This window comes from Pteronotus mesoamericanus, unplaced genomic scaffold (genome assembly GCF_021234165.1).
Source record: "Pteronotus mesoamericanus isolate MK-2021 breed Mesoamerican mustached bat unplaced genomic scaffold, CSHL_Meso_final contig_164, whole genome shotgun sequence".
Taxonomy (NCBI): Eukaryota; Metazoa; Chordata; class Mammalia; order Chiroptera; family Mormoopidae; genus Pteronotus; species Pteronotus mesoamericanus.
The window spans coordinates 21,473,843-22,627,275 of NW_026555065.1; the positions used below are offsets into that span (position 1 = coordinate 21,473,843).

The 1,153,433-nt window shown below is 39.6% G+C and overlaps 25 protein-coding genes, 4 non-coding genes and 9 pseudogenes across 59 annotated transcripts; 19 read left to right on the forward strand and 19 right to left on the reverse strand.

The window, feature by feature from the left end:
• Positions 1-4,912: 4,912 nt before the first annotated feature.
• Positions 4,913-73,680, forward strand: TP53BP1 (tumor protein p53 binding protein 1). Of its 4 annotated transcripts, XM_054565507.1 has the most exons (28): positions 4,913-5,037; positions 5,617-5,801; positions 6,013-6,103; positions 6,348-6,432; positions 10,210-10,337; positions 10,923-11,081; positions 11,380-11,509; positions 12,898-13,064; positions 15,287-15,413; positions 16,153-16,247; positions 19,348-19,556; positions 31,444-32,758; positions 43,818-43,937; positions 44,698-44,901; positions 47,788-47,845; positions 50,316-50,408; positions 54,213-54,690; positions 58,109-58,261; positions 60,136-60,407; positions 61,059-61,208; positions 61,504-61,934; positions 65,394-65,585; positions 65,941-66,156; positions 67,755-67,970; positions 71,404-71,498; positions 72,228-72,427; positions 72,949-73,094; positions 73,493-73,680. In XM_054565507.1, the coding sequence occupies exons 1-28, from the start codon at positions 5,031-5,033 to the stop codon at positions 73,678-73,680; spliced, it is 5,910 nt and encodes a 1,969-aa protein (XP_054421482.1). In that variant the 5' UTR covers positions 4,913-5,030. The 4 variants fall into 4 exon arrangements, with proteins under 4 accessions (XP_054421482.1, XP_054421484.1, XP_054421483.1 ...); XM_054565509.1 differs by lacking the exon at positions 61,059-61,208; XM_054565508.1 differs by lacking the exon at positions 50,316-50,408.
• Positions 22,544-141,759, reverse strand: ADAL (adenosine deaminase like). 3 transcript variants are annotated; one of them, XM_054565517.1, is made up of 12 exons: positions 141,139-141,380; positions 136,321-136,551; positions 135,963-136,093; positions 135,398-135,458; positions 132,949-133,036; positions 130,909-130,990; positions 128,800-128,926; positions 127,878-127,958; positions 125,617-125,755; positions 123,765-123,865; positions 122,945-123,165; positions 22,544-22,559 (listed from the first exon to the last, which is right to left on the reverse strand). In XM_054565517.1, the coding sequence occupies exons 2-11, from the start codon at positions 136,381-136,383 to the stop codon at positions 122,971-122,973; spliced, it is 1,068 nt and encodes a 355-aa protein (XP_054421492.1). In that variant the 5' UTR covers positions 136,384-136,551; positions 141,139-141,380; the 3' UTR covers positions 22,544-22,559; positions 122,945-122,970. The 3 variants fall into 3 exon arrangements, with proteins under 3 accessions (XP_054421492.1, XP_054421491.1, XP_054421493.1); XM_054565516.1 differs by lacking the exons at positions 22,544-22,559; positions 141,139-141,380 and adding an exon at positions 141,543-141,758 and having other exon boundaries at positions 122,935-123,165; XM_054565518.1 differs by lacking the exons at positions 22,544-22,559; positions 141,139-141,380 and adding an exon at positions 141,543-141,759 and having other exon boundaries at positions 122,997-123,165; positions 123,760-123,865.
• Positions 73,778-108,813, reverse strand: TUBGCP4 (tubulin gamma complex component 4). 2 transcript variants are annotated; one of them, XM_054565515.1, is made up of 18 exons: positions 108,711-108,813; positions 105,675-105,803; positions 101,297-101,419; positions 100,862-100,915; positions 100,371-100,427; positions 98,791-98,870; positions 95,560-95,761; positions 93,049-93,214; positions 92,471-92,595; positions 85,131-85,181; positions 84,622-84,727; positions 83,038-83,145; positions 82,453-82,591; positions 79,453-79,630; positions 78,571-78,705; positions 76,974-77,090; positions 76,291-76,430; positions 75,492-75,631 (listed from the first exon to the last, which is right to left on the reverse strand). In XM_054565515.1, the coding sequence occupies exons 1-18, from the start codon at positions 108,786-108,788 to the stop codon at positions 75,619-75,621; spliced, it is 2,001 nt and encodes a 666-aa protein (XP_054421490.1). In that variant the 5' UTR covers positions 108,789-108,813; the 3' UTR covers positions 75,492-75,618. The 2 variants fall into 2 exon arrangements, with proteins under 2 accessions (XP_054421489.1, XP_054421490.1); XM_054565514.1 differs by lacking the exon at positions 76,291-76,430 and having other exon boundaries at positions 73,778-75,631.
• Positions 109,056-119,455, forward strand: ZSCAN29 (zinc finger and SCAN domain containing 29). Of its 2 annotated transcripts, none has more exons than XM_054565512.1 (6): positions 109,056-109,596; positions 110,118-110,547; positions 111,026-111,230; positions 113,235-113,933; positions 115,439-115,876; positions 117,733-119,455. In XM_054565512.1, exons 2-6 carry the CDS (start codon positions 110,230-110,232, stop codon positions 118,599-118,601), a joined length of 2,529 nt encoding a protein of 842 aa, XP_054421487.1. In that variant the 5' UTR covers positions 109,056-109,596; positions 110,118-110,229; the 3' UTR covers positions 118,602-119,455. The 2 variants fall into 2 exon arrangements, with proteins under 2 accessions (XP_054421487.1, XP_054421486.1); XM_054565511.1 differs by having other exon boundaries at positions 109,056-109,555.
• On the forward strand, positions 141,545-143,819 carry LCMT2 (leucine carboxyl methyltransferase 2). The gene has a single exon (XM_054565513.1). The coding sequence runs from the start codon at positions 141,581-141,583 to the stop codon at positions 143,636-143,638; it is 2,058 nt and encodes a 685-aa protein (XP_054421488.1). The 5' UTR covers positions 141,545-141,580; the 3' UTR covers positions 143,639-143,819.
• A 6,957-nt stretch (positions 143,820-150,776) lies between these two features.
• LOC129062963 (calmodulin-like) lies at positions 150,777-151,297 on the reverse strand (annotated as a pseudogene).
• A 23,186-nt stretch (positions 151,298-174,483) lies between these two features.
• Positions 174,484-187,480, forward strand: TGM7 (transglutaminase 7). Its single transcript, XM_054565103.1, is given in 12 exon segments — positions 174,484-174,595; positions 175,050-175,295; positions 176,047-176,165; positions 177,944-178,084; positions 178,086-178,338; positions 180,683-180,821; positions 182,516-182,619; positions 183,009-183,251; positions 184,705-185,031; positions 185,462-185,622; positions 186,947-187,080; positions 187,321-187,480. Coding segments are annotated over 12 exon segments (2,139 nt in total).
• On the reverse strand, positions 175,489-175,616 carry LOC129064524 (small nucleolar RNA SNORA25). The gene has a single exon (XR_008528499.1). It is a non-coding gene; the product is annotated as a small nucleolar RNA SNORA25 (small nucleolar RNA).
• A 5,213-nt stretch (positions 187,481-192,693) lies between the features above and the next one.
• TGM5 (transglutaminase 5) lies at positions 192,694-216,583 on the forward strand. Of its 2 annotated transcripts, XM_054565106.1 has the most exons (13): positions 192,694-192,703; positions 197,844-198,023; positions 198,130-198,375; positions 200,060-200,178; positions 201,703-201,831; positions 202,416-202,593; positions 210,180-210,318; positions 210,795-210,898; positions 211,011-211,250; positions 213,752-214,117; positions 214,573-214,733; positions 216,125-216,258; positions 216,430-216,583. In XM_054565106.1, the coding sequence occupies exons 1-13, from the start codon at positions 192,694-192,696 to the stop codon at positions 216,581-216,583; spliced, it is 2,160 nt and encodes a 719-aa protein (XP_054421081.1). The 2 variants fall into 2 exon arrangements, with proteins under 2 accessions (XP_054421081.1, XP_054421082.1); XM_054565107.1 differs by lacking the exon at positions 198,130-198,375.
• Positions 216,584-227,909: 11,326 nt separating this feature from the next.
• On the forward strand, positions 227,910-244,861 carry EPB42 (erythrocyte membrane protein band 4.2). Of its 2 annotated transcripts, XM_054565108.1 has the most exons (14): positions 227,925-228,020; positions 228,217-228,220; positions 229,852-230,037; positions 230,658-230,891; positions 232,574-232,692; positions 233,556-233,660; positions 234,576-234,753; positions 235,315-235,453; positions 235,739-235,842; positions 236,620-236,862; positions 237,902-238,201; positions 241,331-241,491; positions 242,618-242,751; positions 244,539-244,861. In XM_054565108.1, exons 1-14 carry the CDS (start codon positions 227,925-227,927, stop codon positions 244,699-244,701), a joined length of 2,166 nt encoding a protein of 721 aa, XP_054421083.1. In that variant the 3' UTR covers positions 244,702-244,861. The 2 variants fall into 2 exon arrangements, with proteins under 2 accessions (XP_054421084.1, XP_054421083.1); XM_054565109.1 differs by lacking the exon at positions 228,217-228,220 and having other exon boundaries at positions 227,910-227,934.
• Positions 244,862-246,096: 1,235 nt separating this feature from the next.
• CCNDBP1 (cyclin D1 binding protein 1) lies at positions 246,097-257,745 on the reverse strand. The gene is made up of 11 exons (XM_054565519.1): positions 257,559-257,745; positions 257,308-257,367; positions 256,925-257,010; positions 253,860-253,941; positions 253,008-253,104; positions 252,760-252,833; positions 252,128-252,204; positions 251,517-251,782; positions 250,611-250,671; positions 246,954-247,000; positions 246,097-246,708 (listed from the first exon to the last, which is right to left on the reverse strand). The coding sequence occupies exons 1-11, from the start codon at positions 257,659-257,661 to the stop codon at positions 246,594-246,596; spliced, it is 1,068 nt and encodes a 355-aa protein (XP_054421494.1). The 5' UTR covers positions 257,662-257,745; the 3' UTR covers positions 246,097-246,593.
• A 201-nt stretch (positions 257,746-257,946) lies between these two features.
• On the reverse strand, positions 257,947-286,702 carry TMEM62 (transmembrane protein 62). 2 transcript variants are annotated; one of them, XM_054565520.1, is made up of 14 exons: positions 286,360-286,702; positions 285,962-286,073; positions 284,769-284,906; positions 281,025-281,070; positions 277,581-277,722; positions 275,390-275,514; positions 275,121-275,243; positions 272,544-272,699; positions 269,832-269,991; positions 266,994-267,107; positions 265,057-265,141; positions 262,292-262,396; positions 261,126-261,244; positions 257,947-258,789 (listed from the first exon to the last, which is right to left on the reverse strand). In XM_054565520.1, exons 1-14 carry the CDS (start codon positions 286,537-286,539, stop codon positions 258,463-258,465), a joined length of 1,932 nt encoding a protein of 643 aa, XP_054421495.1. In that variant the 5' UTR covers positions 286,540-286,702; the 3' UTR covers positions 257,947-258,462. The 2 variants fall into 2 exon arrangements, with proteins under 2 accessions (XP_054421495.1, XP_054421496.1); XM_054565521.1 differs by lacking the exons at positions 277,581-277,722; positions 285,962-286,073; positions 286,360-286,702 and having other exon boundaries at positions 284,769-284,845.
• Positions 286,703-294,963: 8,261 nt separating this feature from the next.
• LOC129064035 (heterogeneous nuclear ribonucleoprotein A1-like) lies at positions 294,964-295,935 on the forward strand. The gene is given in 2 exon segments (XM_054565111.1): positions 294,964-295,091; positions 295,093-295,935. Coding segments are annotated over 2 exon segments (825 nt in total). The 3' UTR covers positions 295,790-295,935.
• Positions 295,936-303,596: 7,661 nt separating this feature from the next.
• Positions 303,597-424,580, forward strand: UBR1 (ubiquitin protein ligase E3 component n-recognin 1). Its single transcript, XM_054565522.1, has 47 exons — positions 303,597-303,805; positions 319,752-320,008; positions 322,029-322,107; positions 330,822-330,932; positions 334,716-334,846; positions 337,072-337,210; positions 338,178-338,240; positions 338,481-338,604; positions 338,890-338,997; positions 339,643-339,731; positions 341,250-341,348; positions 342,196-342,353; positions 349,257-349,356; positions 349,891-350,019; positions 351,414-351,594; positions 353,809-353,870; positions 354,152-354,262; positions 355,301-355,366; positions 355,620-355,721; positions 362,203-362,266; positions 364,383-364,507; positions 367,232-367,284; positions 369,388-369,490; positions 369,957-370,005; positions 370,392-370,546; positions 371,946-372,045; positions 372,629-372,738; positions 374,988-375,074; positions 376,020-376,204; positions 380,368-380,573; positions 381,934-382,027; positions 382,838-382,987; positions 385,759-385,856; positions 391,527-391,620; positions 392,990-393,138; positions 398,223-398,278; positions 399,511-399,607; positions 404,167-404,234; positions 405,212-405,362; positions 405,791-405,878; positions 407,473-407,606; positions 409,069-409,177; positions 412,085-412,141; positions 414,322-414,399; positions 417,895-418,065; positions 419,524-419,625; positions 422,005-424,580. The coding sequence occupies exons 1-47, from the start codon at positions 303,725-303,727 to the stop codon at positions 422,144-422,146; spliced, it is 5,265 nt and encodes a 1,754-aa protein (XP_054421497.1). The 5' UTR covers positions 303,597-303,724; the 3' UTR covers positions 422,147-424,580.
• LOC129064493 (U5 spliceosomal RNA) lies at positions 314,780-314,892 on the reverse strand. Its single transcript, XR_008528472.1, has one exon. It is a non-coding gene; the product is annotated as a U5 spliceosomal RNA (small nuclear RNA).
• A 10,984-nt stretch (positions 424,581-435,564) lies between the features above and the next one.
• Positions 435,565-438,293, forward strand: LOC129062971 (keratin, type I cytoskeletal 18-like; annotated as a pseudogene).
• Positions 438,294-438,752: 459 nt separating this feature from the next.
• LOC129064042 (ATP synthase subunit g, mitochondrial-like) lies at positions 438,753-439,192 on the forward strand. The gene has a single exon (XM_054565112.1). It carries the CDS (start codon positions 438,775-438,777, stop codon positions 439,084-439,086), a length of 312 nt encoding a protein of 103 aa, XP_054421087.1. The 5' UTR covers positions 438,753-438,774; the 3' UTR covers positions 439,087-439,192.
• Positions 439,193-444,731: 5,539 nt separating this feature from the next.
• Positions 444,732-590,181, forward strand: TTBK2 (tau tubulin kinase 2). 3 transcript variants are annotated; one of them, XM_054565523.1, is made up of 15 exons: positions 444,732-445,099; positions 469,842-469,977; positions 477,918-478,065; positions 510,811-510,884; positions 518,464-518,604; positions 520,214-520,318; positions 537,811-537,876; positions 541,297-541,389; positions 542,053-542,178; positions 555,777-555,934; positions 563,673-563,889; positions 566,831-567,042; positions 569,001-569,589; positions 579,614-580,884; positions 583,173-590,181. In XM_054565523.1, exons 2-15 carry the CDS (start codon positions 469,909-469,911, stop codon positions 583,633-583,635), a joined length of 3,732 nt encoding a protein of 1,243 aa, XP_054421498.1. In that variant the 5' UTR covers positions 444,732-445,099; positions 469,842-469,908; the 3' UTR covers positions 583,636-590,181. The 3 variants fall into 3 exon arrangements, with proteins under 3 accessions (XP_054421498.1, XP_054421499.1, XP_054421500.1); XM_054565524.1 differs by lacking the exons at positions 444,732-445,099; positions 477,918-478,065; XM_054565525.1 differs by lacking the exons at positions 444,732-445,099; positions 469,842-469,977; positions 477,918-478,065 and adding an exon at positions 487,482-487,510.
• A 1,383-nt stretch (positions 590,182-591,564) lies between these two features.
• On the forward strand, positions 591,565-611,855 carry CDAN1 (codanin 1). 2 transcript variants are annotated; one of them, XM_054565526.1, is made up of 28 exons: positions 591,565-591,654; positions 591,839-592,341; positions 592,557-592,763; positions 592,956-593,125; positions 593,262-593,375; positions 593,458-593,536; positions 593,954-594,074; positions 594,259-594,368; positions 594,793-594,882; positions 595,576-595,651; positions 596,206-596,411; positions 604,516-604,636; positions 604,788-604,934; positions 605,049-605,215; positions 605,578-605,665; positions 605,908-605,997; positions 606,179-606,233; positions 606,478-606,611; positions 606,698-606,801; positions 607,078-607,236; positions 607,613-607,676; positions 607,857-607,935; positions 608,126-608,274; positions 609,416-609,523; positions 609,646-609,709; positions 609,870-610,051; positions 610,308-610,415; positions 611,091-611,855. In XM_054565526.1, the coding sequence occupies exons 1-28, from the start codon at positions 591,565-591,567 to the stop codon at positions 611,214-611,216; spliced, it is 3,711 nt and encodes a 1,236-aa protein (XP_054421501.1). In that variant the 3' UTR covers positions 611,217-611,855. The 2 variants fall into 2 exon arrangements, with proteins under 2 accessions (XP_054421501.1, XP_054421502.1); XM_054565527.1 differs by having other exon boundaries at positions 592,560-592,763.
• Positions 603,644-604,058, reverse strand: LOC129064314 (40S ribosomal protein S20-like; annotated as a pseudogene).
• Positions 611,856-614,209: 2,354 nt separating the features above from the next.
• On the reverse strand, positions 614,210-751,795 carry STARD9 (StAR related lipid transfer domain containing 9). The gene is made up of 33 exons (XM_054565528.1): positions 751,660-751,795; positions 746,221-746,290; positions 744,461-744,577; positions 696,411-696,527; positions 695,256-695,288; positions 695,109-695,170; positions 693,417-693,529; positions 680,633-680,702; positions 679,790-679,862; positions 674,080-674,147; positions 673,419-673,516; positions 672,805-673,014; positions 672,558-672,655; positions 671,558-671,635; positions 671,055-671,123; positions 668,588-668,767; positions 665,424-665,475; positions 664,944-665,081; positions 664,140-664,222; positions 663,914-664,017; positions 658,634-658,827; positions 657,719-658,181; positions 646,158-656,207; positions 645,769-645,966; positions 644,173-644,356; positions 643,645-643,782; positions 617,816-617,933; positions 617,544-617,665; positions 617,255-617,319; positions 616,930-617,132; positions 616,617-616,696; positions 616,226-616,384; positions 614,210-615,473 (listed from the first exon to the last, which is right to left on the reverse strand). Exons 1-33 carry the CDS (start codon positions 751,704-751,706, stop codon positions 615,372-615,374), a joined length of 13,956 nt encoding a protein of 4,651 aa, XP_054421503.1. The 5' UTR covers positions 751,707-751,795; the 3' UTR covers positions 614,210-615,371.
• On the reverse strand, positions 662,213-662,735 carry LOC129064318 (cytochrome c oxidase subunit 6A1, mitochondrial-like; annotated as a pseudogene).
• LOC129064423 (importin subunit alpha-1-like) lies at positions 707,580-709,439 on the reverse strand (annotated as a pseudogene).
• Positions 714,754-715,707, forward strand: LOC129064317 (uracil-DNA glycosylase-like; annotated as a pseudogene).
• A 7,225-nt stretch (positions 751,796-759,020) lies between the features above and the next one.
• Positions 759,021-759,981, reverse strand: LOC129062982 (heterogeneous nuclear ribonucleoprotein D-like; annotated as a pseudogene).
• A 17,919-nt stretch (positions 759,982-777,900) lies between these two features.
• HAUS2 (HAUS augmin like complex subunit 2) lies at positions 777,901-790,108 on the reverse strand. Of its 2 annotated transcripts, XM_054565531.1 has the most exons (6): positions 789,972-790,108; positions 786,466-786,558; positions 786,052-786,121; positions 784,825-784,957; positions 779,776-779,884; positions 777,901-778,158 (listed from the first exon to the last, which is right to left on the reverse strand). In XM_054565531.1, exons 1-6 carry the CDS (start codon positions 790,062-790,064, stop codon positions 777,949-777,951), a joined length of 708 nt encoding a protein of 235 aa, XP_054421506.1. In that variant the 5' UTR covers positions 790,065-790,108; the 3' UTR covers positions 777,901-777,948. The 2 variants fall into 2 exon arrangements, with proteins under 2 accessions (XP_054421506.1, XP_054421507.1); XM_054565532.1 differs by lacking the exons at positions 786,052-786,121; positions 789,972-790,108.
• A 69-nt stretch (positions 790,109-790,177) lies between these two features.
• On the forward strand, positions 790,178-797,433 carry LRRC57 (leucine rich repeat containing 57). 3 transcript variants are annotated; one of them, XR_008528436.1, is made up of 7 exons: positions 790,178-790,312; positions 790,492-790,597; positions 790,703-790,841; positions 791,331-791,599; positions 793,759-793,944; positions 794,411-794,540; positions 796,853-797,433. XR_008528436.1 is itself a non-coding variant. In XM_054565529.1 (6 exons), the coding sequence occupies exons 2-6, from the start codon at positions 790,514-790,516 to the stop codon at positions 794,450-794,452; spliced, it is 720 nt and encodes a 239-aa protein (XP_054421504.1). In that variant the 5' UTR covers positions 790,178-790,312; positions 790,492-790,513; the 3' UTR covers positions 794,453-795,960. The 3 variants fall into 3 exon arrangements, 2 of the variants coding, with proteins under 2 accessions (XP_054421504.1, XP_054421505.1); XM_054565529.1 differs by lacking the exon at positions 796,853-797,433 and having other exon boundaries at positions 794,411-795,960; XM_054565530.1 differs by lacking the exons at positions 790,178-790,312; positions 796,853-797,433 and adding an exon at positions 790,372-790,399 and having other exon boundaries at positions 794,411-795,960.
• Positions 797,434-797,564: 131 nt separating this feature from the next.
• On the reverse strand, positions 797,565-832,891 carry SNAP23 (synaptosome associated protein 23). 4 transcript variants are annotated; one of them, XM_054565535.1, is made up of 10 exons: positions 832,800-832,891; positions 822,054-822,110; positions 813,220-813,323; positions 812,167-812,208; positions 811,688-811,736; positions 810,857-810,974; positions 806,712-806,744; positions 801,544-801,702; positions 800,667-800,811; positions 797,565-799,501 (listed from the first exon to the last, which is right to left on the reverse strand). In XM_054565535.1, the coding sequence occupies exons 3-10, from the start codon at positions 813,274-813,276 to the stop codon at positions 799,436-799,438; spliced, it is 669 nt and encodes a 222-aa protein (XP_054421510.1). In that variant the 5' UTR covers positions 813,277-813,323; positions 822,054-822,110; positions 832,800-832,891; the 3' UTR covers positions 797,565-799,435. The 4 variants fall into 4 exon arrangements, with proteins under 4 accessions (XP_054421510.1, XP_054421509.1, XP_054421508.1 ...); XM_054565534.1 differs by lacking the exon at positions 822,054-822,110 and adding an exon at positions 824,758-824,860; XM_054565533.1 differs by lacking the exon at positions 822,054-822,110.
• A 3,274-nt stretch (positions 832,892-836,165) lies between these two features.
• Positions 836,166-896,751, forward strand: ZNF106 (zinc finger protein 106). Of its 2 annotated transcripts, XM_054565537.1 has the most exons (22): positions 836,166-836,309; positions 857,126-857,211; positions 861,205-861,266; positions 867,331-867,531; positions 870,215-872,386; positions 873,334-873,964; positions 875,158-875,227; positions 876,752-876,906; positions 876,991-877,051; positions 877,528-877,863; positions 879,800-880,580; positions 880,948-881,003; positions 881,574-881,719; positions 883,016-883,150; positions 884,460-884,576; positions 886,882-887,073; positions 887,544-887,606; positions 888,642-888,761; positions 889,301-889,372; positions 890,389-890,460; positions 892,265-892,411; positions 892,721-896,751. In XM_054565537.1, exons 2-22 carry the CDS (start codon positions 857,158-857,160, stop codon positions 892,775-892,777), a joined length of 5,700 nt encoding a protein of 1,899 aa, XP_054421512.1. In that variant the 5' UTR covers positions 836,166-836,309; positions 857,126-857,157; the 3' UTR covers positions 892,778-896,751. The 2 variants fall into 2 exon arrangements, with proteins under 2 accessions (XP_054421512.1, XP_054421513.1); XM_054565538.1 differs by lacking the exon at positions 857,126-857,211 and having other exon boundaries at positions 892,721-896,750.
• A 380-nt stretch (positions 896,752-897,131) lies between these two features.
• Positions 897,132-942,644, reverse strand: CAPN3 (calpain 3). Of its 2 annotated transcripts, XM_054565539.1 has the most exons (24): positions 942,046-942,644; positions 919,356-919,425; positions 917,633-917,751; positions 915,968-916,101; positions 915,123-915,291; positions 914,149-914,292; positions 913,188-913,271; positions 912,215-912,300; positions 910,113-910,190; positions 909,152-909,312; positions 907,784-907,953; positions 907,444-907,455; positions 906,574-906,782; positions 905,786-905,822; positions 903,984-904,001; positions 900,967-901,080; positions 899,997-900,074; positions 899,557-899,614; positions 899,395-899,459; positions 898,868-898,936; positions 898,703-898,781; positions 898,393-898,509; positions 898,061-898,119; positions 897,132-897,748 (listed from the first exon to the last, which is right to left on the reverse strand). In XM_054565539.1, exons 1-24 carry the CDS (start codon positions 942,352-942,354, stop codon positions 897,722-897,724), a joined length of 2,466 nt encoding a protein of 821 aa, XP_054421514.1. In that variant the 5' UTR covers positions 942,355-942,644; the 3' UTR covers positions 897,132-897,721. The 2 variants fall into 2 exon arrangements, with proteins under 2 accessions (XP_054421514.1, XP_054421515.1); XM_054565540.1 differs by lacking the exon at positions 903,984-904,001.
• An 8,574-nt stretch (positions 942,645-951,218) lies between these two features.
• Positions 951,219-1,026,768, reverse strand: GANC (glucosidase alpha, neutral C). 4 transcript variants are annotated; one of them, XM_054565544.1, is made up of 25 exons: positions 1,026,620-1,026,768; positions 1,025,803-1,025,885; positions 1,023,191-1,023,253; positions 1,021,657-1,021,765; positions 1,013,652-1,013,779; positions 1,007,174-1,007,356; positions 1,002,227-1,002,269; positions 996,364-996,430; positions 994,899-994,995; positions 993,691-993,871; positions 993,296-993,449; positions 988,983-989,218; positions 984,100-984,226; positions 983,143-983,222; positions 978,908-979,051; positions 977,694-977,790; positions 973,281-973,382; positions 971,094-971,337; positions 969,636-969,700; positions 967,817-967,893; positions 964,453-964,527; positions 962,215-962,328; positions 960,858-960,970; positions 953,443-953,546; positions 951,219-952,850 (listed from the first exon to the last, which is right to left on the reverse strand). In XM_054565544.1, exons 2-25 carry the CDS (start codon positions 1,025,829-1,025,831, stop codon positions 952,741-952,743), a joined length of 2,742 nt encoding a protein of 913 aa, XP_054421519.1. In that variant the 5' UTR covers positions 1,025,832-1,025,885; positions 1,026,620-1,026,768; the 3' UTR covers positions 951,219-952,740. The 4 variants fall into 4 exon arrangements, with proteins under 4 accessions (XP_054421519.1, XP_054421517.1, XP_054421518.1 ...); XM_054565542.1 differs by having other exon boundaries at positions 1,025,803-1,026,004; XM_054565543.1 differs by having other exon boundaries at positions 1,025,803-1,026,027.
• Positions 999,386-999,948, reverse strand: LOC129064330 (40S ribosomal protein S17-like; annotated as a pseudogene).
• Positions 1,016,451-1,021,765, reverse strand: LOC129064328 (myb/SANT-like DNA-binding domain-containing protein 7; annotated as a pseudogene).
• Positions 1,023,528-1,023,688, reverse strand: LOC129064480 (U1 spliceosomal RNA). Its single transcript, XR_008528466.1, has one exon. It is a non-coding gene; the product is annotated as a U1 spliceosomal RNA (small nuclear RNA).
• Positions 1,026,769-1,026,858: 90 nt separating the features above from the next.
• On the forward strand, positions 1,026,859-1,072,419 carry TMEM87A (transmembrane protein 87A). Of its 6 annotated transcripts, none has more exons than XM_054565545.1 (20): positions 1,026,859-1,027,072; positions 1,028,281-1,028,341; positions 1,031,149-1,031,234; positions 1,033,506-1,033,607; positions 1,035,612-1,035,665; positions 1,035,754-1,035,798; positions 1,041,010-1,041,115; positions 1,043,066-1,043,127; positions 1,044,172-1,044,355; positions 1,045,353-1,045,452; positions 1,053,243-1,053,336; positions 1,054,113-1,054,184; positions 1,056,568-1,056,676; positions 1,057,635-1,057,693; positions 1,058,481-1,058,584; positions 1,064,809-1,064,882; positions 1,065,618-1,065,679; positions 1,066,913-1,066,968; positions 1,067,890-1,067,920; positions 1,071,218-1,072,419. In XM_054565545.1, the coding sequence occupies exons 1-20, from the start codon at positions 1,026,917-1,026,919 to the stop codon at positions 1,071,257-1,071,259; spliced, it is 1,659 nt and encodes a 552-aa protein (XP_054421520.1). In that variant the 5' UTR covers positions 1,026,859-1,026,916; the 3' UTR covers positions 1,071,260-1,072,419. The 6 variants fall into 6 exon arrangements, with proteins under 6 accessions (XP_054421520.1, XP_054421522.1, XP_054421521.1 ...); XM_054565547.1 differs by having other exon boundaries at positions 1,066,916-1,066,968; XM_054565546.1 differs by lacking the exon at positions 1,054,113-1,054,184 and adding an exon at positions 1,054,764-1,054,832.
• Positions 1,061,913-1,062,098, forward strand: LOC129064484 (U2 spliceosomal RNA). The gene has a single exon (XR_008528468.1). It is a non-coding gene; the product is annotated as a U2 spliceosomal RNA (small nuclear RNA).
• Positions 1,072,420-1,074,103: 1,684 nt separating the features above from the next.
• Positions 1,074,104-1,114,965, forward strand: VPS39 (VPS39 subunit of HOPS complex). Of its 2 annotated transcripts, XM_054565551.1 has the most exons (26): positions 1,074,104-1,074,292; positions 1,081,626-1,081,691; positions 1,086,464-1,086,496; positions 1,086,993-1,087,057; positions 1,087,367-1,087,409; positions 1,088,822-1,088,916; positions 1,089,869-1,089,967; positions 1,090,654-1,090,746; positions 1,092,770-1,092,953; positions 1,096,618-1,096,738; positions 1,096,847-1,096,967; positions 1,099,875-1,100,004; positions 1,103,495-1,103,637; positions 1,105,945-1,106,088; positions 1,106,566-1,106,707; positions 1,106,808-1,106,894; positions 1,107,209-1,107,282; positions 1,107,568-1,107,666; positions 1,108,267-1,108,384; positions 1,108,919-1,109,047; positions 1,109,688-1,109,790; positions 1,110,012-1,110,057; positions 1,111,184-1,111,333; positions 1,111,488-1,111,622; positions 1,111,825-1,111,916; positions 1,112,904-1,114,965. In XM_054565551.1, the coding sequence occupies exons 1-26, from the start codon at positions 1,074,220-1,074,222 to the stop codon at positions 1,112,977-1,112,979; spliced, it is 2,661 nt and encodes an 886-aa protein (XP_054421526.1). In that variant the 5' UTR covers positions 1,074,104-1,074,219; the 3' UTR covers positions 1,112,980-1,114,965. The 2 variants fall into 2 exon arrangements, with proteins under 2 accessions (XP_054421526.1, XP_054421527.1); XM_054565552.1 differs by lacking the exon at positions 1,086,464-1,086,496.
• Positions 1,114,966-1,116,872: 1,907 nt separating this feature from the next.
• Positions 1,116,873-1,130,614, forward strand: PLA2G4F (phospholipase A2 group IVF). The gene is made up of 20 exons (XM_054565113.1): positions 1,116,873-1,116,983; positions 1,117,928-1,118,000; positions 1,118,613-1,118,749; positions 1,118,847-1,118,975; positions 1,119,402-1,119,442; positions 1,119,685-1,119,727; positions 1,120,197-1,120,263; positions 1,122,130-1,122,299; positions 1,122,427-1,122,540; positions 1,122,737-1,122,774; positions 1,123,017-1,123,152; positions 1,125,271-1,125,407; positions 1,125,680-1,125,902; positions 1,126,818-1,126,932; positions 1,127,154-1,127,291; positions 1,127,391-1,127,498; positions 1,128,461-1,128,655; positions 1,128,932-1,129,098; positions 1,129,890-1,130,076; positions 1,130,394-1,130,614. Exons 1-20 carry the CDS (start codon positions 1,116,873-1,116,875, stop codon positions 1,130,612-1,130,614), a joined length of 2,550 nt encoding a protein of 849 aa, XP_054421088.1.
• The last annotated feature ends 22,819 nt before the right edge of the window (positions 1,130,615-1,153,433 follow it).

A 1,153,433-nucleotide genomic window follows, 5' to 3' on the forward strand; every position in this document is an offset into this window, starting at 1 on the left:
AAAAATAAAGTACCGAGGAATAAACTTAACTAAGGAGGTAAAAGACCTGTATTCAGAAAACTACAGAACACTGAGGAAAGAAATTAAGGAAGATACAAATAAATGGATGCATATACTGTATTCATGGATGGGAAGAATTAATATTATTAAAATATCCATGCTACCCAAAACAATCTATAGATTCAATGCAATACCTATTAAAATACCAATAATATATTTTGGACATTTAGAAATATTTCAAAAATGTATATGGAACAAAAAATGACCCTAGATGGTCCCAGCAATCTTGAGAAAGAAGAGTAAATTAGAAGGGATCACAATACCTGATATCAAACTACAGGGTTCAGTGCAAATAACACCCCTTTTTTATTATAAAACCATAAACATGTAATTCTGTAACATAATAATATCACACTCAAGCACATCATATGACATTTTAGGTGAAATGTTCAAATTGCTATCCATCTCATGTGAGATATTCACATACCCCACCAACCACACTCAAGCAGGGCTTACTTCTGCTGGATCTTGTATATTGCAAGGCCACTGTAACCAAAACTGTCTGGTACTAACATAAGAATATACACATTGATCAGTGGAATAGAATAGAGAGCCCAGAAATAAACCCGTATCTCTATGGTCAATTACTATTTGACAAAGAGGACAGGAGTATAAAATGGAATAAAAATAGGCTCTTGAATAAATGGTGTTGGGAGATCTGGACAGATACATGCAAGAAAAATGAAACTAGACTACCAACTTGCACCATACACCAGGATAAACTCAAGATGGATAAAAGACTTAAATATAATCCATGACACCATAAAAGTCCTAGAGGAAAACGTAGGCAGTCAAATTTCAGATATCCCATATAGCAATATTTTGGCCGACATATCTTCTAGGGCAAGGGAAATAAAGGAAAGAATAAACAACTGGGACTACATCAAATTAAAAAGCTGCTGCATGGCTAAAGAAAACCTCATCAAAATGAAAAGGGAACCAACAGTATGGGAAAACATATTTGCCAACAGAGCTTAATCTCCAAAATATATAAAGAACTCATATGACTCAACACAAGGAAGACAAACAATCCAATTAAAAAAAATGGGCAAAAGACCTGAATAGACACTTCTCCAAGGAGGACATACAGAGGGCCCAGAGATGTATGAAAGGACACGCAACATCAGTAGCCATCAAAGAGATGCCAATTAAAACCACAATGAGATACAACCTCACACCGGTCAGAATGGTCATCATTAACAAATGAACAAACAAGTGCTGGTGAGGATGTGGAGAAAAGGGAAACCTAGTACATTGTTGGTGGGACTGCATACTGGTGCAGCCACTATGGAAAACAGTATGGACATCCCTCAAAAAACTAAAAATGGAACTGTCTTTTGATGCAGCAATTCCACTGCTAGGATTATACCCTAAGAATCCTGAAACACCAATTCAAAAGAACCTACGTACCCCTATGTTCAGAGCAGCGTTGTTTACAATAGCCAAGTGCTGGAAACAGCCTAAAGTGCCCACTAGTAAATAAGTGGATTAAAACTGTGGTACATTTACACAATGGAATACTACACAGCAGAAAGAAAGGAGGAACTCCTACCTTTTGTGACAGCATGGATGGAACTGGAGAATATTATGCAAAGTGAAATAAGCCAGATGGCAAAAGACAAATACTATATGATCTCACTTGTAAGAAGAACCTAATAAACAAAATAAACAAAAGAGCAAAATAGAACCCGAGGCATGGAAACAAGGAACAGACTGACAGTGATCAGAGAGTGGGGGAGGGGGATGAGAGGAGAGAGAAGGGAAAGGGTCTAGTCAAGGAATATGTATAAATGACCCATAGGCATGGACAACAGACTGTGGGAGTGGAGGATGGGCAGGGCAGTGGAGAGCAACGGGAAAAATGGGGACAACTGTAATAGAACAATAAAAAAAATAATACAGAGCACAACACCTATCACCTAACAAAAATTTAATACATGTTATTAATTATATCATTGGTGTATGGCTGGACATGATTGAATAGGTCCAAGTGCAACAGAAGGTCAGAATTAATTGTATGTTAAATGTAAGTCAGTGTGTAATACTTTAATATTGCAGCTTAAAGGTCTATATAGCCATGAGTGGTGTGGCTCAGTGGATTAAACGCCAGCCTATGAATCAAACGTTCACCAGTTTGACTCCCTGCCAGGGCATATGCCTGGGTTGCAGGCCAGGCCCCCCATTGAGGGCACAGGTGAGGCAACCAGTCGATGTATGTCTCACCACACATCGATGTTTCTCTCCGTGTCTTTCTCCCTCCTTTCCCCTTTCTCTAAAAATAAATCAAATCTTAAAAAAATAAAATATTTTTAAAAAGGGTATATAATAACTTATCATTAAATTTAGTGCTTGTGATATCCTCAGTAAAGTTCTCTGCCACTGAGTTCCCAAACTACCGGTTTGAGAGGAAAACTGTGAAGCAAATTTAAATGTTGATGAATAGTTTCTGGGAGGTAGAATTAAACTGTTTGCTTAGAGAGAAGTCTGTGAGGAGACCTCAGAAAAAGACTAAGTATATAGAATTTATGTTTATTGTTTGATTGGTTGAAATATGTTAAGGAATTATTGACCAGATGAGATGATTATAGCCTTATGGAAATTAGAGAAAATGGCTTTAAGCTCTAGAATAAAGGTTTTAAGCTGATTAGAAGAAAAATTTCTGACAGTGAGGTTTTTTTTAAAGCTTTAAAATGAGTTAACACAAGGTCTGATGGAATTTTCTTTTCTGGGGGGACTATAGAGGAAGACCAGATTTCTCTCTGTCTGATGTGTCTTAGGTAAAGATGTTCCTATAGATAGGTAGATGTGGTGATGGTCCTTTGCAGTCTTAAGAGTCAATAGAGGCCTTTAGTTCACCCAATGGCAATCAGTTGCAGCCTCAGTGGGCAACCATCTGCCTGCATTTTCTGATCTACATGGGTAATTTAATGATTAATTAAATTGTCATACTACTTAACTAGCAATTCACAGTTTTTCAAGGCTCTTGTTTTATTCAGTAATGAGAATGGCTCAGGCTCATTTCTTTATTTATCTATTTATTTTTGTTTATTGAGATTTAATTTATCCTTTTTAGTGTATAGTTTATGAGCTTTGACAAACACAGTTGTTTGTCAAATAATCAGGAAGGCCTATTTACTTATGCCTTGTTTGGGGAGGGGAAATACAATAGCAGGGCAGAGGAGAGCAAAAATATAGTGACTTTTTAGGGATTTTTATGGGAATCAAGATCAAGATTTGCCCCAAAACAGGAGCTAGTTGTTTGTGCCCTCTTAAATTGAGCAGATGAATTCACTTTGTCTGCCTAGTGAAGTTAGTTAATAGTAACCTGACCTGGTCCTTTCATGATTAAATTTATTTGGTCACCTGTCTTCTGAAGCATTAGGAATGGAAGGAGAAGTGTCAACTATAAATTATAAACTTCAAGATGAGGAAGTGGCATGAGTCTCTCTGTGTTCCATTCCACTTTTGTTCCACTGATAAAACATTCTGGGGACCCTAATTATATTCTAGCTATTCCAACAATATATTCTAGGTTTTTCAGGAAAGTTTTATTTCAAAGAGCCTGTCTTTTGAAATAAATAGCCATAAGTAACATATTCAGATGACATCCTTTGATTTTTGGTTTGGAAAATATGATTGCAATAATTTATAACAGCAGGGAGAAGATTGGTTAGTAGGAAGCTTCACTTTAGCTTAGCTTATCTCAAATGCTGAATTGGATGCTGAATTTTATAGGATGGGAGAATCATGGTTGGGCTGTGCCTAAGTCATTCTGGGCCTGAGGTGGAGAGAGAAAACTCTCTCTCTATTGAATGCCTACTACGTACATGCTTACATAGGTTTTCTTATTGACAGCTGCTAGGTGCTTCTCTTGTTGACAGCTGCTCTGACTAGAAATGCATCGCAGATCCAACCACGTAAAAATCACAACCCAAAACCAACAATAACAAAAAAAAACCAAACATATTCCTTGTGGGGCCTAGTTCATTAATACAAGTCACAGCTGCCGCACCTTCTGTAAGACCCTGGCACCATAATTAGGATAATAGACTCTCAGGTCTTGGAGGGATCTTTGAGGTCATCTAGTTAAAGAGGCAGCAGCTGTTCTCTTCATCCCAGAGTCTGAGAATCACTATGCTCAATTCTCTCAATGGGAGGTGCAAAATATGACTGGAGCTATAGTCTCCGTAGGCTGCAATCCTATAAAAGATAGGGCAACGGTAAGCAAACGTGAAGCTTGAACTGAGTTCCAGATAAAAAAAGGCAATGGAAAAAAAAAAAAATGGTTTACTGGGGTCCTCAGACAATGTAAAGGGCGGGGGGGGGGGGGGGGACGAAAAACTGGAGGAGATGTAATGTGAGGCTTTTGAAATCAGGTAGAGGCCCACAAAAGTGATCCTGATTGACACAGGTAAACCCCAAAGAGTCCTCTCTCTCCGGTTTCATCAGCTTTAAAGTCCTAGTCTACCTGGATTCTCTTCTTTGCCCTTTTATTAGAAAGCTGGGAAATCCTCTCCCTTTCCACAGAAGGTGAGAGAAGGGGCATTAAGTGCATGAACGATAAAAAAGGTCTTTTTTCTTATCTGAGTAGTGATGCAAGCAATTTTCCTGGAGGCTAGGGAATATATTTCACTCCCTCTCAAGGTCCCTTGGTTCAAGGATACTGTCATTCTAAGGTTCTACAAGGGGGAGGGCCAGCAACGTCCATGCTGTCATGGAAACAAGCCGCCGTGTTCCTTTTTCCTACGTGGGGCGGGGCACTGGGCCTCAGTCACCAATCATCTACAGGACTTTTTGAGTGGCAGGCAGCAGCAGCGAATGGGCGAACCAATACTGCGTGACGCGCGGGAACAGGAGGAGTTCGAGGCCGGTGGCGGCGGTGGCGACAGTGTCCATCTGGGGATAGAGCTGGAGGGACCTGGGGAGCGGGCCGAGATCTCTAACTCGAGCGCGAGGGACCCCCCGCCGGGATGCCTGGTACTATTTGGAGAAAAATGGGGGCGCGGTCAGCTCCGAAGGCTCCGGTTTTGGGTCTGAAGGAATGGCTGACCGGAGGGGGCGGGGTGGCAAGCATGGCGGCGGTAACTGGGAAAGGGTAGGAGGGCCCGGAGGAGGGGGTGGGGAAGCATTAGCTAGGAAGGCTGAGTGGTCGTGGGGAATCGTGAAGGGCTGTGGGGGTTCTGGCGAACAGAGATTGCAGAGCAGCCTTTTGGGGTGGTGGAGTCTCCAGAAGGACGTAGGGAGAGTTGTGGGGGATGGAAAAAGGGGCGGGAAGAGAAGAGGTTGGGAAGGAGGGGAAAGGGTGTCAACGGGAAGGTGATGGAAAAGGAGAGGGAGAGGATAGGCAGGCTGATTGTAAATAATGAGGGATCGGGTCGTGGGAGATATGATAGGAAAGTGCTTTGCAAGATCATAAATATAGTAATGTTCTAATTGAAGGAGCACTAGAGCGGTCCCCATTCCCAGCTCCTGTACTTCCCACACCATTATTTAAGCTCAAACTGCGAGGAAGGCTAGTAGGTTACACAGAACTAATCTTTTGTTGTTCCATTCCAGGGGAGCAGATGGACCCTACTGGAAGTCAGTTGGATTCGGATTTCTCTCAGCAAGACACTCCTTGCCTGATAATTGAAGATTCTCAGCCTGAAAGCCAAGTTCTAGAAGATGATTCTGGTTCTCACTTCAGTATGCTATCTCGACACCTGCCTAATTTACAGACACACAAAGAGAACCCTGTTTTGGTGAGTGCTATCTTGTTTGGAAACGACTGAGCAAATTTTTTGTTTTTGTTTTTCCTAATCTAGACCAACCAGCAAATGTAAGTACTTAGGAGGTCACTGTCTTTTGGTACAATTAGTTGGGATAATGAAATCAGCTATGTTCACAAAGACGTATGTCTCATTCTGAATTAGTTCAGATATAGTGGGGATATTATGTATGCATATTTTCTAGGATGTTGTGTCCAATCCTGAACAACCAGCTGGAGAACAAGGAGACAGTAATGGTGGATTCAATGAACATCAGAAAGAAAACAAAGCTGCAGGTGAGGCGTTCACAGTTATCAAACCCCTTCTGCAAGGGTGCGCTTGTTAGAGTTGGGTGGATTTAAACATGTGGTTGTGAATGTGTGTAAGGAAGTCTAGCACAGTACCCGGTACATAGTAGGCACTGAAAAGGTTGGTTTTCTGTAATATATCTGATTAGGTTTGTATGGCCTGCATTCCTGAATTTGCATTAAAGTTTAGGGGTAAATGCCTTTTGTGCTAATATCCAATTGTGTCTTTCAGACCCTATGGATTCTTCTCATCTGGATACATGTGGTTCCATCAGTCAGGTCATTGAGCAGTTACCTCAGCCAAACAGGACAAGCAGGTAAACTAGTGTTTGAAGGAGTTTATTTACATTTATAAATGGATCAGTTCTTTTGTTCTACCTTTGCCTCATCCCAAGGATAAGGGATTAATCTTATTTTCTGAAACAGCTGGAATATCTTCTGTGCCGGTAATAAAATTTTTTTACACCTACATTATTCAAATTGTGATCTATCTTTGTGCATGTGAAACAAAATAAACATTCCTTATTCTTAGCATAGCTATGACTTATTAGTGGGGAAAAAAAATATCAAACAGTATTATCTATATTGTCAAAACTGTTAGGCATACTTTCCACCCACCAAAGTACTTCACTAGTTTTAGACCCAGAATGTTTAATTCATACCCTAAACAATGTTCAGTTTTTATTTTGTTTTATCATTGTCCATCTATTGAGCTTATCTTCAATGCTAGGCACTAGATTGGATGTTTTTATTGTGTTTTGATAGCTTATTATATATTCTAGATACAAGTCCTTTGTAGGATATGTGGTTTACAAATGTTTTTCTCCCATTTCTGTAGCTTGTCTTTTCATCATCTTCAGAGGCTTTTCCACAGAGCAGGTTTTTAAAAATATATTTGTTTTATTTATTGAGAGAGAGAGAGAGAGAGACATTGACATTGATTTGTTGTTCCACTTATTTATGCATTCATTGGTTCCTTCTTGTATGTGCCCTGACCAGAGATCAAACCTGCAACCTTAGCATATTGGGACGATGCTTTAACCAACTGAGCTACCTGGCCAGCACGCACAGAACAGGTTTTTAATTTTGATGAGATGATATACTCTGGTTTCTCTTCAGATCATATAAATCTTTCACCTTTTAATTTTGATGAGATGTGTTAAACATTTTTAACAGAATAATACAAATACATAGTTTAATTTAAAAAGAGCTCATAATGAATGGCTAAAGAGTCCTCTTCCATCCTTGGTCCCCTTTCACAGAGACAACTCTATTTTAAAGTGTTTGTGACTTTACTTCTTTGGAAGATTATTCTTCTATCTTTTAATACTATTGTAAAACTAAGTAACACTATTTCTGCCATTTCTTGTTTTATCAGATTAAGACAATTGAGTTCCATAATTGAAGATGAGGATTTACTCACAACAGTACTCTCAATTTTTGTGATCATTAATTCTTTTATTGGCTACTTTTGTACCTCATATATTTAAACCTTTGTTTTCTTCCATCAGCTTTAGACAGTGGAGAAAAGTTTGACATGAATACTACTTTTTGTCTATAATTAAGCCTTTTTTGATACTACTTAAATTTGTAATGAGTATTTTATTTTGGAATAATTTTAGGTTTAAAAATTTTTTCAAGATAAAGCCTCTTTTGATTTACCCAATCATTCTACAGTTGTTTATTGAGTATTTCCTATATGTCAAGCACTGTTGACTTTTGGGGATACAAAGTGATCAGAAGAGAGAAAAATCCTAGACCTTAATGTAGCTTACGTTCTTGTTACAGGATATAGCAATACATGATAAATAAGTAAAAGATATAGTCTGTTAGACACTTATAGGACTGAAGAGAAAAATACAACAGAAGAGGATAGGAACCGGCATAGGAGTTGCAAGTTTAGACAGAGTGACTTAGGGAATGCTTTGCTGTTGTGACATTTGATTAAGAATCTTTAGTGATTAAGTGATCTCTGTTGTTATCTGGAGTAAGTGCAATTCATGTATAGAGAACAACAAGTGTAAAAGCCCTGAGGCATGAGCGTGCTTGACATTTTTTTGCCATGGCAGGAGGAGTGGGAGGAGGAGTCAAAAGTAAAGGGGAAACTAGAATATATAAGATCTCATGGGCACTGTGAGGAATTTGGCTGTTACTCTTAGTGAGATAGGAAGGCACATAAGGATTTAGCATGGGATTGACATGATCTGGCTTAAATTTTAACAGAATCACTCTGGCTGTTGAATCAAGAATAGTCCGAAGAGTATACAAATTTTATTTGTTGATTATGCCTCAGTAAAGCTGGGAAAATGAAAATAAATAGAAATAAAAGAAGATATTTAAATAAAATAATAGTAATAAAGAGAATAGACTGAAGGGGGAGCAAAGGCAGAGGCAGGAAGACCGACTAGGAGACTATTGAAATAATTTAGGTAAAATGTGACAGTGGTGAGACCAGAGAGATGGACGGAGAATAATGAGATTCTAGGTTTTTGAAAACAGGATTTAAAGACATTGAATATGAGAATAAAGAAGGAGTAACAATGATTCTATGTTTTTAGTTTGAGAAGTAGGAGAATTGAGTTTTTAATTGAGATGGACTGCAGGAGGAGGAAGTCAGTTTTAAACAAGTTAAAGTTGAGCTGCTCCTTCCTCCCTTCCTCCCTTCCTCCCATCCATCCTCACTTGAGAACTTTTTTTTTTTCCATTGATTTTAGAGAAAGAGGAATGGTGGGGGGGTGGGGAGAGAGAAACATCAATGTAACAGAGAAACATTGATTGGTTGCCTCTCATAGGCTCCCTGACCAGGCATATCCTCTGACTGGGAATTGAACCTTCAGTTTTTCGGCGTACAGGACAACGCTCTAACCTACTGGGCCTCATCGGCCAGGGCAAGGTGCCTTTTCAATTGCCAGTTGGAGGCAGTTGGCAATGTACAAGTCTGGAGCTCAGGGGGAAGGTTTAAGCTGGAGATTTAAATTGCAGAGTCATAAACATATGGATAATATTCACAGCCATGAGTCTGAATAAGATCACTGAGGAGGTGAGTGTAGGAGGAGCAGAGATGTCCAAAGACTCACTGGGTGTTAGCAGCATTTAGAGGTCAGGGATATGAAGAAAAACCACCAAAAGAGACTGGCAAAGATCCAAGATGGGTGATTCGTGCCATCTTTCATTGTTCTACTTTTTGTCATATTTGCTCTTGTACTTTCTTTTCCTGTATTTCCCAAGGTCATGCATGCGTCTGTCCCAGGTATGTAGGTAATGTTCTATACTTGGCTCTTGAACAACATGGGTTTGAAATGTGTATGTATGTCCACTTATGTGCAGAGGGTTTTTTTGGGGTTTTTTTTTTTTTCTTCAGTAAATGTAGTCAGTTTTTCCTATTCTTGGGTTTCGCATGTGCGGATTCAAACAACTGCAGATGGAAAACAGTATTTTTGATCCATGATTGGAGATCCATGGATGTAAAGGGCTAACTATACATTGTTCTGCACCATTTTGTTTGTGTTTTATTAACTTTTAAGATTTAAGATTTATTTAGAGAGAGGGGATGGGAGGGAGAAAGAGAGGGAGAGAAACATCTATGTATGGTTGCCTTTCACGCACCCCAACTAGGGACCTGGCCTGCAACCCAGGCATGTGCCCTGACTGGGAATTGAACTCATGACGCTGTGGTTCTCAGGCTGGTGCTCAATCCATTGAGTCATACCAGCCAGGGCTGATAGATGTATTTTTGAACCCCTTCCCTACACATCTAATGCACATCTTCTCTTGTCACTTGTCAGTAATTCTTTTGAGTGCAAGATTTTTCTATCCCTTCTCAAATCTTTTCAGAGAAAGATAAAATTCAAGTATGTTTATTTTTTTTCTGTTTAATAATTGTATTACTTAATTCTGTACACTGTTTTTCGAGTTAACCTTTTTGGTACTTGTCTGTAGAAAAGCAGCACTATTGAGGTGAGGGTTTTTTACTTTTTCAAATTTGCCTAAAAGGTGGTTGGTACGTGGGGAGTCACAATAAAATTCAAAGAGTGTTTTGAATAAAGTGTCCCAGCCTATCTGGTAATGGATGATTGTGTCTTTCTGCTATGTAGTGTTTTGGGACCATCAGTTGAACCTGCTCCTCCTGAGGGGGAAGAGAATGAAGAGGTAGAAGAGAAGGAGAAAGAAGAAAAGGAAGAAGATACTCCAGATAATGCCACACACTCCCTTGATCCTGAAGGTAGCTATATGCCTTTTTTGGAATAGTAGATTGTTCTAAGTCCTTTTAATGTGAACATACAGACAGTAAAATTCTTCTTTTTATCAGGCTATAGATTTGTCATCATTAAATTAAGCATCGTCATTAAGAAATGTGCTAGTAGCCTTAAGACATTTCACCTAATAGGGTGTTCAGAAATTAGTAGCTCATTGGATAGCCCCCTTTGTGCATATTGACTCTTCCTCCTAATCATTTGTTCATATGCATATTTTCTCTTCCACCTTTTGTAATTAAATATTTTTGGGATATATGCCTTGTGGGGTTGGAAATACATTAAATTGTTGGGCATGTGGGTATGGTTTATGTATATCTTCAGAAAGTAGAGTCTGCCATATTTGGTGCTTGTGATGTTTTATAATGTGCAATTTTTGCTTCATTACACATTTTTATCTTCACTTTTAGTGCTTTTATTCTTAATTTTATTTTAAAAAATTTCAGGGAGCAGGGCTTTGATGTGAAGGACCTAACATGACCTTCTTTTGCTAAGGGACCTCATCTGGCATAGTGCATGATATGATACTTAATTTCTTTGGGTTTTATTCCTAGATCCTGCCTCATCACAGCTGGGCTTTGGGGTTCTGGAACTCTCCCAGAGCCAGGATGTTGAGGAACATACTGTGCCATATGAAGTAGACAAAGAGACTTTACAGTCAGCAACCACCAACCCTGGCTATACTAGGCTATGTGATGTGGATGCTAATATTGGTAGGAACCATGTTTTCTGGCATTTGGAGTTGTTTTCCTTCCATGCTAGAGCTATTCTTTCCTCGATAATATTTTGTAGTTAATAGAGGAAGCTATTCCACAGTTGTCTGGCAAATACTTGTCAGTCAATGGCTTGCAGATTAAGGTTTTTTGTAAGTGGGTTATTGGTTATTTTCCTTTTTTGGAAAATATGTATTTTTTCAAATTGGACTTTTTATTAAAATCTTTACTTTTAGAAAAGCTTCCACTACTTTGAAAAATTAAGTATCTCCTTTCTGTCTTCTTCTAAAACATGAAGCAATTAAGCAGGAACAACAGTCCAGTGAAGATGGCTCCAGGGCAGAACAGCCCAGCGAGGATGCCCCTGTGGTGGCACAGCCCAATAAGGACATACATGTGGTAGAAGAGCAAAGTCCACCAACAGCAAGGTAACCCATCCCATGTTCCTTCTAGAAAGTATTTTTGGCTTTTTGCCATAGGGTTATACGCATTTCACTTGTCCAGGAGGAAACATTTTCAGAAATTGTTTATTTCCAGCCCCGCACTCCCTTGCCCCGTTCCGAATATATTTCTGGTCCAGTAGAAACATTGATTATTCATGTATACTCTTTGTGTCCTCATCCTGTCTTTAGGCACATTACAAAGCCATTTTTTTGCTGCTGTAACTATAAGCATGACTGCTTAATCTTTGGTTGCTGCTAGTCTTCTCTGATCTTTGTCTACAGAGGTACTGTGTGTGCAGTACTCTAGCCTCCCTAACGTTATAAGGAGTCACACAAATATTATTGAAAGTTGACTGTTCTGTACTTGAGGAGCACACAGATTGCTTTGGGTCGTCAGGTGTCCTGCATTTGGTAGTCTATGATGTAAATGCAGGGCCATATTATTTTCTGAAATCCTTTAGGCTCTTAACTTGATAGGAATTGGGCAGTATCTCTCTGTTATTCCTGTTGCAATTGTTGTCTCTAAAACAGCATTGCCTCTGGTCAACAGCTCAAGTTTGAATATGGCAGAGGAAAAGTGAGATGCTTCCAGTTTGCGGTGGGGATGACTAAGCATTCAGTATTATCTGTTACTTCCTTCTATGGAAACAGTGGGGAATGTGGTCCTGGGGTCCTGAATACAGTTGATTATCAAGAGTTGACTTCCTAATGCAAAACATTCAGCCTAACTGGGGCTGACTTTTTAGGCTTTTTGTTTAGGAAGTTGCACTCTCGCTAGTTTTGCTATCCTGTTTACTCCCAGGAGTGGTAGCGTAGGTGAACCTCATAAATCTCTGGAAAGGGGATCAACATTGAGTTTCTTACATGTGTTAATATGTAAGACTCCACAAGACTCCATATGTATGGGAGTGAAGTCTTGGTTTGAGTTTAGACTGAGTACCTCAAATGGAAAAAGGTCAACAAAAGATAACGTGTGTGGTGCTCTTGTAGAGGTTAATTCACAGCCAGGTCCTTGACTTGGAAGATCATTGATAGAACTGGCATTGTTGTGGTCTGGATCAGAATCCTTCATGCATGAACAGATAATAGCATATGTAACAAAAAATCCCTATATCACTTTATCAGTAAGCTTGTGTAGCACAGCAGTGAGCAGGGTTGAAAGAGGTATTGCTGTGTGAGAGACTGAGACAGGTTTTGAAATGGACTAAGAGCTTTGTATCTTTATATAATATCTCACTTCATTTTTAACAAGTAGTTGTGTAGATTAGAGCTACTGAAATTTTTGAAATTATTAAAACAGGAAAAGTTTCTCAGCTCAGAGATTAAAACATTTGAACATAGCAACTTTTCTCCTGGTGATATGACTCTCCTAGGTCAGAGGACATGCCTCCTAGTCCCAAAGTATCCCTATCTGCTGTGGAACCAAAAGAACAAATATCTGGTCGAGAACTTCTGGAAGGTGGACTGCAGATTCAGAAGTCACCAGAGCCTGAGGTTTTGTCAACTCAGGAAGACTTGTTTGACCAGAGCAACAAAACAGGTATAGAGAGTAATTAGTTGTGGCCTTGGACAGGTACTCACTTGGAGTGTTGTGTGGATATGCCAAGGTTTCAGCTTTGATCCCTGGTCAGGGCACATACAAGAATCAACCAATGAATACATAAATTAGTGGAACAACAAATTGATGTTCTTTTCTCTGTCTCTCCCTCCCTTCTTCTCTATCAAATCAATAAATCAATGAAAAAACAAACAAACAAACAAAAAACAGTAATTAGTTGCTATATAGCTCCACTTCTCCAAAGTTACAAACTTCTTATTTCTGTTTTTAGGCTACTGTTAAGTTAGAAGGCACTTAATAAGTATGCAGACTTGGGGCGGGGGTGTGTGTGTCGGGGGGGGGGGTGTGTGTGTGTGTGTTTAATTCTCACCTGAGGATATGTTCACTAATTTAGAGAGAGAGAGAAAAAGAAACATTGATGTGAGAGAAGCATCGATCAGTTGCCTCCTGTATGCACCCCTACAGGGGACTGAACCAGCAGCTTAGGTAATGTGCCCTTACTAGGGATTGAACCTGCAACCTTTTTGTGTATGGGACAATGCTCCAACCAACTGAGCCGTCTGGACTGGGCTGGTATGCAGACTTGTTTGTGATATGGAAGCAAAATATGTTTCTAGCTGATTAATGAGAAGGGCTTTTTGGGAATGATTGCTATTTAACATTTTTTTTTTTTAAATTTTAAATTTATTTATTTTTTCAAATACATTTGTCTCTGCCTACCCCCCACCACTTTCCCTTGCCCCCTCCCTCCTTCCCTCCCTCCCTCAACTCTTCCCCTTTGGTTTTGTCCATGAGTCCTTGCTATATGTTCCTTGACTTTCCCCTTCCCTTCCTTTTCCCCTGCCCCTCCCCCCTTCTTCCCTCTTGTCTCTGTTGGTTTCTTTTCCTTTCAGTGTTGCTGGTCTTATTTTTCTTGCATCTTTGTAGCTATTTAACATTTGAACAATTTTTTTTCTCTTTTGGAAATGTAGGTATTGAGGATTAATAGTTAAAATAGTAAATTTAACAATTATGGAGAGACTAGCTATTTCTGTCATCATAGACCTCCAAATCTTAAAGTTTTTCATATTCACCTGGCCAACCGTGAACTTACTTCCTACTGCAAATAGGAAGTTGTGGTTTAGCAGAAAGAATGTATAACTTAGAAGACTAGAGTGGTATTTTTTTCACATATTGTTAATCCTCACAGTCCTCCGTTCTGTAACCTTACAGAGTCAGGAAGCTTCAATAATAACTAGTGAAATATACATGAAATCCTCAATGTTGTCATAGGTTCTGTGATTTTAAGTGAAACTGTATCATAAAACCAGTTTTACCATAGGCTAATCGATATAAACAAGAATTAAGTTCATAGGATATCTCATCAATATTATAATGAAATAATGAATGAAATGATGTTATTGGAGGACCTGCTGTAATGTGTTGGTTGAAAGGAGAGAGGAAGAGAGGATTCTGTTCCTTTACTAAGCTGTAAATATGTGCAAGGCATTCAGAGGGTCACTAAGGAATCTTTTTTGGTCCTTACTAAAACTAGAAAGTATTTAAAATCCCTTTATATTTGGGATTAATGTAGCTAATCCTCCATCTTTTGCTAAGAAGGGACCAGCAGTAGACTCTTCATAATATAAATCACTACTGGCTGTTCATACATCCTTTTACTAATGTGTTAGCATTTTTTGCCTCCTTTTGAGGAGGCTCAGGTTCTAATCATGAAAATTGCTGCATTCATGTTAATCAGGTGCTATATGCATTATTTTGACTTCCCCCATTTCTATATTATGCCATGAGCTTATTACTTCACCCTAGGTAGACCTTGAAATAAGAATCTTGCTTGCTGTTTTATGATAGAAGCTTCATAAGAAAAAAGAGCAGCCAAGCAGAGGTATCAGGATTCTGGCCTTTTCAAGCTTCAATCATGACAGAAAGGACTAAGGAATTCTTTTTGTCAGTTTGCTATTAACCCATAATTTAGTAAGTACAGGGAGCTTTAATGATCCCTCATGATTTGTGTTAGCATGGCAGTCCATTAATTGTACTACAATTGGAAAACAGTTTCTGCCCTCCTGGAACATGGTTGGAAACATGCCTGTTACTCTTTCTGCAGTACAGAGTGTTTTTTGTTTTTTTGTTTTTTGTCTTTGACAACTCAGTGATGTCAATCTGAGAAGTAAATGCAGCTAGTTTTTTTTTTTCCCCCCTCATAGCTTCTGATGGTTGCTCTACTCCTACAAAGGAAGAAGGTGGGTGTTCTCTGGCTTCCACACCTGCCACCACTCTGCACCTCCTGCACCTCTCTGGTCAGAGGTCCCTTGTTCAGGAGAGCCTTTCTACGTAAGTAGGCCTAAGATAGTTTTGCCAGGGAAACATGTCTGAGGGTCTTAGGCTAGGGTTGAAAGAACTAAAATTGTATACTAGTCCAGCATTCTTTTGAAACCAAGACGTAAACTCTGGGCTTTAGACTTTTGGGGGTAAGAACTTGGTGAATGAAGGTAGGTAGATCTGCTTTCTCATTCTGAAATTTTATAATAGTAGCACAAAAGTTTCACTAGGGAAGAAACTGCCCATTTACTTAGAGATTGTTAGGCATCCAAACAAGCATTCTGCTCTCGTTTGACTAGCAGTTCTTCCCATTAACAGAGGTGAAGGATAGGTTATACTAGAGTGGACAGCAGTTGGATTTCTTTATTTCTGTGGGCAAAGAGGTTTGGTTTTTTAAATAAAAATGTGCATGATCTTTCTAATAGGCAAAAATGGAGTAAATATTTTTTGTTTCAAATCTGCAGATGAGTTATTTTTTAGTCCTTTCTTACCTGCTTTCCAATCATGATGTCCTTGTGTCTGATAATTTACTTTCTCTTATAATCATATGGCCTAATTTTGGATATGTCTGCTGTGAGAAAGAATTATTGCAGTATTATTCATGGCTCTTCCACCAGCCTCAGGTAGTTTTTTAAGAGAAATGCTAAGTATTTGTCTGAATGGCTTAGATATTTTTGCCATTAAAATATAAAAAACAAATGCAAAACTGTGGCTGTGGTAAAATAACCTGTGATTTTCTCTTTATGTAAAGGAATTCCTCAGATCTCGTTGCTCCTTCTCCTGATGCTTTGCGATCTACCCCGTTTATTGTTCCTAGCAGTCCCACAGAGCAAGAAGGAAGAAAAGGTGAGTTTGCTTGATCTGTCCGTTGATCTCAGCTTAGAAGAGGAACAGCACTTCTGCCTTGCATAATAATACTGATTATATGTTATCACACTGTGACCTAAACTGTTCTGTAAGACTCCTGTCTATCTTATCTTTAGGGATGTGGCCTTGTGTAAAGTGCTCTCCTCAGTTCTTAGCTCTTCTAGCACTGATTCTTTTGAGAATTCTATGTTGTTGACTTCTTAAAAAGACTTTTAAGGGAAAATTTTTAGGTATTTAAAGTTAAGCTCAAATGACTTAGTATAGTGAAGAACTGGGTGTATTACTAATGGCCAGTAGTTTCCAGCAACATGTTCACATGTTATTGGTGAGAGAGAACAAAATATTGTTTCTTTCGTTCTTTATAGTTTATTTTTGTCATTATGAAAGGAGTTTTTGTCAAAGAGTGTCTAGGAGCGGGTGGTAGAAATTTTGACTTCATTCACTTCCTCCTCTGAGGACCTAGTTTATTCACAAGAAAGTTTTTCTTTATACTCAATTTATCCCATTATCTCGATCTCTTTTGCTCAGTCCTAGTCTCCTATCCAGTCTTTCAAGATATTTCTAAATTCCTACAAAGCCTTTTCCAGTAAATTCCATGATTTTCTCCCTGTCATACTAATAGTGGTGCAATAGCTTATATTGAATACTTAGTGTATGCCAGGCACTGTTCTTTGTCCTTCTTTTTGATTCTAGGTGCTTCTTTTTGGTTTTTATCATGGAATCTTTACAATAATCTTAAGAAGTAGGGGTTACTTTTATTCCCATTATATAGATGAGGAAATGGTGGCACAGAGAGATCTCTTAACTAATAAGTCATAGAGGCAGGATTTGAACTCAGGCAGTGGCCTCCACAGCTGTTGGGTATATGCCTCCTATGATATTCTACTGTTTTTGCTCTTCAGTGATATAAATATATAAATATATTTAACTGTTTTTCAAGTGTAATTTACCCATGACAAAATTTAATCTTAGACTTTCTTCTGCCACAAAGTTTGTGTCTGGTTGTTTTCTCTTGAAATCAGTTTTAGGTTTCCAAATGGACTGCTTGCTATTCTAAGCGTAACATGATTAGTGATATCTTCAGTAAAAAAATAAAAGTGCATCTCTTCTACAAAAACTCCTGTTAATGTAAGTTACATTTGGTTTATATTCAGAACCATTTCTTCTATCTGTAGTGTGAACATATAAAAATATATTAAAAATGCTTTCTACCTGACTGTAACCGTAATTAATACAGGCACACCTCAGAGATATTGCAGGTTCACTTCCAGACCACTGTAGTAAAGTGAATATTGCAGTAAAGTTTCATAATAAAGCAAGTTGTAGTTTTTTTGCTGGTGGAGGGTTTGCCTTCAATTTGTAAAAATGAAACCCCTGTGAAGCACAATGAAGTGAAGTGCAATAAAATGAAGTATGCCTGTACTTATTGCAGAAAAGTTTGGAAAGCATATAGGAAAGTAATGAGAAGAAAATAAAATTACCTGTGATACCACAATCCAGATATAGCGATAATTAGTATTTGGATATATTTCCTTTCAGAGTATTTTCTGGGTATAAATATAAAGAAGTATCTTTACACATTTGGGATCACGTTATGAATATGATTTGGAGTTCTTTGGTTTTCAAGTAATGTATTATATTTCCCCTTGTCAATTGTATTTTAGATTTAATGTGTTTGTATTTGCTTATTACCCACAACATTTGCTAAATACTTGTACATAACTGTTTGTAGGACTATGCATGCTTTTTGTATTTCTGGTTTTTGCTAAGATTATTAATCTAAAGTCTTTTTATTTGTAGTGCTTAGAACAGCCGATCCTTAATAAATGCTTTGTCATGATGAGAAAGATCAAGGCAGAAATAGTTTGTGAGAGTGGTCTAAAGCAGCGATTTTCAGCCTTTTTCATCTCATCGTGTATATAAACTAATTAGTAAAAATCTGCGAACCACCAAAAAAATATATCTTTTTGCCAATCTGACAAAAAAATAGGTATAATTTTGATTGATTTACTTAAAAGAAAATAGTAATTACTTACCCTTTTTACTCCAAAATGACTTTTTAAAATATCAGGTGCCTCTACTTGTGTATATGGATTTCTCTTTCCAAGAATTAACCAATCAGAAGCAACCTTATTATATGCAGTGTGACCAGTAAGATGCAACTCTGTTATATGACCTCTATATTTACAGTTCAAGACAGGGCATTTGCACGGGATGGCTATTGTTGTGTTGGCTATTGTCATTTTTTTTTTTACTTGACAATCTAAGGAAAAAGAGGTCAGTGCCCCTGACTAAATAGTCCAGTATTGCATGTTTGAAACATTCTTGTGACACACCTGTTGAAAATCACTGGTCTAGAGGAAGCCTGTTCGGCTTACAACTTGACAAGATAGGGGAAAAAGGGTTGATGAATCAAATACCGAGTTAGCTAGGCTGGCTCTGAGGAAGATTCTGGTGGCCTTCAGGTGGGTAATGTACTATGGGAAAACAGGGTTTTGTGCATGTTTCCCTCCTAAGCAATGTCTCAGGATTAGCATCTTGTACTTAATTTTTTGGTAAATTAGTGCTGATTGGCATTGGTAGATGTTTTTTCTTTTTCTTTTCTTTTTTTTTTTTGCCCTGGCACCTTTCTGCACTTTGCCATTGTCAGTGGAAATACAGTGATTTCATAAATATGTAGATATTTATGTAGAGTGGTAAACTGGTCTGTGGCAGAATATATGATGGTTAAATTAGGCACCATTAATCTGGGCTTTCCTATGGCAGAATGTGAAAAACTGAATTGCAATCAGGAAAGAGGATCAGGGGAGCCAAGTGTTTACATTTCTGTGGATGGGTGGTTATCCTCAGATGAACCCCATTTTAATCTGTAACTGACTATTTTGGGAACCTGGGGAAGAAAGTAAGTATTACTAGATTTGTAGGGCCCAGTCTATTAATCTGTCAACTTTTCTGAAAATTAAGTCAGTGTTTTTTAGGCATGGAAATTTCTGTAATGTAATTTTTATTCATGGTATTGGAACATGAGTAGTGTTGATGGGCACTTATTTCTAAATTTGTTTTTCCTGCTTTAAACCAGATGAGCCAGTGGACATGTCAGTGTTATCTGAAGGAGGAAGAGAGTCTTTTCAGAAGAAACTCAAAGGTGATGAATCAGTGGAGATAGAAAACCTCCCTGTGCCCCCTGAGCCCACTATATCACCACAAGCCTCAACACCAGTGTCACAGAGCACACCAGTCTTCACTCCTGGGTCACTTCCTATCCCATCCCAGCCTGAGTTTTCTCATGTGAGTGTTGTAGAAAGATTTTTTCCTCCTAACATTTTTAAAAGAATAACCTTATTGAGGTACAATTTATAAACCATAAAACTTACCCATTTTAAGTGTATAGTGATGTCTTTAGTAAATTTTACAAAGTTGTGTAACTGTCAACACAATCTAGTTTTAGAACATTTCCAGAGTCACCTGACATTTTGGTGTACTTTTAATGTTTAAATTCTGTACTGTGTCTTTAAACTTTTTGAAATGTTACTGCAAAACTAGAAGGAGGCATTCATCATTATTCTACTTTAATACAACTACTTGTCATTTTTGTCTTTCTACATTTTATAAAAATGAAGCTGTTTATAATGAACATATAACTTTCATTTTTTCCAGTTAACATTGTGTCATACTGATTTTTCAGTGTTATATCATTTTCATATTATCCTTTCAAAACTTGCCTAATATTTCTTTGAGTGGATGTACCATAATTTAATTGTTCCTGTGTTGAGGTTATCAGGATGGTTTTTAATTTTCAAATGAGAAGTTAGTTTTCTTCTAAAAGCAAGGAGAAACTAACATCTCAAGTGTATAATTTTATATTTAAATTTTTCTTTACTTTTAAAAAAATTTAATATTTTTTTAGAGAGAGGGGAAAGGAGGGAGAAAGGGAAAGAAACGTCGATGTGTGAGAGACTCATTGATCAGTTGCCTCTCTCATGCCCCCAACTGGAGACCTGGCCCACCATCTAGACATGTGCCCTGATTGGGAATCAAACCAGGCAACCTTTCAGTTCTCGGGATGACACCCAACCCACTGAGCCACACCAGTCATTTGTATAATTTTAAATTTAAATATTTAAAAAGTGAAATTTAAGTTTGATTCATAGTGAATTGAAGGTCTTTAAATCTAGGTGGCCATATAATGTAGGCAGTCTAAATGCCTGTTCTTGTAAGATCTTAAGTGGGGCAATTATTTTAGTGTTATAGGGAGAACTTTCATGCCTTTCAGTTTACAGGTGTTGTAGTGAAAGTTTATATTTAAAAATGAATAACAATTTACCAAAAATGTAGTAAGGAAGAGACAGTAGGAAGAAACAAATTGAATTGCTGTCTGGAGTTTTAAAATTTGTTTGTCTTGCTGAAAACTCCATTTTCTGAAAGTCATTAGAAGTGATTTGGTGGAGTAGTCAATAACAGGACTCTAGAGTCTGAACTTGCTGGACTTACTCCTGGCTCTGCCATTACTATCTTTGTGACCTATTGAAACTGAGCTTGATTTTCCTTATCGAATCAAATGGGGATATTGCACTACTTACTAGTTGTGAAGGTTAAATGACTTGATAAACTATAATGTATAAGCTGTCTAGGATACTGTCTTGCATGTGGTAAACACTCCATAAGGATTAGCCATTGCTGATAGTGAAAGAGTGAAGACAACGTTGCCTTTTTCGATGAAGCAAAAAAAATTTTTTTTTAATGGTCAACCATCATATTGTTTTCTTTAGCTTTTGTTTTTCTATTAACTGTTGTACATGAACATATATAGTTTGAAAGAGTCATTAGAATTTAGGGATGAGCTATAGACAATGATGCATTGCATTGAGAATTTTTCAGAAAAGGTAGCTGATATTAGAGACCAGTTACCAGATGTTTATCAGTAACCAAACAGGCCTTTTAAGGAAATGAAGGTCTTAGCTATGGTATCACTACCTGAGGAAGTGATTTCTGGCCATAAAGGGAAAACTGACTTTTTTGAAGAATAAGGCACTATGGAAGAAATTGCCCCATCGTCAACATTTATCAAAGATCTTCAGAGGCAGATGTAAAACCAGCGATGAAAATTTGAGACAAATGAGTGATGCTAAAACATACTCAAATGTCTCTGGAACCTAAGATGACTATAGTCAAATTTCTTTGGACTCATATTTTAAGATTCCTCTATATGCCTTTTTAAAAAAATCTCTGAACAGTACCTTTACAACATAGTTTTAATGTTTAGAGTTTGATTGTACAGTAAGCATTTGTAAAAGTCAAAAAAGGAGTCAGATAGTTTAAACAAGGTGTCTTCCCATCCCTACATAGAGACAACCACTTTCAGTTATTTAAGCTTTTTCTTGTTATTTACCTATATAAATCTATATTTCATGCTTATATTCCCATACAGTTAAAATTTTTTAAAAACTATTTCTCCATGTTTCCTATGTAATGTTCTAATTTTGTTTAAATCATTATTGAGTTTACATTATTATGAAGTTATTATAAACATTATTCACAGCAAAACCTGTGAAATACTGTGATTATTTTTCCATGTTTGCATAATTTCTTGTTTTCTCTGGAATTGATAATTATCTTTTTTATTTGTTTAAAATTCTATGAACTTCTCGCTAACTCAACTCTAGGCTTTCTACTAATTGTCAAAATCTCCTTTTCAAGATCTTCAGGGGCCTCAAACTTTGTCTTTTTGGAGAAACCTCTTTTGGAGCCTTCTAATTTCTGATCTGTGTTATTGCCCTCTGTGACTGGCGGATAACTGTTGCCTCCCTTCCACTGTTGTCCTCACCTATCTTTGTGTTGGATTCATCTTGGGCTGTATGTCTTCTTGCATGGTTTTTACCTCATTTTGGTGGAGGATATTCTTTAGTAGCATGCTCTCTACTGTCATACATTAGTCATAGTTTGTAGGAGTACAGAATTGTAGGTTGGAAATAATTTTCCTTTAAATTTTTTGAAGGCATTGCTCCACTTTATCAGACTCCCAGTGTTGTTCTTGAGATGTGAGTAGCTAGTCTGATTCTGATCTTTAACATATGAGATTTTTTTTTTTCTTACTGGAATATTGTAGGATTATCTCTTTGTCCTTAGTGTTCTGAAATTTGACTGTTGGCATAGAACTATTTTCATTCATTGTGCTGGGGAAATGGGAAGCCCTGTCAGGGTGGAAACTCAGGTCCTTCAATTCAAGGGCCCAGGGACAAACATTTAATTAGTTAATTTCTTCCCCTTATTTTGTCTTTTTTTTTTTTTTATCTCTGTCTTATTTTGTTCAACTTCCTGGGTGATTTCCTCTACTATCGTTTTTTTTAAAACGACTTTATTAAGATATAATTCATGTACTACATTTTTCACCCCTTTAAAGTGTACAATCCAGTGGCTTTTTAGTATATTCACAAAGTTGTGTAGTTATTCACCACACTTCACTTTGAGAACATTTTTGATCCTCCCTACCCCCTCCCCATGCAAGAGACCGCATGCCCATTGGCAGTCACTCTCATTTCTCCCACCCCTGCTCAACTACTAATCTACTTTGTGTCTCTATAGATTTGCCTATTCTGGACATTTCATATAAGTGGTATTATACAATACATAGTCTTGTGATTCGTATGTTCCATTTAGCATTTCTTCATGGTTCATTCATGTTTGTGGCATTTATTAGAACTTCATTCCTTTTTATTGTGAATTTCTACATTGTATGTATATACCACATCTTATCCATTCATCAGTTGATGGACATTTGGATTGTTTCACCTTTTTGGCTATTGTGAATAATTCTATGCACATTGTGCACAAGTTTTTGTGTGGACATATGTTTTTCTTTTTCTTTTTTTTTAAAGTTTTTCTTGTACCTAGGAGTGTGATCGCTGGGTTCAGCAGTCTCTTAACTTTTCTCTTAGTAATTTTTATTCTCGGGTGTTTAATTTTGAACCCTTTTTTTCTCTGGACTTCCTTTCTCTCTTCTCTTTTCTTTAAAAAGCATTTTATCTAGTTTTATGGGTATATTCATATTCATTTCTCCCTAAGATAGTAATACTACCTTTTGAAAAAACTTTTTGAAAAAATAGTTTTTTCTCTTCCCTGGAATAGTTACTATTTCTTCTAATAGATTTTAGTTAGTTTTGATGTTTGATTTTCACATTAAAGGCTTTCTTCAAGTATCTGCTGATCCTTGATTGTCTCCTTTAAGAGTAAAATACCAGAAGACTGATTAGAAATTCTGACCTGGTAGTTGGTGCTTGTTGTTTCTGGGTTTCACTGTAGTATAATCTGCCAGGCCATTTTTGGGGTCTCCTAATGTCAGTATCTTAATTTGTCTCAACTTGGTCAGGCCCCCCAGAAAAATGTTCAATTTCCTGTCTGTTGGCTGTCATTCTAGAAGTCTGTTGATGGAAGAGGACTGGGGTGTTGAGAGGCAGGTAAAGTGTAAAGTTTCCATTTAGTATATAAATTTTCATTTACTCTCTCTGTTTTCAATGTGGTACTTTCTGATAACTGTGCCTCTTGTCCTCCAGTTCAGGGACTCTTTATTTTACTCTCTCTAGGGCAGGGACAGGTCAGGGAGAGAGGATCAGGGAATTGAACTACTTCTTAAATAAATTTCCAGCCAGTCCTCCTGTTTTTAGCTTCGTCCTTACCACCACTTCCAGAGTTACCTGGCGCTGCTGCCAAGTCCTGAGTCTTTATTTGGGGCATGGTGGTTCTGTCGTGTAATTTGGGTTACTTGTTGGCTTTTTCCACTGCTGGCCGAGGATATTCAGCTCTCACTAGTCTGTTAAATAGATGAATACTCTTCCAAAATTTTGTTGCTGTTGTCTTTTTCTTCTGTTCTCTTTTTCTTGAAAATTCATGCTTTAAAAACACGCCTTCACAATTACTTAGTGGAAATTTGGAAAAGAGTTTAAGTATGTATATTAAATCCACCATTTAAGTTCTATACTTTCTTTCTGTTTCAAACTCCTTACATGTTTTTTTTTTTTCTTTAAGATTTTATTCATTTTTAGAGGGGAAGGAAGGAGAAAGAGAGAGAAACATCAGTGTGTGGTTGCGTCTTGGGCGCCCCCTATTGGGGACCTGGCCCACAACCCAGGCATATACCTTGTCTGGGAATCAAACCAGTGACTCCTTGCTTCACAGGCTGGCAGTTAATCCACTAAGCCACACTAGCCAGAGCTTTCCGTGTTATTTTAATAGCTAACCTTTGAATATCTGTTATTTCTCCTGAACCTTGATTACTGGAGTCCAAATTTACATAATTTTGATGTTGTAAAATTAAATATTTACTTATTTATTTATTAAAGATTTTGTTTGCTTATTTTCAGAGAGAGGGGAAGGGAGGAGAGAGAGGGAGAGAAACTCAATGAGTTGCCCCTTGCAGGCCCCCAACTGGGAACCAGGCTTGCAACCCAGGCATATGCCCTGAGAGGGAATCACTCCATAGATCTTTTGCTTTGCAGGACAACGCCCAACCCACTGAGCCATACCAGTCAGGGCGATAATCATTTTGGAGCGCAGGCCGGTGCTCAGTCCATTGAGCCACACTAGTCAGGGCAGATCTAAGTATTTATAATGAGATAATTACTAATCAAGAGAAAATTGGGATAAAGCTAATCTTTCCTAATATATTTGTTAATTAAAATTAAAATTTTTATTTTTCATGTACCGTTGACAGGTAATATTACATTAGTTTCAGGTGTACAACATAGTGATTAGATATTGACAGAACTTGTGATCACCCCAGTAAGTCCTATATTCATCTGAAATAGTTACTACAATATTGACTAATTCCCTATGCTGTACCTCACATTCCCATGACTATTCTTATAACTGCCAATTTGTACTTCTTGATCTCTTCACCTTTTGACTCATCCTCCTATGCCCCCTCTCATCTGGCGACCATCAGTTTGTTCTCTGTATCTATGAGTTTACTGTCTTGTTTGTCTATTTTGTTCTTTAGATTCCACACATAAATGAAATCATACGGTATTTGTCTTTCTGACTTACTTTACTTAGCATAATACCCTCCAGGGCCATCCATATTGTCACAAATGGCAAAATTTTATTTTTTTATGGCTAATAGGCCATTGTATGTTGGTATGTGTATGTGTGTTGGTATGTGTATGTGTGTATGTATATACACCACATCTTCTTTATCCATTTGTCTATTGATGGACCCTGGTTGCTTCCATATTTTGGCTATTGTAAATAATGTTTCAGTGAACATGAGGGTGCATATATATTTTTGAATTGGTGATTTGGATTTCATTGGATAAATATTGAGAAGTGAATTGCTGGGTCATATGGTAGTTCTTTTTAAAAAATTAAAAAAAATTTTTTTCATTGGTTGGTTTTAGAGAGAGAGAGAGAGAGAGAGAGAGAGAGAGAGAGATGGAGATCGATTTGTTCTTCTGCTTATTTATGCATTCATTAGTTCATTCTTGTATGTGCCCTGACTGGAGATCCAACCCACAAACTTGGCATATGGGGATGATGATAGAACTAACAGCTACTCTGGTCAGGGCCCTTCTAAAATTTTTTTGAGGATGCCCTGAGAAGTGTGGCTCAGTCTTGCAAAGTAGTAGGTCGCCAGTTTGATCCCCGGTTAGAGCACTTGCCTGACTTGTGAGTTTGGTCCCTATGGAGGCACGTATGAATCAATGTTTCTCTCCTTTTTCTCTATCCCTTCTCCTTTCTCTAAAAATGAATTTAAAAAATTTTTCAAAAAAATTTTTTTGAGAAATCTCCGTACTGTTTTCCACAGTAGTTGCACCAATTTACAATCCCACCAACAGTACATGAGGGTTCCTGTTTCTTCACTTCCTCACCAACACTTGTTGTTTGTTGATTTCTTGAAGATAGCCATTCTGACAGGTGTGAGATGATATCTCATTGTGGTTTTAATCTGCATTTCCCTGATAATTAGTGATATTGAGTGTCCTTTCATATATCTATTGGCCATATGTACACATTCCTTTTTGGAGAAATGTGTGTTCAGGTTCTCTGCCCATTTTTTTAATCAGATTGTTGTTTGTGTGTTTCTGTTAAGTTGTATGAGTTTCTTATGTATTTTGAGTATCCATTATCACATATATTGTTGGTAGTTATCTTCTCCCATTTATTAGGTTGTCTTTTTGTTTTGTTGACAGATTCCTTCACTGTGCAAAAGCTTTTTAGTTTGAGGTAGTCCCATTTTATTTTTTCTTTGTTTTTCTTGCCCAAGGAGACATATACAAAAAAAAAAATATTTATAATGTCTTTGCCTGCTTTTGGAATCAGTAATGCTGGCCTCATAAAATAAGCTTGGGAACCTTATTTCCTCTTTCAATTTTTTGGAGTAGTTTGAGAAGAATAGATGGTAATTCTTTGGAAGTTCGGTAAAATTCACCTGTGAAGCCATTCATCCAGGACTTTTGTTGTGAGTTTTTTGGTAACTGATTCAATTTTGTTGGTAGCGATCAGTCTGCTTCAATTTTCTGTTTGTTCTTAATTTAGTCTTAGAAGATTTTATGTGTCTAGGAATTTATCCTTTTCTTCCAAATTGTCCAATTTGATGGCATGTAATTGTTCATAATATTTTCTTGTAATCCTTGTGTTTCTCTGGTGTCAGTAGTCACTTCTCTTATGTTTCTGATTTTATTTAGTTGGGTCCTCTCTCTTTTTTGGTGAGTCTGGTTAAAGGTTTGTCAGTCTTATTTAACTTTACAAAGAACTAGCTCTTGCTTCATTAATCTTTTATATCTTTTTGAACTTTTGTTTTTTCTGCTCTGATCTTTATTATTTCTTTACTCCTACTCACTTTGGTCTTTGTTCTTTTTTCTAACTCCTTAATGTGTAAGGAACTGGATTTTTCTTGTTTCAAGAGGTAGGCCTGTATTGCTCTGAATACACTGCTTTTGCTGTGTTCTATAGATTTTTGGGTCATTGTGTTTTCATTTTTATTTGTCTCAAAGTATCTTTTAATTTCTTCCTTGATCTCATGCTTAACGTAGTCATTGTTTAGTAGCATGTTATTTAATCTCTGTGTTTGTGTATTTTTCAGTTTTCCTCTTGTAATTGAATTCTAGTTTCATACCAGTGTGGTTGGAGATGCTTGATATGATATCAGTCTTATTGAATTTATTGAGATTTGATTTGTGGCCTAACATGTAGTCTATCCTGGAAAATGTTCCATGTGCACTTGAAAAGTATGTGTACTCTGCTGCATTGGTGTGAAATGCTCTGAAAACACCAATTAAATCCGTCTAGTCGAGTGTGTCATTTAAGGATGCTGTTCCCTTGTTGATTTTCTGCCTGGAAGATCTATCCATTGATGTCAATTGGGTGTCAAAGTCCCGTACTATGACTGTATTATGTCGATTTCTCCTTTTATGTCCATCGGTGTTTGCTTTATATATTTAAGTGGTCCTGTGTTGGGTACATTAATGTTTATAAGGGTTATATCCTCTTGTTGGATTTATCCCTTTATCATTATCATGTAATGTCCTTCTTTGTCTCTTATTATAGTCTTTGTTTTAAAGTCTGTTTTGTCTGATTTATTGCTACCCCAGCTTTTTTTTTTCATTTCTATTTGCATGAAATACTTTTTTCCATTCCTTTGCTTTCAGTCTGTGTGTGTCTTTGGATCTGAAATGGGTCTCTTGTGATCAGAATACGTATGGGTCTTGTTTTCTTGTCCATTCTGCCACCCTATGTCTTTTAATTGGCGCACTTAATGCATTTACATTTAAAGTGATTATTGATAGGTAAGTAGTTATTGCTATTTTATTATTCATATTTATATGCTCTTTTTCCTCTCTCCTTGTTAGGGAAATCGCGTTAACATTTCTTGTAATACTGGTTTGTTGGTGGTGAACTTTAGTTTTTTTCTTGTCTCAGAATTTGTCTTTCCTTCAATTCTGAATAGTAGCCTTGCTGGGTAGAATAATCTTGGTTTTAGGTCTTTGCTTTTCATCACTTATTTTGTGCCAGTCTCTTCTTACGTGTAAAGTTTCTGTTTAGAAATCACCTGACAGTCCAATGGGAGTTTTTTTGTATGTAACTAACTGCTTTTCTCTTGCTATTTTTTAAGATTCTCTCTTTGTCATTTTAGTTATGTGTCTTGGTGTGGGCCTCTTTAGGTTCATCTTGTTTGTAACTGCACTTCTTGGACTTGTAAGCCTTTTTTTTTTCTTAAGGTTACGAAAATTTTCAGTCACTATTTCTTCAAATAGGTTTTCAATTCCTTGCTCTTTCGCTTCTCTTTTCCTCCTTCTGGTACCCCCGTGATGCACATGTTGGTGTGCTTGATGGTGTAGGGGCCCCTTATCCTATCCTCTTGTTTTAAAATTCTATTTTTCTTTTTGCTGTTCTGATTGGGTGTTTTCCTCTACCTGATTGGGTGTTTTCTCTACCTTGTTCTCCTGATTGCTGATTCAGCCCTCTGCTTCATGTAATCTGATGTTGATTACTTCTAATATAATCGTCATTTCAGTTATTATATTCTTTGTTTCTAACTGGTTCGTTTTTATGTTTTCCATGTCTTTTTAAGTTCCTCTACTCTTCCCCCATGTTCATTGTTTATAACCAGTGTTTTGAACTCTGGATCTGATAGATTGCTTGTCTTTATTTTGTTTATTTCTTTTTCTGGAGTTTCGTCTTGTTCTTTCCTTTAGGACATGTTTCTTTGAGAACATTTTGGCTGATTGCCTGTGTTTGTTTCTATGTATTAGGTAGATCTGCTATGTCTCCCAGTCTTGGCAGAGTGGACTTAATGTAGTAGGTTATGTGTGGGGCCCAGTGGTGCTGTCTACTTGGCTACTTGAGCTGTGTGCTCTGTGTGTGTCCCTTGTGTGTGTCCCTTGTGTGTGTTGTGTGTTGTAGTTTAGCCTTCACTGTTATTGGCATGTCTGTGGGTGAAGTTCTTTCTCAGGCTAACTGATGTGAGTGGTGGCTGTAACTGCAGTGGATAAGCTGTTTTGTAGGGGATGATCCCTCAGAGCAGGGCTCACGTTAGGGAGCTCTGGTGCCAGCCAACCCTGTCCTTGGGGTGTTTCATCTGTGGAGCTTTTTGGGTGGTGCTGTGGTGTGGTCTGAAGCTGGCCACTTGGTGTGTTGGTCCTGGTGCCCTTGGGAAGGACTCTGGTGCAGGCCAAGGTCAGTGGCCACTTATGCTGGGATTGGGAAGCATGGTAGGAGCTACAGATTGATCTGCCGTTGGTCCCATTTGTGCTGCACTTGGGACCCTTTGGTAGACACCACAATGTGAGCTGATGTCAGCCACCACTTGTGCTGGGTTTGTGGCTGCGTAGTTGCAGCTATGTTCCAAGCCAAGGCTGGCCAGCACTTGTGCCTGGCTTGGGCCACCTGATGCAAGTTACAGGTGACTGTTTGTTCTTTGGAAGGGGAGGGCACTTGGCAAGAGGTACAGGGCATGCCAAAGCTCGCTGTTGCTTGTTTAGTGTTTGTGGACCTTTGAGAGATTTTGGGTAACTCTGTGCACAAGTTGAGGCAAGCTTCTCCTGTGGAGGAGCTGCTGGAAGCTGCTGTGCGTTGTGTGGCTTGGGGTCTCAGGGAGTCTCCATAGGGCAAATAGTGTCACCAGTAAATGGAGAGCTCAGACTTTGTGTCCACCCGCCTCTGCACGGTGGGCAGGAGTTGAGTTTCACAAAGGAACGATGGCACCTGCTGTCACCTCCCTCCCAGGAGAGAGCTGCCCCAGTTGCTACCCCTCCAGCTTTTTCCCTGGTGCTAGTCAATTTAATTTCTCACCGTGTGTCCATGGTGCTTTTGGAGCTGCTGCCCCTGCACTAGGGGTTAGAGTGTGTGAGGTTTGGAGCAAATTCATGCATGAGCCCCTCAAAAGGAGCACCTAGGTCTCCAGCACCCCTCTGACTCATTCGGATGCAGTTCCTGCCAGCTATCACATCAGATGTTATGGAGACTCCTCTTCCCAGCACTGGTGGCCGGGGCTGTGATCCCTTGGTTCTTAAAGGGAGACCTCTGCAGCCAAGAGATCCCTCTCCATTCTTTTTAAATCTTCCTCCTAGGATATGTTTATTGACTTTTATTTGTGTTTGAATTCTTTTAAAAAATTAATTTAAAAAATTAAATTTATTGGGAAAGCATTGGTTTGTAACATCATATAACATTCAGGTGTACAACTTTATAAAATGACTTCTATATACTCTATTTGCTTATTACCACCAGAGGTCTAGTCTAATTCTGTTACTATATCTTTGAATCCCTTGAGTTCTTTAGCTTAGCATATTTTTGAGATTCACAGTCTTGCACGTATTAATGTTTTATTCCTTTTCATTGTTAGCAGTATTTCATAATATGGACATCTATAGTTCATTCACCAGTTGATGGATATTTGGGTCGCTTCCAGTTTTTGTCTATTATGAATAATACTGCTATGAACACTTGTATATATGTCTTTGTGTGGACATACGATTTATTTCTCTTGGGTAAAAGCCCACAAGTAGAATTTCTGGGTCATATAGTAATGTATGTTTAACTTTATAAGATACTGCCATACTGTTTTTAAAAGTGGCTGTACCTTTTGCATTCTTACTGGCAATGTATGAGAGATGCAGTTGTTCCACATCCTTACCAACAGGATGTAGTCTTTTTTAACTTCAGCCATCCTTGTTGGTATGTAGTAGTATGTGTTGACTGATGATATTATAAGTTTTGGATTTTAACATCTATTTTATGAATGGTAGCATATTTTAAAATAGTGGGAAGTAAAATAAGTAATATTTTCCTGCTTTGTGAGTACTGAAGTGGTCTTTGTAGTCATGCGTTTCAAATGATTCCTGTGTAATTGTGGGCGCATTCTATATATGTCATGATTTCAATAGCTTGGCGATATACAGTTAAATTTAAGTGTCATCTTACCCTTAAAAGTGTAAATTAATACTTTTAAGTTTTTATTCTGATTATGCTTATTCTATGTCAACAACTCATAAGAAAAGCATTGGAGTGACTTGTGTTGATGAAAAGACTGGTGATTGTGAGCTTTGTGTTTTTGAGAATATGGCCCTAGAGTTCTTAGTCCTTGAATAATTAATATAGAAATTTTAGGTGAACTCAGGGATTAGATTTAAAAGAAATATGATTAAGAACAAGTGAAGATTTGTCTCTATTTCTTCTTCCTTAGGACATTTTCTTTCCATCTCCAAGTTTGGAAGAACGATCAAATGATGGGAAGAAAGGTGGAGATTTTCATAGTTCATCTTTGATTGTTGAGTGTTCTAAAACTCCAGGGATTGAATCAAAGAATTCCACTGAGGATCTTGGGCTATCTTTGACAGGTGATTCTTGTAAGTTGATGCTTTCTACAAGCGAGTATAGTCAGTCACCAAAGATGGAGAGCTTGAGTTCTCACAGGATTGATGAAGACGGAGAAAACACACAGATTGAGGACACTGAACCTGTGTCATCAGTTCTCAATCCTAAACTTGTTTCTGCTGAAAATGATGGTATCCTGATGAATCCAATACAAGATGGCCAGGTAGAAGTGAATCAGAATGCTGATGAAACAAAGGGGGACGACACAGAAACCAGAGATGATGATAGTGTCTTAGCCACTGGTTGCAAAGGCAGAGAAGAGACTGTAGCAGAAGATGTTTGTATTGACCTCACTTGTGATTCCGGGAGTCAGGCAGTTCCTTCTCCAGCTACTCGATCTGAGGCACTCTCTAGTATGTTGGATCAGGAGGAAGCTATGGAAATTAAAGAACATCATCCAGAGGATGGGTCTTCAGGGTCTGAGGTGGAAGAAATTCCTGAGACTCCTTGTGAAAGTCAAGGTGAAGAGCTGAAAGAAGAAAATATGGAGAACGTCTCATTACACCTTTCTCTGACTGAAACTCAGTCCCAGGGGTTGTGTCTTTCAAAGGAAATCACAAAACAAGAATGTGAGGAAGCTATGGAAGTTGAAACCAGTGTTGATTCCCCCCAAAAGCTTCCAGTACTGGACCAAGAATTAGAAAATAAGGATCAAGAAGCATGGGAAGAAGCTACTTCAGAGGACTCAAGTGTTGTCATTGTAGATGTGAAGGAACCATCTCCCAGAGCTGATGTTTCTTCTGAACCTTTAGAGGAAGTGGAGAAATGCTCGGATTCCCAGTTGTGGGAGGATGATACTCCAGAAATAGAACCATGTGCTGAGAATAGAGCTGATACCCAGGAAGAAAAGAGTGCCGAATATGAAGGAGATCTGAAATCAGTGACTACAGAAAAGGAACCTGTAGAGGCTGACTCTTTACATATTGTGACTTCAGTGAGAGCAGATGATGCTCCAAAACCTGAACAGCACATCCAGCCGACCCAACCTCAAGAGAAAACAGATAACTTATTAACAGAAGACTCAAAAATGGCTAATACAGAGAAGCTGGGCTCAGGTGTAGAAACTCAGCAGCTGAAGAAGACCTCTGCCCACACCTCACAAAGCTTCTGTGAAAGTTCTAGTGGTGAGTGTGACTGTAAATTGTTCTGTGTGTCCAACAAAACTACAATTTGGAACGTACAGTAGGAGAGAACTGCATGCTTATGTCAGGGCTGAAAATTAACTTAGATTTTTGTTTATGAATAGCTAATAATAATTGGAAAATTTAAAAATTTGGGTTGTATTCTTTTGTAGCTGTAATTATTTATGGAATCATATCATTTGATGTCTTTCAGCTTTATAACTTAGGAGTAATTAACATGAATTTTATAAATATGTGGAAATTAATACATCTGGTGTTTCTACTAAGGTCCCAGTCTTGTTCCAAATTTTTCTATTTTGACAGTTGCCTTGAAGACAAGGATCTTACAGTAAAATCATATTCAGAACTCTCTTAATGAATATGCCTGTATTGGTTATTTCCCCTTTATGGGCATGAAGTAACATTTTTAAATTTGGTTCAACAAATATACATCTTAAACCTTAAACTGGAAGAGATAATTAGTATGTGCCCTTTATTTATTTTATGAAGTCCACGATGGGAATATAGATTACTTTCTGAAATATTTGTAGACTATAATATATGAGGTTACCTGAAAAGAATTCAGACTTTCTAAATGCCCCGAGTTAGTATAATTTAAAAACAAAACAAACTTCAAAAAAAAAATTAAAAACCAAACACAAACTTAAGAAAGTAAGCTTCTAGGGTTATGGAAATGAGAAACAATATTTGGACACAGCATAACTATTAGTATGGGTGATTATATCTTCTGCTGTTCCTGGAACAGTCCCAGTTTATACCTCTGTCTAAGTGTGATTATTAGTAATGCTTATTTCTTTATACCCTCAAAATTATTCCTATTCATTAGGTTTTATATTCAGGATGTTTTTTCTCTTCAGAACAAGAAACGTTAGAGCTGAAAAGGAGGTTAGGGGTTATTGGGTTCAGTCTCTTCTTCCTAAAGTCATGTGGCCAATAAATAATTGACGTGGGACAAAACTCTTAAGTCACCTGATTCTCAATGCTATGCTTTTTCTCCTGTGACACTGTATAATTTCACTTCTCTAATTCTGTTGAGTCATGGTAAAGAACTATCTGAATGACTTAATATTTTGAATTATTGAGTATTTTTGTAATTTCATTATATTTAAATACTGTTATTGCCCTACCTGGGCTAAGGAAGTATCAGGACATGTAGATTGTTTCAGTGTGGTTACCTAGGAGTACTGTTTAATTATCTTTGCAATTGTATGCTAAAGAAGCTTCTAAAACATTTGGCTATTAGTTCTATTTCATTAATAGTATTCTTCATGAATTCTGATTGACGTTTCTCTTTTACACTCATGTACACACTTCCTACTTCTCTCTCTCAAAATCAAAAAACATATCCTTGGATAAGGATAGAAAAATTAGATAATTGAAAATACAAGTAAGTTATAATTTGTTCCCTTCAAGAATTAGTTCTTGCAAACAACTAAAATCAGTGAAGATAGTGGACTGTTAGAGGATTAAAATAAGTCATAAGAGTATTGTAGAAGAAAAAATAAGATTTTATACTTAAAATATGGTTGTCTAGTTTTTAAACATCAAGAGAGACTAATTTAAATGAGAGTAACCTAAGAAGCTAATGGTTCTGGAAAGACAGAATTAAAGGTATGAATTGGTTGAGTCCCAGGTTTATTCACTAGATTTCTGTATGTTAAAGTTAGAAGGGTACTGGGTTTTTTTTTGTTGTTAAAAGCTTTACTGATTGGTACATGCTTAATTGTGGAAAATAGTCAGCTAAGAGAGGAAGGAGAGGGGGGTGGTAAGAGGGGGAATGGGAGGCCTGAGGCAGGAGGGGGAGAAAAGGAGAGAATCACTCTAAATGCATTCATTTACAGATAACTTGTCTCTGCTAATAAGTTGGAGACCTCTTCAGACATGTCTCTGAAGACCTCCTGGAATTTGAACAGAGCAAATTTAGGAAGATGATACTTGGAAGCCCGACCTTATTCATTATAGAATGAATTTATGATGGTTTGATGATGTGAAAAATCGTAACAAATTTATTAGTAAGTCTTTAATTAAATCTACAAGTAGTAGTATGGGATAGGTTAATAAAATCAGTGAAGCCAGACAGGTCTTGTGCTCTAGCTCCAACATTTGTTGGAATACTTTATTGAGTATCATCCTAATTGGCCATTAATGTCAGAGACAGACTCTTAGGGTAGACTGTTTATGCATGGCATCGCCCAATATATAAATTCTTTTTTTTTTTTTTTGTATTTTTCTTCATTATAGAAATTCTTACATATTTAAGTAGATGGCTTTAGATTAGTTGTGAAAAGTGACCAGGTCTTCTCTTGAGAACAAAACAAAAGATGAGCTTTATATTGTAACGAAAAGTTAGAAGTAAGAGAGACTTTACTGACATTAAGGGTTTTACATTTTGCTTTGGACTAATGAATCTCTAAAGTCTTTAGTAATAAGTACAAACTCCCCACTTAAATATCTTGACAATTGATATTAAGTTTCCTTTTGTTCATTCATATCTTTCCTAATGGGTTGGTATGCTGGCATACATTAGGATAAACCATGATAATCTGGGAAATCAAGAAGGGATTTAGATAATTTAAATAATGTTGGCATGCTAAATCTTAAAAAAATGAATTGAATATGTTGAAAGTTTCAGTAAATTTAAGAGGATAAGATGTTATTTTGCAGGATTTGGTGCTAATTTGATTAGATTAGTGTTGTCTTTCAGATGAGTGAACAAAAGCAGAGATGTGGGAAAGCACTTGGAGGACATTGAATAGAGGCTTTATAAACATGACTGATTAAAGGTAGACTAGAAATATAGGCTGCTACCAGTTAATTGATTGATGGCTAAAGAGTTAGGAATTTATCTGCTAGTAGAAACAGTACAGTTTTGACCAGGAGCTAATGTATTCAAAGTCAAATGTGCAGAAAGTATTGGGGATTGAGGGAAGGGGAGACCTAAGGCTGAGAAAATAATCAATAGGCTGCTGTAATAATCCGAGAATGAGGCATTGAAGACCAGATTATGGTTGTGTCAGTGCTCCCTGTAAAAGACTCAGTTTTCCATTAGGCTGTAGTAATGCCATTGTATCAGTGGTGTTAAAATAACTTTCATTTTTTTAAATTTATTTTTTTAATTTTTAAATCATGTTTATTCTATTACAGTTGTCTCAGTTTTCTCCCCTTTCCCCCCCTCCACCCATCCCACCCCGCCCCCGCTCCCACAGTCAGTTCCCACTCTGTTGTCCATGTCCATGGGTCATTCATACATGTTCTTTGTCTAGTCCCTTCCCCTTCTTTCCACATTGTCCTCTTTCCCCATTCCCTCTGGTCACTTTCAGTCTGCTCCATGTTTCCATGCCTGTGGTGTATTTTGTTGAATAGAGTCCATATAGGTGAGATCATATGGTATTTGTCTTTCATCAACTGGCTTATTTCACTTAATATTCTCCAGTTCCATCCATGTTGTCGCAAAAGGTAGGTGTTCCATCTTCCTTACCCTTCCCTCCCTTCCTGCTCTTTCTTTCTCTCTTTCTTGCAGATTGATTTTATTTTTTTAATGTCAAAGTTAATTTTAAAATATTAAAAAATTTAAAACCATTATAAAGTCTCAGTGATTAAAACAACATGACTCCAGCACAGAAACAATCAAGTAGATCAATGAAATATAATGAGCATTCTAGAGACAAACGTATATATCTAACAATGTAATATATGATTAAGTTGATATTTCAAATCAATGGATAAAATAAGGCTAATTCAACAAGTAAGGTGCATAGATCACTGTTACTTGAAATAAAACAAATAGTCCTATTTCACACATTATACGAGAAGTATTCAGGTGAGTTAAAAATCAGTATGTAGAATCTAAGGAGTTTTAGGAGAAAATACAAACTAATATTTTTCTTACCCTGAAGTAAAATATTACAACCCAGGAACTATAAAGTAAAATATTGAAAATACGACTACATTAAACATTTAAGACTGTACAGTAATACACATATAGAAAAAGTTAAAGGACAAGTAATAGAATAGGAAAGCATTTGCAACACATCTAAAAAAGGGTTAATGGTTTGTTTTGTTTTTTAGGGAAAAAAATTCTACAAACATTTAATCAAAAAATGGATAAAGAATACCAAACAGTCATTTAAAGCTTTTTAAAAATAATAGAGGTAGGCAAGAAATATACAAAAACAAGTTTAGTTTCAACAGATAAAGGAACAATTAACATAACACATCATTGTCACAATCAGATTAATATGTATTTAAAAATATTGGTAATATCAGGTATTGGCAACTGTGAAAGGAACTGGGTATTCAAAGACTCTTTTTCTTCATCTTAAAGCAGCCCCTTTAACATAGTTTACAGTGCTGGTTTGGTGGCGGTATATACTTTTAGATGTCTTTTGTCTGGGAAACTCCTTATTTTGCCTTCCATTTTAATTGAGAACCTTGCTGGGTAGAGCAGTCTTGGTTGCAGGCCTTTGCTTTTCATGACTTTGGAATATTGCTTGCCACTCCCTTCTGGCTTGCAGTGTTTACGTTGAGAAGTTAGCTGCTAGCTGTATCGGGGCTCTCTGACATGTTACTACCTCTTTCTACCTTGCTTCCTTTAGGATTCTCTGTTTGTCTTTGATATTTGCCATTTTAACAAGGATGTGTCTCGGAGTGGGCCTCATTGGATTCCTCTTGAATGGAACCTTCTGTGCTTCCTGGACTTGTGTGACCTTTTCTCTCCTCAAATGAGGGCAGTTTTCCATTATTACTTTTTCAAACAGGTTCTCTATCCCTTCCTCATCTTCTCCTTCTGGTATCCCTATTATACAGATATTATTATGTTCCAGGTTGTCCTGCATTTCCCTCAACTCCTCTTCCTTCTTTTTTAGTCTTTTTTCATTTTCTTGCTCTTTCTGGAAGTTTTTTTCTACCTTGTCCTCCAGTTCGCTGATTCGGTCCTCAGCTTCATCTAGCCTGCTTTTGATTCCTTCTGTTGTGTTCTTCAATTCAAAAATTGTATTCTTCATTTCCTCTAGCCTCTCATTGATAGTTTCTAGGTCCTTTTTCATGCTGATATAGCTTGCAGTAAGTTCCTCATAGTTTCCCTGTAGTTTTTTGTAATTCTGAGCTCACTGAGCTCATTGAGCTTCCTTAGAACCGTTGTTTGAAACTCAGTATCTGATAGTTTACTTGCCTCTATTTCATTTAGTTCTCTTTGTGGGGATTCCTCCTTTCCCTTCAAGTGGGGGGTATTTCTTTGTCTTCCCATTATTTGTGAGACTCTTCTTTTTTGCTTCTGCTTCTTAAGTTGATCTGTCTTGATTTCCTGACTTTGTGGTGTGAACTTCTGTAGTAGGAGACCACTGTTTTTACTTTCTGGATCTGCCTCTGATGATGTTAGATGTTGCCCTTGTCTGATCTTAGGCAGTCTGTTTGAGACTTCCAGTAATCTACTGTCTGTGGCTGTCTCCTTCAGCTGTTAATCTATTCACTCTGCATTCGGCAGGCTGCCTTAGACAGCTCAGAGTGGGGCGGAGTCCCTCTTGGGGGCAGGGTTACTGCATCCTCTCACGCTGCTCCTGTATCAGGGAGGAGTCCGCACTGGGATCCTGCCAGCTACTTTCTTCATTCTCTCCCCAAAGCCTCCGTCCCCAGTCTCTCCTCAAGTGTCGTCAGACCTCTCTGCATGTTTAGCCAGGGATCTACTGTCTGTGGCTGCCACTCTGCACTCAGCAGGCGGCTTGGACAGCATAGAGTGGGGTGGAATCCCACCTGGGGGCTGGGCTATTGGGTCCTCTGATGCTACTGCTGCTCAGGGGGAGTGGTCTCTGCCTGAGCAAGATGGCTGCTGCCGCATGGAGGATGAGTCAGCACCGAGATCCCGCCGGCTACTTTCTCAGTTCTCTCCCCAAAGCTTCCTTCGCCAGCCTCTCCTCAGGTGTCTCTAGCCCACTCTGCCCCCGCCTTTGCTGGAGACCAGGGTAAGTGATTGCAAATAAAAGTTAATGTGTTGGACCTTTAAATGGTTCTTTGTGTCTCCAGACACCTGTCTCTGTCAAAGAGCAACCCTGCCGCTTTTTACATCTGGTTGTTTTCTGTGTACTTTTTGGGCTCTGGTGCTGTAGGCTGGAGATCTCTGCTTATGGTTTAGACCCCACTCTTCTTAGGGGGATCGAACTGCCCATTTCAATATCCTTCTGGTCCTGCCGCCTGTGGGTGCCCCGCCCACCTTCTCAAGTCTCTACCGCACTCCTTACCAGTTAGATTGTACTAAAGCAGATTCTTCTGTCTCTGAGGTTACAGGGCTCCTCTCTCGCTATTGTTCAGTTGTTTGTTCATGTGATTTCTCCACAATTTAGTTGTAATTCCAGGTTGGTTCTGGGAGGAGGTCAGTGTGACTTCCTCCTTCACCATCTTTTTGCTCCCTCCAATGGTGTTAAAATAATTTTCATACCAGTAAGTTTTTATCTAATACTGTGCAAAAGAAACAGGGAAATAATGTTAAATAACTTTTAATGTGTGCACATTACATTTGCATATTATGGCTTGTTACATAGAAGGATATACTTAAAGATTTCATACAGATTTACAAAAGTGTGTAGTCAATCGTAGTATGAGGGATAGTTCCTGTGAAGAGAGCAGTGCAGTGCAAGTGATTGTTCCAGGAATGAAAAAAAATTTTTTAAAGTATATTTTATGGATTATGCTATAACAGTTGTCCCATTTTTTTCCTTCCCTTTATTCCCTTCCACCCTGCACCACATCTCCCACCAGCATTCCAAATCCCCGCCACCAGTTCATGTCCATAGGTTATACTTATATGTTCTTTTGCTTCTCCTATACTATTCTTAACCTCCCCCTGTCTATTTTGTACCTATCATTTATGCTCCTTATTCCCTATATCTCATTCTTCCTCCACCACCTCTTTGCTGATAATTCTCCATGTGATCTCCATTTCTGTGATACTGTTCCCGTTCTAGTTGTTTGCTTAGTTTGTTTTTGTTCTTATTTTTTTTAGGTTCAGTTGCTGATAGTTGTGAGTTTGTTGTTGTTTTAATGTTCATAGTTTTGATCTTCTTTTTCTTAGATAAGTCCCTTTAACATTTCATATAATAAGGGCTTGGTGATGATGAAGTCCTTTAGCTTGACCTTACCTTGGAAGCACTTTATCTGCCATTTCATTCTAAAAGACAGCTTTGCTGGATAGAGTAATCTTGGATACAGGTCCTTGTTTTTTATGACTTTGAATACTTCTTGCCTGCAGGGTTTCTTTTGAGAAATCAGCTGGTTGTCTTATGGGAACTCCTTTGTAGATAACTGTCTCTTTTTCTCTTGCTGCTTTTAAGATTGTCTCCTTGTCTTTAATCTTGGGTAATGCAATTGTGATATGCCTTGGTTTCTGCTTCCTTGGGTCCAGCTCCTTTGGGACTCTATGAGTGTCCTGGACTTCCTGGAAGTCTGTTTTCTTTTCCAGATTGGGGAATTTCTCCCTCATTATTTTTTCAAGTAAGTTTTCAGTTTCTTGCTCTTCCTTTTCTCCTTCTGGCACCCAGTTGTTTGGATGTTGGAACATTTAAAGTTGTCCTGGAGGTTCCTAAGCTTCTCCTCACTTTTTTGAATTCTTGTTTCTTCATTTTGTCCTGGTTGAATGTTTATTTCTTCCCTCTCCAAATTGTTGATTTGAGTTCTGGTTTCCTTCCTTTCACTGTTGGTTCCCTGTATATTTTTCTTTATTTCACTTTGCATAGCCTTCACTTTTTCCTCTATTTTGTGACCATACTCAACCATTTCTGTGAGCATCCTGATTACCAGTGTTTTGAACTCTGCATCTGATAGGTTGGCTATCTCTTTGTTGCTTAGTTCTTTGTTTGGAGTTTTGACCTGTTCTTTGATTTGGGCCGTATTTCTTTGTCTCAGTGCACCAGTTACGTTGTAAGGGGTGGAGCCTTAGGTATTCTCTACGGTGGGGTAACTCATGTTGCTGTATTGTGGCATTTCTTGGGGGGCAGGGGTCAGAGAGGGAACAATGCTGCTTCCTAGCTTGCTGGCTTTCACCTCACTTTCTGTCACTTGCCCTCGCTTCCCACAAGCAGACTGTGCCCTTTCAGGTGCTGATTCTAGGGGGCGGGCTTGTGTACATTCCAGGACCCTGTGGGTCTCTCCAGCAGTCTCTCTTGTGAGACTGGGAGTTTCTCCCACTGCTGCAACCCCCACAGTTTTTACAGCCAGAAGTTTTGAGGCTTTAGTTACACACCCTGGAACCTTGGGTTGTGCAGTTTGTCTTGCTCCCTAGTTGTTCCTCCTGGTTTATCTACACACAAATGTGGAACTGCCAGTTCAGCCAGCTGCTGCCTTGCTGGGCATCCTTTCTGCCCTGGCTGCCTGTCTTCACCCCTCCTACCAGTCTGGTTGAATGTTTCTTCTTTAACTCCTTGGTTGTTGGACTTCCATGCAGTTTGATTTTTCTGGCATTTCTGGTTGGTTTTTGTTTTGAAATTGGTTGTTATCCTTCTTTTGGTTGTACAAGGAAGTGAAACTTATGTACCTACGCCTCCATCTTGGCTGGAACTCAAGACTTGCTTTTTAAGAAGCTGCGAGAGAATGAACGCTTATCTAGTGACCTGTTTCTCTTTTCTCTATAACTGTGACGGCATTCTTTGCCATTTATATGTGATGTTGAAATTCTCCATTCATACTCTTTACAGTTCCTTTTAGCCGAGAATGTACACTTTTTATCCATTATTTCTAAAGTCCATTTCATTTTCTTTATTCATCCCTCCAGATTAGTAATTGTTTTTCTCTTACATGTAGGTGTAAGAGATGTTTTCTTGTTGTTCTGTGATTTTGAAAGATAAAAACAGTATCAAAGTGCTTTATTAAAGACAATGAAAGATAGGAGTAGAGTGGGAAAAGATGAAAGAAGAGAATGTGGTATATTAAGAGATACATTTGGTCTTAGGATTCCTGCACAGAGCTCCTAAAACCTAAATTCCTGCACAGAACTCCTAAAATTTTTGAAGTGAAAGGAATATTTTTTGTTATTCAGAACAAGCTTTTTTGGTGACATCTGGGTTTGTGCTAATGAGTGATTTAGGATACAACCCTACATAGTCTCAGGATGGGTCTGTTCACTAGAAAGAGCAAGTGATTGTTAAAGGGTTGGCACTTTCAACCTTACCCCTGGGAAGAGAGGGGCTGGAGATGAAAGCTTATAAAAACTCGTGAACAAGATAAGCTTCTTGGTTAGTAAATGATCCTGGATGGTATCTCATTGAAGTTCCAATATCCTGCTATCAGAACCCTCTGGACTGTACTCTGTGTACTGCTTTATCTGGCTGTTAATGTGTGTCTTTCTAATAAACTGGTAAATATAAGTAAATGTCTCTGAGTATCCTGAGTGGCACTTGCAGATTAATTGAACCTGAAGAGGAGGTTATGGGATCTGTAATATATAGCCATTGGTAACAACGCAGAGCACAGGGAACGACTTGGACTTGCAATTGGCACCTGAAGCGGGACAGTCTTGTGGGACCCAGCCTTTAACTTGTGGGATCTGATGCTGTCTCCAGGTAGAATATCAGAATTGAGTTAAGTTTGTAGGACACCCAGTCAATATTTTAAGAATCTATTGGTGGTGTTGGGAAACACAGTAAGCAAACTATTTCCACACGTAGTGACTAGTATGACAGATCATAGTTATTTTGAGCCATCTCAGGATTAAATACAAATTTTCATATGTTAGGTTTAAGAGGAGCAGCCTGGCACAATTCTTTTTTTCTCCCAAATTTAGTCATTTTATTAAATGAGGTAAACAGGAAATGAGAAAATGTGGTTTTGGCAATTAGCTAATTTTGCTTAGCAGAAATTTAGAACTGTGAACTAGTTAAAAAGTAATGTTAAGCAAAAACCTTTGCAGTTGAAAACTTCTGAAGGAAAGAGTTTGTTGAACCATATACTAGCCAGAAAAAGGACCAGGTCCTGGGGCATATGGTCAGGGAAGAAAGATGTAAGTTGTTTTGAAAGAATTGGCTATAGATAAGGACAGGAAAAGGTGAATGGTAGTGGGGGGGTGGGGATAGTTCTAGGATAGAGGCGTAGTCCATAAGGAAGAAATATTTAATGCTTCTGGATTGGTTATGGGCAACATAAACATAAGCAGGATGCTGTGGTGTCTGGTGGTCGAATTTTTTTTAGATAGCTGCCTGAGGGTTGATTCAAAGTTTAACATCTGGAATATGAATAGTCTTTTGTCGGTTTTGGTCTGAGGCTCTGATAACTGGTTAACCTCTTACCTCTTCCTCCCACCCTGCAGTCCGTTGTAGCTTAGTTTAGGACATCTCAACATTTTTCTCTAGTCAAAGTTTTCTTGTATCTTGACAAGTGTTTTATGTTTATGTTAATTTTATAATGACTAAACAAAAATGTGTATACTGGAATGCTCATATATGTGAAGCTTACAGTTGTGCAGAGATTTAGATAGGAATATTACTGCTGCAGTCTAGAGTGAATGCTGATCAGTATATCTGAACCATGAAACTCACAGATTTCTACATTAGAACCAATGAGTATTTTAAAGTACTTTGGCCCATCAGATCCTTTGTCACTTTTTTGAATAGATTGTAAATTACAAGTATTACCGTCAGACTTCAATCAGGAGGATCCTAAAGATGCAGATTGCTAAAATTAATCGAACTCCTTGGATTAACATCTCACAAAAGTAACATGTATAGACTTGAAACTCTCCAAATTTGTATCACCAAGTATTCCCAAAAGTACTCTCTTGGAGCTCAGATGTTTCTAGGTTCATTTTGACCCCATGTTCCACAGGGCCTCCAAACTTTGGGCTTCCTCTGCTTGCCTGCTTTGTACAGTCTTGTTGATGGCTGAAAAGAAAGCAGAGAGGAAAGTAAGAAATTGACTGGGAGGCCTGGTTGAGGGGGCTTTGGAATGAGGCAGAATTTGGGAAAAGAATAATTTAAATATTCCTTGCAGGTCTCTTCACTTTTGCTTTTTTATAGTTCTGTTTTAGTTTCCTTCTTGTTTACCTCTTTTTTTCCCCCTCTAGAAACTCCATTTCATTTCACTTTGCCTAAAGAAGGTGATATTATCCCACCATTGACTGGCGCGACTCCACCTCTTACTGGGCACCTAAAATTGGAGCCCAGGAGACACAGTACTCCTATTGGTGAGTGACTAAAATGTAATGCCATTTAAAGCAGAATTTTTGATATGCTATTTTTTATGCAAGGGATTTCTTTTAGATCTGAGGAGTTGGACCTTCTTCATAAGGTTGATTTTTGTCTTAGGAAGAATAAGCCTGTGATATCTGATTTTGTGAGTTTACTCCAGGAGATATTGAGTGGTGATGAAAGGAAAGAAAAGGTAGACAGAAAGAAAGAAGAATATTTTAAGGATTTTATTCTGTTACTTGCAATACGATAGAATCCGAGTGCTAAGCAATGATACAGAGTTGTCATATAAGGAAGGGACAGCAGGTAGGGTAGAAGTACTGTTAATTCAGTACCCTGGCTGAGAAGTTTATTGTTTGACAGGGCAAGAAAATATAGATCCTCCTTCCCTGAAGCAGCCAGTAGTCTTCTACATTAACCTATTTGTTTTCTCTAGTCAGTGCTGGGAGGTAACAATCATGCCGTCTGGAGTCTCCTGCTACCTATGCCTGATGCTGGCAGATGTGGGTTGGCTGAGGGCTCATGCAGCATCCTTTGTCCAGATGCAGAAGTGGAACTGAATCCTGTTGCTCTTCTTAAGACCAGGTGTTAATACTAGTGTGTAGTTGTTGATACATGTGACAGGATCTATCCTAGGAACCCCCTTCAATCCTGCAGAGCTGTGGAGCCAAACAGGCAAATTGATGACCTTGCATTATTGTTTTGTGTTTGTATTTTAGTATTCTTTCTTTCTTCCTCCTACCTCCCTCCTTCCAGATATTAGCAACTATCCAGAAAGCACCACGGCAAACAGCGATGTCATGTCTGAAAGCATGGTGGAGACCAATGATCCCATAATTGGGAATGAAAAAGGAGATTCTGGGGCTGCCCCAGAAATGGATGAAAAGTTGTGTCTGAGAATGAAACTGGTCAGTCCTGAGACTGAGGCGAGTGAAGAGTCTTTGCAGTTTAGTCTAGAAAGTAAGTTTTATTTTTATGTAATCCTGAGTAATTAATAGCTCCAGATCATCTGAGAAGTAGTGATGATATTTTTTCTAGTTATAGTGACTGATATTTTTATAATTATAAATGTATTTGTAAAGTTTTACTCCCATAGATTTACTTCTTTGCCTTTGGCCGGTCACTGTCGTGTTACTGAAGATGCTTCATTTTATAACCGCTATGGCTCCGGTTGTCTCTCTGTATACCCCTGTGTTGATACTAAGTAATTGGTTTCCATATTCAGAAACAGTTCAGGAGAGGGTAGAAGATTTAAGATTGTGGATTCACATTGTAGGCTTATGTTGTCTATTTCCCACATTAATTGCAAGCTGTTTGATATGGCTAAAATATAGAAAAGATACAAATGAGTGGATGCATAGCAGAGACCAGATTCTGGAACGCCTTTTATGTCCTGCCGAGAAGCTGAAAAATTTTAGGCAAGGGAGTAATGTGATCAGATCTTCTTTTATAACAGGATCAACTTACTGTTTCAAAAGTTGTGATTTTATGCATCATTTCTTGCCATGCCTATTTCTTATTCTTCTGCTTGGCTGCCTCAGTCTTTAACCAGGAAGTGGGGTGGGTATGGAGATGAGGGATGAATCTGAGAGGTTAATAATAGTAGAATAGGGACAACTTGGGGCCAGTTGTGAATATAGAAAAAAGGGGGGAGGAAGAAAAATACACGATGACTCTAAATGTATATTTTCACAATATCACTCCAAAGTAGATGTCCTTATTTCCATTTTATTGATGAAAAAACAAAGAGAGGATTCTAAGTTATATATCTATTGTTACAGTAATTGGTAGGAAGTAGAGCTGGAGTCTGAATCAGATCTGACTCCAAAGCCTATACTCTTTTTTACTAAGTAGTTTGTAAATGCTGTTTAATGGAGTTAGAAGAGGAACGAGTCTTAAAAAAGATTGTAAAAGAACATTCAGAGAAGAGGATTAGAAGAGTATAAAGCCATGCATGAAAGGTTATGGGGTGGAGAGTTACTAGAAGAAAACTATCAGATGCAGAAGTGAGGTCTAATAAGATATTTCTGAAAATATACATTGAATTTGACAATTAGGATCCATTTGGTGACTCTAGCAAGAACTGTTTCAGTATAGTGGTTTGGGTGTGAGCTATACTGAAGGTAATTCAGGAGTAATGGGGAGAAGAGGAAGCAAATGTATTCTATTTTTGAGAAGTTTTTGTTAAAAATATGGCGAGCTAGAGGGAAATGCAGGATTAAAGGAGATTTTTCCTTTTTAGGTTTAGAGAGACCTAAGCAGGTCTATAGACTGAAAAGAAATCTCCAAAAGAGAGATGGATCAAAAATGAGGAAAAATGGGAAATAGTTAATGGGTAAGGACCCTGAGAGAATTGGGAGGAAAAGCTTTCAAAGACCACAAATAGAGTGGGTGGAGTTGAATAAGAGGGACTTCTCATTCTCTGAGAACAAAGAAAAGACAGCTAATATATTTTGAGTTCTTACTATGTGCCAGGCATTTTACATGTTCAGCTCATTAAATGTCATAAAAAATTTTAAAGTTTTATTTTTTTGTGAAGATCCTATTATTATCCTCATTTCACAGATGAGGAAACTGAGGCATACAGCTATTAAATGAAGTAGCCTTAATTCAAAATAGTTTCCGGAACGAGAAGTCCAGTTCCAAATTACGATGCTATTCTGCTCCTCATTGCTTATTGATTTGAATCTTAGAACCTCAGTAGAAATTAAAGTATTACATGTTTCAATCCTTATTATCATCTTTTCTGAAATCAAGTAAGGCTTATGAAGAGAGTAGGTGATAGTCAAATCTTCAGATATGAAATTACAATTGGAAAGATCTTAAAATGGAGCTAAATGTTAAGGTAGTAAATGTTAATACCTTTTCTGATAATAGCATAGAATCAGGGACCATATTCAAAATTTTACTCATTTCACCCTCACAACAAACCTATGCGATTGGTCCTGTTTTATCTTTCTTATAGAAGAGAAAAGAAAACCGAGCCAGGAGGTAAAGGCATTTATTCTCAGGTCGGACTACTAAGTGCAGGAGCCAGAGATGGTGCCAGGTTTCTGTTCCAGAGCCAGGGCTCTAACCACTAAACTTCTGCTGCCTCCATGGTGGACTATTTAGATTATGCTGGGTCATGAACTTTCAGAAATTTTTAAAAATATTGGTTTTTCCTGAGGCTGGAATAAATTCCCCCCCTCTAAAAATAAATAAATAAATAAATAAAATATTAAAAAAAAATAAATTGTTAATGAATAAATTTTAATCCTTGACACAGTGACGTTGCTTTGAAAATATGGGATTCTTTTCAGTATCACCCATCATTTTCTCTTGAAAATATGTTTTGTTTTTCAGTTATCTGTCCCCAGTTAGGAAGTACTTGAGTACTTCTGTGTATGGGTTCTCATAAAACTGTACACTATTTAAAACTTGTGCACCAACTGAAGACATTTTTCTACATAATTTATTGTATTAAAGTTTTTTTGTTTATTTTAAATGTAGGTGATTTTTAACTTTTATAATTTTATTTTTTGTTTTTTTAAAAAATATTTTCTTAATACATATATTTAAAATCCTTGTATGAGAGGACATGAATTGAGATTAAGAAGTTTTAATTTCATTTTTAAATGTTACTACTTCATTATATTTCTGGACAAAACTGATTAGTCTTCTGTAGGAAGGTTGAAAAAGATTGATAGAAGCGAGAGAAACTTGTACCATTATAACAAATCTCTTTATTTTCACTTACCCATTTCTTTTTGTTATTTGTTACAAATACTCTCAGAACAAGTTTTTAGGTGTGATACTAACTGAATTGTATTTCTCTTTCTCTTCCTTGCTTTTGTTTTTATTCAGAGCCTGCAATTGGTGAAAGAAAAAATGGATCTACTGCTGTTGCTGAGGCTGTTGCCAGGTAACCAGAGCTGGTTGCTATTTAGAGGAACTCAATATACAGTGCCACTGTACTGAGGGGAAGATTTATCAAGAGAGGAAAAAAATTAAAATATAACTCTAACGTAAAGGATTTAACAATATGTTCAATCTAATGTAGGCTTTCTTAAGTCTAATAAAAGCTTTTGCTTTACTTTGAACTAAGATATTTAAAGGTGTTTGCCTTTCTCCTTTTCATTCATGTGGGCTTGCCCTTTTTTACCTTTTTCTGTTGATGAGACTGAACTTGTTGCTTTGGTGAGAAGATGGATAGTTTAACAAGAGATAGCCTTAGACCTTGTTTCATAGACCTTGATCCTTTACTCAGCTGCAGCCTTAGGCCATTTTCTCTTCTGCCTGCCAGATTAACTGCTGTGCTGAACTATTATTTTTGCTTTGTCATGAATGCTATAATGCTAGAGGATGAGTATGACTCCATCCAGAAGCTCTGGTGGTAAACTTTGCCATCTGGTGGCTATGCAAGTAGAATTATTTTATTGGTTTCTGGCATGAGTCATCCAGCATGAATATACTAGCAGCACTTAGTGAAATACAGGTGAGAATGTTTAAATGAGGCTAGGCAGGTCCTATAAATAGGTAAAGCAGGCTAAGTGCAAGAGTTTGAAGTGCTGAGGATGATGGCCAAAAGAACAGGGCGCATGGGTAGTCCCTGTTCAACTCCAGCGTATTGTTACTGTTGCAAGAATGCAAACTGGTTGCCAGACCTCTAATTTTTAAAGAGAAATCTGGATTTTAAAAAATAAAACTTCATGCTTTGTTGGTCAAATCAAGGTCTGTTTTTGGGCTAAATTTGACCTTCATTTTTGAGTTTCAGGCCCTAATCCTGTCTAAATCCTTTGATCCGTACTTAGCTACATTTTAGAGAGATTAGTTCTCTGGGCTGTTACATATTTAATCTGAAAAATAAGTACCTTAGGGTCCTTAATCAGTTGAAGACTAATGATGTGTGTAAGTCTTACAAATTGAAGAAAATGGAGATTATACTTGATCTTTTTTGGTTTAATAGAGCTGTATATTAGATATACAACTTGTTATTTGTCTGTACATATGCCCATTAAGAGGGAAGAGAATATGCTGCTGAAGCTTCCCAAGCCCTTTGGATGGAATGTAGGGTTGGAAAAATAAGGGAAATTCTTGAGGCAGAGGGTTGGATTGGTGGATCACAGAATGAGATAAAATTCATTGGTATTGTTGTAAAGCAAATTTTGTATATGAGAATCTAGATTTTAAAAGTCTTTGGCTATTCACTTTTCTATTGGGTTTATGATAAATTATTTAAAGTAAGCGCTGTTAGAATATTTATTTCCTTTATTAATTTAAAAAAATTTTTACCTATTTCATTTTAGAGAGAGGGGAAGTGAGGGAGAAAAAGAGTGAGAGAAACACCAGTGTGTGGTTGCCTCCCATGTGCCCCCTCCCAGCCGGGCACCTGGCCCGCACCCCAGGCACGTGCCCCCACCATGAATCAAACGGCGACCCTTTGGTTCGCATGCCAGCGCTCAGTCCGCTGAGCTGCACCAGCCAGGGCTGTTAGAATATTTTAAATGTTTATTGCTTCCTCTGCATTTCGGTAAAGCCGTACCACTCTGTTCTTAAACAAAGTGTCATCTGTAGCTGGGCTCTGTTCACACTACTTGCTCTCATCTTCTTTCTCTCTCAGACATTTCACTGTTGAAGGTTTCAAGCATATACAGAGGCAGAGAAACAGTATAATAACCCACCATGTATTCATCACCCAGTATAAAAAATGACCAACTCATAGCTAGTCTTAATTTCTTTATAAATACACCCAGTATTCTCCTCCCTGTTGGATTATTTTGAGGCTAATTCCAGCATTATATAATTTTATCTGTAAATATTTCAATGCTATCTCTGAAAGATAAGAATTCCTTTTTGACTTTAATTACAATACTGTTAGGCTTTTAAAGTTGGCAGTGATTCCTAATGTCATGAGATATTCAGTGTTCAGATTTGTCTGATTGCCTTATGTGGGTTTTTTTTTACACAGTTTGTTAGAATCAAGTTCCATACAAGGTCCAAACATTGCATTTGATTGAAATGTCTATTAATTTAAATCTCTTAATCTATGGGGGCCTCCTCCCTCATTTTTCCCGCATTCTAGCAATTTATTTGTTGAAAAAATTGGGTTTTATGTCTTACAGAGTTTTTTTACATTCTGGACTTTGCTGACTGTGTTTTTATGGTATTTAATACAGTCTTCTGTCTACCTTATTAATCCTGTGATTCTTTCTTGAGAGTTTTTAGTAAGCTAATTTGAAAGAAGTACTATAGGAGGAATTTGTATTTTGGTCTAAGGCAGTTTGGAGTTTTGGATGCAGAAAAAGATTTTATTCCCTCTGTGTCTAAAAAGGATCATTTCAGAGATATGTTTTCTTTCAAAACTAACACAGTATATTGCATTGTTATCTTAGTCCCCAGAAGGCCAGGTCTTTGCTTAGCTGCGTCTGTGAAGTCCGGCGAGAGGATGAGGTTAGAAGTCAGGATCCCTGCTCCGCACCCACCAGGCAAGCATTATTTTCAAAGTATTTTGTGGGTTATATCGACTCATAAAATGGTTGGTACCAAAATCTACAATATAGTGCTATTATTTTGGGAACTTGAGCTTACTTTTTTATCTGAGGATGGTGACGTATTCTAGATGGAATTATAAATGAGAGGTCATGAGAAGTTTTATTAAATATTTTATAGATGCAGATTTTTGTCTTTAGCTGCCAGTTTTATCAATTTGAAATGATTGTCTTCATAAATTTATGTAACTGTATCATTCTATATTTCTAAGATTTATTCCCTTTTTCTTAGTTTTAGAAATGTTTATTTTTAACAAGCCTTTTATTTCCCTTTAGTTTCCCTTAGGGCAAAACTGAGATGCTCAACATCCCAAATTTAATTTGTTAGAACTGATGGAATTAAGATTTTTCTCATAATTTTTTTACTCCATAATCTCTTGAACAGCTTTGAAGCAGAAAACATTTTGTTTGAGTTCCAAAGTATTTCTTCTCTATTTAAATATTAAAAAATGTTTGGGATATGTGAATGTTATTTTTAGTATATGGAAAGACGTAATGACAATGGAAATAAGGTTTTATTTTCTTTATGAGATGGCATCTGTCGTCTCTGGAATTTAGTGATTTTGTGATTAGAGAAGGTAATAAAGTTTGTCAGCAGGTATCTAATAGTGTTATTTTACAGCATAATTTCTGTATTCTTTATTGATAGAAATATTTAAAAGGAACATGTTAGTGTTTTATTGGGCATTCTGATGAGTAAAAAGTGAGCTTGTTGGTGTCCCTGGGAATCAGCTAGCCCAGATTATATCCTTTATTGTATCAAGAAACTTGTTGGGTGAAATGCCACTGTGTGTGGTTCCAGAATTGGTAAGGTAAAGGTCCAGTTTACCAGATTTATCAGTGACATTGTATTGATTTCCTATTTTACTAGACTGTCTTAAAATAGAGGGGCCAGGATGTTGGTAATTTTGTTTTAACGTTGGTAGAACAGCCAACATCCGGCTGGATTTGACGTCATTTACTCCATGGACAGATCTACACTGAGAACAGAATGGTTAGAAGTTTGTTAAATATGGAGATTTATTCTTCTCTGTTTCATTTAGCATTAATTTTGTCCAGGCTTTTTATGCTAGAATTTCTTTCTCTGTATCAGTTTCTAAATCTGGCATAGAGTGAGCAGAGGAGAATTTTGTAGCTGGGACTAATGAAGAAAGATGTGGTCCTTCTTACAATGTATTGGATTTCTCTTGTCTTCTAAAGCTCTTTGTTCTGGTGCTAAAATTTTCTTCTTTTTTGTTTCTTGGGACATTGATACTCATATACATCTCTGTGATAGATATTTCTGTTGCTTTATTTATGTCTAAAATTTTATGAACTTGGCAGGATTGAACAACACTTTTTGCAGTATGTGTTGCAATTAGACTTTTGGTTTTTACCTATTGTTCTGTGTTAGCCTTATTCAGCAAATTTTGCCAGCTAAAACTATATATATATATTTTATGGTCCTGGGAACTGATTATGATTTTAACATTTCATTTGACCGATGTTATAACATGAGAATGATAAATACCAAAATTCTGCTATTTGATAGGAATCTGCTAAATATTACCAATGTTGCAATGAGACACCTTTGGTCTTTAGAGAAGAATTGTTCTGATGAACTCTTTTGGGGGAAAAAAGGAATATAATACTTATTGATTAAGAATAAAAAAAGCCCCAAAGAAAACAAAGCTTTGCTTCAGAAGGTAACATCTATTCTGCAGTTCTACCCTAAATAAACAGCTTCTGAAGTAAAATGTGTAGGCTAGTTTAAGCTTGGGGAACAATGGTAATTGAATTCCTGAAATGGTTAATCAAGTCATATCCCTTCCAGTTTTTGACTCACTGCCATGCTGATTAGCTGTGATATGTTAGATGTCTTAAAGATTCAAACATAAATATTCAGTTTATAAAGATGAATTGCATCTTCCTAATTGCTTTGTTTTATGGAGCTGATATTGATTGAGAAACTGCTATGTACCTAGCACTGTGCTAAGAAATTTTTATATAAGATCACTCTTACAAACTTCATCAGAGGTAGGTGTTTCTCATCTGTCTCCTGGTGATCTTATTCTTACCTCTTCCTCATTGGATCATATATTTCATTCAGTTGAGGTTCCTGACACACAGGACATAAGCTATAACAACCAAATGTATACCAGGCTCTTGGCTAGAACTCTATTCTAAATCCCTCTTTGATTTCCTGCTTTTGGTAAACTGAGCTAAACAAGATAGAAATCTCAGAAACTGCTCCATTTTTCTTCTTCAAGATCCACAGCAGAGTAAGCCTTAAGGGTGAGAGCTCCTCCCAAGTTGGAGATAGATTTCTCTGTCTAAATGACCCTATCTTTCTCTGGCCAAATGCTTAGAGCAACATAATGACATGGTTTCTAGACCCTTTGTCATCCTGGATGTTAAATCTGGGGGTATGTCAGTTTATGCCTTGTAAAATATGATATCCCAAACAAACAGATTCCAGATAATGGTCTTACTGTGGTCAGGCTGGAATGAATCCTTTTATCTTTATTCTGGCTATTAATGCACTTAAAGGTAGCCTAAAAATGCATTTGTTTGTTGTTGTTTATAGTATACTGACTCATTTGAACTTAAAATTTACTAGTTAAAAGTTATGTGTTTTTTCTATATTCATTTGCTACTTATACAATTAACTTATTTAATCAGAGAAGATTTTTGGTATTAATTGATTGAAAGAATATGAATTCTTTTGTTTAAAAGTATACTTATTATGCACTTAACTTTATATTAAGCCCTATGGTAGGTTAAATATAAACTTGAATAAGATATCAGTGTTAAATTTTTGTGTAACCTGCTCACTTAGGGTAAGTCTTGGCCTTTTTATTCTGGTGTATCAATAAGAACATTTAAGAAAGCCACTAGGCACTTCAGAGCTTCATGATGATCTGACTTGCAGGAGACAGTCATTAAATGCTTGTGAAATAAATAAGTCACCGGTAGCCAGATGGTAAGACTAATGAAAAGAAGTACTGTAGGCTGTCTCTTGAAAGCTGTCTCTGAGGCACCAAGCCATTCTGAAGTGGTTTGTTGTATACCAGCAAAGCTAGAATCTCACCTGCAACTCTGTCCTTTACAGATCAGGTTTCTTTTGCTGAAATTGTTGTTTAGAATTGGGTGTACCTAAAATGCTAGGTGTTGTTTTTTTAAAAAAAACATTTATTTTAGAGAGCGAAACATCAGTTTGTTGCTCAACTTACTGATGCATTGATTGGTTGTTTCTCGTATATATCCTAACCATGGGATTGAATCCACAGCCTTGGTGTATCGGGACATGCCCTAACCAACCAAGCTACCTTGTCAGGGCTGGATGTCATTTAAGGAATGTTAGAACCATTTATAAAGTCAGGAGTCCTCTTGATCTAACCTTTTTTGAAGCAGATCCCTAAGCTGCCTTCATTGTCTATGACTTCAATAATGGCTTTATATCTTTTTGTTTAACTTATTTTCCTATATCACAGTTCATAGCTAGTGATGGTAAGTTTTATGACTATTTTATCATCATAAAATATGGAGGAATAGTCCTGTGTGCCATTTTTTTATTTCAGGAGTGATATTATGATGAGAAACCTTATAAGATGATATTCTTGTTCACTTTATTTTCTCCCCCACAGTTTTCATATTGTCCAATTATGGTTCCCCCTTTGCCAGTATACACACACATGTGCACCAGCGCGTACGTGCATGTGCACTTACTTGACATGGTTTCTTTATGTGGTTGATTCTCAGGGGGAACTTGCTCCATTTGCCAAGTACTCAAGATGAAGAGAAGGAAGAATTGGAAGGTGACCAAAGGACCAGGCAGCATCAACAAACTATAAAGCCCAGTAGTCCTGTCAGAGACCCTTCTCCTACCTCCCAGCAGATGGCCATGCAGGGGCCATCCAGTCTTCAAGGGGAAGCAATGGAGACAGATGCACTAGAAGGCCAGAAAGAAGGGTGGAATACCAATGAAGAAAAACCTACTAAGGCCTTGGTTGAAAGGCCCACCCAAAATAACGTAGGAATTCAGACCATAGAATGTTCCCTATGGGTCCCAGAAACTGTTTCAGCAGCAACCCAGACTGTAAAGAATGTGTGTGAACAGGGGACCAGTACAGTGGATGAGAACTCTGGAAAACAAGATGCCACAGTTCAGACTGAGAAGGGGACTGGTGAGAAGCCAGTCAGTGCTCCTGGGGATGATACAGAGTCGCTCCATAGCCAGGTGAGAGAACTTACTGGGTACCCAGGGGCCCTGATTACAACTTTCTGGATTCCTGGAGAATTTAAGTTGTGGTACTTTTACCTCATGATAATTATTAATAATTTTGTACAGACCAGTGATTAAAAGACAAAAACAATTCAGGAAGGAGATAGGGTAGTGAAAATTATGGGTAGCTGTATCCAATAAATGGTCTTTTAGGGAAAATGGAATGGTTCTAGAGTTTGTCAAATCTTTACTGGAAAAGAAAGCCAAGAAGATAGTCTGGATCCTATACTCTTTTCTTTCTTTTTCTTTATTTTTTTAAAGATTTTATTTATTTATTTTTAGAGAGAGGGGAAGGGAGGGAGAAAGAGAGGGAGAGAAACACTGATTATTCGCCTCCCACACTTCTCCAGCCGGGCACCTGGCCTGCAACCCAGGCATGTGCCCTAATGGGGAATCAAACAGGCGACCCTTCAGTTAATGGACAACATCCAACCCACCAAACCACACCAGTTAGGGCTGGGTCCTATACCCTTTTAAGTTGTTCAGTCTTTTCCTTTGGCTGTCATCTTTCATCCTCCTTTATAACTATCAGAGCTAATTGCTTTTCCTCCAAGTTTATTTCACCATAGTTCCCTTGGTCCGGGAGGTAGAAAGTAAAAGAGGAAGGAATAGAAAGAATAGAAGAAGCATGAAGGGTAGCATGTCGCAGTATTAGAAACAAAGAATGGTAACAGAAATAGAGAGAGATGGGGAAAAGCCTCCAGGTGACTAGGGACTGCAGAAAGGTTCAGACTAAACTTAACGGGGAAAAAAGGATCGGGGCTGATGAAAGTGAGGCTGGAGGAAGGACAGGTTCTTGGGAATAGAGCAGGGAAATAGTTCCTAGTTATGAACACCTACAGTGTGTCAGCATTGTGCTCAAGACAACCCATGAGGTTGGTGTTGTTATTCCCATTTCACAGGTAAAGAAACCAAGCTGAAGAGAGGTTAAGTAACTTGCCCAAGATTTTGCCATCAGTAGATGGCAGAACTGGAATTTGAACTCAGCATGTCTACTTCAGAATAGGTATTCTTTTCCTTATGTTATGTTACTTTTCTATTTTTAAATCATGGCCGGTGTAGTCTTGCTCTGTTTATCCATGCCTCTCCAAAAATTTATAGTAATACAGCCTCTGAGACATAGGACCTTATCAGTTTGTACAGATTCAATGTAGCAATAGCCTTTTGTATATAGGGGAAATAACATATCAGATCCTTTTATGAGTCTTTTTATTTTCATCCTTAATTTAAAGTGTTTGCATTTTGCTGCATAATTTTGGCTCTTCTGCCTTTATAAAAAGTTAAACTTGATCTTAAGATAGCAGTCATGTGGGAGCCACTATTTTATATTTTCCTTTTCTTCCTTATATTCTCCTTCTGTCTCATCAGTGATAGGAGTGATGATAGGTGCCAGTGAGCCAGTGTGGTTAAGCCCAGGCTTTGGAGTCAGACCACTTCATCTGGATATTGGGAGTTGTGAATGAGATAAGGCAGCGAAGCCCTTAGCACTGGGCCTGGGACATAGTTAACGTTCTATTCATGTTGGCTGCTGCTACCACCTACTGATTATTATTATTTTAAATACTATTATTGCTGCTAGCACTACCACAGCCACAACTGATACTACTAGTAAGTAGTATACTCCTGTGTCATGCAGAGTGACAACACAGTTAAGAGCTAGTTGCTCCTGCTCAGAAAAGAAAGCGGCTAGAAAAAGATAGATGGTGCATGGGCAGAGTTTCAGTTTGGAAAGATGAAAACGTTTTGGAGGTAAATATGGTGATATTTGCACAACAGTGTGAAAATGAGGTTTTCCAAGGGTCAGAGCTTTTTTATCCTCTTGCAGTCTGTCTGGGTAGGACTCAGGCCAGTGCTTGGAGAATAGTACAGGCAGCCTACCTTTGACATTCTTTAAATTTTTCAAGTTGGTTTGGAGCCACGTTTTCTATGAAGGGAAAGTATGGTTTTATTTTCATTTTGTTATCTTCCTTTAATAATGACAAGATTCTCAAGTTATTTTATCTTTACAGAGATCACTGTTCAGAAGACTATTTAAAGAAAGAGTAAGCATAGCTTTCTTTTTATCTGCCCTTTTTCATTCTTTCCTTTCTTATTTTATCAGATATGTTTAAGTGTCTCTCTTGAAATGATCATTTGTCTGGCTGTTGGAATGGGAGAATTACAGGGAGGCTTCTTGGCCACATTTCAGGGACATGTAAAGCACTGAAATATTTTGGACTCCTCCGATTTGGAGCCTCACTGGGCGTGTGCAGGCAAGAGGTCCAGGCTGTCATGGTTCTAATGCAGGGGCACCTTGATGATTGAGGTGTGACAGACCAATGCTCAGACCATTCGTTAACTGGCGTTGTCTATGTAGAAGTATTGGTTGAGTAATGTTCCATGCTTTTCATTTTTATTTATTTACATAATTTACATAGCTCCATTTTAGTACATATTTCACCTCTAAGATGGGGTTGGAGTAGGAATTATTCAGGTAAATTATTGAAAGCTGTGGGTAAATTACAATAGCACTGTCATGAAAAAAATGCAGAACCTCCATTATTGCAGTGGGACATATAATTCTTTGAAAGACTTGGATACGTTGACATGACTACTGAAAGTAAAGTTAGTCTACTACAGGGGAAGTGAAAGGGGAGAAAAAGTGTACATTTCCTCCTCCTCAGAATTACAGAGCCTCTGGGGTAGAAGGGAGGGCGTGAATGTGGATAATGTGATATAGATGTTATGAGAAAACATGTTTGTAACAGTTGTCATAGAAATGTAGGTCCTATTTAAACTATTTAACTGATTATTCTTTATGGTACAACTAGATACAAAGTCCTAATTTGCTAATGTTTTCTGTTTCTAGACACTAGTTCAGCTCTTTAGTTATAATGTATTATTTGGAATATTAAATATTTAATATTTAATCCTAGGAGAAATCAACTTATATTGTTCCAAGAATAAACCAACTATAGTTTTCCCTTACTAATGCAAGTAAAACAGACTGGACTGAGATTAACAGATTTTATATAAAGTTCTAAAGAACGCCTTCCTTTTATCTAAAGAGCTGTTTCAAGTATAAACTTGAAAGATCACAATCTGAAAATAATGTCTTACTTAAATATCATAGATATAAGTACTAGATGGTATGCTTTTTATTTAGACAGAAATAGGTCATTTTCAGTGATACTGATATAAATTCTTCCTAGCCTCTCGTTATACAGCTGGCCCATCCCTGCTTTTATCTGTAGGTGAATACACACCAAAACAGCTGGAAAATTTCATCACACTAGATTCATGGAACCTCTGAACAGTGTTCATCATGAAGTTGATTTGTGATTCTGCCAGTTTGCAGTGAGACCCATGCTTGTGTTCTGTATTTCTGTCTTAGGGAGAGGAAGAGTTTGACATGCCTCAGCCTCCACGTGGCCATGTCTTACATCGACACATGAGAACAATCCATGAGGTTCGCACACTTGTCACTCGTGTCATCACAGATGTATACTATGTGGATGGAACAGAAGTAGAGAGAAAAGTTACTGAGGTAATAGATACTCTGGGTCTGTGTGGCAAATTTCTTTCAGTAGAAAAATTACCCTGGCACTTCACCGCCGCGTCCCCATCTCCCTTTCCCGTGCAGTTAGCTACTAACACTTTGTTTTCCTCCATCTTTTTATTAGAAAGATACAAGAACCAGCTTAGAAACTAAGAGTCTTGAGTCCTGTGTGTTTTCCAACCATGGGTTTGCTATTTGACCTTGGGCCATTTATTTAACCAATCCCATCCTGCTTTCCATTTTTATAAAGAACAGCTTGATAAATCTCTGTCATATACAAGTATAAATATAAAGACTTTATGTATTATTCTTAATCCTTGGAGATTCTAATGAAGTTTAGAATTTCCTGTTAGGCTGCATGTTTTTTCATTATTTTTCATTGCTTTCATGTTTATTCTCATGTGCTTTCTTGGTCTCCATCGTGTGTGGTTATGGACCTGTTGGTAAGCAGTGTGCCTTTGTGTGTCAGTAGGACTCCTTCCCAGTGTCAGCATAATACTGGCATTTATTGACTGTTCAGTTGGACACTGTTATATGCTGACTTTATTTACATCCAGTACTGGATAAGATTAGACAGATTTTCTAGATTGAGGATCTGGCACCTTTCTTGGTACATATTAATATTTGGGAACAATTTTTTTAATTGATAAGAGTCACCACAATTTTTTTCCTTCACTTGGGCACTTCTCTTTAATTCTGCCAGCTAGTCCCTGTAGGAAGCTGTACTCAGGGATGATTAAACTCTGATATACAATTTTATTAAATGGAATATATTATTGCTATTATTTATTAATGGGCCATTGTGGCCCTCATGCCAGAAGGCATTTGACACTGGTTTGAGAAATTACCCTGTGTTCTTTATTTATTACATACCAAATAATAATAATCCCAGAAATATTTCTTGTAAAATGTTGATTCATTTTCAGTTTTAGGTTTGCTTAATTTTTTCAATGTTATTACTATTGTGTAAGATGGATGAATTTAGCAGCTTTGTAGAAAAATAATTTGCTTTCATGAAACCTTTTGTAACTGTTGTAATTTACAATGAACTCTATGCCAGGTGCTGTATCAAGTGTTATACATATTACTTAATTTATTATGTTATATGGTGTTTTCTAAAGTATATTTCTGGAAACAGCAGGCCTGGTTGATACTCTGAGGGGAAGATAAAGTTCCATGGTCATAAATATTTTTTAAAGTAATATTTACTGTAGCCCTCATATACCGCTATGGAATATAGTTTGGGAAACACTGCTATAATTAAATAAAGAATGATAGTGACTGACATTTATTGAGCACTAACTATATGCGAGGCACTATTCTAAGGACTTTAAATAATTTAATTTATTTAAACCTCACAGCTAAGCTTTGATGTAGATACTGTTATTCCCATTTTTGTAGAGGGAGAAACTGAGGCACAGCAAGTTAAAATAACTTGCTTAAGGTTACACAGCTATAAATAGAGGAACTGGAATTCAACCCAGACAGCCTAGTCCTAGAGCCCATATTCCTAACCACTGCACTATACTGCTTTTTGAGAGTGAAAGTAATATGTACCAAAAGGAAGGTGTGTTCAGTAGTTTAGAGGAGGAAGAAACTCATCTGAAGGGAAATTTAGATAAAATCTTTCTGGATGTGGGCCAGAAAGTATTTGTGTTGGACACAGAAGGTTTTAGATACTGCGAGATAAGGGGAAAAGGCATTCCACATAGAAGGCTTGGTGAGTAAAGGCACCAGCATTATTAATAACATTGCATGTTGGGTAGGCAGAGGTTGCCATCTCTAGATTTTTCTAGAATAGTTACATTAGCATTATGTTCTTGTGGTTTCTTTTAGCTTTTGTATCCATTCCTTCCTTGCAGGAGACTGAAGAGCCAGTTGTAGAGTGTCGGGAGTGTGAATCTGAAATTTCCCCTTCAAAGACTGGGGGCTCCTCAGGTGACCTGGGGGACATCAGCTCCTTTTCCTCCAAGGCATCCAGCTTACACCGCACGTCAAGTGGGACGAGTCTCTCAGCCATTCACAGCAGTGGCAGTTCAGGGAGAGGAGCCGGACCACTCAAAGGGAAAACCAGCGGGACAGAACCCGCAGATTTTGCCTTGCCCAGCTCCCGAGGAGGCACAGGAAAACCGAGGTGCAGACAGGGTCTCCAGGGAGAGAGAGCCACAGCAAGGGCAGGGTTGCTGACATTTTAAATATCACAGGAAGAGGGGAGTAATGGGAAAATCCTCCCCATCCTCTGTCTAGGATTAATTAATTCCTTTTCCTCCCCTTTTGTTCCTATCGTGTTTGGATTTGCCTGGGAGGTAGGGTGGAGCCTTTGGGAGTTAGACTTCCTTAGAAAATGTGGAAAAACAGGTGATGGGACTTTGAAGGTGCTGGCACATGCTCCTACCACCCCCTTTTTTTTACAGCCTACACGTGTTTTGGTTGGAAATACAGAAAGTTTGGGGAAGTGACCCCCAACCTGACGCATCCCCTAGTTTTTTTGTTACCCTTTGCAGGTGTCCAGAGCCTGGAGTAGAAGAGAACATGGGCTATTTTTGAGGGCAGCAGTAGGAAGCTTTGTCAGGAGGGAATAGACTTGCATAGAGGAGGATGTCCTTGGTATCCTGCCTTCCCACCCCCCAGCTGATGTTTTGGTGGTGGGTGTGTGGACCAGCTTCCTGCTGCCCTGGAGGCCCAGCACCGATTGGCCTGGCATGTAGCCTAAGGGCCAAGGGAAGACTTTGGGAAAAGGATTCAGTAGCAAGTGCTATCAGACTAACCTGTCTTCATTCTCTAGTCCTAGAAAAGGGGTCAGTCAGACAGGGGCGCCAGTGTGTGAGGAGGATGGTGATGCAGGCCTTGGCATCAGACAGGGAGGGAAGGCTCCAGTCACGCCTCGTGGGCGCGGGCGAAGGGGCCGCCCGCCTTCTCGGACCACTGGAACCAGGTACCCGGGTAGCGTGAGATATACTTAGTCTATGACTTATTTAGGAAAAAAGGGCGTAGAAAGAAGAAAGGGGATTAGAGAGTATGTGGGGTGTTAGGAGGGAGAAGAGGGGCCCACGCTGACTGGGGAGCGGGCAGGGATCCGCGTGAGGCCAATGACACCAGGCTTATGCCTGTGATGGGGGTATCAAAAAATGGGCTGAAGAGACCCATGAACAAAGGAGTGGGAGAGTTGCTAGGTAAGTATTTCTCTCTTTTCATTCTCACTGTTTTCTCCTATCTCTTACTCTCTTTAGAGAAACAACTGTGCCTGGCCCCTTGGGCATAGAGGACATTTCACCCAGCATGTCATCAGATGATAAGTCCTTCACCCGTGTCACGCCGCGAATGCCAGACTCCACCAGACGAGCAGACGTGGGTGCTGGTGCTTTGCATCGAAGCAACTCCCCAGAGATTCCTTTCCAGCCTGCTGCTGGTCCTTCTGACGGCTTAGATGCTTCCTCTCCAGGGAACAGCTTTGTCGGGCTCCGTGTTGTTGCCAAGTGGTCATCCAATGGCTATTTTTACTCTGGGAAAATCACGCAAGATGTTGGAGCGGGGAAGTATAAATTACTCTTTGATGATGGGTACGAGTGTGATGTGTTGGGCAAAGACATTCTGCTGTGTGACCCCATCCCACTGGATACGGAAGTGACAGCTCTCTCGGAGGATGAGTATTTCAGTGCAGGTAATAAAAAAAGTCTGTAGAGAGTCGCTCTGGGGCAGTCCTGTCTGTCAGAAATTCTATTCCTATGACACTGGTTGGTTAGTCCCATCATTGGCTTTTTTGTTGTTGTTTCTTGCTTTTTTTTTTTTTTTTGAATGAAGGTGTTATTTTGGAGTAATTCTATACTTACAGAAAATTTACAAAGTGCAGGGCACTGATAGTATAGAGAGTTTCCATGGATTTCTCACGCAGCTTTCCAGCTTTCTCTATTATTTACTTCTTAACGTTAGCATTTGTCAACGCTAAAACCAACCCTGGTCAGCGTAGCTCAGATAGTTGGAGTGTCGTGTTGTAACCAAGAGGCTGTGGGTTCAATTCCCTGTCAGGGCACATAAATGGGGGGAGGGGTGGAACCCCCCCCCCGCCAAAACTGGTTTCCCCTGCTAGGTGAGTGTTGTAGGAACCCATCTGTATCAGTGTACCAGCTGGTGTTGTGAGAGGCTGCATTCGGTTTGGCTTCAGTGAATGTTTTTGAAGACTCAACACATTTGCCCATTTCATGATGGGTGATTTATGAGCACACCTGCCCACACCATGCTGAGTGTTCAGTTTTTGGTCAAAAACAGCATGACCCCCATGCCTCACCCTCCCTCTTCATCTGTACTCACTCCAAATGACTTCTTTGTTTCCTTTGATGAAAATGTCCTGAAAGGGAAACATTTTTGCCAATGTGAAGTTGTGAAACAAAAAACAGCAGAAGCACTAAGAGACATCAAAATCGATGAGTTCAAAAACTGTTTTGAGCAGTGGAAATTCTCCCTCCCTCCCACCATCTATTCCAGGTGTTTTTGATTCCTCCCTGTATCTAGGTTATGGGTCTGATGCCTGGTCTGGGTGTGTATGATCCCCCATTCGGGCACATATGGGAGGCAACCAGTTGATGGCTTTTCTCTCTCATCGATGTTTCTCTCCCTTCCTCTTTCTCTAAAAGCAGTGGAAAAAAAAAAATATCCTCAGGTGAGGTTTAAAAAAAGACAAAACAAAAAACTAAGAAACCAACCTTGGCTTATTCCTATTAACAAAATCCTGGATTTAGTTGGATTTCACCAGCTTCTCCATGCCCCTTCTCTGGTTGAGTATCCAGCCCAGGATTGCCATTGCATTTAATCCCTAGGTGTTCTTTGATCACTTCTCATTGGTAACGTTTTCTGAATCTTTCTAGTTTCTCATGACCTTGACAGTTTTGGGGAGTACTGTTCAAGTATTTTGGAGAATGTCCTTCAGTTTGGATTTGTTTTATGCTTCCTCCTGAATAGACTGGAATATGGGTTTTTGAAAAGAATGCTGTAGAGGCCCTTCTCATTACGTCATGTGAGGGAGGTGGGCATGTGACACGTACAGGCCTTCACTGGTGATGTTAGCCTTCATTGCTAGGTTAAGGTGGTGTTCGCCAGGTTTCTCCACTGTAAAGTTAGTGTTTTTCCCTTTCCATTCTTTATTCCTTCACCACTGACTTTTAAACTTTCTCCCTACCTTGATGAGAACCTAGTAGGCGAGTGTGGCAGGTATATTGAGATGTTTTTGCTGAGAAAGAAGTTGTTAGTGCTGGTTTGTATGCCTTCACACTCACCATTTACTTTCTGGTTTGAAAAATGGTGTCTTTTTTAAAATTTTTTTCCAAGTGGCCAGTTCCCTGTACTGGTGATGGCAAGGGATTTCTGTTTGTTATGACTGTTTTCATGTGCCAGTTCTTCGAATATATTGCCTCTTTTCTGTGAACTAATTTGGAGATACATATTTGTACTGTCATTTAAAATCATCCTTTCCAGGATTTTTTTTGCACATGAATTGGATATAGTGGCAAAAATGTCTCCCTGTTGAAGTCTCTCTGGACTCTTGTGACTTGGACTCCTGCGTAGTTGATGTTTGCCCCTTTATTTTAGTGTTAAATGGGCCACTTCACCTTCTAGTTCTGGTTAAAACTTAGCTGTGTGTGACATCAGTTAGTAAGACATGGGTTGAGGTCTTTTATGACCTGTGACCTACATAGTTTGTATCAAATGCATTTGTTCTTCTCTCAGGGGTAAAGCTGCCCTTGGAGGTCCACGTTTGGCCCTCTTAAGACAAAAAGACAACTCTGTACCCAGAGTGAGTATGGCATCAAGGGGTGGGGATTCAGTGTTCCATTAATTGAGGCTGTTCACTAATGTCAACACTAGACTGCTTTTAGTTTTTGTAGCTCTTCATTAGTGTGACCTACGTTGTTGGCCTTCGGCTTCTTTTTGCTTTTGAGTTGGATCTTCGTGATTTAGTTTGGTGATAATGAGATTTAAGCCAGGAGATGAATAAGCAGGAGAGACTAAGTGATTCTGTGGCATGTATAAGGAGAGAATCGAGGCCTGCTTTCTCCTCTGCATTTTTTTTTTCCTTGGTAGCTTAGGCTCTGGCTTTCTTTTAGCCCTTCATTCCAGCAGAGACTAATGGAAGAGAACAAATGGACCCTTCTATTTATGGGAATGAAAAAGTGTTTATATTAATGCCCTGGTTTTTATATTATATATGTGTTGTGTTCATGTGTATGTGTATAAATTGTTTATTGCTTGATAGAGGGGAAGGAGTATTATCTTTTTTATAGGATTGGAAACAGGTCTTGCCCAGGATTACACAGCTTGCCAGAGGTAGAATTAGGCCCTAGGCACAGGTCTCCTAATTTCTAGCCCAGCTTCCTTTATATCTCATATCTGTTTTTTCTAACCTAAAAACCTATCTTAAACTCTGAATCAGAGCAAGAGCAGGAAAGTAGATAATAGGAGGGGAGATTAGGCAAGAGAGGTAGGATTTATTTTTTTCCTTTGTTCTATCTCTAGTTTTATTTTGCTACACAGACATAAACGCAGACACATGCACTCTCTCTCAGAATGATGTCATCTTTCACCTACAGCTTAACTCAAGAATTATCACTCAGCTTTCCAAGAAGCCAAGAATTAATAAGTTATAATGGAATCATTAAGCCCTGACCAGGTATCTCAGTTGGTTAGAGCATCATCCTGATGTGCCAGGGTTGCGGGTTTGGTCCCCAGTCAGGGCACATACAAAAAACAACCAAAGAATGAATGCATCAGTAAGTGAAACAACAAATCAGTGTTGCGCACTCTCTCTCTCTCTCAAAGCAATAAATATTTTTTAAAAAATGGAATCATTAAGAAACCACATGCCATTTCGCTTCAAGACCTGTTTTAAACACCTACAACCCATAAAACCTGGCTTTAGGAACCTTTTATAACTAAAGGGTTCCTTCTGGCGAGGAACTTTCTAAGTGGCGGTGGTGCATGGGATTGACAGCTGGGATTTTGCTAAACTCTAACGTCAGCCCATTGTTGGATCAGCTAATGCCTTGCCCTAGCCTGTTCTGCAAAGTCTTTGCGAGTGGTGCTGGGCAGTAAAACAACAGGAAGCTGCTTGCATGTTTTCTCCACCCAGGAGTGGTGAAAGGGCATAGGAAGGAGTCTGGAGAGCTGTACTACAGCATTGAAAAGGAAGGCCAAAGGAAGTGGTATAAACGAATGTCTGTCATCCTGTCCTTGGAGCAAGGAAACAGACTGAGAGAGCAGTATGGCCTCGGCCCGTATGAGGCAGTAACGCCCCTCACGAAAGCAGCAGATATCAGCTTAGGTAAGACCTTTGTTTCCTGAACAACTGCCTCTGGGCCCCTGCCCTCCCTGGGGTGGGAGGGATGCTTCCATAAATCTTAATAGTTCTCTGTGGTTTATGAGATGGTAATGAAGCGTCATTTTCTGGAGCCACTGCCCAGGACCAAATGGTAAGTCCTCAGATTGCTCTGGCCTCCCCAGTTCGATAGGGGAACAAACACAATTCAGAGATTGAAAGAGAAAATGTGGTGGCCTTCAAAGAGGCTTTCTGCCCCTGTGGGGGGATTGATGAAAGGTCAGGAGGCTCTGCCCAGCTTTTTGGAGTTCAGGGCCTTATCTCATAGGAGTTGACCAACCTTCGACTTATCCTATCATAGACAATTTGGTGGAAGGGAAACGGAAACGGCGCAGTAACATCAGCTCCCCGGCCACCCCCACTGCGTCCAGCAGCAGCAGTACAACCCCCACCCGGAAGATTACAGAAAGCCCTCGTGCCTCCACGGGAGTTCTCTCGGGCAAAAGAAAGCTTATTGCTTCTGAAGAAGAACGGTCCCCTGCCAAGAGAGGCCGGAAGTCTGCCACTGTGAAACCTGGTGAGTACTCCCTTTTGCCTCATTCTCTCTCGGACCATGGATGGATGCGAGGTCAGCTGCTAGAGAGATGGAGCCTGATATGAAGCAATGGCTGCTCTGTCCTGGCTACAAAGCTGGAGGCCCTGACAAGCCCACAGGTGGTAGGTACTCAGACAACTTTCTGCATCTTTCTTCACCATTTCCCAGCAGAGTGCAGTGAGGGGAGATAGGCCAGTCTTAATGGGAAATACTCATTGACTTCTCTGTAGGTTCTAGGAGGGAAAGGAGAAGCATTGAATTTTAAGCAGCTTCAAAATGGGTAAAATTTATCTTAGATCTCTTCCTTTGCCTGGCACCACCTACTGCCTCTGGAAGCTCTGCTCCCCTCTGTGCTCAGGGCCTGCAGCTACCCCCTTTCCGGTCCCTCATGCTTCTTATTAACAGAGGCGTTCTGTCCATCTGTTTTATACTGGGTCTCTGCTGTGGCCTAGACCCAGCCTCTGTGGGTTGTGGAGGAGCAGGGTGAAGTCCTCAGTATCTGCCCTGAGGGACCCCTCTTAGTCTAGCAAACTGAGGAAGTTTATTGGTTGTTACATTGTCCTGACACTGGAGCTCCTTTTGTGGTTTCCTGTGTATTTGAGTTGTGTCATCTCCATATCTGTCCAGCACCTCTGCTGTGTTTCAGCATATGCGAGTCATGGAACTCTGTGCTTCATACATATTACCTTATATAATCCCTATGAGGTACAGGTGCTAGAATTCACTTTCCAGTTAAAGAATCTGAGGCACAGAAAAGTTGGCTAAATTTCCCAAGGCAATCCAGAATTCAAACTCAGGCAGTCTGACTTTGAAGTCCAGGCTTATACATACTACATCACACTGTTCTCTTGCGGCTGGTTTTATTTTAGGGAGGCATGACCTGTCTGTCACCTTAGCCTCCTAATGAGCCTACGATTCGGCTTCTCCAAGTCAGGTATTTATTTTCTTTTCAAGGACTTATTGGGTGCACTCCTAACACGGGTGTTCTGGGAGTCATGGACTGGCTGGTTCACTTCCCTATCCCCCCGGTGTTGGGAGCTGGGACAGTTGAAGCAGGCTGTTTTGATGTGGCTCAATAACATGCAAAAATACTTTTACCACCAAGCATTCTGGTGACATCAGTGTTCATCTGTTGGGAACATTTCTTGGTAGTAAAAAGTGTGTGTGTGCGCGCGCGCGTGCGTGCGTGTGTGTGTGTGTGTTTTAAAGCCTGCTTCAAAATAACACATATCCTGGAGGAAAACCAGAGCACTGGGCAGGGAAATGGGCTGAAGACTTCAAAGTATTTTCACAGTTACCTAATCTTTGTATTAGAACTGCCTTTCTTCAGGTGACCTCAGAAGTATTTGGTTTGGCTGTATAAGAGCAATACTAGTTGATTTTCATTTATGAAAACAAGTATACATTGTCCTGACAGTGTAAAATGTAAATATATAAAATTTCTCTGCACTGTAAGTTTTATCCTAGGTGGTTGGCCATAGGAATGATCTTTGGTGGAAAGTTCATCAGGATTTGCCTCCCCATCCTGCTGGCCCGGGCCATGGTCTGCATCCGTCTACTAACTGCCTGTGTCCTTCCAGGTGCGGTGGGGGCAGGAGAGTTCGTGAGCCCCTGTGAGAGTGGAGACAACATGGGTGAACCCTCCACCCTGGATGAGCAGAGAGGGCCTTTGCCTCTCAACAAGACCTTGTTTCTAGGCTATGCCTTTCTCCTTACCATGGCCACAACAAGTGACAAGTTGGCCAGCCGCTCCAAACTGCCAGATGGTCCTTCAGGAAGCAGTGAGGAGGAGGAGGGTAAGGCACTTCCTTCACTTCCAGTCACTTTATGAGCCCAGGGGCCCCTAGCCATCTGTAGAGGAGGCAGGACAGGTGGCAACAGGTGGCAGGACAGGGGTCTCTCTTGGTCAGGGAAAACTACTATTTTCACAAAATTCCTCTTAATAAGTGGTTTCTCAAGACAGTCCTGTTAGGCAGATGAGCGATAGATTTTATCATCTGTTGTATGGATGAGTAAACAAACTTGAAGAGGTTAAATAATTGCTGTTTGTCCACGTAATGGTACAGTTGGGACTAGAACCACAGTGTTGATTTTACCCTACTATAGTCATCCAAGCCAGTGAAGTTTCTGAATTCCCACCTGTGTACGAGGGGCAGCTGCCAGAGAAAACCCACATGGGGGTAAAGTTCATTCTCTTGAGGTCTATGTGTAAGACTGGGAATATGGGGTGCCCCAGGGCCCTGTGTTCTAGGCCTTTTCAACTCTTATACTGCTTTTTAACCTTATACTAAATCTATGTGTTGTATTTCTGTTATTTATTACTGAGGATTTGAGTGAAGGCTGCAGTGGGGAGAGGTAAAATTATTTCAGCTGTCTAAAGAGTGTGTGATCTAGGAGAGAAAATGGACAGATACAAATGTATACACTTAATAGAAGTGATTGACAGCAGTATCCCAAATGTGTCTATAAATGCGAAAGGTCTGAGTGGAATGATGTTTTCTAGAAGTTCAAGTTCTGGCTAATGTTGAGCCTTGCAAGAGGGAATCGAATTAGGGAACATAGTTATCATAAATAGCACCAGTGCAGGTTTGTGATGTTTGGCATTTCAGGTATGTGGTTGACTCTTTCTTAATTAACCCAAAGCATCTCTTAGCAACTACTGCCATGTGGGGATCTGTACAGGGGTATGGGAAGGGTGGTCAGGGAGTGGCCATCAAGGATTATACTCTTGGAAGGTGCTTAAACAGAGTCGTCAGTACAGAGGTTCTGGGATGTGGCATGTGTGAGAGTTTTAAGGTTAACTGTACACCAAGCCTCGTTTGTCAGACAGAATTCAGGTAGCTGCTTTGGGACATAAGGTGCATGAGGAATTTCATAGCCAAGAATGTAGTTTTACTTTGATCATAAGTAACTGGGAGTCCCTTGAGGATTCTAGGAAGAGGTGTGTCATGGCCTCAAAAGTGTTGGCGGTCTTGCTGTATTTTGCTTTCACGTTACTGGACTCTAGTCTTTGTTCTCCAACACATTCCAACCCTTCCCTAGACCAGGACTTCACAAGGCAGCTTTGTAAATGTTTTATTTGTTGGCTGGTATATCACAGTCAAGAAAACCAGCTCTGGTATGAATTGCAGACTGCCCAATTCCTTAAATATCTGTGAGCTTGTGTGAACTCTTAAAAACTTCATTCAAAAATTCCTTCCATTCTCCCTTGCTGATACAGCAAGTGTTTTTAATCTCATCCTATAACCATGAGTAAGGGGAGGTAGGCCTTGTCTAAATGGGAAGGAATTTGGGCAGTTTGCTAGAGGGATCTCCAGGTTTCTTGTGGAAAGTGTGGTTATGGTGAAGATACCTGTTTTATGTTGCTCTTTCATCCTTGAACATTACCCCAACAGCACCGAAATCCTTGATATTTTTGGCATGAGAATGTTTAGAGGTTCCTCAGTCTCAAGAAACCTGAAGATGTTTGTACTAAAATAGTCCTACAGAATTAGTTTTCAAGAAACTGGGTGGGATGTTTTGCAGATAAATGGGAATTCCTTCAATGCCAGGGGATTAGTAAAACATTTGAATTTAACTTGAGACATTTTTATTAATGAGTTAAGAATACTGCACCCAGTCTCATTAGGTGGCACACTGTCAGGGACCTATCAGCCACATAGATAGTGACTCTGGAGTTGGGTTTATTTAGTACCTTTATCCTTGATTTAAATGATGGGATTGAAAACATGCTTCATTTTAGCCTCTGGTTGGGCAGGATCACTTTTAAGTCAAAAGTAATTTAAATTAAATCCAAACTGAGAAAAATTAGAGAAATGGACTGCCTAGACCTAGGTAATATTTGATTACACAAATGCAAGGATCTATAAGTGGCCATTAAAATCTAGGTAGATCAAGACTAGAAACAGTCCTGGATTAAGCAGACATAAAACAGAAGTCGAGAAAAATAAAGGACTTTGGCAGAGACTCTGCAGTGGATTGCAGGCACTGAAAATTGTGACAGGACATATTGAGATGGGTCAAAAGGTTCAGTAACAAAACTGAGAAATAGTCCTATTTTCTGCGTTTCTCAGAATCATTTAGAGTTTCCAGTTTGCTTTCATTTTAAGAAAAAATACGGAGAATGCCAAATCAAGAAGAGAGCAATCGAAGTGAATAGGCGGGCCAGTGAGACCTACCCAGAGGTGTGGAGGCCCAAGCCATCAGCAATGCCTGGGCTGCTCCAGCAGGCAGCGGAGAGGCCACCAAAGGGGGAGCCATCTTGGCAAGGGGTCTGCTCTACCAGGGTTCACTACTGGCTGTGATGGGGAAGCGGAGAGGTCCTGGTATTGAAATTTTATGCATTCTGTTGGGTTTTTTATTTGTGGTAAGTTCATTAGCACTTAATTTCCCAAAACCCCTAATTAACTAAAAATCTAATGTCTTTTTTTCTTTCTTTTTTTAAATGTTACTTATATATGAGAGAAGCAGATTACAAGACAACAAGTTCAAATTAGATATTTGGTTAAAAGAAGCAATTTCTAATTGCCTAGGGTCATTACATCTTCAGCTTCATCTCATAACTTCTACTTCATCCTCAAGACTGTAGAGCAGTCATTGATGTTGTGTCCTGAGGGACTTCAAGATCATCAAAGGTAGTTTTCAATAAAAAGGTTGAAACAGGATTTTCTAGCACATTATCACGTAATCCATTAAATTTGAAAAACCCTACTTTCTTTGAGTGTTTTGTTTTATTAGAGTTTTAGTGTATAGGGGGTAAAAATGTTGATAAAGGAAGAATTTGAAGACTCTATTATAGAAAGTGGTAATAGCTATTTTTCATCTCCACAGAAGGCAGAATTAGAGGAAATGGGCATAGTTTGCAGGAGAGATTTAGTGTGGGCCTGAGGAAGAACTTGATGGTAAGGGTGACTCAAACTGGAATATATCACCAGGGGAAGTGGTTGTGTCCATCCCCTATGAATAGTTTCATGACTCAGTCTTAGTGTAGAAATGTCTGATGTTTTTAGGTCTAGGGCCTACCTCCTTTTCTCACCCTACCCCTCTTGTTGTTGTCCCTTCTTTTGGCAGCACTTTATAGGCCTCAAGACAGATCTCTTTCTGACCCATCGGGAAGCCCTTGAGCTCTCTTTGGGATATTGTGCTCTGGGGGTAGCTGGGGAGTAGAAAGTAGCAGATAATAAAGCAACTGTAGTAATTGTTATCTTGGTTATGTTTTTTTTTTAATAGAATTTTTAGAAATTCCTCCTTTCAACAAGCAGTACACAGAATCCCAGCTTCGAGCAGGAGCTGGCTATATTCTCGAAGACTTCAATGAAGCTCAGGTGAGGAGTTTCTTTGTAGCTTCCCAGAGGGACAGTAATGAAGAGTCCACGAGCTATATTGAGAAGAGGCCTGAGAGGATAGTAGCTAGAGATTTCAGGAAGTGGGAAACTGCCAAAAGGTTGTTGCATGAAAAAGAACTGTTACTATGTACAAGGAAGAGAAGTTAGAACCTTGGGTTAGTTAATGACTTTAGTTCTTTTGCTGGGACAAAGCAGATTAAAACTTGTATTTAATAGAAATCCCTGTTACAGTGTTTCTGATTCTTTGCCTTAAATGCTGGATACATGGAATTTGATCTTCCCTTGAGGTTTTAGGCCCCCAGAAAGCTGCAGGTGAGGCAAGGAGAGATGTAGGGAAGCCATTGGGTCTTTCAGTGAGAAAAGAGACCTTGGTCAGGACAGGCTCAATCACTTTTTCGATAGTACAGTTAACCCTTACACAACATGGGGGTTACAACGGGCTGACCTCTCACACAGTCAAAGCTCCACATATAACCAGTCAGCCCTCCCCATAATGGATTCCCAGCAGTAGAGCTGATCCTTGAAAATGTGTTTGAACTATTGGATCAATTGAAAAAATCCGTAATGTAGACCTGTGCTGTTCAAACCCATGTTGTTCAAGGGTCAGCTGTATTTGGAAGTGTTCAAATCCGTTCTTGATGACTCTGGCTATTCAGGGACTTTCCATAGACATCACCAGACCCATCAGTTCTGCTCCTTTTCTTCCAGTGTAACACAGCTTACCAGTGTCTCCTAATTGCGGATCAGCATTGTCGAACCCGGAAGTACTTCCTGTGCCTTGCCAGTGGGATTCCTTGTGTGTCTCATGTCTGGGTCCATGACAGTTGCCATGCCAACCAGCTCCAGAATTACCGCAATTACCTGCTGCCAGCCGGTTACAGCCTTGAGGAGCAAAGAATTCTGGATTGGTGAGCCTTTAAGAGCCCATCTAGAATGATAGAAGGGAAGACAGCAAGCCTTTGTAGAGGAAGAATCTAGAGAGTAACTATTTCTAGAAACTGGAATGATCACATGATAAATTACAGAATTTGAGTAGGTTTGAGATTAGTAGTAGTTCACCTAGTTTGCTTCACTAGGGTACACTGGTTAGGTGAGTATTTTCATCTATGTTCAATATTCTCAACCTGTAAGGTTAGGGGACTAAGTTTTAAGCAAGGCATTTTAAAAATGTAGCCTCAGGGGCATGATTTGGTTTATTTTCCGCCCCAGGGCAAACAAGGAATTCAGAAGGGGTGGATTAGAAGGCCATGATCCCAGAGAATACATATCATTCTAAGAAAGAGGAAACGGGTGGTGGTGCCCAAATGCAGGGGTTTTTAAAGCATCCATATGTATCTTAGTCCCTTTGTACAAGAGCTACTACTGGATATTGTCTATCATGTTAAGGTCCTTCTAATTCCAAGCTGCTGTGTCTCTGACTCCTTCATAGGCAACCCCGTGAAAACCCTTTCCAGAACCTGAAGGTACTCTTGGTATCAGACCAACAGCAGAACTTCTTGGAGCTCTGGTCTGAGATCCTCATGACTGGAGGGGCAGCCTCTGTGAAGCAGCACCATTCAAGTGCCCATAACAAAGGTACCTCAAGAGTGTTTGTTGTTATTGCTGTAAGGATGTCCTTAGACCCATAGTTGTTAGGCCTTGTGGTTTAAGTCTCAGTCCTGACGATGGGAACACGGATAAGTTTAACCTAGGAGAAGAAAAGTACTACTTCAAGAGGTGAGCCAACATGAGTGAAACACTGGGCTGTTTATGCTTCTCTTGGCATCCAGCAGTGTATTTGCTAAATATTTTATAAGGTCAGCATTTAGCGATGATAACTTTTCACATTTGGTTGTGATCAGTTGCACACTGTGTTTGACATAAAGTGTTTTAGTTTGGGTAGAGCGGGATATACTGGCTAGGCACATCAGGCTTTTTAATGGAAGGCTAAATTGAGTCTCCTTTCCTTGTTCACCTTCCCCTGCTTCCTGCAGATATTGCTTTAGGGATATTTGACGTGGTGGTGACGGACCCCTCATGCCCAGCCTCGGTGCTGAAGTGCGCTGAAGCATTGCAGCTGCCTGTGGTATCACAAGAGTGGGTGATCCAGTGCCTCATTGTTGGGGAGAGAATTGGATTCAAGCAGCATCCAAAATATAAACATGATTATATTTCTCACTAAGGATACTTGGTCTTACCAGTTTTATTCCTTGTTGTTGTGGAGACTGTGTTTTAACAAGGTTTTAACTGTGTCTTGTGTGTAACTGGATTCTTTGCATGGATCTTGTATATAGTTTTATTTGCTGGACTTTTATGATAAAATAAATGTTGAATCTCTTTGGTTGTAGTAACTGGGATTTCTTCATCCACTTCTTTGAGCTTAATCTTAGCACAAGTAGTAAGACAAACAGTACCTTCTCTGTGGTTTTCAATACCCTGGTTCACTGTAGGAGGACAGCTAGTCTAGGAAAATAACAAGGAGTGACTTCTTAAAGTTTTTTGTGGCATCATTGTCAAAAGGTTATTGTGGGCTGTCTAAAATACTTCTAAAACCCTGATTTTACTGTAGGCCCAGATTAATAATTGTGCCAAAAGCTGAGTGAAATTCAGCACAGCTCTGTTTCCTGGCAATTAAAAAATAAATCTCCCTTCATAGGGTTGAGCTCACTAAACTGACCTGTGGGTACTGTGCTCTCAGAGCTAAAAGGCAAATGGACCAATTCTGTGAATGGGTGGTGACTGTAAACTTGAAGGGATGATACTCTCCAAGGATAAACATCAGAAACCCAGTGATAACTTGGAAATGTTAGAAGCTATAGTCACAGGTACAGAATTGTATTTCTAGTGTCACAGATGCTGGTAGTTACTCCTTCCCTTTGCATACCATCATCCCTGTTGCTGTCCTCTCATTTTCTAAAGCAGAGGTCAGAAATTTTTTTCTGTCAAATAGTAAATATTTTAGGCTCTGTGGGCCACTGACTGTGTCACAACTACTCATCTTTACCATGATGGCATGAAAGCAACCACAGACAACAGGTAAATAAATGAACGAGAGTGGCTGTGTTCCAGGAAACCTCTACAAACATGGGGGACAGGTGACGGTTTGCTAACCCCTGCTTCAGGGGCAGCAGTGGAAGGGGTCCTCTTTAGCTGATAATTGCAGGGAATAAGGATATAGAGTACGTGGTGGAAGGTGAATCGATGAGGACCAGACTGAGTGGCTACAAACTGAAGACATAATACTGCATTTTTTTTAGTTTAAAGGAAATTATTCAATGAATATTTATGTTCATTTACACTGATAAGAACATTAGTGATTACCAGCAATGGTTGGGCTAGATTTTAGAGAACCTCAGGTTCTCCTGAAATGGGAAAATTAGACCTGCAGTTTTCAGTATTTGAAATGGAACAATTTGACCTCAATTTTTTTAAGGGAGCTTGCTTCTTTGTTAAAAAAATACTTTAACTACATTGTTGATAGCTAGAATTGCCCTTTTACCGGTCTGAAATAATTGGAAGTTACTGGTAAAATTCTTCATAGTCACAGTTTTGAAGAACCTTAAGGATGGGACATTCTCAATTTCAATTTTCAAAAGGAGGAAAGAGTCTGTGGTATGAGGGGAAGCCTAGCCTAACCTGGTGCGCTTCTTGCTCAGCGGTGACATCCAGCAATTGACCTATTTATAAATATAATTTCTTATTTATACAAACAACAAAATATTTAACTTTCAGCTATATAGCACTTAACTGCTCTATCTCTTGCAGCTTGAACAGTAACTAGGCATGTAGTAGGTGCTCAATACATGAACTTATCTGACAGATGTTCTCAGTGTGATGGATCTTGTGTGGGCAGCACAGGGAGAAGTGATGCTGCGTGTCCTTTGTGGGCAAGTTCCAGTCTCCCCTTAGGTGGGGCAGACTCTTCCATGTGGGAACGAAGGGAAGGATTTGTGCCCATGAATGTTCAGTAATCGCTTCTAGGATGAAAGGTAGAGCCATCTCAGCAGTTTGCAGACATTCGGTGAGTGGCTAGAGAACGAGATGTTGGTTTTCAATCTTCTGTTAAAGGTGAGAAGGTGGTGGGATAGACTTGTTATTTCAGTTTGTGAACCAGAAATTTTCACATCCCAAAACTAGAAAAAAAGGAAAAAAGAGCCTCATCAAACATACTTTCCTAAGGTTTTCTTCATAGAAAATATGAGCGAGGGCAACCTGTGATCTAGATAATGTCACCTTGAAACTCAGTGGTTCTTTGATTCTTTTGCTAAAATTGCTTAGGAAAAATATGCTTGAGGATGTTTCAGAGAAAGGAGAACAATGATGTGCTTTTTAAAATGCGACAGACCTCTGAGAGAAGGCAACTATTGAATCTCAGTATTAGATTTAAAAAGTTTAGAGTTAGAAGGCGCCATCCCCTCCTTTCACAGAAACAGAAGCTGGGGGCCTGCCAGGCAGTGCTGCACTGCTAGTTAATGTCAGAACTGGGAACTGAAGCCACGGAGCCTACCCACACAGCAACACGCAACCGCGGAGAGAACTTAGAAGCCATCTCAGCCTCTGGAGTTCTGTATTTTACTAAGGTGATGAGTTTCACTGGAAAATAACCCATTAAGATTATTAAAGATGATCAGACATAGCCCTTTATCTCTCTGAGCCTTAGTTTCCTTGTTTATAAAATGAGGGAATATGGACTAGATGGTGGCTAAAGCCTGCTTCCAGCTTTGGAATTCTACAGCACGTTTTATAAAAGACACACACACGGTCCACTGAGTTCCCCAAGAGTGTTTCCTACCTGCCCAGAGTTCCACCAGCCTGGGTGTAATATTTGTTATAATCTAGTCGTAACAGTAGCTGAGCCAAATCCGAGTTGATTTGATGATTCCGAACACTGGAGAGAATCTTGAATAGGAGTGAAGACTGGCGGCTGAAGCCCTGCACAGAGAAGGACTCAAGCTGTCATTCCTCTTGACTCACCAACTCTCCATGTGGAAATGGCGGCCGGAGGGGTCGTCCTTGGAAAAGCCTTGCTCAAAATTCTATAGCACCACCTGGTCTTTCCACATTCCCATTTCTACTGGCTCCTGAAATGACATCTTAGTACTGAGTCCATAGGACGCAGGACTTCCTATGAAGTATTCTCTCATTCTTAGTAGGAATTTAGCAGCCAGTTTCAAATTAGTGTATTCTGTCATGTACTGGGTTTGGGGAGAGCCTGTGCATTTTTGTTACAGGAGCTAATTGTAATCTTGGTGAGATAAGAGGTTAGGTTAAGGAAGTAAGGAGGGTGGTGGATATGAGAAAGTGAGAGCAAAGCCAATGCATATTTGGTGGGTTGAATAAACTATTGAGGGCTGAACTATATTTGAAGGCAGAGGTAACAATGATCTGCTTCAAGATTAATTGATAACTAACATTTTAAATTTGTATCTTGTTATTTCTCTGTGTATATACTGGGGGAATGCCAGGCAGACTCACCTTCACCAGGATGCTCAGCTGGGCGGCCCCACGCTCATCCAGTGGGCCCAGGTTCTGACTGACCAACGAGCAAAAGCTATGACAGAGATCCAGGATTTCATTCAGGCAGTGAAACACCTACCCAGGATATAAGAGCTGGCATTAGGAAAAAATACATGAAATTAAAGATTTGGGGAAATAATCTAAGAGCTAACTTATTCTCATGCTCCCACATCTGACCTCAGGAGAGACAATGCTGTGTGCAAGTCTTGCCAATCCCTCCAAATGCAACATGTGTAAAACAAATCCTCCCCTTCCTGGCAAAGATGCTACTGTACTCTTAATCACCCCTGCACAAAATGTCCACTCTAGCCACATTAAACTAATCATCATTTCTTGGACCCACTGTGTGTGCTCCTGCCTTGAGCTTTGCTTTCAGAGTTGTTCCCTGTGTGTGGGATGCTCTTCTCCTAAAACCAGGTCTCCCTCCCTTGGTGGAGCACTCCCTCCCCATGAGTCTTTAGTGACCTAATTCTCTCTCCTCTGTATTACCTGTACTATTCACCTTGCATTTGTTCAGCCCATCTGTGTTGTTACTGATCTGTATATGTGTGTATGTCCTGTTTCTCCAACTAGATTGTGAGCTCCTTAAGGGCAGAGCCATGACTTATACCTCTTTGTATCCCTAGTGCCTTGCATAGTAAGCATTCAATAAATATTCAGTGATGACCACCTGCTCTGAGATTCTGATTTCCCTAAGGATGCACTCATGGCATACAAAGACAGTCTACTGTCACAATGGTTCTTGGTGGCTTTCAATTCACTGAACCCTTTGGAGTGGCATTTATATAACTCACTCTTCCTTAGTGCAGAAAAATAACAGCCCAAATACCAGGACAAAAGAGAAGTCTGTAAGCACTTGTAGTCTGCACAACTGAGGAATGATAATTAGCTCACATCAGAGATAAAGTGTAACTGTGATAGTAGAAACTACAAGGGGTCATTTTAACCTTCTTGTCTTTTTCCTGGAATTGGAATCGGCTTGTGCACTTTAAGGAATGCTGGTACCTGGGTCCCACTCCAGGGACTCTTAATTTAAGTGCTCTGGGTCCTAGATTTTTTAAAGCACCCAGACGATTTTCATGTGGATTCAGAGTTGAATAACTTCCCTGGAGGAGAAATGCATATGTACATATGTGTATGTATCTACACACACATATTAGAGAGGAGAAACTACTCCAGTTGAAAGCTGAAAGACCAACTTTCAAACAACTAATCCTTATCCAAAAGATTGATAGGAAAGTAAATTCCACATGCTTTGCGCTGGTCTATCTATGGTGTCAGAAAGGTTTATAAAATTTCTTGAAATCCTTGTGAGGGTGAAGCACCTAATTCTTTCATCTATAGCTAGCTGCTCACCACTTTCTATGATATATTTCAGAAATTCAAAGACATTTACAACCCCTTTTAACATTCCCTTTTGTTTTACTTTATAAATTATTAAAAATGTTTCAAACAGAGAGTGAACAATTACTCAATGATAGTTCCATATCCTTGCAACTTTAAGGGAACAGCCAGGCTAGAAGCAGTCTTAGGAAACCAACCAGTCCCTACTTACCGGTTTCAACAAGATAAAGGACTGAGCCAGCAAATTGCTCAGGAAGTGGTCGTGAGCCAATCGTATGCTTTCAAAGTCTCGGGTAGAATTGATTTGATGAAGCAGCTGTGAGAACTGAGACTCCAGCACATCTACCTGATAGACAATTACACAAATAATTTTAGCACCTTGCATATTCTGAGCACTCAAGGACACTAAGATGTCTGACAGGATGACATATAGTAGAAATTCTTTGCTTCTTATCTCAGCCACTTTAAGGCTGACCAGAGACACCCTTAAAAGACCTAGCCTTTTAGAAAGTTATTTGCCTAATTCTAAACAGCTTCCAATGTCCTGGCAGATTCCCTACCCCACTGCCTGCCCCAACCCAGGCCCCTCATGCCACGTCCCTTCCACTGACTGACTTGGTTAGGTCCTATAGGATTCCAGAAATTCCAGCAAACTATGAAAATAAGGGTAGAGCCCTAGCTGGTAGCTCAGTTGGTTAGAGCATCATCCTGATAGGCCAAGGTTGCAGGTTTGATTTCTGGTCAGGGCACATACAAGAAACAACAAATGAATATAGAAGTGGGACAACAAAGTGATGTTCCTCCCTCCCTCTCTCTGTCTCTTCCTCTCTCCCTAAAATCAATCAATAAAAAAATTATTAGGAAAAGGGTAAAAAATAATTAAATACTGCCGATGAGGACCCTAACTCCTCATTCTCTTTTATTTTCACTCTCCTCTAAAATGCCCCCAAGAAACATGCCTAGTGATAAAATCATGAATTTTCTCAAACTCCCAGTGTTTGACCAAACGCAGAATTGTGGCCCCTCTTCAATAACTGCTGCCTATGCCCTGGACTTCTCTTCATATCCCTTCTACTCATCTGTCAGCACAGACCTGGAGGTAGTACTGAAGATTATCCACCAAGAATGCCATGTGGTTTCTTAGGCGCCACTTGACTGCGTCTGTCTGGTTGGACTTGAGGTGTTTCCGCTGCATCTGGAGGGCCCAGCAGTGCTGCAGTTCGGCTTGTACCCTGCGCACGCTCAGTAAGTACTTGAAAACAACATTGTACCTGGGACAGAAACATTAGGCCATGCAAGATAAAAATTCACTCCCTTCCCCTATCTGCTTGACAGACCCTAGGACTTTGTGCCTCTAGCCCCTCCCCCAAAAGGCAGGATGTTAATTAGAATGGCTAGAGATGTGGACAAATAAACTGGTTTATTTATATTATGGACTGTTACATAGTCATCAGTTGAACTTCAGCTGTACAACCCAACAAAATGACTCCCAGTAATATTTTGCATAAAAAAGATAAAAGATTACACATAGTCTCATACCTTTCTTATAGTGGTTTAAACTTTTTTTTTTAATGGAAAAAAGTATACTTTGGGGGAATATATACAGAGATGTTATAAAATATATATATATGTATAAAAATATGGAATTTAGGATAGTGGTCTCTCTGGGATGCGGGAGGCAAGGGGGCAGGACTGTATTGGACCACACAGGCAGATGGACATTATTGTCAGTGCTCTAGTTTTTGTGCTGGGAAGTGGTTTTCTGGTGTGTGAGTGTGTGTGTGTGTGTGTGTGTATGTGTATGTCTAGAAGGAAAGAAGGAGAGTCTTGCAAGGACCCATAGGGATAATTATGTTAGGAACCAAAGATTTTTGTTAATCTGATTTTGTGACCCTGAAGCCAAAAGAGAAAATAAAATCGAGGGCTCCCTTCACTGAGATCCCCTCACAGGAAGCTCAGGGGCTAGTTGCCTAATGCTGAGCCCTGAACTGAGAAGACGCATGAGAGGAGCAGGAGATGCCTAGTAGAACAGCGTGGTTTTTAAAAATTGCCTATTTTTAAAAAAATATTTGTAGAAAGAAGGGAGGAGAGGGAGAAAAAGAGGGAGAGAAACATCGATGTGTGAGAGAAACATTAATTGGTTGCCCCTTGCATGCACCCCAACCAGGGACTGGCCTGTCACCCAGGCACACGTGTCCTGTCTGGGAATTGAACTGATGACCTTTTCACTTTGCAGGGCGATGCCCAACCACTGAGCCACACAGGTCAGGGCTAAAAACTATCTATTTCTAATGGAACAACATATTGAAAATAGTACACCTTGTTTGGATTCTGATTTGAATAAACCCAACCATTTTATTTATTTATTTATTTATTTATATAAATACATGTTAATATAAACATTTCTATAATATAAATATGTATTAAATATAAACACATATTAGAGAAAAACTGATTTGTGCTCCACTTACTTATATAAATGTATATATAAAAATACATATAAATATGTATTAAATATATACACTTATTTTAGAAAGAAACAGCAATTTGTTCCTCCACTTATTTATGCATTCATTGGTTGATTCTCATATGTGCCCTGACTGGGTATCAGTTCTGCAACCTTGGCATATTGGGATGACATTCAAACTGAGCTACCCAGCCAGAGGGGGAAAAACAATAGAACTTTTAGATAACTGGGGAAGTTTCAGTATGGACTGGATATGTGATAATAAGGAATTAATAATTTTATTGGGCATGATAATGGCATTGTATTTAGGTTTAAAAAAACGCCTTTTTGAATTGCATAGTGATGGAGTGAAATGACACGTCTGGGATTGCTTTATAGGCTCTAGCAAATAGATTAGATAGATAGATAGATAAAACCAGTACTGTAATATTGATGGTTACTAAAGTGGGATAGTGTATACATGGGAGTTCATTATAGTCCATGCTTTTGTTTATATTTGGAAATGTTCACAATAAAAAGTGGTGGCAGGTAAATGGAGACAAATGTATGTGAAAAATAAAAAAAAGAAATTAATTAAAAATAAAGTTTTCAAAATACATCTGAGTTTGATTTCTTTAAGGGTATTAAGAGCATACTAAGTGAAGAGATGAGTGGACTCTTACGGCTGTGGGCTCTAAACCTGCCAGAGTCTTCCCCCTGAACAAGCCTTATCTTTTCCAGTTTATGCCTAGTCTCTCATACCTTAAGCTTCCCTACCCCCAAAAAGTAAAGGGGGTTGTGAACAAGAAGAGGGAGGATTAAGAGGCCCTTTGGTTCATTTGCTTCCCTCTTCTCCATTCGTCTAGCTTGAGCATGACAGCTTCCATCCTGGAGCAGGCCAGGGGCCAGTGCCAGAACCTGTACTAGGATTTGGGACATCCCTGAAATGGCTTGGGGATGGATTTCAGAGGCTGCCAGCAGCTAAGTATGCTTCTCTTGCTGCCTTTCTCTAGAGCTCTAGTTTCCCTCTGGTTTAGGGCCATTAGGTCCCAATGGAGTTGAGGAACAGCACTTGGCAGGCTCTCAGGGTAAAGACCAAGGCAGCTCCAAGAGTCTTACCACCTTGGTTTAACACTCCTTGACTCCACCCTCCACCCAGCTTGGCTGCCCCCACTGCCTCTCCCTGGGGATAAGGAGGTGATCGCCTCAGTGGCTAAAGTCCACAACAAACACTTGATCTTGGAAAGTCTTCCCATGTATATAAAAAAAATTAGAAAAGTTAGGGAGGAACCTTGTCAATCTGATAAAATTATCAAAGGCCGGGGTCAATAACAGGCAGCCTGTAAACTGCTTGTTATTTTGCCATCAAAAACAAAACAAAAAATACCTCTGGTGGTTTTAAGGGTTTAAACTTCTCATTTACTCCAGTGCCCACCACTCCCTACTGTCTCATGTCGATGGCTTCACTTACTAATGTTTTCTGTCTGGCTCCTGAAGGCATCTGAGTTTGCAACCTCTGATTTACAGACAGCTGAAAAGCTATTCTGGTGGCTGTTGTTCTCCCACCCATTCTATTCCTGCTTTCTTCCCTAGAAAGGGAAGGAAGGTGGGTCATATTTACCTGTGAGAAACTCAAGAAATACTTACTTTTCCAGGACAGCAGGAGTGAAGAGAATGTGCAGTGGCCACTGCACTTTGTAGGAAAGACCTAGGGCTGCCCAGCCCGAAGCAGGGGCTTCCCGAGGAGAGGTTTCCCGAGAAGGACCTTCTCTGGCCTGAGTAGCATCTGTCAAGAAGAAAAGGAAGGGTGTCTAGATTAGACTTTGCTAATCTGGAACCAGAGCTTCAATAGGTGAGTGGCACTCATGAAATGAGCACTCACGCAGGCTTCAGTGTCAGAAGCAGAAAGGGGACAGAAAGGAGATTTAGAGAGGCAAGGAAATGTCTGTGTGAAGTTCTCTTAGGAGGTCTTTAGAGATTGTTCTTTCAGCCTTAAAGTCTGGAGGCTTGATATAAACAGACAATTCTAGTGGCATGACAAAAACAAAAACCACTGTCTGTACACCTCACTCAGCCTCTCTGGACTTCCTTCCCTTTTCTTCCATATAAAATTAGGGCAAGCTGGTTTCTAAGGTCCAAAATGATATGGTTTCTGTGGAGGTGGATGGAAGCAGAGATAAGAGAACAGATGATGACCAGTAGGAGCAGGAAGATGCAAGAAAGAAGGCAAACCTTTATGCTCCTTTCCATGGTACTCAATTGTCAAGTGCAACAGAGGGAGAAGGTTGTCATCATCTAGCAACACCTTGTGTGCTGACTGTTGGAAGGCCACATTCACATCTGTAACAAGGAACACACAGGTTGACAAGAATGCCTGGCCACATAACAAACAGTTTTCCACCTCTCTTGAGCCTGCCTAATACTAGTGGGATGCAGTAGATGTTGGTTGCTTTTGTCTGACTAGCATGCTTTCCTCCTCCTCTTGCTGACATCTTGATTTTCCTTGGAGAATCACCCCTGCCCAGTACAATCCATGTAGTTGACAATACCTGGTCCTACAGGTTGGCAGGTGACTTAGGCATGATCAAATGGAACACAATATTCTATCCTGATACACTGTTTTGTTTAGGGCTATGAACATGACCTAAGTCAGGCCAACTAAAAGGCTCTCTTCAGACTGAAAGTGTATGTGTGAGATAAACAAGAACTCAGCAAATAGCATGTGAGCTTTGTTGGAGGCCATCTTGCCACCATATGAAATAGGCCTGAGAAGAAAGGCAGTGGTAAAGATGGAATGACACCAAGTCCTGAAGGTGTCACATGAGCCACTGGATCAAACTCTGCCTAAAGTTATTATACCTCTGAACTTTTCAGTTCTAAGAATCAATAAATTATTTTTTCCCTTTGTTTAAGTGAGTTTGAATTGGGTTATTTGCAACCAGAAAGTCCTATGTAAGTGGACATCTATTGTTTTATAGAGCTAGAAAAATAGTAATGTTGTCTTCACTCCCTTCCCCCCATTTTCTTTTTTATTTTTTTAATTCTCATCCGCACCCAACTCCATCACATAGTATGAATGGGAATGGTGATCATTCCCATTGGCCAAAGGTAAACATTTTACTGAAGCAGGCACATCTTAATGTCTGACCTCTTTGGTTCAGGGATAGGTATATGATCTAGACGAGGCTAATCAAAACCCCTTCCTTGAAATCTTTTAATTTGCTACCAGTGAGACCAGGTCGGGTTCCTCCAGTAGACAGTGTGAGGCATGTTCCTAGGAACAAGTGGCCATGTTTCCAGATGGGAATGAAAGGCCATCAAAGAGTATACAAGAGGCCCAGAAAAGATATGCTAAGACAGAATCCTAGGAGAATTCAAGCCCTGAGATTCAGATGTTCTGAGGCTCAGCTATTCCCCACCCCATGGAGTAAGAAATATAATAGCAAATATATTCCCTTTTCTACCCAGGTTATTGGTTCAGATGAGGCATCCATCATCACTATCTAAAGAATTTTAATACAGTAAGGGCAACAAGTTCCACTGTGTCCCATAAAGCCTCTATGGCTATAATCTGATGAGATAAAATACCTGGTCTGAAGGCCTGTATCAACTCTTCCAGGAAAGGTCACAGCCAAGAGGCTGCTGCCAGTATCCTCAGCATGAAGCCAACCTGAGAGGCTTTCCATCTTTGGAAACACTGCTCTATAACTCACCAGTCTGCTCTGATGTGGAGCAGGCCTAAATGGTTCAGCAACAGCCAAGAGATACCCTACCCCTTCAGTAAACTGGTAATTCTCAGGCCCACAGGGCAATTACCATGTTCCGTTACTGCAGTGGGTGGTGTTTTTAACATGTGTTGAGCTGTGTCAATGAAGGCCTGAAACAGTTCTCCACGTCCCAGAAGATAAAAGTCTTTAATGATCTGCAGAAAGAATTTCAATTTACAACTTGGTAATCCAGCAGGGCCATGAGCTCCTCACTATCTTACTGGAATTACACATATCATTTCCAGATCTCATCAGTTTGAGCTACCCTACAAAAGGAAATAGGGTTTTGACATTTCCAAGGGGCATACTTAGCAATCGCTCAGGGCAGGATGACTGGTGTGTCTTTGTTATCATTTATTCAGTGAAAACACAGTTATATTACGCTAGAAGAAAGTTAACACCTAAAGTTTTGTACTGTAGTAAATTTGTAGGATTAGGTGGAGTTGGCACATTTGCCTGAGGACATATCAGGATACTCTAGAAATCTGGGTACAGGCAACCTGTTCGCAGGAGAGGCTAGAGAATGAAGGCAATGCCCACCAACATCATTTTGATTACCTTCAGCTGACCCAGCAAGTCTGACTCTTCCACCATCAGCTTCCAGAGATGCTGTGAAAAGAACCAATAAAAGAGAGACAAAATTTCATTACAATGAAAACTTCTGTAAAAAATGGTTTTGTACAAATCCAATAATGTATTGAATAAAAGAATATAAACGATGACCAAGTTGGGTTAAACCCAGGAACAAAAAGGTAATTTAAAGTAAAACAAGATACATGAGATGGAAATGTTCTGAAATTAAATGGTGATGATTATGTAACACTGTGAATACACTAAAAATCACTGAATTCGTATACTACTTTTAAATGGCTCATATGGTGTTATGTTCATTGTATCTCAATAAAAAATTAAAAATTTATATAAGTATTTAATAGATTAAAGATCAAAAAAGAACCACCGTATGATCAATAGATACAGAAAAAGCGTTTCATAAAAGTCAACATCCATTCATGATTTTAGGAAAAAACAAACAAGGAATAGAAGAAACTTATTCTTAGAAAGGGTATATCCCAAAACCCCACTGCAGACACCCCATTTCATGGTGAAACATTATAAGAAATTCTTTTAAAGTCACTCAAAGTTATATAAAGACTTTGCCAATGCAGTAAGAAAAAATATATATTACTGGAAAGGAAGAAATAAAACTGTTATTATTAACAGATGATATCATCTGCGTAGAATAAGAGAACTGTTACAAAGGTTATTAAAACTTTAGTAAGAGAATTCAGCAAGGTTGAGGATTAATATTCAGAAATCAACTACATAACCATTACCAGTATCAGGTAAAATCATGAAAAGGATTTGTTCAGTGAAGTGATCAGCACTGATTCAGGGTGTGCAGAATCTCCACCCTGGGACTGATTCCCTCCTCTCTCTTACTGGAACTAACATAGATTAAGAACTGGTCTGTGACCCTCTCTAATGCACATTAATAGACAAAGTAGCTGACATGCCCCGGGAAACATAAGCACACAGGTCAAAATAACTAGACATGTGAAGAGTAAAAAAAAAAAAACAACACAACAGACTAGACAACACATACCATGTGAAGCAGAAGTTTTACAATAGAGTGGATTCTATAGTATGTCACCCATATCTCCCCTGTCTTCATTACCCCAGCTATTGGGAGTATTGCCTGATGTTGAGCTTCCAGGAATTGACTTTGGCTAAAGGGAGCTTCCTCATTGATGGTTCTTCTCCGTGAGAAGAGTCCACATCCAATTTCTGATGCAGATGTACAAGTGCACAGCCCTCGAACCTCAATTTAGGACACTTCTGAAGGGCTATTATAGCTTCAGAACTCTGTGTAGGATTGGCCAAAGCTTCTGTTGCAACTACACCACAGTTTGCCTTCTCTCTCTGCTCAATTCCATTTCCCTCATTCCTTGCTACCAATTTTAGTCTCAGAACCTGTTTCCTGGGAAATCTGACCTATGAAACACACCAGAAATTTTAAATACTCTTGATAAACATGCTTAAAGAGGTAAGAATAGTAGCAACATAAATACACAAAAGAAATTTTTAAAAAAGTTGCTAGAACAATTGGATATCTACATGCAAAAAATTAAAAGTTGATTGATTCATACCTTGCACTACATAAAAAATTAAACCAAAATGATCACAAACATAATAGTAAAACTGAAAACTATACATTTTTTCAGAGGAAAACAAAGGAGAAAATCTTTGTGATCTTGGGTTAAGCAACGGTTTCTTAGGTACAATGCCAAAAGCAAGAACCATAAAAGAATAAAAATTGATAAATTGGATTTAATAAAAATTAACTTCTGCTCTTTGAAAGACAGTGTTAAGAGAATGAGAAGGCTTCATAGACTGGGAGAAAATATTTGTAAGTCCCATATCAAAGGACTTAAAACTAGAATACAGAATTCTTGAAATCCAACAGTAAGAAAACAAAACAAAACAAAACAAAAACAATAAAAATGGACCAAAGATTTGAACAGACACTTTACCAAAGAAGATATATGCATGCAAATAAACTTACAAAAAAACCACCATCAGTCATTAGGGGAATGCAAATTAAAACTACTATGAGGGAACAATCCAAATATTTTTCAACAGATGAAAGGAAAGCATATTGGTATGAACAATGGGGTATTACTCAGTAATAAAAAGGAATAAATATGGATTGCATGCAACATGGATTAATCTCAATTATGCTAAGTAAAAGAATAAAGTTAACCAAGGAAGTGAAAGACATATACAACAAAAACCACAAGATGTTGTTGAAAGAAATCAAAGATGGCACAAACTGAAGGGCATTCCATATTCATGGATCAGAAAAATCAATAGTTAAAATATCCATATTACCTAAAGTAATATATAGATTCAATGTAATCCCTATCAAAATTCTAAAGGTATTCTTCAGAGAAATAGAAAAAACAATGATATGATTTGTATGGAACCACAGAAGACCCCAAATAGTCAAAGCCATCCTAACAAAGAAGAACATAGTCATAGGTATCATACATTTTAATTTCAAACTATATCACAAAGCTACAGTAATTTAAAAAATATGGTACTGGCATAAACAAAGACAGAAACCAATGGAACAGAACAGAAAGCTCAGAATTAAATACCCCTGCCCTGGCTGGTGTGACTCAGTGGATTGAGTGCTGGCCTGTGAACTGAAAGGTTGCTGGTTCAATACCCAGTCAGGGCACATGCCTATGTTCAGGTCAGATCCCTAGTTGGGGTGTGAGAGGCAACCCACATATTGATGTTTTTCTCCCTCTCTTTCTGCCTCCCTTCCTGTTTCTCTAAAAATAAATAAATGAATAAAATCTTTAAAAAAAAAGATTTAAGTCCCCACATATAACTAGCATACAGATTTTTGAAACCCAACAGTAAGAAAACATAACAAAAACAATAAAAATGGACCAAAGATTTGACAAGGGGACCAAGAACATCCAAAGAGGAAAGGATTGTCTTTTCAATAAATGGTTCTGTGAAAACTGGATAGACACATGCATAAAAATAAAATTGGACTCCCATTTTACACCATACACAATAATTAACTCAAAATGGATCAATGACTTAAACATAAGACCTACTATATAAAGTTCACAGAAGAAAATAGAGGGAAGAAACTCCTTGACATTTGTCTCAGCAATGATTTTTTTAATATGACACCAAAATCACAAACAACAAAGCAAAAAACAAGTGGAACTACAACAAACTGAAAAGCTTCTGCCCAGAAAAAGAAATAATCACCCTGGCTGGGTAGCTCTGGTGGTTAGAGCATCATCCTGAGACACCAAGGTTGCAGGTTCAATCCCTCATCAGGGCACATACAAGAATCAATGAATGAATGCATAAATAAGTGAAACAACAAATCGATGTCTCTCTCTCCCTCTCTCTAAAAATCAGTTAAAAAGAATAATCAACAAAATGAAAAGGCACCTACAGAATGAGAAAAAAATACATGCAAACCATATATCTGATAAGGAGTTAATATTGAAGGTATATTAATAAAACTCATAAACTCAATAACGAAATATCCTCAACCCAATTAACAAATGGGCAGAGGAACTAAATAGACATTTTTCCCAAGAAAATATCCAAATGGCCAACAGGAACTTATAAAGATTATTAATCAGCAGGAAAATGCAAATCAAAACTAGAATGAGATATAACCTCACACCTGTTAAAATGGCCATGATCCCAAACAAGATGAACCCAAAAAGGCCCACACCAAGACACATCACAATTAAAATGCCAAAGGTTAAAGACAAAAGAGAATTTTAAAAGCAGCAAGAAAAATGCAGTTAGTTACCTACAAGGGAGCTCCAATAAGATTCTCAGTTGATTTCTCAATAGAAATTTTGCGCGCCAGAAGCAAGAAATATTCAAAGTGATGAAAAGCAAGGACCTACAACCAAGATTACTCTATCCAGCAAAGCAATTATTTAGAATCAAAGGACAGATAAAGAGCTTCCCAGATAAGAAAAAGCTACAGGAGTTCATCATCACCAATACTATGAAATGTTAAAGGGTCTTCTTGAAGAAGAAGAAAAAAAAATATGAACACTAAAATGGCAACAAATACAATCTATCAATAATTGAATCTAAAAAACAAAATAAATGAACAAGCAGAACAGAAACAGAATCATAGTACAGAGAATGTTTTGATGGTTACCAGATGGGAGGGAGGTAGGGGGGATGGGTAAAAATAGTGAAGAGATTAAGATGTACAAATTGATTTTTACAGAATAGTTTTGGGGATGTAAAATACAGTATAGGGAATAGAGTAGCCAAAGAAATATATATGCATGACCCATGGACATGGACAATGGTGTGGGGATTGCCTGAGGGAGTGGGGGATTCTGGGAGAAGGGGGGCAAAGGGGGAGTTGGGACCGCTGTAATAGCATAAAGAATAAAATTTGAATTAAAAGATCAAAAAATAAAATGGCTATCATCAAGAAGATAAGAAATAATGTGTTGATGAGAATGTGGAGAAAAGAAAATCTTTGTATTCTGTTAGTGGGAATATAAGTTAGTTCAGCCACTATGGATAATAGTATGAAGTACAGGTTCCGCAAAAAATTGAAAAATAGAACTATCATCTGACCCAGCTATTGCACTGCCAGGTATTTACCTGAGGAAATCTGAAACACTAATTCAAAAAGATATATGCACCCTTGTGTTCATTACAGGATTATTTACAATAGCCAAGACAGGGAAGCGACCTAACTGCCCACTGCCAGATGAATGGAATTATTACTCAGCCATAAAAAAGAATGAAGTCCTGCCATTTGTGACAACATGGATGAACATCTCAGAGGGTATTATGCTAAATGAAATAAGCCAGACAGAGGAAGACAAATACAACATGATTTGATTTCACTTAAATGTGGAATCTAAAACACAAAAATGAACAAGTAGTACAGAAACAAACTAATAGATACAGAGGACAAATTGATGGGTGCCAAATGGAAAGGTAGTTGAAAGGATGGGTGAAAAGGGGAAGGGATTAAGATGTACAAATAGGCAATTATAAAAATAGTCATGAGGAAATAAAGTGTACTATAGGGAACATAGTTAATATTGTAATAACTGTGCATGGTGCCAGATGGGCGGTAGATTTGTCAGGGCGATCACTTAGTAAGCTATATAAGTGTCTAATCACTGTTGTATACCTGAAAGTAACATATTGTATGTCAACTGTAATTGAAAAATTTTAGAAAAGAATCTTATGTTTAGGATACTTAATTTTTTTTTTATTTATGGATTTTAGAGAGTGAAGAATGGAGAGAGAGAGAAACACTGATTTGTTTTCCCACATTTATGCATTCAGTGATTGATTATTTCATGTGCCTTGACTGGAGATTGAACTTGCAACCTTGGAGTATGTGGACCAACTGCACTACCAAACCAGGACATGTGTAGAATACCTGGAGAAGAGTGCTATTTCAGTGAATGGATCTGACAGCTCTTCTATAATATAGTTAGAGAAGTGTTTAAAATGACATATTAATGTTTATATGAGTATCCTGTGTAAGCTAAGAAAAAAAGGAATAAACTGTTGATACACACAACATGGATTAATCTCAAAATAATTATGCTGAGTAAAAGAAGCCTGACTCACCTCTCACCAAAAAAGAATACATATTGTTTGATTCTATTCATACAAAACCTAGAAAATGCCCACTAATCTATAGTGACAGGTTATATGACAGATTAGTGGTTGCTTGGGAGAGGCAGGGCAAGAAGGATGGGATTAAAGCACATGGAAAAGTTGAAAATAAAAGAAGGAAGAAGACATATCAGGTAACTGTGACCTGAAAGAAATATGTATAGTGATCTTAATAACTAATAGAATTGAAGTCAAAATATACTATACACATATACAAATGTATGTGATAAAGAGGACATTGTGTATACATAAAAAATAACAATATATGTTCCTAACAAATATGCACATATCTAACATATAACCTGAAAGTGAGGAATTACAACATACATAGAACTCTAGACTCAGAATATACATTCTCTGGGCACATGGCAAGCAATTAGAAAGAAAAAACAGATCTGCTAAGAGTCCATTAAAGAGCCTCAATAAATTCCAAAGGACTAATATACAAGCTATATCCTCCAACTACAGAATAATTAAACTAAAAATTAATAAATTCTTTGGGTTAAAAAGAAAATCATAAAGAAAATTTAAAATTTCTTAGAATGATAATGAAAACACTACCATAGGCCAAAAACTCTTGGGACAAAGTCAAAGCAATAAATACAAGTACCTACTCCCTCCTGGCTTACAGATCAGAAGCTCTGGAGGTAAGGACTTGGTCCAAGTACATTTTAAGATTTCCACAGGTGATTCTATGCACAGCCAGAGTTGAAAACCACTAACATAGTTAACAGCAGAGTTGACTAACTAAAGATCTCATTTCTTGTTACCATATACTTGTGAGCCAAGTTTTATCATACGCCAAGGAACATACACCCATTTGAAAAAATTACTGAGCCCTGGCTGGTGTTGCTCAGTGGATTGAGTGCCGACCTGTGAACCAAAGGGTTGCCGGTTGCTTCCCAGTCAGGGCACATGCCTGGGAGGTGGACCAGGTCCCCAGTGGGGGGCGAATGAGAGGCAACCGCACATTGCTCTCCCTCTCTTTCTCCCTTCCCCTCTCTCTAAAAATAAATAAATAAAATTTAAAAAGAAAAATTACTGATCATTATTCATATAAGAACACTGGACTAGGCAGAAGTCAAAAGAGCTGTTTCTGATCTCATCTTTGTTACTTACTGTGCAATGCCAGACAAGTTAGCTTTTTGAGTTTTTTTTTCCATATATAAGAATGGAAAAATTATACTCGTTCTCCCTTCCTCAGGGGTATCATATCACAAATGACAGAATAAGTAGTAAGGCCATTTTAAAATGTAAATAAGGCACTAAATTTAGTCTATAGGAATAGAAAAATTATATTTGTTCTCCCTTCCCCGGGACTATCATATCCACAAATGACAGAATAAGTAATAAGGCCATTCTATAAGGCACTAACTTGAGTTATTGCCAACCTCTGTATTATCGATGGCGTCAAAATCAAATAAAACCAAGACCTCCCTTTATTCAATTGACTAATTAACTAACAAGCAAACTCCTGTCAGGTGTGAAAAAGCTTAGGCAATTCTGCCTCTATTATTAAGAACAAAGAGAATGCTTTCATTTTCTTTTTGTCCTTCAATTCTCTCAAACATTTCTTTCCAACTAAGTTCTTACCACATTAAGAAGAAACAAAAGTCAAGCATTCAATTTCTGGGGAAATCAGTCCACTTTCTTCCTAAGAAAATATACAATAAAAGACAAACCTCAGCCACAGTGCTGCGAATACGATCCACCACCTGCTCAAAATCCACCAGGCTGAAGAGCGGCTGCTGCTTGAGACGATGCAGCTCTGCAGCAAAAGTGTCCTCCTGGTTTTTCAAAATGGATCCTGCAAAACAGGAAGGTACTGTCACAGGAAACAGAGAACCACCGGGGCAGGCAAGGATTCCCAGCCATGGTGGTGCAGCTCCTTCATCTGCTTCGGGCAAACACATCACGGTTGTGCTGAAATGTCATTACACAAACATGACTAGCCACTCACTCTGACCAGGCATACTTTGGGGCCGAAGATATCAAGAAGGACCTTTAAGGTCTTGACTGGTGTCGCTCAGTGGGTCAGGCATAGTCCCACAAGACAAAAGGTTGCTGGTGCAATTCCTGGTCAGGGCACATTGCCTGGGTTGTGGGCCAGGTCCCTGGGTGGGGGTGTGGGACAGGCAACCAATAAGTGTTTCTTTCCCTCTCTCTTTCTCCTCCCTTCCCCTTTCTCTAAAAAGCAAATAAAATCATTTTAAAAAAAGGGCCTTTAAGAATGGTGTACATTGTGCAAGGAGAGTCCTACCTTTTCTAGTCAGGTTGACATTCTGATTCTCAAACATCTGAACAGATTCCCCAACAAACAGGATTTTTTCAGCAACCCTCACTGGAATGTAGGATGGCAGAATCTCTACTCGCAGGGAGAACTGCTTTAGAGATGGTGCCAGCATGTTCTCTTCCTCTATCAGGCGCTGGTCAAGGAAATAATCCATATCAGAGGTGATGTGTGAAGAAAGGGAAAACAACAAAACATCCTAAACCCAAAATTTATATTTTCTAAAAACAGGAACTTTAAATCTGAAGTGGCATAATTTTTAAGTTACTAGTATTAGAGAGATATACTCCATTTTCAAGCAGCAGGAGAGCATGGTGGGAACTTTTTTTTTTAACATTAGGATTTTTGTCCACACTCTGCCTTTACTACTGTAAAAGCTTGTGCAGTAGATCTGGAACTGTTTCCTAACTTGTATCATGGAATAATTGGTCTGTATTTTTTCCAAGTCTACACATCTATGATTTTATTATCTTGTGTATATTTCTGCTCTGCCCAGCTCTTACACCAGCCCCAAGTCATATAGCTAAGCGATTCTCAGTGTGGCTCCTGAACCAACAAAAGCAGCTTCACTGGGAGCTTGTTAGAAATGCAAATTTTCAAGCCCCTTCCCAGATCTACAGAAAAACTGGGCAATGAGGCCTAGCAATCCATTTTAACAGTGTGATTAAAATGGATTCTGATGAACAGTGAGGTCTCAGAACCACTGATCTAGCCCAAAAAGCCCCAGATGCCCACTACCCGATCACTCAGCACCCTCATTCCCTGACTTGCTTTTGATTTGACCCATATCTAGTTCCAACAGACTCAGTGATCCTGGCTTTGATCTCTGCTGTTTGCCCTCTTTGTTTTGGGCTTCAGAGCTGGTATTTCTCTGGGCACTATTCCAAACCCTGTTCCTTTTGCTCTCCATCCTCTTCAACAACAATCACATCTTTAGTGGCTGACTTTTTCACCATAAGATATTTTGTCTTGTTGCATCACAGGATTCTCCATAATTATAAAAGCTTCCAGATATACATACAAACATACATTTCACAGAACCTCCTGAAGTCCTATGTGGGCCCCAGATTAAATACTTCTAATGCTGATAACTTCTAAATCTTTACCTTTAAGCTAGATTGCTCTCATGAGCTCTAGCCTCAGCCCACTAGACATTTCCTACATGTCACCTTAAGTGCAACATGTCCAAAATTAGACCCATCTTCTTTCTTCCAATACGAGCAATACATAGTTATCATCACTGCTTGCCTAGCTGCTGAACGCAGGCACTTAGGTATCATCCTTGATTTTTCCCCCTGGACCCATATCCAATCAACCACTAAGACCTACTTTCTACTCCCTAAATCTTTCTCAAGACTCTATTTTCTCTATTATTTACTGTTAACACCCTTGATTTAGGCCATTATTATTTTTCACCTAAGTGTCCTCGGCATTCTCCTAACTGACCTACCTACAGTGAATCTTGATTTTTTAAAAAAATAAATGATTCCCCACATATCCAGAGTGATCTATCATAATGTCTGATTGTATTAACCTCTTGCCTAAAATTCTTCACTGGCTCCCAGCTCTTTTCAGAGTTAAGTCCAAACTCCTTCCCATTGTTTATAAGGGCCTTCATGATCTTACCTCTGCTTAACTCAACAGCTTCATTGATTGCCACTTCCCCCACCTCCTCTACTGTCCCTTATATGATACTTCAGTCTTTACTTAACCATTTCAACTGAATTACTAATGGTTCCCCAAATGAGTCATGGCCATCATGGGCTCTGTACTTTACATACATCCTTCCTGAAACATTTACACACATGCCTGGACCATTTCTTGACCTCTCCTCCCAAACTCTGCAATTTGGCCATATATTCCACTGAAAAGCCTTCTCTAGTTACTCTAAGGCCAAGTTCTGAGAACACTTGTACTTATCCTTTCCAGAGCACTTAGTACACTGTGATGTTACTGTTTACTTATATCTTCCACTAAACTATAAGCTCTTTAAGGACAGGGACTACTACATATTATTTGTCTATGTAGGTGTGGCACCTAGAACAGTGCCTGGCACATAACAGGCATTTGATAAAATGTTGTAACAGGATAGATGAATGGATGAATAAGGACAAGAGAAGACTTTGGGAAGTCTAATCAAAACTCCAAACTGCATTTAAATACTACAGGGTAGCTACAAGACTACCATAAGGAACAAGATTTATTATTAACCTCTTAAAAGCATATATTGGGAAAAGGGGAAACAAAAGGAACCTCACAAATGTATTTTGTTTTGTAGTCTCACGTTAAGTTAGGCATTAAGTTTAAGTTTTAAAGTATTAAGCTAACATAAAGACAAGCATTTATATCTAAAGAGTTTACGGAAGGTGCCCTGGCTTTGATGAACTTGGAGCGGAGTGGAAGGATCACCAAAAGAACATTCAGCTGTAGTTTTTTCTGCTTCCTGGCAAGAGTATGCTAGGCTTCTTGCTGTGCTCTCACCAAGTCCTGGAGCTCTTTCAGCTGTTTTCCTGTCAGTCCCCCAATACCCAGATCCTCCTCATCCTCTTCTGGCTGGGCATTGACATTACCAGAAGATGGACCCTGTTTGATAAAGAACTCTTCATGCTGGTCCAAGAGGAGTCCATGTAGCATCCAGGCTGAGAGCTGCTTATACATGACCCCGTGACACACGGCCAGGATTCTGAGTTGGGAGAAAAAGCAAGAGCTTTAGAAGTCCACTTAAAGAACACTAAGCCCCACAATGGCACAGAGGACATACTTTAAACTGTTACAGGATAAACAGACACCTGAGAGGTTGATGAGTCAAGGGAAATGACCAACTAAGATAAAAACAATTGTGGTATTTTAATGTAAATGTTTGTGGCTGGACTAACTGATTAAATTTCCCAACTTGGTGCCTCCATACTGAAGTCTGAAATGTTCAGTGAATGTTCTGATAGTCTTTTAGGAGAAGCACATTTTCTTTCCTCCTTTTGTGTAATATAAGTTTTAACACAGGTACTCCTGTTAAAATTAAGTGGACTTATAGGAATACCTCTTTGGCTAACACAGTATTAAATTTGTTTTATTTTTGTTGGAATCACACAGGAAGAGTAGAGTCGATATGTAACAGGCAGGCATACCTGCCTGTTATTATCCAACAAAATGCAGAAACTAAAACAATGCAGAAAGGTTGTTGGAGAATGGGATATTCACGTGGCCTAAAAGGATCACTCCCAGATAACATATTAAATACAAAGAGGAAAACGTCCCTCAATCAAGTGAGCAAACTTTACAACACCAGTAATGGGACAAACTTACTTTCTGTGCCTTACAAAATGATGCAATAGGAAATAACATGACTCATGTAGCACTATTGCAAAAAATGTTTAACCCAAATATAATCGTGAGGAGATAAGCAGAAAAATCCAGACTGTGGAACACTCTTCAAGACAATTGGTCAGAACTCTTAAAATGTCAGTCATCAAAGATTTTTTAAAAACAAGTCAATGAAGGGGAGTATTCCAAATTAAATGAGACTAAATAGACATGACAACCAAATGCAATGTGTGAACACTGATTGGATCCTGGACTGCAAAAAAAAGAACAGCTATAAAGAACTTTTGGAGGTAAACTGATGAAATTCAGATGTATTTTGCATATCACATTGTTGAGTTAATGTTAACTTTCTTGGGAATAATATGGTGTTGAGGTTATATAAGAGAATGACCTTTTTCTAAAGAGATACAAGCTAACATATTAAGGGGTTAAGTGTTATGGTATCTGTGACCACTTACAAATCATTCACCAAAAAACTGTGGTAAGCATGCGTGTGTGTGTGTTTATACATATATTTACATATATATCTCAGAGTTTACATAGAGGAAGAAAGAAAAAGATAAATCAAAGGTGGCAAAATGTTAACTGGTGAAATTAAAGGCTCTACGGGTGTTTACTGCATAGTTCTTTCAACATTTTTGTAGAATTGAAATTTTTCAAAATAACTTGGGAAGAAAAAGAAACTGAAAGAGATGAAGTTTGCTATTTGTAGAATGCTAATTTAATGGAATTGCTCTTTAAGAAATTAAATAGAAAGGCAGTTAAATTTTGCACATCATAGTATGTGGTCAGTAAAATTTGGTCCCTGCAAATATGTAACAAACATGTATATATCATAGTATTTATATAACATTATATATTCAATATATAAAACTATACAGTATATTTATGTAGAGAGAAACTAGGATATACAGCAGAAGTTGAATTGGGTATCTCAAGAGACTGTGACTACAGGTATTTTTTTATTTCCTCTCTGCATGTCCTCATTTTCTATAATCAAAATTCACTTCTTTTAGGGAAAAAAAGCACAGTAATAGAGAATTAAGTCCTTAAAGAATATTCTGGAAAATTTCCTGCTCTTCTGACTACTTACTTGTGCAGTAATTAAAGTGGAGATTGTTAAGAGTTCTGAGGGGCCTTGGAGATCATTGATTCCAGTTTTGAAATCAATGCCACACCCTGTTTTTTCCTCCACACCCTCTTTTCTTTTAAAGATTTTATTTATTTATTTTTAGAGAGGGGAAGAGAGGGAGAAAGAGAGGGAGAGAAATATCAATGTGTGGTTATATTTCATGCACCCCCTGATGGGGACCTGGCCTGCAACCCAGGCATGTGCCCTAACTGGGAATCGAACCAGTGACCATTTGGTTTGCAGGCCGGTGCTCAATCCACTGAGCCACACCAGCTAGGGTGTCCCACACCCTCTTTTCAAAAAATGAGGAGGAAGAGGAGACTAGGAAGACCAAATAAGGAGTCTTTGCCCTGGCTGGTATGGCGCAGTGGACTGGGAGCTGGCCTGTGAACCAAAGGGTTGCTGGTTCAATTCCCAGTCAGGGTACATCCTGGGTTGTGGGCCAGGTTCCCCAGTAAGGGGCACTTGAGAGGCAACCAGGTGTTGATGTTTCTCTCCCTCTCTTTCTCCCTCCCTTCCCTTCTCTAAAAATAAATAAAATCTTTAAAAAAAAAGAACAATCTTTGATGAAACTCTGTATACATTTAATATAGTTGTTATCAGACATAATTTTGCTTTTTTTCCAATTAGCATTATAAAAAATATTTTTACATGTTGTTATAGCATTTACAGTGTTAATGACATCATAGTCTATCAAGTGACTACATCTTTATTCAGCTTTCTTGTGCTGCTGGTGATTTTCTAATTTCTTGATATACTATACAACATTGCAATGAATAATGTTTGTGCATATGGTTATTTTCTTCTTTTAAAAAATTCTGTTAGGATGGAATTCCTAAGAGTGGCATTATGGGATTATAAAGTATAAACATTTTTAAGGACCTCAATGTGAAAATACCAGCGACTCAAAATATACAAGTTTAGACATAGCTAGGTATTATCTGGCACATGTAATGGAAATTCTCCCAAGATGATGAGATCCAAAAATTTAAAGTATGGCCTCAAGGGCATCTAGGCAACTAGATTCTAGCTTTGACACTCAGTACTTTATAACCTTGGTTTTTGGGTTTTTTTTTTTTTGCAATTTCTGAGCCACCATAAGGATTACATGCACTCCTTGCTCATGGATCTTTTCTATCCTGGTCATACCCTTCCCCAGAGGGAAACCTGAGATGACCTGAAAGTAAAACATGTTCACAGTCAAGTCACTTGACCACCCCTCCCCTGGACCCCTAACCTCTAACTGAATCATGACTTACTTTTCTAGTGCACTTCGAACAGGAGGCAAACCTCCACGGCTGTGTTTATATACAGTTTCCAGGATTTGGCAACCATGAATCTGTGGAAAATACAGCCTTTTCAAATTGTATTCCATTTTAATAGTTCATGTAGCACAAACTCATATTCTGTATTCAATCCAGCAGAGGATCAGGATAAACTTCCTCATAAGATCTAGGTATAGTTCCGATTCTGACTACAATTCCAATGTGTGTGCGGTTTTCCTCATACCACCAAGCAATTCTTGGACACCAGCAGGGGTGTCCTACATTTTGACTTAATTCTGAGTGTACCCTGAGATAGCATCAGATTCCACAGGTTAAAGGCTTAGTCCCACAAGACCATCCTCCATTTCAGATGCCAGTCACAAGCCCAGGTTGTTGCTGTGCTTCTGACTAACTGGCTATACATTAGAGGCTCCCACAATCCATTCCTTGGGTTCAATTAATTTGCTAGAGTGACTCACAGAGCTCAGGAAACACGGTTATCACTTGATCACAGGTGTTTTGTGAACAAGGATATCAAATGGTACAAATCAACCACCAGATGAAAATACATAGAATCATTCTGGTTCACCAGACTGGAAGTTGTCCAAACCCTGCCATTTTGGGGTTTTACAGAAGCTTCATTACATAGACCCAGTAGATTAAATCACTGGGCACTGGTGACAACTCAATTTCCAGCCCTCCCTCACACCCAGAGGTTGGGGGTGAAAGTTCCAACCCTCCAATCACAAGGTTGGTCCCCCTGGCAACAAGTCCCCATCCTTAAGTGCTGTCCAAAAGTCAACCCATTAACAACTGAAGTGTGGTTGACAGGGATTTCTTATGAATATCAAGACAACATTATCACTCTTAACACTTAGGAAATTCCAAGGGTTTTGAGGACTCTGTGCCAGAAACAATATGAAGACCAAAAATATATTCTTATTATAAACCACAATATCACAATAGTTATTCTCAAAGTATGAACTCTACAGCTTCCCCACCCCTCTCCATCCAACCCCACCTCCAGCAGCAGCAGCAGCAGCAGCGCCTAGGAACTTACAAGAAATATAAATTCTTAGGCCCCACTTTTCAATGCATTTGATAAAAATGTGTGATGAAAATTGACATATTTAACTAATAAACATCTGGGTTTTACCCAATGGTCTAATTCTCAGAAAACTGTCAGTACCCTAACATAAAACTATTACTTTCTTTTTTCCTAAGGATTAACTTTTAGCTCTTCCTTAAGATCCATATCCAACAGTTCCAATCCTTAGTGCAAAAAGCTGTCACCTTTTAAATATCCATAGCATTTTTCTGTTACCCAGCAGCTTTCTGGGGTATGGCTATTAAAATGTCCCTCATCTTCTAGACCAAGGGGTGCTAAAGGTAAAGTCATAATTTATTTTTGCATTCCTGACACAGCATAATACCCAAGCAGATATTGTTGAATAAATAAATTAGTAAAAACTACTAGAATCTAGGGTCTTCAAAAAAAAATAATGCAAGGCAAAGTTAATTAAGAGAATTTCCTTGTTGCTTACCAGAGCAAAATGAAAAAGGATAGTTCTCACCTTTTGACTTTTAATTTGTTCTACTACAACCATCACAGAGGGAAAAAGGAGCTGGAACTGCAAAGTAGAGAATAATTAGGAGGGTCTATCAAATACAAGGAAAAAATTACTTTAGGAAATGCTTTTATTTCTAAATAGTCCCACTTAACATAAAGATGGCAATATCATGGACCAGCCAAGATCCACTATCTTAAAGGAATTTGATAGGTGTTGGTGGCAAATAGAAAGAGAATGGCAGATAGAAGCAGTTTCTATTTCTGAGGCTAGCATAATCATCAACACTGAGGTCAATTTAGAGCAGTAAGATCAGACATTAAGTTTTAACTAAATTTGGAACTTTCCAAACAGTTCTGATCTAGGAAAGCATATAAAATATACAATTCTGGGTTCTAAATCCAGAAGGAAAAAAGTTCTCAAAAAATGTCCTAAGTTATATTATTCTACCCCAATATTAACAGATTCCAAGGCATTTTGTCACTTGAGCAGCATACCTGATCTAAGGAATAATTGACATGTGATATGGAGAGATGGGGGTCAGCCAGGAACTGCAACAAAAAACACTGTGATTAGAGGTCCATACAAAATATCTTGAATTTACTTGATCTATGAAAACTAGAAGGAAATCTGAGAATGAGCGTAGTGTTAGTTTTAGGCTATTGAGAATTGATGATTTATAGAAGATTATTAATTCTGATTTTCAGGCGATAAAATCAAAGATAGAGCTCTTATATACTCACTCCTTTTGCCATGATCTGCACACCACTTTGACCATGGCTTGGACAACCACAGAGAATACACTGTACTCCCCAGCCGCACAGAAACTAGCTTACTTCTAATTACCTGACCATATCAAAGGGAATTTCAAATTCAAAAACGTGGCTTACTCTGCTGTCCCAGAGGTGTTGTTCCCATATGTCCCCTCTCACCTCTTGTTCCAAATCAAGCAGTGCTTGTCGATAAGGCTGCAAAATTGAGTCCAGTCCTGTGCAGAAGGCCCTTAGATAGATTCCATGTAACCCGCCTTGGCCCTGCTGAGATGGATGGTGATCCTGAAATCAAACAAAGAAAAATCATCTCTCAGCTCAGACCCTAAAACCTGAGGAAGACGTTACCCTTTATTAGCGGTATTGTTTTTGGCTGAATAATTCCATATCAGAACAGTGCTTCAGTGAGAGGAAAATCCAAATAAAGAGACAGATTTTGAGTTATGACCTTTTAAACTGTAATATATTTGAAATATTTTTACTTATTGATTTTAGAGGAAGTGGGGCAGGTGTCGGGAGAGACAGCGAGACAGAGGGGGAGAAATATAGACTTGTTATTCTACTTATTTCTGCAGTCATTGGTTGCTTCTTGTATGTGCCCTTACCAGGGGTCAAACCCACAACCTTTAGCTACCCTGGCAGGGCTAAAACGAGTATTTTAATTTTTCAAGGGGCCCAGATGTTACAACCAGGTAGTACTCCATATCAGTGGGGATTTTTCTACAACTCAATTTTAATCTTGTAACTTCTAGCTTAAATCCTTTTGGGGGCTTCACACTGCCCCAGGATATCTAAATTCCGCTACCTGGCATTCAATGATTTCTGCATTCTGGCCCTTTCTGCTCTTCAAAATTCTTTTATTGCTTACAACTTCACATCTTCATTCCTAAACTACCCACAGGTTACTAAATTGTGCCTTGGTTCTATTTTTCCGGGCCGTGAATTTGGATGTGTTCTGCTTATAACTACACTCATTTTTGTGACAAATACCTATTCTTCCTATAGGACCCACCTCAAGCATCTCTTCTTTGCAAAGCCCTTCTTCCTAACTCTCCCTAGGGAACTAATAGCTAATAGCTTCTCCCTTTGTTGCTTTCATAGCATCTCAATTTAGTGCTGGAATTGTACTCTTGTCACTATACCAAAAGTTTCATGAAGCAAGGTTCCACATTTTATTTACCTTTGTATTTTAGTTCTTACCATAGTTCTCTGAACAGAGGACAAGTATTTACTGAATAAATAAAATGACTTCAATCCTCATTCTAACATCCCCTCTCCTGCCTGGCATGGCAATTCATCTGAACATGAATCTGACAACGTGGGGAGTTATGAAACTCTCACTAACAGGCTATTTACAAATATGGCTTGCCTTTCAGGCAACCTGCAATTTTTTGTAAGAGCTTCTTCTTGTAGCTCTATATAGGGAATTGTGGTTAACAGTTAAACTAGAGGTCACCATGACTAGCCTCTCTGGCTCTGTACTGATTTGGATGATCAGGCTCTGGTAGTGGTAGATACACTAGCAGAATTCAGCAACAAATGTGGTAGGAAGCTTGGGCTCAGGGTTTATAAGGCACAGTGGAGTCGAAGGATACTGCAAAGGATACTAGTAGTTCCTGGAGATAAATGTACAGCTACAAGGAGGGACCTCAAAAAGCCAGAATTTATTTATAAAAAATTGTGTATTATTCTTACATGTTTAAACTTCAGTCACCTTCAAAGTACTCTCCATTTGGCACAATACACCTATTGAGATGTATTTTCCACTGCTCAAAAGAGTTTTTTAACTCATCGATTTTGATGCCTTTTAGTGCTTCTGCCATTTTTTATTTTACTTCTTCCACATAGGCAAAATGTTTCCCTTTGAGGACTTCTTTTCACCCAGGGAAACAAAAAAAGTCTCTTGAGGTGAGATTGGGTGAATAGGAGCGGTGGGGTACTGGGGTCACACCATTTTTGATCAAAAACTGCTGAACACTCAGCATGGTGTGGGCAGGTGAGCCTGTAAATCACCCATCGTGAATGGGCAAATGCGTTGAAAGAGTGTTCAGAAAAAAAAAAATCACTGAAGTGGAACACAGCCTCACAACAATGCCAGCTGGTACATTGATACAGATGGGTTCCTAGAAAAATCACCTATTTGGGGGAAGCCTGTACTACTAGGAGCCCACCTTCCAGAAGATAATTCTGGGTTGTTTTTTTTTGAGTCCCCTCTCCTATAATAAGAACAGCATGGGCATATGGTGAAATAGACCAGATCAATTTACAGTCATTTCTATTTTGATCTTGTGTCATTGCAGAGATCTAACTATCTTCATTTATGACAAAATAAAAGAGAAAATGAGTATGCTTTTTACTTTTCCAAAAAAAGAGGTACTACAGATATCTTTAAAATTGGGAAAGTAAGAATTCACATATCATATAAGATGAAACCCACAGTCACACAAATGTGAGCAGATTTTTTCTTTTAGGTGTTATATACAAAAAATCAATATTAATATTAATAATATATGTCTATATTAATGATATAGTATGTATACATCATTACATTAATATAGGTGTAAGGTTCATCTATATTAATATAATGTATAGATTTCAACTTTTATAATTGTTTATTGTTGTTCAAGCACAGTTGTCTCCACTCTCCCCTCACCAGCCTCCCCCATCCCACCATACCTCCCACCCTCAATCCTACCCCTTTATAAATATGCTTTCTTAATATGATTTCATAGCAAACTATCATTAATTATATTTTTATTGTTGTTCAGTTACAGTCTTTCCCATTCCCCCCCGCAATTATTCTCTCCTGCCCTACCAACCCCACATTGATTAGATTTTAAGCTCATGTTTAGCTTATATATTTTCTCTGCAATGAAATCAATTTAAGTGAACCAGAATCCCTATCCCAGAGTTGGAAAACATAAGGTGTTATCCTTCAACTCCTTTGCCCCACAGATTACCACCTGTGAACCCTGAGAAAAAAAGGCATCTACTAACAAGAGCTCCCGGTGGCTAACCAGGCTCAAATTTAAAACAAAAACAAAAACAGGGTAGTGGCCATTTCTGCACAGGAGCCTCTCACACAAACTGAACTTCAAAGAAGCCTGAGCTGAACTGCCTTCTGGAACTGTATTTCTGCCATCTAAGCCAGCCTTTGTAAAAGTTTGCTGCAATCCTATTTTAACCAATAGAATTGAGGCTCTATTCTGACTAATCAGGCCAGTGCCTTTTGGGCCAATGAAACTTCAAGGATTCGGACCTCTCATTTGCATGAGAATGGACTCAGGAGGGATGGGGACATGGACTTCCGTCCATCTAAGCCAGTTCCCTTCCAACTTTCCCTTTCCATTGAGGACTGCAGACTGCTTCTCCCTGGCTGAGCTGAAATAGGGAAGACGTCTTGCCAGAGCAGAGTGGAGCAGACCAGTGTAGTGCAAAGCAGATCATCAAGAATCAGAGGAGAGCTGTGTAGCCGGAGAGGGGCCCAGCCTCAGGGCTGCCTGGCCCCAGTTCTGTTATATAGCCGTGCTATTTTCACAGCTGTACTGTATAACAATTGAGCTGTTTCTCACTGAATAAGGTGTTCTCCTTCACTGCACCCCAAATAATGGATTCTTGCTGTCACTGAATTGGCATCAACAGCCATCAGTTGACACACCAAAGGCCTGATAACCAATTTACCCTCTGGGGCCACAGGTATTGATTGCATTGAAGTCCCCACCTTTTCCCTAAATCAGAATCATTCTTTCAACTGGAAAATAGTCATCACTGTATCAGTCATACAATTCAGCAGTCTTTTTACTTACCACTAATAAGAATTACAGATGGCTAAAAATAAAGAAAACTTGAAAATATCTCTTTAAAAAAATCTGAGTCCTTACGATATACCAGGCATTCACATGAATTACCTTGTTTAATCCTCACAACCCTATGACAAATGCACTATCTATTATCCCCATTTTATAGATAAGAGAACTGAACCTTAGTTACTGAGAATTAAGTTACTGCTGAGCAGTCTATGACCAGTAAGTGATGACACAGGACACAAATTCTTGACTTCTACACTGACTTCCAATTAATTCATAATAATGGATAATATTTATTAAGTACTTACTATGTGCCAAGCACCTTCTCTGGTTTAACTCTTTTATTTACAAATTTTAAAAATGAAACCAAAAGATTTTAGTTGCTTGCCTCTATGTGACTAAGATAGAAGCAGAGTGGCAATAGAATTTGAAATAATGCTTTATGTTTTCACTTCTGGAACTGGGACTCTGGTCTAGCTCAAAATAATTTAATTCCGGCCTTTTAAAACTCAGGCAAAACACATTCTCTCACACCAATCTGCCTAAATTAGTCCTTGTGTATATTTTCCCCTTATGTGAGGTATGGACCTCTAGCCTTCACTTGAATAATTCCAGTGATGAGAAATTCATAACTTCTTGTGACTTATTTCACATGAATTACCAGTGGATTCACTAAAAGCTTGATATAGTTCCCTCCCTCTGGAGGTGTATATTCCCTGAAGACAGGAACCTACCTGTTGCTGCACATGGCCTGTGTACTGTTCAATGAACTCGGTGAAGCGAATATAGTCTGTGCCCAGGCGGCAGAGTCGATTCAAGACACTGGTTTCACTGGGATGGAGAAATGGGAAGTCCTGTGACACCTGTAGGAGGGAAGCAGGCTGAAAACACTGATGCCTGTAATTCACTACATGCTGGTCTTTGAGGTCCTTCAAATGTTTTGTATTATTTATCATTTCCCTTTTCAAAATGCCCATTTAAGATTGGTAAGTTCTTGATAACAAAAGAATTTTCAAACCCACTACAAAGGTGCTGTTCCCCACCCTCAACCTAATTAGTTCTTTACTGAAATAAGTGATAACACATAGTAAAACATTCAAACAATACAAAATGTTGTACATTAAAAAATAAGTCAACCTCACCCTGGCCGTGGAGCTAAGTTGGTTATAGCGTTGTCCACATACACCAGGGTTCCAGGTTCCATCCCAGGTCAGGACACATACAAGAATCAACCAATGAACCCTGGCTGTGTAGCTCAGATGGTCAGAGTATTGTCCTGATATGTCAAGGCTGTGGATTCAACCTCTAGCCAGGGACACACAAGAAGCAACCAATGAATGCATAAATAAGTGAAACAACAAATCAATGTTTCTGGCTCCCTCCCCCTCTCCCTCTAATATCAATTCAAAAAAATTTTCTAAAAAATAATCAATCAATAAATGCATCAATGTTTCTCACTTTCCCTCCCCCCTTTCTAAAATCAATAAATAAAAAAATAAAAAAAAAATAAGTCAACCTCCCCTCAGAGGCAGCTACTATACCTGTTTCTTTTTCAAAAAAATACATATTTTTAAAAATTTTATTTACTGATTTGAGAGAGAGATTGATTTGTTGTTCCACTTTTTCATGCATTCATTGTTGATTCTTATATGCACCATGACTGGGGGTTGAACCCTAAACCTTGGCATATTGTGAAAATACTCTAATCAACTGAGTCACCTGGCCAGGGCCTATCTGTTTCTTATGCAACATTTCAGAGACATTCTTTAAAGATATGAGGTTTCTTACCTGGTTGCAACAAAGCTGTCGTTAGCAAAGTCTTTAGCAAATTTCAGGAGTTTCTCAAACATATTCTTAGGATTTATAAATTCTTTATGAAATTTTAAATCTTGTTTTCATTTCAATAAAAATGTAAATAAATGTAGCATACTATAATTTGTAAAAGCACCTTATAACTGTACATATACATTTAGTATCCATATTTTTATTTGTATTTTTAATTTAAATGATAGCCAAATGATAGCTTAGTATGCCATATAAAGGTTACACAGCAGTTCAAGTAGAAAAAAGTAGTGGGAGAATATATCCATTCAACTAACTTTTTCAAAAAAATGGTGGCAAAGTATACATAAAAGTTACCATATTAGCCATTTTTAAGTGTACAATTCTTGGCATTGTGTGTTCACATTGTTGTGCTGCCATCACCACCATCCATCCATCTCCAGATAATTTTCATCTTCCCAAACCGAAACTCTGTATCCATTGTACGAAGATTCCCTATCCCCCCCCCCCCATAGCTCCTGGCAACCACCCTTCTATTTCCTCTTTATGAATTTCACTACTCTAAGTGCTTCAAATAAGTGGAATCACAATATTTGTGCTTTGTGACTGGTTTATTTCACTTAGTAGTATCTCCAAATTTCATCCATATTGTAGCATTTGTCAAAATGTCTTTCCTTTTTAGGATTGAAAACCATTGCTCTGCAGAAAGTATGCAGTATTTTCTGGTTTTGGTGGCCTTTTCGTGCATAAGTATCTGAACACCTACTCTGGCAGAAACTGTGCCAGTTGCTCTGGTACATCTATGAAGACCACTGTGATCTTTGCCCCCATGGTCAATCTGTGAGAGAGAAAGACTAGAAACAGGTAACAACAATAAATATTGTGAATTGTGGTAAATCCTATAAGGGAAATAAGTAAGTTTCTGGGATAGAGGATAATGGCATAAGGGAAGGATACATAAAAGATGGTCAGAAAAAGTTTTCTGAGGAGATGACTTTAAAGCTGAGAACTTAAGGAAGAAAATCTCTGACTGAAACTTTTTTATAAGAAAGATAGGTAGCTCTCTTTCCTGTCTCTTTTTCTTCAGGTCATAAAGCACCCACAAATACTTCTTGGGCCCTTTCCTCCTATATGCCTGGCATTGTGCTAGTTTTATAGGGGAAAATGAGTAAGAGGAATTGCTTTGATTTACAGGTTTTAGAGACTAAAGAATGTTATTTTTCTGCTCTTCCCCAGGCTATGCTGCCAATTCTCATAGGAATAGGCATGGCCTTGTCATCAGACAAAGCTATATGCAAATCTTGCTATTACCAGGACTAGCCACCATAAAATTCTCTGAGCTTCAGTTTGCTCCTTTGTATGTCAACTGGAGCTAACAATATCTAGTTACTAACTTACGGAGAGGATTAGATAACATTACTGGAAGCAGAAATGGAAAAGAGTAATTCAGATTCCTCCTCACACACTCCTGGTTACACGAAGGCCCCCCTTCCAAATTCTCCTAGTGCAGAAATTTCCTGAGAAAGGAGACATGAGAGAAACACACTCTCATTCATTTTTTCATTCAGCAAAATTGGCTGAGCCCTTATTGTATGTTAAACGCTGTGTAGTTGGTCTAGCTTTCGAAACTCAATTTAAAGCAGAGTGCCAGAGTGGAAATAGGAGAAAGTGCCTCCCTCACTTTTACATTCAGTTCCCCAGAAACTCGCTCAAACGCCTCAACTTCAGGCCGGGTCCGGGTCTCCCTCTCCCTCCCTGACGGCGGGGCCATTCTGGGTTTGCCCTGCTTTTCCCAGCCGAAGGCCAACCCTCTCACTGTGGGTTAGTCTCCCTTAGGCCCCTCCAGTCACAAGCCCAGGGACACGCCTCCCGCCCCCAAGGCCCCTGCAAACCCTGCCCCCTAGGTACGTTAGACTCCTCCCCCATGCACCGGCTCAGGTCTACCCACTCTGAGCTCGCCACTTCCCGCGCTCTGAGCTGGACAGTACCTGAAGGCCACTGCGCTTGTTCCAGGTGAAAATGGACCCTGGGTACCCGCTCAGAGCCAAGAGCAGTTCGTGGATCATTACCCCCGCGGACCTCGAGTCCCTATATGCGTCGCTCCTTCCTCCAGAGCCCTTCAAGGCAACCACAGAATCCAACGCTCCCTTCTCAACACGTGCGCAGGCCCTTGGGACCGACGGTTCCTCCTGAAGCTACGCGCCGAAACAATTGCTGCGGGAAGAGTAGACGGGAAGCGGGGAAAGGGTCGACGCGCCGCGCTCCGGAAGTAAGCCGAGCGGACTGGGCCCACCCGCTGGCTGCAGCCCAGGCTTCGCCGGAGAAGTCGCGGTGGCTGACTTTGCGCATGCGCCCTGGCGCCCCAGTCACCCGCTTGGACTTCCGGTTTGGGAGCTGGACAAGGCTAGAGAGCCCGGCTTGGGGCCGACCCCGGGTGCTTGACGCTGGCGGGTGTGAAGAGATACGAGTGGGTTGAGGGACAACCCCAAAGAGAGACATTCCCAGGGGTGGGCTGGAGGGTGCTATCCAGAACCTTAGCCCCATCGGAGGTCTGTGGAGGGCACTGTACCACGGCTCCGAGAGTGACCTGGCCGGAGGAAGCGAAGACAAAGAGGCCGAACCCCGCCACCCGCCGCTTCCTGAGCTGAGCTCCGCGCCCGCCAACTCCGCAGCACTCGGGTCTCCTGGCCAGCAGCCGAGCTCGTCCTCAGGCCACCCATTACTACTGCCCCGTCGGACTCTCTCTCCACCAACTCAGTGCGACTCTCCTCCCAAGCCCGTTTGTTCTCGCTTCAGGAGCCAAAACCAACTTCTCCCAGTCGCGAGGTTTCCCGTCAGTAGTTCCCTAATATTTGTTGAGCGGGTACTTCTGATGTAAGGAAAAGCGAAGACCCAGTTTTCAGTACTTGAGTTTTGTCTGGGGTGGGAATTGGTAGGTGTGGAGTTCGAGGGGGCAGGGCGGACGTAGAGGCCTGGGGAAGGACTGCGGAGGTACTGGGGAAGATCAGCTGCGACCCGCTGGACAGAGGCTTTTTGTTGCCTTGAGCAGGGTGGTGACTTGCCATTAGATCCTGAGCTCCAGGTCTCATGTGGTTCGAACCCACTATGCAACATTGGTCAGAGGAGCTAAATGGGGATCAGATTTGGGGGATGGGGAAGAGGAGCAGATTACTTTTTTTTCTCTCTGCTGTTTCTCCATGACACCCTGGAAAATCGCCCAGAAATGTAGCTTTTGGAAGTTTTCTCTCCATGCTCAGTTTTGGCTTTCTATCCTGAAGTTGGTGCTATCTCAGCTGGCCACATGGAGCATATATATGGGAAGTCAGGCCAGCTATGGCAGGACTTCAGATGTATGAGTATATTCCTTCTGATAGTGCTATCTCTCTCCACTCTAGGAGGAAACTCTTACAGAGAGACTCATCTGCAGGTGATCCAAGTACATGGGAAGATAGGCATGAGCCCTGGAACCCAGACCCTTATGTGGAGGAAAGCTGCTTTCTGCTGTGAATGATGGCCAAACCCACTCTGAGAGGGAATGGTACTAACTCTGAGACCTTCCAACAGCGCTTCAGGAAATTTCATTACCAGGAGGCAGCTGGTCCCCGGGAGGCTTTCAGCCAACTCTGGGAACTTTGCTGTCGGTGGCTGAGGCCGGAGATACACACCAAGGAGCAGATTGTAGAGTTGTTGGTGCTAGAGCAGTTCCTGACCATCTTACCTGGGGAGATCCAGAAGTGGGTACAGAAGCAATGTCCAGAAAGTGGAGAAGAGGCTGTGGCTCTGGTGGAAGACTTAGAAAGACAGCCTGGAAGACCTGGACGTTCGGTGAGAAGGGAGGGGGAATTAAGAAGTATGTGCCTGGGAAGGGGCAAGACTAAGGGGTCAAATGAAGGTACAGACAGATTTAAAGAGGGGTACAATGTCCCTTGGTAATGCTTATGCTGGTCCTGGAACAGGTAACTTTTTCAGGTACAGCTTATCAGGAGATGATAGCTGGGTGTTTCTTTTCCACCCTGTCATCATGAGTAAATAGATTCAGTTTTTTTATTTAATAGAGAAGAAAAGGGATTTATTTTTTAGTCTGTAGTTGGGTTTACTATTTTGATCTTTTCCTTTGGATGTTCCAGCTGCTCTAAACTAACAGTAATGGAATAAGAATGACTCTTGTTGGCTATTAACACCACCACCACTACTAGCCATGTCCCAAAAGGATAGTGGTCTTTTTGGAGGGTATTAAATAATCTCCTCTGGGAATGCCCCTCATTATAACCTTGTAGTGACAATTAATGGGGGTTGTTTCTAGGTCACAGTCTCTGTGAAGGGGCAGGAAGTGCGCTTGGAGAAGATGACACCCATGAAATCAACACAAGAGTTATTAAGTGTTCGGCAGGAGTCAGTGGAACCCCAGTCCAGGGGTGTACCCAAGAAAGAGAGGGCAAGAAGCCCAGACCTGGGACCACAGGAGCAGATGAATCCAAAGGAGAAGCTCAGACCTTTTCAAAGGAGCGGTGAGGAGTAGATTCATATGGGAAGATAGGATGCCATTCTAAGTTGGGAAGTAGTATTTGGGAATAGTGAGTGGAAAAGGGATTTCAGAATGAGTGGCAATTAGAGTATATGGTTGTTGGGGACCTTCTGAAGGCATATAGCTTAGCTCTCTGCTGCAGTGAGAATTCTTATATGTCCTCTTTTGATAAGTCTGCCAGAGGATGGTTCCCTAGTTTTTATCAGAACTGTGAGCCATTTTAGTTCCTCTTTGTAATGATGATACCAAGTATTTTCTAGATAAAAATTATTTTCTGTACTTGAAAGTACATCTTCCTTTTACTCATTTTCCTTCTCTGAAATAAACTGTATTTGTTTCTTTACATTTTTCCCCGGAAGCCCCGTTATTCAGACATACTAAGTTTTTGTTTTTTTAAGATTTTTATTTATTTTTAGAAAGAGAGGAAGAGAGGGAAACATCGATGTGTGAAACGTTGATTGATAGCTTTTCGTGTTGGTTCCCTCTTGCACACCCCCAACTGGGGGGCCTGGCCTGCAACCCAGGCATGTGTCCTGACCTGGAATCAAACCAGGACCTTTAGGTTTCCAGAACAATGCCCAACCCATTGAGCCACACCATCCAGGGCTCAGATGTACTCAGTTCTTGTTACTCTCCCATGGAAACTTTAAGTTCTCCAAATATCAATTATGGAGAATTAAGTTATATATATTATTCCAGTGACAGTCTGATAAGTTGAGGCAGAGTAAGAATTTTACTTCAGAATTTCACATTTTCTTTCAGTATAGCTCAACTAATTATTTGATGACTATTGTTCACTTTGTAATTCCCAGAACTCTCATAGCCTTCCCCATTGTCTTTGTGTGTAGTACTCTTATACGTGATTTTGTAGAGCTTGTTTTTCTACTTTCTACTCTGTTGAATTCCATATTTTATGTTTTTTTCTTCGATTATTTCTTTAACTTGTTGAGGTTGTTCTGAATTCTGATGTTAATGTCAAGATGCTAGCCGTCTCAGCCAGTTTGGGGAATGGTCTATGTTTAGTCATCCAGATACAATTCCTCAACGCCACACACAGGTTTGTAGAATGAATCAGTTTTTGAACACCTGCCATGTGCTCAACATCTTGCAAGGTATTCTGCCATAAGAAAAGATGCCTATTTTAAAGAGCTTATAATATGATTGAGAACATAACAGCAAACAAATATATGCTGAACTGTACTGAAACAATTGCTAAACAATGACTTGTTACTCAACTGTGTGAGTGCATAGAGGGTTTGGCAGAGTGGAAGATGAGGGAGGGCTATAGGGAAGGCTTCATGGGGGGGGCATTGGCAAATACAGCTTGGATTAATGGTTTAAATATGGATAGGAGGGGAAGAGTGGTATGAATGGGCAGTGCATAGTAGGCACTCAGGTTAAGGTCCAGCAGTATAGCATGTGAGCTGAGAAAGCAAGAGCCTGGAGCTAGGTAGCACAGTGACTGCTACAGTTATCTGGGTTGTGAGAAGATGAGCAGTCTAGACTTGGATAGTGGCAGTAGGAATAGGGGACATAATAAGGGAAAAAACCTTTAGAACTTGGTGGCTGTGAAGGAAACAGGAGTTGGAAGATGATTTCCCCTCTCCTCCCCGCCTCCTTGAAATCTGAGTTTAATTTTCTAGCCCCAAGTGGAGAATTCTAAGAGAGAGGAGGCAACTGTTTCCCAGCCCATGACCTGCCTACAAGTGGTCAGTGGGGCTAGGGAGCAATTTGGAACAGAATTATCTGCTCTAAACATACAACAGATCTTTTCCTCTTGTCACCCTGCTCTGGAAAATACAATTATTTCTCATTTTTTGATGTTTCATTTATTTTCCCCATTCAGCACACTGAACTTTCTGAAAATATTAGACACTTTGTTTATAAGCCTCTTGGATAAAAAAGGCAGGTCTGAACTCAGAGATTTTTTTTTTTTTAAATGATCAGTCCAGACTATGATGTCCTTTGTTTGCTTCCCTGCAAGCAGGATTTCTATTTCCTAAATCCAGTGTGGTCTCCAAGTTGGAGCAAGGAGAGCCTTGGATCCCAGATCTGGGCTCCAAGGAAAAGGAGATCCCAAGAGGCAATCTCACAGGAGACAGACAAATGCATGCTGATCTGTTACCATCCAGGAGAGAGAAAAAACGCTGGGTGGAACAGGATCACTGGGGCTTTGAGGATGAGAAGGTGGCAGGTGTGCACTGGGGCTATGAAGAGACAAGAACACTCCTTGCAATTCTTAGTCAGACAGAATTTTATGAGGCTCTCCGAAACTGTCATCGAAACAGCCAAGTATATGGGGCTGTGGCTGAGCGGCTCCGGGAGTATGGCTTCCTCCGGACCCTGGAACAGTGTCGGACCAAGTTCAAAGGCCTTCAGAAGAGCTATAGGAAAGTCAAGAATGGCCACCCACCTGAGACCTGCCCCTTCTTTGAAGAGATGGAAGCCCTGATGAGTGCTCAGGTTATTGCTCTGCCCAGTAACGGCCTGGAAGAGGCGGCCTGTCACTCTGGCTTGGCAAGCAGTGATGCTGAGACGGAGGAACCAGGTCCAGGGAGTTGGCAGCATGAGGAGGAAGCAGAAGAGGCCATGGCTGAAGAGTCTGACAGTGATGAAATGTGCCAGAAAGCCAACCCCCAGGACCCCAACAACTCGACTGCACCTGTCCTTTTCCGAAGCCAAAGTGGTAAGCTTTTCTTCTTGGGCTTTTGGAATTAGGTTTGAGGAGTTATGAGACTGGATATGGAGTCATGAAGCTTAATGTCACCTGCTAGCTTTGTCACTTAGAGAACAAAGAGGCACTTCTCAGTTCCACGTGTATTTCATTCTGTGGGAAAGTCAGTGAGATAATAAAAGTAGGGAATAATTTTAGGTATTTTAAAGAAATACACTCAGCAAATTCAAGAGAGTTCTGAAAAGGAGGATCTGTGCTTCTATTTCTTTATTAAAATGTTTTTTTCCTGATTATAAAATCATTAAAGGCTGAAAAAACTTGGTACTATTTTAAGAACTAATATTTATCAAGCACCTTTTATGAACTGGTGTTTTATCTTTTACTCCCCCAAATCTCAAAGTTAGTTTATTATAGCTTCCTTTTTACTTAGAATAGCATAGTGAAGGATTGCCCAAAGTTGGGAAAACAGTTTCTGAGTCTCTTCAATGAGATTTGCAACACATGCTGGCATTTTAAGAGGAAGAAGTCCTGCAGCAAGAAATCTTGTTTAATACTCTATGTTGAAATACTATTTGCCTGTGGAATAGTTTTGTAAGTATCTTTTATTACTGTTGATGTAATTTCTACAACCATGTTGTTATGGAAAGGGTGCCAAAGGAGCCAGGAGGCTTTGTTTCTAATCCTAACCATTAATCAGCTGAGCACCCTGGGACAGTTATCTGACCATTTCAGAGTTTGTTTTCTGAACTGTAAAATGGGGAATGGCAGAAGGACTCTATCTTTTACAGTTATAGTGAACAGTGGTTTTTTTGCTTCCATTTTTTAATTAAATATTATGTTGTTTTAGTTCTGTTCTTCCTATTGTCTACTTTTTCCTTTTTTTCCTTTTTTATTTTTTGTCCCCAGAATAAATGGAGATAAATCACAAATGTGGTACATGTGCCACCTGCTATAATTTTCACCCTTTTCCACTGCTTTTTGTCTTCCAATTCTCCCCCCTTCTTTACTTACAGTGAGTGGAGGATAATGGAGGCAATGTAATCTCCAGCTGGCTCTCAAGTGGGAGGAAGACTCTTTGAATTTCCTTTCCCTCTTCCTTGGCTACCTTCAGGGAGCAGGGTCTGTAATCGTCTTGATGAAATACTGCCCAAGTGGGACCTGCAGCACTAGCTCGTGTTCAGGCCAGGAGATGCTGTCTGCTCTGCTTCCTTCCTCTTCCTGGCTCCTGCCAGTTCTCTCCTAACGATAAGTTGCATGACTGTGAGGTCCTTTATCTTGTACCCTTTCAGGTCTTTGATGTTATTGGGCTTTTCTTTTTCTTTTTTTCTTTTTTTGAGATTGTGGCAAGTGAAGAAGGGCCATAATAGGGATTAGGCAACAGTGTGATTTTAAAAGAGATTGTTTGTTAGATTTTTGAGTCATTCTTTGGGCAATATGCACCTTTCATGATGCAGTTAATAGGATTAAGGAATTGAGGCCCTAAAGCCCCGGTATTGACATTTCTATTCTGGTGGCAGGTGTACACTGGGGCTATGAAGAGACAAAGACTTATCTTGCAATTCTTAGTGAGACTCAGTTTTACGAAGCCCTCCAGAACTGTCACCGGAACAGCCAGTTGTATGGAGCAGTGGCTCAGCGGTTATGGGAATATGGCTTCCTTAGGACACCAGAGCAATGTCGGACCAAGTTTAAAAGCCTACAAACAAGCTATCGGAAAGTCAAGAATGGCCAAGCACCAGAGACCTGTCCCTTCTTTGAAGAGATGGATGCTTTGGTGAGTGCCCACAATGCTGCCCCACCCAGTGATCTCCAGGAAGAAGACACAGCTTCTTGCCCCATGCAGGATACCAGTGAGGCAGAAGAGGCCACAGAAGATTCTGATGATGAAGAGGATACTGAGCTACCCCCAGGGGCTGTCATGACACGTGCTCCAGTCTTATTCCAGAGCCCTAGTGGTAAGATTATTTTACTTATTAGACCTAAATAGAAAAGGGGAGGCAGTGGGATTTAGGAAAAAAATAATTGGGTTGAAACCTCTACGCCCAGCTGTAATGGATTCTTCTTGTAACCACCTCTCTCTTCCCCATATCCCCTGGCTATTAAAGCATTTCAGTGAGGGGATATAAATTATTCACTTGACTTGCCTCACACAGCATCAATCCAAAGTGGTTTCAGATTTTGTAAATTTGCTATCATCTACAAATGAGCTGCTAAGTGCCTAGGTAGTTTACTACCAGGAAATCTGAAAGCTAACATTTTCTATGTACCCATAATAGGATGAAGTTGATTTTAAGAGTTCATTTTCATTAGTTTGTTCTAGTTTTAGCTTATACACCAGCTGTATATCTGCTTTATACATATATTTGAAAAGGAAGAGTAATTCTGATTTTTGAGTCATACCTGTACAAGGGTGGGCAAAAGTAGGTTAAATTACCAGCCATCATTACCTAACAGATAAATCATAAGTAAAGATATGAAATAAGATGACATATAATAATAATAATACAAGAATAAACTGTGTTTTGGCATAGTCACAACTGTAAACCTACTTTTACCCACCCCTGTATATGTATGTGAATCTAGACTCTGTTGTTTATAAGTTGAGTAACTTAGAGCAAGTTATTTAACCCTGTAAGTTTACTTATCTGTGAAGACCTACTTCAAAAGGCTGATATATGTGAAGTTCCTTAGTGAAGCACCTAGCACAATGCTTGGGCATGTCATAAGTATTCAATAAATGGCAATTTTCTTTTCCAAATGTTCTTTAGATGAATATTCTTCAAGAGTGTTTCATGGAGCATCAGTTCCGTGGGGGTAATAATATATTCCACTAAAAAATGCCTCTGGGTTTAGGAACTGCTAAATATTCCTCATGAAGGATTACAAAACATATTTACATATTTAAGGTTCTGAGATTTCATTTAACCTGATGAACTTCTATTTCACAGGACATCTCTTAAGACTTGGCTTGTAAGTAGAAATATTGCTTTAGAGGGTATATATACAGGCTGACATTCAGCATTCTTTCGTTCAGATTTAGTCTAGGAAATTAGGGATCCAAAGTTTATCTGAAATATCTGAAAATTCTATAAATTCAAACTAAAAATTTGCAAGTATCTGCAAGTTCACATTAGCCTAGGCCTGGGGAGCCTGGCATTTGGTTCTTAGAAGAATATTAAAAGCTTAGCTTGGGCATTAGAATAAGTGCTTTTAGAACATTTAGTGATTATCTTTCCATCGGCAAAGAGAATGTTTCTAATGAGGCACTTCCTAGCAAAGATCTTCTGTCAGAAGGCCTTTTGTTCTTTGAAAGACACCAAGTATTTTTCTACCCTATTTTTTTCTCAACATATATTGGAATTTGAGCAGAAGAGGACTCATATAACTCTTTTTGGATATACAAGTTTTCCAGAGTTTTCCTGGACATTCCCTTCTGATACCTTTAGTTACTGGCACAGAACATAAACTAGAATACCGTAATAGGCCTGATGACACAAAAATACAGCATTAGAAAGTGTCTTTGCTATATAAACATGATAGTTTTAAATTTGGTAGGTTTTTCTTGTTATACTGAGATTTTCTGAAGATCCTAGGTATTCAGAAAGAGAAGAATATACTAATTAGCCCTGTGTAGATGAGAAGCACATGATAGGTTATCAAATGTAAGAGGAAAACACTGGAATTTTAATAGATGGTAATTATTTAGGACCTACAACTAATTTTTATCTTTAATTATCTAATATAATACTTACTTTACCTTGGCACATAATTGAGGAAATGGATAACTTTAAAAATTCTATTCTCACATCAGGTTTTGAGGCCGGATTTAAGAATGAAGAGAATCTAAAACGGGATATTTCTGAGGAAGTGCAACTACATAGGACATTACTTGCAAGGTCTGAAAGGAAAATTGTCCGGCATCTTAATCAGGGCAAAGGCAGTAAGAGTGGATGTAGATCAGGAAGACAGTGGGAAAGGACTCCAGGGGAGAGAAGAGGAAAGCCCACACTCCCAGACAGAAGTTTATGTAAAGTTCTAAGTCATCAGAGACCTTACTTAGGAGAGAGACCCTATAAATATCTTAGATACGGCAAAAGCTTTGGTCCAAACTCCCACCTCATGCATCAGATATCCCATCAAGTGGAAAATCCATATAAATGTGCTGACTGTGGGAAAAGCTTCAGTCGGAGTGCACGCCTCATTAGACACCGGAGAATCCACACTGGAGAGAAACCATATAAATGTCTTGACTGTGGGAAAAGTTTCCGTGACAGTTCAAATTTCATCACCCATAGGAGAATCCACACAGGAGAGAAACCGTATCAATGCAGTGAGTGTGGAAAACGTTTCAATCAGAGCTCAAGCCTTATAATTCACCAGAGAACGCACACAGGAGAAAAGCCCTATCAATGTGAAGAATGTGGAAAAAGTTTCAATAACAGTTCTCATTTTAGTGCACATCGGAGGATACACACAGGAGAGAGACCCCATGTGTGTCCTGATTGTGGAAAGAGTTTTAGTAAGAGTTCTGACTTACGTGCACATCATAGAACCCACACAGGAGAGAAACCCTATGGGTGTCATGATTGTGGCAAGTGCTTCAGTAAAAGCTCTGCTTTGAATAAGCACAGAGAAATCCATACAAGAGAAAAACTTCTGACACAGCCAGTGCCTAAGTAGTAAGCCCCTGAGTATCTATAAGAAAATAAAGAGCCTCAATAAATGTTTGAAATTGTTTGAAAAAGTCTTTCAATAAGTGAGATCCATCTCCTATTCTGTGCCCAACTAGCTTAGGAAATACTCTAGGATTTACCTCACTGTTCCTGTTTCTCTTGGATCAAATTCCCAAGGCAGTCATCTTAAGGATAAAAGGAAGATTTCAGTCCATCTCCATGTCTGCATCTGAACTGACAGGTAACATCTTTTCCTTTCAGTACCTATGTTGTTTCTTAATAGAGAGGTCATAGTAGTAGATCCTATGAGTCTGACATGTACCCCTCTTTACTCATCCTGTTAAGCAGCTGCATTTTGAGTGGAAAAACCCATCACAGCAGCATTTAAGGGACAAGATGTGAGATTTCTCGTTGAGTAGGTCTAGCTCTTTATACAGTAATGGAAGTACAAAAACAAAAGGCTCTTCCTGCTCACTTAAGCCTGTGCCCAGAATGAAATACAGATGGCCCTCAACTTACAGGAGTTTGACTTTGTGATGGAGCGAATGCAACATGCCTTCAGTAGAAACCGTAGGCTAGGCTATGATGTTTGGTAGCTTTAAAGGCATTTTTGACTTACAAAATATTCAATTTATGACAGGCTTATCTGGACATAACCCCATTGTAAGTAGAGGAGCATCTGTATTTGTCATGAACTGTTCATTTACCTTGAAGGAGAGTTTAATGTCCATCTTGGTTCGGACCTATGAATCTTATCAAGAACCTAGGTGTTCTATATGGGGAAACAATGTAACCTTGTATAAATATTTAGGTGTAAACCCTGGGTTTCTTAGTTTCTTCGAAGCCCTAGAAGATCTGGAATAGAAGCATGCTACATTTACAGCTTCTAGTTTGATTTTTTTCTGTTCCATCTCATCTGAATTTCATCTGTCCATTGTGGTCCAGAAGCCCAGAGTGCAAGGCAGCTGGATGTGGTGATTGGGAAAGCAGTTAAAGCTATCAATAAGAAACTGTCTATATTCCACATACTCCAAACACCTAGTATAGTGTTCAATACCCCATGGGTGTTCAATAGTAACCTACAGTGAGCTGAAGCCACTGCCACATTGCCATGGATGGGAAAACAGACCAAGCCAACAACTCTTTACCCTAATGATGAGGACAGATTATCTTTGGTCAGTTCAGTTGCCAATACATGCACATGCATATATTCAACTGTATCCATCTATTTTTAAAAGCAGCTCTTCACACCAAAGTGTAATTTTGATCTTAAATAGTTTTGCATTCATTACCCATATATTCATAATAGTTTGGTGAGCCCTGTACAGCACAAATAGTCCCTGTCCTATACAATCTAAAATGACACTGGCATGGACAAATACTAAGTATACATGTATAGTTGCAAGTTTTAAAGTTAAGTAGTAACACTGCATAAATATCAAAGTCTGTTGCATTAGAGTTCAGAAAAATCTGGGAGGTATTCTTTATTCAGGAACGCTTTGTGAAGCAGGAAGTGTTCAAAGGAGGGAAGTGTATTGGGTAGATTAGGGTGGGATGAACGTTCAAGTGAGTGCTGAGTGGATGAGAAGTGGGAATATTGGGGAGCAAGGTGTTTTGTGCAGATAGAGCAGAGGTCAAAGGAGAAACTAAGGAAGGTTAAACAAAGCTTGGAGCAGCACAAAATCTGAGGGACACTGTGATATGGGCTGTGCCAGAGGCAGAGAATCACCTTAGCTAAAGCATGGAGTGCCAGAGGCAGATGAGGAGGTGATGCTCCCCTCATCTACAGTAATTCAGGTGCTGTGCTGTACTTACTAATAAGTAAATAGCCGGCTGGTACTGGACAAGAAGAAAGAGCAGTTATAGTGGATTAGCCCCTATGGAAGATAAGGGTCAGAAACTGCATTATCTTAAGAAGATACTTTGATTAGCAGGTCAGGAAAGGAGAGCGTGAACAGATGGCCAAGGCCTAGGCTAAGTAGCTGTTCCACATTTACACTTAATCAGAGTCCTGTGGTTAGAATGAGATCTTGGAGATGAGTGGAGAGAGAGAATATTCTGTAATTCATAGTTTACTGTTTTAGATGAGGGATTAACTAGGGTTCTGGTGTTGAGGGGTCCTAGTACAAAGAATCTAACATTTATTAGGAATTAAAGGGAGATTGTATCTCAATTATATTACCTAAACAGACAGGAAGATACAAAAAACAGAAGTCTAAAGCAATGTTTCAGGATCTGAGATGGTTTAGGAAGTGTGCTAGTATGTTTTTTAAAAATGAGAGGATACTGTCTTAGTATATCTGTGTATAGTCTTGTGGGAAAGCAGTGGTTGGGATATCAACAGATAAAGAGTTCTGGTTCCAGATATCTCATGTGTAAGTCAACCTGCCTCCAATTCCCTTTCTGTAGAGCAGAATAATGTTTATACCTTAATCTGCCTCTCAGGGATACCATGTTAATAAAAAGTATATATATAAAGTGCTCAGTGTTTCTTCAGATGTTTTTAAAAACATGTATGTGCAAGTTATGATTAACTTGTTGCTGGTGGAAAAAGATAAATCTCCACCTGCTTATTTTGGCTCCCTGTGCGGGGTTACTAGGAGAATGCTTGTCTGAATCTTTATGTTCTAGACTGAGAAACATTAGAATATGGTGAAAGAACTTAGAATGAAAATCCTTCTGTGGTATCTGTATCCATATCCATTAGGCTCCATCAGAACTGAACATGGAGAGTGAGTCTTATTTTAAAAGACCCAGGACCAGGACTAGGCTTCCAACCTCCAGATGAAGAGAATGTGCAAAAGGAATAGGGCAAAGGCAAACTCTCTTACTGGGAAAAAACCAGTTCACCTCAAACTTGCTAACAAATCATTATCTGCTACCCAATCTACTATTCATAAGGATGGAAGAAATAAGAAATAGTTTTCAAACATTCTAAGAGAAACCAAGCCCACTGTTGGAGGAGCAAGAGAATCTGTATACCCCTATTCTTTTAACACCAAGACTTTTATGGAAACAGACTGGATGGAACTACATGCAAAGGAAATAAGAATGTATTAGCAAGACCTGGGCAGTCATATTTGTTTCCATCAGTCATTTCACTACTGCTGTTGTTTCTTTCCGTTTTTCTCCATGCTATCCTTCTTTTATTGCTTGTACTCTGTGGCCAATGCCATAGAACTTAATAACATATACAGTCTCTGTGTTGCTGCCATTTCTTTTCTACTATAATCTGAGTGTTGTCAGCAACTCTTTAGAGAACTATTTTTATGCTGACCATGTAGGAAAGGGAGGATGATATATGAATATAAAGATGGATCAATTATCTCTCCATTATTCAACTCAAAATCTAAAATGAAAACTTCATTCATATATATTCAAATAGCTATCTAGTGAGATACATGTCTCAAAGTTTTGCTGTATAAAATGTTATTGGGTATTCTCTGACATCATGGTGCATAAAATAACAGATGTCATGGAGATATTTTAGTTAGTTTAAATTCCTCCTACTTCCCTCATGGGCTCTTTCAGAAACAAAACTTTGGAACAACTGGAAGTCAGAATAAAGGCTGGAAATAGGGTATGGGGATTGAGTGAGGTCAGAGGGTGGCGTGACAAAAAATAAAGGCTGGAAATAGAGGACTAAAGTACCCTAGAGCTCAAGAAGCATCTGGCCGGCATAGCTCTATTATGGTCAAAGAGAAGAGAAAAGGTAAGGTAGAAACATTAAAAAAAAACCCAATAGCTTGATTCCAGAGGAATTAATCATAAGAAGGACAAAGCCAGATCTCAGCAGCTAGCCTTATCTTGTCACTAGAGTCACCCAAAGTAGATTAACCCTGACTACTGGATATTCACAGAAGGCCACAGTATGCAGTGTAGCCTTGAGTCAATAATTTTGGGGAATACTTCAGAGAGTGATTACAGTAAGCGTAACAAAATACAGAGCTGTTGTCTGAAGCTAGAAAGCTTAAAGGTCTTGGAGACAATCTGTTTCGCCCTCTCCTTACCTTATTTAGACTAGTAATTCCAAAACTTTTCCTTATGAAAAAATACTTTGAATTTCCTGAAGTTTTATGATCACTAATGCAGAGGGACCATTAAGTAAAAATCAGTGGTGGAATGGGGAATTTAGTTAGCAGCAACATTCATGTCCCTTCTAGTAAGCAGCATTTAGGTAAGCTATGTAAGACCTCAGAGTCTGTTAGTCAATGTAAGGTATATTTACTGAGCACCCACCATGAGTAAGGTACTGGTGATGGAGCCCATACTAGTTGGCTACTGTTCTTCAAAGAGGTGGATGGTTTACTAAGAGGAATATGGCAAGAAGATCTTGGTTGCAACACATACTCAAAAGTAATTCACTTTATTACATTTTAAAAATGTAACACTTTGGGCTTCAGATGATTCCACTTGCTCTTCAGTTCAGACCTGGTGCTCTCAGAAGCAAAGATGTGGTTGATGGATTCATAAGACAGATCCCATACCTGAGACGGGGTCAAATTAAATTTTTCAGCTGCCAGCTGGTACTCTTGGGAAAGGTGTGTTGCAAAAACACCCTTATCATCAGTCTGCCAACATAAGCAAGAAAATTTCAAAATGATTCAGGGAATGATTTAAAAAAAAAACAACTTTTTGATCATAGAGTCTATGTATTTTCCTATTTACCATGCTTCTTTTAAGAGTCTAAACGGGCCTATGAATATATACATGCCTATTTATAACTAAATTGGTTTGTTTACCCTTAAAACACACACACACACACACTCTTTCTCTTTCTCTCTCGCTCGCTCGCTCTCTCTCTCTCTCTCTCTCTCTCGCTCTCTCTGAAGCAGTGCTCTAACCATGACTGCATATTAAAATTACCCAGGGAGCCTTTAAAACATATGTGGACTCTCCCCAGATCATATAAAGCAGAATCTCAGGGGATGGGTACCAGGCATCACTATTTCTTCTTCTTCTTTTTTTTTTTTTTTAAATGTTCCCCTAGGTACTGTCCAAACCAGAGTCACCCTGGCCCTTTGCAGCCTCTTCTACCCCAGTCCCCTCTCACTCTATTTGGCCCTTATTACCCTCAGGCATGCAAGGCAGTAAGCTAGGTATTGAGTGTCTAACCTAATGCAACTCAGGGACTAAAAAGGAGCAAAATACTTCACACAAAACACCTTACACAAATCACCGAAGGATGGGCAATGCTGTACCAGAATCTGAAATGATGCTGGTCATAAGACGGGACTGTCTGACTTTTGATGTTTGAGGTCAAACAGAGTTCTAGATGAAAAAGAGGAAAAAGCCTTTTACAAAAAGCAGGTTAGTAGGCTCATTCATCAAGTAGATACATGTGAAATCTTTCCAAGCTATGCTAATTTTCAGTAGTTCATTATTTTACAAAATTGACCTTTTCTTATGTGTAAAAATTTGTAGTTCAATTAGTGTGGTTATGCAGGGAATATGCCCAACTTATGGTAGCAACTGCACCAGGCAGGGAATTAATATCCCCTTCACAGTCATGTGCTTCCCCCTTTCTTCTACCAAATGGAGGGGGAAAAAAGGAGTGTAAAAGCCAGTCACATGAAGAAGCCAGGGAATTATCTGAAAGTTGCTATACTTCTCCCTGGTCTTGGAGTGGAGGCTAAAATAAAGGTAAAATAATGGCAGCACTGCTTGAGGGTTACAGTATTATAAAAAGCCAACAGCAGATATGTACCTTTTCCATGGCTTCAAAGAAAACCCCTAATCTCCTTTACTCAGATAACCATCAATCACTGCCTGCTGCAAGTCCATCTTAAGAATGACTTCTATTAACAAATTCCTACCTTGAAAAACTGTACCAAGCTCTCTAGGCAGAGTAAAATACTTGACCAACTTGATGGATGGCATTTGCTCCCTTGGGTAAGGCAGCCTCAACACAAGGCCACTCAGTCCAAGGAATGGCAAACCCAACTTGCCCCCTCACCCCACTTACTTGGTGTGATTGGGAGCAGAGCTGAGCCATCACACTAAGTAAGATCTCTTATCACTATGGTTTCTGTTTTCTCTCCTTTTGTTGATGTTTAAAAATTTCCTCAGTGAAAAGAAAAAAAGCCTCACCCATTAGGAATTACTGAAAATTCTATAAATAGTTTAATGGTGATGGAAGGAGACTTGACGCAATGAACACAATACAATATACAGATGATGTATTATAGTATACCTGAAACCTGGATAATTTTAGGAACCAAAGTTAGCCCAATAAATTCAGTAAAGTAAAAAAAAAAAAAAAAAAATTGCATACCCACACAAGTATTCTTGCAAATTGGTAAATTTGTAAATTCAAACAATTTATCATTCAATCAGTTGCTGCTTTCCCTTTTCAGAAAGGCCTCCCTTGACCACCCAACTGAAAGTGGTTATCTCATCACTATATCAGCCTAATTTTCTTCAAAGAACAATGATATTTACTTGTATATTTGTTTACTGTTTCTCTTACCTATGCTAGAATATAAGTTGCTTGAGAAAGAAAGCTTGTCTGTTTTGTTTACTGCTCTATTTCCAGCAATTTGAAAAGTGACTGGAACAGAGTAGGCACTTCATAAATATATGCTGTCAGACAAAAACAGCTCCAGGTATATACATACAGACAAGTATGTAATGGTCAATGGACATATAATTATACTTCGAATTTTTCATAATTCTTAATTTTAAAATGTTACATTTTCATAACACATTAATTTGGTTAAAATCATTTCAAAATACTAGATGCCCCTTATTCTTTCAATATAAGACTAAGTTCCAGGAACTGGGGAATGTAACAGTGAACAAGACAGATAAGGGCCCTGCTTTCATGGAGTGTATATTCTAATGGGAGCTAAAACTTTCGGTTACCTAAAAGGCTCAGAAAGCACATACGCCATGCACCTTTTACTTTCTAAATGATACTTATATATTTAGAACAAAACTTCTCTACACATGGGTTGCAATCTAGGGGCTGGCGGGGGAAGGGACCGAGGGTTATCTGGAGGACCTTATGCCTTAAGCCTTACCCAGCGGTATCTGGTGCTTCCTCACAAAGTCCACCAGATCCAGGGATCCTCCCTCAGAGGAGTTGAGAAATGTCCCATGTCCGATTCTGTCAGGAAGCAGATCCAGGAGTACTTGTGTTTCTTTTTTGGGGTTTGGAATCTCAAAAAAGGGGAGAGAGGGCATCAATAACCTTTTTCAGTGGTTCTTTTTTTTTTTTTAAATAACTTTATTTGTTCATGCAACACCTAGGATATGCTTATTGATTTGGGAGAGGGGAAGGGAAATAGGGAGAGAAACACTGATGTGAGAGAGAAACATTGATTGGTTGCCTCTTATGTGCCCCAACCGGGGACTGAACCCACAACCTAGGTATGTGCCTGATGGGGAATCGAACCCATGACCTTTCAGTTTATAGGACAATTTTCGAACCAACTGAGCGACACTGGCCAGGGCTTTCAGTATTTCTTAAAAGTCCTTTTTTCTATAGCCAGGTACTTTGTCCCTGAGAAGATAGTGCAGACATTCTGGAAAGCTGAACTACTTATACCTTTCCAGCTCTCCTCTTTGCCTTTTATCTTCCCATTCATTTTCCAATACTCTAGATTCATTTCAATGATAATAACTATAATCAATAATAATAAACACTTATTAAGGACTTAACTTTGTTCCTTTTAACATACATTTTCCTTTAAACCTCAAGAATCTTACAAAGTATTAAAATGAAGAAATTACAGCTCAGAAAAACTTTCAAAAACAAAATCCCATCAGTCCATATGTATATATGTTTTCTGTTGTGTATATGTGTTCATATGTATTAGAAAAAGGTCTAGAAAAATACCAACACAAAACTGTTAACAGGATCCACCTGGGAGCATAATTGAAACAAAGAGGGGATCTTTCATTTTTTAATTGTTTTTCCTTCTACATTATAGTTCTCTACACTTGGATTTTCTTCAGATAAATAATTGTTGTAGTTAAAAATATAATGTATCTTAAATAAATGTTGTCCAAGGTCATAGAGCTAGTGAATGATATAGAGAACAGTGAAATTTGGCTCCACCTGACACCAGGGCCCAGACTCCACAGATAGTATGCTCAATGTTTTATTTTGACAAGGCTAGCTACACACATACCACAACCACCATGAAAATGTCTAGCTCAGTTTTTTTTTTTTTAAATCTCCTAATAGCCTAAAAGGCAAATAATAATAACACACTGAAATGAAATGCTTTATATACAATGGATCAAACAAGAAATCAACAGTTACTAATGTAAAGAGCTTTGATGCCATGCATAAGATCAGAGATAGCTGGTTACAGTGGCATGTGCATGCTGGCTGTTTCATTATACTAACCAACTGCTTCAATCAGGAGGTATTAACTTGAGTGAAAGATCTTTTTGACCAGAGTATGAAAACATGGAACCTAGATTTTAAGTTCTGACACTAGATAACCGACCCTTTGCTTGTAGACATGACAACCACCACCAATGACAAGAAGCTCCAATTTTCTCCTTAATCTTTAAACCATGCTATTCAGCCATCATGTATTACCCCACCCCATACTCAGGATAACCCTATGAGGTAAGTAGACTAAGTATTATTTCCTGCATTTAAGAAACAAATCCAAACTCATCTAGTTGTACATATTATGTACAGCTTTTTATATGTCAAAAGAAAAAAATAGGAAGAAAGTAAACCATCTTTAAAATTGGGGAAAGTGCAGTAGAGTCCCTTATTTGCCTCATGGGGATGTGCTTAAGAAAGTGGCTGTTCTCCAGCCATTACCTGTACATTATCTGTCACTTGTTCATGCTCCCAAGGAGCTGGGGGCTGATCAGGTGTCCCTGATTCCCTGCTGAGCCTCCTTATAAAATGATGAGCTACTTCTTTTCTTGCCAGTGCTTGTGACAGATACATTGAGGTCCCTTTCCCCTTGAGAACAAGTGAGATGAACTGGTGCTTCTTTCAATGTCAGCTTGCCAATGACAAGGTTGGTGATGGAAATTCATGCATTTTCTCTAGCAAGATGTCAAGTTGTTTTCAAGACATAGCTGTATCAGAAGTCAACAGCCATCCTCCCAGGAACCACAAAAACAAAACAAGTAACACAAGGGACCAAGGAAAGCCATGCCTTTATCATTATAATTTATGTTGAAAAATATTTCTATTTCCCCCTTCTAAAAATGATTTTCTAAGCCAGGTATATTTTTAGACATTTAAAGATGACTATTATTTTCTATTGTAATCTACCCTCTCCAGCCTGATTTTTACAATATTTACCTCTGAAAGGTGCAATGCCAGCTTTAGACCAGCTTTTTTTGCTTCTAAAAGAGGTTCCAAGAAATCCTTTGCTTGTCCTGCCTTGAAGATAAAAGGTAAAATGAGGATGCATGAGAACCTTGGGAAGACTGAGGAACTGGGTACTCTGTCCCAATAAATAAAATAATGGCAGAAAAAAATGGCACATTAATTCACTTGTACATTTTGTTTATAAAGCACCTAAAATGTGCTAGACACTTGTGGGCAATGCAAAGCTGGCAAAGATACAGTTCACCCTCAAGAATCTTAAGTGATCCTGAGGCCAATTAGCTAAACTAAATATAACAGTCACCAAATTTTATTTCTGAAAGGTTATCTAGCGCTAACAAAGAGAATCTCCCATGCTCCAGGACATCTGGCAATGTTTAGAAACATTTTGGGCTATCAAAACTGGGAGGTCCTATTGACATCTAGTGGATGGAGGCCCGGAATGCTGCTAAACGCCCTACAGTGCACAGGACAGTCCCCATAACAAAGAATTACTTGGCCCAAAATGCCAGTAATGCCATAGGTGAGATACCCTGCTTGAATCTTACATTCAAGAAGCTCTAGGCTAGCCTTTCTCAATTGGGATCTTCTATGAGATAATTAAGCTATAGCTTTAGGCATCCATTCTATATAACAAATTAACTTCTATATAGAATAGAGCTAGCTTGTATACCATCTTTAGAAGAATGGAGAAAATATTGTCATGCAAGTTTTTTCTTTTTTTATGGGGCTTAATTCTTTCACAGAACCCTGGTTGAGAACAGTTGCTGTAGGCATTCTAGTCATCCAAGAGTCTACTGGATCTCTGGTGAATGCAGGATGTTTCAAGTCAATCCTTATCCCACAAACTAACCTGACCTTTTAGAAATAAAATTATTTAGGAAAAATAACTTACTGTAGGGTCTCCACTGAGGTCAAGGCCAAGAACTGTATCTTCAGTAGAAAGGAAGAATTCTTCAGCAAGTTTAACAGTCTCCTTGGCCACTGAAGGGCCTCCTCGTCTGTCGACTGATATCAAATATCTTTAATATAAGAAAAACTCAGTTGAAAATGAATATGATAAAAAAGACAACTGTTGGTTGACTAGAGAGCAATGGCAGCTACATCTTACTATAGGAAATGTATAGCCTAACTGACATGACATCTTACTTTGCTACAGGGAATGAGATATAAATTCCTAAATAGCACCAAATATCTAGTAAATGTTCAAATTTCTAATTGTCTCATGACTTTTTTGTTCGATTATTTAACAGTTTGTTCGACTGTGTTGGTCAACACATTTCAAGCGTCTTTTAATCTATAGCCACTACTTTTACCCACCTCCCCCACCTCTTTTCTTAAATTTATTTGTTGAGGAAACTACGTCATTTGTCCTATAAAGTTTCCCACAGTCTGAGTTTTGCTGAATGAATCCCTGTGTTACCAGCATGTTCTCCCATCTCTTGAATTTCCTATAAACTGGACATTGGATATAATCTAGAGGCTTCATCAGATTGGATTAAATTAAGAGTATTTCATAGGTGGTATTGTGTTCTTTCATCAGGAGGCTTAGATCCATTATTTCATAAAGATTACAAAATCAGTAATATCTAATTCTAACTGGAATTCTACAGGAGTCACATTCAAGGTTCTCTGGATACAAGAAATACTCAGAGAACCCCTGTTAACATTGTGTAATTTTCCTCTAGCACTTATTAGTTTATCTATTTATTCACAAAATAAAGGAATTTCTCCATTTCTTTACAGAATTTGGATCAACTATATATAAATTCTGTGTCTTTTTTTTCACTTAACAATTTCTCCTGCTATTAAATAATATTATAAAACAACATAAATCATAGGAATGTAACAATGTAATTGTGCTCTGATCACTGGACATTTTAGGATGCTCTCTATTTTTTGTTATAAATAACACGCACATAAACCAATCTACTTCCTTAGGATACATTTTTAGAAGATAATTACTGGATCAGAGGGGAAACTTATATTCATAGATCTTAATACATACTGCTCTTTGGAGGGGTTTTATTAATTATATATAATCACCAACAGTGCAAATTCACAAACACTGGTTATTACCATTTTTGGTGGGGGGAGACTGAAATGCCACTGTATTTTCAAAAATTATCTGATTATAATGGCCATTTGTCTTCTTTTCTGAATTCTTGTCTTTTGAGTGTTTTTTAAAATGGGGGTATTAGTCTAGTTACTTAATTCTGAGAGATTTTATAGCCAGAAATGCTACAACTAGCTTTCTTCCTTGGAGGACCTACTGAGCTCTGGTGATGTGCCAGTTCTGTTCTAAGCATCAGGAGTGAACTGGTGAATCAAAAGATAAGGTTTGTGGCCTCCCTGAATACACACCCTAGTGGTGAGCATATATACACAAATAAAACAAGACATTTTCTGATCTGGTTAAAGACTGCCATAAAGGAAATAAATAGTGTGACTAGAGGATCTGGGGAGGACACTTTAGATAAAGTGGTAATGGAAGGCCTCTCTTGAGGAAGTGACAGTTGAATTGAGACCTGAATAATGAGAAGATGCCAGCCATCCAAGGATATGGTGAAAGTGTGTTCTAGGCAAGTTACAGGAAATAAAAAGGTGCTGAGGTGGGATAGTCTTGGACTATATGGGGAACAGAGATGCCAGTGTATAGTAAGTAACAAGTGGTCCAGATGAGGCTGGAGAAGTAAGAGAGGCAGTCAAATCATGTGGGACCTTGGAGGCTGCAGTGAGAAATCTAGATTTTAGCTGAAGAGCAATGGAAAGCCCTACTTTACTACAGCATCCGTACTCAGAATTTAATCGCCACATGAATATTTCAGAACTACATTCTCAACATTAAAGAACATGGTTCTTCACTGATTTTTCTATTATAAGATAAAAATAGGTTATTGGTTAGTTTATAAAATTATCCATTATACCCATAGTCAAAAAGTAGTAAAATTTTCACACATTCTGGATTTTTAAATGATGACCACTAAGGTACAATGTTTCTTACCTAACATCAATGTCTAAGTTTTCTTGTTTAGACTGTTTTATACCCTCAAGTACAGATTCCACATAAGTTTTTTTAGTCATTCCTGGAGAGGACACAAAGAAAACATATGTAAAGAGATCATCAGCTATTTCGTCATTCAACATTAGTAGCATCCCTATGTGAACAATTACGTACTCACTTTATGTTGAGACAAAAGCATGGTTAAAAATGAATTAAAACATGGCCCTTATTGATATAGTTTAGTAAATACTAATTGAACTTTAATAAATTTAGAAAAAAATGAAGTACTACATAAATAAAATTTTAAAAATATATACAAAATACAAGCACATTTAAAAATTATTCTTAGATTAAACAGGCATAAAATTACTCTCACAAATTGTTATGAAAATTTTTAAATGTTCTACAAAACAACAACAAGCACTTTTCTAAAGCCTGCCCTTAAAGAAACAAACAAAAAAAAAAAGTATATTTCTTTACTAGTAAAATGTTTTCCTGCTGGTCCAGAAAAACATCATGAGTTCCTTTCTCCTCAATTCTGCTCAGACTCAGTGTTTCCCATCCAGGGCACTAGAGATGTTCTTAAAGTTTCAGTGCTTAATTTCTCTTCTGGGGAGCTCTGAAATAGTGCTCTCTAGAACAACCTCCTCTAAAATACTCTCATACTCCAATTCTAAAATGCTTATTCTTGGTGGGAGATCTCTAGTAAAGTCCAGGAAACTATGAAGAAGAAAAATAAAAATAACACATAATCCCACCACTCAAAGCTAACCACTGTCTTTGTGTGTGCGCGCCTACAGGTGTATATATACATACCCTATATGTCATCCCATATCATTAAAGTGTCTTTGCAACTATTTTTAATGGTTGCCTAATATTCCATTAGCCTCTGCTTAACAACTGCCCTATTGTTACATACTTAGGTTAACAACTCCCTTTTGAATCTCTGATTAGCTCTAATAATTTGCAGGTTTCTTCTTCCCTTTCACTACCCTCACCATCATAACTTGGAACTGATTCTGCAGTTTAAAAATGTGAGATAAGAATCTTTTGCTTGTCCCAGTTGTCATCACAACAGAACTGCAAAATTTCCAGTATCTTCCATCACCCACCATCATTTCTACATTAAATCCAAATCTGCACATAATATATAGTTGCAAAAATTTTACCTCCTGAATGCTTACCAGACTACACCTGTCAGGGCACAAGATGGCTTGGTAGGATCTCTTCAGGTCACAAAGTGCTAATAGGAACCCAAAGATACTACATAATATCTCTTGATACCACTATTATGGAACAGGGTCCCAGGAAATTTCTCCAGACCACCTCTAGATTTGCTCATCTCCATCCAGAGCAGTTTCACCATATCATACCTTGCTCCTTGCCTGACACTATTTGTTCCTGAGTAGTGACTGAATAACCTCATTTCAGTGACTGTCATAAAACATGACTCTGTGTCTACTCAATGGCATTGTCTCACAAGTGCTCTTTATGTAGGGAGTAAGAATTAGCTTATGTTTTAGACAATGCAACTATAAGCAAATGTAGCAAATGTCCTTTTCTCATAGTGAGAAAAACAAAAAATTTGTGGGCTTTTTTATTTCCCTTAAACAAATAATACCTGACCTAATGTTTTAAAGAGTAACTTACTCATTTTTAAAAAAATACTTTTTAAAGATTTTATTTATTTTTAGAGAGGAGAAAGGAGGGAAATGGAGGGAGAACATCTGTGTGAGAGAGAAACATAATTGGTTGCCTCTTGCACAATCCCCAACTGGGAACTGAACCCGCAACCCACGCAAGTGCCCTGACCACGAGTCAAACCAGCAACCTTTCCCTTTGTGGGACGATGCCAAACTGAGCCACACCAGTCAGGGGAGAATAACTTACTCATTAATAATATACATCATAAGATGTGGAATGTTGATTCTACTTTTACAATAGAGTAAAAGTAAGTGCTTTGTATTCTCAACATGTAAACACATGAATGACAAAGAACACAGAAAAGAATACCTTGGCTGAGAAGAAATTAATTTCTACCTGTAGTATTTTCTATTCTGGGTGTGCTCCTTAGTTCCAGGTACTTGACACCATCATCTGCAAATTCTTTAATGACATCTTTTGTGACCTGACAATAAAAGCAATATACATAATATTGATAATACTGTTGTAAGGGTAACAATGAAAGTGCCAAATGCAACAGCTTTATTTCATTCATTAACTTTGACTTGCAAGTCTTGTAGTTAAGATTACCTGTTTTGTCACACTCCTGGTGGGGATCATGACAGAACTGCAAAATTTCCAGTATCTTTCATCACTCCCCATTATTTCTACATTAAATCTAAATATGCACATCATTAACACTTTTCTTCCTTTTAACAATTTTTCTATTTCGTAGTGTTCATAGCAGCAATTTGATAAAACAGAGAAATAAGTCAAAACTAAAATCAGTTAAAACCATCTATCAGTGTGTAGTGCTAGAAAGGCACATGTGGAAATGAACAGCTAATATTGGGCATGACTGATGTACAATTTAGAGTCATGGCTTAAGGTTCTTATTCAAGTTATTTAGGAATAAGTTGTATTTTTTAACAGATTCTTTAGGCAGGGTTAAATTTTCCTCAGAAGTATTTACGAAAATTCCTCTTAGGCAAAGAAAATAGGTAATAAATATAAGTAAAACTGTACGCAATTTAGCACAAATCTCAACAATCCAAAAATTACTAAATGACCAGAGTAAATGATATATAAGGCCTGAAGGTATGTTTTCCTTCTCTGCCATCAATCCTAAAAAATACCAAATCTAAAAGAAAAAAGACCAGGTTGGAGATACTGTGACAACATGCCCTAGCTGGCCTTATAGTTGGTATCCTAATCCTGCTTTGACTGTGTGCACATGGGCAGGCAAGTGCAGTGTCTGGGCAAAGGAACAAGGCGTTGGCTGGTTGTGCACAAAGTGCCTAATGGGGTGGCACTATCTTAATGGATTCACTCCAATCCAAGGTCTGAACCTCATTTTTTTTTTTTTTTGTTAAATAAAAACCAAAAAGGAATTTACTATGATATAAATATGATTGGTGACCCAGATTCATCAGGAGGTCTAGAGAACTGGCCTCAGAGACTACACACCTTACAACATAACAGCATCCAAAAATCACATGATACTCTTGTAACCAAGAGTGATATCACTGTTTCCTCCACCACCAAGCACGAGCCTGCAGCTTCCACATACTAGAGCCAATGGTAATGCTTCTCTAGGAACTCTAAGCTGCTGCTTTTGCCACCATCAGACTGTGGACCTTGTTTCCACACGTTGAGGAACTTGCATCTTGTCATTGCTCCAGACCCAGAGACCCCAACTCATAGGAGACTAATGTAGCCTATTTGTTAATGCATACACTGACAAGGAGGGTGTAAAGTGGCTGTTCTTCTTAGTGACTTCAGTGATCGTATCTACTATTCTGAGCACCCTTCATTTTGGTGGTGAGATACCTATGAAACCCAATGAGTAACAGAAGGTTGCTGGCAGGTATAGAATGAGAGCAATGGAAGATTTATGTAGGCCACAGTGAGGCCTGTTGAATCATCCCTACCCCGTGTCCAAGAATACTTTCTTGGGGTCCACATCTGTGTCTGTCAAATTCAGCCCTGACTATAAACTCCTCAGGGGCAGGGACCATGTCAATCTATCTTTATATCTCCCAGCCTCTTGCACTGGAACACTATGGGCACTCAGTCTTTTGCTGAACTAAACTTTTAGACTCAACTCTCTTCCAACAGATGATATACTGTTTATCATGAGGATCAATCTCGGCCAAGGAGGAAAATTCTTTCTTGAACAGTCAAAAGTTAGTTCTTCAGAAAAACAAGTTGTACTTCTTACTTTGCATTTTTTTCTACTGATTAAGAGCACTGACAGGATTTTGTTTCTCTTCATTTGCAAAGAAGACATTTTAAAATACCATCCTACTCAGATCAATGATACAGAAGCCACTTTTCCATATCATGGAGACTCTAGTCTCATGAAGCTCTAGATAAGAGAACACAGTGGTGTCCTTTAGTCCTTCATTCCCAGAGAAAGGAACTATTCCCCTAGGGTGTAATAATTCAATTTTTAGGCACTTGTGAACTTCCTTCTCTCTCTATAACATCCACCTAGGCAGTGAAAAATCTTCCAAGCAATAGAAATAAAAACCTTATCAAAGTCATTTCTATCTGTGGTTAACTATTATGGAAAACAGGACCAGATTTTCTCCTCCATGTTGTTCTCCATCTAACAGAAGATATTCATCTAGTTCTATCCTCATATCTTTTACAATGAACACAGTCTTTTGATATTAGCTCTTAGGCAAATCTCTTATATTAGTTTTGGAAAGAGTTACTATAAAAAAAGCAGAAAACATTTTTTCATCAGACTTGATGCAACAAGAGGAAAGCATAAATTACCTAATAATTTTTAAACTTGTCTAAAAATTGTCTCACTTCTTACCATTAAAATATCTTCAGGGCTAGTAGTAAGCTGATGAATAATCTGGAACATCTGGAAACATCTATAACATTAATGGAAAGCTTTAAAAATACTCTAGTCATCAAAAACTCAAGATGAACTTAGCAATCAAATTAATATTTTAGGCTAATAGTAATTATATTTATAAAAAACTACAGAATGGTTTTTTTTTAAACTGCATTGATATGGAAAGATAAATGACTGAAAAATAAAACAGTACTGATATTTTAAATTGGGAAATACTAGTTTCCCTTCACCATGCCAGCCCACCCCCTCCACCTGCTGGTAGGAGCAAAGAGAGGAAAAGTCAATAATCCTATACTTTCAAGTCTAAAGAATATTCCAATATAGTATTACTTTACAAACAACATAAATCATTCAAAATATTGTCAACAGTCTGACAGCTGGAAAAAATGCTATATGCCAAGTTATACTCTCCATACTAGATGGATACCCTACTCCTTTAACTACTAAAATCTGAATTCTTACATACTATTTATAGTGATAGAGAAAAAAAAAAGTGTGTCCACAATCTCCCCAAACTCACTCTTCTAAAGTTCTTTTCTTTCCCTTATCAATCATAGTCATCTGATCATGGATTTTAAGACCTGGTTTTTTAGCTATTAATTTCTTCATGGTATTAGAACTGATGGATCCATTCAAGTGGGCATGAAGTTCCTAAAACAAAAGAATACAATCAGTGAAACATATCAAGTATCTACTAGATTCACAGCATTATACCAGTTTCTTGATGTTTACAGTCCATAGTAGGCTACCACATTTAGCTATGTAACTTTTAAAAAAATTTACAAATTATACCTATAAAATTTACTTTTGTGAAAAGAAACAAAACAGAAGACATTATAATTAGCAACCACTCTAGAATTCTATGGTTGAATTCTTACCACTTTAGGTAATTCTGAATAAAAGGTTCTCTTCCACTGCTGCTGGTCTTCTGCCTCTGTCATGATTTAGCAGAATAAAAAGATCTTTCTCCAAACACTCTTATTATTGGTATGAACCATACAATGTATTTCAGTCAGTAAATTTTTTGGTCTTAAGTTTCCTTCAGATTGCTTTATTTCCGCACATTTTTATAAGATTAGCTGTAAATGTCGCTCTGGGCTCAGCTTCACCTATTCAAACAAATGTGAATATTTTCAGATGTTGACACAAAAGCAATGAAACACGATTTTGCTAATTTATTCCTTAAAAGACAAAAGCTCCTCTAAAGCTAATTTAAATGAGCTAATAATCTGAACTAAAAATAAGAAAATGTAAGAGGTGGATTACAATCCGAAATGTTGTTGGGTGTATTCCTCACCAATTAGCATTTTCTAGAAAACTACTTCTAAAACTAGAAATTTATAATACCTATAACAAAGTTTACATTTTTTAATTGTTTAAAATACATAAAGGAAGAACAGCAGCACTGGTTTCAGTGGACCTAGAGTAGCCCTTTTACTGTTCTGGCAGTTAGTAGCCATGTGGCCTTTGTCACTTAACCTCACAGTTTCAGTTTCCTTATTTGTAAAAAACTGATAAAAATGCAGCATAACAGTGATGATTGATACTGTAATTTAAATTCCCCTCTTGTATACTCCTATATAATCCAGTGACTATCTTTCACTCAATGCTTTATCATATTGTCTCTCAATTACTGATTTACTTGTCTTTCTCCCTCACCAGACTGTGAGCTTCCTAAGGACAAGGACCATGTTTAGTACCTAACACAGCACAGCGCCTAGCATATTACAGGTGATAACTCAGTCCTAATTTTTCCTTTATTTCTGAAGATGGCTTATACATTAACATAAATTTCAAGTGAAATTTAGTGATGTTCAAAGTAGTCATCTTTACTCTCTGGGTTCTCATATATTGATGATGATGATGTTGATAATAATAGCAGTTTCCATTCAGTTCCATCAGCAGTTTCACATATGTGATACGTGACAAACATCTTTAATAATATAATCTTTAATCTAACTGATAACCTTGCAAAATAAGTATTTTTTACCACATTACAAATCAATAGATTGACACTGAGAGGGGTTAAATAAGTTACCAAAATATTAAAATAGGAAATAAAGAAAATAGTTTGTACAGAAGTAGACAGAGCCATAGAAAACCACAGAAAGGCCAACTCGGTATGAGTTAAAAGTAACATTTCAACAGAATACCAGGAAAGTGCTTAGTAAATAGTAATGAATGAAAAATATGGACTGTTTAATTGATATGTTTAATATCTCCACTGAAGTACATAAAAGATGTCATTAAAATGAAAAAAAACATACTTTATCTTACATAGGTAAGTCAGTGTGCCATAAATTGAATTACAAAGTAAATGTTAATCAAAACTCTCAAAATTATTCCTTAGAAACTGATTTTTGAAGTTCATGAAAGACTTAACGTGTAAAATTATCCAGAAAAAATTCTGAATCTCAAAATAATACTTAATACTGGTGAAGATCTGAGTAAAAATTCTAGTGTGAGCAGAACCTGGTATGGTCTTTTTGGAAAGCAATTTGGCTATATTTATCAATACACACAAACCCACATATTTACTGATCCGGTAATTCTGTTAGGAATTTATCGTTTATAGGACATGAACAAGTACATATCTTGTAATATTATTTGTAATAGCAAAACCTGGAAACAACCTAAATGTCCATTAGTGGGGTACTGGCTAAGTTAGTTAATATATCCACCCAAATGACTATGTGGAAAGGTTTCTGGGATATAAATGTTACTTCCAAAAAGTAAGTTCAAAATATATGGTTTAGAAAGATGACATGAATAAAGCATGTATGTATGGCTCCAAACAAATACACAGTCTTATATATTTATATCTTTATTCCTAAACAGATATAAAAGGGCACATAGAAAACTGTTACCACTAGAATGTGGGTTGGAAATGGCAAAGGTTGGAAAGAGAATTTTACTTTATTTATATCATACAGTTTTGTGCAATTTTAAGGTTTTACAACAAGCATGTAATACTTGATTACTTCTGAAATACTTTTAATAAATTTTTAAATAATTAATTTAGATAATTTACTTATTAATAATTTTAATAAATTATTTTTAAATATTTAACAAATTAATCATTTAAAATAATTGTTTCTAAAACAATTAATTTTTTAAAATCTTGTAAAACAGCTTAATTATTATGATTTGCAAGAGAAAAGAACTTTTATAGTTAGACAATAGAAAGATAGCCTTAAAAAGCCACTTACAGCCCTGGTCAGGTAGCTCAGTTGGTTAGAGCATTGCTCCGATATCAATAAGGTTGTGGGTTTTTGATCTCCAGTCAGGACACATACAAGAATCAACCAATGAATGCACAAATAAGTGGAACAACAAATTGATGTTTCTCTCTCCCTCCCCCTTAATTTCTCTCTCAAAAATCAATTTTAAAAAAAGAGAACATTTAAGAGCATATATACCATGCCTATATAGTGGGCTAGTAATATCCTACTCTAGGATCCTGACCCTACCTTGCGCTATATTCAAACTATTCTCAAGCACTGGCTACAATGTTAACTTATGGAAATTTGAAAGCCACAAAAACAAGCACAATTTTTGCAAATCTGAAAAAAGCTGTTGTTTCACTGATCCTTGCCTAAGATACTACTATCAATAATATCACTCCCTGGCAAATTCACCTTTCCTAGGATGGATTTCGCATGGGCTAGAAGCAGCTGTAGTGAGAGTGAGGATCTGATAGACAACACATTGAGATAAGATCTTTTTACATTTGTACTAATAGTTTATCAAGTTAAAGAAGGACCAGAGCCAAGTCTCCTGTCTCAAGAGTACTTTTTCATGACAAAAGAGGGAGGGGATTAAGAATAATAAAAATTTTTGTTACTATTTATTAAACACTTCTATGAACCACGCACTACGCTAAGTGTCTGTCTTAATCTTCACAACAACCCATAAAGTAATATTAACTCCCATTTTACCTAAGAACAGATTTAAAAAATAATTAACAGAAAACAATCGTAAGATAACCAAATCATAAATTTTGCCCTATTCTCTTTCTTCCTGAATCACTTTTATTTCTGCTCTTTACCAGAAAATATTTCTAAAAAATCACATACATTTTACTAACTTATCTTCAAATATAATTTCTATAGTGCTATATATTTTTTTCAAATCCTACAACTCTTTTTGTTCCCTCTTTGGTCCTCAATCAACCTGAGACAACTTACAAAGCACACGTAGTCCTCTCATTTTACAGATGAGGATCCCAGGGCCCAGCATGCTCAGGGGAGAATCCTTCTCCCATTCCCTTCAAAGGCAATTCCAAACTTTTCAAGCATTCCCCTAGACCCAACTGCTTCACACTTAAGTGACAACCCAGACACCAGTTTTATAGAGACAACAGGAGTCATTAGACATGAATTCCCTTTATTTCTTCCCCCCTCCCCCACACCTACACTTACCTTTATCTACACCCCTCCTTCCCTCAGGAGTCAGAGAAAAAAGATTCATTCTCTTGTCTCTCCAACTAATTTGTGCCCAGAATCCAATTCCTCCCCATATATCCTAATTCATTATTTCACTAGTAAATCTCACTCTTCTGTTCCTCCAACCTCTCTCTCCACTAGCTTATTTCACTCAGGGGACTAACATGCAAGCATAGTATTTGCTTCCACCTAAAAAAAAAAAAAAAAAAAACCCCAAACTTTCTTTAACTCCACATTCCTCCTTTAACTATTTGCCCTTTCTCTCCTTTTCTTAAGAGTTAAGGTCCTTGAAAGTGTAATTTAGATCAGCTGCCTCCATTTACTTATCTCCCATTCACTATAATATGGCTTCTGCCCTTATTACTCCATAGAAATTGCTCTCCCTAAGGCTATTAGTAGGTCTTAAACACTAAATCTAAATGAAACTTTTTCAACTAACAAAACTTTATCCTGACTCAAACTTTTGAGTTACAGTATTCAAATTCAAACTGGCTGGACTTAAAACTCATACTTCTAACCATTATGCTATATTGCTTCAAGGTAACCACACCTATAGTTACCCAGATTCCCTTCTCCATCCCAACCCCTAGTCACCAAATCCTAATGAGTGTATTATAAATTTCCTTACTATCTCTGGAAGCAGTTTTCTACTGGTGATGACATCCAAACACCCAATTCAGAAATGTGATGGTTATTTTAAACCCCCAACAAGGCTCCGACCATATCAAGAGGGAAAAATCACCTCTCTTCCGTGATTCCCTCACTACCCTAAAATCACAGAGTTTTGAAAGTGGAGGGGAAATGTCATTTTATAGCAGATGAACTGGGGCTGAGTTGTTTACTTACTGTCAGCCTAGCACAGAGCTGGGAATACAGGGAATAGTACATATCTGTGGGAAAAAACTTATTGGGTGAATCATAACCTCTGCAAAGGTTTGTTCATTTTGCACCTAGCCTCACTGACCCCTTTCCAGACTAAAATGGGATCTCTTTGTAACAACTTCAGGGGTGTCCAACTCGCAGCCCAGGATGTCATATGAATGGGGCCCAACACGAAATTGTAAAGTTACTTAAATCCTCTTTTCTGCTCATCAGTTTTCAATAGTGTTTGTGTATGTAGTATGTGGCCCAAGACAACTCTTTTTCTTCCAGTGTGGCCCAGAGATGCCAGAAAGTTGGACACCTTTGAATTAAAGCATTAAATAAATTAGCACTAGTAGTATCAGAGGAACCACTGTTCTACTTGCTCACCAACGTCAGTGGAATGGATTTTCCCGTCCAAGTTCTGGCTTTTCCCACAGACTCTCTTCATTGAGATTTTTGTCAACAGTTGAGTCAACTATGAGAACTTACATAAAAATTTCCCTTCATATGGAAAAGCTTCTAGAAAAGGGATAACCCGTGCTTCCCTGACACAGTTAACGTGTCCATGATAAGCCGCAACGGTGGTCTTCCCGCAAAAACGCTGTCCCAGAGAACCAAATAGTCAACCACAGTAAAATTTTACCATAAGCTACACCCTCTTCAATTCTGACTAGGAAGGCGCGCTCTTCCCGGAAGTGACGCACACTAGTCCGCGGAAGAGGAGACAAGGCGGAGGGGTGATTTTTCCGTATAGAAGTCTGCGGAGTAACTAGGGCTGAAGAGCAGCTCACCACTGTGACGAACCGCGGCTCTTGGGTATCTTCTGGCCATGGATCCGCGGAGCCGCGAGCGTCGAGCCCTATCAGTGCAGCACACCAACGACAGCAGCGCCCTCAGCAAGAGTTCCCTGGCCGCGCGCGGGTACGTGCACGACGCCTTTGCTGCGTTGCTAATTCCGCGGACCGCGCGCCGCGCGCCGCTCATCCATCGTGGCTACTACGTCCGCGCACGCGCTGTAAGGCACTGCGTGCGCGCCTTCCTGGAGCGGACGCGCGCGTCCTCTGGTGGGCCTCGCGCCCAGATCCTGTCTTTGGGCGCCGGCTCAGACTCTCTTTATTTTCGCCTCAAAACTAAAGGCCTCCTGTCCTGGGCTGCTGTCTGGGAGGTAGATTTTCCCGACGTGGCGCGGCGCAAAGCGGAGAGGATTCGAGACACGCCGGAATTGTGCGCAGTAACCGGGCCGATCCAGAGCGGGGATCCCTCGTCAGAGCTTTTCTTTGAGAGCTTTGACTACCACATCCTGGGCTTGGACCTGAAGGAGGTCGAGCGATTGGACCAGGCCCTGGCCAGCGCGGGCCTTGATGCGGCCGCACCCACTTTGCTCCTGGCTGAGGCCGTGCTGACCTACCTGGAGCCCGATAATGCCGCGGCCCTCATCTCCTGGGCGGCCCAGCTTTTTCCTAATGCCCTTTTCGTGATCTACGAGCAGACGAGGCCTCATGATACCTTTGGCCAATTCATGCAGCAACATTTTCAGCAGCTAAATTCTCCTCTGCATGGCCTGGACCGCTTTCCCGATGTGGAGTCCCAGCAGCACCGCTTCCTTCAGGCTGGCTGGACTGCCTGTAGTGCCATGGACATGAATGAATTCTATCGTTGTTTTGTACCCGCAAAAGAACGCAGGCGCATGGAAAATCTTGAACCCTTTGACGAGTTTGAGGAGTGGCATCTGAAGTGTGCCCACTATTTCATTCTGGCTGCTTCTAAGGGAGACACTCTCTCCCAAACTTTGGTGTGTCTTTCCTCAAAGGTGTTTCCTCGGATAGATCCTGCTTCCCCTTTAGGGACCCTCCCTGCCAATGTAGTCGTTAGTGACAGCCAGGGCCCAGACTTTAAAAGATACGGCCATGCCTCTGTCCTTTTGAGACCAGGTATTATTCTCAGTGCAGGTGGATTTGGAGAGCAGGAGGGGCGGCATTGCCGAATGAGCAAGCTTCACTTGCTCTTAAAATATAGTGATTTTGAATGGAAAGGCAAACAAATAGGCAGTTGGGGGACTGGAACTCAGTGGGATGGGCGCCTTTATCACACCATGGCAAGACTTTCAGATACTCAGGTTCTGGTTCTGGGAGGGAGACTGTCCCCAGTAACTCCAGCCTTGGGAATCCTTCAACTTCATTTTTTTAAAAGTGAGGATAATAGCACTGAGGATCTAAATGTAACAGTAACAAAGGCTGGCCCAGAAGATTCTACTTTGTCATGTTGGCGGCATTCAACAACAGAAGTGTCCTATAAGAATCAGAAATATTTGTTTGTGTATGGGGGTCGAAGTGTGGTGGAACCTGTACTAAATGACTGGCATTTTTTACATGTAGGGACATTGACTTGGGTCAGGATCCCAGTGGAAGGGGAGATTCCTGAAGGTCGGCATTCCCACAGTGCCTGCAGCTGGCAAGGGGGAGCCCTTATTGCTGGAGGTCTAGATGTTTCTGAGGAACCATTGAACTCTGTACTCTTCCTGAAACCAAGCACTTGTGGATTCCTCTGGGAATCTATAGACATCCAACCTCCCATTACCCCAAGGTACTCCCACACAGCTCATGTGCTTAATGGGAATCTTCTACTGGTTGGAGGGGTCTGGATTCATTCCTCCTCAGTTCCCGGGGTGACTATTATCAATTTGACTACAGGATTGAGCTCTGAGTATGAGATTGACACAACACGTGTGCCATGGCCATTAATGTTACATAACCATACCAGCATCCTCCTTCCTGAAGAACAACAGCTCCTGCTCCTTGGAGGTGGTGGGAACTGCTTTTCCTTTGGCACCTACTTCAACCCCCATGCAGTAACATTAGACCTTTCTTCCTTGAGTGCTGGACAATAAGGACTGGACTTTTTTGATATATTCAGGACCCATTAAAGTAGACAATAAAGGTTTCCACAAATAGGATTTGACTTTGGCTGTAGATCTGACCATACCCTCTATGCCCCTCCTTATTTATTGTTTAAAATTAGCACTACTATTCAGGGAAGAAAGTGAAAGATTGTTTAAAAACATACCATGTCCAGAGAGATAATACAAAAATAAAACATAAGTAGGCCTGTCTTAAGGGAGTGGTCATACAGTCCTAGAGTAGGAGTTGGACAACCTTTGGATCCCTGTGTCTTCCATTTTCTAATCTATGTTTGTCCAATTATTGAGTTACAATGACCTTTAACCTAAGTCAAATGAGAAATTTCCCACTCTGAGGCTTCATGATTTGAGATGGTACCTTAGAAAAAGTTTAACAGATTCTTGGTAAGAATCTGAGGTTAAATACAGTTCAAAGGTCATACTATTGGCCTCATTCTTCATGAATGAAACCTAAAATGAACCCAGTTGCAGTTTGATTAAAGCATTGTACCATTTAGTGCATCAGAGAACTCTGGGATAGCTTTAATAATAATAATTGTAGGATTTTATTGGAAAACATGCCTTTGTTCCATTTTTGCCACTGGTTCCATATTTATTTAGATTCATGAATGCTTATAAACCAATTGGTGCTTCAATTCATTGTGTACATGGTATGATCAGATCTCTTCTCCACCCTTTGCTGTGGTCTATGCAGGGGGAATCTGACTCATGGAATACATCAATGAGTTTTTTTTGTCCTCCAGTTTCTGGTGAGTTGAACCAGAGGCACAAGAGGGAGATGTAGGGCAAGAAGAGTGAGTTGGTATTCCCAGTATTTCCTCTACTAGTCTGCAAGTTGGCAGAGTCTGTATTTTTTTTTTTTTTTTGACAAAGGCCATTGTTCCTGTCATGTAATCCTCTTCTGTAAGATACAGCTCTAATTCTGCATCCCTCCAGGTTCCAGTAATTGTTCTTTCTTACCTCTTGAGGCCTAGGAGTTGTCATGACTCTTTGCTAGGCCTGAGCTACACTGTTCAGTATAGTAGCAATCAGCTATGTGGCTATTTAAACTTAAATTAATAGAGATTAGATTAAATAAAATCAAGAATTCAGTGGCCTAGTTGCATTAACCACATTATAGGTGCTCAATAGCCACATGTGGCTAATGGCTATGGTACTGGATAATACAGAATATTTCCCTCACTGCAGAAAGATCTGGACACTACTGAGGTACTTCACCATCTTGACTTGGCTTCCCTAAACCCTGCTTAGCCCATTTTAATTAGTGTCTTGATTAAACTCTCCTCAGTTACCTTTAAATGGACAATCTTTCCTAGGGAGCCTTGTGAGATCAATGAAATATCTTAGGTATGGTATTCATCCTTAAAATTTAAGACTTAATTTCTTATCTAAATTGTGTCTCAAAAGGTAGAGGCTTTGATGGTACTAAATGTACCACTATAATATTTCTTATTAGTCTTTGGTCCTTGAAAACTTAATATTATCTTGAGATTCTGTAAGTGCCTAAGTTCTACAAGAACTATCAATGTTAACATCTTGATGGACTTAGTATGACACAGAATCCTCTTCCCCTAAATATTTTTATGATAACTGTCCATATAAATGAATGTGAAAAGTGATTAATATAGAATCTGGGTAGTAAATACAAACCTAAGTGTATGGAGAGGAAAACGACTCTGTTAGACGAAAGTTTCCAGGAGACAACCGTTGTCTAACTTCAGCTTCACTAAGACTGCAAAAGCCCTTCCAAGAGAAGTTGTTAGTTATGATTGTAAGTCCTAGGAAACAAGGCTTACTACAGCTAGACATCTGGCCAGACTATAGGTGGGTACTAGATAACAGGCAGGAATGTGATCAGAAGGGGGAAAGGCTGCTTTGTATTTCCTGTTTCTAAGTTTACTACAGCCTACCTTCAAGTTTCAGGAGCATATCAAAGCAGAACATTGATGAAATGCGTGTTCTCAGCTCTGCAATAGTACCAGAATCCTAATCTAGAAATGGCTCCAAAACCCAGGGAACACCTTCTATAATGCTACTTTTAGATGGTGCCATCAATCATCGTTATTTAATTACTTTTTGGGGAAAAGGAGGTGGTGTTGGGTGGAGGATGGTGGTGGAATCATAAAGAGAATGTGAATGTGTGCCAGAGCCAAATTAGTGCAATGGTGCGTGTTCTCTTGAGCACTGCCCAGTATGGCACATTATGACTAATCAGACTTGTTTCCAGAGAAATGACTACATTTTCTGTAAGTGATTACCAGGTTAAGCATGCCCTTTACTTCTGACCTTATACATGCATTATAATCAGTTAGGAGTTAGTTATTTCACAATCTCTACTCATTAGAACACTTAGAAGTTTTGCCAGCAATATGTACTCTGCCTTTGGAACAGTGCTCTGTGTGGAATTGTGCTGGACCCCAGTTTCATAACAGTAATCTGCAATAGTTAGAGTTGTGGACCAGATTGAGAACTCAAGTTGGATAATAACTTTTGCTTCTCCATTTCACCTCTGAACATTTCTGTCCTAAAATTCTAGAATGGAGCTCTGGGGTAGTTATAAGAGTTAATGAAAGGGCTTTTCCTCATTTATTAAATGTAGTTCTTTGTAGACCAGAAAAACTAAGGAAAGGAGAGAATTTCTTATGTTGAATCTCTACTGGTAGGTTCTCAAAAACAGTATTATACTAGTGAGGATATGAAAACAGGTTAAGAATAACTCTTCTGGGATATGTTCTTCAAAGGCCAGTGTTGCCATTTCCATGTGTGTTTTTAGGATTTTACCACTGAATGTCCACTTTTCATATTTCTACAAATTTAATCCTCCTAGTGATATTAGAAAGTTGACATGTAACAGATGTGTTCCAGTGCCCAGGCATTGCGTTGGTCTTCTCTTTCAGATCTTGAAAATCCTGGTGTATTCTGCATGCATTTTGTGATTCCAAATTTAACCTCAAACAACACATACCTACTCTGAAACACATCCTATATGACATCTCCTGGAAAATACTCCCATGTGGCAGCCCCAAATATAACCAACCACTCTCCCTGTGGTAGAGAAGCCTGTGTTCTTTGGAGAGTCTGGTCAATAACAGCTGGACTAGTTACTGAGGTGAGTTCTTAAATCACAGGGACCATCCCGTAATGTCCAGTGTCATTTAAACTAATCTGATTGCAGTATACAGTAAATTTAGGCTGGCAAAATAAGTCACGAATCCTGGATTATCACATTTGGACTTGCTGTTTAAAAAGAGAAGGAAAATATGTAGAGCAAAAATTATAAAAATTAGAATCAGCTTTAGAGTAGGTTGAGATTTCCTTGGATATCAATTATGTAAACAAAGAGTTCTGTCATTCCACAGTTTAGTTACGATTGCTCATCTATTTTTCTTGGACAATGACATAAAGCATTTAGTTGAGAAGGGGCAGTTTCTCCACTGAGGGAAAGAATTGTGTTTGTCTAGTTCACTTCTCTATCCCCATCATAGTAGATGCTCAATAAATACTTGGGTGGAGGTCCAATCTGACACTCAAATAAATTATATTTGAATATTACCATTGTGCCTACCATGCACAACAGATATCAACATTTCTTTAATTACTGTGTGTGAGAGATGAGCATTAAAGTTTTAAAGACTCCCTGTTAAAACATTTTTAAAATTCAACTGCCTTAACCTGGGTAAAGGTGGTAAACTACTGACGTTACTCCTAGTGTTACAGACTACACTTGAACCTTTTCCCTGATTGCAGTTTCCAACTGATCCTCATCACGTTTTGCTCAACATTGGACCATAGTTACCCCATATCTTTTGTAAATGAAGTGAGCTAACTTTGCCAAAAGGTTAATCTGAGGGTGTAAGAACATACAATTAGACATGCTCATGAGAATATACATGCGGTATCTTCCTAGGATGTGGTGATGCTTCATTGGGCATGACTTAATGTGTAACTCTCAAAATAAGTTTAATAGAGGGAGAGGAAAGACCGTGCCATAATATTTGCTTGAATGGTCATTTGTCACCTAATTGGTAGACTAAGGCTAGGAAATAAATTGTATTAAGGATGATTTTTATGATATTACACCTCATCTTGCTTTTCTCATTTCCCAGCCTTTGTCCACATTTTAAAACTTCATTAGAGCCTCAACCTCTGATTTACATTTAGACTTATTATTTCAGAAAAAGTTAGCAAAGATAATTTTTCTTACTTATAAATACAGCAACAACATAACCAATACTTATGAGGAAAAAACTTTGTCATCACCACCCCTCCAAAAAACACTCAATTAAAAAATCAGAGTCTACACAGATACAGAAAACAGACTAATAGTTGCCAGAGGGAAGTGTAGTTGGGGGACTGGATGAAAAAGGTGAGGGATTAAGAAGTACAAATTGGTAGTTACAAAATAATAATGAGGATATAAAGTATAGCATAGGGAATACAGTCAATGATATTGCAATAACTATGTATGGTGCCAGGTGGATATTGGAAGTATTGGGGGGGGGCTTTGTAAAGTACGTGATTGTCTAACCACTATTCTGTACACATGAAACTAATACAAAATAATATTGAATTGAAAAATAAAATTTAAAACGTTTTTAATATACACACATGCACACAAAGTAGTCTAGACCTCAATCCACTGAATTTATATTTGGGCAATTGAGTCTGGCCAGCATACTTTTATTTCTAGTGCATGACACATAATAAATGCTCAAAAAATGACACATGAATGGCTATATGTTTGAGCTGGGCTAAAATTAGTAATAGTCGATTGTAATGAGATCAGGGATTACCACTAGAAAATCAAAATACAGCACTGTAATGGCATAGTAATTAAAAGTAGTTTGATATTAATGCCAGAATAAAGGTGATATTTCAAACTAGTAAACTTAATAAAGCAAAATTAAATTCTATGAGCATTAGAAAAAGTATAAAAGAACATGTTATAATCTTACTAGTAAAAAAATGCCCTAAGGAACACATATATACAAACAAAATTTAAAAAAAGTCTGATAACTTTATTTAAAACTTAAGGACAACAAGATTATACATTATAATTTTAAAAAATTAGTCTTTCCTCTACCCAGGGTCAGGCCATAGGGAGACTTTTGTTTTCCTTTTTCATTCAGTCCCTAGAATTAAGATACAAGTAACTGATTCCTTTGTTTCTCAATATTAACTTCTGAGTTTTAAAAAGGGCAATTTGAATAATGTAAAGCAGAGTTTTCAATTGATAATACCCACTTTTCTTTCATTCATTCATTCACTTGACATTTGTTTTAAGCAGGGTATATCAGTGAGCCAAATCATCAATCCCTTGCAGAATTTGCAGCCTGGAAGGAGGAACCAATAATTTAAACTATAAAGATAATAAATACATTATATACTATATTAGAAGTGATAAGGACTGTGGGAAAAAGAAAAAGTAGAATAGGGTAAGGAGGATCTGGAGTGTATGGGGACGGGAGTAGCAGATTACAATATTAAATAAGGTAGATAGGGTCACTGTCACCAAGCAGTGAAATTTTAGCAAAGAGTTGAGGAGGTGACAGAGTTAGCTAACTAAATTATTGGGGTAAGAGTATTTCTAATGGAGGTAATGGCAAGAGCAAAGCTCCAAAACAATTCATTGTAAGAACTTTGGTTTTAGTCTGAGTGAAAAAGGGTTCGGGGTGATATTATCTGACTTACATTTTTAAAGGAATCCTCTGGACATTGTGAGGAGAATGGATTATAGGAGGTCAAGAGTTAAAGCAGGGAGTCTTTTTGGAAGGCTGATGCAGTAATCAAGGTACAAGATGATACAGATGCAGTTGAGATGGTGATAAATGTTTGGATTTTGGGTATATGAGTGTTTTAAAGGAAGAGCTAATAGAATTTCCTAATGGACTGGGTATGGGATATGATAGAAACAGAGGAATGAAGGGTGGACATAGAGACTTTAGGCCTAAGGAACTGGAAAGTAGGAGTTGCTATCCACTGAGTTGAGGAGACTGTGGATAGTACAGATTTGTGAGCACAGTTCATAAGTTTCAGGCTGCATGTGTAGACTTTGGGATGTCTGTTAGACATCCAAATAGAGAATTGCTTAAATATCTATTTTATAACCTCCGTCCTTACCTTCTACATTCACTCACTTTTTCCTTTTCCCTCTTCTGTAAATAACCACACAAAATACAAGAATAGAACTGGCAAATAAAAATGGCTGAACTGGAAACACAAATTGTAGCTTGAAGAATAAGAGGAACAAATCCTCTATAAGATAGCCCAAGCCTGGCTACTCCTGGCTCCCAGAGCCCCTCCCAGAGGTACTTTCATTCATATCCATTGTCTTGTTGGATTTTTTTTCTGATTTTTGTGTCTTCCTGTATTAATATTTATTATACATACGGTGAATGCATGCTTCATTAGCAGCTTTTTCATAATCAGAATGCCTCATCCCCTGCCACACCTGCTCCTCCTACTTGATATTGCAGTTACATGAAACTATACCTAGGTCCCAAAGCACATGATATCATTTCATGCCTCCATGCCTTTACATACAGTGTTCTCCCAGTTGGGACTCTTTTTTTTTAGGGGGAGGGAGGGGGATAAATTTTTTTTTATTGGAAAACAAGTACACAAATCCATTATTGGAATGGATTTGAGGCAAACTGATCAATAAGCAGATTTTCTTAAAGGGGCTATACAAAGTTTAAAAAGCAAGCAAGTAACAAGAAAAGAAAATGTTTCTGGTACAGGGCCAGCAGTGTATGAGTACCTGGATAATATACCCATTTCCCAATAGTGCAACTTTTAAGTACATATTGTTGACTGTCCATAACCCATGCAGCGTTACAACTCCACACTTCAACAACATGCTGACAGTCCCTAAATAGTACTGCTTTAAAAAAGGCATAATTCATATGTTCCCTCGTTTGACCTACTTCATCTAAGTTTAGATATGCAGAAGGGCTTAGATATATCCAGAGTAAGCCACATGCAACATGTTATTTGATTGATTTTCCAAAATAAGATTTCAGGATAGTGACAGTAAGATACAGGAAGAAAACACGGAGCAATGAAGTCCTCATTACTGCACATGCATTTGTTTTGTTTTGTTTTGTTTTTACAGTAGGAGAAACCTCTTGCAGATAAGCCACAAAGAAAAGGCAAATCTAACACATTCTGCACAATATCTTCTCTTTGCTGTCATCATTTATACAAACTCTTCATAGTTTACTTGATCATCATCATCAATATATACTTCCCTGATCATTTCATCAGCCTCTTCATCTGTTAACTTTTCTCTAAAGTTTGTCATCACATGGAGAAGCTCTACTATATTAATATAGTCATTGCCATCCTTATAAAACACGCAGAATGCTTATCTAATTTTTTTCTGCACTGCCTGTGTCTTTCATTTTACTCACCATCATTGTCAGAAATTCTGAGAAGTCAATTATACCTTTTCTATCAGCATCCACTTCATTAATCATGTACTGTAACTCTGCTTCTCTGGGATTCTGCCAAAGAGACCTCATTACAGTTCCCAATTCTTTTGTTGTTATAGTTCCATCACTATCTTGTCAATACTGAAAAAACTTCTTTGAATTCTGCAATCTGCTCTTCAGTCAGTTGGTCAGCCATGCTGCAATCTCCACCAGTCTCCAAGATGTGACCACACAACCACTCATCTGGCTCGCTCCATTTGGACTCCCAGTTGGGACTCTTGACACTGCCCCTCTTATCTTATTCTCATGCCACCTCAACATTTGTGATATAGCTCCTATTTGACTTTCAAAGCTTATCCATAGCCCACCCCCCCATCCACCCCCAGCCCTTTCATGCTTGGATGGGTTGCCCTTCTGTATTGCCATAACATCTTGTACATCCATGTTGCACTAACCATATTGTGTTATAACATTTTTCTAGTCTGTCTTCTCACTCTAGATTGAAGCTTCTTAAGGGCAGGGATAGTATCACGTTCATTGTTGTATTCCCAGCACCTGGCACTCTGTAAACAAACTGAACAAGAATCTCTTACTATGGGTGTTTATCTTCTTGGAGCCAGATCTTTCTCACGCCCCTTCAATATAACAAATACTTTTCCCTTATGCCATTTAGCTTTTAACTTTAGGCCATGATACTGGAGTACTAAATAAGGAGATAAGACATAGGAGAAGAATATAAGAGATGAAAAGGAAGCTGAAAACCATCTGGTCCTGGAAGGGAGAGAAAATAGAGTATAGCAAGACTTGAAGTATGGGTATCTTCTTTTTGTTCCCCTCACTTGAGGATATGTTTATTGATTTGAGAGAGAGACATTGATGTAAGAGAGAAACATTTATTGGTTGTTTCCTGTATGTGCCCCAACCTGGGACTGAACCCTCAACCTAGACATTTGCCCTGACTGGGTCTTGAACTCACAAACTTTTTGGTGTACGGTACAATGCTCTAACCAAGTGAGCCACACCAGCCAGGTCAAGGTATGGGTATCTTCTACTCTCTCACCTCCACCTTTTCAAAACTGATAAGAGGAGAAATAAAGGATGGTAGAAACATTCATATGGATTTGGGCAAATCCCAGGATAGGGCCTTCTTCTCAGTTCTTAGGGAAAAGCCTGGGAAAATCATAAATCCCTCAGGGGAACTCCATGTTCAACTCAGTGCCAGAAAAATATGGGACCACCCCATAAGTAGTTTAGAAGTTGCTAAGGGATATGAGGATCTGAAATAGCACCACAGTTTCCCACAGCCTGTCTGTGGCATTTAATGAAACCATAAGTTCCTTCATATGCAGCACAACACAAAAATACTGAAATAACAGCAGACCAGCAGAGGCCTGGGTTATTAGGTTTAAGGAACTGCAGGGGAGGGTGGGACCATGGACTTCAACAGAGGGAAAGAGGAGCCGAGTAGGAGATTCAGAGAACAAGGTGGGACCATCTGAACGTTGGCAGGACACAGCAGGACCAGACACAGGACATCCAAGGCCAGAGAGGAACCAGAGGTCTGTGCCCCCACACCTGTGAAGATATGTAAGCTCCCTCTGTGAGGATTGACTCAAGGTACACAGTTATCTAAGGTTACACAGTTAGGAAATAGTGGCACACAGAGCTTGTGCCCCCAGTCATCTGGACAGACACTGAGCAGGGTAAATTCTTGAGGGCCTTGGGAACTGCCCAGAAGAGTGTGGATTAGAAGCCATAGGTATTAGGGAGCCATTGTGGATTCTGAGCTGAATCCTGAGTTACATGGTATTTAAGGAAGACCAGCCTGTCAGAACTCTGCAAGACAGAGTAAGTAGAGGGAAATCTGGAAGCAGGATAAAACTAAACATCAGTATCAGTAACCCAGGCCAAAAGTGATAAGACCTTAAAATGGAGCAGTTATAATAAAAATAGAGAGGAAGGAACACATCTTAGACTATTTGTAATAATAAAATTAGCAGAACTGCATCAAGTAAGTACTTACTATGAGCCAGCACATTAACTCCCTGAACTATCACAGTAACTCTATGAAGAATTAACTGTTATTTTTTCATTTTTAAAGATGAAGCAATTAAGGCACAGAGAGGTTAAGTACAGGCCTAATGTTGCACAGCTGTAAGTGGTAAAGCAGGCATCAACCTAGGAGTGTCTTACTATGGAGCTTAAGACCTTAACCAATTTGCTTGACCATGATACAGCAACAGGACCAGGTGACTCCTGAACAGAAGGGAAAGGTGGTCAAAAATCAGAGATCACATCAAGATTTCTGTCAATCATAAAGCCATTGACAGAAATGGGTAGTTGGGAAGAAGAGATAGTTAAGGAGAAAAAATTAATTGAGTTTGGGATATGTTAAGCATGTCAATATGGCAGAGACAGATTAGTTTCACAAGGGCTAGGATTGGATTTAATGGGTCACCATGAGTTTCTTAGGTCCAATCTATAAATCTAAGCTTTTAGTTAATGGGGAAGAGATAAGTGAAGCCAATCTTTGAATTTAAAGACACACATTTGTTCACTTGAATCCTCTCTGTTGCATTTATACATGATAAATAATTTTTTAAAGGCAACATATTGACCCTGAATTGGTAGCTCAGTAGGTTAGAGCATCATCCCAATACAACAAGGCTGCAGATTCAATCTCTGGTCAGGGCACATACAAGAAGCAATCAATGAATGCATAAAAAGTGGAACAACAAACTGATGTTTCTCTCTCTCTCAAATCAATAAATATAAAATATAAAAAGTAACATTTTCTCTCTGTGGCATTGGGGACATTCATTCAGTCAAGTGACAGGTGAATTTAGAAATCTGGAGAAAGTACATTATCATCATTGTTCTGCATTCAGCAGAAAACTTTTGTGGTAACAAGTCCTCTGCAAGACTCAGCAATTTCCAGATGCTAGACCCAGCCCTGTGGTTCTCAACAAACACCTTCACCTGTCCATATTTATTATATCGAATAAAGTGTCAACAACCCATAGTCCTCCCTCCTCCATTACCCAAAATGACCTGAGTCATTTGCTGAGGAAATCACCATAGATAAGCACATTAGGACAGTGGGTGAACTACTCAGAAATTAAATGAGATTACAGGTAATGAAGCTCATTACCAACTAGCCAGTCTCTGTAGTTCTAGCCAAGAGCTCCTTCAGCAAAAAAAAAGGAAGGTCAAGAAAAGAGAAGGGCCTACTTGGGCAGGTATTTACTTTTTTAAATAATCATAATCTTTTCTATTTATTGAGAGCTGACTCTGTGCCCAGAACTGGTCCAGCTGCTTTCAAGCATTATCTCCTTAATCCTTACAACCTGTAGAGGTGTATTATCATTTTGTCCATTTGAAGATGAGGGAACAGGCTTAGAGAAAGGATATAATTTGTTCATGGACACAGGCTAATCATAGAGGCAGGATTCAAACTCAGGTTTGAGAATCCTGTAGTAATCCACTCTCAAGGTGGCTCTGAAGCTTGGACTGAATCCTATAACACTGCACTAAGCTGCCTTGTAAGAACACAATGTGAAATTTTATAGACCCAAACTGGAATAGTCAAACTGGCACTTGAGGGAAGTACTTCGGAGAGTGTGCTGCTGGTCATAATGGCCATACAGGCAGCCATGGACCTGACCCTGAAATGCCAAAACTCCCTTCTCTGTATTATTAGCCCAGCAACCTGAAACTCATTTCTGTTGACTTTGAGACCTAAACTTTGCATAACCCTTCTCTGTCTCTATTCCTTTTACAGGACAATGATTTCATGCCACATTGAAGGCACATTACCAAGGCATTGGGCAGCAGCTGGACACAAGCCATTGAGGAAACTATTGTTCTTTTGTCCAGAACAACCAAACAAGCCTGAAACTATGATGAAAATGTATGGTATTTCCTGGGGATGATATAGTGCATGCAGCTGCCCCAGGTGCTCAGCCCAGGTATCCTAACTTGAAAACTAACTGGGATGACCAAATTTTGGGCTACTGCTGGGAAATGAGTTAACCTGGAAGTCATTCTCTCATCTAGAAATTCTGCAACTTTTATATCAAGTGCTTTAGAAACCAAATTCCTTTTTTAGCTTCTCATTCCATATCTATAACCTCATTTCCATAGGTCAAACGTTAAGAGTGGGCACTAACTTTCAGGTCCTGGAATAAATACCCACATAGAAGAAATAATGTCTGTCCTGATATTAGACCCCTCTGTGGGGCATCTTCTTTACTCCTTCACAAGATCACAGGTAAGTGTCATTTTCAAGGGACTGTGAGTAACTCTCTCCCACAAGTAGACACAGCTGCTGTTTTGAACCTTGGTACTTTGATTAATGGTTACACTCAGAACCTCACCTGCCCCAGCCCTGAGGTGTTGCTGAAGTCATAGGACACCCCAGAACACCTTGTCTAATTCTTAAACACTATCTAGATGCTGCCTTTCAGGGTGCTTTGTTTACAAGGAAATGGGGCTTCCCACTCCCCTCCCTCTGATGAAAATCTTGAGTTGCTGCCTCCACAGGAGCTCTATTTTATTGACTCATTTGTAGATATTTTATGGGGTCATATATAATAGGTTGGGAGAAAGGTGGGGGCTCAAGAGTAGGAGACCAAGCCATCTGTAAAAGTAGTGAAGCTTTTACTTGATCCCAAGCCAACACCTCACAGGAGATGAAGCCATTTCTTAGTCAGTGAGAGTTGAAACAATGGCTTAGCCACGTAGCTGTCCTTAAATTTCGACCTGGCCCCTTGCCTCAGTGCATGGTTTCATCAGCCAAGGTGAGAGAACAGCCACACCTCACCTTAATGATTTTTGCCCAAAGTCCATCTCAACTAACGAGAATCCAAACCAGAATAATCATTAACATCACCACAGACTGACGCAGAATGATCTTAACCTGATTTCCTGTCAGGTTCTAAATAAACCTTCCATCACCTAGCCTAATGGCTCTTCCTCTGGTTAAAAAGTTGTTCAGGGAGTTGCTTGTGTTCATTCCACATGTGAGTTGAACCTTCTCCAAACAACAAGCAGGTAATTGTCAGGGACAGGTGGAGTCCTTGGCCCTGTGACTTGGGTTTAGGAGCCATCAGATGCAAACCAGGGAAGGGTGCTTCTGCTCCATATCTCTTCGTCAGAAGTTCAGAGGGGGCTTCGGACCATGGCTGAAACCTAGTCATAGAAATTTGGTGTGGAATGTACATAGTCAGCTAGAGAATGTCCAACAACCAGAGAAAAGATCAGAGTGCTGTACTCCTTTTACGGGAACAGTACATGCCCTTTTAGTAGAAGTGGAAAAGGCAAGACCCTTCATGGGCAGTAACATGAGGTATAGAAAGGGAACACATTTTAGAACCTGGATTCACTACTGGGTGGCCTGTGGGAAGTCACAGTCTCTCAGGGACACAGTTTTCTCATCTGAGAAATGGGTTTGATAATAGTACCTACCTCACAAGGTATTTATGAGGACCAAAAGGAGCAAGGGTCTTGCATGGTGCATGGCAAGGAGGACACACACAAAACAAATGCTGGTTTCCATCTCTTATTCTGCTTCCAGAAGTTCACATCAATTCCTGGTCATCCCACCACTCTTAGATCTGAGCGAGTGAGGCTCTCCAAGGGCCCTGTAATTTGAAGTGCCGTCCTCAAAGTTTCCTAATCCCCCTCAAGCAGGGGCTGACAGTGCTGTCCAGTCTGGCCCTGGTCCCACATGGGCCCCAATCCATTTTACCTCCTGAGGGACCTCTGACTCTCTATACCCTCTTCCTTCCCCTGGCCTATTTCCCCTCCTCACACATGTGGGTTGACCAGAAAGATGCCCCGAGGAGTTCCAGGACTCACATGTATGTGGTCATCCCTGGGCACTCTGGCCAGGATCAGGTGCAAGAAGGGCAGCCTGATGAGCAGACCACTCCCATTGGCCAATGTGATATTTCTTGGAGGAATCTTGCAAGACTGAGCTGCCAACTGATGTTGACATGCTAACTTTGGGTGACTTACATTTTTATTTAGACAGGGGCCCTGCAAATGCTAAAAGTGGCCGTGCTCTAGGAACCTGGAAATACTTGTCCCTGCAGGTAGTTGGATATATGTGGGATTTATTAGCCTAGTAATTATTAATATACTAGCTGTCAAAATTATCAAATGTTTGGGCTCTAAAAATGGCAACAATTGAAGACTATTTTTAAGTTAAAATATTGGCATCATCCTCATTTCCTTCCCCTCTCCATTGGGTTCCTGTCTCTCTCACGCTGTCACCAAATGCAGTCAGTTCTAATTCTGCATGTTTCTCAAACCTCGCCCTTTCTTTCCATCCCTGCTGCCTTAGTCTAGATCTCCAAGAAGCCCCTTTCTCCCAGGACTATTGCAGTGGCCTCACTACTTCCAGATTCTTTCCCACCAGTCTATCTCCCAGCTAACAGGAAAGGAGGAAAAGCCAATGTAAAAATGTATTATCATTTACAGGAGCACTATTCACAATAGCCGAAGGTAGAAACACCCAAATATTCATCAGCTGATGAATAGATGAACAAAACATGGTATATCCATGCAATGGTATTATTCTGCCATAAAAAGGAATGAGGTACTAATAAGTTTTATTTTACTAAGAAAAACACCCTGAAAACCAAACCAAAAAAAGAAAGGAATGAGGTACTGATATATGCCTCAGCATGGATGAAATCTCAGAAGCATACACTATGTAAAAGAATCCAGCCAGAAAAGGATATATATTGTATGATTTCATTTATATGAAATATCCAGAATGGGCAAATTCATAGAGATTTGTGGTTGCCAGGGGTTAGGTTAGGGAGAAATGAAGAGTGATGGCTACATGGGTATGAGTGTTTTTCCGGGATGGGGGAGGGTGTGATGAAAATGTTCTGCAACTACAGTGGTGATGGTTTCACAACTAAATGTACTGAATTATATACTGTAAAGTTCTTAAAGTGATAAATTTTACTTAAAGTTGTAAAATTGTGTTATGTGTTAACACAATTTTTAAAAAGTATTATAAATCTGGTCACAGTTATGGGCACCTGGGGCTCAGTCCTGCGAGGACCCTGTGGAGAGCCAAGTAGAATGTACCTCAGAATTGTTCACCCTAAAGGAGATGAGAGCATTTATTTACCAGATCCTGGTCCCCAGTGGTCAAGGACTGGCTCCTGGGTATTGACTTTCTCCCTCCTTTTCAGGTTTGTATATGAGTGAGGGCCCAGCAGGCCAGGGAAACACTGGGCCAGAGCATGAGAGATCCTTGATGACGTTGAGACAGTGCTCTCAGGTCACGTCTGTGGGATGGTATATCGTCAGGTCACACCTGGCCGTTGCAGAAATAGCTGGAGTTAAAAGTGGACCAAAAAAAAAAAAAAAAAAAAAAGCGGGCCAAGGGGATGTGAGGCAGGGCATGAGTATGTGTCCAATGCATCCTCACTTTGATATACTACAGATGCAGTCTTATAGAAGTAGAAAGTAGATAAGGGAAAAGAGAAACAGGCAAGAGGTTTGGTGGATTCTTGTCACTCCCTGATCTTTACTTGAATTTCAGGGTGTTATTTTCTCACCTCCTCTCTTTAAATTGATGATTAGCACCTGTCTGTCCACAACCTGACTTTCCTCTCTCCATTATGACCTCCTATTTTTCAAGCTTGCTGGCTCTATTCCTTCCACAGGAGCCCTTTTTCTACTACATCAGGATGTCCGGGCCATTATTATCTCTACTGTCTCTGCACCTGTCAGCTTTCTCCTGCCCTCACTTTTCTCCCAGCCCTAGTTTAGAATTTATCATTTATAATTTTAGTCACTCTCTTAAGACAGTTCTAGATTCTTGCTTCTTAGCACTTTTATACTACTTATCTCATAAAACTCCAACTCAGGTGATATCAACTCTCAGGTTTTGCCACAGCCGTATTCTGAGATGGCCTACTGGAAAGCAAAAACCACATGACAGGGCGGATCACTGTGACAGAGACTACCAACTCCATACTCTAATGCATAATCCTTAATAATAGCACCCTGATGTCTAGTTGGACACATTGCTGCCAGGAATAAAAGATTGCATTTCCCAGCTGCCCTTGTGTGCAGGTGTGGTCACATGACTTAGTTCCAGAAAATGAGGGAGAATGTCTGGTGGTTGGTGTAGGAAAGCTTAAAGAGAGTTGATTCAGCAAAAGAGCCTCCTTTCTTGCCTTCTGGTGCAGCTGCTGTGGCCATCTTACGTCATGAGGTGACCTTGAGGATGGAAGCTGCAAGCCAAGATGCTCAAGTAAAAAGTAGTAGTTTTGGTCCCTAATGGAATCATATATCAGCCCTAGTTTTACCTCCATAATTCCTTTATACAAAAGAGAAGTAAAATTAGATTTTAAGCCACTATTATTATTATTATTAACTGATTAATTGTATTATCATCAACCTCAGAAAGGCCTGAAATACTACCTAACAGTCCTATCGCCATCTTCTAGTTCACTCATTCTGGAATTCTCCTCTGTGGCTATAGCAAACCATCAGCATTCTTTTGCAATATCTAACTTGCCACTTCTGACCTCACAGTAAGTTGCTGACTGGGCCTCTTGCTTCACTGGCAAGATAAAAGTCATCAGCTCAGAAATCCCTTAACTTTCTGCCACGAACTTGCCTGTCTGCTTTTCCTTCTTTACTACCTGTTACCATAGAGACCATACCCCGCCCCCAAGGCAAATCTCTCCACCCTGGGGCCTGGGTCCCACTCCTCACATCTTTTCAGAAACCTTATTTTCTCAATTATTCCAAAAGCCATAAAACAATGTTTGTGGCCCACATATCCTATGTCTGGCCCACATATGGGTTTTTTTCCCTATTATTTTTATTTTACTTAACATAAGGAAAAATGGAAGATAAAATCCATCTTTTTCAGTGTATAATTCCACCAGTTTTGACCAACACATATTTGTGTGTATACTACCATCACAGTCAAGAACAGTTCCACCATCCCTCAGAGCTCCCCCGAGCCTCAGGCCGACGTACAGAAGGAGCCTGTATTCTCCAGTCTCTCACAATTCCTCCCACTCTCTCTGCTCCTCACATGCCACTGCTTCATTCATTGAGGTTACCTACATGGCTCCTTGGACATTTGAGTTTGAGGTGCCTGGATTATCATTCTCTTTCCTGTTTCTTTTTAATCAACCCTGTTCTATTCCTTCTTTCCTCTCAACCTCTAAAGATGCAACCCTTCCCTTACAATCAAATGTCCCGAGTTGTTATTTGGGGATAACCTTTGTCAAATTCTCCATTTTTATCAAATTCTCCTGATATTTACCAGAAAAGTAAGAACTTTTAAAATTTTTTTTAAAAAGTCTTAAAAGATTTCTTAAAATTTTTAGAGAGAAGGGAAGGAAGGTAGAAAACAAGGGAGAGAAATATTAATGTATGAGAGATACATTGATTGGTTGCCTCTCGCACGCCCCAAACTAGGGACCTGGCCCACAGCCCAGGCACGCGTCTTGACTGGTAATTAAACCAGTTACCCTTGGGTTCGCAGGCCAGCACACAGTACACTGAGCCACACCAGCCAGGGCAGTTTTTTTCCCCTCTTTTTGCTGGGAAAAAAATAAACAAACCAAACAGGAGGTAAAATCTTTTGCATCTTTTTCAGACGATAAAGTTCTCGTGTTGCTGTATGTATTATTTTGGAATTTTGGCAAGAAACTTCTGTCCAAATCATGCCAATTTGCTCTTTCATGTCAAAATTATAAATAGTGCAAGACCTTCCCATCGACATGGTCTTAAGTGAGGGAATGAGTTTAGGTCCAATGTTATATCCACAAATAAGTTTAGCCACCATTGTCTCTTTGAAGGAATTACTCAGTATAAGAAACTCTGTGTATCTTTTCTCCCAAAGTGAGAGATCCAGATCTACTTGGACATTTGGAAAAGAAAAAAAAATAAAAAACTGTAATCTCATTCCCAGAGGGTTGAAACAAAGGTGAGGAATATTTAAATATTATTGAATTTTTTTTGAGTAGAAAATAAAGAGAGTGAAAAAATTACCTTCTACTGGACTCTGCCTTCTTGGTATCCTGAAATTCTCCCTACCCCCTGCCTCAATTTCTCCCCTTCACTGATTATTTGTAAAAGAACAAAAATGAAGCCTGACAAAAGGAAAGGAAGTCAGTCCCAACTTTGTCCACATTCAATGTTTCCAATTCCTCCCCTCCCCTGCAACTCTCTCCAATATCGTTTCCTTTCCTACCATCACACCTCCTAAATCTTTCTCACTAAGGTACAATAGACTCCATACCAAAAGCTGATGGACACCTTTCAGACTTTATGTTCCCTGATGGCTTGGCAGCACTCCCTGTTTTCTTGAAACACTCTTTGGCTTCTTGGGACAACCACCTCCTGGTTTTCCTGCTCCCTCTCTGGCCTCTGTTGAGCCTCCATTGTACCGTGTCCTCTATTCAACCTTTAAATTCTGGAATTCCTCAAAGATCTGTCCTAGGGTCTCTTATCACTCTACAACCTTTTTCCACATACACTCATCCAGACCCTTGACTCCCATGACTATCCCTTTTATGTCTCTAACCCAGCCTTTCCTCTATGCTGCAGATTTATCTATCTAACTGCCTAGCCAGAGTCTCTGGTATACACATAATGGGCATTTCAAACTCAAGCACAGATCCTGAACCTGACCTATGTTCTGATCTCCCAAACTTGGTCCTCACTCAGTGTTTTCTGTTTCAAGAACATCATTACCACCCACCCAGAAGCATGAAGCCAGTAACCTTAGGGGTCACTTTACATATTCAATCAATCACCACAGCCAGTCAATTTTACCTTCTCATGCCTCTAGAATACTCCACGGAGAACATCTCCAATGCCACTGCATCTCCATCATTCCTCACCTGTTTTACTACAGGAATTTCCCAGTAGGGCTCTTCCATTTACCTTTGTCCCTCTTCCTCATCCATCTTCCACATTAAAGTTAGAATGATCTTTTTAAACACAAACCTGACATTTTACTACCCTTAATTTTAAAACCTTTAATGGCTTTCCATTTCTTTTAGGAAAATATCCCCAAACAAAAACTCTGGCATGCCTTCGTCTCATACTATGCTCGCCTTTGCTCAAGGCACTTCAGTCACACTGCCCTTCTCTCACAAATGTTAGGGGAATGTCACCTGCTTCTTCCCACCATGGAGTGTTTGTGCAGTTGTTCCTTTTACAAGGAACACTTCTTGCTCTTCAGCATAATGTTCCAATACTTAGAATTTCCAACCACCTTACAAAACAAAGTCAAAGATCATTCCCTAGAGGAGCCTTCCTGCTCTCAGCCCACTACTCTTCCCCAGGCTGTCTAGGACCTCTGGAAATGAGTATGGTTTCAGAACAGTCTGTACCTGCTCAACTGAAGCTAAGTAATTAATTATGAGATGTATGTCTCCTTTGGTAGCATGTAAACTCCATGAGTACAGGAACCATGTCTGTAATTTAGTTTTGCACCATCAGAACCTATCTGAGTGCCATGATATGGTAGCTGTCAAGAAAACTGTTTGTTGAATGATTACATGTAAAATATTTTTGTCTAAACTTGAAGAGGCTCATTATGAAAGGAGTCACTCCAGACAATTCTCTGGAGTTACAGAATTGCCCCTGGGAAATAACTACAGCCTCCAGAGACTCATTGCTTAAGCCTCCAGAGGACCTTGGGTCCAGTCATTCTTCTCTAATAACCGTATGCTCTCTCTGGGGTTCTTAGGAAAATCACCACTGTCACTAAGTAAATAAACTTTGGAATACTTAGTGCTGCCCATCTGAGAAGCAGCTAGGTTCCAAATTAACACTTGCAATTAATATAAAATTGCTGCTTTCTCAGGCCCACCATGTCCTTACAAAATGTGTCCCTTTCAGCCCAGAGCCCTAGAGCTGCTCACTGCACCTCCGCTGCTCTGAAGGACAGTTATCTTTTCCAGGTGCTCTTCAAGTGAATTCCACAAGACAGAAGTCTGGGCATACCACAGAAACCACATTTCCTATTATAACATCCTAAACATATCTTTCTAATTTGAAAAAATCTGTTTAATATATGTGCAGAGCCTAGAACAGTGGCTGGCACATGACAGTCAGTCAATAAATCTTTGTGGGGTGAATGAACAAAGTGTATGCAAACTATGGGAGTATATTTAGCAAGGAAGTTGTCCAGGAGAAAGGGATGTTGATGCTAAAATCCTGAGGAAAGAGGAATAGTTAGCTAGAAAACAGAAGAAGGGAGAACATTCCAGGTAGGTGCATGTTAGAAGGCTTTGGGCAGGGAGAATACAGATGTGCCAATGAGCCAGGAGAATTCAGAAGAAATTCCAAACACCTAACCAAACTGCCCTCCTCTCCCACTCCCTCCCCTGTCATTCCCCCACCAACCTCAGCGTACGTGCACTGGCCACCCTTTCTCTCTAACAGATCTTCTCCCTCCACTCGCTTCCTTTGGGGTCTTTCGACTTGCTGTTTCCTCTTCCTTATCTTCAAATGACTGGGTTTTGTTTCTTGTCACTTAGCCTCAGATCAATATCCCTACCCCAGGGATATCCTTCCTGACCACACAATCTAAAATAGCCTCTTGCCTCCAAGTATTCTCTCCCTTTTAAACCCCTTGTTTGTTTTTTCTTCAGTTATCCTTACCTGAGCATATTTTGTCAATTTATCTATTAATCTGTTCACTGCCCATCTCCCACACTACAACCTAAGTCCCATAAGGCAAGACCTCATCAGTCTTGGCACCACAATTTCTCCAGTGTCTGGCACTTACAGACGCTTAGCAAATGTTTGTCAAATGAATGAATGGCTGTGGCAGAGAGAAAATAAGGAAAAGGAAAGCAGATGTTGGAACATGCAGGGTTTGGGGGACCACATTATCTTTTGGATCTTACTCTAGGGGGAATAAGAAGATATGGAAGAGCTTAAGCAAGAGGTGATCTGATAACTTTTTCCTTTTTAAAAGATCATTCTGGCTGTGTGTGGTATAGAGGCTACATAGGTTCAAAATGTGTCACTGAGAAGGCAGTTAGGAGGTGCAATGGTCCAGGACAGGTGATGGTAGCCTGGCCTGGTGAGGTGTGGGGTGGGAATTGAAAGAAGTCGAGGAAATTAGATTATATGCAGCCTGAAGAAAGAATTTAGTTGTGGTATGATTGATGAGATTAACATATCAAAAAATAATGATAAAAATATTTTTGGCCAGGCAATCTCAAGAGGTTGTTGGTAGTAGAATTCAGCATGGCCTCCAACCCAGGTTTTAGATGTTTAGGCAAAATTCTTCCATAAGAGGATTTTCAAGGGGCAGAGGAAATCCTGGAAAAAAAGGTGTTGGGGGACCCACCAGGACTAGCCCGTCTTGGATGTTTACTTATTAAAACATGTTTGATAGCCTAGACTGGTCCAGATGGAAGTCAGTTAGGCTAGTGAGGGCAAGATAGGTGAAGCTTGCCACCAGGAAGGGGCTGTCTGCCTAAGAACCGAAGACACAGCAGCGGGGGCTCAGGAATTGATCCCAGGAAGGCCCTCGCTCATCACCCTTCGTCTTGTGGAGTTGGTCAAGAACCTCAAGCCTGGTGGAACAAAGCCAATCAACTCATCCTTGAAAGTGCGCAGCTGAGTTCCCAATTTCCAATCACACAGCAGCTTTTGAGAGAGCAGGACCAATTTGTGGACAAAAGTAAGCAACCCTGGGGATTCCCTAGCACTTGTGGGGAGAAGATCCCAGGAATTACTGGACTTCCAGCTAGTTTCATAGGGGAAATATTGATATTATTGTAATTCAGATGACATCAGGCGCTTTCAGGGTGGTATGGATGTAGACGATATTATTGTAATCCAGATTTCATAGAAAATGGGCCTTATTTTGTAGATGGCTCAGCCGGTGCAAGTGGGAAAATACAAGCGATACATAGAAACCCCCACAACAACACCCCCCATCCTTTTTAATCCAATTCTAACCCAGTAAAAGCTCAAAGCCCCCATCCCTCAATGCTGGCATATCTCTTCATACCATGCCCCTCTCCTTTCTTGGAGAGTGAATAAAAACTTTATTCTCTGCACTTTCTTCTCTTTGTGAATTCTTACACAGCCCGCATCACCGGCCACCCTACCAAGTACCGAGGTGTTATTTTTCTGAAACAAGGTACAGTAATTTTGATTAAAAAATAAAGCCCACAGTTGGGCTTTATGCAAACATTTGGTAATGAGAGAGTTTAATGCATCCAACTGAGGACCATTTCCTAAATACACTCAACACATTAAAAAAAGGCGGAAGATGTGACAGAAAGCTTTGGTTACAATGGGTGCAGACGTTTTCTCTATGAATCACACATGGGATTAGGCACCTCTTACATACCTTGGACAATGAACATTAAGTGTGTAAATAGCTTTATGTTGTCTCTGTAGCACTGTTCTTTTACTGATCTAAATTCTTCCTCCAGGAGTGTTGACTGAATACTTTTGCTTCTGTCTTTAAACCGTGACTCTGGTAAAAGACACTTGTTCAGATCTCCAGCCACGGTCCTCCTATCCCTTTTCTCACTTTCACTTAAAAGTATTGTTTTCCTCCCTGATTAAAAACATCTTATTCTCCCAATGTGGATTTTTTTTAACTCAGAAAAGTATAAGTAAGGAAACCACAATCATTTACAATCTCACTGCCCTTAGACAATCACAGTTTATATTTTCTTCCATCTGTTAAAAATGGGTTTATCGATATAAATAACATTTTTTTTATACCACTGAGATAAGCTGCACTGTTTTTGTGTCCAACTCCCCACTCCCACCTCACCAGTTAACATTATATCATGGGCATTTCTCGTCATTGGAAACTTTACCAACTTCATTTGAATCATAGTAATTCACCATTTCAATGTACTTAGTTTTTCTTCAAGATGCAAAGTTTTCCAGGTCCGAATGCGCTGCCCAAAGACATTTTCATGACCATTTGTGATGACCTTTCTGAGGGCAGTTCTGTCCCTTATTCCCACCTCAACACTGTAGAGTGAAGCCTTGACACCAGAATGAATCCAGTTTAGAGAGAATCTGGTCCTAAGCCCTGAAGTGACAGAGGTGCAAAGGAATAGATCCAGACCAAGCTTTGCCTCCCATGTCACGCGAGTCTTCTCAGCTTAAAAAGGAGGCCACAGAAACAAATCCCTCAGCGATTTTTAAAAAGGCTTTAGAAAGAGCTCTTTTCCTTAAGCTGTGATGCGCACGCAACAGTGGGAAAGTTAAGAGCAGGAAGAATGCTAAGGAGGAGGAGGAGGAAATGGCAGCCCCACCCAACTCAGGAGGGAAGAAAGGTTTCCAGTCAGATGACAGTAAATGCCCAGAGAGGCTATAAAGTCTAGAATCTTTATACTGATTAGTTGAAGGGCCCTGGCTGACAGAAGGGGGGAGAAGATGAATCAAGGTGAGTACTGGGAACGTAACTTTTCTGAGGTCCTAAGTCAAGAGAGGAGAGATCCATGGAGAGGGTACAGGGTAAAGAGGAAAGATAGGAGGGCCTAAATTGATGTTGATTGTCCATTGTATAATCTGGCTCCTTTCTCCCATTTCTGTACCTTAATTCAGATGTTGGAGCACAAATCGTACAGTCATTCTTTTTCTTATGAATGGATTCAGTTTATATCTGAAGCAGTGGACAATCTTTTCTTTAACATCTTAGGACTGGAATGACCTTGGAAAGTCTAAGGGGGCTCGCAAGGACTTTGGCTTTTACCTCTTGGTGCCCTTGGCACTTGAGGGGCCATTTCTGTGGCTAACCCTGAAGCTATGGGAGGACCACCTCTCGGATCCTAGGCCTTTCTCCTGGTCCAGTTTCTCCTCTGGCTCTCAGCTCCCCTTAGAGAGATGCTGTCCTGCCTTCTGAGCTCAGGTTCCTTTTTAAGTTCTCTTAGGATCATTGCTGCTTCGCTGCTGGGAGAGAGAAAAACAGGCGAGTCAGCCTGACAGACACGTGGGACCTGCTGGGAGAGGGTACTAAACATGGAATATGGGTTTTTAAAATTTGTGTTGTAAATTAAACATCATAGAGTGGAATCTAAAAAACAAAATGAATGAACAAACAAAACAGGAACAAACTCATAGGTATACAGAACAAACTGATGGGTTGCCAAGTAGGAAGGGGGCTTGGGGGTTTGGATGAAAAAGGTAAAGGGATTTGAAAAAAAAAAAAGATGTACAAACTGGCAGTTACAAAATAGCCACAGGGATGTAAACAACAGCATAAGAAATATAGTCAGTAATATTGTGATAACTATATATATATGTCAGGTGGGTACTAGACTTTTTGGGGGAATTACTTTGTAAATTAGATAAATTTCTAAGCACTATGCTGTACACTTGAAACTAACATAATATTGAATGTCAACTGTAATTGAAAAATAAAAAATATTTTAATAAAAACAAAAATAGGCCCTAGCCAGTGTGGCTCAGTGGACTGAGCACTGCCTGCGAACTGAAGAGTCGCCGGTTCAATTCCCAGTCAAAGCACATGCCTGGGTTGCGGACCAGGTTCCCAGTAAGGGGTGCACAAAAGGCAAGCACTTCCCCTCTCTCTAAAAATAAATAAATAAAGTCTTTTAAAAAATAAATAAGTTATATATCATAGAAATTGTTAGAAACTTGACATGTACATTTAATATAAGCCAGAGTTTAATAGAGGAGGCTCAAGAGGTTTGTTCATATGCTAAGTTGCAGGGTATTTTTGTACTAAATTCTAGGGTATTTTTCCCCTCAGTTATCATGAATTACAGTAAGCCTAAAATGGTATAGTATCTTTTTAAATACTATACTTTAATTAAATAAATAATACACAAAAATAAATACTTGTGATAAAAAGTTAAAAGTTCATATATTATGATTTTAAAAAAAAGTCTCAATCCCCCTTTACATACATATATATTCCCAATCTGACTTTTTCCTCATAGGAAAGAACTGTTAACAATTTAGTTAACTGCTTCTAAATAAAGCTAGATTATATACAATTATTTGTTTTATACAGTGAGATTATATAATACATATTGTCTGACTACTTGCTTGTGAAAAAAACAAAATCATATATCTTGGAAATTTTTTTTAACTGGCAATTTTTTAAAAAGATTTATTTATTTATTTGTTTTTAGAAAGAGGGGAAGAGAGAAAGCGAGGGAGAGAAACATCGATGTGTGAGAGAAACATAAATTGGCTGCCTCTCGCACGACCTCAACCGGGGACCTGGCCTGTAACCCAGGCATGTGCCCTGTGAATCATACCTTACAGTTCCTAGGCCGCCACTCAACCCACTGAGCCACACCAGCCAGGGCTATCTTGGAAATCTTTGCATGCCAGTACAAAGATTTGAAATGAATTACAGTTTTCAATTTTGGGCAAATAAGCACAATGTATTTAATAAATTTATAATTTGTTTAATTCACTTCTAGATAGTCTTTAACATTTTACCCTTATAAGCAATGCTGCAATGAATGTCCCTGTTGATATAACTTTGCACGTGTGCGCAAATGTTTGTTTGAAAGATTTCTAAAAGAACTCTTGGATCAAAAACAATATCCACTTTAAGTTGTGATGGATATTGTAGGGGAGAGAGAACTTAATTTTTTTCCCTGTACTAGTTATGGTCATTGGCTGAAGACCTATAAATTAGACTGACAAGAGACTGACTAACAAGGGAAAAACAAATGAAATTTATTCACATGTGTATTACACATACACATGGGAGCATTCAATGATGAGTAACTCAAAAGCGTGGTTAGAACTTGACCTTATATAGCATCTTAACAAAGGAACAATGAATTTTTAGAGATGTGAAAGACAAAGGGAAAGGACTTTGAGTTTTTAGGGCAACAAATTCTAGGAAGGTAAATAATGGGGAAACTAACAGGAGATAAAGGCTAGTTAGTAGTTTGTTTTGTGGATTCTTCTGGTGCTTCTCTGGGTTGAGGAGGGCTCAGAGCTCTCTCTGGTGATTAACTTCTATTCTTTTTATTAGAAAGGAAAGGGAGGACGCATTTACAAATATATGTCTTGCTTTTAAGCAAATGGGGAAAGGGCAGAGAGACTTTTCTTTTATCTGCTTCTTTTCACTTGCTGTCAGCTCAGAATAATCTTTATGCCAAAGTGGCATATTTCAAGATGACATATTCTGCTACCCTTTGATATCAACCAATTTCTCTAAAAAGTCTGTATGAATTTACACTCCTACCATATGAGATAGTCCATTTCCATATACCCTCACAAAATAGGTTATTGGTACTCTTTTAAATATTTTTTAATGAATCAAAAATGGGATCTCATTATTGTTTTAGTTTTCATTTCTCTGATTATAGCAAGGCTTGATATTTATAGAAACTATAGTATATTATTGATATTAATCCAGTGCTATATTTTCTGCAAAAGACCTAATGATTTAACTTGTGTAGCCAGCTAGGAACACGTTTCTCTTGCCAGCAGCTATTTGCTGAGTACTGAGAGTAAACAGTCAAATAATATAGTTAATTATGTAGCCTCCATTAAATGGAAATAATGTTTCAAAGAAACAACATACCAGTCAGTGATTAGTTAAGAAAAAAGTGGTTTAGAGTCAGAAATTGCAGCGCAGGGGGAGAGACCAGGCAGGTCCTGGAGCTGGTTCAGCCTGGACAGGCTGGCATTTTTGGATGCGGTGGTTGAGATGGGACTGTGGTTTTCATTGTGTTCTTTGGAACCCTAGGGCTCTACAGTGAAGGCAGGGGGACCCCTCCCCAGTTCTTCTTCCAGAGCAGCTCCTCTTAGGCCTGTCTGTTCATTATGTTTTCATTTGAATAAAGTACAATATTCATTTACTTGGAAAGAAAGGGGCGGGGGACCTCAGAGTAGGCACACAGGTAGGAAGTTAAGAGTCAGGTTCTGGAGTCAGATTGTCCAGATAAAAGTGACAATTTTGCCAAATACTAGGTAGGTGACACTGAGAAAGTTAGCCTCATTGATCCTCTGTCTGCTCATCTGTAATATGGAGTTATTACCTTGTTGGTTATTTGTAAGGATAGGAGATAATGCATATAAATCCTGGAGCTTAATAATACTTAATAAATATTAGCTAGATATAAAACTATTGTAACAGGTGCTAAGATACCTCCATGTTCTGAAATGTTTGGGAAGGATTTCATGGAGGAGGTGGATGCTGAGTTTTGCTCCAAGAATGGTTACAATGGGGACATGTAGACATTGGGGGAAGGGCGAGGACCCTTCAGAGGTAGACCTGGGCATGATCTGTTTGGAGGCCACAAGTGAAGGCGAGTTTATTTATGGCTCTTGGAAGAAAAGAAACTGGGATCACACTGTAGTGGGCTTTGAACACTTGCCTAAGGAATTTGGACCTTTAGGTAATTAAACATTCTTACCCTTGGACACTTAAAGAGGCACAGAAACACTGTACTATCTCATCACATAAGAATCTCTCTATGATCTTGCACAGATGGGCCCTTTCACATTTTTTAAAATGGAAGAAATGAAAAAAAGGAAATATTCATCCAAGTCGCAAACTGGTAATAATAATGAGTAGTAGAAAAAGAAAAGACATTGATCAAGAAGCTGGACTAATATAGGGACAAAGGCAGGAGAAGGAAGGAGCTGAGTCCACCTGACCTTTGGCGGCGGGTACCAACTCTCTCCACTGGCTGTGCTGGGTATAACTTCCCCTCCGCCGTCTCCACCTGGAGGTTTCCAGTCCTTCACCAGGAGCCTGATGGCTTGGAACATTATCAGCAGTAGACTCTTTCAACCTGCTCCAGTCTTTTTCCAACTCAGCTGTTTGTTAGCCTGCCACGTGCCCATGGATGCCAGTCCCTGGCGTACCTTTGTTTAAGTCCTCATTAGCCTTTTGCCTGAGATGATTGCAACAGAGTTCTCACTGCCCTTCCCATGCTTGTCTTTTTTTCCCTCCAATCTGCGCTGCATACCACAGCCGGATTAATCCAGAAGCATAGCTTTGATCATGCCACTCCTGTTCAGAAACCTGCCTTTAATCAAAGTAACACTTTCTGCTAAATACAAAAAGAATAAATGTTTAAGCAAAAGCTTGGACAACCCCAAAAAACTCAAAGGAAAGAGAAACTTCCCATAATTTCACCATCTAAAGATTAAAAAAAAATCTGTAACATATGGTTTTTTAGTCTTTTATGTTCCTATTATTATCTCATGAATTATTTCCCCATATTCTTTGTCCTTTTTTTTCAATTACATCAAGATGAGTAGAATAAAGTTTGTGTATGCAACTCTTAATATAAGATTATTTGGGTTGCACCGAACATCCTTATGCTTACATTTTTGTACACAAATTATGATTTTTTTAATCTTCACCTGAGGATATTTTTCTCATTGCTTTTAGAGAGAGGGAAAAAGGGAAACAATGATGTGAGAGAGAAACATTGATAGGTTGCCCTCTAGTATGTGCCCTGATCGTGGATTGAACCCTCGACATTTTGGTCTAAAGAATGACCAACTCAACCACAGTGGCCAGGGCCAAATTTTTTTTTTTTTTTAAAGTTCCTGGAGGAGTAACTTACAACTCAAAGGTATTTGTGTTTTAAGGCTTTTTTTTGATTTTGTAATAAATATCGATATATTGCCCTCAATATAAAAGTATATAACTTTTATTCTCCCATCAGGGAAAGGTATGCACATTACTCCTGAAGACAACAGCAGCTGCTTGGTCCTGCTGCCTTCACAGGCGCTTCTCTTTCTGCCCCGCTGCAGCCTTACTTCTCTTCTGCCAGATCATTCTCCTCCTCCTTCATGCCTATATGCACCTATCCATTCAGAAAACATCTCTAAGCAGCTGCAAGGGGAGGCAGAAGATTGTGAAGGGTTAAGGGACAGGCTCTGGGACCAACCTACCTGAATTTCAATCCCAGCTATGCCCTGTATGTCAGAAACAATATTAACACCTCTACAGAGAGTGGCTGTGAGAATGTAAATGACTTATGTCATGTAAAACACTTCACACAGTGCCTGACATGTAGTAAGACTTAAGTAAGAACATCAGCTATAATTATCAGTAATTAGGAACCATGTGCCATTCTAGCCAGGCATGAGAAGGTGGCCAAGTACTCTGCTTTTGTGGAATTAATTCTAGATATGATTAAGTGTTCTGCAGAAAATAAAGAGGGTGTTGAGATGGTTAAGTAACCATAGGCTGGGAGGTGGATCCTCAAAGGTTAAAGAAAGTCTCTAATCAGTGGTTACCTCTGAGCCAAAACTCAAAGGAAGAGATAGATAAAACCTTCCATAAGAGCGGGGCAGCCTCAGGTTTTGATCTCTCAGAAGGCAAGAGCTTTGCATCTCAGAATTCACTGCAGGCAGAGAGGGCTGTTTGAATGTCTCCTTTTTTCTTTTTCTTTTTTTTAAGGCTGATAATACATGGGGATATATTTTGATCCTTTTTACGTCCTCGTCTTTGTATTAATCAAGCATCAGGAGTCATGTGGCTGGGGCTTACCTCTCCTCTTACTTGTTACTAACTCTGGTGGGCCAGTGGCCAAGTCAAGAAGGCCTTGTGGACAATGACATGCTTTTACTAATTGATTCTGCTTGATTTCCTGCTTTGTTGAACCTCTTCCTGAACTCCTGGCATCATTCCTGCTCCCTGGAAGGCCCTCCCTTTGTTTCTCTGAAGTCATTGTCTCCCTGACACGAAAGGCACTTCAGTGGGCCAAAGGCATTATTATAGTAAATGGAATTAAAAAAGAAAACCTGAGCCTCCAATGGAGAATGAGTTTTCTCTGAACACAACAACTTTGGGCAAGAAGAGGAAGACAGCTTTCTTCCTCCTTCTCCCTTTCTTCCTTAAACCAAGAGTCAGCCTGGGTCAAGGGAAAATGGAGTTTGTTGCCCTTGGGGACTGAGCTTTGAGCTGTGAAGAGCATCCAGGAAAAGGCTGCCCCAATATTGGCCCTTCCTGTGGGAGTGTGTTCTTCACTTCCTGTTCTGGGCATCCGATGGTTCAGGATGGATTGGCCCTTGGGCACTATGTATGGGGTGGAGAGGCTTTCTGGGAAGGCTCAGTAGGTCTTGGTATGAAAATGTGAGGACCCTTGGGAACAAATGATATGCAACCAGTTTCCAACAGGATCTAGGTCAGTTGCTTTCAAATTTTTTGCCTGTGACCCAGTTTACATCATGACTGGAAGCAAAAGCGAGATTTTCCTACAGGATCTTGTTTGGCAGCATCACCAGCCTCTACCCATTAGATGTCAATAGCAGCCTTTTCCCCTAGTTGTGACAACTGAAAATGTCTCCAGGCATTGCCACATATCTTGCAGGGGACAAACTTTCCCCAGTTGAGAACCACTGAAATAAATTAATTGGTGCTATGGGGAAAGACCTAATAGATTTTTGTTGACAGAAATACAATAAAAACCACCAGCAAAAATAACAAAGCAAATGCAGTCTGAGGCTGCATTATTACTAGTACTAAGAGCAACTAATGAAGGCCCTCCCTTTGGTGGAGTGCTCATTGTGCACCTGCTGCTATATTCAGGTCTTTACATGTGAATCCTCAATTAATGCGCATATGAACCCTATGAGGTAAGGTTATCATTGTCTCCATTTTTCAGCTGAGGACTCTGATATCTAGGGACATTAAATGACTCAGTCAAGAGCTCAGAGCTGAGGCAGTGAGAGCTTGCATTCTTGCACATGGTGTTAGGAGAATTTTAAAACTGTAAGCTAGGTGTACCCATACAGTAACGCCCCACGAAGCAGCAGTCAGTGCCTTCGTACACTAGGAATACGGTTGAGAAGCAATAAATCACCTACAAGTAACCCTGAGGCTTCCACCTGCCCTGTATCCAAAAGCAGGAACTTGCCTGTAGCTGAGGTTCCAGCCTCCAGTTAGGTCATTGACTTAATTCATACAAAATTCTAATTTGCTCTTCCTTTTATCAGCAGAATAATAGAGTAACTTATAGAAAGAATATCCACATGAACAGTTAATGGTATGTGGTGGGGTTAAGTTTCAGTTGTCTGGAAATGATTTGCTTCACGAGACCCTAATTCTCAAGCACTGTGGCTCTCGGTCCAGGTACAGAGGTCACTAGGATCCTCGCGCTCCCACTCTCAGGCCGGGGCCTGCTGAATTACCCTCTGAGACCGAGTCCTGGAACCAGGGAGTGGGGTGGCAGAAGGCCTAAGGTCTGGACAGGAATCTTAGCTCAGTCAGAACCAGGCGCCACAGAAAAGATTGAGGAGTCAGGGGACGCCGAGCCCAGGGATCCAGAGCTGGGCAGACCTCTGCCCACCTTTCTCGCAGAGGCAGCCTTAGAGCTCAGGTCTGTCGACCTGCAGAGCCCCAGGAACAACAAGGCTCATCACACGCAAGAGATGGGCCTCAAACGGCTTATCGTGCGCCGGGGCCAGCCCTTCATGCTCCAGCTGCATTTCAACCGACCCTTCCACTGGGGGACCGACCGCATTACCTTCACAGCTGAGACTGGTGAGTTCACCCTCCCCAAGGGAAAGTTCACCTGTAGGGCCCCTACTTCTCCTTTCTGTGCTGCCCTTCCTCTCTTCTCCTTGGATTCTCCAGGGCACTGTTAGCACCCTATTAGTGTTGTTAAGAAAGAACTTGACCAACTCAGAAACCTGAAATTGTGATAATAACGGCCAACCTTTAAATACACTATAGACACTGTTCTAAACTTCAGACACATAAACTTATTTAATTCTTGTGACAAGACTTTCAAGTGGGCACTATTATGATCCCATTTCACAAAGGACTGAAGCCCAGAGATCTTAACTGGTTTGCCCAAGGACACCCAGTGGCAGTAAAAATCTTAAGCCAAGAGGACTAGCAAGTGTTGGGAAAAGGTGAGGGTCTTTCCAGAATGCCTGGAATCATGTCACGCAGAGTTTTGAACCTCAACTTGGAGTCGTTCTTTTCTACACAGGGCCAGCACCCATGGAGCTGTCAGGAACCCGAGCCACCTTCCCACTCACCCAGGCCCAACAAGGGGATGCCTGGAGTGCTTCTGACTTCACCATGGACTCCAACTCACTCTCTGTCTCCCTTTTCACACCATCCAATGCCGTCATTGGACCCTACACTCTGAAGATAGAGATCTCTCAAGGCCAGGGTTACAACGTGACTCACCCCCTGGGGACTTTCATCCTGCTTTTTAACCCTTGGAGCACAGGTACAGCTTGCTCACAGGTGGTAATTCTATCTTGATCCATTGGGATTGTTTTGTAAAATTCTACTTAGTAAGCCCAGAAGAAAAAATGTTGCATATCTATGCAATACATTACCTTGTGCTCACTAAAAACCATCTTTACAGGGAATTTTTAGTAGCATGATGAAAATGTTCAAGGTGTGATTTTCTTTTTTAATTTTCTATCTCCTCAGGAAAATACAGCACTATTGAGTGTCTATTACATTCCATGGAGAACTTCAATCTTAGGTCACAGCATTAAGAGCTCTGCCTTTTGGTCCCATAAACTCTCTTTTGAAATGACTTACATGGTGTGAGAGTAACTGAAATAGATTAGGAGATGTGATATGCAATGTATTACATATATGTGCAGAGAAAGAGAGAGTGGCCAGAATACACCAAAATGTGAGTGTCCCCAAGGAGTGCGAATTACTGATTTTCATTGTCTTCTTTCCATCATTTGTATTTTCCAAATCTCTACAACAAGCTTGATGCTTTTACAATGAGGAAAAGATAATCAATATTTTTTAAAAGTATAGATTTTATCTCTGGCCTCTAGAAAAACATACAGTAGACTTTTAAGGGGTGCACTCTTGATTTCTGTTTTCATCAACCTATTGCTTCTCCTTTTTCCAGCAAGATACTTTCAATACCGTGTTTATTTTTACTACTCTTTTTTTTCTTTTTTTTTTTTTGGTTTGGGGTTTTACCCCCTCCACTCCTCTTAACTGTTCAGAAGATGATGTCTACCTGCCAAGTGAAATACTGCTGCAGGAGTATATCATGATGGACTATGGCTTTGTGTACAAGGGTCAAGAGAGATTCATCACCTCCTGGCCCTGGAACTATGGGCAGGTAACACTATCTGGGAAGGTGGGCTCACAAATGTCCGCTAACAAGTCAGGGTGTGTGGTGCTGGACCACTTTCCCATCCAGTGAGAGGGTCAAGGAAGAAAAGGAAGATGACTTTCCTTTTTAGTTTTTAATATTTTATTATGAATAACTTAAAACATAATCATAGTAGACCAGTTACTACAGTGAGCCTCCATGAACCTGTCTCTCAGCTTCAATAGTGAACAGTTTATGGTGAATCTTGTTTCATCTACTCCAGGGGTTTGCAAACTACAGCCCATGGGCCAAATGTGGGCTCTCTGTTTTCACATGGCCCACAAGCTAAGAACAGCTTTCAAATTTTTAAACTGTTGAAAAAGTTTTAATAATATTTTGTGATGTGTAAATTATATAAAGTTCAAAATTCTGAAGTCATAAATACCATTTTTAAGAATTCCTCACCCGAAGATACATTTTTTTTTGTAGGGGGAAGAAGGGAAGGGGAAAGAGAAAAACATTGATATGAGAGGAATGTAGATCGGTTGCTTCCCATATGTATCCCGGCTGGGGACCAAAACTGCAACCTAAGTATGTCCCCTAGCTAGGAGTCAAACCCTCAACTTTTTGGTTCATGAGACAACACACTAACCAAACAAGCCACCTGGCCAGGGCCATAAATACCATTTTATTGGAACACAGGTACGCTCATTCATTTAGGTATCATCCATGGCTCCTTTTGTGCTATAGTGCGAAGTTGAGCAGTTGAAACCGAGTCCATCTGCCCTGCAAAGCCTAAACTACTTACTATTTGTTACTTTACAAAAAAAAGTTTGCTGACCCCTGGTCTATACTCCTCCAACTCTCCCCACCCCCCACACCTCATCACTGGATTTTTTTTGAAGCAAATTATAGATACTATATCATTTAATTCAGTAATACTTCAGAGTATAGCTCTAAAAGATGACTTTCTCTGAAAAACTGGACCACAATACATTATCAGGACTGAAAACGAGTGAACAGCAACTCTTTAATAACATCAAATATCTAGTCTGTGTACAGCAGGGGGGCAGGGGTTGGGGGAGCTTTTCCACTCTCAGCCACCAACCGTGGTTGGTGTAGCTTCTCTCAGTCCACATACCAAGAGGGAGGAATTGGGGGAAGTAGGGAGCCTTATTAAAGAAGATCAGCTTCCCTGGCCTCCAACTGTGACAACTTGTATAGTTTTTTGAAACTGAGACAAATACCAGTGCATTTGGCAACCCAAAGGGTTGTGACATGTCACAAATATATGTTGCAAACAAATGGCATGAGCCTTCCTGGCTTCTTTGGTGCTGACAGCAGTGCTGAATCCTCCACCTGATCTTAAAGTTCTCCACGCTCCTCTCTCTCTCCTCACATGCCTTGCCCTATATTTCTCTCTCTGAACTTCTCCCACAAGTCCTCCAAAACGAGACTCTCCAAGCCGCCACAGGTACCCACCATGCTCAAAGACCTCACCCTCTTCTCTCCTGTCTACCTCACCTTTCAAAGCCCACCAGCAACAATAGCCTTCTCTGATCTCTTCAGTCAACGAGGATCTTTCATCTCTCTGAATTCTCTTTGCGTTTTCCATCAGAGCCACACAGGTCAGTTTTTCTGAATTCCCATTTTGATTTATAAGCTCTTTGAAGGCAGAACTTTGTCTGATATTTAGCCCCACCCCCACATACACCTTCCCTAAAAGTCTGTGACTTACCTGAAGTTTCAGTATTCCAGACATTTTTACTCTTCTTTCTTTTTTCTCCCTTGCAATCACTTGGAAGTTTGAAGAGGACATCATAGATATCTGCTTTGAGATCCTGAACAAGAGCCTGTATTTCTTAGAGAACCCATCCAAAGACTACTCCCAGAGGAATGACGTGGTGTACATCTGCAGGGTGGTGAGCGCCATGGTAAGGACAGAGGCTTCCACGCCCCTGTCAGAGGGTGGTCTGGGCTTCCCGTAGGCCCTGTGGAAACCCACCCATCTGTCCTTTGCAGATCAACAGCAACGATGACAACGGTGTGCTGCAGGGGAACTGGGGAGAGGACTACTCCTTGGGGGTCAGCCCGCTGGAGTGGAATGGCAGCGTGGCCATCCTGCGGCAGTGGTCAGCCAGGGGCGGGCAGCCTGTGAAATATGGACAGTGCTGGGTCTTTGCGGGTGTTATGTGCACAGGTGAGTGAAGGGAGATAGAAATGCAGAATCACTTATTTACTCTCCATGATAACCCGTTGAGGTTGGACTCTGACGTTTCCATTTTCACATGAGTTAACTGTGGCTTGCCCATAGCTCAGGAGTGGTGGGCACTCAGGTCTGACCAGCATGCTCTGTGTTCTTGAGGAGTCCTGCCCATTCACCCAGGAGGGAGGTTGGCCGGTTATAATCACTCCACAGTTTCCTTAAGGGAGCTTCTTTCTGCCACCTACTCAGGCTTCTCAGTTCAAGGTGAGCCTGGAGTCAGGACAGGTTTGGGAAGCTTGAGGTGCAAGTATATGGTCAGGGAGAGCAGATCTCACCTGTAGGCAAAGCTGGTAGCTCCCAAATACTTTTCAGAAAGATTCTTGAGGAGTTACCATTAGAGATTTGTGGCTTTGCTAACTACCCTTAAGGAGAATTGCTGTTTTATGCATTGTCAGTTATTTATAATTTAGTGCAAAGTCATTGATCAGGTTATCTGTAATGATGAGGGAAGATGGAAACTACTGAGGTGCCTGCCTGTCTCCCCCAGTGCAAGGCAGGAGCGCCTTTCACAGTGCTGCACGTTACGCTGTGAGGCTCCGTAAATGTCGGCTGAACTCACGGGCTGACTCTGGGTTGGAGAATGAGGAAGCACAGAATGGGAAGGACAAAAACAGGAGACGGAGACGAAGTTCTAGATTTTTCTGCAAGGATCAGCATAGCTTGGCCATTATGTATAGGTGCTGCGACAGGAGAGTTTTAAATCTGAGTGTTCAAATCAAGCGACCTCATGTCAATCATCTGTTTTCAGTGGAGAATGCTCAGGACACTGCCAGCATTTAGTAGAGTTGAATTTACCCTTGGGGTGGCTAGGTTGATATTATGGAGGAGGACCTGGGCTGTTAGACCCTGGGACGAGAAGGAAAAGGTCTAGGACTGTGCTCCTGCTCCACCTCTAAGCCGGCCCCCACTCCCAAGCCCTAGAGTTCTGGGACCATTGAGCGAGGGCGGAGCTGCTTCTGTCAAGCTGCGTCTGGCCACTTGTAGCCCTGGTACAGCTTTCAGCCTTGCTAAGGGTTTGTGAAAAGCCCAGGAGCTGTGCTGGGAGTGGACAGCTGATTGCAGACAAGTGGTGCTCCTTGGGGTTCTTGAATGAATAGAAACAAATAAGACTGGTCCATCTCAGTAGTCCTCTTATGTTTCAAAGCACTATAATCCTCCCAGCAGCTGCAGTAGGCACCGCCTGCTCCTCCCAAACAGGAGAGGTGTGGGATGACCTCCCTCTAAACTCCTTGCCTTTGTCACACCTGGCTCTGGGCTTCATTTCATCTGGCCCTGGGCAGGTGTGCGTATGTGTGTGTATTAGTGATGATGGCCATGGTATAACGTCCACTTTGTGTGAGTAGATCTGTGAAATCTTAACTCACCTTTAAAAAGCCTGTGTAGAACTATCTTCACAGCCACAAGAGGATGATGTTGCCTTAACAAAGATGGTTATTGCCTCATTGTACTTGCACATTCCCTTTGTAAGACTATCTCGCTCCTCTATCCATTCTGGGATTTGTTTCTTACCTCCACCAAACCCTTGTCTTTCAATAGAATTACAGATACAGAATTCCAGAACTGAAAGTCATCTGGTCCAGTTCCTCCTTTTGTTACATACAAGGAGACTAAGGGCTAGACAAGTTTTGCCATTTACCTAAGGTCACACAGCTTCTCTTCTGAAACTGGTCACAACATAGACTTCCATTCTTGCATTTTCTTTTGAATTATAAAATGTTTTAGATCCTCTTTTTTTTAAAAGATTTTTTATTTATTTACTTTTAGAGAGGGGGAAGGGGGGAGGGAGAAAGAGAGGGAGAGAAACATCATTGTGTGAAAGATACATTGATTGGTTGCCTTCCATACACCCCCCAACTGGGAGCTGGCCTGCAACCCAGACATGTGCCCTGGCCAGGAATCGAACCAATGACCTTTCAGTCCACAGACTGGCACTCAGTCAACTGAGCCATACCAGCCAGGGCTAAATCCTCTGTTTTTAATTTGGAAACCTGATGAATGGGAAAAACCCTAAATGATAAATGGAGTTATTAAATGTTGTTTTAAGTGACCCTGAAATGATTTTTTTTCCTCCTGGTGGATGGAGACCATCAATAGGGCAGGTAGGCAGCAAAGTTTTGGACCTGGGTGTGGTGTTCTAAGGATGAAGGAGTTACAAGTATGGATCCGCAAGAATGTTGGCCTTCTCTTTCTCCTCCAGCAAGAAAGTTAGAAAGTACCTGGGATACCAGTGATTCATCTTGAAATGAATTCTGATTCTGCATTCTTTTCTTCTCTGTAGTAATGAGATGTTTAGGTGTTCCAACCCGTGTTGTTTCCAATTTCCGTTCTGCACACAACGTGGATGGGAACTTAACTATAGATACCTACTATGACCGAAATGCAGAAATGCTGTCAACTCTGAAACGAGACAAAATATGGTAAGGGGCACTGTCTTGAACAGATACCTGCTATTCCCCAAATAAGGTAGGAAAACTTTGACCTAGATCCCTCTTGCTGTGAGGCAGTTTTGCCCTGTATGTTGTTGCTGATGCTCAGAGAATAAGTTCCCAACCCAGGAGGCTGTTCTGGCTAATTAGATCATCATATCAAACTCATTTCAGAGATAGAAGACTATGGGATAACATTCTGAAGCTGGCAAGCAAATGAATAGACTGTACCTCTGAATACCGACCTCAAAATCTGCATTCATCTTACTCTTCTTATTTTGGGTCTTTCTGCTTACACCATTCTCTGTTTCCCTGTCAGGCCAAAGCCTAGGAGAGCTACCTCTGTATACTTCCTTCAGTCTCTCTTGACTTCTTCTTCTCCCTGCCTCACTCCCACTCTGTGTGTGTGCATGAGTGTGCATGAGTGTGTGTGTATCTCTGTGTGTCCCTTTATTCTTGGATCTCTGGTCTCTTTCCCTGGTTCCTTTCTCCTCTGCTTTACCCCAAATCTGATTTCCTGTTTTTCCTTTTCCATCCTATTTCCAGGTAAGACCCTAGATGCTGTCCTTCTCTGAGTTCCTAGGGCCGGAAGTACTCAGATTCAAGAAGCAGGGGTGGTTCTGATTGGTGTGGCACAGTTGGTTGGACATTGTTTTGCAAAAGCATAGGGTCACCAATTTAATTCCTAGTCAGGGCACATGCCTGGGTTGCAGGTTTGGTCCCCATTTTGGGAGTGTACAAGAGGGAACCAATTGATGTTTCTCCCTTACAACGATGTTTCTCTTTCTTTCCTTCTCTTTCTTCTTTCCTCTCTCTAAAAATAAATAAATATAATCTTTTTAAAAAAAGAAAACAAAATAGGTATCTGAGGAGAACGTATTGCTCATGTAGAATTCTGTGATTGCCTAACCTAAATCTAATCATGAGGAAACACCAGAGAAGCCAAAAATGAGAGTCACTCTAGTAAAACAAACACTTTACTCAAATTTCAATGTAATAAAACGAAGGCTGAGGGACTGTTCCAGAATAAGGAGACAAGGGATACTGGACAACTAAATGCAATGTGTGATTCTGGACTGGATGGAAAGGAATGCTACAAAGCAGGGGTGTGTCTAACCCACGGCCCAAGATGTCTATGATTGCGGCCCAACACAAAATCATACATTTACTTAAAACGTTATGAGATTCTTTTGGTTTCATTTGTGTTTGTGTATTTAATGTGTGGCTCAAGACAACTGTTCTTCTTTCAGTGTGGCCCCGAGATGCCAAAAAATTGGACACCCCTGCAAAGATAACTGTTATTAGGTCAATGGACAAAATTGAAATATAGACAACAAATTAGATTTTTAAAGTATTGTATCAATATTAAACATATGAGGTTGATAAATTATGTAAAGGATGGTCCCTATTCTAAGGAAACATGCATTGAAGTAAAAAAAAAAAAGGTATAATCTCCATATCCATACTGAAAGAAAGCTAACAATAAAGCAAATGGGGCAAAATGTTAACAATCAATGAATTGGGTATGTGGGTGCTCTCTGCGCTATTTTTGTAACTTTACTGTAAGCTTGGAATTACTTCAGAAGAAGAGGAGGAAGAAGAAGAAACAACAACAATGACATCAAGCACTTAGTACAGTGTCTCATACCTAGCAAATCTGCTGAAAATGTGAGTCCTTTCTGTAGGAATTTCCATGTCTGGAATGAATGCTGGATGATCCGGAAAGATCTCCCACCAGGATACAACGGGTGGCAGGTTCTGGATCCCACTCCCCAGGAAACCAGCAGTGGTGAGTGAGGACCACCATGGAAGGGTCTGGGCTCCATGGAAAGACCAAAACCACCTGAGCAAGAGGCCAGAAAGAAGAGGTACTTTTCCCACTTTATCCTCTTCCCAAAGTCAAAGCAGGGACAACTTTGGGTCAGGAGTCTGACTTTGACCTTGACAGACAAGGTGACTTCTCAGTTGCTTCCTCCCTTCAAAGTGGGGAGGATGATGCTAACTGTGGCTCCATGGGATGGCTGCAAGAATCAGTTGAATTAATGGGGATTGCAGAGTGGCATTAATGCCACTGCCTCTTCCTATCCCATCTCCTTACTTCTTACAAACAGGACCAGCTGCCCTGGTCCACGTGTCAGCAGCCATGACAGACGTCCACAACTCCTGTTCCCTGCACAGGGCTGTTCTGCTGTGGTCCTGCCTCTGTGAAGGCCATCAGGGAAGGGGAGGTCCACCTGCCCTATGACACCCCATTTGTGTACGCTGAGGTGAATGCCGATGAAGTCATTTGGCTCTTTGGGGATGGCCAGGCCCAGGAAATCCTGGCCCATAACACCAGTTCCATTGGGAATAACATCAGCACCAAGATGGTAGGATCAGCCCAGAACCAGAACATCACCAGCTTCTACAAGTACCCAGAAGGTACCTGGGGCTTGGGGGATTTGGGGAGGGTGGTGGGTATAACCTCCTTTGTGTTGCCTCCCAGTGGGGATAGGTCCCACATTAAAATCATCACCACATAAAAACTTCCTCATGGCAAACTCCCAGGGCTTTCCTGACCCCTGATCATGTGGCCCCAGGGCAGGATTGCTGGATTTAGCAAATAAAAATACAGGGTGCCCCATTAAATTTGAATTCCAGATCAATTCAGATCAACAAATATTTTATTAGTATAAGTAATGTCCCAAATACTGCATGTGACATTTTTATAATAACAATTATTTGTTTTTTATCTAAATTTCAAATTTAGTTGAATGTCCTTGGTTTTACCTGACAACTCTATCTTGGAGTCACATCACAGATTCCTGTCATGGCAGTCGGGGTGGCAGCAAGGGAGAGGCAGATGCTCAAGGAGGGAAAGGGCTCCCGGGCCTGCGGAAGGGAGTAGACGTCCCCATGGAGAAGGCCAGAGTAGAGTCAGGCTGCCTGAGTACTAATCAAGGGCTTGCTATGTTCTAGCTGTGTAAGCCTGGGCACATTCTTATCATCCCCATGCCTCCACTTTCTCATCTGTAAAATGTTAACCCATTTTACATGGTCTCAAATGGCTGTTGTGAGGGTTTAGTGAATTAATACACAGAAACTACTTGCAACAGGGGCTCTTGTGCTCAGCAAATGTTCTAGAGAGGCCCACAGTTTGGGGTGAGTTGGAGATAAGACAGAATGTCAAGTACCCCTAGGGGTAAGAGATGAAGCTCTATTGAAAAGGCTTGAGCATGTGTGTGTGTGTGTGCGTGTGTGTGTATTCATATACATTTAAATATTTTATTTATTTATTTTCAGAGAGAGGGTAAGGGAGAGAGAAAGAGAAGGAGAGAAACACAGATGATCATGAGAAACATCAGTTGGTTGCCTCTCACAGGCCCGTTACCAGGGACCTGGCCTGCAAGCCAGGCATGTGCCCTGACAAGGAATCGAACCGGTGACCTTTTGGTTCATAGGCTAGTACTCAATCCACTGAGCCACACCAGCCAGGGCCTCAAACATATATTTTAGAAGTGAGGATGCTGGTGGGGTAGAGAAGCCTCTGGAATTGATGATGATGATAGTGACAACAGTGGCAATATTGATCACAAAGAACCACTCATTTAACCCAAATTTTTGTCAACTCTATGAGGCAAGCAGATAGTCCCAGGTTCTGGATGACAACTAAACTCTGAGAGATTAAAAGACTATGACAGATGAAGGATTTAAATCCAGCACCAAGCAATACCAATCCTCATGTTCTCAGCCATGGTGCTGCATTGCCTCCTGATGTAGCTATTCCTGTGGTTAGGGATTCAGGAGGGGAGCTGGGAGTTGTCTGATGGCAAAGAAGGTCATTGGCCCCTCAGCCCCTTCCACTGATGTCTTTCCTGTCTCTCCTTTCTGCCAGGATCCCCTGAGGAGCGGTCTGTGTTCATGAAGGCATCCAGGAAAATGCTGGGCTCAAGAAGGGCCTCTTCACACTTCCTGGATCTGCTGGGGTCCGAGGGCTTTCGGGATCAGCCAGCACAGCTGCAGCTTCACCTGGCCAGGACACCGGAGTGGGGCCAGGACCTGCTGCTAAAGCTGCATGCCAAGAGGGTGCCAAACAGAGCCCATCCCCAGGGTCCCATCAGACTGGAGGTGCGCTTCTGCGCACAGGCCTTGCTACACAAGGGTGGAACACGGAAGCCCTTCTGGAGGCAAATAGTGCACTTGAACCTGGACTTTGGGGAGGGTGAGTATGAGGCAGGCCTGAGAAGTTATCTACAAGGAGGGAGGGAGGGGGACTTTGGGGCCATGAAGAGAGCTGGGCTGGACCAGCGAGATCACACAGAGACCCCCATATCTCCCCAATACACACATACACACACACACTCACTGGGCAGAAGCTGCTGTTGGTAGGAAGTTGAATGCCAAGTGTTGTACTTCTAATAACATCCCACCAGGTGAAACATAGCAGCAACCTCTGTGTGCAACAGGAGCAGGGTAAGCCTGCTGTCTCTCTCCTACATACACACACGAGCACTTCCACACACACATCTAGACTCACACACTTATTCCTCCTCACACCCAAACTAATTTTTCCTCTCACACACATTTCCTCCTACCTGCTCTCTTTCTGAGATCCATCCCCCAGACTCAAGATGTCTTTTGTCTGTGCTTAGAGATACAGTGGCCGCTCTTGCTACCTTACAACAATTACAGAAACAAGCTGACAGATGAAAAGCTGATACGCGTTTCTGGCATCGCTGAGGTGGAGGGGACGGGGAGGTCCATACTGGTCCTAAAAGACATCTCTCTGGAGCCTCCCCACTTATCTATTGAGGTAAGGGGTCTGGATACTGCTGAGGCCCAGGCCAGGGGTCCTCTCACTCATCCAGCCCAGGGTTTGGGAGTACAGAAGCAACAGAGGGAGCCTCGGTCCCGGCACCAAGTGGATGATTAAAGCACAATATGCTGTGGTCTTTTGTGCTCTGTGCAAAGTGCAAGACAGAGCATGAAGGCTGCCCAGAGGAGGCGACATTTTACAGAAGATTCAAATGGGATGTAGGATATAGGAAGACTTCCTATAGATGTATAAGATAGAGATGAAAGCATTTTAAGTAAGGAAGTAGCTTTGCAGAGGCAGAGACAAGAAAGGCCATGACTGGGAGAGGGAGTTGAGGAGAGAGATTTGAGAGAGACCACCAGTCAAACTCACAATGTGAATGCTGATAAGATGGGGGTGACAAGGAAGAGGGAAACAAATGAAAGGTGAGCCTTAGATTTCGAGTTCAGATGCCTGACAGGCTGGCAAGGCCATTGGATGAGGAAGGGAGTACAGGTGAAGGAAGGATAAAGGGAGAAGAGAAGGATGTTCCTCATCTCCTGTTACCAGGGTTTCCTTTCCCTGAAGCCTCCTTCCCCCACCTTCCCTTCCTACTCTAAAAGAGTTTGCCTAAGCCTAGTCACAACCTGGCTTTGCACCCAGTAGCTTCCCCACAGCACACCCCATCCCCACCCAGAATGAGAATTGAGTGACTCCATGTCACAAACCACCGGGTCACCTGCTGGTTTTCACCTGAGCATGCTGCCAGGCCATGTGATCTCAGGCAGCCTTCACACACAGTGGGCAGAATCACAAGCAGTCAACCTGGTACCTGGGTGAGAGCCCTGCCTATTACCTGAAGCCTGGTTCAACAGGATCCGATGCAAACACATCAGATGCCAACTAGGTTATTTATTGGTCCCCATTGGTAAGGGATCGGGATGATTTGTGTGACTATGCTGGATTCCAAGTTATTTTTACCCGTCCTGCTTTGACATCTTCATTAGAGTGAAATGGATGTGTTTCTTTTTAACACACCATTCCGATTAGATTGGAGCTGGCACTTAAATTGAGATCTAATTGCCATTCTGAACTAGATGGTAGAGAGGGAAACAGATTTCAGCTTAGCGCCAATTTCCAACTGATGGTGGTTTCCTTCTAAGATAGGCCAGGGTGTGTGTTAACCTGGAATCTCTCATCTCATATTCTTTTCTCCCAACTGCAGTGTTTTAGCTCTAAATAAGTAGTCGCTGGTGGTCAACAGAGGGATGGGGGAATGAGGTTACTGGGGTGGAGAAATGAGATCAGTTGCCCACAATAGCCCTGTCTTCTCCCCACCCAGGTCTCTGAGAGGGCTGAGGTGGGCAAAGCACTAAGAGTCCACATCACCCTCACCAACACCCGAACAGTGGCTCTGAGTCACTGCACAATGGTGCTAGAGGGAAGTGGCCTCATCCATGGGCAGTTATCAAATGAGTAAGTGCCATTGCTATTCACCTGTCATGCTGATCTCTTACAGGGGGTTCCTTGTGGGGTCATAGGAAAGTCCTCAGTCTCCTGGATGGTGCCTCTGTGTACCCATCTGTCTACCCTTCTCAGGGAAGGTTGGCTCTGGAGTGGGGATGTGGGAAGTGCTTACCAACCAAAGGGGAAACCCAGATGGCCCTTCCCTCCAGTTACTCCTCAAGGCTCTAACGAGCTCCTTTTTACTTTCAGCCTTGGAACTCTGGTGGCTGGATACAGCATCCAAATTCAACTGGACCTCTATCCCTTCAAAGCTGGACCCCGCCAGCTGCAAGTCCTCATCAGCAGCAACGAAGTCAAGGAGATCAAGGGTTACAAGGACATCTTCGTAGCTGCAGCCAGGGCTTCTTGACCACCACCCTCATCTCAGGCCCTCCACCTCCTCTGGCCCAATTTCCTGATGCCCCCTCAGTAACCCCTTCTACCCCTCTGATGCCTTCCCTCATCTCTTGCGGTTGGTCCTTCCTCTGCCCCCATGACCTCCCAGTCCCCTTATTCCCACCTTATTCCTGAAGGTGTAGTTGCTCCTTCTCTCTCCTCTTCCCTGCCTGCCTGGGGGTGAATGTAGCTCCGTTAGAACCACTCTACATCTTGGGAAGAGACAATAAAGATGTCTTTGATCAATCGCTGGTGATCTGTCTTCTGTACTAACAAGATACTTATTGCTACCAGCTTGTCCTCTTGGCTGCCTGCTGTACAGGTGGGCCCTCCCTGTCCTTGTCTTCTCTCTCCTCCTTTAAGGGACCATGCAAAAAAAGCTCAACATGATCCCTCTAATTCAGCCTCTCCGGAATCAAGGATCACAGTGTCCTCACTAAGTTGTTAGCCTGCGGGCAGACGCTAGAAGGAGGCCTGAGGAGGACTGTGACTGCAGTGCTATGGGGCTGGACAGAAGCTGCCCAGTGGGGCTTCTCTGCTGCTGGCCTGAGAACATGGGGACAGCTGGGCACTTGATAACTGGGAAGCACTTGATAGCTAGAGCACAATAAAACAAGTCGTAATCTCTTTGCTGGTAGAGGGACTTGCCTTCAATTTGCAAAGAATGGAACATCTGTGAAGCTCCGTCAAACAAATCACAATAAAATAAAGTGTGTCTGTATGTAGAATCTAAAAAAGCTGAACTCGTAGAAACAGTGTGGGTGGTTACCAGGAGCTGAGGATGGGAGAAATGGGGAGATGTTGGTTAACATATATAAATGTCCAGTTAGACGAATAAGTCCTGGAGATCTAATGTACAGCATTGGTATAATATATGTAGCAGTTAACAATACTGTATTATATATGTACTTCAAAGTTACTAAGATACCAGATCTTAAATGTTCTCTCCACAAAAAAAGAAATAACTATGTGATGTGGTGGGGATGTAACTAATGGTGGTAATCATATTGCTTTGAGTGTATCAGATGAACATGTTGTATACCTAAAATTCACACAATCCTGTGTGTCGATTATAACTCAATAAAAAAAATAAAGTGATCACTACAGATTGACACGTCTCCATCATGGAAAATTGAGGCCACCCAGAAACGCAGAGAAGGAGCACATCCTCCTGTGAATTCTCGGGCATGGCTTCTTCCTCCACTCCTCCCTTGCTCAGCAACTCTGTAGGTTCCCTTGGCTCCTCTCTCCTCCCTCCCTCCCTCCTCCCTTCTGTTTTGGATTTATTTTGTGTTCACAGGCTGCTTCGGGCAGGAAGAGCAGGAGCCTGCACACCCACACTCCACCCTGTGTGCAGCTGCACCTGTCCCCATTAAGTGCCATGGGCATTTCTATGGGTTTCTGTCACAGCTTTGTCACTGCTGCGTTGCAGGTGTCTCCCTGCCCGCCCACAGAAGACCTGGAACTGGGCTGGCTCCTAGAGGAAATCTGAAATCTTGCTCCATCTACAGAGTGGTGGGTCTGCCCCTCCTGCCTGGTGATGCAAAGCTCCTTGGCTGTGTCACTTTTGTCACTGTGGGCAGGCTCTACTGGGCCTCCCAGGGGCATGGGATATTAGCCATCTCTTACTTCCCAGTTGATTTTTCAAATATTTCCTCCCTCCCCAATTAAAAATTGGCTTTAAAAATGTGCTCTTTTATGTTTTTTTCTTTTCTTTTTTTCATGTAGGCAAGCCTGGCTGGCCTCATTTCCCTACCTGGGTTGGAAGAGCTAGACAGTCTCAGCCCTGTTCCAGCTCTGACATCCCAGGGCCTAGGACACCAGGGTTCATGCCCACTGCTACTGAGCACCCTGAGGGTAGGGTCTGAGCCGCTCTGCTTCATTGTCCTCGCCATCCCCCCGCCCCACCACCCTCTCACAACAAACCAGCAGGGCCACCGGGCCAGGCGGTTGTGCCCACAGACAAACTCTGGCAAAAGAAATTTTCAGGCTGTAGAGCAAGGAGGCACAAACCAGGCCAGCACCCTTGTCGAATGAGTGCTGGTCTTTCATCCTCTGTGGCTTTCACAGAGACCTTGTCCTCATATCCTTTTGGCTGGTAGTTTCGGGGTCTCTCTGCTATTCAGTGTCATTGTGTGATTCAAGGCAAAGAGCTCTTGACAGAATTCTGGCTCCCTCACGGTGTGACCATGGCTTCCTCAGTTGTAAAATGATAACAATAATAGCAGTGACAGCCCTCCCCTCCCTCAGAGGGTTGCAGTGAGGACCAAATGAGAAAGTGGGTCCTAAAGAGCTTCGCAAATGGTGATGTGCACTCATGGGCAGAGGTCCTCGGATCGGTTTAATCACCTCTCCTGGGTGACTGCCTCCGCCTCGGGGGCTGGAAAGGGGAAGGAGGCAAAGGAACCCACCTGCACCTTCCAACTCTGGCTTCCCTTTGCAGTTGTCTGTGGGGAACCTCCCCACCCTTTCCTCAGACCTGAGCACCCATGGAGCCAAGAACCCTGCCCGATTCTACAGACGAGGAAGCTGGAACTTGCCTAATGGCACGCCAGCAATTCATGGCAGTACCAGGATTAGGGTCCTCGTCTCTGAGTCTTTTAAGGGTCTGGAGGCTCCCCACCCCCACCTTGCTAGAGCTAGCCTGCCTCAGGGATGACAGGTGCCTCCAAACCTTCCCACTTGAGTGTCCTAGGACCTGCTCTGTGCTCCTTCCTTGTGAATCACAGCCTTGTTTTTGTTCACACAGAAAGCTACTCATCCACTCTCCTCAGCTTCCCTAACTCTCCTCTGCCTCCCTGACTCTGGACCAAGAGACAAGCTGTCTGATCAGAGCTGCCTCTGTCCCCCAGCACACTCCCTCCCACTAATGGTTTGTAAGAATCAAATGACAGGCTGACTCTGTAAGTCAGCTCATTAGCCCCCAGCCCAGCGGTGAAATAAGCACCTCTCCAGACCTGCCCATCTTAACTGCACTCACTTCCGGTTTCCCCCCACAATTAAGCTCACCTGTCCATGTCTCTTTCTCCTTTCCATCTCAGCTAGTGTGACAATGGGTTTGGGCCTTTACCCATTTGTTCACACATGGGTCATCTTTGAATTCATTCTATCCATGAGTCAACAAATAGGAACTGGAAAACCAACCATGCTCCAGGTACTGCATCAAGCACTTACACAGGACTCTGGAGTCTGACTGTCTTTGTCCAAATCTGGCTCCACCAGTTCTTAGTGAGTGTCTTGGGGAAACTAGTTAATGTCTTTAAGTCTTGACTTCCTCATTTGTAATATAAGAGCAATAATAATACCCAACTCATGGGGATGGTATAAAAATTAGGTGGGATAATGCACATAAAGAAGTAAAACTTCTGGAATGTAAAAGCTATTTACTATTTCTACTGTTAGCCACTATCGTTATTAAGCATTGGGGATATATCAGCAAGCCACAGGCCATGGCGTTTAGTAGGGTTGGGGGTAAGATAGGTGAGTGTTTATAATGTGGAGTATCGTTAAGCTGATAGGAAACACAAAAGGGGGCAGCCCTGAAAACCTGGTGTGGAAGAGATAGAGTCAGGAAAAGTTTCCCAGGGGTAATGTTTGAGTCTGGATACAATAAAGTAGACAAGTGTGAGAACATTTCAAAAAGAGAGAGACCAACTCAGGCGAGAATGCAGAGGTGCAGAAGAGCAGGTCTCCATCGCATAACTGAAGGGGTTGGCCTGCCTGGGCTCAGGTGGGGAGGGAAAGATCCTGAATGGCTTTGGGGCTGACGTTGACAAGTCTGTACTTTACCCACCTGTTGGATATTAAGCAACCTGGCCGAATTGACAGTTCAGATAAACCACTTTGGTGACTCATTTGGGAAAAGGATGGGTGGGAGGCTTGTTGGGAACTATTGTCCAGGCAAGGGGAGGCTTCAGTGAAGGAAGGGCCAAGGGCAAGAGAAGAAGGGCCAGTTTTAGGAGAGATTCAGGAGTTGGACTGGACAGGACTCAGTGACTGATGGGCTAAGGGAAGTCAGGAAGATGGAGAAGAATGAGGTGGTAGCCAGTTTTCTCCCAGAGTGACTAGGTCAGCACTATCCTCACTCACTAAGACCAGAGATTCAGGAGGAAGGAGAGAGAGGAATTCCATTCTGGATTGAAGGTGGGTGAGGGTGTGTTAAGCAGTGAATTCTATATGAACATGTATAAACACACTTTAAAATATGATTGGGGACAGAGAGTTAAAAATACAGGAGAGAAGATAGAAGCTGTTGACTGGGGTTTCTGAGAAGAGAGGACAAAGAACCCAGAAAGCAAGGGGACACAGGGAGAAGTGTCCCACAGCAGGGAAATAAAGGGGGGATGAGGTTGCAGGAAGGTTCACAGCGCCCCACCCACTCCCCATTAAGAGCCCCACCCTCCTTTGTCTCTCTTCTCCCATCAGTTCCTTTCTTCCTCACATGCTCACTACAAGGGCTGGTACTTTTCTCACTAGAATCAAGGCCACTCGCCAGCATCCCATTCTCTCATCTATTTCCAAAACTCTTCCACACACCTTCCCAAGTTTTATTCCTCTGTTGCTTTTATTTGTAAGTCACCTGGGACCTGGCAGGTCTCACCCAAGACAATACCTCTGCCAAAAAATAAATACCAAAAAAATCATACCAAAGTGATCCAGAATGGGCTCAGTTGCATTTGATGTCCTGGAAGTGACTCTTTAGGATTAGAGAGAGGGCTCAGGTGCCAAGAAGAGTTCTAGGGTTGGGTTTCAGTTGTGAACTGCAGTCTTGGGGCCCCAATACTCCTTTCTGCAGGGGTGCAGCCTCTCTTCACATCTCCAGAAGCCCTATTAGTTTACCTCTCCCACCTGACTCCCTCACCACAGCACAGCACAGCAGCCACCAGAGAATACCCCATTGCCCAAGAGCTAGCAAAGGCCCACATAGCCTAAGGCCCTGACAGATCCTTGGCCATGACACTTTGTCTTAGCCAAGGAACACTGCCAAGAAAAACTGGAGGGCAAGTGAGAAAACCAGTTGGGATCTGCCCAGTAAGCAAGTCGCTGTGCAGCATTCAGCCCTGCCTTAAGTGTCTCCTAGAGTGTTGGGGATGGAAGGGGAAGCAGACACTCCAGGACCAGTTTCCTGAAGCTCCAGGCCATCCTGCTGTTGTGTGGGGAGCAGTGGGGGCACCGGAGGCAGCCACCATGGCACAAGGTAGGGTAGGTTCAAGGGGCTGCTGGTCAGGGACAAGGAAGATGAGAGGCTTATGAAGTCAAGAGATGGAGCGTTCAGAGGAAGAAAGGAGTGAATGAAGAACAGAGGCAGAAAGAGTAGAAACTCCAGGAACCTCAGAATTCATTGGTAGCCCGAGAACCAGGAGACAGGTAGATGGCAGCAGGTAAACAGCCAAAGAGGTGCACAACAACATCCTTGCTTCCATAGTCTGGTGTGAGGGGTAAGGAACAGGAATTAGGAGGTTGGGGTTTCTGTCTTTTCCCACTAGCTGACCCTTTGACATTGAGTAAGTCACTTCTGTAGTTCCCAGCCTCCATGCCTAAAAAATGAGGGGGGTCGGACTAGACAATCTTGAAGTTGTCTTCTCTCTTCAGAAGTCTCTGAACCTTCATCTTTTCTTTTTCTCCTACTTCAGAAGATCTCTTCCTCATCTTAGCTAATTTTTCCACCATTACTCTTCTATCTGTATCAACTTCCTCTTTCGAGAAGAGCTGTTACAAAGAACAAAAGATTAGTTGAAATCATAAGAATAAGCTAAAAGCTCTACAAATGTACATAACAACATTATTTCATTTATTGTTTTGTGTTAAATTTTTATTTTGTGTTAAGATTTTATAATTTTCAATTACACAAGAAATATATCAATAGATAGTTGAACTAAAATAAAGCAATAATTACAGTTATAGCTATAATTCCCTTATTGACAGCCCACACCCAGCCTGATCTCCAGAGAAACCACTGTTTCCAGTCTTTTGTTTATATATTTATATTCATATATATGCTCAATGTTATACATAGTATTAGCATGTGTGGCTTCTTTTTTTTGTACATCTATGGTGTAATCATATTGTACATATTTTTCTATAACCTGACACTCAAAAGTATGCCCTGGAGTTCTCTCCATGCCACTCAGTACCTATAGATTTTCAATATTTTTTACATTGCATAGTATTTTATATTATGGATATAAGTAATTTATTCATCCAGTCCTCTGTTGATGGGTATTTAAGTTGTTTCCCATTTTTCAGTTTTACAAGCAATGTTAAGTGCATATTCTTTTTTAAAATTTATTTTTTAAAAAGATTTTATTTAGTTTTAGACAGAGGAGAACAGAGGGAGAAAGAGAGGGAGAGAAACATCAACGTGTGGTTGCCTCTCGTGTGACCCTCACCAGGGGCCTAACGTACAAACCAGGCTTGTGCCCTGACTGAGAATCAAACTGGCGACCCTTTAGTTCACTGGCTGGCGCTCAATCCATTGGCCACACCAGCCAGGGCTTAAGTGCATATTCTTATCTGTGCCTCTTTGTGCTTGTGTGAGATTATCTCTCTAGGATGGATATTAAAATCAATTATTTTTAAAATTGAAGTTATTCAATTATTTTTATAATTGAAGTCCTTCCTTTAATTTTCTTTCTATTTTACTGATCACTTCACCCCATTCTTTCTGCATATCAAGAACAAATATGCCCAATGTTAAATGAACCTCCTGTTTGAATATCTGGTGCCTGGGCTGAAGATATTAACTTGACCCAGGACGTATCCAGAAGGATGAGCTTTGGCCCCCTGCTTGCTGTTGGTCTGCTGCTATTGCTCCTGTTGAGTAGTTTGGGTCATGTGCCCAGCCTGAATCAGGGCCAGTTAGCAAGCTCTGTCTAGTCAATTGGTCTCCAAAAGAAATGAGCATCTTTTCCACTACCAGGAAAAAGCCATGTGTTTTCCCAGCTGGCAGTGTGTTGTATGTCCTTTCTGAACATGAAAAGAGGCCAGCAACAGGCGGCAGCTGTTGGGTAATGGAAAGAGTATAGGTCATGGGCCAGTAACCTTAGGTTTAACTTTGGGCAAGACATTTAATTTGCCTAAACCTTGGTTTTCTCATGCCTCTGCTCTGGTGGGGAGGCTTCAATAGGAAAGCTGTCCTAGGGTATCTAGGACAGTGCGTGTCACATAGTACACAGGCCCTTGGTAAGGTATTCATTGAATCTGAAATTTGAAATAAGTACAAGGTGGTTATGCAAAAGATAGAGAACTTTATTCAACCTAGCAAACATTCTTTAATACCTACAATATGCTGACCATTATGTTTATACTTCTTTTATAAGAAACCCATACTTGTTAGCAATAATGCCCCATTTTCCCCTCCTCCCTGCCCCTGCTAAACCCTAATCTACTTTCTGTCTTTATGAATTTGTCTAGTCTGCATATTTCATATAAATTGAATCATATAACATGTGGTATTTGTGTCTGGCTTCTTTCACTCTGCATAATGTTTTTAACTTTTATCCATGTTACAGTACACAATGCATGTCCAGAAAGTATCCATTCATTTATTATGCAAAATATACATTTATTGAAGAAGATCAAGATTCAAGAAACATTGTACATAGGACAATGAAGTCTCAGTCCCCTTCAAAGTAGGTACCTTGGAATCTCACACAGTTTTCCCAGTTCCATCAGCTGCCCCGTCATATTTTCCTGAATCTCATCAATGGTCTGAAATCCCTTCCCTTTCAAAGGTGATTTTAGTTTTGGGAAAAGCCAGAAGTCGCAGGGCACCAAATCTGGGCAGTAGGGGGGCTGAGTCACCTGGGGGATTTGATGTTTCACCAAAAACTCTGCCTGAGACGTGATGCATGAGCAGGTGTGTTGTCGTGATGAAGCTGCCTATCACCAGTTGCCCCTAGTTGTGGCCTTCTGAATCATCCAAATAGTTTCTGCAGAAGAATGCTCAGGCTTAACACAAAATTTTATGCAGATTCATTGCTCTAGTTACTCAGTCATTTTGAATGCGAAGGACACATAGTACACATTCTTACTCAACAGCGTCTACCACCCCCAGTGACTAGTGAAGTTGTCGTTGTTCACACATGTACATTCCAGTCCACTGTCCTTGGCTGCCAGGTTACATCAATATCGCGCAAGCCATTTTCATTATATTAACAATGGCTAGATTTTTCTGGACAGACCTTGTATTCAGCCTTTCTTTTTATGGTTGAATAATATTCCATTGTATGGATATACTATATTTAATTCATTCATTAATCAGTTGATGGACATTTTGGGTTATTCTCAGTTTTTGGCTGTTAAAAATAATGCTGCTATTAACATTTAGGTACAGGTTTTCCATGAAAGTATATTTTCAATATCTTGGATATAAGAGTGGGATCTCTAGGAGTGGAATTGTTGGGTTATATGGTAACTCTATGTTTAACATTCTGAGGCACTGCTGGACTCTTTTCAAAGTGGCTGCACTATTTTACAATCTCACCAGCAACGTATGAGTGTTTCAGTTTCTCTACATCTTCACCAACACGTGTTATCTTCCCTCTTTCTTGTTATAGCCATACTAGTGAGACCTCCAGTATAATGTTGAATAGATGGGGTGAGAGTGGACATCCTTATCTTGTTCTTTATGTTAGGGAGAAAGCATCTAGTCTTTCAGTATTAAGTGTCATGTTAGCTGTGGGTTTTTCATAGATACCCTTTATCAGGTTGAAGAAATTTCTTCTATTCTTAGTTTATTGAGTATTTTTATTATGAAAGAAGGTTAGATTTTTTCAAATGCTTTGGTTCATATTTCTTAAAATTTAAATACAGATGAGACAAAACAGCTAGGTCTCTCTCCTCATAGGTTTAATCTAGTGGTGGAAGACAGACAAAGAAGTAACTACAAAAATATCTGAATATCTCATGGTGAGCCTAAAACCAGTAGGCTCTCAGTAAAAGTTGGTTGATGTAAATGAACAAATGAGCATATTAACTTGTCAATTGAGCAGTTAAGGTTTCCTATGAGTGATGCAGTCATATATTATAGATCAGTTGAAGAAGGGAGGAAGAGTGGGCCAACTGGGACAGGATTCATGAAGAAGCAGGTCTTGAACAGTTGTTAGGGGACAGGTGAAATTTGATTAGATAGTTAAGGGGCATTCTGAGTTGGAGCTTCAGAAGGATCAAAATGCATGGACAGGTAAGGCCTCCATTTGCTTGAAGACAGATTGGATGGAAGACCCATACTGAGAGTGCTGAGAAGTGAGAATGCAAGTCTAAGTTAAGGCCAGGTATGAAGGGTCATGAATGTCAGATTAAGGAATGTGCCTTTTGTATGGTGGGCTGCAGGGTATCTCAGAGCTTTCAAAGCAAAAGAATGGAATGGTCAAATTGTCTTGAGGAAAGTTAATCTGGTGATGTGTTAAGGGGTGGGCGGTGAGGAGAGACAGGAAGCAGGAGACCTGATGGAGGCTGTTACCATCACTAGGAGTGAGGAATTATGTTAATGTGGAAAGGGACAGATGGACACCACAGATATTTTGATTGAAGGACTGAAGGGACTTATGACATATGAGTGGAGATAGACTGAGAAGATGGGTGAGCCAGTTGTGACTTAAAGTTTGTGATCTTAGGTGGCTGGGGACCATGATAGGACCATGATAGAACAAAGAAGTCAGAAACAGATCCCTTCTGAGAGCAGTGCACTGGGAGGACAGTGAGGTCAGTCTGTGTCTCGGCAGGAGCTCCAGGAGGCTGGCAGCAGGCCTTTCTTTGACTGTCCTCAGGATTACGGCTCCCAAAGCATTGGGCACATGGCATTAGTGGTAGTCAGAGAGCCAGCACATTGTTAAAAGCACAGCAGCTAACTGAGGGGTCGTTAACCCTGAAGCAGCTAGCCTGGGGACTTTCTACCAGATCTGGATGCTGGTACAGGGGAAAGTAAAACTCAACTTGTGTTCAAGAAAGTGGATGCTGGCCTGAATATGGGGACATACTGTGCTAAAGGGAACAACCAAACTAGGCCAGTCCTCTAGAAGGAGTTGGACGGAGAGAGAAAACCATGCACCTCCAGGAGGGTATAGGGGTGGAAAGATTAGAGGGTTAGAGAAGTAGGGAAAGAAGGGAGGAAAGAAGTAAAAAAAGAGGCACTTGAATGCACGGAGCCTCATTTAATCCTCATATCAACCCTATAAGGCTGGTTTTATGGATTCTATTTTACTCACTTGGAAACTGAGGCTCAGAGAGGCTAAGCTTCTTTCTCAAGTTTGCACAGCTAGGAAGACAAGATTGGACAAGATTGGACCACAGTCCCAGCCTTGCCCTTTTGTCTGCCCCTGGCTGCCCCATTGCAGGGCTGGAGCTGTCCGTCACAGACTTCCAGAGCACCTGGAACAACATGCGGCACCACACAGAGGAGATCAGCTCTGACCACCTCGTTGTTCGCCGGGGCCAGGCTTTCAACATCATTCTGTACTTCAGGAACCGGGGCTTCCAGCCAGACCTGGACAACATCATCTTCGTGGTAGAAACTGGTGAGCACCCTTGCTGGCATGCAGGGGTGTGTATGTATTGGTGGGGGGATGGTTCCCTGGAGCTGGGAGGTTACCTCAGAGGGCCTCAGCTCTGCTTCCCTCCCAGGACCGCTGCCAGACTTGGACAAGGGGACTCGGGCTGTGTTCAGTCTGTCAGGTCATCGTAGCCCCAGCCCCTGGATGGCCTCCCTGGAGACCAACAAGGCCGTCTCCCTGGAGGTGAGCCTGTATGCTCCTCCCACGGCGGCTGTGGGTCGGTACCTCTTGAAGGTTCACATTGACTCCTTCGAAGGGTCTGTCACGGCCTACCGCCTTGGGGAATTCATTCTACTCTTCAATCCCTGGTGCTCAGGTAAGACAGGGTGGCTGTGTGGGGGTCCCTTGTCTCTGTCCCTTTGTCAATGCCACATAGAGCCAGGAGCAAGGAATTCTGTGCCCCTGCTCCCTGGGAATCCACAGACCTCCTCAATCCCATGCATTCAGCATCCACTCCCAAACACCAAAAAACAGAGCAGGGAGAACTTGCTATTTATTTACTTACTTAGAGTTTTAAAATTATGAACAAAGTCATATTCACTTAAAAAGGAAAACAATTACAATTAAGTTTGGGCACTCGTAAAATTTCATACATTTTTATCATACATTTTTAAGTTAACTTGAGTTTTTCATTGTGAAATGAAGTAAAGGGCAAAACAAAAAAGAAAGTAAAGATGAAAAGTCAAACCTTATTCCTATCTCCAAATCCTCTTAACATTTTCTTGTGTAGCCTTACAAAAATGTTCTCTGCTTAATCAACTATGTATTTATCGCATATATATGCATGTGTGTGGGATTATACAGTACATACATACCATAATTGGGATTATTTAATACTTAGCATGCTCTTTTTTTCCCCACTAAAAATTCAACTTTGGACATATTTTCCTATCAGTACATTCTTCTTAACATCTGTAATTACTCCGCCACTTGGATGCATCAAATATCTTTAACTGGTTCCCTATTTATGAACACTTGGGCTGTTTCTAGTTTTTGTCTTAGACAAGCAAAGCTACAGGGAATATCCTAGCACCACTTGTCCCACAATCCCTGTTCTCTAGATCTACCTGGAGGTAGTTACCTAGACCTACCGCATGTTATGGGCAGAATACAGAACAAGCTAGGAGGGAAGAGAAGGAAGAGGGAAGGAAGAGTTGAGAGTAAAGAATGGGTCTGGTGGGATTTGGGGCAGGACCAAATTCAACAAGTTCTCACTTCTGACTTAAAGGATGGTCCTCTTCCTTCCTCTCTCTCATCCTCCCTTCACCACCAACCTTATCTCAAAGTGGCCTGCTGAGTTGTGCCAGAACCCAGAACCCTGGTTAGTTTCTAATATCTCTAACCACCTCCCACTGCCTTATTATTTTATGGCTGAGAACTCTTACCCATCAGCCAGATGAAGAGGCCCTACCACCCAAACAAACAAACACGCACATACACACACCCCGCCCCCACCTCCTGGCCTCCAAGACTGTGGGTTTCCAGCGTGTACTGAGGACCCCCCGCTGAGATGCAGGGAAGAAAATGACATTGGTGGATTCTTCTCTTTTGAAGCTTGTGCCCTACACAAGGAATGATGATGTCAATGCCAACCCCTAAATTCTGGTTTGTTCTTTTCCAACCAAGATTGAGTAAGGCAGAAAGCATAGAACATGGAGTCACATGGGCTGTATTCAAATTTCACCCTTTACTTATGTGTGATTTTGGCAAGTTATTTATCACTCTGAGCCTATTTCCTCAATCTTAAAATGGGGCTAGGATATAAGTGTGCTTTGCAAACCAAGAAATTCAACCAAAGATAATTTTTTCCTCTTCCGCCTCATATCCACATTGCACCTGTTGCTGGTGTTGAGGAATGGCAGAGAGTAGGTCTTGTTGCCCCTCTTGTGGTCACCCAGTTTCCTCCTCAGAGCTCAGTTTTCCGACCTTCTGGGCATAAGAATAGGGCAGGAGGAGCTAGATAACTTTTCTGCTTTGTGTTCTCCCACTTTGATTCCTAGGGGATGCTGTCTACTTGGAGAGTGAGCCCCAGAGGCAGGAGTATGTCATGAATGATTACGGCTTCATCTACCAAGGGAACAAGAACTGGATCTACCCTTGCCCCTGGAACTATGGACAGGTGAGTCTCAGCCTCACTCATGGCCCATCCAAGGGAAGGGAGAACACAAGGGGCAGGGTGAAAAGGTGCCCCTCATGCAAGGTTCATCCATAACTGCTGACAAATGGGAACTACATGGTACCAGGAAGATGTGAGATACGACCCCAGGGAGATGTGACTCTAGAGGAGCAACCATAGAGAGTTGGAAGGTATTCTTTGCTGATCATGTCTGATTTGGGCAACATGGTTAGAAAGGGAAGGACAGCTAAAGGCACCCACCCAGGAACTCCAGTTCCTTCCAGGAACTTCCAGGAGAAGGCAGGTCAGTTATCATGAAGCATGATATGTAAAGATTGCCAGACATGCACAGGGTGTTCTGAGAGGCTGGAGGAAGAGCACTTGGTTGGGCACGGGGCTGTCGGGAACCTTCCTGGAAGTGGAGATACTTTAACTGAGTTAACCAAGAGAAGGGAGGTAGGGGAAAATATCCCAGACAGAAGGAAGGGTGAGCAAAGACACAAAGGTGAGAAACAGTTTGGCTTGCTACAGGGGTTACAAGGAATCTGGCGTTGCTTGAGGGAGAGGGTATTGAGAAGTAGAAGGCCAGATGGATCAGGGAGGCTCTTACATGTCTTGTAGAGGAGGTTAGAGCTTTGATTCTGTAGGTCACAGGGACTTTTTAGCATTTTAAAGCAGAAAAGTGAACAGATCAAGCTGTCCCCTGGGGACGCTGGATTAGAGAGCCTCCTGAGATTAGAGAGCCTCCTGATCCTGTTTATTGTCCAGTGGTACATGGAAATCAATGCATTTGTTGACTCTCATTCAACAAGAATGCTCAGAGTCCCTACTATGTGTTGAGCACTGTGCCAGATTTGAGGTGTAAATTCCCCGGAAAAAACTGGAGAGAAACAGAGCACACACTTAGCCAGGGAAGACAGACCTTTGCTACACTATTATAACTGAGCTTATTGAGTAGAGATGTAGCTAGGGCTCTGAAGCTAAACTAGGCCTGGGCTACAGAACAAGTAGCATTCATACCAAGCCTGGAGGACAAGGAGTCAGCCTGCCTTGGGTAGTAAATTTCCATAATTCACATGCTATTATTCAGACTACAGCCCCACTGAGTCACAGGCGCTGTGGATTCAGCAGTAACTGCCAATGGTGATCTGGAATCAGGGGGTGGGGGTAGAAGATGAGGCAATGTGGTTTTAGCAAAAACGTGCCATGAGATCCAAGATTGTGGAGATTGAGGAGAGAAGAGAGAGACACAGACTTTTCAGCCAGTCAGACGCATTAGAAAAAACTCCAGGGATTTGACCTGCAGGGCATACAAACTGGGTGAGTTTTGACCCCAGAGCTTTGAGACCCTGCACCTGCCTGGGAGGCAGATCATGGTTGTGCTATGGGACACATTTACCTTCCAAGTGGGTTTGTATTCCACAAACATACTCCACTGGAGAGCTGGGTGGTGTGGCTCATGTATTTCTTTCCATATCTACATGTGCCAAGCATTGGCGCCTTGCCTCTCTGCATCTTTCCTTGCAGTTTGAAGAGAATATCATAGATATCTGCCTGAAGTTGCTAGACAAGAGCCTGAACTTCCAGACTGACCCAGCTACAGACTGTGCCCTTAGGGGAAGTCCCGTCTACATCAGCAGAGTGGTGTGTGCCATGGTGAGGCTGGGTCTGGATTTGCCCACCCAGGGAATGTCTAGAGGGGGAGAAAGCAGTGCCACTCACAGTTGCCCTCATCCCACCCTTGGCAATGGGAGAATGGAGAGTTGAGAGGCACAGGGTCTCTTTCAAAGCCATTTTGAATAAGGCTGATGAAAGACTATGGCTAACAGGTTTTCTCAACTGAACTCTGAAATAGCTGGGTGTGGGCCACCATGTTTATTAATTCCAAATTGCATGCTTTGTGAAAGACTGAGTGTAGCTTTAGTTTATGAAATGGTCTTAATGTTTCTAAATTTCCTTTGCTCTGAAGTATTTTTAAAAACTATCAGAGCCAAGCTCTACCTTTTCAAGGTATGGGGAGAATAGGGGTAAGAGAGTGTGTAGAAATAGAATAATAAACTAATTAACAGCAGAGTGCAAGTCAGAATAGCCAGCTTCACATCTCTACCCCTTCCCCAGCTGGTCTAGAAGTTCCCAGGTAAAGTGAGACTAATGCCTCCTCTGTGTCTCAGGCCCGTGGGCCTTACATCTTGTTGAGGAAAAGGATGTTTCTAACTCTACTATATGTGGCTTCTCTTCAGATCAATAGCAATGATGACAATGGGGTGCTTAATGGGAAGTGGAGTGAGAATTACTTGGACGGCACCAACCCTGCGGAGTGGACTGGCAGCGTGGCCATCCTGAAACAGTGGCACACCACAGGTTGTCAGCCAGTGCGCTACGGGCAGTGCTGGGTCTTTGCAGCCATCATGTGCACAGGTAGGGAGTAGGTGGATCCCCATGAAATTACCAGAACGTGCAATGGCTCATGTATTAGCCCTCCAAATAATTTTTGTCCCCATCTCACACAGTTCGCATCAAGGAAAATTTGGAAGGAAGCCCTTTCCGGCAAAAATGCCTCATTGGTAACCTCAGGCTTCACATATCTGGGCTTATGTCAGAGGATGGTTTTGAGGTAGAAATCACATGCTTCCCAGAACCTGGTGCCCTTCACTTCCTCTGAGAATGGACAATGTAGCAGAATATTCCCAAGAACCTGGCTGGAAATTGTCCACTGCAAGATAGGAATGAGATGAGAGGCCAAGTTATTAGAAAACTTACAAACTGATTAGCACAAGGAAGGGTTGTAATGAAGATGTTCACAGGAGAGGGAGATGTGCATCTCTAAGCAGGCGTATGGGCCGCAGGGCCAGAGCAAGATGGCAGCCAAAGTACAGTGACAGTGAATCTGGAGTTGTCACAAGTTCAGAGGGCCTGGAGGCCTGGCTCAGGGCAGGGAATTAGAGGATGAGGGAAACGGTAGATCAGCTTTTCAGATAGGGAGTAGATGCAATATTAGTAGAAGAAAAGCTAAAAAATAGATACATAGAAAAGAAGGCAAATGGAAGCTAGTTTCATGGGGCAAGAGGAGCAAGCAGAGGAAGTGGGGAGTGAATTTTGGGGGAGTGAGGAAACTGACACCCAGGAAATGAATCACACACTGCAGGTAGCAGGAGGGGCTTCTTCCACCTCACCCAGGGTCAAACCCTTGCTCCCAGCCCTCACCCTCACCCTGCCCTCCATGCCTACACCAGCTCTCATATCCCTGCACCTGACTTGGTGCATATCCCTGTACCTGACTTGGGTCACAAGCAGGAAGTTATTGTTACCTGGGGAAAGATCCCAAGCATAGCTTTTGCTCACAGCAGGTCTCTAGTGCAATCCAGGGAGGCCAGATTGGCCTACAGCTTGGTCTTACTGAGGACTGAGGCCTTTTGTGTAGAAGTTCCCTATAAGATAAAGCCTGGTGCAGTCTGTGTGCATGTGTGGTCCGGGCCCAGTTTCAGGATCTTGGAGGAAGCCTAGAGAGTTCCGGGCTGCCCACAAAAGGCTGAGCCTCTGTCCAGGAGCCCAGGGAAGTTTCTGTCAACACCCACAGAGGGTGACTTCACATGGGCTGGTGAGGAGGAGATCCTGAGCTGTTCCTCCCCCTCATCTACACAGCCCCATATTGAGTTGGGCACTTCGATTGCTCAAAGGATCCCTGAATTTCTTTGTTTGTTTTTAATAGTTCATTTTTATTGTATTTTTTCATTACCATTTATCTCCTTTTACCCTCTTCCACCTCCACCCACCCTCTTCCCCCCAACAATCACCACACTCTTGTCCATGTCCATGAGCTCTTTTTCTTTTTGGTTGGATCCCTGCCCCCCGCCATTCCCTGCCCCGAGCTGTCAGGAACCAGTAATTTGACAGCTTTGATACCCAGAGCCACAGACATTTGGGTAAACTAGAATGTTTGAATCACCCAGGGAGGAGGTGCAAAACTGAGGCAGGGAATGGATCGGTCTTGTCCTCGCACAATAGAGAGGGAGTCTTCCTGTGCATGGGAAAACCCTTGAGTATAATGTGCCAGTGTGTGTGCATGTAAAAGGCAAGGGACAGGGGTTTGGGTGTGGTTGTCTGGAACTGAGTGAAGACAGAGGTGGAGTGAATGGAGATTATGCAACAGAACAGATCAATTAAAATGTTTATGAGAATAATAGTCCTTTAGTGACCTAGGAAGCAAAAGGTTGGGCAAAGTGGGTCAAATGTGGGCTGCAGTGGGTCCAACTACAGTTCAGTCACCACCAGGTTTCCCCAAAAGGGCTACCATGTCATATATTAATAAGTATATCAGTTTTAAAAACTCATTCATTCATCCAATAACACTTATTTATTGAGTCCTTATTTTATGCTAGGCACTTCAAATACTTTTTGATACAAAAACAAGTAAGACCTGGTCTCTGTTTTCCAATAAAAGTCAGGTATATATGATGTTCTTTAACCATATTCAGTTACCAAAGTATTATTATTATTTCACAATCACAATAACTGGTGTTTACTGAAGACTCTTTTGTGCCAGGAACTGTGCTAAAACTTTAACAGCTTAGAGTAATGGTGAAGCATGTGGGCTCCAGAGATAGACTGCTTGCGTTCAAACACCAGCACTAACATTAGTTGGCTGAGTAACCTTGGGCAAGTCACTTAACGTGTGCCTCATGTTTCCTCAGACATATGATGGGGAAAGTAACACCTTTGTCACAGGGTTATTGAAAGCATTGAGTGAGTTCATATATGGAGAATTCTTCGACTGGAGCCTGGCTACAGTGAGTGTTCCATATTAGCTAGGGTAGCTTCATTTGATCCTCCGCATGACCTTATGAAGTGGGTCTTACCAGCAATCTCAGTTTCTCAGAGGAGGAAATTGAGCGGTGGAGCTAATCTCACATCCAGGCTTGGCAGGCTCTAACCACTAAGCCACATTCTGCACAAACATTCCTAGCAGCTGCCATTTATCCAGCATCTCTATGCTTCAGGCACATACTGAGCACTTTCACTCTTTCTAATCCTCACAACCATGTGCAAAGTAGCTGTCACTACCATCAGTTTACAGGTGAGAAACTGAGGCTTAAAAGTGACCAAGTGACTTGTGTCTGACTCAGGAGTACATTCTGCCCCCAGCAGCTCCATCTCCTAGTATTGCCTTTCTACATGTGAACACACTGACTTCAAGTTCCTGAAGAAAAATCACAGAAACAAGACTTTGGATGCCTCAAAGATAAAGTTACGACTTTTGGATGGGTTGTTTCCTTGACATGCGGTTAGCTGTCTGTTGCTCTGAGAAGCTCAGAGAAATCCCTGGCCTACCCTTCCTATGCTCAGGGCCAGCTTCCCCGCAGCTCTCAGTCATTAGGCTTTCCCCGTTCTGGCCGTCCGCTCCCGTGGCAAGGCCAGGCCCCGCGGTCCTCGGCTGAGGTCTGTGGAGCAGCCTGGAAGCCTTGTGTTGTGACAAGGGAACAGAGGGGGAAATGATGTTCTTTTGCCTGAAGATTCTCCCCAAAGCCAGGTGTCCAAAAGCCCCTACTATCTGATTCCATATATGTGAAGTGCCCAGAGGAGGCCAATTTGTAGAGACAGAATGGGTTACTGATCGTCTGGGGCTGGGGGAGGGGAGAATGGAAAGTGACTGCTAGTGGGCATGGAGTTTATTTTTGAGGTGATGAAATGCTCTGGGATTAGATAGTGGGATTTGTTGTATAATCTGTGAGTATACTACCAACCACTGGATTGTACGCTCTAAACAGGTGAATTTTATGGTATGTGAATTATCTCAATAAAGTTTTTTTTAAAGCCAGGCATCCTGGAAATGTACCTGGGCCTGGTAGGCTCCTGCCCACAAGTGCATGGGGTAGGAGTGAGCGCAGAAGTGAGGGGCTGAGGGTTGGAAGACTTGCACATGTGACTGTAAGCAGGTCTATGTGGCATCCTCTGTAAAGTGGGGCCCTGGGCCCTGAACCAAGGTGGGAAATGATGTATAAAGATCAGGAGGCTGAGTGCTTGGTGCTGGACTCTCCTCTCTTCACCCAAAACTAATCTAAGATTTCTTCTCACTATAAACTACCTTATGGTCTTCTTTTCAATACAATAAGTCTTGTCCTCATTGTTTTTACTGAGCACTTTTCTTTCAAAGAGGGAACTCAGCCAAGGCCCTGCTGTGTTATTTTGCTTCAGCCTTTGGTTTCGACACAAATCTACCATTATTCTCCAGGGATTTATGAGGCATCAAGGATTGTATGGAAAGTTCCCTCACAGGGTTGTGGTTAATATATGACGAGCACTTAGAAAAATGCCTAGCACATGTTTAGTTTTACATAATCTTTAGCTATTATAATTAGTCTCATAGTGTTTTAATCTCTGCCTCTTGGGCTCCAAATGTCTGGCTGGCTCTTGTTTAAAAGGTATTTCTAGCCACCCCCCATACTCCAGTTCCCTATATTCTCTACCACTTTTTTAGTTTATTTTCTTCCTTTGTTCCTTGGAGTGTTTAGGATTAAATTAATCATATTCCTCACATCATGGCATTTATCATAATAGGTCTGTTCTGGCCCCTCTTTTTAAAAAATATAATTAATTGATTTCCCTCATCTATCTCATAACCAACTTCCATCACCTCCTCCCATGACAGGGAAACATTTTGATTGTTTAATATGTAGCATTTTATTTGAAGGTATGTTCATAATAAGTATATTATTATCTTTGTGCAATATTTTGTCCAGCATGTTTTTGTTTTCTAGATTGTATTTTTCGCCTTTATTTTTAAAAAGATTTTATTTATTTATCTTTAGAGAGATGGGAAGGGAGAGAAAAGAAAGGGGGAGAATGGTTGCCGCTCCCATGCCACCAACAGGGGACCTGGCCCACAACCTAGGCATGTGCTCTGACTGGGAATCAAACCGTCAAACTTTCGGTTCTCAGGCTGGCAATCAGTCCACTGAGTCACGCCAGCCAGGGTGGATTTTTCACCTTTAAAAGTTTCATTGGGTCTTTTCTTTATCTTCTACTTTTCTTATTATATTCATGTTTTCATTTACTTTCTCTTGAGCATATTTATAGTATTTAAAATAGCCATTCTAAGGTCCTTGTCAGCTAGTTCCATTATCTCTGTCATTTCTGGATCTAGTTCTATTGATTGAAATTTTTCTTGATTATGAAAAATCTTTACATGTCTATAATTTTTTAAACAGGCTTTATTTTTTTAGAGCAGTTTTAGACTTCATTACCATTGCAGACAAGAGAGGATATTTCAAATATGACCTCATGATACCCTATCTGAAAAACCAAGCCATCTTATTATGAGGAACAATTAAAGGCATGACAGGAGGAGCAGGAAGTGGTACTTTTACAGTTTGGAAGCTTAATGCAACCAGGGAGAAATTAAAAGATGTTTAAAATTTATCACATTTAAATGCAATTACTTTTACTTTATTAGCTGGGGCCTTGACTCTGTTTTTCAGTATAAGACAAGGAAGTGTGGTAGCAAAGTTGACCAAATGAATTTCAATAAATAAATAAATTGAACTCTATCTTTCCACTAATTTCTCTTGCAAAAATTGGAGCTACATTTCCTCATGGGGCGGTAGGGGTGGTGATGGAGGGGAAGAACTCATGAGAGGCCTTCAGAGCCAGTCCTGAAACAGACTTCGTGATTTAATGCACCATCCGGACAGTGTCCACCTCCTGGAGAGCAGGAATGTCTGTTATGTTTGTGTACCCTGAAGCTAACTCACTGCCTGGTTCATAGCAAGGGCCTGGCACTTGTCACTGAATAAGTGCTAAATGACTGAGCTACGGGAGATAGTAATTCACGCTGAGAGGGGTGTTGTGTAATATGCCTTGGGAACTCTTTAGTTCTTTTCCAACTCTGTGATCTTGTCCACATTTTTCCAAAAGTATCACAGTGTGAGTGTGTATGCCTCTGGGTGCACACACACAAACACACCTCCTATGGGTTTCTCTTTTACAAGGGGCTCAGCTCCTACAAAATTGTAAGTGAAAGAGTCACGCCGATCTCACGTCAAACGGAATCATCAGGAGCGATAGCCTACAGAAGTTTTGTTCACAGGTTAAAGATGACACACTTCCAACATGACTGAGCAGACACTCTGTGCCCATCCGGCCACAGTGAGCAGGAGTTGACACCAGCACTGACATTTCAAGTGGCTGTTCATGAACTCATCATCAGGGTGAGAATGGATGCTTGCTCCCTGTTCTCCCTACCCGCCCCTCCGTGGCACGTTCTCTTATTACCATAAGTGTTATCCACCAGTCTGACTGTAATCTTAGCATAAATCCTGGCCCATGCAATGCTCTCGAGTCACTTGAGTGCTCTTGCATCACTCCTGTCTCACAATCTTTCAGTGACAGCTCTTTTAACCTTCACCCTCCCTTCTGAGGTGTCCTGTGCCACCTCCACCTACAACTCTCTTGTCAGCTCTACTCACTCCCTGCCCTTGTTCTTTGGCCCTGTGCAGACCTGCCACTCCAAGGAGAACTTCAGGTTCCCCTTCAGGCTCTTCTCCTCCCTGTTCTGGGCTACATGCAGGGGTGTGTCCACACCCTAGCCTGGGAGAGGCTTTGTGCCAAAGTATAAGAAGGAGCCCAAACTAAAATCTATAAGCAATTAAATGTTTAATATGAATAAGTATTTAAACCAAATATTATGAACATTTTAAAAAGTGACAGTAGTATGTGTGAAGAACCCTTAGAAATATCTATTTTTTACTCAGGCATTTCTACCTGCTAGAATTTGTCCCAAGGGAGGAAAAAAAAATATTGCTCTATAAAGATGTTTATCACAGCATTATTTAAAATGGGGAAAAAATGGAAACCAACAAAATATCTAAAAATAACCACCACTAGAAATCTTGCTTTTGGCAAATACTTGATAACACAGGAAAATGTTTGGGATATGTAATGATGTGAAAATACTAGAATGCTGAACTGTGTGCATGATACTGACCCAGAATTGAGTACAAGCTTAGCAGTAAAGCCAGAACTTGAGGTATAGTTTTGCCACTTCCTAGCTGTGTGGCTTTGGTCAGGGTAAGCAAACTTTTCTTAGCCTCTAATTCTTCATCTGTAAAATGGGAATAACAAGAGCAACTTCTGTATAGAGTTGTCCTGAGCATAAAGTATGTAAGAGAACACCATGCCTGCTGGTAGATATTATATTACGATTTTGATTATGCTTGATTTGGGTGGGCTGCCACTGTTACACTTAAGGGGACCAGGATCCCCTGGGCATTTGGTGGTAGGATGGCCTGGGGGACATTGCTGCGCTCGAAAGAGTGCGGAGTGGGAGAAATATGGCAGAGGACAAAGAAAAGAAGTTGCCTGGCAAAGGGAAAGGCTTCTCCTTCAGGAATCAAGACAACATTCTCCTTCTTGCCCAGAATTTCTCCACCAGCAACACACTCCCTTTTCTAGGCTCCTGTCACAGTTTCCTTCCCTTCCAGGCTGGATATGTGGTGCTTTCCTTGAGAAGCTGCCAAGATTATCCAGTCATGGAAAACAGGGAGTCCAAACCACAGGACTCTGCCTAAGAATCTGATGTTCTCAGCCAACAATCCTTAACCACAGGAAGGAAGATGTTCCAGCTATTTGGCTTGGAGAAGGGAATTTATGATCAGGAGAGAAGTGAGACTGAGTCAGACCACTGAGTCTTACCAAAGGAGGTGTGCCTGTCCCGTCCTGCTGGCCCAGGCAAGGGAACTCATGACGCGCTAGACTTTCTGTTGGCCCTGGCAGTGCTTGTCGAGCAATCTGCAGCCTTTGTCCTGAGTGTCTTCTGTGAGTGCCAGGAAGAGGAGCTCAGGAAAGTGGGGGGGAAGGTTGGCAGTGTGTCCAACCCAGTGCCCCAGAGAGCTCCTGCCTAGTCCTGAAGTTGCCTAATGAATGATCTCCCTGGGCCCAGGGCCCCAACTCCAGGAACCCATAGAGCTCCTGAATCCAAAACCTCAAAAGACTTTCTACCTTTTTTCCAGTGATGAGGTGCCTGGGGATCCCCACCCGCGTGATCACCAACTTTGACTCTGGTCACGACACAGACGGAAACCTAATCATAGACGAGTATTACGACAACACAGGCAGGATTTTGGAGAATAAGAAGAAGGACACTGTCTGGTGAGAGACAACTTCTCAGTCTCTTTGTAGGGCAAACCCCACCAGCAGGAGTGTGCGCATGAACCGGATGCCCTCTCACACTCCCAGTCCCCACTTTTACCAGCCCCCAGGGCTTGGTATCTCCTCCCCAAAGACACAAAGACGTAACTGCCTCTGTGAGTCAGTAACACACACAGGAAAGGGCCACAGGGACCTTTCTGAGAGAGAGTGAGGATTTTCAACTTCTGTTGGCTCTGGAAGCCTTCATTCTCTCTTCACAAATAGAGGAAAGCCCCCTCCAGGGCAAACTGAGGCTCACCAGAGGAAGAGCTGTCTCCACTCACCCACAGAGGTTTGGAGGCCTGGGGGTGCTAAGTTTGTCTTTCTATCTGGCAGTCCATCTGCTTATCATCCCCTGTCTTCCTCCAGATGGAACACAAGCCCTACAAACTCTCCCTTAGCTTATTTGACACTGACTCCTCTGGCTTTTCCCTCAGGAACTTCCATGTCTGGAATGAGTGCTGGATGGCCCGAAATGACCTCCCTCCCGGTTACGGAGGCTGGCAGGTGCTGGATGCCACTCCTCAGGAGACGAGCAACGGTGAGGCCCTCCAGAAGAAAGGCAGAACCCACTCCCACAGCAACCGCCCCTGCCCCTGCCAGTCCCTGCAGCAACGGCCCCGGCCCATCGTGGCTCTTCTGTTCTCCTTCAGGCCTGTACTGCTGCGGCCCTGCCTCGGTCAGAGCCATCAAAGAGGGAGATGTGGATCTGAGCTATGACACGGCCTTCGTCTTTTCCATGGTGAATGCCGACTGTGTGTCCTGGCTCATCCATGGAGGGAAGGAGCAGAGACTTCACCGGGACACGAATGCTGTTGGCAATTTTATCAGCACCAAGAGCATCCACAGTGATGAGCGGGATGATGTCACAGAGAACTACAAGTATGAAGAAGGTATGACTAAGCCAGCCTCTCTCAGAGTCTAAATTCTGTGCGCACCTTCCCCTCCCCCAGGGAACCATCCAACCGGCTGGAACAGGCCTCTGGGGAACCAGAGGGCATCTGTGGGGCAGGACCCAGTCCACTGTCTCCTCAGCCCTTCCATTTCAAGTTCCCAGTTGTCCCCACTACCTCACTTCCTCATGCCCTCCACCACCCCACATCCCACAGGCCAGTGAGCATCCTCCATAGATGTTCACCTTGAATATAGGGCCATTGACAGGCATCTCACCAATAGCATAAGAATCCCTCATTCCTGTCTTCCCCAAAACTTGGCCTCCCAATGAAGATGGTGGGGGTGGGGGGTGGTTAGTAAACTTTCTTATTAATTAATTTAATTAATTTTATTTAACTTATTATTTAATTTACTGTGTTCATTGAGTGCTTGGGGAACAGGTCAGACCACCAGTGAGCACTGAGGCTAATATAGGGCTATATGTTCACTCTCACGCCTACTCCCTGCAGAGGATGGTTTGGAGAGATGGGAGACCTGGGAGGCACTCCTTGCCCAAGCCAGAAGGGGCAAAGGGACAGCTTAGTTAGTCAACTCTGTACTAATTTCTGGAAATTGAGGAAGACCAACCACCGGGTTCAATCACTAAGCAGCCAAGCAAAAATATGCAGTCCATGAGGGTCAGAAGCAGGGTGAGGGGCAAGATCGGAGCAGAGGCAAGTCAGGAATGTGTGAGGGTGGGGGAGGCAGGTCGCTGAGCAATTGCTGGGAATGCTGGCAAGTGGGTATCTGTGGTTTGTCTATGGGGGTCGTTAGGGCCAATATAGATAAGCTCCAGAATCCAAGCCCAGGAAGGGGCTACCCAGCAAGAGAAGCACTGAGCAGAGCCCAGTGATGCCGTCCATCCCTCCCTACCCTTATGCACTCTGGGATTACCTTGGTTGGGGTGCCCAGAAACAGATCCTGAGACAAGGATTCAAATTTATCTGTGAGGCAATCCAGGAACTCCTGGAAGGAAGGAGAGTGAGCAAGTGAGACAGGGAAGGGGAGATAGCTATGCAGAGTGCCCAGTCAAGCCCGTTAGCACTCTGGGCCGCTGGAGATCAGTCCTGCTGGGGATTTCTGCCAGTGGGGTGGCCAGGCAAAGTACAGGATGAATAATGCTTTAGTCTAACCATGCTCTCAATTATTTGTTGTGAATCTGAAATTCAAAATGAATAACCTTGTATTTTTATTTGCTAAATCTGGCCACCCTATCAGGGATTCAGTGTAAAGTGTAAAACAACACCCTAGATTTATCCCACCTAAGAGGCAAGGGGCTATTATTTATCTATCAACTCCTGTTGGTTGGGGGTTGAGGGCTGCTCCTGGGGGGTGTAAATTGCCTAGCACTTTTGCCCTGCCCCATACAAGGGCAGGGTCCACTCTGATGGCAGAGAAAGCCTCAGGCAAAGAGTAGTAGCAGATGCTAGAATTTGAAATTAAGGCATGGGGCGCTGAAATGGCAAGTATCAAGGGGAGGTGGGTGGGGCATGGAGAACAATTGCTACAAGGTCTGCAGGGTTCCCCTGTGAACTTGGAGGGTCTGGAGCTATATTTCTGAGTGTGATGCTCAGCCAGGCAGTATTCTGTCTCTTCCCACCCAGCCTTACAATATCTGAGGGAGGAGCAGACCACAAATGAGCTAAATCTGATCCACACCTCCCTGGATTCATGAAGCCAGCGGCTCAAGCTCCTCTTCTGCCTGAAACAGAGCTTAGGACAATCCCCAGAGCAAGGGGACAAAAGTGGCCTCTTCCTGGGGAGTCTGTAGGGATGCACTAGAGCAGTGGAGCGGGGCCCTGGAGACAGTAAGTACTCAGTGAAGGGAGCTGCTGGGGTCATTAACATAGCACGGTCGGTCGGTATTCCTGCAATTCCTGGCCAAAGAGCCTCCCTAGGCCTAAGGTCTGGGTGCTCTAGGACTCAGCTTGATGGAATTTCCTCTTTTCTTTCCCAACTGGCTTCTCAGTCTCTACATTTCCAGGAATTAGTCTACAACTGACCAATAATTTGGTGCTGGAACAGGAAATCACATCATGCTCTGTTGCCTTTAAAAGTCTTATTCTCCACATTTGTGGGCCTTCATCTTTCCCACAAGGAAAAGACAGCCTATGGGTCATGAGCACAGATTTTTTTTTCGAATCAGTCAGATTTGGTTTCCACTTGGACTCTGACCATTGCAAGCTGTGTGACTTGGGCAACTGACATGACCTTTCTGAGCCTCATCTTCCACATCTGTTTATAGAATAATAATAATACATCTTTCTCATGGTTGATGTGATGTGCTTAGCAGAGCCTGACACTTAGGAAGTACCTGATGAATTATAGGGAGTGGTTGATGTTGGAAATGAGGGTTTTAACAACCCTGCAGTGTTGGAGGGACTGTTGGGAAAGATGTTCAGCCATGGCTTAGCCCCTGGGTCAGCCTGGCCCACAGCTGGTGCCATCTCTGCCCTCCCAGGTTCCCCCCAGGAGAGGCAAGTGTTTCTGAAAGCTCTTCAGAAGCTGAAGACTGGAGGGCCCCAAGACCACTACCAAGCAGACTCGCAGCCTTCCAGGCCCATGCCCCTGAGCCAGGACAGTCCTCGGAGTCTGAATACACCTTCCCTTCGGCCCAGCGATGTTATCCAAGTCTCCCTGAAATTCCAGCTGCTTGACCCTCCCAACATGGGCCAGGACATAAGGTTTTTCCTGCTGGCCCTCAACATGTCACTCCAGTTCAAGGACCTCAAGGTGAACCTGAGTGCTCAGTCTCTGCTGCATGATGGGAGTCCTCTGCCCCCATTCTGGCAGGATACAGCCTTCATCCAGCTCTTTCCTGAAGAAGGTATGGGCTCTGTGTACAGGCGTAGGGGACTCTGTGCACACACAGTGGGGTTAAGCCAGCCAACAAGGGTTGTGGGGCAGACCCCTGTGACACCATCTTCCTGGTGTCCCCTCCAGTAGATTCCTCATCTTCCCCTTACTTCCTTCCCTATGTCTCTTCTTCTTCCTCCTACCCTTCTCTCACTACGCAAAGGAAAGTAGCCTGGCTTAATGGGGGAAAACCTGAGTTTTAAAGCCATCCAAACTTTGGTTAAAGGCTCACCTCACCCATTTATCAGCAGAATAACCTTGGGCAAGCCTTTTTACTTCTCAGTCTTTCCACCTGAACACCTGGTACCCACTTCACTGGGGCTCAGTACATGTTGGTTTCCTCCTCTCTATAAAAGGGTCCCGATATCTACCAGGCACAGCTGATTTCTCCAGCAGTCTCACCTCATCCTTGTGTTCTCTCCCTAGAAAAGACCTATCCCTGCCAAATCCCCTATTCCCAGTACAGCCAGTACCTGTCAACAGACAAGCTGATTCGTATCAGTGCCCTGGGAGAAGAGAAGAGCAATCCTGAGAAGATCCTGGTGGACAAGATCATCACATTAGTGTATCCTGCCATCATGATTAATGTAGGCAAGAGCCTTACAGGTGACCTGGGGGCTCCTGGGATCAGCGGCAGGGGCTGGAGCCCTCTGAGAGCCTGCTCAGGAGAGCAGCAGTCCCTCCTTTCCTCTGCCTCTCCTGGTGCTTCCAGGCACCTCCCACCTGCATCAGGAGGCCTATCTGAGATCACTGGGTGATGCTGCCATCCTATTGCACCATTAGATATCTTACGGGTGGACCTTAAGCAGCGGCCATGAAGAGGTCCTTTTCTTGTGCTACCTCCCACTGTTGGCCTTCCCCAGGGTCAACATGAGCTCAAATGGGAGGGATCTGAGAAGAGGAAGAACACTGGCTGACTGTGAATCCTTGGACAAACCCCTGGGCCTCTGCTTCTTGAATTGTCAATTGAGAGGGTTAGACTAGATGGCCTCTAAGGACACCTCCTTCTCTGACGTTCTGTGTCCCTTCCTTCCAGTGCTGCCTCCCCAAGGCCAAGCAACCTCCTGGCACTTGCCACACGAGCCTGTTGTGCCCCCTGGTGGTGTGCATCTGGCAAGCCCAGCCCCGGGAATCTGTTTTGGGGGAGTTTCCAAAAGTGCCTCTAGGTTTGCTGAGGCTGCTTCCTTGTCTCTACAGCCCTGAATAAACTCTTCACATGAAAGAAATGAGCCATATACAATGACAGAGAGAGAGGGGATAGGGTGGAATTGAAATACAAAGAAACAAACAAAAACTGCCAAAGAATATTCGATCTACTCAGATTATGTATGATAATCCTTTGAAAGCTCTTGATTATTTTATACTTGGAGATAATCATTGGAACAGAGGAAACATCACTGGAGACTCCCAATTTATTAGACTTTTCCATATACAGGGTTGATTGATGTAAAATATTTTACAAACATTCATAGATGTATAAATGAAGCAAAAGTATCTACATAACAATATCTTGTGTGACATACACTGATATTTTGTCTATTTCATTTTATTAATATTAATGACAACCCATTAAGTTGTGTTTTTTTTTAATCCTCACCTGAGGATATGCTTATTGACTTTAGAGAGAGGGGAATGGGCTGGGGAGAGAGGGAAAGCAGCATCGATATGAGAGAGATACATCGATCAGTTGCCTCTCTACATGCCTTGGCCGGGGACTGAACCTGAAACCTAGGCATGTGCCTTAACCAGGAATCAAACCCGCAGACTTTGGGTTTAGGGGACAATGCTCCAACCAACTGGGTCACACTAGCCAGGGCCCATTAAGTTGGTTTTAATCCCCAGTTGGAAAAACACAGCTCATGGAAGTCCAGCTCTTCAGGAAACAGATTTAAGGAACAGTGCCCTCCACAAGAGTTTGGTGAATTGAAGAAGAGACTAATTCTCTGCTCCTTCTTCTCCTATGGATTTCTCTGTTTAGGTCCTAGGAGCAGCCATTGTGAACCAGCCACTTGCCATCCAGGTGATATTTTCAAATCCTCTCTCGGAGCAGGTTGCAGACTGTGTGCTGACTGTGGAAGGAAGTGGTTTCTTCAAGAAACAGCAGAGAGTGTTGTGAGTGTTGGGGGTTGTCAGCTGTCTCTTCTGCCTTAGCTGGGGGTCAGCGCTATCCAAGCCAGGCTCTGAGAACACTGGGAAAGGGGAAACCAGCTAACTGAGTGGAAAAGGGCTTTGGGGTGATTACAATGCCTACAGTTTTCTGACATTGCCCTTTCTCTGCTGCAGGATTGGAGTCCTCAAACCACAACAACGGGCCAGCATCACTCTAAAGACTGTTCCCTTCAGGAGTGGCCAAAGGCAGATACAAGCTAATCTGAGAAGCAACAAGTTTAAGGATATCAAAGGTTATAGGAACGTCTATGTTGACTTGACACTATAAATTATAAGACAAGGCGACGAATGCATGGATTTTGAGCTCGAGGAAAGGGAGCAAGTTCGAATGCAAGCTGCATCATTCCCCACCACAACAGAGGCTTCATAGGGCTCTCACATGAGGAGCAGAGGAGATGCCAGCAACGGATAGTCCCCTGGGCCATTTGCACAGCTCCCCAGGATTCTCTTCAGGGCCCAGGGATTCTATGGTGTCCCACCCAGAAGTGTAAGAGGGCACAGAGGGCCAATGACACACTGGTTGGGTTTGGCCATGACTAACTGCCCAGATGTCAAGAAAAAAAGACTGGCTGAGCAGCTCACTGTTTCATTTTGCCATTGCAATGGCCAATTTCCTAGTGTCAATAAATTTCAGTCCTTATTCTCATCTCCTTTGCACCCTACCCTTTCCCTATAGTTGCTGCCACCTATTCCCTGGATGCTGGGAGTATCCCATTGTTTCAATGCCTGAATCCGTTAGTCCAATGCCTGCCCCCATGGAGCTTACATGGGGGGAGGGCACAGGCAATAAACATGTCAACAAATAAGGTACTTAATGTATGGTCTATCAATTATGATCCAATTAGGAAAACAAAAACCTTAGTAGGTGTTTCTACATACTACCTTTCATCTTTGTGTCTTAGAAAAAAGTTGGGGAGATTTCTCATTTGGCTTTCCTGTGAATCCCTTCCCATATCACATCCAAGAGGTCCCTGGGTCCTAACAAGTCTAGCCTCTTAGCTCCAAGTACACCAGTGCATTGCAGTCCTGGATGGCCCTGGGTGGCTGGGGTGCAGGGGATAAAGCCAGCTGAATAATGCAGTAAAGTAGATTTTTCATAGGGGATGAAGTACCCTCAGGCCTTTCTATCAGTTGCAGTTTTACATTCAATGTTCCTACTGCACGCAAAAGAACTCCCATTGTTATCTACTCTTGGATGTACCTGCTTTCTCATGGCACTGTGCAAAGTTCTGCACAGAGAAAGGCATGATGCACCTGCCCTCCAGGCACTGGCTATGTGACTGAGAGAGCTGTTTAGGACAAATATTAAATGGATTACATTAAATGAAAAGTTCAATACTTCTGTTATATATAAATAAAAGGGTAAGTAAATGTAGATAGTCAGAGGGAGAGAAGAGGGTATGGCGGGAATTACATAGTAGGTTGACAGCTCTGTTACAGAGAGGGCTGAGAACAAGGAAAACCCTGGCAGCAGGGAACTGAAAGCAACCTATACAGCCGTGCCCTCTTATCCATGGGGGAATATGTTCCAAGAACTCCAGTGGATGACTGAAATTGCATACAGTACCAAACCTTATGTATACTGTGTTTTTTCCTATGCATGCATACCTATGATAAAATTTCACTTATAAATTAGGAACAGTAAGCAATTAGCAATAATAACTAATAAAAAATATGACAATTACAATATACAGTGATAAAATTTATATGAATGTGGTCTCTCAAAATAGTTTCTGAATTATCTACTTCTGGACTTTTCCATTTAATATTCTTTTCTTTCTTATTTTTTTGGTGAAAAGGAAAGGAACTATTTATTCAAAAGTTATACAAGTTTTTAATAATGGCTAAAAGTCGCTGTTAAAATTTTAAAATCCCTTTAAAACACTCACCAACACACACACACAGTCTTGCCTTCCTCACTTTGCCCACTCAGGCCAGTCAGGGGCACCATCCTTCAGAAGAAAAACAACGGAAGTCTGGGGCTCAGCTAGGCAACCCTCTCATGGTTCCCAGCATCATCAGCTGTGTTGCCGTGATCTCTAGTTCTTAATCCAAAAACCACGTAGCATCTTCTCATGGCCCACTAGCAAGAGTCCTTTCTCCCCTTTCCTTCCCACATGACCTTCACATTGTTCCCCAGAGTCTGTGTCCTATTCTCTCTCTCGCAGGCCCTGTCTCCCCTTCCCAGTTACATCCTGCTTCCTAAGCTGCGTGGTCAAAAAGCCTCTCTCTATTTAATATTTTTAAACTGTGGTTGACTGTGGGTAGCTGAAACTGCAGAAAGCATGGCTGAGGAAAGGGATTGGGGACTATTGTAATTATTTCATTTTGTAGTTTTTGCCTAACAATCAAAAATGGTTTAAAGCAAGCATCTTGGAAAGGAACATATTTCAGAGGCAATAACCTCTGAAGTACTTAGAATATTTCAGCTACCACACCCTTGGACTCTTTCATGAATCCTGATTTTAACTCCACATTCATTATCTCCTTCACTCAGCAAATATTCTCTATGAGGGGCTAGGCCTTCAGCTAGAGACCAAAGACACAAGAAGGACTAGGGCTTCCTCTCAGGGAGCTCAAGTCTAAGCATGTGGAGAATAAAAAATAAACAGGAGGTTATAACACAGAGTGGCAAGAATGACCACTGGGGTGAATGCAGGGTGTTGTGAGGAAGGGCAACTAATGTAGTCTTGGAACTGTTCATCAAAGGAGGCTTCCTGGAGGGAGTGGCATTTAAGCTGAAAGAAAAAGACTGAGAGCCAAATAGACTCAAGGTCAAAGGGACAGAGAGGGCAGAAAGGAGTCAGGAACTGCAAATTATTCGAATGGCTAGAGATCAGAGCAGGAGGGAGTAAGTAGCAGGAAAAAAAAAATGAGGCAAGAGCCAGTGGGTGAAAGGCTTCAGATGGCAGTCAAAGAAGTTTGGACCATGATTATCTTGAGAACCTGTTCGTTTAAATCTTAGATCACAGTCATTGCCTATGTCAGTGCTTAAAGTTGATTCAATTTTGCAGAACTGAGCAAAGTACATGTGACTTGAGAAGCACTAAAAGGACAAATAGTTACCCACTTTGGAAGCCAGCTTTGGGACTGCCCCTTTTTCAGGTGTATAGACAAAAAGAATTTGATTGCAGAGTGCTCCCCATTTGCCTTGGACCCCCTAGATTGGGGCTTGTCTTCAGACTGTTCAAGAAGAGCAAGGAGCGTCTTACCAGGAGGCCAGTCAAGGGCTTGGCATTGCAAGAGTGTTCAGGGAATGTTTGAGCTGGGACAGTGTGTGAATCTGTGGGAATGTGAGAGAAGTCTGTCACTCTTCACCAAGGTAGAGGGAGAAGGATCAAGATTAGAAACAAAGGGAAAATGAAAGACTGATTTTACAAACATGTTGCTTACATTCCATATATTTGGAGATTTTCTAATTATCTTTTTGGTAGTGATTTCTAGCCTCATTACAATGTGGTCTGAGAACTTACTCTATCTAATTTTCATCCTTCGCAATCTATTGAGGCCTGAGCTGTGGCCAGCATGTGGTCTATTTTGATAAATGTTTCATGGGCTTTTGAGTTATGTGTTCTGCATTTTTGTGACACATTGTTTTATCTATGTTGATTATGTCACTTAGGTCAAGTTTATTAATCAGTTGCTCAAATCTATATTCTCAGTAATTTTTCTGTTTGTTCTAGGAATTACCAAGTGACATATGTTAAAATCCCTGATTATGACTGCGAATTTATCTATTTCTCTTTTTAATTCTGTCAATGGGTGGGTATCTTGAGGAGAGGGACTATATACACGGGGGTGAGTAGGTGGTCTAGAACCACAGAAACTGTGGGGCACTTAGATCCCTAAGCCTGAAGAAGTGAGAGGAAGGAAAAGTTGTTGGAAACAGAAGACAGAAAGAGCTATGTGAAGAGGACTGCATGCCAAGAACTAACTTTTGATGATGACACAGGGAGGGAATCAGAATTAATGCCTCAAACTTGCTCTTCTCCCACCCTCGGATTTTCTGTTTGTGTCCCCAATAGGCAAAGAACACAACAGGAGACCAGAGAGCAGGAAGCTTCTGTGTATGACCCACAATGGTCAGCCTCCAGGGCACATGGCAAAGGTGGAAAAGGGTGTAGAGTAGACCTAAAGGGGCAAATGGGAAATATCCACTACGGGAAATAACTAATCCAATATCCTGACTTTAAAGATACTGAGCCCCAAAGAGGAAAGGCCTAACCCAGAAAACTCAGTGGGCCTGATGCAGAGCTGGTCTCATCCTTCAACTGTTTAGCTGAACCCTTTAGGTATTTCATCCTTCATCATTTTTCAAGATACCATTTCATTTGTCTTTTGGTTCCCATTTTTTTCTTTGAGATGCCAACTATTAATTTTACTTTGCTCCTTTAAAAGTAATGTGTTTTTCTCTGATCATTTTTTTTAAATCCTCGCTTAAGGTTATGCATATTGATTTGAAAGAGATAGAGAGAGAAATTGATATTGATGTGAGAGAGAAACATGAATTGGTTGCCTCCCCTATGTGCCCCAACCAGGGATTGAACATTCAACCTAGGTATGTGCCCTGACTGGGGGTGGAACCTGCAACCTTTCAATGTATGGGACGACATTGTAACCAACTAAACCACCCAACCAGGACTCTCTGACCACTTTTAAGATTTAAAAATCCTACTTAGAGTTCTCAGTACTTCTTGAAATGGTGGCTTTAGTTTTTGGAACATGCTTGGGACTCCTTGTTCCTGAGATATCTCTCCCAAATTTTTATCCACCATTGTAGGTGTGGGACCAGCCTATTCCACATCTATGCCCCTCCTACCAGTCTTGATGGATGTGGTTTCTTTAATTCCATAGTTGTCATATTTCCATTCAACTCAATTTCTGATGGTTCTAATTGATGGTTGTTCTATATTTTAGTTGTAACTTTGATGTGGTTGAGCGAGGAGGTGAGCCATGTCTGCCTATGCTGCCATCTTGCCTGGAAGTCTCCCAAACATTTCTTGTGTCCCATTTCTCTCCACCTTCCTCTTCTCCTTCTGGGACTATAATTTCACAGAGAATTTTATTCCTAAAAGTCTTTTATGCTTTAATCTCTATTTTCCATTATTTTTTTCTCTCCATGATTAATTTTATTTCTTCTACTAGTCTGTTTTCCAGTTCACTAATCCTTTCTTCTGTTGGGTTAAATCTGTTATTAAACTCATCTATAGTGTTTTTAATTTAAATTACTGTGTTTTTCGATACTAGAATCTCCTTTTGCTTATTTTCTACATGTTTCAATAGTCAGCTAAAACTCTACGAGTTCTCATCTATTTTTACTGAATGTAATAATCACATATTTTAAAACTCTATGATTAATAACTCCAATGTCTGGATCTCTTGTGGACCTACTTCTATTGCCTATATTTTTCTTTTGGTTCTTAGTCATTTGGTCTTGTTAGCTGCCATGCCCGGCAATTTTTGGTTGAATGTTGCATACTGTGTGTAAAAATCATAGAGATAAAGTCAGTTTCTGGATAATCCTAGTATCCTCCAGAGAATTTTCTTCTGGCAGGCAGTTAGGATAAAGTAGAGCAACATAATCCAGGTTGATTTAAATGAAGTGTCAGCATAGGCAACAAAAGCCAAAGTAGACAAATAAGACTACATCAAACTCCAGAACTTTTGTTCACCAAAGGACACAATCAACAGAGTGTAAAGGCAACCTATGGAATAGGAGAAAATATTTACAAATCATAAATCTAATAAGGGGTTAGTATCCAGAATATATGAAGGACTCCTCTAACGCAACAAGAAAAATGTCAAATAACCCAATTTTAAAATAGGCAAAGCATTTGCATAAACATTTCTCCAATGATATTATACAAATAGTCAACTAGCATATAGAAACATTCTTAACATCACTAATCATAAGAGAAAGGTAAATCAATACTGCACTCAGATATTACCTCCCACCCACTAAGATGGCTAATATATATAAAATAACAAGTATTGGTAGAGATATAGAGAAGTTGGAACTCTTGTGCATTGTTGGTGGATTATGAAATGATGCAATCACTTCAGAAAACAGTATGTCATTTTCTCAAAAAAATTTAAAATAGAACTTCCATATGATCCACTAGTCCTGCTTCTGGGTATATATCCCAAAAACTGAAGGCAGAGTCCTTGAGAGATATTTGCACACCCATGTTTATAGCACTATTCACAATAGCCAAGAGGTGGACACAAAACAAATGTTTATCAATGAATGAATGGATAATCAAAATGTAGTATACAAATACAATGGAATACTATGCAGCCTTAAAAGGGAAGGAAATCTTGTCATATGCTACAACATAGATGAACCTTTAGGATGTTATGCTAAGTAAAATAAGCCTGTCACAAAAGGATAAATACTGTATGATTCCACTTATATGAAGTATCTAAATTATTCAAATTAATATATATAGAAAGAATGTTACTAGATATATAGAATAGTGATTACTAGAGGCTGAGGAGAGAAGGCAAAAGAAAGTTGTATTCAATGAGTATAGAGTTTCAGTTCTGCAAGATGAAAACATCTGGGGATCTCTTTCACAAAAATGTAAATACATTCAACACTACTGAACTGTACACTTAAAAATGGTTAAGATGATAAATTTTGTACCACAATAAAAAGAATTTTTAGAGCCATTGTATGCTGTTCCAACATTGACAACTTTGTTAAATAATAATAATGATGATAACATCCATGACAATGTCAACAGGAATAAAAACCTCCATTGACTGAGTACCTAAAAACAAACAAAACTGTTTCAGTCTTTATAAGTTTTGGTTTATTTCCTAATTATCTTTGCTCTTGGGGTACAGTCGTTTGAGGGTCCCATTGAAGAGCTGTGTTATTTGTGAAGGCCCTTCATCCTTGGTGGCCCTGGGACTCCAATTTTTATCCTCCAGCCTTGTGAGATTGCCAGGTCTGCTCAGATTCTCAGGTTTTCATCTGCCAATTATCAGCAAAGGCCCCAAAGGGAAAAGTGACACTCTGTCAGGCTCTCCTCTCTGAGCTTCTCTTCCCTCCAAGATCTCAGTTCCTCAAATCCTTGCTGCCTTGATGCCTTCAGATAGTTAAAATATTTTATTCACCTTTTCTAACTATTCTAAATAGGGAAGATAGTATCATCCTAATCTGCTATATCTAGAAGCAGAAATCCTTGAGAAATTTGAGAAGACTGAATAGAGACCTTCTCAGTGGCAGTTTAGATTACAGGTCAATGTGAAATCAAATGTATGAGATTTGGGCAGGAAGACCATAGTTTGAATCCAGTCTTTACCATAACCTGTGCAATGATGGGAAAACCTCAAATCCTAGGAAGCTTAGAGATACATTTCTAGCGAATGGACAGCATGTATATAGGTAGGCATGACATAAGTTCTTGGCCTTATCATTGGTCCTGTTTTATCTCCGTTTCTGTTCATCTTTTGTATCATTTTAATATGTTTTATTGAAATATCATGTTTCATTGTTAGTTATCTTAAATTCTTTCTGGCAGTATTTTAATTGATTTATTCATTACTTTTTCATTAAAATAAACCTGTTTACTCCCTGAACCTGTTTTCTCACCAATTAAATTTAAATAATGATCACTTATTTAGTTACAAGATTGAGGTTCAGATCACATGAGATAATGCATATAAAAGTGCTTTAAAGAAGAAATTGACAGTGACTAGAGGGGAGTGGGGAAGGGGATAAATGGGGAAAGAAGGGGAAGGGTCAAGTCAAGGAACACGTATGAAGGACCCACAGATAAAGACAACAGGGCGAGAGGGAAGATTGAATGTGGGAGGTGGGGTGAGTAGGGCAGGGGAGAGTAATGGGGGAAAAATAGGGACAACTGTAACTGAACAACTATATATATATATATATATATATACACACACATACATATATATATAGAATATATATATATAAATTAAAAAAACAAAAGTGCTTTGTAAAGCAATGTACCAGCATGACTAATTTATTTGAACCTGGAAGTCATGTTCAATATCCTTCTTCTTTGTTTTCCATATCCTGTCCATTAACAGGTCTTGCCAATTTAACCTCCTACATTTCTGTCAAATCTGTTCACCTCTATCTTCACCAAAACTCCTCTGATCAGGTCATCCTCATCTCTCACTTGAACCATTATGATAGTCTCTTATTTGTCTTCTCTCACTTTTTTCCCCACTAAATAATTTTCCCTATTTTACTCAGTATGGTATTTCTAAAACGCAAATCTGATTGTGTTACTCTCTTGCTTAAAATATCATTCAATAGCTTCCTAGTGCTCTGAGGGGGAAAAAAAAAAAAAATCTTTAACTTTTTTTTAATTTATCTTTTTATTTTTTTCCTTTCTTTAAATTTATAAATCATGTTTATTATTTTACAATTGTCTTTATTTTTATCCCTTTACCTTCCTCCACCCATCCCACCCCCACCCCCACTCCCACATTCAATTCCCACTCTGTTGTCCATGTCCATGGGTCATTCATACATGTTCTTTGTCTAGTCCCTTCCCCTTCTTTCCACCATTGTCCTCTTTCCCCATCCCCTCTGGTCATTTTCAGTCTGGTCCATGTTTCTGTACCTGTGGTTTATTTTGTTCGTTAGTTTGTTTTGTTGAATAGAGTCCACTTATAGATGAGATCATATGGTATTTGTCTTTCATCAACTGGCCTGTTTCACTTAGCTTAATATTCTCCAGTTCCATCAATGTTGTCACAAAGGTAGGAGTTCCATCTCTCTCTCTCTCGCTTTCTTTCCTTCTTAAATGCAGATTGATTTTATTTATTTTTTAGATGTCAAAGTTAATTATAAAATATTTTAAAAAATTTTTTTTAATTTTATTTTAATTTATTTTTTCAAATACATTTGTCTCTGCCTCCCCCCCACCACTTTCCCTTTAACTTGACTCTGCAAGGTTTAGCCCTTGCCTTGCCTCTCCCCGTCAGTCGGTCCAGTCTGCAGCGCCCTGCCTAAGGACCTTTGAACAAGCTGTTCTCTCTCCTCCCACCCCACCCCACCCTTTGCTCCATTACCTAACTAACTCTTATTTATCCTTCCAGTTTCTCAGCCTTTCCTTTCCTCCACACCTAGGTCCTAATACTTGAAACCTCTCTTTCATAACAAGTAAATAATTAGTGATGTGAATACTTCATTCCGTCTGTTTCCTGTGCTGAAATGTAAGCTCATTGGTGGCAGGGACACATCTATCTAATTTTTCACTGTATTACCAGTGCCTAACACAGTTCCTGATTCACAATAGTGTCATCAATGAATAAATGAATCCTTCTTGGGTACACATCAGTTGACTGTTTTCCAGAGGCTGGGCAGTTAAAAGGTATGGGTGCATTAGGAAGCAGGACAGATATTTTTGATCACTCCTCCCTCTATCCTCCTCACATTATGCACTCACCTTCCCCAGCTCAATCAAAACACAGCAGTATCTGTCTCATCATGGGCTCCCTCAAAAGTGCCCCAAGTGAAATATTGCTAGGTCATGGGGTTTTGTGAAGCTCCATGGGAACTGCGTCAGGAAATAGGAGATTCTCTTTGCTGGTACCAGAAGAACCAACCCCCAAAAGGTGAGCCAGCCCGTGAGCTCCCTATACCCTCCCACAGGGAGCTCACAGTGGAGAAAACAGTTCTTCTGGTCAGCCTTTTCCTTTCTTTCCAGGTTTTTGTTTTTGTTTCAACATATAATATATGCTTATGATATAAAGATACAAAAGGATATACAGAAAAAACAAAAACCTTCCCCCAGGCACTGAATTCCCCTCACCAGAAACAGTAACTTTCCAGAAATATTCTATATAAACACAAGTAAATTCGTATATATTATCCCCCCACCCCCCCGCAACAACACACATGCACTGTATACAAAGGTATCTTACTCTTCACACTGTTTTCAGCTTGCTTATTTCACTTGACAGTATAGCTTGGAGACTGTTCCGTATCAGTTTATATAAGGCTACTTCATTTTTTTTATACTTGTATCTTTTGAAGGCACGTGTAACAATTTATTTTTCCAGTACCATATTTATGGACATTTAGGCAGTTTCCAATATTTTGCTATTGTAACTACCAGTGCAATGGGTATACATGTATGTATTTCATTTTATACATGTTTTTGTTTTTTGCATGATAAAATATCTAGAAGTGATTCAGATGTATAGACATTTAAAGTTTTGCTAGATATTACTTGGGTTTTATTTGCCATAATTAGCACATAGTTAATGAATACATTTGGCCTATGTACTTTTTTCAATTACAGTAATGTCATATTATGTCTTAATATCTAGGAAGCCTGGTCATACTACATTCCTCTTTTAGAAATTTCTTTTTGAACCTTTGAATAAACTTTTCTAGTGTCAGAGAAAAAACTTGTTGGCATTTTTATTGAGAATGTATTAAACTTAAGATCAGCTTACTAGATTATGTTATCCTTTATAATCTTTTTAGCAGATTCATATTTTCCAGGTAAACATCATATCATCATTAAGTAATGAACAATTTACCTCTTAATTTCTCAGGAAGAATCTTTTGTGGGGAGGAAGTGAGAAGGCAGCAGCTTCATTTTTTAATATTATATGATTCTTCAAATAGGTAATGGTTTAAAGTTTTAAAAGTATGAAAGGGCCAACAGCAGAAAAATCGCCTTCTGAGCCCACCCCCCGGCTCTCCTCCCCACTCACAACCAATATTCTTTGTCGCTTCTCTTGGATCCATCTATAGAAACCCCCCATACATGCAGGTCAGTATAGCCACCCTGGGAGTGCTTTTGGTGACAGTCTCAGAAGCCCAATCAAAAGCTGGGCTTTAGAAGGTCAAAGACAGCCAAATAGGAGATCCTCTCCTGTGTCTTATCTCCTTGGTGACTAGACAAGCAGAAATAGAAAAGACGTAGGCTCCGGGTCCCAACATAGTTCCAAACCTCTGATAGAGTGTCCCAGAGCTTGGCAGGCTCTGGCTTCTGTTCTTAGGACATTTATTTTTCACCAACATATTCTACCTCTTTATCTCTTTCACACAGATGAGTCCCAGACATACATGTTCTCTCTCTGTATTCTCAGAACAGCCCGTGAACATCTAGCAACTTGTAGCCCGTGATATGCATAGGGCCTGAGATCTGGGGCTGGATGTGGGCCTCCTGTTTGTGGAGTCATCTCTTCCAGGGTCTTTCAAGTGTCATCCAGATAACATCTCAGAGAGTCTCTTGAGGCCACGGAAGCAACCGGCTTAGAGGTTTTTTTGGGGTTTCTCCAGGTGGCAGATCTTTCCCACTTCACCCCTCAATCCAGCCTGCCAGGCATACCCTTGCCGGGGCCTCCTGGCACAAAAGATAAAATGAAAAATGTCACCTCCCAACAGCCGGTCCAAGAGATAGCAGCAGGGAGGGAGTAGGAGAGAAGCAACTTGTCAGGGAGCTCACAAGAGAAGTGGAAGGAAACTCCACTATTTATAGATTCTTAAGCTAACAAAATTACCTTCATCATTTTCTGTCTGGAAGACAGATTCAGAGAGGGAACCCTGAGCAACAGTTCAAGACAGGCATTTCCTGTGGGCAACTGGATAAGAGCAGCCTGCAGCCATGGGACAGGGTGAGCCAAGCCAGCTCCGCATGGGGCTTGCTGGACTGTCAGCAGCCCTTCCATCATTATGCGTTTTCATGAAAAGAAGTAGGATGGTGGTGGACGTGATGTGACTATGGAAAGGAGTGGTAGTGGGTGCTGGGAGTGGTGGAGGTGATGGCGGTGGGGCCATGGAGTGGTAGCAGGGTAGGTTTGGGTGGCAAGTTAGTGGTCATAGTTGTGAAGATGGTGGTAATATGATGATGGTGATTAACATGGATCTATATTCTTGACCCAGGGTCATCATAAGAGGACTGTTCTCACTGGGTTGTGATACAGGAGATGGCCCTGGAAAAGCATGAGGGTGTCATAGCTTCAAGACTAAATGGAAAAGAAGGGAAAGTAGGGAGTCAGGGAATCTATCTAAAAGGAGCAAAGGCAGACAGAAAGCAAGAAATCATGCAGACCCCAGAGTATGCAGAAACTTCAGGGACCTCTGCAGTTCTGTTAGCACATTAACAAGTCTCATTATAAACGAGAATTGTCTGTTAGCCTGCCTTAATACTCCCAGGCCCACTCCTCGTAGAGTGTTCTAGTGTGTGTGGCACCGTAGATTTAGTGAGCCTTTAGGGGAAACAGCCAAGTATGATCTCACGCTTGCCATTTATAAGACAAGAGAGCTGGATTTAGTGATTTCAGAACCAGCTCTTGAAATTATCTGATTTCGTTCTAAGAAAAAATGAGTAGTGGTGGGCAAGATTCTGGATTTTATTCATTGCTTTTGGTTTGGGACCAGAACAGGAGGTCAACGATGAGGAAAAAGCACTGCTCTTATTATTAACAATAACGGTTTCATGTAATGGGACTTATGGGTCTGACCCTGTGTTAAGTGTATTACAGTAGTCCTCCCTTATCCATATTTTCACTTTTCGTGGTTTCATTACCTGTGATCAACCGTGATCTGAAAATATTAAATAAAACTTTCTAGCAGTAAATAATTCACAAGTTTTAAGTTGCAGGTTCTTCTGAGTAGCATGATGAAATTTTGCCCCATGTGCTTCCTGGGATGCGAACCATCCCTTTGTCCCGTGTATTTGTGATGTGTATGCTACCTGCCCTTTACTCACTTAGTAGTCATCTTGGTTGTTAGGAAGGCTTTTGAGGTATCACAGTGCTTGCATTCAAGTAACCCTTATCTTAATAATGGCCCCCAAACAATTCACATAACTTTTATTATTGTTTATTGTTACAATTGTTCTACTTTATTAATAGTTATTGTTATTAATTTCTAATTGTACCAAATTTATAAATTAAACTTTATCATAAGTACATATAGGAAAACACATAGTATATAGCAGTGATTTTCACCTTTTTTCATCTCATGGCACACTTAAGCTCATAACATAAACTAAAATTCTGCAGCCCATCAAAAATGTTATATTTTTTGTTGATCTGACAAAACAATAGATACGAGTTTTATTCATTCACAGCTATTGTTGTGTTCGTTATTGTCATTTTTTTTATTTGACAGTCTAAGGGAAAAGAGATCAGTGCCCCTGATTCAATAGTCAGCTATTACATGGTTTAAAAATTCTTGTGGCACACTGGTTGAAAATCACTAGCTGGTAGCATAGAGTTTGGTACTATCTCCAGTTCCAGGCATCCACCAGGGTCTTGGCATGTATCCCCCGAGGAGAAGGGGTGAGCAGGGACTACTGCAAATACATTATTTCATTTAATCTCCACAACACTGCAAGGAGGAGTGATCATTCTCAGGAAGACAAAATTGAGGGTCAGGGTAGTTAAGTTACTTGCCTTTGGTGGCACAGCTACTAAGTAAGTTGAGCCAAGGATTTTGAATGCTTGTCTCTCTGACTCCAGGGTCTCTGCTTTTACTTACTTGTCACGTTCACCGCAGTCTCCATGTTTTCTCTCTCTTCCACATAGCCCTAGGAATCAAGAGCTGTGACTTCCAGGCAGCAAGAAACAATGAGGAGCACCATACGAAGGACATCAGCTCCAGGCGCCTTGTTGTGAGGAGAGGACAGCCCTTCACCATCACACTACATTTCCGGGCTCCGGTCCATGCATTCCTGCCTGTCCTGAAGAAGGTGGCCCTCATTGCACAAACTGGTAAGTGGGGCAGGCCCAGAGCTGTTTGGCACCAGGACTGAAGGGTTCTTTCTCATCACCCCCTCAGGGAACTAAGGGGCAAATGGCCTACATGGTACCTGGGCCTCAAGAAGCTTTGCCCACCCAGCATGGCTGTTGTGAGGAGATATTGTGCATAATGAGTATTGTTTATTATGGTTCAGAAGTTGCCCAGCAGCAGTATCTTTAGGCGGTTTCTTTTGGTTGCAAATATTATATCAGTTTTTTAGAAAAGCCCAGATAGGATCTAACCCAGGCTGAATATAATATTTAATTGTTACTATTCATTGCATCTGCCCTCCATGTCAGATATTAGGCCAAGGTCTTTATATACAATATCTCATTAAGACTTCACATTGACCCTACAAAGCAGGTATTGTTACCATGCCCATTTTATAGACTATGGAATGTCTAGATGTAAGTACATTGGCACTGAGAACCTGTGTGCTTGCATCGCCCTCTGTTGACTCCCATTAATGGATGGGCCCCTTATTCTCCTCCAAAACCCATTTTTTACGTACTCCAGTTTTGTGATACTTTATTTTATTACTCAGTTGTGACCAAGAGGTCCAAATGACCAATACATCTGTGTGTGACTGCAGGAGAGCAGCCTTCCAAGGCCAACATGACCCAAGCCACATTCCCCATTTCCAGTCTGGGGGACCGGAAGAGGTGGAGTGCGGAGGTGGAGGACAGAGATGCCCAGTCCTGGACCATCTCTGTGACCACTCCCTCAGACGCCATCATCGGCCACTACTCACTTCTGCTGCAGGTCTTGCACAGGAAGCCACGCCTCCTGGGCCAGTTCACCCTGCTCTTTAACCCCTGGGTTAGAGGTGAGTTGGGACTTGGGTCAGCCTGGGCTGCATAGGATACTCAGGGCCCAGGTTCTGGGTGCAGCCTGGCAGCTTCCTCTAAAGGCAGCACCAGCACTGGTTCTTGTGGTATCTGTTTCCTGAAAGGCCTCTCTGACCCTGGCAGAAACAGCCTGGGGCTTCCCTCCGAGACCAAAGGCTTATCTCACCACCAAACCCTGGGGTTGCTTCAGACTAGCTGGTCACAGGAGATAAGAGTCAGAGATGACCCTGGGAGAGCTACCAGACACTACAAGATCTAGAAAGTACTTCAGGAATAGAGGCGACCTAAAGGATAAGCTTCTTTGTTTCCTCCCTGGACTGCCATAGACTATCACCAGGTGAGCCCAGGTTCTGTGGGGCCTGAGGTTTATATAATTTGGGGAAATCCCCTTAAAGTAAGAGAATACAAAATTTTTAATTGCTAAAACCCCTCCCAAGGTCCAAAAGGGGTCTGATAAGGGGCCCCAAAATATTCAAATTCATCAGCTTCACAGTAAATCTGTCCTTCTCCTCTCCACTTGTTTATTCTGTTCTTACTACTGAAGACTGGAGCCGCAAATTCCACAGCAGGCCTCCTGTAGCTCAGCAGGGAACTTTATAAAACGGGGGCTGCACCCAAGCAGAGAGGAGGAGGATGGAGCCACCTGTGCTCTGCTAATGTACTTCCCAGAGCCCTGCAGCACCTGGGCCAAACACCTCAGCTTGAAGTGACTTCCAGAAGTGATGTCCGCTGACTTCATAGAAAATACCCAGGAGGGAGGGGCAGGAGTTGAGGGCTCCTTGGGCATATGGCTCTGATTTTAGGTCCCAGGTGTTTCAGGGCTTTCTGAGTTCTAATATCCTATCCTCCCATTGCTTTGAGCACCCTCATCCCGGACGGATGCCTGGTGGGATGGTTTGACAATCTTTTTCTCCTTCTAGTCTCCAGAAACCTGTCTAACCATTCCCCACTCTACCCCCAGCACTAGGTACAGAGAGAGACACTTGGCAAATAGGGCTTTGAAGTGTCCATTGCCAGCTTTCTAGAGGTTGGGCTCCTCCCCAGCCCAACCCTTCGATGAGGACAGCAGGACAGGAACCAGCAGGAGATCATGGGAGCCGCACGCGCACTCGGAGGGGCCGAGGGCGCAAAGCCAATGCCTTGGCTTCTGATTTGCCAGCCTCACTGCTCCCTACGACCCTGTCTTGCCAAATGCTGCTCTTCTCTTCCACTCGCCCCTGTCAACCTATGTTGTATTGGTTTATCTGAAACACTATTTTTTTTTAAAAAAACTGAACCTGTGAGAGTCACATAACAGGCCCCCTGAGAAGCTCCCTGGGCTGCTGCCATCTTCTCATGGGCTGTAGCACTCTGGCCACACGTGTCTTTTGGGACCTGGTAGGCTTTTTAAGGTTGGTTGGTTCCTGTCTGCCTGGCTGACCACAAAGGGTACCTTGGCTGATGCAAAAGCTCTGACCCCTTTCCCTGGTCTCCACCAGAGAAAAGGCTGGGTCCCACTGGGGACAGTGAAAAGAGGAATTTCTTCTTCAGTCCTCTTCAGACCCAGAGCTGAAGGGGAGACATGTAGCAGAAACTGACCTGGGCGGGGTGGGCAGAGGCCAGGATGTGAAGAGCAGGCCCAGCACCCGACAGGCCTTCATCCCTGCCTGCCTCTCACCAGAGGATGCTGTGTTTCTGGAAAATGAGGCTCAACGCCGGGAGTACTTGTTGAACCAAAACGGCCTCATCTACCTGGGTACGGCTGACTGCATCCAGGAAGAGCCCTGGGACTTTGGCCAGGTATGGGGGCCTCCAGGGAAGGCGAAGGGACAGTGATTGCCCTATAACCTTTAGTGTTCAGGTCAAAGCTGACAGGTCCAAAAGCCCCTGGTCATGGGGCAATGTGTTTAGAAAATTTCTGCCATGTGGCACCTCTCTTTCCTAGGACCATGTCACATCATCCTCTACAGCTTCCCGAATTATTTCCTTAAAGACCATACAAATTAAACTCCTCTGTTAAATCCCCACTGTCTACAGAATAAAAACCAATGCCCTGGCATGACACACAGGCCCTTTACAGCCAGACCACTGCTTTCCTTTTCCCAAGAGCCACTCAGGCTTCAATTCCCGGCCAGCCCATGGACATGCATGCTGGATGTCCCCTCTACCTGGAATAGCATCCCTTCTTTATTACCCTGGAGCTCCTATCCATCTTTTAAGGCCTTCGGAAAGCCTTCCTCAGTCCCCAAAGGCAAAGTGAATCTCTTTGCTGCACTTTCTGCTCTGGGTTGGCATCTCTCTTACAGCTTTGGCTACGTAGCTGAGATCTGTAGTCTAAGTGGCCACGTGTCCCTCTCCATTCTTAACCGTGGGCTCTTTGAGAGCAGGAGCCAGGTATCCTGCACACGTGGGTCAGTGCTGGCAGGACCAGTAGGAGGGCACTAAATGGATAAAGATAGAAATGAAAGGAAACAACAGAGCCCTGGTCTTCAAGAGTTTATACCTTATTGGGATTGCACTGTCAGGCACGGGGAGCAGGGGACACCTGGAGACAACAAAGCAAGGAAAGAAGGAGGAAAACCCGAGTCTGGGAGAAGGTCAAGGTGATGGGGCTCATCTGAGGGATAGAAACCCTTCATCACGGCTCTGTGTGGTCCTTACAGTTCGAGGGGGATGTCTTGGACCTCAGCCTGGACCTGCTGAGCATGGACAAGCAGGTGGAGAAGTGGGGCAACCCTGTGCATGTGGCCCGCATTTTGGGCGCCTTGGTGAGTGAGAGGAGGAAAGGGGGGGCCCTCTGGCAGAGCCGCCCCCCTCTGTGGCCCTGGATATCTTCAGGGATAGTTCCTGGAGAAGAGCATGAGTGAGGAGGGGAGGACAGCAGCATCCCTGGGGGAGAGAAAAGCAAAGAGAGGTATCATCCTTCAAGACTCAAGCCAGTGAGGACTGAAACTGGCCTGGAATTCCTCAGAGCACTCTGCTGTCACCTGCCTCCTCCCCGCAGCCTAAGCAGGAGGCCTAGGTCCCTGGAAGGGAGGGAGTAGGGTTCATCTTGCTCAGTGTTTGAGGCAAAGGTGGTCAAAGGGACTTGTTTTTATTTCTAAATTATTCCTAAGGATATGCAGACCACGAAGGTAGCTTGGTGCTTTCCCATTGTTCCTAAATGTCCTTCACAATGTGTTCTCCATTTCCTCTTGTGCTGCTGGACTCTCCTGTGAAAGGGTGGGAAGGGACAGGGCCAGCTTGTGAGGAGGAGGTTTAGGATAAGAGGGCCTCCAGACCCCAGGTGCAAACATCCCCGAAGGACTCAGGACCAGGCATCTGAAGGAGCAGGGAACCCAGCCCCCGGTGAGGGGCCACTCTCATGTTCCTTGTGTGGCTTTCTTTGCCAGTGTGGTCCACAAACCCCTGGCTTCTAGAGGACTTGTTAAAAAGGTGGATTCCTCGATTTCCATCCCCCCAGAGATTATAACCCAGGGAGCTAAGGTGGAGCCCTGGGACGTGCAGGTTTAACATGGTCCAGGTAATTCTGATGCAGATGGTCTGTTCACCACACTTGGAGAACTGTGATGAGCCCTCCTCACCCCCCACCCCCACCAACTTCTCACCCCACCTCATGCCCTCGTCCCTGAAAGCTGTCTCATCCTGGGACTCACATAATATCCACATGTTTCCCCAAACAGCTGCATTCTCTCAAGAAGAAGAGTGTCCTGCCCACCCCCCAGACCCAGGCTGCCCAGGAAGAGGCCTTGCTGAACAAGCGCCGGGGCAGCGTGCCCATCCTGCGGCAGTGGCTCACAGGCCAAGGGCGACCTGTGTGTGACGGGCAGGCCTGGGTGTTGGCTGCTGTTGCTTGCACAGGTACAGAGCAGGCTCACCTTGGCTGCTGCACAGTGTCTGCCTCTTGGGTTGCCCTTTGGTCCCCGATGTGGGAGGGACATCTCCAAAAGCAGCTACTGCCTCCACTCTGCAGCATTTCCTCACCATCATTACTCCCGTAACTGGTTCCAATGCACCATCTGGCCAAGAAACCAGCTACTTGTTCAAGGCAGCTCCTCCTGACCAGCTTCTGCTCCTTTTCCCGCTCAGCAATTTTGGGCCTATCTGACGAACTCTGCTCCCATCTCACTTTCACCCCAAAACTTCCCCTGGTCCTCCCCAAGTAGGGCAAGCCCCCAGTGCTCTGCCAGCCTCTCCGTGCCGCATGCTCTGCCTGCTGGGCAACTTGTGTGGACCTCATTCCGTGGCCTTTATAGGTCCTGTGCCTGGTGTCAGTTCTAACTTCCTGGTGCCTATCTCCCTCCTCTTTCCATGGGGTCCCCTGGCATTTAAGACAGTGCCTGACCAGAGAAGACACTGAAGACACTCCCCACACCCCACCCTGGCCTCTCTGGCGCCCTCTGACTCTGCCCCTCATTGCAGTCCTGCGCTGTCTGGGAATCCCTGCCCGCGTCGTTACCACATTCGGCTCAGCCCAGACCACCAGCGGAGGCCTGTTTGTGGATGAGTACTACAATGAGGACGGGCTTCAGAATGGAGAAAGCCAAAGAGGCAAAATCTGGTGAGAAGCCCAAAGGGGATGGAGTCTCAGACTGGAAGGGCTCCAAACCCGGGTGGCATAACCCTGTGGGAACCCACCACCCTCAATGGCCCAGGCACTAAGAGAAGGCCTTCAAGACCCTTGGATGCTAAAGGTCAGCTGTAGCACGCAAGCCGCTTCCTGGGAGCATGGCAACCGCTTTGGCACAGCATCCTCCCATGGCTTCAGCAACAACTGCTATTCCTAGAATCTCTTCAGGACTCTTCCCCTGCCCCCCAACTTGAATTGTTCCTTTGCTACCTTCAGGATCTTCCAGACTTCCACAGAGTGCTGGATGACCCGACCTGCTTTGCCCCAGGGTTATGGTGGATGGCAGATTCTGTACCCAAGTGCTCCTGAGGGAAGTGGAGGTAAAGTCTGTGACTACCATGCTCTGGGCAGAGCTGCGTGGGCTAAAGGAGTCCCTCAGAGAGAAAGGAGCAGCAGCAGGTTGTCCAGAGGGGGTCTGCATCCCCTAAAACAGGAAAAGCGGAAAGAATGACAGTGGTTGGCTGAATGCTGACCCAATGCCAGTGGGCTCCAGGGGACAAAGGTGTTAGCCATCTCAGCCCAGGGCTGTGGGGAGACTAGCCCCATCTCAGAGCAATGGCTGCGATTACTGAGCCTCAGTGAAAGGCAGAAGGTCTTAAAAGAAATGGTAGTTATGTTGGGTCAGGAGCTTGTAATGTGGGACTTCTGAGGTTCTGGTTACAGATGAAGAGGGTATCAAGATAGGTTCCAGCTCAGAGAAGTTATCTTCAGGAGCCATAAAATATGGCTCTTTTCCCCCAGGAACAGATCAGTCCCAAAGCCCGGCATACATAAGATCTCAGTGCAGATGGCATACTCCTATTACATCCACAGCAAAGCTGGCTTAGGAACCCCTATGCACTGTGTTTCTCTGAGGTTCTACCTGCCCAGTTTCTGAAAGGGCTCCTGCCACAGGCCATTACCAAAATTATTGTCACTAAACATTGTGAATTTCACCTCTGAATGCCTTCTTAGAAACTCTGCTTAGTGCCTACCTCGGATCTTGATCCCCAGGGAGGGAAAATAGGGTCTAGGATGGGAACTGAGGTCATGGAGCTCTGACCCAAGCAGAGGTCTGGGCATTGCTCCTCTTGCTCTCTGACCTTTCTCTCCCTCAGTCCTGAAGACCTGTGATCTGGTCCCCGTCAGAGCAGTCAAGGAGGGGACACTGGGGCTGACCCCTGCAGTAGCAGATCTTTTTGCTGCAATAAACGCCTCATGTGTGGTCTGGAAGTGCTGTGAGGATGGGACACTGGAGCTGACCAACTCCAACACTAAGTATGTTGGCAACAACATCAGCACCAAAGGCGTGGGCGGTGACCGCTGTGAGGACATCACTCAGAACTACAAGTACCCTGAAGGTACTAGGCAGGGGAGGACCCCAGGCTTCTCAGCCCCTGAAATAGCAAAACGGGGGAGGGGTGGGCTAGACAGATGCAGGCCACAGGGAGTTGTAGTCCTTTCCGCATCAAATAAAACAGGGTTTCTTAACCTGCTTTGACACTATTGACATTTTGGGCCAGGTGACTCCTTGTTGTGGGGGGTTGTGCATCATAGGGCATTTAGCAGTGTTTCTGGCCTCTGTCCACTAGATGCCAGCTCCTCTCGACCACCATCACCAGTTGTGACAACCAAAAATGTCTCCAGACATTTCCAAATGTCTCCTGAGGGGCACAATTACCCTCAGCTGAGAACTACTGCTTTAAAACAACACACTTAAGCCCAGCTTCCAGACAATGTTCTTGCTCTTACCCAATCCCTCTCTACCTGTTCTTCCCTCCATGCTACTTCATGGCACCAATGTCTACCTATTTGTTCCAAATATGGGTCTTGCACTCTCGTCTCTTCCTCTTTGATCAGTCTACATCGCCTCATCACCTCCTTCCCCATTGCCTGTGGGTAACCCGGGGCTTCATCTTCTCTTGTCCACAGGATTCCAACCGTCTCCTAACTGGACCCTCTGCCTGCTGTCTCTCCATCATTATTCCCATTCCAAACTTTCAGTTTCCAGAATGAGCTTTCTAAGACACAAGTGTAACTATGTTACATCCCTGCTCCAGAATATCCTTGGAATAAGTTCAAACTCTTTTGCTTAGAAAGATTCAAGTTTCTCCCAAACTGTCATCAGAGACGGTGTGACTTGTCCAAAAGTTGGCTTTCCCAACCATTCAAGGGGCAAATTCATAGCACTTGAAAAAGAACTTGGCCCTTGAGTGACTTGGGAGGGACACTCTGTACCTGTAGTGGATGTGCCGAATACAGGCCCTTTTTTTCTCCTCTTTTAAACATAAACATGGCCTTAGAAGTTTGTAAAGTTTTTGTGACTTTGGCATTTGAGCAGCAGTGGGTAAATGAGTCTTATTCATGAATAAGAGGCCTCTTTGTTTATCCCATTCTTAGGATCTCTTCAAGAAAAAGAGGTGCTGGAGAAAGTCCAGAAAGATAAACTGGGACACTGGGAAGGCAATGGCATCTGTCCTCCCAGTCTCGAGACTTCCGATCCTCTGTACTTGTTCTTGGAAGCGCCCCCCTCCCTACCACTGGGAGGGGATGCCCAGCTCTCTGTGACCCTGATTAACCCCAGTGACCAGGAGAAGACTGCGCAGCTGGCAATTGGGGTGCAGGCAGTGCACTACAATGGCACCCTTGCTGATGAGCTCTGGAGGAAGAAGCTGTTTCTCACGCTCAGTGCCAACCTGGGTAACTCTCTACAGCCCTGTCAGATGCCCAAATCCTCAGATCCCACCCAGGGAGGGGGAAATGCAGCCATAAGCCTCCCACCACGGGTCTCAATAGGTGGCTTCTAACCCCTGGTGTGCATGCTCTCTCTCTCTCTCTCTCTCTCTCAATATATGTATATTGTGCTACACACACACACACACACACACACACACACCACAATTCTGATTGCAGCAATATAAGTAAACAGACTATAGCAGCAGTGTAAGAAGTGTCTGATAAGGTAAACAGAACACAATGGCAGGGGGCATTGCATGCCATCTAGAGCAGGCTGCCTCCAAGTAAATCAAACAGCACTAAAGGATGAGTAGGAGAGTGGTGGACAGAAAAGTGCATCATGGGTATTCCACACAAAAGGAAAAATATGTGCACAGGTTCTTCCTCCCAGAGAGTCTTATTTAATTGGTCTGGGATGAGGTCCAGGCATTGCTGTTGTTGGTTTTTTGGGTTTTTTTTTTTTAACTCCCTATGTTATTCTGCGGTTGAAATTTCCTGGACAAGAGCAGTTGTTCTCTAACTTTCCTGTAATCAAAATCACCCAGGAAAATCTGTTGCTCAGCCTGCACCCTAAATCAATTAAATCAGAAATTCCATGGTTGGAACAAGATAAAACCAGTGTGGAATAGAGCTCGTGTATATTATTGCAACAGCCTCCTAGTCACCACTCTTCCCTCAGTCTCTCCATCCTGTTCCCTTTCTAAGGAAGGGGGGAAGTAGGGAGGGGAGCAGTGGGGAGAGTGGTATGAGAGCTGGACGAGGCCAGATCACACAGGAGCTTGTAGGTAACGCTAAGCACCTTGAGTTTTGTTCTCTGGGCAACAGGGAACTGGTGAAAGTTGTTACAGGGAGTCATTATGATCAGAAATTCATTTTTATCATTTTTTTATCCTCACCTGAGGACATGCTTAGTGATTTTAGAGAGAGGGAAAGCAGGGGAGAGAGAGGCATGAATGTGAAAGAGAAAATCGATTGGTTGCCTCTCATACGCACCTGACGGGGGACCAGACCCACAACCTAGGCATGTGCCCTTACTGGGGATCAAACCCGTGACCTTTTTTGGTTTACAGGATGACACTCAAACCAACGGAGCCACACCAGCCAGGGCAGAAATTCATTTTTAAAAAAGGACTTTTGGAAGAATGGAATGGAAGGGGTTACATTAGAATAGTGGTTCTCAGGCTGGGCTGCACATTAGAATCATGGGGAGCTTTAAAGATACTGATACCTGGGCCTCACCATCAAAGTCTGATATAACTGACTTGAGATACGGCCTGGCATTGGGATTGTTTTATAAAGCTCTCCATGTGATTCAAATGTGCAGCCAAGGTTGAAAACCACTGGATTAGAGGTTGAACTGTTTTGTAATAATCAAGAAATGAAGGACAAACTAAACTATCAGCCCTTCTTAATGAAGATACATTAAGAAGGTTCTGGATTGGATTTGTGAATATGTGTATGCGTGTGGGAAGAGAATGCATCCAGTTTGGGCAAGTCTCCAGAACAGGGAAAATGGGGAAGGAAAGGTTTGGAGGAAAAGATGACGAATTCTGTTTGTGGCATGTTGGGTTTGAAAGCCTGTTACATAGGCAGTATGCATCTGGAAACCTAAACCTGGTATTCAGCATTAAGGCCTGGGTTGTAGATGAAAGGGAAGAAACCCAGAAGAAAGGGGCAGCCAAGAATCATGGCATCAGTGAGCTGAAGGGGGCAACAAGGACTGTGAGGAGAAGAAAGAGTGAGGAGGGAACACAGGCAACACCAACATGTAAGGGGCAGTCAAGGAAAGAGCAGAGAGTAAGGGAGATGAAGAAGGCAAAGAGAGGAGGGGGCATCCAGCAAGGGCAACAGAGGCCAAGAGATGTCAAGGCTGAAAAGCATCCATTGACAGAGTGGTCTTACTCAGAAGCGATGGTGAACTCCAGCTTTCTGGGGGTTGAATGGATTGAGAGTTGAGGAGTTGAGACAAGCTGTGCAGTCCTTTCTGGAAGAGTGGATGGATAAAGAAGAGAGGCTAGGTGGCAGTCAGCCAGAGGCTGGGTAGAGGGAAGGTGTTTGTTTTCCATTTAAGATGAGAGAAAGTGAAATCTGCTTACATGCTGGAAAAAAAATAATCATCAGAGAAGAAAAGACTGAAGCCTCAGGAGAAATATGGTTTTTTTCTTTTTTAAAAATTGAATTTTTCTTGGGGAGACATTGGTTGATAAAATTATATAGGTTTCAGGTGTACAGTTCTATAATACATTATCTGTATGTTGTTTTGCATGTCCACCACTCCAAGTCAAGTAAGAAAGATGCATTTTAATTGATAATGCAACCCTTGGGGAAATGAGAATCAACTAGAATAATTATAGGTCACATTTACTGAGCTATACTTAATCTGTGGCAAATGTGGTATTAAATGTTCTATGTGCATTGTCTGATTTATCCTCACAACAACCCTACGAGGCAGGAACCATTATTATCCCCACTTTACAGATGAGGAGACTGAGACACAGTTACGCAGCTAGGCACTAGTAGGGTCAGGACAGAGCATGGATTTAAAAAGCAGAGGACGAGACTCGAGCAGGGGAGACACCTCATCCTCCTGCTGGGGCAGCGACAACCGGGGTAGAGGTCTATGTCTGTAGGTTGGGAATGGAAACATGAACTTGAGAGGACTCCTCGAGGATGAAAGATGGCTTTATTTCCTCTGACAAAGGGAAAGAGAAGAAGCAGAGAATGGGAAAGAACTATGCATATATTCGGCAACAACTGTGTGGCAGGGGCTGAGATAAGCACTTTATTTACAGTATTCATTAACACCAGCCAGGCAGGTGTTATTAGACAAGGAAACTGAGGCCAAGAGAGCTTAACTTGCTCTAGTTCAAAGAAACCGTTCCACAACCCCACTGAGGTGGTCTGCCAAGAGTGTTAGTACAGGTGGGGATGGTTGTGAGGGATGAGTTCTTGAGTTCAAGTTTGATATTGCTGTGCGGAATGAGGCATCTTTCTGGCTTCGGTGAGATCTTGACTGCTTTGCGTTGTGTGTGTACTATTGCTTGTTTCTGGGGCATACACACCAGCACTGACTCCTCCTGTCACATGTCTCAGTTAAGAAAATCACCACCAGCCTGTCCTACTCCTATTTTGAGCGAAGCCCACCTGAGAACAGCTTCCTCAGACTTACCGCTTTGGCAACATACTCAGAGTCCAGCCTCAGCTGCTTTGCTCAGGAAGACATCGCCATCTGTAGACCATGCCTCGCCATTGAGGTAGGCACCAGTCTCCCCAAATGACTCATTCGCTATTACTCAGGTCCCCATTTCAGAAAGAACCAGAGCCTATCACACTCCAGTACAGGGGACTCTGCCGTAGAGTTACTAGAAAATGCTAGGCTGAGAGCTCCTTGTCTTCACAGACATGGTTTATTGCCTATGCTATTCAGGTTTAAATCTTTGGGTAGGTAAAGGTTCCTACAGCTGGGCTCCCCAGTTGCTACCTCCATACTTATTGGGATAATAGCCTATGTTTATTTAGCATATTATACAGAGGCCAATGTATTTTCACCTCCTTTATTTCTTTTAATTCAAAAGCCCTGTGAGGTGAAACTGTTTTCCATTACTCAGGTGAGGAAACTGTCCTAAAGAGCAACATGCACAAGATCATAAAAATGGGACATTTTAGAGATTTATGGCTCTTGGTCTGGTCATCTTTCCACATGTCTACCTTGGCCAAAATAAATGTGTTTTGGTTCATGGCCTCAAAGAAGTTATAGTTGGGTAAGAGAAACACAATGTTTCGTCCTATATGTAAGTGCTTTAATAGAGCTACAAAGTCACTCTGGGATAAATGAAGTAAAGGGGATTAAAGCTCATCTGATAAATTTGAGGATGACTTCGTGGAGGAGGTGGGATTTATACTGGGCCTTGAAAAATGGGTAAGCTTCCAGTGCAGAGGTAGGGGAAGGCCACTGCAAGCAGGAAGGGCCCAAAGAAAGGGAATCTGAGGGGGGTGTGCTGGGGGATGGGAAAGTACCAGATGTAGCCTGGATATAGTTTAGTCAAGGGAAGAATAAATGAGGTTGGAGAGGTGGGTTGGGGTCAGACCATGAAGGATTCTGAGTGTCAACTGCAGCTGTATACCAAACACAGTGGGGAACATTCCAAGGTCTCTAAGTGAAGGAGAGGCACCTTCAGAGACAGTCTATGATGGATCAAAGGTGAGAGTAAATGCAGGAAGGCCAGGTAGAAAGGTAAAGAAGTCAGCTGTGGTACTTGGAAATGGATGGCAGAGATAGGAGCGTAATGAGGAGGGTACAGGGCAGGTGCCCAGGAGGGGAAGGAGCGACTCTGGCTCTGTGTTCTTGACCTCTGCTCCAGGTGTTGTCTCTTCCCACAGATGCCAGAGGTAGCAGAGCAGTATCAACCTCTTAAGGCTTCAGTCAGCATCCAAAACTCTCTAGATGCTCCCATGAAGGACTGCGTGATCTCCATCCTTGGAAGGGGGCTCATTCACAGAGAGAGGAGCTACAAGTAAGAAACCGCAAGTTTCCCAGCCCCTTGACACATCTCAGCTGGTCAGAAAGGGTGGGACCCAAGAGGAGTAACTAACTGTCTTTTTGCTGTGTCTATGGAGACAGTGCAAATATGCCCTGAAGTGAAACTAAAGGACTAGGGCCTGTCTCATCCTGGGGACCATGTGTACAGGGGACAGGAGTGAGGGAGGCTCTGTGCCCCTTAGACACTCGCCTGACCCCTGGTTGCTGCCCTGCAAGAAGAGCCCTGACACAGGTGGTGAATGCAGGTGAGAGGGTCAGGGCCGAGTGCTAGAGATCACAGGGTGGGTAGGCTGCCTCTCAAAAGCTGCATTCTACTAATGCCGCCCACAAGACTGAATTTTGTTTATTTGAATATCCTCTTCTATTCTTATTTCCTACTTCCATTCCCACCACCCTTCATATCCTTTTGTTAGTATGTGTTAAATGTCCACTGTTGCTTCATGAGCCTATATTTTTAACTTATATAACTGATGTTATATCTAATTCTTTTTCTTTTCACTCAGATCTGTCCACATATACCAAGTCCATTGTTTCTGCTGCCTAATACAGAGTGCACATCCCCTGCTTCCTACCACTCCACTTCACAGTGATGGGCACTCAGGGTGCCTCTTTTGGATGCCACAAATACTGCTGCAAAGAACACCCCCAAACATGTCCCCTTATGTGCTTGTTTGAAACTGATTGGGGAGGAAAGAATATATATGCCCAGGAATTGAACTGCTGAGTCCTAGAATGTTTGCAGAGCGGCTATAGGGGCCTTACTCCCTCCAGCAGTCCCTGACATAGTAGGAATAGTATTCCTACTATTCGTCTGCTCTTGGCAATACTCACCTTTCTCTTTTTTCCAGTCTATAAGAAATAAGATAATATCTCTTTATTGTTTTAATTTAACTCTTCATGTGTTTATTAGCCTTTTACTTTTCCTCCTCTATAAAGTTCCTTGTCCACTTTTCTTTTGGTGTTCCTGCTTTTGTGCCTTGTTCATGTGCAGAGTTCCCTGTATAGTCTAGGCATGAGTCCCTTGTTGGTTTTAAATGTTGCAAGTATCTCTTTTCATGACCTCTCCTTTCATTATGTCCACTGCATCCTTCAATGAATATACAGTATCCAGTTTCGAGTTTCTGTTTGTACCGCCCTGCAGGTCCCTGACTGATTTTCTGATATTGAGCCACTGCCTCAGCCTCATGAAACTCAGTGATACATTCTTGCCAATAAGTTGAGAGAAGGGACTGCCAAGGTTCAATCAGATATGTGTAGTCTCCCGGATCAGTTGTGGGACAAAGCTCCTTAAAGGATACCTGCACCATTCATTCCCTCAGTCACCGTAAGAAGGTCCCCAGGCAGGCCAGGAGGCTGCTGATAGGGCTCCAAACACCACCTGTTGCCATACTGACATCTTCTCAATATACCAGCCATACCCACTGCATTTAGCAGTGCAAGTGTTACAAAGCTCAAGCTTTTCCAAACATACCCCAGTGCTGTTACCAAGAGTGGAAACAGACTGAAGTCACAGGTGATAAAAGAAAAAGCAGATGCAGCTTGGAAGCCCTTAGCATAGGATTTCTCTTCTCAGTCATGAAATTGCTTACCATAGAGGGGCTGTCTTCTACCCTCTTAAAATCTCCTGTGTCAACAGCGAGGTACTTAGATGTTTATTTCATCATGATCCACCTCTTCAAGTAGGGAAGGATCAGAATCACTGGGACCAGCGAAGCAATGAAACTGGGACAGAATTAGCACCTACCTTTTCCTTTATTTCAGGTTAGGTCCTGTGCGGCCTGGAAACACCTTGTGCACCCAATTCTTCTTCACGCCGACGAAGGTGGGGCTCCAGCGGCTCACTGTGGAAATGGACTGCAACATGTTCCAGAACCTAACCCACTACAGGAGTGTCACTGTGGTAGCCCCTGAGCAAGCAGCTTAAACTACCAGCTCAAACTACCAGCTCCAGCATCAGTTGCCCCAACCACCCCCTTGTATATATGATCTGAAACCAAACGTGCCTGAAGGGAAACTTTGCTTATCGAACAAATGAAATCTCCATTCAGGCTGAGCAGAAGAGTGACCAAGAACAGAACTAGATTCCCAAAAATCAATAGTAAAGACATTCATCTCTGTCACTCCAGCTTAAGGCAGCTGTGAAGACTAGTTGTCTTACAATAGAAACTACTGAGCTTGAGTGATAAAAGGAAACTTAAAAAGGTACTCAGATAAGCACATTCAGATTTTTCTGGTTCAGAGTTTTCACAACCATTTTAGTGCTAACACATTCACTAACTCATAGGTAAAGAACCTAAAATTTAAATCATTCTTATATTTCTGATGAAATGGGGCACTATAAACTAAAAATTGAATTTTTAGATAATTCTAAGATTACATTGATCAATGCTATCCCTGACCATTACCCTTCAAGTTTCAAAGATAACTGAACAAAGTTATAAAATACAAAACATAGGACCTGAGAGTAGAATGGTCTTCTAAGTTCTGCTATAGACAAGTTTTTATGGGAGTTTCGTATGCATTAAGTATCCTACAATTAAAGTCTGATGTTAATAACATGAATTTGGTTAGTAGAGAAATATGAAAATTATTAAGTATATAGAAAATAGGTCCTGAAAGAAAGAATAAAAGAACTGGACTCCTTTTGTACAAAGTTATGATTTTTTGGGGTTCATATTATTTTGTTGCTTTGGCACTTTCTTAGTTTTCGTTCTTTTTCTTTATGATATTTGTTAAAAATACAGAATGGCACTTTATAAAGGTAAATTAAAACTCTTAAAAATTTCAACCCCAAGTACACACCAGTTGCTCAGAAGAATGGCTGCTGTTGCTATTTATACCTAAAGAGACCATGGAGACACTGGAAGGGCAGACGTGAAGAATTACACATAACTATTCAAGGAAAAGGACTGGCATAAGTCAAGTCACCAGAATCTACATGACTATAAATTTGCCTTGTTTCCAGTATATAATCTTCCAGACTGATGCAAAAATATAGTTAAGTGGTGATGGTTTCATGAAATGATTAAGTGAAGAGACCCTAAAAGTTATATAAACTTGTGTACATTAGAAATTTTTTGATTGATAAAAATTTTGTATTTCTATCTGGGGATACATGTAATATATAACAGAAACAATACAGGTATGTATAAAAAAAACAAATCTGGTTCAGTAAACAAACCTGACAAATGAACTCAATTACAGAAAATAATTTTAGAGTCATGGAGTGACTTGAAATAATATTTGGAAGGATTTAATAAGAATAATGATATTATATAATTTGCTCAAGTACTAAGAGGGGCCTTGGAGTCATCTTCTTTATATTAAAGTCAAGTGTTCTGTCCTAAGCATACCTCTGATCAGAATCAGATCTTCAGGCCTATAAATCCAAATGAAAGCAAGGTTCTAGTCTCAACCTGTATTTCTGGTACAAAGAAACTGGAAGGGTACTCATTTAACCACTGGCAGGTTAGCATTTTATTAAGACTGCCAACATCTTTTACAATGAAACACACTTTATTGCAGATAGGGATTAAGGCAGCTTCCCCAGGAATCTCTGGGGGGCGATTCAGGAACACAAACTCATGCCATTATATTTGTATCTAGCACAGAAAAATATATCATACTCATATGTTTTATAAATAATTGTCATTCTGGCTTAATCAACAATCTTTGGTAATAGTGTCTCTTGATAAGTATAGACAGAAACTCTCTTTCAAACCAGAAAGCATTATAGCTCCATTTTAAAAGCAGACATCAAAGCCTGACTGTGACAGTAAGAAACAGAGAGAGGAGGGGACAAATGAGACTGAAAACTCATAATTCCAGTTCATTCTGAGTCAGCTCCTTGATTCTATTCATGCAATGATCAACAGCATTAATGAGTAAAGGGATCCAACTATCTTCTGGCTGTGGGGTCACATGACTTGATCTGTAAATGGAATGGAAACAGAGAAGTGAGACTGATTACACTGTCAAGGGAAAACCTATCCTCAACAGGAATCACAGAGGAAACTCTATTGAGAAAAGCAAGTTTCTTTGCAGAAACCCATCTGCTCCACAACTGAAGTTGAAAGAAAACTTCACACCCGTTCCTTGAAACGGGGGTTTGAGAGCTGAGAATGGCTGGGCGGGTTTATTCTCATAAAGTATTTGAGGAGAAGTTCTTATACTCACTTTGTAATTTCAAGTGCCTTCTTTACGACGGAAACAAGTTTTGCAGACTAAAAAGGAACAGAAAAGTTTTATTTATTTTTATGGGAAGGGCTCACCTGATTTTGGATTCTTTTCTATTTAGCAAAAATTTTTTTCAGTACATCTTATTGATTTTGCTATTACAGTTGTCCCCATTCTTCTCCCTTTGCCTCCCTCCGCCCAGTATCCCCTTTCCCCCAGCAGTCCCCCGCTCCTTAGTTCATGTCCATGGATTGTGCATGTAAGTTCTTTGGCTTCTCCATTTCCTCTACTATTCTTAACACCCTCCTGTCTCCTTTGTACCTACCAGTTATGCTTCTTAATCCCTGCACCTTTTTCCTCATTCTCCCCTTCTCCGTCCCAGCCGGTAACTCCCAAATGATTTCCATATCTATGATTCTGCTCCTATTCTAGTTGTTTGCTTAGTGTTTTTAGTCAGTTGTGGATGCTTGTGAATTTGTTGCCATTTTAATGTTCATAGTTTTCATCTTCCTTTTTTTAAAAATAAGTCTCTAACATTTCATGTACTAATGGCTTGGTGATGATGAACTCCTTTAGCTTTACCTTGTCTGGGAAGCACTTTATCTGCCCTTCCATTCTAAAAGATAGCTTTGCTAGATGGAATAATCTAGTCTGCAGGTCCCTGCTTTTCATCACTTTGAATACTTCTTGCCAGTCCCATCTTGCCTGCAAGGTTTCTTTTGAGAAATCAGCTGATAGTCTTATGGGAACTCTTTGTAGGTAACTGTCTCATTTTCTCTTGCTGCTTTTAAGATTCTCTCTTTATCTTTAAATTTTGGCATTTTAATTATGATGTGTCTTGATGCGGTCCTCTTTGGGTCCAACTTGTTTGGGACTCTGTGCTTCCTGGACTTGTATATCTATCTCCTTCACCAAATTAAGGAAGTTTGTTTTTATTATTTTTTCAAATAAGTTTTTCATTTCTTGTTCTTTCTCTTCACCTTCTGGCATCCCTATGATTTGGATGTTGGCACATTTGGAGATGTCCCAGAGGCTTCTTATATTATCCTCATTTTATTTTTTAATTCTTGTTTCTTTTTGCTGTTCTGCTTGAACGCTTATTTCTTCCTTATGTTCCAAATCATTGATTTGAATCCCAGCTTCCTCCCCCTCCCCGTCACTGTTGGTTCCCTGTAGATTTCTCTTTGTTTTACTTAGTGTAACCTTCATTTCTTTCCTTATGTTGTTGCCATATTCAGTGAGTTCTTTAAGCATTGCGATCACCAGTGTTTTGAACTCTGCATCTGCTAGGTTAGTTATCTCCCTTTTATTTAGGTATTTTTCTGGGTTTTGTTCTGTTTTCTTTTGGGCCATATTTGTCTCCTCAGTTTGGCAGCCTCCCTGTGTTTGTTTCTGTGTATTAGGTGGAGCTGCTTTGACTCTTAGTAGCATGGTGTGTTGTAGAAAAGGCAACTTTAAATGTGTGGGGTGGAGCCTTAGTTAATTGTCAGGGCAGGGCAACCCACTTTATCACTTGGTGGCTCTGTGTGGGGGGAGGGCTTGAAGAGGGGACAGTGCCACTGACTGCCTTGTGGAGGTATGCCCAGCACTTGCCCTGTTTCCAGTCACTTTATCCACTCCCTGTATGTGACTCTGGCACCCTTCCAGCTGTTGCCCTAGTGCTGAATTCCAGAGTGGGCATATTTGCACAAGTTCTAAGATCGTGCAGGCCCTTTACTTGGAGTCTCCTGAAAATCCAGCAGTTTATTCTGCCACCCAAACCCAGACAGGTTTTTACACTCAGCAGTTATGGGGATTTATTTTTCCAGTGCTGGAACCCTGGGCTGTGTGGTCTCTCCTGGGACTGGGATTGTTCACTTCCAAGGTAACCCTCCCGATTTTTATCTACCACATGGGAATGTGGGATGGCCCATCCACCACCACCTCTCCACACCACACCACATTTTCTCGCCTCTCCACCTGTCTCCATGTCTCTGCCCCTCCTATCCATCTGGATGAATGTGGCTTCTTTAAATCCTTGGTTGTTGGACTTGCATACAATTCAATTTTCTCACAGTTCTGGGTGTTGTTTTAACATTTAGTTGTAATTCTTTCTGTGGTTGTGTGAGAAGGCGAAGCATGCCTACTTATGTCTCCTTCTTGATCAGAAGTCAACCAAAATCTTATTAATATCGATGCTATAATACTTTTCTAAGTTCTTTTTAAATTAAAAATATTTTTAATTTTGAAAAGAAGCAAAAGTAAGAATATAACCTGAATTTGTCCAAACTCTGATAGTTCAGCTGTGTCAGTAGAAACAGCTAATGCTTCCCTTTTAAAAAAAAAAATCTATGTAGCCCTGGCTGGTGTGGCTCAGTGTATTGAATGCCATCTTGAGAAGCAAAGGGTCACCAGTTCAGTTCCTGGTCAGGGTGCATGCCTGGGTTGCGGGCCAGGTCCCCAGTTATGAGCCCATCCCTGGTTGGAGGTATGCAAGAGGCAAGCGATAGATGTCTCTCTCACACATTGATGTTTCTCTCCCTCTTTCTCTATCTCTTCCCCTCTTTCTAAAGATGAATAAAGAAAATCTTTTTAAAAAATCTATGTAGCCCTGACTGGTGTGGCTCAGTTGGCTGAGCATCATTCAACAAAGTAATAGGTTGCTGGTTCAATTCCTGGTCAGAGCACATGCCTGTGTTGCAGGTTTGGTCCCTGGTCAGGGCACATAAGAGAGGCAACTGATCAATGCTTCTCTTTCACATAGATGTTTCTCTTCCTCTTTCTCTCTCTCTTCCCCCTCACTAGAATATGAAAATACACACACACACACACACACACACACACACAAACACACAGAATTTTAAGAACATGAATGACAAGAAAATATGAGGATGTATGTATGCCACCAATGTTTAATACATATTTTAAAATTTCATTTGGGGTCACTGAGAAGGCATATTGCTAAAGATGTTTACTTCTTAGGAAGTCAATTTTTAAAAAGTGAATACAAATTTAAAAAGTTAATGCCCAAAATGATACTATTCTCCTTCAAGTTCTTTGTACATTGTGAAGATACATTTGATGAATCTAATTTCCACTATCTAACTTATTAAATATTATTAGGATTGATACATCTGATCGTAGAATATAAGCCATTTGGCAATTTTACTTTTCTTTCCAATAACATTAGAGATTAGAAGTTGAGTTTATAAAAATAAGATAACAGAACTCTCTCTAGCACAGAAGCCAGGACTTGAAAGAATACAATAAAATCAGATTTTTACAAAGAACTTGAATCCATGGTTAAATCATATAATGTGCTTATATTAGAACAGAGTTTTTTCTGCAATACTTACTTCTGCCTATAGTAGAAATGAGAAACATGTGATTCCAGGTTGAGATCCAAAAGCACTACAGTAGTTAAGACTTTCTTTTCAAAGCAGCATTTTCTAAGGTCTTTGGGTTTGTCTAGATGATTACCCAAGTGGTTATGGAAGAAAGTACTACCAGAGCTCATGGCTATTATAATTCAGCAAATATCAAGCACAAACACATGTAAGAACTATGATATTACTGTTGTACCTACAGACAAGTGTAACATATATTTCCTATTGCTTAAAGGACATACTAGTGATTGGTAAAATTCTATCAATTAGGTCTACCACTATAGGCACTTACATTGATTCTCACAGTCAGGTGGCACATAGGTGGATATATACTCAGAGCCAAATCATCCACACTAAGGGCAGAAAGCAAAAATAACCATTAACACAAAAAGAAACAAAGCACAGTTACGTGGCTTCCAGTACACAACTAAGGATGCAACTGTTAAGAAAATGACTGTCACAGAAATACCTATCAGTTCCTTAAATTGGGTAACTAATACAGAATCAACTCAATGGATATTTACTAAACACATACATATACACCCTGTTCCACTAAAAGAAGACATGATTAATTCAATTAAAAATGTGAAGATCTAGCCCTGAGCAGGTGGCTCAGTTGGTTGGAGCATCTTCCCATACATCAAAAGGTCACATGTTCAATTCCTGGTCAGGGCACATACCTAGGTTGTGGGTTCGATCCCCTGTCAGGGCACATATAGGAAGAAACCAATCAATGTTTCTCTCCCTCCCTTCCCCTCTCTCTAAAAATAAATAAAGTTTTCAAATAAAAAGCTATGAGACATTTTAACTGGAGCCACCAGTTAAATATCTCCAGATAACTGGAGAAATTTGAATATTAGATAATATTAATTTGCTCAATGTTAAATTTCTTGGATATAATAAGATTAAAAAGTATTTAGGGCTGAAATGTCATTGATGTCTGTAACTTACTCTCAAATGGTTCAAGGAGAAAACGGTTCATTTATCTACAGAGAAATAAACCAGTATAGAAAATAATATGAACAATAAGTGAATTTAGATGAAGGATGTGTGAGTGCTTGCTGCAATATTTTTATATGTCTGTAGATTTGAAGATTTTCAAAATAAAAAAAACTGGAGGAAAAAACCTTGGGGTGATAGCACAAGCTGAAATCAGAATGTTGCTGCTCAGATATTTTCAATTGGGATTCACACTTACCTAGGGCTGATCTCATCAGAAATATCTACAATGTCATCCAGTTGGGCCACCTGGTCCTTCTTTCCATTCTCTGCCACTGCGACCCGGATTTTCTTCAGGCAGGCTTTGGATGCTCTCACCAGTGCAAGGCATGGGATTATGAGCTCTTGATCTTCCTCTGACCAATATGAGTCTTGATTGTTTGGACACCCCAAAACATCATCCTGTTCAGAGTTGTCCTCAATGTCATTCGAGAGGCCACAGTAAGGGTCACATTCTTCCACAGCCTAAGACATACCATGATTTATGTGAATGACAAAAAAAAAAGCTTATTGTACTTTCAGCATCATGTCTGAGTTGTCCCCAAACCTCTGCCAGCTACTTTGCAAATGGTGACAAAGTTGGATTACTGACTGCATGAACCCTCTCACTCTCCTACTCCAGCAATGGAACAGAGGGGAGTGGTACTAAATCACACACAAGCAGGGGGTAGAGGTGGGAGATGGAGGACAGGAATGAGGGTGCAGCTTATTTTGCCAATGCTCAGACCATCTCCTCTCCTTATAACAATTTTTCTCATTTACTAGTCAGAATTGCCTTCCAATGACCAGCAAAGACAGAAGTCTTCTCACCCGCTCCATTTCCTCATGCGCATCCTTCACTAAATTCACACTCTTTGTCAGCATTAAAAGGGCTGCAGCTTTGTTGTCTGTAAGTAAAATATCAGAAGCACTAGAATTAGGGAAACCCAACAATCCTCTTAAGTCTGCAAAGGGCAGTCAACAGTGTTCCCATTTGAAGGGAGTGCCAAGGACAGTCAACAAGACCAGTGGTTTACTGTAAAATTCTCATACGTCCTATGGGTACCCAGACAGGGGGCTAAAAAGTTTTCCGTCATTCATAAGAAGTAAAATGGTCACAAGTGTTTTTCTTCGTGATCCTCTTGAAAGACCACAGTTTTTGGCTGAGCTGACTCTACCTTATAACTGCTTCTGTGTGTCCCATAATACTGATCCTGGACCAGGAGAACAAACCACATTTGTTGAACGAACGACAGAGCCACAACAAGAGGGGAGTTTGAATTTATAAGTATGAGAAGTAAAAAGACTGACAGAAAGTATTAATACCTATCTTTTGATGAACTATATATATTCCACTAAAATCTTTATATAAAATACATACATGGTAAAAAACTGGAAGCTGGTATGAGAGGTCTGTATGCTTTGGCCAGCAGAGTCAATGGCCCACTTCCCCTCTTACCCACCTCTTGGTATCTGTGGCACCTGCTGGCACGCAAGCCAGACATTGTTGCAGGAAATAAGGTCATTGTTCTCAGGGCTGAGGAAAGGAATCAATAAGGATATATCAATAAGCTAGTTTCCTGTCTCCTAAAGAGCTCCTTCCTCCAGGTCATTATTCTCCATTATCAGTAACTTTGCTGTTGAAATGAGTTTTTCCCCTCCCTGAAATAAGGAACCCCATTAACCGATAACCCAACTGTGACATCACTACCTCTGGGCCGGAGTGATGGAAAGCACTTCCGCAAGCTGAGCCATGCCATCCACGATGTCCAAAGTGGCACTCCGAACCAGCTTTCTCAGGGTGATTCCTGTAGCCAAACCCAAAGAATAAGCAGCCTGGTCTTCTTTCCAGAAGTCACCATCTGCTTTCCCAAGAGGAAGTACTACAGAAATTAAGGTAATGTGCACCCACATGCTTTAACTGGAGTGCCCACGCAAAACTTTGGTTTGACTTATAGCCCTACGTTGTTTTCTTGCCCTTCCTACCACTCCTGAGTGCTGTTCTCCAAAACAGACCTAGAACAAAATCTTTCCATGACAGTAAGTATTCATTCATTAAGGACAGTGGTCCTTTGATACCTGTGCATAAAACACTTGAATTTAAGCCATCTTTGAGTAACCCTGAAGATCTATGAGACATGTATTCATTTATAATTTTGGCATGATTATAATCAAGGCACAGATCTACAGGCAAGGCTAGAGGCCACTTAATGTAGAAGGGAACTCAGAAACAGGGTGTGATAGAATATGCGTGGAGACTGGGGATGGCCTGGGCCTGGGGATGGGGGTGAGACCTGGTCAGCCTCTGTGGTGGTAGAATGCATTAGAGAGAAAGGAGCCAGTGAGAATTAAACACCTTACAGTCAGGAAGGCAGGGGAGATGGCGACACAGCATCTATATCTAAAGGCTTATATTTAGAGGTTACTTACATTATAAAGTTATCTTTGCATTTTATGAGAGAATACTCAAATTAAGGAAAAGTTAAAGTCTCAGGACATAAGCTGTCATATTAGCAAAGACCTGTTCTCTATTTTGAATGCTCCTGTGTACATAGTAGCTTACCCTGATCCTTGGGAAGCGAATAGTATACTGCAATAATAGCTTTGATGGCAGCATGAACTTGTTCACAGATCCTCTGGGTTTCCTATGAGGAGGGGGACCAATTTCAGAATGATGAAAGGAAATGGATTAGATCAACATAGACAACCTTCTACTGTGGAAAAGAGCAGATATCTGTATAGCAAACACTTTCTGAGGTCCTATTACAAGTTAGACCTTGTGTTAGTCTCACTGCATACCAGAGAGGATTTAGGTGGACACCAGTTACTGACCTGATAATTCAATAAAACATTATGAAACAGCTGGGAAAACTTATTCTTGATTTCTGCTGTGAAACAGTCACCCTATCTTAGACCAGGAGGTGACAAACTATGGCCCGTGGGCCAAATCAGGTGCATTGCCAGTTTTTTAAAATAGTGTTACTGGCACACAGACACCCTCTTTTGTTTACATATCATCTATAGTTGTATTCACACGGTGAGGGCAGGACTGAGTAGCTGGCCTGCAAAGCCTAAATATTTACTATCTGGTCCTTTACAGAAAATGTTTGCCATCCCTCTTAGACCATTAACCAGGTGTCAGTCTCTCTGTTTCTCTAGCAGGATCACAATATACCTAAAGGTAATAGTGGACTCTACAATGCTCAGTGCTGACTATTTCCCTTCTAAGCAGTCATTGGCTTTCTCTTATTTTCCTTATCCTTTGCTGCTAAACTCTAAGCCAGTGCTATGTAAAATGTGCTCTACAGAATGGCACCAGTCCATAAACTGTTTATAGTCTGGGACAGATTAGTATAATGATTGAGAGTGTTCAGAAACTTTTGTGGCAATTCAACATTGCTTCAATATCCAAACACATTTTATAATACCAGTGCATATGGAATTAGAATTAAAAATAAACAAAACCATTATTCAGTCAGGCTAACATGCTGAGAGACTAAGAAATCAATTGTGATTCAAGTAAATATAATTCAAATAAAATCAAATTCTAATTTTCTAGTGGAGTGAAACCACCGACCTGAACATGTACAGAAAATAGTTCTATGCTGCCTCCTCATGGTATTTTACTAGTTGTGAATTTTAGCAGCAAGTCCCAAGTATATTTGAAAAAAAGGAGTTGGGAGATAAGAAAAATAATGTTACTACTCCTTTTGAAATAAAAATTGACTTTCTTCCAAAGCTTTTAAAGTGTTTGCATATAATTAATTTCGTTTCCTTATTACAGATCTCTGAGTTATGTAGGGAGAGCTTATCATTGTAGGTGCAGCAAAAGAATATTTTTCCATTTCAAAACATCTGGATACAAAAATTGAGAAAGAAAATGAAACTATTGACAAAGAAATTCAAATAAGGCAACGAGTATGCCATTTTAAAATAACCTTACCCAAATTAAGTATACCTAGCTCTAGAAAAACTGAGCACAGAGCAAAGCTGGTCACAGTTGACATGTTTATTTTCATTAGTTTTATAATAAAGCGTTATTAAAGATGCATAAATTCTGGCAATTCCACTTCCTGGAATTTTTTTTAACCAGTATACACACATACACCAAGAATGTATTTAGACAATTTACAGCACTGTTTATAACAGTTATGAGTTGGAAACAGCTTAAATGTCCACACAGAGCATTGATTAAATAAATTATGGTTATAAGCACTCTACTGAATACCATGCAGCCATTACAAAGAAGTGCACAACTTTATATGTGCTGCTGAGAATCAATTTGCAAACTATATTGTTAATTAAAAAAAAAAAAAAAAAGAGAGATCCAGAAAAGATTTTATGGCATCCTATCATCTGTGTAAAAAGCAGGCATACAAGGTCTGTCCAGAAAAAGTCCAGCCATTGTTAATCTAGAGAATGGTTTGCACAACATCGATACAACCTGCCAGCCAAGGAGAGTGGACTGGAGTGCACATGGGTGAACAATGATGACTTCATTGTACTAGTCAATAGAGGTATTGTATACTCTATTGGAGTATACTCAAATACTGTATTGGAGCATGTATACACTGTGGGCATCACATTCCAAATGACACAACAAGTAGAACAACAAATCTGCATCAAATTTTGAGTTAAGCTTGAACATTCTTCTGCGGAAACTATTCAGATATTCAGAAGGCTGCAGCTATGGGCAACTGGTGATTGGCAGCTTAACATGACAACATGCCCACTCTTGCATCATGTTTGGTGGTGGGTTTTTCTGGCAAAACATCAAATAACCCAGGTGACTCAGCCCATATTTGGTGCCCTGCAACTTCTGGCTTTTCCCAAAACTAAAATCACCTTTGAAAGGGAAGAGATTTCAGACCTTCAATAAGATTTAGGAAAATATGATGGGGCAGCTGATGGCAATTGGGAAAACTGTGTGAGGTCCCAAAGTGCCTACTTTGAAGGGGACTGAGTCATCATTGTCCTATGTACAATATTTCTTCTATCTTCTTCAATCAGTGTCCCTATTTTTCATATTACATGGCTGGATATCTTCTGGACAGACCTCATATATATAAATGTGCACATGCATAGAATAGGTATGAATAATTCAAAGGAACTGGGGAGGGGAGATGTAAACTTTGTAGTACACTTAACTTTGATATCTTTTGAATTTTATACTGTATACATTATATTACCAATTAAATATAAACATAATTCAATATAAAAAGGATATTACGTAGCATAACAAAAAAGGTGTAGCTGACATTAATTTAAATTCTAATTCCACTGCTTATTTACCTTAACCTGAGCCTCTGAACCTGCTTACTCATCTGTCAGATGGGGTGGTATATACGAAAACAAATAGCACATGCTTTAAAAGAAGTATCCGAAAGGAAATAACCACAATGAGCTTTAAATTGAACCGATGCTATTTAGAAGACCAGCCTATTCCATGCCAGGTACTGCACTTGGCAATGCGGTCTTTCCAATAATTCTGTGACCTGAGAACGGCAGTCTTATTTGACAGATGAGAAGAATACATCTCCTGGCTTGAGTGTAAAATGTGGAAAGAAAATAAGAGGATCCCTAAGGAATAAAGAGACAGCAAAAGGATTCCAGGAAATTAAAGCCCACCTGTGGGGACGGCAGTGGCATTGGAAGTCGAGAGAAGACTTCGGTCAGAGTCGTGGCTTCCCTTGACACTTTCACAGCTGCCTCATCTGGGAGGGGTGACAGGAGGGGAGGAGGCAGGAACCACTGTTAGTGCCAAAAGGATAAGGCTGCAGCTGCTGCACAGACTTGAAAGATAATGCGTTCCCTCTCTTCTCTTACCAACTGAGATGTCTCAAAAACACCTCCAAAAATCAGTATTTTTATTTCAACCTCTCAGGGGCCAAGGGTGGGCGTGGTGAGGCACCCCCACAGAGGATGCGGAGGGAGAAGGTGAGAGGGAAAGGGGTCGGGTCGCTGTCGCTGGAAGAACAGAGGCGGGAGTACCCAGCAGGAGAGGCACTCACTGAGTCTTATCCAAAACGTCTCGGGATTGAACTCCTTAGTGGTCTCCTGGGCTTCACCGACTGGGTGCGTGTGGCGTGTGCGCCGGGCGGTGGCAGAAGGAAAAGCAGAGGTAAGCGCGGCCACCTCCAGCCCTCATCTCCCCTGCCCGGTCCCCGTCCCAGCCCCCCCGTCCCAGCCCCCGCCAGAGCTTGGCCTCCTCCTGACCCGAAGTCCATCCCCGCGGTTGCCCATCCCAACAGCGTCAGCTCACCCCGCACTCCGGGCAGGAGCAACCTCAGCTCCCCTGCTAGGTGCCGCAGCTGCTCCAAAGGCGGAGCCAGCGTGGGGCGTGCGGGTGCTGCTGCACTCGCCATCTCTCAGTCGAGGGTCTGGGGCCTGCAGACAACAGCCGCCACAGCGGCTGCCCGTGCCGCACTGCAGTAGCCACTCTACTTCCGGGTCTCACAGGCCCGGGTTCGTTTCCGGCAACCGCCAGCCCGCCCCGCCCCGCCCCGCCCCGCCCCGCCCCACAGGCCCGGCCACGCCTCCTCTCGTCCGGCCACGCCTCCCCTACTCCCAGACACCCGGCCAAGCCGCTCTTCCCGCAACCCCTTTTCCCAAACTTGAGGCACAGCTGCAAACGTGAGGCCCAGTCGGAGTTATTTCTTATTCATCATTCATTTATTTGATTGGTTTAAAACACGACAGAGGAAGTAGAGCCCCTAACGCTGCAAGAAAAGGGGACTGAGAGGTAAGAGCGCAAGGGTAGCCAGGGTCGGGCCCAAGTGCGCATAGGTTCCCTGCCTCTAAAGTGGCACCCTTTTCTGCTGAGTTCCAGACACTGTGCTAGGTACTTTACATGAGGTAGTCCTAAAAACACACTGGGCATCAGATACGCCCATACACACCCAGCCCCTGTCCTGTGGATCTAGATATAGGGCTTTCTCTTCACAAAAGTAAATCAATCCTTTGCCTTCTTGAGGAAGGAAGGAATCATGGCATTATTGAGAGACTTTTCTGCTGTCCATTCTGCAGGAATCAGTAGTTCGTAATCCCCCCAACTCCTGGACAGCCAAGAAGCAGCAGCTTTTGAAGCTTGCCCACCAGTACTGGCCTTTTACCTGCTGCTGGGACAGAGGCCTGGGCTACAGAGGTGGATGGTTGAGACATGGCCTTCAGGAGCTCAGGTGGCTTTTTAACTGCGCTGTAAAGCTTCCAAGTTCCTTGGAGTTCAGTGTCCACACACGATAAATGAGAATAGGTGTCAGCAGTGTCAACCAGGTCCGCAAAGGGGAGAAAAAAAAAGCTAGAGTGCCATATGTCATATGAAGAAAGTAGCAGGAACAAATTTGCCAGATGTACAGTAGTAACATAAGAACGTGAACAGGTATGATTTTCAAGTATTTTCCTTGATGGAGATGAGACCTGAAGTTGTGACCAAAGCACCGCTGCAGCAAACTCCAACACAGGTAAGCCATCAAGGGGATGTTAAAGAATGCCAGCTGGAAAGAGGAGCAGAACAGAACCATTAGCTTACTAGTAAGCCCTCAGAGGGGTCAGGACCAGGTCTCACTAACACATTAGGTAGCTCCTAAGAATATGTTGCTTTCTCTCTTGGAGGTTAACTCTCTGATTCTTTATGTTTCAGTCACACTTGTTTATAACACAACAGTTGACTTGTAGTTAGTTGTATATTTTGGCCTGTATCCTTTTGTTCATTTTAAAGGCAAGTATCATTTCATTTATGTTGAAGCCCTCAATAATGTTTAAGGTAGAAATGAACTGAATAGGTATGCATCTATACACGCACACACTTTTTTGGATTAGTTGTGGTGGGGGGGACTTGGGTATCAATATTTTTCTTATCTCTGTATTTTTATTTGAAGTAGCATGTGACTACTGGAATACAAATTAGAAGATTTAAGTTATAATCCAAATTTAGTTGCTATATTATTCATTCATTCATTCATTCATCACCCATTATGTGTCAGACACTGCTATGCTCTAGGCTTGGGACACACTGGTGAACAAGTCAGAAAAGATGCATCACAGAGCATGTATTCTAACAGGGAGAAATCAAAAAGAAAGAAAGAAATAAAATTACAGATTTTGAAACATTCAATAAAGGAAATAACTGGGTCATGAGGGTAACTGGCAGATGAACTCTCTGAGGCCTGAAGCACAGGAATGAGTCAGAGGGAGGAAGTACATTCCAGGCAGAAGAATCAAATGAAAAGCCCAGAGGTGGGTGAGATCTTGGCCTATTAAGGCCAATGGCCTAGAACAGGATGAGCCAGGTGGAAATTGGGGCAGTCAGCAGGACCCAGATCATGTCACTGCTCTGCTTAAAAAGGTTTTAAGCTGAGAAGGAGTGGGTTGATGAAGGTTTTAAAAGTACTACAGCGGCTACTCTGGGGCAAACTGACAGTAAAGAGGCACCTGCAGCAGAGGGAAAACCAGTAAGAGGGTGTGTGCAGTAGCCCAGGCAAGAAATAATTCTGACTTAGGCTACGGTGGTGGTAATGAGATGGAGAGAAGTGGTGGATTCAAGATACGTATTGGAGGTAGAGCAAACAAGGTATTACTTGCTGATGAACTAGATAGAGTATGAGGGAAGGGGAAGACTTGAAGATACATCCTAAAGAAACTGGATGAATTGTGGAACCATTTATTAAAATTGAAAAAACTAGAGAGTAACAAGTTTGGGGTTAGAAATTTAAGGTCCTATAAACTGTTGAGATGCTTGGTAGATATCTAAGGAAAGATATGAAATGGCAGTTGGCTATATAGACACTTGAGGTGCAGAGAAGAGGTCGAGATCAGAGATATAGATTTGACAGTCATGAGACTAGATGATAGGTAAGATCCATTATTAGTGTACCATTTATTCAAATATCAATATATACCCACCCTTTGTTAAGGCTCAGGTTTTACTTAATATAAGAGTTCTCCTGAGAGAAAACCTCCATTCACATGATAAAAAATTAACTGGACCCAGACCTACACACATATGAAATACTGCTTTACAGAGAATGTTCTGGCCTATGGTCAGTATTTGCAGAGGTCTTTCCTATTTGTTTATCTCTAACCCTGCTATCACATTTTATTTACCCTGTTGTGAGTCTGTGAACTCATTTTGAACAATGTTTTTGGATCTCTTCTAACACCTCAGGCCACCACCTCCAGATTTTGGTCCATTAGTCCCATTAAGTGAGAAAAATAAATTATTAGGTAATACTTTTCAAACCTATTTATAGAGATTTGCTATGGGTAAGAGTTTTTTGTGTGTGTTTGTTTTAAAGCTATCTCAGTCAAAATGTAAACCAAATGTATCAGAGTTTCCCAAACAAGTATACTACTAATAGAAAGGCCAGGTCTGGTTTTGCCCAGTGCAGCTTCCATTGGATAAATGACCCACTTTTCTTGTGTCTATTTTTCCTTCCCTTCTTCTGAAATACTTTCCTGCTCCATTATCATAATCAATTTTGGTATAGTCAGAAGTCTATCATTTATTCTACCATAAATCCCTTATTTTATTTTATTTTTTTGTCAATGAAAAGCACAGTGAAACAAACAACAAAAACCAAATCCTCTTTTGCCTCTTATAAGCCCTGCCTGCCAAAAAAGGTATTTTAGATGTTTATAAGAGAATGGGGGAATAAAGAGCTTAGGAAGTGCTTAAAAGGCAAGCAAAAGACCAGTTATTAGACTGCCCGCCAGCAAATTAGGAAGCATGATCTATGTTGTTTAACTTGAGATTTTGGATTTAATTCTTAAGTGTTACACAATTAATCCAACAAAACCAAGATGTTCTTAAATTACATTTCTGATTTCTTACCTGGAGAAGTCCAACCATAAAGGTTACACTGCCTTGTAGGAAATGTCCATCAACAAAGATCCCAAAGGAGAAGCAGCAACCCATTTTGCCTTTAGTAATTTCACCAAAGAACCATGGTCCTGAAGAGGCAGTGGAGAGGAAAGGGGATGATTAAGTAACTATGACTCTAATTACATATATCAGGAACCAAATCACTTGCTTTTCCTCCTAGTGTCCTAAACAGCTTCAACCTATCTGCTGACAAGAAAACTGACTTCCAAAGGGGAGCTTTTTATATAGTATGGTAAAGTGTCATTTTTTTTATTTTGATATTTTGTGTTCTCTGGTGGGAGTTAGTAATGAGCAAAGAAAAGTCCAAAGGTGGGGAAAAAGTGTAAAAAATCAAGCAACAATTAGCCTAAGTAACTTTTAATCACTAAGATACATTAGTAAAAAGCTTTAAAAAGAGACCCACAGTGCTTTCTGCTTCTGTAAGTGGCTAAGTGACTTTTTAAGTATTGGGTATAATAGTTAATATAACAGAAGAATTCAGATATGCCTGAACTCACAGCTCATACCAGTTTCTCTCTTTTTTGAGTTGAGTTTTTAGAAGCCACGCATTAATAAATTATTTACTGAACTACATAGTAGGCATCATGCTTAGTGCTGGGCATAGAGGTGAACAAGAGTGACAAGACATCAGTGGATATTCTAATGAGGGGAGAGATGATGAACACAGAAGATAACCGTAAATTCTGATAAAATAATGAAGGAAATGAAAGGCATGATGAAATAGAGGATAAAACTTTAAGGTAATCAAAGAAAGCTTCTCTGAGGAGATAGCAATTAAACTTAACTATCTTCTGCTTGGCTACTCCCGTACACACCCTTACTGGGGATCAAACCTATAACCTAGGATGTGCCCTGACCAGGAATCGAACCTGTAACCTTTTGATGTATGAGATGACACTCTAACCAACTGAGCCACTCTAACCAACTGAGCCACGCAACCAGGGCCTAACTGTCCTTTAAACATGATAAGAAACAACTTTATTTCCCAAGACCATATCCAAGGAAATGACTTATGAAGGAATCATGTACCACATTCATTAGGTTCTCAAAAGCCTAAATGACTCTATTGTCAAAATTCTCAATATATATCTTGGCAGGTTTCTTAATTGACTCACCCAGCACTGTATACAGAGTCAGCAACAACACAGAATAGTAGAAGATGTTTATTTTGCTCAAGACATGAAGGGAAAATGAGGTCAAATTTATAAATCCTGGAGGTCCTAAAGAGAATAAATTTGAAAAATCCAATGAACACATGCAAAATTCAATTTCTTTATAACATTTTTAGAAGATTTCCATGGGCTATCCTACACACCCAGCAAATCTGTTGTTATATAGTAACTATTCAGATAACACCACTTTAAATTCATAAATTGGCAGGAATCCTGATAAGCCAATTAGAACTGCAAAGGGTAGGAAATTCAAAGCAATGGTGTAGTCGAGAGGAATACATGCACTCACATACATGCACACATGTGTGCACTTGCACACAAATACTTTTTTAAATGACTGAAAACGATAGAAAAATACCTGCCAGATGGACCGTACTATTTATCTTTATGTATGTTTGAAATATAATGCTCTACTCAAAGGATGATCAAGTCTTTGTTTTCTAGGGATTTAGTATAAAAATGTACAAACTTCCCAAAGATATATCAAAATATATCAAAGGCCTATCAAAATTTCTCCATTCTAGTCTTAAATATGAGTATCTGTTCAAATATTCCTTTCCCATATGTGGTACAATTCTTAACTCACAGCTTATTTATTCAACTCTTACTTAACTTACTACCATTGAAAGGGATCCAAAAAACTCTCCAAATGAGCATAGCCTAAAATTTAGTGCCAGAAATCCCAAGTACAAGGTTTTTGCACAGAGAAGCTCCATTCTGTGGCCAAAGACCAAGTACTATAGATCCTCAACCCCAGCCAGCCATTTCACTCATGTATGTGGCTGACCATAAATCAGTCAGCAGAAGACTATGACAGGAAGCATAGTGCACACTGAGCAATACTAGAGGTGAAAACTATTTAAAGAACTGGTCCCAATGATAAGATAGCCTCATGTAAGGTAATTAGTATGTCTTTCTTCATGGGCCAGAATATAACATTGCTCAATGTGCTGACAGTTATTTTTCATACGAAGCCTGATAATGCATGACTTTTCCCACTTTGTGTATTTCGTACTTGCTACTCATTCCTCTTTCAGCTTCTTTCTTGTTCTTGTTTGGTACTTGTCAAAATATTAATCTATATATCTGCCTATAACAATTATTATTTACTATAAATAATCCTTTAACCTTAAAGGCAGCTATGCTTTAAACTTTAAGCACCGAATCACTCATTTGGCTGTACATTAGAATAACTTGGCAGAACTTTTAGAAAAAATACTCAGACCCAGGTCTCACCCTCCAGAGATTCTGATTTATTTGGCCTGGGGAGAGGGAGAGTTTAGACAGCAACCCAGGTAATTCTAAGCAGGCTGATTGAGAAATACTGCTTCAGAGCCATGCTTCCCAGCCTTAACTGCACATTGGAACCATCTCGGCCTTAACTGCATGTTGGAACCTACTGATGCTTAGGTCCTATCCCTGTAGAGATTCTGATATAAGTGGTACTGTGTAGACACTGACATTTTAAGTTCCCCATGGGATTCCAAGTTGTAGTTAAAGTTCAGAAGTGTTGTATAAAGAAAAGAATTGACCTAGAGTTGGAAGACTTGGGTTTTGAGTCTCTCCTCTGTCTCTTCCTAGCTAGGAGACTTTGAACAACCTGTATAACCTCCCCCTAGTTCTCTAATGTTTAAAATGGGGACAGTAATGCCTACTTCACAGAGTTGTTATAAGGATTGAGTAGATAATGCAGGTAAAAATACGCTGTAAATTTTAAATAAGCTCGTAACTACACAAAGATATTGGTATCCCCACATAATGAGGCTGTGGCCCTCCCTCAAACATTTATTTATTTACATTATATGCAGGAAAATTATGTGTGCAGTAATGTTTCTTGAACTTTTTCATAAAAGTTTTTAAAGTAAATACATATATATAAATATATATGAATGAATGTGTGTGTGTGTGTGTGTGTGTGTGTGTGTACATGCAGTAAGATATGTACCAAGAAGGGATAAGGAAAATTTAATTCAACAAGTATTTACTGTCTATTACGCACAAACTCACTGCTGAGTGCTGTGGCAAACAAACCGGAAGTAGAAAACAAAAGCTCCTATATTGAAGAACTTATGGTTTGGCCAAGGAGAAAATGTATATACATTTGAAGTGGTTATGTAGAGCCAAGTGATTGGCTAATTATGTATCAATTAATCATCAGGAAGGAAGGACTATAGGGACTCAGAGAAACAAGAGTTAATTATGACCTGGAATGGTTAGAGAAAATGATATGGAAAAAGAGGGTTTGAAGTGGGCCCTAAAGGAGGCTAAGATTTAGACAAGTTTAGAAAAATAATTTAAATTAGAGATGGTAGCCTGGGCAAAAACACAGAAGTGGAAATGAGCATGGTATGAACAATGAAAAACTGCCTAGGCTGAAATACAGGTAACTGGCTGAAAATATGACACGTTAGATAAGGCCAGATTATGGAAGATCTTTAATGTCTGTCCGAGATGTTTGGTCATTTTGAGCTATATTGTGATTTTTTCCCTCCATTTTGGGTGATTCTCATGAAGCAGCAAATGACTGAGAGTTTTGTTCTGTTTTGTTTTTAAGATAGAGTACTGTGGAAAACTTATGAGTTTGAAGTGAACACCTCAGAGAGCTCAGGCAAATATAACATATTCATATTTACCACTTGGTAATAGTGAAGGCACTACGTGATACTTTAAAATAAAGTCTTCTAAGAATAAAAGGAACTATGACTAACCTTTAAACTCTAGATATCCTCGGTGCCTAAAAATAATAAGAATGGAGAGCTGGATCAGCACGATCATCACAAAAAGGATCCGGGCCTGCAGAGAAATAGATGTTAATGTGAACTAGATACATGGATACAGCTTTGGTTAAGGTTTTTAAAATGGCCTCATTAACAAAAATGGAAATGACATCATTATAGAAATTACTATATAAGAAAAATATATGGTCAAAGAAAATCAAACATCTGATCCACCAAAAAAAGAAAACTGTAAGTTGCTTCAGCATTACTCTTTCAGAATTTTGATCCTTAGACCAATGTTGAAACTAAGTAAGTTCATATAGCTATAAAAAATGATCAAATTAAAATAGTCCACTTTTATTGTTTTAGGAGAAGCATAATTTGTTTAGCCTTTAATTTAAAGTTTCAAAAGAGTACAGAAAAACAGTACAAACAGTACACAGTACCCTGCAGCTTAGTGAACAGAGACTGCATTTTCTTTTTGCTTTCTCCATCAAGAAATCATTCACTTAGAGATTAACTCACAATAAAGAGACATGGACTCTAGGTCCTTGTTTCTCAAAGTATGGTCCCCAAATTATCATTGGAATCACCTTGAGCTTGTTGTGAATGCAGACTCTCAGGCCCTATCTCAGCCCTCCTGAATTAGAATATGCCTTTACTAATATTCCCAGGTAATCTATAAGAACATGAAAGTTTCCAAAGCCTGATCTAAGTGGTTATTAAAAATCCCCAAAAGAAAAATAAATGAGACAAAAGATTTGTAAAAATGAGATACAGATACCTATTAGTCATATTTTTAAAAACTCAATCACACAAGTAATAAAAGGCAAATTAAAATAATAATCAATTTGCCCTGGCCGGTGTGGCTCAGTTGGTTGGAGCATTTTCCCATAAACTGAAAGGTCGCGGGTTTGACTCCTGGTCAGGGCACATGCCTATGTTGCAGGTTCGGTCCCTGGTCAGGTACATACAAGAGGCACCTATAGATGTTTTTCTCTCACATCTCCCTCCCCTCCCCTCTCTCTGAAAGCCAGTGGGCATGTCACAATTATGAATTATTATTATTATTAAATTATTAATTAACAGTAGCCAATTAACATTTTAAGTCTGTGAGCATACACACTGAAGTAATCTCAGGTGAAATTAAATGAGGTTTAAATTTTCTTAACATTGTAGTGTATATCTTTTGTATGGTTTATGTATAGAATAATGTGTCTGCTCCTCCCCAAAACTACTATATGCAAAAACTTAGTTACAAGCAGTATTTATATAATAGAGGGAAAAACTGGAAACAACCACTCAACAATAGGGAAGTATTTAAGGTGTATCTATGACAATATAATGCAGTCCATAAACATGTTATTAAATAATATAAATTGATGTAAGACAATAGTCAAAACAAATTCCTCCATGCAAAAAAAAGTCAGAGAGCAAAAGAGAATTAAATGTATATTTACCATTTTATATTAAAATCTAATATACAAATTTATATGAGAGAAAAATAGACTATCATAATGACAAATGCAATGGTTATAATGGGTGGTATGATAAAAGAATAACATGGGAATGGTTTCGCTTTATTCCTAAAATTTCCAGGTTTTCTACATTTAGGATGTATTATTTTAGCAAGAAGAAATATTATTTTTAAAAGATCCATAATCCAACTTAGCACAGTCCCTATAATTCCCTAAGTTATTCTGGTTTTATGGCATTGGTTAGAGCCAGAACCCAAACGAGGTATTATTTGCCCATGCTGTTGTTTCTTTTAATTGCTTTTAATGCTTTTAAAAGCATTTTATTCTTCTAGATGAATAACCAAACTTTTCATTTTATAAGGTTCAGCTTGCTCATCACATGACTGTTTATGACTTTGGACCTACCAAATCCAGTGAAAACACACATAACATTAGGTTGAATTTACTCACCACCATGCAGTGGTCAGTAAGAAGAACAAATGATGCCAGAGGGTTGAATCTGAGCTGATTGTCTTCTTGAAGAGAAAATATGTGGTGAACACTCTTAGTTCTTCCAGCAGAATCCTAGTTAGAAGCAGACCAGAGAAGTAACTCCCATGCTACTTTTTTTCATTTACTTTTGATTCTTTATAAGCACTTTACATAAAACTTCTTTAAAACCTTGTAATTCTAGCTTTAAATTGGAAATATCACCAAGTACTCACAGTGTATTTTCTATGTAAAAAAAAAAAAATCTACATTTCCCTATGTTCACTGAAAAGGCCTAGAAATAACACACCCAATAGCAGTGAGCTAGCTGGACCAGTGTCAATTGTGATCTCAAAATACTGTTTTTCACTACAAGGAGCCAGTGCTCTTTAGAAAAATGGCTGATTACAGTTCTTGAGTAAGAAATGCAAAAGAAGAGCTTGGAATATCTTGTCATACTGCAAAGCAAGAAAACTAACAAAGATTACTAGGATTGTATCCGAGGACTTAGTGGCCAAATTGGAGAGGCTCCCACTAGCCAAAGATGGAATTTAAGCATCAAAAAGAATAAATACAATGTATTGAAACACATATTTTTTTTAAACATTGACTTCATGACACTAAGACTAGAAGACTCATTTAAATGGTTACCTTTGGCAGGTGCTAGAGAAGTGACTCTTTATTCTGAAAATTGGTATAGAAAACGGCGGGTGGAGGAAGAATTAAGCATTTGTCCTGCCTTTCCTATATGAACTCTATATCTGGGTGCCAAATGGTTTCTTTATTTGAAACCATTCTAATAGTCCTATAGTCCTATAATAAGGAGTAGCAATTTGAGTATCATTTTACATTTTTAATGAAATAATGGATCTAGCCAAAGATCATCAATAGCTGCCAGAAATCCTTCATGAAAAGCTGGTGGGGAGCTTCTAACAAATGGAGGGATAAGCCAGCAGTGTGCTGGAGCTGGCTTGACTGGCTCACAATGGCCAATTGTTAAATCTTCAGGAATTCTGCAAGCTTGCAAGCTGGTTGATATTCTGTTGCGAGGTATATTTATTCCACGGAAACTGGTATAAATCAGGGAAACACTACAAAGCAGTCCCCACCCCAAACATCCTCCAAGTTGGTTGTTAAATATTTACCAGCACAGCATTGGATAGGGTTAACAATACCTGAATATATTAATCAATCTTAACATTACTGAAAGAGAGACAACCAGATATTATAGGCTTCTGGTGTCTATACACATATAGACAGAAAACAGATCATTTTTTGCCTGGAAATGAGAGTAGTGAGAAAGTAGTTAAGGGCACAAGAAAACTTTTGAGGATGATACATCATATTGATTGTAGTAGTGGTCTCAAGGATAAATACGTATGTATATCAAAACTCACCAAATTGTATTCTTTAAATACACAGAGTGTTTTATATGTAAATTGTACCTCAATAATATTGCAAGAAATGTTAAACATATAAAAAGTATATGTGATGTCATATTTTTACTACGGATTCAAATAAATAGCCAGAAATGTCTCAAGGAATATAAAGGTTTTTTCCTCATAAAACTGCAGAAACTGAGATTCTGAAGCAGTCCAAGAATGTGGTAGTTCCCCATTCCTAAAGTGAGTGGATCTCCTATGGTTGCTCCTACTTCTAACCCATGACTGCAAATACAGGGAATATTAGGTGCACTTATACCTTCAAGCCTTTTTTAAATGACCAGCTTCTAATATGAAAGACATAAAGAGTTCAGCTCCAGCCATTCCTCCTTCCAGATCCTTCCTGTGTATTTCTTCTTCCTCCTAAGCACAACACTTCAAAGGTGGTGGCATTGCAAAGTGACCTCTCTTGTTTCCTCCTCATCTATGAATTGGGGATAAAGCTATTCCCCATATGGGATTGTTATAGAAGTTAAATAAAATATTTAACTGCCTGGCATCCTGGCATCTCTTTAGGGCGAGCCCAGTGAGCTCAGTAAACTCAGTATACAGCTTCTTCCTCCTCAAAATACTTCTTTGTAACAAAAAAAAAGTGATGAAAATAATTTCATGTGTTTCCTAAAGGATTACTTCATGTTTCAAAATGACTTAATATTAGGTTAAATAGTTCAAAACTGTCATCAAATCAAAAAGTTGTAGAAATTGACAGAATTTTTTTTAGAAACTAATTTCTGAGCACAATCTATCCCTTCAAGAGTTCCATATTGTTGATGAAACTGCTCTATTTTGGTAACAATCATCCTTTCTACTCTCGCAGGTGCTAGTGTATTAAATGCCCCCCAGGTTGAATCAGAATAATGCCAGGCAGACTGTTACTGTAATGCTATGAATGCATACTCCTCAAACAAAAAAACCCTTTGATGCCTAGAAAATTCTTTGTCCTAGAGCTTTCAAAATAGTGACACGATTTTCCTGTACTTGGAGACAGCAATCAAAGGCATGGATACATAAATACATGTTTTCTGACATCCTATTATCTTTTGGTATGTTGGTGAATTTTTTCCCATTTTTAAAAGACACTAGCCAAAACTGAAAAAAAAAGAAAAGAAAAAACACCCAAAAGATTGATTCCCTGAGGTGAGAAATAGGAGGGGTCTGTGGCCAGTAGTTACACATTCTTTTCCTCTAATCAGTTTTTAGTCTAATAGTAGAATTACTCCTGCGTGCCCATTTTCAGAACATACTAAATCCAATGTATCCAATTTTTTTATTACACTTAGTTTCATCTTTACCAGCTGACAAAACAAACATCCAAGTTAGAGTTCAGTGTGGTTATAGCCTAATGATTTATATAGCAAACTGAATATTACTAACTTACCTGGACAATTACTTCTATGTTATGTGTACCATTACTGTAGTTTCTGGGGTTCCACTTCAATGTGAAAATAGGACCAGACAAATGAATAGCTTGCCCTAAATGAACTCCATCAATCTTAACTGTGACAGAAGTAATGGAGGATAACGAAAAGGCCAAAATTCTAAAATGAAAGCATATATAAAATTTGGTTTTAGTATTTGTTATTATTTTTATAAATAAAAATAACCCTATAATTACCTGAAAATGTGTAAGTATAGGCAGAACCATCACACTGTGCAACTATAGGGACCACTATATGTATGATCTAGTCTTTCTGAATGGTGACTTTTGGAGCAAACCTGAACTGGTGAGAAATTAGGAACTATTCTTTTATTTTTTTAGAAAGGAAAGTCAATTTTCTTTTGACAAATCAAGCTGAAATAGATCCAAAGTTCTTTCTGAATAAACTCCAGATGTCCTGGTTTTTTCTCATAGAAGAGAATATAGGTTAGACACCTCAGTTTGCTAATCTATTGTAAAGTCTACCATCCACTCCTTTGGCTCTTCTACCTACCTGGAAGAAGCAATGCCACAAATGAGACTGAGGCTACCAGGCCCCAGAGAATATAACACTTAAATCTGATATCCAGCGCCTATCAAAAAACCCGACTGAGAGATATATGTTTCACTTCACTAGTAATCAAAAAATATATTAAAACAGCTTGATATTGTTTTTCCAGATTAAATAGTAAATCTTTTTAGAAGTACAATATCAAGTAATGATAAGGGTGCAGTGAAATTGGCACTCATATTGCCTGGTGGCCTATAAATTAGTGTCTGTTTTAAAAAGTAATTGGTTGGGTACCTTATACACTAGTGGTGGGAATGTAAAAGGGTAAAGCCACTATGGAAAACAGTACGGTAGTTCCTCAGAAATGTAAATATGTGATTACTACATGATCCAGCAATTGCACTTCTGGATAGATACCCAAAAGAATTAGAGTTTTCAAAATAGGGACACAATTTTGAATGCAGGAATTTAAACAGGTATCTGTACAACCATGTTCCTAGTAGCGCTGTTCACGGTTGCCAAAAGGTGAAAGCACAAGTGACTATGGACAGATGAATGGATAAACAAAATGTGGCACATCCATAAAGTGGAATATTATTCAGGATCTAAAAAGAAGGAAATTCTGACACATGCTACAACATGGGTGAACCTTGAGGACATTATGCTAAGTGAAATAAGCCGGTCACAAAAGGACAAAAAAGTCCACTTACATAAGGTAACTAGAGTAGTCAAATTCATAGAGACAGACAGTAGAATGTTGATTGCTAGGGGCTGGGGGGAGTTAGGAAGAAGAGACTTGTTGCTGAATGGGTGCAGAGTTTCAGTTTTGCAAAATCAAGTTCTGGCGATAGATGATGGTGACAGTTGCACAACGATACATAATACCACTGAACCGTACACCTAAAAATGGTTATTGAAATGGTAAATTTTATGTATGTACATTTTACCATAGTTTTTTAAAAAGGAATAATGATTTTGTTGACAGATACAAAAAAGGTAATGGGCAATCTTTATCAACATTCTTACAGGAATTCAAATTCTGTCACTTAGAATCCCACTTCTAGAATGTTATCTAAAAGAATTACTCAAATGAAGGGAGACTCTATACATATCAATTACTTATCTCCAAGTTAGAAAAAAAAGCTAAAAATTCACAGAAAGATAGGAAGATGGTGAGATAAATTGTACATTTTCTCTGTTGAAAGAAAAAAATGTAGGAATTCAAATAGCCTGTGCCCTGCTTACAACTATGTAAAAATATGCCTAAAAGAGAATGCCTGCTGCCCTGACTGGGTGTGGCTTAGTGGGTGGGGTGTCTTACCACAAAGTGAAAGGTCGCCAGTTCGATTCCAGGTCAGGGCACATGCCTGGGTTGCAGGCCCAATCCCCAGCTGGGGCCATGCGGGAGGCAACTGATCAATGTTTCTCTTGCACATTGATGTTTCTGTACCTCTCTTTCTCCCTCCCTTCCCCTCTCTCTAAAAATAAATAAATAAAATCTTTTAAAAAGAGAGAGAGAAAATGCCTGCTAAGATAAACTCAAAATCATTAATAATAGTTCTATTGGTGGGGGGAGGGATAGACATAATCCCACACCCTATTCTCTAAAAGTGGTGGTTATATTATTTTTCAAAATAAAATTTAAAAGAGTATAAAGTATATACAGGTATATTTAAAAGAGTGCCCTTGTGTTCGAGAAAGGTTATTAATCTCCTTAATTCACATTGTCATATTCACATGGCAACTGAATATTCAATTCCATAAGGTTTATATAGCTTTTACTTTTTTGGAAGGCTATGTGGCCAAATGAAAAAAAATTCTAATGTATAATGTAAATATTTTTAAGTATTATACAAAAGAATATGTACATTATGATTACAGCAATATAACAACATGCAAATAAAAAGGTAGGATAAAATATACAAAAGTAATAATGGTAGGATTATGGGTTTCTGGATGGTTTTTAAACTTTCAGCAGCTTAAAATATATTTTTTAACTGAATTGGAATGAAACAGTAAGCATTTTATCTTTACATAATGTTTAGATTGTTGAGACAACTAAAGTGAATATCTCATAGATATTACATGGGAATGCAGTTACAATGATTTATTCTCCATATCAATATCAAACTAAAAGTGAATTATGAAAAATTTTTACATACCTGATGTGTGTTGAGTGAAGGAGTCTTTCCAATGGTTCATGTTTAGGACAACTATAGAGGAGTGACTTAGGATTGGTGATAAGAACCACAGGCCACTCGCCAAAGATCAAATCTGCAAAGCTAAAGAGGTCATGATCAAAAGCAAAGATGCGGTACCTAGAGACCAGAGAACAGTAAGGCAATTCAGTCACTTCATTCATGAAGATTACATGCAGAACAAAGATAAAAATACAAAAGTACACTTTTTTGAGATCATGAATTTGAATGCCAAGTAAATAATATTGTTTCTCTCTCTTCTTCCCTTGCCCCTATCACTTTATACCTCACATTTGTCACAACCAGGATCTGTCTAAAGCAAGGAATTTAACTGTGCCCTAGAAAAATATCTGGTACATAGCATGCACTCTAATTTTTTAAATAAATGCTTGTTGAGTTAATTCATTTAATTTCTATACTTTTGACTATTTTGAACCTGAGATATCCATCATAAGCCTAATACCTGACATTCTTCATATCATCGTTACATAATATATTAAATACAATTCGAAACCTTTCACTTGTCTTTTAAATCTGTATTTCTACAATTCCAAAGAAATTAACCAAAGATAAGTTGTCTTGATTTTCTAAATGCACAATGAAAGGTATAAATACTCATTAAAGAATAACCAAAGTTTTGTATTTTCTAAATTTTAGAACTGAGAAATGATTAACTATGGCAGAAACAATAGTGCTCACCAAATACTCCACATGCTCCCCTGCATGTCCCAGTCTCCCTGGCATTATGCTGGGACCATAGGACTAGTTCTGGCCAATGGGCTGTGAACAGAAGTGACATGTATCACACTTCTGGTCCCAAGATCTTAAGAGTGTGTGTGAGTTCCCATATTCTCTTCCCTCCCTTGGAAGTGTTGAGATAGTGGCCTTAAAAGATGGAGGAAGTCTTACCCTGTCTCGTGTGGCTCAGTGAATTGAGTGCGAGCCTGCAAACCAAAAGGTTGCCAGTTTGATTCCCAATCAGGGCACATGCCTGGGTTACAGGCCAGGTCCCCAACTGTGAGTGTGTGAGAGGCAACGGAGATATCTCTCACACATCAACGTTTCTCTCCCTCTCTTTCTCCTTCCCTTTCCCTCTCTAAAAATAAATAAATAAAATCTTAAAAGAAAAATAAGATGGAGGAAGTCTCAATCCCTGTCACCCTGTGGAAAAGAGCGTGACTGACGCATAACAGCTTTACATGAATGGAAAAATAGACATCTGTTTTGTTAAGCCACTGATATTTCTAGGTTTATTTGCATCCACAACAAAGCCTAGCCTAGTATTTCTAATATACTGTTATTAAAACCTATTTTACTAATACAACTTAAATGTTTAGTAAGGGCAGGTAAAGGTTAGGTTCTTTTAGTAAACCTCCGGATAAAACCCCAGGCTTGGAACACAGGGGAGCAGGTGGAAAGAGAAAGGCAAAAAATGGTTTCATAATAAATATCACTTAACTTGTAACTGTAGTATTTATAAGAAATAAAGAGGATGATCCAGGATTAGGAAGGCTACCTGGTAAAAGGCAATCTCATCTCAGCCCAGCCCACAGCTTCACAGTCATGAATAGGTAGGTTTTAGTTCAAAGTAATTACAGTAGCCAGCTAATTACAGGCTTCAAGCGTAGCTCTTACATAGATTTTTAAAAAGCCAACTAAAATGAGTAAGTACCACCTATAATGTAAAGCTGCTTTTTAATTAATGGAGGTAGTTAAAACTAGAAACAAAACATATTCAGCTCAGCAAATATTTATTGGGTCCCTAAATATCTTCAGAGCATTGAGTTTTAATAAATTAAACAGCAATTGATAATATTAAACAATGAAATGATATCATCTATACTTAAACTATTTCATTTAAATAGTTCTTTCAAAATATACATGAGATGATGCTCATGTATACTTAAACTATTGCACTTAAATAGTCATTATCAACATTATAATATATTCTCTCTGTATATTTAATTATACTGTATGCTTTTGATAAATAAGTTATATTTCTTCTTAGAAAGATTTTAACCTTAACAAAACCAACTATCATCTATTTGAAGAACTTAAATCACTAACATCTTGTAGCAATAACTAGAAAAGTAGATATAAAATTCAAGGAGAAAAAAATGACATATTTCTAGTCCTAGTGTTTGTCAAAGTGTGGTCAATAGAGTGCCTGGTGTGCTTTTAAAATACAGTTTCTTGGGTCCTAACCCAGACAAACATAATCAAAATCTCTAGAGATAGAGCCTAGAAATTTTTATTTTTAGTAAAATCCTGCATAATTCTTATGCACACTAGAGTTTGAGAACTATTTCCTAATGGTTATGTCTTGAAAATCCAATATAACATAGTGATAGCAAACATAACTGTTGCAACAAGGATTTTGCATAATGACAAAGATTGCCAGGTACATATATTACTTCAAAAACATAGAGATATCACAAGTTTTTCCTTGACTGGGATCACCCATGACGGCAATAAGAAAACTATCATTACTTTAGGGAATGTAACATGTATAAGCTTTACTCTGTGAGGTAGTTCCCTTACCTTCTATTATTCTTCCAGTCTCCCACTTCAAGTTCCAAAGTGCCCTGGAAGTGACGAGTGTGCAGAACAGGCATCAGTCCACCAAGTGTATGGAGGTGCCCACACAAATAAGCTGTAGCTGAACTAAACAATGAAAAATAAATAGAATAATGAACAAAGATAACTGGTGGTGCCAAACTAATAAAAATATCTCTTCAGGAAAGCAGGACAGGTAGAGCAACATAAAATAATTAAAAACAATTAATTTTGATTTTGGAAGCCTGCATCACCTCATCATTGACCGAATTCCTGGTGATGGAGAAAGAATAGTGGATGTTGGATAGTGTCCAAACCAAATACTGTGGTTGCTCCGACTACTTTCCTTTGCCAGTAATGAAAGTTCCTCCATCCGTTTCTGAAATGGGAGAAAAATAGAATATCTTTAATTAGAGCTTAGCCTAAAATCTAATGTCAACAGATTAAACCATTCCCTTTAAGTATCATAAGAATAAGTACATTATGTTTTGGGCTGAAACCCTGCTGATTAATGACCTGTATGGACCTTTGTAAGTTTCAAACTATTTCACATGCAATATAATTCATTTGATCCTAAAAATATCTCTGTGCTTTGTAACATTATCACCATTTGATAGATAAGGAAACAGAAATAATCTTTAACTTATAAATTTTTATTTATAAATTTCTTTATAAAAATAAAGAACCACTAATCTTTTCAGCTCTGTATACCACACTGCAATTAATAGAGGATACTAACACTAAAACGAGATGTAAATATGTCCACAGAAAGCCTTATACCTGAACGTTTCTAACAGTTCTTCTCATAACAGCCAAAAATTAGAAGCCATCAACAAATTGCATATATCCATACAATGGAATACTACTTACCAATAAAAAAGAAAGAACTACTGATATATACAATAATATGGATAAATCTCAGAAACATTATAGTGAGCAAAGGAAGACGGGTACAAGATACATTCTGAATGATCTCATTTTTTATATAAAATTCTAGAAAAAGCAAAACTAATCTATGCTGACAAAAAACCAAGTAGTTGTCCTCTGAGACTGGGGATGGAGACTGACTTCGCTCACAAGAGAACTTTCTGGGGTGATGGGAATGTTCTGCCTTGATTGTAGTGAGAGTTACACCAGTACAGACACTTCTCAAAACCCTCCAAACAGCTGACATGAGTACAATTTTATTGTATGTAAATAATCCCTCAAGAAGTTGATTTCAAAAATAACTTGCATGTATATAATATACATTAATATTATCTGTAAAGTGCTTATAGCAATAAATTCCTGGACCTTACCCTCAAGTTTTCTAATTTGATACATCTCAGGTAAAGCCTGGAAATCTTCATTTTACAAGACTCCAGCTGATTTTTATGCAGATGATCCTTTAATTACACCTTAAAAAACATTATTCTAAGGAGTACATTTTAAAAATAACATTATCAACTTTGCCTAAGGACACTTGGTAGGTAGGAAACAAAATACACCTTCAATAAATAAAATGCCTAATACAACACAATGTATCAGACCAGACAATATTCTGTTCATTTGATTTCAAGCCCCTCTGAACCCTCCTATCACTTTGAATTCTTGTAGCACTTAGCAAATACTGCCTTTTATTATAGTTATCTCTGCACTGGTCTTATACCCAACCACTAGATTAAATATCTTAAGAGGCCAAGGACTTGATCTTATCCCCTTTGTATTGTTATACATGGGCACATACATCTTGCATATGGGTATGTGCTCACTAAGCATTTAATGAGTTGACATTTGTTGTACCAAGGAGCAATGAGAAGTTCTCAGATGGACTTTGCAGGCAGTTTTATCCATTTTGTAATGTAGTTTTCACCTACATTACAAAAAAATACTTTAAAAGAAACTCAAGGGTCAAATCAAGGAACATGTATAAAGGATCCATGGACAAAGCCAAAGTGGGGAAGGATTGAGGGAGGGAGGTAAGGGTGAGTGGGGCAGGGGAAAATGGTGGTGGGAAAATGGAGACAAATGTATTTGAACAATAAAAAATAAAAAGAAAAAAGAAAAGAAACATATATTTCAATGGTTGTCTTTCTCTTAAAAAAATATAGACCTTTAATTAAAAAATGGCAACTGTAGGGTTTTAGCAGTATACCATATAGTATACAAAATGGTATGCCCTGAACCTTGCTAAGTGCATCTTGCACTTAGTACACATTTAATAAATGTTCACTAAATAAACATAAAAAGTGAGGTACTTCTTTCCCAAATTTTGGGACAAGAATAGGGATAGCAATAATAGTGCTGAAGTGGCCAGTAATTTATTTTGGCCATACCTGTAACCACAGTAAAATTTTTTCTCAAGCATTTCTAGAGGAGGACTTGTTTACCTAGGATAATTTTAAGTGAGTTACATGTATCTAAGAAAAATGTTAGCTACAAAAAGAAGTGAGATTTTTACTGTACCTCATCTAAAATTCCAAAGAAATTATAGGGTCTCTTCGGCCCTAGATATAAGGTGGCATCCAAAGAGATAAAAGAATAGTTGCCAAAGGGAGTACTGTAGACATAATGGAAAGGGCCATCCCTGCGTACAGCAGAATATTTCCTAAAAAATACAATACAGAAAACTTTTAGTGCAATCATAATAAGACAGAGTAAGTTTAAATTTCTTCCCTAACATCACATTATATTTTGCCTCCTTTGAAAAGGAAATTTCATGACATGAAGGAGAAACAGGCTGAACTAGATCCACGATGGATAAATTGTAAAAGAAATGTAAAAAATTTTTTCCCATTGTCTCCAAGACAGGAACCAAAACACAAAGTCACCAAGTAAAACAGAGAAGTGCAGGGGCAGGCGTGGGGGTGGGGGTGGAGTTCAAGCAGTCCGCTAAACATTTAAAAAGAGGTCAGAATCCAGTGCAATGGTACTTACCAAACATTAACAATTATATGAGGTCCTACTACGTACCTAGTAGAATTCTTGATGCAGTGAGATATAAACACTTTACATCTTTCAACAGGATTATAGACACTTAACTCACAATAAAACCTTGTAAAGAAGTAATCAAACCTGGAGAAAAATGGTAGTCTAGGTATGGGTCAGTAAATCTTATTCAGTTCCTGAAAATACACTGATAACATATACAGGGTCCACATCCAGTAATGGAAGTGCACACCACCTTAAGTGTCAATGGTGACAGCTGTCCATAATCTGTAAGAGTCGAGAGTAGGGAGGAAGGATGGGTAGCCACCTGTTAAGCATTTGTTGAATAAATGTGAAGGAAATTATAGACTACATTGGTGCATACCTATATTATTCAAATGTCAGAACATAAGAAAATATCTAAGTGTCTTCTATGACTTTTTACCTAAGAGCATATATGAAAACATACAAATAAACTTCTGAAACTTAATGTGCTATCAGGGAGCTATGTTTAAGTCACAACAGCCATCAAATACATCATGAAATAATATATTATCATAGTTATTACAATTAACAGTCAATTCTATTGCCTCTCTTCTTTAATTTCTATTTCAGGATTTTTTCATCATTAAAAATTTTATTTATATTTTCCTGCTTAATTTGTTTTCAGAGTTTTTCTTCAGGATTTTATAATCTCATATGTTTCTATTCCTATATTTTTGACACATTAAAATCCAACTATCTAAAAATATTTTAAAAATATTTAAAGGCAAAGGTTAAAATATGTGATAGTTAATAACATGTTTTTGAATTCTGGATTTTGGCATTGTCTGAGGCATTTTTATGCTCAAGATTTAAGATTTTTTTTCCCCTCAGGTTGATATTTCTATATATCTCTAGCAAAATGCCATTTATTAAACTCAGATAAGGTTAGGCTGTTAGAAACAAAAATATAAAGGTAAGAAACTTTAAAGTGACTACTTTCCCAATAAACAGTCAGATCATAAGTCTTGTTAATTCTTTGAAAATGTTTCTTAACTCCATTTTCATAGTCACAATCAAAGATACAAACTGTTAATAAAAGTGAAAGATTTTCATCTGTGTCCTTTTCTCACATGAACAAAGAAGGACTACCTCCTCTTTTAAGTTATGGTGACTCTAATTATATATTAACCAATTCCTTTTTTTTAACTTTTATCTATTTATTTTTAGACAAAGGAGATGGGAGGGAGAGAGGAAGAGAAACATCAATGTGCAAGAGGTATCAGAGATCCATCAATCGGCTGCCTCTCACATGCCCCCAACTGGGGGCCTGGCCCACAACCCAAGCGTGTGCCCTGACTGGGAATTGGACCAGCAATCCTTTGGTTCCCAGACTGGCACTCAGTCCACAGAGCCACATCAGCCAGGGCTAACCAATCTAACCAATCCTTTTTGACTTATCATCCTCATATTGATATTACCATCCCCCTATCCAGGAACTTTATTCAACTATTCATCTTCTATTCATTTCAGGCCTCTTCCATATTATGACCAGATTACTGCAGGACTCTCCTATTTGGTATCTATACAACTTCATTATCTCCCTCTTTTTTATTTTTTATTCCTATCTTTTGTTGTTGTGCAATTGTTTTTTATAAAATACTAGTGTCCATCTAAGTTTCTATGCTTCTCACTTAAGATGTCCATAAATGGCCCCAAGCTACCAATATCATATAAGTCCTCATTACGAACCTTTATTTTTGTGATAACCAGTTTCCTTACTGCCCTCAAAAGTTCATTTTAGCTTTTAAAACCTAGGGTTTTTGTTTGTTTGTTTTGCCTAAAATATGCTCTTTGAAGTCTTACTCTTCCAAAAGCTACCCATCTTTTAAGACTGGACACAATTTTCATTTCTTTTATGGAATCTTCCCTAACTTGCAACTATTAGATAAGTAAGTTCTAAAAACCTAATGCACAGTATAGTAACTATAGTTAACAATGTTTATTATAACTTCAAAAATGAAAAGAGACTAGATCTTAATTCTTCTCATCACAAAAAAGAAATGATAATTATGTGACATGACAGAGGTTTTAGCTATGGTGGTAATCATATTGCAATATATAAATGTAGCACATGAACATGCTCTACATCTTAAACTTATACAATACTGTATGTCAATTATATCCAATTTATAAATTTTTTAAAAATAAAAAAGTCTTTACTCTGTCCACCCCAAGTAACCTCTGCCTTTTCTGATTTCCCATAGTGATGATCATGTGTAACAAAAAATCTAGCATGTAATCAGCCATTCCTCCTTGTTCTTTTCTAATTTTTATCTCCCTTAGCGAGACAAACTTCCTTGAAGGTAGAGGCTGTATTTTTAATATTAACTTTTGTATCTCTCATACTATCTAAGTAATGATAGACTCTTAATAAATATTCACTACTTCACTGACAATGCAGAAATACCATGAAATTACAACCAAAAGAGGAATCTCAACACATTCAAATTATAGAATTGGTTTTCTAACTCAAAGATCCTTTTACATTTGGTCTTTTTCATATTCATGGCACGTAAAGAAAATTTTAATATTTGTATGACATAATGGAATGTAAGGACAAAGCAGCCAAGGGTGACTGACTGGGCTTTTCACCCACCCCAAAGACAGAAAATCAGTTACCTCAGTATTCCTAAAACCTATAGTACTCTAGTTAACAAGCTCTGGTCTAAATGACTTCTGCTACGCATCAAGGGCAAAAAATGTCTCTGTGTAATATTGAAAGGACCAACGGAAACAAAAACAATTAAAGGAAAGAACAAGCCCCAAAACAAAAACAAAAAACCTGTCACAAACATAAAAAGGAAAAAAATCCTTCTTTTCTAAATTACCAGAGTTTCTATAAATAGAAATTTCATCTGTTATAAAGTGTTTTTACCCATTCATAGACTGTACCCTTCTTATAACACATCATGTTCTGTCTTCTGTTCATTACAGTACCTGTAATAATTCTCGACACTCTCCAGACTTGGAAGATTGAATGTATCTAATAAAAAAGAAAAGAGCAAACATCATCTATATTAAAAAGAAATATGCAAACATGCTGACGATTAAAGAAAAATAATTCTTTCAATAATATTTTAAATGGTAGAATGCCAATGAATTAGATTGATAATTTTTATAATTTGAAAATACAATTCAGATTATCTGGAAACTTACTTAAGGTATCTAGTATACTGGAGAATAAGGAATACTTTGAATTATGTACTATTTAAAATATACATCGAGTGGATCCAAGGTGGCAGAAGAGTGTGTTGAAGCTACACTAACCTCCTCCCAATCTGGAATTACAACCAAATTGTAGAGAATTCATCCTGAACAACCAACTGAACTCTGGCTAGAGAGAAGCCTTATAACCACAGACAGACAGAAGAAATTACTTCACCGCAGTGAGACTGGTAGGGAGTGCAGAGGAGATACAAGAAGGCTAACTGGCCTCCCATAGGCAGCAGCTGATATTTGATGCCTATGGGATACTTCAGCAGTCAGGGGGCTCCCCCCAAGAAGTATAGGGTCTAAACCCTAAGCTGGGCTCCCCAGAATACAGCACCAGAGCCAGAAAGGAACCCAGACAACATCTAGCTTTAAAAATCTGCAGGGTTTCTGTCTGCAGAGAGAGAGCTGGAGACTCAGAGAGCCTTTTAAGGGACCAACACACAAAATTTTATTTGCAGCCACTTACCCTAGACTAGAGCAGAAGGAGGGCAGAGTGAACTAGGGACGATGGAGGAGAGTCTGGGGTTGGTGGCTCTGGGGAGAGAACTGAACGAACAGCCACTAGGATCCCTGTGCTGAGTCATGCCCCATACTGCAGAAACCACCTTTCTCAGGCAGAGCAGTCCTCTCCCAATGGCATCAGTCTGAGGAGAAGCAATAGCCCTGCTCACAGGAATTACTCTACCCCACCCTGTGGAGCTTAAGCCAAACTACTGATTACAGCTTCAGGCTATATCACTGATTATTTTAATAACTAAGGTAGACTTTTGTGAACTCTATGAGACTTCAGCTGACCCTCCCCAGGGCCTGATGCTGATAAAAGCCAGCCTGGGTACACAGCCTAGTTCTTTCTTCACAAAAACAGCCCCAGCAGAGGGATTTACATGCAGTGGGTCACTGATAGCTCCAAACAGGTCAGGTTGACCAGGGCCAGTCACAAGCAGTGTCTGACAGAGGCCTACACCACAGTCTTTGCAGATCAACCTAATACATATAAACAAATACAAAGAAGCAGCCACAATGGGAAGACAAAGAAACAGACCTCAAGTGGAAGAACAGAATTCTCCAGAAGAAGAGCTAGATGAAATGGAGGGAAGCAATTTATCAGATAGAGAGTTTAGAGTAATGATTATAAGGATACTCAACAGCATGAAAAAAGACATAGAAACCATGAAAAAGGACCAGTCAGAAATAAAGAATATAATATCTGAAGCAAATAATACACTGGAATGAATAAAGGGTAGATTAGATGAAGTAGATTAGATTGAATCAGTGATTTGGCACACAAGGTAGAAAAAAAAACACCCAGGCAGAGCAGCAAAAAGAAAAATTTTTTTTAAATAAGGAGAACTTAAGAAACAGTTTTGACAACATGAAATGTAACAACATCTGCATCATGGAAATAACAGAAGGAGAAGAGAGCAAGCAAGGGGTCAAGAACCTATTTGAAGAATTAGTGACTGAAAACTTCTCTAATCTGGTGAACGAAAAAGACACACAAATCCAGGAAGCTCAGAGAGTCCCAAACAAATTGGACCCAAAGAGGCCTACACCGAGACAAAGTGACAATGCTTAAAGACAAGGAAAAAATCCTAAAAGCTGCAAGAGAAAAGCAGGTAGTTACATACAAAGGAGCACTAATTAGACTGTCATCTGATTTCTCAAAAGAAACATTTTGGGCCAGAAGGGAGTGGCATGAAATATTCAAGGTGATGAAAAGTAAGGACCTGCAACCAAGGCTACTTTACCCAGCAAGGGTATCATTTAAAATCGAAGGAGAAATAAGGAGCTTCCCAGACAAGAAAAAGCTAAAGGAGTTTGTTAACACCAAACCAGCACTGCAACATATTTTGAAGGGCTTGCTTTAGAAGAAAAAGAGAAAGGGAAAAAAAAACAGAGAAAAAAATAGTCTAACAATAAAATGGCACTAAATACGTATCTATCAATAATCACCTTAAATGTAAATGGCTTAAATGCCTCAACCAAAAGACAAAGGGTAGCTGAATGGATAAAACCATTCAGCTTCCACAGTCGTGGTAAAAAAAAGCAAGAGCCATATACATGCTGCCTCCAATAAACACATCTCAGATCAAAAGATAAACACAGACTAAAAATAAATGGATGGAAAAAGATATTTCATGCCAATGTAAAGGGGAAAAAAAGCTGGGGTAGCAATACTTACATCCCATAAAACAGACTTAAAAACTAAGGCTATAGTAAGAAACAAAGAAGGACACTACATAATGATAAAGGGAACAATCCAGCAAGAGAATATAACCTTAGTAAACATTTACGCACCCAACATAGGAGCACCTAAATATGTGAAGCAAATCTTGATGGACATAAAGGAAGCGATCAACAGAAAAAATAGTAAGGGATTTTAACACCCTATTGACTTCAATGGATAGATCCTCCAGACAAAAAAAATCAACAAGGAGACAGAGGCCTACAATACACTAGATCAAATGGATTTAATTGATATCTTCAAAGCATTTCACCCCAAAGCAGCAGAATATACAAACTTTACAAGTGTACATAAAACGTTTTCTAGGACACCACGTTAGGACACGAAATTAATGCCAAAAGAAATAATAATGTGTATGTAAGCCTCTTGCTAAGTAAGAGAAAAACTGTTATATATTTTAGTAAAGATTAGTTTCTGCTCCTATCTTAGCACAGCATGAAAGTATATATACATATACCATAAGCATTTATGCCCATGAAAGTCCAATAGATTATAATGAACTCCAAAGGACTATCCAAATTGTTTAAACACAAGTCTGTTTGTTATTTCTTACTTGAAATAAGTCAGCACCCTCACTTGGAAAACTTTTTTAAAAATACACATATTTGTTATTTACTGCAAAAGAATTTGAGTTGTACCACTAATCAGGGAAAAAAAGAGAAATGCAAATATCACAGAGAAAGTTGTAAACTAGATATTCTGTCTTCAATGTATAATTCCTATTGGTTTTGTAGGAGGGCATTTTTTGATCAAACCAACATCTGTGTATTTCACCAGATAGACGTATCTGTTTAAAAAGGTAGGTTTTTAAAATAATATATAATTAGGTACTTACCAGAAATGAATAATCAAGTGAAACAAAGTAACTAACCAATGAGAAAGTCAAACAAACAAACAAACAAATCTATGATAAGGATACTTTTGGAAAAGAGTTCATTTCCTTACTACACAACAATGATAATCTAAAAATTAGGAATTGATTATCCATTTTCTCTCCCCATGTAAGAAGAAAGGACTGTATCAACTTGCCCCTCAAAGGCCAACAGTGATGTCTTAAGATTAAAAATCACGCATTATAGTTGTATTTCAGAGTTGTGACTTTCACTACCTCTAAACCTATACTATAATGTCCATTTTATAACTTTATAATCTAAATTGGAGAATTTAGACTCCTGGAAGAAATAAAAATACAGTCTTAATTACACGTGGGTTTTGACTCTAACCATGATTTCCTTTGATATCAAGCCACTTGGTTTTTTCCATGACCCTTGTCTTCTTCAGAATACCGTGGTAAGTTTGCCATTCTACCTCCTGCTGGCTGGATCCCCACAGGTACTTTGTTTTGGCATCTGTCAGATCACCTGTAAATTTACATAACAACTGAATCACAATGCAAAATAAACCCAATGAAGTTCAATTTATTTTAACACACACTGCAGGAACAGATACTTAAAGCACTCAACTTGTGTAACATAGCCACTTATGAGTCCATATATATCCAAAACAAGCCATCTAAATTTTCTCAGCAAGGGCTTTATTTGTACCTTATAGGTTAGCAAGTGCCTGTTCAACCTCCTATGATTTTAGAAATGGGTTGTGAAAAAATATTTCTTTAAAGAGAGCATAGGACTATAATGAAAACTATAATAAAGTCCAACAGCCTGGGCAGGTGCCTGATATCTATGGCCACCGTTATAATCTGACCAAGTATTATTTTGATAGCAAGAAGCAATCTGGAAATCATAGCTTGGCCAATGAAATCCCAAATTTCTAAAAAACTAGACAGACACTTGAAGTTTTCCACAAAACAAGGACTGCCACTCCATCCTATTAGTAGAGAGGTTTCAGTAAGGTGGGTGGGATGAATCCCCCAGTAGACAAGGTTGATGCTCCTTTAGCTGTTTCTCCAACCGCTCAGGATCAAATGATTAGGGGTTTGAAGACTCTAGAGAACCCAAGTCACAGATGTAACAAAGGATGAGGAAAAGGAGCCATGTGAGCCTCAAACAATTGATAATAATAAGATTAACTAACTATATCAGAACATAGAAAAGATATTTTTTAAATAAAAGGTAACTTGATTTGTGGTTAAACAGCTTTCCCTAATTCTCTCTCAAATTCAGGACTGCAACAACAAAGACACACACAAATACAGTTAGTCATTAAGACCAGAACACCGAGTCGTGCTTCTACTGCTCTAACAAAACCTTGCCAGGACAAACCTCGTAGCCTGGATCTTGACTCAGGTATCCATAGGCAAATGTAATTACGTGTCACTTCCTCTACAAGAGGAAGGACCGGGGGCTGGGGCTATCATGGTCCCAACTTCCCTAAAGGGAAGAGCTGCAGCCCTGGCTGGCATTCTTTGTACCTTCCAGACCACGGAACAACAGGACAGCACAGCAATCCTCCCTACCTGTTGCTAGGACGAGAGCTGGTTGAATGATGTCAACAGTTTCAGAACAAAACTTCTCTAAGTCTACAGCTCTGCCTGGATCGTGAAACCTGCTCAGGTGAATGTCGGATATCTGCCAAAAGCAGGTATTAAACAGAGACGTCTGAGTCAGGAAGAGGCAGCAGGGACAGAGCGACCCAGGGGCTCTCTCGGGGGTTAGGAATAGTCAAAGATACAGTGCATCAAAAAATGCCCCAGGCAAGGACGGAAATCCACCCTCACCCCCACCCCCAACCCCACCCCAGTCCGGAGTTGGGGGCCCTAACAGGCACCGGTCGTGCCCCACGGAAACTGCCCGCGTCTCACCAAGTGGTGCCAGCTCTGCACCCACCCCCCCCCCCAGGCCTCCCCTGCGTCACCTGCAGACCCCAAAACATATTGGCGGCTCCCGGGCCCGGCGCAGGGTGCGGCCTCCGGGGGACGTGGGGCTGGGGCAGCGGCGAGGTCTGGCCCGCCAGGCCGTAGTGCTCCAGGAGTACGGCTGTGAGTGCCGCGACCGCCAGGCCCGCGACCACCCTGAAGGCCAGCACTGCGGCCATACCGCGCCGGGGAGCGGAGCGCGCGTGGCCCGGGAGGGTCCGCGCAGCGCACGCAGGAGCTGCCCCGGCCGCACTTCCGGACTCCCGGTCGCGGAGGCCACTGCGCCGCAGTGCAACGCGGCTGCCGGCAGCGGCGCCTCCCCGGGCACCTGCCCCTCGCGGCCGCCGCCGCTCTGGGACCGGTTTGCTAAAGGAGTGACGGTGAAGAAGAGCAAACCGAGCTCTGCAGCGCCAATCCCGGCTGCCGAGGGAAGGCAGGGAAAGGGCAGGTTCCGGGAGGCGGAGTCTAGGATTCTGACCTTTGTAAGTTGTTTTCCTTGCCAGTAAAACGGCGTTAAGGATGCCTCCCGGGCGTGCTGCCCGGGGTTGTGGTGAGAGTCAAAGAATGTCAGAGGACGCCTTTTAAACTGGAGTCCAAATGTGACCCTTGGCTTTCTTGACCCTCCTCTGGTTATTAACGCGCTTCTATAGGTTTTGGGGCTTGTTTGTTTGTTTGTTTGTAGATGTAATACGAGTGTTTTGTGAAAGTTATTTTTTCCCTAAACCCCATTACACTTGGTTACATAATATTCCAAGGCAGTGTACACTATTCATTTAATACGTCCTAGATACTTCCTATGGGCCAGGGAATTAGATGAATTAGATTCGGGCCGTGGAATAGAGTGAAGAAATAAAACGGAGTCACTCTTGTCAAGCTGATAATTATAAAAAATCAAGTAGACTAAGGCAGAGGAAACAATTCTCTTTTAACTAGCCAGGGCACTAAAACTTTTTAATTTTTCAGTTGTGCAGCAGTGCCCAGAGGTACCAAAATTTTACAGATAAACCCCTGAAGGACTTCAGAATGTTCACGTGCTGGAGATGTAAATATATCTCTTACAGTTAACCCCTTGTCATGCTTAGAAAAGAATGTTTCATCTTCCAGGCCATTGAATATCTGGAAGATTACCATCTTGAAGCAATATATGGACTAAGAATGCAGGACTCGCTTTTTTCAGACTTGTACTTTTTACTGTGAAAACTCTCAATTTTTCTTTCTCCATCGGAACACTCTGTGCATTACCTAGCTGTGTTATGGATTTACAAACTCTAAATCCCTTGAATAAAACTTTGGTCATTTTTAATTTCAGCAAAACCTCCTAATTCATTTAGTCTTGATTGACAGAGCCCTGTCATTAATTTATCTAACCATTCCCTTATTGTTGAACTTTTGGATTGTTTATTATGTTTTAAATGTTCTGAATAAATATTTTTATACAAAGAGCACCCTTTGTAAACCCCTCTTTGAGTTATTTTCTTGGAGTTAAACCAATTTCAATTCATTAAATACTTTTTGAGTACCTTTGGAAGCAAGACATTGATCTAAGCAGAAAACATAAAGAAGCAAATGATAAGTAGCTAAAGAACCATGGTTCATTATCTTAAAAGTTTATTTAGGAGAGGGAAATACACAAGTAAGTTTACTGTAAGATGGAAATGTTATTTGCCACAAGAGACAACCACATATAAAAGACTAGAGGAAGGTTAGAACTGGGAGAGATCACATCTTTGGAGAAAATCAGGAAAAGTTTAATTAAGGTGGTGGCATATAAAGGATGGATAATGTTTTTGAGTGACAGCAGTTAGGGGTTGGGGGGAGAAGCATTTTCCACCCTGACCTGACAACATGAGCTAGAGCATTTAGGTGAGAAGATGCAGGACATGATGAGGAGACAGTAAGTATTTCATTTGGCTGGGCCTGGGCTATGCTTAGAGGAATAGTAATTAGACCAGATATTTAGTTTGAGCCACATTATGGAAAGCCTTTATAAATACCAAGAATGAAAATAGATCTGGCAACAACATAGGAAATCAATTAGATAGAGGAGAGTTGTAACAAAGAATCCTGTTAGAAGGATATTGGAATAATCCAGTGTTCTGGACAGAATGTGTCCCCACAAAATTCATATGCTAAAATCCTAATTCCTAACGCAATGGTATTTAGAGGTAGGGCTTTTGACTCAGCCTTCATGGATGCGATTAGTGCCCTTATAAAAGAGACCTTAGAGAGATCCCTGCCCCTTTCACCTTTTGAGGACACTGACAAGTAAGTAGTTTGGAACCTGGAAGAGGGCTTTGACCATACTGCACCCTAACCTTAGACTTACAGCTTCCAAAACTGTGAGAAATAAGTTTTGTTGTTTACAAGGCATCCAGTCTGTCATACTTTGTTTTAGCAGCCTGAATGGACTAAGCAATCTAGGTAGTGAGAGGAAAGTGGGAGGGAAATGGAGGTAGAAGGAAGATGAGAGAGTGTGACTCTGAGATTAGAAAAGATAAATCAGATGTAAAATTTTAAAGCAAAAACTGGAGAATTTGACACTTGATTGGATAATTGAGGGAAGAAAAATAATTGTTAAGAGTTAGCATCAAAATTCAGACCCCTAGTGATGAAAAAACTAGGAGCTATGTTATATATGTGGAGAACACTGTCCATGTCAATAAAGTTTTTGGTTTTTTCTAACACTGCACCACTATAAAACAGTGATGCAGTGTTAGATGGATGGGTATTTTTAATGAGATTTGGAAGATACAGTTGAGATGATCTGGTTTAAAAAACAGGCAATGTGGTGTATTAAAATGCATTTGGAGAGGACTTGGAGGAACTTCAAAGATAGGAGGAGAATCATATCACAGAAATGGAATGCCCCAAGAAGCTGTGTGATAGGTGATAGGAACAGACACACTGTGAAGACATTCTGGACAGTAAAACATGGTCTAAAGTCACACGGACCCGCTGTCCGAATTGAAGACCTCAATTGTAACCAAGCTGCCTCACCGTGCTCAGAGTGAGTAGAAACAGGAATTTATTTATTTAAGGATGGTTAATGATTCTCAGGAAAATACTTTTGACCAGCTAGTAACTACAAATCCACATAAAAAGTAGCTTTTAGTTCCTAGCAAAGGAGAAAGGTAGATTTCTTGTTATCTCATAAAGAGAGCAAGCAGCAACTCACCATGAAAGCAAAACTTCCTAGAAATAAAGTCAATGGAGTATTTGGACATTTCACAAATAAGTACACTGTCATAAATAGTCACAAATTGAACTATGTTACTCTCATAAACATAAAATGTAGAAATTATCTTCAGATCACTGTTTCTTATGCTAGCCTTATCCTAGTACCTCATATAAGTGTAAACATACAATAGTTGTCCTTTTGTATCTAGCTTACTTCACTTAACATAATGTTTCCCCAAACACTAATTCAAAATAACATAAGCACCCCTATGTTCACTGCAGCATTATTTCCAATTGCCAAGATATGGAAGCAGCCCAAGTGTTTATCAGTAGATGAGTGGATAAAACAACTATGGGACATTTACACAATGGAATACTACTTGGTCATAAATAAAGAAGAAAATTTTACCCTCTGTGACAGCATGGATGGACCTGGAGAACATTATGCTAAGTGAAATAAGCCAGTCAGAGAAAGACAAATACCATATGATTTCATTCACATGTGGAATCTGATGAACAAACTGCACAACAAGCAAAATAGAGACAGATTCATAGATAGATAGAAAGCAGTATGACAGCTATAGGAAGGACGTTAGGGATCAAGCAAAAAGGAAAAAGGACTCATGGACATAGACAACAGTGTGGTAATTGGAGCAGGGTGGAGGGTATAAAGGGGCTAAATGGTAATAGAAAAATACAATAAAAAAGTTTAAAAAACACAATGTTTCCAAGGTTCATCTATGTTGCAACATGTGTCAGAATTTCCTTCCTTTTTAAGGGTGAATTATATTTCATCATACAAATATGCCAGTTTTTTTATTCATTCATCTCTTGATTGACAGGTGGATTACTTCTAAATTTTGGCTATTTGTGAATAATGCTGTTATGGACATCAGTATGTACCAAACATTTTTTAAAATCTTTTAAGGAACACTCTTTTTACTCCTTAGGAAAACAGAAATTTGAGGAGAATTTCATGTAGGGAGTGAAGACTCTGCACTGTGTAGGGCAACTGAAACACCTGCATAAGTAAGAAATCACTGATCAAGGAAATTCTGTCACCTCTAGAGAGGTAGATAAACCTTGAGGAGATTATATCAGTAAAAAAAAGCCAGGCGCAAAAGGACAAAAGTATTTGTCTTCACTTATATTAGGTACTGAGAGTAGTCCAATTCATGGGAACAGAAAAAAGAATGGTGGTTGCCAGGGGCTGGGAGGAGGGCAAAATGAGGATTTAGTATTTAATAGGTACAGATTTTTGCTTTTGCAAGATGAAAAACATCTAAAGATGAACCACCCTCTTAATATCCTGGTTTTGCCCCTATTGACTTGCTTCTTATCTCAATATGGAGCCTCTTTCTTCGATTACAATCTGCCCCCACATGGAGTTGTCATGGTCCACAAGCTCCTTGAGAGAACAAATGACCTCAGCCCCTTTCCTCAGCTAAGAAGCCTGCACTCTTGGAACAGGTCCTTCTGAGTGGCAGGAGTAGAAACTGAGAAGGAATTAGAGTCAGAAGATGAGAACAGTGGTATTAGTCTATATTTTCTTTCTTTCTTGTTTGCTTCTTTAAAATTTGTATTTCCTTTAGCAAGCACAAATCTCAGGTTTATATTGCTTTGTTTTCTAAACTAACCATAAAATTAGGAGTGTCTCTGGATCTGAAGAGTCTGGAATAACTTTTGCACCAAATATCCCAAAACAAACATTCATAGATCAAACCAGTAAGCATTCTTCATACTGTGTATACCTTTCCAAATTTGCAGAGGGGACACAGCACTTTTTTCTGGGTTCCATTTTTACCACTGTTTTCCAACACCGCAGCGTTCAAATTGCTGCCATTTTTTAAAGTCATACACAACAACTTCCCAATAACTCCATATCCAACAGGCCAAAGGTTAAGAGGGAAAAGAGTCCCTAATGTTGAAAAGGGAGGAAATATTTCTTGACAAGGAACGTGCCAGGCCCATTTGAGACAATCCAGGAACTCTGGTCAATAAAGACCAAACAAACAAACAAACAAAAAGCTACAAATCGTTACACATGTAAAATGAAAGAATAGCAGGAAGCTAGATAATTACTACAATTGTAAAAATATATAACAGCTTTTACAAACGGAAACCTTCAGTTCAACCTAGATGTTTAATATATACATACATGTACATATAAGTTTTATATTTATACAAGTTTTGTCTGCACAGTTTTATTTTTCTCAACTTTCTGAAATAATTTTTTAAACACGGAATATATTTTTTTCTCATTATCTAAGACAAATTCGTCTTATTATCCAAGAATTTGGGATCTGGCCATGATTCTCTTTCCGGGACGTCGAAGTCCCGACAATCTACACTACGGAGCCAGGAGATGTCGCTTCTTAAACAGGGGAAAACATCGGGGTCCGGAGAGCCTGCCCTGCCCACGGTGATATCGAGAGTTCGAGCCAGAAGAGGGACATTAACCAGTGTTCAATAACTTGCTCTTGATCCGCCTCCCCGGAAAGCGCCTCGGACCGAAAGCCCCAGAGCTTCGGTGATATTCTGGAAACGGGGCGAAGTGTCTGACAGCGGAACGCCCCCTTCTCAGATGGCCACGCCCCTCTCAAAGCCCCGCCCAGTCGGTGGTGAGAGGCTCGGCCTCCGCACGTCAAAGGCGCTGTTTTCTTTTGTCTCTGTCTTTTCCGTGAGGAGATGGTACCCCTTGAGCACTGATGTCAGATAGTGAGGAGCCGGTGCTGGTGAGCTGCTGCTCGAGCAATGGGGTCCCAAGCTGGTGCCTGGAGTGGAAAGGGTCCTGGGTAGCCCATAAGAGAGACGGAGTTCTGAAATAAATGACCTCAAGCCAAATATTGGTGCCCCAAGGACTGTTGGGATTGAACATTAATGCTTAGCGAAGGAGATGGGAGGTGAGTAGGGCAGACAGGGCAGAGCCAGGACTACAAGGGAAGACCAGGGACCTGGATGCGATTCAGTAGACGCCGAACATCTTTATACTGTCTCTATTCAGGCATGAATCAGGAGCTCTGGATAAATAATAGCCCTACCCCCAACCCCACCCAACCAGCTCTGGAGGTATGTGGAGAGAGACTTGAGCTTTCCTGTCCGGAATACTGTTAACGGGACTAAGGCATCCGATGTGGAGGGACTAGGAGGAAAAATTCCACCTACTCTCTACAGTAAACGGGAAACTATGAATTTAATTGACAAAAGACAGGTTGATAAGGAGAAAAGGAATATAAGTTTATCAATATTTTTTACATGCTCAGGAGTTCACAAAAAAAGAAGTGACTAAAAGAGGCAGTTAAACTGGTGATATTATATATCCTTAACAGTGTTTGGGTTTAAGGGAGGTCAGCTGTGGGTTTGTTTATGCAGGCTCATCTTGGTGCTGGCTCTCTGTCTCCCATGGTAAGGGTTGCTCTCGGCATCCTGGTCCAGAAGAAATAGGAAGGAAATTTATGGCACCTTCAGGAAGAGAAATTTATGCCCTGCTTTAAGGCAGAATTTAAGGCAGAATCTGTTCTTACAGATAATTCATCCTGTATATGTTGATTATTGCCTTCAGCTCGAAATAATCTCTATGCCACAGTGGCACATTTCTGGGGTGGCATAACCTGATCACCTTCATAGCTGTATTTTCTAATAATAACTTTTATTTTACTCAAAATTATATATGCACTCAGTTTAAGGAAGCATTATTTCAACATATTTGTCACTAAAAACGTTTACCACCCAGAAAATGTTGGGTCCCAAGTGCTCCCCATTCAGACCTTTCAGAGGAGCCTTTCAATTCTAGAGCTCATTCCTTTCTTATTAACCTCCATATTTCTCTTGACATGCCAATGGTGATAGTTTGGGTCTTTCAGGATTAAGTGATATCTTATGACTCCCATTAAGGTACTAGCCCTCTTTCACAACAATCACAAGAAATGCCTTCAAAGACTTACCTTCATTCATACTGGGAGAACCTGTCCTCCCACACAACAATTGTATCACAGTGTTGGTTAGGACAATATTCAGAGTTGACCTCAGTGTGACTATGTCATCTATTCAGAGCAGAATTGTATTGTGTTCTAGAATGGAGTAGAAAAACTTTTTCTGTAAAGAGCTAGATAGTATATATTTCAGACTTTGTGGGCCATCTGGTCTCTGCAGCAAGTACTCAATTAAAACCAGCTAGAGACAAGTGGCAGCATTCTCAAAAAATTATTTATGAACACTGAAATTTGAATTTCAAATAACTTTCTCATTTCTTAAAATATTGTTATTTATTTTTATTTTTCCAACTACTTAAAACCATTCTTAGGTGGCACAAAAATAAATGTTGGACCAACCATAGCTTGCTGACTTCTAGTGTAAGCTTTTAGCAAATTATCGCCTCAAATCTCCTTATCTTATCAAATTACTGTGAACTGCTGTGAACAAAAAGTTGTATTTTATTATATTGAGATAATTGATATTCTAAGATAAATTATTTTGAACTTCAAAACTTAAAGCCCATATCTGAAATGCAGTACTTTGGGACCTAATTAGCATTCAAACACTACTAGATCCATTCAGGAAAAAGCTACAGTGAACATAGAAGAAAAATAGTTAGAAGTTTACTCTATTTTTTTTATCCTCACCTGAAAACATTTTGTCATTGCTTTTAGAGAGGAAGGGGCAGAGAGAAACATTGATGTGATGGAAAAACGTCCATTGGTTGACTCCCATACGATCCGGGATGGTGGTTTGTACGCACCTGGGCCAGAGATCAAACCCCCGACCTAGGTATGTGCCCTGACTGGGAATGGAACCCGTAACCTTTTGGTTACGGGACAACGTTCCAACTAATAGAGCCACACCAGCCAGGGCAACAGTTTACTCTTAATAGTTACTGAAAATTTTGGCAGAGGCAACCAATACAAAAACAAACAAACAAAAATACTGCCCCACACAAAACAAGTCTGATTTATGTTAATAAGGTATGGGATAAGACCATTATAATTTAAGACTAATTACCTTTAATTTTAAAGCATTTTGTACCCTCAAAAAAAGATTTACATATTTATTGGTTTCTTAGGAAATTGGATGTCTAGAAAAAGGTTGTATAAGTTAAGTGACAGAGTATAAAATAATTATAATATCCTTGCCTTTGTGATTACTATAGGTTTGGGTGCATAGTAATTCCTGGGATTATTAGACTATGTCACTTAGTTTGTTTTAGTTTTGTTACCTTTTTATTAACGTGACAAAAGTGTGTGTATGGCTTTCTTCCGGTGGACGCCTCTGAGTAAGCATCGGTGAAATCTCCTCTCCTGCGGTCGTCAGAGTCCCCCAAAGAGCCGGAACAGCTATGGAAGCTCTTTATCGGAGGTTTGAGCTTTGAAACAACACATGGCCTGAGGAGCCATTTTGAGCAATGGGGAATGCTCACAGGCTGTGTGGTGATGAGAGATCCAAACACCAAGCACTCCAGAGGCTTTGGGTTTGTCACATATGCCAATGTGAAGGAGGTGGATGCAGCCATGAATGCAAGGCCACACAAGGTGGATGGAAGAGTTGTGGAACCAAAGAGGGCTGTCAAGAGAAGATTCTCAAAGACCGGGTGCCCACTTAACTGTGAAAAAGATTTTTGTTGGTGGAATTAAAGAAGACACTGAAGAACATTACCTAAGAGATTATTTTGAACAGTATGGGAAAATTGAAGTGATTGAAATCATGACTGATCGAGGCAGTGGCAAAAAGAGAGGCTTCGCTTTTATAACCTCTGATGACCATGATTCTGTAGACAAGATTGTCATTCAGAAATACCATACTGTAAATGGCCACAACTGTGAAGTAAGGAAAGCCCTATCTAAGCAAGAGATGGCTAGTGCTTCATCCTGCCAAAGAGGTCAAAGTGGTTCTGGAAACTTCGGAGGTGGTCGTGGAGGTGGTTTTGGTGGAAATGACAACTTTGGTCATGGAGGAAACTTCAGTGGTCGAGGTGGCTTTGGTGGTAACCGTGGTGGTGGTGGTTATGGTGGCAGTGGGGATGGCTATAATGGATTTGGCAATGATGGACGCAATTTCGGAGGTGGCGGAAGCTACAATGCTTTTGGTAATTACAACAATCAATCTTCAACTTTTGGACCCATGAAAGGAAGAAACTTTGGAGGCAGAAGCTCTGGCCCCTATGGTGGTGGAGGCCAATACTTTGCCAAACCACGAAATCAAGGTGGCTATGGCGGTTCCAGCAGCAGCAGTAGCTATGGCAGTGGCAGAAGGTTTTAATTGCTGCCAGGAAACAAAGCTTAGCAGGAGAGGAGAGCCAGAGAAGTGACAGGGAAGCTACAGGTTACAACAGATTTGTGAACTCAGCCAAGCACAGTGGTGGCAGGGCCTAGCTGCTACAAAGAAGACATATTTTAGACAATACTCAGGTGGACAGACAAAAACTTGAGGACTGTATTTGTGACTAATTGTATAACAGGTTATTTTAGTTTCTGTTCTGTGGAAAGTGTAAAGCATTCCAACAAAGGGTTTTTAATGTAGTTTTTCTTTATTCTTTTTTTCTTTTTTTGCACCCATGCTATTGATTGCTAAATGTAATAGTCTGATTATGACGCTGAATAAATGTGTCTTTAAAAAAAAAAGTGTATGTATGTGTGTATTTATAACAGGAACAAGACCTTTGAGTAAATCTTAATTGCATCATACCTTTTTTTTAAGTTTGACAATAAGGAATGTTACATTCCTTTTCTTTCTTTCTTTCTTTCTTTCTTTCTTTCTTTCTTTCTTTCTTTCTTTCTCTCTCTCTCTCTCTCTCTCTCTCTCTCTTTCTTTCTTTCTTTCTTTCTTTCTTTCTTTCTTTCTTTCTTTCTTAAGATTTTATTTATTTCTAGAGAGGAGAAAGGAGGAGGAGTGGGAGAGAAATGTCAATGTGTGGTTGACCCTCAAGCACCCCAGTTGGGGACCTGGCCCACAACACAGGCACGTGCCCTGACTAAGAGTCAAAGCAGCAACCGTTTTGCTTTGCAGTCCTGCGCTCAATCCACTGAGCCACACCAGCCAGGGGGCCCTTTTCCCTTCTTTCTTGCTCATCATGTTAAGAGCTTATCTTCTCAATTTTTACTACTTCTCCTTAATCCTCTTCTTCCCTTCACTCTCACCTGCTCATTTGCCTTTTCCTTACTTTGTCTCTTGACTGGAAGGGCACTAGACTCTTCAATAAACCAACTCCACTTGCCCGTTCCCTGAGGTCACAAATCCTTGTTTTCTTCATGCTTTACCTCCATTTCTTTCACTCAGTTCTTCCTTTATTCTTTGTTCCTCTCCCAAAGTAACTTTTGTGTTTTCATCTTTTTCATTCTTGTAATCTCTTTGACTCACTGTTATCTTACCTCTAAAATGGGGACTAGAAATAGTCTCTGCTTCACAAGATTGTTTCAAGAAGTAAAGGAGATAAATACTTTTGGGTTAATGGATTTTCTCATGGGCTCACTGTCTAAACCCTTTAAATCTACATAAACTCAGGTTTCTCATTCCCTACATCTCTGTCCTCTTCTTCCTAAACTTCCTTCTGTTCCAGGATCACCAGTCCCCCCTGTAGAACTTAGTATAAAAACTTAGAATTATTGATCTCCTTGGAACATGTTAACATAGAATAGTTCATGTATAATTCAAATACATTACAATTCCTGTGGCCCAAGACAGTACTATCAAATCCATGTGCATCTTCAGGGAAGTTTACTACATCCAATATAGTAAAAAGTTTTTATTATAAAGTAAAATAAATGTTATAGAGCAGTCATCTTAGCAGCTTCTTGGATCAATGAAGCACACCCAGCAAGAGCTAAAGAGGAAGCTATACAAAAGAGTTGTAATTTGTGATGCTTTGCACAGAGCAGTCAGAACCAATGTGGAGAATTATATTTCATCTTCCCTTATCATCACTGTGAAACAAGAGAAAAGCCTAGTTTGGGCTCTAGCCAACCAGACAGCAGTTTTACTATTTCCATCACTACTACCTCTGTTACCTGATAGTTTTTGAACAAAGGAATACTAGTTAACTTAATAAATGAAATATAGTAACAGCACCAGATATGTGTATGGCAATTGATAATTGACAAAGAACTTTCCCATGCATTTTCTTGTTTAATTCTTGCAACCACCTACTCAGACAAATTTTTTCATCACAGCTATACATGAGAAAATTAAGGCTCAGAGACTCTGTGTAGATTTGCCTAATACTTTGCAGGTAGGAAGTGGTGAAATCAGGATTCAAATCTCAGGCATATGGGGTTCCACAGTCTTCCCCCTATATCACACAGCCACCAAAGGGTATAGATTAAGGAAAACATAGTTCTGAGTGTGGCTGTCCCAATGGAGTGTGTCATTCCAAGCTGTCAAGAAAGCCAATTAATGTATATTAGCTGTTGATAATACTTTAAATAATAAATCGCACCTGCAAAGTGACCTTGTAGCTTATTTACTCACAAAGGTTACTGTGAACTGATGCTAATTAAAAACAGAAGTATGTCTTGCATAAGAATCAAACAAATTCATAATCATGTTCTAAACTAGGCTTACCTACACCTTGCTCTAAATCAAAAGAGTAATAATTCATAAATTTATATCTATTTTATTTGGTTCATGACCCATAAAATGTCTAATATGAATTTACTAGGATGTTAAATGTATGCCAGGTATGCAAGGAATATTTTTTTTATTTAATAACAAACATTTATACTAAAACATACACAGTGGTAAAAAAAAGACACTTTTTTTTTAATAGTTGGTAGGAGAGTGAAGTGTTTAAAGGCACACACTTGGAAGCCAGATAGACCTAGGTTTTGAATCTAGGTTTTGTCACATAGTAACTGTAGCTCTTTGAACAAGCATCCTCACTTGCTTAAGCTATAATTTCCCTGCCTGTACAATGATGATAATAGGAACTACATCACAGGATTGTTTTAAGAGTTATACTTTAAAATGCATCTAAAGTCCTTAACATAGTTGACATTTCTACATATACATCTTGATTCTTGAAGTCAAGGAACTAACTAAAATAGGCCATGACAAACTGCAATATAACCAGTAGTATGTTATACAAGGTCTGTCTCGAAGGTATCCAGCCATATAATATGAAAAATAGAGACATTTATCGAAGAAGATACAAGATACAAGAAGTTTTGTACATAGAACAATGACACCTCAGTCCCCTTCAAAGTAGGCACCTTGGAACCTCACACACATTTCTCCCAATTGCCATCAGCTGCCTTGTCATATTTTCCTGAATCTCATCGATGTTCCAAAATCTCTTCCTTTCCAAAGGTGATTTTAGTTTTGGGAAACACCAGAAGTCGCAGGGCGCCAAATCTGAGCTGAAGGGAACTGAGTCACCTGGGTGTTTGGTGTTTTGCCAAAAAACTCTGGATAAGACATGGTGCATGAGTGAGCACGTTGTCATGATAAAGCTACCAATTGCCAGTTGCCCATAGCTGAGGCCTTCTAAATCACTCGAATAATTTCGGTTGAGGAATGTTCAAGTTTAATGCAAAATTTGATGCAGATTTGTTGCTCTACTTGCTCAGTCATTTTGAATATGACAGCCACACAGTACACATGCTCACGCAACAGCACCTACCACCCCCACTGACTAGGACATTGAAGTTGTCATTGTTCATGTGTGCACATTCCAGTTCACTCTCATTGGCTGCCAGGTTATATCAATGTTGTGCAAATGATTCTCATATTAACGGTGGTTGGACTTTTTCCGGACAGACCTCGTAAATAATAACAATATTTAATGCATCAACTAGGAATCTTTCAGTTTCAAAAACTAAAAACAGCCTCTAGCTATCTTAAGAAAAAAGGATATCTACTGAAAAGATACCAGGGACTCATAGATTCAACAGGAAGCTGGGGACAGGCTTAGAAATCAAGGCTTAGAAACCCAAGGAACTGCAGATGACCAAGAAGCCAGAGGTGAAATTGTTTTTTAACAAAAAATAAGTTGAATGGACAATGCTGCCAAGCAACATACCAAGACTGCCAAGCAGGAATGAAATCTAACCACATGTTTGGGAGACTGTCTCTGGAAACAAGACTTCCCCAACAGAACGACCTCCTTCCTTTCCCATTTAATTGAGAAACTGCCACCAGATACAGCACAGACAGGAAAAACCAAATCATTCATTCTGAATATTTGCGGGCACTGAACAATGCCAGACATTTAGGGCTCTACGTGATGTCTCGTTAATCTTCACAATCATTCTATGAGGAACATAGCACATCTATATTCTAGATGAGGAAATCAAATCTCAGTGAAGTTGTTCAAATAAGGTCACACAGCCAACAAGTGTAAAAAAGAAAGTCAAATCCAGAAAGTTTGATTCTAGAGGGTATTATACAGCCAACAATTCCTCTAAGATTAGGGAGAGATCACATCACATCTGACTAGATAAGGGAAGGCATTAACAAGAAGGCTTTTTGAGCTGAATAGGTAGGCAGGTATCCATCTATTTACATAGGGGTGGGTGTTTATCTATCTTTAAAAATATGGGTAGATTAAAAAATGTTTTACACAAGACTAAATACTTTACTGTAAAAAAAACCCTAGAAAATACAGACCCTGGCTGTGTAGCTCAGTTGGTTAGCTCATTTGATTAGAGCATCAGCCAGATATACCAAGGTTGTAGGTTTGGTCCCTGGTCAGGTCACATGCACGAAGCAACAAATGAATGCATAAGTAAACGGAACAACAAATTGATGCCTCTCTCTCTCTCTCTCTCAAACAAATAAATAAATAAATAAAATTTTAAACAACTAGAAAATATAGTTAAGTAGAAAGTAGAAAAAAAAATTCCATGATTTAGCAGCCTCAGGGATAAGGAAGAATAATACTTTCATATTTAGTATTCTTGGACTTGTCTTTGGAATTTTTATCCTTTGGTCTATCATGTATGTTGCAGACATTTCTTCTCAGTTTCTGTTTAGTTTTTAACTTTGAGTAATTTATTTCTAAATATCTAGGTGCATTTTTGTCTTACAAAAATAGATGCATACTGTTTTAGTAACTTGCTTTTTCCACCCAACAGTATATAGTGAATACCTTCCCAAGTCAATAAGAACGCCTTTATGACAGTGGCTTTCAAACTGTATGGTCTTAGGATCCTTTTATACTCTTAAAAATTATTGGGGACCTCAAAGATCTTCTGTTCATGTAGGTTATATTCATTGATAGTTACTTTATTAGAAATTAAAACAAAAAATTTAAATCCATCAATTTGTTTATAATAATAATCAACTCAATAGATGTTAATATAACATGTTTAAAAAATAATTATTTTCTAAAACAAAAAATACTGAAAAGTGTGGCAATGTTTTACATTTTTGCAAATCTCTTTAATGTCTGGCTTAGTAGAAGGCAGTTGGGTTCTCATATCTGCTTCTGCATTCAGTCTATTGTATTGTGTTATGTTGTTTCAGTTGAAGCACATACAGAAAATCTGGCCTCACATAGATACATAATTTTCAGCTAATTATGGATATTCTTCTTTGAAACTACACCCAAACTGGGCAAATGGTAAAATCTTATAGATTAAGTCAATATGGAAGCTGAAGTCATACAATGAACTTTTTGTATTCCATAACTCCATAAAATTTTGTACTCCATAAATCCATAAATTCCATTGGCCTATTTAGCACCGTGAATCGGGCTTTTATGCATGCTTGATTTTGTAATATCCTGCGTTTGTCATTTGGAAAATATTGTTTTATTGAGTTATGTAGCTTTTCCAAGCGTCAATACATTTCATTATACCATATCCAAAAAATCACATGTCAATATCACAACCAATTTCATTGGGGCTTTGTTGAATTCACAATGGCAGATATAACTTCTCCACAAAATGTTCACTTGAAAGCTCAAATTCTACCACAGACAAGAAAAACTATAGTTTTTCTTGAAGAGAAAAGCTTACTCTCATATTTAAGAAAATGACTGCCCAACCAGTGTGAATAACTTTTGGGTATCTGTCAGTTGTTCTTTCAAGTAAAAATGGTGTTCCATGAAAAAAATGGCTGGGTCAGCTAGCAACTCAGTCACAAACATGCTTCTCCTCAAGTCAAACATTACACACAGCAGACAAGCTTTATGTGTGTTTCCCATTTCATCATACTGAATATTTAAAAGACTCAAGGTTGAGATTTAATAAAATTAGTAATTGTTACTGCTTCATCAAGGGTAATTTTAAGGGAAACTGGCTACCTCCCCCACCCCATCTCTCTGGCTTTTTAACATCCTGAGCATGGTGGTGAAGAAACTACCACTAGTTTTACTTTGGTGACTAGTTGGGTTGATACCACTGCCTTGATTTTGTGCTAGGAGGCCAGCAGTTTCACCAACGATGACTTCTGCAGGATTAAGGACAAATACCAACATAGTTTGTTTTTTTTTAAGGCACATAACTACTTTGTATTACTATAAAATGTTTTTTTTTTAACCTCACGGACTTCCTGAGTCTTTGGAACTCACAAAGGGTCTGAGAATGACTGTTATACCATATTTTTAATGGCTGCAGAGTGTTACATTGTGAGTGACCATTGTTTATTTGGCCAGAGTCCTTTATTGTTGAGCATTTGAGTTGTTTCTAATTTTTCTCCATTACCAACAATATAGTTTAAACTTCACTTGCATCCTAAACTATTTCTCCAGGATACAATCTTAAGAATGCAATTGGTAGGCCAATGAGTGTGCACTAAAAAAAAAACAAACAAACAACTTCTGAATATTGCCACTTTGCCTTTCCATAGGCTTACCAATTTACACTTGCGTTTTACATAACGAGTATCCCCCCAGTTTACCAATGATGGCTAATATCCTTAAGAAACTCACAAAATTTGCAGGCAATAAATGGTACCCAATTTTTGTTTAATTTACATCTTTGCTCATTAAAAGCTAGTTAAGTTCTTTTTCATGTATTTATAAAAATTGGTGAGTTGCGTATTTATGTATTTTGTCCATTTTTCTTTGGGAATAGTATTCTTTGGGATTTTTATCTTCTACTTTCTCATGCATGTTGCAGCCATTTCTTTCCAATTTTTGTTTAATTTCATCTTCGTGTAGTGTTTGTTTTTAGTTTTAATGAAATATTATCAGTCCTTTAATATTTTCTGCCTTGCCTCCCATACTGTAAAAAGCCTTCTCCATTGTAATATCAAATATTCACTTTAAGTTGTTAACCCTTAAATTCATTAAAATTATTTTTACATATGAAGATCTGACTTAATGTTTTCCCAATTCACTCTTACTATTTCCTAAGTGTTAGGAACTCTTAAAATAATTTTTTTCCTGTCAAAAAATACATTGTAAATGTTTTGTAACAATTTAAAATGATGTTTTGTAACAAATGTTTTGTAACAATACAGATGAAACTACAGTTGCTCCTGGCCACCTTACTCTTCTCCCTGTTCTCGGACCTACAACTTGTTCCCTTCCCTTTTAGACTGTTTCCTTCACATTTAAATGTACGTAAGCCTAAATATATAGTTAGTGGAACCTTGACTGTCCCCCGCCCCAACTCCTCACTTAATTTATTTGTATCTTTCTACATAGATTCTATCTTGCTCTTGTTAAGCGCTGCATGGTGTTCCATAATGCGGATTATCATGTTTACTTTGTCTACCCTCTACGGATGACTAGGTTTCCAATTTTTCGTTATTTCTTCACTATTACCCCCCAAAAAGCCGGGGCCCGAGTTTCACTGTGCGCATGTAAGTGCCCACGGGCTACATTCCTAGCGAGGTGGTAGCTCTGACTACTTTTCCCTCCTGTGGGCTCTGTTGAGTGACAGAACACATCCAGACCAACGACACGCCGGGACGGGTTCTCCATTGGTGCCCCGGCAGTTTTTCTCTTTTCACAAGGGACGCTGAATTTGTTTTTCACTTCACAGATGCAACAGCTCCTAGAGCCGAAACCAGATATACGGCCGTCAGCCACCGAGCACTACTACGAAGACCTTAGGGAAGGAAAACCTTCAAGCCCTACCGGCCATGACGCTAGCTTCCGGGAAGGGAACCGGAAACCGGTGTTCGATTCTGCGTCGAAGGAGACTTCAGGGGCCGTCGTAAAAGTGTCGTCCCTCGTCTCTTGGACTGGCCACAGGTTTCCGCTCGTCTCTGGCCGGGGGTCTCCCACTGCAAGCGTCAGTTTCCCTCAAGATGGCGGACGAGGAGGCCGAGGGAGCGGAGAGGATGGAAGTCAGCCCGGACTTGCTCCAGACCCCGCAGCGACTGGCATCTGTAAGTCCTTGTGGACAGGTTCCTTTCGTACCCTGCAGTCCCTCCCTACCGCGCTCCGGAGGATGTGGGGCCTTTATGGCCGCTCTGGGGAGGGAAAGTCGTATGGATTGGTCTGGAAGGAAGCCACCAAATAAAAAAGTTAGTCATCACCCACATCCTGCTGGTCAAGTCTACAGAATATAATGACTTTGTCATTTATTAGGGGTGATGAGCTCAAGCATGTCTCTATCCTGAAGTAGAAAGGGCTGATGGTGTTGGTAGATGGTCTGATGTGGGGGCTGAGGCGATTTTGGAGGAAAAGCCATTTCCCCATAGAGGCAGCGTCAACCCCTCTTGACAACAGGAATCCAGCGTGCAGCACCTTGTGTTGTATTGTAAAGCTGGCCTGGTGGTGTCTAATAGTGTCAGGGTACGTTGCCTCTGTCAACTCAGGTCAAGATGTGGGGTATAGCTATTGCAGTCCTTCATTCCAATGTCCTGAGAACCCCAGACCTAATTCTCACTGGCGGAAACTGCCTTCTGTCGCTGGTTTTTAAAGGTGAAAAAGAGACTTCCAGACATCTCAGGTCAGAGCAATGCCATTAATTAATATCGGAATCTATATGTTCTGATGTTGAAAGAAGAGGAAGGCAGAGATAGTGAGCAAATTGGAGTCAATAGTCTGGCTACCGAAAGAAAGCTGACTAAGGAGGATAAGAGGTAGGGGGTGACACAAGGCAATGTTCTGGATGTAGGGAGATATATAGGAAATATTCAAATATTGATCACTACCCAGTGTTGAGTTTTATCAGTTTGTCTTGTGGGGTGTTTCTGAAGTTTCTTTGGTTTGTAGTTTTACTGAAAGCATTCTTGAAGTATTTTAACACTGCAGACATTCGAGTGTTGTTTTATGAGAGAACAGAGTGAGCTCCAGAAATAAGATTCCACCCCAGGGACTGCTGAGTCTGGCTGGGAGATAGAAACCAGGTAAGAAGGGAGTTGGAATAAGGCTTTGGCCGCCAGCTATGGCAATGCTTGCAGCTGTCCTCTACCCCAGATAGGAATTAAACCTCACTTCACTGCTGGTATTGAAGTAGGAAACATGTATTTGAGATGAGAAGAAATTAGAAGCTAGGGAAAGTTTAGAAGCAATGGAAACATCTGGATTTAATAGTAGCATGTGCTACCGTTACATCTTAGAAGTACTTAGATACGAGTTATTGGGCATTTATAAAAGCCATTGCTTAAGAATGATTAGGGGAATTGATTCTGTAGGTCTGAAATAGGGTCCAAGAATTTGCATTTTCACAAGCATGCCCTGCTGATTCTGAAGTCCTGGTTTTGTGGACCACACTTTGAGTGAGACTTAGTTAGACATTTGGAAGTAATCACTACAGAGTTGACAGTTGACATCGTATGGATAGATAAGAACTTTGAGGAGGAGAGTGTGTGTCTATATGGGGTATGTCCAGAAAGTCATATAGTAATGAAAATATAAGAAACATTGTACATAATTGTACATAATTGTACAACGATGCCTCTGTCCCCTTCAAAGTAGGCACCTTGGTGTCTCAAACAATTCGCCCAATCACCATCAGCTGCCCTGTTGTACTTTCCTGGTTCTCATCGGCAGTCTGAAATCTCTTCCCTGGATCTTATTGAAAGTCTGATTTTAGTTTTGGGAAAAGCCAGAAGTTGCAGGGCACCAAATCTGGGCTGTAGGGCGGCTGAGTCACCTGGGTGATTTGATGTTCCACCAAAAAACTGCATGAGATGTGATGCATGAGTGGGTGCCTTCTCATAATGAACCTGCCAATCACCAGTTGCCCATAGCTGTGGCCTTCTGAATCATCCAAATAGTTTCTGTGGAGGAATGTTCAAGTTTAGTGCAAAATTTGATGCAGATTCATTGCTCTACTTGCTCAGTCATTTTGAATACGATGGCCACTCAGTACACATGCTTACTCAACGGGCGTCTGCAACCCCCACTGACTAGTACAGTGGAGTTGTCACTGTTTGCACATGTGCATTCTAGTACTGTCGTTGGCTGCCAAGGTTACATCGATGTTGTGCAAACCATTCTCATTATATTAACAATGGTTGGACTTTTGGTTGAACATGGTCGGATAGATCTGGTATATATATGAGAGAGACAGACACACATGGAGTGAGAGAGGGAGAAAAGGAGAGCTAGAGAGAAGGAGGGGGAACAGGAATGATGGAATTTCAGGAGCAAAAGATGGAGGAAAAACCAGGGAAGGACTTAGGAAGAGAGTAGCCAAGCAGGTATGTTTGAGATGAAAGTAGTGTAGCATATAGGGTGTAGTTTCTAGGAAAGGGTGGTTTATTGGATCTAAGAAGATGAGGACCGAGAAAAATTGGGAATTCAGAGAGAGAGGGTGGTCTGACAGAACTTTTGCCGTTTGTTTTGTTTGACTGGATTTTCTTATGTCTGTCTCAGAGGATTTTTCCTGTTATAGTACTAAGCATTTTTTTTTTCCTGTCTGAACTTTCTGCCTATGTGATTTTATTCAGTTCTGTGGCTTTAAATGCTATCTCTATATGTGTTCAGTTCCCAAATTTAGGTCATCTCACTTCTGAGCCCCAGAATAAAAAATCCAACTGCCTACTTGACATACTCACTTGGGTGTCTGTCTGATAAGTGTTTCAAATAGGGGAAGCAATTAGGAAGCTACTACAGTGACTTACCCAAGCCATAGTTGATGGTGGCTGGTACTGGAGAGATCACTGGAACTGAAGAGAAGAGGATGGATTTGAGAGAGATTTTGGAAGTATGGTAGAAACAAAAAGATTTGCTTGTGGATTAGGCATGAGGGAAAAGGAAAGAGCCGATGACATCTGGATTCCCAGTTTTGGGCTTAAGCATTCATGGCTGTGGTTGTGTCATATACTCAGAGGAAGGACCAGGTTTTGGGAGGCAGAAAAATGGAGGCAGATCAAGAGTCTTGTTATTCCTGTCTCAGTGGATGTCACTTCCATAATAGCTCTTGAACACAAACAACTCTCTCCATTCCACCTCTCTAGTCCTAGTCACCATCTGTTGCCTAGGAAACTGCAGTGGTCTCTTAACTGGTCTCTTTGCTTCCATTTTTTCTTCTTCTAGTCCATTCTCCTCATAGCAACCAGAGCAGATCTTTTTAAAAACTAAATCATATAACAATTTTCTGTCTAAATTCTTCAGTGGTTTCTCATTGTACTTGCAATAAAATCTAAACTCTGTACAGGTCATTCAAGATCCCACCTGATCTGGCCTCTACATGTCCCCTAATTTCTTGTTAGTTTCTCCTCATTCAGTTTTAGACATCATGGCCTGTTAGTTTCTAAAACAGGCCCTTGATGTATCTTACTTCAGGGCCTGTGCCTTTGCTTGCTGTTTTTTATTTTATTTTTTTCCTCCCTAGAGTGTTTTTCTTCTGCTTTTTCTTGATACTTATCCTGTCTAAAAGATGGGTTTCTCTTACTCTTTGTCAAAGTACTCTGTTTGTTTCTTTCACTGCATTTATTACACTCTGTAATTACTGTATTATCTTTACTTATTTAAATGTCTGTCTCTCCTCCCTGAAGGCAAGGATCATGTCTGACTTGTTCACTGACATAATCCAGTAAATGCTTGATATAGTAGACATTTACATACTCTTAATGAATAAGTGGGGATCAACATGAGTAATTTATTTTAGCAAGACTATTAGTGATTAGGGGAGGGAGCTTGTGGGTGAAGGGAAGGAGGGAGGGAGGGAGCATGAAGGGAATGAGGGTGCATAGTAGGGTAGTGGGTAGCCTTGGAGTCCAGACTGAACAGGGAACTAAGAAAAGCCAGGGGAATTGGTGGGGTTTAAGGTATTAAAGTTATGATAACATAAGTGGAAGGACTGAACATTATGGTTAGAAAAGAGAATTTTGGAGTTTTAGAACATGGAGGTACATCAGGTGTTTCTGATGGTAGAGCCAGGTTAGATGTGCCTCTGTGTTCTTGTAGCATCTTTTTCAGACAATTGATGAATATAATGTCTCAGGCTATAGTCAGCATTGCCTGTTTACTGTGTATCTTTCCTTCTAGACAGTAAACTCCTTGATAGTATGAACTGTTTCCTGTGCACATCTGTATCTTCACTACCTAGCGAATTGTTTCAAAATTTTTATTGAATGTATGAATGAATGAATGAATGAGGAGACATTAGCCGAGGTGCATGGAGGTAGTGGTAATAGCATTTGAGGAGGTTAAGAGATAATAAAGCTAAAAAGTTTAAAATTGAATAGGGAAAATGTTTTAAAAATTAACATTTTTGAGATATAATTTATGTATAATAAAATCATCCTTTTGAAGCATTTGGTTAGTTTTGAAAGAGTATATACCCCTGTAACTACAACCAAATCAGGATTTAAAAGATTTCATTACTCCCAAAAAGTTATTTAGTACCCAAAATGGGGAATTTTAGCTTTTTTTAAAGTTTAATATTGTTATGTTTGTGCAAAGTTATGAGAATCAAGCAAAACATTAAAATCTCATCTTTAGGGGGTCTTTAAAAGATAACAATCTTTTGATAGTTGACTTTGAATATTGAGATAAAGAGAAAGGAGTGAGAAGTTTCATGTTATTTTCAGTGGAGGTGATTTGCCTTAGAAATTTGACTCTATATAATTTTAGGCCAAGCGCAGCTTTCTAGAGTAAGGACACACTTAGAGTGAGAAAACTAGAATGAAAACTAAGGTCTTATGAGTCTTAACAGAATGCTTTGTCACCACATCATAGCAGGGTCTAGTGCCTGTTTTATTTTCCTTATTATCTCCCAATTTCTCTTGTGAATAGCTAGGGAAAATTCTGTTTTCAGTACACTGTGCTCTGTGAAATGAACAGTTTTCTCTAAGCTTTTATCCCATTGTCTCAGATGGCTTAAGACAAAATATTAAGACCTCTTTAGTCCTAGGTGGTTTACTGTGAACTCTTATGTGTTCTTCTAAGGTATTCCTCATTAACATGCCTCTTATTGAAGAAATAGTAGTTATGAGTTTGGTTTTTTAAAGCATTTGGTACAGCTTTTTAAAAAATGTTATATTTTTAAATGTTAAGTTACACCCCTGTAATAAGCTAAGTGCTCATGGAAATACGCTCTACTAAATAAAAGTTACTGAAAGATTCTAGAAGAGTTCTTATACTTAACAAAGTGCCTATTTGCTCTCTGGGAATAACATAGGCCTCTTCCAGGTGGAGTTTACTTTAATCACAAGGAAGCTTCACTTTATTAGTTTCAATGCAATATCAGCCTACGGAGAATTTTTTTTTTTATCCCTGCCAGCCTTGTATTTGTAAATATGATAAGAAAATTTACTATGTCTTCATGGCATTGATAAAATAGGCTTGGTCAAATACAGAGTCATGTGATAAACAAGGCCCCTCTCTTTCCTGTTAAAATATATAAACATGCTGTCAGTGTTTGGCTTTCAGATCATATTGTCCCTCTTAAACGATTTTCTCCTTTTTCTCCTTTGACCATAGGTTCATGCTTCAATTTTCTAAGCTTTCATTGAAGTCTTTGGATGAATGAAATCTGCTTTCCTAACCTCTAGGGTATATATCTCATATTCTCTTCCTACTGTATTCAGTACACATTTGAAAACCGACTAAAATCCTTTCTTAGATTACAAGGCAGAGTATAGAAACAAATGGATAAATTAATAGGTTTTCCTTCTGTGGCTAACGTTATTTCTAGCTTACCCATGAATACCAAAAGTTCAAAGGCACTTTAAAAGGTAGTCCCTAAAGACACAATAAGTGGTTATGGCCCCACTCTTCCAAACAAGTCAAATAGACTTTGTTCTGAAGAACAGCCTTAAGTAAACTATTATAAGGTGAATTACTTTCAAGTAATTAACAGAAAATTCCATCTTTCATCACAATTATAGGACTAGGTCTCTTATAAGCGATTGATCTAAGGCATTTAGTTGTCTGCAAACTCACTAAGTCATAATGTGATATGGCTGCCAAAAAAAGAACATGATCTTTTAAAGCAGTTTAGTGTTCTAGATAAGGAAGGTAATAAATAGTTCCACTGCTCTGCTTGGAGGCATATTGTGCCTGTTCCATAAAAGAGTAATCAAATGGAGAGTGGTCTGGATACCATGTCATTAGGGATGACCAAATTTCTTTAGTTTCTATGTTCCCAGTTTAGTCCCAGAATGAAGAGACTAATGAGAAACATAACAGATATCTCAATTTATTTGAAAGGCTGTTCGGTGAAATAGCAGAGCAAATTGTATTGGATTATTTTAGGCAGTATAGGCTAAAAGTTACAGGAAGGTAGATTTTGGTTTCATTGGGAGCTGGAAGAATGGAAGTTGGCTGAGAGGAAGTGTTTTGACAGGCTTAAAGAGCTAACTGTCAGATAGGAAAGGGTTTCCCTATGGGATAAGTCGTTGAACTAGGGTTATCATTGTTTCCTTAATTTTTAAACTTTATGAATCTGCCAAATGGTGTTACAAGAAAACTTTGTATAACCAAAAGATTTCTTCGTACCTACAGATGTTCCAATTACTAATCCAGTACTTGCCCCATGACCAATTCTAGAGCCTCCAGATTTTGTTACTGCTTCAAAACAAAACTTAGAAAAAGAATTATACCCTATACTTAAAGTAAGTTTCTTTTTCAGAATGATGTTCTCTAACAGGCATCCAAGTCCCTGGGGATGAGGAAAATGTTTGAAATGTTTGGGAATTTAAATGTTGTGAGAATTTGTTTTCAGCAAACAATTAGGAAAGCCTTTTCTTAACTCCAAATGCTGAAAAAAAAGTATTTTGTTTTTCTAGACATTGAAATTAAAAATTTTTAACTTTTATTCTTGTTTTAAATAGGGAAAATACTAAAAGCAGCCAAACAGAAGAAAAGCAATCCTACTCCGATTACCAATAATTCCTGAACATGTCACCCAGAAAAATACATCCTGAGTGGTCTTTCTTATCTGAAAAAAAAGACATTTTATTTTATTTTATTTTTTTTATATTCAAGATTTTTATTTTCTTTTTTTTTTAATTAATTTATTTACTTTTTAAATACATTTGTCTCTGCCTTCCCCCCACCTCTTTCCCTTGCCCCCTCCCACCTTCCCTCCCTCAGCTCTTCCCCTTTGGTTTTGTCCATGAGTCCTTGCTATATGTTCCTTGACTTTCCCCTTCCCTTCCCTTTCCCTGCCCCCCCCTTCCCTCTTGTCTCTGTTGATTTCTTTTCCTTTCAGTGTTGCTGGTCATATTTGCCTTGCTTCTTTGCATTGTTGGTTAGGTTCCGCTTATAGGTGAGATCATATGGTATTTGTCTTTCGCCCCCTGGCTTATTTCGCTTAGCATGATGCTCTCCAGTTCCATCCATGCTGTCGCAAAGTTTAGTACTTCTTTTTTTCTTTCTGCTGCGTAGTATTCCATTGTGTATATGTACCATAATTTTGAAAAAAAAAGAGACATTTTAATTGAAAACATTTTTTTACTAGGTGTGGCAATCATTCAAGAAAAATCTTAGTGAAAGTATAGTTTTATTTTATCTTTTATAAGAATTCTATAAACAAAGTGTTAGAAAGCCTTAATGTGTTAAACGTTTGCTTTGCTCTCTCTGTCTAGAAGTTTATAACATTCAGCATTGATTGAGAATTTTTGCTATGTACTTGTGATAGGCCTGTGACATACAGGGATTTGGAAGGTGGAGTTCCTACCATCACAGGGCTGAAAATTTTGTTGAAGTGGCTAGATGTACACATTTAGAGGTAACAAATGTTATCTGGCAGAGGTATAGGTACTTAATGAGTGCCTCCCTCAATAAGTGCTATATTGGAATGACAGGGGAGAGAAATTTTCCTAGGCTGATCAGTGAAGTATTCAGGAGATGGGCCTTAAGCTAAATGGACCTTGAGAAATAGCTAAGGTGGGATGGGGATGGAGGGATAGAGTGTCAGTGGTAAGATCAGTGGAGAGGGCAATTCAGGTATCAACACCCAGATGTTCTGTCCAAATCAATCAACAGTATAAAGATAACATTTCAAAATGTTAGTTCTTCACACTAAGACATATAGTGACAAAGATACACATATATTTAGTAGTATCCAGGAGTGTTAGGCAGTTTTTAGCTAAGAGCCTTCATTTGGGGGAAAAATTTAAAAGAAGGCAAAGCTTTGTTTTTTGTTTTGTTTTAGTAGTAAAGTGAAACTGAGCAAATCTTAAGGGTAAATTTAAAAGAAATTTTTATTTCTATTTGGTTAAGGAGAATGAGCATTGAACTCTAGGAGTTAGGATACCTAAGTTCTGTTCCTGAATGATATTAATTGCTTATTTGATCTTGGTCAAGGCAGTTTATTTCTTTCCTGTGACTCGTTTTTCTCGTCTGTACAATGAGGGACTTGAACCAGAAGATCCTGTAGGTTTCTGCCTCTCTTCAGGTTTGACTCTTAAGTTTCTCATGTTCTTGAAAATACTCCTGAAAAACATGAACTAGTTCTACGCCTTCCATAATTACGTGGGGCAGAAGGTTTTTATTTTGCATATAACACTAAATATAAATATTTTTTTTCTACTTAGTACTGTTTGAAGAAAAGAACTAGTTATAGTAATTGCCAGACAAATGGAAAAAACAAGTCGTTTTTCTGTGAGTACCCTAGAGAACTTGGAGTTAGAGTACTAGAAGTTGTGTTTTTTTAAAAAAAAGGTTTTAGTAAAATATTTTAAATTTTATGATAAAAAATTATCCCCTTAATATGAAATCACTATAAGGATATTATTCATATTAGGTGAGCAAACATACAAACTGATTCCATGAAAATATGCTAAAATCTCACTACCCACCACTATTAACATTTTGGTATATATTCCTTTTGTTTTTTTCCCCCATGTAAATATATGTAATAATTAAACAAAATGAGACTTGATACATATTGCTTTGTAACCTACTTACTGAATTGTATTTTATTAATGCCTTTCCATATTAGTAAATAAACATCTGTATCAGTTTCTTTTCTAACTTTTTATTTTGAACTTATTTTAGACTTACAGAAACCTTGAAATAATAGCATAAACAGTTCTTTTATATCTCTCATGCCTGTATCCATTAATATTAGCATCTTATATAACTTTATTGCAATTATTAGGGACAGGAAGTTAATATTGATAAAAACTAAACTATAGACCTTACTTGAATTTTGCCAATTTTCTCACTATGTCCTTTTTCTGTTCCAAGATCTTATTTAGGATCCCACATTGCGTTTAGTTATTTTCCCTTTGTCTCTTCCAGTCTGTAAGTGTCTCAGCTTCTTCATAGTCTCAGTTTGTAACAGTGTCTTGATTTTTCCTTGTTTTTCATGATCTTGACACTCTTGAAGAGTATTGAGCAGTTATTTTGTGCAATGTTCCTTAATTTGAATTTGATGTTTTTTCATGATTGGAATGATGCTATGTATTTTGGGGAAAATACCACAAAAATGGTACTATGTTTTGCTCAGTGTATGATATTAAGGGATTCTTCATATCAACATAGCTTATTATTAGTGATATTTGTCTTAACCAATTGGTTAACTTTGTATTTGCAGGGTCTTTATACTTTATACTTACTCTCATTTCCCTTTCTATTTAGTAATTATAATCAGGGAGATACTTTGCAACTATTTGGCATCATTTGAAATGGACATAGCATATCTTAGCGATTTTAAGAGTTTTTTTTTCTTAATTGCAAAAGTATTGACACTTGTTATATTGTTTAAGTCAAGCAATATAAAATTGTTTAAAATAAAATAGGAAAATTCCTAGACCCTCCTCCAGTTTCTTCTCTCCATGTAACCGCTGTTAATTGTTTGATGTTTTTCCTTCTAGATCTTTATTCTATGTTTAGGAAAGCATATGTATAGATGTACATGTACATATGTTGAAAACTCAAATTTGTAGAAAATTTGAAAGTATATATAATATAGATTTTTTTAACAAAAATGAAATTGTTATGTAAAAATTGCACTTTCCAATCTATAGTATTTTATAGCATTCTGACTGTACAGAATTGTATGGATGTACCTTTATTGATAACCATTTAGGTCGACTTCATTTTTCACTGTTACAAGTGGCATTGCAGTGAACATACTGGAATATATATCTTTGCACAATTGGGCATGTATGATAAATGATAGATTCTATGATTTTTAAAACTATTTCCCTAATGATGGGCATTGCTTTTAGCTTTTTGCTGTTATGAATAATTTTGTGCATGAAATGTGTAGACTGAAAAGCTTTAAAATGATTTTCAATAGATTCCATATCTATTTGTGATACAGATTTTAACATATTTCACATAAAGTCTTACATATATTGGTAGATATAGTAAAAAAGGATATACAGTGAAAAGTAAATCCTTTCCAGGGCCCTCTACATTGTTAACATTTTATTTTTAATCCTTTCAGAGATTTTTCTATTCAAATGTAAGCAAATACAGATATATCTCCTCTCCTCTCCTCCCTCCTCCCTTTATAAATGATAGCATACTATACACACTGTTCTGTACCTTTTCTTTACTATTTAACAATATAGTTTTAAGAAAGTCCCGTATCAGTGCTTGTAGGCCTGTGTCCTCCCCTTTTTATAATGGCTGCATTGAATTTATATACCATGATTTAGTCAACTCTTGTGTAACATTTAGGTTGTTTCCAGTCATTTACTATTATAGATAATGCAGCAAATAAAATACTTGTATATATTTCTTTTTATACATTAATGAATAAATTCTAGAAGTGGGAATTTCTGGGTCAAAGGATATATAAATATAAATTCTTAACAACTATCTCAAAATTGCCCTTCAGAGAAGATGGTCTAATTTAATTACTACAACAATACCTAATTTTAACATAATATTTTACATAAAGTTTTATTAAGATGAACTTATTTATGCAGGTATATTGAGCTTCAAGAGATCAAATTCAGAAAGCTTTATATATAAACAAATATCTGTAACTTTCCTTAGTTATCTGTTATGGAACCTTATGTAAATTCTTTTTTTTTCTCCAGAGTTGCTCCTCTCCGTGGAAATCTTTAGTAAAAGGCAAAAGATTTATACAATCTGAAGAGAAACCAGAGTATCTTATGTAAATTCTTAATTCTAATTATATGTCATCTTATAAAACTCCTTGGACAAATTGTATGAGTTTTTCATAGCTAAATAGAATTCTAATTCCTTTTCTTTGCCCTGAAAATTGTTTTTAGCACTTCAGGGGGCACCTGCTAGTTTTCTCTAAGATACAGTGAACAAGTGTCTGTTTACCTTATTAAAACTCTTTATAATTTTATAAACTTTTTGTAATTTTATAAACATTGCCTAGCCATTGTTTTTACAGAATGAAGAGTTCTAATTTTTCATCCCTAATACTTTCTTGGTAATGTTTTTGCCAAGGCAACACTTTGCAATAGTCTGAACAGTCTAACAGCTTGGGACAAGGGTGTACCTGTGCCAAAAGGGCCAGTGCCTTAGCTACAAGATAGCTTGTGAGTTGGTGCCCAATGTCTTATTGGCAAGTTGGGCTAGTGTATGATTAAGTATACTTCTTAGTTGCCTTGTATTTCTATGTAAATTCTTAGAAAGGTGTGCAGTGAGATAGATTCAAGAAGTAGAGACATGTTCATTTGAAAATATATCTATTCCAAAATTTCATCTTCATTATTTGGTTATGTGAAAAATTTGAAAACTGCATAAGGAGTAGCATGAAGAACATCAGAAGGTTTTAATTCCGATTAAGTTTAATTATCCATTTTTTTTCATCCTTAGTACTTTTTGTGTTCTGTCCACGAAATCTTGGCCTGCTCCAAGGATGTCAAGAGTTTTCTCCTGTGTTTTCTTCAAGAAGTGTCATAGTTTTAGCTTTTATATTTAGGTCTATGACCTATTTCAACTTAAGTTTTGTATATGGTGTAGAGTATGAGTTAAAGTTCATTTTTTTTCCCCTACAAGGGTACCTAATTGCTCCTCCACCATTTTTTGAAAATATTGTCTTTTTGTCTTTGGTTTGTTTTGGCTCCTTTTCAAAAATCAGTTAACTATATATATACAAGGGGGGACCCACCCCAAAAACTGGAATTATCTTCTGGAGGGCAAGCCCTTGTAGTATAGCTGTCCCCACTAGGTGAGTGTTCTAGGAACCCATCTGTATCAGTGTACCATCTGGTGTTGTTATGAGAGGCTGTGTTCAGCTTCAGTGAATTTTTTTCTGAAGACTTTTTCAGCATGTTTGCCCTTTTCATGATGGGCACCTACCCACCCCATGCTGATTGTTCAGCAGTTTTTGACCAAAAATGCCATGATCCCGATGCCCCACACTCCCTATTCACCTGATCTTACCCTGAACCACTTTTTTTTTGTTTGTTTCCCTGGATGAAAAATGTCCTCATACGAAAACATTTTGCCCATGTGGAAGAGGTGAAACAAAAAACGGCAGAAGCACTAAAAGGCATCAAAATCGATGAGTTCAAAAACTGTTTTTGGCCAGTGGAAAAATGTCTGCTAGGTGAATTGTATCAAATGGAGAGTACTTTATAGGCGATTGAAGTTTAAACATGTAAGAATAAATACACAACTTTTTATAAATAAACTCTGGTATTCTTTGGGTTCCCCTTCATATGTGTGGATTAATTTTTGAATTCTTCTGTTCATTGATAAATGTTTATCTTAATGTTAATTAGTATAGCTTTATAGAAAACCCTGAAATCAGGTAGTGTAAGTCTCTTCTAAGTCCTTTACATTTTCATATTCATTTTAGAATCTATTTATCAGTTTCTATAAAAATCTTGTTAGGATTATATGGAATCTGTAGATTACTTTGGGAAGAATAGATATCTTAATATTGAATCTTATCATCAGTGAATATGACATATAGCTCTTCATTTATTTGAATATTTTAGAAATTTTATGTAGTTTTCAGTATAGCAGTCTTATACATCTTTTATTAAATTAATGTCCATATATTTGTTTTTTGATGCAGTTATAAATGCTAATTTTTAAATTTTATTTTCTAATTTTTTTGTTGCTAGTATATAGAAATACAGTTGCTTTTTATATATGGATCCTATATCTAGTGAGCTTGCTCGATTCACTTACAACTTTTTTTTTGAATTTTTAGAGAGAGAGACAGAGACATCAATTTGTTGTTCCACTTATTTATGCATTCATTTATGTGCCCTGACAAGAGGTAGAACCTACAACCTTAGCATATCAGGTTGATATGCTACCTGGCCAGGGCTCACTAACAATTTTTGTGTATTTTTAAAAAAATCAATTCCTTGAGCCCTGGCTGGTTTGGCTCAGTGGATTGAGTGCCGGCCTGCAAGCCAAATGGTCACCAGTTTGATTCCCAGTCAGGGCACATGCCTGGGTTGTGGACTAAGCCCCCAGTGAGGGGTGCTTGAAGGCAACCACACATGGATGTTTCTCTCTTTCTGCCTACCTTTCCCTTTCTGTAAATGTTATATTTTTTAAAATAATTTAAAAAATACTTAAGTTAATTTTTTGAGATTTTTCTATGAAGATAATATCATTTGTCATATCATTTGTGAATAGAGACAGTTTTATGTCTTCCCTTCCAATCATCATGCCTTTTATAATTTTTTTGTCTTATTACACTAGCTAGGCTCTATATTACAATACTGAATAGGAGATGATATATATTCAGACATTATTGCAAATATTTTCTCTCAATCTGTGGCTCTCCTTTTCATATTTTAAACTGTGTCCTTTTTTTTATCTAATTTAAAAATTTACTTAAAGTGATCTGGCCCAGTGGCTCAGTTGGTCGGGGCACATTCCTAGGATGTGGGTTTGATTCCTGGTCAGGTGTGTGTGGGAGGCATTTGATCAATGTTTCTCTCTCACATCAATGTCTCTCTCTCTCTCTCCCTCTTTCTCCTCCTCCCTCCCCCCTTTCTCTCTCTCAAAAATCAATAATTAAAAATATATATCCTTGGTGAGGATTTAAACAATTTGCATAAAGTAAATAACTTTTTATTGTATAGTTCTATGAGTTTTGACAGTTGCCAACAAGTATGTAAACATCATCATAGTACAGATACAGAACAGTTTCATTGCCCTCAAAAATTCCATCACTGTCTTTTTGTAGTCAACATCTGGAAACCACTCTGTTGTCCTCCATCTCTATAGTAAGTTTTGCCTTTTCCAGAATGTCATATAGGTGGAATCATATAATACATAGCCCTTAGAAAAATTTTTTAAAAATTTAGAATATAACTTAAATGTGTAAAAATATAAAATTAGGTATAAATACCTTATAGATTTTATGTAACTGTAAAACAAACAATATACTAATAAAACCAGAAAGCCAACCTGTTTCAAATGAACAATATTAATTTAATTGCAACTCAATTGCCAATGCTGGGTGATAGATAGTTATGCCCTCAATCCTCTTCATTTCCCTGCTTCAGTTCACTTAAGCCTGCTGTGACTGCATGGCTCTAGAAATGCTGGGCTGGTTGGATAGTTTGTGTTAATTAGAACTCACATGTAAGCCCAAATTGCCAGCAAGTAATCCCTGAATGTCTTTTTTAGTGGGGGATTTCTTGATATTTGGAAAGCTGTTTTGTTTGATTGAAGATAAGGGTGTAATGGTGATCTTACTGAAATCTGCAGATGTCAGTTAAACCCACTTATTATGAAATCAGCTGTTTGGCACAGAAGATGGGCTTTGTTAAATTCACATAGATGCTTTTAACATGAATTTTGTCCCAACTGCTAAGAGATAGTACATAATTTTTTGAGTTTGACTACTTTTGATGCATTTTTGATGTTGCAGGTATTGCATGCAATTTGATATTGTATTTATTCCGTTTATTGCTGAGTAGTATTCCTTGGTTTGGATGTATTATAGTTTATAATTCACCATTTCCAGTTTAGTTTTTGGTAGACACCCAGGAATTTGCCTGCTGGGTCATATGGGAAGTGTGTGTTTTAACTTTGTAAGAAACTGCTAAACTGTTTATGAAGTGACTATACCATTTTGAATTCCTACCACACTTTCCTTTTCCAGTTTTCTGCATTCTTGTTGATACTTGGTATTGCTAGTTTTTATTTTATTTTATTTTTTGCCTACATTCTAATAGGTTGTGTAGGGTAATCTTACTGTAATTTTAATTTACATTTTCTTAATGGCTAATAATGTTGAGCATGTTTTCATGTACAAGTAAGTGTGGCACATAAGCCACCTGTATTAGTTTCTTTTGAAGAGAAGGTTTTAATTTTTCTTCTTCTTTTTTTCTTTCATGGTTAGTCCTTTTTGTGTTCTGAAAACTCTTTGGTACTCATTCATTTTGCCCTCTCATTAAATGCATGGCTCCTTAAAACAAACTAAGAGTATGGGAAAGGCTTTGTCTGTATAGCCTCTAACTGGTAATAGAATCACCTTCATACACTAAAAGTTGGCCATTCCAGAAGGGAAGGATAATTCTCACCTACCACAGTTGCTGTTCTTTATTCTAGATACCTATGGTATATGTGGGCAATCACTTATTTCCAACGCTTTTTATTTTTTTGAAGATTTTATTTTTTTATTTTTAGAGAGAAGGGAAGGGTGGGAGAAGGAGGAGAGAAATACCAATGTGTGAGAGACACATTGATTGCTTGCCTCTCACCACCCCCCCTCCCCGCCCCTGCCCAACTAGTCCCTGGCTTGCAACCAAGGCATGTGCCCTGATTGGGAATCTAACCAGTGAGTGACCTTTCAGTTTTGCAGGATGGTGCTCAGTCTGCTGAGCCACACTAGCCAGGGCTCCAAGGCTTTTTTTGTTTTTTAACCACCTACTTTTTTTTTGTATTACAAAGGATAAAATAAGAGTATGTTTTAAATCACTTTCTCTGAAATTACAGAACTGTGCCATTACTGCTGCCCCTGATTTTAAAGAAGGAACTTATAACAAAATCTACTATTTCCTTTTCTTTCAGTGGTGGGATCAGCAGGTTGACTTTGATACTGCTTTCTTGCACCATTTGGCCCAGTTGGTGCCCGATATTTATTTGGCTGAAATGGACCCAGACTTGGAAAAGCAGGAGGAAAGTATACAAACGTCAATACTCACTCCATTGGAATGGTATTTATTTGGAGAAGATCCAGATATTTGTTTAGAGAAATTAAAACATAGTGGAGCATTTCAACTCTGTGGTAAGGTTTTCAAAAGTGGAGAGACAACATATTCTTGTAGGTAAGCATTAGAAATTTACAGGACTAAATTACAGTCTTGGTATTTTGTCTCTGTTTCATGATGTATTACCTTTCTTGGTTTATTACTTGTTTAATCCTACTTAACTGACTTTCTTTTATTATGCACATATAAATCTGTTTTTGCTAGTATAGTTTGTTTCTGAGTATGACATAATTAAACAGTTCTCTCATTTTTTTCTTCATGTTCTACAAAAATGTGTGTAAGTGGTAGATTTTTGCCTTATCATGTAGTCCACATATTCTTCTTTGAAACCCTTGGGGCCAGGTGTATTTCAGAATTCTGAATACTTCTCTAGCAGAGTCAAGACAGGATCTTATAATCAAAAGCAGCATTTCTGTAAGAAATGTATGAATATTCACAGCAAATGGTATAAATAAAGTCTGTAGTCTCGTGTCATTTCAAGTCATTTTTTTGCCACCAAGTGAGATTTGGTGCCAAGAGATTGTGGACCTGTAGGGACAGTTGGAATTTTGTTGGGTAAAGGAAGCCAGTGGTACAGAAACTGGAAGCAGCTTTAGGCTTTTTGCTGTTTGTGAGGGTAGTTGGCTTAAACATGGTGGCACAGAGAACTTTTTTACTCCCTACTTCTGCCTCAGATTTTCAACTTTTAGATCTTAGTAGCACTTTTAGTTTCCCCCCCTTTATTAGAGGTAGTTTAGTTTAGGAATGTGACTTTTTAGACTTTTAAATACAGAGAATTGCTTTTTTCTCCATAATTCCAGATTTGACTGGTTTATGAATAGTTACTAGCTGTTAAGAACATACTATCTTATTATCCAATTCTTTTCTTAGGAAAAAGACAGTTTATGTGTTTTGTGTACTATTTTGCTGTATAGCATGGTAAGGTTCATTTATATTATGTATTTTTAGTTGAAGCCCAATCAGTTTCAACTGAAGCATAGTAGACATTTGTAGACCTCATTTCTCCAAAAGTATCATGGAGACATTTTTAATTGTCACGACTATGGAAATGATACTATTAGGTAGAGGCCAGGGTTGCTGCTTAAACATCCTACAATGCACAGAACAGTCTCCTCTATGCCTAAAAAATAACTGTCTGGTTCAAAATGTCATTACAGCTAAGGTTTAGAAATCTTGCTCTAAATAAATCAGTAGATCATATATGTCGTAGAGGATATTATTAGGCAATCTTTATTTGCTATTAGTCCTTTAAGGTTCATTTTTAAAACTTCCCAATTCCATCTCTTCAACTCTTCTAAATATTTTATTTTTCATATTGCACTAATTTACAGCAGGTCCTCAAATAATGTTTCGTTCAACGTTGTTTGTTATAATGTCGATGAGATGCCATAGGAACTTAACTCTTGTTAATATCAGTTAGCCTACTATAAAATTGGTTTTAAAGTCAAAGAACCTATAGATGACATTAAGCGAAGACTTATTGTATATTGTGCTTAATGTTTCCCTGAAAATGTTAAACAAACTAGTACATTTTAAGTGTTGTTATTAGGGAAGAAATTAAGAGAGATTGAATTTCATTCATTCATTAAGTATTAGTTGAATACCTACTATGTACCAAGCACTGTTCTAGGTGCTTAGGACATTATCAATATATAAAATAAATAGAAATCCCTGCCCTTATGATACTTTCTAATGAATTTTGTCTTTATCCAAGCTTCATTTACAGTGAACAGTCAGTGTTTGTTAAGTATATTTAGAAATAAAATAGAGTAAGATGATTGCAAATAATTTATAAAATTGATCATTTTTCACAAAACTAATTTTGAGAAGCTTAACAGTTTGAAACCACTTGCAAGCTCAAAGTAATGAGGATGATTTAAGAAACAAAACCAAATGTCAAAACTTGGATTAATATGGCTAAAGTGAGGCCAGAATTATTTGGAATTCTGTTTTTGAAGCATTTTCATGTTCAGTTTGTGGACAATATAGAAGACTTATTCACATTACAATGTAGTCATACCTTTAGCATCAGTGGGAGTAATCTAAATTTTGGAATCTGATTTTTAATCTTTTTCAGAGATTGTGCAATTGATCCAACATGTGTGCTCTGTATGGACTGCTTCCAGAATAGTGTTCATAAAAATCATCGTTACAAGGTATGAAAATATAGCCATAAAATATCTAGATTAGCAGGAATCTGTTGGCTATTGAGTTCATATTCCTGACCAATTCTTGAATTCCTGCTATTGTAGTTCTGACATGTGAACCTTTAATTCTCATTAAACATATCATGTGATGGAACATCTGTCTTAAGAGGTAACCCCATACAGTTTTTATCTGAGTATATCAAATTTACAGAAGAGATTGTGTAATGCATATGAAGAGCTTAAAAAGTATAAAGCAATCATCCTTGTAACCACTCCTTAGGTCAAGGAGTAAGACTTGGCCAGCCCTCAGAGGCCTCCCATTTGCATTTCCTAGATCACAGTCTTTCACCCCTTTCAATAATCTCTTCTGTGTTTTGTGATAATGGTTGCCTCAGTTTTCCTTTTAGCTTATCACTCAAATGATATTGTAAACTTTTCTGTCTTTGAACTTCATATAGTTGAAGTGATACTGTATCTTTTTCTTGTTCAGTTACTTCTTTCACTCAGCATTATATATGTAGCTGTAGTTTCACAGTGGTCTTATAATGCTCAGTAATCCATCTTGTCTTTATTTATTGCACTGTATATGAATAATGTAGATTTCTTCCAATTTGGGGCTGCTATGAACAATTCTGCCATGAACATTCTTATTTGTGTGTTTTGGTACACATGCACAGGAGTTTTTCTGGGCTATATATCTGGAATAGAATTGCTGAGTTTTAGAGTATATAAATTTTTAGTCATAGTAGATAATGTCAAACTGTTTTCCAAAGTGGATATACCAATTTATAGGCTCTCCAGCAGTATCTGAGAGTTCCCAGTGCTCCACATTTTTGCAAGATTTGTTGTTTTTTTTTTTCATTTTAGCCAATCTGGTGGTTATATTATAGTATCACATTGTGATCTTAATAATTTTCCTAATTACTAATGAAGTGGAGGGCTTTTTTCTTTCCTGTTACATTTTTAGACAACCTTGCTATTTTGAGCTGAAATGTATTTCTCAAATAATAGTACTGGCTTTGTACTCTGGGTTTAGACAGACATGATAACTGATGTTTCTTTTTGTTTATATAACATATCTAAAGTTTTATGTAAATATAAATACTGTCTTCGAGTTATGTAGACTATGTCTTCTATAGAGTTGAAAGTGTGCTTTATGTTTTATTTTTAAATTGATTTGAGAGAGAGTGAGGTAAGGAGAAAGAGAAACATCTACATGTTGTTCCACTGATATATGCACCCTTTGGTCAATTCTTGTATGTGCCCTGACTGGGAATCAAACTCATAACCTTGGGATATGGGGACAACACTCTAACCAACTGAGCTACCTGGACAGCGCATACTCTTTATGTTTTTAGACTGGCCTTGCCATTATTGCTTTTAGCTCTGGAAGTGATGCGCCATAAATAGAGGTTATAGGTATTATTATTATGCACAAGGAAAAACAGATTGAGAAGCCTATGATACAGTGTGGTTAAAATGTTTTCCCAAGATTACTAAGCTAATCACTGATGGAATTTATATATTTGATCATTGGTTATATTCCTCAATTGTAACAAATGTACCACACTAATGCAAGATTTTTTTTTTAAGATTTTATTTATCTGTTTATTGAGAGAGGGGAAGGGAAGGAGAAAGAGAGGAAAAGAAACATCAATGTGTGGTTGCCTTTCACGCAACCCAGGCATGTGCTCTGACTGGGAGTCAAACCAGTGACACTTTGGTTCGCAGGCCAGCATTCAATTCACTGAGCCACACCAGGCAGGAGAAGATCTTAATAATATGGGAAACACTGTAGGGTCCAGGAAAGAAAGGGTATATATGAACTCCATATTTTCTGCTCAGTTTTTCTTTAAACAAGCTACTCTAAAAAATAAAGTCTATTAATTTTTTAAAATGAACATTTAAAAGTTCTTAGTATACTTTGTCAAATTGTTTTAGGAAAGAATTATACCAAAGGTAGTACAGGCAACAGTGAGGAAACCTGCAGAACTGCAGAACCTTTTTAAAGATTATATTTATTTTTTAGAGAGAAAGGAAGGGAGGAAGAAAATAAGGAAGAGAAACATCAGGGTAAGAGAAACATCGATTGGTTGCCTCTCATATGTCCCCAGCTAGGACCTGGATTGCAACCCAGTCATATGCCCTGACTGGGAGTCGAACCAGCCACCTTTCAGTTTGTGGGACAATGCCCAACCAGTCAGGACATGCAGAAACCTTTTAACAGAAACTCTAACTGAACCCAACTTTTTAAATAATTTTACCATCACTATTAAAATGGATTTTTCAATTGTTCTTAATGTTTCTCTTTTCTTATTTTACAATGGTGAATATGGAATAATGGAATACCCTTGCACTACCACTTAATTTTGCTATCTTCCTGGATAATAGGAGCAAGGTCTTTGGCCATTTATTTTGCAGTAATTCTTGCTGACAGTACAAAGATTTTTTTGGCAGGGGAAGGCTTTATGCCCTGGCTGAGTGGCTCAGCTGTTTGGAGCATTGTCCTGTTCACCCAAAGGTCGCATATTCGATCCTGGGTTGGGGGCATGTATGGGAGGCAATTGATCAATGTTTCTCTCTCACATCTGTGTTTCTCTCTCTCTTCCTCTCTAAAAATCAATGAACATATCCTCTCGTGAGGACTTAAAAAAAGATTTATGCCCAGCTATATAGATCTAATTTATTGATATGAGAGAGAGGTGGGGGGGAGAGAGAGAGAGAGAGAGATTGATTGATTTCTATATGTTGTTCCACACACTGTTGTATTCATTGGTTGCTTCTTGTATGTGCCCTGGCCGGATATTTGAACTAACAGTCTTGGCATATGAAGATGTTGCTCCAACCAACTAAGCCACCCTGCCAGGGCCATGTATATATTTTTTTATTTTAAAATATTTCTTGCATTAAAAAGAAAATTTAGAGAAAAATACCACAAATAACCACCCACTAAAACATCATAAAATATGGTGAGAGCTGGGGACATGCATAGGTCCCTCCCCACAAGCGTCTTCTTCCCACCCCCGGACATTCAGTACCATCTGTCTGCTTCTGAAGGTCCCTTGTCCAGCATGTGCTATAGCTCTGTCATACTTGATGGAATATATTGAAGTACCACTTCCCAGATGCCAGCCGATGTCTGCTGATAGCCCCCAGGGTAGGACAAGTTACTCCTGAGTTGTACTGTCTCCAGGGCCTTCTTGGTCAGTGGCTGGGTGGCCATCCTTCCAGTGCCCATGGTGACTGTGGGATGGGCAGGCTAGGTTGCTGGTTTCTCCCCCCGAAACCAGGTGCCTGAGGGAGGCAGCTGATCAATGTTTCTCTCTCTGTCCCTCTCTTTCAGCCTAGTATGTTTGCCAGGTGGGCAAAAAAGAGGACCAAAGTTTTTGATTTGAATAGTAGATTAAATTCTAAGAAGTCAAGATCAGAATAATACAACTTTGATCAAGTAGAACCAAAATAGTAGCTGAGTTCACCTAACTAGGGTCTTGTATCTTGGAAGCTGATACTGAAAACCAGGCTGGCTTGTAACCTTTTTACTCTTTTTGGAACATGTCATAAAGTCAGAATATCCCTGGAGAAGAAAAAACTCACTAACAATGTTATTTTTCTCTGTTCTATTCCTTTGCCTGTCTCTGTCTTTATTTACTAATTGGCAGTGATATATTTATGTTTGTGGTTTTCATCCCTACCTGACTATAAGCTCTCTCCAGGACAAGTTTCAGGTCTCAATACTTTATACTTCCTATTGTCTGTCATAGTACCTGGGACATAAATGCTTTCAACATTTTTTGAAATAAAGTGATAGGCTCAAAAGTGTTAAATTATAGGCAGAGCTGATATCTAAGATTTAATTATAAAAATATCAATGTCTATATTAACATCAGCCTGTTGTAATCTTACATGATGAGTATTTGTATATGCATATTGTCTTTGGAATATGAAAGCATTAACAAATGTTTATTTGCCCAGGCTGGGTGGCTCAGTTAATTGGAGCATCATCCTGTGCACCAGAATTTTGTGGGTTTGATCCCTTATCAGGGCACATGCCTTGGTTGTTAGTTTGATCCCCAGTTGGGGTGCATATGAGAGGCAAGCAATCAGTGTTTCTCCCTCTTCCACTCTTTAAAATCAATAAACATCTTTGGGCGAGGATTAAAAAAATAAATGTTTATTTACCAGACAATACAATAAAACTTACCTTTTAAAAATTCAAATACATAAAAGCCCTGGCCCATGTGGCTCACTTGGTTGGAGCATCTTCCCATAAACTGAAAGGTTGAGGGTTTGATTGCTGGTCAGGGCACATGCCTGGGTTGCAAGGGTCTCCAGTAGGTGCGTGTACAAGAAGGCACCCAATCACTGTTTCCCTCACATTGATGTTTCTCTCCTCTCTCTCCCCTTCCCTTCCCCCATCTCTGAAATCAATATGCATGTCCTTGAGGCGTGGATAAAAATAATAATAATATAGAAGATTATAAATAATAGTTGCCTTTTGGCTCATTGTACTTTGTTAAACTAAGCACACTTTAACATACATCCTTACAGATCTTTTTTTTATGTATTTACAAATATCCACACAGACATACATATATTTATATATTTAGGAAATCTGTGTGTGTGTGTGTGTGTGTGTATAAATTGGATCCTACTATATACTCCTTTTTTTGCAACTTGTTTTTATCTTAACAGCATATCATGAGGATAATTCTATAAATCTATGTTGATACATATAGTAACTCGCTTGCCTTATTTAATTACTGCATTCCTTTGTGAGACCATATTACCATATATTTAACCTATCCCCTCTTTCTAGACTATTATATTGTTTCCGGCTTTTCACTAATCAACAAATATTGGAATGTACATCTATCTTTGTTTTCATATAATTCAGTTTATATATTCAAGAATACCTAAGGCTAGATCCATAGAGGTAGATTTTCTGGATTGAACAGTATGTGCATTTAAAATTTATATAGATTTTTGCCAAGCGTGGTTCTTGAATTATGCCAACTTATATTCCTATTAAAAGGATATGAGAATGTTCTTTCTCTGTGCCTCACAAACTATTTAATCAGTGTATTTACTTTTTGTCAATCTGTTAGTAAAATAGGTTTTAAATTACTGAAATAATCTCATTATTTTAATTTGCATTTCTGTTGTTACTAGTAATTAACACCTTTTCGTATTCTTGTGTGTATTGCCTTTTTTCTATTTTTTACTTATTTTTCTTGTCTTTTCCTTACTGCTGTTATATACTTTACAGATATTCTCTTACTGTGTTTGTCTTTTAAAACTTTTAATTTTTAAGTAATATTTGTTGAGATATAATTTATACACAATAAAACCTACCCTCAAGATACAAAACATTTATATTATCCCCACAAGTTCTCTAGTTCTCCTTTGCAGTTCTTTTTCCTTCTTACCCCCAGCTTCTGGCAGTCACTGATATATTTTCTATCTATATAGTTTTACATTTTCAAAATGTCATATAAATGAAATCATATAGTATGTAGTAACTGTTTTTTTTTCACTTAGCATAATACCTTTGAGATCCTCTCATGTATCAGCAGTTTGTTCCTTTTTAATCCGTATGCCCTTATATGAATGTGCCACAATTTATTATCTTGTCATCAGCTGATGAATATTTGGGGTGTTTCTAGCTTTTAGATAAAGCTGCTGAAAGAATTCAAATGCAATTCTTTTGTGTGGGCATGTTTCATTTCTCTTGAGTAACCTAGGAGTGGCATAGCTGAACTGTAACTTGTGTATGTTTGGCTTTGCAAGATTTGTTTTCTTTTAAACTTGATTTATACTATCATTTATCTTATTGATGTCCTAAATTTGTATACTGTTAAATTTGCTATTTAAAAAAATGTTTCTGAATTTTGTGCCTTGTTTCTATGACATTCCCATAGATTATGATTATGTTTTACTTTCTTTAGACACAGCTTTATTTTTTGTAACTATGGATGAGTCTAGAATTTTTCAGTTTACTATGTGTATGAAGGAATAAATATTGATTTGTATATGCTAATTTCTTTTGGTACTTTTTTTCTAGAGGTTACCTCTGTATAATAATTTTTGTACTGCCCTTAGTTTCTTTTTATCTCTTTTCTTACTTTTTATTATTTAGTCTGTCAGTTTTAATGGTATCTTTGACTCCCTTCAATTATGTATATGGTAGTTGATGATGTCATGTTACTTTCTCTTTTCCTTCTCTTATTTCTTAGTTGTAGTCTTTCTGTTTGTGAGATCATATGTTTACATGTTTCTGTACATATCTCACCTTTGATTTTTTTCTTAGCCCTACCGTTAAATATATAAAATATTCATCATCTGTCCATTTTCTGAAGTTTCCCTAGTCACCTCATCTGTCCTGTAGGGGTCAATAAACTGCAGTTTGTGGGTCAGGTCTGGTTGACTGCCTATTTTTGTATGGCTTGCATGGATTTTTCATTTTTAGATGGTTGGAATAAAATATAGAAAAATTGTATTTTATGATATGTTAAAATTATATGAAAGTAAAGTTTCAGTGCCCACAAATAAAATTTTATTGGAACTTAGCCATGCTCATTCGTTTATTGTCTACGGCTACTTCTGTACTACAACAGAATTGAGTAATTCAATAGAGACTTATGATGTGTAAAACCTAAAATATTTACTATCTGTTCCTTTATACAGAAAGTGTACTGATCTCTGCTCACCTAGAAACTTCAGGAAGAGCACACGTTACATGTTTTCCCAAAGTTCTGATGTGTTCAGAATTGTATTTTTATAGCTTGGCTAGAGATAATGACTTTGGCTTACATTTTGTGTCTTGGAAAATGCTGCTCTGATGTTGTCTTGTTTTATATGTTGTTACTGAGAAGTCTGATGTCAGTCTAATTTTCTTGCTGTTATGTTATTTCATCTCTTTGCCCAAAGGTCTCTGGGCTTTTATCTTTGAAGTCTAATTGGTTTAGTATATTTTAGAGTTGATCATACTGAGTGAGTTTTTTCTCGGTTCCTCATGGGTTCTTTTAGTGTATATATTTATATCTTTTTTTTTCCAGGAAGCTTTATTAGATTACAATTTCAAATATGTGCTCTTTACATCATTTTGATTTTCTTTTTGGAGACCCTAGTTATACTTACATTGGTTTTCTTAAGCCTGTATCTTATTTCAACCACTTTTTCTCTGACCCTGTATTTCTTTACTTCATCATATTTACATTCTCTTTGTTTTCCTGCTCTGTTTCAATGCTATTTATTAACTTCCATTAAGTCTATTATCTTGGACACCTTGTAATTTAGAATTGATTTCTGATATGATTGTCTAATTTTTTTTTCCTGAGTTCCATAAAGTCTCATTTTATTTAACCTTTTTTCTTTTGGGGTGTATTGCACTCTGTTCTTAGTTTTTGTATTTCAGATAAAAGTTGTTTTAATCTGACTGAGGATTTTTATATCCCCAAATACTTGTGTAAGGCTATGTAATTTAGTTTGGAGAATTATGTTACAGTTTTCTTTAGCTTCGTGATTAGGCTATGGCTCTTATTTGCATTTTTTGCCCTTTTTTTGATTTTACTTCATGGACAGGGTTCACAAATACTCTCTTCTGTCATTTTGCTCTCTTCTGTTAACTTTCTTATACAGATGATGGTGGTAGTAGTGGTGAGGGGAGGAGAGGGTTAGGCATCTGTTGGTTCTCCCACTTCGGTAGGATCGTTAATTTTCCCTTCTTATTTCCTTTTTCATTTACTACCACATCATTAAGGGCTTACCACCTTTTTAAATGTATTTTATTTTCTTCCAAAAGCAGTATTTCTCTGAGGTTGCCACTTCTTGTTCTCCTGCTGACTTTCGTTCTCTTTTTTCTCTGAACCACCAAGTCCCAGCCTGTGTTCAGCAGTTGTTCCTTAGCATTGGGCTTTCTCTTTTTGAGTGTGATTTTGTCTATGCTTTATCTAAGTTATCTGTATTCCTCTGCTGTCTTTAATGGAGTCTCTTGAGCGCCCCTCTCTTGTCTGAATCCACAGGCTTGCAGTGATACGCAATGGGAACTCTGATAGAATGTCATTTGAAAGTTGTGGTATTTTTTTTTTGTTGTTTCCTTGTTTTATTGTTCTCCTTTTTCATTGTATGTTTTGGAGGGGGAAATTCTGGGGAAGATTCAAAATCAGGACATTGTCATCATTCTCTATCTGGCTTAGTATATTTTAGGCAATTTTTTTTTTTACAAGAAACGTTACAGGAAAAATGTAAATAATATTAGTTGCTGTGGGACACCAAATAGATGAAAATACTTTATATATTTCTTAAATACAATATAGGTATCATTATAATGAATTTTAATTGTTTAATTAGAAAATCTCATTACTCAAGCATTCTGGATATTGTATAGATTATTTTTGCACACTTCACAATCTGTTCTCCATTAGTACAAAATTTTAAAAACTATTATTTAGGCACTCTCCCACCTTCCTCCCTTTCTCTCTCTAAAATCTATAAATTTAAAAAATTATTTAAAAATTAGAGTATGTTTCAAAAATTTATCAATTTTGAAGGTCCATTTCAGTTGTGGTTAGTTTTTAGGTTTTTGATATATCTAGTTTCCACTACATTAAATGAAATTAAGGTTAAAGTGTTAGAGAACATTTATTACTTGAGTCATCTGTATCATTCTTCTTTGTTTTGTAATATATTTTGAAATCAAGACAAACTTATTTTTCATTTATTAGATGCATACTTCTACTGGAGGAGGATTTTGTGACTGTGGAGATACAGAGGCCTGGAAAACTGGCCCTTTTTGTGTAAGTCATGAACCTGGGACAGCAGGTACTACCAAAGAGGTAAGAATATTAGTATTTTTTTAAAATGCTAACTACTTTAAGCTTGATGAAATTAGATAGAAGTAAATGTTATATGTATGGATTAAACTGAATTCCATTGATAATCCTGATAGTGAATTCATAATGAAAAGAAAACTCAGAATATTTTTTAAGCTGTCAGTTTGATAAGTAAGAGTAAATAATACATATTTAATCCTAAAAAAGCAAATGGAAGTTATTATTGATAGAAACCAAATGTAATAAATTTGAAAACAGTAGAACTGACACATGAATTTAATCGTTACTTTTCTTTAAAAAAAAGTCAACAGATTGATTATCCACTGTACATGCTAATCAAGGAAAAATAATGAAGCCAGCTCAGATATAGATAATTAGTAAGGAGAATGAGGAAGCAATCATAGAACCACAGAAGTTATTAAAAGGATTATAAAAGACTCTTTATATGAATCTATAAATACATTTGAAAATGGATTTTTCTATTAATATAAAGTGCGATAGTTTATTCAAACACAGAACACTTAAACAATTTATAACAAATTCTGAAGAAATTCAGAAAATTGTCAAAAGACAATACTTTCTAAAAAATGCTATGTTCAAATAGTTTCACAGAGGAATTCTTTTTAAAACTCGAAGAATAAAGAGTTTTCATACTCTTTAAACTATTTATCCTATAGCAGTGAACATCCCTAGAGTTCAAATTTTGATCTATTTAAGTATTGTTCCCCACTAAATAAAATCAGGGATTGCTGTGAAAATACTGGATTCCAGGCCTTGCTCAGGGAATAGGTAAGCTTGTAAGAATGGGTATGTGTCAAAAGAACCTCCCACCCAGCTCGATACATCTCCCATTGACCTGAGTTGGACAGTTGGAGCTTTAAAAAAATAACAACAAATAACCACTATAATTGATTGACTCATACTGAATATATAGAAATCCATGAGTTCCACCTTTGCTAGGTGGCTTGGTTGAAGCATAGTCCTCTACACCAAAAGGTTGAGGGTTTGATCCCCAATCGGGGTGTGTATGGGAGGCAACTGATCGATGTTTCCCTCTCACATCAATGTTTCTCTCTTTCATCCTACCTCTGTCTAAAAATTAATAAATATGTCTTTGGGTAGGATTAAAAAAATCCATGAGTTCCAAATGATACTCATGAGTTCCTAAGGATGTTTATGAAAGCTAAAATAGAAGTTTGTTGCCATGGTAGTGGTTATTATATCAATTCTTTACTCTAAAAATTGGTAGGAATTGTGTGTCTTAGTAAACAAGTATTTCTAGTTAATGAGGTAAAGCTCTTTCTTTCTAGGTTTACACTAGCTAATAAAGAAGGGATAATAGAATAAGAAAAATTAACATTTGGCAAGTCCTAAGGAAATATATGGTAGGTAAGGATAATTAATGGATGCAAAAACCATTAAGACTTGAATTGATGAGGGACAATATTCACATGGTTCTAAATTGTCATCTCATAGTTTACTTGCTAGTCATAAGAGGAAAAAAGTGAAACTTGACAATGGAGGTATCCGGTGATGAATATTAGCATCATTATTAATAGTGGGGTGATGTGACATAATGAGTGTCATCTGACATAAAATCCAGTACATAGTTTAATATCTGAAAATCAGTTAATGTAATAAACCATATAAATAGAATAAAAACCAAACCACACAATCATCACAACAGACACACGAAAATCATTTGACTAAATCCAACACACTTTCATTATAAAAATACTTAATAAACTTAATAGAAAAGAACTTCCTCAACCTCCTCAAGTACATCTGAGAAAAACTCACAGCTGTAATTATACTGCATACTGTCTCCCTAACACCAGGAATAAGACAAAGATTCAGTTCTTGCCACATTTATTATTGTACTGGAGGTTCTAGTGAGGGCAGTTAAGCAAGAAAAAGAAATAAAAGGCATCCGTATTGGAAAAGAAAGACTAAAACTAGCTCTATTGACAGATGACGTGATTTTATATATAGAAAATCCTAAGGAATCCACTAAAAAATTATTAGAACTAATAAATAAGTTCAGCAAGATTATAGGATACAAGATAATTATACAAAAATTACTTGTATTTCTATACATTTTGATGAGTAATTTGAAGATGAAATTAATGAAAAATTCAATTTACTATAGTATCAAAGAAAATAAAATATTTAGGAATCAATTTAAGAAAAGACATAAAATTTATATTTTGGAAACTATTAAACATTGTTGAAAGAAATTTTTAAAAGATCTAAATAAATGGAAAAACACCTCATATTTCTGGATCAGAGGAAGAGTTACTGTTTGTTAATACGGCAGCTCTTTGTGTTTTTTTCCAATACTACCAAGTAATTAACTCAGCTCTTCAACACAGACCAGGTATCTCACAAATTTATACTGAATTTCTGTTGGTTTTTTTTTGTCTTAAGGAGCTACTATATTTTTTCCCTGTTTGTCTTTTGTTTAAATAGCTTATTGTGACATAACTTGCATACCATATAAGAAAATTCACCCATTTAAAGTGCATAGTGTTTTTTCAGTATATTCACAGAGTTGTGTAACTATCATCATGAATTATAGAACATCTTCATCACTTTCAGAGAAACCCTATGTTCATAAACAGTCACTCTTTATTTTTTTCAAACTCCCCAGACTTAGACACCCAATTTGTCTCTATAGATTTGCCTATTCAGGACATTTTATGTAAGTGGGATCACACAATGTATGTTTTTTTGTGATGGGTTTCTTTTACCTAGCATGTTTTCAAGGTTCATTTATGTTGTAGCATGTACTTCATTCCTCTTTATGATCAAGTAATACTCCAGTGTATAGATGTATACTACATTATACTTATCAGTTTATCAGTTGATGGCTTTTTGGGTGTTTCCACTTTCTGGCTATTATCAATAATACCGCTATGAACATTTGCATATAAGTTTTTGTGCAGATATATGCTTTCCTTTTCCTTGGATAGCTGGCTAGGAGTGGAATGGTTGGGTCATGTGTTAACTATGCTTAACATTTTGAGCATCTGTTAGACCATTTTCCAAATTGGCTGCACCATTTCACATCTTTACCAACAGTGTATAAGAGTTCAAATTTTTCTTCATCCTGACCAATACTTGTTATTTTCTGCCTTTTTGATTATAGTCACCCAAACAGGTATGAACGGGTATGTCATTGTGGTTTTGATTTGCATTTCCATAATGGCTTATGATACAGAGCATTTGGATACATTTTTTTAGCTGATTGGTTTGAACAAGACTTTTATTGAGGCGATGTTCTGTAATGAAAAGAACTGTTTTTTATGGCACTCAAAAGACCAAGTTTTAGTCTTCCTTCCACTATTTATAGGCTCTTTGGCTTTGCATGGGTTTCTTATCCTTTAAATGTCATTAATTATCTACCTTTCTTACAGAGTGGCTATGAGGATCAGTTGAAATAAATTATGACAAAGTTTTTTGTAAGCTATAAGGGATAACCAGTAGTTCCCTGATATTATAATAATGAGGCTACTAAGAAAGGCAGAGAACATTCATAAGGGAGAGCCTCACTAAAAGGGGGGCATGGTTCTGCCTCCTGTCCTTTCTGTTATCTGTATCACCAACTTGGCCACATTAAGCTAAACTGATATGAATAGCAACCCTTTTGAGGTCAACATGATTTCATTCCTGGAGGATGGTATATTGAATTCATTAAAATAATTATTATAAATTTATAGCATTATCTTCCTCATCCATTTTTTTGTATACAGTGTTGGTAGTGTGTTTTTCTCTACTTTCTTACAGAACTTACGTTGTCCACTGAATGAAGAGGTAATTGCCCAAGCCAGGAAAGTATTCCCTTCAGTTATAAAATACATTGTAGAAATGACTATATGGGAAGAGGAAAAAGAACTGCCTTCTGAACTCCAGATAAGGTGGGAAGTTTTCAAAAGGTAGAAGTTTTAGCGATGGTGATTTATATTGCAAAATAAGTGTTGGAAAAATGTTTTTGTTATTTACTGCTTAACTTATTATCATTATGAAAATTCTATAAAGAATTATATCTTGGGAATACTTTCAAAATGTCCATTTATATGAGATGCTCTACTAGGCACTAACAAAAATTAAGCCAAAAAGAAGAGCCTAAAGAGGAGCTTCTGATTTTTAAGAAAAAAAATATTTTTGGGGTCTTGTTCTAAATGATTTACAAGTCCCTAGCAGCCACTTATTTCGGTAAACAAGTAGTAAATTGCCTAGTTTTATACTGGCCTGAACCAACCTCCAGGTTTCCCAGAGGGTTGGGAACAAAGGTAGGGACTGTAGCATAGTGTATCTTCCTTTAGTCCAGGCCTTTATGATCGAAAAGTTTGATGACGAGAATGAGAAGATGGCTCTTTGCCGTGTGCTTTGATATCTAGGATTATTTCAGATGTAGATATTTAACATTTTTAAGCTCAAATCCAGCAATTCCTGATAGCCATAAATAAGTCTTTCAGTGACAGTAATATCTGCTTTATTTATTTATTTATTTATTTATTTATTTAGAAACATTGATTTGTTCTGCTTATGCATTCATTAGTTGCTTCTGGTATATACCCTGACTAGAGATCAGAACGATGCCCTAACCAACTGAGTTACCTGGCCAGGGTCAATAATATTTTCTGTTAATAAACACAAAAGGGAATTCCAGACCTGATAGGAAGATTTGGGCCTTGTGAAAATTTTTTTATCTGTTTTATAATTTTTAGCAAGTTCACAAAATTACATCACAAATCTAAATACCATTTCTTCTTTGAGTTTACTGGGTTTTTCGGTTGTTTTATTTTAGGAGAGAAAATTAAGAATTTCAGCTTATAAAGACAGTAAACATATTGTTTTGACTCTTTTTGGTCCATAAACTGCTAGGGGAAATAAAGATCATTAGAGATTGTGTCCACAAAGGTTTTAATTTCAAATATGTGATAACATCAGTTAAACCCTTTAAGAAATTGTGTTGGTCAACATAATACTAGTTAGCGATTTGCCTGCCTAAAAAGGGAGAGTTGCTTGAGTGTGGTATGTATGTAGGCAGCATCAGACTTCAGATTCACAAATTTGAGTTCTAATCCTTCTCACTGCTTATTGGCATTGTGACCACAAAGAAGTCTTTTTGAACTTCTGTATCCTAAGCTGTAAGAGGCCCAGGAAAATCTGCCCCTTAGAGTTACAAGAATCAATAATTGAGTGTATTGTAAAAGCTTATTGTAAACTGCTAACATCTAATTTTATGTAGCCCATAAGAGGTGTTTTCACAAATTTTATAAGATCCTCACACCACTGTTAAATGTAGACATCATACTTTTCTTAGAGATGGGAGAGGCATTGTCATCTCAGCAATATTAAAAAAGTTACACTACCTACGTGTCTATATAAGTCCCTCACTCAGTCAAATGGTAGTGCTAGCATTTAACGTCTATACATTTAAAAAAAACCAAAAAACAAAAAACACTTAAATGTTCCTTGGCCAGGTGGCTCAGTTGATTGGAGTGTCATCCTATACACCTAAAGGTTGTGAGTTCAATCCCTGGTCAGGGGTAAGGGGTTGCATACAGGAGTCAACTGATAACATTTCTCTCTCTCTTCCCTCCTTCCCCCAAATCAATAAACATCCACAAGTATGCAGTAGTAAATAAATAAATAAATGACAAGTGTTATATAAAACCAGAAATGTAAGGTAAAACAAAAATTCAATAAAAACTAAATGTTAATAAAATCTTACTCTTATTTCCTGCTTTAAGGTTCTTAGTCTGAGGTCTGTCTCCCTTTGTCAGGATGGGAAATGAGCAAGAGTTACGAGTGGTATTAAAACCATACTGCCACTAAACTGAGAGTAATAATTTATTGTATATCTGGAAGTGGTAAAAAAAATATTGGGTAAAGAACATGGTAACGGCAATACTTTTATTAAGGTTTTAAAAATTTGATGGTACTGTTCCACTTAAAATAATTTCCTGTATCTGTATTACATAATGGTATTTTCCCATGTAAGAAGTTACACAGTACTTCTGTGTACTTCAGCTGCTTCAGTACAGATGTCATACATTATTTTAGCCTGTTTTTCACATTTTCCTTTATTTATTTGTTGCAGTATCTCAGTGTATCTATCTTTTTTTTAATAAAGGGAGAAAAATGAAAGGTACTATTGTGTCCTTTTTAATGATGAACACCATTCATATGACCATGTCATATATAGTCTACAAAGAGCTCTTGACTGTGAGCTTGCAGAAGCCCAGTTGCACACCACTGCCATAGACAAAGAGGTTTGTGAGCTTCATTTGAATTACTGTGTTGTCCTCCATCAGCTTCCTGGAAGTCAGGTGTTGGCTGAACCCTTGCCAAGTGCCATAGTATTTTAGGTAGAACCATTCTCTTCGCTTGTTTCTTACATCCTACATAAACTGATTAAAACTTGATTCTTCTGTGTGTGTGTAATAGTTGTAGATAAGTATTTATAACTTTCCTCTTTTAGTCTAAATTAGAAAACTGCTGAATGTATTTGGCAAAGAGTAGTTAAGCAAAGAGTCTGTTTCTGTAATTATTTACTGAATGAATGAATGAATGCATGCATGATTTTGAAAAGTTGATCATTTCTGAGGTTTAATATTTTTTAAAATTACCTTTCGAATAATATTGATTATGGCTCAGCTTTAATTTACTCTCTATCCAAAGCAAAATGTATTCCTCAGGTATATAGAATATTTAATATAATTCTGCCCTTGAGAGGTGTGTAATATAGTGGAAGAAGCAGCAAGGCATTAGTTATTAGTAATTAGTGTAGTGATTTTAGGACTTGAGGAAACAATATCCTGGCCACACCTCTAGCTCACTATTGGACCTTCAATATATTTAATGGAACACATGCTGAGGAACTTTAGGTTCACTCATGAGAAGTATTTAAAACATATAGCAGTAGTTTAGCAAACCTAAGTTGTTGTTATCAGATAGAAGTAGAGTACAGTATAAAAAGTAAAGAACTGACGTTCTTGATAAGCAGGAAATCCAAAATCCTAAAGTACAAAAATTCTCTGCTAGTGGTATTAAAAGTTCTGAAGTTACATAAAGGTGTTAAACATTTATGTTTATCTTCCAGGATTTGCCCATCTTTTGACTTTTAGACAGCCAACAAATGATTACTAATTAAACTCTCATTAGGTCTTTGAGCTTAATATTACTTACTGATTGGGACTATCATTCTGTTGCTTAATTCTCATGTTTGTTTATAATTAGGGTCGTCGGGCTGTTAAAGCAGGTACTTTTGCTGCTTGCCAGGAAGCAAAAGAAGATATAAAGGTAATTTTCTGAATTAGGGACAAACAGAATTTAAGAGGAATACACATTATAAGAACCCAAGTAAAAGAATTGTATTTTTCAAGTGGTTTAGCATGCTAAGTAAAGATTGGGACATTTAGACCCAGAGATTTGGAACTGCAAGGGTTATGTAATTTTGCCTTTTAAAGAATAGAGTACTCAGTTAAAAAAAAAATTTAAAACTATGGGTTTCTTTTTGCTTAATATTCCTTTTCTTTGTAGAGTCATTCAGAAAATGTCTCTCAGCATCCACTTCATGTAGAAGTATTACACTCTGAGGTTATGGCTCATCAGAAATTTGCTTTACGTCTTGGCTCCTGGATGAACAAAGTTATGAGCTATTCAAGTAAGCATATAGTCTAATCCTGTTTTTTTTTTAAACAGCTACAAATTTTAAAATATCACTGAGTACAAAATAAAAGTTTCTTTTAAAATACATTTTGATTAATTTTCAGAAATGCATTTCAAGTATTGTAAATAATATTTTATTGGCTCTTGATTCTTTGATGTTGACAGAATTATTCTTTATATCAAGTGTGGAAATATTAATGTTAATTTTTTCACATTATAGGAAACATACTTTTGGGAGAAATAAGAATAAAAATTACGTGACTTCATTTTTTTTTTGTAGGTGATTTTAGACAGATCTTTTGCCAAGCATGCCTTAGAGAAGAACCCGGCTCAGAGAATCCTTGTCTCATAAGCAGGTTAATGCTTTGGGATGCAAAGCTTTATAAAGGTAGGTAAATCTTTGCTTATGCTGCTTGTCATGAGGTAAAGGAAGATTATGGCCTTAAAATGGAGCTATGATCTCTTAAGTTTATTAATATCAGTGATCTTGGTTTATAAGATATTATACATTAACATAAGGTTAACCAATCAATACATATTCTTCTGTGTTAAAACCCAAGGATACTGCCTTTTAATTATAATTCCTTTTCATTTAGTTAGGGCCAGTAAAAGGAGTATAAATATATATTCGTGTAGTAGTGCCATTAATGAGCTGTGCTAATATTTCATTTTTAAAATCTAAACAAAGAACAAAGAAGGTGAGAGAGAAAAGCTAAAGGAGATGGAAAAGGGAAGAATGCGGAACAAGAGTCATCTTGAGTGAAAATAAATGAAAAGGATTGGAGAAAGGTTGGGAGAGGTAGAATGAAGTAAGATAAAGTAGTGAAAAGGGTACAGAAAAAGAGGGAAAAGGTCACATATGTATGTATTTAACTTCTATCTATTAAATATTAATAAAATAAATGCTACTCATAGTTGAGTCCTTGAGGTCTACTAGCATGTGAAATATTTTTATAATCTGCCACTTCTAATAGCTGGAATTTTTTTTTTGCCTTGGTGATGCTCCCCCACTTTCCCTCAAAATGATCTATAGGTGCCCGTAAGATCCTTCACGAATTGATCTTCAGCAGTTTTTTTATGGAGATGGAATACAAAAAATTCTTTGCTATGGAATTTGTAAAGGTAATTGCTCTTTATAAATAGATATCAATAAATAGAAATAGAAAACCATTTTTGTAAACAAAGTAATAGAAGCAAAGGGGATAATTATGAATCAAAAATTTAATTTTATGATTCATGTCTTTGTCAGGCTTTTTTTTATTTTCACATTTCGTAGTATGGAAAGAATAGTCTTGGATAATAGAAAACCGGAAAATGACCTATTTGCCTAAATATAACAATAGGAACACATTCATTCTTCCTTCCTAGTCATTTGCTTGCTAGTAAAATTATAGTAAGAGTAGAAGTGACTAGTTGAAAGGCATAGCAGGAAAAAGGAACATACATGAATGCTAAAGGGAAGCAGAAATTAGATGAGGCAAGAGTTACACTTAACTGAGGCTAAAATATAAAGCTCAAACTTACATCTTTTTAATATTGTCTTATTGATCTATTATATATCCCTTTCATTGTTATATATATTTTTTGTCTATCCCTGAAGTTAGATTGTAAGGTGATATAGTACAGGGACTTCTTCGAATCTTCTACTTTGCCTTATACAAGATATCCAATAAATACTTGTTGGTTTCCTTTGGTTTTGAGTTGCAGGCAGTTCTACAGACAGGACAGAGGTAGGACCCAGGATAGAATTGGAAGCAGAGAGAAATAATGATGGTCAAAGGCAAATGATACTGTAGGGTAAGATCTCTCACTCCCTGAATTTTAGAAGTAGATTGTTAAAAGTAACTAAGACATTTGGTTTCTTGAAAGGTGATGACAACTCAGGTTGTCAACTCTATTTTTCTAAAACTCTTTAGAGAAACAATGTTGGATCATATGTGTGATCTGAAATGAAACTTTTTCTTATACAAAATCTTAGTAAGTTCTCCTTACTAAGATGATATTTTTTTGTATGCAGTGGTTACCAAGAGAGCTTTGTGGGAATTCTAGTGGTTACATAACCACTAGAACCTAACATTGGGCTTGATTTATGATTGAATGTAGTATTATTTTTGTTTTCCCAATATATCCGGGTTTATTTTCAGCTGGTGTGCAACAGTATGGATAAGAAGTTACCTACAGCCAGCCTCCATTCTGTTTAAGGCTGGATTGAGTCTGATTGGTTAATTTTTTGGGTCATATCAGTTTATAAATACTTGGAATGTAGCCCATGCCCTTGGGATAGAATTTGCTAATGATTGCCCCAGATTCTATTTGAAGAAAGGATATATTGCACCATTGCAGTCCTCTGTGATTTATTTTTTAACATGTGTTTGTGTGTGTTGTGCATTATTTTTTTATTATTCTCACTTCCAACTCTGCTAGATTGGGCAGCTGAATTCATGCTTGGTCTTTTGTTTGTTATTCTCTTTTTAATATATTTTTTTTTTACCATATTATCTCCCCGTAAGAAATAGGAATGAAAATAATTGGCATCTTATACATAGAAACAAATTTTCAGGAGCTGTTAAAATTGGGATTTTAGGTTTTCAGTAGGCATGTTTAATTGATTCTCCAGTTATTATTTATTATATCTTTCAGTATTATAAACAGTTGCAGAAAGAATATATCAGTGATGACCATGACAGAAGTATCTCTATAACTGCACTGTCCGTTCAGATGTTTACTGTTCCTACTCTGGTACGTATTAATAATTTGTATGCAATATTTCTAAGTAAAACTTGTTTTTTAAGAATTTTGCATAATGTTAAAACAATATCAGAAGCATTATGTTGGGCTAATTTCATTGGAAAATTGAATAATACATAAGTGGTGTCTATATGTGGATAATACATGAATAAATAATGAAGACTAGGTAACTTGTGGAGTGGGAATGATAGTGCTACCTTTGTCCTAAAGTCCTGATATCTGCAGGTGAAGTCCAGAGCTGTTTCTCAATTTCAGGAGTAACTTAGGGGCAGTGCCTTTTCAATACCAAACAAATTTTTTGTGTGTTTTTGGGGTTGGGGGATAGTGGATAGATTAAGGTAAAGCAAGAGTGGAGTACGACTCCAGCATTGCGTGAGATACAGTTCTGCGTAAACCTTGGAGGAGAGTGGAGGATTCTGCTTCTTTTTTTGTACTACTTCTTTTTCTATTTCTTTTGGACAGTTTGGCTGTTTCTATTTTCCCATTTCAAAATTCAGAGATGGGAAAGAGACATTCGATTGGGAGTTAGGGGGAGTTGCCACAATAAATAATGTGATAGAAGTTATAAAGTATATCTATGATTGTTGTACTTTACTCACTGTGATTACTGATGGTAAACATTATATAGATAACCTGAGTAATGGGCTTGGGATGTCCAGACAGGTGTTTTACAGTTATTGAGGAATAGGGAATTTTTACTTTGAGAAAATAACTTCTCAGAATTGCTGTTCTGTGAGACTAAGGGCTGTGTTTGATGCTTGGTAAATATATTAAAAATTACTTACTGATTGGCCAAGTGAGTTAATACTAAAGACAATATTCTTGAAATATTCTGCAGGCTCGACATCTTATTGAAGAGCAGAATGTTATTTCTGTCATTACTGAAACTCTGCTAGAAGTTTTGCCTGAGTACTTGGATAGGAACAACAAATTCAACTTCCAGGGTTATAGCCAGGACAAACTGGGAAGAGTATATGCTGTAATATGTGATCTAAAGTAAGTTATTTGTCAGAAGGTGAGGCTACTTATTAAACACAGCATGCTTATTTGTTCTGTCTTATAAATAAACCTCCGATACTTTCGGTTATCTAAGATTCATTTTATAAAGATGGGAAGTATAAAGTGCTGTTACTGTCTCATGTCAATAAATGTTTTCAGTACAGGCATCTTACAGAGTTAAAACCAGGTTAATAAAGAAGATACTGAGGAGGGGCCTATCACAGGAACTTAGGGTCACTGAATGAACCTCCATAGCAATTGCCATGCCTTCCACTTCCACTCACGCACTTTGGTTCAGTACATCTTTTAGAGTCTCTTTGGTCATAGTTTCAGATGATGTGGTTGATGTGAATTTCATTTTAACTCCCTTTTTCATACATATAACCAAGCTATTGATACTCATCAGTGGTTTCTTAAGTTTTTCTCCCTGAAGAGAGTGGAGAGTTTCCTTTTAAACTAAAGTTGGGATCACATGATAGATCTTAGGATTGTTGGACTGAAAAGGAAATTTATCTTATAAATAAATTTATAAGGTTTATGATATCAACTATTCAGTAAGTCATAAACTTCAAAATACTCTTTTTGTTTTAGAATATATTAAAACTAAATATATTTCATTTAGTTTGCTATTTAAAATGAAGGACTCCAAGGTATAATTATTTCTAGTCCTTATAGCAGAAAAATCAAATTTTGTTTACTTTTTCTGGTGACCGTGTAGGGTATAGAGAGGTGGAAACCAACAGGCTTCCAAACCAACCTAGAAATGGCTTAATCTATTTAAAAAATACATTTGATAGATTTCTGAAAGCATGCATTGGATCCTTGACATTACTGAGGAAAATGCTTCCAGACCTTTTCGAATTCCTCAACTTCTAAATATGATAATGATGTAGAAATTTTTCTTTAAAGTATAGTAAATTATTATGTTATCACATCTGTAGTACAAGTAGAAATAGTGGAAGAATTCAGTAGTGAATCACCATTTAGCCATGTGATTCACAAATTATGTATAAATTATATATTAAGTAAAACAAACAAAAAATACACAAACACTCTAATGGCAGTGCTCAAAGTTATCAGTGTTAAATCAGTGTATTCATCATTTTTTGGTCTGCTCTACAGGAAAAATCTCTTTACTGTGGCTCTCATGATTGTGAAGTCCTCTCGTAACTGAGTTATTTTTATATCCAGAGAAATGATGCATAATCACATCATTGCTTTATATATTTTATGGTGGATAATTTAGAGTCAGCACATCCCTAGATAATTACCCATATGGTAAAACTAGAGGTGACTGTTTAAGTGTTACTAATCAATAAATGCTTTATTTAAAACAACAAAAAAAAGTTAACCTGTTTGGAGGTTAACTTGAAAGTTTTCCTGCTGTACTGATGCTGACAACCTCTCTCCAACATCCTTACCTAAGTAGAAATATCTCTGATTACAAGAAGAAGGAAAAATGAACATATTTTGAGCATATATTCAACAGATACTCTATGAGGTTTCTCATCTAATTCACGCTCATGAGGATCCTGTGTTATTTTTTTTTTAAAGAACTATTACGTACTAAGAAGCTTAACTTATTTTACCTTATTTTATTCTTGCAACATTTTCATAAGGTAGGTGATTTAATCTTTATTTGTAGATTATAATTATTTTCCTAAAGTCACAAAGCTAGAACTTGGATTTGAGCCTAGTGCTATTTATCTGTAAAACCTGAGTTCTTTACAGGACACTTTATGTAGCCTCACAAAATAAACATCAACAAAACCTTCCCTGAAGCCTAGCCTAAAACACCAATCTGATATACCCATCATTTGACAAATAATTATTGAACCTCATTTTCTCAGTCATTTATGGTAGAAATTTTGCAGTCATATCTTATTCTTATTTTTTCCCCGTATACTTATTTATTCACCACTTCTTCCTGAAACACAGCTTTTAAATCAGTTAGAAATAGCCACAAATACTTAATGTCTTTTAATTGTTTCCAGAATAAAGTCTGACTTCTTCCAGAATTTGTAGCTCTGTATAGTCTCACTTTATGTGCTACTTTCCTAACTGTAACTCAGCATTTAATAAGTTTGTTGGTACAAGAGAAGCTCTGTTCATTTTGCCTCAGGAAATTTTCATTCTCTTAAACCAGTGCATTCCAACCTTTGAGTAGCACTGTCCAACCATTAAAAGTTTATTTTATATTGAACTCTGTCTTTTTGTTGCTTTCATTCTACAGTTCTGTTCCTTTTGTCCCTTCAGAACAACTTCAGTTCTCACTTAAGCTTAAAATAGCAGGCATGTCTGCCAAATTTCCACTCGGTTAAGTTGTATTAGTTTCTTTAACCATACTCATCTCATATTTAAAATTCCTTCTTGATCATGGTAGCTCCCATATAGCAAGGACTCATGGACAAAACCAAAGTGGGGAAGGATTGAGGAAGGGAGGGAGGGGAGGAGGGGGTAGGGAAAAGTGGTGGGGGGAAGGCAGAGACAAATGTATTTGGAAAAATAAATAAATTAATTAAAAATAATAGATAAAGAAAAAATGAAAATAAAATTCCTTCTAAATCATTGTCCTCTACTGAACCTGTTTTAGTTGAAGGTATACCACCTAAGGAAGATGTCAAGAAACGAACACAGTACTCTGAGGTCTGCCTAGTAGAAGGAAGGGATTATTATATCGCAATCATATTTATTTATTTACTTACTTACTTACTTATTTTTGAAGATTTAATTTATTTTTAGACAGAGGGGAAGGGAGGGATAAAGGGGGAGAGAAACTGTGTGGTTGCCTCTCATGCGCCCCCTACTGGGGACCTGGCCCGCAACCCAGACATGGGCCCTGATTGGACATCAACCTGGCAACCGTTGGTTTGCAGGCCAGTGTTCAATCCATTGAGCCACACCAGCCAGGGCTATACCGCAATAATTTTAAATAATAAACCTGTATTAATTTAGTTTCATTCATCACTCTGTGAAAGGTGTCTGTTGGGATACTTTGTTTCTCAGTTGCTAATTCACTGTGGAAATGTAACTTAGAAAAAAGATGCAGTTGAACTTTTGTTCTATAAAGTGAATATTATCCTTTTATTACTCTAACCTGTTCCTACCTATTTCTCAAAAGGATAGCAGACTCTCAAACCAAATTGCCCCCTTCCTCTCCCATCCTGTCCTTAATTTTCATCTTTTCCTCCCACTGCTTCCGCCACCTACTTTTATCTACAGACCCCTTTTTCTTTCCTTCATTATTCTTTTCTAAATTTTTTTTGTTATTGTTTTGCAATTACAGTAGTCCCCATTTTCCCCCCATGATTCTCCCCTGCCCTGCCCAGCCCCCTCCTTTCTAGTCACTATCAGTTTGTTCTTTATTTCCATGTCTCTGGTTCTGTTTTACTCACTTTTTTGTTTTATTGTTTAGATTCCACTTATAGGTGAGATCATCCATTTAACTCCCTTGTACCCTCTTCCCCTCCGCAACCCAGAACCACCACAGTGTTATCCATGTCCATGAGTTCTTTTTCTTTTTTGCTGAATGCCTCTACCGCCATGGCTCCAGCCCTGAGCTGTCATCCTGCTCTCTATCTATGAGTTTGTCTCTATTTTCCCTATTAGTTTCGTCTGTTCATTAGATTCCACTTACGAGTGAAATCATATGGTATTTATCTTTCTCTGAGTGGCTTATTTCACTTAGCATAATGTTCTCCATTTTCATTTATACTGTCGCAAAAAGTAAAATTTTCTTCTTTTTTTATGGCTGAGTAGTATTCTATTGTGCAAATGTCCCATAGTCATTTTGTCCACTCACCTTGTGATGGACACTTGGGCTGCTTCCACATCTTGGCAATTGTAAATAATGCTGCAGTGAACATAGGGATTATGTTCTTTCAAATATTTGTGGCGGGGCGGGGGGGGGGTGGTTCCTTCAGATATATTCCCAGAAGTGGAATCTCTGGGTCAAACGGCAGACACATTTTTAATTTTTGAGGTATCTCCATACTGGTTTCCACAATGGCTGCACCAGTCTGCATTCCCACCAACGGTGCAAAAGGGTTCCTCTTTCTGCACATCCTCACCAGCACTTGTTTGTTGATTTATTGATGGTAGCCATTCTGACCAGTGTGAGGTGATATCTCATTGTGGTTTTAATTTTCATTTCTCCGATGATTAGTGATGTTGAACATCCTTTCATATGTCTATTGGCCATCTGTATGTCCTCTTTGGCAAAGTGTCTATTCAGGTGCTTTGCCCAGTTTTTAATTGGGCTCTTTGTTTTCCTGGTGTTGATTTTTGTAAGTTGTTTTTGTTGTCGTTTAAAGTTGTCCCAGAGGTTCCTAAGCCTTTCCTAATTTTTTAAAATTTTAAAAAATATTTTATTTATTATACTATTACAGTTATCCCATTTTTTCCCCTCCACCCTGCACCACGCCTCCCCCTAGCACTCCCTCTACCTTAGTGCATATCCATGGGACGTACATATAAGTTCTTTGGCTTCTCCATTTCCTACACTATTCTTAACCTCCCCCTCTCTGTTTTGTACCTACCAATTATGCTGCTTATTCCCTGTACCTTTTCCCCCATTCTTCCCTTTCCCCCTCCCCTCTGATCTCCATTTCTATGATTCTCTTCCTGTTCTAGTTGTTTGCTTAGTTTGTGTTCATTTTTGTTTTAGGTTCAGTTGTTGATAGTTGAGTTTGTTGTCATTTTACTCTTTATAGTTTCTGATCTTCTTTTTCTTAGATAAGTCCCTTTAACATTTCACATAATAAGGGCTTGGTGATGATGAACTCATTTAACTTGAACTTATCTGGGAAGCACTTTATCTGCCCTTCCATTCTAAATGATAGCTTGGCTGGATAGAGTAATCTTGGGTGTAGATCCTTGCCTTTCATTACTTTGATTATTTCTTCCCAGCCCCTTCTTGCCTGCAAGGTTTCTTTTGAGAAATCAGCTGGTAGTCTTAGGGGAACTCCTTTGTAGGTAACAGTCTCCTTTTCTCTTGCTGCTTTTAAGATTCTCTCCTTATCTTTAATTTTGGGTACTGTAATTATGATGTGCATCGGTGTGTGCTTCCTTGGGTCTGGCTTCTTTGGGGCTCTATGAACTTTCTGGGTCTCCTGGAAGTCTGTTTCCTTGACCAGATTAGGGAGGTTCTCCATTATTTTTTCAAAGAAGTTTTCAATTTCTTGCTCTTCCTCTTCTCCATCTGGCACCCCTAAGATTCCGATATTGGAATGTTTAAAGTTGTCCCAGAAGTTCCTAAACATTTTCTCATGTTTTTGAATTCTTGTTTCTTCATTCTGTTCTGGTTGGGTGTTTATCTCTTCCTCTGCTCCCAATTGTTGGTTTGAGTCCTAGATTCCTTCCCTTTTCTGTTGCTTCCCTGTATATTTTTCATTTCACTTTGCATAGCCTTCACTTTTTCCTCAATTTTGCGACCATACTCAATCAATTCAGTGAGCATCCAGATTATCAGTGTTTTGAAATGTGCATCTGATAGGTTGGCTATCTGTTCATTGCTTAGTTCTATTTTTGGAGCTTTGATCTGTTCTTTCATTTGGGCCATATTTCTTTGTGTCAGCAGGCCTGTTACGTTGGGAGGGGTAGAGCCTTAGATATTTGCCAGGGCAGGGCTACCCAGGTCACTGCACTGTGATGTTGTGTTGCGGGGGGGGGGGGTCCAAGAGGGAACAGTGCCACTTGCTTGGCTCTTAGCTGGCTTTCAGTCCCTTCCCCCTCTACCCACAAGCAAATTGGGCCCTTCTGTTGCTGATCCCCAGGTGGGTGGGCTTGGGTACATTCTAGGATCCCCTGGGTCTCTCCAGTGGACTCTCCGGTGAGGCTGGGAGTTTCTCCTGCTACCGCAGCCCTCACAGATTTTTACCTCCAGAGGTTTTGAGGTTTTCTTTCCCTCACTGGAACCCTGGATAGCAGTCTGTCTCACTCCTCAGCTGTTCTTCATGGTTTATCCTCACGCAAGTGTGGGACTGCCTGGTCCTCCAGCTGCCACCTTGCCTCACCGCCTCTCCATCTTGGCTGCCCGTCTCCACCCTCCTACCGGTCTGTATGAATGTTTCTTCTTTAGCTCCTTGGTTGTTGGACTTCCATACAGCTTAAATTTCTGGCAGTTATGGTTATTTTTTGTTTTTAAATTTGTCATTGTCCTTTTGGTTGTGTGAGGAGGTAAAGTGTATCTACCTATGCCTCCATCTTGGCTGTAAGTCTGTAAATTCTTTATAAATTTTGGATATTAACCCTTTATCAGATGTATTGGTATATATGTTCTTCAGTTATGTGGGTTGTGTTTTTGTGTTGGTGGTTTCCTTTGCTGTGCAAAAACTTTTTAGTTTGATATAGTCCCATTTGTTTTTTCTGAAGGTGATTTCAACTGGTCTTTTGGGTGAAGGATATGAACAGTCCTAGAAATTCTGTACGGTAGTTATCCAACCGTGATAGGCTAAGTTGCTTCTGGGTTCATTTAATCAGAACTAACTTCTTTATTTTTAAGATTTAATTTTTTAGAGGGGAAGAGAGGGAGAAGGAGAGAGAGAGAGACATCCATCAGCTGTCTCCTCTAACTGGGGACCTGACCTGCAACCCACGCATGTTCCCTGGCTGGGAACCAAACCAGCGACCTTTTGGTTTGCAGGCTGGTGCCCAGTCCACTGGACTACACCAGCCAGGGCAGAACTAATTTCTGAATGGAGAAGTCGGACTTAGCTTTGATGTCTGCCTCTTGTGGAACATTCACATTTTGCTGGTATAATTCTAGCTCTGCCCAGAGCTTCTAATTATAAGAAATTAGAATATATAATTTTGATGCATCAGCATTGTTTATAGCCCTGAGTACCTTAAACTGTCTCAAAATAAGGAAGTCAAATATTTCTTTGTCTCTTAAAATTATAGGTATATCCTGATCAGCAAGCCTACAATATGGACAGAAAAATTAAGAATGCAGTTTCTTAAAGGTTTTCGATCTTTTTTGAAGATTCTTACCTGTATGCAGGTATGGTATAGTTCTATACATCAATAAGATAAATTTATTTTTAAAAAATTTAATTCCAGTCTGTAATTTTTTTAAGCAAATTTTGGGTTTTATTTGAGGAAGAATATATCTAGCAAAGTAGAAATCAAATAAAAACACTGCCTCAATGATCTTGCTTTAATAGCTCTTTCTATATATTTTAGTTAATTACTGATACTGCTATTAATGTTATTGAATGCTTACCATGTGATGAAGTAAAAGTACTTTACATGCATTATCTCTTTTGAGCCTTATAGCAATTTTGTGAGGTTGTTATCTCCTTATTTTTCCCCTTATTTATATAAAAGAGAATTGAAGCTTAGAAATAATTTGATAAGGGTCACACAGTTAGAAAGTAACAGAGCTGGGATTTGAACCCATTTATTCTAACCTAGTATACAGCCTTGTAAAAAAGCTATGCATATATGAAAATGAATCCTGATAATTTTATAGTTTGCCAGTAGAAGAGTGAAAAAGAGGGCCCATATATATGTGTTAGTCATTCTTTCCTTTCAGGGAATGGAAGAAATCAGAAGACAGGTTGGACAACACATAGAAGTGGATCCTGACTGGGAGGCTGCCATTGCTATACAGATGCAATTGAAGAATATTTTACTCATGTTCCAAGAGTGGTGTGCTTGTGATGTAAGTAAAGTTATTAGTAGGGGCAGTGCCTTTTTAAGTGCTCTAGTGGCTATTAATAGTATAGTTTTATGTTGCAACTTCCTTGATGTAACGCTTTATTATTTAAGTAATTTCTTATATACTTGAATTTGTCTGTTTACATTTAGGAGGAAAATTCAGTTTTTCACACTTAATTAAAAAATGTTCTCCATGATAGTTTCATTTTCCTTAGGAATAATGGAGTTTAAAAAATACATCAATACACATTTATTTATTTATGTATTTGTTTATTTCCTTGGACATGACTATAAATAATATAGAAAATGGGACCACATAACATACACTTCTTTTAAGGGTTTAAAAATAATATTTTTTATTTCTTGATTTTATTTATTTATTTTTAGTGAAGTGGTGGGGAGAAAGAGAGAAACATTGATTTGTTGTTCCACTTATTTGTGCATTTATTGGTTGATTCTTGTATGTGCCTGGACTGGGAATCAAACCAGCCACCTTTTGCTTTGCAGGGTGATGCCCAAACAACTGAGCCATGCCAGTGAGGGCATTTTGCTAATTTCTAGGAGGGATAGTCCCAAAATTTATTTTATAATAGTATTTGTTTTTCAAGATAGAATCAGTATGAGAAACGCTCTCTTTAAAAAGTGACCTTTGATTTATCTCTCTCTGCCATACTCACCCAGATGTGAATCTTTCTTATCCTTAATTTATTTTATAATCCTAACTTACTTCTTATGGGTTCTTTTTTTTTGTCCTGACTTCCCCAGCTCTGGTTGAGACCCTTATTACCTTATACTTATACGTTGTAGTAATCTTCCTATTGGTTTCCTTGGTTCCTAACATTACTTTCTCTACTTCGTTGACACATTAATTCTTCTTGAAGAAATGAGTTGACTATATTATTATATTTCAGACACCACCACGGTATTTACATGCCGTTGTCAAGGCATATTTTCAGTTTAATTGCTCATTAATTTTATCCATAAACCCTTTGATTTATCTAGTTTTTATTTCTCTACCGTCCTGTACTTCCCCTTATTTCTCTTTGTTTATTCTGTATCTCTGCTTACAATGCCGTTTCCTCATCCTTTCCCTATATTTAAATTCTGTGGATTCTTTAAACCCCACTCAAAATCTGCTTTCACAGTATGTCTTCCCAATTGTTTTTTATTCTTTTTTTTTCTCTCTCTTAGTGTAATTAGTTTTTATCATTTACATGGTACTCACAAGTTTTTACTTTGATTTTAAGTGTGTGCATGTTTCTGACTTATATTTCCTCCTGGTTTGTGGAGGCAGATGCAGTAACACATAGAACAATTCTGTGCTTGTATTTAGTAAGTGTTTGTTGAATAATGTGGTGAAGTAGATAATTTATCGATTTATTTACATTTCTCTTTTAGGAAGAACTCTTACTAGTGGCATATAAAGAATGTCACAAAGCTGTGATGAGGTGTAGTACAAGTTTTATGTCTAGTAGCAAAATAGTAGTACAATTGTGTGGTCATACTTTGGAAACTAAGTCATACAGAGTATCTGAAGATCTTATCAGCATTCATCTTCCACTCTCTAGGACTCTTGCTGGTGAGTGTTTTTTGTTGTTGTTTTTTGTTTGTTTTTGCATGTTTCTATTAGCTTTATTTCCTAGATATTTAGAGTAGTAGAATCATTTCTATTTTTGTTCTGTGCTCAGTATGTATAGACATACTCAGATCAGATACTGCAGTTAATATTTGTCACTGTCACTGTCTTTAAAAGAGCTGTCACCCAATATCTAAGGATGCCTGTCTTTGTACGCCTTTTGTGATCTTGGTCCTATGGTGTACACTCAAGGACTAACTTGATAACTCTTCTCCTGCCCAAATTTCAATATAGTAAAATCTTGTTGGTTTTTAACCTCTTTTCTGCCTAATTGTTCAAGTGTATTGTTGGTGTCACTGTTTCTTTCACCACTAAAAGGAAAAGATCATAGATTTTCTTTATTCAATCTTTGATTTGCATTTTCATGTAAACTGGCCCTGTCAGGTTTCTTTTTAAATAACTTCATAGAAGTGTTTATATTTTAATTGTGATACAATGTACGTAACATAAAATTTACCATTTTAACTATTTTATGTGTGCAGTTTTGTGGCATTAAGTACATTGTTTTGTGTAGCATCAGCAACATCCATCTCCAGAATTATTTTATCTCCTGAAACTCAAGTTCTGTGCCCATTCAGCATAACCCCTCATTCCCCACTGGCTGCAGTCCCTTGCAAACACCCTTTAACTTTTTGTCTCTATGACATAACTACTCTAGGTACCTCATGTAAGTGAAATCATACAAATATCTTTTTATAACTGACTTATTTCGCTTAGCATAATGTTCTCAAAATTTATCTATGTGGTAGCATGTATCAGAATTTTCTTCCTTTCTAAAACTGAGTATTGTTCTATAATATATGATACACATTTTGTTTATCCATTTATCCATCAATAGATGCTCCTGTTGTTTTCCACCTTTTGGCTATTGTGAATAATGTTGGTATGAACATGAGTGTACAATTATCTGTTTGAGTCCTGTTTTCAATTCTTTGGAGTATATACAGAGTCCAGCAGAAGTAATGCCTGCATGGGTGTGGTTGGTAGGGTACGTGAATGTGTCGCACAAGATGGACAGCAATTTGAACATTTCACTTGAAATGTCATATGGTATACTTGAGTGTGATATTATGATGTTACAGAATTAAATTTTATGATTTTTTTAATAAAAGAATTTGTAATAAAAAAAGGGCATTGTTTGTGCCGGACCCTGTACCTATAAGTGAAATTGCTGATTGTAAGGTAATTCTTCTTTTTAATTTTTTGAGAAACTGCCATACTGTTTTTCATGGCAGCTGCACCATTTTACATTCCAATCAGCAATGTACACAGATTTCTGTTTCTCCTCCTCATCATCAACACTTTCTGTGTTTTCTTTTTTAATAGCCATCCTGATGAGTGTGAAATGATATTTCACTATGGTTTTGACTTTCATTTCTGTAGTAATTTATGATACTGAGCATCTGTTCCTGTGCTCATTGGCTCTGCGTGTATCTTCTTTGGAGAAATGTCTATTCAAGTTCTTGGTCTGTTTTTTAATCAGATTTTTTTGTAGTTATTGGGTTGTTGAAGTTCTTTATATATTCTGGATGTTAACTGCTTATTGGATACATGATGTGCAAATATTTTCTCCCATTCTGTAGGTTGCCTTTTCACTTTGTTGACAGTGTCCTTTGACACACAAAAGGTTTTAATTTTGATAGTCTAATTTATTTTTCCTTGGCTACCTGTGCTTTTGGTGTCCTTTATGGATCCAAGAAATTATTGTCAGATCCAATGTCAAGAAGCCTTTCCCTATGTTTTCTTCTAAGAGTTTTATAATTTTAGCTCCTAAGTTTAGGTCTTTGATTCATTTTTAGTTGATTTTTGTATATTGTATAACTGACAGGTCATTTTATGCCACTACTATTTTTATAAAAAGAAATACATAAGTTTTCATTTCTTTTGATGCTTCATTAAGAGCAAAATAAGCCTGTCTTGAGAGGCAGCATGTTATTTTTATATAATGTATAAGCATACCTTGTACAGTGTAGGATTTTAAATGTATCAACACTGTTTCAAAATTAGAAATCAGAAGTTTACATTCTGAGGTGTCATTTCTAAATTCAGTAAATGTATACATAAATCTTACAAGTTTCTAAACTTGATGAGTTAACTAAGAAACAATTTTAATTGGGTTAATTGCTTTCTTATCTTCCTTCCCTTTTTAACCTTTAGGTCTTCATGTGCGTTTAAGCAGGCTGGGCGCTGTTGCAAGACTGCATGAATTTGTGCCTTTTGTAAGTGACCATATTAAGTGTTGATTTGTTCCTATTTTAAACACCTCGTGGTTAATGAGTGGGAAGAAAAATAATATTTTGAAACCTACTTGAAAAATTTCCACTTAATAATTTTACATCTATTTATAGTGCATTGAAATCTGAAACACGGGGATTTAGAGTCCTCTGGTTCAAGCCCTTCCTTTTTACAGATGAAAATGCTGAGGAATATATACTGCCATCACTTTGAGGCACATCCAAGCCTTCTGAGAAATAATGAACTTGACCTCACTCTGTTTTAGGAGGACTTTCAAGTAGAGGTTCTAGTGGAATATCCTTTGCGTTGTCTGGTATTGGTTGCCCAGGTTGTTGCTGAGATGTGGCGAAGAAATGGGCTCTCTCTCATTAGCCAGGTATGGCAAGGCCAATTATTCACATTTATGAACGCATTCAATTTCTTATATTTTAAAAATACATAATTTTATTTTGTGTCATTGGATTTTGCCAAGTATTTGCTTTCTATTTTCTTTTATAAACTCAGAAGTGAAAGTTCTAGTGACCATGTAAACATTTCTCCTTTTGCCCTGTTGGGTGGATAGATTAGGTGAAAGCCAGTAGTACCATCAGAAGCCTGCCCATTAACACAGGTCTTTTCTGAAGATTACCTTACTCGGGGACCTGTAGTCTTCCTGCCACCTGTCTTAATTGAGGGCAACCTTGTAACTTCTGTTTTAGAGCAAATCAAGAGAAGTGCATTTCCTAAAAGGCGGGAAAGTAGAAACTGAATATACCGCTTGGGAGACAAATGGTTTTATGATTGATTATAGAAATTGGTTTACTTTTATTTAAATGGGTTTAAATGGGTTTACTTTTATTAAAATGTCTATTATTATAGAAATTGGTTTACTTTTATTTAAATGGGTAAATTATTACCCATTTAAAATAAAAGGGGGAGCCCTGGCTGGTGTGGTTCAATGGATTGATTGCTGGTCTGTGAACCAATGGGTCACCCGTTTGATTCCCAGTCAGGACACATGGCTTGGGTTGTGGGCCAGGTCCCCAGTAGGGGGTGCATGACTGCAACCACATGTTGATATTTCTCTCCTCTTTCTACCCCCCTTCCTCTCTGTCTAAAAATCAATAATAACATCTTCCAAAAAAGGGGGGAATAAATATTTTTGCTATTCATGTTGAGAGTAATAAGTAATATAGAGCATTTTTAATTGTGAAATATTTTCATTCCACATTTTCTCATTTTATTCTCATAAATCCCTTAAAAGAATTCATAGATTTATGCCCTACCTTTTTTTTTTTCTTTTTTTTTTTTGTTTTGCCATTAAGGCATTCTTGGAGTTTCCAGTTGAGGGGAAGTTTTAAGAATAGTTTTTGTTGAGAATTCTGTTTGAAATAAAATCATTATTGTAGCTTCTATTTTACCTTTTATTTTATAGGTATTTTATTACCAAGATGTTAAGTGCAGAGAAGAAATGTATGATAAAGATATAATCATGCTTCAGGTACCTTTTTAAATTACTTCTGATATTTATGTCTTAAGCTTTCTTTTTATGTTGCTTACAATAAGAGAAGATACTGTAATTATTTTTAATTTATTTACTTAAATTTTTCTCACTGGTAAAATATGGTTATCATAAAAATGGAAGAGTCTACTACATTATTTTCTGCAGACTTATTTTGTAATTTTTCTGACAGTACTACTGAAGACAAAAGTGTTTCCCATTTAAGAACTGTGATGCTGTATGTCTTTCTCAGATTGGTGCATCTTTAATGGATCCCAACAAGTTCTTATTACTGGTACTTCAGAGGTATGAACTAGCTGATGCCTTTAACAAGACCATATCCACAAAAGACCAGGTAAACAACAGAAACTTAGAAGTGATTTAATTCTAAATAAAGTGTTACTGATAACAATTTTAATCATATTTAAAATTTTTATTCTTTATGTATATATGCAAAAGTCAGACATACATTTAACATGCATATATATCTGTATATTCATACATATACTTTTACATATACATACATATATTCTTTTTACTTTATAAAAATTATAATATATAAAGAAAGGAAGAAAAATCACATGAAAAACTGCCTCCTAGAAATTATCACTTTTAAACTTTCGGTGTCTTGTTTGTTTTTAAAGCAAAAATTGTATCTTTTTTATGTGTCATCCTGTAATCTGCTTTATGTGCTTAGTAAAATATTGTGATAGGGTTTTTTTGTCACTAGATACACAGCTACATCATTTTTTAATCATTTTTAATGACTATATACCACTGTACTTAACGAATGGATTATACTTCAGTCTCTTATTGTTGAAGAGGTTTTTTTGAATTTTTGGTCTTATAAACATCTCTGTACCTCAGGGTTTAAACACTTGCCTAATTATTTTGTTAAGATAAATTCTTTCAAGTGGATTTGTTGGAGGAAACAGTGGGCTCTCTCTTAGGACTCTGAGATTCTTAATACAGGATTCGGCACAAATAGCACCCCTTTTTTGTTACAAACTCTTGTATTACAAAATCATGAGCATGTAATTCTGTAACATAACAATGTCATACTTATGCAGACCATATGACATTTTAGGTGAAATGTTCAAATTTCTACACATCTTCTGCAAGACATTCACATACTCTACAAACCACACTCAAGCAGGCCTTACTTCTGCTGGACCCTGTATATGTTGTCAAATTGTTCTCAGAAAAGTTACTACAATTTAAGCTTTCTCTAGCAGCAGATATATCTATAATTACACTTTTTTTTCTTTCTAGATTGTGTTTATTGAAACATTTATTTATTGATTTACTTTTTTATGTCAATTTATTGGAGTGATATTGGTTAATAAAATTATAGGTTTCAGGTGTACAAATCTATAATACATCATCTGTGTATTTTACTGTGTGTTCACCACTCTGAGTCAGGTCCCTTTCCATCACCATTTATCCTCCTAACCTTCTTGTACATGTCCCCTTTCATCTAGTAATCACTGTTATCTCTGTCTATGAGTGTTTTTGTTTTCCCTTAACCCCTTCACTTTTTTTACTCAATCCCACAATACTCCTCCCTTCTAACAGCTGTCAGCCTGTTCTCTATCTGGGTGTCTATTATAATTTTGTTTTTTAGTTTATTTTGTTTATTAGATTCCACAAATGAGTGAAATCATATAGTCTTTCTCTGACTGGCTTATTTCTTTTAGCATAATATTCTCCAGATCCATCATGCTGTTACAAAGGATAAGATTTCCCCCTTTTTTACAGCTGAGTATTATTCCACTGTGTAAATGTACCATGGGTGGGGGTGGGGGGAGAAAGAGTGAAAGAATTGTTTCATTTACTTGTGTGTTCATTGGTTGCTTCTTATATGTGCTCTGACCAGGGATTGAACCCAAAACCTTGGTATATAGGCATGACACTCTGACCAACTGAGCAACCTGGCCAGGACTTTGCCACACCATTTTTATCTGCTCGTCTACTGATGGATACAGGCTGTTTCCAAACCTTGGCTATTGTAAATAATGCTGCAGTGAACATAGAGCTGCATATATTTTTTATGAATTAGTGTTTAGAGTTTCTTTGGATATATTCCATAAGTGGAATTGCTGGGTCATAAGGCAGTTCCATTTATCATTTTTTTGAGGTAACTGCATACTGCTTTCCTCAGTGGCTGCACCAATCTACATTCAGTGCTTGATGGTTCCCTTTTCTCCACATCCTCGCCAGTACTTACTGTTTGCTAATTTACTGATAAGAGTCATTCTGACAGGTGTGAAGTGATAATCTCATTTTGGTTTTAATTTGCATTCTCTGATGATTACTGATATTGAGCATCTTTATATATGTCTATTGGCCTCTTTTTGGAGAAGTGTCTCTTCAGGTTTTTTGTCCATTTTTTAAATTGAACTTGTTGTTTTGTTTTGTTTGGTGTTGAATTTGATAAACTACTTACAAATTTTTAATATTACCCCCTTATCAGATGGATCATTAGCAAATATGTTCTTCCATTCAGTGGGTGTCTTTTTATTTTGTTGATGGTTTCCTTTGCTGTGCAAAATTTTTTAGTTTGATGTAGTCCCATTTGTTTACTTTTTGTTTACTTTTTCTTTTGTTTCCCTTGCCCAAGATGATATATCAGGAAAAAAATATTGCCATGTCCAAGAGTTTACTGCCTATGTTTTTTTCTAGGATTTTTATGGTTCCGAGCCTAACATTTAAGTTTTTTATCCATTTGAGTTTATTCTTTTGTATGGCATAAGAAAGTAGTAGTCGGGTTTTATTATTTTTTTTGCGTGTTTCTGTCCAATTTTCCCAACACTATGTATTGAGTAGATTATCTTTACTGCATTGTATGTTTTTTGCCCCCTTTGCCAAATATTGACCGTGAAGGTATGGGTTTCCTCATGGGCTCTCTATTCTCTTCCATTGATCCATTGATTCTCTTCCATAAAAACAGACACAATCTGTTTTTATGCCAGTACCATACTGTTTTGATTACTATGGTCTCATAGTATAGCTTGATATCGAGTAGCATGACTCCTCCAACTTTGTCTTTTTTTCTCAAGATTGCCGTGGCTATTCAGGCTGTTTTGCATTTCATTTTTGGAATATTTGTCTTAATTCTGTGAAATACTTCATTGGTATCTTTATAGGAATTGCATTGAATCTATAGGTTGTTTTCAGTAGTATGGACATTTTCATTATGCTAATTATTTCTACTCAAGATTGCGGTATACGCTTTCACTTACTGTATCTTCTTCAGTTTCTTTCTCTAGTGTCTTATAATTTTCTGAGTATAGGTCTTTTACATCCTAGATTAAATTTATTCCTGGGTATTTTTTTTTAAATAATTGTGAATGGGATTGTTTTCTTAATTTCCTGTTCTGATAGTTCACCATTGGTGTATAAAAATGCAACTGATTTCTGAATATCTTGTATTTTGCTACTTTACTGAATTCCCTTATGAGCTGTAGTAGTTTTTGATAGAATCTTTAGGGTTCTCTATAGTATCATACATCATATCACATGCAAATAATGACCATTATTTCTTTCTAGTTGAATGCCTTTCATTTCTTCCTGTATGATTGATGTGACTAGGACTTTTAGTACTATGTTGAATAAGGGTGGTGAAAGCGGACATCTCTGTCTTGTTCCCGATCTTAGGGGAAACTCTTGTAGTTTTCGCCCATTGAGAATGGTGTTGCCAGTGGGTTTGTCATATATGGCTTTTATTACATTGAGGTATGTTCCAGCTCTTCCCACTTTGCTATGAGTTTTTACCATAAATGGATGCTGGATTTTATCAGGTGCTTTTTCTGCATCTATTAATATGATTGTGTGCTTTTTATCCTTCCTTTTGTTTATGTGATGTATCATGTTTATTGATTTGCATATATTGTACCAACCTTGCATCCCTGGAATAAATCCCACTTGATCATGGTATATGATCATTTTAATGTATTTTTGGATCCAGTTCGCTAATATTCTGTTGAGGACTTTAACAAATATGTGTATCAGGGATATTGATCAATAATTTTTTTCTTTGTAGTGTCTTTATCTGGTTTTAGAATTAGGATAACACTGTCCTCATAAAATGAGTTTGGGAGTCTTCCCTCCTCTTGAATTTTTTCTAATAGTTCGAGAAGGATAAATGTTAGTCCTTCTTTGAATGTTTGGTAAAATTAACTGTGAAGCCATCCAGTCCAGGGCTTTGTTTGTTGGGAGTTTTTTGATTACTTCAATTTTACTAGTTGTAATCTGTTTGTCCAGATTCTCTGATTCTTCCTCATTCAATTTTGGAAGATTGTATGTTTCTAGGAATTTATCCATTTTGTCCAGATTGTCCAATTTATTGGCATATAGTTCATAATATTTTCTTTTGTCCTTTTTATTTCTTTGGTGTCGGTTGTTACTTCTCTTTCATTTCTATTTTATTTATTTGGGTCCTCTTTTTTTTTTTTTTTCTTTATGAGTCTAGTTAAAGGTTTGTCAAACTTCCTTGGCCAGTGTGGCTCAGTTGATTGGGTGTTATCCCACAAACTGAAAGGTTGCTGGTTCAATTTCCAGTCAGGTCACATGCCTGGGTTGCCAGTTTGGTCCTAAGTTTTAGGATGCATATGGAAGACAACCGATCAATGTTTCTCTCTCACATCAATATTTCTCTCTGTCTCTTTCTCCCTTCCTTGTCTCTCTCTAAAAAATCAAATTAAAAATAAAATAAACGATCGTCGATCTTGTTTATCTTTTAAAGGAAACAAATCTTGGTTTCCTTGATCTTTTATATTTTTTTGTATTCTATTTCATTTATTTCTTCTCTGATCTTTATTATTTCCTTTTCTTTTACTCTCTTCGGACTTTGTTTTCTGTACTTTTTCTACTTCTTTTAAGAGTAAAATAAACAAATTAGATTATTTGAGATTTTTTTGTTTCTTGAGGTTGTCCTGTAATGCTATGAATTTCCCTCTTAGGACTGCTTTCACTGTGTCCCATAGATTTTGAGTTGTTATGTTCTCATTTTCATTTGTTTCAAAGTATCTTTTGATTTCTTTCTTGATCTCATTGATAACCCATTCATTGTTTAGTAATGTGTTATTTAGCCTCCATGTCTTTGTGTGTTTGTCACTTTTTTCCTTGTGATTGATTTCTAGTTTCATGCCATTGTAGTTAGAGAATCTCCTTGATATGATTTCAGTCTTAAATTTATTGAGATTTGTTTTATGATCTAACTTGTGATCTATGCTAGAAAATGTTTCATGAGCACTTGAACATAAATATTCTTGATTATTTAATATATCAGTTAAATCCATCTGACTTAGAGTATCGTTTAAGGCAGCTGTTTCCTTGTTTATTTTCTGCCTGGAAGATCTATCCATTCATGCCCATAGGGTGTTAAAATTTCCTACTATGACTGTATTATTGTCAGGTTCTCCCTTTATGTGCATCAATATTTGCTTTACATATTAAGGTGCTCCTATGTGGGTGCGTAGCATATATTTAGATGATACAAATTACCTTTTAACACAACACTGCACATAATTTGGCACCCACCAAAAACAAGCTGCCTAACAGCTTAAGAATGCAGGCTTCCTTTGAAAATGAAAAACAGTAACAACAATAAAAAAGAGAAAACCTGTGTGTAGTGAAGAAATGTGAGTTCCAAAAATGATACCACAGAATTGCATGCTTAAATTACATATAAAGTTAGAATTAGTGAAGCAGTAATTGATCCCTTTTTAACAGTAATACCAATTGTCCTTTGTGGGCCAAGCAGCTAAATTGAGTATAATAAATAATAGGTACTTACATTGCATATAGTAAATAAATCTCCACAATTTTTATTAATTAAATTAAAAATATAATAATGATAATAATTGAGTTCAGGTGTTTGTAATTCAAGTCCACTAATGAAAAGAATAAATATTGTTGTTGTAAACATGTTACTTAATGGAGACTCATTACTAGTGTTCCCTGTCATACAACTGGTGGCGTGAGTTTTTCTGTAAAAATCATTCCTAGCTAGTGGGGCCATACAAAACAGGCTTTTGGCTGGATTTTGCCCACTAGTTATAAATTGCAGTTATCTGTGGGGTTGACCATGTTGTCATGACTATTGGCCTTTCTTCCCCTCTTTTGGTAATGAATTATCCGTTTCTGTCCTTTGCCTTTTTCTGTTTTTCTAAATTCTTCTTATTCAGTAAGGGAATTCTTCATTTATTGTATTTGTTACACTGTAAGTTTATAATTTGTCTCATGGAGTTTTGTCACATCGTGTTTTAATATTTGATACCAGCTTACAAAGTAACTCTTGACTACTTTGAATTTATGAATCACATTAATTCTTTCAAATAAGAAGTCACTTGTAAAGGGCCAAAGAATAGGATATAATATACAAAGTTAAATTTTTATTCATGAGTTACACTTAGTGAAAATAACATCTAATATATAGTAGTGCTTAATGAGAGGTGTGTTAGGGAAGGGTACTTTCACCATATATGTTTGGTATCTATTTGAAGTCATTGCCTCACCAACACAGCTAAGAAGGAAGCCAGTAGTAGAGGAAAATTTAAAGATTAGAAGTAGTTTGTTGAGTTAAAGCTATGTGAGGAATAATGAACACAATTAATAGTATTTAACAGTTGTCATTAAGTTCTTTTACATGGCAGGCATACAAGCCTTGTTTTAATTTTGATGTCCAAAGGGAATTACTCACCTCATAATTTTCTGTTGCTGTGTTCTGAAAGAAAATACTGGACTGGAGGGACCATGAGTCTGATCCAGAAATGTATGTTGTGTGGAGGTTTTTGGTTCTTATGCAACTAATTTATTGTTTATCGATTTTATAGGATTTGATTAAACAATATAATACATTAATAGAAGAAATGCTTCAAGTCCTCATCTATATTGTGGGTAAGATTAAAACATGTTTTGAAATAGAACATGGGTTACTTTTTAGAGAGAACATTAATAAAAACTATAATTTATCCTTTTACTCTTCTCTCAAATATAGCATAGAATTTTTATGAATGTGACTAATGTGATAAATATGTTTAGAAACGCATCTTTTAAAAAAAGCACAGCTATTACAACTTTACTTTTCAAAATCTGATTTGTAATTGTTTGGACTTGTTTATAGAAGTCTGGGTTGTAATTATCATAGAAATATAGATGGAAAATACCTGTACATTAAGTGCTAAAACTTTTTTATATATATGAAATTTCAGTGTAACATAGATCTAAATAAAATATATTTTATTGTGTCACTCTATTAAATTATTATTTATCTAAAAAATATTGGCCACACTTTTACTTTTGTATGTCCCATGTTATAGTCTCTGTTGATTTTACCAGCTAAGTAAAAGTCCTTGACTTCTCCTTCTGATTCTTGTTTCTTACTTTATTGCAGCAGATTCTGCTTTGTATTAATAGTTCCTAGTGAGGATTCTAGCCATTAGCTAAATCTGAAAACATGGGCTCATTTCACTTGTTTGTCATAGTTAGTTGCTGGGCTAGCTCCTTATCTCAGCAAGAAGTATGGTAAACCTCATTGCTAAGTGAGATGTAAATCTTCGAGGCACTAACTCTTCCTGTCCAGAATATTCCATAAGGAACTGATGACAAAAATGGACACATTAAAATGTGTAAAATATTTTTGAAAGTTGGTGATATACTTTATGAAATTATAAAAACTTGAAGGGAATTTTTCTATTTGTTTTTGGAATGCTTAATGAAAAATTTTCTAATACTGTACTGTATTTTTGCTGTTTTATATTTTTAGTATTTTATTCTATTATTTTTCTTTTGTTGTGTTTACTCATAATTATTGGAATTTTTTTCTCCTATGTGATTTGAATTTTAGTTAATCCTTGCTATATGCCTAAATTCACTAATATGAGGAGTCAACATTCTTTAAAAAATTAAAAAATAAATGTGTGTGTGTGTGTGATATATAACAATCTTTGATTTATAATGGAGAAAACATTAAAAAGTAGAAAAAGTTTCAGATTAGGAATCAGGAGATCTAGTCTTGACCTTACTATCAACTATCAAGAGCATGCCATTTACATTTTCTAGGTATAAAATTCCTGATTTGTAAAATGTGAAGGTAATCTATGTGATATCTATGATTCCTTCTAACGTTACAGTTCTAAGGGATACTGTTTTGGTAAAAAATAAAATAAGAAGAAGAAAATTACAAAGTACTTTGCAAATATAAAGAGAAATGAATCTGTTGGAAATAAATTCTTTTAACAGAAAGTTATTGTCTGGCTAATATGTAGAATTCATCAAGTCTGTTAGGCAAAGGATTACTGTCTTTGTAATAAACCTCCTGTATATATCATAGAACTTTGTACATATGCTATAGTATTGGAAAGTATAGTGGTATTATAAGGACAGGTATTCTAAGCCTTGAGGCATTGGGAATTAGAGGCTATTAAAATCAATGAAGTTTTCATTAATTTAGCTATTTTCTCTTTCCATTTGGTAGTTTGAGATGGAAAATGGCAATCTGATCATGTGGACATTTTAGCAACACCAGTCATTCCTGATACATGTTACACTTGTCATTTAACTCATAAAGACATTTTTAAGTGTTTTGTTTTTCAGTTTTCACTTTGTTCTTTCTTAAATAACAAGTTAAGACAAAATTGAGGAAGATCTTGAAAGAAAAGCTATTATTCAATGATGGCCACGGCTCATTCAATGCCATCTGCCTTGTTTTCTGGATTAGAAACACATAATAATTTAATTGAGGGGTCTTGTTTATAATGTGTGAGTATGTGTATGTATATGTATGTGTTTGTAAAAGAAAGAGAGGGCCTGGGTTTTTTAGATCTCTTCATTTTTCTTCCTCCTTTCCCTAAGTAGACATTTGCTGTTCAGTTTCAGGAACATGTCCAATAATCTTTAGTCCCTCTCTCATAGGCTAAGTTTAATGCAATGTTCTGTTTATAAGTGCTCCTGGTGGGAGGAGATTTAAATAGAAAGCAAATAATTGTTTTATTTTTTTCATTGTTTGTATTAGGAGAGCGTTATGTACCTGGAGTGGGAAATGTGACCAAAGAAGAGGTCACAATGAGAGAAATTATTCACTTGCTTTGTATTGAACCCATGCCACACAGTGCCATTGCCAAAAATTTACCTGAGAATGTAAGACCAATTTTGTTTTTTACTCCATTCACCTCCTGATGGGATAGTTTTTTTTTTCCTTTTTCTTTAATTGGAAGCTACTTTGAAGTTTTAGGAAAATTTGTTTAGCAAATTATGCAGTAAAACTATCACCATTCATTCTGTAGTGGTATAAACTTTAACTCTGGATTTTTGGGCATTAGGAAACATTTTATAGACATTCTGGCTATTCAGGAGAGAATTTAGAGCAAAAAACTCTAATAAATTTCAGATAGCAGAGGCTATCTGAAATATTGAGACTATTTGGGTCTTCCGAGAAGCAGGTGTCAAGACGAAACATTTAAGATTTTATTAGGAACAGTGCTTAGGAGAGGAAGTGGTGAGGAAGCTGGCAGAGGCCAGGGTGAGGCAGCCATTGGACTGTGATTCGAGTCTGACTCCAGGTAAAGGAAGGAGGTAAGGAAGGTTAGGTAGATGCATCCTAGATTGCTGGGTAGCCTAAACAAGGGTTTTGTTTTGTTTTTTATTATATTTTATTGATTATGCTATTGTGGTTGTCTCCACCCAGCACCCCCCACTCCTATAGGCAATCCTCACACCTTTGTCCATGTCCGTGGGTCATGCATATAAGTTCTTTGGCTACTCCATTTCCTACCCTATGCATCCTCACGGCTATTCTTTAACTGTTTGTGCTTTTTAATCCCCTCACCTCTTCACCCGTTCTCCCACAACCACACTCATCTTTTTGAGCTTCTTTTTTCTTAAGTAAGTCATATAATACTGGTTTGGTGATGATGAACTCTCTTTTTTTTTTCTTGTCTGGGAAGCTCTTTAGATGCCTTCTTACATCTCCCAGAGTGGGCCTGTATTAGAATCTCTATTTCCTCTAATTAGAGATCTGCAGGGTACTTTTTCATGGCTGCCACAGGTGATATTTATGTTTTTGTATATGCTGATATTTAAATAATAGTTCTAAAGCTTATGAGTCTCATATTTTTTCCCTTGAGATTTAATTCTGAATTAGAACAATGATTCTTCAAAGGGAATTAAACTTGTCTATACTATCAGGGCTTTCCAGAGAAGAAGAATAGAGTTAAGTTTGACTATTGGTCATTTTCCCCCAGATTATTTGTATCTTTTTCCAGCTTCATTTAAAAAAATTAATTTATTTTTCAATTGCTGGTGACGTACAATATTATATTAGTTTCAGGTGTACAACATAGTGATTAGACATTTATATACCTTACAAAGCAATCACCTTGATAAGTCTAGTTCATTTCATTGTTAACTAATTCTTAAACTGTAACCATTTGGCATATCACTTGTATAATTATTGTATAACCATTCACCAATTTTATAATTATGAATACATTTTAAAATCAACTTACCATATTTTGCCATGTATAATGCGCACCCATGTGTAATGCACACCCACTGATTTTGGCCCAAACTTTCAGAAAAAATATCTTTCATTTTAATTTTTTAATTCAATTTTTTATTGATTTATATTTAGAAACAAAATTGACTATCATATTCCAGGCTGTTATTTTGCATATAGATATCATTATTGTTTTCTAGATATCATTATCTACAATTAGATACAGAAAAACATTTATATAGATATAGAATGCACATCCTTATTTTTCCCCTCAAAAATTTGAGCAAAAAAGTGCACATTATACTGGGCAAAATGTGGTACTTACATTTTCCTTAGCATCTTTCTAAGCAATAATAACAGTGAAATAGTAGGGTTGATGTTCTGGATTTTTTTCTTTTGAATACATATTAAAATAAGTGAATATTCAAAGTTTTAAAAATATATAACTGTGTGTGCCACCTAAAGTAATTTCACATACTGCTAGTAATATACATACTGTATTTCATAAAATAATAATAACAATAAAGCTTTAAGGTATACCTAACTTTTCACTGCTTAACCAAAGTGTATTTTTTTAAAGTAGTCTTTCCTTTTTTTTTAACCCTCACTTGAGGATATGTTTATTGATTTAAAGAGATAGGAAGTGGGGGAGAGTGGGATGGAGGAAAAGAGAGGGACACATCAATGTGAGATAGAAACATCTATCTCTTGCCTCCCATATGCTACCTGACCAGGGATCACACAAACCTTTTGGTATACAGGACAATGCCACCCAACCAGGGCTAAAAGAGCCTCTTAATTTTTGCAAGACTATAGGAATCTATAATCTTAGTCTAGTCTTGACTAAGTATCCTGATTTTAAATTACTTCATTAAAAAATCCTTGTTCAAAGAAAAGTTCAGTCCAATTAGAAAAATATATATATAATAAAATTGAAGGAGTCAGAATACATTTGGCTATCTATATATGTGTTTTGCTATAGATCCCATTTATTATGTTACCTTGATTTTAGGAATTAGTACATCAAAGACATGTGCTTAAATGGTGTGGGTGATGAACATACTATGTAAAGAAAAGTTCTTATCTTTGAACTATTGATTGTGTGTGTGTGTGTACATGCATATGAAGGCAAACTTAGATAAAATTTCTGTAGCAGTTTATACATAAGTCTTACCTCTGTTAAGAAATTGTTCCCTCCAAACAAAGCTAATTTGGCTAGGACTAATTTTTCATATTAGAAATTGATCTTTCATCTATTGTATATAAAAATACATCAGGAATGTTGTTGAAAATGTATTTTAGTTCACAGTAAGAAAAGAAAAAATCATTACATGAAGATAAACATGACAAAAACATTGTTTCAACAGGAAAATAATGAAACTGGCTTAGAGAATGTCATAAACAAAGTGGCCACATTTAAGTAAGTACTTAACGGTTATACTTACTCTGAGAGTAGAGAACCTTTGTTCTTGTACTTTAGATACTTTGTAGAAGTTCTGAAGTTCTTGTCTGAACTCCCAAGAACAAGAATAGAGTACAGATTAGAAGAGCAAGGCACACACACTAGGCACTTAGTACATGTTTGTTGAAGAAGTGAGGATTTTGTGCAGGTGGATGAGAAATACCTGTATGTGTGGTATTAAGTGAGTTAGTACATAATAAAGAAACCTTTTCCATAGTCTCTCCTATCAACTAAGTGATGGCTTACTTATTCTACAATTTTTTTTCTCTTTTTTAAAATCCTCACTCAAGGAAAAGTTTTTTTATTGATTTTCTTTTTTTTAGAGAGAGAGGAAGGGAGAGATAGAGAGAAACATCGATGCAAGAGAGAAACATCGATCGGTTTGCGTCCTGTATACACCTTGACTGGGGATCAAACCTGCAGTCTAGGTATGTGCCCTGACCAGGATTAGAACCCTCAGCCTTTTGGTGTACAAGACAATGCTCCAACCAACTGAGCCACCCGGCCAGGGCATGACTTATTTATTCTATAAATTTTATTCTACTAAATTTATTTTATAAATTTTCATTTTATGTATTAGACTTTAGTCGGTTTATTTTTTGTTTTGTTTTTTTTTGTTTGTTTGTTTTTAAAAAGAATTGTTAGTGAACCTGGAGCAAATTCGATACATAACCAGTTTTAAATTTGCATATTTTAATTCAATTTGGAAGTGTTTCCTCATACACACACACACGAAAATGGCATGCAGCAGTTGTCCTAAGGCAGCGATTTTCTGCCACAAGAATTTAAAAAAAATATTTATTCATTTAGAGAGTGAGAGGAAGGGAGAGAGAGGAGAAAAAAACATTGATTTGTAGTTTCACTTATTTATGCATTCACTGATTGATTCTTGTATTCTTATATGTGCCCTGATTGAGGATCCAACCCACAACTTTGGCATATAAGGATGATGCTCTAACCAAATGAGCTACCCCCACCAGGGCCATCAAGATTTTTTAAAGCATGCAATACCTGACTATTTAAGGGCACTGACCTCTTTTTGTTTAGATTGTCAAATTAAAAAATGACAACAGCCAACACAGAAATAGCTATCTAGTATGAGTAAGTCAAAATTATACCTATTTTTTGGTCAGATGGGTAAAAAATACATTTTTTTGGTGTGCCGTAGAATTTAAGAATTAGTTTATGTGTGGTATGAAAAATGAAAAAGGTTGAAAATCTCTCTCCTTAAGGTAAAACACAGTCACCTTAAACTGTTGTATTTTCACAAGGTTGAAAAATTGTTTATCTTGAACATGAAAGCCTTTAGTAGGCTTCAAACAGTATTTTACAATCCTTCAATTCTTTGAGATACATAAAATGGAAATAAGATTTTAAGTGGGTAAATTCTTGAAATCTAAAAAAATTGATACTGGTAGGGAATTTCTACTTGTTACAGTATTGTACTTACAGATAAATTACTAGTTTCAAATAACTTTAAAAATAGGGTGTAGCTTTTTTAGTGTGCTAAAAATTTTCATTGAAATATTTTAGTTGAGAATTAGAAACAAAAAGCTGTTTAAATGTGCAAAGGAAATATTGTGTACTCCTTTTGGCCTTTTTTGTAGTGATGTATAGAGGATTCAGCCCTATATTTTTATCTACTATTTGCTGAGGGCACAACGTCTCACTACCATTTTAGATTTGATCTTAAGATAATAAAATGTGCTTTGGTTGAACAGACAACCCTTAGGCTTCAGAGGCTAAAAAAGAAGCCTTAGGGATTTAACAAGGGTGTGGTATAAGTTCATATAGTATAAAATAAACTTCTCAGATTTGTTTGAATTCCATAATTATGAAACACAGCTTAGCTGTTATCAGGACTTTGAGCATACAGTGTAAGTTTTTAGTTTTATTGTTGGAATGAACTTTGTCATTTCAATTTAAGCAAGCCGAGTGAGATATAATTTTGTTTTCTTCCTCTAGATTTTGACTTTTAGATTAATTTTGATGCTCTTATTTTGCCTGTATTTTATTCTTCAAGAACACTGCGCTTCACCTCTGTGTTTTCTATTTATGTAGGAAACCAGGTGTATCAGGCCATGGAGTTTATGAACTGAAAGATGAATCTTTGAAAGACTTCAATATGTACTTTTATCATTACACCAAAACACAGCACAGCAAGGTAAGAAGAGGTGTCTTCTTTAGAAAATAAAATACTTTATGCTCTCTAACTCTTCAGAAAGACTACTGGTTTTTCTGTAGCTTCATACTCGTTCTCATTAATAGTGACCATTATCTCACCCAAGAAATTAAAATGGAATCATTAATATTGAGTACATAGGCAATATTCAAATTTTCATAATTATGCCAAAAATATCCAAAAATAGACTTTAGGTGAATATTGTTGATTGAAACAATGGGCACTAATTCTTGAGGAGGGATATTACCCGTCTATTTTGCAGTGGCCTTCCTCAGGGCAGACATTTTGTTTCTAGAACAAGGTAGCATTTTGAATACACACTTCAGTATATAAAATATTTTGGTAGGTTGATGTATTTTTCCTGCCTGTTTCACAGTAGTCCATTTGTTTCATGCTTGTCAAGCAGCATATTTAAAGATAGACCTTTTTTTATTTTTTAAAAACATAGGCTGAACATATGCAGAAGAAAAAGAGAAAACAAGAAAACAAAGATGAAGGTAAAAAGTGAGATTCTGAATTGACTCATTTTGACTATTTTCTGTGATTTTGTTATCAGCCAAGTGTATAGTGATTTTTTGTTGTTTGTTTAGAGTGGCAACTAATGCAAGTGCAAAAAAACATTTGTTTCTTATTCACATACTAAGATACGGCCTACATCAGTGGTGATAGAATTTTCAATTTTATAGCAAATGGAGTTTATTTTTGGGTGATTGACATAGTGACATATATTATTTTGACATTGATGTTTTCAGTGCTTTAAACAACAAAAATCATGTGTTGTTTTTGCATGTAATATATGATTTTGACATTTGCAATATAGCATGTAGAATAACCCAAATAAAAATTTTTGTCTCTTCTGCCGTCCATCTCCCATCCACTGTAGCATTACCACCACCACCACCACCTGAATTCTGCCCTGCATTCAGCAAAGTGGTTAACCTTCTAAATTGTGATATCATGATGTACATTCTCAGGACCATATTTGAGCGGGCATTAGACACAGATTCTAACTTGTGGACTGAAGGGATGCTCCAGATGGTATGTATATGTGAAATATTTTCTTTACTTCAGATATTTTCACTACTTTTTAGAGTTCATGGTGGTCTGGAGAAGATTCCTGGTCTAACTTTATAATTTGAGTCAGAACCACAACTAGTGCACCTGAAATCAAGACATCATTATAAATAGCTTAGGTGTGGCACAGATTTTCTTAGTGATGCATTCTCCTATTTTTAGAATCTTTATTCTTGGGAACCATTTATATATGTTTTTAAAAGCCTGCTCCTACTAATAATAAAGTGGCATGTTACTATTGTATCTTAAGTTTTTCTCTTTTTTTAATTTCACTTGCATTATGAAGAGGCAGTATAATAAAGATTTGATGACAGACAAGTCTAGGCTTGAATCTTGGGTTATCCCATTGTCCTATTTAAGAGGAATGAATAATTTTCTCATTGGTAAAATATGTATAAGTGTACTTATATCATACAGTTGTGAAAATTAGCGCATTAAATAGAAGCAGGTATTTTTTTCTTCATACTGTTATGGATATATTACTTAATAATGTCACTTTTGGTAGCTATAATTAGATATTTATTTAACACCTCCCTAACTAAATTTATTTTTTTTCCTTGGCTATTGTTGGTCTGGAGGCCCTAAATGCTGTCATACTTTACGTGTATCTTAATTTTTGTAACAATAGTAAATAAATGCAGTAAAAAAATTTTATACAATATGGATATATTTGAAATCAAAAGTTAAAATTTCTTTCCCTGCTTCTCAGTGCTCTGCCTAGGAGATAAGCACTGCTAAAGGTTTGTGACTTCTGGAAATCATTTTACACTAATGTGTGTAGGCCTACCTCAATCTTAATGGCTTCATATTCCATTTTATGGGTATCTATAATGCCTTTAACCAGTCTTGTATTAATAGATATATATGTTCCTTTTAGGTCTTTGTATAACAAAGAACACTAAAATGAGCATCCTTGTGCAAATATCTTCGTATACTTAAGTGAATGTATCTATTATACTCTTTTCTAGTACTGGGTCTGTATCTTTACATTTTTGATAGATATTGTCAAATTGGCCTCCAAAAATGTTACACTTACTTACTTTCCCATCACCAGTGTGGTGAAAAATGCCTGCTTCTTAACACCTTCGCTAGTTTTTATTTCACTAAATGTTATTTTTTTTTTTTTTTGCCACTCTAATAGGTGAAAAATAGGATGATTTTGCTTCAACTCACACTTCATAATTTTAAGTGAAGTGGAACATTTTTCATATTTGTATTTATCATTTCTCTTTCTGTAAACTGCTGGTTTGTAAACTTGGTCAGTTTTTTACCAATCAGATTGCTTATTTTTGTACCTTCATTTAAAATATATTGATTTGAAGAAGTACAGTTTTAAAGATCTTTTCATATATTCCTTCTTTAGGCATTTCATATCCTGGCATTGGGTTTACTAGAAGAAAAACAACAGCTTCAAAATGCTCCTGAAGAAGAAGTGACATTTGATTTTTACCATAAGGCTTCAAGTATGATTTAGTCTGAATGAATGATAATGTGTTCTTTTGCAATGTCTTCAACCTGGAAGAACAGGATAAGTTTAGATTACATTTTTATTAAATGCTACTTGATTAAGACAGTTTTTTCAGAGCACATTCCAGGGATATAGATTATAATACCAAGAGGAGAAAAGCATCTTATTTCTATTTACATATTGTATTTTTTAGATCCTTGAAGACTTCATAAATCTATTGTTTATAGATATAACTGCTCCCACTTTCATGTTTTTGGAGTTTTTGTCATTATTTAAGTACCTTTTACTACACAGCCATGTGGAGGAAAGGCAAGAGACAGATCATTAAGAGTAGCTTTCACTTAGCAGCCCCAGTGAAAAGTGAACTAGAGACCTAAAGTAATTCAGGTTTTCAAGTTGTTTAATTCAGTACTTAATATTTCATGTAATTGCAGATTCTTCCATTAAAAACTTAATATAGTCAATGGATTGATTATAAACTTTGGTTATCAATGTGAATAACATTAACTGTAAATTATAATTTATACATAATTATGAGGATATATATTATGATGTGTAATTTTTATGTTTCAAAAAAGGATTAGGAAGCTCAGCCACGAATGCTCAGAACATACAAATGCTTTTGGAAAAACTCAAAGGAATTCCCCAGTTAGAAGGCCAAAAGGACATGATAACATGGATACTCCAGGTAAACCTGGAAAATAACTGGTTATATCTTGATTAAATTATTTGAATCCTCTGCTTTCCTCCAAAATTAAACCACCATGTTCTTATGAAATCATTTACTACTGGTTTTTTATGATTACTCCTATGTTTTCATGTTAGTAATTCTATTTTTGCTATGTTTCAGTGAAGTTTTTTTAAAAAATAAATTAAAATGTGTCATTCGGTTAACATGTATTGAATCTTACTATGTGCTATGCTCATTTCTAGACACTGAACAAGACAGATAAGGCACTTACTATCATGGAGCATATATACTAATTGAGACAGACAGTGAGCAAGAAAATACCAAGATACTTCAGATGAGTAGGGAGTAACTTTAGATGGGTAATCAGAAAAGGTCTCTGTTAGGTGACATTGAAACTTAATGTCATGAAGCCAGTCTTATAAGAATCTGGAAGAGTATTCTCGAAAGAAGGAACAGTAAAGCAAAAGCTCTGAAGTGGTCAGATAGAAGGTCAGCATGACTGGCATACAGTGGGGAGAGGGAGAGAAAGGTAGACAACGAGGTCAGGGGGCAGCAAGCAGCCAGGTTATATAGAACCTCACAGGTCAGGGTAAAGTGGTGGATTTTATTTTTGAGTACAGTGGGAAACATTGAAGGATTTTAAGTGACAGTATCTGGTCTATATTTTTTACAAGATCACTGTCTGCTATAGGGTAAATGGGTTATAAGGGACAAGAGTAAAATCAGTGAAACCATTAGAAGACTATTGCAGTAATCCTGGTAGAAGCGAGCATGACCTAAACTAGCATGCAAACGGCAAGAAGCTGAACTGATTCAGGTATAATTTGATGGTAGAATCTATAGCACTTGCTAATAGATTTGATGGAAGGGGATGAGGGAAATCAAGGAGTCAGAGATGACTCCTGGGTCTGGAACTTGAACTACTGAGTGGATGGCAGTGCCTTTGGGGAGGAGTGTATAAGGGGTAGGGAGAGAGGCCAGGAATGTTACTTTAATGGAAAACCCTCCACATGGAAACATGACGCCAAGGTTATGGAGTTTCTCCTCACTGTATTTATTAAAATATTCTGATGTTATCAGCTAGATAATTGTTTTGGTAATTCAGATATAGAATGGTTATTTTCCACATTCATATCAATGGAGATCTTTGTACTGATTTATGCTTCAAGAAGTCAACTTTTTTTATTACTTAATCAGAGGCACTCCTTAAGTAAGCTTAATGTAATCGGCTATGTACTGTAAGGTAATGATATTGTTAAGATTTCTCTCGAAATAGATTTCCTGAATATTTAGTATTAAATTTACCAACATAATCATTAAAAATATAAAGTCAAAACAGAAACAAAAGAAGTAGTTGTTAACAATCTCTACCTTTATTAAGAAAGTAAATTGAAGGCCCTGGCCAGGTAGCTAGCTAAATTGGTTAGAGTGTTGTCCTGATACAATACTATGGTTGCAGGTTTGATTCCCGGTCTGAGTAAATACAAGAATCAACTAATGACATAAATAAGTGGAACAATAAGTCAATGGCGTGCTCACATGCATGCTCTCTCTCTCTCTTTTTTTCTCTCTCTCTTTCCCATCCCCACCAATCAATAAAAATTTAAAATAAGTTAAAAAAAGTAAATTGAAACATCATTTAGTTCAACATTTATATTCTACAGACAAGGTGTTATAAGTTAAAGATTTATTCCAAGTATCTGCTCTTGTAAACATTAGTTATTTTATCCAAATGCCTAATATAAAGTTGTGTTGTAAGTTCCTTGTGGGAGAATTTTCCACATGAGAGTGAGGCTCCTTCAAAATATTGGTAAATGTATGAATATGTCATCATAATGCTGAAACCTTGATATTTGGTAAAAAGAATGAGATAGCTGTTGTGGAAACATCTCCAAAGGTAAATGATTAAGTGAAAATGGAAGGTAGGAAACAGCAATACTGTATATAACAGGACTGCTTTTTATGAGAATATATTTAAATATAAGAACTTTTATTTCCCCTTGCAAAAGCAGAGGTATGGTTATACCTGCAGACTGAATCAGTTGATTTTGCAACCTCCTTCTTAGCTGGATTGCTAACAACTAGGGGAGGTGTCTGTCACAGTCAGGAGTCACTTTGTGCACATGGGCACACGTGTGTGTGTAGTTTAAGTCAAAGACGTTGGAGACATGATAATAAAAACAGATTAGTGCATTTTTATGTTCCTGATCAATGTACCAAATCTTCTTTTAACATTTACTTTTCAGATGTTTGACACAGTGAAGCGATTAAGGGAAAAATCTTGCTTAATTGTAGCAAGTACATCAGGATCAGAATCTATAAAGAATGATGAGGTAATAATATAATAATGGTGACATTCATCTTTCTTTGAACTTTGCTGATGTCAGGAAGCTGCTTCTTTTTGTTAGAAGGAACCTGTTTGTTGTAAAGAATGTGGGGTGTCCATCTTCTATTCATTAAATTTCTGTACTACAGGGATTAGTGGTGCTTGACATGTAGTTATCCAGTATAATACATGCGTTTTACAAAGTCAGAGGAAATAGATGTTCAGTGGGGCTCCGTTGAAAATACTTTATTAACTTAATGTTTTAATGTCCAAAAGTGGGATATGCCTTACAGTCCATAGCTCCTTATAATTTAATCAGCAGCACTCTTAGTGGGGTATAAAATAATAATGCAGTTTAGTTTCAATGACATGCAATAATATTTAGGTTATGACTTTCCTTAATATAATAAATCGGGTTTTGATGATTTTAATCTTAAAACTATTAGAATATTATTACTTAAAATTATTAACTATCCTTCATAAAAGGAAGACACTGGGCTTAAGTTAGAATACACAATAAAAAAAGGCCAGTACATCTCAGTAATACTGTTCAAGTTCTCAGTCTTAGCAATGTGTCTAAGAATAACTGTTTGACATCATCAGGTTGGCTTAAATTGATTAAATGTCACTGATTAAATGACAGATGATTTCAAAATTTTGTTTCCTTTAGTATTTTTCTTAATTTACCTGCATTGAGTTAAAAGGCAGTTTATTAATTATTTAAGGTAGTTAGCCTTTATGGTAAATTATTGAAATACCAAAGGAGCAATCAGTTGTATGATGTGATAGAGGCTGTATGCTAATTTTGAGACATAAGATTGAACCTAGGCATAAGGAGTGGAGTAATCAATTTTATCAGACTCTTACTCTGGGAAATTTTGCCTGGCTGAACAGTATATGTAAATTGTAACAATAGCTCTTAAGTAATTTTTCTGATTTTGTCAATACCCAGATTATTCATGATAAAGAAAAAGCAGAACGAAAAAGAAAAGCTGAAGCTGCTAGGCTGCATCGCCAGAAGATTATGGCTCAGATGTCTGCCTTACAGAAAAACTTCATTGAAACTCATAAACTCATGTATGATAACAGTACATCAGAAATGTCTGGGAAAGAAGACTCCATTATGGAGGAAGAGAGGTAAAACAAAGCAAAACTAAAAATTAGCAACTCAGTTTTTTGGAGGAAATAACTGCATATTCACTTTAAATAATGTTTTTCTAAAATTTTATAGTAAGAAATTATACTTTTTTTAAGGTAGAAAAGGGACAGTGAAGGTTTTAAGGTATGTATCAAATATAATTTTGTTTTGAGAAACAGCTTGAGTTCTCAATAAAGTTTGTTGGGAACCTTTGCACAAAAAGATACGAAGATGTGAACAGACGAAATAGAAACTGAACCTGTTATTTTATACACATGTGCTTTTTTAGATACACATTTGCACATCAGTTCATATATTCCACATAATTTGTATGATTTCTAATAAAAATGACTGCAGCTATTACAGGTTGAAAAAAAGTCTTCATTAAAAAGGTGACATGTTTTCTTTTTTTTCTTAAAAAGAAAGAAGACAATGTATATAGTTAATAGTCATGGATAGCCCATTGGAATGGGAATTTGTAAATCTGGTTCTCTGAGTCCTGACTATGGTATGCTCTTGGGAAAATCAATTAGCTTTCTGAGAGCTATGGTTTGCGGACTGTTACAGATACAATGAGCAAAAGGAGGAGGCAGGATAATGGTAGTTTAAGCATTCCCATTTAAAATATTGAAAGTACTTCCTATGCTTATTTTTTTTAGATTTGATTTATTTATTTTTAGATAGAGGGGAAGTGAGAGAGAAAAAGAGGGAAAGAAGCATCAGTGTGCGGTTGCCTCTTGCGTGCCCCCACCTGGGGACCTGACCTGCAACCCAGGCATGTGCCCTGACCAGGAATTGTTCCAGCGACCTTTCTGTTTGCGGGACGACACCCAGCGCACTGAGTCACACCAGTTAGGGCCCTATGCTTAGTTTTTTAAAAACAAGCTTTCATGGCTCTTTACAACAATGTATGTTGTGGATACTTTTAGTAAATTATGGTTTTGCAGTAACAATAGAAACATTACACTCTACACAGTATGTCTGTAATCCTGAAGCTGAGTATGCTAACAAAAATTACAAAGAATGATAACTATATATTTTAAAGATTTTTTAAAAAGATGTGAAGGTAAGCTATCCTTGGCTGACTGTGGTAATAAAACTAGAAATTAATACAAAACTTTAAACAATAAACAGAAACTCTACAGATAACCTCTAATATCAGTAGTATGTATTAACAATGTCCTATTTATGAAGTAATAGAAAAGAGACTATTGTATATTTAGCCATACAAAAATGCATTCATCCCTGGCTGGTGTGGCTCAGAGCCGGCCTGCAAACCAGAGGGTCTCTGGCTCTATCCCAGTCAGGGCACATGCCTGGGTTGTGTACCAGGTCCCCAGTTGGGGGCGTGCGAGAGGCAACCACACACTGATGTTTCTCTTCCTCTTTCTCCGTCCCTTCCCCCTCTCTAAAAATACATAAGTCAAATATTTAAAAGTGAAAGAAAGAAAGAAAGAAATGCAAGCAAAAGTATGCTCGGGGTTAATTAATATCCTTAATGCTTTCATTTATTTTTATTGCCTGATTGATTGCACACATATAATTATAAATGTGTTCTTACTGAAAACAACTCAGATTAATGCAGTAAGTCCCCTTTGACCATCCTCCACATTTCTGATCTTTCTCCACAGATAACCACTGGTATAAATAGCTATTGCTCTAGACCTCTTCCTATGCATTTATAAACAGGTGTACATAAAGAAATAATGAGCCTGTTTTGTGTTTTTTAGTGATTTATTTTTATTTTACCATACCTTTTGTTTTGCAACTTGCTTTTGCACTCAATGTCTTACAAATTTTTTCATGTCAATATATATAGATCTCTAGTGTAGATTCTATATCATTCTTTATGACTGCTGCATAGTTATCCATAGTGTGGATATATATACAATATTTTATTTATTTTGGACATTTTCCCTTACTACAAGGAGGGCATGTGCAGAACATTTTTGTATGTGCCCCCTAATGCAATTGTACAAGTACTTCTCATGGGCAGAATCCAATAAGTGAAAGGGCTAAGTCTTAATTATTTAAAATTTTGATAGATACTGTGACATTACCTAAGTAATGTTACCAGAATCTACTTCTAACAGTGTATAAGTGTCTATTTTCTTCATTCTCACTAATACTTATTATTATCAGTACTTGAAAATATTGGATATAATCAAAATTATAAATTTGTGTCAGTCTGGATTTCCCTGATTACTAGTTAGGACAAGGTTGAACATCTTTTCGTATGATTGTTCACTAGTCTTTTCCATTTTGTCTTCTGAGAACTGTCTGTTATTATCCTTTGTCCATCTCTGTTGGGTGCTTTGCTTTTGTCTGACTGAATTGTAGAAGTCCTTGAAAATTATGTATATTAAACTATGTTGCATGTTTCTCATATCCCTATTTATTTAACATTAATTATGAAGTTTAGCCATAGAGAAATATTTAGTGTTGATAAAGACAGAGATTTATTAGTCTTTTTGAGTTTTAAATTTTGTATTATGTTTCAGAAGGCTTTTCTTACCCAGAGTCACAGATATATTCTTACATTTTCAAAATAAAATTTTAATTCACAGTTATATTAGCTTATTTTTCTTTAAAAAAGTCAAATGTTAGAAAGGTGAGCTAAAATTCTGTTTCAGCACTGACCCAAATCCCAGGCCCTCCTTCTGCCCTGTCTCAGAGATATAAAGTTTATACAGATACTGCCATCCATAAGTCTTACTGTGCTATTACACACAAATATATGTAGCCATAGGAATCATACAGTGTCATTTAGCCTTTTGTTTTATTTGCATAAATGGTATTATGTACATATTCTGCAACTTCACATTTTCACGTAATACTATGTCTTGGAAATCTATGTATGTTCTTACATGTATAAAACGAGCTCAGTGTTTCTTTTTTGGCATTTGAGCAACAATTCTCATGCCCTGTGCATTGCAGGACATTTATCATTTCTGGCCCCTCCTCCACTAAATTCTAGTAGTGTCCTTACTCCTTATGGTAACCAAAAAGGAAACATTACCCATATATTGCTGGATGCCTCCTAGAAGGTGGGATCACACCTAGCTGAGACCCACCTTTTAAAAACTGCATAGTATTCTGTTTTATGTAATCCCATTTACATTGATGATGAACACTTAAGTTATTCCCAGTTTATGAATGATCCGTGACATTTCAGGGCACTTCTTGCATAGAGAGAGAGGCAGTATTGCAGAGTAGTTCAGAGCATGGTCTGGGAAGTCAGACCACCTAGGTTAAATCCTTGCTCTGCTATTTCCTAGTGATAAGTCATTAGGTAAGTCTCTTCCCATCTTAAACCTCAGTTTCTTCATCTGACAAATGGAGGTAACAATAGTTCCTACCTCGTAGGATTGTTGGAAGGATTAAATGGGTTAACATAATGTAAAGAATTTGAAAGAGTGCCTCATGTTACAATTAGTGCTTTATAAATATTTACTGTTATTTATTATATTATTATTATTGCACACATTGACCCTAAGAATTGCTAAATCATTAAACTGTAACTTTTTTTATTTTAATAGCTACTAAAATAGAATAGAAACTTAAATGCCTAATAACAGGGATGGATAAAATTATTATGGCACATAGAAAAAGAGTACTGTGTAGCCATTTAAAAATAATGTTTTTAAATAAATTTTAATGACATGAGAAAACTAAAATACAAGTGACTAAAAGGATGCAAATCTGCATATGTAATATCTTAATTATGTAAAAAATGTGTTTTTTTAAACACAAGTGATTATCTCTACATTGTGAGAATATAATGCTTTATTTTCTTCTTTATACTTTTCTAGATTTTCTAAAATTTCTTAATAAGCATGTGTTACTTTTATAACCAGAAAAAAAAAACAACCCAGATAACCTAGCTTCTTGGTAGAATAAATTCAATATAATCATACATTCTACTTTGTGATCTGATCATTTTTTTTGCACTTAGCCACACAAAATGTCTTTTCTAATAAGCAAATTAAATGATAAAAGCCAGAAAAGTTGGGGGGAAGATTTTAAGCTAATATTGCTAAATATCATTTTTATTTTGCTTTTTATTCTTATGTACCTGCCCTACAGTTACTTAAAATCTACCAAAATATAAAGACAAGTGACCAAAACTTGTGTCCTCATTTCTGGTCATTTCTCTTGGTAGCACCCCAGCAGTCAGTGACTACTCTAGAATTGCTTTGGGTCCTAAACGGGGTCCGTCTGTTACTGAAAAGGAGGTGCTGACATGCATCCTCTGCCAAGAAGAACAAGAGGTGAAAATAGAAAATAATGCCATGGTATTATCGGCCTGTGTCCAGAAATCCACCGCCTTATCCCAGCACAGGGGAAAACCCATAGAATTCTCAGGGGGTATGTATTGTTTAATAAATATCCTTTTGAACATTTCTTTTCATATTTATGTAATTAGAAAGAATACTATTGGAAATAAGTTTGGGAGAGAGATTGTATTTAGCCGTATTTGGTCAAATCACAGTTTACCTATATGTAAAATGGACTCTTGGTTTTTACATGCCATGTTGGCTCCTTTGTTTTATTTTTTTATTTTAATTTTTGTTAGCACTTGGCCACATTGCTTATTCTCTCTCTCTCTTCTCTACACCCTCTCTCCTTTTATCCCTCTCCTTCCCTACTCCCCCATTTCTCATTGCTCACCCATTTGAAAGTACTATGCAGGCATCATAACATTTCATCCCTAAATTTTTCCACATGCATTTTCTAAAACTAAGGACAATCTATTAGTGTATCGATTGTGCCATTATAACATTTAAGAAAGTAACATTTCAGGAATATCACCTAATATATTAATAAAATCTGTATTTGACTTTTCCCAACTACCCTTAGAACGTCTTTTGTTAACTAGAATTTTTTATCATTTAGGATCCAGACATGTTTCATGTGTTGCTTTAGTTGTGTTTCTTTTAGTCTATTATATTTTAATCTAGAATAGTCATTTGCCTTTTTTCTTTCTGTGATAACTTTTTTTAAAGAATGCAAGCCAAGAGTCTTATACAGTGTCTTACAGTATAGATATGTCTGATTGTTTTCTCAAGATTAGGTTCATGGTAAGCATTTTCTTGGCAAAATACTAATTAGCTAATGTATTGTACTTCTTACAGAGCATCAGGAAGTAGCTACTTTTTAAAAAAAATACTCACTTTTACTCACTTAATCCTTATAATAGCCCTATGAATTAGGTATCAATTTTGGCTCCATTTTATAGATGAAGTAACTGAGGCACAAGAGAAGAACTTGCCCAAGGCCATGAGTTTAAGTGATGAAACTATATTTTGAATCATAGTCTGCTTTTGTCCAGTAGATTGTAATGCCCCTAAATATCCCTTAAAATTACCCAGTCAAATTACTTGTAAAATTACAAAAGCAAATTATCTTGAATCATAGAAAATAACTTCAACAACCAAGGTAGTGCAACTTAAACCTGGTGTTCAAAATAATAATGTAAATCAAGAATAGAAATAGCAATTAATCCATACTAATTTTAGAATGATACCTGGAAGTCTAGCTTTATATTTTTCTCTTTTTATTTATTATTAAGAATATGAATCTTGCTATCATATTTTGACACTTCTCTTGGACATGCCTTAGAAAGTTCATGATTAGAATTTCAGACCTGAAAACCTCTTATTTTTTCTTTTTTATGACTCTAGGAGAGATAAATATAATATCTATTATTTTTGTTTTCCTGTACCAGAATCCCTAGACCCACTTTTCATGGATCCAGACTTGGCATATGGAACTTATACAGGAAGCTGTGGTCATGTAATGCATGCAGTGTGCTGGCAGAAGTAAGTTTTCCTTCTGACATGTTCTTGAAAGAAACTAGGAATATTGAAGTTCACTAAAGGCCACAAAAAGGCATGTTTTCCCATGTCTTCTTTCCTTCTTATTTGAATAACTGAAGCAGTTTTAATTACTAATTTTGTTTGCATGATTGGTATATAAAATTATGAACTTAAATTCTCATTTAATTCATCACCCTTAAGAATTGGTATGTAAAGTTATGAACTTAAACTCTCTTGTAATTCATCATTCCTTTTACTTGCTCTTTACAGACTAATTATTTGCTCAGTATTTGTGTAAAAGAAGCAATAATCCTTATAAAAATCTCATTCTCCTCAAAACATAGAATGAAAAATACTTTAGAGATAGAATAGGACAAGTAATACTAGTTCTACCTATAGAAGAGATAACAATTCAAAAATATAATTATTGGGAAATCTTCTGGCGAATTTATAGTATTCACCCTTTTGGCACTGAAATAAAATGCATAATTTTTCTGTAATAGCCAGTGGCTACTTCAGTTGGTCATTGGAAGCCGAAGGAAGTAGTGCCTACAGTTGTATCTCCATGTTGTTGAGGCAGGAGACAAGTTATGATTCAGTAAAATTATTTTTAAAAATTTTTTCTACCATAATAAGTCTTCCAGTTTTACCCTAATAGAATAGCATCCTATTTTTTCTATAATTATAACATGTAGATTTTTGCATGTGTATTTAAAAGACATTTATGGGCAAAATTTTCAGATTTTTCTCACTTAGATTGGAACAAAGATATATGTATAGTTCTGACTGGACCTGTGCCTTGAAATTTTGCAGATATTTTGAAGCTGTACAGCTGAGCTTTCAGCAGCGTATTCATGTTGACCTTTTTGACTTAGAAAGTGGAGAATATCTTTGCCCCCTCTGCAAGTCTCTGTGCAATACTGTGATCCCCATTATTCCTTTGCAGCCTCAAACGATAAACAGGTATATTTTAATTTATATTTTGGTTAATTTTATAAAAACCTGTCTTTAATCCTTTCATTATGCCTATTTCAGTAGATTGCCAGTTTCTTTTTTGTTATTTAAAGTAATACTTTTTTATTTCATAACTTTCTACCTAAAAACATGATTAGAATTAGCTTCCAATCTACAGACTCTAAAAGAACTAGAATAGTCATTTAAACAAATCTGTATGTTTTGTGTAAATCTTTCAACTGCCATTAAAGCAATAGAACTTTAATTTCTATTTTAGCATTCACAGAAAAGATGCAAAGAAGATTTATTATTTTTAGGTCCTTCTTTGCCACCATTAGAATTGCTGTTTGGAGTTTGGTTTCTCTAAATATCTTTGTAGTGTAAATTTTAATTCTATTTCTCTGCAGATCTAAATGCTATGATTTTAGAGACATGGACAAAAAGTTATAAAAGTAAATAAAAACACCTGAGTCATTATATATCTTTGGATACTTTTTGAGCATGTAGACTAAGTTTATATTCTGACCATCTGTAAATGAAGTTTAACAGCAAAATCATTAGTTTTTAATGATAACTCGGACACTCAATAGTGTAGTTTTTTATTTTCACTGTTCTACATGATGCTAACAGTACTATTTATTGTTACTATTTCAATTTGTTTAAAATTCATTGAATATTTAATAATGACCTAAGTTGCACTAAAGAAAATGATTTTGTCAATAAAATGCTTTTAATGTCTTTCCACAACAAAAGAATTCAAAGGTGATAGGTTTGGCAAGTAGCATCAGTAAGTACTTGCTCTTTCTGTATTAGTCTGTGCCATCAGAAAACCCCGTTTGGAAATTGTCTTCTACTCAACATATTGAGACATAGAATGTCATCTTTTTGGAAAAAAGTGACATCAGAAAGGTTGGGGTTTGGGGTGTTTTTTTTTTTTTGAGTAATTAATATGTTCTAGGCACTCTACTAAACATTTGGCTATTTTGTTAAATAATTTAATGAAGTAGGCAATTTAAAGATAAGGTATTGAGAACTATGAGTAATTTTTACTTATTTAAAGAAAGACTCAGGATTGGAACGCAGACCTGACTCCAGGGCCACATCTAACTGTACACACATGATGACAAAGATAAACTAAATCATAATAAAATATACTGACTTTCCAACTTCTTGTTAGCCTGCACAAGCCTTTTTTACAGTGTTTCCCCAAATAAGGATTATTAAGCATTTAAATTATTCTCTAAAGAAATATTCATTACCTATTTTCTTCATGTCTTTAAGAATAAGATGCTTCAGAGCAACCCTTTCTCAAGTGAAATTGATCCTTACAACTGGTTCTCTTTGAATCCTGTGACATTTTTAATCTGTAGTAACTATTTTGTTACTTAGGATCTGAAATACATAATTATACATAACATTTTTATTAGACACTTGAACTTAACTCTGTATTTAATTATATTTGCCACTTTTATTTTTAGAAAATCAACATCAGTATAATCTAAGATATTAAAGCTATAAGCCTATAAAAACTTTATCAAAACTAATAATAAGCTAGTGTTGTTAAAGAAAATTGGTTAAAATCAGTCACACTACACTTTCGTTTCTGATAACTAAAAAATTTCTTTGGTGAAGTTTGTGCACAGATACGTGAATTTAGGTACAGTTAATTATATATTTTAAGTTCACTCAAGACTCTCCTTTAAATAAGCAAATTTCTATTTTAAATTCCTTTTAATAACACCATTTGTGGTCCCCCTTGGTTGTTAATTGTTTAGATCAAGTCCCTGCTCTTGTGGAATTTACATTACAGAGAGGAGAGACCAACAGTAAATATATAAATACAAAGTGTTGAGTGAGAAATACTGTGAAAAAACTAAAGCAGCAGAGTAAAAGGCTAGAGACAGACCAGTGCATGAGACTTCATAGGCAAAGTTATCAGGGAGCTTCTCTCCAAGATGGTAGCATTTCAGTAGAGATGTGAATGAAGTGAAGGACGAGCAATGCTACTCTCTGGGGGAAGAGAACTTCACACACAGGCAATATCAAGAACAAGGGCCCTGAGGTAGGAACACAATCACCATGTTTGAGGCACAGAAGGAAGGCAGCATGATTGGAATGAAGCAAGCAAAGAGCCAGATCATAAAAAGGCTGATGAATAAGCTAAGATTAGAAGTTGTGTTTTGTGTGATGGGAAACCATTGGAATGTTTTGAATAGGGGGGTAATACAATCTGATTTACATTTTTAAAAGATCCCTCTGTTTCTGCTGTAAGATGAGAACACAGATGATAATGAAACGGCATTGTAGAAGCAGGAAGATCAGTTAGTTTATTGAACTAGGCCAGGTCAGAGATGATGTAACTTGGATTATGTTAATAATGGTGGAGGCAGAAAGAGGTGATCAACTTGGTATATGTTTACAAGGTAAAACTTGCCAGGCTAGCTGGTAAATTAGAATGTGAGGTGAGAGGGAATCAGAGAAATCAGTGGCAACACCTAGTTTTTGAGTTGAGAAACAAGAATGGCGATTTCATTTACTGACGTTAATTACTTCTAGGTGTTGGGAATATGGGTGGAATCTTATATCTTGTACTTTCAAAGTTCCCCACCCTCCCCAAATTACTTGTTTAGACACATGTGTTCAATGACCCAGGCAATTAATCTGGAAGAATTTTTCATACAGTCATTTATCCAGGGAGTTTAGGAAAATCTCCACAATTTAAGATTTTCAGTTTGACTTTGTACCAATGGCTTTTACAATTTTTAAATATCATTTTTCAGTGAGAATGCAGAAGCTCTTGCTCAACTTTTGACCCTGGCACGATGGATACCAACTGTTTCGGCCAGGATATCGGGTTATAATACAAAACATGCTAAAGGTTTGCTTAAAATTATTTTATATTTAATGGTGTGTGATTTAAGTGTCAGAATCTTTACCTTTTTTAAAAAAAAATGTACTTATTGCTCTAAAATATGGTTTGGAAATACATATTTGTTAAATATCAGACAATAGAGTTTTCTGAGGCCCTGGCTAATTTTGGTTTTAATCACTTTACTTGATTTAATAAATTTTTTTATACTGGGAAACAGTATAGACAGTGATTAATTTGGAGTCACACTGCTTGGATTTAAATCTTATATCCATCACTTACTGTTTTGTGATCTTGGACAAGTCACTTAACCTCTCTGTGCTTCATTTTTCTTATTTGTGAAGTGGGAATAATAATAGTACCTATCTCATTGATTAAAGGGTTGAGTTATCCAATGTAAAGTAGAACCATGCATGGTACCTAGTAAATACTATATATGTTAGTCATCACTATTACTAATATTGTTAATATGTTGTCATTAATAGTAATAACAAAGACAACATTTTTAAACTGTTACCTCATTTCTATATTCTTTACAACTGATAGATAAGACTACCTAAAGACTGTGAAAAATAAACAATGGCAGGCAGATTAGGAAGGAAAGTCAAAATTTAGAGATTTTCATTCAAGGTGGTGGCATAGGTAAACACAGTTTGCCTCCTCACACAACCACATCAAAAGTACAACTAAACAACAGAACAACCATTATTCAGAACCACCAGAAATAGAACTGAATGGAAGTCCTACACCTATGGAATTAAAGAAAAAAAACACATAAAGACTGTTTGGAGGGGTAGAGATGAGGAACAGGCTGGTCCCACACCCACATGTGGTGGATAAAAATTTGGAGGGATATCTCAGGAGCAAGGGATCCCTACCCTACACCAAGCTCCCCAACCCAGGGTTCCAGTGCTAGGAAGATAAGTTGCCATAACTTCTGCCTGTAAAAACCAACAGTGATTGAGGCTGTGGAATCCCAGGCAGTACCTTTTAAGGTACTAAAGGGCTTGCACACAAACTTACTCGGACTCACTCCTTGAGTACCAATTTTGGTGTGGGCGCCGGGGGTGCAGCAAATAAAGGCACCAGAAACATGGGGTGGAACTGAAGTGTCTACCATCAGGGCGAGAGCTCGGGGGCAGCCTTCTCCCAGACAGAGGTGCAGGCAGAGGCCCCTTTCCTTTTCTCTGCCCTCCCCAGTGGAGCAGACAGGCAGGCACCAAATCTGAGACTCCATCGACCTGGCTCACACTGTTTGCCCCACCCTGGTGATTCTGAGGCTCTGCCTCATCAAAGCTGTTTCCTGTGGCTTTTCCATAGGAATGACTTGCTTTGCCTGATGCTTCAGATTTTCCTAAACTCTCTCAAACAAGCAGCATCTGGCTTCAGCATGCCCCATGCCTAATGCTAAGAGGTCCCAGGTCCCAGCACTGGCAGCAGCCAACCTTGCTTCACAGCTTGGACTCGCTTAGCCACTTCCAAGCCCAGCACAAGTCAGCCAACTGCAGATTGCTTTGTAGCTTCTGCCAGGTGGCCCCAAACAGATCACTGGCAGTGGCTGACCTTGGTCTGCACCTCCTATGAGGCCCCAGGGCCTGACACCCAGTGAACAGCTACAGACCATGTTGGAGCACCACCACCCAACCACCTTCACAAGCGACACATTCAAGGGGCAGATTCAGTAGGCACCAGTGTCTTGCTGAAGTAAATTCTCTGTGGAGTGGGCCTCTGCACAGCTGATGTTCCACAGTGGTCAGAGGTTAGTGGTCAGTGGTCACACCCAGTCCTTGCAGCTGATTAGCCCGGGTAAATCTCTCCCACTGACCTGCCAACAGTAGTCAAGACTTAATTACAAGCATAGGGTATATACAGCAAATATGAGGGGCTCACCTTAAGTACCCAGCTTGGGTGATAGGGGAGGCTGTGCCACTGGATCCTACAAGACCATTACTACATTAAACCACTCTTCCAAGCCAGAGAGTCATAGCAGCTCTAGCCAATACATGGAAACAAACACAGGGTGGCTACCAAAATGAGACAAAGAAACATGGCCCAAATGAAAGAACAGAACCAAACTCCAGAAAAAGAACTAATCAAAACTAAGACAAGCAATCTACTAGATGCAGAGTTCAAAACACTGGTCATAAGGATGCTCTGTGAACTTAGTGAGAACTTCAACAGCATAAAAAAGGGCTTGGAAACTATAAAACTAACCAGTCAGAAATGAAGAATACACTAACTGAAATGAAGAGCAGTTTACAGGGAATCAACAAGAATGGAGGAAGCCAAGAATCAAATCAGCAATTTAGAATATAAGGAAGGAAAAAAAACACCCAAAAAGAACAACAACAACAAAAAAGAATCCAAAAAATGAGAGTAGTGTAAAGAGCTTCTGGGACAACTTAAAGCATATTAACATTCACACGATAGGGGTGCTGACAGGAGGAGAGAGACCAAAAAATTAAAAACCTATTTGAAAAAATAATAACAGAAAACCTCACTAATTTGGTGAAGGAAACGGACATCCAAGTCCAGGAAGTGCAGAGTCCCAAACAAGATGAACCCAAAGTGACCCACACCAAGACACATCATAATTAAAATGCCAAAGGTTAAAGACAAAGAGAGAATCTTAAAAGCAGCAAGAAAAAAGCAATTAGTTACCTACAGAGGAGCTCCCATAAGACTGTCAGCTGATTTCTCAGAAGAAACTTTGCAAGCTAGAAGGGATTGGCAAGATATATTCAAAGTGATGAAAAGCAAGGACCTACAACCATGATTACTCCACCCAGCAAAGCTATCATTTAGAATCAAAGGACAGAAAAAGAGCTTCACAGACAGAAAAACACTAAAAGAGGTTGTCATCACCAAACCAGTATTATATGAAATGTTAAAGGGTCTTCTCTAAGAAGAATAAGATAAAACATATGAACAATAAAATGGGAATAAATACTTATCTATCAATAATTGAATCTAAAAAACAAAACAAGCAGAACAGTAACAGAATATTGGATACAGAGAACATTTTGATGGTAAGGAGCCCAAGGGGATGGATAAAAAAGATGAAGAGATTAAGAAGTATAAGTTGGTTGTTACAGAATAACATGGGGATGTAAAGTACAGCATAGGGAATATAGCAGCCAAAGAATATATTAATATATGCATGACCCACGGACAATGGTATGGGGATGGCCTGAGGAGAAGGGTCTGGTTGGATTGGGCAAAGGGGGAGAAATTGGGACAGCTGCAATAGCATATAACATAAGATAAGTTAAATTAAACAGTAGAAAATAAAGGCTAAAAGAAAAAAATCACAATTTAAAGAGTGATTAATAAAGGTGGCAAGTTTCCTGTTTTTCTCTTTTTTTCCTCCTTTACTTCCCAGCTTTGATCCCAGGGTAGCCTTTAATCACAGAACTGTGTAACAGACAGGAATAGCAGAATCTCCAAAAGATGTGCTCTCTTTCTGGCCAGAGGACCAAGAAAAGGAAAAGAAGCCCCTTAGAGCTGGAGAGTGTAAAGGGAATTTGGGTTGTGGTTTCTCCCCCGCTCTTCTGACCTTCGCCAAAGCTAGCCACAGTCATAGAGCTGCACTGCCATGGTAGCCATGAAGATGTCTAAAATCACAAAAGAAAACTAATCTTTCCAGCAAGAGGAACTTGAAAAGGGATACCTGTATTCCAAAGAAGACAAGATGAAACCTCATTGATTTTTTTTTCTCTTTTCCTCATAATTTCACTCCAGATGATAGCTGACAACAGCACAGGGGACTAAAGCTAAGAGAAACTTGTCATTTTAACCAGAATAACTAGGAGTGAAGGCATTCTTGGAGCTAGAAAGTAACGAGGGAATTACAAAAAGGGAAGAATTCTAGAAGAATAATCTCTTTTTGAGACCAACACAAGTTCAGGCTTCACATTGGGCAGAACAGGTCCCAAGACACATAGCATCAGCTTTGAGAGCAAAGCTACATTAAATCACCTTTCAAGTCCCAGCCTAACACCTGAGTAGGTTGAATCCTGGCAGCCGCTAACCACAAAGGCACTTAAAACTAACATTGGAACCACTCACAGTGGCACAGAACTTGTGCAATCTCACTGGGTTAATTGCCTAACAAAACAAAGCACATTTTTCCAGAGACTTTTAACGGGCATCAGAAGCTCACATATAATAGTCAAAGTATTCAAGATACAATCCAAAATTATTTGGAAAATCTTAAAAGCAGCAAGAAAAGTAATTAGTTACCTACAGGGGATCTCCCATAAGACTGTCAGCAGGAGAGTCTGACCAGCTCACAAGGAAAAACAAATGCCAATCCTGAAATGTTTTAATGTTGAATTTTTCAGGCAAATAGTTTAAACAACTATATAATTATGAGACAATCTAGCCCTAGCCAGGTGGCTCAGTTGCTTGGAGCATCATTCCATATACCATTAAAAGGTTGTGGGTTCAATCCCCAATCAGGGCACATACATGGGGTGCAGGTTCGATCCCTAGTCAGGTATGTACTGGAGGGAACTGATCAATGTTTCTCTCTTACATTATTGTCTCCCTCTCTCTCTCTCTCAAATCAATAAACATATCCTCAGGTGAGGGGTTTTTTTTTTTTTAAGAGTAAGGTAAAGGTGAATACTCTTGAAATGAATGGAAATGTAAGGAGTTCTCAGCAGGAAAAAAATAGAACTATAACAAATTAAATAGAGATAATAGAGTTGAAAAATACTATATGAAATAATAATTAACTAGATGGGCTCAATAGTAAAATGGAGATTGGGAGGCGAGAGTCAGTAAGTTTGAAATTAGATCAGTGGAAATTATCTGTAGAATAGACAAAAAAGGCAATGGAGTAAAAAGAAACAGCTTTAGGAACAGATGGAATCATTTTTTCCTTTAATCCAACATTTGTGTCATGTAATGCAATATTTTCCTTTAATCCAACATTTAAGTGTCATTTGTGTCATTTAATCCAACATTTAAGTGTCAAAAAGAAAAAGAATATAAAGAAAAAAAATTTGAAGAAATAATGGCTGGAAACTTACCAAATTTGGTGAAAGACATTAAATTTACAGACTTAAAAAGTTCAATAAACCTCAGGTAAACTTAAAGATAACCACATGCAAATAGGTTAAATGCAAACTGCTATAAACCAAAGATGAAAACAAAAATCTTGAAGGCAACCAGAAAAAAAAAATTCATATAGGTGAGAAATATTTCTAATTTGATGAGGAAATGGAGCCACAAAGAGTTTTAATATTTACCCATGGTCTTAGTAACAGTTAATGTCAGAGCTAGGATTCAAAGCCAGGCAGTTTGGCTACAAATCCTTTGCTGTTACTCCCTAATGTATACTGCCTTACTAATAGAATACTGTGTGTCCATTAACAATGATAATATAGGTGGAGAGTTAGATGTGGAAAGACATTTCTGATCTATTCATGAAAAAACAAGATACAGAATAGTACTATATATGTCTTTGAAAAAAATCTAATGTGTAAAAACGGTTAAGGGAGAACAGAAGTGTATCACATAATGTTATCGGTATGGAGAAATGTTGAATGATTTTTTATCGCCTATTAGCATTTTCTGTACTTTTGAAAATAATCATATATAATTTTTATAAGCTGCAAAGGTGTGTATCAGACTACACTCTCATGATTTTTCTTTTTCCTTTTAATTTATAAGGAGAAAACCCAGCAATTCCAGTCTTATTTGATCAAGGAATGGGTGATTCCACTTTTGAGTTCCATTCTATTTTGAGTTATGGAGTTGAGTCTTCGTAAGTATTTAAACAATTAAGAGAAGTTTTTAAATGGTTGTGAAAATTACAGTGGAAAACAGTCCTTCCTTGCTTCCATACGCTTCTTTCCTGCTTTATTTGTAAAATTGTTTCTTTATCCCATTTTTATCTTTTTTCTTTTTCCCTGGAGTTCTATTTGTATTAATAAAATTAAGTGGTTTGAGATATTAGAGTAATATATATTAGGGTAGACTATGCCTATAATTAACCATTCTTGAGCAACAAAAATACCATTTCTATTTAGTCCAACCTACAGAAAAGCAGAATTTAAGAGATTTTAGGTAAGGTCACATCTAACTTGCTCTGTGACTCCTAAAAATCCTTAGGTCACCTTTCCCACTCCGCAATTCAGTATTCTTGTTTGTAAAAATGAGACAGTTCAGAGAGGAAAATAAAATAAAATTAAATTGAGGCAGTTCCTTCCTAACTTACTTACCTCATAAGATTATTAGAAAGATATTTATGTGAAGACACTTTGAAAAATATATCTAAATCAGGTGTTATTTAATGAATATTATCTGAAGTAAATTTTTCTAGTGCGATCTTTGTTTACGTTATGTATCCCACTACTACTGAAAATACATGTTACTTGTTGCAAATGGAAGTTCAGGAAACCAAAAATTAATCCCTCCAAAGACATGCTATTACCACCGCCTGCCCCTGCCCCTGCCCTTCCACACATATACCTTATCAACACAAAATGCTTCTGGGTCTCTTTTCTAGACACTAAAATTTGTTAGTCAGATCTGCTTCCTCTGAGTTTCATTCCTTCTCTGTCTAGTCTGTCCCTTTATTTGGGCTGGAACCCTTTTTCTGCTGTCGTCATTTACTGCATCTTTCATAGGAAGTAAAGTTATGTGAGCCATTACCATTTTGTAAGAGAGATTTTTCTACTTATGGGAAACACAGTTATGCTTTTCCCATTTTTTCTTTTCTTTTTTTTTATCCTCACCAAGGACATGCTCATTAATTTTAGAGAGGGGAGAAGGGAGGGAAAGAGAAGGAGAGAAAGATCTCTGTAAAAGAAAGACATCCAGGGGCTGCCTCCCATGTGCATTCTGACTGGGGACTGAAGCTGCAACCCAGGCATGCGCCCTGACTGGGAATCAACTCCGTGACCTTTCGGTTTATGGGATGATGCTCCAGCCAACTAAGCCACACCTGCCAGGCCTCCCATTTTTTCTTTATGAATAAATTTTGTGCAGAGGCCCTTATCTCCACCTTGACAAAGAACAGTTTACTTTGTCAAAAGGAGTTAAATTGTTTGTTGCTTCAATACCTAATTTGACTTCTCAGTAGGTAGTTCCTTTTACTAAATCACTGTATGTTTTTCCTGTTTTGTTTTTAGGATAAAATATTCTAATAGCATCAAGGAAATGGTCATTCTCTTTGCCACAACTGTTTATAGAATTGGACTGAAAGTGCCTCCTGATGAAATGGATCCTCGAATCCCCATGATGACGTGGAGCACATGTGCTTTCACTGTCCAGGCAATTGGTATAGCCTATAAGAGCACTGGTTTGAAGGTTTTATAGAAACAATTAACATTGACTGACTAAAAATTATTCCTTTTTTTCCCTGATGTCATCAAATAGCTATTTGTTTGAATACACTATTAGTATTTCCGTAGATTAGTGTGGCCTGATGCCATTTAGTCTGAAATTTTTGTACTGGTCTCTTTTTAACTACAATAATGGCTATATACAACATAAGCAAAACATATTTGAAATGGATGTCATGAAGCAAGCTAGATTCAAAATAGGGCAGATTTACAATACTAGAAAGTCAAGAAGAAAAGACTTAGAGGAAGAAGAATCATTGCAGAAAGGTTCAGTAATTATTATTTCTTTTACATGTTAAGAGAAAATGAAAGGGATACCAAAGTCACCTAAACATGGAAAGGAAGCCTGACTAAGTGGTCGAGAGGGACAGGTTAGCAGGCAGGTGCTAACCAAGTCTGAAAGGAAACCTACTTTAAAATTACCTGCCATATTAAAAGCTTTCTGTAGAAAAATGTAGCAATCAAAGCAGCATGTCGTACAGCTAAAACTTATATTGGTTTGGCCAAAAAGTCTGTTATACTTTTTCTATACAATGGCTGTAGTAGTGCTTAGTTGTCTTTAACTTCATTCAAAACAATTTTTAGATTGTATTGTGACAGCTGTCATATCAGCATTCATTTTTTAAAAATTTATCAAAATTGGTAAATTTTTGTGCAGCCGTTTTAATACTGAAGGTGAATGAAAACATGCATCATTTTTGTTTGACCCCTTCAAGCATTTTAATATGTCTTTTATATGTACATAGAGAATTTTTTTATAAAGATCACATGCTGATACATAGGGCAACATTTTTTTAACAGATCATTTCATTATGAATGAGAGTCTGTCATAACATTATAAAAGGTACATTTAATACAAAATAAAGTCTTAGAAACTTATTCTTTATATACATAATTTTATGTATTTTTCTTTTAAGTATATTTTATTGACTATGCTAATACAGTTGTCCCAATGTTTTCCCCTTTGCCCCCCTCCACGTGGTACCCCCATTCCCTCTAGCAGTTCCCCCCCTCCGTTCATGTCCATGGGTCATGCATGTAAGTTATTTGGCTATTCTGTTATCTATACTGTTCATAACATCCCCCTGTCTATTTTGTACCTACCAATTTGTGCTTCTTAATCCTCGCACATTTTCCCCCTTCCCCCTCCCAAATGGTAACCCTCCAAATGATCTCCATATCTATGATTCTATTTCACTTGTTTGCTAAGTTTGTTATTTGGATTCCATTATTGATAGTTGTGAATTTATTGCCATTTTAATGTTCATCATTTTGATCTTTTTCTTATATAATTCCCTTTAGCACTTCATATAATAATGGCTTGGTGATGATGAACTCCTATAACTTGACCTTATCTGGGAAGCACTTTATCTGCCCTTCCATTCTAAATGATAGCTTTGCTGGATAGAATAATCTAGGTTGTAGGTCCTTGTTTTTCATCACCTTGAATACTTCTTGCCAGTCCCATCTTGCTGGCACGGTTTCTTTTGAGAAATCAGCTGACAGTCTTATGGGAGCTCTTTGTAGGTAACTCTGCTTTTCTCTTGCTGCTTTTAAGATACTCTCTTTATCTTTAACCTTTGGCTTTTTTTTTTTTTTTTTTTTTTAATGATGTGTCTTTAATGATGATGTGGTCCTCTTTGGGCCATCTTGTTTGGGTCTCTCTGTGCTTCTTGGACTTGGATATCTATTTCCTTCACCAAATTAAGGAAGTTTTCTTTCATTATTATTTTAAATAAGTTTTCAGTTTCTTGCTCTTCTTCTTCCTGGCACCCCTATGATTCAGATGTTCATACATTTTAAAGGTGTCCCAGAGGTTCCTAAGCCTCTCCTCGTTTTTTTGAATTCTTTTTCCTTCCTGCTGTTCTGGGTGAATGCTTTTTCCTTCCTTGTGTTCAGAATTGTTGATTTGATTCTCAGCTTCATTCCCTCCACTGTTGGTCCCTACAGATTTTTCTTTATTTCACTTAAAGCAGCTTTCATTTCTCCCTTGGTCTTCTTTATGCCATTGAAGTACCCAATGAGTTCCTGTAGCATCCTGATAACTAGTGTTTTGAACTGTGCATCTGATAGGTTATGTATTTCCATTTAATTTAGTTCATTTTCTGGAGTTTTGTTCTGTTCTTTCATTTGGGCCATATTTCTTTGTCAGCCTCCCTGTGTTTGTTTCTGTGTATTATGTAGAGCTACTTTGACTCTGTCTTTGTAGTGTGGCGTATTGTAGAAAAACACACCTGTTCAGTTGTATGGAGCAGAACCTTAGGTAATCAGCAGGACAGGGCAATCCCTGTCACCACTCTGTTGCTCTGTGTGGGGGGATGCTCACGGAGGGGACAATACTGCTGCCTGGGCACTGGAATTTTGCCCAGGAGGAAGCTGTCTCCTGGCACTCACACTTCACTTTCTCCCCATATGCCACTGGTGCCCTTCCAGCTGTTGCTCTGGTGCTGAATCCCAGAGAAGATGGGTCTGCATGAATCCTAAGTCCACTGTGGGCCTTTAAGAGGAGTCTCTTGAGAATGCAGAAGTTTCTCCTGCTGCCTCAACCTCCACTGGTTTTCACAGCCAGAAGTTATGGGGACTTAATTTCCTGGTGCTGGAACCCTGGGCTGGGTGCTCTGGACTGTGGCTGGGATCCCTTGCCCCCGAGGTATCCCTCCCATTTTTTACCCACCACACTTGGATGTGGGACTGCCCATTCCCATCTATGTGCCTCTCCACGTCTCCACCCCTCCTACTTGTCTGGATGAATGTAGCTTCTTTAAATCCTTGGCTGTCAGACTTCCATATAGCTCAATTTTCTGACATTTCTGGGTGATTTTTTTTTTGTAGTCTAGTTGTATTTTTTCTATAATTGTGTGCAGAGATGAGGTGTATTTACATATACCTCCATCTTGACCGGAATTCTATAATTTTATATTTTTGTATAAATTAGGTCAGTCAATGTTGTTGTTCCCTGGGCAAAGCAGCTGTTTCTGGTGGTGGCTGGCTGGTCCAAAGATCCACCTAAACATACAACGTTTTTGACATATTATGATTTATTATTTCAAGAAAGGTAAAAAGACAATTGAAACACAAAAAAAGATTTGTGCAGTGTATGGATAAGGTGTTAGACTGATCAAACATGTCAAAAGTGGTTTGCGAAGTTTCTTGATACTATTGACATTTTGGCCAAATAATTCTTTGTCGTGGGGCTGTCTTATGCAGTGGGAGATGTTTACAAGCACCCCTGCCCTCTACCCACTAGAAGCTGATAGCAGTAGATAGCTGACATACTCCTAATACCAAAATCAATAAAGTTGTTGGTGAAAATGAAAAATGTGTCTTCTATTTTATGGAAAAAACTAAATGGACTTTTTGGCCAACCCAGTACAATGTTATGCATCTATTATACCTCAGTAAAGCTGAGGGGAGGGGAAGAAAAGTATAGCAGTGAAGAATGACTTAGATTTTTTAAATTAGCATTTATTGCTCATTACAGTTATAAGATATACAATACCTATATGAAAAAGAATAATAACTGTTATTCTTTCATATCATTTTCATCCAAGCCAGTTTCAGTCTTTATTTCCAATATATATTTTTGGTAGTTGTTTTTAATGGTGTCTACCACATTTTCTTCGTTTAAATATATTTTTGTAACAAGACATTTTCATGATTTGAATTAAGTAGCATGAAATAACTTCAACATCAGTCTCTATGAACAGATTTTAGGAGTTACTTCCAAACCTGGCAAACTTAGATCATGAGCAAAAGATAATAAGCAGGTTTATACTTACAAAGATTAAATAAAATGAGAAATAGTAATGATGGGTTTAAATAAAATAAAATCTGACTTTCTCTTGAAGACTCTCCATGCACAGATATACTCATTAGGAATCAAGAATTTATATTTAGACACTAAACTTATAAAAGCTCACAGTTTTATCATAAAAGAGATGAGAAATTCACTGGAGTATAGGACTAAAACTTCATATGGTTCTGTAGCCTAGTAATTGGACTCTATTTGATTGATATAGTGTTACATTGTTTTCAATATAGTGCTTTTCCATCTAGTGGACATAATGCTTTATTTTCTTCCTAGTGCATAAGCTTCTAACTAACTTACCTCATTCCCTATGAGTACAGAGAGACATATACAAAATTTGTTGTCATAGTTGGGAATATTCAAAGATGGAAAAAAAGGAAATAAGCCTTCCCCACTCAGTGGTGTATCGGATGCTGAGAATCCATGAAAAAATAGAAATAAAGAAAATAAAAAGTAATTTAGAAATAATACACTAGAAAACAAAGCAGAATACAGGGTCTGGCACAAATAATGCCCCTTTTTAATTACAAAATCTCTCCCTACAAAATCATAAGCATGTAATTCTGTAACATAACGATATTGCACTCAAGTACACGATACACATTTTATATGAAATGTTCAAATTAAAACTATAAATTATTACACCCGTATATTATCCTACCAATCACACTAAAGCAGGTGTTACTTCTGCCAGACTCTGTATATTTCTGAATTCATTTTTAGGTATTTTTATTTTCATCTTCTTTCCTATTTATCTTATAATTCTTTTTAATAATACCTATAAGAGCAAAAAAGTTATTTGCATCTACCTTATGCATTATTTTTCAGCGCAATTGATTGTGACTTATATGTCAACTATAATAAAAAAAATACCTTGCGACTCTATATAAAAATGACTTATTTAAAAATTTTTGCATAGAAGAGAGGTTAAAAGGAAAAAAAAGAAACCAGGAAGCTTTGTTTTTCCCCAGGTATTCTTTATAGATTGTTGCAGGGAAATTATTGTATATAGTAATTTGTAAGTGATCTGTCTTTGGCTTTTATTAATATTCTCACTCAAAAATTTAGAAATTTTGGCATAGACTTGAACATGAAACTTGGATGTGGAAAAGTACAAATCATCCGATCAAAAGTGTAATTAGTAAAAGAACATCTGATAGAAGGAAACCAAGTATTAAGGATTTATTATTTTTGTTTTTTGTACCGTTTAAGAAAACCTCTTGGGAGATGAAGGAAAACCTCTGTTTGGAGCACTTCAAAATAGACAGGTATGTGTGTTCTTACAGGGTACATGTAACTCATAGTATGCTTTTTTAGGGAGTCCACAGTTGATTTATCCTTTAAAAAATTCTTTATTCTCTACTTTTTCTGTAGAATTAGCAGAATTCTATGTTTTGTTTTTTATATAGAGCTACTTCAGTCTCAGAGACTGAATGGCCATTGTACACTTTAGAGCTTACTCAATCTTGGTGGTTCAGTGTCATTCAGAGATTTCAGATGATACTGGTTAGTTTTTCTCCCCTTCTCTGTTTATTGCCAAACTAGAAACCTACATTTTTCCTTCTCACTAACTTTGCATCATCATGTAGCATTAATTATTAATGCTGGCTTAGCTCTAGATAAACCATCATACTGAATTCAGGAATAAAACTAAAATTGTGGTTCCTTGATGGGCATATCCTGACACTACAAGAGTATACTCAGGCCTAAGCCTCATAGCATTTGGGCACTGAAGACGGTACTCAAGAAATGTGCTCAGTAGCCCTGTAAACACAGAATGGGTAACTGAGGACTTCCTAGACCACCCCCTTCCTAGCCAGTTACCCTCTTATTTTTCTGACCGCTGTCACAGAGGACTTATAATCCGCAATGGGCTTCCAATCAGTTTTTCTGTTCAGGAAATAGGAGCACTGTTCCCTGAATTCAGTGGTTTTTTACCATAATTTTAGAATTTCTATAAATATATTTATTTCTACAGGCCTCAGTAGAATAAATTAGACCAGGCATTTAAGAAATTGACACTGGGGAAAATGAATATTTAACAAGAATTGAAGTGATTATAGCTTTAGTACCTCTTTGTCATGGAAAATCTGTTAAAAATTTGGCAAGATTATAAAACCTTTTACAAGTATTAAAAATATTGAAATTTGCCCTGGCTGGTGTTGCTCAGTGGACTGAGTGCCAAACTGCAAAACAAAGGGTTGCCAGTTCAATTCCCAGTTGGGGCACATGCCTGGGTTGTGGGCCAGGTCCCCAGTGGGGGGGTGCATGAGAGGCAGTCACACATTGATGTTTCTGTCCCTCTCTTTTTCCCTCCCTTTTCCTCTCTAAAAAAATAAATAAAATATTTTAAAAAATACATTGAAATTTATTTGCAAGAATGTATAGTATATAATAAGTCCGCAACTAATTCTTACAGACTGGGATTTATTTTTACAGTGAATGACTTAGGTCTATTATCTTCCCTTCTCTTTTTATATTCCCCTCTTTCACAATCTAGCATAATGGTCTGAAAGCATTAATGCAGTTTGCCATTGCACAGAGGAGTACCTGTCCTCAGCTCCTGATACAGAAACACCTGATTCGTCTCCTGTCAGGTAGAGCCTTCTCTGAATTATTGTTGTTGTTGTTGTTTTATTACATACATATCTTTTCCATCGCAATTATGGCAGTGTATTTTGTTAGGAAACCACATGCTACACTCATTTTGAACACTCACTGAAACAAAAAATAAAATAAAACATACAGTTGTCCTTGTAATACCTGATATTTCTAAGTATCAGGTATTTTCCGAATGTTTTCAGCGTATGTCCCTTATAACCCACCTATGGATTTTCTTGAACCAGCATCCACAACCACTAACATCCTTCTATCCCAGTCTAGTTAGAAACGGGAGCGATGATATGGAAGATCGTTTTAAAATGTGTTTAATTTTGCTGGTGAATCAAGGTCAAAGTTGTGTAAAATAATAAAAATGCAATCTCTGAGTGCAGGTTTATGCACATGGGCTCTTCACTTTGCGAGACAGGCTATGTAACCATTGATTTTCTTAGGTTCTAACAACTAGAAATTAACTAAGTTCATAGGATGCTCTCAATATAAAAAGAAAAAGAAAAACAAGAATTCGCAATAATACAGGAGTAGAATGGTTTGGCTTTCGTTTTGGTTATCTGCATTTCCATTTGGGCATTTGTATTACAGGAGCTCCTCTGCACCTAAAGAGGTCAAGCTTAAAAATGACTGTTTATAAGTCTGCTTGTTATAAAACTTCAAAATATCACAGGTAGGGTGGTTTCAGCTTGCCCTTTCCAAATGTGTTTTTACAAAAGAAGAGTTACCCAGCTTGTTTACGCTTTAAAGCTGGGCATAGTTTTCTGCAAGCTGATCAAGCAGGCTTTTCTTTTTGCTTTTTTCCCCCAAAATTGACCAACTACTTTCCATTTAAAGCCTGGAGACAGGTCACTTTCCTCCTTGTTAATTAATATCCTACCCTCAAGCTTCTTAAGCAGCAGCTCTTCCTGCTCAGCTTTCTGCTCCCTCCGATAACATGGGGAGTCCATGGCTCCATTCCAAAGCTGCCACCTAAGTTTTGTTAGAATTTCCAATATGCTTAGCTTTTATAGTTTCAAGTTAACTTCCAGCACATCCTAAATTAACCTTACACTAATAAGAATCTAATATTGATGCTGTTCTCCTAGCCACACACTTAAAATTTTTTCTTTTTCTTTTTTTTAATTTATTTTTTTTCTTGTCGGTCAGTTGGATAGGCCCAGAACTTTGCTTATGTTATATGTGCCTACCTCTGCTATGTTGAACAGTTTGTCCTATTTGCAGAGTACTATTTTGGTTTTGTTTTTAATTTTTTTGGTATCTGTTCTCATTTCAGTCATAATTTGGATACCTTGTTTTTACTGGCACTTCTAAATAATCTCTCTGCTTTTGCACTTATCACACATTACAGGATTTATGATCGTTTTAAATACCTCAAAATAGGAGCATACAAGCAGACTAATTTACATCATTATAGATGTCAGGGACTACAATAGTAGTGCCTAATCTCTTATTAGCAGTAACTAACAGAATTGATGTGTTGCTCTATAGTGTAGCTATGTGCCTATACGTATAAGTCATTTGAAAACTTGTTAGCAGCAGCATCTTTATTTGCATGGTGTTAGGGCTATAAACCATAGACAGGTTGAAGCAAAAGTAGGTTTACAGTTTACTTGGGAAATACAATAATAAATAATAAAAGAATAAACTGTGTTTCACGTGCTCACAAATACATGAAACAGGTTATTCTTGCATTATTATTAATTATTGTATTGTATTGTATTGTATTGTAATTATTGTATTTTCCATGCCAATAACTTACTTTTGCTACACCTTGTGTATAGGTGTAAGATATTGGTCCCTGCCATTATAAGGCTTATGATTAAATTAGAGAAGCAGAACCTCTGTGAAAACACATTATAAAGTAGCCAAATACCACATGTATGTTGCAAATATGTGGTTCAAGAATTGAGATCACTCACTATGGGGTTCTGCTGTTCTGTAACGGGGTGGGTTTTGAATTGAGTCTTGCAGGGATGGTTCATAAGGATAAGTTGAGAGGAACAGAGAAAGCAGTCTAAGCACAGGGCACAATGTGAACAGAGATTGAGGAGGTAGAGAAGTATGTAGCGCATTCAAATAAACAGGTTTGATAGGAGTAGTGGTACCAGTAGGTAGAGAAATGTGAAGTTTTGTTTTGATAAAAAATACAGGTCTTAAGTGCCCCAGTAAGTAGTTTGAGCTTAATTCTTGATTTTATTAGGAATTTTTGAAATGTTTTGGGCAATAGTATTCGAAGGTTAATTTGATATAATATATGTTGGATTGGAAAAGGATAAATTAGAGGGATAGAGACAGAGAGAGCTGCATGTATATATGGATGTAGTAGCAGAAATTAGGGAAGGAAATGGAGTGGGATGTGCAGGGGCAAGATTTTTAATTAAAATGAGTAACAGTGGTTGAGACCTTACTGGTGTGGCTTAGTGGGTTGGGTGACATCCCGCAAACTGAAAGGTCACCTGTTTGATTTCTGTCCCTGGTTGGGGTTTGATTCCCAATCAGGGGACAGGCATGGGTTTTAGGCCAGGTCCCCAGTTGGGGGCATGGAAGAGACAACTGATCAATATTTCTCTCCCTCTCTTTCTCCCTCCCTTCCCTTCTCTCTAAAAATAAATTTAAAAAATCTTTTTTTTAATTGTTTAAAAAAAATAAATTTAAAAAATCTTTTTTTAAATTATTTTAAAAAAATAACAATGATTGAGAGATAGGGAAGTCCACAGTAGAGAGCTGTTTTGTGTGAAAGCTAATGGAAATTGTTTTTAGTATGTTGATTCTGCAGTAGCAATAGGACATACAGTGCTCACAGCCAAATATGTACTAGGCACTATACAAGGATCTTTTTATATAATCTCATTTCTTCATCCTTCGAAGAAATCATTATCTCCATTTACAGATGGGAAACTAAGGCCCAGAGAAGTTATATGACTTGATCAAGGTCATAAAACCAGTAAAAGGCAAAACAAATATTTGAACCCAGCCCTTATTATAAAACCCATCCTTTTCCCACAATATCACATAAGCTTTGCTGAGGTGTTTAATTTACCATAAAGGGAGAGTTTTAGTATGGATGAAATGAAAATATACATGCCAAAATTAACTTTTAATTTCAAAGGAATTTAAAAATAATATGTTCAGCAGCCAGGAAAAGAAGTTTCACAACTGCCTGTAAGAAAATTTGATGGCAGCCCTGACCCATGTGGCCTAATTGTTTGGGGGTCCTTCCCTGAGGCGAGGGGTCTCCCGTTTGATTCATGGTCAAGGCACGTTCCTGGGTTGCAGGTTTGGTCAGGAGACAACTGATTGATATTTCTCTCTCACATTGATGTTTCTCTCCCTTTGTCCTTCCCTCTCTCTAAAAATAAATAAATAAAATCTTTGAAAGAACAATTGATGGCAGGCATATAAAGTGGCAGAAAAGGTGATAGAATTCAGGAGGAATCAGGCATTATTAAAATGTCCCAAGAACAAAACAATTTATAGCACAGAAGAAAATAAGATAAGTAGTGTCATAAGCATGTTAACTGATATATCAGAAATATTACTGAAAAATTTTAACATGAGGAAGTGAGAACCGGAAACAAGTGACTTGTCAAGAACAAACAGCTAGTTAATGACAAAGCCCTGTGATCACTTTAGCTTGTTTTATAAAGCCAATATTAGTAACATTTATTGAATGGTTACTATTTGCCAGGCTTGGGATAAGTGCTTTAAACATGTATGTTAGTGAACCTCCTAAAATTTTGTATATACAGTAAGCTTAGAGAAGTTAAGTCACTTGCCTCTGACAAATAATCACAACCAATACTGGAACCCATTTCTGACTCCAACACCTGGCTCTTAACTTGAATGCTTTTTGTTTAGATTCTCAGATCTGGGGTTAAGAAATTGACCTAGTATGGAAAAAGTCTTCTCATCTTCATTTTCAAAAATAATAGCTTTATTGAAATACAATTAATCTCTTCATTTTTATGTACACACAACCCTTACTGTTGTTTTAAATTCTTGATTTTACTTCCTTGTCACTGTTTCCCTCACTTGTGAATTTAGAGACTGACCATATTAGAAAGACAGTATCTGCATTTCCTGCCAATCCTCAATCCGTGTAAACTGTTATTTTGTTCAAGAGGATCTTCTCCATCCTCACTGCTTCCCACCTCAAATTTATTCACATATTTTATCACAGAACATTTAGAAATTTGTAGTTAAGTGAAAAAAAGTAGTAAGGAACATTGTATATAATTAATTCTTCATTCAGCAAATATTTATTGAACAATCTCTATTTGAGTTATCTTTTATTTACCTTTTCCTCCTATATCTTGCTTAATCCTTAAATTGAATCCAAGACCTTTTAGGAACCTTTTCTCAGTTTAGTTTACATTTAATTATGGTTCCTGTATCTTAAAGGTATAATGTACCAGTGTATCAGTTTCTTTATTTTATAACCAACTTATATTTTTGTTTTAGATACTTATATTTTGCTTTATATTTAACTACATTGCTGTTTTAGTGACTGAATTATAATTATTTATTTATTTATTTATTTCAGTTATTCTTCCTAACCTAAAATCAGAAGATACACCTTGCCTTCTATCTATAGATCTATTTCATGTGTTGGTAAGTGTGCAATAAAATTTTATTAGAAGTCACTGAAGTTTATAATTTCAGGTGTTTTCCTCATTCAAATTGATGCTCTTTGTTCAATGTTATAAATTATGGGTGTTCAAACAGTAAAGTTGCCTCTTTTGTCCATTTTGTTTACAAATAAACACAGATTTCACTCTGAGACCGTAAAAATCGCTTTAAAATGAAAGCACATTTACTCTTTGTAACAGGTCCTGCCATGCTTGATTATAATTAGCTGGTGTCTGTACAAGCAAATTTTTTCTAGTCTATAATGCATTCCCTCTCCCCTTTTTTCTTTCTTTATTTATGTTATAAGCAGTGAATTACAGCATTAGCTATCTTAAAACTATTAGTTATTTGGTGATAGGGATCAACCATGTACACAGCTAGGTTTCCCCCAAACACCTATGGATGGGTGGCAACTGTTTTGTGAGTTTCTTGAAGAATGTTTTTATCCCTGTAATGATTTCATTCCTTCAAAACAAGTTCTCTAGGGAGAACAGTGTTGAGATGGGGAGCATGGAGTTTGTGATGGCCAGTGTCTTCATCTCTCATTTTCCAGGCCTCTACCCAGTGATTGAAAAGAATGCTAGTAAACTGGGCCCTAACCGCTGAGAATTTGATTTGATTAGACTGGGGTGAGGCTTCTGTATCAATGTTATTTTAAGAGCTCCCCAAGTGATTGTAATGTTGGATCTTCTGAACCCCACAGGGTTTGAGACCGCTACCTAGAACTATAATAAGTAGACCCAGCAAAGGGATAACTATTTGGTGATGACTTTTGTCCTTTATTTATAGTATAGTATAGTATAAGGTATTCTGTTGAATAATTTGAAAAAATACAATGGTTATTTAAAAAAAAAACATACAAACACAGTGTAGCATCTAGTGCCCTTTACATTTTGTTATGAGATTAATTTGTATTGTTCTGTGTTATTGCCCATGCTGATATCCATTTTCTCTCATAGGTAGGTGCTGTGTTAGCATTCCCATCCTTGTATTGGGATGACACTGTTGATCTGCAGCCTTCATCAATTAGTTCTTCCTATAACCACCTTTATCTCTTCCATTTGATTACCATGGCACACATCCTTCAGATACTTCTTACCATAGACACAGGTAAAGCTTGCACCATTTGTTAACTGTACATAATATTTGCCCGTGATTTATTGCCAAAATTAATTGTGCTTGTGGTTAATCATATATTGCTAAGTTCTGTATTATGTCTGTTGTTGAAGGATCATTCATTTGTTTCTTTATGGATGCTATTTAAATATATACTTATAAATTCTTATATAATAATAAATATTTATTAAATATCCATGTTTAACAAGACTGTGATTTTGCTCTACTTGTTTCTCCAGGTAACATACTGATAAAGTTTACCTAATAGTTTTAATATCAGAATCAACTATTTAGATTGAGAACAAGGGAAAGACCCTCACTTGACTAGACATTATTTATTATCCTAGAACCATGAATTTGAGGTGTAATTTATAAATCCAGTAGCCAGTTTATAGATTTATCTTTCAAAATTTCTTTTTCAGGCCTCCCCCTTGCTCACGTTCAAGAAGACAGTGAAGAGGCTCGTTCTGCATCTTCTTTTTTGGCAGAAGTTTCTCAATGTATAAGTGGGTGAGTAACAGCAATCCATTTGTTTAATCTGCTTCAGTATTGTTTTAATATTTCCACATCTTTGTTTAGTTGTTTGGCAGTATAACTTTTGAACCATTTTAATTCCAGTCTTTAAGAAGGAGTTTAGAGCTTTTGGAATAACAGCTAGCCATTTATTTGTTTCTCAGACAGAAACAAGTTTGGCACATCTTTACTCTCATAAATTATTATGGGGATATAGGCAAAGGATGATAGAATTTTTAACAGATAGCAGCATTTTAAATTTAAATAAATGTAGAAAATAGAATATAGGTTGTCCTTTTAAAGCAATTAGTGTAGTTGATGAACTTAATTAGAGGCCTTTTTTTTAAGGCTGTTATGAATAATATGTGAAATATATTGGTAATGCAGAGGTTAAAACCAAAAGTATAACTTCACCTGCTGTCAAGGTCCCCTCTTTGTTTTCATCTTCCTCGTAAGTCATTTGTTTTTGTTTTTCTTTCTCTGGGTACTGAATGTGTGTGATTTTGTTTGTTTTTATGTTAACAGACCATTTTTTTAGAGCCGTTTTAGGTTTACAGAAAAATTGAACAAAAAGTATAGCATTCCCATTGTTTCTCTCTACCAGTTTCTCCCGTTATTAACATCTTGCTTTAGTATGGTACATTTGATAAAACAATATCAGTACATTGTTATCAACTAAAGTCCGTAGTTTACAGTAGGGTTCACTCATTGTGTCATACAGTTACAATATCACATGTAATAATTTACCGCCCTACAAATCACCAGTTAATTTTAATACAGAAATCAAGAAAGTATTGATTATTTTTAGGTAACTTAGCTACTCTGGTTAGTTACTGGTAAATATATCTGCTCTACATTTCATCATAAGGATTAGGCAAAAGAAGACAGTAGCTTTTTGTCTTAAAAATCTGCCTGGTAAGCTCTGCCAGTGTGGCTCAGTTGTTTGGAGCATCATCCCATAGACTGGAAGATTGTGGGTTCAATTCCTGGTAAGGGCACATAACCCAGGTTGCAGGTTTAATCCTCAGTTGGGGTGTGTATGGGAGCAACCAATCAGTGTTTCTCTCACATTGATGTTTCTCCCTCTCCCTGTCTCTCTCTTACCCCCTTCCTCTCCCTAAAAGCAATGAAAAAATGTCCTCAGGTGAGAAAATAAAAATCTGCATGGTAAAAGATGCAAGATTTTTGGTTTTCTTTAGGGAACTATTAGGAGATTTAAAAACTGAAGTGTTAGCTTGTTAAATATTTTGTTTTAAGTGTTTAAAAATTAAAAGGATAAAAAGTTATTTAAAATTTAGGAGTGTCCAACTTTTTGGTGTCTCTGGGCCACACTGGAAAAAGAGTTGTCTTGGGCCACACATTAAATACATTGTGGCATGTAATCACAAAATAATATCATAGTGTTTTAAGTAAATTTACAATTTTGTGTTGGGCTACATTCATAGCCATCCTGGGCGGCATGCGGCCCATGGGCCACAGGTTGGGCACCCCTGAATTTTAAATACTTAGCTATGTTTGTGAAGGGGTGTTTAAAATCTAGGGTTTTAGTCTCATCAATATTCTCTTCTGTTCTGGAATTATTGCCTCTTAGCTGCATTGGGTGTGATATTCCTGGCTGGTATTTGTGGGTCTCATTGAAGAATGGCATCACCCCTTACCTTCGTTGTGCTGCCTTGTTTTTCCACTATTTACTTGGAGTAACTCCACCTGAAGACCTGCTTACCAGTAAGTAGAAAAATGAGATCAGAGTAGTAAATGAAAGAATTTTTTCCTTACCTTCAGTCACAAGAATATAAGATTAGAGCGCACAATACCAACTCTTCATCCCTTCACTCTCAACATGCATTCCCCTCCCTGGTGTTAGGGTAAAGGTCAGGGCAAAAATCAGGATATAACCTACAGAACTTACTTGTGGCTCCTTCCTATGTATAGTTAATGTGCTTGAATTTATAAAATGCCTGCATGCAGAATATAACTCATAGGGTGAGATATGGAAGAAATTGGAAACATTGGTTGCCTTAGGGAGGAGAACTGTTTGACTAGGTAGAAGGAAAACTTTATTCTATACCCTGTTATTTAAATTTTGAACATATGTCTCTATTACAAAAGAATTAAAATGCTCCTCAGAAAGGACTGCAGTATCAAACCAAGACCACGTATATTTAACAGAGTCCTTTTCTTTCTCCTTTACTTGCCTTAAATCTAGATGAAAGTAGAGAAGGCTTCCTTATGGCTTTCTATGGGTAAAAATTAAAACACTCATATGATTTTGGGAGAGTCACCAAAATTACTCATAGATTCTTCCTTTTATCCTTTGAGTTTAAACTGACTGGGTCAGCCTTTATTTTTTTTATTTTTATTTTTTTTATTCTTGAACTCAATTTAGTAGGGTTTATGGATCTAGATTTATCCTATAAAATAGGATGCTACTTTCCAAGTAGTTATTACAATTACAGATCTGTTTGCAGTTTTTAAAAAATCATATATTAATTTATCTAGTTATCTAGTTGCTGCTGTAATATGTCAGATAAAGTCCTTTCTTTTATTAGGAGGAGACCAACTATAAACAGGCAGATTAATAGCTATGTCAAATGGTGATAAATGGTGATAAATGCTACAAAGAAAAATAAAGCGGGTCATGGACATAGAGAATGCTGGGACCAGAATGGATAATTCTTTTAGACAGATAGTCATGGAAGGGTTTTCTGTGAGGAGACATTGAGCAAGGAGACATTGAAAAAAGAGAACTGGGTTGAACTGGGTAAGTTGACAGAAAAGTATTCCTAAGCAGAAGGAGCAATAAGTGCAAAGGCCTTGCTTTGATAAAAGAATAGTAAAGAGAAGAGTGTGGCTGAAGCGTAATGAACAGAGGGGAGAATGATAGGAAATGAGGTCCAGGAAGCATCCAGGAGCCGGTCATGTAAGGCCTTTATGCCACGGTAAGGATATTGTATTTCATATCATGTGGTGATTTGACCTTGGAGACATCTCATCAGGAGAATGACTCAATTGGATTTATGTTTTAAAAGGATCACTTTAGCTTATTTGCCAGCCACCAATCTAGAAAGTACAAGATATACTCTACAGAAAGAGTATAGCAATGAGTATAAACAGTGAAGAAGCTCTGTTGACAGGCTGACCAGGTGAGAACAATGTGCTTATTAAGTGTATTTTTTTTCTCTTGCAGATTCTGCAGAAGGAGAGTACAGTGCACTCTGTAGCTATCTATCTTTACCTACAAATTTGTTCCTACTTTTCCAGGAATATTGGCTTACTGTAAAGCCCCTCCTCCAGAGGTACTGTGGGGACAAAATATCACTGTTGAGTTATTATGCAGTTTGGAAATTTTAAATTAAAAGTGCTTGCTAGCTTTTAAATTGATTAGCATTGATTGAAGGGGATGGCAAAAATATAGGAGATTCCTAATTCATCCACTAAAAGAACTGGGGATAAGACTAACAGCCATGGGCAGCTGGAATTTCTACTTGTTCCACCACAACTAACATTCATTGAACTTACTTTCCCCATAGCTACTGTCTCATAATCCCAGTTTTAAATTGGTTATGATGGGGTGGGGTGCATTGGTAAAAGTCATGTGGTCAGCAGCACACATCTCAGGAGGGTGACTAAGGAGGGAAAAAGTGTCATTTGTCATTTGGTAGATTAAAGATATATCAGTTAAACTTCCTGGGGAGAAATGTGTCTTTATTTCAGAAAAAAAAATTTTTTCTACACCATTACTTAACTAATTTACCTGGTCAGTCTTCACCCGCCTAATCTCCAGTCTCCTTACCCTAATCTTTGTTCATTTTTATTTTTTTATTTTTTAAGTATATTTTATTGATTATGCTGCTATAGTTGTCCCATTTTTCTACCCTTTATTCACCTCCACCCTGCAACTCCCCTCCCACCAGCGTCCCCTCGCCCCCTCGCTTAATTCATGTCCATGGGGGTCATATATAAAAGTTCTTTGTCTTCTTCATTTCTTGTACTATTCTTAACCTTGCCCTGTCTATTTTGTATCTACCATTTATGCTTCTTATTCCCCCATTTTACCCCCTTCACCTCCCAACTGATAATCCTCCATGTGATCTCCATTTCTTTGATTCTATTCCTATTCTAGTTGTTTGCTTAGTTTGTTTTGTTTTAGGTTCAGTTGTTGATGGTTGTGAGTTTGTTGTCATTTTATGTGCATAGTTTTGATCTCCTTCTCTTTCTTAGATAAGTCCCTTTAACATTTCATAAAATAAGAGCTTCGTGATGGTGAACTCCTTAACTTTACCTTATCTGGGAAGCACTTTATCTGCCCTTCCATTCTAAATGATAGCTTGGCTGGATAGAGTCATCTTGGGTGTACTTCTTTGCCTTTCATTACTTTGAATACTTCTTGCCAGCCCATTGTTGCCTGCAAGGTTTCTTTTGATAAATCAGCCGATAGACTGATGGGAACTCCTTTGTAGGTAACTGTCTCCTTTTCTCTTGCTGCTTTTAAGATTCTCTCATTATCTTTAATCTTGGGTAACCTAATTATAATGTGCCTCAGTGTGTGCTTCCTTGGGTCCAACTTCTGTGGGACTTTCTCAGCTTCCTGGACTTCTTGGAAATCTATTTCATTTGCCAGATTGGGGAATTTTTCTTCATCATTTTTTCAAATAAATTTTCAATTTCTTGCTTTTCTTCTCCTTCTGGCACCCCTATGATTCAGATGTTGGAACATTTAAAGTTGTCCCAGAGGTTCCTAAGCCTCTCCTCATTTTTTTTGAATTCTTGTTTCTTCATCCTGTTCTGGTTGAATGTTTATTTCTTCCTTCTGCTCAAGATTGTTGATTTGAGTCCCAGTTTCCTTCCCTTCACTGTTGGTTCCCTGTATATTTTTCTTTATTTCACTTTGCATAGCCTTCATTTTTTCCTCTCTTCTGCAACCATACTCAACCATTTCTGTGAGGTTCCTGATTACCAGTGTTTTGAACTCTGCATCTGATATGTCAACTATCCCTTCATCTCTTAGTTGTTTTTCTGGAGTTTTGTTCTGTTCGTTCATTTGGGCCATATGTCTTTGTCTTGGCACACCTGTTACATTGTAAGGAGCAGAGCTTTAGGTATTTGCCAGGGAAGGGCAACTCACGTCACTGCGTTGTGGTGCTGTCTATGGGGGAGGGGTCATAAAGGGAACAGTTACTTTCTTGGCTCTTGGCTGGCTTTCTGTCACTTCCCCCACTACCCACAAGCAAATTTGACCTTTCTGGTGCTGATTCCCAGGTGGTTGGGTTTGTGCACATTCTAGGGCCCTGTGGGTCTCTCCAACAAACTCTCCTGTGAGTCTGGGAGTTTCTCCCACCACTACCACCCCCAGAGGTTTTGAAGCTTTATTTCCCCACACTGGAGCCCTGGGTTGCACAGTCTGTCTCGCTCCCCAGTTGTTCCTCCTGGTTTTTCCACATGCAAATGTGTTACCGCCAGCCACCACCTTACTGCCAGTCCTCTCTACCCCAGCTGACCGTCTCCGCTCCTCCTACCAGTCTGAATGAATGTTTCTTCTTTAATTCCTTGGTTATTGGACTTACATACAGTTTAATTTTCTGGCAGTTCTGGGTGTTTCTTTGTTTTAAGTTTGTTATTCTTCTTTTGGTTGTGCGAGAAGCCTAAGTACTTAGACTGCCTCTCTCTGCCTTGTGGGGCATCTCTGTCTGTTCCTGTAGCTCTTCTCTGGCTCTTTTTCCCACCAGACAAGACTGCTGTGGTTCCGGCATCCACTGGTGACCTTAGCCCCTGGCCTGTAGTAATACCATTATTTTCTTTTTTTCTCTCCCGCCTACTAGGGGTGGGAGCCTTGGATTATTGGCTAATTTAGGGGTTGCCTTGACTTTTTGTCTCCTGGTTGGCTTCTCAGCCCTTCTATTACCTTTATTACCCATCCCTGTTATTAAATTCCCTCTTGTTGAAGTACTTAGAATGGTTTTTATTTGTATAGCAGGACCTTGATTGATAAACCTTTTTAAAAAGAAATCAATAAAAAGGGGGAAAATAAATAGGAAGATACAAAAAAAGTAGGGGAGAAAAGAGGAAAGAGGTAAGATAAAAGAAGTCTAGAAGAAGAAACTTGGAAAGAAGGGACAGAAAGATTTCAAGGGAATAGTTCGATGATGAATATTGTACTAAAGTTGTGATGACCCATTTGCTTTTTCTCTTGGCTCCCCATATAGGTGGTGTGCAGATCCTGCCTTACTAGACTGTTTGAAGCAGAAAAGCGCTGTAGTCAGGTTGGTTTACTTTTCAGTTCTTCCCCCCGCCATCAAGAAGTTGTGTTTCCAAAACTGGTTAGCTTATTGAGCATGGTATCTAGTTTGTCTTCTTCATTCTCACTCAGTACATTGTTTCCTACATTTCTGTTAGGTCTTTGCTAGAAATCAGATTCTTTCTACATTTATTTTTTTCTTGGAGTGGCTGTCCATTTCCCAAGTAGTTTTATGCCACCAGCTCTTCTTCCTTAAGCTAGTGCAAGCCTATTAAAAGGCAAAGGAAGAGATGGTATCTTGGAGCTGCTGGTATGTTAAAATTAGAGAGTACTGACATCATTCCTATAAACTACTTTTTTCCTTTGAAGATACAGTAAGATATAAATAGAATTATTTCCTCTCCTCTTCTCTTCTTATATATATGCTTCAAGACCACCCAACAAAACTTTTCTTTAGTCCTCTTATCTCCCTTAATCTATGGTTCAGTCAAAATCCACCTCTTCCTCAAGGATTGCTTTAAATATCACCTCCTCCCTGAAGCCTAACCTAATATATTGTCTTGTGTGTGTTAACATGTGAGCACGTGTATCTTGCCAGCACCCTACATCACTAAGCAGTAAACCCAACAGGGGCCAAAACTGCATGCTTGTCTCTGTGTATCCCTTCCAGAGCCTGGCTTATATTATGTACAGTGTCTAATTATTATTCGTATTGAATTGCATCAATAAACATAGGAGTTGACTATCCCCCACCCCCAGCCTTAAATACTAACACCAGTACCATTCTTCTGTGGCTAAAGCAAACATGTGAGACAGGATACATTTGCCACCTTTTCTTACCTTCTCTCACCCCTTGAACACCTTTACCATCCCTGTAAATGTGCATATGCTATCCCCCCTTTAACCCAGATTTAGTGATTTAGAAATTACAGATCTAGCTCCTGTGTTCAAATGCAGTAGTATTCACATCGCCAAGAAAAGAAAGATCTTGTAGTAGAGAGAAGAGTTTAAAAGACGAGTACATGTTTTAGGACTGTTAATCTCATACCATTTTTCCTTTATTCCATTTCATTGCGTGCCTTTTAGACATCTGCTATTTCCCCAGCATGGTACTTAATACTCTAGGAGAGTTAAAAGAAATAACACATACAACTTTTGGTAATGGGTAGTGTACAAACAAATTATGTCCATAAATTCAAGACTTAAAGTATAATAATACAGAGGTGGGCAAAAGTAGGTTTACACCTGTGAGTATGTGAAACACAATTTATTCTTTTATTTATGTATTAATTCTATTATTTATTTGCATTATTTGTCTTATTGTTATTATTTTGTAGCCTTACTTATGATTTATCTTTTAGGTAAAGATGACTGATCATTTAACCTACTTTTGCGCACCCCTAAACATATGGAATATACTGTTAATGCTATAGAAATTTAAAGAGTAAAAGATTCTTAATGACACAGGTTAGTCTTAGAGGAGATGAATTTACCTGAACATAGAAGGCGTTATAGAATTTAAATTGCTCAAGGTTTGACAAAAGAATTTGGTGTTATTCAGATGACTTTCCCTAAGGCATGCAAGCCAGGCTTTTGTTGTATCTAGTGTGGTAACAATGAATAATAACATTTGCAGATATGCATCAAGTACTGAGTATATTATGTTTCATTTCAGTGTCTTATTGAGCCTTCAACAGCTCCATGAGGTTCCTTGATATTCATATAAAATTTCTAAATCATCATGAGTCTTTTATGCCCCTCCCAAAATGTATTATTAAAGTAATGGTAAGCCTTAAGTTTAAGAAAATATAATATATTCATCCTCAATTTCAGACCAGGAAATACAGGCTTAGGTTCAGTGACTTATCAAGTGTTATAGAATTTAGGATTTGTAACTGAGTCTATCTGATTTCAAAGGTTGTGTTCTTAACCACTACTTTATGTTACCCTCCTAGACAGTATAGAAATCTAGCTGAAACAAGTTAGTCTTAAATAGTGAAAGCTGAGTTGGGAAAGGAAGCTAGCTGATGAAGGGTTTGTAATTCTAGGCTGAGAAATTTGGATTTAATCTAGTCAATAGTGGGAATTACTATGGATTTCAAGTGTTGATCCTTTTGTTATTTTTAAGACATTCTTTTATTGTTCAATTTTTGATCTGGGCTTATTTCCTGATAAATAAAATTGCCTTTTAAATTACATTTTTAGGTACCCTAGAAAAAGAAATAGATTGATAGAGCTTCCTGATGACTATAGCTGCCTTCTAAATCAAGCTTCTCATTTCAGGTAAGAAAAAATACATTATTTTAAATTTTTTGAGCTTGTAGTTGGTATATACCACCTCTAGCAAACTTACTTTATTTTTTCCTTTATTTTTATTGATGATGCTATTACAGATGTCCACATTCCACCAAACCCCCCCCCCCACACCCCCCTCCACCCAAGCTCTGTGCCCCCTTCCCTCTGGCCACCATCACACTGTTGTTTATGTCCATGGATTATGCATATATGTTCTCCTCTGACAGCTGTCAGTGCAAGTGTTGATCTGTACTCCAGAGTTCCAAAATAGTTGCTTCAGACAGCTCTTGCCAGATCAATAGTTCTTTCAGTAGAGGAGCCGATTCCTGGAGTTCCCTACTTCCCTACTCCACCATCTCCTATGACATCCATTCTCAGTTTTTTTAAAGATACAAGAACTTCTTTCTCTCTCTCTCTCTCTCTCTCTCTCTCTCATTCTAAGAATGATTGTTTATTCATATATCTTTAAATACTGTTTTACATTCATTACAGTGTGGTGATCACATTCATTCACTGAAATAACACTGAAGAACCCCTTTTTTCCCCCTCAAACAAAATCTATATAGATCCTGTAATAACAGTAAAATAGATAATAGCATTGTAACTCAGGGTCAAGCCTAGATAATGGAAAGCCGGGGTGTACCTGCTTGGCCTTTTTTGGTACCATGTCCCCTCTGCTTCAGTCAGTTTAAACACTATATAAAGCAGTGTTTCTCAAACTGTCCATTATATTTCTCTTCCTTTTCACTGATCACTTTCAAATAAAAAAAGATACTGGATAATTGGGACAGATGAGAAGAGAAACAAGTTATGTTCTAGTTATTACTAATACCATGTATGAATTACCTCTTAGTTACTTTTGTGAGAGAACAGAATGAGTTTAAACACATGATTCTCTATGATAAAATAATGTTCTGTAAATTTAATGATAATTTTTGTTTTACACTTACCTTACTATAATATAAGTTATTTGAGTAGCATAAATTCATGAGCGGAACACTATTAATGAAATGTCACTGAGTGGAGAAATTATATTCATACCTTGTATCTGCTTTAGCCATTGGTATGTGAATATTTCATATTTAAATCACAATGTATTATGTCTTGAAAATAAAACGTCAAAATTTCTATTGCTGCAATTATGTATCCTTGACACTTAGGTGGCATCACACCACCACCCATAGGAAACCGATTGAAAATGATGGCATGAAACTAGCAGTGACTTATAATTAAAAAGGAAGAATCTTAGCAGCCTGAAAGAGGAAGCCTATTCAACACTTCATTGCTGATGTACTAGTAACAGAGCATCCTTTCCCCAAACTGCAGGAATTCCAAAGTTCAGGAGTTTTGTAATGTTATTAAGCGTTGTCCTGCAATCAAACTTCTTAGTGAACTTAATTTAATTAGAACTACCAGTAAGCACAACTAACTCTTAAATTTTGTTTAAAAGGTACCAATTAGTGTACAAGGGGACAATTAGTAGTCCTTAGTCATAGGTTAAATAACCTGCCTTCATTCAAAAGAACCAAAATAAGGGATTGCATTTTAAGATTACTTTGTGGGCTTGAAGAGGCTTTCTTTGGCCTACTTTGAGAATCACTGCCCTACAGAAATGACTAAGGAGTGCTTTGAGCCATGAAGCCAGGGGGTTTAAATGGCCCAGTCAAGGCTTGAGCAGCTTCTATTCCAGCCTCTGTTACCAGATAGAATTGATCTTGGTATTGGCTCCTTGATGCTTGTCTCATACAGAATTAAGATCAACCAACTAAAGAAGTGGTTGAGTCACTTTATCTCTCAGTCCCCCCAAAATTAGCTGGATTATTTCAAAAATTGCATTTGGCTCTAAGCTCAGTGATTTTCTTAATCTTAGGGCTGCATTGCTGCTACAGAAGCCCAGTGAATAGGTGTTATCTCCCAGGCATTAAAAGGTATCTATCATGCTCTTGGCTCTTAGGAGGACCTGAAAAGAGTGTTAGTCATTGATCACAGTGAAGATACTTCTGGATGATATTACTGCTTACTGGTTTTAAGGAAAAATGAAAATAAATCTTATCATCTCTTCCAGTGTTATTGTCACCACTCGTTTACATTAAGACTGAGCCATCTCTAGTGTAGGGTAGCCACTCAGTTATTATACTTTAGGCATCACCTCCATTTTCTCCTCTGAGATGGCTAATGACTCAGACTTAGCTATCCTCTGCTACAGGTGAAAGAAGATGTTGGCATTATTTAAAAAAAAAAGGGGGGGAAGAAAGAAAAAGGGCTATAATTACATTCAGGAGGAACAGCCTGGAAGTAAAAACAGTCTGCTCACCTGCAGGAGACAGGAATGGAAAGCCTATGCATATAGTCCCTTTGCTTCTATGTAGACAACTGTGGTTTCTTATTTTGCCTAAGAAACTAGGGGTCAGAGAATAAATTGTTAATACTTTGTTGGAGAGCCTGACCTTATTGTGGGTCTTTCTGGATGTCTCCTGTGGTTTCATTTATTTTTTACTGCCCAGATTAAGGAATTCTTAATGTTTCCATTATGTCTAGTATACAGCAGAGATAGAACTATAAGAAACTCCTTTTTATGTTTATTTTCTTTTTAGGATTTTATTATGTATTTTTTTTTAGAGAGAGGGGAATTGGAGAGAGGGGGAGAAAGATGGGGAGAGAAACATCAGTGTGCGAGAGGAAAATCAATCAGATGCCCAACTAGGGACCTGGGCCGCAACCCAGGCATGTGTCCTGACCAGAGATTGGTTTGCGGGATGCCCAACTCACTAAGCCACACCAGTCAGGGCAGGAAGTTAAAAGATAAACATCATCACTTTAATTCAGAGAATGATAGGGCCTTCGGAGCGGCATTAGAACAATGCTGTCCCATGCCACGATGTAAAAATGGTTGGATCTCAAAGTACTACTTGATTCAAGTAAGTCACCTCTGCCACTTTCTCCTTCCTAAGAATTACTGTGTTTCCAGATGGGAGGAGCATCAACTCAAAGACTGCAGTCTTTCAACCCTAAAGGTCTCAGTACCTCAAAGAAATGGAGGAGAAATGTGTTTGAATCCTTACTGCAAATTGTGACTTTAAAAAATTTTGCATCTCCAAGTTTATATTCCTCCAACACAGGATACAAGCTTGACTAAACCAATAAAGAGGAGGCAGTTGACTAAAAATTGGTCATGTCAGATGAAGACTGGATTCTATAAATACATCTCAACCAAGGCATATTTAATTGCCAGATTTTATAAGAATTATCAGGACACTGTACTTAATAATAAATTTCCTTACTGTGGACTAATAAGAATATTTTTTGGTTAAGTCTTCCTAGGGGGAAGCATGAAAGAACAATCATCCATTAAGTGTTTCCTTGTGTTTTAAGAGCTTTCTTTGCTGCAAAGCAGCCAGTGATGAAAATATGTTTCAGTGATAACTGGATATACTGTGCTTTTTTTGTTTCTCCAGTATACTGAATGTTTTCTTCCCTTTTGAGGTGCCCAAGGTCTGCGGATGATGAGAGAAAGAACCCTGTTCTTTGTCTTTTCTGTGGGGCTATACTGTGTTCTCAAAACATTTGCTGCCAAGAAACCGTGAATGGGGAAGAGGTTGGAGCTTGCATTTTTCATGCACTTCACTGTGGAGCTGGAGTCTGCATTTTCCTGAAGTGAGTAGTGTATGATCTGGAAGCTTCATAATAAATTTAGGGAATTTGGATTCAATCTGGAGGCCATTATGACAGGACAGTGTGTTGTTAGGAAATGATACCAGAAGTTAGAGACCAGTTGTTCACATGAGATTTCATTTGAGAAGATATTACAAAATAAGTAGTAAAAAATAAAAAATAAAGTAGTATTCTACTCACATTTTCATTATGTGTGGAAAATCTTAAACAAATATGATAAACTTTATATTGATTACTCTGGTATTGTGTAATACTCAGATATAGTGAAAGAGCTTAGAGTCCTAAAACTTCTATTTTAAAAGTACATGTAAGCCCTGGCTGGTGTGACTCAGTTGGTGGAGCCTTATCTGTAAACTAAAGGGTTACAGGTTCAATCCCTGGTCAGGACACATGCCTAGGTTGCGGTTCAGTTGCCAGTTGGGGCACATCTGGGAGTCAACCAATCGATGTTTCTCTCTCACATCAGTGTTTCTCTCCCTCTCTCTCCCTCCTTTCCCCTTTCGCTAAAATCAATAGGAGTGTCTTTGGGGGAAGATTAAAAATAATAATGAAATGAAAAAATAAAAGTATATGTAAATTGTTACTTTAAGATGTCCTTTGACTATTTTAATTTTCTTCATTTCCTGTATCAACCAACCATTGTTTCCCCCGATCTCTCAGCAAATGACTGAGAGTAGAACAATAGTCACTTATTTTATGAAAGAATACAAGTTGCTCTTGTGAGACAAAATTCAGAAGGATGCTTGTGCTTTTTTTCCCTTCTCCCCATGTAATATACTTTCTGTTTACATAAGCACTGATATCTCACTGCCTATGGCATGTGTAATCATTGTTGGTAGGCGTACGGAATAATAAGGGGAACGACGCATGGAAGCCAAACCCCAACACCTATTTTCTTCTACTAGGGAACCTACAACTAGTACAACTGTTTATTTTATAGTTTCTCTCTATAGTAATTATCACCTGTGTACACAAGCATTTTTTTTAAAAAGATTGTATTTATTTTTAGAGAGAGGGGAAGGGAGGGAGAAAGAGAGGGAGAGAAAATAGATGTGAGAATCATCGATCAGTTGCCTCTCCCATGTGCCCACACTGGGGATCAAACTGGCGATCTTGCACTTGGGAGACGACATTCCACCTACTGAGCCATGCTGATTGGGGCCATAAACATTACTTTTTTTTATGTCTACATTCCTCTGCTGTAAGATCTCAAACACCTTCAAAGTGGCAGTGGTTCTTTATAATCTGCACTATTGGAGGCTGGTTCTAACCAGAAAGGCTTGTCACTTCCCTAGCTGACCTGTCTGACCTGAGGTAATCAGACTGGGAGATGTCCTTTTCTTCTGTTAAGCGCCTTTCTCTAGATTAACTTGGATGCAGTACCTATTAATTGCACACATGCACTTATTAATATTTCCTGCTGGTTGTTTTGTCCTTCAGAATCAGAGAATGCAGAGTGGTCCTAGTTGAAGGTAAAGCCAGAGGCTGTGCCTATCCAGCTCCTTACCTGGATGAATATGGAGAAACAGATCCTGGCCTGAAGTAAGTTTTTGTTTTTTGTTTTTTGTTTATTTTAGTCACATTATTATATGTAGATGGTAATAGTTTCTTAAACACAAAAGCTAATGCTAAATATTGAGAGATTTTTTTATTTAAAAATTAAAATTTTTATTAAAAATTAAAAATATCAAATATGTCATCCTAAATGTAGCACATAATTTTCAACAACTTTATGCTTCTTTAAAATTTTTAAAGATACCAACCATTCTAGTGTTTGCATGCTCTATTAGTTTAATCAACCGTTCTTCAGAATACTTAGGAAATTTGACACTGTTACATAAAAGAAACCTGTAGTGTCCAGTGAGGGATTTCAGTTTAAAATCGTTATCCATTGTTGCCACTGTAGTACTTGAAACTTTTTATGAGCCAGCTATATGAGCCTTTTTAGCTTTAGCAAAGCAAAATACTTACAATCCTATATTTTTTTGTATCCTTCCTGGTATTGGGTGCTGGAGAGACTACTTACTACTTCTGAGAAAGAGGTGATAAGGCACCATAATCCCAAAAGTACATATAGATAAAGATTAGATCTTCCCACCATAAACTGTGTCTTTGTTTAATTGAAATTTTCTTCTTTTGTAATATTACTCGGAATAAATAGGCTTACTTGGTGGGGCTTGAAACCTCTTTGATCATATAGAGATTTTTTTTTATTGTGACAGCATTTGACCTGTAGAAATACTCTCTGGATTTAGGGAGAAATAATCTGAATCATGAAAGTTGTTAATGACTAAGGATAAGAGTTTCAGGTTGTTCCAGAAAGGGACAAAGAAGCAGAATTTTTAATTAATTAGGCAACTAACTGAGACACTCAAGTTCCTTTGGAATGAGAAGCTCACAGTTCTTCACTATTGGCAACAGCCAAGCTTTAGTCATTTTGGATTAGTTGTTATGCAGTGTTATAAACTATGCAGCCATAGAATCGTTGTGGAGTACTTTGATTTAGATATTTGCTAATCGCCACCAAATCTGTTGCGTCATAGTGTTACCAAACAAAAGTGGGGTTCGGCTGCCTGCCACCAAACACAGGCATAAAACAAAGGTTGGTGGGGAAGGAAAAATGTCTTTACTAAGAGTTTCCACAATTTCTGGGACTGGCGGACTCCCTGACTCCAGGCTCCTATTTTCTGCAAAATACAGAAACCCCAACAAGACTGAAACCCAAGACCAAACCCAAAAATCCCACTCCATCTTGATCTGTCCTCTGGACCAGAAGGCTGCTACGCGGACTGCTTTCTGGCTTCAGGCTCCCACCCAGGAGTCTGTGCACGTGTGGCTGGCACCACAAAAGCCATGGTGCAGCTTCCCACTCAAGGGCCCAGGGCTACTGCCAGCTGCTGCAGCCAGACATGCAGGGGCTCCATGTGGGACCTAGCACCTGAGGTTGTCCCAGTCCCCAGGGCCTGCGAACACTTTGGCCTGTGCATCTGGGCGCAGATCTCAGAGGAAGAGAAGGCGAGAGTTTTTGCCCTCCGTCCGTTTAAGTCTCTGAGCCCAGAATTCTGTGTGCTTCAGAAGTGTCCAGCTTCCCCAGCCAATCCTGCAGGTTAGACCAGCAGGTCTGCACATCCTCCTGCTGCCATGTTAATCTTTTGGTACTCATGCCTCTCTGACCTCTAGTTTCCCCATTACTCAGGAATTGGAAGGGTGTAGGAGGGCTAGCCTCTGTCCATCACTCTTGCTAGCTGGGGCAAGGCTTCTTCCTGCTTCCTTCTGCTGAGTCTCAGCTCCGGGGTGGGGACTCTGTCATCTTGCGCCACACTAACTTTGTTGCTGGGCAACACGAGCTGCCACGCTGGCTTGTTTACCCTATACCTGGGGAATATAGCCTGTCACATGCACTACCTCGGGGTTTTCTGTGGCCCCTCCCTCACTCTAGGCACCACACCAGTATTAGTAGGAAAGCTATAACCAGGTATTTCTGAGGAGCAGAATATAATTTGAGGTCTTAGTGTTACCTCTCAGATCTAACCTTTACTATGCAAAAGTCAGAAATCAAAGCTAGGTAAACTATCGATATGTAAACCCAAAAAGTCATTAAGAGCTCCACTCAGACTAACCACCCAGAAAAGAATAGAACTGCTTCAAGTTATAAGCCTTGCTGGCCATTTAAATGAGGTCCCATAATGCTCATGGTATACTTGACCTGTTTTCTGAATAATCAAGGAGTAAATTTCTGCTTCATTAGCTAAATAACTTATCAAGTTCTTAGTGATCGATGGTGAAGGAAAAATATCCCTTTTAAAACCCTTTCCTGATGATTCCTCACAGTTCCAAGAACAAGAGTTCAGGCAAATGTAGACAATAAAGTGTGACAGTTATTTGATCAGACTTAACATGTTGTTGTTGTTTTCCCTGAAGGAGGGGCAACCCCCTTCATTTATCTCGCGAGAGGTATCGGAAGCTCCATTTGGTGTGGCAACAACACTGCATAATAGAAGAGATTGCTAGGAGCCAGGAAACTAATCAGATGTTGTTTGGATTCAACTGGCAGTCCTTATGAGCTCCAACTCTGCCTCGGGACAATCACGAATGAAGACTATATTGAAGACTGATTCAAAATTATGGAGACCTTTCTGAGGGCTGGGGAAGGGTTGGAGGGTCTTTTTCTCCTTGTCCAGTTGTCCAGATTGATATAAATCAATAAAATATTCCTTAATGGAGTATTGCTTTCAATTAGTGAACATATACTTAAAAGGAAAAAAGAACATAGACTAACCTGTTTTATGTTCTAGAACACTAAAGAAATGCTTCTCTACCCTAAGTGTCTGATTCTGCTAATATATGCAGAAAACTCATTTCCCTTCCTAATCTGTCCCATTTCATTTTCTCTCTCTGATCAATGAAGTCACATCAAGCAGTTGTGGACATTTTTATATGTTAGTTGGATCGCTGATAAGAATCTAATAATGTGTGATTTTCTTCCTTGCAGCTAAGAGAAATTGTAGAAACGATGCTGTATACTTTAAGAAAGTTCTGTAACTGAGAACATTTTCAAAAAAAAGTAAATTTTTACTCATTTCTCTTTTAAGGAAATACCCCTAATGTGCCACTCACTATTTCAGTCAGAAATTAAACCAAAGCTCTATATGGACAGAGTTGGCATTTCTAAGGTAAATTTCTGCCAGTTGTAGAAAAGCCTTTTTCCCACTATAGACCCCAGTAAGAGTTAGGATAGTGCATTCATTATTCATTCCTCATGAGACAGAGCCTACCTGTGATCCTCACCTCTGACCTCAAATAGCTTTGCTGAGTTTTGAAGTTATACTTTCCCTTTTCCAAAGGCAAGTTTCTAAAATGAGTTCACTTATCTTTTGATGTGTACCACCCTATTTGACTCTTAGAAACCTGATGCAGTTTTAATGTAAACTATCTACAGAATGAAGAAAATTCCCTCAGTGAATGGAGCATGACTGCTATAAATCAGATTTAAGCCAATTCTGCAACCTCCTGTCTTTGTAAAAGACTAATTCTTCATTTGTTATTTGTGTGCACCTTTTCATAAACTCTGATTTTTATGACTAATACAAACAACCAGAAAAGCCATGTGATCAATAGTCTGTGTCCTGCTATAAAATGCTTGAGCTATTTTATTTATAAATAATCAGGCTCTCCAAAATTTGTGCAATCTTTAACTTTTATCATGAACTTGTGATATAAAACAGCAGACAGAAGATAAACTGAAATCTTACATTTTAGCTTCTGTTGTCTCTGGGGTAATGTTAGGAGTTTGAAAGATGCAAAGACCATCTTATTTTGCCTTTGGTGACTATGTCAAATATGTGAGTAAATGTTTTCCTGCCTTCTTTGTGCTCAGCAAAGGCAAGCAAATAAAAATGTTTGTGAAGTGATTGATGATGCACAATTTGGGGTTAGTGGGGGTTTTTTCCCCCTATTTCCACATAAAGTAAAAAAGAGGTGGATTTTGCAGTGAGGGATTTAATCATAGAATCACAGTCATGATCTTCTACTTGAATAATTGAGAAGGTATCAGGAAATAGATTCAACTGTACTGAACAATTTATAACAATTGATGGGTGAGGATCAGAAAATTCAGTATTCAGTTTGCCAAATTTGCCAGTATGATTAAGTAATTAGAACATTTCCCTTTATTTCTTATATAATTTTGTTGGCTGGATTGGCTGACTAGGAAGCCTGAGCCAGAGTAGGCAACAAAAGACATTGACTTCCGCCCTAATTGATTGTTCCCCTGTTTAGCAAAGGAAAACTGACTTTTTATTTCCAGTCTTTTTCTGTTCACTTCATAAATTCTGGGGTTAAGCTCTCGAACTGCCAGAGGGACTATCCTGCAACGGCCAGTCAGACCTTTTCTGCCAAAGAACCTGTATCATACTGAGTTCCACTTGTTGTGACTGATTCAGATCTCTGCACCGTAGATGACCATAGGTCTCTGTGCTGTCCCCAGCCCAAGGGATTTCTAATTATATTCAAATATCCTAGTGGTTTGCCTGCATCATTGCAAGCAATTTAATTATGCTTATGAAGTTTACTGACAGAATGAGCAAAAAGTCACTTTATTTTCTTTAATGTAGAATGTGGAGGAGCTAGTTCAACAGGATGTCTCCAAAACCGTGGTTTTTTTAATGTTTGGTAAGAGGCTGGCAGGAATTTTTATGCTATGATGAAAATAAACATATATCTGTATAGTTAAATTATTATGTTGGTGTATGGGCTGTGAGTTCACACTTTAGTGGTCATTTGTCATTTCATAACAACTATGCATTTGGTTCACTGTGATGATCTATATTTAGTGACTGCAACATGTTTATACCACTGATTCAAATTCCATCCATGATGAAGTTATACAAATAATGCATATATTGATATCTTTTATTGCAAAATGTAAATTTTAAACTTGTATAATGTTCTTGTGCTTTTTGAAATAAAATATATGTGTATATTTAAAAAGAAAAAAAGGAACTTCTCATGTTTGGGGAGTGGGTTTTAAGTGTTAAAAACCAATACCTAGAAAGAAGCTCTAGTTAAAAGTTATTGTTGTCAGCCCAGACAAATTCTTTAAAAGACATAAGTTTTTAGTGTAATGGTCCTCAAACTTTTCAACCATACATTCCATCAGTAAATAATTTTTAAACATGCATTTTGTATTTCTGTATCATGGAATAGTGTACTAATGCATTAAATACATTGCCCACAAATGGAAAATTTTTTTAAAAAGTTGAAAGATAGAGTATTTCTATTTAAATGTTTTCCAAGTAAGTCTGTGCATCCCTTTGGGATGTGGAGACAACTCTCTAAAGCAGCACTATATGCAGAAGAACTCTGCAGTGATGGAAATATTCTGTATTTGCACTCCAGTGTGGTAGTCACTGTCCCCGTGCACCTGTTGACATTTGAAATGTGGCAGTGCAGTTAAAGGCCTGAGTATTTAATTTACTTAATTGTAATTAATTTAAGTCATGTGTGGCTAGTGGCTTCTATACTGGATAGCATAAGTCTAATGTAATGGTTCTCAAACATCACTGTGCATTAGAATCACCTAAAGAGTGTTAACAAAATACAGATTTCTACTTTCACCCTCCCTCGTAAATGGGAATCACCTGGGATTGAGCATTAAGCTATTCAGTGTGATTTCCTTCTGTTTCTAAACTGTGACTCTTAAAATTTGGCGCTTTCTTTTACCCCAGTGATTGCAGATTGTTTCTATATAAGCTTCCATCTAAGGAAAAGTTACCTGCAGGGTTGTGTTTTTTTTTAAGCCATTGCTTTAAAGCAATGCCTTTGCTTTAAGATTTTAAAATATTCTAGGAGGGTAACACTAAGGACAGTGAAGGAAGGGTTTAGGGGTAAGGAAATGAAAATACAAGGATCATGTAATTGTCAGGGAGATATCACTAGGATCCTTATCCTAGTAAAGAAGTTGGACCCAAGAAAACACACACAGAGGCACATCATAATTACATTACCCAAGATTAAAGATGAGAGAATCTTAAAAGCAGCAAGAGAAAAGGAGACAGTTACCTACAAAGGAGTTCCCCTAAGTCTGTCAGCTGGTTTCTCAAAACAAACCTTGCAGGAAAGAAGGGGCTGGCAAGAAGTATTCAAAGTCATGAAACACAAGGAACTACACCCAAGATCACTCTATCCAGCAAAGCTGTCGCTTAGAATGGAAGGGCATATAAAGTGCTTCCCAGATAAGGTCAAGTTAAAAGGAATTAGTCATCACCAAGCCCTTATTATATGAAATGTTAAAGGGACTTATTTAGGAAAAAGAAGATCAGAAACTATGAACAATAAAATGACAACAAACTTGCAACTATCAACAACTGAACCTAAAAAAAAAAACAACCATGCAAACAGCTAGAGCAGCCACAGAATCATAGAAATGGAGATCAGAGGGGAGGGGGAAGGGGAAAAAAGGGGGGAAAGATACAGGGAATAAGCATCATAAATAGTAGGTACAAAATAGGCAGGGGGAGGTTAAGAATAATACAGGAAATGGAGAAGCCAAAGAACTTTTATGTACAACCCATGGACATGAGCTAAAGGAGGGGAAAGGCTGAGGGGTGGGATGGTGCAGGGTGGAGGGGAATAAAGGGGAGGAAAAAAATGGGACAACTGTAATAGCATAATCAATAAAATATAAAAAATAAATAAAAGTATAAAATAAAAAAATATAAACTTAAGTATGCATTTTGACAGTAGGATAAAATTAGTAGTGAGAAAGAAGGGGCCGAGTAAGAAGCAATTTCACAATTGCTCATATATTAGGAAAGCAATAGATAGTATTTAAAGAGAGTACAAAGGGTATTGCATAAAGATATTAGTACAAAGTTTACAACTAGAACTATTGTACAATACAATACCAAAAAGGAGGAAAGGCAGCAAAGACTACATAATGAAACTATAACAAAATTTAGACCAATCGATCAATTTAAATGGCCTTAACCTATTTAGATAAAACATCAGATGAGCTAATAGATTCAGGTGAAAAATAAAGAGAATCAACCCAATTTTAAAATGGCAAAAGATTTAAATCGATTTTTCTCCAGAAAGGATGTACAAGTTGATAAGTACATTGAAAATGCTCAACATCAATAATCATTGGCAAAACACAAATCAAACCACAATGAGATGCAATTTCACACCTACCAACTAGGATAGCTATTATCAAAAAGACAGACAATAATGTACTGGCAAGAATGCGGAAAATAGAAACCCAACACAGGCAGTCCTTCACTTTGCATAGTAGTGTATTACTGCAAATGAGGCCATGCAAGCTGAAGCTGTGCAAAGCAATCTTAATAATGAATGGGAAACATTACTATTGTTCCATGGCCTTCAAAGTTTAAAATGTATTGTCAGTTACAAATAAACAGGGAAATAAAAATAGTAAAACCAATGTTTATTTAGCACAATGTAATTTATAACATTACAAACACTGAAAATTAAAATGGCTTTTTCTTTAAATTATCAAGAAAAATAGTCCAGAGTGCTTGCCTGTTTCTCTTTGTATAACTTAGGATACAGAATGAGCATCTTTTCTATGCCTTGGCAAATTGTCATACTTCTGAGTTTGGATCAGCTTCCAACATTCTATCCTTTGTGTTTCAATACTCTGAAATTCTTCCAAGAGTTTCTTGACTGTGAAGTTTTTGCCAGTGTAATTTCTTCTGGGACATTCATCATAACGACTTCCTTATTTTGGTAAGTTTGTCTTCACTAAGTTTCTCTGCCTGCATATCTGGAGTCTCTCAGACAGCAGTGGTGTCAACGGTTCCACAGTTAGCTATTTCTTCTGTAACATTTGCAGTTGACCCAAATTTCACTTCCAGCATTATTACTTCAGTTTCTTTGCTGCACTTACATCTTTGTTGGCTAATTCCCTCTATCAGTTATCCTTTTTTGTATAATGTCACATGGGTTTATCGCTGGAATACAGGAGACAATACAATGACACTCTGTCTCTGAACTGAATTAACAATGTGCAATGTCCAATCACCAACAGACTTTGAAAGAAGTGACATAATTGGTCACTGATCCTGACCTGCATCTGTTAGTGATCTGTAGACTGAAGAACTAGCTGCAAAGATCACAATATATGCAATTACTCTCAGTTAAATTACCATTGTAAACAAAATCTCAACTGTGTTGTTGAGGGACTAATGCTACTTGAATTAAAACACACTAGTTGAAAATCTTGCATTCAGGAACTGTGCAAACTGAGGACTTTCATCAGGCAAAACTACAGGATAAAGAAAAACATTAATAAAGGGGACTTTAACAAACATCTCCCAAACCTAGATAGATACTGTGGACAAAAATTAATAAAGATGTAGTAGAGCCAAACAACATGATCAGTGCATTAGTTGGGTCCTATAGTAAACAGGTACTGGGACAGTTTTGGGAGCATGAAAAGCTCAAGTTGCACTAATCCATTCAGTCACAACTGGGCACCAGAGTACTGAAGTATATCATCTAAGCTCCACACACATTCCTCCCTGCTCTTTAACAGCAGCCCTTACCTCCTCCGCTGATCAGTGTAAATTATCTTTGCGGACAAAGTGACTCCTCTTGCTTGCTAGTCACTGGTTACATGCAGTCCAAAAGGCCCTGGTTGCAGCCACAGCTAGTAGTTGTTAGGACTCATGCTCTGTCCCCTGGCAAGAGCGAGCCCCTCAGGGACCATGAATTCTAACCCTTAAAAGTCCAGAGATGCAGAAACGGGAAGTACAGAGTCCTCCAGGGAGTCATTGGGAATGATGTCGAGTAGAGCTACTCCTTGGTTCCTGAACCCCAGGTATTCTCCTACTGGCAACATAGCAGCAAATAAAGTTTTCTAATTCATTTGTATGTATTGGCAAGGATGTGGAAGATAGAAACCCAACACAGGCAGTCCTTCTCTTTGCATAGTAGTGAATTACTGCAAATGTTGTCATGCAATCTGAAACTGTGCAAAGCAATCCTGGAGGATAGGACCCATTCTCACAAAACATTGCCTCTAAGCTGACACTTCAACTGCACCTGCCACAGGCCATTCCAACATTTTATCAGCTCAGCTGCTCTTGAAAAGTGCAGTATATAATACAACCAGTGTATCCCACTCCTGCACCGACCTACCTGGGAAAGTGGATTCCCTGATTGCATGCTCTGTTGTGTGAGATTCCATGCTAGTGAAATAGGTACTCTTTAAACCCCCAGACAGTGGTGCTACCTGAAGTTCTGTGGGAAGAAAAGGCAAACACATACCCTGAATAGATGTCTAATCTTGTGAGAATGAAGCACTGACTGTTTTAGGATAGAAGCATTGTAGTGTGGTCAGCTTGCTACCAACTAGCTTGTTGATCTCCTTGAAGAACAGAGCCCTGTCAATAGAGCGATGGATTCTGTTGCTGACAGGATGGACATTCAAAGGCAACAGTAGCTCTAAGAGTCTTAGTGGAAGTCCATGCTGCTGAGCCCATTATTGACCTCCATCTCGCCATTGGTGTGCCTGTTGTGTCAGTTGCCAAAGGATTCTAAAGTCTGAGTTACTCTGACTACTTGATTGTTTAGTACCTCTTCTGCAATGCATACTTTCTGGTGAGCATTAACACCTACTGCAAAAATGTTCACACTTTGTGCACACACCAGTATGTACATCCATAATACCATACAATATGTACTCTGATTCCAGCTTCTTTTGCCTGTGAGATTCATCCATGTTGTTGTATGAGCCAGAAGTTATTCCCTTTTATTGTTAAGTAGTGTATATGAATACACAAAAGCTTGCCCCTTCCCTTGTTGATAGACATATGGGTTATTTCTAATGTTTGGCTATTTATGAATAAAGAATTTTTGTACAAATATTTTATTGTAGACATGCATTTATTTCTCTTGGAGATGGTGTATGTGTATGTACAGGATGGGGCAAAAGTAGGTTGTGTGGAAAATAATATGATAATTAGTAAATAATAATACAAGAATAAACTCAGTGTTTAGCATACTCACAACTATAAACCTACTTTTGCCACACCCTGTATGTGTATGTGTATCTGTATCTGTATATGTATTTGTGATATATATACTTTGTATATGAAGGGCTGAGTCATGTTGAACTTTTTAAGAAATTGTCAAATGTTTTTCCAAAGTTCTACTTTCTCCGTATTGTTGTCTACACCTGATTTTGTCTTTTTAACTGTAGCCATTCTGTTGTGTGTGTAGTAGTAACTCACTGTCTCATTAATTTTAATACTTTTTCTTTAGATGTTTCTAGAATGTACTGTGTAAATAGATAATACACTTTTTTAAAATCTTCCCTTTCAGTAATTACACCTCATTCTTTTTTTCCTTCTCTTACTGCATGGGCCGGAGTATTAGTGTGTGGCAGTTTAATGGCAAAATGGGAAATGATCATAAAGAGCTTTGTAAGTGACACTAAGAGGGACAGTGAGGAACTTCTTCACAGATGAATAATGTGGTCAAATTTGCATTTAAAAAGAGCTCTCTGGCTACCGTATGGAAAAAATGAAGTCACTGGGAAAGACTGAAAGGAGGACCGTTGGAATTAGAAGGCTCCTGAAATGATGTGGATAAGAAGTGGTGATCTAAGCTAGGAAAGTAGCGATCAGAATTAGAGAACTGATTTTTAAAAGATAAAATACATCTGTCTCCATTTAGCCCACATCAAATATGATTTTAGTAAACCAATTACTGAAGATATGCACATATTTCAAGGCATTTTTAGGATAGATACTTCATTTAGGGAAGCAGGAAACCACTAAAAAATGTTATCAAACTGTTAACAAAAAGGACTTGAAACAAATAAAACAATTGGATTCAATGTAAACTATAAAATGAAAATAAGGAAATTCAGTGAATGCAAAATCAGTTACTAGAACTTATTTTCTTATGAACATGCCCCTGTCAGAGCAGGTAACAAGTTCTTTAGGCCAGCTTCCAGAACTGGTTAACTAAATTGCAGTCGTTGATATGGTCATTGATCAGCAATTTAGGAAAGAAAAAAAAGACATTATAAACAAAAGAAAAGGTGATAAAAGCAGAAAATTTGAATTAAGCAAAAAGACAAAATCAGGTAACTAAGGTATTACATTTACCCAAAGCCTCAATAGCTCTAGAACTGCCACTTTCTACTATTCTTCCTCCTTTGGTCTCAGTCTTCCCTCTTTTTGCCCTGAGCCCTCCCCTTATCCTTAGTAAATGCCCCTCTTAGCATTTCCCAGCTTTGATTCCATCTCTGGTTGAAAAATGTTCAAATCTATGTGTCCAGCCTTGACCTCAGGTCTACATGTCCAACTTTTTACCTGGTAGTGTTCCTGGATCTTCAAACTCACAGACTCTAAAATTGAGCTCATCCTCAGATCCAAGCCAGTTCTTCCTGTCTTCCGTTTCTGTTAAAGTTACCACCATTCTTCAAGTCAGGCAGTTTTGACATCTAAATTATTTTTTACTTTGCCTTCCACAGTAAATCAGCAGCCAAACTTGCCAAGTCTCATCGATTGTTCCTGCAGACTGTACCCTGCCCTGTTACTATCAATGCCCAACCTCAGACCCTTCTTACGCCTTCGCCGGAACAATGCAACAGCCTCCTGGCTGATATTACTGTCTTTAGTTTCTTACTTTTTTGAATTAACTCAGCAGGGCTGTCACAAATTTAATCTCCCTAAAGCACAGATCTGGTAATATCTCTAATTGATACAGTGGCTACTCAGTAGCCATGCTTAATCAAAAACATTGAGTAGTTCGTGAAATTTAAGAGCCTCTAAAACATGGCTCCAAGTTATTTTTCTGGAGTTTTCTTCCCTTCCTTTGCAACCAGCAATACTCTGACTTAGAGCCAATTTTTAAAAATAATTTTAACAAGTACTTAAAATTTCTCACTTTATCTCCACTCCAATATGGACTGTAGACAGTGGCTTCCTTCACAATATGAAAGGGGCAGGGTAGTAACTTTACAGGGAAAAAACTGACAAACCCTAACCTCAGCCAGGTGATTAAGGTCAATGTCATTAGTGATAAATCATGGTGGTAGTATGTATGCTTGATATGGTGTGATGAAAATGGCACTTTATGTGCTTTCCCTCCCCCAAAGCTTTAACTCCAGTCTAATAATAATTAAAAAAAAAAAAAGACAAATTCCACTAGAGGGTCGTCCTACAAAGCACATGACCAGCACTCCTGAAAACTGTCAAAGTCATCAAAAACAAGGTTGTCATAGCCAAGGGAACCCTAAGGAAACATGACATGTAAATGTAATGCAGTATTTTGGATGGTATCTTAGAATAGAAAAAGATACCAGGCAAAAACTAAGGGAATCTGGCCCTGGCCATGTGGTTCAATTGGTTGGAGCATCGTCCTATACACCAAAAAGGTTTTGGGTTTGATTCCCAGTCAGGGCACATACCTAGGTTGTGGGTTCAATTCCTGGTAGGGGTACATACCGGAGGCAATCAATTGATGTTTCTCCCCTCACATCAATGCTTCTGTCTCTCAAATCAGTAAATATATATTCTTGAGTGAGAATTTAAAAAAAACTTAGGAAATCTGAATAAACTAATTTATCAATAGTATTTTAGTAATTATAACAAATAGACCATATAAATGTAAGCTTTTAATAATAGAAGAAACTGGAAGACAGGATATATGGGAACCCTTTGCATTACCTTCTCTTCTGTAAATCTAAAACTATTCCTAATAAGAGTCTATTTAAAAAAAATCTTATTTCCAAATGAATATTACACAATCGTTAAAAATGAATGAGGCAGATCTTTATGAAGAAAATATTACTAATGAAAAAAGGATATTGCAAAACAGTGCATTATGTGCTGCTTGCTCTTTGTGTAAAGAAATAATGATCACCCTGGCTGGTGTGGTTCAGTGGATTGAGCACTGACCTGTGAACCGAAAGGCTGTTGGCTCAATTCCTGCTGAGGTCACATGCCTGGGTTATGGGCCGGTCTCCTTTTTGGGATATGTGGGAAGCAACCAGTAGATTTTTCTGTCACGCATTGATGTTTCAGGAAGGAGGCTTACTCTTTACAATACACCTTTTTGGTGCATATATATTATGCACCATTGAGTCAGCTCCAGCTCATGGAGACCCTATGGATGAATAATGTCCACAATGTCCTGACCTCAACAGCTCTGCCAAGCTCCTGTAGACTCATGCCTACAGCTTTTTTTTAAGGTGTCAATCCCTCTTATATTTGGTCTTCCTGTTTTCCTGCTGCCTTCTACTTTTCCCAGCATTATTGTTGCTTCTAAGGAGCCTTGCCTTCATGACCAAAATAGGACATCTGTTAAGTTTTATCATTTTTGCCTCTAGCAATGTTTCTGGCTTAATTTGCTTTAGGACCCACTTGTTTGTCTTTCTGATGGAATCTGTCTGTAGAGCTCTCCACCAATACCGTATTTCAAGGGAATCAATTTTTTTCTGTTGGAATCATTTTTAGTACTTAAATGCAAAAGTTAGCACTGACTTTTCTTATTCTCTTAGACACACACACAGGTCCAACAGCCAAAACGTGCAGCGGTGGTAAGCTCCTGCTCTTCCGTCCACTGTCCCCATCCTGTGCTTTAAGCTGCACCCAGCCTTCCATCTTTTCCAACATACATAGAAGTTCAAGTGGTTGCTTATACACGACAGCTGTAATGCACTTTGTATTTCATATAGTGTGCATGTCAAAACAAAATAGTTGTTAATGGCCAGGAGTACATCTTCATCAATGGTCCCCACAATGAGATACTAAGCAGATCTTCTGGTCGGGAGTCAATTTAGCAAAAGATGTGGTATGGCCAGACCTGAAGTAACCATCTGCATTGCTGCATGCTGGTATCAGTGAGGACAGAAGTAGTAAGTCAGGATAGCTTGGAAGGCACAGTTGCAAGAAGGGGGTCTCTCCATGAGACAGCATGGGGAAAATTCTCCCAAACAGGTTTAGATAGGTCAATGTAATCAAGTTTAAAAAAAAAAAATCAGCAGTTCAAACACTATTGAATTTTCAAACTTCTCCTGCCAAGACAGATCAAATATAGCAGTAACAATCTAAACCTTCCCAGAAAGTGAAGGGAGAGCCCCTAGCACTCCTCCTGACAGCCCCGCGTGAGGCCTTAGGGGCATCTGCCGCTGCTGCAGTTGCTGCTGTTGCTCCATTTGCAACTTCTCAGTCCCCAAAGCAGGAAAACCAAGATCATGAAGGAAGTTGTCTCAATCTACAAGGCTGCCCTGGAAAACCTGTTCATTTTTTTGAGCCACAAAGAGGGAGAGATCAAAAGTGGTTCAGCTGTGGACCAGATCTTCTCTGGAAACATCCCCGTCAGACCCAAAGTCTCTCTGACAGGGTCTCGTCCAGTTCCTTGTCATCTTCCTCTTCCAGCTCCTCCTCAATCCTCTTGGCATTACCTTTCAGAAGCAATTTGTCAAGTGACAGGGGAGCCCCAGGGCCAGTGGCCATGGCTCAGGAATCAATTTTTTCTATCAGTCTTCTCACTTCAGTTTTTACATTGGTGTGGATGATATATGGTACCTTTAGAATATTGAACCATGTGAATATATTTTCTATTAAACAAACAAGCACATACGCAAACAAACAAAATCAGAAATAAAGAAGATTGCCTGCCAAATTCTCCCTCTGACAGTTTTAGTCAGAGTGAACCGGGATTTTTCCTGTCAGAAAAGAATAGGTGAGGGGCAGTTGAGACCAAACCAAATTGTTCTCAGATGCTTTCAGGAGGAGCACTGGGGGAGGAGCAAACAGTGCAGCGAGGGACATGGAAAAGTGAGCCTTGAGCTCGGGCAGGAGTGCTTTCATACAGGTCAAGTTGCCTCATCTAATGGTCTCTCCTGAACCCTGTCCCGCTATCTGCTTTTTTGATGTTCACTTTTTTCCAGGTTCCTATCTTGCCCTATTGCTTTCTTGCTCTGTGTTCTTCCTTGCAGATTTGGAGATATTAGAACTCAGTTTTATGGTCTATGAGGGCTTAACACTTAGATGAATTGGTATAGTTTAAAGGTAGGGAGCATCTGCAATTGCCCCCTAATTTATTTCTGGATTCTTGTCATTTTCTAATTATTGTGGTGCATGACTTTAGACTAGGCATTGTGAAAAGGGTAATAAATTTACTCCTGTAGAGCAGGGCTTTATAGTTAGAAAAAGGTCAGCACAGTTACTGTCCAATGTATAAAATGGCATAAGGTCAAAGCAACAGTTGAAGGAGCATCAAAATAAGCCTGATTTGAATTTTTAAATTTTTTAGTATAATTCTTAGCAAAGATTATACAAACTATAGGGATTTACAGCCATTTCTTATAGGAATCCCTAACTTTTAACATAAAATTAAATAATTGATGCTTAAAATTTAACAGAAGCAACTGCCGCTTGAACCTGAGTCTTGGCCTCTTGCCTTCTTACTTGGACCACATGAGCTTCAATACTCACTCCAGCTTTCTGCAAACTACCGGATCCTCGGCCCTGTGTAGTTGTCCAGTCCACCAGTGGGGCACCAGGTTCAGCCCACCAGTGGGGCAGCCAGTGTCTATGCAAGCTCTGGGGGTTCGGGATCCGGGATCCGTGTGTCCCACCAGCGTCTGGAACAGCTAGGGATCCGGGAGTCTGGCCGTGTGGATGGCTGGGGATCTGGCAGGCATAGGGGGCATCCAGAGCGCGAAGGGGGCTATGCAATCCCTGAATGATGCCCCGACCTACTAAAAGGTGAGGGTGGGAAGCCTGGAGGCTCATAATAGGAAACTGGAGAGCAAAATCTGAGAACACTTGGAGAAGAAAGGACTCCAGGTCAGAGACAGGGTGCATTATTTCAAGACCATTGAAGATCTGAGCCCTCACATCTTTACAAGTTCTGTGGACATTGCCCATACTGTTCTGCAGATCTGCAATGCCGAGATTGTTGCTGATGGCTCCAGAGTCAAGTATAAGACAAGCTTGCATGTCTGTGGAGAGTGACATCAGTGGGCTCCGAAAGGTCTTTGATGACACCAGTATAACTCTGCTGCAGCTGGAGACAGATCAAGGCTATCAAAGAGGAGCTGCCCTTCATGAAGAAGAGCCAGGACAAAGAAGTAAATGGTCTCCAAAACCAATTATCGACTCTGAGTTGACCGTGGAGTTGGACACCCCCAAACTTCAGGGTTTTGGCAATAACATGGAGGACATCCAGGCCCAGTATGATTAGCTGGCTCAGAAGAACCAACAGGAGCTATTCCTGTGACCAAAAATTTCGTTCGGTTTTCTGTAAGCTGGCTCTTGTAGCACTAAGTTGTCTTTAAGTTAATTTAAAACAATTTTGTTAGATTGTATTGTGACAGCTGTCATATCAGTGTGCATTAAAAAAAACATCAAAATTGATGAATTTTTAAAATTATATTTTATTGATTATGCTATTACAGTTGTCCTAATTTTTCCCCCTTTGCCCTTCTCCACCCAGCACCCCCCACTCCCTCAGGCAATCCCCGTGCCATTGTTCATGCCCATGGATCATTCATGCAAGTTCTTTGGCTACTCCATTTCCATACTGTACTTTACATCTCCATGGCTATTCTGTAACTACCTATTTGTACTTCTTATTTAAAAAAATTATATTTTATTGATTATGCTATTACACTTGTCCTGAGTTTTCCCCTGTTGCCTCCCTCTACTCAGCCCCCTCCACTCCCTCAGGCAATCCCCACACCTTATTTTTGCCCATCAGTCATGTGTATAAGTTTTTTGGCTACTCTGTTTCCTATACTGTACTTTACCTCCCCATAGCTGTTGTGTAACTACCTATTTGTACTTCTTAATCCCCTCATCTCTTCACCTGTTCCCCCAAACTCCCTCCCATCTGGCAACCATCAAAATGCTATTCGTATCCATGATTCTGTCTCTGTTCTTCTTGTTTGCTTAGTTTGTTTTTTCAATTCAATTGTTGATAGATATGTAGTTATTGCCATTTTATTGTTCATAGCTTTGATCTTCTCTCTCTTAAATAAGTTCCCTTAATATTTTCTATAATAATGGCTAGATGATGATGAACTCTTTTAGGTTTTTTGTTTTTTGGTTTTTGTTTTGTCTGGAAAGCTCTTTATCTGCCCTTCAATTCTAAATGATATCTTTGCTGGGTAGAGCAATCTTGGCTATAGGCCCCTGCTTTTCATGACTTAGAGTATTTCTTGCCCATCTCTTCTAACCTGCAAAATTTCTTTTGAGAAATCAGCTGACAGTCTTCTGGGAGCTCCCTTATAGGTAACGTACTTCTTTTTTCTTGCTGCTTTTAAGACTCTTTCTTTATCTTTAACCTTTGGCATTTTAATTATGATGTGTCTTGGCATGGACCTCTTTTTATCCATCTTGTTTGGGACCCTGTGATTCCTGGACTTGCATATCTGTTTCTTTCATCTAATTAGGGAAGTTTTCTTTCATTTTTCATTTGAAAAATCTTTTTTTTTCCAAATAGATTTCCAATGTCTTGCTCTGTCTCTCATCCTTCTGGCACTCCTATGATGTGAATGTTCAAACATTTGAAGTTGTCCCAGAGGCTGCTCAGACTATCCTTGTTTTTTTTTTAATATATATTTTTTCTTCTTGTTGTTCTGATTGGTTGTTTTATTTCTTCCTTATGCTCTAAATCATTGATTTGATTCTTGGCTTCTTCCACTCTACTGTTGTTTCCTTGTAAATTGTTCTTTATTTCAATTAGTGTATCCTTCGTTTCTGACTGGATCTTTTATATGCTGTTGAGGTCCTCACTAAGTTCCATGAGCATTCTTATAATAAGTGTTTTGAACTCTGCATCTGATAGATTGTTTATCTCCATTTTGTTTAGTTCTTTTTCTAGAGTTTATATCTGTTCTCTCATTTGGGCCATCTTTCTTTGTCTCATTTTGGCAGCTTCCCTGTGTTCGTTTCTATGTATTAGGTAGAGCTGCTATGAAATCCCTGCCTTGGTCAATGGCCTCTGCTTACTTTTCTGTCTGGGAGAAAGCTGTCCCCCAGCTCTTGCCTTAATAATAGCAATCAGATTGAGATATTAGTTGAGAACAATCAACATTATACCACCTGGGAGATAGCCAGCATACTCAAAATGTGCAAATCAATACATTTATTGGTGAAGATGAAAAATGTGTCTTTTATTTTATGGAAAAAAATCCACACAAATTTTTGCCAACTCAATAGTTAAGGATTGGTCCCAGCAGATTGAGGAGACCCCACAGTGGTCACCTTGCAAGCCACTGAGCCACTGAGATAGGAGCTGCTGAGATGACACTCATGGAGTTGAAATGTACTGTCCAGTCCTTGGAGATACACTTGGAGTCTATGAGAAATCTGAAGACCAGTTTGGAGAACAGTCTGAGGGAGGTGGAGACACACTATGCCATACAAATAGAACAGCTCAATGGGATCCTCCTGCACCTGGAGTCACAGCTGGCCCAGACCCGGTCAGAGGGCAGCACCAGGCCTAGGAATACGAGGCCCTGATGACCTGCTGAACATATAGGTCAAGCTGGAGGCTGAGACCACCACCTACCACTGCCTGTTGGGAGAAGGGGAAGATTGCGATCTTGTTAGTGCCTTGACAACAGTCACTCCATACAATCCACTCAAAAGCTCACCACCAGCTGGACTGTGGACAGGAATGTGATGTCTGAGGACAATGACACCAAAGTTCTGCAGGATTAAAGGCAGCAGAAGTGCGGCACCCACTCAAGGGAGGACAGGAGGCCAATAAAAAGTTCAGAGATCATTGAAAAAATGAACAAAAACAAGAGCATATAAATGAAAAATATAATGAATGCAAATTAAAAGTTGCAAGAAAATTTGAGAGTGAACTCAGGTGTTACCTTTTCTTGGAAGCTTTTCTTAACTTTCCCTGTGGTAGGCAGGATAATGTTCTCTTCCCTATGCAAGATGTCCTTGTAATATCCTGGAAAGTACAAATATGTTACCTTACAAGGCAAAAGAGGCTTTGCAGATGTGATTAAGGGTGTGGACCTGGAGATATGGATCCTGGGTTACCCACACAGAAACAATCTAATCATATTAGTCCCTAAAAGTGGAAGAAGGAGGAGAAAGAGTGGATCAGAGGACTTGGCCCAGTGGTGCTGCTGACTTGAAGATTAAAAAAGGGGGCCAAGTGCCACAGAACTTCCATACTGCAACCATGGCCCAATTTGTCCATAACCTCGCAGAGAAGGCCCCAGTGCTGGTAAATGCTGCTGTGACTTACTCTAAACCTCGATTGGCCACATTTTGGCAGTATGCCAAGGTTGAGCTGATTCCGCCAACCCCTGCTGAGATCCCAACAGCTATTCAGAGGTTGAAAAAAATAGTCAATAGTGCTCAAACTGGTAGCTTTGAACAGCTCACAGTTAAGGAAGCTCTGCTGAATGGTTTGGTGGCCACTGAGGTGTGGATGTGGTTTTACGTTGGCGAGATCATAGGCAAGCATGGCATCATTGGCTATAATGTTTGAAGACCAATCTTTAACATCCATTTCTTTTTGGTTTATTATTTGAATGTTCTTGGACCATGAATAATCAGAATGGTATTTGAATTTAAAAAAAAAAAAGTAAAAAAAAAAAAAAGGGGGCCAAGAGCCAAGGGATATGGGCAGCCTTTAGAAGCTGGAAAAAGCAAGGGATCTGAACATAGACTTTTATTTCTCTTGGGTAAATATCTAGAGTCAAATTACTAAATAAAGGGTAGGTATATTTTCAGATCTTTTTTTCAAATGTGGGTGTAATACTTTACATTCCAACCAACAATGTATGAGAGTTCTGGTTGCTCCATATCTTCATAAATATTTTATGTTATCAGTCTTTTTAATTTTAGCCATGTTTTGGGTGTATTGATTTTTTTGTCCATTTTTATATTGGGTTTGTTGTTCTTTTTTCCTCTGATTTTTAAAGAGTTTTAAAATATATTCAAGATATTTGCTTTATCTGTGAAATACATTCTAAATATTTCTTAGTCATGTTGACTTACTTCTGATGCTTCATGACATGAAAAGATCTTTAAAGTTCTTGTAGTTGAATTAAAAAAGTTTTTTTATTAGTTCTGGGTTTTGGGTCAGAGTTAGAAGACAGCCTCTTCTCACACCCAGGATGAAAGGAATTCATCCATGTTTTCTTATAGTAATTGTATGGTTTCATTTTTTATGTTTATGTCTCTGATCCATTTGGAATTACTTCTGTCTGTGGTTCAATTTTATTATATTTTTTAAAATGATTGTTTGCTTATCTGAACACAATTCCTATAAAGACCAATTTTTGAGATGTCACTTTTGTTATATATTAAATGTATTTTAATCTATTTACAAACTTTCTATTGTCATCAATGGGAATTAAATATTTTAAATTTTTGTTTTTCCAGGAATAGATTTTTTGAAAATCTGTGTGAACCTGAAAAATGGAGTTTCAATTTACTAAGAAAAGAGGAATGAGGATGGTATCCTCCTGCAAGAGTATAGGTTAAATCTCATCTTTCTTTGAAAGTATAGAAAATATGCAGTATGAGAAATGGTCCCCCTATGATCAGGGACCAATATGACATATGCACAAAAAGCTGTAGTTCTAAATAGCCCATATAAGGACCACATCTTATATTCCTTTATTCCTCCATAGAATGTCATACAGTACCTTGGTATGATAGCTAATCAATTTCTGGAAATTTAGGTGCTCTGCAAGTATATTTTATTTTGTAGAACATAATGTTTGGTAGAACATACATTGCTCAAATACCACCAGAAAAATATTAAAAGATCATTTTTGTCATCTTCATCATCAGGCCTCTAAAAATTATGTAAAAGTTAGTCACTAGATAGTCTGCTTTGATTAATAAGACAAATAGAAGAGACTATTTTATTTCAGTGCAGCCGGCAGTGGAATATTATGATCACTAGGATGCACTATTAGCTTTGCCATCCAGCTAGTCTTCGTGGCAGTAGAGAATGAAAATCACAAACATGTCCAGTGTTTGCAGTAGACAATCCCTGAACCAGAAAGTCAGTGAACTTTTTCAGACTATCACAGGCACACATCAGCAATCACAGTAACACCTCACCAGCTTCCCATTTGAAAACTGTGAGTGTACAGGGATGCTCTGTTAATGGATGGCCTTGTAACAAAGATGAAACTTAAAAGTATGAGCACATATGTATAGAATTCACTGTTCTAATAGAATACAATTTGGAAAAAGTTAACATTAATGGTATAGTTTGTTCTGTATTTCATAAAAGTTAGGCATAAATAGGAAGTATATCAATAAATAACTAATAATTAGAATTACTTTTGTCAATGCAAACTAACTTTTATTTGATAACTTTAGTTCTAATCAGTGTCCCTCTTCCCTGATGGTATGTTCTATTTTAATAATTATCAAACATTAATTGATATTCCATAGGTTAAAAGACAATAGACTAGTATACACCAAATTGAGATTATTTCGCTCCTCCACCCTGTTTCTCTTATTTCTTTTTGTTCGAAATTAATTAGAAATAAATTATGAAGTTTTTAAAAAAACACATACATTTGAGTATAGTTAATATATTTGGTGTGAATGTATTTCTGTCAAAAGAGGTCAAAGTCTCAGAAGACCCTACAGATTTTGCCTGCAGGCTATAATTTACTGACCCCTATTCTAGAGCATCTATATTTGTTACATAATATACCTATATTAAAGCAGTTATTGCAGTGTATTGTAATAGGATTTGCATGTTTGCTAATCTATTGTAAAACCCTTAAGCAGAGGGGCTGACTTGATTCATATTTGTTTTCCCAGTGTCCAGCAGAGCAGCGGCATTAATAGGTTCTAAAGTTTCTGTTTAGTAGATTAAGTAATATTCAAATAGAAACTGGTTAGACTGATAAAAATTTGAAAAACAGGGCTGTTTGTTGGTTTGTGAAAGCACTGGAGAACCAGTTTACTCTTGAGTTTCATATTTCAAAGGACTGTGCAGTTTTTTTAAAACAGCTTTATTGACCTATAAGTTACATACCATACAATCCACCCATTTAAAATGTACAATTTTGAGATTTTTTTATTAGGCAATAATTAATATATAACATATTAGTTCCAGGTGTACCACATGAGATGTGCTTTTAAAGAGTGAGATGGAAAGATCTAAAGATAGGTGGAGGAGGCCACAAATTGAGGAAAAGGAAAAGAAAGGGATTTTCCACTATGTTCTTTATTCTGTGCTAGGAGAAAAGCTGTTGAAAAGGGCTTTCTGTCCTGTGTTAGAACTCAGTGTAAATCTGAACTTTGCTTATTATCCTTGAATATGTTCTAAGACTGATCCAAGATCAGAGTATTATTCTTTCAGACTCAATTATCCAGGGCACACATCAATAGACTTGAATCATTCCTCTCTTCCCCCTCACTTTTTTTGTGTGCTAATCTTACTTTATTATCAATTGCTGCATGACAAATTGCCCCCAAAACTTAATGCTTAAAGCAACAGTACACATTTATTATTGTCACATAGTTCTGTTGGTTTGGCTTTTGAGAGTGACTTACTTGGGTGATTCTGGTTTAGGTTATCTCTCACAAAGTGGCAGTCAAGATGCCCTTGGGCCTGCAGCCATTTGAAGGCTTGGCTAGGGCTGGAGGATCTACTTCCAAGAATGGTTTACTCACATGGCTTGCAAGATGGTGCTGATTACTTGGTGTAATGACTAAAGTCCTTGCCAGGTGCCCGCTGCAACGGGCTGCTTGAGTGTCCTCATGTTATGGCAACTGGCTTCTAAGTAAGTGATCCAAGAGAGCAAAGTCTTTTATGACTTAGCCTTGAAATTTATATAACATAATTTGTGAAAAAACATACTGGTTACACAAGTCAGCCCAATTCAGTATGGGAAGGACTATTGTGTACCAGGAGACACAAATCATTACGGGCCTTCTTAGAGGCTGAGTACCACATTTCTCTATTTTTAAATATATTTTAATTCCAGTACCAGCTCTTGAATAATATATTGCTTTTCCATTTAATCTAACTAAAATATCTATCTATCTATCTATCTTGGGGCACCATAAAAAAAGAGAGGCTTGGGTAGCTGTTTTCCTCGGGTAGTCCAACATCCCAAGGTTCCTACCAACGTGACATTAACTTTCATGGTATGTTCATTCTTAAACTTTTATCCTGAGATACACTGCAGCCCTATTCTCAATATACTAATCACAGAACACTTCCCTCTTCACTGCATTTTTAAGACTCTCTCTTGACATACAGCTACTGGACTGCTTTCTCACATACTCTATCTCATCTTTCATTGATTTGCATATGAGAGTTGGTCATAAAATAATAATTATAATAACCATCTTTCCATCATTTAGAGTACCTCCTGACTCATTTAAAATAAACCATAATAGTTCCATGTGTAAATTCATTAAAACCCTTACCCCACGATAACAGGAATATATCTGGGTAGCTTGAAGAGGACACACTGAATTTGTTGAGTGAAAAATATTCTCTTCAAACAGAGATAACTATTTGAAATATAACTGGATTTTTACCCCTATAAACTTCTTTAGTTTAACAAAAAGTATTTACAGAAACTCTAATCCTTTCCAATTCAAATTACTTGCCCAGACAGTACTCTGAAGTGATCTATATTCTCTTAGACAAAGTAATGGAAAAACAACTTGTGGTTTCAATCAGTGGAAAAGCAACAATTTGGCAACTTCTTTAAGCTGTATCATCAATTGCATTTAATGTACATTTTGTTCTGCTTTTTATCCAAGGATCTCGACATGACAGACAGTAGAGGTGCCTGCTGTCTTTTTAAAAAGTATGTCAGGAGGCTGTGGCATTTACTTACAAGAAGAAACAGATTCTGTAACCATTCTGAGATTGAATATAGAATTCATATTTAACCCTTTTATATATTTTTTCTCTTTCTTCAGTGTTATATTTTGTCTACATGCTCAAACCATTTTTTGTTCTTAATTGGCTTTAACTGTAATCTCACTTGAGTGAAGAAAAGATTTAAAGTAAAATGAAGATCATAATTCATTGCGTCCTTTCAGTCCATGATACACTCCTGGGAGTCACTGTGATAATTAGTTAAAAATAAACAAACAACAGCAACATTGGACACCAGAAATTTAAGTGACTTGAGTTTTGGTTTTGCCACAAATTATTTTCTAGTCTTGGGCAAGCTGTTTAACCTCTTTGGTTCCCCGCCCCGCCTTCTATAACTTGGTGGGTTAGTATGTGAGAGGGATTTCATTAGAACTTAACAGAACACCAAATACAAATTTATCCCCCTAGCCTCATCGATTCTCCCTCTTCGCTTTTCTTTGAAACCCTTCGAGGGACTCCTTCATTATATAGCTTAGAATCCCATACTGGTCCCCTGGGGCCTGCTTATTGAACCTTTGGTTGGTGGTGTCTCAGAAAGGGAATGAAATCTCATTCTTCGTGGGTTGTGTAAGGATATTCCGGGATCCAGGCTGACACTCCTTTCCTAGGTCTCGGTCTCCTTTCCTCCTTAGACCTTTAGGCCTTTTCCCAGTACGGACCAGCGATTAGCTTCGCGTTAGGCGGTTCTAGGCACAGCGCCAATTTGCCAGATTCTGGCGGCTCTGGTTCTGAGGAAGCGGCATGGCAGGGCCTCGCGACTTGGGGCTCTTCCTCGCGACTGCCTCAGAGTCTGTCAACTCATATCATGCCAAAACATTTCCGATTTTCTAACGGAACGCCCAACCCTGGGGTCACAACCACATTTCTATAGAACAACCACGCAAGTTTTAAGACACCACCGTGCACCAGCCACTGCTTTCTGAAGCCCTACTTCTCCCCTCTGGACCGGTGTGTAGCTGCGGTTGTGGCTGGAACTACGAGGCCCAGAATTCTCGCGCGCATGCGCGCAGCTATTGTGATGCTCCTTTCTCGGTAACTAGGCCTCTCAGGCAAACCTGAAGATAGCGGCAATTCTCCGGTAGGGGGCGGAGACGCTCTCTGCCTGACTCTCCGCCCCCTTCATGATAGGCAATGGGACCAACCAACCGACGTGGCAGGCTTGTGCCGCAGTCTCCAATCAGCACCCGTGGTGGAGAGGTGGGCGTGCGCACTGGCAGGGCTAGTGGTGTAGGTTGTGCTGGGTTGCGAAGGGGGAGAGTAACGTCGGGTCGGGTCAGCAGGCGCTGCAGTAGTCGCCGCAGCGGCGATGGGAGCGGTGGGGACGAGGCGGCGGCGGCGGCGGCAGAAGGAGAAGCAGGGGCTGGCGCAAGAGCAGCGGCGGGGGGTGGCCAGCAGCAGCCGTACCAGCAGCAGCCGTCGCCGCCGCCGCCAGTAAACGCGGACGGTACCCGAGGGGACTACCCGGCCGGCCGGCCTCGAAGCCGCGCTCGGGTCCCGCCGCAGTCGGCGGCGGGGGATGGGCAGGCGGCGGCGGTCCCTCCTGCGGAGGGTTGACCCCTGTTGGTCCCGATCCTGAGCTGGTGCCAGCCCTCCGCCCGAAATCCCTGCGTCCGCCACGGCCCAGGTAGGACACACCCCCCCGAACCCCCGGGGCGCGGCCGGTGGAGCCCAGGGCCCCGCCCTCCTCCAGTTCTGACCCCCTCCTCTGGCCGACCCCCTAGACTAGCCGACCCCCTCCTTTGGCATACTCCCTCGCCGAGGGACCGACCCTGGTGGAGAGGGAAAGGGGACGGGAGGCTTCTCGGTCGCTGCCCACGCCCCGGGCATGTGCCAGATTCAGTCAGTCCACCTTGGAGACCGTCTGCTTCTCTCCGGTGTCCCCGAAGGCTTGCGCCCCGTTTCCCCAGAGGCTTTGGTATCATTGAACTTGGAGGGCCATGAAGCTTCGTTCTGTTCTCTCTCTGTGGGTGACCCACATATCACTTGTCTTCTTGCTGCTTCTGGTACAAGGACTGAATACAGGCTTCTCAAGCACTACTAAGCGCTTATTTCCTACCCCGCCTCCCCAAATGTAAGAACAGGGGGCATGGATCTATAAAATATTGGCTGTGTAGTAACGACTTTGTAGTAAGGCCCTGACTTTGTTACTTAGGGTGCGAAGTAATGACCTGAGGGGTTTGCTCGTCATTTGCTTTGACTAAGATGATGTAGACACCTTGGGTTGCTGTGGGAGGGACACCACGCATATCGGACAAGTAAATAATCCATTGGGATGCCAAGATACAGTATCCCACAGTGAAGTTAATTTTGTTCTAGTCGTGGCTGCATTAGAGGTAAAAATGACATTGAGTTGTACTTTGCTTTGAATTGAAGTTGATAGGTGGCAGCAGTCCCGGTGTTAACTCCTTTCATCGTCAGCTTTAGAAATTGTTCTTTCATTGAACATTAAAAGAGCACAGTTTTATTGTAATCTGTGTATTATGTAAAAATGTTTTGGTATTAAATAGAAATTGAGTTTTTGTATACATGTGCGAGGATCGCATTATTATGAATGGGCACATCTACACACACATACACACGGAGGTTTCTACTCTGTGTTTTGTTACAGTGTTTGGTTCTGAGCCATTAATAACAGTTGCATTGGTTTCTAAAACACTGATTTGCCAGGAGAGTCCACAAAAATGTGTTTGCTGTTTTCTTTTGGCTAAATGGAATGGAATAACGTTCATTTGATGGAGGGAAAATGGGAAATTTAAAGTATTGAGGGGACTGAATGCTATGTATTTTTTTAATAAAGAAGCAGTAATGATGACAAATATTACTTGATATAACTAATCTTGAATTCATCTTAACTCTAAAAATTTTTCAAATATTAAGTGCATGTACTTGAATGGCATCTTGTGAGCTATTCAAATAGACAACATACTGAAAGGAATAATTTCTCCTAATTTAGAAGCTTATGTTTTCCTGTATGGTACATTTTTATCAAGGCACTGCAAGGGATGTTTGGAGTATGGCTATAAATGAAAGTTTCTGTAACATTTTTCCTCTTTGATAGAATGTTAGGAAACACCTTTTCTTTTTTCAGGAAAGGAGAAGGAAACTGAAGTCCCTAGCTATATTAATTTATAATATCAAATTGAAACAAATTTGATCTTCAGTAGGGAGCTAAGAATAATATCTCTTGCTCACTTGTACAATGGTTAATAAATAATTTAGTGAATTCTTTATTATATTAGATGACGTAAGACTTTTGTGTCTTTTCACTTTTTTAAAAATACTGATAAATTTATGTCTCAGGAAGTTTTCACAAGATTATACTCATTTGTGTTAGCAAATTGAACTTAATTATATAGGGTTTCTAATATCTTTAAATGTAGTGTTAGAAGTGAAGTTGGTCTAATCTAGACAGCTTTTGAGGATATTTGACATCAAAAAATGCCCTAAAATGTGACAATTATCGATAGGATGTTGACTTTTCAATGTAGATGAATATTACAGAGCCAAGTTCCCCTGATCATGGAATTTAAATTTAACTTTGGTGGTGGGTGGAGGAGGGACAGGCGATTCTTTTTGTTTTATAACTTTAAAAAGTAATGTATAGACATGACTACTTTATTACAGCTCTTGGGAAACTTTGAGCTGGAACCACGCCACTAAGACACTTTCAGGTTCTTACTCTTCAGAAACTTTGAGATGATAAGTGTTGCCTAAAGAAAATATATAAAAAAAGAAAAATGTTTCCTGACCATTATTGAATTAGTGGGGGCTGAATTGATTAGCAAAATAAAACGGCCATTGAGAGTTAATGGGGAATATAGCTTACTTCTTTCCCCACCTAAAAAAAATCTATGGCCCTGGCTGGTGTAGCTCAGTGAATTGAGCACCCGCCTACAAACCGAAATGTGGCTTGTTTGATTCCCAGTTCAGGGCACATACCCAGGTTGCGGGTCAGGTCCCTAGTAGGGGGTGTGTGAGAGGCAACTGATTGATGTCTCTCACATATGAGGTTTTTCTCCTTCTCTTTCTGCCTCCCTTCTGCTCTCTCTAAAAGTAAATAAATAAAATCTTTTAAAAAAAGCTTCTATAGAAAAATTGTTTTATAGATATGTGGCAAACTACAATTTGAGTGCATGTTACTCAAAATTTCTGTAGTCATGCATTCCTTTTTTTTTGCTGTTTTTGAGCTATATTTTTGAAAACCATTTCTTAAAAAGATTTATATATATATTTATTTTTAGAGAGGGGGAAGGGAGGGAGAAAGAAAGAGAAAGAAACATCAATGTTTTGTTGCCTCTCCTGTGCCCCCTGCTGGGGACCTGGCCTGCAACCCAGGCATGTGGCCCTGACTGGGAATCGAACCAGCGACCTTTTGCTTCTCAGGCTGGCACTCACTCCACTGAGCCACACCAACCAGGGCTTGAGCTATATTTTGACTCAAAATATATCTGGAGTTATGTCAGTTTATTTGATTAGTAATATTGCAGGGTATCTTCAATATAGATTTTTAAATTAAACATATTGATACTGTTTTACTTCCTTATTGTCTTCTGTCATTATCTAGTATATTGTAAACAATGGTGATGGCAGTGGTAGATTTTTTTCCCTCCGGCTTCAGTGGATAGAATCCTTGTGTTGTAAATACTTTTGTGTTTTAAATACACAGTTCTTTCAAGTTAAGCATCATACTTCTATATTTGATGAAAGAGCCTTTAAGTCTGTATGAAAAGTTGAGTTTTTTAGAGATAAATTTTGAGCATAAAACACAACACATATTGATATCTGGTGATCCTTGATTGTAGGTTTAAAATACAAATTGAAATTATATTTTTTCCATTAATGTGAATATCAATTTTGCTGGAAAATTTCATCTTTTAAATAGGTTGTTTTTAAGCATTCTTTTTGGTTTATTTTCATTTATATTATTTGATGAACTTTTGTGAACATTTTGGATTTTTTTCTGTGACTTTTTTTAACCTTTGTATGTAAGATCCTTCATGTTTTTTGGATGTTGGTAGTTGCTTTTTACTGTTTGAAGAAATTTGCTTTTATTTTAATTAGAGTCAAGCTTTTCAGTATAAAAAATTGTGTTCTTTGACAAGAATCTGGGGTGTTGTGGCTGTCTTCTGAAAAATGGGAGATAGTAGTAAAACTTCTTGGCTCCCCTTGGTAAGCTGCCAAGATTTAAACTAACTTTAAGAATTAGTATTTTTTTTAACAGAGAATTTGCATATTTATTGAAAATAAGAATCAGTATTTTTAATGTTTGAATTAGAAAATTTTTTGCCATTTTATCTGTTTTTACAAAATACTTTTCTCATTTTCATATTTGTATTTTTTTCTTTCTGCAGTGTCAGGTAATTGCCTTTTTAAAAAAAATGATTTTGTGTTGTTTTCCTTATCTTGTTATTAGCCCTATAATCATCTGAATACTGTATTTTGTTAATATTTGTATGACATTGTTTTCCACATGTGTTGTATATTATGGATTAAGCTTGGAAAGCTCCCTCTTTTATTTTATTTTCCCTTCATTAATCCACTAAGTGCCTTAATTTCTAAAATATCTCAAAAATAATTTTTTTTTTAAATCTTTACTCAAGGACATTTTAAAATTGCTTTTGAAGGGAGAGAGAGAGAAACATCAATGCAAGAGAGAAGCACCAATGGGTTGCCTCCTATTTGCTCCTAGAACTTGGGTAGAACCTGCAATGTAGACATGTGTCCTGACCTGGAATCAAACCAACAACCTTTCGGTTATGGGAAGACACTCCAACCATCTGAGTGAGCTACATGCGCCAGGGCTCAAAAATGGTTTTCTTAACATTTTTCAATAACATATAAAGCAGAGATGAGGGGGAATAAAATTGGAAAAAATGAGTAACTAAAGAGAAAAATATGAACCTTACCTCCCATGAAATTTGATTTGAAAAAATCATCTGGAAGCTAAATCACATGGTAGCTATAAGTAGATTAGAAATTTGTTTCTGCTCTTTGTCTAACATTTGAAAAATTCAAGAGGTCCAAGACAAAAGTCAGCTGTCTTTTAATTTCTTTAATTCTGTAAGTGAAAGTATCACTGTTTAATCAGTAATATAAGCTCAAAAATTTCATTTATTTCTTAATTTTTTGGTTCTCTACCCTTGTTTCTACAAACAAGAAATCTCTCCTTTTCATTTCCACTGCTACCACCTTAACTTAGCCTCTCTGAACTGGATTATATCGCTTTAGAACCATTGCAATAGACTCATCCATTTATTATTAATATTTATTAAGCATCTGCCATGTTACTGTGCCAGGGGTTAGAAATTCAGCAGTGAGCAAGACAGAAATGATCTCACTTTTGCAGCTTGTAAGACAGTGGGGGCAGACAGTTGTACAACAAGGAATTACAAGTGTTCCAAGTATTATGAAAACAAAATGCAGACTACCACATGAACATGTTAACAGATAGACCTAACAGTCTGGGAGGTGGGTTCGGGGAAGTAGTCTTCTGTTTTATCAACCACAAAAATAGTATTTTTTAAGTTTATTCTACATATTCTACCAGATTCAGAGGTTAGTGGATATATTATAGCTATAAGTAGTTAAATAATTAAAAATAATTGTTTTTAAATTAAAAAATGTAATAAAAAATATGTTCACACACTCCTGAAACAGCTTTAGACAGATCCTTTTAGAATGCCAGAGCACTTTGAAAACTTTTGTCCTAAGCAGTCCACATCTCTCTCCAACATGTGGACTCTACTTTGGGTTCTCCCAGGCCTCATTGCTTGAGTACTGTCACAATTCCTGTTATGTTCCACACTCCCTGTTTGAACCTCAGAAGTCAGGATTAGGCATTACCAATAAGAGGGCATGTATGGTTACAAGAAAGGTCTTCCATGTGTGAAGTTAGAGTCTCTCTGTAGCTCAAATTCAGCATTATATAGGTGAGTTATTAAATGTAGAAGTAATTAGGATATAATTTGAATACCTTTGTAAGTTTAAAAATCATAAATACATTTGTGAATCAGAAAAAATATATCCCCTATACGTTGGCATATACTTTTTGGTATAGAAAATGAAGTTAGTGTAGCCATTAACCTCTTAAATTAATGTTTACTAGACAAATGAATATGAACTGTTTATTATGCATCAAGATGAGATTTGAATTTATTCTACTCTCTACTATAACATATCATAGGACCTTATAAGTTAATTTTTCTTTGCCTCATTTGTGTTATTTTTTTAAAGAGGGGAAATTAATGTACTTTCAATCCAGTTACAATGACTATCATTACAGAGAAGGTTCTGTATTGATTTTTTTTTTCTTTGTCTTAGTGGGAGGATCATAGATACATGCTTTGTTTGGTTAATCTGGCTACAGTAGATTTTACTGAAGGAAGGATTTTATTTATTTAGTATTTTCCTTACAATCTGGCCATGTAAATTACCCTGTCCTTTCTATAAGAGAAGAATTTGTTTATGTGTTGTTAGTATGGTAGCCAGGCAAAGGAGAACTAGGCTGTTTACACTTTTTTCTCTTGCCAGTAATTGTAACCATGCTGACTTGTAAAGTTTCTCTGTAATAACTGTTTTACTTTCTTGAATATATTTATTGACTCCAGAGATACTGTATGCTGCTAGAAGTATAATTTACCTCCCGTGAAAGTTTAGAAGGAATAGTTGAAGTATGAGTGGTCACTAAATTTTCTTTCTCTTTTGCTATCAGCAAAATAGAGTTATTCACAAATCTTCATCTCTATTTACTAGTTCTTTAGAGAAGCTCTTACTAAATTTACTATGGGTTAAAAGAAAAACGTAATTCCAGAGTTTTTCCTATTCTTACCCTTATTTCTGTTGTTTACATTAGTATTATTAAAATAGATATCTTTAAAAAATTAGCTGGTGTGTGCTCTTTGTACACATGTGTCTGCACCTCAGCTTGTTTTATTTTAAAGCATAATCTAAATAATTTTTTATAATGTGAAAAACGTATTATTTTGAATTTTGAGATATGTGAGATAGTCACTCTGCATCTAACTATATTTTAATCTGTTTTTGGAATGTAGGTGAGGTATACTAAATACTGTTTATTTATATAACAGATCATGGTGACTTTGAAAAGCATCTGATCTTTTACTTCAATAGTTGGGGAGTGTTCGGATAGTATTTATAATTTTCATCAAATTTGGAAAATTTAAGATATGTTTTTTTCAGCTTCTTTTTCCCCAGCATGGAATCTCTCTGGGCTCAATAAATGTTCCAAAAATTAAAATGCGTATCTGCTAGGAGTAGAGAGAAACTTTATATAAGACAGTATGATTATGATAACAGACAACAAAACAAAGGGGTAAACATGTTTCCTTCTGGGACTCCATTTTCATATCTGTATCTATCTATATCTCCTATCTATCTATCTATCTACCTATCTATCATGTATCTTCAGCTTTTTGATGTTGTCCCATAGCTCACTGACCCTCTCTTTGGTTTCTGTCTTTTTCTATGTTTTGTTTTGGATTGTCTTTTTCTATATCTTCAAGTTCAAATTCTTCTTCCCACTATAGTTAAACTAGTGTTAATCTCATCCAGTATGTTTTTAAAAATCTCAGATAAATACTCTTCATGTCTACAAGTTAATTTTTAAGATACCTTCCATTTCTCTCCTTATGCTTATGCTTTTCCCTTTTTCTTTCTTTCTTTCTTTTTTTACTATATTGAATACATTTATAATAGCTATTTAAAGTCCTTGTCTGACAATTCTGTTATCTGCACTATTTCTGGGTCTGTTTTTATTAAGTAATATTTCTCCTTGTTTGCAGCCCTGGTAATTTCTGTTCGGATGCTAGACATTGTGATGTTAAATTGCTGTGTGCTGAATATACTTGTTTGTTTTCCTTTAAATATTTTTGGGATTGTTCTGGGATACAGCTATTTAAAAATACTTTGATTCATTCAAGACTCTTGTTGTTTTTTTAAAAATATATATATATTTAATCCTCACCTGAGGATATGTCTATTGATTTTGAAGAGGAAGGGGCGGGGAGAGGAGAAGAGGGGAGAGAGAGAAACATTGATGTGAGAGAGAAATACTGATTGGTTGCCTTCCCTATGTGCCCTGACCAGGGACTGAACCTGTAACCTAGGTTTGTGCCCTCACCAGGAATCAAACTGGCAACTTTTTGGTGCACGGGACAGTGCTCAACCAACTGAGGTTGAGCGGGGCAAGACCCTTGATGCTTTTGAAGGTATTTTTCACTCTGGTGAGTATACAAATTACTCAGGGCCATATGTGAGCATCACAAATTTTCTGTCTGCTCCTTTCTAGTGGTCTTGATCATTTCCTCACACATGTGCACTGATAAGTACCCAGCCACAGCCTTAAGGGTAACCCTTTCTAGATATCCATAGCTCATTCTTTGTGTGGCTCTCCCTTCTCCAGTGTACTGCCCTGCCTTGGTCCCCCCAAAACGTTGAAATCTGTCTCCCAAACTCCTAATCTGTTTGGGTTCCCCATTCCTGTTCTGTGGCTTGGAAACTCTCTAGGCAGCGAGGCAGGGGCAATTGTAAGGCTCAGCTCATTTATTTCCCTTCCCTATGGATCCCTGTTTTGCATTGCCTGTTGTCTCATGTGTAAAATCCATTGTTTGTTTCATGTATTTTGTCTGTCTTTCTAGTTGTTTGCGGTAGGAGGGTAAATCTTGTCCTTATTACACTGTGGAAGCCAGAAGCTGAAATGGTCTGGTGGGTCTATTTAAGTCTCAAAGAGGAGTCATATTTCACAGTTATGGTATCATTAGAAATCTCTATATATTATCTTTATGTTCAAATATAGAGTAAAAAATATTTTCTTACCCTTTAGACACGTCATAAGCTTGTCTGATGATTAATTCTAGCACTGTTCCCATTGAGATTAAAATTGTAGGTAAAAATAAATTTTCTATTAAAAAGCAGAATCTTACATAAACTATATACAGCATTTATAAAACCATGCTGTTATCTATTTAGTGAATTATCCAGCTTCTCCCCAAATGTAGGAGAATTTTAAATTTTACTTGCTTTAGCCTGTCTAAATTATAGTAGTCCTAACTGGACTTCCTTTTCTCTTGCATTATATCCTTCCTTGTTCTGACATCCTTTAGTGGCTGCCCCTCATCTACTGAAATAGAATAAAATCCATCTAGTACCTAGCCTGATTTTTAGTCTTAACTCAGTTTATCTTTCAGGCCTATGTATTCTCTCTCCACAATCAGGACTCTTCCATTTAGACTAATCTGTGCATTCATTTACCCATACACTTGTATGTTGTGCTCATTTCTTCTTCTGTGGCTTTTCTTACCTCCTTGGTCAGTTAGCTTTTGCCTTGAAACAAACCATTCCAAAGTTCAGAGGCTAGAACAATAATCATTTATTAACTATTCCATCTGTTGGCAGTTTGGGCTCAGCAGAATGGCAATCTTGTCTGGGTTCACTTAAGTGAGGCAGCTTGGATTTCTTCACAATTTGGGTTCCAAAACCAGCAAAAGAGGGCAAGTTTCCAGCGCTTAAGTGCTTTGCAAGCTTCTGGGTCATGTTTGCTTATGTCTCATTGGTCAAAGCAAGTCACAGGGCTTGGATAGAGAAAGAAACTATATCTCTTCATGGGAGTTGCAGCAAGATTATATTGTAAAGGGAAGTGTATTAGGTCTGTCCAGGAGGTATCCAGCCACATAATATGAAAAAATAGAGACATTTATTAAAGAAAATGCAAGATGAAAGAAACATTGTACGTAGGACAATGATGCTTCGATCTCCTTCAAAGTAGACATCTTGGGACCTCAGGCATTTCTTCCAATCACTATCAGCTGCCCCATGGTATTTTTCTGAATCTCATTGACAGTCTGAAACCTCTTCCTGTTCAAAGGTGATTTTAGTTTTGGGAAAAGCCATAAGTTGCAGGTGCTAAATCTGGGCTGTAGGGGGTCCAAGTCACCTGGGTGATCTGATGTTTCACCAAAAAACTCTGCATGAGAGGTGATGCATATCTAGGCACATTGTCATGATGATGCTGCCCATCACCAGTTGCCCATAGCTGTGGTATTCTGAATCACTGGAATAGTTTCATTTGAGGAATGTTCTCAAAATTTGATGCAGATTCACTGCTCTACTTGCTCAGTCATTTTGAATGCAGTGGCCACACAGTACACACGCTCATTCAAGGGCATCTACCACCCCCACTGACTAGTACAATGAAGCCTTCACTGTTCACGCATGTGCATTCCAGCCCACTCTCCTTGGCTGCCAGGTTACATTGATGCCACACAAACTGTTCTTGTTACATTAACAATGGCTGGACTATTTCCAGACAGACCTTGTATAAAGAAATGGAAGGAATTGTGGCTATTTTGCAATCTACCAAACCACTATAAATTGTATCCACCTCCTCTCAGAAACTTTGTATGATCACCCTGTCCCAGGCGTTATACTTCTTTCTACTCTTTAATATATGTATAACATTTATTGAATGACCATATGATGAATTTTCAAACTGACTCTCAATTATTTGCTTGAGGACTACTTAATTTCAATCAATCACGTAGGAGATGAAAGACATCTCATTCTTTCTTACATTCATTAAAAATTTATTGGAAGTTGTTCTGTGATAAGTATTATGCTAATACTAAGAGTACAAAGATGAGTAGAGTTCTGCTCTTGAACTGAGAAATTCATAGCCTAATAGGAAGACCTTGTAAATTCTGTATGTGATTCTAAGCCTGTTTCTTTACTCTCAATCTAGATTCCTGCTCATGCGCAATTTAGAGGTTAATTGGATATTCACCATTACATAGATGGGACAGTCTTCTGCTGTCTATCTCACTGCCAGGGGGTTGTTGCCTAATCTATTTTGTGTCTGGCTTTCTCTGCCTCTGGTTTATATGATTATATTACTTGTTAATGTTCTTTGTATAAGACATATTAATTATAGAGTACATAAAACATCTTTAAAGAATAATTATAAAGCCAAATGGTGAAGAAATTGAACATTACCAGTGTTTTAGAAACCCCTTCCTGATAGCATCACCCTTCTTTACTGCCCAAAAATTCATTCTTGTGATTTTTGTGAAAAGTCATGTTCTTCCTTTTTTTTTTAATAGACTTACTACCTATGTTTGTATCCCTATTTAACATAGTTTAGTTTTACTCATTTTTGAACTTTATATAAAAGGACTTGTATATATACTTTTGTTTTGCTTGGTTTTGTTTTCAGTGGCCTTTTTGAGAGTCATTCATGTGTAGCAGTAGTTTCTTCATTTTCAATTTAGTATATTTTTTGTGGTAAGTAGGATAATGGTCCCCCAAAGATACTCATGTCTTACTGCCTGAAGCCTGTGAATAGAGTAAGTTACCTTGTACAACAGAAGGGACTCTGTAGATGTGATTAAGTTAAGGCTCTTGGGATGAGAAGATTATCTTTGATTATCTGGGGGAGTTTCATGTAATTACAAGGAGACTTATAAGAGGTAGGCATATATATTTTGTCAGAGAAAAATAAATTGTGATGATGGAAGGAAGCAGAGTTCAGAGAGAGATATTTGAAGATGCTACATTACTACCTTTGAAGATGGAGGATGGAGCCATGAGCTACAGAACGCAGGCAGCTTTTAGAAAATGGAAAAGGCAAGGAAAGGTATTCTCCCATAGAGTCTCCAGAAAGAAGCATAGCCTTGCTGACACCTTGATTTTAGCCCTAGGGAAGCCTGGACTTCTGATATCCAGAACTGTAAGATTATAAATTTGTGTTGTTTTGTCACTGAATTTATGGTAATTTGTATGTCAGCAGTAGAGATCTAATACTTTTTTTTTAACTGTATGAATACACTACAATTTATCCATTCTTCTCTTGCTGGACATTTTGGTTGTTCCGGTTTTGGGCATTTATGGACAGTATAGCTACGAATATGCTTGAATATGTTTTCTGGCATGCAAGAGAGAAGAGTGTTTGTTGGATAAATACCTAGGGAAAGAGTTACTACGTCACAGGGTGAGCATATTTGCAGCTTTACTTTATAATACAGAACTGTTTTCCAAAGTACGTTCCTACTAGCAGTGTATAAGAGTATAATTTTTTTTATTTTTAAAGAATTTCTTTGATATTCACTATGATAATACTTCCTTCCTTTAGGTAGATGGGTACTCAAAATTTGCTTCAAGTCAAAACACATTTGGGATCTAATTTATACTTATTCCAATCTAGAAATAGTAGGTGACATTGGATTATTTTTATTCCTTTTTTGATCAGGTAATTTTCTATTAACTTTAAGATCAAAATGCTGTCATTTAATTTGTAATCTCAGTTGTAATTTTTTTCTTGCTGACAGAAACATTTTTATATGAATTTGATAAGTAGTAGTTGTATAATAGGTTTAAATGCTAATATTCTTTTAACATTCAAGCAGTGCAGGGACCATTTTAGACAGTATTATGTCTGTAAATGTGACTATTTTCCTTTCTATTGGTTAAGAAGCATGCAAAATTATGAACCACTATTTATTGAGCACAGTGTGCCAGCACTGTGATAAATAAATACTTTACAAATATCATATACTAGTATTATCACTTTTAATCTTTAAATGTCCACTGTTATCCCTTTTTTATAGATAAGGAACTTGAAGCAGAGAGACATTAATTAATGGGCCCTAGGTTATACAGCCGGGATTTGAATCTAGGTAGTGAGGTCTTAATCTCTATTTCAAAGGGGGAGGAGGGAGCATGGAGCAGGGGTGGTCTCTGAAGTTAGAAAACAGTAAACACACTGCAGTGTTATGTTATTTTCTCAGATAATACTCGTACAGATATTTCTCTTCATTTAGTTTGGTCTGGTTTATGTTTTTGGAATACTTATACAATTTTTCTTTTTCATTTGCCTTTTGTGCCTCTTATTTTTATCTTCATTCTGTTTATTTCTCATTTTCCATTCATCTTTTTGTTGCATTTGTGCATGTGTATAAAATATGACTTTTAAATTACATGCAGTTTGATGTTTCATTTTCAGTTGATTAATTTACTTCAACTATCTATTGATAAAATGTAAAGTGTATAATTTTTATTTTGACAGAGAATATAATGATTATGATACGGTCTTCATCTTGATGGAGTTTGTAATCTAGGGGATTGTCAGTGCTTGCTTATTAACTTGCCAACTATTTTCTTCTCAATCTTTTTCTACCTAGCAAATGTTTCAAGTGATTTTCACCACATGTTATTTTACAAATTAAATCTCCATTTAGTACGTTCTCTCTGTATTTTGATCTTCATTGGGTCTGTTTTGGCAACACCTCCAGATTTGGCATCATTGTCTGAATTTATCAGCATGCTCTTTATTCCTTCTTTTAGGTCATTGAGGATATTGCCAAGGAAGAATTTATTTAATTGTTCTCTTTTAGTATCTAGATAATTATACCAAGATTGATTAATTTTGTTACTAGCATTACCGAAAAAATGAGTCCCAAGTAATTATTTGACAGCATTGGTGCTACAGCCAATTACATTAATTTTTCAGATGTAATTCGTGATGTGGAATCAAAAAGAACACGTGCTCTAGGTACAACTTTGAGATATGGTTGCCTATACAAACAAAGCCTATTGTATTGCAATAGTTATCTATGGCTGCATAACAAAATACCCAAAACTTGTGTTTTAAAACATCATTTATTGATTTCTCAGTGTCTGGGTCAGGATTTTGGGTGTGACTCACGAGGTAGTCTGTTTCAGGGTCAGTCAGTCACAGGCGTAGGTCAAGGTAGGCTGTAGTCAGCACAAGGCCCAACTGGAGAAAGGATCCATTTCCAAGCTCACTCTTTGTGGGCGGTTGGAGTTGAGGGCCTTGATTCCCTGCTAGATGCTGATACAATACCTATTAAAAGTGGAATCAGTACTGCTAGCAAAAGCTGCCTTCAGTTCCTTGCCATGTGGGCCTTTCCTCGGCAGCTCCCTTATCAGTGCAAGCAAGTAGGAAGAGCCAAAGGGAATGCCCATAAGGTAGATGCCACAGGCTTCTGTAATACCTCTGGGAGGTGACATCCTGTGACTTGTGCTGTATTCTATTCATTACAGACAAGTCACTGGATCCACGCACACTCAAGGGGAGAGGATCAATAGCACAAGATGGTGTTCATTGAGAGCCATTTTAGAAGCAATCTAGCATACCTTGGTAGCTTAAAGGATTCTGGGCTTTTCCCCTAGGGTTCATTTCCAAATTGGAAAAGGTGCATTCTTAAATTGACTTCAGTGTTCTGAAGGATTCTATGTAAGATAACATTTTGTTCCATGATCTTTTCATTGATAATTTAAAATGAGATAGATCTTGGAGCCTGTGAAAGTCTGCTGGGAACAGGACTTGTATAACGACAAATAACGTATGTTTCGAAGGCTGTGGTCCAAGGCCATTTTTACTGGCTATAAGCGGGATCTCCAGAACCAGAGGGAGCACACAGCTCTTCTTAAAATTGAAGATGTATATGTTTGAGATGAAACTGCATTCTATCTATTGCCAAGAGATGTGTTTGTGTGTACAAAACAAAGAAAAATGCAGCAACTCTTGGTGGCACAAAACCAGAGTAACTGGAGAAAGGTAACTCATGCTTATAGTAACAGTGGTATGGTTCATGCTAAATCCCGAAGCAGCATTCTTGCTAAGGCCGTTGGACACAGAATCTGTGTAATGCTGTACCCCTCAAGGATTTAAAATTAATGAAAAGTAAATAAAATGGATTTGTTTTCTTAATATAAATAAATACATAAATAAATAAAGTGAGATAGTGATAATTATTTGAAATTGTACTTATATCTGAGGGATACCTAGTAGTTTTATTTAAAATTTAAATTTTTTTCTTTGTTAAAAATATAACATTTACCATTTTTAAGTGTACAATTTAGTGACATTAAGTACATTCACGTTGTTGTGCAGTCATCACCATCATCCATCTCCAAAACTTCATCTTCCCATAATGAAACTCTGTACATATTAAACCCTAAGTCCCTATTAAACACTATTACCCACTCCTTGCAGCCCCTGGCAACCACTAGGCAGAAACTGCTTTCTGTCTCTAAGAATTTGACTACTCAAGGTACCTATTATAAATGGAATAATATATTTTACACTACTTGTTATGGCTGCCTCATTTCATTTAGTGTAATATCTTCAAAGTTTATTCATGTTGTAGCATGTGTAAGAATTTCCTTTCTTTTTAAGATTGGATAATATTCCATTGTATGTACTACATTTTGTTTATCCGTTCACCTGTCACTCGAGATGGACAACTTTGTATAATAAAAAAGTAATATACACTGATACAAAAATTTAAAGATTTAGTGAAGAGTTAAATACCAAATAGATAACTTCTAAATTTCACTTTGTTACCCACACTGAATTGTAATTGAACAATGGCCCTCTCTTCAGGAAATACTGTGCTGGAAATTCTGGAAACTGGTAAATTATATTTGGATGAGTTTAAAGTTAATGATCTATTTCCTAATGCTACCTTAATATGAAGTCACATTTGGTCTGTTTAAGCAGAATTAATTGTAAATTAATCTGTTCTTCCAGGCTACAAAAATGTCCCCAGCGTTTTGCTGATGTATGTAGATGTATCAGCATTAAACTACTCTTTAGAGAGTGACGAGAACTATAGAAGTGGGAATCCCTTTGTTTTTAACCTACATATACCATTAATTTTGAAGTGAATTTATTGTAGAAATCATGTTCATTTTGATAATCTGTCTCTTCAGTGGTGTGTTTAGGCCATTTATATTTATTCACTTTTTTATTGATTTTTTTAATTGATTTTTTTTAGACAAAGAGAGGGGCAGGGGAGAGAAAGAAACATTGATTCGTTGTTCCACGTATTTATTCATTAATTGGTTGATTCTTGTATGTGACCTGACTGGGGATGGAATCTGCAACCTTGGTGTATGCAGATAATATTCTAACTGACTGAGCTCCCCAGACAGGACCTTTTTAAATTGATTCAAGAGAGACAGACATACATACATCGATTTGTTGTTCCACTTATTTATTTTTTTATTGGTTGCTTCTCGTATGTGCCCTGACCAGGAATGGAACCCCCACAACCTTGGCATATCAGGATGGTGCTCTAACCAACTGAGCTACCTGGCCAGGGACTTACTCATTTTTAATTAAAGTTGACATACAACATATTAGTTTTAGGTATACAACACAGTGGCTTAACATCTATATTCCTTACAAAGTGATCACCATATGTCCAGCAACCATTTGTTACTGTACAGTTATTACAATGTTATTGCTGATAGTCCCTTTGCTGTGCATTGCATTTCAGTGACTTATTTATTTTATAACTAGAACTTTGTGCCTCTGAATACCCCTCATTGTTTTTTGCTCTACCTACTGACACCTTTTTCTCTGGCAACTCTGTTTGTTGCCTGTGTCCATGAGTCTGTTTCTGTTTTGTTTCATTTTTTTATATTTCACATATAAGTGAAATCATATATTACTTGTCTTTCTTAGTCAGACTTGTTTAACTTAGTATAATACTCTCTAGGCCCATTCATGGTGTTGTAAGTGGGAAGATTGTGTTCTTTTTATGGTTCAGTAATATTTTATATTTAGTAATATTCTACTATATATAATAATGGAATTTTTATGTACGTAAAAGAATGTTACTAGCCATAAAAAGAACACACACACACCTCACATCTTCTTTATCCATTCAGCTATCTATTGCATCTCTATCTTGGCTATTGTATATAATGCTGCAGTGAACACAGGGGTGCATATATATTTTTGAATCAGTATTTTTGTTTTCTTGGGATAAATGTCCAAAGGTGGAATCACTGGGTCATATGGTAATCCTATTTTTAATTTTTTTACGAACCTCCATACTGTTTTCCAGGGTGGCTGTACCAGTACAGCCCCACCTTCTTGGCAACACTTGTTATTTCTTGTGTTTTTAACAGTAGCCATTTGGCAGGTATGAAATAATATCTCTGTGGTTTATTTTGCATTTCTCTGAGATGTTAAGCATCTTTTCATGTGTCAGTTGGCTATCTGTATATCTTTGGAGAAATGTCTGTTCAGGTCCTCTGCCCATCTTTTAATCAAATGTTTGTTTTTTTGATGCTGAGTAGTATGAGTTCTTTGTATATTTTGGGTATTAATCCCTTGTGGGATATATCATTTGCAAATATTATATCTTCTTCCATTCAATAGGTTGCCTTTTCATTTTGTTGATGGTTTCCTTCATTGTGCAAAAGCTTTTTAGTTTGATGTAGTTCCATTGGTTTATTTTTGCTTCTTTAGTTCTTGCCAAGGAGTAGTATCCAAAAAAATATTGCTATGACTGATATTGAAGAGTTTACTGCCTATATTTTTTTGTAGGAGTTTTATGATTTCAGGTTTTACATTTACGTTTTTAATCCATTTTGAACTTATTTTTGTATATGGTGTAAGAAGGTGATCTAACTTTTACTTTTTTATTTTTTTGGCATGTATCTGTCCAGTTTCCCTGACATCATTTATTGAAAAGACTGTTTTTTTCCCATGTCTACAAATATTCTTGCTTCCTTTGTCATAGAGTAATTGGCCATATATGTGGATTAATTTCTGGGATTTCTATTCTGTTGATCTATGTTTCTGTTTTTGTGGCAGAACTATACTGTCTTGATTACTGTAGCTTTGTGTAGTGCAGTTTGAAATCGGGAAGTATAATACCTTCAACTTTGTTCTTGTTTCTCAAGATTGCTTTGGCTATTTGGGGTCTTTAATGTTCTCAAATAAATTTTAGGGTTATTTGTTCTAGTACTGTGAAAAATACCATTGGTATTTTCATAGGGACTGCATTGAATCTGTAGATTGCTTTAGGTAGAATGGACATTTTAACAAGATTAAGCTCTCCAGTCCATGAGCACCCTATATCTTTCCTTTTATTTGTGTGTTCATTTTTTTAAAATTTATGGAGTTGAGAGAAAAATATTGATTTGTTATTCTTTCCATACATGCATTGATTGGTTGATTCTTGCATGTCCTGATTGGGGATCAAACCCCCAACCTTGGCGTATTGGGACAGCACTCTAACCAACTAGGCCACCTGATGAGGGCTTCGGTGTTTTCATCAGTGTCTTTTAGTGTTCAGAGTACAGGTCTTTCTCCTCTTTGGTTAAATTTATTTCTAGGTATTCTTTTTGATACACTTTGTGAATGGGATTGTTTTCTTAATTTCTTATTCTGATAGTTCATTGTTAGTGTATAGAAACACCACAGATTTCTGTATATTACTTTTGTTTCCTACAGTTTCACTGAATTTATTAGTTCTAATAGATTTTTGTGGAGTCTTTCGGATTTTCTGTATAGAGTATTATGTCATCTGCAAATAGTGACAGGTTTACTTCTTTACTTCTAATTTGGAGGCTTTTTCTTTTTCTTGTTTGATTGCCGTGGCCAGGATTTTCAGTACTATGTTAAATAAAAGCAGTTAGGGTGGGCATTCTTGTCTTGTTCCTGATTTTAGGGGAAAGGCTGTGAGCTTTTTACTGTTGTTATGATGTTAGTTTGGATTTGCCGTATGTGGCCTTTAATATGTTGAGATATGTTTCCTTTATACCCACTTTGTTGAGAGTTTTAATTATAAATGGATGTTGAATTTTGTCAGATTTTTTTCTGCATCTATTGTGATCATATTTTTTATCATATTTTTTTCTTTCATTTTCTTTATGTGGTGTGTTGCATTGATATGCAGGTAGTGATTTATCCTTGCATTTTTGGAAAGAATCCCACTTGAATATGAGGTCAGTTCCTTTTAGTGTATTGTCGAATTTGGTTTTCTAATTATTTTGTTGAGAATTTTTGCATCTGTGTTCATCAGAGATATTGGTCTGTAACTAGTTTTGGTATCAGGGTAAAGATGATCTCATAGGATGTTTGGAAGCATTCCTTTTCCTTCAATTTTTGGAATAGTTTGAGAATGATATGTATTAATTCTTAAAATGCTCAGTAGAATTCACCTATGAAGTCGCCCAGTCCTGGGTTTTGGTTTGTTGGAGTTTTTTGATTTCTGATTTGATTTTGCTTTTAGTGATTGGTCTGTTCAGATTTTTTGTTTGTTCCTGATTCAGTCTTGGAAGATTTGTATGTTTCTAGGAATTTATCCATTTCTTCTGGGTCTTCCTGTTTGTTGGCATGGAATTGTTCACAATATTCTCTTATGATCCTTTGTATTTCTCTAGTGTCAGTTATAACTTCTCGATCATTTGTGATTTTACTTATTTGGGCCTTCTTTTTCTCAGTGGGTCTGGCTGAAGGTGTATCAGTTTTGTTTATCTTTTCAAGTTCTTAGTTTCATCTATCTTTTCTATTGTGTTTTTAGTATCTATTTAATTTATTTCCATTTTATTTTTTATTTCCTTTCTTCTCATTTTGGGCTTTTTGTTTTCCTTTCCTAGTTCCTTTAGGGGTAAGGTTAGATTATTCATTTGAGGTTTTTCTTGTTTCTTGAGGTAGACCTGTGTTGCTATTGACTTCGGTCTTATAACTGCTTTTGCTGTGTCCCATAGATTTTGGAGCATTGTGTTTACATCTTCTTTTGTCTCAAGGTATTTCCTAAATTTACTTTTTGATTTCTTCTTTCACTCATTGGCTGTTTAGTAGCATGTTGTTTAGCGTCCACATGTTCATGTTTTTTTCCAGTTTTATTTCTAGTTTCATTCTGTTTTGGTCAGAAAAAATGCTTGATATAATTTCAGTCTTCTTAAATGCATTGAAACTTGTTTTGTGGCCTACCACGAGATCTATTCTGGATAATGTTTGATGTGCACTTGAAAAGAAGTGTATTCTGCTGATTTTAGATGGAATGTTCTGTAAATATTTATTTAATCCAACTGGAATAGTATGTTGTTTAAGGCCAATGTTTCCTTGTTGATTTTATGTCTGGATGGTCTATTCATTGATTTAAGTGGGGCATTAAAGTCCCCTGATCTTATTGTGTTACTGTCACTCTTCCCATTTATGTCTTAATATTTGCTTAATGTGTTTAGGTGCTCTGTGTGGAACGCATATATGTTTACAAATGTTACATCCACTTGTTGGAATGGTCCCTTAACATTTTATGCGTCCTTTCCTTCTTTATCTTGTGTTACAGTCATTGTTTTAAAGTCTATTTTGTCTGATAAAAGTATTGCTACCCCTACTTTCTTTTCATTTCTGATTTTATGAAATATCATTTTCTATCTCTTTACTTTCAGTCTGTGTCTTTAGATCTGAAACGGGCCTCTGAAAGTAGCATATGTATATGAGTGTTGTTTTTTATTCTACCACCCTTTGTCTTTTGGTGGGAGCATTTAGGCAATTTATATTTAAAGTAATTAATTAATAGCTATGTAGTTACTGCCATTTTATTCATTATTTTTTTGGAAGTTTTTGTAGTTCTTCTCTGTTTCTTTCTTCTCTTGCTCTCCTCCCTTGTGTCCTGGTTACTTCCTTTAATGTTATCTTAGGATTCCTTTCTCATTTGTGTGTGTGTGTGTGTGTGTGTGTGTGTGTGTGTGTGTGTGTGTGTGTGTTTTATAGGTTTTTGGTTTATGGTCACCATGAGATTCACGTATAACAACTTACATTTACAGCAGTCTATTTTACATTGATGGTTGCTTAAGTTTGAACACAGTCTAAGAGGACTCCATATTTACTCATCACCCTCCCCCTCGTTTTGTTTTTGATATCATATTTTCCATCTCTTTTCTGTATGTGTGTATCCCTTTTAATTATTGTAGATAAAAATGATTTTACTACTTTTGTCTTTTAACCTTTATGCTAGCTTTATAAGTGTATGAGCCACTACTTTTACTGAATGTTTGCCAGCGAGTTTTTTCTTTCATGTTTTTTTTTTATTGTATTCTTTTGCATTACCATTTAGTTCCCTTATACTCCACTTGCCCCACCCACCCACAATCCCCACACTGTTGCCTATGTCTATGCATCCTTTTTCCTTTTTGCTCAATCCCTCCACCCCCTTCTCTTCTTTCCTTAGCTGTCATCCTGCTCTCTATCTAGGAGTCTGTCCCTATTTTGCTTGGTAGTTCAGTTTGTTCATTAGATTCTACATATTAGTGAAATCAGATGGTATTTGTCTTTCTCTGACTGGCTTATTTCACTTTGCACAATGTTCTCCAGGTCTATCTATACTTTACAAAGAGTAAAACTTTCTTCTTTTTTACAGCCAAGTTGTAATCTGTTGTGTAAATGTGCCATAGTTTTATCCCCTCACTTACTGATGAACACTTGGGCTGCTTCCGTATCTTGGCGATTGTAAATAATGCTGCAGTGAACATGGGGTGCTTATGTTCTTTCAAATTAGTATTTGGGGTTCCTTCAGATACATTCCCAGAAGTGGAATCTCTGGGTCAAAAGGCAGATCCACTTTTAATTTTTTGAGGTATCTCCATACTGCTTTCCACAGTGGCTGTACCAATCTACATTCCCACCAACAATGCAAAAGGGTTCCCCTTTCTTCACATCCTCACCAGCACTTGTTTGTTGATTTACTGATGAAAGCCATTCTGACAGGTATGATATGATATCTCATTGTGGTTTTACTTTGCATTTCTCTGATGATTAGTGATGTTGAGCCTGTTTTCATATGTCTATTGGCCATCTTTCTGTCCTCTTGGAGAAGTATCAATTTGGGTCCTTTGCCCATTTTTTAATTGGGTTGTTTGTTTTTTTGGTATTGAGTTTTGTAAGTTTTTAATAAATTTTGAATATTAACCCCTTATCAGTGTATTGGTGAATATGTCCTTCCATTCTGCCAGTTGTCTTTTTGTTTTGTTGTTGATTTCCTTTGCTGTGCAAAAACTTTTTAGTTTGATGTAGTCCCATTTATTTTCCCTTTTGTTTCCCTTGCCTGAAGAGATATATCAGATTAAATATCACTATGAGCAATGCCTGAGATTTTACTGCCTGTATTTTCTTCTATGATTTTTATGGTTTCAGGTCTAACATTTACATTTTAATCCATTTTGAATTTATTCTTGTGTGTTGTGTAAGAAGGTAGTCTTGTTTCATTTTTTGCACTTATCTGTCCAATTTCCTATATTTTATTTTTAGTTTCATAAACCATTAATAAATAAAGTGATTACAGATGTATTTGAATTTAGGTAAAACATTATTTGTTTTATATTTATGTCCTCTGTTTTTATTCTTTTATTTCTTCTTTCCTACCTTCTTTTGGGTTATCTTAACATGTTTTGGTGTTCTATTTTATCTCATCTGTTTTTCCTTTTCACTATGTTTTACTGAATAGTTGTATTTTAAGTGGTGGATGGAGGGTTTACAATATACATACCTAGTTTTTCAAAGTCTACTAAAATTATATTACTAGCCCAAGGGGGATGCAGAAATGTGATCACCATCATATAGATCTCTTTAACATTCCACCTTTATGTTGTAGTAGTCTTTTGAATTATATCTGTGTATATGGAAAAATTTTTTCAGACAGTGTTATAATTTTTGCTGTTGGCAAGCATATTTTAAAGAATGTAAGAGGAGATGAGTCTGTAATATTTATGTAGATTTATGTTGCTCTTTCTTCATTCCTGTTGTTCTGTTTCCCTTTGTACCCCTTTCTCAGAAGAATTTTTCTGGGATAATTCTTTCCCAGAAGCTCGTCTGAGAACACATAATCTTAATTCTTCTACACCTGAGGATGTCTTTCCAGGATTACCCCTCAATACAGAATTCTTGGCTGACAGTGCTTTTTATTTTCAGTACTTTAAAAATGTTTTTCTATTACTTTCTAGATCTTGCCATAGGTTGTTGTATATCTTGTTTCTTGTGATGTGTAATATAAGCTCTTTTATTTTCTATGCCATTTGTTAGAGAAACTGGGATTTACTGTCTTTTAGGACAGGGGTCCCCAACCCTCAGGTCATGGTACTTGGTCCACAGCCTGTTAAGCACCAGCTGTGAGGGAAACTCCTGTCTGTCTCCTCTGCAACCCCAACCCCAATCGCTCCCATGCACAAACGTGGGGACCACTGCTTTAGGATATTCGGCATTATGGATTTAGCTCATTGTATCCTCATGTTGACATTTAACATATGCTCCTTGTCCCTTATTTTTATAACCTGATAATTAAATTTAGATGTTTGATTAGAGTTAGGCTCTTTTTTCTCTTTTTTTGGTAGGATAGTTTTTAGGTGGTACTGAGAAGATTTTATTGTGTTATATCAGGAAGCACTGATGTTTTTGTCTTGCGTTTTAGTGATGTTCAGATTGATCAGTGGGTTTCACTTGATCCTTTTGTATTAAAGATCCCCTTCCATTTTATGTACTTTATGATTTTAGCAGCTGTTGATGGTTGTTGCCTAGAGTCATTATTTCACCAGGGAATTGGAATTCGTAAGTCTAGGTGATTTTCTTATTTGTTCATTTCTTCTGCATTTATTAGCCATGATTGATTGAATAAGCTGCCCTCATCATCTCTTTGGTTTTTCTAGAACTACTCTTCATATCAGAAAGACAGGATAAATGCTTGATTCTTTCTACTTACTTTCCAACTTTCAAAATAGTTATTTTCTTGCAACCTCCAAAATTGACCAAAGAGGATTGATTTTTTTTTCTTTTTTGAGTGTTATTATGAATTTATGGGCATCTATATTTTTGATGTTTTCCAATCATTGCAATTACTTTTCTTGTGTATGCTCAAATTATTTCATGTTTGGCAAATGAGAATTCTGTTAGTTGTCTCTGATTTCCTTTTGACCTGCCTGTAGTAGTGTTGTTAACATTTTTGCTTTCTCATTTGACAAGATGTCATATATTTAGTTCGTATACAGTTTCCTGTGCCAAACCTGGAGTAAGCCATTTCTTTAAGGAGCCCTGATTTATTTTAGTTGGAAATGATGTTTAGAGTCTACAATCTAGAAGTAGGGGTGCTGCTTGCTACTGGGTTATCATTGCTTTTAGGCCTTTTCAGGCCAATCCTTATGCCAAATCTTATACCATAATTTCTTGATTGTCTGATACTTGGTACGTAGCTGATTCCTAGGGGCGTTTCCTGGGAACAGTGTTCTTTGAATTCTGTGTGTTCATAACTGCTTATTTCATTTGGTCTTGAAGATTAGTTTGGCAGGATAGAACATCCTTGGCTCACATTTTATTTTCTTCGGTATTTAAATATATAATTCTATTGCCTCCTAATACAACCTGTGTGTGCCAGTGTTTGCTGTCAGTCTAATTTTCTTTCTGTTATAAGTAATCAGTACTTTCTGCGTGATGCCCAGTGAAATTTTTTTCTCCTTTAAAATCTAGTAGTTTTATTAGGCTATGTCTTGGTGTTGAGCTTCTGAGTTGTTTTCTGAGGTATGTGGTATACCATGTCAATGTGCAGATTTAGCCTTTTTTTATTTCTAGAAAATTTTCTTGAACTACTGTGGCTAATATTTGGTCTCATATGTTTCCTATTGTAGGGCCTTCTATAGTATGTATTTTGTATTTACTTTGCCTTTTTAAAATCACTTGATTTTTAAATAAAAAAAATGTTTTTTCATTTTTCTCTTTTTTTCACCACTATTTGTATGGTGTCTCCTCTTACATTTCTAGTAAGCCTTTCTAGTTGAGCCTTTATTTCTTTTTCTTTCATTTCCAATCCTTTTCTGAGTTCACTCAGGTTTCCATTTATGCCTTCCTGTTTCATAGCTCTCTCATTTAAGAGCTTTTCTAATTATGATTTATGTTACCTTAAAGCTTCTGTTTCTTATGTTAGTCCCATAATATTAAGTCATAGTTTTTATCTCCTTTAGGCCATATTTTTCTGCTGTATATTAATTTACTGTAGGCTGGCTGTTTATGTTGTTCTCTTTTTCTTACAATATATTTGTATTGCGTTTGATCAACAGCCCTTTTTTATGGCTCATGTTTATTTCCAATGCATTTTAAGTGCATTATGTAACGTTGTAAAATTTTGTTAGCCCTGATGATTATAAGCTCTAACTGAAAACCTATTAAACTTTAAGCTGTTGTAAATTGGATACCATATCTTTTTCTTTAGCAGTATGTTCTACTTAGGATAGTGGTCTGGATCAAGTGCTGTTGACACCATACCTTCCCTGTAGGTTAGCAATCTCAGCTATTGTAAATTATATGTGTTATAATGTAATGTTTTTGTAATGTCTAGCTATTTCATTGGGTATCTGTAATGGAAAGGTAAGAACTTCTTAAAAATATGCACTTAACAGCTTTTGGAACTGAGTTTGTGGGTCCCCCCCTTCCTTTTCAACAAAGCAACTTAATCAGTGTGTAGGATTAGCAGTGCTACTTGGTGCTGGTATGTTTGTATTAATTAGTTAGCCCTGATATGCTGTTGCTGTTTCTTTTGTTCTAGGTTAAATGGAAACCACCCTTAGGAGCTGGATGCCTGTGTAGCCTTTCTATCATATCAGTGAATTGCAATGAGTGGAGGAGGAGAGCAACCGGATATCCTCAGTGTTGGTATTCTGGTCAAAGAAAGATGGAAAGTGGTAAGTGTACATCTCAGAGGTTGGAGAGAGGAAGAGAGAGCATCTTTGGAGGGTAATTTTTAGTGTCTTGATAAAAAATAGTGTTTCATTACAGAATAATACATAGATTGCTTGCTAAAGCAGTTATTTTCAGTTTTTTACCTATGATTCTTTAGTTTATGCTTTAATTCTTACTCTTGCTTTATATAATAGTAAATTTTTCTAACTTCTGATAGCCAATATTGAATAATGTAAATAAAAGTGTACTTAGGAAAAGAACAAATTTTTAAAAATATAGTACAATGAACTGCTCTTTCTTTTTAAACCTTTATTAAGGAAAATTGTAAGCATACATAAAAATAGTGACGCTGACATAGTGAGCCTCCACGTACTCATGCCCCAGCTTAAACAGCTGTCATTTATGGTCCATCTAGTTTCATCTTTTTAATCTCCCTCTCAAACTCTTTTTAAGCATATCTTTTCCCTTAGCATTTTTTCTATATGTACTTCAATATGTATTAATTTTAGAGAGAGAGAGAGACAGACAGACAGACATTGGTTTGTTGTTCCACTTATTTATGCATTTATTATGTGATTCTTACATGTTCCCTGACCGGGGATCAAACCTTGGCCTATAAGGACAATGCTCTAACCAACTAATCTACTCTGCCAGGGCCCAGTGTGTATCTCTAAAAAAATAAAGACTTGTTTTTAAAACATAATATCATTATTATACCTAAAAAATAATAATTTCCTAATATCATTAAGTATCCTTCCAGATTTTACATTCCCCTGATTTTTGTGTGTGTGTGTGTGTAAGATTTTATTTAGAGAGAGGGCAAGTCAGAGAGAGAGAGAGGGGGAGAGCAACATCATGTGAGAAAGAAACATCAATTGGTTGCTTTTCATATGCACCTCAACCAGGGACCTAACCCACAACCTCAGCATGTGCTCCTGACTAGGAATCAAACCAGTGACCTTTGCTTTGAGGGTTGATGCTCAACCAGTTGAGCCACACTGGTGTGGGCTGCCTTAATTGTTTTGTAAATTATTAGTATTTTAAATTGAATTTATTAGGTTGATATTGCTTAGTAAAATTATATAGGTTTCAGGTGTACAGTATTATAATACATCATCTGTATATTGTTTTGTGCATTCACCTCCCCAAGTCAAGTCTCCTTCCATGACCATTTATTCCCCCATACTCTCTTCTACCTGCCTGCAGTCCTCTTCCCCTGTAATAATCACCATGCTGTTGTTTGTTTCTGTAAGGGTTTTATTTGTGTGTGTGTGTGTGTGTTTTGTTTGTTTTGTTTAATCCCTTCACTTTTTTCACTCAGCCCTGCAACTCTCCTCCCCTCTGACAATTTTCAATCTGTTCTCTGTATCTATAAGTGTTTCTATTTTGTTTGTTAGTTTATTTTGTTCACTAGATTCTACATGAGTGAAATCATATGGTACTTGTTTTTTTCTGACTTGCTTATTTCACTTAGCATAATGCTCTCCAGATCCATCCATGCTGTTGCAAAGGAAAGATTTCCTTTATTTTTACTGCCGAGTAGTATTCCATTATATAAATGTACCACAACTTTTTTTTATACATTCATCTACTGATGAACACTTGGGCTGCTCCAAATCTTGGCTACTGTAAATAATGCTGCAATGAACATAGGGGTGCTCTTTCAAATTAGTGTTTTGGGGTTTTTTGGATATATTTCTAGAAGTGGTATTGCTGGGTCTTGAAGCAGTTTAATTTTTAATTTTTTTGAGGTGACTCCAACAGTGGCTACACCAGTCTGCATTATTACTTACAATGCATGAGGGGTCCCTTTTTTCCATACCGTTGCCAACACTTGTTTGTTGATTTATTGATGATAGCCATTCTGATAGGTGTGAGGTGATACCTCATTGTGGTTTTAATGTGCATTTCTCTGATGATTAATGATGTTGAGTGCTTTTCATATGTGTATTGGCCATGTGTAAGTCCTCGTTGGAGAAGTGTCTATTCAGTCAGGTTCTTTGCTTATTTTAATTGCATTGTTTGTGTTTTTGGTGTTGAGTTTTATAAATTCTTTATAAATTTTGGGTATTAACCCTTTATCAGATGTATCAGTGTATATGTTCTCCCATTCAATGGGTTTTCTTTTCATTTTATTAATGATTTTCCTTTCATGCAAAAACTTTTCAGTTTGATGAAGTCCCATTTGTTTATTTGTTTCTTTTGTCTCCCTTGCCCAAGGTGATATATCAGAATAATTTTTTAATGATTTGAATCAAATTCAGAAATGTCTGGATGTTGCAATTGGTGATATATCACTTAAGTTATTTAATTTTTAGGTTTTTTAAAAATTTCTTTTCACTTACAATTTATTAGTTGGAGAAACGAGGCCATTTGCCTGTACAGTTTCCCATGGTTTGAGTTCTTCTGATTGCTTCCATAGTGTTACCATGTTCCTCTGTCATGTGGTTTATGTAAATTGTTAATTCTATATAGAGGTTTGATTAAATCTGAGATCAGATCTAATCTGAGGTGGGCATTTTTTAGAAAGGGTATTGTAGACTTTCAGTAGGAGGCACATAGTGTCAGATTCCCCGTCATTTTTGTGGTGTTAGTACAATGGGTCATCATTGTGTAGGTCTGTCAATTCACTAGGAATTGCAGGTTGGTGATATTCTAGCATTCTTTCATTTATTAAAGTACATTTATAAAGTATGTGATGATAAAATTTCTCATCAACTCTTTGATTCTTTAAGATACAATTTGATTAGGAAAAGAGAATAAATGCTTGATTCTTTTTCTTAATTTACCAATTTTCAAAATAATGAATTGGGCACTGGCTGCTGTATCTCAGGTGGTTGGAGCATTGATGGTCCCATAAACCGAAAGGTAGTAGGTTTGGTTCTCCGTCAGGGCACATGCCTAAGTTGTGAATTTGGTTTCCAGTCAGGGCGTGTACGAGGGGCAACTGATCAATGTTTCTCTCCCTCTCTCTTTTCCTCCTTTAACCTCTCTCTTAAAAAAACAGAAATCAATAAGCGTGTCCTTGGGTGAGGATAAAAAAATATATACTGAAATGGTTCCCTTGCATTGTCTGAAAGTGACTCGTGAGATTTTTAAAAATATAATTAATCATGGATTTAAACACATTTAATATGTTCTAGTTTATTGTAGTTATTACCTTGTTGAAGCTCAAATTGTCTGTGACTAAGGGGACACCCTTCAAGTTGCCTCCTGAGTTCTGTTAACATGATTATAAGAGTCTTTTGATGGCTTTCTTGCCCTGGTCTTGGAATCCAAAGTTTTTTCCATTGGCAGGTTTAGCAAAGCTATTTTAATGGCTTCCGTAATCTATGAACAGACTGAAAAAAGAAGATTCTTCTTTTAGAAATAAAAATTTTATTTTTATGGTACAGTGTTTTACTGATTAGTTAAATCAATAGGATTTGAAAATTTACTTGAGTAAATAAGAAAAAGACTATGCTATCATCACAGACTGGTGCAGGGAGATTCCAGCAATTGGTAATGTTTTATGTAAGTCAGTAATGAGTATTGCTTAGGTGAGAGCTTTGTACTAAGTGCTGTGATAAAGGTTGGTTGTTCGCCAGGAGACATATCAAAAGGTGGCAAATGAAACTATGCCTAACATAGTTGCTCTTCTGTGATAATTAGAGTTAATATATGTGTGTGGAGCATGTCACCCAAGTTTGGGAGGCATAGTGGCCATTTTAATGAGAAATTACACACTCATTGTTAAGGCTTGTGTTTTGATTATCTGCTGTTATATACCAAAGTACATAAAAGCTTAGAGGCTTAAAACAATTATTCATTTTAGTCACAATTTTATGGATTAGGAATTTGGGAAGTTTCCTTGGGTGGTTTGTCCCTTAACCATGTGGTACTAGCAGGGTTGGTTGAGTTGGAGGAATCAACTTCAGATGTTTTGTTTGGTGCCTTGGGGATCCCTAGTTTCCTCAGCCCCCAACCAGGTGGCTCATTTTTTTAGGACCGCTTCATAGGGCTGTAGCTTTTCAGGTGGCTGGCTCTTAAGAAACAGGTAACAGAAGCTATAAGGCTGGTTAAGGGCTATTATTAGAACTGATACAATGTTACTTTGCCATGTTCTATTGGCTAAAGCAGTCCCAAGATCCACACAGATTTAAGCCGGTGGGGAAATGCAACCTACCTCTTGATGGGAGAGAGGCAAGGTCACACTGAAGGAGCCAAAATGATGGGCAGTGTTGTTGTGGCCGTCTTTAGAAAACACAATCTGTCATAAGCCTTACTTTTAGTCTTTCTGTAGTCTGCATACCCCCATTGTACTAAACTGTCTCTGTTGCTTTCCGTCATAAGCACTGATGTCTCAGGGTTTTGTCAAGCTCAATAAAAAATTAATGCTCTACTATTATTCAAATGGCATTATAGGAATAGACCAAAAAGGAAAATCATTTACTTTAGATTTTTTTGTTTCAGGTTTATTTTATTTAATTTTTTCTTTTTCAATTACGGGTGACATACATTGTTATACTAGTTGCAGGCATACACCCCAGTGATTAGATATTACATAACTTACTAAGTGATCACCTCAATAAATCTCTCATCCATCTGACACCATACATAGTTATTAGAATATTATTGACTATATTCCCTATGCTGTACTTTACATCATCCCCATGACTATTCGGTAACAACCAATTTGTATCTCTTAATCCCTTCACCTGTTTTACCCATTCCCCCAGACCCCTCCCATCTGGCAACCATCAAAATGTTCTCTGTATCTAAGAGTCTGTTTCTGTTCTGCATGTTCATTTTATTTTTTAGATTCAATCGTTGCTAGACATGTATTGCCATTTTGTTTTTCATATTTTTTATTTTTTCTTCTTAAAAACATTTTAACACTTCATACAATAATGACTTGATGATGATGAACCCCTTTAGCTTTTTCTTGTCTGGGAAGCTCTTTCTGCCCTTTGATTCTAAATGATAGCTTTGTTGGATAGAGTAATCTTGGTTGTAGGGTCTTGCTTTTCATCACTTTGGATGTCTCTTGCCAGTCCCTTCTGGTCTGCAAAGTTTCTGTTGAGAAATCTGCTGACAGTCTTATGGGAGCCCCCCTGTAGGTAACTAAATGCTTTTTTCTTGCTGCTTTTAAGATTCTCTCCCTTTAACCTTTGCACTTTAATTACGATGTGTCTTGGTATGAGCCTCTTAGGATTCATCTTGTTTGGGACTCTGTTTCCTGGAGTTGTATGCCTATTTCACCAAGTTAGGGAAGTTTTCTGTGATTATGTTTTCAAATAGGTTTTCAAATCCTTGCTCTCTTCTCCTTTTAGCAGCCCCATGATATGACTGTTGGTATGCTTGAAGTTGTCCCAGAGGCTCCTTACGCTACCCTCATTTTTTGGGATTCTTTTATCTTTTTGCTCTTCTGATTGGGTGTTTTCTGCTTCCTTATCTTTCAAATCTCTGATTTGATCCTTTGCTTCATCTACTGTACTGTTGATTCCCTGTAATGTAGTCTTCATTTCAGTTAATGTATCCTTTATTTTTTTCACTGGTTCTTTTTTATGTTTTCTAGTTCCACTCTTTTTTTTTTTTTAAATTTCATTTATTCATTTTTAGAGAGAGGAGAAAGGAAGGAGAAAGGGAGAGAAACATCAATGTGTGGTTGCCTCTGGAGCACCCCTACTGAGCATGTGGCCCACAACCCAGGCATGTGCCCTGACTGGGAATTAAACCAGTGGCCCTTTGGTTTGTAGGCCAGCAATCAATCCACTGAGCCACACCAGCAAGGGCTAGTTTCACTCTTATGTTTTCTATCTTTTTGTTGAAGTTCTCACTAAGTTCACTGAGCATCCCTATAATCAGTGTTTTGAACTCTGCATTTAGTAGATTGCTTGTCGCCATTTTGTTTAGTTCTTTTTTCTCGAGTTTTATTCTGTTCTTTCATTTGGACCATGTTTCTTTGTCTCATCATATTGGCAGCCTCCTTGTATTTGTTTCTGAGCATTAGGTAGGGCTGCTACATCTCCCAGGAATGGTAGAGTGGTCTTATATAGTACATATTCTGTAGGGTTCAGTGACACAGCCTCCCTGATCACTGTAGTTAGACATTCAAGTGTGCCACACACATAGGCTGTGTATACCCATCTCTTGTAGTTGAACCTTGATTGCAGTTGGCACGTAAATGGGAGAAATTTACCCCCAGGCCAATCAGCTACACATACTGGCTATGACCATTGACCATCAACCTCTAACCATCATGGAGGATTAGCTGTGTAGCAGCACTCCCCACAGAGAATGATTTACTTCAGTGGGCCTCTGGTGCCCCCTGAGTCTGCCCCTTGAGTGTGTTGCTTGTGGTAGAGGTTGGGTGGTGCCTGACATGGTCTTAAGCTATCCACTGGGTTAGACCTACCAGTCTCGATGTGGCTTTTTAAATTTCCTAGCTGTAGGACTTCGGTTCAGCCAGATTTCAGGCATTTCTGAATGATGGTTTTTCTGTAGTTATAATTTTAATGTGGTTGTGGGAGGAGGTGAATACCATGTTTACCTACACTGCCATTTTGACCCTGTTCCATCATTTGGTAAGGTTTTTCTGTGATGTAAAACATGAACTCACCTCTCATCACAATCCATATTTAGAAAGATGTCCCTTTGTTACTGTTTATGAATTTTTAAAGTTATACTAGGCTTTATTTAATGAAAAAAAATTAAGACTCATAAGTTCCAATCAGAACCTAACAAAGAGTGATTTATTTAACCAAAATTAAGTTCTGTAACTTTTTTTATTCCTAAATTCATACCAAAGTTCCTCATGGTATCTCTTCCTGTGACCAAACCAGAATAAAGAAGGATTATCATTCGTATATACAAAGCAGTGAATAATTATGTAGCAGTACAGGGTGGGGCAAAAGTAGGTTTACAGTCCTGGGTTTGCATAATAGTTTATTCTTGCACTATTATTTATTAATGTATTATTATTTTCCATATGAACAACTGTAAACCTACTTTTGCCCCACCCTGTATATGTAGTTGTCACTTTGCCAAATGTTATGGGGAAGACAAAAAATAGATGGCTTTCTCTTTGAAGAAGCTTAGTTTCACTGTCGGAGCTAGGACATTGACAATGGAAAGTTGGAATGTTAAGCAACATAAGAAATAAAAAAGCAGGCTCTGCTTGAGTGTGTCTCAGTGGACTGAGCACTGGCCTGTGAAGCAAAGGGTTGCCAGTTCAATTCCCAGTCAGGGCACATGCCTGGGTTACGCACCAGGTTCCCAGTAGGGGGCGCGCAAGAGGCAACCACATATTGATGTTTCTTTCCCTCTCTTCTTCCCTTCCCTTCTCTCTAAAAATAAATAAATACATAAATAATTTTTTAAACAGATTTCTTTAAAAAAAGAAAAAAAAGCAGGATGGTGTGTTATTTCAAGTGCTGTCTGAGGTATTTAGCCTAATAAAATGGTTAATTTAGTGATTAAGCATATAATTCTTAAAGAAATTCAGAATATAAAGAAATCATTCTAGATGCAGTAATCAATATTGTTGCAGTATAGAAAGAAGTGGAAGTGAGGTGAGGCCTCTAGGGGTGTTAGGATTTAGAACTCGATGCCTCCCGTGCCTGCATTATATCACATCCTATGTAGTAGTGAAGCTTTCAGATACTGTGTTTTTTGTGGCAGTTCTGATGCTGGCTGTAGACCAAACTTTAAAATTGTTTGTGGCTGAAATAATTATATTACCTGTTGAAGACAAACCTATGGGAAAATGCTCTAGTGTTATTTCTAGGCATTTGTTTTCTTCTTGGCATATTCGTGGTTAATTTAACAATATTGAGATCTTTTTTATCATAAAATAGAAATAATAAAATTATATATAAATTTTTAAGTATCAAAGACTAATTAGTTTCCATTTAGAATCTTCTGGTAATTTTGTATGTGTTCGTTCTTATTTCCTGTACAGTTGAGGAAGATTGGGGGTGGGGGCTTTGGAGAAATTTACGATGCCTTGGACATGCTTACCAGGGAAAATGTTGCTCTGAAGGTGGAATCAGCTCAACAACCAAAACAAGTTCTGAAAATGGAGGTTGCTGTATTGAAAAAACTACAAGGTAAGTTGTTTTGTATGATATACCAAACAATTTATAATTTATTGTTATTTTTCTGAATCTCAATTATGTTCTTTAACTATTCATTGAATATTTTGGTGTCAGATTGATATAAACATGCTGACTACTTTTTTCTTAGAGATTTTATGACTAGCTAGTAATAGTAGAAACATTCATTACTTAGAATAATTGGACTTTGATAGTTCATTTTCATGGTGAGTAAGGATGAGAGAGTGTGAATTACCTGAAACATTTCGTTTTAGAAAGTGTTTTCATAAGTTTGTTATAGTAAAATTTCCCTTTAAAAAAAGCCAGCCAAACATAAATAACTCTTAAGTTGTGTCTACCTGTATCTTTGGATGTTAAACATGCTTTAATCACACGAATAAAACTGCTTTCAAATCACACTGTAGGATGGAATGGAAATAATACCATTATGTGTTAATTTAATTAACTTCAGTTTCATAAAGTAACTCTCTCTGACCCTGTCTTTATTTTTGAAGTCTGTTTTACTACTTGTGTTCCCTTTTTTTTTTTTTACTAGAAGGATAAATAACTTTTCTTCTGACATCAGTTCAGTGATTTCAACCCTGAATATACTGCTAGTTTGTATTCATCTTTGTATTTTCAGTTTAATGACATGATATAATATTTGAATGTTTTATGTGAATCAAAATTAAATAGGGGTGATTAGCACATTAAGTGATCTTGTTAAGCTCTAGAAGGTTTGATATTGTTGTGAGACACTCATTAGTATCTAAAAGAATTTAGTACTAACATATAGAGCAAAGGAAGTTGCTATAATTGGTGGAAGTAACTGTACCTGGAAATAGCAAGGACAAAATACTGTGTAGCCTAGACCCTCAAATTCATGGCTCTATAGTCTTTCGGGGGAATGTGTTCTCTTTGTGGATCCCTGATGTTCGGAATTCTAGTCAGTTAATTTCTGTTAAGGTAATGAAGTATGTATTATGTATTCTGGCAATGTCTATTTTTAAAATTTTGCTCTTTGCCTTAAGTTCTCTGATTATCAAAGTTTTTCTACCAGTTGGCTCATTTAATTAGAGCATGATGCTAATAAAATTATCGATCTGTTTAATAGTTATTTTTAGCCCAAACTTAGCTCTCCTGAAACATGGGAAATCAGGAAGACAGTGGACAGGCACTCATTGTCACTACTAGAAAAAAAATGGGTAATTGGAGAAGGAAGAATAGGGAAAAAGATGGTATTCTCTTTTTCTCACCTTTTCTCCTTTCTGTTTCTTTTGAGCTGTTCTCAGCTCAGTCACACAGAAGCCACAAATGGGTACAGCTGGAGTTACCTCTTCCTAAAGTCATAGATCCTAGGAGATCTGTTTTACTCTCAGCTGAGCCCATGAAGGGTATGTTAGCATCAACTTGTCCTAGACAACTTTCTCCTACTTGGCCTTTCCAGGTGAGGCAGGATACAGCTTTGTAGCCCTTTCAGTAGGTTGTCCAGCCTATTTTGACTATGGTTTACTCAGGATTCTAAGTGATAAACCCTGAAAACCAGTTTAGTACCTTTTGATAGATGAATTAGAGACCCTTGGATGCTGAGTTTCTCCTTTCCTTCTATTTTATATTTTATACTATTGCCTAAAATGTTTTTCCTATCTGCTTATAACCACGTGGTATCCTATTCCTCAGAACCCTTCACTTCCAACAATTGATAGGTTTTTATCTTCTGGTCTGTATTTCAGTGAGGCATCCCTTGACTTTCTATTCTTGGCCTCCTAACTTAGGCCTTCTGTATACACTTATGCTTCACAACTTTTTGTTGAGTGTGCTTTGGAATCTAGACCCTTTTGAGAACAATTTTATGGGCCTAAACTTTTTATGTCTTCCAGCTGACATAATTACTTACTTCTTACTCAGTGACCCCAACCAAAAAGCTCAGCACTTAAGGGAAAGGTATATATATGTGTGTGTGTGTATATATATATATATATGTATATATATATTTTTATATATATACATATATATAAAAACCAGAGGCAAACCCTTTATAGGATTGGTTGCTTCTAAATTGATACTCAATTTTTGATAGCATAAGGATTTGTTTCTTTATAAGATGAAAAGATACTTTATGATCAATTTAGCTCAAACCCTAAGTTTTGTTCCTTTTTAATAAATCAATCCCCTTTTTCAAAATTCTCATGTCTTTTCCTGGATACCCTTAGTTCTAAATTTTCTCTCAGTTTTTCCTATATTTAACAGCTCTGGATTTCTTCAGGTCATACGTAACTCTTATCAGTATGTTCCTTTCTCATTTGTCCTAAAGTGTGAAGGCCTTAGCATTCTACTCCATCTTTTCTTCAGAATGACCTTCCCTATGCTACTATATCAGATTATTCTCTTTTTGAAGCTTTCTGAACTATTCTAGATATATCCTAGATAATCCTAAAATTCTCTGTTGAATCAAGCTAGAAGTGTGTTTGAATGTTTTAGTCACTTATAAAAACTAAATCGTCTGTCTATAGGCCTATTAGGTAGTGCTTGTCCTACACTGTTATTATTCTCTAAAGTATCTCTAGTAAATACAACTATAAAAGTTATTAAGCTTTTCTTTTTATTAATATTATTGTTCAGATACATTTCTATATACCCATTTGTTTCTTCTCTCCATTTGTGATTATAGTACCTTTAGACCTTTGTTTTTCAGTTTATTTGCTTGGAACTTTGTGTAAAAGGGGTGGATAATTGCCTCCATAGTCTGTCAGATTCTTTTTCTCTCTTTTCTCCCATCTTAAATGAGTGTTTTTCAGTGACTTCCTACCTATCTTCACTTCTGCATTTTCATGATCTCTTGAGCTGTATGTCACCATATACCACTTTAAAAAAACAGTTTCATGTGCAGTGCTGGTGTAAGAAGAAAAAATATTATGTCCTATGATTTTAACTCTGATTACTAGTAATTCTGCAGTACCCCGAAAACCTACTACCAATACTTTTAAAAAAATTAGATTTCCATTACAATCTTAATAAAATCTGATATGTGTCTAGAATCCTGCAAGTGAGATAGGCAAATCATTTTTTAAGATTTTATTTATTTATTTCTAGAGAGGAGGAAGGAAGGGAGAAAGAGAAGGAGAGAAACATCAGTGTGTGGTTGCCTCTTGTGTGGCCCCCACTGGGGACCTGGCCTGCAACCCAGGCATGTGCCCTGACTAGGAATTGAACCAACAACCCTTTGGTTCACAGAAAAACACTCGATCCACTGAGCTACAACAGCCAGGAAAATCTTAAATTTGATTTTTCCCCTAATTTTTTTATTGTGAAAAATTTCAAATATACTAAAAAAATCAAGAATTATATAATGAACATTCATGTATTTAATTCTCAGCATCAGTAAGTATTAGTATTTGGCCAATCTTGTTGCATCTCTGTCCTACTCCTTTAACATTTCCCCTTACCTTGCTGGAGTATTTAAAAAGTAATCCTAGACAAATTTCATCTATAAATACTTAAGTATGTATCTCTATCTAATAGTTAAGGGCGCCTTTTAAAAAAAAAATGAAAATATTCTTCATTTTATAGAGTTACAAAGTATCATGAAATTTGAGAGTTTCTGGTGGTGGGTGTTTGGAGATATATTAAAATTTGACAGTTATTACTTTGCTTATGAGAGCTCTGTTGATGATTTTGGGAATCTGTTAAATTTCATCTCTTGGAACATAGAAAGTCTTTGCCACTTACCCTCACGAGGACACATAAAAAATAGTATGAGAATATATTAGAGGTAGTTTATGTTAAACCTGAGGAAAATTTCGGGGGTCTGTATTATTTTTTAAATTACTATTATATTTTTGATCCTCACCCAAGGATATGTTTACTGATTTTGGAGAGAGAGACAGGCAGACAGAGAGTGAAAGAGAAACAGAGGGAGAAACATCAATCAGTTGCCTCCCATAAGCCCCCCAGAACTGGGGACTGAACCCACAACCTAAGTACTTGCCCTGACCAGTAATCAAACTGCAACCCTTTGGTATACGGGATGATGCTTCAACCAACTGAACTATCTGACCAGGGCAGGATATGTGTTACTAGAAAAGTGAAGTAGTAAGGCTGTGGAAATGCCTCAGGTGACCAGTTTTAAGAATAGGTTAGAGGACCTCATTGAAGAGGAAGCCCATGTTCCAGTTTTTCTTTAACTTTACTTTTTAGAACCATTTTATGTTTACAGAAAAAGTGAGCAGAAAGTAGAGTTCCCATATTCACCCCCACTCCCAGTTTCCCCTATTATTAACATCTTGCATTAGTATGGTAATTTGTTGCAATTGGTGAACCAGCATTGATACCTTGTTATTAACTAAGTCCATAATTTATGTTAAGGGACTCCTTTTATAATAGCAACCACAGTAGTTTTAAACACCGAACAAAATTATTTCTTCTTAATATCATCTAAAATCCAGCCATTGTTTAATTTTTTACAATATCTCAAAAATATCCTTTTGTAGTTGACTTGTTCAAATCAAGATTCACATAACACAGTAGGCACATTGCATTTGGTTGACATATCTATTAAGCCTCTCTTAATCTGTAGTCTCCCTACCTTCCTCTCTCCCTCTCCCTCTCCCCCCGCCTCTCTCTCTCTCTCTCTCTTTTTGCGGGGGTAGGCAGAGAGCACTACCATTTAGTTGTTGAAGAGATTGTTGGAAGTTCTACCTGGGCCAGTGTGGCTCATTTAGTTGGAGTGTCCTCCCGTAGACCGGAGGGTCATGGGTTCAGTCCCTGGTTGGGGCATGTATGAGAAGGCAACTGATGGAGATGAATCTCTTTCTCTGTCTTTCCATCTCTCTGTCTCTGTCTCTGTTTCTCTCAGCAATAAAAAAAAAAAAAAAAAAAAAAAAAAAATCCTTGTGTGAGGATTAAAGAAATTAAAAAAAGAAGAAATTGTTGAAGTTCTTAATTTGATAGAATAGTCCAAATTCTGGATTTGGCCAATTGCATTCTTGTGGTGTCTTTTAGTATATTCCTCTATGTTACCTGTGAACTGGTATTTAGATTAGAGGCTTGATGAGATTCATGTTATTTGTTCACATGAATACATTGTCTAGATCCACTGTTTCCATAGGGGTTGCAAAATGGTGATTTTTCTAATGTTTTTTCATTCCTTCCAAATTTCTGAACTGGAATTATTCCACAAAGTAGAACTTTATTTCCTAAGTTATTTCTTCCCTCTGAAATATAGTTACTAAGAAGGGCAGGATGAAGGTTTTATTTGCCTTCCCTATTATTTACCAATTTTCAGAATAATGAATTGGGCCCTTATATGACCAGTGAGTTTTTTTTTTCCAAGTATCACTATGAGGTCATGGATTTTTATATATTTAATTTCAAACCATTGTAGTCATTATTGTTTTCATGCCCAGATTTTCAGGTCTTTGCTTAGTGGAAGACCTTTCAAGTTGGCTGCTATATCCTTCTGACATAAGTCCAGTGTTCTTTGATATTATTGTTGCTTTCTGGCACAGCACATGTTTCATGTATTCCTTGAACTTTCCCTGTGTCATAGTTGGAATCAGGAACTCTCTTCTTCCAAGACACCGTGTTCCTTGTATTGGGAGACAATTGAGACCACAATATGGGCAGCAAAACACTAATTGTTATTGGAGCAACACACTTTCCTCAATAGGTTTTAATAAGTTCTAGATTATGCGTGGTTTATTCTTATGTGGACTTTTCATCTTCCTTGCATTGTTTATTTTGTTTCATTTCATTTCAAATTTATTCATTCATTTGTTTTTATTCTCACCCCAGGATATGTTTATGGATTTTAGAAAGAGAGGAAGGCTGTGGGCATGCGGCTGGGGGCGGGGTGGGGGGAGGACATAGAGAAACACATTGATATGAGAAAGAAACATTGGTTGGTTGCCTCCCATATGCACCCCATCAAATTTACAATCTAGGTATATGCCCTGACTGGGAATTGAACCCACAACCTTTTAATGTACAGGACAGTGCTCTAACACAATAAGCCACCTTGCCAGGGCTGTTTATTTTATTTTTAAAATGCTTTTGTGTTCTCTTTTAAATTTCAAGCCTCTTTAAGGGCAGGAATTACATACATGTAAACTTGGCATTTATTTTATGCTCAGTGGCAAAATGGTAGCACAGAATACCTTCATTTTTAGTGATAGCACACATTTGTAAATGGGAGATGCGGGAGAATAAGATAACATAATTCTTCTATTTCTGATTATTTTTTCATAGGTTCATTGTTGTTTTTATGATAAGAAAAAGAAACATTGAGGTTCTAAAATTATTTGTTAAAGTATGCTATAAATACCAGTCACTTTTGGACGACTAGGGCTTAGATTCTCAAAACCATATTAAATAGACATTCAACTCTTCATTTTGTATAAATGATAATCATTTGAATCTTTCAGAAAATAATTTCTATTTGGCTTAGAAGGTTTTAAATCTTTGCATATAGGTGGGTCTAATGTTTTGGGAATTCAGAATATTGTAAAATTACTATAATTTATACTTCATATATCTTTTCATCAAAGAGAGTTGTTCTAGAATATTTAAAAGTTTATATTTTGTTAACTTGCTTCTAATTGGTTTATAAATATATACCTAAATGTAAAATATTGTTTTTCTTTAAAAATACTCTGTAGATGAGATATCTCTACTCATCTCACCTTATGTGTTCTTTCCATACTGTGTTCAATATAATGCAGTTTGTTGTATTTAAAAATTACTGCTTAAGTCACTGAGTGATTAGAAAGTTGTCCTGCCTTTCTGTTCTGTTTTAGCCCTTTATGTCATGTTGTAAATGGTCAGCATATGTTATCTCTTGTGTTTTTTCAAAGCGCCAACTTGGGTAAAACAGGTTTTTCTCTTTTATATATTACCTTGGATGAGAAGGTAATTAAAGCCTTATTTAATTATTAAAAAATTTTCTTCTCTAGGTTCTCAAAAAGCAAATGAGGATTTTATTAATATAAAGAAATAATAGAGTAAGTGCCAGTTTGATAACCAAATAATTTTATTATTCTCAAAGTAGTTGGGAATTAATTTGTTTTCCTCCATATAAATACAGGAAAAACAACATATCCCACAAAAAAGTGATTTTGTTTTGACTTTTGGGGACTTTTTTTTTTACCCTGAGTTGTTGGTCCTGATTTTTTTTTTTGCCTTGGAGGCTGTAGAGCACAAGTGCTCTCTGCTTGAAGTCTTCATCTACTGCTGCAAAGAAAGACTACTCCCTTCCCCTAATATTAAGAATATAAGAAATATGTAATTTCTTTCCAGTGTAGAAGACTTCCTATGAAAGTTGCTGCAAAGTTGCTTGCCCTTGTTAGGGTTCATCTGTTCCATCAAAGGGTGTTATAACATCTCTGATAACTCCTTTTGTGGGATAGCATAGTTGTCAAACTCTGGGGCCTAAAAGGTTAGAGATAAACCCTTACTTCTTCACTGTATCCTTTAATTTGTCATTTGCCCTTTCCTTTGCTTCATCCTGTGCATTTCCCCAGCAAAGTAATTTTGCTTGCCCTCGTAAGTTTCATCTGTTTTATTTATACTTGTATTTATAAATACAAGAACTTGTATTTATTTTGTATGTTCATTTTAACACTTACCTAGTTGGGAGATTTAACATTATCTGCCAGTTGGGGATTTGTCTTTTCATTCTCTACTTGGATTTAGAGAAATGACACATAGGAACTAGAATAGGTCTAGATTATTTTAAGGAGCAGAGATCCATTTCCTTGAAATAGAATATAACGTATATATATGTCTTTGTATGTACATATACACATAGGTTTATGTGGGTTTTATATACACCAAAAGAAGCCATTGGGAATGGTTTTGTTTATGTATTGGAATTAGGGGTACCAGAAAAAGAGAGTCTTTTACTTTCTTTTTATACTCTTTTGTGCTTAAGAAATTGCAAGGAATAATGCAAACATTTTTTATAGTAAAAATATAATAATTATATATGTCTCAAAATCCATCCTTACTCTTTAACTTTCTGAATGCTTGAAAAAACATGGTAAATTAATGTAATGTAATTTAATTGCAAAGCTGTTTGGGGTTGTGAACTTACCTTAAAAATGATCAGAAGTATCTTATTTGTGGGGAGATCTATGGCAGTGTTTGAGCTGAGTGCTTACTGTATGCTAGGAACAGTGCTACTGAATGGTAGGCTTGTTCACACTTTCCTTGTTCTAATATCTTCTATCTAATGCATGCATAAGACCTCCCTCCATTTTGTTTACAACCTTTTTAAAGGCTGTAAATGTTCACAGTAAAAATTGAAAAATAAAAAGTAAACATCAAACAGAAAAATAAGGTAAAAAGTAAAAGTATTCTTTTTCTTAGACCCTCACTGTCCTCCAAAGTTAACTACTATTACTGGTTTCAGGCATATTCAGTACGTATTGTAAATCTGTTTATTGATTTTAGAGAAAGAGGAAAGGAGAGAAGGGGAAAGAGGGACATGTGCACACACATATCAGTTTGTTGTTCTACTTATTTATGCATCCATTGGTTGATTCTTGTATGTTCCCTGACCAGGGATCGAACCTGCAACCTTGGCATATTGGGACAATGCTCTAACTAACTGAGCTACCCTGTCAGGACTATTGTAAATCTGTTTATCCACATATACACACACGTGTGTGTGTATAAAATCTCCCTCCTTTACCCATACCCCCAACAATATGTGGAATCATACTTATATATATACTGTTCTGCAACTTGATGTGACCCCTTAATTCAGAAAGACTCATTTTCTGTGCACCTTTCTGTTCTGAAGTAGGAGAACATATAGCAACTGAATCACGTCACTCCCCTAGCTTTGCTAAAATATTTTAGTGCCTTCCTTTTCTCAGGTAAAGGCTACCCACCTTAACATGGTGTGTTTATTTTTAGTTCCTAAACAATTTATGTCCTCTTATCTTCAATCTGCTTTCTCTGTCTTATGCTTTGGATAACTCCTACTGTCTTTTTCCCTTTAAAAAATTTATAATAGGCCTAGTATTTATAAAAATCCACAGGTAAAATATGATATAAAGAAATAAAGCAAAGTGCAATTAAGAGCCTCACTTTTTTTCCTAAGCATGTAATATCCAAAAATATATATGCTTAAAAAATGTGAGTCTACTAGTTTTCCTATGCTCTTTTCCACGCTAAGGTTATTACAGGATTTATTTATTTTTATTTTTTAATTTATAATCAAATTTATACAAATAGTTTAAATAGCCAATCAGTTCTACAGAGTTTGTTATGAAAAACAGTAGTCCAAGTTCTGGTTCCAGATAAGATGGAGTAAGCATACTTCACCCTGTCTCTCCCACTGAATGCAGCTATAAAACCTGGACAGAATGCTTGGAGTGACTATTTGAGGACTGAAAAATTAATAGTAGGAGGCAGAGTGGGGAAGAAGACCAGAATTCAAAGTACCAGTGAACCAGTGGTGAGTTTATGATTTTTTTTCTTCCAGTATGCCCTGCCTGAACTTAACATATCCTGAAACTTGGAAGTGAGCCTTATTGACACGGACAGAAAAAGCACCAGAAGTCCTCTAGTTCTGACTCAAGGAGCAGGAAAGGGGTTTCCTAATGCTCAGAGAAAATGTGGCAATCCCACATCCATTTCTTTTTTTTCTTTTTTTCCTTTTCTTCATTCTCTTGCACCCCCGGCCTCAAGCAGTCTTTGGCAGTGGCTGTAGTGTCCTCAATGGGGGCAGGCAGGAGCCTATTCTCAGATGGAGGGGAACCTTCCTCTCAAATCAGAGGAGCTGAGGTCTCAAGAGGGTAGAGCAAATTCCATTGCTTTTCTTTTCCCTCTGCTCTTCTGCTGCCTGGCTCTGACTTCTGGCAGTCCTGGGAAGTACACAGTAGAGTGTGGTTAACGAAGCCCAGCTCCCTGTTGGAAGGCGGAAAAAAGGGAGCCCCAGGGAACTGGAAGAATGCAGGGAAACTGCTTAAAGTTGATTATGGACTGCTGAGTGGACTTCCAAGTTGTGCTTGTGTGAGCCTGATTCTAAACAGCATAAATAACTGTTGAGAATTGAATTATGGGGTAGACCACTCTCAAGCCCCAAACTGGACACTACATGGGACAGTTATGGAACATAAAACTGAACTGAAATCGGAGACACAACCCACAGAAGACAGAACTTGAAGTGTGAACCCAGCTGGGTCAATTACTGGCTAAAATAAATACACAAGCATTCTAAGATACAAAGTCTCATACCATAATATTCAAAATGTCCAGGATACAATCTAAAATTACTCAGCCTAAAAAGAATCTCAAAAATCTGAACTCACATGGGAAAAGAAACACAAATCCTAATGCCAAGGTCACACTGATGTTAAAATTATGTTAAAGACTTTTAAAATGAGCTTTAATGACCATGTCCTAGGAATGAGCAGGAGGATAAGAAGTCTCAGCAGAAGTCTCAGCAAAGAAATAGAAGATAGAAAGAACTGAATGTCCTAGGAATGAGGAGGAAGATTAAAAATACTCAGCAACGAAATGGGAGATATAAAGAACTAAATGGAAACTTTAGAACTGAGAAATACAGTGATGGAAATAAGAAAACTTAGTGGATGGGCTCAATAGCAGAGTGGACATGACAGATGAAAAAGTCAGTGAACTTGAAAATAGATCAGTAGAAATAAATGATCTAGTTGGAACAATAAAAAAAAGAAAGTTAAAAATAAGTAGTCTTGGGGACTTATGAGACTATCATAGGTCTAATAACTTCTGTGTCATCAGAGACCCAGAATGAGAAGAGAATGGGTGTGGTGTGGCATACAAATTTGAAAGGAAGAAATAAAACTGTCCCTTTTTGCAGATGGCATAACTGTCTACATAGACAATGCCAAGGAATACCACAAATTCCTAGAATAAATTATTGTAGCCAGTGATTCAGGGTCAGCCCCCCAAAAGCAATAATATTTCAATATATTAGGGATAAACAATTGAAAATTGAGTTTAAAAAATATACAATAGCTCCCCCAATATGAAATATTTAGGTTTAAAGTTAATAAAATATGCATCTCTATGCTAAGAACTGTAAAACCCTGATTAAAAATAATCAAAGAAGATTTAAATGGAGAGAAGTCATATTCATGCATTGGAAGATTCACTATAGTAAAGATGTTCATTTTTCCCAAATTGATCTGTAGATTTAATATATTGTCAATAAATATCTCAACATCACTGTAGTTACTGAGAAACTGATTCTAAAATTTCTATAGAAAGGCCAAGGACCTGGAATAGCCAGAACAATTTTGAAAAAGAAAAGTGTTGGGAAAATCAAACTATGTGATTTTAAAATTTAGTACAAAGCTACCATAATCAAGATTGTTGTACGTATTAGCAAAGAGATAGCTATATAGATCAATGAAATAGAAGAGGGATTCTAGAACTAGAACCACACCAATATAGCCAATAATTTTTTGCCAAGTTTCTAAGTGAAAAAAGAATAGTCTTATCAATAAATGGTGTTGTAACATTGGACAACCACATACAAAAGTAATGCACCTTAACCTAAACTGCGCACATTTTACAAAAACGAACTTAAAATGTGCCACATGTCTATGTGAAATATAAAGCTATCCAGACATTAGAAGGAAAAAAAATTAAATGATGGAATTTCCTTTGATGGTTATCTAGAATGAAGAGTTTGAAAACTTGCTTCTGCCTTTGGCCTCTGGTGAGCTACTTAGAACCTAAGGTGTTGTTAGAAGGGCTTTCTCATGAGAGCTGGAAAGATCCTTTAAAAAAAAAAAGATTGTATTTGTTTACTTTTAGAGAGAGGGGAAAGGGGGGACAAAGGGAGAGAAACATCAGTGTATGGTTGCCTAGGGACCTGGCCTGCAACCCAGGCATGTGCCCTGCCTGGGAATCGGACCAGCAATGCTTTGTTTTGCAGGCTGGCACTCAGTCCACTGAGCCACACCAGCCAGGGCTGGAAGAATCCTTTGTAGTTTAGATTCCTTGGTGGAGTTATTTTTCTTGGGGACTTGGTGTAGAAGACATCCCTTCTTTTTGTATCACTGTTATCTCAATCAAGTTCCAAGCTCTTCTAATGATGCTTTCTAATCCAACTAATCATTGAGTTCTCTGTAATGCTTACTCTTTGTTCTTATAAGCTATCATTTGATCTTACATCATCTCTAATTGTCATAATACATTCATTTCTTTCAACAAGATTGTAAATTCTTTGAGAACAGGGCCTAGCTTCATATTTTTGTATCTCCCATGGTATTGATATTTGATGAATTATTAATATTCAGGTGGGTGTGGTTTGTTTGTTTGTTTTTGGTGGGGAGTAGGTAAATATAAGGAGTCAGTGACAGATGGGTAAGGAAACTAACATTGATTTTGTGGTGTCCTTATCAGGTTAGTAGTCCATCTCTGCAGAATCTTAGTGTATGCTAATTTGTAAAGGATCTGGAATTTGTTCTTTGAATTCTAGAGCATCTGTTAATAGATTTGGGATTCTTTCAGCTCAACTTTTCACTTTATTACTAAATGGCTTTATAATTTAAAAAAGAAAATGATTGACACCCCCGTTATGATTGTTTTACTTTCCTATAGCAGCAAGTCATGTAAAATTACTTCCTTGTGCATGACATTGTTACTCTTAATATTTAATACTTGGGATGTAGACCACCATACCCCCACCTGCCATAGTTTTAAGCTCTTGATTTGAAAGCAAGAGTAGTAGAAGATCATTTGAAATTTTAAGAACAAAGAGATTCATTAGGTTATATGCATTTAGTTGAGAATACAGCATAGCTATTCCTTTAAAAAATGATTTGGACAATTAAAGGAGGATTTATCACTACTTATCTTAGATGAATAGAAATCCTTTTTTATATCACAATTAAAATCATTTAACTAGCAAGGTATACCACCTTGCTATAATAGCCATAGATATTACCTATCTAAATTAAGTCTACCTTTTGCATTTTTGTGTGGAGATATCACTGGTAATTTCTCTTTTGCATAGGGCTTGATGGAAGATCACAGGTATTCTCTCTTGGGTTAGAGTGATTAAGATCTAGAAGATTAAGAAAAAGCCCTAAGTGGTAAAGGTCTGGTTTGTACATTCAGGACTTTTTTAAAAAAAATCTTTTAGCAGATTTCTTAAATGTAAGACAGGCGCATAAGCAGAAAGTTAAAGTTGGTTTGTTGATATATTTCCATCCTATATTTTCCTACCGTCAACAACCTACAACTCCTAGTGATCAGTGCTACCTTGCTGACTTCTTTCTTTAGCTCTCTCTGTGTTACCAGACTCTATTATACTCTTATTTGTCTCCAAGGAACCCTTGAGTTAATTGTCTTGTTTATTTTTTCCCCTCTCGGGTCTTGCTAGGTGACCAACTTGCAAATGTCTGAAAGTCTAATCCTGAGTATTCATTGGTTGATATTATCTCCTACAGGGATTTTTAGATGTTAAGAGTTGTGTTTGATTTGAGGTGGGGTTGAGGGAGATAATGCAAGCAAAAAAACCAAACCAAAACAAAAAACTGAAGTAGAATATTTGAGAGGGAGAATAAAAAAAACACCTCATCAGAGTGTATAATTTATGCTGAAGAACTGAAGGAAATGAAGTTTGATAAGGAGTGTAGAATGTCTTGAGTTCTAGGCTCACCATTTTAGTCTTATTCCTTCAGGCATTTTTGTTTATGATTTCTTGAGTAGGCAAATGATGTGATAAAAATAGTATTTTAGGGGGATTACCTTATGAATAGTGAATGGGTGGTGGCATTATAGATCATGTTGGTCTGGTCCAATGAAGTACATTTAGATTTGACAGAATGGATGGGGTCAGGAAGATGCAAATGCTAGATGAGCCGCTTCAGTAGCCAATAGGTGGTAGTGCATTGGAACAGTCAACGTCAGTGCAATCCAATATGTTGTTGATAAGAGATAGGTGAGGCACACAAGGCAAGTTGGTGCTTAACATTCTGAGGTTGACATTTGGCCCTATGGGAGTGGGAAAGGGGCAGTAGAATGGAGAAGAAGGGGCAAATGGCCTTAGTCCTGGAAAGTCCAGGGTACTAGAGTGTTTAGCAGTCATTTTAATTTTCTCTTCCTTTCTTCTTTTCTTCTTATGCACTTGGGAAATTTGAACTGCTGTGCTAGGTGCGAGGGATATAAATAAGCCGTATCATGGTCTTTGTGCTTAGGGACTCTCAGTCAAGCCAGACTGACACAGAGAGAATGAATAATGAAAATACACATATATTATAAAAATATTTACAATGTATAAAAAAGAGAGATATATACAAAGACCTATAGCTCATTGAGAAGGGAACAAAAGAGTAACTAAGCAGAAGCTCAGTTGTCAGAACCAAGGAATGAGGTCAGGACAAAACTAGCAGCAAGGGTGTGTGCATGATGATATCCAGAATATTGTTCTAGATAGAGCTCCAAAACTGTTTCCTGCTGAACCTAAGGGAGAGAGTAAGGTAGGCTTGAGTCTGTAGGTGAGAGTTAAGTGGCACCAGTTTTATGGAGAGGAAGAATACAGTGGCAGGGAGCAAGTAGAGGCCTTATAATTGGAAAACACAGAGGCAAAGAATTCCAGTGAAACAGTCAATGAGATAGTGATGTCCTAGGTCAAAGTAGTCAGTCACATCAATGGACAGAACAGGGATAGGCAAAGAATAAGAACTGGTAATTTACAAAAAAAGGAAACCAAAACAATCAATCAACCGAAAAGATGATGCTCAACATCACTGGTAATGAGAGAAATGCAAATCATAGCAATACACCCATTCGTACCCATCAGATTGGGGAAAAAAAAACTTCAGAGAGTATTAAGTGTTGGTAGGCATAGAAGATGAGAACTCCCTTGTGTCACAATAGTAGAAGTATAAATTAGTACAACCATTTTGGGAAGCAATTTGTATCTCATAATGATGATGCTAGCAACCATTTATCCCTCTCTCTGTCCCCAGTATTGATTTAAATGTGTTTTTTAAAAATATTATTTGATTTAATCTTACTATAACTTTTACATCATTTTATAGTTGAGGAAATTGAGCCTAAAAGAGGCTCAGTTGTTTGTCCATAGCTACAGAAAGAAAGAAAGAAAAAGAGAAAGAAGAATGAAAAGAAAAGAGAAGAAAAGAAAAAAGGAAAGAAAGGTGAATAGAAAGTCAGGATTTTTAGTTTAGATCTATCTCATTCCAAAATAGTGGTTATTATCACTAATCTTTAATGATAATAATATGGAGCATATATTGAGTACTTCCCTATGTACTAGACAGTATATTAAGTATTAGATGTACTTTGGCTGAAATGGTCCAATAACCATTTCAGGTAAGTGCTGTAGTCACTCCTTGTGTGGTTTGTAGAGATCAAATAACAAGCTAACAAGTGCAAAAACTGTTATTTAATAACTCAAGCAGTCTTGAGCACATGCTGTTTCCTCCACACCAAACTGAAAGATCAAGAGGTAGGATAGGCTTTATGTATATTTTGATTTGAGTTCTGACTCTTTTTTTCCTCTCAGTTTTATTGAGATATAATTGACATATAACTTTATAATTGTGTAATGTGTATGACATAATGATTTGATATATCTATATGTTGCAAAATGATTACCATAAGTTAACATTCATCATCTCACAGTTAAAATTTTTTCTCTTATGATGAGAGCTTTTAAGATCTACTCTCCTAGCAATTTTCAAATATATAATATAGTATTGTTAACTGTAGCCACTATACTGTACATTACATCCCCAGGACTGACTTATTTTAGAACTGGAAGTTTGTACCTTTTGACCACCATCACCCATTTCCCCCACTTTTGGCAACCACCAATCATATGTTTTTGGGAGTTTGGTTTTTTTAGATTCCACATGTAAGTGAGATCATACAATATTTGTTGTTTTATGTCTTATTTTACTTAGCATAATACCTTCAATCTCTTCATGATGTCATAGATGGAATGGTGTTCTTATTTTTTATGGCTGCATAATATTGAGTGTGTATCATTTTTTTTTAATCCATTCATCTGTCAATGGTCATGTAGGTTGTTTCTCTCTTGGCTATAGTAAATAATGCTTCACTGAATATGAGGTGCAGCTGTCTCTTTGAGATAGTAATTTCATTTCCTTCAGGTCTATACGAGGGGGTACCCCAAAAGGGGACAATATTGAATATTCTTACATGTTTAAACTTCTATCACCTTTAAAAGACTACTCTCCATTTGATGCAATATACCTATCGAGACTTTTTTCCACTGCTCAAAACAGTTTTTGAACTCATCGATTTTGATGCCTATTAGTATTTCTGCCATTTTTTGTTTTACGTTTTCCACATTGGCAAAATGTTTCCCTTTCAGGACTTTTTTCATATGGGCAAACAAAGTCACTTGGGGCAAGATTGGGTGAACAGGGAGGGTGGGGCACAGGGGTCATGCTGTTTTTATTCAAAAACTGCTGAATACTCAGCGAAGTATGGGCAGGTATGCTAGTAAATCTCCCATCATGAAATGGGCCAATGTGTTGAAAGAGTCTTCCAAAAAAATTCACTGAAGCCAGACTCAGCCTCTCACAACAATGCCAGCAGGTACACTGACACAGATGGGTTCCTAGAACACTCACTAAGTGGGGGAAGCCTGTACTACAGGGGTTGTGCCAGCCAGTAGATAATTCCATCATTTTTTGGGGGGGTCTCCCCACATATATACCCAAAAGGGGAATTGCTGGATCACATATTAGTTCTATTTTTAATTTTTAAACAAACCCCAATACTGTCTTCTACAGTGGCTGCACCAATTTATTTTCCCACCAACAGTGCACAAGGGTTCCTTTTATCTCCATCCTCCTCATACTTGTTATTTCTTGTGTTTTCTATTTCTTGTCTGTTAGCTATTTTAACAGGTGTGAGTTGATATCTCCCTGTGGTTTTCATTTGCATTTCCCTGATGATTAGTGATGTCGAGAACTTTTCATGTACCTGTTGACCATTTGAAATCTTTGGAAAAATATAAGGAGGTCCCCCAAAAAACAGAACTACTGCTGTCTTCTGGAGGACTGGCCTCTTATAGTATAGGCTTCCCCCATTAAGTGAGTATTCTAGGAACCCATCTGTACCAGTGTACCATCTGGTGGTGTTGTGAGAGGTTGATTCAGCTTCAGTGAATTTTTTTTGGAAGACTCAATGCATTTGCCCATTTCATGATGGGTGATTTACAAGTTCATCTGCCCACGTGGAGCCGAACGTTCTGCAGTTTTTGATCAAAAACAGCATGACCCCTGTGCCCCACCCTCCCTATTCATCCACACTCACCTGAATGACTTTTTTTGTTTCCTGGATGAAAAAAGTCCTCAAAGAGAAATATTTTGCCGATGTTGAAGAGGTGAAACAAAAAACACAGCAGAAGCATTAAAAAGCATCAAAATCGATGACTTCAGAAACTGTTTTAGGCAATGGAAAAAAACATCTCAATAGGTATAATGCATCAAATTTAGAGTACTTTGAAGGTAACTGAAGTTTAAACATGTAAGAGTAAATAGACAGTTTTTCATAAATCCATATTTTGGGGGGTTTCCCCCTTGTACCTATTCAGGTCCTCTGTTTACTTCTTCAGTTTTTTGTTTTTTGGTTTTTTTTTTGCTATTGAGTTGTATGAGTTCTTTATATTTTCCGATATTAACTTCTTATCAGATACATGATTTGCAAATATTATCTTTCATTCAGTCAGTTGCCTTTCATTTTGTTGGTTTCCTTTGATGTGCAGAAGCTTTCTATTTTGATGTAGTCCCACCTGTTTATTTTTGCTTTTGTTATCAAATGCAAAATGTCAATATCAAGACCTGTGTCAAGTTGCTTACCCCTCTATGTTTCCTTCTGAGCTTAATGGTTTCATGTCTGTGTTCAAGTCTTTAATCCATTTTGAGTTGATTTTTGTGTATGGTGTTAGATAGGGTCTAGTTTTCATTGTTTTGCATGTTGCTGTCCATGTGACTTTCCATAATTACCTCTTTCATATTGTGGACTTTATCCTCACGCTGGTTTTAGTCATGGTTGAGAGGTGTTTGCTGGTAGCAACTAGAAGGGAGCTACGTTCTTTTTAAAAAAAAAATCTCGCAATTATCATATGAAAGTATTGAGTTTTTCTCTGATTTGAACATTCCTGAAATAATTATACTTGTCAGAGTCATGTAATACATTGATTGTCTTAGGTCTTGAATATCTAGTTTTCTTCCCATTATCAAACTGATCTTAATGGCAGAAGAGAAATGTCTGGATTACTCTGATTGACTTAAAACAATTAATGCCCAACCCTGGGTTTGGTAGGGGATCAAGTCCATTGAGACAGTAGATACGCAGCTGGGAAAGATAATTCCTTAAAAGAAATTTGGGTGCTGTTAGTAAGGGAGAATGAATACTGGAGTTGATCGAGTAAATACTTTGTAAATATATTATCTCATTTAATTTTCTCAATAGCTCTTGAGCTTGCCCAACGTTCCACAATTATTAGTGACGAGCTGAGACTTAACTTTAAGTCTGTGTTTTTTTTCCCCCTTTCCACTGGGCTCGTGACTCCTTTGAAGAAAAATAATAGGTTGTGCTGTATGGTGTATGGCACTAATGACCCTACCTTCTGAGATTCCGAAGTGATTTTCTACAGATTCAAAAGTTATACGTGTAGCTTAAGCAGTGCTTAGAAGGAAATTTATATCAGTAAATGCTTATGTTAAGAAGCCAGAAAGATCACCAATAAATGACCCAACTGTTCAGTTTATGACACTAGAAAGAGAAGAGCAAATGAAACATAAAGCAAGCAGAGGAAGGAAATAATAAAGATTGCAGGAAATTAATGAAATAGAGAATAGAAAAACAATAGAGAAAACAAAAACAAAGATTGGTTCTTTAAAAAAATTTAAGAAATGGACAAACTTTTAGCTAGATAGACCAAGAGAAAAAGAAGACTCAAATTACTAAAATCAGGACTGAGAACGTCAACATCGGGGGGACTGAAAAGACTCTCTTTTTATCTTGGCTTAAATTTATAAGTCAGATATCTGTAATTCAACAAAGATTCCTGTGCTTAACACAAACATGCCCAAGAGATCCACCAATCCGTACACCTGAAGGTGGGTGTATTTGAATGTGTAGCACAGTGAAGGATGGGGGGGGGGGGCGGGCAGAAAGAGCATCTGTGCCCAAGAATCCTGCTCCTTAACCCTCCATGTTGAGTCAGAACCCAGTAGTAGCTATAGCACAGGGGTGCCAGCAGCCATAAGGAACAAAAAAGTAGCAGTGTTGGGGGCTCAAAACCCAGCTTCTCCCCACCCGCCTTAACCAGAAGCAGAAGGATGGTGCCCTAAGACTAAGAGGACTCGGGCATAGGGGAGACACTACTCCAGTTACCCAGGCACCATTTTCCACCACTGAGGAGAACCCCCTCTCCATACCACAGAGGCACAAGTAGTACAAGTAAAACAAAAACTTGAGCGGTAGCACCATCTACTGGAAAACAGAAGAAAGACCTCTGATCAACCTGCTGAATTGTTAAGATGAAAATGCTGTCAAAAAAAAAAAAAAAAAGATGAAAATGCTTATCTAAACAATAAAAGAGTTTATTACCTCAAATGCACATGCAGAGGAACAATCCATCAAGTAACATGAAACAACCAAAGTAACATGTAACACAGAAAGAAAATGACAGGTCTCCAGAAACCAAAGTCATGGAATATTGTGATTTAAGTGACAGAAAATTCAGGGTTTTAGTCATGAAGAAACTCAACAAGGTATAAGAGAGCTCAGAAAGACAGTTCAGTGAATGCAGGAAAAAAATTAATGAATAAAAGGAGTCCTTTTCCAAAGGGATTGTAATTATAAAAAAGAACCAAACAAATTCTGGAGCCGAAGGAATTAAAGAGGGGGCATTTCTACTGATCTTTCAGAAATAAAAAGTATTATAATACGGAAATATTATGGACTGCATAGCAACAATTAAGTAGCTTACATGAAATGTATAAATTCCTAGAAAGACATAAACTATGGAAACTGACTTACGAAGAAATAGAAAACGTGATTAAGCATATAACAGGTAAAGAGAATAAATGTATAATAATAACAATAAACACCTACCCACTGTGGAAACCCTAGACCCAGATGGCTTCACTGGTGAATTCTAACAAACTTTTTTTTAAGGTTTTATTTATTTAGTTTCATAGAGAGGGAAAACGGAGAAAAAAGGAAAGGGAGAGAAACATTGATGTGCGAGAGAAATACCAGTCAACTGCTTCTTGCATGACCCCAACTGGAGACCTGGCCCGCAACCTGGGCATGTGCTCTGACTGGGAATTGAATCAATGGCGGCACTTTGTTTTGCAGGCCAATGCTCAATCCACTGAGCCATTCCAGCCAGGGCCTAATAAACACCTTAAAGGAGGATTAATACAGATTTTTTAAAACTCTTCCAAAAAAATAGAAAAGGGAACATTTTCCAATTTATTCTAGAGCCCAATATTGCTCTGATAGCAAAACCAGGCAAAGACATTAGAAAACTACAAACCAATATCTCCTATGAGTATAGATACAAAAATCCTCAGCAAAACACTAGCAAACAGAATCCAGCAACATATAAAAAGGACTCTTCACCATAACTAAATGGGATTTATCTCTGGAATTCCAAGTTGGCTCAAAATATGAAAATCAATGTAATACACTATATCAATAGAACAAATGGCAAAAACCTCATGGGTATGTCAGTAAATACAGAAGACCATTTTAACAAAATACAGTACCCCTTCATTATAAAAACACTAAACATACTAGGAAAAGAAAGAAACTTCTCTTGATAATGGGCATCTATAAAAAAAAATACTCACAGCTAATATGGTAAAAGACTGACTCTTCCCACCAAAAATAAGGAACATGACAAAGATTTCTGCTCTTGCCACTTCTAATCAAGTCAAGAAAATGAGATAAAATGTACCCTGACTGGAAAGAAGTAAAACTATCTCTAGTTGCAGATAACATTATCTTATATATAGAAAATTCTAAATAATTATTATAACTTATAAACAAGTTCAGGAAGATTTCAGGATGCAAGATAAATATACAAAAATCATTTATATTACTAGACACTGGCAATGAAAAATCCCCAAATGAAATGAACAACAATTCCATTTATAATAGCATCAAAAAACAAAATATGTAGGAATAAATTTAACAAAAGAAGTGTAAAATGTATTTTCTGAAAATTACAAAACATAGTTGAAAAAATAAAGAAGTAGACTTAAATACATGGAAAGACACACTTGTAGATTGGAAGATAATGTTGTTGAGATGATAGTACTCCTGAAATTGATCTACAGATCGAAATCAAACTCTACCAAAATCCCAGGTGGCTCCTAATGGACAAGCTGATTTTAAAATTAATATGGAGGGGGGAGGGGGTATAAGGGGACTAAATGGTAATGGAAAAAATACAATAAAATATTTGGAAATGCTAAAAAATGTATAGTCTAAATAGATGCAACATATTCTAAATAAATTACAGGTTAGAAATAAAAACTGAAAGATTGAGGGAGGGAGGGGGGCAGGGGAAAGTGGAAGGGGGAAGGCGGAGACAAATGTATTTGAAAAAATAAATTAATTTAAAAAAAATAAAAATAAAATGAACTTTTATGAAACTACAAGGGAATCCAAATAATCAAAACAGTTTTGAAAAAGAACAACAAAGTTGGAGTCTTACACCTCCTGATTTCAAAATTTACTATAAAGTGACAGTAGTGATGACATGGTAGTATTGACATAAGGATAGAATTATAGATAGATGGAATAGAATTGAAAATCCAGAAATTAATTGTCACATATGGTCAATTGATTTTGACAAGGATGCCAAGTCAATTAAATTGGGAAAGAAGTCTTTTCAATAAATGGTGCTAGGACAACTGGATTGGGTATTGTAAAATAATAGAAAATACACATATTGGTCTCTGCCCCTGGTTCTGATATAGAGCTCCTAAATCCCTTGAAATTTCCAGTGTCTTTTGTTTTAATGAAGCAACTATTGGTGGGCTCCTGAATACCTTCAGGTTGGTGGAAGATCACCAGAAAGACTAAGCCATGATTAGAAATTTGTAACTTTCAGCCCCACCCAATATCCTCTGAGAAGTGTACAGGGGTTGGAAGTTAAGATAATGATCAATCATACCTATGGAATGAAGCCTCCATTAAAATAAAATAAATAAGAATATTTTTCAGAAGTATTGAGTTTGGAGTGCTTCTGAGTTACTGAACACTTGGAGGTGTTGGGAGAGTAGTGTACTTGGAGAGAGCATGGACACTTTTTGTATCCCTTCCCAAATACATTATCCTATGTGATCTCTAAATGTGGCTGTTCATGGATATCCTTTATTCCATTCTTTGTAATAAACCTGTAAACATAAGTGTCTCCCTGAATTCTATGAGCCACTCTAGCAAATTTTTGAACTCAAGGAGGGGGTAATGGGAGCTACAGTTTATGGTTAGTTGGTTAAAAGTACAGATGACAGCCAGGGACTTATGATTGGCACCTGAAGTAGGGGTAGTCTTGTGGCACTGAGCCCTTAACTTGTGAAGATCTGATGATAAATCCAAGTAGATAGCATCAGGATTAAATCGAATCATAGGACACCCAGCTAGTGTCTAGAAGAACAGGTTGATGTGTGGAAAGCCCATACATATGGCGTCGAAGTGTTGTGAGTATGGTAGTATTGTGAGAGTAAAGGAGAAACACAGGAGGAGTGTGTCTTTCCAACATCATTGTACACGTGCAAAAGAATGAAGTTAGACCTTTACCTTATATCATATATAAAAATATACTCAAAATGGATCAAAGGCTTAAACATATATAAAACTCTTAGAAGAATACACCGTGCTTGTCTTTGTGACCTTGGACTGGGCAGTGGTTTCTTAGATATGACACTAAAACCACAAGCAACAAAATAATAAATGGGATTTTATCAGATTTAAAAACTTTTGTGCTTCAAAGACGACTATCAAGAAAGTAAGTAATAAGCTGCAAAACTACTAGTCTGTGGAGCATTTGAGATCTTGCACTCTGGCAAATGTTATTAGTTTGGCTGAAACTCCTATAAAAATTACCTTTAAAAAAGTGAGTAGACAATCCATGGAATAGGAGAAAATATTTATAAATTGTGCATCTGATATGGGACTTTACAATATATAAAGAGCTCTTATAACTCAATATAAAGAAACAGTCCAAATGAAAAATCAGCAAAGGATTTGAATAGACATTTCTTTAGAGAAGACAGACAAGTGGACAATAAACACATGAAAAGATGTGCAATATCATATAGATAATAATAAGAGTAGGTGAGAATGGAGAGATATTAGAACCCTCATATGTTTTTATTGGTAGGTTGATACTGGTCATAGAAAACCTTAAAGACCCCACCAAAAAACTACTAGACTGATAAATGAATTCAGCAAAGAAGCAGGATACAAAATTAATATCCAGAAATCAGCTGCATTTTATATGCCAATAATGAACCATCAGAAAGGGAAATTAAGAAAACAATCACATTGACGATTGCTTCAAAAGAGTAGAATACTTAGGAATAAACCTAACCAAGGATCTAAAAGATCTATACTTGGAAAATTATAACACTGAAGAAAAAGACTCAAATAAGTGGGAGCATATACCATGTTCATGGATAGGAAGAACTAACATCATTAGAATGTCCATGCTACCCAAAGCAATCTATAGATTGAATGTAATTCTTATCAAGATTCCAATGATGTAATTCAAGAACTAGAACACATATCCCAAAAATTTATACGTAACCACAAAAAGCCCTGCATCGCAGCAGTGATTCTGAGGAAGAACAAAGTTGGAGGAATCACTCTACCTAATGTCAAATTATACTGTAACACCATAGTAATCAATACAGCATGGTACTGGCATAAAAACAGACACATAGGTCAATGGAACAGAATTGAGATCTCAGAAATAAACCCACACCTTTATAGCCAATTAATATTCAACAGAGGAAGGAAGCACATACAATGGGCTAAAGATAGTTTATTCAGTAAATGGTATTGGGAACATTGGACAAATACATGCAGAAAAATGAAACTAGACCACCTTATCACACCATACACAAGAATAAATTCAAAGTGGACTAACAACTTAAATGTTAGACTTGAAACCATAAAAATCCTAGAAGAACACACGTGCAGTAAAATCTCAGACATTGCTTATAGCAATATTTTATCTATTATATCTCCTCAGGCAAAGGAAACAAAAGAAAAAATAAGCAAATAGACCTATATCAAACTAAAAAGTTTTTTGCACAGCAAAGAAAGCCATCAACAAAATAAAAGACAACCAACAGAATGGGAGAACATATCTGCTGATACATTTGATAAGGGGTTAATATCCAGAATTTATAAAGAACTTACAAAACTCAACACCAACAAACCAAACAATACAATTAAAAATTGGGCAAAAGACCCGAATAGACACTTCTCTAAAGAGGACATACTCATGGCCAGTAGACAAGTGAAAAGATGCTCAGTCATCAGAAAGATATCACCAATCATCAGAGAAATGCAAATTAAAACCACAATGAGTAACTATCTCACACCAGTCAGAATGGCTATCATCAATAAATCAACAAACAACAAGTGCTGGCGAGGATTGGAGAAAGGGGAACCCTTTTGCCCTGTTGGTGGGATTATAGATTGGCGCAGCCACTGTATATAGAAGTACGGAGATACCTCAGAAAATTAAAAATGGGTCTGCCTTTTGATCCAGCAATCCCACTTCTGGGAATATACCCAAAGAAACACAAGACACTAATTCAAAAGAAGCTATGCACCCCCATGTTCCTTGCAGCATTATTTACAATTGCCAAGACATGGACGCAGCCCAAGGGTCCAGCTGCAGATGAGTGGATAAAACAACTATGGCACATGTACACAATGGAATACTATTCAGTTGTAAAAAAGAAGAAAATTTTACCCCTTATGACAGCATGGGTGGACCTGGAGAACATTGTGCTAAGTGAAATGAACCAGGCAGAGAAAGACAAATACCATATGATTTTGCTCATATGTAGAATCTAATAAACAAACGGAACTAATAAGCAAAATAGAGACAGACTCATAGAGAACAGGATGACAGTTATGGTGGAGCAGTTAGTGGGTGGAGGGATCGAGTAAAAACAAAAAAGGACTCATGGACATGGACAACGGTGTGATTTCAGGGGGGTGGAGGTGTAAGGAGGATAAATGGTAAAGGAAAAATACAATAAAAATAAATAAGAATGGAGATAAATTAGAACTTTCATGTGTTTTGATTGATTTTAGGGAGGGATGGAGAAAGAGTAAGACAAAGAGAAACATCAGTTTGTTCCATTTATTTTTACATTTATTGGTTGCTGCTTGTATGTGTCCTGACCGGAGATTGAACCCCACAATCTTGGCATAGCTGAGCTACCTGGCCAGGGCAAAACCCTCATATGTTGCTGGTAGGAATATATAAGTTGTACAGCTCCTTTGGAAAACACTCCTGAAGTTCCTATGTTATGCTTAAGTAAATCAAACATGGAGTAACTATATGACCCAGCCAGTCTACTACCAGTTTTGTAGACAAGAAATGAAAACATATGTCCACACAAAAACTTGTACTTGAATGTTTATAGCAGAATTATTCATTATAACCAAAAGTGAAAACAATACAAATGGACATTCAACTGATCAATGGCTAAACAAAATATGATATATCTATATGATGAAATATCAACAATGAAAAAGAGATGAAGCCTTGAGACATGCTACAACATGGATGAGCTTTGAGTAGTACATTATGCTAAGTCAAATAAGCCAGTCACAAAAGACCATTTAATTGAATGAGTCCATTTATATGAAATGTCCAAATTAGGCAAATAGAATGTAGATTAGTGATCTCATAAGGCTGGGAGAGTGGGGTTGGGTGATAGGAAGAGACTACTAAGGGGTATGGATTTTTTAGTAGAGAGAGAGAGGGCTGATGAAAATATTCTAACATTGATTGTGATTGTGGTTGCAGAAGTTTGTGAGTATACTAAAAATCCATTGAATTTTACACTTTAAATTGGTGAAATTTTTTGGTATGTTAATAATGTTGCAATAAAGCTGTTAGGAGAACTTGAATTCAGTTGTCTGTTCACTTAGTATGTCCCCTCTGCAGAGCTGGGTACTTGAGTCCTTGCCTTTGAAGTACTTACAGTTTAGAGGTTAAACAAGCAAACAGACATCACAGGCTTACTGTTCTGACATCAAGTTCACTTATCTGATATATTATGGTGCCTTTATATACAAGTATGAGAACCTGTGAGAGTTAATCAGGTAGACATAAAATGAGGGCTGGCTTGGGTTTGACATCACTTCTACACAAGATAGCCCTCTTCTAGAACGTCATTGGGATTATTTAGATGTCTTGTACTGGGAGTTACTAAAAGTTTATAAAATGGCTTACCCAGGGACTTTGAAATGTTTCTGTAATTTTTGGCCCTTTCCTACTAGGTCATGATCCAACCTAGTAGCACATAGTGTAGGACTCTTTGCTCTTTTTGTTTGCCTACCAACTAGATATGACTTAGTAGACTGCCTGACTTACCATAAAGTTTGCAATAGTTCTGGTGTTTGGATTCTACTCAGGACTTTAACCTGGTTCTGTCTTTCCTTTTCTCCATAGAAGTTGTTTTTGAACTTGTTAACATTCTCAGGTATAACCCATACTACTACGCTCATTTTTAGAGACAATTTTGCTTAATTCTTTACAGAAAATTTGAAAGTTGTGAAGTATAAAACTTCTTGGGCTTCACAAGTCCTTCTCAGTCTCCTTCATGGGTTCCCTTTTTCCCCCAACATGTTGGTGTTCTGGCATTGATTCAGTTTTCTTAATCTACCCATCTTCTGTGGGCAATCAACCCTTACCTCCATTGACAATACACAGATCTGTTCTCTTCTATACTGACCTCTCTGTTAAAAGTCTACACCTACATTTCTAACATAACTTTCATGTCCTGTAGATAAACCAGTGCAAAGTCCCCAAAGTAGAAATTATTATCCTTTCTCATGTACCACAATTTTTGTCTTAGTATATATTCATGGGGTTTACCTTGTCAGTTTAGCTTCAGCTAAAAGTCTTTCTTCACTTTCCTCTCTCTTCCCCATAATCTATTCTGTCGTTAAAAGCTTAATTTGAAATCTTTCATCTTTTTTAAATTCTCACTTTCAGTGCTTAACCTTCTTTGTCTTTTACCTGGAATGTTGTATTAACCTCCTAATTGATTTCCTGGCTTTTATTGCCTCCACAAATCAGTATATCATGGTTAATACTGTTACCTTTCCAAAACACATGCCAAAATCATGTAGCCGTCATGCTTGCAAACCATTGAACTGTCTCCTTCCCCTGCTCGTTACTTAATGATGAGTCAAATCTGAACTCCTTTATGTGGCAGACAAAACGTTAGCATACTTTTTGTGTGGCAGCATGGCTACCTTTTAACCCCTGTCTAGCCTTTTAGCCTATTAACTCTTAAATCATCTTTTGTATATACTTCGATCCTTCAGACTTTGTGGATGTTCTGCTCTTAAATGCTCTTCTCACCTTAAGTATTTAAAATCTAGTGATTTAACTCTCATGAAATGCCTCATAAACAAAATTTCCAATCCTCTGTGTATCCATAGCATATAGACCCCATCATACTGTATTATAATTTTTGTTTACATATCTGTGACATGGATATAACTTAATTTATCTTGTATTTCTACTGCCTATTTTAGTGTTTGGCACATAGCAGGTCTTCTTGTCTGTTTTTGTCACACTTGAAAATCTGTTTCAATTGTTTATGTCATAATAATTAAGAAAAAAGACTACAGTCAAACTGCTCCATCTTTTTCCAGCTGTGGGGTCTTGGACAATCTATTTTTACATCTGAAAAATAGGGGAAAAATAATACATTGTTACATTGTGAGGTTTAAATGCATGTAAAGCACTTAATATAATGCCTGGAACAGTATGCTTACATTTTATGCATGCTTTCTTAGCTATTATTATTTCTATTAATCTTTTTCATTCATAAATAGATGAAACAATTCACTATTTGCCAGATACTGTGGTAGGTACCAGAACAAATAGCTATAGTCCCTGTACACATAGAGTGATACCTAGTTTGTACTAGGTATTACAAAAATTATTTTTGCAACTGCTCTAAGTAGTGGTAAAGTTGCTGTTCCAATTAAATTGTAGTTTCTCCATGCTTCCCAAAATTTGTACATGTTTATTGAACTAACCTAAAGTAGTTCAATTAATTGCATACATCTGAAATAGAAGAGCAATAGTACACTATGCTATAAAGTGTGAGATAAGAACTCATTAAATTTTCACCTAAAGCAATGAAGATGTATTGGTGAACCATGCAAAATTTGCTACTCCTTTGTGTTTTGGTTTCCCAATAAATACTATACAGTTTATTTGATGTCTTTTTTCTTTTTAAAGTAGTGTGGGTTTAGTATCAAGAGATAAATGGCATTTTAGTATAACCTTATTGTTTAATATGTATTTTATTGATTATACTATTACAGTTGTCCCATTTTTTTTTTCTCTCCTTTATTCCCCTCCATGCTGCACCGCCCCTCCGCCAGCATTCCCACCACCCCTTCCCTGCCCCTGCCTTAGTTCATGTCCATGGGGTGGACATATAAGTTGTTTGGCTTCTCTATTTCCCATACTATTCTCAACCTCCCCCTGTCTATTTTGTACATATTATTTCCCTCTCCCTCTCCCTCTCCCCTCTAATCTTCACTTCTATGATTTTGTTGCTGTTCTAGATGTTTGCTTAGTTTTTTTGTTTTTACTTAGATTCAGTTGTTGATAGGTGTGAGTTTGTTGTCATTTTACTGTTCATAGTTTCTGATCATCTTCTTTTTCTTAGATAAGTCCCTTTAACATTTCATATAATAAGGGCTTTCCTTTCACTTGACCTTATCTGGGAAGCACTATATCAGCCCTTCCATTCTAAATGATAGCTTTGCTGGATAGAGTAATCTTGGGTGTAGGTCCTTGTGTTTCATGACTTTGAATACTTCTTTCCAGCCCCTTCTTGCCTACAAGGTTTCTTTTGAGAAATCAGCTGATAGTCTTAGGGGAACTCCTTTGTAGGTAACTGTCTCATTTTCTCTTGTTGCTTTTAAGATTCTCTCCTTATCTTTAATCTTGAGTAATGTAATTATGATGTGCCAAATCTGAACTGTGTGCTTCCTTGGGTCCAACTTCTTTGGGACTCTCTGAGCTTCCTGGATCTCCTGGAAGTCTATTTCCTTGGCCAGATTGGGGAAGTTCTCCTTCATCATTTTTTCAAAGAAGTTTTCAATTTCTTGCTCTTCCTCTTCTCCTTCTGGCACCCCTATGATTCACATGTTGGAATGTTTAAAGAGGTTCCCTAAGCCTTTTCTCATTTTTTTGAATTCTTGTTTCTTCATTCTGTTCTGGTTAATGTTTCTCTCTTCTTTCTGCTCCCCATCGTTGATTTGAGTCCCAGTTTCCTTCTCTTTACTGTTGGTTCCCTGTATATTTTTATTTATTTCACTTTGCATAGCCTTCACTTTTTCCTCCATTTTGCGACCATACTCAACCAATTCAGTGAGCATCCAGATTACCAGTGTTTTGAACTGTACTTCTGATAGGTTGGCTATATGTTCATCGCCTAGTTATTTTTGGAGCTTTGATCTGTTCTTTCATTTGGGCCATATTTCTTTGTCTCAGTGTACCTGTTACTTTGGGAGGGGTGGAGCTTTAGGTATTTGCCAGGGCAGGACAACCCAGGTCCCTCTGTTGTGATGCTGTATGTCGGGGAGAGGTCCAAGACGGAACAATGCTGCTTGCTTGGTTCTCAGTTGGCTTTCTGTCACTTTCCCCACTAACAAGCAAATTGGGCCCTTTCTGTGCTGACTCCTGGGTGGGTGGATTTGTCTATGTTCTAGGACCCTGTGGGTCTCTGCCACAAACTCTCCTGTGAAGCTAGGAGTTTCTCTCATTGCCGTAACCCTCAGGTTTTTACAGCTAGAAGTTTTGAGGCTTTATTTCCCAGCACTGGAAGCGTGGGTTGCGCGTTCTGTCTCGCTTCCCAGTTGTTCCTGCCAGTTTATCTCCATGCAAATGTAGGACTTCCCAGTACATAAGCCACCAGCTACCGCCTTGCTGTAGGTCCTCTATACCCGGGCTGTCTGTCTCTGCCCCTCCTACCAGTCTGAATGAATGTTTCTTCTTTAATGTCTTGGCTGTCAGACTTCCATACAGTTCGATTTTCTGGCAGTTCTGGTTATGTTTTGTTTTTAAATTTGTTGTCCTTTGATTGTACAGGGAGGCAAAGTATCTACCTACGTCTCCATCTTGGCTGGAAGTCTCTAGTGTAGCTTTAATATAAAGATATTTTAAGAAGAGCATTCCAAGAGGAGTTAAATCTAGTATGGACTTTTGTTTTTAGATGGTTGAAATGTCTTCGTAATAGAGATACCACATTTAAATGTTACATGATAGGAAAGTAGAATCTTAAAGAATGGATAATAAGAGGAAGTATTTTTAAATGATTTTTTAAATTGTTTCTATGAAGCTGAGGAAACGAGTAAGTTGCTAATTGATCATTTCATCCTTTTATTCTGTAATTGATAGTTTTGCAAACATGTAAAGTACATATAAAGCGTTGAACATGTATTGTACATATTGTGAATTATTGTTCCCATAGCACCTGTTCGTTCTTTTCAACAAAGCACAAAAAATGAGAGAACAATGTGATAACCCTGATGCAAAAGAGAAATGTGGAATTATTAACTATAATAAGTCTGCATTTTATTCATATTTTACTTCAGTGGACAAATTTTTTTTTCTTTACTGTTAAGATATATTTCTTATTAATCTACCAAATCATGCCCTTCTAGCTCTTGTCTGTGACTTCCTTAAGCTTTTTCAAAGATTGCCTCATTGTCTCATATTCCATTTACTCTTTAATCCATTACAGACTGACTCCTGCCCCTTCCACTCACTAGTGACCTCCTAATTTTTTATGTTAATGAGCACTTCTTAGCTCTTCTATAGCTCTTGTCATAAGCCACTTTCACCTTAAAATGTTGCCCTTTTGTTTCTGTGCTACCCCTTTCTCATAATTTCTTCCCACCTCTCAGGCTATTACTCTCTTTCTTTCATGGACAATTTTATTTTTGTTCATACTTTAAATGTTACATTTTCTAGAATTCTGCTCTTAGGTTCTTCTCATTCTGTATTCTTTCAATTTGGCAACCTTCCATCTATGTTTCTATGTCCATGTGCCTTCCATGAACTAATGGTTCCCCAATGTTATTTCTGGACCTTAGTTTTTGGTTTCAGTAGCAGACTTGATATTACAACATCTCCTGAATTCAGCTGGTTATCCTCAAATTCCACCTTCGAACATTCGTTAACTTCTACTATACAACCTGTTCACTTACTTTGGTACAACTTTTTATTTAAGTGTACCAATTTCTAGTGAAAAACTGCATCTTTAATCTCTCTCAAGTTTATCCTATTTTTCCTATCTCTACTGTAATACTTCAGGATTCAAATCCTTATTCAGTCTTTTGAGATATTGTAATTATCCCCAGAGTGACCTGCCTCCGGAAGTGAACCCTCTCTAGCCTGCCCTCCTTATTGCCACCAGAAGAATGTTCTAAAATGCAAAGTTTTAAGTATGTTTTTCCTTATCTTAAAATTTTTTAGATGCTTCTCATTACCCAGCAATAGTTTTTAAATAATTCATCCATGGCCCATCTGCCTGTGGGTTATTTAGAGAACTTTTGAGACACTCATATTCTGTATCTTCCCCCACAGATTCTGAATCAGTACAGAGTTTAGGAATTTTTTAAAAGGTTACCTGAGTTTTTTTAATAAGCAGCCCGGGTTGGAAAACATTGACTTATACATGTGGTGTAGGTTCCTTATCATGGAGTCCAAGACTGTTCAGAATCTGGTACCTGCCGGCTTCTTCTATGCCATCTCTTTTCACTTCCCTCCCTTTATTCACTGTGCTCCAGCCAGACGCTCTCTTCTGGCTCTGGAACCCGTCAGTCTTGATAATCTTTTAAATAAAGTTTTGTTTGCTTTTGTTGAATCAGGGACAGGATCCTAGATTTCTACCTATTTTACCTCTGCTTCCCTCTGCACCCTAGGCCTAGGCAGCACCTCCTTGGATTTTTCCATGTGGAACTCGGGTTGAAAACCACTGGGCTAATTCAGGTCAGTGAGGCCCAGAAAGATTAAGTGACTCACTGAAGTCTTATAATGGTGAATGGCAGAGCATATTTAAAATTCAGGATTTGTATTCCTAACCAAGTTCTTATTTATTGTTCTTCTGTGCTTTCATACGAGTATATATACTGTATGGGCTGCTTGATCTGAAATGACCTCCTAATTCTTTCTAAGTAAATTATCATTCATTTTTTTTCTCCTATTAATTTGGTTATTTATTCATTCAATAAACATTTGACTACACAAGGAGCAATGTAGGACCAGGGGGGAGGAGGTGCATAGAAAATTTGAATAAAATAGATTTCCTATTCTTAAGGTTCTTAAGACAGGTTCTTTATATTCAATCATAAAATACTATACAGAAAAACAAATTATTAACTTTTTAGAAGAGAAACTATAATATAACCATTTCCACTGTTTTGTTTTGTTTTGTTTTTCCCCAGGGAAAGATCATGTTTGTAGATTTATTGGCTGTGGGAGGAACGATCGCTTCAACTATGTGGTCATGCAGTTGCAGGTAGGCCATCTTGCAAATGTGTCTTAAAATCTTTCAGTTTTGGTCAAAGTACCTAATTATAGTGGAAAATAATAATAGTAATAACAATGAAACATTCAGAATGTTTATATTAATATTATGCAGGTGACAATTTATTTAAACAGACTTGATACAGATATTTCCAAAGATGAAAGTATTGTCCCTTTCAGCTATTTTAGTTGATCCATATCTTCATTGAATGTCATCATTGCAGAGTTTTCAATCTCAACATGGATTGCTGCATGTAATGTGAGTCTTGCCCTTTTCCTGTCCCCTTCTTCTCTACCCTTTGTTACCTTAAGGACTCCAGTTTTCCATTTATGGACTCAAGTACCAACCTTAACTGCTTGAAGATTTATGCTCTAGTTGAAATAGAGGAGAAATGGTACTCCTCTTCCTCTTTTCATCCTTTAACATTGCTCTCTCTGTTCCCTATCCTTTAGATGGAAAGTGGAGTAGGGTTGGAGCAACAGAGAGAGAAATTCAGAAGGGGAATATTGGAGTAATGACTATGGCAGGGACAAGAGGGAAACCATCTGGCTCTCTCTGAGACTGCCTCTGCCCCTGACACACACACACACACACACACACACACACACACACACACACACACCACACCCTCCCCACCCCACCCCCCAACTGGAGAGAGAGAGGCGCGCGCACACACGCACACACCCACCCCACCCCCCAACTGGAGAGAGAGAGAGAGGCGCGCGCGCACACACACACACCCACCCCACCCCCCAACTGGAGAGAGAGAGAGAGGCACGCGCGCACACACACACACACACACACACACCCCCCACCCCCCACCCCAAACTGGAGAGAGAGAGAGAGAGAGGCACGCACACACACACACCCCTGCCCCCCACCCACCCCAAACTGGAGAGAGAGAGAGAGAGAGAGAGAGACACACACACACACACACACACACACACACACACACTCACCCCCCTGCCCCCCACCCACCCCAAACTGGGGAAAGAGAGAGAGAGAGAGAGAGAAACACACACACACACACACACACACACACACACACACAGCCTCCCCCTCGCCCCCCACCCACCCCGAACTGTAGAGGGACACACATACACACACTCCCACCCCCTCGCCCCCCACCCACCCCGAACTGTAGTCACCCTCAAAGTGTAAAAGCACACATATACACGCACACGCGCACACACACACACACTGCCCCCCCCCCCCAAACTGTAGTCACCCTCACAGTGTAAAAGCATGGTTCACCTTGCTGCCTAAATTAGAGATCTCAAGCTTTTCTTTCATCTTTAGAAAAATCTCTTTGGGGCATTTGGTTCATTTCCTTTCAGCTTAACTACATAGCAAGGATTTCAGAGACTTAGATCCCGACCTAAGTGCTTCCTCGTGTCCTCAAAAGGCTTTTCTTGTTTCCATCAGCTCTCCTTCAGCATTTGATTTATTTTAAAGATATTAATTTCTCTGTAGACTATATCCTTAAAGTCTTTGAGTTGTGTGTTTCATTACCTCTTGAGCTAGCACAGTTTTATTTCTTGAAGCAGCTGTTCCTGGACCTTTTTAGATTATTAATGTGGACCCTGTTTTCTCTCCCTTTGGCCATTAGTAATGTAATTTTTATACTTTAAACTATGATATTAAAATTTTAAACTCTGATATTTTATAGTTTTACTTTAGATTTATAAAGATTTTACTTGATTCTTACTATATCCCCATGGAGAAGATAGGACAGCTAGTATCCCCATTGTGGTTTGCCTGGGACTTGCTACTGGGTGGGTGTTATGGCTTGGCAGAAGCCTGAGGCCTGTATTCTTGGCACAATTACTGAAGACTCTTCAGTTTTTGTCCTTAGGTTACTACTAACTGGAGAATATGGACAGGAGTTTTTTCAGTCTGCAGAGTGTTTCTCAGTCTTAGGACCTACTTATTTTTATTTTAAATATTTGCAATTACCTAAATCTCACTTTCTGGAAATGAGAAGGCTCTTAGTCTGGAAAAACTAAGGAGACTGGTGTATATCAGATAATGATGGTTTTTGTGGCCTTTGACAATCTCATATAGACTTATGCAAGAACTTTTCTGTGACCTCTTGCTATCTTTCTTTCTGTCATAGGAAAATGAACCGAACATTAATTACTCCCATCTCTACACTTACGGTTGACTTGATCTGGGGACAAAGCTAAAGTTAATATAATTGCTAGAGAGTACTTTCTTGACATATTGAAGATAACTAATAGGGTTTTCCCATATACTTTAAATTTACATGCTCAGACCCAGCTTCTCACTGACATTCCTAATTTATTCAAAAAACCCCTAATTCATTATTAGTAAGTAAACTTTCATCTTTTCTTCCTAGCAATTCAATTATATAACATCTGCCTTCAATTTTTTAAGAAGTAAATCCTATCTCTATTGTAGAGATTCTAGCTATTTACCATTAAAATGGATCTTAAAATCTTACAGGATTCAAACAGTTATAGACATTTGTTTTCCCATTTTTATTGACAAGACCTTGGCCAGGTCTCATTTACTCCCTGGTCACTGTTGAGGCTTTCCTTGAGCAGCCTTAGTATAGCCAAAGGGTGATATTTTGTGATAAGCAATCACCTGGAGAGGGGGAAAAAAAATTTTGAATCCTGTTAACAGTACAGATGTAGATCTAGATTGCCTAACGTCAGAGCTGCCATATTTTAAAACTTTTTATTATTATGAAAAAAATTAAACATTCCCAAGAGTAGAGAGAATAATATAATGTACTCATGTACTCATCACCCTCCTTCAGTAATTTTCAGTATATGGCTAGTCTTGTTCCAAGTGTATTTTCCCTCTCCACTCCCTCCTCAAGTTAATTCAAAGCAAATCAAAGAAGTACTTTTATCTGTAAATTTATTAGTATATATTTCTAAGAATGATTTCTTTTTCCGCCATAGCCACAATACACAATAATTCCTAAATAATAGAATTGGATATCAAGTCAGTCTTCAGTTTCCCTTGATTACATCTCTCTCTCCTATTTCTTTATAGTTGATTTACTTGAATCTGGTTTCAGAGAGAGTTCACACATTGCATTTGGTGGATAGATCTCTTAAGCTCTCTTTTTTCTTTCAAGTGAATTTGTTTTCATTGGGATATAGGGGATAGGTGGGAAATGTCCCTGTGGGTTCTTAAGTCTTTTTTAATCTATAGGTTGCCTCTTGTTTGTTTTTTTCCTTTCAGTTTCCTTTTTGTTGTGTTTTTATTTGTCATTAATAAAAACAAAGTCATTTGTGATGCACAAGTTCCTCTATTGTGGGTTTTTCTGATTGTCTCCTGTGGTGTTGTTTAACATGTTCTTCTATTCCCTGTATTATCTGTAAACTGGTGATTAAATCAGATTCTAGTTTTGCTTTGTATGGCCAGAGGTGAGTTGTATCACATCAGTAAGCAGTGTCTGATTGTCTCTCTTTTAGGAATGTTAAGATTGACCAGTAAGATTCAAGGACTGTCAGACTGATTCATCTATTTCAAAGTTCCCAGTGGTTTTTCTCCCAGGTTTTAATCAACCTATTAGTAATCATTTCCTAGATTCATTACTTCAGTGGGGTTGCAAGTGTATTACTCTAATTCTGTGAATTTTTAAAAAAGATTTATTTGTTTATTTACTTTTAGACAGAGAGGAAAATGAGGGAGAAAGAGAGGGAGAGAAACATCAATGTGTGGTTGCCTCTCATGTGCCCCCTACTGGGGACCTGACCTGCAACCCAGGCACGTGCCCTGACTGGGAATTGAACTGGTGACCCTTTGGTTCACGGGCAGACACTCAATCCACTCAGCCACACCAGCCAGGGCTAATTCTATGATTTATAATTGATTTATCAGCGAGAATTCTTTAAAAACCATTAAATCAACTATTAGGTTAACCTGGGGAAAAATAACATTTCATATGGGAAGGATAGGACTAATACTTGATTCTTTTATTTACCAGTTTTCAGAGTAGTGAGTTGGTTCCCTAATATTTTCCAAAAGAGACTAATTAGCTCTTTCTTTTTAAAAAATATAATCATGAATTCATAGATTTAACATATTTTGTGTCTTTTAATTATTGTTTTTCTTTTTAATGTTCAAATTGTCCCATCTTTGGCTAGCAGGACTTTCTTTAAGGTGGATCCTGATTCATTTCAACAGGACCAGACTGCAGCAGTCTTTGATAGCATTCTGACTTTCTGGTACAGCATTGCGTATCTGGCTCATTCTATACATTTCATGCTCCAGAGCTTGAATCAACCATTTCTCCATTAAGCCCTGATTTCTATTAATGGGAAATGGTATTTAGAGACCACAGTCTAGATGCTATGGGTACCTATTGAAATTGCATTGGTCATTGTTTTAAATTCTTTTTAAGTGGATATGATTAGGATTTCTTTTTTTTAAAGAGAAAATATATCATGGTTCATTTTGATATTTCCAATTCAAGTTTGTGGAAAAAAATTGCTAATGACCTCTTTGATTTTTTTATTGTGAGGTTCAGGGACATCAAAGTGCGTCTCTTTGTTCTTATATACTTTTAAAAACATGTAGATGAAATGATATTGAGGCTTTCCTTGAGCAGCCTTAGTATAGCCAAAGGGTGATATTTTGTGATAAGCAATCACCTGGAGAGGGGCAAAAAATATTTTGAATCCTGTTAACAGTACAGATGTAGATCTAGATTGCCTAACATCAGAGCTGCCATATTTTAAAACTTTTTATTATTATGAAAAAAATTAAACATACCCAAGAATAGAGAGAATAATATAATAACATGAATATAATGCAAGTGTATGTGTGTGGGAAGGGAGAGGAGGGTGTATGTTCCTGGGTAGGGGGGAGTAGTGAATAACAGATGAGGGTTTGTTATTATTATTTTCTCTCCCTTTAAGATATTTCAAATTCTTAATAATTTATTCCAATTTTTATTGGGATCATGTTAAGTTTATAGAATTAGGAAGAAATAAATTTACGTTTTTATTTAATAACATTTATTCCATATTACTATGTATAAAGGTTCTTTTTTTAGTGGCTGCATATTAGGCAGTAAGATGACTGTACCATAACTTATTTAATCTTTCATTTATTGATAGATGTATAGGTTGTTTTTTTTCTTTATAATAAATAACCATTTGTAGTATATACTCTGAAGTACAGTGTGGGGCAAAAGTAGGTGTACAGTTGCTTGCATGAAAAATAATACAATAATTAATAAATAACACAAGAATTAATTCTGTCCCACATACTCACAACTGTGAACCTGCTTTTGCCTCACCCTGTATAATTTGTTGGATCAAACCTGCATATATTTACAATGTTCATAACTTTTCCAGCCTTGCATTTATCTTTTTAATTTTATTTGAAACCTTAGGTTTACATTTTAAAATATTTAAAAATTTAAATCATTACTAATATCATAAGTCTAGGTTTATTGATTTCCTTTCAAAAGTTATTATGACAGTATAAGTTGTTTACAAATGAAGTTCCAGTATTATCTTAGGTATATTTGGGCAATCAAAATACTGATTTTTGAAGAAAAAATGTATTGGAATGCTAGTAAAAGTTATTAGGTACTCTCATGTTGCTTAGATTATCAGTTATTTTATATTTGCTGAGGATGTAGAGGATAAATTCCCCTAATATTTAAAAAAATAAAGATAACTGCAAAGTTATGCTATGGAAAAACTTTATTTTAAAAGAAGATATGTTCTATGAAAGGCTCCCAACTTTTCTGTAATTTTTCAATTCTTAGATTGAGTACTATTTAATATTTTATTTCAAATGGTACTTAAGTAATTTAAGAATTTATTATTTTTTCAAAAGGAAGTCAACATCTTTAGTTGAGGTGATGATATTAGTGGTATTAATCCTAAACATATGAGGCGGGGGACCCAAAAAACAGGAATTTATTTGTAAAAATTTGTGTATTTATTCTTACACTTTTAAACTTCAGTCACCTTCCAAGTAGTCTCCATTTGATGCAACACATCTATTGAGACATTTTTTTCCACTACTTAAAATAGTTTTTGAACTCATTGATTTTGGTGCTTTTTAGTGCTCCTGCCATTTTTTTGTTTCACCTCTTCCACATCAGCAAAATGTTTCCCTTTGAGGACTTTTTTCATTTGAAGGAAAAAAAAGTTGCTTGGGGCAAGATCAGGTGAATAGGGAGGGTGGGACATGGGGGTCAGGCCATTTTTGGTGAAAAATGGCTGAACACTCAGCACTGTGTGGGCAGGTGTGTTTGTAGATCACCCATCATGAAATGGGCAAACACGTTGAGTCTTCCAAAAAAATTCACCAAAGCTGAACAGAGCCTCTTACAACAATGCCTGTTGGTCCACTGACCGACTGATGGGTTCCTAGACCACTCACCTCCCACAGGAAGCCTGTACTATAAGGGGCCCACCCTCCAGAAGATAATTCTGGTTTTTTGGGTACCCCCTTGTATCCTACAAAATTTTGGGAATAAAGAGATTGGGATATTTAAATTGTCTTGAGACAGAGGAGCCAGTTTCCATTCTTCGGGAGGTAGAACTGCAGCAGTGTAATCTGCTCTTATCAGATTCCTAGTTGTTACCTAGTAAATAAGGAATCTTTTGGATGGAACAGCACTGTGAAGTGCAAAAAGAACACTTTGGAGTCAGACGGACTTAGATTTGAAAGACCACTTTATCTTGACAGGTTAACATTGAACTCTCTGAGCCTCAGTTTCCTCATCTGTAAAACAGGAATAACAACTTCTCTTCATGGTAGTGTGAGAATTAAATGCAATCATGAATGTAATATATCTGGCACAAGCTAGGTCATTCATTGCTTTTATATACTGCTAAAAGTAATTGGGTGTTTCATATCATTTTTGTTCACAGTAACAATAATTGGCATTTATTGAGGCACCTTCTTACTGTGTGCCAGACAGTATTCTAAACACTTTACATGGATCTTTTTTAGTCCTCACAAAACACTGACCCCATTTTGTAAGGAAACTGTGACACAGAAAAATTAAGTAGTTAGTATGGAAATACATGCTAGGCAGTAATGAGGAATTTTACATACAGGGTCGAGCAGAAGTAATACATGCTTGAGTGTGGTTGGTAGGGTTATAATATGGGTGTAATGATTTATAGTTTTAATTTGAACATTTCACCTAAAATGTCATATGGTGTACTTGAGTGTGATGTTGTTATGTTACAGAATTACGTGCTTAATGATTTTGTAATAAACAAGGGGCATTATTTGTGCCAAACCTTGTATATGTACATTAATATATAAAAATATCTTCTAAATAATCAAGACTATATTTTGTTATGACATCAGAAACAAAGGGAATTGTAAGTTGGAAACATAATATGTTTAAAAACTGGTGATTCTTAAGTTTGTCTGAAACACTAATGCATTATCTTAACAGAATCTCTTTTTTTATGAGTTAGAGAATCCTGATTTGGGTAAAATCCTTGCTATGTCATTCAAAACATTTTAAATAGTAAATGGATAATTCCACACCTTTTCTTGTAATGTAATTTTAGTACCATATTTGAAAGTGTTTATTTGGTTTCCATAGGGTCGGAATCTGGCAGATCTACGCCGTAGCCAGTCCCGGGGCACATTCACTATTAGCACTACTCTTCGGCTGGGTAGACAGATTCTGGAGTCTATTGAGAGCATTCATTCTGTGGGATTCTTGCACCGAGACATCAAACCGGTAGGGGGCCTTTTCCAGCCAGAGCACAAAATGAGGTTGCTTGGTACTCTTCTTAAAATGGGACACTATAAATTACACATGTAACTTCCGTATTTGCTTTCTATATTAAATACAGGTAATATTTTAATTTCTGTAGCAAAAATGTAACTAGAAGCAGAATGTAACTTCTTAATTTTTTAAAATTGATTTGAAAGAGAGAGACATTTGTTGTTCCACTTATTTGTGCATTCACTGGTTGGTTATTATATGTGCCCTGACCGGGGATCAAACCAGCAGCCCTGAAGTATTGGAATGGCCCTATAACCAACTGAGCAACCCGGCCAGGGCACCTCTTAATTAAAAAAAAAAAAAGTAGTTACAAACTACAACTTATATTCAAGAGCTTTTCACATACAATGAAAATGTTGCTCAGCAGCCAAATTAAAAATGATTAATGCTTGACTATTATTATATGTGTTAACATTGCTAATTTCTTAATTGATAGCTATTTTTTAGATTTGTCTTTTCTAATATTGCTTAAAATATTTACATATGCTGCTTTTAGATGTTGGCATGGTGTTCTTCAAACTATTTTTCAAATGACAAATTATTCTTCTAAGAAACTCTCAGTTTTGAAAGATTGTTTTTTTTCTTTTGAGTACTACTCTGGCAATATATAGTATTTTTTTCCCTGTTGTTTTCCTTAGAAATTGTCATTTCCATAACTGAAATACACCTTTAAATTTTTTTCTACTCAGTTTTTTTTTAATTGCTCATGAGGAACTATGACCTACTTCTGATCTATTGTATATGGTTGAAATCTAACATTCGTTAGTTGGTACAGTTGAAAATTACACCCATCTGTTGCTACATGATTTCTAAAATTAAATAGTTTACTTGATGTCAACTAATATTAACATGGTCAAGTCAGACTTAATGTAGTATAGATTTCTCTGGCTCTTAATTTCTATGCCATACTAAATGTCATTATTTAACTGTGGTGATTGAAGAGTTTCTATTTCATCAGAAAGCTCCCTGAGTAGAACAGTGTTTTAGAATAAAAGCTAACAATTCTGTAACATTTTGGTTTTTGCTTTTATTCTCTTGTTTACATACCCATCTTTGCAAGATTGTGGTCAGTTAATGTTACACTTATTTTTAAGGGAAAATACAAAGTATATTTTCCTTAAGTCTGTTTTGAAATGTTTCCTTAGATTGCATTTTAATTTTTATACTTAGTGAAATTCAGCTTAAGGATATTCATTTACATTTCTGAGCTATGTAATTGATTTTGCTCACTCCTGCTTACTCCCATTTAAAAAAATAGGGATTGGATTTCATTTAGGTGATGACTTAGGAGAAGTTAGAGTTCTGATTCCAGGTAAGTCAGTGTTGTGTTGTATATAACTTTTTACAATTGCTTAAATTCTTTGTTGCTCAAAGTTCACCAGATATAGGCATTAATAGAACCCACATGAAATTATGTATTAATTACAGTAAACATCATTGACTATAATAGTGTACTTGGGATATGAGTGTTACATAGAATTTAGTAGAATTAAACTATAGGAAAGATAAGATATAAGGACTAACAATTATAAGAATATGTATACTTTCTTTATTTTTCCAGTCGAACTTCGCCATGGGTCGCTTTCCTAGTACATGTAGGAAATGTTTCATGCTTGATTTTGGCTTGGCACGACAATTTACCAATTCCTGTGGTGACGTCAGACCAGTAAGATTTTTCATATTATTTTTAAATATTTGAGAATTAATCTACTATTTATTGCATTACTTTATTTAAAGAAATGCTAATTATGTATCAGAATGGATGTCATTCAAGAAGTAGCATATAGATTTATGATTAAATTATAGAAATGAGTTAATTTTATTGCTGAAAGTTGTGGCTTTAAAAAAAAATACATTAGGTGTAAAAATTTCTTTTTAGCCCTGACTGGTGTGGCTCAGTTGGTTGGGTGTCATCTACGAAAACAAAACGTCACTGGTTCAATTCCTGGTCAGGACACATGCCTAGGTTACAGATTCAGTCCCTGCCCTTTCTTTCTCCCTCTCTGTGTCCCTCCCTTCCCCTCTCTCTAAACAATAAATAAATAAAATCTTTTTTAAAATTATTATTTTTTATATTCTCTATTTGATAGGATGTTGTTATTGTTTCCTTCTTTTTATCAAGCATCCCTTTAGTTCTGTGAAGATATTTATAATGGCTAGTTTTAAATATTTTACTGTTAAATTTGCAATAAAGTCACTCTCACAGACAGTTTCTCCTGCCTGCTTTTCTTTTTTAATGTGTGGGTCATACTTGCTGTTTTTTTGTATGCCTTACAATTTTTTAATTGGAAATGGGACATTTTAGATAGTATATTGTAGCAGTTCTAAGTACTGGTCCCCCCCTTCCAGCGCTTGTTATTACGTGCATGTTTATTTGTTTAGTGACTGTATTATTTTAGTGAAGTCTGTTTTTTCCTATCCCCAAAACACAACATTAGTCTCTGCTAACTGCTCTGTTGTTTTATAGCAGGGGCCTGGGACACAAATTGCTTGACAAGTTAATAAAATTATGCCTCCTAAAATGGAGTAGTTTCTTTTTCTTTTTTTATTGAATTTATTGAGATGACATTGGTTAATAAAATTATATGTTTTAGGTGTACAGTTCTCTAATATATCATCTGTATTGTAGCATTTGTTGACCACCTTGCGTCAAGTCTCCTTTCCATCACCATTTATCCCCCTATATCCTCTTCTACCTGTCCCCCTTTCCTTGTGGTAATCACTACACCCTTGTCTGTCTATGAGGTTTTTTCTTTGTTTGTTTTTTGCTTTTCTACTCAGCCCTGCAACCCCACTCCTCTCTGACAGCTGTCAGTCTCTTCTCTATGAGTCTGTTCCTGTTTTGTTTGTTAGTTTATTTTGTTCATTAGATTCCACATATGAGTGAAATCATATGGTACTTCTCTTTCCCTGACTGGCTTGTCTCACTTAGCATAGTGATCTCCAGGTCCATTCATGCTGTCTCAAAGGATAAGATTTCCTCCTTTTTTCTGCCAAGTAGTGTTCCATTGTGTAAATATACCACAGCTTTTTTTATCCATTTATCTACTCATGGGCACTTGAGCCACCTGCAAATCTTGGCTATGGTAAATAACACTGCAGTGAACATAGTGGTGCATATATTCTTTTGAATTAATGTTTTGGGGTTTTTTGGATATGGGTTTTTTTGGATATGTTCCCAGAAGTGGAATCACTGGGTCATTAAGTCAATTCCATTTTTAATTTTTTGAGCTAACTCCATAGTGCTTTCCATGGGGGCTGCACAAATTTGCTTTCCCACCAATAGTGCACTAGGATTCTCTTTTCTCCACATCTTCGCTAGCACTTGTTTGTAGATTATTAATGGTAAATAAATCAACACCTGCTCTGACAGGTGTGAGGTGATACCTTATTGTGGTTTTAATCTGAGATCAGAGTTTGATATTTGTTCTGACCCCAGGAGTGCTCCTCTCATCTGTCCTGTTTTCCTGGTTCTTCCCTGGAGAGCCTGTAGTCTAGGCTATATCTTTATTAGGTCTACCAGTCTTCTCCCAATTTCCTTTACTACATCCTCCATCATTTTTGAGAGGGGACTTACGTTTAAACTTAACTGTTGCAAATGAAAGGATTTCCTTTAGGAAGAGATTAAGAATTACCTCTCTTTTGTTGCCTTTTGCCCTCAGAGAGCAAAATCTCTGAGCCAGGACTCTGAATTTGCGGGTGAGGACTATTGCTAGCTGTTCTCAGAGTGACCTACTTTAGGAGCTGAGCCTTTTGGTTGAGTTGGGGACAGTAGTTGGAGGTCCCTTGGCATGGAAACACTGCCTCATGAGGCAAGAGAAGGACTTTTGGGGTCCCAGTATTTTCAGCATACCACGCCCAAGGTAGAGCTTCTGTTTCAAAAGAGAAGACTAGGAGCCTCTACCTCTCTACCTGCAGTTAGCCAGGACTTAGCTTGCTCAGCAACAGACAGCTCGGAGAATATAAGAAATGCTGAAGCCCTGCTCTTATGGGAAGAGAACCCTTTGTCTGGGAAGAAGGGAAGGAGAGAGCCCTATTCTCTTGGCTACAATGGTGTGGAGTGCAGCCACCCTCACTGATTCCAAAGAGGGAGGGAAGGATCAGTTTTGGTTCAGATACCATAGACTCTAGCCTTTCTTACCAAAGAATTTCATAGGTTTTCTTGAATAGATATTTTTTCATTTGTTTGCCCTAAAGACCATTTCCAGAGACTTTTGGTGGTGGTGGTGTTTTTAATTGTACTTTTTTACATTACTATTTAGCCCCCTTATATCCTATTCCACCTCCAACCACTTCCTTCCCTTTGTAGTTGTTTAAAAATAATTTTCACCATTTTTATGAGAGAGTGGATCTGGGAGAGCTCCTCATGTTTTCATGCAGACATTTGGTCTCCCACTACAGTTCTTATACTTATGTCTACTTTTTACCTTTAGTTTTGTTTTAACTTGCTATTGATCATGACTTTCATTGCTGGCAAATTGGTTGAATGGAAGTTGAAACACTGGTTTTGAATGAACTAACTATACAATAATATAGTTATATACAGAAATGTAAATTATATTTAAAATAGAGGCACACAAGAATTTAAATGCCTAGAAATTATGAGAAAATCTTTTTTTTATTCTGGTGAAGGTCTGCCATTATTAATAGGTTACAAGGTGATGTTACTGGTCTAACGTCTATGTGCACAATGTTTCAAACAGCCAAGGCTCAAAACATCAGACTTTAGAGTAAGGAAAGGTTTATTGGTCAAGAACACGCCAACTTAGAAGATGGGAGACCTAGTGGTTCCTCAGATTCATCTTAAGAAAATACAGAGTTCAGGTTTCCTTTGTGTCTGTCAAGGGAAGAGGAAATGGCAGGGTCATTTGAGGTGAGTGACTGTTGCAGATATCTGGGCACCAGCAGGGGTCTGAGGAAAATTATGCTAATTGATATGAGTCTTATCTCAAGGTTCCTGCAAATCTTTGATAAACAATACATACTTCCCTATCTCCGTAAGCTCCACAAACACAATTCCTCTTGATTAGACAGAAGTTGTTAGCCTGAAGGCAATGTGAACAAAGCAGGCTAGATCGCCAGTGCGTCAGAGAGACTGAGCCTTTCACTGTTACAGAAAGTGATGAATTTAGTTTGTATATACTTTATTAGATTTGAATATTATTCTGGCATTCTATTTCTATTCCAGTATATTTTTTTCAATTTTTAGAATATTATCGGGTTATTTTTATTCTCTCATATAACATATTTAATGAGCACATATTTAATGAGGCATGGATATTGTTGCTGGGACTACAGTGGTGAACAAACAGACCAAAACAAGGCTCTTATGGAGATTATATTTTTAGTGGAGAAGATAGATAATACACAAATAAATACATAATTTTAGATAGTGATAAATACTATGAAGAAATAGATGGGCAGTGAGGACTATTTTAGATTAAAAAACTATTAAGTAGGAAAGACTCCTTTGAGGAAGTATTGAGAGTTGAATGAAGCATGAAGCCATGTGTATATCTGTTAAGAAAGTATTTCAGGCAAAGGGAACCGTGAGTACAAAGGCTCTGAGGCAGAGTAAATTTAGTGTGTTCAAGAAAAAGTAGGGGGCTATTGTGGGTATAGCATAGCATAAGAAGTTGGTAAGTGCAGAGAGACAAGGTTTAAGAGGTTGGTAGGCCCCTCAGATTGTATGTGATTTTACAAAGCGATAGACTATATTCTAAGTGTGATTGGAAGCCTGGAAGCCATTGGAAAATTTTGAGCAGGGTTGTTGTATAATTACATGATTTTTCAATAAACTAACTATATAGTAGAGTTATATACAGAAGTAGATTACAATTAAAACAAAGCCACATGAGATTTTAAGTGCCCAGAAATTGTGGGGACACTATCTTTGGCTTTATCAATGTTCTTGGGTTAATTGGTAATGAACTTAAGTTCTATGTAGTTTATTGGATTTGAATGTATTTCTGGAATTTCATTTCTGTTCCAAATAACAGTTTTTCAATTTTTAGAACATGTTTTTTAAAAAAGTCACTCAGCTGTAGAGAAGAGACTATTGGGAGCAAGGGTAGAAGCAAAAAGACAAGTTAGAAGACTAACACCATGGTCCAGTGATCACTGATAGTGGCTGGGACATAGGACATTAGGCTGGTACAGTAAGGTTAGTGAGACATGATCATATTTTGCATTTATTTTAAATACATATTTAATAAGACTTCCTTATGGATTTGATATTGGAATGTGAAGAAACAAAGAGTCGAGAGTGACTACTAAGTTTTTGTCCTGAACGAACAGTCATGTTATCAGCCATGATGGGAAGGGATGAAAGGCAGATTTGATAAGGGAAAAAAACACAAATTTCATTAACTAGAAGTTAAGTTTGAGATGCTCTTAGATTCAAGATGAAAATAGCAAGAGGCTGATGTGATCTAGTAACTTGTAGCTCAAAGGAGAAATCAGGGCTGGGGATAATACCAATTTAAAAATCATTTGCTCCTGATATTAAAACTAAATGGTAATTTTAAAAAGTGGAACCAGGAGAATGAAGATGGCGAAGGAATGAATGGAAGTCACACTGAGCTCCTCCCAGGACCAATCTGGAATTACAACTAAATTGTGGATAAATCACCTGGAACAAACAACTGAACAGTAGTGAGAGAAGAGCCTTATAACCTTGTACAGACAGAAGAATCAGTTTTAGCACAACCTGACTGGTAAGGAGTGGTAAAGACTTGAGAAGGCGGGTGGGGCACCCACGGGCGGCAGCACCAGAAGGATAGTGAAACAGCCAGTTGCATCCCCTTGAGAAGAGTGGGGTAAACCATAGCCAGGGATCTCCAGCCTGTAGCACCAGAGCCCAAGAAGTACACAGATAGTAGACAGCTGCGAAAAGTGGCAGGGTTGCTCTCTGCCAGAGACAGGCAGCTGGAGAAGTAAGGAGCCTTTTAAAGGGTCAACAGATAAATTTTTAGTTGCAGCCACTTACCCTGGGCCCTGGCGGGGGCAGAGTGGGCTAGAGAAGCCGGAGAAGAGACTGGCGAAGGAGGCTTTGAGGAGAGAACTGAGAGAGTAGCTGGTGGGATCCCAGTGCTGACTCATCCCCCATACAGCAACAGCCATATTGATCAGGCAAACCACTCCCCTGTGCGACAACAGTGTGAGAGGACCCCATAGCCCTGACCTCTGGAGGGCCTGGGCCCTACCCTATGGTGTCTCTAAGCCAGCCTGCTGAATGCAGAGTGGCAGCCACAGATAGTAGCTAAAGAGGGTGCAGAATGATCTAGAGACACTTGAGGAGAGACTGGAGATGGAGGCTTTGGGGAGAGAATAGCTGTCAGGATCCTGGTGCTGACTGTTACCCATTATGGCAGCAGTCACCTGGCACAGGTAAACCACTCCCCTGAGCAGGAGCAGCAGCATGAGAGAACCCAATAACCCACCCCCAAGGGGGACTCTGCCCTGCCCTCTGGTGTCTAAGCCTGACTGCTGAGTGCAGAGTAACTAGATTAACAACTGAAGGAGACAGCCACAGACAGTAGATTCCTGGAAGTCTCGAACAGACTGCATAAGGTCAGACAGGGTCAACATCTGACATCATCTCAGGCAGATCCAGAAAGAAAAAACAGTGGTCTCCTACCATAGAAGTTCACACCACAAAGTCAGGAAATCAAGACAGATCAACTTAAGAAGCAGAAGCAAAAAAGAAGAGTCTCACAAATAATAGGAAGACAAAGAAACACCCCCCACCCCCATTCGATGGGAAAGGAGGAATCCCCAGAAAGAGAACTAAATGAAATAGAGGCAGGTAAACTATCAGATATTGAGTTCAAAACAACGGTTCTAAGGAAGCTCAGTGAGCTCAATGAGCTCAGAGAGAATTACAAGACAACTACAGGGAAACTATGAAGAACTTACTGCAAACTATCTCAGCATGAAAAAGAACATAGAAACTATCAATAAAAGACAAGAGGAAATGAAGAATACAATTTCTGAATTGAAAAATACAGTAGAAAGAGTCAAAAACAGGCTAGAGGAAGCAGAGGAACAAATGAGCAAGCTGGAGGATAAGGTAGAAAAAAGCTCCCAAAAAGAGCAAGGAAATGAAAAAAGACTCAAAAAGAATGAAGAGGCATTTAGGGAAATGCAGGACAACCTGAAACATGATAGTAACCATATTCTAGGGATACCAGAAGGAGAAGAAGAGGAGGAAGGGATGGAGAACTTGAGAAAGTAATCTTGGAAAATTTCCCTCATTTGAGGAGAGAAAAAGTCACAGAAGTCCAGGAAGCACAGAGGGTCCCATTCAAGAGAAATCCAGTGAGGCCCACTCCAAGACACATCATCATTAAAATGGCAAATATCAAAGACAAAGAGAGAATCCTAAACGTAGCAAGGGAGAAACAGGTAGTGACATACAAGGGAGCACCGGTGCGGCTAGCAGCTGACTTCTCAACAGAAACACTACAAGCTAGAGGGAGTGGCAAGAAATATTCCAAGTCAAGAAAAGCAAAGGCCTATACCCAAGACTGCTCTACCCAGCAAGGCTCTCAATTAAAATGGAAGGTGAAATAAGGAGTTTTCTGACAAAAGAAGGCTAAAAGAATACACCTCCACCAAACCAACACTACAAAATACACTAAAGGGACTGCTTTAAGAAGATGAAAAAGAGTCTATGAATACCCAGTTCTTTTCAGAGTTGCCAATACTTGATATTATGAATATTTTTAATACTTATTCATTTAATTGTGACAACAATGTGTTATTTTAACTGTTCCTTTATTATTTGTTGAAACTAAACCTTTTTTTGGATATTTCTGCCTATTTCTATTATTTTCTTAAAAAAAGCTTTAAATGACTTTTTGGTATTTATCCATTTTTTGATTAAATGTTTGTAGAATTTTTTCCCTAAGAAAACCCCCCAAAAACTATTAACCCTTTTCAGATGTGTTGCAAATGCTTTCCTGGTCTATTACTTGTCCTGTAACTTTTTTATATGTATATTATATAGTCTTAAATGTTTAATATAGTCATACTGTCAGTATTTTACTTTATAGCTTCTGGGTTTGAATATGTTACTTCAGGGTAAGAAAAATATTATTTTGTATTTTCTCCTAAAACTCCTTAGATTTTACATATTGATTTTTAACTCCCTTGAGTATTTTTTTGTGTAATGTGTGAAATAGGGCTCTATATTTGTTTTATTTCAAGTAATAGGGGTCCATGCACCTTATTTGTTGAATAAGCCTTATTTTCCCCATTGATTTGAAATATCAATTTAATCATATATTACACTGTTAGACAGATATATACATTTGTTTCTAGAATGCTCATTTCATTGATCTACTTGATCTGTCTGCTGGTGTCATGTTGTTTTAATTGCTAAGACTTTATAATGTATTTAAATTTTTTAATATTTTATAATGGATCTTGACATTTAAAAAATAAATAAATGAAATCAATCTGCATTTTAAAAAGAGAGAGAGAAAGAAAGAAGGAACTCGTACCTTTGCGACAACATGGATGGAACTGGAGAATATTATGCTGAGTGAAATAAGCCATTTGGTAAAAGACAAATACCATATTATCGCACCTATGAGTGGAATCTATTCAACTAAAGCTAACAAACAAAATAAACCATAGGCATGGAAACATGGAGCAGACTGAAAGTGACCAGAGGTGATGGGGAAGGAGGACAGTGGTGGAAAGGAGAAGGGACTAGACAAAGAACATATATGAATGACCCATGGACATTGACAACATTGTAGGAATTGACTGTGGGAGTGGGGGGCGGGGTTGGGTGGGTGGAAGAGGGCAAAGGGGGAAAAATTGAGACAACTGTAATAGAATAAACAAATTTAAAAATAAATATTTTTTTTAAAAAATGGAACTAGATTTGATCAGCTAAGGAGGCGGGATAGCTAGGTAACAAAAGAGCTTTTGAGTCTGAGCCATTGGGGAACTTAAGCAACTCGATGATGGATAGAGAACTATGAGTTGGCCAAGAAGAGTGAGGTGGAGGATCTGTGAAGTAGGAGAAAAGTCAGGAGAATGTGGTGTCTTGGAAACCAAGTGAAGAAAGTACTTTACGCGTGTCGGGGTGGTTATCACCTGAATCAGATGGTACTGATATTGGTCAAGTAAAGTGGGAAATTAAAATTAGCCATCTGTATTACCTAATTGGAACAGGTTAAGGAGAGAGTTGGGGAGAGGAAGTAAGAAAGGAAGTATATACAACTCTCTGGTGGAGTTTGCTTTGTTCTAAAAAGGAGTGGTAAAATAAGAAAGCAGTTGAAAGGGCAGTAAAATCCATCCTTCCTTTCTGAATTTAAAAAAAAAGGTAGTTATGATATCATGCTTGTGTACTGATGGTAATGCTCCAGGAGATGTGGAAAAAACAAAACAAAATAAAACTGATAATGTAGGACAGAACAGGAACAATTATAAGAGCCAAGTTCTTACATAGCTGACAGGGGAAGAAATCCTGGCACAAATGGTGAGCTTAGTCCATTATATAAGAGCAAGAACACTTTTTCATTGTAACTGAGAAAAGGCAGAATATGTGGACACAGATACAGGTAAACAATATTTTGATTTTTTTTGTCTTGCTATGTATATTCCAAAGGGGTGTCAAAAAAAAAAAAACCCACATGTATAAATTTTAAGTAAGACTATGAAGACATCCATGGCCTCCATCTAGAATGAGAAATAGCTCATTACCACCTTAGAAACATGTTCTGGTCTTTTCCTGATCACATCCCTTTTCCTTCCTTGAGCAGCACTGCCAGTGGAACTACTATGAAGATGGAAATGTTTTGTATTTGCATTGTCTGATATGGTAGCCACTAACTACATGTGCCTATTGAGCACTTGAATTGTGACCAGAGCAAACAAGTAACTGAATTTCAAATTTCATTTAGTTTGAAGTTGCTGTTATATTGGTCTTTTATTCTTAATTTTGCAGTAACCAGTCCCTTGCTTTCTCCTCTTATCTGTAGACCTAAGGGGAGTTGTTTTGGAGTATGGAGCAGATTCAGGGAGCTTTGTAAAACTGAGTTGAATTTCTCTTTGTTTAATGATCTCAATTTAAAGCATGCCCCAATTTCCTTAGCCCTTCAGCTGGCATCTCACTTTGGCTCTTTGTGTCTAAGCTCTTGGAATATGTTTTCTCCTTCTTGATCATTCAGCTGAAACTTCTAGTGCCCAGGGCTGAGTGACCTAATTAAGAACAATATTAAAAGCCTTTTCTCTGTTACCTTTCCAGAATTTCAACTACTTATTTCCACTGAAGGTTTTATTACAAAGTTCTCAGTGTCATTTTTCCCCTTGAATTCCCTTCCTCTGATTAGCAGTAAATCTGGTCTCATGCCTAGAGTCCTTCCCTTTTCCTTCTAGATTTATTATTCTAGGAGCTCATTCTGTATCTAACATTCATACCTTTCTTCATATTCCTACTGTTTCTCTCCTTGTACAGGTCTCCTGGTTTCTTGTTTGGATTATTAAAATAGTTTACTCACTGGTCTCCCTGCCTTCTCCTTCCAATCTAGTCTTTGTACTTAAGCAGAGTAAACATGTCAAACATTTTCTCAATCATATCACCTTACTACTTAAAATTTTTTTGATGAATTCCATTTGACTGTACAGTATAAACTAAACAGTATTGCATTCAAGGCCATCCTTAATCTGATTTCAACCTATTTTTCCATTATTTTCTCTTACCATTTTCTTCAATCATACCAAACCCTTTTGCCTAACACTCACAATAATTTCTTCCCTTTTAGCATTGTTCATTATGTTCTTTTTACTTAAAATACATTTCCTTCTTCCTTATAATTCTGCCTGTTCTTCCAGGTCCAATATACTTTTTCTTTTTTTTTTCTTTTTATTTAAATATCTAGGTACTTATTTTAATAAAATATGATCTTAGGTTTTTAACCACTCTCACTTTTTACTTTTATTCTTCTAAAGATGTTTTTAAATAATTTTTGAAAAGACCATACTGTATATATTACAAAAAGGATTAAAAATTCATCATAATTTAACAGTTGTGCCCTGGACCAGATGGTTTCACAGGTGAATTATACCAAACCTTTAAAGAAGAAATAACTCTTACCTTTCTCAAACTATTCCAAAAAATTCAAGAAGAGGGAAGACTTCCAAGTTCTCTTTACAAGGCCCATATTATCCTAATTCCAAAACCAGGAAAAGACACAGCAAAGAAAAAAAACTACAGGCGAATATCTCTGATAAACATAGATGCTAAAATCTGCAACAAAATATTGGCAATCTAGATCCAGCAATACACTAAAAAGATCATACACCCAAGATCAAGTGGGATTCATTCCAGGAATGTAAGGATGGTACAATATTCGCAAATCAATAAACATAACATACCACATTAAAAAAAAAGGACAGAAATCACATGATCATATCAGTAGATGCTGAAAAAGCATTTGATAAAACCCAGCACCCATTTATGATAAAAACACTCAACAACATGAGAATAGAGGGAGCACACCTCAACATAATAAAGGCCATCCATATATGAGGAACCTATATATTAGTTTAGTTTTGCCCATGTATGGGCAAAAACTAGAAGCTTTCCCCTTAAGATCAGGAACAAGACAAGAGTGTCTGCTTTCACCACTCTTATTCAACATAGTACTGGGAGTTTTAGCCACAGTGATCAGACAAGAAAAAGAAAGAAAAGCCATCTAAATTGAGAGGAGGAAGTAAAACTGTCACTTGCATACTACATGATAGTATAGATAGAAGACCCTATAGTCTCCACCAAAAAATTACTTCACCTAATAAGTGAACTTATCAAAATAGCAGATACAAAGTCAATATTCAGAAATCGATGGCATTTTTGTACATCAACAATGAACCATCGGAAAGAGAAACTAAGAAAAAGAAATCCCGTTTACAGCAAGAAAATGAAGTACCTGGGAATAAATTTAACCAAGGAGGTAAAAGACCTCTACTCAGAAAACTATAGAACACTGAAGGAAGAAATTGAGGAAGCTACAAATAAATGGAAGTACGTACCATGTTTATAGATTGGAAGAATTCATATCATTAAAATGTCCATACTACCCAAAGCAATTTATAGATTCAACACAATTCCTATTGAAATACCAATGACATATTTCACAGATCTAGAACAAATATTTCAAAAACTTACATGGAACATAAAACAACCCTGAATAGCTTCAGCAATCTTGAGAAAGAAGAATAAAGTAGGAGGGATAGCAATACCTAATAACAAACTACACTACAAGACCACTATAAGCAATTCAGTCTGTTACTGGTCAAACCAATGGAACAGAATAGAGAGCCCAGAAATAAACCCATGTCTCTGTGGTCAATTAATATTTGACAAAGGGGGCAAGTGAACAATGGAGTAAAAATACTCTTCAGTAAATGGTACATGCAAAAAAACCCAAACAAAATAGACAACCATATACCAGAATAAACTCAAAATGGATAAAAGTTTTAAATATAAGTCGTGACACCATGAAAGTCCTAGAGGAAAACATAGGCAATAAAATATCAGCTATCCCACATGGAAATATTTTTGCCACTGTATCTCTTAGGGCAAGGGAAATAAAGGAGGAAATAAACAAATGGAACTATATCAAATTAAGAAACTTATGCATGGCTAAAGAAACCATCTTCAAAATGAAAAGGGATTGAGTGCCAGAATGTGAAAGAAAGGGTCGCTAGTTCAATTCCCAGTCAGGACACATTCCTGGGTTGTGGTCCAGGTCCCTAGTGGAGGGCACACAAGAGGCGACCACACATTGATGTTTCTTTCCCTCTTTTTCTCCTTCCCCTCCCCTCTCTCTAAAAATAAATAAAGTCTTTTAAAAAATACATTTTTTTAAAAAAAAGGGGAACTAACTGTATGGGAGAACATATTTGCCAGTGATACATCTGATAATTTAATCTCCAAAATATATAAAGAATTTGTACAACTCAACACCAGGAAGACAGTCCGATTGAAAACTGGGCACTTTTCCAAGGAAGACATACAGATGACCCATAAACACATGAAAAAATGCTCAACATCACTAGCCATCAGAGAGATGGAAATTAAAACCACATTGAGATATCACCTCATGCCAACCGGAAAGGTCATCATTAATAAATCAACAAGCAACAAGTACTGGCAAGGACATGGAGAAAAGGGAACCCTCGTGCACTGTTGGTGGGAATGCAGACTGCTGCAGTCACTGTGGAAAACAGTATGGAATTTCCTCAAAAAGCTAAAAGTAGAGCTGCTTTTTGATTCAGCAGTTCTACTGCTGGGACAATACCCTAGGAATCCTGAATCACCAACTCAAAAGAACTTACACACCCCAATATTCATAGCAGTGCTATTTATAATAGCCAGTGCTGGAAACAGCCTAAATGCCCATCAGTAAATGAGTGGATCAAAAAACTGTGGTACATTTACACACCACAGAATACTATGCAGCAAAAAGAAAGAAGGAACTCCTACCATTTGCCACAGCGTGGATGGAACTGGAAATATTTTGCTATCTGAAATAAGCAAGTTGGTGAAAGACAAATACCGTATGATCTCACCTACAAGAGGAAACTAATGAACAAAAGAAGCTAATGAGCAAAATAGGCATGGAAACATGGAACAGACTGACAGCTGCCAGAGGGGAGCCAGGAGGGGGATTAATGGTGCAAAGAAGGGGAAGGCACTAGTCAAAGAACATGTATCAGTGACCCATGGACATGGACAACAATGTTGGGATTGATTGTGGGAGAGGGGGTGGGCTAGGTGGAGGAGGGCAAAGGGGGAAAAATTGGGACAATTGTAATATCATAACAATAAAAAATTAAAAAAATTAACACTTGTGCTCTTCAAAAGACATTGTTAAGAAATTTGAAAAGTCAAGTAACAGACTGGGGGAAAATATTTTCAAAACACACATCTGACAAAGGACTTACATTCAAAATCTATAAACAGCTCTCCCAACTCAATACTTAAAAGAAAATGGAAACTGAGTAATCATTTTGAGTAGACATTTTGTAAAAGAAGAGATGCTATAGATGGCAAATAAGTATATTAACAAATGCTGAGCACTTTTAGGTTTTCAGGGAAAATGAAAATTAAAACCACAGTGAGGTATTACTACACAGTAATTAGAATGAGTAAACCTTAAAAAAAAACAAACCCAAAAAACAAAAAAGACCCAGATAGTTCTAAGAGTAGTGACAGACAGAGGTTGCCAGAGACTGGGAGTGGAGGGGAAGGGATTAACAATGAAGGGTGTTAAAGGACACTTGGAGTAATAGAAATAGTCTGTATTTTGATTGCAGTGGTAGCTGCATGACTATATGACGCCTGCCCAGAGGTATGCAGACATGTAATACAAAAAAATAGAGACATTTATTGAAGAAGATACATGATACAAGAAACACTGTACATAAGACAATGATGCCTCACTCCACTCCAAAGTAGGCACCTTTGGGACCTCACCCATTTCTCCCAGTCACCATCATCTGCCCTCTCATTTTTTCCTGTATCTCATTGACGGTCTGAAATCTCTTCCTGGACAAAGGTGATTTTAGTTTTGGGAAAAGCCAGAAGTCACAGGGTGCCAAATCTGGGCTGTAGGGAGTCTGAGTCATCTGGATAATTTGATATTTCTCCCAAAACTCTACACGAGACATGATTCATGAGCAGGCATGTTGTCATGAAGCAGCAGCTAATCACCAGTTGCCCATAGCTGCGGGCTTCTGAATTATCCAAATAGTTTCCGTACAGGAATGTTCAAGCTTAATGCAAAACTTGATGCAGATTCTTTGCTCTAACTCACTCATTTTGAATGCTACAGCCACCCAGTACACGTGCTCACTCAATGGAATCTACTGCCCCCACCGACTAGTACAGTGAAGTCATCATTGTTCATGCATGTACATTCTAGTCCATTCTCCTTGGCTCGCAGGTTACATTGATGTCACAAAAACCATTCTCGTGATATTGACAATGGCTGGACTTTGTTCCAGACAGAATTCCTATGTCTTTGTCAAATTTATAGAACTGTGTATACATAAGTATGAATTTTACTGTATGTCAATTGTGCTTCAATAAATCTGACTTTAATGGAATTAAAAGGTAAACAGTGAAACAAATCTCCATTTCACCCCTATTCCAAATTCCTTTTTTCCTGCCTTCCTTTCTCCCTTCCTCTCCCTTTAGGTAGCTCTATTGTGATTAGTTCTTTAATGTATTCTTTCAGAATTTCTTTATGCATGTACAATAAATATGAATGTATATTCTAATTTTTCCATTTATTTAAAAGGTATCACGATGTACATTCTTCACTTTTTATTCACTTATCAGTGTATCTAGATCTTTCTGTATCAGTTTATAGAGCTTCCTTCTGATTTTGCAGCTATAAAGTGTATTCCATTATATGGATGTACTGTAATTTATTAAATCAGTCCCCTAATGATGAACATTTGGGTTACTTACAGTCTTTTGCTATCCCAAACACTAATGTAGTGAATTAATTTGTACATTATTTTTGCATATATTCAAGTATATCTGTAAGATAAGTTTCTGGAAGTGAAATTGCTGGGCCAAAAGGAATGTAATTTTGATAGCTATCAGCTGAAGTGCCATCAGTTAGGGAAGTTTCAAGAGATCACCTGTGCCACGGCCCAGTTAAAAGTTGCCTGATTCTTAAAACTTTTTCTTTTTCCATAGAACTTTTCCTTCTTCCTTTCCACCCAATGGAGCTAATCCTTACCACTTCTAGGCTTTCGTAGCTCATTGTACTTTACTACTGATGTTCAGGCTAATCTACTTTGAATTACAATTATTTGTATATATAGCTGTTTTCCCCAATTGGGCTGAGTTGTATTTCAGCCTTTCCTGTGGCAGAACTAATGTCAGAGCCAGGCCATAGGTGCTCTTAACTGGAAAGTCTCCTGGGCTTGTAGTGGGTAGAATCCATTAGGGCAAAGTCTGGCTGCCCAATTAATCATGGACTTGGCTGCAGAGTGTGAAAATAGGTCTGGGTATTTTCATCCTAAAGTTATTGGAATGAAAGTAACATGGACAAAATTACATCTACAAAAACATTTTTGTGTTGCTGAAGACTCTTGTCAAGTAATGAATAAAAGTACAATCTCAGAAATGTTATTTAGTGAAAACTGGCATATATCCCCTTACACATTTTCGTTCTTGAAAGAAATCTCCAACTTCAGAGTTCGTCAGTCAAAGTAAGAATGTTAGATATTCCTGTTAGTCATGAAGTTTTAGGAAAATATTGAGATCTAACTATGATTTTCGATGAATGGCAACTAAGAAAAGAAAGGAGATTTAAGTAGATTGCATAAACTTTTGATTACTGAGACTTGCCATTAAATACAAAAAGACATTTGATATAGTTAAATCTTAAAACAAAAATTAAAGGGAGTAATGAAGGGGAAATTTAAAGGGGAAAAGAGAATTTTGTGAAAGAATAGACAACTAATGTGAATAAATTAAACATAGATTATAAAACCAAGCAAACAGGCATAGTACATAGAATATCTCATAGAATATGATCAAAATAATTCTGGTAACTGAAGATTTTAAAAATATCATTTGCTATACACTTTTTCTGAAGACAAAGGTAGTGCATGTTAATTGAGGATAATTTAAAATTACTGAAAACAAAAATTCTAATGAAAATTATTGGCTGTGATCATTTTCAAATTTGTCAGTTTTCATATTGAGCTATTGTGCCATCTATGAATCTTTAGGTTACTGACTTAGTCCATGTGAAGCAGTAGAGTAGAAACAGTGTATGATTTCAAGTCAAAAGATCTTGGTTGATGCCTGGTTTTATCACCTACTAATTCTCTGTCCTCAGACAAGTTTACTTACCTCTCAGAACCCGCTTCTATTTCTGTAAAATGAGCAAGACAAAGACCCTGTCATTACATAGTTTATATTCCAATGGAAGAAGACAGGCAATAAATAAGTGAAAATATAAATAGAATTAATTTTAGGTAGTAAAAGGTGTTATGAGAAAAAATAAAGCAGAGTAAAAGAATAAAGTAGCATTGCATGGGTTGGTAATATTTTCAATTAGCATAAGTAAGGAATATTTCTCTGAGGAACTGACATTTGAGCGGAAGAGCTAGCCATTGGAGACATACAACTGGAGACATAGCAATTACACTTACTAGTCTCTTCAGTTGGAATGCTATTCTCTTCATTAGGATAAATCACAAGTCAATTTTGGAATGAGGGCAGTGCCAGGTCATAGAATGTCTTGTATGCCAAAATAAAAAAAAAAGTTTGGAATTTATTCTAAATTCATCTGAAAACTGGGATCATGTATTATTCATGTTTGGATTCATTCCCAGTACCTGGCATATAATAAATATTCATTAACTTGAATTTATCAATATATGAGTTGCGTATATAGGGAGGGATACTTGTTGTCACCATCTTTGTGTTGACTTTGAATGAAATAACCAAGACTGGAAGAGGTTGACATCTTAGATTACTTAGAGATTCCTCATGGTCTTAATATACTTATTGTAACCAGAGCCCTGAATATTAGTGTATACTATGATGTTTGGCATGATTCTGGGTATACAAAAGCATGTAATTGTTTCTAATATACAGAGTTTGTTATATATGCCATTTTATTTTAAAATGTAGGTAGAGCACTGGGACATTGATATAACATTGATAACACTGAATTAACATTGATAACTGAACTTTACTATTTTAACATGATCTCTGCTTTTCTTTTAATTTTAATTTTTAAAAAAATTAAATTTGTTTTTTATTTTTTGTTAATACTATTACAGATGTCCCCCATTGTCCCTTCCTTGTCACCACCCCCCCGCTTCACCACATTGTGTCTCTGTCCATGTGCATGTATGTTCTTTGGCTAATCTCTTCCAGTCCCCCCCAACCCCTCTCCCCTCCTAGATGTCAGTCTGTTCCACATATCCGTGATCTCTAATTTTCTACTATAAAAAGTAGGAGTTACAATAAAAAGTTAGAATTTAAATAGTGTTTTATTGTGACAATAATGCATGTTTTTCACATCTACTTTGTGGGCTCAAGTGTACTGAATGTTTTGCTATTTGAAGCTCATTTATTAATATTTTTGCCTGTTTTTGTTATAGCCTCGAGCTGTGGCAGGTTTTAGAGGGACAGTTCGTTATGCGTCAATCAATGCTCATCGGAACAGAGTAGGTATCTGAACTAGAGTCATACCTGTATAAGCATGCTGATGGCTTGAATTAGATTGACTTTTTTTCATTAGAGTACAAAGGTGTGAGAAGTGCCCTGGAGCAGAGGGAAAGGTGTTAGTAATACAACATGGTAAGGTGTATAGGGGATAACAGATGTGTGCAACTGCATAGAAAATACAAATTGGATGTGCCAGAAAAAAGAATAGTGAAATATATATATGTGTGTGTGTGTGTGTGTGTGTGTGTGTATCTATATATATATCACATATATATATATATATATATATATATATGATTCTTGTGTCCTTAATAGGTGTTAAGTATTAATGAATTTAATATAGAATTTTGAAGAAATAAAATGTGTACTCCATTTCTAGAAGTTTTTTGGGCATATCATACTGTCAATACCTAATGAAATGTAGGAGTCATCAATTTATCCATAATATTCATCTAATTTGTGATAGCTCTTCTCCATCAAATCTTTTGTTTTTATGAAGATCTCAAGTGCAGACAACTTTAAAGTTTTGAAAATCCCCCCCCTTTTTTTTTTTTACTTCAGTCTTTTTATTCCTACTGATTTTTTTCCTCAACCTAAACCTTAATTATGCATGGAAAAGATGAGTATTTTATAGATTCTCAGTACTTGAACTTGTTTGGATGGAGTTGAGAAAGTTAACAAGTGATTCCCTTGGTAAAATAAAGTTATATTTTTTTTTATCTTTTCTTACCTTATTTTTGTTTTGTGAAGCCAAAATTGCTTTAATGAAAATTTGACCAATGCTAAATTTAAATGGAAGAGTATGCTGAGGTCTCATATGCTATGCTCCAGTTAATTTGGTTTCTTATGATGTGATTGTAAATTGAAAATAGAAAAAGCATATTTATCAGTGGGTAGCACTCTGGCAAGCATTTTAACTCATTCAGTTTGATTCAGTATAGCTTTATTTTATGGCATCTAGCCTTGAAAAGAAAGTACTCTTACTTTCCAGATAGTCTTAAAAAATTTTATAAGTATTAGGCTTTATAACTAATTCTATTAAAAGATTATGCCAACTTTGGGTCTTTGAAATAGGACATTCTTTTTGAGATAACATAAACATATTCAGAAATCATAATTGCTCTAAGCATTTCCAAAGTTGCCACTAGAAAGAGATTATACACATAATTTGAAGAGTAGAGATTTCTTCTAAAAGCCTGTCCAGCAGACAGCGCTCTGAAAGTTACTGTTAACCTCCCTATTTATTACTCATCTGATTTTGGAACCAAGAGGAATTTGATAGTGTAGAGCAGTGGTCCCTTCTTTTTTGGCTCCCAAAAACCTGAGAAGTGGAAGCTTGATACCACTTCACAACAATGGTTGTCAGTTTATGTGGTGATATGGGAGCGCAGCTACTGAAACCTTCATAAGCACTTGTCTAATTTAAAAAGATTTTCCAGATAATTTTGATATACTTCTTTCTTCCATACTCTGCAATCCTGATTTCTAAGTATAATACACTCCATTTCTGGGTTTTTTTTTTTTTTGTGGTACCTTAAACTTTTAACATGAATAATTAATCCCAAACAAACAAGGACTCTTTTAGAGCGTTTGAACTCTGTTCATTTCATCTTATTGTTGTCCTACATTTTAATCCTTTGTTAATCCTTGTTTTATCTCAATACTTTGAAGAAATTATTTTCTTCTGGTTCTGTGGTTGCTGTTGAGAAGATCATTGTCCATTTAATTGTTGTTGTCTTGTATATAATTTTTTTACTTTTCCTACTTTTCATACTTTCCTTTTGTCTTTGGTGTCCTGCAGGTACATTCAAATGTGCCTAGGTATGCAAGTGTTTATATTCTGTTTGGGAGTTGTGCTTCTTAGGTCTAAACATTCATATCTTTCATTGATTCTGGAAAATTCTCAGACATTACTTTTTTAAGTATTGCTTTTCCCTTTCTCTCTTTCTTTCATATCTCCAAATTGATATGTGTTCAATCTTCCTGCTCTGTCCTCCATGCCTCTTAAGTTCACTCTCAGATTTTCTAATTCTTTATGTCTCTGTGTTGCATTCTAGGTAATTTCTTTAGATCTGTCTTCCATTTCATTAATTCTTTTTTCTGCTCTGCTCTTCAATCAGCTTTTTAACCTGTCCATTGAGTTTTTAACTTTTATAATTGTATTTTTTTATTTCTAGGTTTTTTTTCATCTCTTTCCAAACTTAATTGGTCTTTTTATTTTTTTTGGATAAAATATGTTTCCTTTTTCATCATTTTTTTTGTTTAAACATTCTTATTTCATATTTTGTATTCTATAATTGTGTCTCTGAAATTTTTGAATACCTAATTCTATTATTATTGTTTGCCTTGTCATTAACTTATAATAACCTGCTTCGTAATATATTTTATAATTTCACATTATGAGCTTATATTTGCTGGGCCTCATAGAAGTCCTGAATTTAAGGGTACTTTTATCTCAAGAGGATTTTCATTAGCATGTATCATCAGAATCACACAGAAAATACTTCATTCCTGGGCTTAGTTGCCCAGACCACAAAAGTTGTATAAATTTAGACACTGAATCTGAGCGAGGGGCAGGCCTGCAGTAACAAATTCTCAGGTCAAATTCTTTTTTAACCACTCACTTTATCCCTTGATAGTAGTTAAAATCTACAGAAAAATATTGCAGTATAATGTACATACCAAATGTCACACTACAGATAGCCCTTTGAGGGTCCTAGCTATATGGCAGTGATAGAGGGAGTTGCTCAGTTACAACTTCTGGCTCAGTACTTTTATACCTATCCCCTTCCTGACTGAGAAAACTCTGGTTGATAAAACCTATGACAGATAGCACCAAAACAGCCAAAGCTAAAGCTTCAGCATCAGCTGTCTTCTTTTGTTTCCAGCTTTCATTTAATTTTGGCTCTTACTGTTTCCTTTCCTTCTTTTTTTTAGAAATTGTGGTTAAAATGCATAATATTAAACTAATGACCTTAACCATTTTAAATGTGCTATATGTAGTGTTAATTATATTCATATTTTTGTGCAACAGATTTCTAGAACTTTCTCACTTTGCAACACTAAAACTGTATGCACCAAACACTAATTTCCCTTCCCTCTTCCTTCAGCCCTTAGCAGCTGCCTTCTCTTACTTCTTATCAAATTCATTTATTAAATAATAGGCTGTTAATTATATTTCCAGCATTTCTGGGTTTGGGGGTACTCTTTGTATCAGAAAGTTCTTCATTATACCTATTCTGCCATGTACATTGCTCTATAGCTATGTAGCTATATATTTATCAGATAATTTGTGGGAAATACATTTAAATTTGTAGGCTTTATTATAGGATGAAACATGATGGTTAGGCCTTAGACAATGTAATAAATGCACAAGGAGTGGTACTATAATGGGACTGAATTTTCTTTTGCTTATGAAGGAAATGGGAAGACATGATGACCTTTGGTCCTTATTCTACATGTTGGTGGAGTTTGTGGTTGGTCAACTGCCGTGGAGAAAAATAAAGGACAAGGTAATTTTGAAAATGGGAAGGTCAATTTAGGGTAGGAGAAGGAATGAAAATTTCTCCTTGTTAGGCATTTTTGTTGAAAATATATTTAAGAATTAAAATTTACAAGCATTTTAACTATGTCACACCCAATATGTGTATTTTTCTCTCGATAAACTATTGGAGATCTAATTAGTTTTATTACTTTTTCTAAATACACAGAGAATAAACACTAATTTTAATAGAATTATTACTTCTAATTTGATTTCTAGTCCTCTTAGTTTTTGTTTTCATTAGTTCTCTTCTTTTTTATAAATCAATAAAGGCTTAATTTTATTTGTCACATTATATTGTTTGATTTGAAAACTGTAAACACCTGTGTTGATAATGAAACCTAGACTAGTTTTAATATCAACTTTCTCTTTGGGGGCATTTATCAATTCACTGATGCAGAACTCTGTGTTACTCTTTGACTCTGCATTACAGTCCCTCTTCTCCCCCCTCACCCACCACCACCCTTTAAAGCAGTGTGCATTAAGCTTTTAGTATGAACCAGGTATTCGCCTTATACCTAAGTATCCACAGTCTCATTCCCCAGGACATACCCTTGAGGCTGTTGCTGAGAGGCTCTTAATGTGTAGCTGCCAAGAGAAATTGATTTTGGTTCCATTTCTCTTTTCTGCCCAGGAGCAAGTAGGCTCTATTAAGGAGAGATATGACCACAGGCTTATGTTGAAACATCTCCCTCCAGAATTTAGCATCTTCCTGGACCACATCTCGTCTTTGGATTATTTTACAAAACCAGACTACCAGGTAATCACCTTTGTGAGTTCTGTGGGCTAATTATTCTCTCTGTCATTGCTTATTGTAGCTTTTGAGGGTGCTGTAAAAGACTGTGAGAGGTCCCTAGAATAATATTATTTTAATACATTCTGAGAATGTGATAAAATTAACTGATGATGACAATGTCTGTACATTTGTTTCCTTCATTCTGGATAAACATACTTCATTAGAGTTTTAGGTTTGTTCATCATGTATCAGATTTTACTGTTGTTGCTGTGATTCGTTTTATTGTTCCTGCTGGTATAGAACTGCTGATACTTCAAATTATGTAAATCCTATAGCTAATGTTGACCAAAAGGAAATGTTCAACTAGGTAGTGTATCTACCAAGGGCTTGAGGGCTGCATATCATATATTAATATGCTGTGGGACAACAGCCAGTGAAGATTGTTGTCTCCATTTTGTCTACCATCAATAAATCATTTCCTTAGAGCACCAGTTAATGAGGGCTTATAAGGGTTGTTTGGGTTTACCACAAATTGCATCCCTAACCCAGCCAGCTATATTTCAGCAGATTATATTGTATTGGTCTCAGGGAAAACTTGGTCAGAGCTTAATGCAAAATAGTCACTACCACTGAAAACATAAATGAAGCCACATATAGATTAATAATAATATATCAGTGTATCATTTTTATCTACAAAGGATAACACATAGACTTTACTACCTGTTAATGGAAGTTTTATATTATAAAGTGTTAGTGTTGACTAGTTAGAATGCTAAGACTACCCATAGCACAGTGACCTTATTTGCATGTAGTAACTATTTCTGTGTGAAATTGCAGCTCTTGTATAAGATATAACAAGATATAAAGCAGAGAGGCAACATACAACCTTGGGTCCTTAAAGATCTCAGTGGGTGAGCTTGTCTTGTTTCTTATGTGGCTCTTTGTGTTATGAACTATATAGTCTCACAAATGGAGAAACTACATGTTATATGAGTCACTTCGGAATATGTTCTTTTATTTACATTTTATATGTATTTTCTGAAATGCAGTGAATTCACATTACTTGAAATAAAATAATGAAATTATACCTGTAAGACTAGATTCTGGAAGAACTGGAAAATGTTCCAACTTTTCCATCTTGGGTGCTGATGGGTTTTTTAATGAAAAAGTTTGTCTAGTAATGTAAAAGTTTAGCATAGCGAAATTTTTTTGATCACTTTCTCCACCTAGTTATGTCTACAATCTTAAGAATCCTATCATATTCACTAGCTAGGCTTGAAACTGCAACCTATAGTTAATTTAGTTTAAATTAACACATTATTGTTCTCAAGTTTTTCATTTGTATATTCTATTATCAGAGGCTTGTCTGTGTTTATCACATACTAACAAAACGAAGTACAGGGGTACCTTGGTACTCATTATTAATTTGTTCTGGAACTCGTAATGAGTGCCAGAACTGACGAGTACCAAGCAAGAGACGAGTGATGAAGCATTTTCTCTTGCGGGTTGGTGTCATGATTCATACAAGTTCTGGCAAGTGCTGAAACATTTTTTTTTCTTGTCAAAATGTAGTAAGTACAGAGTTTGGTGATTTCTGAAGCTGACGAGTATTGAGGTATGACTGTATAGTGATTTTCCTGTTATTGGAGGAGAAAGAACAAGCATAACATTTTCTTTATTTCACAGATTCTATAAATAATCTGATTCTTTCTTGCTCTTTAGTCTTTCATAAGCAGAGAGGGAAACAGGGCCAGGTGGACGGGAGAAGGATAATTGGAAAAAAGATGTTGGTGTGACTATGTTCTGATGCCTATTGTCAGTTTGATATAAGGTTCCAAAAAGGGCTGAAATTTGCAGCTTCTGTCTCTTGCTTTCCTTACAGAGGCCTGCTGTGGTCTTCATTTGGCGTAAAATTACTCTACTTTGAATGGAGTAGAATGGAATTCATTTCTGAATTTGAGTTTAATTATTGTTTTTTCAGAATTTTAAATTCCTCATTGGACAACCACTATAGTTAAAAACAACAGTAGACATCCTCCAGCAACAAGCAAAAAACATACCAGTATTTAGTGTGAGTGCTTCCCCAGCTACATCAACGGGCAAATAATATGTCTCCAACTTTGCATATTCTAAGCTAAGACCAAAGCGAATATATTTTATAATCATAATGTTTAATGATGCTGTTTTATGAAGTCATTTCACTTTGAATGTCTATTTTATTAAATCTTTTACAAATCATAGTTTCTTGCTAGAGAAAATTATCTTAAGTTGTGCACAGCCAATACCTCATCCAGTAGCCTGCTGCTGCTCACTCTGACAGCAGATGTAGACCTAGAGAAAAGAGCTGTTTTGTTCTCTACCAGGAATCTTTTATGCATGTCTCAATTAGAAAAAAGGCTGCCACTTGCTTTTGGAAAATGCTATGGTGTTTTGGGAAATTACATCCAACAAGTTTATCAATAAATACAGGGTGGGTCAAAACTAGGTTTATAGTTGTTTGTATGGAAAATAATATAATAATTAATGGATAATACAGGAATAAACTCTTGTTTCACATACAACTGTAAACCTCCTGTTGCCCCACCCTGTACTATTACATGCTTTGTACTATAAATACTATTTTATGTCTATTAAATTAAAGGTGACAATATTAGAATTATATTCAAGATTAAAGAAGATATTTTATTATACATACTGTTTGTATTAGATTCTGAAAGAGCATAGCAATTATAAGAGACAAAAAGGTGCTGGGCCATGAATCTCTTTATGTAATAGAATTGCATAGATCTCTACACATACACACAGGAGTACATATAAAACTGGTAAAATTTAATAAGCTCTATGGATTGTACCAATGTCATTTTCCCGGTTTTGACATTGTACTCTAGTTATTTAAGAGTTACCATTGGTGCAAACTGGGTGAAGGGGACTTTTCTATAAAGTACTTTACACTTCCCTATGACTCTTTAATTATAGTTGATCCTTGAACAACATGGGTGTGAACTCTCAGGTCCACTCATAAGTGGTTAGGAGTCAGCATACGTAGAGGGCCGACTTAAGTAATACATGTATTTTCGACTGTGCAGGTGGTCATGACCCCTAACCCTGAGTTGTTGAAGGGTTTACAGTATTTCAAATTAAAAATGAAAAAAGTGATAGGCCAACAATTTCAGAAATGTAGGCAGTGATTTTAAAAGTGTGGCTACCATATAATTTAAATAAATCCTTTAAAGGTGTTTTAAGATAAAGGAAAACATCTCTGAGGGCTGCCTAGGAAAATCATTATCAACCTTAACGTCCACTACAGGACTCCACCTGTAGTTGTCACTGTTAATGGAAAACTAATATAGCAGCATCATTGGATAAAGAAGAGCTCCTGGTTCCTTCACACATTATTGTCACACATAGCAATATCACAGTAACAATACCTGGGCAGTACTATAATCCCTGTGTTATGGAGACCTAGTAGCCTGGGAAAACTAGTGGTGCTAGAAGTGATTATCTGAACCCATTTCTGACTCATTCAAAAAGGCCCAAGCTCTTTCCAGGTTGCCATCTGCTTTCCTTGAGAGGTGCCCACAAATACAACAGGCACTGTAAAGTAAATACTAATATGACTGGTTAAAAGTACAATGAAAGAACTAAAAAATTATCTGAAGAATTATCTGAAATTGTTGTTAATAGGATCAAATGATTCTTACATAAGAACACATAAATATCTTTATTGGAGTGTTCAGATTATGTTAAGCATTGTTTAGCAAGTTGAGAAGACTAACAAAACCCCTAAATATACACACCATTGGTGATCCTGAAACTAAAATGTGTATATCAGTCAGTTTATACACTGCCACAAAATTGCTAAAATCAGAGGATATGATAGAGAAGACATCTAAAGTCAACCCGTCTTGCTTTGAGGGACTTAAAGCTGTTTTATATATGGGCTTTTTGTGAAGCAAATACAAGTCTGAGCTAGAGACTGAAAAGGAGGAACCTCCCATAAAATAGAAGGTCAGGGAAGGTCTTTTTCTAAAGCTGTCATTAAGGCAAGCCCTAAAAAGTGAGACTCTATTGGCCCCATGAAAAGCAAAAATAAGAGGAAGAATGTTATAAGCAGAAAGAATGTGTATTACAGGCTCTGACTCAAGAAAGAAATGAAAGGAAGACAAGTGGCCAAGAGAGGGTAGAGAGTGATTTGAGATAAAAATTGGAAACAAATGCTGTGACTAGCTAATCCATGTTCTTGTAGTCCTGGTTAAGGAATTTGGATTTTATTCTGTGTAGCAGGAAGCCTTGGAAATCTGACAAAACAGAAGCACTGTGATCCAATTTGTGTTTTAAGAGGATTATTTTTGCAGTTGTGTGCATTCAAATGAGGCAGAGGAGAAGTAGAGACTGTTTAGGGAGATATTGAGAAAGGCTGAGATATGCCTTGGAAAGAAAGAACTATAAAAGAAAATCAATGTTAACATTACAGAGATTTATTTTTGGGTCACAAAAAAGTCAGAGACTCTCTCCTGGGCAGCTCTCAAGTGGTAACTTGAACATCCAGGCTCCATCCATATTTTGATACTGCTCTCTATAAAACAGAGCCTTTACAGTCATCAGAAAGGGGAAGAGTGGGTGTGGATGATTGCTTAGGGGTTTTCTGACATATACCCCTGTGGCCAGAACCCACTCACACTTGCCCAATTCTAATTGCAAGGGGGGCTGGGAGATAGAGTCTCCCCTTTGGGCAGGAACAATGATGATCTTGACTTGGATATAAGCAGTAGAGATGGAGAGAAGTGGATGAATTCTTGCTCTACCCCCTCTTTAATTTTCTCCTTTTGTTTCCCATTGTGCTAATGTGATTCAGCTGTATTGTATCCTCGATACAGTCAAATGGGACTACCAACGTTTCTCCCAGCATGCCCTGCCTGGAATGCCTGTGTTTCATAAGTCTGCTTGTGTTGTGAAATGGAAAGCCCTGAGCCAGGGCTTTACACATTTATTTCAGTTTTCTCAAGAAATTATCACAGTACTATAGGCATTTAATAAAACTTTGTCAAATTGAATTCAGTGTGCTTAATCTGATTGTTGCTTCTATTGAATGCAAACTCTCTGAAGACAGTTTGTTCACCTTTACATTCCTAGCACCCAGGACAGTAGGTATTCAATGTATGTGTGAATCAACAAATGGGCATTTGATATAACTATAGAACAAGTAGAGTCACAGAACCTCCTTGTTTACTTGACTCACTTGAATTCAGCTGTATATGCAGGAGATAGACAATTTTTAATGGGTCTGCGTTTTTGCCTACCCTTTGGCTCAGTTAGCCATGCCCTAGGATGAGGATGATGGTGATTCTGCTATTCCCTTGGTCTTTCCCTCATTGACAGCAGCCCAGTCATCTAGAATCAGGCTGCACTGAGCGTGATTCTAATACTTAAAAGGAAAGTAATTTGGGGGGTATAATATAATCCTCAAATGCGACCAGCTAATTTCATTCACATTGATTTCAAGAAAGAAAAGTCTTTGCCAATGCTGGAGGAAAAACTAGCTAGGTTGCACCTAGTGCAACTACTGTTCTGTACTTTATGGCCATTATAACAGACTCTCCAGGATAATTTCAACTGTATGCTGTTATTGCCTTGCCTGCTAACTAGCTTTATCTTCTATAGAGGAAATAGCACTGCACTTATAAGACCTGTTTCATTTGTTGTTTTGCCTTACACCATTTGTAGGACGTTTCTTGTCTGTGAAATGGTTACAAAACAAAACAAAACAAAAAACATACCCTACAATGTTGTTGAGATTTTTATAATTGTGGGAATGTTTTGTAAATTGTGAGGCATTATGTAAACCTAAATGGTATGACATGTACCTCAGTAAACTGTATTTGCTTATAATTATCTCACTTTTCTTCATTCTTGTGTTCTACTCAACATTAGAAGTTAATAGAACTTCTATTTTCATTATGGTGCTTTATTCTGTTAAGGCAAAGAGGACATGTTGCTTACCTTCTCAATTAACCTAATTAGGAGGCATTGAGAAGCTTAGTACAATGCCAGTTTACCTTGCAAGCTGGCAGCAGATTAAAGAGGACATTGGTATCAGGCAGCGCTGTCGACTGAACAACCATGCTGCCTCACATTGCCTCAGGTCCCCTGGAGTGGCTGGCCAGGGGCACTCCTGAGTTCTCCTCCATGTCTTTGTATAGATACGTGTGGTGAAAACAGCTAAAACTCTGGGCTTCTTAACTCATTCTCGTTATTTGATCTCATTTTCTGGTTCTGTTCTCCAAATGGTAGGTGCAAAACAATTTTTCTCTCCTCTACCACTGCTGCTAAAAAGCATTGGCAGAGGAGAGAAATTTAGAACATGTTCATTTCTTTTCCTATAATGCACCTATTTATCACTGAAGTGAGTCAGTTTTTTTTGCAGTAAATAATCTATCAATGAATCAGCCAAGCCAGCATTCCCATTGCACTCTGCTGGTAAGTGCTTTATTGATCCACTAATTTACCATTTATTAACTGAGAATTCAGGTATCAGGATTCTTAATGAGTCCTCAGTATCACATTACAAATAATTCTTGTCTTTGCAAAGACTGGACTTAGTCTGCCTTCTCTTTGAAAAGACAAACTGGAATTTCATGGGAAAGTAAATATCATAAAGCTATTGATTGCTTTTGTGCTAAGGATTAGAGAAGGGAGAGTTGGTACTTCCCTAAGACTATGTCTGTGTCAGATGACTGATTACTCTAAAGAATAAGGATATTTCAGGTGGTGGGAGCTAGCACCAGGCGTTTCTGTGGGGTACACATGCTTACATATACAGTTAATTTATTTAATTGTATTTTTGATGGTTAAATTTCTTCTCATTATTAAAAGTAATACATAGTCATTATAAAAATTTGGAAATTACAGAAAAGTAGGAAATCCAAATTATTAAAATCTCATCATCCTGACATATAGTACCTGATTTTTATATTTTTTTGTGTCTTAAATAATTTGCTTTAGAAAAATAATTTTATTGTGTATCCCATTAGAATTGGGATTAAGAAAACAGACTACCTTATATTCATAAATACAAGTACAAGGGAAATTGACAGAGATAATCCACAACAGTAGCAAAAAAAAAGTAATATTGCATTGTTGCCTGTCCAGGCTTTCCTCAGGTTTTCCCTCCTCTTTTTTCCCTTTCCCTCTAAAGTCTTCTTTCCCAACCTCCTCCCCTTTTATTCATTCAAAGAAGATACATCTTCCTCATAATGTTACGCTTTTAGAGTTTCTCACACTAGTTCACCAGTCTCTCCTATTTCAACAGAGTATGAGCATGTTTCTCAGGAGGTCTGGGAACAGTCTTCAAAATTCAGCCACAAATTCAAAATTTCATTGCATTCTCCTGATTTATTTTAAAGGTTCATATGAATTTTGCTTTATAACTTTGTATTTATTGTGTTATAAAAAATATGTTAAGTGTCTTCCCCCTGAGTAAAATTCTTCAGGAAGCTGTGCCACATTTATCAGATGACTTTAAACCCTCTCTGGCATTTGGCTGCATACCCTGGGGATACCTGTTACCCTAATTTGAGAAACCTGGATTCTTTAGATGAGTTTGTATTTTTAAGAATATATTATTAAATAAAAGAAATAAATGAGTCAGGCATATATTATATTCCCAGTGATTCTTAGTGGAGAGGCATGGGGCATGCCTTCCTAGAGGGGAGGGGCGGTGTCAAAATCATCTGGAAAGTTTTTTAAGATTTTGCTCTGCCACCTTTTCAGTTTGAGAATTACTGCCACAGTAAGCTCTTGTTCTGATTGGAAAGTGCTTTGTTTCTCAATTATATTGGGATAAAAAAAAGAGGAGGGCCATAAGTGTGTGTGTGCGTGTGTATTTATATATATTTTTATATATATTTATAAGGTGGCTAATTTATATTGTTCTCTAATCTATTTGAATAACTGAATGGGAGGGAATTTTTTTTATTGTTTTATTATTTATTTTAGCCAATGAATTCAGTGCCCCTAACCCCCTACCCCAGCAAAGAGTCCTTGATTTGTCCTGTTTCTATATGTAAAAGATTAGGATTTATAGCCACCCTGGTCCTGAATTAGAAAATTATTTTTCTACATTAGAAATGCTTTTTTTTTTTACTTTTATTGTTGACACAATTATAGATGTCACCATCCCCCCCTTCTTTGTCCATCTTTACCCCGCCCCTGCCTCCCCTTTCCTCTGGCCATCACCACACTGTGGCCCATGGGTTATGCATATATATTCTTTGGCTAATCCTTTCACCTTCTGTCATTCAGTTTATTTTGTTCATTAGATTCCACCTATAAATGAGATCATATGGCATTTGTCTTTCTTTGACTGGTTTATTACACTTAGCATAATAATAATCTCCAGGTCGATCCATGCTGTTGCAGAAGGTAAGATTTCCTTCTTTTTTTATAGCTGTGTAGTATTCTGTTGTGTAAATGTACCACAGCTTTTTTATCCACTCATCTACTGATAGATACTTGGGCTGTTCCCACATTTTGGCGATTGTAAATAGTACTACTCTGAACATAAGGGTACGTATATTCTTTCAAATTGGTGTTTCAGGATTTTTAGGATATATTCCTAGAATAGAACCACTGGATAAAAAGGCAGTTCCATTTATAATTTTTTGAGCAAATTCCATATTATTTTCCACAGTGGCTGCACCAATCTGCATTCCCATCAGAAGTACACTAGGATTCCCTTTTTTCCACATCCTTGCCAGCACTTGTTGTCTGTTGATTTATTAATGATAGCCATTCTGACAGCTGTGAGATGTTATCTCATTGTGGTTTTAATTTGCATCTCTCTAATGGTTAGTGATGTTGAGCATCTTTCCATATGTCTGTTGGTCATCTCTATGTCCTCTTAGGAAAAGTATGTAGTCAGGTCTTTTGCCCACTTTTTAATTGGATTGTTTGTCTTTCTGGTGTTCTTTATACATTTTGGAAAGTAACCCCTTATCAGATGTATCATTGGCAAATATGTTCTCTCATACAGTGCATTCTATTTTCATTTTGTTGATGGTTTCTTTTGCTGTGCAGAGCTTTTTAGTTTGATGTAGTCCCATTCGTTGTTGTTTTTTTTTCCTTTTGTTTTCATTGCTCTCAAAGACGTAGCAGCAAAAATATTGCTACGAGAGATAGCTGAGATTTTATTGCCTGTGTTTTCTCCTAGGATTGTTATGGTTTTGCAACTCAAGTTTTTATCCATATTGAGTTTATTCTTGTATATGGTATAAGTTGGTGGTCGTGTATTTTTTTTAAATATGTATCTGTCCAGTTTTACCAGTACCATTTATTGAAGAGACTGTCTTTACTCCATTGTAAGCTCTTGCCTCCTTTGTCAAATATTGACCATATAGGCATGGGTTGATTTCTGGGCTTTCTGTTCTGTTCCATTGATCTATATGCCTGATCTTACACCAGTACCAGTCTGTTTTAATTACAATGGCTTTTTAATGTAGTTTGATATCAGATATCGTGATCCCTCCTACTTTGTTCTTTCTCAAGATTGCTGAGGTTATTCAGAGTCTTTTTTGGTTCCATATAAATTTTTGGAATATTTATTCTAGATCTGTGAAATATGCTGTTGATATTTTAATAGGAATTGCATTAAATCTATAGATTGCTTTGGGTAGTGTGGACATTTTAATGATGTTAATTCTTTCAGTCCATGAACTTCCACTTGTATCTTCCACAGTTTCTTCTTCAGTGTCCAGTAGTTTTCTGAGTACAGGTCTTTTACCTACCTCCTTGGTTAAATTTATTTCTAGGTACTTGTTGTTGTTGCAGTAGTAAATGGGACTGTTTTCTTAGTTTCTCTTTCTGATAGTTTTTTATTTGTGTATATAAATGCTACTGATTTCTGAATATTAATTTTGTGTCCTGCTATTAATATTTTGCCAAATTTGTTTATTAGATCTAGTAGCCATTTGGTGGAGTCTTTAAGGTTATTTTTTTGTACAATGTAATGTCATCTGTGAATAATGACAGTTTTACTTCTTCTTTTCCAGTTTTGATGCCTTCTGTTTCTTTTTCTTGTCTGATTGCTGTGGCTAGAACTTTCAGAAATGCTTTGTTCTTTAAAGTCTGCAGAGCTATATCTAATATGACTATTTAGTGCCTCAGTGCTTTTAATATTCCTTTTTTTGTCTTTTATTATGTACTTTCTCTACTTTTGCCTCCTACTGGTCTTTAGTGTCAGACTGAGGCCCATTGGCATACACTACTTTCTTATTTGAAGCCAATGGCATACACTATATTTTCTAAGACATATAATACTATGAAAAGTATAAGAAAATAACTCCATGATAAGAGGACATCTGGCATAAAAACTGTTTAGGATTATCCCTATTACAGCCAAGTTTATGCAGAGCATTTAGCAGTAGCAGTCTAAGTACGCACATAGCAAGGCAATTGTTGTCTCGTGACTAGGAACTTCACCTTTCAGGAAGCATACATCTCGCTCTGGGAGGACCTATGAGAACCTCGATTTCCAGAGTCAGGAGAGAGGTCAAAGATCAGCCACTTCAATTCCTATATGCTGAGTCTCAATCTGTCTTCCTCCTCCTTTGTGTTTTCTATAGCCCTCTACCTCTGACAATTTGGGAAAGTCTAAGCTATAGCATAGGTAAATTAATAACAATGCCCTGGCTGGTGTGGCTTAGTGGGTTGAGTGCCAGCCTGTGAACCAAAAGGTCACTGGTTTGATTCCCAGTCAGGGTACATGCCTGGAATGTGGGCCAGGTCCTCAGTTGAGGGCATGTGAGAGGCAATTGATCAATTGATCAATGTATCTCTTACACATCGATGTTTCTCTCCCTCTCTTTCTCCCTCCCTTTCCCCCTCTCTAAAAATAAATAAAATATTTTTCAAAATAAATTAACAACAAAAATATGACCAAAATAAAAATTGTCAGGTTTTATAATTATGTCTTTTCCAGTTCCTTTTATCTTTTTAGTTTCCTTTTGTACATTTATTATTTTTTTTCTTTGGGACTAAATTAAAGCTAGGGTTTTATGAACCTTTCAGTAAATATCATTAGAAATAAACATTTATCCTTGAAATGTTTTTAGAGTAACTGTGGGTTCTGTGCCCACAATTCCAACATGGAATATTTTGGTTTGTTTTTCCATACCACCAAGCAGTTCTTTGATATCAACTGGATATCCTACAATTCAAATCACCTCTGACACTCTCTACCCAGAGGTAGATAGTATTTGATTCCACAGGTTAAGGACTCAGCCCTACAAGACTGTTCTCCACTTCAGATGCCAGTTTTAAGTCCTGGTTGTCACCTGGCCTTCTGATTGGCTGGCTATAAGTCAGAGGTTCCCACAACTCCCTCCTTGGGTTCAATTAATTTTCTAGAACAGTTCTAGGACTCAGGAAACCAACTTTGTCACTAGATTACTGGTTTATTACAAAGGATATAACTCAGGAACACCAGATGGACAGGATGCATAAGGGGAGGTATGGGGAAAGGCTACAGAACTTCCATGCCCTCTCTAAGGGCACCACTCTGTCAGCACTACCTCATGTTTACTAACCCAGGAGCTCTCAGAACCCTGTCATTTTGAGGTTTTGTAGAGGCTTCATTACATAGGTATGATGATTATATCATTGACCATTGGTGATTGATTCAACCTCTCTCCCTCTTTTCCCTTCTCTGGAAGCCAGAGAGGTGAGACCGTAATTGTGTTTTATAACTATGTCTTTTCCAATTCCCTCGAATCACACAGTGGGTTCTTCTGGTGATGAACTCTTATCTTTTGGTGCTTTCCAAAAGTCACCTCATTAACATATAAACCAAGTTGTATAGGAAGGAGGCTTGTTAAGAATAATAAGACACTCATTTCACTTTCATGGCCCTGAAGTAATTTCAGGAACTGAGGACCAGACCAAACGTTAGAACAAAATATCCTCTCATTTCTTTTATCTCTTAGGAAATTCCAATGGTTTTGGAAGCCAAAATCCAGGAACTGTGGACAAAGACCAAATATATATATGAGGAATATATTTTGATCATTTGAATTTCCAATATATATATCTTTCAGATACCAATATTATACTCACATATAAGGCATTGTATTAGATATAATAATGACCTATTAGAGTGTGGGTGAAAGAGAGACAAATCAATTAAGTAACCAGAAATAGTAATAAACTTATAATTGATAGCATTTGACTCTTTTCTTGTTGAGACTGTTCTTTAGGCATCTAGAACACCACACACTTGGTTTTCCTACCTCTCTGGTCACTCCGTGCTTTCCATTGCTGAGTCCTTTTCTTCTTTTCATCTAAATATTGGAGTGTCCTAGGCCTTAGCTCTTGGGCCTCTTTGCTGCCTACTTGCCTTGGGTTATATCGTTCATCCTATGGCTTTATGTACTACCGATTAATATCTATATGCTGGTGACTGTCAATTTGTATCCTTATTCCTTCCTAAACTACATAAAATTTTCAGTATTACTATCCTCAAACTCACTACTTTTCGTCTTAGTAAAGGGCGCCGCCATTTACCCAGTGGCTCAGGACGGAGATGTAAATTATACTTTATTCTTGTTTTACCTTAATAGTTTTATCAGCAAGTTTTGTTGGCTGTATACATTATATCCACATCCCACCACTTTTTATCACCACCACTGTTACCATTTTGGTTCAACTTCAGTAACCTCCTAACTGATCATCTGTTCGTAGCACCTTCATCCCCTCCGTTGTTTATGGCATCTATTCTCCACTTAATAGGCAGAGTAATCTTTTTAAAGTCTAAAACAGACCTTCTCAAAATCCTTCAAAAAGGAAGCGCTGATTTTAGGTCTGGGGTGGGAAATGTACAAGATAAATCTCTGGGGATAAGATAGCAGAGTAAGAGAAATGATGAGGAGAGAATGAGGCCCTAATCATAAAATTGAAAATGGTGCATACTGTCAGAAACAGTAAAGAAGGGTCTTTATGAGTTTTTTTTCCAAGATCACATCACTTTTGGAATTTAAAGGCAAAAATAACTGAATTTATATATACTATCAAATAATAGGGCAGATATTTTTTTGATAATTGTGTGTACACATACACATACACAGTTTAAGAATTTTTCAGACTCACAAAAAAATTGGAAAAAAGCACAGTGAACTTCTGTATATCCTGTAATGTAGACATACCAGCTATTAACACGGGTCACTTAAGTGGAACCACATAAAAATTACCCCTTTTGACCAAAAAAAAAAAAAAAAAAAGTCACAAAGATGGTTGAAACTGAAAACACACATATACATACAACATATATTACCTGTTGCTAAACCATCTGAAAGTAGGCTTTATACATAATACTTCATTATATATCTTCCAAGAACAAAGACACTCCTCTGTGTCACTACAAACCAGTTGAGGCACTGGTTTGTAGTGAAGAAAAATTAATATTAATCAGTATCGTCATCCACATATAGTTCTCATTCAAATTCCCTTCTTTGTATCATCAGGTTAAAAAAAACCTACAAAACTAATTTTTTAGGCTGGGGTACTTTCTTTTAAAGAATAAAGTGACTTTGTTTACTGTTGGCTTACTCTAGTTTTTTTTCTTTGTGGTTTAGCTTCTTACATCCGTGTTTGACAACAGCATCAAAACCTTTGGAGTAACTGAGAGTGACCCGTTTGACTGGGAGAAGACCGGAACTGATGGCTCCCTAACAACCACCACTACTTCTACCACCCCTCAGTTGCACACCCGCTTGACCCCTGCGGCAATCGGGTATGTCCTCAGCAGCCCACTTAGCAGTCTTTCCTGGATACATTATATTAGCAAAAATTTTTTCATCCAGATTCCCTCAGATGACCAAATGCCACGATATAGGTGAAAGCTTTTGGATTTTCTTGAATTAACATTGCTGTCATATATGCCTTTGTTCAGGTTTACTTTTCTTAGAAAGTGCTTATAGATCATACTGAGATGGGAGCTTAGAGCTGTGTGCCTTGTTGATGTCAGATTTACAGTGGGTTTTCTCATCTTCAAAATGAGAAGCATTTGTTGCATATACTTCTAAAGAATATAGGGGATCCTGGACAGAATGAGCCACAATTGTACGTAGTTATACTGTGCTTAAGTTTGGTGGGAACAAAACATGTAACTTGTTTCTCTTAAGAGAGTGATTTAATTTTCAGTGTATTAGGCACACGTTATGGTGAAATTCCATCTTCCTGGGTTTTTGTTTTGTTTTCTCTACATGCATAAATAGTTGCTTTTGGGGAGGCGGGTTATCTTTTATCCTGACCCATTTTTTGTTTTTTTACCTGCTTTGGTTACTTTAAACTGTTTGGTTTTTAAAAAAATAAATAGGAAAAATCCTCATACAATGTGAGCTCATTGAAACATTTTATCACTAATCCATTGCTTTGATTTTATATTGAAAGATAGGATCACTGAGCTTATTCATCAGAAAAGCTTATATGGACTCATATAACTGAACATGTTATCCTTGATTAGCTAGTCTAAGAGTTCTTAAATGTGAGACACTGACTAGCTACATCAGAATAACCACAGATATTTATTTAAAATATCTTTTCATAGGACTCACCCCAGACCTACTGAGTCAGAATCTAGGGATGTGGCACAGAAGTCCATATGTATCATATATTTCTCATCCTTATCTGAGTTTGGGACTCCCAGCCACCCCATTTTATAAATGAGGAAATAATCCTCACATTGAGTGAATCATCCAACTTTAGATGCATACTAGTTACAGAGCTTGAGCTGTCTAGAAATTTTGATTCTTATTTTGGTGCCTTGTCCTCCTCCTCCTTTAATTGTTGTTAGAAATAGATAAGCTCCAACTTGTGAAAATCAGATAATAGGACTTCAAGATAGCTGAAGTCAATGAAGACAGTGTAAGTTCCCATCTTCCAGTGTTTTCTCCTAAAATAAGATAGTATAACACAAAAGAAAAAATAAAACTACACCAAAGCCATGTCCTTAGCATAAATTGAAGGCCAAGGATGACCAAACTTCAAAATAACTAACTAAAAAGAGAAAAAACAAAACATCAAGTCCTTTTGTGATCTCTCTTACGGTCCTTCCTCACCCAACCCTGCCACAAGGTTTTATAAAGGCAAATCAGTAAAAACCATGAGGAAGAGGAGAATTAGCAATGGGACTTAAAGTTGATCTAAAACCAACACCAGAAAGACTACATCCATCCAAAAAACAAAAATACTAAAAAATGTCCAAGTAGATCAGATTATGAACTAAAGGAAATACAAATACGCATGATTCAAAACACATAGCTTCTGGGAAAGAAAAAAGACAAAAAGAAGAGAGAAGTGCCCTTTATCAGTTGAGTTGTAAAGGACAAAATGTGTATTTATTTTAGTTCAATCAGGAGAGAGAAACTACATAGTAACTTGAGCGAGGAAAGATGATACAAAACATCATTGCCTATAACACGGAATGGGAGTAATGTGGGATTGACTAGTAATAAGTAGAAGGAAGTGTATAGAATTCAGGAATAGCAAATACAAAGTGCAGCTCCTACTCCGAGGGCTGAGAGTAAGCATCCAAAACAAAGAGTTCTCCAAATTGGACCCCAGGTCTGAGGTACTGATCTTGTTGAAGAGCGTTTGTCCGTCCTTCGTTGGATGGCAGGGAAGTTGATCTGATGCCACACTGGTAAAATTTGCTGAAAGTCTGCCCTCTGGAACTTGGTGAAAATCTGCCCTCTGGGGTACCAGAGAAAGCTATTTACTGGGGGTGTCTCACCAGACACACACTGTACAAAATTTCTGGGTAGTGGGGATTGGCCAGGAAAGCAGTTGATTGCTGCTATGTGAGACAGACCCTGAAGGTGCTGTGATGCATCTTCACTGGGGAAAGTCACACATGCTGGAGAAGCTTACCAAACTATTCACTGGAACCCAAAGCAGAGCACTTTTCTCCTATTGTTTGTTCCCAGTGCACTCTACTGACAAAGCTCCAGTGCCAGCTGGCAAAGGGAAATATTTAAACGGCTTAGATCTACTTTCACAGAACAGCAAAAAGGATGACTTTGGAGCTGAAAGGCAATAAGAATAATTGCAGAGGAGCAACAGGAGAAAAAAACAATTAACTACATACAAAAAATGAGAACTATAAAATCGGTGGACGCTTATCTCCCCTGAACACAAAAACAAATAAAAATCCACCTAAGTGTTTGGACTTTGCTATTCTGACTTAAGTGGACACTAATTAAACTATGAGTCTTGTAAAGTACTACAATAACACAAACATGAACAAGAAGATATTTTAAATTCCATAAAGTATTACAGTAAAAAAATCAGAAAAGAAAACCTAATACATATAGAGATTTTCTCTAAAAAAAACATGAAGAAAACTATAAAAAAATAAACAAAAACCAACAACAACAAAAAAGAAAACTGTAAGACAAAATCCAAAATGGACTTAAATATGCTTATTCATATGAAGATACGGATAATAACCTTAAATGAGAAATTTAAAAACTAAGAAACAGGAACCACTCCTTACCCCCAGGATGGGTGAAGAAGGTGAAACGGATTAGTAAATTGCCAGTTATTAAAAAAAAGTCATAAAGATGTAAAGTACAGCATAGGGAGTAAGTCAATAATATTGTAATAACTATATGGTGTCAGATGGGTAATAGAATTATTGGGGGGGGTCACTTTGTAAGGTATGTAAATGTCTAATCACTGTGTTGTATACCTGAAACTAATACAATATTGTATGTTAACTGTAATTGAAAAATTTAAAAACATTTTTTAAAAGAAAGAAATAGACCACAAATAGCAGGGGTAGGGGCAGGGAGAAAAAAAGGAAAAGGAAAACGGGAGGAAATGAAATGAGAATTGATTGAAGTCAGGAAAGAAATGAAAGAAAAAGGTATCTCAGAATTAAATAAAATACAGAGTACACAAAGGAGAGTAGATGCAAATGAATAATAAAGGAAGGACATTGAATAAAATCAGGGGAAAAGCTTCAAGAGAAAAAAAATAGATATCATTTAAAAGGACTAGAGAAAAAGTAGTGCGAATGGGAGGCAGACAGAGAAGGACTAGGATTTCTATTGTTAGAATTCCTGAAGAAGAAAAACAAAGCAATACCAGTTAAAACTGAGAAACTTGTTAGCAAAAGGTTAAATAGGAAAACAGGGCCTAAGAGCATTTAAAAAGGTATGTCCATAGGTGACTGCTAGAACAAAAAGGCAGACCTTCCAAAATGCCATAAGAAAATTGATAAAGTGCAAATATAACAAAATATACATAATTATAAAATACTATGACAGAGGTGAGGCCAAATATATCAGTCATAACAATAAATGTACATAGATTTACCTTATTAAAGAAAAAGATTTTCAGTTTGGTTTCTGTAGCTGTAATTAAGCTACTATAAGTGACACACCTAAAACAAACAGTGTTTTAGAAAGGGATGGAAAAAGATACACCAGGAAAAAATGGAAACAGTAAGAAGAGAATAATGATCCTGATGTCTGACAATGTAGAATTCAAGACCAAGACCAAAAAGCATAAAAAGTTGTAAAGATGAAAGGGTACTTTTTAATGCTAAGTGTCAAAGTTCACAAGAGGGACACAGTTTTTATTAATATTTAGTCACCAGAATTACAAGTCATTTTTAGGAAGCAACAACTATAGGAGATACAAGGAGGCATAGACAGAAACACACTAGTAATTGGAGATTTTAATATACAGCTAACTCAGTTCAAACATATCAAGTGAACAAAAAATAAGAAATAGAAGACAAACAACATGATTAATAAGGTAGATCCTATGTATATTTTTCAAATTACCCTGATGATAGAGATTGCAAACATCTGCACAAGTACCCCAGGAACTTTCACAAAAATTCATCAGTTATTAAGGCCTGGCCAGGTAGCTCACTTGGTAAGAGCATCATCCCAATACACCAAGGTTACAAGTTTGATCTCTGGTCAGGGCACATACAAGAATCAACCAATGCATGCATAAATAAGTGGAACAATAAATTGATGTTTCTTTCCCCCTTCTTCTCTCTAAAGTCAGTGAATTAAAAAATTGATCAGTTACTAAACCATTTAGAAAAAAATATCAGTTCCATAATAAAACAGAAATATTTACACTATCTGATCACACTGCAATAGAACTAGAAATTACTAACAAAAATGTCAATGGCCCTTCCACCTGGAAACTTAAAAACCTATTAAACTATTCTTGTGTGAAAGGGAAAATACAAACTGGAGTTATAGGGAAAATAATGATAATTAGTATACTACATCTATAGGATGTATATTATCTATGGGATACATTTAAAGCCAATATCAGAGGAAAATTGATGATATTAAACAAGGAGGTACATAATGTCAGTGCATCTTATTACTGATAACGTTGATAATCTGGTTAAGGTCTCAGTAGCCAGATTTCTGCACTATAAAGTTACTGTTTTTCTCTTTGTAAGTAATAAATATTTTGTGGGAAGATACTTTCAAACTATCCATGATATTTTTCATGAATTTTTTTTCATGATATTTTTGCCCACCAATTTATCCATCTGTGAATCTTGCCTGCACAGTAGTAGGCCCACGCTGCTTCCCTCACAGGTGTTGTGTGACAGGCTATCCCCATGAGCAAGCAAGGAGGTGGAGGCTGGCCAGAAGGCTGAGTAGGAACTTACTGCCTGGGCATTTAACTTGGTCTAGTTTTTCCTGTCAGGGCCCTAGCATGGTATTTACAAGTTGAAGGACCTTTGAAAAGGGAAACTGAAAATTGTATAATACATATTAGCCCACAGCTTAAAGATTGCATGGAATTTATACTAGCTGAACTGGGGGGAGAAAAAAAAAGAATTAGGCCCACAAGTCTACCATTTTCTATCTGGTCCTTTAAGAAAAAGTTTGCTGACCTCTGAATTCTGTTTATAAATGGTATGGGAGAATAGCTGGAAAGCCTTAGAGAATCAGTGTTAAAAAGAAAAATAAATGATAATGTATGTCCCACAACTCTAAATTTCTTAGTAGGAGAAAGTAAGTTCAGAAGGTAGGAGGATGCTTTAGATCAGGAGTCAGCAAACGTTATCCGTAAAGGACCAGATAAATATTTGTGGGCCCTGCTGTCTCTGTCTCCATTATCGCTGCTATTGCAGTGCTAAAGCAGCCATAGGCGGAAACGATTGCGTGTGACCATGTGCCATAACACTGTATTAACAAGAAATAGGTGAATAGGCCAGATTTGGCTCACAAGTCCTACTTCGCCAGGCCCTGACTTAGATTATGGGGAAGGAACTACAAAAAGGATGTCCATTCTTACTAGTTTTCTAGTTCTCCCATACACCTCCTTACTTTTTTCCCTAATCTGCTTCTATAATTTATACCTTGCCTGCAAACACAGACTATGTGCTAAAAATGCACCCACGTGTCCTTTCATACTCATTCTTATTCCTTAACATAACTTATCTGGAAAGGAATTCTTTCTGTATCTCAAATCCAGATTTAGATCAGAGTTTTAGGAAAAAATAATGTAAGGAGTAAAAATGGGAGAATAAACGCAGAGAGGAACCTGAGATAGGTGGAAGACAGCGCGTGTGCTAAAGATGCAAGAATTCCTTGAAGTGTGTGGTGTGGTATACTGAAGTGCAAGAGATACAAGGGCAACTAAGATAGAGTAAAAATAGAAGCTGTTTCATAGGTGGAGGTATGGTTTGTCTCCTGAGGAATGGAAGAAGAAAATGCCAAGGAACTAGGGTAGTTGTGAAGAAACAGATTAGTTGCTAGGCATGAGGAAAAAGGATTGGAAGAACACTGAATGATTAAAATGGAGGAAAATGTGGGACTAGTAGACTGACCTTTCTGAACTCAAATATTTATCCTTTTGCCAGTTCCTCTCCTCAGGAATAGAAGGAATTCTTTCTATAAACATTTGGACTACTATGTAACACACATATGTTAGTGTCCATTGTAATTCCTTGCATCAATAAATAAAGAATTGATACCTGAAAAATCTTCTAATAGCCAATTTATTTCTGAACTTTTATAATAAATCCTTTCATTTGAACTAGTTTAGGCCAAACTACCATTTAAAAATGTTCTTATAAGGTACTGCTTTACAAAGGCTTTAAATTTTTTTTTTCCCCTGGGAGCCATGATCAGTACTTTTCTAGATTATTTACCTCTAACCTATTGATAAAGAGGTTCATCTTCTAGCATTGACCTTGGTAGGGAGAGGTGGTGTAGGGAAGGTCATCAAATCAGGGGAAACAAATCCCTGAAAATGACTGATCTGTGTTCTCACAGCATGATATATTTATGACACTTAGGCCAGGGTGTACCTGTTAAGAGTGGAGTGGTTCACTGAGAAGATGCCTATTTTATCACTCATAATAATTGTATCAGTATAATCCACTGAAGGTTGGTTTTTCTACTTTTAAACATTCCAGCCCTGGCTGGTGTGGCTCAGTGGATTGAGTGCTGGCCTGCAAACCAAAGGGTCAGTAGTTCGAGTCCCAGTCAGGGCACATGCAGGCCAGGTCCCCATTGGGGGGCACATTAGAGGCAACCACACATTGATGTTTTTCTTCCTCTCTTTCTCCCCCCCTTCCCCTCTTTCTAAAAATAAATAAATAAAATCTTTAAAAAGAAAAGTCCAGGCCTCTTCTAAGAAAAAGTCTCATTTTGTGCTAATATTGCATTCAGTCAGCAATATTCCAAAAAATTGAGTATAGTGTAGAGTTATGGAACATTAGAGCTGGCATATAGAACATTAGAGGGACCTGATCACTTAGTGAGTGATAACAGAACTAGGAAAGCCCCTCATGGGCCAGAAGTCTAAGAGAGAGATGACCAACCATGGTAATAGGACATGAGTTACTTTGAAAGAAATATATAGACAGAGTTCCAGTTTATATTTTCTGTATTGTTCCTGGTCAGTTCATGCAAAATGTATGAACTGTGCAATTGCAAATTTTCTAATTTCCTTTAGAAGGCAAGAATTTCCCCTAGGGTCTTACATGGAGTAGGTACTTAGTAAGAACTCTGTAAATGAAAAAACAAATGCACATTTCACACTATTAAAAAATATAACTTATAATACCTGCTTATATCATTATGATTCTTAACATATTCCTATTTATAGTTTTTGTTATCCTCTAAGAAAATGGGTAAAGAACAGAAAATACAAAAATTGACAAAGACTTGTTGGACAATAGACCAAGTGTTTCTAACTTTTTAAGTAATTGTTAAATCAGTGAGTTAATGTGTTAGTATTTTTATTTTTAAATCAGGTTGAAAATTCTGTTGATCAAAATGTAGAAGTTTTATTTTGTAAAACAAAATAAATAAAACAACCTGTTTCCAAGGTTTTTGGTTTTGTTTTGTTTTAGTCTCTTAATGATAGACTTCATTGTTTAATTCTAGAAACAAAATGTAAAATAGTCTCATGTAATTTTCGATTCTGGTGTTTTTAAGTTCTACCTTTTCTTCATTTCCCCTCATTTTTAGAATTGCCAATGCCACTCCCATCCCAGGGGACTTGCTTCGAGAAAATACAGATGAAGTGTTTCCAGATGAACAGCTTAGTGATGGGGAGAATGGAATTCCTGTTGGTATGTCACCAGATAAATTGCCTGGATCTCTGGGACACCCTCGTCCCCAGGAGAAGGATGTCTGGGAAGAGATGGATGCCAACAGGAACAAGATAAAGCTTGGAATTTGTAAGGTGTGTATTTCTTGCATCATAAGTGGTAACTGTCTCTGTGTTTATTATTTCAAAGTATAATGATTCTCAATTTTGAATGAGAAGTGACAGAACATTATATTGCTAGTTATTTCTATATTTGTAATTGCAATATTTTAGCTAATTTTGTCCACAACATTGAAGTATGGACACCAAACATTAATCTTCATCTTGTATTTTCTTGAAAAGATAAAGATATTTAAAAAAAATAACCAGACATTGAAACGAAAAGATTTCTGTAGGGCAGAAGTTAATAGTCTTTCTGAATAATGTGACAAGATCCTGGGCTTCTTTGGTATGGATCAAGGGAGCTCTGAGGACCCATTTGGAAAACTGTCTCAAATGGAGGGGGAGAAGTGAGAGTTGGAAATGGGAAGCATCAAACCAATGGTTTATAAGTTGACGAAGTGGATGTTGAACAAATGACATGAGTTTTTCTTCATTAGGATTGCAAGCAGGTTCACCTGTAAGTATGGGGGGAGAGAATAGATTTCTGAATTAAATGATTAATTTTTAGTAATCTTGGGGCAGATTTTCCCTAAATTTCTCTCTGATCTTACTGTTCCTTTTTTCCATTTTCATAGAAGATCAAATGAAGATAAATGGTATGAAGGGACAAGAAATTAGAAATGAGTTAGTTTTTGTGCTTCCTATGTGTTTATGAGGTGTTGCAAAGGAGGTTAAGTTTATAGGTGTGTAAAATGAGACTTTGGGCTCATAACCTGTTAATATGATTGATGGAAAGTTGGCTAGTCATGTTGTATGAATGGGGAATATATCTTGAAAAGAATCACTTCTGAGGAACTTTTGGCCCATCTTTGGACAATATATACTACATTATTAAACTATATAATTTCAAAAATTAACAGTATATACTCAGTCATGGTAGTCATTTGCAGAAGCATTCTGTGCATAGACGTGATAAGATGCATTGTGGTCCGGCTACTAAAAAAGCAGTATTCAGACTAATAGTACTTAGGACTAAGTAGTGAAAAAGTTGTCAGAAGGTCAGTGTCAGATTTTTGGAATGTCAAATGTGGCTGGCTGTATGGTACCAGGAGCAAACTATTGGTATGGTAAAAAAAAAAAAAAAAAAAAAAAAAAAAAGCCTCTAGTTGCAAGCCCTTATGGGAGTCTGTGTATGTGAGAGAGTGAAATAGCACTTGGCATAGATCTTAATTATTTACTTTTCTTTCCCCATTATCACTATTTAATCTCTGTTAATTCTCTTCTATTTTTTAATTCCTTTTAAAAAAGGTATTCAGATTATAAGTGTTGTTCTTTCATACAAGTAATGTTTACATGATTTTTTTTTTAATGTTTACCATTTTCTTGCAATTTTGGAATTCCTGGACTCATCTTTTTTCCTGAAATATTTCCTTTAAAGGTTCTTTTAGTTGAGGTCATTTGGTAAAGGACTATTTCAATTTTCACTTAGCAGTAAATGTATTTATTCAGCCTCATTCTTTAAAGATAGTTTATGCTAGATTCAAAGTTTTTGATCAGCAGCTATTCTTCCTCTTGCTTCATCTATTGGTATCAAAAGTCTGCTGTTTTTCTAATTTTTTTCCTTTGTTGTTGATCATTCCACCTATCCATCTTCCGCAACTACTTTTCTCCTTGCCTTCAGCGTTCTGCATTTTAATTACAATTATGTTTAGGCATATATTTTCTTCTGTTTATCCTGTTTAGGATATCTTATATTTTCTGAACCTTTGATTCATTTTTTTTAAATCAGTTCTAGGAGATACACAGCCATTTTCTAGATAAATATTGCCACCTCTTCATTCTTTCTGTTCTGTCTTTCTGGGATTCCAATTAAACATCTACTATGCCTTTCTATTCTATCTGTCATATCTCTTAATATCTTTTTTCATATTTTTCTCACCTTGCTGTGCGTCATTCTAGGTAATTTTTCTGTGTTTTCTAATACATTAATAACTTTGGCCTTTATGGCTAATTTGTTTAACTTGTTAATTGAACATTTAATATTAAATTCATCAGTTAATTCCAGATAATTCTTTGTTGATCTTTGTGATAATGACCATTTATTTAAACATTTTATGCATAGCTGTTCTGTATTCTGTATTAGAGCAAGTTTGATAGCTGGAGTTTTGGGGAACTTTACATTTAAAAAAATGATCACGTCTCCTGACCCTTAATCATGGTAGCATGCTTCTCATGTGTTTGACCATCTTTAATGTTTTACTCTTTAATTAATAATCTATAGACTTAAATTGGGGGAGCGGAGAAACCTTCTTCAAAGAAGAATGTCTTTTGCTTCTGCTCTTAGCCAAAAGTATACCCCCTCTTTAATACCAGTTGGGCATCTTCTTGAGAGTCTTTACTCAAAAAAGATGTTCCAACTTCCCTCCCTCATCCCCCTACTGGTGTAAGTCTTAATTTCCCTGATAATTGCACTGCTGTAGGCATCTGTACTTAGGTAGTCCCACCCTTCTGCACTGCCTATGCTCAGCCACCTCCTGCTCTATACAGCTTCTCGTTGTTGTTTGCGTTTTAGGGAGGGAATGCAGCAAGGGATATTGAGGCTTGGCAACCTCTCCTACCACCTGTGAAACCACTTGTCTCAGAGAGAATGTCCTTTCCAAGTTTTAGTTTAGTGGATTGAGTCCGGGAAGCTTCTAATTAGACATCATACGAAAAGCAAAGATTGTTAAACGTTTTTAGGCTGTTTATCTTTGTACCAAAAATATAAAAATTAAAATAATACTGAAACTGAGAACAAGTTAATAAAACTCACTTAATAAAGGGTTAATAGACAAGTGTGTAAACTAGCCAAAATGTCCCAATCTTCTAGGAACACATCACAATCATTTGCTTATATTTTATTGAAAGACTCATGATTACCACCACGTATAGTAACTGGAATGTTTTTCATGGTTTTCTTTTATATTTTGCGTAGGCTGCTACTGAAGAGGAGAATAGCCATGGTCAAGCAAATGGTATTCTAAATGCTCCAAGCCTTGGTTCACCGATTCGTGTCCGCTCAGAGATTACTCAGCCAGACAGAGATGTCCCGTTGATGCGAAAGTTACGTTCTATCCACAGTTTTGAGTTGGAAAAACGTCTGACACTGGAGCCAAAGCCAGACACTGACAAGTTTCTTGAGACCTGGTATAAAATCGTTTATCCTCTTTTTTTTTAAAGTTACTGAGATGTTATTTTAAATTTTTATTTATTTATTTCTAATGTGTAAAGTCTTTCAAGTAAGAAGTTCTTGTAGCACTGATTGGATTAAGCTCTCATCTTCATCCATGTTTTTAATTTTCATCCTGATCTTTGATGGGAATTGTCTCCTAATATTGTTACAAGTTCAATAACATAGCCTTTGGCTTTGGAAGCTGAGCAGTGGGAGCTGGTAACTTCATAATGCTAGATATAAGTCAGATGAACATTTTGAAGTGATTTTGTTTGTAAGGAAATTGCTTTTATTTGGAATGGAGAAGGTGCAATGTAGAGTTGGAGAAGGCATTAAGCAGGAAGTAGTACCTGAAAGAGATAAAAAAGTAAATTTATACACAGTGACAGGCGAGTCAACTCATTTTAATGAAGGCCTTCTATGAATAAGTGTTGTAGGAAAAATGGACATGAGTAAGTTTATCATTCTACCTAGAAAGGAAAGACAGAACTTTAGCAAGCTCACAGTCTACTTTGAGAGAAGGGAAAGTAGAACTTAGAGAGTCATACACTGGTAATAATTGCAGTTCATGGCTTTGAGGCCATTATCCTCAAATTTTTAAAAATAATTTGGGACATATTTATAAATTATAGGCGACTTCAATAATATTAAGACCTAAGTGACTTCAATAATAGTCACACTCTTCAGTGTATGTCCTCGGTGGCTACTATTTGCAGTGTATTATTAGGTTAAAAGGACCGTGTATTTGACATGGTAGTTACTATGTTCAAAGGCAGTTCAGCCACTCTGTCCTAGTTCAGTCTGGCTTCCATTTTAAATAGTCCTTCATATATGTGTATTCTTATGATAGTGATAATCACATGTTAATTCGATCTCACAGCTTTGTGATGTAAGCATGTGTCTATATGTTAGTGTGATCAAAAGGATGGACTAGGGTTGGAGAAGTATTTAAACATTTTGAGTTGTGGCAAAGATTGGGAATAAATATAAAGGTACAATAGGGATAAAAACTTAGTTTGGTAAAGAATTAGTCAAACAAAAGAATGGAACTTTTTAAAAAGAGAGTCCATGCTAAGGGAAGAGCTAAAAAATAAAACAGAGTTAAGAATAGAAGTAATCCAAGAAAATAAACTCAAGCTAGAACCTAGAATGAATAGGGAATTGAAGCACCTATTTACAAACTTAAGGAAAGGGAAAAGTGTATTGCATAAACTACTTCCCTACAGTTCTCAGAAGCCAGTGCAGCCAAATACCACCAGGCACACTGTGTTGCCTGCCCCTCGAGCAGTAGAAAGATTTGTGTATACAGTGTCAACTGCCTCTTAATCCAACAAAGCAATATATATCCTGAAGCTTTCCCAATACCACCCTTACCACCGCCACCACTATATATGGAGTTTCAGGTGCTTAGTGGGCTGGGTGTGGTTGAGCATAGAGAGCACTTTCCCTGCTTCAGAACCTGCCTTTGGAGGAGTGCAATTGAATGACTATACATTTACATACATCTCTAGAGAAAAACAAATGAGGAAAGTATTCTCCTTATGTACACTAGCTTATTTATTTCCTTTTATAGGGATTCTGATGAGGCAAAAGCCGCTTGAGTAAGTTATTCTCAGTTCCTCAGAGCAGAGAGCAAAGGGCAGTGTGATTGAATTGACAAATCAAAGATGAAATAGATCATACAAGTCAACCCAATTAGGCTTCTCTCCTGCCCTGCAGCAGGAGGGACATCTTCCTCCTATGGGTTCCAACTTCCAAAACAAGATTATGACGAGTAGAGAAAAGGATTATCAAGCTGTGAAACTTTCCTAATGCTTTATCCATATTTTTCTTCTCTGATCTGTGTGTGAATATTAGTTCTGTATAGAGCTAATAGGGTATGCAGTAAATATTACCTTTGGACAATTGAGTGACTTTTCTCTGTTTTCTTAAGCCTGGAGAAAATGCAGAAAGATCCCAGTGCGGGAAAGGAATCTGTTCTTCCTGCTCTGCTTCATAAGCCTTGTGTTCCTGCTGGGGCGCGTACTGACCACATCTGGAACTATGATGAAGAATATCTTCCAGATGCTTCTAAGCCTGCCTCTGCCAACACCCCTGAACAGGCAGATGGCGGTGGCAGCAATGGATTTATAGCTGTTAACTTGAGTTCTTGCAAACAGGAAGTTGATTCCAAAGAATGGGTGATTGTGGACAAGGAGCAGGACCTTCGGGATTTTAGGACAAATGAGGCTTTAGGCCATAAAACAGTGGGGAGCCCTTCTGATGAGGAGCCTGAAGTACTTCAAGTCCTAGAAGAGCCACCTCAAGATGAAAAGCTCCAACTGAACCCTTGGGTAGAAAATGTTCATTTAAAGGAGGAAAACTCAGGTGTGATCTTAGCACTTTCTGGGGAGTGCCCTGCCACTGCTGCTTTAGATCAATATACAGATAGATTAGAACTCCAGGCTGGAGCTGCTAGTCAATTTATGGCAGCAACACCCACAAGTCTAATGGAGGCACAAGCGGAAGGACCCCTTACAGCGGTAAGAGATTTGTTCCTGTCATTTATCTCTGTTAACCACTTGAGGTGTTACTAAGAAAGGGCTAACAGTTAACCAGCAAAGGTCCTTCAGCAGAGGCCTGAGTAGGCAAATGGGTATATGGAGTGATGTCTGGACTAGCCAGTCTTCCAATATGAAGTTTCTCAAAAAACTGAGGTTTCCTGTCAGGATACCAACTCAATACACAAAATGTCATTATAACCTAATTTCAGAATAACATTTATAATTAGACCACAAGAACTATCTGTATATGATTTATAAAAAGACAAACTTGTAATTCTAGATATGTTGAACACCTACATTAGAAATATGGTGAAAAAGGTATATATTTAATCATTCATGGTTTGTACTTTATACTGTTGCTAGGTCTAATTCTTTTTTTTTCCTTTCTCTTTTGCAACCTCCACCTAGACATTTCTCATATTTTACATTCCTCTTAAGTGATAGTTTTACAGCTTTGCTGTCCATTGTTTAAAATACAGTGTCCCAGACCAAATTCCAGAACTTCTGCTTCAGTAGGTCTGGGATAGAACAAGCCCAGGAATCTGCATTTTAACAAGCAGTTGAAGGCAGTTGTGATACACGTCTTCTGCAAAGGAACGTTTTGAGGAAACTCTACTATTTACTCTCAGTTCGGGCATCCCTTTGGAGGCTCCTGTGATCCTGTTGTTTTTAGTAAAGCAGTGCAGTCCCTGTGACTGTGTGAGTGGCAGGAACTCCAGAAAAGTCAGATATGGAGGCAGTTAAGGAACTGTACACAAAACCAGCAGGTACATGTGTCCTTACATGGGTGGAAATACCAGCTTTTCCTAAATTTCATCTTCATCTAGCAACCCTCTCTTTCAGCTCACCAGAAATAACATTGTTCCCCAGGCTGAAATGTTTTTTTATTAGAACACAATTCTTCATGCAGGTATAGAACAGAAGAGGTAACAAAATTTAATTTCGTGAATAGTTTTGTACAAATTTACCTGCACTACAAAATAGGAAAATAAATGCCTACCTCTTTTTTTAAATTAGCTAGTTGGTCTTTTCTCCTTTCCCAAGACTTCTTTGTATAGTTATACAGGTTGTTTACTGAAAGCCTAGCCAAAGAAATAGTTGGGGCTGAAATCTAGCCCATATTTTGCTAGCCAAACTGTGCATCTTTGTGCAGGGCTATTTCCTCTTCGAAGAGCATTCTTTTCCAAATTGTACAAAGGTGCTCTGTGGGCTAGCGGGAGGCCCTGTCACCTCTCTCCCTTCCATGTATCCTTTTTTCCACCCCACATTTCCTTTCCATTCATTCCCTTTATCGACCTTCCCAGACTCAATTTATTTCTTTAACTCTCGATGCTACATATTCACTGATGTTCAGGTATTTTTCCAATAGCATTCATATGTGCTTTACTTTAAAAGGCTTTCTAAAGCCTTGGCTTCATCTCTTGTAGTATTTTTTGCTGTCTCCCACTGATGCTGTCCGGACCACAAAAGTTGTTCTCATGGCTCTCTTACATTGTCTACATCATTTTCTTTATCACGTTGTTGAAAGATTTGTATTTATATATTTAATATTATAAGTTTGACCTTTTTCAAATATTTTTAAATAAAAATATTTTTTTAACTAAAGGTCTCTAAAGAAATGTTAGCTGCATCACTTTTTTATTTATGTCTAAGGTATTTACCATTTCCTTCATTTGGGGGGCTTGGGATAAAAATATACTTATCTTGATTCTCTTGTTGAGGCTTAAATTCAGAGTTTATTTTTGCAAAGCAGATGTTATCACTTCCTTAACTTATTACAGGCACATTGAGTTCTGCCAAGTAGTTTCTCCAGATCTCTTGCAGCTCTGATTATATGGTCGAGGCTGGATAATATGATAAACTATATTTGGTTTACAGGATGATGCTCCAACCAAGTGAGCCACACTGGCCAGTGTGAACTTCAGCACTCTTGAGTTCTCTATTTCTTAGTACTGACTTGTGATCCTTGTTTAGGACTTCTTTTATCCATATATGTGAAATCACTGATTATCAAATAGCATGTATAAATTTTTTAGATAATATATTTTGAAAGATGGATAAATTTGCCAGATTGAAAAGAAGTTGGTTTGGGGCTATTTTTACAAATTAGATTTTCCCCCAGGGTAAACAGTGATGAGGTTGGTCCACTATCAGTCATTTCCAAAATGATGCTTATCAATATGGTAAAATAAAACCAAGTATTGGCTTATATTAAATTCTGTTTTCATTAACAAATGGAGAGACAAAATCAAGCTGACATAAATGAACAAGTACAGAGAAGAAAAAGTAACTTAAACTGTTTCCAAAAGAGATTTAACCTCTGTTCCAGAATGGTAGTAACTAGAGGAAGAATGTGACCTGTTTTATATGGCTTTGGTAATCACTCTTGGTAGGGAGAAGGTTGTACTTGAACAGTACTATAGAAATGGAAGGGTTTTCCTTACAGAATATTACAGCAGATTGTAGCACATGATCTCTTTATTCTAGATAGTTCTTTAGAAAGCCAATACTTTATTATTATTACCTTTGAAAATAGTATAAACGTGACTGGGAAATAATAATAGCATCTTTGTTACCTATTGCTGTATAACAAACTATCCAAAATTTATCAACTTTAGGCCACAGTTATTATTTTAACCCTGTTTCTGAGGGTTAGGAATGCAGAGGTGACTTAATCTAATGGTTCTGGCTCAGGGCCTCTCATGAGTTTACTGTCCAACAGTCAGCCAGGGTTGAATTCATTATAAGGTTTGACTGGAATGGGAAGATCCACTTCCAAGCTTAACCCAATGCTGTTGTCAGACACTAGTTTCTCACTTGACCAGAGGCTTCAGTTCCTCACCATATGGACCTCTCCATAGTTAACGTGGCAGCTGGCTTTCCCAGTGAGTGAGAAGAGAAGGAGACAGATGGAGGAGGGGGATTTTGGTAGAGATAACACTCCTCCATCAAGGTAGAAGCCACAGTATCTTTTATAACCTAATCTTAGATGAGGCATACTATCACTTTTCCCATATTCTGTTGGTCACATGGACCAGCCCTGCTACAGTGTGAAGAAAGGGACTATAGAAAGGTATGAATTCCAGGGGGCAGAGGTCATTGGGGCCGCCTTAGAGGCTGGCCACCGTATTATTTTACATATATTAAGGGTTGGGCATAAGTAGGTTTATAGTTGTGATTATGTGAAACACAGAGTTTATTCTGGTATTATTATTAATTTATTGTATTGTTGTCCATACAAACAACTGTAAACTTACTTTTGTCCAACCCTGTATTTGACAGAATACTTCTATATTTGATCCTAACTGCAACTCTGTAGAGAGAGAAGAGGAATATTTTTGTTCCTTTTTACACTGATGGCACCAAGCCTCAGGACAGAGAGATCATTTGTAAAGAGTAAGATGGCAGATAGATAGGACTCTGTGTTATGTTCCTCACACCAGGGGACTGTCAACATACTGAAAGACTTTCCTCATTTTCTTGTTTCTTAGACATTGAAAAGGAAAAAGGCGGGGGTATAATAATACACAAAGAGGGAGCAGGGCAAAAAGAAAAATAAATTTTTTTGTATTCTGTTAGAATCCATTAAGAAGATCTCTCTGACTACATTTGCATGAGTACCAATACCAGTACTATAAAATTCAGTTTAGCAGTTGATTGCATTGCCTCAATTTTCTTCTTTTTATTCCTTCAGTTTTAAGTTTCTGCTAAGTTCCAAACTATGCTATATCTCAGGGATACACTATACCTGAGGGATGAACAGTTGGCACAGACCTGTCAGGTTGTCAGTGAAGGGTTGCATCTAAACAACATGGAGTGGATTGTAGTTCAGCTGTGTACACAAATGAGGACACAGACAAATTTGCCTTGGACTGAGGATTGCGATATTGGGTGTTTTTATTTTCTAATCTTTAGGTTTTTTTTATTTTTTTATTTTTTACACATGGTGAATATTCATTACTTTCATAAGTGAGGAGGAAAGAAAAAATCTTTCTAGGAAGGTTAAGGGGCACTTCAAAAATAATAGGACTTTGAAGGATGATTAAGTTCACTGGAGGGAGATGTAAGGTGTCAAGCAAAGAACACAGCATATGCAAAAGCACAGAGGCTTAAAACACGAGTTCAGAGTATTTACATAAGTGATCGGGAAAGTTAAGGCAAAGAAAAGACACTGAAGCAAGCCACAAAAGGTAAGGTTTGATAAAGGATCTTGGCCTGAAGTAGCTGTGCTAAGATTGCGAGTGGAGAGGAACCTGCTCTTTGGGAGCCCTGTAGGGGAGAATGGGCTGGGGCAGCAGCAGGCAGTGAAGAGGCTTTATCATTAGTCCAAGAAAATGTGGTGAGAGCTTGAAGTATGAAAATTGCAGTGAAGATTTGAGAGACATTTCAGTGACAACCTACTTGAAATAGTAGTTTTTCATGTGGCTCTCCCAGAGAGATGTGTTCCACTGAATATTTGCAGCCTTTGTATAGACTAAAATAACTGAATGAAAGCTCTTGGAGTAACTTAGAGCCTCCACTGAAAAAGGACTAATCCATGGCATGTATTAATAGATGTATACTTTACTAATGTGAAAAAGTAAAGACTTTTTGGATTGATTACCACCTAACTCCTTGAAATGGATTTTGGGGGAGAGTTGAGTGCATGTATGTTGACTAGAGAGTAGCCAAATATCCTCTGCTTGACCTGGATTTCTATTTTTGATCTGGAAAATCTGGTCATTATATTTGTAGAAAAGTTTTGTTTCTATGATATTACATCTCTGGAATTATATATGATAGTATAATTCAATCTATGAATAGTCAGAAAAGACCAAGATTGAATGGACTGAGTTGGAAAGTAAAGAAAGCCCACTTATGAAGTGTTCAAATAATAGACTGGACTGTCACTTCTTATTGGCATTTAATATCATTTTACATCTGCTTTTAACACCTAGTTACTCCCAGGTGTTAAAACATAAATTTTGAAGAGTAAGTAACTATAATTTTAGATTTCAGTATAATTTTAAAAACATACTAGAAAATTGCCTTCTGCCTGAATATGTTTTTAAAATTATTTATTTATTTTTAGAGAGAGGGGAAGAGAGGGGGAAGGGAGGGAGAAAGAGAGGGAGAGAAACATCGATATGTGAGAGAAACATCCATCAGTTGCCTCTCACATGCCTCGAACTGGGGACCTGGCCTGCAACCCAGGCCTGTGCCCTGACTGGGAATTGAACTGGTGACCTTTTGGTTCACAAGCTGCACTCAATCCACTGAGCCACACTAGCCAGGACCCTGAATATATTTTAGAATAATGAAAGACAGATACACGTATGAGGTGACTTCTTGAAGGGTGATAGCACCAATAGAACTTACCTTTCCTCCAAGATGATTATAGTTCTGAGCTTATTTTAAGAAACAGCCTGTCTTGGACTAATTTGACAGATCCTTAGGACAAACTCTTCACATTATTAAACCTAATTGTATTCCTGACAAACAATAAGCAAACCTAAAGAATATATGACTCTGGAACCACAACAGTTTTTGGTGTCATTGGAGTAGAAATGGGATCTAAGCAAAATCTCATTTTGTTTTGAATTCAAGACCAATTATCATAGTTTTCTTACAACTTAATGAGCTTCATTATGTGATTCGACTTAAACCTGATTTGTCAAAAAGGCTTTTTTTATACCAGTTTTTGTGCCTGACATTTTATGCCTCCTTACATGTCACCTTTAACAAATGGAAGATATATTAGGAAGATATAATATTGCTGATGTTGCTTGAATGCTAGAATTTATGGGAGACAAGAAAATGCATATAAATTTGGAGTTTTTCTTTTTCTTTTTTCTTTTTTAAGCTTTTTTACATTTTTAAAATTTTTATTATTTTAATTTATAAATCATGTTTATTCTATTACAGTTGTCTCAATTTTTCCCCCTTTACCCCCCTCCACCCATCCCACCCCCACCCCCCACTCCCACAGTCAATTCCCACACTGTTGACCATGTCCATGGGTCATTCATACATGTTCTTCGTCTAGTCCCGTCCCCTTCTTTCCACCATTATCCTCTTTCCCCATCCCCTCTAGTCACATTCACTCTGCTCCTTGTTTCCATGCCTGAGGTTTATTTCGTTCATTAGTTTATTTTGTTGAATAGGGTCCACTTATAGGTGAGAGCATACGGTATTTGTCTTTCATCAACTGGCTTATTTCACTTACTTCAATATTCTCCAGTTCCATCCATGTCGCAAAAGGTAGGAGTTCCATCTCTCTCTTCCTTTCTTCCTCTCTTTCTTTCTTAAATGCAGATTGATTTTATTTATTTTTTAAATGTCAAAGTTAATTATAAAATATTAAAAATATTTAAAACCATTATAAAGTCTCAGCAATTAAACCAACATGGCCCCAGCACAGAAATAATCAATTAGATCAATGAAATATAATGAGCATTCTAGAGACAAACGTATATCTCTGTCTAACAATATAATATATGATTAAGTTGATATTTCAAATCAGTGGGGAAAATAAGGCTTCTTCAGCAAATATGGTGCATGGACCACTGTTACTTGAAATAAAACAAATATAGAGCCCTATTATACAAGAAATATTCAGGTGAGTTAAAAATCAATATGTAGAATCTAGAGAGTTTTAGAATAAAATAGAACTAATATTTTTCATGACCTGAAGTAAAATATTCAAACCCAGCAGCTGCCAAGTAAATATTGACGATATGACTATATTAAACATTTAAGACTATATAGTAATATACATATTAAAAAAGTTAAAGGACAAGGAACAGAATAGGAAAGTATTTGCAACACATATAAAACATGGTTAATAGGTTTCTTTGTTTTTAGGGAAAAAAGTTCTACAAATCTTTAAACAATAAATGGATAAAGAATACCAAAAAGTCATTTAAAACTTTTTAAAAAATAATATAAATAGGCAATAAATATACAAAAACAGGTTTAGTGTCAACAAATAGTAAAGGAACAATTAAATAACACATCATTGTCACCATCATATTAATGAGTATTAAAAATATTGGTAATATCAAGTATTGGCAACTCTGAAAGGAACGAGGCATTCATAGAAACTTTTTCTTCATTTTAAAGCAGTCCCTTTAGCACATTTTGCTGGTGTGCTGGAGGTGTATTCTTTTAGCCTTCTTTTGTCTGGGAAACTCCTCATTTCGCCTTCCATTTTAATTGAGAACCTTGCTGGGTGGAGCAGTCTTGGTTGCAGACCTTTGGTTTTCATGACTTGGAATATTTCTTGCCATTCCCTCCTGGCTTGCATTGTTTCTGTTGAGAAGTCAGCTGCTAGCTGTATTGGGGTTCCCTTATATGTTACTACCTCTTTCTCCCTTGCTTGCTTTACGATTCTCAGTTTGTCGTTGATATTTGCCATTTTAATGATGTGTCTTGGAGTGGGCCTCACTGGGTTCCTCTTGAATGGGACTTTCTGGGCTTCCTGGTCTTGTGTGACTTTTTCTTTCCTCAAATGAGGGAGGTTTTCAATCATTACTTTTTCAAACAGGTTCTCTATCCCTTCCTCATCCTCTTCTCCTTCTGGTATCCCTATTATATGGGTATTATTACATTTCAGGTTGTCCTGCATTTCCCTCAATGCCTCTTCATTCTTTTTGAGTCTTTTTTAATTTTTGTGCTCTTTCTGGGAGCTTTTTTCTATCTTGTCCTCCAGCTCACTGATTCGATCCTCGGCTTCATCTAGCCTGCTTTTGATTCCTTTTAATGTGTTCTTCAATTCAGAAATTGTATTCTTCATTTCCTCTTGTCCTTTATTGATAGTTTCTATGTTCTTTTTCGTGCTGATACAGTTTGCAGTAAGTCCCTCGTAGTTTCCCTGTAGTGTTTTGTAATTCTCTCTGAGCTCACTGAGCTCATGGAGCTTCCTTAGAACTGTTGTTTGGAACTCAGTATCTGATAGTTTACTTGCCTCTATTTCATTTAGTTCTTTTTCTGGGGATTCCTCCTTTCCCTTCAAGTGGGGCGTATTTCTTTGTCTTTCCATTATTTGTGAGACTCTTCTCTTTTGCTTCTGATTCTTATATTGATCTGTCTTGATTTCCTGACTGTGGTTATGAACTTCGATGGTTGGGGACCGCTGTTTTTACTTTCTGGATCTGGCTATGATGATGTCAGATGTTGACCCTGTCTGACCTTAGGCAGTCTGTTCGAGACTTCCAGGAATCTACTGTCTGTGGCTGTCGCCTTCAGCTGTTAATCTAGTCACTCTGCACTCAGCTGGTCACCTTAGACAGCTCAGGGCAGGGCGTAGTCCCTCCTGCGGGCGGGGTTATTGGGCCCTCCTCCGCTGCTGCCCTATGGGGGAGGAGTCCGCACTGGGATCCCGCTGGCTACTCTCTCCATTCTCTCCCCAAAGCCTCCATCCCCAGTCTCTCCTCAAGTGGCTCCAGACCTCTCTGTGCCCCCTTTAGCTAGGCATCTACTCTCTGTAGCTGCCACTCTGCACTCAGCAGGCAGCTTAGACAGCACAGGGCGGGGTGGGATCCCGCCTGGGGGCAGGGCTATTGGGTCCTTTGACCCCGGTGACATTCAGGGGGAGTGGTCTCTGCCTGAGCAAGATGGTTGCTGCCGCATGGGGGATCACTCAGCACCAGGATCCCTGCGGCTACTCGCTCAGTTCTCTCCCCAAAGCCTCCTTCCCCAGTCTCTCCTCAGGGTCTCTAGCCCACCCTGCTCCCGCCTTTGCCGGAGACCATGGTAAGTGGCTGCACATAAAAATTTATGCATTGGTTCTTTAAACAGTTCTTTGCGTATCCAGCCACCCGTCTCTGGCAGAGAGCAATCCTGCCGCTTTTCGCAGCTGGCTGTTTTCTGTGTACTTTTTGGGCTCTGGTGTTGTGGGCTAGAGATCCCCACTTTTGGTTTACACCCCGCTCTTCTCAAGGTGATCCAATTGGCCGTTTCAATATCTTCTGATGCTGCCACCCGTGGGCGCCCCGCCTGCTTTCTCGAGTGTCTACCACACTCCTTACCAGTTACATTGCACTAAAGCCGATTCGTCTGTCTCCGAGGTTACAAGGCTCCTCTCTTGGTATTGTTCAGTTGTTTGTTCCAGGTGATTTCTCCACAATTTAGTTCTAATTCGAGGTTGGTCCTGGGAGGAGGTCAGTGTGACTTCCACTTACTCCTCCGCCATCCTGAAAATCCCTAGAATTTTTCAAGTTACAGTAATTTGCCAATTTTCCCCCCCTATAATCCTATATGCTGGCAGGACATAGCTGACTCTCAAAGAGACTTAGAATTTAATGAAAGGAACTTTTTACAGATGTGTGGGTGGAGTTGAAAGCCAATAGGATAGAGGGAGCCATTCCTGTTCTGAGTCCTGAAAGAGGAGGAAGAAGGGCTGTTAGTAGAACCTGGTCAGAGTCACGTCTGTGGGAGCGAGGCCATGCGACAGCAGCTATGGCCAGGAGTAGTAGAATGTAGCCACCACTAAACTGGCAGCCCCATGGGGAGGAAACAGAAAGAATTCATACCCAGACCTGTTTCTCCTCAAACTGTTATTCTCTGTGGGTGCTGGCCATTGATTTCTGCAAACCCAGAAATCAGAAGGCAAGGGAGCCTGGGTAGCGCAGTCTGTAGAAGTCAGTCTCCCAGAATTGAACTAACCTGGCAGATCCTAAGGACAAATACCTCATGTTATTAAACCTAATTGTATTCCTGACAAACGGAGAAGCAAACCTAAACGACATCTAACTCCGGAAACCCATCAATTTTTGGTGTCATTGGAGTAGAATTGGGCAAGGACGAACCTCGAGTGAGTCTGTGCTGAACTGTCCCTGAGTAGGGGAACTTGAGTGTCATACATTTTTATTTAGAATTGCTCACTTTAAGTATGATTAGGCAGACCTGGCTGACATCTGTTTCCCTTATAAATTAGAATTTGAAGTGTTTAAGCACAAATCCCACATTTTCGTTTATATTCCACATTATTGCATTTTAACTTTTTTTTCTTCCCTCTCTTCAGATTACAATTCCTCGACCTTCTGTAGCATCTACACAGTCAACGTCAGGAAGCTTTCACTATGGTCAGCAACCAGAGAAGAAAGACCTTCAGCCCATGGAGCCCACTGTGGAACTTTATTCTCCGAGGGAGAACTTCTCTGGCTTAGTTGTGACAGAGGGAGAACCTCCTAGTGGAGGAAGCCGGACAGACTTGGGTCTTCAGATAGATCATATTGGTCATGACATGTTACCCAATATTAGAGAGTATGACAAAGCCCAAGACCTGGTACCAAAAGACCTTCCTGACCATAATAGATCGGCTGTGAGAGAATTTGAGAGTCTCCCTAGGGAAATTGAAGAGAAAAGCATTCTTCTAGGGTCAGATAATGAAGATGAGAAGTTAAGGAAAGGGCAGCATTATATGGAGATCTCCTCTCTCCCAGGAGACTTGGTAACTGTGGAAAGGGATCAGTCAGCTACTACTGAACCTCTTGATATGACAAAGACACAGACTTTTAGCGTGGTGCCAAATCAAGACAAAAATCATGAGATAATGAAGCTTCTGGCAGTTGGAACTTCAGAAATTTCTCCACAAGTCATTGACCCACATGTTGAAGGGCAGATTGTCCAGGTGGCAACAGTGCAAAAAAGTAAGATATCTAAAGATGATGACATCAAGAGTGAAGACTTGCTGGGTCATCAAGACCTCTCTACTTTTTTGCACCTAGAGGATAAGAAAGAAAAAATTGCCCCTAGAAATAGAGAACTATTTCATTGTGTTGCAGAGAGTGAACATTGTCCTCCATCCCGGAAAGATGTGGTTAGGTCATCCTTCGTAACGAGACATAGCCGAATCCCTGTTTTAGCACAGGAGATAGACTCAGCTTTTGAATCATCCTCTTCAGTCTCTGCAAAAGAAAAGCTCCTCCAAAAGAAAGCTTATCAGCCAGACCTAGTCAAGCTTCTGGTGGAAAAAAGACAACTCAAGTCTTTCCTTGGGGACCTCACAAGTGCCTCTGATAAATTGTTGGAGGAGAGACTAGCCACAGTTCCTGCTCCATTTTCTGAAGAGGAAGTTTTCACTCCCTTTTCAAGATTGGCTATAGACTCCCCCCTGAGCAGATCAGCTGAAGATAGCTTTTTGTCACCCATCATCTCCCAGTCCAGAAAGAGCAAAATTCCAAGGCCAGTGTCATGGGTCAACACAGATCAAGTCAATAGCTCAGCTTCATCTCAGTTCTTGCCTCGGCCACCACCAGGAAAGCCACCAATGAGGCCCGGAGTAGAAGCCAGGTAATACTGTATGCTCTCCTTGTGTAAAGTGTTTAGCACTGTTTCTGTGTCTGTTTGACCATGATATGTCAGTGGTTTCATTTCTTTGTTGCCTGCTTCTGATTGTCTACTTCTTCCCTGCCTTCCCCATGCTTTATAGCACAGTGTAGTAGAAGGGGTCAGACTGATCCAGGTTAATTCTTAGCTCTCCTACTTTCTTGCACTGTGAACCTCAATTCCCCTATCTATAAAATGGGTTGAACACTGGCCTCCTGGTTTTGGGAGGATGAAATAAGAGAGAGTATGTCTAAAGCTTCATGTAATACTGATCAGCCTGCAGCAAAAGTTACTTTTGTTACAGTCCATTCTAACTAGATACTCAGTCATTTCCTATCTTTGGCTAGTCAGAACCCTGTGATAAGAGATGTCATTATGATGTCAAATTCTAGTGAAGAATACTGCATCCATCATTTGATGACTGGACCCTGGTAGCACTACTGTTTATCTGATTATAATGAATTAAACAAACCCTCCTCCCCTAAAAATCGTATAGATTTCCCTAGCTCTGATGATAGATTGCAACTATACATAATAAAGTTATTATTTTAATATTTACTGAATGTATACTTGTTTATTGAATTTCTCATGTATAGTTGACCATCGAATGACTATATTTTGAAGAAGAGGAGAAATTATTAGGAGGTGATGAACCAGTTAAGTGTGCTTTCCTTGGCACCATTACTCACTTGCACAGAGTGAAATGTCTAAACCCTTGGGAAAGAGGGAAAGGACTGTCTTTTAACAAAAATAAAGTGAAAATCAAAATACATTTACATGAAAATTATAGCCTGTTCTAGATAATATGACAATAGGCCTCCACCTCTTATAAGGATTTCAGAAATATTAAAGTGAGATTCTATCTGTATCATTGTCCAGCAGAAGTTGCTTACCCCTACGTAAAGAAAGTTTAGTTTTGACTTGCCCTAGGGTTTCAGGTTCAAGGGTAACTAAACATTGGATTCGAAGTGCCAGTGAGACTAGACTTCCACAGGAAGAATGGTAATGAGTGAACAGCAGTCATTTAACTGAAATTTTAAAAATGTGATTCCATGAACGATATTCACACATCCCCCTTTTTCTTCTGTTTGGCATCTATGCTTAATAAAGATGGCATGTCTGTGGCTTGAGCTACTTTGGGCTGCAACAAACAAATCTTAATTATCATGTATTATTTAGCACTTTGTGTCCCCTAAAATTAACACTTGGTAACTAAGCCAAGCCTGTGGCATTTTGCCAGATATTAGAGCTGACCAGCTTGGAACTCATCTGGAAACTCAGGGAACTCAACTTTCCCACTTAGGTCCTGGAGCAGAGGAATTATTTTATTCCATTTTTCAATTTTTTACTGTAAGATCGACAAGAGTAGGCTTAACCTGAATGAGTTTTATGTCATTTTTCTGAATAAGTATGTGGTGGGGACAGAGGAGGAGAGAAAATTCAGAGAACGATCAGTAATTTGTTGCGGACCCAAGATGATGATAGCTATTTATGTCCCTGCATCCTGCAGGTACTGATAACCACGCTGCAAGTTGTCTCCTATTTCCTTCTATAAGGAGTGGCATGTCAGCAGCTTGAGGTTTAAATTCTTAAACTGAATGGATTTGGGGCTAAAACAGAAAAACATTAAAGGCAAAGAAGACATTGCTATTCATATGAATATTCTCTTTTAGACTTAAAATTCTGAGTTGCCAGTAGAGAGGGGCAGTCAGCTCCCAAACTCAGTTCTTGTTCTCCTGAATCTTAGGCTGTTGTCAGGGGCTGAAACGGAGGCCCAGAGAAACCAGTGACTACTCTTTTTTTTTTTTTTTTTAATCATTAAATGAAGCTGAAATATACTTTTATCTGTAGTTCCTGCTGTTGGTGAGTATAGTTCATGTCAAAGACTTACATTGTGGGTTCAATGTTTGCATATATGTATGCAGCATTCCTTCCATAGGAGACTTAAAATGTGCTGACATGCTAGAGACATTTTATTTAATCCTAAAATCAGAAGAGCAAACATTCCATAGGAGAAAGGGGACTAACAACATTTAAGTGCTTCTGAATGGCAGACATCCAACTAAGTACTTTACTTGGGTTATTGCACTTTGATAATATCCCCATTAAAAGCTAGGAAAGATAAATAATTTGTCCAGGGTCATATAACTGGTATGTAAAAGAGTAACTCTGTTTCCTGATTTGACTCTGTGGTATTCTTGGCACACTTGAAGTGAATTAAAATGAAAAAAGTTCTTCTTTGTACTTTTAAGACTCCGCAGATACAAAGTCCTAGGGAGTAGCAATTCCGACTCAGACCTTTTCTCCCGCCTGGCCCAAATTCTTCAAAATGGATCTCAGAAACCCCGGAGCACTACTCAGTGCAAGAGTCCAGGATCCTCTCACAATCCAAAAACACCACCCAAGAGCCCAGTTGTCCCTCGCAGGAGTCCCAGTGCCTCTCCTCGAAGCTCTTCTTTGCCTCGAACGTCTAGTTCCTCACCATCTAGGGCTGGACGGCCCCACCATGACCAGAGGAGTTCATCCCCGCATCTGGGGAGAAGCAAGTCACCTCCCAGCCACTCAGGATCTTCTTCCTCCAGGAGGTCCTGCCAACAGGAGCATTGCAAACCCAGCAAGAATGGCCTGAAGGGATCCAGCAGCCTCCACCACCACTCGGCCAGCACTAAATCTCCCCCAGGGAAGAGTAAGTCAGCCAGTAAACTCAGCAGATAGGAGCGAGGCTGCATCTCTCTGAAAGGTGTGAAGATCTTCCTCCTAAATCTGATGCATGTTTGTCCTTGTACTGTCTATTTAAAAAAATCTGTGTTGATTTTATCTTGCAAAAGAAAGTAACATGATAAATTATTTATAAGGAGACAATTATATGATAAGGAATTAGCCTAAGGCAGGCAGCAAGCAGATCAGGATACAATGCCTTTGCATAGGAAGAAGCAATCTAGCAAATCCAAAAGGGAGAAACTGCTTAAATGAACTCTCGTTACTTAGCTCTGAAACAAAAGAGCCAAAGGTGGGAGGTGGAATGGAATTGAAAGGGTTCGGCCTACTTACTCTTAACACTCTACTCAAACGTATAGTAAAGGTGAAACTTCCTGTTTTGATACTTTCATTCAAAACCTTCCCAACCTTGGAGAGTCAGAATTGCTCCAGTATTTAAGTATTTAAGAAGTCTGTTGCTGCGGAGCCAATGCAATAAACATGTATTCGGCGTGTATGTTTATCTATATTGAGAGTTCACACCTTCATGTTGCCTCATTCCTAGTACCCTCCCCGGATTTCACAGTTTTCAGTAAGTGTTTCTCACCTGATCCAGCCTTTCTTCTTTTATTTTAACAGTACATTCTAATATGCTTTTAGCGGTACGTATTGAGAATTTCAAATACAATAACTATTTTTTAGTCCCCTAATATATTTCTTTGGAGCACTATATTCTCAGTATATTTTTATTGTGACAAATAACTGTTAAAACTTAGGTAATGGAAGGAAAAGTCTAAATAGAGCTAGCTTGCTGGCTTTAGTACTTTAGGTAGAGAGGGGCAGCGTCGGGGGTTAATACCCTTCAAGATAAAAGAGCGCTCTCCACCCTGCGCCCCCCCATCCCGTTAGTTTCCTTTTTGTGGAAGGAAAACTAATCAGAGTAGATCTTGCTTCCTCAATTCTTTTAAGTTCCATTTCTAATATCAACCTCCAAGGGTATACGAAGGAAGTACAATGCTGTGGAATATGACTCTATGCTTTTAGAGATTTAAAAAGAAATTAGATATGTTGTTGAGATTTATAATCCTCAAACTTTGTATTGTATACATTTAGCCAATAAGGAATGAGTATCTGGGGAAATAAATTTAGGTTCAGTATTTATCTTTTAAAGTTTTATTACCTGCTTTTCCTGTGCTTTAGTTTGAACATTCGGGTTTCTTGACCTGATTTCCATGTAATCTCAATTTATAAATCTATAAAGAGGATTATATTGGTTCTAATCTCACTCCTCTGCTAACAGGAATCAGGTAAAATTAAATCATAGTAGACTCTGAAAATGGGCTCTTTTTATACTCTGGTGTTTTTTGTGTTGTAAAGACCTTATTAAGGTCAGGTAAATTGGTCTGCTTGCTGTTGAAATTTGCCTTCTAGCAAACATCTGTGCTTTCTCTTTGACCTTGTGTTTGCTGCCAAACCTAATATGAATTGGAAAAAATATATATTTTCTCACCAAGTGAACATACTCTAATGCTGCATCAAAGTTGCCCTGAAGCTGCACTGAACTTACCTTGTTCTCTTTATCTGTGTTAAGCTTTTTCTTAAAAAAACAAAAACAAAAACAAACAAAACTCAAAACACTATTGAGGCATATTTGGTCTCCCATAAGAAATGTAGCAAAGTGTGGAATCAATTTCTCTCTGGTTTCAAGCACTACAGAGGAATGCAACAGATAAGATGTATTTGCTGTTTAGCTAAAGCAACTGTAATATTGGAAGACCAATCCTTCTGTATTATATTGTATAATAGTTGCTGTAACACTACTTGCATGTCTTCATGGTAAATTATATAAATATTTATAAATATATAGAGAAACATATGCTTATATAAACTTATTCTTTCTCATTCTCCATTTGTAATTTCAAGGTCACATATGGTGAGATTTTATTGTGTGCCTCGCGTACACTTAGGCCTTGCCCATCTTCATTTTCTGAAAATACGCTCTTGGCATGTGACACTTAAGATTCCTCTTGCCTTCCTTGGGTATAATGCGAGGGTTGGCAGTCTTTAACAAGCCAGGATAGGTTATTTAATTTTCATTTTTAAAAGATTTTAATAGGGGAAAAATGACTGGGATGTGCTTGTAATACTGGTTAAAAGATTTGTCATGTTAATCATATAATGCTGTCCTTATGGTTAGAGTGGATAAACTGAGATGATAATCATGATCTGACATAAATTGATTTAAAAAAAAAAACAACTCTTAAAATTGCCATTCTTCTCTTTTAACCTCACTTTTTGAGGCGTGGTGAGAGAGTAATCAACAATTAAGAAATTATCTTTTTTTCTGTTGTATTAGCTAAATTGTGCTAAAAGTAGCCAGCTTTAAATCCTGATCCCGTGAGTCATAAATGTGTTCATGGTAACCATTGGAAAAGCTGATGAGGCTGCAGTTGTGCTGTGTGTGTTATATCTTATTGGCATTTCTCTGCTAGCAGTCAGAACTAACAGTGATGGCAACCTGGCAACTTAATGTTTTTTCTCTTTATTAATTCCTTTCATTTTTCTCCCAATTTTTCCACTGTGTTGCTCCGTTTTTAAATGGTACCGACAAACTCTAAATCCAGAAACAGCCTTGTTGTATAAGAATATTTTATTTTGCATGTAGAGAAAAGAGTTAACCAAAGATTTTTCTGCTTGATACTTTCAAAAGAACACAGACTAATTATATCTTATGTATCAATAGGTCCACTTAAAGAACTACTAACCTATACAGGGTGGTACAAAAGTAGGTTTCCAGTTGTTCATATGGAAGATAATAATACAAGAATAAACTCTGTAAACCTACTTTTGCCCCCACCCTCTATAAAGATTTATTTTATGGTTTTTAAATGCAGTTTGTACTTTTAGATGTTATATGTCTCAGGCTAAAAAGAGAAGTTCACAGCCCTAAGTAAAGCACTTTTGGCACAAGGATTTTTGGTTTTGTTTTATTTTAAAATATGATACAGAGAACGAGTTATGTTGTTTTTAGTTCGTTCCCCTTTTTTTTTTTTAAGTGATGATATATTTCAGATTTCAGTGACAGACATAGGTCATCCCATTTTACACCAGTTTGGTTGTTCTACCTAAGACGAGGGACATGGCTGTTCATTAAAGTCAAGCCAAACTATACTGAAAGTATTAGGGGGTAGAAGTTAAAATTATCTTTTGAAAAACAAGGGCCTCATCATTTCTCCTTTTGTAACAAAATAGCTGGTTACCTAGTCACACATGCCCCTCCTTTGCCTGTCTAATCTCTGGAATTACTTGGGTGGAACAGAAAATGGAATCGGCAACAGTGTAGTCCCTTTAGGGTAGCATTCTTTCTCAATTATGCTGCCAAATCTCCAGGGTATACAGATGGGTTAAAAGATTTTAAAAATTCTACATAGTAATCTTTTGCACAGCTTTTAACTTTTAACATATAGTGAACAAAAAAGGAAAATTGGGTCATATCAAATTTAACTTTAAAGCACATTTTATAAACATCTTTAAATGGTAAGTCTTAAGCAGGCACTGTCATTCTTGGTATGCAAGCTGGCCTTGCTGACAGTGGCATAGCTACATTTACTGTTTTTTAAGTTGCATGTTGTAAAGTAAAAGATGCCAAGTCCTAAAAAAGTAGGAAAATGGTAATTGAGACCCACTGTTATTATCCACTTTATATTTTCTTTGCTTTAAAAATACTAAACAAATTTCGGCTGCTTACTAATACAGTGGACTAGTTGTACAGTGTCTCTTTCTGTTCAGCTCCTCCTAGCCACTATGGGAACTTCAGGTTCTTTGGTAATCATCAGAGATTCCTTCCAAGCCACAGATTTTTATGCGAATGTTTCTATGGATATATTCAACATATAAGGAAAAAGTGTACATTGGTGCATGTTTTATAAATCCAAACACAGATAGTTAAAACAATAATTAGTTTGTCTGTACCCAATAGCTTTGAATTAAAATCAGATGCCTTTTCTCCAAGAGCAGAGGATTCTTTGTTTTAGGAACTACATCCTAACATAAGGAACTGGTGGTAGGAGAAACAAGATCCAGAAATCAGAATTTAGGGGGGAAAATGCATTTAACTCTGGCTATTTGAAAATATATTTATTTGTAAATAAGTCTAGATTTAGTCTTGGAAATCAAAGTTTTCACATTTTAAAACTTTCTTCATACCTTTACATCAATCAAAATGTGGCATATGTTAGGGGACCATTTCTCCTGTCATTCTCGTGTATTTTGGAATTAGGTTGTTTATATCCAAACATCTGCCCTTTTCTGCTTCTGTGCATTTACCACAGATGTGTTGGAGTTTTACCTAAAAGGAGACAGATTTTAGCACCTGTAATACTGAGGCGATAGAATGATTGACCATTGTTTAACTTTCTTGAGTTTGATTGTAGACAATTTATTTGCAGTTACTTATCTGTGTTTTAATACAAAAAGTCTTATAGGATTAAGGCATGGAACCACTATGGTAGTCCTCGCATGTCAATATTTACCCAAGTGCAGAAACCATAGGTGCATACTTAAACTGTAACTTAGAGAAGGGGTTAAGATGGTTCTAGTTCTCAGACTATATGGAGGGATGTAATACATTGCAAACCTCAGGTGGTTGTAAGGTCACCCTGCTTCCCTGTCTCATCCAGCAGAACTCTGGTTTGGACCTCAAGGATGTTGGAGTAGAGCATTTAATGGAGATCTTGCTCCCCAGCAATTGTCCTCAATTTTGGCTCAAATAAACTGAAAAAATTGGGGGAGGGGGGGAGGATGTAGGACCAGTGTGGAAACATCGAATCATTGGATATTCTTAGTAGTTTGGCTGTCCCTCTAGAATTATGAGAAATTTAACCCAGATAGCCTTGAGAGCCTGAGGAATCTTGCCAACATTGCTAGAGAGAACTACAGTAGGTGTATGCGGAATTCCTTTAGTTCTTAGGTAACTCCAGAACGTGGGATAAGGATCCCCAATCTTGTAAAAAGGAACTTGAATGCTGCATACCTCAATCCCTAAATTTCCCTGGCAGGACATGAAATGAGGACATTAAAGTCTTGACCCATGGATACATTTTCTAATTCAGTTGTAATTATCAGCTCTGACTTTTTAATTATTCCCCTTAAGCAAATCTGGATCAGAAAATTAAAGTATACGACACAACCAAGATCACCTTTAGGTTATACACAGTCTCAACACACTGAACAGCCAAGGATTACCATTTACTCAGTAATGATTTGAGTATTTCCTTAGCTTTCCTGGATCCTTGATCTTAAAAGAAGTGAAGCCGTTTCCTTCATTGCCATATGAAACTTTAACTGGGTGTGCCTCTATAATTGGAAGTGACAGTTATGGGAATAGTGTATATCCCTGGTGATGCTGATGTCTCAGATAACCTGGGCTAGGGGTTCTGGATTCCTGGACCTAGGGAATAAGATACAGTGAGGCAGACTTTGAGCCCATGTGACTAAAATTGCCGATGACAGTTTTACACACTAATAATGGATAGGAATTTTATTTCTTTTCAGTTTAGTATTTCATATTGTGTAGTGTTCACTCACCTAGTAAAAAACATTGAGTAAACCATGTTTTTGTATAAACTACCCTTGCCATGTGATACTTTCCTCCTATAACATACAGTTTAAATCCCTAAAGTTCCATGTGCAGCACTTCAGCATCCCTGGAATCTGTCTGGGTGGTCTTCATTCACCCACAAGGCTACCAGAGCTTGAATGTGATTTATTTTAGGGAGCACCCCAGGGAGGAGGATGTCTTTGGGACTTTTTCAAAACTATTTTACTTTTATACTATTCACCAGATAGGTAAATCAGTTCATTAAGACTAAAAAAAAATCAGAAATACAGATAGGAAGGTAACGGAAAGATAACAGTGTGCTGCTTGGGGCTCTGAAATTGGTTTGGGTGAACCAAACAAAGAGAACAGATCTGATGACCCTGACTTGAGCCTCCTCATCTCTCCCTCATACACAGCCCCTGGTCTTCTTCCTGACTCCTTTCCTAAAATAACCAGTGCTGATTTAATTAGGCCATTTACTTACACATTTACAACTTTGAGGGGGGAAAAAGAGGAAGGGGAAGATACCTAGTTTTGCATTAGATATAAACCTTGGAAGTTACGAACTACTGGCAGCTGTTAAATCAAAGTGAATCACAAACCAAAACTCTCTTGTTGAGCAAGACCAGTAAGTTAGCATAGAGGACTTTAATAATTCAAGTTTTCTCCCTTTCCCTCTTTATGAAATCAGAGTGTTGAGAAATTGCTCTTGGAAATGCCTCGGAAGGTATTGTGTCCCTTTCCCCTCCAAGCAGCCCTCTTTATGCATTTTTGCTCAGGCAACCAAGGACATAGAGTATTGGAAGAAACATGGAGTGCTTTTGTATAGGTCATCTGTACATAAAAGTGTAATTATTTATTTAATTTTACCATTTGTATCATATTAAAGCTTTGTACAGTGTTTTAAGTTCTGTTTTAAAATTATTTTGTATTTTATTTTTATAATCTAGTAATAAAATATTCATTCCGCATGCAACTCTATTTCTGTTTGTATGATGGCTTGGATTTCAAAAGTGGGAAGTACTATTTTTCTGATTTTAATAACATTATTGAATGCACCAAGAGGTTCCAAGATCAACAGGGAGTAGAAAGTGTTACTATAAACTCAGTACCATATTTGGAAGGCCTACAAAAGCACTGAGTGAATACAAACTATCAGTATCTCTGCAGATGAAAACTAGGGTTCAGGGGTGTAAGATGGATTCCCGTGTAATAAAATTGGAAGTGTTAAAAGCACCCTTTCAGTCTATCTCTGGCTGGAGGTACTTTTTCCTTCCACGCAGGAAACACCCCTTAATAGCACCAGGATGGTTCCTGCTCCCCACCACCCTCTCCTTAACACCTGTAACCTTTTTTGAACCAGAGGATCTCCTCTGAGGCATTCACATGGGCACTGCTTCACCACCCCTAGTTTGGTTTGGCCTGGAGTGTTGGTGCTTTTGTGTTTTTCTTCCCGTGGTTTTCCTTTCTTGATTTCTCAGTGAGCAGCAACATCCAAACCAAAGTACTGGCTCTCATGTCTTCAAAAAGAGAAATTAAACAACTCGAGCTCCCAAAAGCTAATCAGGAATCTGCCTATTAACATCTCAACTGCAAAGTAGTTGATACATTAACCTGGCGTAAACCCATCATTATTGCAACATGTAAGGGATGTAAAGATAGAGACTAACGATTCTGCGTGCAGTCTAATAAACCTTAGGCACCGTAAGGGCTGTGGATTGAGGATTATAAAGTCTCTCAGCAACAATTCTGGCTCAAAGTCTTAAGTGGTCAACCAGTTGATGGTGAGTGCTGGAAAGCCTGTGGGTACCGTAGGGGAAGGGGGTACTGAAAACCCAGCCTTTGAAAAAGGTCAAGTGAGGTTACGCTAACTTTATCGTAACTTTTTCAGGGTGATGACAGTCAATCTAGAAAACTTAAACTCTTGGGGGAGGGCGGGCGGGGAAGAATGTGCTTATCGAGGACGACAAAGGCCCTCTCACCGGAGAATTGTTCACCTTTACCATCTGGTCGCTCTCCCGGCCCTTCTGTCTCTCCCGCCACGTCCCCGAATCCCGGCAGGTCGCCCCCACCGGCAGGACAGCCGGGCCCGGGGCTCACCCAGAAAAGTGCGGACGCACTTCGCAGACGACCAGGACTGTAGCCCGGGATTGCCGACCCAGCCGCGGCCCTGCCTGGAGGCCAGAGCAAAGCCTCAGCCAGGGGAAGTCCCGCGGCCGGCCCCACCCCCCAGCCCCGCCCTCCCACCCAGCGGCCCAACGGCCGCCGTTCGGCGCCAGCCCCGCCCCTCCCAGGCCGCCCGCGGCGCGCCGGCGCCTGCGCAATTGCCTCAGAGCGCCCTGACCGGTATGGCGGCCGTTTTGGAGTCGCTGCTGCGAGAAGAGGTGTCGGTCGCAGCCGCCGTGCGGTGGATCGCGCGCGGCGCCGAGAGTTCCGAGGTAACAGCGCCGACACGCCTCCAGACCTGACCCGAATCTGCTTTCCGCGGGAGACACCACCCCTTAGGTCCCTTACCTTTGGGTGACTGGCTGTCAGCCCGGGCCGAGTGCGCTCCAACGGGGAGCCGCTCTGCTGCCCGCGGCCCCGGGCTGGCAGCTGACCGTCTCGCCGCTTTTCCCTCAGGATGACCCCGGGGAGGCGGCCGCGCTGAACTCACTCCGGCCCCTGCAGAAGGAATTCGTGCCGTTTCTGCTGAACTTCCTGAGGGAGCAGAGCAGCCGTGTCCTCCCACAGGGCCCCCCAACCCCCGCCAAGGTCCCGGGCTCCTCGGCAACACTGCCAGGGAGGCCCGGGGGCCCGCCGCGGGGAGGCCGCGGGGCGCGCAGCCAGCTCTTCCCTTCGACCGAGACTTCAAGCGCTGCCGCCGCCGCCGCCGCTGCCGAGACCCCTTCGGCCCGCCGCGGGGGAAGGAGGCGGGGCCCGGGGCAGGCTCGCGAGCGAGGTGGCCGCGGCCCCGGGAGCCTGGAAGAGGGGTTCAGCGGAGAGAGCCTGTCCTGGGTAGGGGGCCGGAGGCCTAGGGCCTGTGGCAGCCCCGGCAGTCCCAGCCTCTCGCGCTCTCATCCGCCAAACCTCAGCAACCTGGAGGAGTTCCCTCCAGTAGGCTCGGTTCCCCCCGGCCCTGCAGGGTGAGAATCAGCGCTCATCGAGATGGGTGGTGGGAAGGCTGTACAAGGGGAGTCAGTAAATTAGGGCTGGGCGCTCCTCAGTAGAAGGTGGAAGTAACCAGAATGTTTGGGAAGAAATAACTACAATGATTAGGGGCGGGGGTGTTGCAAGGGCTCCAGCTGTTGTCAAGATGTTTGATGATGGGAATTTGGGAAAAACCTGTGGCTGCTCTCAGCAGGACGAAGCCTTCACGCAGGATCAACCCAACTCCGGTTAGCGAAGAGCGGTCACTCTCCAAGCCCAAGACCTGCTTCACTACACCCCCAATCAACTGTGTCCCCAGTTCCCAACCCTCAGTCCTAGACTCTAGCCCTTGGGGCCATGGCCTTCCCCCAGGGTGCAGAAGTCTGCAAGAAGAGCGGGAGATGCTCAGGAAGGAGCGGTAAGGCCTTGCTGCTTCCTGGGATGTTACTTCCTTTCTGTGGGGGATCTGCGAGGCTTTTCCTTGAGATTGATTGCCCCCAGGAACCTTGGGTCTATCCCTGGGGCTGTGGATGTCCTCTCTGGAGAAACCTGAATATGGCTGTGGAGGGAAAGCCAGGCTGACAGCTCATGACATCTCTTATCTCCATAGCTCTAAGCAGCTGCAGCAGTCACCTGCTTCCATCTGTCCCATCCCAGAATCGGGGTTTTCCCTTCCCACCAGGACAGGAAACCTCACAGCTGAACCTGCTGACCCTGCGCAAGTGTCTTCCCGCCAGCGCCTAGAACTGGTGGCTCTTGTCTACTCCTCATGCATTGCAGGTGAGTGACAGCAAAGAGCACTGGAGTGGAGGGAAATACTTATAAGACTATAGGATATGAGAATGGATAAGGCATGTGGAACTGAGTTTTGGTTCTGAATGGTGCCCAATGTGCTGTGGTTTCTTTTTATATCCAGAAAACCTGGTGCCAAATCTCTTCTTGGAGCTTTTCTTCGTTCTTCAGCTCCTTACCGCCCGGAGGATGGTGGCCACCAAAAACAGTGAACCTGAACCTAGTCCAGGAACCCTAGGTCAGTGAGCAAACCTCTTATTGAGAAATGGGGTCTGGAAATAGAATAATTCTTAACTGACAGCTTGATGTTTTCCTTCTAGATTCCCTGGAAAGCCCACTATTTCAGACTGTCCACGATTGTGTCTTCTTTGCAGTGCAGGTTTTGGAGCATCAGTTTCAGTGAGTTTCCCCAGCTGAGGCATCTGAGCCTTATACCCATTCCACTTGGTTCTCTGGCCACTTGTGGTACAGGCTTGTGCTTAACACAAGTGTGCAGAGTCATGGACCTTTTCCTACACACAACCCTTTATTTTGTGTCAAGGCTATAAACTTAGCATGTGAAAGAATCAAGCTGCCCACTGTGGTCTGGGTGACTGACCTTTGGGTTTAAAGTCTAATGTTCCTGTCCTGTTGTCTTGCTCCCTGTTCCATCAGGTCTCATATCTCCCCCTTTTACCTCCATTATCTGTAATCCTTGGCCAGTGGCTTTGCCTTACTACCTGCTCCATGCTCCATACTCTGTGTGGTATGGAGGAGCCAGCTTCTTATTTGCAGTGTGTGTCCCATTCTCAGTCATATGTGCTCTTGACCCTGTAGAGTTCTTTCCTACCTGGACAAAGGGACCTTGAAGCTGTTGGCCGAGAATGAGCGGCTGCTATGCTTCTCACCAGCTCTGCAAGGCCGCCTTCGAGCTGCCTACGAGGGCAGTGTTGCCAAGGTACTGACCCCATTTTAGATGTCTACTGGCCCATACCTGACCCTTCCCAGTCTCATAATACAAGCAGCCCAGCTCACACTTCTCTACTGTCCTGTAGTCTAACTCTGGGCAGAAATATGGGGATGAAGTTTGCTGAGCATGCAGTCTGCAGGCTTCTCTTTCTAACGTTACTGCCGTATTTTAGGTTTCTCTGACGATGCCACCCTCTGTTCAGGCTGTCTCCTTTCAGCCAGAAACTGACAATCGTGCAAACTTCTCCAGTGACCGAGCCTTTCATACTTTTAAAAAACAGAGGTGATAAGAAAAGGGAATTGGGGGTGAGGGGGTGAGGCCACATTTACTCTGTGATAGGCAACCTATGTCATTTTCATAGAAACTAGAGGTTTGATACTAATTGGTGTTTTTTATGCCCGTGGACTTGAAATTCTGACCTTAGCAGCCTTCTCATAGACATGTGACTTTAGTCATGGAGTTCTTAGTTAAGAGAGAATTGGATCAACTCTTAGTGCCCACAGAAGTACATCAGGCATGTGTGCTGCTACTTGATTATGGCATTATCATCCTATGGAGAACTTTGGAGAACCCAAGGAATGGGCTATGGGTAGTCCTGTCCTCAGTTCTTCTGCGCTAGGAAAGGTGCTCATGTGAATGAGTTAGGTCAGCTGGGAATGAGATCAGCTGTGCCTCAGCTCACCAGGCATTCTTGTGTGTCTGTCAGGGATGTATTTTATGAGGTGCTTCGAGAGTGGGAAGATCGCCATGAGGAGCCTGGCTGGGATTTTGAGAAGGGCTTGGGCAGCAGGATCAGGTAGGTGCTCAAACACTGGTCACCTTGTCTTGCTTGTCTTCCAGCAGCGAGCAGCTCAGAGGCGCTTGCGTAGCTGGTGTAAGGAAGGCTTTTCTCTCACTGCTCCCACCCTGAAGCTGTTATCTTCTTTCCTCCTTAATCTCTCCAGTTATTGCCAGGTCTGCTTTTACTCGAAGGGGTTTTTCTTTTCAGCTCCTTCGCTTTAGAAGCGACTTATGCTTGTTCTGTGCTAGTGAATGCTTGGAAAAATACAAAGCTCTTACTCCAGGTTGCTTGAGTTTTGGCCCAGGTTACTGGTTAGACCCTTTCCAATCCCGTTTTCTCCATCATCTAGTTTGTCAATTCTGATAACTTTGCATAGCTAGATAACTAGGGTGCAGAAACAATATTCTCTGTCCAGTGATCTGCCTTCCTTGTGGGTCGTGAAGCTCACTGGCTCTCTGTATAGACTGAAGATTAGAGGGTGATATTATTTCTTGGTTAGCTAAGTGTATCTCTAACCTTGAAGGGATCTCACTACAGAGGAAAGTATCCCGTACCTTTTCCTACATTCTTGTGCTGGCCGGCTATGGCAGAGTTCTGCTCAAAGGGCCTGGTAAAGGGCTGAAAGTTTTGCCCAAGCATTGGCTTATTCTGTCAAATTTGCCCCCTTCCTTCTTCCCTCACATGACATTCTTGCTTCTTATTCCTCAGAGCCATGATGGGTCAACTCTCTGCAGCCTGCAGCCACAGTCATTTTGTTCGGCTTTTCCAAAAACAACTTCTCCAGGTAATAGCCCCAGCAGGAGATTAACCTACAGTGAACAGTAGGCATTATAGACAGCCAAGTAATGGCTGGCACTGCGGGCTAGGGCAGACAGCCAGGCAGGTCCTGGGCTGGAGTTTGAATGGGAGTCCTGCTTCTTGAGTGATGGTTGAAACTCAGGCAGCTGGAGAGAAACCAGGGTGCCCTCTCCCATGCCCTGCACCTACACCTCCCCGGGCCGCCTCTCATGCCCTGTACCTTCCTGCCTATCTTCAGCCTCGCACTACTTCCTTGCCCTTGATTTCTGCTGTGGTAGGAAGAACGTGGGCTTTAAGACTCAGGTGGGCCTGGTTTCAGATCCTAGTTCTGTTGACCCTAGACAGATGTTTAATCTTGCAGTTTCATTTTCTTCACCTGTAAAACAAAAACATAATCCCCATCTCAAAAAATGTATCTGTGGCACCTGATAGAAGGTTGGCGTTCCATAAATGTTTATTACTTCCTGTTTATTTTGTTCAGTCCTTCTTTCCAGAAAAACTTACTGTTTTTTTAAATTTCTTTCCTCCTCACTGCCCCAGATGTGTCAGAGTCCTGGTGGTACCGGGGGCACTATCTTGGGTGAGGCTCCAGATGTGTTAAGTATGCTTGGAGCTGACAAGTTGGGGCGGTTGCGGCGCCTACAGGAACGGCTTGCGGCCCCTCAGAGCAGTGGGGGGCCCTGTCCACCCCCCTCCTTCCCAGGCTGTCAGGGATTCTTCAGGGACTTCATCCTGAGTGCCAGCAGGTAAAGGTTTCTGTGTCTTACCGGGAGGGGGCAGAGGCCAGGAGAGGTTTGTCTTCCCAGAAGGGCGGACAGTTCTCTCTTCGTTGCCTGAAATGTAACAGGGTTGTACTGGGTGATATATGGGTTCCTTCTAGCTCTCACTTTCTGCCTCCATTTTCCTTCTTATTGTTTTTTTAATTAAATTTTTTTTTTCAATTTTTACATTTGACATTACAAATTAGTTTCAGGTATTCAACATAGTGATTAGAAATTTATATAACTTACAAAGTGATCACCTGGACAAGTCTAGTACCCACGAGAAACCATACAGTTATCATAGTACTATTGACTGTATTCCCTTTGCTGTACTTTACATCCCTGTGACTATTTTGTAACTGAAAATGTATATTAACTCCTAATCCCTTTACCTTTCTCACCCATATCCCCAGCACCCCTCCCATATGGCAACCATCAGTTTGCTCTCTGTATAAGTTTTTTTGTTTTGTTTGTTTGTTTTTTATTTTTAGATTCTACATATAAGTGAAATTATATGGTATTTGTCTGACTTCATTTAGCATAATACCCTCTAGGGGCATCCATGTTGTCAGAAATGGCAAGGTTTCATTCTTTTTTATGGCTGAGTAATATTCCATCTGTATATGTACCACATCTTTTTTTTTTTATCCTTATCCGAGGATATATTTATTGATTTTAGAGAAAGAGGAAGGGAAGAGAGAGAAATAATCTATGTGAGAGAAACATTTATGAGTTGGCTCTTGTACACACCCTGACCAGGGATTGAACCCATGGCCTATGCATGTGTCCCAACTGGGGATTGAACCCGCAACTTTTTGGGGCATGGGACAGTGCTCCAAACAAATGAGCCACTGGCCAGAGCTGCACCATATCTTCTTTATCCATTCTTCTGTCAGTGGACGTTTAGGTTGCTTTCATACTTGTCATTTGTAAATAATGCTGAAGTGTTTTGGATTTCTTTTTTAATTTTTGAGGAGCTGCCATACTGTTTCACATAATGGCTCTACCAATTTACAGACCCACCAACAGTGTATGAGGGTTCCCTTTTTTCCATGTCCTTGCCAAGAGTTGTTTGTGGATTTCTTGCTTATAGCCACTTTGAAAGGTGTGAGATGATATCTCATTTTGACTTCAAATTGCATTTTCCTGATAATTAGTTAAGTTTGAGCATCTTTTCATATGTCTGTTGGCTATCTGTATGTCCTCTTCGGAGAAAGGTCTGTTGAGGTCCTTTGCCCATTTGGATTGTTTGGGTTTTTTGGTATTCAGTTGTATGAATTCATTATATGTTTTGGGTATTAGCCCCTCATCAGATGTATTGTGGGTGAATACCTTCTTTCTTTCAGTGGGTTATCTTTTCATTTTGCTGATGGTTTTCTTCACTATGCAAGACCTTTTTAGTTTGATGTAGTTTCATTTGTTTCTTTTTTGTTTCCCTTGTCCAAAGAGATGTACCCCCCAAAATATTGCTAAAAGTGATGTCAAAGGGTTTATTGCCTATGTTTTTCATCTAGGAGTGTTGTGGTTTCAGGTCTTACACTTAAGTCTTTAATCCATTTTGAGTTTATTTTTGTATATGGTGTAAGAATGTGATCCAGTTTCTTTTATTTATTTTTTTGCATGGATCTGTCCAGTTTTCTCAACACCATATATTGAAAAGACAGTCATTAACTCATTGTATATTCTTACCTCCTTTGTCATAGATTAATTGACCATATATGCATGGATTTATTTCTGGGCTCTCTCTTCTGTTCCATTGATCCATGTGTTTGTTTTTATGCCTGTACCAACCTGTTTTGATTGCTATAGGCTTGCAGTATAATTTGATATCAGGTAGTGTGATACCTCCAATTTAGTTGTTCTTTCTCCAGATTACTGTGACTATTTGGGGTCTTTTGTGGTTCCATATAAATTTTAGAATTACTTGTTCTAATTCTGTGAAAAAATGCCATGGATATTTTGATAGGTATTGCATGAAATCTATTAGATAGCCTTGGGTAGTAGGGGCATTTTAATGATGTTAATTCTCCCTATCGATGAGGATGGTATATGCTTCCATTTATTTGTATCGTCAGTTCTTTTTTCAGTGTCATACAGTTTTTTGAGTACAGGCAGGTGTTTTACCTCCTCAGTTAAATTTATTCCTAGGTATTTTATTCTTTTTGATGCAATTATAAATGGGATTGTTTTCTCAGTTTCACTTCTTTTATAGTTTGTTATTGGTGTATAAAAGTGAAACATGTCTGAATATTAATTTTGTATCCCAATACTTTACTGAATTCATTTATTTTAATAATTTTTTTGGTGGAATGTTTAAGGTTCTTTATATGGAGTATCATGGCCTCTGCAAAAAATGACAGTTTTACTTCTTTTCCAATTTGGATGCTCTTTATTTCTTTTTCTTGTCTCATTGCTATGGCTAGAACTTCCAATACTATGTTGAATAAAAGTGGTGAAAGTGGACATGCTTGTCTTTTTCCTGATGTTAAAGAAAGAGCTTTTAGATTTTCACTGTTGAGTATAATGTTAGTTGGGGATTCATCATATCTGGTTTTTATTATGTTGGGGTATGTCCCCTCTGTCTCACTTTGCTGAGAGTTTTTGTCATAAATGGATGGTGGATTTTGTCAAATGCTTTTTCTGCACGTATTGATAATGTATGATTTCTATCCTCATTCTGTTTATGTGGTATAGTACATTAATTCATTTATGGAGCTTGAACTAACCTTGCATCCAGGAATAAATCCCACTTGATAAGGACGTATGATCTTTTTAAGTTATTGCTGAATTCAGTTTGCTAATATTTGTTCAGGAGTTTTGCATTAACGTTCATCAGGGATATTGGCCTATGATTTTCATTTTTTGTAGTGTCTCTGGTTTCGGTATCAGGATAATGCTGTCTTCATAAAATGGGTTTGGGACCTTCTCCCACCAGCCTTCCCACCCTACCTCATTTGACTTTTTCGAATAGTTTGAGGATAGGCATTTATTCTTCTTTGAATGGTTATTAAAATTCACCTGTGAAGCCATCTGGTCCAAGACTTTTGTTTGTTGGAAGTTTCTTGATTACTGATTTGATATTGTTAGCCGTTATCAGTCTGTTCAGTTTTTCTGTTTCTTCCTGATTCAGCCTTGAAAGTTTGTGTTTCTAGGAATTCATCTATTTCCTCTAGGTTGTCCAAATTTTTGGCATATGATTGTGGTGTTTTCTTGCAATCATTTGTGTTTCTGTGGTGTTGGTTGTCATTTTTATTTCTGCTTTTATTTATTTGAGTCCTCCCATTGCTTTTGACGGTCTGGCTGAAGGTTTATTGATGTTTTTGTGTGTGTGTGTCTTTTCAAAGAAATAGTTCTTGGTTTGATTGACCTTTTCAATAGTTTTGGAGACTCTATTTCAATTATTTATGTTCTGATCTTTATTATTTCCTTCCTTCTACTCACTTTGGGCTTTGTTTTCTAGTTCCTCTGTGTGTAAGGTCAGATTGTTTGAGATTTTTCTTGTTTCTTGACAGGCCTGTCATGCTCTGAATTTTCCTGTTAGAACTGCTTTGGCTGTTTCCCACAGATTTTTTTAGTCATTTATGTTTTCATTTTCATTTGTAAAAAGGTGTATCTTTTGATTTCTTCCTTAATCTCATTAACCCATTAATTTTTTAGAAGCATGTGATTGAGCCTCCATGTGTTTGTGTGTTTTTTCAGTTTTCTTCTTATAATTAATTTATTGTTTCAGACCATTGTGGCCAGAGAAGATCTTGATATGCTTTGAATCTTCTTAAATTTATTGAGACTTGTTTTGTGGCCCAGCATGTCTATCCTGGAAAACACTCCATGAACACTTGAAAAGAATATATATTCTCCTTTGGGTTGAAATGCTCTGAAAATATCAATTAAATCCATTTGGTCTGGTATTTCATTTAAGGCCACTATTTCCTTGTTGATTTTTCCGTCTGGAAGGTATATCATTGATGTCGATGGGGTGTTAAAATCCACTACTACGGCTGTATTACTATCTATCTTTCCCAGTATAGCCATCAACATTTGCTTCATATATTGGGTGGCTCCTGTGTTGGTTGCGTAGATGTTTGCAAAGGTTCTACCCTCTAATTGGATTGATCTGTTTGTGAAATGCCCTTCTTGGTGTCTTGTTACAGCCCTTGATTAAAAGTCTATTTTGTCTAAGTATTGCTCCCCTAACTTTTTTCATTTCCATTTCCATGAAAAATGTTTCTATCCCTTTACTTTACATTTGTGTATGTATTTTGATCTGAAGCAGGTCTATTGTAGACAGCATATGTACTGGTCTTATTTTTTTAAATCCATAGAGCCATGTTTGTCTTTTGATGGGAGCATTTAGTCCATTTATATTTAAAGTAATTATTGATAGGTATATAGTTTTCAGAACATTTTATTGTTTTCTTAATGTTTTTGTAGTTCTTCTCTGATCCTTTCTTATTCTCTTCCTCTCTTTTTTTGTATGTTGATGACTTCCTACAGTGTTGTATATGGTTTCCTTTCTCTTTATATATGGTATATCTCTTACAGATTATTGGTTTATGGTTAACATGTGTTTTATATATAACAAACTATGTTTATAGCAGTCTATTTTGAGTTGGTCACTTAAGTTTAAACATACTTTAAAATCACTACAATTTTTACTTACCCCCTCCATATTTATCACATTTATGTTTTTGTCATTACTTTTTACTACTTCTTGTGTGTGGGTTTGTGTATACCCTTTATTGTTGCACTTACACATGATCTTCCTACTTTTGCCTTTTAACCTTTGTATTAGATTTAGAGTTGGTTGATACACTGCTTTTTTGTCTTTGTCAGTAAGAATTTTTTCTTTCCTGTTTTTTCTTAATCACATTTTTTATCTTTTCATTTTTTCTTAAAGAAGTCCCTTTAACATTTCTTTTAATACTAGTTTAGTTGTGATGAACTTTTTTTGCTTTTTCTTGTCTAGGGAACACTTTATCTCTCTGATTCTAAATGATAGCCTTGCTGGGTAATATTTTTTTATAGGTCTTTGCTTTTCTTCACTTTGAATATATCTTGCAAATCTCTTCTGGTCTGCAGTTTCTGTTAAGAAATTAGCTGATAGTCTTTGGGGGCTTCCTTCTAGTTAATTAACTATTTTTCTCTTGCTGCTTCTAAGATTCTTTGTCTTTAAACCCTGACATTTTAATTTTGATGTATCTTGTGTGGGCCTCTCTGTGCTTCCTGGACTTGTATGTCTGTTTCTATCATCAGGTTAGGGGAATTTTCAGTCATTATTTCTTCAACTGGATTTTTAACTACTTGCTCTCTCTTTTGTCCTTCTGGTACCCCTGTGATGTGAATGTTGGTCCCCTTGTTGTTGTCCCAGATGTCCCTTAAACTCTTCTAAGTTTTTTTCCCCCCCCTGAATGGGTATTTGCCTTTACCTTATCTTCCAGATCACTGATTTGATCCTTTGGTTCGTTTAAGTGGCTGTTGATTCCCTTTAATGTATTGTTTATTTCAGTTATTGTACTTCTCATTTCTGACTGGCTATTTTTTATAGTTCTTTTCTCTCTGTTAAGATTCTCATTGAGCTCATCTATCCTTCCCCAGTGTTTGTTGAGCATTCTTTTTGTTTGCTTCTTTTTGTTTAAAACAGCCAGTCTATGCTTGACCTCCTCTGGCATGGCCTTCTTGCCCCATTGAACTTTCCCATAACCAGTATTTTGAACTCTGAATCTGGTAAACTGCTTGTCTCTGTTTTTTGTGTTTGTTTGTTTGTTTTTTGTAGTTTTTTCTTATTTCATTTGGGACATGTTTCTTTGTCTCTTCATTTTGACTGTCTTCTTATGTTTGTTTCTATATATTAGGTAGATTTCTACATATCCCTGTTTTGACACAGTGGCCTTATGTAGTAGGTGTCCTGTAAGGCCCAGTGGCATAGCCTCCCCATTAACCTGAGCTGGGTGCTCCAGGGATGTCCCTTGTGTGGGTTGTGTGAGCCTTCCTGTTGTAGTTGAGGCTTGCTTGATGTTGGCCCATCAGTGGGTTGGGATTGACCCTCAGTCTGACTGGCTGTTAGGGCTGGCCTTGATTACAATGAACAATTTTTGTGCAGGGGTTGACCCCATTGAGCAAGAGGCACTTTAGCAGGGCTCTGGTACCAGTCAAGTTCCTCTTCAAGTGCATTGTTTGAGGAGCTGGTTGGCTGGTGCTCTGTTGTAATCTGAAGCCAGCCACCTGGTGTGTAAGTTCTGGAGCCTCTCAGAAGGGGCCTTGGTTCAGGCCAATATCAGCTACCATTTGTGCTTGGGTTGGGGCTCCATGGTTGGAGCTACAAAGAGATCTGCATTTGGTTGCCACTTGTGCTGGGCTTGGCAGTGCTCGGGAGACCCTATACTATAAACCAAGGCCAGCTTCCTCCAGTGTCCTTTGGTGGGCAACACAGTATGTGCTTAGGCCAGACACCGCTTGTTTTTAGGCGTTAGCCACTTTGGTGGAGCTGTGTTCCAATTTAAGACTGGCTGCCACCTGATGGGAGATGCAGCACAAGTTGAGACCAGTTGCCAGTTGTGCCAGTCTTCGGATCACTTAGCAAGAGGTACTGGGCACACCAAGACCAGCCTCTGTGATGTTTGGGTTTTGTGGACCTTTGAGAGAGTTTGAGGAAGTCCACAGTGTAAGCCAAGGCAGACACTTGTGTGGAAAACTGCTGGAAGTGGCTCGAGCCAAGTACATGAGTAGGAGTGGGACGGGGTCTCAGGAATCACCAGGGTGGTGAACAGTGTTAGCCCGAATAATGGAGAGCACAGATTTCCGGCTGGGCGGAGGGAGAGCTCAGCAAAGGAACAGTAAGGCGTGTCAGCATCTCCATCCCTGGACAGAGCTGACCAGCCTTCCCCACCTCCAGCCCTTGTCCTGAATTTAGTCAAATTCAAGTCCTCTCCGTAAGGCCCTGGAGCTTTTCTAGCTGCTGCCCCTGCACTGAAGCCAGAGCGAGTGTCAGTGCGAATACGTCTGTGCACTGGCCCTTAAAGAGGAACACCTGGGACTCCAGTAGCCCTTTTGTTTCACTGGGATACAATCCCTCCTGGTTTTCACAGCCGGGAGTCATGGGGACTCTTGCCAGCACTGGTAGCCTGGGCTGGGGAGCCTGGTGTGGGGCTGTGACCCCTCGTTCCTCAGGAGGGAACTCCACAACTGAGATCTCTTCTAATTTTTTTCCTTCTCTTTTTCTCTAAACTACTGATAGTCAATTTATTAAAAACTTTGATTTAAGCATCTGCAGTAGTGACTTCAACCTCAACTCCTGGCTCAACACTGATGGAAGTAACCTGCTTAACAACCTCAGAAGGGCTTTGGGAGTCAATGAGTCACTTGTGAGTCCTTATTTGAAACAGGTCCTAAGTCTTAGAACCTTGCCCCCAGGGAGTTTTTCATGTAGCGGTTCTCAGAATCTTGGTAGGCATCCAAATGGTCCTCTCACCTTGGGATCCTTTTCCTTTGTGCCTCTGATCAAGTCAGCACACATCTCCTCCAAAGACTTTATGTTGCAGCCGGTTAGAGTAATTGTAAATGAGTAATTGTCACCTCTGGTCCCATGGGTGTCTTTCTAGTATCTTTAAAAGCCATTGCTGCTGCATAGCTTCCTGGGTCAGGAGCAAGAGCACACAGGACAGCCCTTTACTGTAGCTGCAACAGCGTCTTCCTCAAAATGCCGTCTTCTTACTCGCCACATGTGGGTATGGGATTTGTCCTTTCAGTGTCTCGACTCCTACTACCAGTTTCAAAGTGGAGGCTTCTATACATCCTTAGTGAGAGAACTTCTGTTCAGTTAGTCTTCAGGTGGATCTCATTGAGGATTGTTCTATAAGTTGTAATTTTGATGTGGTCATGGGAGGAGGCAAGCACAGTGTTTACCTGCCCCACCACCTGAGGAGCTCTTTCTTGCTCCTTCACCCCTGTGAGTAACCTCATTGCTCCTTGGCCTCCCCCTCAACCCCTCTAAGCCCTTCTGTCTGGAGCACCTCTTGTCTATTCCAGTTCTTCTTTCACCTGTTCCAATGTTGTGTTTTTTATTTTTTTTATTTCTTCCTCCGCTTCCTAGCTTCCAGTTTAATCAGCATCTCATGGATAGTCTGAGTTTGAAGATCCGGGAGCTCAACAGCCTTGTCCTGCCTCAGCCTGAGCCTAGTGATGAAGATGGGGAGTCAGATGTGGACTGGCAGGTTAGAAAGCAGAACAAGGAAGTTGAAGGGTTTCTGACCTAGGAGGGCAGGGGTATTTTCAAGAAAAACTTTCTAACAGATTTGGACTTTTTTTTTTTTTTTTTTAGAAGCCTTATGCTTAGGACCTTTTACTTCCCTGATCTCCTTACAGGGTGAACGGAGACAGTTTGCTGTGGTGCTGCTCAGCCTAAGGCTTCTGGCTAAATTCCTGGGCTTTGTAGCTTTCATGCCCTACCGGGGGCCTGAACCACCCCCAACCCGTGAGCTCCAGGACTCCCTTGTGGCCCTGAGGAGCCAGGTGAATAGGGGCTGTGGTAAGGAGGGAGCTGGGAGGAACCAGAAGACACTGTAGTCAGAGGGCACACTTCCCAGCCCTGGGACCTGCCCACTGAGTTACTTCTGGCCCTGCCAGGTGCCCCCAGCCCTGGATGTACGAGCTCTGCTGCAGCAGGGGCTGCAGGCCCACCGAGCGGTGCTCACAGTACCCTGGCTGGTGGAGTTCCTTTCACTGGCTGACCACATTGTTCCCATGCTGGACTATTACCGCAGCATCTTCACTCTCCTGCTACACTTACATCGGTGAGTAGAGAAAGGGCACAGCTTAAAAACAGTGTGGACAGAATGTTGCTGAGGCTGCTGTTTATGAAGAGAGTCAAGCAGCCTGTGCTTCCTGTATGGAACCATAGCCATCACTCACTCTTGGGGAGAGGCGGGATTTGGTCCACAAGGAAAGACATTGGGTAGTTATTTGCCTGTGGCCCAGCCAAGAGGGAGTGCAGGCCTGGGAAGGGGCAGTGAGGAGATAGATCCTGGTCACCTATATGACAGCAGTCTCTTTTAGGTCTGCTTTTGAGAATTACCTTCTCAACCATGGCTTTCTTTTACTCCATTTCATTTCTTTCTTTGCACAAATTCAGTTGATACCCTCATTTACCTTTTAGGAGGTTGGTTTTGTCAAAGGAAGGTAAAGGGGAGATGTGTTTCCTGAACAAGCTGTTGCTGCTTGCCGTCCTGGGCTGGCTTTTCCAGGTTGGTGGAGTGAGGGTCCAGGTTGGAAAAGGAAGGGGGGTGACTGCTATGGCTGGAGATGGGGAAAGGGAGAATGTCGGGCTCTGATCAAGGTTGGGGCCAGAAAATGAAGGTTCAGAGGAGCTCTGGGAATTACTGTAGTTTCAGAGGAAGGTTGCCTGAAGCCGGAATCCACTGAATAGAAGGTGTGATGAAGCCCTCAAGTGCTGACCGGAGCTTGTACTGCTTTAATCTCTCATCAGATTCCCACAGTCCCTGAGGACCTGTTTTTTCTGGAAGAGCATCAGCTGGATGCCTTTGAGCTGGATACAAGAACTTCAGAGCAGAGTTTGGTAAGTGTTGGGGTCCAGCCACAGCCATGGGGTCCAGCAGGCTATCTGAGGCCCAGCAGGAGACAAGCCAGGATAGAGACTGAACTCTTGTATAATTTTTGTACCTGACCCGTTTCTGGCACACTGGGAAGGACGAGAAGCCTGCGTGCCTTCCCAATTCTGGACTGTTCTCTCCCCTCAGGATGGCATGCCTGTGGTGGACCAGCACCTGCTCTACATTTGTTGTCCCTACATCGGTGAGGATACTTGTGTCACCAGCCCTCCACCCCCACCACCAAACAGTCCTTAGTCCTTGGCCTGTCCCTTCATGAGTACCCTAAAGGCACCCCATGGGCCTAACACCCTAATGTGATGTTCTGTTCTTAGGCACTCCCCAGGTGCCTCAGCCTCTTTACCCCACAAATGCTTCACTGAAGTCTAACATGTGTGGTGACGGGGAAGGGGGTTCTAAAACTAAGCACTTGGTCTTCCCTAATGCAGGAGAGCTCCGCAAACTGCTTGCTTCGTGGGTATCAGGCAGCAGTGGGCGGAGTGGGGGCTTCGTGAGAAAAATCACCCCTACCACCACCACGGGCCTGGGAGCCCAGCCTCTGCGGACCACCCAGGGGCTGCAGGTGAGGGGCAGGGGCAGAGTGGAAGTCGGGGGCCACCGAGTGGGGAAAAGAGAACCCTTCACTGCATTGCTCTCTCCTCCCCATAGGCCCAGCTGGCCCAAGCCTTTTTCCACAACCAGCCACCCTCCCTGCGCCGGACTGTGGAGTTTGTGGCAGAGAGAATTGGCTCTAACTGTGTCAAACATATCAAGTGAGTGTGGGTTGCGGGGTTTGGGAATGGAGGTGTTGAGGGTCCCAGTCTCATTCCCTTACCATTTTTTCCCTTTCAAGTTCTAACACCTTGTTGCCAAACTGAGGAAAGTCAGTTGTAGGGGATTGGGGAGGCAGGGTCCAGGGTGGTATGGGACAAGGGGATGAAATTGCTAACTTTCTTTGAAGTTAGTTCTGACCAGATTTCCTTGAATTTGCAGCCCCTTTTTGATTCAACCCTTCCAACTACCTCCAAACATTGCTGTCCCTGCTACAGGGCCACACTGGTGGCAGATCTGGTGCGCCAGGCAGAAGCACTTCTTCAGGAGCAGCTGTTGACGCATGGACAGGAAGGGGGAGATCCAGCCCAGCTGTTGGAGATCTTGTGTTCCCAGCTGTGCCCCCACGGGGCCCAGGCATTGACCCAGGGGCGGGAGTAAGAGACTGCAGTCTGTTTGGACCCTCTCCTCTTAGTTTTTATACTCATGTCCTTTATTCCATGTCTTCTTCCCACCCTGCTTTTCTTTATGCCTTTTTTTGTTGTTGTTGTTGTTTTTTTTTTTTTTTTGCCTCCTCTTTAAGATATCTTTGGCTTTAGAATTTTTTGGGACCAAAACTCCAACTTGTATTAGAAGAGCAGGTGGTTGGGGTTCCTCTTCCTACAAGCATCTGGGTGGGGCCAGGGACCTAACAGTGCCCCCAACCCCCAGGCACATCCCTCCCCGCTCACGTGGTTGCTGCACTCAGGAAGTACCTTCTTTGAGTCAGGCTAAACTAACTAGACATCACTGACCTCCTCTGTCTCCTTATAGGTTCTGCCAAAAAAAGAGCCCGGGTGCTGTGCGGGCGCTGCTCCCTGAGGAGACCCCGGCAGCCGTACGTAGGAAGGAGGCCTGGAGCTAGCGGGCTGGGCGGTTGGTATGGGAGAGGTGTGTGCTTGTGAACATGCATGTGAGGCTGCTGGTGGTGGGTGGGTCAGTCATGGACTTGGGCATTTGTCATCGTCCCCAGGCCTCCCCTAGCCCTTGACTCTGCAAGTCCTTCTGTGTGTTACAGGTTCTGAGCAGTGCAGAGAACATTGCTGTGGGGCTTGCAACAGAGAAAGCCTGTACTTGGTTGTCAGCGAACATTACAGGTAAGGTCCAGGCAAGAGGAGTAGCTGACCCAAGTTTTTCAGAAGTGGACTGGCATGAAGTTGGAGGACATCTGGGGGAGATGGGACTCAGAGCCTGCTGGAAACAGCGAAGGGCATGCATGGGTCGGCATGGTGAGCCCATGTAGGGCTGCTCTGGTAACCTCTTCTCTGTTCTCCCTCTGACCTACAGCGCTGATTAGGAGAGAGGTGAAAGCAGCAGTGAGTCGCATGCTTCGAGCCCAGGGTCCTGACCCGGCTGCCCGGGGGGAGCGGAGGGGCTGCTCCCGTGCCTGTGAGCACCATGCTCCCCTCCCCTCCCACCTCATCTCCGAGATCAAAGTACACGGCTCCCTACTCCCTTCAGCTCCTCTCCCCGACTCCCTGCTCTTTCCCCAGCCTCCTCCTCTTCCACATCAGCTCCAGTATGTGTCGCGGCTTTCTGTGTTGTCCAGCTATAGCTCCCGTTTTGTTTGATACTGAATGGGATGAGGTAGGACAGGGTTCAACTGAATGGCTTTCCTAATCATTCTTCTTTGACTTTTGTACTTGAATCACCTGAAAGGAGGAAAGGGTAGATAGGAAAATGTTTTACTAGATACATACTCTACCGATGGTGATAGGGGTGGGTACTAACAGTCTTTATGGGGCAGTCACCTGGTATTGGGATATGATTTCAGAAATGTTCTGTGTGGGAGGTTATACTTGTTCAGTTACAGGCAGTAAGGATAATCTATCAGTGCTTTTAACTTGATTTTTTAAAAAAATCAGACTGTCTAGACCCAAGGTCAGCAACAGCCCATAGGCCAAATCCAACCTGCTCCTTCTTTTATAACTGAACTGTTGTTGGAACACAGCCATACTTGTTCCTTTACGAATTGTCCAAGGCAGTTTTTGTGCTACAGCACAGAGCTGAGCAGTTGGCGCACAGACCTCATGACTTGCAAAGCCTCAACTATTTACTCATTTTCCCTGGTCTAGGATAGTGGTGTAGGAGTAAAGATGTGGACTAGGGACTAAAATTGAAGAGTATATAGGAGAGAGAAAGGTAGGCAAAGTGGCCAGTAGCTACTGGTTTTCAATATACAGAGGATTTCCGTACTGAAACCTCGACAAGCATGAAAGAGAAAATATTGCATGTGTGCAGTAGGGTGCTCCCCCTAAATTCTTTCAGAATAATAAGACATTCTCTGGAAATTGGCTAGGTATGGCTTTGTCCCACGACAAGCGATATCTCTTGAACTCTGTGGCAGCATGTTGTTCCTTGGCTTACCTGCTCCATCTGTCCCCTCTGTTGTCCACTTGGTTGCCTCTCCCAGCTGTGCTGTCCTGCACCAGCCCCCAGTCCAAGGGCGCCTCAGTCCAACCACTTCCCTCTAGGGGTCCTGCCTGCCTTTTCCTCCTGCCTCTCTCCACTGGCTGATCCCCACCCCAAGCCGCATTCTCTGTGGCCTCACTCTGCTCCTGGCCCTGCCCTCTCTAGGATGTGCTCTCGGTGGCCGCGGGGCCCCGGGACCCTGAAGAGGGAGTGTCCCCAGAGCATCTGGAACAGCTCCTAGGCCATCTGGGTCAGACACTGCGGTGCCGCCAGGTAGGCCACGGCAGGCTGCCTTTGTGTCCTTGTCTGTGCCTAATAACCAGAGCCGCATCGGCTCAGGGCTGCAACTCCAAGGATGGTGCTAATGCCCAGGGGTCTCCCTGCTTTTTCCCCAGTTCCTGTGCCCACCTGCCGAGCAGCATCTGGCAAAGTGCTCTGTGGAGTTAGCATCCCTCCTTGGTATGTCTTCTGTCACCTCATTCTCTTGCCAGATCCCCCTGATCTCAGGGTTGGGTACAAGCAAGATTAGATCACAAAACTTTCTTTTGTTCTTCTTCCTCCCAGGGGCTGGCCAGGTGACTCTGCCTCTATTTAAGTTTGGCTTCCCCTCTCCCCATAGTTGCAGACCAGATTCCTGTCCTAGGGCCCCCCCCACAGCACTGGCTGGAGAGAGGGCAGGCTCGAAGGCTCCTGCACATGCTGCTTTCCCTGTGGAAGGACGACTTTCAGGTGCCTGTTCCCCTGCAGCTGCTGTTGAGCCCAAGAAACGTGGGGCTTCTGGCGGACACTCGGCCAAGGGAGGTGAGTCAGAGGGGTGGGTGGATGGGGGGCAGACAGGCTTAGTCCTGCGGGGTCATGTTCTCATACCCACCACTCTTACCTCAGACGTTATGAGCTTGTTTCTTTTGTTTCCCCATTTTCTCTTCCATGCTGAAATGAACTCCTGTAGCAGTTGACCTTAGAAGTCTTCTCACTCCTTGCAGCTCTGTCCTTTGTGTTAGTCAGGGTCACTGCGTAGTCCTCCCAGCCACCCTCACCTCCTGCATGTGTGTTGCAGTGGGACCTGCTGCTGTTCTTGCTCCGGGAGCTGGTGGAGAAAGGTCTGATGGGACGGAAAGAGATAGAGGCCTGCCTGGACAGCCTCCGTGAGGCCCAGTGGCCAGAGGTAAGGAGTCCTCATCTCTTACCTGTGAAGAGAACAGGTATCCTATGTCCCTTTTATCCTGAAAGCGGGCAAGTGGTGGTGCCTGGCATTCTTAGCATCTTTCCAAAGCTCAGGGGATTTTGTCAGGTGTCTCCGGGACCACCCTGAAATGAAGTGGCTGTCCTGGTATGTGCCTTCCTCACCCTTGAGCAGCCACTGCGTGAGGGGCCAGGTCAGTGGAGGAAGGGAAGATGGAAGGTGGGTATAGTGGGAGAGCAGCGTGGCAGAGTGAGTGTGGGTTTTTTAAAGCAATAACCTGAATTTTAATCCTGTCTAGTACTTAATGTGTGATTTAGGGCAAATAATTCATCTTAGTTTCACCATAAAATGAGAATAATTATATCTTCTAGGGTTTGTCAAGATGAAATAATGTACATATTATGTACTCAGATGGCGATTAGTACTCAGTAGAGCTTCCGGTCAGTTTACTCTCCCTGCCAGAGCTTGAGCTCCCCAGAGTACTTAATGGGACAAGGTTTCAACTCCATTTCAGTGTAGAAGTCAGGAAATATGAAGTAGCTAAGTTGTCTACTCACTGGTTTAACTATGGCCTTAGTATTTAGGATTTTTAGTAGGAAGGATGCACCGTCAAGAATTACGTGTCTGCCTTTTCTGTTATCTTTCTGCTTACTGCAGGACTTCTCTGAAGAATTAGCAACACTGTTCAGCCTGTTTCTAGCTGAGCCGCAGATGCCAGAACCCCAGCTAAGAGCTTGTGAGCTGGTGCAGCCAAACCGGGGGACTGTGCTGGCCCAGAGCTAGGGCAGGACAGGGACTCTGCCTTGATGTCTCAGCAGAAGCCTGGAACCCCGCCTGACTCTGCCGCAGGAGGAGGCCCCAGGGCCCAGCGCCACCCCAAGTGCCCACTGCTGACCCTTGCTGGCACAGGAGCAGCTGAATGAAATCAGGCTTCCTGCTCACATGTGAAGGAAGTGCGTGGCTGCCTGGCCTGTCGCCGACTGCGGGCTCGGCACCCTGAGTCCTAGAGGAAGGAGGAGGGTTCGCCTGATTCAGGATTATGGTGGAAAAGGCTAGAGACTCCAGTCCTGGAGCAGAAGAGTTGGCATTTATTACTTGGATACTCAAAGAAATGACGGGTGTTGGCTTGAGCCCCACTTGCTGCTATCCCAGCACCTCTCAAGACTATGGTTTGGGAAATCATGACAGAGGCAAATGACTTTCGGCTTAACTTGTGAGTAAAGTTAACCCATGAATCTTGGGAGTCTACATTTTCTTACCACCAGCAGCTGGACTGCGTTCTCCTTAAAAGTGCACAACAGTGAGGTGGGGTGCTCCTGACAGAAGCCCGGCTTTTCCCTTCACCTCCCTTCCTCCACCCTGTGCCGGTAACACTTGACTCTAGCTCCAGCTCTTGCCCTGGTGCAGGGGCAAGGACCAGAACACTAGAGTTTTTTAAAATAAACTCCTCTTTACTGAGGGCTTCATGTCTTATTTATACCTGATTCTTCCCTGCAAAAGGCTGCAACATGTCGGGGTGGGCTTGGAGGTGGGTGTTGACAGGGTAGAGCAGGACTAGTGGTGTGGCCACCCAGCACTGCCTAGTGTTCCAGCATATGAGGCCCTGCAGGCTACCGAGCCTGGGCCCCTGTTAACTCACTGCCCACATAATTGGCTTCTGTGCAATATGTTCTTTTTACTCGCTAGATACTCTATACTAAACTAGATGGTGGGGCGGCTCTTCTTGTGCTTGCTTTGTGGGGGCGGGGGTGGGGCGGGGCGGGGCAGTGATGTGGCTCACAACAGAAGTGTTCTGTGCATCTCTAAATGACCCATTGATTTGACCAAGCACCCACACTGCCTTGATAATATGCATTAAGGTCTTGTAAAAATCTGTGGTTTTTCTACAACAGTGTGTCCAGAGATTCAGGCTGTAGGGGAAGGAGACGGTACTCAGGGAATCTTACTGAAATGGCTTACACACTCTCTGTGCACACTTGTGTATTTCTTGGGAAAAGGTCCAGGAGATCTCTGATTCAAGGAAGGGTAAGAGTCTCTGAGCCTAGAGGTGTCTGCTGTGGGACCTCAGTAGAGCTGGTGAGAGATTTACTTGAAGTCCATCCCATGGGGTTGTCTCTTAACACATTGCGTACCGCTCGCGAGTTTTCTCGTGTTTCATGCGCCATCTGTTATGGACTTTAGATGCCAACACACTGTCTTGTCCACATCGAATGAAGCAATCTCATTGGTGGAAACCGTGCAGGTCAATCTACAAAAAACTATATAATTGCATGAACCCATAAAGCATTGCAGTTACATTGTATTTTGGTCATTCGACCCTGGTGTATGTCTTAGAGATTTCTATGCGGTACGCAATGTATTAATTACCTCTTTGTAATCAGGCTTCTGCCCAGTGCCTTTGCCTTTCCCTTTCTCTCAGCTCATCCCAGTCACTCCTTTAACAAGTTTCTGCACGTGAACCTTTTTTCTTAATCTCTTCATTTTCAAAGTCCTTTACCTTTGGCCTTTAAATCCAGTTAATACTACAGAAATTCAAGAAGTTCTGAATGCCTGAGAACCAACTGTCTGCACCCTTTAGGGGTGGCTGAACAAAAGCACTACCTCAGGAAGTTGAGCCCCAAGGTAAGAAGCAGCCGTTTCAAGCAGCCAGCTCCGAGTGGGCGGGTTGGGGGCAGGCCAGCAGAGGAGAGAGAGAGCCTGAAGGGCCAGGGATGATAGGTTGAAGGCCACTCAGTTAAACTTAGCACAGGCCCGTGCAGGGAACAATGCTGTCCTGTGTGAGCCTTAAAGGTCTAGTCTAAGCAGTAAGATAACATTGGAATTAGAGGTAGCTAATGAGCTAGTGAACTAATTAAGTTCCTTTCTATATATTTGTTTTTCATTAATCGTTAGAAATTGGTTTTCAATGTGTGGTTCTCAGAGTAGCAGCCTCAGGCTCACCTAGGACTTCTAGAAATACAAATACTGTAGGTCCGATCTAGTCGCACTCAATCAGAAACTCTGGGGTGGGCCCCAGCCTGGGTGTTAACAAGTCCTTCCAGTGAGTCTGGTGCACAACGAAGTCTGTAAATCACTTGTCTAAACTAAAATCTGACTTCAGTGTGAAAAATTAGGACTGTGGGTTATCTTTCACCCTTTTGCATTTTGCTATAGTATCAGCCTCAGTTAATACTCTTTCGGTTGCTGACTCACAGGCCTGGTGTGTGGCTTCTCTAGTAAGGGGATAAGGTCACCTCTGGGCTGCCCAGGTGCTCAGGTGCCTGTTGCTGCATCTGCCTCGGAAGTACCAGAGGCGCACACCTGTTAAAGAGCTACCTTCCAGGGGACTGTGGTCACTGTTATTCTAGACTACCTCCCTCATTGTTGGTACTTGGGCTACAACTGGCCATAATTAGGCAACTAATCTGGTTGCTATTTATGTGCTTTAAAGCAGGTGCTGAGCTCAAGAAAAGCTCTCAGTCCATCTGTATAAACTTTGTAACTTCAAACTGGGCCATAAGTAGTTTTTGCCATCATTTTCTCCAAGCTAAATTCTGAGCTCAGATGACACAGGCTATCTCCGGATAGTCTTCACTAATAAAAGTACATATCAGACTTCTAATCTGCAAGTGCTCTCTTCAATCAACAGTCTTGGTAAGAGATTTATAGTAAAAGAGATGGGAGTACACAAACAGGGTGTTAAATATAAAAACTGTCACCAAAACAGGAAAAAAAAACCCAGAAAAATAAAAGTTTAAAGACAATTTTAAAACATTCATTCAATAATATATAAATAACTTAATTGAGGTAAGAGGAAAAAAATCCTGCAAACAAAACGCTTTTAGAAAAATAAATCTCTGCCATCATCTACAGAAATTTACCTATTTACCACATCATGATCCCCATCTGGTCACCGTCCACCGAAGATTCTGGGCACCAGAACTAAAGCTGGGAATCTCTCACACCCCCTATCACTTCCAGGTAACCATACAGAATATTCATCTCCATCCATCCTAGAATATGTGTGGCTGCAGCAGCAGCGTGAAATGCTAACAAGACCATCTGAGTGTGGTAAGAAATGGAACTGAGCTTCCTCTTAACAAATCAGTTACCTACTCTAGGAGTTCCAGTATGTTCTCTCCCATCTTCAAAAGACAGTTTTTCATCTCTGAAACTCCTCTTGCCTTGTCAGCAACCAGCATCTGGCTACCCACCTCCTAACCACCCCATGCTCCCTTAAAGAGTTAGGACCCCACTTGGACCCCAAATCTGTCCAACCTGCTTCTGTAGTGGTCTTCTCATTCTCCTGAGCTCTGAAGTGACTGCTTCATGACAGAGCACTGTCAATACTCCTGACTGAGGCGAAGACCCAGAAGGAAAGGTAGAAATAATAAAGCGTTTGGTAAAAATTCAAGGAGAGACGATTCTGAATCACTGTTCTGGTTTGTGCAGCTGTTTTTTTAAACCAGTTTTCTGTTTCAGTAATACTCCATCCATCCCACAGTGGAACTGAATGCTGGAGGCAGGTTTCTGAGCAGAGTCTTGGCCAATGGCTGCCGCCCTACCAGCCTGAGGGCTGGGCCACACTAAGGAAGCACCGTGTCAGAGGCTGCCGCCTCCCAGCTCTGTTGGCTGTGTCCAGTCCTGGTCTTTGCAGGGCTTGTCTGCCATAGGGTCCCAGAGGCAGAAAGAAAGGTAGAAAATCCAAGATGAGTTGAACTTTGTTTGCTCTGGAAGGCCAGGCACTCAGGCCCCCTTGCTCTGCAGAGGTGCCAGCTGTGACCACGGGCCGACTGGGCTTCACTGGCAACTCGGGGCTGAGTGCTGTCCGCTCAGTTGATCACAGCAAGTGGCCTTGGCTTTTCTTGCATCAGGGTACAGAGAGTAACAAGAGCTGGCCCAGTACCTCTGGAGCATCCTGAGCCTGAATCTCAGCAGCATCACCTCAACAGTGAGATGCTAACTACCAAGGAAGGAAGCCAGTCTGGCTACAACCAGTGGCTGTTGTTTGATGAAGGAGCTTAAGAGATGAGGGGGTAAACCTGGAGCACCAAGTTCTATCTGAAATAAAACAGAAAGGGAAGAGTCAAAGGTACAAACCAGCGCTGGCTGGTGTTGCTTAGCGGGTTGGGTGTTGTCTGTCCTGCAGAGGGAAGTGTGGCATGTTCAATTCCCAATCAGGTCACGTGCCTGGGTTGTGGGCCAGGTCCAGAGTTGGGGGCACGCGAGAGGCAAACAATCGATGTATATCACACATGGATGTTTCTCTCCCTCTCTCTTTCCCCTCCCCTCTCTTTAAAAATAAAAATCTTTTTAAAAAAGGTACAAACAGACCTGAGTGTGCAGCGAGCACACTTCAGCCACAAGTAGCCCCACCCCGCACCATCTGTCATGATGAGAGAAGCTCCCCAGACTGTTTGCGGTCCTGGGACTTAAGGCCCTGTTGCCCTGCTGTTCAGATCTAGGCAAAGGCTTCACCTCCCAATGACAACAGTCAAGTCTGGAAACTGGGAGCGGAGAGCCGAATTCACCTCACAGAGACTCCTGTATCTTCTGAGGACCCTGGGACCAGCCAGAGGAGGCAGGCTGCTGGGCTCTGGTTGTAGCAGCCTCAGAGAAGGTTGATCCACTCTCTCATTCTTTCTTCTGATTCTCCACTGACTCCCCTTACTGTGACCTAAAAAGCCCTGGGGTTCATTCCCAGACCACAGAATCTGGGCACTAAAGGATATTGAGCAGCTAAAAAAAACTCCCAAGGGCCTGTGAAGTCGAATCCCAGCAGGCTGTGAGGCCAGCCGTGTAGGGAGCGTCACCTGGGCTAAGTAGATGACTCTGGTGATCTCCTTTCCTTCCCTGATGAGGGGCTGCAGGATCCAGGCACTGGGCAGGATCTCCCCTCGGACCATCTCTCTGCTGGGTCTCGGCATGGATGTGTCATATACAGACTGAGCTGCCATGATAGAAAGGTGCCCCTGGGGACAGAGAGCAATGTGAGTCCTGTCTGTGGGATGTGGATCAAACAGGGATGGGCTCCAGCGCAGTCACTACCGTGGAAGGCAGCACTGGGACAAACTTCAGTCACCCCCACCCCCACCCAAATTGCCTGCCTCCCCCCCAGAGGACCTGGGGCCACAAAGACTGCTTTTCACAACACTCCAGCCCAAGTTCTCCCCACAATATCTCTACCATCGTAAAGGCACGCACCTCTTTGGCTTCCACGCAGACACAGCAGAAATCCCGCGGCTGCTTCAGTGCACAGAGGGCAGGGTTGCACACCAAGTACACTGGAGGGTCAGGGTGGGGAGAGTCAGCAGGTGTGGGCAAGACCTAGTCCTAAATCCTTCTTGGTCCAGGGACCCCCCGCCCCCACAACACCCCATCATTCCACAACCCAACACCCAGCCGGACCCAGCCTGAGTGATGTGGAGGTAGTCTGAGTACGCAGCCTCCTGAGAGGGCTGCCCCCAACCTGCTATCTTTCCCCGGGCAGAGCCCACAGACGCCTCCCTGGGCTTACCCAGGTTGATGCTGTTAGTCACCCGCTGATGCAGCCTTGCTGTCTGGATGGGCTTGTGGTACAGGGGCCACAGGGTGGGGTCACTCACAGCTGCCCACACATGAGACAGCGGTTGGGACACCACACCAGCCCCCAGGAAGCCATGCCGAGTAGAAGAGAATGCCTTGAAGTAGAGCTGCACCTCCTGTTCCTCACCCTGATAGCTGGGGCACCGAGGACAGGGAGGAGAAGGTAAGAACAGGTTTCAGGGTCACAAAGGAAGTGCTCCAAGTGGAGAAAGGAAAGGAAAGAGGTGAGCAGGACAAGACACTGCAAAGGAACTTACTTCCAGCCAGCTGCTGCTTGGCAACTGAAGAGATTGTGCAGATCATCCGAGCAAGCCGCCATCACCTAGGAACAGTGACCACACCCAATCAGTGGGTATGGTATAAACCAGACCCTTGGCCTGGTCACTCAGGCCAGCGTTTACTGAAGTCCCCTTTTGTTAAGAGGGAGGGCCACTGAAGAGGCCGTCTCAGCCTTGCTGGCCCCCTGCCTGCTCTCTCCCACCTTTCTCTTCCCCCGAGCTAAGGGCTGTCAAAGGAACCGTGGGGACGAGTGGAGCAGTTCCTTACGTCAGCCATAGAGATGTCCACAATGTGCCTGGCCAGATCCTGGTAGGAGGAGGAGAAGGAGGTTCCCAGGCTGGACACACTGGATGAAGAACAGCAGCAACTGCCCAGAGAGGCTCTGCGACCTACAGTGAAGAGGCAGAGGCTCTGATGGCATGAGTGTTAGGGCCTCGGGACGGCAACAGCTCCTGAGGGGAAGTAACTCCCTTGGATCCAGCAAACCTCAGCCTCCAAGGTCCCCAAATCAAGCAGGTGACTATGCCCCCACCACTCACTGTAGGCTAAGCTCTTCCAAGCAGACCCAGCCAGATTCGGGTGACTGTTCCTCACTGCACATCGGCCTCGCGCTTCCCCTATCCAGGAGTCTCCAGAATCAGGCAAATTCGTGTCCCCCTGCAGAAGAGAAGATGCTCAAGACCGGAGCAGGGGATGAGAGAGAAAGCAGACCGCCAAAAAGCCAGTTCAGAGTTATCTCCTCAGCCTCTGAAATGCACCAACAGTTTCCAACACCGGTTGGGATTACAGAATGCCAGATGCCCTGAGAGGTCAACTGCAGTAGAAACCACTCCCTAAACAATCTCCCACTTTTCAAGCCATGGGCTCAAAAGCTGCTTGTAGGAAGGTTCCACAGGGATCAGAACAAACTGGGACCTGAGAGTACCAGGCATCAGGGGTCAGTGGGTGGGTGACCCTCTGTATCACCGTGGCAACAAGAATGAGGCCACGCCTGGAGCTGGGTTTAATGTGAGCATAAACAAAACCCAAGTGGGAGGTGGGACGGGGTGGGGGTGGGGCGGGGAAGCAACAGGCTGGGAAAGGCTTGACCCCGGCCCCAGCCGGAAGCGCACACAGCAGTTAGGCCAAAGGTCTTAATTTGGAACCAGAGGGGGATAATCCTCTCAATCTCGGATACAGTCACCTCATCTTTAACCTCAGCCAGTTCCTCAGTGACATGACCCTTCACCTTTGATGGGTCTACCAGCATCCACCTTACTACCTATATTCAGTTCCTAACCTAACACTACTTTAAAGATATTAAGAGGTGAACAAAGACAGTTATCTCCTTGTCCTCCTTCCTCCTGCTGCAACATACAAGTGGCCTCTCCAACTTCAGGCAGAATGAGATCTTGTTCCCCCTTCTAAGGAACCTTTCACTTCTTCACCTCTCCCTCCTCACTAGATTCGGCCTATTAGCATTTAAGCACAGAAATAGTCTCCCACCTTTAAAACCTTTTCTCCACAGGCGTCTCTGCTCTTCTGTCCTCCACAGGTAAACTTCCTGATATTTTAGAATTTTTTTTCAGGGCTCGGGCCTAGCTTCTCTTTTCTCACTCTGTAATATACTACTAGGTGATCCTACCTGCTCTCAGTGCTACATTAATAGCTTCCAAAAATAAATCTCTGTGAATTAACATTGCTGAATCAACTGAGTCATCATCTGAAGAAAAGGTTACATCATAGGCCCATTTCATACATCATGACAAAGTAAGTTCTTTATGTTTTTTTGGCTCAAAAATATGAGGAGTGGACAATTGAAAATTATGACAAGAAAGTAAAAATTTAAAAATCTCAGTGTGGAAACGCCTTCCTAAACAGGGCACAGAATCCAGAAGTCATGAAAGAAAAGGTTGATAAAAAAGTAGACTATATAAAATAAAAATACTCCTTGTAGTAATAAACGTAAACAAACTAAAAAAAGCACAACTAGGAAAAAGCACTGGCCTCTCAAATGACAAAATAAGGATAATTTCTTTTACTTTAAAGAAGGGCCTCCAAAAACAAAAGGAGAAAAATCAAACAGAAACAGGTGCCGGACACTAGCCATCAAGGCAAAAAGACTAAAGGGCTTTTAAACATCTGAAAAGGCACTTGATCTCAGACTCAAGAAGAAAATTTCAAATTAAAACTAAAATGAAATACTATTTATGCCCATCAGAGTGGGAAATTTTGAAGAAAAATAAATCCCTTGATAACATCTGTTCAGCAGAATGTGGGTAAACAGGCACTGTAATGCACTGTTATTTGAGAATGTAAATTGGTGTAGTTCAGATTTGAACTACAGAACCTAGAGAACACAGTGCCCTAGAGTCTTTCTTGAAAAAATTACAAGAGGAAGAGTCACTAGGATGGAAGAAAGAATGTGTGGCAAAGAACTAGAAGTGAGCAGAGTCCATTTATTCTAGCACAAGAACTAAAACTCTGTGAATGCAAACATCATAAACTGTTGAAATACCATAATAAAAGGTAAAGAGAAAAAAAAATAGAGAATGGAAATATGTTGATCTCCTAATGTTTTATAGGCAGGGTGAAAAAACTGCTAAAACAAGAAATAAGGACATTTAAAGATATAAAAAATGGTAAGAAAAGAATTTTCAACATAAGACCTCCAAATATTAAGACATATACACCAACCAAGCTGAGAAAACACAGACCATATAATGAAGATAAAAACAATTTGAGATACCAATGGTACATTCACAACCATAAATACCCTCAATAAATATAAAAAGAAAGAAAGCATACTTTCTCCAAAATCATACATTCTCTCAACACATAGCAACCAAACTAAAAGTTAATTACAAAATCAGAAAACACAAGGGCCTTTCTACCAAAGGTTTAAAAAACTCTTCCTTAACATTGCATCAAGAAAGAAGTACAAACTAAAATTGTAAAATTTTTATAAAACACAGGTAATAATATATATCACAACTTACTAGATACAACTAAAGCAGTGCTCAGAAGGAAACTGAAACTATAAATAGTACATCAATGAAAAACGAACATACATTACTGCTATAAACAACTACATGCCAACAAATTAGATAACTTATATGAAATGGACACATTCCTAGAAAGACACAGCTACTGAAAATTTACTCAAGAAGAAATAGAAAACTTGAATATACAGTTAACAAAGATCTTTAATTAATAATCAAAGAAATTCCAACAAAGAAAATTTCAAGATGAGATAGCTTCATTAGTGAAATCTACTAAGCACTGAAATAAGAATTAACACCAATTCATCACAGTTTTAAAAAAAAAATAAAAGGGAGGGAATACTTCCCAACTCATTCTATGAGGCCAGATTACCCTGATACAAAAAGCAAACAAACAGTTCCAGCCAAGATGGAGGCATAGGTAGATACACTTTGTTTCCTCATACAACCAAAAGAAGGATAACAACCACTTTAAAAACAAAAAACAGCCCTGGCTGGTGTGGCTCACTGGCCTGTGAACCAAAGGGTCACCGGTTCGATTCCCAGTCAGGGCACATGCCTGGTTGAGGGGCCAGGTCCCCTGTTGGGGATGCACAAGAGGCAACCACACATTGATGTTTCTCTCCCTCTTCCCCTCCCTCTGAAAATAAATAAATAAAATATTTTAAAAACAGAACCAAAACTGCCAGAAAATCAAACTGTATGGAAGTCCAACAATCAAGAAGTTAAAGAAGAAACATTCATCCAGACTGGTAGGATGGGTAGAAACAAGAAATCAAGGCAGAGAGGATGTGCGGCAAGGCAGACGATGGAGGACCAGGTGAGGTGGTGGCTGGAAGATCAGGCGATCCCACGTTCACATGTGGATGAGCTGGGAGGAATTGGGGAGCGAGACAAACCACGCAACCCAGGGTTCCAGAGCAGAGAAATAAAGCCTCAAAACCTCTGGCTGCAAAAATCTGTGGTGGTTGTGGCAGCAGGAGAAACTCTCACTTTTACAAGAGAGGATGGTGGAGAGGCACAAGGGATCCTAGAATGTACATAAGCCCACATGCCTGGGAATCAGCACCTAAAGGCACAATCTGCTTGTGGGAAGTGAGGGAAGTGACAGAAAGGGCAAGGACTGAGCGAGCAGCATTGTTTCCTCTTGGACCCCTTTCCCATATACAGTGCCACAAAGCAGTGAAGGGGGAGGTTGCCCCACCCTGGCGAATATCTAATGCTCCACCCCTTACAATGTAATAGGTGTGCTAAGACAAAGAAATATGGCCCAAATGAAAGAGCAGATCGAAACTCCAAAAATAGAAATAAGCGATGAGGGGACAGCCAACCCATCAGATGCACAGTTCAAAACACTGGTCATTAGGATGCTCACAGAAAGGATTGAGTATGGTTGCAAAATAAAGAAATGAAGGCTAAACAAAGTGAAATAGAGGAAAATATACAGGGAACCAACAGTGAAGGGTAGGAACCAGGGACTCAAATCAATGAAGAAATAAACATTCAATCAAAACAGAATGAAGAAACAAGAATTCAAAAAAATGAGGAGATATTGAGGGAAGTCTGGGACAATTTTAAACGTTCCAACATCTGAATCATAGGGGTGCCAGAAGGAGAACAGGAAGAGCAAGAAATTAAAAACTTATTTGAAAAAGAAATGAAGGAAAACTTCCCCAATCTGGTGAAGAAACTGGACGTACAAGTCCAGAATGCTCAGAGTCCCAAAGAAGCTGGATCCAAGAAAAAACATACCAAGACACATCATAATTAAATTACCCAAGATTAAAGATAAGGAGGGAATCTTAAAAACAAGAAGAGGAAAGGAGACAGCTACCTACAAAGGAGTTCCCATAAAACTATCAGTGATTTCTCAATAGAAACCTTACAGACAAGAAGGCACTGGAAAGAAGTACTCAAAGTCATGAAGGCAAGGACCTACATCCAAGATTACACTATCCAGCAAAGCCATGATTTAGAATAAAAGGGCAGATAAAGTGCTTCCCAGATAAGTTAAAGTTAAAGGAGTTCATCATCACCAAGCCCTTATTATATGAAATGTTAAAGGGACTTATCTAAAAACATAGAAAATCAAAAACTATGAACAATAAAATGACAACAAACTCACAACTGTCAACAACTGAACCTAAAAACCAAAAATTAAGCAAACAACTAAAACAGGAACAGAATCACAGAAATGGAGATCACATGCAGGGTTATCAGCAGGGAGTGGGAGAGGGGAGAATGGGGGAAAAGGTACAGGGATTAAGAAGCATCATTGGTAGCATAAAATAGGCAGGGGGAGGTTAAGAATAGTATAGGAGCCCTGGCCAGGTGGCTCAGTTGGTTGGAGCATCGTCCTGTGCACCAAAACGAATAGTATAGGAAATGGAGAAGTCAAAGAACTTACATGTTTGACCCATGGACATGAACTAAGGGGGTGGGGGAAATGCTGGAAGGAGTAGGGGTGCAGGGCAGAGGGGGATACAGGAGAGAAAAAAATGGGACAACTGTAATAACATAATCAATAAAACATACTTTTTAAAAAAACAGACAAAAACATCACAAGTAAACTACAGACCCATGCCCTGTATGCATACAGACACAAAAATCCTCAATCAAATATAATAAACTGAACTAGAAACACATAAGGAGGATTATACACTATGAGCAAGTGAGACTTATCCCAGGGACACAAGGTTACTTCAAGATACAAATATCAATCAATGTAATACACCATAGTAATAAAATTTTTTTAAATCTCACATTATCATCTCAATAGATGCAGAAAAAGTATCTAACTAAATCCAACAGCTTTTCATTATTTCCTCAATAAGCTAGGACTAGAAGGAGATTTCCTCAAACTGACAAAGATTCCCTACAAAAAACATACAGCTAATATACTTAATGGTAAACAGGATGGTTTTCTCCTGAGATCCGTAACAGGATAAGGATGTCTGCTCTCAACATTTCTATTTAACACTGTACTGGAGATTCTAGTCAGGGCAATTAGGCAAGAAAACAACAGCAACAAAGGCAGATGATATGATCTTATATACAACATATCTGAAGGAATCTACTAAAAAAAAACCTCATTAGAACTAATAAATGAGTTCAGCAAAGGTACAGGAGACAAGGTCAACATACAAAAATCAGTTGTATTTCTGCATAGGAGCAATGAGCAAACTGAAAATAAAATTAAGAAAACAAATCTATTTATAATAACATCAAAAGAAGTAAAATAATTAGGAACAAACTTAACAAAACAAATGCAAAACTGATAGTCTGAAAACTACAAAACATTGTTGAAATTAAAGAAGACCTGAATAAGTGGCAGGATATCCCATGTACATGGATCAAAAACTTAATATGAAGATGGCAACATTCTCAAAATTGAACTACAGGTTCAATGCAATCCCAGCTGATTTCTTTACAGAAATTGACAAGCCAATCTTAAAATTCCTATGGGAGTTCAAGGGACCCAGAATAGCCAAAATATTCTTGAAAGAGAACAAAGTTGGAGGACACACACTTTCAGATTTTGAAATCTACTACAATTCAATGGAACAGACTTAAGAGTCCAGAAATAAATCCACATAGCTATGGTCAGTTAATCTTAGACAAAGGCGGCAAGATAATTCAGTGCGGGAAATAATATTTGTTTGAACAAGTAGTTCTGGTACAACTGAATATTCACATGCAAAAGAATGAAATTTGACCCTCAACTCTCACTACATATAAAACTTGATTCAAAAATGGATCAAAGACCTAAATATAACTATGTAACTATTAAAAGAAAATATAAGCACAACATTTGTGACCTTGTATTAGACAATAGTTTCTTAGATATGAAGCCAAAAACACAAGAAAGAAAAAAATAAACCGGACATAATCTAAATTGAAAACTTTTGTGCCTCAAAGGGCACAATCAAGAAAATGAAAAGACAGCCCTGGCTGGTGTGGCTCAGTGGACTGAGCGCCAGCTTGTGAATCAAAGGGTTGCCAGTTCAATTCCCAGTTAGGGCACATGCCTGGGTTGTGGGCCAGGTCCTCAGTGTGGGCGTGCATGAAAAGCAACCACACATTGATCTTTCGCTCCCTCCTTTTCTCCCTCCCTTCCATGCTCTCTAACAATAGATAAAATCTGAAAAAATGTGAAATACAGAAAAAATAAGTAAAATTAAAAAGAAAGAAAGTGAAAAAACAACACATGGAATATAAGAAAATTTTTGTAACTCATGTAACTGATAGGGGACTTGCAATAAAATGTATAAAGAATTCTTAAACTTAATAATAAAAATACAATCCAATTAGAAAATGAACAAAAGACCCGAATAGATATTTCCCATTAAAAATTTATAAATGACTGATAAGCACATAAAAAGATGCTCAGCACCCTTAACTATCAGGACAATTCAAATTAAAACCACAATGAGGTACCACTTCAAATCCACTGGGATGACTATAATAAAAAAGATTATAATAAAAAGATGTATGGTTCTTTCAGGGAGATGCAAATGGTCTAAAATTAGTGATGATAGTTGCACAACTTTAGACTATAGTAAAAACCATACTTTAAAGGGGGTGAATTTCTGGTATGTGAATGATATTTCAATGAAGCTGTTATTAAAAAGAAAACCAAAAAAAAAAAAAAAATGCGTTGGCCAGGATATGGAGAAACACACTGTTCATACACTGCTGGTGGGGCTGCAGAACAGTGCAGCCAGTTTACAAACTAGTCTGGCAGTTCTTCAAACAGTGAAACATAAAGCTACCCTATATGATCCATCAACCATACTCCTAGGCACATACCAAAGAGAAATTAAAACATACGTTAACAAAAACTTATACATGAATCTTCATTGCAGCAGTATTCATTCATAACAAGCAAAAAGTAGAAGCAACCTAAATGTCCATCAACTGATGAATGGATGAATACAATGTGATATATTCATATAATGGGATATTATTGGTGATAAAAAGGAAAGAAGCTGTATTGCACACTACAATGTGGATGAACCCTGTGGGTTGAATTACTGTGCTCCAAAAAGATATGTCAAAGTATCTATAAGTGTGACTTAATTTTGAAATAGGGTCTCTGCAGTAGGTCCTATCCTATGACTGGTGTCCTTGTAAGAAGGCAATGAGAAGACACAGGGACACAGAGACACACAGGAAGAACATCCAAGTGGTGCCAGAGGCAGAGTTTGGAGCGGTGCAGCTGTAAGCCAAGGTGGTGCAGGACCACCTACAGCCACCGGGAGCTCAGAGGGAGGCATGGGACAGATCCTCCCATGCAGAGCTTCCAAAGGAGGAATGGTCCTGTCAATGCCCTGATTTCAAACTTCCGGCCTCATGAACTATGAAAAAGTAAATTTCTAATGCTTTAAACCAAACTGTCTATGTTATTTTGTTACAGCAACCCTATGGAATTAATACAAACCTGAAAACATCATGCTATGTGAAGGAAGCCAATCACAAGGCCCACATATTGTATGAGTCCATTTATATAAACTGTCAAGGTTAGTTGTTATCTAGGGTTAGGAACAGTGAGTATGGGGAGTGACAATTAATGGACATTGGGTTTTATTCTGGGGTAATAAAAATGTTCTAAAATTGATTTTGCTGATAGATACACAATTCTGTGAATATACTGAAAGCCAATGAATTAAAATAACAACAAAAGAATAAATGAACTCTAGTAAAGAAGTGCTCAACAAAAGGATGGGCATGTTAAAAGGGCATAGAACCCAATCTGAAAGAACTTCAAATAATGAAATCTGGAACAATCTGAGCAATGAAATTAATAATGAGAGTATTGGACTATAACATAAAATAAAATATTTATGAGTCCAAACAGACCAAAATAGATAACTCAATAAAATAAACAGGAAGAGAAGCGATAACACATCCTTATAGAAAATTTTCAATTAATGTAAAAGAAATAGAGAAATGCAAAATTGTCATTAAAACACTACAGTGAGCCCTGACTGGTGTGGCTCAGTTGGTTGGGCATCATCCTGCAAAGCGAAAGGCTACTGGTTTCATTCCCAGTCAGGGCACCTGCCTGGGCTGCAGCCAGCCGGTCAATGCCCGGTCAGAGCGCATACTAGAGGCAACCTCATCCACATTTCTCTCTCGCATCAATGTTTCTCTCTTCCTTCCCCTCTCTCTAAAAATAAATAAAATATTTTTAAAAACACCACAGTGATAATTTTCTTAAGCAAGATACACCAATGGATGCTAAAGTAAGTGAGCAAAAGTTTGAGGAAAAATATATTTGCATAGTCTCAAAATATCTCTCCCAAGATGTTTATTAACTATAAGGGAAAAAACAGTGGAAAGATCCCAGACACTACTGTAACTTCAAGGTTAACAACACCAGTAATCAGACATAGTGACATTGTGTACTCTCTGATATAATGTAGTGAAAATAAGGCATTGCATGGGACATACTGTCTGTTGTTTCTTTCAAGTTCTAATTTAATTGGCATCCTGTAGTTTTCTTTCCATTATCGGGCAAACCCAACTGAGAAAGGGCATTGTGGTAGTCTTACCAATCTAATTATGGGAAAACAGCAGACAGACTAATTCCACAAAATTTATGACCATGAGAAAAGGAGAAACTGATAAATTATCACAGGAAAAGGGAATGAATACTAAGAGAAGAGAAATTAACAAGTTAGAATCAAAACTGATTCCAGAAGAGATGGGAAATCTAAACCAGGGGTTGGCAAACTTCTCCTGTAAAGGGGTGGGTAAGAAGCGTTTAAGGCTTGTGGACTATTGGAGTAGTCGCGACTACTCACCTCTGCCACCGTAACATACACGCAACCACAGACAACACAGAAATAAATGTGTGAATCTGTATTCCAGTAAAACAAAGTTATTTACCAAAACAGGCTGTGGGCCAGATCTGGCCAAAGGCCAATAGTTTGCCAACCCCTGATGTCGGAAGACTACTTGCCAGAGAAGAAATTTTTCAAAGAACTAATTTCCCCAAAATCAGGTCTTCTCAGTTTCACAATATAATTACACCAAGTTCTAGAATATTTTCATTCTAAAAATATTTTCACCTTTCATTCCCATTCCCCCTTCCACCTACTTTAAACCATTCTGACGTGTTTAGGGTATATCTTTTTGTTTGTATGTGTTCTTGCAGAAAGGATTGTTTCTGAGGATATGTAGTTTTAATTTATACAAAAAGTAATGTGTTACGCCACACTCTGTTTCCTAGTGTCTTCAGTCAGCACCTTGCCGAGGAGCCCACCTAATCTGATGACTCTAACGCCTACATGTCACCAATCCATTCTTTCAGTGACGGGTCCTCTAATGGCTTCCAACTCTCTGCCACTTCAGATAATACTTCAACAAACAATTTCATACTTGTTTCCTCATAAACTCTGCAAGCATTGCTGGGCCATAACCCTATAAGGTTCCTATATCCCCAAAGTCCTGCCAATATCTGGCATCATCTGGTCTTCTAATTTTTGACAATTTAATAGGTATAAACTTTCCATTACTTTCATAACTATTCCTAAACATTGAAAGAGAAAAAGCTTTCACCCTTGTTACTGTAAAAGGAGTATAACATTGATAACAAAACCTGAAATATATTGCAAAACAATAACTACAGAAGAAAACTCATAAATATTTAAGCAAAATCCTTAACAGAATATTAGCAAATAATGCCAATACATTAAAATAATAATACAAGGTCTATCCAGGAAAAATTAATAGAATGAGAATGAATGGTTTGCGTGACATTGATGCAGCCTGGCGACCAAGTATAGTGGACTGGAATGTACATGTGTGAACAATGACAAATTCACTGTACAAGTCAGTGGGGGGCAGTAGGCCCTGTTGAGTGAGCATGTGTACTGTGTGGCTGTTGCTTTCAAAATGACCAAGCAAGTAGAGCAAAGAATCTTCATCAAATTTTGCATTAAGATTGAACATTCCTCAGCCGAAGGTATTTGGATGATATCTGGATGATTCAGAAAGCTTTCAGGGATGGTGCAATGAATTCAGCACAAATAAAAGTGTGGCCCAAAGCTTCAAAAATGGTCGAGAATCTGTTGAAAGTGATTCATGTTCTGGAAGGCCTGCAACAGGCAGAACACCTGAGAATATTGAAAGGCTGCAATCAATAAAGATCGGCAACTGACAGTGCGAGAACTGGAAGCTCATCTGGGGATTCAAAAAACTACTGTGTCTGAGATTTCGATGCAAGATCTTGGCATGAAATGTCCCATGGGAAAATTCATTCCACAGCTTCTACTACCAGAGCTGAAAGAACATTGTGCTGCAGTTGCTAATGACTTGATTCAAACTGCTACCAATGAACCAGATTTCCTCAAGAAGGTCACAACCAGAGATGAATCCTGGGTCTATGGCTATGATCCAGAAATGAAGGCCCAGTTGTTCCAATGGAAATTGCTTGGTTCTACACATCCAAAGGGGACACAGCAAAGTCACAGCAAGATCAAGATCATTTTAACTGTGTTTTTTGATTGGGAAGGTATTGACCATCACAACTATGCCCCTCCAGTCCAAACAATTAATAAGGAGTACTACCTCAATGTTCTTAGTCAGTGGAGAGTTGCAATATGAAGAAAATGACTACAGCTACAGGCAACTGGTGATTGGCAGCTTCATCATGACAACATGCCTGCTCATGCAACACATTTCATGCAGAGATTTTTGGTGAAACATCAAATCACCCAGGTGACTCGGCCCCGCTACATTCCAGATTTGGTGCCCTGTGACTTTCAGCTTTCCCCGAAACTAAAATCACCTTTGAATGGGAAGAGATTTCAGACCATCGAGATTCAGGAAAACACAACAGGGCAGCTGATGGTGATTCCAACATAGGATTTTGCAGAGTGTTTTGAACAGTAAAAGAGACACTGGAAGACCTGTGTGAGATCCCAAGGTACCTACTTTGAAGGGGACTGAGGTGTTATTGTCATATGTACGATGTTTCTTGTATCTTGTATCTTCTTCAATAAATGTCTCAATTTTTCATACTACATGGCTGGGTAAATTATATGCTTAAGTATACAATGTATTCGTATTGTTGTATTAATTCCAGGACCGTAAGAATGGTTCAATATTAGCCCCAAAATCAATCAATCAAAGGATCACCTCCAAAGAGTCTGAATAACTATTCTGGCTACTAACGCTCTATAAAATAAGATTAGATGGATACTTCCCTAATATTACACAATATTATCTATCTTAGCTCAAAAGCTAGTGTCCAGCTTAAATGGAGAAGCACTAGAAGCATCCCAATAAAGCCTGGAATTAAGACAAGGATGCTCATCACTGCTATCACTTTTTTTTTTATTTATGCTGGAAATACTAGACAATTCAATGAGAAAAGTGGAAAAAATAGTGGTACAAAAATGAGGAAAAATGGTAAAATGATCACTATTTGCAGATGATGTGGTGGCACACCTAAAAAAACTAAAGCAGAGCTGTATAATACAGTAGCCACTGGAAACATGTGGTATTGAGCATGTGAAATATGGCTAGTGTGACTTATGCACAAAAATTTTAATTTAGCTCTGGCTGGTGTGGTTCAGTGGATTGAGTGCCCCCCTGCAAATTGGAAGGTTGCTGATTCAATTCCCAGTTCGGGCACATGCCTAGTTGTGGGCCAGGTCTCCAGTTGGAGGTGTGTGAGAGGCATCTCCCATATGCTTCTCTCCTTCTCTTTCTCACTCTCTTCCCCTCTCTCTAAAAGTAAATAAAATCTTTAGAAATGTTTTTAAACTTCATTTCGTTTTAATTAATTTAAATTATGATAGCTACCTGTGCTTAGTGGCTACTGCATTAGTGCATATCTAAAGAACTGACCAAAAACAATATGGACACAAAATTAATATGTAGCAATCAATAGCTGTCACACATACAAAATGACAGCCAGATAGAATATATAAAGGAAAAGAAAATATATTTATATTTACAAAATTAACAAAAAAGATAAAACACTTAAGAATAAACCTGACAAGAAATTTAAAAGACATATGACGGAAACAAACATAAAAAAAAGGATCGAACCTACTATGTTCTTGGTTAAGAAATCCCACAGCATGAGATGTGATTTCTCCCTAAGCTGAGTCATAAATTGAACATGACCTCATTAAAAATACTGCCTAATAAGTTTTTATAATTGAACTAGATAGACAAGCTGATCCTAAATTTCATATAAAAATAAACAAGAACGAATACTCTGGAAAATGTTAAAAAAAAAAAAAAAAGAGCAATAGGGAGTATAATGCCTTAGTACAAGAAAAACTGATGCCGTCACCTAGTGAGGCACAGGTGCACTGACCAGAGGAACTACGTAACAAGCATTACAGGCACAGCTGAATAGCCATCCTAAAAGAATGAAGTTGGATCCATGCCTCATACTATATAAACTTTCCAAATGGATCAAAGAGTTAAGTATGAAAAATAAACCATACAAGTTCTAAAAGACCCAACAGAAAAAATTCTTTGTAACTTCATAATGGAGAGTATGGGTTTCTAATCATGACTTAGAACATAGACACTTTATTTAAGGAAAACTGATAAATAAATAAAGGAAAACTGGTAAATAAATAAAACTTCCTGAATGGCTCCAAACACAGTAAGTAAAGTCAAGAGAGAATGCAGAACCAGGACACAAACATTTGTAATTCACATCAGGCAAAGGATTATCTTGTTAATATATAAAGAACTCCCAGAAACTGGTCAGAAAAAGAAAATAGAGAAATGAGCAAAGGATATGAACAGATGGCTCAGCAACAGTCCAAATATTTCATAACATGTTGTTGAGAATGTGGGAGGAAGGTGGACTCTCACCTGTTGCTGGTGGGAGTAAAAATCAGTACATCTGGGAGGGAAAATTTATTAGTATCTATCAAATGTTCAAGTGTCTACACTTATTGTACAAGTCCACACCAGGGAATTTGTCCCGCAGACATATTTACACATGTAAGAAATAATCCATGTACAAAACTATCCACTGCAGCATTGCTTAAAACAGCAAAAAAATGAAAACAACCCCAGTTGGAGGATTAATTAAATAAATTACAATGCATCCCCACAATGGAATGTTATACAGAAATCAAAAGGAAAAAATTCTCTACATTTTCATGTAAAGATATACTGAATGGAAAAAAATATAAAGTACAGAACAATGGAATAATATGCTTTATTTTATGTGCATGAAGACACTCTACCTGGGAAGATTCCCGGCCCTTCCCTAACCCCTCCTGCCAAAAAACACCATTGTTTCCTTGGGTTGGATGAGGGACATGGACTAGATAGATGGGGAACAGGATGGGTATGTCCCTACATATCTTTACATATGTATATAATTTTGCCTTTTCTATTTCATATTGTCTATACAAAACATCACATTTAAGAATACGCAAGTAAAGAATAAAAAGAAACATCATACACCTGTTAAAAGAACGAGTAAGCACTAAATTTACTGATACTCAATATCCAAAAATACTTTTAAAAGAAAAGAAGCACAAGATGGTGGAGGAGTGAATGGAAGTCGCACTGACCTCCTCCTAGGGCAATCTGGTATTACAACTAAATTGTGGAGAAATCATCAGGAACAAACAACTGAACACTAGCGAGAGAGAAGCCTCATAACCTCGCACAGACAGAAGAATTAGCTTTAGCACAACCTGACTAGTAAGGAGTGCAGTGGACACTCGAGAAAGCTGGCTGGGTGCCCATGGGCAGCAATGCCACAAGGGAAATTGAAATGGCCAGTTGGATCCCCCTGAGAAGAGCAGGGTCTAAACTATAAGTGGGGACACCCAGCCTATTGCTCCAGAGCCCAAAAAGTACACAGATAACAGCCAGCTGCCAAAAGTGGCAGGTTTGTTCTCTGCCAGAGATGGGCAGCTGAAGATACAAAGAGCCATTTAAAGGATCAACACATAGATTTTTGTTTGCAGCCACTTACCCTGGGCTCCTGCAAAGCGTGGCGGGGGGCGGGGGCAGAGTGGGCTAGAGACACCTGAGGAAAGACTGGGGAAGGAGGCTTTGGGGAGAGGACTGAGGGAGTAGCCAGCAGGATCCCGGTGCTGACTCATCTCCCATGCGGCAGCAGCCATCTTGCTCAAGCAGACCATTTCCCTGAGCAGCGGTAGCTTGAGAGGAAACAATAGCCCTGCCCTTAGGAGGGATTCTGCCCTGGCCCTGTGGTGCTTAAGCCTGACTGCTGAGTACTGAGTGACTAGATTAACAACTGAAGGAGACAGCCACAGACAATACATTCCTGGAAGTCTCGAACAGACTGCCTAAGGTCAGATGAGGTCAACATCTGACATCATCAGAGGCAGATCCAGAAAGAAAAAACAGCGATAAATAGTAGAGGCTACTGAGAAGAAATCCACTGTGGTCATCTCCATGATTTGCGATATTTTCTTTACTACATAGCTTTTTAACGTCCATTTCAGATCTATCAAGTTTGTGCACATTGAGTCATTAGATTTTATACTAATAGTTTATTTCTCTCTTTTCCTATAATAGTCTTCATCTCTTTACAGCCTTATTAATACTTATTAATACATTTGCTGTTGATAGTGGGATTGCAGGGAAGCGTTATTTTTGCAGATGTGGATTTGTTTCCTGGGCTTTGTGGTTTTGTTCTGGCAACGCCAGCACAAAAACACACAAGACATGGTGGGCAGAGTGACCCTCAATCAACCAGCTGGAGGGTAGGGCTCACCAAAGAACGACCAAACAACAATCAAAACCCAATTACTTCCAGGGAGCCAACATAAACAGTATAAAAGGCATCCAAAGAGCAGCAAGTTCAGGAGATCAAGGAGACTGCACCACTGAATCTCACAGGTCTCCTACCATAGAACTTTATACCACAAAGTCTGAAAGTCAAGACAGATCAATTTAAGAAGCAGAAGCAAAAAGAAGAGTCTCACAAATAACGGGAAGACAAAAAAACACCCCCCAATCGAAGGGAAAGAAGGAATCCCCAGAAAGAAAACTAAATGAAATAGAGGCAAGTAAACTATCAGATATTGAGTTCAAATCAACAGTCCTAAGGAAGTCAATGAGCTCAGTGAGCTCAGAGAGAATTACAAAACAACTACAGGGAAACTATGAGGAACTAACGGCAAACTATATCAGCATGAAAAAAGGACATAGAAACTATAAGAGACAAAAGGAAATGAAGAATACAATTTCTGAATTGAAGAATACAGTAGAAGGAATCGAAAGCAGGCTAGATAAAGCAGAGGATCGAATCAGCGAGCTGGAGGACAAGGTAGAAAAATGTTCCCAGAATGAGCAAGAAAATGAAAAAAGACTCAAAAAGAATGAAGAGGCATTGAGGGAAATGCAGGACAACCTGACACGCAATAATATCCATATAATAGGGATACCAGAAGGAGAAGAGGAGGAGCAAGGGATAGAGAGCCTGTTTGAAAAAGTAATAATGGAAAGTTATTTCTCTCCTCACTTGAGGAGAGAAAAAGTCACACAAGTCTAGGAAGCACAGAGGGTCCCATTCAAGAGGAACCCAATGAGGCCCACTCCAAGATACATCAGCATTAAAATGGCAAATATCAACAACAAACAGAGAATCCTAAAGCAAGCAAGGGAGAAAGAGGTAGTATAACATAACATACAAGGGAGCCCCGATACAGCTAGCAGCTGACTTCTCTACAGAAACACTACAAGCCAGAAGGGAATGGCAAGAAATATTCAAGTCATGAAAAGCAGAGGCCTGCAACCAAGACTGCTCTACCCAGCAAGGCTCTCAATTAAAATGGAAGGCAAAATAAGGAGTTTTCCAGACAAAAGAAGGCTAAAAGAATACACCTCCACCAAACCAGCACTGCAAAATATGCTAAAGGGACTGCTTTAAGAAGATGAAAAAGAGTGAGAAAGAGAGGAACACAAATACAAAGGGAAAAAATGAATAAGTACATATCCATAATAACCTTAAATGTAAACAGATTAAATACTCCAATCAAGAGACAAAGGGTGGCTGAATGCATTAGAAAACATGACCCGCACACATGCTGCCTACAAGAAACCCACCTCAGAACAAAGGACCTACACAAATTGAAAGTAAAGAGATGGAAAAACAATATTCCAAGCAAACAGACGGAAAAAAAGCCGGGGTAGCAATATTTAAATCAGGCAAAATAGTTTCAAAACAAAGGCCATAAAAAGAGACCCAGAAAGACACTGCATCATACTCAAAGGAAGAATCCATCAAGAAGACATAAACATTGAAAACCTGTATGTACCCAACATAGGAGGCACTCAAATATATAAGGAAAATCTTGGAGGACTTAAAGAAAGATATAGATAGCAACACACTGATAGTAGGGGATTTTAACACCACATTGTCAACAATGGATAGATCTTCCAAACAAAATATCAACAAGGATATTGTGGAACCAAATGACACATTAGATCGAATGGACTTAACTGATAATATACAGAACCTTTTATCCCAAAGAAGCAACATACATGTTCTTTTCAAATGCACATGGAACATTTTCAAAGATAAGACTATAAGCTGGGACACAAAACAAGCCTGAACAAATTCAAGAAAATTGAAATTGTAACAAGCATTTTCTTGGACCACAAGAGCTTGAAACTAGAAACCAATCTCAAGGAAAAAACTCAAAAACATTCAAACTCATGGAGACTGAATAGCATGCTATTAAAAAATGAATGGGTCAATAATGAGATCAAAGAAGAAATGAAAAAGCTTCTGGAAACAAATGAAAATGAACATACAACAGTCCAAAACATATGGGACACAGCAAAGGCAGTTCTGAGAGGGAAATACAGGCCTATCTAAAAAAGATAGAAACATTTCAAATAAACAACCTAACCCTACATCTTCAAGAACTGGAGAAACAACAACAAACAAAGTTCAGAGCAAGTAGAAGCACGAAAATAATCAAGGTTAGAGCAGAACTGAATGACATAGAGACTAAAAAACAATACAAAGGATCAGTAAATCCAAGAGCTGGTCCTTTGAAAAGATAAACAAAATCAACAAGCCTCTGAGCAAACTCAACAAGAAAAAAAGGGTGAGGACCCAAATAAGTAATATCAGAAATGAAAGAGGAAAAATTACAACTGATAGCACAGAAATACAAAGGATTGTAAGAAATTACTATGAACAATTTTATGCCAAGGAACTTGAAAACCTGGGTGAAATGGACAAATTTCTATAAAAATATAACCTTCCAACACTGAATGAAGAAGCAGCAGAAAGCCTGAACAGACCAATAACAGCCGGTGAAATTGAAGCAGTAATCAAAAAATTTCTGGTACACAAAAGCCCTGGACCTGACGGTTTCAGGTCCTGACAAAAGAATTTTACAAAACATTTAAGGAAGAACTAACCGCTGTCCTTGTCAGACTTTTCCAAAAAATCCAAGAAGAGGGAAGACCCCCAAACTCTTTATGAGGCCAGCATCATCCTAATCCCAGAACCAGATAAAGACACAACAAAGAAAGAAAACTACAGACCAATATTGCTGATGAACATAGACACTAAATCTAAAATCTTCAACAAAATATTAACAAACCACGTCCAGCAATACATTAAAAAGATCATTTACCATGATCAAGTGGGATCCATCCCAGGGATGCCAGGTTAGTTCAACATTTGCAAACCAATAAACATAATACATCACATAAACAAAAGGAAAGACAAAAATCACATGATCGTATCATTAAATACAGAAAAAGCATTTGATAAGGTACAGCACCCATTTATGATCAAAACACTCAGCAAAGTGGGAGTAAAAGGGGGCATACCTCAACATAAGAAAGGCTGTGTATGAAAAACCTACATCCAACATCATACTCAACAAGCAAAAACTAAAAGCTTTCCCACTGAGATCAGGAGCAAGACAAGGTTGTCTGCTTTCACTTCTATTCAACACAGTACTGGAAGTTCTTGCCACAGTAATCAGACAAGAAAAAGAAATAAAAGGCATCAAAACTGGAAAGGAGGAAGTAAAACTGTCACTGTTTGCAGATGACATGGTAGTGTACATAGAAAACCCTATACACTCCACCAAAAAACTACTTGACCTAATAAGTGAATTTGGCAAAACAGCATGATACAAAGTAAATATTCAGAAATTGAAGGCATTTTTGTACACCAACAATGAAATACCAGAATCAGAAATCAGGAAAAAATCCAATTTACTATAGCAACAAGAAAAATAAAGTACCAAGGAATAAACTTAACCAAGGAGGTAAAAGACCTGTACTCAGAAAACTACACAACACTGAAGAAGGAAATTAAGAAAGACACAAATACAGGCTCTACTGAGTCAATTTTGGAACGCTTTAGCTCAAGAGACATAATGAAATTTTAGAAAAGATTCAAAGAAGATGAAGAAAATATAAATAAATAGGCTTTTATTTTTTGACTGAAGAAGAACAAAGTATAATTGCATGATAGTCATTTGTGGTGGCATTGACTTAGTTGTCTATGTGACAAGCTGCAGAAAGAGCATGGTGTTGGAGCATTGGCAGGGCTTGCAGTTTGACACAATCATCAAGGACATGCAAGGGCACTTAGGCCTATGTGGGCTGCCTGTCCCACCCTGGTATAAACTGGTTTAAATGTGGTAAGAGAGATTTGGTTTATACTAAACAAAGCAAATATATTTGGACTAGTTTTAGGGATGTCAGATATACTCATCAAAAAAAAAAACACTTAAAAGAGACTTAAATTAATATAAATAATAGAATATATTGGAATAAAATATATAAATAATAAATACATTTGAGTAATAAATCAAAAAGACCTTCATGCAGCGGGAGAAAGACATTAAAACAAGTACTACATTTTTTTAATTTGGATTTCTAAATGAGAAATATTGATGCCTATCTTCTTGGAATGGTTTAGAATCATTCCAGTCTGAAAGCAGACAAGCAAAGTCAAGAGCTTTTTGCATAGCCTCTTGTAATGTAGGATTCTAAAGGACTATATTCAAAGGGCATTAGAAGAAAAAAAAGGCAGGCAAGCAAGCCACTGTGACAAAAATAGAAGTAGTGGAGGAGTCTGTGATCCTTTTGACAATTCATAAGGAAAGCTTCATCTGTCATAACTTTAAGCAGAGTAGAATATCTACGAATACTCCAATAACCGTGGCTTATATTTGAATCACCAAGTCAGCAGCTCTGGTAATATCAATATGACATATATGAATGGACCTACTCAACCTGCATTCCAATCATCCACTTCACTTCTAACCGAGACTTTAGTGATTGCCACGCTTCAACATTTGCTTGCATGCATTCATCTCAGCCATGTGCTTCTGACAGCTTATTCAAACAAAGGACTATGACTAAACTCTATAAAGAGTTCTAGTGCTGAAAAGCAAGCCAAATTTATAATTTAAAAATAAATTCCAGCAATGTTCAGTAAATTATATATTGCATACTATAAGAATTACATTATTATTGCTATAATTATATGGCAGTTAATTAGAATTACATCAATAACATATACAGCTGCTAATGGACTTGTAATGTAGCATGCCATTGGGAAATAAAAACTAACTATATTTCTCTTGTTACCAAACAAATGCTGCTATAATCTGTACAGTAATTTGAATCTGAGTAGTTATAAGTAGAAGTTTATACCTCTATTTGCTATGCATATTATGGGCCTCTTTCACATAACTTTCCACTGAAGTTAAAAAAAAGGAAAATTTTGCCAAAAAAAAAGACACAAATAAATGGAAGCACATAAGTGTTCATGGATTGGAAGAATTAACATCATCAAAACGTCCATACTACCCAAAGCAATTTATAGATTAATCGCAATCCCTATTAAAATACCAATGAAGTATTTCACGGATATAGAACAAACATTTCAAAAATTTATATGGAACCATAAATGACCCTGAATAGCTGCAGAAATTTTGAGAAAAAACAAAGTAGAAGGGATCACAATACCTGATATCAAACTGTATCTCAAGGCCACTGTAATCAAAACAGTCTGGTACTGGCACAAGAACAGACCCATAGACCAGTGGAACAGAATAGAGAGCCCAGAAATAAACCCATGTCTCTATGGTCAATTAATATTTGACAAAGGGGGCAGAAGCATAAAATGGAGTAAAAATAGCCTCTTCAACAAATGGTGTTGGGAGATCTGGAGAGCTACATGCAAAAAAATGAAATTTGACCACCAACTTACACCATACACAAAAATAAACTTGAGATGGATAAAAGACTTAAACATAAGTGGCAACAAATGCTGTAAAAGTCCTAGAGGAGAATATAGGCTGGAAACTCTCAGATGTTCCATGCAGCAATATTTTCACCAATATGTCCCCTAGAGCAAGGGATATAAAGAAAAGAATAAACAAACGGGACTTCATCAAAATAAGAAGCTTCTGCACAGCTAAAGAAAACATCAGCAAAATGAAATTGGAACCAACCGCATGGGAAAATATATTTGCCAATAATACCTTGGACAAGGGTTTGATCTCCCAAAATATATAAAGAACTCACACGACTCCACTCCAGGAAGACAGACAATCCAATTAAAAAATGGGCAAAGCACCCGAACAGACACTTCTCTGAGGAAGACATACACAGGTCCCAGAGACATATGAAAAGATGCTCACCATCACTAGCCATGAGAGAAATGCAAATTAAAACCACAATGAGATACCATTTCACACCAGTCAGAATGGGCATCATAAACAAATTAACAAACTACAAGTGTCGGCGAGTTTGTGGAGAAAAGGGAACCCTAATACACTGTTGGTGGGAATGCAGACTGGGATAGCCACTGTGGAAAACAGTGTGGAATTTCCTCAAAAAGCTAAAAATGCAACTGCCTTTTGACCCAGCCAATTCCACTGCTGGGATTATATCCTAATAATCCCAAAACACCAGTTCAAAAGAACCTGTGCAACCCAATGTTCATAGCAGCACAATTTACAATAGCCAAGTGCTGGAAGCAACCTAAGTGCCCATCAATAAATGAGTAGATCAAAAAACTATGATGCATTTACACAACGGAATACTATGCAGCAGAAAGAAAGAAAGAGTGACTACCCTTCACAACAGCATGGATGGAACTGGAGAGCATTATGCTAAGCAAAATAAGCCAGGGGGTGAAAGACAAATACCATGTGATCCCACCTATAAGTGGAACCTAATCAACAAAAACAAACAAGCAAGAAAAATATAACCAGCAACATTGAAAGAAAAAACAAACCAACAGTAACAAGAGGGGAGGAGGGGAGGAGGGAAGGAGGTAATGGGGATAAGAAGGGGAAGGGTCAAGTCAAGGAACGTGTGTACATGACCCACGGACAAAACCAAAGTGGGGAAGGATTGAGGGTGGGAGGTGGAGGGGGGCAGGGGAAAGTGGTGGCAGGAAAATGGAGACAAATGTATTTGAACAATAAAAAGAAGTGAAGAATAGAGAGGTTGTCATGTAAAAGGATTAGCTACTAAACATGTTGTCCTCTTCTAAAAAAAAAAATAGAGAAAGAGCAAAGGGACAAAGTGAGTACAGTATGCTTCCATTCATGTGCTTTACAAAAAGATACATTTTTTTATTGAATCTTTATTGTATTTTTTTCTCATTACCCTTTAGTCCCCTTATACTCCTTCCCCCCAGCAATCCCCACACTGTCATCCATGTCTATGAGTCCTTTTTCTTTTTTGCTCAGTCCTTCCACCACCCTCTTACCACTCACCTCCACCTCCACCTCCACAACTAGCTGTCACCCTGCTGTCTATCTGGGAGTCTGGCCCCATTTTCATTGTTAGTTCGGTTTGTTCATTAGATTCCACATATGAGTGAAATCATATGGTTTTTGTCTTTTTCTGACTGACTTATTTCACTTAGGATAATGTCCTCAGGTCTATCCGTATTGTCACAAAGGGTAAAATTTCCTTCTTTTTCGGAGCTGAGTAGTGTTCCATTGTGTAAATGTCCCATAGTTGTTTTATGCACTCACTGATTGATGGGCACTTGCTCTGCTTCCATATCTTGGCAACTGAAAATAATGCTTCAATGAACATAGGGGTGCTTATGTTCTTTTGAATTAGTGTTTTGGGTTCCTCTGGATATATTCCTAGGAGTGGGATTGCTGGGTCCAAAGGAAGATGCATTTTTAACTTTTTGAGGTATCTCCATACTGCTTTGCACATCCGTTGCACCAGGCTGCATTCCCACCAACAGTGCAAAAGGGTTCCCCTTTCTCCACATCCTCGCCAGCACTTGTCTGTTGATTTACTGATGATAGGTATTCTGACAGGTGTGAGACGGTATCTCATTGTGGTTTTAATTTGCATTTCTCTGATGATTAGTGATTAGTGATGTTGAGCATCTTTTCATATGTCTGTTGGTGACCTGTATGTCCTCTTTGGAGAAGTGTCTATTCAGGTCCTTTGTCCATTTTTTAATTGGGCTGTTTGGTTTTTGGTGTTGAATTTTGTAAGTTCTTTATAAATTTTGGATATTAACCCCTTACCAGATATATACGCAAATATATTCTTCCATTCTATGTTGTGTTTTTGTTGATGATTTCCTTTACTGTGCAAACACTTTTTTGTTTGATGTAGTCCCATTTGTTTATTTTCCTTTTGTTTTCCTTGCCTGGGGAGGTATATCCAATAAAATATTGCTATGAGCAATGTCTGAGATTTTGCTGCCTATGTTTTCTTGTTGATTGTTATGGTTTTGGGCCTAACATTTAAGTTTGTGATCCATTTTGAATTTATTCTTGTGTGATCTAGTTTCATTTTTCTGCACTTATCTGTCCAATTTTCCAACACCATTTATTGAATAAACTATCTTTAGCCCATTGTGTGTGCTTGTTTTCTCTCTCAACTATTAATCAACTATAAAGGTGTGAGCTTATTTCTGGGCTCTCTATCCTGCTCTATTGATCTGTTTTCATGCTGTACCAAGCTGTACTATGGCCTTACAGTATAGTTTGATATTAGGTAGTGTATTCCTCCAACTTTGTTCTTCTTTGTCAGGATCACTGTTGCTATGCAGGGTTGTTTGTAGTTCCATATAAATTTTTGAAATATTTGTTCTAGTCCTGTGAAATACATCGTTGGAATCTTGATAGGAATTGTGTTGAGCCTATAAATTGCTTTGCATAGTATGGACATTTTAATGATACTAATTCTTCCTATCCATGAACACGGTATGTGCTTCCACTTTTTTGTACCTTACTTCTTTCTTCAGTGTCTTATAGTTTTCTGTGTACAGCTCTTGTACATCCTTGGTTAGGTTTATTCCTAGGTATTTTATTCTTTTTGTAGCAATTGGGAATGGAATTGTTTCCTTAATTTCTCTTTCTGTTAGTTCATTATTGGTATATAAAAATACAACTGATTTCTGGATATTAATTTTGTACCCTGCTACTTTCCTGAATTCATTTATCAGTTCTAGTAGTTTCTTGGTGGAATCTTTGGGGTTCTCTATGTACAGTATCATGTCATCTGAAAATAATGATGGTTTTACTTCTTCCTTTCCAAGCTGGATGCCTTTTATTTCTTCTTCTTGTCTGATTGCTGTGGCTAGGACTTCCAGAGCTATGCTGGATAAGAGAGGTGAAAGGAAACATCCCTGTCTTGTTCCCAAAACTTATACGTTTTGCCCATTGGGTATGATGCTGCAGTGGGTTTGTCATATATGGCCTTTATTATGTTTAAGTATGTTCCCTCTAATCCTCCTTTGCTGCAAGTTTTTATCATAAATGGGTGCTGGCTTTATCAAATGCTTTTTCTGCATCTATTGATATGATCATATGGTAGTTGTTACCCTTCACTTTTTTTATGTGGTGAAACACATTTATTGATTTGTGAATGTTGTACCAACCTTGTATTCCCAGAATAAATCCAATTTGATCACAGTGTATGATCTTTTTGATGCATTGTTGCAGTTGGCTTGTTAATGTTTTGTTGAGGATTTTAGCATCTATGTTCATCAGGATACTGGCCTATAATTTTCTTTCTTTGTAGTGTTTTTATCTGGTGTTGGAGCTAGGATGATGCTGGCCTTGTAAAATGAGCTTGGGAGCCTTCCTTCCTTTTTTATTTTATGGAACAGCTTGAAAAGGAGAGGTGTTAGCTCTTCTTGGAATGTTTTGTAAAATTCATCTGTGAAGCACAGACTGTCTCTGGACATATACACCAAACAGAGATGAATGACTGCTTCTGGGGAGGGCAAATAGGAAACTGAAACATGCACCTGACATTGTGTGTCCCTTGCTAATGTTTAAAAACTGTATTCTTTTTACTATGTGAAGTTTTTCTTATAAAATGAATTTCAAATTTTATATCCCCAGCAAGACCCTATCTCTGAGCTCAGATCTGTATTCCAACAGCCCCCTTGTATTTCTCACAGGTGCTATCACCCCAGTAAATACCAAACCAGACTCAAGATCTTCCCCACAAAACCTGTCCCGGTCTCCAAGGCTCCTGCCACTCTCACATCGCCATCCCTTGCTCAAACCCAAAGAATGCATTGTTCTCAACTCTTCCCTCTCCTTCCTCCACATCCGGTCGGTCACAAGTGCTGTGGGTGCTTTCCCTTCTCTGCACCCACATCTGTTCATCTTCACCAGCAGCGCCCTAAATCAAGCAATCATCCTCTCTCACTGGGCTTTGCCATGGTCATTAATGGGTCTGCCAGAGCAGCTTTGCCCCCTTCTCACAATCTCATCATCCTGGTCCCTACTTAAAGGCTTTTGGGAAGTAACATGATCAGATGGATTAGAAAGGGGTCAGAATTCTCAACAGAGTCTACATGATCTTGCCTTTTCTGGTCCTTTTTCACATCATTCTCCCATTTCACTCTTTACACTCCAACCATGAGTCTTCTTTTAGTTCCCCACACTTTTCCTCAGAACCTCCCTTGCTGGGTCCCCTGGAAGGCTGTCCTCTTGCCCCATCTCTCCAGACGCCACCAACACTAAGCTTTTACTGAGTTAACTACCTCTCACCCTTACAGTCTCTATTTAAATGCATTTTCTTCAGAGCATCTTTACCAAGCTTCCAGACTAGGTCAGGTCCCCCGTTTTATGCTGGCTTAGGATCCCTTCTTTATAGAACATAATGAAACAATAATTAATTATAAAATATGCTGCTTCATATGTATCCTTCTAGTAGCCTGTGTAAGGACAAGAATAGTTTTACTCACTGCTATATCCCTAATGCCTAAAACAACACCTACAAAATAAACATGTGTTGAATAAAAGAGCAGGGGAACAGAATGAATGGGAGAACTAGAGGAAAGACCAAAGGCCATGGGTCATCAGAGGCCAGCAGTGGCGTCCAAAAGGCAGAACTTCCTGGCTCGTGCTTAGCATTTGTCTACTCACCACACTGCCTGGGGACAGGAGCTGGCCTGACAAGGCTTGGCTGCTGTTGTAGCCAGAGGTGACACCAGAGGAGAGGCTTCCATTGGAGGTGGTGCACAGGGAGCTGGGGGTGGCCAGGGTGTGCAGTTTTTCCTCCTCCTGGGAAGGACAGATCACTGTCAACCAGCTTCTGGTGAACCCTCAACACCCACGCCTCACTGCCCTGAAACCTCCCCTTCTCACCTCCCCAGATTCCATCACTCCCAGTGCCTCCTGCCTCAGCCTCACTCCCTCACGCCTCCCCACACCCCCGCCCAACTATATACCAAAGTGGCTCCTCCCAGACTCTGGCCCAGGGACAGGAGATGGTTTGAAAAGGATCACATATAAAGAGAGAATGAGCTTTGATTGGCACCACGGGTCCAATGCTCTCCTCCGAATGCTACATCCCATGACTGAGAGGCAGCCCCAGTGAAGACTGACCCAGCCTGAGGTCAGCCTCCAGGCTCCAGGCCTACCCTAAAATCAGAGGTTGGCCCTGTTCCCCACCCTCAGCAGCTGGGAGATGATCTGCTGGCGGATTCTCAGCTTCTCCTGTTCAGTTCGCTCCCGCAGTCTGTCCCGGGCCCGTGCAATCTCCACCTTGGCCTCCTCGCGAGCCCGCTGATATTCTCGTAGCATCAGCTCTATGTCAGAGGGTAGGTGAGCAGACCTTAAGGCTGACCCTGGGCTCCTGGAAGGACCATAGGGACAGAGAAATGCCTTCTGTCATGGTGGGTGGGCAGTGGCCCTGGCCAGCTCACCCCAGACCTGTTCTACACTTTTATTTTTACTTTAATTTTTAAATAATTTTTTATTTTAAAATTATACTTGACATACAACATATTAGTTTCAGGTGCACAATGATTAGACATTAACCAGCGATTAGACATTTCTATAACTTATGAAGTAGTGACTGTGATAAATCTAGTACCCATCTGACACCATACGAGGTTATTACAATATTATTGCCTATATACTCTATGCTGTACTTTATATCCCTACGCTATACTATTTTGTACTTCTTAATCCCCTCCCCTCTGGCAACTGTCAAAATGTTCTCTATATCTACAAGTTTGTTTCTATTGTGCTTGTTCATTTGTTTTTTAGATTACACATATAAGTGAAATCATATGGAATTTGTCTTTCTCTGACTTATTTCACTCAACATAATACTGTCTAGGTCCATCCATGTTGCTGCAGATGGCAAGATTTCATTTTTTTCATGGCTGAGCCATATTCTATTGCAAATATGTACCATTTTGTCTTAATCCACTCATCTATTGAAGGACATTTAAGTTGCTTCCATATCCTGGCTATTGCAAATAATGCTGCAATGAACACAGGGATGCATATGTCTTTTTGATTTAGTGTTTCAGGTTTCTTTGGATAAGTGCATAGGAGTAGAATTGCTGGGTCCTTTTTTGACTCTTGCTATAGTCTTTGTATTCAAATCTATTTTGTCTGGTATAAGTATTGCTACCCCAGCTTTTTTGTTTGCATTTTCATGAAATATCTTTTTCCATCCCTTTATTGCAACATTTTTTTTTTTTTTTTTAATTTTCACCCAAGGACATTCTTATTGATTTTAGAGAGAGGGGAAGGAAGGAAGAGAAAAGGACAGAAACATCGATGTGAGATAGAAACATCTATTGGTTGCCTCTCTTGTACATGCCCTGACCAGGGATTGAACCTGCAACTTAGGCATGTGCCCTGACCAGGAACTGAACCTGCAACCTGTTTTGTTTATAAGCTGACACTCTAACCAAGCCACGTTGGCCAGGGCTGTGCAACACCATTATTGAATGACCTATCCTCTCTTTGCCTGCAGGGTCTTAAGTTTGATTTTGTGCCTCATTCTGAGACTCAGGCCTGCAGCCTTGTAGTATGCCACCGCTACTCTGTTCATCCTTTGTCCCTTTGCCCCGGTCTCCCACAGCCACTTCCACTTGTCCTCAGGCTCAGCAGACCCACTCCTGGAATTACTCCTGTGAGAGGAAGCTGCTGCCTCCAATCTCCTGGAGACTAAGATCCAGGCCCTGCTCCCCACAACCCTGCCACCCCACATAGACCCTACTTCTTGCAGGGTTCTGGGTCTACCCATACCTCGTGGTCTCCACAACATCCTTCCTCAGTTGCTGCAGGTATTCTCGGCGCCTGCTGGGTAAGTCAAGGTCACGGGTGGGGAGATCCCTGTTAGGCAGGAGGCTCAGTTGTTTCTGGGGGCTGAGGCTTCTTGTCCGACGGAAGTTCTGAAGTCGCTCAGCCCGCTGTCTCCGGAGGGTCTCAATGGTTTGTTTTTGCCTGAGATAGAATGTGATTAATTCACTGAAACTGTCCCCGAATGCCCTTCTCCATCTTACGATCTATATCTGACCCCCAGAAAATCCCAGAACTGAGCAAGCGGAGAGGGGACAGCCAGCTCGTAGTCTTCCTCACTTCTCTTTCCTCTCAGGCCACCCCTTGCCCTCCCCCTCCAGGCTGGGGGCCCTTACCGGGCGTAGAGCTCCCCCCAGGCGGATGGCACAGGGTCCTCGGCAGCGAGCGCCTCCCCTGTCCCAGTCTGCAGCACTTGGAGCAGGGCATCTGACTCCCCAAAGCCGCGGTGCAGTTTCGCTTCTGTGAGCTCCACGCTGAGTGAGAGGTTCTGGGCCCCAACTTGCAGGGGGATCTGCTCCCTCTGGGACCACTCAGGATCCTGGCTCTGGTCGTCAAGATGCTGTGAGGGATCCTGTCCCTGTTCTCCAAAGCTGAGGTCATGTCTGGACCCCAGCAACTCCATCACTCCTAGCTCCCCAGGAGAGCCATCCTGAACCCCATGCCAGTTCCTGAATTTGTTATGCACTGGCAGGTCCCTCAGGCTGTGATGCTGGGGCTCAGGTGTCAGGCACATCTGGGAACTGGGCTGCAGCAGCTCCTGAGGTTGGCAGGCCTCAGCTGGGCCCAAGGCAGAGCCCTGGAGCCTTGTTTTCTCTGTCAACTCAGAGACGGTGCAGGGGCTGAGGTGCTGGGGACCTCCCCAAGAAGAGGGGCTGCCTGGAGTGGGCTGTGGCTCCCCTGGAGATGCTGAATGCTTACCCCCATTTTCTGTCCTCTGCCATTTTTTTGGCCCCCTACTGCTAAGTGGGTCACACTCTAGGGAAGCCATGTCCTCAGGGACAAAGCTCTGAGCTGGCCTCTGACTCCTGAGCCTCAGCGACACTGGTGGCATTCCACTCTGGACCCAGGTGGTGGTCCGGGGCTCAAGCTGCTGGTGCGGCCTCTCTGAGAAATGAACTTGGATTCTCGAGCTGTGCTGTGGGCTGCCTAGGGAGCTTGCCTCAAGGAAAGACCTGCCCTCCTTCCTTTCTAAGGAGCTTCTCCCTTCTCCACATGGAGCCCCCACTCTCTGGACACTACCTGACTCATTAATTGTTTGAGAATGATTATCCATTGGAGGCCTGGGGGCATCAGGGGGAAGATCTGGGCTAGAGACCAGCTTCTGTTGGCCTTCAAGAGGCTGTGCTACAGGGGCTGAGAGAGACACAGAGCCTAGGGGGGGCCCAGGCCCTTGAGCGCTAGCACTAAGTGTGAGGATCGGGGAGGAGGCCCTGTCCACCAACAAGGCACCCCCGGGACACAGCTCCTTCTGGACCCCAGGCTCCCCGACAGACTCTGCGGCACTGGGGCTGGGTCCTGGGGATTGAGGGATGCTAAGGCTGGGGTTGCTGCCAGCCAGGCAGGAGGGTTCCTCTGGCTGGGAGCTGGGAGGCAGGGGGGCATCAGGAGAGGCCTGAGGGCTCTCAGAAGGGAGGTTCTGCCCAAAGGGGGCCTCCTGAAACCTCGAATGGCATGAGGGCAGCGGAGGGCTCTGTGGCCTGCAGTGGGTGCTTTCTTCCTGAAGATCTGGGGGTCCTGTCGTTTTCCATGCGGTCTCCTCTGCTTCTCTCTTCTGAAGTGTCCCTGGGACATGTCCCTTTTCTTGAGACATGGTGGAGATACCTGAGCCCAGCACTTCAACAACCACACCAGCCTCCGGAGGGCTGGCCTCCTGGGCCTGGAGGTGCGGAGGTGATGAGGCCAGGTCAGTCTGGACGCCCTTATCCACGGTGGTCTGAGTACAGCTGTCCATCCTAAGGGCCTGGGGTGCCTCATCTGGGGTCTCCTTCTTGGTGTTTCGCTCCTTTTCAGCAACACTTGGCTGGGAGAGACTCCCCAGCAGCTCTGAGGTACTGTGCAGGAGCTGGGAGAGGTGGAGAGACAGGTTGTGCATACTGGTCCAGGAGGCCAGATCAGAGACTGGCGCAGCTGCGCTGGCTTCCGAATGAGCAGAGGAGAGGTCCGTGTGGCTCCAGTGCAGCCTGCAGCCCAGGGTCTGTGTGCCCTGCTCCAAGGTGTTTATCCTGGGCTGTCCCACAGGGCTGCCCGCCTCTGATGGATACAGCAGCATAATCTCATCCACTGGACCTACAGCGCCTCCTTCAGCCCAGACAGGATTACTCGTCACAGAGCCTGCTTCATCAGGAGTGCCCGGGAGCTGGACTCTCTTGTCAGGACTCTTCCTGGGCGCTGCTCCTTCAGGACCTGTCAGGATATGCGGGTTCCCCAAGGTAAGTGAGGAATCCCATACTCCCCAGGCCCCGTGTGAACCTTGGGCATTCTCAATGCTGCTCCGTCGGCTTGCCAGGCCCCGGGCATTGGCATAGATGCTGAGGTGGGAGTGGAACGAGTTCTGGTCTTCCAGGCCATTGTCCATGCTGGAGCACCGGACCGTTTTTGATGGTACCAGGCCCTGGGATGTCTGGCTACAGGAGACATCGACTGCACTGCCAAACACATATTGCTTCCAGCCAATGCACGCAGGGCCCTCTGGATGGCAGTGCAGAATGTCGGGATTGATGTCACTGGAGTCAAAGCTCAGTACTCCTTTGTCTCCCTCGGAGAGCCACTGCTCTGGCCTGGCTGGGCCACCCAGGCTCTCTGCCTTTCGCTGCCGGGCCTGTTCCTCTGCACCAGACATCCAGTGGGTCGTGAAATTGGGGCCTGGCACACATGACGGAGCTGAAGGCGATGGGTAAGGAGGGCTGGCGGGTTGAAGGAGCCTGGGGTCAACAGAGCTACTGTCCAGATGACATGAGGCTTTCTGATTGCAGCCCTCAGCCTTCAGAGATGTTCCCACCACTGACTTTTCTGAGGAGTGGCCCCTGGAATGTGGGTTCCACACTTTGTTAGGCTCTTGGGTCTCTTCATCTGTGGGGGAAGGAGGCTCCACGCTCAAGTTCAGCTCCTGAAGAGACCAGGAAGAGCTGACTACAGAGAAGTGTGGTCTGGGGGAGGACCTGGCATGTTTGGGGCCAGAGAAGATGGCAATCACAGGAAGCGAGCGCCTGTGACGGGGAGCCAACTGCTCCCTGCCCGAAGAGGGCTGGCCAGGGCTCTGGGCTGCAGGCCCCGAGGGGACTCTGGCTGAGCCGCTAAAGCCTGATGAGAATGTCGACACAGGGGCCTTGGCCGCAGCCCCCTCCTCTCCGCCTGCATCTCCAATCTGACAGCCATCCAAGCCGCCTTCATTGGAACGTGGGGGACACATGCCCTGGGCAGGGTCTTCCCCCCGACCTGAAGCCTGTTCCCTCTGCTGCCTCTCCTCCTCCCAGGGACTGCCGACCTGGGGGCTGGAGATGGGGTTTAACTTCCCCATGAACTTGGCTTCGGGATCTAAGCCACTGTGATCCCTGGACTCAGTGGAAAGTTCTGGCTTTTCTGGAAGGCACCTGACAGCATTTTCTAAACACCCATGTTGTGGTTCCACCAGCAGCTCACTCTCAACAGACCTTTCACTTACATTGAAGGTGCATCGTCTCCTGGTTGTTGCAGGCAGTTCTAGTTTGGTTTGGAACTCCTGTGCATTCTGGCCACCTACTGAGCTGTCGTGAAACGTCCTTAGTGGCTCAGAGCACACACCTTTAGGAAAAGGGGCAGCCTCGGGTTCTGTGCTGGCTCTCTTCTCAGCAACCTTTTTGTCAGGATCCCCCACAGCAACTGAGTAGCTGAGGGAATTCATCCTCATGTCAGGGGCAGAAGGGGAGCTGCAGCCTTGAGCCAGAGAGAAAACACCAGCAGCAGCAGCAGAGGTCTCCAGAGTGCTGCTGCCTGTCGGCCCAGCTTCCAAATGAATGCTTTTGGGCTCAAGGCCGTGTGCCAAGAACACATCAGGTTTGCTGGAATAGCTTTCTCCTCTCTCATCCATTCCACAGGCCCTGCAAGATACTCTGCAGGGCAGGTGGAGGGTCTGTGGGGTGGCTGTAGAAATGCCCTTCCCCAGGTCACCATCTCCGTAACACAGTACAGTAGACAGGGAGGAGCAGACATGAAAAGCAACAGGTTGAGAGTTGCACAGCTGTTGACAAGGAAGAGTTCTGCTGTCTTCTTGCTCCCCAGATGGGCTGAGCGCCCTTCTGCCTTCAATGCTACCCGAGAAGACAACACAATCTGAAGTTTTTTGTGGGAAACTGCGCAGGGCCTCCTCCCTAACACCCCCAGGACCTGGGCTAGGTCTTTGATCCGGCAGTGGAGTTGGCCTGGGATGTTTGCTGCCAGCCTTGCAGGCTTCTGCCAGCCCAGGACCAACACTCCCCTTCTTCACACACTGCTGTGAGGGAGCTTGCAGTTCGGAGCTTCTCAGGCCTCCAGCCAGGACAGTGCCTTGTTTGGGACTTGTGCTTCTTTTTTCTAAGACCCTGAAAGCCTCGAGGTCTTGGACATGCTCTTGGTTAGGCCCTGGGAGACTGGCAGAGCTCTGAACATTACAGATCACAAGCTGACTCTCAGAACAGGCTGCTTTTCCTCCCTGTGCAGCCACCATGAAGCTACCCGAGCCTCCTCCATACGTGGCATTTAGAGTTCTAGGTTTCTGGTGTGCCCAGCTGCTCTCCTGACTGCCAGGGGGTGTGCCCTCTGCAGCCTCCAGTGGAACTAACTGGCTCTGCCCCTGCCAACTCACTCCAGGATTGTCAGAGGGGTCCTGAGAAGATAAGGCAGCCACTACTTTCTCTGGTATTACCCTCCTGTCCTCCTCTACAGCTGCTGAAGAAGGAAGACTGCCTGAGCTTACATGATCAGCTGAAGGTATTCCAGTTGCTGCTTTCTTTTTCTCTCTGATTTCAAAAGGGCCAGAGTAACAAATAAACTGCTCGCCTGCACTCAGGAAAGGTCTCAGTTCTCCAGAATGATGGTTTGTGCCTAGAGCAGGGCCAGCCTGGGAGAAAACCTGCGGGGGCTGCCATGGTCCTGTGTTAACGTCAGTGTTGGGCAAAGGTGGAAAGCTGTCTGCAGAGGGGGGTGTGGTCTTCAGGACTTTCCTCTCATCAGCCCACAGATGTCCTGGTTCTGCACAGGGAGATGCCACATGAAATCCCTGTGCTTCACTCTCATGTCCAGTCCTGTCTGATGCTGGTTGGTCCATTTGTTGACACTGAGGCCTGCTAGGGGCCCTTGAAGAACATTCAGGTTCTAATAAAGTCTCATAGTGAGGAAGGACTGTGCCCTCAGCCACCAAGTCATGAGGCTGCTTTCTGTGGGCCCCTGTCTCTCTGATCTCCTCCAAAACGGCCAGGCCCGTGGATGTATGGGCAGAGGGCTCCAGGTGCGGCCCCAGGAACGCAGGTGCTGAGAAAGTAGCACTGGTAGGACCAAGGTTCTCGGCCTCCTTCTCTGCCTTCTGCCTCACCTCCCAGCCTTGGTCATTACCTTCTTCTAAGGGACAGGGGGCCCTCTTTTCAAGTAGGCTAGAGACCCTGTTCAGGGAACCGGCTCTTTCTGTTCCTTTTTGTGCAGCTGCCTCTGCTTCAGCAACTGAACCCACCCTGGCACTCAAGCCCACCGAGGTGCTTCTGGGGCTCCATCTTTGGTCTTGAGGACTTGTACTTGCTGATCTCCTGCCCTCAGCCCCCAGGGGAGTGCTCTCCAAGGCACTGGATTGATCCCAAGATCCCATGGCCACGAAGCCTGCAGACCCACACCCGGCAATGTGTGCACTGGAGGAGCCCCCTCGAACATTCCCCTGAGGGCTGTGGCTTCTGGGCTCCTCGCACTGGCCCTGACATGCTACTTCAGTTCCCCAGGGACTGTTAGGCGTTTTCAACACTGTAGGATCCAGCACATAGTCAACTGAAGAGAAGCCTATAGCATCAGGTGCATGAAGACAGCTTCTTGGTAGTCTTGGGGAATTCAAGGGCAAGGTGTTAATCAGGTCTTGGTGAGGAGCTGTAGAGGAGTATGGCCAGCTCAGCAATGGGCTGGTCTCCTGGCTGAAAAATGTGCCCATACAATGTTGGCTTGGACTAAGAAGTTTCTGCATCGATGAGACCATTTTGCATTCCTCTTGTAGGCTCTCTCCGCTTTGCATAATTCTTTCTTTAACTCTGCCTTGAACTTTTGGCCCCTCTGGGTCAAAACTACTTATGTGTTTGGCACCCTGGCTTTCCTGAAAATTGTTCACAGGCTTTGATTCCTCCAGACTTTCCAAACCACACGGCTGCCCCCTGGGGCTCACTGATGCACGCATCGACTCATTTTCCTTCTCAGGAAACCGCTCAGGCCTGGCCTGCAATGGTGCAGCTCTAGCCAATGCTTTTGTTCTCCAAGGATTAACGGAAGTTTTGGTGCACTCACTGTGCACTGTACCTGTCCCTAAATAATCACAACTGTCCCTGGCAGGCTTGTCTAATACAGCCGGGGAGGTGTGTTCTCTCACAAATCTCATGTTTTGCACCCATTCTCTTGACGTGAAGGGACTCAGGGTGATTTTCTGAACTTGGGCATCCTCCCCAGTGCTACTGTTAGCCTTCCTTTCTCCAGCTTCACCATCCCTAAAGATAGTATCATCTGTCTCTTTTGGAGAAGACGGCTGATCCTTAAAGGACAAGTGGTTTCCAGAGCTGCTTGGCCTCAGGACATGGTCAGCCATCTCCTGGTCCTGGAACACAAACTCATTACTGACCCCCAGTGTGTGGGAAGCATATAGTTGCTTATTCTGCTTGGATTCGATTTCTAAGATATCATTTTCTAGCTGCACTACACTCTTAATTAGCCTAGCCATTTCATCAGCATTATTAACTCCTTTATTCTGTTTTTTCCCAGAAGGTGGCTCTTCGGGATTTAACGTTACTTGCAACTTTCCAGGGCTCTTGCATTCAGTGAGGTTCCTTTCCTGTGAGTATATAGCTGACTGGAACTTTTCACATGTAGACTCTGTCCATGGCAGCTTACACCCTTCTGAGCTGTCTTTGGGATGGAGAGAGAAGGTTTTATAGATGAAATCAGATCTGGCCCCAGAAGGGAGCTGGCTGTTTTTATCAGAGGCCTGGGTCTGTCTTAGGACTGCATTCTCACCTTGCTGTTCTTCCCCACCTGCCTCAGATGCACAAAGAAGAAGAGGCTTCCCAGACTTAGAACTGTCTGAGGAAAGATTGCAATGGGACTGTATAGTGATCTTTTCTTCCTTCTTGAGTGCTGGAAGACTGTGTTTATTTAAGTTTCCAACTTGATTTTCATATTCACATACTTTTGTGCTGGCAGATGTAAGAAAATGTCTGTTCTGAGCAACAAAAAAATACACTGAATTATGGCTTTCTTCTTTAATATTTCCAGGGCATTTCCCCATTTCTCCACTAACTTCCTTGGTGTTTAGGTCAGCGGGCCTCCCTGCTGTGACCTGCTGAGAGGAGGTCATCTTGGAATTCTGTTTTTGTAACAGCACTGAGAAGTTATCGTTCAAGTAAACATTCTGGAGGACTTGGTAGTCATGGTCAAAGCCCCAGGCTTCCCGGGGAGGTGGGGAAGGCACTCTCGCTTCTCTGCAAGCCGGGATCTCTAAGGCAGTTTCTGTCAGGGCATCCCGGCTTTTGGTCACATAGAATGTCTCTAAGGGAGGTGGCTGCAGGGAAGATGGGAATGAGCTCCAAGGAGTGGAGTGGAGGTACAGCTCTGGACCCAATGGAAAGGCAAGGGAAAGGTTGGCATGTCTTCCAACCGCATCCTTGGAGCTCTCCTGGCAATTTGCGTCCTCCTCCTGTTGCAGCTGGTGGCTGTTATGATTTAATTGGTCTGCCTGGCTTGTACTCTTCTTCCTGAGCGGAGCCAAGCCTTGGGGCCAATGGTCTTCTTTGGTGGCTATGGTGACATTACTGTGACAAGAGTTCTTCAGGAAGAACTGTTCATCAGAGGAAGTCACCAGTCCAGGTTTCCTCCTGCCACTCTGAGAGGACTCTTCCAAGCTGTTCTGTGTGACTTTCCATGCTTCTATTATGCAATTTGCTACCTTGTTGTCTGCTGCAAAGACCTGTGCATTTGTAGTTCCAGAAGTCAGTGATTCTATGTCTGCTGAATAATTTCCACTGTAACTCACCTCTTTCTCACTTGCTGTGAAGAAATCTGAAGTACTTTCTAACTTGACACTCAAACTGTTCTGTTCTTTCTCTGCCTTCAAATGCCTGATTTTGGATATATGGATCGGAAAGTTGAAATTCAAACTGCTAGACACCCCAGAACCAACTGCCAATAGACTATCTCCTCCTTTGCCAGATGCTTGGGCCAAGGAACCAGAATCTTCCTCAAAGGAGGTAAAAGCTGGCCTGGGCTCTGCTGTGTCCTCCAAAACAGGATGAGAGAGTTCAAGGAGGTACTTTTGCTGAAGGGCGGCCCAGTCCCCCTCACGGGCACTGCCTGCGTGAGTCAATGAGACCGCAGAGGCAGCCAGCGCGCTTGACACATGAGAGCTGTTGGATGTTTCCAAGTTGCCTTGCTGGGCTGCGTCAGGGACACCTGTGGCCTGAAAGGTGGCATCAGCTCCTTGCTGAAGCAGCCTGTAAGACCCCCAGAATGACAGCCTGGATGTGTCAGAAGCAGGAATTGTGTACACAGCCCTTACACTACAGGGCAGCTCAGCGCCACCTGGGGGCGGTTTGGAGGTGTAGGGCGGGACTGTCTCTGCACCTGGCGGCTTTAGTCCTTCCACACTTGGCCAGTACCCAGGCCTCTCCCGACCACGGGGCTGAAATTCTTGGACATCAGGACTTGGACAGGAAGAACCTACTATTCCGAGGGGGCTGCTGGGATTGACCTTGGAGTCACAGGAAAACCAGGAATCCAGGGACAACAGTGGGCTCCCTCTTGAAACCTGCATGCCTTGCAGAACGCTGACTTGCTCAGAGGAGCTTGCCTCCACCACCTTCGACTCAGGCTGCTCACAGCAGGGCGGGGGCTGGGAATCAAGGTAGAATGAACTGCTCATTGGCAGGATGGCATCCAGCCTGGCTCCTGCTCTTTGGGTGATGGGACCAGGCCTGCACATTGCCTCCTGGCCCACCACGGGCAGACTGGAGGTCTGCAGGTGCCAAAAAGTCTCTGTTGGCATCTCGTCAGCTGAAGTGAAGAAAGGTTCTTCTTGCTGATCTTCCCCCAGTTCTGCCTCAGCGTCAATCAAGCTATCCAGTGAAAAGCTCCTGTGAGCCGGGGCCAATGGTCTGCCGTCTGAGGATGTGGTGAAGCCCCTCACAGAGGCTCTAGCTCTGGCCCTGTGGTGGCCGTGGCCATTGGTGAGATAACTGCCCCCTGGGCTGTCCTGGGGGCTTTGGTGTCCCTTCTCAGCCAGAGAGTCCTCAGATATTTGGCTGTTGTCACTTTCAGTGTTCTCTGGCTCTGGGAGTTCCCGTTCCTTCCCCTGGCAGTGCCCTGGCTCCAGCGGCTCCGTCAGGGCTTTGGCAGAGACACAGGAGAGAGAATCCACTGAGTAAGTGCTATCTGCATCTGACAAATCACCATCTTTTTCCCTGGTGGGATCTGCTACTGGGCTGGAATTGGTGAGCGAGGCCATGGGGTCTGGGTCCCCTGCACTGTGCTGCCTCTTCGAAGTGCTGCGACGAGGCAAACGAGAAGACTTTTTGGTAATGTCTTTGGCCCTATCTGCCAGCACCCTCTGCTGCCCTTTTAATGCCCTACTTGGAGAAAGTGGTTTGGATTCTGCCCAAAAAGTCCTGGCTGCCTTTCCACACCCAGCTGCCTGTTTGGGTCCACCGGGATGCGAGGAACTGCAAGCGGCTCCTTTAGCAGCCTTGTGGGTCCCAAGGTCCCCTACGTTTCGCCACCCTGCTGATCTGTAGCCAGAGTCTGATAGTCCCTTAGCCTTCCTGGTCTGGGTGGAAGGGGTGAGGGCCTCCGGCTCATCCCTTGGCTTCAGCTTCTTGGCTGGTTGGCCCAGAGATGCTAAGCCCTGGGGCACCATCCAGTGGGGCTGCTTACTCACTCTCTCCATTTCCTGGGTGCCGGATAGCCCAGAGCTCACTGTGAAGCCTGGGGCCGAGGCTCTCCTCCAGGCCAAGGCCGCCCTGGCTGTGCAGAGCTGTCCCTCACCGGAGGAACAGAGAACAATCTTGCTGAAACGCCCTGCCCTTGGCGGGTGAGAAGCAGCCTGGGACAAATACTCTTCTGATTGGGTTTTCTCTGATGTATGATCAGTAGAGTCAGGCATAGGGGATAATGTGGAGGAGGCATCCCGATCCAGGAAAACACTGTGGAGACAAGGAAAGCCACCTCAGAAAAGACAGAAGCTTCTACTTCCTGCTGACAGAGGGACTAGAAAGTCCCACCTACTTGGTGTTGAAAGAGGTTAAAAACTACACTGATATCACTGTCCCCACAGTCTTTGGGGCTGGAGAAAAGCTCTATAGGTAAAAAGGGACAGCATGGGCTGTAGCCATCCTAGCTCTCAAACAGGCCCCGGGTGTGCTCTGCTCCTCAGTCTTTTTAATCTTATAAAGACGTTCAACTCTACGAATCTAATCAGGCCTTTAAAGAAAACTCTCAGTTAATGGGCAATATGAGGAACAGAGGAACAATTTAAATGATACTAAAGGAATCAAACAGACAAATCTATAACATGGCACATTCTAAAAAACTGACTGACTCTCTTTAACAAATCAATGATATGAAGAAATAAAGCAAAAAATATGATTTAAAAAAACGTAAAAGACATAACCACATGCAGTGTGTAAATACTATTTAGATCTTAATTTGAACAACTATAAATGAAGCCATTAGAGAAATTTGAACATGGCCTAGGTTTAGATTATACTGAACAATTAATCTTAATTTTGTTAGGAGTGATAATGACAATGTCGTTATAACAAAAGTCCTTATGTTCTAGAAGTGAATATCTGATGTAGTATTGGCATGACATGATATCTAGAGGTGGTTTTTAAAATACTTCATCAGAAAGAAGGAGGGGAGAGAAAGTAAGCATGGTAAATCTTGATAATTTCTGAATATAAGTGTTAGGTACTATTCTCTCAATTTTGCGTATGTTTAAATTTTTTTCATAATAAAAAGTTTTTTAAAAAACTGCCTACTACCCTGAAGACCAAGGAGGTGAGCAAACATAATACCAACAGACATCAATTGTGTACATACTATGGTACACAAGGCCTGTGCTAGGCCCAGAGGACATAAAGTGGGAGACACGGTCCCCTGTTCCTAGCAGCCTGGGAGAGAGCATATCCTCACCTCGACTGACAGGAAGGAGTGAAAGACAAAAGAAACCAGGATGATCTCAGATTGGACCTGGGAATCAGAAAGATGGCATTCCATTCGCTCACCAGCTGGGAGGCGGAGGCAGGAAGCTCACCTGAGGTGGCAGGTCAGGTGGGAAGGGAGAGGGAGGAAATGTGTGGCGACAGAGTCTGGTTTGAAGCAAGATGTGAGGGAGGGGGGCCAGAATACACAAGAAGAGATAAGTGGAGAGCCGGGGTCTAAAGATAAAAATAAAGCTCACACTGAAGATAGCACGAAAGAAGCAAGAGCTGCCACTCAGAGTGGGAGAAGGGAAAAGCCTGAGTCTTAGGAGATGTCAACGACAGAGAAAGAAGAGTCGGAGAGGGAAATGGTGATGAGGAGGAGAGGAGTAAACAGCTCTTTCCATTTCACAGACTGAGGAAGCTGAGACACTGGGAAGGAAAGAACACAAGCTGGGGAACAAGCCTGCAAACTTCAGCCAGTGCTTCCAGGGGACGACTGCCGGCTGTACCTGCGGAGCTGGGGCAAGTACCGGAGGCAGAGCCTTCGGAGGCTCAAAGAGCTGCAACTTGTCGATTTGCTTCCACATTGACGGCTTGGGACCATGGCATCAGAGCTGGGGACCTCGTGTGGAGGCTCCCAGGGACAACCATCCTGGAGCCAGCACAGTGCCTTGAGCTGCTCCAGCCTCTTCTGGGCCTCCAGCAGCTTCTGCTTCTTGATGATTGTCTCTAGCTGGAAGGAGACCTTTCTTCGCCAGATGTTCAGCTCTGCAGCTCGTCTCCGCGGGAGCTGAAGCAGCCTCGCCCTCTTCTGGCTTCGGGCAACTGGGGACAGTTGAGTCTCGGGATCTGTCTGAAGCCAAGAATCAGCTGGCACAGAGGCCTCAAGTTCTTTCTCTGCTGCACAGCCTTGCAGTTGCTGCTGCTGCGAGCTTGCCAGCCAGGTCTCTTCTCTGAGCTGCCACTGATGGTCTGGGAACAAAAACACCCTGAGAGAAGGTCAGCACCTCCCTCCCTGCCCGTGGCTGCCTGGACTCAGACGCCCCCGGCCATGGATGGACCTGTACAGAATGAAAGGGCTGGCCGGGTTGACGTCCCCTTACCACAGGGCAAGGGAATGAAGCCCCAGGCCTCAGCACAGCAGCGGGCACATGCTAGGGCCGGCAGCAAAGCACGGACGGATGCGTGCAGGAGAAGGAGCGAGCGGAGGGCCATCACTGTGAGGGCCAATAGGAAGCTGCTTCCTTATCCTTGCTTCCAGCCCCTTGTAAGAGCCTCTGTTCTCTAAAAGAGAGGACAGAATGCCTAACACCAAAGATTCCATCATATCATAAAGAAAACAAAGGGGAGAATACAGAAGCCTGGGGAAGCATGAAAATGAAGAGAAGGGACAATGAAGCAGACACTGAGCACAGGGCACCTACTGTCTTTAATCTGCCAGGTGACGTGTGCCTGGTCAAATTCCAGGTCCCGTTTGGCTCTAATCTGTCCTGCTAGGATGTGCTGCTTCAAATCCCCGACGTAGCACTGCTGTGGCTGCTGAACCTCGGTCCTGTGCGGCGTCTCTCCAGCCCCAGGAAGCCGGTGGTCCTCACTGCTCTGCTCCCCCAGCTCTTTCCTGCCACAGAGGGGCCAAGGTTACCCCAGGGAAATGCAAACCCAGCTCAGTAGAAACCAGTGGCCATCCAGGCCCCTCTGAGAGAGTCCCTGAATTCAACAGGGCAGAGAGGACTTTGGACTTCCGGCAGCTTGGGACACACAGGCATGGTGTCACAGGCAGCTCATGATGTCACAGTGCAGGAGGTGAGAACAGGCCTCAGACTAGCATATTCTTAGATTGTGGGTTTAGCAGAAACACAAATACATTTTGGTTAAAGAAAATAACCAGAAAATAAAGCACCTTTAAAAAACAACAACAAAAACAACAAAAAACACATTTTAACTAAATCAATAAACTTTGTCCTTAAAAAAAAAAAAAAGGTATCTGCTGGAAACAAAGAGCAGGAGCTCTGGAAAGACTGTGGGAAGGGAAAGTTCCTGCACATGTTCAGAGAGCACAGCTGCAGGTCCGGCCCCTGAAACAGAAACCCTCTGTGCGTCTGGCGGGCGGAGGCGGGCGGAGGCGGCCAGGCCGGGGGCGAGAGAATGGACATGCACCACACCTGTGCGAACACGCCCTGGATTAGGGGTCCAGAGTTTTAGACTCTGGCATATCTTTCAGAGATATATGCTGAAGCCTTTTCTGCTGAATTGTCTGGGATTTGTTTAGATTCAGCGGGGAATGGTTGGGGCAGGGAAGGAGTGAGTGGGGATGTAAATGAAACAAGATTAGCTACGAGTTGATTATTTGTAGCATACTTGGAATTTTCCATAATACAAAGTTTCAACAGAATTCTAGATTACTGTCATCCTTGATTCTGCCACCAGGTTCTTCCATGACCATGGATGAGTGACAGCCCTCCTCTGAAAACTGACAGCTTCTGCCTGCATGCTAACGCCGCCCTGGGTCACACAGAGCCTCCTAAGAGAGGACCCCCAGGCTGTTTCTGCAGGGTGGCTCCATCCCTGTCATTCCAGTTCCTAAAGGCGCCCCAGTGTGGTGGTGGGAGGGGACATAGCTGGGAAGGGCCAGCATCCACCAGAGGCTCACAAAAAGCCTGAATTGAGCCTCCCTCAGCCCTCATTCCAGTCCCCGGATGCGGCCACCCCACTCACTCACGTATTGTCTAGTCTGCTTTTGCGCCACAGCCGCAAAGTTGAATAGCTGTAGCAGACACTGTAAGTCCTGCAAAGCCTAAAATACTATCTGGCCCTTTTTCAGACCATTTGCTGCCTATGTCTTAGGAAAAAAATAAAGTTTCTTAATATAGCTTTAGGAGGACAATGAAGGGTGGACGGTGGGAGAGAGAACAGATGGATGGGGAGGTGTGTGGGCGGGAGCTGACACACAGCAATGTCTGCTCGGAAGGGCACTATGAGGTGATTCAACATGCAGTGGGTCCAAGGACTAGGACGGGCCCAGATACTTGAGCACGTGCTCTCTGGGGAAGACTGGCGCTGAGTGCTGTGGGCAAAAGGCCAAATACGCACAGTGGAATGTAGAGAAAAAAGGAAAGACACCCTGATACATGTGAGGCAACAGGCAAGTGACAGCAGCTGGAATTTAAAAACCAGTTAATGCCACACGAATAGAAAAAGCAGTTAATGGGAAACATTTTACACATGTGTCATGTCTGCACTACTGCTCCAAAATCTGTATGACCACCGGCAATGGCTGAACTACAAACAGCCCATCTGAGGTGCTTAGACAAACCCAGCTAAGATCCAGACCATCAGATGCAAGGGGCAGGGCCAGGGGTCTTTATTCTGAATCCCCTGGGAGTATTTACTGTAGCTTCCTTCTCTGCCATCTCAAATCCTGATTTACAATCACCGTCTCCCTAGAGGAGAGCTCCCTCTAGCCTTCCTCCTGGAATGTGGCAGCGGCCAGTCACTTTCTGAGACCCCGATACACTTTCCTTCATAGCAGCATCAGCACCTGAGGGGAGAGTCAGCTGGGAGGACCATGGCAGACACCGCACCTTCACCCCAGGTGCCACACGCCATCCGGCTGAAAACGGCTTCTCTGCTAAGTACATCAGCCAAGGTCCCAAAAAGCAAGTGAAAAAGAAAATACCGACCTTATGCTACATGTCTGGGTAGATTACCAAGGGCAAGCCTTCAGTCACCTGCCAGCCAAGGACCTCTGTCTCTCTCAGATGACTGCCCTTCATCTTGGGTGGCTCCTGCCTCCCCCAGCTGCTGCCCGGTCCCCTCCTTGCCAGCACGCTGTGGCACGGTCCTGGCCGCCTCAGGGTCTGACAGCTTCTGCAGTGGGATGCAGCAGTGTCTACGCACTTAGGCAGCAGGAGCGGTGGCAGCAATGACAGCATCTCCCAGGCACTGGGCACTTAAGGTTAAGCTCCCAAAATTCCAAATGGGAAACTGCAAAGAATACAGGCAACGAATTTCAAGGACAAATTCCTCTCTGGTCCAGATCACTGCTGCAAGGGGGAAGGAGGCAGACCAGCCAATCTCCCCTGGCTCTGGAGTCAGCATCAGCTTTGCAGGCTCCCCACAAGTATTCTTCCAGAGAGAAAAGGGAGGGGAAAAAAGCCTAGGACATGGAGGGGCTTGGGAGCAACCCCACCCAAGAGCAGAGGGGAGACTCTCATGGAAATAGAGCCACAGGACAACTGGGGACCCAGCTAACAACATGCAGCTTTCTCCACTCTCTTGGGATCTCTCTCCAGTCCCTCTGCCCAATCACAGGCTGGCGCCTGCACCACCCCACTCCCACCAAGGCCGCACTCCATGCTGGCTCCAGTCTGGGCAGGACCAGCCCAACCCACAGGCTCCTAGAGCTGCTGCTGAAGAGCGGAGACAGCGAGCGGGGAGGCCTTGATTCACTAGTCCCTCTCTGTCCTCTCTGAATGAAAGGGTACATTCTTGGTGTTACTGAAAGGTCACATCAGTGCCTGTGGGGCTAGAGAGCCAAGAAGACAGGAGACTGGTGTTCTCTAGGCAGCTGGGGTGAGAGGGGAGGGCAGGAAAGCAAAAGGGTGGCTGTGTTCCTGGAGAGCTCCCGCAAGAGCCTCCCGGAAGCAGAGCCATGGGCTGTCAGGTACTTGGCAAAGCACTTCACAAGTTCCCGCTCCTTCAACCAGTACCACAAGGATCCCAGGAGAAAGATGGTAGTATCCTTACTCAGAGGACAGCGAACAGGCTCAGAGACTCAGTAGCTTGCCTAAGGTCACACAGCTTTTCTGTCATAGAACTAAGGTGTGAAGTAACTTTATCCAGCCCCATCATCCTCACCTCTTTTTTTTTTCATGACCAATCTAAGTTATTTATTTAAGCCACCTCCTGCTATTAGCAAAGAGATGGAAGATTAGTATACTCTAGTCATCATTTGATATTAGGAAAGAATGTCAGCTTAAGGTCCCATACACTTTTCTGGTCTATGCACAGAGTAACGGTCCAAACCGGTGCTGTAGTCCCCCTGGGGTAGTGGTCCAGGTTCTCTTTATTCATCTTCATAGCTGGTCAGAAATGGATCCACATGAGGGTTATGGAAGAGAGTACAGTTACCATCTTCCCAGGGAAAGGGTTTGGCCCTGAGGTGGAGACGGGGGTAGATGACGAACTTGGGTCTCGTGCTCTCTGTGGTACGACCTCAGAAAGACATCCAGCATGCTCATTCCCACCCCGGGGAGCGCAGTGAAGCAGGTGAGGGCCCTCCACCTGCGAGCTGAGCCCTCCTCGCCATGGCTCCACTTGACACAGGCCGCGCCAGCTATGGCCGGAAATGACCTAGCAGCCCAGAAACCCTGGACCCAGCCACCACCACCATTTTTGACCAGGACCCATCCTTGCCTCTTTAAGCTGCAGACCCATTCTCTGTAAGCCTCTGAACTCTGGGAAGAACAGACCTTCAGTGCATCTTTCCCATGGAAAACTTACCTAAGATGAGGTCTCCTATCATGGATCCACTACTGAGAGGGAGGACCACGCTGACAAATCAAGAGTCCCCGCTTCAGTCCCGAGTCCATCTTGGCCTTGATACACTTTACCCTGTGTCACCTCTCCCTTACCTGCCACCCCACAGAGCCCCTCAGTCATTCGACACTAGGTTCTTCCTCCCTTAGACTCCAGTCCTTTGGCCTTTAGCAGCCCTCCTGTGAGGACCTGCCTGCTGGTCACGCTCCCAGCACTAGAGCACTCTGCTCCTGCATCCAGCCCCCCGCGTTACCAAGGCCAGACCCAAGGCCAGACCCAAGGCTATCTTCAGCTGCCATTAAATTCTCCTGGTCTGAGGAAAGAGCAGCTAGATCCCTCTAAAGGAACCAGGGCACGAAGGGCCATGATAACCCTCCCAGGAACCCTGTGCTCACCGTGCTGGTCCCAAATCCCCTGCTGACATTTTCTAAAGGAAGGGCCCAAGGTGGCAGGCACTTTGGCTATGGGAACAGAAGGATACCACTGTTCCCAACACCAAACCCACAAGGATCTAGATCTGGGAAGGGAATTCTGTGAAGAAATGGATGAAAAATGACTATGAAGAAGAAAATTCACATATCAAACTCTGAGTCCACGGTTCACAGTCACAATACTGGTAAAGTGGGTGTGAGAGGGCAGAACCCCAAGATATTTTTGCATTGTTCCTGGAGTTCCTGCCCTTGTTATGCATAGTTCTGGACAGTTGGTTTTAATGGAAGGAAAAGGATTGTCAGTTCCACAATATTTTTAAAAACTCAGAGGAAGCCACAGTCCTGGAAGCTAACACACCATGAGCTCACACACAGGCAGGACAGAATTTAAAGAGGTATACAGGGAGGTAAGTTCAGAAGCTGCACCAAAGCTATCTGTAAATGCACCATATTTAAATCTTGTTGACAGGGGCCGTAGGAAACAACAAATGCTAAACTTCTTCCAAGAAGAAGAAAGTTACAACACTGAAGGGGAAATAAATGAGGCCAAGGCCACGTCTCTGCCAACTCTCAGTTGGGCAGCGAGCTCCGCACCTTCAAGTCCCTTGCCAAGTTGATTTAGACCAGCTTCATCAAACCTTGGCTGCTACACTCACCTCCTCCTGGCTCCATGTTATAATGGCCTACGAAGAAAAACTAGTAGGTTCTACAGCAGAGGGAGCAGCTGTTTCTCACCTTTTTTTCCAAAACGAAGGGCAGAGACCCAACCTGGAGGCAGTGACATCTCCATCCAAGTTCAGCCACTCCAAAGAGCCACTGCCACCAACACCCTCTCCAACCTGGGAACTCGGGAGAAAGCACAGTGAGACTGCAGTCATCAACCCTCCCCACGCTCCCCAGAGAACCCGACAAAGCTCTGACCCCTCCCCCCAGGGAGAAGTAGGGAGGCCAGCGTGCTAACCTGCCTTCTCTGCCGAAGGACAGCAGCCTCTGCTGGGTGGCTGAATCGGAATGTCTGCGCTTTCCCCAGGGTGATGACTGCTCCTGTGGCACAGAGACAGGCAGGGCCTCAGCCAGCGGCCCCTGTTCTCAGTATGCACGACGTGCAGGGCGCTGTTCTGTGAGAGGGGAGTCCTGCCCTCAACTCGTGGATAATTAGCTCAGGTCAAAAAGATACGTATTCGTTGAATATTGCGCAGCGTATGTATCAAACTAATGAAATGAGCAGAAAGAGTCTGGTAGTCCAAGGAGAAGCAAGATGAATTCCAGGTGGAGTAGTCAGGGAACACAGCATGGGAGAGGGAGAGCGTAAGCTCAGCCTCAATGGACAGACAGAATTTGAATACATTACTAATAATAGTGATAGTGACAGTAATAATGATAATGAGCACTAACTAAGTGCCAAGGACACTGTTGAGAACAACATTACGAGGGTTAGTTCATTCTACCTTCATATTTCCTGCTCTTCAATCCTATTTTTATCCCTGTTTTACAGATGAGGAAATTGAGGCCTAGACACTTTCCCAAGCACACAGAGCTAACAGCACAGGGACAAATTTCAGGGTCATTCTCCATTCTGGGGCCCAGGAATTAGGGTTTCTTCATTTATGAGAAGAAGATGGTATTAGGATATCGGATCTCTGGGTGCCAAGGCTGGGTTTTCCTTCTTTAAAGGCTGATTCACTGGGTTCTCTGGGTCTGGCCCATGAGACTGGAGCTGGTCCATCACCTGTCCTGGCATAAACAGGGCTGTAGACAGTCCTACCTTGGGTCAGACGGCAGGAGGCAGTGACCTCCCGGCCATTGACTGTGCAGCGGGCCCCCTGGGCAGGCCGCAGAACGACGACCCCGCAGGCGCTGGTGATGGTGCAGTGGTCTCTCTCGATCCACTGACCCTGCAGGACTAAGAAAAGGTGGGGGTCACTTGGGTGGAGACACAGCCGAGGGAAACACCTCCTCCGTGCTTCCCAGGAGATCAGAATGCACATCTAGAAGATCTCGTATGGTGATGAGAGAGGAAGAGCCACCAACTGAAACCACGCAGACCTGGATCCTCCCACATGTGGGTCCCCTCCTATCATATCCCGGACACAGAGCTGTAGTCCCACAACCTAGCAGCAAAAGGAGCAGCCCCTTAGGACTTCAAAGATCCTTTCCTCTCAGAGCACCATCGGGATCCTCTGAAAACACCTGTCAGGCATGAGTGCCTGCCACAGAGTGTCAGGCCATGTGCTCGGTCACTCACCAATATCCTGTTCCTGCTCTGAGTCAATCCTTCCTATTTTTGTTGTCCCCTCCTAAAGGGAAAAACAAAGCCGATTAAATGAGCTTAAAAAGGGAGCCAGCCCTGCCCGCAAAGGAGAGTCCGCTGTTTGAGTGTTAACACTGCCACCCCACACCCACCCCGGCTTTTCACACAGCTTCTCGGCTTCGGCCCAGGCCCTTCTGACTGCTCTGCCCACTCACTCTGCAGCCAGGAAGACCCTGAGAAGGTGGGGGCAAAAAGTATGTGACAAAGCAGCATCAGATCTTTGCGAAGTCCAACAAATGTTGGCAAACTCCCATAGCCTGAAGCTAGAGAACTTGGAGTCTGAGGAAGTGGGCACACAGTACAGCCTTCTCCCAGGGGCTAAGGTTCTGGTCCCAGTTTGGTCCCGCCAGTCTCAGACAGAGGTGTTCTCTAAAGGTGTATGGAGGCACAGGATTTTTACCTTCTCAGTCCGCAGATGAAGTTTAACAGACACCAGATTGTAAGAAGGGTAAAGCACGAATAGGAGAAAAGCACCTCTAGAATCAAAAAGGACTGGAAGAGAGTATAGGAGAGGAGGGGGAAATGGGAGTTAGTATAAACGAATCACAAGGTTAGTAGAAGACAATGGCTTTTGGCCTTTGGTTATGGCAATTTGGACCACATAGCTCTGTTTGAGGAAGGCAGAACATGGCAGCAGAGATGCTGAGTTTAGGTATGTACTTACCACCCACCGAGTAACCATTCACTATGTCCCAGGCACTGCGCTGAGTGCCTTATAGACATCTCTTATTCAATCATTTAACAACCCAAAATGTAGGTATTATTATCCCCCTTTTATAGATAAGGAATCTGAAGCTGACAGGGGACAAGTTGCCCAGGGAACCCACAAACTACATAGGAGAGCTCTGGCTAGACTTCAGGGCTTTCTGGGTCCTGAGCCTTGCTTTTCCAACCTCCACATACCATCTCCCCAGTAACTGAGGTTTACAAAGTGACCAGAGAGTTCCATACTGGGCTTCACTGTTAGCAGCCAGTGGGGTGGTCCCTGTAGTTCCCCCAAAATTGCTTGAGAGAAGGAAGACTCCTAGAAGTGATGAATGAGGTTCTGTGCCCCGCTCCACGTGCACACTCACAAACAGCCAGAGCCCTGCCTTTTCTGCCCAGCCAGCCAGAGCCACACAAGCCAATGGATACTGGCCTCCAGACACCACCAAACAGAAGCAAGGGAAAGGGGTCAAGGCCCTTCATGTGGGTTCAGGGTCAGCCCTGATGAAGAGGCGCATTCCTCCCCAAAGGAGAGAGGCCACAGCACATCACAACTTCTAGGCCTGCAGGGCAGAAACAACAAAAAAATGCGACAGCATCTGTTTAACAAGGACTGAATTGGTGCCTGTGCTTGCTGCCCCTCTGCTGCTTTCTGCGGGGAAGCTTAGCGGCACAAAGGCACTTAGGAGGACCAAGTCTAGGATACCAGTAACCTCTGCTTTGTGCATCCTTTCTCTGGGCCCCCTTCCCACCCAAGGCTCCTCCTGAGGTGGCCCAGGGGAAAACAGCCCCCGGGGCATTGCTAGGGACTAGCTCCAGATCTATAATCAATCAGCAAAGCAAAGCAAACAAACAAAACAGAATCTTGAGTGATTACTGTTCTACTACTACCCAAACCAGGGAGTAACCAAATAAAAAGGGGGAGATGGGTACATAAAATGCGGAAATGCCAGGATTAGCACTAACTGGAACCCCATTCCCCAGGTTCACCGGAAGTGCACCAACGAGGGAGTGCCATGCCGGGCGGTGTGCACGGACTCAGCAAGGAAAGCCAGCGCTTCTCCATTCAGAAGAGGCTGGCCACGTCCTTTAACCCTCTGTTGCTACCCCAAGCTCTACCACTTGACTTCTACCTTCATCTGCTTACTCTACAGGCAATCAATCTATTAGATCAGTTCTAATCAAATCCTGACCATTTTAATCCACCCGGTCTCTGCATGACTTCCAACCTCTCCCGAGTAACCTCTCCCGAGGTTCTGGCTAAGGGAAGGATCCATGGCCTTTGGTATTTAGATCTGTTAATAAGGTAAAAGCTCCTTCTGCCTGAGGCATTTTCACTGAGATAATTTATAGTCTTGTGTATCAGAAAATAAGCTTCTGAGGCTCAGTCTCTGACAGCTCCCTCACCTCAGGGCTTATCCTAAGGACAGAAACTTTCTAAACTTGATGAGCTTTGCTAACATCTCACTACCACACCCTCCACAGCATTAGGAGTCTAATTTCTCCAGGGAGAAGAGCAGCCTTCCATATTCCCCATAAACTCTGTTCCTCGAAATGTCAGCTGGAGACCATTCGGAGAACGAGGATTGGATCTTGAGTGAGCACAGGGATTTTGGCCACATAAAGTGTGTTCTGCCATCCGTAGAGAACATCCTTCCACAGCAGAGCATTTTTGGTGAGGGTAGGATAAAAGACTATCAACTGTGGGTCACTAACTCCCAAACTGCTTCATTTAGAAATGAGGACCTGGCCTCCAGATGGCAAAGAATCAGGGGAGCCAGATCCTTCGTGGGAGGCCTTAACTTCATTCTATTTTTTGTAGGAGGCTGCATGCCAGGCTTTGTCTCCAATGCCCCCCACCCCTCTAGCTCTTTGGACTCTCCCTCATGCTTTCTCCAGGTTTCCTCTACTTCCTCTTCCCTCCCTTCTTTCCCAAGCAAGCCTTGTCGTGGACAACGGCCCCTTTAGCCATCTGTGACAGCCTGTATGTGCGCAGCTCAGGAGCATCAATGGTACTTTAAGGTTAGGATTTCACCTCCATGCCTGCATTCCTGTGTTTCCAGAATCCAGAAAGGGAATACCAGCAGCATCATTCTTATTTTAAAATGAGAAAATTAAGGCTCAGAGAACAAAGGTAAATTATATAAGAGTAACAGTAGCAGTAGCTAAAAAAAAAAAAAGGATTGTTCTGATTTCTAGTCTTCTGCTCTATTCATACAAAAGCCAAAACAGTCACAATTCGTTGGCTAGCCCAGTTTCCCGAGGGCGAACCTGAAGGTGGCTCTGTGGCATCCGTCAAACTCACATATGCGTAGCCACTACCACCTGCTTTTCCCTCCTTGACCCCTGGGGCCAGTAGCTCAGCAAGGGAGGGAATGCACCTGCCTACTTACCTTGAGGTGATAGAGTACAACTCCTGTGCTGAGCACATCATCCTCCAAGGCCATCAGGTGTGGCAGGCTGGAGTCGATGACAACCCCAGCCTTCCTCCTGTTGATGTCCACTCTGTAATGCTCCACGAGGGCTTTCCACTCATTCCACTTCTGGGTCCACTCTTTGGTCAGCTGGTCTATCTGCAGTGATGGAGGACGTGGTCTCAGCGACTCAGCACGAGGTGCCCACTAAGTTCGGCTGTCATCCTGGCCCGATCGCGCCCTGAGCCTGTGTCACTTCCTTACGCTCCTCTCAGTTACAGTTGAAAGCCCCATGGAGGACCTTGCACCTCTGTGAGACCTCTGTGTTCTTAAAGTTTTCTTCAAGAAGCAAGTATTACTTTCAAAAAAAGAAACCCCCCAGAAATGGTATGTTCAAAGTTTTCTGCAACAAGCATGTACTGTTTTCATAATTGGAAAAAAATGCCATAAATGTTATTTTTAAAAGCTGATTGAGATGTTAGACATCTATAGTTCCCCTCTCCCCATCCCCCTTCTATGCGATCCATACTGAGAATCCTCTGTGACCTAACACTTCTTTCTCAAGGTGCAGCACGTGGAGTTGTAATGTAAATGTGTATACGTGGTTCTAAGACCACAGAGCACAAGAGGAGTCTCCCCAAGGAGAACTATATGAAACTGGTCTGAAACACCACATAGTAATAAAATAACAACAACAATAAAATCCTGAAAGCTTGTGATGCATCAGGATCAGAGTTTTAAAAATAAATATACTAAGACTTAGAGGGCTTAAGATCGCCTAAGGTATGTAAACAAACAATATGGACTGCAGAGTCCTTTTTTCTTCTTATGATGGAAACTCATGACCAGGCAGGAAGCTTATTATCCTGGAAATGGAAGAACTGGGAAACCCAGGAAAAGGAACTGGATTCCGCTAAATACTTCTCTCATAAATGGAATACCTAAGGAAAAAAAAAACTATGCCAAATTTAGGTACCCTACGAATTTTAAAAATGTTATTTTTAATGTCATAATTATTGAGCTCAAGTTTGGAAACTACAGCGGGATTGGGACCTGGCAGAGGTGAGAGGCAGGTGGCGCTGGCTTGCGGTTTGGCCCACCGGGCACAGCAGCCTGGAGGCGCGGCTGAGCACACCTCCCCTCCAGCGGTTCCGGCACTACCTAAGGTTGTAAGGCCCGCAGGTGGCAGGTTCAAGTCCACTTGAATTCTGCCAGCCTGTATAATGCAAAAATAAGCCTGGAATGATTTAGACTTTTCCACTTCATCTCTTATGTATGGAAGTATGATATTTTCTGAACCCCAAATCAGAACATATGGTTAAACACAAAATTTTTTTAGAAACTTCTGAATGTGTAATATAGTCCTAGAGTTTAGTTTGGGTAACAAAATGATGACACAGCCAGGACACTTTAATCACACAGAGGATGATTAATAGAATATTGGAAATTGAGACCTTTGGTTGCAGGATCTAAATTGAACCTGTCACCAAGTAATGCCTGCCACTTCTTTCCTTTTAAGGGTCTCTGGGAATCACCACTTAACCTAATCTCCCAAAATGTCTTGTCCCCGCTCTCACAGCGTCACGACAGCAGTCTCTTTCCTGGTTGGTCTCTCTGCTTCCAGACTTCCCTTCCTTCAATTCATCCTACATACAGCTGTCATATTCATTTCCCTACTGTACTCCTTTATTATGTCACCAACCTGGTTCAGGAAGCTGTGATCAACCCTATTTATGCCAAGTTCAAAACCCCTGCAGTGGCCCTCCCCTGACCTGCATACTCTATCAAGAGCACCTGCTCCCGCCAGCTTCGTTTTCCGCACACTCTGTGCTTCCACATGGCCTCCCACACCAGTTCACTCTCTCAGTTCCATGGCTTTGCTTATGTTTTCTCTTTTCCCCCTGCTACATACCTAACAACTATTAGCATCAAGGTCTATTTCAAGTTCTCTGACTTTCAGCTCCAGCAATATCATGCCTACACTGAAAATTCCAAGCCATCATGCTTTCTTCCCTCTGTAAGCTCTTTTGTCTCATTCATATTGTTTATTACATTTAACCATTCTCTAAATGTGTTTCCAACTACACCCCAACCCACTGGAGGGCAGGGACTACATTGTATCTCTTGCAGCATCATGCTGAGCACCTATTTGGAGCTCAATGAATACATATTGGTTGGTTGATTTACTGACTGGAAAGTAAATTTTATTTTCTAAGCTATTGTCACAATGCAAAGGGAGTGGCCATGAATTTTCGAGAGAACAAAACGAAGTCAGGAAGCTGGTCAACAGCCCTTCAGACAAGTGAATCCCCCATTCAAGACTCAGCGGAGACAAAAATTGTCTCCCAACTGGACAGAACCTCTGTGTCCTGTCGAGGGAGCAGCCCTGGCCCAGGAACGATGGAGGCTGATGTAAAACACAACTGGGTCCGTCTCACACACTCACCTTCAATTCATTCTGGAGAACCAGCTCCTTCAGATTTCCATCCTTCTCATTCAATGAACTGAAGTTTCTCTGCACAAAGAGAGAGATGTGTTTTGCAGGTCCCACCCTTACTCTTGTGAGGGAAGATAAGGTACAGATAAGGGAGAGACTTTATCATTAAAAATCATAAACAAATCAGAAGCCTAGGTATTTGGGCTCAGAGTGACACATAGAAGGTGAATTCAAAGAAATTTTGCTGGAGGGCCCCATCCCCGTATCTCCCCCACACATAGAGTGTGGGCCAGCAGGCAAATGCCCTGTGGACAACAGAGGTGATACAGTGAGAGGATGTCTGCCCCATCTGTGTGAAACTACACAGGTAATCAGAGTAATCCCCGTCCGGCCTTTGCACCTGCCCCTGCTCCACAGGTGTCCCTTAAATGCGAACACAACGAAGCAGGCTTAGATTCTGTGCAGGCGAAAAAGGGCTCTTGAAGACACAAGCATTCTGACAGCCTGCATACCAGCTCGAAGCTCAGCAGCAAGGCTTTCAGTCTTCTAATCTCTTCCCTGAGTTCTCTGATCAACTTCACGTTTGCATCCTGAAAACACAGAGAACACCGTCACCACTGATTGATACCAGGCCCCAAACAGCTGTGAGATGCTACATACAATTAGCTTGGAAGAAGTCGCTTACTCCTTTGGAGTACCTTCTGTGACAGTCTTCTTAAAATGTGGTCCCAGGACTAAGAACTTGTTAGAAATACAGATTCTGTCCCTATCCAGCACCTACTAAATTAGAAACTCCTGAGGGCTGGGGCCCAGCTGTGGCTTCATACGCCCCCCAGGAGATTCGTGTGCACACCCAAGTTGGAGAATCACTGTCCTAGAGCAGGAGGTCAGGCAGGCAACACAAATGCCAGGGCATGTACAGACAGTAGGTGCTGATCTTTCTGTATTGTGACTAAACTTAGTATCTAGTTACATTGCCTTTTAAAATAGTCCATAGATGGGCTAGATCTGTCTGGCCACCCGTTTGTAATCCCTGCTCTGGAACTCTTCACTGAAATTACAAAGCAGATAAGGATTTTTTGGAATATTCTCATTATTATTCAGCTTTCAAAACTAATGAATTTATTACACGCCTCTTTTAGTCCAAAACAGAGACGTAATGACAATGAGCATAGGAAAAAAATATATAAGCATACAGCAACATAAACTCAGAATAAAATTAGTAAACAGAAACTTTTAAATAATTTTCCTTAGACAATGGTACACCAAGGATGTTAAGAGGAATGGTCTTAGAGAAATACTAAAATAAATTATTCATAAAAGATTATAAATGAAGTCAGTGGAGATATGAGAAAGGACTATAACACTAGAAGAATTTCAATCCCTCATCATTCAGAGAACAAGTTTGGCAAGTTGGGGTGAGTTCAAAAAGAAAGACACCCATGAGAGGAATACAAAAAGGAGAACTTTGTGTAAAGTGTAAGAGATCAGGACTTGAGATGAAGGTCTCACCTCATTTACCCGTGGCTTGTTGATGATGTTCTTGGCATTGGATGCATATCTCAGTGTGCTCATGGTCTCACTGTAGCTAGTGTGCGCAGGAGACACGGCTGAGGTACAAGGAGAAAGTTAAAAAACAGGCCAAGCCCTCTCAGAGACCCTTGATGAAATGGGTGGTCAGGGCTCTTTCTCTGAGGCACAGTACCAGTCCCAACAGTTCTCAGTCCCAACAGAGAACCAGCCCCGACATCCCACTCACTGGCAACCATGATGGTTTTCGAGTTGCCTCCAAGGCTGTCCTTCAGCAGCCAGGTCAATACGGAGTCCCGGTAGGGGATGTAAGACTGCCTCCGGGAGGGTCCCCCTCCATGACTGGTCCCAGAAGGAGAGCTAGGAATCCCATTGTCACCACCGTTGCTGGTTACACTGTTGAGACTCTGGCAGCTGCTGAAAACTTGAGAGTTCTGGGCTTAAAAGACAAAACATAAAAGTAGGAGAAAAAAGAAATTCTGAGACAAATGCATTAAAGAAAGCAATCGTTGGGGAGTACAGACTAAAGTACCACACTGCTTAATCCCTTTCTGCATAAGGTAAGATGCTTTAAATTTGAGCCATGAATTAGGCTTTGGACTATGACATGGAATATTTGAGCCACACAATTTTTTAGTCTCCTTCTTCCTCAAATGAGAGTACAGGGATGATGGCCAAGTTATGTTCTAAAACAACAGATAAATACCAATTCTGATGCCCCAAACCAGAAGGTAGCTATATCAAAAAGAACCTGGTGTCTACATTTTTGACAAAATGAAAATGCGTGAGTTGTTCTCCAAAGTGTCCCTCCCACTCTGATGACCCAGTCTATCAGCCAAATACCTAAGGTGGAGATGACAATTCCCAGAGTCACGAGAGACTTGTTGATATTGGCTCCTTCTGTAATCCGGTCTTTACAGTAACTGGGGTCCGCTCTTTCACTAAAAGTCAATAAAAACAAAAACAAAAGCAAACAAGACAACACTATACTTATGATGCTGCTCAAATGTACTACCCATTAATGTGGTTCATCATGTAAAAGACCCACATAATAAATTCCTTTGAAAATTGAATTCCAGATTTTAAAAAAAGTTACCATCTTGTAATGAACTAGCTGGCATTCTTCTGCCCCTCAAGCATTAAAAAAATCAAATAATTCTTTACAGTTTTTTTTTTTATTTTGGCTGCCAGAGTACTTTCAGCTAAATGTAATACTTATTTACAGTAATTGTATTAGCATAGCTTTATTTAGCCTAACGTGCAGCCTAGGCATTGGGAATTTCAAAAGATACTAGGTGATTTTAACAGACAGCTAAGATTGAACTTTTCACTCCTAGAAACTATAATTTCTCAACTTAACATTCAAAGAATTTGTTGCTTTTATAATTTCCTCAGGAAAAATGAAATATGAAAAAGGTTGGAACAAGTTTATTCCAAATAAAATGGACAAGAACAAGGTCATTGCCAAGTGGTCATTCCCCCTTGGCTTTGAAATCCTAATTACCTGCCTGCTAGGTCCACAAGGTTGATCTTGCTCGTGATTTCAGAGGGGAGGTTGTTCTCCAGAACTGCCTGAGATAGAAAATACATTTAAATCTTGTCAGCTGGAATAATGTGGTTTCCTTCCCCCTTAGACACCCTCCTAACCAAGGTGATGTTTCGGATTTTTAGCCTACTCATTCAAAAATATCCGTATTCAGACGTGCCAGATGAGATCTCAATATCTGATAGATACAATCAGTAAGCTCCAGGTACTTACTTCACTAAAAATATGAGCAGGGCTTTCACAGAAAAACTGGGCAAATCCTCACCAAGTCCTCTGAGCACAGTTTTCAGGGGCACAAAGAATTTTAGTACAATTTACCAGGCAAATAATCCAGTCCCCTCGAGGGGACTCGGGCTCTCGCAGCAGGCTGGGCCCCTGATGGAGGTTTGGTTTGTCCCTCTTGTTGACCTGAGTCACATCAGGTTAACTGGCTAAGGCAGCAATTGTCAACCTTTTTCATATCATGGCACATACAAACTAATTACTAAAATTCTGTGGCACACCAAAAAATACATTTTTCACCAATCTGACAAAAAAAAATTTTGATTCATGCACACTGGATGGCTATCATTGTGTTGGCTGTTATCATTTATTTTTTTCATTTGACAATCTAAGGGAAAAGATGTCAGTGCCCCTGACTAAATACTCAGAAACTGCACGTTTTAAAAGATCCTGCAGCGCGCCCATGTGCTGTGAACACAGGGCGAACATCGCTGGGCAAGAGAGCAAGCGCTCTGCCTCGCTCTATTCCATTGAGGGCATCCAGCCCTCAAGAGCAAAACTTTTATTTTTTCTTAAATTCAACGTGGGTTTTTGTTGTTGTTTTAATGTTGTACATCCATCGCCAAAATCCAGCTTTAAAATAGTCTCTAGTTTCCCTCAAGTGTGTTTGCAATCGGTCTCCATTCTCATCCCCAGCCTGAGGCAAACACTCATCAACTTTCTGTCTTTATACATTTGTCTTCTCAGGATATTTCATACAAATAGAATCATACAACATCTGGCTTCTTTCACTGTGCATAATAATCTTGAGATTCATACATTTTGAGGTGTTTATCAATAGTTCATTCATTTTTATTCTGAGTAGTATTCTATTGCATGTTTTTTTTATCCATTCACCTCTTGATATGGACTTTTGGGTTGTTTTCAGTTTTGAACAATTACAAGTAAATTTTATAATTTATGACAAAAATATATCTTATACAAGTACAAATTTGAATATTTGTGTACAATCTTTCTATGGACACATTTTTTCCTTTGGAAAATACCTAGGACTGGAATGGCTGGACCAAATAGTAGGCATATATTTAATTTTTTTAGAAACTGCTAGAATGTTTTTCAACAATTGTACCACTACACCAGTAGTGTAGTGTATGAGAACTCCAGCTCCTACACATCTTGCCACTATTTACAATGATCATTTTTTAATTTCAGCCATTTTAAAAGGTAAGTAGTGATATCTCATTTGGTTTTAATTTGCACTCCCTAACAGTTAATGACATTGGGCATCTTTTCAAGTGTTTAGTTGCCATTTGTATATTTTCTTTAATAAAGTATTGGTTCAAAAATTTTGCCCATTGTTTTTTTAAAGATTTTATTTATTTATTTTTAGAGAGGGGAAGGGAGGGAGAAAGAGAGCAACACATCAATGTGTGGTTGCCTCTCGTGTGTCCACTACTGAGGACCTAGTCCGCAACCCAGGTATGTGCCCTGACTGAGAATTGAACTGGCAACCCTTTGGTTTACAGGCTGGCATTCAATCCACTGAGCCACACCAGCCAAGGCTAGTTGTTCTCTTATTGAGTTTGGAGAGTTCTTTATATATTCTGGATACAAGTCCTTTATCAGATGTATGTTTTACAAATAAATTTTCCAATCTGTGGCTTTTCTTTTTATTCTCTTATAGTGTCTTTCAAAGAACAGAAGTTTTAAATTGTGGACACTTCCAAATTTCAATTTGTTCTTTTGTTCAGTTTGTATTGTTAGTGTCATATCTAAAAAACCAAACTTTGCCTAATCTAAGGTCACAAAGGTTCTCCCATGTTATCTTCTATAAGATTAATAGTTTCAGGTTTTACATTTATGTCTATGATCCTGTTTAATTTTTTTATTGTTGCTCAAGTACAGCTGTCTCTATTTTCCTGCCACAACTTTCCCCTGCTCACCCACCCCCATTAGTTAATTTTTTAAATAGAAGTCTTGTTTTATTTTTTTAAACATATGCATACTCAATTATTCTACCACTATTTGTTGAAAAGACTAGACATTCTTTATTAAATTATCTTTGCCATTTTATTAACAACCAGTTGCTTATATATGTGTGGGTCTGTCTGTCCCATTGATTTATTTATCTATATTATTGTTAATGTCAGACTATCTTGATTACTTAGTTTTATGCTATAGATAGTTTATCCTAGAGAATGTTCTATATGCGCTTGGAAATAAGTGTTCTATAGGTGTTAAGTGGAGTAGTCTTCTAATATAAGAGAAATTAGTTAAAAATGTTGCTCAAATCTATATCCTTATTGATTTTTGTCTAGTTGTTCTACCAGTTACTGAAAGCGGGACACTGAAATCTCCAACTATTGTTATTGACTTGCCTATTTATTTCTCTTTTCAATTCTGTAAATTTTTCCTTTGTGTATTTTGGGACTCTTGTTTTGAGCTCACACATTTGAAGTTGCTGTATCTTCTTGATGTGTAAACCCTTTATCATTATGAAATATCTGTCTCTAGTATTTGTTTTAAAACCTAGTTTTTGTCTGATACTAAGAGTATTCTTGCTCTCTTACGACTGTTATTTATATGGTGTATCTTTTTCCATCCTTTTCCTTTAACCTATCTGTATCTTTGAATCTAAGGAGTGTTTTTTGTAGACAGCATATAGTTGGGTCTTGCTTTAGTCTGATAATTTATACCCTCATCCATTCACACTTAATATAATTATTGATGTTGTCAGAATTTTATCTATTGTTTTTCTATTTATTTTCTATATGACTCATGATGTTTGCCCTTGTGTTCCTCCTTCTCTGCCTTCTGTGTGTTAAATAAGTATTTTTAGTATACTATTTTAATTCCTGCTGATTTTTAAATTATAATTTTGAACTACTTTCTTAGTGCTACTTAATTACTTTCCTGCTCTACATATCAGAACATGCATCTTAACGTACCATGATTGACTTCAAAATAATACTAACTGAATTCTAACTAGAATATAGAAACTTTACTCCAATATATCTTCTTTTCCTCCTCACTCCTTTGTGCTATTAGTCACATATATGACAATGTGTGCGTATGATGTACAATAATACAGATTATATTATTGTTTTATACAATTTTATTATTTTAATGACATTAGAGGAAATGAGGAAGAATATAGCATTTTATTTTAGTCTGAAAGATTTCATTTAGTGTTCTTGTAAGGTAGGGCTGCTAGCAACAAATCTGGTTTTTTGTCGTTTTTTTCTTTGTTCAATATAGGAATGTTCTTATTTCATCTTCACCTTTGAAAACTAGTTTTGCTGCATATATAAATCTTGGTTGACAGTTGTTTTTATTTCATCACTCTGTTTTCTGGGGTCCAATGTTTCTGATGAGAAGTCAGCCATTAATCATGTAATTGTTCTCCTGTAAATAATGAGTCACTTTTCTGTAGCTGCTTTCAAGAGTTTCTCTTTTGCATTCAACAGTTTGACTGTGATGTGCCTGGATATGACTCTTTCTTTGTGTTTATTTTACTTGGAGTTCTTAAGCAGCTTAGATCTCTAGATTAATGATTTTGAATAAATTTGGGGATTTTTTTCCAGCCATTATATTTCAAAGTTTTCTTATAACTATCCGCTCTTCTCTCTTTCTGGAATTCCCATTACACGTATGTTGGCAGACTTGATTTTGTTCCACAGGCCTGAGCATCTCTGTTCATCTTCCTTCAGTTTTTACTTGTCTTCTTCAAATTCTTCTGCCATCTCAAATCTGCTATTGAGTCCCACTAGTGAATTTTTCCTTTCAATTATTGTACATTTTGATTCTGTAACTCCCATTTAAAAAATAATTTATATCATTTTAGTGAAATTCCCTAAAGTCATTACCATCATGGTTTCCTTTAATTCTTTTTTTAAAGATTTTATTTATTTATTTTTAGAGAGAGGTGGAGGGAGAATGAGAAGGAAAGAAACATTCATGTGAGAGAGAAATATCGATTGGTTGCCTCTTGCATGTGCCCCAACTGGGAAATGAACTGGCAACATTTTATTTTGCGGGACAATACCCAACCAACTGAGCCATACCAGTCAGACTTTTCCTTTATTCTTTAAAATGGTTTCCTTTAGTTCTTTAAACATAAACATATTTATATTAGCTGCTTTGGAGCCATTGTATGCTAAATCCAAAATCTGGAACACTTAGAGTCAGTTTTTATTGAGTGTTTTTTTCCTTAAGCATGGGCCACACCTTCTTGTTTGTTTTTCCATGTCTAATACTTTTTTGTTGAATACTAGATATTTTACATAATATATTGTAACAACTCTGGATTCTAATTTTTTCCTATTGAGGGTGGTAGTGGTGGTTGTTTTGTTTGGTAACTTGCCTGGACTAAATCTTTAACATCTGTCTCTCTCACAATATGCAGCCAAAGCAGTCTCTGTAGTTTCTTTCCATAGTTGTTTTTAATTTTAAGCTCAGCTTCTAAGGGGCCAACCTGTGTTTGTATGGCTTAGTGTTCAGCCAAAGATTGGTCAGAAGTTGTAATCAAATACCTTGAACTAACAAGACTTCTTCTCTGTTGATGGATCTATGCGTGAGCTGCGGAATAAATTAAAAGTTCTGACAGTTTTTAAGCTTACCCCAGCATCCACTAGCCACAGGGCCCTCTTGTGTCTTCTCTGTACATATGTGCAGATCCCTCGAAGTCAGGGCTGTGTGGGTGGCTTGAGCCTGCTTAGTCTCAGCTGGGTGTGACAGCTTCGATTCCTCAGGATATGAGGGGGTCTTATCAAAAGCCACTATGGCTGTGTCATCTCTCAGAACCCCTGTTAAGCCCCCAAATAATCTGCCAGTTCATTTCTTGCCTGAAACAGACCCACAATCTCAGGCTAATGGAGGCATTGGCCGTCCTTGTTCACTTACCACTGAGATTACCACTTTAACTGAAGAAACTCCAAATCAATACCCCTGGGCAGTGGCAGGAAGCAACAAAACTGGTGGTTTTCACAACCTTCCCTCCCCTGATAGACCCGCCTCATTGACAGAGATTGGGGTGTGGGCCCAAAACAATATTCTTACTTGCAATTCAGTAGTTTTCTTGAATATGTGCTTCCCAGTTTATTATATGGTTGCTTTTAATAGTTTTGTCCAGCTTTATGGTTGCTTTTTGGGGACAGGATTTGTTGACCTCCTCATTCTATCATAATGGAAGTGAATCTTTTACTCTTTCATTTTAATGCTTGTTTTCAATTCAGTCTTGCTTTTTGTTTTAAACGTGCATATGGACCACACAGGTATGAAAGTGCTTTGAAATGTTAAAAGTAAAATGTAAGTAGAAGATATTTTGATTAATCTTATTAAATGCTTCTACTCTTTCTAGGTGCACAGCTTAACAGACCTATAAATGGATGATGTCAAAAGGGACAAGGAAAGGAAGAAATCTAACCAAGTATAAGAGGTAACCAACCTGAGTATAATGAATAGTGAAGATGGCATGAGATCGGCTGCTGGCCTCATGGACATGGGTAGCTGCTGTGATTCTGTGTATACAAGGCAAGACAATTAGGACGAGCATTGTTTATGCATGGTGAATCCTTGAGGATCCATGGGGAACACAGGAAATGTTAGTGCTGAGGTTCACAGATGAGAATCATGAAGCATCCATATTTAGTCCAGTACACTTAGGAGAGCGGTCCAATGGTGGCAGTGGCGGTGCTCTGGTTACTGATATTTGAGAATAAAAGAGAATGTATCTTCATGATAAGCAACATTAGAACTTTTTTTTTAAGCAACAGAAACAAAATCAACAGTTGAAAAAAAGAATACTAAAGAGTACTCAACCTGGAAAGACAGACCTATTGAATTAGACAAAGGGAGGTTAAAGGACTTGTTGGAGAAGAAGCCTCAAAGAGAGAGAAAGTTGTGATTATACATAGAATATTAATCTTATAGTGCCAGGAAGACCTTTGAAATGAGATCTGGAATTATGTCAATGTCAAGCTGAAGCCAGATGGAATTCACAGTCCCCCTTGGAAAGTCATTCCAATGTGAAGTCAGGAGAGCCTTCCCTTTATCTAAATCTACGTCAATAATTCTTCAGTTTAAGACCATCTCATTATTAGTAAGAGGAGCACTAACTCTTAAATCCCTGCACCTTACAGTGGGTACGTTACTGTTCTGAGAAAGGCCTCCTGATTATGAATGCGGGGAGCTGCGGAGACAGGAACTGTCATACATGCCGAAGAGGGAGGAGAATACAGGACTGAAAAATGAGGCTGAAAAGAATGATAGGGACAAACGAATCTGTTACCTGTTTGCTATTCCCTCCTCCAAGAGCTGAATTACTTGCTTATAGTTGGTAACTACATGTTGAGATAAACCTATCAGATTTGTGAAGGAGAAAAAAATTAAATAAAAATTTTTGGTAAAGTTTAACTTTTTCCTGTAGGTCTTTAACTTCATTTCTATTTTATATAACTTAATATACATGGGGGAACTTGCTAAATCATTCAGGTAATAAATTAAATCAACAAATATTTACTGGAAACCCAGGGTTAGGCATTGTGATAGGCTCTAGGAACATAGGTCCCTGCCCTCACAGAGATTATAGTGTAAGACTAATTCATAGAGTAGTTATGTCAACAACAAGCAAACAATAACAATAGGATTCCTTACAATTTTGCTATGTAGGTTATCCAAGTTTTCATATATTACTTCATTTGGTCCTTGCTAAATTCTTAAAGTATATAGGGGCCATCTCCCCACAAAATGACAGACTCAGTTTGGCATACAAAAAATACAGTGCCCACGACCCTATGTTCCCCACGGTTTACAATCATGAGAAGTTACACTATACATGGTAATCTGGCCAAGTGCCACAGGAGTTGGGTAATGAATGCTCAGAGAAGTGGGCAGGGAAGACACCACAGGGGAAGCGAGACCTGAACTTGGCCACTGCAGAATGAGGAAGATCTGGACAGGTGGAGAGCTGCATGAGGACACGAAAGGGAATTTTATGACTGGTTACTGATCAAATCAAAAAGTGCCTTCATAACTTTGCTGGAGAATCCCTACATTACACATTCAGGAGCAAAGTAACTAACTACACAGGCTCATTGCTGAATACATTTGCACTAAAAATTAGCAAACTAATTTGAACATTGACTAAAGTTTTTTTTTTTTTTTGTTAAGGAATCATTGTTATTATTTAGATGTGATACTAATTTTGTGGTTATGTTTTATTGAAAAAACATTCCTTATCTTTTAGGGCTACAAAATAAACTGTTTGCAAGTGAATTAATGTGACATCTGAAATTTGCTTCAAAATAATACAGGATGGGGGAAATGGACAGGAATGTATACGGAGCAGAACTGGCCAAGGGTCAATGGTTATTGTCGGAGCAGAACTGGCCAAGGGTCAATGGTTATTGTAACTGGGTAGTGGATACATGGGGATTAATTACAGTAGTCTAATTTTGTGTATGTTGAAAATTCTCTATATTAAAAAGTTTTAAAAATGTGACCAAGGATGGAGACCTTCTGCTTTTGGTAATAGCAAATTAGATAATACAAACAAACTCTTCCACCAAAGGCCATTTGAAAAGCTGAAAATGGGAATATATCCAAAGGAAATGAAAACACTATCTCAAAAAGATATCTGCTTCCCCATGTTTATAGTAACATTATTCACAATAACCAAGACATGGAAACCAAAGTACCCATCAAATGGATGAATGAATAAATAAGTTGTGATATACAGGGTGCAGAAGTAACGCCTGCTTGAATATGATTGGTAGGATAATATTATGGGTGTAATAATTTATAGCTTTAATTTGAACATTTCACCTAAAATGTCATATGGTGTGCTTGAAAGTGATATTGTTATGTTACAGAATTACATGCTTATGATTTTGTAATAAAAGATTTTGTGATTAAAAAGGGGTATTATTTGTGCCAGACCCTGTATATGTTCCCCCAAAACGGAATTATCTTCTGGAGGGCAGGACCCTTGTAGTACAGGCTTCGCCCACTAGGTGAGTGCTCTAGAAAAGCATCTGTGTCAGTGTACCATATGGCGTTGTTGTGAGAGGCTGCATTCGGCTTCAGTGAAATTTTTTGGAAGACTGTCAATGCATTTGCCCATTTCATGATGGAAGATTTATGAGCGCACCTGCCTATATCACACTGAGTGTTCAGCAGTTTTAGACCAAAAAAGGTATGGCTCCTGTGCCCCATCCTCCCTATTCACTGGATCTTGTCCCGAGCAACTTTTTTTTTTGTTTCCCCAGATGAAAAAAGTACTCAAAGGGAAAAGTTTTGCCGATGTGGAAGAGGTGAAACAAAAAAACAGCACAAGCACTGAAAGGCATCAAAACTGATGAGTTCAAAAGCTGTTTTAATGAGAAGGGAGAAGATGGCGGCCAAGTAGATGGAAGCTGAGTCCATTTGTTCTTGTTCTCAACTCAGATTCTTGGCGGATCTTCTGACAACCTGAACAATCAACAGAATCTTAGCTGATACGAAGTTTGGGAGCCAAGGAGTACAGAAGACACTTTACAACAGGCAGTAAGGAGATTAGGTAAGAGAAAGGGGAAATGCCCCATGCGTGGCGCCTGTAGCTGTGAAGAGACTAGTCAGAAATCGCATAATGAAGACAAACATATTTGAACAATAAAATTTTTTTTAAAAAATCTTAAGGAATTTAGCTAAATCCATAAATAAATAAGACCCTGTTAAATGAAAAAAAAGAAAGAAAGAAAAAGAAAGAAATCGCAGCTTTGTGGCTCCCTCCCCTCCCAGGGCAACAAACCCCCAGACCTGGGCCAGGAGTGACTTAGGAGGATATACAAAGTCAGGCAGACCCATGCCACACACAAACAGGGAGCAGCATGTCCATAGCTGCAGCGCCAAACGCCAGCTGGGAGAGTGCCAGAGACAGAGAGAGAGAGACTTTATCTCCCAAAAGGATTAGGGGCCGCACCTGGGTTGCGGAGAGGCTGCGGCCAGCAATGACCATGAGGGACTTCTGGCTTTTTCGAGACTTGTGTGTGGAAAACTGGACAGGGACTCAGTACTGCAGTGGGGGTGCCACAGAGAGAGACTTTTTAAAAGGGGAGCTGAAGAGTGCTGGGCAGGGACCCCAACGCAGCTGCCCTCTCAGTAGAGGGACAAGACTGAAGCACAGTTCGCTCCCACTGAATACAGCTGGGTAGAGAGATCAGAAAGTTGCACAGCAAAGGGATTTCTGGGCCCCAGCCCAGTGTGGCAAGCAAGCCGGGGGCTATGCAAAATGGAGAATTAGGGACTGTGTCTACTGCAAGGGCAGTGGGCTGGGAATTGGATGAGCAAGAGCTGAGTGCCTGAGATTATTTACAGCCAAGCAGAACCCCCTTCCCCAGCAGAGTTTAAACCTCTGGGAAGGGAAGGACATACCCAATCCCCACCTCATGCCAGACTGAAAGCACCGCGGCCAATGAGGAAGCTCTGCAGAACTGATAGGACAGGCTAGTTCTGCAGGGTTCATATCCGCAGCATAAAGACAGGAAGAGAATCACCTAAAGGGCCCATTTTCTACTGCTCTCAGTCAAAATACACTGGTTTCTAGGGCCCTATTCCACTGAGGCCAGCAAAGCAGGGAGATCAGAAATCCTGTGCAGCAAGGGGGAAATCAGCTGCCCAGCCTCAGCTTGCATACGGAGCTGCCATCAGCACCAAGCAGGAATGAACTGACCCTCTTACACAGATTGGCCACTCCCTTGAAATGGACAGCTATTTAATCAGAACCTATACATTATTGAAAATATGCTGGAGCAAAGCAAGACGGGTGGCGCAGGGGCAGGGGGAGCACACCCACAATTTTCCCAAAAGATTGAATAGTGCTTCCATGGGAAACCCAGGCGCCCTCCCCCAACAAATCGCAATAGAAGTCCCATGTAGAGGTAGGTGAAGGTGGTACTTTAGTGCTGCCAGAAGTTGGATGACCTACCCCTAGACCTTGAGCTGAAAAAAAGCCAGAGACCAATCCAGAAGACAGAAGGCAAACACCAAACTCTGCTGAAACAAATTCCACCTCATTCTTCTCCAGAATTTGCATTATTTTTTCTCTCACCTAGCTGTGTAACATTTCTTTTTCTTCAATTGTATTCCAACTGTAATGGGGCACAACCAGGGGCCCTCCAAAGGGTATTTGTAATGGGGTCCAGAGATTGGGGTGTCCAAGAAAAATATATTCTCCCCCACGGCAGGCCGCCATGGGGGATGGAAGCCTTGAGCAGGGCTTTGGAGAGTCATTTTGCATGTCAATAACAGGATAGCTTCATTCCTCATATGCAAAGAGGGTTATTTTGCATATCACCAAAGCTAATCAGAAAAGTTTCAAAGACTTTATACAGAATGTAACTGGAAGAAAGGGAGGAGAGACAGGAACCTGCAGGAGAGACAAAGGAACACAGACTCTAGGGAACAGTGTGAAGACCACGCTGGAAGAAAGAGGGGAGAAAGGACTCTTGCTAGTGGGCCATGAGAAAGCGCCACATGGTTATGGATTAAGAGCTGGAGATCGCGGCGATGCAGTGGATGGTGCTGAGACCCACGAGAGGCCTGCCTAGCCGAGCCCCGGTCTTCTGTTCTTTTCTTTCTTCTGAAGGATGGTACCCTGACTGGCCTGACTGGCCTGACTGGGCAAAGGACGGTGTGTGTGCTGGTGGTTGTTTTGAAGGGATTTTGAGGTTTAAGGGTGATATTTAGCCATTAATCAAACCTGTATAACTTTTGAATAAATAGTTCCTTTTTCTTTTCACCAAACTCTGCCATTCAGAGCCATAATTCCAAGGGCAGCAGGCAAAGGACCCACAACTGAGGGGTCCCGGGGAAGAAGGGTGTTGTTGTTTCGGTAATAGCATCTGGCCACCCCCGCCCCCCACGGGTCCTTTTGTTCGGTAACACAACTACTTCACTATATTTTATTCTTTAGTTTTTTATATTTTATTTTTATTTCATATCTCACATTGTACCCCTCCCTGTCTTACTCCATTTTGCCTTCTTCATGCCCTTTATTTTTTATTTTAAATTTTATTTTCTCCCCTTTCTATGCCTTGTTCCTATTCCTTACTTTTACTATTCCTCCTCCTGCTTGTCCTCTCAAAATCATTTTTTTCCTTCAATCAGCTCACATTCTCTTTCCCTTTCTTATAATATTCTTATTTTCTTTCCACTTTTATTAACCATTGTTTGGTGTGGATATTGCAGTTATTGCTGTTTTTCTTCAATTTTATTCTTAGTCACTATTTTTTTTATTTCAAATCTCACAGGTTACTCTCCCCCTGTCTTACTCCATTTTGCTTTCCTCCTGCCCTTGCTTATTTAAGTTTGGAATTTTATTTTTTTCCCCTTTCTTAGTCTGGATTCTATCCTTTACTCTTATTATTTCTGTACCTTCTAGCTTCTCAAAGTCATTTTTCTTTACTGTAGACATCTCATATTCTCTTTTCTCTCTCATAATATTCTTATTCTCTCTCTCATTGTTATTGACTCTGCTGTGGTTTTCCTTCAATTTTGTTCCCTTTTGATCACTATTTTTTTTTATTTTATTTCAAACTTCATATTATAGCTTCCTTTTTCTTTCTCCATTTTGTCATTGCCCTTCCCTTTTCTACTTAAATTTTAAATTTTATTTTCTCCCTTTCTTTGCTTTGTTTCTATTTCCTATTTTTATTACTTCTCCTCCCTCTTTACTCTCAAAATCATTTCTCTCTCCTTTAGTCATCTCATACTCTTTGTTCCTGTCTTACACTATCTTAATCTCTTTCCACCTTCATTAATCTGCTTTTTTGCTATTGATATTGCTGATGTAGGGGAAGGTATTTTTGTTGGCGTAGGTTTGGTTTTTGGGTAGTTTTGTTCTGCCAGCACCTTAGCATATAAGATGTGGTGATGTGGTGACTCTCAGTCAGCCAGACGGACGGGAGAACACACCAATGAATAAGCCATCAATAATCAAAGCCCAAGTATAACCAGACAGCCCATATAAACTGAATAAATGGCATCCCTTGAGCATCCAGATCAGGTGATCAAAGAAACTGTATCACTGAGTCTCACAGAACTCCTACCACAGAAGGCCACCCCATGAAGATAGGCAGTCAAAGCAGAGCAATCTAAGAAGCAAAAACAAACAAAAAGAGTCACCTAAAATAGCAATACAAAGAAACAACCCCCAATCAAACCCTAGCTGGTGTGGCTCAGTGGACTGAGTGCCAGCCTGTGAACCAAAAGATCCCTGTTTAATTCCCAGTGAAGGCACATGCCTGGGTTGTGGGCTGGGTCTCCGATTGTGGGTGTGTGAGAGGCAACCACACATCAATGTTTCTCTCTCTCTCTTTCTTCCTCCCTTACCCTCTCTCTAAAAATAAATAAATAAAATCTTTAAAGAAAAAAATAGAAACGACCCCCAATTGAAAGGAAAGGAGGAATCCACAGAAAAAAAAGCTAAATGAACTTGACACAAACAATCTATTAGACATACAGCTCAAAATAATTGTTATAAGGGTGCTCAAGGAACTCAGTGAGAACTACAAGGAACTTAGTGGAAACTACAGCAGCATGAAAAAGGACGTAGAAACTATGAATACGAACCAGGAGGATAGAAAGAATGCAACATCTGAAATGAAGAATATGCTAGAAGGAATTAAAAGCAGGCTAGATGAAGCAGAGGACCAAACAAGTGATCTGGAAGACAAGGTAGAAAAAACCCAGTCAGAGCAACAAAATGAAAAAAGACTCAAAAAGAACAAGGATAGTTTAAGAGAGCTTCAGGACATCATGAAACATAACAACATTCACATCATAGGAATACCAGAGGGAGAAGAAAAGGAGCAAAGGATAGAAAACCTGTTTCAAAAAATAATGACAGAAGACTTCCCTAACTTGATGAGGGAAAAAGTCACACACGTTCAGGAAGGACAGAGGGTCCCAATCAAGATGGGCCCAAAGAGGCCCACTCCAAGACACACTATAATTAAAATGGCAAAGTTTAAAGACAAAGAGATAATCATAAAGGCATCAAGGGAGAAACAGCAAGCAACACAAAAGGGAGCTCCAACAGGGCTATCAGCTGATTTCTCAGCAGAAACACTACAAGCTTGAAAAGACGGGCATAAAATATTCCAAGTAATGAAAAGCAAGGACCTGCAACCAAGACTACTCTACCCAGCAACTCTCTCATTTAAAATGGAAGGTGAAATAAAAATCTTTCCAGACAAAAGAAGGCTAAAAGAGTACATGTCCAACAAGCCACCACTGCAAAAGATGCTAAAGGGGCTGCTTTAAGAAGAAGGAAAGAGAGAAGGGGGAGGGAGAATGGCAATGGCAAGTACCTATCAATAGTAACCTTAAATGTAAATGGATTAAATGTTCCAATCATAAGGCATTGGGTAGCTGAGTAGATAAGAAAACATGACCCACATATATGCTGTCTACAAAAGACCCAGTTCAGAACAAAAGATCTACACAGGCTGAGACTGAAGGGATGGAAAAAAATATTCCAAGAAAATGGACATGAAAAACAAAAAAAAGCTGGGTTAGCAATCCTGATATCAGACAAAACAGACTTCAAAACCAATGCCATAACAAGAGACAAAGAAGGTCACTATACAGTACTTAAGGGAGTGGTCCAACAAGAGGATATAACCTTGCAAACATACAAGTACCCAACACTGGAGCACCTAAATACATAAGAAAAACCTTGGAGGACTTTAAGAAGGAGATCAACAGCGATACAGCCATCATAGGGGATTTTAACACCCCACTGTCAACAATAGGTAGATCTTCCAAAGAAAGAATCAACAAGGATATTGTGGCACTGAACAGCACTCTAGATTAAATGTTCTTAATTGATGTTTACAGAACATTTCACCCCAAAGAAACAAAGTATACATCCTTTTTAAACACACATGGATCATTTTAAAGATAGGCCACATGGCAGGACAGAAAACAAACCTTAACAAATTCAAGAAAATTAAAATCATATCAAGCATCTTCTCAGATCACAATGGCTTGAAGCTAGAAACCAACCTCAAGGACTCAAAAATATTCAAATACATGGAGACCGAATAACATGTTAATAAATAACTGAATGGGTTAACAATGAGATCAAGAAAGAAATAGAGTATCTGGAAACCGGTGAAAATGAACACACAACAATCCAAAACCTATGGAACACTATGAAGGCAGTGCTGACAGGGAAGTTCATAGCAATACAGGCCTATCTAAAGAAGATAGAAAAATCTCAAATAAACAACCTAATCCTATATCTAAAAGAACTAGAGGAATAACAGGGAACAAAGCCCAGAGCCAGTAGAAGGAAGGAAATAATCAAGATCAGAGCAGAATTAAATGACATAGAAACTAAAAAAACAATCCAAAGAATCAATGAGTCCAGGAGCTGGTTCTTTGAAGAGATAAACAAAATTGACAAACCTCTAACCAGATTCATCAAGAAAAAAGAAAAGGAAAGACCCAAATAAATAATATCAGAAATGAAGAAGAAGTAATAGCCAACTGATACCACAGAAATACAAAGGACTGTAAGAAATTACTGTGAACAACTACATGGCAAGAAACTGGAAAACCCAGGCAAAATGGTCGAATTTTTAGAGATATAACAATCTCCCAAAAGTGAATCAAGAAGCAGCAGAAAGCCCGAACAGTCCAATGACAACTAGCAAAATTGAAACAGTAATCAAAAAAACTCCCAGCAAACAAATGCCCTGGATCAGATGGCTTCACAGGTGATTTTACCAAACATTCAAAGAACTAACACCTATGCTTCTCAAACTATTCCAAAAAATTCAAGAAGAGGGAAGACTCCCACACTCTTTTTACAAGGACAGCATTATCATAATTCCAAAATCAGGTAAAGACAAAACAAAGAAAGAAAACTAAAGGCCGATGTCTCTGATGAACATAGATACTAAAATCCTCAACAAAATATTGGCAATCCAGATCCACCAACACACTAAAAATATCATATACCCATGGTCAAGTGGGATTCTTCCCAGGAAAGCAAGGATGGTATAATATTCACAAATTGATAAACTTAATAAATCATGTAAACACAATGAAAGACAAAAATCACATGATCATATTGATAGATGCTGAAAAAGCATTTGATAAAATTCAGCACCATTTATGATAAAAAAAAAAAACTCAGCAAAGTGGGAATAGAGGGAGCATATCTCAACATAATAAAGGCCATATATTAGATACCTACTGCTAACATCATATTCAATGGGCAAAAACTAAAAGTTTTTCCACTAAGATCAGGAACAAGACAAGGGTGTCCACTTTCACAACTTCTATTTAACTTAGTACTTGAAGTTCTAGCCATAGCAATTAGACAAGAAAAAGAAATAAAAGGCATCTAAATTAGAAAGGAGGAAGTAAAACTGTCATTATTCACAGATGACATAATACTGTACAAAGAGAACCCTATTGTCTCCACCAAAAAACTACTTGACCTAAGAAGTGATTTTGGCAAAGTAGCAGGATACGAAGTCAATATTCAGAAATTGATGGCATTCTTGTACACAAACAGTGATTATGAGGAAGAGCAACTAAGAAAAAAAAACCATTTATTACAGCAACAAGAAAAACAAAATACCTAGGAATAAATTTAACCAAGGAGGTAAAAGGCCTGTACTTGTAAAACTATAGAACACTGAACAAAGATATTGAGGAAGATACAAATAAATGGAAACATATACTGTGTTCATGGACTGGAAGAATTAACATCATTAAAATACGCATACTACCCAAAGCAATCTATAGATTCAATGCAATTCCTATTAAAATACCAAAGGAATACTTCACAGATCTAGAACAAATATTCCAAAAATGTATATGGAACCAAAAAAGACCCTGAATAGCCTCAGTAATCCTGAGATAGAAGAACAATCTTGGAGGGATCACAATACCTGATATTAAACTATACTACAAGGCTACTGTAATCAAGACAGTCTGATACTGGCATAAGAACAGACACATAGATCAATGGAACAGAATAGAGAGCCTAGAAATAAACCCATATCTCTATGGTCAATAAATATTCAACACAGGTGGTGTGAGCATACAATGGAGTAAAATCAATCTTTTCCATAAATGGTGTTGGGAAAACTGGACTTGTACATGTAAAAAAAATGAAACTAGACCACCGACTTTTACCATATACCAGAATAAAATCAAAGTGGATAAAGGACTTGAATATAAGTTGTGGTACTATAAAAGTACTAGCAGAAAACATAGGCAGTCAAATTTCTGACATCCCACATAGCAATATTTTTGCCAGTATGTCCCCTAAGACAAGGGAAATAACAAAAAATGTAAACAAATAGGACAATATCAAATTAAAAAGTTTCTGCACGGCTAAAGAAACCATCATCAAAATGAAAAGAGAACCAACTGTATGGGAGAAAATATTTTCTAATAATACATCAGACAAGGGTTTAATCTCCAAAATTATAAAAAAACTCACACAACTCAACATGAGGAAGACAAACAACCCAGTATAAAAAATGGGTATAGGACCTGAATAGGCATTTCTCCAAGGAGGACATACAGAGGGCCCAAAGACATATGAAAGGTGCTCAACATCACTAGCCATCAGAGAGATGCAGATTAAAACCACGATGAGGTATCACCTCACACCTATCAGAATGGCCATCATTAATAAATCAACAAACAAGTGCTGACGAGGATGTGGAGAAAAGAGTGCCCTGGTGCACTATCGGTGGGAATGCAGACTGGTGCAGCCACTGTGGAAAACAGTATGGAAATATTATGCAAAGGAAAATAAGCCAGCCAGTGAAAGACAAATACCATATGGCCTCACTTATAACTGGAATCTAATAACTGGACTCTAATGAACAAAATAAACAAATGAGAAAAATAGAACCAGGGGCATGGAAACATGGAACAGACTGATCGCTGTAGGAGGGCAGGAGGGAGTGGGGAATGGTAAAAGGAAAGGGAAGGGATTAGTTAAAGAACATCTATGAAGGCTCATGGACATGCACAGTGGAGAGGGGACTGATTGGGAGCAAGAGAGGGGTGGGCTGAGTGGAAGAGCCAAAAGGGAAAAATACTTGGACAACAGTAATAAACAAAAATAAAAATAGATCTGAAAGAGAAAAACAATGTTTTGAGCAGAGGAAAAAACATCTGGAGAGGTGTATTGCATCAAATAGAGAGTAAGGTGACCAAGTTTTAAACATAAATATGTATGTGGTGTATATATACATATATATGATGTATGTGTATATTTATATGTTTTTATATATATACACACACACAGGTATATATATATATGCAATGAAATATTTTTCAGCCATCAAAAATGAGGAAATCTTGCCATTTGCAACAATATGGATGGATCCTGAGAGCTTTCACTAAGTGAAATAAGTCAGACAGAGAAAGACAAATACTGTACAATCTCACTCACATTTGAAATCTAAAAAAAACAACAAAAAAAACCCCCTCACAGAGAGAGATCCGATGTGTGGTTTTCCAGAGATGGGGGGCAGGGGTGATTAAAGGAAGGAGTGAAAAGGTACAAACTTCAAGTTATAATTAAGTACCAGGGGTGCAATAATGTACAGCATGATGACTTACAGGTAACATTGCCGTGATATACATGAAAGTTAAGAGAATAAACCTAAAAGCACTCATCTCAAGGAGAAAAGTTTTTTCCTTTTTTTTATTGTATCTGTATGAGATGATAGATATTAACTAAACTTATTGTGGTAATCATTTCACAATATGTGTAAGTCAAACCATTATGCTGTATACCTTAAATTTATATAGTGCTGTATATCAATTATATCTCAATAAAACCAGAGAAAATTAAAAAATTAAAGAGGGTTCTGAAACAAACAAAAGAGCTGGATGAAATATAAAAGTTATCTCCTTAAAGGCACAGAGTGATAAGCAGATCATAAAAAAAATTCCAGGCCATATACTGGGGGAAGCTGGAAGCCCAGAAAGATAAGACCAGCATCTGGGAAAAAGGAAACTCCAATTGGCTGCCAACAAAGTAAATGGTATTTTTGTTGTTTTCAGGTTGCCATTTATGATGGAACATTTGGGAAAAGACACAGGGAGCAGAATCATGACAGGTACACCTACTGAGTCATCCAGTAGCCATGCCCTATTCAAAGAAGAGACAAACTCTGAATCTGTCATGTCCCTCACCTTGTCAGGATTTAAATGAGTTGCTGGGGGAATAAGAGCATGAAATATATATGCTACTTCTTATGAGTGGCCTGACAGGGTAAAAACTTCTTCCACAAAAGAACCCAACTGTTCCTACTTAATAGAAAGACTGGGCCTAATGGAATAAGACTGATGGCACTAAACACCAAGTATCACGCGTGGTGAGGAAGCAGCTCAAACCCTGCTCCATTTCTGCCAACCCCTCATCGCCCTGTCACCATCAACGGAAGAGAAAGTACCCTGAAAAGGAGACTAACTGGCCTGTAAACCAGTCTAGGCCCTGCTTGATCAGGTGCCACAGGCCCCACCTTTTGTCACTTGCCCCCTCATTCACCGCGCTTTAGACGCTTTAGACGCACTGACCTCCTTGAAACCACCACACCGTCCTTTCAGGTACCCAGCTCCTGCTGCCCCCTGTACCTGAAGCGCCCTTCCCCTCACTACACCATTCTTCACATGACTGGCTCCTGTATCCCTGCAGGGTTCGGCTTAAATTGTTACCTCCTCAGAGAAGCTTTTCCTGCCTGTCCCATGAAGATGGGTCACCTACAACACCCATTGTTCTTTCCTATCACTAAGTCTGTCTATTTTTCTTACTACGTGTAAGAAAACTTGTAATTAAGTACTTGTTTTATGACTCACCCCCACAAAATTGTAAGCTTGCCTATGAGGGCAGGACTGTCTTTTCTGTTCATTGGTACATACCCAGCATCTAGCCCTGTAGCTAGTACAGAGTAAGTATTTATCATATATTGTTGAATGAATTAGTGAGCATTGGGAGAACTTCCTTGGCTCTGATTTGGTCTCAGACCTCCAGGACTAGAGTGGCTCACCTTGTACATAGGGCCCCATCTCTGGGTGCTCCCTGACCCGCAGGGTATAAGACTTTTTTTGATCAGACTGCTTCAACAGATCCCTCACTCGTTCGTTATAGATTTCCAGAAAACTAGAGATATGTAAAAAAAGGCACATAGTTAGATTTTGAAAAATGGTGATGCATTTTCAAAATTCCATTTTGAAAAAAGGCAAGATAATTAGATTTTCAAATAAGTAGGGGAAAACAGCAAACCAACAATCAGAAGGTCCCAGTTCTTGTTCCAGTTCCATCTCTGGCAGTCTAAGACCTTGATCACACCAGGGTTCCCTTTAAGTCTCTTTCTGCATGTATACAGCAGGGTTTTCAACATTGGCCATCAACACTTCAGTTTTAGGTTTAGCACATTTTAGCACAATGTCAGTACTGATTCAAATTTTGGCTTCAAGAGGCTATTTCAGCATGGCTTTAGGGCACGCTGCCACCAGCCTGTGCCTTGCTGATCAGGCTGCCACAGCAGAGAGTCTACAAGCCTGCTCGTTGAAGTGGTTTTCAAATGTGGCCTTCGAACTCTCTTACTCTGTGAAGGCATCTCAAGGGCCCCTGCTGAGCAATGAAGGGAGCTAAGTGATAAGGGTGTGGTCCCTACCCCTAATATAAGTATGACAATTCTCACTTTATCTGTTATACCGAGATTCTGTTTAAGATATACTCTATCATATATGAATCTATAGATATTTTATTCCTTTTAGAAATAATAACAACTGTAAGTCATTATTAAAATCAGTAAAGATTTTGATAAACAAGAAAGTAGACTACTCACAGAAAGGTCTTCCTCACCAGAACACAGATGCTTGCCTATGGAGTCAGCAGTCAGAAAAAAAGGCTCCAGCTCAAAGCTGTCCTCCATATGCACTCTCCCTATAAATTATTTCTCCTTAACCTTCTCATATTTAGACATAGGAACCCTAGATGTCTCTTAGAATAGTGGTTCCCAGGTTTCATGGACAATAAAACATTTAATACATATGCATATGTTTATACACACACATATAAGCACACAGGTTTGCATATTTTTACTTTGCAAACTTAAAAAATATCAAACTAACACATTCATAATCATTTAATTTTTAAAAAGGACATTTATTCTTTGGGGATGATAAAATGTTCTGGAATTAGATAGTAACAATGGCTGGACAACCTTGTAATTATCAGAAAAATTACTGGACTGTATTCTTTAAACCACAAATTTTATGGTTTATTAATTATATCAATTTTTTTTTAAAAAGGACATTGAACACATACACACAGAGAACACAGAGAATTAAGGGCACTTCATAACCTTTGGCCAACATTTTCACTACAGACTGGTTAAAACTTCATCTCGGAGGAGCCAGCACCAGTCTGAGAACAACACAGCAGGGGGCTGGAAGAGAAATTCTAAAAGCTAGTACAAAAGCTAGTACAATGAAGGAGAGGAAACCAGACAGCCAGGGTAAACTGGTACACAGGAGACACCGGTTTGTTAAGCCTGAGGACAGAAATTAAATTTTCTATAACCCGAAGACCTAAGTATGCTTCTCATGTCCCTATACTGCATGATATTGCTGCTATGGCTTTTCTCCATTCTTATGGATGACTCTGGAAGCAACGAGAACATTTTGGAGTAGAAACAGAAACATTTTAGACCCTAAAGGCTGGCGGTTCTCACCTTACTTTTATCCTACAGGAGGAAGGCAGCGGAGCATAGTCTTCCTCCCTGACAAAGAGACCCTGCATAAATCAGAGGGTTGGAATTTCAGTGGAGTGTACAAAGGAGACCTACTTTGAGAGGATCCAGTCAAAAGAGAGTCTATACCTCACATATCCGTGGCGTCAGTCCAACAGAGGCCTGGAGAACAGAAGAAAGGAAAGCATTACTGTTCACTCACGGCGATGCTGTCATCCGGACACCAAGGAACTGTCCTCAGCGGGGGGACAGGCACATGGGCTCCTTGTGCTAGCCTCTTCACTTTAGGGAGTTTCCCTACCAGTATGTAGAAAACTTGATTTGCCAGTGTGCTCAGAAGATGCTCATGGGAGAGCGCACCACATGGGAGGCAGATTGCCACCACAAGCCAGCAAACCCAGATACCTGCTTTTGTGAATGAAGGTTTCATCCTTCTTGGATAAACCCACTTTAACAGTGTGGTTCCTCCTAGAACCTACCTCCTGTTTCTACACACATAGGAGTACTGGAGTACAAGGGTATTCAAAACACACATTTAGAGAGAAGTGGTTTCTCTTTTTATCTTAGATTCAGTGCTAACCTGTACTCAGTTTAAAGGCTTTTTTTTATCCCTAGTTTTATGGGCATTTTCTTTTTTACTTTCAAATATATAAAACTACACTAAACATGGACAGAGTGAGCAATGAGCTGGGCCCAAGGCAGCAACGATCATCTTTCAGGAGGAACAGTGTTCTAGAGAATGTCCCTGTGCGGTGCTGTCACTGCGTCACCATTCACCTCACCCAGGAACTTCTGACCCAAAAATCAAGAGGTGTTCTTAAGGAACTCTACCCGTCTAATTTTCCATGATAAAAGAAGGTTCTGTAAGTCCTACACGCTTTTGAAAGCTCCCATCCCAGTAGTTGGTTCTCCTGCTTCTTTCTAACACTCATGTTTAATACACATGGCCTCATTTCTGCTCAGCCCTAGCCAGTGCTTAAGATTCAGTCCGAGTCTTATCAATGATATGAGAAATTCAGAAGGACTGACAAGGTCTGCTTTATCAAGGGGAGTTGTAAAATTTGAAGGTTCTTCATGGTTTAATAAAGAGAGCTAATTATTTAAAGTTTACTCTTCAATTAAAGTGCTGAAAAACCTATTCTTAATATAGAAGAGGGCCCATTAAATCTCGTTAAAGTTGTCTGACTATGAAACTCACATTCTGTCTCTCAGTGGCAAGGACAATGCAAGATTCAGGCTTGCTGTGGCTTTAGGAAGATATCTCATTCCAATACCAATACTCACTGGGGTCCCCAGCATGGTGTATGTCTTCCCAGAGCCTGTCTGCCCATAGGCAAAAAGGCATATGTTATAGCCTTTGGCAGCTCCAGACAGTACTTCAGTCCCCAAATCCTGGAACACCTGGAACAACACAAGTAAAGAACTCGTCACTGTGGTCCTTTTGCTCAGAGCGGATTTGTTTTTTAATCTAAAAATTTTGCAAAATGTTTCACATATACAAGACTGTAAGTTCTCTACCTTTTCACAAGAATCAATTCAATTTCAGGAAAAAACTGCTAAAGAAAATTGATTCCAGTCAATTGTTCAAATACTTTTTAAAGTGCTTACCGTATGTTGGGCACAGTGCTAGATGCTGAATGTACAAAATTGATGTGGTTCCTAATATTAAGGCAAAAAAAAAAAACAAAAAACCCAAACCCAGAAAAGACATGCAAACAAATCACTGAAGACAGACCATGCACGTTAATTCTTTTCCCTTCCCATTACAAGAAAATGTTTTGAGCAGTTAATCAGGTAAAGCTATAATGAAACATTGCCCAGAACATACATAAATTCAGGGTTGCCACAGTGAGGAAGTTAAACCCAGGAGTTAGGGGGATGTCTTCCCTATGGGTCTCTTTTCTACATGCTCCCTCCTTAGATTGACCCAAACAGCTGACTGGTTCTGCTGGTCACTCATCTCTGTAGTGGTCAGTTTTAGTGAATCAGAAATAGCCATAAATTCCTTATGTGAAAACCCATATACAGCATTTTGTGTAGTGCCTGAGAGTTCTGTTGGACTCTGATAGGCAGACCCTGGTCTCAGGAAAACAACAGCCTGGTTACAGGGCAGACACAGCTTCCCAGCTCGACCAGTCCTCAGTAGCACGCCGCATGGACCCCATGTGCACCCCGTGGCTGTATGTGGGCATCTACCCTTTGTATTATTGTTGCTCAGCATCCAAATATTCTTCCTCTTTGGAAGTGTCTCTGATTGCATCGGTGTCTGCGGCAAGCAGGGCCCAACCCTACACAGCAGAAGCCAGACAGGCCAAACACTCCTCTCTACCTCCTGGCAGCTACAACACTAACATGTGAAATAAGGCCGGCCAACTAGGTGTTCTAACTTCAATTTTGAAAGAATGACACAAAAACAAAGGAATCGTTGGTAAATTCTCAATGGTGGCATTAAGAGCCCAATAGCACTGAGTAAACAGTGGTATAAGTGCCAAGTGTGGTGACCAAATCAGACTAGTCCGTGATACGCCTTCCCTGCTTCCCAGGATCCCGTGGTTTTCTACCCATTTTTCAACTTTCCCATCAAGTCAGTGAATGACCTGACATGATTCCAAATTGGAATGCGGGTCTCACACTTCATAGTGTGCGATCTGGAGCAAGTGCCTTGGTAAGCCTCAGCTCCTTTAGCTGCGAAGTGGATATTTTATATCTCTGTCACAGGTTTGTTATGAAGATTGAGATAATACACGTAACTAGGGGAGAGAGGACAAAGACAGAAGTTGCTGACTCAAGACCACATTACCCAATGTTCTTTGTTTTAGCAGCTGCAGTCAGGCTTCTTGGCCAGTGAACTATTTGTTCTGCTTGTTCATTTTTTAATGCTTCTAATATTCAGATACAAGGCCAAAGAGCCCAGGGAGTGGTGAAAAGTCTTTGACTGAGGCCTTTTAGCATTCCCAACCCCTCCCTCCTGGCTCTGTACTTCTCCTTCCCCGTTTGTTCACTCCTATATTAGCAAAGGAGTTCTCTTTGACTCCTGACATCTGTCTGGGTTAAGTTCCCAGGGATTGAAAGAAGGGGTCATTTCTCTTCATCAGACCGTTTGAGTTGGCTGTCATCCATTTACTAGTTGGAAAATGTTCCACAAAACTCAACCTTTCTTTCTAGCGCCCCGGGAGGAAGTGGGAGCAGAGGTGCAGACAGAGCCAGGCCGCATCCAGTCCTAATGCTACTTCTTTCCACTGCTCACACATAGCACAGCAGAGTGAGCTCAGTGGATTGTGAAGGAAAACAACAAAATGTTACTCTGCTCATGTCTTTCTCCAAACTCAAATAATTGCGCGGAGGTTTTTGAAAACTATTTTGAATATACCACTTTCACTGAACAGTAAAAGATGTCAATGGGCAAAACCAGTAGACTCTGTTTCCAAGGCTTGCTTTCTTGGAAAAAGAAAGGAAAAAGCACGGCCCTTGATAGAGTACAACAGGCCAGATGATACCATGGTTCACTCTCACCATGATAATATAATGTAGCAGCTCAGTGTGAATACCAAGACTAGTTTGAAAGCTGAAATAAGTCACAAAAAGGAATCTAAAGCCAGAGGGTCCAGTTCAGGAGGAGAGGCAGTGTGGCTTCTTTCTCTGGAGTTTAAGTAGACAAAAGTGTTAAATAGTCAGATTAACTACACGCCATAGAGTACTTTCAGTCTTTTTAAGTACTAACTAGGTTAGGGGGACAGTCCACTGGCTGCTGTTGTATGGGGACTCCCGTCAGATCCAGTTTATCATCATTTGCAGACAGATTTTTGCTGTTGTTTTCAGTAGTCCTGAAGTTCTTTCTATGATGCATTATGTTCTCTAAACTCCAAGTAGACTCATAACAAAAAATCTGTGACTTCAATTTATGATAAGAAAGTTTTCAAAACAATTAAATAAATGCTGATTTCAAATACAGGTCTCGGAAATTGTTAAATGAGTGAGAAGAGAGACATTTCAACTGCTGGAAACTATTCAAACACATGTTTTCACTAATGCTGTTACTTAGGAAAACCTCAAGTAACCCAGAGTTGTACGGACTTACACTTCTCATCACACAGAGATGCTGAGGAGGTAAAGTTGATATTATTTGCAGATCTGTTGATCCCTCCCCTCTCCAAACTTGTGGTAGAATGTATAGAAAAGTAGGGTTCAGGGTCCACAATTTGAAGAGAGAGCATTCATGTAAAAATACATAACTTGATAGGGCCTGGAGTTGTGTAAGGGCTTAGAATGATTTCTCTTCCTCTAAGCAGCTACACTATAGTTTAGAGGTTAAGAACATAGGTTTTGGAACGTTCTAGGTTCAAATCCTGGCTCTTCAGGCAAGTAACCTTACTTCAGTTTCTACATCTGTGAAATGGAGATTTTAAAAGTACCTAAAACTCAAAGGATTCTTGAGAAGATTATGTTAATACATGTAAAGCCTTTAGAACAATATCTGGCACAAAGTAAGCATTAACTAAATGCAAGCTTTTATTTTAAATACATTTTTCCCATTTTTCTATATAAGAACTACTCAAAAGTGTTATTATCCTCTCTGGTACCCTCATATATTTTAAGGGGAACCATGTACAGTACTTATTTGGAAAACAGATACCTCAATACAGATGCCATATTTAATGTCCCAGCTTCATATAGATACCTTTTGAACAACTTCCACCTTCTATCCCAGCGGTTTTCGACCAGCGTGCTGTGGCAGGCACACTGGTGTGCTACAAGAATTTTTAAAACAGATAATACCTGACTATTTAGTCAGGAGCACCTGACCTCTTTTCCCTTAGATTGTAAAATTAAAAAATGACAACAGCCAACACAATAGCCATATGGTGTGAATGAATTCAAAATTATACCAAGCTTCTGTCAGAGCAGCAAAAAATGTGGGGTTTTTTTACAATTTTAGTAATGGCCGCATGAATTTTAGTAATTAGTGTATGTGTGCCGTGATATGAAAAAGGTTGAAAATCACTGTTCTATCCTATTGAAATGTATTTCAAAAAAAACCTTAACAAATATTAATGTAAAATAATAATTAAAACTCTTCATAGCTTGAGGGTTTTGCTAGGGCCTAGGGATTATTCTTTCCCTTTTATAAAAAAGAAAATCATATCACCGAGAGGGAGGTTATCTATCCAAAAAAATACATAAAGTTCTTGGCCCTTACTAATTTCCCCCAGAAAGGCTCCATACATTTTCCCCCTCATACATTTTTAAAGATTTTATTTATTTGTTTGTTTGTTTGTTTATACAGAGAGGGGAAGGAGAGGAAAAGAGAGGGAGAGAAATACTGATGTGAAAGAGAAACATCAATCGATTGCCTGTTGCATGCCCCTAACTGGGGACCAGACCTGCAACCTTTGCATATGCCCCAAATGAGAATCAAACTAGCAAGTACAATGCCCGACCAACTGAGCTAGACCAGTCAGGACCATACATTTCTTTTTATTTTTCTGGCTTAAAAAAAAGAAAAGGTGAGGGCTTCTAGTCAAGATGGCAATGTAGGCAGACATGTCTCACCTCTTTACACAACCACATCAAAATTACAACTAATCATCACTCAGGAACATCAGAAATCAAGCTGAATGAAGTCCGGCAACAAAGGAACTGAAGAAACCATATCCACCCAGATAGGAAGGAGGAGCATGTACCCAGAATGGACTAGCCCCACAACCAAGTGAATAAAAATTTGGGAGGGATATTTTGGGATCAAGGAGTCCCAGACCCACACCAGGCCCCCCAGCCCAGGGTTTCAGTGCCAGGAACATAAGTCCCCATAACTTCTGGCTGCAAAAACCAGCAGAGATTGAATTGGTGGAGGCTGCGGGAGCCCTAAGCAGGTCCTCTTGGGAAAATCACACACTGTCTTACCCACTCAGACTCGCTCCCTCTGAGCTCCAGCACTAGGATGGCAGCTTGAAGGGCACCAGTGGTATATAGGGAAAGGCTGAAGGGTCTGGCACTGAGGCAAGCAGAAACCATTGTTCTTTTGCTGAGCCCTTCCCCAACACAGCCAGTAGGTTGGTGCTATATCTGGGACTCCATCAACCTGGCTAACACTGTTTAACACACATTGGAGAAGCACAGAGGCTCCACCCCACCCTACTTAAGGGCCACCCAAGCTGCTTTTCCAGAAGAATGGCTGGTTGTGGTTCCTAAATCCTATCAAACAAGCAACAGCTGGCTTCAGCGAACCCTAGGGACAGCCAGATTAGATTCACAGCTTGGCTTCACCTGGAAATCCCCCAGCCCAGAGCGAGTAGCAGCCATCTCAGATTGCTTTACAGGTCAATCAGGCAAAACACACGTACGGGCTGACCTTGGCCTGCACCACCCAGGAAATCCCAGGGCCAGCGCACCCAGTGGACAGCTCCAGACCACTTCGGAGCACCACACTCCTGCCCCTGCACAGGTGATCCACCGCAGAGGGCAAAGGTTGGTGGTGAGTGGTCACAGCCAGTCCTTGCAGCTGACTGGCCCGGGTAAATCCCTCCCATTTATCTGACAACAGCAACCAAGGCTCAACTACAAGAGGAGGGTGTACACAGCCCACATGAAGGGTGCACCTCGAATACCCAGTTTGGGTGACAGGGGAGGCTGTGCCATGGACCCTACAGGACGCCTACTACCTTAGGCCACACTACCAAGGTACAAAGTCAAAGCTGCTCTACCTAATACACAGAAACAAACACGGGGAGGCTGCCAAAATGAGCAGATAAAGAAACATGGCCCAAAGGAAAGAACAGATCAAAACTCCAGAAAAAGAGTCAAATAAGTGGAGATAAGCAATCTATCAGATGCAGGGTTCAAAACACTGGTTATCAGGATGCTCAAGGAAGGCAGTTCTCACATAAGTTTATGACCTCAGCAGCATAAAAAAGACCCAGTCAGAAACAAAGGATACACTAATTGAAATAAAGAACAATTGACAGGGCAACAGCAGTAGAATGGAGGAAGCTGAGAATCACATCAATGATTTGGAACATAAGGAGGCAAAAAACAACCACACAGAACAACAAGAAGAAAAAAGAATCCAGAAAAATGAGGACAGTATAAACAGCCTCTGGGACAACTGGATGAGGTCCAACATTTGCCTCATAGGGTGCCAGAAGGAGAAGAGACAAAACAAGAAATTGGAACTCTATCTGAAAAAATAGTGAAGGCAAACTTCCCTCATTTGGTGAAGGAGATAGACATGCAAGTCCAGGAAGCACAGGGAGTCCTAATTATGATGGATGCAAAGAGGCCCACTCCAAGACACATCATAAAAGACCAAAGGTTAACTATAAAGAGAGACTCTTAAAAGCAGCAAAAGAAGTTAGTTTACCAGATGGTTGCCAGATGGGAGGGGATGGCAGTGGGGGCGGGGGGCGGGGGTGGGGGGGAAATGGGTGGATAGGTGAGTGGATTAAGAAGTACAAATCGGTAGTTAGATGATAGCCATGGGGATGTAAAGTATAGGAAATGGAGAAGCCAGAGAACTTATGCACATGACCCATGGACAGGAACAATGGTGGGGGGACTGCCTGAGGGAGTCGGGGAGGAGCTGGATGGAGGGGAGCAAAGGGGGAAAAAATCAGCATAACTGTAATAGCATAATCAATAAATACAACTTTAAAAAAAGATTTATCCAAATTATCAACCTATAGATAAACTTTCCTTTCAAATTTCTGAAAACAGAAATACATGAAAAATATTAATCTAATCTGGGACTAATAAAACTCATGTAAAGGAAGTTAAAATTGTTTATTCAACAAATAGTTGTAGAGTGCCTACTAAATTAAAATACAGTGTAGGCACTGCTCCTATTGTTTATGGATAATTGTTAGGATTGCTTTGCATAATGAATACTTCATTAGAAGTGTTTCATTTAAAAGGTAAAAGAATTAAAAATGATAAATTGGCAGTCACAAAGTACTGGGGATGTAAAGTACAGCATAGAGAATATAGCTAATGATATTGTAATAAGTACAAGGGTGAGCAAAAGTAGGTTTACAACTGTGAGTATGTGAGTTTATTCTTATATTATCATCATTTATTGTATTATTTTCCATATGAACAATTGTAAGCCTACTTTTGTCCACTCCTGTATGTACAGTCCAGGTGGGTACTTGAAATATTGGGGAGATCATTTGTAAAGTATAAAGATTATCTAACCACTATGCCATAAATGTGACACTAATACAAAACAATATTGAATGTAAAAAAAATTTTTTTTTAAAGAAGTGTTTTATTCAAAATCAGGGTTTTAGATCCATATAGGTAGTAACATTAACTAAGCAATTATTTTGTGTTAGGCTCTTTTCTTAGAATCTTAAACATTATTAATTCATTTAATCATCACAATACATCGATGAGATAGTTACTTTATTAGCATTCACTAATTTTCACAAGAAGTCTCACAGGTAGTAAGTACTTCTAAACAAAGCTCTTGCTCTTAACCGCTGTGATATTCTGCTGCTAACAAAATAATTGTTCAGAGAGTTATCAGGAAAGGCAATTCTTATCTGTTGAAAACTAAGCTATTACCCTACAATTTAAAATCGTTTTCCAAGGTTTCCTTACTTCCTGTTGTTTTGCACTACACTGAGAGAAATGTTACTGTCTTCTTTTCAGTATTTCTGAATAGCAGTTTCAGTAATATATTATTATGGCCTTTGGCCAAAAGTAATAAAATCTGATCCTACTGACATTTGTTATTTGCTAATCACTTTTGGAGTCATTTTGCTCCATTAACCTTTTCTTTTGCATGGATTGCAAAAGATCCATGCAAACAGGATTATAAACTCATCCCCAAATTTCACCTATATTTGCACTATTAAATGACCAGAAATTGAAGCCTTATTAGAGATAGACATCATTACATTTTTTTCTTTCTTTGACATTTTTCAAATTATAGTGTTCACTTTTTGCACCAGGTGAAAAAATACAATAATGCTTGAAGAAAAAGCTAACCTTCCATCCATTACCTCACGCCTAATGCCACTCACTGAAGTGCCCAACAGGTACCTTCACGAAGAAAGGATACATCCAACAATTATGTCCTTCCATACCTTTCCCCATATATACAAGAATATGTAGTTCTTTGCTTTTATTTGTTTTCACTGATATAGACATATACAATATATATCAACCTACAACTGCTTTTCATCACATAATATACCAGGGAACATACAGGTTATTTGCCATAGATATAATTCTTTCCTTTTTCACACATACACACAGTGCCACAGTTACACAAACACAATGTAAAGTAAGTTTTAGGCTTACAGAAAAATCGAACAGTAAGTACAGAGTTCCCATATATTCTCTCAGTCTACTCTCACCTCCTCAGTTTTCCCTATTATTAACATCTTGCTTTATTATGGTACCTTTGTTACAACTCATGAGCCAAATATTGATATATTATTAACGAAAGTCCATAGTTCACATTGAGGTTCATTCTTTGTGCTGTATTGTGAATTTTGACAAAGGCATAATGATATTTATCCATTATAGTATCATACAGAATAAATTCAGTGTCCTAAAAATCCCCTGTACTCTATCTAATCATCCCTCCTTTCCTCCCACCAAACCCCTTGCAGCTACTGATCTTTATATTGTCTCCCTAGTTTTGCCTTTTCCAGAGTGTCATATAATTAGAATCATATAGTATGTAGCCTTTTCAGATTGGCTTCTTTCACTTAGAAATATACATTTAAGATTCCTCCATGTCTTTTCATGGCTTGATAACTAATTACTATTTAGTGCTAAATAACATCCCATTGTCTGAATGTACCAATTTATCCATTATCCAAGATGGAGAACATCTTGGTTGCTTCCAAGTTTTTGCAATTATGAATGAAGCTTCTATAAGTATTTCAAGCACTTGTTTTTGTACTGACATCTTTTCAGCTCCTTTGGGTAAAAACCAAGGAGTGTGACTGACCAATGACAACTTTCCCCTCATCTTGCACCAAGATTCTCCGAGAATACATGCATTCCAATCCTTACCTCTGAGGTCTGTATGAAGTCCTGTACAGGATTCCTCTATTAGAACTGCAACAAATACTGCAGCCTCCCCTGAACTCTCTAGGCTGCAACTGCCTACTGATCTGATAGCTGATCCTTTCTTTTTTTTTTTTTTTTGGAAGTAAAGAAAAAGGTGAAATTTAATCTTTATTTATGGGACACTGAATGATATGGAATTTCACATATAAATAAGAAACACATTAAGCCCTGGCTGGTGTGTCTCAGTGGATTCAATGCCAGCCTGTGAACCAAAGGGTCGTAGATTTGATTCCCAGTCAGGGCACATGCCTTGGTTGCAGGTCAGGTCCCCAGTAGAGGGGCACTCAAGACGCAGCCACACATTGATGTTTCTCTCCCTTTCTTTCTCTCTCCCTTCCTCCCTCCCTTCCCCTCTCTATAAAAATAGAGATACACTTTGCCTCCTTGCACAACCAAAAGGACAACAACAAGTTAAAAAACAAAAAACAACCAGAACTGCCAGAAAATCAAACTGTATGGAAGTCTGACAACCAAAGAGCTAAAGAAGAAATATTCATCCAGAGTGGTAGGAGGGGTGGAGTCGGGCAGCTGTGGTAGAGAGGATGCACGGCAAGGAGGCTGGAGGATGAGTTGGGTGAGGTGGCAGCTGGTGGACCAGGCAGTTCCACATTCACATGTGGATAAACCATGAGGAACAGCCGGGGAATGAGACACCGTGCAATCCTGGGTTCCAGTGTGGGGAAAAGAAGGCCTCAAAACCTCTGAAGATAAAAATCTCTGAGGGTTGCGGTGGCAGGAGAAACTCCCAGCTTCACAGGAGAGTCCGTTGGAGACCCACAGGGTCTTACAACATACACAAACCCACCCACCTGGGGATCAGCACTAGAAGGGCCCAATTTGCTTGTAGGTAGCGGGGCAAGTGACTGAAAGCTGGCCGAGAGCCAAGCAAGTGGCACTCTTCCCTCTCCAGCCCCTCCCTCACACCTACAGCATCACAGCTCAGTGACCTGGGTTGCCCCACCCTGGTAAATACCTAAGGCTCCGCGCCTCCCAACATAACAAGCATACTGAGACAAAGAAATATGGTCCCAATGAAAGAACAGATCAAAGCTCCAAAAACAGAACTAAGCAATGAACAGATAGCCAACCTATCAGATGCACAGTTCAAAACACTGGTAATCTGAATGCTCACTGAATTGGCTGAGTATGGTGGCAAAAAGGAGGAAAAAGTGAAGGCTACACAAAGTGAAGTAAAGAAAAATATACATGGAACCAACAGTAAAGGGAAGAAACAGACTCAAATCAATGATTTGGAGCAGTAGGAAGAGATAAACATTCAACCAGAACAGAAGGAAGAAACAAGAATTCAAAAAAAATAATGAGAGGTTTAGGAACCTCTGGGACAATTTTAAACATTCCAACATCCAAATCATGGGGTGCCAGAAAGAGAAGAGGAAGGGCAAGAAATTGAAAACTTATTTGAAAAAGTGATGAAGGAGAACTTCCCTAATCTGGCCAAGGAAATAGACTTCCAAGAGATCCAGGAAGCTCAGAGAGTCCCAAAGAAGTTGGACCCAAGGAAGCACACACCAAGGCACATTATAATGACATTACCCAAGATTTAAGATAACAAGAGAATCTTAAAAGCAGCAAAAGGAAAGGAGTTCCCCTAAGACTATCAGCTGCTTTCTCAGAAGAAACCTTACAGGGAAAAAGAGGCTGGAAAGAAGTATTCAAAGTCATGAAAGACAAGGACCTACATCCAAGATGACTCTATCCAGCCAAGCTATCATTTAGAATGGAAGGGCAGATAAGGTCAAATTAAAGGAGTTCATCATCACCAAACCCTTATTATATGAAATGTTAAAGGACTTACCTAAGGAAAAGAAGATCAGAAACTATGAAGAGTAAAATGACAACAAACTCACAACTACCAACAGCTGAAGACCTAAAGAAAAGCAAACCAGCAAACAACTGAAACAGGAATAGAATCATAGAAATGTTTCAGAAGGGAGGGGGAGGGGTAAGAATGGGGGAAAAGGTGCAGGGAATATGCAGCATAAATAATAGATACAAAATAGGCAGGGGAAGGTTAAGAATAGTATAGGAAATGGAGAAGCCAAAGAACTTATATGTACAACCCATGGACGTGAACTAAGGTGGGGGGATGGGGCGGGGAATGCTGGGGAGAGGAGCAGTGCATGGTCAAGGGGAATAAAGGGGAGAAAAAAATGGGACAACTGTAATAGGATAATAAATACAATATATGTATTTTTTAAATAAATAAATAAAATCTTTAAAAAAAGAAACATTGAGAGGAGAAGCTTCATACACTATGTGCAGTTTGAAACTGTTCAAGTACAGTCTTGTAAAAGTGCTACAATAACAAACCACAGCTAAAGAATTCTTAGTAGAGGAATAGTTAAGACAAACTTATAGCAAATATAGTACACAAACAACTTTATGGCTCAGCTGTAAAATCTGAAAGTTAAAGGTCACACAAGTGCCATCCTGAACTTGGAATGTAAAGCCTTCAGAAGTAGTATTAGGCACAACATTTTGATCTTCCTTTACAGTGAAATACTCCTTAATCATGCTTAATGAAGCTTTGTGCACAGACTTATTTTCATGAATTTGTTGAGATTCAATGTTGAGCAAATCTCTATATTCTTCAATCATACTAAATTTCTGAGTTTCATTTAGTCTCTCAGGAGCCTGAAATATACAAGTTCCAGCACAAATAATGCCTCTTTTTTATTGCAAAATCTTTTATTACAAAATCATAAGCATGTAATTCTATAACATAACAATATCACACTCAAGCACATTGTATGACATTTTAGGTGAAATGTTCAAATTAAAACTATAAATTATTACACCCACATTATTACCCTACCAACCACATTCAAGCACGCCTTATTTCTGCTGGACCCTGTATTTTAAATGGCATCCAGAATAATCAGAATAATTTTAGTATCTTGTGTACTTAAGAGGTTCACCAATGGTTCTATTATACTACAATGAACAAGATATACAACCTGTTCAACTGTTCCACCACTTTTATAATTGGTCACGGCCCATACAGCTTCCCTAAAATCTGCCTTAGTGGGAACAGCAGTGAGGAATGGCACTAATCCATGATTCACAAATTGCTGTATATGGTCCTCATGGCTAGCTGTGATGTTAACATTGTCCATGTAGCTTCCTTTTGAATACTAGTTTTGGAGCTCATTAGTAGGCTGGAAAAGGTGGCAAGAGCTCTCACATCTACTACAACCTGAACCTGTTCATCTATCTCAGTGACAATATTTCCTATGGTTCTTAGCACGGGAGCCACAATCGGCAGTTCAGTAGCTCCAGAAGCTTCACAAACTGGGGTACAACTCCTATATTCACAGCCATTTCAATTTGTTCATTTGGAGCATCAATAAGGTAGGAAATGGCCTAGCAGGTATCTGCTAATAGTTCTGGATCATTGTGATGCAGGAGAATAAGTAAAGGAGGAAGAATTTGCTCAACAGGGTGCAGGATTCTTGATGCAACAAAGATTTGAAAGTTGCCAGGTAAAATGATACAAATAACCACATGCTAAAGATGACGTATTAGAAAATGCAAGACGAGCGAACAGCAGATCAACTGCACCATACTTGATAACCAAGTCTTAGAAAATTGAACCATCACCTCCCCATACAGCTTGTTCACTGATGTGAGCATGAGGAGATACCAACAGAGATACAAGTGCTGGGATAGCACCTCCATCTGCCATAGCATTGGTCTCTTCTGAGGTCCTGGAAGCAATGTTAGTGAGCACACAAGCAGATTTAAAGTGGGCAGGACTAAAATCAGCTCTGCCCAAGAAGGACACAAATTTTGGAATCAAACCAGCCCTGATTATATTTTCTATGGGGGGGGGGGCAGATTTTCCCTAGAAAGCAATTTTCTAGCAGCTTGAGTAGCTTGGAATTGGCTTTCCAAATATTGCTATTTATGCCCTTGACAATATCATCAATAAACCAGTTTACAGTGCCCTGTCTATTGTAGCTTTCTTGCAGTAGGTAAGGAACGTCATTAGGAAATGAGTTTACATTTCTCCTTCTCAGGATCTGGTCAATCTTCTTAGTTTTCCTCACCTCCACATTAACTTCTATTTAGCGCCACCTCATTTCTGTACTATCTGTGCCCTTGCTTTTGAATCTGTTAAAGCAGCCACTAAATCAGCAATCCTGTTAGTGGACATGGTTATGAGACAGAGAGAGCTAAGGAGCTGGCTCAGACTTTCACAGGAGGTTGTGTGGCCCCATAGCTTCAAAACTTAAAATTTGGGCCTAGAAATGAAGCCTCTACCATTCTAGGTAGTCCCTAAACATGGAATTTCTCTGATTCTTCAACCTCTTGGCACAATGTGTCCCAAATGATTTTCCCCAACATCCTATAAAATACTAAAAATTCTCTCCATTACAGTAATCCATCTGAGTTAGCTGTAACTTCACAGTGTCCCTTATTAAAAGGCACATGATACCAGGGAGAACACATTATTCTGAATGGAAAAGGGACTGAAGAAATTATTATATGCTGAATAAGAAGATCTTGATCAGGTATCAAAGAAGTTTAATAATAACAACAACAATAATAATAGTTAACCTTTTGTAGTATTTATTATCTGCTAAGCATTATTCTATGTGTTTTATATTTATTAATTTAGCCCTCACAACAACTCTAAAGAAGGTATCATTATTATCCCCATTTTACAGATGAAATAACTGAAGCACCAAGAAATCAAACAGACTAGCCCAGGATCACAGCCTGTATTGTGAATGTGAGAAATAAACCATACATTTAATCACTGTATTTCAGCTTTCATCTAGGAAGGAGGTGGGTTGTCAAAAAGAAGTCTAGGGTCTCTCTGGTATCAGACCCTAATAAAAACAGCAATCTACCTGAATAAATTCAATTAAAAAATATATATAAGACACACATGTATACACATATATGTATACATATATAAATGTATATATGTATCTACAGATGTCTTAAATTAATGTTAATTTCTGAATCTATGCTCATAAAAGATAAAAGAAAAAAATATTAAAATATAAAAAAAAATCCCTGTCTGTCTCTAGGCAGTTCCTCAGTCCATTTATCTAGGGCTTCTGTTTCTGAAAAGTAGAAAGAGAAAGAGACAGAATTATACAAAGCAGCAAGTACTTAAATACAAGTAATAGTTCCATGTACTTATACAGACATACAAACATGAAAAAACATAAATTCACATTCCTAGTTTAAGCACCAGGTTCCTGAAGGAACAAGGAAAACTAAGCTTTGAGATCATCATAACACATATATTTGTTTATACAAGATTCTGCTATTGCTAACAAGGCTTTTTTTTTGTTAAAGAATGTTTCCATGGACAACTGTCCAAGTGGCATGTGAAATCTGGTAGGTTCCATATGTGGTTGTCCTACTCTCTAGACATCAGCAAGGAATTCCTAAAATAGACAGATGGATATCTAGCTCTAGTGCTTCCCTCCTTGCAAAATTATGGATTCATTAGACAGAATCCTAGGAGAACAAATGAAAGATGGCTTTACTAAAATAGAATCTAAAGACTCTAAGTTCTTGTCATTCCCACAGCCTCTTCTAAAAAGCCAACCACAAGTGACTCCTCGATCATAGTTTGCCATGTTTTATGTCATTTGATCCTGCTGTCCAGGCCCAACTGACTGAACCCCAGTGAAAAGCAAACACATTCAGCATGGCCAAAAGAGAGATTGTCAGCCATTATATGACCCAAATAAGAATGCTAATAAGAGTGGACATGGGTATGAGACAGAGAGAGCTAAGGAGCTGGCTCAGACTTTCACAGGAGGTTGTGTGGCCCCATAGCTTCAAAACTTAAAATTTGGGCCTAGAAATGAAGCCTCTACCATTCTAGGTAGTCCCTAAACATGGAATTTCCCTGATTCTTCAACCTCTTGGCACAATGTGTCCCAACTGATTTTCCCCAACATCCTATAAAATACTAAAAATTCTCTCCATTACAGTAATCCATCTGAGTTAGCTGTAACTTCACAGTGTCCCTTATTAAAAGGCACATGATACCAGGGAGGACACATTATTCTGAATGGAAAAGGGACTGAAGAAATTATACAAAGCAGCAAGTACTTAAATACAAATAATAGTTCCATGTACTTATACAGACATATACAGATTAACTGACACAATCAACTCTCTTGGGGAGCTCTGAATGGAAAACAGAGAGCTGTGTTGGCCTCCTATAGTTGCTGTTGAATTCTGAGCAGTAATGAATAATGTTCCAGTGTCACATGGCCTGGCTGTGTGACTGCTGACAGTTTCCAGTTTCCTTATTTACCCATATAGCCTGACATTCATGACCCATCATGTGAGATAACCTGATCATCTGTCTTCCATGCAGCCTGAGAAATCCCTATCACCATGGCAAGCTCAACTGTTAATAGCCACGAGCACAAAGCAAAATCACTGAGCAGCAGTCACATAAGAAGTGGGCTTGTTAGCAGTTTGCCCAGCAGCTGGCCTGGACAGAGACAATGAGAGTGGCAATATGGAAGATGGTTTATCAGGGCTGAGAAAGTCTTTGCTTTATCATAGGCAGAATGCTAGAGGCGTGAGCTGTGTCACTGCCTTAAGGACAGTATATAGAGTACAGGTACACTGGAGATCCACGAGAACGCATTCATTCCATCAGGTTAAACTTCTGGGAGCTAGGGTACCTGCAGCAATTGAGGCAAATCATATGGGAATCTTTCTATTCCTAAGAATTAAGGATCCTACAGGGCTGGGATCAGCAAATTTTTTCTATTAAGGGCCAGATAGCAAACATATTAGATTTTGTGGGCCATATGGTCTCTGTTACAACTATTCAGCTCTGCCTTTGAACTACAAAAGCATCCATAAATAGTACATAAACAAAGGGGCATGGATACATTCCCATGAAACTTTACTAAAACAAGTGGTAGCCAGATTGGACCACAGGCCATAGTTTGCTAACCACTGCTATAGGACAAAAGTCCTTTTTAAAGCCAACTTTTTAAAAAATAGAAGTGCGTTTGTGGGTTCCAAACAGAAAAGGGAACAAAACAAGACTAAAGAGAGCCCTGCATATGTAAAAGGCATTCTAACCCTTAGAAATACATTGAAACCATTTACCATTGAAAATAAAGTGACAGTACATGTACAGATCACTTTGACCTATTTTCTTCCAATGATTGATACTGTACCAAAGTTAAAGTCCTTCAATAAGCTTAACATTGAATAGTCTATCAGTCATGGCAGGCTAAGTTAGGTTACTATAGTAAACCCCCAAAGCAATGTAGCTTAAAACAACAAAAGTTTATTTCTGGCTCATGCTACATATGTGGGTCAGTAGGGCACTCTGATGGCTGTCGCTCCTCTAGGACTCAGCTGACAGAACAACCTGTCTCCAATGGTGCTGATCATGGTGCCAGAAGGAAAATGGCCCAGGAGGGTCACACCCCAGCAACGGAATGCTCAGACACACTAGACAGAACTAATTACACGGCTCCACCTCACACTACGTGGCCAGGAAGTGAAATTCCATCAGGCAACAGAAGATGAAGAGTGATGATTATGCAATGAGCTGCATGAATGATTATTATATAGTAATGGTTAATCCACTTTTACCTAAATAATCACAAAAATGAGGCTCTCTGATTTTAAAAAATAATGTCTGATTAATTGGTTAGCCAAAAACCACTGTCAACTTCATCTAAATTAAAATTTCAAATTGTTTGGCATATTTTTCCTTAGTGTCTAAGGATTTGGAAATCGCAGCTCATCATTATGAATACCAATTCTTAATGCCCACATTGGTAGATGCAGAGGATATAGGAGTGTTTATTGACCATAGGACATAACCAGAAACTCATGAGGAGCAGGGCTCTTCCAGCAAGTTTTCACGGCAGGATACACAGTGGGGTTTTGCCACATCCCACACTGGCACCAGCATATATTTTACAGCTCTTTAGTTCACTACCATAGTTTTCTATTGTAGATCACCATTGATGGTATAGCAGGTGCTGTTAAATGTTCCCCCCACGTACACGTAGATTCCTTTACCATTTTCATGCATACCATGCAGCTAGCTGGTGTACTTTCACTCCCAAAAGTCAGCAACTGTGTTTTTCTTCTCTTTTTTGGAGTACTGCCCTCAGGTTACTGGAACTCCATTTGAGAGCCAGGTGTCCTGGGAGGCAGCCTTAACCAGTGACTGACTGGTGCAGCAAGACTCTGGTCAGGGAATTCTTGATCAGGAAAACTCTACAGTCCATTTTCAAAGCAGCTCTGTGGAGTTGCTTGGTACCCTTCCCTTGCTGGTCTCACTTCCCCACTTCACTTACCACTTCTTTCCTGGCAATACTTCCTAATAAATTATTTTCACACAAGTCCTCATATCAGGGTCTGTTACTGAGGCAGCTAGACTAAAAACAGTCTGAAGATAGTAAGACTGCAAGGTGATATAAAAAAGGCCAGAATTTGGACTCAGAAGACTCCAAATGACAAAGTGCTAGCTCTACAACTTACTAGATAATGACAGTCTCTATCAGCACTGCTAAAACTAGAAATAATGGTTCCTACCATAACACTTGTGTGACAATCAAATACATATGACTACAATAGTACATGTGAAAGTACTTTATAAGCTAGAGGATACTACATTCTGAAGAAGTTAGTTCATTTAAAGACAGCTGTTTCTCAGCTTCAACCTGTAATTGTGACTATGTCCCACCTGTCTACAAACAGAAACTTTGTAGAGTGGTGGTTCTCAGACTGTAGCATCCATCATAATCATTTGGAGGGCTGTCAAAACAGTTTGAAAGGCTCCACCCCCAGAAGTTTTGATTCAATAGGCCTGAGGTAGAGCCCAAGAATCTGCATTTCTAACAAGTTCCCGGTGACTACTGATGCTGCTGATCTGGAGACCTCATTTTGAGAACCACTGTTATAAGGAAAACTTCAACCACCTCTGCAGAGTGGGTCTGATAAAAGCTTACAATGGTTCTACCTTACCCTAGAAAGATTTTTCTAGGAGACAAACACTAAGCTTTAAAAAACTTATTGTGAGATTTTGTTTCCCGTGTTATGGATTATCCTCATCTTATAAAATAACATGTGCAAGCAAAGTTGGCTGTAAAGAAATTTCCTCTAGAGGAAACGCTATATTCAATCTCAATCCCATAATAGCTTGCATTTAGTTAAAAAAAGAAAAAAAAAGAGGTTCAGAGAGCTGCCAGTCTGGTGTCATGAATGATAGATGTTAAAGTAACAAAAACAACAATTTGTCCACTACTGAAATGCATTGGGTAATGTTCAAAGCACTTTACATGGATTAATAATTTACTTATCACAATAACCCATGAAGCAGATAATACAACTATCATCTTCATTTTATAGATGAGGCAGTTGAATCAGAGAGATTCTTAGTCAAGAAAGCTACCCAGAGCCATACAGATAATAAATGTCAGAATTGGGACTCAAGCAGACCACCACATCCTGCGCCAGCATCGCAGGTACCCAGGCGGCGCATGTTCGCTTCCCTCTCGGCCCCAGGATGATCGGCCGGAAGACACTCTACTCCCTCCCCCCAAGCCCTACCAGGAAGCGGCGCATCCGCAGCCCCAAGCCGGGAGACCCGGGGACTGGCATAGCGTGGCAGTGGCAGCCGTAGCTGAGGAAAGGCAGGGTGCACCGCTAGTCCGGCCAAGAACGCCAGAACGGAACAGGACCCCGGCACACTGTCCTCATCAACGCAGAGCTCCGGGCAGTTGGTCCGCACCCAGAAGAACAAGGCTGCGGCCCTGCTCAGGCTTGCGGCCCCCAACGTGCCAGTGGGTTTGGGTGAAAGCTGGAAGGGGCATTTCACGGGAGGAGTTCGGAAAACCGTGTTTTATAGAGCTGACGGGATTTGTTACAGAAGAAAGAGGACATTACACTGTTATATCCGCCCCGCCCCGCCCACACCAAGTCTTCACGTGGACCAAAATGTGTGACATAGGAGACATGAAGTTTGTCATCCTGGGACAAGATCCATGTCATGAACCCAATCAAGCTCATGGTCTCTGCTTTAGTGTTCAAAGACCTGTTCCACCTCGATCCAGTTTGGAAAGCATTTATAAAGAGCTGTCTACAGACATAGACGGATTTGTTCATCCCGGTCATGGAGATTTATCTGGGTGGGCCAAACAAGGTGCTCTCCTACTCAAGGCTGTCCTCGGTCTGGGTGCATTAGGCCAATTCTCCTAAGGAGAAAGGTTGGAAGCAATTTACCCAGGCAGTTGTGTCCTGGCTAAATCAGAACTCAAATGGCCTCATCTCCTTGATCCCCTCTGGGGTTCTTATGCTCAGAAGAATAGCAGCCCACAAACAGGAAGCGCCACCACGTGCTGCAGACTGCCCACCCCTCCCCATTGTGTACAGAGGGTTCTTTGGATGCAGACATTTTTCTAAAACCAACGAGCTGCTGCAGAAGTCTGGCAAGAAGCCCATCAACTGGAAGGATCTGTGATCCTGAACAGGGGGAGGTGTGATGGTCTCCAGGCACTTTTTAGAAGTTTGTCAGTGACAAAGTCGAACTGGAAAAATAATTTCCCACCCTGGCTGGTGTGGTTTAGTGAATCGAGTGCTGGCCTGTGATCCGAAGTTGTCACAGGTTCTTTCCCAGCCAGGGAACATGCCTGGGTTGCAGGCTGAGTCCCCGGTGGGGAGTGCATGGGAGGCAACCACACACTGATGTTTCTCTCCTTCTCTTTCTCCCTCCTTTCCCCTCTTTCTAAAAATAAATAAATAAAATCTTTAAAAATAATTTCTCTCGTGATTCTTAAGCACTCGGCATATGGGGGGAGAAGGCTTCGGTAAAGCAGCCATGAGCCAGGCTACCCAGGAGTGGTGGTAGCTTTATCCAGCAAAGACTGTATCCTGGGACCACATGACTGTCTTTGCAATGCGGCTTTGGCCTAGAATGTGCGTCAAAGCTCTTGGGAGGGAGGGGAGGTCAAACACTCGACTCTCCTCCCCTCTCTTTGCTTTATGGTTAAAGATGAGGAGATTACCACCTTTTTGGTATTTATAAATTGCTGCTACTTGTTTTTACCTGTAGGTTACACTTTAAGTGATAAGGTGTTGGGTGTTTTTACTTAGAAAGGCTCCCTTTGTACATCCTGTTGTTCCAGTCTGGGCCAGGTTCCTCCTTAATGGAAATAGGAGGTTTTTTTGTTTTTGTTTTTTTTGACCAGTTCCCAGAAATTAGGGCTCAATTTCCTGATTGTAGCAGAGGTGAAAAGTCTTAAGGGGCAATCCTTGGTGAGCCTTCAGGCGCATAGAGGTGAAGAGAAGTGGGCTGGGCCTTGTTTATACTGTTATCTGTTTTCTGAGTGTTTCTAGGAATAAGCAGTAGAAATTGAAGAGGAAGGAGGAGGATTTTTTTTAAGGTTTTATTATTTATTTATTTATTTTAGAGAGAGGGGAAGGGAGGGAGAGAGGGAGAAAGACATCAGTGTGTGGTTGCCTCTTGAGCACCCCCTCCTGGGGACTTGGCCCACAACCCAGGTATGTGCCCTGACTGGGAATCAAACAGGTGTCCCTTTGGTTTGCAGGCTGGCACTCAATCCACTGAGCCACACCAGCCAGGGAGGATTTTTTTCCTTTTTTTTTTAAAGATGAAATAGTTTACTTTTCTCCCAGGTGTATCCTGAACTTGGTTTTCAAGACAGCATACTGCCAAATGCTGTTTTATATGGACTGAAATCACTTTGGGATATCTGCTGTAACACTGGGGAATTTCACTGTAAAAAAAAATACTTTTGCAGGTGTGTGTGTCTGTGTATTTCAAATCCTTTCATTAAGGAGATGATCTTTAGGTCTGCATCTCCATCCCAGATCCTGCTAGAGATGCTGTTTTGCTGTTAGCTGGGTTCAAAGTTAAACCTCCCACAGTTTGGTAATAAAAGGTTTCTGAAGTTTAAAAAAAGAAAAAAGAAGAACTGGGACTCAAACCCAGGCAGTCTGGCTCTACAGTCCACAGTCTTAAATCAAAAACAATACTGCATCATGGATGATTTTTTTAAAAACTCTGCCCAGTTTTACAAAATTTTAACTCTATAATCTTTCTTCTTATTGGCTCCCCTTTACATAGATACCTTCCATTCCTATGTGGGCCATATGATCAAGCGTGGAGATACCCCAAAGCATAGACATGGCTGCTAGGAAGCTTGCCAGTTGCTTTGCCAGCAGGTGGATAGTTACTCACAATGCTGGGCTGTAATACAATCCTACAAACAGCTATTAAATATGGTATGCACTCAACATGAACAGTACCAGAACTGAGAAATAACTGAAAAGGAACAATAGTTTTAAAAAAGGAAAAGAAAAACTGAGGAGTAATAAACAGCAAACATACTAACATCACTGATCCACTCTATTTTATTTTTTCTTTTGTTATTGTTTGTTATTACAATTGTCCCAATTTTCGCCCTTTGCCCCCCTGCGCCCATCGCATCCCCCATTCCCACAGTCAATCCCCTCACTGTTGTCTGTGTCCACGGGTCATGCATATGCAACTAGTACATGCTTTGGCTATTGCCTTCACCTTCTTTCAACCAGTCCCTATCTATCCCCTCCCCTCTTACATCTGTCAGTCTGTTCCATGATCCTATGCCTCTGGTTCTATTTTGGTCCTTAGTTTGTTTTGTTCATTAGATTCCATTTATAAGTGAGATCACATTGTATTTGTCTTTTATTGACTGGCTTATTTCACTTAGCATAATCATCTCCAGTTCTGTCCATGCGGTCACAAAAGGTAAGAATTCCTTCTTTCCTACTTCTGCATAGTATTCTATTGTGTAAATGTACAACAGCTTTTTTATCCACTCATCTACTGATGGGTACTTAGGCTGTTTCCAGATCTTGGCTATTATAAATAATGTTGCTATGAACATAGTGTGCATATATTTTTTTGAACTGGCATTTCAAGAGTCTCAGGATATACTTCCAGAAGTGGAATCGCCGGGTCAAAAGGCAGTTCCATTTTTACTTTTTTGAGGAAATTCCATACTGTTTCCACAGCAGCTGTACCAGCCTGCATTCCCACCAACAGTGCACTAGGGTTCCCTTTTTCCATATCCTTGCCAGCTCTTGTTGTTTGTTGATTTATGAATGATAGCCATTTTGGCATATGTGAGGTGATATTTCATCATAGTTTTAATGTGCATCTCTCTGATGGCTAGTGATGTTGAGGATCTTTTCATATGTCTCTGGGCCCTCTGTATGCCCTCCTTGGAGAAGTGTCTATTCCGGTCCCTGGCCCATTTTTTTAATTGGGTTGTTTGTTTTCCTGATGTTGAGTCATATGAGTTCTTTATATATTTTGGAGATTAAACCTTTGTGTGGTGTATCACTGGCAAATATGTTCTCCTATACAATGGATTCCCTTTTCATTTTGGTGATGGCTTCTTTAGTGTGCAGAAACTTTATTTGATGTAGTCCCATTTGTTCATTTGTTTTCCTTTGTTTTCCTTGCCCTAGGAGATATATCAGCAAAAATATCGCTATGTGAAATATCTGAAATTTTACTGCCTATGTTTTCCTTTAGGATTTTTATGGTAATGCAACTTATATTTAAATCTTTTTTTCATTTTGAGTTGATTCTGATCTATGGTATAAGCTGATGGTATAGTTTCTTTTTTTTTTGCAAGTACTTGTCCAGTTCTTGAACACCATTTATTGAAGAGGCTGCCTTTACTCCATTTTATGCTCTGCTTCCTTTGTCAAATATTAATTGACCATAAAGGCATGGGTTTATTTCTGGGCTCTCTATTCTGTTCCATTGATCTATGTGTCTGTTCTTATGCCAGTACCAGACTATTTTGATTGACCCACTCTATTTTAAAGATGGTCTGCATGATATACTGATTTATTAAAGAAATGTGCTTTTAAACTTTCAATGTATTTTATAAATATAACACAAAGAACAAATTAAAATCTCTCTCTATAGCTAGAAATCAGCCTAGGGCTAGATTAAAGAGAAGATTAATAGGATACTGTCAGCTCTCAGTTAAGTCCTATTAAGACCCCACACAAAGAAAGCACAATACAGTATAAATATAAATAAAACAGAGAGGAAGAGGCACATTGGCTTGGGCCTTAGGTTGTTCAAGGAGTTCACATATGGTTCTGGGAGTCAGAAAAAGAAGAGAAGGTTGAGGAGAGAGCTTGTCTGCCCTCTCTTAGATTCAGAGATTAGCATGTTAGCTAGGAAAATTACTGATGCCCACAAGAAGTAATTTGCTCAGGGTCATAGAGCAAGTTAGTGGTAAAGAGGGATGTACACCTTTATCCAAATTTTCTATCCACTTGTACCCTTAGGTACTTGTAGGAGATCATCCTGATTTCTCTTGGTCTATTTTGCACAGGGTCTCCATTGCTGGTGTTTCAGCCTTGCTTCACCAGGCAAACTCTAAAGCTACATGTAAGAGTAACACCTGCAACCAAACTCTATCACCCTGACACACTGTAGCATTTAATAGGGTCTGAAGAAAGGTGGAGACTATCCTCATTTTAACAAAATCCTCTGCTGGGTCTACCAGAAAGCAGTATGATGAGTATCATTCTCAAACTGAGCTGAGAGACCCATTCACAAGCACCTCACCTCTCAGCATCTCAGAGCATGTACGGGAAAAAACGCCCCAGGAAAGAGCTTTAAAATGTATTTTAACGTCACATGTAGGACTTCTGAGGTGTTGGTAATGTTCTATTTCTTGATATGGATGCTGGTTGCATGGGTATGCTAAGCTTGTGAAAATTCAAGTGGACAGAAAATTTGAGCTGTACACTTTTGTGCATTTTTTGTATGTATATTTCAATAAAAAATTTTTTAAAGTAGTTCCGTTTTCTCTCCAGCAAAAAAAAAAAAAATGACACGTATCTGCTAAAGAATCTTTTGACCACATAGTCTCTTCTACCTCAGAAGCTTGTTCGTGGCATCAATTGAGCCAGAGGAGAGATTGTGAACTTTGGCTGGAGCAACAGCGGGGGCTCAGGCCACGTTCTCTGAGGGCTTCGGAAGCCTTCCCCAACACCCGTCTACTTCGGCAGAGCGACATCATGGGGGAGGAAGGAAGGAGGAGTGTTTCTTCTCTAGCCTTCAGCTTCCTCTTTGTCCCTACTCCCTGCTTCCAAAATGCCCCATCCACTCCCATTAGCCTCGGCAACATATCATGCCAAAGAGCAGCAGTCCCAGGACCTGGGTCCTTAGGTCTGGGAATGCCCTGGACTATCACAAGCAAACCTGAGCAGGTCCCTGCGGTACTGAAGGGGAAGGAGTATCACACATCTAAGGCTGCAGCTGGGACATGGCCACCACACACAACACACAGTCTGCACTCAGCTAACACCGGCTGAATAAAAGGAGGCATACTCAGTGGGCTGATTCTAGAACATGCACAATAAATGTGTGCTAAGTAAAATTAAATGATGGCTGTTCTCTATGTCTCCCCTAAATTCTGCCTGCATTAAGTCTGCATTTTTTGACCTTCAGCCACTATGAATATCACCAGGTCAGTATCCTCCACATGGCACTGTTTTCCTCTTGTTTAATGTGCTCACGAGGGCTCTTTAGCACCTTTTGTAATGGGTCCCACCAGGCAGCACTCTGAGAGGCAGCCCAGTAAGACAAAGCTGCTTCAAGTTGTTTGAGTTGCTAACACTTTTATAGGAGAAGGAAACAAGCCTGGAGGATGAAGTTTCTGTTTTTAACTCTCATTCCTGCCTAAATGGAAAAAGCTTGCCTGCAACCATGCTGCTAGGAGCAAATTTCCTGTTTTTAGTATTGTTTAGTCTGAATGGGTCTCTAGAGACCAATCTTAATGTAGGAGAAGCAAATGAGCTGAGCCCCCAAGAAAGTTTCAGTTTCGTAGCCGGGTTCAGCTGGCGCAGCTGAAGCCCATACCATTCTCAGGATCCAAGGTCTAGTTAAAGAGATTAGTTTTGTGTCGATCTGAACAGCATCTGTCTCGTGCATACCGCCAACAGGGGCCTTCCTCCCTTGAGTTACACTTCCCTCCTCCAACCCTGAAAACTAGTTTGCAGAAGGGAAGAACTGCGTGGTAGAATCTCAAAATCTCTAGCCGCACTGGTCTTGGGGCACTCTTGCACCACAGCCCCTCATATCAAGTCACTTCAACCAAATAAACAAAGTGTGACTCCAGTCTCAGCCAACTGCCCTTGACCAAAGTGCATGCAAAAGACAAAAAAATAAAACAATGGAAAAGAGACCTGACCGTGGTAAGCACTTAGCTCAACAATTACCCGTTGGCAACACCCCAAAAATGTACTGACAAAACCTGGACAGTCACTCAAGAACTTGGGACTGATTTTCAAGGAAGCATAGTTAATAAGTCTCTAAATTCTAACAGAGCTGATAAATGCCTAAGAGATTCATTCTCTCTGGTGTATAAATGTTTCTTTGTGGAAGATATTGAGCAGATGAGGTTCATCTTTGCTGAAACATAAATATTTGGAAATTAAAGCTGGTAGAATTTAGGATAACCTAGAAAACAATGTAGGGTTTCATTTAATTAAAAAAGCATATATTAAGATTCTTCTGGATTCGATCTGAAGGTCCTGCACTCATTTTTTCCCTCCCCAACATGAAACTGGACACTCCAGGGTACTTCACAGATGAAAAAGGACCTACTCGGAGAAAGAGGCACCAGGAAACACTGAGTTGTGCTGGGAAGGAAGCACACTGGCTGTCAAGGTTAGTGCACATACCCCTGACTGCTTCCTGGGCATCTCTGCTTATATTTCACCATTTTTAAAGTGCACTTCAACACCTGGTCCCTGGGTCAGACTAGATGAAGTGAAGCATCCATTTACTATGAAGCGTGTCTTGAGTCTCAGCGAGTGGTTGGGTCAATTAGAGCTATGTAGGGAATTCAGAACAGGACACTCTGACTGCATCTGTACACAAGCATTTGCTTCAGACACAAAACTAAAAAGAGGCAATGCCCCCCATATCTCAGAGAGAGGCATCAATAGGGAGGTTTGAAAACACATGTTCCTTATTCATGACTCTGGGTCCTTTCCTATAGTAAATGCAAATCTTAACAGTCCAAATTTTTCTAATTGTCAGCTCATTCATGTTGTACTTTAAATATTAGAGGCAAACACACAGGGGGAGTTAGCTCCCAAAGCAGGCAGCAGGGAGCAGTGGAAAGAGCAAGGGCTTTGAAGGCAGCAGATCGGGGTTCCAATCTACATTCCACCTTTAGTAGTGTAGCTGTGGACAAGTTATCTAACCTCTCTGAGCCTCAGTTTTCATGTGTGTACAGCAGAGGTGACAATAAACCACTTCACAGGGTTGTTGTGAAGGGTGAATAAGTCAGATACTTAGTTCAGTACCTGGAACAGAGTATGTTCTCAAAAAGCCCACTTAAGCAAGTAGGGCGCAAGAACATTTTCCAAACCCCAAAATCAAATCTCTAATCTGCATGGGAATGTTTCCAGATACTTATGAGGGAGGAAGTTGCTTCTATTTTCTTAAAATCTCTGCTGGGTAGACAAGGAAAAGCAATACCAGCAAGAAACCACTACATATTTGAATTTTAAACCACAAAACCGCCACAAGCAAGATGGGGTTATTTTAATATGGGAAAAATAGTAAAGGGGGAAAAAAGTAATTAAGGGTTTCCATTCCTGTCAGATCTCTTCTAATCCTAGCAGAATCACTGTATCAATTGCATGGAAGCTGTATTGATTTGCAAGTATCCCCAGAATGCACTTGTATTTTGTCTAATTGCCTAACCACAGAGACAAGAGTTGAGCAATGAAATGACTAACAAGGAATAATCCCCCACTTCTAGAAAGAGAAGCAAGGAAAACTAGTTTGAACCCACTCTTCTCTTTACCTCTTCTCCCCCTGGGGACACGATATAAGAGGCTGTTAGTATACGAAAGATGACCTTATGAGTGAGTCCATCCGTTTCTGCTCTGCGACCAACTCCCCAGGGGCTCTGCCTTTTCCAACTTCTACATACAAACTGAGGGATGCCTAGGCACATCTGGTCACCATTTCATTTCAGGCTTCTATTGTGTTTAGCCTTTGCACGGGAATGAATTTCTAAATAGCTCACGTTCCCCTGTCTCACACTTGAAAAATGAGAAACCATCAACTCTGCCTTTCCTGCAGAGAGAAAAGAGGTTTTCATTGAACCCACCTCCCTCCATAATGATCGTACATCAAGTTAACATACTAAATAGCCAGTCTCAATAAAGTGATTCATACACCTATTTTATTATAAGACTAAATGCTATCTAGAATGAAACCTAAAAGGAAGCTCCAAGATTAGTGAAGAATTTATATGATGCTTTGAGAAGTCTCTGACCTTTTTGGAAACTCTCAAGCTACGTGGTTAAATCTCCTTATGTGAAGCACCAATTTCAAGTCTTAGGAAATGTCTTTCCTGCCCTTCGAAGAGAACTACAGGTTTAAATCCTATTCAATCTTGAATAAAGCAATCATGTTGTAAACTAGATTTTGACAATTTCTCCTCCCCAGCCCCCCAAATAAAGGCCTACCTCCCTCCAAGTTTTTTAAAACACTTGATTAAAGTATTTATTATAGTACTAGCCACACTGTGAAGTAATTATCTTTATATGTCTATCTCCCTTGAGAACTATGAATTTTAAACGGGTAATTATGAACAAGGTAAAATAATCACATATTATATGACCTTAATGACCTTTCACAAATAAAAGAAACATCAAATTTAATGTTGGTTTAAGGAAGAGGTGAGAAAAAGGGACCAACCAAGTAGAAGTAGACAAAGATATAAGCAGGTTGCTGCCTCTTCATCTCCACACCTGTTCCGAATTCTGAAAAGGCTATTTTTGCTGGAAGTTGAGCACATGTAACTAACTGTATGTTAACCAAAGAATAATTAGAGGGATTGAACAAAAAGAAAAAAGGACTCAAGACATGGACAACAATGTGGTGATTGCTAGGGGGAGAAGGGTGTAAGGGGACTAAATGGTAATCGAAAAATATATAATAAAGATTTTTTTTTAAATGGTATCGACTACCCCTAACTTCAGGCCAAACTCCTGTCCCAAAAAATGTGGTTCAGAAAGAACAGCAAGCAGCAACAAGGATGTTGGATAGCCAAAACCAACAACTTGAAATGCTCCAAAATGTTTTATAGCAAATTATCAATTTCCTTTTTGTTTGGTTTAAAATATAAGGAAAAGTCTCCTGTCCACAGAAACCACAGCATACTATCACTATGTCTGGCAAAAGCACGGCTTGCCTTGATTTAGGAGACAATGATAAATTAAAGTTAGCTCGGCTAGAGTCCCTAGAGTAAATCACAAAGCAATGTGGGTCATCTGCTCACACCAGACCTCATGCTATGTGGTTTTTGAGATAGAAAACAAATACAGTTTCCATTTTTGCAGTGCCCAAGCCAGCATTGCTGAAAGAGAATATACTAACAGACAGAAGGAAAATGACACCAGATGGAATTATGGACCTACAAAAAAGAAATGAAGAGCACTAGAACTGGTAACTACATCAGTAAATATATTAGTTTTTTTTATTATTTAAAGTCTTTAAAAGACAATTTACGGTTTAAACAAAATTATTAATAATGAATTATGGAATTTATAATATATGTCGACATAAAATGTATGACTTGATAGTACAAAGACCAAGAAAAGAGAAATAGAAATATCCTAGTGAATTTTAACTTATGCAAGAAGTAGTATGTTATTACTTGAAGGTAGACTGTGATAAGTTAGAAATGTATACTGAGTTTAAACTCTAAAGCAACCACTAACAAAACAAAGAGTGATAGCTAATAAACGAACGCAGGTAAAATGAAATCATTAAAAATACTCAACTCAAAAGAAGGCAGAAAAATATTAAATGAGAAAGAAAGAACATAGAAGACAAACAGAAAACAAATAGCATAATGATTGTCATAACTATGTCAGTAATTGCACTAAATTTAAGTGGACTAAAAAACCCTAATTAAAAGACAGAGATGGTCTGATTAGGAAAACAAGACTCAACTACATATATGATCTGAAATGTCTCTAAGATATATTGACTGAACAAGGAAAGATGCAGAATAATCTGTGTGCTGCCATTTTTTAAAGAGAATAAATATATAGCTACATGCTTATATTTGCATGGAATTCTCTAGGACTATATACAAGAAATTGATAACAATGTTTGCCTCATCATAGGGGAAGGAGATGGGGTAGAAAGATTTAATTTTTACTGTATAATCCTTTTGTACTGTTTTTTTGTGACATGCATATATTACTTACTTTTTAATTAATAAATTACAGTATTTCAAGAAAAACATTTTTATTAAAGAATTAAGAGCAGAAGATACTTTCATTGGCAACATGAAAAACTCTGCAAAGACATCTATCTCAGGACAGAAACAACAGAAAATGTAATACAAAAGTAATAATACCAATTGATATTTACTTAATATTTCTTTTTCCAAAGTTCTCTTGAGCATAATACTTCATTTTATTCTAACAATATTCCTATGATGTTGGTAGGAAAATTATCACTCTTTCTTGAAAGATAAGAAAACTGAGACTATTTAAATCACATAATATAAAGTTTGTTCCACTAGACCAAAGCCATTAAGGTTTGCTTGAGATGGCAGTTATATAAGTGGGTATGTCAGAGTCTAACACAGCTTCTTTGCCCAGTCAGCCGGACATAAAAGTAAGAAAAATGTGAATCAGGAGACAATGCACATTTTATAGCCAAGGCAAAAGCACAGTTAAGTGGGCCTTGTGAAAAACAGTTATTAATTCCTTAGCAAGGTAGAATCTATCATGTACTCCAGAATCTCATTACTAAAATGTGGTCCTCAGCCCAGCATCTTCAGCTCTACCCCAGGCCTCTTGGTTTTGACTCTTCTTCACATGAACATTTATTGCCTGGTGATTTTTTTTAAATGCAGATTTTGATTCAGTACATTTGAGTGGGATCTGAAAGTACACATTTGCCATGAGCTCTACACAAAGGTCCACACTTTGAGAAGCAAGGCAGAACAACCCCAGGCTCTCTACATCTGTGTTCCCAAATACTAGGAAGCACATCCTCTTTCTCTTACTATAAGCAGGTATCTGGACACTCACAGACTTAGTAAAGTTCAATGAGTGTGCACATATTGGGTTGGCCAAAAAGTTCATTTAGTTTTTTCCTTACAATGGCTCTAGTAGTGCTCCGTTGTCTTTAACTTCATTTGAAACAATATTTTTAGATTATATTGTGACAGCTGTCATATTAGCATGCATCTAAAAAAGACATGAAAATTGGTTAATTTTTATGCAGCCATTTTAATACTGAAGATGGAAGAAAATAAGCAACATTTTCGGTGTATTATGCTTTATTATTTCAAGAAGGGTAAAAAATACAACTGAAATAAAAAAAGATTTGTACACTGTATGGAGAAGGTACTGTGACTGATCAAACATGTCAAAAGTGGTTTTTGAAGTTTCTTGGTACTTCACTGCATTGGAGGAGGTACTTTATGCATTGGAGGATGTGTAGCAGCACCCCGGCCTCTCCTCACTAGAAGCCAATAACAGGAGATAGCCAACATACTCAAAATGTGAAAATGAAAAATACAACTTTTATTTTATGGAAAAAAATAAACAGACTTTTTGGCCAACTGAATACATAAGGAAAAACCAGTAATGTGCTCCTAGGGCTATTTCTCTACAAGAAAGTGGCTTAAATGTTAAAATCAGAACACTTCTACCACCTGGAACAAGAACAGATCTGTATGTTGGCCCACAGGTAAGCTCCTGAGAGAAAAGCAAAGATGAGATACCATGGCCCCAAGCCCAGGGTCTGGAAACAAAGACAGACAGTAGCGTCCAAGCAACAACAGGGTGGACAAAAAGATGATATGGGTGCTACAAACTTTTACAACCTCCAGAAAAGAAGGAACCTCTCAATTAGTCATTAGATTTGCTTGAAATCTGATCTGCAGAAAAGGAGATATATCTAGTGAGGTAAGGAAATTGAGCAAAACTCTGTTATGCATATACATTCTTTCTCCCTTTCTCTTTCTCTCTCCCTTTCTCTCCCTGCCCCCTGCTCAGACACACACACACAGTTCAATTACCCAGCACCTAACATACTCCTGGCATACAATAAGTAAATGTTTGTTGAATGAGTGAATGTTGCTTTTGTAACTTAGGATACCCTATCTCCTGCCCTGAGGTCAAAAATCTTCATGGCCTCCCAAAGTATCTAAAGTGAGAGTACCCATTTTCCATTTCTTGCTTCTGGAATGGGAATGATGACATGCCCGTATCTGCTGGACTCAGCTAAGTATCAAGGATGCTCTTGAGGCCAGTTTGCCACTGTGCCAGAGAAACTGTGTTTAGCCTCCGTATCTCCTAGGCGTCTGGGAAGCTCAGAGATGGAATGTGGGAGTGTGGACTCCCAGAACACTTGGAGAGATGGACACTGTGACTACATCCTCTTAGCCTCATCTTGGACTAGCACCACATAATCCCCTTGAAAACAGCTTGTACATCCGTGCCCTGAAATCTTTGCTTATGCCTTTCCCTCTGACTGAAATGACATCTTTAAAGTTCATTCAATGCAATCTATGGATAATATGTTATTCCTCTGGATTCCTGAAGTGTTTACTGTAATTACTAATCATTTCATACTGGAATGCTTGGTATTGTCAATTATTTTATGTGCCTAAACACTGGTATTCTCAACAAGACTGTACACTTTCTGAGGACAGGGATCCTATCTTAAATCATTCTATATTCCCTGCAGCACTCAAGCCCATTGTGTTGAAGCTAGTGTTGCGTCCTAAATGCTTACTGAATGAATGAAATGTCACTGTGCTAGGGAATGTGGGCTATTCAAAGATGGATGAGGTCTGATCTGCCTTCAAGGATCACTTAATATAATAAAATAGGTAAGTCATTTACCCAAAGAGCAGTAATTTAAGTTAATATACAGAAAATGTCACAAGAGTGTAACAGATACTATGAGAATATAAGGGATGGTGACGACTTTGAGGAGGAAGTATTACTTTAACTAGCTCTTGAAGAACATCTTGAATGGCAGGAACTAGAAGATGAAATAGTTTAATATATTTTAGAAAGAAGCCAGCATGAGCAAAAGCAGGGAAGTACATGGCATTTGGGGGAAGAGCAATAACCAAAATAACCAGGAAAGTCTAAGAAAGAAGTGAGAAAGAACTAGTCCTGTCCAACATTAAAAAGCAATGAAACAGTATTGTAAATACTTTTATGTATATTTGAAAACTTCTGAAACTATGATTCTGGCACAAGAATAGAAATAGGTCAATGGAACTAAATAGAATATTAAAGAGTCCCCACTGGAATTTAATACATGATAAAAGTGGCTTTTTACATCAGTGGAAAAAGGATGGATGTTCAATAAATGATAATGGGATTTACTCTTGACCAGAGGTTCCAGCCAAAATGGAAGCACAGATAGAAATACTTCCCTTCCTGAGGAGAATCAAGATGGCAGAAGAGTGAGTGGACGTCACACTGACCTCCTCCCAGGACCAATCTGGAATTACAACTAAATTGTGGAGAAATCACATGGAACAAACAACTGAACAATAGCAAGAGAGGAGCCCTGTAACCTCGGAGACAGAAGAATCAGCTCTAGCACAATCTAACTGGTAAGGAGTGTGGTAGAGACTCGAGAAGGCAGACAGGGCGCCCATGGGCGGCAGCACCAGAAGGATATTGATATGGCCAGTTGATCCCCCTGAGAAGAGTAGGGTCTAAACCATAAGCAGAGATCTCCAGCCTACAGCACTAGAGCCCAAAAAGTACACAGAAAACAGCCAGCTGCAAAAAGCGGGAGGGTTGCTCTCTGCCAGAGACAGGCAGCTGGAGATGCAAAGAACAGTTTAAAGAGTCAACGCATAAATTTTTATTTGCAGCCACCTTGGTCTACAGCAAAGGCAGGGGTAGAGTGGGCTAGAGACACCTGAGGAGAGACAGGGGAAGGAGGCTTTGGGGAGAAAACTGAGAGAGTAGCCGCAGGGATCCCAGTACTGACTCATCCTCCATGTGGCAGCAGCCATCTTGCTCAGGCAGAGACCATTCCCCCTGAGCGGCAGCAGCATCAGAGGATTCAATAGCCCTGCCCCCAGGTGGGGTCCCACCCGGCCCTGTGCTGTCTAAGCCACCTGCTGAGTGCAGAGTGGCAGCTACAGACAGTGGATCCCTGGCTAAAGGGGGTGCAGAGAGGTCTGGAGCCACTTGAGGAGAGATTGGGGATGGAGGATTTGGGGAGAGAACGGAGAGAAGCCGGCGGGATCCCAGTATAGACTCCTCCCCATAGGGCAGCAGTGTGAGAGGACCCAATAACCTCACCCCCAGGAGGTACTCCACCCTGCCCTGAGCTGCCCTAGATTAACAGCTGAAGGAGACAGCCACAGACAGTAGATTCCTGGAAGTCTCGAACAGACTGCCTAAGGTCAGACAGGGTCAACATCTGACATCATCACAGGCAGATCCAGAAAGTAAAAACAGAGGTCTCCAACCATAGAAGTTCACACCACAGTCAGGAAATCAAGACAGATCAACGTTAAGAATCAGAAGCAAAAAAAAAAAGAGTCCCACAAATAATGGGAAGACAAAGAAATAACCCCCACCTGAAGGGAAAGGAGGAATCCCCACAAAGAGAACTAAATGAAATAGAAGCAAGTAAACTATCAGGTATTGATTTCAAAACAACGGTTCTAAGGAAGCTAGGTGAGCTCAGACAGAATTACCAAAAACTACAGGGAAACTATGAGGAACTTACTGCAAACTATACCAGCATGAAAAAGGACATAGAAACTATCAATAAGACACAAGAGGAAATGAAGAATACAATTTCTGAATTGAAAAACACAGTAGAAGGAATCAAAATCAGGCTAGATGAAGCAGAGGATCAAATCAGTGAGCTGGAGGACAAGGTAGAAAAAAGCTTCCCGAAAGAGCACAAAAATTAAAAAAAGACTCAAAAAGAATGAAGAGGCATTGAGGGAAATGCAGGACAACCTGAAATGTAATAATATCTGGATAATAGGGATACCAGAAGGAGAAGAGGATGAGGAGGGGATAGAGAACCTGTTTGAAAAAGTAATGATGGAAAACTTCCCTCATTTGAGGAGAGAAAAAGTCACACAAGTCCAGGAAGCACAGAAAGTCCCATTCAAGAGGAACCCAATGAGGCCCACTCCAAGACACATCATCATTAAAATGGCAAATATCAAAGACAAACAGAGAATCCTAAAGCAAGGGAGAAAGAGGTAGTAACATATAAGGGAACCCCAATACAGCTAGCAGCTGACTTGTCAACAGAAACACTGCAAGCCAGAAGGCAATGGCAAGAAATATTCCAAGTCATGAAAAGCAAAGGCCTGCAACCAAGTCTGCTCTACTCAGCAAGGTTCTCAATTAAAATGGAAAGCAAAATAAGGAATTTCCCAGACAAAAGACAGCTAAAAGTATACACCTCCACCAAACCAGCACCGCAAAATATGCTAAAGGGACTGCTCTAAGAAGATGAAGAAAAAGAGCCTATGAATACCCAGTTCCTTTCACAGTTGACAATACTTGATATTACCAATATTTTTTAATACATATTAATCTGATTGTGACAATGATGTGTTATTTTAATTGTTCCTTTATTATTTGTTGAAACTAAACCTGTTTTGGTATATTTCTTGCCTATTTCTATTATTGTTTTAAGAAGCTTTAAATGACTGGTATTCTTTATCCATTTTTTGATTAAATGTTTGTACAATTTTTTCCCTAAAAAAACAAACCATTAACCCTTTTTTAGATGTGTTGCAAATACTTTCCTATTCTATTACTTGTCCTTTAACCTTTTTATATGCATATCACTGTACAGTCTTAAATGTTTAACATAGCCATATTGTCAGTATTTACTTGACAGCTTCTGGGTTTGAATATTTTACTTCAAGGTAAGAAAAATATTAGTTTGTATTTTTTCCTAAAACTCCTTAGATTCTACATATTGATTTTTAACTCACCAGAGTATTTTTTTGTATAATGTGTGAAATAGGGCTCTATATTTGTTTTATTCAAGTAATAGCAGTCCATGTACCTTACTTGTTGAATAAGCCTTATTTCCCCCATTGATTTGAAATATCAATTTAATCATATATTGCATTGTTAGACAGATATATACATTTGTCTCTAGAATGCTCATTATATTTCATTGATCTACTTGATTATTTCTGTGCTGGTGTCACATTGCTTTAATTGCTGAAACTTTATAATGGTTTTAAAGTTTTTAAATATTTTATAATTAACTTTGACATTTAAAATAAATAAATAAATAAAATCTGCCTTTAAGAAGGGAGGGAAGGAGAGAGGGAAGGAAGGAAGGAAGGGAGAAAGAGAGAGAGAGAAAGATGGAACTCCTACCTTTCGCGACAACATGGATGGAACTGGAGAATATTAAGCTAAGTGAAATAAGCCTGTTGATGAAAGACAAATATCATAGGATCTCACCAATAAGTGGACTCTATTCAACAAAATAAACTAACAAAATAAACCACAGGAATGGAAACATGCAGCAGACTGAAAGTGACCAGAGGGGATGGGGAAAGAGAGCAATGGTGGAAAGAAGGGGAAGGGACTAGACAAAGAACATGTATGAATGATCCATGGACATGGACAACAGAGTGGGAATTGACTGTGGGAGTGGGGGGTGGGGGTGGGATGGGTGGAGAGGGGTAAAGGAGGAAAAGTTGAGACAACTGTAATAGAATAAACATGATTTAAAAATTAAAGAAACACTTCCCTTCCTCACACAACCAAAAGAAAGGTAACAAATTCAAAAACAAAAAACCACCAGAACTACCAGAAAAAAGGTACCTGGGAACCCACCTGTGTCAGTGTACCAGCTGGCCTTGTTGTGGGAGGCTGCATTTGGCTTCTGTGAAATTTTGGGGAAGATTCTTCCAACACACTTGCCCATTTCACAATGGGTGATTTACAAGCGCACCTGCCAACACCCCACTGAGTGGTCAGCAGTTTTTGACTAAAAAGGGTATGGCCCCCATGCCCCACCCTCCCTATTCACCTGATCCTGCCCCAAGCCATTATTTTTTTTTGTTTCCCCAGATGAAAAAAAAAAAAAAAAAAAAAGCCTTTAGAAGGGAAACATTTGGCCCATGTGGAAAAGGTGAAACAAAAAAATGGCAGAAGCACTAAAAGGCATCAAAATCGATGAGTTCAAAACGTGTTTTGAGCAGTGGAAAAAAATGTCTTGATAGATGTATTGCATCAGATGGAGAATACTTGGAAGGTGACTGAACTTTAAACATGTAAGAATCTACAGTTTTTTATAAATAAATTGCAGGGGTTTTTTGGGGTCTTCCCTTATACTTTTATAATCTCAGAATATAAGGCTTTTTTAAGCTTCACACACCAGGAAGCCATATAGAAAATTTGATAAATTCAACTACATTTAAAAACAAACAGGGGGTTGGGGGGATTACTGTAAAGAGAACAAAAACAAAAGGAAAAACACAGAAAATATTTGCAATATCTATAACATATGGATTAACTTCCTTAATGTGCTAACTTCTCTTAAAAATAAGTAAGAAAAAGATGAACAATATGGTAGAAAACTGGGGAAAACACATGAACACATAATTCAAAGGAAAGAAAAGATACAATGGCCAAGACACACACACAAAAAATGCTCAACTTCAGTTATAATAGAAGAAAACACAACAAGTTTAACATTTCATATAATAAGGGCTTGGTGATGATGAACTCCTTTAATTTGACCTTATCTGCCCTTCCATTCTAAATGAGAGCTTTGCTGGATAGAGTCATCTAGGATGTAGGTCCTTGTCTTTCATGACTTTGAATACTTCTTTCCAGCCTCTTTTTCCCTGTAAGGTTTCTTCTGAGAAAGCAGCTGATAGTCTTAGGGAAACTCCTTTTCTTTTGCTGCTTTTAAGATTCTCTTGTTATCTTAAATCTTGGGTAATGTCATTATGATGTGCCTTGGTGTGTGCTTCCTTGGGTCCAACTTCTTTGGGTCTCTCTGAGCTTCCTGGATCTCCTGGAAGTCTATTTCCTTGGCCAGATTAGGGAAGTTCTCCTTCATCACTTTTTCAAATAAGTTTTCAATTTCTTGCCCTTCCTCTTCTCTTTCTGGCACCCCTATGATTCAGATGTTGGAAAGTTTAAAATTGTCCCAGAGGTTCTTAAGCCTCTCATTATTTTTTTGAATTCTTGTTTCTTCCTTCTGTTCTGGTTGAATGTTTATCTCTTCCTTCTGCTTCCAATTGTTGATTTGAGTCCCTGTTTCCTTCCCTTTACTGTTGGTTCCCTGTATATTTTTATTTCACTTTGCATAGCCATTGCTTTTTTCTCCATTTGGCGACCATACTCAATTCAGTGAGCATTCAGATTACCAGTGTTTTGAACTGTGCATCTGATAGGCTGGCTATCTGTTCATTGCTTAGTTCTATTTTTGGAGCTTTGATTTGTTCTTTCATTTGGGCCATATTTCTTTGTGTCAGGGAACCTATTACATTGGAAGGGGTGGAGGTTTAGGTATTCACCAGGATGGGCCAACCCAGGTCACTGACTTGTGACACTGTTTTAGGGGGACAGGTCTGAGAGGAAACAATGTTGCTTGCTAGGCTGTCAGCCAGCTTTCAGTCACTTGCCCTGCTACCCACAAGCAAATTGGGCCCTTCTAGTGCTGATCCCCAGGTGGGTGGGTTTGTGTACATTCTAGGACACCATGGGTCCCTCCAATGGACTCTCCTGTGAGGCTGGGAGTTTCTCCTGCCTCCAAAACCACCACAGGTTTTTACCTCCAAAGGTTTTGAGGCTTTCTTTTCCCATGCTAGAACTCTGGATTGTGCAGTCTGTCTCACTCCCCAGGTTTTCCTCATGGTTTATCCACACGCAAATGTGGGACTGCCTGGCCCGCCAACCGCTGCTTCACCCACCTGGTCCTCCAGCCACCGCCTTGCTGCGTGGCCTCTTCGCCCAGCTGCCACCCCTCCTACCAGTCTGGATGAATGTTTCTGCTTTCATTCCTTGCTTATCAGACCTCCACATAGTTCGATTTTCTGACAGTTCTGGTTATTTTTTGTTTTTAAATGTGGTGTTGTCCTTTTGGTTGTGCAAGAAAGCAAAGTGTATCTACCTATGCCTCTATCTTTGCCAGAAGTGAGAATTCTGCGTAGTTTTAAACTGGTGACGTAAACCTATAAGAACTGCAAATAAATTAGGGCCAAGATAAGTGGAGTAGAATAACGTGAATTGAAAAACAGTATGTATGGTGTACCTTGAAAAAAAAAAAAAAAGCTATATACTATATGCTTCCTTATATTTAAAGAATGCCTGGAAGGATATCAAAAAAATGTAGACAGTGGTTACCTCTAGAGAATGAGATTTGTAGGGAGGCATAGAGGGGAAGTTTTTTGGGGTTTTTTTTCACTTTTTTACATTATATCCATATTGTTCAAATATTTTACAATTAGCTTGTATTGCCTCTATAGCAAAATAGTTTAATAAATTAATTTGCTGACACTTTTTATGTGGTTATCTGCTTTCTGTTAAGCACAGAACCATAGAGAAACAAGACCCATTCCTCCTCCCCCTACAATATCTGAACCCTCCTCAGAACACTGCACTTAGAAGAGGCCTTTTGTTGGTCAGCTGGACTAGCTCCCCCAAACAGAGGACCATTGAAATGGTGCTGAGAGGGTACTCCAACACAGGCTTACTGTGTAAGTATGTGGGAGAGAATTTAGCACCTAGTGAGGCAGACCAGGTGGCTTCCTCTGCAGAGGCCTACTGTTATCAGTCAGTCTGTGCACTGCTGTAGTGAACACAGACCTTTTGTTCAAAGAGCTGCTCTTCATTTTATATCCTCCTGTTTAGATGATTTTGCAAACCATTTTTTCCAAAGACTCTCAAAGTTACTATCTCCATCATCATACAATTCTTCTTTAAGCAATTAATTGACAATCCTTTTAAACCCCAGAACAAATTCAAGTGTAAAGGGAATGGGAATACAGGAGAATGTTGCAGCATTGCAGATGCAAGCAAGAGAACTTCTGGGTAAGGACAACTGACTCGGGACTCTTAGGCTGCCCAGGTCCACAACTGACTACCAAGCTTAGGGCATGCCTCCCCTACAGATAACCTGTCTTTCCAGCCTAGATCTCAAAGACTCTGGCTATTAACAGAAATTCCTATTACACTTGTCTCAGAAAGGAAAAATAAAATCCAAACAAGCTTTTTCTTCATTTTAAAAGATTTCCCTAGTTTCTGCTATTCATTTTTGTATAGGCATCCAGCACCAGCGGCAAACAGTAGGTGTTAAGGATCTCTGTTCTTCAGATTTTTCTGAGTCTTTAAAGATTCATAATCTAGTTTCTAGAGAGGAGAAAAATTAGTTATATGAAGCCAAAAAATGACCTTATTCCTTTAAAATCCTGTTCATGGACATGCCTATAGAGCTGAGCAACTGTGCTGCTGGCAGAGGGAACACACTGAAATGAAATACTCATGGTAATCTCCCCTCCCCCACTCATGTCTGCAGAGTCCCATCCAACTGCTGCACAAAAAAGGCTTTTTCTTATAAAGTTTCTACTTCAGTCTCCATCTCGGTTGGGAAGACATAGCAATAGTGATGGAATGTACACAGCTCTGCAAATATTCATGAGAAAATGCTTGGACGCCCACACATTACCAGCTCCCTTGCACATACATGCATTAGGGAAAGGGGATGCACAGAGGAACTAAATCCGTGGTTCTCTAACTTAAGCAAACTACAAGGCACTGTCAAAACAGGCAGCAAGATCAAGAAGGTAGAGTCCCAACTTGTTTCTCATCCACTGAACCATAAGTTGAATAATTAATTCAATAACCATTGATTTAAGATGTGTAGCACTGGGCCCTTTCTGGTGTGGCTCAGTGGATTGAGCAATGGCCTGCAAACCAAAGGGTCACCAGTTCGATTCCCAGTCAGGGCGCATGCCTGGGTTGTGGGCCAGGTCCCCAGTAGAGGGCACTCAAGAGGCAACCACGCACTGATGTTTCTCTTTCTCCCTCCCTTCCCCTCTAAAAAATAAATAAGTAAAAGTTTTTGGGTTTTTTTTTTTTAAAGACGTGTAGCACTGGAAATACAGAAATAGAGCTATGTGTGGCTCAGCATTTGAGAGCTTGGACTTTGGAGTCACACAGTAAAAGGTTTGAATGCTTATTCTATCACTTGACTGTGTAACCTTAAAACAAGTTACTCAACCTACATGAGCCTATCCCTAAAATGGAGATAATATTGATAATATCTACTACAACATCTTCCCCTCAGTGAATTTTCAAATTCCTTCTCATCTTCATTTCTTCCTCATGTTTCCCCCTCCTCAATTTTAGTAACTATTCTGATTTCTTTACTCTTTCCCTAAAGCCTTCATTCACACTTCAAGTTCAGAAGAAGTGAGACATAAAAAGAAGTGAGACATAAAAAGAAGTCAGGGTCATATTCCTTCTCTCCACCTCATTCTACTCACTTTCTGAGGCAAGAGGTAAAAGAACATTTGTCTTCATCTTATACCAGGTTCAAGTCCCCAGACAGGAATTCTGCTTCTAACTGCAGCCTGCTCACATAATAACAATAACAGCAACAACAATTATAATAATAGGAGGCCTGCCCAGAAAAAGTCCAGCCATTGTTAAAATAACGAGACATGGTTTGCACAACATCCATGTAACCTGGCAGCAAGGAGAGTGGACTGGAATGCGCATGCATGAACAATGATGACCTCACTGTACTAGTCAGTGGGGGCAGTAGACGCCATTGAGTGAACACATGTACTGTGTGGCCATTGCATTCAAAATGACTGAGTAAGTACGGCAAAGAATCTGCATAAAATTTTGCATTAAGCTTGAACATTCCTCTGTGGAAAACTATGTGGGTGATTCAGAAGGTTGCAGCTATGGACAACTGGTGATTGGCAGCTTCATTACAGCAATGTACCTGCATATACATCACAGCTCATGCAGAGTATTTTGGTGAAACATCAAATCACCCAGGTGACTCAGCACCCCTACCGCCTAGATTTGGCGCCCTGTGACTTCTGGCTTTTCCCGAAACTAAAATCACCTAAGAAGGGAAGAGATTTCAGACCACTGATGAACTTCAGGAAAACATGACAAGGCAGCTGATGGTGATTAGGAGAACTGTGTGAGGTCCCAAGATGCCTACTTTGAAGGGGACTGAGATGTCATTGTCCTATGTGCAATGTTTCTTGTACCTTATATGTTCTTCAATAGATGTCTCTGTTTTTCATATTATATGGCTGGACACCTTGTAGACAGACCTCGCAGACACTCAATCCTCCTCCATACTACTGGATGACAATAGTGCAATTGCTTCATCTGACTGAGTACAGAGCCAGAAAGAGGTCCAACATAAAGAAAAAGATCTTTCCTTGTAATTCTGTTAAGCAGCACATTTCCTGCCGTGCAGGAACCTCTGTAATGCAGTTCATGGTCTCTGTCACTAGAATAAACAACAGGCATTTCCTTGCCACATAAAGCACAATTCTGGACTGGTCAAAAAGAAAAAAAAGATCTGTAACTGTTATTTTTGTTTCTCTAGATCCACGTCTTTAAAATAAGTGTCTTGAACGGTCTCCAGCATTTCTTCCAATATCAACATTCTGGAATTCTAAAATCAAACTATTTAGCTACCATGTAACAGGAATCAAAACATTTCATGTGCTAAATATGTATGATCCCCTGCAGTTTAATTTGAAATCTTGTTTTATCCTAATGGCAATGAAGCCCACCTGGTTCTAATGCTCCACAAACTGCTAAAATCATCATGGCCTGTACCTGCAAAGTATTATTATCACCTCCTTATCTTCCTATCTCTGGACCTATATTCCTTCATTAAATTATCCCATGCAGAATGCATATGGGTGTGCCACGCTGGTAGTGGCTTTCCTCTTGGTTCCTGCAGGGGGCCTTTTAATCATGTGGGGTGGGGGGTACATTCCTCTGAAGTCTCTCCAAGTTTTTGACATCCTCAAGCTGAGGTCCGGATCTGGAGAAAATATTCCTCAAAGGATCTGTAACACTCTCTCTCTCTCTCTCTCTCTCTCTCTCTCCTCTCTCTCTCTCCCCCCTTTTCCTCTCTCTCGGCTCTTTGAGGCCGATAGATACACTCTGTGCCATTTAATGTTCAGTGTATGTGGAAACAAAGCATATGAAAACAAAAAGCACAATCACATCGCTGCTATACTTTCAGTTTTGTATTTAATGGTTGTGAGGAGGAAATCTCCTGCTCACTCACATGATTTTTATCTGGAAAAGCTACAAGTGTTTTAGGTATCATGTTTTAGCTAAATAACAGACCATTTTAAAACAAAGATTCCCAGGAGAATAGGAGCAACTGCTTTCCAAAAAGGTCTGGGTAACTCTTTGTTCCTGGATATTCTTTCTGTTGACTCAGTCTGCACTTGTTTTGACAGCCAATTACAGTCTTTGGTGGGTAAGGCTGAGCTAATGCTCCTCATGGAAAGTTTTACAACACACACAATAACCCAAACACAATATGCTTCAGCAGAGGATTCTGTCTCCAACAGATGTTCCTGGCCCGAAGGAAGGAAGGGAAATTAATTTTCCAAGTAGAGCATGCTGATCCCCGAAGGGATCATAACCAGATTCAAAGAAGAAATTTTCAAATCTAGTTCAGCTCTTAGAAGCATAGGCCTTGATTCTCTTATACTATGATAGCGGTAATAACAACAGGGACCGAAGCCACAGCACTGATGTCACTGGTTCAATTCCTGGTCAGAGCCAGGAATGGCTCTGGGATGCAGAGCCTGGGATGCAGGCCCAGCCCATGGGCTGGGCCGTGTGCAAGAGGCAACCAATTGATGTTCCTCTCACACACTGATGTTTCTCTCTCCCTCCCTCACTCCCTTCCCCTCTCTCTCCAAATAAATAATTAAAATCTTTAAAAAATAAAAAATAAAAATAAAAAATTTAGACCAATAACAACTTGCCTTAACAATGAGAAGCTGACTACCACTTGCAACAGCATGGATAGACCTGAAGAATATTATGCTGAGTGCAATAAGTCAGTCAGAGAAAAGACAAATATCATATGATTTCACTTATATGTGAAATCTAATGAAAAATATAAACGAACAAACAAAACAAAAAGAGAATCAGAGAGAATAGACTGAAGGTTGCCAGGGGAAAGGGGAGTCCAGGGACTGTGTGAAAAGGGTGAAGAAATTAAGAAGTACAAATTGGTAGTTAGAAAACAGTCACAAGTATGTGAAGTACAGCATAGGTAATATACTCAATAATATTGTGATAACTATTTATGGTGCCAGGAGGTACTGGCAAAATCAGGGGGAATACATGTACAGTACATGATTATCTAACCACTGTGCTGTACAGCTGAAACTAATTCAAAATTACATTGAATGCAAACTATAATTGAAATTTTTTTAATTTAAAAAAAAGAATGAGAGGCTAATGACGCCAGGGTCATGGAGTAATGGACAAGACAGCTGGTATGACTCCCCACCAGTCCCCACCCACGACAGTCTTTTCTCTTTCTCTCCCTTTTCCTTTCACCCTCCTCCCCACCCCCTTTTTACACTATAGTGTAAAAAGAATATGAACGTCACATTCAGATGACCCTGTGTTCAAATCTAAGACTCATTTCTAACTTTGGGCAAATCACGTTAACCTCTCAGCCTAAATTTCCTCAACTATAAAAGAAAGATAAAATCTTCTACCTTTTAGGCCGTTGACAAGATCAGATCAGATAATATTTAAAGAAATGGCCAGGTCACTAGTAGAGTAAATGGGATATTTTTTTAACTGGGAGTCAGTGAAGCTTGGTGGAGATGGCATGCAATTCAGAGTTGGACAGTCTTGGATTTGAATCCCTGCTCTACCATTTACAGACCAAGTCTTATAAGCTTTCTGTGCCTCAGTTTCCTTATCTATAAAGTGGAGTAAATAATATAAATTTAATAGATTTTGGGAGACAATCCAAAGGATAAATATTTAGAATATACAGATATTTAACAAATAAAGCTGCCTCTCAGTAGGACTTGCAGTAGGTGACTTGTTCTCTAGAGGCTCATGTTTGTTGACACCTGATCTATTTCCTCCAGTGTGTCATCACTAAGAACAGGGAAGGGCTAAAGCACTGAGGAATTTTAATCTTGAACTTACCTTTTGAGGCTGTAGGATATAAGAAGAGAGAGGCAGAATGGTACAATGCAATGAAAAGACCAACATAGGAAGCATGGGTCCAGTCCCACTTGTGCATTAACTGCCTATATAACCCCCTATAAACAACACACTATTTCTAGAATATGAGAAAGTTGGTATAGATTAGTGGGAAGTGACTGGAAACATTTTTGATTGTCATGACTGGGATTGCTACTGGCATCTAGTGGATAGAGGCCAGGGATGCTACTGATCATCCTAGAGTGCACAGGACAGATCCCCACAACAAAGAATTATCTGGCCAAAATATCAATAGTGCTGATGTTGAGAAACCCTGGCCTAGACAATTGCTAAGTCCCCTTCAAGCTCTCCCTTTCTAAGAGACTATAATGAGGCAGCACCAATGTCAAATAGGTGACAGTCTTGTCAATATCTGTCAAGCAATGGCTTACAGTGCTGCTCAAAATTCCTATAAAGCCAATGGGGGAAATTTTTCCCTCAGATATTTGGATATTCGGAAATCAGTGCTGTATTTCTGAGGGTGACGACAGTCCTTCCGTCACAACAAGAGACTCAGACATGGAAGAGGCACAGTCTTCCAGGGACTTGGTCCCTCTTTGCAGTTAGAATCAGTGCTTTCAAAGCCATGAGATTCCTTTTGGGCAAGAGGATGACTTAAATAATTCCGAATCAAGGTCAGAATAAGATGTAATATACACAGCAATAGAAATGAATGTTGTCTACATCACACTAAATAAAAGAAGCCAGACTTAAAAACGCTACATACTATTTTATTATATTTATAGACATTCCAGAACAGAGAAAACTGTAGGGACAGAAAACAGATCAGTAGTCGCCAGGGGCTGGGGGCAGGGAGAGTAGCTTGCTACAAAGGGACATGAAGGAATTTTGGGGTGATGCACTGGTTTATATACTGATGGTAAACTACACAACTGTGTTTGTTAAAACTCATAGAATGGTACACTAAAAAGGTAAATTTTACTACATCTATATTGTCCTTCAATAAGACTGACCTCTTTCTCCACACCCCTCGGCCCCAGCCCACATGTAATCACAAATGCTGCAGAGAAGATGGCTGTACTTTGGGAGAGAATAAACTGGGTGACCTCTAAATTCTTTCCCACCCCAAGTCCTGTGGTTTTATGATAATCTGTCTCTCATACCCCTGATGACCTCAGAGCTATAGTGGCTAGGGTTAAGCCTGCACCCCAGTTTCTGTGTTACAGTAATGAGTCCCTCTGACTAAATCATATGGATGTGAGTCCTGCCACCATTCTGGGACCTCTGGCTTTACTCCAGCCTGTGACAAAGTTTCCTTTCCTTCTTTCTACTGCCCTGACTCCCCTTGGGATCAATGACGGCCTTACACAATTAGTAAATGAGCCAGAATCAACCTCAGGACTCTAGTTTTATCTCTCTGCACAGGCTTCCTGTCCAAATCCCATTTGATCTTTCCATTGAACTTCAAACCAGGCAACAGAGGACAAATCAAACTTATGAATTCTCCTCATCTATGGCCTCTGGGCTTCCATCAGATTTTTTTATACACTTCAGCTACATAAATGTAAAATGTGACCCTCACACCAAAAATCATGGCCAAGTTTGTTGATATATAGAGAGATAGGCAGTTTTGTTTTGTTTACACACATACACACACCTCCCAGATTATTGATCTATCAAATGTTACACAAAATAGCTCATTTTTCTTAGCTACAGAACAGCCAGCCCTAGGTATGCTATGGCCAGGGAGGACTGAAATAGCCATCAGTATGCTCACACTTTCTGGCAGTAGAAAGAGCACTGCCTCCTACACTGCAGATACAGTCCCAGCTGTGAACTGCTGTAGATAACCCCATCCTCTTATCTGAGAGTCAGTTTCTTCCCTGGCTCTTCTTGGAAGACAACAGTAAAACAATTACAAACATCAGTAACCAGACACTTCAGAGATACTTGAGTGATGGGATAAAAATCAAGGGCCATAAGACAAGCCTGGACCTGCCAGTACCCTCATATTCCAAAGGACAGGGAAGGATCAGTAGGGGCCATCTAATGTCCACACTGCCTTTTCCTGCTGAGCATTTATAGCAAAAGCAGTTTGACCACACAGTTAGGGCGCTTACAACGGAAGGAACCCACAGAGACAACAAATCCCACAGTGGTCTAGGGTCTTGTTTCCACGTGTTCCATGCAGAAGGGCAGGATGAGGGAATTACACTTCCATGGTTTAGAACTACCCAGTCATCCTCAGAAGTTCGCATCAATGGAATATTAGTTCCTCTAAGTCACCCAAATTTAATAACGTTGTTCCTTTGGCATAATTAGAAAAAGTTTCACAGAAGACTAAAATATTTAGAAAACACATTTTGGCTTTTTATGCAAAAGTATATAGACTAATAGACAACTGTTGTTCAGGGTTCTACCCAAAATATTTCCATTTCCAATGGTATTTCCAAAGGACATACTCCTTCAGTGTTTTCTTTCATATGTTAAATATGATAAGGCCAAATAAATTATATTTCCAGTTTTAGAGATAGACTTTCATAAAGAGCACCCTGATGGCTGCTAGAGTGAGGGCTACTGTTTGTCGTCAATTGAACTGAATGAGACAAGGCTTGCTGGTCCTCATGGGGACAAGTGAATATATGACCTTCACCAGGACAAACCAGAATAAGGCTTCTGCTTCACAGAAACAGAGGCAAGTCCTATAGATCCACCCAGCCAGACATGCTGTCTCAGAAACTTCTGAGAGAGCTAGGCAACACTACCAGACACAGGAATCATGACCAACAGCCTTAGCTGAGCCTCTCAATCCACATGAGATCAATAAAATTCACCTCTTGCATACATTGCAGGCAGGCCGACTAGCTGTCTAGCCTGTTACACTCAGCCTGGGAGCACAGGCCTAAGGCTCAAAGAAGATACTAGCCTCTAGGATTCCTGGGCCCTTCTGTTGCATACAACACAAAGCCAGATTTGAGATGAGTCCATTCACTACAGAGGAGCAGAGCATTACCTACATTAACTTGTACACATCTGAATCACACTGAGGCCCAAGCCTAAATAAACAACTAGCCCACTCCCATACCCTGAGCAAACAATCCTTTACTCTTTTGGCAACTGATGCCTCTCACTTCTCAGATCAAATATCTTTGGTTTATAACCAAACTACCATAAGTAATAAATAGGCTGAGCCCAAATTCCATGTAAATTTCCCAGTACGAGGCCTGTCCAGAAAAAGTCCAGCCATTGTTAAAATAATGAGAACTGGTTTGCACAATATTCATGTAAACTGGCAGCCAAGGAGAGCGGACTGGAATGTGCATGCATGAACAATAACGACTTTACTGTACTAGTCAGCGAGGGGCAGTAGATGCCGTTGAGTGTGCATGTATACTCTGTAGCCATTGCATTTAAAATGACTGAGCAAGTAGAACAATGAATCTGCATAAAATTTTGCATTAAGTTTGAACACTCCCCTGTGGAAAACTGTTCGGATGATTCAGAAGGCCGCAGCTGTGGGCAACTGGTGATTGGCAGCTTCATCACAACAATGTGCCTGCATATGCATCACATCTCATACAGATTTTCTGGTGAAACATCAAATCACCCAGCCTCTCTACAGCTTAGATTTGGTGCCCTGAAACTTCTGGCTTTTCCCAAAACTAAAATCACCTTTGAAAGGAAGAGATTTCAGATTGTTGATGAGATTCAGGAAAATATGATGGGGCAGCTGATAGCGATTGGGAGAACTGTATGAAGTCCCAAGATGCCTACTTTGAAAGGCACTGAGGTGTTCTATATACAATGTTTCTTGTATTATGTATCTTCTTCAATAAATGTTTCTAGTTTTCATATTACATGGCTGGATGCCTTTTGGACAGACCTCAGAATTATACAGTTATGAAAAACTGAGAAGAATGAAGGAAAAATGACATTACCACTTCCTGAGATGCATACTGAGGGTCCTCTGGGTTGACTGACCAGTAGCAGTAATCAAAGCCAAATGCCACAACCTTCTCCCGAGAGTCACCAAAGCCATCTGATCGACCGTCCACCTAAAATCAAACATAGGATCCAGTGTCTTCTCCATTATAATATCAGAATCTGGCTAATGGCACTTGATTCCTCTCTGCCGTAGCTAGAGAGACATGGAATGATCGTGAGAATCTTTATGATACCTATTTAAAAAAGAAAAAAAAAAAGTAACCTGTCCTATCTTTTTAGGTTCAATAAAGCCCCAGAGAATTAATTAAATGTCTCTTTATCATACTATCATATATCTACCTACATATGAACCAATCAAATGGGATGTAGGATAACCTGAAAGAGAAAACCTTTACCTCTTTGGGTTTCTTGTTATCATTACCATTTTTTTCTCTAAGCATTTCTATGGCAGATACAGAAATGCATGAGTCCTTTAGTCCCTGGGCCTGACTGGCTCTACCAACCTACGGCTTTCATGGAGGCACCTGGGGACCCACCTCAGTGAATTAAAAAGCATGTTTGATAGAAGAGCTAGGACCAATCCCAACTGCGCAAGGTAGATGAGGGCAGAGCCAGAGGCTGGAACTGCACTGACCTCCAGTTACTATACTGGGGAGAACTGCATACTATTTAAAATTTAGACTCTGGACAGGAAGAGACAACCCTTAGCACTAGGATCCTCAAACCACAATAAAATGAGGCTATCAGAATGACTAAGAGATTCTTAGTAGACAATTGACCTCAGGGAAGCTGGCAATGTGTGCGGGAGGCAGATTTGAGTTTGATCTTGGCCAGGTATTATTAAGAAACAAAAATATGATCTCTCAGGACAAAGCAGCTTTAGTGATTAGGCAACAGAGATATAAGTAAGAGACAGCAAAAAATAAAAAGTCTTTTGTCCCCAGGGAGCTCCCATTGACAGGTGGTGGTTCCTGTTTCTTTTATCAGAGAGCTACTGACAAAGGGAAACAGATCCCATCACAGGAGTAACACGGGAGTGGGCATGGCTGGGAGGCCTGGGGTCCACGCAGATAACCCTCACTCTGGAGGTCACATGGCCAAGCTGTTTCCCTCCACTCCCCATGGCCCAAGAAGAAAGAAACACTTCCACTTCCACTGGCCTGGTAAGGGAGGAATGGAATGGAGGAAATTAGCTGTAGGACGGTATAAGGGGTAGGGGAAGAGTTCCCAGAGTTTGTCCAACTGTGATTCAAAGAGCAGTGAAATCTGTGAAAAAGAATTTGTAGCAAGACTCATTCTAGCAACCGACTCCCCCCTGAGATCTGAAGATTCTTTCTTGGTCCTCACTATGGCCAATATGAATCCTGCATTAGCTGATGCGCATGCCTCTTGACGAAGTGATACCAAACGAGAGGCTTGGCACAAAGTCTGACTAGTGCTCAGGTGAGTTAAGTATACACATGGACTGTCCCCAAAATGATTTAAACTAGCCACACCCCACCCATACATCCTTTGTGTTTACTTTCAAAGAAGCTACTGACTAGTTTCCAAAACAGCTGCACCTTCTTTGATAAAACTTGATCTGCAGCAGCAACGTCCCCTGTACTTCTTTCCTACTGTTTTATACGTGCTTAGCTCAGAGCTCCTCCACTCCCCCTCTCTAAATACATTCACATACACACCCTCTCCCCAGAAGCCCTTGTAATAACCAGCTCTTGAGTGAAAAGAAAAAGGAAAGTAATTTCAGGCTTACCTTTAAATTCCTGATTTTTGCCAGTTTGCCATCAACTTCCACAATAATTCTCCCTCCTTCTTTGGTTTCCCTAGAAACAAGACCCAAACCCATATGTGAAGAAACATTGCTTTTTTTTTTTTCTTAATCAAGAAAAGAGAAACTGAGAATAGCACTATTGGGACAAAATGCTTCCCTACTCCTGTCTCCATAACTGAGGTGACTGAATAAGTTGCTGAAAGCATCACATCAAACAATCCTTTCTGGATCATTAGGATTTGGCTCTGGACAGCCAGGAGTCCTCATTATTGGTGACCCTCCACATGCTGGACACTGTATTAGGCACAGCACATATTATACTTCATCTTACTCAATCCTCTTAACCACCCTCCTGAAATACCTCCCTAACATGTCTTCATCTTTACAGACAAAAGTATAAAGCTGAGAAAAACTATGTAAGTTGTCCACGGTAATACAGCTAGCAGTGCCAAAGCTAGGATTTAAACCCAGATTTGTCTGACCACAAAGCCTGGGCTCCTAACTATACCTTAGAAATCAAGCTTGGAAACCCTGGGGAGTATCTTTGGTTCAGCACACAACATGCTATCACCTCTTATTTTCTCTGGGATTTTAAACATGAATAAGATTTTGGGCCCCTCTCTATGGATATCCTGAGAAAAGATCTCCCCAATCCTTTCCCTACACTGGAATGAGAACCAAGATCTTCAGGAATCTTCCTATGTTGCAGTTACGTGGGTGGTAACACTTAACCAATTCCTAAATTTACTTTAAGGGGCTTAATCCAAATGATCCACATACCTGAAGCCTAAAATGAATGGAATATACTAAATATAAAATTCTTTCACATAACACAAAGAGCCTTAGCTAAAGTGCTCACAGCCAAAATGTTAATAGATGAGAAATTCATTACCACTTCCTCCAGTACAAGGAAAGTTATTAAATTACTCCTAGCCTGCGACCTGAAAACTGAGAATATATGTTCAGTTTCATTTTATCCTTCCTCTGAATTCCCAGGATGTGACCTTGAGGGCTTGGAGGGGGGTGCTAGGGATGGGGTTGGTTGGGGGGTGGGGATGTCTTTAGATTTAAGGTTATTTTTTTTTTAAGCCTGTCAGTGAAATAAAGTCCTGGATAGAAATTTTCCCTCTTCCAGGTAATGACACTTCTGTTACTTAAATTTCCCCAAGGTCCTGATACCGTTTCTTTCACATTTCATACTAGATATTTGAGTCACCAGAGATATATTGTCTCCCAAGGTCATTAAACTGCCCTTCCTCTCTCCCCTCCCCATCCAACACTGCCCTGAGCTCTCCTAAAAAAGTAAATCTTTCATCTTTGGTGTTAACATTTTATAAGATTTTTATAAGATTTTTTTCCTTTCTGCAGCTCCAAGTAAGTTTTATTATTCCTCCACTCATTATAAAATATACAGATTATATATAGTAAATTTGGACAATGAAGAAAATATGAAAAAAATCACACAATAACTTTATCAAATCTTATCTAAGACTCTTTGGCATAAAGCTACCAAAAAAACCCCAAAAAACAAAAAAGAAAAAATTTGACATATTAGCTGAAAAATATAACAAACACTACAGGAGGGTGAGATGTTACTCCTCCGTTACCATTGGTAACCTAGTGGTTCCAAACATTCTAGAACAAAATGGAGATGAATTAAGGTTGGGCACAACAGAAAGGGCACTAACCTCAATTGTGTAGCTACCAGCACAGAGCTCAACAAAAGTCTGAGAAGCAGACTTACACACAGTAGAGTGGAGCGCCTACCACTCATTTCAGTGTCCTGAATTCCACCAACAAGCATTAATTGCTTAGAGTTAAAAGGATTTGCGGGGGGAAATCCTCACTTTCACATTATTCCCGGGACAGTGTTTCTCAAAGCGGTCCACAGGCCTCTTTCATCAGAAACATGGGAGATGGTGGGGCTGGTTAATTAAAATTCCTGTTAATAAGTTGCAGTATAACAAGTTCCCCAGGTGGACTGTATGTATGCATACTATAATTTCAGAATCACTGTCCTAGAGGAGAAAATAACCAAGCCATTACCATTCATTTATTCATTTGTAAAATTTTTTTTAAAAAGACTGTAGCTAAGTATAGGGAGAAATAAAAATAGTTGGTAAGAATTAGATAGCTAATACTTTATTGGACATTTAAAATGAGCCAGGCTCTGTCCTAGTCTACATATTTTAAATGTATTCTTGTACTTAATCTTCATAAAAACTTTGAAGCAGTCATTCTATTTTACAGATTTTTTAAAAAGCACAGAAAGGGAATGTAGCATATGAAAAGTAGTTTTTGACAAGGCAGTGGGAAGTGTTCCAGGGCCTACAATATTGGTGGAAGAGAACACGCTATCTCAATGATGAATGACTTCATGTAGACAAGGGGCAGCACCTCATAATGGGACACTGACTTTCTGACACGGGAAACAACTATGAGGTAGAGATGAGGGCATCAAACCCATTTTCCATATTATCATTTTACCGCTGGATGGTCATTTCTAGTCCTACTGAGGCATTTGACAGAGAAGTACAACTTTTCTGTAATCTCAGGAAGGAAAAGTTTAGTCTGGTGAGTTGATTTTTGGTTCCATGTATGTTTAGACCTTAAAAAAGACCATTTTCTCACCTGGAAAATCAGAAAAAATGGAAGCTTAGACCATAGGACCTCTAAGATTTTGTCCCAAATACATCAAGTCCAATGACTTACTGAAGTTTGTATCAAACTATTAGGTTGGCCAAAAAGTCAGTTTAGTTTTTTCCATAAAATAAAAGACACATTTTTCATTTTCACCAATAACTTTACTGATTTGGAGATTTGGAGTATGTCGGCTATCACCAGCTATTGGCTTCTAGTGGGTAGAGGCCAGGGGTGCTGCTAAACATCTTCCAATGCATAAGACGGCCCACAGAAAAAAATTATTTGGCCAAAATATCAATAGTATCAAGAAACTTCACAAACGACTTTTGACATGTTTGATCAGTCACAGCACCTCCACACACTGCACAAATCTTTTTTTGCATTTTTACCTTTCTTGAAATAATAAAGCATAATACACCAAAAATATTGCATATTTTCAAACTCCATCTTCAGTATTAAAGAGGCTGCACAAAAATTCACCAATTTTGATAAGTATTTTTAATGCATAGTGATGTGATGACTATTACAATACAATCTAACAAAGTTGTTTCGGTTGAAGTTAAAAGACAACTAAGCTGTACTAGAGCCATCCTACAGAAAAAAGTGTAACAGACTTTTTGGCCAACCCAATACATAGGTTCCCTACATTCAGCTGAGCCTCAGTAAAGATACTTCAAATTAACAAACCTTGGAGTATAGTTTCATCTCTGCAGGATTCTGTGAGAAAAGGGGAGTAGTCTCAGTCTCTTAGCTGGAGTCACACTGGGTTTCTCCATATCTGCCCCTGAATCTGTGCTCCTGAATCTTCAGCCTGCAATAATATGCTAACTCCTGGATATCTGCAGTCTTGGCATTCTATGGCTTGCTGCTCAAGGTTCTTCACATGAACTCAGTAAGTAAGCTTTATACCCTTCTTTCCTCCTCACTTTTGTAAAATGAGATGTTATTCTCTACTGTGGCTGCAAATAACTCAATTTCAACAGCATTTTTTAAAAAATATTTTTCAACTTTTTAAAAAAATGTTTATTTATTTATTTTAAAGAGGGGAAGAGAAGGAGAGAAATATCAATGTGTGCTTGCATTTCACATGCCCCCTCCTGGGGACCTGGCCTGCGACCCAGGCATGTGCCCTGCACTGAGACTTGAACCAGCAACTCTTTGGTTTGCAGGCTGGTGCTCAATCCACTGAGCCACACCAGCGAGGGCTCAATAGCATTTTCTTAATCTAATGCATGCTATTATAAATCCCTAGTTCCCAAGGAACAGAAAAGTTACTGTGAGGAGTGGTCAACGTTGTTACACCAAGAACTCTTGGGATTAGACAAAGGACATATGTGCATGGCCCATGGACATGAATAACGGTGTGGGGATTGTGCGAATGCGGGTGGGCTGGGTAGAGGGGGGCAAAGGGAGAAAAACTGGTACAACTTTAATAGCATAAACAATAAAAAATAAAATTTAAAAAAGAATGGTTTTGCAAAAAGAGGATCTGTCAGAGGCTACTCTCAGGGTAGCAGCTGCACCAATGAAACCCCCCCAACCTTGAGCACCACACTGAGTAATGCAGAAGCCAGATGCTGAAAGCCATCTACTAATCTAAAGACAACAGTTGAAGCGCGCTTTCCTTTTTTCTTCATTGTACCTCCTTTGCCTTTTTCCTACTTTCTTTTTTGTTTTTCTTGTTTCTTTCCTATCTCATTCCTTTCCTCATTGTTCTGTCAATTGCATGACTTTTCAAAGCCAGTCGTCTTCATATTAGGACAAACATAATCCCTGATTGCACCAAATTTTACTATGGGAGACAGTGCCTTTTTTGCCCACTTTTCAAGCCATCTTATGTCCTGGAAATTTTTTAACTTCCTAAATAATTCCAAAATGTGCCACTGGTCCCAAACCACGCTCTCCACAGCTTCATGTCCTGTTACTCACCTACCTCCACATACCCTCTCTCCAAACAACCAAAACTTATGTTTCTTAACAGCCTAAGACCTTTGCTTTCAGTGTTTTTACTAGAGTGCTTTCTACACTTTCTCCACCAGTCAGCAGACTCTAATAGATCTTTAAAAAGAGCAGTTTAAACGCCAACTCTTCTGTGAAGCCTTCCTTGACTTTCCAAACCTGAGTGGAGAATTAGTGAAAAGGGGAAGAAATTATGTGGCTGGACACTGGATGCCTCAAAAGCTGAGGGGTGCAGAATCAGATTTACATATGAGGAAATGGGCACTGCCGTCGCTGAGAGTAACTTCTCCTGTTTCACAGTTCGGCTGTCCAGCATAGGACGAAACCACTATCCCTTTGGGCCTCAGTCTCCCTCTCGTGTCTTCCATTCTGCCTTTCTCCACATCGCCGCAGAGAAACCCACGTGCACCCACAATTCTGCTTCGGTCCTCACCGGTACTTTAGAGGCAGCAAGAAGAGAGAGGAGGCTGACAATCCCTCTCCCGGCGTAAAGATACTTTCAACGCACCCAGGGAGAGACGCCCTACCCGTGCATCAGAACTTGAGCAGTGGTCCCTAAAACCTCCTGCTGGCAGGACGAGGGACGCCGAAACGGGGCAGCCCACCCCTGAGGCCAACCAGGAACCGCTATCCCCCAGGCACAACGCGAAAGCTCGACCCGAGGTCTCAACTTGCCAGGCCTTTAAGGTTTCCGGCCCCTGCCCCGCTGGGCTACTTTGTGTCTGATTTCTCCACGCCGGAATCACTTGACGGGGAGGCGGGGACCTCGCCCTCGCGACTCCCTTGCCGCCTCAGGCGCCCCCTCCCGCCCAGACTCACCTCTTGCTGAGGGGCCGGACCCTCACGGCCACCCGCACATTCGCCATCCCTTGGCCTCCGCCCAAGCCTAGCAAACTGGCCCAGCTGCAGCATCACCAGCCCCAGCCCCAAACTCAGGCGCAGCCCGGGTGCAGCCCCACCCGCCCCGAGCACCTCCCGTGCTGGCCCCGCCCATTTGCACGCCCTGGGCGGGCCGGGGCGGTGCCTGCTGAGGTCCGGCCAATCCTGAGCCCAGTTGGCGAGATGACGTACGGCCAGGCCCCGCCCATCTCGCCCCGTCCAGCCCTACGGTGCTTAGCGCACGGACCTCCCGGGAAGGCCTCGCACAAACGCTCGACCTGGGCAGGCCCAGGCGATTCCTGCTTAGCCGAGGCCAATTGTGAGCCCCCTCGGTGGTGTAGCGCAGTGCCGGGCAGCGTCTGGCCAGACCTGTTGGGACCCTCTTACTGGGAGCTGACTTTTCTCCTAGGACTGGCTGACAATGCTTGTAGAGTCGAGTAGATCCGTTACAGTGCCAATAGTTTACAAAAGGACTTGATAAACGCTTTTATTCACCGTATTGGCCTGAGCTGTCAATTCTTTGGTTAAATTTTAGGGGCAGAAATGAAATGGGGAACACCGATGTTTTTGCAGTTCTCAGCAAAGAGCTGTGTCCTTTGAGGAGCCATTTGGGTTGTGAAGAAGTTGAGTGCTCCCTGGCAAGTTCTCCATTGTGCTGGAAACATCATGCACCTGGCAGTGACTGTGGTAGCGGAGGAAATACTCTCGGTCAGAACTGGTCCATCAGTTCACCGGAGAAATAACCATTGAGTACCTACCAAGAGTTAACTGCTCTTCTAAGGCACTAAGGATACAGTCTCTGCCTTCCTGGAAATTGAAATCTACAGGGGAGAAAAGAAACAATATGTACTGTATTTTGCCATGTATAATGCACACTTTTTTCCCCAAATTTTTGAGAAAAAAACTAAGGATGCACATTATATATGGGTAGTATTCTATACTATATAAATGTTTTAAATTCTTTTATTTATGCCTATTATTAAAAGTGTAACTCTAGAAAGCAATAACGATATCCGTATGCAAAATAGTATCTTGGAATACAATAATCGGTTTTGTTGAATTTACTGCAAACTCACAACAAAGCAGCTTTGGCCAATGATTCACTTTGTATTGTTATCCACTTGATAAGATAGGTGATGCCTAACAGGGTGAACAGTGCCATATTTCTCTTCGTATACTTTAGGTGGAAGAAATAATTGGAAAATGTCAAAACATTTTTTGTACACTTTTTAGCTTAAAGTTATTAAATGTGCCTAAGAGCATGGCAACAGAGCTGCCAAGAGACACTTTGGACCTCCTCCCACAGAAAGTGTCATCAGATTGTGGAGGCAACAGGAAGAAAGGCTTCTTCAGATGCCCAGACAGAAGAGGGCAATGTGAGAGAAGCCTCCACAGTGGCAGGAGGTGAATTGGATTCCGGAGCAGCATCAAACTGGGATCTCTGTTTTGACCAAGATGATAAAAGAACAAGATAAAATGATTGCACAAGAAAAAAAAAAAAACATTGATGATTTCCCAGGGACACCTACATGGTGTTTTAACTTTATGAAGAGAGAAGATTTGAGAATGTGGACACAAACGAAACTTGCTCAGAAGCTTCCAGCAGCCTATGAGAATCAAGTTTTAGAATTTCACTCTTATGTTTTCAATCTTCTAAAGACTTACAACTTTGAGCTGTCCCAAATTGCCAATATGGATGAGGTCCCACTCACATTTGATGTGCCATCCAACAGAACTGTGGACATCAAAAGAGCAAAGACCATGGCTGTTAAAACTAGCAGTCATGAGAAAACACATTTCAATGTTGTTCTAGCCTGTTGTGCAGATGGGACAAAGCTACCACCTATGATCATCTTTAAAAGAAAAACGTTTCCAAAAGAAAATATTCCAAGTGGAATTACTGCCCATGTGCATGAAAAAGGATGGATGAATGAAGAAGGCATGAAAATCTGGTTTAACAAAGTCCGGTCACAAAGGCCTGGAGGATTAGTTAAAAAACCAGCTTTGCTTGTTTTTGATCACTTCTAAGTCCATGTCACACAAAGTGCAAAAACAATCTCAGCAGACTTGAAAAACCAAACTTGCTCTGATACCTGGTAGGCTAACCGGCCAAATGCAACCTCTGATGTGTCAGTAAACAAGCCCTTTAAGGCTCTAATGAAGAAAGGGTGGACATTGTGGATGCAGTCAGCTGGTGAAGATTTAACACCTACAGGCAGGATCAATAAAGCATCCATCACCCAGGTTTGTGATTGGATCCTAAGATCATGGCACAATGTCAAGAAGGAAGTAGTCGTGAAATCATTTAAAAAAATGTGGCATCAGCAATGCTATGGATGGAACTAAGGATGATGAAATTTACCAGGATGAGGGAAGTGACTCTTCAGAAGACACCGGTAATGTAGAAATTGAAGGAGACAATACTTCTGATATTGACAATACTACATAAATATTGTAAATTTGTTACTGGTACATAAAACTTCTTGTACTTTCTATCTGTTCTTATGTTTTGTAATTATTTGTTAGATAAAATGTATTGTACCATAATATGTTCAAAAATCAATGCTAAAATTCCTTTATGATACAAAAAGCAAGTATCTAAATATAAATAAATAAATAAATAATTGAATTAAAAAATTAAAACGAAAGACTTTTTCTTCCTGAAAGTTTGGGCCAAAAACATGGTGCGCACATTATACATGACAAAATACAGCAAATAAATATGTACTGTGTCAAATGGTGCTAAGTGAAATTTTTTTAAAAACAGGATAAGAAGATATAGTAATGATCTCTTTGTGTATGTAGAGGGAAACATGCCATTTTATATAGAATCTTCAAGAAAGACCTAGCTGAGAAGTGGTGCTTGACTAGATTTCAAGAAAGGGAGGGAGCCATGCAGGAACTCATTTATTTAAGAATGTTTCCTAAGTAAGCACCTGTTATGATAGGCTTTGTTCTAAGCATAAGAGACAAAAGAGTGAAGAAAATGGCAAACCTCTGACCTCATAGAACTTGGTGAGAGAGACTAACAAGTATAACAATTTAAGTGAAATATACATCAGACTAGCTAAAGAAAAAAAAGTAATGCAGCAAAGGGAACAGGAAGTGAGTAGAGAGGATGTTGAAACTTTAGGTTATATGGCCAGGGAAAGTCTCACTGAGAATGTGACACTTGAGAAAAATCTGAAGGATGTAAAAAAAGAGTATGCAATTATCTAGAAGAAGGGTAATTCCAGACACAGGGAACAGACCCATGTAAAGGACCTGAGCTTGTAGGTAGCCTGGAATGTTAGAGGAACAGCAAGCAAGTTAGTAGGGATACAAGGAGTGATAGAAGGGAGGGGTCATAAAGGTAGCATGAGGCCATGGGAGTTTTTGGATTTTATTCTAGGTGAGCTGGAAAACCACTGGGAAGTTTTAAGAATAAGAATGAAATGTGAATCCTGGTTGGTGTGGCTCAGTAGATTGAGTGCTGGCCTGTGAACCAAAGGGTCACTGGTTTGATTCCCAGTCAGGGCACATGCCAGGGTTGCAGACCAGGTCCCCAGGGGGTGTGAGAGAGGCAACCACACATTGATGTTTCTCTCTTTCTCCCTCCTTTCACTTCTCTCTAAAAATAAATAAATAAAATCTTTAAAAAGAAAAAAAATAAAATACGACAGTTCTGGCCAAGGTGGAGGCATAGGTAGAAACAAATTGCTTCCTTGCACAACCAAAAGAAGGATAACAACCTTCAAACAACAAACAACCACAACTGCCAAAAAATCAAACTGCATGAAACTTCAACAACCAAGGAGTTAAAGAAACATTCATCCAGACTGGTAGGAGGGGCAGACATAGGCAGCCCGGTGGACAGGACCAGAAGCAAGGGGGCAGACCTTGAGGGTGAAGTGGGGGCTGGCTGAAGGGGAAACTAAAGACTCAAAAACCTCTCGCTGTAAAATCCTGTGGGAGTTGGGAAGGCAGGCGGGAGAAACTCCCAGCTTCACAATAGAGTTCTTTGGAGGGGCCCACAGGATCCTAGAATATACATAAACCCACCCACCTGGGGATCAGCACCTGAAAGTACACAAACCACTTGTGGGAAGCCAGGGAAGTGATGGAAAATGGGGCTAGAGTGGAGCAAGTGATTGGCATTGTTCCTCTCTCACTCTTCCCCCACAGACAGCACCCCAACACAGCTAAGAGTGTTGCCCCGCCCTGGCAAATTACCCAAGGCTCTGCCCCTTACAACATAACAGGTGCGCCGAGACAAAGAAATATGGCCCAAATGAAAGAACAGATCAAAACTCTAGAAAAACAACTGAGCAATGAGGAGATAGACAACCTCTCTGATGCAGAGTTCAAAGGACTGGTAATCAGAATGCTCACAGAATTTATTGAGCTGGGGTGCAAAATGAAGGAAGAAATGAAGGCTATACAAAGTGGAAAAAAGGAAAATATACAGGAAACCAACAGTGAACAGAAGGAAACTGGGACTCAAATCAATGTTTTGGAACAAAAGGAAGAAATAAACATCCAACTGGAACAGAATGAAGAAACAAGAATTCAAAAAAATGAGGAGAGGCTGAGGAACCTCAGGGACAACTTTAAACATTCCAACATCCAAATCATAGGGGTACCAGAAGGAGAAGAGGAAGAGCAAGAAATTGAAAACTTACTTGAACAAATAATGAAGGAGAACTTCCCCAATCTGGCAAAGGAAACAGACTTCCAGGAGATCCAGGAAGCTCAGAGAGTCCCAAAAGAGATGGACCCAAGGAGGAACACACCAAGGCACATCATAATGACATTACCCAAGATTAAAGATAAGGAGGGAATCTTAAAAGCAGCAAGAGGAAAGGAGACAGTTACCTGCAAAGGAGTTCCCATAAGACTGTCAGCTGCTTTCTCAGAAGAAATCTTACAGGGAAAAAGAGGCTGGAAAGAAGTATTCAAAGTCATGAAAGACAAGGACCTACATCCAAGATGACTCTATCCAACAAAGCTACCATTTAGAATGGAAGGGCAGATAAAGTGCTTCCCAGATAAGGTCAAGTTAAAGGAGTTCATTATCACCAAGCCCTTATTATATGAAATGTTAAAGGGACTTATCTAAGAAACAGAAGATCAAAAACTATGAACAATAAAATGACAACAAACTCACAACTATCAATAACTGAACCTACAAAACAAAAACAAAAACTAAGGAAACAACTAGAACAGGAACAGAATCACAGAAATGGAAATCACGTGGAGTGTTATCAGAGGGGGGAGGGAGGGGGAAAATGGGAGGGAAAAGGTACAGGGAATAAGAAACATAATTGGTAGTCATAAAATACAGGGGGAGATTAAAAATAGAATAGGAAATAGAGAAGCCTAAGAAGTTATATGTACGACCCATGGACATGAACTAAAGAGGAGGGAGTCCTGGAGGGTGAGAGAAGTGCAGGGCAGAGGGGGAATAAAGGAGAGTAATAGCATAATCAATAAAATATACTTAAACTAGACTAAAATACGATTTATATTTTTAGATTACCCTGGCTACTTGCTGTTTTGTGACTTGACTATTCTGATGACTGGGGAAGAATGGAAAACCAAGCAAGACCAGTCAGGAGGTGCTTTCAGTATCCCAGTGGTAGTAATAGAGGCAATGAGTCATGCCAGACATGTTCCAATAGCAATTTACCTATCCAGGCTCCTCTCTCTCGTTTATTTGAAAGCACCCTTCCCAGAATAAAGCATTGGGACAGCCGGTTTCCAATCCAAGTGTACCTGGAATCCTAGTCTCCGGGATGGCTTCTCTACTCACTGTGCTTTGCAGTGAAAATAATCACTGTATTAGGGAAAACAGTATGAAGTTTCCTCAAAAAACTGAAAAACAGAACTACCTTATGATCCAGCAATCCCACTTCTGGGTACTTAACTGAAGGAAATAAAATCATTATCTTGAAAATATATCTGCACTTTGATGTTCATTGCAGCATTATTCATAATTAGACAAATCACAGAAACAGGGAAACAAACTACATGTGCAGAAACAGGAATGAAGACCATACAGTATATATTTCTTATAAATCACAATATCACAGGGTTGTAAAGTGATGATACTCTAATTTTATCTTTTTTCATTTACGAGTTGAAATAATTCTATGAAAAGCAACTTTTCCTCATCAACTATTGGATTACCCTGAGGTACGGTTCACATACCAAAAGCAGCACAAATGCTATTTTCAATTACCTGTTTTCAAAATAAGTTTGTTCCCTAGCACTTTCCAAACAAAGGTGGTTAATGAATTATTGTTGTTTTAAATATTACAATAAACTGATGAATTTAAGCCCACAGTCAGTCCTCCCTACCCCTCGCTTTCACATCCACAGTCAAGCAACCGTAGATTGAAAACATTAAAAAAAAAAAGTTATGTTATTGCTGATGTGTACAATGTAGTTAGACCTACAATAGTTATGTCTTTACTGAATGTGTACAGGCTTTTCTTCTTGTCACTGTTTCCTAAGCAATACAGTGTAACAACTATTTACACAGCATTCACATTGTATTGGTATTATAAGTAACATAGAGATGATTTAAAATATACAGGAGGATGTGAAGTACGATGTGCACAGGTCATATGCAAATACTATGCCATTTCCTAAATAATTTTATTTATTGATTTTAGGGGGGAGATAAAGAGAAACGTCGATTTGTTGTTCCACTTATTTATGCATCCATCAGTCGATTCCTTATGCACCCTCACCCAGAATTGACCCCGCAACCTTGAGACATTGGGACAATGCTCTAACCAACTGAGTTACCTGGCCAGGGCCAATACTATGCCATTTCATATAAGGGACTTGAGCATTATATAAAATGTGGGGAGACCAGTTACCCCACAGATACTGAGAGACAACTGTATTTGATTTGCTTCAGTCCATTTTAGTTACTATTCTTTTTTTCACAAAAGGAGCATTTATTTGAGGTTTAACATGAAATCATACAAATAAAATTTGTATAAACACAAATCCACGCTGAGTCATAACACAGCAAAATACAAAGCAAAAACAAAGAAAACTAATTGGCAGTTATATATATTTAGATGCCATTATGCCTTTTACATGAGAAAGTCTTATGAAATAATCATCTTAGATCAACAGAAAACCAATCTCCAATACTGTCCTGCAAGGTGGGTTACTTTATCAGTCTTCTCCTGTTTTCTCGAATGTCTTTCTTTAGCATATCTGGTCATTGTTTTGGTGATTGTCACCCCCAGAGATGCCTTGCCAGAAGGACTCTGTTAGCCTGCGCCATGACTCCCAAAACCACTTCATCCACCAGCTGCAGCTCCTCCTCCTCCTTATTGGTCATAACTGTTCCTGCCCATACACCTCTTTTGGCTGTGCAACTTTGATTTCACACTTCCCAGGAACGGTTGGATAATCTGCTTTCTAACAATTTCTTTACTGGCTCTTCATCTGTGTATGTGATAAAATCCTTGTCTTTCATTTGGGTTTGTATCCATAGGAAGTTCAATATTTTTAATAACTCCAAAGTCTCCAAGATATTCTCTTTAAAAAAAAAAAAACAAAAAACAAGAGAGAGAGGAAGGGAGGAATAAAAGAGCGGGAGAGAAACATTGATCATTTGCTTCGTGAACACCCCCAGCTGAGGACCTGGCCTGCAACCCACGCATGTGCCCTGACCAGAATCAAACTGGTGACCTTTGGGTTCACAGGCCAGCACTCAACCCACTGAGCCACACCAGCCAGTGCCAAGATATTCTTTAATTTGTCCTTCAGAAATATTTGAGCTCTATCTACCCCCCCGCCTCAAAATTTTTATGGGTGGTTCCTTCTCTTTTAAAATTTTAGCTCTTGGTCAGAGTCAGGGAAATGTCTATCAATTTGGCATCCAGTTTGTGTTCTTTCAGTTCATAAACCTTATCAACACAAGCAGCATCTCTGAAAAGCACAAATTCAAATCCTCTCGGTCTTCCCGTGACTGGATCTGATTTAATTGTGCAGTATACAACTTCTCTCAAATTGATACAAATATATCTTTCTTGCTGTACACCAGCTCAAGCCTCCAAAAAACATTTTACTGTCATCCTGCATATTCTTGCCGGTGTTGATCCTAGATCCCTCAACGAATTGTTCTATGTTGCTATACTGTTTCACATCCTCCATGGAGGCAGTTTTTTGTACAAGGGTCCTGGCAGCAACTGCTGCAGAGCGTTGTATGGCACTGGATTTAAAATAGCGGTGGAACTTTTCAGCCAGAACAACCATCTTCCAGTAATTCACCAAAATGATTAACACAAAGAGAGCAAAGAGAGGTAACACACTACATGTTCTCCTGGCCTTTTGAAAACAGAGTTGTGCCTTGGCTGGGTAATTAATTTGGTTAGTGTGTTGTTCTGGGTCTGATCCCTGGTCAGGGCACAAGCAGTAATCAACCAATGAATACGTAAGTGTGGAAAAAAATAGAAGACCTCTGTACCAGTAAAAAATAAAATAAAAATAAATAAATAAAATAGTGGCAGAAGAGTATTACTTATTCTTACTCAATAGGTGTATTCTTATTGAGAACCAAACCATCCAAACTTGACCATTGACTGCTGACTCAGCTCTAGTAGTCTCTAATAGCTTCCCTTATGTCTGATGTGACAATTAATTCTAGGTTTGTCTTGAAACTTTCCTGCTCCATTTTTTTTTTCAAAGATTTCTAGTCCCTTTTAGTATGTAATGTATTTAGAGATAATAATCTTAGTGCTCATTGCTTTTGGGCTGGTTGTTGGTTTTAGGCCATTTTAAAATTTGGATACTTTCAATTCAAATTCAGGACCACAGAGTATTTACTGAGCCTCATTGAAATCTTACTTCTGTATATACTAACTCCCATAACATATATACTGCTTCCATACTCTGGTTTCTCTTCAGATCATATAAATCTTTTGCCCTTTTATGCTGCTACCTTAACTACACCAACATAATTACCCATTTGCTTTCTTTGTGGTATACTCACAGTCTCGGAATAACAATATGAATACTAACAACAATAAGAATGCTGCAAATAGTAAGGTTCCCCCCTCAAGGTATTTTTGTCCATAGGGAATATTCTACTAGGAATAGTCAAATTTATTGGCTTTTAAAGTCACTTGAAATAATTCCTCTGTTTGATTAGGCCACCAACATGATATACAGTAATTTGTTTATTTTACTTCCAATTTTAGGGATGCTTTATTTTAATTTTATTTTATAATTATGTATATTTACATGGTTCTAAAGTCAAATTCACAAAATGAAATCTGTTCAGAAGTCCACTGTCTCCCCGTTGCACTCTGTTGCCTCTCCCTGTAGAGGTTACCATGATTTTTAGTTGTTTTGATTGATTGATCGCTTCTTCGCACAGTCATTCATGCAGTCATCTTCTGCTCTGTGTGTCTCTGCTTTTCTCACCCAGTCCTTCAGTGCTGGATACAGAGATTTTTTCCTTGTTCTAAGAGGCTGCAGCAGTTTCCAGTGGTGATGACCATTTGTATGTGCCTCTGAATCCCCTCTTCTCAGAGTATTTTACAGCCTGTCTGCTGCTATTTAGGTGGGTAGCCACTTTTATTTCTTGCCTAAATATAGGTAGATCCTGCCATAGTGAATTTCTGAGTAAAAGAGAAAATGGATACGGAAGAGCTGTGTATGCAAATCAAGTGATATGAATCTACTACCAGAATCCAAAAGTCTCTATAAGATCTCATAACATGTTTGGTGGCGAGATCTAACTTGAATGAATGAGAGTCTGTTTATACTCCTCATTTATTTCACTTAGTATGGTTATTCATACAGATGCAGATGTATTATTGTGTTTGATTATGGAGCGCTGAGCTATACTCTACTGGGAGCATAAGGCATATATTACTTTCTAAAATGTCAACATTTTTGAATTCCAAAACAATCTTGCCTTAGGACATTTGGAATAGAGATATGAACTGTAGTATTTTTATTAGGGCAACTAAGCCTTTTTTCACTTGACAATCTTCCCTTGAGATTCTCTCCATGGCACCATCTTTTCATGGTATGCGAGTAAGAACCTTCCTTGCCTGTCACTCAAGGAGGTGCTGTATGTTGGACTTCTAACGAGGTATGGGGAAGAGTAAGGCATTGGCCCTCCTTGCCTTGGAGATGCTCAGAGTCTCCTGATGATGTGGAAGTTGCTATAATAGCAGACTTTGGAGTCCTGGGTGTGGTATGATAATCACAGCCAGAAATTCCACCAAAACTGCAAAGGCAAAGAAGTGTGGAAGAGAGTGTAACAGGGGGCAGTTGCGCATTTGCTGTAAAACTAGAATAAAAGGAAAACCAGAAGTGGGTGGGCTGCAGAGGAGCCAGTTTTTGAAGAGCCTCACCTACCAAGCTAAACACTTGAGAATCTATCCTTTGGCTAGACGGAGTCTTTAAACCTGGGAGTAAATGATCAGGTTTGAATTTTAGAAAGAGCCCTCTTGGCTTCTCCTTAGGCGATTCCCCCCCAGTCAAAAGTCATTGCAATAACCTGGGCAACAGAGAATTTTTACTGGTATCTCTAATGACACTTTACATTGTATAGTGTACTAGGGTTTGCAAAACATTTTCTTCTGCCTTAACTTCTTTTTCAGTAGCCCTGAGGAATAAGTAAGTAATGATTACGAAAACGAGTTCAGAGAAGTGACGTGCCCAAGGTCATATATAGCAACTAGCTACACCAACTCTCCTAATTCTACACCTGTTGCCACTTGGACATCATATTAAAACATTTCAATATATTGCTCAGTTACTAAGCACACTTAAAGGTAATCTGTCACCTGCATATCTTTTGTTTGGACTCACTGACCAGACTGGCAGCTCCTTGATGACTTCCAGTATTAAGTCCAATGTGCTGTTGGCACAGAGATACATTCACAGTAGGCACCACCAAGAATTTGCGAGGCTGTTTCCCCTGCAAAGCCAGCACAGGCCTTGGAAGAAGGAGTATTTATGAAAACAGAGGGACTGTCGTTTTTGTTATTGTATATCAGCATGTGTACTTATTAGGTGGTTTATATGTTTAAGACACTGCTCTAGGTGCTGAGGAGAATATGAAATGTGAAACAATTAAATATAAATTTTAAAAAACCTTTGTCATGAATTAAACCTATTCTATCTTATTCAGAACCCACATGCCAAACTTCTTGGTTTTTGAAACAAAATTTCTTTTTAATAAATGTTGAGTGTTGAAATCCAAAGGCTTCCTGTACAAACTGATTAGGACTATTAGGCTTACACATTTGCTTCCTATTAGTATATGCAGTGATTAGTTTATGCAGTGAATACCCTTTCCAAATGGGTATTTTAGAAACAAGGACACACACACAAAACAATCATTAAATGGGTATATAAATGGGTATATTTTTTAAAAAAGGAAAGTTTTAGCTTGATTAGATGCCCAGTAATATTATTTCACAAATGAAAATTATCTTGTGAATCATTTAAAATTAACAGCAAACTATAAGTTTTGTGGGAACCTTACTGAGTTAGCAGTGAAATTAATGATGTAATCTTTTTCTTACACAATGGCATATATTGCTGTTTGTGCTAGCAGTATTTCCTAGGCTGTCTAGGAATTAAAGAAAAGCGAAATTCTAAATTATTTTCAATCTTTAAAATCCACATCAATTTAAAAGCTTTTGTTGAATTGACTCAATTCTGATCTTCTTTTACCAGCTTTGTATGAGAAAAGCTTTTGGGGCCCCAGAAGAAACTCTAGAAATTATTCAAACCCAAGGGCTAGACTGGGGGGAAAAAAGGATTATGAAACTGATCCCCATGGGTTCAAGTTCATTCTTTACCTTATTAGTTATCAATTAATTGTTAATTAATTGGGCAAGTCTAAGAGCTTCCAGTTCCTTATCTGAAAAGTGAGCCTTATACTAATGTTTTTCAAGAATTCTAAGATATACTTTTTTGTTTATTTTACATTTTAATGTATCTGAAAACAAGATGTGTTTTACACTGCATTTTATGTTATATTTTAATTTGTGGCATTTCCCCCCCTAATATAGTAGTTCATACAATAATGGTTCATATGACAACAATTTCTTAGATTTGATGAAATATGGTAGTATTTGCCTTACCAGCTTCCTGGTTTGTTGTCAGGATCAAATCAGATAATATATTTGCTAGACCATTACATCTGCATTAACAAACTAACAAGCAAAAGCACCTTTGGAAGTCCATTGATAATCTTTCTCCCTTGGGTATTTGTTATGATGAAACTTTATTTCTGAGTGTCTTAAAAATACATTGGAAAGAGGTGGGAAATGGAAAGTGCAAATTTAGGTAAATTAAGATATCCAGTGCCTTTCTTGAGTATTTGAAGTAGAAAAAGAATTTCAGTTGAATCTTATAATTAACTTCCTGAAAAATTTTTTTTTTCTTTTCAAACAATACTTCAGTCATGTTGGTCTTGTTTCCTCTTACTCACCCCCCTCAAAAAAAGAACTCCAAGGAAGTCTAGTTTTGGGTGGGAGTGGGTAGAAGGTGAGAAGATCATTAATATCATTTGGACAAATTTAATTTGAGATGACTTTGAGGCATCTAAGGAAGATGTTGAGTAGGCTGTTGAATTTGTGAGTCAGAGATAAAAATTAGGCATTTTGGATATGGAGATGGTAAATGAAGGCTCGTCTTGGATGAGATCACCTAGGAAACAAATAGAGAAAGGATTGGAACTGGAGGTTGACAAGCCCCTTCAGCCAGGAAACCTGTTTTATTTGGCCTGTGTAGTGTTTTTAAAATATTTGAACACGTTGCTGTAGCATGTTTATAGTTTTTTGGCTGCCCAGAATATATTTTCTCTTTTTGATAGCAGCACTCTAATTTCCTTTTAAGAAATTTCCTATCCTCCAATCTTAGGCCTTGTACTTTAGATTAAGTTCCACCCCTGCCTCCAAATGAAGTGTGTGGCCCAGGACTGGCCCCCAAGCAGCATAGCCACAACGGTTGGTTCAAGACTCATCTAGTAATTCAAGTTGGCCCAAATCAGAGGGAATTTTGAGACCGTGAGGGAGCTTCAGGAAGACAATCTTGTTTTCTGACTAAACCTGGCAGGTTGCAGTCTGGAGGTCTAGCAATTGCCTCGCTGTCAGAGAACAGGGATGACAAAGGAAGAAGCAGAATCCAGATAGAGAAACTGGCCCCGATCACATTGATTACACCCCGTAGCAGCTGTGCTGCTAGGTTTTTCAGTTAAAAGAGCCAATACAGTCTCCTTTTGGTGTAAAACCAAGACTTCTTTTATTTGTACCAGAAAGAAATCTTAATTGATGTGGTTGCCAAGATTTAAAAATCGTGAGTTTTCATGTATAACTCAGGACTTCTGGCTTGAGCTAACTGTTGACTTGTTAGGAGCATCTGCTTTCCATTTAATTTTAATTTGTACCTCTCTCCCTACTGTCATCTTACCTGATACCTAGGGTCTGTTGCCAGTTATCCTGCTCTTCTGCTGTGTGTTGAGAGGGAAGTGAAAGTCAACTTTGCTTCACTTAATCGTATGCCTCACTTGCCCCTATGGTCAGTTGGGCTTTTGACTGCCGATATACAGTGAGAGGAAAAGGAGGCCTAGGTTTAAACTTTGAGGAGCTTTAACCCTTACGAACAGATGGAGGAGGACCAGCCTGCAAAGGGAAGGAAGGAACAGCAGTAGGAAGGAGAGCAGTGGTTGTGGAGGCCACAGTAAGGAGGATTTCAGGGAGAACACTGATCAGCATTGCCAAAAGATAAAGAATGAAAAAACGCTTCTCATTAGAATTTGGCAATAAAGAGGTCATTGTTGACCTGGACTGGAGCTGTTTCAGGAAGTGATGGAGCAGGCTGATTGGAATGGTTTGAGAAATGAATGGAAGATGAAAAACTGAAGATATGCAAGGAAGTCAATTTTTAGTTTTCCTGCAAAGGAAGCAAAGAAATCAGGCACTAGCTAGAGACATGCAAGGTTGAGGTGCAGGACTGTAAAGGTTGGACTTTAGGATGTTGAAGTGTTGATGGGAAGGATCTGCCTGAAAGGGAAGAGCTGATTGAATAAACAGGAGAGAAAATAAGTAATTGATTATGTGAGCCTGAGAAGATAGAAGAGTGGGATCTAAAGCCCAAGTGGAGGGGTTGACTTTGGATGAGAGAAGGGAACAGGATGCAAGAGGAGGAAGGAAGCTGAAAGTTGGTAGAGGTGTAAGTCTGATAACAGGTAATTTATGTGATGGGTTCCATTTCTCTTTTAGGTGACAAGGTCACTTGAGAATGGGGTTGATGCTGGTGGTTGTAGGTGTCAGAAGGGGTGGAAGTTTGAAAGTGAAATAACAGTAGAGGAGAGTAAAAGAATGAGTGTGAGAGAAAGGTGATAGGAGCGCCCGACATTTTGGAGTACTCATTTGCAGCTGGCGCTCCTGAAAATAGAATGACACTATCTGCCTGCATCGACTTCCTCCAGCGCCCAGGTGCTCAGTCGTGGAGCTGTAGTAGGCATTGTCCAAAGCTGGGGTTTGGCAGAAGGAGGACACAAGGGTGAGCAAGTTAAATTTGGCATTTGGCAAGGGTGCTATGAATACTATGTTTTGGAAATGATGGCTTTTGGAAAGGAAACTGAGCAAGAAGGGATACAAAATGAAACTTCTGATGAGGCCCTAGTAGTTGATCCCGATGAAGGGGATTTTGATAAGCAAGCTGAAGCTGAGGATATTGTAGTCAAAGGGCGGGATGTTTGGCTGGGCGGTGGCTGGCTCACCTGGCGTGGAGGAAAGGGTCACTGGATGTGAGGCAGCAAGAGAATAGAGACCAGGGTGCCCATGCCTTTGGATATTCAGGTCACCCATGCTGATGGCAGGATTAGGGGAGGAGAGGAATTTGGGTCAGGGTTCAAATGAGGTAAATTGTTTTTTTTTTTTTCTTTCTATTAAGAACAAGTTATCCATTTCCCTAAACCTCCTTATCTTTAGTTTCGATGGAAATTCAGCTGGGAGACTATATTTAAATGGTTTGGGGGCCATTTCTCTGTTTTTGCATTCAATCCCGAGGGATATTTTATCAGGAAAAATGTGTCTTTAATCACTTGGTGTTACTACAGAAAACGTGAATCATTTAAACCACTTGAGTTCACAGAATCTCCAGTTGCTGGAATGATTGGTGCTCTTTTTCGCCTTACGTGGCTCTGTTGCCTCTGAAGGCAACTGACAGTGCAACTGAAATCTCCAAGAGGGGAGTAGGTTTCACTGAATCCCTTGTGATAGCTTTGAAGGGAGGGTAAGGAGGAAGCCCTGTTAGCAGCATCTGTTGTCATTTGTAATATGTGTCCTGCGTTGGCAGTAACTGAGGGAGAGCAAGCCCACCAGTCTGTAATTTATAAGCAGTAACCTAAGAGCTCAAAAAATACTTCTGTGAATGGTAAGGCATCGAGGCAAGCGTTCCATATACTTGAGAAGGAAAAGGAGTTTGAAAGCCTCACCAAGAAAAAAGAAGCATTTGGGTTTTATAATAAAATACTAATCTGATAATATCAAAACATCTGAAGGTTGTGATAAGAAAAAGAATTTAAGCATGTAAGTTTTCAGATACAGCATATTTTTGTTACTGATTCTGAAAAGATTAGATAAACGACAAAGCACAGGACAAGAGTGGCCATGTTTTCAGGCTGAAGATGATGATGACAGAAGGTGGGAGAAGTCCCCCAGCACTCAAGAGACCCACCGTGGAATGGAACGTTTTACAACTGAGAGCAGTCTGGCAGCCACTCACTCTGCTCTCTGTAGCTGTTTCCTTACCCTTCCCCAGGAACCTGTTTATTCATCTTTACTTTTGCCTTTAATTGGCCCTGTCCTAATGCCTCTCCTCCCCTTTCTCTACATCTCATACATTTTCCCCTTCCCAAACCAAGTCCAAGTCCAACATGATGCTACATCTCTCCTTTCTGGTTCCTTGTATTTATTGTTTGTATAATTTGGTAAATTAGTTCTTTGATAGATTTATAGATTATTGAGGTGGCAAGAAACCTTCCATTTTTTCCCCCTTAAACTAGTCCCAAGGCAAGAATCACTTTACCCAAATCAAAGCTTATAGGTTGCAAGTTCCTTTAGACCCTGGGGTATTCTAGAGGGCATGACTTATGGTCTCCTATTTGGGACTTGAGCCTCTAAAGATTATTTCATTTTTCTCTAATAAAGAGAACAAAGAGTTACTGAATAGCATTACTTGTCCTCGACATCTGCTGTTTTAGATTATTTTACCCAAGCAATAGTTTTGGCTCTGCCTTGATTATCTTATTTTTTTGCTCTCAAAATTACTAAAACACCTGCTTTTTACTTAGCATTTTTTAAAAGCCTTATTTATTCTGGATATGAGTCTTCTTGTGGCTTACAAATTTATCCTGTCTTTTTGTGTACACCTTCACTAGGTATGGTAAAGCTTGTGAAGTGGGAGATGAGGTATAAGTCCACCATGTATTGCTTCTTCATCTCAACAGAGTGGAAGGGAGCTGAGTTAACTTGTAGCTAAAGAGCCCTATCCTCCTTAAGATCCTTCAGGAGTTGAGTTTGCAAAATTCCAAGAACAGTGCCTGGCATGTGGTAGGCCATTAATGGTAGCTATTCTTATTGGACCTGGTGGCTGATCAGAAAGATCCTGTGTTGAATAAATTTATAAATGAAGAGCTTATTGTCCACATAAATTGAAACTCAGGATTTTCACATCATGATAGTTCTCTGCACTTAGGCCCACCAAAGAATAACTGGGGACCTTAGAATCATAGAGCGTTACAGCTGGCAGACCTCAGCATTGAAACTGTTACACAGAAGGGTGCTGAGGCCTAGAAAATGTTGGTGACCGTCCCCAGGGCATCCCGTTTATTTTGGCAGGTTGGGACCTGGATGTAGCTCTCTGGGCTCTGGAACCAGGATTTTTACCAGGTGTGTGACCCTGAAAAGCCACTCTAAAGAGAGGAGTGTGGAAAGAGATGAAGAAAGGGTTTGTGTGCGAAGCATACCCTAACCCTGGATGGTGATATCAAATAATAGCATAAAATGTAGAGGATTAGCCTGCTAATATTTTACCACATTACTCCTCTTTGATGATTGACTTTGACATCTGGTCCTTTTAAATTAAAATCAGGGTCAGTACTTTGGAAAACCAGGAGTGTTTGGGGCCCTGGTGGTAATTGTAGCCTCCCATAATATTAAAGGCCTCTGCTTTGAGAATGAAGCCAGCAAAGAATGAGTGAGAAGAGCCTGGGCTCAGAGAGGCCTCTGGGCCTTCTGGGAACCATGCGGTTCCTGAGGCCTGGGGTCAGGGCTCAGCATTTAGCTCTGTAGGAGAGAGTTGCAGGCAAGTGAGAAACCACTGGCAGTGGCTGAGGTCTGAGGTGTACTTAGACTTTCTAGGGGTCCTGCTTGTGTGCGCCGCAGGAAGAATGGGAAAATAAACCATACAGCACATCAGTGATGGAACAGAAATACATACAAAGTTCAGGTTAAGAATGTGTTTGCTGGCATTGCTGAGATGGGGACCGTGTGTAATTATGTTTTGTGCTGTAGAGATCTGTTGGTGACCCCTAACGAAGATCATTTGAACACAGAGGGAGAATTCAGGGGTGGATGTGTGAGCACACAGAACAAGTTCTTAATCTGAGCTTGTAGTTGGCAAGATGAGGTGCAAACCAGGCAGTTTAGCTTCACAGTTGGAGACCTCAACCACCATGTTGTTTCTCTGCCCTGTTGCGCTGCCTACTGGGATGCATGCCCTGAAGAAACAACCAGGTCCTGTAAGTCCCCCTGCTCTCTGGTGCCCAGGGATTCCTTAGGGCCTAGTATGTCATTAGGTTGCTTTATGATCCAGGACCCCCTTTAATCAAATGACCTCAATGATTTTTAGAATCCCATGGAATCTGTGATCTTTGAATGCATTTGCGTCCTTTCTTTATACCATCAACCTTTTATCTTGGTAACTGAGTATATCGACTGGTTTTCCCTGCCCTTTGAAGATTTTTAGTTAAACTTGGCTCAACCCAAAGTCTTCTGGTGATTCCATGTTCCTGTGTCTGCCTTCTTCATGCCTCCTTCTGCCTCTGCTTTTGAGCCCTAAAGAGCTGCCCCTGTCATTCACATGCATTCTGAGGGCAGCACTTCTCTCCACACCAGTTTCCATGGGAAATCTGGTTCCATCAAATAAGCTTTAGTGAAGACTTGAAGGGTCATAGTTTGACCTTTGTGATCTTTCACCTGCTTTACTGATTCTATCCCTACTATTCTTTCTCACTTGAATATCAATGTTATCCCTACATTAAGGCAGCTGTGCAGAAGAGTTATACCTTAACAATTAGCAGAAATAAATACAATTTTTCCAAGACTTCTGGTGAATAAAAGATTTGTCTTGTAACATGTGCTTTGACTTGGGTGCAAATATATGAAATCAGAGATACAACTTTATAGCTAATAGACTACTTGTATTCATTCCTAATAAACATGTTACTGTATACTCAGCACTATATACTCTATTGTCTGGACTCACTTCAAATTTCTTTTATCTTCTTATCTACCTACTTCTTTACTTCAGTGCAAGCCTTATAACTTTGCTTAGTGCTCATACTAATTCTCATGTTTCTGAGCCTGAAGCATGTATGAATCCCACTTCATTTCTACTTTCCCACTCCTTGTAACCTAGAATATAGTGTTTTGGTTTTTTATTTAAAAACATTTTATGCTTTGTTAGGTTTATTTTATGATTTCAGTAATCCTTTTTTATGTCCTGCTATTAAGTCCTCAATCCAGGAGTCTCCCTGAAAGTACCAACACAGCTAGAATTTTCTTTTGAGTCAAAGTGGTAGATGATGTGCAGGTATTCCTAATACTTGTGTTTCTTTGTCTAGAATAGATGTAAATTTCTTTAGATCATTGCCGTTGGCATGGATTGTTGAATTTTTCAAGGATTTCTGGTTCCTTTTAGTATGAAATGTGTTTAGAGATAATAATCTCAGTGCTCATTGCTTTTGGGTTGGTCATTGGTTTTAGGCCATTTTAAAATCTGGATACTTTCAATTCAAATTCAGGACCCCAGAGTGTTTACTCATTGAAATCTTACATCTGTACATACTGACTCCCATAACATATATACTGCTACCTTAATCACACCAACATAATTACCCATTTGCTTTATCCATAATATACTCACAGTCTCAGAATAACAATATGAATACTAACAACAATAAGAGTACTGAAAAGAGTAAGGTTTTTTTTTTTTCCCCGAGATGTTTTTGTTCATAGGGAATATTCTACTAGGTATAGTCAAATTTACTGATTTTTAAAGTCACTTGAAATAATTCCTGTTTGATTAGGCCACCAACTTGATACACAGTAATTTGTTTATTTTGCTTTCAATTTTAGGAATGCCTATTTTAATTTTGTTTTAGAATTATATACATTTACATGGTTCTAAAGTCAAATTCACAAAATGAAATCTGTTCAGAAGTCCACCTTCGCCTCTGTTGCCTCTCTCCCCTATAGGTAACCATGATTTTTAGGGCTTTTTAAAAAAGTATTGATTGATTGATTGATTTTAGAGAGAGGGAGACATCAGTTTGTTGCTCCATTTATTTAGGCATTCATTGGTTGATTCTTATATGTATGACCAGGAATCAAACCTGCAACCTTGGTGTACTAGGACAAGCTAAACAACTGAGCTACCTGACCAGGGCCTTAGTTTTTGATATATATTTTATACCCTTCTACCCCTGCCTTTCTTACATAAGCAGTAACATATCATACACACTGTTCTGGTTTTGTTTTTTACTTTACAGTGGATCTTGGAGATCACTCCATTTTAGTACATAAAGGCATTCCTCATTCCTTTTGTACAACTGCATAATACTCCACTATGTAGATGTTCATAGTTTATATTAGTCCCTTACTAAGAGCACATTTGGTTGTTTTTAAAAGTCTTTTTAGGGGGTGGAGGATATAAGGGGGATAAATGGAAATGGAAAAAATACAAAAAAAAAAAGTCTTTTGCTATTTCAAATATCCCTGCTATGAAGAGCCATGTGCATACACTTTTCTTATTCTCCCAGTATGTCTTTGCAATATGTTCCTAGAAGTGGAATTGCTGAGTTAAAAAAGCAAATACTTACACAATTAAATATTCCCGAAGTCTCCCCTGTAGGAACCATTTGATTGCCTTCCGCATTCCCATCAGCAATGCTTAGCATGCCGCTTTTTCCACAGCCTTGTCAGCAGACTATTTTGACAAACTTTTACATTTATAACAGATGAGAAAGGGCAACTCAGAAGTTTTAATTTGCATTTCTCTTGTTAAGTGAAGTTTCACTTTCTGTATTTTAACGAAACTAATTTTCTTTTCCTTCATTCATTAGAATGACTTTGACATCATCCATATGGTAAAATTTCAGGGGATACTGAAAGGCCTTTTTAAGTTCCACTATAACATTTTTTTTTAAATTTAGTGTCCAAAGAAATAAGAGGAATAGCTTAGAAAGAAAATTGGCAGTTACCAAAGTCATCTTTGCAACTTTGGTTGTATCTAGTAACAATGGATTTCATTTATTATGTACTAAAACTGATTTTTTTCATGTATTATCTCATTTAATCTTCCCAAGAATCCATGAAGTACTGTTATACCCATTTTAGAGATGCAGAAATTGAGGCTGCTATTAAATAAGTTAGAAGGAACACATAGCTCGTAAGCGGTGAAACTTGGATTCAAAATCAGGTCTAATTCTAAAGCCTTTGCTATTACTCTCCAATCTTTAGTAGTTAAAGACAAGCCCTGTCTCTTAAGTCTCCTGAGCTTATGGAATGGAGATAGAGAAATATAAGGTTAGGATGAGCCTGGAGAGAAAGCTGATTCAAATTGCTAACATCCTGTTCCATGATCCCCACCTATTTCCAGGTATTCTATAGAAATAGGTGGAGAATGCCAGGTATTTCAGGTATCCAGAAAAGTTTTTCAAGTAAATCGTCATTAACCAAGGTAAATTTTGATGTCCTACGAAAGCTAAGATTCAGAAAGGATAAGTTACATAAATTTTTATTAGCACCCGTTCTGGCTGGTGTGGCTCAGTTGTTTGAGTGCTGGCCTGCAAACCAAAGTGTCGCTGGTTTGAATCCCAGTCTAGGGCATAAGCCAGGTCCCCAGTAGGGGGCGTGTGAGGCACCCCCCCCCCTTTCTTCCCCTCTTTAAAGATAAATAACTTTTATTAGCATCTACTGATCAAAGGTAAGCATATGTTGCCATCTTGAAGTAAACTGATTTTGATAAGTGTATTCGGACCCTTGAAATGTAATCTCACTTCAACTTTTAGAAAATTAATAGCTTCCACATTTACTAGCCTTCCACATCAAGAAAATTAAGCAGTTTAAAGTCTCAAATAAGATATTTTACCCCTATTATATCACCCTAGATGCTGGTATAGCAATATTAGAAGTCTATAAAGTGAGTGTCCCAGGAAAGGTTCATAAACCAATAATGGGGCTCTTGCTCTTACCGTATCCTAATGGAAATCTTTTCCTACAAACATGAGAAGACATTTCTAAAAGGAGAGGGGAAAATATAACTTGGGAACTAGAAAAAAGGAAAAAAGGCAAAATTCAAAGAATTCTAGAATGTAATCTGCTTATGTCTAATTATATTAATTTTAAGTAAACTCAATTACATGAGTGGATTCCCCAAACTGTGGAATACTTTTTTTTTATTTAACTTCATTTGTTTCGGGGGGTGGTGGCTTCTGGTCAGGATGGTAGCATAGGCAGACATGTCTCACCTCATCGCACAACTACATCAAAATTACAAATAAAATATAGAACGACTGTAATTCAAAAATGTCAGAAATAGAGTTGAATGGAAATCTGACAACTATGGAATTTAAGAAACCACATCCATCTGGATTGGTAGGAGGGGTGCAGACACAGAACAGGCCGGTCTCTCACCCACATGTGGTGGATAAAAATTCAGGAGGGATACTCGGGAGTGAGGAGTCCCAGTTCCACACCAGGCCCCCCAGCCCAGAGTTCCAGTGCCAGGAAGATAAGTCCCCACAACTTATGGATGCAAAAACCAGTGCAGATTGAGTCAGTGGAAAAAAACTTCCAGAGCCCCAAGCAGTTCCTCTTAAAAAACCCATGGACAGACTCACCTACTCCGACTGACTCCCTCTGAGCTCCAGTGCCGGGATGGCAGCTTGAAGGGCATCAGTGGCACAGTGGGAGAGGCTGAGCAGAGGCCTCCTTTTTCTGAGCCATCCTCCACTCCAACTCCCCCTCCCCAAAAAGAACCATGGAGCCAGCAGGCTGGTGCCATAGTTGAGATTTCATCAACCTGGCTAACACTGTTTGCCCCACCCGGGAGATCTCCAGGGATTCCGGCCCATCCAATTTATGAGCCCACCGGAGCTGTTTTTCCATGTGAATAACTGGTCAGGGCTACTGCACCACAACTTCCTAAATCCTATCAAATCAGCAGCAGCTGGCCTCTGTGAGCTCCAGGACGGGTACTAGCAGCAGACACATTAGTTTCACAGCCTGGCTTCCCCTGGGAATCTCCAAGCCCAGCACAAATAGCAGCCATCTCAGATTACTGTATAGCTCAGGAAGGGCAGCCCTGCGCAAAACACAGGTGAGGGCTGACCTTGGCCTGCACCACCCAGGAAACCCAAAGCTAGCACAGCTAGTGGACACCTACAGACCACTTCGGAGCACCACCACCCTGCCCCTGCACAGCAGATCCTCCACAGAGGGAGGAGGTTGGTGGTAAGTGGTCATAGCCAGTCCTTGGAGCTAACTGGCCTGGGTAAATCCCTCCCAGAGATCTACCAAGAGCAATCAAGGCTCAGCTACAAGAGGAAGGTGTACTCAGCCCACACAAACGGCACACCTTGAATGCCCAGTTTATGTGATAGGGCAGGCTGTGCTAGTGGACCTACAGGACACCTACTACATTAGGCCACACTACCAAGACACAGAGTCAAAGCAGCTCTACCTAATACATAGGAACAAACACAGGGAGGCTCCCAAAATGAGCAAAGAAACATGGCACAAATTAAAGAATAGATCAAAACTCCAGAAAAAAAAAAAAACCAAACTAAATGAAATGGAGATAAGCAATCGATCAGATGCAGAGTTCAAAACACTGGTTATCAGGATGCGCAAGGAACTGAGGACCTCAGCAGCATAAAAAAGACCCAGTCAGAAACAAAGGATTCACTAACTGAAATAAAAAACAATTTACAAACAACAGTAGAATGGATGAAGCCAAGAATCAAATCAGTGATCCATAATACAAGGAAGCAAAAAAACAAAAACAAAACAAAAAAAAAAAAACAATCAGAACAAGAAGAAAAAAGAATACAAAAAAAATTGGGGTAGTATAAGCAGCCACTGGGACAACTGTAAGAAGTCCAATATTTGCCTCATAGGGGTGCCAGAAGAGGAAGAGCAAGAAATTGGAAACCTATTTGAAAAAATAATGAAAGAAAACTTCCTTATGTAGGTGCAGGAAATAGACATGCAAGTCCAGGAAGCACAGAGTCCCAATCAAGTTGGACCCAAAGATGACCACACCAAGACACATCACAATTAAAATACCAAGGGTTAAGGATAGAGAGAATATTACAAGCAGCAAGAGAAAAGAACATAGTTACGTACAAAGGAGTTCCTATAAGACTGTCAGCTGATTCCTCAAAAGAAAACTTGTAGGCAAGAAGGGGCTGGAAAGTATTCAAAGTCATGAAAGGCAAGGACCTACATCCAAGATTACTCTATCCAGCAAAGCTATCATTTAGAATGGAAGGGCAGATAAAGTGCTTCCCAGACAAGGTAAAGCTAAAGGAATTCATCATCACCAAGCCATTATCACATGAAATGTTAAAGGGACTTATTTAAGAAAAAGATCAAAACTATGGGCATTAAAATGGCAGCAAACTCACAACTATCAACAACTGAATCTAAAAAATAACAAAAACAAACTAGAACAGGAAGAGAATCATAGGTATGTGGATCATTTGGAGGATTATCAAGTGATTTGGAGGGGAAAGGGAGAGAAAAGTAGAAATGGTGCAGGGATCAAAAGGCAAATTTGGCAGCAACAAAATAGAGAGGGGGATGTTAAGAATAGTATAGGAAATGGAGAAGCCAAAGAACTTACACACGTGACCCATGGACATGAACTAAGGGTGTGGGGATTGCTAGAGGGCAGAGGAGGACAAAGGGAAAAAAAATTGGGACAACTGTATCAGCCTCACCAATAAAATATACTTTCACTTGTATGTGAATGTTATATTATTTTCCATCTGATCAACTGTAAACCTACTTTTGCCCCACTCTGTAGATAAACTATTAGAGGAAATCACATGAAACAGCACAATAATATGTTTGAAACCAAGACTAGACACGAACAGATTTCTGATGAAATACAGCTGAAAATTTTGCGTGTTAGGCAACATTTAGGCAATGGTCAATGAATGACCATTGTACTATAACTCAATTGCAAAAGTCAGCAAAATAGGCATCAAAATATCCCTGTTTTAGTAGGGTACTTTTTTGGGAATGATCCTGTTTCCTTATGAACAACTACTTTACTCATCCACTGTGTTGAGGTCTTCCTGTGTTGAGTATAATGAATACAAGGATCAGTGACCCCAGTGATACAGACAATACGACAGTATAAAAATACTGATGTGCCCCGATCAGTGTGACTCGGTTGGTTGGAGCAGCATCCTGTAACCAAAAGGTTTCAGCTTCCATTCCCAGTCAGGGCACATACCTGGGTTTCACGTTGGATCCCTGGTCTGGGTGTGTACAGGAGGCAACCAATCCATGTTTCTCTCTCTAAAAGCCATGAAAAAAATGTCCTTAGGTAAAGATTAAAAAAAATATATTTAAAAAAAATAGATGCACACATTTTAAAGCAAAAGAGAACCCCAAGTCTGATGATAAGCCAGGGGTAGTTATACTACTGATACAAAAGAATACATTATGAAGCTTAGTAAATTTTAGCATACCATTTCCTTTTATATGCACAATAATCTCAGGTAAAACATCTGCACATTTTATAGGGTAAACTCTAAGAGTTGTACCATACTGTGCTTTTTTCTTTGCCTATTCCTAAAGCTGCCAGTGACCACCCTCAGGACTTAGTGTGTCAGGGTCACCAAGACTCACCCCACTCAGGTTTGGTGACGTGCTTGGAGGATTTACAAGACCCTGCACCTCACTGTATTCATGGCTATGGTTTATTACAGTAGAAATGTAAAAGCAAGAGAGCAAAGAGAAAAGGTGCATGGAACAAAGCCTGGGGTAAACCAGGAATAGCTTCCAGAGGAATAGTCCTCTGCTAGTGGAGTCACAAAGGATGTCCTTAATTCCCCCGGCACCTGAGTTGTGACATGTGTGAAATGCCTACCATGAAAGACATGCCATATCCAGAGTTAGTTTTGTAGGCTAGTCACATAGGTGCCTTCTACCTAGCATGTATCAACATTCTAGACTCCCAGAAGGAAAGCAGGTGTTCAGCAAAAAACACTGTACAGCTTCACCCCAGACAAAAACTCTTTATCAATGAGAGTGGAGGTATCTTCTTGAAATTTAAGTTCCCAGGCACCAGCAAAGGACCCACTTTGCAAGCAAGCCTTTTAAAAGATAGTATGTTACTTTTTTGCACATTTAGTGACAATCTCACAGGACCAATCAACATACTTTCAGATTCAAGAAAACTCTTCTAATTCAGAAATAAGACGTAGTCTGCTGCCTGAGATATGGAGGTACACTCATTAATAAATTGTCATAGTTATACTTGATCTTCATAAGTTTTACTGAAAAGTGGAATAAAAATATATGAAAAACAAAGTAGCCTTAGCCAGGTGGCTCAGCTGGTTGGAGTGTTGTCCTGTATACTAAAAGGTCACAGGCCCAATCCCCAGTGGGACACACATAGGTTGATGTTTCTCTCTCACACTGGTACTTCTTCCCCCCATTCTCTCACTCTAAACAAACATATCTGTGGGGGAGGATTAAAAAAAAGTAAATTTTGTTTGGTCTCAATGAACTTGGAATCTCAGTACTTCGGTATTGAGGGCTCTTTTAGTACTGCTAGCAGCAAAGCCTACAAATACCCATGTTACCATTGACTAGAAATGGACTTCCCAAGACTACACACAATTAGGCAAAAGTGATTTATTTTTTCTTAACTGAATCAGTTTAATCATTTGGCATTAACCATTTGGACATGAACTTTAGAAGTAAGAGGTAAAGGAGGCGTGGTAACATCATGTTTATGAGGATAATTTTCTTCAGCTAATATTTTGGGGATACAAGAGGAAATTTCCTTTTGTTGTTCTCGCCACTTAAGTATATTCTCTGCCAGTTCTTCTGTCTCAGTCACCAAAATATCCATCTCGGCTAAAGCACTGCTCTGTAACATTTGAAAGAAAGGGAAAACAGAAGAGAAATTATGCCTATCATTAATATACCATTATTATATCACAAATGGTTATGATACCAAAAGTTAACACCTGATCTTTTCCAAATCCCTGAATACAAAGGTGCCTTGCTTTCCCACTTTTTACAGACATGTTTTTGTCATTTGTGAGTGTACCTCTCCTTTGTCTTCAATTACCACCTAAATGCACATGACCCTCAATCTATACTGTCAAACCTAATCTCCTTCCTCAAATTCAGTCCCACATTTCAGTCTGTTGGAAATCTCCATCTGGATGTACATTCAGTATCTCAAACTCATTTTAACTGCAATTCAACAAACAATGATTGAACATTTACTATCTGTGCAAGACATCAAAAAATAAACTCATTTTCTTTAATCTTTGGCTCCTTCTCACCCTCAGGCCAGCAAGGCTAGAAATTTCATTAACTTGGATGTGTTCCTTGTCCAAAACAGCGCCATATTCTAGAAATTTGACCTTCAAGATCTAAAAATTTACACAATCATTTGCATTCCTATGTTTTAAATCTTTTGTCTGAGTACACATATTTATTCTCCAAGTTTCTTTGCCTTTGGTTCCTCTGCTTAGTCCTCTAACACACAGCTTATCAAACTTTAAAGTGTATAGGAATCATCTGAGGAAGTTCATAAAACGTAGATTCAGATTCTAAAGGTCTAACGTGAATGAAATCTGCAATTCTGCATATCTAACAAGCTTCCAGGAGATGCTTATGTTGATTCTGCCCACACTGAGTGGCAACGCTCAGTCTACTCTATCCAGTATTTTCTCCATGATTAAAGTACAGTTCTGATCAAGTCACTCTTCTGTACCTTTCTCTAAAAAACAAAACAAACAAAATTCAGTGGTTCCCCAGTACTCAGACAGTGAAGTCTAAACTTCTTAGTCTGGTTTCCAAGGCATTCCATAAAGCAACCCTGAGTTACCAGTAATCTCCCTCTCAATACCTTTACTCATCACCCAAAGTGGAGTACTACTCTTCCCCCAAACTACTTGTGCTAACTTCCATGTCCTTCCTCACACTGCTGCTTTTGGCTGAACTATTCTCTCTGAAGCATGTCCAAACCTCACTGATTCAAGATTCAACTCACTACTAACTCCTATATAAAACTTTCTTGAAGTATTCCTACCCCCATCCTATTCCCAATCTCTCTAAAGTGGAAGTAATCCCTTCCTTTTCTATGTTTAATAGACAGCCTCTTCTTTATAATTTTCTGCTGCATTCACTGTGCAAATATACCAGAAAGTAGAAAGCATCTTACAGCTCTCTCACCAAACTTTGAGAACGTGAGGGCAGGGATTAGTCATATCTGTTTCTCTCTCACGATACCTTGCACAATGAAGGTAACATTTATTAAATAGTGGAATACAAGAATGTAAAATGACTTCTAAAGAAAAGTAATATAAAAAAGAAAAAGCATCTTGATTTAAAAAAAATAATTCGTTCATATTAGCCATCAAAAAGTTAAACAGGTCACACATTTGAGATCCTAGTATAAAAAGACTAAAGATAGCTAAAAGTAATGTGAAAGGAGCTGATGAGGTATGTGAACACTATTGTTAATACTCACCATTTTCTTTAGATTTTCATCTAAATGAGGAATATATCTAATTGTTTCAAGATGGGTTTCTAATCTCTCAATGAAAGTCACCGCCAACTCCAGCAAATGTACCATGTAACTGAAAAAGGAAGAAAAAAAGCCAATTATATTTTAAGTGTAGTATTTTTGTGTTCTTTTTCCTCTTTTCATTTAAAGTAATTTTTGTAAATTCTCACCCAAGAATATGTTTCATTGATTTTTAGGGAGATGGAGAAGGGGGGTGGGGGAGAAAGATGGATGTGAGAAACATTGACCACCTGCCTCCTGTATGCACCGTGACCGGGGACTGAACCTGCAACCTAGGTATGTGCCCTGACTGGGAACTGAACCCATAGTCTTTGGGTGCATGGTACTATGCTTCAACCACTTGAGCAACCTGGCCAGGCTCCCTTTCCCTTTTTAATTAGGACTTTTAAAATCAGATAAGAGAATTACAATCAACCTAGTAAGTCAATAATAATCTTTCTGCACTCATGGAAATATCAGTGGTTAAAAAAAGGTCCTTCTTGTCCTAGCTGGTAGAGCTCAGTGGATTGAGCATGCACCTGTGAACCAAAGGGTCACCGGCTCAATTCCCAGGGTAGGGCACATGCCTGGGTTGCATGCCAGGTCGCCAGCAGCAGGCGCAAGAGATGCAACCACACTTTGATGTTTCTCTTCCTCTCTTTCCCTCTCTAAAAATAAATAGATAAAATCTTTAAAAAAAAAAAAAAAGACTTAAAAAAAAAGTATTTCTTGACTTCCGGCCAAGATACACTTTGCCTCCTCACACAACCAAAAGAACAACAACAAATTTAAAAACAAAAAATAGCCTTAGCTGGTGTGGCTCAGTAGACTGAGCGCTGGCATTTGAACCAAAGGGTCGCCGGTTTGATTCCCAGGTTACAGCACATGCCTGGGTTGCACGCCAAGTACCCAGCGTGGGGGACGTGAGAAGCAACCACACATTGATGTTTCTCACCTCTTTCTCCCTCCCTTCCCCTCTCTAAAAATAAATAAATAAAATCTTTAAAAAAATTAAAAAAAACAAAAAACAAAAAATAACCAGAACTGCCAGAAAATCAAACTGTATGGAAGTCTGACAACCAAGGAGTTAAAGAAGAAACATACATCCAGACTGGTAGGAGGGGCATAGATGGGCAGCCAGGGCAGAGAGGACGTGGGGCAAAGTGGCAGCTGGTAGACTGTGCGGTCCCACATTTGTGTGCAGATAAACCAGGAGGAACTGGACAAGACAGACTGCACTACCCACCCTTCCAGCGTGCGGAAATAAAGCTTCAAAACCTCTACCTGTAAAAACCTGTGGGGGTTGTGGCAGTGAGAGAAACTCTCAGCCTCACAGGAGAGTTTGTTGCAGAGACTCACAGGGTCCTAGAACGTACACGAACCATATGTTGGGAAATGCCTGTCTGGTTTCAGGGACTGTGACCCTGCCGACAGGCTGGAGAGCCTCAAGGCTGGAAATAATCAGGGAGGCCTTGGAGAAACAGGCCCCTGAGGAGACATAACCTATCTTCCCTGGCAGGGGCATAGCTCCTGCCTCTCTGCTTTGCCCTGTGATGGTCCGTAATCCATGACAGATAAGTTATCTCATGCAGAGATGACAACCTATCGATTGGGTATGGGTAGCAGACAGGAACTGGGGGACGTGGAGAAAGGGCAAAAAGGCCTGCACCCCTTGACTTGGCTTGGACATGGCCAGAGTCCTCATTCTATCTGAAAGAAGTCTCCTTGTCTCTTGGCAGCTCCCTCCCCCACCTGGCTCAGGCTCGAAACAATACCGGGGTCAGTCCTGAACCGGATCTGGCGGTTCCCAGGGAAATCAGGCCTGAAAGTAAATTCTTTAAAGTGTGCTTTGTTTTTCCCTTGGAAGCTATAGCCAGCTCATGCTGGGAAGGAAATTTACTTTATTCACAGACCCTAACCCTATACCTTTAGGCACTCTTGTGTTTACTATGCCCTCAAGTTTAATCTTATTTACTAGTCTTCTCTCAGACAGTGTAAATCAGTGTAGGTGTGTTCCTGCCATTTTTCTTCTTCAAAGCATCATCTATTCTCTGTGAACATTAACATACTGATGTAATGAGATAAGCTGTGCATCTCTGTTACCAGGCCCCACTGATAACCTTTTCAATAAAAGCCTTTGAACAAAGGGGCTTGGGGCTTTCCCCACTAGAGGGATGTGCCACATCCCCTTCTCCTGGCAAACAGAGAAGTGTTTGTGATGACTCTGTGTTTATTCCCCTCATCCCTGACACCTTGGGACGGGCTCTGTGGGATTCAGAGTCCCAGGTCTCATCTCAGCTGGCCCTGGACGGTAACCCTCAGATCCCAGAGCACCGTGCTCCCCATGACGTGCTGCGCTCCCCAAGATGTGCTCCATCCCCCTGCAGTAATTGTTGCCTGAACTGGGGACGAGCAGTGACCTGAAGAGATGCTCCCGCCACTCGCCACCACGTGTTCTACTCACACACCCGGAGTCAGCACCAGAAGGGCCCAATTTGCTTGTGGGTAGCTGGGGAAGTGACTGAAACCTGGCTGAGAGCCCAGCAAGCAGCACTGTTCTCTCTTCGACCCCTCCCCCACATATAGCGTCACAACTCCTGGGTTGCTCCGCTCTCGCAAGTATTTAAGGTTCTGTCCCTTCCAATGTAAGAGGCCCGCTGAGACAAAGAAATATAGCCCAAATGAAAGAATTAATTAAAGCTCCAAAAATAGAACTAAGCGATGGACAGAGAGCCAACCTATCAGATGCACGGTTCAAAACACTGGTGATCAGGATGCTCACAGAAATAGTTTGAGTATGGTCACAAAATGGAGGAAAAAGTGTAGGCTACACAAAGTGAAATAAAGAAAAATATACAGGGAACCAACAGTAAAGAAAAGGGAACCGAGACTCAAATCAATGATTTGGAGCAGAAGGAAGAGATAAACATGCAACCAGAACGGAATGAAGAAACAAGAATTCAGAAAAATAACGAGAGGCTTAGGAACCTCTGGGACAACTTCAAATTTTCCAACATCCAAATCATAGGGGTACCAGAAGGAGAAGAGGAAGAGCAAGGAACTAAAAACTTATTTGAAAAAATGATGAAGGAGAATTTCTCCAATCTGGCCAAGGAAATAGACTTCCAGGAGATTCAGGAAGCTCAGAGAGTCCCAAAGTAGTTGGACCCAAGAAAGCGCATACCAAGGCACGTCATAATTACATTATCCAAGACTAAAGATAAGGAGAGAATCTTAAAAGCAGCAAGAGAAAAGGAGACAGTTACCTACAAAGGAGTTCCCCTAAGACTAACAGCTGATTTCTCAAAAGAAAGCTTGCAGGCAACAAGGAGCTGGAAAGAAGTATTCAAAGTCATGAAAGCCAAGGACCTACATCCAAGATGACTCCATCCAGCAAAGCTATCATTTAGAATGGAAGGGCAGATAAAGTGCTTCCCAGATAAGGTCAAGTTAAAGGAGTTCATCATCACCAAGCCCTTATTATATGAAATGTTAAAAGGACTTATCTAAGAAAAAGAAGATCAGAAACTATGAGAGTAAAATGACAACAAACTCACAACTATCAACAACTGAACCTAAAAAAAAAAAGAAAAAGAAAACAAAGTAAGGAAACAAGCAGAACAGGAACAGAGTCATAGAAATAGAGATTAGAGGGGAGGGGGTGGGTGAGCGGGGAGAATGGGGGCAAAGGCACAGGCAATAAACAGCGTAAACAGTAGGTACAAAATAGACAGGGAGAGGTTAAGAATAAGTATAGGAAATGGACAAGCCAAAGAACTTACATGTACAACCCATGGACATGAACTAAGGGAGGGGAATGTTGGTGTGGAGGGGAATAAAGGGGAGAAAAAAATGGGACAACTGTAATAGCATAATCAATAAAATATATATATAAAAGAAAGAAAATAAAAAGTCCTTTTTCACTTAAAGCAGGAGTTCACTTGTCAAACAGAAAAACCTGACAGAGAGACCACTATTATATCTGGAATCCAACCTAATGTTAGGCAATAATTTTCTCATGTAAGTTAAGGCATTTCCTTAGGTAAAACCTCATTCCATTTGAAACTACTCATTCTTGGTGAAGAGTAAAAACTTTAAGGATAAATGTATTTTATTGAAATAGCCTAAAGATAAAAGTACTTTGAATCTTGGCATTTGCAAAATACTCTAAAATCATTACTCAGTTCTTCTGATATATATTATACATAAATGATATTTTATTGTACAGGATACTGAATATGTGTTCAAGAATGGGATTGTATATTATATTACTCTATGATAAAAAAATCTGATACTTAAGAGAAGATACTGATTCGCTCAGGGTCAGCCAGGGATGCACTGGTGGAGAAAGTTAGCAATCAGATTCCCAGATGCCTGCTTCTTTATTTTATTATTAATAATAACTAAGATCCTCAATTTGGTAGTTGGAATATTCGTATAAGGACAAGAGCAATAAAACACATCTATGGATTGGGAAACTGAGTCAAAAGTTTAAATCATTTGCCCAAGTCTTTGAGACATATAAACAATAGAGATGAGACAAGAACTCAGTGTTTTTCCTCCTTTGGCTGACATTATTTTCATCCGTACCTGCTTAAACAGAAATTTTTATATACAGTTGTTCCTATGGAAAATACAATAATTAATAAATAATAATACAAGAATAAATTCTGTGTTTCACATGCTCACAAGGTGTTGCCCCACCTTATATAGGCAAGATGAATGCAACAATACATTTACTTCATAGGAAACAGTCTATACTAATAAAAGTGATTTTTACCCAATTTACTCTGTTATGTAGCTAATTTTTTTCATTAAAATCATTATTTATAATTCCCAAAACATTATGGACAAAAGAAATGCCTTTTCTATAGCAAAGGATTTCCTTTCTGGTTTAGTGTATCAGTATTAATAATAATGTTAATAGAGACAATATATTATATAATGAACTATGCCATGAAATGACTACTAGTTTAAACTATCTTCAGAAAACAGGTGTAACTTTAGTCTAACCTGTGATAAACAGCTTCAATAGGCAGGTTTTCCTGGCACATGGGTTTCAACAGTCTTTGCCTGAGGGACCTCTTCTCTTTTAGCACTGCTTCCAAATGATTATTCATGCTTTGCAGAGTATGGCACTTTTGAGCTACACAAATGAGAAACAATAATTATAGTTAGCAATAGGACACATTTTGAAATTACTAATAAGTTCTTTGCTTTGGTTTGATACTACCAATGTAAAAAATTATCCTACCATTTCCCTCCTAAATAACTCTCCTTTGCTATTCCAAATACCCAGTAGCAATTTCATTTTATTTTCTTACTTTTCCTACTGACAACCAAACCCACTGCTAAATTCTTTGTGTTTTACAACTCTACTCCTAGTTGTTTTTGTAGCCAGAGCTGTAAAGTCCCTTTTCCCATCTTTACCTCTAATATTCTACACAAACATTAAAAAACAAACATTTGTCTTATAAGCTATTTCTAATCATTTCTTTTCCCCAGAATTCAGTTAATAGCTGCCTCTTCTTTTAAATTTAGATGCTGAAAAAACTTCAAACTTAAAGAAAAGTTTCAAGGATAGTTCATTGAACGCCCACATACATTTTGCCTAGACTCACTAACTGCTAATACTTGGCTACATTTTCTCTTTTTTCCTCTCTCTCTTCAAACCCTTACATATATTTTTGCTGACCCATTTGAGAGTAAGTTGCAGATATCATGATCTTTCTTTCCTAAAACATCAACATGTATTTCCCAAGAATAGGAACATTCTCTTATATAACTACAAGTATCAAATTCAGAAAATTTAACATTTACATTGGTATATTAAATACCAATATTTAATATAGTCCATGTTCAAATATCACCAAGGATCATAATAATATCCTTTATAGCAAGAATTTTTTCTAATCAAGTATTCAATCTATGACCACATTGTGCTTTAGCTGTCATGTCCCTTTACTCGTATTTACTCTGAAAAGTTGTTCAGCCTTTTGTTATTTTTCTTTCAAGCTCTCCTGAGTTTGAGGAGCTCCTACCTTGGTCACTTTTTATACAATTTGCACTAATCAAGCCAACAGGATTTTTGTTTGGACACATAAATAGAAGACTTTGTTGGCTTTAGGGCAATACCTGGAAAAAATAATGGTGTATTATAATGCCTGGTGCTTATTTAAGGTAATTGAAGAAAAATGTGAAATTCCAATGATTACCCACCCATTTAACCAAACCACTTACCCAAAAAGGAAGGATGAACAATATCTGCTGTGTCTTTTTCTAGTCTTAGAAGTTCAATTTCTAGGTTTTTCTGTATTAGAAGCACAAATAGTATTTAGCTCACTGAGAAAATAGCCTGATGTAAAGGATAGTCTCTGATAAAAATGGATAGGCTGTAACCCAGGAATATTTAAGGAGGATGTGAGGGTAATTTGTTATGAGAGCCCAGGGGATTTACTAAAGCTTTTTATGTTGCCACTACTGCTACTACCACCAACTACTATAATACTATTATTGTGCAACTTCATTATTACAAGTAAACACCTTCCCAGATACGTGCTAGACACTGTTCAAAATGCAACAGAACTGCTGTTGAAACCAATTAACATTTTTTCCTATACTAGAAATAGAAAGTAGAAAGTTCAACATAATCACCTGATTGATTTCAGCTTGCATATTTGTGATCTGCTGCAGCGTGGAGAAGTTCACAAAGCAAGGAGCTGATTTCTTAGATATATTTAACATTTCCTATTGGAAAGTAAACAGAGAAAGCAGCAGAGTGTCACAAAGTTTCTATGTGCATTGGAAGATCAGTGACCTCAGGTCTAAAATACAAGGATATATTAATTACATCCATCACTGCCCCTGAAAAATGAAATACGGAATACAACAGTAGCAATGTGTATTTCTTGTTTTTAAAACCTTCCCTATCGGGAATCATTTGCCCAAATATTTAAAATATATGAAAATCAGCTTTAACTGGCTCAGAAGGTTGGGTGACACTGCCCAAAGCAAAAGGTCGCCAGTTCAATTTCCAGTTAGGGCACATGCGTAAGTTGCAGGTTTGGTCCCCAATCAGGGCATGTATGAGAGGCAACCTATCAGTGTATCTCTGTTACATGGATGTTTCTCTCCCTCTCTTTCTCCTTCCCTACCCCTCTCTCTATAAATAAGTAAGTAAAATCTTTTTAAAAAAGGAAAATAATTATTTTGTAACATATGAAAATTTTATAAACTTCAAATTGTAGAGTACTAAAATAAAGTTTTATTGGAACTCAACTTCTCTCCTTTATTTATTATCTCTGGCTGCTTTCACTTTACAACAGTCTGTTTACAACTATGTGGACTGAAAGCCTCAAATACTTACTCTCTGGCCCTTCACAGCAAATGTTTGCTAATAATAATAATCAAATTTATAGGCATTTATTGACATTGAAAATGGATGAATCAAGAATGAATAAAAGAGCTCTCTGCCATTAACAAGCTCATGATTGATGGAAAGGAAAAAGTATTCTGGATAGGAAAAAAATATAATTATAAATGCTTGATAACTGTGTTAATACTAACATATATATGAGGAGTTGATTAATCTGGAAACATAGCTTCCTGCATAATCATGAAAGATCTTGATAACTATGAGAAGCAATCATAATGAAGAAATGATAGAAATCGAAATTCTTCTGGTAAAGAAGTAACATGATCATATATAACGCATATTATAGAAATTTAAGTGGGGGTGGTATGAAAAATAAAACTAATTGGATTTCGGGGATGAAGGAAGGAGGAGTGACTGCTTAATGAGTATGGGATTTCCACTGGGAATGGTAAAAAAGTTTTGAAAACAGTTTCACAGCATTGTGACTGACTTCATGCCACTGGGTTGTACGCTTTAAGATGGTTAAAATGGTAAGTTTTATGTTATGTGTATTTTACTACAATTAAAAAAACCCTCTGGTAACTAGCCAACAATATAAAACAAAAACCAAACCGGAAAATTTAGTGGAGGGAAGGAGCGAACGTTGGATATTTAGACAAGTGGTTGCTATAGTATTCCAGGTGAGAGGATGAGAATGTAGAATAGGTCAGTAGCAGTTAAAAAGGAAAGAGGGTAGAGAAATGAGTCCCTCGGAAGACAGAATTGACAAGTCCTAGTTGATAAGGGTAGTGAGGGATAAAGTCAGGTTAATACGTACTGACTCTAAGGATCCTGCTTCAGGTAACTGACCAGATAGTTATGCCATTCACCAAGATAATGCAAGATATTTTACTGATCACAAAATTGAAAACTGGGAAGGTTAAATGTTAGTCTAACTTCATACTGCCTATGTATATCAGGGCTGAAATGAGAATACCACATTACCATCTAATCTACATCACCATCATAATCTCCTTTACCTTTTTTCTGTTCTCTAATGTAGAAGGTAAGTGAAAGTAAAACATCTCCCATTTCTCACTGTAACCTACTCACTTTGATATCTTTCTGTCTCTTCGTATGTATACACTAATCTTAATCGCACATTTGCAATGTAGTGAACTGTTGGATTCAACAACAGGGTTCGGAGCTTAACCAAGAACTTGTGATAGAAACCAGAGGGAAAATAAGAATGTTCAAGAAAGGGAGAGCCAAAAAGGAGAGAGGAATGAAAGAGCAGCCAAATTTCTCTAGCAAACAGAAATTCTAACTATTTGAGGATTGTGACTTAGCCCTATTATATAATAGATTCTGGGTGTTTTGTAGGTCCAGATCTTTATCTTCTACATTGCCAGTAGAAGGAGCTTTGATCAAGATGCCACAACTCACTAAAGCTTGACTGAAAAGTATCTAGAATGGAAGGCCACTAAAGCATATAAGAAAGCAAATACCTCATACTGTCCTACAGTTAACCCTACCTTTCTTTCACTAAATCATTCTCCAGTGGATAGATCAAAACAGAACAAAGTACAAACAAGCTACATTTTCTAGAAGAGTTGTATCATATCACAGTCGTAAGCATCACTCTTAATTTCTAACGCACATGGGATGATGTTGTGCACTTAAGGAATGGACTATATGTCGGGAAGGGGAGAGCTCTGGTATCTAATCCTACTTCATTAGTTAAGTGACCTTGGTCAAATTTCTTGTTCTCCTTAGGCCTTAGTTTCTTCAATTCTGTTATGGTAGTAGAGTTCTCTAATGACTCTTCTAACTATAAAAAATTGTATATTTTTCATAAATCTCCCATCACATATATACTGTTAATCTTTGCAGATGATTTTACCTATTTTTCTGTTTCATTTCTTAGACATATTCCTCAACATTCTCATTATGTCAAAATTTCTTATTTCCCTCAATTCCCCTTTTCTGATTTCCTTGTCTCTTTTGCCAGTTATATTCCATTATTCTCTCACATCTTCAATTTCTCCCTCTAATACTGGTTTCTTCCCTTTGGCGAAAACATGATCTTCTTGCCCAACGTAAAACTACCATCCCATGGGCTAATTTCCCGTGTCCCTCCTCAAAATTAATCCCTTCCTCCGTTCACGTTACAACGTGTTTCGGGTCTTCTTTGCCAATACTTTCTTTGACGGGGCCTTTTAAGGACAACCGCTTCCCCTATCGTTCTTCCGTACCCAGTGCCTCCGCCCCCAAATAAAGGGTCGGGCAAGAATAGGTTTTACGATTGCTAGTATCGAAAATAATATAACAATTAATTAGTAATAATACAAGAATAAACTGTGTTTCGCGTATTCGCACTACAAACTTACTTTATCCCACCTCGTATGCTTCAATACCTCACACAAACGAGCGTTGTTTGGGAACTTTTGTTTTAATCACCTGACCGTTTTCCCAACGCGTCACCCATTACACTCTAGAGACCGCATCTACCACAGGATTGAAAAAAAAAACCAAACAAACAAAACAGAACGGCGGGAAACACCGGTTTTTATTCTCTCCCACGAACTGACCTGAGATAACCTGCCTGCAAACACCGCCTACCGCACTCACCATCGACCCAGAACCCCGCTTTCGCAGAACCCACTGCATAAAGGTATATGCTGTTGCCTGGAACGGACCCCATCGGCTTCCACTCTAGTAGAGCCCACAGTCAGTACCAACACTTCACTGTCGCCCTGTGGCCACCGTGGGCACCCCCTTAATGACGCCAGCGCCTTCCACGTACCTGAGTGACTATCCCCGAAGCTACGAAATGGCCCAGCAGGAGCCCGGCAGCGTTTGGCGCGGACGCCGGGTCCCAAGGGTTCGCCGCAGCCATGGCTGAGACCTAACTCCTTGGGTTGCGTTAAAAAGAAGCGGAACGCCAGCAAAAGTTCCGCGCGGTTCGATGACGTCACGGGGCGTTTCCTCTCAGGCGGAAGCCCGGGAAGCGCGTCTCTGGCGAGCGCGCCTCCCGGGTTTTCTTTTTAAGAGCCTGCTGAACTGAGGGGCAGGGGGCGAGTCCCGGGTCCCCCGATCCTCCTTAGGCTCCTAGCGGAGTCTAGCATCGGAACAGCCGCTAAAGAGGCAGGGCTTGGTGGTCGGGTTGTCTGTTCTTCCCTTTCTTTCTCGCCACTCTTGGGCTGTCCTACGAGACCCAGAGATCTGCGGGAGGTGACGGCTGGGGCTGGATACCCAGCCGGGAGGCCATCGGGGTGGCTGCGTGCTTGGACCGAGCATTGACAGCTGCACTTACTTTTCCGCAGGGACCCGAGCCGCGGCGCTAGGATGGGAAACAGTGCCCTCCGCGCTCATGTGGAAACCGCGCAGAAAACGGGTGTCTTTCAGCTTAAGGACCGCGGGCTGACTGAGGTGAGACGGGGAGAAACCTGACCAGGGAATTTAATGGGAGAGGGATGGCGGGAGTGTGAAGTTAATCGGTGAGGGATTCTCTGCGCTGTGAACCCCTTTCTCCAGTTCCCTTCAGAGTTGCAGAAGCTGACGAGCAATCTCAGGACCATCGACTTATCCAACAACAAGATAGAGAGCCTACCGCCAATGATTATAGGGAAGTTCACTCTGCTGAAGAGCCTCTCCTTGAACAACAACAAACTGAGTATGGCTTTTGCGTCTGGGAAGCTTTGCTACTGATCAGCTGTTAAGGGTGGTGTTCTCTTACAAGCTGATTTTTGTTGTTATGAAACCATTCAGATTGCTCAAGACGCAGGAGAATATCAGAGTTCTTGAAATTTTCTCTCTTGTAATTACATCTATAAGCCTCCTCTGGTGGTATAATGATTGATAATGGGATAATTCGGAGGAGGGGAATGGAAGGAAAGGTCCTTGCAAATCCTATAAAATTGCTGTCAGATTGTGAGGAGGCTCCTATACAAATAAATGCTTTTCTGCATTTTGATGGCCCTTTCACCTTCTGAAGACTGTTGATAAAAATGCAATACGTAAAAATGGCAGAACACGTGGGAATTCTGTGTATGTTAACAGGAGGCATAGTAGGCTGCCATATAGTTTTTATAAACTTCATCTAAGTTATTTTTCAGCTGTATCAGATTCAGGTTTATATGTTTGTTTTTTTTGTCTTTGCCAGCTGTTCTTCCTGATGAGTTACACAATCTGAAAAAACTAGAGACACTAAGCTTAAACAACAATCACTTGAGAGAACTGCCCTCTACCTTTGGGCAACTGTCTGCCCTCAAGACTCTGAGCCTCTCTGGGAACCAGCTACGAGCATTACCACCCCAACTTTGTAGCCTACGGCACCTGGATGTGGTGGATCTCTCCAAGAACCAGATTCGGAGCATACCTGACATAGTGGGAGAGCTGCAGGTCATCGAACTTAATCTCAACCAGAATCAGGTCTAGAGCTTACGAGTTTTTCTTCTCGTGTGTGTGTGTGTGTGTGTGTGTTTATATAAAAACCGGTTTCTCTCTAAACGATAATCATAGAGCTGGGCATCAGAAGCTAGATGAGAGGTATATTCTATGGGCTGGACTAATTTCCAGTCCCAGAGTCCTGTGGAAGTAGTCAAGACACTGGTTGCGCTTGTTGTGTAGGTGATTTTTGGAGGGTGGGATGGGTAGCAGGTGATAATTTCAAAAGTTACTCTCACAAATCTTCAGATACTCCTCAAACGTGCCTTTAGTCATCTAGCAAGTCATCTACCTGGAGTGGAAGGTAGAGTGGAAAAGAGGCTTTAACACTCATAGGTTCTCAGAGTTGGTCATTAGAGGTAATCAGTTGCCTTTTTCTTGACACCTTTTTCAAATGTGTCTGTTTTTGCTGGAAACCACCAGAGATAGGCTTTCTGGAGATAGCTCCTTTCATTGTTGGACAGCTTCAATTGTAAGATTTGAAATTTGTTTCCATGACTTTGGAAGTTCTTTGGTTATTTTGTATCTGACTGGAGAAACAATCTTTGATTTAAACATAAGGCACAGATGATGAGACATTAAACATACTGAGACTAGGTGGCCTTTAGTTTTTATAGTGTCTATGCTTCTTAATCTACAGTCCAATACAGTAGCCACTAGCCACATGTGGCTATTAAAATTCATTTAAAAATTCAGCCCTGGCTGGTGTGGGTTGAGTGCAGACCTGGGAACAAAAAGGTCACTGGTTCAGTTTCCCATCAAGGCACATGCTTGGGTCGTAGGCCAGGTCACCAGTTGGGGGCATTTGAGAGACGGGAGACAACCGATTGATGTTTCTCTCCCTTTCTCCCTCCCTTCCCCTCTCTCCGAAAAATAAAATCTAAAAAAAAAAAAAAAAAAAAATTAGTTCCTCAGTTGCCACAAGCCCTATTTTAAGTGCCCAAAAACCATATGTAACAAATGGTTACTGTATTGGACAGCACAGATAGAGAACATTCCAATCATTGCAAAGTTTCATTGGGACAAATAGATTGTGGTCTCCTTAAATTTATGAAATTCAGTCTGTCTTTGAAGGTATTAGCCTCATCTTTTACTTGCGAATATTCTTGTATATTTTGAGCTTTTTTGGAAAAAATATGTGAATATTTGGGGGGGAAAACTTGAAAAAAAATTAAGCAACAAGTATTGGTTGAGCACTCGCCCCACATTCACCTATGCCAATGTCTTTGTTAATGATTCTCACATTTCAGTGTGCATCAGAGTAACCAGGAGAACTGGTTAAAAGAGATGACTGGGCCCACTGTTTCTGATTCAGTAAGTCTGGGGTGAGGTTTGAGAGCTTGCATTTCTAAAGTTTCCAGGTGATACCAGGCAGAGTAAACGTAATTTGGTGACTTGCAGCATTTAATGGGCAAATAGGTGAACAAGTTATATATTGCTTGGTATTGAACTTGAGGGCCTAACAAAAGAGTGGTGCTGTTGAGAATAGACATGTTGAGTTGATTATGGTGGTGCAAAAGGAAGTGTACTAAAAATTGGAGACATAAGAGTGGAATAGAGGTAAGATGTTTGAATGTAGATACAGATTTTGAGGTCTTAACAGAAATGATGGTTTTAAGAATAGATGAGCTTTCTAGGGAAAAGTTCAGAAAAATGACCATAGAAACAAGGGAAGTCAAAAATCAGGAATAATTCGAGTTAGGAAGAAAAACCCACTACTTAGATACAATAAGGAGTTTCAATGGAGGGATAGATAGAAAAATCAAACACTTATATAAACATAAAAGATTGGCAGTGAATGTACCAAAGTTTCTATGGTGGTAGATTACAGGTAACTTTTCTAAACTTTAAAATGTGATTCTCAAATTTCCTATAACAAATATTGCTTTTATAGTCAGAAAATGTTATTTCCAAAAAGACACTGGTGACCTTCCAAACATATTTTCCCCCCCCAAAATGTGGAGGAGTAGTAACAGAAGCTAGATGACAGGTTTCTGAGATGAGTAGGTAGTGAGAAAATGGAGGCGGTAAAAGGAGAACTAGGACAAATAGTCAAGTAAAGAGTTTTTTTGTTTTAATTTAATAATAAATAACCATTATGGTGCTTATGCTTTTTCCTGTTATTCTTTTTTGTTGTTCAATAGATATCGCAGATCTCAGTAAAGATATCTTGCTGTCCTCGTCTTAAAGTTCTTCGCCTGGAAGAGAACTGTCTTGAGCTCAGCATGCTTCCACAGAGCATCCTCAGTGATTCCCAGATCTGTCTGCTTGCTGTGGAGGGCAACCTTTTTGAAATAAAGAAACTACGAGAACTAGAAGGCTATGATAAGGTATGTATTCATGTACTTCTGCATTTCTTGTCACTGTTCTAAAGAGAATGGTGAAGTAACCCACATAAATGTTTATAGCCACAGGCTGCATGTATAATCCTATTTGTCAACAGGATTTGTTCCCCATTTTGGGGGTGGGTTCTAACAATCAGCCAAATGCTTGTACCAAGATGTACTGGTATATATTCTTGTATTGTACCAAGATGACTTTTTCTCTAGATAGTGTATTGTAAAACATCTTTGTCTTTTGATGTTTCCTATTGAAATATCAAAGAAAAATTTAAATGACTCCAAAACTATGTGCTTTAGATTTGCATTTAGAATAGGTAGGTTTTGTAGGAAATGAGGAGCCATATCCAATAAAAACCTAAATGAAAAAAAAAATCAAGTGAAAACCTAAGTAATAAGTAGGCTAATACTTGCTCATGCCAAAGTACCACATATATTTTTCTTTCATGATTTTTAGTACATGGAGAGGTTCACGGCTACCAAGAAGAAGTTTGCATGATGTTCTCCATGAGCATGGGAATCCTTGTAGGACATCTGCAACCTGTTGCAACTGGCTCTATCAAAGGCTCTTGTCAAGGCCATCTGCAGTAAGGAGCTGATACTTTATCTTAAATAAGCTAAAAGGAATCAACAGACAGGAAGTTTTCCCTTTTGAGTTATGGATAGGGCAGTGGACAATGTTGATCTTCAAAATCATTAGTTTGGCTTTAAGAAACCAGTAGCTAGTAGCTATTTATACAGTGAGGAAGGGATGCCACCTGGTAAGAGCTCCATACCACAGCTTGAAATTTCATGTTTAATTTCAATGTATGAGCTTTCATAAAGTCAACTGCCATCCCACCTCTGTTGACATTTCACATTTTTATGAAATTCAACTACCTTGTGAGAGGCCACTATGGTTAATCTAAGGATTTGTGTTTTATTCCAGTCCATCAGTTCAATTATAGTATTTATACTTGGAACTTAGGATGTATATAAATATGTGACTGTCTTGAGTAGAAGTGTAGAAGCACCAATGCAACACTAAGAGATGAACCCCAAGGCTGCAGTAGCAAATTCTTTTACTATTGCAGGTGCCTTATTGGTAGAGGGCTTGGAGAACTAAAACCATATATGCAAAATTTGTAAGATAAAGGGGATTTTAATAATCAAGATTTTCATGAAGCCATTAGAAATAATGTCTTATTTCTGGTAATCCTTTTCACCTTTTTTGTATTTATAAGTCTACTAATCAAATTATCAAAAAACTACTGCAATATTTTAAAACAACCTATGTTTATCAAGTTTATTCTCTGAATGAGAGAATATACTAAATAAAGAATTTTTAATGAACTTCATGGCTGGAAGAAAGGTTCATCCTTTAAAAGATGATGGAAAAATTTTAACCTGCAATTGGCCCTTTCTTTGAAAGTAAACTGATTAGGAAGAAATATTTCATGTTCAGGTTGCATGAGTACTGCAATGCATTCATGTGACTGATAAACATTTTGTGGTGGTGGAACCATGCTGATTAAAAGAAACTTAATACAAAGGTAAAAAAATAGATAGTTTCAGATTGTTACTGATATGAACATTTAGAAAGCTGGCCTTCTGCTATTTTCTGAAGTTTGTCTTAGTCAAGGAGATATTATTTACCATGCATTGAGTTTTTGTTTTACAAACCTAGTTTGACCTTTAAGTCAAGAGATCATAAGACCCTAGTCTTTAATCTATAAGAGGAAGTCTCTCTGACTTTAATTCTGGTCTTGGTGTTCTTTTTGCCCATGTTATTTTCTGTTTCTCAATTTGGGGAGGAAGAGGGGTACCAGTTTATCATTACTGAGATTTTTAAAAAATAAACTTATGTTTAACCTTACTGATCTACTGATTGAAGTTAACATTTCTCTAAATATTTTGTAAGTACTTATCTAATAAATCAGAACTTATAAATTAAACTTAATTGTTCCCAGCCACTTAATTACTAATTAGAGTTTTAAAAATCCCCACCCCTATGACAATCAGTTACTACAACCTTTCACAACTTGGACCCGGCCTTATTTCCAGATACCCTTTCTACACTCTTTATTTGCCTGCCTAGTCATACCAGATTATTCTGCTCTTTAAACCTATAGTGAAATGTCTCTCCTTTAACTGCCTTTACATTGTTTGCTCAGTTAAAAATGCCCTCCCTTACTAACATGCTCCCTCCCTATGTCTACGCTTCTTTCTAAGTCTAAGCAAATTAACTGCTCCTCCATCTGTTACAATAGCACTTCTCACATTCTGTATCCATCTGTCTTTTGTTAAACTGAACTACTTGAGGGCAGGAACTATCTAAAGTAATGTGCCCAAAGTTATAGTACACAAATATTTAGACTTAAATATGAGCTAACAAAGTAGGTTGACTTGTGGTCTAGAAACCCACATTCTGGTGGCCACCAGCCAGCCTAAGTCACTTACATTCTTTCAGAACCTGGTTGAAGTCAGCGTAGAATACTGAGTAAGATCATAGGCCTTGGTGTCAGAAAGATCCTGGTTTGAAATCAGAGTCTGTCATTTACTGGCTTTATGAGTTAAAGCAATTTATTCTCATCTGTGATATGGACAATACCTCCTACCTCTCGGGTATATTAGGAGGATTGGTGAAAAGATACATAAAAAGGCATTTAGCACAGTGCCCATGACAGAGTAAGCACTCAATAAATGGTGCCATTTATTTCATCTGTAAGGTATTAAAATAGAATTTAGCAAGCTTGCAGGGGTGTCCAACCCGCGGCCTGCATGCAGCCCAGGATGGCTATGAATGCAGCCCAACACAAAATCGTAAATTTACTTAAAACATTATGAGATTTTTTTGTGTGTGTGATTACTTGTTGCAGTGTATTTAACGTGTGACCCAAGACAACTCTTCTTCTTCCAGTGTGGCCCAGAGACACCAAAAGGTTGGACACCCCTACTGCAGAAATGGAAGGCTTTGATCTGACACCAAGTTAAAAAGGATAAGAAACAAATGGCTAGAGAATAAGGAACTTGCATATCAACCTGAGAAATACAAATCTGACTACGAATGTAATTGGGATAACTTAAAATTTTAGCAAGAGAGTGACCTAAAGAAAATAGCATTTAAAGAAACAAAACTCTAAGTACAATTGGGTATAGGATGTCTGGGGAGTAGAAATTTAAGTTAAAGGGATACTGACAATCCATACATGACATGAAAATACCTAGAGTTGAAGTGGTAATAAACGGTGAATTAAAAATGAAGAAAAAGGCATAACTATAGGAGACTGGAAATTTGAAAAGGGCGCTTACTGTTAAAAATAAAGTTCAGTTGGGGATACTGTTAACTCTTTTAAGTATAGGTTAGTATTATGCTCAAGGTCACACAATTAGTAAATGACTGAACCAGAAATCTAACTCAGGTGGTCAGACTGCAAAGCTTTTAACCACTTCAGTTACTACCTTTCAGAAGTAATGCAAACAAGTTTCCAAAAACGTTACGGGAGAAAAATCAGGAAAGGCTTTAAGTTAGCAGCTTCTATTTCTAGTGTATTATGAGGCTAATTTCTATTGCCTTATCCTCTCTCTAAGTAGCACAACCTTTGAAAAAGTTTGTAACCTAAGATTCATGAATTGGCTTTCAAGACCCATTTATGTATGAGTCATGTTTGTATGTCTATTTCTCTGCAGAGACAGGCTGTGTTGACAGGCTATCATTTAAGCTGTTACATTGGCTGGACAGTGCTCTAAGTGCTTTCCATACATTATCATGCTAAGTCTTTGCAACAACTCTATGGTGTAGGAATTATTGATTCCCATTTACAGACTAGGTGACTGAGGCACAGAAATGGGCTTACAGTCACTTAGCCAGCAAATGGCAGAACTACAGTGTAAATCCAATTTGATACCTAAGCTCATACTTCTAACCAATTATTCTCGAGGGTAGCATATTGGTACCCTCAGAACCCTTTCTCTCAGGCTTAACGGTGTTAAAGATTTTCTTTTAAATTCTTTAAGAAAGGGCATTTAGGTACAGGATAATTCCCAGTGTTTTATACCTTTTTGCTTTACACATGTACCATCACCTGCCAAGCTACTCTCTTTGGCATAGAGCATTTCTATTACAGAGAGCCTAAATGAATCTCACTTGAAATATTTTCCTCTTGTCCTGGATTGTGTGGCTCAGTGGATTGAGTGCCAACCTGTGAATCAAAGGGTCGCCTGTTCAGTTCCCAGTCAGGGCACATGCCTGTGTTGTGGGCCAGGTTCCCAGTAGGGGGCACTCAAGAGTGTTATTCATTAAACAAATCCACCTTATTAGCTTTTAAGTGTGCTGGTACTAGCTTCTAAATAAATGTGACAAATAGCAATCATATTCTTACAACACTGTTAAGGGTCTACGTAAGCATGATTCTGAACATGGTTCAATATACAAGGCTAAGATATTGAGAGTACAATCATAAATAATCAAACTGAAGGCATAACTTTCCAAATCATTTTTAGTTAAACAGAATTCTAGCTTTTTAAAAGCCCAAATCTACATTAAACTCAAAGCAATATAACATTTTTTCTACCTGAGATGAAAACAAGTTTATTTTTTCCTATCTAAACATAATTCTTGGCATTGAGGTAAATCTGAAATCATGTGACGTATTTTGTCAAATTTTCCCAAAAAATTTTAAGCCCTGCTTTAGAGAGAAATTCTCCTGTTACACATACATATTTACATATTTTTCTTCAAAGACTAATGACAAATTTATGAGGTTAATAGGCTTATATTGCAAACATGATACTAATAATATGAAAATAAAAAGCCATTCATTTGTACAAAGTGCTCCTGTATGGTACAATATGAAATGTGATCACAGAATCTGTGTGTGTGTATAAAAATCACCAAGAGTTCAGGAATTAAGCTCACTTTCAGAAAACTCATTCTGTTCTTTTTTGAAACAGAGGTTGCAAAGTTGTGATGTATAACAAAAATATTGTATATAAAACCTCCAAAATCAAGTTTTAGCCTAAATTGGCAATACCTGCAACTTAAAATCTAAACTGAACTAGATCTTTACTGTGGCTATGCAACTTTTTGCTTTGTGGCCTGAAGGTTTTACTGAGGTAACAACCTCTTATCTCTTGCTTCTCCTCTTGTACTCCCCGACCTCTAGCTTCCTTTTTCATGACTGTCTTTGGCAATGCTTCCAAATCTTGAAAGCAGAAGAACCTGCTACAGTAAATGTGGAGGGTGAAAAACAAAGCTATATGTAATGTATAAAAATCAATCTAAGAATATAAACCAAGCAAGCAAGTAAGTGGAAGGAAGGTGGAGCAGCTGTCTCCCCTTAAGGGAAAAAGAGAAAATAAAAAACGGGCGGTTACTCCTTGCCCTTCCACATTATCTCCTGATTAGAAGAGTGCAGAACCAAAATTTCAAACTCTGAAAAGGCAATGACTTTGAAGGAAGAACTAGGCAAGTGAATAAATGGTAAAGAAGTACAGCAGTACTTTAGCTGTTAATGAGTTTCTTTGCTCTGGCATTGGCAACATCGATACGATCTTTGTTGGTGTCAGCCTGAAAAAAAGAAAAAGACATCGGCATTACTTCACAAGGTAAGTTGACCTAATAAAAGTTTAATTTCATATTCTTGGAGTAATTGATACACAGAAAATTTAGCAATTAGTCAAAGTCACATTACAGAATTTTTTTCAGACACGAGCTGACAGAATATCAAATTCATTTGGAAAAACCTGGGTGTAAAATATGACAAAGGTATAAGAGAACTTGCCAATATTTCATGAATTCTACATTTTTTTCATGGCTTAACATGTCTGAAAATGGGATACAGCTTATCATCAATGACATTTTAGATGCAACGAAATATAAAAATGCTCTTTTCTGCTACAGCTCTCGACCTTGTAAGAGTCTCCTGAACTGAATCATAGAATCCCATCTGGAGCTATCGTGGGTTTAACACAGACTGAAATCACCTTCCCCTAGATCTTTGGAACAGTCCTGTTACCACATCCACATCAGTATCTGAATTAAAATGATGGGTAATGTGTAATCTAAGTCAACACAATAGTATTGAAAGCATCATTTGCCTCAATGGAATCCATGTTAAGTGATTCCACAGAGAGCTGAGCATAAAAACACCTCGATCCTTCAAAGTACACTGAGACTTTAATGAGGTAACAATGAATAACTATGGCATTTAGATGTGACATCCAAACACTGAACACAACTTCACTTTGTGTCTTTTAGATTATACAAAGTGAAAAAAATAGCAATCACCCTTTTCATTATTCACAGGACTCTCATTTTGTGTGTCCATTTCACAGGAACCATTCTGTAGAACTGATTTTTACCCTACTGACTTACGAATTTTTTATTTAACAAAATAACACTCCAAAAGCTAACTCGCTCATTTGGTGGGGGAGGGTGGGTAAAGGGGCAGCCTACACAAATGTTAAGATATTAAGATTCATGTGTTAAATTTTAAATAAAACCAATTCACTCCAAGGTCTTGTTTTCAAAATGAACCAACTGCTATGAGCAAACGAATAACTTAGCTATTGTTTTCCAATGTTTTAAAACTGGCTGCCTCATCAAAACTCTAACACTGGTGAGGACAGGATCTTATCCTATCATTCTCCCCCAACGTTATCTAGCATAGACATGCATTACAAAAACACTGTACTAGATGTGTCATTTTCCTATAGCACTAAGAAGCTTTTACCTTTTCTGTGATCCGATTTATTTGTTGATTTTGAGCCTCAATTTCATTACCCATGTCCAGGGCCATGTTTTTTAGATTTCCTAGGATACTGCCCACTTGAGTCAGGTTCTCTTCCATTTCCTCTTCTCTGGCATCATTTGTTATACTATCACAAAAGATAGTTTATATTTTTTGGTGAATTCTAAATGGACTAAGTCTGAATTTAGTTTCCATGAAAATAATCCACTAAAATGACTCTCAGCAAGTGTTAAACCCAAGGGATGTAGGTTACCACTATTAGAAACATCCTGTAGTAAAAATTCAAAGACTAATCAAAGAGCACAATGTCTTAAAGCCACATAAGAGACGATTAAGAAACAACTTTAGGACAGTAGTTCGCAAAATGTGATTCCCAGCACCAGCTAAGAATTTGTTAGACACAAAACATGCTAATTCTCACACACCATTCCAGATCTACTGACACAATGGAAGCAGATCCAGTACTCTGTGTTTTAGCAAACCTCCCTACAATAACAAATTTGGGTAGCTGCAGCAGACTGTAAAGTATAAAATATTTATTATCTGACCTTCTATAGCTATTTTTATAGAGATTTGGTCAACCCATGCTCTAGAACATACATTTTAAAACGCATTTTCCTATTTACAGCTTACTCAGTAACTTGGAAAAGTACTGAAAAATATAAAGAAAACTCCATCATTGAAGGCCAATAACCACAGTCAACATTTTGTCAGAAGGCAGATTTTTAAATGCATTTTTAAAATGGAATAAACACTATTTCTAACTGATGAGTTAGAATTCATGTATAACTATACCCATCCTGCTCAGTGAGCCATTCATTTAGGAAAAGGGTAAAAATATTGGGAGGAACTAGCATACCGTTTAATGTATCCACCACCTGCTGCTCCTGTGGTTGCTTGCTGAGGCTGACCATTTGTCACTCGGCCTGGCTGTTTAGATATGACATTGCTAGAAGAGTTGTCTCCACCATCTCCCCATGTTGCCTTATAGGCCTTACCAGACTCAAAGTTCTTTGTCCTACATAAGAGTCAGGAGTGCAGACAGACACCGAAAAGCAGGAGGAGAGATGTAATTATTAGTGCCTTGTTACCTTGAGGATGATCCTTGCACCCTTACCGTAATAACTACATACATACAATTATATCTAGATTACAGATATAATTGATTATACTCTGATCCATCACAATATGGCACAGGAAAAAGATGAATTTTAATGCCCACTGACACTAAATTTTTTTTTTAAGGTTCAAATACTTCCACCAAATCTTCATTAAGCAGGTAGCAAATAGCAAAATACATTTATTTGATTTTTTCAGGTTCCCTTAGCCTCTGACACTCTCCAGAAAAAGAGGTTAAATGGATACTAGGAAAAAAAATTCCTTGAGAATTTAAATTCCATTAAAAAAAAAAAAAGTTCTGGGATGCCTTAAGAAGTTCCTTGGTGGCATCTCAGAGATTGATGAGGGATGGAAAAGTAAGAAGGCTGAGTTGGCAATATTTAGGTCCCAGCTGCCCACTTACTTGAACCAGAATAGTTCCAGCTGATCAGTTTTTTTAAGTTAGAATTTCACATTAAAACTATAAAAAGGATTTCTTAATAAATAAACATTATAAGGAAAGGCATGAATTATTTCCAAACAGAACCAATGAATTACTAATGATCTTGGCCAAAATGGTGCCAGTTATAAATCCTTTGGTTTAGGGCTTTTTCATTTATGAGTTTACTTTTCCTTAAAAAATAAATAAATGCTAAATCCAGGCCTCTTAAAAATAAAAAGTATATGCTTTAGATGTACCTGATATAGCCAAAAATCAGCCAAAGCCAAAATATTACCATGGGACTTACAACTCAAACATATAAATAGCCCAAAAAAAGCACACTTAAGGACTTTTAAATAGCTATTATAAAAAAAAAATGCAAAACTTTTTACTGATTATCTAAATAGGCACAGTTTCACTCAGTTCTGTTTTTTATATATACAATAACAAAGTAGTATATGGCCATAATATTGGCTTCTGATGTATTCCACATGATACATTAATGAAGAAGTTCTAAAACTATGGGTACAAGAACAGAGAAAAGATTTTATAAAAACAATGGCTCTTTCTTTAACAAACATGTGAGGATTCATTTTTGGCAAACAGATTAGATCTTAGGCCTTAATCATTAATGCTAGAGAAAGGGTACTACTACTTTTTTGGTAAGAGTCAAATGAAAAGGTAAACCAATCTATGAGCACTGAAGAATCTTCAAAGTGCCTTTCCTGGTTCCACTTTAAGGTTCTCACAATGAATTTCTAATTTATACTGTTTTATTAATTTACTTATAAGCCATGTTAAATCTTTCCTGGAACAAGGTGGGATATACATTTTTAAAATAAATATTTATATATAATTATCTGTTAGTTTGGTGTAAACAATTTACATGGGTCTCAGGCAAAATTCTAAAGCAGAGCAACAGCTAGTGAACAAAATAAACATATTAGTTTATCAGAAAGCAAATAACCAGGTGTATTAATAGAAGTAATGTAAGTGGGGCTTTTATCTAAGTACGTTGGACTGTAGAGCAGGTCAAAGACTGGAATTCAAGAGTCACTAAATATTAAGACACTATGTTTCTGAGAGTCTTAACACAAAGAGTAGATTGGGACAGGACTTGCAGGCTCTTGGTCTATTAAGGAATATATACATGCTCCAATTTCCTCAATCTTAAGAGATGATACTTGAAATTCCTTAAACTTTTGAGAACTCTTGACAATTAGATATAAGGTGCATGAGATGTAAACATACTGTTTTAACATGATATTATGAATGAGGTTCAATTAAGCCACAGATTATGAACAATCAGACTGGTTACTAAATCCTCCCTTTAAGAGGACTAGATCCCTTCAGATGTTCTTCCAATATCAAGGGGAAATGATATAGAAAACTAACTATGAGTTTTGTTTTTTTATATAGGTTTGCATTGGATTGTCATGTTTATTTTCAAATGGGTTGGGGGGAAAAACCACTTTTTTCATGCAATTACGACAAGACATTTGCATGTTTATGAAGAAGTGATTTTTAAATGATGTTAATTTCATATCTTCATTCTTGTGATAGCTCCGTTTCTCTTTCAGCCCCTCCATTCTGGGTAAAGCCTTCTGGCTCAAGATCATGCTATTTGCCATTACCCTGGAGCTTCTCCCACCAAGTTAGAACATCCTTGAAAGTTATCTGTTTTTAAGGGCTTATATTGTCAAATAGCTGCCTGTCTAGTACAAATAATAATGGTTTTAATTTAATTTGTCTTCCTATAAAGGCTCTTAAATGCTTTAAGGGTAGTATTTCCCAAATTTGACTGAGCACCAGAGTGACCTGGATGCTTTGAACACACAGGTGCACAGGTTACACTCTGAAGATTCTGCTTCAATATGTATGAAGTGGAGTCTGGGAACCTTTTGCTGTTACTGTTTTAGGTCATTTAGCTACCTGGGCAGAGAAGACAAACACCACTCTAAGGGACTTCCAATCTGTTTGAGATGAAATATTTTAGATGACTCTAATAGTCTTTGTATTTCTATATACTGAGACACTGAGGAATTGATCTGGAGGAAACAAAGGTACACACCAGGATTCTTTCTGAAAAGCTACAAGATTTATAGTAAATTGACCTGAATCCTAATTCTAGACCTGTCATTCAGTAGCTACAAAACCTTCAGCAAATTTTCATCTCTTAGTTTTATATAAAGCTAACATAATAACAAGCCCTGGACGGGAAGCTCAGTTGGTTAGAGCATTGTCCTGATACACCAAGGTTGTGGGTTATATCCTGGGTCAGGGTACATACAAAAATCAACTCTTGAATGCAGAAAAATGTGGAACAATAAATTGATGTTTTTTCCTCTCCTTCCTCTCTCTCTAAAAATCAATCTAGAAAAACTAAGATAATCACAATACTTAATAGCTCACAGGGCTGTGAAAAGTTCTATTAATAATGGATGCAAAATTAGTTTGTAAAACATTAGACGAATACTTTCATTCTTTGGTTTCAACCTCAACCTGATCTTTAGTTAACAGTTCATGCCTTTAAGTGCACAGATTACCAGTTGGTATGTTTACTCTTCTGGCCCATTAACATTCCCTGGCTTTGAGATCTACAGGTAGCTGAATATAGTTGGAATACATTCGCATAAAAAGACATCTAGGCCCAGGTCGTTTTGGTCTACAGTAGAAAAGAATGGTTCTGATCTGCAACAGAACTCTCCTGCAGAATAAAATTCATAGCCCCTCTACAAAGAAATTAGGCTTCAAGGTAAGATGCTAACATAAATTTGTGATAGATTTTAATGCAATTAAGAACTCTGTCTGGAAGTTGGATTTACCTCTATCAGTTTTAAGTCTAATAACTTTTAACCACTTTTCCCCTCATATAAAGCTCATTTAAAAGTGGCAGGTTTGAAATAAAAATTTAAAATCTCTCTTAATTGAACAAGCTGCTATAAAAGCAGAAAACAAGTATCAAGAACATAATCACTTGAATAGTTTCTCTTTCCAGTTCTGGTTGTCAACATTAGTACCAACTGAATAGCAAAAACAAAGCCAAATATTAGCCAAAATTCTTCATATCAAGGAGAGACAAATCAAATAAATACCAGTTGTAAAGAGCGCGCGTGCGTGCGTGTGTGTGTGTGTGTGTGCGTTGGATGATCAGGTTACAGGAAAAAGAAGAGACTAAGAAAAAGGAGACCAAGAAAAAAGTAGAAATCAAATACTTAATTTTCTAACAATTAACCATACTCTTCACAGTTCCCTTAAAGATCCAAAATGAAGGAGTCAAACATTATAGTAAACAGTAGTCTTACTAGAGGGTTAACTTTTGTTTAAGAAAGTAAGATTAGGTAGCTCCACATTAATTGAACATGAAACCACAGAAAGCTAACATATGACTGCCCTAACCAGTGTGGCTCAGTTTTTTGGGCATCATCCTGCAAAGCGAACAGTTGCTGGTTCAATTTCCGGTCCAGGCACATGCCTGGGTGCAGATGTAGTCCTTCATTGGGATGCATACAAAAGGCAACCAATCAATGTTTGTCTCTCACATCAATGTTTCTCTCCCTTCCTTTCCCTCTCTCTAAAAAAAATAAACAAAATCTTAAAAAAAAATAGAAAGCTAACACATGACATATTAGGAATTATGGAACAGATTGTAATATATATAAAGAGGAGGGGAAACCCTTATTTTAAAAAAGAAGATACTAAATACAGAAACATTTTAAATTTGTATCCCACCTTGTTCCAAATGGCATGTAAGATGGCTGGATTGGGCAATTAATTCCTCAGTTTGGTAGTGACTTAAATTGTGGGGAATCTAAATCACTACAAGCAACACTTTAATAGAGAAAATCTTGATTCTGGAACCTGAAAGGAGTAGGGAAACTTAATAAAAGATAGGATGCTGAAATCAGAGTCCCACGGAGAGAGATGGATTTAGCTTAAATTCACTTACATTTGATCAGAACGAGGATGCAGCAACTGTCTACAAATATCAAATGATTTAAAACTTCTTTGGAAACTTCAGGTGTTGTTTTAATTTTTATAATACTAAATGTTATTTAGCAAAATCTTAGTTATCAAAGTCATTAGTCAAAGGGTGGTATTATAAATTAAGATCCTTTTTGCCAAGTTCATCTTTTTTGGCAGACAGCAACCATCAAGAACAAATTCACTTTACATTACACACCACAGCACAGTTATCAGGACAATTTCCACTATTCACAAAACCATGCAACATGCACAGAAAAGCCACTTGAAGCATCACCTTCAGACAGCAGGTTAACAGCCCCAACTGCGCCACAAGACTGCATCTTAAAGTTCCCTTTGATCAGTTACTGAGCCCGGCTTCTGATGTTAAGTCTTCATTTTTAGTAAGCAGATTAGAAAGGAAAAGATTAGGTGAGAGAATGAAATACAGAAAATAGTGCATGCCAGTCAAACAGAACAGAAGCAGGTTTAGAGTGTTCAAAACAATGCATTTAAATTCCTGCCTGATTTGATAGAAACAACCAACATCTGAGAATCTAGATAAAAAGAGAAAAAGAAAACTATTTAAATCAGAGCATACTTCATTTTTCCTAAGAATGTCTGGATAATGATATTCCTTCCTAAAATTATGAAAATTAATGTGAAGAGAAGGCAAATACTAACAGAGGTTGTGAAACTTTCTTACTCTTGGTGATCACAGATTTCTCTAAATTACTTCTATTATAGGTTTTTTTGTATTTTAATTTTTAAAAATCATTTTACATGTCAACTCTACCATCAGTAAGTTTCTCAAGGATATTCAATCAACAAGTATTTATTGTGCACCTACTATTTATTAGATACCATGTGACGTATAAAAATACAGTAATGATAAATAAAACAGCACCAAAGCTATGCCTTTCTCATTTTTGTATGTCTTCAGTGAGCAGGATGGAGGAAACATTCAAATGTTCACTAAATTATAATTCAATATTATTTTAACCAATTGGAGCTGAATATTTACATCTCAATATGAGACAGGACTGGAATAAGTGTAAAACCTATAGTACCAATTTTGAACTTCTCTAGTAAGTGGTCCAGAAATACCAATTTGTCTTCAAACTATGTGTCATTCATTATGTTTGACATTATAAGCACAGGCTGAAGAGAGGCAAGTAAAAACAGAATACCTTGTCTGAGAATGGTTAAACTGGTATAGCAGGGGGTTTACTAGTCTGATACTTCCCATTTTCAGCCTGCCTCCTTTTATACTCTTGTTAATTAGAACTACCACTTTTCAAAGTTACTGACAAAGATATATATTTTTTAAAAAGGATGTGCTATTTTGCTTTTAGGATTCAAACAGTAGCAAGCTAATATGACATTTATTCGCAATCTTGAAATTTAATCCTGGGAGTCTGTTTTTAAATTCTAGTAATCCTTAAAAAAAGTTAGCTCAAGTTAAAATTGTCTTCTAATACAGGTTCTGTTAAGTAAAGCTATTTCCATTTCTTATTTCAAAAAAAGACTTGCTGACCTGGCTTCAATGAATATTACTGAACAAAAAAAATCTGAAAGAACAAATCTATTCAAGATATTTTCTATATAGCAATGTGAGTATACCTAACAACAATAACAACCAAAAAGTTCATTCTTTCTTTGCCGAAGTCAAGCAATGTAGGATATAATTCAAAGGTAGGGTTCTGCCTAGTTTTGAATCTCGGCTCTTCTGCTTGCTAGTGTAGCCTCTTGTGCCTCTGTTTCTACAAATGCAAAATGGTGATAAGAAGAGAATCTATCTGATATTAAAGTTAATGTTAGGATTAAATGTAAAGTAATCAGAATAGTAAGAGCCTAAATTAACATACAGGCCCACAACTCTTATCCAAACCCTTTGATGTGAAACATTCTGAGCAGTACCACATAATCAAACATATCTATTATTCTGATTCTGCTGTGAAATGAAATGTCATATACATTAAATGTGGTAAAGATAATAAAGAACTTCAGATTACATTTTGTGGACTAATAAATTGTGGTACTATATTAAGGGAAAAAAAAAAACCCTTTGGCTTTCAGAATCTTTTAGATTTCTGAATTACAGACAAGAGACTGTGTACCTAAGTTATTATTATTAATATCAGAATTAGTACTAGCCTTATATGAAGAAGGCTAAGATCCTGTACTGACTTTTGAGAAGCTCATGTTATGGCCATTCATATGAAAAGCCTAATGGAAACCAGCAGATAAGATTGGAAAGATCAAAACACTGGCAGAAACGGTAATAAATACAGCTGAGGACAAGAGATACCATAGAGGCAAGGTCTCCATGATATAAAGAAGAGATAGGCAATTATAATCAGATATCTCTAACTCTCTCCTCTTCAGGGAACAACTGTTATAGTAAACCCTTGATTCCATCTGTTAAGAAGTGCCTTCTCTTGACCTACTGAGAAAGAGTTGTGCTGAGGTTGAGAGGGGATAGGCAATTATAATCAGATATCTCTAACTCTCTCCTCTTCAGGGAACAACTGTTATAGTAAACCCTTGATTCCATCTGTTAAGAAGTGCCTTCTCTTGACCTACTGAGAAAGAGTTGTGCTGAGGTTGAGAGGGGAAAGGCTTGCTTCAGGACCATACTCTACCTTGTCTTTTACAAGCATAAGAAAATCTTGCTTACGCTTGGCTGGGATACCCAAAGAGAAATAAAATTACTACTTTTGTAGTTTCATTTCCCACTTTCTATGATATTAGACCATTTTAGGATTCATTGTTCTTCTTGTTCAACGCTTGACTCAGGAGTAATTTTGCTGTAGGTTCTAGGGAGGACTCCTTCCTCCTTAGTCTTCTCTTAATATCTAATCACAAGGAAATTCATTAACTTTTTCTCCTCTGCACTCTTCCAAGAGAGTACACAGAACACAGGGGAAAAGAAAAAGTCTGCAAAACATAGAGTTTGGGTCAAAAAATCTATGCATTTCTAACTTGTTTGCTTACAGTAATCTGCTAAACTCTGACTGACATAGTTATTAAAATATGCACTTTTGGAGAGTCATCCAAGGTCTAAAGAGGTCAACAAACTTGTCTTATATTAGGAAGCCAACAGACAATACTAGACAGAATGCTGTCAAATCTTAACTTCTTGTGCCTAAAAAAAAAAAAAAGCACTAAAGTTGATCAGCAAGCAACTTAACTCTATTTTCTCTAGTAGAAATGACACAGAGAATGTTATCACATGAAAACACTTATAAGAAATTATAATAAAATAAAAGTTCCTCCATTCCTAATCCCTTTGGGGAGTAAAGATGCTGAGAGTCTATAAATCTCTGTATCCCATTCTTGGTTTACCATACCAACTGAGACAACTATATGGAAGTGCTAATGCTTATGAAGCTCTTCAACAAAGAATACTCTCAGCAGTAGTGATAGTCATGCAATCTCCACAAAATGACCTTTCAACTAAGGGTAAAGTTCAAAGTTGTTTTGTTAATTACTTTTTAAAACAAAGATGAGCTCCTTCTAACAGAAGGCAAGATAATGGTTAATTGCCTTAGTCCAAACTTCATCTATGTCTGAATAATACAGTATTTGTCAACACTATCGAGTTTGGTTTACCTGAGAATAGAGAATTCAAATATTGAAAAAGAAGTCACCAAGAAGAATGAATTCCTTTCTGTCAGGCATAATCTCATACACTATATACAAATAGTTCGAAGGCTTCTCATCTAGTTTACTAGACATCTCAAATCTTCAGTCTTCTTTGATTTTTCCTTCCTCGCATTTGACATACCATCAGCTAATTTAAAATGAATTCTGACTTACATTTTTCTCTCTCATCTCAATGATAAGGTTTTACTTCATAGGCCTAGGTTACAAACAGTTTCTAACTAGTCTCCTGGTGTGTAGTTATATACACCACTCCAAACCACCGACTCCCTAGCTTGACATTCAAATTACTCTACTGCCTATTTATTTTCCAGTTCTCATCTATACAAATCATGCAGCTCAGTTAAGTCAAGCTCGTCTGTAATGTCTGTCTACATTAAATCTTCCATTGGAAATGTCCTTCCAGTTTTTCCATGACCATCCAAATCCTTCTAATCACTCAAGAGCCCAATTCAAGTCCTACCTCTCCTGTAAGATGCTCTCCACATTAGCCTCTATCAATTCTGTACTCTTAGCCTTAATGGATATCACATGACCTGGCCCTAGATTTATATATTTTTTTACTTTTTGCTATTCTTCTTCATACATCCAAACACATGGTAAGTCTTTTGAAGACAGAATCCAAGCCCTTTACTCCCCTGGCCATCCCTCATGTGCCTACTACAGAATATATATTTTGTTAACAACCCTTGTTTGAAAGAAAAAGACACTAATTCCATTCTGCTCTGTATTATCTAGATGTATATTTCCCAGCCTTTTCATATATTACTAAAAAATAAGATTGGGACTTGATCCAAGAATTGATCAAATTTAAGACATGGTTTTCAGTAAATCCACCCATTCACATGAAAAGCTTGATCTGCCTGAAGGAGAAATAGCTTAAGTTTTTCTGACAAAGTTCCTTTTTTAGGCCTAGCCACACTTCATTACCTTAACAGGGACAGGGAGAGGGGATGATCTCACTTTAAATTTATTTTTCAAAGGTCTTGAGTTATCAACTCACCTATTACATGGGCAGACACAAAGACCACAGCACTTGTTGAGTTCTGTTAAAGTCTTCTCTGCCTCTCTCATGTCTTTGTTTATTTGGTCCATTCCTTCTTCTATGCGGTTTAGTTGTTCTAAGAATGAGTTGTGGAAATGACATTTTATGTTACATTTGTAGTGCTAACTATTATTATAAAACAGCAAACTTAAACCTTATATCCAGCAATAACACACCACAGTAACTGTATCAGTGTCCAGAGGTAGTACATACTGTACAACATAAAAATAATCTTTCATATACTGATCCTGAGGCACCTGTCCTCTTACTGAGGAAAAGATTTGTTCCAAAGAAATTTGTATAATAGAAGCATGTGAGCGTTTGCTTAGAGATCACTCTTGCAACCAAATTAAGTGTACTGTGACCAGACCAGATCCCCAGCATTACTATCTCAAAAGGCTTAAAACCTGAGGGCTGTCGTAAGACTAGTAAAGACCAGACCAGATTACTGAAGCCAACTCACATGCAACGTTTCCAAACTTGCCTGAATCTAAACCTATTTAAGGACTTGATTTCTGAAAATAATGCAAAAATATCACAATGTCTAATGTACATATGACCAATATATATAATAAATCCTACTACCTAACAAATACCTGGCATACAATTGGACACTGTTGTCCCTACCTCCAATTAGCAATAAACATAGAAGAAAAGATGTAAATATACCACTCATATGTTACAAAGGGAAGCCACTCCCAAACGCTTAATTTTATACATGTCTGGTTTGAAAGGGCTTTCTGCCATCATAAGTCAAATCAAAAGTTTCTGCCAATAATTTTGACTCACCTCCTTGTTCATCCAGCATAGTGATAGTCTTGATTCCTGCATCCTGAGACTAAAAGAAGGGGAAAAAGCTGATAGCCCAACAAAACATAGCAAAAGTAACAGAAAAAAAAACTATAAGGCCTGATAAATAGCAGGAGAGACTCATTTAGAAACCTAAGTTACTAGAAGAGTATAACTACAGAGAAAATTAATATCCCCAAACCAACACACTTTAACATACTACCTCCCACCAAATAAGTAAATCACAAACTCATGGTGCATTAATCTTCCTGTCATTTTCTGATGTTGTCAATGGAGACAAAGAAAGTTCCATTAATGTGTGGTGTGACTACTTCTGGTTTCAATTAATTGCTGGTTTCAAATAATAAAGCTTATTGATACAACGCCTTTCTGACTTTTAACACAAATTCCAGGTTTTGCTATCAGGATCCCTCCTATACAGTTTCTGTATTTAACTTGATAATTAAACACCTTCTTACCTCAATGGCTAAATTCAGGATTCTCCTTGTACTTTCCAGAGACTAGGAAAAAACGTAAGAATTTTAGTATTCTAAAACATGTAGAAAAAAAGTAAAATCCACCCTGACAAGTGTGGCTCAGTGTGTTGGGCGTCCTCTCACAAACCAAAAGGTCACCAGTTCACTTCCTGCTCAGGACTCATGCCTGGGTTGTGGGCCAGGTCCCCAGTTGGGGGTATGATTGATGTACATCAATGTTTCTCCCCCCTGCTTTCCTTCTCTCTAAAAATAAATTTTTTTAAAAGTAAAATCTGATCACAGGCTATATTCATGATGCTACTCTATTTTTTAAAGATTGCCAGCAACAATGACTAGTGTGGCTTAGTGGGCTGAGTGTCATTCCCACAAAGCAAAAGGTCCACTGACTCAATTCCTGGTCAGGACATATGCCTGGGTTGTGGGCTGGTCCCTCGTTGGGGGTGTGCAAGAGGCAACCATACATGTTTCTCTTGCACATTGATATTTCTCTCCCTCCCTTCCCTTCTCCCTAAAAATAATAAACTAAAAAAAAAAATCTTTAAATATATTTAAAAGAAAGATTACCAGCACATCAATTCCTCCCTTTAAAACAAACAAAAAAATTTGATCATTATAATTTTAGTTTTCTTTCTACCAGGTGCTCTTAAGAAAAAATTTGAAGGGTGAGGTTAATGGGATTTATAAAAATTTAATGGAAGCAGAAATCTAGGTATATTACACAGATATTAGAAAGTTCTGTTAAAATTAAATGTCCAGAATTCCTCAAATCCGGACTGTGTTTTTTGTTAAGTATTGTAAGTAGCTGTTAAGTAATGATTATGTAAAAAAGAAATCATAAAAATTGTTTTCACTTATTTAGGTTTTTGGTAAAATGAAAAAATAAACAGCTAGTAATGGCACTCTAGGGCAAATGCACTCTTTGATATGAAGACACTAAGAAGAAGCCAAAATAGTCTTCTAAGAAGGTGTTCCCAACCTTCCACTGTGGGGATAAAAAAAAGAAAATTAATTACTTATTCCAAGTAAAATGTTTACCTCATCAGTAACCTGGTGAGCCCTCAACTGAATTTCTTCTGATGACAGGTTATCCATGATGAATTAAAACTGTTGATGGGCACGGAAACTGAAATGTGGATATTCTGTAAGAATAAGGATACAAAAACCAAATTCGAGCAAAGTGTGTACTTTTGGAATTTAGGATATTTATCTGGAAAACAGGATAAAAGAGTCTGTCTCTATCTCTGTCTGTCTCTATCTCTGTCACAGGTGAAGAAACTAAAACTGAGAGGGTAAATGGATGCTTAAATGCTAGTTCATACCAGAGGTGAACCTAAAACTCAGGTTTCAGAACTACTAGTTAAGTGCTGTTTCTAACAGGAAAGTGATCCCTCTACTTTGAGAATGAAGGCATTACTAGAATACAAGCTTTAAGAGACTATTAAATTCTTAGTTGTATAATGTTCATTATACATTGTTTGAATATGGGAAAGCAGTAAAGTGAAGAAGTCTAAGTTAGGCAGTGTTCCATAAGTAATGTAGCAAAATTCAAAGTTATGTGCCTGAAAAACACAGAAAACATTAAAAAAATGTGCCAGTTGTCCAGGCTACTCATTAAAGAACATAAAATATTTTAATTCTTAACAAGAAGAGGGTAATTTTAATATAAAAGTCCAAAAGAACTAATGTTTTTATAAATAGTAGACTCACCCTTTCCAATTACTGCATTGTTCGTTGTCTTAGTGGCCATTAAAAAAATGGAATAATTATCCTAATACACACTAACTCAGACATACTAACTCAGAAAGAGATCTCACAGATATGTAAACTAGAAACACAAATAGGTATTATTCAGTACTACTGTTATGTATATATAATCCCGTGGAGTAATAAGCAATGTGTGGCAGATCTGGGTTGTTTTCATTACATTTGCTTGTTTTGTATTTTTGAAAACTAATTTTTACCAAAACCCTTTGCTAATGACACAGATAGTCTGATTCTCATTTTGGATTTGCTCCAGGGGATATCTGGGAATGTCTGTAGACAGTTTTTGATTGTCACAAGCTGGGGTAGGGGTAGTGTTATTAGCATCTAGTAGACAAGAGGCCAGGAATGCTCCTAAACTCCTATCATGCTCCTTGGGACAGCACCCCACAACAAAGAATTATCTGGCTTAATATGTCAAAATGCTGAGGTTGAGAAGTCCTGCCATGGAGTTCACTCAGTAACAATGAGGGAACCTAGGTACCTGGCAATGTACTATACTGAACTCTTATGTTACATCTTCATGTATCTAACACCTGCCAGGATCTGAGAGCTGGTACTCAGGTAAATGTGTGCTGAATGAACAAATAAAACAAGGTGTATTCTCAAAGTATTTAAGTGGGTCTTTGAAACAAAACTACATGTAACAGTAGCACAAAGCTTCCAAATAACCACTAAAACCACACCACAAACTGCCATAACGTATATGATCTGGGATGAATCAAGATGGTGGAGAAGTGAGTGGAAGTCACACTGACCTCCTCCCAGGACCAACCTGGAATTACAGCTAAATTGGGGAGAAATCAGCTGGAAAAAACAACCAAACAATAGGGAGAGAGGAGCCTTGTAACCTCGGGAACGGAAGAATAGGCTTTAGCGCAACCTAACTGGTAAGGAGTGCGGTACAGACCTGAGAAGGCTGGCGGGGCGCCCACGGGCAGCAGCACCAGAAGGATATTGAATCGACCAGTTGGATCCCCCTGAGAAAAGCAGGGTCTAAACCAAAAGTGGGGCTCTCTAGCCCACAGCATGAGCCCGAAAAGTACACAGAAAACAGCTAGTTGCGAAGAGCGGCAGCGTTGCTCTCTGCCAGAGACAGGTAGCTGGAGGTACAAACAACTGCTTAAAGGGCCAACATAAATTTTTATTTGCAGCCACTTACCCTGGTCTCCTGCAAAGGCAGAGGAGAGTGGTCTAGAGACGCCTGAGGAGAGACTGGGGAAGGAGGCTTTGGGGAGAGAACTGAGAGAGTAGCCTGCGGGATCTCAGTGCTGACTCATCCTCCATGGGGCAGCAGAGTCAGAAATCCCAATAGTGCCGTCCCCAGGTGAGATTCCACCCCGCCCTGTGCTTTCTGATCTGCCTGCTGAGTGCAGAGTGGCAGCCACAGAGAATAGATCCCTGGCTAAAGGGGGTGCAGAGAGGTCTGGCAACCTTGAGGAGAGGCTGGGGATGGAGGATTTGGGGAGAGAACGGAGACAGTAGCCGGCAGGATCCCAGTGCGGACTCCTCCCCCTTATGGTGGCAGCCTGAGAGGACCCAATAACCCGGCCCCCAGGAGGGACTCTGCCCCGCCCTGAGCGAAGGCACCCTGCTGAGTGCAGAGTGAACAGCTAAAGGAGACAGCCACAGACAGGAGATTACTGGAAGTCTTGAACAGACTGCCTAAGGTCAGACAGGATCAGCATCTGACATCATCACAGGCAGATCCAGAAAGTAAAAACAGTGGTCTCCAACCATAGACAAATCAATGGAAATCAAGACAAATCAGCTTAAGAAGCAGAAACAAAAGAAAAGAGTCACACATAATGGGAAGACAAAGAAATACACCCCACTCGAAAGGAAAGGAGGAATCCCTACAAAGAGAACTAAATGAAATAGAGGCAAGTAAATTATTAGATACTGAATTTCAAACAATGGTTCTAAGGAAGCTCCATGAGCTCAGTGAGCTCAGAGAGAATTACAAAAAACTGCAGGGAAACTACTAGGAACTTACTGCAAACTGTATCAGCATGGAAAAAGACATAGAAACTATCAATAAGAAACAAGAGGAAACGAAGAATACAATTTCAGAGTTGAAGAACACAGTAGAAGGAATCGAAAGCAGGCTCGATGAAGCAGAGGATCGAACCAGCAGGCTGGAGGACAAGGTAGAAAAAAGCTTCCAGAAAGAGCAAGACAATGAAAAAAGACTCAAAAAGAATGAAGAGACATTGAGGGAAATGCAGGACAACCTGAAACGTAATAATATCTGTATAATAGGGATACCAGAAGGAGAAGAGGATGAGGAAGGGATAGAGAACCTGTTTGAAAAAGTAATGATGGAAAACTTCCCTCATTTGAGGAGAGAAAAAGTCACACAAGTCCAGGAAGCACAGAGGGTCCCATTCAAGAGGAACCCAGTGAGGCCCACTCCAAGATACATCATCATTAAAATGGCAAATATCAACGACAAACAGAATCCTAAAGCAAGCAAGGGAGAAAGAGGTAGTAACATATAAGGGAGCCCTGATACGGCTAGCATCTGACTTCTCAACAGAAACACTGCAAGCCAGAAGGGAATGGCAAGAAATATTCCAAGTCATGAAAAGCAAAGACCTGCAACCAAGACTGCTCTACCCAACAAGGCTCTCAATTAAAATGGAAGGTGAAATAAGGAGTTTCCCAGACAAAAGAAGGCTAAAAGAATACACCTCCACCAAACCAGCACTGCAAAATACGCTAAAGGGACTGCTTTAAGATGAAGAAAAAGTTTCCATGAATACCCAGTTCCTTTCAGAGTTGCCAATACTTGATATTACCAATATTTTTAATACTCATTAATCCGATTGTGACAATGATGTGTTATTTTGTTTCTTTACTATCTGTTGAAACTAAACCTGTTTTGTTATATTTCTTGCCTATTTCTATTATTTTTTTTAAAAAAGCTTTAAATGACTTTTTGGTATTCTTTATCCATTTATTGATTAAAGGTTTGTAGAATTTTTTTCTCTAAAAAAACCCCCTATTAACCATGTTTTAGATGTGTTGCAAATGCTTTTCTATTTTATTCCTTGTCCTTTAATTTTTTTAAATGTATATTACTATATAGTTAAATGTTTAATATAGTCATATTGTCAGTATTTACTTTATAGCTTCTGGGTTTGAATGTTTTACTTCAGGTCATGAAAAATATTAGTCCTATTTTCTCTAAAACTCCTTAGATTCTACATATTAATTTTTAACTCACCTGAATATTTCTTGTATAATGTATGAAATAGGGCTCTATATTTGTTTTATTTCAAGTATAAGTGGTCCACTCATCTTATTTCTTGAGTAAGCCTTATTTCCCCCATTGATTTGAAATATCAACTTAATCATATATTGTTAGACAGATATATACATTTGTCTCTAGAATGCTCATTATATTTCATTGATTTACTTGATTATTTCTGTGCTTTTGTCATGTTGGTTTAATTGCTGAAACTTTATAATGGTTTTAAATTTTTTAAATATTTTACAATTAACTTTGACATTTAAAAAAATAAATAAAATCAATCTGCATTTAAGAAAGAAAGAGAGACCGTTTGCAACAACATGCGTGGAACTGGAGAATATTAAGCTAAGTGAAATAAGCCAGTTGATGAAAGATAAATACCATATGATCTCACCTATAAGTGGACTCTATTCAACAAAATAAACTAACAAAATAAACCACAGGAATGGAAACATGGAGCAGACTGAAAGTGTACCAGAGGGGATGGGGAAAGAGGACAATGGTGGAAAGAAGGGGAAAGGACTAGACAAAGAACATGTATTAATGACCCATGGACATGGACAACAGAGTGGGAATTGATTGTGGGAGTGGGGGGTGGGGGTGGGATGGGTGAAGGGGGGAAAGGGGTGAAAACTGAGACAACTATAATAGAAGAAACATGATTTATAAATTAAAAAATAAAATAAAATCTTAAAACAAAAAAAATAATAAAAATTAGAAAAAATAAAATAAAATGCAAGGAATTTTTTAACTGTAAAAAAAGAAACAACAAAAACCCAAAACAAAACGTGTATGACCTGGAATGGTCTGCTGGTCACATACAATCTTTTAGTTAAATCCATAGGTAACCAACATTTTTTGTAGAATAGTCTTTGATAAAACAAAAAGTGACAAAATTACATTCCTAGTAGAGGAAGCCATTACCCTTAGAGCCCTCTCTCAAATTGTCATAACTTCATTTGTTGTTGATTTAAAAGATCAATTCTCTTTACTTTTTATTATATTTTATTGATTATGCTGTTACAGTTGTCTCAATTCCCCCCCCCCCCGCCCACCTTCAACCAGCACGCCCCACTCCTTCAGGCAATCCCCACACCATTGTTCATGTCCATGGGTCATGCACAAGTTCTTTGGCTACTACTCCATTTCCTGTACTGTACTTTACATCCGCATGGCTATTCCCTGCCATGCGGCTCGCATGACTATTTGTACTTAATCCCCTCATCTCTTTACCCATTCTCCCACACGCCCCTTCCATCAGGCAACCATCAAGACACTCTCTGTATGCATGATTCTCTGTTCTTTTTGTTTGCTTAGGGGTTTTTTTGTCAATTATTAATAGTTATGTATTTATTGCCATTTTCTTGTTCGTAATTTTGACCTTTTTCATAAATAAGTCCCTATAACATTTCATATGATAATGGTCTGGTGACAATGAACTCCTTTAGCTTTTTCTTGCCTAGGAAGCTCTTTCTCCGCCCTTTGATTCTAAATGATAGCTTTCCTGGGTAGAGCAATCTTGGTTGTAGGTCCCTGCTTTTCATGACTTTGAATATTTCTTGCTAATCCTTTCTGGCCTGCAAAGTTTCTTTTGTGAAATCATAATCATAAGACTGTCAGCTGTAGGTAATTGCTTTTCTCTTGCAGCTTTTAAGATTCTCTCTTTATCTTTAACCTTTGGCCTTTTAATTATGTGTCTTGGAGTGGGCCTTTTTGCATCCATCTTGTTTGGGACTCTGTTTCCTGGACTTGCATGCCTATATCCTTCACCTAATGAAGGAAGTTTTCCTTCATTATTTTTTCAAATAGATTTCCAATTTCTGGTTTTCTCTTCTCCTTCTGGCACCCCTATCATGCAAATGTTGTAACACATGAAGTTGTCCCAGAGGCTGCTTACAATATCCTAATTTTTTTTGGCTTCTTTTTTCTTGTTGTTCTGATTGGTTGTTCTTTTCGTTCCTTATGTTCCAAATCATTGATTGGATTCTCTGCTTCATCCTGTACTCTGGTTTCCCTGTAAATTGTCCTTTATTTCACTTAGTGTATCCTTTGTTTCTGACTGGATCTTTTTTTATGCTGTTGAGGTACTCACTAAGTTCCTTGAGCATTATTACAACCAGTGTTTTGAACTCTGCATCTGATAGATTGTTTATCTCTATTTTGTTTAGTTCTTTTTCTGGAATTTTGATCTGTTCTGTCATTTGGGCCATGTTTCTTTTTCTTCTCATTTTGGCAGCCTCTCCGTTTATTTCTATGTATTAGGTAGAGCTGCTATGACTCTGTCTTGGTAGTGTGGCCTAATGTATTAGGTGTCCTATAGGATCCAGTGGCACAGTCTCCCCTTTACCTCATATAGCTGGGCACTTGAGGTATGCACTTCATGTTGGCTGAGTATACCCTCCTTTTGTAGTTCAACACTGATTGCTGTTGGCAGATAAATGGGCGGGATTTACCCAGGCCAGTCAGCTGCAAGAATTGGCTGTGACCACTAACCACCAATCTTTGCCCTCTGTGGAGGATCAGTTGGGCAGGGGCTGCATGATGGTGGTGCTCCAACGTGGTCTGTAGCTGTCCACTGGGTGCAGAGGCTCTAGGGTTTCCTGGGTGGTGCAGGCCAAGGTCAGTCCCCATGTGTGTTTTTGACAGGGCTGCTCTTCCTGAGCTATAAAGCAATCTGAGATGGCTACTACTTGTGCTAGGCTTGGAGATTCCCAGGCAAAGTTAAGCTGTGAATCTAGATGGTTACTGCTAGTGCTGGGTCTGGAGCCACTTAGCAAGAGGTACATGGGCTGTGGGCTTACTGAGGCTGGCTGTTGCTTGTTCGATAGGATTTAGGAAGTTGTGAAGCATGAGTCAAAACCAGACATTCATATGGAAAAGTCAGGGTTAATAGCTTGGTTCCAATGGGATCTTAGGGGTTCTCCAGGGCAGGGCAAACAGTGTTAGCCAGGTTGATGGGGTTTCGGATACGGCACCTGCCTGCTGGATCCGTGGCTCTGTGGGGGGAGGGCCCAGTAAAGGGACAATGGCCTTCACCTATCTTTCTGTCTGGGAGAACGCTGTCCCCCAGTTCCTGACTTGATGCTAGACACTTCAGTTTCTCCCTGTATGCCACTAGTGCCTTTCAAGCTGCTACACTATTGCTGGAGCTCAGAGGGAATGAGTCTGAGCATGTCTGGGTGTGGATTCTTTAAGGAGAACTGCTTGGGACTCCAGAAGTTCTCACCATTGATTCAATCCCCACTGTTTTTTGCAGCCATAAGTTATGGGGTCTTATTTTCCTTGCACTGGAAGCCTGGGCTGGGGGGCCTGGTGTGGGGCTGGGACACCTCACTCCCAAGATATCCCTCATGAATTTTTATCCCCCACACATGTATGTGGGACCAATCTGTTCTGTGTCTCTGCCCCACTCCCCCCAGACAGATGTGGTTTCTTTAATTTTGTAGTTGTCAGACTTCCATTTAACTCAACCTCTGACAGTTCTGAATGATGGTTATTCTCTATTTTAGTTGTGATTTTGATGTGGTTGTGTGAAGAGGTGAGCCATGTTTACCTACGCTGCCATCTTGACCTTAGGTCTACTTATTTATTTTTATTTACACATTTTAGAGACAAAGAGAAAAGGGAGTGGGGAATTAGGGGGAGAGGTGGTAAGGAGGTAAAGCAGGAGGGAAGAGAGAGGGAGAGAGAGAGAAACAGAGAAAGACATCGATTTGTTGTTCTACTTATTTATGCACTCATAGGTTGATTTTTCTATATGTCCTGACGGGGGATGCAACCTTTGCATATAAGGACAATGCTTTAACCAAATGAACTACCTGGCCCAGGCACTTTTCAGTTTTTTAAAGTTTAAGACTTTGAACCTTGATTAAAGCTTTTAAGCCTCATGAAAATAATAATACTCTTAATTATCATTATTGCAAAAAGATACAAATTTAATTTCGTACCTCGCTTGCCATAGTAGGACTGTGGATCTGGCAAAAAGGTTCATATTCTAAGAGGTATAATCAAGATAAAACGTTTTTCTTTAATTAAGAACTGATCATTCATTAGATATAATCATAAATAGAACCATATGCTTTAGTATTTTGCTAATCTTTATGAGCCTTTGGCTTCAATACACACGTTCAGGCTATAGTTTCTCTTTTGTCCACCTTTTTTACGATTATGAAAAGAAAGAGTTGCTTTTGTACCTTCTCATCTCAATTTTTGTAACCTTTCCTTTCTGTGATACCCCCATCTCCTGCCCAGGCAGCCTTGTGCTTCTCCATCATTTCCTAGAGCCCCAGCAAGATACCTTTCAAAGCCTGCACTTCCCAGGCAGTATGCTCCAAGCTTATCCACCTCTCTCAAATCCCAACAAAGTAGAAAGTGGCAAGAAAGGTAAGACACATTAATCAATTAGTGCCTGGGAAGGACACCCCTAGTCAGGTTTTCCAACATAATATCCCATGGGTAGAAAGTCATTTTGGAAGTAGGGAAGCCCAGATCTTTCAAATTATGTCAGTTGGTGATTTTACTCCTATAGGTGATTCTTGCCAACTCCAAGTCAATAGTTGCTATCTTCCTATTAAAAATGGGCAAAACTCCACATAGGTTCAAAGACAGGCTTGAATGCAAAACTGACCTCTGTCAAACTTGAAGATTCCTAGAGTCCTGATTTCTAATTATCAAAGAAAAAAAAAGCATATGTAGCTGAGAGGTGGATGTGAACTGTCACTACTGGCATGGCAACAAGGTCATTTTGAAGGACACACCCTCTTGGTGAAATCAAAAGTGCTTCCTAGTATTTTTTTCTTCCCTGAGCAGATGACACATAAGACAGGAAAACAGGCTTCTGTAAATTTCTCACATGTCTGGCAGGCTGACAACGGGACACAGGCTTCCTGAGACTTCTCTACTCTGGATTCTTGAGGGTGTTGAGCACGCAATTAGGCAAATGGAAATAAAAGAGACAAAGCAGAATTGTAAGGGGAAGGACAAAAAGAGACAAAGAATACTTTGTCTTTATGAGCCTTTACTAAACTGCTCATAAGTGTCAAGCAGGGGACAATCTAGAATTAGCTATACAGCTGTGTTGGCAGCAAGAACGGCACGAGGTGTTATACTGGTGGAGTTGAGATAGGATAGTAAGAAGTTAGAAAAATTCCTGGGTAAGTGGAACGGGGAAACAGAAACAAGAACTACACAAGGCCAAACAATCTGAATAACTTACAGCCAGTTAGTGAATCACAAGACCTTATCTTTCCTAACCAAGGACACTTAAGAGCAAATGGTTTATACTTCTCCTCCCTAACCAGAGAATACATATTTTAAATCAACTTAGTTGGAGAAAATTGAGAACAGAGACCATATTAATGCCATTTATGCCAGCTAAACCCAAAGACAGATGAAGTCAGAGGAACAAATAACAAAACCCCATTGGAGTCAGAGAGACCCAAGATAAAAGTAAAATAGACCAAAGAATAATCCAAAAATCCCTCACTGTTCATGTGGAAAGCTGATGAATATTCTGCTAAAACCTTCCCCTAAGATTCTCACTGGCAGAAGAGAAATAAAACCCTCAAAACAAAGGCTATCAGTGCAGGCTTGCTCTAGAGCATGCCCAGCTCATACCCTTTCTTGGGTATAAATGTTTTACTTCCTCCTAAACTCTAAGTGTAGCCGCAAGGCTTGCAACCAGGGTAGCAGTGTGTGCAGCAGCTCCTCCTAAGCTTACCTCCTGATCCTGTCTCCAATGCCCCCTTTTCCCTGACTTTCCCATGAGTTAACAGCAGCCCCACCTTGGCTCATTTCTTTCCCATAAAGTTCCTAGGGAGCCAAAGCAGAGCTCTGCCTAAGCTCTCTCCTGTTGCTGCTTCTACCCTAAGTCCTTCCTCTGTTTCACTGTTCCCAGCTTTAATAAATGGACTTTCAAAATCACTTGGACTCATACTCTGAAATCTTTCCTACATAAAGTCAAGAACCCACACACTACAGACCAGCCTGAGGCAGATCTGCTCCAAGCTGGTCCCCGTTGGGTAACAGAGTCAGATTGGACATGGATCCAGCAACCTCAGTACTTGAGCTCTAACTAAGAAAGTATTGAGAGTAAAGCTCAAGCTACAACAGAAAGTTATTTAGAAAGTCTGAGGGGTAGAAGTGAACAGAAGGAATGGGCTCAGGAAACAAGTTACAAAGGCAAAAGAAGGGGCCCTTGGAGCTTAGAAGGGTGAAAGTAACACACTTGGGAAGAAGAGGGGACGCTGGGTCCTCTGTTCTAAAGGCTTTCAAGGGTGATCTTAGGGTTGGTCCCAGGGGGGATCCCAATAGAATATTCACCAACTTTTCAAGTATGTCCTTTCAGGCTCTTTGGTCTCCATGAATTGGTTTGAACCAGGGCACAAGGTAGTGCACCTGGTCCTGAGGTCAGTCTTGGAGCTGCTCATCGGTTTTGCTGTTTTTCTCAGCCTGGAGCTAAAACAGAACTAAGGCCTAGATGTATTTGATACAAGTCAAAACCTCATTGTCCTGTGGGGCTTAAAGCTTAAGGGTTATTCTCTGGCTCCCTTGTTCATTTCCCTCTAAGGGAGTCTAATACTCATGACTAGTAACATGCCTTTGAGAAAAGGTCAGGGCAGGATCCCAACCACATGACTAGGAATATGAAAATCAGGGGGTCTAAACCACATGACACATGACCCGAGACATGCTATGGGAGAAAAGGTTACCCTGGGGGCCAGGTCCTTGTTTTCCCAGTTTTGCCTGCTGCTAGGCATCTGGGGCTTTCCAGCCTGGTGACCTTCTGTACCCGGCCCACTTTGTTCTGCTCACTTGTCTGACTGCCTACCACAGCTTTACTCATAATTATTATTATCTCCAGTAGTTTTTCTCATGGAGTCAGGAAACAGCTATCCAGAACATTGGAGTAAAGAGAACTGGGAAAAAGAGAGGGGAAGGAAAACAAAATATCATTTGACGTAAAGATCCCACTAAACTCATTTTTCTTAGCTATAAACTGACAGATTAAATATCTATGTCATTTTTCCAGTGCTCTGAGAACTTAACGTACTAAGCTAATCATGTGTCTTTGAGAGGAAAATAATTTTTCTTAGAGCTTTTGCACCTTATCTCCTTTAGTATTGTCCATTTGGGCTTTCCAGAAGATTCCTAATTTATCCTTAATCTCTCTTCTATTATAAAGCCTAGGGGGTAGTGAGAGGAAGAAACGTTTATTGAATACCTACTTTATGTCATACACCTTACTAAGTATTTATATAGTACATCACTATCTCTGTTACATCATTTTATATACGGGGAAACTAAGGCTCAGTTTAAGTAATTTGCCCGGGGTGACTGAGTTAGTAAGAGTAGATTCAATAATCAAGTCTGAATCTACTCTGAAACCAAGGATAGGTCATGGTCTTGTAAAAAGTCTTACTGTTGGATGCACCTACCCTTAACAAATATAAGATGATATAAGAAGTGCTGACTCCTGGCCAGGTGATTAAGTTGGTTGGAGTGTCATCCCATATACCAAAAAGGTTGCAGGTTCGACTCCCAGTCGAAGCACATACCTAGGTTTTCTGTTAGATCCTCAGTCAAAGCATGCATGACAGACAACCGATGAATGTTTCTCTTTTGCATTGATGTTTCTCCTCTCTCTCCCTTCCTCTCTCTCTAAAAATCGATAAACATATCCTTGGATGAGGATTAAAAACAAAATTTAAGAAGTACTGAATATCAGAAAATAGGCAAAGCAGCCTTCCTGATGCCTTCTTTATAAAACCATGAGATGGAAGGAGACTTGACCTGCGCTGGTGAACACACAATACAATATGCAGACTCTATACCTGAAACCTATATAATTTTATTAATGAATGTCACTCCAATAAACTCAATAAAAATAAAATAAAACCATGAAACCTGATCTCTTTCAGACTCAAAGGCTGTTAAATGGAAGAACTAGAAAGACCAGAGTAATCACAGTTTTCAGCTGTTTTATAATAATTCAGACCTGAGATTATCTACATTAATTTAGAAAATGAAAATACTATTGGGAAGAAGCAATACAAAGAAAAAGGACATTAGAAATGAAAAAAGGGCTTAGAACTTAAAATATGTATACTTTAAAAACTAAAGGCCAAAAATGTAAACTTCTACCTCATCTTAAATGATATGAAATAAAAATGTTTTAAAAAATTTTACATGTGATATTTATTTGCCTTACACAATAATATATTTTCTAAAGTTTCTATATAAAGAACTGTATTACCTTTAACATTATAAAAGTTATAAACATACACTGGTTTTGTAGATAGGTTTCAGAATACTCTATGACCTCATTAGCAGCAAAAGTTATGCAATAACTACAAACCTTTGAATGATAATGAAAAATGGCCAGGAGTGCCATTAATTTTTTTTTTCTCTGTTTAGAAGAAAGAAAATTTACACTCTTTCCCTTTTAAAAATATGAAAAGGTATGTTGTCAGAATTCCAAGAAGTTATTGTAAACACAGACTGTACTAGGATCTTTTTTAAAAAAAAATTTATTTATTGAATTTAGAGAGAGGAATGGAGAGAGGAGGCAGGGTGGGGGAGAGAAAAACACTGATTTGTTGTTTCACTTATTGATGCATTCATTGGTTGACTCTTCTAAGTGCCCTGAGCGAGGACCGAACCAGCAATCTAGGCATATTGGATTATGCTCTAACCAACTGAGCTACCTGGCCAGGGCTATACTAGGATCTTACAGTTTTCTTCCTGGAGAAGAAAGGAGATTAAAAACTTTAAAAGATAAAAAATGCTGCAAGCTCCAAATGATACAATTAATATTGATATAAATAGTATTTTTTTTAACATCCAAGATGTCTGTGGGTATTTCAATTCTCACTCCTTTAAAGTTTTCTTGACCACTATTTAAAAAATAAAATGCTAATTTTTTAAAAACCAAAACTTTCAAAAGATAATGCAATATATACAGGAAAATTTTAAATATTCCTACTCTCACCATTTCCCACTCTTAGCAATCTAGAAGAAAATCAGAGATACAAACAAAAACATGTTCATTCCAGTATTATTTATAACGTTAAAAACATTGAAGTGACCTAAATAACCAATAATAGGTGATCTAAATAATTTATAGTATATATGACAGAATGTTATTTAGCCAGTAAGTTATTTTTGAAGATTTTATATTCTTCCATATTTAATTTTAATCAAATGAGGAAAACCAGTTCTACAGTAGCAATAAATAGCAGTTCCACTGCTCTCCTTCCTGTCCCAAACCAATTCCTACTCTTAGGACCCCAGAGGCAAAATTTACAATAGTACTAGTTCTAGTGTTTAACCCCACATTTTAAAATTATATGCTTATAATGTTTTTTCTTGATATTTTCAACTATGGAAATCATCCCCTGAAATGAATGCTGCATTCTTGAACCTCCTCCTTATTTTTCATATAGAACATCCTTTTTCTATTCTCGTAGCCTTTCTTTTTAAAAAGGGTCAATATAATTGATTAGTTGATTATAATCACACCTGAATCGGCCTTCTCAGGATTATACACTTAAGAGTAAAATTGTGGAAGTTGCTAGGTAAAGCAGAACTTGAAAACTAGGTGTTGGACATCACCTAGTTTTTAAGTTACAATAGGTGCTTCTGTAAAACTGAAATGTTATTTTGGTCTTTTTGGTTCATGATTTTTGGTAGTACTTTCTTACTCATGTGCTTACTCATAGTACTGACTTTCTACAATAAGATATTTAGCTCATACCTCCCAACCTCCTAGTGTTTATCTTTTTCCTGACTAGGTAGATAATTACATTCTTGGTGGGCAAACAGAAGTTCTGAAGCAGTGAAGGCACCTGTTTAACTGTGGCTACCCCAGTCAAATGTAAATGACCATAAAATCCTTCCTTCCAAGAATATTTTATTAATCCCAAGGCAACAAGGTTTCATGGAACACCATTTGGAAAATACTAGCCTACAGAAATTTCTACTTAATTAACCAATCAATTATCTGATAAGTGTTTCTATTTAATTTTCCCCTCAGAAAATTTTTTCTGAAGAGAAATAAACCTCAGAGATCATCTAGCTCAACTTCTTAATGCTAAGAGAATAAAATGTTACTTTTCTGACCCTTGGGCTTTTTCTATAATACACAATCTTTACTGGCTGTGGGAAAGGGTGAGGTTGGGGACCTTCTTGGAACAGACTTGAATGATAGCTGAGGAATGGAAAGCAGTTTTTTACAGCGGCCTGTGGTCTTAGGGAGGCAAGCCACACCAGAGCCCAAATGAAGAGGGAAACTATAGTACAGGGCTGTCAGAAGAGACTGGTTAAAACTACCATCTAGCTGTGGTGACCTCCCCAAGACAGAATTGAAAAGTCATTTACACTAACAGATGAAGAGCCACGAGGAGTCAGTACCTGCCCAGTCTGTAGGCTTGACAGAAAGGAACCCTACTCCTAGTGTATATAACCCTCTTAATTCATTCCAAACATTTTTCATGTACCTACTATCAAGTAAGGAAACATATTTTGATGTCAAGAAAATTACCCTTGTTTCTTCTGAAATGTGTATTTTATGATACACTGTAGTCAGGATACAGAAAACAAAGCACTCTTCCCTTGTGTCCAAATATATAGTTTTCCTTTTTTTCCCCCCCCCCAGTTTTACGAACATAATGCTGCCTTCTCTACTGGACTAGTCTCCCTAGTCTAAGGTTAAGACCATATGAACTACTGTCAAGATCTAGTTGGGTTGAGCATGATTTCAGTTATTAATTTTCCTGTGACTAAGTTTTCTGCTTCTGGATAAGGTAAGATAATTTAATAAATTGTGCTGAGTGAGCATCATGGAGTGGCTAATAACACAGACTCTGATAGACCTTGAATTCATCCTAGCTCTGATACCCAGGTAACTTACTTTACCTATTCAAGACTCAGTTTTCTCATTCATGAGGTTAACAGTTCTACCTCCCAGGGTAGTTTCAGACATAGAATTAGTTAGTATAAATAAAGGGCTTAGTACAGTGCCTATCACAGAGTAAGGATTCATGAAATGACAATTATTAATAAACTGAGCATTTGTACTCATGTTATTTGTTATGTTCATTATCTGCAGTATCTAACTCCTGGTAACAGAATGTTTGAGAAGCTAAAAGCTTCTAGGTGAACTTAGAATGAAAGCCAAAATATTTGGATGAATATTCTGTTCAGGCAGGTGAAGCCTTCCCAATCATGCCAACCTCACACTTGAATCTCTTGCCATGACTTATTAGGCGCCATTCTAAGCACCTAACAAAGTACAAATATATGCACAATACACTTAAGCAGCTCTTTCCTGAAGACTCGAGAGATAAATAATGGAGAATGCATGGAAGGAATGGAAGGAAGAATTACAGAAAACAAAGTAGAAATTCAGATATAGACCATTACTTACTAGGTAAAAGAATTGTTTCTTTTTAGAAATATATTTTTGCTCTTAGATTCCATTTTTAACATGAAACATGGAAAATGTTCACATATAAGGAAGAAAGGAAGGAAGGAAAGAAGGGACTACCCACACATATACTCAGAAAGTACAGGGGGACAGAATTTCAAAATATTCCAAATACTCTAGGTTAAGCCAAAAAGGATCCATCCTCTGGTTAGGAAATTTAATTTTTCCTGAAGGCATTTAGATAAGAGTCCTATTATGTTAACGCTAATTTCCTCCTTTTACTTCCTCTTTCAAGTTTTTTTCAACTTCCTTCTGCAGGAACAACTTTATCTATTCTTGTGTCAAGGCCCCCCCAAACAATGCAAATATAAGTACACCACTAAATCATATCTATTAAACATCTTGGTTTCAAAAAGCACTGAAGCACATGATTCAAGCACATGAGTAAGAAAGTACTACCAAAAATCATGAACCAAAAAGACTAAAATAACATTTCAGTTTTACAGAAGCACCTATTGTAACTTAAAAACTAGGTGATGTCCAACACCTAGTTTTCAAGTCCTGCTTTACCTAGCAACCTCCACAATTTTACTCTAAGTGGTCAGGGTATAATCCTGAGAAGGCCGATTCAGGTGTGATTATAATCAACTAATCAATTATATTGACCCTTTTTAAAAAGAAAGGCTACGAGAATAGAAAAAGGATGTTCTATATGAAAAATAAGGAGGAGGTTCAAGAATGCAGCATTCATTTTCCAGGCAAGAAAGACACAATCTGGCAGACCTAAGTATGATATCTGTGAGGGAAACACACAGTATGAGGTGGAAATCACTGGTAAGGCTTCATCTTGCCAGAATAAAATATTCACCCAAACCATTAAAAACTAGAAGCTTTCTGGTTAGGTTCTCACATATTCTGGTACCAGGAGTCAGATGCCACAGATAGAAAGCATAATACTCAGGTCCATGGAAAAGAATATCCCCCACAGTAGATTTAAAGGCAGTCTTGTTTATATTAAAGGCAATACAGTGCAGTGGTTCAGTGCCCAATATTTGGAGGCATAACAGTTTCAAATCCTGACTGTTTCTTACTTAACTTGTCTGTGATTCAGTTTTCTCATTAAATGAGAATATAATACTTACTTCAAATGTTCATGCAAAGCATTTGGCTGTCACAGTCACAGACTGCTTAATGAAGCTATTATAATTTTTGACAATTATTAAACGTCTATCATTATTTTTGATTGGGGAGTCAAAATCCAAGTATGATCAACTCTAAAAAATTGATTTCAGACTATCAAAGAAGTACCACAATGTAAGGCCTCAATAGTCATGCAAGAACTTACCATGCATACAAGTTGGGCAGATGGCTTTAAAAGGCAGACAGGAGGCAGGTTGTAAAGAGTTTTTGTATACTATATTAAGAAGTTTGGATTTGATTTTTATAAGCATCAAGGGACCATCTAAAGGTAATCTCAATTGTCAAAACATTGCTAAAATAATTTTAAACCAAACTTTAAATCCAAGTTATAGGACTCACAAAATCAACAAGATGAGGGAATTCCAGAAAAATATAGTGATCAGTGATATAAATATTTTAGTAGCAACACAACCTAAATTAAAATCAAAACCAAAATATCAGTGGATTTAAATGAGTGCACTGCCTCCACCCTTAAAATCAAACAGTACACGCGGTTTCCTGGCTCTACGATCCTCTTCCTCCAATTGTTGGAGGCACTGGATCCATCTGTTTCAAGCCATTATCCACCACGACAAAGAAAAATACTAGTCCTTGTCATCTACTCCTGTCAATCTACAGACCTGGAAACAAAATTATGGCACTGGAGTAAAAAGTTCAGCACTCTTGGATGCAAGCAATACCATACACTATAATTACTAACCTATACATACATAATGCAGAGTACAAGCACAGCTAAAAAAAATAGGTTTCTAGAATGTTTTAGACATAGGAACCACAGGAGGAAAACAAAGTGCCTTAATCAAAAGAAAAAAACAAACAGCTCTGGCTTGTGTGGCTCAGTGGATTGAGTCCTGGCCTGCAAACGAAACGGTCGCCAGTTCGATTCCCAGTCAAGGCACACGCCTGGGTTGCCAGCTGGGTCCCCAGTAGAGGGCGTGCAAGAGGCAACCACACACTGATGTTTCTCTTCCTCTCTCCCTAAAAATAAGTAAAATATTTTTTAAAAAAACAAAAACGAAAGGTAGCTGATTTCACAAAAATCTCAAAGAATAAATATCCTTTTCTCCTTTTGTTATTCTATTTTCATCTGGTGAAACCAAATAGGTAAATTTGCTAGAACTGTGTCTATCTTAGTCTATTAAAAATGAATAGGTTTAGCCCCAAAGCAGTATTTTCCAAAGTGCAGAGGAAAAACAAGCTATGGTTTTAGCTGTCACATAAGCAAAAGCTATGTATTTAATTATTTTTCTTTTTTTGTATTTAATATTTACATATTTACTAGAAAAAGGTATAAAATAAATATAAACCATGATATCACAGGTTATCACTTTGAAAGAGGGTAATTTTTTCAAAGTCCATTAAAAACATGAAGTAAAATAATAACACAGTTACTCCCAAAAGACATATTTTATGATGGTGGTGTGAGGTTCATAAGTCAACTACTGATAGCTGTCCCATGAGGAACAGGGCCATGAGGAACTGGGTTTTCAGTTGTTTTTTTTTGTTTGTTTGTTTGGTTCATTTGTTTGTTTGCTTCCTTCTTGGTTCAGTGTTGTGTTTTGAATTATTAGAGACTATGTGACTTCTTCTTGAGTGAGCTTGTTATTATGCTTAATTTCATTTAGAGTAAAATCAACAAACACTTAAGATGCACATAGAAATTCTATTGCTTATAGGAAAGAGTGTACTATTGTTAAAAAAATAATAGCATGATAAGTTATCCCTATTATGAAACTAGGATAACAGCAACTTTCTAGTGCATATCCATATACAAGCACCTAAAAAATAAAAACAACAAAATCTAGAAACACTGATAAATATTCAAACCGTAGGTTAAGTTAGATGATTATATTATTTACTTTCACATGACCCATCAAATGAGCATGGTAATGTGAGAAGAGGTGTTTCTCTTCATATTTGCTAATATTTACATAAATGTGTTCTTTCTCATTATCTCTTGCCAAAAGAATAAATGGTAAGTGATCATTGGATGCTTAGCCATCAACTTTGCTGGTGGCAGAAATATTAATTTTTAAAAATTTTAGTATGAGGTATTTGAAGATTAAATTTCTAAGTATTCTATCTAACGATGTCTCATGAACTTTAAGTGTGCTTATCTGGGCTGAGTAAGAACTTGGGAGAACCATTTCTATCTGGCTATTTCTTCAGAATTTTACTGGGACATCTGAAAACCAGACTAAAGGGCACCAGGACAGATGAAGTAATAGCCTTCTTAATCCTCGAAATATCTGCTAGTAAGACACTACATTATTTTCACAAGTTTGAGGGAACGTTGTCAGAAGCTGCCAGTATTCAAACTCCCCTCTCCCAAACGCCCCCCCCCCACAAAGGACATGACAAGTATTAAAATAGTATTCCCTTCTCATCTTCTTTTCCCAACTTTAATGTCTTTTCTGTTTCCTCTGCCCTCACCCTGCCCTTCCTAACACTATGGTGACTAATGACAAGAAGGGCGAGGTGAAAACAGTACTTTCCAGTACTTCCCCCGCCCTCCACTACTCCATCCCCTAATTAAGAAATTGGTTTTACCAATTCTTTTTTTCGTACGTCTGCGGTAAAGACAAGAGGTAAGAATGGACTTTCCGAGAGAGCATGGAATCTCTAATGTCACGAACCTGAGAACTTCTTCAAACAATTAGTTGAGAGTTATCTGATCACTGCAGTCACGGGAATGCTTGCTGAGGGAGTGGGAGTTTGACTACCTTGGTTTTAAGAAAGGCTCCAAAGAACCACCACCCCGCCGCCTTCCTCCGCCAGCCAGCCCCTAGACAGTCTCCTAGCGCCTCTCATCCTCGTTCCGGGCCCGACCTACCCAGTCCCGGTCAGAACGTCCTCTTCTCCCCTAAAGCCCAACACCACCAACTTTTCAACCGTCAAGATATGCTTCTTCTTGGGGCACGATAGCAATCTTCACCCCGGTCAGCTTCCTCAGCCCCACTCCTGGAGACTCACCAAGCAATTCCAGTCACTCCTCTCCGGCCACAGTAGCTCGAACACTACCAGAGTAGACCAGGAGCTGCGACCTCCCTGCGCCTGCGCGCGCCGGAGTCGGGCGCCTGCGCACTTTCCCAGAACCGCGGGCCCTGCTGCTTCAGCCAATCACGGTGCCAGGGGTTTAAATACCCCTGCCACGCAGGCGGAGAGTTTGGGGACTCACCCGTTAACGGGATAGTTGGATTCCCGCCGGCAGGTGGGAAGTATTCGGGCAGCAAGCATTTAGTGAGGGCAAACCTTATGCCAAGCACTGTGCGAGATGAACGCTGAGGAAAGAAAGCAAATGGAATGCCTCCCCTTGCCCTCCAGGTTCTTTTGATCTGTTTAGACTGGAGATAGGCACAAATTATTTTGGAGGGAATATAGTGCGTGGCATACAGAAAATCCAAGACACCGTTGGCACACAAGGAAGAAAGCGCCTTATTTTTAGGGGTGTCTGGAAGAGTTCCCAGAGGAAGTGACTTTTGAATCATGAAGGATAAAGAATTCCCCAGGAAGTTGGAGAGGGAAGAAGATAGACTTTGCCAGACTATTTATTGGGAACAGCTTATGCTAAGAAAAACATAGCGCCTTCTGGAAATTCTTTGTAGATAATCCTGGTTAGAGGCTTAGAGCTCATCATATAGCTCCTGGTGAAGAGGGGAATAAACTTTATTTAAAGTTGGCCAGTTGGCCATGGCTATGGCGCTGGCCGGCGTGGCTTAGTTGGTTGCGTCCTTCCGGTTATGGCACATACATACCTAGGTTGCGGGTTCGATCTCGTCAGGGGGCGTAGGGAGTCAACCAATCGATGTTTCTCTCTCACCCTGTTGTTTCTCTCTCACATCTCCCCTTCCCCTCTCTCTAAAAGTAATGAAAAAATGTCCTCAGGGGAGGATTGAAAAAAGTTTTTTTCAGTTTGGCCATGGCTAGATCAAGGAAGGTCTTGCATTTTTGGACTAGTGAGAATATACTTTATACTATGACCACTGAGAGCCATTGGAGGTTTTTAAGCAGGTATAGGAATCCTTCCAAACACCTCTAAGGATAAAGAACAGTGTTGGAATTTGTGAGGAAGGAAGGGAGGCTGGGGAAGGGGCAGGGGGAGGGAGAGCAAGAGCAAGGGGTGGGGGAGATTCAAAGAAGTAGTGTATTCCTAAGGGGTCAAGGAAAAGGAAGCCTGAGAAATTATCTTTTGAAGGTCATTGGTGATCTTATGAGACGGTTCTGTGGTAGAACGATGTGGTGGAACCATGAGGCTGAAAGATTGCAGTAGTTTGAAGAGGGGAAATGCTGAAATGGGGGCAAGTCATGGAATGCTTTTGGAAAGCCTGGCCTTGAGAGGAGAAGGGAAAGAGGATGACAAGAGGTGACAGATTTTTTTTTTTTGAGTTTTGTTAGAATTAAAACAAGAAAATTAAGCATGATAGGGAAAATACAAGTTAGAAAATATAGTTGAATAGAGAGTGAGTGGGGGAGGGGGTTGGGTGGAGGTGGAAGTGGGTATAAGGGACATAAATAGTAATGGGAAAAATATAATAAAAAAGAAAAAGAAATGATAGTCAGTGGTAAAGGATCTTGAGATGGTAAGAGTAAAGGCAATCCAAAGCACTGCTGGTAAGAATGCCTTGGAAGAGAGATATCTCCTTATTTATAAGGAGAGGAAGTATCTGTTGTAAGTTTGTAGGTTTTGTAACAGGAAGTTAAAGAAGTTCTCATTTGGTGACCTCTGTTTTCTCTGTGAAACTGCTGATAGAAAAGAGGTTGGGAGTTTTAAGGGAAGTGGAATATTGTTGAAAGTGATAGGGCAAGTTGGCCAGAGAAATATAATAGGATTAGGAAGCAGTGTTGAGGGCCTGTATACAACTGGTGTAATGAACTCACCAATTCTGCTTTCCTGTGTAGTTTTCTCAAGGAGTAATCCTTTTTTGAGGGTAGAATTGGAAAAAATGTATGGTTGAGTTCATTTAGAGTGGTGATGGTTACTGTTATAATGCTGTGGTTCTTAACCAGGGACACTTTTGCCTTCTAGGAAATATTTGGCAATATTTAGAGACATTTGTTATTGTTGAGACAATAGGGGTAGGTGGGTGGGAGAAGATGTAAGGGAGGGCACTAGAGATATCTCGTGTCTAGGGTTGCTGCTAAATATCCTACAATTCATCATATAGCACAAGAATTATCTCCACATTGTCAATAGTGCCAAGGTTAAGAAACCCTGATAGGATTACCTTGATGTTCACCAACAGCTTACCGTGGTCTTATATAGCTTTTTCTCAGATTATGGCCCTGAGCTTATTGGTATAGCAGTTCTTCTGTTGCATGTCTTTAAAGGAGAGTAGGATGAACAGCATACACCAGACCTCAAGTGTTTCAAGGACTTGTGATGTCACAAATACAGAATTGGAATAGTTGCTCAATCCTCTAGAAGCAAATATGGATTTTCACAGAGCTGGAGGGAGCTGCTTACTTTGAGGCACTGAAGGTCTTGTTAAACATATATATAATTAGAGGCTCAATAATATAGGAGGGGTAACACTTCACACTATTATCAACCTTAATGTAATTTGGTTTATCTGGGTGGTTTTAGTCACTAAAATAGTATCCTGTGGGAATGAGTATAAGCTATGTTTAATAATAAATATAAATACAATAGGTATTAATAAGAATATAAACATGGGTATTGGTGGATTGTCTACTCACTTAAAACTAGTAACACCCTGAGAAATAAATTAATCTTAATTTTAGCTCTAAGGAAACTGAGGTTCCATGAAAACTTGTAACTTTGTGCGGTCACAAATGAATGCCTAGGTCAATATTTGAATTCAGGTCTCTCTGTTCTAAAGCTTTCTCAACTTCCATTAAGGGTCAGGAAGTTTTACAAGGAAGGAGTGGTTGGAAATTTAGCTGAAACCTTTGACACTACCTAAACGCAATGATAGGGACTTAGGAAAAGAGTAAGAGCCAGAGGGAGGCCCGGAGATATTGATAATTAAGAGAATGAAAAAGTAGCCAGGGAGGCTGATCCCAGGAGTGTCAGGTGTACTAGGCTGTGTTCCACGAGCCAGGCTGGCTTTGGGCGTCTTCCATTCTTTTTTTAAAAAATTGTTTTGGTAATTATTTTTATTTATTTATTTATTTTTATTTATTGACTTTTAGAGAACGGAGAAAGAGAGGGAGAAAGAGAGATTCTTTTTGAGTAAAGCCTCTTTCCCTTGTGTCCGTTGTTCACTCTTTCGTGTTCAAATAAAGCTAGATTATTGAGAAAGGCGCGCTGCAAAGTGGGGGGGGGCGGGGGGAGAGAGCGCGCGCGACGGCGGCTCTCTGCGCCTGCGCGCTGGCGGGGGCGGCGGCGGCGGCGGCGGCGGTGGCGGCGCCCGGCAGGGAGCGGGTCCGGAGCGGGCCGCTGGACCCGAAACAGGGGGGCGTCGGGAAGCTCCCTCGCCCAGGCGACGGCGGCCTGATGGAGTGAGAGGGTCAGGTGTGAGTGTGAGTATCCAAGATCCGGGCTGCGTTCAGGCTATGGGAGCCTAAGGGTTTGGTGGTCTGCCCCTTAGGGAGGTTTGGTGTTGTAGGACGCGGCCGGGTCTCTACTCCTGCAGGCTGCGGCGCCCGGGCAACCTGGCTGTCCCCTCTCTTGTAGCCTGCACGGGTTTACGGCGGTGTTTCTGGCTTCGGGGTACAGATTCTTGCGGGGGCGTTCCAGTCTTGCTTCCCGCCCCAGCGGGAAACGTGGCTGCAGATCCATGACCTTTAGGGAAGGCCGCTCACCTCCATAGGCCCCCGGTGCGGCCCGTACTCCATACATCCAGATGCTTAAAAGCCTGTGGGTCTCAGGACACGGACACTTTTTGACCTTTCGTGGCTGACAGTCTCTGTTCTTCTTCTGTCCGTCTTCTCTCCCGGTGGCGTGCGTCTTAATAATAGAATCATGAAGCGCTTACTATGTGTCAATTTAATATTTAGTCCGATTCTCGGTGCATAATTATGGAGAGAATGCTTTGTATCCCACTATCCCCTCAATCTGCTTCATTTAATCATCTTTGAGAGTCAGAATCCTCTTCTAAGAGTCTGAGATTAAGTCACCTTGGAAAGTTTGAGATATCCATGGCTCTTAGCAACTTGGGATTGCCATGTTAGTTAAGGGCAAGTTTTTCTCTTACCCAGTGAGTGTTTTGTTCACTATAATAGTTTGTATATAATTAACTCAAGACAAAATAACTTTTCTGCACTTAGTAAGAGCGTAGTGCTGTTCTGAACTCCATGGGGAACCTTAAAATTTGTTTTAAGCCGTGTTTTCAAGTTTGGTAGTGAATGAAATGATGGAAAATAATACTTAGATTCAACTTGGATTTATTTAGTACCTACTATACATGTGCCAGATACACTCAGGTGTGTCAGTGTAACAGAAATGTCCAAACCTGTAAGAATTTTTATGAGTTTATTTGAGCCAAACTGACGACAATTATCAGGAAGCAAAACATCTATGGATTGAGAAAGATCAGGAAAAATGGCAGTTTTGCACCTTATTTTATACATTACAATCAAAGGAGATGTAATGGGTTACATGGAATTCACTGATGATAGGTTAAGGAGGTGGGAGAAAGTTGGGAGGCCCTGGGACTGGATAAAAAGCAAAATGATAGACACTTAGTTACAGGTACAGTTAAAACAGTCAACAATTAACACAATAACAATGTGTAGATTTTGGATCTCCTTCTGGTGGTCCTTGTGCTATGAGGGGTCTGCAAAAAGGGAAGTTACTTTGTTATTGCAATGGCATGTTTATCAGGTATGTTATCCTAGATGTGAAAAGACAACAGATAGACTTAGTTAAAGTGAAGGTTGACCTTTGTTAAGGAAAAATACTGCCTTGGGACATGACTACTTGCCATGAACCGCTTTTAGTTAAAAGTTTTAATTTCAGACTACCCTATGTGGTTACTTCAGGTCTCTGAGCTTGTCAGGCCACAACGCAGGCTTTCCCTGAGCTTGTCAGGGTTAGTATGTGGCCCATATTTGTCCACAGGTCTGTCATAAAAAATGATACTGATGGAAGGTGGTTTTTGGAGCACATTTCAGATGAGGGCTGAGAGTTTGATGGTAATTTGTTTTGCTTAAGCTAAAATAGTTAAGGTTAAGTCGTGAAATTCACATACTTTTTCTGCTACAGCAAGTTAAACATTCTAAGTACTTCTGAGAAGTAACAACATTACAGTTTTAGTTTCTAGAGTTAACTACAGGAATCTAGAAAATGGTAGGAGTCTTTAGTTAATGATACTAGATGGTTAAAAAAAATATTTATTTTTATATATAGAGGAGGGAAGGAGAAAGAGAAAGAGAGAAACATCAATGTGTGAGAGAAACATTGACTGGTTGCCTCTTTCACACTCCCACCTGGGAACCTGGCCTGCAACCCAGGCATGTGCCCTGACTGGGAATTGAACCAGGGACCTTTTGGTTGGCAGGCCAATACTTAATTCACTGAACCACGCCAGCAGGCCTTGCTTTGCTTTAAGAGAACTTCAAAATGGCTTGGAAGGAGGTAGAAGATATGAAGGAGTCTGATCAGGTTAGTTCAAAACCAATTGTTTTGATTAAAAGAAATATATTTATAAAGGAAAAACCGTGAATGGCAATTATTGTACATTTATGTTAGAGCACATGTAATTTGAAGGCTACTGTACAAGAAGAGAAGCAAGGAATAATGGTTGATGTTAGCCGGTTCTGGGACAAGGACTGACTCAGTGAGAAATACACATTTTATATTTTGTAATTTGTAATTTCGTTATCTAATTGGGAACTATGGGATTAATTTGTATGCTCAGGGAATAAGGGTACCTAGGCAGACAAATTACATATGAATACTCCAATTGCACATCCGCTCTGCTAAATTTCTAATTGAAACCTTGGAGTCAATTAGGTTTTTCTCTTAATTTTTAATCTAAAAGAGACTATGAAGAAATGAGAGTTCCTAAGTGATGAATCAGTAGTACACTGATTAAATAAATTATGCATCTGTTGGAAAGAGCGAACCAGAATCTCGTCAAGATGGTGGCATAGGTAAACGTGGTAATCCAGTTCTCACACAACCACATCAAAATTGCAACTAAACTAGAGAACCACCTGAAATCTAGCTGAAAAGAAGTCCTACAACTAAGGATACAAAAAGCAGTCACATACAGACTGATGGGGCTGGAGACTTGGAACAGGCTGGTCTCTTACCCGTGTGCGTTGGACAGAAATCAGGAGGGATATCTGGGGTACGGAGGTGCCTCTGAGGAGTAAGGGATCACAGTCCCACACCAGGCCTCTGAGCCTGGGGGTCCAGAGCCAGGAAGGAAAGTCTCCATAACTTCTGACTGTAAAAACCTCTGGGGATTGTGGCCAAGTGAGATAGAAAGCATCTGGAGACTCAGGCATTCCTCTTAAAGGGCCCACACACAGACTTACATGGACTCACTAGCTCTGAGCTGCAGTGCTGGGACAGCAGCTCGAAAGGCACCAGAGACATACAGGGAGGAACTGAAGTATCTGGCATTAGGGTAAGAACCGGAGGGGCAGCCTCCTCCCAGACAGAGGTGCTGACAGAGGCCAGTGTTCTTTTTCTGAGCCCTTTGCTCACAGAGCTGGCAGGCAGACACCATTTCTGAGTCTCCATCAACCTGGCTAACTAACACTGTTAGCCCTACCCTTGTGATTCTCCAACACCACCCCATTGGGCCCAACCCAAACTGTTTCCATACAAATGTCCTCTCTTGGCTCATGCCAAGCAACATCTGGCTCTGTATGTGTCTCTAAGTGGCCCAGCACTAGTGGAGCTGGCCTTGATTTACAGCTTGGCTTCTCCTGAGCACCAAATAGTGGTCATTTGCAGGTCATTTTGTAGCTAATGCTGGGCATTCCCGGGCAGGACATGGGTGGTGGCTAACTTTGGCCTGCACCGCTAGGAAGGTCCTGGAGCCAGTGCACCTGGTGGACAGCTTCAGATTGAAACACCACCCGACCACCTTCACAAGTGACGTACTCAAAGGGCTGACTTAGCAGGCACCAGACCCCTGCTGAAGTAAGTACTGCTTCGTGGGGTCTCCTCCTGCACAGCAGATCCTTCACAGTGGTTGCAGCCAGTCTTTGCAGCCCATCGGCCTGGGGGGTAAATCCCTTCCATTGACCTGCCAGCAGCAATCAAGGCTCAACTATAACAAGAAGGTGTACACAACCCACATGGGGGGCTGCACCTGGAATGCATAACTTGAGTGGATAGGTAACTTGTGTCACTGGACACTACAGGACATCTACTACATAAGGCCACTCTGCCAAGGCCAGGAGACATAGCAGCTCTACTTAATACATAGAAACAGGCATAGGGGGGGCTTCCAAAATGAGGCAAAAAAGAAACATGTCCCAAATGAAAGCACAGAACAAAGCTCCTGAAAAAGAACCAAACAAGATAGAGGCAAGCAATTTATCAGATACAGAGTTCAAAAACACTAGTTATAGGATGCTCAATGAACTTGAGAAGAGTAGATGAACTTAGAACTTCAACAAAGAGCTAGGAAACAGAAACAGGGATAGAAAACAAAAAAACCAGTCAGAAATGACTACATTAACTGAAATGAATACATTACAGGGAATCAACAGTAGAATAGATGAAGCAGAGTGTCACATCAGAGATTTGGAAGACAAGGAAGCAGACAACATTCAAGCAGAACAGCAAAATGAAAAAAAGAACCCAAAAATAATGAGCAGGACAGTATAAGGAGCTTCTGGGACAACTTCAAGCACACTGACATTCGCATCATGGGGGTGCCAGAAGGAGGAGAGAGAGAACAAGGAATTGAAATCTTATGTGAAAAAATAATGGTGGAAAACTTCCCTAACCTGGTGAAGGAAATAGATATACAACTTCAGGAAGCACAAAGAGCCCAAAGAGGCCCACACCAAGACACATCATAATTAAAATGCAGAAGGTTAAAGACAAAGAATCTTAAAAAGCAAGAAAAAAGCAGTTACCTACAAGGGAGCTCTCATAAGACTGTCTACTGATTTATCAGCAGAAACTTTGCAGGCCACAAGGGATTGCCAAGAAATACGCTAAGTGATGAAAAGCAAGGACCTACACCAAGATTACTCTACCCAGCAAAGCTATCATTTAGAATTAAATGACAAAGAGCTTCCCAGACAAGAAAAAGCTAAAGGAATTCATCCCCACCAAACTAGTATTACAAGAAATGTTAAAAGGCCTACTTTGAAAAGAAGAAGAAGAGGAAGAAAAGCCCTGGCTGGTGTGGCTCAGTGGATTGAGCACTGGCCTGTGAATCAAAGGGTTGCAGGTTTGATTCACAGTCTGGGCACATGCCTGGGTTGCGGGCCAGGTTCCCAGTAGGGGGTGTGCGAGAAGCAACCACATATTAGTGTTTCTCTCCCTGTCTTTCTTCCTCTCTTCCCCTCTCTAAAAATAAATAAAATCTTAAAAAAAATAAACAGAAGAATGAAATGCAAGAAAACATTTTTAAAAAGAAGAAAAATAAAATATATGAACAATAAATGGCAGTACATACATATCTATCAGCAATTAATTTAAATAATGAAATTTCGCCATCTGCAACAAAGATGAACCTTCAGGATGTTGTACTAAGTGAAACAAGTCAGACAGGGAAAGACAAATGCCCTATGCTTTCATTTATATGTGGAATCTAATCAAGCAGAATGGAAACATACTCCTAAATAGAGCATTTTGTTGGTTGCCAGTTGTAAGGGGGTTGGAAGAATGGGTGCAGAATGTGAAGGGATTAGGAAGTACAAATTGGTAGCCCTGGCTTCGTTGGATTAGTGGGTTGGGCACTGTCCAGCGGACTGAAAGGTTGACAGTTCATTTCCTGGTCAGGGTAAGTGCCTGGGTTTTGGGCCTGATCCCCAGTTAGAGGCATGCGAGAGGCAATTGATTGATGTTTCTCTTCCTCTCTTTCTCCCTCCTATCCCCTGTCTTTAAAAAATAAACTTAAAAAGTCTTAAAAAAAGTACAACAGTAGAGTAGTTGAAGCAGAATGTCATATCAGAGATTTGGAAGATAAGGAAGCAGACAGCACTCAAATCAGAACAACTAAAAGAAAAAAGAATCCAAAAATATGAGGAGTAATAGTCACGGGGATGTAAAGTACAACATAGAGAATATAGTTAATAATACTGTATGGTGTCAATGGGTACTAGATTTATCAGGATGATCGCTTAGTAAGTTGTATAATGCCTAATCACTGGGTTGTACACCTGAAACTTATATAATGTGTGCCAAGTGTAATAGAAAAATAAAAATTACTTAAAGCCAAAAAGATAAGAGAAGAACAAACTAGAAGTGAAAAAAAAAAGTTATAAGATTCTAGCTCCCTAAAAAGATGCAGTTTGAGGGTGGGCTCTAAACCAGATTGCTGGATATAAATTCTCTGCTGTTTACAAGGTCTGTGTTCTTGGGTATGTCACTCAACTACACTGCACATTAGTTTCTTTATATAATAAATGAACATAGTAATAACATTTAATCTCCTAGGTTGAAAGGTTGATTAAATGAGTTTATATACGTAAAGCTTTTAGGATAGTGTCTGATGTGTGTGTTATCTAAGTATGGGCTATTATAATTTAAACCTTAAAAAAATTTCTTCATTTAAAGTATCCATGAAAATGACTGCAAAACAACTGTTACAACAACTTTAAGAAATGTGGAGGGATAAAACCAAACATTTTTTGTGGTTATTTGGCTCATAAAGGAATATGATTTAAAAAAAAAAAGGCAGTTTTTTATGTGTTAATAATGAGTAAGTGGGAAAATAAGTGCCAAAGAGAATGTACAACTATTTGTGGTTTTGAAAAAATACATATTTGCATATATATGCATAGAATGTTTCTGAAAGAATACATAAAGTATTAACAGTGGCTGGAGGTGGTTGGGAAACAGGAGTCGAAGGAGAATAATTTTCTCTATAAGCTTCTAAATACCTTTTTATTATGAAAACTAAACATTCAGAAAAGTGGAGGAAATACCATATTGAAACCCTGTAAATTGGTCACTCAGTTTTTAAAATCTATTAATATTTTTTCTCTTTGCCTTTATTTCTGACATTTTACCCCAAATACTTTAATATATATGTTTAATTAAAATAACATTTTCCTGTGTAATTCAATATCATAATCACTGGATAATCCTCTAATAGCCAGTCCTTACATTTTTTTCACATTGTCCCTATTTTTCAACCGTTTTTGATTCAGTTTCCAGTTAAGTCTATGCATTGCACTTGGGTTGTGTCTAAGTCTTTTAAAATCTAGAATAGTTACCTTTTATCTCTCTTTTTTCCTTTCTCTTTTTTGCATCATGACCGGTTGAAGAGACCTGGACAGTTATCTGGATTTATCTGATTGATTCCTAATGATATCATTTAATTTTTTACTGTGAACTAGAAGATAAAGCTAAATACTTGATGAGATTCAGGTTATACATTTTGGGGACGATATCATAGGCCATGCTGTGTACACTAGTTTTCCTCTATTAGTGATGCTGTGATTGATGATTGGGTTCTGGTGGTAGTTCTGAGTCTGAGTCTTCCATTACAAAATTGCATTTCTCCCCTTGAAATCAGCTGTACGCCATTTGGTACCTTTTACATTTTGAAACAACTAGTATTACCTAATCAAAATATAATTACATTTTAAAAGATAAAAGTCACTGCAAGAAATTGCTACTGCTTTTTCTTTTTTAAAAAATTTAAACTGAATCCCTGAAAACGAGGTGGCAGTATTCTCATTGAAAAAAAAATTTTTTTTACATTTTAGTAATATATTTTTAGAGAGAGGGCAAGGGAAGAAGAAAGAGAGGGAGAGAAACATTGGTGTCCAAGAGAAACATCAATCAGTTTCATTTTGCATACCCCCAACTGGGGACCTGGCCTGCAACCCAGATATGTGCTCTGATCAGAATCGAACCAGTGATCTTTCTGCTGGAAGACACCAAACCCACTGAGCCACACCAGTCAGGGCCATTCTCATTTTATAGAAGAGGAGTTTGAAGTTTGGGGAGATTAAAATTTACTCAAGGTGGTAGCCTTATTAAACATTTTTGTTATTGTCATGCTGTTTTCCACCATGTTTTGTAAAGTATAAACGTATATAAATGTAAAATTGTTCTGTAAATCTGTTCCTTTGTATCCAACGATACTAGACTTTTGAGTATTATTAAATTGACATAGATATATGTAGTGTGATAGTCTGTAATGGGCCATTCTGAAAGTTCAGAATGTGTGAAAGCCAAAGGCCTTATGATTTCTGGAGTTCCAAAAAAGTCCTGTACATGGAACTGTATATAGTCTTGGTTCTTGGGCATAAAGTCTTCTATGTTTAAAAAAATGATTTAAAAAAGAAAGTTTAAAATTGGAAAACCCTAAGAATACATGTATCTTCTTGCTTAAATTTTGGGAAGTACAAAAGGATCTATGATGAAAAATAAATCCATGAACTGCAGGCCCTCAGTTCTGTTCCCAGAGGTAATGACTTTTAACGAGTTTCTTGCGTATACTCCCACATGTGTATATGTCATCAGTGTAAATTCCGTTAGTCATATAGAGAAGTATTTTAGTAGTATAATCTAAACTGATACCAATGATGGTTCTATTTTAGTTTCTATTGTTTGTATTTGTTTCAAACATCTTGCTAGTTTGTATTTATTCATTCAACAAATATTGAATACCTATTCTATAGCCCAGGTTGTGCCAAGTAATAGGAATAAAATGATGAACAAAGCAGACATTCCTGCTACCTGTCATGGAGATTACACTCTATTGGGGGAGGTGGTCATTAAGCAAATAATTATATTGATTACCAAATATAGCAAAGATTTAATACCTGCTTTGTGCAAAATACTTTATATAGATTTTATGATTTCTCATACTAGCCCTGTGATGTTGATACTATCATTATTTTTATTTTATAAATGTGGAAACTGAAGCACAGAAGATTAATTACTTGCTCCAGACACACAGCGAGTAAATGGATAGAGCGAAGTTTTAAACACAGAAAGTCTGGTTACGTGGATTTTGCTCTCCCTTTTTACTCTAATGCAGTAGTTTTCAGTGAGTTTGGGATTGTCCCCCAGGAAAGTTTGGGAATTTGTGGGCAGGCTTTTTGGTTTCAAAATAATTGGCAGGGTGACACAGACTTTAATGGGTGGAGATCAAGAAAGTTGGACATCCTGCAACAAACATAAGGAACAGTCCTGTACAGTGAAAAATTGTTCCGCATCTTGTGTTACTTTCATATGTCCTTGAGGATGTTCATGTAGGGTAAAAAAAACCCAAAAAGCAAATCCTGTTCATGATTATCTGAACCTGGAACAAAATTTGTTTTACATATAAGCACATAGTATTTTTGGCACAGAGTCATCATGTAAATCAAGAGACTGCTTCCTTTATTTCAGAAAGTTTGGCAAGGGTTGGTCCCTATTTTGGAAAATCTTATCACAGCAATGCTATTCATGGTATTTTTATCACAATGTAACATAACCTATATCAGTCTGTGTTTGTAGTAGTCACATTCATAGCCTTACATTATTTAATATAGTCATACCCAGGCATTTATATTGAAAGTCATATTTTATGATAAATTACTTTCCATTTTTGTTATAGTTAGCATATTATATGGATATTTAAAATTTTACATGTGTAAGTTACAGTAGTTCTGAATTTCATTTCAGGAAAGTTGAGTTATTACAAAATATTTATAATAAAAAGAAGGTATAAAAATATCTTTAAAGAAAAGAATTTGTGGCAGCAGTTGGGGAAGCTGGCTGATGAGCATACTACGAATTATTATAATAATCCCTCATTTATGTATGAATGCAGATTCCCGTAATATCTTTTAAAAAAAGAGGATATTGGGTCTGATATGGTTAAGAACTACTGCTCATCTGCCTGCCTCAGAAATAGTCATAGTTGTGATAAGTTGTATGAGAAGTTACAAGATTTTAGTAGCGTAGCGTACAGTGAGGGAATATGACCTAGTCTGGGAAATTAGGGAGTGATTCCCTAGGCACTGGAAGTTGGTCTGAGCTCTGAAGGATAAGCAGTTATCTAGATGCAGAGGAGTGACAGCATTCCAGGGAGAGGGACCAGCATATGAAAAGCCCTATGAGAGGATCATGGTAATTGGGAAGAACTAAAAATATCATTTTGTCTGGTGCACAGAGATGTAGGGGGAAAATAGCTCAAACCAGTGTAGTGCACATTAGCAAGGATCATATCAGGTAAGCCTTATAAGACTTGTTGAATATTTTTATTTCTATCTTAAATAATTGGATGCCATTGAAGGGCTTTAAAAGCAAGGGATAAAACATAAAATGTGGGGAAGGGCTTTTCAGTGTGTAGTGTAGGGAATCATACAAGTACACATTTGACATTGTAAAAGGCTGGAATGCTGAGCCACCTTGTTAAGGACACCTGCCACTCAAGACTCACTCCAACCCCTGCAGACTTGTCACTCTACCTAGTCTTACTTGATCAGGCCACCTGCTTGAGCATTGCCTGGAGCTATTCAATCAGGCTGAAGGCTCTCAAATGTGTAAGCATGGGAGTCCAATTCTGGTCATGGCTGAACAAGCTCTTACTGGCAGACCCTCCTACAGAAAGCTATTAAATCTGGACAGATGTACATAAAACAACTGAAATCACTGGAGAGTGACCAAAAAGCAAGCAGATTCTGGAAGGGAATTGACACATGAGGAACAGAACTACATGGGGTGATATCTCATCTCCAGGGCCCCAATCTGTGCCAGGTAGAGTAGTTAAAATCCTGATAGAAAACTTACTGTCTTTGTGGCCTGAGGAACCAAAAGATAAAGCTCAAGGCAATCAATCACAGCTGTTGGAAAGAGAGAGAAGATTCCTGAAAAATAGAGAAGCATCAAACTCTGAGTGAACTATACCTAAATCTTGGCAGACTGTTGAACTACACATGTGTGGAGGAGACTTCAAGAAGCCCCGCTGAAGATAAAATAGCTGCGTTGAGATCTCATCTGCCTAAGAAACAGTTTGCATTTGGGGCCAACCAATGTAGCTATCTAGTAAAATAAAAATCAAAGCCAGCATTTAAGAATATAAATGACTCCAGAGCCTACAAAATATAAAATCTACAATATCCGTGATATATCCCAAAATTGCTCCTATATAAAATATCGGGAAAATGTAACCTATTCTCCGGTTGAAAGAAAATCTACAGAGTCCTGACTGGCATGGTTCAGTGGGTTGGGCATCATCCTGCAAAGTGAAAAGTTGCCGTTTGGATTCTCAGTCAGGGCACATGCCTGGATTGCAAGCCAGGTCCCCTGTTGGAGGTGTGTAAGAGGCAACCAATGGCTGTTTCTTTTGCACATCAATTTTTCTCTGCTTGTCTTTCTTCCTCCTTTTCCCTCTCTCTAAAAATAGATAAATAAAATCTTTTATAAAATGAGAGAATCTACAGAGACTGACCCTAAAATATTCAGATGGGATTAGTAGGAAAGGATTAACTTCCATAACTGTATATTAGTAAAGGAAAAGGAAATGATGCAAAGGAAAATATACTCATAAAGAATGAGTATGAAAGAAGAAGCAAAAGGGGAAAAGAAACTAAAGAAAAGAATGAGTATAAAATTAAGGAATTACCAAATCGAGGTTCTAGGTTGAAAAATATGATATTGGAAGTAAATTTAATTGGATGGGCTAAACAGCAGAATGGAGAGGACCAAGGAATAAATACATGAAATTAAAGATCAGTAGAAATTATTCAGTATAATGAACAGGAAAAGGGTCGGAGGAAAAAAGGAGCAGATGCTCAAGGATCCGGAGACACTGTCAGAGAATCTAGCACATGTAATTGATATCTCAGAAAGAGAGGAGAAAGAAAGGGGCAGAAAAAAATACTTGAAAGTTGGTGAAAATTCCCCAAATTTGGTTAAAGGCATAAACCAACAGATTCACTGAGCTCAGCTAACCCCAAGAAAGATCAAGACAAGAATTCAAACGTCAAGTTTGAAAGTGAAGAAAACCATAACCAGGTGCTTCATGGTAAAACTATTCAAAGCCAAAAATAAAAGGAAAAATCTAGAAAGTAGTCAAAGAAAACATGTTCCATATAGGAGAATAATCATGGAGGCCAGGGAGGATAGAGAGAATCTTTAAAATGCTGAAAGAAAAACCTGACAACCTGGAACTCCAGATTCAGTAGAATAGCCTTCAAGAATGAAGGGAAATAAAATCTAGTCAGCTAAAAGAAAACCAAGAGAATTCATTGCTGGCAGATTTGCTGTATAAGAAATGCTAAAGGAAGTTCTTTAGCCTGAAGAGAAATGACAACCAGATGAAAACTTAAATCTTTGTAAGTTAATGAAGAGCATCAGAAATGATAAATATCTGGATAAATATAAATTTTTTTGCTTTTTAATTTCTTGACACTATATTTGATTGTTTAAAAACGAAAGTGTCATCTTGTGGAGTTCATCACATTGTAGATAGAAAACATATTATAAAGCAGTAAATGGGAGGAGGGAATAAATTGACCTATGTGGTTGCAAGTATTCTACATTTACATGAAATAGCACACTATTAACACTAAGTACAGTGTGAAATGATAAGGGTATATATTGTAATTCCTAGAGCAACCACCATGGAAAAAATAATGCAAAGAACTATTGCTTAAGAGCTAGTAGAGTAATTAAAGTGAATAATCCAAAAAAGACAGAAACAGGAATAGCTGAAAAAAAAAAAAAGATAAAAATGTAACAAAATGATAGACCTAATCCATTCATATCCAGAATTTCATTTAGCCCTGACTAGTGAGTGCAGCTTGGGTAGTTGGGTGTCATTCCGCAAAGCAAAAGGTTACCGGTTCGCTTCCCTGTCAGAGCACACGCCTAGGTTGCAGGTTCGTCCATGGTCAGGGCGTGTATGAGAGGCAACCAATCAATGTTTCTTTCCCTCTCTTTCTCCCTCCCTTCCCTCTAAAAATAAAATCTTTTTTTAAAAAAGAATTTCATTTAATTTAATGGAATAAGCATAAAGACAGATTGGCTAAAAGTAAATGCATAGAAAAAGATATACCTTTCAAACAGTAAGCATAAGAAGTCTGGCGTGGCTATATTTATAATAGATAAGATAGACTTTAAGATAAAGTATTGTCAGAGTTCTGGGGGTCATTTTGTAATGATAAAGGGATCAATTTGTCATGAAGATGTACTCATAAATATGAGTGTGCTTAATATCAGCTTCAAAACTTACTAACATCTTACCAAAACTTACCAAAATTGATTCAGTTAAAGGAAGAAATAGACAGTAATCAGAGATTTGAATATTCTTCTCAATTGATAACAAAAAATCAATATAGATCTCCACCCAGCAACTGTAGAATACCCTTTTCTCCCCAAGTGTATATGTAGACCAGGTGCTGGGCTATAAAGCAAGCCTCAATGAATATGAAAGGATTGAAATAACATGGAATATATTCTTTGAACATAATGGGATTAAAGTAGATGTCTTTTAAAAAAAACCTCATAAATATTTGGAAATTCAGTGAAACTTTTAAGTCTGTGAGTCAAAGAAGAAATCACAAGAGAAATTAGTATTTTGAACTGGATGATAAAAATACAACATCAAAATTTGTGGGATAAATGTCATAGCCAAGAGGAGGCTAAGGGACATAATGACTAAATCTAATGTATCCTGGTTGAGGTGCTGGAGAAGAAAAAGGATACTGTATAAAAAGTGAGAAAATAAAGTATGTACTTAAATTAATAATAATGTGTCAATATTGGTTCATTAATTGTGATAGATCATACTAATGTAAGATGTAAATAATATGGGAAACTGGAAGTGAAAGTAACCTTCAGAGACTTAATGCACAAAATATTAATGGGCATAAGGGTATTTTATTACTTTTCAACCTTTTGTAAACCTAAAACCATTCCAAAATGAAGTTTATTAAAAAGTGCTTTAAAAATTGTATGATACAGCTATTGCAGTGTTTAGAAAGAAGTTTATAGCCTAAACACTATTTTAGAAAAGTCTAAAGACAATGACCTAAAGTTTTACCTTAAGAAGCTAGTAAATGAAGAGCAAAATAAACCCAAAGTAGGTCGAAGGAAAGAAATATGAATGAAATAGAAAAATACAAAAAAAAGAGAAATTAACAAAGCCAGAAGTTGATTCTTTGAAAAGATCAACAATATTGATAAACCTGTAGATGGACTGTAAATGAAAAAGAGAATACAAATTGTTAGTATCGGGAATAAAAAGGATTTATTATTACAGATTCTATATAATAATAGATATTATAAACAAATTTGACAATATAAACGGACAGTTTCTTGAAAATGTTAATGTACTAAAACTGTCACAGGTTGAAACATCTGAATAAGCTTACGTTAAATGAAATTAATGATAAAAAGAAAACCCTCCCACAAAGAAAACTCAGAGCCACAATGGTTTCGCTAATGAAATCTGTCAGGTGTATTAAAGAAGACATAACATCAATCTTATATAAATTTCAGAAATAGACAAAGGGAAAATACCTCCAGACTCATTTCATGCGACTACTATAGCCCTAATAACCAAAACAGGATAAAGATGTTGCAGCCCAAAAATTCCAGGCAAAATATTAAATCATAACACCTAACTAAGTGACCTATATGAAAATAGACCCCCAAAATTCTAAGCAAAATATTAGTAAGTCATAATATATCATACCGTGGACCAAGGACGAATGGGTAGTTATCTGACAGAACATGTATAGTAAAAACTTAATGGTAGACTCAAAGTGTTGGGTATAGGGGTCTATGGGAAACAGGATTGGGGGGTATTCGCTATAAAGTTATTTTAGCATTTCTGTGTTTGAAATTTTCTAAGATACAATACAGGGAGGAAAAATCAAGGGAACATTATCAGATTTGCATTTTAAGGAGATTACTCATGATGTAGTATAGAGAGTCAGAAAAGCTCAGGATTACTTGGACAGTTTGAAGTACACTGAAACCACTTAGGAGGCTAGTATAGAGCTATTGCTATTCCTTGTAGGTTGGTAATTTCAAGGTAAACTTGGACCCTTTGATATTTTTCAAGCTGTTGGGATGCTAAACTTTTGAACAGTAACAAATTTTTTTTTTTTTTTTACATAAATTAGCCTATTTATTATCGGCTAGCAATGGTTCAAATTGTGGATCTTCTACTGGTCTTACAATTCCTTCAATCTTCTGATGGCAGACTTTACTGTGACAGCAGAAGTGGTGTTGCAGGTCCAGTCACCACCAGGGACCGTTTTCATGCAGGAGCCACAGTGCCAGATCCCCACTGCTCATCTCTTCATCTTGGTTTTGCCACAGAAGGAGCAAGTGCGCTTGGCGTGCTGGCTAATCTGAATTTTCTTCCCCATTTTCCTGAGGGAGGTGCCATAACGGGTGCCATATTTACCGACGATTCTGACTTTCTTGGTGCGTTTAGCCATTTTGCCACAAAGTAGGTCGGACCTGAACAGTAACAAATTTTGTCTAAGCATATTTTTTACTACATGCTTGCTGAGATGTTTGGATATATCACTGCCACATGTATAACATGCATCTGGACTTTTAGTAAACATTAGACCTTGGACATTTACAAGATGTTGAAGATTCTTGTAAATTCTGAAATTTTTAAGACATCACTACTTTAGCAGCACATAAAATTTCCCCTAAAATCTAATAAAATATATGGTGACCTTTTCAGAAACAGTGATTCTTAAAATATGGGACAAAGGCATTTAGAAAACTATTAATGTCAATTAAACTTCTAAAGTAAATGCTTTATTGTATCACACCATTACTGTGTTATAGTGAACCATGAACTTAAAAGATGAAATAATAAAGATAATTGCTATTATAGTCAGACTTATACAAAGCAGATAAAGACTATTGAATGTACCAACAAGATGCATGGAGAATGACAAAAATGTCTGAGAAGAATATTGGGCAGTTAGCAAGTCTCACTCATTAGCGTACAGTGATTAAAATTCACGTCACGGAATTTTTAATTGGTATATGCCCTTTGGGGTTACTTGGAAATATATGTAAATGGTACGTTGAATCTGCACAGGAATGCAGACTTTTTAAACTGTTAAATAAATACAACAAGCTACTTAGTAATTCTTTAAAAAATAAAACAGTGTTTGTCCAAGCTATCTTTGGGTTTAAGACTCTCTTATATGATGATTACTTTTGCTAATATTTTTAAAAAGATTTTATTTATTTTTAGATAGAGGGGAAGGGAGGGAGAAAAAGAGGGAGAGAAGCATCAATGTGAGAAACATCAATTGGTTGCCTCTTGTATGCCCCCCTTACTGGGGACCTGAACCTGCAACCCAGGCATGTGCCCTGATCGGATATCGAATTGGCGATCTTTTGCTTTGTGGGATGATGCCCAACCAACTGAACCACACCAGTCAGGGTACTTTTGCTATATTTTATTTTGTTAAGATTGGTGTTATCCCAGTTTTTTTCTTATTTACTTTTTCCCTTAAGGTGGCATAATACTTGCCAGGTTTCACAACTGAGTAAGGAATCGGAACCTGACAGCAGTTCTAACTCCGAGTTAAAGTGTGCCCTGTCCTTTTCCTTGCCTGGTGATGAGCATGTAAACAGCCTCAGTCGCCTGGGGCTTTTTTTATTAATGCCTTTTCCTGAGTCACAGCTTTAACTTCCTATTTTTGTTTTAGCACTATGATTAGTAATAAAGACTAGTTGCTATGTATCTGCTAACTGGTGTTATGGCAGATAACATAAAAAGTAGGAATATAATGCTTATGAATGCAGGAAACCACCAATCACTTGCCTTGGGAAAGAGAAGCTAGCCAGAACTTAGAACTAGCTAGTAGGACAGTTACCCAAAATAAGCCTTTGAAAATTGTGGTTGTATGTTGATGTGCTTCCAAATACTTCCTGACCTCTGTTGTCAACTTAGCTAGGAGCCTTGAAACATTCTAGGAGGCCCACTCAGCAAATTGAGGACCTCCCAGAAATGCCAGTCATATTATTGTTCTGTACCTTTTGGACAACCGAGGGTTAATGTCAAAATTTGTTCTATCACTGAACGCTCTCTCTGTTGCCCTGTTTTGCTCAGTAGAAATCCATTAGTTTTCTGTCAGGGTTCACGTGGAGGCATGCCAAGTTAGTTACTCATGGAATTCTAAAAAGGGGTTCTAATCTGAGTACCATTGCATCCTCCTGCTCCCCAACAAATAAATAATTAAGCTTTTTTTCTTCAGTGTTTCATAGTGTATAATTGTTGTATAGAGTCTGAGTTGGCTTCATGTCAGAGTTTGAACATCTTAAGTACTACTGGATTCATAATAATGAATGCTAGAGGTAAATGATCTCATGGTAAGGTTAGGGAGATCAGATATACCTACCATCAAACAGCCTGTTCTTTCTTACTTTGCAGGTTGTTTGAACAGTAAAGTGGGAATGTAACAATGTTCCAAATAAAGTTCTTTTACACTAAAAGGGGTTTTCCAGCCTTGAGTTACATAATAAATATTTGGAGGAATAGTTTGATGTTGACATTTGAGATGGGTTACAGTGTTTTGAGATAGTGGTTATTTGGAAGATGTTCTTGCTGACTAATTTAAGTCACTTTTGAGGAACTACTGTATAAGAATGGGGAGAGCATAGTGAAGTACAAAATGGAGTTTTTGGAGAGCCTAATGCAGTAGTTCTGTCTGCACAACTGTATTTATTTAGTTTTGTTAGTAAGTTATATGGGCAGTTCTGATACACTGCTCAGATTTAGGACTTATGTATTAACAGCAGGAGTCAAAGCAGTGGGGTGAAGGGAGAAGAGCAGATAGAAGGTCGTGCAGGTTTATCACTAAAGAATAGGTAACAATAAACAACAAAAATCCGTCAGGACTTAGTGTTTAAGTATGGGAATCTGAAAGAAAGAAAATCAGTAAAATGGTTTTGACTATGGGAATGGCAGTTATATTGACAGAATAATAATTAGGATGTTAAGAACAGGAATTTAATTATAAGGCTTTTAGGCTGTTATGACTAAGGAATATCACAGATATTTCTCATAATTATTTGGAGAAAGCTGGAAAGATTTCACAATATATTTAAAAGGTGTGGGGAGATGTAAGGTGGTTAAAGGGAGGACAGCAGTAGTTGGATTGTCTACAGTTACTTGTATGATATAACTTCACAAGCACTTGGAGATCTCAGAGTTGGGTGATTCCTGTGTGTAAGTCTATGAGCTACTTTCAGTATTTCAGAAAGTTTAATGGAAGTCATACATTTACCCATTTTAAGGATGTACAAATTAAAGTTCCTTTGTCTTTGACTGGAATCATATCAAGTCAGTGTTTAAATATTAAATACTACTAGATCTTCCTTATTGATTAAATACTTTGCTATTATACTTTTTGACTTTATACAAAAGTGAAAATGAACTTAATACATGCAGATTAGAAACATGGAGCTTATGAAAGGAAAAAGTAAATAAAAAGAGGGAACCTGGTTAAAAGGTTGGTAGAGTATATTTTTACTATATGACTTTATTTCTTCATCCGTTTACTAGGTTTGAAGTCTTTGGCTTTATTTAATACAAACACAATTTGTATAGTACTTAGTTCTCAATTGAATAAATTAAATTAAAACTCCACAATGACTGCTGTTGCTTGTGCCAGATAGTCTCACTTTTTCATTGACTATTGCTTCTAAGTTTTTTTGTTCCTGTTTTACTTTGAAGGTTAATAACTTGATGTAGTATTAAAAGCATTTCTGTACATACCTTCTTTACCACTATTTCCCTGACTTTTACTTATTAAAATTTAAGAAAATATGTGTTTATTGATTTTAGAGAGGAAGGGAGGGAGAGAGAAAGAGAGAGACAGAGACAGAGACAGAGAATGGTTGCTTCCCATACACGCCCTGACCAGAAATTGAAACCCTAGCATTTTGGTGTATGGGATGATGTTCCAACCAGCTTCGCCACCTGGCCAGAACTGTTTCCCTAACTTTTAGAACAGTGTTTGGTGTTGAGTAAATGCTTGTTAAATGAAGTAACAAAATACTGCACGTAAACAGTAAAGTTGAAGTAAATGTTAGGATATAAGGGAATTAAAAGAATAGTTATGCTTTGAAGCTTAGCACAAGAGGTGATTATTAGCAATACCTGAAAGCATAGATAACACTGTACCTATCCATAAGGGTGTACTGCTATATTTTATTAGCTATTTGACATTCAGCTTTCTCAAATGTGCAAAATGTTGCCCTATATTATTTTGGTGTTTTGTACTTTGTTACTGAATAAAATTATTTTAGACATTAAGTAGTGGTGTGAAGAGGGTTGCAATAGCAATGAGACTGCTGAGTGACCAGGAGAAGTAGAGAACCTTAGGCCTCTTCTCATTGGCCTTTGTACCATGTTGTCTAGGAGTTACAGATTAAATTAGGGTTTAATTAAATTTAAATTAATTAAGATTAAATTAGGGTTTAATGAAGTTGATGACTTCATTACCTCACAGTTTTAAGTTCCCTAAGGAGTAAAGCGAGGCAAGGAAGCAGATGTATCTATGAGAGCTGTGTGCGTGCATGGGTGTGCTACTGGAAAATAGTGCTGCTTGAAGAGTGACATTGCATTTTCATTTAGAGTGTCTTTGCAGGGATTGAAGAAGAGAGCATGAAGATTTTCAAATAGAAAATCTCTGGTCTTAATCCAAACCCCAGTATTTACCCAGCTCTCTCTGTCTCATTTAATAATCCAAGAGAGTTCCATTTGGAGCAATTCTACAAATACTTGCAGAGTGCCTGCAATGTGCCAGACACTTCTAAGTGCTAGACCTGTACTAGTGAACCGAACATACAAAGTCCCTGTTCTCTTGTTACTTAATTTTTAAATAGGATAAATAGAGAATAACAAATAAATACATACTATATCAGGCAGTAAAAGATGTTTGTTTCAGATATCTCTTGCTGTGTAACAAACTACCCCAAAATTGCTGGCTTAAAACAACAATTTTATTGATTTTTACAATTCTGTGGTGGCAAAGGGCTCATCTGCATGGTTCTTTAGCAGGTTTTCCTTGGGATCCCTCATTGACAGATGGGTCTGGAACACTTAACAGGGCTTCACTCGCCCAGCATTCTGGTTGTCATTTGGCTGCTCAGCTGAGGCATCAGGTTTTTTCCCTTGGCTTCGGCTTCTCACAGCATAGTGGCTGGGCTCCAGGAGGGAGGGTTCAAGTGTGCAAACGCAGAAGCTGCAGCTTTTGAAGGTGCATTCTCAGAAATTACATTGTCACTTCCACCACATTTTATTGGTCAAAAAAAGTCACGGGGAGAGAAAATAGACTCAACTTTTGATGGGCCGTGATAACAATATCACGTTACAGAAGACTACATGGAGTGGGAGATAATGTTGTGGCCACCTATGAAAACAATCTACCACTGTACTGTTAAAAAATAAAAAATTAAGTAGGTTAATAGAGGAATAGTGGAAATGGGGGTCAGAAAATACAGTGTTCTGTAGAAGGTCAAGGAAGACCACCTTGATGAGGCAGCATGAGAGAGTGAGCCATAGCACTGTAAAGACATTTTAGGAAAGAATATTCCAGGCAGAGAGAACAGGAAATATAGAAGAAGCCCTAAGGTAGGAGAATTCCTAGTGTGTGTGATCAAGGAATAGCAAGGAGAGCAATGTGACAGGAGTGGAGGGATAGAGGAAGTGTGGTAGCACATGGAGTCAGAGAGTAAGTGAGAGGCATGTTGTAGCTCTTGACAAAGGACTTTGGATGGCTGTGAGTGAGATCGAAATCTGTTGGAAGATTCTGATCAGAGGAGTTAAGTGAACTTACTTAAATTTTAAAGAATCTCATTCTGAGAATCTCTGGCTCCTATTTTGAGAATAGACTGTAAGGGGATAAGAGTAGAATTAAGAAGTCTAGTCAATAGGCCAGTGCCATGTGATGATATGCTAAGTAGTAAGTGATGGTTGGGTTTGGAGAGAGAGAGAGAGAGAGAGAGATCTGAAGGTGGGACTGACAGGATGTGCTGGTGAGGGTGGATATGGAGTGAGAAAGAGGGACCAAAGATGATTCTCAAAGTTTTTGCCCTGGAAAATTGGATTTTTCATTTATCAAGATGGGAAGACTGGGGGAGGAGCAGGGTGGAGGTGAGGGAGATGCAAGACTTATGTTTTTGGCCATGCTAAGAAGAATCTAAGAAGACATGTTTGGGGGGGGAAAGGTTACTAAATGTTACTTCCTCATTGCAGGTGTGACGTTGAGTGCTTCAGATCTGGTCACTATGGTACGAGAACGAAAATGCATATTGTGCCACATTGTGTACAGCTCAAAAAAGGTAATAATAGAAGAGGGAGAATCTGAGGCTTTATGATTGGTCATTTTTTCAGAGACACCAAATGAAATTTGTAGATGGGTAAAAGCTTTTAATGTCTTATTTTGCTTCTTTCTTAAACTATAGTCTTATTCCACTGGTTTATTTTTAATTACTGCCTCATAAAGCCAGTAACTATATTATTAAACCTCTACCCAGAATTTGAGGATACTCTACTTAAAAGTAGATAGTAAAGAGAAATTTAGTTAGTAGCCAGTTATAGAGAAAGTACCTTAAAATGTAGGTTATTTGAGGTTATACTACTTTCTAATTAGCTAAGGAATAGGAAAGGGGTACCCCTGCACTCTGTTTCTGCTTATGCGTGTGCAAAGCACAGCACAGCAGAAATGGTGTTAATAGTATCCTAGATGTCCACAAGGTGGGGATGTCGCACAAAGAAAAAGACATTTTTAAGACTAAAAGAATTTACCTGTGCCTTAAGGAAATTGGCTGCAAGTTGTCTGTCTCACTTTTTGCTTTTTCTTGCCTTTATCCTTTACTTTCAAAGTAGTGCTAATAGCTTAAATATTGAAGAATTTTTTTTCTGTATGCTTTTAAGGTGTTCTTTATTGTCATTGAAAATTCACAGAAGTAGGAAGATTATGGTGAGCTTTCATGAAAGATGTTTGGTAATAGGTGGTTTAAAAGAACTAAAGAAGAGGTACTTCAGGAGGGAGAACATCATGTACAAAAATACAGAGGCAGAATAGTATACAACAGTTCTAGGAGCCAGTAGGAAGGCTCGTCCTTAAAACAGTTTTGTCTTGGGAACAGCAAGAAGGCAATTTAATTTGTAATGGTAAGTGAAGACCGTTGATAAACAGTATTGAATGTAAAACTGAGGGGTTTGATTATGATCCATCCAGTAGGCTGGGGTGAAAAATTTATTTTCCTGTATAGGATTTCGGTTAGTGATGGAAAAATCATGTTTAATAATGTGCCTGCTGCCTTTTGCAAAAGAAACAAACAAACAAACAACTGCTCTTCTAGTTCTAAAAAATTTAGACCAGGGTTTATGCAAAATATTTTTTTTTAAATGATCATTGTGGCCTCGGTTTAGAGCCAGGGTCATCAAACATTTTCTATAAAGGGCTCGATGTTTTTTTATTTTAATTTTTTTACCCTCACCCGAGGACATGCTTCTTGATTTTAGAGTGAGGGGAAGGGAGGGAGAGAAACATCAATGTGAGAGAGAAACATTGATCGGTTGCCTTTTGTACACGACCTGACTGGAGACCGAACCTGCAACCTTTCAGATTATGGGATCATGCTTTAACCAACTGAGCCACACCGGCCAGGGCTATGCAAATTTGGAATAAACAAAAATTCTATATAGCTACTCTCAAATGGGAGGGATGGGAAATTGAGAAGGTGTGAAATGGATAAGACAGACATTCCACGGTGTGGTTTCCACAGACTTTAATGGAGTAGTAGCCCTATCTTGTGATATTTCATAATTTTACCATTTTAAGTCCTTTTGGCATTTCTTCTACTCCGGTTGGAAACATGTTTTCATCTCTTCATACTTTTCACCTCCTGCCTTTGGGAAAGCCAACTATTGTCTTTAAGCAAAAGAATTCATGATTTAAATATTAAGATTAACGTGGTCTAAGAAATTAGCAGAATGGATTAATCGAAAGAGAGGATGCTGATACTTCTTTTTAAATAGAACATGAACAACTTACGTTGAAGCAGTGCTCTCTCCTCTAGTTTCCCAAACTAGTATAACCCTGGTTTTTCCAAATATACTTTGGAGGAAAAAGGGATCTTAGGGTGACTTAAGCATGAACTGTTTACTGTAACCCTGAGTATCCTGATGGTCGTTAACCTCTGAAAGACTGAGAGGGGCTGGAGCTAAAAATATATTTTTTAAAAAATTTAATACTATTCATTGTTTTTTCAAATCTGTTAGCTGTCAAATTCTTTCTTCCCATCTTCTGCCCCCATCTTTTAAAAAAGCAATACTGATTAACATGAAAAGAGCTAAATAGAAGCTTGATAACTGAGTCGGTATACATTTGTGACTATTACTTTAATTCTGTGCCTGTGGACCTTTACCAACTATTTTGACAGCTCAGTTGCGTCTCTGTTTGCATTCATTCCTTAGAGCAAGATGGGAGGGAATTTCATATATAAATTTAGGAAAAGATTTGGGAAATATTTTAGACAAACAGAAGTCACGTTAAAATGAGTTTTGAATGATAATATTTTATAATTAAAATAGAATGTAGAATTGGTTTTTATATCAGAGAATAACCCATTTCAGTGAATACGGTTTTGGTCAGGAATGTTTTCATGGCGAGAAACAGAACCAACTTAAATTTAGCCCAAGAAAAGGGATTTTGCATATGTCAGTCTAATCCAAGGAAAAATTGAACAATCAATAGGGATTTGAGCAGGTGTGTACTGTTCATGGATTTTTTTTTTTTCATTTTATATTTTGTTACTAACTTGATTCAGTTTTCAGTTCTAACTGTTCATTCTAGTTAGTGGCTAATCAATTGTAGTTACAAGGGGTCACATATAAAGCTGTCCCCTCCAAATGAAGCATTTGTGGACATAAGAAGGAAATGAAGGTCATCATCAGTACAATTGCCATGTAAGGGAGAGTTTTGAAAAACAGTCCTGTTTGTCTCACTGTAGTAGATAACTTGAATTAAGACTAGGTTGTTAGGTTTTTGTATGCTTTTTGTCGAATAAGCTGTACATAATGCAAAATTTCCAGACACAATGTAGCATGGTGTTTGAAATATTGGCTTTGGTGCCAGAGCTGCCAGGGTTTGAGTCCTAGTTTGTCCACTTGATTATCTATGACTCAGAGAGGGCAACTCTGGGAATATTTTCACACTGAGCCCCTTCAATAATAGTAGTAAGCTCTGTACTTGATAATAAGCCCTTGGTAAATGTTCGGTGAATAAATGAATTAGCTTCTCTGAGTACTTGTGTCCTTATGAAATTAGTAATACTCCCTCAGTAGAGTTTTGCAGCACAAGTGAGAATTGTTTGAGGCACTTAAGCACAGGACACAGTTAATAGTAATACTCCACATTTATAGAAGCCCTTTCATTATGTATGTTAAAGCCATTCTCTAATTATTGCATGCTTGCTGGCTATATACTTTGGCATGACAAAAGGATAGACATTTACAGCTTTTTGAGTTTTTTTGAGGTATATGCATATATGTGCGCATGTTTTAAAGTGGAAACTCTTCCCAAAGATTTAATTTTCTTCCCATGAAGGGGGCGAGGAAAATGGAGGGAGGGGAGAACCTCGTAAATTTTCAAACTTTTCATTAGAACCAAACAAATCAACTGGGGGCAGTAGGCAGTGAAGATGAAGGCACGATTGAGCTGCTGTATTCAGAGTAGTTTCTAAAAACTTCATGATCAGCCATAGGGAAAAATTCTGTTATATCCATAAGTTGTGTCTAGAATTGATGTACTTATCTGTTCATTCAATGGATAGTGACAATTATATGCCGGGCCCTGGCCAAGACATCAATATGAATTGTGACTTGCTTTTGAGAAACTCGCAGTTGAGTGAGGAAAGAGGTTAGGTAGAAAAGTAGTCAAATAGTTCAGAAGTCATGTGGTTTTAGAGTTGTTTTTTTAAAATAAACTTGAATAAATTCCTTATATTGGGATACAATTTAACCCACATAATTTATTCTTAAAGCCTTTGCCTTCTGAAAAGAATATACTTTCTAACCTTTTTAGAAAGCCATTTAAATAGGTCTGTCTTAAAAATTCCTTTATTTAAAAATGAAATATGTCAATAACATAGCTGAAGAATTATTTAATAAGGAACTGATTACCATATTGAATTGAGAAGAGTAACCACAACAAACACTTTCGACACTAGGAGCTTGAGCCCCAGTTGTTGATTGAACAGGAACAGAGGAATGTTTTCCCCCAAAGCAATCCCCCTTAGTTTAATCTGCTTTCTTTAATTTTGAAGGAGATGGACGAACACATGCGGAGCATGTTGCATCACAGGGAACTTGAGAACCTGAAGGGCAGGTATGGGAACGGCTGTCTTCCATAAACTTGTGAATGTGGGGGGATCTGAGTGCCAATGAGACCTGTCAGCTTATTTTATAGGAACCTTTCATAAATGAATATTATCTTATGGCATAGAACTATCTTTTAGAATTAATAACAAATACAATAGATTTTTTTTTGTCATTCATAAAGAGTAAATCTTCGTGCATCTCAAATGTGTACAATTCACAGCAGCTCTAATAAGTAGATGACAACTGAGATGTATTGGGATGAGCTAGTTATCTCATTAACAAGCTTTGTCAATCCTACTACCAGCCCTGCAACTAGGACATTTTATGTTATTGCCTCAGCTGTGTTACAAATTGTTGCATCATACAATAAACCTTTAGTGTTGCTAGAATAGTTTGAGAAGGCCAAAGTCCACTAAATAGCACTGAATCTATAGTGTAAATTTTGAAGTACAAACCATGAGTATTTAAGAATGCTGTTTTGTGATACACAGCTTGAGGTGTTTAAGGAAGAAAAATCTAATAAGTAAGCACCTTTAAAAAATTAGATGTAGCATATGTGTATTTCCATGTCTTTTTCCCCTTGACCTATGGTTCCTTTTTTGATGTGTTCGACATCTGTGAATTTGACATTTGGAGACAATATGAAACAGAGAAACACTGAGAAACTGAGAAATACTAATTAATAGCTTATTCTATGCTTAGTAGTTACAAACTTTGATCAGGATGCCAACATCATTCATTTGGAGTTATATGTGTTTTAAGTAATACAGTTTTGGATTGTGTGGGCAAATTGATGTTTTTAAGCTTTCAGCAAGTGTTTAGCATATTAGTGGAATTTTCCCATCATCTTAGTCCCTTACTGTGTGAAGGCTAGGTCTTAGCAGCAGCATGAAAGAATCTTTCATTCAGATTTAGTGTGAAGAGCCTTTATAATACCTTCAATATGCATGTATATCACCTTTAACTCATTATCATTGGAAACTTATGAAATACAGTCAACCTTTGACTATATGTGGAATATCTTAATTATTTATTCCTGTTTCCAACTAACTTCCATCTGGAATCCACATTATTCTGGGCCATTTGCCTGCCACATGGCTATATTATAAAATAAAACAAGTGAGGTCAGTAAATCTAGTCATTAAGAGAGAAGCCTGTTTTATTTGAAGACTAAAGCCTATTGCATTAAAAAAAAATCACTAATCAGCTATTTAAAACATTTAAAAAACAAATATTGTTTACTTAAAGATTTGTGTTCATAGTCAATACAGAATCATAAAAAGTGAAAAAAAGAAGTTATCTAACCAGCCCACCTCCCCAACCCCAACTTCTACTCCTCTCTTGGAGGAAAGTCAACAGTGTGGTGTTTGTGCTATCCAAACCTCTTTCTGTGTGTATACACAGATTTATACTTAGCTATACATACACATATTTTGTCTTATTAACATAACTGAACCACATGCTACATATGTATGGTTCTGTAACTTGTTTTTCTTCCCACCCATCAACTTAATTTTGCCATGGAGATTTTTTGTTTACCATTTTCAGTTATTTCGAGCATAGTCAAATAATTAAAGAGAAAGCATTAGAAGCCTCTGAGCTGGCAGTATAAATATCAGCGTTAACACCCAAACCCATTTTATTTAGAGAAGAGCACTTTCATACTTATTTAATCATTTTTTAGATACAGTGCTAATAAGTTTTATATGTTTTTCTGGTCTGTAACAAATTGTAAGGGAGAAGGCAAGCAGGTAGCAGGAAGAAACAGCTGACAAAACTATGAAAAACAAAATCTCAAATCATTTACTTACATGGAGCATTTATTGTAGGGACAAACTGTTATTATTAGTTTATACCATAGGGACAAATAGTCATCAGTTATTATTTCTTCCTATCATTATTTTGTAATTTTTTTCCCCTCCGGATTTCATGTGTAAATGCTGGCTTTCTGATGTTACTCCTTTCTGTTTCTCTTTGTATTTATAGCAGTATAATTTTTGGTTGGGATCTGGTTAAAAATGTAAAAAGTACTTTTTTACGTTTTGAATGCCAGCCTGATTGAGAAGCAAATAACTTGTCTTATTTGGTTCACAATTGTGGACATCTGGGGCATTTCCTTATTTTTGCCTAATACACTTGTTCAGATGTGTGGCCTGTAAGTAGTTTCTACAGATAGATGCTATTTAAAAAGGCACAAACCTTTATTTATCAACCAGCTGTTGTGGTATAGTTAGAGCAAGCTTAATAAAGAAAAGCTTATGGATAGAATATCTTAAGGCTTTGCCTTTCATACATGAGAGGAAATTGTGTGGTAACAGGATGAAGCTAATTTGGGCTCTCCTTTACATGCCCTGAGGAAAATTTTTGCCTTTATTAGTCAAGAAGTAAAGCAGTAATTTTTTCCAACAATTACTTTATATATTTATACAAAATAGTATTTTAATTGGTTATTGATAACCAGTTAAACCAATTGATAACCAATTGATAAAGAACTGAAAAGTATTATCATTAAGACATTATTTAATTTGCTGTTAACTTTTTAAACTTGAGATTTCCCAGGCACCATCTGTGGAAGCATGAATGCATATTGTGTGTAGAATATGCTTGTCTCTTGACAGAAATGTTTGAATTTTCAAGAGGTGTTGTTGGCCTGGAGTCTTTCTTCTCTTTTTTAAAGATTTTATTTATTTATTTATTTATTTATTTAATTTATTTTTAAGGGAGGGGGAGAGAAAGAGAGGGTGAGAAACATTGATGTGTGGTTGCCTCTCACATGCCCCCAACTGGGGACCTGGCCTGCAACCTAGGCATGTGCTCTGACTGGGAATTGAACCAGCGACCTTTTAGTTTGCAGGCTGGCACTCAATCCACTGAGCCACACCAGCCAGGACTGGGCAGGATCTCTTGAGGTGTTTTTTAATCCAGTACCTTTGGAACTACAAGGTATGTCTAGAAAATGTCCAACCATTGTTAACATAACGAGAACAGTTTGAGCGACATCGATGTAACCTGGCAGCCAAGGAGAGTGGACTGGGATATGCATGCATGAACAATGACAACTTCACTGGACTAATCAGTGCAGGGGTGGTAGACGCCATTGAGTGAGCATGTGTACTGTGTGGCTGTCACATTATGACTGAGAGAGTAGAGCAACGAATCTGCATCAAATTTTATGTTAAGCTTGAACGTTCCTCCACGGAAACTATTCGGATGATTCAGAAGGCCACAGTTACGGACAGCTGAGGATTGGCAGCTTCATCACGACAATGTGCCTGCATATGCATCACCTCGTGCAGAGTGTTTTGGCAAAACATCAAATCACCCAGGTGACTCAGCTCCTCCCCTACAGCCAAGATTTGGTGCCCTGTGACTTCTGGCTTTTGAAAGGGAAGAGATTTCAGACTGTCAAGGAGATTCAGGAAAATACATCAGGGCAGCTGATGGCGATTGGGAGAACTGTGTGAGGTCCCAAGGTGCCTACTTTGAATGGGACTGAGGCATCATTGTTCTATGTACAGTGTTTCTTTCATTTTGTATCTTCTTCAATAAATGTCTCTATTTTTATATTATGTGGCTGGATACCTTCTGGACAGACCTCATATGATTAATATTTATTTAAAAATCCGTGTTTAAGTGTTTGTTACACATGCAACATACGCTTGTGCTTTGGGGATTGCAAAGCGTATGGGTTTACGAACACGAATGTTTATTTTTAATAGAGTTTACATGGCGTTCCTTAAAAGTCAATGTGGCCTTCAAGTTATGCCTTTAAAAAGAGGGAGACTTTGATGATTTGGACATGAAAAAATTCTCTGCATTTTAGAAGTAAGGATATAATCAGGGATGTTACTTAATACCTTTTAGAATGATGTTCCTGGTACTGCAATATTCAGTTTAGCATTCTATAAGTTTTTAGGTAAAAAAGAAGACTAAAAACATTTTCCATAGTTTTAGAGAGTTTAAAGTCAAAAAGATTTTCTAACCAGAAAATTCAGCTGGTTAAAGTTTTTATGATAGTATAAATTATTTGCATTCTAGATTAGTTATAGTCTTCTGAAGCTGCCCATTGAGGGTAGACTTATATTTCTATATTTTAAACTTGTTTCAGTGTTGCTGAGAGAAAAGGCTTGTTTTGTTACAAGTTACCCTTCACTTTGAATGAGCTGCCATCATTTTAATTGTATGAGAGGAGCATGGCTATCCCTGCTAAATTGGAGAAAGTTGAGAATCATTCTTTTTTAAGTACATAAATGTAGTAAAAAATTCTCAAATAATGTACTAAAGTTCCTGGAGGATTAAAAAGAATTAGAATATTGATATTCAGGATAATCAGGTAATGATATTTTCAGGGAACCTGGTTAGAACTCATTAAATTAAATCTTAATGTCAAAGACTATATTTTATCCAGAGCATTTAAGGTTACAAAGTTCAAAAAACTTTATGCATTGTCCCCATTTTTCTGGGGTGTTTTTAATGATTCTTACAAAGTAAAAAATAGTGTATGTTTGTTTTTTAATTTACTGAGCATACCGGGCATTTTTTGTTTTTACTTTGTTACGCTAGACAACCATAACCATCTACTTACCATGGTGCCTGGAATTTAGTAGATGCTCAATAAGTTTATTTATTTATTTTTAAAATGACTGTTCAGGTGATCTGTAACTAGTAAATGAAGTACTCAGTTTTGAAGGTCTCTTCTGGTTAAATGGTATGGATTCTGCATGTCTTGATAGATATACAGGGTCCAGCAGAAGTAACACCTGCTTGAGCGTGGTTGGTAGGGTAATAATATGTGTGTAATAATTTATAGTTTTAATTTGAACCCTTCACCTAAAATGTCATATGGTCTGCTTGAGTGTGATATTGTTATGTTATGAATTACATGCTTATGATTTTGTAATAATTAAGGGGCATTATTTGTGCCGGACCCTGTATGTGGGGGAAGATGGAGTAGTGTTATGTGTGTCTGTTTCTGTTTCATCAAAGACGGCATGTCTTCTCTGTTGAGGTTTTGTTTTTTTTGTTTTTTTAATTGATTCGCATAGAGCATACAAAAGTATCACTAGTATAACCACAAGGCAAATGATAAGGGTTAAACTAATTTGGATTATGGAATGAATATTTCTGTTTATTCATTATAACAGTGGTCATGGTGTTCATATATTTCTCACCAATGACCACATAGACAGCTGAACTAATAACCAAGGGACTTCAGGACACTAAAAAAAACAGCTAAATTATTCATCTACTACAGCTTCTTAAACTGGCTAAGGGTAGATTTACCATTAAGTGTGTGAAATGAAAGGAAAAAAGTCTGCTCAGTCAATGTTCTTAACTAAGAACCTGGTTTTGCTTCTCTTTAGACTGCAGCATTTTCTGAAACTTGAGAAAAACCATTTGCCTAGCACAGCTGTTGACTTCCTACCACTGAAATGCTTTCCATTCCCTTTAAAATAAGTCCTTCTGATGCAGAATGTAGATCACATGTATCATTCAGACCAAAAAAGTTTGCTGAGACTGCTCCGGTCATTTGCCCTGGTCCGGAATCTTCACATTCCAGGCAGAGCTCCAGCTGTTGGATTTAGTTACTGAGTTGGGATTGGCTGTGCTACCTACTCTTTTCTCCACCCCTTAACTTTCACTGGGAGAAAGTTCTTGAGCCAGAGATTAAATGTAGGCGCTGTCACCAGCCTTTCTGAGTGCAGCTGGCACCATGGGTGTGCTCCAGAGCAACTTCTGTTTGCTCTGAGCCCCCTGCCCTGCCTCCCCTTTCACCATGTTTCCTCTGGCAAGATTTTAAGTACAGCAATTCAAGAAGATTTCTCCTCCTAAATGACATTATTCTGAAGTGTGTTGCCTCTTGATTGCTGGAAAAGAATCTTAAATTCATTTCAAAAGTAACTTATGACAAAACTTATTAAAAGGGATGAAAGGACCATTTAAATTGATTAGCACTAATTTTCCACTGTGCCAGAGTGTTCAGCATCTTTCAGAGGAAACTATAACAGATCTGGTGCGTGTACCATGCCAGTGGGGAGAATTGAATGTCCCTCATCTCCCTCTTTCCCTAGGGACAGTAGTCATGAGTGCCGGGTGTGCGGGGTCACAGAAGTGGGTCTTTCTGCATATGCAAAACACATTTCTGGCCAGTTGCACAAAGATAATGTTGATGCCCAAGAAAGAGAAGATTATGAAAAGGGAGAGGAAGAGGAAGAAGATTATTTTGACAAGGAGCTTGTTCAGTTAATAAAACAAAGGAAAGAACAAAGTCGGTGAGTAATGATTTTGATTTTTTAAAAAGCTTATCTGAAACAATATAGTAGAAAATACACTTCCCATTTCCAAACTTGTCAGCCTGTAGAATTCAACCTTATCTTAGTTTTAAAGTTTAGCTTGAAGTTGCTGTCTTATGCGTAAAAGAACAATGGATTGCTTTCTTGAACTACTGCACTATCTGCTTTAAAACAAACTCAGAGTTGTTACTACATAAAAACTAGCTATTGCTGCTCCATATCTGAAGTTTTTACCAGGTTGATAACTATGTTTAGAACTGTCTTTATTGGTACCAAAGTTTTTGGATACCAATGAGTTGTTTTTGTCTGATATCCAAATTTTCTAATGGAAAAGTATTAGTATATAAGCTTTGTATGAGTATTTTATATAGTATTCTTATTGCATCTGTTAGGAAAAAATGTTTTGCCTAATGTGAATTAACATGGTGTTTCTACCAAATCTGATTTATCCTTTTATTAAGTGCTTTAGTAAATATTTATTGAATAAAATTTTATTTTGAACTTGACAATGTCAAGATCATTTCAGTATAAGTTTTTCTACTTGTACTACATAATTTTACACCTACATCTATAATTCATTTATTAGGCTGCTTGTTGTATTTTAACCTTATTGATTTGTGGCCTATAGACTTTAATGAAGCAGAAATTTTAAGATGAGTAAAAGAGAGATAGAACCAGTTATGAGGTGGAGTAATGTTGCAAGAATTCTAGAACCAGTTATGAGGTGGAGTAATTTTGCAAGTCCTAGGACTTGAGAAACATTTCAAATTCAAGAATAAAATTTTAAAGATCCTTCTTGAATACTAGCTATATAGGGTCTGTACTTCATTTTTAGTTAGAGGCTGGTGACCTATATTAAAGTCATCTGCTTATTTCTTCATGTTTTTTTCCCCCCTTCAGGAGGTTTTTAACTTCGATTGTTCATTCTGGGTGGTGGGTTTAGCTGCATGCTGTTGTCCCCTTGATCTAGCCATTTCAGGATGATCTAGGAATTCTACTTTGTAACCGATTTATTGCCTAATTCTCTCATTTCTGGATCACGTTAGTATAGTTGAGTCAGTGATTTTGTTGGATATCAAAAGTTGCATACTGCTTAGGGAAAAAACATAAAAAGCAGGCTGGCTAATGGTGGTACGGATATTCTACCAATGTGCATAATAACACTTATCTCCTGTTTAGAAATCATTGTAGTTTATAATGTAAGTGGATGTTTGAACTTTTAGGTAAATTAACTTTTAATTTCATCTTCTGAAAAAGGAAGGAATTCTAATTTGTGTCCAAAATCTTGTAGACAATTAGAAGCTTTTAAAGCCAAATAATTCGGTACTGAATGAAAGATTCAAGTCAAGTTCAGAGGAGGGAACCCAACTACAGAAACTTTGTTTTGGGATTTTCATTCTGCCGAGGCCTAGTGGCTAAGAGTGTAGATGCTAGAGTCAGACTGCCCACGGTCCAAATCTCTGCCATACCACTTACTGTGGTGGTATTCTGGGTGAGTGACTTAATCTCTCTAATCCTAAATTTCCTCAGCTAAAACGTAGGAGTAATAAGAATACTTGTTTCAGAATTATTAAGTGGGATAATGTATACAAATTGCTTAGCATTAAATGCCTAACAATTAGTATACAAATTGCTTGGCATTAAATGCCTAACAATTAGTAGGTATTCAATAAATTTTATCTAGTATTAGTCCATTTTTTTGAGCACCTACTGTGTGCTAATAAGCACTGTGCTTAAACACCATAGGAAGTTTGTAGAGGAAAAGTTTTACACACATTCTTGTGATGTTTTCTTAAATTTATTCATATTTCTGTGAGCTCCTTGTCTAAAATGAACAGTTCAAACAGCTGAAGCTTCCTTATAAAAACCTCTAGCACATAGAGTTCCTTATAGCACTTACTGTGGTGATTGCTTACTTGCTTTGTGCCCTTTTACTCCTGTTGGTAATCTTATTTTCTCAGCTAGTTTATAAGTCCTTGGAACAGAAATGAAGCATAAAAGTTTTCATTCACCACTTATAGTTGGTGAATATGTGCTTGATAAAGTGTTTATTAATGAAAGTGATTATGCATAATAAAATCTTACCATTTAAAATAGGTTAGGAAACTAGGTTTTTTAGAAAGAACCAATGACTGGAGAAATCACAGTATTAAGAGCAGCTGAACTTAAATTGTATTAACATGATAACCATAGCTACAAAATATAATTGTTTTTATTTTCAAAAAGCTATACAATGTAAAAATAACAATTGGACAGTAGAAGGGGACAAAAATCCCAGAACCTGCCTAGAAAAAGAGGAGCAAGAAAAGCAGCACAGTATAAATGTGTTAAATTTTTAATATTTCTGGGGTGATAGGAGAAACAAGATAATATTTATAAATTGATAAATTGTGACTATAAGTTTAATTTTATCATTTAAATATATGAAAGCAACCACTATTAGAAATAAAAATGGACTCGTGGGAGGGGGCAAGGGAAAGAGGTGGGGGGAAGGCAGAGACAAATGTATTTAAAAAGTAAATAAATTAATTTAAAAAAAAAAAAAGGACTCTATTACATATTCTGACAGGGGAAGAAGGTCGAGGGGAAGCTTGGTGGGTTATGCCTTCAAAGGAAGTGGAAGAATGCCTGTAAATGAATAATGAAAAACTTTTTCTTCCAGACAAGATGAACCTTCCAATAGCAGCCAAGAAATAAACTCTGATGACAAGCGACTCCAATGGAGGCGTGAAGACAGAATCCCTTACCAAGACAGAGAGAGCTACAGTCAGCCAGCATGGCATCATCGCGGCCCTCCTCCACGAGACTGGAAGTGGGAGAAAGAAGGCTTTAGTAATACTAGGAAAAACAGCTTTGCACATTCTTTGAGGAATAGTGGTGGACCAAGAGGGTGTTCTGGGTGGCAGAAGGGCATTGCAGGAGGCTCCTCAACTTGGTTCCATAACCACAGTAATTCTGGAGGTGGTTGGCATTCAAATACTGGAACAGCAGCTTGGAATCACAATGGTACAGGAAGGAGTTCCAGCTGGCATTCTGAAGGAACAGGTGGCTTTTCCAGTTGGCATATGAACAACAGTAACGGAAACTGGAAATCCAGTGTACGTAGTACAAATAGTTGGAATTATAGTAGTCCAGGAGACAAATTTCAACCAGGCAGAAACAGAAATTCTAACTGTCAAATGGAAGATATGCCTATGCTATGGAACAAGAAATCTAAGACAAATAAATACAATCAAGAGAGGTATAATTGGCAGCGGCAAGACAATGACAAAGTTGGTACAGTTGCCACATATAGAGATCCTTCTGAAGGATTTACAAGTGATAAATTTTCATCACAAAACTTATTTGACTTCAATTTTGAGCAGGTGGAAAGCCAAACCACTAAACAGGCAGACACCATAGCTTCCAAAATTGGTGGGAAGAATGGCAGTGTAGCAAGGGAAAAGTTCCGTCGCTGGACTCCTTACCCTTCCCAGAAGACCGTGGATTTACAATCAGGAATGAAGGAAGTCACTGGTAATAAGTCGGAAATGATAGACAAGCCCTTCTTTGATTTTACCTTAAACACAGGAACACAAGAGCCCCAAATTGATGAAACAAATAATTCCCTAACAGGGAAAACACAAAAAGAAACACACAGTGGATCCGTCAATCGCAAAGCCACATCTGACTGTACTGCTTCCTGTGAGGTGGGGAGAGAATGCCCTATTACAGAAAAACCTGAACTACATGACCTAAATAAGATGCCGTCATTAAAATCTCCACTTCTTCCAATTCCAGTCACTAAATCAGTCCCTCAAAAGCAAGGTTCAAAGAATCCATCAAAAAACACAAAAGCAAATTCTCTTTTTTCTAGAGAACATTCAAATTCCTTGAACAAACTCAAGGAAGAAGACAGTCATGATTCTCCTGGCATGTCCAAAGTACAAAGTTCACGTGTTTTAAAGGGGAACAAAAGTAGATTTGGCACTCAAAGGGAACCTGGTGAAAATTTAAGTGATACATTGCAAAAAGCCCAAGAGGTGTTACAGTTTCATGAGTCATTGCAAAATCCGCTTCTCACCACCTCTAAAAGGACCAGGAACTGTGCAAAAGCTAGCAGGAATGTGGAAGAGTCTGAAAAAGGGTCTTTGAAGATTGAGTTTCAAGTACGCTCATTAGAAGATGAAAGTGATGGAGAGATATCTGACATGGAACGGCATGGAACAAAAATTGGAACCTTGGGTTCTGCAACTACAGAAGTTTTATCCTGCAGCACTCACAGTGCTGACGAGAAAGAGGGAGATGACCAAAACCTGAAAACATCTCGAAAACTGTCCACTTCCCCATGTAATTCAGTAGTTCACCTGAAAGAATCTGAGTTACAAATGACATCTGCCACCAGTCCACACCCTGACTTGCTGCTAGACTTGAAAACCTCTCTAGAAGATGTACAGGCTGATGACTCTGTTAAATCTCATGTTTCATATGAAACAGAAGGCTTTGAGAGTACCAGCTTGGATGCAGAGCTTCAAAAGAGTGATATAGCTCAGCCCTCAGGCCTTCTCCTGCCTGAATTAAGTAAGCTCGGCTTTCCTGCCTCACTCCAAAGAGATCTCACTCGGCACATTAGTTTGAAGAGCAAAACTGGAGCACACCTTCCTGAGCCAAACCTCAACAGTGCTCGCCGCATTCGCAATACTAATGGTCATCGAAAGAGTGAAACAGAGAAGGAATCTGGGCTCAAGCCAACTCTTCGGCAGATTCTAAATGCATCTCGGAGAAATGTCAACTGGGAACAGGTCATTCATCAAGTAACCAAGAAAAAGCAAGAGTTAGGCAAAGGCTTACCCAGGTATGTGCCTCTTTTCAGTATCGATTTATCTTTCTTTTAAGCTTATACTTTGACCTGGTCAAGAGAATTCTTCTTATAGTTAATTAAATGCTTGCAAAAAACGTGTCATAGATGTCTGGTTTAAATGTTAAAGAATTCCTGCCACTCTATAACAAATGGAATAAAGTATTTCCTAGCAGGGAATTCAGATGAAAAAGAAGTGTACTACTTCTGAGAAATGAGATGGGGACATAGGAAAAAAATCGGAAATACAGCACTTTGGTTTTAGGGGTCAGAAAGTGACAGCATAAAAAAAGTATGTAAATCTGTATCTTATATGTAGATGTTGAGGTGGTGCAACTTTTAAGTGTAACTGTTCTCATTACCTTTCACTTAGAACCTATGGACCTTTGTGTTTACTCTCAGCGTTATTTTTGTGATCATAAAATATTTTCTCTTAAGTAGTGGTATAGTATTTTGCCTAATCATTTGACACTGAGGTACAAAACTTTTCTGAATGGTAAAGCAGCGTTCAACATAGGTTTGCTACTTGAAAATCATCCTGCTGTATTATAATTATAAAGCCCCCCAGGCTTAAATTTCTATCTTTATTGAAATAACATTTATTGTACCCCCTTTTCCTTTTCCATAACTTGTATTATTGATACTCTAAAGTTCTTAGTATAGTAGCTGGTATTTGTTAATGCTTAATAAACATCTTTGTTTTGTTTGCTGTTAAAATTATGTACTTATTGATGGTTTTGAGCTCCATATTAAAATGAAACCCTCAATTTTCACTCCCAAAGGTATTTTCATAGCTGTATACTAATCTCTATTTAATATTAACCTCTAATTTAGACATACTTCTATATGTGTAGCCTCAGTGCTTAAGGGAGTCTGTCACATTAAGTGGTGCTCCCTTCTCTCACCATGTTTGATTTATGATTTTTTTTTCTTTCTTTCTTAAGGTTTGGCATAGAAATGGTGCCTCTAGTACAAAATGAACAAGAGGTCTTGGATTTGGATGGGGAGCCTGACCTGGCCAATCTAGGATTCCAGTGGGAAGATGTTTCCATTTCTTCATCCCCTGGGTTGGCGAGGAAGCGAAGCCTTTCTGAGAGCAGTGTGATCATGGACAGGGCTCCTTCTGTATACAGCTTCTTCAGTGAGGAAGGCACAGGCAAGGAAAACGAGCCCCAGCAGATTTTTTCACCCAGTAACTCACTGAGGGCTGCACAGAGTCAGAAAACAACCATGGGTCTTAAGCAGGAAGTGACACCTCTGGCTGCCTCCCTAAGAACAGGTGAAAGGGCTGAAAATGTTGCTACTCGAAGACGACATAGTGCACAGTCATCCTCTGACTGTACGATACCCTTGATGCATTTGGCAAAAGACCTGAACAGCCAGGAAAGTTCTGCACCGCCTTCAGAGAATCAAAATGCCCAGGAGAGTAATGGAGAAGGAAACTCTTTATCATCAAATGCATCCTCAGCCGTTGCAATCTCCAGTTTGGCAGATGCAGGCACAGACAGTAGCTGTACCTCTGGTGCTGAACAAAATGACGGCCAGAGCATTAGAAAAAAACGAAGAGCCACTGGAGTGAGTATGATTCCCTGTGCCTTTTATAAGATATTTTATGTGGTAACTTGAATGTTAGAAAAAAGAATTAACTGTTTAAATTTTCCCGTGTATCTGGGGTTCTCTTTACTTTGGAATAGAAGACTTGTGAGGTTCTTACACTTACTTTCAGATTATTCTACTGGTTTCTTTCACTGAGTAATTCTACAAAGTTAGATGTAATTGAATATGAAAGTACAGTACTAGGAAAATATGAAGTCATCTCTAAAATTAGTCATCAAGCCAGTCAGTCTTTGTATCACCTGACAAGGAGTAAGCCACATCTTCAGCTGTAACTTTATCTGTTTCCATGATGCATTCTGTACGGCTGCTGAAGAAAGGCATTCCAGTGTTGCCTTTGGAGGGCTTGTAGACTTGTTGGATCGAGGAGTTTTAGGCTTAACACCAAGGTAGTTTCAATAGTACCAGAATACATCTATAGGAGCATAGTCTTAGCAATATTTGTAGTCATTTATCCAGCCTGGCCTTTCAGAATCCATTCCTTCACTGACATCACTTCTGGCATCTTTGTTGCCAATATTGCTTAACCCTTTCAGGGACCCTTTATGAAAAGAAAGACTTGTGATGGTGATACAGCCTGGAACTTGGCACTGCGAGAAAACGGAATGTGTCCTTTAATACTGAAGCAATGTAGAAGAGTGGATAAGAGTCTGGGTTGTAAACCTGGATTCAATTCCAACTCTGCCCTCCACTTTGAGCTAGGCACAGTAGTGGATGGATATTGTTGGAGCTAATATCTTGGGGCTTGTCTCTAGGTTGTTTAGCTTCTTGTTTTAAAGATTTTGTTGCTGAAATTTAAAGTAGAAACTATGCCATAATGAAATCAGATATGTCTATCACTGGCTTTGTCCACACTTTTATCTGTGTCTTGCTGTGCCAAGGTTTGAAATGCTTTGCCTGTGCCTTGTGGGCTTTACCATCCCTAGAATGTTGGGAAGGTACTTGACTTTAGATCCTTTTTTTAAAATCATACACATTTATTCAACTGATATTTTAGTTCCTACCATGTGCATGGGACTTCTACTCCTATCCTGTTAGAGATGGTAGAAATAATGAAGAATATTATATGACTATCTCAGAACTGATTGTTTTTTTCCCTCCTGGATAATAGCCATTACACATTTAATATTATTCATTCTTCTGTATTTCCTTAGGATGGATCTTCTCCTGAAGTCCCAAGTCTTGAGAGAAAAAATAAAAGAAGGAAAATTAAAGGAAAGAAAGGTATAATGCAGAATATTGTGGCAGAAAGAAATTGTTCTTTTAGCAACTCAGCCTTTTTACAACTTGACAAGAGTATAGCTTGTGGTTATCAAACATTGATTGCCCATTTAGTATTATTAATTTTTTATGTTTTCTTGCTTAATGACATAGAAAAGTTTGATTTTCTACTATATATGTAGTTGCAGCTATAGAAGAAATACACAATCTCACATAGACCTGTCAGGTAAAGTTAATATGTATCTTGGACAAATTGAGTTCAATATGAGTCCCATTGGGCCTTATGTGGGATGAAGGAAAACAAGCCTTTGGTAAATTTTTGTCCATCTTTGTCATTTATAGCCATTTCTTTTAGTCTCCATTTTTGAGGCATCTTTGTTGCTTTTCTCATGTGAATTAAGGAGAGAAGTCATTGATGTGGTTCCCTAGCTAATATGAGTCTATAACGCTTGCTCTCCACTGACTGTAACCCTGTGGGAAGTGGATAAGCCTTGGGTGAATGGAAGTGATGCGTAAGGTAGGAGTCAAGTATGACCCCAGTTGATAGCTGGGGCTACTGTGTGGATCAGGCGTGTCCAGTCTGCAGCCTGCATGTGACCCAGGATGGCTATGAATGTGGCCCCACACAAAATTGTAAATTTCCTTAAAACCCTTTTTTTGCTCATCAGTTTTCATTAGTGTTTGTGTATTTAATGTGTGGCCCAAGGCAACTCTTTTTCTTCCATTGTGGCCCAGAGACACCAAAAGGTTGGACACCCCTGGGTGGATGATAGTATCATTTGTAGAGCTGGAAAATTCCATGAGGGGAGCGGGTTGAAAGGAGAGGAAGGTGATGCATTCCTTTTTGGATCCCTTGAGTTAAAGGACCGTAGAGACGCCTAGGTTGAGATGCTTGACTTGGTAGTTGGATATGTGGGGTCTAGAGTTAGGAAAGGGGTCCTGGCATATTGAATGGGAAGGAGACAAACATAAAGATGACAAATTCATACACGTAGTAGAGCATTTTATTTAAAGTTACGTAAGTGGACTATTTCAAAGCCGTATCTCCTTCAGGAAGACTTCTGTAATAAAGACAGCTATGTTAACTAACAGACTAGAAAAATATGGACTGAGAAGAGAGTACAAGCAGAACAAGTCTGGAGCCCGATGTAAGAAAATGCCCTAGGCGAGGAGAGTGGTAGATAAAGGAAGAAAGGGAAATGAAAACTACAGCAGTTGACTTGCTTTGGACAAAGATTTCACTTGGATGGATAATGGTAGAAAATGGCTCTTAGGTAAGATGGTACCATGGGCGGTACTTTTGAACCTTTGCAGCACCTCCATCTTGTCAGGTCTCAACTTTTGGTTCCTAGCTCTGACAGCATCAGGTTTAACATGATTTGTGAGATTTGATGAGCCTTTAGTACGTTTTGGGGAGAAAATAAAGACTTAATCCTACATGGCTGATGTAGTTCCATCCTCTGAGGAGCTGTATTATTAAAGAGAAGTCTCCAGTATTAAACTGAAGCTTGTGGTTTCTTTTGACAGAACGTTCTCAGGTTGACCAGCTGCTGAATATTTCTTTAAGGGAGGAAGAACTAAGCAAATCATTGCAATGCATGGATAACAGCCTTCTGCAAGCCCGTGCAGCACTTCAGACAGCTTATGTTGAAGTTCAGAGGCTACTTATGCTCAAACAGCAGGTAAAAGCAGATGGAACATTTAATGAAAATGGATCATCTCTGAAGTTGGATTTGAAAATACATAACAAAATACTTTTTTTTTAGATAACTATGGAGATGAGTGCACTAAGGACCCATAGAATACAAATTCTACAGGGATTACAAGGTATTTAGAGATAATATGATGGATTGGGCCCTCTGTGGCTTGTTACTTTTTTCCTCTGTAGTTGGGAATTAAAGCAATCATTAAAAAGTTATAAAATTTTTCTTCATGTTTCTTTGGTTTCATTCTTCTATAAAAAAGCCTGTTAGACCCTACATCCCTAGAATGCTTAGCATTGGAGATAGTATGTTACAGAGAGAGCTTTGGGTTAGGAATCAAAAGACCTGGGTTTGAATCTTGGCTCTTCCATTAGTATCTATATGACATTGGATAAGTCACTTAAAATCTGAAAAGTTAGAATATTAATACCTGTTTTGTCTATATCCTTGGTGGTTTTGTAGATATAAGACAATCTATTTTGAATAATTATGAGGGACTTTAAATTCTCTTGTAATCTTTAAAAACACACATTGTCTAAGGAACAGTGACTTTTCAGATAACATTTTTGCATTTACACATATGTATATTTTCCATTTTAGAAACATACGAACCTTCTGAACGCCCATACCAGGTTCCCTGTAGCCTTACACGAGAACAAAAGAGCAGCAGATCTCAAACATCTGCTGATGCCACGCTGCTGCCTGCTCCCTTTTTCCCACTTCTTCTGGAGTCTCCGTCTTCCCATGTGTCTCCATCATCCACGGGAGTCCCTTTCCAAGTAACCACATCTCCTACTTTCCAAGCTTATGGCAGTGTTCCAGCTCCAGACTCATCAATTCAGATAAAACAAGAACCTATGTCATCTGAACAAGACGAGAATTTGAATGCTGTGTCACACATCTCTCCTTGCAGTGTGTCCAAGGAATTACTGCAAGGTAATAGTATGTAAACTTTTCTCTGGTTTAAGGGCAACCCTGTAGTGGGTCTAGGGCACTTTTATATCAGTGATGTAAAGTTATACTTGCCCATTAAACTGAGGTTATTACAATTAATTTTTCTTGAGGTTTTCTCCATTCAGGAGGATTATATAAATACCAGTAACTTTTCCTTAATTTTCTACCATCTAATTACTAATTTGACTTTGAATTAGCACTTAAAAATTCTGTTTATTAGGATTGGTGCAGAATTATTTACTTTTTGGGAGATAAACAAGGTTGATGATGTTCAGTAAATTTTCTAAATAAGATGTATCCTCTGAATTTCTCAGCAGTTAACTGTCTTTATCATGTAAAGCAGCAGTCCCCAACCTTTTTGGCACCAGGGACTGGTTTTGTGGAAAACAGTTTTTCCATGGATCTGGGGGCACGGGTGGGGGGATGGTCTCCAGATGACTCAAGTGCATTGCATTTAAGCTCACCTCCTGCTGTGTGGTCCGGGCGCGTGGGGGGTGGGGGGCGGTTCAGACAGGCCCGCACCAGTACTGGTCTGCTGCCCCAGAGATTGGGGACCCTGGAGCTAAAGCACAAGCCAGGATTAATACGAGCCTGAGAGGCAGGTGCCCAGGATGAAAGGCAGAGCGGGGCTCTGGGGCTTGGAATCATCTCATAGGAACTTGGGTGGTTTTGAGAAGTAGCCAAGGTTTTTAGTCTTTTCATAAAATAACACCTGGTTACCATTTGAGGATAACTTCTAAGCAATTTAAGATCTTACCTTAAGTTTGCATAATCACAATGATGCTGTATTAGTAGTTAAGTAAAAAGTAAACAGACTGGTGTGTGATTTCTTGAGCCAGAATTAAAAGTCTGAAGAATCACCCTAGATTTGGCTACCTGTTGCAACACTGATCTAGATATCTGTATCAAATGTATATTTTATATTGAATTTGTTACTTTTACATGGATAATATTTAGTATTTTTTTTAAAATTAGTAATGAAGCAATATAGAGACTTTTAAGCTAATTTTTTCAAAAATAGCTTTTATTAGATTTCTTTTTCTGATTGCAAAATGAATTCATGTTCATTGTAAATAATTGAGAAACTAAAAATCTAGGTATATATTTCAGTCTTTTCTTAAATCTTACTTGTAAACTTTATACAAAGAAAAAATAGTCTGTTATAATCTAGCTTTTTTCCCTTAATATGTCATTGTCATTTCCCTGTGTCATAAAAATAATTCATCTAAAATATTTTATTTTACCAGTTGCATAACATTTCTCAAATTATGCAGTTTATAGCAAGTTGCATAAAATCTGGATATGCAATAATTTATATACTCTTTGTTCAGGTTTTCTCCCCTTTTTTAGTATTCCGTGTAACATGTTGTATGTACCTTTAAGTACGTCTGATTATTTCATCATTTTAAATTTGTAGACATGAAATAATTAAGTCAAGAAAATAGACGTTTTTAAGTCAGCTGGCTTTTTAACTACTAGTGTGTAGCTAAACTGGATGATGTACAGGTAAAATGCATAGTGAAAATTTAGAAAATAAAGGTGAATGCGTTTCAGATAAGTAGATACCTAAGCGTCTACTAAAAATAAAACACAATGATCAGTATGTGGACATTTCAAATAAGAAAGGAAGAAGAATGATAGAAACAATTCCTGCCCATAAAGAGCTCATGTAGGGTATAAGACATGTATGTTATTTGTGAGATTAATGCAAAGCTAAGTGTACTACGTGCTGTATTAGAAATTTTTATAGGTCATGGGAAGTTGAGAAGAGAGATAATAGCTTTAAAAGCCATGGCTTAGTTAACATCATCGAAATGTCATTATTTGTTAGAGTTTCAATCAGCGACAAATAATTGCAGTTTTTGACTATAAATAGCAGACATAAAAAGGTGCGATAACATTCTTCTTCTCTACTCAGGAGAGATCAGTGACCATCGCCCAGTTTCCCCTGGCATCACTGCAACATTGCCTTTGTCAGAGCTAACAGAAGGTTCCCAGGAACCTAGCCAAGCACTGAAGTTTTCTGTGGAACAAGGAAATTCCAGAAACAGAGAAAATGCCCTCTATTCCCAATCAGCTGGTCTTCCTGGCATAAATAAAGAAAGTGAAGATCCAGCCAAAGGCAACAGTGGGTCTGAAGCCTGTACCAATTCTTTTCCAAGATTGTCCTTTGCTTCAGAAACCCCTTTGGAGAGGGAGCCCCACTCTCCGGCTGACCAGCCTGAACAACACGCAGAGTCTACTCTGACATCAGCTGAAACTAGGGGTAACAAGAAAAAGAAGAAACTTAGGAAGAAGAAAACTCTGCGGGCTGCCCATGTTCCTGAGAACAGTGACACGGAACAGGATGTATTTACTGCCAAACCTGTGAGGAAAGTAAAAACTGGAAAGTCAGCTAAAGGAGGGAAAGTGACAACCTCCACCTGGGAGGATAGCAGAACTGGTCCAGAACAAGAGAGTGTCAGAGATGAGCCAGACAGTGACTCCTCTCTGGAAGTCCTAGAAGTTCCTAACCCTCAGTTAGAAGTAGTAGCCATTGATTCTTCTGAATCTGGAGAAGAGAAACCAGACAGCCCATCTAAGAAGGATATTTGGAACTGCACAGAGGAAAACTCATTAGAAACTTCTCGTTCTGGTTGTGATGAAGTTAGCTCTACCAGTGAGATTGGCACTCGTTATAAAGATGGTATCCCTGTAAGGTAGGGATGTTGTATTGATCCACTCAGAACAGCTTTCACCTGAAGTTCTACTTTTCTTTAAAAAAATAGAACTTTTTGTTAGGACTCAGAATTTTTAAAAGAATCAAATTTATAGAAAATCAGTAGGCATTGCCAATGTGAAAGACTCAAACCTTGGCAATGGAGATTTCCTGCTTTCTCATTTGTGTTGTAAAAATTTACTGTACTTTTATTTCCTTTCATATAGAAATTTCAGATGGAAAAATGACTTCAGGTCATTGTTACTTTGCCCATTGATTAGAACAATATTTTGAGTCAGGAAAATTTAAGTTTTACTACCTGTCCTATTCACACAGATGCTAAGAAGACTTTTGCTATTATTTTGTAGTGTGGCAGAAACTCAGACTGTGATCTCCTCCATAAAAGGATCAAAGAATTCTTCAGGTATTTGGTTATTCTATTTTATTTAAATTAACCACAGAGAAAAAGCCTTGTAAATGTTAGAGCTAGGGTTTAAATCTACTTAAATATGCTTATAGAATAGGGGACAGGAGTTATCAGCAAGATGATTGCTTTGACCAGCAATTGTAATATTCCTACATCCTCAGATCCTGGCTTTTCAGTTTCTCACTCCCATCTCGCTTACCTGGCTCTCTTCTCTGTTCATTTAGTTAGTATTAAGGTTTCATTGACTCCAGGAGCTTTTGCTTTGAGAAGGACCTGCTTTAAAAATAATGCCTTACTCAACAAAATAATATGCGACAGACATTTGATACCTTCCCATTACCACTCAGAAACTCATTATTTATCATTTTCTTAAGTGAAAGGCTTTCCCTTCCTTCTTTGACTATGAAATCTTCATAATGAATATTTTAATGAAAAATGTGGTGTTTTGCAAGGGGAACTAGGTTTTACAGAGAATCCAGGGACCACTATATTATTTAATGGTTTTAATTTTTGAGTATCTTTTCAGACACAGCAGGTATGTCTCTGAAACATAGTCTTGTTTTCTAGAAATCTCCTCAGAGCCAGGAGATGATAATGAACCCACCGAAGGGAGTTTTGAGGGACACCAAGCTGCAGTGAATGCAATTCAGATATTTGGGAACTTACTATATACCTGTTCGGCAGATAAAACTGTGCGAGTTTATAATCTGGTGGTAAGTTGATATAGCAATTTGAGTGTTTTTGATAGTTGCAGGTTTTAGAAACTCCAGCTTGGAACAATGGGGGACTTTCTTTGCCGTTTAGATATGAGGTGGGCTTTAGACTAACTTCAGGTACAGTTGATTCAGCTGCCCAGCTGGGTCACTGGGCACTTAGTTTTATTCTGTCTCTATGGTGCCTTCTTTGTATCACCTCTTCCTATCACCTCACAAACAGAAGCCGGGAGCTACTGGGGTTTCTTTTCTCTCCCACCACCAGATAAGGATCTCGTGCTTTATTCCCTGGATAATCACTTGGCAAAGGAAGGTGGGATTACAACAACAGACATGGGCTAGTCAGATCTCAGCCCTGAGTTGGTGATGAGGTCAGTCGCCTAGCTGATGAGTAATAGAGAAGGGGCAAAATAAATATTGAGGAAGTATTAAAGGAGGCATTTTCCCTGAAAATTAATTATGCAAGTTATTAAGGAGAGCAACAGTATTCCCCTATACACACTTACTATAATCTAATGGTCATGACTCTTAATTTTCATAAAATGAGCTTTTGAGTTTTGGATTTGGTATATGTCAGACTAACTCTATTTATCAACAGTGACAGCCAATAAACTTTAGGAACATTATTATCTTGTCCAAATAAACATTGTGAAACTATTTGAAACTGAAAATCAAAAGTTAGATGATAGACCAAGGAAATGTGTTTGCTGTAACCAGTAGGTGTATAAATTCCTTTAGCCTAATAACACGGTGGGCCAAAGGGGTGACTGAAGGAAGGGAGCAAAGGTACCAGGAAGCATGAGCATGAGATTTGGGGGACCGGTTCTCACTCTAAATTGCGAGATAAATATATGTATATCTGTACATTCTAAAGAGATCTCAGAGATAATACAGATAACTAGTAAGATGTCCTCTTATGAAACCACACCTGGACCACGAGAACCTGTGGTGACACCTGGTTAGTAGCATTCTCATAAGCTACTGATCAAATGCAGGAACTTATCTCAGTAATTATCTACAGTTTGGATTTGCTAGATTTTTGGTCTCTGTGTTGGAGAGCCTTGCCCTAGGCATCAGTTAAGCTTTTAATCTACCTTATAGTGGATTGCCCTAAGTATTTTTTGGTATGACTCAGCTAACATAGTTGGAAGTATCTTGCCACATGTCACCAGGTACTTCTCTAGGCATTGAGGATACAGCAGTGAACTGTCATGTTTCAGCATCTTTTTGATGAGGAAATGTGTTATCTGGTCCATCTGTATCCACAAGTGCTAATGTGATCTGTGCTGGCTTTAGAGTCGCAAGTGCATTGGTGTCTTTGAGGGCCATACTTCCAAAGTGAACTGCCTCCTGGTTACTCAGATCTCTGGGAAGAATGCTGCCCTGTACACTGGTTCCAGCGACCACACCATTCGCTGCTATAATGTGAAGGTAAGTGGGTCCATAGAATCAAAAGTGATGATACTGAACTGCTTTGACTGTATTTACTATGTAGAGTGGAGGCACTGAGACAGATGCTTCATTCTTCCCACTTTCTCTTTTCCTTCTGTCACTGTAGGTTTGTGCTTGAATTTTATCCTAGTAAACATACTCACATATTCTTTCATGCCTAGTTTTAGCTCACCATAATATCTGAAGGTCATGTATATTGTTGCATGTGCCAATAGTTGTTTTTTTATCATTGTATGGTATTCAGTTTTCTTTATAAAATTACGAGAAAGGTCTAACTTGGGTTAACTAGAGGCAACATGAATCTTAACATTTGGGCATACTTACTGTCTTTTTATTTTATAATTTCATATGTGGTATATATCTGGTTTTATGGGGGAAATTGAAAAATTTAAAAAACTGATTCTTTTAGACATGAAAGAAGGTCGGGAGAAGAGAACAAGGGCTTTGACAACCTACAGCTTTTGTCATTCTGCCCACAGCTTGTCACATCCTACCCACTTGTAACCATCTTAATTTTAACATCGCCATCCAAACCTGTTTTAAAACCTACACTTGGGCATTTAGTTGCTTGGTGTCATTTAACAACAAATCTTGAGCACTTACTATGTTACTGGTCCTATTCTAGATTCTAGGTAACTAAATTTGTTAATATAACCCAGTTGAAAATCATTTCTTGAAGGTCAAATTAAACAGTGCCTGTTTAAATTGGATATACATTAGAATTACTGTGGAAATTTAAAAAAATACATATTCCAGAACCTACTGAGTTAGAATCTAGGGATTGGAGGTGAAGCTTGGGGTTCTGTGTATTTTAAAAGCTTGGGAGTTAATGGATTGGCTAATCTGACACTGGTTTGAAGGAGACATTTAGGAACTGTTAAAGTAGAGAGTCAATTGTAGGAAAGCACATACTTGATTAATGCAATTGTATATACAAATACAATTTTTCTTTTCCTTTTAGATGTCAAATGTAACTTTAACTTTGTCTTTGGCTACTTAAGAGGTTAATACCCAATCCATAGTGCCCTTTGAAGGATTTCTAATTCCAAATTAGAAATATAGGTAACATTATCAGAATTTATATTTGTTTTTTATATTACCTACAACATTTGAGTCTTTGGCCACAAATTTCAAAGGAGAAAAAAAATCTAAGATTGTCTTCTATAAAATAGATGATGCTACTTTTTCTTCTTCATGAAATCATTTCATACTCTTCCTTCAAAAGGATTGGTTGCACATTTTACTTGCTGTTAACCTCTGCTGATTAGATGTTGTGTACTTTTATCAGACGCGAGAATGTGTGGAGCAGTTACAACTGGAAGACCGGGTCCTTTGCCTTCACAGTAGATGGCGAGTCCTCTATGCAGGACTAGCAAATGGCACTGTGGTCACCTTCAACATAAAGGTTAGTGACAGGAGAGAAGGCTGAATTCCCATGCCCCTTGAAAATGGTGAGTATGTGGGGAAAGAAGTGGAAGATTGTCGGGAAGAAGTGGAAGACAGGCATTTTCCTATTTTCTTATGTGAGAAGCAGCAGACTTAACTCATACCCAAAAACTGTTATGTTCGGGTGTAAGTGAAACAGGATCCTCCATTCTATCTGTATAGACCCAAGTGTACTAAGAGCAAAATATACCTCTACTAAATTAAGCCAAGCCTGACAATTTGGTGCCAAATAATGAGTCACAGGTTAAACTAGTCTGTCTCATTTTTAGGAATGACACCATGAAAAATGAGCCTAAATTCCTTTTAATACAACATTCATGTGGTTTGGAACTGATGTAGGGTTTCATGAGGGTAACCTATTCTAAAATGAACTGAGTTAAAGTTTTGCCATCATGCCCATGTGACCTCCATTCTTTCCTAGCGCAGAGAAAGTCACTTGTTGAGCAAACCTTCATCGAGCATGTGTTAGTGTGCAAGGCCCCAGGATGAGGCTCAGGAAATGTAGGGACTAGTTCTTGACAGCCTTATGTGCTTTGAGAGACATGATCCAATTTGTATTTTAGAAAGAGTCACTCTGGAGTAGATGAGATTGGAAAACATTGGTAATAGAAGAGGCAGAGAGATGATTTAGGGGGCTTTCTAATGGAAGCTAACATGAAAGGTTAGATTAAGGCTGAAGAGAAGAGAATAGATAGGAGATGGAATCTCAGAGGTGGAATGGATTACTAATATGTTGTAGGACTATAGCTCAAGGTCATCAGGTCATCTCTTAACAGTATGTTAGAGACATGTTAGCACGTTTACTATGTTATACCCAATTAGAGTATCATTCATATGTTTAGTCAATACCTACATGCTAGCTTAACTATTACACTTACACCATGAGAGCTTAACTATTACACTTACACATGAGAGGCAGTAACATACACCATGGTTTCTGTCTTTAAGAAGCTCACACATATACTCAGGTGCCAAGTTTTTTGGTTCACTTGATAGGAACAGATCACAGAAGGGCAATTAGCAAAGGTTTTTGCTTTCCAGATATGAAGTGTTAACAGCCTAGATTAGATTTGGGTAGGGCAATAGAAATAAAGAAGAAAGAATAAATTTAAAATACTGCTATTTTAATGAATAAAATTTTATAATTACCTGATTTCCTTCTCTTTTGTGAACTTAATGTTATCAAAGATGGATAGAAGTGAGGAGCAAATCTTTAGGGGCAAGATGATAACAAGAAAATAAAACAGTCTTTAAATGGTTGAAAAACCCCAAGAAAATGGACCTGAAGACAGAGAGTTGAGACTCTTTGCAGAGATAGGCATTTTGAAGCCTTGGTAGGGCCAGGCCTTTTCTGATTGGTGTGTACTAGACTGCTGTGCTTCCGGGGTCTCAACAAGGAAACAGAACAGTTTATCAGGGTCTGTCTCCCAGTGGGCCGAACTCCATCAGTCTGTCCCCTTAGCACCTCCTGATGGCTGAAATTGACACTTAGCTCTGTAGGCACCCAGCTGCTACTTTGTGCTTATTTAGTTTTGGGGAGTTTTAGCCCATGCATGCACCTAGAGGGAATTGGGGGCCTTTCTGAACAAGGTTGGTGTGGGGATGAGGGAAGCAAATCTAAAATCTGAGATAAAGGAATGTTTGGGAATTTAGGGAGTGACCGTGCCCCTCTGACTGATACAGAGGCTTATGTACTCCACTAGAAGATGCCATGAAAGATGACATAGAACCAGAAGTCAGAAGGACATCAGAATAACAGAAAGGTGGAGAATGAGGGGCTCTCATTAAAATTGTCTAAGAAAATAGTTCTCGTGGAGAATTTTGGAAATACCCTGACAAATAGATTGCATACATTTTGGATGTCAAAAAAAAATAGTGAAAGAGTTCTTGAGGCTATGGCATGAAAAATGTATCAGAGTATGGGGAAAAAAGGTTGCTCATTCATAGTCAATACCTTAAGTGAGAAAGGGCATAAAAAGAGAACCAAGTTCTAATTGTGATCAGGATAGTGTGGGTTGAAGTTAGAAATGAGTTCATAAGGTAAGAGTTTGCCCCCACTGGAATAGGGGCGGAGGGCATCATGAACACAAAGAGAGTTGGCATGGGAATGGCAGAGGTTGGGAAGTTAAAGATAGGGGAGTGGGTATTTAAATACAGGTAATAGAATTTAGAGTTTATATCAAGGTAGTGATTTGGGTTAGTTGATTTTGAGGTTTACCAGCTAATTTGCTTTTACTTCATACAGTGGTGACTTACTTTTTCAGAACAACAAACGACTCGAAATCTTTGAATGCCATTGCCCTCGGGCAGTTAGCTGTCTTGCCACAGCCCAGGAAGGTGCCCGCAAGCTGCTGGTTGTGGGATCTTATGACTGCACCATTAGTGTACGTGATGCACGCAATGGACTCCTCCTCAGAAGTCTGGAGGGCCACAGCAAAACTATCCTCTGCATGAAGGCAAGTATAGTGCCAGCGAACAGGAGCTGGTTCTGGCACAAATACAGTGGTGCGAATGACATTTTTCATGTTGTCTAATGCCTTAGTTAGAACCATCATCTTGAAAAGAGGAAGGAGGTTACAGTCCTTTTCTTCAGGCCAGGGTCACCAAGGGATGTACTATTTTTTAGTTTGTTAACTTGGAAACAATAAAAGTATATTTTACTATAGAATGTAGTTACACTCTAATACCCTTCTAGGCTACTTCATAATCATTCTGAAGAGGTAACAAACCCAGTAATACACTGTCATTTCATTAGATTGCCTGGTGGTAGGACATAAGTTTCAGTTCAGAAAATTTATTTGAAAAATTTATTTTATACCTACTTTATGCTCATCCAAAATTAGAATTCCCCAATCTGCATTTCATGTTACAAAGGGAACTCAGAGCCTTGTACCAAATCTAACTCACTGAATTTTTTTTCTTTAAGGTGGTGAATGACCTCGTGTTCAGTGGCTCCAGTGATCAGTCGGTCCATGCCCACAACATTCATGTAAGCTCTGTTCGTGTGAAGACATTTTTAACAGAATGGTGGTTAAAGCTGGAAGGATTCATCAGATCTCTTACCATTTAAATTAAACCCCTTTTCTAGTGAGAGACTTAATAATATTTTGTATGCATAAGCTCTTAGACAATATTGAGAACCCTAGAAATTCTGACTTTGTCAAAGTTTTTACTAGAGCACAGACTCAAAGTTTATGTAAGGTTTAGTTCTAATGCCACATTTCAACTTGAGATAAATTGAGCATCTGAGGCACTAAGAAAGTGGATATGATACATAGTTTAAAATAGAACAAATGAGAACAGCCGAAAGATTCTACTCACGTCATAGAGGCAACTCTGATGCCCAGTTCCTGGTCTGTAAACCTGGGGGTAATCTAAGCCCTCAGGGGCTTATCCAGAGCCAATGAAATGACAAAAGTGAAAATATAGTTGGCCCTGAACAACACAGGTTTGTACTGTTTGGCTCTATATATACATGAATTTTTTTCAGTAAATACCTGTACTGTTTTTGATCTGTAATTGTGAATCCGTGGATGCAGAAGGCCAACTGTATGCATTGCTCATGGCATTTTATATAAGGGACTTGAGCATCCTAGGATTTTGGTATCTGCAGGGGATGGGGGTGCCATCCTAGAACCATTCTTCCACGGATACTGAGGGACAACTTAAGTTTTGGGGGAGTCAAGAGTTATAGATTGCTTTTCAACTGTACGTGGTCAACACTCCTAACCCCTGCATTCATTGTTCAAAGGTCAACTGTACTTCAAGAGCTATAAAATACATACAGATAGAGCTGTGACTCTTCTCATTCTGTGACGCTACATTATCTCCATCAGGATACATTGCATATATTTTGTGTAGGTAACAAATGTTTGTGGGAGTACTTCACCTGTTAAAACTAGTACAGCTACATGTGTGTACAAGTAGCTTCAGAATTACTACTTTTAGAATTATAGAATCATAAATCTCAAAGTAGGAAAATATCTCCAAAGTGCGGTAACTGTATATCTCCCTTCTGACGCAGACTGGTGAGCTTGTGCGGATCTATAAAGGTCACAACCATGCAGTGACTGTGGTGAATATCCTAGGAAAAGTGATGGTGACGGCTTGCCTGGATAAATTTGTTCGTGTTTACGAATTACAGGTAGAATTTAGAGCCAGTACTTTGCTTGAATGATTTGGGGAGGTTGTTTGTGTGGGTTTGATATTGACTTTTTAAGGGAGTATGGTAGTGTTGGGACCCAGGAATTTGCATTCTTCTCAAGCACTCTAGATAATTATGAAGCAGCTGATTCATGGACTGTATTTTCAGAAACACTGCTCTGGGGTACATGGTCAGGTTCACAGGTGTCAAAATTTAAATGGTTTCTGCACAAAATTTAAACGGGACAGCAGCTGCAGTCTATAAAACCCATCCAGTTCTCCTTATATGCAGTTTCAGATTGGAGACTTTGAAACTACACAGAAATTGGTTGTATTATTTCCAATTGCTAGCTCCTTCCTTGAGAAGGAGGACTTACTAGAAAGATTGCCATTAGATTATATTTCTGTTAAAATGCTACTGATGCTTTGAGCTTAGTGCCTCAGGAAGTTTTAAACCTGCCAAAAGCATTCAGGGACTATGTTTATTAAACATAAGGTGTAAATAACCTTAACTGCCTTTGTTTTCTTCCTCCACCTAAGTCCCATGATCGATTGCAAGTTTATGGAGGACACAAAGACATGATTGTGTGTATGACCATCCATAAAAGTATGGTGAGTATGGTTTTTCACATCACATATTTGCCTCTGAATGTATTTACTAAAAATTCTACAAACTGATAATAATAATGTTACTACTAGTCACTTCCAAAAATAACGTCAGTTTCTGATGTGCCTCGTTTTTGATTGCCTTTCTATCTCTTGGCATAATATTATCAGCATATAACCCAGTAATATTGTTGAATATTTAATTTTCTGTTAATAGCTAAAATAATTATAATAAAAATCTGATACCACCACCATTAAGTAGAAGATAAATTTAAAATTTTTTTAAAAAATGAATGATGCCTTTTCCAGAGACAAGTATGATCTGAACAGCACATTGGAATAGAGTCAGGAGGTTCGGCCAGTGTGGCATAGTCATAGCAGACCTAAAAGTAGAAGCTCACTCACTTAAACCCACTAATCCTCGATTTGTTTTATTTTTAAATTACAAGGTTGAACCAGAATGGATGTTTTTCAGGCTCTGAGCAGTCGAACCCTGTGTTCCAATGAAATACAGATACCTAATATGTAATGCCCAGTGGATGCCAGAGCCACGCCAGTTAAAGTGTAGGTGTGCGCCTCTGAGCCCTGCCTTTGCTGCTGTCAGCCGGGGTCCCAAGAGTGGCTCTTGAAGGAGCACAGCTTCAAAGTGTCTAGAGTAGATCTAACAGGGGTGTCCAACCTTTTGGCATCTCTGGGCCACATTGAAAGAAGAAGAGCTGTCTTGGGCCACACATTAAATGCACAAACACTACTGAAAACAAAATAATCTCATAATGTTTTAAGTCAATTTACAATTTTGTGTTGGGCAGCCTTCATAGCCATCCTGGGCTGCTTGCGGCTGGTGGGCTGCAGGTTAGACACCCCTGGATACTTTGCCATTGTAGTACTATGGGATTGGTTAGGGTTTAGTTTTGTGTTTTCTTAAGTTGCTACAAATAGTTTTGGACTCTTATTTTGAGCATGTTTCATAGTTTTTTTGGTGTATGTTTTTGGTCTGATGTGATACACCTCTTTCTCTCCAGATTTATACGGGCTGTTATGATGGCAGTATTCAGGCTGTGAGGCTAAATCTGATGCAGAATTACCGCTGTTGGGTAAGGAGTGAAACTTCAGAGTTGCTTAACTCTAGGCTAATTTATAGACCTTCATTGTCATCACTGTAACATTTTTCTATTTGAGCATCCACTTTATGTCTTCTGTAGGACAAGGAAGCTTATTTTTAAAAACCATACATAAAATACTTCTCTAAATTTCTTTAATGAAAACTCTGTTTTAAGATTGGATATGAGGTATATTTAAATATTCTCTACTCAGCTTATCTCCCTGGTGGTTTTTAGTTTCTCATAAAATCAGTACATGCTTACAAAAATATCAGTAGTGCATAAGTATATGAAATAAAAAGTAGGAGTGTTTATTTTCATGACCTGCCCATACTACACTCATTCCTTACGGATTACACATGTTAATATTTTGGTTTGTGTTCTCATTGGTTTTGGGGGAATGGACAAATAAAAATTTGTATTCTTGAAGTTTTAAACCTCAGCTTTCAAGGCTAAATTTCATAGTTTTTGTTTTGAGATGGGTGCTGGTGATTAACCCTTAAACCTTTCGCTTATTCCTTACAAGCTTTCATTTATTTTATCAGTTCTAATATTTGTAACCAAAGAAACATTAATGACACTGAATTTTTTTCCCCCAAACCTCATTCCGGATTGATGGAATGAATTTTCCATTTTAAAATTTGATATTAGGCTTGTCCACCGCTGACTTACCTTTCAGCTTTTTACACATTACTTTTTGCTTTTTAGTCTTCTTACTGGAGAAAAGCAAGTTCTAGTGCAACAGGATGCAGAGTACACAAATGAAGTGTTAATTTATCTAGAGAAATGGGGAAATAGTGTCGTTATAAAATTAGAGAGATGGGGTAGTAGAGGCAGAGGAAATGCTCAAATTTGCATTACATTTTATAAATGAATATGTTAAATTAGAATCATAAGATTTATTACAAGCAAGCCTGTAGGGAAAAGGCCAAGACAAAGAGTCTTTATGCTTTCTCACTAGCAAGTGAAATAGAGTCACATTTAGAAGTAAAACTATATTTAAAAAAAAAAAAGTAGATGATCACAAGACTGTGGTTCAAGTAATAGACTATGTGTAAAGTCTGATTTCCATGGCAAACACAGTTTTCTACAACAGACACTTACACAGATTTTTTTAATCGGGTACTTTTTTGTTTTTAATCCTCACCCAAGGATATGCTTATTGATTTTAGAGAGAGGGGAAGGAAGGTGGGTGCAGGGGAGGGAGAGAGACTTACTGATGTGAGAGAGAAACATTGATTGGTTGCCTCTCGAACGTGCCAGACCGGGGATCGAACCCACAGCCTTTTTGGTGTACAGGATGACTCTCCAGCCTGGCAAAAGTTCCAGGGCCAGGCACTTTCATTTTTAAGTTTACAAGTCAGTAGTTCTTAGAATTGTTAAAAATAGCCCTTTAAGTATTACAGATTCCTGTAATCTGTGATCTCATTGTCTTCTAAAATAAATGGACAAAGAAACTTATTTTATGATGGCAAGATAAGGAATAAGTACATTTAAACTGAATTTTTTGGTAATTTGTAAATATTTTATTTTTCTTTTGTCTAATGATGCAGTGGCTGGCTATCTTAGTGCTTTGCCTTCTTAAAATACCACAGTGTCAAAAGACTTCCCAGTCTTTTCAAGGTTCTTCATCATATTCATAATTAATTTGATTGCCTCTGGCTTTGTATTGCTAGCAAGAATAAATAAAATAATAAAGGACCTTTTGTTTCCACCAAACTTACGGTATTCAAGTAGGAATATTCCAGTTGCATGTTTCCGGTACCCTTTTTAACTTTTTCATTCTGTTTCTTTCCAGTGGCATGGTTGCTCTCTGATATTTGGTGTTGTAGATCATTTAAAACAACATTTGCTGACTGACCATACAAACCCAAACTTTCAAACTCTGAAATGTCGATGGAAGAACTGTGATGCTTTTTTCACTGCTAGGAAAGGATCCAAACAGGTACATCAGTGGGACTTGAGGTTGACCTGAATTCATTTGACCTTTGGGAGCCGGGTTTGGAAACCTTTTTTGCCTAGTTAGAATCTTCAGAATTACAATAAATAGGGAGAGTCTAGGCGGTTTTTCTTTTTGTTATTACTCAGAGATTTGGGGGATTAGCTTAATGAGATTTCAAATGAAGAGTGCTGGGTCTTAACCACCTTTTGTGGATGGATTGTAGAATGTATCCATGGACCTCTCCTTGTCTTTGACTTTCTCTTGTCCTTCTACCAACTTCTCTCTCATCGGTCCTTTTCCCTTTGTTCCTAGGATGCTGCAGGACACATTGAACGACATGCTGAGAATGACAGCAAAGTTGATTCGTGAAGTTTTTTGCCTCCCACGTTGGGAAGTCATTAGTTGAACTGATTTCACATTGTCCCCTCACACAGGTCACTCTGTTCCCTTCCCCCCGGGGAGCAGGAAGCAGGAAGCAGGAAGTGATTACCAGCCAGGCTTACACTAGCATAAGTCTGGGCAGCTCTATGGGATGATAGATTACACTTTAAGCTCTTGCTGGAGGTTTGTCAAATTTAAACAGATTTTAAGGAACTATAGTCCTCTGGAACAGCATGGCATATAGTAGTTAATGCTACTAGTGTTCTCCGGATGTTTATTAAAGATGCACATCTTAATTGGTGACCTAATTTGACCCTAATCATATTTTTATTGATTTCAATTTGCGATTTTTAGTTTATGTTCTTATGATGGTTTAAACCTATAGTCAGGCTGTTAAGTAGGTACCAGTTTGTTCAAATGCTAGATTTTTAGGATCAGTTTTAATTTTTCCAGTTGTAATAATGGGGTATCTAAATTGGAAGCAAATAATTCCCTTCTTAACAATTATGTTGAATATGTTTCGATATTGTCTTGCTTTGTAGGTGGACAGAGACGGCTTTACATGCTAAAGGGAGACAGGAGATTTTTAGCAACTAGCGTGACTGCTCTACTGACTGTATTTTAGGAGCTCAGACAGCAAATCACATAATGACAAGTCCCTCCAGACAGCACTACCTAGTGAACCTCCTGTGCAGGTTTTGCTAGAGTGCTTGGCTTGAGGCAGCATGCACACCCAATGTCCACCGTGAAATCTTGCGGTTAGACCTGACCTGGTACTCATGGCTGTGGGGATGGAGCTGGAGGTGTAGCCTTAACTCCCTTCCCAGTGACTGGCTCTCCAAGGCGACTGTGGGTGTGAAACCTTTCAGTTTGCTCCCTCACCAGCCCCCGTCTCTCCCATTCTCTAGCTGTGCTCGCACTGATGACAGCCGACAGGAACTTCCCGGGGCTTACAGGATGCTTTCCACTCACCTGCAGCCCCCAAGATGGGAGAGTTCGGATAAAGCGCCTGAATTCAGTTTTTAGGGCCTCAAATAGGCTTCTTTGAGACTGATTTCTAAAACCTTTGTCTTGCCTTCACCCCTCCACTAGCTGGGAAAGAAGAGTGGAATCTGGTGAAGATAGAGACTCTACCTGTCCCATGAGAGCAGTCACACTAACAAAGCCTTAGTGAGACTGCTTTGTTTTGGGGTTTTCCCTGGACTCTTAAGAGAAGCTATGGAACTGTTGATTTCCATTCTTTTGTTTCTGGATTCACAGAACTCTGAAAGATTCTTCAGAGATAAGAAGGGAGGAGAGCCCAGTGCCACCTAACCAAGCTTTGGGATGTGGCACCTGCTGTTTTCTAGAATTGCAGAGCATCCAGGTTTCTCTCCACTCCTGTTATGCACACACATCTATTCTCATGTCTTCTTCCCTTGGCTCTAGGACAGGGGAACATCACTGGGAAGTCACGGATAGGTTTCGAGAGGGTACGCGAGCCCTCTGAAGTTGTTTGCAAGACAAAGTATGTGTTCTTTTTTCCAGGGAAGGCTCTAGTGGTTCTTACTGGATCCAAAACATTGAGAACTAATATGGGAGCTACTACTAGATAATGAATGGCTCCACAAGCTCTTTACTTCTGTCTTTGTGAATGGGAAAACTTTTGTTGATTACATTATTGAGATTTACATACACAAGAGAGCAGAGAGGATCCTGTTGCATAAAGACTTTGTGCTGGTTCTCTGTGAGATTAAGAAGTCTTTTCCACCTCTTACCCCCATTTCCTGTACAGGTGACCAGAGAAGCTGGGCTGTTCTGTGGGTTTGGGAATGGTGATTTCCCAGGAAAGTATATTTGGATTTACTGCCAAACCTGGCATGTTTCTCTGGGCTGCAGTGAAGCAGCATTTACAAGTTGGCCGGGCAATGTGCTAGGAAAGCCTTACATGCGCTGTTGCATAGGTGTCCTGTCCTGCCTGAGGACGTGTCTGAAACGAGGAGAGTGGTGGAGCCTTTGTGGGGCAGGTGTTGGGCAATCGATTTGCAGGTAAAATCAGTAAGAACTGATTTGGGTTTCACTTTGGTAGAATTGTGCACAGTCTGCCTGCCTTCATGTGTATGAATGTTCCTTATATGTGTGTATGCACAGGGGCACCTATACTTGTAATACTTTTCCTCATTTTGCAAAAACTTTCTTTGAAGCAGTGGCAGTAATGTGTTTGTTTCAAGGATGTGTATGACTTGTTTAGCATCAGGTCAGTGTGTTATCATAAATGCAATGCTCGAGCCCTCTGTTTAGCAATAAATGCACCCTGAGCATCTTGGCTGCTTATGTATGGTTATGTGTTATTTCTTTTAAGTGTCTTGAAAGTTATGCAGAATTTTAGCTATTTTTAAGTCTTCTACAATGTCTTGACTGATTCTAGTCCTCTGTCCCCCACTCAGAGAAGAGCTATGGCTCAGGGATTTGCATTAACTCACATATCTAGTACTTTAAGAAAGGAAACTGTTACATGACCTGACAAAACCTGACTCATTTATTATAAGGAGTTGGAGGCCATTTTCTATAATGTTATTTTTAATTACATGTGCCTATTTCTAACGGACTGAAGCCAAGGAAACAATAGTGTAAATCCTTTTGTATGCATATGGTAGTGTCTTAATGGCCAAATGTTCTGATATACTATCAGTCACTTCAAGTTTTATCCTAAAGTTTTAATCAGGTTCAAAAGGTATTTTGGCATACACCTCTACTCAGTTATACAGCAGTTAAACATGCAAACAAAACTCTAAGAACAAAGACTTATTTTGACCTCATGTTACTTGAATTTAAGAGAACATCATTGCTAGTACCCTCCTGCTTTTGTGGGGAGAATTTTTTTTCTGTCTCAAGAGTTAGCAGTTGAGTGTTTGACTTGCTTACGAGTTACAGGCAGTATCATTGCTGTTTAAGTAATTATTTGCCTAACAAATGTTTTTGTTTCTTTGATTGTTTTTGAGGGGTAGATTATACAGTGGACAATTTTAGTGACTAGGTATGTGGATGATTTGGTGGGAGTAGGTGTACAACACTTAATGCAATGGTATGGTATGTTTTATGGAAGAGAATTCATTGGAGGGGAGATCAAAGTATATTGTGAAGTGAGATTTGAATTGCACGTTCCCTCTGGTTTTTTCAAATAACTGCAATTAATATACTCTGGCTTATCAATTTTGTTTCTGTAACCTGAAGGAGAGTTTTTAGAACTGCCAGAAAGGCCATGCCTGCCACATTGATAAATTAGTGACTATATCCCTGCCCCAAATCATCAGGACCCTCAGGGTTGCAAAAAAAGGCTGTCTAATGACTAGGATAGAAGCTGTGGTGGAGGTGATTTCGGCTATACCGAGTTCCGTATGCAGGCGGATATGAAATTCAGATGTAAACCGAACCTACTACTTATCAGACAGTAACCTCTAACCTCACCTCCAACTCTCAAGGATGTGGCCCTGCTGGGTCACATAGCCACTAAAATTTCCCAGACTGGCTATGAATTCAAGGTGGTAGCCCAACTGGATTGGGGAGGAGGGAAGTCAAGGAGGAAAGGCTATTGAAGATCTCCTGCTTAAGAGAAATACATGCCCTAGAGCTGCTCCAACACCCCTGGTATTTGAATTTTTTATATTGAATATGGATTAGAAGAATGAAATCAGATGACATTTGACTGCAAAATTGTTTATAAGCAAATAGCTTAGCCTTCTTACATTTTGGTATAAACCTGTGAACTTCATAACTTTGTAAAGCAAGGTATAAAGCAAATACAAGAGGAAAATAAAGTACTTTTACTAATTGTTTACTTTTGTTACCTTATCTGCACATTCCTAGCCAACCTTTTCTTTTCCATGTTGGTATAGAGACTAAAGAAAATGGGTGAAAAACACAAGCGATTATAAATAAGACACACATGAGAGCCAGATAAGTTTGGCAAACAGGTACTCTTAAGGATTTGTTCAAGGTCATATGCAGAGGTCAATTAGTTAATGGAGGAGCTAGGATTAAAAACTACATTCTTGCTCCATTACACTTAGGTAAGTGACCCTCCAGTTATAGGTGACCCACTTATTCTTGTTCCATATACCAACAGCTATTACCCTCCCTTTCCTCATATATCTTGGACAGTATCTGAGTGATTTCTATGGTCAAGAAATAGCGACAGGCATGAGTAAAGTGGGATTCGAAGTTTGTTTGTGTATGTGCGTGTTGTCCATTGGTGTATTCGGAAACTAGGGCTCTCTGTATGTGACAGCTGCGTGTGAGAATGGACACTACGGAGCACTGCAGTGGCTGATACCCAAATGTGAGGAAACAGAACACAGTAGTACCCGCCATACGCATGCCTTTATTTAAATCAGCTTTTTTCAAAAAATGCAGCCAAACTTCTCAGTCAGACAACCCAAAGTATCCAGCTCACTTTTATTGAGCTAGTTTACCCCATAACGGGCCCATCCTGAAACAGTCAGACCCAAGTGCTAGTTTGATTACTGTCACATGGGTGGGAGGACAGGAAGGTGATAGAGGGTGCTAGCTTAGGAAGTACTGAGCGCCACTGGCAAAGGCTTCTGTGAACAGCCTCGGGCACGCTAAGGAGGGCCTTTGCTTCAGAGCTGAGGCTGCTCAGGTTCCAAGCAAATCTCTCAGTTGGGCTACAGCTAGCTGAGGCAGACAGACACTTGCCAGCATGTGCAAAGGGACAAAGATCCTTAATGAAAGGGTCAGTTTGGGCATGAAAGATGGACAGATGCCCAGAGGCTCAGTGGGGAGTGCAGTAGAGGAGGAACAAGACCGATGAGGCGACTGGAGGCCTGTTGGGGGTGCAGCTACCGCGCCCTCTGAGCTAAGTGGCTCTAGCTTGGGTGGGTGAAGTTGAAATCCTAGGTGATCCTGCAAGGCCTTGGCTGAGGCCAGCTTGGTTCAGGCATACATGGTGAGCTGCAGCCACTGAAAGAGGAAATGCCAAGATCAGACTGCAAACAAGAAGCAGGAGACAGGCCCTCGGGATCTTACAGGGCAATGAGGAAGGCACAGGCCCAGCATGCCTGGGACGGTACGTGTTTTCCAGCATAAAGTCCTCTTAGGAACTGAGGACCCTTTGGAGTACACATTTTTTACTGTGCTCCCCTTTGTGTTCCTCTCCTGTCCCATCCCTCCTCCACCATTTGGAAGTGAAGACAACACAGTTGGTCTAGTCTGCCTCATTGACTCCCTGAATTTTAAGGTCCGGGGGAGTATACTGCTGCTTGCAGGCTTTACCTCTAGAACGTTGAGTTTGATGATACCGTCACCATCCTTGTCAAATGCATTAAAGGCTCCTGTGTGGGAGAATGAATACAGACTGGAGGCCACAGACTCGCCCCCCTCCACTACTGTAATTTTTCTTAAGAGGACCATGTTCTGCCAGGCAGAGCATCGCCAATAGCCTTCCCTCTGCCAACCCATTCTGAGCCTGAAAAGGGCTTTTTGCCTTTGTCGGCCCGGAGAGTAGATTGGCAGGTGATCAGGCTGAGATTCCAACTGCCACAGCTCTCACTGCGGGAGAGGGGCAGGAAGGGCATGAGAGCACGGCAGCGTAGCCCCCCACTTACTGAACATGCCCTCCAGCCTGACGAAGCAGCAGATGAAACTGTCGAAGTCTATGTTCATGTATTTGTCTGCATACCGCATGGTGATGATATCGTAGAGCTGGCTGTTGAGGTGGAACCCTGTGGAGAGAGCACTTGAGAGGAGGAAGTAGAGCCACGATCCTTAGGCCTGCCTGCTGTTTCCCCTGCCTTTTGGGAAAGGCAGATGAGAAGCCCTTTCTCCAGAAGCGCCCAGTGGCCGTTAGTCCTCTCCTCCCCTTCCTGCCTCCACCAGCTCCAGTCCACAGCCCAGCGACCCGCTTTTCTGCCCCACCTGCATCATTGACTGCATTTCGCATTTCATAGCTGTTGATGGTGCCAGATTGGTCGGTGTCGTAGTGTTTGAAAATTTTCTGGCAATAGAAAGTTTGAGGACAGCGGTTATGCACTACGCCCCTGAGTCAACCTCCTTCTCTCCCATGCTTTGTTCTCTCCCCACCTGCCAGGCTTTGATCTTCTTCCAGAGGTGATGGAACTCTTGCAGGTTCAGTCTCCCAGAGCCATCTGTCTGGAGGGGAGGTCAGGGCTACAGGGTACATGTAGCAAAATCCCCCTGGATCGGGAGGGGGTTTCTAGGGGCGTCTGCAGGGAAGGCAGCCCCGTAGGAAGGCTCTGCCCAGGATATCCTACCCACTGTCCGGTATCTAATGCCCTGTCCTGGTATTTAACCTTCCCCTCCATACCTCCCCAAAGTTAGTGTCTATGGTTCGGAGTGGTGTCCCAAGAAACACTTTTGCTTGAGCAGGAAAGAGCAAGGGCCAGGGGCTGGTTACAACCCAATGGCCTTCCCAACTCGTACCTCCTCCAATAGCCACTTTCAGACCAGCAGCGAGGAGGAGGTCCTGACTCAGGACCTCCTTAGGTCTTTCCTTGGCCGTGAATTTGGGCCCCTGTGCCTGACTGGGCACCCCTCATTGTTGCCCTGGCCCCCTGACAGAGGGTTGGGAAGGGTGGCAGTAAGGATACGTCCATGAGAGCAATCATGCTACGGCAGGACTCCAGCGTGAACCCTTGGGTCTTCAGGTCCTTATCTGGGAAGTTAAAGAAGAGTGAGGAACTACATTAACTGGTGTGTGCACATACACACACACGCACCCCAATCCTGCATATACAATGTGAGCCACTCACGCTTGTTCACAACTGTGTTAAGGATATTCTTGAGCTCATCAGCACAGATCTCCATGTCCTGAGGAGGGAGAATCATGGTTCAAGAGTACAGCAGCTGGTGGAGCGGAGGCTTTGCAAAATGAATCCCTGTTGTCTGTGTTTGCAAAGTCCCTACCAGCGCTATACTGTCAGAGGGAAGCTGGGGCTTTCTGTGGAAGACAGGCATTGCACCCTCAGCCACCCATGCTGCGGGGGGGCATCTCAGAGCAAGGAGGCCTCTGAGCCACCCGGTGGGACGTTCATCTAAAAGTCAAGACTTGTGGGTTTCTGTGCTACATACAGACATCCCTGGTTCCCACCAAAAGCCAAAATGAACTCTTCTGAGCAAGAATGAAATAACTGGTCACTTGAGCAGTTAAAAAGGGAAGGAGTGTATGGGAGTTGGGGTTGGAAGTACTCACATCACCCGCAATTTGCCTGAAAATATTCCGGAAGTGTTGCTGTTCTTCACTTTCCTGGTCAGTGTTGCCAGGCCGTGGCTGTGGAGACACAAAGGAAAACTGGTTCACAGGGATCAGGGACATGGGCTGACCCGTGAGGAAAGTCCCTTCTAGGCTGAAGGAGCCAGAGTGCCCTGGTGAGCTGGAGTGAGAACCATCCAGGCGCCCGCGGCCTCTCACTCCACACCTCCCCAGCCCAGACCCTCCAGGCAGAGGAGCGGCATTAGCCACACAGACGTGTAGACAGCCCCACGGTCCGCTTTCCCCCATCCCCACCGCTAGGGCCCTCTCCTGCTGTGAGCCTGACTGTCCCAACCAAATGAGCCCCACCAGGACCAAGCAGGCCAGGCCATTGTGGCACCCCCAGCTGCCTCTGTCATCAAGGCCAAGTCCTCAGAGGACTCCTTGCCCCACTCCATTGTATGGGCATTCTGGGATAGAGGTGGTGGCCCTGCATTTGTCTGTGGACTTTTGTCCCTTAGCCCCACCTCCACTCATCGTTATATGACCACCTCTGCCCACTCCAGTCTGACACCCTGCCTGGAGCTCTGGAGGGCTCCATTTCTAATGTCAGCCTCTTCTGTGCTCCTGTTCCTTCTCCCCGATTGTCAGGAGCTTGAGGACACCAGGAAACAGGAGGTGCTCTGGCTCAGGCTCTGCCTGCCCCTCCCCTCGTTGTCCACCCTGGGGGGCTCAGCCTGTCCTTCCCAGGCCTGGGACTGCCTTGGTGGGGCCACCAACCCCCAAGATGTTCACTCAAGCAGCATCCCAAATTTTAGGAGAACTTGATGAAAGGTCAGTGAGATAAACCCAAACCTCTAGATGTTAAAGGGATACTCCACCCCTGCGACCCTTCCAACCTGGGCACCCTAAGTGCGTAGAAGACCCCAGGGTGTGCTGACCACCCCATTCATGCCACATGCTCAGAAACCTGTGGGGATTTCTCTTGTTTATCAGGGCTTGTTTTGTCTTTGCCCTCTTCTGATTCCTGGTCCACACTCAGTTCCTTGTTGCTGTTTGCTCTGTCCGAAACGAAGATGATGGGCTGGAGAGAGGAGGGAAGCAGGAGGGGGAGGAAAGAAGCAAGAATTACAGGCTGCACGGGCACTTGGAGGCAACCCCCCCCAAGCAGCTGGTCCAATGAAGAGGGAAAGAGCAGTCAGGAGCTCTTGAATCTTAGTCCAAGCTCCATTCTGCCACTAACCTGCTGTGGGGAAAGTCTCTCTGGACCTCAGTTACTTATCTCCTCATGATAGAGTTATGAGGGTTAAGAAAGCTAGTGAACACATGTGAAAATGCTAAGAATGCTAAAAGGAACATGATCCAGTGCAGTGGTTTTCAAGTAATTTGTAGACTTTTTTTTAAAAATGGAAACTCTTCAAATTTAATTTCCCCAGAAGCCTAGTGTATGTAAAGTCATTAAAAATAGAACTTTTCCGCTTGACGAAGGGGGCAGAGCTCTATTCTCTCCGTGGCCCTACATCGCCATGGCAGTTACTGAGGCATCTCCAAGGACCCTCTAGGACTCTGCAAAGGACAAATCAAAAACAGGACTCTGATTAGTGGTATGGGCCATGGGTGAGAAGTCAGGACACGGGGCTGCAATCCCAGCCCTGCCATCACGCGCGAGAAATACCCTCTCTGGCTTCAGTTTACTCATCCATTAGTGTGGATAATAAATCCTGCCTTGTGCTCCTCATAGGGTTCTTGCAGGGGTCACATGAGATACCAAACGTGAAAATGCACTGCAAAAATACTTTAGAGGCTACACAAATATCAGGGATGTTTTCAAAACATGCTCATGCAAAAGAAGAGGACACGGAAACGCGGAAAGCGGCTGCCACGCTACATCAGGCCTGGTGGCGCTGTGCGCCCTGCAGGGAAAGCAGAGAGGAGGGCTAGGCTGGAGGGGCCCGTGGCATCAGTGCAGAGTGCAATGGGGCACCCGAAGTCCCTCAGAGCAGAAGAGGAATCTGGTCTCTGAGTCCCCATCCACCTTTCCGCGCTGTTGGTCTAGGACAGCAAGAACGAACAAACCTGTGGAAACGGGTCCCCCAGCTTGGGCCCCTAGCTGGCTCCTGAAATCCTGGCTTGCCCTGCCTTCCAAGCAAAAGGTCTTGCTCAAGCAGCTGAAGCTCATGGGATCCCAGAGCAATGGGGTCACAGTCCGAGGGGGGATATGAGCCCATGCCTGCACCTATTTCCAGGCCCAAGTGTGGACCTGCACAGCACAGGCTGCGGAGTGTAACGGGCCTGCACGAGAGAGGTCAGGGCAAGAAAAAATCAGTTTTGGAGCAGACAGATATGGTTTCCGGTTCCAGTTTTCCACACTCATTATTTGTGTGTCTTTGGGCAAGTTGCTTCACTTCTCTGAATCTTTATCCTCACTTATAAAGGAGGAATAATGACAGCACCTACCTTGTAGATACTGTTGTGGTTGAAAACCATATTTTAGCCCAGCACGATGCCTAATGCATGGCAGGTGCATGATGGATGCCAGCTGTGGTCTGCACCAGCACCAGCACTAGCACTTGGAGGACCTGTCCGATGTATCCTTCTAGATGCTGTCATAAACACTAACATTCAACACTGTCTGATCACCTGTGGCTACTGCCCCATGGACTCAAGGATGTCCAAGGTCAGTCATTTCTGGGTGGTGCTCTGGGCGGTCAAACCAAAATTCTATAAGGAATAACCACCATTGGAAGCATTACTGCCCTGGAGACTGGGGGAAGTCATAGGGTAAATGGAGCAAGGATGGAGCAGGGGGAGTTTGAGCTGCTAAACAACTGTGATCTTAAGTTCCCAAAGTACACAGGACACAGGGTCTCTGGTCACAGAGAAAGCTTTATCTGAGGTCCTTGAGATGTTCTTGGCACACATGGTCACCTTTAGCAATGGTGTCCTTACAGCAGGGTGAATGTAACCCAGACAGCCAGGAGGGGCTGTCTGAGGCCCTGGTGTATCGGATGACTCCCCAAGACCCCAGGAGGGAAAGCTGCCCGGGTAGCTCATTCTTCCCCCCGCCCCGCCGCCTGAGCTAGTCAAGTTGAGCAGCCCCCCTGGGGCTGTGAGGGAGGAGGTCTCTCTCCCTTTGCCCTTTGCCATTGGGACCCAGGACTTAGAGGTGACCTAGGATCAGAGGGAGAGGTCATTGTCTAGAAGGGGGTTTGTAACAGGCTTCGCCTTTGCAAACTGTGACTTAGTCCCTCTAGATAGCCTCTCCCACCCCTTCCCCAGAAGGCTGAGGAAAAAAAGGAGGAGTCAGGAGCAGACAGGGAAGAGAGGAGGCGGGAGGAGCTGTCCTGTTTACAGAGCAGGCAGCTGGCACCCAAGACCCTCACTCTGCATGGAAACCGTCACACAGCTATCCCACTCTATGCCCTGGTGAAGAGACCCTGTTGCCATTCCCCCAAAGAATCCAGCCCTGCTTAGCAGAGCCAAACCCCACTTCTGAGAAAGATGGGCTGCTCCTTTTGGTTTTTGCAGCGCCCCCCACCCCCGCCCACTCACACACATCAGGCCTAGTTTCACTGGTTGGCCATGCTCTCTCCCTCATGTGAGAGGCAGGCAGTGCGGCAGTCAGTGGTGGTTCAGAGCACAGACTCTGCACCGGGTCCAAGGATGGGCTCTGCCACTTATCGGCTCTGTGGCTTTGAGTAAGTTAGTCCATCTGTCTGTACATTTTCTTCCTTTGAAAGTGGGGATAAGGACAGTACCAATCTCAGAGGTTGCTGAGAGGATTGAGTTTATCCACAGAAAGCACCTAGAGAGTGCCTGGTACATCGTCTTCATGCAGTAAGTGTTGGCTCTCATTGTTCTGCACCCACAGCTGCAATGGGGAAGGGGGTAGGGGCAGCGGGGGAAGAGGCAAGTCTGGAGCGCATGCGCTCACACACACATGCACAAACCTCTGTGCTGTCTACCCACTCACCCTGTCACACCCACCTTGGGTTTTTTCTTTTTCTGCACAAGGAAAGGAAACAGTGAATGCAGATTAAATGAAAAGCACTTTTCCAGAAAATCCACTGCCTTTGACTTCCCTGTCATCTGGTTCTCGGCTTTAGGTGGGTTCTGGGGTCTAGAGAGCCAGGTCGCAGGGAGCCAGAGCAGCCTGGAGGGTGAAGGGAGAAGGGAATTCTCCAGGCCCCAAGACTGGCAGCTGCTGTGGCTTCATTTTTAGAGTTCACTCTGTTATCAGACACAGCTAAGGGAAGGGAGCTTCTACCTGTTCTGTATTTTTTAATGAAGTTAGTTTCTAAAACACTGAAAAAGTAGCTAACCCAAACTGGCCCCAAAATGAATTCTGTTTGATGTACAGAGTTTGGGGTTTTTTGTTTATTTGTTTGTTTGTTTTTGTTTTTTAGCAAATAACATAAAGAAACTTAATGGAAATTAGGTTTGGGGATTTCTTTTGTAAAATGAGACCAGGAGTCCTGCCTACACGGGCGGCCCCCTGTGGCCCCAACCCGGCAGAACGGCTGCTGTCTGCAGCCCCCAGCTGACACAGGCGCCTCCGACACAGAGGCCAAGTGTCAGCTGAGGACTGCAGGCCATTGCAGGGACACCAAAATCCCTGCACCTGCTTGCTCTACTCAGTAAGGTGACATGCCAGCTCCCATAAGCTTTTGGGTTTGCAGCTCCTGGTGAACACTGTACACTGATGACCGACGTCCAGAAGGTAAGAATAGCGCCAAGTGCACTTCATACTAAAAATGGTGCCTGCGATCACTTAGAAGGCACTTGGAGATCTGGCGCTGGTACAGGGTCAGGATTAGAACCATGACTGTCACTACCCAGAAGACAGTTCAGTGGGGCATTTGCCATCCTCTCGTTGGCCCAGGATGCACCCACAGAGCACAAGGGACTGTTTACTAACCAGGACCCAAAGGCCCAAGACTCCTCAACATAAAGAGACCCCAACAGACACCAACTCTGTGCTGACTCTGGGCCTCAATCCTCTGGGGACAGCTCTCAGCATGGCGGTTGGGGAGAGGGTCTGAGTTTGTGTTCAAAGACTCTGGCCTCAAGCCTTACTTAGCAAACTTAAGGACTCTGAGAACTCAAGGGAGCCCTTTAACCTCACTTTGCCTCCACTTACTTCCTTTAAAACCAAGGGTAATAACCTCATGTCAGCTCAGAAATCTTGCAAGGATCAGGTGAGATAGCACATGTGAGAAGCACCTTGTGAGGTATAAAAGCATAAATAACAACCACTATTTGAGTGCCCATGTATGTCCGACACTTCACATCCATGATCTCATTGATTTAAACCTCACAAAAGCCTTGCAAGGCACATGCTGTCTTCATTGTTAAAGAGCAGGAAATGGAATCAGGAGGTTTATGTAGCTCACCCAGGCCACCCAGCCCCGGAGGTGTGGGACCGCGATTTTGATGCTGACTGCCAAGCTGGTGTCCTCTTCTCTCTGTGTGAGCTTATGCCTCATAATCCAGTGTTTGCTGCTGCTCTTATCATCCCTTCCTGTAGCCTTGATCCCTACCTCTAATGGTTCAAACTGCTTCTGCCCTCTAGGACTCTCTTCTGTACTTCCCAGGCCCTGGACTGACTAAATACCTCCAAAACTGTAAGGCCCACCCATTACTTCAGGCCATGCCAAACAGAAGTTGCCGTAACATGGAGTGATCGCTCTACACGCTCAGACTTCCATCTCCCTCTGCCAATGCCCACTCTCCCCTCCACCACCTAGCTCACCCCAGCCCTCCTCCCACTTAAGAGCTAAACCACTCACCACTGGCCGATCCACGGAGATTGTATTTTCAGCTTCCCTGTGAGGAACACAAACATGAAGGGGGCTCAGTGTCATCGGGAGCAAACAGGAAGCACAGAGAGAATTTGCTCAGGTCACATGACCTCTCAGAGCTAAGTCAGGACTGAACTCAGGAGCAGCCTAGGAACCAACAAGGACCAGTCCCACGTAGGCACCATTCCCAGCATCCAAGTGTAGGCACAGGGTTCTCGTTGGCTTTGCCCAGAGCGCCCCAGACGCATGACCCAGCCACTTACTCACAGACCTTGCGCTTCTTTCAGGGACAAGGTCAGAGTGGCCGGGCCTAGGAACTCATCTGTGCTGGCCAATCAGGCAGGATGTGGCCTTGTTGGCTTGCTTGGCCACCCTACCTAAAGTTCAGTCACCCCCCAATACCTCCTATACCTCGTCCCTACTTTATTTTTCCTCCTTATCACTCATCTAAATCCAACATACTATATGTACATCTTTTCCTATATATTGTTGACTCATGCTAGGATGTTAATCTCCACGAGGGGAGGGGTTTCTTTCTGTATAATTCACTGCTCGAGCCTCAATAAATATCTGTGGGATGACTGACTGACTGACTTACTGAATGAATGAATAGGGAAGATGCGGCCAACGGCTCAGGGGCGGAGGAAGAGGCGCCGCTTAGTCAACATATCCCAGGACTCCTGGCCGAGACCGTCCAGCTGCCTCGTGCCACCAGTCTCTGGAAAGGGCCATGCAGGCACTTAGGGGCAGGTGGGGAAAGCAGGGCTGGGACTCACTCAGAGAGGTTCCTCTTTTCAGAGAAGACCCGAAGGATGAACTCTCCCTCCTGGTGGGGCTCATAGGTGGAGGGCACGATGACGTACTCGCTGGGAGGCAGGCGGAAGCGCTCGGACACCTCCCGTATGTTGATGTAGGTTTTACTCCTGGCCTTAGATGCGTTGTACAGGAAGAAGTCCTTCTGCAGGTGCTGCTTGTTCCCATGCATCTGAAGGAGAGAAGAGCCCCAGGGGCCTGAGCTCCTCGGGAGGGACACCCTGTCCTTCTCACAGTCCCCACAGACCCAGGGTTCCCTTCCCAGCTCCCAGCCACCCAGTTCACAGTCATGACCTACCTACTTCCCTTTCCCAAGGCCTCAAATAGCCCAAAGCCCCTGGAGCTCCCTACCCCGTTTCCTCTTCCTTTTCTATTGTGATTCAGAAGTGAAGGCCAAGTCTATCATTCCCACACTCAGGATTACTTACCGGAATGGCTGCCAGCCAACTCCGATCACCTCCAGGCCGGGCAAGGGCCCCAAGGAGGCAGGAGGGCCCTTAGCTAGGGTCAGAGGGAGGCACTTCCTCCATCCCAAAGAGGCCCATGCCCCAGTGCCCCTCAGAATGTGTCTGTGTGACTATGTGTGAGTGTGTAATTGTATGAGCATGAATGTGTATGAGTGTGAGCAAGCGTGTGTGTGAGTCTCCGGAGGGAAGGGGGTGTGGCAGTCAGGACGTCCTGTGCCTGCTCTGGAGTTCAGGACGTGAACAAGGCCCTGTCCCAGCATAGTCCTGCCCACGAACCCCACCAGGAAGTTTCCCGATGTGCCACAGACAGATACAGGAGCCCCAGGCAATGCTGCACACAGCTGCTGGCTGCTGCCACTTCCATACCTCTTTGGGAACCTTGAGGAGAAACAGAAAGAGAAGACACTCAGATTCTATGGATCTCAGATCTGAATGGAGACAAAAAGCTTGTAGGAAGGGAACAGGGTGAATACTTAGAAGTCTGGCTCCCCACGTACCCTGCTGGCAGCCCCGGCCCCACCGTACTTGCCACACCATGGTTTTTTAAGGAGTGGATACTCCTTACAGATACCTAAGGTGTTCTCACATGGTGAGCCTGATACCAGGAGTTCTGGGGGTCACTGAGTGTCAGGGAAGCTGGAGTTCCTCCCTCGGAAGGCCTCCTCCCTGAGGAGGTGTGTGTTTCTTGGGCTGAAGCTGGTCATACCTCGTAAATGGCGAAGCCGATGGTAAAGAGGTTGGCTCCCAGCTTCCGGTCCTTCCGCCGGTTCTTCTGCATCAGGGCCACCAGGAAGCTGCAGACCACCTCTGAGTCCTCGGGGTCATCGTCCTCCTCCAGGAGCTTCAGACGGTACTGCGGGTTGGTCCAGAAAGTGTCTGTGCACCCCAGAAAGAAAAGGTACATCAGATCTGCCTCTTGGAGAAAGGGCAGGAAGGGAAATAAGACAGAAGGAACCTATTTATCTTTGCCTCCCACATTTAGGTACTCAATAAATATGGAAGGAGTGATTCAGGCATTGGTCTAATGTGGGGGGTAGCTGGCAGGTAGCCTATACTTTATACAGATGGAGCTGCCCTGATTGGCTTTGTGCTCCCTCCTTCCTCTCTGAATTGTCATTCTCAGTCTTTGCTGATGGCTTTGCTTTCCTTACCTGTCCCTTTAATATTGTTGATTACCGGGATTAGGTCCTAGACCCGTTCTCTTACCCCACTGCCTACACGCAGATGATGTCTGAGCTATAGGTAGATCCCAGTCTCCATCTCTCTTTTGACTGCCTCCCTCCTTTCCTTCCTATCTCCTTTTTTCTCCTTTTCCCCCTCCCTCCTTTCTTCCCTTCCTTTCCCTTGCCTCCCTTCCCTTCCCTTCCCTTTCCCTCCTCCCTTCCTTCCTTCCTTCCTCCCTTCCTTCCTTCCTTCCTTCCTTCCTTCCTTCCTTCCTTCCTTCCTTTCTTCCACAAATACATATTGAGTCCCAAGTACCATTCAAATCTATGCATTCAGCTATTTTATACATCTTCACCTGGATATTCCACAGGTGTCTCAAACTTTCCATGTCTCAAACTAAACTTTCTTCCCTACAAGCCCACAATCAACTCCCACCAAAAACAAATGACACACTGGTGTTTTCTCATGTTCCTCACATTGCAACATTGACACCATCCACCAGACCCTCAAACTGTGAATCTTGAAGTCATTCTTCATTCTTCCTTCTCCATGTTACCCAATACCTTCTCCCCTAAGCCCTCTTCCCTCCACCTCCACTGCTCCTGACTTGGCCCGGGAGTTCACAACTTCTGGCTTGAACTCTTGCAGTAACTGCTAACTCCATCCTCCAGCCCCATTCTTAGCATTACAAACACAGTATTATTCTGACACAATGTCCTGTTTAAAAGTTGTTACCAACTCCCCATTGCAAACTCCTCAGTATGGCGGCTCCCTTCTCAGTGAAACAGGGAGGTTGTAAAAATAACGTATGTCTGGGACTTAGTAGAGAAACACGGCAAATGCTAGTCAACGTTATTCCACCTGGAACTTGTTCTGCTCTGACCCCGCCCCCACGCCGAGCTTCTCCCACCTGGGAAGTTGCGGCAGCCACCAGCAGAGCAGCCCCTCACCCAGCGGCCCTCGTTCACGGACACCGTCCAGGTCTGAAGCTTGTCAGACTCCAGGGCATCGGCTGTGAGGTTGCAGATCTCCAGCTTTGTGAAATGGTAGATGAAATCATCATACGACATCCTGAGATGTTGGAAGAAGAGAGACACACATATGGAAGGCTGGGAAAAGTAAATCTCTGGGGCTAACATAGTCCCATAAAATAGTCCAGTGGAACTTGGTCACAGTCCCAGAAAGGACTCTGTCCTCCCTTTTTTAGGGTAGACACTGTCAATTTTGGTGTATCCACTCCAAGTTTGAGTCATCTCTTGCAATAATGACTCAAATTCATGTGTCCTTGATGGGAGAGCCCAGCAGCAATGCAGTTAGTTCTCCAAAGAGTTACTGTGTGCCCTGCCCTGGGGCCCAGGCACCATGCTAATTATGAGAGAGAGTTGGGGAAAGACAACTAAGCAAACAGTTTCAAGGGTGATGGGTATGACAAATAAATAATTCCAGTCCTAGGGAAGACAAAGGGTCCTGAAGAAAGTCCCCTTTTAAGATGAGACTTGCAGGCTGAGTAGAAATGATCTGTGTGAAGGTGAGGGTGGCACTGGGTGAGCAGAGTAAGTGGAGCTTCCTTGGCCCAGGAGACCACTCTGCGAAGGCTGGGGAGCAAGTGTCTGGAGCAGCATGCGCAGTGGAGGGCACAGGGGCGGCGGGAGCCACGTGATGCTGGCTGGTCCCCGGCTTGGTCATCACTGTGACCTGAGAAGCTACTTTGAGCACCTCATCCTTGCTGGGCCTCCAGCTGGAGAAAAGGAACAGGGCCCAGATCTCCCAAGGGCTGGAATCTGACGGCCTCCCTCCGGGAATGGAGGTTTGAGATTTCAGCTCCTGCCCCACTCCTCACCCTTTGGGGTCCTCCTCAGTCTTGAACTCACCAGAACTCTCCATCCTCAGTGACCTGGTTCTGCAGACGGGCCTTCTCATCTTTGTCCACAAAGCCCCAGTCCTTCCATCTGGAGGGGAAATGGAGGAATTATAGAAGGAAGAAAGGAAGGCCTGACCTAGGTTGGGATAGGAAGGATCAGAGAAATACAAAGAAGTTCAAAGAGTGACCTATCCATCTCCAAATTACAGCCAGCGTGAGCCATCAACACCCAAATCTGATCTGACCCCCCTCACTGTAAACCCCAATCATGGCTTTCCACCAGCCTCAGGATTAGAATCAAACTCCTTCAATGGGTTTATAAGGGATTGACCCTTCTCTGGCTGACTCTTTCACCTCTCCTCATACTTCAGTTTAGGAGGTGGGCTCTGGAAATAAATAAACTGAGATTCCAATTTAACAATAACCAGCACCAGCTATAGGACCATGGATAAGTCACTTAACCTCTCTTAGCTTCTGTTTTCTCAGCTGTAAAAGGAGAATGATTGTATGAGCAATATAAGAAATAATGCATGTGACACTTGTAGAACAGTGCCCATCATCTAATGAGTGACTGTCCGAGATTCAAAGAGAAAGACCAGGGGAGTAAACATCTCATTTCCCCTGCCAGCCTGGGAAGCAACCTAACCTGTGTTTTTAAAGGCTGGGCAGTTTTACACACTCTCCCTCCTGAAGAGTGAGGAAATGAAGCACATTTGTGTTTTGGGCACACTGAGGAGAACAAAACTAAACTGGGTTGACCCCAGAAAGGTAAGCGATTGAGGAAGTGCTTAGAATCAGGGAAGACTGAAGGGGGAAAGTCCAGAGGCCCGAAGCAGGGACGCAGTGGGATGGGGAGTCTCCCCTCAAGTGACCAGGTTCACTTGTGAGCAGTCCCTGCAGTGGAGGCCTTGTCAGGAAGTGGGTTAAAGCTGGACACCAAGCTCTGAGTCTGAAAAACACAGCGAGGATCCCTGGAGGTGACTCAGCCAGTGGGGCAGACAATTGATTGGGCGCCAAGGACCCAGAGCATACAGCCCACTCCTGATGCCACTCCCTTCAGGCGATCTTTTCCTACCTTCCCGCCCTACCCAACCCAGGAGAGGGGATACCTCTTTGTGACCCTTACCATTGGCATTTATCTCAGTTATTATTAGTGCTTGTTTGTCCTTCCCACTGCACCTTAAAGTCGACAGGGGTGGGGCCTATGTTTCTATGTTCCTTTCTAAGTCCCTAGACAGTGGTATGGGGCCTAGCACCTACTCATCACTGAGGGAGTAAGGCTTTGTGGCATGGAGAAGTGAAAGAAACGGTAGGAGACAAGGACTTGCACCTTTTCACAGTCTCTTGAGGGAGGAATATCCCCAGTGCTTAGACCTGTGTCTGCTATTCAGTAGGTGCTTGGTAAGTGAATGGCTGAATGAACCAGTAATTTTGGTGTCTTGGGAAGAGAGGTTCATTGAGGTAACCCTGGGAGCTGGCGGGCACACACAGCCCGGGTGTGGTCCTTCCCAGCTGCTGAGTCCTGCTCTCCCCTCTTGGGAGTAACAGGGGAGCTCAAGGAGCTGCCCTCCATTCTGTAAGGCAGTCAGTCAGGGGTAGGACCATAAGGCTTTGTACATGTGCTGGAGTCTTTATCGTAAGTTTCCCACGTTTGCAATTTTTGCTGCGCCACCCCCCCACACCATATTGCCCTTAGTGATGAGCAGTAAAGTTCTTTCAAAGGGCCTGTGCCCCTTTTTATGGGGACAGTCAGGGAGAGGAAATCTTAGCGCTGACTAAGCACTCTCTAGACATGATCACATTTTCTCAAAGAGAAATTACTTGTCTAGTCTAGACCCCCGCATTAAGACTCCTCTCCTACCTGGACCTAATCCTTGCTTTCTAGAATCTTCCTTTCCAGCCAATGGCCACCAGCAAGCTTTCTGGCTCCTAGGCTTCTCGGGGTCCTCTCCTGGCCCTTCCCTGGAGCCCACAGACCCTCTTCTCTTCTGGGGATCATTGGTTTGGAAGGTAATTTTAGCCCTAGCAGTTGTAGTACTCCTGTGGCTTTGTACCCAACCCAGCCTCATCCCAGGCCCTGTTGTCTGTGCTCGTGGAGCCCCCCCCACCTACCCAACACTCCAGGAGCCGCTCCACTCCACCTGGCCCCAGGGGTTCCGCAGGCGCACTAGCTTCACCTTCTCATCTTTGAATGTGGTCTTGGGCAAAAGAGAAATTGTGATTACACTCTGGAGCCTTTCCGGAAAGGGGGTCTCCTGTCTTTCCCTGAGGGCTGGGATGAGGATGGGGAGAAAATTCCGTACAGGGGGCCGCCCTGCCTGGTCCTGCTCAAGGAAACTAATCTGAAGTTTCCTGTGGAATGGCAGGGTGAGGGGTCAGAATCTTAGGGCTGAGTCCTTGGGAGTCAGGGCTTGGCTCTCACCTCACTGTCTTCTCAGAAGTGATTTCCTCGGCGAACATTCTACTCTTGTGTGCTTTGAGGGACGAGGCAGGGCATATACTGTATGCCCTGCTAACACGTGAGCTGTCTGTGTGTGAATTGGGAAAAACGCCCCTGCTGGCTGGGACAACTACAGACAGATGTGCCCTCCAGGTGGACCAGTCAGGAAAAAGGTGCCCCTCTCTCCAGCCTGCTGTGTGCTGCTTCAGATGACTGTCCCCTCTGTCCATCCCTCAGTACAGGGTACAACCTGACCAAATACGTGCAACGGGTCTGAAAATGTTCCCGCCTCTCATGTGACTGAGTAAAGGCAAAATATTGGAAGTGTTTGGCATGAGAACCCATGAAATCAACTTCATAAATCCACAGTGGTTTCCATTTGTTCCTTGGAAATGTTAGGGGGACATGGCTGTCTTTAGTGCTGAAAACAAAGATAAACTGGACAGCATCCGGTGGCAAGATCGACTCCCGCGAGTCTCAGTGGTCCTCTCCAACCGCAGGCGTTTGGCCTGAGCCTTGAGTGGGTCACCTGATTGGAGGCAAGCTCTGCAGCTACAAAGGGACACAGAAAGCTAAGCCCTGACTCCAGGTGCTTGACCCAAGTAGCTCCTCAAGTCCCATCCCACCAAGCTCCTTCAGGCTCACCTCCTCCAGCCCGGTGACAGAGTAGGCATGTCCTTTGACTAGCCCACAGGCCATCCTTGTCTCATACTGAACTGGAACAATTGTCTGTGGAGCAAAAACCAGAGCCTGTCAGGGCTTGCAAAGTACAAGTTCTGCCACTGAGACGAGGTTCACACTCGTTCATTTCCTGGGTTCTGTGAGGACGAGGACTCCTCCACACCCTGAAAGTGTCCCTCTGGCCATGAGAAGACTCAAATATTATAGGAGACACATTAAGAATATAATTCTTATTGGTGCATTAAGAATATAAAGCTAATTGGAAAAAAGCATGTTGCAAAGAGGTACATACAGCATGACAACATTAAGAAATAAAGATTTAGATTAAGTATAGGCATAGAGAAAATCTTGGGAGGACATATACCAAAAAGCAGTGAAGAGTTACTACCTTTAGATGGGGAAAGATGAGTTAATTTTTCTTCTGCTTTACTGTGTGGCTCAGTATTCCTCAGTGAGCATCTATTACTCCTGAAAGTACTGGAATATGAGCTCTGTGAGGGGAGGACTTGCTGTTTTCACTAACAGAGTGAACAAAGAGGAGAGAATTTCTTTTGTTTGCTAGAAGGGTAGCTGGCACCTAGCAGGAGCTCAATGAATATGTGTTGAATGAGTAAACAAATGAATTAGAAGAGGAGTAACATTTTTAAATAAATGATGTCCCTTTTGCATTTCCTCCTGTTATTCGCTATCAGAGAAGTTGCCTGGACCACGGAGAAGAAGCTCCCACAGAGGTGCCCTTCAAACCTTGCCTCTCTGACCCTCAGGAGCCTCAGAGTGGGCAAATTATTCCACCTCAGACCCTTGGAAGGCCCCGGGGGGAGGTCTGTGCATAAGGCACCGGCTGCTGAAGGGAGTGTGACACCCACAGGGCTGGCGCATGCATGTTGGAGGGACGGTCATTCCTGACAAGTGGAGGCGTACACACCCGGGTTGGTCTGTCATCCGAGCCTGTGGGGATGAGGTCTGAGTCTCTGAGCTCCGAGTCATCCATATTTCTCACCATCCGTGCAATCAGGTCCCCCATTTTCAGCCCAGAAGGAGAGGTTCCATAGGTCATGTTTGTGCCATCCTGGGGCCCAATGGGACGGGTGGGGGGCAGTCCGGGAGAAGGGGAGAGAACAAACAGAGGAGGGCGATACAAAGGGAAGAAGACCGAAGGAAGGGAGGGGAGAGACAAAGGAAAAGAGGAGAGATAAACAGCATGAATGGAGAAAAGATGGAGAAAAGTAAGAAAACGGTTCATCTATGGGCGCTTAATGCTAGCTGATCTTGCCAAGCTTTCCTGTCCACTGGGAGACAGGGGTGCACTGGGAGAGGAAGGAACAGGAGCTCAGCTTGGGAAAACACCAAGGCTATTACATTGAAGGCAGGTGTGTCTCCTGAAACTCAGGAGGCCTGGCCAGCCTGCCCGCTCCTTTCCCTCGGTTCAGGTGTCAGTTCAAACCACTTTGTTGCATGGAGAGGGGGAACGCAGGCTGAGCTTCTCCCAGATTACAACACAAAGCCCATGCCCTATGTGAGAGATGCGATCAAAGCTCAGTGACAGAGAGGCTTTCTTGGGGAACCAGTGAGCTCGGGTCCACAGCCAGGTGTGTGGCCAGCTTAATGGGTGCGTGCTGGGCCTGAGCAGTTCAGCCACAGAGGCCCACACTGCCATAGGCCTCTGGACCTCTTCCCAGTATTCCAGGGCTTGAGATGTCCTTGCCCTATCTCTTTATTGAAAATCCCCAGGAACTCTTCTACCTTGAGAAAGTCCCAGTTTTCAAAGTTGAGAGCCAGTTCCTGCTTCCTAAAACAAAACATTCACCCTCTCCCAGAGGAGAGCCCTATGTTGCTAGCTCCTGGGTTAGGCTTTCCCATATTTGGCCCCCTGCCCTGCGCCCCATACCCCAGACTTACGTCAATGGAGCAGCCCATGAGGGAGCCTCTCTCAATGGCTTTCTTCATGATCTTGTACATGTCTCTGGGAGCATCCCTGATCTCAAAAAACTCTGTCACCCCTCCTGTGAAGTCCTCCATGGCTTCTGTAGTGTTCCCACCTTTCAGAGCTTCGTAGGAACCGTGGAGCCTTGAAGAGGATGAAGACCAATCTGGGTCACAGGTTTCCAGGAAACATGACCCAGGCGCCACTGCCACCAGAACTTTACTCTTGGGTCCTGTGATGTTTTCTCAACAGTTCTCCAATGACCCTGTGAGCTAATGGACAGGTACTATGATTCCATTTCTTCACAAAGTGGAAACTGAGCTCCAGAGGCTAAGTGACTCGCCCAGGGCCACAGAGAGCCAGAGAACTGGGACTGGAAACGAGCTATTCCCGCTTCCTGGTAGTTCTCTTTCTGTTATACCCTGAACCCTGCGGTAGGGCTTCATGAAAGCCATCAGTAGCCCGGGCTGAGACACAACATGTCTTTATTAATATACAGCAAGCTCGTGAGGTTGAGCCAAGCAAGACCCTGGAATCTGAGCTCCAGAGATTTAATGCTGGAACCAGGACTTGTAACACCACTGCAAAGGCAGAAATTAAAGAGTTCACCTGGGAAGCTAAAGCTACGGATTCCCCACACATCTTCATTTCTGTTCTTAAACATAGTGTTTTCAGTTAGAGCTGTTTCTGCTTGGACTTGATCTTCTCTGACTTTGGGTCACAGTGGCACACACACACACATGCACGCACACACAGACACATGTGCCTCCTCTCATGAGCGATTTCTAGACTTGCCTCACATTTGAAAGTGCTGCCTTACTTAGCATAAGCCTTCTCCAGCAGAGCGCTCCAGAACTCATTACGGTGGTTGGATTTGGTGAAAACCAGTTGATTGTTGTATGTTGGCAGGCAGTCATCAATGACCACGTCTACCCAGTCTCCATAGCGCCAGAACTGCACGGAAACATCATCCTCAGATTACCATTGGAAATGTGTTCCCACCCAGCATCCTTTAGAGTCTCTTATGATCCCAAAGCAGCCCATTTCCTCAGCTCTGCTTCTTGGTGCTTGTTCATTCTATTCTAGGTGTGGGATGTGTGAATGTTTCTCTAACTGGACTGTGAGCTCCCTGAGGGCAGGAAGTGAGTTACGAAGCACTTTGTCTCTTCCACAGAGTCCCACCCAGTACTGGACTCTCTGACTACCTGAGGACTTGGCATTTTCATTCTCCAGCTCAGTAAGTCTGGGGTGGGGCCTAGGTATCTGTACCTTCAGGTATCTCAGCTGATTCAAATATGCAGCCAGGGTTGAGAACTACTGGTCTATGTGAAGGTGATGTATGGTTCTATGTATTTCTTGATGACAAAACAAGGTAGAAATTGCTGCAGAACAAGGATTGACATGGAAGAGAAAGCCGACCGAAGCAGGAGAAATGTCCAGTAATCCCAAATCTGATATGGTTCTTTTTTGAACAACTCCATTTTAACAGAAGAAAGCCAGATGTAGTTTAATTTTTCTCCTAATGACATTTTTTCCTTCTTACTGACAAGGGGACAAAAATCTGTCTGGTGTTTGTATTTATGCCCCCTTTAGATATCAGACCCTTTAAATATCAGAGGGAAATTAACAGCTTGATGGCACAGGGGAGAAACAGAATTCAGAGTTTGGCTGCCTCACCCATGCTCAGATGGCGGCAGGAAGCTGACCCTGAACCTGGAGAAGACCTTTCTGGGGCCTTCAGTCCTGGGGTACAGGATCAGCAGGCACATTAACTGATGATTTGGGTCAGTCCCATGATATTCGGAGCTTCCCGGGCTTGAGACAGATGGAGGCCTCAGAACCCTGGAAACTGCTAGATCCCTACATATGGAACTCACTCAATTTGGGGTCGGCACCAGGATTTGACTCTATGCCAGGACAAGTTGGATCCAGAAAATGTGCAATAGCTGAATTGATTCTGGAACTAAGACTCATTTCCAGGCCAAACCAGAACCCTAGTCCCCAGAATAACCAGACTTTTCTTCCAGAGCATAGAAGAGGTGAGTGCTAGGCATGGTAAAGTCCTGCCTTAAATGGAAACAAGTAAACAGGAGTCAAGTTCTGGACGGGGTTTCCTTCACAACCTAAAGGACCCTGCGGATTCCCAGGGCAACATCTCAGGGACCGCCTTGAGAAGGGCGGCGGGTAATAACAAAGCAGCCAGCCAGCTGGAGAGGCAAAAATAAACCCGCAGACCAGCAAACAGGATGTCTTCCTCCTTTTCTGGGGCATAGCCAAAGGTGTGGGGCGGGGGTTGGGGTGGGGGTGGTGGCGGAGTGTGGGGACAGAAGTAAACAATTGCTTCTTCACACGCTTGAGCCCTGGAGGGGGTCACTGCCCACAGCCACGGCTGGGAGGGTGGTGGACCCTTTCTGGAGCTATGGGGAATTCAAGGCCAGGAGACCAGTGGTGAGTGAACGGCAGCTGGCCACTCCCATTACCTCACCTGGAAGTGGAAGATCCCCGCATAGTTTTCAGTGAAACTTTGATCATGGGGTATGACTCGGAAAAGCAGGTGCTTGTTCAGGGTCAGACAAGCGATGGCTGCGAGAAACCAGCAGTCCCCTGCAGGCAAACACGTGGCACAGGTCAAAGGAGGGGCCTGTACCTCCAGGCAAGAAAGAGGCTCAATCCCAGAGCTGCTCCACTTCTCAGAAGAGCAAGAGCAGGGGTCCAGTGGTGCTCACTGTCCTACTTCCAGACCTGACCTTACGGAGGTGTCAACCAGGGGAGGAGTCTGATAGCAGACCCTTGACAATGCAATCAACAGGGTAACTTACACCTTCCTGAGTGGTTTTCATGAAGGTTGTTGGCAATTCCTCCATCTGCAATATAAACTCACTTCCTTTTTGGACCTCAGTGGAGACAGAGTCATAATTGGACTGTTATTCGTAACACCTGTGGGAAACCCGCCCTGCCCAGTATGTTGACAAGGTGAGTCCATTTCCTCTTCTCACCTCAGTGGAGACTGAGCATCTAACAGTGACCAGCCAACCCGCTTTGTATTGTAAGGAGTCTGGCAGCTGCTCTGGAACCCGTCTGTAGGGGGCACTAAGACATTGCTGGTAATGGAATGTGACGGAGACATTTTCTTACTCCTAAACTTCCTTCCTGGCAGAGTCCTGCAGGTAGAAGGAGGTGACACTTTGCTGTGTGTGTTGTGGGGTGGCGGGGGAGGACGACAAAATGCCCAAGGGGCATGGCTGGTACACTGATGGTCACAGAACTGCCTTCTAAGGAGGGTGGGTTAAGTTATGTAAGCCCTTCATTTTGCTCTGTGGGATGTGAGAGCAGCTTTGAGACAGCCGCCTCCCCGCTGCTCCGCCTGCAGCAGCCAGCCTGCCTTTCCTGCCAAACAGTGTATTGGTTAGGAAGCCCCAGATTGCTGGCTTGCTCAGGGCTCCGTAAGCAGCCTCCCCTCAGGTGCAGGAACCTATATCCAAAACCTTCTCGGCCTCTCCTGGGACCAAATTAGCCATATTCCTTTCTTTTGGTAGGTGCCCTTTACTCTCAAGTTTTAAATTGTATCTGTGGATAGTTTCTCCAACTTGACTTCACAGAGCTTTCCTGCAGTCTGCACCAAAGATGGTTGGTACTTCCTGAACAAGAGACAGAGAGAGAACAATCTGATGGAACAGCCAAGCTAACTAGCCAGGCAGAAAACTGGATGCTCATCCCCAGGGCAAACGTCATCTCTGTAGAAAGACTCTTAATATGGAGCTATTACTCTGGGGCAATTTAAACAAGAGTTTGAGTTACAGGCACTTTTTTTGATAATGTGTTATGTGTGTATATATAGATTCCATGTGCCCAAGGGGCCTGCTTGCTATGCAGTTTCAGAGCTGCCTTTAAGTAAGATGGGGACAGTCAAAAGCAGGGCTTTTGTCCTGCCGGCTGGGGTGTGTGACTGTTCTTGAGACCCTAGAGGGGAGGCCGTGGAATGAGGTCTATCTCCTGTGACAAATGACAAAGAACTAATGACGAATGTGGGAGGAATAGAAATTAAATGAAGCAATTGCCAGTACATAAAGTAATGTTATAAAAAACCTCCTCCCAAAAATTCATTAAAGCAAAAACAGATTATTGTCTCTTTACTTCCTGGAAAGGGATGGCACCTTTTAATCACCCCATGATTGTGTAGCTTGATATGACCCAAAGAACTCGCCTACCTAAATCGCCTTGACAGATGTCAGTTCTGTTGGCTCCGCCAATGATAAATCGGGGATTCTCGCAAATTTCCTGTGAAACAAAAAGGAAAGAATAACAGCAGTAATAGCTATTGTTTACGGAGGTCCAATATGTAGTAGTGGCATCATGTATCTGGAGCATTACACACATCGCTCATTTAAGCCTCCAAAAACATCCTGTGAATTGGATACTATCATTCTTATTTTTCAGGTACGGAAACCAAGGCTCAGAGATGTCAAGAAACTTGCCTAAGGACACACAGCCAATAAGAGGTACAAGCCAAAAGTATGGCTTCTTGCCCCATTGTTCCACGCTGCTCCCTCACACTGACGTGCTATTTTGCTAAGCACAGCACTGTCTGGGGACAGTGTCCCCAGAGGACAGTGTCTTTACTGTCACAATTTTGGCAAAGAGACAACAGAAAGCATGGCTTTTTTGTGTGTGTCTTTTCTTATGACAGGAAAGGAGGGCTAGGAGGGAAAATAAGCATCTTTCTCCCAAGAAATGGTAGCAGATATTTAGAGTCAGCATATGTCCCAGGGTCCACAGAACTTGAGAACTGGGGAGAGCAGAGAGAGTGGATTTGGTGTGTGCCCTGCAGGCCTCTCTTTCTCTTGGTGGGTGCATTTCTTAAACTAACTCAGTATGGTACCTCTGGCCCAGCAATTATGTGCAGCCCAGCAGAGGCCAACAGAGGATGCTCTTGTCTTTGTTTGGGTGTGTCTTATGTTTTGCTTTTGAACTTCTTAAATTTGAAATAATTTTTGGATAATGTGTTTTTGTTTTAACACCATTCTTTGCAGCTTCAAGAAACATGCACTCCCTGCGACAGAGCCCTCTCTACCTCCCTGTACCCTCCCAGCACCTTCCCTGTGCCCCTCCCATCAAAACAACCCAACACACCCAAGCCGGCTGAGGCTCACTCTACTCCCGCACCTGTCCCTCCTAATAGGTGGAAAATCTTGCTTAGACCACGCCACACACACCTCCCATCTAAAACTCTTAATGCAGTGGAAGAATAAACCAAAACAAATAATTTTTTGAAGATTAGATAGGGGGAGGAAGGAATGAAATAATGGCAATACAGACTGAAGTATAACTCTGAATATAACTGTTTGAAAGGAGTTTAACTTATGAATCATGTAAATTTTTACAGAACTGAAAGTCAAAATTCAAGAATAGATCATTTTAAAAAGCTGTCTGTTACAGCTGGAAGCAATTTGAAGCAAAAGAACCCAGCTGCATGTCAAGTTGATGACATGACTACACACATGAAAAGAGTGAGCCCAAGGGACTTAACATATAACATTTTGACTGTTTAGCACTTCTGGGTTATATCTTAAGGTAAAAAAACCAAAACCATAATAATATACACCATAAGAAATAATAATAATATAAACCAAGAGAAAAAATAATAATATTGTTATTATTTCAAAACTTTGATATATATACATTTTATAGGATAAAGTAATAAGAATTTATGTTAATGTCATTAGGAACCAAGATTGTTTTTAGTGTAAAAAAAATGTAAAATTGTAAAATCAAATAACTTAAGTAACAACCCTGCAGTGTTAAAGTTGAAATGAATATAAAACTCATGATTTATTTTTGCCTCTTTAAAACACATTTCCTATCTCTCTTCACTAAAACAAAACAAAAGAAAAGAAAAAAAACAAAAAATGAAAACTAGAAGCAAAAACAGTCTTGTGAACTTCCCATCGAGAAGGCAGCATAGGTAAACATGGCTCACTTTCTTGCACAACTACATCAAAATTACAACTAAACTATAGAATAACCATTATTCAGAACCATCAGAAATTGAGCTGAATGGAAGTCCTATAAATACGGAATTAAAGAAGAAACCACATCGAGACTGGTAGGAGGGACAGATACTGAATGGGCTTGTCCCACAGCCCTGAGTAGTGGATAAAAATTAGGAGGGGTATCTCAAGAGCGAGGGTCCCAGCCCCACAGCAGGCCCCATAGCCCAAGGTTCCAGTTCCAGGAAGATAAGTCCCCATAAGTTCTAGCTGTAAAAACCAGTGGGGATTGAGGATGTGGAAAACAGAGACTTCGGGAGCCCTAGGCAGCTCCCCTTAAAGGGCCCATGCACAGACTTACTCTCTGTGAGTTCCAGAATGGGGGCAGCAGATTGGAGGGCATCAGAGACGTACCAGGAGGAGATGAGTTATTTGGCACCAGGGTGAGATCTGGGGGGCAAAAAGGAACAATGGCCATCACTTTTCTCCCAAACAGGGGTGTTGGTGATGGCCATTGTTCCTTTTCTGAGTCCTCTTCCCACAGAGCCACCAGCAGGTGGGCACCATATTTGAGACTCCATCAACCTGACTCACTGTTTGCCCCACCCTGGTGATTCCCTGAGGCCCTGTCCTACCCAACTTTCAGGCCCGCCCAATCCATTTCCAGTGTGTTTTCTGTATGAATGGCTTATCTTGAACCCTGCTTCAGGTTTTCCTAAATTTTCTCAAACAAGCACCATCTGGCTTCAGCAATCCCCATACCTCTCACTAAGTTGTCCCAAGCCTGGCACTGGCAGCAGGCAGCCTCGGTTCACAGCTTGGCTTTGCCTGAACACCTCTAAGACCAGCACAAGTAGCAGCCATTTGCTGATTGCTTTGTAGCTTATGCTGTGTGGTCCTGGAGAGACACAGGTCATGGCTGACCTTGGACAGGCCATCAGCAATCAAGACTTAACTACAACAGGAGGATGTACACAGCCCACATGGTGGGCATGCCTTGAGTACCCAGCTTGGGTAGTAGGGGGAGGCTGTGCCACTGGACCCTACAGTACACCTACTACATTAGGTCACTCTACCAAGCCTGGGAGACACAGCAGCTGTACTTAATACATAGAAACAAACACAGGGAGGCTGCTAAAACAAGGAGACAAAGAAACATGGCCCAAATGAAAGATAAGAACAGAACTCCAGAAAAAGAACTAAACGAAATGGAGACAAGCAAACTACTAAATGCAGAATTCAAAACACTGGTTATAAGGTGGCTCAATGAACTTAATGAGAACCTCAACAACATAAAAAAGATCCAGTAAGAAGCAAAGGATACACTAATTGAAATAAAGAACAATTTACAGGGAATCAACAGTAGAGAATCAAATCAGCAATTTGGAATATAAGGGGGGCAAAAAGCAACCAATCAGAACCGCAAGAAGAAAAAAGAACCCCCCAAAATGAGGATAGTGCAAAGAGCCTCTGGGACAACTTCAGGTGTATCATCATTTGTATTATGGGAGTGTCAGAAGGAGAAGAGAGCAAGAAATGAAGGGGAAAAAAGGAGATGATGCTCCTATCAACTGAGCCACCTGGCCAGGAAAAACTTCTTTTTAATACTACTGTTATTAAAAGATTTTAATTTTGGAGACAAAAGGGAAGGGAGGGAAAGAGAGAAGGAGAGAAATATCGATGTGAGAGAGAAACATGAGTTGGTTGCCTCTTACATATGCCCCCATTGGGGATCAAATTCTCAACCCAGACATGTGCCCTGATTAGAAATTGAACCCATGACCTTTCTGTCCAAGGGACAACAGTCCAACCAACTGAGCCATACCAGCCAGGCCATCATTAAAATTTCAAAACATGCAACCCTAGGTAAGTATTCTTATTAATTTTATTTTATTTTTAATTTATAAATCATATTTATTCTATTACAGTTGTCTCAATTTTTACCCCTTTACCCTGCTCCATCCAACCCACCCCCACCCCCTGCTCCCACAGTCAATTCCTACTCTGTTGTCCATGTCCATGGGTCATTCATACATGTTCTTTGTCTAGTCCTTTCCCCTTCTTTCCACCATTGTCCTCTTTCCCCCTCCCCTCTGGTCACTTTCAGTCTGCTCCATGTTTCCATGCCTGTGGTTTATTTTGTTTGTTAGTTTATTTTGTTGAATAGAGTCCACTTATAGGTGAGAACCTATGGTATTTGTCTTTCATTTTTGGTTTATTTCACTTAGCTTAATATTTTCCAGTTCCATCCATGTTGTCGCAAAAGGTAGGAGTTCCATCTCTCTCTTTCTTTCTTTCTTAAATGCGGATTGATTTTATTTATTTTTTTAAATGTCAAAGTTAATTATAAAATATTAAAACAATTTAAAACCATTATAAAGTTTCAGCAGTTAAACCCATGTGACACCAGCACAGAAATAATCAAGTCGATCAATGAAATATAATGAGCATTTGAGAGACAAACGTATATATCTGTCTAACAATATAATATATGATTAAGTTGATATTTCAAATCAATGGAGAAAATAAGGCTTACTCAACAAATAAGATGCATGGACCACTTTTACTTGAAATAAAACAAATATAGAGCCCTATTTCATACATTATACAAGAAATACTCAGGTGAATTAAAAATCAATATGTAGAATCTAAGGAGTTTTAGAAGAAAATAGAACTAATATTTTCCATGACCTGAAGTAAAACATTCAAACCCAGAAGCTATAAAGTAAATATTGACAATATGACTATATTAAACATTTAACTACATAGTAATATACATGTAAAAAAAGTTAAAGGACAAGGAATACAATAGGAAAGTATTTGCACATCTAAAACATGGTTAATAGGTTGTTTTTTTTTTAGGGAAAAAAGTTCTACAAATCTTTAACCAATAAATGGATGAAGAATACCAAAAATTCATTTAAAGCTTTTTTAAAAAAAAATAATAGAAATAGACAAGAAGTATACTAAAACAGGTTTAGTTTCAACAAATAGTAAAGAAACAATAAAAATAACATTGTCACAATCAAATTAATGAGTATTAAAAATATTGGCAATATCAAGTATTGGCAACTCTGAAAGGAACTGGGTATTCATGGAAACTTTTTCTTCATCTTAAAGCAGTCCCTTTAGCGTATTTTGCAGTGCTGGTTTGGTGGAGGTGTATTCTTTTAGCCTTCTTTTGTCTGGGAAACTCCTTATTTCACCTTCCATTTTAATGGAGAGCCTTGCTGGGTAGAGCAGTCTTGGTTGCAGGTCTTTGCTTTTCATGACTTGGAATATTTCTTGCCATTCCCTTCTGGCTTGCAGTGTTTCTGTTTAGAAGTCAGATGCTAGCCATATCGGGGCTCCCTTATATGTTACTACCTCTTTCTCCCTTGCTTGCTTTAGGATTCTCTGTTTGTCTTTGATATATGCCATTTTAATTATGATGTGTCTTGGATTGGGCCTCATTGGGTTCCTCTTAAATGGGACCCTCTGTGCTTCCTGGACTTGTGTGACTTTTTCTCTCCTCAACTGAGGGAAGTTTTCCATCATTACTTTTTCGAACAGGTTCTCTATCCCTTCCTCATCCTCTTCTCCTTCTGGTATCCCTATTATATGGATATTACTATATTTCAGGTTGTCCTGCATTTCCCTCAATGCCTCTTCATTCTTTTTGAGTCTTTTTTCATTGTCTTGCTCTTTCTGGGAGCTTTTTTCTACCTGTCCTCCAGCTCACTGATTCGGTCCTCTGCTTCATCGAGCCTGCTTTTGATTCCTTTTACTGTGTTCTTCAACTCTGAAATTATATTTTTCATTTCCTCTTGTCTCTTATAGGTAGTTACTATATCCTTTTTCATGCTGATATAGTTTGCAGTAAGTTCCTTGTAGTTTCCCTGTAGTGTTTTGTAATTCTCTCTGAGCTCACTGAGCTCATTGAGCTTCCTTAGAACTGTTGTTTTGAACTCAATATCTGATAGTTTACCTGCCTCTATTTCATTTAGATCTCTTCGTGGGGATTCCTCCTTTCCTTTTGAGTGGGGCGTATTTCTTTGTCTTCCCATTATTTGTGAGACTCTTCTCTTTTGCTTCTGATTCTTAAGTTGATCTGTCTTGATTTCCATTGATTTGTCTATGGTTGGAGACCACTGTTTTTACTTTCTGGATCTGCCTGTGATGATGTCAGATGTTGACCCTGTCTGACCTTAGGCAGTCTGTTCAAGACTTCCAGGAATCTACTGTTTGTGGCTGTCTCCTTCAGCTGTTAATCTATTCACTCTGCACTCAGCAGGCTGCCTTAGAAAGCTCAGGGCGGGGCAGAGTCCCTCTTGGGGACAGGCTTATTGGGTCCTCCCCTACTGCTGCCCTATGGGGGAGGAGTCTGCACTGGGATCCTGCCAGCTACTCTGTCCGTTCTCTCCCCAAAGCCTCCATCCCCAGTCTCTCCTCAAGTGTCTCCAGACCTCTCTGTGCCCCCTTTAGCCAGGGACCTACTCTCTGAGGCTGCCACTCTGCACTCAGTAGGTGGCTTAGACAGCACAGAGCAGGGTGGAATACCACCTGGGGGTGGGGCTATTGGGTCCTTTGACGCTGGTGCCGCTCAGGATGAGTGGTTTCTGCCTGAGCAAGATGGCTGCTGCCACATGGGGGATGAGTCAGCACCAAGATCCTGCCAGCTACTCTCTCAGTTCTCTCCCCAAAGCCTCTTTCCCCAGTCTCTCCTCAGGCGTCTCTAGCCCACCCTGCCCCCACCTTTGCCGGAGACCAGGGTAAGTGGCTGCAAATAAAAATGTATGCGTTGGTCCTTTAAACAGTTCTTTGCGTATCCAGCCACCTGTCTCTGGCAGAGAGCAATCCTGCCGCTTTTTGCAGCTGGCTGTTTTCTGTGTACTTTTTGGGCTCTAGTGTTGTGGGCTAGAGATCCCCACTTTTGGTTTAGACCCCGCACTTTTCAAGGGGATCTAACTGCCCGTTTCAATATCCTTCTGGTGCTGCTGCCCGTGGGCGCCCCGCCCACCTTTTCAGGTCTGTACTGCACTTCTTACGGGTTAGATTGAGCTAAAGCCAATTCTTCTGTCTCCAAGGTTACAAGGTTCCTCTCTTGCTATTGTTCAGTTGTTTGTTCCAGGTGATTTCTCCCAATTTAGTTGTAATTCCACGTTGGTCCTGGGAGGAGGTCAGTGTGACTTCCACTCACTCCTCCGCCATCTTGATTCTCCTGATTAATTTTAAATTAAATTAACGTATATTGTCCTAACATATAATATACATTATAAAGTAAACAAAAACATACATTTAAAAGGATGGGCTATAATAGATATATGACCAAGAACTTTCCAAAATTAATGACAGTTACCAAACCACAGATTCATGATGCTTAAGGAGCATCAAGCAGAGTAAATACCAGTAAAACAAAACAAAACAAAGCAAAACTACACTAAGGCACATCATATTCAAACTGCAGATAGTCAAAGACAAAAGAAAAGAAATCTTAAAAGAAACCAAGAGGGGAAAAAGAAAAACCTTCCCTATAGATAAATAAAGATAAAAATTATAGCAGTATTGTCTTCAGAAACTATGCAAGCAAGGAAGATTGGACTGACATATTTAAATTGATGAAAAACTCGCCATTTTAGAGCTCTACATGCAGATGATTATCATTCAAAAACAAAGGATAAATAAACTCTCAGGCAAATAAAATCAGTGGCAAGTCATTTCCAACAGATTTGTCTTGCAAGAAATATTTAAAAAGTTCCTCAGGGAGAAAGAAAATGACATAGGTCAGAAACCTGGATCTAGTTCCAGCCAAGATGGAGGTGTAGGTAGATACTCTTTGCCTCCTCGCACAACCAAAAGAAGGACAACAACAAATGTAAAAACAAAAAATAAACAGAACAGCCAGAAAATCAAACTGTATGGAAGTCTGACAACCAAGGTGTTAAAGAAGAATCATTCATCCAGCCCAGAAGGAGAGGCAGAGGCAGCTGGGCGGAGATGACTTGCAGCAAGGCAGTGGCTGGTGGACCTGGCGGTCCTACATTTGCGTGTAGATAAACTGGAGAACAGCTGGGGAGTGAGACAGACCGTGCAATTCAGGGTTCCAGTGCAAGAAAAGAAAACCTCAAAGTCTCTGGCTGTAAAAACCTGTGGGGGTTGCAGCCGCAGGAGAAACTCCCCACCTCACAGGAGAGTCCATTGGAGGGACCCATGGGAGCAGTCTCAGGGACCTAAAAATATTATAATCATCTCTAGTTCAGGAATAGAAAATAACATCAGTTTCAGGAGGAAGCAGGAAGGCATCCTGAGGGCATGTAGATAGGAGAACCTTGATAAGCCACTTGCTCAGAGTGGGGACCCAAGGCCTCAGGCTCTGGACAACTTGATCTCCTGTCCGCAGGAGCTACCTTGTGAAGCCTCACATCTCCCATCCCTACCTTTGGCCTTTTCCACGTGATAGCCTTCATCTTGGTTTTCTGGCTCAGCTCATGGGACCCCAGGGCCTGCACACTGGCTGGGAACACATGGTCTTCAAAGAGGCACATTTGAGCTAGGCACTGTTGTTTGAGAATGCCAAATTCCTGCCCCTCAGATTTGAGGGGCCGTGTGACAGTGCCCTCTCCATTTCTCCTGTCCCTCTCCCGAATCGCATGGTCACAGAAGAATGCTGGCAGCATGTAGGGCATGGTGACTGCTCAGGAAGTGGAGCTGGGCCTTTACTGTGACCTCTGTCCCACTGTGCCCCCAGTCCAGACCTAAGCCTCTTGTGAATGGGTCGGAGCCTATATAGCTCCTCCGCCCTCAGCAGCGTGGTGCCACTGAATGCAGCCCAGAGAGAGGCCACGGTCAGACTCAGCAGCTTTGGCTGGAGGCCCCTGAGCCGACAGTCAAGGGGCAACACCATGCCAGTCAAAGAGGGAGTCAGCAAGGGTAGTGAAGAGCCAGGGACAGCCCCAGGACAGGCCATAGTGGTCTGTAGACCTTTAGGGTACCTCCGTCAGCCTTGCTGGGATTCCTTCCATAAAAAGGGAAAATGTAATTACAGAGAGGCTTACTCTGCCTCAGCAAAAGGCATGCATGCCTCTGACACTGGTGGCCAACGGGATACAGCATGGGGCCCTTGAAATATGCTGTATACACTAATCCTATACAGGCTGCTGAATGCATAGAAGGAATCTGTTCCAAGCCGTTGTCTGAGGTTAATGAAGCCCTCATTGTCGTGATGTCCCTGACCCATCCCATCAATGGCCTTGACTGGCCATTTAGGGACCCAGAGGGTAGGGGACTCAACTTCAAATGAAAGTCCCCATTACAGTGGGACCCAGGGGCAATGAACAGACATCCACGGTTGCAAATACAGAACCTATAAGGCAGTGAATGTGACAGGTGGGGAAGGGGGATAAATGTGCGTCAGAATTATATTCACAAGAAAGCTCAGCTTTTCAAAGTTTCACTAGACAAAAATGGGCAACTCTGACGGGAGAGCAGGAAGTTGGCCTCGGTGGAACCTCAGCGCCGGCAGCCTGCCTACTAGGAGGATGCAGCCTCTCTGTCCGCTCACTCGTGGACTCCCGCTGGCCTTCGTCTATTCTCTGCTTCTCCAAGTGTGGTCTTTGCACTATCAACATCAGGATTACCTGGGATGTCAGTTTAAAATGCATATTCCTGGGGCTCTTCCCAGACCTAAGGATTCTAATGTTCTTGTTGGAGTCTGGTACTTAGCAATTGAAATAAGCGCCCCCAGAGACTCTTACATCTGCTTGAGGCTGAAACCATGTCTTTAACAGGATTCTATAGGAACAGGAAACCATGTCTTTAACAGGAATCTGAAACAGGATACTATAATTGCTCAAAATAATTTTTGAGTTCAGTTCTTTTGAAAAATAACATTATTTTTGTTCAGTTTAAACATGAACAAAGTTTTTAAAAATCAAAACTACAAATGTACATAGGAGAATAGCAGTTTCTTGCCCTGCAAATGCCTCCTCTCAGAGACAGCCACTTTCAGTATTTTTAGCTCATTCTTCTGGTATTTAATGCTTTATTTTTAAATAGAATAATATGTTTATATTATTACTTTTTAATTTATTATTTTTAGAAAGTTTCAATAGAGTTCCTATTTTGCTGAATAAGATTTAGGCTTCTCATATTATTCTGTGTCTACTATCTTCCCCACATAGTTATGTCATAACTTTTGGTAAAATGAAAATTCAGTATTTACTTTAAGAAGATTAGGGAAATATTGCTCACTTCTTATCTGATAGGTGGTATCCTGTGTTACATTTTCTTTTTGTATAAATATTTCCTTTCTGATATTCTTTATAACTCTCTTATTTTTCTATGTATCTATCAATGCTTTTCCCAAGCAATAGCTTTTCCAAAAACTTAAACTTACCAGATAACTTAGCAGCTTCATTGTTCCTCTACCAAGACCTTCCCTGTAGCCCCTTGCTGGTCCCCCCCACCCCCACCCCCCAAGTCTGGAGCAGGGGTTTGGCACTGACTGAGCCCTTCACCTGGGTGGAATTTCATTTCTAGAATTCTAACCCTTGTTTGGTTTACTCCTTGATTTTATTGGCACACAACTGGCATCTTCCTAAGAATGGGCGCATGAGGAGGTAAACCACCTAAGTCCTTGCCTGTCTAACTCCATCTCTTTTCTTCCTTTGCACTTGATTGAGAATTTGACTAGGTATTTTAGGTTAAAAACCAGTTTCCTTTAGAATTTTGTTAGGCATTGCTTCATTGCTTCCAGTATCTGGTGTTGTTGAGAAATGGGGTGCAATTTTGATGAGCACTCCTTTGTGTGTGACCTGTCTTATCCTCTGAAAGCTTTTAGGGTTTTCTTCCCTCCCTCCCCAATTCCAAAGCCACATTTATGTACCATGGAATTAGTTTATTTTAAAATTCTTTGTTCTGAGTACTCAGTGACTCCTTTTAATATACAGACTTTTGTCTTTATTTTGGGGATATTCTTATATTATCTTTGACATTTCTCTTCCTTTCAATTTTTTTGGAACACCTACATATCAGATGTTAAGCTTCCTCTATTTTTATTGTATTTTCCTATTTTTTTGTTCTACATTCTAGATTTCTTTGATTTTATATTTTAACCCTGCTATTGAAATTTTAAATTTCAGCTACCACTTTTCTAGCTTTTTGTTATGAAAATTTTCAAACTTACAAAACAGTTTAAAGAACAGAGCCCTATATAGCCTACATCTAGATTCAACAATTGTTAACATTTCACCATGTTTGTTTTAACTATCTATATGTGTGTGTATATATAGATTTTATCTTTTTTTTTTAAGAGAAGGAGAGAAACATCAATGTGTGGTTGCCTCTCCTGCACCCCTAACTGGGGACTGGCCCACAACCCAGGCATGTGCCCCGACTGGGAACTGAACCAGTGACCCCCTGTTTCTCAGGCTGGCACTCAATCTATTGAGTCACACCAGCCAAGGCAGATTTTATCTTTTTTGCTAAACTATTTGAAAGAATGTTGTGGGTATTACCACACTTCACACCTAAATTCTTTGGGGTTGACTTAGGATACAGCAAGTACCTCCTAAGGACATGAATGCTCTCCAACTGACCATAAAGCCATTGTCACTAAGAAAATTAACTATTGTTCTCTAATATTATCCAAGATCCAAATCTATATGTTAATTTCTTAATTTTTTCCCCCAAATGTCTTTCACAGCTGCTTTTATTTTTGAACCAGAATTCAATTAAGGTTTACACATTACAATTTTATAATTCAGTAATTGGATTAGGTGATGTTGAAGTGAGAATTAGTGAACTGGAAGCTAGATCAGAAGAAGTCACTTAGAATACCACACAGGGAATGAAGGAGATGAGAAATTTTTAAAAATAAAAGAAAAAAGAAAAAAAGAGGTTAAGCTATGAGTGGGATGAACAAGGTAAGTCCAGCACATATACAATTGGAGTTCTAGGAGAAGATACTAGAAAATACAGGGAAAATTAATATCCAAGAGATTTTCTACAGTTCTTCAATGAGTTCAATTCTCAGAATCAGGAATCCTAATGAATCTTAAGTAGTAAGAATATAAAGCACTATATGTTTAGAGATAACAGAGTGATATTACAAAAGAATACAAAAGGCAGAAAATATTAAAAACAGTCAGAGAGAAAAGGCATATGGCCTATTAAGGGACACCAGCTATTAAGAATGACTGCTGACTTCAATAATAGTGTAAAGTAGGAGACGGTACTGAGAGTCAACCTAGGACTGATCATTCAAGAAAAGCATTTCAAGAGTGGGAGCAAATTTCATACAAATAAAAATTGAGAATGCTTACTACAAATAGACCCTTACTAAAGGAACTTCTAGACAATATACTTTAGGAAAAAGTAAAATTATTCTGAAGGAAAAGTTGAAAACTCTGAAAAAATAGTAAAGAAATTGATAAGTGTGTGTAAATCTGAACAAATATTGACTGTGTTAAACATTATATTATTTTCTAATTCTTGAGGTTGAAAAATGAAGATAGAGCTAAAATTCTGAAAAACAATGGCATATTAGTTAGGAGAGGAGTACTTGGGGTTAAAGTGCTATATGGTTTTCATGTTGTTTATAAAGAAAATAAAATTATTGACTCTTTTCAGGCTTTATCAAAATAATAGGTATGCTAAAGATTTAGGACAACTACTGAAAAAACAGAAATATTCAATAGCTTCCAAACTAGTATGAAGGAAAAAAATGAGAGAAAACACTTTTAATCAATTTTTAAAAACAGGAATAAAGAGAAAAAGAAACATTTAAAAATCAATACAAACAGAAAGGTTATGGTAGATGATAAAAATAAATTCAAAATATATCATGCTCATAATCAATGTAAATAGACTAAAATCTTCAGTTAAAAGACAAAAGTTTTTAGGTTGCATTTTCTAAAAAGAGTTATACAATGTTTATAATAAATGTACCAAAGATATCAGGACATAAAAATGTTGGAAGTAAAGGAATAAAAAAAATAAATCAAGCAAAGACTTACCCCTAAAGCCTATGTACCTATATTAATATCCAACAAGATTGACTTTAGAGAAAAATAGAAGATTGACTTTAGAGAAAAATAGAAAAAAAGCTTTCGTAGAGATAAAAGAAGAGTCACTACAAATTCTGAGACAAATAAATATTACTACTGTAGTAAACAAAAAAGAGAGAGAACAATTTCAAATGATCCCATGGTTTTTGAAGAGGTTGCATCAATGAATAAAAATCTTCTTTTAGAAAAACACTGGTAAAAGTCTACCAAATATTTAAAGAACATGTAGTTTTCATCTTACACAACCTATTTCATAGAACAGAAGAAGGGACATTCCCTACTCGTTTTATGAGGCTAGTGTAACCTTGATAACATAAAGGAACAGCACAAGAAAGTGAAATAATAAGCCAATCTAACTATATATGCAAAAGTTTACATAAAAGGTTTGCAAAACAATGTTGAGTCATGTATAAAAAAGATAATATATTTTAAGTTTGGTTTATTCTAAGAATGCAAGGGGGTCAACATTGGAAAACTCTATTAATGTAACTATTTTTTCTTTTTTCTTTTTATTTATTTTTTTAGTATATTTTATTGATTATGCTACTACCGTTGTCCCATTTTTTCTTCCCTTTATCCCCTTCCACCCTACATCCCCCACCTCCTGCCAGCATTCCCACCTCCCTTAGTTCATGCCCATGGGTCATACATACAATTTCTTTGGCTTCTCCGTTTCCTATGCTATTCTTAACCCACCCCCAGTCTATTTAGTACCTACCATTTATGCTTCTTATTCCCTGTACCTTTTCCCCATTCTCCCTTCTCCCCCTCTCTGCTGATAACCCTCCATGTGATCTTCATTTCTGTGATTCTGTTTTCTGTTCTAGTTGTACGCTTAGTTATTTTTTTTTTAGGTTTAATTGTTGATAGTTGTGAGTTTGTTGTCATTTTACTGTTCATGAGTTTTAATCTTCTGTAAATGTTTAAAGGAGGAAAATTACATGATTTTTTCAAGTAATGTGGGAAAAGTATTTGATAAAGTTCAACAACCATTTATGATTTTAAAAGAAATTCTTAGCAAAGCAGGAATAGAGGGGAGCTTCTTAATAATAAGTTGTATCTACAAGTAAATCTACAGTAAATCTATTCAACAGTTAAACATTAAGAATATTCCCTTTAAGTCTGGGAACCAGACAAAGATTCCTGTTAGCTCCTTTATTATGAACAGAATGTTGGAGTGTTTACTACAATAAGACAAAAATTAGGCTGATAAATACAGTTGTGCATAATGTACTGGGCGGATCACCTAACTATAGAAACACAAAGTTTACAGAACAATAACTTGGGATCAGCAATCAAATGATTAGAATTACTAAGAGTTTATAATGTATGAGTCAAATGAATGTTTATGCTTGAGAAGTCAAGTATAATTTTAAGAAACATGCCACTTATAAAAATAACAACAAAAACAAAAGATGCCTAGGGATAAATCTGACAAAGAATATTCAAGACCTTTACAGTGAAAATTTTTAAAAAAACTTGATTGAAAGAAACACTAACGGAGAACTGGTTAAATGGAGAGACATTCCTTCTTCATGGATGGGAAGACTCAATATTGTCAAGATGTGCATTCTTCCATATAGATTCAATACAATCTCAATGAAAATCCCTACCACATTTTTTGTGGAACTCAACACTATGATTCTAAAATTTAAGTGGAAAGGAAAAGAATCTTATATAACTAAAACAATATTGAAGAAGAGAAACAAGTTAGGAGGACTTGTTCTACTGGATGTCAAGATTTATTGGCACAAGATGTTGCATTGGCACAAAAATAGACAAATGCAAATGGAACACAATAGGGCACAGAAACAGAACCACGCATTGATAGACAATTGATTTATTTAAAGGTGGCATTGCAAAACAGAGGAAGAAGGACTGTGTTTTTTAATATGTTGTGCTAAGATGTTTGAATATTCACATGAAAACCAACAAAATGTGATCTCTATTTTATGTTACATGAAAAAAATTATTTCTAGATGGATTATAGACCCAAATATAAAGGCAGAAAAGTAAAGTTACTAAATAATAATAAAGAAGAATGACTTTGGTTTAAGAAAAGCTTAGACAGAACACGAAGTATTAACCATAAAGGAAAAAAACAACAAATTAAGAATTAATTTAGAGCTTTTAATTAAGAATTTTTCAAATTAAAAGTACCCTTCAGAGAGTGAAAGTCAAGCCACCAAGTGGGAGAAAATCTTTATAGTACATCTAACCAATAAATGATTAGTATCAAGATATATAAAGAATGGCTATAATTTAAGCTGAAAAAGACAAACAGCTCAATAGAAAAATGAGCCAAAGACACTAACATGGACAGCAAGATAAGAAATGGTCAAGAAATATATAAATGCATAAAAAGATGCTCTGACTTATTTATAATCAGGGAAATGCATTTTTTCATACATTTCTTGGTTATTTCTATTCTTTCCTAGCCCATTTGAAGCATTGTACTGCTGAGTTATTCCAGTATATTCAATGTGATGTCTAAGCTCTGTACCCATCATGACCCTCAGGAGGAGCTGTTGTCTTTGGAATGTAATGAAAGGCAGTCCTAAAAGTTATTTATAGAATTGTCAGTTTTGCTAATACTTGTGCGCCACCCTCCCTCCCCCCCCCCCCGCCCCGTCCAACCCCAGGATGACACTGTTATGATTCTTTGCTGAGTAGAAAGAAGGAGGGCTGGCTCTCAACTGGGCATCTCATTTTGCCTTTCAATTACCATCATTGCTATTTATTGACTCATTGTGCTAAGCTTGTGAAGGGTAAGTGGAGGCAGTCTGGCTCCCTCACCTACATGTGTGGGTAACTGGAGGAAGCAGCTCCTCACAACCTTGGAGGAATCTGATAAAGCAGTGTTCCCACACGCTTTTGCTCGGGTGTCACGGCCTTGAGCCTTGGGTGCGATAAACTGCCCTGTAGCCTTGAGTAGAATCACAAGCGCAGCTCATGATAGCTACTTCACCTTCTGGCTTGATTGTCTGCTTTGTTTAGGGCTAGTATAAAAGGGATAGGAGCTTTAGATGGGGTGGGAGTCGGGGCACTGACTTGGAAGCGGGCTTGTGGCCTGTGTGACTTCCTCTGCATGGGCTCATGCCCTGTGGCACAGATACAGGCTTTGCGGCCTCTGTGATTTCCCTGGACTGGGCTTGTGCCTATGTGACTGTCCTGATAAAAGACATGTCAAGCATCCCCAAGGCTCCATGCATCTTCTTCCCTCTACCCGAGCCCCAAGTGGACCTGTCTAGCCGAGAGAGGCTCCAACACAGCATGTCATGTACGGTATCTCATTTAATCCTTACAACAACTCCATGAGAGTAGGAACTTTTATTTTGTTTTCACAGATGAGGAAGCTGAGACTCAGAAATGGTCAGTAACTTCTCTGAGGTTATATTGTTAAGAGGTAGAGCTGGAATTTGAATCAAGTTTGTCTGACTTTAAAGCCTGTGCTCTTCATCACTGTGTTATGCTCCTGTCCTTTGCTGCCTGTGCTAATGGTAATTGCTACCTAACACTGGGCACCTTCTAGGACTTTATGGATGCTAGCTCAAAGCAACCATAAGATTAGAATATTATGATGCCATCACAGAAAAGAAAATCGAAACTTAGAAAGTTACGTGACTTGCTAGTGGCAGAGCCAGGGTTCAGAGCAGGTCGTTCGGTTCTAAATCCAGCTGTCTTAACCACTCTGCACAATGCCTCCAGTTCTTCCTGGGCTAGCCCAGCGATCCCACTTCTCTCTAAACTGTCTGACAGATGATGACACTCTAAAACAGGTTACAAGCAGCCTGCCTGATGAGCCAGAGACACTGGAAAGATAAATAATGTCCCTGAGAGACGAAGCTCTACAGAGACTGGGCCCTGTGCCCTGACCACAGAGGGCTCACTGCTCACAGCCTACATGTTTCTGTGCTTCTGTTCCCTCCCTCTCTTCTCACGCCGGCATGGAGTAACTTCTATTCTGTGCCGACCTAGAATTTCTTCTTGTCCGAATTGAGTAACACAGGTCAAGTGAACCCTTGACTGGGAAGATGCACAGGGTGGAATGTTAATTATAGAGGCAACGGAGCACATGGGAGGTGTCATTAGAGCAAGGGACTTTTCGTGTCACCACAGGTTGTCAGGAAGTTTCCAGTTTAAGAGTGTGCTGGTGCAATGGCCAAGCACTGGGTCCTAGAAGTTGGCGGTCACTTATCCTCTCCATTCCACCCCTTTTCTTCAATGCCACTTCAGACTAAAAGGAACCAGGCTCCTTGAAGAAATGTTTCATTCCAGGTCTGGGGCAAGAAATGTACAAGATGAGCATGGGACATTTTATCATGGCCAGAAAACAAGGAAGCTATTCAAGATCAATGGGGTCATGTCAAATGATACGGTCAACTTATAGGTGTGGAGGGGATGGGCTCCCACCCTTCAAAGATGGGACAGTTTGAACATCAAAAAGGATCTTGACTGTAATGGATTAAAATATGCTGCCTTGTTTCATGTTGATCATACTCTTAATAGAGTATCATTTTGAGTTGTGATATTTAAGAATACAGAGGATATATAAGTGGAACCTAACCAACAATACAAAGATGCAAGGAAAATAAGACCAGCAATACTGAAAGGAAAAGAAACCAACAGAGACAAGAGGGAAGGGGGGGGCGGGGGAAAAGGAAGGGAAAGGGAAAGTCAAGGAACATATAGCAAGGACTCATGGACAAAACCAAAGGGGAAGAGTTGAGGGAGGGAGGGAGGGGGGAGGGGGCAAGGGAAAGTGGTGGAGGGTAGGCAGAGACAAATGTATTTGAAAAAATAAATTAATTAATTAAAAAATAAAAATATAATTAGTAACTAAAAAAAGAATACAGAGGATATAGGAAGTACAGTTAGTTCTCCTTATTTACAGTAGTTATGTTCTATAAAGTTGCTGGGAACGCTGAATTAGTGAATATTGAGCTACTGCTCCTAGAGGAAATACAAGATTAGATTCCTGTGAGTCTCTCTGATCACATTTTCATAAACAGATAAATACACAACCTTATTTTATGTGTCTTTGTATAAAGACGCCTTATTTAATGTATGTTATTTATTTTTTTAACACTGAACTCACAGCCAACAGTACCATAACTCATGCCTGAAGGTAGCTTGCCTAATACACATATTTTCTCCCTAAGGCACGTCACAGCCTTCCTGAACTTAGGAACACTAAACCACCTCAGCACTAGGCTTAGGGGACATTTTAAACATAAAAATCACCAACAAGAAGCACAAAAACGTGAAAAATGTGACACTAAATAGACTGAAAAGGACTGAAGCAGGAAGACAGAGAGTCGCTACGTTTGACCTCGGATGGGAATGTATGTGTAGGGAGACTCAAATTTTTCACTGCCCTCCACCTGCCCACAAATGACCACAGAAGCACCATGGATATTGATTGTGAAATTACAAACAAACTTTAGTGAGTAGGTGAATTTGCAGTGTCTATGAATAATTAGGATCGACTGACTGTATGTATATGGATCATAGCACTGACCTCCCCAGCTTTGGAAAAATCATACCTATGGGGTAAAGTTAGGGGAGTTTTATGACAATTTGAGTTGAAGTAAGTAAAGGAAGAATGACATTCACGAACAGGGAGAACTACTCTATAGATAAAATCAGCTGACTCTATTTCACTGTCTTCTGGTTCGGAGCTAGAGATAATGCGCTGAAATTGTGGCTGGAAGAGTTCTGGCTAGAAATAAGGATGAATTTCCAGGCTGTGAAAGGTACTAACTACAGGTTACTGAAGGAGATGGGGTATCTGTTTTCCCTTCAAAACCTCTACATCAGGAAAGATATCCATCTACCTGGAGTAGCTGAAAGAAGCAGTTCCCAAACATTTTCAATCTTATGACTTATAGGGAGTTTTTAATAGCATTTTTTATCCTGTATTCCTGATGTTCTGGGGGTATATAATACATGTCTAAAAGTTCTGATGGTGATTATTTAAACTTGAAGTTTGGGTGAAAATGGTAAAGCAAGCGTCAGTTTCTCTTCAGCAGAATGCTCCCCAGGTATTAGCTGGGGGCTTCCAGCTCCTTGGAGATCTTGCACCCCCACTTCCTAGCCTCTGAGGGCAGAGCCTCCTCACTCCCCCCCAGAGCTCAGTGGGTTCCTGGCAGTTTGCCTCTTTATGTTTCTTCCTTTTTCTCCACCCCTGTGCTTTCCACACTCTTACTTCCCTGTGTGTTGGCTCAGTCTTGCCTATAAAAATCAAGGACTAACTTTCTTCCTTTACCTGGAAGTCACTTGCCTCAGGCATTTCACAAGTTCACCATCCTTAAAGATGTCTTTGAGGGTCAGGTCAAGGAGAGGGATGACATTGGGGTGGGTGGCCTCCTGCTCTGTTGTCCCCAACTCTCTTTGGTTTCTAGCTCTCCTCCTCTTGTAAGTGAATAACACTTTTTTTCTTTTTTTCCCATAGAAAACAACCATATCCAAGAGAGAAATTACTTTTTCTGTAGTCTTGAGTATCTTCCCTATTTTTCCTTATGACTTTTCCTCTTGCAGAGAGAAGTGGAAGAGTCTGCCATGCTAAGGGTTGACATTTGTTAAGCACGTTTGGCTAAATAGGCACATAAAATCAAAGGTAATTTTGTAGTAGTAACAAGACCTCACCTGAAGAATAAAGTGATTTCCCCTCTAGTGTAACGGCCTTAGGACAAGGCAGAAGCTGGGTCTGCCTGGAGATGAGGACTCCGGAAGGGACAGGACACCAGGTCAGACAGACAGACAGACAGACAGACAGACAGACAGACAGCAAAACCCAGCAGGCCTGGTTGGATCCATGTTGATAGGCAGCATGGGAGAAAGAAATGGTTTGGGAAGAAGAGCAGGAAGGGGATAGTAGAGCTGAGTTAAGTGGGAAAGGGGCCTTATTTGTCTTACTTTTCCATTCTAAGGCACCCCCCCCCCGAAAATTCACACATTTCAGTATCTCTGAAATTGTGATGAGTCTTATGTTAGAAAGTTTTCTTCAGTTGCAGTCAGCTGGGTGGTGGTCGTGACCTTATTTGGACACCTTCTGATAAAATCAGGAAAGTACCAGCGCCAAAAGCTTCTAGACTTGGTAAAATATGGTTCATGATGAGTTGCAGCTTGGGAAACTTACCTAAACTCTATCCTTAAAAAGAGTCAAGAGATTTCCAGGTATGGGAACTACAGAGAATAAAGCCACCTGTTTAGAGCAGAAAGGGGCTTCTGTCTGGGAGGTTTCCTTAGGTCCAGTGTTGGCAAAGGGAACTCGCTGGCCAAGTTCTGTGCAGGGCCAAGAGCTGGGTTAGGCCAATGGGGCTGAGCACAACTGCATACAGACGGTAAAAGCAGGAAGAGCCCCTCATAGGACATAGCCTCCTTCTCAGATTGCTCAAGCCTGGCAAAGGTCACTGCATCTATGAAGTACATGGGAAAGTTATGTCTCCAAAAGTGCTTTCCATTTCAGAAAGTTCTGAAGTCATTTCAGTTTTTCAATTTTATTCAGCTGGTGTGACTATAGATAAGCAATTTGTCCTTTTTGGAACCTAATCATTTCACCTGTATGTGAGGGGGCTGAACCACATCTCCAAGATTCATTCCAATTCTGACTATCTCTAATTCTATATGCTAATTTATGCTAATAAACCTCATAGGCAGTGTTTCCCAATTTTTTTTTTTTTTTATTGTCACCTGAAGGGGAGAAACACCAATACGAGATAGAAGCCTCAACCGGTTGTCCCTTGTATGTGCCTTGACTGGGAATCGTCTGCACCTGGACCACCAGGGACCAGACCCAGAACCCAGGCATATGCCCCGACCAGGAATCGCGCCTGCGACCTCTCAGTTACCACAATACTCCAATCAACTGAGACACATGGGCCAGGGCAGTCCCCCTAGTCTTAACCCTGGGGGAAGGGGCATTTTAACCAAGAGTGGGCTTTGCTATCTGGACCTTTAGCAACAGTGGAAAGTTCAGGATTTTTGTGGTGGTGGGAGCACAGTTTGGGGCAGACAGGTCTTTGGTGCCTCTCATGTTGTGCCAATACTGGCAGTGTAAGTTTTAGGACCGATCTAGGGCTTAGAGCATAACAGAACCTTACAATATTTTTATTAATATGTAAGTCTAGCTTTTAAAACTAAAATCCACCAATGATTTCACTAAAAACGGTATTTGTACATTTTTTTGGCTTTTTCTCTGCAGTAGTAGTAGAAAAGGCTTTCAGGAACTCCCAGCAGTTCCTGAAGGCAGGGCTGCTCTTATCTCTTTGTGGCCTACACGTTCAGGTGTGGGGTTTCTTCACCAGCAGCAGCTGAGCACCTTTGGTGGGCCTGGCTCTGTGCTGGGTAAGAGGGTCCAAAGATGAACAGGAGTGGTCTCAGCTCTCAGAAGATGGGCAACAGATATGAGAAAGCTTGAAGGGAGTAACACCTAACAGAGTTTTAGACAGAGGGTGAGAAGGAGCAAATGAAATAAAAGCAAGTGCCTTCCAGACAGACAGCATTAGCTGAGGCCCCCAGGTGTGGGAAGAGCAGCTGGATATGTCAGGGTCCAGGAGGAGAGGGTGAAGGTGATATGCACAGGTAGACAGGGTCAGCTTGAGAAGGGTCTGTATCTCAGCTAAGGGGCTCGGACTTATCCTGAAGGTATGAGGGAGGGCGGACCTCCCAGTTCCCTAGCAGCAGGGCAGCGACTGAGTTAAAGAATAAAGTTCTTTCAAGTCCTCACTTCTGAACGGAGGGCCTTTGGAACAGTCAGGACTGTCACAACCTTCAGGAAAGGACAGGAGCCCTGAGAAGAACAGAGGGTGAGAACTGGCTCGTTGGGTATTTCACCTCAGGTTAAAAAGGAAAACATGACTAATGAACAGCATTGGGCCTCAGCTTCACTTGATCAAACCCATCAATAACTTTGGGCCTCGGAGTAAGTGATGTCCTCAGGGAGGGCTTGTCTCCCTGGACTAGGTGAGCTCTCCTTGCCGTATGGTCCCCTAGCACCCTGAACATTGTCTCCTGACGGCCGCTCAATTCCCGTCATCCCTTCAGGACTCTCGGCTCCAGGAGAGCAGGAATTTTTGTCTTCCTTATTCACTGCCATCTACCCATTTGCTTGTACAGTGATTGGGTCTAGTAAATGCCCAGTAAATATTTCTTGAATTAAGAACAAGAGTCACACAGAAGAGATCAGAGAAGAGAGCCAGGGGAATATGATTTCCTTCTGGGAGATCACAGTAGATGAAACGCAGAGGCTGGAAGAGTCACCTAAGAGACAGGGTTTAAAGCTGGCCTGTCATGTGCTCACGGGCCCGGTACTTCACTCTGATGAACCTTTATTCCCTCGTTTGTGAGGTGAGGTATTTGGACAAAACAATTGCTAGCATTTCTCCTAATCCTAACCTTGTATGCATGAGAAAGTAATCTTCGCCTGCCACTGTCCTCTCTCCAGGACTTCTGTGTTTCAGAAAGACATGGCTACTGGCAAACTAAAGAGAAACATCATGATTGTAGCCCAAGAAACTGAATGAATCTTATAAAGATGCAAGATATTTAAACAGAGAGGCCAAATCTGGACTGTTTGCAATATGTTCTGGGAAAGGAATATTTACTTTTATAGGATGCATTAAACTGAATTCCAATTACTTTTTTAAAAAGCAAAATGTTTAAAAAGAGAAAGAGGGAGACAGAGACAGAAGCAGAGAGAGAAGCAATGGAGCCCGTCCACGGACAGAGCCTGGTGCAGCTGCTGCCAGGACCCTTCCCCCAGTGCCCATGTGCACAGTGGAGCTGTGGGGAGGTGCTGAGTGGGAGGACTTACTTGTCTGAGGCAAAAAAAAAACCCAACCAGCAACCAGTAAGCTACTCACCGGAGGTCTCTTCCAGATGAACTGGATGGGGAACTTCTGGCTGTAAAAGAGGGAGGTCTCATCCGGCGGGAACTCAGGATCCACGTAAAGAACCTTTTTTTCTAGACATTTCTTGCGAAGCTGCTCAAATGTCTTCTCTTTCACGCCAATAATAGGAAAATTGCGGCTGATGATGGCTGAATAGATGCCACTTGGGTTACCGCCCCCAGCCATGGTGGTCTTGCCCTGGGCTGGGTGGGGAATCGGCCCTGGGGACTTGGGCTCAGCCCCTGTCTGTGGGGCCACAGATGGGCTAATAACGGTTGGCATGGCAGGCAAATGTGGAAGGAACAGGTTTTTAAAGAAAAAATACAGCTACCTTCAAGGAAAGGAAGCCACCACAGAGGGGAAGTTGGAGTGATTCTGTCACCTGAGAGAAAAATGTCCACATCCAATTCAAAGTTTAAAGCCCATCAGAAAGTCGTCCAGCTTGCGTTCATCTTAAAAACTGAGCTGTGATCCCGAAGCCATGAGTTTCCCTGAGCACCACACAATTTAGGCCCCAATTTTTACCAGGGGGGCTCTCACCAGCAGCATACATGCCAGAGGGAGAGCAAGAGAGTGAGGGTTGCGTTTCAGTGGCCTGAAGAAGCTTGAGCCAGGAAAACTAAAAATAGACATGAAAGATCATGAGTATGAGAGCAAAAGAGAGGCTAGCATGCAGCTAGACTGCGTGGGCAGAGAAGAAGGACCTGGCTAGGGACATTTATGTGCTGCTGTTAAGTGCTGGTGTTGTCAGGGAATGAAAGGAAAATATCTGAGTAAGTTGAACACTGAAAACTAGCAAAGTACTGCATATGCATTATTGAATTGGCTGTTTTACAGAGTATCAAACTGTTGGCCACCAAGTTACGGCAAGGTGTCACTGAAAAAAAACTGAAAAGGGTGAGATACTAAATTCTAGGAGGATTTCAGGCCTTTTTGAGAGTATGATATTTACTTTCTAAAACTCTAGGATATCAGGACATTTCAATTGGATTTGGTATCTCTTCTAGAATGTTCTGGTGTCAGCGTTGAGTGGAACTGTCTGGGTGGAAAATGCCACTCAGCAGAATCCTCAGTTGTCTCTTCTTGCCCACTTGGCCTAGCCACCTCTCATCTCTCCCCACCCTCAGAATAAACATTGGGACCAAATTTGTTATAAGAAGTGCCCCTGAATACAGATTACCCAGGCACACGACATTAGTCATCTGAGTCAGAGTTGGAATTGGATACTGAACCAGGTTGGTGGTCAAGTCCCCGGGTGTCATTCTGAAAGAGTTGGTTTCCGGGCTCTTGGACGAGAGCCCAGTGGCTCTGAGGAAGGGAAGGTCTGCCTGGCCTCCACCTTGTCTTCTACCCACAGTAGATGGTACTCAGGCTGAAAGGAACTGGCCACATTTCAGGTGTGGATGAGTGGATGTTTGTCCCAGACTGCAGCCTGCCTGCTCCCTAGGTTAGGGGCTGTGAGAGAAGGCGGGAAGTGACAGTTGAAACACGGAGTCCTACCAGGCTCGTGATCCCTGGGGTTGCAGTTTGGAGGAGCTCTGTGTCTGGTCTTGCACCATGTAAGAACCATCAGCCTGTCCTCCTGGCCCCCTGAGGAAAGGCCCAAAGGTCTGCATCGCAGCTCTTGGAGAGGCACAGAGAAGGGCAGCCTCTGACGGCTGACCGCTTCGGTTCAGAGTCTGGGCCTGCTGCTCCATGGCTGTGTCTGCAACTTTAGGTGAGTTACTTCTTTTTTTTTTCCTATGACTCAGTTTTCTCACCTATAAAATGGGTATAATGATAGTCATTCTGCTATGCAGTTGTAAAAATTAATTTTTGTAAAACATTTAAAATAATGCCAGGATTTTCTTAAGCACCCAATACATGTGGTTGTTAGATGACCTAATTTCATACTTTGAGGTTAGATCAGGTTGAATGACAGTCACTCGTTGGTACAAATCAGTACTCACTCTGTGACCATGAGCATCTTACACATGTACAGCCCTGGGACACGTGCAGTCTGCCCAGGATCATGGGGTCCCAGTGTCTCCAATCAGAAGCTTGTCTATCTGCCTGTACTAAAAAAAAACAACCTCTCTAAAAAGAATATCTCCCACCCTCAAGCTCCCAATGGCATGGAAAGCAAATGGGGCAAGGAGTTCTCTTCCCCATCTTCATATGAGTCCCAGCTCAGTGCTCCGTCTATCCCACCTTGAAATTCCCAGCACTGACTCACATTTTATTGTTTCTACTTATTGAGCTTCCTGTTTGCCCACAAGACTGTAAGCTCTGTGAAGGTGGGAGCTGGGTCCCCACTCTACCCTCAGATTAAGCGTCTATAGAATGCTCTTAATAAATATGTGTTGTATTTCTGCTGAATGAAATTTCCCAATGTGAGGAGAAATTTCTTACACTTCTTATTGCTTGGCCAATGCAATAAAAGTTTCTTGGCCGATTTGTGCCTGGAGGAGGAGCTGTCTCTGGGCCACACACATGTTGATCTTTCTTTTCTCAGCTGTCTAAGCCAGCTCCATCTGTTAGTAACTAAAACGAGCATGTGACAGAAATGGATCTCTAATCATAGGATGGGAATATCAAACACACAGAGTGAATGTTATTTATTTTGCTCTACCAATTGCCATGGAAAACCCCCCTTCTCATCTTAGCAGGTCTGAGCTCAGGGTTTATTCAGCTACCCAGCTGTAGAAATGCAGTCTATCAGGGAGAAATCTAATCTGAGCCCGTGAACATAGGGCAGATAATGAGCACATAAACAGTTGCACATTTCAATTTCCAGAAGTCTCTTCCAGGAAAAACAACTAGTTTTAAAAAAAAGTTGTTTTTTTTTTTTGTTTTGTTTTGTTTTTTTACTGTATTGATTGATTTTAGAGAGAGGAAGGTAGGGGGAACAAGAAACATCGATTTGTTGTTCCACTTATTTACACGTTCGTTGGTTGATTTTTGTATGTGCCCCGACTGGGGATTGACCCCGTAACCTTGGCATTTTGGGATGATACTCTAATCAATTGAGCTACCCAGCCAGGGACAAGAACTAGTTTTTATAAAATATTTTAGCCAAGATTACGCAATATCTGTGGCTAGAATGATTTCTTTTGCAACAAAAAAGCCAATTAATGGCTCTGTGTCACTGTCTATTCCACCAATAAATATTTCTTTGATTCAACACTGTTGGAAGCAATGTATTTGCTTATAATTATAACACCTAGCATTCCATAAATGCCTAGTATAAGCCAGCCACATCACATGGTTTAAAAAATTTTTAATTTAAAAGTAATTTTAGAGTTACGAAAGTTTTGAAAAGGTAGTATAGAGTTTCTGTATGTACTTTATCCAGCTTCCCCTAATGTTTACACCTTATATAACCATGGTATAATGATCAAAACTGAGAAATTAATATTTGTATAATTCTATTAACTAAACTATAAGACATATTTGGATTTCTTCAGTGCTTCCACTATTGTGTTTTTTCCCCCTTCTGTTGCAGGATCCAAATTAGGACCCTGAGTTGCGTATGTCATGTCTCCATAGTGTTCTTCCATCTCTGACAGTTCCACAGCCTTTCTCTCTCATGACCTTGGCACTTCTGAAGGGTGCTTTGTCAGTTGTATTGCAGAATATCCCCTGAATTAAATTAGTCTGATATTTCTATATGATTAGGCTAAGGCTGTGGATTTAGGGGAAGAATATTACAGCGGTAATGTGCCTTTCTCATCAAAGCACACCCAGAGGTACATGATACTGCTGTCTTTTATAACAGGTGATGTCAGCCTCGATTACTTGGCTAAGGTAGTGTCTATCGGGTTTCTCTAAAGTCAAGTTACTATTTTTTCCTTTCCACATATATAGAATATTTTTAATTTGTACAACAGCCCTAAAGGTTTGATTAATTCCATTTTATGACCGAGGAATACTGGCTGTATTTTACAATTAAGTCATGGAAAACTCACAGTTTTGGAGATTATCTCTTTTGTTTAACAAATGAGGAAACCAAGGCCTAGAGAGATTAAATGACAAGGCAAAGATCACTCAGGTCATTCACTGCAGAGCCAAACTAGGCCCCACGTCTCCTGATTTCCAGTGAAGGAGTGTATGCATGACCAATAACATCAATTAGGCATAAGATCTCTGGATCCTTGTATACAAATAGTCAGGGCTTTTCTTTTCCGTAGCTCTGATTGGAGAGGAATCTAACACTATCAGCCCTACTGGAAAAACTGTCAAGAAGCAGCTGCCTAGCTCTGGCTGGCCTTGCTCTGGCTCTGCAGCCTTTAGCAATGCTGGTCATAGGACACGCAGATCTGATATCAGATGCCAGTGTCTCCTTTATTTCTCCTAGAATGCCAGCTATATGGCCTCATTGTCTGTGGTTAATGTGGCTATCTGTTTGCAGTAGATCTGCTATTGTCTTTCTATTCCCCAGGCTGAGAAGTTATTTTAGTCTAGAGTGCCCTGCTGGAACTGTGCAGGACAATCCAAGGATTTGGTAGGTGGAAACCTTAAAAGCAGAGCGGAATGCCAGATACTGTCATGGGAATTCCATTACTAGGAAGGCTGTTAGGTAGGATGGCCAATTATGAGCTAAAACACCATTAAGCTACAGATACTTATGCGTTTTGTTGACTGTGTTTCTGTTGCCTATTATTATAATAACCTGATAGTGAAAGGGATGTGAACAAGTGCAGGAATTCTGCACTCAGACCAGACTCTAGAACTGCAGTCTTTACTACTGCATTAGTGATCTGACTGGTGGGTTTTAGTTAGCCAGGATACAAGGCTCAGCACAACTTTAAGGCAAAACTATTGGTGACAAGCTGTGCTTTCTGCTCTAGGGAGCATTTAGGTGAATGGACCAATCCAGGCTTGGCTTTGATCATGTTGACACGTGAGACTATGACCATGGAGTTTATTTAGTTCTGAAGTTGTAACGGGGTCCAGCTAGGGCTCCCCCAGAGGGGGGGTTTGTAACAGGCTCCAGAATGTGGAGTGTCCAAGAAAAATATAAGATATCTCCCCCGCCTCCACAAGGCAGACTGCCCCTGGGGGGATGGGAGACACGGAGCAGGGCCTTTGAGAGTCATTTTGCATTTTGCAGGATAGCTTCCTACCTCATGTGCAAAGATGGTTATTTTGCATATCAACAAGGCTAACCAAGAAGGTTTGCATAACTTTATCCTAAGATGTAACTGGGAGACAGCTCCCCCAGTTACAGCGCCTGTGTAGCGGAGCTTCGGAGCTTCGAGAAGGTTCCTTCCACTCCAGGGTGCCACACCTGCCCGGAATAACTATGACAGCCAAGAAAGGCAGAAAATAAGGGAGTGTTAGCAAGTGTAGCCGTTGTGAGAGGAGTCAGAAATGGGGCCACAGAGGAGGTTTCAGCCCGGAATTTAAACTAAAGGGAGGCTGCCAAAAGATATGAGACATAGGGGAACAATGTGAAGACCATGTAGAAGGAAAGGGGAGAAAGGACTCTTGCTAGTGGGCCACGAGAAGGTGCGACGTGGTTCTGGATTAAGAACTGGAGATCGCAGCGACACAGCTGATGGGGCTGGGAACCGTGGGAGGCCTGCCTAGCCGAGCCCCGGACTTCTGTTCTTTTTCTTCTGAAGGATGGTACCCCTGACTGGCTTGACTGGCCTCTCTGGGCAAAGCGGGGAAGGCAGGACTGTGTGTGTTGGTGGGCGTTTTAAAGGGATTTTGAGATTTAACAGTGACATTTAGCCATTATTCAAAAACTGTATAACTTTTGAATAAATAGATCCTTTCCTTTTCACCAAAACCTGCCATTGAGAGCCATCATTTCTAAGGGTGGAGGGCAAAGAACCAAGAACAGAAGGACCTCAGCGGGGGGGGGGGGGGGGCTGCGGGGAGGGTATTGTTTCAGTAATGGTACTGGGCCCCCAAATGGGTCCATTCGGTAACAGCAGGCTGTACCCCAGAATGTAATTAATCCCATGGGTCAATCTTAAATGAAACCAGCCTCCTTGGGCAGTCTGGGTGCCTAGTCTAACTGGAACTTGCATCCTGGTTTCACGTCTGGCAGGAACTGACCACCCTAGGCACCATGGCCAGAACCTGCAGGATGGCTTAGGTCTGGGGCAAAAAGGGAGGTGGCCACGCTGGCCTTCCAAATGTGTGAAGGACTTTCCCTGGCCACTCTTCAGGGTATGTGCCCTAAGTAAATGCCTGCCATAAACACGTATTCTATTCTATTTCTCAGTGTAAATACCATCTGAAAGGCTCTCTTGCCAGCTCCTGTGGTCAGACAAGGCCTCTGTGGTGCAGGGTCTGAAGCTGCTGGCCTGGTGCTCAGAGGATGGTGTGTGGTTCCCTGAAGGAGAGGATTTGGCCTGACCCAGCGGTTCTCAGGTGAAGAACGGCTGATCTGATGAAGAGTATGAAGTGGTCTGCAGCATGAGACATTCTCTTGTACTGGAGTTCATAATTAACTACATTTTTCATCCTATTTACATGCCACAGCTTATAAGCCTTAAACCAAACTTTAAAACTACTAGATATTATAGAGAATGGTCCAGTGCTATTTTTAAAAACTTTTTGTTTTGAAATAGTTTAACGTTTATAAGAAAGCTGAAAATACAGTATAGAGTTTCTGTATATGCTTCACCCAGATTCTTCAATTGTGACATTTTAACACATTTTGCCTATATTCTTTCCTTGACTCTATCTCTGCTTCATAAATTTGTTTCTGAGCCACTTAGGAGTAAATTAGAAATATCATGACCCGTTACCATTTAATATTTCAGTATGTATTTCCTAAAAGCAGGGGAATTCTTTATAATCATAGTACAACCCTACAAATTAAGAAAATTAGCACGTAAGCAAAAGATCCCATTCAAATTTTGTGAACTGTCCCAGGAACACCGTTTGTAGGTCCAGAAGCTGGGCCAGGATCACGTGTTTGCTGCTGTGTCTCTTTAGTGCCCCCCTCATCCTGGAACAGTTCCTCATATCGGTTTTTGTAAACCTCACATCCCTCAAATTTGGTTTATTATAAGTTTCACTTAAAGAAGATCAATCAGTAAACATTTAATCAAAACCACTGCTATATTGATAGAGTAGATTATTATTTTAATGGTTGCATAATATTTCACTGCATGAAAGGACTATATTTACCAATCCTCTGGTAAAGGACATTTAGCTTATTTCTAGTTTTCCACCGTATAAACCAAATTGCAATTAGTAGCTCTGAGAGATTTATCTCAAGTGGAATTACTGGGTTAGAGTATGCAAATTTAAAATTTTGATTCCATTGCCAGATTGCCATCCTGAAAGATTATATTTTTTTCAGATCCTACCAGCAATTCACAAGAATGCCTCTGCCCCACACCAACGTCAGCACTGAACATTTTCACTCTTTAATTTTGGCCACTCAGGCAAAAAACAAACAAACAAACAACAAAACCCAACATTTATTTGATTATTAATGAGACTCAGCATCTTTCATGCTTATTTCATTTATTTCAATTTTTTTGTGAATTGCTTTTACCTATATTTTTATAGGGCAGTTTCTGATTTTAAACTGATTTGTCAACTCATTCTGTAATGGGGCACAGCCAGGGCCCCCCCAAAGGGTATTTGTAACGGGGTCCAGAGATTGGGGTATCCAAGAAAAATATATTCTCCCCCAGGGCAGGCTGCCATGGGGGATGGGAGCCTTGAGCAGGGCCAGGGAGAGTCATTTTGTGTGTCAATAACAGGATTGCTTCATTCCTCATAGGCAAAGAGGGTTATTTTGCATATCACCAAAGCTAATCAGAAAGGTTTCAAAGACTTTATACAGAATGTAACTGGGAGAGAGGGAAGAGAGACAGGGGCCTGCAGGAGAGACAAAGGGACACAGGCTCTGGGGAACAGTGTGAAGACCACGCGGGAAGAAAGAGGGGAGAAAGGACTCTTGCTAGTGGGCCATGAGAACGTGCCACATGGTTATGGATTAAGAGCTGGAGATCATGGTGACGCAGTGGATGGTGCTGAGACCTGCAAGAGGTCTGCCTAGCCAAGCCCCAGACTTCTGTTCTTTTCTTTCTTATGAAGGACGATACCCCTGACTGGCCTGACTGGGCAAAGGGGGGAAGGCAGGACGGTGTGTGTGCTGGTGGTTGTTTTGAAGGGATTTTGAGATTTAAGGGTGACATTTAGCCATTAATCAAACTTGTATAATTTTTGAATAAATAGTTCCTTTTCCTTTTCACCAAACTCTGCCATTCAGAGCCATAATTCCAAGGGCGGCGGACAAAGGACCCACAACCGAGGGGTCCCGGGGAAGAAGGGTGTCGTTGTTTCCGTAATAGCATCTGGGCACCCCCGCCCCCCACGGGTCCTTTTGTTCGGTAACAATTCCTTGGTATTTAGGTCTTGAGGAAAACATATATCACGTGTTCATTTTAGAGCTTTGTTTGAAGCTCTCTTGAAATGGTTCTAGTTTCTTATATAAAATCCAATTTCCTGAGAAAACACATCAAGAAGTATATAAGATAACAGAACACCTGTAGGCCAGCTGAGCTCCACATGGCTCTCTGGTACATAGCTTCAGAAATAGGAAGTGCATAAAATGTGAGAAGCAATAACAGCAGAAAACAATTAAAAACACCCAGGCTCTATTTCTCTCCACTCAATGTCTCAAGTTAAATATTCCAGTTTCATTACAGTTCTGGCAAGACAGAGCAGTTCCTCACTAACTTATTCTACTAGTTCTTCATTCCTTCCTCCAAAAATATTTTAAATGGAAGAATAGACATGCAATTAATGTTGACCTGAATATAGGTCTTAAATAGTCAGCTTTAAATGCTATTAAAACCCGTCATTTTTATTAGTTATGAGCACATAATTTTCAGGTTAAGCCTTACTACAGGCTGGCAAGGGAAATTTGAAGCTGGGAAATACAACTTCAACTAATGTGGGCTTCTTCCTTTCTCTTTAATTGCAAAACTTACAGAAACAGGAGCAAAAAATCTGCATGTCTATGTGAGTTTATATATGGTACAGAACTCAAATTTCAACTGATACAATGAAATGTGTCCACGAGGAAATGTACAATGTTTACCACTTCTGGAGGGAAGAGCCCTGTGTCAGAAAAGTGTATCAGAAACAAGTATATTCAATTCTCACTTTTTAATCAATCAAATCCATCAGTTAACCAATTACAGCTAATAGTTACTAAAAGTCACATATAACGGTGCTCTGGCAGATATAAGACAAATATAACATGTTCCTGAGGGACACACAATTCAGTAGGGGAACAAGGCAGACAAACCTGAAACCTTAAGAGACGGTCCCTGTGAACGATAAGTTGCAACACATATAACTGAGGCAGGATTTCAGAGAGGGGGATAATCACTGCTGATGGGTACAGGGAATGGGGGTGTCAGGGTAGTTAGAAAGGCTTAAGAGAAAAGGAGGGTTTGCGCTGGGCCTTGACAGATGGTCAGATGGGCCTAGGCAGAGGGGAAGGGGTGGGGATTGGGGCCTAGGGAACAGAAGACATAGAGGTGGCATTTGGCAAATTGCTAAGCGGAGAAAGTCTGCTAAGTAAATGTGCATGTGGAAGAGCGCTGAGGACCTGCGGCTGCCCCCACAGATGCTGTTGCAGGCCGCAGGAAGTCCCTGGGGGCCCCAGAGCAGGCGGCATCCTGAGGGACAGGCATGAGGTCATGTTTCATCCCTCGTTAAGCTATACTGGAGCCAGAGGCAGAAGGAGGACTCAGCAGTCCTGATCCTGTCTGTATTTAAAGTTTTGATATCTTGTTTATCATGGATTTTTTTACATGAGTTTTGATTTTCTAAAATGTTGCATTTAAATATAATTTATTCTGGTTACCAATTTTTGGGTCATACTTTTTTTGTATCCAAGGCAAGTTTGTCAAAGCCATGTGTTCTATTTATGAGGTTCAGTGGAGGGGACATGGTATTTATTTTATTATTAATTATAACTTGTTCATGTTACAAATATCCTTTGCTTGGTAGACAGTATTTAATAAAAACAATTAAGAAATTAGAATTTTAAGAAGATTAATGTGGAACTTTGGTGCCCAAAAAAGCACGACAGGGAAAGGAACCCTTTATAGTCCTGAGTCAACCTCTAGGGAGAATAACTCCCTTTTGTCGAAGTGTGTGCAGTGCAAGCAGAAAAGGGCTGCTTTGCCCATGTCTGAGGGGTGAGAGCTAACCGGGAGGGGTACCGGAGGCTGCTGTCCACTTGGAGATAGGCCTCGAGTGACTCCGCTCCTACAGCCAGAGTGACTGCTGCACAGCCAGAGTCAAGCTTCCACAAATGGGCCACACTAGGGAGCTCGGCCCGCATCTCACATGAAATAAACCCATCCTGCCGAGCTCAAAGGGCAGCCGCTCACCAGGCCACAGGGCTTGGCACAGGGCCATGGCCTAAGAAGCAATGGAAGATGCACGGACTCTAAATGCCTCAGGGCTCCCTGCAACTAGGAGAAGGGGTGGTATTTGACACAAGGAGTATTACTAATACATCTAAAAATGCAAAATCTGAAATCTGGTGTTCACTAGCAAACTGATGACTAATGAAAGATTATTTTGAGCCAGAGAAGTCAACAAGGGTGCAACATAACTCGAAAAAAGGCCAAGGGGAACTTTGAAGGGTTCAGGTTGCTCCTCGCACTTGTAACCAGAGGTACTTCTTTGTCATTTAATGCGGACCTCCCAGTCAGTTCCAATGTTCAGTGAGAGCTTCTCCAGGCGCAGGGTGGACGTTTTGGCACAATACATAAAATCCACAGGCTGATCTTTACCATCTAAATATCAAGAGAATAAAAAGGAAAATTTGGTGAATATCTAGGGGGAAAAAGCCCTTTTTCTTTGTATCAGAAATGATTCTGACTGTGTCATAAAACCTTATACCTCACTTAGGACCTACCTACCACTTTTACCCATGGAATTCCATGAATTTTTAAAACATGATACACTCCATTGTTCTGAATGCAAGACTGGTCAAAAAGAAACTGTAAGGAACAAAGTGGTTTGTCCAAGAAATGCAGTAGGTTAGAAATGCTATATCTCATCCTATGCCCTTTAAGAAATTCCATACATAAACTGGAGTAAGGTTTCAGATAGCTACAGTTTAAAAAAAAAATTCAGAGAAGCCACAATATTATTTCAAGTCCAAATTAATTTGCCTTAGAAAAATATTAACCCCATACAGCGAGCAGAAAGGCCAGCTGATGAAGAGAAGCAGCATGGCCTTGCTCTGTAGACACTAGTACATTTGATCTTTCCCAGAAAGTGCAGAGCCCCCTTGGCTAAGCACATTATGTCAGTTTTAAGACTAATCATCTCTTCACCTCAGTTATTTCCATGTTTACAAAAATAAATGGGCTATTTCCTCACCAGATGAGTAGGCGGTCACAGAAGATGGCTGCTGCTTGAGGCCGAGGACAAAGATCTGCTCCACCACACACTTGCTGGGGTAATGTCCCCTCTCATCGGCACAGCTGAAGTAAATGCAAAAGGCATTAGGAGAAGAAGAGAAGGAGGGGTTTGGACTGGCTGCCAGGTCCAGCACCCCCAGCCTTATTAGCCCCCCTGCCCCTCCTTTTCCTATGGAGCCTGAACCGCATAGGGATCGTATTTACTAGGATGAAGAGATGGAAACAGACAACTCTACATGCTGAGGGCTAAGTAACCAGTAGCCAAACCAACCTCTCTTTTTAAACAAGTCATGTGGAGAGAAATCACCCGACACTGAAGTTGCAAGTGTGACTTGGACACAGCAAATAAATTGTAAGAAATCAGATACTTCATGTATTGTTGAATGGATGAATAAATGGGACTAATGGGGACTTAAACTGAATTCCTTAAAATTTAATTTCCCTCCTCCCACAGATGAGCCAAATGTGAAGCTACACATGGAGCAATTCTCTTTGAGAGAAATCCAGAAACTAGCTGACTCCTATACATCTGGTGACTGAAAAAATACCCACATGAAAACAGGTAGGAAAGGCTGAGACACACTCTCAGCATAGCCCCCGCCCCCAGCACAGTGCCATACAATTGGGCGGGAACCCCAACTCCCAGCTTCTCCATGAAGAGTGAAGGGTTTGGACCACATTCCTAGCACCCCAACTTTGAAGACTCCCACCTGAGGGATAGGCCTCCAAACCGCTAATGCTGATAGCTAACAGGGTTCATGTTGACCAGTCCCACAGGATTGTATCAAACACATACACACTTGTTAATGGGTGTGCTGTAGCTCTCTCCCCAGGGCTTGGCATAGAGGGAGCAGGCAAAAACACCCATTTCCCAGTTTCTCCCTGGAAGGGGTTTGGCTGCAAACTCTTACAGCTATGGCCTGGGGGTCCAGCTTCTAATTAGATTGCATCTAGATGCTGACTACATTCCCCCCTTTGGAACACTGATGGGTCTTGGTACATCCTCAACTACTGGCAGCCACTAAGAACAAAGATGGCAGCTTGGATAATCACAAAAGCTTGAGAGGCAACCAGGAGCTCAGGCAAGGGTGATTGATGAAGTTCATCTCCTATACAAAATCAGTCTATTAGGGCTGGAAGAGGTAGACGTTTTATCCAGTGTGCAGAAACTAGTGCAGAGAGTGAAGGAAAATGAAGAAACAAGGGAGTGTCTTCCAAACAAAAGAACACGATTAGTCTACAGAAATTGACCTTAATGAAATAGAGAGAAGTTATTTACACAATACAGAGTTTGAAATAATGGTGATAAAAATACCAAGGTCAGAAAGTAATGCATGAGCAGAGTGAGAATTTCAACAAAGTGATAGAAAATATTTTAAAAAGTGCCAAAAAGAAACTGTAAAGCTGAGGAATGCAATAACCAAACTGAAAAATTCAATAAAGGGTTTCAACATCAGATTAGATCAAGTGAAAGAAAAGATCACTGAACACAAGTACAGGACAGTGGAATTCATCCAATTAAAGGAGCAAAAAGGAAAAAGAGTAAAAAAGAGTAAAGATAGCTTAAGAGATTTATGGGACACCATGAAGTGGACCAACATACGTGTTATAACAGTCCCAGAAGGAAAAGAGAAGAGAAAGGGGCAGAAACCCTATTGAAAGAAATATGGCTAAAAACTTCCCTAACCTGGGGAAAGAAACAGACATCCAGATCCAGGAAGCTCAATGAGTACTAAAAAAGATAAATGTAAAAAATCCACAGCAGCACACATAATTAAGTTGTCAAATGTTTTTAAAAAAAGAGAATCTTAAAAGCAGCAAGAAAAAGTAACTTGTTATGTACAAGGAAACCTCATAAAACAATCAGCAATTTTTCAGCAGTAACCTTGTAGGTCAGAAGGGAGTGAGATGATATATTCAAGAAAAAAACCCTGCCAACTAAGAATACTCTAGCAAAGTTGTTCTTGAGAATTGAAGGAGAGAGTATTTTCTAGATAAACAAAAGCTAAAAGCATTTACCATCACTAGGCCAGTCTTATAAGAAATGTTAAAGGGAGTTCATCAAGCTGAAATGAAAGGATGCTAACTAGTAATGTGAAAATATATGAAACATTAAACTCACTAGTAAATGTAAACATATAGTTAAATCCAGAATACTCTAATGCTGTAATGGTTGTGGGTAAATCATTTATAATGCTTGTATAAAGGTTAAAAGACAGAAGTATTAAAAACTAATTATAATTGCAGTAATTTGTTAAAACACATTACAACAAGACATAAATTATGACATCAAAAACAAATGTGGGGAGGAGAGTGTAGAAATGTAGAGCTTTTGTATGTGCTCAAAATTAATTTATCTGCTTAAAATAGACTGTTATAAATAACATATGTTTTATGTAAGCCTCATGGTAACCAAAAAGCCTAAACCTATAGTAAGTTCACAAAAGATAAAAAGAAAGGAATCAAAGCTTCCCACTATAGAAATTCATCAAAGTATAAAGGAAGAGAAAAAAAGAAGAAAGGAACAAAGGGACTACAAAACAGCTAGAAAACAATTAACAAAATGACAACAGTAAGTTTATTCCTATCAATAATTATTTTAAATGTATTTGGACTAAATTCTCCAACCAAAAGACATAGTGTTGCTGGATAAGAAAAACAAACAGAAAAAACAAACAAACAACCAAACACTCCAAAAACCAAAAACCAAAAAACAGCTATACGCTGCCATTAAGTGACTCATTTTAGCTTTAAAGACACACACAGAGTGAAAGTGAAGGAATGGAAAAAGAGACATTTATGCAAATAAAAACCAAAAGAAAACAGGGGTAGCTACATTTATATCAGATAAAGCAGAGTTTATGCCAAGACTGTAACAAGAGACAAAGAAGGTCATTACATATGATAAAGGGGTCAATTCATTAAGGGGATATAACATTTGTAAACACCCAATGTTAGAGCACCTAAAATATAAAAGCAAATATTAATCTGAAAGGAGAAATAGTTAGCAATATAACGATAGTGGGGGACTTCAATACCTCACTTTAAACAATGAACAGATCATCCAGGCAGAAAATTAATAAGGAAACATTGGACTTAGACTACATGTTAGACTAGATGGACCTAACAGATAGATAAAAAACATTCCATTCAACAGCAGCAGAATATATTCTCTTCTTAAGTACACATGGAACATTCTCCTGGACAGATCATATGTTAGGCCATGAAACAAGTCTTAACAAATTTAAGAAGACTGAAGTTATATCAAGGTTTTTTTCTGACCATAATTGTATGACCATTACAAGAAGAAACTGAAAATTTACAAATATGTGGAGATGAAACAACATGCTCCTGAACAATCAATGGGTTAAAGAAAAAATCAAAAGGGAAATAAAATATCTTGAGACAAATGAAAATAAAAATACAAGATATCAAAACTTTGGGATGTAAGAAAACAGTTCTAAGAAGGAAAGTTCATAGCAATAAATGTCTATACTAAGAAAAAAGAGTTATCTCAAATAAACAACATAGCTTTACACCGCAAGGAACTAGAAAAAGAAGAAAAAAATAAGCCCAAAGTTTGTAGAAGGAAGGAAATAATAAAAATCAGAGCAGAAAAAAATGAAATAAAGGCTTAAAAAACAATGGAAAAGTTGATGTAACTGAAAGCTGGTTTTTTAAAAAGATCAACAAAATAGATAAACCTTTAGCTAGATTCACCAAGAAAAAAGAGAGAAGGCTCAAATAAAATCAGAAATGAGAGAGGAGACATTATATTTTATACTACATAAACACAAAGGATTATAAGAAACTACTATGAACAACTATATGCCACAAAATTGGATAAGCTAGGATAAATAGATAAATTACCAGAAACATACAACCTACCAATACTGAATCATGAAGAAATAGAAAACCTGAACAGACCAATTACTAGTAAGGAGATTAAATCAGTAATTAAAACCTCCCAATAAGGAAAAGTCTAGAGCCAGATGGCTTCACTGGCAAATTTTACAAAATGTTAAATAATTACCACAAATCCTTTTCAAACTCTTACAAAAAAAAAAAAAAAAAAAATATATATATATATATATATATATATATATATATATATATATATAAAATAGGAGGGGACACTTCCAAACTCATTTTATAAGGCCAGCATTACCCTGATACCAAAACCAGCAAGCACATTGCAAGAAGAGAAAATGACAGGCCAATATACTTGATGAACACAGATGTAAAAATCCTCAAAAAAAAAAAAAAATTAGCAAACTGAATTCAACAGACCACTCTGAAGATTAGACACCACAATCAAGTGGAATTTACCCCTGGGATGCAGAGATGGTTCAACATAACAAATCACTACTCATAAATGTGATACACCACATTAACAAAAGGAAGGATAAAAACCACATGATCTTGTACACCTGAATTTATATAATATTACTAACTAATGTTACCCCTAATACATTTAATTTTAAAAGTCATGTGATGCAGAAAAAGCTGTTGACAAAAATCCAATATCCTTTCATAATAAAAACCATCAACAAATTGGGTATAGAAGGAACATATCTTAACATAATAAAGGCCATATATGACAAGCCCCCAGCTGACATCATGCTCAAAGGTGACAAGGATCCCCAATCTCATCACTTTTATTCAACGCAGTGCTGGACATCCTCGCCAGAGCAATTAGGGGGGGAAAGAAACAAAATAAAAGGTATCCATATCAGAAAAAGTAAAACTGGGCCAGCGGTGACCACACAGTGCAGTGCACAGATGATGTGTTACCGAATTATGCACCTGAAATCTGTATAATTTTGTTAACCACTGTCACCTCAATAAATTCAATAAAAATAGTATAATGACACACTGCTACTCACCGAATAAAATGGCTAAAGTTAAAAAAAACTGTCTATTTGCAGGTGATATGACATTATATATAGAAAACCGTGAAGACTCCACCAAAAAACTGTTAGAATAAACAAATTCAGTAAAGTGGAAGGATACAACAATCAATATACAAAAATCAGTTGTATTTCTGTACATTAACAATAAGCTATTAGAAAGAGAAACTAAGGAAACAACTGCATTTATAATAGCATCAAAAAGAATACCCAGGAATAAATTTACTCAGGGAGGTGAAAAATCTGTACACTGAAAACTGTGACATTGATGAAAGAAACTGAAGACTCAAACAAATAGAAAGATAGCCTGTGTTCATGGTTGTAAGAATTAATATTGCTAAAATAGCTGTAGTATCCAAGGCAATCTTCAGACTCAATGTAACCCCTACCAAAATTCCAATGGCATTTTCCACAGAAATTGAAAAAAATCCCAAAATTAACATGGAACTACAAAAGACCCCAAATAGCTAAAGCAATCTTGATCAAGAGGAACAAAGCTGGAGGCATTACAAGGCCAGATTTCAAACTATATTACAAAGCTACAGTAACCAAAACAGTATGGTATTAGCATAAAAACTCACATCAACCAATGGAACGGAATGGAGACCCCAGAAATATAAAATGGGGAAAGGATAGTCTCTTCAATAAATAGTTTTGGGAAAAATGGATATCCTCATGCAAATAAACAAACAAACAAAGAAATTAGACCCCTATCTTACACTATATAAAAAATCAACTCAAAAAAGGTTAAATATTTGAATGTTAGACCTGAAACCATGAATCTCCTAGAAGAAAACATAGGAAGTAATCTCCTTGATATTGGTCTTGGTGGTGAATTTTGGAACTTGATACCAAAAGCAAAAATAAACAAGTGGCACTACATCAAACTAAAAAGATTTCCTGCACAGCAAAGGAAACCATCAACAAAATGAAAAGGCAACTTATAGAATGGGAGAAAATATTTGTAAACCACATATGCGATAAGGGTATGTCCAAATATATAATTAAAATCCAAAATATAGTAGGAACTCATATAACTCAATAGCAAAAATAAATAAAATAACCCAATTAAAAATTGGCAAAGAGTCCTGGCTGGTGTGGCTCAGTGTACTGAGCGCCTGCTTGTGAACCGAAGGGTTGCTGTCGATTCCCAGTCAGGGCACATGCCTGGGTTGTGGGCCAGGTCCCCAGTAGAGGGTATTTGAAAGGCAACCACACATTGATGTTTCTCTCCCTCCCTTCTTCACTCTAAAAATAAAAGGTAAAATCTTTTAAAAAAATTTAAAAAAGAAAATATGCTCAACCTCAATAACAATTAGTAAACTGTAAAATAAAACAATCGTAAGATGAAAAAAATGACAAAAGACTTGAACAGACATTTTTCCATAAAGACACATGAAAAGCCAATAGGTACATGAAAAGGTGCTCAATATCATTAATCATCAGGGAAATGCAAATCAGAACCACAATGAGACGTCACCTCACACCTGTTAAGATGTTTAATTATCAAGAAGATAAATGATGGTGGAAATGCTGGTGAAGAAAAGGGAACCCTGCACATTGTTGCTGGGAATGTAAACTGGTATGACCACTATGAAAAATAGTATGGGTGTTCCTCAAAATATTAAAAATAGAACTACCATATGATCCCGCAATCCTACTTCTGGGTAGATATCTGAAGGAAGTGAAATAACTATCTTGAAGAGATATTTGTATCCCCATGTTCACTCCAGGGTTATTTACACTAGCCAAGGTATGGAAACAATCTATTGTCAACAGATGAATTTATAAAGATATGGTACATATACATAACAGAATATTATTCAGCCTTAAAAAAGATGGACAGCCTGCCGTTTGTGACAACATGGATAAACCTGGAAGGCATAATGCTAAGTGAAATAAGCCAGACAGAGAAAAACAAATACTGCCTGATATCACTTATATGTGGAATGTTAAAAAAATAAAAGTCAAGCTCACAGAAACAGAGAATAGAATGGTGGTTGCCGGGGGGTGGAGGAAACAGGGAGAGGCTGGTAAAAGGGTACATATTTTCAGTTATAAGATGAATAAGGTCTGAGGATCTAATGTATAACATGGTGACTATAATTGATAATACTGTATTGTATGATTAAAATTTGCTAAGGGAGTAGAGCTTTAGTGTTCTCGTCAAAAAAAGGTAAATATGTAAGGTGACAGATGTATTAATTAATTCTGTGGTTGGATCCTTTCACAATGCCAATGTATACCATATATCACGGTGCATACTTTAAATATATTATAGCTTTATTTGTTAATTATTCCTGAATTAAGCTGAAAAAAAAAAAGAAAAGAAAAATATTCCACAAATGGTCTTCATCATTAACTTCTTTAAACTGTATCTTAAAATATTAGCTATGTATTTGAGGATAGTGAAAAGGTGGCAAAATTTACCTCAGAGAACATGCAGATTTTTAGCTGCCATTACCTGTTGCTCAGAACACCTGAACAGAAACAAAACTTCCTGTGTAAGAATTGCTTCTGGTGGAGGTACTGGAATGAATGTCCGTCGTCGAGATACAATTCACCCACAGCAGAACCCTGGAGAGTAAATCAAGAAAGAGAATGTAGGTTATATAGTAGCTTTCTAGGAAAAGAATGCCACCCACTAAAGAAAATAATAGATTTAAAAATTTGTAAAATATTATATTGAACAAAAGCTTAATATTCAAGCTGTACAAAGTAGTCATACAAATATATACATCCAATACCCATTAATGAAATAATATAAATAAAGAAGTCATCTAAGAGGGGTACAAAGAGTTAGGCCTTGTTGAATGAAATTTAAACTATGAAGTATGGTCAGTGACATAGGTGGCTTCCCTGAAAATACTATCCTAGAACGGGACAACAGGTCACAAAAGTCCATAGAATAAAACTGAAGTTAAGAAAAAATTAGTATATAACGCATGAGAGCAAGTATCTTTAGAAGACCCTCCATGTAGAGAATGATATTTACTTCCTACATTTTTTAGTAGGAGGACTCCTTCTTCATGTCAAACAACGTCACAGCACTTTATGTGGCAGCTTACTGTAATTGACAATGCTTGATGTGCTAGGAAACTTGAGTCACTTGTACTATATTTTGGGCCTGAGACCCATAGTTTGGCCCAATAAAACATACCTAAGTGAAACAGATGGAAAAGAAGGATGTAAGAAAATGAAAGCTTAACTATTTTGTAATATTTGCATGAGTAAGAATTTTTGTTTGGTACTGTATTTGGGCAAATGGATAAGGAGAAGAATCTGTTATAGGCCTCTATAGGCCAAACTGTAAAGTATACAGTTTGGCTCAAAAGGACAAATCAGTTCTGGATCCTTCCAGGTTTTACTTAAGGAGGTTTTAGTTGTTTGAGCCACCTGATGAGAACAGAAGTCATTGCATGGGGGTGGCGTCCCTGGAACACTGCACAGATACAGATACCCTTGCCTGGGAGACTGAGTTTCAGGTTCACCCATGTGGCAGGCAGCCTGGGCCCAGTGGCCCTTCAGTCCAGTGGTAATCAATGTCAGGTTGCGAAGCACCAAGGTTCACAGTGCCCCAGAGGAAAGTTCTATCATTTCCAGTTCTCAGACCTCCTTTAAGAACAATTCTAGGCAAGTCAAACAAGCTGGACAATGATTCAGGAATGATTCAAAACTGATTTCTAGATAAACACCTGAAGCACCTATCCCATGGATGAGGTTCATCCCTATTACATAATGTCACACACTCAAAAGGCTACCATTGTAAAGAGATAGAGCAGCAACAAATAAAATGTGTGAAGGCAACATTTTCCAAATACCTCTGTGCTTAGAGCCACCCGGAGTCCATACGGAGACTCAGCCATCCAGCCTGTGGACTTTCCTACAGTTGTCTTTATTGGCACTACACTCCCGCCTCGCTGAAACACTGGTATCTATAACAGAGCAACACTCTCAGGGAAGGGGTATTCAGATGAGGCAACCTCAAACAGAATTTTAAAATGTTTACTTGTACAAGACTTAGATTCTTCACAAGTATAGACTCAAAGTTAATACAAATTTGTGAGCACACGGATAGCAAATATGGGGGCCCTGCCATTAAAAGGAAAAGAGTTCAAACACTAAAATAATCCCTCACCTTTCATCAGTTTATTATCTGTTCTGCCTATCCTATAAGTAGCCTTTCCTGTTTTGTCAATTTTTCTGTCAATATAATGTGCATGTTTATTTCTAGTGCTCAGCTAAAGAGTGAATTTTTCTATTGGTGTAAGCAGGCCCAGATATGTACGTGAATATGTGTATATAAAAGATGGTCGTTTCTTTGTATGAGGGAGATGACTTTTGTTATTATTCAGTGCAACCTGTATTCACCTTGCTCCCTGATTCCCTGGATCATCAAGATAAATGGCTCAATTCTGAGGGTAAATTTGTGAAACTTACATTATAGAAGCCAAGGGCATTTTACCTCTCCCTTGCCCAATCCTAAACAACCAAGGGCATTTTAAGTGACTCCATCAGCAGGGTTGAAGGCATGTCCTACGTGGGAGTACTGAATGGCATTCCCAACAGGGAAAGCCCAATAGGTTTCCTGTCTTCACGTACAGTCAGTCCTCTGAAAGAAAGCTCCTTGGATCACAGGAGGGATTGTACTTTGCTCTGAGTAACAGACAAGCAGGAAGAAGAGTACAAGAATATAAATGAAGCTGGGAGCGAGGGTGGAGTAGTGAAGATGTCCACCTTCTGCTTGACTCGCAGCAGCAAGAAGTAAAGCACCTCTATCTTCCCACCCTCATCAACCATTCTTTCTTTTCCCCTCAAAGAATGAGGTAGTAAGTTAGTATGAAATGGGGTCTGGTCTCAGGTCTGCCATGATCTAGCTACAACCCTGCACAAGTACTTTCATCTCTCTGAACCTCAGTGTCTTCACCTGTAAGCATGAGAAACTGGAGATGAATGTTAGGGTCTCTTCTAGACCTGAAAGTTGACATCTGACATCATTTTCTTTACAATGGAGTTTATATTGCTACTGACAATTAAAAAAATAACATCAATATCAATATTAATCTTCACACTACTTAGAGTTTGTGGTAGTGGTGGTGATTCAGCTGCAGGAGCCAACTTCCCTTCAGAGGTTCAATCTGGATGGGTCACTTTGATTCTAGTGTCATAACTGACAGCGTTCCCTTGGGCCTAGAGGTCCAGGGTTACAATAAAAAACATGTTTTTTGACTTGGTGCTGTAGGACATTCTGTATGGCATGCGTGTTGACCACCATGTTTGCTTTCTGTTTGCAGTGTTATTCTTTTTCTTAGACATACAAAAGTAAATATAAGGGGAAGCATTGTTTGTCCTTGATGTTTCACCAGAGTATATGTTATTTTTATGCTCTTTTTTTCTCATCTTTTAACAGTTTTATTGATATAATTCACATGTCATACAGGTCACCCTTCTAAAGTATACAGTTAAATGATTTTTGGTATATTCAGAATCATGCAACCATCACCACACTCATTTTTAAAACATTTTCATCACCCCAGAAAGAATCCCTGTGCCCATTAGCAGTCATCCCCATTGCTCCCAAACCCTCTCCCTTGCCCAATCCTAAACAACCACTAATCTACTTTCTGTTTCCATACATATGCGTTATTCTGCAGAGTTCTTTGGTTTTTTTCCATGCAGGAACCTGTTATGGACAGAATGCATTGTCCCAAATTTGTATGTTGAAGCCCCAGCTTCCAATGTGATTATAATTGGAGACAGGGCCTTTGCAGAAGGAATTAAGGTTAAGGAAGGTCATAAGAGTAGGGTTTTGATTCTGTGCCTCACTCTCTGCCTCTGCCATGTGAGGACACGGCAAGATGGTGGCTGTCTACATGCCCGGAGAAGAGTTCTCACCAGGAACTGAATTGGTTGGCACCTTAATCTAGTACTTCTAGCCTCTAGAACTATGAGAAAATGAATTTCTATTGTTTAAACCAACCAGTCTATAGTATCTTGTTATGGCAGTCTGAGCAGACTAATACAGCCCAATAGGTGAAAAAACAGTGAAAATAACATACAGTATCCAAGGTTACTGGGATCTTCACAGTAGACACTCCTTCCCAAGGAGTGAATGTCTTACAGTCATACCAGACCTGAAAAAGAACAGACCCCAATGAAAAGGAGCATATGAGCAACTCTGCTCACGATTTTATTATTCACTAAAACACCCATTTGTCTTGATTTCACATAATCAGAAAGCTAAAATAAATATAATTTTAAAAAAAATCTTAAGTAGAAGTTAGGAAGGACATATACTTTTAAGAAGATCCCAAAGGACTAGTTTACTCTGTGACAGATTAATTTGACTAAAAGGCCACTCATTTGTCCAACCACCCAAAAGTTATCTACTAAACAAGCTACCCCATGCCTAGCACTGCTAGGTACACATGAGTGAACAGAAAGATGCAGTTCCTGACCTCATGGATTTTATAGTTCAGTTGGCTTATAAGAACTTAATGAGTCAAGTAATAAAAATGATGATGAAAGAGAGAGAAGGAAACATCAAAGAAGGAAAGCACATTGCAAGCAAATATATTACAGATGAAGCAGAAGAAAAGGAAAGTGTCAGGGAAGGAAACAGATCTTGGAGATAAACAGATGGAAACTTGAGTTATTACTATAGGATCATTTTTTACAGAGTACAATTCAGGGACAAGTCAAACTCTTATCTAGGGTTCCTGTCATGGGGGTTTAGTTGCTGAAGTGCCAAAAAGGTCCTGCAAAGTAATTTGATGGGATAAATCCTTAAGATACCATCAGAAGCAGCACGAAAACAAAACCCATTTTTCTCTTTTCTAGGCCCGTATAATTTCTGGCAGCCGCCAGGTCTATTTTGCAAGTTCACCTCCTGGGATCACCACATCCTTTGTACAGCTGTGCTGTTGCATTGTCACTGTTGTGCTGTGAAGGTGAGAAAGCTGTCACTTGTCTAGCGTTAGCTACAGTGAACTCTTCATTCGACAGGATCAGCCCCACCTCATCATGATGTATTCTCCTTGGCTGGGTTCAATTTGCTAATGTTTTATCAAATACTTCTGTGTCTGTATTTATGAGGGATATTGTCTTAGGTTTCTTTCCTTGCAATGTCTTTATTTGGTGAGTTTCAGTAGCTTTAGATAAAAAGCTGGTGGGACAAACAAATAAACCAACGAACCTGACTCAAACAAGATTTTGGGCTTACCTGTCTCCATTTCTGGAACTTGTTAGAATGAGAGGTAGAGGGTATTGTGCTCTGTTGCCAGATACATAGATTTCCAACCTAGAAAGGGTATAACTGGTACAAAACACCATGCCGACCAGACCTAGAGCTTAGTCAGCAAGTTCCTCACCCAGCGAGTATTTACTGAAGGACAACTATGTGCCAACTACCCTTTTAGATGCTGTGGATATAGCAGTAAACATAACAGATAAAAATCAGCCTCCAGAAAGCTAACATTCTAACAGGAGAGGAAAATAATAAACCACACATCTAAGTAAATGTATGGAATGTTAGAAGGTGCCGCTGTTCTGTGGAGAAAAATAAAGGCTGAAAGAGGGCTGGACAGGGGCAATGGGAGTGGCTTATAATCTTAAAGAGGTGATCAGAGAAGGCCTCACTGAGAAAGAGATATTCAAGAAAAGACTTGAAGGAGAGGGAATGAACCATACAGAAATATGGGGAAAGTGACAGTGAAGGCCCTTAGCTAGCCCCCTTGCACAATGCGATGTGGTACTAGCTAACCAGTGAGGCAAGGGTCTGGCAAGGAATGGCTTGGCTCTTCTACCCAGGCTTTGGGAAGCTGTAGGCAGGAGGAACAATTACAGAATGCTCTGGGAAGCAGTGCTGAGAGAAAGATTACGTAGCCATAGCAATGTACTTGCAGGGATGACAGGCCATTAATAAGAATCTGTGGCTAAGTCAAAAAGGGGGCTAGTTACTCTTCATGGGAACTTTTGCTTTTTTAGAATCAACTTGAGCAACTCTCAGCAGATATGCTTGGCAGGGCAATTTATTTAGCTGTTTTATTTAACCTTTTCCTTAAGTTTCTACTTGGCAAGGGAACCTTTGTAAAGAGCCCTCAGCTTCAGAATGGCAAATCACTGGAGAAACCGAAGACAAAAACCATAATTCATGAACATTCTGGAGAAAAGTCTGATTAGTTCCTAATCCCTGGAAGGAGTGGGTATTACCCTCTGTGGTAACAGATTTAACTAACTAATGTAAGGATCTTGAGAAAAAGAGATTATCTGGACTTATCCAGGTGGGCCCTAAACGTCATCGCAAGCATCCTTATGAGAGAGAAGAGGAGACACAGGCACACAGAAGAGAAGGCACTGTGAGGATGGAGGCATAGACTGAAGTAAGGCAGGTGCAAGCCAAGGAGCGCCAAGCCAGGAAGCCATCAGAAGCTGGAGAGAGCCGTAGAACAGATCTCCTTCAGAGCCTCCTGAAGGAACCAAACCTTCATTTTGGACTTAAGCCTCCAGTACTGTGAGAGAATAAATTTTTGTCCTTTCAAGCCACCAAGTTTGTGGTCATTCCCCCCACCCCCCCGCCCACATCAGTTCAGTACCCTTCCTGGCTCTTCCCTGTCTGCTGAAGCCTGTGACAATGCTCTAGTGCTCAAGGGCTCCCTCCAGGATCTGTCTCCTTCCTGCTCTCCATTCCTGCAGTTTTCCCGGCCCGATGCCCTGAGTTTCTGCCTGTCTTCTCCTAGCCCCTTTGGATATATACTTGGTCTGCCTTTGGAGGCCGTTGCTCTTATCGCCCATGGCTGTCTGACTGTGCTGTAGCCCTTTGACTTATACCCACCTTTCCCCCAGGCCCTGCCTGGGTTCAGTGTCCTGGGCTCCAATAGGTCCAGGATAATATTTTATACAGCGACAAAGATAGATGACAATAACCAATACAAGAGGAGAAGAAGGCTGGAGGGGCAGAGAAGGAAGTCACTGTTGTTACTTTTTATTTACTCCTGGTGAATGTCTGAAGACCAGCTTTTGGTGCCAAAAACTCAGGATTCAGACAGAGCCAGAACCAAAGAACAGAGTCTTTTTATACTTGTTTCCCCAGAGTTTGACACTTCATAGTGGACTGAACATTCTTCCTACCTAAAACCTCAATGTATAAGGAGCTGCCAACACAGGGTGAAGTGTGAAGATAAAGTACCACTCTGACCCTCCTTGCCGTCATCACCTATTTGTCTCTCTCCCTGCTCTTCCCTTAAGTTTCTTGACCTCAGAGGATGGTTGTCATGACTTACAAGAATCTTGAGTTGCTACAGTCATTTGTGCAGTCTTCACAACTGCCTGATGAAGAAATCTATTTCCTAACAGAAGCTAATTCATCAGAATGAGGGATGAGATATGAGACATATAAAATATGTGACTGTCATTCACTCTTACCTCATTTGACCCTGGCAGAAACACATCAACCATTGTAGCTTTTGGCTCCGTGACTGGATGAACCAATAAAGCGCTTCCTGAAAAATGGAGAAGAACTAAAATTGAATATTGTTGTAAGAAGTCTGAAAACATCCTTTCCTTTGAATTGAGTGCTTCTGTGGTTTTAGGAACCACAGCCTAGAAGTTCACTAGACTGTGAACTTTTGAAAGGTAGAGTCCTTGGTGAGTTGAACCAACTTTCAATGCATCAGAGAGATGCATTGCTAGAAGGAGGACAGGTACTCACAGAGGTGACTGTATTATTGTCTATTATTAATCCACTTATAGTAGGTGAGATTATAGGGAGGGACCCATAGCTTCTTTTTGTGCATAACTGCTAGTGTGTCCAAAGTCTGAAAGTGCCCTCGCACTTCTCCAAGTGCTTCATTATTTTCTGTAAGTGACGTTGGTGATGGTGAGCCTATAGCTGTTATCCAGAAGTGTGGTCAACATGGATACTCAGACCTTCCTTGGGCAATTATCATTGGGAAGGCTAAAATTCTCCTAAACACAGCCTGAATTATTAATTTTGTTTTGGCTTTGACACAGCATGTATGTAAAATTCATCCATTTATGAATTCACTCTTTAATTCAACAAATATTATAGAGTACCTACTGAGTACCAGGCATTGTGCTAAGCTCTGCGGATATAGTGGCAAATAAGGTACACATGGTCCCTGTCCTCAGGGAGTTTACAGTCAGTGAAGACAGGTATTAAGTAAGTAATTACAAATGAATTAGAATTCAGACAAATATCAAAAAGGCAAGGTACAAAATAAAATGAAAGTTACGTAATAGGAAGGACTGACTTGGACTTAATTAGGTGGAATTAGGTGTTAGGAAGCAATTTTCGTTAGGGAAATTTTCTCCAGGGAAGTAGCTGTTTCAGCTGAGACCTAAGCATGAGTGGAGAACTAAAGAGCATATTAGGTATTTTACATTGTGGGGTTTCCACCCTCTAGAATTCCACCTTTTGGGTAACTTTGTTGAGCCTGGCTTTTTTTTTCATTATTTAGAGAATACTTTATTAGTTTCTGTAATCAAACCCATGTAGATTAAGACATTACATATTTAATACAGTGTGTTACCCCTGTACAAATGGAAAATATTATGTTGAACATTTCTAGACCAATACATCTGTTAATTTCTGTACAATGCCAACCCTACATAGTACAACTGGGATAGTTTTTCCAAAGTTGACAGCACAGCTAAAGTTTCCAAAAATTTAAATTTATATATATATATAATGTATATATATTTATTTATATAAAAAGACCAAGAGCAGTATGTTATGCATCAAGAGCAGCAACAGCTTTTCCAGAGCCTGACTTTTTCAGCCCTGTTGCCAAGATGACAGACTTCCAAGTTCTGGATTTGGTGATTAACCCTAGTTTAAAAAGACACCACCTCCAATCCTATTTTGCATATGAAATAAGCTCTATTGGGTCTTCACTACAACCTTGATCAAGACTACATTTTCCTGCTTCCCTTCCCTTTAATGGTATCACAAGGCTACGACTGGACCCAGAACAAGAATCCCAACTGCATCTGCAAATAGAATGGATTTATTTAAAGGTGATATTATGAGAGGTGCTACAAACAGAATAGCTATAATCCCACTAATGCACTAGCACTAAAAATCTTGGTGACACACTTTCCTTTATTTTTTGGCTTTCTTGAAAAATGAGGGATTTTTTTAGTGCTCTTACACTAGAAAATACAATAACAAGAACATAATTATAGTATTTATCATAATTGTAATTAATCAAGAAATGCTCACCCAGCATGTATTCATCTTCCACACCAAAAGTTTCTAATTCGTCAGGGAACTCTACCCATAGCGGCCTGGGGAAAGCGGAAAAATTGTTACTTCAACATCATTAGATGTTTTATTATAATTCAATTACTTATACATTCAGTTTTGTAACTATTCAAAGGAAATTGGAAAAAACCAATGAGCCAAGATTCTTTTCATATGATTCAAGGTTTTTATGAGCAATTGCTAGGATTATTTCTTTTTCTTATGTGAAAGAGCTATCAGTTAACTTAAATGAAAAACTGAGAATTCTGGTACCTACAATTTTTCCTTCTGATTGTTGAACAATAAAGACATACTACCCTGCCAGGCACAATCAGTTTTGTGCAAGTCCAAATGCCTAACTCATTTTGGTGTAAAAACAAATGAAATGTTTGTGAAACCATTTTATAATGATATAAAATGTGTGCCATTTTTTTCATGCTTTCATGCATCCTTAGTCATTACTTTTTTAAATGAAATGTTTTTTCTTGTTTTCAAGCTGGCAACATTTTTGGAGGCTTGAGAAACTGTTGCATGGTGGTTGTTTTATTGTTTTTGATGTATATCATGATCTAGAAGGCATTTGAGCTTATACAGAAAACTTTCAATATCTATGTTTCTGAATATCAACTTAATGTTTCTAATAATATTTTTCAATTTCATGAGGAAAAGATATTTTTTAATCAGACTTATTTTTAGTTTATTCACTAGCTTTTGTAATAATGTATTCCCTTTCCTACTGTAAATAGTAACAAAGCAGTGATCTCTAAAGCTGGCTGATGTCTAGAATCACCAGGGAAACTTCTACCAAATGTAGATCCCTGGGACCTACTGAAGGATTCCTACTAGGTCTAGAGACGTGGCCTTGGAATCTGCATTTTAGAAAAAGCTTCCAGGTGATTCTGAACTGAGCTAGATTTAGGAGCTGCTTATTCAAAAGTCTTGGTGCACGATGCATGTCTCTATGTGATTCGTCCTCTAACCTAGGAAGTTGTTTTTTTCACATCTATCTTCAAAATAGAATCAGAATAGAATTTATACACTGGGAGAAATGTTTACCTCAAACTTGGATAGCCCTAGCGGTAAGAAAGAGTTTACAACTGGCAGAATAAAATTGTTCTTCATGAGAGGATGCTTGTGGGTTAAATACTGAATGAATTCAGTTACAAAGTCATTTCATTTTTCTTTGAAAAATCTCTATTTCTGTCTCAAGTCAAATATTGACACTGGAATCACCAAATGGTAGAAGACCTAGTTATCTTCTGCTACTTCACCTGTGAGCCCCCTGCTCACAGCTGGTGCTCAAAAAGCTGAGTGACACTTGATTAGACATATGCCTTTCCTTCACCTTTTCTCTTGAAATCACTGTGTAACTCCTCCGGTCCCCAGTGGCTCGTTAGATTGGGTGCCCGGGCCTCTGACTGGTGAAGCCTTACGTACCTTATGACGGGTTCAGAAGCCACATGCACACGGTAGAACAGAGAATACCAATAGGGCAGGAGGGCGTAACGCTCTCTGATGGCTTCCCTGATGAGCTGGGTGTGTTGCTCCCCAAAGAGCCAGGGTTCTCGTCGCTTGGTGTTTATGGCGGCGTGGCCGCGAAAGAAGGGCTGGTAGGCTCCAGCCTGGTACCAGCGCACTAGCAGCTCTGCGCCTGGATCTCCGACAAAGCCGCCTACATCAGCTGGTTTGTTATTCAAAGAAAGGCTTGTGAGATAACCATGCTTTTAACAGATGATGCACACAAGTACTTAAAATAAGGCCTTAGGGACTGACAGGAGAAAGTTGCTGTGTGTGCACTCAAAATGATAAACTGTGGCCTCAAATTAGCATATAGAAAAAAACTCAGCTTGTTTGGGGATCTGACAATACACTCTCTTTATATTCTATTCTTGTCAAAAGGTCAGAGGCTTTGCTGCAAGATCAATATTCAGGTATGTTCCTCAACCTATGCAACCCGGAAATTGCAAAATGTCTGCCTGATTCAGTAAGTCTGTATTTGAGGGGGTGGGTGGGTAGAGGTTTGGCAATTGATTTCTTTTGAAAGCAACAATTAAAGAAAGATAAAAATTATAGAAATAACTAAATAGAAACAGGTAATGAGAATTAGAGGTTTAAGCAGAATTTCATGTTTCATCCTTAAACAGGATACATATTCCTTGTGTGTATGGGGCACATCCAGGCCCCCCCCCCCCCCCCTCCGCCCTCAAGGGTATTTGTGACAGGGTCCAGAGATTGGCGTGTCCAAGAAAAATATATTCTCTCCACCCTAGGGCGGGCCACCACGGGGGATGGGAGCCTTGAGCAGGGCCATTGAGAGTCATTTTGTGTGTCAAAAACAGGATAGCTTCATTCCTCATATGCAAAGAGAGTTATTTTGCACATCACCAAGGCTAATCAGGAAGGTTTGAAATACTTAATGCAGAATGTAACTGGGAGAGGAAGGAAGAGAGACAGGGGCCTGCAGGAGAGACAAAGGGACACAGACTCTGGGGAACAGTGTGAAGACCACGCGGGAAGGAAGAGGGGAGAAAGGACTCTTGCTAAAAGGTGTCACATGGTTATAGATTAAGAGCTGGAGATCGTGGTGACGCAGCAGATGGTGCTGAGAACAGCAAGAGGCCTGCCTAGTGGAGCCCTGGACTAATGTTCTTTTTTCTTCTGAAGGACGGTACCCCTGACAGGCCTAACTGGCCTAACTGGGCAAAGTGGGGAAGGCAGGACTTTGTGTGTGTGTTAGTCGATGTTTTAAAGTGATTTTGAGATTTAAGAGTGACATTTAGCCACTAATCAAACCTGTATAACTTTTGAATAAATAGTTCCTTTCCTTTTCACCAAACTCTGCCATTCAGAGCCATAATTCCAAGGGTGGTGGGCAAAGGACCTATAACTGAGGGACACCGGGGAAGAGGGGGGGGTCATTGTTTTGGTAATAGCATCTGGGCACCCTCCCCACAGGTCCATTTGTTCGGTAACATGTAGACCAATGCCATAAAAACACACCTATAAAAAAGTGATATTAAGTCACTTCTATTCCTACAGAAAACAAGGAGCAGCTGGAACTGCAGCCATGCTGAGCACCTTCATATTGAGCTCTCCCATCCACAGAGAATTACTAGGATTGGGGTAGGCGGCCTATTAGAGAATCTTATTTTATCTAAACTTATCTTTCCCAAAAGCATATCTTTTTTTTTTAACAGTAAAAATATGTCACAGAATTTTAAACTTGCTGAGTAAAAAGGATTTCTGTAAGGTGGATTTCTGATTTGCAAAATTCTTTGTAGTTCTTTCCATTTTTCTTTCAGGAAGAAAAGGCATACTTCAGGAAGAGAAACTCAGTTATCAAGAGTGTCAAGAGTGGCTAAGGAGGAAGAAATAAGAGAATGAAGGAAAGCAGCACTCTGGCTCCCTTTCTGAATTTATGGCCTCCGTTCGGATAAGACACACACAGCTCTGAAGCTACCCTTCTCTCCTCTCTAATCCGCTCCCCTTCACTTTCCTCATTTTCTCTTTTCTACATTTATCCCTGCCCAAAACAGCCAATGAGAAGGAATTTGTGACCAGCTTTTAGGAAAACACCCTTACTTGTTATTTTCTCTCACTTCAGGCCTGAGGATGTCATCTTACCTCCACAAAAAGAGATCCCAGTAATGTTGAGAGTGAGTAACATAGGGATAGAAATTTTCAGGTAACTCCAGTCTGCTCTGTTGTCGCCTGTCCAAACAGCACCTTTGGACACCAGTGACAAGGTATTTTTAAAAAATCAAAAATCAGCCCGCGCCCTTGATTTCGTATTTATATTCCTTATTTGTAATAGACAAATTAATATAAAGGAAAACATTTCTTCCCTACCTTAAAATATACAAGTTCTGGTTTTCCACAATAAAAATACATTAATTTTTTTTAATGTGAAAAAGTTATTAAAATCAACAAAACAATTTATGAAAATATTCTGAAATCACACTTATTTTTGAAATTTAACTGAAGTCTGATTTTATGAGGAACATTTAAAAAAATCAGCTTGACTAAGGTATAACTTTACATACAAAAATATACCTTAAGTGAAGAGTTTGAAGAGATTAAAAAATGTGTATCCCATGTAAGCCCCATCACAGCAGAGTATAGAACATTCCCATAACAGCAAAAGTTCACTTCTTTGCAGTCAATAGCCCCCTATCTTATCCAACTATTGATTTGATTTCTGTGACTATAAATTACTCTTTTCTAGAATTTCATATAAATGGAAACACAATATTGGGTTGGCCAAAAAGTTCATTTGGTTGTTTCCATAAGATGGCTTGAGTAGTGCTTAGTTGTCTTTAACTTCATTCAAAACAATTTTGTTAGATGGTATTGTGACAGTTGTCCTATCAGAGTGAATTAAAAAACATCAAAATTGGTGAATTGGAGGGACTGAGCACAAAGGAAAAAGGGCTCATGGATATGAACAACAGTGTGGTGATTGCTGTTGGGGGAAGTTTAAGGGGGCTTAAAGGTAATGTAAAAAAATGCAATACATTTTAAAAAATTGGTGAATTTTAATATTGAAGATGGAAGAAAATATGCAACATTTTTGGCACATTATGCTTTATTATTTCAAGAAAGGTAAAACTGCAATAAAAGATTTGTGCACTGTATGGAGAAGGTGCTGTGGCTGACGGAACGTGTCAAAAGTGGTTTGTGAAGTTTTGTGCTGGAGATTTCTCACGGGACAGTGTACCACTGTCTGGTAGACCAGGTGAAGTTGATAGTGATCACACAGACATTAACTGAGAACAATGAAAATTATACCATGCAGGAGATAGCTGACATACTCAAAATATCCAAATCAATAAAGTTTTGGTGAAAATGAAATGGACTTTTTGGCCGACCCAATATATACTCTTATGTTCCAGCTTTTTTCACTCAGCATAATGTTGTAGTTAACTCCTTTTCATTCGTTGAGTAGTATTCCATAGTAAGGATATATTGCAAGCTGCTTATCCATTCACCTACTGATGAACATTTGGGTTCATTACAAATTTGGGCTATTATGAGTGAAGCCACTATAAACATTTATATACAAATATTTGTGTGGCATATGTTCTCATTTCTCTTTGGTAAACAACTGGGAGAGAAATTGCTGGGTCTAGTCTATGCTCAGTGTGTGTTGAACAATTTAAGAAAATTCCAAATCGTTTAGCAAAGTGGTAGTACCATTTTACATTTGCAATAGATGAAAGTTGCAGTTGCTCCACACCCTTTATCAACACTTGTTAGTGTTAGTCTTATTAATTCTAATCATTCCAATGGGTGTGTAGTGGTGTCTCTCTGTGGCTTTAATTTATATTTCTCTAATGACTAATGATATTGAGCATCTTTTCATGTGTATATTGATCATTTATATGTCTTTTGTAAAGTATCCAAATCTTTTGCTCATTTTAAAAAGTAGGATTGTCTTTTTATTATTTCATTGTAAAAGTTCTTTATCTATTCTGGACACAAGTCTGTTGACAGAGATGTATATTGCAAGTATTTTCTTTCAGTCTGTGGCTTAACTTTTCATTTCCTTAACATCTTTGTAAGGGTAGCAGTTTCTAATTTTGATCAGTTTCCATTATCATGTTTTCCTTTTATGGTTCATGCTTTTTTGTATTCTATCCAAATAATCTTTGCCTATCTCAGTCACAAATATTTACTCCTATGTTTCCTTTTAGAAGTTTTATATTTGTTTGTTTCAGCTTTATAATTTAGGTCTATATTCCATTTGGAGTTACTTTTTTGTGTATGGTGTGAGGTAAGGGTTATCCAGTTGTTCCAGTACCATTTATTGAAAAAAATGTTTTTTTCCATTGAATTGCCTTCATGACTATGTTGCAAATTAATTCATCATATATATGTTGAATTCCATCTGGATTCTCTGTTTTGTTCCATTGAACTATATGCCTATTCTCCCTCACCTTTCCTCACCCCTGAAAAAAAAAACCAAACAAAAAAGAAAAAACAAAACAAAACCTCTGTAGTTTGAGAACATGGGTACAGACCATATAGGAGATACAATAAAAACAGCAGTAACAACAGTTAACATTTATCAAGTTCTTACTGAGCTACTTTGCTTATATTATCCCACTTAATCACCACAACAACCCTACCAGGTAAACACTATTATTAACTACATTTTACAGATGAGGAATTATGGCAAACAGTAGGTATTATAATCTCCCTAGAGTTAGAGTTACTAGGTGGTAGAGGTAGGATTTGAGCCCAGACAGTCTGACTCTAAAGACCTTTTATTCACTGTATAGTTGATTAGAGTTTGTGAAGACACATTATATAGTACTAAAGATATCCATAAAAGAAAACAATCTTATTTTACTATATCTAGATTACTCCTGAAGCACTTTTGTCTATGTTCTACCAAAACAGTTTTGAGTTTTGGTAGTTATTTTTAATTTTCCATAGAAATTTTAGGTTGTCCTATGGCTAGTAAAAAGAAAAATCAAGGGACCGTTCTTTTTAAACAGTACTCTAATAACTTCTTCAGTTCAAATAAAATATGTATATATCTACATAAAGATTTTGAAATCCACATGATGGCATTCTCATCAAGAAAGAAAGTTCATGTGAACATGCAGATGTCTTCATATCTCATACGGTTGTTTATTCAAAAGCTCTCTGGTTATTGGTCACAGCATATGACAACACAATAGTGTTCTCTGTAGTGCTTCATTCGCTGCTCTTTGGGAGGAAGCTGATAGCGTCAACACAAAGTACTGAAGACTAGGTGATAGGCCAACAAAGATTACTCAGTATGCATATTTTTTTATCTTAACTACAGCTTATAAATGCTTTTTAAAAAAATTCTTTCTTTAGTGATTAAAAATGATGCTTGTAGAGAATTTGGAAAACAGAGGAAAAAGAAGAGAATTAAAATCAATTATAATCACCAAGGTATTATACTTATTTAGATTACTATATATATATATATATATATATAGTAATCTATATATTATATATACATATAAGCATTTAGGCATTCTTTTTTCATTTTTCATGATGTCAAACATTTTCTCATGCAATTAGGCTATTTTAAATAGCTTTATGACAGTATAACATATTAATATACCATAGCTTTATAACCCTTACATATTGGATTTTCTTTTTTTTTTTTTTTTTGGCTTCAGGAACTAAGACTTTGGTGAACATCTCTGTACATGAATCTTTGCTTGAGATGACAATATTTTGGCCTTTTCTTGAGTACCACAGGGGCTGGTTTGTGGGGTAGAGTAGGAGACCTAATAAAGGCTGGATTCTTCAAACTAGAACCTATGTTCTCAGTTATCTCTGCAAGGCCAGGGGACTTAAAATAGCCTTCTTACCACAGGGTGGTGAAGTTGAACTAGATCTGCTTTAGCTAAAACTGGATCCAGTTATAGATGGCCCTCATCACAAGCAACAGCCAGGTCTATTTTAAGCCATATTGCTAAGCTGAACAGGTGGTTGAAGGTATGTGTTAGAAGTATATCCCCCCCCTTTTTTTTTATCCTCACCCAAGGACAAGCTTATTGATTTTAGAGAGAGAGGAGAAGGGAGGGAGAGAGAGAAACATTGATGTGAGAGAAACATTGACTGGTTGCCTATCGTTCACTCCCTGACTAGGGACCGATCCCTCAACCCAGGTGTGTGCCCTGACCAGGAATTGAACCCATAACCTTTTGGTTGACAAGATAACACTCCAGCCAAGTGAGCCACACCAGCCAGACCTATTTTCTCTGGTTTTGATAAATCAAAGAGACAGGATCAGAGATGACCATCCCAACACATTGAGATACTCCTGAGGCCATTCATCCAACAATAAAGTGGTCATTTCTTCAGTGGGAAATGAGTAACTAAACTTATTAAAATTGGTTTATTCTGCTCATAGGGCAAAATACATATGTCAGGGCACATCTAAGGCCTGCCCAATCGCTACTGAAAAGGAAGGCATTAGTAGCCCTATATACTATAAATGGTCAAAAAAGACTAGTGTTTTGACATCTGATTATATGAGCCATTCCTTACCATACTTTTGTGATCCAGCAAAAAAAGAGCGTGTAAGAACAAAGGGTCTCTCCTTTCCCTTAGATCGTTGTATCAATCCTTCTGCAGTAGCCTTTTGCTATTAAGTCAAAGGAGAAAAATTTCAAATAGATGATTGGATTAGAGCATTGAGTAGACATCCTCAATAAACTACTTAACATGCAAAAAGTAAATATTAGGTGGGAATGTGAAGTAAAAAATATTAAATCCATTGAACAATTTTTATGATATAATGAAACTACTCTAAATTCCCTTATTAAAAGAATGGAACATTTATTTGGTTAAAATAGCAATAAAATAAAATAAAGTAAATAATAAGCTGGTATTTATTTGGTGCTTACTATTGTTAGGCATTTTATAAATTTTCTCTTATAATCTACAAAACGGCCTCTGAGACAGTGTTCATTAATGAAAGAAAAAAAAAAAAACCAGACTCTGAAATTCAGAGTGGTTAAATGACTGGTCCTGGCCTACATAAGGAAATTCTAAAGTAGTGTGGAATTATTGCAAAAGGCTGTTAGAGAAGTGTAAACACATTCTACCTGAAAACCATGCTATGTCTAGCCAGTGGCTCCCACTAGAAAACACCAGTTGATGGGAGGGCCATAAAAACATAGTTACATTATGAAAATAACAAAGAACCACAGGTATAAATTAGGGCAAGTGACTCTGAAGTCTTTTAGATGTGCTTGGCCAATGGAAGATAATTCTACCACTTTCTATTGAGAAGGCTAAATACTTAAGGAAGGCTTTCTATATTTAAAAAGTATACTTATTGAAATTGTGTGTGTTCTAAATCTTACTCATCTGGTATAAATGTAAGACTTGATGTATTTAGATACTTGTGAAAGTTTTTAACATTTGTTTTCATTGCCTTTGTTTTTCCACACTGCTTACTTCTATAAAAGTTTTGAGGTAGTATCCAATGCCATTTACTAATGGCTCCCGTCAAGAAAGATGTTTCTATGTTATCATTAACCTCACATCTGTAAATTCACCAAGTTCATTACAGAAGGAAAAGATGCAAATGGAGAGACACGGTAAGTCTTATATCGGCTACAACTTGCTAAAATTCATTGCAGTTGTCAGAAAAAACACACAAAGAGAAATGAACAGTATATAATATGGCTATTACAAAGGAAATACCTTTCAGCTCAAAAGGCAGGGCACAGTTGGCTTTTTCTTGGATGTCTTACCTGATAAAAACCATAGATGTTATGAAGTTCTCTGTGTTCCCAGTTGCCATGATGAATAGCATTTTTCGGCATGGTTTTCTCTGGCCCTCTAAAGACAGCGGGCTCATTCATGTCATTCCATATGTAGAGGATGTCAGTAGATCCCTAGAAAGTAAATCTTGGTCAAAATAATACACAAAATAATAGTGATGATGGTAATATGATAGTTTCCCCAATCCTCTTTCCTCCTCTGCTTAATTTATTACTTATTATGTTTATGATATGTGCTCTGCTCCACTGCTAGAATAGAAAGTTCCACTGGGCAGGGAGTCCACTGATAGATCCCAAAGACCTAGCACAGTATCTGAGCCACACAATGTTCTCAGTAAGTATTTGTTGTTGAATGAAAGAAAGCTGTGAAATACACATTTCCCAGCAAGTCCACTCTGAGATCTACCTGGAGAACCCCCACAGGAAAGGTTGTGAATGTTCACAATTAGGCTTTATATCATCCATCATCTTCTACAACTCTTAACTAAGGGAAGGGTAGTTGTAGTTGTACATGATAAAATTGTGCCTTCCCTATAATACTTTGAAAAATCTGACAGCTAAGACAGCTGTTTGTTAGTATGATTTATAGCTTGTGTTCTACACAGAATTGTTCAATTTAGAGAGAGAAGGGGCAGTTGAATCTAGTTAACATGGTCTTACAACCCCTTTATAGAATTCTTTTCAGCATTTGACTAAATAGCTACAATGACAGGGTGCCCCACAGGCAGCTCATTCCATTATTTTCTGAAAAATAACGGTAACATCCTCTCACAGGGCTTAGCTTGCCTTCCAGGGCACCAGAGAATACATCTGTTACCTCACCCATATGTTAGTCTTTCAAATGCCTGGAGGTGGCTTATGTATTTCCTTTTGACTCTACCTTCAACTATTTCTAAACATGTGTACTTCTATGAAAAAGACTATATGATTTTCATACATTTAACTACTTCAACTGTTCTTCTTTAGCGCCTTCTAGATCAAGGTTAGCAATCTTTTTCTGGAAACAGCCCAATTTTCAACTTTGCAGGCCACAAATCCTCTTTTTTAGCAACTCAGCCCTGCTATAGTAGTGTGAAAGCCATAGACAATAGAAAAACGAATGAGCATTTGACACAGGAGTCATCCATTCCTGCTCTAAGTTCTTTTCTGTGTCCTAATACATGATGGTTAGTGTTGAGTCGTTAAGGGCTGGGCTTGAGAGAAAAACGGAACTGAGTTCAAATCTTGGGTCCATTACTTACAAAATGAGTGAACTTAGCAGATTTTTAAATTTGTTCATGCCTCAATTTCCTCATCTGTGGGAGTAGAGTTAATTATAGTTCCAACTTCAGAGGGTTATTGTGCAGATAAAATGGATTATGAAAAGAAAGTGCTTGGCACACAGAAAATTCTCAGTTTATATTAGGCATCATTATTGTCATCATCATCATCATCACAACTGTTTGAGAACAGGTCTCTAGATGTGGCCTCTCCAGTTTTCTCTGTGATGTTTATAATTTTAATAATTGATTTATTATAACTTACTTTTATTTTTTAATGTATTGATTATGCTATTACAGTTGTTGCAATTTTTACCCATTTGCCCCCTTCCACCTGGTACCCCCCCATCTCTCTGGCCAATCTCTCTGGCAATCCTTCACCCCTTAGTTCATGTCCATGGGTCCTGCATATAAGTTCTTTGGCTACTCCATTTCCTATATTGTTCTTAACATCACCCTGTCTGTTCTGTACCTACCAATTTTTACTTCTTAATGCCTGCACCTTTTTCCCCATTCTCCTCTTTCCCTCTCCAGGATGATAGCCCTCCAAATAATCTTCATATCTATGATTCTGTTCCTGTTCTGCCTGTTTGCTTAGTTTGCTTTTTAGTTTCAATTTTTGATAGTTGTGAATTTATTGCAATTTTAATGTTCATAGTTTTGATCTACTTTTTCTTAAAGAAGTCCCTGTAATCTTTCATATAATAATGGCTTGCTGATGATGAACTCCTTTAGCTTTACCTTGTCTGGGAAGCACTTTATCTGCCCTTCCATTTTAAATGATAGCACTGCTAGATAGAGTAATCTAGGTTGTAGGTCCTTGCATTCCATCACTTTAAATACTTCTTGCCAGTCCCTTCTTTCCTGTAAAGTTTCTTTTGAGAAATCAGCTGATAGTCTTATGGGAACTCCTTTGTAGGTAAGTATCTGCTTTTCTCTTGCTGCTTTTAAGATTCTCTGTTTATCTTTAACTTTTGGCATTTTAATTATGATGTGTCTTGGTGTATTCCTCTTAGGGTCCAGCTTGTTTAGAATTCTCTGTGGTTCCTGGACTTGGATATCTATTTCCATCACCAAATTAGGGAAGTTTTCTTTCATTATTTTTTTCAAATAAGTTTTCAATTTCTTGTTCTTTCTCTTCTCCTTCCAGCACCCCTATGATTTGAATGTTCGTATGTTTGAAGTTGTCCCAGAGGCCCCTTAGCCTATCCTCATTTTTTTAATTCTTTTTTCTTCTTGCTTTTCTGATTGAATGTATTTTCATTCCTGAAGTTCCAAATCATTGATTTGATTCTTGGCTTCATCCACTCCACTGTTCAGTTCCTGTAATTTTTTTCTTTGTTTCACTTAGTGTAAACTTCATTTCTGCCTGGGTCTTATTTATGCTGTTGAAGTACCCAGTGAGTTCCTTGAGCATCCTAATAACTAGTGTTTTGAACTCTACATATGATAGATTGCTTATCTGCATTTTGTTTAGTTCTTTTTCTGGGCTTCTGTTCTTTCAGTTGGGCCATATTTCTTTGTCTCCTCATTTTGGCAGACTCCCTGTGTTTGTTTTTATGTGTTAGGTAGATTGACTCGCTGTCTTAGTAGTGTGGTCTGTTGTAGAAAAGTGCATCACTAAGCTAGATAGGGCAGAGCCTTAGGTAATTGCCAGGGCAAGGCAACCCATGTGAACCAGGTTGATGGAGTCTCCGATACAATGTGTCATCACTCTGTGGCTCTGTTTGCGGGAGAGCTCAGAGAGGGGATGCTGTCACTGTCTTGTCTCTGGAGTTTGTCCGAAGGAAGCTGTCCCCTGGCACTTGCCCTGATGCCAGACACTTCAATTTCTTCTCATATGCCACTGGTACCCTTCCAGCTGCTGCCCCAGTGCTGAAACCCAGAGATAGTGAGCCTGTATAAGTCCTAAGTTTGTTGCCGGCCCTTTTAGAGGATACTCCTGAGAATTCTGCAGTTTCTTTCACTGCCCCAACCCCCACTGGTGTTTCCAGCCAGAAGTTATGGGGACTTATCTTCCTGGCACTGGAACCCTGGGCTGGGGGGTCTGGTGTGGGGCTGGGACCACTCACTCCTGAGATGTCCTTCCCATGTGTGTGATGGCCCTTTCCCGTCTCCACGCCTTTCCATGCATCTCCATGTTTCCGCCCTTCCAACCCATCCGGATGAATGTGACTTCTTTAATTCCTTGGTTGTCAGACTTCCATACAGTTTGACTTTCTGATGATTCTGGGTGATCTTTGTTTTGTAGTCTAGTTGTATTCTCATTGTGGTCAAGTGGGGAGGTGAACTGTGTTTACCTACACCTCCATCTTGAGCAGTATAACTTACTTTTAATGACAGGTTATACTTTGCAAGATATTTTCACATATATCATTATCACTTCTATTTTATTTTTAAAAGATTTTATTTATATATTTTTAGAGAGAGAGGAGAAATGAATGAGAAAGAGAGAGAGAGAGAGAGAGAGAGCAATGTGTGGTTGCCTCTCATGTGCCCCCAACTGGGGGCCTGGCCAGCAACCCAGGCATGTGCCCTGACTGGGAATCGAATTGGTGACCCTTAGATTCACAGGCCAGCACTTGATCCACTGAGCCACACCAGCCAGGGCTCATTATCACCTTTAAATAATAGTTATACAATGCTATTTTATACAAAAACATATAGGTATTTGAAAATATGATAAATCTCTATTATTAAGTACTTTGCTATATCATAGAGTTTATTATAATACAGGTCAAAATCCCAGTTTTTGTGCATTTGATAATATATATGTCACCTCTCAGCACTTCCAAAGTCTGTAATGTGACTGCCATCCTTGCCTTTTCATACAAGCATTATTTATCAGGAGCTATTCAGTAAAGCAGAATAATTCTATTCAATTGCTTTCTTTCTTTCTTTCATCATTTCAAGTAACTAGGAAAGAGCACACAAATATAAACAAACCTGATAAACAGAGAAAGCAAAGAGGCCTGAGTACCACTCTCTGACCTTGGGATTGGTGAAATCCAGGTAAGAGGAGAGACCTGTAGTGGCAGAAGAATAGACAGCCTGTTAGAAATAGTGGTCCTCATGGTAAGGTGTGTTCTAAGAAGGAATATCACACGTGAAAACTAGGTAATCAATGGGCATCAGCTGTAAAAGACAGCTGATACAGAGGGGTAATCTGGTGAGAAGGCAATGCTGGACCCCAGTGACAATCTACGAGACCTTTCAACCCCAGAGGCCCAGGGCACACCAATGAACAAGTAACAAGGTGGGGCCTGTCCCTCACTGAGAGAGCCCAAATAAGGATGGCAAGTATCCTGTAGTGACCTCTCTGTTCTTAAAGAGAACAGAGAAGTGTTTATAACTGATGGAAGGGGAGGGGAGGAAGAAATGCATGGTGTTTCTCTACTGTGCATAGATTTGCAATAGAGTGCTAAGATATGATAGAATAGAGATTCCCTGTTGTCCTTGAGGAGTCTCTATCAAGGCTTTAAACTAATAATTTCTGAAATGAAAAATCCAGAGTTGCCAGAAGCTTGGGCTACTCATGAAAGTCTGGGAAGTCAAAGTATGGACCAACAGGGCAAAGACGAATGGCAAGGAGAGAGACCCCAGGGCCCTTTTTCTTTGCCCTCTCCTTTACCCATTCTCTGGATTTTCATTTTTATTTGCTTAGAGAAATAGTATGCCACTGAGGTTTGCTTCTTTATGTTTCATTCACTCATTGACCGATAAACATATACAAAGTACACTGTATCAGGTGTTAAGAAAGATATAAAAAAAAGGCAGCATCGTCTCTTCCTTAAAGGTGCTTAAAATGTAGCAAGAGACATCCACAAAGGAATAACAATGGCCATGACACCTTCATTAATTGGGACTGAACACGGGACATAAGTATATAAAGTAATATCTTACCTGGCCAGCATACCCCTTCAAAGTCTCCCCCTTGATGATCCTTCACAAAGAAGCCCTGTTCCTTGGCCTTAGCATACACTGAATAGTCAGGATCAGTCTTGATGTGGGGGTCACTGATGACCACGAGCTGTCAGGAGGACATAAAGGTTTGATGATCTCATCAGTTTCATAAGAGCCATTATCCTCATTGTATGTTTACATCATAGTTCCTTGGTTCAAATTTTATTCAGAAACCGCTGCTATTAGTATTGAAATATTTCATGTGTTTATAGAAATATAAATTGATGTCAAATCCAGGCCCACATTACATTGTAATTACTGCTGCCTAACCCAATAAATGTTTTTAAAATAGTATTGGGTTGGCCAAAGAGTCCATTTAGTCTATTCTGTAAAATAAAGACACATTTTTCTTTTTTTTTAGTTTTTAAAAACTTTTATATATATATATAGTATTGATTATGCCATTACAGTTGTATCATTTTTTCTCTCCTTTATTCCCCTCTGCCCTGTACTCCCCTCCCTCCAGCATTTCCCCCCTGCCCTTAGTTCATGTCCATGGGTGATGCATGTAAGTTCTTTTGCTTCTCCATTTCCTATACTATCCTTAACCTTCCCCTGCCTATTTTGTACCTACTATTTATGCTTCTTATTCCCTGTACCTTTCCCCCCATTCTCCTCCTTCCCCCTACCTTCTGTTCTCCATTTCTGTGATTCTGCTCCTGTTCTAGTTGTTTGCTTAGTTTGATTTTGTTTTCGGGTTTTTTTTAGATTCAGTTGCTGATAGTTGTGAGTTTGTTGTCATTTTACTGTTCATAGTTTTTGATCTTCTTTTTCTTAGATAAGTCCCTTTAACATTTCATATAATAAGGGCTTGGTGATGATGAACTCCTTTCACTTGACCTTATCTGGAAAGCACTTTATCTGCCCTTCTATTCTAAATGAGAGCTTTGTTGGATGGAGTCATCTTGGATGTAGGTCCTTGCCCTTCATGACTTTGAATACTTCTTCCCAGCCCCTTCTTGCCAACAAGGTTTCTTTTGAGAAATCAGCTGATAGTCTTAGGGGAACTCCTTTATTGATTTGAATATTTTGAGTATGTCGGCTATCTCCTCCATGTATAATGTTAATTGTTCTCAATTAATGTGTCAGTTTGATCACTATCAACTTCAACTGGTCCACCAAACCGCTGAGCATCATCCAGTGAGACATATCCAGCACAAAACTTCTCAAACTACTCTAGACATTTTTGATCAGTCACAGCACCTTCTCAATACACTGCACAAATAGTTTTATTTTTTGCACTTCAGTTGTGTTTTGATCTTTCTTGAAATAAAAAATCATTATATGCCAAAACGTTGCATATTTTCTTCCATATTTAATATTAAAATGGCTATGCAAAAATTCGCCAATTTTGGTAAGTTTTTTCAAAATGCACGCTGATATGACAGCTGTCACAATACAATCATAAAATTATTTTGAATGAAGTTAAAGACAACTAAGAGCTACTAAAGCCATCTTACAGGAAAAAATGAACTAATACTTTGGCCAACCAGTATTTATTAACCTTCTATCTGTCTGTAGTGCTGGGTGGAGTACATAAAGGATTATGTAGGCAAGGTCTCTGCTTCCTAGACATCTTGAGGCTAAGATAACACCAACAGAAGCAAACATTAAGAAAACAGGATAGCATGTTAAAAACAAACAAAAACCCCAAACCCTAAACTCAAAATGAGGAAGGAAGTCCGAAAAAAGGTGTGATCACAGCTCTCTCTAACATTTCTCCTGGCCTTTCTAACACCATTCTTTTTGCCTAGTCTAGGGCTCCAAATCATTTCATTTTATTAGAATAACCTTCTCATTATCCTTCCTCATATCTATTCAAATCAATTCTACATACTAAAGTTTAATTTTCCATTGCTCAAAAACTTTTATTTTTAAATGTTATATGTGCTAAAATGTACATTACATAAAATTTACCACCTTACCCATTTTTAAGTGTACAGTTCAATAGTGTTAAGTACATTCACATTCTTGTACAATTAATGTCCAGAACAAAATCTTGCAAAACTGAAGCTCCATACTCCTTAGAGAACAACTCCCCATTCCCTTCTCTCCCCATTCCCTAGCAACCACCATTCTTTTATCTGTCTCTGATTTTGACTCCTCCAGGTTTTAGAGATTAGTGAAATCATACAGTATTTCTCTTTTGGTGATTGGGTTATTTCACTTAGCATAATGTCCTCATGGTTCATTCATGTTGTAGCATGTGTAAGAAAGTTCTTCCTTTTTAAGGCTAAATGAATGGTATTCCATTGTATGTCTATGCCACATTTTATTTATTCATTCATGTGTTAATGGACATTTGGGTTGCTTCCACCTTTTGGCTATTGTCTGGTATAATGCTGTTATGAATATAGGTGTAAAAATTTCTGCTCAGGACCCTGCTTTTGATTCTTTGGGTTTTTACTCATAAGTAGGACTGCTGGGTCATAGAATAATTTTATTTTTAGTTTTTTGATGAACTGTCATACTGTTTTCCATAGAGGATGTACCTTTTATATTCCCACCATTGGTGTACAAGTGTTCCAATTTCTGTACATTCTCACCAACACTTGTTATATTGGTTTTTTTTTTTTATTGTAGTAGCTATCTTAATGATATGAAGTAGTATCTCATTGCAGTTTTGACTTGCATTTCCCTAATGATTAGTGATAATGAACATCTTTTAAATTCCTCACCAGAGGATATGTTTACTGATTTTTAGAGAGAGAGGAAGAGAAAGAGAGAAACATTGATGTGAGAGAGAAACATCGATGAGTTGCCTCCTGTACACGCTCGGGGATTGAATCAGCAACCTAGGTATGTGCCCTACCAGGAATCAAACTCACAACCCTTTGGTGTACAGGACAATGCTCCAAAAAACAGAGCCACCTGGCCAGGGCTGAACACCTTTTCATGTGTTTGTTGGATCTATACATCTTCTTTGAAGAAATAGCAAGTCCTTTTCCTAGTTGTTAATTGGGTTTTTTGTTTTTGGTTGTTGAGTTGTAGGAGTTCTTCATACATTCTGTATATTAACTCTTCATTCAGAAACTTTTAATGTCTTCAAATGCATACAAACAGCCTTTAATAAGGTCAAATTCCCTACTTCTCAAACCTTGCCCATGCCTTGTTTTCCTGTCAAACTAGCCTGTTTTCCAAATACCCTTGGGTGTTCCAGCCTCTGGCTGTACTGCCCTCTTCCCTCTCCCCCCCATCCCCCTGAAGACTTATTCCTAAGGGCTTATATAAAATGCACAGTTTCCTACTTGAGGCCAACCGGATGCAACCTTCTTTATCTTGGTCCACCTACCATCCTGACCTTTCTTTGGCCATTATGTTATTGCCCTGTATTGTGGTTGTTATATACTTGCATTTACCCCACTCACTGTAAGACTCCTATAGGAGCTCATCTCCACATTCCCTTCATCTTTAGCACAGTATCTTAAAAATTCAAAGACCTTGATAAATAACTGTTTATAAAGACATAGGTTCTGGAGTGAGGCAGACCAGGGTGCAGATTCTTGCTTTGCTACTTACTCCATGTGTGCCTTTGTGCAAAATAGAAAACCATTCTAAGCACCAGTTTCTTCATCTGAAAAATGGGGTAACAAAATCTATCTTACAATTTTGTGATGACTGGATGGAATAATGTGTTTTATCATACTCTTTGGGTCATAATCAGTGCTGGATAAATGGTAGCTATTTATCATTGGGAGATTAGGACTTAACAAGATTGGTTCTGGCCACCTGTGAGAGGCCTGGGGCTTGAAAAGACAGCTTTAATCTCGGGCAGAGGGAGTGCAGGGATCCATTTACATGATACATACAAGGTCCCCCTTCCTCTCCCCTTTCTTCATTTTCTTCTCTCTCTTTTCATCATTGCTATTACCACCACTCCCCTTGCATTACATGCTTTCCAGTACATTTTCCCCTCCTAATTTTTTATTTTAGTTATTTTCTTGGCCAGATTGACAGGTGGAATCTATCAGGGAAGCATGCAGGAAAAATGGAGTAATAGCAAGTCAACTCTGGCCCTGGCCAGTGTGGCTCAGTTGGTTGGAGTGTCATCCATAACCTAAAGGTTGTGGGTTTGATTCCTGGTCAGGGCACATATCTGGATTGCAGGTTTGATCCCTCGTCCGAGCACATGTGATCCCCAGTCCATGCATGTAGAGGAGGCAACCAAACAATGCTTCTCTCGCATTGATGTTTCTCTCTCTTCTTTCCTCTCTTTCTAAAAAGCAACTTAAAAGTGTCCTTGGGCAGGGATTAAAAAAAAAAGATCAACTCAGTTTTTGTTAGACTATTAAGTGCTTTCAAACCCCACCACTCCCCCTTACTTTCTTCCTATATCTGTGCATGCAGACCAAGAAAGCCCCGAGGCTCCCTCCTTTGATGCCAGCAGAAAGTTCAAACCACAGCAGGCCTGGCACTGGCACAGGAATCCACCCCTGTCTAACTCTCTAGTCATGGTAAAAGTTGAGCCACTCTCCTTTCCCAGCTCTTATTATGTGACTAATTAATCTTGACACCAGTGTGATTTCATCAATACTGACATCAGAACCAAATTTTGCATGGGCTGTGGGATCCATCACAGCAGTACATGGTGCCACAGCAAATGAGCCTGAAAGCTCGGCCCCTTCATCCTTATGGAGACCTAGACAACTAAGGCAGGGATGGGTGGTGGCACCAACTTATCACCATGTTTTTCTGTTATCACAGTTTCAATTACATTTGAAGGTACTATATTCATGGACATTTAAAAAATCAGACAAATGTGCCAAAGCTAGTTTTAAAAAGTGCTTGTAATTAAAAGGATCAGAAATGTTGGTTTATTTTACCTTACGTTTTTTGTTTTGGAGCAGCTCTTGCATCCTTTTGGGGTTTGGAAATCTTTTCTTGTCCCAGGTGAAATACCGTTTGCCCTCAGTGTGCTCTATGTCCAGCCACATGACATCATAAGGAATGCCATGTTTATCAAATCCTGCATCTACTGCTTTTACATCCTGCTCATCTTCATAGTTCCAGCGGCACTGATGATACCCCAAGGAGAAGAGCGGGGGCATGGCTTGTGTGCCTAAGAAAAGGAAAACAACAACAGAACCAACCACCACCACAATGATAATTCTACATTTGGTAAACATTTTTGAATGTCTACAGGGTCCAAGCGCTCAGCTTGGTACTTAGACTATCAAGGAGAAGAAAGCATAGTGCCTACTGTCAAGAAAGTGACAACTTCGCTGATGAGGTAGGCATGTAAATGAACTGCTCTGCTCTGAGGTATAGGTGCTATGTTAAAGGTATCAGCCTAGTGCTTTGGGAATAAGAGGGGTTAACAAATTCTACCTACAGTGAAGTATGGAGTCTTGAAAGGCCTCAAGAGGTGATAACACTTGGTTTGGACTTAGAAGAATAAGTAGGAGTATACTAGATAGGAAGAATGGATAGAGCATTTAGGCACAGGAAATAGACAAGACACAGAGGAGAGAAGTACATGATAAGCTTAGGAACAAAATAAATATTCCAAAGTGGTGAGGAGATGAAACTGAGAGGTCCAGTTTGTAAAGGGCCCTGTAGTTCAGGCTAGGAATTCTAAATCTCTTATGGGGAGTTATTTAAAGTTTGGCAAGTTGTAGCCTTAGCAAACATATGTTTTAGGAAAATTAGTAGGGAGTAGAGTTGAGACTGCCTTGAAGGGAGAGAATGAAGGCAGGAAGAACTGACAGGAAATTATCAAAACATTTACTGATAACCTGTAGAACTTCTGGTCAACCACTTGCACAATCTTCTATCCCTCCTAAAGTCCCACTAAAATCAAAGGAAAGAAAATAAAAAACAAAGGCACAAGAACAAAGAGGACAAAATTCTGGGAGGCAGCCAGCAGGGGAGGTATGGTAACTGTTGAGCAAAGCCAGGGAAGTCTTCACTGGAGCACTTGTGAGGGAGCAACTGATGAGAAGGGCTCATCTCTGCTGCCGGAATATGGACAGGAGAACCCTCCCTTCCATTCCCAATGCTAATGTAAGCCTCATCAGGCATATAGGGCAGAGCCTTATTCTTATGGATATCCAAGGATCACCCATTTGAGTAAAGCATCCAAAATTAGAAGGGACCCATATAAAGAAATAGAATAAAACAATCTCTGAGAAAAGAGGGACAATATACAGAACCAAAGGAAGTATCAAAGCATTAACACTAGTATCTCCAGGGAGATAACAAAAGACATATCCATAACATAAAGCTAAGATAGCATAAAACAGATATAAGACATTAGAAGCAAGGAATAATAATCAGTTAGTTACAAATCAGAAATATGATAGCATAAATGGAAGGCCTAGAAGATAAAATTGAGAAAATTGCTCAGAAAATAGACAAAAATGGGAAGGAAGATTATGAAATCTGTAGAGTAGAAAGAGAAAATGGAGGAGAAGAAATGTTGGCTGCAGGGGGGCTGAGTCACTTGTCATGATGAAGCTGCCAATCACCAGTTGCCCACACATGTGGCCTTCTGAATTATCTGAATAGTTTCTGTGGAGGAGTGTTCAGGCTTAATGCAAAATCTGATGCAGACTCATTGTTCTACTCACTCAGTCATTTTTAATGCAAAGGCTACACAGGGCATGTGCTTACTCAAGGGCGTCTACAGTCCCCACTCACTAGTACAGCGAAGTCATCATTACTCATGTATGTGCATTCCAGTCCACTTTCCTTGGCTGCCAGATTATATCTATATTGTGCAAACTGTTCTCATTACATTAAGAATGGCTGGACTTTTTCTGGACAGACTGTGTGTGTGTGTATGTGTGTGTGTGTGTGTGTGTGTGACACACACAAAGGCACACACACAGAATGATTGGCTAATTTTAAGGATCTGGTTCATGTGATTGTGGCAGCTGGCAACTCTGAATTTTGCAGGGAGACCAAAGGAAGAGCTGAAGTTGCAGCCTGGGTATGAGGGCAGTCCGGACATTCCTTTGGCATACCTCAGTCCTCTTCTCTTAAGACTTTTTTCAAATGATTAGATGAAGCTCACTCACATTATGGCAAGTAACCTATTTTACCAGAACTGATTTAACTGTTAATCTCATCTAAAAATACCTTCATAGTGACATCTAGATTGATGTTTAACCAGATATCTGGGTGCCATGACCTAGGCAAGTTGGCACATAAAATTAACCATCACACTAGGTAATATGGTAATTCCATTTTTAGCTTTTTGAGGAACTGCAAAATTATTTCTGCAGTAGCTGAACAATTTTACATTCCCCCAGCAATGTATGATATTTTAATCTCTCCATATCCTATCAATACTTATTATTTTCCATTTTTTGATTTAGCCATCTTAGAGGGTAGGAAATGGTATCTCATTTTTTTTTATTTATTTATTTTTGTAATGACTAATGATGTTGGTAATCTTTTCACATGCTTGGTAATCCATTTCTGTATCTTCTTTGGAAGAACGTCTATTAAAGTCTTTGCCCATTTTAGAATTGGGTTGTCTTTTTGTTGTTGAGCTGTAAGAGTTCTTTATATATTTTGGGTACTAGACCCTTATCAAATATATGATTTGCAAGTATTTCTCTAGTTCTGTACATTGCCTTTTCATTTCAAAAATTTTAAATTTTAACAAAGGCTAAGTTACCTAATTTTTTCTTTTTTGGCTCATGATTTTGTTGTCATATCTAAGAATCTGTTGCCAAATCCACGGTCATACACGTTTTCTTATAAGAGTTTTATGGCATTAGCTCTTGTATTTATGTAGATCCATTTTGAGTTACTCTTTTGTGTATGGTGTGATATATAGTTCCAACCTCATTCTTTTGCGTGTGGTTATCCAGTTGTTCTATAGTATGTATTTAGGGGACTATTGTTTTCCCATTGAATGGTCATGGACCTTTGTTGAAAATCAATTGACCATAGATGTATGGGTTTATTTCTAACCTTTAATCCTATTCCACTGGTCTATATGTCTCTCTGTATGCCAGTAACATACTATTTGGATTATTTTAATTTTGTAGTAATTTTTGAAATTGGGAAGAATGAGTCCTCTTTATTTCTCTTTTTTTACAGATTGTTTGGTTCTTCAGGGTCCTTTGCAATTCCATATGATTTTAAAGATTAACTTTTCCATTACTTTAAAAATGGCTGTTGAAATTTTGGTAAAGATTGCAATGAATCTATAGATTGCTTTCAGTAGTATTGCCATCTTAATACTATTAAGTCTTCCAATCCATGAACATGGGGTGCATTTCCATTTATTTAGGCTTTCTTTAATTTCTTTCAGGAATATTTTGTATTTTTCAGTGTATAAGCCCTCCATCTCCTTGGTTAAATTTATTCTTAAGTATTTTATTCTTTTGGATGGTATTGTAAATGAAATTATTTTCTCAGTTTCTTTTTTAGATTGTTCATTGCTGGTGCATAAAAACACAACTGATTTGGTGTGTTGATCTTGTACCCTGTGACTATGGTAAATTTGTTTATTGGCTCTATTAGTTTTTCTGTGGATACTTTGAGATTTTCTAACATACAGGATCATAGTATCTGCAAATAGAGAGAATTTTACTTCTTCCTTTCCAATTTGAATGCTTTTTATTTCTTTTCTAGCATAATTGCTCTGGCTGGAACTTCTAGTAGTGTTAAATAGCAGTGGTGAAAATGGGCAGTCTTGTTTCACTTCTGAAATTAGGGCATGCCTGCAGCCTTTTACCATTGAATATGATGTTAGCTGTGGAGGTTTCATAAACGCTTTTTGTCTTGTGGAGAAAGTTTCCTTCTATTTTTAGTCTTCTGAGTATTTTTACCATGAAATAATATTGTATTTTGTCATATGCTTTTTCTGCACCAATTGAGGTGCAGAAATTGTTATATATTTTAAAGATAAAATGCTTTAGAGTTAAAGCCAGTGGTATATTTTAACAGAGAAGAGAACATAGAAAAGGTTGGGATGCTGGTCTTCTGAGATAAAGGTACAGGAAGCCTAGAGAAGTTGAATGGAATGAGGGTGAGAGGAGAAATGCTTGCTTCTTAAAAAGTTTGGGCAAGTTGTTTATGAATTCTATAGGGTGTGCAATAAATATTAATTTACAGTGATGGTACATGGGATAGAGAAAATATAATGGAACAAGAAATGGGTACTTCCCCATGCAAGTACCTGTAAGGGATGAGTACTGCTTGAAGACGTCAGAAGGTGTAGGCCCTGTCAGCAGAAAAACATCAATGATTCCACTCTCTGACATCCAATGTACATCAGTTCGAGATCTGTCTTTTTGTTTAGCAGCCACTGAGCCTGTCTGGGTCACTGTGTCCTGGAAAATAAATGGAATAAATGTTTAAAAAATTTATTCCCTCTACAATATCCATCCATATGGGAGTAACAGTCTGTTCCTTTTGTACATGCTATTAACTTACACTGATTATACTGCAAAGACTGGTGGCAGAGAACCAGTCTTTGTAGTGGTGGCCACTACAAAGCACAGAGCTATGACTATACCTTTCTAGTTCTGTGTCTATTCTAAGTATGACATACAGCCATGGTCCTTAGCTTACCTTTACTGCAGGCTCCGTGTTGATCTCCACCAGTGTCTCTGAGGAGTTCAGCCAAAAAATGCCAAAAGTCCTGCCCAGCCTGTGGGCCAAGAGATATGGCACTGAACCATAAATGCCCATTTTGTTATGTATTTTATATCCATAGACATCCAGGTTATAAAGACGGTAAGCATCCCCATCACTGAAACACACAAGGAGGATTATCAATTACCATCACAAATACATTATTAATGAATAGTATAGCTCTATTCGCCCCTGCACTTGGATCCTATGCATCTTTCAAGGCTCAACTTTACCACTTTCCTAAAGGTTTCTGATCCAAACTGGGTGAATATGACCCTCCTCCTTTGATTCTTTTGGCATCCTCTCCCCTGACAATTGGCAGCTATAAGCTCCTCTTTTCTGAATATCGCTTGTGAGGTTAGGACTGTTTCCTGTGAATCCTCTACAATGGCAAGCACACAATATGTGTCTTTGACAAACTTTGTGAGTATTTCTCTGTCGCTTAAATGAAATGAGAGTCTTAACATGCTGACACAGTGCTGAATAGGGAAAAATCGGGACCTGAATTGGGGAGGAGAGCACAGAGCTCAGGTTGGTGTGAGAGCATGCTTTCTAAGGCACTTGTCATTTGCTTCCCTGTCATATGAAGAGCACCTGAACCTGGAAAATTTGATCAGACTCTGTTTCTCTTTGGTTTTGCTTCCAGTCAGTCCTATGTGTGTAGCATTTATTTGTCAATAGAGTTAGTTTGAGTGATCTCCCTGGGGGTCTCAAAGGTGATATGAAATGCCACACTTTTCCATTCTCTGGCTGTCATTTTTTGGTAAAAGCCTTTTTTTAGGTCAGTGTTTTTCACAGTGCATTCTGCCAGGGTTTCACAGAAAGGCCTTGAGAGGTGAAAGCAAAACCCGGGAAGTGGTGTAACGAAAATCTCCCCACCACTTCAACCACAGCAATTCTGTATTTTTACTTCCTTTATATTTTTAGGTTCAGCATTACAGTTTTTTACACTTGCCTAATCTATGCAAAATAAATAAAATAAAATAAAAATTGAAAACCACTGCTTTGAGTGATCATTCAAGGAAGATTCTCAAAGATCTTTAAGTAATATCAAGGAGGACAAAAGGCCAGGCACATATTAGCATTGACTGGTTCAGACATCCACACATTTGCCTTTCCCATAAAAATTCTTGTTTTCACTTTACCCAGTATTTTTAAGTTGATGGGATTCTGCATGTTGTGGGATCCCATAGAGATGCTCAAATCCATGCAAGGAGAAATCCAAACCGATGGAGGCAGGACCTGCGGGGACCAGGATATTGACTGAGTTTTGCTTCTCAGTGGGACAATCAATTAAAGAGATTCAGTTAACTGTGAGTGTCACAAGATGACTAGAAATCGAGAGACCTGAGCTTTCCCTCATCAACCAGTAAATCATGTGTGTTGGCTCTCTGTAAGATGCTATATTCACGTGTGGGGATACAAAAATTCAAAAGGCACTGGTCACTTATGTAATAAGTTCTGGTCACTTACTATTATGTACACCTAGCTATGCGTGGAAGCTCTTTGTGTCCTCATTAACTGTAAATCTTTTTTATTGGTAAAATAAGGCTACAAAGTTTTTAAAATCTAAACTTTTCTAAAATACATTACATACTCCTTGCTTTAGGAAGCAAAGCATACTGAGCAATTTTAATCTTTGCTAGATGAAGGACTGGGTGTCTTCTGCCTGATTGTTTATTTTTACTGTGTATCCGGGGACTATAATATATTCTGGCTCTTCATAATACCCTGTGATTGTAAACATATAAATGTCCTTTAACCAGAGGAAGTCCTTTATTTAACAATTATTTTAGAGATATGGAAAAAAGGCAACTAACTGGAGAGGTAACATAGCCTTAAATTCATTCTTAGGTTAAAGTATTTGATCTCAAATGATGCTGATTTGAAGGAGTTTATGGGATGAGGGTGCTCTAGAAAAGATAAAAAAGATTATGTTACAAAAAGAAATCTAAGGGCCCCCTTACTTATACATGTTGGGCATGTTGTCAGTCCTGATCCTACACTAAGCTACAGATATAGATGCTAGAACAGGGATTCTCAAGGAATTATGGAGGGTCTGTCATTCTACAGAGTGGGGAAGATGAAGGAAGAACATATTTTTTCCAACTACATAAGCTGCAAGTATCTGAAAGGTATCTCCTAAAAATACAAGCTACACACACATACATCCATCACTAAGCCTAAAGAGAAATGTCACAGGTGGGCATGTGATGCTCATGTGAATGATGGGAAGGCCTGGAAAAAGTTTAGAGCCAGTGGCTTGGAATGCTGGGGCTGATGAGCTCTAGAACTTGTTTTCTCATCACTTGCTTCTCATAAAAATAGAATGTGGAATTTGCAGCTATCTGATATACTGGATAATGCAAACAGTGTGTTGATCTAGGTCCCTCTGTGAGGCCAATACTTCTTTTACATACCCCATAAAAGGCATATAATTATTATTTCTTCGTTGCAATGCATTAGTAGGGAATAGAGGACTTAAGTCTGAGATTTCTGTTCCTCTTACGGAAGTCACTTGTTTAGATGTCAATGCTCCAGGGGCTTTGGATAGAGATATTTAGTATTTTGGAAAGATCTGTTTTAGCACTACGCCAGTTTCAACTCTACCATTAACTTTGACATCAACAAATTTTCCGAACTTCTCCTCCCACAGGCCCAGATCCTCTTGATTTTCCTGTTGGCACAAAAAAGGGAGCAAATTAAGTTTATATATTGCAACAAATTTGATTACCACAATAGCACTTTTTATTTGGATTATTAAAAAATTAGACTGAAAAAATGAGTTCAACTTTTAAGACCAGTTGTGATGTTAGTATATTTAACAAATTAGATCTGTAGCCTATATAAATGTCAATAATCATCCTTATGAACTTTAGCTGACATGAATATATTTTTTTTATTGTGGTAAAGTAGACATAACATAAAATTCATCATTTTAACCATTTTAAGTAGCATTAAATACATTCACATTGCTGTGTAACCGTCACCGTCACCCATCTCTTGTACTTTTACATCTTCTCTAACTAAACCTCTGTACCCATAAAACATTAACTCCCTATTCCTCCCTCCCCCAAGCTCCTGGTAACCCCTATTTTATTTCCTGTCTCTGTGAGTCTGACTACTCTAGATATCTTGTATAAGAGGAACCATACAGTATTTGTCCTTTTGCATCTGGCTTATTTCATTTAGTATAATGCTTTCGATATACATTAGTTTTAGCATGTGTCATAATCTCCTTCCTTTTAAGGTTGAATAATATTCCACTGTATGTATGTACCACATTTTGTGGATGCATTCATCTGTCAATGACACTCGGATTGCCGGGTTGCTTCCACATTTAGGCTACTGTAAATAATGCTGCTATGAAGAACATAGGCATACAAATATCTGCTTGAGTGCTGACTTTCACTTCTGGATATATACCCATACATGGAATTGCTGAATCATATTGTAATTTATGTTTAATTTTTTTTTGAGGAATTGCCACACCATTTGACATGGTATTTTTACGGAAACCAAAATAGTGTGAAAGCACTTTGAAAAATGCAGTCTTTACATATGTAAGATATTTTTCTTGTAAATATGTGAAGGAAAACGTTTAGAATCTATAACTTAGGTCTGTTCTAAGAAACCCTATGCAAACATTTTGGCTGAGATGGGCACTTTCCCCTGCTTCAGTTAGCCGAACTGCTAATTATGTTCCTGTTGCTGGCTTGAGAAGTTGGCTGGGATGGCAACCCACAGAGGTTCATAATCTCTTCATCTAGAGTTATAAACTTTTTCAACTTTACAAAAGCCTCCTATTTTCTAGTAGAGTGAAAAAGTTTTTTAAAAAATTGTGTGTGTGAAATGCATATTTCTTTGTAAAAAGTGAGCCCTTTGCTTGTTTTTTAAAAAAATCATGCCTGAATTTTTTTCTTGTATAATGCTCTTTCTACTCAGCATAATGTTTTTCATTTATTTAGTTTTAAATAATGTTTTATTTTTTCAATTACAGTTGCATACAATATTATATTAGTTTCAGGTATAAAACCCAGTGATCAGACATTACATAATTTATTAAGTGATCACCCCAATAAATCTAATAACCATCTGACACCATAAGTCATTAATATATTATTGACTATATTCCCTTTGCTATATTTTACATCCCTGGGACTATTCTTTAGCTACCAAATTTGTACTCCTTAATTGTTTCACCTTTTTCACCCATCCACTTAACCCTCCTCCCATCTTTCGAAAGCCCAGTCCCCTAAACCCCCACCCCTGTGGCAACCACCAGTTCTTGCTCTTGTGTCTATGAGTCTGTTTCAATTTTTCTTATATATATCGTTCTTTAGATATCACCTATCAGTGAAATCATATGATATTTGTCTTTCTCTGACTTATTTCATTGAACATAATACCCTCTAGGTTCATCCATGCTGTCACAAAGGGTATGATTTCATTCTTTTTCATGGCTGAGTAATATTCCATTGTGTATACCTATGTGCCATCGTTTTTTATTCACTTGCCTTTTGATAGGCACTTGGATTGCTTCCATAGCTTAACTATTGTAATTAACGCTGCAATAAACATAGAGGTGTATATATTCTTTTGAATTAGTGTTTTGGATTTCTTTGTATAAATCTCCAGAAGTAGCATTGCTGGGTCAAAAGGCAGATACACTTTCTAACTTTTTGAGGAAACTCCGTACTGTTTACCATAGTGGCTACACCAATCTGCATTCCCATCAACAGTGCACAAGGATTCCCTTTTCTCCACAACCTCGTCAGCACTAGTTTTTTGTGAATTTATTGATGATTAGCCATTCTGACAGGTGTGAGGTGATACCCCATTGTGGTTTTAATTTGCATTTCTCTGACAATTAGTGATGTAGAGCAACCTTTCATGTCTATTGGCCATTTGTATGTCCTCTTTGGAGAACTGTTTATTCCGATCCTCTGCCCATTTTTTAATTGGATTGTTTTTTGGGGTGTTGAGTAGTATGAGGTCTTTATAAATTTTGGACATTAACCCCTTATTAGATGTATCATTGGTAAATATGTTTTCCCATTTAATAGGCTCTCTCTTCGTTTTTTAATGGTTTTCTCTGTTGTGCAAAAACTTCTTAGTTGGGCGAAGCCCCATTTGTTTATTTTTTGTTTCCCTTGCCTGAGGAGATACATCAGAAAAAATATTGCTAAGAGAAATGGCAGGCATTTTACTGCCTATGTTTTCTTCTATAATTTTTATGGTTTCGAGTCTTCATTTATGTTTTTAATCTATTTTGAGTTTATTCCTCTATATGGTTTTATTTTATTTTTTTCAAGTATCTGTCCTATTTCTCCAGCACCATTTATTGACTAGCTTGTCTTTACTCCACCGTATATTCTTGCCTCCTTTGTCAAATATTAATTGATAAGATAGTGTGGTTTTATTTCAGGGCTCTCTATTCTGTTCCATTGATTTATGTGTGAGTTTTTATGCCAGTATCATGCTGTTTTGGTTAGTATGGCCTTGTAGCATTGTTTGATTTCAGATAGTAGGATACCCTCAACTTTGTTCTTCTTTCTCAATATTGCTGAGGCTATTCAGGGTTTTTTTGTGTGTGTGTGGCTCCATATTAATTTTCTTATTATTTGATCTAGTTCTGCAAAATATGCCATTGGTATTCTGATGGGGATTGTGTTGAATCTATAGATTGCTTTAGGTAGTATGGACTTTTTTTTAAGTTATCAGTGGTTTATTGATAATATTACAGCACAGCAGAAAGATTCAAATGGCTCCACGTGGTGTTTTGAAATTCATCCCAACTGTAGGCTGAGTGACCTGCAGGTTGAGCAGACTGCTAAAGTCCAAGAGCTTAAGCATTTGCTTGGCATTAGGATCAACTTCAGTGATCTCCTGATCCAGGGCTGAGACCTCAGAAACATAATTCTCTCTCCTATCCCTGTAGCTTGATGGAGATAACTCTCATGGGGCCTCTCTAAATCCGCTTCATCAGATGTGTAACATACCCTGCTATCTTGTTTTAGAGCTTCTTGATGGGAATAATGGTGATTTCCTTGCACACACACTCACTTGCTGGCATGAAAGTCATTGCCCGGGTGCATGTAGTAGTTTTTGATGATTATCTGGGCTTTGTGACAATATGTCAAATCAACTTTTGGCTCGATGATTCTTTCTGGTCTTGGTGCAAACACTGCCCATCTCGGTCCTTGATGAAACAGCACTATGGACATTTTAATGATGTTAATTCTTCCTATCCATGAACACAGAATATGCCTCCATTTATTTGTATCTTCTTTGATTTTTTTCTTCAGTGTCTTATAATTTTCTGAATTATAATCTCTCCGAATTGTCTTGGTTAATTTAGTCCTGGGTATTTTACTTAATATTTTTTGTGCAATGTAAATGGGATTGTTTTCTTAGGTTCCCTTTCTGCTAGTTCATTATTGGTGCAGGGTGGTACAAAAGAAGGTTTACAGTTATGAATATATGAAACACAGAGCTTTTCCTTGTATTATTATTATTTTTTATTGTATTATTTTTCATATGAACTGTAAACCTACCTTTGTCCCTCACTGTATATAAAAATGCACTCACTTCTGAATATTAATTTTGTATCCTGCTACTTTACTAGTTCTTAACAATCCTTTGTATTTCTGTGGTGTCAGTTCTTATTTCTCCTCTTTTATTTCTGATTTTATTTATTTGGGTCCTCTCTCTCTTTTTCTTTATGAGTCTGGTTTAAAGGTTTGTCAATCTTGTTTACATTTCCAAAGAACCAGCTCTTCATTTCACTGATTGTTTGTATTGTTTTTTAGTGTCATTGTCATTTATTTTTGCTGTAATCTTTATTATTTCCTTCTTTCTTCTCACTTTGGGCTTTGTGGTTCTTTCTCTAATTCCTTTAGATGTAAAGTTAGATTGTTTATTTTTCTTGTTCCTTAGGTAGGCCTGTATTGCTATGAATTTCTCTGTAAGCACTGCTTTCACTGTGTCCTGCATGTTTCGGTTTGTTGTGTGTTCATATTCATTTGTCTCAAGGTATCTTTTGACTTCTCCTTTGATATCATTGTTGACCCATTCATTGTTTGGTAACATGTTCTTTAGCCACACCCAAATTCATAATGTAGGGATTATTATTCTGGAGTCTATGGATGAGCTTTAGAGTTTGTGAACTCTCTCAAAGAATAGGAAAAACATTATTTTTTCCTGTGGAGATGATTCAGAGCTTTCATCAGATTCTTGCAAGGGGTTCTGTGACTCAAAGCCACTATCTATTTAGTTGGAGATCTTCCAAAAGCTGATCTGACATATTGTCACAAAGCTGTGTAAGACTGTGTCTTAGTTGTTTTTATCTTCTCTGTTTGAAATGCGAAAGCTTTCTCTGTCATACGCAGCAGCACGGATAAATTATCAAAAGGAAGGAGAATTAGACCTTCCTTTTTGGAAAAAAAAATCTCACCATTCAGGGCTTCTTTAAAGGTGCATGTGGCTTTGAATGAAAAGCTTTTTAAAATGTCCTTTCTCCATAATCTGGCCAAAATAATCTTTTAAAAATAGAAATCAGAACATATATCTCTGCTTCTTTAAACCTTTGCATAGTTTTCCTTTGCTCTTAGGTTAAAGTCCAAAAAGGTTAACATGATTTTGAAGAATGTAAGTAACTGCATGATAATATGGGAATTTGATTTGTTTAATGATATATCATCAATTATTTACATAGTGCCTGGCATAGAATTGGCACTCAACAAATGTTTATTGAATCAAACAATTATTAAAAAACTCTTCTTAGAATTGCCTCTGCCTATCTCTCTAGCCTTGTTACAGAGCACCCTTCCCTTGCTGTCCTTTCTCCTGCTAAAAGTTATATGTGTGTATGTATGTATGTATTTAATTCCTTCAAATGTGCTTCTTTGTACCTAAAGATCTTTGAACATGCAATTCCCTTTAGTTGGAATGTGTTTTTCCCAACTTTTTGACTAGGTACTGTATCCTCATGCATCAATTTCAGCTTTAACATTATTTCCTTCAGGAGGTCTTTCCTGATCCTCGTATCGGTCAAGTTCCTTGCTGTAGTCTCCTATAACACCCTTTTGTAACACTCTTCATGCTGCAGTTGTTTAGTGTCTGTCCTTCCCAATAGATTCTAAGTTTCATGAAGACACAGGATTTGTTTTATTTACTGCTGACTCCCCTTGCCTAGTATTCTTTGTGTCTTGTGGCTGGCACAAGGCAGGCACTAAAGAATTACCTATTTTATTAAAAAAAACAATTAAATACATGAATGAACAAATGAATGAAAGAATCAACAAGAAGGTAAGATGAGCAGAAGAGACAGGTGGTCCCATTTATACATTGTAGAGAATTTATCAAGTACCCATATGTAGAAGAAGGGAAGAAGAGGACACATGATATGCCATACAATGATGACGAAGGTGAAAATGATTTAAAAAATTACAAATTGCTCAATCTAGATTACCTGAGAGGTGTCAATTGATGTATCCTCCTTTTCTCTGGTAACTCTGTTTTAATATAAATAAAATTATTTCACACATGGCAAAACTGACACAATTTTGTTTGATAATAAAGATTTTCATATCCAACTTTTGAGACCCTATAAATTAATCATTTAATTTATGAAAAATAATCTTAGTATAAAAGTAAGTTTATGAAATTGAACATTTATGATGAACATTAATCCAATAGCTTGATTTCTTATACAAACATAGATATATTTGAATTTTCTCACTAACTTTTAAAAAATACCTTCATCTGTTTTTTATTATAAGTGTAATACATGCTCATAGTATTTAAGCAAACATAAGCAAAGTAGAACACAGTTCCCCTCACCCAGTGTTAGCTACTGTAGTACCGAGCAACATAATGCACTGCCTTCCAAGACAACAGTGACAACTTACTCTATCACCTGTAGTTGTATTTGAGTGCTCATTTCTCCCTTATTCTTCACAGTACTGAACTTAATGGATTTCTTAAACCTTTGCCAATATAAACTTTAAGAAAAGATAATGTATTTCAATTTGAATTTCTATCATTAGTAAGGTAGACACCTTTTTATATATTACATGGTATTTCTATTTCTTCTTTTGTGAATTATCTATTCATTATACATTAATTTTTTCTTTAGAATAAAATACAGCACGCATATAGAAGAGTATATAATGTATATGCAAACTTTAAAGAATAATACTGAAGGAACAACTATGAACCTGTAAGCATAAGCAACAGAAATGACTTGTTCCTTTGGGGTTACTGTGTGCCTCTCTTCAAATGTATCTCCCTCCATCCCTCACCCTTCGAAAGTGACCACTTTACTAGATTTTGTGTGACATCATTTTCTTGCTGTTTTTTTGTAGTATTGCCAGGAGTGTATGAATCCCCAAACATTAGTTACTTGCCTTTAAAAAATGTTTATATAAATAGAGATGCACTGTATATATATTCTTTTGTGACATCACAAAACTTTTTAAACTCAGTATCAAAATTTTGATGCTCATGATATTAATATGCAGTACTGCGGTTTGTATCACCATTTTTATTTGCCTGTTGTTTTTCCTGTTGATTCATATGTTCTTCCTGTATTGTGCATATTAGCTTTTGCTAATCCCTCCTTCTTCCTTAACCCCTGGCAACCACTAATCTTTTTACTATCTCCATAGATTTGCCTTTTTCAGAATTTTTATTGTTGTAACCAAAAAGGCTGCATACTTGTAAGCCTTTTTCAGATTGGCTTCCTTTACTTAAGCTTCCTTTTGTCTTTTCATGGTTTAGTAGTTCATTTCTTTTAGGTGCTAAATAATATCCCTTTGTCTAGATTTAACACAGCTTATTTATCTATTGGCCTACTGAATGACGTCTTGCTTGCTTCCAAGTTTTGGCAGCTATGACTAAGGCTGCCATAAACATCATATGCAGGTTTTTGTGTGGACATATGTTTTCAGTTCCTTTGGGTAAATACCAAGGAGAACATTGCTGGGTTGTATGGTAAAGTATGTTTAGTTTTGAAAGAAACTGTCAAACTGTCTTCCAAAGTGAGTATCATTTTGCATTCCCACAAGCAACAAATATGAGTTCCTACTGTTTCACATCCTCACCAGCATTTTCGTGTCAAGTGTTTTGAATTTTGGCCATTGTAGTAGACATGTAGTGGTATTTGTTTTAATTTGCAATTCCCCAATGATATAAGATGTTGAACATCTTTTCATATGCTTACTTGCCATCTGTATACTTTTGATGAGGTATCTGTTTGGGTCTTTTACCCATTTTTAAATTAAGTATCCAGTTTCTTATCATTGAATTTTAAAAGTTCTCTGTATATTTTGGGCAGCAGTCCTTGATAAGATGTGTCTTTTGCAAATTTCCTCCCAGTCTGTGGCTTGTCCTCTCATTTTCTTGACATTGTTTTCTACTTAGCAATAGTTTTTAATTTTGATAAAGCCCAACTTATTACTTATTTCTTTCAGAGATTGTGCCTTTGGTGTTATATATAAAAATATTGCCACACCCATGGTCATCTAAGTTTTCTCCTATGTTATCTTCTAGGGGTTTTATAGTTTTGCATTTTATGTTTAGGTCTATTATCCCTTTTGAGTTAATTTTTGTGAAAAATGTAAGGTCTGTGTTTAATTTTTTGTTTTTGCATGTGGATGCCCAGTCATTCCAGACTTTTTGCTGGAAACCTTACCTTTGCTTCATTGTATTGCCTTTGCTTCTTATTCAACGATCAGTTCACTATATTTATGTGGGTCTATTTTGGGGCTCTCTATTTTGTTCCATTGATCTTTTTGTCTCTTCATTTGCTAATACCACACAGTCTTGATTACAGTAGTTTTATATTAAGTCTTGAAGTAGCATAGTGTTATTCCTCCAACTTTGTTCTCCTTCGACAATGATTTGGTATTCTGGGTCTTCTGTTTCTCCATATAAACCACAGAATCAGTTTGTTAATACCCACAAAATAATTGTCTGTGATTTTGATTGGTATTGCATTGAATCTCTAGACCAAGTTGGGAAGAACTGACATTTTGATAACATTGAGTCTCCCTATCCACGGACATGGAATATCTCCCCATTTATTTAGTTCTTTGATTGCTTTCATGGATTGCTTTGTATTTGTAGTTTTTCTCATCTTGATTTTGTACATATTGTGTTAGATTTATACCTAAATATTCCATTTTGTAAGTGTAAATGTGGAATTTTAATTTCAAATTCCACTTGATCATTGCTGGTATATAGGAAAGAAACTGACTTTTGTACATTAACTTTTTACCCTGCAGCCTTGTTATAATTTCTTATTATAACAAGTTTTATTGTGTGCATGTGCATGCTAGTTTTGGATTTTCCACATAGACAGTTATGCCATCTGTGGACACGAGGGTTTATCTCTTTTTTCTTATTGTGTATAACTTTAATTTCTTTTTCTTGTCTTAATGCATTACTTAGGACTTCCAGCATGATATTGAAAAGTGGCAGTGAGAGGGGACAGCTTTGCTTTGTTCCTAAACTTAGTGAAAAAGCTTTGAGTTTCTCACCATTAAGTATATGGTTGCTGTAGAATTTGGGTAGATGTTCTTTATCAAGTTGAGGAAGTTACCTTCTATTCCTAGTTTGCTGAGAGTTTATATCATGCATGGGTGTTGTATTTTGTTAAATGCTCTTTCTGCATCTATTGATATGATTGTTTGATTTTTCTTCTTTAGCTTCTTGATGTGATCAACTACATTAGTTGATTTCTGAATGTTAAACAAGGTTTGTATGCCTGGGATAAATTCCAGTTTGTCGTGGTATATGATTCTTTTTATAAATTGTTGGATTCGATTTGCTAATATTTTGTTGAATATTTTTGCATTTATGTTAATGAATTTTTTGTAATGCTTTTTTTGATATTATATAATGTTGACCTCATACAATGAATGAGGAAGAATTCTCTTTTCAACTATTTTCTAGAAGAGATTGTGGCAAAGTGGTATAATATTTTCTGTATTTGGTGAAATTCATCAGTGAACCCATCTGGGCCTGGTACTTTCTTTTTTGGAGGGTTATTAATTATTGACTCAATTAGGTTACACTAAGTGAAATAAAGAAAAATCTACAGGAAACCACCAGTGGAGGGGATGAAGCTGGGATTCAGGTCAACAATTTGGAACATAGGAAGAAATAAGCATTCAATCAGAACAGCAAGAAGAAAAAAGAATTCCAAAAAACTAGGGTAGTATAAGGTGTCCCTGGGACATCTCCAAACATACCAACATCCAAATCATAGGGATGCCAGAAGGAGAAGAGGAAGAGCAAGAAATTGAAAACTTATTTTAAAAAATAATGAAAAAAAATCCCCTAATTTGATAAAGGAAATGGACATACAAGTCCAGGAATCATAGAGAATCCCAAACAAGCTGGACCCAAAGAGGAACAGACCAAGACACATCATAATTAAACTGCCAAAAGTTAAAGATAAACAGAGAATCTTAAAAGCAGCAAGAGAAAAGCAGATAGTTACCTACAAAGGAGTTCCCATAAGACTATCAGCTGATTTCTCAAAAGAAACTTTGCAGGCTAGATCAGACTGGCAAGAAGTATTCAAAGTGATGGAAAGAAAGGACCTACAACTTAGATTACTCTATCCAGTAAAGCTATCTATTAGAATGGAAAGGCAGATAAAGTGCTTCGCAGACAAGGTAAAGCTAAAGGAATTCATCATCACCAAGCTATTATTACATGAAATGTTAAAGGGACTTATTTATAAAAAAGATGAAGATCAAAACTATGAACATTAAAATGGCAACAAATTCACAACTATGAACAACTGAATCTAAAAAAAACAAACAAAGCAAACAACTAGAACAGGAACAGAATCATAGATATGGAGATCTTTTGGAGCACTATCAGCTGGGAGGGGGAAGCGGGGGAACGGGGGGAAAGGTGCAGAGAATAAGAAGCATAATTGGTAGGTACAAAATAGACAGGGGGAGGTTAAGAATAGTATAGTAAATGGAGAAGCCAGAGAACTTATATCCATGACCCATGGATATGAACTAAGATGAGGGGGGGCAGCTGGAGGGAAGGGGGTTACTGGGTGGAGGGGGGCAAAGGGGTAAAAATTGGGACAACTGTTATAGCATAATCAATAAAAACATATTTTTTAAAAAAAAAGAATGGTGCAAAGGGTTGAGAATGCCATCAGCAAACACACAGGATATGTTAAGAGTGCCACATTTGAAAAAGTCTGGGAATAATTCTTGTCATTAAGCCTATATTCACCTGCACGGGTAATAGATGATATTTCTCAGAACAGTATTCTAGCAAATAAGACAACACCATGTTTATGTTGATACATTATAGATTTAGGCAAATTGGATTCACAATCAAGTTTTCTTAAATTCTTTATGTGTCAAGTAATGTGTAAAAATACCTTTGCTTGAGAGGAATCTGCAGATGTTCAAAGTACAATTGGCCCAGGGAGTTTATGCTTATCACAACCTCTTCTTTAGACACCAAGTCTACCTTGAATGGGTTTGCCGTGATATGACACTTCAGATCTCCTTTTCCATTTGCCAGTACCAGACTACCTGCATCCCCTGGGCATGCAATCAGCCTAGAAAAAAAAGCAGGAAGAGAAAAACAAATTGCTATAAGTTTACATGGCTAAATTCAACTTTCAATTCAAATTCGTTAATTAGAAAATCAATATTCATGTGACATAGCATAGATAAGGCAATGGAGAGCCGTAACGGAGAGCATGGGCTTCAGGGTCAGAGAGGCTGGATTGAACATAGCGCCACCATGCACTAGGTGTAAAACTTTGGACAAGTTAATCAATCTTCCTCCCTCTCAATTTCCTCATCTATAAAGTGGAAACAAGAAAAGCAAGAATAAATAGAACTTTTTGAGAGCGTTAAATGAGATCATGCAGGGAAAGCACTTGACACAGTGCCTGGTACATAATAAGCCCTAAATAATGTTAACTATTATTACCTTGGTCCAGAGAGTGAAGTAACACTGGTGCATAGAATCTAAATACTTTGCTTTTCTTTCTCATTCCAACCATGTACTCAGAAAAGTTAGGAAATAACACAGATTGGGTTGTTAATCGCCTGAGTCCACAGTGAGATGGAACCAGGTCAAACTTTTGTTTATCTATTTATCATCTGACTCCCCACAGCCCCTAATTTGATGGGTAGACTGTTAACATGTTTTGGATCTCCAGAATCTGTATAAAGCCCAGAGGCAGCATTTAAAGTCCCTAGAAGATTTAGATGTTTCTTTCTTTCTTTTTTAAACAGATTTTATTTATTTATTTTAGAGAGAGGGGAAGGGAAGGAGAAAGAGAGGAAGAGATACATCAATCAGTTGCCTCATGGATGCCCCCAGCTGGGGACCTTGCCTGCAACCCAGGCCCATGCTGTGACTGGGAATCAAACCCATGACATTTCAGTTTGCAGGCCAGCTCTCAATCCACTGAGCCACACCAGCCAGGGCAGATATTTCTTTTTCTGGTGCATAGTCACCCTGGTAAATGATCACAGCCTCTTTAGGGAAGGTTAGGAGGGATAGTTTGTACTTATCTTTACGATTTCCTTCTCCGTGAATTCTAGGTCTCCCCCTCAAGCAAGATGCTTGGGTTCTGGATACTAACTCTATTTGGAATGGTTTAAGAGACACTGTCCATCAAACAAAAATAGAATGCTTTCAATTATTCCATCAAGTAGGATATCATTCCATCTATTTCAGTTTAATAGACCCCTTAATATTATTGTTCACTGTCCTGAGATTTTAACCATTCAGGCCCTGCTGCACGTTATGAAAACATGTCCACCTTGTCTCTAACAACTAAATGCTGCTACTTTGACTGTGCCACCTGGCATCTTGTCATCTCCACTGAAATCAGGAAGCCCACCTGGCATTATTTCCCACCATTATCTCTAGCTTGAAAAATATGCTCATACACTACAATGCTTTCCAAGTGTTCCCTCACTGATGTATTTTTCAATGAAAGGAGTATCTTCTGGATCCTCTTGGAAAACAGAATTAGAGGTTACATGAGCTGTTTGCATATAATATAGCCACTTCAACATCTTTCTATCACTAAGTCTATGGATCATTTCTTCTATGGTGTGTTAAGGAATTTCTGGTATCTCAGTTTCATTCAGCAGAGTTCACCATAGCTGAATACAGAATATGGGTAATGAAACAAGCAAATAATTAGAACCACTCCCAGCTAGCATATCATATCTAGATGTGGCCATGTCAATAAATTTAGTGTAATGCTAAAATTATGTTCCTTCCTCTGGTCTAAGAATCCCTGAGAAATCATTTCTAATATTTTATATTTTGCCAATTTAAAATCTTAAAATTCTTTAGGTGAGGTGTATAAGCCTTCTCCTCTTGGGATTGACTGTAATTTGCCCCCTAGGCATATTGGACTCTGATAGTGGGTCTGGAGGCAGTGAAGGGTGGTAGGGGTAAGACACAAAGAGCATTGGATCCCCCTTGCATGATATATCTTAGGTGAGGTCAACACAGGATGTCTAAGCAAGGGAGGATCAGCTTTGTCAGACAGAGAAGAGAGAGCTACTTCTGCCAGAACAGGAGGCTCAGTGGAATTTTGAGGTTTGTGTTCAGAATTATCCAAATGTTGCTATTCAATTTGAGGGGATCTACCTTTTCCCAGTTAATGCCCTAAGTTCACAGACCTCATGAGGCCGCGAATTCAACTTTATGGTCTTTTACAGCAAATTATAGAATCAAACACTGTATCTGATTTTCAACTACAAGAACTGTGTAGCTACAACAGATATGAGACTTTAGATTGTCATAGAAACCTGTTAGGTTTCTGACAATGCCTTGAGCTAAGGAGTTAAAGTCCTGAGACTGCTGTTTTCTTTCTTAAGTTCTTCATAATAGCCAGGTCACCTAAGAGTTTTGAATTCTGTATGACAATCATGCTATGCTACGGTCCCACCACTTGGTCTGCCAGGGTTGTACTTTCAATAGGCAATTTATTTCAGTTTACTACAGGTAGTAATTTAAGTAACTTTGCTGTGGAATTATGTGGTTTATTACTGTAACAGTTGTATTAGCTTGCTAGGGTTGACATAACAAATTACTACAGACTGGGTGACTTAAACAACAGAAATATATTTTCTCATAATCCTGGAGGCTAGAAGTCTAAGATCAAAGTGTCAGCAGTTTTGGTTTCTTCTGAGACCTCTGTCCTTGGCGCAGATGGCCATCCTCTTGTTTTGTCCTCACGTGGTCATCTCTCTGTCTGTGTCAGCTGTGTCCTAACCTCCTCTTCTCAAAGGACACCAGTCATTTAGGTTAGAGTCATTCTCATGACCCAATTTTAAATAAATTGCCTCTTCAAAGGCCCTATATCTAAATAAGTCACATTCTGAGATGCAAGGGGTTAGGGTTTTAACACATGAGTTTGGTAGGGGGCACACTATTCAGCCTGTAACACTAATATCTCACCCTCTAATGATAATCAGATCCTTGCAGCCTTCAAATCCAACTAGATCAGCTAACCAACTTCATATTCCCATCCTTGAGTATCTTTTGCCTCTACTCACTACTGATACCAATGCTTATATCAATCAAGATTCAACTGTAGATAGTAGAATCAACTCTGGCTATTCTAAGCAGTAAGTATATGACTTAATATGGGGGAATTGGGAGCTTACAACATCACAGGAAGTGTCAAGGTAGCAGGTTCCTGGCTGGGTGTCCAGTAATCACTCCACAGAACAGTATTATATAACTGTATGGCCAATGGAACTTCCATCTCAGCTAGAATCAGGAAGTTGGGTAATCAGGAGTCACTGTTGGCAATTGCTGGGGCCCCAGGATCACACCACTGTAGCTGCAATCCAGGGATCAGAAACTACTGCACTAACTGGTGTAGCATTCTATTGCTGCCAAATCCATACCAGCAAAATAGAAAAATCAGCTGTGACATCAAAATATCTGTAAATGCAACCGATTGTTTGAACGTGATTGACATCAGAAACTAGCTACATGGAGCTCTAGCTGGTGTCGCTCAGTGGATTGAGCACTGGCCTGTGAACCACAGGGTTACCAGTTTGATTCCCAATCAGAGCACAGGCCTGGGTTGTGGGCTAGGTCCCCGGTGAGAGGCACATGGGAGGCAACCACACATTGATGATTCTCTCCCTCTTTTTCTGCCTTCCCCTCTGTCTAAAAATAAAACAAACAAACAAACAAAGAAAGAAAGAAAGAAAGAAAGAAAAAAGAAGAAAAAGAAACTAGCTACATGGGAATCTGGGAAATGGAGAGATGTAGTTTTTTAGCTCTACAGTTATTGCAATAGTCAAAGGTCTTTTACAAAGAGATTGAAACAGAAGTAGAACTAATATACCATATTTACTACACAAAGCTAATATCTTCCTGACCCCAAACATGGCAAAGATAGCACAAGAAAAAATAAAACTACAGCTCTGACAAAGGGTTACTATCCAAAATATATAAAGAACGCATACAACTCAACAGCAAAACCAATTAAAAAATGGGCAGAAGACCAGAACAGATACTTCTCCCAAAACATACAAATAGCCAACGGATACATGAAAAGAAGCTAGCTATTAAGGAAATGCAAATCACTAGCTACTAGGGATATGCAAATCAAAACTACAGTGAATACCACTTCTCACCTGTTAGAATGACTATTATCTCAAAAAGACAAGTAATAACAAGTGTTGGTGAGATTGTGGAGAAAAAGGAACCCGTATTCACTCCTGGTGGGAATGTAAACTGGTATAACCACTACGGAAAACAGTGTGGAGGTTCCTCAGAAAAATTAAGAATAGAGTTACCATACGACCCATAAATCCTGCTTCTGTGTCTACCCCCAAAATTTGAAGACATTTATTCACAAAGATATATGCACCCCTATGTTCACCAAAGCACTATTCACAATGGCCACACAGAGAAATAACTGAAGTGTCGTTTGATAGAGGGTTAGATAAAGAAGAGGTAGTATACATATACAAGGGAATACTACTCAGCCCTAGGAAAAGATGAAATACTGCCATTTGTGACATGGATAGGTCTTGAGAATATCAAGCTAAGTGAAGTAAGTCAGACAGGAAAAGTCAAGAACCATATGCTTTTACTCATGTGGCATATAAAAATGAAAGTAACAAATAAACAAGACAAACAAACTTCATAATCACAGACTACAGGTTACTGGACGGGGCGGGGGAGGTAAAAGGGGTAGTAAGGGTATAGGGGGTCAAATATACGGTGATGGAAGATTTGACTTGGGTGATGGGCACACAATAAGACATACAGATGATGTATCATAGAAATTATACACTTGAAATGCATATCATTTTATTAACCCATGTCACCCCAATAAATTTAATTAAAAAAAGAAAATGTCCCTGGCCAGAGAGTTCAGTTGGTTTGAGCACTGTCCCAATATGCCAAGGTTGCAAAGTTGATTCCCAGTCAGGGCACATACAAGAAGCAACCAATGGATGCATAAAGAAGTAGAACAACAAAGCGATCTCCCCTCCCCCTTTTTCTCTCTCCCTCTCCCTCTCTAAAAAACTCAATAAAAAATTTTAAAAAAGAAAATATACACACACACAAAGAAAACTAAAGTCTAATTCTATTTATGAACACAGATGTAAAAGTGTTAAATGACCTACTAGTAAAGTGAATCCTCCAGGATAGTAAAAAATAATATATTGTGGCCAAGTGGAAATGTGTGTGTATATTACATATATACTCATTTGCCAAACTGCAAAGCCTTGAAAATATTTTTTAGCATTTTTAAAAATTTATTTTTAAAGATTTTAGCTACTTTTAGAGAGAGGGGAAGGGAGTGAGAAAGAGAAGGAGAGAAACATGCAAGAGATACATCAAATGGTTGCCTCTCACAAGCCCCCTAACATGCCTCACATGCCTAACTGGGGACCTGGCCTGCAATCGAGGCATATGCTCTGACTGGCAATTGAACCAGCAACCTTTTGATTTGCAGGCTGGTGCTCAATCCACTGAGCCACACCAGCCAGAGAGAGAACAGTCTCTTTTTAATTCCTCTTTCCTAAGTATTGTCATATAATTGTGGCTCAATGAATAGAAATATTTTAAATTTATGATGATTCTACCATAACTGGATTAATTTCTCCTGATAGTCGATTGATCTTTTATCTTCATGGCGATGATATCTCCATGGTAATGGAAATTATATTTCATGGGAAAAATCTACATAAAACTATAATAATGATGTAGTGAAAAATTAAAGCATCTGGCATAATCTTATACTCTTTTAATGCAATGGTATGGAAAAATAACAGAAATCAACAGGCAGAACCTAGCTGAAATACCACTGGAAAGTGTGCTGAGATATGATAAAGATTCTGTAGGTATATGAAAATGCTTTAATCCTCAAAGGTGTTTTTCACCCAGACACTTATTAATTAATCTCTGCCTCTAAGTCAAACTACATGTTAGGCTTCTGAGACTACCCTTAATTAAAAGTGAGTCAATCTAACTGTACAGATTACCATAAGCATGGGAGTTTGGCTAGTGTATTAGATCTCTGGAGCCCTACTGCTAATCTGAGTGAGTAAATTAAATAGCTCTTCTTCTACTTGTCCCCAAAAGTCTGGCGATCAACTGTTCGCTTTGTGAGAAGGAGTGCAGGGATCCAAAGCTCTGGCTCTACCCATTGATAAGTGTTGCTGAGCCAAACGGTGGGTGAAGAGAAAACAGAATGGATAACATATAAAATGGAAGCTAACTCTGCAAATGATTGCAGATTTGAACAGACAAAATATTAGGTGCACACAAAATCTATTGCTCAAGGTATGATACAATAATAGATTGAGGATGTAGTCAAGATATCTTGATTCTTGGCTTACCTTACAGTATTTGGCTTGTTTGTGAGGACGTCGGGAACTTCATACCTGGGCTTCAGGGGAGTTTCTTCATTGATTTTAAGCCTGAAAATATTTCCCTCTATACCAAAAACTTCAGCCAAAAGAGGAACCTGGACACAGATATATGAGATTAGTTTCCACAGGTTACCCCAGTGATGGTCAGCTCTACAAGCAAATAACGATAGCTACAAAACCATGTTTAAATTATTACAGGCCAAGCGAACTGGAGAAATTGGCACTTGAAGACAAAAGCTCCCCGATCTAGGTATGTACTTGTTTGATTACTTGAATAGACTTATGGTAGAGACAAGAAACACCTTATATGTTCTGTGGCTAGGCAAACATACAATTGTCAGGACCAAGACCTTTAAGAGTGAAAGAGGTCTCTATTAATAATTATACCAGATGACAGGTAGAAACTTAACTTGCTCTTGCAAAACTGGGACATATGATCACTGTACCTCTGACAAACTACAGATACCTCGAGAATAAGAGTTAGGTGTTAAAACTAGAGTAACTGGATTCTAGCTGAATGAAAGATGAAGGGTAACAACTCACAGAGCAGAACAGAGTAAAACGGTGGTCACTGGGGCTCTCTAGTGTAGATAAATGAGGCTTGTTGCACTATAGTCAAGGTACTTCCTGTACACCTGGGCACATGGGCTTGTGAACTTTCTCAAGAGGCTGGGAAACTTGGGTAAAATTCTGCTTACAGTGGGAGATGGAAGCAACATAGAATTATAAAGAGAATACAGAATCTGAAAAATAAGACATCAACAAAACCTAGGAGTACAAGGAGCTGGATTAAGGTTATAAAATGAGACATCTAGACTGGGGAAATATTTTAAGACTATGGTTTTTGACTGGTGTGCCATGACACGCTGGTGGGTTGCAAATCCTTCATCAAGTGTGACGCCAAATTCTGGTTACAACTGAGGACATCCATTGTTACTATAATGCCTGTTAAATGAAAGGCTAAGCTGAGTAGGCTGTGACATAGTATAGAGCAGGCACATACGGCGTAAGTGATAGGACATAGGAGAATACCATAGTGGCACTAAAAAGAATGACGTTATTGGAACTTGCTTTTGGGAAAACAGGAAAGTAGTCAGGGCACTTAAACTGTTCCATGACACTGAAGACTGACCAGGTAAATAGTGCAATGGCAGTGGCTGTGGCTTCTTTTACAGATGTTTTTAAGACAGGGTTATGACATAGTAGTCAATCATACTGTAATTATTTTTCCAAGATTTATTGAAATGTGGTTGGTATATAACATTGCGTTAAGTTTAAGGTGAACAATGTGTTGACTTGATACTTAACATATTGCAAAATGATTACCACCATAGTCTTGGCTAACACCTGTGTTATGTCTTATATATCATTTCCTTTTTGTGGTGAGAACATTTAAGATCTATTCTCTTAGCAACTTTTAAGTATAACAGAGTATTATTAACTATAATCACTATATTACTGTACATTAGATCTCCAGAAGTTATTCATGTTATAGTTTGAAGTCTGTAGTCTTTGATAAATTATCTCCTCTTCCCCCCCTACCCCAATCATACTGTAATTACTGCTTACATATTTAATGTTTTTTATATATTTGAATTATTTATACTTAGTGTGCCATCAGAATTCTGAATTTGAAAGTGTCCAAATATAAAGCTAAAATCATGTTAGATCATGCCCAAGTTAGATGTATATTTCCACTCTTCTCTCAAATTCAACTAACGTTTATTTGGCATCTAATATTGTGATGTGCTATTTGTTGTCAAAAGGAAGGCTGTACTCTTAGGGAGATTGCAATGTAGAAGAGGCAACACATACATAATAAACATAAAGCATTTTGTGCTGAGACAGAAGGACAAGGACAGTGCTGTGGGAGAACAAGGAGGGGGAATATTAACGATGACTAGAAGGTGAGGGGTCTGGGACACCGCTCTGGAGGAAGAGGGATTTGAGCAGGGCCTTCAGGGACTTTGGGTAGGCAAAAAATGGGCAAGATCGTGCTAAGCAGGGGTACATAGGTTGTCTGTCTTATATGATTCACAAATTGCATCTAGTTGATGCACTTAGAGATCCTCCCATTTTTAGTAAATAGCTTTCTTTAAAAATATTGGGTTTTTTTTTAAACCAAAGATTGGTCTGTAGGTTTTGTTCTTGAGACTGCATCCCAGGAAAGAATCCTAATTCTATGAGAAGAGGTAGCAATAACTCTGCTTTTAACATAATGATCTTATGCAACTAAACATATGAAACAGAGTCAAAAGCCCCATTCTGTTGTCATTTTAACTGAATTAAGCAAGCTAATTTTTTCAATAAGGTAACCATTTTCAACGTCAATTATCTAGATTCATTCTTATTTCATATCACCAACATAGCTTCATGTTCCAAGTTCATAATTTTCTTAGACCTTAGTATACATTTGCTCCTATGATCTGGCTCATGCTGTTTTTAGTGGTTTAAAACAATTTTTTTTTAAACAGCAGTGGACTCTCAGAAGTCCAATAAATAAAGCTACTTGGGTTGAAGATAGTGGGGAGTAGCTCACAGCCCCTACCATTAAGCCCCCTCCCCTCCCTGCATGGGACCCTGAGACACCTGCATGGAATCTTCGGGACTCTGTGGATGACAGTTTATAAAACACTTCCCTGGCCTTCTGAACTGCCAGCTATTGCCCAATTCTTTCACTAGAACATTGCTCTGTCCAGAAGTCCAGACATGAAAGTTATATTCTTCTATCTAAAACACTAACAACTTTTAGGTATTCCTTTTCTTCTCTAGGGACCCGTTTGGACATTTATTAAATAATACACAAATAAATTATTCACTCTCTCCCTCCTATTAGTGATGACTGGAAATGACAATGAAAAATATGTTAAGAAGATAAGTTACAGAAGTTAGATCACTTAAACTGAGAATTATTTAGTGTTAATACTTAGGTAATAGTAGCAGTCACTCAAATTGCAGCAAGATGGATTTATGTAAAATATGTGAAGAAACGTATAACTAAATATAAATGAGACACCATGGGTTTTATTCCCTTAAAAGCATTTAAGATGTGTGAATGTCTATCTACACATGAGAAGATGAGACAAATTCTCAGAGAAGGGAATGCATTTGTAGGTTCCTTTTAGTATCACAAGTCTCTACTTGGCTTTCATAAACCTTTATTCAGAGGCTTCTCTCTCATAGTTTGGGAAAGAGTATTCGTTCCCTCTTCCTATCTTATTTCTCCCATACTTAATACAAAACTGGGTAGTTTGTCATCCATAAGTGTAGTTTTTTTGCCACATGGCAAAAATATCAAACAGGTTGTAAAAATTAACATGGTAGAAATAGAAACAGCCTTGTTTATATATTCAAATAGTGGCTTGATCACAATTATATTAAAACAAAACCTTTTGTTCACCCAGAGCTGGGAATCACAACTTGTAGAGACTATGGTGGAGTTAACAAATAGCCCTAAAACACATATTTAAATGGCAGTGGATATTAATTGAGCAAATTATGACCCCATCAAATTCTCCTTGATGGATAGAGTTCTTGTTTTCCCTCTGGCACCAGGTATCCCTACTATACTATAAGGAACAGTTAACCTAAAAGGCCTAGAAGAGTGAGCAATAACCTATCTCAGCTGTTGATCAAGGCCTCCTAGGATTCATAGATGACATAAGATTTCATTAAATTGCTGTAAGGCACCAATGGCCCCTTCCACAGTTGTAACCAGTTGGCTTATTGCAAGCACTAATTCTCTATGGAGAATGATAGCCAGTTCACACTGGGCTAATGTCCATTCCCCAAGCACAGTCAGCCTGTCCAGGTGGGCTTGAGATTATTTGGCCAGTTTCCAAATTAGCTCCTTTTCCTGGCCATTTCTGCAGAAATAGTATTGGTTAACAAATGGTATTTGTGCCTCATTTGCTGAGGAGGTGGCTGGTTGGGCAAAGTCCCATTTTCATAAGGCTTAGATGAAGAGGCAAGGGGTAACTTCATTGAGGTGCTCAGAGATATGCCCACATCCTTGGAGAAGCTGCTAGAAGTGTAGTCTCTGCTGAAAACTTGCAAACAGGCTGCAAAAGAAAGTAAACATGTCATGAGAAAGTACCAAAATTAGCAATATGAAGTAGGCCAAAGGCAGATTTGTGGCTTTTTAGCTAGACTCAGAAGATAGCATAAATTTCCCTGCTCCGCTGTCATGAGACTAGGTCTTTCTCTGTTTTTCAATTCAGGTCAAATTTTTACTGAAGATACAAAACTGATAACAACAACAACAAACATTTCTAAAAAGCAGTCAACAGTTTAATAATAACTCCTTTCTTTTTAGATTTCTTCTGGAAGCTTCTTATCAAATATTTACTTTATTATTCTGTCATCAGAAATAGGCAAGATACTATACTAGGACGCTCTGTGAGAAAACGTATGAATTTGAACCTGCAACCAGTTTTTCTTCAAGGTCTAGATGTCGAGAGTGTGACCTGGAGACAACACACAGGGCAACACTTCAGCTTGTATTGTAACATTACTATGGACTGAATTCTGTCTTCCCCAAGTTTGCACGTTGAAACTACAATCCTCAGTGTGATGGAGCTTGGAGATGGGGGCCTTTGAGAAGTGATTAGGTTTAGATGAGGTCATGAAGGGGGCAATCTATCAGCCAGGAATAGGGTCCTTGACAGACACTTAGATTTTGGACTTTCCAGACTCCAGAATTTGGAGAAATAGATGTCTATTCTTAAAGTACGGTATTTTGTATAGCAGCCTGAGCTGGCTAATGTTCAATGAACCCGGTTATGTTTTCTGGTTGCTTACTAAGAGGCAGGTCAGGGTAGGGGATTGGGAAGAAGGATTTCAAAAATTAACTACAGATCTTGCTAACAGAGTTATTGCTTTAAGCAGGAGTTTTAATGGTGTGGAGGTAGGCAGACACTAAGAGTGCTGGGATTGTCAAAAACTGCCTCATCAGTGAAATCTGAGAACTGCAGCTGTGAGCTGAATAGAATCCTCTTAGACTTTGGGCTCTGTCTCTCTCAAATGGAAAGCTGTTATTCTGAATAAGTGAATGTATGCAGCTTTAAATCTCCAGACCACACTCATACCATATTCTTTTTTTAAAAAAATATTTAAATGTTTTTCTTCATTATTTAAAGGTTTTATTTATTTACTTTTAGAGAGAGGGGAAGGGAGGGAGAAAGGGAGAGAAACATCAATGTGTGGTTGCCTCTCAGGCGCCCTCCACCAGGAACCTGGCCCACAACCCAGGTATGTGCCCTGACTAGGAATCAAACCAGGGACCCTGTGGTTTGCAGGCCAATGCTCAATCCACTGAGCCATACCATATTCTAAGGGGAAATCACCTGTGGACCACCACTCTCATCCTAGAAACAACATCTAATGGGGGCTCCTTGACGACACAGTAAGTGTGACATAAGGCTCAGACAACTTTACAGATTACTGTCTTGGATTTTTTTTGACCCTATCAAACTGACAGAGGGCATAAAATCTTAAATCCTTATTAGTCACCTCAAGTACAGTAACTATGAGGTCATTAAAATGGACTTTGGCTTAGAATTTCAGGGTGACCTTCCAAAATGTATACATGTGCATGCATTTGCCTGAGATCAGAGCATGTTGATCCCCCAGGTAGCCCTGATATTTCCAATACCTGAAAATGAGGTCTGTTTCAAGGGGTCCTCCAAGTTCTCAGTCTTGGGAGCCATGTTGCTGACATCCTAGATAACTTGACCTTGCTTGTTGGGCTCCTCAGTTTGACCCTTCTGAGTCACGTGCTGTCTTGTGCTGAGGTTCTATGGGTCCTCCGGGACTGCAGTTTCTTTTCCGTTGAAGGCATCAGATCTGGTGGGTTCTGGTTCTGGCATCTGATCTCAATAGCATTATCCCTCACATTTTCAGGATCCAAACAGAGGTGTGTGCAGATAAACTGCTCTATAGTCTTACAAAGGCCGTATCTGCGGGTCTACCACTAACTGCACTGGCGTCAAGCTGTATTGAGAATTTGCACTTGGCACACACTGGTATTCAGGTTGCTTTTGCCTCATTTACTTTGCTTCGGCCTATGTCATCATGACACTGGATTGTTCAGGTGGTGCTCAATATCCTAAGCCTCCCCAAGGATGGAAAGTTGTTCTTGCCTGGACTGTGAGAGCTACAACTCTCCAGGGTGAGACACATTGGAGACAAGGAGGAAAATGAACAAATGACAGGAAAAGTGAGACAGGAAAGGTATGTGACATCTGGTAGTAGGCCTAATAACTCCTGGAAGGTCTCTGGTGGACTCCTCGCATTTCCTGGAGACAACTGCTCCTCCTGTCCCTGAATACAGGGGTTTGGCTGGGTGTCAGGCTATTAGACCATGTGCAAATAGCAGGTGACTTGCCAGGAAAGAAATTAGTGCTACCCCATGTTTTCCCGTGAACTGCTATCAACCTAGGCTACAAAAGGATGTAGAGTTTGGGGAACTTTGATCAGCAGTTGAGGATCTATGACTTTGAGGGTACCATGAGCTGAGAACACAAAGGGAGTGAATTCCTCCACAAAAAAAAGGGTGTGGTAAAAGCAGCAGCACTAAATTTTAGAAAAAGGCAAACCCACCATCTGTGTAGTTGAGAGATGAACTAACTGTACTGCCACCATAACTATATCCTTAAGTAACCACAAATCAGGGACAGGGAACAGGGATAGCGAACAAAGAACTGTTGATATGATTCTGGCCTCTATTTTGAATTTGGGTAGGAAGCTATGTTAGAAAATTTCCCGTCTATGAAATAAGCTAAAATCTATAAAACTTCATAAGGAAGGTAGCCTTCCTCACTGTGTAATTGCTCCTCCTGTCTGAGAGTAAGTTGGGACCCTTTGCTAAATTAATGACCTTACAAATGTTATAGAGAACCCCCTGATGTTCAGGGTAGTTTTTATTCTGTCTTCTCTGAGGAGATTCCTCGGTGTGGTACTACAAAACCAGAACTATGGTAGTCACAAGGAGATCTGTCACAGCTTTGCAGTGAAAGTGGAGATTTCTTCTCAGTCTGCTTTCCAGAACTGGGATTTGTTAGTTGGTAGAGTTACTATCCAAGCTATTAAGGGTCTAGATCATATGGTTTTAACTGTCTTTCAGTTTCATGAGTTACCAATAAGCTAGATTGGTCCGAGAGGCCTTAGAAGCTTGGGATGCCTTTCAAAGATGGGGAGGATCTGAAAATAAGGGTCAGGTTGGGAGTATTGGGTTTTTGTGCACAGCCACACTTCCTAGCCCAAACCATAGCACTTCCTCTATGTCTGGCCCATCTGAAATAGTTTGGTGACTTGACAGGTGAGGAAAAGAACTTAGGATATAATAAAACTCTAATCTTTTCAGTATATTATAACTATGGTGACCTGCTAGTAAAGCAGCTCAGGAGATGGAACGTTTGTGATTTAGGTTTTTCAACTACACAGTCCCTTGCTCCCCTTGCCTACCCACATTTTGAGGTTTGGATATTCGCTGAATCTGTACCATGCCCAGGGTGCACGCTCAACTGTATGTTGTGTAATAGTGATAGAAAGAGCATGGGTGCTTGATAGAGTCCACAGATGAGGGAGAAAATTCTGGCTCCTCGCTGTCACTAGAAAAGATTCTGGTCACTAGCTGCGACTCTGAGCAAGTGATTTTTTAGACTTCAATTTCCTTCTGAAAATTAAGGATAATACGATGTGTCTTTCGGATGTATTATGAAGACTAATTGAAAGAAAAAACATTTGTAAAACATCTAGGAAAGCATCTGATACACAGGCAATCTATATATTGATATTCATATTATTTTTAGAGTAATACTAGTACAGATATGAAAAAGATCACAGTACTTGTCTAACAAAGTTTATTTTTAAAACATACATAGTTTTAATTAGCCTTTGTGGAAATTTACTTCATTCAACACAAATAAATATAGAAATAAATAATCCTCTGTAGAAAATACTTGTGTCTCACCTTAGTTGCTTCACTGATGATTCGGAAACTGGTGCTGTCTTTGCTTGTTGTGGCTGAATCGAGTAATGCCTGATAGGTGGACTTCTTGGAGAGCTGCTGTTTCTGACGCCTACGGATATGGAGTATACAGATGCCTGAGAATTATTTGTGACTGTCAGCACCCAACAGACTATATTACCATGAGGAAGTCATTAAAATTACTATGATAATAAGTGAAGTGGGCACAGACAGTATTAGTAGTCCAATAAAGTACTTAGAGGAGTACTTTGTTATTAGAGTGCTAATAAAATTAGTATTAATAAGAAAAATACTAATAAAATTGTTCAATATAACACTGCTCAAGGATGGTATTTTGTCCCCTTTATTGAGGAGGTAGGGCAGTTTTCATAGTTGACATTTATTAGCTTATTAATTTCACTCTCTCTTTCCATAAAATGTACACTTTAAAATTTAGTGTACATTTTTAGAAAAAAATATTTTGAGTTTAGAAACTCAATAAATTCTAACGGAAATCCAATATAATTTAGTGGTTTCACAAGATGACCAGGAGTTCACTATAGAGTTCTCTCTAAGGTACTTGTTCAAATTAAAATGATATGATTTTCTTCCTCCAGTGCAGGTGAATAAATTAGAAAGTTGTAATACATGATACAATTTTGGTGATTTCAATTTCAGGATCACATAAGACTCTGGGGAAAGGCAATCTTAAATAGTGGTGATGGAAGTACAAAATGATACAGTCCTTAAGGAGGGATATATTGTAATAGCTAAAATTGCAAATAAATTTACTCTTTGACCTAGTAATCCCATTCTGAGAAATTCATCCTATAAATACACTTGCTTATGAAGGAAATTACATATGTATAGCTTTTCATTGTGGCAGTGCTATTATAGCAAAACAATCCCAAAACCTAGCAATATGAGAAAAACTGAATAAATTATAGCACCATGTACCCAATGGAATATTATATAGCTGTAAAACAGAGGACAATCTCCATATACTCATGCATAGCTCTTCAGAATAAACTATGATGGAGAAAAAAAAGAGGTCCACAATAGTAGATATAAAAAACTACTTGGTTTGGGAAGGGTGGTGATATGAGAATATATCCAGTCAACAAAAAGAAATACTAGAAGGATAAATAAGAAGATAATAAATCTAGTTTTAAGAACAAGACATGGAATTGGGTGGAAGGGGACAGGAATGAAAATAATATTTTTCAATGTACATCTTTTCATATTATTTGATTTTTGAACCATGTAAATGTATTATCTACTCAAAGACATAAAATTTTAACATCAGTTTAAAAACACTTTGACGTTTAAAATAAACTGCCTATTTACTAAAAAATTTAGATACCATAGTAGTTAAGTGTATAAAGTTAAAGGCAAATGTGATAAATTTCTTAATCACTGAATTTCTTAATTGGCTCTTTCCTTAGAAAGCCTATCAGTTCTCAAAAATTTACTAAACATCAATTTTGAAATATTGTCAGAAATGTTTTCATCTAAGTAACACATTTCCTCTCCTTACCTGTAGAAAGCAATCTTGCTACAGTCTTTGAAAATGTCTTTATCCGCAGCTTCATCTTCAACACTAAAAAAATAGACATTTTAAGAAAGTTATTTTAGCCCTGGCTGGTGTGGCTCAGTGGACTGAGCAGCAGCCTGTGAGCATAAAGGTTGCCGGTTCAATTCCCAGTCAGGGCACATGCCTGGGTTGCAGGCCAGGTCCCTACTTTGGGGTGTGTGAGAAGCAACCAACAGATGTCTCTCTCATACACTGATGTTCTCCTCCCTTGCTTTCTCTATCCCTTCCCCTTTCTCTAAAAATAAGTAAATAAAAATATTTTTTTGTTTTGTTTTGTCTTCAAGGGAGAGTGCAAACGCAGTCCCCCACTACCACAAATTGTGCAGTCAAGTTTCCCACATGTGGAGAAATTGCAGGGGTCAGCACATGGAATGCAATGGGTGAGCCTCGCCCTGGGAAAACCCCTTCAGGATCATGGTATCTTCCCTGCCAGGTAAGTGTAATAAATAAAAATCTTAAAAACAAACAAACCAATCATGGGAAGTAAACCTCGGCAATGCAAAATTGTGTCATGGCCACAATATAACACAGTAACATGTGCTGCAGAACAAGATCCTTTTTAAAATCACCCAAGGTAAACAACAAAACATGAAGTTCTGGGATTACTCTGAAAGCAACAGAAAAAGAGCACTGTTACTTATGACAAAGGATTCTTTTAAAATAATGAGTAAAAAGTGGTGATAGAAGGAGACCTGACTTGGGGTGGTGAACGCACAATACAATACTTGTATACTATATAATTTTCCTAACCAATGTGACCCCAATAAATTCAATTAAAAAGTAAAATAATTGAAACAGGTAGAATAAAACATTCCCCAAAATTGTTCCATTCTGTCAATCCCTGCCAGTACTATGGCAGTTATCAATAGATAGTTATAAAACAATGGTCCAGGAACTATTGTCACTTCTTTTAAGTTTGTTTTGCAGATCTAAAGTGAAGCCACTAACCGCAGAGACAAACTCAATACCTGTCTGGGAAAGTCCCTTCCTGCATCTTGTAAGTGCTGCACAGTCCCAGATGATGCTTCGCTTTGCTGACATACACTCAAGACATCAGTGTTCCAAAAAAGGAGAAGCCTGCTAACCAATTCTCTGGTTAACCCTAGCAATTTCTATATCCTCAAGCCATAAAAACTGAGCCCCACATCTGATTCTCATAACCTGGGACCTATCTGTCTTCTTGCCCTCTGCAGAGCCTCAATAAATCTGCCTGTGTTTTATTTTTCATTTTTTAAAAAAGATTTTATTTCGTTACTTTTAGAGCGAGTGGAAGGGAGGGAGAAAGAAAGGGAGAGAAACATCGATGTGTGAGAGATACATCAATTGGTTGCTTTTTGCACACCTCCAGCTAGGGACCTGGCCCACAATGCAGGCTTGTACTCTAACTGGGAATGGAACCAGGGACCTCTGGTTTGTGGGAGGACGCCCAGTCCACTGAGCGACACCAGTCAGGGCCTGCCTGTGCTTGTATCAGTGTCCCTGGTCTAAATTATTTTATATCAGGAGACAAGAACCCAAATTCATCAGTAACATAATAAGCAAAGGCTATGACTACAATAATAAAATCTGAAGGAATAACAACAACAAAAAAACTAAATCAAACAAACAAAAACAACCCACCACTTATTTATTCAACAAAATATTTTCAGAATATTCTTAGTGAGTGCTGGCCTCCAAGGTAGATATGAAGGGCTGTGTTCAAGATTTCTGTGAGAGCCTAACCAACAACCCCAAATCTACTTGATATGCTATGACAGAGATATGTGCAAAGTGCTAGAACAAGAATAGAAATAGGTGTAGGAGAAAAATTATTAGCTTTTTATGATGATGCTGACAATCTAGGTGTCAGTGCTTTTTTTCAGACCAAGTTTCCAGAAAGCTGTTTCTGGAATAGAACATGAACAAGATATATGTATACTGCTAATTGAAATTATGTATTTAACATATGCTCATTAAAACAACTGCAGGATATAAGGGGGGGGGAACCATTGGCTTTCATGCAGAGGTGTGGCTGAATGCAGCTGTAGTCAGCATGTCTATGATTAAAGCTATGGCTGAACACCATTTTGAAAATATTAAGAAAACAAGCCCAGGCAGATACATTTGGCCATACTAAAAAAATGGTTTATCATAGAAGTAATCAAATCTTTTGTCACTGTTTCTTTTAATCAAGTGTGCAAAGATTAAGAAATTTGCAGTCTCCTCTTTCCAGCTCTGAGGAATGAGCTCTGGAATGATATGGGAAGAGGTGGGTATAGCCAAATTTGGTAAGCAGCATGTTTGAAATTTCATGTGTTAGAGTTCTGATCACAACTCTCCCAGTTTTGTTAACCATCCTGAAAGTATTTTTATGAAGGTTGAGCTATTAATATTCATTAATCCCTGGAAAACTAAGGAGAAATGATAAAGTATGCAAATATAAGGCCTGCAAATAAGAAGTGCAATCAAACAATAAAACCTTCAAAGCCAGAAGGTAGCTTTTAGGTACTTGCAGGCACTATCCCCTGCCTCCGTGGACCCTGGAGTCTGTCCCTTCAGGATCACTGGGTCTTTACCTGATTTCCTCTTTTCTGGATACTTCCATGGCTTCTAAGTCACTACACAGGCTCTCAGCTCTCAGTCCAAGTTCCTGGGTGATCTTTTAAAAAACGCAGAGAGGTCTCTTTCGAAATTACCACCAGCGCTTCACCACCGTCAAGTTTCTGGGAGTCCCCTCCAGGTCCTTAAGGAGTGACAACTCGCCCCTTCCTCCTGGAACTTCCAGAACCAAACGAATGTTTCTACAGGGATATACTTTATTTAGCAAATTTTTCTTGGTAATGGGTGACTGATGAGAAACTGCTTTCGTTAGGAACCGAAAATGTCTTTGCAGCAGAGGGGGTGTAGGCAGAGTTCTAGAGGTTGAAAATTCAAGAGCCTGTGAACCATTAAGTACGGAGATGGCCTGCCTGATTGGGGCGAAGCTTCTGCAGGTCTGTCTCAGTGACAGTCACGCCATATATTGAAAGCCGATCCACTTTCTCCCTGTTTTTAATTTTGAGTGGGAAGTGCCGGCCAGGTCTTTGCTGGAGCTTCATGTTTTCCGCCCAAACTCTACAGTAGCGTCATACTTTTCAGGGCTAGAAAGGGCTTTTTAAAGAGGTTATTTATTACACAGTCCAGTCTAGTAATCGCTTATACTGCACCACCGCCAAATTCCTGTCTTTGCTTATTACCCACAGAAACCAGTAACTCACTGCTAGACCCCGAACCGGCAACCAGGCTACTCCGGCTTTCCCAGGCTTCTGGTCCCGAAGTCTGGCTTTGGGTTAAACGGGGGAAGGGGCTGGAGTGACTAGGAGGAGGGAGCCAAACACTACAGGGGGTGCTTACCTGGTCCCCAAACCCGTTAAGGGCTAGGAGAATGAGAAGAGCCGACAGAAGCTGAGATGCTTTTGGAGATCATCTTAACTCGCTAAGGCGACCAGGTTTTGACAGGACGACGCCTGCGCAGTTTTTCCAAAGCCTCGCAACAAAGTGACAACTTCAGGAGGGAGGGGCCGCTGAGTCTCCCAACAAGCCTCGCGTGGTTTGGAGAGCCCGGCGGCTCCGCCCCCTACCTCCTCAGAGCAGAGCCGGAAGAGGGCGAGACGAGCCGGAAGAAGGTGAAATGCTTTCGGTAGACACTCCATGTCTGTGAAGATGGCGGCGGCTGCGTGGCTTCAGGTGCTGCCTGTCATTCTTCTTCTTCTGGGGGCTCAGCCGTCCCCACTGTCGCTTTTCGGTGTAGGACCTGTACTCGTCGCTGCTACTGACCGATCCAAGTGGCATATTCCGATACCGTCGGTGAGTGTTCGGAGGCAACTGAGCCTAGAGGAGCAAGGGGTGGGGCTACGGCGGCCCAAGGGGTCCATGAAAGTTCTGCAGAAGTCAGCTTCCCAAGGGCTGGGATTGCCCGAGCGCCCTCGTCGCGCGGGTTAACGGGGGCCCACTTCCCCGGAGCGGAAAGCCGTGATCCTCTGTTGGTAGACTAGCAGGAATGTCAGTGCCACATTAGGAGTGGAGAGGAGTGGTGGAACCGTTTCTTAGCACAGGGACCTTTCCGTGCCTGACTTGAGACGGGTAAGCGAAAGTTTTACAGAATTTAGTGACCCCGCCTTGGGTATGAGGAATATGTAAATAGGCATCTTTATTCTCTTCTGCACTTCCGTTGTTGCTGAATAGTTCTACTTACGAAGTTATACGTACTATTTCGTTTGAACTTTGAAATGGTTATTCTAAGCTTTGCAGTGTGATTAGGAAACCTAGACATAAAAAAAAAATATTCTATTACGAAAATGGCTAAAATGGAAGAAATAGTATTCTGAAATTTGATATGATAAGGCTAGTCTTTCGTGTGGACTATTAATTAGATAAGCTTGCCTTTTCTGCCTCCTTCTCCCCTTTTATACTTCATTTGAGTAAGAGCTGTAGTCCTGTGAGCGGACAAAAATTAGATGCAGGCAGGAAATGCCAAAAAGCATTAGTCCTATTGAAACCATGGTGCCTTTTTGTTTCATTTTGTTCTCCTCACTGGTTGTAATGTCCAAATCTTATTTGAGCTTTTATATCACAAGCATTATAGCTTTTGCTCATTTGGTGACGATCTTCAGGTTCTCAATTTTAGGTATTTGTTACTAAAATAAGTTAAATCTGGCTATTTGCTCATAGAATACTTTATTTGAAGAAATTGTTGGGTTTTTTGACCAGTGATGAGTGAGTAAAGGGGATGAGCTGATTAAAGAGTACCTTCTGTCAAGATTTAAGTTGGGACTTAACAGCTGCCTTCCTTCCAGAGCTCTTGCCTTATGGCCTGTGGGGGGAAAAAATGTCTATGCCAAGCTTCAAAATCCTGCGGTTGGGATATGGTGGAATTTTACTAAAGGCTATTGATTCCCCTTTTTGTTAAGAAAACTAACTTGAACATTTTGTAACTGTAGGCTGTTATTGCATTTATATTCTGCCTTGGGAATTAAAGTGATCTCATGCTAATTACCTTTCCTTTATCTTTTCAGGGGAAAAATTATTTTAGCTTTGGAAAGATCCTCTTCAAAAATACCACTATCTTCCTGAAATGTGAGTTTTTGTATTTCATGAAGTTTTTGTTTTGAGTTTTTGAGGGATTTTTAAACTTTTAAATGACCTATTTTCTACTTATGATGATTCACTCTCCACATAAGTTCTAAAATTTAATAGTCCAGCACTATCTAGGCATAAGCATTTGTAGTATAACTAAGGTTATTTCATTGAATAATCTTCAGAATATTTACTTGTATGAATGTTACTTCTCATTTTTCTAGTGTTTATACAGTTGACCCTTGAAAAATGAGAAGATCAGGGGCTCTCATGCCACATGCAGTCAAAAAAATCCACATGTAACTTTTGACTCCCTCCTTAAGTTTTTCTTCAGTATCTGTAGGGGATAGATTGGTTCCAAGATACCCCCTACCACCCGACACACATAAACGCGAGCACTCAAGTCCCCTATATAAAATGGTGTAGAACAGTGCATATAGTTGGCCCTCTGCATCTGTGGACTCCTAACTGCTGATGAAAACAGTACAGGTATTTATCAAAAAATTCCATGTATAAGTGCAGTTCAAACCACGTTGCTTGAGTCAACCATATTGTTAGACCAATTGTGTTGGTTGATTGCCAGCATGGAGTTTTAATCTGTTTTTGAGTTATAGAGATACTACTGATTTTGCTTTTGTGTGCCTGTTAGGTATTTACTGAACACATGACAGGTTTGTCAGATCATTGGCTCTAAATGAATATGTTCACTAAATCTTTTGTTTACAAAAGGAGTATTTTACCAGTTGAATCTTTGCAAGAGGAATTTCAAAGACATTATCAGGAAATAGGGATTATGTAGAACAAAACCAGTCTGTCCAGTTGAAAAACCACTGTCTCTGAATCCAGAATATCCCATTGTGTATTAAAGAAAAGCTTCCTTTTATTTCTGAAACTGGCTTTATTGTAGAGAACAAATGATTACGGCAGCTCCATTTTTAAGATCAAGGATAAAATCTAAGCCATCCATGTGTGCTTCTATGCATATCTATCTCTATGAAAGTGCAAAGGTGGAAGTCATAGTTCAGTGATTTTACTCTTTTAATCATTTAGTAAGTAGTTATTAAAAACTTACTGTGTGCCAGACACTGTTTGAGACGGATAGAAAAGGCCTGTTGTCTTGTTGAGTTTATAATCTATGGGGGGTGGAGGCAGGTGGAATTTCTATGAAGAATATACTATGTCCATGACAGTATAATCTCCTGATTAATGACTTAAATTTAACTTAAATCAAATTTACTTTGACACACTGGTCTTTCTTATGAGGTTGATTTACTAGGTAAGAGTTGCTTTTAGGAGTAGAAGTGTTTTGTCTGACAGCCTGTATACTATTCTTTCCTTTTATTATGTACAGTCTTTTTTCACCTGTATTTTGATCTAATGGTATTTTGCCAAGTTACACAAACTACGTATTTTGAATTGTCCACATTTCTTTGTTTTTGGAGGGTTTGCGGCTCCTTAAAAGTTACACTATCTTTCACTTTACTTGTGTGCTTTCTCATATTTACCTTGTCTCTGATCTTACACTTTTGTGGTTGCATTATATATAGCTTTCCATGAAACTGGCAGGAACTTTTTCATTATCTCTTGAAGCTATCCATTCAAAATTCTTACTGGTGTCTTTTTACATTAATAGTAATATTTTTACAGCCAAGTTTCCCTGCAGATTTCATGTTTGGGAGAACTTCTTAATTTTACTTAATCCCTTCTGTGTGTGGTTCTTTTGAGTAGTTCATAGCAAGATTGCAATATTCTTTTTATCATTCCCATAAATTCTGTTTAACACATCAGATTTTTGTGTTACTTTAATTGAATCTTGTAAAATTATGTCATTTAAAAACTAGTTTGAGAAAACAATTTAAAACAGAACAGGGAGAGGTTATAACTTTAGGTGTACCTCTTTTGTTAAGAACCAAAAGTTGGTTCCTAGATGCAGTCATGTCAACCTCTGTTGTTTGCATAAAGTTGGTATCTCAAGTATATTTTCCCTTCAACAGCAAGAATCAAAGAAAGAAGATAAAAATACCGACTTCCCCTGGTGAAACAGCTAATCAGTTATATAGTAAGATTTATACTTCCAAGTCCTCAGACTAATGTCCTGATCTCCTAGAATATTGTGTCCCATACTATGTTTAATAAGTTATATGAGGCTTTTATGATTTCATAAAGTTCCTTGAGGCCTCTCTTAAGGTGAGTTTTGAAAAGAATCTAATATTCTTTGTTTTTGCTTTTGCTATTCCTACTTTCCTCAGCCAGGTTTGCTTTTTATTCATAGTTTTTTCTATCCAAACTTGATATCTTTAAGGATTTAAGCCATGATTTTTTTCCCCCCTCAGTGGAACTATTTTAAATATTGCCTTGTGACATAATGTTATTCCTTATTTCTCCAACTGGAATGTAGCCTTTTTAAGGGTCTTAGTAATTTGTTCCCTCCTATTCCTGTCTTTGGCCTAACAGTGCTATGTAGCATTGTATTTAAATGCTCTTCTCAATAAATATTTGAATGATAATAGAATACTAGTTTTAATGCTTTATTTCCAGGTTTTTCCCAACAGAGAACTAGAAATCAAGGTTTTTAAGCATAAAAATAGATATAGTTTCAAAGGTTAAAAAACTGCTTAACTGCTTTTTCTTTTTGTGAGTAACAATACTTAATTTATCCAAAGACTATCCAGTTATTTTTGCATGTATTACTTCATTATCTTCTGTTAGGAGGAGGGATGGTCTTTGAGTCTCTCATCTTGGCAGGAAATAAATGGGATGTGGGGTTTAGGAATCATCTTTTATTCACAAAGATTCTTCTTTTATAGTTGATGGAGAACCTTGTGATGTACCTTTGAATATAACCTGGTATCTGAAAAGTGCTGATTGTTACAATGACATCTATACCTTCAAGGTAAGGAACATAAAATTACAGTCTTTTCTTGGACTTTAGAAATCATCAGGTCCCAACTCAAGAGAGGAAGGAGTGTCATGTAGCTGTGAAGTGAAAAACTGAAACTAGAATCCACGCTTCCCAAGTTGCAAACCTAGCTGCCAGCAAATCTCAGACTTTCTGGACTCAGAACGCTTACATTTTAAAATATTATGCAGATTCCTAAAGCCTTTGTTCATGTAGTCTGCTGTATTAGAAATTAAAACTGAGAAAATAGAGAAATATTTATTTATTTAAAAATAGCAATAATAAACTTAGTGCATGTTATTATAAAAATTTTCAATGAAAAGTGACTTTTTTAAAGCCCAGAGAGTGGCATTCTTTTGTGTTTGTGCAAACTTACTAACTGTTGTGTATAGTAGAAGACAGCTGGAATCTTGTATCCTTTACTCAGTCTGTTGCAGTAAGTTGTTTTGGTTGTAGTATATGCACAAAATATGGCCTTACACAGATATATAGTTGGAAAAAGGAATTGTAATTTTAAAATGTTTTCAGGTAATTGTGGATATTGTTCTTTGATTCTATATCAAAACATAGTAAGTGCAGCCTCTGTACATTTAGTTGTTGTAATATGGAATCTGAAGCCATATCAGTGAAGTTTTTAAAAAATCTGTCACAGTAAAATAAATTGGTATGTCACCCTGGCTGGGTGGATCAGTTGGTTGGAGCATTGCCCTGTATACCAAATGGTTGCAGGTTCAATCTCCAGTCAGGTTGTGTAAGGGAGGCAACTGGTCAATATTTCTATCTCTTCTTGCCCCACCCCTTCCCTCTATCTCTAAAATCAGTATATTCTCAGCTGAGGATTAAAAAATAAATTAAAATTAAAAAAATAAAAAGGCATGTACTTAACGGTTCAGATTTAGTAACAATTTTTACTGCTTCATCAAGGATATTCTTACCTAAAAGTGGCATTTTTTTCTTTTAACGGTAAGTTTATGACTGTGAAGAGTACCATGACTACCAGTACGGTTAGGTGTCATTGCCTTGGTTCCCAATAAGGGGCAGCAGTTTTACCCATCATTACTTTTGCACCTATCAGTGCAAGGCAAATAACATGATAACACAAAGTAAATAACATGATGATGATGATGATGATGATGATGATGATGAAGGAAGAAGGAGAAAAAGTTTTGATCTCTTAAACCTCATGAAAGGGTCCATGGACCACACTTCAGAATTTCCGTAGTACAACTGTGCTTGAGCATTGAAAATTTATGGCTCCAAGATGGATATTTTAATGCCTTTTCCATTCTGTTTTTACTCTACTGTATGCTTTCTATCTTAAATTTTTTTTTTTATGTATTACATTTCCCCTACTATTCTTGATGTTTCTTTTCAAAGATAACCTGGTTGGTCTATTAAAAATGTCTACCATTCAGTCAGTTTTTCAGACCTTAAGCATTTTGAATTTCTGCCTAGTATTCGGGTTTGAATGATCTTTTTTGTGGTGTTGGTAATTGTTTTTGGCATTTGTTACACAATGTTGGGTAGGATTAATAGGAGGAGGACTAAAAGGACTGAAGAATTTAGAGCGAAATGATGTCAGAATATGGTTTGAAATTTTGTTCGGTGATCTTTTTCTCCTAATTGATTACTAATTGAATTTACAGTTAAAAATTTTATATATTTGAAACTTGTAACAAACTCGTTAAAATCCAGTCTTCATAGTACGAATCAATTTAAAAATTATTTTAGATTGCCATAAGATAAAATTCTGGAAATGACAAATAGATAGTTCGATATGTGATACTGGACCTTAGAAACAAGAGGGCAAGACTAGGCATGTAAGTATCAGAGAAGAACACATCGAATGGATGAATGAAGCCACATAAATGGTTTTTTTAGAGTATCAGCAGTGCGCTGTGAAGGGCTGCAATTTTGTGCTCTATCTTAGCTTATGAGTATATCTTTTCATTGGTGTTGTTAATTTAGCCAAGTAATTCTTATTAATACATTTTCTGTGATACAGAACTCTCTAGAGCCTGACATTTTCCTAGTCTTGCTAGAATCTTCAGAGGAATTACCCTTTGTTAGCCAGAGACTAGACTTCTGTACTTTAGCATCTAACACTGTTAGAGTCTTGGATACTATTATAGAGTCTTTATCTTGTGCTGTTAATTTTTAAAATATTAAACCCCAAACTATATTTGTATTATAGGTGATATATATCTTCTAAATATCTTACTTGTGAAAAGTAAGTTAAGTATGTTGTATTTTCTCTTTTTCCAGGCAGAAGATATGGAGACATATTTGGAAAAAAAGGAATTGTCTGGGAAATATCAAGCATCATCAAAATTGTTCCAGAACTGCAGTGAACTCTTTAAGACACAAGTAATGTTTGGTGGTGGTTGGAGGGAAATAGAAGAGATGAAAAATGTAATGCCTGTAATTTTGATGATAATTATTTCCTACTCCCCAGTTCTTTCTTCTGACAGGAAGTAAGTTAGAAGCATGTTCTGATAGGTGCATGGCCAACCATCTACATATTTTCTCGTCATAGAAGAGGATGTACTTTTTGTGTGTATAAAAAGCAAACCTCCAATTTTTTTCTTATTGTGGTAAATATACATAACATAAATGTAGCATTGTAATCTTTTTTTTTTAGTGTCAAACTCTGCCTGTAAGCACATTCACATTGTTTTGCAACTATTACCGTTAGCCATCTCCAGAACTTTTTCGTCATCCCTAACTGACACTTCTTAACCATTAAACAGTAACACCCCTCGCTGACTTGTGTGGCTCAGCTGGAGTGGAGCATTGTCCTGTACACCAAAAGTTCGGGAGTTTGATTCCTGGTTGGGGTGCATATGGGAGGCAACCAGTCGATGTGTCCTCACATTGAGGTCTCTCTGTCTCTCTCCCCTTTCCTCTCTCAAAAAAAACAAAACAAAAACCACCCGCCCCACACGTTCTTGATAACAGCTCTTCTACTTTCTGTCTCCATTAATTTGACTTCCAGATATCTCATAGGAGTGGAATCATACAGTATTTGTTTGTCTTCTCGCACTTAGCAAGTTGTTTTTGAGGTTCATCCATATAACATATATCAGAATTTCACTCCTTTATAAAAGGCTGAATAATATTTCCTTGTACATATATACAACATTGTGTTTATTTGTTCATCCATTGGTGGACTTTTGAAACCACAAATTTTTAATTCTCTTGTCATCTCATCTAATTGATATATTCCCCTCCCCCCACAAAATTAGCGGTTTTAGATTTTACTGCTACAGACCTGAAATCAAAGGGTTGAATTTCACACATATTAAGTGGGGTTTATATTATAAAATTCTCTTTAATTAGAAAGAGGATTTGACACAGATTTTTAAAGAAAAATATGTTTTATAGGTGTTAAAAATAGTTACTGTAATTATAGCCTTTGCTTCATGTTTACTGCTTTTAAATATTTCTTCACAATATTTAGCAAATTGCCTTGAAGAGGAGAGGAGTTCAGGAAAAGCTAGATTTTCTGTCTAGTTATCAGAAGTAGTTTATTTGTAAGAAGGTTTTAAGTGAGTAATTAGTAATAAGCAAATGAAGTAATTAGTCAAACTAAAAAGATTGAGTTCTTGTCATAGCTTAGATTTATGGACTTGGAGGAAAAAGAAAGTGTCTTTTAAATAGTGGAAGAATGATAGAAATAGAAAACTAGGAACAATGTAATGTTGAGTAGAAAGTTTTCTGTTCTTCAAATTTATCCTCAAGGCCAGGAGAATTGGTAGGCCTTTTCTGGATTTGATTGAGAAAACTACTTACTGTATACTGTTGCCCAAGGTTCCCTACTTTTAGGTCTGCTATAATCTTTCTAGGGTCTTGTCATGTACCTGTATTGGTAAGATTTCCTCTCCTCCAGTCTAATCTAACAGTTGAAATATGTGCTCTAATTAGGAAGGTAAATGTTAAAGTTAGAGTAGGTTTTTTTTGTAGCCATGGGGTGTGTTGGTGGAAGGAGCAGTTGGACCCAGGAGTTAGGAATCTTAGTTCAAATCCCATTTCTACATGAAGCTTTAGGTTTTAAGCCATATTTTCCTTATCTGTAGAATGGCAGGAAACTGTAAGATCCCTCCATCCTGAGCATACATCTTTTATCTAAGGTCTTGTCATTCTTAAATATCCATAATTCTTATAGAAGAATTGAGTGGCCAGTTTGCTTTGGTAGTATTTTTAATTCGCAGCAGGGCTTTTATTCACTTGTTTGTGGTTAATTGAAAATCTTTTATCTGTCAGTGCCATATTTACTATTATAATGCGTTTTGCTTTAACCATTTTTGTGGATTCTGAGTTACACTTTTACTATTACACATCTTTAATTTTAGTATTACCTTTCTTTCATAGAGCTTTTCTGGGGATTTTGTACATCGATTGCCTCTTTTAGGAGAAAAACAGGAGGTAATTGTTTTTTTCCTTGTTAAATATTTCTGAGGGTAAAGTTAAAAATTTGAATTAATATTTTCTTTCTTTTTTTTTAATGTTTAAGGCTAAGGAGAATGGAACAAATCTTACCATTACTGGAGAAAAAATTGTAAGTGAAGTGTTGTAGCACATTTGGGAGATTGAACACTTATTTCAACATTCTTATGTTTGTGTATTTTGAATTATCTTGGTATGCTAACATTTAAAAAGAAATTTAAGACTGGAAGCTGTACACCAAAACGTTAATAATCGTTGTCTTTGGATGATGATATGAGCGGTTTTTATTTTATTCTTTGTGTTTTCTGTATTTTCTATATTTGCTACAATCATTCTGTATTGTTTTTGTAATTATTACCCCATAAATATGTTCACCCAAAAATAAAAAGCCAAGGTCAGAGGCAAAAGCATTTATCTGAGATCCAGAAAGAGTTGCAATTTGGAAATCACTAATTCTTGCAGAAGCCCAAATAATGTTCTGATTAGGAGGTGAAGGCCAGGGGTATTTATGAGAAAGGAAGGGGGAAAATGTTATGCGAATTGAAGGAAGGAATTTCTGTTGATGTTAATAAGTCAAGGAAGGAATTTCTCTAAGTACAAGTAAGCTAAGTTTTTTTTTAAAGCTCTACACGGTGGTGCTAATGCTAAAGAATATCTTGAATTTTCAGCCTAGTAGTCTGGTTGTCTGCCTTTCTGTTAGCTTTACAAACCCTTGTGAAGAATACAGTGTGGCTTTGGCCCATTCCAGAGATTTGAGGAGTAAGATGTGCAAGGCAGTTCCTCTGGGATGGCAGCTCCAGTTATATTATTTTTTATAAACAGTAGTTGTAAATAGGAAGAAACATTTAGGAAAGAACCTTAAACTCCATCTAAAATTATTTTGTGATAGAATATAACTGAAACAGAGTTTAGAAAATTGAGATAGGTTGAAGACTATAAGTATGCTTTACATTTTCGTAATTCACTTTCTAATTCACAATAACTAATTCTTCAAAACTTTGCCAGTTTAAAATACAAAGGAAAAAAGATATATATGATGGGTCATGCCTTTTACAAAACTGATTTTGCCATTTTTGAAGTGTCTCTACCCTCCCTGCGCCAATTGTGTAGAATTTTAACCTAAAAATGAGCTAGGCATGGCAGACTTTATTATTTTTTTTTACAGAGAGCATCCATTGGGTCTTTTCTTATTGCTAATGCGTATATATTTACTATAAAAAATTCAGAAAATATACATAAATGAAAATAATCATCTGTAATACTACCACACACAGAGACTGTAAATATATTTTTCTTCTAGTGTTTTGTCTTTGTGCATATTTATATTTAATTTACTTAAAAATGGGACTCTTAGCCCTGGCTGGGTGGCTCAGCTGTTTGGAGCATTGTCCCATACACTGGAAAGTTGAGGGTTGGATCCCTGATCAGGGCCCATACCTAGGTTGTGGGTTCTATCCCTGGTTGGATCACATATGGGAGGAAACTGATCCATGTTTCTCACAAGTCAATGTTTCTTTGTCTCTTTCCCTTCCTCTCTCTCTAAAGTCAATAAAATGTATCCTTGGATGAGGATTTTTAAAAAAGAATGAGAATCTTACAACATGTATTATATTGTAACTTTGTATAGCTTAACAATATAACCTGGTGATATTTCCAGTTCAGTGAATATTTAATGGCATCATTATTTAAATGCCTGCATAGTATTTTATTGTATGAATACATTGAATACATTTATTGCAATGAATACATTGCAGTTTGTCAACAGATTCTATATTATTGGACATTTATGTTTCATTATCTTGTTATTTTAAATAGTGCTGCAGTAAACATATTTGTTTTTAGATCTTTATTTTCTGGTCTTAAAACAATTCCAAGTTGGTGAACATTTTGCTTTTATAAGTAAGAATCCTTTGTAATTTCATTTTCTAGCAGTTTTGTGTGGTTACACAAAACTCATGCATATTAATCAAAATGAGATTATATTTGATGTACTGCTGTGTGATTTTTTTCCTTTTACTTAACAAATTAGTACATGAGGGACAACTACACCTTTTTTTAATGACTGTGTACTTTTATTTTACCGGAATTTTTATAATTGACACTCAGTTGAGGTACATTGGGTTGTTTCAAATTTTCACTATTATGGATAAGGTCACATTCATAATGTCTAGTTATATCTCTGTGCATGTTTATAATGTTTTCTTTAGACAAAGTTCCTGAAGGTGGAGCTGTTGGGTCTAAGTGTGTGTATGATTTTTTTCTTATTATGTTTTGCCAAAGTGCTGTGGAGAAAAGTTGTAGCAATTTATCGTCAAGAGAAAGTAAGATGTGAGTTTCCCTCTTTCCTACAAACAATGGCTATTCCATTTCATGCAGTTTGTTAAATTGTTGTAAATTTTATTTTTAAAAAATACAGCTGAACATTTGTTTATATACATATTAGCTGTTTGTAAATTGTGTTTCACTCAGTTTTATTCTGTGATAACATACTTCTAAGTTCTACTCAGGGCTTGAGCCCTATTCTTAGTGATTAAAGATGGCTGAAAGATGATTATCACATCTTGTGAATGTGTTGTTGAATATCACAAGTAGTATTTAGAAATGTTTATTCAATTATAGTAAAAAAGAAGTCAAAGAATGATCTGTCTTTTGGTTCTTTCTAAAACTTGGGCCTAAGGGAATACTTCATAATCTTATTTAAAAGATACAATTTCAGTACCTCTACCCCTTTTTATTAAAGCTCTGAAAAAACTGTGTTTTAGAGGAAAGGATCTCTCCTTGTTCCCTTCACTTAAGAAAAATATTTAATACTTGATTAACTCAGTTTCCTTTTTTTGAAAACAGTTTATTGATTTTTTTTTTGAGAGAGAGAGATAAACTGACTTTTTGTTGTTCCACATATTTATGCATTCATTGGTTGATTCTTTATGTACTCTGACCAGGGATCAAACCTGCAACCTTGGCATATTCGGATGACGCTCTAACCAACAGAACTACCCAGCCAGAGCATTAAATCTGGTTTGATTTAAGCAGTAATGTAATATACTTACCATTATAATAAATTTTGAATTAATAGGTTTTTTTTTGGAGCACTTTTAGGTTCACAACAAAATTGAGCAAAATTGAGCAGTTTGCACATACCCGTCCACAAATGCACACTCAGACTCCTTCCATCGTCAACATCCTGCACCAGTGTGGAACATTACAATTAGTGCACTGACACAACATGATCAGCCAAAGCCCATGGCTTACATTAGGATTAGTTCTTTGTGTTGTTTGGGTTTTAACAAACATACAGCGTCTGTCAAAGTAACACCTGCTTGAGTGTGGTTAGTAGGGTAATATGGGTGTAATAATTTATAATTTTAATTTGAACATTTCACCTAAAATGTCGTGGTGTGCTTGAGTGTGATATTGTTGTCACAGAATTACATGCTTATGATTTTGTCATAAAAGATTTTGTAATTAAAAAAGGGCGCTATTTGTGCTGGACCCTATGTAATGACAGATATATACTATTATAATATTCAGAGTAGTTTCATTGTCCTGAAACTCCTAAGCCCTAGTTATTTATCCCTCTCTACTCCTAAGCCCCTGGTAATATCTGATTTTTTTTTTACTGTCTCTTCATTTTCCAGAATGTTAAATAGTTGGAATCATAACACAGCTTTTCAGATTGGCTTCTTTTGCTTAGTAATAGGCATTGAAGACTCTCCATGCCTTCTTGTGGCTTCATAGTTCATTTCTTTTTAGTGCTGAATAATATTTCAAGGCGTATATGTACAAACCACAGTTTATATATCCATTCGCCTATTGAAGAACATCTATTGAAAGAACTAATAATAGTAACTATTTAATAGGGTTATTGTGAGGATTAAAGAATATAATGTTACATGCCTAACACAGTATCTGGCATATGAATATCATTTTTACAGTGTCAAAATATCCGTAATTCTAGAATTAAATGTAAACTGTCAAAGTTTGGAGTATGAGAATTATTTAGTCCCTTTTGAAATTTGTAAGAGGTATTTTTAAGATATATAAAATTAATAGCAGAGTAGCGTATAACACCAAAGTTTTACTGGTTAATGAGCAAGTAAGTTCATTTCAGTTAATGAAGGGTAAAGGAAATGATATAACTTTGAAGCTATAAAGTTTTCTCACAAACTGCTCCTGAATTTTGTCAGAAAAAGACCATCAGTCAGAGATGTAAATGTATAATTAATCGTGGCATTTCATTTATGTTCTAAGTTACTAGGGTAACCTAGTAAATGTATAGTTGAAAAATCATTTAATATGCTTTGTTTGACACTTTGGATTTGTATCATAGACTGTAATTTCTGGTCTCTTGTTTAGCCTTTTCTTGGGTTGTAGGATAATTTGAGCACTTGAGAAAAACTGTGGCTCCACAGGAAAATGCATAAATGTACAAAATCTATTATTCAGTCTGAGGGGTGTCATAGATCACAATGAAGCTTATACAGTGGTCTCTAGATAGAAGTTCATTTTAAGACCAGAAGGTAATAAATTTCAAGTCTAAATAGCAATACCTCCTTCACACACGAGGAAGAAGCAGCCAGTAGTTTTCTATGTTCATCTCCTTTATCTTGGAGTCTTAGTCTTGTGTTTTGAAGGTTCGTAGTCCATGTAGAATATGGCAGCAAATCCTCTGAGGACTTCTTCCTAGGGCTGTGCACAAACCTACTGACCTTAAAACAGATTCTTCCTAAGTAACCAGATTTATAAACGGGGAGGCTGTTAACTCTACTTCCTTGACTGTGGGACAGTGACTCTTGTTTTCCGCATAGACTAGCCAGGATTAAATTTGATAGAAATGTGAGACCTTACCAGCAGAAATTATGGTAGTTTTGGAAAGGACATGAATAAAGGGGATTAGATTCAGGAAGTGATGTTTATAATTCACTGACGTCATCATTGGTGTTGTTTTTTAGGTGATTTAAATAATCTTAGTTTGGGATATTTATGTTTTAAAATACAACCTGATGTCTTATCATGGCTTAAACAGAGAATCAATTTAATGATTTTAGTTGAGGCTTTCCTTATAGAAAAATAGATAAGTAAAATATATGATTTTTGTGTATAACAAGATAGAAAATGTCTTGCCTTTTAGTAATTTATAATCTAACCCATTTTATTGTATATACAGTAGGCCTGTTTGTTTTATTAATGAATGAACATGAAGGACTCAAGCATGTTTTTGGGTACATTCTGACACAAAATTTCCATACTGTATTATTCTGTATTATTAACGTGTGCTCTTAATTTTTAAGACTTGAACTTTAATGCCTTTTTTTCTCTCTAGGCTATGCATGACCCATTGAAAACTTGGCAAGATGCACCATACATTTTTATTGTACATATTGGCATTTCATCCTCAAAGGAATCATCAAAAGAAAATCTTTTTACTAGTAAGTATATTTTGTTTCTTTTTACTATTCATTTTATTATCTAGTTGTGGCATGAATGGTGGGTCATGTATAATTGCTTTAATGGAGGGAATAATTAAGAATGTTTGTTCTGAAGTAGAAGAATGGAGGGAGAGAAAAACTGTACCCAAGATATACCAGATACAGTCTTAGGTAGTTCACATATGCTTTCTTACTATATATGATAGATACTAGATTTTATTTTCCTTCATCTCATCCTCCAGCTTTTTAAATATTTAATTAGTATCATGTTCTTGGTATTCTGAAATAGACTTATCAAAACTTAGTTACCAAGTCAAAACCTGGGAATTTAAAAATACTTTCACTATGAATGGACTTGGGTAATTTTTTAATGTCTCAGTATTTTTTTATTAAATTTATTTTAAAATTACAGTTGAGGTACAAAATCATAATATTACTATTAGTAATTACTATGTATTACTAATATAATTTTGTATGTCAACTGCCTCCGTTTTTCTTGGTGTTCATGTTTTCATTCTTGTTTCCCAGTTCATGGAGTCATCTCTTACCTGGAATTTTGCAATAGCTTACTAACTGGTCTTAATTTGTTGTAATTTTGTTTTGTTTTGTTTTGTTTCTCCCTTCTCCTCTGCAGTCTCCTTTCCTCCTCTGCTTTCTCAATGAGAATTTTTAATAGAAACAATTATGGCGGTCATCCTTATCTTAAAATATTGGCCCATGTTTACTATAGGTCTCTTTCAAAATATTTTTTATTTAGTTAAGGCTATCCCTTTCTATTCCAATTTTACTGTGTATTTTTCTTTTTTTTAGTGTTAAGAATGAATACTCAGTTTTAATAGATGCTTTGTGTTGATTAAAATGATCATAAAGATTTCCTCATTTAATCTGTTCATAATTGTGATGCAATTATGTTATCTGGTTTTCTAATGTTAAACTATTCTTGAATTTCTGAGATGTCACTATTTGGTCTACATACACACACACACAAAACACACACACACACAACACACACACACGCACACACGGTTTCCACCTTATGCTCTTGTTTTCTTTTTTGTTTTATTGATCTGTTGTTAAGAGCTAAGAAGAAACTTTTTTTTTCCTCCAAAGATTTTATTTATTTACTTTTAGAGAGGAGGAAGGGAAAGAGAAACAGGGAAAGAAACATCAATGTGTGGTTGCCCCTCACACGCCCCCTACTGGGGCCCTGGCCTGCGACTCAGGCATGTGCCCTGACTGGGAATTGAACCAGTGACCTTTTGAGTCACAGACCGGCACTCAGTCCACTGAACCACACCAGCCAGGACTTACTCATTATAATTTAAAAACAGTCATAGGTTTGCTTCACTAAGTCAAGTCTGTCTTTCAGATTCTTGTCACTGTCATTTATTCCGCTTCCTTAAACACTTTGTTGTTATTAAGAACCTTCTAAAAATGATACATTCATGTAGCAAAGTCACATAAAACTGAAGTAGGTATAAAAAAAATAAGTAGGAAAATAATAGGTAAGGAGAGAGAGAAAACAGGGAGTCAAAGTGAAGTCCTGTACTTTTCAAAGCATATTGATGATATGTTGTAAGGAATATTATATATGAAATGTGTGTGGAATTGAGAGCATATGAGGAAGTTGCAGTTGGGCAGCTCACCAAAGGCTTTGTGGAGAAAATACATTCAATCTAGTCTTTAAAGGATATGAGGATGTGAACAAAGGGCTTTCCTACTTAAGATATTGACTGGAGCAGAGGCATGGAGACCTATGTGGGACATAGCATGGACCATAAGAACACTTAGTGAATTTCAAAGTGCTCTACAAATGTAATATTAACTGGGATTGAAATGGTTAAAAGTAAATGACCCACTGGAATTTTCATTTATCAGACAAATATCAGATTATGTTTTTGTTTAATTCCTGCATCCATTACATTAATTCTGAGGGCTGTGTTTTGGCAGTGACTGTGGAAGTGAAAGGTCCCTATGAATACCTCACACTTGAAGAATATCCATTGATGATTGTAAGTGAACTTATATTTTTTTAACTTCAATATTAAATATTAAATGAGTTTAGCTTGAAAGAGTATCCATGTTTTTTTAAAGAACTGTTCCCGAACAGTTCACAAAATATTGCTTGAGCTTGCACTTACTTTTTACTAGACTGTGACCTTGAGAGTGTCAGTTAGCCCCTTTGTGCCTCATTTTCTCACCTGTAACATGAAGAGTTTGATGACTTGTGAAATTGTAGAGTTGAAAAGCACCTCAAAGATCAGGGATCCAAAGCAGGGCACTTCTTACAACGCTATAGTTTCTGACCCCATTTAAAGTAACTTAAGTGATAAAGCTTCATCCTTTTTAGTGTATATTATGTACCTGTGGGAATATCCTTAAGGTATTTTCAGATTTTCTTTTTTGTTCCTAAACTTCAAGTATTTTTCTTTTTCTTTATTAAAAATATTTTATTTGTTTATTTTTAGAGAGAGGGGAAGGGAGGAAGAAAGGGAGAGAAATATCAATGTGTGGTTGCCTCTCGTGTGCCCCCTACTGGGGACCTGGCCTGCAACCCAGGCATGTGCCCTGATAGGGAATCGAACCAGCAACGCTTTTCTTCACAGTCTGGTGCCCAGTCTACTGAGCCACACCAGCCAGGGCATATTTTCACATTTTCTTTGTTCATTTTTTTTCTTTCTTTCCATTTTTTAGTTTTCCCACTTTGTTGTGTTTCATTGCCATCAAATATATGTCAACCTTGCCATGTTGTTTTTTTCTTTAGTGTTCTCTTCATTTATATAATTTTACATGGTGAGCTGAAAAAGTTGATTTAATACAGATGAGCGGTCAGTCGATGACAAGTCCTTAGGGTAGTTTCTCTCTTTTCAAGAGGAGACAATTTTTTTGTGTGTGTTAGTATCAAAATCCAAAGAAATAAAATAATTATTTTTAAGTTGAAGGTATGATATTTATATATTTTTTATAGCTTGTTAAGGGTATGTATTGATGTATTGATTCTAAATTGGCTCTTGGCCTTAACCTTTCTTTATATCTCTTACCCACTGCTATGACAGTTCTTCATGGTGATGTGTATTGTGTATGTCCTGTTTGGTGTTCTGTGGCTGGCATGGTCTGCCTGCTACTGGAGAGATCTCCTGAGAATTCAGTTTTGGATCGGTGCTGTCATCTTCCTGGGAATGCTTGAGAAAGCTGTCTTCTATGCAGAATTTCAGAATATCCGATACAAAGGAGAACCTGGTACGTAACCAAAAAATGCCCGTTTGTGAGTGATTGGCAGATGAGATGTGAGCATTTTCCTAAGGTCAGTAATCATTAAATAGGTTCAAGTTTTCAGTTAATTATTAGAATAATTTTGAGTGTGACTTTTGTTTTTAATCTTCTAACTTGTGGGTTCAGTGATTTGAGAGTAATTTTACTGAAACGTATTCATAAAAGTGGTGGCCATTTTGGGAAAGGCTATTATAATACATCATTGTATCCCATTGTCATTGATTTTTAAGGCACCATTATTATAGACATCTTAGAAAGTAAATACTGCTAATTTAATTTTAAGATACCATTGATGATAAGGCACTTAGATTTCAAAGATCTTAAATTGGGAGTGGGGGTACCTCTAAAAATTGGTGAAATGTAGTAATACCCAGAAAATAAGAGGGCAAGAGGGTGCTTATGGTTTAGTAAAGAAAACATATAATGACAGAAATTGTTTTGTAATGAAGTTTTTATGATAGTTTCAGTTCTTTCTCATCAGATCACTTATTGATAATTATTGTTGCAAAGTATTCCAATTAAATCTTTCCCTGGTTTTTGAAAGCGCTTAAAAATAGTAGATATGGAAATGAACTGAAAACTGTTTGTTTTGTCCTTTTCTATGTATAGCTATATTTCAGTTTTTAAAAATGGGGACAATATTTCCTAGATGCTATAAACTTTACAAGTAGAGTGAGAGATTCTGCAGAGGTTTTAGTGAAGTGGAGGATGGGAAGGGAAGGTAAACTGAACACAGCCATATTGCTATTCACATTAGTAAGATTATGTTATATCAGCCTACATACTTGTAAAAATTGAAGAATTGAAGAAGTTTTTTAGTTTGTTTTTTTTTGTTTTTTTAGTAGGACTAATACCAGTGCTTATTCTGAAGAGTGTAAGAGATGTGTACATTCTGGTTCTAGAATTGTACCTTTTCTCAGACCCAGATTTACAGCATCCCTTTCCCTTTTCTTCTTTCTCATAGTCCAAGGTGCCCTGATCCTTGCTGAGCTACTTTCAGCAGTTAAACGTTCACTGGCTCGAACCCTGGTCATCATAGTCAGTCTGGGATATGGCATAGTCAAGTAAGTATTCACTTCCTATGTGGAAGAGCGAATTAAAACACTAAGTTGAAACAGTATTGCAGCTCCCCATTGTAAAAAGCTCTTTAACAGTTGATATAAAAAATAGTCCTGAAATAAGAAAAGGAGTCTGAAATTTTGTAGATTTATAAAAGTTGGGAAGATGTTATGATTTCATTTCACAGCTGAGAATTTAAAGAACTTTGGTAGGAAAACCTGCAATTGTAGTGAATGACATTGAAACACCAAATTTAGTAGTGTAAACTTATAGTGACTTTACTCTTCCAAGATATAGTGCAAATCAGATTTTTAAAAGATAATGTATTTCATTTAATCTTTATTGTATTTTTTTTCCCATTACCATTTAGACCCTTTAGATTCCACTCCTGGCAAACACTACACTGCAGTCCATGTCCCCTCACTCCCCTTCGCTCAGTCACTCCACCTTCCAACCTCCCCTCCCCACCAGCTCTCATCTGCTCTCCATCTATGAGTCTGTCTCCGTTTTGTTTGTTCAGTTTGTTCGTTAAATTCCACATATAAGTGAAATTACATGGTATTTGTCTTTCTCTGACTGGCTTACTTCACCTAGCATAATGTTCTCCAGGTCTGTCCATACTGTAGCAAAGGTAGAATTTTCTTCTTTTTTACAGCTGAGTAGTATCCCATTGTGTAAATGTCCTATAGATGTTTTATCCACTCAACTCTTGATGGGCACTTGGGCTGCTTCCATATCTTGGTGATTGTAAATAATGCTACAGTGAACATAGGGGTGCTTATGTTCTCTAGTGTTTGGGGTTCCTTCAGATATATTCCCAGGAGTGGGATTGCTGGGTCAAAAGGCAGGTCCATTTTTAATTTTTTGAGGGATCTCCACACTGCTTCCCACAGGGGCTGCACCAGTCTGCATTCCAACCAACAGTGTAAAAGGGTTCCTTTTTCTCCATATCCTCACCAGCACTTGTTGTTTGTTGATTTATTGATGATAGCCATTCTGACCAGTGTGAGATGATACTTCTTTATGGTTTTACTTTGCATTTTTCTGATGATTAGTGATGTTGAGCATCTTTTCATATGTCTTTTGGCCATCTGTGTGTCCTCTTTGGAGAAGTGTCTATTCAGGTCCTTTGCTCATTTTTTAATTGGGTGGTTTGTTTTTTTTGGTGTTCCGTAAGTTGTTTATAAATTTTGGATATTAACCTCTAATCAGATGTATTGGCAAATATGTTCTCCCATTCTGTGGGTTGTCTTTTTATTTTGTTGATGATTTCCTTTGCTGTGCAAAAACTTTTTAGTTTAATGTAGGCCCATTTGTTTATCTTTTCTTTTGTTTCCCTTGCCTGGGGTGGTGTCTGAGATTTTGCTGCCTATGGTTTCTTTCATTTTTATGACTTTGCGTCTAACATTTAAGTCTTTGATTCATTTTGAATTTATTCTTGTGTGTGGTATAAGAAGGTGGTCTAGTTTCATTTTTTTACATATATTTGTCCAGTTTTCCCAACACTATTTATTGAATAAACTATCTTTAGCCCATTGTATATGCTTGCTTACTCTGTCAAATATTGCCTTTAAAATGGTGCGAATTTATTTCTGGGCTCTCTGTTTTCTTCCGTTGATCTTTGTGTCTTTTTTTATGCCAGTACCATGCTGTTTTGATTACTATGGTCTTATAGTATAGTTTGATATTACATAGTGTGATTCCTCCAACTTTGTTCTTTGTCAGGATCTCTGTTGCTGCGTGGGGCCTTCTGTGGTTCCATATAAGTTTTTGAAATATTTTTTCTAGTTCTATGAAATACGTCATTGGAATTTTGATAGGAATTATGTTGAATCTATAGATTACTTTGGGTGGTGTGGACATTTTAATGATGTTAATTCTCCCTACCCATGAACATGGTGTGTGCTTCTACTTACATGTATCTTCATTTTCTTTCTTCATTGTCTTGTAATTTTCCATGTACAGGTTTTTTACATCTTTGACGACGTTTATTCCTAGATATATATTCTTTTTGAAGCAATTGTGAATGGGATTGTTTGTTAGTTTCCCTTTCTTTTAGTTCGTTATTGGCATATGAAAATGCAACCAATTTCTGGATATTAATTTTGTATCCTACTTTGCTGAATTCACTTATCAGTTCTAGTAGTGTCTTGGAATTTTTAGGTTCTCTGTGTACAGCATCATGTCATCTGTAAACAGTTTTACTTCTTCCTTTCCAATTTGGATGCCTTTTATTTCTTCCTCTTGTCTGATTGCTGTGGCAAGGACTTCCAGTACTATGTTGAATAAGAGTGGTGAAAGCAGACATCCCTGTTTTGTTCACAGTCTTAAGGGGAATGCTTCTAGTTTTGCCCATTGAGAGTGATGCTGGCAGTTCATTTGTCATATATGGCCTTTATTATGTTTAGGCATATTTCCTTTATTCCCACCTTGCTGAGAGTTTTGATCATAAATGGGTGCTGGATTTTACCAAAAGCTTTTTCTGTATCTGTTGATATGTTGATGTGGTTTTTAGCCTTCATTTTGTTTATGCAGTGAATCACATTTATTGATTTGCAGATGTACCAACCTTGCATTCCTGGAATAAATCCCACTTGATCATGGTGTATGATCTTTTTGATGCATTGCTGTATTCAGTTTTCTAATATCTTGTTGAGGATGTTTAGTATCTATGTACATCAGGGATACTGGCCTATAATTTTCTTTCTTTGTAGTCTCTTTATTTGGTTTTGGAAATAGGATAATGCTGGCCTTGTAAAATGAGTTTGGGAGCCTACTCCTCTTGAATTTAATGGAATAGTTTAAGAAGGAGAGGTTTAGTTCTCTGAGTGTTTGGTAAAATTCACCTGTGGAGCCATCTGGTCCAGGACCTTTGTTTTTTTGGGAGTTTTTTGATTACCATTTTTAATTTCACTAGGAACAATCTGTCTATTCAGATTTTGATTTTTCCTGATTTAGTTTTGGAGGGTTGTATGTTTCTAGGAATTTATCCATTTCGTTCACATTGTCCAGTTTGTTGGCATATAGTTGTCCATAATATTTTCTTACAGTCCTTTGTATTTCTTTGGAATCCGTTGTTATTTCCCCTCTTTTGTTTTTTATTTTACCTGTTTGGGTCATTTCTCTTTTTTCCTTGATGAGTTTGGTTAAAGGTTTGTCAGTCTTGTTAATGTTTTTAAAGAACCAGCTCTTGGATTCATTGATCTTTTGTATCATTTTCTTAGACTCTATTTCATTTATTTCTGCTCTGACCTTTATTATTTCCTTCCTTCTACTCACTTTGGGCTTTGTTCAAGTTTCTTTAAGTGTGAAGTTAGATTGTTTATTTGAGCTTTTACTTGTTTTTTGAGGTAGGCCTGTAATGCTATGAATATCCCTCTTAGGATTGCTTTCCCAGTGTCCCACAGATTTTGGATTGTTGTGTCCTTATTTTCATTTGTTTCAAGGTATCTTTTGATTTCTTCCTTGATCTCATTGTTGGACCCATTCATTGTTTAATAACATGTTATTTAGCTTCCATGTCTTTGCATGTTTTTCAGTGTTGTTCTTATGGTTGATTTCTAATTTCATAGCATCGTGGGCAGAGAAGATGCTTGATATGATTTCTGTCTTCTTAAATTACTGAGACCTGTTTTGTGTCCTGACATGTGGTCTATCCTAGAAAACATTCCATGTGCACTTGAAAAGTATGTGTATTCTGCTACTTTGGGGTGAAATGCTCTGAAGATATCAAGTAAATCCATTTGACCTACTGTGTCATTTAAAGCCACTGTCTTGTTGATATTCTGCCTGGAAGATCTATCCATTGTAGTCAATGGGGTGTTAAAATCCCCAACTATGACTATATTTCTGTTTATGTCTATCATAAACAGAATCCATCACTCCCTTTATGTCCATCAAGATTTGCTTTATATATTTAGGTGCTCCTGTGTTGGGTGCGTAAATGTTTGCAAAGATTATATCCTTTTGTTCGATTGTTCCCTTTATTGTTATGTAGTGTCCTTCTTTGTCTCTTATTATAGCCTTGGTTTTAAAGTCTGTTTTGTTGGCTATAAATACTGCTACTCCAGCTTTTTTTCCTTTTTCATTTGCATGAAATATCTTTTTCCAGTCCTTTTCTTTTTGTCTCTGTGTATCTTTCAATCTGAGGTGGGTCTTAGGGGCAGCATATATATGGGTCTTGTTTTCTTATCCATTCAGCTACCCTGTGTCTTGTGGCAAGAGCACTTAAGCCATTTACATTTAAGGTGATTATTGATAGATATGTATGTAGTGCCAATTTATTGTTAGACTGTTTTCCTCTGTTTCTCTTTTTCTTCTTTCTCTTTCTCCTCTTCTTCAAGTAGGCCCGTTAACATTTGTCGTGGTACTGGTTTGGTGTTAACAAATTCCTTTAATTTTTTCTTGTCTGGGAAGCTCATTATTTCTCCTTTGATTTTAAATGATAGACTTGCTGGGTCAAGTAGCCTTGTTTGTAGGTCCTTTCTGTTCATCACCTTGAATATTTCACACCACTCCCTTCTGGCCTAAAATGTTTCTGTTGAATAATCAGATGCCAGTCTAATTGGTGCTTCCTTGTAGGTAACTATCTGCTTTTCTCTGGCAGCTTTTAGGATTTTTTTCCTTGTCTTTAAGCCTTTTAATTGTGATGCGTCTTGCTGTAGGCTTTTTTGGGTCCAACTTGTTTGGGACTCTGAGAGGAGCTTCCTGGACTTGTGTGACTTTTTCCTTCGCCAGATTGGGGAAGTTTTCAGTCATTATTTCTTCAAATAGGTTCTTGATCCCTTGCTCATTTTCTTCTCCTTCTGGTATTTCGATGATGCCAATGTTGTTACACTTCCTGTTGTTCAAAATGCTGCTTAAGCTCTCCTCATTTAAAAATTTTTTTTCTTTTTGCTACTCTCCTCAGGTGCTTTTTTCCTGTTTTGTCTTCCAAAACCCTGATTCGATCTTCTGTTTCAACCAGCCTACTCTTTATTCCTTCCAATGTATTATTTTTTTCAGATACTGCATTCTTTATTTCTGTCTGGTTGTCTTTTATGGTTTCTATGGCTTCTTTCATGCTGTTAAGTATCCTTATAATCATTTCTCTAAGCTCTCTATCTGATGAATTACCTACATTTTATCTAGTTCTTCTGGAGAATTCTCTTGTTCTTTGTTTTGGGATTGGTTTCTTTGTCTTCCCATTTTACCTGCTTCTTTGTATTTTCTGCTTTAGCTATTAAACTAATTAACCACTAAAATAATTGGTTGTTAAATTAATCAAGCTGTGATCAGCAGCCTGGCTTCAGCACCATAGGGAGTGGTAGGTAGTATAGTTCTTGCTTCCCCTGAGGCTGATGCCAGTTGGAGAGGAGTGCTCTGCTTGAAAAAGATGTCTCCTCAATATGGGGAATGACTCAGTACAGGGATTCTGGTAGCTGTTCCTTCAGTTCTCTTCCGCAGAGCCACCTCTTGTGTGTCTAGTCCTCTCTGCCAGAGCCCAGGATAAGTGGCTGCAATCAAATTTTGTGCTTTGGCCCTTTTAGAGGCTCTCTGAGTCTTCAGCCTTCTCTCCCTGGCAGACAGAAACCCTACTGCTTTTCACAGCTGGGTATTATCTGGATTCCTTCCTGACTCTGTTGCTGTAGGCTGGGGAGCCCAGCTTAGGCTTCAGACACTACTCTTCTCAGGGGAAGCCCCTGGCCGCTGAAATATACCCCCTCTCCCAGCACTTCAGCCCAGCCAGCCTTCTCACGTCTCCTCCCACCGCCTACCAGTCTTGTTCTGGTGAAGCAGTTTCTTCTGTCCGTCCTTGGGTACAAGGCTTCTCTCTGGCTGATGTTCAGTTGGTTATTCTGGATGATTTCTCTACAATTTAGTTTTAATTCTAAATTGGTCCTGGGAGGAGGTTAGCGTAGTTTCCACTTACTCTTCCACCATCTTAGATTCCCGCAAATGCAGATTTTTTTGTGGGAAGAGCATTCTTGCTGTAACAGTCTGAAAATAATTTTTTTATTCAAAAAAATTTTATCGAGTGCCTTAGGCATTGTTATAGATTCTGGGATACAGCAAATCAACAAAAGACTTGGAGTTTACATTGTAGGGGGATAAAATTAGTGAGTAAATATCTACTATGTCAGTGATAAGTGCCCTGGAGCAAATAAAGCAGGCAGAAAGTATAGAGAGACTGCTAGGCAGGAGGTAGGGCCTGTAATTGTAAATAGGGTGGTCAAGGAAGGCCTTAATGATATTTAAGCAAAGATCTCAAGTTGTTGAGAGGATGGATGCTAAGATGTCAGATTTTGCATATATTTTGATGGACTTCACTGATGGATCAAATGTGTGATGTGAAAGAGAAGAGGAATCAAGAATGACGCCACCTATTTTGTTGTGAGCAAATGGAAGGATGCAGTTGACATTTACTGAGTTCAGGAAGATCTTAGGTGGAATAAGTTTGGTGGGGAACAAGATTGAGTGTTCAGTTAGATATCGAAATGGGGAAAGATGAGGACAGAGAGGAAAATTTGCCAGTCATCAGGATGTAGATGTTATTTAATGCCATGAGACTGGTTGTGATCACCAAGGCTGTAAATGGATATAAAGAAAAGATTAAGGGATTGGATTGCTTGGAGCATTTTCTGTTATTTAGAAGTCAGCGAGACAGTAGAATTAGAGTAGAGGAAATTGAGAAGGATGACCCGTGCTGTGGGAGGTACACCTGAAGACTTTTTCAAGGAAAGAGTTATTAATTTTATCAAAGAGGATTGCGAATTGACCATTGGCTTTAACTACATGCAGGTTATTTGTGATCTAAGCAAGAATAGTTTTGGTGAAGCGGTAGGACTTAGAATGAGCTTGGTTGGAGTGAGTTCAAGTGACAGTAGTCAGGAATTGAATCTAGCTGGGTATAAGCAGTTATTTCAAAGACTTTTGTTTTAAGTGGGCTAAAGAAATGGGAGATTTTCAGTTTTCAAATTTATTCATGTAAATGAGTTTCGCTCTAAATGGGACTAGAGGAATGGGAATTACATTTTTAAAATTTATCTATTTATTTAGCAGATATTTCAGTGCCTCCTGTATGCCAAGAAACATTCCAGGTTTCTAAGTGTGGAGAAAAATCCCAGTCCCGGTGGAGCTTTTCTAGTGTGTAATGCACTAATAAATAACCTGGGGATCTTGTTAAATTACAGATTCTGATTTAGTAGCATTTTGAATAACAGGGATCTAAAATTTCTTCAAGCAGAAGCTGCTTAAAAGATTTTTTGTATTTTGTTGGATTTTGAGCTCTATAATGTACTGTTTATCAAATGACCTTCAGTAGGGTATTTGATTATGTTAAGAAATCATTTAAATTTTTAGATATGAAAATGATTTTATGATTACATTTTAAAAATTCTTGTCTGTGTAAAAACACACTGAAAATGTACAAATAAAAGATATGATGTCCAGGATTTGCTTCAAAATAATAGGGAGTTTGGGAAGGGGATGGGGTGCGCATGGGGCAGGATTGGCCGTGTGTTGATGGATATTAGGAGTGGATGATGAGTATATAGGGGTTCATTATACAGTTAAATATGTTTCAAAATTCTCTATAATAATTTTTTTAATGCATTAACCAGAGACTTGATCTAAAATGCTAGTATTCAGTATCTTGTTTTAAGAGCATATGTTCTTCTGAATTTTTCTCTCTGAGGTGAATTCATCAAGTATGTGTAGCTTATCTCTGTTAAGCAGTTGGCCTGTCTTAATCAATAGGAGTTTGTCCCAGGGTTTGTTGCATTTATACTTTACTATCTTTTTGTTTCCTCTTTAGGCCTCGCCTTGGAGTCACTCTTCATAAAGTTGTGGTAGCAGGAGCCCTTTATCTTTTGTTCTCTGGCATGGAAGGGGTCCTCAGAGTTACTGGGGTAAGTACTGCTTAAACTGTGATTTAGTGGTTGTTTCAGACATACTGTTTTTATCTTAAGGTAAAATGGGAACATTTGTTGGCTTCTTTATGGTTTTCTCTAAGTCACCTTTGGGCTCTGATTTTTAAAATGTATGTGTAATTCACTTTTTTCTTGTAATCTATATTAGAGCTTTAAAATTTAATGTTATGCCAGAATGAATGCTTTCCCACCAGTCCCCAAATTACTACTTACTTAGTTCTTCCTCCTGGACTCCATTGAGTTCCAAGTGCGTTCCATTCTTGTATAAGTGGCAAGTGTTGTAATCATGCACTTGCTGGTTAATCTAATTTTTGTTTTAAAGTGACAGTGCTGTTTGCCTAACCAACACTTGAGTTTCAAAGGCTTTCTTAAAATGTAACTAAGTTTTACATAAGTCTTGAGAATTACATAATTATGCCCTTTTAGGGAAGGGAACCAAAGCACTGAGATATGTAATAAAGAAATTTACATTAGAGCTGGATTAATATGAAGAAGAGGGCCTCCCAAGGTCATTGCAGTTATATTCTTACTTATTTAAAAATCACTGCAATAACCTGTTATATCCAAGGTGGTAAATGTTGTAAACACCTTTCCTTCAGTTAAACTGGGCTTGATAAGTTTGAAATAAATTGCCCCTTAAAACACTTTTGGATGCAAATTAGGTGTTCAAATTACTATCCTCTGTATATAATTTTCTTAGACTTTCAGCAACTTTAACCTCTTCCAATTGCATTTTCTTTCTTCTGCTGCTGTAGTACTTTACTTATCCCTTGGCTTTGATAGTAAACCTGGCCCTGTCAGCAATTGATGCCTGTATTATTTTATGGATATCCTTTCAATAATACCCTGGTAATTGAATAATTAGGGTTATAAGTAGCATCTTTTATATATATATGAACTTATGAAAATAGGCAGCATAGTTTAGGGGACAGATACTTACCTTTATGTTTCGTTTTGAGTTAAGCTCTTTTATGTAAATCTACATTATATTACAATTTAGGAGATCAATAATTCTTAGTATGTTAATGATGCAGTAATTTTAACTATGAGAAGGGTCTTTTTAGACTTGTAACCAAAATCAAAATGATAGGATGAGATAGGATCTTACACCACCAAAACTTTTTGATGTGGTCACTTCTTAAAATGGATTTTAGCTTGCTAGGAACTCTGTGGTGGTTAGCAGCATGTTTTATTGTATTTAGATTATAATTTATAGTTTGTGTGAAATGCTTGCAGATTTATATTCTACATGATGGTTTGTCAGAGGTGTTTTTCCTTTTTATTTTGTTCCAGTTCAAATGAAAAACCAATCCAGATGATTATTTAAATGCAGAAGCGTGCACTGGTTTCTTCTCTGTGCATCTTTGGACATCTCTTTTTCACTACCTCTTTTTCTTTGTCTGCAGGCCCATCCTGATCTTGCTTCCTTGGCCTTTATCCCCTTGGCTTTCCTAGACACTGCCCTGTGCTGGTGGATATCCTTCTCATTGGCTTGTTTGATGGCAGTCCCTTTTCTCCCCTTGGATATGGGTTTCCATCCATCTTTCCGCAAAGGGTTTTTATCAGTTTTTTTAATATTTCTTGGTCTGGGGATTAGGGTATTTTCGGTCTAACAACCTTAGGGCTCAGGTAACCAGTTTTTTTTTTTTTTTTCCTTTTTTAATTTTAAAAATTACATCAGAAGCTGGTGACTGTGACTGAGCAAAAAGATAAAAGTTCTGCCTTTTTTAAATGAGTATTTTTGCCTCAATTTTTGACTTATTTGTACACTCCACTTAGTGTTAGAATTACTACTCTACTCCCGCTCTTTCTTTTAGCCTCTATGAATTTTTCAGTGCTTTGAAAATGATGAAAGGATTTTGATTCTTAAAATGTGATTTCAGGAACTACATAAGATGGTTTGACCTCTCTTAAAATTCTACATAGGGTTAGCAGATTTTAACTCTTAAAGGGCATTTTGTACCCTCATTCAAAAGCTGATGTGGAATTGTCTGAAGATTTCCACTCTGAAAGAAATACTGGTTCATTTACAGACAGTTAACTAGCAGATAAACAAGTTTCTATTTGAGGAATATTTTTCTTATTCTTAAAATTAAACATTTGTTTATTTATGGACTTGATCTGTTAAATAAAGGATTTAAGTTTTGGGGCTTTTATCGTTTTGGGGTTTTAAAAATTTGATTTCTGTGTCTTGGTCCCATGTGTAATTGAGCAATATTCTTGCCTTGATAGACTATGACTATTATTTTAAAAACTGAATGTAAACCAAATGGTAATTTTGTGAATTTGAGTGGATTGTCATATATCAAAAATGTTTGAAATTGAAGTGTCTTGGGTCCAAATAGTCAAAGCTTTTCTAGGTCCATGTCTTTCAAATGTGCTTTGTAAATCTCTGTGAGTATTGGGAAGAGTGGAGAGAAGGACTGGGCCATACAGCAAGGTAACTCAATGAAAAGCAAGCAGCAAAGTCTCTGTCACAGGGTAGACCAAGTTTCAACTCAGTTATTTTAGTATCTGCTGATTCTGAAAGTTGGACATGAAAGCATACCATCTTTAGTAGTCATCACTTCCCCTCCTGTCTTTTTGTGGCAACTTCTTGGGAATAATGCTCTGAAAATCGAGAGTTTTGCTCTTAGAGCCTAACTAGTTAACCTGGGATTTTCAGCCAAATGTAATTGTATGGTCCTTTTAATTCAGAATTGACCAGGCAGTTGATGGCAGATTTTTTAACATGGCATGAGGGGACTGACTATAGAACTCTGGGAGGTTGTAGACATGAGCGTATTTGTAACCCTAGACCAGGTTAGCTGGGATATGAAGAGCTACCTACTTTAAAGGAAGAGAGAAGATGATGCTAACTGCTCTTTCCTTGTCTTACTCATTTTCATTTCATTTTCTTCCATTCATCTTTTTTTCATCTTTGTTTCTCTAGAAAGCTTCTTCCTTTCTTTTTAATATTTTTCCTATTTTCTTTTTTTGCATTTTTATTTTATCCTGGTTTCATCTTCTCTATAGTGTCATTGAAAACGAAGACTTTCTTAGTAATCATGATGGGGCTTCAGGTGTTTGTGAGACTGAGAATAAGAGAACTGTAAGGCCTCTGGGATTCATAGCTCTATCAGTGTGACCCCAGATCCTCAAAGAAACTTGAGGATTAATTTACTAGCTTATTGCTTTATCTGATTGTTGATTTCCTTGACCTGCAAACACATATTTATTAGCCTGACTCAAACAATGAAGCTATTAAAACTTCGGAGAAACATTGTAAAACTCTCTTTGTATCGACATTTCACCAACACGCTTATCATGGCAGTGGCAGGTAAGTTGGGGACTTTCTTTCTGCTGTTTAAATGCCCTCCTTTTAAAACAGAGATTAACCTGAGAAGCCATAGGTGGGTTCTCTAAAATTACCTGGAAAGTTTTGTACATTTCACTTGAGGGAAGGGGTCTTCAGCTTTTGTCAAATTCTCAAAGGGATTTGTCGTTCAAAAAAGACTGAGAACCACTTACTATTTTAAGTATAATTGCTGAAAGTCAGTTATATGTAATTTCAGTTCTTACTATATCTCGCTCCTGTCTTCATTCTTTCCTGAGGCATTCTTTTTCTTGAGGCAAGTTAGCTTTTGTGCCAAATAGCATCTAGATTCCTTTTTACATTAATACTGGCTTATTTGGCTTTATTAAATACCTATAGGGTTCACTGCTATTGCATTGCATTTACATATGTCATAAACATGCATAAAACACACATTAGGTAGACCATAGCCAGACTAGGCTGATTTGCCTGTCTTTTGTGCCTTTTAGTAGGAATGAGAGGTCTGGCCTATGATTGGAACCAATAACTCTTGTTTATCTTGCAGTCATTTTATCAACCTTTTTTTCCCATCTGACCAGCCAAAGAAAAGTTAGCATTACTATACCAAGGATAAAGGAAGGGAAAAAATTATATTGCTGATAATTCTGGGAGAAGCCATATTTTCAATACCTTATTTTCCAATTATGAGGATTACTGAAGTAGCCAGGTGGTAAACAAAAAGTATTCTTTAAGTGCAGAAAGGGTTGACAAGAGTATAGGCCTTGCTTATAGTAATTGTAAATTTGTATTGAATAGATTTGTTCAAATAACTTGATTAAAAAAAAAAGATTGTGATATATTGGGTGTCCACTTACCCAATATATCACAGGGATGTGTGGGGTTCCACTTAACCAGAAACAGAATGTAATTGGGGGTGTAAACCAATATTTATACTCTGACCAGATTTTTCTTTTTCTGTTAGCATCTATTGTGTTTATCATCTGGACAACCATGAAGTTCAGGATAGTGACTTGTCAGTCGGTGAGTTGTAAACACACGCATTTATGAATAGTTTACTGTTTTTATACATAGATAGCAATGTTGATGACAATGGTAAGGTTTGCACCTTACCAGAAATTAGGGCTAGGGCTCCACTCTCGAGAAATTTAGGATGCATCCTTCCTCCTAAGTATTCTATATTTCTATATTACTGTGGTTCTTGATGTGGTAGGGTTTTTTGCTTTATTTTGTTTTTGGGGTGGGGGATCTGAGTATATATTCCAATAGTGGGAAAGAATTTTGTAAGTGATAACTACGGTCTGTCATAACCCAATCTTGTCCTACTAAATTCTTTAAAAATCCAGAGTCCTAAACATTAAATGTGTGAATAATGCTAATCTGAATATAAGTCATGCCCCTAAGATCTTAGCACAAAGATTGTGGCCAGTAGCATTTCTAGAATACCTACAGCTCCATTTTGGTCAAAAATAAATGAATTAAAATGAAAATTATAAAACATAACAATCTAATGTTACTTTCTCTTACTTTGTGTAGGTACCCTTCCCCAAAGATTTTCAGAGCTATAATGAAGCACTCCCAGGTGCTTTGTTCAGTTAGTCCCTTTTCTTTATCAACAGTAAATACTACAGTGGGACAAAACTGTTTCTGCATGTTGTATCCCCAGCACTTAGCTCAGTATCTAGCACACAGCAGGCTCTTAGCAAATACAAGTTGAATTAATAAATAAGTGATTCTTGTTCTATGCCATAGGGCTTGTGACCAACGGGATAAGATAATGTAATAAATGTACTTTTTCCCCTTTTGGTAGGATTGGCGGGAACTGTGGGTGGATGATGCCATCTGGCGGTTGCTGTTCTCCATGATCCTCTTTGTCATCATGGTTCTCTGGAGACCATCTGCAAACAACCAGAGGTTCTTGGACATTTCTTATTGACACTGCTAACTGTTGAGTGACCATGTTATCAAATAAGGGTGGTTCAGTGGGAGTCAGTGTTTGGGCCATGGCATAAGGTGGGAAGAACACTCACTAGGTCAGGAATCAGTACAATTAGGTTCCTGTCTCAGCTCTCCTATTAATTTGCATTGTGATTTTTGTCATGGGCTTCTTTTCACCAACCTGGGCCTTAGTTTCCTCTTTGAATAATGACAGGAAATTGAACCAACTGATACGAAGTCCCTTCTGTTTCCTACATCTGATAATATGAGTATTTGGGAAAATTAGGGAGGTAGGTAGATTTGATGCTCTTAATGCGAGTTACACCTGCCTAGTATCCAGAAGGAAAGAACAATTTCTATAGTCAGTAGCCCAGTATGCTTCATAACAATAGAGAAGATAAATGAAAACTTACGTGAATTAAAAATCATGTGCTAATTTATTTTGTCCAACTATAGGCAGTTCTGAATTATTTAGGAATTGGCTGTCTTTATTTTTGTGACTATTTGTGCCTTTGTTTTCCTTCTTTTTTTTTCTCCCTTTTGTGCATTTAGACAGTTAAGAGCATGTATTACACAACCACAGCACCAAAAAAGGAAAAGGATGAGATGGTACAGCTAAGCAGCTAATTTTGTAATCATACATTCTAGTAAAAGACTTAGAAAATAAATGACATTCTTTTGCCCCATGAAAACAACCTTGTTTTTTCATACTATTAATTTAACATATGTGTTCCTTGGGAAAAAAGTTAAAAAAGAATCTTATGAAAGAAAATAAAGGAGATGTGAACTCATGCCATTCAGAAGGAGCCTAGACATTCTTACGATCCTCCTTTACATCGATCTGTTGATCTGCTCACTTGTGGGCAAAAGTAGGTTTATGGTTGTGAGTACATGAAACACAGGGGTTTATTCTTGTATTATTTATTAATTATTGTATTGTATACATATTAAACTATAAACCTACTTTTGCCCACCCCTGTATAAAATTTGTCCCTTTCTTCAGTCTTATAAATGTTTTGCTTTACCTCTCCTTTTCTTTTTTTCTCTCGTCTAACTTTGTGCCCACCCCCATAACTCTGTATTACCAGCCTAATGTGATATGTGCTTCCACAGTTTACTCCCTGTTTAAATATGGAGTATTCTTTTGCTCAATAGTGTATTGGTGAAATGCTTTCCAAGACAACTGGTTTAAATTAAACTTAACTATTTTCACAGATGGCATAATTTTACATGATACAAATGTAGTACAGTTGATTAACTTATTTCTCCATTGATGAGCATTTGGACTGTTTCCAGTTGGGGTGGTTAAGGGTCCCAAACCACCCATAGGTTTAGGAGGACTTATGGGACTCAGCATATAGTTTTAGTTGTACTTAGAGTAAAGGTTTTTTTTTATAGCAAAATGATCCGATTAAGAAAAAGACACAGGTGAAATCTAGGAAAATCCATATTTTTTTCCCCTCCTCTGAGGAAGTACACCAAGCGTGCCCTTTTCCTCAGCAACAGAAAGTATACTAGCAATGTTTCTGCTCAGGGAAGCCCATTAGACATTCAGTACTCAGGTTTTTGGGGGGCTTGACACATAAGAACTCTCTACTTAATGTGGACCAAAATTCTGCGTTCCTAGAAGGTAAGCAAAGTTTATTAGAGATTGTATTGTACAGATAGTCTAGGCATAGTGATCCACCTTTATCTGTTAGGGAACAGGTCAAGTGCCAGGTTCCCAGATACCAGCTATGGGACATCCTTATAGGTATCCCTCTCTAAAGGCTTGCTATGTACCTCTTATGCATAGGCGGCATTAAAAATAAGAGTAAGCTACAATGATGTGTTAAGTACTCTTGTATATGTCTATTCTTATGCACTTGAGTAGTCAGTCCCTTGCCCCACTTTTTTTCCCCCATCACACTTACTATCTGTAACTATTAACTATAACTAGAGTTTGTTGATTATCTTGGAACATTTTTATGGTGTTCTTGGTTATAGAAAAACTTAAATATAGAGTCAGATTTGTCTCTTCTTTTCCATGAGTTGTATATTTTCTGTCTTGTTTAAGACATCCTTTCCTAGCTTGACGAAAAGTCATAGTGTTATTTTATAATTTTTTAAAAATTTCAAAATTGAGATTCCATTGATCAAGAATTGAATACTTCTGGTCAAGATGGAGGCATAGGTAAACACGCTTCATGTCCTTGCACAGCCATGAGAAGGATCACAACTAACCTCAAAACAAAAACTCGCAGAGCTGCCAGAAAATCAATCTGTATGGAAGTCCGACACCCAATGATGGGAAGAAATATTCATCCAGATGGGTAGGAGGGACAGAGAGGACATGGTGTGGTGGTGTCAAGGCGGCCAGTGGACCAGGCAGTTCCATATTCACGTGTGGTGGATGAAATCTGGAGGGATACTTTGGGAGCGAGCAATCCCAGACCCAGGCTAGACTGGGGAGCCCAGGGTTCCAGCGCGGACAAAATAAAGCCTCATAAATGCTGGTTGTAAAAACCAGCGGGGATTGGGGTGGCAGGAGAAACTGCTGGTCTCTCGGGAGAGGCCTTTAAAAGGGTCCACAAGGTCCTGGGATGAATGCAAACCCACCCACTCTGGGAACCACCACCAGGGCAGCAGCTAGAGGGGTGCTAGTAACGTGGGAAGGGGGTGAAACAGGGCAAATGCTGAGCAAGCCTCAGTGGCATTGCCCCCTCTCTGATCCCTCCCCAGCATACAGAGCCACAGAGTGGTGAAGCGGATTGCCTCACCCTGGTGAATACCTAAGACTCCACCCCTATACAACTTAACAGGTGTGCTAAGACGGAGTCAAAACAGCTCTACCTAATACACAGAAACAAACACAGGAAAGCTGCCAAATTCAGTAGACAAAGAAATATGGCCCAAATGAAAGAACAAAACAAAACTCAGAAAAAGGACTAAGCAAAATGGAGATAGCCAACATATGAGATGCAGAGTTCAAAACATTGGTGATAAAGATGCTCAGAGAAACCATTGAGTACAGTAAAAGTATAAGGGAAGAAATGAAGGCTACACTAAGTGAAGTAAAGGAAAATCCATAGGGAACAACAGTGAAGGGAAAGAAGCAGGGTTCAAATAAACAATTTGGAACATAAGAAATAAACAACCAGAACAGAATGAAGAAACAAGGATTCAAAAAAAATGAGGAGAGTATAAAAAGACTCTGGGATATCTCCAAATGTACCAACATTTGAATCATAGGGATGCCAGAAGGAGAAGAGGAAGAGCAAGAAATTGAAAACTTACTTGAAAAAATAATGAAAGAAAACTTCCCATCGATTCTTGGCCTTTTGGCTAAGATCAGATGTAGTATCTCTTCTTACCATTTTAGTATCTGATATGTCCTCTATCCAAGAACATTAAATGGATTTTTGGAGGTGGGAGATGGCATGGGAGCTTGTTCTATCCACTCTGCGCATCAACCCACTATTGCAGTACTTCAGGGAACTGTGCACCAAAAAACAGAAAAAAAAAAGAAAACTTCCCTAGTTTGGCAAAGGACATAGACATACAAGTTCAGGAAGCACAGAGGATCCCAAACAAGTTGGACCCAAATAGGACCACACCCAGACACATCTTAATTAAAATGCCAAAGGTTAAAGATAAACAGAGAATCTTAAAAGCAGCAAGAGAAAGCAGAAAGTTATCTATAAAAGAGTTCCTATGAGACTATCAACTGATTTCTCAAAAGAAACTGTGCAGGCTGGAAGGGGCTGGAAAGAAGTATTCAAAGTGATGAAACGCAAGGACCTACAACCAAGAGTACTCTCTCCAGCAAAGTTATCATTTAGAATGGAAGAGCAAATAAGGTGCTTTCCACCCAAGGTAAAAGCTAAAGGAGTTCATCATCACCAAGCTTTTATTATATGAAATGTTACAGGGACCTATTTAAGGAAAAGATCAGAACTATGAACAGTAAAATGACAAGAAACTTAGAACATATCAACAACTAAATCTAAAGAACAAAAACTAAGCAAACAAGTAGAACAGGAAGAGAATCATAGATACAGACATCATTTGGAGAGTTATCAACGGGGAGGGGGAAGGGAGAGAATGGGGGGAAATGTACAAGGATTAAGCAGCATAATTGGTAGGTACAAAATAGACGGGGATGCTAAGAAAAGTATAGGAAATGGAGAAGCCAAAGAATTTATATGTATGACCCATGGACATGAACTTCGGGGGATTGCTGAAGGGAAGAGGGTACTGGGCAGTTGGGAAAGGGGGGGAAAATTAGGACTACTGTAATAGCATAATCAATAATATATACCTTAAAAAAAAAGAATCATTTAACTATAGGTTCTCTATTCAATTGCTCTGATCCTGCATCAGTAGCCCACTTAAATATCTTAGTTTCCTGATTAGTCTTGGTATCTGAAGGGCCTAAACCACCCTCCTCCTCTAATTTTTTTTTTATGTCCTTTGCTATTGTTCTCTTCAATAAAAAATTTACCTTGTTTGTTTAGGAAAAGCTTATCAGATTTTTATTGGAATGTAGTTGAATTAATAGATTAGGATGGATTAGGGAAACCTTGATAATTCCATTTTTGCTATGGTATATCTCCAATTTTTTAGTTCTTTCAATGCTTCAATTACGTTTTACAATTTTATTTAAATGTTTTTTAAATAATTTTATGACTCTTAGGATGCATACTTTATTTATTTTATTTTTAGATTTTATTTATTCATTTCTAGAGAGGGGAAAGGAGGGAGAGAAACATCAGTGGGTGAGAGAAACATCCATTGGTTGCCTCTCGCATGCCCCCCAGCCAGGGACCTGGCCCACAACCCACACATGTGACCTGACTGGGAATCATACCGGCAACCCTTCGATTCACAGGCCAGCATTCAACCCACTGAGCCACACCAGCTGGGGCTTAGGATGCATACTTTAAAAAGAAAAAAACATGAATTTCCGTAGATGTAAGAATGCTATTTTTGTATAATTGTCATATCCATCAACCCTCCTACTTCATTCAGTTCTGATAATTTCTAGGTTTTCTCAGTAGATTGGTTATTAGCTAAAGTAATGAGTGTTATTCCTTTCCAAATAATTTTATTGCCTCATTTCTGAATATCGTATTGAATTGAGGCAGTGAGGGTGGGCCTCCTCATCTTAATTCTCACTTTAAAATAAATGCTTCTCAATTGTCATCATTAACTTTTGATATCTACTCTGAAATTTTGTTAGTTACCCATTAACAAGATACAGGTGTTTCCTATTTTTCCTGACTTACAGAGTTTTGTTTTTTAATCACAGAAGGGAGATTTAAAAACAAGGTAGAATGAAAATAATAGGCAACAGTAAGTACAGAGCAAGTTCAAGGCTAAAGCATTCTGAGAATGACCTGTCTGCCAAGTCTCTTGGATTTTGGAAAGGAAAGATATCTGAGATGTACCCGAGTGGGCTTCATCTTCCCAGTTCCCCACTTGGAAAGAGATTTTAAGTTAACTAAAATACACATGATCACAACTCGATCTCAACTATCAAATTGTTGAAGGCTGAGATTTTAAATTACATGAGAATCTCCTTACCTCTGTGTGATACATATGCTTTAAAATGAACATTTATTGAATGCATACTGTGTGTCAGGTGTTACCTAAGCACTTTTTAAAAAACGATTAAGGAAAGAGGGAGGGAGGGAGAGAAAGCAACATTGGTGTGAGAGTAAAACATCAACCAGTTGTCTCTAGTACATGCCCCAACTGGGAACCAAACCTACAACCCAGGAATGTGCCTGGACCAGGAATCAAACTGCAACCTTGTGGAGGGATGCCCAGCCAACTGAACCACACCAGTCAGGGCACTCTAAGCACTTTTTGAAATGACTTGTTTACTTTTTGCAGAACACCTCTGTGAGTAATGTTCTGTTATCCCCATTTACATATGGGAAAACTGGGGCACAGAGAAAAAGTAATTTGTCTTAAGTCATGGGCATTATGTGGCTGAGACTGCTCTTATAAATGTGGTATTGTCCTGCTTCTCCCTTGATACTACAGGCAATTGAGAGCTTCCTGAAGGGGAAGGATTATTTTATTATTCAGTAAACTAATTTTATGAATGACTATAATTGGGAGCCTCAATAATTAGTCCTATAAAATCTAAATAGTGGAGCAGTTTTTGTAGTTTTCTAATTTTTTTCCTTAATGTTTTCCCTTTGTTCTCTCAGGTTTGCCTTCTCACCATTGTCTGAGGAAGAGGAAGAGGATGAACAAAAGGAGCCTATGCTGAAAGAAAGCTTTGGTAGTGATAAAATATATTGTTTATTTGTGCTTTAAATATTCCTTTCTGGTTTTTAAAAATAGAATAAAGTAAATAGAGTTGACCCTGAACAACCTAGTGGTTAGGGGTGCGAACACCTCATGCAGTTGAAAATTCACGTACAACTTTTGACTCCCCAAAAACTTTACCAATAGCCTACTGTTGACTGGAAAGAAACCTTACTGATAACATAAACAGTCATTTAACACATATTTTGTATGTTGTATGTTGTATTCATACAATAAAGTAAGCTACAGAAAAGACAGTGTTATTAAAATCATAGGATAAAAATACAATTATTTTGTTTATTGAAAAAATATCCATGTATAAGTGGACCCACACTGTTCAAATGCATATTGTTCAAGGGTCAACTGTACATTTTGAGTATCAAAATCAAGATAATTTGATATTATTACATTGCTTATTATTTTACAACTATGTATGTGGTGAAGTTAGGGAGGAGCAAAAATAAGAGCATGAATCTTAAGATGAAGCTATGGTAAATTCTATTAATAATTGAACATTACGTGTCCAGGTTGCTTATTAGAGATGAGCTGAAAATGGGGCTTTGAACTTTGCAGCATAAATGTGAAGATGGAGAAACATCTGTTGTATAATTCAGTGTCAGTAAGCTTAAAATAAAGCTCTGAATTCATTTTTGCAATCATTGTTAGTATATTCACATTGTTAACCAATCTCCTTTTTTTCCTTCTACAGAAGGAATGAAAATGAGAAGTACCAAACAAGAACCAAACGGAAATACTAAAGTAAACAAAGCAGTAAGTATGGCTTCTTTTCTTTTTTGTTTGCTTTGTCTTTGGTGGAGCTCAGCAGTTGCGTACAGGCCTGAATGACTTTCTTTACTTATGCTGTAATTAAGCTTACTTTATAAATCTTTTAATATATTACAGTTACATTTTTAAAAACAGACAAAGCAACTGGTTCTCTCTAGGGCTTACTAATCTTTAACTAGATGATTTGCTACTATGTCCTAAAAGGGACCAGACCAATCTGATGGTTTTGTGTAATGGTTTTCATCAGTGAAGTCATAGCTTCATTAATAACCTAAAGTTTTTTTATATTAAAGATCAGATTTTTTGTCAGTATTTTTTTTCTTTTCTTTTCTTTTGTAGAATTGTACATTTACTCTATTGGGTTGGCCAAAAGATTTATTTAGTTTTTTCTGTAAAATGAAAGACACATTTTTCATTTTCACCCATAACTTTATTGATATGGATATTTTGAGTATGTTGGCCATCTCCTATGTGGTATAACGTTGATTGTTTTCTATTACTGTCTCAATTTGATTACTATCAACTTAAGCTCTTCTACCTGACTGTGGAGCATCATCCAGTGAGAAATCTCCAGCACAAACCTTCGCAAACCACTTTTAACACGTTCGATCAGTCACAGCAACTTCTCTGTACACTGCACAAATCTTTTTTTGCATTTCAGTTGCATTTTTTCCTTTCTTGAAATAATAAAGCACGATATGCCAAAAATGTTACGTATTTTCCATCCTCAATATTAAAATGGCTATACAAAAATTCACGAATTTTGATTGTTTTTTTAAATGTGCGCTGATATGACAGCTGTCACAATACAATCGTAATAAAATTGTTTCGAATAAAGTTAAAGACAACTATTTTCAAATGAAGTTAAAGACAACTAAGCACTACCAGAGCCATCTTACAGAAAAAAAACCAAACTTTTTGGCCAATCCAATAAATTAAGCACTTTATCTCAGTTCTAAGGATCTAAGCTTACATGAAGTGTACACTAGGTACTAGACTCTTGAGCAGAAAGCATTTAACAATGTAGGGCATCATTTTATATTTTGGTTATGTAGTTTTTTAAGTTATTTGACTTTGCTGTTAGCAGCCCCATTAATTATGTGAATGTACTACTTCAGAGTGACAAAAGATTAAAAATTTTGAGACCTCTTTAGATTCTTACTCAAGATCTATTATTTTATGCATTTTTAGTAACAACTGGTACTTGTATGTTCCCAGCAGGAAGATGATTTGAAGTGGGTAGAAGAAAATGTTCCCTCTTCTGTGACAGATGTGTAAGTTTTTGAACCATTACTACCAGAATCCTATTTCAAAGTTAATATTACTTTTATGATTTTAATGAGGGAGGGGCAGAGTATACTAATGAGAATGTTGTAGTTAACTTTAGAAGTCAAAGACAAAAATATTCTTTTAGTTATTCAAAAGAATAATTAAAAACACTAAAAAGATGTTTAAAGATTAGGAATGATATGCAAACAAAAGTAATTGAGATTATTTGTTCAAATGACATTTTTGCTTAGAAAGATTTTGGTATAGATCTTTCCAAAATCACTAGGCTAATTCTTACAGAATTTAAATTTTTTTTATTGCAGCTTACACAATATTATTTTGTATTGCATTTCAAGTGTATGACACAGTGGTCAGACATAGATACACTTCACAAAATGCTCCCCCTGATATTTCTAGTATCCATGTGGCACCATACATAATTACTACAGCATTGACTATATTCTTTATGCTGCATTTTACATCCCCATGACTGCTTTTTAACTATCAATTTGTACTTCTCAATTCCTTCACCTTATTCACCCAGTCCCTCAACCTCCCTCCCTCTAGCAACCATCAGTCTGTCCCCTGTATCTATGAGTCTGTTTCAATTTTGTTTGTTTATTTTTGGAATTTTTGAGTTCCTTTCCATGGCTGTAATTTTATTAAACATTGTAGAAATTTCATTAAACATTTATTAAACATTTGGTCCTACTACAAAACATTTTTTTCCATATAATTTCAGTAATTTTGATTCTTATTTTTAATTTGCTATCTCCTCTGACACCTGCTATGAAACAGACGATAATAAGATACAAATCTTGGTTATCCAAAAAAAGCTTTAAATTGCATTCATTATTCCACTGTCCTTTATGAACTACTTATGACTTTATTTTACATTATTCAATTTGGTATTTTTTTCTTTGCAGAGCACTGCCAGCCCTTCTGGATTCAGACGAGGTTAGTTATCAAATCATGCATAAAATGTGGGTCTGATGACTTAATAGGGAGTCATAAGTTTTCTGTTCAGGGATATTTTATTTATTTGATACAGTAAGAGTATCATTGAAAAGGATGAGAATAGAAATACTTCTATTAGAACTCCGATATTTGAAGGGTTCCGGCCAAGATGGAGGCATAGGTAGATCACGCTTCACTTCCTTGGAAAACCAAAAGAAGGACAACAAATTTAAAAACAAAAAATAACCAGAACTGCCAGAAAATCAAACTGTATGGATGTCCGACAGCCAAGGAGTTAAAGAAGAAACATTCAGACTGGTAGGAGGGGCAGAGGCAGGCAGCCAGGGTGGAGAGGCTGCGTGGCAAGGAGACAGCTGGAGGACCAGGCAGTCCCACATTTGGGTGCAGGTAAACTGGGAGGAACAACTGGGGAATGAGACAGACCGCACAATCCAGGGTTCCAGCACAGGGAAATAAAGCCTCAAAGCCTCTGGAGGGAAAAACCTGTGGTGGTTGTAGCAGCAGGAGAAACTCCCAACCTCTCAGGAGTTCATTGGAGAGACCCACGGGGTCCTAGAACATACACAAATCCAACCACCCTGGAATCAGCACTAGACAGGTCCAGTTTGCTTGTGGGTAGCAGGGGAAATGACTGAAAGCCAGCAGAGAGCCAAACAAGCAGCATTGTTCCCTCTCTCACCCCTGTCTACATACAGTGCCACAATGCAGTGAAGGTATTGCCCTGGCAAATACCTAAGACTCTGCTTTTACAATGTAACATGTTCACAAGATGAAGAAATATGGTCCAAATGAAAGGATAGATCAAAACTCCAGAAAAAGAACTAAGCAATGAGGAGATAGCCAGCCTGTTGGATGCAGAGTTCAAAAATCAGGATGCTTACAGAAATGATTGAGTATGGTTGCAAAATGGAGGAAAAAGTGAAGGCTATGCAAAGTGAAATAAAGAAAAATATACAGGGAACCAACAATTAAGGGAGGGAAACCAGGATTCAAATCAGCAAGTTGAAACGGAAGGAAGAAATAAACATTCAACCAGAACAGAATAAAGACACAGGAATTCAAAGAAAGGAGAGGCTGAGGTATCCCTGGGACAACTTTAAACAACCCAACATCTGAATCATATTGAATCATAGGGGTGCCAGAAGGAGAAGAGGGAGAGCAAGAAATTGAAAACTTATATGAAAAAATGATGAAGGAGAACTTCCCCAAGTTGGCTAAGGGACTAGACATGCCAAGTCCAGGATGCTCAGACAGCCCCAAAGAAGCTGGATCCAAGAAGAAACACACCAAGACACATGATAACTAAGTCACCCAAGATTAAAGATAAGGAGAGAATCTTAAAAGCAGCTAGAGAAAAGGAGACAGTTACCTACAAAGGAGTTCCCATAAGACACTCAGCTGATTTCTCAAAAGAAACCTTACAGGCAAGAAGGGGCTGGAAGGAAGTAATTGAAATCATGAAAGGCAAGGACCTACATCCAAGATTATTTAGAATGGAAGGACAGAAAAATTGCTTCCCAGATAAGGTTAAAGTTAAAGGGGTTCATCACCACCAAGCCCTTATTATATGAAATATTAAAGGGACTTGTCTAAGAAAAATAAAAAAACTACGAACAGTGAAATGACAACAAACAACTATCAACAACTGAACATAAACAGAAGCTAAGTAAGTAACTAGAACAGAATCACAGAAATGGAGATCACATAGAGGATTATCAATGGGGAGGGGGAGAAAGTGGGAAAAATAGGGAATAAGAAGCATAATTGGTAGGCACAAAATAGAGAAGGGAGTGTTAAGGAAAGTATAGCAAATAGAGAAGCCAAAGAACTTGTATGTACAACCCATGGATATGAACTGGGTAGGAGGGGCAGTTTTGAAGGGAGGGGAGGTGCAGGGCAGAGGGTGAGAAGGGGAGAAAAAAATGGGACAACTGTAATAGCATAATCAATAAAATATACTTTTAAAAAAACTCAGATATTTAAGAATGTTTACTTTCTGCATATTTCCCCCTTTTCCAAAGTTATGTGGTGATATTTGAGAATGCCTTTTTTAAGTTTGGGTAGCAGATATGTACTGTCCCACAGTCTAGTACCTTTGACTTGAAGAAATTCAGATTTACCCCTTAACCTAGGCAAATATAATAAAGGGAATGAGAAAGGACTATCATAGACCAAAGCAAAATACAAACTAAGTTACCTGTTATTCAAAGTTACCTGTATTACTATCTTCTTCAGATGCTAAGGATTATAATTACTACTGGTAATGCTTGTGCTGAGTTTTAATCTTTTTATATGCATCCTTACAGTTCATCTGGAAGGCTTCACATTGAAGTCTTAAGTAAGAATTGCAGTCTGCATTAATGGGAGCTAGTTCTGTACATGTTCTGAATGTTAAATTTCAGAAAGCCTTTGAGCGCACCAAAAAATTATGGTCAAAGACACATAAAATGACCATCCTAATGATTCCAAGAGCAAAGTGTTAACTGTATATGCATTATTGTGCAACAGATCTCTGGAATTCTTTCATCAATGTAATTTTAATGAGTATATGATATTTCACTATAAGGATATAGCATAGTTTGTTTACACAGTTTTGTTTTTGGACACAATTTTTTTAGTATTTTATAATTCTGAGTGTTGCAGTAGAAATCCTTGTTTCTAAGTCTTTGCCCATATCCTTGACTATTTTTTCAAGTTAAATTCCTGAATCAGGGGAGGTACACATTTTTATTAAAGCTTAGGCTTTAGTAACTATTTGTTTAATCATCTTGATTGACTAAAACCTTTTGATTTGTTATTTGATGTATGGAAGACTAAAGATTTTTCATCTTTTCCTTAAAAGATTTTATTTATTTTTAGAGAGATGGGCGGTAGGGAGAAAGAAAGGGAGAAAAACATTGATGTGTGAGAGAAACATCGACTGGTTGCCCCTTGCGTGCCCCCAACTGGGGACCTGGCCCACAACACAGGCATATGCCCTGACTGAGAATCAAACCAGTGACCTTTTGCTCCATAGGCCAACGCTCAATCAATTGAGCCACACCAGCCAGGGCAAAACTAGAGATTTTGATTCAGTTAATCTTGTGTGGGACCTGGACATAGATCTACCTTTCAAAACCCTCATAGATGATTAGGAACCATCTCTCTTAATTTTTCATGAACATAAACAAGTACTTGTAGAAAATATGTGTGTACATCATCTATGTAGAAGATATTTGGAATGCAGACCATTTAAAATTAATGTATTTTAAATAAACCTTTTTTCCCCCCCCCAAGGAACGAATGATCACACACTTTGAAAGATCCAAAATGGAGTAGAGTGGGAAGATGTGCAGTTGAAGATGGCTAGTATCTGGGAAGAGATCAGCTTCTGTCAATCTTCTACACTGCTCCATGGAATTAAAGGAGGCAATGACATCCTGATCTGTTCCTTGATCTTTGTGCATTGGAGCTGGCCGGAGGGGTCAGAACTAGGAGAACATCTTATTGAAAACAAGTCCATAGGAAGAGAAAAATCTACAAGTTTCTTATGTACAACATTGATGCCCCGTTCCCTCCTATACCCTGACATGGATGTTTATGCAACTTACGTGTGTTGTTCCTGAACCTTCTATGATGTTTAAATTGTTTAATTTGTCAAACTAAAAACTTTAACATCTTCATAAGGACTGTTACATCAAAACCATAATATGTAATCTCCAGGAGCAACTGCCTGTAATTTTTATTTATTTAGGGAGTTATATAGGTGATGGGAGAAATTGTTAATTATCTTGCCATTTCCTAGGAAGCCAAGGTTACAACTTGCAGAGGTAATTTTGAGAAAAATATATCCTGACTTAAGGAGCCATGTTTCTATCAGTGATTAAAAGAAAGAAAAAGGGGGAGAGAAAGAAACTGTTACAGTGTAATTCAGATCATTTAAAAAAGCAAAATCAAGTGCAATTTTGTTTACAAAAGGTGTATATTAAAGATTTTTCTATTTGAGATGTACTTTAGAGAGAAATATTAGCTTAACTCTTGACATCTGCTATTGTGATACATCCCATTGCTGGCAATGTGGTGCACACTCCAGAACTTTTAACTACTGTTTTGTAAGCCTCCAAGGCAGAATTGCAGAGTCGTAGACAATGCTTTGTTTGCCTTCATGCCATTCACTGGGTGTTGTATTAGATGCAGAGAGGCACTCCATCTAAGTGCTTGTGAGTGAGCACCCTAAGTACTGTGATTCTTCAGAAGCAGGAGCTCATACAAAGGAAACTGGTCCTTCTAGCTTAAAATTTTCCTGCATGAGGTAGTATGGAGGCCCTGGACTGCTGCTCATTCTTTAGGAATCAACTGTTCTTGTATCTGGTGTTGGTTTAGAGACTGTTTATAAGAGACATCACAAGGTGATGGGATTCATTTGATACACTATATTTCTGTTTGAATGGTTTTGTCTACTTTTGCCTTCCCAAAAGTTTTGTTCTACATAGAAGTTCATGCCATTTTTTAATATAAAAAAAATTTTAACAAAATTATTGTGTTTTTCTCTTTTCTCAGATTCTCAGATTTTCTCGACCTTTCTCCCAGACTCTCCCATGGGAATTTTCCTTCCATGGTTTTTATTCTATATCATCTTATCTGTTGAAACCAATAACCACACAACCACAGTCTTCACTAACTCATAGTGAAAGTATTTATGTAACATTTCTCTAAAGCTATTTGCTGTGGTGATTTTTTTTTCTAAGTCACTTAGTATCTTTAAGGAACCGTATGAGGAACTGACTATATTCTCAGGTTAATCCGTTAGCAAAGGGCTGTTGTAACTGTTATATGCTTCTGTTCTTTAATAGTAAAACTCAGCAGGTGAGTAATAGAGTGCTGTAGGATAGTTGGTTAAATATTTTTTGAAGCTGGTTAGATGTCAACTTGAGACCAGGGGGAAAAAAGCTATTGTGTAAGCAGGAGTTTATAGTATAAACTCTGTAGCCTGGGGCTTGATAATTCTTTCTGCTTTTTCTTAAGGCTTGTTATGTTACTATGATTGTATATATATAGTGTGCCACTTTTTAAGAAGAGGTTCAGAAGGAATTTATAGTATAACATTGGCCTGTTACCTTATAGTTTTCATTGCTTATTTTAGTCTTGGTCCTTGGTACTGGAGCTGCAAGGTGTTATTAGGCCTTCTTGCAACACAGCAGCTGGCAATTCTAAATTTTCAAGGCATTTGCTTTCTATGGTAAAAATCAGATATAAGACTTGTTCAGCCATTTTTGTGCTTCTTACTACTTGAAAATACTTCATTTGATTATCAGAAACAGCATTTGGTAAAGATAGGACAATATTCCTAATTTACAGATGAAGAAACTGACATTGTGTAAAAAACTTGTGACCATTGTGTAAAAAACTTGTGACCAGCCCCATTTTTTTACTATCATAGATTCACCCTTTTTCTTTTTCATTTTTGCTTTAAACCAGTATGCTTAATTTTATGACACACCTGCAGGGGTTTTTTTTTTTGTGGGTAAATTGCCAGATACTGATAATTCTTGCAGTGGTTCTCACTTTTAAGTGCATGGACTCACCTTGGGAACTTAATAAAACAGGCTGCTGGGAAGAATTTTCGATGGTGTAGGGCTGGAATGAGGCCTGAGACTTCACATTTCTAACAAGTTCCCAGGTGAAGCTGATGGTCTAGGGTCCACCTTTTGAGAACCACAGCCTTGGAACAACCTTTAAAATCTAAGGGTAAGGCTGTGATTATAATAGTAATACTAAAACTATAGAGTGCTAAATGTGTCAGTTGTTGCTAAGCGCTCACAACGCTAGGTCGGTAGAGGACACTGCCATCCTTTTGCAGATAAGGAAATTTAAGTCCTAAGATTACATTTCTTAAATGCTACAGCTAACTTCCTGAATGGCATATCTCCATCCCAGGTCCGACGCCAAAGCCCGAATTCTTTAACCATCACACTACATTTCCTAAGACAGCTCTAAGATTATGATCTTTTTCCCTCCTTGTTATGTCCCTGGCTACTCCACCACAGAAAAGCTGTGGGCCTAGGACGAAACGGGAACCCAAGCATTACTGCATTCCTTGGAAGAGGTTCGAAGAGCCGGGCGGAAGGGGCGGGGCTTTCGCTGCGGAAGGGGTGGGCTTAGGCCAGCAGGAAGTCCGGTGTTGATGATGGCTCTGTTACCTACGGGCCTGTAGTTACGATATCTGACCAGATGCTCGTCGGCCCTTACTGTGGTTCCCTGTTCCCGAGCCCGGCCCGAGCGATTCTCTGCTCGCCGCTATGCACGACGCCTTCGAACCGGTGCCGATCCTAGAAAAGCTGCCTCTGCAGATCGACTGTTTGGCTGCATGGGGTGAGCCGAAAAACCGAGGGGCTGCGGTGGGGCCTGGCAACGCGGGAGCGGCCCGGACCTATTACAAGGCTGGCGAAGTGGACTGGCGTCTGGCCGACAGGAAACTGGGACAAACGAGTGCAGAGTATTGTAGAAAGCGAGGGCGGTGGGGCTCTTTGGCCGATCTCAGGGACCCAAGCACTTTAGGGACGGTATACCTGGCCTTGCTCTTGGTGCAGAGTTGGAGGTTGAGCTTTCCTCATTAATTGTGCTCAGCTTTGGCTTATTTCGATTACCAAGAAGTCTTTAGTTTGGAGACACAAGCAGTGGGAAGTTTTCAGCCTGCCAGGGACTCGAACTTACCCAGAAGATGTGTTGTACTGGTTTGGCGGAGGAGGTGAGGGTGGGGGTGAGATTGAACAAGTTAACAACATATGCCTTTTTCCCTTAGTGATTGCTCATTGTTCACTTCTCATTGTAGGTAACTCATATTGTTACTGTAAACTCTTAATCTAGCCCAGTGATTTTCAGCTGGTGTGCCACAAGAATTTAAAAAATATGCAATATCTATTTAGGGGCACTGACCTCTTATCCTTAGATTGTCAAATAAAAAAAGAATGACAACAGCCAACACAACAATAGCCATCCCCTGTGAATGAATAGAAAGTATACCTATATTTTTCTCAGATTGGCAAAAAACATTTTTTGCTGTGCCACAGAATTTTAGTAATTTATGTGTTCTATATGAGGAAAAAGGTTGAAAATTGCTGACTAGCCAAATGGCTGATTGTCTTATATTCAAGAGACCAAGTTACCTAGCTCTGTAGATATAAGAGCATCATTCCAGCCTGTCATGAAATTTAACCCATAAAAATTTGCATAATCCCCTTGGGATTGGCCAGGGACAGACATCTCTTATCTCTTGTATACTGCTGAATACAAAAGGTTTTAAGGGTCTAAACTTTGACTCTAATCTATGAACATTATGATCTTATCTATAACTGGTTGTGTCTAATAGCCACCAAAGACCAAACAAATAATTTCAATCTTTCCTGTTAATGTCCAGGTACTAGAAATCAAGGGCCATAAAAACGTGGTTCAGAACCCTAAATCAGATCTTACAGTGAGCTAAGTCCTTGTGATGGGCCTGGTGGAATGTTGCTGGTGGCTGGCATCATATGCATTATCTGTGGACAGTGCCATCCAGTCAGCCTTGCAGAGTTCTTCCCAGCCTCTTCAATAGAGTGCTTTCACTATAGGTCTTCATGTAAATGTACACCCCTCCTGCCATTAGCAGCCCTGGGGCTCTTTAAAATCACATCTTCATAGTAAGCTGTCCTAGTCCTTTGGGTTAAAGAGAGAGCCCTGCTTCCTCCAGATATCTCAAGGAAGTCTCCATTTTCTGTCATTAAATGCTCTCAGTAAGAATTAAAAATAGAGGAGAAAAAACTTTAAAAATGAAAGATCCAACACTGCACAAAGGGACTCATTCTTCATCAAATATGTATTAAGTGCCTACATAGATCAGTCTCTCTGCTAGGGACAGGAATACTATAAGGATGAGTAAGACGCAGTGCCAGTACCTGTGCTTCTAGGACACAGAGTGGAAGATAAAGACATATGAACAGATTATGATACACGATAAATGATACTAGAGACATATGCTGCCTATTAGGGAAACAGGGAGGAAGGGTACCCAACTGCCTAGGACATATGCTTCTGAAAAGGATGCGTGCTGCCACTTACCACACTCCCATTTACCCTGTCACAGTGCTTGACTTTGATACCCTGTGGACCTAGTAGGACACATATCTCAGCCTCTTGCACCAACTCCACTTTGTCACAGTAAAGATTCCCTGTACTTGTGCTTTTCAGGAAGACAGTTTTGTAATGGAATGTAGCTTTTGACCTGCCTTGATCTCCCACCAAATGGGAGAAATGCCTGTTGCCTACTAGGAAGCTGTCGTAGGTATTGGGCTACAAGAGGCCATTTACCACCTCCTGCCTGAAAACTACTTTATTTTTAGACTTAAGCAACAATAAATATTATTCCTTCTAGTCATTACCCCCTTTACCTGACATTCATCCAGGAACCTCCAGGATTCAGATCATGCAGGGCCAGACAATATTTCAGTGGAAGATGTTGAGACATCATAGTCTGTCTCTTGGGAAATGGAAATGAAGAGGGTACTCATGATAATGATTTCTCCCTAAATTCCTGAGAATCCAGCTGCCTTTTAAGCATCTTTGTTTCGAGTGTCTAGTAACATGGCCAGAACAGTTCTTGATGATTACACTCTCCTAAAACATACCTATCCACACCTCCACACCTCCACCCCCCACCCACCTACATCCCATAATCTCAGCAAATGGCAATTGTTTATCCATCTGGCTAAGGCCAAAAGCCTTGGAATCATTCTTGACTTCTCTTTTTCTCTTATACCCCACATTCAATCCATCAGCAGATCTTGTCTGTTCCACCTCCAGAATAAATCCAGAATCCAGTCATTGCTTTCTACTTTTTTGACTCTTGATAAGCTTACTATCCTCTCTCATCCAAATTACTGTAATAGTCTTACTATTCATCCTGTGCTTGCTCTTGTGCCATTTTCACATTTTTTTTATCTACATAGAGGTGGAGTAAGCCTTTGAAAACATAATCTAATCACATCTCTTTCTCCTCAAAGCCCTTCAGTAGCTTCCCATCATACCTAGAAGTTCCAGAGTCCTTACCATTGCTGGCTACACCTGACATGATCCGGCCTCTGGTTGCTTCTCTGCCATTATCTCCTATGCTCTTACCCCTTGCAGCTCTCTGGTACTACTCACACAGCCTTTCTTCCGTGAACACACAATGCCCTTACCTACCTCAGGGCCTTTGTACTTACACTGTTTCCTCTGCCTGGCACTCTCTTGCCTTAAATATTTCATGGCTCGTTCCTCATTTCATTCAGGTCTCTGCTGAAATGTCACATAAATCAGCAATACCTCCCCTAACTATTCTCACTCCCTGTTAGAAAATAAATTTCTTCAGAATAGGAACTTTGTTTTTTATATTGCTTTATTTGCTGTTCCTAGAATAGTTCCAGAGTCCTAATGGGTATCCATTGAGTATTTGTTTAACTAATGAATAATATTAATGGCAATAGCTTCTATTTATTAAGTGCTAATCATATAGAGCTTTTATAAAATAATAGCCACATTTTGCAGAGGAAGAGCATGAGAATTTTAAGTAAATTTTCCAAGGTCATGTAAATTATGTCTGATTCTAGAGCCTGGTTCCCAAACTTTAATATATATTCAGATCCTGTTAAAAAATGCAGATTTGTGTGTGTTATCTGTATGTGCATATACACAATCATATTTGCTTATATTATCCAAAGAAACAATGGAAATATAGATCACGGACTACTAAAATGCTTACCAATAGCAGAAGGGAGAGAACAGGGTAGAGTGGACAAGGATGGAAGCTAGATTTCTCACAGTTTTAGCTTTGGAACTAATAAATGTCTCATATAATTTGTAAGTGCAAATTTCAGGGCACCACTGCAGAATCATTGACTCAGGATCTCTGGGAGCAGGGCTCAGGAATGTGCATTTTTAATTAGTCCAAGTGATTCTAATGTGGCTAATTAGGGCCTTACGCTTTGAGAAACACTGTTCTTTGCCCTATTACCGAACGAAGGGAAGTGACCACAAGCTTATTCCCTGCAGTGGCCAGCATTGGACCAGCAATGGAATTGTTTATCACATAAGGTTGGATTGGGTGTACGGCAGGACAGAGCTTCAGTGGGGTAATTATGAGCAATAAGGGCCAGCCTCACTCACTTCCTTGGAGGGCTCAAGTCCAACCTTGTGGCTCAGAATTAGGCTGTCAGGAATTTTCTAGGGCTGACTCTCATTTGTTTATGTGTGTTACTCATCTGTGCAGTGTGTTCCACTTTCTGATATACAGTGTTGAGCCTCAGAAAGGACTGTTTACCCTGTGCTGTACCTTCTATGCAGGCTTCTCTTTGTGTTTTGCATGTACAGCAGTGTTACATGATGACATGTCATAGAATGTGAAGGCCCAGTGTGGCTCAGGTCCTCTGGCCACCTGAGCCCCCACTGACTTCTGTAACCAAAGCAAGCCTCTTCCGGGTTCTGTGCTGTTTCTACATTTTCCTTATGACTTTGAAGTTTAGGAATGAGTATGTGTATGGTGCTTTTACTACTTAAAGGAAAGTTGTGACAATACTTTGCATATATGATAAAGGCATCTTTTTTCTCAGCACCTCCAAACGAAAGCTTGAAAAGGGTGAAATAAAATTTCAATTAAAATTTTAAAAAACAGCCCTGGCTGGTTTGGCTCAGTGGATTGAGTGCTGGCCTGCAAATCGAAAGGTCGCTGGTTCAATTCCCAGTCAGGACACATGCCTGGGTTGTGGGCCAGGTTCCCAATAGGGGGCGCATGAGAGGCAACCACACATTCATGTTTCTCTCCCTCCTTTTCCCCCTCCTTTTCCCTCTGTCTAAAAATAAATAAATAAAATTTTTAATTTTAAAAAACATTTTCAGTGAACTTATCTGATTCCATTTTATGACCAGTACAGTAGACATTTGAAAAAAAATCTGTTGACAAATAAATATTTGAATAAAAATGAAAAATAGGCTCTCATGTGTCTTGCTTACCAGTTTGACTTCACATTGTGGTAGTGCAGCTTCATGAGAATTCAAGCCCCAGTGGAACATCATCAGAGATCTGCTGTAAGGTAACTGACAGCAAACCTGGAAGAACATGTGGAGTGAGACCAGGCCGTCACAGGGGTCCCTGGAGAGACTATGGGAGAGGGCTGTTGGGAGGTACCTTGTAGAGGTAGAATTGATAGGCCTTCCTTGCAGACCTGGTAGAAGTTGAGGCTGTTAAAAGAGATAAAAGCAGGATCTGGCAGAGGTTTGAGGGCACAGTAGAGAGGAAGGATAGGGAGGAAGGTGAATATATGTTGGCCTTTTGGTTATGGATTTTTATGTATAAGAATTGTTTTTTAAATTCCCGCTTCATTGTATTTATATTTGAAATAGCAGGTATTCTAAAAATCAACTTTAATATTACCAATTGCTTGATTCCGGGATGTCTAAACAATCTCTTTCACAAAGCAAGCATTGTAAGCTGAATTTTTCCCCCTATATTCTGCTCCAGCATAAATCTCCAGCATTCCATTAGAGCCAGTGTTATTTCTAATTTCTACTTATGTCATTAAGAGCACACAGTATCTTATTTTCTGTTTCCTGCCTTTGCTTTAAAATACAAAACAAAAGAAGACAGAATCATTTTTTCTGGAAGGCTAAGAACATCAACCTGGAGGAATGTTCCTGAGGTGGCTCCTAACTTGTTTTTATAACTAACCACTGCCTTCCAGACAACCTCTGGCCCACAACCATTCTTTTGATGCAGAATGTCCCATTAAATGTGTCGCAGCGTGTGGTTAGATCCTGACTCTCCCATGCACATCTTACTACATGTGTAAGTAGACACCTTATCTCCAAGGCCCCAACTCCCTCATCTATAAAATGGGAGTTTATGAAAACAACGTATTTTAAAAGCTAGTTGTGAGGACTAATGAAATAACATATGATATGTGCTTAGTATTTCCTCAAATACAATGCATGCTCAGTGTAGTTTATCTGTTTGTACCATTATCTAATATTTTATAAAGGAGCGAGGGAGTGTCTGACCTCTGTATAGGATTAGAAAGTTGAGGAAGTATCTGTAAGTGCTTAACTTCTCTTAATGAGTTAATATAAATTGGTCAGGGTAATTATTTAAACTCTTTTGGAACCTCTTTCCTTTTAGTGTAGACCAGTGTCTCCCAAAATTGTGGCCCCTGACCAACAGCATCAGCGTCACCTGGGAACTTGTTAGAAATGCAAGCTCCAAGGCCCACTTTCAGACCTATTGAGTAAGAAACAGGTCAGGGCCCAGCAATCTGTTTTAACAAACCCTCAAATAATTCTGGTACACACCAAAGTTTAAGAACCACAGGGCTCGACCTTTTCTTTCTCTCTCTCTCTCTCTTTTTTTTTTTTTTTATGAGAGGGAGAGAAGAAAGAGTGGGGGAGAGACAGAAACATCTATTTGTTATTCTGCTTTTTTTTTTTTATCATTCATTGGTTGATTGTTGTATGTGCCCTCACTGGGGATTGAACCACAACCTTAGCATATGGGGACAACGTTCTAACCAACTGAGCTACCTAGCCAGGGCTTCAACCATCTGTTAATAAGAGCTTATTAAAATGTAATTCACATACCATACAGTCCACCCACTTAAAAATGTAAAATTCAGTGGTTTTAGTATGTTCACAGTGTTGTGCAAGTATATAGCCACACGGCCTGATTTTAGAACATTTTTATCACCCTAAAAAGAAACCCCAAACCCATTAATATTTATTTCCCATTTCCCCCCAACTCACCGGTCCTAGGTAACCACTAATCTTTCTGTCTCTATAGATTTGCCTATTCTGGAAATTTCATGTAAATAGAATCGTACAATATGTAGCCTTTTTTGTCTGGCTTCTTTCATTTAGCATAATGTCAGGTTCATCCCTGATGTATCAGCACTGTTTTTTTTAATAGCGGGCTAATATCCCATTGTATGGATATGCCACATTTTGTTTATCCATCAGTGGATGGACATCTGGGTTGTTTCCACTTTTGGCTATTGGAAATGATGGTTCTATGAACATTTGTAACAAGTTTTTGTGTGGACATATGTATATGCCCAGGGATGGAATTGTTAAGACATGTAGTGACTCTATGTTTAGTCTTTTGAGGAACTGCCAGACTGTTTTCTAGAGTGACTGTACCACTTTATATTCCTGCCAATAATGTGTGAGGGTTTCAATTTATTCCTGTCTTTATTATCCACACTTGTTATTATCTGCTAGACCATATTTTGATATAATGAATTCCATAAGCTTACTATACTATTTTCCCTAAAGTTAAATCATTAATTTTCACAGGGTGCCTTTTAGTTGTTATTTCTGAGATTAGATACCTAGTTTCATGTTTATAGTACCCATTTTATGATTTTACAAACTTCAATGATATTTTTGGTCAGTTTAATTTTGAAGCAATGAAACCAAGGACATTTTTTATTCTGTAATGTCTAGTCTAGTAATTGTTGAATAAGTGTGTTGTGTTTTTGATTAGTTGATTCCCAAATATTTCTTGACTATAAACATTCTTTGGCTTTGCACAACACCTTCTATCAAAAAGAACTCACTTTCTTGACCCTTTGATTCTGATTAAAACCTTGAAATAAAGAAATGGGATCTAACTAAAGCTGATGTTTCTCACAGCTCTTTTCTTTTCCAGAGGAATGGCTTCTTGTTGGAACCAAACAAGGACATCTTCTTCTTTATAGGATCCGGAAGGACGTTGGTAAGTGGCAACTTTTCAGAACTGAGAAAGAAATGGCTTACTATACATGCCAGGAAAAAAAAAAAAAAGTTTTGGTAGTTGGCTAGTATACAACTGTGAAATCAGTGATTTCTGGACACTTGAAAGAGTGACTGGGGGAGTGGGAGTAGCCCAGTGGGAAAGTGGGGAGAAGCGTGTGAGAATCTCTACGGTTTTGTGGGTTTTTTTTCAGACTATGTGCCCATATGCCCATGGGGATGGGGGCGGGGAGGCGGTTGTGCGGGAATAGATGTTCCTCCTCTCAGTTTTTGGGGACTCACTGCCAGAAATAAGAAATATTGCTTATGGGAATAAGATTTTTTTCCTGTAAATAATGTACTAGAGAAAAAATTAGGAACCATTGATTTAAAAGACCTTATTCACTTAAGAGGGGTGGACTAGGAGAGAAAAGACCTGGGCTTGAGTGCAGCTTTACTCCTCTTACCACTTGACTGAGGGGGCCCTTTCCACTGTCGTTTTTCTCTTCCGTGAACTATCTTTTTCTCACAAATTCGTCGGGGTCAGATGCAGTGAAATATTTGAAAGAACTTTAAAAACTAAACTTCTAATCAAATGTGACCTTGTCGGTAAAAATGTAGAATAGTAACTAAAAAATATGTGAAATTTATTCTGTTTGAGTACGCTCTAACACAAAAAAGCACCTCATTTCCTTTTCCTAATTTTATTTCTATGCTTTCTTTATGGAAAATTGCTATGTTTGGATATTATGCCCTAGAGCTTTAAGTCTGTGGAAATCTGCCGTTAATGCCACAGTAGATTGAACCACATGAAATTGTCATTATTGAACCATATTAGGAAAAAAAGTTTCATAGCTTTCAACCTAATAAATAACTTTCTACAGTGAATAGCTTAAGGAAAAGTGGAAATAGAGCCTTCTCTTTAGAACCTGGAGCAAAGAAAGGTAACACTGGGGGGAAAGAGCATCTTACTAGTGTAGGGAAGATGAAAAATTCTTTTTCCCAGTACTCATTTTAGGTTCATTGGCTAGGGATGTGTAAACTAGACTGACAAAAGACAGACTAACAAGAGAAGAATAAGTAGAGGTTTATTACTGTGAGCACTCAGGCGTGATTAGAGCCTGGACCTCTGTGTCATCCTAATAAACAAACTGTAATTTTTTAGAGAAGTGACCAAAGGAAAAGGACTTTGAATTTTTAGAGTGGCCATTTGTGGGAAGGCAAACATGTGGGGGAGCTAACTGGAGATGGGCGTGTCAGCCTCTGGGCTGACAAGGGTCACCTTATAAGAGTAGGGAAGGAGAAAAATTCTGTCCTCCCTGATAGACAGGAGAGGAGGGGAGAGGGGGAGGTAGAGGAGAGACAGTTTTGTAAATTTATGTCCTGCTTTTAGGCAGATTGGAAGAGAGCAGAGAGAGCTTTTCTTATGTCTGCTTCTTAGTTGCCTTCAGCTCAAATTAATTCTTAAGCCAAAGTACAATAGGAAGTGGAAGACACCTGGTCAGGTTTTGTGGTAAGGTAAGAAGAGAAACCAGAAGTTCAAAACAGAGGGTTTATTGCATTTCTAAGTGTTTCAGCTATGCTTTAAATCAGGAGTCAGCAGACTTGTTCCAGAAAGGACCAAATAGTAAATATTTTAGGCTTTGCAGGCCATAAGATCTCTGCTGTGATCACCCAGCTCTGCTGCTGTAGCAAATGGGCAGACATAGACAGTATGTTAATGAAGAGGTGTGGCTATGTTTCAATAAAACTTCATTTATGAAAACATGTCAAGGGCTGGATTGGACCCATGAGCAGTGCTTTGCTGGCCCTTTTTTAAATTTTTAGTTCTGAACTAGATTATTTGCATTCTTTGACGTCTACCCTGTCTATAATTTGAAAATTAAGCTTGCCTTGGATTTTATTCAGCATTCAACAGCTATGTTTTGACTGTCTACTTTGGGCTCAGATACTGTGCAGGATAGGGATGTGAGATCCTAATGTTCTCTTCCTCTGATTGATAATCAGTTCTTTGTACCATCACATACTAAATACTACACTAGAGCGATTTGTTTATATACCACTTCTGTATACATGGTGAGAAATTGAAAATTAGACTATAAAAATATGTCTTTCAACCTAATATAGATTCAGACTCATAATATTAGTGTTAATCCCACTCGGAACACTGGTGGTGACTGTTCCTTGCCTTGTGATCAGTTCACCATGGACTTTATTCCTGGGCCTCAGTTTCCCATAGGCAACTTGAGTAGCAATATTAACCTACCTTAGACTATTAGGAAATCAACCTTTGATTAGGAACTTTACTTCTTCCTGTATTCTTAGAGAGCAATTTAATTCTGGCCTAGCTCTGGTCTGTTTATGGGCCAGAAATAGACCCGGGACTCTGTGAATCAGCCATAGAACTAACTAGATTTCTAAATTTGAGATATCCCAAACCTGGATAGGTCTGCAACTAGACTGTCTTTCTGAGCAAAGGGAGTAGGTAATAAGATGTCATGGAAGGACTAGGATTAAGGGCATCTGCTTCTCTTCTGACCTGAGACATCTCCTTTGAGCTCAGAAAAGCCTCTCAGCCTCATTCTACTCATGTTTTAAAACGAAGGGGTTAGATTGTTTCCCATACAGTCTTCGCTTTAGGTTTGCTTCAATGGCGTTGTTTGCCTAGAGCAATGGTTCTCAAAGTGTGGTCCCCAAGATCCTTGCATAGGATCTACAAGGTCAAAACTAAGTTCACAGTAACACTAAAACATTGTTTTTTCTTTCACTGACAAATACTGACATTTGCACCAATGGCACAAAAGTAACAGCAGCTAAAACTGCTGGCCCCTTCGCACAAGATCCAGACAGTGGCGGCAAACTCGTGCGTGCCGACCTGTCCTGGCGGTTGTGTAGTCCTCCAGCAGGCACTCACAGGTGGTTTTGGTTTTGTTAAAGCCAGTTTCACGTAAGAATGTTCTTTGTGAGGAGGTAAAAATTATTAATTTTATTATATCTTGACCTTTGAGAACATGTCTTTTTAATAATCTCGGCGATGTAATGGGAAGTTCACATAAAGCTCTTCTGCTAGGTGCCAAGGCATAAAGCACTGTAGCCGCCTCAGTTTGGAAAAGTACTTGTGTGTTTGAGTTATGAGCCAAACTGGCCACTTTTATTTTGTCATGGAGCATCATTTCTGCTTAGAAGAATGGCAGACAATCTATGGTTTTTCAGACCACTTGGGCATTTGGTAGATATTTTCTCAAAAATGAACGAAAAGAGTGTGTCACTTCAAAGAAAACAACAGGCAGTTTTTGTTGCTAATGATAAAGTTAGGGCTTTCAAGAGAAAATTAGAATTGTGGAAAACTTGTATCCACCCTCATGAGCTTGACGGCTTCTCAATACTAAAGATTTTTCTGATGAGGTTATGGAGGGATCATGAGTGTGAGGGGTTTTTTTTTTTTGTTTGTTTGTTTTAATATGTCTTGTAAAGAAGTATGCTGGCATTGAAAACTCTGCATACCCCAGTGAACCAATGTTTTACAGTGCATAAAATTTCTAAATCATGAGTAAAAGATCCATTGAAAGTGTAAGATAGACCAATGGACTTTAACAGAAAAGTTCATTAATAGGTTTCATATTTCACACTGTAAGAAACTTCATTTGTCAAGTTTTGGTAGTGTCTCAGAAAAGATGATCCACAATTATCTGGAAAAACTATTAAAATATTCTTCCCTTGTCTGACTCTATGCCCATGTGAGAACAGATTTTTGTCCTACACGTCAACCAAAACAGTGTATCAGAACAGATTTAATGCAGAAGCAGATGTGAGAGTCCAGCTGTCTTCTATTAATCCAGACATGCAAAAATGTAAAACAATGCATTTTTTTAATTTGGAAAAATAGTTTTTTCCATTTAAATATGTTATTTATGCTAAGTGTAATGGGTTTATTACTGTTATTTTTGAGTTGATAAATACATATGTAAAAAATTTTCAGTTTAAATTTCTAGTATGGCAAGCTTTGGTAGCTATAACCCACATAAAAGTTTTGGGGTCCTCGGTAATTTTTAAGATTATGAAGGGTCCTGAGACCATTGAGAATCTTTGCCCTAGAACATTATGCTTATAAAGAGAATTGTTAGGGGTATTTTAAAAAAGAAAAAAAGAAGTAAGAATGAAGGCTTTTTCAAATAGAGAACTCTTTTATCAAGCAGGAAGTGGCTGGATTATTTTTTCTTGTGCAATATAATGGCAGAAATACAGGGCATGTTTCTGAATCTCCGAAAACTTTAGAGCCCCTTCTTCGTCTCTGCTGAGTTACATGTGGAGGAAGGATGACCAGCTTTTGTGGCACGGGCCCTGTGTCTGCCTCAAAGATTCTCCACCGACTTTTGGGTGGGCAGGAGCCCACCTGGGTGTGGGGAGCAGCCGGGGTCAGCAGTGTGGACAGTTCCTCTGTGAGCTGGGAGGCGAGCAGCGAGGGGCGGACCCATCGCCCAGGCTTTCCAGTCAGTCCCAAGCTTGTTTCTGGGCTGTCCTTCCACTTGGCCGCTACCTAATTGCTCGACCCATCAGGTGCCTCGGATACGAAATTAGAATCACAATACTACCTATTTCTTGGGGGGTAGCTGTGAGGTGACAGAAAACACAAAGTTTTGAACCCGACCCAAAGTTTTGTTATTAATTTTTTTTTTATTCTTTGGTGACTTTTGAGGCTGAATATTTTTGTCGTCCCACTAAGGCTGGCTTCACACATTTTTATGGTGTATAACTTTTTCCCCTTTTTTGCAACAGTGCTAGCAGATGTGGCATCACCTGAAAGTGGCAGTAAGTGTAGATACATTAAATTGCTTTAGCTCTGGGGATGGCGCTGAGTGTGTTTGCTCTGTCCCAGGACATCAGGTAGCTGCCGGGATTTAGCTGGGTCTGGATCTGAGGATGCTTTGGGCTGGGTTTCATTGCTTGGGCTCTTACATTTGACTATTACCTTTTACACCCGTTTTTTGTGAAATACTTTGCCAAGGTACTGTTTGGTATGATAAGATCTTCCAACTCACAAGTACCTTGCAGCTTCGGTGAACTTCTGTGGTGTGATACTCTGCTAATGCCAAGTGCATGAAACCCTCTGTTTCAAAATCGGAGTTGAAAGCAACTTACTATATGCCATAAAGACAGCTGGCTTTTTAATATCTCTAACTTCTAGTCCTTTAGAAATTTTTAAAGATTCGTGTAGGAGAGCAGTACGGAATGGCATTTTTTTTTTTGCTGTAGTTATTTTTATATGTATCCCGTGTTTGGAACTGTGACTATTTCTCTTCCGTAGGCTGCAACAGGTTTGAAGTGACACTAGAAAAATCCAATAAGAACTTCTCCAAAAAGATTCAGCAGGTAGGCAGCGATGGGGGTTGCTACATTTATGTTTGACTGCTCGGAGACCCTGTCAGAACTGGAACTTCGGTAACATTGTTTAACTCTCAATCCTCTGCTCTGTCCTCCCATTTATGCAGGGGTCTCTGCCCATCCATCACCTGCCCGAGACCCTTTCACAAGCAGAAATTGTGATTGCTCATAAGTATAAGTCAGATCCCTGTCATTGGTACAGGCCCTTTAGTCTCTTTTTAGTACTGTAGTTAAGCGAATGTTTGCTAAACCTTGTCACGTATGTTTAACTGAGTGTAATGATTTGCTATTTTTCAGATCCATGTGGTTTCCCAGTTTAAGATTCTAGTCAGCTTGTTAGGTAAGAAAAGGGGTTATGATTCTATTTCATATGTGAAAAAAATAAAAGCTATGACCTAATTAATCCTTTCATGGTTTATTTGATAGTCATTACCAACAATGAAACTGACATGTTCCAAACCAGATATAGCAGGGTACACAGGTCACTCAGGCAGCAGCATCCCCAATCAACTTGAGCTCTGTTCTCCAGGAAGTGGCACTTCATTTATTCACTCAGTCATTCATTCATTTACTAATCAAGCAAATATTCATTGAGCCCTACTGTAGGCATTTTGAAAACCAAGTTGAATGAGATGGTTTTTATCTTGTGTTCTGATTGTGAAGACTGAAATGACAGAAAGTGCTGTGTATACGGCACACTTTTTTGCCCACTTTTTTTAGGGAAAAATAAGGATGTGCATTATACATGGGTATAATGAATATGTAATCCTCTGCATAGCATACATCAAAAACGTGGGTGCGCATCATACCCAGGAGCACATTATGCACGGCAAGATACAGTAATCGTGATACAGTGAAGTAAGGTACAGTGGAAAGTTATGAAAAGTGTTGTGGGATATAGTAATGGGAGGGACGACATTATGTAGTGGATGATTAGGATTTTGACAGAAAGAAAGAAATAGGCAGAATGTCGTAGGCAGAGGGAACAGCTTCAGCAAAGGCCCAGGCCAGACTTAGGTTATGTGATGGAGAGTGACGAGAGACAGGCGAGAGACGGCTCAGGGCCAGGCTATTCAGGGCCTTGTGTGAAAAGCCGCAGTTTCCTGGAAGAGGGCCAGTGAGGACTTCCCTTGACAAGCAGACAGCTAGAAACCTGCTGCACACTCACCGCTGCGCATCCCAGGGCCTGAGTGGTACTATCATTTTAAACGTAGGTTCTAAGTTGAAAGAGGAACATTTAAAGTAACTGAATCTTCATGACAAAAGTTAGCTAGGAGGCCCCAGTGAAATTACTTTTCTTGCTTTGCTAGCAAAGAAACCCTTGTGGGTTTGTACAAAATCTACAGGGGATTTCCTTTCTCTTACTGGAGTCTCCTAATGTTAGTAGCTTTAAAAACCATTTCTTGTACAAATATTACATCACAGATTTCCAGACTTAAGAAAGAGTATAAAGAGTACTTTTTAAGAGTGCTTTGGAAGTGAGAGAGCTCTTTTATTCAAGCTAGCCCAAATTTAAAGGAACAAAATATCCAAGTTCAGAAGACTGAACTGTTTTGAACTGTTTTGTAGTGTAATTCTGGTAATGGGCCAGAATAAACCATTGTTAGTGAAACTGAAGGTGCATCTTCAATCTTGCTATTTTATTCTTCTGGTTGTTATAGTTACTGTAATTTTTTTTTTTTTTTGTCTTGAAGGTGGCTATATTAGAGAATTGTGATAATTTATTGTGATGTTTTACCTCCTTCTAAACAGAAAATAATATTTATGTCCATGATCTACTGACATTTCAACAAATCACTACAGTTTCAAAGGCAAAGGGAGCATCACTGTTCACATGTGACCTCCAGGTAAGTGTAGGCAAAATGAAGTTCAACTTTGTGCTTTAATAAGTGGAGTCTTAACTATATTATTTCTACCATTAAGTGGGAAGAATAACATTGATATTCAAACCCAGCAGGGACTTCAAGGAGAGTATTTGATTTTGGATTATATTAGAGAAGCTTCCCCCCTTAGCATGTAGTCTGAGGTTGAAACATTTGTGTTCCTGGTATGTGTGCCCCAGATGTCTGTATGGCAGGGGCAGCTCACTAAGGATAAAAACACCTGTCATGGACAAATCATTACTGGGGAATCAAACCTATAACAGTACCATGAACATAACAGATGAGACATTAAATTGCCTCTTGTTTTAAGCATATCATGCTGGTCCTTGTCTTTACGGAGTTTTTGTTATTCAGGAAAGACATTTCTCTGTATTTTTGCCAGTTCCTCACCCCTACATTCTTCAAAATCTGCCTTACCTCCAACTTTGATCACTTTTTAACATTTGTGGTCTGCACTGAAACTGCACTGTTTTATGCGTAGACTTTTTTTCTCCCAAGACTCCTTTAAAGGATTCAAAGTGGCCACTGACACATGCTGATCTCTGACCTAGCATGTATTGACAGCCACTTAACATGCAAGAAACACTTAAGACAGAAAAGGAGGAAGCTGTTATGTATTATAGGCAAAGGCCTGCCCTGGGATTTTCCTCCCTGAATTACGAATACCCACAAGATTTGCTGGCGCGAGGGCCTTTGACCTGCAGGCCGCGGGGAGGAAGTGCTCCTCAGCCTGTTGTTTCTGAGCACATGAGAGGATGGTGTTCTTCAGCTCAGCTTGTCTGGCAACATGAGTTAGCATTACAAGGGATTTTCAGATTAATAGCCATTTTAGTGTAGAAAATCTCTATTCTAGTTGTCATTCAGTTATAGAGTCATTGCATGCTCATCCTCATTTGTTCTGGGTGTATCTTCCCAGCACACGGAGACTGGTGAGGAGGTGTTACGGATGTGTGTAGCTGTGAAAAAGAAGCTGCAGCTATATTTCTGGAAGGACAGGGAATTTCATGAATTGCAGGTAAAGTCCACTGTTCCCTGGACTTTCATGAAATGCAGGAATTTCATGAGTTGCAGGTAAAGTCCACTGTTACCTGGTTCATGGGTTCGGTGGGAGGTGCTGCTATGGTTGACTCACAGCTTGAAAGACGAATGGTTTTGTTGTAGTGAAGGTCAGGAGCTCAGGGTCGGAGTTCTCTCCAGATCAGTACTCTGCTACGAATGCCTCGTATGCACGTGAGAGCCTATTCATACCCATTGGTCAAAGTCTCGTGGTCTTCAGAGGCAGCAGTAATGAAATTGTACAGTGTCTGTACAGATTGGTTTATTTTAGAGTGGGTTCTCACCTTTTCCCAATGCACCTTGTCCAGTACTTGGGTGGCTTACATTAAGTCCTCACTTAATGTCATTGATAGGTTCTACAACTTTAAGCAAAATGATATATAACCAAATAGGCTAATTGATAAAAACAGTAGTTAAATTCCTACAGCATCTTGTCAACATTATAACAAAACAGTGTTGAAGGAAATGATGTTATTCAAGGTCTGGCTGTATTTTTATTATGGCTGCTTTCCTGGTCTTGTGTTTATAGAATTGAATTCAGATGAGAATGAGGGTGATTTTGCAGAATAGGGATGGAATAACAGGAATGTTGTGGCTTTTTTCTTTTAACATCTTTACAATTAAACTCTTGTTCTCTTTCTTCAGGGGGACTTCAGTGTACCAGATGTGCCCAAGTCCATGGCATGGTGTGAAAATTCTATCTGTGTGGGTTTCAAGAGAGACTACTACCTAATAAGGGTAACAATGATCATTTTGCAAATACCATCAGTTTGTCTTGGGGGAGATGATTATGTGCTTCTAAAGTGTAAGTCAAGAGGCTGCCTTAAGTAGAGTTTTGGCATACAGGTTTGTGTTTATATGTTTGCTTATTTTTCATGCTCTCAGCATCTGCTGCAGATAAGATACCTGTGTATCTTAAGCCAGGGAGTCAACTCTCAGTTCTCTGCATAATGAATTATCCACATCCTGTATCTAATTATTGGAACAGATAGTTAGTCGGCCTGCCTCTGTCCAACAGCATTATCGTGGACTGCTGTTTTCAGGCTTTGGCGCTCAGGAATTATAAGCTCATTTTAGTATTCACTTAAATATTTTAAAGACTTTGAGATTTCTGTCCCCCGCAAAAAATCTTTTAGTATATTTGTTTTAAAAATTATTTTCACCATTTTCCCTAAAGTTTAAAAGCCATATATGTTTATTGTAGAAAATAAGAAAATATAGATAAGGAAAATAAAAGAGGTACAAATCATCCATAATCCGCTCACTCAAAAAATAATCACTGTTAACCCTTTGGTATATGGGCTTCCACCCTATTTATAAAAATACCATGTTATATACATATATGTATTATATATTATAACCTGCTTTTTCTTTTAACCTAAGCAGTAAATATCCATGACATTGGTCTTTTTTCTCCAACATGCACACAATATGCATACAACTATAGAACAAGTTTGATAAACCATTCATTTCATAGAATATTCCAAATTTCTTAGTTTCATACCCCTCTCATAATTCAGACTTTCTTCCCATCTCCCTCCTTCCCTACCCCGCACTGTGTTAGCTCTTCATTGGTTATCTAGTTAGTATATTTGTTCCATATTTATATTGTTGGAATACCGTAATTTTATCAGCATGACTGCTACAAACTCATAAAGGAGTCACTGTTGTGCAATTGTCTGAATAGTATCTAGGCATATAAGTGCTAAGAAAAGTCTGTGAGCGATGGGAGACAGCCAAAAGTTGGAGTATTTTTATTACCCAACAATCTTGGATGTTTCCATTACCTTCTTCAGGGTAGAGTCATTTGAGGGTGGGAAATCTTGCTATAGGACCAGGATATCCAAAAGTCATTCATCTATTTACATACAGTAGAATTCCTTTTTTTTTTATTTACAGTTCTGAATTCTGACAAATTGCCTAGAGTTCCGTAACCACCACCAGAATCAAGAGTTAAAACAGTTTCATCACCCCCAAAATTCCCTCATGCTGCCCCTTTTAGGTCAACCCCTCTTCATATACTCCAACCTCTAATCTGTTTTTCATCTCCTGTAGTTTTGTTTTTGTCAGAATGCTATATAAATGGAATCATATAGTATGTAGCCTTTTGACTCTGGCTTCTTTCACTTAGCATAATGCATTTGACATCCATCTGTGTTGTGTGTCAATTTATTCTTTTTTACAGCTGAGTAGTATTCTATGGTATGAAAGGGCTATAGTTTGTTTATTCATGCATCAGTTGAAAGGTAGTTTTTTCCAATTTTTAGCCATCTGATAAAGCTGCTATAAACATTTGCATGTAGGTTTTTTTATGTAATGAAATTAAGTTTTCATTTCTCTTGGGCAGTGCCTAGTAGTGAGATTGCTAGGTTACATCTTAAATGTACATGTAACTTTAAAAGAAACTAACAAAACAACTGTACCATTTTGCATTCTTACCGGCAGTATATGAGTTCCAGTTGCTCTTCATTCCAGCCAGCTCTAGACGTTGTTATTTGCTAGACAATGTGACATTGTCTAGCACAGAGATAAGCATTTGCCAGGCTAGATGCTTATCTCTGTGCTAGAGAAAAAGAGAGCTGATTCTATATAGTGATGACAAAAGTTTTCATAACAAATTCTTTTTGTTATCTATTTCCTTATGCCATGCAAAGACTGTTATTGGCTTCTGTAGATTCTGAGTTGTATCTTGATTTTTCCAGACTGTGTTCATGCCTCCGGCCAGAGCATGCTGGGTGACTCACTCTGTGTCTTCCTGTAGGTGGATGGAAAGGGGTCTATCAAAGAGCTCTTCCCAACAGGAAAACAGCTGGAGCCGTTAGTCGCACCTCTGGCAGATGGAAAAGTGGCTGTGGGTCAGGATGATCTCACCGTGGTGCTCAATGAGGAAGGGATCTGCACACAGAAATGTGCCTTGAACTGGACAGACATACCAGTGGCCATGGGTGAGACCAACAGTAGTTGCCGTTGCCCACTTCGGGGTGGGGTTGGGCACCACCTTCGAAGGATGGAATCCCATTCATAGCTTTAGCAGACTGTGGCTTACAGTTGCTTTCACTCTTAGTTCCCCTTCTTATAAGTAGATGACTGTTGTAGGGTTATTAAAAATGGGATATTATGTTTTTTGTAGAAGCTGAGTTTTTTGTCCCTGAGAGGGGGAGAAATCTAAACAGAATTACACATTTTAGAAGTAATTGTCTACTGCTTATGTTTACTTCTTAGTTCCTTTTTAATGGTTTTATTGTGTCTTCTGCCATATATTCATGGAACTTCCTTATTTATTCCTATAATACATATAACTCAGTATTGAAGGTATTTTATATCTGGTGATTATTGCCATTGTTTCTGTAGCTCAGAGGTGCAGACTACATTTAGCTGGCCTCTGCACCAGGGGCCTCTGTCTTACACCTGCGTCAGGCTCTGAGCTCTCTGCAAAGTATTGTCAGTTGGAAGAATGAGTATTTAAATAATAGTTACTGTTTTGGAGCAGGGCATACTGATTTTAAGGACTCTAGATCTGGAGATAAAAATTAAATTTTGGATAAAGAAAGAAAACTGCTTAAGGCACTGCTTAAGGTATTCAGTTGGGTAAATTGAGATTCAGCAGTTCTGGAAGGGGAAGTTCATTGTCCATTAGTCAGAAAGTAGCTTCATTACATCAGTAAGATTAGACTAGACCAGGCAGGGAGTTTAGGATCTGGCTTACAGAGAAATTTCCTTTCACTCTAGGTAGAGAGAATCCTTTGAAGAATGAGTGGATGTGTAGAAGACATGCTGGCTTGTGAGAAGGCATGGCAGAGACCGAACTGGCTAAAACAGGCGGCCTGAGTCATGCAGGAGTAAGGCGAGGGCCAGTTGTTAGAGGCCCCTGTGAAGGTTGAAAAGGCCAGCAGATTCCTCAAGGATAGCATATTTAGATACAAACATTGGGTTCTAAGGTAGTTTTTTTTTCATGGTGGTTAGAGATTAATAGACCAGAAGGAAGATCAGTCAAAAGGATAGTATTTTATAAGGCCCAAGATAATGTGCATTAATGAGTTTGAGGGGCTGAGAGCTTCACGAGAAGCTTCATGATGTTCTAGGGCCCCTTGTTTTCCTTTCAGAAGAATATTGGTAGGTTAGATGAAGATGAGTGTAATATGCTTGAGGTGTGTTTCTCATTCGCCAGCATGAGAATTCCTGTGTTAAAACCTTTGTTAATTCCCAGGGCCTCCCACGGTGTTTCTCAGAACTGTTTCTGTGCCTTAAGGTATTGAAGGAGAGGACACTCTTTCTAGGTAGGGTGGGAGGATCATCATCTGACAGGAGGATGACTACGCTTCTTAGAATGTTGTCCATGTTAAACGTTATCTATATTTCTGCTCTCATGTTGACTACTTCAGCCAGGCTCCAGTCATTTTGGACTCCCACTCACGGCCATTGTCTGTGCTTTTGCCTTTTCCTTTCTTCTCACCCGGCAGTGTCCTGCTCATGTGACGAGGCCCCAGTCAGGGACACTTCCTCTGTGAAGTCTTCTCTGAGCTGCAGGCAGAATGAGTCACTTCCCCCTTGCTGCTTCCACAGCACTTTCAGGTTTCTGCCACGGCACCCACACTGTCCCACTGCGTGCAGTGCGTCGTCAGCCTCTGCGCACATGGGAGCTCTGTGAGCTCTGGGCTCGGGTCTGGATCCACTTCGGGTAGTGCCCGAAACATGGCCTTTTAGTAAATGCTCGTGGAATAGACAAATCCCTGTCACTTCAGCCAGTTATCACATGCCTGCTGTACTGGCCACTCCGCCAAGTTCTGAAGATGCAAGGAGATCCAGACCATCTTTACTGTTTTTGAGAAACACTGCCAAAGAGTTGGGGGCGCTGAACAAATCAGATATGACAGCCAACAGGGTTTCTATTATAGATGACCTTTTTAAATAAAATTAGGCCTTTTTTTAAGATTAAAAAAGGACAGAAGTTTTCCATATTTATAAATTAAATATATTAAATTAACAGAAAGGAAAATTGTACAGGCTTTTTAAAATGAGGCCAGCATTAAAAGAAAATTTAAAATCCAATGTAAAACAACATTTTTTTTATTTTGTTTTTTGGTAAGATGAAACAATAGCATTCAAATTGTTGGAAATATTACTTAGGCTTCAGTTTGCTCAATTCTGAGTTCCCTTCTGACCTTACATTTTTATTGTACTATTCATTTAGAATGAATTTCAAAAATAAAATGAAAGGTTTTTATCAGAAAATAGATAATGAGGAAAATTAATTCATAGCAAGTTAGCACAGTAAGAAACCATTCTTATGAATATATTCTTTTTCAAGTTTTGTGGAGTTTTTTAAAAAGATTTATTTATTTAGTTAGTTAGTTATTTTTGGAGAGAGAGAGGAAGGGAGGGAGAAAGAGAGGGGAGAAACATCAATGTGTGGTTGCCTCTCATGCACCCCCAACTGGGGACCTGGCCCACAACTCAGGCACATGCCCTGGCTGAGAATCAAACTGGTGACCCTTTCGTTTGCAGGCCTGCACTCATCCCACTGAGCCACACCAGCCAGGGCCTTCAAGTTTTCTTTTTTTATTGAATCATTTTTTATTGGTATTCTATTACAGTTGTCCCAGTTTTTCTCCCTTTGCCCTCCTCTGCCCATCCCACCCCCACTCCCACAGTCAGTTCCCACCCTGTTGTCCATGCCCATGGGTCATTCATACATGTTCTTTGTCTAGTCCCTTCCCCTTCTTTCCACCATTGTCCTCCTCTCCTCTCCCCTCCCCTCTGGTCACTTTCAGCCTGTTCCGTGATTCCATGCCTATGGTATATTCTTTGAGGTTAAATTTCTATATGACAGTTATGTTATCTAGAGCTTCATTTTTTACTAATTCTTTTAAATTTTATTTTTAATTGTACTGAGAAACAACATAAAATCTTCCTTCTTATCCATTTTTAAGTGTATAGTTCAGTAATGTTAACATATATTCACATTGTTGTGCAACAGATTTTAGAACTTTTTCATCTTGCAAAACTGAGAGACACTCTACTCGTTAAGCAGCAACACATTTGCCCCTCTGCCTAGCCCTGCAGCAATCATCCCACTTTCAGTTTCCATGAATTTAACACTATAGACACCTCGTAGGAGTAGTAGAAAGTAGCTGCACTGAGAACACAACCCAGCTGCCTTCTCTGAACCATTAAACATCAAGTGGAGTTTTGCATTTCTTCCCTGTGGAAAATCTCTAGCAGAAACAACACTGGCCAGAAATGTGGAACTCTTTCTTTAGCATAATTTTAGGGAAAAAAGAAGTTGCCCTCCTCTTGCCTCACTTTGTGACTGCTGAGAAAGGAGCAGGTGAAGCTTCCACCCAGTTCTTTGGAGGAAATGGTAGGAGTAGGATCAGGTCACTCAGCAAAACTAGGTGCATCCTTTCTGTGCAAGAGATTTCTCTTAGCATCACTCAGGCGAACAATCTTTTTGTCATTGTATATCACATTGTAGGGTCCTAGCTTGGTATTTGACCAGTGGGCGTTTGGGAGATCCTGTTTAAACGCAGCTTAGAAATGAGCAACCGACAGTCCACAAACATAAAGCCTTAGGTCAGAACTACAACTCAAGATGTTCCCTTTGCACAGAGCACCAGCCTCCCTACATCATTGCAGTGTTGCCACGATACGTGGAAATCCGGACACTTGAGCCGAGGCTTCTGGTCCAGAGCATTGAATTGCAAAGGCCCCGTTTCATCACCTCAGGAGGGTAAGGAATTTCTTTCTTTACTGTAGAAAGAAATATATTGCAATGTTTGAAAGTCACCTATTCATCATAAAGCCTTGCTTTTGCTGATATTCTTACTCCTGCCTCCAGATCAAACATTATCTATGTGGCCAGCAATCACTTTGTTTGGAGACTCATTCCTGTCCCCATGGCAACCCAAATCCAACAGCTGCTCCAGGACAAACAGTTTGAATTGGCTTTGCAGCTTGCAGTAAGTTTTGTTTCTAAGATTTGGGTGTGAGTCTGCCTTTCTCATTGTCCTCCAAATAGGTAGTTTGGGTTTAGATTTTCATGTTTGGTTTTGACGGGTAGAAAAGCACCGAGCCAGAAAGACTGAGGGCTTGGAATTCAGGGCCTGACGCCTGCCACAGCGTATCTGTGTAACCTTAAGTGATTTCACTCTTTTGAGTTTGCAAATGTAGAATGGATGTCGACTATAACCTCATAGTACCTCATAGAATGAACAGAATAAAATACTTCATAGATATGGTCTGGTTTTGAAAGATTACGGTGCAAACATTGGAGTAAAATAATAGTTGTAAATGTCAGATTACATGTGGTTGAACGCACCCACTCGAGAGCCTCTCGGCGTCCCTTTCTGCAGGGGACTGCTCTTTGGAAGAGTGCTCTGCTACCACCTCAAGTTGCTGCACTCAGCAGGGCTGCACTTTTATGTTTATGATGGTCACTTTCCTTGAATGTTTGCGTAGGATGATGTTCACCACAAAGTACTGACTGCTCTGGTCCCAGCGATGCTCCCACTGCCAGCCACCTTCTTGGACACTGACTTTCAAGGCTTGTCTAGTTCTTTTAAACACCACCAGGGGTGATTTTTGTCACCTGTAGAGGGTGGACTTGATTTTAGGAAACAACCAGAGGTCATTCTGAGCCTATCCTAGTCATTAAACCAGATGGTGGTAATTGGGTAAAAGAGAAGAAATGTTTATAAAGACAGTAGTAGGAAAACGTAATTTCTAGAGTATCTTGTAAATTATTTCTGAAAGGAAAGCAGAAGTCACAAATTTTGGTGTTCATATGCTTATAGTCACATGGTGAATACTTTTGACTAGCAACATCATTTTAGATATATGAGTTCTGGATTTGAAACAAAAATCCAATCTTAATAATTGAACACGTTTAATATCCCATAAAAATTATTTCTTTCTTGGGATATTTAATTTCAGCATCTTACCATTCTGTTATTTTCTACTCGGGCATTGCCCTGTATTATTTTATTTTTATTTTTAAATTAATGAATACCCATGAACCCACCCTCCTACCTGAGAAAAAGAACTTATAATCTATATGTTCTCCCCCTCCCATTCCTCTGCCTCCCCTCCAGACACAGCCGTTATGCAAAATTTTGTGCTTATCATGCCTTTAAAAACTTTTACATATATGTAAAAGATTAAACAAAAGATTTACATGTGTGCTAGAATATGTATTTAGTTTTGAATTTAATAAAAAAGGGTATCATGCGGTATGGAGCTTCTTTAGTATCAATATTTTTCTTCACATGAAGGTCTCAGATCTTTTCAGTGATATTCCTGATGCAGTTTTTCTGCTTCATCTTATTAGGGAGGATGGAAGTGGGTCCCCATTCTTTCCTTCTCTTTTCTAGGCTTGTACTTACAAGGTTGGTCGTTAACATCTTATTGCGGAACCATTTATTTAAATAAATCGAAGAATATATATGCAACTTTCAGAGGGCAATAATATACTAAACTTCAGTGTTGACAAAATATGGAGCAAAATGTTAGAGAAGAGCCAGATTTTCTGAGGGCTAGAAAAGGCATCTTAAAGTTGGACCATTTAAGGATAGGTAAGGTCAGGAGCAGGAAACAGGGAACATGAAGAGCCGAAGGAAATTAAAGAAGTGGTAACAAGTATTTCCAGGCTGTTTGGAGCCCACCCGGACTGGAATGGAGGGTATGGCCTCGATGTCTGGGAATAAGTGAGGTAAGGAAGCTGCGCCAGGTTTTGAAAACCTTCAAGCACCAAGCAGGAGAGCTTAGACCAGGTGCTGCCACCTGCTGATGATGATCTGGACTAGGGTGATGGCAATAGAAAAGGAGAGCAGGGAAGAGAAAAAATTGAAAGACATTTTGAAGGAAGAATTTAAATTTAGTAAAGATTGCTTAAAAGGGAGATAAGGTGGGGAGGAGTTTGGAAGGAAGACACAAAAATAATAAATAACGGTGAACAGGACCTTTGCCAACTATGCCAGCTGTGTTACATGCCTTTTATTCCTTGAGCACGCTGTGTTCCTCTCTGGTATTTTAGGGCCTTGCACATATGCTGTTCCCTGCTCGGCACACACTCTGTGACTGCCCTACCATCTGTCACCCGCTAGCCTTGCCTGTCTAAGTCCAGCTCATTCTTTATGCCTCTGTTTACATTCTTGTGAGAATCCTTCTCAGACCCACTGCTCAGACTAAGTTGCATACCCTCTCAGGTGCCTACCCTATTTTGCTTTTGTTTTTAAACAAAATTTTATTTTATTTTTATTATTTTTAAAAATTTTACTTATTTATTTTTAGACAGGGGAAGGGAGGGAAAAAGAGAAGGAGAGAAACATCAGTGTATGGTTGCCTCTCATGCGCCCCCTACTGGGGACCTGGCCCACAACCCTGGATGTGCCCTGACTGGGAAGTGAACCAGTGACCCTTTGGTTCACAGGCCGGTGCTCAATCCACTGAGCCACACCAGCCTCGGCTTAAATTAAATTTTAGACTTCATATTTTCCCAGTTTTTCTATTAATATTCCTTTTTTTCTGTTCTAGGTTTAAATCCAGAAATAACATTGCATTCAGTTGCCATGTGTGCTTAGTATCCTCTGATCTGTGACAGTTTCTTAGTCTTTCATTTCATTTTATGACTTAAGTAGTTTTTAGGAATACTGGTTGAGTATATTTTGTAGAAACCTTGTTGCATTTTAGTTGCATAATTGCTTATCAGTCTTATGGTTAGACTGTAAGGGTAGTCAGAGGACAGATACCATGTGGCAGTCTCTACACTGTGGCATTTGTACCTCCTAGGATATAGTTTAATAAGTAGTATATACTGAATAAATATTTGTTGAATGAGTGAGCTCTCACCTATTCTATTCTCTTACTAGGAAATGAAAGATGATTCCGACAGCGAAAAGCAACAACAGATCCATCATATCAAGAACTTGTATGCCTTCAACCTCTTCTGCCAGAAGCGTTTCGATGAGTCCATGCAGGTCTTTGCTAAGCTTGGCACAGGTAACAAGTGGATGCAGCCTTGGGACAAGGAACTAAGGGAGGGAGAGGAAACTGGAAAGGACGAGGAGAAATGACACCAGACTTCTGAGAAAGGGGGAAGTTTACTCTCAGCTAAATTGATCCTCATACCTAACAGGTATGAGGGTGATCATGGTGGTTACATATTTATAGTCCTAATATTATGAATCTGGTCTCACCCATAAATACATAGACTTCCAGTTTTCCAGGATGATTTGCCCTTGCCATTAGAGAAGGATAACAGAGAAGTCATTCAGTTTAACAAATGTGTATTTGATAATCTAGTATTTATTGCATGCTGTTCTAGGCAAAAGTCCCTGACTTGAGCTTAGGAGAATTAAACAGTAGGTCATTGTTGAGAGCCAGCATGGGGCAGTGCTGCGAAGCCCCCCTTTTCTTAAGAACACTTAAAAACAGTATCTTAAAAACACTGAGCATCGTAGTGACAAGCAGACGCGCTGGAGTTAGGCTGCCTGACCTCCGACAGGGTTTTCTGGACCTCTCTGGCCTTCAGTTTTCTTTGCAAAATGGGTCAAATAATGATACAGTGTTGTTGTGAAGATTATGTAAAGTGCTTAGGACAGTCTGTGGTACTTACTAAGTGCCAATTAAGTGTCTGCTATTATTATTAAACTCTTTATTTTTGTATTCTTTAAATTTTTTCTTAGTTAGGATCAATCTATATATACTCGGTTAGACTCCGTGTAATATTACCTCCTTTTTTCTCCCCTTTGTGTTGCCTTTTTCCACCTTCCCTCAGCCTTGGCCGGTAACGATTTGTGGTAACTCCCTGAATCAGTTAAGGTTCTTGGTTGTGAGCAATCGAGACCAGTTCTGGATAATTTAAGCAGTATCTGGATAAATTAAACAGTATCTAGATAAATTAAGCATGGTTTATTGGATTATAAAGGGAATGGCAAGTAGAGAGGCCCACAAGATTAATGGGGAACCAGGCTCAGGAATGGCAGGAACCAAGCGAACTCCTGAGGAGCTCCCTGCAGGAGCCGGGAAGCCGAATAGTAATCCGTCTGTGGCACGGGCAGGCTGGGCAGGCCTCCCCAGGACAAGCCGCTGCCTTCGCTGTTGCTGCCACCACCTCCCTTGTTGTTGTGTCCTCAATAAAAATTGCCCCCTACCAGCTTATATTACTGTCTAATGCCATGTAACAAACCACCCCCAAACTTAGTGGCTTAAAATAACAACTTATCTGTTACTTTTCTTGGTGTCTGTTGGTTAGGAATTTGGGAAGGGCTCAGCTGGGTAGTTCTTGCTCGGGGTTCTCTCATGTGTTTGCATTTCTGTGTCAACTGGGTGACTGTCATCTGAAGTCTGGGTTAGAGGATGTGCTTAAGGTGGCTTGGTCTCATAGCTGACAAGTTGGTGCTGGCTGTGGGCCAGAGGCCCCAGTTCTTATCCGAGTGGGCCTTCCTACAGGACTGCTTGAGTGTCCTCATGCAGAGTGACTGGCTCGTCCCAGAGTGAGCAATTCAACAGGCTTAGGCGGAAGCCTTATTGCCCTCTATGACTGTCACTTCTGCCATATTATATTGATCTACAAGGGTCCTTCCAGATTTAAGGCAAGTGACACACCCACTTCTTGATGGATGAGTGTGCACATTACAAGAGGAGCATGTAGTACGGGGTATGTGCTGGTGTGTGCTTCACTGCTTGTCATCCTTGACTCACTTTCTCAAGATCAGGGGGACCCGATTATCCAGGATTAGGTCATAGTCTCACTCCCTCTAACTACCCAGGGAGGGAGGGAAGAGTGTGTGGCCCTCCTCTGCTTCTGAAGGCAAAAGTAGATGCCTAGAACTATTCTCTCACCAAGGCTACACCTGGCATGGAAGAAGGAACTGGCTGTTAAGAAGGAATATGGAAGTTGGGCAACCTAAAATCCATAAATATCTACTGTCCTTCCTCTGTATGAACTCAGTTGAAGCATTTGTTTTCAGTGTACCACCAGGTCTTTGAAAAGACACTGGAATAAGATAGAACTTCTGTAGTAATTTGATTCTTTTGTCCATATAACGACACTTAATTCAATACTAATGAAGCTACTACCTTGTAGTTTATTCATTCCACTAATATATACTGAGCTCCACTAATATATACTAGAGAGTTCGGTACACTCTGTTGGGCCCAAGCAGAACTAATTAGACAGGAATTCTGCTTTCAGAGAACAGTCTAGCAAGAAAGATAAAGCACAAGTGGATCCTTTCCAGTGGCAGGAGGATGTATGTTGGTGGCAGTGTTGTCTATGAGGCAGCTGGCTATTGACTGGGCCTCTTGGGCAGCACTTCTGTTGACTAACCTTGGTCTAAGGTCTGGTCCTCTGGTCCAGTGGCGGGTATTATTAATACTTGCAGAGATCATTATACTGATGATGGCAGGCTGACCCTGACCAAATCATATGAGACCAATATATTGGGTTGGCCAAAAATTTCATTCGTTTTTTTCCATAAGATGGCTCTAATAACACTTAGTTGTCTTTAACTTCATTTGAAACAATTTTGTTAGATTGCATGATGGCATCTGTCATATCCACGTGCATTTTTTAAAAACATTAAAATTGGTGAATTTTTTTAAATATTGAAGATGGAAGAAAATAAAACATTTTCAGCATGCAATGCTTTATTATTTCAAGAAAGGCAAAAACACAACAGAAATGCCGAAAAAGATTTGTGCAGTGTATGTACTGTGACTGAGCAAACATGTCAAAAGTGGTTTATAAAGTTTTGTACTGGGTATAAAGTTTTCTTGCTGGACAGTGCTCCACAGTCAGGTAGACCAGTGGAAGTTGACAGCGATCAAATTGAGACAATAACTGAGAACAATCAATGTTATACCACATGGGAGATAGATGACATAACTCAAAATATCCAAATCAGTAAAATTATTGGTGAAAATGAAAAATGTGTCTTTTATTTTATATAAAAAACTAAATGGACCTCTTAGGCAATCCAGTATTAACATAGTGTATTGTTGATTGTTCTCAATTAATGTCTCGATTTGATCGTTATCGACTTCAACTCGTCCATCTACCCAACCGTGGACCACCATCCAGCGAGAAACCTCCAGCACAAAACTTTGCAAACTACTTTTGACACATTCAATCAGTCACAGCTCCTTTTCCATACATAGCACAAATCTTTTTCTGTGTTTCAGTTGCATTTTTACCTTTCTTGAATTAATAAAGCATAATATGCCAAAAATGTTGCATATTTTCTTCCATCTTAAATATTAAAATGGCTACACAAAAATTCACCAATTTTGATAAGCTTTTTTAAAAATGCACGCTGATATGACAGCTATCACCATACAATCTAACAAAATTGTTTCAAATGACGTTAAAGACAACTTACTAGAGCCATCTTACGGGGAAAAAACGAAAAATTTTGGGCCAACCCACTATTAATCCTTAAATTGCTGTGCTTCTTTCTGAGGAATCATGTGTTTACCTTTCATATAGATCCTACTCATGTGATGGGCCTGTACCCAGACCTGCTGCCCACAGACTATAGGAAGCAGCTGCAGTATCCAAACCCCTTGCCTGTGCTCTCCGGGGCCGAATTGGAGAAAGCTCACTTAGCTCTGATTGACTACCTGACACAGGTGGGTATAACAGAGAGGGGTATGAAAGAGTGTACTTGGGAGGCCAGTACCTGCTTCTTTACAGCAGGGAATTGAAGGCCCTCTGTAATGCCAAAGACGTTCCACAAATGAACACTGCGGAAGTCTGGGTGGGCGAAGTGTCTTTCTGCTGCTCCTCCCTGCTTGCTAGTACCATTGAGGTGCCTTTTGCCAAATCCTGATACCAGGAAACACACTTGATTCCTGGTAAATTTACACTAAGTTGTTTAGCAACTAAAAAGAGTATATTTTAGTTGATAGGAAATAGTAGGTTTTTTAAAACAACCTTCTTTGTGGCATACATAATTTTGGAAACAATACCTGCCCTATGCAGAAAACTTGGAAAATACAGAAAAGTATAATGTAAAACTACAGGCCACCTATAACTCTACCTAGAACCCAGAGAAAAGTAACTATATTTTAGTGTCGTCCTTCCAGACTTATACATGTATTTGTGAATTAGGATTTATTTATTTATTGGTTTATTTATTACAAAGGGAGATCAAACTACCTCAATATACAGCTTACTTAAAAAAATTCAGGGCCTGGCCAGGTAGCTCAGTTGGTTATAGCATCATCCTGATACACCAATCCCCGGGTCAGGGCACATACAAGAATCAACCAAGAATGCATCAATAGGCAGGATAACAAAGCGATGTTTCTCCTCTCTCTCTCAAATTAATTTTTAAAAAATATTTAGCCATTTATTGAGAAAGTCCTTCCTTGTCAATAAATAAGTATATATAATCTCTCTATAACTTTTTTTTTTAGGGGAACTATTTAGATTTAATTTTTTTTCTTTTTTTAAAATATATTTTAAAATCATGTTTATTCTATTACATTTGTCTCCATTTTTCTCCCTTTTTACTCCTCCACGCATCCCACCCCCACCCCCCGCTCCCACAGTCAGTTCCCACTCTGTTGTCCATGTCCATGGGTCATTCATACATGTTTTGTCTAGTCCCTCCCGCTTCTTTCCAGCATTGCCCTCCTTCCCCATCCCCTCTGGTCACTTTCAGTCTGCTCCATGTTTCCTTGCCTGTGGTTTATTTTGTTCGTTAGTTTATTTTGTTGAATAGATTCCACTTACAGGTAGGATTATGTGCTATTTGTCTTTCACCAACTGGCTTATTTCACTTAGCATAATATTCTCCAGTTCCCCCCTCCCTCCCTCGTGTAAGCGGATAAGACAACGGGCATTGCCAGACACAGAATAACACAAAGTGGATGATTCCACTGTGTATAGTTCTAGAGTAGGTAAAAACTAAACTCTAGTGAGAGAAATCGGGTCAGAGGGGTGGGGGGTGGTGGGACTGTTTGGGAAGGGCACTCTCTGGGGTGATAGAAATCTGTTCCTTGACTGAGGTGGTGGTGACAATCATGTATATATCTGTCAAAATGCATCTAAGAGTGCATTTAAAAGGGGTACATTTTACTGTATATAACTTACAACATTTGATATAAAAAAAATAAAAGCATAGGCCTTAGGATTAGACCCTAATTTGAAACATGCCTGTGCCGCTTGTGAGATATCTCATAACATCTGTGCTGTGGACTCCTCATTTATAAAATGGGGATAATACTACCTGCAGTTGTTTTAAATTTAAAATAGGATAATATATAAAGGGGTTGACATAGTGCTGGTGTGTAGTAAATGCTCAGTAAATAATTGTTAGTACACGTGGCAATTTGGCAGTCATCTGTTTCGATCCATGAGAAAAATGGCATTCTATCACAGCGAGTCTGTTGAGGGTTAAATGAGGAAAGTCTGTTTCGGGAAAATCTTAGCACTGTATGTGGTACATTAAAAATGCTCTATGGATTTCAATTATTTTTAAAAAGCTCTTTCTCAAAGAAAGAAACGTACCACTGTTTCTTTTACTCCTTGAATTTTAATTTTTATTTCACTTCCTCCACTGAATTTTATCCTAATATTAATACATTTTGTGCTTGAAGATCTTTCATTGAGCATTCTATCATGTCTCTGTAACAGAAATGCCACTTTTAATTTTTTAAAATTTCCTGCAACCAAATGATTCTGTTCTTAAAAGTGTCATCTGAGTTGAATTGCAACAATTATTATTAATGTATAATTGAGCAATATATTACAAATATACTTCAGTCTTAAAGGACCATTAAATATTTAAACTTTCAAAAAAAATATATGCTAATGTGAGATCAGGGTGTGGCTAGGTGTGGGCTGATTTCGAGGTATTTGGAACTACCCAGTAGATAATGACAAAGGAAGGTTTAGTCCTGGCCTTGATCCCACATTTTTGGCCTTGGCAGAAACGAAGCCAGTTGGTAAAGAAGCTGAACGACTCTGATCACCAGTCTAGCACCTCCCCGCTCATGGAAGGCACTCCCACCATCAAGTCCAAGAAGAAGCTGCTGCAAATCATTGACACCACCCTGCTCAAGTGCTACCTCCATGTGAGTTCTCTGAGCGTTCGGGTACCCCCAGCCCCCCAGGCTGCCGAAACTGGAAAAGTGCCACTTTGGGGTACCTGCTGTTAGTAACAAGGAAATCTTTGATGATGGGAACGACCTAGTCTTTGCCTGATGCCTGTGAGCTTCTTAGAATTAGGAGTTTTAAGTCAGGTATTGATCCAGAGTCTTGGAGTGGGCTAGTGTTCTCTGGTAAGATTGGGGTTAGTGATACAATGTGAACAGTTACTTCCTTAAGGAACTACTCCCTTCTTCCACTGCCCACCCCCCGCAAAAAAAACATTAAAATGTGTAAAAGAGTATATATCCTATAAAAGCCACTACCTGTAGACCTAGAAAAGCATTGTTTGCTGCCTCTTGCCTTTGCTAAATCCCTGGCCTTTTAGCCTGGAGCAGGCCTCGGTGGGGCAGGGGTGGGCTGCCCAGGAAGCAGTTTCTGCTGAAGTCCTGCTTCCTCTGCAGACGAATGTGGCCCTGGTAGCCCCCTTGCTGCGCCTGGAGAACAATCACTGCCACATCGAAGAGAGTGAGCACGTGCTGAAGAAGGCTCACAAGTACAGTGAGCTGATAATCCTGTACGAGAAGAAGGGGCTCCATGAGAAAGGTGACCGGCGGGGAGGGGAAACTGAGGGGTAATGAATCGGTGGGGGGAGGTGAGCCTTCTGGAAGAGGCCCATAACCTTGTTCTTGGGCTTTGTGGCCAGCTCTGCAGGTGCTGGTGGACCAGTCCAAGAAAGCAAACTCCCCTCTGAAAGGTCATGAGAGGACGGTGCAATATCTGCAACATCTGGGTAAGTCCAGCTTCCGAAAGGGGAGTCAGGAAAGGGTTGTGTTCAGACAGACCTGCTCTCCCTCCATCTCTGATTCTGGCCGGTCAGCGCCCGCCCTCCTTTTTCAACCAGCTGGGGTCAAAGTCCCCTAGCCAGTGGGACCATGACAGCCCCTTGGTATGTAGCCAGCCCAGACCAAGCAGCCCTGAGTGACTCTTGCTTGGACAGAGTTATCTTCTCCAGAAAATAAATCCTGGGGCAACCTGGGCACCTGCCCTCCCAGACCTGTGGGCAATGGAGACTTCACCCGCAGACAAGTCTTACTTTTCCTCTAGGCACAGAAAACCTGCATTTGATTTTTTCCTACTCAGTGTGGGTGCTGAGAGACTTCCCTGAAGATGGCCTGAAGGTAGGTCATGAGAGGCCCTTGGATTTATCTGGCATCACAGTCAGCCTGATTCTACCCCTGGAGTGGGAGAAAGGATGTGTGCAGTTTCTCTGGTGTTCAGACATGAGACGACAGTGCAGTGTAGTGGAAGAGCCTTACCCGGGGATCAGGAGACCTGCGGCCCAGTCTGTCGCACGCTAACTGGCTATGGAGGCCTCGCACTCCCTCTCCCCTCCCCCCGCCCCGAAGTCTTCCACCTGTGTGCCTGTGCTCTTGGCGGCATTGCACTCGGGTTTGTTTCAACAGATATTCACTGAAGACCTCCCAGAGGTGGAGTCTCTGCCACGAGACCGAGTGCTCGGCTTCTTAGTAGAGAATTTTAAGGGTCTGGCTATTCCTTATCTGGTAAGCTATTGTGTGGTCTGAACTAAAGAGCTTTGAACCCAGGATCCAGGGCTTCATGGGTTAGTTATTAGGTGGTTCAGATTGGGGTTGTGTCCCTTGGGGATTGGTAGGATGTAAGAAGGCGGGTTATTTCAGCATGCTCAAAGAGATTCCAGTGGGCCAAGCTGGAAATGTCACTTGTTGATGCCTTCTAAACCTAGGTAAAGGACAAAGGGATAACAAGAGAAGGATGTTGGAGAAAAACATTTCTGAGCCATGTTTATAGAACCTGACTCAACTGTGACCACAGGACAACCAAATCGGTTTTAAGTACCAGAATGCAAATGTTTAACCTTAATTACATCTGCTGATTTGGAGGATTATGAGGCAAAATTAATCAAGGAGCTTAGATTGGAAATCAAGAAAAGAATTCCTGATATTGCTGGGGTGTATTGCAAAATTTCTCATGGTTTCAGAATAGTTGTCCCTTGGTAATCTTTGCAGCTTAATTAGGGGACAATCTGGATGTGGCTTGTTGGGCTTTAAAAGTGTGAGGGACACTGGGTGACTGGGCTGGGTCTCAGCCTTGAGGGTACCAAGCAGACCTGTGTCTCGCCTCAGGAACATGTCATCCACGTTTGGGAGGAGACGGGCTCTCGGTTCCACAACTGCCTGATCCAGCTGTACTGTGAGAAGGTGCAAGGGCTGATGAAGGCGTATCTCCTGTCCTTCCCTGCAGGTACCAGTTCTCATAGAAGGTCATGTGGTCCCTGCCTTGGAGGCAAGCCGGGACCCAAGGGTGCTGTGTGTGATGTAGGGAAGCAGACTTCTCTGTGGGACCTGGGGGGTGGGTGGGGGGAAGTCCCGGTGCGGGGTGGTGGGCCGAGGGAAGGAAGTTCCTCAGAGGAGCCAGGGCAGCCAAGTGACCCAGAACGCGAGTCTCAGCAGCTTGCCTGGATCTGGGCACCTCTTAAGCATCCCTGGGTGTCAGCTCTGGGGGAGGGGGAGGGGACAGATTTGTCTTCAAGAAAACAGGTTTGCCTACCAGAATGTTTCTCTGTGCAGCCTTTTTATTGTTAATTTTTACCTCAAGCTGATGTTTGGGGGCCATGTAGAGACTGTTAACTAAGAGGAGGCCAACTGCAAACCACTCTGGAGGCCCTTTCTGATGGCTGTGGTGGCATCATTGAACCCTCTCCCCCTTGTTTTTCTTGACAATCCCACGTTGCTGCCCAACAGCATCTTTTCATGTTGAGCTTTGTTCCCCTCAAAGGCAAAACTCCAGTTCCTGCTGGAGAGGAAGAGGGTGAGCTGGGAGAATATCGACGGAAGCTCCTTATGTTCTTGGAAATTTCCGGCTACTATGATCCAGGCCGCCTCATCTGTGATTTTCCTTTTGATGGTAAGTACTGGGATTGCATCATAAGCCCCTTCAGCTGATGCTAATGCAGAAATTGATCCAGCTCCCCAACCCTCTAAAAAGTTGGGCCTGGAAAAAACTGTGTGTTTCAGGGGAGTGTTCCTATTCTGTCCCCTCGGAGGACTTACTTTTGTACTGTGACTGAGAAGTCCCTTCTGGGTGTGAGCCACATGCTAATTGATGGCCAGGTTGAAACCTATTTATTGCTTCAGCACATGTTCTTGGCCACGTTTACCATTTAGTAATTTTCGTGATCTGGCATAATTTGCCTGAAAGACACGTATCTGTCTGATGTGTAAGCTCAGTGAGAACAGAAACAAAGTGTTTACCGTATTTGAAGTGCCTGGCGCATGGTAGGTGCTTACTATGTATTTGGCTTTTGAATGAGTGTTCTTGCCCCATTTGTAAGTGGTCACAAAAAGATGGGACAAAATACCTCCTAAAATAGCACCCTCCCCCTTTTTCAATATTTTAGTAATTTTCTCTTTGACTAAATTCCAAGTAACAAAAATACTATCTCCCAGTTTATATTGCCCTAGTATCCATTTCTCTAACAGCTCAGCCCCTGGCCCGTGCTTGCGTAGGGGTGGTGATAGTCACTCACATGCCTGTTTCCCCTCAGGTCTCTTAGAGGAACGTGCTCTCCTGCTGGGACGCATGGGGAAACATGAACAAGCCCTCTTCATCTATGTCCACATCCTGAAGGATACGAAGATGGCGGAGGAGTACGTTGACCCTGTCACCCCACTCCCTTGGGGTCTAAAAGCAGGCCCCCCAGAGAGATGAGAGGTGTGAGAGGCCAAGAAAGCCACTGCACCTCCACTCCGCAGCAGAGGGGCGTCTCCTCCTGTGCTGGCCTCTGGTTGGGGCTCTCATTAGGTGGCATCGATGCTCTTTCTCTAGAGGTGGCCCCTCTGGCCTTGTCTAAGCACTTTTTCCCTTGCAGGTACTGCCACAAGCATTATGACCAAAACAAAGACGGCAACAAAGATGTGAGTAGTGACCCTGGCCCCGGGGAGCACACGCATTCCTCTCTCCCTCTGGGCATTCCTGTCCGCCCCTGGTTTGGCCAGAGGTGGCACTTGTATGAATTGCTAAGACAAGACAGGGCGTGGGTCAGTGCACCAAATGAATTTGCATGTGTATATGGAGGGGGAGGCAGGGTGGCCCTGTATCCTGGTGTGCTTGGCATAGTTCTGGTTTGCATCTGTTGTCATCCATGTGATTATGCGTGGCACTCTTGCCCCGTTCCTCTCAAATAGTCCTGACTTGTATTGTAAATTATGTGGTCAGCCTATTGAGAAGGGACATCTAATGGTTCTGATAAAGTGCACTTACGTGCTCTGTCTAGTTGCACATGGATTTGTCAATGTCTGGAGACATCTTTTATTGCCATGACTGGGGAGTGGGGTATTTCTGGAATCTAGGAGATAAGAGGCCAGAGTTACTGCTAAACAATGCACAGGACAGTCACAACAAAAAATTATCTGGCTCAAAATGTTCAGTGCTGAAGTTGAGATCCCTGTGGTACTGGTACCAGTAGGAAATGCAACATCTCCTCCTGGCTTAACCCTTACCTGTCAAAACATGACAAGGTCTCAGCCTCCAAAGCCAAAGGAAACGAGGGAGCTGAGTCATTCATTCTGCAGTGTTGACATTTTGTCGGTGGTTAACAAATACAAGGCATTTGGTTTTTCTCTAAAAGAAACCACAATCCATAATTTTTTATACCTTCAGTTGATTCTTTCTTTACCAAAAATTTTTAAAAGGTGAAAACGATGGGTTTAAGGGCTCTATGAGAGCTGCTACTGTAGATCAGGGGTGTTCAACCTATGGCCCGTGGGCTGCATGCGGTCCAGGATGGCTATGAATGTGGCCCAAAATTGTAAATTTACCTAAAACATTATGAGATTTTGTTTTTGTTTTTGTTAGTGTTTGTGTATTTAATGTGTGGCCCAAGACAACTCTTCTTCTTCCAGTGTGGCCCAGAGACATCAAAAGGTTGGACACCCCTGCTAGACCAACCCTGTTAACTTTAGGCGTGGTCATGCTGGGCATTCTGGGGGTGGGGAGGAGTTGCTGCCCACCTGACGTATGTGGCTTGTACCCGTGAGATAGGTGTATCTGTCCCTGCTCCGGATGTACCTGTCGCCCCCCAGTGTTCACTGCCTGGGGCCAATCAAGCTGGAGCTGGTGGAGCCACAAGCCAACCTCCAGGCGGCCCTGCAGGTCCTCGAGCTGCACCACAGCAAACTGGACACCACCAAGGTCAGCACTGCCCAGGGGGGCACCCGCAGGGAGCGCTGAGCGAGGAGGGGATGGAGGGCGGGACTTCGGTTCTGGAGCTCTGGGGCTTCAGCCATTTCCTCAGTCTCACTCCTGTCCTGTCTCACTCTGTTCCCATCTCTGTCCCTGTCCCTAGGCCCTTAACCTTCTGCCAGCAAACACTCAGATTAATGACATACGCATCTTTCTGGAAAAAGTCTTGGAAGAAAATGCACAAAAGAAACGATTCAACCAGGTGCTCAAGAACCTTCTCCATGCAGAGTTCCTGCGGGTATGAGCCTCACCAACCCTAGTGCGGGCTAGTGCTTTTTAGTAGGAGACAGTCACCGCATATTCCTTTAGACAAAAGCAGACCTCTGTGTTCCTTAAACACAACTTTAACCAACTTGACCTTTAGTAGCAAGTGTTTCCGGCAGAGGAATCTCTGCTGGCCAGACCATGGGACTTCTCCCCCAATCTCTGTGCCCTCCCAGGTCCAGGAAGAGCGGATCTTACACCAGCAGGTGAAGTGCATCATCACCGAGGAGAAGGTGTGCATGGTGTGTAAGAAGAAGATTGGGAATAGGTGAGCCTGCTGCGCACCTCTGAAGGGTCTGTTCCGGGGTGGGTCCTGCCCAGGATGGGGCCTGCCCTCTCACCCAAGGGGGAAGCCAGCACAGCTGCTGACTGTCTTGGGCACGTTCAGTTCTTGAGGCCCAAGAGGGCAGCCGTGCTGTTGGGGTGGGCCTTGCTGTCAGGGTTGGCAAGGTTCATACCTGAAGTGTGTGGCATGGGGCTGTTGACTTCCTGCCCATAAAGTCTTTCCCCTCTGGCAGCTAGGAATTGTGATATAGCCAGTGCGTATGTGAGAGTTGTATGTGAGGAGAAACTCCTTACCTTTTAAGGTTGTATCTTTGAAGGAAGAAAAAGATCTTTCAACCTGCTGCCTCACGATTTGAGTAAAATCCTGAGCCAGGATCATACTGTTTTAAGGCATGTACTTGGAAGAACTTTTTTCTTTAGAAAGGCCCAACTCTTTGTCCTTCATTAGAATTAGCTGACACTTGTTCTAAGGAGCATTGTTGGCTCTCAGTAAGCCGGTGCTGAGCCAGGCCGGCGTACAGCCCCATCTGCCTGTGTGTTTCACATTGATGACTTAATAAGAAATAGCCTGAGCACGTGGACCTCATCCTTTGTTCAGTCATTGGACAGAGACGATGGCTGCGTAAATCCAGAGACCCTAGGCAGGGGTGTCCAACTTTTGGCATCTCTGGGCCACACTGGAAGAAGTAGAGTTGTCTTGGGCCACACATTAAATACATTGCAACGCCTAATCACGAACATATTTCATAATATTTTAAGTAAATTGACGATTTTGTGCTGGACCGCATTCATAGCCATCCTGGGCTGCGTGCGGCCTGTGGACCATAGGTTGGACACCCCTCCCAGGGGCGGGCTGCTCTTTGTGGTGAGGGTGGGCTGCTGCTGGGTGGCTCCCAGCTAAGGTGCCTTTTCTAGGTAACAAGTGGCCTCTAGGCAGTCCTCATTCCCAATTCATTTGTCTTCCCTGCAGTGCATTTGCACGGTACCCCAATGGAGTGGTCGTGCACTACTTCTGTTCCAAAGAGGTAAACCCAGCAGACACCTGAGCCCAGCATGCCCAGGACTCAGCCGTTGGACAGCTTGGCCATCCCAGCGAGGGAAGGGGGCACCGACCTTAGGAATCGGGGGCTGCCGCCACCACCAGGTGTCTCCCCATTTGGATACTACTGGCAACCTTGCGGCCTGGAACGTCTCTGAATTAATCTGACTTATGGTCTGGTGTCACCAGCTTTTTAATAGAAAAAGAGATTAGTTAATACTTTATATGCTATTATGTCACAGGCAAATCCAGAGAGTTTAATACCTGCTTGGACTGGAGGAGGTGACAATGGGCATCGTCTTGCCTTTGCATACCAATCACCTGAATAAGAAAACTGTCTCAAGCTTTTGTAATCCCAGGGTTGGTTGTTCAGTTTTCTATTGAGACACACGCAGGACTTCACAAGAAGCCCTCAGTGTGGCTGCTGGAACCCGTGAGAAGAGAGCAGTTCCAGAGCTCCTCTAGCTGCAAAGGCCAAACACTTGTCCTCTAGTTAATGACAGTCATTTCTCCATGGTTACTGTACCCTGTGTCCCCCCCCCCCCAGGAGCCTCCCGACTCATCTCTATTTTTCACAGTCTCCTTTTCTTCCTCACTGTTTTCTTCCTGTATCTCTCCCCTCACTTCTCCACTCAGGCTTTCTTCCCCATTTTTCTGACACCAGGAATAACTAATATTTAAGCAAGGCACAGAAAGGAGCAAGAGGAAGTCCCATCTTCTAGGGATACATTGATAATTGACTGTCAGGAATCTTGTAAATAGGTCCTCCTTGGACTGTATGCTCTGCCTGGAAGCTTAGGAGAGCATCATTCTTGGCCAGGAAAGGGCCCGGTGCACCTCCCCTCAGGGCCGAGCGTGATAGCAGCTCTGAGGATGGACAGCACTGCACTGGGGGTGTGGCCTCGTAGGCTGCGGTCTGCAGGCTGCCAGGGCGGGTAGGTTTAGTCTCTGTGAGTGAGGGCTCCGTGCTGGGGCGCCTTTCTCTTTCCAGCCAGTGTCGTCCTCGTGCAGCTCGGCCTGGCCGTCCCTCTCCAGCTTTGCTTTGCAGAGGTTGGAGGATGTGCTGGGATGTTGTGGGTGGGTGGATCTCTGCTGCACGCAGGAATGATCAGAGCAGGTACTGACCGTGACATGATGTCAGGCATACTTGTGAGGTGCTCGGGGACAGTGAGAGTGCTGTGGGCTCAAGAGCAGTAGCACGGGGGTTTATAAAATATCTCACCTACAAATCTGAGTGCTGGTGTGGTGGGGAGACCCTGCCTCCCTCAGGGCAGCTTTGGGGTCCACGAGGGAGTGGAGAGAGGCCCTGCATCCTGGCCTCCCAGGGTTTTGCAGACCTGCAGCCTTGTTTCCTCAATATGTTTAGTGGTAGTGAAGGTGGGTGATGGAGCTGAACACTGACCCCGGGTAGTGGCACGTCCTTGACATGCTGTGCTGTTTTGGGCCTATGCTGTAGACCGACTTGCTGGTGTTATAGACGAGGCCTCTCCCAGGCACATGCTCTGTAGAGGATCTGAAGGGACAACAGCCAGTGCCGTCAACACTCATTCTCAGACATGGATTCTGCTCAAGTTTTGGATGCTGAGCAGCACTTCACAATAGCCACTGTCCCAAGTGGCCACACCCACTCACAGGAAGCAGTGCCGCCCTTGGCGCCATTTGCCCCATGAAGACCAATATTCTTCCCCCCAGAACAGCAGTGAAATTGTCAGGCCAGCCCTCCACTGAGCTGTGGAAACCTTCCCCCGCTTTGGAGCCCTGCCTTCCTGGCCTGTTGTATTTGTGTCTTTCAATCCCACTACCTGTGTGGCATGTGTGTTTGAAGCAATAGAACAAAGGATGTGTTTTCTCCCTTTCTGGAATACATAAATGACCCAGTTTTCCCAAGGGCCGGTCTTCCTTCCTTAGCCTGTCTGCCCTCTGCGGTGGTGTGGAGGAGCCTAGAGATGAAGGCCCTGTGGTGAAGACTGATGGAGGTCTCATAATAAACATCATAAAGTGAGAAACCAAGCCTGTTTGGGTCTCTTTTTTCCCCGCTTCCTGTGGAGTTTGATGAAAATACTGAGGATCTTAATTTAGCTAAGAATTGAGAGTAAGTCAGTGAGTGACTATTAAGTATGTCTGTGCGCACGTCTGGACCTGGGCAGTCCAGCACAGCAGTGTGGCTGCTGTGTTGACAGAACCGATGAAGAACATTTCCAGCATCGCAAAGGGGAACTCTAGCGCATCCCAGGACTTCATGCCTTTTCCTGCAGCTCATGTGACAGGGAGGGTCACGAAAGCTATGGAACTGGCAGGACTGACAAAACCAATGTTTGAGAAGAAAAATACTGGTCCACTTTGGCCAATTCCAAAAAGGTCCTTTGGTCCTTTATTTGCCCCCTTGAGCCTTCTGTGGCCATCCGAAGTTTTCTCAGGATGGAAAACACCTGGAACTAAGAGGCATGGCCTTACTGAGGCATGGGCAGATGGCTTCCAGGAGAATGTGGCACAGCCCAGAACACGCAAATTGGTCAGGACACCTACGCCAGGCCGGCTCCCTTCATGCCCCTCCCTCAGGCTCCTCTGCATCTGTGGGTCACGTGCTGCGTGTACAGGTCACCGAAGGGGTTGGACTCTAGCACTTTTGAGACCCCAGCACAGGTCTTGGCTTCATGCTCCAAATTTAGTAGAAACAGGTCCTCTGCTTGGGGTTTAGCCAACAATACCATACCCTATTCTTGGAGTTTCTGGTCTGAACTTGCCTACAGAGTTTGTTTTGAAGTTGAATCATCTTTTTTAGATTTTTGTTTGTTTTTGGTCTCCACCCGGGGCCTTGGGGAGGAGAGTGAAGACAGCCAGGTTTTGGGTAAGGAACAGAAATCTATCTTCCAACAGCTCACTGGCCACAGACGCCTTCCTCTTCAGGTACTGTGCCTTGTCTTGGCCACCTAGATGGTTGTGGTCTACAGAAAAGGGGGACATCCCATACCAACTGCAGCCTAAGGCTTACGTTGGTCGGCAGAGGTCAACTACCTCTACTAACTTAAGGACTGGCAGACCTGCTTCTTACCTGCCCTTATCAATATCATTTGACCATATCTCTTCCTATGTAACTGGACCATCTAAGTATTTACACTGATTCAGGAAGAGGGCCTGGGCAGAAGCCACAGGGAGTCATGAGGTTATGAACTTCTTCAGGATAGGGATGGGCCCTCCCTGTCTTTGGTTCCAGGCCTGGAGCAGGTCCTGCACACAGCAGCCTCTCTTCAGAGAACAAATGAGGGAGGTGAGGAGAGATGAGGAACACCCTGGAGTCCAAATCAATCACTGAACAAGAGATTTCTATGCTTCTGGGACTTGAAAGGTATTGGAATGCTGGTGGAGGGGTGGGGGTTGCAGGGTGGAGGGGAATAAAGGGGAGAAAAAAAAATAGGATGACTGTAATAGCATAATCAATAAAATATACTTTAAAAAAAATGAAGGAAAGGTATTGGTTTTGGGCTTTCTACTGATGGCTGGAGGGGACTGGGTGCCTGATGCAACACCTCCTGGCTGCTGTCCCCTGGGCCACAGTCAGCATCACCTAGAAGGCTTGTTGGGAATAAGAACACCTGGGTGGGCTCAGATATGTTTTCCTTAAGCAACCGAATGATAACCAGGAGCTGTGATTGGTAACGAGAGTGCCCCCTGCCTGAGGAAATTGGGCTCCAGTCACTTCCTGGAGCCTGTCAAACCCCACCTCCAGCCAGAGTCCTGGGTCCTCAGCGCAGCAGCCAGCTCCACCCTCCCCACCCCAGCGCTACCTGTCAGACCTGAACTAGCTTAGTCAGAGCTGAACTAGCAGTGAGTGTACCCAGGAGAGAGCAAGGTGGCTCTGGAAAGCAGGCGGCTTCTTGCTGGGAAGTGGACTGCCCAGCCATGCTCTGGGCGCTCTGGCCAAGGTGGCCAGCAAGCAAGGGGCTGCCCCTCCTGGGGGTAGTATGGCTGCGAAAGAGAGAGAACTGGGGACCTCAGTGGAGTCACTGGCGGGTAAAGTACCTGATCTTCCCCTGGAAATGTGCACCAGAGGGGCCCTGGGAGCTCAGTCCCCTGTGAAGCCCAAGGCCCGCCCGGGAGTAGGGTTTTGACCTGGGGTGGGGCCAATTTGCTCCAGACAACCTGAGGGAGTTTAAATTAGAGAAGTTGGCTAAGGCCTTGGCTCTTGAAAATAATCCCCCCAATTAGGAATGGAGAGCTAGGCCATGTGGCCCTCGCAGCCAGCTGGGTTTGCCCAGAACGCCCCGGCCTGGCCGTTGGGTTCTGAGGAAATCGTTTCACTCCCAAGGGTCGAAAGTCTGTTGTTATCTCTCCTGAGCTCGAGCTGCAGTCTTCTTAGCAACTCACCTGACAAGTACAAGCTTCCTTTCACTTGCCCTCAGCCTCCTAGGCCATCTGCCCTTTGTCAGGAAGTGAGTAGTTGGGGTTGATCGCAATTTTCTCTTCTAACATTCAGCTCTCAAGCTACAGCAGTGGCCCTGTGGTCTGAAGGAGGCACCAAGTGTATGGTGCATGATAACTATAACCAGCAAAAAATGAATACATGTATTAAGCACTTAGGCCAAGCACTTTATATGACTTCTTATTGAAAACTCACCACAACCCTATGAGAGTATCATCGTAAGCTCTGCTTTATAGATGGGAAAACGGAAGCATACAGATACCAAATAACTTGCCGAGACCATTGTGCTAGTCCATGGTGGAGCTTAGATGTAAAGCCAGCCTGAATGATTCCAGGCTTGGTACCAACACGTGGAACTTCCAAAGCCTGCCCTGCCAAGGCCTCCCAGGTCCCAGGCAGTGCAGCGTCCGTGCTCCTGGGCCAGGCTGCTGCTCCGTGATGGGACCGGGGAAGCTTGAACTGGGCACCACTGCAAGGAGATCAGGCCCCACACCTGGCTTCCTGGAAGTGAGTTCCCCAATTTCTATTGTTTCAGCGGGAAACCCACCCATCCTATGACCTCCAGGTGAAGGTGCTGAGGGCCAGAAATATCCAGGGCTCAGACCTGCGTGAGTGACCCCCAATTCCATGCCTTCTCCCCTTCCTTCCCCAGAGCCTTTGGCAGAGCTCAGCCGGGGTGGGCCTGAAGCACATGTGTGTTTGGAGTGGGGCAGAGGGGCTGGTGCTGCCTGCGGAGGGAGGTGAGGGATCCCAGGCTGCAGCCCCAGGGCTGGCAGACAGGAGCTGGAGGGGAGCACTGTGTAGACCCGACTCCTCCCTGGGTCTCACAAGTAGAGCGGTACAGCCTGGGAGAGTGTGTGACACCTGCTGTTGCCAGAAGTCAACGTCTGCTGCCCGCGAACTCTCCATGCTAGCGCTCACCCTGGGAGGGGAGTTTGTCACCTGAATCAAGTCCCTGCTGGGATTTAGTTACGCAATGGTCTGTGCTGCCACATGATCTTTTCAACTGGCCACTGCAGGATTTCCATTCAGTTGAGTGGGAGGTGTGACTGGTGGAGATGGGATCAAGGATAAGGGCTCTCCCTTCATCTCTGCCCCACAAAACGTGGGCAGCCTCCTCTCCTAGCTCTGCTCCTTTCCCTCCCACCCCAGCCTCCTCCAGGCAACATTTTCCGCTGTAAGAGCTTGAAGCTAGGACCCCTCTCCTATCCTACTCACAGTGTCCAAAGCCGACTGCTATGTGCAACTGTGGCTGCCCACAGCATCTCCCAGCCGCACCCAGACGAGGGTGATAGCCAACTGCAGTGACCCTGAGTGGAATGAGACCTTCCACTACCAGATACATGGCGCGGTGAAGGTAAGGGCCAGCGAGGGGCCAGGGTGGCGGAGGGAGAGGGCTCCTTCAGGGAGCCTGCCCTGCTGCAGGCTCCCACTTCCTGCCTGCCTGTCTCCAGAATGTCCTGGAGCTCACCCTCTATGACAAGGACGTCCTGAGCAGTGATGAACTCTCCGTGCTGCTGTTTGACCTGAAGAGCCTCAAGCCTGGCCAACCCCACAGACACACCTTCCCACTCAGCCAAGAGGTGAGCTGCCCCATCTGCGCCAGCAGTGAGCTGAGCACAAACAGAGAACAGACAGCACGGGGCACTGAGGACGGGGCTCCCAGTCAGCAGATCAGGCCTCCACGACAGAGCCTCCCTCCTGCACCACTGATCCCACCAGGGGTTCCTCACACACTTTTTCCCCCCGAGTAGAGCCAACATGTGAGATCCTTGAGGGCAGAGTGCTTTGTCTTGATCATTGCTAAATCTTCAGTGTCTAGAACAGTGTTTGCACAGTTTTGAATGAATGCAACTTCTCATGGAGATGCCACTTCCCTTCCTGAGCCCAGAGAAGCCACAACAGTCTCTCCTTCTAGTCCCTGGAGCTGAGCAGGGCTGGGGGGCGGGGTGACCCCTGAGGCTTTCTGAGTTCTTTGAAAGCTGGTGCTTCCTTGCTCCCTCCATTAGGATTCACAAGAGCTACAGGTGGAGTTTGTTCTGGAGAAGAGGTGAGTCCCGTTTACTTTGAAATCACAGAGAGCTCCCAGCTGTCAGTCACCAGGTCCTGGGCTGGCCTGGCCTGAGAGGGGATGTCCTGGCCTGGACACCCATTCGAGTGTTGGCCAACACCCACCCCTACTCCCCAACCCTGCCATGTTCCCCAGGCTCTTCCAACTATTTTGGTCACATTATTATAGTAATAGCCACCTTGAGGGGCCCAGATACCCAATGAGCCCTTCATCCTTCACAGCCAGGTGCCTGCACCTGAAGTCATCACCAACGGTGTTCTGGTGGTAAGTAGGGAAGACTCCAGCATGGGGCTGCCCGGGGCTGGGGAGGCATCGAGGAGTCCACGACTGAGCCCTTCCCACCCACTCGCCTCTCTGAAGGACCCTCAACCCCTCCTCAGAGCAGAGGTGTCCTGAGTAGGCATCTCCAGCAACAAGGAAAAAGAAACTGCCTCACAGCTAAGTGGACAGCCTTACCCGCTGTGCACAGCACACCGCTCATGTGGGACCCTGGCTTCTGAGACCGCCAAAGAAGCCACAGTCAGGGACCCTTGCTTCCTTTCCCTTTCCTGCCAGGGGCCACCTCTGAGCCCTCGGAGGGGAGGCAGCTACAGAAGACCCCTGCCTACAAGTCATGGGCCCTAGGAAGATTGCTATCTGGACACTGCCCCCGATACCTCTCCCTTTTACCTTCCCCCTGACCCCAGCTCAGGTCCTGTGACTATCTGACTCCCATAGTCCTCTGCTTCCTCAGGCTCAGCCCTGTCTGAGAATCCAGGGCACCCTTGGGGGAGATGAGACCACTCCACATGGGATGTATGGTGAGTCTGGCCAGCGGCCTTGGGTCTTTCCTTCTCTCCTGGGGTGTTGAGCCAGCTGTGATTTTAAGAAGATGGGTCTGGGTAGAAAGTTTTAAATTTTTCACTGCTTAAAGCTGACCGAGGATGAAAAGGATTGTCCCTGGAAGTATTCAAGCATAGAAGTTGTATCAGTCCAACTGCTGCTCTACAAAAACACCCCCAAACCTCAGTAGCAGACAACAGGAAGCACTCACTTAGCTCCCACACCAGCTGGTCGGCTGGGGCTGGGCTGATCTAGGCTGGGTTGATGGGAGTGACCTGGCTCTGTAGCGTGTGTCCGTCATCCACCTTTGTGACCAGTGGACTAGGCTGGGTACATTCTTAGGACAGAGGCGCCAGGGAACAAGCCCAAATGAGCAAGTGCTTTTCAAGCCTTTGAGTCACGGCCACCAACATTATGTTAGCAAAACAAGTCCCAAGGCTGACCCTAAAGACGGAGAGCATGGAATTTAGTCAGCCTTTCGGTGGGAGGAACTGAAGTCATGTGGTAAAGAGTGAGCATTGCAGGAGAAGTGAAGAGCCGGGCCCCTGCATGCAGCTGCCACCGAAGACATCGGCTTGGGACGAGGGGCCCGGTGGCAAGTGGAACAGAGGCTGTGAGACAGCCAAGGCCCCTCCAATGTGGAGAGGCTGAGTCTATAGGATGTGTCGTGCCCAGGTGACACTGAGCGGTACTGAATCAGACATTCGGCTGAGCGTTTGATACGTGTTTTATCCTTTAATCCTCATAACAACCTGGTAAAGTAGGTACAGTAGTTATCCTCTTTAATTGATGAGACTGAGGCTGAAAGAACTTGCTTGAGGTCACACAGCCAGTGAGTGGGTGGTGGAGCCAGGACAAAACTCAGGTCAGTGACCCTCCAGGGTATCTGCTCTCTCCACCGGATTTGGTTGCTTCTCGCTATGAACAGCACATGTATATCAATCTCAATCCATAAACCATGGTATGAAAAAAGTATACTTATTTTCTCAAATTCATCCACAACCCCCAGCTCAGGTCAAGTCTCCAGGTCTCGTTTAATGCCAAGGAGTACGTACAGGGACAGGAATTCCACGTGGACCTCTGCTTCTGAGGTGTTTGGGGCCGGGGGCTCTCTTATGAGGCTCTCTGGGGCCCCCTGCCTGGGTGTCTTGCTCAGCCATTTCTCTCTGGGGTCTTCCCTCCCCCACCCCAGAACGCTGCTAGGAACAGGGCGGGCCCTGCTGCTCCTGGGCCTCAGGCTCTCTTCGCCTCCTCCCAGCCTGGACTCACCTTGAAGCCTGGGCTGGCTTGTCCCCTGCTTCTCCAAGCCACCTATTCTCTCTGTGCTCCGGGGCCAAACTCTTTCTTTTACCTCCTCCTCAAACCATCTGCATTTTCCCAAGAACTTATTTGGAAACAAAGGACTGAAAAACTTGTGGCCTGGCCACAAACCTCCCACAAAAGGGTGAAGAGCACGGAGGATGAATGGGGCAAGAGAGAGGGGAACTGCCGGTGGAAAACTGGTAATCGATGTAATAATTAACATATGACAATTATAATACAATTTTTGCAAAAATTATATTTTATATACTTAATATAATAATCTCAAAATCATCAGCCCCATTAGCCCTCCCTCCCTGCCTTTCCCCCTCTCCTAGGCATTGCATGTTTCCCACTCTCACCCGGGTTCCCAATACTGCCCAGGGCACGTTATAGGGCCCTGAGTGTCCTTCATGATGACTTTGCTATGGGTCACAGTGCCCGAGAGTGAGCAGGGTGATGAGTTGGTATTTCCAAGGGGAAGAAAAGAGGAGTTGCTACTAGGGGTGCTACCATCAGTCTCTCTCTCTCCCCGCTGCCCTCAGGCTCCAGGCAGGTCCGGCTGGCAGTGCCTGGTGCCTACGAGACTCCACAGCTCTTGCTTCTGCAGCCTCCCGTGGAGGCAAGCCCCCCGGCCACCTTTACCTTCCATGTGAATCCAGCACTTCACTCCAGCCTGGAAGTGGAGCTGCTGGAGAAGCTCACGATCCTGCAGGTGAGTGAGCCCAGAGGCTGGGGGAGGCTGACGATGGAATCAGTCCTGCTTGAGCTGCGCCCCAGGGCTGCCACGCTGGCACATTTCCTTCGCCCTGGGGAGCTACATGGTGTTTGCCTCTCTGCAGAGTGGCCTGAGTGCTGAGTTGGAGGATCAGAACAGCAACTGGGGCGAGGGGAGCATCCTGCTCTCCTCTCTGACCCTAGGTCAGGAGGAACAGCGCTTGGTGGCTCTTGGGAAGGTACGGTTTAGTCTGGGCATCTGAGGGACCCCAGCCTGCTTTGTGACCACCAAAAAAAGGTCTGGGGGAGGGAGGTTAAGATCAGACCAGTAGCTCAGCCACGGTTCACATCTGGGCCAGAGTTATTGGAAAAAAAGTGGCCGCAGGTGAGAAAATCCCATCCAGTATGCTGACGGATGGCTGCTGTCTCTTTCAGGGCCAGGAGGTGGCTCTGAGTGTGAAGGCAGAAATGAGGTGAGAAAGGCTCACTTTGGGAGGAAGGTTCTTGGACTAGGCTGGAGGTGTCGGGGTTCTCTCATCTACTCCGCTCAACTGGGGGGTGGTGGAGGGGGTGGGCGTTTCTGAAGCTGGTGGGATCTTTCTGAGAGGTTCAGTGGCGTGTGGGTCTGCTCCTGTGAAAACCTGGCTTGGCCCGAGGCTCTCCTCCACCAAACAGTCATTCAGTACCCCAAACCACCCCACCCCACCTGAGGCAGCTCTGGGGACCTTGACCTGCGCCTTGGCTTTGATCTCTGTGATGGGGAACGAGAGTTTCTGGACAAGAGGAAGCAGATCGTTTCCAAGGCGCTGCAGCGGGTGCTGGGATTGAGCCAGGCTCCTGACAGTGGCCAGGTATGGAATGGAGGACACCCCAGCATCACAAGAACCAAATCTGGTCTCACCCCTTGAGAGGACTATGTGACTAAGATGTGACAGGAAGCCTAGAGAAAGTATGGGGAGCAAAGGAGGAAGTGGGCAGGCCTGTTCACCAGAGCTGATAGGAAGAGTCAGGACCTCATAAGTAATGACGGCTGAATAGCCTGGCCAAGGAAGGTGAATTAGTCAGCTCAGCTGCCATAACAGCACACCACAGATCGGGCGGCTTAAACAACAATTTATTTTCTCACCTGGAGGCTGGAAGTTCAAGATCAAGGTGACATCAGGGTTGGTTCTGGCGATGCCTTTCTTCCTGACTTGTAGATGGCCACTTTCTTGCTGTATCCTTGTGTGGCCTTTCCTCTGTGCAAGTGCAGGGGGTGGCGATCTCCATCTCTTCCTCTTACTAGGACACCGGTCCCATTAGATGAGGGCCCCTACCCTTATGACCTCACATAACCTCCTTACAGGCCCTTTCTCCAAATATACTGTTGTGTGTAATCAAAAAGAAAAGGCTTTGGCTAGAAATACGCATAAATGACAGAGGTTATTCAAGGGTCTCAGAGTTTGCTAATGGGAAACATAAGTGAAATAAACCCAGAAATGTCCCGAGGAAGAAAGAAAAATCATGTGCTTTTATGATGTAACTGAATCATAAAAGAGAAAGGGGCCCTACATTCTTAGCTATTTGATGAGGCCATTATGATGTATGATCTATATCAGTAATTATGATAATGGATTTCAGGTGGTCAAGTGAGGCCTCAGGCAGTCTGGTCACACAGAAGTTTTCTTTGAGGAGGTCATATGTTTGGCTGGAGTCCATGCCACCCATGCGTGCTGTACTGATGATGATAATCCATGTTATGTCTAACGCAGGACTGGAGAGTTTTAGTCAAGCTTAAAAGTTCAATTGTCAAGGATAGACTCATTGTTTTTCCTCAAGCTTCAGGCTCTGTGAATAATTTAGCAGTAAGGCTGGGGAGAGACCCCATTCATTTTTCCTGAACTTTATTTATTCTTCAGTAATCACATTGGGCCTTACGTTTGAATCGGGGGTGGGGAGAGGGGCTGGGAACAATTCAGTCCAAAAGAGCAGACAGAAGGAAAGGCAGTGCTGAGGGTGAGACCTACGGTAAATTGGAAACAAATTGATGGCTTTTTCTGGGCTGCAAGTGTTGTCAGGAGACGGAGCCTGTGCCCAGCACTGACAAGCTGAGCAAGCCGAGGGTGTCTGTGCGGGTAATGCCCACTCCGTGTAGGTAGAGGGTCAAGAGGGCACGGACCTTGCCTGCAGGGAGCGCTGTCTACTCCACTTCTCTGAAGGGGCAGTGCCCTTGCTGGACAGTGGCCAGGGAACATTTTCGGTTTAAGACAGGAGAATGAAGGAGGACAGAGTAAGGTACCAAAAACCTGGATGAAATGAGTGAAACCTTCGTGGAAAAGCTGAGCAACTAAAAAAGCTTCTAGTCTGATCCCACAGGCGCCTCTCCTGTTGATGGAGGTCCAGGCTGCTTGGTGATTTTTGTCACTTTAGCTTAGTGATTCTCAACTGGGGGCAATGTCAACCCCCACCCCCACCCCACCCAGGGGACATTTGTTAATGTCTAGAGACATGTTTTGTTGTGACAACTGGGTAGGGGGAGATGGATGATACTGGAATCTACTGGGTGAAGGCCAGGGATGCTGCTAAGTAGCTGCAACACAGAGGACAGACACCTACAGCAAAGAATTATCTGGACCACAAATATGAGTGGTGCCAAGATTGAGAAGCCCCACTTTATCTGTTTTGGGCGAGTCCAATATACCTCGCAGGTGCATCCTTTCCTGGTGTAATGGTTAAGAGTCATCTCGGGAGCCTTACTGCTTCGGATTGCTAGCCCGACACTTCCTGACTGCATGACTGTGGGCACACTGTCTAACCTTCCTGTGCCTCTCAGTTCCCTCACCTGTGAAACTGGGATCTCACTGGGTGGCTGTGGAGATTCAATGAGGTAATACATGCAAGGCTCTTAGATCAATGCCTGGCATTATAGGCGGTACTGTATAAATGACAGTGGTAGTAGGTGTTGTTATCTTGATTATCACTGTGCCCAGGTGCCTGTGGTGGCTGTGCTGGGTTCTGGAGGTGGAACCCGTGCCATGACCTCCCTGTACGGCAGCCTGGCAGCGCTGCAGGAGCTCAGCCTCCTGGACACTGTGACCTACCTGAGTGGGGTCTCTGGGTCCACCTGGTAAGTGAGGCAGAAGCAAGGTACATCGTAAAGAAGAGCTCTGAAGGGGCAGGGGTGCGACCTGGTGAGCTGATGGAGTCCTGGGTGGGAGCTGCCTCCAAGGGGGTTAGAAGGGGCAGGAAGGGACTGAGTCCCCAGGGAACCTCCGAGTGGGTGATGCAGGACAGTGGGTACAAGTGGAGGGAGAGAGGGGTCACTCACAGACAGCTGCATCCCTCTCTCCCTTTGCTGTGCTCCTGTGCCCCTCATGCCCCTCATGCCTCTCATGCCAGGTGCATCTCCACACTGTACAAGGACCCAGCCTGGTCCCAGGTGGCCTTGCAGGGCCCCACTGAGCGTGCCCGGGCTCGGGTCTGCAGCAGCAAGGCGGGTGCAGTGTCCACAGAGCGCCTCCAGTACTACGCTCAGGAACTAGGGAGCCTGGAAAGTAGCGGTCGCAGCATTTCCCTCATTGACCTTTGGGGCCTCCTTGTTGAGTATTTCCTGTACCAGGAGGTAAGAGAATAGTGGGTAACAAACACGGATCCTTTCCACCTCTGCCCCTTGCGCACCTAATTCTGCCTTAGCCACTAGGCTAAGATCTGAAATTTGCAAAGCTATCCCTTAGGTCTGAGCTCCCTGGGGGCACACATTGAGATCCCCGGGGGGCTGCCCCCCTCATCCTTCTTGGCTGCTAACCCCTGGGGAGGGAGAGGCTGCTCTGCAGTTCTCAGCTCTGTCTGCATATTAGAATCACCTGTGCAGCTTGTCGATCACACCCCATGCCCGCTCCCCACTTCCAGAGACACTGAGTTTGATTGGCCTGGGGTGGAGCACTAGCATACATGTGTTTTGAAAGTGTTGCAAGTGATTCCAACCTGTCGCTGAGGCAGACCACCACTCTTACCCATTGGCCGAGGCCTTGACTTACGCCTCCTGGTGGCTTCTCCTAGAACTGCAAGCCCAGAATGCCCTGAGGGATGAGCGATTCAGAGCCGGTGAGGGCTGAGCTAGGGGGGCCTGGCCCGCTGGTGTGTGGTTATCAGTTGGGGATGTATATCACAAGTTATTTCTAATTTCTAAGAAAAGAACTGATGTTTTCTAGTGATTTGCTTTTTAAAGAAAGTAGACTGGGTTTTCAGTTATTCCTTTAAAAATATCATCCTGACTTATTTGGTTTTGATGCTTTCTTGAATGGGAAAGAAGGAGGAAGGGTGTTCCCAGTGCCTCTGGAATTGCACAAAACCCACAGTGGCCTTACCTCTGCTGCAGCCTAAAGTCTGCCCCTTAGAGAGCTGTCTCTAAGCATTGGCCTTGGCAACCACAGTCTCTAGTGGGCTCATCACACCCTGCAGCGTGCCAGCCTCAGGCCATTGGGATGGGATAAGGGAACTCCTGCAAAGCCAACCAGCTTCTTTCTTTTCTGCCCAGGAAAACCCTGCCAAGCTCTCTGACCAGCAGGAGGCAGTCAGCCAGAGCCAGAACCCTTATCCCATCTACGCCAGTGTCAACGTCCACACCAACATCAGTGGGGAAGACTTTGCAGGTGCCTGGGTGTGCAGACATAGGAAGCAGGCGGGGCGGTGGCTGGTCAGAGGGTGTGAGAGGCCAGGCTATCGGGGTACAGACGGGAACCTTAGAGCACCGTGGGGCTGCTGCCTCCTGCTTGGCAAGGCAAAAATTTTCACTCAGTCATGAGGGCCAGAGAGAGCGCTGGGGTCCTGGCAGGAAGCCCCTGGTAACACTGCCTGTACTCTGGGTCCCCAGAGTGGTGCGAGTTTACCCCCCACGAGGTTGGCTTCCCCAAGTATGGGGCTTACATCCCCACCAAGCTCTTTGGCTCCGAGTTCTTCATGGGGCGGCTGCTGAAGCTCTGGCCGGAGCCCCGGATCTGCTACCTGCAGGGTGAGTCTAAGCTGGAGGGCCGGGGAAGGGCAGGTGCCGGGCCAGGCCCCGACATGGGTGGAGGAGTTGTGAGGGCCTGGGCCTTGTCTGTCTCCTTAGGTATGTGGGGCAGCGCCTTTGCGGCCAGCCTGGATGAGATCTTCCAGAAGACTGCTGGCTCCAGCCTCGGCTTCCTGGACTGGCACCGAGGCCGTGTGAACATCACAGGTGAGGGTTCCGACCTGACCCCCACTCCCCTCCATTCTTCTTTCCAGCAGTAGGGCCCTGGCAGAGGCATAGAGAGTGAGGGAGAGGATGGGGAAGGTCTGGCTGGCCCGCTGGGTTCAGGGAAGTCCTGAGGAACCGAGGTCACTGCGGAGGCAGTGTGGGCGGGGGCTGGGGGAGGGCGCAGGTCAGGAAACCCAGTGGGAGCTGTGAGTGTTTTATAATCAGGCAACGACTTTGAATTCTCTGCTTGGGCTCCAGTTAGGTCAACTTGGTCCAGGACCACTGGGCATCTGGTTGATACTCCGTCCCCACACGTCAGGGCTCCTCTTCGGCCTGCTCCTTGTGTGGCCTGTGAGCTCTCTGCTTTGAGGAATGCCTTTCCCACCTTTCTCCCATGGATAACTTTTGCGCAGCTCTTAAGATCCAGCTGAGAAACCATTTTGTCAGAGAGTTTCTCTGCTCCACTTCATCCCTCCCATCTGATGAGGGCGGGACCACCAAGGTCCCTGCAACAGTGCATGCCCAGCCCATCGCTGTCCCTACTGCAGGGCATTGTTAGGATTCATTTTCTCCATAGGACTCTCCCATAAGTAGGTGTGAGCCCAGAGGGCCAGGTTTGGGCCCGGGTCACCTGTGCATCCCTCCTGCCCAGCAGGTGCCCAGCACATAGCAACTGCTCAGTAGGCGTTTAATGGATATGAAATTCTGATTGGAAATTGTATATACAACCTTATTTTCAAAAGGGTGGGAAATAAATTATTATTTAATAAATGCAATGTCATAGGCAACTTTTAAAACATGGAAAACATGAAAGAAAAAAGTTGTTTAAAAGAGACTCTGGGCAGCAGCGGTCAGAGGCCTGGGAGGCAGGGCAGAGGGGGAGGGGGGTGTCAGGAGGAGATGGAGGGGGACCGCCTGAGCCATAAAGGCCACCAGACAAAGGATGGCACCACCCTCACTAGGCGACCACCAGAAGCTTCGGCTGCACGACCCCACGAGGCTGCGAACGAGGCTCTTCACCCCCCAGGGGCCCTTCTCCCAGGCTGTGCTAGACATATTCACCTGGCGCGTTAGCTCCGCGGAGAACTTCAACTTCACCTGTGGCCTCTGTCTGCACAAGGACTATGTGGCTGGCAGGGAGTTTGTGGCCTGGAAAGGTGGGTGCTGCTCTGGGTGGGGCCCTCTTGCTGTCCATGGCTCTGGCTCACTGGGGCCAGTGCTGCCTTTTGACCTGGGGTTGAGGTGTGGGTTCCTGCTGCTTAGAGGCTGATCGGTTGTGGGGGAGGGGGACTGTGCTGAGCTGGGCCTGGGGTGGGACACCTCAGAGTGGCTGTCAGAGACGGGGGCAGAAGCAGAGATCTCTGTAGAGGGGGGTATTCCCAATGGGGAGAGAGGAGGGTTGCTAAGAAAAGCATGCGTTTGTCCCTGCACAGACACACACCCAGACGCCTTCCCCAACTGGCTCACGCCCATGCGGGACTCCCTGTGCCTGGTGGACGGGGGCTTTGCCATCAACTCCCCATTCCCGCTGAGCCTGCTGCCGCAGAGAGCGGTGGACCTCATCGTGTCCTTTGACTACTCCCTGGATGCCCCTTTTGAGGTACGGGATGAGTATCTTCTATTAAGACGGCCTGACTGGGCATTTGGGGACGGCCCTTTGAGGAGGGCTGGGGCTCTGAGCTGGAGGGGACACCTTGCACCCCGTGCGTGGCACTGGCCTCCCTGGTTGGAGAACAGGGTTGCTGAGGTTATGGGAGGGAGTGGGAGCTGGAAGAGGAGGCCGAGGAGGGTCCTCAGGCTTCTTCTATCCTGGTGAAGAGAAGACCCTTGTTCTGAGCCCTGCCTGTGCCTGATAGCATTCCTTTCTCCCTTCAGGGCCTGGGTCTGGGTCTGCTGTCCCTTTGTTACCATGACAACAGCAGAGCCATCAGGGCTCCCGCAGGGAGTCTCTCAGACCCTGTGTGGTGGTAGACAGGTTTCACCATCTGGATGTGGGCTCTACTCATGCTGCTGGGCCAGCTCTTTCCTCTTTGGCCTCCTCTTCCTCCTCCTCCTCTTGGGTCCAATGTGACCTTCTATAATCATCCCGCCTCAACCTTGTGAAATTGAAACCAGCCCCCTACGAGTGAGCGGGGAGGGGCGGAGAAGGGGAGCAGTGGGCAGTTGCAGGGAGGATGATGGTGAGAACGCTGGCGATTGTTGTTCATCTGCAAAACAACCCCACTAGAGAGTTATTCTCATTTTTTTTAATAAACAAAGAAATGGGCTCAGAAAGGTTATGTCACCTGCCTGAAGTCACTAGCTAGAAGGAGCCAGAGCTGGCCTAGAAGCCTGGACCGGCCTGAATCCAGGTCGGGGCAGGCCAGGTCAGAAGCCTGCTTCCCCGCGCAGGCCTTACAGGTGACGGAGAAGTACTGCCTGGACCGGGGCATCCCCTTCCCCAAAATCGAGGTGCCTCCTGAGGACCTGGAGGAACCCCGTGAGTGCTACCTGTTTGCCACGGCTGAGGACCCCCATGCACCAATTGTGCTGCACTTCCCCCTGGTCAACCGTACCTTCCGCACACACCTGGCCCCAGGTAAGGTGAAGCCCTGAGCCTGAGCCTGGCCCACAGAGCCCTGGGGTGGTGATGGGGTGCTGTTTTGAGAATGGACCCCCTTGATAAGGTAGCAAAGCATGCTCCCTGGACGGCCCGAGCCGGCCACAGCTGCCCGCTGCGTCCTGGGCCTCAGCGCTGCCCCTGGCCCAGCTCCTCCTGATGTGCAGGAGAGCAGAGATGACCCAGGCAGGGCCCACAAAGAACCGGCCGGCTGTCCTAGGGAACGGGGGCTTCTGGGCCGGCAGCTCCTAGCGAGAGAGCCCCAGCCTGGGCTCTCCTCTACTTCCCACCCACAGGCGTGGAGCGACAAACAGCTGAGGAGAAGGCCTCTGGGGACTTTGACATCAACGGGCCAGACACCCCCTATGGCATGACAAACTTTACCTATGAGCCCAAGGAGTTTGATCGGCTGGTGGCCCTGAGTCGATACAACGTTTTGAACAATGTAGAGACTATCAAGCGGGCCCTCCAGCTGGCCCTGGACCGGCGACAGGCTGGGGCTGGGGCTGGAGGCTGACCCAGGCTGGGGCTGGAAGACTGTGACGCAGGAGCGACTGTGGGGCTTCAGACCGCGGCTGGGTAGAGGGAGGAGTGGACTCTGCGGGGCTTCTGCTTCCCACTTGCTGGGACCTTCCTTAAGGTGCCCCAGGCCCCGGAAATCTCTTGAAGAATTGCAACTTGGACTCGGGGCAGAGCCTTTCTCGTCTTATGTTTCTGGGGCAAGATGGGGCAGTGTGTCTCTCCGGGGGCTCAGGGGGTCTGGGGCAGGAGCAAGCGGTGCTCATTTTACATTGGAGTGTGTAGAGGGGATCAAAGCAATAGTTTAGCCCCACGGCTCATCCCACATGCAGAAGGACCTTAGGCCATCACCAGAATGGGAGCTGTGAGAGTTGAGGTGGAGGTTACTGCTTAAACTGAGACCAAAAGCAAAGATGCCTCTGTCCAATCCACACTTGTGCACGTGGCCCAAACCCTGACACCCTCCCCTCCCCAGCCCCTGCCCCTGCCCCTGCCCCGTCCCAGCCCCTGGCTGCAGTGTGAGTGCTATCAAGAATGAAGAGGGACCGCGTGGGTTGCCAGACTGGGTCACTAACTCCATCATCATTTTTGCTAACCCTTCTTCACCTTCTGGCCTCCCCCATCCCTCCTCATGGCCCAACCCCCCACTCTGTTCAGCCTCCTGAGGGCTGTGGGATGACGACCCATCCAGGCCAGGCTCCAGCTGGTGGGTGTGCACATTGTCTCCCTGCTAATCACTCACGCTGCTCTCTTTAAGCTGGGGCCACATTCCCTTGTCACGTGTACAGCTCTCACCTCCTGCAGATAGTCTCATCATTCCCAGCAGGGTGTGTCTAGAGGGCGTATCCACTGATCAGGGGACAGAGTGAACATGCACCTGCAAGTGTGTGCGTGTTCCTGGTGAGGGCAGGCTGGGCAGCACCGGTCTGTTGGCCAGGGATGGGCAGTGATGGAAGAAGCCTGGCTGGGAACTCAGGCACCCGGGCTCCCTCCCCTTTCACAGACACAGCCAATGATCTTGTCAGTCTCTCCCTCTCCCTGTTTCTCATCTCTCCTGACCTACCTGGGACCTTCCAAATACTTGGAGCCTTTCCAGCTTGGGTAGATTTTAGGTTGGCGCAGAGGAAGTCACTCTAACCAGGCTTGGCCTGGGGGCTCCCCAGGCCCACTGCTTCTGGCCGTCGGCCTCTGCAGCCCTGTGGGCTTGCTCTCCTCGGCCCAGGTGAACAAGGCCCAGGGCCCAGCTGGCATACTCGCTTGAACACTTGCCCCTACTTGCTCCTCCACCAAGCGTGCACTCCTTGGCTGCACCCCCCGCCTCACTCTCGCACACAAGCACGCTCTCCAGGACCAACGTCTCCCTTCCCTTTTCAATCAGGGACACCTCTCCGAGGAAGCCTCACATGTCCTGACTCTGGGAAGAAGACCCTAGCTCTGGCTTCCAGCTGGGAGGAAGGTGGCTCAGTCCCAGCCTGTGCCCCTCGCCTGGCCTGGCCTGTGACCCCCTAGCCTCTAGCTGGACATGAGCTGGGAGGACTTGGGGAACAGGGTCTCAAAGGGGCAGGTGCTTTCGGCTTGTTGGGATTCGGTCAGGTTGGCTCTCTCCTGCCTCCTCAGTCACTGCCCATGGCAGGACACCACCATCTCCGCCTCTTGGGCTCAGCCATAAGAGGTTCCTTTTGGGGCAGCCCCAGGCTGGTCCCTAAGCTCCTATGATGACAACCGTCCTCACCGCTGCCCACTGTCATCAGTAACATGTTTAGTAGGACCTCCGTAGAACTCGTAACTTAGAATGTCATAGAACTTGGAACTCACAGAGTCCGCAGAGTTCTTAGACCTTGACAGAGGTCAAAACTTAGAATCTTCAGTCTGTTTTATTTAATGTTTCATACCATCTTAGGCTGTCTCTGACCCTGAGAAGTAAATTCCCCAAGGGCAGGAGTTTTTGTGTGTTTTGTTTGCTGCTGTAACCCCAGTGGCACAACTCCAGGGGGTGCTGCTCCTGTGAACTGACTATGAACTTGCCCCATGGAGTTGCCCCACATGGCAGCCCTGGGACCGCAGACTTAGCTGAGGGAGGGGAGGACAGGGGCTGGTCCAAATATTAGACCCCCTGGCTTCTTCAGACACATCTCCAGGCATCCATAACACTCTCCTGCAGAAAAAAAGAAAGGGAGGGGGTGGGGAGAAGGGAGGAGGGAAGGCAGGTGGGAAGGACTAAAGTGTACAAATTTATACACACTTGTAACCATCACCACAATCAAGATTAAGAACACTTCCACCATCCCTGAAGTTCTCTTGTGCTCCATCCCAATCAGTGTCCCATTCCTAGTCCTCGTGACCACTGATCTGCTTGCTGTCACTGTAGTGCTATAGTATGTGCTCTTCGGGGTGTGGCTTCTTTCACCCAACACAATGCTTTTGAGATTCACCCACCTTGTGAGTGTCAGCAGTCTGTTCCTTTTCAGAACTGAGTAGGAATTGTATGGGTTTCCACAGTTTGTTTATTTACCTGCTGATGGAGATTGAGGTTATCTCCAGTTTAGGGCTCTCATTAAGCTGTTAAGAGGTTCTTTTTTAAGTTTGAGAGAGGGAGTGTTCCACCTATTTATGCATTCATTAGTTGACCTTTTGTGACCTTTTGTTTCACTTTTGACTCTCACATTTCTCCAGTAGGAACTTCCCAAACTGCCTATTTTCACTGCACAGATGTGTTTCACTCCATTAACTCAGGTTGTGTAAACACATGCATTTTAAGAAATTTTCCTGATTGTTCTGTGAACTATTTCCTTTGGGTAGGTTCTTTATTTGTTGCCCCTCTTTCATGGACTTTGCCTTCTTTGTATCTTTGGTAATTCTTGATTGCAGTCTCATCTCCAAGAGCGTTCTATACCTGTTCTGGGCTGTGATGGCTCCTGGTCTTGTCATTGGCCATGCAATGACAATAGTGGCCATTAGGTGGCAGTGTGGGACTCAGGGAGGAGACTAATGAGGCAGTTGCAGTGACTGTCAGCCCAGAAGCAATGGGGCAGGCCCTGGGTGACAGTACAGTAATGGCACGGACGTCACCCTGCAGAGTGGCAGCGCTGTGTACTGCTTTCTGAGGCTCCAATTTGCCTCCTTATTTAGTGTTGCCTCAGAGTTTTTGATTCGTAAAAGCTCCTTTTTTTTTGTTTTGAATAATGGGTTATGAACTTATGTATCAACATTTATATCTTTTCCATTGTTAATCTGATGGGTTGGTGTTGGGGGTAAGTAAAATATTCTAAAGGAGAATTTTCAATTTCAAGATAGAGAAGGACAGGCTAAGATCACTCCCCAAAATTTTTAAAAAATAACAATTTTCAATTACACAGTAAGTTTTCTACATTTGTATTTTTAGGAAACAATTTGAGGTTAAATTAACTTGTACATCCTAAATAATAAAGACACTTTAGGTATTATTGTTGCATAAAATTTTATTCTATTAACACTGATTTTTTTTTTCAATCCTCACCTGAGCATACGTTTATTGATTTTAGAGAGAGAGGAAGGGAGAAAAAGAAACATCGATGTGAGAAAGAAACACATACACCCTGACAGAGGATTGAACATGCAACCTAGGTGTGTGCCCTGACCAGGAATTGAACCCGCAACATTTTGGTGTAGACACTATGCTCCAACCAACTGAGCCACCCTGTCAGGGCAATATTTGAGTTTTTTTGATCTCCACTGTATTTTTTAGTATCCAAATGTACCACAATCTGAACTGATGTCCATTATTCTGCTGGACCAGCTGAACCTGACACATTCAAAGGAAAGGAACCCCTGTCAAAAGGCAGGAGTCTAAGGATTGCCCACCTCACTAAGCCCCTCCTCCGAGGTCGCTCACAGGGTGCTGTGAGGGTGAACAGAGGTAAAGTGTGTACATGCTGAGCACAGTGATGGGCACACTGCATGTCCTTACATGGGGTGCTCATTGCTCTGAGCTGCCAAGAAGAAAAGGCCTCTTGGCTGGTCCTAAATGACTGGGTCCTCACCGCTTCTGCGCCCTGCCAGGTGCATTCAGAGCAGGCTGGCTCAGAACTGGACCACACTGTGGGGGTCGGGGTGGCTGGTGATGCTGGCCAGAGTCACTGGACCCCAGGTCCAGCCCTCTCCTCTGCCAAGGTGGGACCTGGTCTTCTAGGACAGTTTGTAGATTTCTCTTCTTGTCTTTCCCCATGGACCTGCCTCATTTCCCTCCCTCCTCCTGGCCTGGGAGGTGTTCCACCTTGTGTGTGTCCCCATGTGCACATGCATGCGCTTTCTTTCTTTTATTAGCTGTGCCAGAGGCTCCTGGTGGTGCTGGCTGACCTCCAAAGAGGTGAGGAAAAGCTCTCCGCATGGGAACCACCCTGAGGTCAGAGCCCTGATCTTCTCACAGATCCCTGCCTTGTTAAGCTGGGCAGACCTAAGGTCCCATCCCCTTGTGATTGCCGCTGTTATCTCCCGGGGAGCAGGTATCTTCGTCAAGAGCGGGACTTGGCGTGGAACCAGAGCCAGGGCTGGAGCCAGAGCAGGAGGGACTGGCGGGGGGAACTGGCAGCCGAGGGCAGGACTTCCTGGCTACTGTTCTCAATATTCCTAAATGGGAGACACCGAGCTCCTCAGCCCCTAAGGTGGCTGGACAGGCCTGGGTATTCTGTGCCCTCTCAGTTTCTCCTCTTCTAGTAGCTCCCTGCGGACTTGTCCATTTTCCCTAGCGTGCCAAATCAGTGGCGCCACTATGTAGGAGTTCAATGTGTGAAAGGAGTGGAGAAGTATAAGCCTAAGGGAGGACTGGGACATCCTCAGCCACAGCCTTTAAAAATTACCCACTGGAACCAATAGCTGAGGCCAGAGTCTTCACACAAGCTCCCTTCGCTGCCCTCACGAGGCTGGCACGTGGCTCCCAGATACACCTGCAGTGTCTCGTGCTCGGTAGAACCTCTGGTCACTCTAGGTCTCCTGCCAACCCCCTCTCCTGATCTGTGCCTGCCTTTGAGCAAGAACTACTGCAAGCAGGCTGCCTCATCGGGTCTCCCCTGTTGTCCCATATGCTGGCTGCAGAGGAGTCCCAATGTGACGAGGGCCAGTATCCGAAGGCTCCTTGTCTCATTCCCAGACTGTGCCAGGCTTCTGGTGCCGTGACCCTGAAAATCTAAGCATGACCTGGGCCTACACAAGCAGCTATTGGAACTCACAGAGAAGTCTTGCTGTGTGCGGGTCGAGGTTGACCCTAGGGAATACGGGATCGAGAAGGATTTGGGGGCTCCAGGGACAAAGAGATCCCCTTTCATGGAGGGACAATATCACCAGGGACTTGCCACCATAGCTTATGTCAGCCTGAGGGTCTGATGTGTCCAGCTGCCCCAGGGAACATGGTCCATTAGCAGGTGAAAGTGTCCTTCTAGAGGCTGGGAGGAGCCTAAGGCTGCAGGAATGTGGCGGGTGGGAAAAGCAGCAGCTAGAGAGCAGGCTGGACATCCAGGATTGTTCTGGACCTGCTTGCTGGGTGGCCTGATGCAAGGAGAAAGCTTCCCTATGGTGTGGGACCTTAACTCTCTCTGCTGTTCCACGTCCTTTTTCTGACACTCCTATCCCAAACCTCTTCACCACAACCTGGTCTTAGTTTACCAGCCGAGTGAACTTCTTCCTGAAGACAACCCCAAGTCACCATCATACTGGAGGCTCCTTCCCTGCAACCTGAATCTGCAGGTGGCCCTTGCAGGCCTCATGGAGAAGCCACCGAGGGATCCCTTCCTGGTGAGCTCAGGTGGCTGGGAGCCAGGGGAAAAGTTGAGCTAGAGCTGGAACGGACTTCAGAGGCTCTCTGGTCAAGTCCTTCACTTCAGGATGTGTAGTAGTGTTCCTCTTTCATTCCTGATATTGGTAATTTGTATTTTCTCTCTCCACGATCAGTCTAGCTAGGAGGTTTATCAATTTTATTATTATTCTCAAAGAGCTAACTTCTTTTGTAGATTTCATGTATTATTTTCCCATTTTCTATTTGAAAGAGTTCCATTCTTTATTGTTTTCTTCTACTTTTAAGTTTCATTTGCTCTTTGTCCAGCTTTTTAAAGGCAGAAGTTTAGACCATTTAATTTTGGTTCTCTTCTAACATATGCATTTAAAGCTGTAAACTTCGCTCTAAGCACTGTTTTAACAGTGCTCCACAGATTGTCTGATATGTTATTGGTAGGATTGGCCAATGCAACCAGATGTGAGAAAAATAATAAGAAGATTAAGAATTGGACAAAAAGCAAAACTTTCTCTATTTAGAGATAATATTATAGAATACCTAAAAAATCCAAAAGAATTAATGATAAAACTAATACAGACAATAAAATTAAGGGCCTTCATATATGCAAACAGAAGAGATAATAGAAGTGAAAATCTTATTTACAAAAATAACAAAAGAAATGTATTATTTTAAAAATAAATTTAATGAGAAATATGAAAAACCTGTTTAAAAAAACTATAAAGAACTTTTGAAAGGCATTAAAAAGCCCACTTGAATAAATCAAAAGACACCTCTTCTTAAACAGAATGACTCATTGTCATAAAGATGTCAATTTTCCCTAATGTGATTCAATTAAACATAATTTTTTCTTTTGAGCTAGACAAATTGTTTGTAAAGTATACATGAAAAAATAAACATGAAAAAGAAAAGCAAGGTTTGCACATATAGTGGGGTGCAGGGGATGAGCCTTACCAAATATTAAACCATAATAAAGACTTTGTTAAAATTATATGCTACTGGCACATAAATCAATGGAACATAAAGGATAGAAATAGATGGGAATATTTTTGGAAATATAGTACATAATAAAGGTGATATCTCAAGTCACTGGAGGAAACATAGACTTTTTTAAATAGGGATGTGGTGACAACCAGAGAATTATTGGTAAAAGACAAAATTGAATCCACATACCCCGTATCAGCTACTATGAAAACTCCAGGTGTACCAGAGACCTAGATGTGCAAAATGAGGCCAAACAAGTATTAAAAGGAAATATGAGTATGGGAATAGTCTCTATGATTTAAAATATGTACCTCCATGAAAAGATTAAGTTTAATTAAATTTTAAAATGTTGAAACCTTTTACATGCTAAAAACACCCACAAAGTCAAAAGGTAAATGAGAAAATTGGAGGATTTTTTGTAGTTTATGCTAAAAACTCTTAAAATTCAAAGATCCAATAGAAAAAAATAGGCAAAGTAGATGAACAGGCAGTACATAGGAAAGAACATATAATTGCCTTATATGTTATATGTAATTAGTACATGTTATTAATTATATATTAATATAGTAACATATTATATCGAATTACTATAAATGACTAATATATATTCCTTTAATCCATTGATTAAAAGGAAGGACAGATCCCCAGGAGGAAGGATTCAGCTATATAAGTCAGGAATTGGGGGGCCTGGCCTAGTGATATAAATTTGGGAACCATCAGTTTATAAATGATACTTAAAGCCAAGAGACTAGAAGACATCGCTAAGGGAGTGAATATAGGCAGAGAAAAGAATAAGACCAAAAAGCAGTCTAAGAACAAAGTCATGGGCACTCCAACCTCAAGAGGTCAGGAAGGTGGGAAGAAGCAGCAAAGGCTACTGAGAAGGAGCAGCTGGTGAGGTAGAATAAAACCAAGTTAGTGTGGTGTCCCGGAAGCCAGGGGAGGAGAGCAGTTCAAGGAGGAGCATCACGTGCTGCCAAGAGGCCAAGTAAGGTAAAGACCGGGGGCTGAGCATTGGATCGGCAGTGTGGGCTCCCTGGGGGCCTTGACCAGCAGTTTGGCGAAGTGGTAGGCAAGAAACCCAATGGTGCAAGATAGAATGGGAGGAGAGAAACTGGTGACAATATAGATGACTCTTCTGAGGGGCTAAGCTATAAAGACAAGCAAAGAAATGGGGGAGAAACTAAAAGGATATGATACATGGAGTGCAAGAGAGATTTTATTTTGAGAATGCAGGATTACTGCATGTTCAGTCACTGATAGGTATGATCCAACAGAGGAAGAAAAATTGGTGATGCAGAAGAGAGAATGAAAAATTTCTGGAGCAATGTCCAAGAGTTGGGGAGTGAGGATAGAAACTAGTGGACAGTGGATAGGTCGGCCTTAGGTAGGGGATGGACTATCAGCCTCTAATTACAGGAGGGAAGGCTGGGGACACAGCAAGAAGGGGAGGCTGGTGGTGGGAGCCTAAGGAAGTTTGTTCCTAATTGCTTCTATTTCCCAGTATACCTAAAATTGGGAATCAAGATCATCAGCTGGGAGTTTGGCGGAGGTTTTGGAGGTTTTTAGATAGAGGAGAAAGTATGACTGCATTATCTGAGTGAAAGAAGGGATGGAATAGGGACTCACACTAGGTCTACTGGGCAGCACAAGGACCCACTTGAAGCTCATGGTCACAGAGTGAAAGTGAGACTTTCAGCTGTGTGGGTGCAGGTGCCAAGTGGTCTAAGAGCTGGATTCCATCAGGGCTGTGTGTTGCCAAGTGAGTATAATGAAGCCAGAGATGGACAAGCAGGTTGAGAATGGAGGTCAGTGAAAGATTGTTATGATGGACCATGTAACTGATGATTGTTCTTATTATTCCTGAGACAGAACAATAAACAGCCATGGCCCCTTTGGAGGTTCAGGTGAGGACCAGCCTGCAGGTATTTCCAGTTCTGCTCCTGAAGGCCAGCCTGTGCTCAACCTGGAGGCCTCATCTTACCAGCTGAGTGGGAGGCCTCTGTGACCCACTCCTAAACTTCTCACCGGCCTGAGGCAGGTGTCCGGGGCAGCCAAGAAAACTTCTCTAGTTTTCCTCACTCTTCTCTTTCTTAAATTGATGTCCAAGGAGAAAGGCTTTGGCCATTTCTTGCACCCATGTGACAGTAGTACCATCCGGCAGACCTCAAGGCCACACTGATGCACTGGAGATTAGGGGCAGAAGGAGGCCTCCCGAGACCCTGGGGGTCGCACTCTGTTCCTCCAAGGGCTGGAGGCTTAAGCCAGTCTGCAGTGGTACAGCCAAGACCCCTTCTGGGCTGGAGATCGTTGGCTCCCCCAGGCCTGAGCCGCCTCAGACGCCAGGCTCTGTGCCAAGGGGGCTGCATCCCACTGGCAGTTCTTCCTACTTCCATGGCCATTTGAGAGGAGCTGGCAATAAACTTTTCCCCAGTCCTGTGGAGACTACTGGCCCAACCAAACAATATTCACAGTAACTACTGTCATGACCCATGAGAATGGATTTTATTTTGAGAGAAAGAGGAACGGAAGGAGAAAGAGAGGTAGAGAAATATCGATGTGCAAGAGAAATGTTTATAAATTGCCTCTCACATGCCCCTAACTGAGGACCTGGCCCGCAGTCCAGGCATGTACCTGACCTGGAATTGAATCGGTGAACTTTCGGTTCACAGGAGGGTGCCCAATCCACTGAGCCACATGAGTTGGGGCTGCAGAAGAATGGATTTGAAGTGCAGGCCAGAGGGGTCAGAATAGAGAGCAAGAGCAGCAAGAGTGAGGGACTGCCTGGCCTGAGAGGCAACGTCAGCACAGAATGGAATATGGGGCATGAGGCATGAGGACACTCACCTCCCTCTTCCCACTCAAGCTTTACACCCCCGGGTGGTACACAGCAGGAATTTGGGACAGACCCTCCTCCCATGCCTCCTCTTGTGGCCCTTCCTCCAAGGAACCCCTGCATTAGGGATGGGGCCTGTGTGAGTTCAGGTCCCCTGAAAAAAGGCTTTATTTGTGTAATAGATGTATACAGAGAAACACCGCTGAATGAAAAAGAGAAGGATGCTAGACTAGTGGGGAGACCCTTCAGATTGTAATGCCTTCTGGACCCTATGAAAGGAAAGGGGCAGGGAAGGAGGATCAGGAAGAAAGAGCCTCAGCTTGCAGCACTTGTAAGAAAATTCCAGCCTGGCCGATGGGGAGTTCTGGAGCCGAAGTTGCCGGGTAGAGAAGTGCCACATCACACAGGAATGGGCTGGCCCTAGTACCCGACCCCATCATTTGTTGGCTGGGAGCAGCCCTGTGAAAGTGTGGCCTTGAAATGAACACAGTGGTGGCTCTGCCGCAAGCTCTCCTGAGGGAGATCTAAACTTTCCCACGGTTGCCACTGGGCCCACAACATTTCCCATTTCCTTCTGTCTCTTCTGCTTGGTGGTGGTTTTCTGTCTGCCTCCTTTATTTTGATCACAAACTCTTATTATTAGTAATAATAATATAATTATATGTCTTCTATTGACTGCTTATGTTGTCAATAGACAACACATTTTACGTGTGTATTCTTCTTTTCCTCACAACAATTCTATGAGCGAAATAGCATTATTATTCCCATTTCAAAGATGTAGAAACTCAGGCACAGGGAAGTGTTAAGTTACCCAAGAACACTAGGGTCAAAAGTGACAAAGCCAGATCTCGAACTCAGGGCTTTTTAAAAATTCCAACACTCAGGCAGTTAACCACCATACCACCCTGCACCTTTGGGTGTTTACTTCTCAGCATGCTCTGTTTGGGGAATAGGTGTGGAGAACATTACGAGGGGCTCAAGTTTGAAAAGGAAAAAAGAAACAAAGGACTTTGCAAGTGGGAAATATTCAATAAAGCCAGACACATCCGCCAGAGTGGGCTGGGCTGAGCCTCAAGAACAGCATGTGGTGTATCTGTCTGTGTATTTGTCTGTTGCATACCGACCCAACTGTCTGCTTCAACACCCAGGACGCCAGCAGCTTGAGGGCCCTGTCAGCCCCACCCGCACCTGGGTGAAGACTGTGACTTGGGCAGCGGTGAGGCCCCCACCCACAGGCTCCCCTGAGCATTGCACAAGGTACTTCCTGCAGCCTGTGGGCCCCTCCAGGCCAGACCCAGAGCCAACTGGTAGAACTCTGCTCAGACCTCCTGACAGAAAGGTCCAGCAGGCTGTCAGTCACCTGAATGGCCCTTTCCACTCAATTTGCTGCACAACCTAACAACCCTCCCATCAAACGGCATCAGCTCTGGCCACCTCCGTGGCCAAAGTCTGGGGATGGGGTATCAGGGCTAGCTTGTGGAAAAGCTGAGAAGTCATTCAATAGGTTTTGTGGGAAGACACTTGGGGCTCAGAACAGAGCTAGTTGCCGGGGTGGGGGGCGGTGAACTGCCTGGTGCTGGCTGTGCATGAGAGGAGAAAGAAGAAAGTTGGTGCCTCTTGCATAAGACTTCTTGAAGGAAGAGGCTTAATCCATAACAAAGAACAGTCAGAGGAGGGGAGAGAGGCCGTCAGGATGAGGGCAGAGTGGTCCAGGGCCATCCTTCAGGGGACATGACAAGAGGAGTTCCCTGTGGTTGTCAGGAGCGGTAAGATCACGGGCTGTGCCAGACAGAGCCAGGCAATGGAGTCCCTGCAAGTTGGTAGAAGGGTTTGGATTCAGTGAGATTGGCAAGTCAGAACTGCTATGTTTTTACTGAGGGTGTGCATGCATGTGACGAAGATGGGAAATAAAGGAGGAGTTGAGGAGATGAAAAGAATTGAGACAAGGAAACTCCTTTCAAAGTCTTGGAAAGGGGGGGTGAGGAATGAGAGCTCAAGAACAGGAGGAGAGAGTGGAGAGGGGAGCATGACTTGGAGTCTTTTCAGAGGGAGAAGACATGATTTTGCAACAAATCAGACAGAGTCTACCAGAAGAAAATGAAAGATTCTCCTCAAGGTTGGCTTGAGACTCAAAGGGTGGTGGTGTCAAGGAGAGAACCCTGCTGCCTGGAAAGTCACAGGTAATTTGTCAGTTATCAATTTACCGCCTCTCAGCACCAAGTGCGCCTTCGGTGTACACGCCCTGAGATAAACAGGATTCCTGCAAGTATCTCTCCTTCGGGATGAGCCCCAAGTTCAGCTCCTCAATAGAGGGCACAGGAGAGACAGGGCAGGAGGGAGGGACTCTCCTGCTGTTTCTGGGGCTGAGGACGGGATGTGGGTGTGAGAACATCCGGGGAGCCTGCCCCGGGCACAGGCCCAGACGAGGTCCCTCCACAACCTCACCTCAATCTGTCAGTGATCTTTCCGCAACTCTTCTGACAGGAAAATCAGAACCTCTGAGCACACAAATGCTCCTGTCCCCACTGGCGCCCAGCTCCCACCTCACACCCACCTCCACAGTTGCTGACGATGTGTTTCCCCACCTGCATTGCGGAGAGTAACCTGGGCTCCTCTGAAAGCCCCCACGTCATCCTCCTGCTGCAAAGGGCTCCTGCCCCACCCTCCTACCCTGGTGTCTGGACTCAGCATGCACACTCACATCACCAGCGGCTAAAGCCGGCTCTGGAGCGAGGGCTATTGCTTGCTCAGCAACTCCAGGCCAGCTCTGGCCTGGCCGAACCACCGAACTTCTTTGCCATCCACAGGGCTGACCCCACCTTCCCCATGGTCTGAACCCTCTCCAAGATTGTCCCTCCTTGGGTTCTCTTCCTCAGTGCTAGGATATCTAGCTAGGATATAAAGGTTAAAATTTATTTATTTATTTATTTATTCTTTGAGAGAGGGGAAGGGAGAAAGAGAGGGGGAGCTAAACATCAACATGTGGCTGCCTCTTACACACACACCCGCAACTGGGAACCTGACCAGCAACCCAGGCAGGTGCCCTGAGTAGGAATTGAAATTGAGACGCTTTGGTTTGCAGGCCGGCGCTTAAACCACTGGGCCACACCAGCCAGGGTGGTTCTTTCTATCTTATACTTACTCTTTTACCATAGCTAATAATCCTTTGTATTATATTAAACTTCCCATTTAGCCTACATTTGATTGGACCCAGACTGCTACACTTCCCCTTTCTGGCTAATCAGAAGTTTGCTTTTTTGATTAAAATGAGAAAGAATTTATAAGATGCCATGGGGCCCTCTCATTTTTGTCCCCTATCACATGGGCACACGGTGCCTTTGTGAAAAATTGCATAAAGCACTCCCTGTGGGATAACAAAGTATAAAGCAATTCCCTCTGTATAAAATTTTAGATACAACTTGTCAAGTTGCATTGAAAACTGTTCTGGAATTTCACTTGGAATGGCATTAAATGTACAGATTAATTTTGGGAACAGTTGACATCTTTAGAAAAGATGTCTTTCTACCTAGGAACATGGCATATTTTTCCAATTTTTAGGTCTTTGTTAGTCATTCAACTTTTTTTTATCCCTAATGACTTTCCCATTAAAGTCTCTTTTATCTATAGGTATACCAGTTCCCTAAGATCAGTGTTTCCCTGATCTCTTATTATGTTTTCAGTGTACTCTTGAAAACAGCTATAGGTGGTTTTTCCAAAACTCTAGAATGGCAATCTCCCTTTAAAAGAGTTTTATTGCCCTGATCAGTGTGGCTCAGTTGTTTGGGTATTGTCCCACAAAGCAAAGGGTTGCCAGTTTGATTCCCAGTCAGGGCACATGCCTGGGTTGCAGGTTCAGTCCCAGGTCAGGGTGCATGTGAGAAGCAGCCAATGGATGTTTCTCTCTAACATTGATGTTTGTCTCCCTCTCTTTCTCCTTTCCTTCCTCTCCTTCTAAAATAAATAAATAAATAAATATATTTTATCATGATAAATTTTAATCACACAGAAAAGTAGCCATGGCTGGTATGTCTCAGTGGATTGCTTGCTGGCCTGAAAACTAAAGGGTCACAGGCTTGATTCCCAGTCAGGGCACCTGCCTGGGTTGCAGGCCAGGTCCCCCTAGGGGGCACATAAGAGAGAACCACATTTGATGTTTCTCCACCCTTCCCCTCTCTCTAAAAATAAATGAATATATACATAAATAAATGTAATTTTGTTTTACAATTTTTGAATTTAGTCTGCTAACATTTATTGTGATTCTTGAAATATTTGGATTCATTACTTCTCTCTTATTTTGTGCCTTCTATTCATTCTGCTTTTTCTAAGTTTTTTTCCTGAATTCTTTTTATTCTTTTATTCTCTTCCCTATTATACTGAAATTTATCTGCTCTAATTTTATTCCTGTTTTAACCTGATTACTTAAACTAACAAATTGTAATCAGTTTCTTTAATCTCCTCCGACTCCTCAGAATGCATTAGCTCTCTCACATCTTCCTGTTTCACTTACTATTGTTCTGTTTTACTTCTTTTTTATTGACAGTATTAGTCATCATCATTCTTATTTTTATAGTCAATATTTTAGTTTACCATATGTTTGCTAACTTGTTTTCCCATCAATACTATAATTTCATCCTTTGTTCTGAGTCTAGTTCCTTCTTTCGGGAGTAAATCTTTAGAAGTGGTTTATGAGGATTGTTGGGAAACTTTTAGTTGTTGTTGATCTGATAAGTTCTTCATTTAATGCACAGTCATAAGTTTGGCTGAGTTTTAACTCTCATTTGGCAGGGTTTTTTCTCAGCATTTTGAAAATATTTTCTTCTGTCTTTTTTTACTGGTGTTGAGAAGCCTGCTGCAGCCTAATTGTTGATCCTTCGTAGGCAATTGTTTTCTCTTTCCTGAGGGCTTTTAATATTTTCTTCTTTATTTTGTCATTCTGTAGTTACACTACAGTATGTCCAGGACAAATATTTTTATTAGTCCTCCAGGTTTGTTGTGATTCCTGGATAGTAACTCATAATAATAGCTAATATCTATTAAGTGTCGGCTATGCACCAGGCACTATTCAAAGTACCTAAAAATGTTAACTCATTTCATAGTCACAACAATACCATTATAACTGCCTATTATAGGTGACTGAAGTATCTTGTCCAAGTTACATAATGGTGAATGTTGAAAGTGGGATTGGAGCCTGGGCTTCTCCTGGACTTCATGAACTCCACGAATTGCTTTCTGCTTAAGCCAGTTGGAGTATGGTTTCTGGTTGCAACTGAAAAAATTCTGACTAATACATTGGGCAACTGAGTGGATGTTGCTGCTACTGGCTGAGAAGGGAAACTCAGGAGGAACAAATTTCCCTTTTGGAAAATGTAGGCACAACATAGTATTACCTTACCCAGGAACCTGTTGAATGTCTTCCTGGATGTCCGGAAGTTTCAGAACTCCCTCTGGAACTTGCTGTTGCTGTAGCCCCAGGTTTCCCCTGTCCCTGTGGCCTCTCCTGGAACTGAGCCTCTGAAGGAAATGAACTACCTCTGAGCTGTTGTCGGTAGCCATGGGTCCTGAAGACTGGGAGTCACGATAACTTATAATGGGTATTATAAGTGCATTATTGTTAATGACAAAGCATCCACATTTTCAGATAAAATCTTTATTTTTATTAAAGTGATCCATGCACTTTGTTTAAACAAAACGAATAGTTTTACAAAGCTTATAAGGAAAAGCATTAACTTCCTGTCCTACTCCCACCCACTGGCAACAACTGATTTGAACTCTTTTATTTGATATTTAATTTCATATTTCCAAATAACATGCTTATGTTGTTATTTCTTGATTTTTATTGACTTCTTACTATGGAAGACGAAGGCTTAGTTCTTTTATTCTTCACTCCCTCAACTCCCAATATTGTTATCCTTTTTTGGTCAACATTTATTACTTACATTATTGTGATTATGCAGTATATGATTATATTTCTTTTCATCTTAACTTTTAGTTTTCTTTGGAGTTCATACTTGCCTCATTTTTTCATTTGTTTAGTTTCCTATGTTGCTGTCACTAATTTATCCTCAAGCTCTCCACCAGAGTGTAAGTTGACTCTCAATATGTTGGGTTGACTCTCAATATGTTGAGTGATTCACTATTTTTTTGACCCTCTCCTCTTTGACCCTCTCCTTCTTTTGATACTTTCTTGATGTTCCAGTTTGGACTGGGTATCTTATAGGTAATGTCCTGGGATTTCTCTTCATCATCCTTCTAGGTATTTCCTTTGACTTGCTTTTATGTTAAATTCTCAGTTTCTTGGGTCTTCTTTCTCTTTCTTGGTTTATTCTCTCATTTTGGTGGTACACACCCTCTAGTGCCTTACTTCCCAAAGTGTGGTCTTTGGACCAGCAGCGCTGGCATCAACTTGTTAGAAGTGATGGCTCTCGGGCACCACGCCAGACCTGCTGAATCAGAATCTGCACATTAACAAGTCCTCCAGGTGGTCGACGTGCTCTTTAAGATTTAGAAAGTTCTACTCTGATAGGTCACGAGAAAGGGAAAAATGACTTGAGAGAAATCAAGATGATGGAGGAGTGAATGGAAGTCACACTGACCTCCACCCAGGACCAATCTGGAATTACAACTAAATTGTGGAGAAATCATATAGAACAAAACAAATGAGCAATAGTGAGAGAGGAGCCTTATAACCTCAGACAAAGAGAAGAATCAGCATTAGCATAACCTAACTGGTAAGGAGCATGGTAGAGACTTGAGAAGACGGGTGGTGTGCCCACAGGCGACAGTGCCAGAGGGATATAGAAAGGGCCAGTTGGATTCCCCTGAGAAGAGTGGGGGCTAAACCATAAGTGGGGATCTCCAGCCTACAGCACCACAACCCAAAAAGTACACAGATAACAACCAGCTGCGAAAAGCATCAGGGTTGCTCTCTGACAGACAGGCAGCTGGAGATGCAAAGAGCCTTTTAAAAGACCAACGCATAAATTTTTATTTGCAGCCACTTACCCTGGGCTCTGGCAAAGGTGGAGGCAGAGTGGGCTAGAGATGCCTGAGGGGAGACTGGGGGAGAAGGCTTTGGGGAGAAAATGGAGAGAGTAACCGGCAGGATCCCAGTGCTGACTCATCCCCAATATGCCAACAGCCATCTTGCTCAGGCAGATCACTCTCCTGAGGGTCAACAGTGTGAGAAGACCCAATAACCCTGTCCCCAGGAGGGATTCTGCCTCACGCTGTGGTGCCTAAGCCTGACTGCTGAGTGCAGAGTAACTAGATTAATAACTGAAGGAGATAGCCACAGACAGTAGATTCCTGAAAGTCTTGATCAAACTGCCCTAAGGTCAGACTGGGTCTACATCTGACATCATCACAGGCAGATCCAGAAAGAAAAAAATAGCAGTCTCCTACCATAGAAGTTCACACCACAAAGTAGGAAGTCGAAACAGATCAACTTAAGAAGCATAAGCAAAAAAGAAGAGTCTCACAAATAATGGGAAGACAAAGAAATATCCTCCACTCGAAGGGAAAGGAGGAATCCCCACAAAGAGAACTAAAAGAAATAGAGGGAAGTAAACTATCAGATATTGAGTTCAAAACAATGGTTCCAAAGAAGCTCAGTGAGCTCAGAGAGAATTACCAAAAACTACAGGGAAACTACAAGGAACTTACTGCAAACTGTATCAGCACGGAAAAGGACATAGAAACTATCAATAAGAGAAAAGAGAAAATGAAGAATACAATTTCTGAATTGAAGAACACAGTAGAAGGAATCAAAAGCAGGCTAGATGAAACAGAGGAACGAATCAGTGAGCTGGAGGATAAGGTAGAAAGAAACTCCCAGAAAGAACAAGAAAATGAAAAAAGACTCAAAGAGAATGAAGAGGCACTTAGGGAAATGCAGGACAACCTGAAACATAATAATATGCATGTAATAGGGATACTAGAAGGAGAAGAGGATGAGGAAGGGATAGAGAACCTGTTTGAAAAAGTAATGGTAGAAAACTTTCCTCATTTGAAGAGAGAAAAAGTCACACAAGTCCAGAAAGCACAAGGGGTACCATTCAAGAGGAACCCAGTGAGGCCCATTCCAAGACACATCATCATTAAAATGGCAAATATCGAAGACAGAGAATCTTAAAGGCAACACGGGAGAAACAAGTAGTAACATACAACAGAGCCCCTATACGGCTAGCACCTCACTCCTCAGCAGAAACACTACAAGCCAGAAGGGGATGGCAAGATAAATTTCAAGTAATGAAAAGCAAAGGCCTGCAACCAAGATTGCTCTACCCAGCAATTAAAATGGAAGGCAAAATAAGGAGTGTCCCAGACAAAAGAAGGCTAAAAGAATACACTTCCACCTAACCAGCATTGCAAGGTATGCTACAGGGAATGCTTCAAGAAGATGAAGAAAAAGAGTCTATGGATACCCAGTTCCTTTCACAGTCACCAATACTTGATATTACCAATATTTTTAATACTTATTAATCTGATTGTGACAATGATGTGTTATTTTAAGTGCTGCTTTATTATTTGCTGAAACTAAACCTGTTTTTGTATATTTCTTGCCTATTTCTATTATTTTTAAAAAGCTTTAAGTGACTTTTTGGTATTCTGTATCCTTTTTTTGACTAAATGTTTGTAGAATTTTTTCCCTAAAAAAAAAACAACTATTAACTCTTTCTTAGATGTGTTGCAAATACTTTCCTATTCTATTCCTTGTCCTTTAACTTTTTTTATATGTATATTCCTGTACAGTCTTAAATGTTTAATGTAGTCATATTGTCAATATTTTAATTTATAGCTTCTGGGTTTGAAATTTTACTTCAGGGTAAGAAAAATATTAGTTTGTATTTTCTCCTAAAACTCCTTAGGTTTTACATATTGATTTTTAACTCACCTGAATATTTTTTGTATAATGTGTGAAACAAGGCTCATTATTTGTTTTATTTTAAGTAATAGTGGTCCATGAACTTTATTTGTTGAATAAGTCTTATTTCCCCCATTGATGTGAAATATCAGTTTAATCCTATATGACATTGTTAGATATATACATTTGTTTCTAGAATGCTTATTTTGTTTCATTGATCTACTTGATTATTTCTGTGCTGGTGTCATGTTGTTTAAATCGCTGAGACTTTTTAATGGTTTAAATTTTTAAATATTTTATCATGGATTTTGACATTTAAGAAAATAAATAAATAAAATTAATTTGCATTAAGAGAAAGAAAGAGAGAGAGAGAGAAAGAAAGAGAAAGAAAGAAATCCTATCTTTTGCAACAACATGGATGGAACTGGAGAATATTATGCTAAGTGAAATAAGTCAGTCAGTGAAAGACAAATACCATATGATCTCACCTATAAGTGGAATCTATTCAACAAAATAAACTAAAGAACACGATAAACCACATGCATGGAAACATGGAGCAGACTGAAAGTGACCAGTGGAGATCGGGAAGGAGGACAATGATAGAAAGAAGAGGAAGGGATTAAACAAAGAACATGTATGAATGACCCATGGACATGGTCAGCAGTGTGGGAATTGACTGTGGGAGTCGGGGGTAGGGGGAGGGTGGGATGGGTGGAGGAAGGCAAAGGGGGAAAAATTGAGACAATTGTGACAGAATAACATGATTTTTAAAAAAATGACTTAAGACCTTGCACTTTTTTATTTACCAATATTTTACTCTCACTTTTGACTAATAGTTTAGGAATAAAATTCTAAGTTGGAAGTCATTTTCTGTCCGAATTTTTAAGACATTTTCCCATTGCCTCCTAACCTCTGGTGTTGCTGTTAAGTTCAATTCCAATCGATTTCCACACTTACGTGTATGACCTTGTTGTTTCTTCCAGCTACTTTTATTTCCAGGTTTATGAAACTTCATGATAATGTCCTTTGGTGAGGGTCTCTTTGTTGTTGTTATTATTGGTTGTTCTGTGTACTCAATGAACCCTTTTAATCTGGAGAGTTCTGGTTCTGCAACATTTTCTTGTTATTTCTTTAATAATTTCTCTAATCATTTCCTTTATTATCTGTTCCTGCAACTCCTTATAGAAAGATACTTGACTTCCTGGTATGCCTCTCTTATCTTAAATCTTTTATTTTCATTTCTTTGTATTTCTATTTGCTTCTGGGGAGATTTTTCTCAACTTAATTGACTAATTACTCTATTAATTTTATTTCTGTCATATTTTTAATGTACAAAAGTTCTTTATATTCTCTCAATATTCCATTCTGTGGCATCCCATTTTTTCTTGTGTAGATCCATCATCTTTTTAAAATCTCACCAAAGATATTAATTACAGTTTAAAAAAAATGTTCTGCTTCCTGCATTGTCTCTGTTTCCTCTGAGTTTCTTTGTTTTGTAGTTTTTGTCTTCAGTTATCCATTGATGACTTAGGGGATTTATTCAAATGTTTGGTGATCCTTGGCTGTTTTTCACACTGAAAAGTGAGGCGCCCAAGTGGTCCCTGGAGCCCCTGTGCACACAGACTGACGTGCCTGAGCAGGGACTGCACAGTAGGTGGATCAGGCAGGGACCTACGACTGTGCAGTACAGGCTTTACCTGTTAGAACTGGAAGGTTTTTTCTCTTTTGTTGGTCAGTTTCCTTGGAAGGGAATCTGTCCTCTCGCCTGGCTGTGGTGGCAATGGTGATGGTGGGGAGGACAAGGCGGGTGGCCCGCATCCTCAGGGCTCAATGGGGGAAGGAGTCTGTGGGTGGTGACTCACATTTCAGTATGTGGGTGCCCTGTCGATCTGCCTGTTTGCTGCTGTGCCTGTTGTCCTCGAGTCTGTTTTCTTTGACTCTCCCTCTTCTCCAGACAGTAAACTTTTAATCTTTGGCCGGGGTTGGGCAGGCGATATGTGGAGCCAGGATACTCTTTCCATTCAATCCTCTTGTTTTCAGGTTCATCCGTACCTTTACCTTTGCAGAAATGTCCAAGCTTTTGGCACCTCTGGGCCACACTGGAAGAAGAAGAGTTGTCTTGGGGCACACATTAAATACACAAACACTAATGAAAACTCATGAGCAAAAAACAAAAAAGGTTTCAAGTAAATTTACAATTTTGTGTTGGGCTGTATTCATAGCCATCCTGGGCCACATGCAGCCCATGGACCATAGGTTGGACACCCCTGCTTTAGGGGAATCTGAGCTTTTCTATTGTTTTGAACCATTAATTAGTTTCATTTCTGGACTCTTCTTTCACCCTAACTGCAGACTCCTAGTTTTCTTTTTAAATTTTTAATTGAGCATAACTTATACAGTAAGGCACAAGATCATAGGTGAATGTGCATACATTTATTTACATACATGTACATGAGAAGTAACCACAACTTCAATCAAGATATAGGACATTTTCATCACATCTGGAAGTCTTTCGTGCCTCCTCCCAGGAAATGATTCCAACCAAAGGTAACCCATTTTAACTTCTGTCAATAGATTTAACTTCTGTCAATAAATTTAGTTTATCTATTCCAGGTCCTGGCACACATGGACTCATGCAGTACGTACTTTTCTGTTTGGCATCTTTCACTCGACATTATGTCTGTACAGGTACTTTGTTTTTAGTGGTTGGTCTTGGTTTCTGTCTCACCATCCTTTCATCTCATCAGCTCTCCAGCCACTCCCGTCCCTCTTCACAACTCAGTGCCTTCTCTGCTCAGCCCCTTGAAGTCTGTAGGGTGATGGACCCATGCTTGCTCGGCTCCCACTAATGGGTGTGCACAGTTTCCTCCCTGATTAGCCACAGTCAGGTCTTTGAACTTGAGCCAGATGTACAGATGCCACCTCATGCAAACATGGGCTCATTGTTCTGGAATCTAACGTGTGTGCGTGAAACAGTATGCATGTGCATTTGTGTGAGAGAGCCTGGTGTGAGTTCCTGGCTCTTTCTTGGGGGATTCTTTTGACCTGAGAAAGTCTGTTTCTCATTCCCCAAAGCCACTTTTGTCCACCAAATGTTGAGGACTTCTACAGGGTCAGCAGATTTGAGTTTGGTGAAAATGACTCATTCTGACCCAGCAGTCCCACACCTCTCCACCTGGGCCCCTGTCCCTCAGTGCTGAGCCACCGTGGTCAGCCTGCTGCAATGCCTGCGCCCCTGCTCCTGCAGTTCTGTGCCCCCACTTACATAAGTATCAACGTTTATGATCAACATAGAAAGTAAATTTAAAAAAATTGAATTATAAAATTAAACACTACACAGAAAGGTGACTAATGATGAAAAACTGAGAAATAATATTATTTGATAACTTTTAAGATATGATCTTAAGAAATTAAATATGTCAAAGGTGTGATCTTGGGATTAAAAACCAATGATCTTAGATACTGGAAAAGCTCCTTCTCATTCTATACAACAAGTAGGAGAATGGTAAAGAGCTAGTTGGAAACAAACTTTCAAATTTTTGCCCTGGTTGGGTAACTCAGCTGGTTAGAGCATCATTCTGATATGTCAAGGCTGTGGGTTCAATCCCCAGTCTTGGCACATATAAGAATCAACAAATGAATGCATAAGTAAGTGGAACAACAAATTGATCTCTCTCTCTCTCCCCCTCCCACCCTCCCTCCCTCCCTCTGTAAAAAATCAATTAAATTTTTTGAACTTTTGACATTCCCCTGGGCCCTTCTTCTTCAAATAAGGCCACCCCTTATTTGATAACTTTAAGGACATCTTACTGAAAGTTGTTTAATATCTTTTATTTTTACTTTTTTAAAAAAAGATTTTATGTATTTATTTTTAGAGAGAGGGAAAGGGAGGGAGAAAGAAGAGAAAGAAACATCAATTGGTTGCCTCTCACATGCCCCCAACTGGGGACCTGGCCCACAATGCAGGCATGTGCCCTGGCTGGGAATCAAACTGGTAACATTTTGGCTTGCAGGTTGGTGCTCAATCCACTGAGCCACACCAGCCAGGGTTAATATCTTTTTGTAGAGATTTCAACCTTTTCATATTTAGGTATGGTTTTTTTTTCCAAAGAAAGCATTTACTGATTGTCTTCGTTTTTAGTTTCATCAAGTATAGGCAGAACATTCTGTTTAGAGTTATATTTATTGGCATTAATACTTTCACATTTATATTTCAGGTATTCAGGAAAATATTTCACTAGAGCATACATTATTCTTGCAATAGAAGCTTTGCCTTGTTTATTATAATTTTTTCCTTTTCTGAAAGATTAAGGAGGTATAGAGAAGTGTTTTCTTAGACTGTATCTTAGTGTGATAGAAAATGTTATGTAATG

What these genes read in the sequence shown, in the direction of transcription:
- TP53BP1 (XM_054565507.1), top strand. An exon ending in GAGACACAGTACTCCTATTG is followed by an intron (nt 43,938 to 44,697) that starts GTGAGTGACTAA and finishes CCCTCCTTCCAG; the next exon opens with ATATTAGCAACTATCCAGAA. An exon ending in CAGAGTCGCTCCATAGCCAG is followed by an intron (nt 54,691 to 58,108) that starts GTGAGAGAACTT and finishes TTTCTGTCTTAG; the next exon opens with GGAGAGGAAGAGTTTGACAT.
- TUBGCP4 (XM_054565514.1), bottom strand. Translation starts at nt 108,788, where the DNA reads ATGATCCACGAACTGCTCTTGGCTCTGAGCGGGTACCCAGGGTCCATT. An exon ending in GTTCGAAGTGCACTAGAAAA is followed by an intron (nt 95,762 to 98,790) that starts GTAAGTCATGAT and finishes CTCCCAACTCAG; the next exon opens with AATCCTGGCCGTGTGTCACG. An exon ending in CACTGCAGTAACGGAACATG is followed by an intron (nt 83,146 to 84,621) that starts GTAATTGCCCTG and finishes TCCTTGTTACAG; the next exon opens with ATGTGAATGTGGCCTTCCAA.
- ZSCAN29 (XM_054565512.1), top strand. Translation starts at nt 110,230, where the DNA reads ATGATGGCCAAACCCACTCTGAGAGGGAATGGTACTAACTCTGAGACC. An exon ending in CAGACCTTTTCAAAGGAGCG is followed by an intron (nt 111,231 to 113,234) that starts GTGAGGAGTAGA and finishes CCCTGCAAGCAG; the next exon opens with GATTTCTATTTCCTAAATCC. An exon ending in CTTATTCCAGAGCCCTAGTG is followed by an intron (nt 115,877 to 117,732) that starts GTAAGATTATTT and finishes TTCTCACATCAG; the next exon opens with GTTTTGAGGCCGGATTTAAG.
- ADAL (XM_054565517.1), bottom strand. Translation starts at nt 136,383, where the DNA reads ATGACAGAGGCAGAAGACCAGCAGCAGTGGAAGAGAACCTTTTATTCA. An exon ending in CAGAATAGAAAATACTACAG is followed by an intron (nt 130,991 to 132,948) that starts GTAGAAATTAAT and finishes TGTCCTCTCCAG; the next exon opens with GAATGACTAAAAAAACTTAT. An exon ending in GAAGCACCAGATACCGCTGG is followed by an intron (nt 123,866 to 125,616) that starts GTAAGGCTTAAG and finishes TTTTTCATCTAG; the next exon opens with AACTCTGTTTGACCTCAAAC.
- LCMT2 (XM_054565513.1), top strand. Translation starts at nt 141,581, where the DNA reads ATGGATCCGCGGAGCCGCGAGCGTCGAGCCCTATCAGTGCAGCACACC.
- TGM5 (XM_054565106.1), top strand. An exon ending in CTTCAATCCCTGGTGCTCAG is followed by an intron (nt 198,376 to 200,059) that starts GTAAGACAGGGT and finishes TTTGATTCCTAG; the next exon opens with GGGATGCTGTCTACTTGGAG. An exon ending in TCCTCAGGAGACGAGCAACG is followed by an intron (nt 210,899 to 211,010) that starts GTGAGGCCCTCC and finishes GTTCTCCTTCAG; the next exon opens with GCCTGTACTGCTGCGGCCCT.
- EPB42 (XM_054565108.1), top strand. Translation starts at nt 227,925, where the DNA reads ATGGGACAGGGTGAGCCAAGCCAGCTCCGCATGGGGCTTGCTGGACTG. An exon ending in CTTTAACCCCTGGGTTAGAG is followed by an intron (nt 230,892 to 232,573) that starts GTGAGTTGGGAC and finishes GCCTCTCACCAG; the next exon opens with AGGATGCTGTGTTTCTGGAA. An exon ending in CACAGAGAGAGGAGCTACAA is followed by an intron (nt 242,752 to 244,538) that starts GTAAGAAACCGC and finishes CCTTTATTTCAG; the next exon opens with GTTAGGTCCTGTGCGGCCTG.
- CCNDBP1 (XM_054565519.1), bottom strand. Translation starts at nt 257,661, where the DNA reads ATGGCGAGTGCAGCAGCACCCGCACGCCCCACGCTGGCTCCGCCTTTG. An exon ending in ACCTGACTGTGAGAATCAAT is followed by an intron (nt 247,001 to 250,610) that starts GTAAGTGCCTAT and finishes GTTCCTTTTTAG; the next exon opens with TCTGCAAAACTTGTTTCCGT. An exon ending in AAGGCACTTGAAATTACAAA is followed by an intron (nt 246,709 to 246,953) that starts GTGAGTATAAGA and finishes TTCCATTTACAG; the next exon opens with ATCAAGTCATGTGACCCCAC.
- TMEM62 (XM_054565520.1), bottom strand. Translation starts at nt 286,539, where the DNA reads ATGGCCGCAGTGCTGGCCTTCAGGGTGGTCGCGGGCCTGGCGGTCGCG. An exon ending in TCTTTGGAATTTTAGATGAG is followed by an intron (nt 275,515 to 277,580) that starts GTACAGTAAAAA and finishes CTCCCATTTCAG; the next exon opens with AAACGGATGGAGGAACTTTC. An exon ending in GACTGGAAGAATAATAGAAG is followed by an intron (nt 272,700 to 275,120) that starts GTAAGGGAACTA and finishes TCTGGTCTCTAG; the next exon opens with GTACCGCATCTTTGCTTTTG.
- UBR1 (XM_054565522.1), top strand. Translation starts at nt 303,725, where the DNA reads ATGGCGGACGAGGAGGCCGAGGGAGCGGAGAGGATGGAAGTCAGCCCG. An exon ending in ACTTCTTACCATAGACACAG is followed by an intron (nt 405,363 to 405,790) that starts GTAAAGCTTGCA and finishes TTTCTTTTTCAG; the next exon opens with GCCTCCCCCTTGCTCACGTT. An exon ending in GGAGTCTGCATTTTCCTGAA is followed by an intron (nt 418,066 to 419,523) that starts GTGAGTAGTGTA and finishes TTTGTCCTTCAG; the next exon opens with AATCAGAGAATGCAGAGTGG.
- LOC129064042 (XM_054565112.1), top strand. Translation starts at nt 438,775, where the DNA reads ATGGCCCAATTTGTCCATAACCTCGCAGAGAAGGCCCCAGTGCTGGTA.
- TTBK2 (XM_054565523.1), top strand. Translation starts at nt 469,909, where the DNA reads ATGAGTGGAGGAGGAGAGCAACCGGATATCCTCAGTGTTGGTATTCTG. An exon ending in TGTATTGAAAAAACTACAAG is followed by an intron (nt 478,066 to 510,810) that starts GTAAGTTGTTTT and finishes GTTTTTCCCCAG; the next exon opens with GGAAAGATCATGTTTGTAGA. An exon ending in CCTGTGGTGACGTCAGACCA is followed by an intron (nt 520,319 to 537,810) that starts GTAAGATTTTTC and finishes TTTTTGTTATAG; the next exon opens with CCTCGAGCTGTGGCAGGTTT.
- CDAN1 (XM_054565526.1), top strand. Translation starts at nt 591,565, where the DNA reads ATGGCGGCCGTTTTGGAGTCGCTGCTGCGAGAAGAGGTGTCGGTCGCA. An exon ending in GCGGCGCCGAGAGTTCCGAG is followed by an intron (nt 591,655 to 591,838) that starts GTAACAGCGCCG and finishes CTTTTCCCTCAG; the next exon opens with GATGACCCCGGGGAGGCGGC. An exon ending in TTGTGGCCCTGAGGAGCCAG is followed by an intron (nt 604,935 to 605,048) that starts GTGAATAGGGGC and finishes TGGCCCTGCCAG; the next exon opens with GTGCCCCCAGCCCTGGATGT.
- STARD9 (XM_054565528.1), bottom strand. Translation starts at nt 751,706, where the DNA reads ATGGCGAATGTGCGGGTGGCCGTGAGGGTCCGGCCCCTCAGCAAGAG. An exon ending in AGAGCAGGAACAGGATATTG is followed by an intron (nt 665,082 to 665,423) that starts GTGAGTGACCGA and finishes ACCTTTTCTTAG; the next exon opens with TCCTGCAGGGTCAGTGGATC. An exon ending in TTGGAAGAGCTTAGCCTACA is followed by an intron (nt 617,666 to 617,815) that starts GTGAGTGGTGGG and finishes TCTTCACTGTAG; the next exon opens with GTCGCAGAGCCTCTCTGGGC.
- HAUS2 (XM_054565531.1), bottom strand. Translation starts at nt 790,064, where the DNA reads ATGGCTGCGGCGAACCCTTGGGACCCGGCGTCCGCGCCAAACGCTGCC. An exon ending in TGCAAGCTGAAATCAATCAG is followed by an intron (nt 786,122 to 786,465) that starts GTGATTATGTTG and finishes CTTCTAATACAG; the next exon opens with AAAAACCTAGAAATTGAACT. An exon ending in ATGAAAATCTAAAGAAAATG is followed by an intron (nt 778,159 to 779,775) that starts GTGAGTATTAAC and finishes CAAATGTTACAG; the next exon opens with AGCAGTGCTTTAGCCGAGAT.
- LRRC57 (XM_054565529.1), top strand. Translation starts at nt 790,514, where the DNA reads ATGGGAAACAGTGCCCTCCGCGCTCATGTGGAAACCGCGCAGAAAACG. An exon ending in TTAATCTCAACCAGAATCAG is followed by an intron (nt 791,600 to 793,758) that starts GTCTAGAGCTTA and finishes GTTGTTCAATAG; the next exon opens with ATATCGCAGATCTCAGTAAA. An exon ending in AACTAGAAGGCTATGATAAG is followed by an intron (nt 793,945 to 794,410) that starts GTATGTATTCAT and finishes CATGATTTTTAG; the next exon opens with TACATGGAGAGGTTCACGGC.
- SNAP23 (XM_054565533.1), bottom strand. Translation starts at nt 813,276, where the DNA reads ATGGATAACCTGTCATCAGAAGAAATTCAGTTGAGGGCTCACCAGGTT. An exon ending in TATGCTGGATGAACAAGGAG is followed by an intron (nt 810,975 to 811,687) that starts GTGAGTCAAAAT and finishes ACTCATTCTTAG; the next exon opens with AACAACTAAACCGCATAGAA. An exon ending in GGTTGTTTCTATCAAATCAG is followed by an intron (nt 801,703 to 806,711) that starts GCAGGAATTTAA and finishes ACTCTTATGTAG; the next exon opens with GACAAAGAACTTTGAGTCTG.
- ZNF106 (XM_054565537.1), top strand. Translation starts at nt 857,158, where the DNA reads ATGGTACGAGAACGAAAATGCATATTGTGCCACATTGTGTACAGCTCA. An exon ending in AAAGATGGTATCCCTGTAAG is followed by an intron (nt 880,581 to 880,947) that starts GTAGGGATGTTG and finishes ATTATTTTGTAG; the next exon opens with TGTGGCAGAAACTCAGACTG. An exon ending in TTCGCTGCTATAATGTGAAG is followed by an intron (nt 883,151 to 884,459) that starts GTAAGTGGGTCC and finishes TACTTTTATCAG; the next exon opens with ACGCGAGAATGTGTGGAGCA.
- CAPN3 (XM_054565539.1), bottom strand. Translation starts at nt 942,354, where the DNA reads ATGCCAACCGTTATTAGCCCATCTGTGGCCCCACAGACAGGGGCTGAG. An exon ending in TCATGGGCTGCTCCATTGAC is followed by an intron (nt 914,293 to 915,122) that starts GTAAGTCTGGGG and finishes ATTGGGCCCCAG; the next exon opens with GATGGCACAAACATGACCTA. An exon ending in AGAAGATCAAAGCCTGGCAG is followed by an intron (nt 898,782 to 898,867) that starts GTGGGGAGAGAA and finishes TTCTATTGCCAG; the next exon opens with AAAATTTTCAAACACTACGA.
- GANC (XM_054565544.1), bottom strand. Translation starts at nt 1,025,831, where the DNA reads ATGGAAGTATCCAGAAAAGAGGAAATCAG. An exon ending in TGTTGATGTCAAAGTTAATG is followed by an intron (nt 994,996 to 996,363) that starts GTAGAGTTGAAA and finishes TGGTCCCCGCAG; the next exon opens with GTCCTGCCTCCATCGGTTTG. An exon ending in GGAAGATGAATACATGCTGG is followed by an intron (nt 967,894 to 969,635) that starts GTGAGCATTTCT and finishes TCCATTTTTCAG; the next exon opens with GAAGCGCTTTATTGGTTCAT.
- TMEM87A (XM_054565545.1), top strand. Translation starts at nt 1,026,917, where the DNA reads ATGTCTGTGAAGATGGCGGCGGCTGCGTGGCTTCAGGTGCTGCCTGTC. An exon ending in ATGCCTGTATTATTTTATGG is followed by an intron (nt 1,054,185 to 1,056,567) that starts ATATCCTTTCAA and finishes ACCTGCAAACAC; the next exon opens with ATATTTATTAGCCTGACTCA. An exon ending in CCATCTGCAAACAACCAGAG is followed by an intron (nt 1,058,585 to 1,064,808) that starts GTTCTTGGACAT and finishes TTGTTCTCTCAG; the next exon opens with GTTTGCCTTCTCACCATTGT.
- VPS39 (XM_054565551.1), top strand. Translation starts at nt 1,074,220, where the DNA reads ATGCACGACGCCTTCGAACCGGTGCCGATCCTAGAAAAGCTGCCTCTG. An exon ending in TCTCCAAAAAGATTCAGCAG is followed by an intron (nt 1,087,058 to 1,087,366) that starts GTAGGCAGCGAT and finishes GCTATTTTTCAG; the next exon opens with ATCCATGTGGTTTCCCAGTT. An exon ending in TGCTCAAGTGCTACCTCCAT is followed by an intron (nt 1,106,089 to 1,106,565) that starts GTGAGTTCTCTG and finishes CTTCCTCTGCAG; the next exon opens with ACGAATGTGGCCCTGGTAGC.
- PLA2G4F (XM_054565113.1), top strand. Translation starts at nt 1,116,873, where the DNA reads ATGCTCTGGGCGCTCTGGCCAAGGTGGCCAGCAAGCAAGGGGCTGCCC. An exon ending in TATCCAGGGCTCAGACCTGC is followed by an intron (nt 1,118,001 to 1,118,612) that starts GTGAGTGACCCC and finishes TCCTACTCACAG; the next exon opens with TGTCCAAAGCCGACTGCTAT. An exon ending in GGAGTTTGTGGCCTGGAAAG is followed by an intron (nt 1,128,656 to 1,128,931) that starts GTGGGTGCTGCT and finishes GTCCCTGCACAG; the next exon opens with ACACACACCCAGACGCCTTC.